Source organism: Oryctolagus cuniculus, chromosome 1, assembly GCF_964237555.1.
Source record: "Oryctolagus cuniculus chromosome 1, mOryCun1.1, whole genome shotgun sequence".
Lineage (NCBI taxonomy): Eukaryota > Metazoa > Chordata > Mammalia > Lagomorpha > Leporidae > Oryctolagus > Oryctolagus cuniculus.
Window position 1 is genome coordinate 86822893 of NC_091432.1, and position 1153433 is coordinate 87976325.

A 1153433-nucleotide genomic window follows, 5' to 3' on the forward strand; every position below is an offset into this window, starting at 1 on the left:
AGAGTGCTATTTAGGACATGTGCCATTCTATGAGTCTGCTGTGTATCCTGCTTCTCATGATGGATTGCTCTCTCCCTTTTTGTTTCTATCAGTTAGTATTAGCAGACACTAGTCTGGACAGCACAACTTTAGATAATAAGTTTCATAAAGACTTTTGTATCTCATTCGCTCCTATGTCCTGCATGTGGAAGTTGTTAAATCACTACTTGCTGAACAAAGAAATGAATGAGTAAGTGAAGAAGTGAATATAGTTGGTTGGAGGACAGTAGATTACCAGAGAGGTGTCCACCTCCAATGTTTTAGTGTTCATCTGAGGAAGCATGATTTGAGCATAGAGAAGGTGCATTTTTCATCTACTGCCCATATCAACTTCTCAATACAGGAAGATGTAATGAGTAGGGGAAGAATTATATATCTGAATCAGGGTGCATTTACTTATCCTCACCTTGACAAGTTGACAAATGGGATCTGGCAGAAGAGGTTTTCTCTGGCCTGTCCTTGTGGAAAATCGATGAGGAAAAAAAAAGAACCCTGGGATAAGGGAGCTTTTCTTAGCAAGAGTCTGTAGGGATCTTGTGATGGGGGCTCAGAGGCTGCCTGATGACTCCTCTATAAGCACAAAAGAATCCCCGTTTGGGAGCTATTCTCATTGTCCCTAAAGGGTCAGGAAGGTTAGCAAGGAGACTTTGCTTTACTCATGCCTCTGGGAGTGTTCAGCCAATTCAAGGCTCACTGATAGCAACAAATTCCCCCTCTCAGCTGTCTGCATAGCCAGCCTGTCACCAACACTAGCAAATATCACATCCATCCTACCCCTTACATCCAGGTTTATCAGTGACAGAGCCAGTGATGCCTGTTTAGTGCTTGTTTTACTCCCAAAAATGACCTGGTAAATCATAGAAGGGAAATTCTATGATCACCCAACATAGAGAGAGCTCTCTCTGTTACGTTATTATTGTTTATTAATATTATAGTATTATTATTATTATTATTATTATTTACACTGACACCTTATAACACATGGAGCAAGTTTATTCACCCTGGAACCTAACAGGCTGAAGGATTAGCCTGCTATTCTGGGAACCAACAAGTTTAGGTTGTGGAAGTGGGTGAAAATCAGCAACACTGGTCTCGTTTAACCAGGCTTTCAGGAATGTAACAAAGACTGAGTACCTTCTCCCACTCTAACATATTTCCATTGGATAGGAGGTCCTGCCAGGAAAGGAAGAACATCTCCTACGGTAGATAATAGCTTCTCTCCGGAGCAATCGGCAGCGTAACAACTCCCAGGCTGAGTACCAAGTCTGTTCTTGTGGGGCCATTTACTGCATGCAGCAGAACCTGCTTACCCTCTGGCCTCATTTCGCGTGAGCTGACGTTTCCCCCATGAGAGGATCTGACACTCTTAAGTGGAGGTGGCACCTTCCAGGGTGAGGTCCACAGAAAGCTACAGAGGCCCGGTGCAAAGCATGGATGGGGGGTCCAGTCCTTTCCAAACCCCGCAGCTTTCAGATGGACTCTGGGTGCGTTGAACAAGGACTGAGGAGGAGATGGGCAAGCCAGAATGTGCAAACCTGCAGTTGTGTGATTCAAAGCAGAATCAAATTAACTTATGGAGTTGGATTGTTTCCAGTTTGCTGATAAATGTCATAGAAAGGCAGTGGCAACACCATGACTGTATTCCCCCCCTTTTTTTCTCCATTTTTCTTTCGAATCTTTTTTAAAAAAGAAGCTGTTAGCTCAATGCATCATTGAAAATACTAACAATAGCGGCAATATAGAAAATGTCTTTTGTATCTCTTTTTGCAGTGGTTCTGACACCACCTTTATGAAGCAGACAGTCTGTTATTAATGACTTTTATTGGTGAGGGCACCAAGGTTCAATGAGGTTAAGTGATTTGCTCAAATTTACCTGTATTATGATTATAATATCATTTACAGAATCCTTAAGTGTTCTGAGTGTTCTGTATACATTATCTATTTTTAATACTCATAGCCCTCCTGTTGGGTAGAGGCATTATTCCTCAAAGGAACATAAGGGTCAGAAGGGAGATGCCAGCCCATAGTCAAGTCATCCAGCTGGGACGATGTGGAGCTAGAATGGGAACTCAGAATCCAGACTGATGGGGAAACATGTGGGGGACATTTTAGATTTCTAAAGCAATGTAAAAAAAATGGAATTGTCTTACTGACAAAGGGGACACTTTCGTGGGGCAAAGAAAGTTGAGCTACAGGAAAGCGGAGCTGGGATAGGAAAAGGGAGTCTAAGTGTCTGAGACATGCAGTAAGGGGACAGATGCTGCGGCTTGAAATGATCAGCATGGGGGTGCTGGCGCTGTGGCATAGTGGGTAAAGCCGCCGTCTGCAGTGCCGGCATTTCATATGGGCACCAGTTCGAGTCCCGGCTGCTCCACTTCCAATCCAGCTCTCTGCTATGGCCTGGGAAAGCAATAGAAGATGGCCCAAGTGCTTGGGTCCCTGCACCCACGTTGGAGACCTGGAAGAAGCTCCTAGCTCCTGGATTCGGATCAGCGCAGCTCCAGCCATTGCAGCCAGTTGAGGAGTGAACCAGTGGATGGGGTCTCTCTCCCTCTCTCCCCCTTTCTCTCTCTCTCCCTCTCCCCCCTCCCTCCCTCCCTCTCTCTCTGTCTCTCTCTCTCTCTCTCTCTGCCTCTCCTTCTCTCTCTGTGTAACGCTGACTTTCAAATAAATAAATAAATCTTTTAAAAAAATGATCAGCATTGTGGTATAGTAGGTTAAGCTGCTGCCTGCAACACCAGCATTTTATATGCACACTAATTTGAGTCCCAAATGCTCCATTACCAATCCAGCTCCATGATAATGTGCCTGGGAAAACCATGAAAGATGACCAAAGTGCTTGGGCCCCTGCCACCCATGTGAGGGACCCAGATGGAGTTCCAGGCTGCTCGTTTCAGTCTGGTCCAGCCCCAGCTGTAGCAGCCATTTGGGGAGTGAACCAGTGGATGGAAAATCTCTCTCTCTCTCTTTCTGTCTCTCTGTGTGTGTGTGTGCCCCCTCTCTAATTCTGCCTTTAAAGTAAATACATAAATTTTTTTTTTTTTTGGACAGAGTGGACAGTGAGAGAGAGAGAGACAGAGAGAAAGGGCTTCCTTTTCTGTTGGTTCACCCCCCAATGGCCGCTGAGGCCAGCGCGCTGTGGCCAGCACACCACGCTGATCTGAAGGCAGGAGCCAGGTGCTTCTCCTGGTCTCCCATGCGGGTGCAGGGCCCCAAGCACTTGGGCCATCCTCTACTGCACTCCTGGGCCATAGCAGAGAGCTGGACAGGAAGAGGAGCGACCGGGACAGAATCCGGCACCCCGACCGGGACTAGACCTGGTGTGCCGGCGCCGCAGGCAGAGGATTAGCCTATTGAGCCGCGGCGCCGGCCTAAATACATAAATCATAAAAAAAAAAAATGATCGGCGTGGATCCTCATGGGGCCGGGACACAGCAAGCTCCATCCTTGTACTACCCCCAGAATGTACTGGATACTCAATAAATAGTTGGTAAATAAATGGAAGAGTAAACAAGTTTCAAATTCATGAACAGATGAGAAAATAGGAAAGCATTTTAGAAACTGTTCAATAAAAAGTCATCTTAAGTAGCTCTTCTATACCTGGGTAAATAATGATTATCACTGACATGCCAGGTGTTTGACTTTCTAAGTATCTCTTTTCCTTGGATAACCATTTCAGCTCAACTCAGTAAGCTATAAACATGGAATGAATTTATTACTGCTCTTTACATCACAGTCTCGGCAGCTGTATGACCATCTCCTCCTTTTCCTTAATGCTACTTTCGACACAAGCTATATTTTTAGATCACTCTAGGTTACGAGAATCTCTAACTCAGTTGGCAGTTCATTTTCTCCTCTTTGTCCAGCACAGGCTGCTTGACGTAAGGATGGGGGCACGTGTGACCCAGTTCTGAGAGGCTTGCTCACCCCTGCCCTCTTAATGGCTAGCCCCTCTGGTGGGCTAGCAGAGGCAGCAACTGAAGGGAATGCAGGGGTAATCCTTAACTGGCCATAGGGTGGTGATCAAGTATCCCAGGTCATGTGGTGGTTTGGTTGGGGTCTGGTCTGCCTGTGGTGGCTCTGTTTTGATGTTGCAAAATATGTAGTTTTCCTGAGGGCAGCAGGGCTGTGCAAACACTTCACCTTAACCTTCCTCAGCACTGAAGACTCAGGGCCTGTGCTTGCTGCCTGCCCCACCTGTATGTACATATTCCTATCCCTTTTTCCATGAGGCTTTGCCTCATTTGGCCACAACATAACTCCTGCTTTTTCCTCTAAACCAGGGACTCTTTCCAGTGGACCCTGAGCACCATTGTGGTCATCTTTTTCGCATCCTCCAATGGCCACAGTCCTGGATATGATGGTCTCCTGCATCTTCTCAGGTACAGCAAACAAGGATTCCTGCTTCCCCTATAGAGGCAGATTCTCCAGCAAACCTTCCTCCTTCAGGAATCTGCAGAACAAGTGGCACTTTGTCTGTGCTTGTTTACATCTCAAAACATCTCAAAACGTTCACACGGGAGCCCCTCCTAAGAACTTTCTGATCATGCCCTGCTTAGCACCTGTGCAATGCCAAGTGGACCTGCAGATTCTGCATTTCAGCAAGAACCCAGCAGAACCCATTTCTAGGATTTCCCTGGACTGTCAGTGCTTCTCTTGGCTCTGCAGGGAGGACACCCCTCCACTCTTCCCTGTTCCTTACCACTGATTTCACATAAGGCTACAGACTTAACTCAGACATGACCATCCCTCCCCGTCCTCTCTCCCCCACTCTCTCAGTGTTTAGACTGAGCAGGACGATGAAGCGAAGTGCTTGTGGTTGAAGCCTGTTCTGCTTCCTGAAAGTCAGGGGTCAGGGGTGGCAGTGGTGAATATCATCAAGTACTAGAGGTACATTCTGTTTTTCTCATCTTTAGTCAAGTATTGTTTAATGATGCTAAATGAACCCATTTCAAGTGTACATTTAACTGTATATTTGAAAATATGTATGCCTGTGTAGCTGCCAGCACAATGAAGACACAGAACATTTCCATCATGCGCTGGGGTCCTCTGACACTCCAGCCCAGTCCCTGTTGGTAGCTGTCCTCTCCCTGCCCATGATACTAATTGCCCCTGCTGGGACACTCAGCATCCTATTCCATCTTTAACAAACTAGTGATGATAGTAGATACCAATTTTGTTTTCCAGAAGATGAAAATGAGGCTCACACTAAATTACTTCTCCGAGAAAGGAGAGGAAACAATTTGTTAGCCTGGAACAGAAACTAGAATAAGGGATTATAAAACTATGTTGCAAAGGGCTGGTGACATCAAGCAAATTTGGCCTTCTCAGGGCAGAAGTAGGCAGGGGTCTGATTATGCAAGTCCTCATGGGCCATGCTAAGCAAATCCTGTAGTCCCGAAAACTAAAACAGTCACTGATGGCTAGTTAAAGCTCTTACTTTTTTTAATTTAAATTATGTGTGGATAGAGAGATGCCTCCACTGTGTATGTGTGAAAGAGAAAGAGAAAACAGAGAGGGAGGAAGGGAGAAAACGTGGAGCAAGGGGTGGAGAAAGAATGATTATATGTGGTAGGTTTGGCATATGTCCCTCACCAAAAATCTCTCTTGTTGGCTTCTCAACTACCTAAATTTTTTTAACCATTTGTGATTTTATCCATCATTTAAAAATTATTGTGGTTAAAAAAAAGAATGCTGGAATCCGAAAATGGAATATGCACTTTGATTCTCTTATGAAAAGGTGTTAGTTCTGTCCATGTTCTTTCTCTGCCCTGTTTCTCATAAACCTCACAGGTAAAATGTGCATAATAACAGCTGTTACAATGATATAAGAGCTCTTTAAAAAGTAAAAGACATGTGATAGCTGGTCTTGTGTTTTCATGACTGAGACTTGATTCCTCCCTTCACAATCTGTGTTTTAGTTTAGAGACAGGCCCAATAGATGGCTTATTAGTCAGTTCAATAAGAACAAATATTTCTAGAAATACAGAGATGGTAGACTGATCTCTCATATTCCCTAAATAGTTTATCCTTTATCAAAGTATGGAAAAAAAAGAAAATAAATTATCACAGAGATATGCTGAAAGGAATATTTTTATAGTAAAACTATGGGACAGAGGCTCTTAAATCTTGAGTGTTTCATATGCATAGAAAATCAGAGAATTTAAAAATCTTTAAATATTTATATACTATATAGAAAGAGCATGTGAATAAAGTGTTTTAAGGAAATGAACACCTATACACTCACTATAGCAGTGTAAGAAAGAGATGATTACCAACAGATCATTTGAAAATTACATTAAGCCCTCCCTGATGTAATCCCTTTCCTCCCCAGAGTTAACCACTGTGGTGAATATCACATTCATCTCTCCCAGGGCTTCTTAAAAACCCACATACGATAATATCCCTTAACTTGTTATATAAGTGGATTCATGCTGACTGTGTTGTTCTCCAACCTGCTTGTTAGGTTCTGTTTTACACTTATGAGATTTATCTCTATGTGTGCATTTAGTCTAGCCCAGACATTTTCAATCTTGCATAGTGTTGCACTGTATAAATATGTCATAATTCGGTTGCCTTTCTTCTATTAGTGAAAATTGGGTTGCTTTCAGTTTTTGCCATTACAAACGATGCTGTTTTGAACCTTCTTATCTGTGCCTTCTGAGCATATGAGCAGGGGGTTTCTACGTTTTAGAACTAGTAATGAAAATGCCAGGTTTCACTGTATGACATATTCAACTTCTCTAAATTATATCAGGTAGTGTCCAGCATGACTGTAACAATTTAAATTCTAATATTGAATAAGGGCTGTCATTGTTTTTCAGTCTTACTGATTGTGTATTGTCTGGCTTTTTAATATATTCCAGACTGGTGAGTATAATATGTACCTCACTGTGCTTTTACTAATAAAGATGAGCAAACTGTCATAAGTTTATTTGCCATTTGTTTCCTCTTCTGTCCTATACTTACCCAATTTTACTGGGTTATCTGTTTCTTTCTGATATGAGGAATTAAGGAGTTCCTTGTGTATTTTATGAATAGTTATCCTTTACTGGATGGGTCACAGATATTTATCACAGTTTCTGGATTTTCATTTCCTTGATGTTGGTTTTTCACAAACAGGAAATATATTCTGTTTTTATATATTTTTCTTTAGAAGTACTCCAACTCTTTAAAAAAAGATTTATTTATTTGACATGTGGAATTACAGAGAGGGAGAAACAGAGAGGTCTGTTTCTGAGACCTCCCTGTTCCATCCACTGGTTCGCTCCCCAAATGGCCACAATGGCCAGGGCTGTACCAGGCCACAGATAGGAGCCAGGAGCTTCTTCTAGGTCTCTCACATGGGTGCCAGGGGCCCAAGCACTTGGGTCACCTTCTGCTGCTTTTCCCAGGCACATTAGCAAGGAGCTGGATCAGAAGTGGTACCCATATGAGATACCAGTTTCGCAGGTAGCAGCTTAACCCGTTACACCACAACACCAGTCCCAGCGTATTCTGTTTAAAGGAACAGTATTAACAGAGTTGGATGTATCAATATTCTTTGGTAGTTGTTATGTATATAGGAAATCCTTCCATAGCTTGAAGTCATATATATTATGACTGTATATTACTCTAAAATTTTATAATTTGCTTTTTACCTTTATGCCCTAATTCACTATTTATTACATGGGTTAGGGATTCAACTTCATTCTTTTCCATAAGGATATTTAATTGTATCTGCACCTTTTACTAACTAGTCTCTCCTTCCCTCACTGATTCACAATGACCTTTTCGTTATATGAAAGGAGGACCTATACAACCTCATCTGCTTTTTGGGTTCTCTCCTTTCACCTGTTTGTCTTTGGCTTCGCCAATACCCACTCTATCTTAAATTTTATACTTTTGTAATAACTCTTGATACATGGTAGTATAATCCTTCCGCATCTGTATTCTTCTTCCATAGGACTATTTGGAACTTCTTGGCTTTTTATTTTTTAATTTAAATTTCACAATCATCTTGTTAAGGCCCCTGAAAATCCTATTGGTATTTTAATGAGAGTGCATTCAGTCTATAATCCATCAAGAACTAGCATCTTTGCAACAGGAAATCTTCCTTACCTATTTACTTATCTCTTCTTTCCACAAAGTTTGTCATTATTCCATGAAGTTCTCTTTTATTCCTGGGCATTTTATGTTTTTGAAGATGCTACACTTCAGATGGTACTTTAAGTTATATATTTTGAACTTTTTGTCTGATATATAAAAGGCAATTGATTTTTAATAAGCTTTGTACCCACAAAGTCTGCTAAATCGTCATATAAGTTCAATTTTTCTGTAGTCTTCCATGGGCATTTTATGTAGCCATTCATAGCCTATGTGAACAATGGCAATTTGATTACCCACTTTCTAATCTTTTACATGTTATTTATTTTGTGTTATTTTTTTTAAAGATTTATTTATTTATTTGAAAGTCAGAGTTAACAGAGAGGAGAGAGGCAGAGAGAGAGAGAGAGGTCTTCCATCTTCTGATTCACTCCCCAATTGGCCGCAACAGCTGGAGCTGCGTCGATCCAAAGCCAGGAGCCAAGAGCTTCTTCCGGGTCTCCCACACAGGTGCAGGGGCCCAAGGACTTGGGCCGTATTCTACTGCTTTCCCAGGCCATAGCAGAGAGCTGAATTGGAAGTGGAGCAGCGGGGGCTCAAACTGGCACCCATATGGGATGCTGGCGCTTCAGACCAAGGCATCAACCTGCTGCACCACAGTGCTGGCCCCACGTTTTTACCCTAATACAACATGGAACATAAATTGTGTTTTAGTCAGCTTTATTATTTTAACTAAAAAACAAGAGGGAGGAGCTACTTGGGCAGGGAGAAGGTTTATTTTGGCTTACCATTTGGAAGTCCACTGCCCAAGATCAGGCATCCCCACTGGTTCAGACATTGGTGCAGGAGGAGGGTGCCAAAGGGACAATCACAGGGTGGGCCAGGAAGCAGAGAGGGACAGCAAGCAGGTTCAGCATATAAAACTAATCCTTTCACAAGAACTGCCTTCCAAGGGCAAGCTCCCAGTGATCTTAAGGCCTCCCAGGAGGCCCATCTTCTTCAAGATGCCATATTTAGATCAAGTCTCTACCATATATCTTCTAAACTTCATCCATTAACAATTAACATTAGACTCTAGGGTTTAAATATCTGCAAAAGGCTTGGGAGACCAATCCTGTTCAAACCATAACAAATTGTGCAATAAGAGTCCTTATCTTGATCTTTACCTTCCCGACCCTGCAGGGACACTTTTATTATGATGCTGGCAGTTAGTTTTATTGCAGTTACTCAATATGAAGAAAATTTTCTTGCTAGTTTGGTTACTTTTTAGAGAATTTGTGATAAACCTTACATGTTTGTTTTCAGAATGCATTCTCTTCTTTAATAAATTAATGAGAAATTGTGTCATGTCTTTTGGATGTCACAGATACTGGCTAGCTGTTCTCCCAAACCATTCATCCTCTCCCTGGCACTCAGCTCAGCTGTACTCCTGGTTGTTCTTATGGTCAGGTGGAATGGGCCAATGGGCTGTGAGAACTATGGGGTACTTCTAGGGCTGGTGTAGAACTGCCATATGTGTGCTGTCATTCCTCTTCCTAATGCTCCATGTGCATGACGGTGGGGCCTTGCAAGCCACGTACTAAAAATAACAGAGCCAGGGATTGCACCTCTTAATCTCTCTATGGAGGCAAATCCCCCAGTTGGGACTTTTCATGAGCACAAAGGAAACTTCTATCATGTAGTTCAGTTTCAATTTTGGAATATATGAGTACTTAGCCATCTTTAACCAACAGGCAGGAAAAAACAAATGTAGACTTGATGTATTAGCTCTTCAAACATTGTTAAACACAGTCAAGTTTAGTTTGCCAGTATTTTGCCTAGGATTTCTTGGAGTTAATCACATGAATGAAACTGTCCCATCATTTTCCACTTTCCACATTGTCATCAGTTAATTCCTGAGATTATGCTAGCCTTAAAAACTGAATTAGAAGCATTTTTCTCTTTTTGCATGTGTTTCTAATTACTTTTTAATGTTTGGTAGAATTTTTCTAGCCTGCTTTATCTTTGTGGGAGGATTTTTAAAAATATATAATTAGTGATCATAGCTTTTTTTGTTTGTTTGTTGTGCTTAAGAAAATTTTAGTAAATTACATTTTCCTAGAGATTTGTATTTTTCATCTAAGTTCTAAAAAATCTGACACAAGGTGGTTCACACCTTCTATTTTTAATTTCTTTTTTTTTTAATTTCACAGGTAGAGATGTAGACAGTGAGAGAGAGAGACAGAGAGAAAGGTCTCCTTCTGCTGGTTCACTCCCCAAATGGCCGCTATGGCTGACACTGCGCCAATCTGAAGTCAGGAGTCAGGTGCTTCCTCCTGGTCTCCCAGGCGGGTGCAAGGGCCCAAGCACTTGGGCCATCCTCCACTTCCCTCCTGGGCCACAGCAGAGAGCTGAACTGGAAGAGGAGCAACCGGGACTAGAACCCGGAGCCCATATGAGATGCCGGCACCGCAGGTGGAGGATTAACCAGGTGAGCCATGGTGCTGGCCCCCTATTTTTAATTTCTATAGAAACTATTGGTTGACTCTTTTGTCCTTTCTTCCTTTTTATTTTTTACTGATCATTGTTCCTAGTGATTTGTTAATTTTATTAGTCTTATTAAAACTAATTTTTGCTTTATATACATTTTCTTCATTTCTGTTGTTATCATTACTACTTTCTTCATATTTATTAGAATTTTCTTTCTCTGATTCTTAATTTTTACTTTTAGTTTATTAATTTTAAATTTTAAATTTGCTTTAAAATAAATGAATTTTATGTTAAAATTATTCCCCCAAATCATTTAATCTACATTTCACAATACCTAAAAATAATCTTTTCTTTTTTAAAAAATAATCTTTTCATTATTGCTTCATTCTAAATATTTAAAAAGTTTCCTTACTTTGTTCTCCTTTAACCCACACATTTCTTTTTTTTTATTATTTTAAAGATTTATTTGTTTATTTGAAAGCCAGAGTTACACAGAAGCAGAGGCAAAGGAAGAGACAGACAGAGAGAGGTCTTCATCCTCTGATTCACTCCCCAAGTGGCCACAATGGCTGGAGCTAAGCCAATCTGAAGCCAGGAGCCAGGAGCCAGGAGCCTCCTCTGGGTCTCAGGGTGATGGGGCCCCAGGACTAGGGCCATCTTCCATCAGAAGTGGAGCAGGGTCCAGCACTGTGATGTAGCTGGTAAAGCTGCAACCTGCAGTGCTGGCATCCCACATGGGCACTGGTTCGAGTCCCGGCTGCTCCACTTCCAATCCAGCTCTCTGCTATGGCCTGAGAAAGCAGTAGAAGACAGCTTAAGTCCTTGGGCCCCTGAACCCGTGTGGGAGACCTGGAAGAAGCTCCTGGCTCCTGGCTTTGGATTGGCACAGCTCCGGCCATTGTGGTCATCTGGGGAGTGAACCAAAGGATGGAAGATACCCTCCACCCCTTCTCTGCCTCTCCTTCTCTCTGTGTGAAACTCTTTCAAATAAATAAATAAATCTTAAAAAAAAAAAAAAGAAGTGGAGCAGCTGGGAATCAAACGAGTGCCCATATGGGATGTCAGCACTGCAGGTGCAGGCTTTACCCCCTATATGACAGCACAGGCCTCAACACATTTTTTAATTTCCAAATGTATGTCTTTTTTTTTTGATACTCCTTTCTAATTTCTTACTATTTTTATTGTGGCCAAAGAACTTGATGTAAATTATATCAATCCTTTTGTATTTATTATTACCAGTAATAAGACTGTGCAGGTTTTCTAACATACAATAGAGTGGAAGTTCTAACATGGAAATATTGCAGGTGGGAGATAAATTATTGTAACCTTTGATGCAGCTGAGGTCTAGAAAAATTGGGTGTCTTGTCTAAGCTATCATTACTAGTTAGGGCCAAGGCACTGAAAAATGTTTCTGAACTTCCTTCTAGTGTTTTTCTACTAGAATTGCTACCTCCAGAACAACTTAAAATATTTTTATTTCTGCTCCATTAGTAATTAATTACTGCAAAGCTGAAGGACCTAAACAGATCCATTGGGGCTGGCACTGTAAAGCCACTGCCAGCATCCATATGGGCACCAGTTTGAATCCCGGCTGCTCCACTTCTGATCCAGCTCTCTGCAATGGCCTGGGAAGCAGTAGAAGATGGCCCAAGTCCTTGAGCCCCTGCACCCAAGTGGGAGACCTGGAAGAAGCTCCAGGCTCCAGGTTTTAGATTGGCCCAGCTCTGGCCATTGCGGCCATTTGGGGAATGAACTAGCAGATCTAAGACCTCTCTCTCTATCTGCCTCTGCCTCTGTAACTCTGCATTTCAAATAAATAAATCTTAAAAAAAGACCCATTTTGTATTTTCAAGCAAATAGATGGGTTATTTTATTGATAAAAAAGATCTTTCAGAGTTCAAAGAGGCAGTGTAGTAAGGGTGCTTACTGCTCTAGTCTAGGAGAAGATATTTAAAAAGTGGAAAGAGTGCAGTCTCAGGGAAGAGTTAGGGAGAAAATGCCAGAGGAAAGTCTATGAAAATTAGAGGGACACAGTGGGCCTATGTGGAGGGTGTGGACATGCACAACTCAGGATCCCAGCAGCTGAGAGCCAGAACAGCAGCGTTGGAGAGTGAGGTGAGACAAGACTGCAGTATCCTAAGCCAATGGTGATAAAGCTGCAGCAAGAGCCTAGAGGGAATCCGGCTTGGAGCTCTGTGGGAGATAGTGTTCCTGCCAAACTAGAGGAGGAAAAAGAGGAGTGGCACATTTCTCTCTCCATGATCACCCTGCAACAGCATCCTGTAACATGCCAATAGAGAGCAGGCACAATTTTGGACATACCTAATAGCTGCGCCAGCTCATGTCCCCGTGCCCAGAACCAGCTGAGTGGAGACTCCTGAGTTGGTGGGGATAATTGACAGGAGGAATATCTCCCAGAAAAGTACAAAGGAAAGCCAAAGTAAAAAATAGGAATATTTATGGGAAAATAGAAGGGCAAAGTCATTTCTTATAAATACCTTGAATGTGAATGGCCTCAACTGTCCAGTTAAAAGACACAGACTGGCTGAACGGGTTGAAAAACAAAACCCATGTATTTGTGGCCTACAAGAAACACATCTCACCAACAAAGATGCATGCATACTGAAAGTGAAAGAATGAAAAAAGACATTCCATGCTAACAGAAACCAAAAAAGAGCTGATGTAGCCATCCTAATATCAGACAAAATAGAATTTAACTAAAAATTGTTAAAAGAGACAAATAAGGGTACTATGTAATGGTTAAGGGATCAACTCAATAGAAAAATGTAGCTATCATAAATGCATATGTATCTAATTATAGGACACCCATGTGGGAAACCTGGAAGAAGCTTCTGGCTCCTGGCTTCAGACTGGCAACTGCTGTTGCTGCCATTTGGGGAGTAAACCAGTGGATGGAAGTTTTCTCTCATTCTCTCTATCTCTGCTTCTCTATAACTTTGCCTTTCAATAAATAAATCTGTTTTTTAAAAAAAGAAAAGAAGAATATAGAAAAAATGGAAAAATCTTCTATGTTCATGGATTGGAAGAATCAATATCATCAAAATGTCCATTCTCACTGAAAGCAATTTACAAATTCAATGCAATATTAATCAAAATACCAAAGATATTCTTCTCCAATATAGAAAAAATGATGCTGAATTTCATATGAAAACACAGGAGACTTCAAATAGCTGAAGCAATCTTATACAACAAAAACAAAGCCAGAGATATCACAATACCAGATTTCAAGACATACTACAATGCAGTAATAATCAAAACAGCCTGGTACTGGTACAAAAACAGATGAATAGACCAATGGAGCAGAATAGAATCACAGAAATCAATCCAAGCATCTACAACCAACTTATATTTGACCAAGGAGCTAAAACCAATCCCTGGAGTAAGGACAGTCTCTTCAACAAATTCTGCTGGGAAAACTGGATTTCCACATGCAGAAGTATGTTTTTGGTTTTTGTTTTTTTTTTTTTTTACAGGCAGAGTGGACAGTGAGAGAGAGAGACAGAGAGAAAGGTCTTCCTTTGCCGTTGGTTCACCCTCCAATGGCCACCATGGGCTGGCGCACCATGTTGATCTGAAGGCAGGAGCCAGGTGCTTATCCTGGTCTCCCATGGGGTGCAGGGCCCAAGTACTTGGGCCATCCTCCACTGCACTCCCTGGCCACAGCAGACAGCTGGGCTGGAAGAGGGGCAACCAGGACAGAATCCGGTGCCCTGACCAGGACTAGAACCCGGTGTGCCGGCGCCACAAGGTGGAGGATTAGCCTAGTGAGCCACGGTGCCGGCCCACATGCAGAAGTATGAAGCAGGACCCCCACCTTATACAAAAACCCACTCAAAATATATTAAAGACCTAAATCTATGACCTGATATCATCAAATTATTAGAGAACATTGAGGAAACCCTGCAAGACATTTACACAAGAAAAGAGTTCTTGGAAAAGGCCTCAGACGCACAGGCAATGAAAGCCTAAATTAACAAATGAGATTAATTCAAATTGAGAAGCTTCTGTACTGCAAAAGAAACACTCAGTAAAATGAAGAAGCAACTGGTAGAATGGGATAAATTATTTGCAAACTATGCAACTGATATAGGACTAACAACCAGAATAAATAAAGAGATAATGAAACTCCACAACAAAACAAACAACCCATTTAAGAAATTGGCCAAGGACTTAAATAGTTTTCAAAAGAGGAAATCCAAATGGCCAACAGACACATGAAAAAATGTTCAGGATCACTAGACATTAGGAAAATGTAAATCAAAACCACAGTGAGGTTTCACCTCTTCCCAGCTAGAGAGGCTTTCATACAGAAATCAACAACAAATGCTGGTGAGAATGGGGGAAAAAGATACCTTAATCCACTGTTGGTGGGAATGTAAACTGGTAAAGCCACTATGGAAGACAGTATGGGGATACCTCAGAAATCTGAATATAGACCTACCATATGACCCAGCTATCCCACTCTTTGGAATTTACCCAAGGTAAATGAAAACAGCATATGAAAGAGTTATCTGTATCCCCATGTTTATTGCAGCTCAGTTCACAATAGCTAAGACATGGAATCAACTTAAATGCCCGCCAACTAAAGACTGGATAAGAAAATTATGGGATTTGTACACTATGGAATACTACACAGCAGTAAAAAAAAATGAAATCCGGTAATCTGAAACAAAGTGGTTGAATCTGGAAAATATCATTAGTGAAATAAGTTAGTCCCAAAGGGACAAACACCACTTGTTCTCTGTGATCTGTGATAACTAATAGAGCACCTAAAAGGAAATCAGTAGAAGTGATATTGACACTTTGAGAAGCAATGACTTGAACAACCCTTGACTGTCAAGGAACATAATTTTTTTCTTCATACTATTTGTTGAACTCTTAACAGACTTAATCAGATCTGTATAAAGTTAATTGAAAATAGATCTCAGTAAAAATAAGAGTATGAATAAGAGAGGGAGGAGGAAGTTTGCAGCTATAAAGCTGTATAGTTCTGCATACATTCATATGGACTTCTTTTTTTATTTATTTATTTGACAGGTAGAGTTACAGAAAGTGAGAGAGAGAGACAGAGAGAAAGGTCTTCCTTCCATTGGTTCACTCCCCAAATGGCCGCAATGGCAGGAGCTGCGCTGATCCGAAGCCAGGAGCCAAGAGTTTCTTCCTGGTCTCCCAAGCGGGTGCAGAGGCCCAAGCACTTGGGCCATCCTCACTGTTACCCCAGGCCACAGCAGACAGCTGGACTGGAAGAGAAGCAACTGGGACTAGAACATGGCGCCCAGATGGGATGCTGGTGCCGCAGGTGGAGGATTAACCTAGTGCACCACGGCGACGGCCCCTGGACTAACTTCTTTTATTTATTTATTTATTTATTTATTTTATTTTATTTATTTATTTATTGACAGGCAGAGTGGACAGTGAGAGAGACAGAGAGAAAGGTCTTCCTTTGCCGTTGGTTCACACTCCAATGGCCGCCACGGCCGGCGCACTGCGGCCGGCACACTGCACTGATCTGATGGCAGGAGCCAGGTACTTATCCTGGTTTCCCATGGGGTGCAGGGCCCAAGCACTTGGGCCATCCTCCACTGCACTCCCTGGCCACAGCAAAAAGCTGGGCTGGAAGAGGGGCAACTGGGACAGAAACCGGCGCCCCGACCAGGACTAGAACCTGGTGTGCCGGCACCGCAAGGCGGAGGATTAGCCTAGTGAGCTGCGGCACCGGCCTGGACTTACTTCTAAGGGGACAGTTTAAAAATTTGCCAGGGGACCCAAATCCCATTAAGCTGGTTGGTAAAAATGCCATCTTAACTGTTAAAGTCATCATATTAAGTCTTAAAGTGAACATATAGTTAGGATTAAGTGTTAAAGTGATCATATAAATAGGATCAAGTGTCTGGTAATAATAATAGAATTAAAAAGGAGAGAATGTTCCATCATGGGAAGCAATCTGCACAGCAGACTTACAGAATGATAATCACTTTAAGTATCACTCTGACCTCAGAATTATCCCTTAAGTCATCTGGTCTAGTCTAGGGAGGGGAGGAGGAAGGAGGGAAGGAGTCTTTTTTTGGGGGGGGGGTAGGTGTTTGGCACAACAGTTAAGAAGCCAGTTGGTATACCCACAATTTCATATGAAAGTTCCTGGGTCTGAGTCCTGGCTCTCAGATACCAGCTTTCTGCTAATATGCACCCTTGTAGACAACAGGTAATGGCTTTGTAATTGGATCCCTGCCACCCATGTGAAAGACCTGGATTGAGCTCCTAGAGCTAGAGTACTTGGGAAGTGAAGCAGCAGACAAGAGGTCTCTCTCTCTTTCTCTCTCCCTTACTCTTATATAAAATTAAGAGATAAAACTTACAATGAAGACTGTGTGATTCAGAAAGTTTAACTTGCTTTTCTAGAATTAAATAGCTAATAGTAAGAGCTGAGAGCACGTGTAGGGTGGAGGGGTAATACTTATTCTACCCTCTGTTCTCTGTAGATTGGTTGGGTAAAAAACTAAGACTCAAACAAAGTAGCTAAATACAATGCCATTTGTAGAACAGTGGAAAAAAACCTGCACAGGGTATATTTATGAAGATTTGAATGTAAATTGAAAATTTAATTTTACTGTATATGAAAATAGTTACAGAAAGAACTTATTATGTGGCTACACTGCTAATTTCTCTTAAAACAATTTCATGTGTATGCTTCCATATACCCCGCCTAGTTGGTATTGTTACTTCCATTTCACAGATGAAGAAATAACACTTATAAAGCTTAAGGGATCTGCATAAGACTACACAGCTAGTTAGTGACAAATTTAAGATCTGAACTCAGATCTGGCTGATTTCAACAAACATGCTTTTAGCATGAGATATAATTTTTGGGCACTGAAATGCATATATCCTAAGTGTAACATTCTCTGAATTCTGGCGAAGGTTTCCACCTATATAAGTACCTTTCCAGAGAAAACATAGAACACAATTCCACCACCCCATCCCCACTTGTAGTCAACCTTCACCTCCCCATAATGCTTTCTACCTGAAAGTTTTGTCAGTTGTAGAATGTCATAGAAATGAAACCACAACAGTAAATACTCTCACATGGCTGCCTTTTTCACTCACTGCAATGTTCTTTGTGTATCTCAATAGTCTGTCCATTTTATTGCTAATATTTCATTTTAAGAATATACTGTGGCATATGTATCCCTTCTCTCTGCTGAGGAACATTGAAGTTGTTTCTACTTTGAGACCATCAATCATAACTCCAATGTAAACATTCTCCTACAAGTCTTTTTTATGAACATGTACTTTTTTTTTTTTTTTTGACAGGCAGAGTGGACAGTGAGAGAGAGAGACAGAGAGAAAGGTCTTCCTTTTGACGTTGGTTCACCCTCCAATAGCTGCCACAGCCGGCGCACTGTGGCCGTCACATCGTGCTGATCCGAAGCCAGGAGCCAGGTACTTATCCTGGTCTCCCATGGGGTGCAGGGCCCAAGCACTTGGGCCATCCTCCACTGCACTCCCTGGCCACAGCAGACAGCTGGGCTGGAAGAGGGGCAACCGGGACAGAATCCAGTGTCCTGACCAGGACTAGAACCGGGTATGCCAGCGCCACAAGGCGGAGGATTAGCCTATTGAGCTGCAGTGCCGGCCATGAACATGTACTTTTATTTCTCTTTTGTCAGTAACTCTAGATTGGGATTGGTTAAAGATGAGCTATCTATTTATAATGCCATTGTTCCAAAGTGATTGTATTCTTACCCTCCCAACAGCAATATGAGTGTTCTTATGCTTCACATCCTTGCTGATATTACATGTCATCAAGATTTTCAAAGCTGATGAGTATGAAGTGGCATATTGTCATGCTTTTAATTTTTATTTTCTTCATGATTAACAATAGCGAGTATCTTTTCATATACTTTTTGGTCATTCACATTGATTTTGTTGTGTGGTTCTTATCGTGTATTCATTTACATTGGATTATTTGTCTTTTTAGAATTCAATTGAAGGAATTATCTATATATTCTGGTTTCAAATTATTTAACAGATATGAGTAATGAAAATAGTTTTAACAAGTTTGTGGCTTGCCTCTAAATTTCTTAATGGTCTCTAAGTAAACAGATGATTTAATTTTCATAAAATCCCACTTTTTTTTTAATGGCAAAGTTTTTCAGATCCTGTCTAATGTTAACTCCAATTCTAGAGAATTTTTTCCAAGGTTGGCTTTGAAAATTTTATAGTTTTCAAATCTGTGTTTTAGATCTGTGATAGTTTTCACTTTAGATCTGTGATTCACCTCAGATTCACCTCAAATTAACTTTTGTGCATGGTATGTGGTGAAAATTGGGGTAGACAGTTATTTTTTGTCATCCTCTTGCCCAGTTTTATCCTCCAGCTGTCCAGCAGTATTTGCTTTAAAAAAAAAAAAAAAAAACCCTTTCCTTTCTCCATTAAATTAATTGCAGATTTTGTTGAAAGTCAATTGACCATATATTTTTTGGGCCTGTTTATGTACTCTTGATCCCATCCTATTGATATTTGTCTAGCTTTATACCACTTCCAAACTGGCTTGATTTCTATAGCACTGTGGTTTGTCTAAGATTCAGGTAGGGCAAGTCCCAAAATTTGCCATTCATTTTCAAAATTATTTTGGCTGCTCAGGTCCACCACATTTTCACATAAACTTGATAATCAGTTCTAAATCTGTCCTGGAACTGTAGTCAAATTTGGAAAGAACTGACAATATCAAATTTCCAGTTCATGAATGTGATCTATCACTCCACATATTTTGATTCTCTTTAATTTCTCTCAGAAGTATTTTAAAATTGTCAGGTCTTGAATGTCTTTAAAAATTTTTACTCTCAAGTATTAAATTCTTTTATTTTACTATAAATGGTATTTTTAAATTCTATTTTTTGATTGTTCACTGTAGTACTTTCATATATTGATCTATTATTCTCTGGCCAAGGAACATTTTTGACTACTGCAATTAAGCAATCAAAGAGATATTTCAGAAAAAATGATTAGAAGAATTGCCCAGCCAGCCGGCGCCACGGCTCAATAGGCTAATCCTCTGCCTTGCGGTGCCAGCACACCGGGTTCTAGTCCCGGTCAGGGTGCCGGATTCTGTCCCGGTTGCCCCTCTTCCAGGCCAGCTCTCTGCTGTGGCCAGAAGTGCAGTGGAGGATGGCCCAAGTGCTTGGGCCCTGCACCCCATGGGAGACCAGGATAAGTACCTGGCTCCTGCCTTTGGATCAGCGCAGTGCGCCGGCCGCAGCACACTGGCCGCGGTGGCCACTGGAGGGTGAACCAACGGCAAAGGAAGACCTTTCTGTCTCTCTCTCTCACTGTCCACTCTGCCTGTCAAAAATTAAAAAAAAAAAAAAAAAAAAAAAAAGAATTGCCCAATACCGTACTGGTTACAGGCATCTCCAACAGGATATATGAGCCTGACCATATTTCTGACCTTGGGCAGCTGCCTGCACATTTGCATTCATAGTCAAATGTATTTCCTCTTGGGCCAGAAAAAGTGGCTAGTTGGTGCAAACCCATTCATCATCCAGGTTGACATAGCAACTGGAAGCCTATGCTCTAGGAATGGAAGCCAACAGTGTCTTCCTTCCCTTGTGAAGACTGGAAGAACATTACTATTGAATTGCACCCAACACCAACGATCCTTTGGGCAGAGTAGATGATCATGGAAATGTATATGTGTGTTGGTGTGTGTGTGTAGGCAGGACTAAAATTTGTTTTTAAGCTCAAGTCTATTCCAAGGGTATTCATTTATATGGGTATTCATTTATATGAAGACCTCCCATTGGTTGTTCCTTTTTTTTTTTTTTTTTTTAATTTTTTGACAGGCAGAGTGGACAGTGAGAGAGAGAGACAGAGAGACAGAGAGAAAGGTCTTCCTTTGCCGTTGGTTCACCCTCCAATGGCCACCGCGGCTGGCGCGCTGCGGCCGGCGCACTGCAAGATCCGATGGCAGGAGCCAGGTACTTCTCCTGGTCTCCCATGGGGTGCAGGGCCCCAGTACCTGGGCCATCCTCCACTGCACTCCCGGGCCACAGCAGAGAGCTGGCCTGGAAGAGGGGCAACCGGGACAGAATCCGGTGCCCCGACCGGGACTAGAACCCGGTGTGCCGGCGCCGCAGGCGGAGGATTAGCCTATTGAGCCACGGCGCCGGCCTGGTTGCTCCTTTTTTTAAAATCCTTTCTGTCAATGACTCAGGAATCCAGCTAAGATTTTCAATCCTAGTCATTTTCCATTTTCCCTCTATATATCTATCTTCATTAATCATTAGGCTGAGACTGGAAGAATTTTCAAACTATCCTTTACTTCTCTTTCCTATGAACTCTCCAAAACTAAAGCAGGGAAGTTTACTGAAAACTTCTCATTTCCTTAAAAAGTAGTAAAAGAAAAATAAAAACATTCCTTCCTTAATCATTTAATTCCTTTCTTTCTTTTTGGTAATTTAGCACCTAATTCTAACAAACATAGTTTAACGGTGGCCTTCTTAATAATTCAAAATTGCAAAGTAAATTATATGTCATCAATAAAAACATGATTTTCAAATGCAAATCAATAAACATGATATGCCACAGTAACAGAATGACTAAAATCATATGCTCATCTCAGTTTGCATATAAGGAATTTGATAAAATCCTACATCCCTTTTTAATAAAATCTCTGAACAAATGAGGTATAGAAGGAATATAATTCAACATAATAAAGATAATATGCAAAAAGTCAATAGCTAATATTATACTCAATGGGGGAAAAGCTAAAGGCTTTCTAAGATCTGAAACAGGCCAAGGATGTCTACTTCTACCACTTTTATGTAACACAGTACTAGAAGTCTCATCAGAACAATTAAGGAAAAGAAAGAAAGAAAGTCACTCAAATTGGAAAGGAGGAAGTCAAACTGTCATTGTTTCCAGATGACATGATGATGATATATATATATGTATGTATATACATATACATGTATACATATATATAAAATCTGAATGATTCCACCAAAACATTATATATAACAATATATATATATTTCAAAACTCTGAATCTTTATAAAGGTGCTTCTTCCTACAAGTTGAAACATATGTGTTAAAACATCATTGTTTTTCATTTTTACAAGGACACCCTTTCAATTTGCTTTATACTCATAAGCTTAACTCTCCATTATATTAACAAATTCAATGAGCAGAAAGTAGAAAGACTACTGTTCCTCAAGAGTATAGACAAGGGCTATAAACAATAATCAAATCTCAAAATATCAATTTTGCTCATATATATTACATTTTTTGTAGTCTGTATATTACCAAAAATCGGGGGGGGGGTGAGGGAGGGTATGGTAGGAAGAATCATTATTCTTTCAAAACTACATGTATGAAATATATGAAATTTATTCCCTTTATATAAATAAAGACAAAAATAAAATAAATAAAAATAGAATTTTCAAATTATCTTTACTGATTTAAACTGTAAAAGAATGCAGGATATGGATAAGATTTACTGGACCTTGGGACAACAGATAGTGTATGTGGTTTTATAAAACACAGATTTTTTTTCATTTTGACTCAATTGTGGGTCACCTTGTAGAGCTCTGACAGTGTTTGCATTTACAGAACTTTTCAAACTCTCCCTTTATACTATGAACTTATCAACATAGAGACAGATTTAAGCAAAGTTGGTGTTTGGTACTCCTAGAAGGGCCTTCAGGGATGGTCTAATCCTGCTCCATCACTTTATATTAAGTACACCAACTCCCAAACACACTGAGTGATTTGTGAAAGTCATAGAGCTAATTAGGGCCTAAACTCATCTAGATGAGTGTTATGTCTCTCGATTTTTAAAGCAAGGCTCTCTCTGTTATCCCATGTGGCTATCATCTTTATCTTCCACTTTGATATTCTGGTTTCCCAAAAGGACACTGGTATACTTATCTTGTCATTATTGCAATGCCCCCATCTGATCCTGCCAGTCCCTATCAACCTCTTGTGTCTTTCAGATTAGAAAGCTCCACTCCATGTCTCTCATATCCTATTCCTAGAGGTCCTACCTGGGCTCAATATTGAATGTAAAGAGTCAGTATTGAACTGAGTATTAATGACTGTTTATGGCTCAATATGCTCCTCTTATTTAAAGTAGCTTCAAAGCTTCATATCATGCTATTCCTAGCAAAAAGATTTATTGACTTCTCACTGTGTGCCAGACACCATGCTAAGAATTTTATATAAATTATGTCATGAGTAGTGTGAACATTATGTCATTATCTCATTTGAGTAATGAGTTATAAAGGGACAAGTTCAGTGAGTGATATATTTGGAGACAGGTGAGGTTATTCTGCCCCATTTTCAGTGATATCATGCAGACAGTAGCCTGATTCCCTGGGCAGGGGGCCAGCAGACCAAAGGAGCCTGTCTTGTCTTCAACTGTCTTTAAATCTCAGACCAGTGAGTCTTCTGTATGTGCTGCTGAGTGCTCCAGCAGTGGAAATGGTTTTTTGTGTGGGATTAGCCAGAGTTCCTTCACTGGACAAGATTCTCAGTCCTGGGGCTAAAAACATGCCTGAGTTTCAGTACTCTGAAACTCATTGTTTGTTAGTGACAAGGGTTGAAATACACAAGCTGCAAGGTGCCATGTGTGACTTAAAAGAAGTCCCTAGAAAAGAGCATCTGGATATTGAATTTCTCATGGTTGTCTATCCGTTAGCAAATTGCCCTTGTGGTAGATCCCTTGCTTTATTATAGCAAAAGCAAAGCAACGATAACAAACAAACAACAGAACAACTTTCAAGTAACAGCTACCCCAAACATACATATATCATGAATGTTCTAGAATGTCATTATTGGTAGCTATAGTTTGAAATGATTATTTTAGGTCTTATTTGCATCTACAGTGAAACATCCAATATGGGAATTCCATCATCTTCATCGGACTTTAGGGGTTAAAAAGGAGAGCACTATAGCAATTTTGAGAAGGCATATATGAGAGGAATCAGAATATAACTAATTAATCAAATTACTGAAAGAAGATGTCTGAGTTGAATACAGGCTTCTTGCTCTCAAATCCAATGTTCTCTTCTTAATTATCTAGGTCATACCACATTACTTTGGGAAAATCAAGCTATGACTATTCAGAGGTTTCTTATGGCCCTCTAGAGATGGGTGATTTTATATTGAAATAGCTTATTCAGTGTCCTTTAAGCATTCAGAATTTCCAGATGTTCTGCAGTGTCTTTTATGGGACAGTAACTAATAAGACTAATAAGAAAATGCCCCATCTCCTATTACATATGTTCTAATTTCTGTTGTCTGTTTTTAAATGATCTGATTCATCTAATATCGTATTGGAAAAGTAAACTTTGTAGACTTTTGGGAAACCACTGCCCTGTAATTGTGTGTATAGTTGAGCAGAGTATGTCTCTATAGGTTTCATTAATTAAGTCATTCAGCAGATATTCAGTGGACCTGATCATCTGAGTCAGCCAAGCTTATATCATCCACTGCGGTGCAAAGGTGTCAATCATCACTTCGCTTTGTGTCAACAATGATCTAAGCTCATAGCTCAGACAAGAAAGCAGAATGGAGTGGGAGGCTCCAGGTGGGGAAGGGATGTTTTAAACAGGAATATTTAAGCATTGGTGTTTTTACTAACAGAACAAGATCTAGTTAGATCAATTCTTAGATATGGGATAGATGATATCAGGACAGATACAGGAAGCTGGAAGGAAAAGATTGCTGGAAAAATGCCTGTACGTTGACGTCAATTGGTCTAGATGGGACCATAGTTAGTTACCTCAGCATCTCCATCTTTATCTTAATATCACAATATCTTGCTTCATTTTCTGCAGTATTCAGACTTCAAATAATTATATTTTAAGAAAATGGTGACTTTCATAGTGTTTGTATATCTTAATGTATTTCATTTGCTATCTTTAAAAAGTTATCTAGCATTGAGGAGAAATGAGAAAAGATCGTTTCTCTTCAAGTTTGTTCAATATTTTATTGAGGTCCAGATATAATGAAATATTTTCTTAGGCACTGTTCTCTGCCCAAAATTGGAAGACTTTTATTTAAATAAAGGGATTATTTCCTAAAAATCCTTCCCCCAAATTATGGCTAGAGCTGGTGGATAACTTCTAGTCAAGGTTAAGCAACCCCAGGGTCCAGAACCTCCACACCTTCCTCCCTTGCTCATGGCCATTATTACCAAGTGGTCATACTTTCCCAATTAGCCTGGGTGTGTGAGCATAGGGAGTAATAAAATTCCTGCTTTTCATATGGAGAAACAGACACTCTAAAGTTAATAGGGACAGGCTTGTGGTGCCAGCATCACATCCAGAGAGCTTGGTTTGAGTCCTATCCACCCCATTTCTGATCCAGCTTCTTGGTAATGCACACTCTGAGAGGCAGCAGGTGATGGCTCAGGCCACTCATGTGAGACAGCCAGAATGAATTCCAGGATCCTGGCTTCTATCAGTCCCAGGCTTGGTTGGTAGAGCATTTGCGGAGAGAACCAATAAATGGAAGATCACTGTCTGGCTGCCTTTCAAATAAAAATGAAATTAAATGCATTTTTAAAATGTTTTGTAAGTTAATTAACTTTCCCAAATCTCTATGACTCTGAAGCTGTTATTCTTTAGAGAATCACTACTGATTATTGGAGCTGGCAACTACTATGATATTTATTTGCTATCCATAATCCAGTTCAATTCTATTATTTTTCATGAAAAGGAATAAGAATCCAGAAAGTTTGAATACTGTAGGTGAAAGTGCTTAACAAGTATATAATGAGTGATGAGGGTGTGTTTCTTTAATTAATATACAAACCTAACTAGTTTACTACGATTCTCAAATTATAGTTTGCATCAGAATCAGCTGGAGGGTTTCTTAAAAACCAGAGTGCTGAGCTTTACCCCGGAGTTTCTGATTCAGTACATCCAAGGGCTGGCTCAAGAACTGACACTCTGACAAACCCCTTGCAGTGCTGATGCTGCTGGCCCCGGACCTCCACCTTGAGAACCACTGGTGTGTAACGTATTTGAACGCAAATGTGGTTACCATGAAATTTCTCTTTTCTCTCTTCTGTACTATTTCTAAGGCTCAAAAATAATTTGTCAAATACCCTGTTTCTTAATAACTTTATGAAATAAGCTTTAGGGCAGAAAAAGAGAATCAAACTGCTTTTTCAAATATTTTCTTCTGCTGTTTGGTTTCTCTTCACGTGTATTCAATGAAGTGTCCACGTAGATAAATGCAAAGGTATAAATAGACAACAGCCAGTGTGGAGTTTAATGGGCGGAGACTTGGGTTTAGGAGTAAAGAATAAATCAGAGGCCAGGCTGAGGATGGAGCAGACCCCAGGAAGCTAAAAATGGGAACCACTTACAAAGAGCTATGTGAAACAAAGCTCATGAAATTAAGGAATGAAGTAGAGATCTGGACACCAAGGAAGGTGGTAATACTCCAAGTATTGAGTTGGCCCATGGTGGACCATTCATCATGCATAGAAAATAGTCGAGTGCATATGACCTCCAATATGAGTAGGGCAGTATGTGAAACAAAAATCAGACTTCTCTATGATGGCTTCAGAGGGCAGAATTAGTACCAGTGAGCCACCCTGTGGGGAGGCAAACCCTGGCCCACCATCGGCAATATTTTATGATGACCACGGCGTCTGAAGGCAGTCTGACTGTTTCAAGTGCAGAGAATTCTCCAAGGCTGACGTTGTGCAGAAGTGGATGAGCACACAGAAAACAACTGAAGTCACAGATGTTGAGGTTAACTTTGGAGAGATGAGTCTCCATTTTTCTGGCACCAGGGGATCTCAAGGGTGCTCTAGTTTAAAATACAAGTAAAAACTAGGTGGCAGAAAAGATGAGAATGACTTCGTCAATCTTTAGAAGGAAGCCAGGCTCTGGACTCACACAGACCCAGCCCTAATTGCAACTCTGAACTTGAATCTCTTACCCAGTTCCTCTGAGACTCTGCCTATCTCTAGAACAGTAAAGTAACCATAAAGTAGCAGTGTTCTTTGTGAGCGTTAAGTGAGATGTCATGCAGAAATTTTCCGACATATAACAGGAGTTTAACAAATGTTAATTCTCTGCCTTTTTCACCTTTTCAGTCAGGTAGAAAAAATGTGACCCTGGAAAGACTGAATTTAGGAAATTCAAACTCTGAAATCTCTAAGAACAGTCTCTGAAAAGTAATGTCATAAAGGAAACAATGCTTAACTTTGTATCTTTGTCTACCATCACAACATCCTGAATTTAAATGGACAAGCATCAGTACTGGTGAATCTTACAGAACACAAGAGGTAGGCCGTTCTTCCCAAAGGCTGTTCTCTCCTTTGACTTAGGCAGTGGCAGTGCTCCGTGATGGCGGCACTGACATTCCAGTACTGGAAGAAACCAAAGCAAAAGTTGAGACAGTTGGGATGTTCGAAGTGCAAGCTTATTTATATCAGATGGATTTCGGTTTGGGAAGGACCATGTTTTAACTCTTTTACCCAAGGATCTAGTTATAACTTAGCTTATCTAGGAGACCTTGTAAACTGTAATATTTTCTGAAAATGTGTGTATAGATGGGTTATGAAGCCCATCCCATGTTATCAGCCTAGGAAAGATGAATCTATGAAAAATCTGTTTTCAGAATAGACACTGAATCTGATAAGGCAGAGAATCACTAAGCTGCATAGTCAGTGCCTGAGGTTTCAACGACCACTGTTAGTCATAGCGGGGATGAGGGGTGTGGTCTATGAGAACCTAAGGAAACGGAAGGTTGGGCATCTGCTCCTTAATTCCTCCTGCTCTGAACAGATGGAGCATGCAGCCATTGTGGCACTGTGAGAGGATGAAGCACTACACAGGGGGGCTCCCGGGTATGGAGGGACAATCCTAAGACCCATCAGGAGGCTGCTCTGCACATGGACTTCAGTTTGTAAGATAAATGAATATAAACAATTAAGAAATATGTTAAAAGTGATATGGGAAGCTACTGGTTCTCACTGTAATCTCTAATTTTTTTTTCATCACCTCACATTGTGTGTGTTGTATGTGATGAAAGCTAAAATCTACTCATTTAGAAAAACCTCAAATACAATAAATTGTTATTATAGTCTTCATGTTGTACATTAGTTCTCTAGACTTGTTCATTCTACATCTCCTACCTAAGTGCTACAATGTATCCTTTCATCCATACATCTTCCTTTCCTTTCTCTGTCCCCAATGATTTTTAAAATTTTTATAAAATGATTTATTTATTTTAAAGGCAGAATGATAGCAACAGGTGGGAGGTATGAAATCTCTTCCAATCTCTGGTTCACTTCCCAGATGGCTGCAGCAGCCAGGTCTGGGTCAGGCTGAAAGCAGGAGCCGTGAACTACTTTGGTATCCCATATCAAGGGCAGAGGCCTAAGAAGTTGAGCCATCACCTACTACCTTCCCAGATACATTTGTAGAGAGCTGGATTGGAAGCAGAGCAGCTGGGACTCAAACCAGCTCTCTGATATGGGATGCCAATGTCACAAGCAGTGGCTTCAATCACTGCACCACATTGTCATCTCAAATTATTTTTAAGAAAAACATCATGTATGTATATTGCTTTGATATTTTTTGAATAAGGGTCTGATTTTTTTTTCATAAGAGTTGAGGACTGATTTTTCTTTTAAATGTCATACAAATCGAGAAGAACTTGGGTTCTTGGAATTTCAGAGGGTCAACCAACCAGTTGGTTTAACCTTTTTAGTTTTTTAAAAAATCATTTCTGTAAAAAAAATTAGTCATAGTAAATCTTTTAAGTATCTCATAAGGGCAAATAATAGTTTAAATGGCTTCATTATTTCCCTTTCTAACCAGCTGTGTGGCATCATGCAGATAGGCTATTGTAGCATTAGAATTTAGTGACTAGCAATATTGTACCAAAATGATTAATATATTATGCAGCCAGAACTCATTGAAGCAATTTTCAAAGGCTCTATAAATAGTAAGGCTCCTTGCAAAAAGAGGGTCATATTCCCAGCAAACATGTCACAGCTAATGTCCATCAACTGCCTAATGTTCATTAGCATTCCACACATTAGTAGACTGTCCTTCTGTGGACACTTCTGTTCTTAATTTATAGTTGTTTTCAATGTGGTAGAAATAGCTTGTTCTCTGAGGCCACACTTGAGCTGAAAGCTCAACTTGCACACTTACTGAGTATCTTTGGTCAAGTTACTTGCCTCTAACTTCAATTTCTTCATCTTGAAAATATAGAAAATGAAACAAGTTCATTAGATTATATGTATATAAAATTTATATGTAGAGAACAACCAATGTGAGTTCACATATATTTAATGCATATTACTTTCCTCTTAGTCTTTTCCTTTAATTGTCTTCACTAGAAGTTTGGGAAATGTCAACATTTTTAACTGAAAAATGCTCCAAATAAATGAGTGAAGATAGGAGCTGGTGCTGGGCAAAGCAGGTTAAGCATCTGCCTATGGCACCAGCATCCCATACGGACACTGGTTCGATTCCCGTCTGCTCCACTTCTGATCCAGCTCCCTGCTGATAGCCTGGGAAAGCAGCAGAAGATGGCCCAAATGCTTGGGCCCCCACACCTACATGGGAGACCTGGAAGAAGTCCCTGGCTCCTAGCTTCAGATCAGTTCAGCTCTAGCTGTTGTGGCCATCTAGGGAGCCAACCAGTGGATAGAAGACCTCTCTCTGTCTCTCCCTCTCTATCCGTAACCCTGCCTCTCAAGTAAACAAATAAGTATTTAAAAAATTAAATTACTTAAAAATAAAAATAAATTTATTTTAAAAAAAGAAGAGTGGAGATAAATGGTCTGAGTGAAAGGATATTCAGACAGATCTGTGAATGTGCTGAGTGCGGTAAGGCTAGCCATCAGAAACCCTTTCACTTGGTCTGGAGGACCTCCCAGAAAGAAGTTCAGCTTTGTGGCCATGGGCTCAGATGCCACTGAGCAAGTCTGGGGTACATGTGCGACTAGACAACAGCAATCAGGAGCTGACACATCGCTGGGCGCTGAGCTCACTATCAGAGAGGAAGGTGAGCAGAGTACAAGTGGATCACAGTTTTGTTTTGCTTTCACAATCAATGTCTGGATCCTGGAACAAAGGGTCTGTAAAAAAATCAGAAACTGGTTCTTACTAATTCTGTAACACATCTGGAGATGGGCATGCTACTCTGCATCACCTTAAACAGTGTGGCTCAAGGAGGCTGAAGTCACTCTCCTGAGTCCCTCCCACCACTGCCCCATTGACAGCCCTGGCACCTTAAGATCTCCTTGGTGAGGAACCCAGAGGAGCTATAAGAGTCCAGCAGACATGAAAGATCAGCAGGGCATTGTCAGCCTGGAAAAGGGGCAAAAGAAATGACAGTGCACAGAACAGAGGAACAGCCATTCCTGAGTGCAAGAATGAGGACCCATGTATTCAGCTTTGTATCTGAGATACAGGCCTCCAAATACGCTATACTGGGTGAAGGTTTTAAATTGTATTATTACTTTTGGGGGCACAAAAATATTCACAGAATTAGATTTAGAAATTGCTGTAGCTCATAATTTATAAAAAATGATTTAAAGGTACATATGTTACATAGCAATATAATATGCCTCTGAAGTTAACTTCTTTTAGTACCACATTTACTTTTCAGCATCTGAAAATATTTAAAAACAAAGTGTTAAACATTCACATCTCCAAACTGGAAAGAAAAAACATGGACAAATTTTTAGTCTGTGGTTAAAATGTCAACTTGGGCTAGACAATGTAGACAAGGACTCTGAAGTACATCTTGGCCATAGCTACTGTGCCACAGGGGAAATATCTCCATCTCCATTTATTGAGTCCTTGCTCTATTCCAAGCTCAGAGCTATGCATTTGGAATATAATGTAACATTTCATTCAGACAATGTTAGCCCTATGGGATGGGTATAAGAAACTCCATGTTACAGATAGGGCTCTGAGGGCTTAGCTGACTTCAGTCACTTGATCATAGAGTTGCTGAGTTGAGACTTAAACTCAGGTCTTCCCAACTGCAAACCAGTGCTCCTAACCACTTCCCAGTATTTCTTAGATGTCTAAAGATCATGTGGGATTCTGGTTGAAATGAAAAATTGGCCCACGTCTCTCAGACCTTGGATGGGCAGCACCTGAAAACTTGTTAGAAAGGAAGCAGTCCAGGCTCCACCCTAAACCTCTGAGTCAAAATTTGCATTTTAGCAAGATCCCCAATGATATGTATGCAAGTTAAGATCTGAGAAGCATTGCCCTGTACCAAACTTGTCTTCTCTGCCCAGGGACCCTTCAGGTATATCTGTTCACTGCAAAAGTGGTAGTTAGTCCATCATCTGAGACAATCTCACAACTTTGAGGAAGCATTAGCTAATACAAAATGTATTCCTTTCTCTCTGACTGGGTTTGCATGATATTAAATTCAATGGCAGGCCAACTCCCTGACACCATGGCGGCAACAAAGACTCTGTTAAGAAAAAAGTCCACATTTCAAAAGTAATCGCCTCATTCCCAGTAGTGGAGTGAATAACTAAAGCCAGCATCTTTCTATAAGACAAGGCCTAATGGACCTTACCTATCTATCTTGTCTTTTATCACTATGAAGTCAACCGAGCACAAAGTCACACTTGCACTCCCTGTTTACAACCATTTGTCTCAGGGAACAACTCCAGGACAGATCATATTCATGAGACACTGTGTCTCCAAGGATTCTAGAAATGTTCAGCTTTGAATTACTTCTTTACAAAATCCAGAACAAAAAACTGGGCTGCTAAGTGTCTGAAGAGATTTGGTTAAAGAGGTAATTTTTTTCATTGCTGCTACTGGCATTTGGGACTTTTATTAACGAAGCACACTGTGAGAGAAAACTTGAGTTAATATGCTCCCAAGATGACAACCCAAGTGAAATCCAAGGTACGTGCTTTGCAAAAGAGTTCAAAGGTTTGGTTTAAAACCCATTCCTGGTAACAGGAAAGGAAACCAATTACTAGAGAACAGTAGGGATAATTAAGACAATGTTATGATTCGCTCAGAAAAGCTTGGGTTATGAACAATGAACACTGTGGCATATAAATTACCTGAGAGCGGAGTTTAATGATGTGTTCTTTCTTATTAATTGCTCATTTGGTGACATGGCCTATACAAATTATTTTTTTAAAGAAACAAAAGAAGTCCACTGTTTCATCTTAGCCTTGGCAAATTTTACACATTACTGAATCTCATGACCTTGGAGTGTCTTTACCTAACCCAGCATTTATTAGAGTGAACTATAACTTTATTTTGGGTTTCTTTTTTGTATGATAATCATGAGACAGGATCCCATATGGAATTTCCACAACTTTAAGCAGTATTCTATTAAACAGCATAAGTTGAACTTTATAATTTAGCACACTGATTATGTTCACTCACTCAAGGAATATGTTCCCATCTTTGATATTATCTCTTCTAAACCAAACACAAAATAACATTTATTTTGTCTAGATTAATATATTTTGGGGCATGGGCTGGGTTTGCATGCAGCTGCTGAAGCAGACTGTGGCAAGCAGGATATGATCATTTTGGCCATCTTCCCAAACAGCCCCAATCACGTAGTCTAAACGCCAGATGGAATGGTAGAGTGGCCACGATGATGGGATCACAGCTCCGTCAATCAGTGCGGGAAACTGACATCTATCCAGCTTCACCAGCTGGCGGGTGAGAAAAAGTATTAACATTTACAACGGTGTTTTCTAAATTTCAATAGCTCCAGGCCCCCACCTGTTCACACGGGTAGTTCAGTTCATTTCAGATATGTCCATCCTCAGATATTTCTGAGTCTTTTTAAATGAACAAATATGTGTAGCTGGAAAGTCCCTTGGTTCTCATATGTTTGTAGGCCTGGGAAAATCTGCTCTTCCTCCAAGAGGCTCTGGGAGTAGGAGTGTGGTGTAGACTCCTCACAAAGCCACTGCTTTCAGAGGCCTTTTGCTGTAGGAAACTGCCATACATGCTTCTATCTTCTTTATTGTTTGCTTGTGCTGTGCCCATTGCTTGCTGATTTCCCCCAGAGCACTGAGTTCTCTGTCCTGATGCACCACAGTCCATGCACCTGCCAACTTCCTCTGAGCCATCTACCCCTGGGATACCTCCATCTGAGTTTCTGGTGATCTTTTCTTTCTCTACCCAGTGAAGGAATTGACTTCCCTTTTTTTTTGTGCCAACCTGGCTCCAAGAAAAATGCCAGGGCAGACAACTGTAGGGTCAGCAAGTGTAGTGAACAGTCTGTTTTATAAGTCTTCTTCGCAGAACACAACCTTATTCAATATTTGAATCACTGACCTCAACACTTACAAACACTTGAATGGCAAGGGGATCCAAAGATGGGCTTTCCTGAGGCTCATTCAGTAATTTTCAGCATGCATAGCTCTCTAGTCAAGGTGAAGTAGAGGACTGAACTGGAATCTGAGGCACACATGTGGCTTCTCACTCTGTCCTTCGTGAACTGAAGATGGCTAAGCCTGCAAGTTAGGGGTAGCCTGATTTATATACTCAGTCTAAAGCCACAGCTGGAGAGCACAGGTGCCATATGGGAGAAGTCCAGTTGGATAAGGAAGCAAAACAGTGTCATGTAATTCATGGTGTGGCAGCTGAGTGTTAACTCTGACTAAAAGGAGGCACCAAGTTACACCAATATTTATCATCCATTTGCTTTGTCAACTTAGTCAGGATCACAATGAAATTTGCTTCCCAAAGATCAAGATGAGAAATATGCTCATCTAGTATGCCATTCTTCTAATCACTCATTTATTCAACAAATATTTACTAAATGTGGAAATTATGTCAGGGATATATATATATATATATATATACACACACACACACACATACATGCACATATATATAGTGTGGATGTATGAATGGACAGATAGATGCCATAAACTGAATGATTTTGTTCCTACAAAACTAATGTGTTTAGTCCAAGTGATCAATTTCAGTGCACAATTGATCATAATGATAGGACTAAGAGTCAAAGGGATCACATAAACAAGACTAGTGTCTGCAAATAGTAACTGATAGAATAAAAAAGGGAGAGAACAATCCAACATTGGAAGCAGGATACACAGCAGACTCATAGAATGGCAGATGTCCTAAACAGCACTCTGGCCTCAGAATCAGCCCTTAAGGCATTCAGATCTGGCTGAAAAGCCCATGAGAGTATTTTAGGCTGGAAAGCCAAGACACTGTGGCAAAACAACAACAACAACAAAAAAGAAAACAAAACAAAACAAAACAAACAAACAAAAAAACCTAACTGAAAGATCTCTGTGAGTGAGATCCCAGTAGAATGGTACCTTTCTCTGAAGGGGGGAGAGAACTTCTACTTTGACTATGACCTTGTATAAATAAGATCAGAATTGGTGAACTCAAAAGGCTTCCATGCCTTGGCAACTCATGATAAGAGGCTAGGGGGATTACTGATGCCATAAACAAGAGTGTCAATTTGTTAAGTCAACAACAGGAGTCACTGTGCACTTACTCCTCATGTAGGATCTCTGTCCTTAACATGTTGTACATTGTGAATTAATGCTATAACTAGTACTCAAACAGTATTTTTCACTTTGTGTTTCTGTGTGGGTGCAAACTGTTGAAATCTTTACTTAATATATGCTAAATTGATCTTCTGTATATAAAGAGAATCGAAAATGAATCTTGATGTGAATGGAATGGGAGAGGGTGCGGGAGAGAGGAGGGTTGCGGGTGGGAGGGAAGTTATGGGGGGGGAAGCCATCATAATCCATAAGCTGTACTTTGGAAATTTATATTTATTAAATAAAAGTTTAAAAAAAGAAGTGGCCATCAAATAGGATGTACTTTTCTCTGAAGGGAGGAGAGAACTTCTACTTTGGATATGGCCCTGTCTAACTACTGATGGAGTTCGTGGACTCAAAAGGATTACATAGGCTTGACAACTCATGTCAAGAGCCTCGGGTGGTCACTGACATCAAAAATAAGAGTGTTAGTTGTTAAATCAACAACAAGAGTCACTGTGCACTTACTCCCCATGTTGAATCTCTGTCCTTAATGAGATGTACCACGAGAATTAATGGTAAAACTTGTCTTAAAACTGTACTTTATACTTTGTGTGTCTGTGTGGGTGCAAACAGTTGAAATCTCTACTTAATATAAAGTTGGTCTTCTGTATATAAAGTCAATTAAAAATGAGTCTTAATGAAAAATGGAATGGGAGAGGGAATAGGAGGGGGGATGGGAGTGGAGGTGGGAGAGTGGGAACAGGGGGAAGAAACACTATATTCCTAAAAGCTGTACATATGAAATTTGTATTCATTAAATAAAAGCCTTCAAAAAAAGAAAAAAAAAAACTAACATGTTGAAGACTAACCCCTGATGTGATGGTACTTGGAGGTAGGACTTTGGGGAAATGATTAGTTTAGGGGAACAGAATCATTGTAAGAGACCTCAAAGAGCTCACTTGGCCTTCTTTTGCCACATAAAGGCAAAAATCTGCCCTCTAAGTGTGACCCAAGTAGCAGGACCTTACCAAACAGTGAGTCTGCTGGCACCTAGACCTGGGGCTCCCCAGACCCCTACACTGTGAAAATACCTTTATTTTCATAACCCACAGTCTAAGATATTTTTATTATAATAGCCTGGGTATACATTGATATAGTATACAGGGAAAATATTCTACTGTCCATGGAGCTGGGTATTAAACAAGCACAAGTAAATATACTAATGCAGATTTTATTATTTTTGTGAAGGAAAGTAATAGGAGACAGTGTAATAAGGAAGTTAGGGATGATCTTTCTGAGGAGTTACTGTATTGTCTTATACTTATGTAAAGATCCAATTAGCCAGGCATTCATATTTACTAACATAATCCCCAAGGAACACATAAAATAAATACTACTATTATTTCTACTTCACAAATAAGAAAATATACAGATATATTAATGTAATCAAGGTCATACAGCCAGGACATGGCTGATCCTGGGTTTGAATCCAAAATATAGATTGAGACTGAAAGACGGGTGGGATGGAACTTGATGAAGAGTTTCAGAGAACACTGTGTGAAGTCCATGTGGCAGTGATAGCATGGTGCCTTTGAAGAAGTGAAAGAGACCAGCGAGTGTTGTGAACAGGAGGATAATAATAGGATAAGACTGGGCAGGTAAACAGGCCAGATCATGCACAAATGTTCTCCTGGTTCTATAAATAACATATTTGACATACAGAAAAATTTCCCTTTTTTAGTGTATAGTTCTGAAAGTTTTAGTATATAAATATAGTCAAGATGTACAAGAGTTCTGAAAAACTCACAAAATCCAGAACTCACTACTATAATTGTAAATTTTTCTATTTATTCTTCCCATTTGATTCAATAGAAAGCACCATACTAGTCATACACACAGTAAAACAGATGAATCTTAAATGCTTTACAGTAAGTGAAATAATATAGACTCAAAAGGCTACATATTATATATTCCATTTCTGTAACATTCTTATAAAGGCCAAACTGTAAGATCAGAACACATATCAGTGGGTACCACAGCAGGGAGGGTTGATAACGAAAATGAGTTCTCTAGAAGTAGAATTGCTGGGGCATTTGGTAAATGAAATATAAAACTCATGAAAGTTCTAGTTGTTTCTTATCCATACCCACATGAATTATTGCTGGTTTGGCATTGTTTTTAATTTTTTGAAAACCATAGCCATTCTAATATGTGAGTAATAACTCTTCATACTTTTAATTTCTACTTTCTAAATGACTAATGATGTTGAGCATAGTTACTCAGATTTCCTACATTATTATTAATTTTCTGTCTACTTACACTACCAAATATTGTGAAAAGGATCTTGAATTCTCCATCTATAATTGTGAATTTATTTCCCATTTGATTAGTTCTAATTCATGTTACTGAAAGTTGTTTGTTAGGCACAAATGTAAGTTTGTTATCTTTTTGATGAATTGGTCCTTTCTATCATTATGTAATACCCTTCATCCTTGTTAATTTTTTAAAAAGATTTATTTATTTATTAGCAAGTCAGAATTACACACAGAGAGAGGAAAGGCAGAGAGAGAGAGAGAGAGAGAGGTCTTCCATCCGATGGTTCACTCCCCAATTGGCCGCAACAGCCGAAGCTGCGCCGATCCGAAGCCAAGAGCTTCTTCCCAGTCTCCCACGTGAGTGCAGGGGCCCAAGGACTTGCTTTCCCAGGCCATGGCAGAGAGCTGGATCAGAAGTGGAGCAGCAGGGACTAGAACCGGCACCCATATGGGATACTGGCGCTTCAGGCCAGGGTGTTAACCCACTGCACCATAGCACCAGCCCTAATCCTTGTTAATTTTTTAAAAAATATTTATTTATTTGAAAGGCAGAGTTAGAAAGACAGATGGAGAGAGAGAGAGGTCTTCCATCTACTGGTTCACTCCCCAAAGGGCTGCTACTGCCAGGGCTGGGCCAGGCTGAAGCCAGGAGCCAGGAACTTCTTTTGGGTCTCCCACATGGGTGGCAGGATCCCAAACTTTTGGGCCATCTTCTGCTGTTTTCCCAGGCACATTAGCAGGCAGCGTGATCAGCAGTGGAGCAGCCGGGACTTGAACCAGTGCCCACTAGGGATGTTGGCATCATAGGTAGCAGCTTTACCTATTATGCCACAACACCAGTCCCCTTGCTAATAGTTTTTGATTTTACGTCTACTTCTAGATTAAAATAGCCATTTCAACTACCCTATGAATAGAATTTCTCTCTCTCTTTCTTTCTCTCTCTGATATTTATTGTGCTTAGTGTTCTCGGAACTTCTTGAATCGTGGTTTGTTATCTTTCATTAATTTTGGAAAATTCTCAGCCACTAAAACTTCAAATACTGCTTTCTTTTACTCTTTTCCTTCTAAGATTCAGGTACATGGACTATTAGATATTGTACTATGGCTTTTGCATACTGTTTTTTTAAAAATATTTTTCCCATTTGTGTTTCACTTAGGTAAAATTTCATGATCAAGTTTACCGACTTCTTGTTTTTGTTCAATGTATTGATGAGCCCACAAAACTCATTTTTCATATCTGTTACCATGTTTCTTATTTTTAGCACTACTAATGGACTTACTTTCAAAGTTTCCATCTCTCAGCTAATATTAACTATATTTGTTCATTCATGTTTCTATATTTTATTCTATATCTTTTATTATATTAGTCACATTGTTTTAGTTATCTGTTTGGTAGGTTGTATAGCTAGATCACATCTGAGTCTAGTCTTATTGATAGTTTTGCCTCATCTCTTGAGTGCTTCTTCATGTAATTATAGTTTATGGTTGACAGGCATCTTTTGTGGCACAGTAGAACAAGTGATAAATAGTGTTTATCCTTGAAAATAGGAACACTTCTTCTTCAAGGATTGAGCTGGTTTTGAGCTCTGTTGTTGCAATGTTTAGGGCATCACAGACTTTAAATTGCTCTAGTATTATTTCATGTTTAGGGTCAGAGAATGGTTTTTGGAGGACTTCTCTCAATGTTCTTGCTCTGTCTGCAGACTGACACTATTCCTATGACCCCATGCCTTGGAGAGAGTCTTTCTCCATGCCCTTGCCTTACATGGTGTTGTAGGCTGCTTTATTTGTTACTCAGTGCTTTCTAGTTTGGTTTTGGGGCTGGAGTGTAGCTGTTTTCTATATCCTGGTTTAGCCCCAGTCTTGGGCCAGTACTGTATTACTGTGTTTTGGTGAAGGAGGCTTCACTATGATTGTGACCCTCCTTGGTGTTAAAAGTCCCAAATGTCAGGGATCAGAACACTTTTCTGCGCCAGAGGTAGACATTGATTTTTTTCTGTATCCTTATCATAGTTTCAAGGGTTTTGTTGCCATTGAACAACCGTGAACCTATGTCCTGAGAATGAGGGGGGCCAGTGGCTATCGTTTCTCTTCCCAAAATCTTCACCACAAGGGAGATTTCTTTAATGTTTTGCCATGATCTCATCTCTCACAGGAGCACTGAGAATTCTGGGAGAAATCCTGCAAATGGGTATAGATTTACCTTGTATCTACAGGTGCTAAAGGATCTACCATTGCATGCTGGCCAATAACTGGCCTTATGCAATTTGTTACAAATTTAAACTCACCAGATTCTTCTGACTGAGTGGTGTGACATCCACCATCTGCAGCAGGTAAGCAAGGTCCTATGTCCCATCTTTCCATGGAGGCACCTAACTTAGCTTGGATTTCAGGGGAGTTGTTTACTCTGTGACTTCAGACCGGGTGAGTTTAAAAGAATTCATGATTGTGTGTATTACACAGTTTCTCTTAAGTATGGACGTGACTTTCTAATTGCTTCATGCTAAGTAGAAGACAAAGGCCTTTTCATGAGGAACTTTAAAATCATGTTAAGGGGTTTATGTTTTATCTTAAATCAATAGAAATTCCAAGAAGCATTTAAGTGGAGGACTAGTTGGCCTGGATTTCTATTTTTAAAAGCCCATGTGTTTAATATTTATTGAGTATCTTCTATATGCCAGGAACTGGGGTTTCCAAGATAAATTTAAAAAATAACAAGAACTTCATCTTCACATAGTTCATAATCAAAGAGATTAGTCTTACTGACTATTACAAACAGTTAAAAAATTTCAACCTCAATACTGTAAATGCCATGTTCAAGCAGGGAGGTCTGGTAGAATTGAGGAGGGGGAGTTTAGTTTTGGTGCACAGAAGTATGGATAGTGTAAGGCAGTGTTTGAGTGATGTCTTAAAATTCAAGTTGGCTATGACTTCAAAGGAATCTGAGTCAGATGGATGTCTAAGACTGTCTTATAACTTTTTTCCTAAGTAACAGTATTTTAATTTCTTATCTTTCATTTCTAGGCAATAATGAACTGCTAGGAGAGAAAGGAAAAGTTTTAGATTTACAACCACATACAACTACTAACACTATTAACATTTTTCGCTATTCTTTTATATCAAGAATGCATTCTCAGACATTGCTATCTACCAAAGATGGCTACATTGTTGACAGCAAACCATATAGGTAATAATAAGAGTAACATGGGTAGGTTGTGATGCTAATTGTATTGCTTTTACAAAAGGAGCTCTCTGGGCTTCACATCCAAAAGCTCTGATTTATGCAAAGAAGGCCAGGATTCAGTACTTTTGTGAAGATTTCAAGGAGAATCTGAAGGCAGTCAGTGTACAAAAAGTTGACTGTCCTCACACTTATCGTCCTATTATTTTAGTTTGGATTCTTCCAAAACCAGACCCTGAGATTATTTATTTTGGAAGTAATTCCAGGAAATGTTAGTGAAGAAATGGGGAAAGTTAAAACAGGGAAAAGAAAGAAATCAATAAGGGTAAGTTATCACTTCAGACATATAGAACTCAATCCCACTGTGAGACTTTCTAAGCCTATACATGGTCCCTCCTGAAAAGGAAGAATTTGAATAGTCATGTTCTAATTATGTAGCTGAGTGTGCGTGACAAGTTTTGACCACCATATCTCTATTTCCATGGATGAAGACTGGCCCAAAGGCAATCAACCCATAAAGTAGCCAGTGTCCTATGGAATAAAAGATAATCTCAGTTGATCAGATTCCTTAGAAAAGTCGGTGGTTGGTAAGGATGCTGAAACTAGGGCCACACTATGAATTGCAGGTCTCCATGATAAGCAAGCGGAAGCATAACAGATCCAAGATGTCATGGAGAGAGATGGAAAAAACAGCCTGTCTCCAAAGTTTCCTACTATACCAATGGATTCTCTATGCTTGTTCCCATAAGGCTTAACTGAATAATACATGCTTATTCTTCTTGAGACTAAGTTGTCACCTTTTGGGGGGCGGGGGACAATGAAGATGTATCCTTAAAGAAAAACTCTCATGTCTTGAGGCAAATTGAGTGACTCTAATATGTACTCTATAGAATACTATACAGCAGTAAAAAGAAAAAAATGAAATCTGGTCATTTGCAACAAAATGGAGGAATCTGGAAAACATCATGCTGAGTGAAATAAGCCAGTCCCAAAAGGACAAATATCATATGTTCTCCCTGATTGGTGACAACTGAGCACCTAAAAGGAAACCTATCAAGGTGAACTGGACACTATGAGAAACAATGACTAGATTAGCTCTTGTCCTGACTGTCAAGGAACAACTTACTATTTTATTCCTTTTAGTGTTTTTTTATTCTACTTAATATGATTGGTTGAACTCTTTAATTAAAACACAATTATTTTTAGGTGTTTAAAATTAACTGAAAAAATGATCCCTGTTAAATGTAAGAGCAGGAATAAGAGAGGGAGAAGATGTACAGTTTGGCACATGCTCACTTGGACTTACCCCTAATGGTAGAGCTAGAAACATGCCAGGGGATTCCAATTCAATCCCATCAAGGTGGCATGTACCAATGCCAGCTTACTTATTAAAGTGACCAGTTTAAGTTCATAATTGATCAAAAAGATAGGATTAAGGGTCAAAGGAATTACATAAATAAGACCAGTGTCTGCAAATAATAATTGATATAATTAAAAAGGAGAGAATGATCCTACATGGGAAGTAGGATACACAGCAGACTCATTGAATGGCAGATGTTTTAAACAGCACTCTGGCCTCAGAATCAGCCCTTAAGGCATTCGGATTTGGCTAGAAAGCACAGGAGAGTTTCGCAGGCATGGAAAGCCAAGGCACTATGGCAAAAAAAAAAAAAAAAAAAAAAAAAAAAAAAAAAAAAAACCTAAATGAAAGATCTCTGTGAATGAGATCCCAGCAGAAGGAACAGGCCATCCAAGAAGGAGGTACCTTTCTCTGAAGGGAGGAGAGAACTTCTACTTGACTATGACCTTGTCTAAATAAGATTGGAGATGGTGAACTCCAGAGGCTTCTATAGCCTTGGCAGCTCATGACAAGAGACTTGGGTGATTACTGACATCATAAATAAGAGTGTCAATTGTTAAATCAACAAAGGGAGTCACTGTGCACCTACTCCCCATGTAGGATCTCTGTCCTTGTACTATGCGAATTAACAGTAAAACTACTACTCAAACAGTACTCTATACTTTGTGTGTCTGTATGGGTGCAGTCTGTTGAAATCTTTACTTGGTATATAAGCTGATTTTCTGTATATAAAGATAATTGAAAATGAATCTTGGCCGGCGCCACAGCTCACTTGGCTAATCCTCCGCCTGCGGCAACGGCACCCCGGGTTCTAGACCCGGTTGGGGCATTGGATTCTGTCCCAGTTGCTCCTCTTCCAGTCCAGCTCTCTGCTGTGGCCCGGAGGGCAGGGGAGGATGGCCCAAGTGCTTGGGCCCTGCACCCACATGGGAGACCAGGAGGAAGCACCTGGCTCCTATCTTCAGATTGGCGCAGTGCGCCAGCCGCAGTGCACCAGCCGTGGCAGCCATTTGGGGAGTGAACCAACGGAAGGAAGACCTTTCTCTCTGTCTCCCTCTCTCTCTCACTGTCTAACTCTGCCTGTCAAAAAAAAAAAAAAAAGGAAAAAAAAAGAAAATGAATCTTGATGAAGAATGCATGGGAGAGGGAGTGGGAGATGGGATGGTTGCAGGTGGGAGGGAGGTTATGGGGAGAAAAGCTGCTATAATTCAAAAGTTGTATGCCACAATTCAAAAGTTGGAAATTTATATTTATTAAATAAAAGTTGAAAAAAAGAGAAAAACAACAACAAAAAGTCCAACTTAAACAATGAAGAAAAGCATTTCCCAGAGGGGAAATGGGATTGCACTGGCCGCCAAACAACTTTGTTGCCGATAACTTCAAATGTCTTGGAGAAAATATTCAGAACTTGATTGAATTATAATAATGATTAGTTCTGAGTGACAGGATTTTTTTCCTCCCACAGAACTATTAACCTTGAAATCAAAATAAACTGATTTTAGTGATTTTGATGCCCACATGCAGAAATTATGGAAAGCATAGCTTATTTTAAAGGAAGTCCTCTGCTGTATTTCCAGAAATCTGAGCCAGCATGTAGACTGTTCTTTATATCTATGTTCTGATTACTCAAATAACCAAGTCAAGGTGAAACAACATTATGACGTTAGGTGGTTGTTCTTTTCAAGGCACAATGTGAGTGCTAAGTGCAGTGCCCTGCATTTCTTAGGCTGGTTCTGGTAATCAGCTTCTCACCATTAGTCATTAATCCCCAGGAGATCTAGTCACAGCTGATCTTCAGAGCAGGGAACTGCAATTGTTCCTGGCCACATTCAACCTGGGTGACCTTGTTGCTCTCACTGAAGCCAGGAGATAAGGCACCCATTCATACACATGGGCAACCAGGAGATTTCCCATATAAATGTCTTTTTTCTCCCAGCAAAGAATAGCTCTCAAGAGGCAAGAGTTGTACAACTGGGATTAACAGAAATGAGGAGACTTAATGGTCTGATAGTCTGGGTTTGATTATATTTATTTTAGCAAATATTTTCAGGGACCTACTGTATGTTTTAATACCAAGTTCAGCTACCTATTCAAGGATGCAGAGAAATATTGATTCCATGACTTTTCTCAGACAGCCTACAATAAACAAGAATGATTCTGAAATAAAGTTTCTATAGCACAACATAATTTACAAATTGCTTCTATGTGTTTACATGTACACATGTGTTTGTATGCATTACTTATTTAATTCTAACAACCATCTATGGTGAGTGATATTATCAATAGTCTATTTCGTAAGCATAAAACTTGTACCTGACCATTGTAGGCAGTTCCATCACTATACTTAAAACACTGCATAAACAAATCTGCATGTATGTTCATCTCCCTCAGCGGACTTGGTGCTGGTGAACCTGGCCAGAGTCTTCTTCACTTTTATATTCCCAACTCCAAGCTTATGTTGATTGCTATGAGGCTAAGCTCCTGCTCTCCAAATGTCCCCAAATGTGTTCTCCCTACTTTCTGAGGCTGTTTGCCAATGTGCACTTCTGATGTCAGGAGATCCAAAAGTTTATAGACATGCTGTATTCCTCAGATCCCAGACCAGTTGCTTGCCCCATGTTTCCTAACTCTCCTCAATCACAATTCTCTCAGGACTTTCCTACAAACTACCTGCTAGCTGTAGATGGATTCATATCTCTAAAAAGCAGGTTCCAATCATGTCCACCTCATTACAGCTGAGAAGCACAAGACAAGAGTGAAAGTTCTGGAATGTATATGTCGGTCAGTCATTTGCAACTCATAAAGAACCTACATATTATGCATGTGGATTGGAAGCTAGGTCTGACTCTCATGCCTAAGTCCTTAGCCACTAGGAAGAAGACAGATACCCCATGTTCTCCCTCATATGTGGAAGCTAAAAAAACAGAGAAAAACTCAGTCTTAATACAGAATAGTGATTACTAGTGTCTGGAAGGCTTTGGGGAAGTACTGATGGAGTTTGAATAACAGGTATCAGTTAGATTGAAGGAATAAGTTGCTGGTCTTCTACAGCATACTGGGGTGACTGTGTTTATAATAATCTATTATGCATTCTGTGAGCAAATAAACAAAAGGAGCTCCAAACATAAAGTAATATAAAAGAAGGAAAAATGCTGGTTACCCTGATTTTTATCAGTACACATTAGATACATGTTTGAAACATTACATTAGTTCATAAATATGTACAGTCATTGTAATATAATTTTGAAATATCTGGGCTTTTTCTTCTTGGATGCTCTTATTAAAGAGTTATACTTTGGAATGCTGAGTAGGATGTTACAGCGTATGAATAAATCTGTTCAGGAACAAAGTGTTGGAAAATGGGGTTTACTATAATTGCAATTACTCAATTTATCATTTTATTTTTCCCCTCCAGACTGGGACTTTCTTAAAAGCTAGAGCTAGGCTTTGTTTTCCTAGGCCTTACATTGAGCACAATGCTTGAAACAGAGTAGGTTCTCTAAAAATGTTTGCTGAATAAATAAATGATTTTTTCTTAAATTTTTCCCACATGTACCTTGATGTTGAACAAACGGCCTGCAATTGCTGGTATCTCATTTAGCCTTGTAGGTAACGTATCAATCACCATGATACACCCTTTGACACAGCCTAATTTCTTCAGCCATTGGGTAAGCTGCCACTCAGAATGCCTGTGGCATTTGGGGAAGGTGAATCAGTGGATGGGAGATCTCTCTGTTTCTTTCTGCCTTTCAAATTAAATAAATAAGCCATTTTTTTTTAAAAAAAAGAAAAGAAAGGTATATTTATTTGAAAGGCAGGGTTACAGAAAGGTAGAAGCAGAGAGAGAGAGAGAGGGAGAGAGAAAGAGAAAGATAGAGAGAGGTCTTCCATTCACTGGTATACTCCCCAGATGGTTGCAATGGCCAGAGCTGTGCCGATCTGAGGCCAGGAGCCAGGAGATTCTTTCAGGTCTCCCATGTGAGTGCAGGGGCCCAGGCATTTGGGCCAACCTCTACTGCTTTCCCAGGTGCATTAGAAGGGAGCTGGATCGGAAGTGGAGAAGCTGGGACTCAAACCAGTGTTCATATGGGAGGCCCGATATAGGCGGCAGCTTTACCCACTATGCTGCAGTGCCGGCCTCACCATACATTTTTAAAAGAAAACAATTTCAAGAATAGCTAATCACACCCCTGAGAATAATAAAGGAGGGACAACAGTTTTAAAGGCAGCACCAGATAGGACTTTGGGTCTTCCACATGGCCTCTACAAGGATCTAAAAATAGCCAAGGAGGGAAGGTTGATCTTTGGGCCACTTCCACGTCTTCCCCACAACCTGAGACATCTTCTCCTTTGTCATCTAAGAAACTGATGGTGCACTTTAGAGTTCAGACTCCTACCTCTCTCCTCTGTAGATTCATGCTCAAAAGTTTCTCCTTTCCTTAACACCTCAATATATCAATGTAGCCACTGGTTGGCTTATGGTAAGGGTCTGATTATTTTAGTATGTAATTTATGTTGATACACAATGGACTGAAAAACTTCCATCCCATTTTTTTTAATAGAAAAAAATATTTAACTGGATTGATTTTTGCCTAGTAAAATAAAAGGAAGTTATCACTATTCTGTTTGGTAAGAGGAAAGACAGAAATTCAAAGTAAGACTTTTCCCCTGATATATGAAAAACTTTTTAGACAAGTTAGACTTAGCAATTTATATGCACAAAAAACAATTAATGAACTGGATAGCTTTTTGAACCAGAAGAGGTTCAGAGAGCTCCCCCCAGCTGTGTGAGGAGTGAGCTTCAAGCAGAGAAATTACCTGACTGGCTACAGCGAGGCACCCACCCTATTTACTAATGGTGTAATGAGACTTTTGCCTCATTGGGCGAGTGGGATTTGCTGACTTCTTGTGATTGACTAAACTCTGCCTGCTAGTAACTGGCTCAGCTTGGGCTTTTTTCATACTCTTAAATTAGATTTTGGTTTGTCTATGTACTGTTAGGTTATAGTCATTACGGAGAATTCAAAATACAACAAAAAATTCAGGCTGATGGCCTCCTGCTTATTTAACTGAATACCTTCATGGAATTGACATTTATGCTGCACAGAGAGGCAATGAAATACAGGAGTAGAATAATTAGCAAGCCCTTCCAGCTCTGATCTTACATGTATCAAGACTTTCAGCATGGAGTCTATTGACAAGGTATGGATGACAAAGAACAAAGTCCTTATAGGAAGGCACTGCCAACTGCTGTTAATATCTTTGCTGACCCAGTGGCCTCCTTGATTTCTCTGGAGGTTTTGGGAGATCATCTTTTTTGTTTGCTTACAAGAACTTGGGCGACAATGCGGTAGTTCAGAAAGAAGTGTTCTTCAAAGATGCTGCTGACCTTGGAGCTTTGCCCAAGACAGTAAGGAATTAGGGTTCACATTTATTCTTTGGCTTACAGAAATTCTGGGAAATGAGACCCTTTTGAAATATATCTCAGATTTTGAGTGCCCTCTTCTCTGTTCTCCAGGAATACTGACTGCCACTTTTAAAGCAGGTTGGCTTTAGGGATCAGGTAAGGAAAGAGATAGGAAGCACTAAACCTTCTGTCCGGTACCTAATGGGAACTCGAGGGGTGTCTGATACCTGTTTGTTTTCTCCCCTGATATTAAGGATAAACACATGCACAATTACTGTACAATTATAGGTGTTATACTGAAAGCAGTGTTACATTGATAGCTTAATACAAAGAACATAGTGGTGGAAGTAACCAATTTATGGCTGAGGGGAAGATGATTGTAAGTATGCCCTTTGTAATTTCAAGTTGAACTTTACTCAATTGAAGAAAAGAGGCAGGCTCTCTAAGTAGAAGCAATCAGACATGCGAAGGCACAGAAGCATGACAGAACATCAGCAGAAATTAGAGTGTGTTTATTGATTATTTATGTGGTCAGCTAGCCAATACTGACTCAGCATCTACTAAGCATTAGGCACTTGCCAGGGGTTTTACTTATTTTTATTTTGTACCTACAAGTTAAAGTACCTACAAGTTAATGTTACAGAACTTGCTTTAGCAGCTCTTAACCAGCTAAAGGTGATATATAAAAGAACTAAATGAAGTTTAGGAATCCTGGTGTTAGTATATTTCAACCTAAGGATTGTCTGAATCTTTTTATGACTTACAGAACCATTTGGTCACTTCCTCTCCCATCTCCAGAAGCAGCCTCCTTCCTGGCTGAGATATATTCTATGTTCTATAACCATCTTTACCTGATGCGTACCATAAGGCTGTCACCAGCGGTGATGGCAGGAGGAGGAGTCAGGACTTTACCTTTAGGTGAGACCTGTGGACTTTGACACATCCTGCTCAATATATCTCATCTAGAATGAGGACATTTCTTACTCGTACAAGGTCAGCATCATTCTAAACAGTTACCAGGGTCTCATTAAGCCTTGCTGCTAGTGTTTCCAGTTTTCTTCCAGAAACACAGAGAAGTTGGGTTGGAAAATCCCTTTAGGATCAATCTGTCTTGGACACAGACTCCAAGGAAGAGATAATCTGTAGGCGTAAAAGGCTGTTTGTATCAAGAGCAGATTTGGTTGCTTATAATAGAAACTCAAATTAACGGCTTAAAGAAAATAGATTATTTTCAAGGCAGCCATCCAGGGAAAAAAGGGGCACCACACCCAGGCAGGGTCACGATGCTCCTCTCTTTCTGTTCCACCATTCTCGGCATGCACCACTGCATGTCTACGATGATCACGGAAGTTTCAGTACAAAAGCAGAAGAAAGGGAGAAACAGCAAAGTTCAAGTTCCTGCCCACTGCCTGTCCTAGGCAGCCTTCCAAATAATTTTCACTTACATCTTGTTGGCCACCCCAATATGCAAAAAAGGATAAATATATGCTTTTCACTTGAAGTAAAACAAAACTTCTTTCACAAAAGGACAAGGAAGAGAGGACAGACAGGCAAGTCTCTGAGCTGTTGCTAGTAACCAAGCTTCATCAGGCTTCTGAGGTTTTCAGAATACATCGGGGGTCTGAAGCCAGGGAACACAGCGTAGAATAAAGCATACCTCCCTACTGAATTTCTAATCTCTATATTCCTTTTCTAGGTAACTGAATACAACTGTCCTAGAAAATTAAGAAACCAAATATAATAAGCATCAATGAGAATCTAAAAGTCAGCTTTAAATAGGGAATTGCAGAAGATGTAAATCCTGTCTAACCACAGGAGGCATCTAGAAAAATTTCTGAACAGAGAATTAAATGAATGGAGAGAAATGGGCACATGTTCCTCCCTGTCAGGATATTTAATCCACCTGCCTTTGGTTTAACACCTGCTACAGATAGCCAGTACCTTCTGTTCCCAGCTTCAATTGCAGTGCTCTGTTCAATAAACATCCAAATCTCCCCTTTCATTTCCTTCACCTGGTCATTTAGTGGTTTCTATCAAAGAGGTCAATTGTGTACAGAGGCGAGTGCAAAGATGAATGTGCCATAACTGTTTCATATTATTATGAGTCAAATTAAGGATCAATTTTAAAGGACATTTTGCACTGAAATAAAAAAAGAAAATGATCCACATTTTCCCAGCCCCGCGTTGAGTTATATCAGACACAGTAGGAGAACATCTCAAACAACCCTTTCTTTCAGTCACACTAAGAAGATACAACATGTAAAACACAGACTGCTTGAAATAGGTCTCAACAAATCAAATAGGTCAGTGATGCAGTTAAAAGTGGCTGCAAGGAAAGGGGGAGGCTCAGAGAAAGTGTGTGGGGGGGTTAACCATTGCAGGTAGCCCAGTGTGACAAGCAGAGAAGTGTTTCATAAGAACACTCTTTATGCAACCTGGCAGCCAAGCCATCATTAGGCCAAATTGTGCCAGCAGGGAAACCTGAGAGTGAACGTGAATGACTGGGAATTGGTGCCTTGCTAACCAGCCCATGAAAGAGGCTATAAGTAGAACTTTGGTTAACTCAAATACTGGAGTAAAAAAAGTCAAATTAGTCATGAATAATAGAATATGTTTCATATATATATATAAAACATTATTAAACTGATGACAGTTTAATCAATTTTTAAATCATACCTAGGAATCCTATGATTCTGAGGGAGAATTTCAAGACAGTTGGGAGAAAAGATCTTGTTGAAGGACAAGGCACCATGCATCTCCGGGTAGTGTTATGTGGGGTGGAGCCACTCATGGTTAGGGCATCCAGCCAGGCAGCAGAATCGCTGTGGTCTCCACAAATGCCCAACGTGGGTCTCAGGAACTACATCAGCTGCCCCCCAAAAAAGGTTTTCAGGAACTACATGAGAATTCTAGTTGCTCTGGGGAACAGACTGTAAATGTTCTAACTTGATATTGAGGTGACATGGCCAGCCTTGCAAAAGATAGAAATTCCTCCCATTTCAAAGAAAACTGGGTATGCACAGAGTGTTAACATCAGTGATGTGGGAAGTATGCACCCAGCACAGTGTTGGGTGCATTCAGTATAAGGAACTTAAACGTGTCTGAGCACCCCCCTGTGCCCAGCACCATAGTCAATGCCATGACAACAATATGTGTGCTTAGGAGGGCATGCTTGAGCCAGTGCTTTGCATATCTTACCACAATTTCCATATAATACACTACCATTTTACGTTTTACAGATTGAAAAACCTGGGACTTGGCGTGGTTAAATAACATGCCTAAATAACTTATCAATTACGCTTTCATGTGCTTTCTTTCCATGACTCCCGACTGTAAATTTCTAGACAGCTTAAGACAATGGGTTTCATCTCTTTGCACCAAGTATTAGAAAAAAGAGCCCTTTGTATTGCTGCCACAAAAGGTGAACACGCTGAAGAAGTGAAGAAGTGATATAGAATCTTTTCGTTAACAATGAGACTTCACTTTCAAGCTTCCTCAGTTCCAGTTGTTGTGGGCAATGAACAGCCCACTTTTTAAAATACAGGTTCTTGCCTCCTGCAGCTATAGAAACACATACTAAGCAGAGGATGGTATCACGTGAACATAGAAACAAAGGGAGTAAGCGTGCATTCACCCGCGAGTTGGGCTGCCCCACAATGAGAACTAGCCCACGACAGTGCATCAGGAACTGCCCATACGTGAGAGAAAAACCAGAAACGGTTCCTCTAAACTGGAGGTCCGCCCGAGGTCGGAGGGGCTGTGCAAGCTCCGCGGTGGAGGACTGCACACAGAGCAGTACCTCTAAGCGGAGTCCACGGTGGAAAGAGAACTCTCTCCCGCCCTTCACCTCTTTTTATAAGGAAGAGGATGGTATCCGATATGCAGACAGGTCGGGGTCTTCGCAGAGGCCCTGGTCCCGGATGTGACAAGCGCATCCTGGGAAGGTGGGTGGAACAAACCGACAGTTAAAGAGATGGCACCGGGGCTGCCACTGTGGTTTCCAAGGCTAAGCCGCTGCCTGCAGAGTCAGCATCCCACCTGAGCGCTGATTCCAGTCCCGGCTGCTCAACTTCCGATCCGGCTCCCTGCTAATATGCTTGGGAAAGCAGCAGAAGATGGCCCAGGTGCTTGGGCTCCTGAACCCACTTGGGAGACCTGGAGGAAGTTCCTGGCTCCTGGCTTTGGCCTGGCCCAGCCTGGGGCCATGGTGGCTATTTGGGGAATGAACCAGCAGGTGGAAGATCTGTCTCTCTCTCCCTTCCCACTCTTTCTGTATCTCTGCCTTTCAAATAAATAAATACATCTTAAAAAATAAATTTAAAAAAGGAGATACCATCATTACTCAGGGATTGAAGAGTTCCAGCTCGCCTAAACTTGTGGTATAAAGTTTTATACCATATCACAGTCACCTTTTGATTAGAGCATTAGGTTCTAGTTGGGCCCAGAATAACTGATTCCATTTACCTGGCTTTCTCTTATAATAGCCACCTTCATGGATCTGAAAGCACACTGTAACTTAGAGAGCTTGTGGCCTTGAACTTTGAAACTCCATAAGCAAAGAGAGAGGGGCATAGTGGCACAGTGGGTTAATCCTCCGACTGTAGTGCTGGCATCCCATATGGGTGCCAGTTCTAGTCCTGGCTGCTCCTCTTCCGATCCAGCTCTCTGCTGTGGCCTGGGAAAGCAGTAGAAGATGGCCCAAATACTTGGGCCCCTGCACCCACATGGGAGACCTGGAAGAAGCTCCTGGCTCCTGGCTTCAGATCAGTGCAGCTCTGGCCATTGTGGCCATTTGGGGAGCGAACCAGCGAATGGAAGACCTTTCTCTCTGTTTCCCTCTCACTGTCTGTAACTCTACCTCTTAAATAAATAAAATATTTTAAAAAAGTGTGGGGCCAGGAATTGAATCCATCCTGCTCAACCGTTATCACTGTGCAGACTGAAATACATTTTAAGAGTGGCTGGCTGCCCTCTGCGTACAGAATAACCCTACTACCTAGGCTCATGTCAAGAAGCCTGGTGTGCTGACCTGGCCATTAGTTCACTCCACTCCCCATCCCCAACCCTCCCTCCCCTCCAGATTCATAGGCCCTAAAAGAAGCACCAAGCGGGTAGAAGGGCCTTAGTTCAGCCCACCTGCCTCACGGTCAGGCTGTCAGGAGACTGTCTGGAGTTCTGACGGTACAGCCACAAATCAGCAGACTTAGCTGATATGCTGGGGGACCTAAGTCCCAGTCCAGTGCCCCTATAGTCATCTTTATGAGCTGGCCACAGTGGGCAGGCACATCTCTCCTGGGACAATCACACATATTTATTGATGTGAACTGATCTCATTGCTCTTTAACTAACACACTGTTTCAATAACTCACTCAGTCCCAGTCATTTGCAGCTGCTCCCCAGAAATCAGGAGAAGGAAGCTACCCTCTTCTCAAGGCCGCTAGGAAGACATTGACATTGCAGAACAACTTCCTGAAAGGACCTCAAAGCTTTAATGTAATTAAAGCCACCTGCAGTTTACAGGTGGGAAAAAGCAGGCATCAATTAAGCAACTTGCCTGAAGCATGGAGTATGTCTGGGGGAAAGTGGAGAGCCTGCACCGAAGCAGTCTGAAATCCTACTTATGCAGACCCTTTCTTATTTGAGTGACAGAAGGTGTCTGGTCCTTGGATATTCACAGCATGCCAGCAGTAACTATTCCCCTATTCCTACAAAAAAATTCATCTTCAAAATAACCTATTGTATTTTTTTTTAACTAGAAAGGCCCAAGGTAACTTTCTTCACAGACTGTTTGATACTGTGTTGGGGTTGCAGAGTTCAGATGTGGAGTGTCTACTTTCAACAGCATTTGCATCATACACTGGGCCAACATTTTATCCATTGCATTACATTGTTCTACTCAGTGTAAACAATGATCTTCAATTTATATCCAATTTATCAGTCCAGTGTTCAGATTAAAATATGTGGACTCATCCTGACCTCCTGTCTTTCTCTCTCAGCCTTCATCCTACCAGTCATGAAATCCTTTCGGCTCAACTATCAAATTAAGTCCACAATCCTACCTCTCCCTACCACTGCTGTTACAACTGTTGTCTGAGCCAAGACTGACTCTCTCCTGGATTTCTGCACTGGCAACCTCAATGTCGCTCTCCAAGGCTATGCTTAACAAAGCTGTCAGAGTTGTTCTCTTCAAATATTAAACTAGATCGTCCTGCTCCTCTGCTCAAAAACTGCCTGTGCCTTCTTGTCTTCCTCAGAACAAAAGCCGAAGCCCACAAAACAGCCTCAAGGCTCCACAAGATGTGGCCCTCCTCATATCCCACAGCTTGCTTCCCTCTCTGAGTTTCACTTCTACTAACTCTTCTCTTGGTAATTGTTCCAGCCAACCAACAGCCTCTCTGGGAACCTGCCTTTTCCTGCCAAACATGCTTCAACCTCAGGGCCCTTGTATCATCTAGTTCATCTGTCTCCAGTGTTCTTCCTTCATATACAGCTGCATAATTACTGCTCTAATTTCATGCTTTTCTCTGCTCTCAGAGAAACTCTCCTCCCAATATAAAATCCACAAAAATCATGGACGAGTTTTTTTCCAAATAATAAAATTATATGAAGGGACTTCAAATGAAATGAAAAACTAAGTCTATTTTGCAAAAAATTTCAAATCCATACAAATGAGAGGTCTTCAAAACATTCATGGAAAATGTCCATTATGAAAAAACTGCATGGATTTCAAAAGATTTTATGCACCAGAACAAACATCACTTAAATCCATTTTCCATTAGCATTTTGAAGTACCCTCACATATATCTGCTCTCAAAACAGAAGGTGAACTCTCAACACAACAAAAAGTTGGAAAGCAGTGAGTTTAATTAGAGCCAGAAACTGTAGCCTAGGATGCAAGAAGTCCCATAAAGTACATTGCTGTAGAAAGTGGGGTGGCAAGATGAGAGGATTAACAAGGCAGTTACCTAAAGAAAGAACATTCCAAACACAAGAGAAGTTGGTTCAAAGGCCCTGAGTGTGCTCGGAGGGAATAGAAAGTGGCTTCACCCTTACAGGCAGTGGGAGTATCGAAGATTGTTAACATACCTAAACCTGTATCCTGCTTTGGTCTTGCCAGACAGCATGAGGGACCCATATCAGTGGTACCCAGACTCTGACATGACCAATGTCAAGGGGAAGAAGGAATGGGAGAAGTCTAGTCAATACATTTGCTAAGAACAAGTTTATAGGACTGGTTGAAAAGCATGGTTAGAGCAAAAGGACAAAAGTTAAATTTCAGGATTCTCCAGAAGAAACTGGAAGATCAAGATTGGGCGTAGTAGGTTTATTGTTTGACTCCTTACTACTGGCGTGGGGCACTTGGAAGTCCAGGAAAAGTGAGCTGGTGGTCAGGAAGAACGAGACAGTTTCGATGTGAAGGCTGCTGGGGGCTGCCCTCTGGTTCATGTCTGCCCCTGTGAACAAGAAGAGTATCTGCCAAGTGGGAGGACTTCTCAGGAGAAGAAACACAGAGTATGTGCTGTACAGAGGGGACAGGCCCTGGTTCCTAGCAGGGGCGTGAGGAGGTGAGAAGGGAGGTGAGGAGGTGAGAAGACTATGGAGATACAATTTCAGAAGGGTCCCAAAGGGCCCTCCTGGTCCTGCTCCACTGAGACTGGGTCCCATTAGTGTGGTGGAGGCAAAGCAAGCAAGAGAGGGGAGGGAAATTTCCCTTCCTTAAATAAGTGAAAATTCATTAATTACTTGTATTTGTGTTGAAAATTTGTGGCATAAGACACAGTTAAAGCAAATCAAATAATGCCTTTTTTATAGTCTTGTATTTACCACATATTTTTAACATACAATAATTGTACATGTGAGAGAACTTCAAAAAGTTCATGGAGAATAGAATTAAAAGATGTTTATTTTGATGGAAAACAAATAAAACCCATGCACTCTTTTTTCCTAACATGCATTTTTGCATGAACTTTTCTGGAATATTCATTGTGTTTATGAGGTACAGTGTCATAAATCAATACTTGTATTGGAAAGCTTTGAACTCCTCTTTTCTAGTTCTTTATAAAATATATAATTCATTAGGAACTATAGTCACTGTACTGTATTGTAGAACATTCAAATTATAACATTTAACATTTTTACTTATTTTGAGAGGCAGAGAAGCCAAACTGACTTTCTGTCATCTGGTTCACTCCTGTCCACTGAAGCCAGGAGTCCATAACTCATTCCAGGTCTCCCACATGTGTCACAGGAATGCAAGTATTTGAGATATTACCTGCTGCTTCCCAGTGTTCACACTGGCAAGAAGCTGAACCTAGGAATGGAGCTGGACTCAAACCCAGGCACTGAAATATGGCATCCCAGTCAGCAGCTTAACTGCTAGGCCAGATGCCTGAGTCTTTTTTAAAAATATTATGTATTTATTTATTTTATTTGAGAGAAAGAGACACAGAGAGGGAGAGCGAATATAACACCATTTTTAAATAGTTACAAATGATAACATATTACTGGAAGTCAACTAGAGGGGAAATTAAATCTTACCAACATCAACTTACAAACATGTAGTAGATAAATGTTTATAAAATATTTTAACTATAAAAACAAATCCGAAACTGCTATGAAAGTGAAACCTGCTTATATTACTATTTAATAACACTTTTTCACCCACACTGTTTCTGTTAATAAATCCCTGGCCTCTGGCCCTCAGCTGAGTGGTTTTCGTAGACACTCTTCTGGAAAATGTCATAAAGTGACTTTGCCGCCCAATAATTACATGCGGCAGATTATTTGTAGGTCAATGTTAGCATAGAACACCTAATAAAATCACCCCTTTTTCAACTCTTGACCTATGGAATCACCATCTCCTTTTTAAAAAATCGCTGTTAGTTTGACAGCCTGGGGATATCAGGTCCTTGCTTGCCATGTGGCCCTTCGTTCATTCGCTCACTTATTCAATGCCGGTCACTGCGCCTGACTCTGTAGATAAAATAGTAAGACACAGCCCACATCGTCAGGAAACTTGCTGTCTGGTGGAGGAGGGAAGCAATTTGGGCAATTCCTGGACAGAGTGGTAAATATCATGATCGAAACTTGTACTGGTGTTCATTTGAGGCATCCTGACGACCTTGGAAGCATGAAGGCAGGGGGCCCTGTGTACAATGAACCAAACTCAACCTGGATTCAAATAGAGATGGGTAGGGCATTTAAAGAAGAGGGAGTGGGTTGCACAGGGGCTTAGTGACCAACACAACAAGGTCTACATGGAGAACTTCTCTAAATCTTGAGGACGCAGCCTTTCTGAGTCGTCCCCTTAGAAGGAGTCAGGGAGCTTTCCTTGGTGTGAAGACTCCACTTCCTCGTGGATGCACAAAAAACCCATGGTTGACTTCCACAGACCGGCTTCTCTCCCCTTTCTCTCATAAGGAAGACAAATTTCTCTACAGCCCAGGAGTCATATGCAGTATTGATGAATGCTGAGCAAACTCCGAAGATGTGACTAATCTATCTGTGATGAGCATGAGGCAAGACGTCTCTCATCTCCACAGCAGAGAAAGTCAGACACCCATCAGGCACTAGAAAGATGCTGCTGTTAGTGGTTCTAGAATAAGCACAATAGCTATTTAGAATGGTCTCCAAACAAGAAGAGGCACCCATTTGAGACTGCTCAGGTCTTTTTACATAAAATTGTGTTGTATTTGCATACAATCTTTGCACATTTTCCCATATACTTTAAATCATCTCTAAATTACTTTAAATGTTTAACAGAATGTAAATTGCATGTAAATAGTTACACTATATTGTTTAGAGAACAGTGACAACAAAAAGTTTGCACATATTCAGTACAGACACAATTTTTAAGAAATATTTTCGATACGTAATTGGTTAATCTGCAGTTTCAGAACCCAGGGATATGGAGAGCTGACTGTACATGCTCATCAGTTTATTAAGTTCCCTACTGGTTAAAGTTTTGATGACATCTGTTGAAGAGTACAAATATCATTGGGGTGAGATGGTTCATTAAGCAAGATGAGGTTATCTTAGCATGCATTCATTGGTACCAGGCAGGATTTGTTGAAACAGACAAAATTTTATGAAAAGAAGATAATTCAAAAACCTGTGAAGCTTGGGGTAGAGCAGATAAGAGATAGCAACAAGAGGTGATTTATGCCCTTTTAGGGAAGAGTTCTGCATGAGAACAGAAGACTATTAAAAGTAACAGGGAACAACTTTTCCAACTTCACAAATTTGCATAGGGCAACTTTCTATACTGAAAAAACAAAAAGAACACATTTTGTCATCTTTTGGCTAGTACCATACATAAATATTCCTTTTCAAGAAAAATGGGACCGACTCAGAAGTGATAAAGGCTTGGTATTAGATGGGCTATGGGGCAGTGAGCAACAGTAAAGCCTATTTGTAACTTAGCAGTGATGAGATAGATACCAGGCACCAGTATGCTTTGCTACTTCCTGTGTAGGAGAATCTGTTATCTGGCATCATACTTCATTCCCTTTCACCTACTCCTCCTCCAGTATATCAGTTTACTATTACTGCATAACAGCTTACTACAAAGTTAGTGACTTAAAACAACACCCATGTATTATCTCACGGTGTCCATGGGGTCAGTAGTTGGAGCCTGGCCTGACTGTGCTCTCTGTTCAAGATCTGGCAGGGCTGCACAGTTGAGATGTCAATCGGGCCAGCTGTCTTCTGGAGTTCAACTTGAGAAGAGCTCACTTCCAACAACATTCAGGTTGTTGGTAGAACTGATTTCCTTGTGGCTCTGTGACTCAGTGCACCGGCTGTTTGCTGGCTGTATGCTAGCCTGACCTCAGGTCCCAGGGTTTCCCTGCAACTCCTGGAGAGCACTTGTAGTTTCTGCCTGTGCACTTCTTCAGTATGACTACTTATTTCATCAGGTCAGCAAAGAGCACCTCCTGCTCGAGTCTGCTAAGATGGAGTCTCATTTAACATAAGGTAACTCTGAGAGTGACACTTATCACCTTTCCCATAGACTATCACCTAGAAGTGAGTCACAGGAGAAAGTGTCTTCCCTCCACACTCAAGGGGAGAACATTACGCATGCTGTGGATACCTGGGGCCTGGAATTATGGGGCCACTCTAAGGTCTGTCCAGCATACCAATCTCTGGGATTAATCCCAACATGCTGCCCTAAATTGCATTTTTATTCTCTGTCACTAGGGAAAATTGTTCAGATCTGAAAGACATTGTCATCCCTGAGTCTATACATAACATCAAGCATAAATTTTAATTGCTTATCTTCAAATCCGAAGGCATTTAGATCTGAAGTTCTCCCCACTTCAGCAGCTCTCTCCTCAATACCTGGGAGTAATAATTTGAGCAGGAATCTGCATCTCATTCTGAATCTTGGTTTGCTTGTTATTCCTCCTCTTCTTTCTATCCCACAGCATCTATATTTATAGCAGCTCCTTTCTCGGGTAAACAATTTCACCACAATTTTTGGCTTCTTGTTTTCCTTTCTCAACAGAGTGCATGACGCACTGCACTGCACCTTCTTAGGGGTCTGTTTTTACTTGTGGCCTTTGAAGTATTATATTACTGCCAAGTTTCACCTACTCAGGCCCCTTGCATTCTTCATTTGTCCAATAATACTATTTTTTTTCTTAGAGTATTTGCTTTTGTCTTCCTGCAGCTCATCTACCTCTGGGGAAATTATCAGCTGTGAGTTAGACAGCACAGTCTATGACATGGTCTCACTGAGGAATGTTTTTCACATTGTCCATTGAAAAGGTACCAGGCTTAGAAAAGCACCTCCGATGGCAGCTTAAGCCCCAAACAGCTGCTGGTGCATTCTAATGAATACTGTGTGCTACTGGGATTGCATAGCACTTCTGCATTTCTCACATACTGAGCAGGGATCTAACCTTCCTACTCCTGCATTCCCCCTTCTTCCCCTTCAAGCACTCACTTGAACTCTTTTTTTTTTTTTTTTTCATTTTGTCCATAGTGTTTGTTTTTGCCAAATGTCTTGGGTCCCACGGATCAGACTTATTCAAGTCCCTACCAGGAAACAAGTACTCTAATCCATTACCTGGTGGCATCTTTCAAATAAGATCAATCCTGTATGCTGCAAAGGGACCAATTAGAAAACTATTTCCCTTTCCCTAAAGGAATTTGTCATGGCTCAGAGCAAAACCAGCTTCCAGTAGTTTCTGTCCCCCAGCATTTCTGCAGCAGGAAGAGTCAATTGTCCCTCAGAATCTATGGCTCACTCTCCACATACACAGATTTGACAAAATCCAGTTTTTCAGGGAAAAAATGATTTTAGTTAAGCTCAGAAAATCTCAAATGTTTTCAACCTGAAGTTTCTAGTTTTCAACCACTGTTTTTATATCCTGCAGCTCAGCCTAAGCCACAGAGTCTTTGCAAGTTGTGTTGCTTCTGAAAGGCTGATTTCTTTTTTAGGCCACTAGATCTTTTGTGGATGTGACTTTATGGTGTTCTGCCAGAATTCATCAGTAATTATGAGTGTACTAGAAAATACAAAGGCAAGAATATACCTTGTTCAGGTGTCCTGCCGTAAAAGACAGGGCTTGATGGGTTTGTTGTCAATGAGTAGTGTTCACGCATTCGTCATGTGTTACTTTTATAGACACACAGCTAATAAACATACAATGATATATGGTATCTTATATAATATATAGGTTTTATTTTTACTATACAGAATACTTATGCTTTACTCTATTCACTGGATATTTAATTATATATACAAAGTATTATCTATACCAACAAGAAAAACAATTCCATTTTAATTATCTTTCTACCTATTAATATATAGAGAACAGATTTTGCGAATTTCATAGATACAATTCTAAGGATATAACAATACTTTCTTCCCTCCATCTCTCCCTTCTCCTTTTATTTTTAAAAATTTCTTTTAATTTTTATGATAACATACTTTTGATTCACTTTATAATCACAGGTTTAATGCTCCTATAAATAAAGAGTTCGACAGTAAGAAATAGACCATTATACTAAAAAAATAGACCACTGCTACTCTGGAGCACAGACAAGTTTTATGAACAAAAAGCAAATCTCAATATGCTAATTTCACTCATATACATCAACTTTTTTTTGTACTCTGTATATTAGCTTAAAAAGATCAGAGAAAACATATATTTGTCTTTGTGGGTCTGGCTTATTTCATCAATGGCCTCTAGTTGCACCCATTTTGTCACAAAATATAGGATTTCATTATTTTTTATGGCTGAGTAGTAATCTATCATGTATGCATACCACATTTTCTCTATCCAGTCATCAGCTGATGGACATCTGGATTGACTCCATATCTTAGCTATTGCGAATTGAGCTGCTAAAAACATAGAGTACAGATAACTCTTTCATATGCCAACTTCATTTCCTTTGGGTATATTCCCAGGAGTGGGATGGCTGGATCATATGATAGATCTGTTTTCAGATTTCTGAGGCATCTTAATAAATATGATTCCAACCTATCGACCTTCCTTTGTCTCTACCAGTCCTACTCCTCAGAGGTAACTAATTTTTGACTATTTTTATTTTTTAAGTCCTTCAATAGTTATCCAAAATAATACACTCACATTGATTTTTCTGTTGCTGTAGACTGTAGAAATTTAGTTCTTAGTTTTACACTATGAGGATTTAGCTATTGGTTTTCCTTAGTCCTCTCTCTAGAAAGTTTGAAGATATTCTCTTAGTCTTTGGTGTCAAAAAAATTCAGTATAATGTGTTGAGGGGTATCTGTCTGTGTTTATTATACTGGATACTGTGTAGACTCTTCATATTTAAAGATATCCTCCTACCACCCCTGGGAAATTCCTCTTTGGTATTTTGTTTTTGATAATATCTGTTCTCTGTTTGTAGAATTCCTGTTAATGAAATATCAGATCTCCTAGGATTGACTTTGAATGTCATTTACTTGCTTGCTCTAATCTTCTTCCTAATTTCCTTTTGTCCTATTTTTAGGAGTTTTCCTCAACTTGGCCTTACACCTCATATACCGTGAATATTCATTTGTAACATCATATTTTCAATTTTCATAATCTATTTTTGTTCTCCATTCATACGTTTTCTAAAAATACAACACCCTCTTCTTGTTTCATACATGCCACATATTCTTGGGTATTTCCAAGCATACTAAATTAGTTTTGTTCTGTAAGTTCTCTTCTATTCCCCAAGTTCTCTCTTCCTTCTGGGGACAGCTGCTGTGTTCATCTGTCTTGAGGTTTCTCTTTTTTGTTGTCAGCTTTCCTCCAATATCTGGTGAGTTTTAGCTGTCTCTCCAGATATCAGAAACAGCAATAAGCAGGCTTCCAGAGGCTCTATGCCTACCTGGAGGGTGTGTCCATTGACAGCCTTTTTGCAAGCTGAAAGCCTGAAGATTGAAAGACCCCAGTAATTAATGAGGAGGACTTTGCCCTGGGTTGCCAATGCTCCTAGCAACTACCCTTGTCCTCTCCCAGTTTCTTCTATTCCACTGGAGAAGAATGTTCCAGTTATTTTGCTTATGGGTAAGGCCCTGGATTTATATTTCATTTAGAGTTGAGGCAGATGGGTATCTGTGGCCAACTGTCTTTCTCCCCTCTACTGTATCAACTAATATCCTTTCTTCTGAATTCTACAAGTTTGTTGAAATCTCCCTGATCTCTGTTAGTTTTGTTGTATGAGGTTTCTAAAAAATAAGCTTTGTGTGTGTGTGTGTGTGTGTGTTTGGGGGGTATAAACACATATGGCCATTTCATGATCCAGAATGAAAATCATATGCATCTCCATTCGTCTCTTTTGGAGACCCAGGTAAACCTAATGACTACAAGGTTCTTTCACTCAGATGAGATCAACACAGCTTCAAAAGATTGAACTCACACTGGAATAAGTTATTTCTAAGATTATTGTGAACATCTATGTCCCTACAAATGAGGGTCATAGTTTTCCCCTTTACATGGATATTATTAGAATTTAAGGATAACATAAATGTATGAATTTCCCCGGTACAATGCCCAGATCATAGAAGGGTCTAAGTTAATATCTTTTTTTTTTAATTTTCCCTTGTGACATGGTGAATATGAGTGTTAGGTGAAAACAACAAATTGCATTATTTGATATTATTTTGCCCCTGCTCCTAGTTGCAGCTGAGGACCTCATCTGCACCTAGGATAGATTCGGACAAAGCACACTGCTAGTAATCTGAATGTTGGGGTTGCTGATTCCTTTTAGATTACTAAAAGTTGTAGACTACAGAAAATAGTTCACTGGTGGGGGGGGTATTGTCATTTGCTTGCTATTATTTTTTGCCTCTACTACTTGAATTCTGGCTAGTTAATGGAAAGAAAGTCTTTTTCTAAATTTTGTGCAGCTAATGGGTTTTGCAATCACTGGTTTCAGAAATTTCTTTTAATAGACCTGAACTAATTGCTTCATTTGGAAGAAGTCAGTTTCCAGAGAGCCCAAGTGATGAAAGAAGGAGCAATGATCCCGTGGTGCCAGAGGTAACTCCAGCCCGGAGGACACCATACTCAGAAACAGCTCATGAATCAAGAATGAACTTCATACTGTAAATAAGCCCAGAAACATTCTGCCGAGCCAGGTCTTAGTTGACACATGCTCTGGGCATCGTCAGCTAGTTAGGTCTTGCAGAAATATGAGGAGCATGGCCCAGCAGAGGCCTTTCAAATGATTCATTTGTTCCGAAAGCTGTCTTTGACTGAAGTTCTGCAGAGTGAGGAAGCAGAGCATTGGGTCAGGATGAGCTTAGAGGTACACAACCGTACTCAACCCTGAACTTCTCCTTAGCTTGTACTTCCTCAGGCTAATTACATCATCCCCTCTAAGCCTTCGTTTCCTCATCTGTAAGAAGGAGGTAGTAATTCTTACTTCATGGGGTTGTGGCAGGGATCGAGTTGTGAAGGGCATAGCAGTGTGCTTGGCAGACAGTGGCTTCTCAGCATGTATTAGTTGTTCTCCTTTGCTCCATACCTTCCCAGCTTCTCCTGCTAGGAAACAGGACGGTGATTACCACAATAAGCAGGGCAGTCTGTGTAAACACCAAGGAACCCAGGCACTGTTTGGCTGGATCCTGGCCTTTAGAAACTTGTACTCCCCACGACTGGGTGACTCATGAAAATAATGGACCTTGGAAGACAAGGAGCACAAATTTAGAACAACTGGGAGAACTGGAAAGTGGATTAAAGCTATTTACCAAACAGTGGCATTGTGCAATCCATGATATTTTTGTTTTAAATTCTGAACAAATATATCGGACCTAAAATTTTGTTTACAGCGTTAGGAATTCTTAATTACTTTACTTGGACTTCACAGAAATAGCAGCTCTCTCTTTTTCTTTTACTTGAGGTTGAAGATTTTTCTTGAAGCTGAGGAAATGAAGAGAGAGAGAACAGACATTCTCTGCATATTTGATCCATAGGGCATTTACCCTTTCTGTAGCTCATAGCCTAAAACCAAAAAAAATCATTATAAAAACTAGAAGAAAACAAAAGGATAGCAAATTTGTGAGCAAGAATCTTTAAGCCTACTTAGTGAAGGCTAGGGGAGTAGAACAGATGGGAAATAGTATTTCAAAATGGTCCCTTTCATTTGGCTTCTGCATTGGAAAGGAACCTAAACAAATACAAACACTAGAATTCTCAGGGCACAAGAACTGTGAGGGGCTTAACTTAGGCATTTTCCCAACCCTTTCTAGGATGTTGGGGAAGAAATCATCAGAGCAAAGGCCTACCACCCAAGAGGGCATTTTTCCACACTTTCTAATAGGTCCCCAAAGCTGTTTAAGTCAGATAGTGGAGCAGGATGGTACCCAAGTATTTTTGAACCATTCTCTGCCTTCTTGGCAAAGAAAGTGGGCAATTTTAAAAAAGCAGTCCACTGGAAGCTCTGAATGGGTGTACTGATATATTTTAGAGGTTTCCAACTCACAATGCACTCAAGGCTCATAAAAGACTTACCTACTCATTGATCAGAGGAGGTGGTAGTCTCTCCCACTCTCAGTATTCCAAGTGGAAACCATTTCTCTTCTCCTGAAAATTAGAAAATCTGCTGCTATAGATTAATTAATTGGTCTCATGATATTGCTCCATGTGGCAAATCTAAATCTTAACAAGAGTCAGATAACCATTTTCTAATCATAGTTAGCATAGTTTGAATGACTACATTAAGTTTTTACTTGAGATGCAGCTCTGATGTGTGGTAGAACAGAAGAGGGATTTTGCTGAATAGAGAAATGCTGGCTGTTTCCTTATATATTGTAGTACCTCTTTCTATCCTTAGCCTTATTTTCCAGTTGAATTATGAAGCATGATTCAGACAGAGGCAGTTTAGCAATACGGTCAAGTCAGACATTCCTGGATTCAAATTCTAAGCTCATTTATTTGCTATGCCTTGAATAAGTTAATTAAATCTGTTGAGCCTTGGTTTCTTCATCTTTACAATGGAATAATAAGAGCTATGTCATAGGATTATTATGATAATTTAATGAAAACATGTATGTCAAGTCTTTGAGGTACAGTCTTAAATATAGTAAATACTCAAAAAATACTGGTATCATCATCATCATCACTATCATCTTTTGGTTCTAGTAGGAATGGTCTCTGAGCAGAAACTGTTTGTTACTGGTTAGTTGCTGCCTACCCAGATTTAGCTCTCTTGGATCCTGGAGTTTTGTTTGTCCTTCCTTTAGTTACAAGAAATAAACCACATAACCTCTACCACCCTATTTGGCCTTGGGGATAGGAGCAGGCTGGAAGGGAGATGTGCGCATTTCTAGGATTTCTACTGGGTCTTAAACACATCTCTGAAATTCTATCTGTGCCTTATTTCAGATCCTAAAGCCGGTTTAAAACGTTATAAATAGCCACAGGAAATTGTAGATGAATTTGGATGTGCCTAGACATCTGGGGTGCTTTTCAAGAGGTAATAACTATCCTCCTCTGTCTGTTTTAAAACGTTTGATGTGCAGGTTTCAAGGGAGACAAATGACAAGGAACAAAATTTTTGTCCTGCTTTCACATTCTACGGAATCCCTTGGGACTTTTTCTTACTCAGCATGTGAAACTGACCCCAGGATACAATATTTGTGAACAGCTCTGTGCAAACAACAAGCCTTGGTTTCTTTCCCTCCTTCCAATTCCCCATGGAATTTTCAGAGATGAACAGAGTCTTTTCATGCTGAGAGCAAGCAGGAATAAATCAGTACCTACTTGCCTTTTCACTCCCTGCCCTCCCTGCCACTTTCACAATCTTCATTTAAGGATTTGTGGAATGAACAAGACACATCTTGATTTGTTTGTGGTGTGCAGAAGTTGAAAAGAGCCAGAAGGAAAAGAGAACCATTTGCACACCTCAGGAGGTTTGGGAAATAAATTTTAATCAGAGAAATTCATTCAAAGGCACATCTTTCCAGTATACAAGTATGTAAAATAAACGATTTTTTTTTTAAATCACATTGCCCTTCCAGGAGGCTCCTGGAGACTTCTGTGAGACCATTGAGAGTCAGTCTGGCAATGAGAAAGCAAGAGCCAAGGAACTCCGAATGCCTATGTGAGTCACCCTTTGCATGAATGATGTGTAACTCAGCTGATAATTTAAGACCTGACTCAGGTAACTTACATATGACTGACTTGATTCCCCCTTTCTGTGTTCTGTGGAAAGCCCAATGCCTTCCCAAGAGTGCTACAAATTCCCAGGGGACATACAAGTTCAGGACCACTTTGGAGCCAAGCAGCTGACACTGAATTGCAGTTCAGTTCTTAAATGCTATGCTAACCTCATGCAGAACTAGGTGTGGAGGATAACTTCTCTCCCTGATTTTCACACAAATCTACTCATCTGGATCTTTTTGAAAGTTTGCAGCAGAGAGATACATACGAAGCACCACAAACAACTTAAGTGTGCTAAATAGCCTTATCTGCCCTTAAAGATGCCTTTAGAGACCCTTCAACTTAAGCACCAGGTTATCACCATGCTGCTGGACTTGCTCCTGCTCCATCTCCTACCTTGGTCATTTCCAGTGGGCAATTTATTGTGCCCCGCCCCCCGCCTTTCTGCCTCTCCTTTTGATTGTCTCTTGCTTTTGTGTGTCCACAGGGAACCACACTTTCAACTTTTCAACCCCAGTGACTTAGTAAGGTGTTTTCCTATGGTACAGTGGTTCCTCCCCAGGGGAGAATTCTAGGACAGCTGCTAGAATAATAGTTGTTTGGAAGCTTAACAAACATGTTTCAGAGGTGTATAAAAGTTCACTGAAAAGTGACTACAATCTAAAATCAATTTGAGGATAGCTCACCATTTAGAGCACTGATATGGGTAGAAAATACCTGTCAGTTTAAAAGCATGTGTTGTGATTCTGCCATTAGATCTTTTTTAAAAAGATTTTATCTATTTGGAAGTCAGAGTTACAGAGAGAGAGAGAGGGAGAGACAGAGAGAGAAAGAGAGAGAGATGTCTTCCATCCTATGGTTTACTCCCCAATTGGCCAAAACAGCCGGAGCTGTGCTGATCCAAAGCCAGGATCCAGGAGCTTCTTCTGGGTCTTCCATGTGGGTGCAGAGACCCAAGGACTTGGGTTATTTTCTACTGCTTTCCCAGGCCATAGCAGAAAGCTGGGTTGGAAGTGGAGCAGCCGGGACTCGAACTGGTGCCCATATGGGATGTGAGCACTGCAGGCAGTGGCTTTACCCGCTGTGCCACAGCACCGGCCCCTGCCATTAGATCTTGTAATGACTTTTCCATAAATATCCTTCTAGGAAAGGAACCTCACAGAATATTTTTCTTTGATTGTTTTTTTAAAAAATAATTACTTATTTATTTATCTATTTATTTGAATGGCAGAGTGACATAGAGAGAGGGAACAACAGAAAGAGAAAAGGGGAGAGAGAGTTAAAGAGAGACAGGGAGAGTGTGTGTGTTTGACCTCACAGTTTACTCCTCCAATGCTCACAATAGCCCAAGCTGGGGCAGAGTGAAGCCTGAATGCACAGGCACTGTGAACATCTCTTGTTTTGACTTTCCAAACTATTTTAATAAAATAACCCCGATTTGTTCTTCCTTCTGCTTGGCACCAGGCTGGACAGAAAGAGCTCTGTGAGATTTCTTTTCATAGTGAGAAGGGTTATGACCAAGCTATTTATTAGCTTCCAAAGGAAGATATACACCACATGCTTTTAAGTCACATTCTGTTGTCCACTGATGTCTTGTTCCCACATGGAATGCATATGTACACACTCACACCCATCACATTCAGAAGAACCCAGGCTTTCAGAGGGAGAAGGGAGAGGATGGATAGCAGACACAAGAAAATGGAGGAAGAGCTCTTCTATTCCCAAATCGACCTCTTCAATTTCAGTCTGCCTCCTGCCATGCCTTTAACACAAGATAAAAGTCCTCTATTTTGCAATTTAATACAAGACTTAAAGTGTGATCCCAGAGGAGCAGCACAGTTAGTGTATTTTCATAATGATGCAAATTAACATTGGATCTCTTTTTCCTGAGAGCTATTTTTTTATGAGTAAAAGAAACTCCAAGGGCATTGAAGTAAGAGGAGTTGAAAAAGTGAAAAAGAGAGAACGTTGATTGAACCCCTGCCATTTACCCAGCAGTTTCTGGTATTTCTTTCTGGTATACACTACTTACCTCGTATATATTGTATAACCAGCAAACACTCTGAAGGATAAGATTGCCTTTTGCACTGTAGCACATCTGCCCAACCTTAGTCATCCCAACATGTTCTCTAACTAATGCATAATTCAGTAAACCTCTATGGACACACACACACACACACACACACAATGTGCTTAGCATCTGGTGTGGATCAGTGGGAACTGAAAAGCCGCAGCACCCCTCAACACACTCTCACACACATATGCACTGTCTCTATTCTGATGTATGCAGAAAAAGCCAATCTTTTACACCTGAAAAAGCAAAAGGCACTTTGATTGCATGGCTAGGTGGGAGAACAGCAGGGCTGAGTATGAAGGGGATACAGTTGTGCTCACTTTCTTCCTCCATACAAGACAGAATCGTGTGTGTGTGTGTGTGTGTGTGTTCACATGTGTATTTTCAATGTATGAAGAGGCCTTGACATGGGTGGACAATACTGGTCAGTTTAAAAGCCTGTGCTGTGATTCTGCCATTACATCTTGTAATGAGCTTTCCATAAACATCCTTCTAGGAAAGGAATCTCACAGAATATTTTTCTTTGATTGCTTTTTAAAAAATAATTATTTATTTATTTATTTATTTATCTATTTGAAAGGCAGAGTGACACACAGAGAGAGAACAACAGACAGAGAGAGAGAGAGAGAGAGGGAGAGAGAGAGAGAGAGAGAGGAAGAGAGGGAGAGAGGGAGAGTGTTTGATCTCACAGTTTACTCCTCCAATGCTCACAACAGCCCAAGCTGGGCCAGAGTGAAGCCTGGAGCCAGGAACTCCATCCAGATCTCCCATGTGGGTGGCAGGGACCCAGGTACTGTTTTTTCATTTTTTTTTGTTTAAGATTTGTTTTGTTTCTTATGCCATGTATGAAGAACATTATTAAAACAGTGTACAAAAACTAAACCAAGGAGTCGTTATTCACTTTGCCAACTGATTCAATATAAGCGGCCCCACTCCAAAGGCAGCTTTCTTGGGTTCACTGAGGATAGTTTGGGGCCTCCCATGGAGAAGAGTCAGAAGAAGAAACTGGACTTAACTGTTCAAGAGGAATTTCTTCATGCAGCTGAACTCACACACAGAGGTGTCAGGCTCTGAGTGACAAAACTGACACAGAATTTGGAAGTACATTTTTTCATCTCAGCCCATCACTACACTGGTCCCCAGGTACAGTCAACTACAAAAACGCTCCGACCCTCTGAGGACTGGGAGCCTTGAGCAATGACATTCTTGAGGTGAGCCTGGGATGTAGGAAACTTTTCCTGCTGCTTTTGAAGCAGTCTACAGGGAACAGAGAACACCGGAGCTGGAGAGGGAGGGTTGAGTTGACAAGTGGCAATGACAGACGCCTTGAAGGATGTGGCAAAAGCTCCTCCAGGGACTCTCAGACATTTCTCGGGGCTAGGGAAAGAACTCTGTACAGGTTGGCTGGGATTCTGCTGAAGCTCAGACAAGAGCTCTTAGGCTTGCAGAAATTTGGGCTGTGCAGGCTTCCTTACCATGGCAAGGTAAGGTGGTTCCTCCAGGGGAAGAAATATCCACCAGCAGTCCAACTGCAGGGTATAACTGATTTTCCCTAGGTCATAATGGTCATGGAAAAACAGGTTCCTACTGGGCCCACAGTAATTATTACAGGTTTAGCTCCAATCCCAAGGGTTTTGTTACTTCAATTGCAAAACTCTCTTAACCTCAGTGTGTCTGGTGTTAGTTTTTTTCTTGATGATAAGGGCGATTAGGAGAGAGGAGTGACCCTAGACCCACAGGGCTCAGTGTCTCCTGGTGCTGCCACATGGAAAACTCCCATCCTCCACGCCTTGTGACGTGTTTGTGAAACAGCTCTTCCCAATTATACTAACATCTGACATCCCCCTTGGTCCCCACCCCATTGATCTCAGAAAGGAGCCATAGGGGCTGGGCCAGGAGACAAATACTTAGGAGAAAATACTGCCTTGTTCTTAGAATTATCCCTCTTCTCACCCCTAGGGCTTCAGAGTCAGTTTGTCAACTTGCCTTTTCCCTTGGGCTAAATTCTCTCCAAGTTTCTAATGGAAATATTGTTGGCAGTGCCATCCTTCTAACCTGCCAAATATATTTTGACATGTCTTAATCTCATCAGACATAATTAGGTCAAGATTAAGGAGATGAGTTAAGTTAGATACAACCTAACTAATATCAAAGGGTTTGTCTGTCAGTTCCAAAGGCTCACACCATGCTTTCTCTCTAGGGTCCTCAGGACCCTCATTCCGTGTCTGTCTTGTCTGAAAAGTTCTTAAGGTGGGTATGCAGATCGTGTTTGCCTGCATCTGTTCTTTCATACAGGACATTATAATACAAGATAGTGACGTCACCAGTATAAACAAAGGCCAGGGGTAGCAGCAAAGTAGGAGCAAATCATTCCAGCTTGGAGAACCAGAGAAGATTTCATGGAAGCCGTCAATATATCAATTCAGGCCTTTTAAGAATGGGCAGACTTTTAACAGATAAAATAGTAAAGGTGTTCATTCATTGCCCCTTCCATTCACAGATATCTTTATGTGCCTGGCTCTGTTCTAGGCAGCCAAAACACACAGGGATAGGGATCATTCCTGCCTTCAAAGAGCATGCAGATGTAAGCAAGGCACAGAGCCCCAGAAGGTACATGGCAAGCTCAACGGTAAGATCTAGGGCCCACTTTATACTGAGGCAAGACGGAGAGCACAGGAGAGGAGACGGTAGCGGGAGCACAGAGGATGTTAATGCCACACTAAGAGGTGGAAGGTGTATTCTGGAGACTCATAAATCGTTAGGACTCTGGAGTTTTAAAAGGTCATGATTAAGTTATATTTTAGCTTACAGTTTTCCGATAGCTTCCTATCTCCTGAAGCATTTAAACGGCTCCTTGTTACTCATGACCAAGGTCTGGTTCCTACGTAGATTTTCAGCCTTATTCTAAACTACTCTCCTTTTCCCTGCTGCCTGTGGACCTTACTGGTCTCTTATTATCACACCACCACAGGGCCTTTGTACAGGTGGTTTCACCTTCTAGGAAAACCCTTCCTGTTTTGCTTAACGAACTCCTCCTCCTTCAGACCCTGACTGAGTCATTACTTTCTGACCTTCCCTCCCCATCTAACTTGCTTTGAGCTAACCCTCTGGTACACGCACATGCATATCTGTGACCCTTGCTTCCTCCCTGTCTCCCTCACAGCCTATCATCCAGGGCAGGGGTTCTGTTTTATTCATCATTTTCTGTCTGGTGCTTGGTGCAGCACCTGGCACATTGTAGTCATGCAATCAGTATTTACCAAAAGTAAAGAGAAATTGAATGTCTTTTTTTTTTTTTTTTCCTGTAACATTGTCAGGGATGGTTGTGGCTGAAGGCACAACCTGGTGACTTCACAGTTAGCCATTTAGTTGTAAATTAGTAATAATCTCTAATCTCTCCTTGTGGCAGCATTGGGGTCATCAGAGTGATGGGTCTTCCTCTAACAGCTGATTAGGCTGAACTCAGGTGCTGATTAATTCCTCTCTCCAGGAGTCATCACACTCTAGCTTCTGGGTGTGAAAAGGTCCTCTTGTTTTCCATTGGTTAATTAAGTGCAATGGCTAGTCACAGATCAGAAAGATGACAGTATCAAAATGAGTGAGAATGTGCCGAGTGGGAATGCAGTGAATTTTAGCTGTGTGTGAAGAAAGGGCTTAACATTTAAATTACAGAAAATCGACAGCCCCAGGAAAATTGCATTTATCAACTCTGAAATTCTGAATGGTTAGAATAAGTGCGCTGATGAATCTGTGCTTCTCTCTTCTTGCTGATTACATGAGAGGAAATGGGCTTGATCTGTAGAGAGAGAAATTTGAGCAAATTATTTCTCAACAAATTTCCAGAGATGGCTTATAAGGTCTTTTTTCATGGGATGAAGGGTAAAGTTGAAGCAGGGATTTTCACTGCTCTGTTGTTGAGCATCCTCCTGCGTCTGGATAGTGTGGGTGGAGGAAGGGGGCACAGAGTTCCCCTACCCATTAGGATTATGCTGCCACGCAGGGATCCAAAGCTCTAGAATGACCACCCTGCAAGAGGTTTCTTGTTTTAATCTGGTAATGTTTTGCAAACCCCATGAATCATCACGTATGCCATGCTTGAAAGATTTTGACAAGTTTTATGAGTCTACCTAGTGCTATTTATTTTTGTTCTCTTTCATTCCTTCTCTGCAGGGAGGAGCACTTTCAAGGGCATCCTTCACAGAATTGGACAGGAGCCACAGTGGCAAATCTAACTCCATCATCCTGGGGCAAGGAGTAGCATGCGTTGCTCTTGCCAACTCCCTGGTATGGCATTACATGACTGATAGAAGCAGCTATTTGCACAACTAGAAACCAGAGCAGATTCCAGGAACTGGAGGTGAGTAGGCAACATGCTATTTTTGAATCTAAGTAACCCCTGAGGGATGTCCCAGATCCACGTTTGCTGGGGACCTACCTGTTACAGTCTAAGATGCATCCACAGGCTCTGCCCAACATGACTGCAGTACGGCACCGTGCCTGAATTATCCTCCATGAGAACTTCTGCTTTGGGACATTGCACTGTCCATGGAAGTGGTAGCAAAATAGTGCTACAGAGATCATTTTAGTAATTCATTTAATTGACTTCAGTTTCTAAATCCAGCTATCCAGTACAATAGCCACCAGTCACACGTGGCCAAATTAAACTGTGACTCGTGACTACAAATCACCACAGCACACTTAATTTCAATCCTATGAAATTCTGGTTGGTATTAAGTCACTCCCCCTCAAAAAAATTAAGGAAACCATGGTCAGTAAGTTTAAGAAACTGGGCTTAAGCCAATTCATATAGTTTTCTATTGTGCAATTTGTAAGCACTTTTAACGTATCACTGATCACTATGTCCTTCTTAGTATAATGTGGGGGCAATTCCACAATGATACATAGCCACAGCACACATTCTGTTTGTTCCAACAGGGTGACTCAAGGAACACACCACCTGAGAAATGACTCTCTATGTGAAAAGGACCCAGAAAGAATGTGTCAGGCAGAGAGAACTGGGATCTATGTCATTTGTGAGATATGCTTCCCAAAAGCATGGACTGTGACCATCAGGGAGTTAAGCTTAGCTGCCTTGCCATGAATTGTCTCATGCTGTTGGCATCCCTCTGACTTTCTATCACATTTTCCCTACACCAACCTTCATGTCACTTTCTGTTCTGTAAAAAAATGAAGGGGTCCTGGCCGGCGCCGCGGCTCACTAGGCTAATCCTCCACCTTGCAGTGACAGCACACCGGGTTCTAGTCCCGGTAGGGGCGCAGGATTCTGTCCCGGTTGGCCCTCTTCCAGGCCACCTCTCTGCTGTGGCCAGGGAGTGCAGTGGAGGATGGCCCAAATGCTTGGGCCCTGCACCCCATGGGAGACCAGGATAAGTACCTGGCTCCTGCCATCGGATCAGTGTGGTGCGCTGGCCACAGCACGCCGACTGCGGCGGCCATTGGAGGGTGAACCAATGGCAAAGGAAGACCTTTCTCTCTCTGTTTCTCTCTCTCATTGTCCACTCTGCCTGTCCAAAAAAAAAAAAAAAAAAAAAAAAAAAAAAAGAAGGGGTTCTATTGGAGGAGCTACATGATGCATTCCAGGTTTAAAAGTCTATGGGTCATCCATACTAACTTAAATCCTTGAAATTTCCTACTTTTTTAAGTACTTCCAAATCACAGGTGAATGGTGCCTGAAGTTGAAAACTAAGCTGAGTCAATATCCATTGTATCACAGCCTTCAGCTATCTGAGGCCCCTAACTACAGGGAAGGAAAGCACACCCTCCAGAGTATATGAAACTGGGGAATGCACATGGTACCTAACCAAGAAGGGGCGTGAAGAACCCTGAAGAAAAGGCAGTGTCATTGCTTATAAGTAAGTACAATGGACTGCAAGAGCTTTGGATGATGGGAGTTTTTCCTGATGATAACTGCAGGCCTCTGAAGACAGGGAGATGACATAGTCACTGATAAGCCGGGAATAGACCGGCTCACCATGACTGGTAAAAGGTATCTATGTGTAATGGAAAGTAACATGACTAGAATTAGTCAGACCAATGGGGGAGATCATACCAATTATCTGAGCGAGAGATGGTGGCCCAAGACTAGACCCACGTTTTTGGCTTGGACAACAAGGTAGATGGTGGTATTCATTTTAGGGAATAGAAGAATTAAAGGATGACCAGGTTTAGGGCCAAGATAATAACGATGCCTTTCAGTTGGGACACATGAACTGTGAGATAGTTGTGACAATGTCTGAGAGGTGATGTGTAGTAGGAGATTAGAAATACAGACCTGGATCTCAACCAGAAGAACATGACTAGAGATTGTCAGTAGTAAAGGAGGAATGGCTAACATAAGAGGCCGTATGTGGTGACAGCTGAGAGAGGGATCTGGAGCTCCACAACTTCCTTGTGGTGTAACTTTCAGCAAACTACTTTACTTGTCCACATCTCAGCTTCATCACTGGCAAAATGGGGGGAACTAGATTTTACCAATAGAGTCACCATGAGGATTAAATAAGATAATATATAAAAACATATAGATAAAAGAATATGTGGAATTCTTTTTAAAAAATTTATAAAATTTATATAAGGGGAACAAATTTCATAGATACAGATTTAAGACCATAATGATACTTACCACCTTAACTTCTTCCCCTCTCTCACTCCCATCCTTCCTCTTCTCTCCTTCTTACTCTTTTATTTTAATTCTTATAATGGCACACTTTCAGTTTACTTTATAATCATAAGCTTAATCCTCCACTAAATAAAGAATTCAACAAGTAGTAAGTAGAAAAACCACTGTTCCTCAAGTGTACAAAGGCTATAAATAAACAATAATAATAATATCTAAAAAATCTCCAAATGTCAATTTTGCTCAATTTACATTACATTTTGTACTCTATACATTGGTTACCACAAATTAGCAATATTGATGTGACTATTTTCTCCTTTACAAGGTGAGAAAACTAAAATGAATGACCAATGTATAACTGCTGGAATCCAAAGTGGCAGTGTCAAGACTTAAACCTAATTCTTCCAATATCCTTCCCATTTTTCACTGCAGCTGAAAACTTTAACCACTCAATGCATCAAACCCTTATTTGTGAAATGAGAACAGTCCACAGTGATACCATCTGAAACATACCGATCTCATGTGAAATGAGAATAACAATAATATACACTGTTTAAGGTTTTTATACTATTTATAGAACATTTAGAAAAGTGCCTGAGATACTACAAGTGCTACAGAATGCTTGTTATTAGCAATAGAATAATGAATAATGATAATAGCAATCACAAAATTTTGCCTGTAATCTGCTACTTGGTAGAATAAAAATGTCTCCTTTTAGAATCAACCAGCTGGAATGGAGGTAGGTTTTAAGGGTGTGTCAAGCATTCCCTTTGCAATAGGAGGAAGAAGAATCCTAGGAACTTTGTGTACCAGCTGAGTAAAACTGGCAAGGCGAAATTACTAATTATTCTTCGGCCTGGGTACGTGCACTTGGGAAGGGTGGATAGAGGAGAAAGATTTTAAATCTCCTGATCTCTGGAGACAGTTGCCACATCTGGTATCAACTGAAACATGCCCTCATAAGGAATAAATACCTCTACAAAACAAAGCATGGAAGATAGGCAAATGGGAGAAAAATGAGCCCAGGGATACAGAAAAAGCAGAGGTCAAAATAAATCTGATTCCTGGCTCCCTGCTCTCTGATCTATTCATGTAGCTTCAGGATTTGTTTGTGATTGTTTGTGTAGTTGAGAATCTCTGGGGCTTTTCAATTGTTTTGTATTTCAAAGTCCAACCCAGCAGGATGCAAGTTTTATGCCTCTATTCCCATTTTATCAGGAAAGAACAGAGTGAAAACTTTTTAATCTCCCCCCTGCCCCACTCTCAACATGGCTGAGATGATTTAATGCCTCATAAGAGAAGTAATTTTGTGATAATGACACAAAGGCAGCAATTAAAAAATATTGCTTGTTTCAGGGTCTATAAATTGGCTGTTGGTAATTGACAACAGAATGTGTTTTCTAATCCACTGAAATGATATCTTATTGCAAGCTGGCATGGTAATTACTGTATTTGTACAGTACCAGAGGAGTTCCAGCCTGAGTTTGACAGGGAGTTGATTAAATCACCCAGGTGTAATTGAAGGTTTTGATTGCATTGCCTCTAAGCTGATCAGCATCAGTAATAGCCTGGCTGTCTGCTGTCATGTGCTTTCAGAGCGGTTGGTGTATCAGTCCTTTCCATCTCCCTCCTTGTCCCCTGTCTCTGTTGTGCTGGTGTCAACAAAGAGCCAAGAGAGCTTCTCCGTGCAGAAAAAAAAAAAAAAAAATAGGAGTAGACAGCAGATCCCTCATGCTGGACCTGAGTGACATCATTGGAAACAAAAAGCAACCTGTTTCTCACTGCCTGCTCTATCTCTGTAGGTGACAGGGGCATGCACTACAGCACTCACAAGATGCAACACATGGACATATGTCTGTGTTACGTAAGAAAAGGGCTTTAGCTCATTATTTGTTCATTTGGTGATTTCAAGTGTTTTAAAATATTTACTCTTGTCTTTTGCAACAAAATGGATGCAACTGGAAACTACCGTAGTTAGCGAAATAAGGCAGTTCCAAAAGACAAATATTCTATGTTTTACCAGATCTGTGGTAACTAATAGAGTATAAAAATACAATGTATGTAAGCCAAATTGACATTTTGAGATTTGATTATTGTTTAGAGCCCCTATCTGTTCTGTTGAGGAACAGTGTTTTTTTTTTTTCTTCTTACTATTTGTTAAATTCTCTACTTAATGGAGAATTAAGCTTATGATTATAAAATAAACTAAAAGTATGTCATGGTAAAAATTAAAAGAAAGAATAAGAAAGGAAGGAGGAGGGAGGGTAAGGTGGGAATATTGCTATGCTCCTAAATCTGTATATATGAAATACATGAAATATGTTCACCTTATATAAATAAAAATTTGAAACAATTAAAAATGAATTACTTGGCCGGCGCCGCGGCTCACTAGGCTAATCCTCCGCCTAGCGGCGCTGGCACACCCGGTTCTAGTCCCGGTCGGGGCGCCGGATTCTGTCCCGGTTGGCCCTCTTCCAGGCCAGCCCTCTGCTGTGGCCAGGGAGTGCAGTGGAGGATGGCCCAGGTGCTTGGGCCCTGCACCCCATGGGAGACCAGGATAAGCACCTGGCTCCTGGCTCCTGCCATCGGATCAGCGCAGTGCGCCGGCCGCAGCGCGCTGGCCGCGGCGGCCATTGGAGGGTGAACCAACGGCAAAGGAAGACCTTTCTCTCTGTCTCTCTCTCTCACTGTCCACTCTGCCTGTCAAAAAAAAAAAAATGAATTACTTACCAAGGGGAGAAGTTTTACTGGTAGTTGTGCAGCATTTTGGTCAATTATCAAAAGAGATGTGCTATGATGAACCTTTAAATATGTTAGTATTAGTCCACTTCTTTATGTGGTATTTTCTGAGTGACCTTTTTGCCTAAAGCACATTTCAGAAAAGAAATTAAGATACATAAATTAATTCCAACACAAAGATGAAATTGTATATTATTTATGTATTTTGAAAACTAAATGGTATAGAAGAAAAAGAAATAGGAGAGTACTTGAAGAATTCATGGAAAGTGGAATTAAAGGTAAATTTATTTTGGTGTAGAACATTGGAAACTCAAGCATAGATTTTTCATCATATACATTTCCATGAACTCTCTGAATTACCCTTATCTTCAACATACTACAAACATATACTGGCCTTCATTTACTATCATCTGTGGGTGATAATGAGATGAACAAGGTTTCTTCTAGAAATTCACAGTCTAGTCAAGAAAGCAGTAACAATAATAACAGGATGATTGCTAATCCTTCTATTGTTTACTTTGCCTGCATTATTCTGAACTTCTGAGGTAGACACAATATTTTTTTGTCATTTCACAAATAAAATGGTTTAGGACGTTAAATAACATCTCCTATGAAGAACTGGAAACTGGTTGATTCAGTCTGACTACAGGCCTTTCACAATAACCTGGCAAAGTAATTGTTGCCTCCATTTATAAATAAGAAAGCTGAAGTATAGAGATTAAGCAAGTTGTCCAAGTTCAGCCTTTAAAAAGTAGTCGAGTGTAACTGTCATCCTAAGCGGAAGGAAATAAATGTTTTAGCATGTCTGAGAAGCATTTTGTGAGCACCAAGGTGGAAGTCATTCAGACTGGTTTGTTGAGGGCAGCCTTCATAAAGGATACAACTTTTGAGTTGAGATTTGAGAGCAAGAGGCTGAGGTTGGACTGGCTTCTCACTGGGTGGTGGTGTGTGTGTGGGGGGGTGTTAAAAACCAACTAATGTGCTACCTATCATCTAGCCCACAAAAAACAAAACACACACCCACACAAACTGAACACAAAGGAGATAATTTTAATAAAAGGAAAGAAAATTTATTGACACAATCGGAAATTTTGGAGTATCTGTGGAATTTGTTAATGTATTCTCCAGCCCAATACCCTCCTGTTGGTGTGGAAGAGCGAGAACTGGCTATAAAATCCGGATCTCTTCCTCAAATTAGCTAAGTCTTGTGAAAGGCCTCAGAGCCAGCCCCAGCTTTGTTTCTGGGATGGATGGAATCTTGCAAGAAGAACCTCCCTTCAAAATTCTGTCCATATTTTGGCTTCAAAGAAAAATTGAGCGCAGAGGTGTCCATGCTCAGATGAACATTCAGCTGTGAAGACCAGGAAAGGTTGGAAGAACTTAATGGGGTTGAGCTGGGATTTGGAGGTTTTGAGTAAACATTCCAATATGTCTGAATGGTGCTCTAGAGGAACACTACAGAAAGGAGAAGATGTAGGTGGCATCTTCTTTTCTAGGATGGCATCATAGGATAGATCTGCCTGTAACTGGTCTCTAGAAGCCAACAATGTCCATTTAGTTACCTGAACTTATTTCCTGAAAATCTAAACCAGTGAAGATTTTTAACATTATCTTCTGTAGTCAGTACTTGGCTCCATTTTTAGGGATGAAAGAATGTTCTGGAATTCAACAGGAGAGAAATATAGCTCTCTGAGAGTTAAACACAGATGGCCTTTGATTCCTACGCAAACTCTGTGGCAAGGGCCAGTTCAAGAACATACATTTGGAATCTTGCCATTTTCTGTGCTAATGTAAACCAAGTCATTTTAAAATTCCTTTGCAGATGTGCAGGGTAGGTACTAGAGTGAGGCAAATGACCCAGCTTTGGGCACGAAGTATAAGGGAACAACTTAAATTCAAATCTAGATGAATTATCCCCAGAAATTCCTGATCCAAAGAAATAAATACAGGATCAATAATAGAGATGTTTCTTTTTGGCTCAGGTCCAATACAGCTTGTTAGGGCACTGCAGAGATGTGAAGCAGAGAAGGTGCCTGATGTACAGCTAATGAAGAGAGGAAGCAGAGGCCTCAACAGTGGTTCAGATCCCAACATAGAGCCTAGTTTTCAGGGTGGGTCTTTGGCTAAGCAATTTAGCCACTGCTTGGCATGCCTGCATCCCATATTGGAATGCCTGCATTTAACTACTGGCTCTGCTCCTGATTCAAGATTTCTGCTCTTGCATACAGTGGAAGGCAGCAGGTGCTAGCTCAAGTAGTTGAGTCTCTGTCACTCCTGTGAGAGATGTGGATGGAGTTCTTCACTCTAGATTTGGTTGACCCAGTCCATTGTGGGCATCTGGGGAGTAAACCAGTGAATGGGAACTACCTCTCTCTCTCTCTTTCCCTTTCAAATAAAAGACTATTTAAAAACAATAATCCTAGATTTCTAGAGACCTGATGGACTAAGTCTTCATTAATAACAAGAATATTGTTCTGTTGTCCAAGTAATTGGAAATATTCTAGGATATGTCATGCCCAGGACTCACCCCAACTGTTAGGTGCTCCTATTGTTGTCTGTAATTGTGTGTCAGCAGCCAGTCAGAACAGAAATATGTAGTCATAGAACAGGTGGACAAACAGAAGTATGGACCAATTCAGTGACTAGTTACTTCTTATTGCTGAATAAATAAATGGATGAACGGGGATAAATGGAATAGGACAGAGATGAAGAGCATTCCAGAAAACTCCCACAGCATGACTATTGCTCTATACTAGTGTGCATGCCTGCAATGAGATCACACTCTGTATTTACTGATCTTAAAATAGTGAAGAAGCTATTATAGGATAGCAATTATCACATTTATTCAGTATCTACCATACTTAGCTCTATAGTGGACATTTGAATTTGTTTTGCCATTTTTTTCAAAGATTTTGTTTGTTTATTTGAAAGTCAAAATTAGAGAGAAAGAGAGAGAGAGAGACAGAGAGACAGAGAGAGACACACAGAGAGAGATACCTTCCATCTGCTGGTTCACTCCCCAGATGGCTGAAAAACTAGGAGCCAGGAGTTTCTTCCAGGTCTCCCACGTGGGTGACAGGGGCCCAAACACTTGGGCCATATTCGCTGCTTTTTCTGGGACATTAGCAGTGAGTTGGATCAGAAATGAAGCATCTGGGACATGAACCAGCACCCATAGATAGGCAGTGGCATTACCTGCTACGCCACATTGTCAGTCCTTTGTTTTGCCATTTTTCAAGCTCATTTGCTCATCTGGAAAAGTCGAGACCATTAAATCTACCCTCTGGTTCTGGTGAAAATTTGAAAGTAAATATTGTAATTTTTATTATTTCAAATTATATTGAAACGGGGTATAGAAGAAATGAAAAATACAGTCTTTTCTTAGCACCTTAACCTGAAATTAAATGCGAGATAATCCTATATTTCTGTACATTTTATTTATATAAAACAAATAATTCAATAACATTCACATAGATATTTAATGTGTAAGAAAGTGAAAGAGAAAAAAATGTTATATTCATTTAATTTTTAAAGGAAACACAAATGCTTTTTGGATCTATTTAAGAATAAATATATGGTATTTTTCATGTGCATCTATTAATTATGTGCATTAACTTACTTAAGTTTAACTGTCAGTCAGGGGCCAGTTGAAAACAAGGTAATGTTTATGTCTGTGAGCTCTCCATGGATAATCATGATAGAGTTAAAAAAAAAACTCTATATATTCTTCTATTCTCTAGATACTCTCCACATTGCATTGCAACATTTATCCATGATTCAATCAAAGGTTAAACATAACCACATTAGTTATTTCTGGAAACGCAAGCAAAAGAATTAAAACATCTCAATTCCATGACATTGTTCCTCCTGTGGCACACAATGAGAACTATATCCCAGGAAAATGAGCAGAACTTACTGTTGCCCCGCTTCTCAGAAACAGACTCAGATGGGGAAAGTCATTGACAAAGGCTCGTAGCAAGTCAGCAGTACCAGGTTTTGAAACTGGTTCTTCAAATGTCAAATTCCATGAATTTTCCAGTATCATTTCATGAATGGTCTCTTTCCTCACTTCCAAATAGTTTCTCCATTGCCCATCTCATCCCACTGTTCTGCTCACTTCTATCTCTATCAATGGTATTTTTTTCTTTTTTTTTAACTTTTATTTAATGAATATAAATTTCCAAAGTACAGCTTATGGATTACAATGGCTCCCCCCCCCATAACTTCCCTCCCACCCGCAACCCTCCCGTTTCCCTCTCCCTCACCCATTCCATTCACATAAAGATTCATTTTCAATTCTCTTTATATACAGATGATCAGTTTAGCATATATTAAGGAAAGATTTCAACAGTTTGCACCCACATAGAAACACCAAGTGTATACAAAGGCTGTTGATTTTTGTGCATTCATTTTATACCCTGCTACTTTGCCAAAATCTTCTATGAGTTCCAATAATCTCTTAGTAGAGTTCTTTGGGTCCCCTAAATAAAGAATCATATCATCTGCAAAGAGGGATAGTTTGAGTTCTTCCTTCCCAATTTGTATCCCTTTAATTTCTTTTTCTTGCCTAATAGCTCTGGCTAGAACTTCCAGAACTATATTGAATAGCAGTGGTGAGAGTGGGCATCCCTGTCTGGTACCAGATCTCAGTGGAAATGCTTCCAACTTTTCCCCATTCAATAGGATGTTGGCTGTGGGTTTTTCATAGATTGCTTTGATTGTATTGAGGAATGTTCCTTCCAAACCCAGTTTGCTTAGAGTTTTTATCATGAAAGGGTGTTGTATTTTATCAAATGTTTTATCGGCATCTATTGAGATAATCATATGGTTTTTCTTCTGCAGTCTGTTAATGTGGTGTATCACATTGATTGTTTTGCGCACATTGAACCATCCCTGCATACCAGGGATAAATCCCACTTGGTCTGGGTGGATGATCTTTCTGTTGTGTTGTTGCATTCTATTGGCCAGAATTTTATTGAGGATTTTTGCATCTATGTTCATCAGGGATATTGGTCTGTAATTCTCTTTCAATGCTGCATCTTTTTCCGCTTAGGAATTAAGGTGATGCTGGCTTCATAGAAAGAATTTGGGAGGACTCCCTCTTTTTCGATTGCTCTGAATAGTTTGAAAAGAATTGGAGTCAGTTCTTCTTTAAATGTCTGATAGAATTCAGCAGTGAATCATTCTGGTCCTGGGCTTTTCTTTGTTAGGAGGGCCTTTATTACTGTTTCAATTTCTGTCTCCGTTATGGGTCTGTTTAGGTTTTCTATGTCTTTCTGGTTCAATTTAGGTAGATTGCATGTGTCTAGGAATCTATCCATTTCTAATAGGTTTCCCTGTTTGCTGGCATACAAGTCCTTGTAGTAATTTCTGATGATTCTTTTTATTTCTGTGGTGTCTGTTGTTATGTTTCCTTTTTCATCTCTGATTTTATTGATTTGGGTCTTTTCTCTCTGCTCATCCTTTAATTCTTCTATTCCCTAAAATGAATACCACCATCTACCTTGTTGTCCAAGCCAAAAACGTGGGTCTAATCTTGGGCCACCATCTCTCGCTCAGATAATTGGTATTATCTCCCCCATTGGTCTGACTAATTCTAGTCATGTTACTTTCCATTACACATAGATACCTTTTACCAGTCATGGTGAGCCGGTCTATTCCCGGCTTATCAGTGACTATGTCATCTCCCTGTCTTCAAAGGCCTGCAGTTATCATCAGGAAAAACTCCCATCATCCAAAGCTCTTGCAGTCTATTGTACTTACTTATAAGCAATGACACTGCCTTTTCTTCAGGGTTCTTCACGCCCCTTCTTGGTTAGGTACCATGTGCTTTCCCAGGTTTCATATACTCTGGAGGGTGTGCTTTCCTTCCCTGTAGTTAGGGGCCTCAGAGAGCTGAAGGCTGTGATACAATGGATATTGACTCAGCTTAGTTTTCAACTTCAGGCACCATTCACCTGTGATTTGGAAGTACTTAAAAAAGTAGGAAATTTCAAGGATTTAAGTTAGTATGGATGACCCATAGACTTTTAAACCTGGAATGCATCATGTAGCTCCTCCAATAGAACCCCTTCATTTTTTTACAGAACAGAAAGTGACATGAAGGTTGGTGTAGGGAAAATGTGATAGAAAGTCAGTGGGATGCCAACAGCATGAGACAATTCATGGCAAGGCAGCTAAGCTTAACTCCCTGATGGTCACAGTCCATGCTTTTGGGAAGCATATCTCACAAATGACATAGATCCCAGTTCTCTCTGCCTGACACATTCTTTCTGGGTCCTTTTCACATAGAGAGTCATTTCTCAGGTGGTGTGTTCCTTGAGTCACCCTGTTGGAACAAACAGAATGTGTGCTGTGGCTATGTATCATTGTGGAATTGCCCCCACATTATACTAAGAAGGACATAGTGATCAGTGATACGTTAAAAGTGCTTACGAATTGCACAATAGAAAACAATTTGAATTGGCTTAAGCCCAGTTTCTTAAACTTACTGACCATGGTTTCCTAAAAAATACTGTTTGACTACTAGTTATAGCATTAAATCACAATGTACAGCACATTAAGGACAGAGATCCTACATGAGGAGTAAGTGCACAGTGACTCCTGTTGTTGACTTAACACATTGACACTCTTATTTATGGCATCAGTAATCACCCTAGGCTCTTGTCATGAGTCGCCAAGGCTATGGAAGCCTTTTGGGTTCACCAACTCTGATCATATTTAGACAAGGTCATATTCAAAGTGGAGGTTCTCTCCTCCCTTCAGAGAAAGGTACCTCCTTCTTTGATGACCTGTTCTTTTCACTGGGATCTCACTCGCGGAGATTTTTCATGCAGGGTTTTTTTTTTTTTTTCCCAGAGTGTTTTGGCTTTCCATGCCTGTAATACTCTCATCAAAAACAATAAAATACCTTGGAATAAACTTAACCAAGGACGTTAAAGATCTCTACGATGAAAATTACAAAACCTTAAAGAAAGAAATAGAAGAGGATACCAAAAAATGGAAAAATCTTCCATGCTCATGGATTGGAAGAATCAATATCATCAAAATGTCCATTCTCCCAAAAGCAATTTACAGATTCAATGTGATACCAATCAAGATACCGAAGACCTTCTTCTCAGATCTGGAAAAAATGATGCTGAAATTTGTATGGAGACACAGGAGATCTCGAATAGCTAAAGCAATCTTGTACAACAAAAACAAAGCCGGAGGCATCACAATACCAGTTTTCAGGACATACTAAAGGGCAGTTGTTATCAAAACAGCATGGTACTGGTACAGAAACAAATGGATAGACCAATGGAACAGAATAGAAACACCAGAAATCAATCCAAACATCTACAGCCAACTAATATTTGATCAAGGATCCAAAACCAATCCCTGGAGTAAGGACAGTCTATTCAATAAATGGTGCTGGGAAAACTGGATTTCCACATGCAGAATCATGAAGCAAGACCCCTACCTTTCACCTTACACAAAAATTCACTCAACATGGATTAAAGACTTAAATCTACGACCCGACACCATCAAATTACTAGACAGCACTGGAAAAACCCTGCAAGATATAGGTACAGGCAAAGACTTCTTGGAAAATACCCCAGAAGCACAGGCAGTCAAAACCAAAATTAACATTTGGGATTGCATCAAATTGAGAAGTTTCTGTACTGCAAAAGAAACAGTCAGGAAAGTGAAGAGGCAACTGACAGAATGGGAAAAAATATTTGCAAACTATGCAACAGATAAAGGGTTGATAACCAGAAAGAAATCAAGAAACTCCACAACATCAAAACAAACAACCCACTTAAGAGATGGGCCAAGGACCTCAATAGACATTTTTCAAAAGAGGAAATCCAAATAGCCAACAGACACATGAAAAAATGTTCAAGATCACTAGCAATCAAGGAAATGCAAATCAAAACCACAATGAGGTTTCCCCTCACCCCAGTTAGAATGGCTCACATTCAGAAATCTACCAACAATAGATGCTGGAGAGGATGTGGGGAAAAAAGGACACTAACCCACTGTTGGTGGGAATGCAAACTGGTGAAGCCACTATGGAAGTCAGTCTGGAGATTCCTCAGAAATCTGAATATAACCCTACCATTCAACCCAGCCATTCCACTCCTTGGAATTTACCCAAAGGAAATTAAATTGGCAAACAAAAAAGCTGTCTGCACCTTAATGTTTATTGCAGCTCAATTCACAATGGCTAAGACCTGGAACCAACCCAAATGCCCATCAACAGTAGACTGGATAAAGAAATTATGGGACATGTACTCTATAGAATACTATACAGCAGTCAAAAACAACGAAATCCGGTCATTTGCAACAAGATGGAGTAATTTGGAAAACATCATGCTGAGTGAATTAAGCAAGTCCCAAAGGGACAAATATCGTATGTTCTCCCTGATCAGCGACAACTAACTGAGCACCAAAGGGGAAACTTGTTGAAGTGAAATGGACACTATGAGAAACAGTGACCTGATCAGCTCTTGTCCTGACTGTTGATGTACAATGTAATACTTTATCCATTATAGTATTTTTTTTGTCCTAGTTCTATTGGTTGAACTCTGTAATTAACACACAATTATTCTTAGGTGTTTAAATTTTAACTGAAAAGTGATCCCTGTTAGGAATCTGGAAAACATTATGCTGAGTGAAATAAGCCAGTCCCAAAGGGACAAATACCATATGTTCTCCCTGATCGGTGACAACTAACTGAGCACCAAAAAGGAAACCTGTTAAAATGAAATGAACACTATGAGAAATGGTGACTTGATCAGCCCTTGCCCTGACTATTGATGAACAACTTAACATGTTATCCCTCTTATTATTTTTTTTTGTTTATTTGTTCTACTTAATACTTTTGGTTGAATACTGTAATCAATACACAATTCTTCTTAAGTGCTGAAACTTAACTGAAAAGTGATCCCTGTTAAATATAAGAGTGGGAGTAAGAGAGGGAAGAGATGTGCAATTCAGGACATGCTCAAGCTGACTTACCTCAAATGGTAGAGTTAGAAACATACCAGGGGATTCGAATTCAATCCCATCAAGGTGGCATGTACCAATGCCATCTCACTAGTCCCAATGATCAATGTCTGTTCACAATTGATCATAATGATAGGACTAAGAGCCAAAGGGAGCACATAAACAAGAATAGTGTCTGCAAATACTAGCTGATAGAATCAAAAAGGGAGAGAATGATCCAACATGGGAAGCGAGATACACAGCAGACCCATAGAATGGCGGATGTCCTAAACAGCACTCTGGCCTCAGAATCAGCCCTTAAGGCATGCGAATCTGGCTGAAAAGCCCATGAGAGTATCACAGGTATTTTTTCAAAGGCATTAATTATCTCCTAATTTTCTTTTCTTTTTTTTTTTTTTTTTTTTTTTTTTTTTTTTTTTTTTTTTTTTTTTTTACAGGCAGAGTGGACAGTGAGAGAGAGAGACAGAGAGAAAGGTCTTCCTTTTGCCATTGGTTCACCCTCCAATGGCCGCCAAGGCCGGAGCACTGCGGCAGGCGCACTGCACTGATCCAATGGCAGGAGCCAGGTGCTTCTCCTGGTCTCCCATGGGGTGCAGGGCCCAAGTACTTGGGCCATCCTCCACTGCACTCCCTGGCCACAGCAGAGAGCTGGCCTGGAAGAGGGGCAACTGGGACAGAATCCGGTGCCCCAACCGGGACTAGAATCCAGTGTGCCGGCACTGCAAGGTGGAGGATTAGCCTATTGAGCCACAGCGCCGGCCCCTAATTTTCAAATGCAATTACCTCCATATATCTTTATTTAACTTGCCAACTATTTAGCATCCTACTGTGCACTGTTATGTTCCTTAAAACTATTTTTCATTGGCCTCAATTGTGAACAAAACTACTCATCCAGTTTTCCAAATCATGAACCTAGGCAGTTTCACTGTCCTTTATGACTCCTTTTTTCTGTCTTTGTCCTTCAAATACTCATACCTACACACCAGTTTCTTGGCTACCAATACTATAAAAAATAACTAAATATCCTTCAAATCACTATTCTTGATCTCAACTGCTTCAGCCTTTGTGCTTCTCATGTTGACTGGAATCTATGCAATAGCTATCAACATGTCCAATTTGTCTTTCTCCATGCTCCCAACCATTCTGTTCTCTAGAACTCAAAACATGACCCCATGTGGGAGTCAAGCAATAGGAGAAGGTTGTATTATTGTATAGCAGCATTTCCAACAAATCTTAAATAGATCAACAACATTTAGATCTACATAACCACAGAAGCTCTTTTAAATTTTCTTTATTTTTTATTTACTTGAAAGGCAGGGAGAGAGAGAGAGAGAGGGCGGGAGGAGGAGGGAGAGAGAGAAAGAGAGAGAGAGAGATTTCATCTGCTGGTTCACTCCTCAGCCAAATCAGGACAGTCAAATCCAGGAGCCAGGAACTTAATGCAGGTCTCCCACATGGGTGGCAGGTACCCAAATACTTGGTTCATCACCTGCTGCTCCCGGGGTGTGTATTAGTAGGAAACTGAATCAGTGGCCAGAGTCAGGACTCCACCCCAGACACTCTGAAATGGGATGTGGATATCGCAAGTAGTGTCTCCCCACTGCACCAAATACCTGACCCATATTACACTCTATCTGCTGAACCCTCTCCCTCCATTTTTCCTCCCTCAATCCCTTTACACTCTACTAAGAGTTCCAAAGGGAGGTAAACTATGAACACAGAGAGTTTAGGTCGGATGTGAAAGACAGTTGAGGGCTACAGACACAGCACAGAGTGGTAGAAACAGCAATGGACTTGGGTCCCATCTGGACCACTTCCTAACCATGTGACTTTGGGCCTGTCCCTGAATCTCTCTGAACTTCAGTTTTGAAGTAGGGTGATAATTAATGATACCTGTCTATGATGTCATGAGGTTTTAAATAAAGATTAAGTATGATAAATATAAAAGGACTTTGTCAACTACATATTACATATACCAGGTATTTTATTATAAGGTTATGAATGGAAAGAAATTTGGAAAATTTACTTCCAGGGAAAGTGAAGAGAAAAAATAACAGCAATGAAATAAAGAAGATGGAAAAAGACACAGAGTAAGATGCAGAATTTCTTAATACAAATGATTTCACTAAAAATAAGAGAAATACAGCCTAGAGTTTACAAGCATGTTTCAATTTTCTTGAGTTATAATTTAGTTCTGCAGTTATGAGTTGGGTCCTTCAGACATGTTAATAATGCCAAAAATAATTCATAATAGCAATATTCCCCATTCTTTATCATGTGCTAGACACTGCTCTAAGTGTTTACATAAATTACTTCTGAGTTTCAATTTCTTCATGCTTAAAATGGAGCCAGCAATTACTGTGTCTTCCTTATAAGATTACTGTGAAAATTAAGTGAATTAGCATGACATTTGTCATGTAGATAGAACTAAAAACATTGTTATTGTTAGCTATGGAAGTACTAAAGGTGAAATCATGTATGTGTGTATATGTACTTTCCCTTATTCCTCCTAGTAAGTATAGTTTAAAACTCTGGAAAACATATACAAAACAAACATAAGAAGACCCAAACGTGGATCAAAGAGGGATGGCTAGCTAGGGACTTTGGATTGGTTTTATGTGATGATGGGTTCTTGGATTTTCTTTTTGCTTTATATATCTCTGGCATAAAACTCAGAGGCCAGTAACATGGAAATACCAATGGGAGGCAGCAACAAAACTGCAAGTAGAAAACTCTGTTGTCTCCAGCCAAAAGACCAGGAAAAGGGCAGTAATAGGAGAACTTCTAGACAAAAAATCATCTGCCCTCAGCCAAACATCATGGAAAAAACCCATGGCCTTATGTCATCAGCAAAAACTGAGTAGGAGACCAAGATTTCCACTCTTGCTTATCTGTAACTAGGTCCTCCTACTACACCTTCCACTGTGTGGTGTCAGAAGTCAGAGTGGGGAGCTCAGACTCTGACACTGATTCAGCAATAATGAACGCACTGCACTTACAGTATTATATTAGTGGAGGTCACAAGGGGACCCACCAGTCACAACAGTCACAAGTCATTACTACCTCTCCCTGCTGGGATAGTTTAAGAGCAAGCCTAGTGAGGAACTTAGATTTTCACTCTCACAGGTTAGTAATGAATGAGGCGTACTCCCAACATTGTCCCCAGGAGCTCTGTCTGTGTTAGTGTTTTTGCTAAAGAAAAAATATTTTTTAACTTTTATTTAATAAATATAAATTTCCAAAGTACAGTTTATGGATTACAATGGCTTTTCCCCCCCATAACTTCCCTCCCACCTGCAACCCTCCCATCTCCCACTCCCTCTCCCATTCCATTCGCATCAAGATTCATTTTCAATTATCTTTATATACAGAAGATCAATTTAGTATATCAAAGATTTCAACAGTTTAAAGCAAAAGATTTTAGAAAAAGAATTTCATGACAAAATACTCAAGCTAGGTTCAATGAAAAGTCACATAGTATACCAAAACCCAGGAAAATCTTAAATTGAATGAAAAAAAAAAACCTCCCAAAATCACTAACAAAAATCACTGAGGTGACACAGCTGTTGGAATTCTCTGAAAGGAATTTTAAATTAGCCATCATAAAAATTCTTAAGTGAGCAATTACAAATATATTTGAAACAAATAAAAAATAGAAACTCTCAGCAAAGAAATAAAAGATAAAAAGTAGAATGAAGTGGAAATTTTGAACCTGAAAAATACAATAACAAAAATAAAAATTGAATGGATGGCTTTAACAGAATAGAGGAGATAGAGGACAGAACCAAAAAACATGAATTCAGGAAAATAAAATTTGAGCAGAAGGAAAACAAGGGGAAAGGATGGAAACGAACAGGATCACAGGGACTTATGGGACTAAAAAAAATCTGGCATTTGTGTCTGCTGACATGAGAAAGGGAAGAAGAAGATAGGGATGAAAAAGTACTTGAAGAATTAATGACCAGAAATTTTCCAAATTTTGGAAAAGATAAAAACTTACAGATTCAACAAGCTGAGCAAATTCCAAATAGCATAAATTCAAATAAATTCTTATCAAAACATATTATATTCAAACATCTGAAAACTAAAGACAAGAAATGAGTATAAAAAGCACTCAGAGGAAATGAGAACCAATTTCAATGACAATAAATTTCTCATCAGAAATCCGGGGCTCACTTGGCTAATCCTCTGCCTGAGGCACTGGCACACCGGGTTCTAGTCCCGGTCGGGGCGCCGGATTCTGTCCCGTTTGCTCCTCTTCCAGCCCAGCTCTCTGCTGTGGCCCAGGAAGGCAGTGGAAGATGGCTCAAGTGTTTGGGCCCTGCACCCGCATGGGAGACCAGGAGAAGCACCTGGCTCCTGGCTTTGGAACAGCGTGGTGCACCGGCCGCAGCAGCCATTGGAGGATGAACCAACGGAAAAGGATGACCTTTCTGTCTGTCTCTCTCACTGTCTAACTCTGCCTGTCAAAAAATAAATAAATAAATAAATAAATAAATAAATAAAAAGAAATCATGGGTGATAAAGGGAATTAGCACAAAATAAATTTCAAATGCTGAGATAACAGAATTATCAGCCCCAATATTTATATCTGGTAAAAATATACTTCAGCAATAAAGGGGAAACATAGCTCTATCAGAAAGGGAAAACAAAGAGAATTTGTTCTCACAGACCTACCCTGATGAATGGTTCAAGGAAGTTCTTGAAACAGAGAATGTTCAAAAAGAATCTTAGAACATCTGGAAGAAAGAAGAAAAAATATCTAAAATATGAGTAAATTCAACAGCCTTTCTTCTCTTTGGTTCTCTAAACTGTGTTTGATGATTGAAGCAAAAATTATAACATTGTTTGATGTGGTTCTCACTGTATGTGGAGGAAATATTTAAGACAATTTACATTGTAAATAGGAGAGGGTAAAGACACCTACTGGGAAATAAAATGTCTGCACTTTATTCAACCTGATATAATGTTGACATAAGTAGACTTTGATAAGTTAAATGTGTACAATGCTTATAACAGCCACTAAAATCTATACAATGAGATTTATCACAAAATGCTAAAGATAAATCAAAATAGAATCCTCAAATTTGTTCAAATAAACCATAGGAAGTCAGGAAAAAGAGAAATGAAAAACAGAACAAACAAAACAAAAAATGAAATGGCAGACTCTAAGCTCTAATATATCAATAATTACATTAAATTTAAATGGACCATGACTCCACTTATGCAGTATTCTTAAGATGACAATATTAAAGAGCTAGAAAATAGATTAGTGGTTGTCACAGTTTAGGGAAGGTTGGAGGAAATTAGGGGATGTAACTTTAAAAGGATAGTCCTGGCCCCTGGCCGGCGCCGTGGCTCAACTGGCTAATCCTCCACCTTGCGGTGCCGGCACACCAGGTTCTAGTCCTGGTTGGGGCGCCGGATTCTGTCCTGGTTGCCCCTCTTCCAGGCCAGCTCTCTGCTGTGGCCTGTGAGTGCAGTGGAGGATGGCCCAAGTGCTTGGGCCCTGCACCCCATGGGAGACCAGGATAAGTACCTGGCTCCTGCCTTCGGATCAGCACGGTGCGCCAGCTGCGGCGGCCATTGGAGGATGAACCAACGGCAAAAGGAAGACCTTTCTCTCTGTCTCTCCCTCTCTCACTGTCCACTCTGCCTGTCAAAAATAAAATAAAAATAAAATAAAAGGATAGTCCCAAGAGGCTTTTGGGGTGTTATCCATAACTTCATCTCAGATATGTTTTCATGAACCTACACCTGTGATTAAATGACACAGAACCACCATATTGTACCAGTGCCAACTTCTGACTGTGATGTCATAATATAATTAAGTAACATGTAACCAGTTGTGGGAAGGAATGAATGAAGGATAGTCTACAGTTATTTTTGCAACTAATCGTGAATCTATAATTATTTCAAAATTGACAAGTGCTTATTTCTAAAGTAAGCACAGAAAACAGCAGCAGGTGAGGGGGGGTTTGTTTTAGTACCCTGGCTCAAAATTCAAAGAAACATAGAGCTAGGAAGTGAAACTTTTAACACTTTTTATTCCCCCTAGACTTAATTTGTTTGTTTTTAAGAACTTGAATTGAGAAAGGAGAATGCCTTCACTGCTGAGCATTTGAGGCCGCTTATACTAAAAAATAAAACTTTCAGAAGTCAGCGGGTGCCTGCAGATTCAGCTGGGTTAAATCTGAGGACATCATCATGCACAAGGATGGAACCACCCACCCATAACCACTCACCCATGCAACATCGTGACTGTCCAACGCTGGGGTGAAGGGGAGAGTGAAAAGGGGGACTGAGCAGGTGATCAATTTTTCATGCAAAAAATGCTCCATTTTCTTGTGACTGAGCACATCCTTCTGCTTTGCCAACAGCAATACGCAGTTCTGAGATTCACTTCGGGATGTTAAAACCGTCGGCATTTTACAAAGCTGCTTTTTCCTTCACAAGAACATGGAAATTTCATTACCTTCAGAGAAGGAAACAAGAACAAGCTCAACTCCGTGGCTAAAATGATGAGAACATCCATGTGTAATCATCTAATCTTGTATGGTAATGAGGCATGCCTGGAGTGCAATCGTATCTAATCAATTATACTGTCTTTTGCCTGAAGAAAGAGTGCTAATGAAAGGCTCAAATAAAAAAAAATCCAAGCAGCACAAATTGGCCAATGTTTTCCCAGAATTTTGCAAGAGATAGAGACACTGGGTCTTGTGGGACCCAACCCTACCTCAATCCTGTGCCTTTGGATCTGTAATCTATTACTTGTCTTGTTTTTTCAGCTGTAACAGATGGCTCCCTCTTCTGTCCCCATGTCTCTCTCTCCTAATAAACTATCAGTACCTCCAGGACAGACCTCAAGCTGCTTCCTTTCATTCTCACCCAAGTACAGGTGAAGTGGGCTCTTGTTTCTGTTTTAGAGTAGAAACTAGATTTTCTATACAAAATAGGGTCAAAGATTACAACCGCTTAAATAAAGAGAAAATAGCCATCCAGGAGGGAGTGGTATAGGAGATGCTCTACTCCAAAGACCTAGGTTCCTTCATCTTGTTGCTCTGCTAGGAAACAGAAGGTGCTGTTCTCTTCAAAGAGCTGGCATTACAGCCTGTGTGAAACAGAAATGATGATGAAGGCCCCATGCCCAATGGTACAAATCCCTATCAAAGCCCCTGAATGATACAATTTCTGCCCACATTCTAAACATGGGGATTTACCTAGCTGTAAGGGAATCTACGCAATGCAATCTCTAGCTCTCTGGCTAGGCTATCATGTGGGCAGCTTACACTGAGGGCAGAAATGTGTGTTTTGTGTGTGGGTATGGGTGTCTCTCCCTAGAAAAAAAAAAAGAAAATAAGTACTTGCGAGAAACAAGCATCACCATGGTTTCTGTATCACCACCATTCTTCTAAATATCAAAAGTCCCAGCTTCCAAGTCAGTAATTTATCTGTATCCTCGGATGCGGAAAAAAGTAGTCAGATGCGAAAGTCAATAAGAGTAGGGCTGAGCCTTGGAACGCAGGTGGTATCAGTCAGTCAGACAGCAAGGCGCTGGATATTACTGTAATCGTCATAAGACATTATTGGAAGAACAGCCAATTAGGCAGGTGAAGAAGGATGGATGAAGCTCTCACCAGTCAATGCTGATCTGTTATTTATCCCAAGTTCTCCCATTTCCCCGAGGCCTCATTTTCTAAAATTCAAAGGCTGTTTCCTGTCCATTTTTCAGCTGTGGCATTCCTTCCATGAGTAATGAAGGCAGACTCAGAAATTGAATATAGGATGGGAAATCCAGAGGAGAAGAATAAAATTAGAAGAACAAAATTCATAGTAAACTTAGGAGCATACTCTTCAGTCATCATTAGACTCTCAGAACCTAGAACAGTGCCTGACATGAGTAGTAAATCTTAACTAATATTTCTTGAACTAAATTACATTTCTTGAGAGTAAGGATGATCAATTCTGCATCAACCCCCTTGGTAAGAAACAGATCTTACTCCACCTTTTGATCACTGGCTACTATAATGGGATTCTGCTAGATATTTAGTAACAAAGCATTTGTTCCAGCAACCTCAAGTACAAATCAACCAGACACTGAAATAACACAGATCAGGACTCGGCTTGCTTCTCTGCTCCAAACAAAAGATAAGCTGTTCCTTCGTAGACAAATAAACCTCATTAAATTTACTCCATTATTGTAACAGCAACAAATACCATGCTGCTGTCAACGAGAAACGTGTTAACTCTTAAAATCTATCCACTTTGCATAGATTTCTGATAAAGTTAAATGAGCTCCTTTATCTCCAATACTTATTTCTTATAGAATTCTGAACCTGTATGCTCTATACTTTAAGAGCATTTGGTGATTTTTTTTTTCATTTTAACATCTTTTAAAAGCCTTCTTTCTGTTAGTTAATTGCAGACACCCTCCCAGGGTATACCTGGCATTAATTAGTTTGGGATTTGTCGCTCCCCCTCTTCGTGGAGGAGCGACACAGGACCCTGCGCTGTTCTTTCGTCTGCTCGGCCCTCCCCGGGTTTGCTGCTGGTTCTTCCCGGGTTGGCTACTATCCCTTCCACCTCCGTGGAAGGGCAGTTCCCCCTGGCCACATTCCCCACTTCCGCAGGGGAGCGGCACACCGCTGGCCGGCTCTTCTCGGGGGCTGCACAGGTGTTCCCTCAGATGTTCCCCTTAGATGTTCCTGGTGCATGCCGTCTCTCTCCTCCTTTATAGTCCTCCTCCGCCAATCCCAACTCGGCTGCCCACACGCCGAGTACGCTGCTCTCCTCCAATCAGGAGCAAGTCCTACTGTTTATTGGTTGAACTGGAGGCAGCTGGGTAGAAGCTGTTTTCTCCTCTCCCAGCGCCATATTGTGGGAGAGCAGGTGCATAGAATAAGTCTTAATTCGAGTAACTTAGTCTAGTCCGGGTTGCTCCCCACAGATCCCCCTTTCTTTTTATTTTTTGGCGTTGATACGCGCCTGTCTTCGGTGCCCCGTGGCACACACTCTGCTCTGCTTGCTAGAGTTGCCACAGGCTCTTACAAGTCCTATCAGGCAAACCGAATCCGGGTCCTCTCTTCGCCATGTTGTGAGGAGGTTTTTAGGCGCTGATGCGTGCCTGTGTTCGGTGCCCTGCAGCGCATGCTCTGCTCTGCCTGCAGGGGACTTACAAGACCTATCAGGCAAACCGAATCCAAGCCTTCTCATTGCCTTATTGTGGGGGAGACTTATTAGTGTTGGTTCGTGCCTATCTTCGGTGACCTGCAGCTCATACTCTGGTCGAGCTGCTTGCTGGCGCTTACCGCCTTAATCAGGCAGACCGAATCCAAGCCTTCTAATTGCGGTATTGTGGGGAAGCCTTACTGATGTTAATTCGTGCCTGTCTTCGGTGACCTGCGGCGCATAAGCTGCTAGCCGCCGCAGGTGCTCATCGTGCTCATCGCCTCACTTAATCAGGCAGACCGAATCCAAACTTTCTCGTTGCCATGTTGAGGGGAGGCCTTTCTATTTCTCTATTTCTCTATCTCCGGGCATTCCTATTTCTCCCATTTTACTTCTATCTCCCAGCATTCTTATTTCTCTCATTTTATTTCTAAGCTTCTATTTCTCTTAGCCCTGCAGCTTCCCGGCTGCGCCCGCCCCGAGGCTGCTTCTCGGCAGCTTTCCGGCTCTGAGCCGCTTCAGCCCGCATCTCTCTCATCTGCGCGGCTCGGCTTTGCGCGGCTTGGCTTCGCGCGCTCCGCGGTCTCCACGCCCTTCGCGTCTGCACCACGGCCTCACGCCAGCCCCGTTCCCTATCTACTTGTGCCCCGCACGCTCTCTCTGCGCACGGCGGCTTCCGCGAGTAACACAGCGTAGCTTACGTGTCCGCCACTAGCATTCAATCTAAGTTCCCCGGGCTAGCCTGGTGAATTCAACCCAGCATACGTCTCCGCCCCACGGTTTGGCTTCCCGTCCTTTGCTCCCCGGGCTAATCAGACGGATCCCAATCTGGCTTACGTTTCAGCTTCTGGTTTCAACTTTTCGCCCCCTATTCCCGGGCTAACTTGAGAACCCCAAAGTGGCTTTCGTGTCCGCCTTGGCCTGCCCCCCACGGCTTCAATTTCCCTAACATTTTTCTCTACCCGGTATGTTTCCCCAAGCTTTCCTCCAACAATACTCCTCCCTCATTTCTCCTGGCCTCTCCCCACAGTCCACATCCGAGTCTGTTTGTTCTAGCTTTCACTTTCACTTTTGACCTTAGAGATTTCTCCCAGCTTCCCCCTGTAGTCCGTATCTGAGTCTATGCCTAGGCTTTCAATAGCTTCTTCCGGCACCCTTTTCGTCCGGCTTTTCCCTAGGCTGTTTGCTAGTCTCTCTCTCCGGTAATTTCCCAGTTCTTCCCGTTTCTTCCCTCTTAAGTTTGCTATCCGACCTAGGTTTCCTAATCCGAGTCATTTCTTCCCTCCTAAGTTTCCTATCCGTCCTGGGTTTCCTATCCGAGTCACGGCACCATTATGTCGCTCCCCCTCTTCGTGGAGGAACGACACTAAGCCTTGCCTAGGCTTCATATCCGAGTCACGGCACCATTATGTCGCTCCCCCTCTTCGTGGAGGAACGACACTGAACCCTGCGCTGTTCTTTCGTCTGCTCGGCCCTCCCCGGGTTTGCTGCTGGTTCTTCCCGGGTTGGCTACTATCCCTTCCACCTCCGTGGAAGGGCAGTTCCCCCTGGCCACATTCCCCACTTCCGCAGGGGAGCGGCACACCGCTGGCCGGCTCTTCTCGGGGGCTGCACAGGTGTTCCCTCAGATGTTCCCCTTAGATGTTCCTGGTGCATGCCGTCTCTCTCCTCCTTTATAGTCCTCCTCCGCCAATCCCAACTCGGCTGCCCACACGCCGAGTACGCTGCTCTCCTCCAATCAGGAGCAAGTCCTACTGTTTATTGGTTGAACTGGAGGCAGCTGGGTAGAAGCTGTTTTCTCCTCTCCCAGCGCCATATTGTGGGAGAGCAGGTGCATAGAATAAGTCTTAATTCGAGTAACTTAGTCTAGTCCGGGTTGCTCCCCACAGGGATTCATCAGATTTCTTTCATTTCACAAAATGATTAAATTTTACAAATAACAGAAACCTTAAAAGAAATCATTACATTGCTTTTCTGGACAAATAACATACAGCACAAAATATTACCATCATAAATCAGATTTAACTTTTTTATGTTACATTTTACAAATCACTTTTGACCTTCATTATTGACAGTTTTTTGCAATCTTATGAGATGTATTTATTATCAAAATTTTATAGAGGAAATTAGAACCCAGAAACTTGCCTAAGGTGAAACAGCCAAGATCCAGATTAAGATCATCTGACTCCAACTAGTTTTGCTCTTCCCTAAGAGCTCTCACTTCTGTGTATGGTTTACAAAACTTAAATATTGGCCGGCGCCGCGCCTCAATAGGCTAATCCTCCGCCTGCGGTGCCGGCACACTGGGTTCTAGTTCTGGTCGGGGCACTGGATTCTATCCCGGGTTGCCCCTCTTCCAGGCCAGCTCTCTGCTGTGGCCCAGGAGTGCAGTGGAGGATGGCCCACATGGGAGACCAGAAGAAGCACCTGGCTCCCGGCTTTGGATCAGCGTGGTGCGCCGGCCGCAGCGTGCCGGCTGTGGCAGCCATTGGAGGGTGAACCAATGGTAAAGGAAGACTTTTCTCTCTGTCTCTCTCTCTCTCACTGTCCACTCTGCCTGTCAAAAACAAAACAAAACAAAACAAAAACTTGCAAAGGATGGGAGGCAGGTATTATGTACAGGAGTTAAAGTGCCATTCTAGGTCTAGGATGAATGTATCCCATACTGGAGTGCCTGGTTCAAGTCCTGGCTCCCACTTGCTATCCAGCTTTCTGCTAATGCACACCCCAGGAAGCAGCAGGTGATGGCTCAAGTACTTAGGTCCCTGCCAACCACCCTGAAGACTCATACTGAGTTTGGGGCTTCTGGCTTCAGACAAGCCCAGTCCCAGATTTTTCAGGTTTTGGAGGAGTGAACCAGAGGGTGGACAATTTTGGTCTATTTCTCTTTCTCTCTCAGTCCCTCCCTCCCTCTGTATGTCTTTCTGCCTTTCAAATAGAATAAGTCAAGATTGGGGAGGGCATTTGGCCTAGTGGTTAAGACACCAGTTAAGATGTTTGTATCCTATACTGGAGTGCATGAATTAAAAAATCCTGGCTTTGTTTCCAATTACACTTTCCTGCTAATGTAGACCCTAGGAGGTAGGAAGTGATAGCTCAAGTAGTTGGGTTCCTGCCTCCCACATGAACTGTGTTGAGTTGCTGGTTCCTGGCTTCAGCCTGGTCCAGCTCTGACCATTACAGCATTTAGTGAGTAGATCCCTGGATGGGAACATTCTCTCCACTCAAATACATTTTTAAAAAATAATTTTAAAAAATTGAATGGAGTATTCTAGAAAATTAGGGCAATGTTCCCAAAGGACTGTCTCCTCCAAGGGTCTGTGCTGGCCTAGTGCATCCTCCACTGGCCACAGAAATGTCTACACCCAGGCACTATATTCCACCTCTACCCACATAGCCTGAAGTGTAGCCATTAGCTTTGCAATGTACCTGCTTTGGCAGATCCAAACTCCAGCAAGCCACTTTTATCTCTGCACTTATTGTTTTTCTCTTTTAGCATTATTACTTTTAATTCAGATGCGATACTTTGGTTCAAAGTAGGAAAAAAATAGATAATCAGGATATAACCCATGCTTTTTATTCCCAACACTAGAATTTGTTTCTCCCTAAAATCAATAGAGGCAGACAGGAAGAGGTTACCTCATTAAATTTTGTAGATTTAAAAGACTTTTCAGCTAGGAGTCTTGCTTTATGTACTGGTAACTGGAAAGGAATACTTTAACCATGGTCAGAGATAGTTACAAGAGGAGGTAAGGAAGGGGAAATAGAGGAGTATCTGTATTCTAGGCAGATGTTTTTTGTTGGGTGTTTTTCTGCAGTAGTGAGTTCTTCCCGAAAAATCACTGGAATATAGGACTTTTCTCCCTGCCACTGTCCCGCTTGTTTATTATTAATTTATTAGATTTTTTTAGCATCTCCTGTTTGCTAGACTGTGTGCTAAATGATGTGGATAATATAATGAATAAAATATGGACCCTGCCCTCAAGGTCTTTTGGTCCCTGTGGGAGTTCAGAGGGAGTGAAGTTTAAGTGTGATAATGGTCCCTCGGTGAGTGGGAGAGGCAGGTCAAGACATAAACTTGGGAGATGGGAGGGGTGCGAGTGAGAGGGAAGTTATGGGGGGGAAAGCCATTGTAATCCATAAACTTTGGAAATTTATATTTACTAAAAAAAAGTTAAAAAAAGACATAAACTTGTAAAACTAAGGCAATTTTTGTACCTTGAGACAACAGACAGGATCCTGCTCAAAGTCCATGTGACAGCTAATCCATCCAGACTTTGAGGAATAACTCTCAACACGGATCCTGACTCAGGAATCAGGAAGCCCAGTTCACACACTGGATATAGCAACTACCTTTCCAGGGAGCTTTGGGTGTACAGGAAGATGAGGAAACTCAAAGCCAGGGTCCTTCCCTTGCCCAGGTTCCTTCCAAGGTCCTGGGAGGGGTCCTAGAAAAGTGTTTCCATGATCACGTTTTTCAATAATTTGAAAAAGTAGGAAACATGGCTCCAACAAGTTAAGATATGACCCTGCTGGGCTGGCACAGTGTCATAGCAGGCTAAGCCTCTACCTGTGGTGCCAGCATCCCATATGGGTGCCAATTTGCATCCCGGCTGCCCCTCTTCTGATCCAGCCCTCTGCTATTGCCTGGGAAAGCAGTGGAGAATGGCCCAAGTCCTTAGGCCCCTGGGCCCACGTGGGAGACTGGTTGAAGCTCCTGGCTCCTGGTTTCAGATCGGCCTAGCTCTAGCTGTTGGGGGAGTGAACCAGCCAATGGAAGACCTTTCTCTGTGGGTCTCTTTCTCTGTTTGTAACTCTACCTCTCAAATAAATAAATAAAATCTTAAAAAAAAAAAAGAAATAGAAAAATCTGTACAAATGTATTCCCCTCATCACCTATCCCTCCAGTCAAATGGTGGTAGACTATGAGTATTTCAGAGGTCCAGTTTAGAAGTTGAGTTAGGAATACCACTAGTTTGCTTTGGGCAGAGTAAATGTGTATGCCTTACAAATCAGACAGAACCTTATATCTGTTCTACTCCCCTACAAACTTCTCGCTAAGGGGCATGTTTCCTCCTGATAGGATCTTGGGCCCAAGCATGTGTATATTCCCCTCCCATAACCCCTTCTAAATAAGCTGTGCTACAGAAACAGGTGAAAAACCTTTATATTGTTCCTATAGAAAATAATATTATGCAACTGTTGCCTTCTGAAGGGGCAACTGAATATGATATGGTCAAAAATGTAGAAAAAATTATGGTGGTGGATATGTGAGGTATGTAATTAATACAAATTGTATGCTTCTGAAATTGTGTGCTGCTTATATTTGTTAGTACTTTATACACTTGTACTTTGTTGTGATATTTTTCTCATTCTAAACAAATATTCACAACTGTGCCTAATTTTGTTTTGTTTTTCTTTTTAAACTTTTTAATTTTATTTAGTTTTTAACAGATTCAATGTGCTCTATAGATACAATTCTAAGAACATAGAGATATTCCCTTCCCTCTCCCCCCTCCCTTTCTTTAGTTTTTGAGATAACATATTTAAAATTTACATTACAGTAAAAAGGCTTAATAATTCACTGAATAAGAAGTTTAACAAGTAAAAAGCAAGAAAATCTTAGTTTAGTATGTGTAGAGACAATGGCTATCAACAATAATTGAATGGAAAAATGACTATTTTACCCATATGCAGTAAATTTTAAAGTAATCACAAATCATTAAAACTATAACAATATAAATAATAATTGATAGAATTAAAAAGGAGGGAATGATCCAATATAGGAAGCAGGATATACAGCAGACTCATAGAATGGCAGATGTCCTAAACAGCACTCTGGCCTCAAAATCAGCCCTTAAGGCATTTGAATCTGGCTAAAAAGCCCATGAGAGTATTTTAGGCATGGAAAGCCAAGACACTGTGGAAAAAAAATGACCTAAATGAAAGAACTCTGTGAGTGAGATCCTGGTGGAAAGAACAGGCCATCAAAGAAGGAGGTACCTTTCTCTGAAGGGAGGAGAGAACTTCCACTTTGATTATAGTCTTGTCTAAATAAGGTCAGAGTTTGTGAACTCAAGAGGCTTCCATAGCCCTGGCAGTTCATGGTAACAGCCTCGGGTAATTATTGACGTCATAAATAAGAGTGTCAATTGTTAAATCAACAACGGGAGTCACTGTGCACTTGCTCCCTGTGTAGGACCTCTTTCCTTAATGTGTTGTACTATGAGAATTAAAAGGAAAACCAATCTTCAAACAGTACTTTATACTTTGTGTGTCTGGGTGGGTACAAACTGTTGAAACCTTTACTCAGTATAGAGTTGATCTTCTGTATATAAAGATAATTAAAAATGAATCTTAATGAAAAATGAGATGGGAGAGGGAATTTGAGATGGTATGGTTTGAGGGTGGTTATGGGGGGAAGAACCTCTATAATCCTAAAGTTGTACTTTCAAAATTTATATTTATTAAATAAAAGTTAAAAAAAACTATAGCAGGATAACATTATTGACCATTGGTTCCAGAAAGCCGTGAAACAAAATTTTACAAAACTGTATTTGCAGCAATACTAACATACACATAGACATTTTTTGTTTGTTTTTTGAATTTTAGCTCCCACATATAAGGGAAAATAGGTAGTACTTGTCTTTCTGTGTCCAGCTGATTTCACTCAACATGATGTCCTCCAGTTGTGTCCATTTTGCTGCAAAGGGTAGAATTTCATTCTTTTTTATAGCTGAATAATAGTCCATTGTATATATATGTATACACACATATACATATAGACACACATCATGTTTTCTTTATACATTCACCCGATGATGGACACCTTGGTAGATTCCAAATTTTGGCTTTTGTGAACAGCGCTGCTATGAGCTCAAGTCTTTTGGTTATATACCCAGTACTGGGATTGCTGGATCATATGGCAAGTCTATTTCTAGTTTTTTGTTTGTTTGTTTTTGTTTTTTTGTTTTTTTGTTTTTTTTTTTACTGTTTGAGATAAAATAATTTTTTTTCTTTCAAACTTTTATTTAATGAATATAAATTTCCAAAGTACAGCTTATGGATTACAATGGCTTCCCCCCCATAATGTCCCTCCCACCCACAACCCTCCCCTTTCCTACTCCCTCTCCCCTTCCATTCACATCAAGATTCATTTTCAATTCTCTTTATATACAGAAGATCAGTTTAGCATACATTAAGTAAAGATTTCAACAGTTTGCTCCCACACAGAAACATAAAGTGAAAAATACTGTTTGAGTACTAGTTATAGCATTAAATCTCAATGTACAGCACACTAAGGACAAAGATCCTACATGAGGAGTAAGTGCACAGTGACTCCTGTTGTTGACTTAACAAATTGACACTCTTGTTTATGGCATCAGTAATCACCCTAGGCTCTTGTCATGAGCTGCCAAGGCTATGGAAGCCCCCTGAGTTCACTGACTCTGATCATATTTAGACAAGGCCATGGTCAAAGTGGAAGTTCTCTCCTCCCTTCAGAGAAAGGTGCCTCCTTCTTTGATGACCCGTTCTTTCCACTGGGATCTCACTTGCAGAGATCTTTCATTTAGGTTTTTTTTTTTTCCCCAGAGTGTCTTGGCTTTCCATGCCTGAAATACTCTCATGGGCTTTTCACCCGGATCCGCATGCCTTTAGGGCTGATTCTGAGGCCAGAGTGCTGTTTAGGACATCTGCCATTCTATGGGTCTGCTGTGTATCTCACTTCCCATGTTGGATCATTCTCTCCCTTTTTTATTCTATCAGCTGGTATTTACAGACACTATTCTTGTTTATGTGATCCCTTTGGTTCTTAGTCCTATCATTATGATCAATTGTGAACAGAAATTGATCACTGGGACTAGTGAGATGGCATTGGTACATGCCACCTTGATGGGATTGAATTCGAATCCCCTGGTATGTTTCTAACTCTACCATTTGAGGTAAGTCAGCTTGAGCATGTCCTGAATTGCACATCTCTTCCCTCTCTTATTCCCACTCTTATATTTAACAGGGATCACTTTTCAGTTAAGTTTCAGCACTTAAGAAGAATTGTGTATTGATTACAGTATTCAACCAAAAGTATTAAGTAGAACAAACAAAAAAAAATACTAAGAGGGATAACATATTAAGTTGCTCATCAACAGTCAGGGTGAGGGCTGATCAAGTCACCGTTTCTCATAGTGTTCATTTCACAGCTGCTGCACTAATTTACATTCCCACCAACAGTATATAAGTGTTCTCCTTTGCCCCCATCCTCTCCAGCATTTGTTACTCTCTGTTTTGGATTTTCGCCATTCTGACAGTGGTGAGGTGACACTTCAGGGTAGTTTTGATTTGCATTTCCTTGATGAATAGTGATGTTGAGCATTTCTTTTTTTTTTTTTTAATAGGCAGAGTAGACAGAGAGAGAGACAGAGAGAAAGGTCTTCCTTTGCCGTTGGTTCACCCTCCAATGGCTGCCATGGCCGGCGCGCTGCGGCCGGCACACCGCACCGATCCGAAGGCAGGAGCCAGGAGCCAGGTGCTTCTCCTGGTCTCCCATGGGGTGCAGGGCCCAAGCACTTGGGCCATCCTCCACTGCATTCCCGGGCCACAGCAGAGAGCTGGCCTGGAAGAGGGGCAACCCGGACAGAATCCGTTGCCTCGACCGGGACTAGAACCCCGGTGTGCCGGCGCCGCAAGGCAGATGATTAGCCTAGTGAGCCGCGGCGCCGGCCCGATGTTGAGCATTTTTAAAAATAGGTGTTTGTCATTTGTATTTCTTCTTTTGAGAACTGTCTGCTGGATTTTTTGTTGTTGTTGTTATTGAGTTTTTTAAGTTGCTGATATATTTGGGCTATTAAACTTTTGTCCGATAGGTGGTTTGAAAATATCTTTTCCATTCTGTTGGATGTCTCTTCACTCTATTGTTTTGTTTGCTGTGCAAAAACTTCTGAGTTTGATATAGTCCCATTTATTTCATTGTACTTTGCTGCCTGTATTTTGGTGGGTCTTATCCAAGAAGTCATCCACCCCCTACACCAATGTCTTGGGGTGTTTCCCCTACATTTTCTTCCAGCAACTTCATAGTCTCAGGTGTTAAATTGAGGTCTTTATTCCATCTTGAGTTGATTTTTGTATATAGTGAGAGGTATGGATCTAATTTCATTCTTTTACATATATAAATGCCGGTAACATTTGTTGAAGAGACTGTCCTTACTCCACTGTATGATCTGAACACTTCTGTCAAAATCAGCGGGTTGTATGTGTGTGGATTAATTTCTGAGCTCTCTATTCTGTTCCACTGATCTCTGTATCAGCTTTTATGCCAGGATCATGCTGTTTTAATTACTATAGATTTGTAGTATGCTTTGAAATCAGGTATTATGATGCCTCTACCCTGATTTTTTTCTTGTTCAGGATGCTTTGGCTATTTTGGGTCTTTTGTGATTCCATATGAATTTTAGGATTGCCTTTTCTAGTTCTGTAAAGAATGTTGTTGGTAATCTTGATAGGAATTGCATTGAATCTGTAGGTTGTTTTAGGCAGTATGGAATTTTAATGATATTGATTCTTCTGATCTATGTGCAAGAAATATCTTTTCATTTTTGGTGTCCTTGATGATTTCTTTCATCAATGTTGATAATATTCATTGTAGAGATCTTTTACTTCTTTAATTAAATTTCTTCCTAAATATTTGACTTTGTTGGTGGCTGTTGTGAGTGGGATTTCTTTCTTAATCTCTCTTTCTGTGAGTTGATCATAAGCATACAAAAGACCTACTGGTTTTTACAAGTCTGTACTTTAATACATGTACTTACATGTCATATAGAGGCCTCTGCAAATTGTATAAACTTCAGGAATGATAAAAGCTGCATCTGTCCCTGCTAGGGACAATTTGTCTGCATATTATCTATCATGCTTGCTAGAACAGGGCAACATGTGACCAGGAATTACCACGGCAGTCAGCATGAGAGGAGTCATTGATCCTATTGCAAGGTGGCCTTGGTTTGTGCCCTTGGTATATCATTTTCTCTTTCTCTCTGATTCAAAGGGGAAACCAGCTAAGTATCTTCAGAGATTCTAAGACTCTAGCTCAAAGCAGCTAGTACCTAGTTTTGAATTCCTTTGTAGTCAATATCTTTTATGAAAGGACTTTTGGGAAGACTTTGAGACTCTCCAACATTCTGGAGTAATGATCTCTCTCTCTCTCTCTCTCTCTCTCTCTCTCTCATAAGAAAAACTGAGTTTAACAGACTGCAACTATGATTCAGGAGTAGTTACAATGTTATGTTAAAAATTTCATTCTTGTGTTTGCTTTCATCCAACAACTCCAGTCTACATGGGGGGAAGGTTAGGGTTGGCTGCAGTAGGAATTCAAAAGATAAACATTGAATTAAATGTAGTTTCTCACATAAAACATAGGATTACGCAGAAAGACTGGAAACACAAGTAGGCTGTTGAGAAAAACTTCCACAGTTCCCTTAGTGTGCCTAGGAGCCTATCAACCCAAGCCTGGAGGCATCAGTGCCTGTAGTTTGCCCAGCCTGATTTCTACCTACAGTTTGTCAGGCAGTTTGAAGGAAGAAGAAGGAAAATACAACTTTGAGAAAAACTCACTCTTTTCCTAGAGGGATGACAGAGAGAGAGAGAGAGGGTATAAGTCCAATAGCACCTATATACCTCCTGTGGGTGGAAGATAAAGAAGCAGCAGTGGGGCCCACACTGTGGCACAGGGGGTTAACCCCCTGGCCTGAAGTGCCAGCATCCCATATGGGCACCGGTTGCAGACCTGGCTGCTCCATTTCCGATCTAGCTCTCTGCTATGGTCTGGGAAAGCAGTAGAAGATGGCCCAAGTCCGTGGGCCCCTGCACCCACGTGGGAGACCCATAAGAAGCTCTTGGCTCCCGGCTTCGGATCGGTGCAGCTCCGGCTGTTGTGGCAAACTGGGGAGTGAGCCATTGGATGGAAGACCTCTCTCTCTCTCTCTCTCTCTCTCTCTCTCTGTAACTCTGACTTTCAAATAAATAAATAAATCTTAAAAAAAAAAAGCAACAGCAGTGCCATGATCAATGAGATCCACACCTAGTACGCAGCTTCCTGTCATCCTACTAGGTTGCTCCCCCTTCATGTATACTGAGTGGTACAAGCTTAGTGAGGCAGAGAAAGGCCTTGAGACTCATTTTTTTCTGAGCCATAAGTGGCTTTCTTTGGGGGAGCTTTGGTAAGCACTCAGAACTTTTCTTGAAGGGTTTTCTGTGGGGAGACAGAATAACAGTCACAGGGAATCCTTGTATATATCTCTGCACCTGTGGGGGCCTTTGAGAGGCAAAGGTAGCATTGGAGGATGACCTAGGTTCTGGTCAGAATGGCATCATATCAGAAGTTACTCCAGCCTCAGGGTGCTCTTATTAAGCCATTTTTAGTTGCTACAACAAAATATCTGAGGCAGGATAATTTGTAAAGAAAAAAGGTAATTTTTAGCTCAAAGTTCAAGGGCATAGTACCAGCATAAGCTCAGCTCTCCCGAGGAATATGGAAGATGGCATCATAGTGGCAGAAGTACAAACAAGAGGAGAGATCATGTGTTGAGAGAGGAAGCCAGACTGCTATAGGGATCAGACTCACTTTCTAGAACAATCCTCACCTGAGAACTACATTCATTGTTCCCCAGGGTGCTGCCCTCAATGACCTAATTAACTTGAACTAATTAACTTTAGGTTCCACTTCCTCAAGGTCCTCTCATATCACTGGAGACCAGTCCTCCAACACATGACCCCTTGAAGGACAAACCACACCCAAAGCACAACAGGCTCCAGCCTCAAATGTCAGCAGGACAAGAAGTGAGCAGGTAGACAAAGGGCATCACTTTAGGTGCCAGAGGGGAGGCATCCAGTGTTTCCCACTATTGCAAGGATGCTGGAGTTGGTGAGAGAGAAGCTACTTTTGGCACGGAAAGACTGCATATTGCCAAAAGGAACTGTTTAAAATTAGTGAATAAGACTTTAAATCAGATTATATATATGACTAATATTTCCCATTCACCAATGAGTAGTTGAAAGACATGGTTTTTTTCTGCATAGCTAACTTGGCATATGGTTGAATTTACCACTTTGGAACTCCAACAATTCCAAGATGTTGTGACCATGTGGAAAATACTGTTGCTGTCCTGTTCATCTCTCTCAACCTCACCTCAAGGCCATAGGCAGACAGTTTTCAGGCAAATGCATATCTTTCTGGCTCTCTTTGAATGATGTCATGCAAACAGCCGTGGGCACCCAAAAGCAGGGTAGGCCAGGGATGTTGCCCCAGGAACAACCCTGAGCCAATAAGGAAATTTCTCTTTCCTCAGTGGGAAAAATGAGTTTCATTCTTGTGGCCGTCATGAAATCAAAACTTCAGGTCTCCAAGCTGATCTCTCCTTTGCTGTGATAGCACCCTGGATGGCTGCTCTGCTGTGTGGGAATCCACGCTTGTGAACCAGGCATTTCACAAGTCCTGGTTAGTGGTGCTACCTGCAGTCCTGATGGCTAGAAAGGTAAACCTCTATCCAGAATACATGTATATCCCTGTCAGGTCAAATCCCTGGCCATTTTAGAATTAAAGGGTCCAGTGTAGTTGTCCCGACAGTAAGATGGTCTCCTGGAGCCATAAGCCTTTCTCAGGAGCGCAGCATTGCTCACTGTTACGGCAGGTCAGCAATTCAGAAGCAGCAGGACCTAGTAGTTTTGGTAAGCAGATCTTTACATGGGGGACCCACAAGTAGCTTTGTTTGTGAGATACGTGCACAAAGTATTGATTCTAGGGTGACTGATAAGGAAAGTTGGCTAACAATGGGCTGAGTCATCTGTCTCCTTTGTAGTTTTATGACTTTTCTATTGTGAATGCTTCCTGATGGAAGTTAACACGTAAAACAAAAGTCACACTCCATGCCTACAGCTTACATACATCCACTTGCCTCTAGCATAGACCTCCCTGTCTCCAATCTTCAGGCCTTTACATTCCAGACTCCTGATCAATCAGCCTGTATGTTGACCACGAAGAATATGTACTTGTTCTCACCTCAGGTAATTTCTTCCCTGAAAAGGTGAATGGTAGGAAAATGGCTCATGGCTCCACCCGATGAGAAGACTGCCTCCCTCTCCACCATCTTTGAAAGTGACTATAACGCATTCACTTTCACCTTGTATTCATGTACGAAGCTTATCCTGCCATGAACTAAGCTTCAGTTTTTTACTCCTCTATTATCTGGTTTATAGGAAACCTCCACCTCAATATGGCCTTGAATGTCAGTCAGTACAATTGAGTGGATGACACAGGAATCTGGGCTACCTGCTAATTCAGCTACTCCAGCCCACTAATCTTGTTTAGTCTATCTTGAATATACTACTTCCATCTTCTAATGGACCCTGCTGTGCCCATCTGACTTTTTGACTTGGAAGGTCCAACAGAATTTAATTCATAATGCATAGTTCCCGTAGCATGGTCACTTGGTACCCCACAGTCAAGTGCTTTTTCTATACAAGGTCAATATTTCCGATACTATTGCTCAAAAGCCATGTCATTCTCTGCTGCAAATGGCATGGCCTTGTTTCAGTATCCCAGGGGCCTGGGTTGTGATTATTGTCCTGAAGCTGCCATTAGCTCCACACTAGGATTTTCCTACCACAGGCACTTCCAAGCACAGGATCTGCTCAGTCATGTGACTGAAATAGCAGGGCTTCCTGCACTGCACTTTGGGCCTCCTGCAAGGCCACTTCCTGCCTCAGATCCCACTCAAAGCTGGTGGCCTCAGTAAGAGGACCAGAGCAGTATTCCTAGGTGTGGAATGTGATACCTCCAGATCCTACACCATAGTAGGTGATGTGTTACTTTCTTTGTGGTAGAGAACAGAAGTTGCACTGACTGGCCTTTTACTTTGGATGTCATACTCCTTTCCCACGAACATCTAAAAGCATGCACAGAAGTGGCAGTTTTCCTGAATCTTCACAAGGCTTCTCTCCATTCTCTCTAGCTCGTGTGTCTTACAAGTTCTCAAGCAAATTAACCACTTTTTTTTCTTTATATGAAGAAAATAAGGTCACCAAAATATCAGAGGTAATCAATAGAATGTTCTGGATGTACAGATATCATGAATATGATTAAAACATGACAGAAAAATATATATCATTATATAACCCTGAGGCAATACTCCACAACCTCAGCCATATGCTCCAACAAACCTTAGGAATCTTGTTACTGTCTCTGCTATACAAATGCAAAGTCTACCTAATCCTCTTTTCTGATTGAATGGGAAAGAACACATCTGTCAAATCAATGGCTATATACCATGAATTTAAAGGAGTATTACTCTACTTTAGCTAGAACATTTGCAATTGCAGTTGGGGCTATTATGTTGGTTATATCTTCAGTGAATTGGTTATATAAATGAAGTCATTTATTCTCCAGCATCTGTCTGGCTTCTGTGGTATCCAGACTACCATATTAATAGGAGATATAATGATCACCACTATCTTTGATTCTGTACATCGTTACCAAGGGCTCTAACCTCTAGAGGCACTAACCTCTACTATACTCCAAAGGTATCACAGGATGGGATACTACTTTTGACTTACTGACTTGAGAAGAGTTCAGAATGGTTTCAAAGGTGTCTACTAGTACTTTTCATTTTCTTCTATTCTTCTTTTTTGTCTAGCAGTACTTTTCCATTGTAACAACTCTTACTCTATGATCCAAGGACCAATGTAGAAGATTTTCCACTGCCAAGGATATGAATTTCAATTGAACACTCTAAGGAGTGGGGACACATCCACTGGATGGAAACCTGAACCCAGTGAGTCCACTGGGTTTATGCCAAAACTCCATATTGCCTTGTTCCTGGAAGCCCCCTGTATAATAAGGGCTATGATATGGTTTGGGTCTTCAGTTACTAATATCAATTCTGACTCTGTCTCCAGTAGTTCTCAAAATGTCTGGGCATGTTCATTTTCCCAATGTGAAAACCTAAATAACAGCTGTAAGTCCCTTTGAGGAACACTTAAAGAACCATCATAACTTGTATTTTGTCTCCCCTGGGGATCTGACCTCCTCTTCAGTGAGTCATTGATCTAAAAATCAGCTCAGGTCTGGGTCATGACAATTTATTGGTTGAGCACTCTAAGTCAGTCTCCTGATTCTCTATTTAATTCCTCTTTCTATTTTTTCTTTTTGGATATAGACATTTAACCACATCTTTGTTGGCTAGCCATTTAATGATCTCCAAAACTCCTTTTATATCAAATCTCCTTGCCCATCATTATGGTAATTGTGGCCTCCTTACTTCCGGTGGTTAAGTGTTTTAACCTGACCCTTATTATTTGAGGACTCTGTCTTCCCCATAGCTGGGAAGGCTCTGTGACTACCTCCCTTGCCGTCATCCCTGCCCTGCAGAAAATGACCACATCATACTTCTCATGGGCCCTATCATTTGAGCATACCTGATGTCCTGATGGTGAAAGGTATACTTCCAGATTCTCCTATGAAGCTTTATGATTGTACTCCTCTGGCGAGTCTTCTGCCCTCACAAAATAGATCCATGCCAAAACTCTCACTTCTTTGACCACCTTGTTCCTTCTTCCACTCTCTACAAGACCGGTTTGGACACTTCTACATCACTGAATACTGGTTGCTGCTTTTTCTAAGCTTCTAAGAGCTACCCTGGAAGCAAGTTTGTTCCATTCTCTGGCATCCTTAATAAGGTGTTAAATTCCATGTCCAAGAAAGTGTCCCTGGACACTTGAATTCTTGTTTATCCTGTCTTACATTCCACTCCTCTTGAATACTCTCAAAATTCAACCCAGAAGTACTACATTGGTGTTGTTGGCGAATGCTAATTGACTTATGAAAATACTTGAATATGGAGTTTCTGTCTTTATTAGGTGCAGCCTGTTCCCAATTGAGTTATGCTAAGATTTAACCTAGTTATTAACCTGACAGCCAGGACAGGATTTAAGGGCAGCTCCTGAGAAAGATACTTGTTGACTTGCAAGGAAGAGGCCTCTCTGCAGCATGTTCTGCTACAGTGGGACTTCTTGCCAGGGAAGAATGAACAGCCTCCATGAGCTCTTAGTGTGTACAAGGGTCTGGAGAACCAATGTCCTCAGGAACATTGAGTGTTCCAAGGTCCCAAAGTTCTCCCAATCAGGGTTCTAACTTTAACATTATAGGCCTGCTTTGACTTAGCATTCAGATGTCCTTTGAGTCCTATAACTTTATCAGACCTTCATTCTGCTACTCAGCTAAGTGTGCTTTTCTAATCCAGGAGATGATTACATTTTAGTAAGGTACCAGAGAGGCCCTTTGATTGTTGCATTTGGCATTTAACTATCTGTCAATAGCCTGCAGTTTCTCATTATCCCTCTTCAGAGCATCACTTCAGTTTGGTAGTAACTAGCCAACTCAGCTGTCTTGGTTGGCATTTTCCCCTGGACCTTTCAAATACTTGAACCATTGTACCTACAATGCTGATCACTTCTACAAGAACATATGCCTATGGCACAACTGGTGAAATCAATAGCAAACAGCTGCCACTTTGTGCCAAGAACTATACATGCCCCACCTATCACTGAGGATGGTGTCTTCTTTACCTGTTAAGTAATGAGTATGTCCATGTCCAATCCCCATTTTAATGAATGTTTTCTTGGACAATTTTCAGTGTTTCTTTTGTTCACTTAGGTCCTTCATGAGGTGGATGTCAAGATGGGCTTATATTTGTAAGAGTTTTCTTTGGGGGAAATGCCTGTGCTGTAAAGGCTGCACTCTTGTTGAAGTTTTAATTCACACACATGCCAATGTATGGAGAGCATTACCAAGACCTATTTCTAAGAGATGCTGATCTCCTCTGGTATATGGCTTTGGCTTCAGACTCCTAATAGCTGAGCTAAAGTTTTCTTAGAACTGTACTATAGTCTGAAAGTCATCCTATCTATCCCTCCTTCCTTCCCACCATCCTTTATAGGGGTGAGACTCCAATTGTGGTCCATCTGCTCAACCCACCTCCATCAGCTCCCTTCTTGTTTTCCCTCATATGTATATTGTCCCCTAAATCTCTTGAATATCTAATAATTTTTTGGACTACACTTCTTGCAGAATCAAACTAACACCTAGTCTCAATGAAAATGCCAACAGATTTGGGTCCCAGTTGTCCTAATGGTAACTCAATAACATACCCTTTATTGGCTTTTCCTTCTTCACTGCCTAATTCACCAACAATTTTGCATGTTTTCTAGAAACTCCTTTTAGATAAACTACTAGCATTCAAATGCTTTTCTCAGAGACAACTTCTGGAGGAACCCAAACTCAGACAATCCCTATCTTTAAAAAGATAGTTACATAAAGAGAACAAGTAATTCCTTTTAAGATCTTTCTTATTTTAGAGATAATCTTTGTTTTCTACTTTGTGTTTCTTTTAGTTACATTGCTATTATTGTATGTTATTTAAAGTGGCCTCTTCGCCTTCTAGAAAGTTCAACCATGAATCAGAATCCCTCTGATCTTTAAAATTTGAAAAACGCTAGAGTAGATCTTAAATGTTCTCACTACAAAAGAAAAAGATTACTATGTGATGTTATGCATATTTACTTATCATGATTAATCATTTCATAATGTATACATATACAAAAACTCACATGGCATGCTATAAATATATACAATTTTTGCTTGTCAATAATACCTCAATAAAGCTTGGAAGACTTCTTTTTTAATTCTTAAGAAAATATTGCGGCTGGCACCGCGGCTCACTAGGCTAATCCTCTGCCTTGCGGCGCCGGCACACCGGGTTCTAGTCCCGGTCGGCGCACTGGATTCTGTCCCGGTTGCCCCTCTTCCAGGCCAGCTCTCTGCTGTGGCCAGGGAGTGCAGTGGAGGATGGCCCAAGTACTTGGGCCCTGCACCCCATGGGAGACCAGGAGAAGCACCTGGCTCCTGCCATCGGATCAGCGCGGTGCACTGGCCGCAGCGCGCTGGCCGCGGCGGCCATTGGAGGGTGAACCAACGGCAAAGGAAGACCTTTCTCTCTGTCTCTCTCTCTCACTATCCACTCTGCCTGTCAAAAAAACAAAAAAAAAAAACAAACAAACAAAAAAGAAAATATTGCCTATCTCTATCTCTTGAGATAACATAACTTCTTCTTTATCATGAATACAAGAATTTAAGTAAGAGGAAGTTTGGAGGTGTGGGGATGAATGGCCTTTGTTTCTCACAAACCATAGTAAGCGTCATAGTTAGTCCTTTAAATTCTGGAAAATTTTTCACTTTAATGTATTATTTCTTTTCTATTGTAAAATAGTATCTCAAAATCACCAATTAAATTGACAAGGCAGAAAATGCCTTATTCTTCTAAGACTTCAGGTATGTCTCCTTGAACACTGTTGCATATCCTAACTTGAGAATTGTAGTTTCATATTGGAAAGGTTCCTCTGCCCTGAGACCTTTTCTTTTGTATTCAAAGAAATAGTGAACTCTTGACAGCATTAACATGAATGAACATGTGAGTACAAATATATGAGAATACAAACTACCTATTGATTAAGATAGCTTCAAAATATGTATGTATGGCAGAAAATAATGAGAAAAATTGCAAAACAAAAAAGTAGCAAAGTACAATAAAACCAGGAAAAAGTGAGTCCATGAAATGGATGTCTTCAAGTCTTTGTACTGGTTTGACAGCAATGGAAAGGAGAAAAGTTAAGCCGAGGGCAACACAAACCATGAAAGGATGATAGGAAATAGAGCAGACTCCCAATAACTACAGCAGAGATAAAAAGCACTTCCATGAACAAAAAGCATCACAGAAACTTCTAAAAACTTTCCAGTTAAGTAGCAAACCCCACTTGATAAAATGCCTTGACATGAAATGAAAAATAAAGGACTCTGAAAGTCCCCATTAGTCAATCATCAGTCATTAGTCTCTCTAAGGAAGTCCCATTTAAAGTACTACTCTGCTACTGTTCTTAGAAGAAACACTTGAACCTGGACAAAGCAATTAAGCCTCTGCTTCTTTATTGGCACCTGATGAAAGATGGGTCCTTGAATGTAATGTCTTACTAAATGTGGGATCTTGAACACATCATAGTTGGTTGATCTGCCCACCTGCTCCTATCCCATTGGGGTGAGTGGTGGAAGATAGTCTGTCTTGGCAGTAGAATACCAATGCCACCACAGTGATTTAAAGTATTATGTAGAACTGGCACCTGTACTGGGATGCTGAGCTCAAAGTGGTGCCAACTTTGCATGCCGCCCTACCCTTGTCCCTAATTACACTTTGCCTTTAGCTCCTCATTTATAATAAAGTGTTCTGAAACACTGAAGCCTAACAAATTTCAGGAGAGATTCTGGCAAGGATGCATATTGGCTCTCTGTGGTATATACAATATCCCAGGGGTGGCAGGTGAGGATGTTAGAAAGATGAAAAACCAGCTGTGTCTCTGTCAGTCCTGTCAGGAAAAGCTTGAGGCTGCTCAAGGCCAAACGCATTAATCATTTATAGGAGTACCCAAACATAGCCTTAACATCTCAGAAAGAGGCACCACAATGCACCAATGGATTAGGCTAGAAACTTAGGAGTCATGATTCTTGTTACTACATACAAACACATCCAAGCCACCAGCACACCCTGTCTTCAATACCACTGACCTCATCTCGAAACTGCTTCTGTCTCTACCAATCTTACATAGTCTTGGTATCACTGTTTCTTAGCAGGCTATTGAAACTACCTCCTGTTTGGTAACTCTGTTTCTTTCTTGCTCCCTTACAATAAATCTTCCTAAATGGAGCTGGTTATCTTTCTGAAATGTTAATTGAAATCAAATCACTCCTTTCTTTTAGATTCTGACAGTTTCCTAGCCGGCGCCGTGGCTCAATAGGCTAATCCTCCACCTTGCGGCGCCGGCACACCGGGTTCTAGTCCCGGTCAGGGCGCCGGATTCTGTCCCGGTTGCCCCTCTTCCAGGCCAGCTCTCTGCTATGGCCAGGGAGTGCAGTGGAGGATGGCCCAGGTGCTTGGGCCCTGCACCCCATGGGAGACCAGGAAAAAGCACCTGGATCCTGGCTCCTGCCATCGGATCAGCGCGGTGCGCCGGCTGCAGCGGCGGCCATTGGAGGGTGAACCAACGGCAAAAGGAAGACCTTTCTCTCTGTCTCTCTCTCTCACTGTCCACTCTGCCTGTCAAAAAAAAAAAAAAAAAAAAAAAGATTCTGACAGTTTCCTAATGCTCTTCAACAATACTCACAGGTCCCTCCATAATCTCACCTCTGTCTCTCTGCTGATCTCATTCTTGCTATAATCTAGGAACATGTTTTTTCCCCCTCTAAATTTGTTACCATTTCAGGGTCTTTGCTATTGACTATTGCCTCTGCCCAGATCTTTCCATTTAGGATTTTTCTCAAATATTGCCCCCTCATTCCAGGATTTATTGATGCTCTCAATAAAAATAAAGTACTCCTCCACACTTCCTACCATTGCCCAAAGTAGTTTTCTATCCTTTCACTGTCCTGTGTTATCTTCATATTACTTACCACTAACTGAAATTATCTTATATTTGCATTTATTTTTTCTTGCCACGTCTAGAATGTAGACTCAAAAAATCAAGTTTTTGGTCTCCAGATCCTGGATCAGTGCTTTTTGCAAAGTAGGCACCCAAAACTAATTTGTTGAATGGATGTATGAATGAATAAGTCAACCAAAACTGTGATTTGTATCCTCTGATTAAGAGAAAGCCTGCCATCTTTAATTTGGTACACCTAAAGATATCTGTGGCCATATTTCTGGGAAATATGCATTGTGATTGCAGTCACAGGCTTGGGTTTCTGGGACAACACTTCTTGGGGAAAACTTTCCAGTGATAGATGGAATCATTCACATAATGTGAAGAAAAGGGTGACATTTTTGTCAGATGCCTGTAATAAGATCGAGCCTTTCATGGAGTAAAAGGAACATGCTGACATATGATTAGGTTCAAGGCCTGCGATGCAACAAAGAATATAAATAAGGTTCCAGCTCCCTCTTATCCTTGCCCTAACTTGTCCCCGACTACATAGAAGAAGAGACATGAGCAAATTCCCCAGGAAACGGATTCTAAGATGTAGTGATTCCTGTGGAAGAATAAGAGTGATTCATCTCCATGTCCACCACAGAACCAGAGCCCAAGAAGGACTGAACTTAACCCTGCCTCAGCAAACACAGGGGCTAATGAAGAATGCCTACTCTTTTCTCAGAATCAAGATCACAGAGACACATGGAAGTCCAGGGTCATCCTTAAGTATGCCTGTTAGCAGCTACTTTTATTATTATGATTTTAATCATTATTTTTAAAGAATGTGGATGGATTTTTATTACCCATTTTTAGTAATGTTTCTCCCCAGCTTTACTGAAATATAATTGATAAAAATTGCATATATTTAAGATACACAAGATGATGTTTTCACAACCATCTATATATACTGTGAAATGTTTACCATAAATTAACATATCCATCACCTCACAGTTGTCATTTGTATGTGTTGGGGGTAGGGTGGGGAGAGCGCCTAAGATCTACTCTCAGAAAAGTTCCAGTCTATACTGCATTACTAACATTCCCCATGCTGCACATCAAGTCTCTAGAACATTTTCATCTTGCAACTGAAAGGCTAGGGCATGGGGAAATTGGGGGATTCCAGTCAAAGGGGACGTACCTTCAGCAGCTGCTTTTAAGAGATGCTTTGTTCTTGTTCTTGTGTCTTGGTTTTTGTTTTGATTTGTTTTCCATTAGGAGATGGAAAGCCTTCTCTCTTTTCTCTGTGTCAGACTGGGGCTAAACTCTTTCCAACCTTAAATTCCTGCCTTTAATTGGAGCCTCCTCATTTAGTGACTCCCTTCAATCCATACTAGAATAGACTCCATCAGGTTCTAGGGTACAGATGGACATATCTAAAAGGAATACGTTCTTTAAAACAGATTATAAACACACTCTAGTTAAAGGATTGACCTGAGAACATCTATGATGAATAAACTTCTAAAGTCTAGAAGCAAGGAAACAATTATGCCAAGCTGTCTTACTCCTGTACTTTCTTCTGCTGAGTTTTTTTTCCAATTCACTCTAATATCTGACAATTTCTATTGTTTTGGATCTCAAACTTTAATGTGTCTTTTAAAAAGCTAGTTAGTATGCTTATGAAAAATAGATTGCCAGACCCCAACTCCACTGTCAGAGTTCTGAGTGGAACCCAGAAATCTGCATTTTACAAAACATTCCAACTCTGGGTCTCCCACGTGGGTGTAGGGGCCCAATCACATGGGCCATCTTGCACTGTTTTCCCAGGCAACAAGCAGAGAGCTGGATCAGAAGAGAAGAAGCCGGGACCCAAACCAGTGCTCATGCCGGATGCCAGCGCTACAGGCAGAAGCTTAACCTACTATGCTACAGAGCCGGCCACAAGAAAATTTCTTATCCACACCCTAATCACAGCAGGTTACCCAGAACACAAATTCCTAATTTCTCTCCAAAGCCACCTTGAAACCCTGTTTCTACCTCTTAAGCCTGCCCCTTAATGGAGGTGTGTAGTAGTAGTCCCTGATGTCTTCTTTCTGTTGAATCACTCACTCAAAATTTGTCTCAGTTGGTAACTTGCAGTTGGTAACCTAACTTCTTTGATGGGTCAGGCCCTCTTCTTCTGAATATTTTTAAACCACCAAAGAAAACAAAACATGTTATGAGTCAGTTTATACAGATATACCACAATTACAACGTGCCCAACTTAACAAAGTTGTTTCCTGCCCAGAGTTAGGCCAAAAAGGAAACATATTCACATTTGCTATCAAATGCACATTTTAGAAATTAATCCCTCTTTAGGTCAAACAGATGTTTACATTTGCATAAACAGATTTTGGAAGATATGATTATTTACATGAAGTCTACCAGTTACTGTACTAAATGTTTTACTTATAATAACTCATTTAACCCTCATTAAACACTCACGCAGGAAGGTTTAGTCCACCCATTTTATAGATGAGGCAGTTAAGGAGAAGTTAGCTGAAATCATAACCTATCTTATTTTGTTCTGTTTCCTAAGTTTTACTATATTTTTAGCTTATTTATTCCACATATCTCTGTCTAGACATTAAATTCCATGAGAGGTAAGCTTGTCAATCTTGCTTTCTCCTGTATTACTAGCATGTAAGTTGCTCCTTGAAATTTAGTAGATGCTCAATAGATATTTGTTAGATTTCTATTGAAGGGGTCAGCATATCACATTATTAGGTGTTCACTGTCTCCCAGGTCTGTTCCATGCAATGTACATCCATGAACTCCTTCATACTTATTCTATTCTATGAGGTAGAGGCAATTATTATCTTCATTCTACCAACAGGGAAAGTGAGGTATAAAGAGGTTAGGAAACCTGAATGTCACCTGTCTAGGAAGGGATAGAGCCACAGCGGAATCCAGGCTGCCTGACTCCAGGGTTCTCTTAAACACCACGCACTAATATTAGAAGAGATACCAGCAGTAAAAAAGCTGGCAAGCAAAATTTTATTTTATTTGAAAAATAAAGTTCATGGTGAAAAACAAAAACTGGTGTAACCAACGCATTTTCTAACAGGGCTGCAAGGAAGGAAGGTTCCCAGAGGACTAAAACGGTTAAGGAGGGGCTCACAATGAACCTGAGATTCCGACTGGCTCTTGACAGATGGTTTGACTAGTGCTGGAGCCCTCTTATCACTGAAGCCTCGGTGCCTACAGTTTACAAAGCCACGTTTCAGTGGAGATATAAAGGGCCAGTGATCATGTGACATACATCTTTTTGAAGCTTGTTTGCCTTGGCTTCAAGATGTTTTCTGATGTTTACAAGGAAGCAGAGAAAGGAGGGAGTAAAGGGTCAGGCACTGGTGATGTCAGTGTTCTGAGATGATTGTGGAGGAGGCAGCTCGGCTTCGGGGACACTGGTAGTCCAGGATTCAGGAATTTCTCCTGGAGAAAGTAAGAGATACTCAAGAACTGTTCCCCCTCGCCCCAGCACTCTGTTTTCTGCAATGCCAGCTGAGCTATTAATATCAGAGAGTGCGTAGAAAATCAGAGCTTTGTTAGCACTCAATTTCACTGGTTGGGAAATTCCCAAGTGAAGTCAAAATTTCAGTGCATGATTCAAAACCGATTGCAGCGATGATTATTGGGAAGTTAAAAAAAAAAAGGCATCACTGTCAGTGAGAACTGGGGGTTGTTGTACACTCTGTTCTCCATTAAGGACTGAGAAGGTGTCTTCAGAACTACAATGTGTAAGAAGCGGGGGAATTTGTTAAAAAAAAAAACTTCAAGTACATGACATGGCCCCTGCTTTTGACTAGCTCACCCAGCCCAGACCACAGGCCTGCAGTGCTAGAGCTTTCAGTTCCTTCTGTCCATCAGGGCAGCAGGGTTCATGATTCAGGGAGTTAGGAATTAGAATCCTTTCTCAAGAAAATTGGTTTTTGAAAGTGCCTGGTGGGTATGACTAAGAGGTTTTGTGCACTGGTGTTTCAGTTGATGTTTATATACTTTTTTTATTATGACTTGAAGGAAAAAAACCAAAGTCTAAAATTAGCCCTTGTTTTTTCAACTTGGAACTTTGTAAACACACCGGCAGTGGTATATATGTGTGTGTGTGTGTGTGTGTGTTTTGCAATAAGCAATATTATAATTTCTTGACATTTTCATTGCTGTTTCTTGATATATTTAGTGAGGTTTTAAAGGTTTCTTTAGAGAGAAAAAAAGGAAAAAAGGAAAAAAATGGCTTCCTTCCAAAACACCATATGTTTCCAATTGCAAATTCAAAAGCAGAAGACAGGCTTTAATTCAAGCTGTACAGCCTTTTGTGGGGGGTTATGGAGCTGAGGAGTTAGGTTCTCTCTTTAAATTTGCTTAATAGAATTTCAGTCTTACCAAATAACGAATGATTGAGGGAAAATAAAGCACTTAGCAAGTATTTATTGAGCTTCATGTGTAAGACAATGATGGGGGACGGGACAAAGTTTAGACAAAATTCAGTTGGCGATATGAAAGGTCTTCCAAAAGTTCATATAAAATGTGTATTATGAAAAAACCTATGTGTGGATTTCAAAAGTTTATCTTTTGAACAAGTTTATCTTTCAATTCCATTTTCTCACAAACTTTTGAAGTACCCTCACACAAGATACAAAAGAAAGCAAGTGCCCAATACAGGATAGTAAACTGATATCTTTCCACCATAAATGTTCTAGGAGATCAAAGAGTAGGAATTAATCTAGTAAAAGAAGGATTCATAGAAGAAATAAAATTTGACTGGGTCTTGAAGATGAGTGAAGGACATTCCAGTTAAGAGAACAATACCTCCAGTCACAATGATGGGGCTCAGGTGTGGAGACAGTCCATGTGGTTGGAACTGAGTTTTCATGGGCCTGGAGAGAGGATGATGAAGAGATTGCAAAAGTAAGTAGAAATCAGATTATGACAAACTGGCATAATGAACCTGGTGACTTGTCATTGCCATTTAAATTGTGTTTAATCCAAATGACAAACCTCCTGGGTTGTAGTGATTATGGGCTCCATGTCACAGGGGTGGAAACTGAAGCTCATCAAGGCTGTTATTGTCCCAAGTCAGATGGTGAATATTTGAGAAACTTGACTTGAACTGAAATCTATTGGATTCTGAATACTCTTCACATTTATAGCTCCTGAGGTTAAGCAGTCTTGAGTGATAACCACTTTCTGCCAGTGGGTGAGGTACTCCCAGCAAGAACAGTCTTTCTTGGAAGCAGGGCAAGGAAATTAGAAAGGGTAAATTAAGGACCAGAGAAAACCAATGGGGCACAGTAGAAGCACCAAGATACCTACAGTTGCCATGATGTTGATGCAATGCATCAGGAAACCTTGTCATTTTAAGCTTCAGTCCTTAGCCTCTGAGTTGGACAATTGTCCTGCTTTATGAATGTCTCTGGAAAACATTTATTAAAAAGCAGATGCAGAATGGGAAGTCAAAGCAGTTAAGGTTACTTGGAGCCATGATGAGCCAATATTTCCTATTTGAGTAATTGTCCTCCTTGGAGCACTTAATGATTTCTGAGACTCAGGTTCTTGAGGCAAATCAATTTAACAAATGCGACAAGACACCGTGAGTCATTGGAGTGATAGGGAGTTAGGGAATCAGAAGCCACTTTATGTGCTAGTAATCCACATCTAATTGCAAAAGAGATTTATTGTTTTATGTTACTGAAAAACAGAGGGCTGAAGTAGCTTCAAACATTGCTAGGTCTAGGTATTCCAAAAGTATACCTAATTGTCTTTCTCTGTCAGCTTTGTTGCCCTTAACATTGGTAGCTTCTCAGGCCAGTACTTCAAGTCGTGGAAACATGATTCAGAGAGGCTCCAGGCTTACGATTTCAGTTCACCTACCCAGTGAAAGGGGGGTGGTATGATTTATGGCAAACTCTTTGATCCACGAACATAGCAAGACTCCTAGCATTGGGACTTAAACGATCCAGTTTGAGAAATAGTCAGATTTGTAAACCCAGGATAACGGTCAGAAAATGTCACACTCTGATTGGCTGGTTCTGGGTCACAAGCATACTTCCTGAATCAGGAGATGGGTTCAGCTGTGCTCAGACCACATGGGATGAGAGTGAACCGGATTATCCTCCAGGGGAAATTAGGTTGCTGTCACTAAAAGACAAGACAATGATTACTAGGCAGCTGTCGTCATAATGTTGAAAGCACTGCTGATATGAGGAATGGAGCGAGGCAAGCAGAACAGAACAGAGTTGTCTACCACTATGACAAAACAGGCATGTCTTCTAGATTTCTGATTATCTATGATCAGCCTGTGCCTTGGAACATGCCTCTCTCACAGTGCCCCTGCTGTAGCTCCAGGCTTTCCAGGCAAGTGGGGCCCCATCAAACATCCACATTCTCACATGAGCTGCTCCTCTGTCTGGAATGTAAACCTACCCCAATATCCACCCCCTAAACTTGTGCTTTCTCATTCTCAAACATACCTCCTGGTGCCACATCAGACATTTTTTTCTGTCAATTCCCATAGCATGGCAATTTCACTTTTGCTTTTTCCTCTTCTTTTACTATTTTTGGGGGAATGACCATTCCCGCTTATGGGTTTGCTTTAGGAACAGTGCTGTGTAATAGGCCACAATTAGATGCTTTATAGTATGTTGAATAAGTTGTTTCCCAATTGCCATCTAAGAGGAGACAAAGTACCCTCTGCAGCTGATGTGTCATAGACCCTACAATAGGACACACATACACAAGTCAATTAATTCCTTAGCGAAGTCATACAACAAGGTCTGTGACCTCATTTTCTGCTAGGCTTTCTCACCATAAATGTCTTTTAGAGATATCGAAATAGAAAATCTTCTAGAACTGTTAAAAAAAAAAGGCTTGTTTAGATTCTTCCCTTACTGCAATGGCTCAGGGCTAGGTGACCCTACAGTCCCTCCCAGTGCTCCTCACAAAGGCTTCCTGAGACCATGGCAAAGGCCAGGAAAGACGGGAGAAGGCAGAATACTCCCTGTTCTAGGCCTGTCTCCCATAATCCAGTTTATTCCACCAAGGGACCACTGAGAAACCTTCTTCAGAGTAATATCTTTGCCACTGTGGTTCACAATGCGATGAGTTTGGAACAAGGGTAGTCAGATACTTTACAATGGTGCTTCCCAAGAGGCCAGGACACACTCATGGGACCTAGCTCTTCACCAGTCAGAACTCACAGCTTTCCTGAGTTCTAAGAACTGTGGTGATGAGCTTGCCCAGCTTCCAGAGTGCAGCAAGGCCTGTCAGACAGGGAGGAGATTTAAAAGTCACTCAGGGCAAATCAAAAGTGAAAAAAAGAAGGAAGAACCTCTGATGGGGACAGCTAAGAACAGTTTTCTTTTTCCACCATTCGGTGAGGCTCTGGGGCACACTTAGCAAATAGACTGCCTCACTCTTGTGAAAACCCATTCCAGAATCAATCAAGCATTCCTTTTTTATAATTTTGTATTCATATAAAGAGAACAGGTTTCATATATTTCATGTATACAGTTTTTTTTTTTTTTTTTGGATTTTTTTTTTAAACTTTTATTTAAGGAATATAAATTTCCAAAGTACAGCTTATGGATTACAATGGCTTGCCCCCCATAGCGTCCCTCCCACCCGCAACCCTCCCCTTTCCCACTCCCTTTCCCCTTCCATTCACATCAAGATTCATTTTCGATTTTCTTTATATACAGAAGATCAGTTTAGCATCATTAAGTAAAGATTTCAACAGTTTGCTCCCACACAGAAACATAAAGTGAAAAATACTATTTGAGTACTAGTTATAGCATTAAATCTCAATGTACAGCCCACTAAGGACAAAGATCCTACATGAGGAGTAAGTACACAGTGACTCCTGTTGTTGACTTAACAAATTGACACTCTTGTTTATGGCATCAGTAATCACCCTAGGCTCTTGTCATGAGTTTCCAAGGCTATGGAAGCCCCCTGAGTTCACTGACTCTGATAATATTTAGACAAGGCCATGGTCAAAGTGGAAGTTCTCTCCTCCCTTCAAAGAAAGGTACCTCCTTCTTTGATGACCCGTTCTTTCCACTGGGATCTCACTCGTGGAGATCTTTCATTTTTTTTTTCCCCAGAGTGTCTTGGCTTTCCATGCCTGAAATACTCTCATGGGCTTTTCAGCTGGATCCGCATGCCTTAAGGGCTGATTCTGAGGCCAGAGTGCTGTTTAGGACATCTGCCATTCTATGGGTCTGCTGTGTATCTCACTTCCCATGTTGGATCATTCTCTCCCTTTTTGATTCTATCAGCTAGTATTTGCAGACACTATTCTTGTTTATGTGATCCCTTTGGTTCTTAGTCCTATCATTATGATCAATTGTGCACAGAAATTGATCACTGGGACTAGTGAGATGGCATTGGTACATGCCACCTTGATGGGATTGAATTGGAATCCCCTGGTATGTTTCTAACTCTACCGTTTGAGGTAAGTCAGCTTGAGCATGTCCCGAATTGCACATCTCTTCTAATGAAGAACTGGATTAAGGATTCCTCTGGGTTGCCTTTAGAAATCTCTCTTTTTTTTAAATAATAGGTAAAATCCAACAATTTTATGTAGTACAAGCAAGTGGTATTTATCCCACGTAAGCAAGGCTGTCAGCATTTTAAAAAGTCAATAAATTGGACATACTACACAAACTGCAAAAATGTTAAATGGTTACATCAACTTTTGTAAAAGATATTTGGCATAAAAAAACTGAGCAAACAAGAAACAGAAGAGAAATTCCTCATCTAGATAAAGAATATCTACCAAAACCAACTTTAATAGTGAAATTGGACAGTTTTCCCTTAAGTTGGGGAAAGGGGGAAGTGTCTTTTTCTCACCACTACTTTTCAATATTATGGTGGAATTACTAGATAGTGCAGTAACACAAAGAAAGGATACAAAATGCATACATATTGGGAAGGAAGACATAAAACTGCTAGCAAATGTCATTATTGCATGTATAGAAATTTTAAATGATGCTTAATTTTGTTTTTAAATTTCAAATCCTAGCTCTTACCCATACATGGAACAACAATTAAATTGTACATGTAATTCGCCACTTTGCTACACTAACATTGTTCCAGGGGTACTTATGATGTACTTTTGAATTTTCATGTATACAGTTTTAACAGCATAATGATACTTCCTACCCTATGTCCCCCCCCACCTTTCCTCTTCCTTCCTTTCTTATTTTTCTTTTAATTTTTACAGTGACATACTTTCAATTTACTCATTTTTTTTTTTTTGACAGGCAGAGTGGACAGTGAGAGAGAGAGACAGAGAGAAAGGTCTTCCTTTGCCGTTGGTTTACCCTCCAATGGCCGCCGCAGCCGGCGCGCTGATCCAATGGCAGGAGCCAGGTGCTTCTCCTGATCTCCCATGGGGTGCAGGGCCCAAGCACTTGGGCCATCCCCCACTGCACTCCCTGGCCACAGCAGAGAGCTGGCCTGGAAGAGGAGCAACCGGGACAGAATCTGGTGCCCCGACCAGGACTAGAACCCGGTGTGCCGGCGCCGCAAGGCGGAGGATTAGCCTAGTGAGCCACTCAATTTACTCTTGATCTCAGGACCTGATCTGAGTCTCATCATCCTTCCCATCATAGCTGAATATTTCAGGAGGAACATAAAATGAAAGCCATTCTTTTCCTGGAGTGCTATCACATAGCTTTCCATTGAATTCTAGTACCATGTTTTCCTAATGCAGAGAAATCTCACTGGTTCTTATTTCTCTTCTAAATTCTGTTTGGGACTCTTTGTAATTCCACCCAGATCAGCATTTATTTGCCCTCTAAACTGTCTTGGTAGTAAGACTGTAAGGACCTTAATGTGCTCATCTGTATCCACTGTTTTTGCAGTGCCAGCCAAAGTAAATACATGCAAATAACTTACTGATTGGTTTAATATGTTTTGGAAAAGTAATTTAACTGCTGAGCATGCAGGAAGGAACTAAACATTTATTTAACAATACTTGTGTGCCAGGTAGTAAGACTGATGCTTTACACACTATTTAATACTCACTGTTAACTTTGAAGTTAGCATTGCCATCCCCATTTTTATACTTAAGGAACTGAAGTCTAAAGTATTTAAAAAACTGATTAATATCAAGCATGGGCCAGAAAAAGTAACATTTAAACAATGGGAAGATTTGTGAAGTCCCTCAGAAGAAGTTGGGATATATGAGACAGAACCATGTTTTCAGAAATGAAAATCAATATACTATATAAGTTCCATATTCTGATGATGGAAGAGATGAGAATGGCTTGAATTAGAATTGCCATAGAAAATACCAGAAATTTGGCAACTACAAGACCAGATATATTAAAAGCTTTGCTCTTGTAAGATACATATTTTTAAATTCCCATTCATTAAAGTTCTTACTTTCTAAAAGGTTTATACTGTTGATGGTTAAAACTGTGCAATTTCATATGGTCATCTTTTCTAACAAAGCTGAATAATGCATGTCTCAGCTTAAAGCACTCAAGGTCTATTGAATAGGACTCAAACATGAACAGATAATGATATTACATAAGGTAGATGAGGGATAAATATACTCAGATAATATAAAGGGATATCAGAGAAAGAAAACCTATTCCAGTGTGGGGAGCCCGGAATTTTTCTTGGAAGAATTTAATTGTGTTTGTCTTGCTCACAACTGTTTCACCAGCACCTCACATGATGCCTGATGCCTACTATGAGCTTGGCAAGCATGTGTGCACTAAAATGAATGCATGAATGACTGAGCTCTCAGTATGGGAGTTGGTGAGGAATCAGGAATGGGGGTTGATTTCAGAAGGTAGGCTCACAGAGTGCCACACAAATATTATCCAGGTAGAGGACACTGCAGAAGCAAAGGTATGCCAGAAAGAAACCAGAGAGCATGAGAGAAGATTTTAAGTAGTCATACATTGCAGGAGCAATGAGAGTGAGGCAAAGTAGAGTTAGAGAAATAAATTTCAGCCATATTCATGGATAATATTGGAAATAGTTGACAGAAGGCAAAGTACAGTCAGAATAGATGTTGGTTCAGGAAACAGCTTATGCTGGCACGTTTTATCCTTATGGGTGTTTGATTGTCAGAGAAATTGTGGGAAGCTTGGAGATGGATCTGGATGACATGGGATAGGATCTTGAGAGGAAGCTAAGAGGCTGCACGGGAGCCCGAGCTATGCATCTGGAATAACCAGGATGAAGGCCGAGGACATACACCCATAAGGAGGTGTGGTCTGCGGTTCGTGTAGATTCCTCTCAAGTTGTTTTCTTTCTTCAGTGAAACATGAAGTCAGCTCATCACCTGGTATGAGGGTGGAGGAGAAGGGACTGCAGGGTTTTTGAGGGACAAGAAGATATTGAATAGCCATTGAAGAGAAAGGGAGAGTAATCAAGTTAGGAATGTAAGTGGGCTGAATTATGATTCCACTTGAGACTAAAATGAAAGCCATCACTATAATTCTGTGTTTTTCTCTAACAATGCTAAGCTGCAAGGGTGTTGATGTGTAGTGTGCAGAATGCTGGATTTAAACAAGGTTGTATTTTTTCTAAGAGCTGAGCCTGTTGCCATATAATTATCCACAGTGTTTGTTACTTTCCTTTATAAAAGGCAACTGGATAGAGAAGTTCCCATCCTCTCTCTTCAATCAGTTCCACTTACATAGCCCTGCCATGTTGCTCATTCCTTTCACAATTAATTTCTTGGAAATGTCTCTACTGACCTGCTTCATTTTCTCATTTCCCCTTGAGGTTCCATCCTACTTCTCTAGATGTTCCTTTATGAATTCCTTTTCACTTGCCCAACTCTACATTGCCACTTGCCCTTCTCATTAGCCCCAGACTGTCTCATCTGCTCCCTATCTCACCTACACCACAAGATGGTGGTATTCATCACCACATGCCGGCAGAGGGCCTCCAGGTCATAGCTGTCCTAAGCCCCAACCAGCATATTCCTCTCTGTACTCTAACCATTCAAATGTTCCTCCCATACTACAAGAACAAATGTCCTCAATAATGTAGTATCTTTCACTCCAGTATATTCATCTTAGAATTTTCTAATTCCACCACCTACCAGAACATTCTAATTAGAAACCTGAGAATTCAATCTCCTCCCTTTCCTTGTTACATGCATCCTATTAGTTAATCATCAATACCATCAATTATACATTCCCAATATTTTTCTTCATCTTTCCAAATAACTAAATTAGTAAAGAATAAGAAAACATACACTAATTGATAAAAATATATTTTAATGCCAATTTGGATCTGGTGCTCATATCACCTCTACATATTTGGAAAGTTTCCCACAGATATTTGGTAAAATTACATGTGTCTCTATGGACAACCTGACAAATTTTGGCTTCTGCAAAAATGACTGGGGGCAGAGCTGTGAATATTGAATCTGTTTCTCATTGAATTAGCCAAAAAAAGCAGGAATGGAAACTCCACCCACTGACCAGCTCTAGTTGCACAACTCAACATTTTATGGTTGGGGTTACAAGGGAAAATTCCAAGTAAAACTAACTCTGGGTCCTTTATCTGACGGGCTCAGAGGCTTCCATGGGATCATGGGGTTGAGAACTTACCTTTCCATTTAGACCTGCTGTGCTTCATGACGTCCAGAAGCAAAGCAAGCTGAGCTGAGTTCTTGGAAAACATTGGAGAGCTGGGCCATATCAAAGGGAATTTGGAGTGGTTTATGTGGTTTGAAAATTCTTGGGGCAAAACTGCCTTCCTGTTGCTTTTGGAAACTACAGTCCAGAATTGGAAAGGAGGCAAACAACAGGAACTCCCTAACTATTTGGTTTGCTTCCCATTTGTGCTCAGCTAATTATTTTATGCAAACAAGAAAGCATGTTTTTCCACAGTTCCTTCTTTCTCTCTTTCTTTCTCTCTCTTTCTTTCTCTCTTTCTCTCTTTCTTTCTCTCTTTCTCTTTCTTTCTTTCTTTCTTTCTTTCTTTCTTTCTTTCTTTCTTTCTTTCTTTCTTTCTTTCTTTCTTTCTTTCTTTCTTTCTTTCTTTCTTTCTTTCTTTCTTTCTTTTCTTTTTTCAGCCTTGCTGTAACCAAGCCTAACACAGGGGACAATGGAAGATGAAAACCAAATCAGATGACTTCAGTTTAGACACAAATAGAACCAGGTACCTTCTGCCATGCAAACCAATCACAGAACCTTCTCATATGCTTCCCTACATTCTCCACTGTGACTAGAATAAGTGGAATTCATTTGGTGTACAGTTAGCCACCATCCAAGGCCAACAGCACTGAAAATTTCCAAGTAGTGGCTGGTGGTCATGAATTTAAAGTAGGGTCAGTAACTATGACCAGTGTTCCTATCATTCAGTCCCCAGTATGCATTAGTAACAATGTGTGGGCAAATCTCTCCCATCCTTTCAACTCAGCAGGATCTCGAGTTGTAATTACTCCTTTTCCTCTAAAGCCACCTCACTATCTGCTTTTATTCCAATTCTTTGCTCACTTACTGTTGTCTCTTCTCCTACACTTTTTGCCCCTGTGGCTTAACATCTCTAATTCTTTATTATCATTTTAAAAGGATTTGAGGAATGAGTCAATAACATTTATCTAGAACCCTTAATTATTTTTGTGTTTGTGATTTTGCCACTAATTTTTTAATTATTTCAGAGAGGAACAGGGTTGATCAGTTTTTCTCTTGACCACCTTGTAGAACACCTGGCATTTTCAGCAATTATTACTGAAGAAAAAGATGGAATGAATTTCTCCATGAATCCTTTTGCTAAGCTAATGCCTATAACAGAATATAAAGTGCATATAAAATTCAGACAGATAATGATTACAGAATATATAATGATGTTAGGAATTGGGTCAGATATGCTTTGAATCTGTAGAAAAGCCAAAATGTGTTTTTCCAAATTGTATTCTCAGAGATTTGATGTTTGTCTCTGATTCATATGTATTCAGGTCTCCAAGGAAAGTTCTCTATTGCCCCAAGTGGGGAGGCATGTTTATATGGAACAAGCCTTGGCACCTTGCTTCCCTGCCTCTACTACCACTTCCAAACCTCTGCCTTAGCTGGACCTTCTCTGAGTTGTTCTCCGAGAGCAAGGGCACCTGCCAGGCTGAACTCCTGGCGCAGGAAGCTGAGTAGAGATTGTGGGTGGTTCAGTAATTTATTGTTGCATGCCTTGCCTGATTTAAACCATCCCCTTGTCACCAAATGGGAACTTTCAGCTATTAGAGAAGACATGCAGCCCTTTTTGTCTCTATACCTTTCAAGTTGCCTTTTACCAGATCAAAAGATTAAAGCTTCTTCCAGAATTCCAAACCAGCTAGTTCTGAAAATTTTAAATGTGCCTGAAAAAAAGCATCTGTTCTCTCTATGTTACTCCTATCCTTTCTTTATATTAAACACCTCTTCATTTGTGTTTGCTAAGGCTGATAAGTAGAAAATCTATCTTTTATAAGTTCAAAGAACTCTATTCCATGCGTTTAGAATTTTCCTAATTTCACTGGGTTCATAAGGACTGTAATATAAGGGCCCTCAATCCCTACTCTTGACAGGTTTCCAGGCTGACATACTCAGTAGTGGTGGCAGCTCTCTTGCTTGCTCAGGGTAGAGCATGGCATTTGCACAAGAACTTGGCTTATACATTTGTGAAACTTAAAGCCTTGACAAGCTTCCCTGCCCTGGTGTTTTGAAACTTCCTAATTCCCCAATTAAAGAGGTTTGCAGTTTTCTGCGTTTCACAGCTCAGCCTGGGGTAATCTGGATTGGGACAGTTCCAGGAGAGGAGGTCACAAAAAGTGCAGATTCATACATAATGTATGTAGGATTTTAATCAGCATCCTTTCATACTACAGCCTCTCTTCACAGCTTCCCATAAAACTTCACAAGCCACAGGCACTATGACCACTGTTTTTCAAGAGAAACAGAAGGAAATATTCAACCTCTTCTGATCTGAGTTGTTCCAGGAATTAAAATGTCTATATAGAAGCCTTACAACAAAAATTCGTACTCTGTGGCAGGAATCACAGCAAAATTAGATAAACTCAAGATTGAGAAAGTCCAACAATCACTTCTCAGATATGAAGTGAATAAAGAGTTAGGCCCAATGGAAATGAGGATTAGAGTAACTATCTTTGAACCCTAGAGATGGGACAGGGACGAGGATGTAGTTTAAGGAAAATAGGTTATGAAAAGCAATTTTAAAGTTGACTTGTTCTATCTTTATTTCTTAAGATGAAAGTGCATCAAGTACAGAGTCATAAAGAATATATAAAATATATTATTATATAAATATATTATTATATATTATATATTATTATATAAAATATATAAAATACTGTCTTCAAAAACCTCTACTTAGTGGTATAGTGCTTATCCAACAACCATCCCCATCCGTTACTTCTCATTCAGGAGAAAGTATGGACTTGCATATCCCTCAGCACCAGGTAGAGTCCCACTGGGACTGGCAGGAAGAACTATACTCTAACCTAGAACTTAAGGATTTGGAGATCAGCAGAGTACTGTGACCTTTAGGTGGTGGACAAATGCATTTGGTGCAGATATGATTCTCCTGCTACTGGATAACCTCTAGGGAAAAAGACACCCCATTTTTGCTCAGCTCTGAATGTTAGGAAATATTTCCTTTGTAAGAAGCTGAGTATTGGTGGTGAATCTTTCAGTGACAAATCACAGCACCTCAACTCAAATTCTCTTGATTTTTACGACTGGATTAATTTAAAATTCACCCAGAGACTTTAGGCACAGCTGAATCCAGCGAGTTAAAGGTCCTGGGAAGGCTGCTGCAGCTGCTGCATATCTCACAGACATCTGTGTGCTAATCACAATAGCTATGAGCGTGGAGGATCCTGGTCCAACAGATTAGGTCAAACACCCATTTCCAGGGATCCAGTGGGTGGGGGAAAATAATTAGTTCCCTTGAACCACAGGGGCTGGGCAGAATTACTATGAAGTAGCAAAAGGAAATTTCTGGAAAGAAAAGGCATAAGAAGACAAGGACTAGTCAAAACTATTTTACTCACCTACATACACCCTCCCCACAAATGTCATTTACTCTATATACAATGGGAAGGAAAGACAGAATTCTTCAACCTTGGGAGACATTAAAGAACTGCGAGTATAGGATCCTATTTTTATAAGAATTTTAAATCTCATAATTCTAGTCAGTGGTGATCTTCATTCTACAAACCAATGTGTGTGCTCTTCTACTGAGCCTCCTGTGTTTGCAAATGTTAGCCTTCCCTTTTCTGAACATGATACTTCTTGTTTTACCTTGTGAAGATCTTTCTGATCTATATATTGTTTCTTTACATTTTAGCTTCCCTTCCAGTTTTGGATCACTGACACAAGTTTGTAGTTTTAATAATTGTGGGAATTAATGAGAATTCAAAAATTTTTAAGTATACACTCTCTGAGCTGAGAAAGATCTCAGGAGGGGTCGCCCAGTGAGATTGCTATTAATTCTTGGCAAAAATCTAAAATAAATTATTAAATAGATGTCTTGATAGCATGAGCAAAGATAGTGACAATTGCTTGAAAACAGTGTAAGTCTACCAAGGAAAAATCTCCAAATGAATCTAATTTCTTCCCTTCCTGGTACTGCTAGACAGAGAGGAACGTACTGGTGTAGACATATGCTATGCGATTCCAGCAAGGAATTTAACAGTCAGGCCTTGCAGATGAGATGGGAAGAATGGACTGAATTATAGCAGAGTAAGTGTACAATCCAAGGGTACATGATGTAGTTGTAAGAGTGTGAACCAGGGCTTCTTGTCAAAATGGAGTTGTGAGTTCCCTTCCTTATTCAAATCCAGCAAAGATAAATATGGAACAAGTTAAAAAGACATAGCCTTACTCACAAACAAGATAATTTCTCTGTCTACCAAAGGAAGAGCAGAAACATACAAATGCCAAAATGAAATCCAAAGGCCATAATTCCAAATATAGGCAGAGACAGCTGGAAGTGTGAGACCTGCAGGGTGAAAGAGCCCCTAGACAGTACACACATGGATATGGCTGGGGATGAAGGGGCGGGAATATTCAAGCAGTGTTTGAAAGGGCTCAATTTCTTAAAAGAAAAAAGAGAGAGGCCTGGATATTAACAACCTACTGCAGAGGAGTAGAAACCCTCTGCTTTCAATAAGGTTTTCATACATCATGCTTTTTTTGGTATGCTTTGTGTAATTTGCTTCACATCTATAATCTTTTCAGTGATTATCTTGACCGAGGTTAACAGTTAAATAAATGCATAACAAACTGGTCCAGAATTTAGAGTGGAAGTCCGCAGCTGGGCCCTGTACCGTGCCACACCTGTTCCTGGCACAGACCTATAGATGAGGTTCTTATATGTGTGCATGTCCACCACTACCTCTCATGTCACCTACACAGTGCTGACCAGTGCAGAGATTTCTCTCGCACTGGTCTATTTCAATGCCTATTGCCTTTTGTATTGCAACTTTTCTGGGTAATTCCTGACTACCAGAGCATGCTACACTTTCAAAGTTGATTGCTATTCAATTAGGTGGCGTCCAACCATTGTCATATGTGAGAAAAAAAATGAATTCATCTTAGGATAGTCACTCTTTCTCCATCTGATGAAGTGACTCTGAAGGACCAGAATCTCATCTATCCTCCCATCTGAAATTCAGAAGAAGCCTGCCTGCATTCTGGAGTGCACAGAATTGTGTGGTAAGCGTGGAATTCTGTAACAACGTGACATGCATAGGAAACTCTAAACATGCACACATCGTCCACAGACAAATCCAGTAAATTATTTAAATGAATACCAACCAGTGCTGTGGCCATTTAATAAAAAACCTGGTTTGAAGGCTTACGTATATGTTTTTCATTAGTGTGCAATTTGCAATTTGCTACAGTGGAAGGTAGCTGTCTGCTGAATGCCAGGGTGTGGGAAAGAGTAAATTGTTCTGCTGCTTTGCAGGAGGAGCCCATCAGGGAAAGCTGACACCCTGCAAAAAAACATCCAGTGCTTGCTTTCCTGAGCTGGAAAAGATGACCTCTTGGCCTCTGGTTGTGAACTTCAGTTTCTGAGTGGGGGAAGGGTGGGGAAGAGATTCATGACCACCTGGAAAAGCAAGTGACTCACATATGTGTATGTAAAATCTTTTATTCCTCTTTTCCCTCATAATTCAACCCCTCTCCCTCTCCCTTGTTCAGTCAATCGTCTAAAATGTACTAAGATTCTATGGTAACCCAATGGAGTAAATATTCTGTGAGATGCTTCCCTTCTCAATTTCTCCAACATTTTTTCTTATGACTGTCTACAATTTACTAGTCCTTGTCTGAACATGTGATCTCAACTAGCCAATGAGTCTTTTCTCTGTAGTTCAGGACGTGGGAAGGTAGGAAAGTCTGCCAATCTTCCCCAGAGGTAGAAAGCACTGTGAGAGATAAAATATGGAAATATCACCCGTACTGCACAGTATGTTTTCAGCAATGTGGACACACCAACTTTTCAGTTATACAGAAATGGAGTGCCTGTGAAGAGAGAAGCCCAGGCACGAGTTTGGGAGGGAGGGAAGGAAGGTGGGTGGGGGGGGGGGGGGCAGGGAGAGAATATGAATGAGAGTTTGACATCTTATGTGTCTCAGTTCTAGTTGTTTTCTCATATTGTAGCATTCCTGTCTTTCCAATAATTTGATTGTTAAACAATTCCTTTGACTTAATTAAAAAGTCCCCTAAAAACTTAGTTAAATTTTCAGTGCTGTTACTTCAGCCAAAGGGCCAATCAATACAGCACTAAAACACCTTCTAGTAGGTAAATGTCTCTCATCCATGAGTAGATTATTCTAAGATACTACATTCAAATCCATCAGGATGGGCTGATTTGCCAGTGCTGTATCTGGATGCTAGTTACCTTCTTAACTGGAAAAAGGCCTCATCTAACCACTGCTTCAGTAGGACAACTTTATATCAAGCTACATCTGCACATTTCAATGCCTTTACATTTCCTTTCTCTTAAATGGTCACACATCTTGGCCTTCCTCACTCAAAGCTGAGGAACTATGCAGCTGAATTAGCTATAAATTTGACCCACAAATATTAGTCTGACACAAAAAGACAAATACTGCATATTCTCCCTTATATGTGGGAGCTAAGATTTAAAGAAAAAAGGAAGAAATGCCTCTGTGTATTGCTACAAAAATAGTTTTATGAAACTAGGTTTTATACCTTTGTGAAAGCAATGGTTTAGAATATATTATCATAGTTTTAATGATCTGTGATCACTTTAAAATTCATTGTACATGGGTGAAATGGTCATTTGTCCATTCAATCATCATCTATAGCTGTTGTTTACATTTCCAGTAAACAAGGGTCTTTTTGCTTTTTACTCATTAAGCTTCTTATTTGGTGAAGTATTAAAGTCTTTTTACTGTAATGTGAATTTAAAATCTTATCTCAAAAAGGAAAGAAAGGAAGGAAGGAAGGAAGGAAGGAAGGAAGGAAGGAAGGAAGGAAGGAAGGAAGGAAGGAAGGAAGAAAGGGAAAGAAAGAGAGAGAGAGAGGGAGGGAAAGAGAGAGGGAGGGAAAGAGAGAGGGAGGGAGGGAGGGAGAAAGAAAGAGGAAGGGGGAGGGAGGGAAGAAGAGAATATCATTATGTTCTTAGAATTATATCCATAAACCATATTGGATCTGTTAAAAACTAATTATAATTCAAAATAATAAAAAAGATTTTTAAAGTGTTGGTCTGAGAGAATAAAAAGGCTGAGTAGTGGCCTCTAAAACAGTGATGGAGAGACAGGAGGCATAGGGCAGGGCCTCCCCCTACCAGAAAACTGTCAGGGAATCTTCAGACAAGGGTAGGGTGAGGAGTATGCGCTTAAGAAAGTATCCATTTATACTTATTCAGCCCTTCCCAAGGTTTAAGTTACTCCATTCTCAGAACAAAGACCAGTTTCTGGGGGCTGGCATTGTGGCATAGCAACTTAAACCACTGCCTGCCACACTGGCAACCCATATGAACGCCAGTTCAAGCCCCAGCTGCTCTGTTTCCTATCCAGTTACCTGGCAATGCCCCTGAAAAGCAGCAGAAGGTAGCCCAAGTACTTGGACCTCCCTCACCGATATGAGAGATCTGCACAGTGTTGCTGGCTCCTGGCTGAAGCCTGGCCCACCGCAGCTGTTGCAGCCATTTGAGGAGTGAAACAGCAGATGAATGATTCTCTCTCTCTCTCTCTCTCCCCCTCCCTCCCTTTTTGTCTCTCTGTCACTCTGCCTTACAAATAAGTAAATGTTTTTTAAAAGATCTATTTCTGTGTATAGTTTATAATTTAATGAGTCTATTCATTTCTAAAGACAAAAATTACAACTAGATATGGTCTTCAATGAGAAATGTGTGCCAAAACCTCTCAGAGAGTACAATGTGCTTACCATGGATAGCTAAACAATGGTCTTCCAATTAGGTGACCCAATCAACTATTAGAAATATTTGCAACAACTTATTACTAATAATAAAGAACCAAAATCTATTGTTTACTTTGTAAAATAAAATGGGCTGATGGAAATTCCATGCATCATTTTTACTAAGCTTTGCTTTCATGAAGGGAAGAAAAATGGAAAAATATCATTTTTCATTAAAATTCAATTCAATATCATATTTCATTAAAACACAAGAAATTAGAAATAACCCTAAGGCATGTATGTCTACAACATAATTTTAGCAAAAGTGTCATATATGAATATGATTAATCATTTCTGTTCAAGAAAAAAAAGCTGAGAAAGTCCAAGCAAAGAATATTCTAAAAGAGGCAAGGGGTGTGGAATGAGTATGTACCAAGATAACACCATGTTGGTAATGGTAAAAAGTTGAAGTCTGTCTAAATGTCTAATAACAGAAGATTGCTTTCATGCACTAGGTGTGAGTTTAGAAGGCGATGTAAAATCCACTAATAACACAGGGAAAGGTCTATGATATATTTTGGTAAAAAGGCATATTTTGATAATCTTCAGTTATAGAATAAGAGATAGAAGCAAATTAGAAATATGTCCAAATGTCAACAATGTCAGATTGTGGAATTGTGGCTGATTTTTATTTTGATATCTTAATTTTTATGTGTGCTCCATATTTATCTTAACGAATGTGCATTGTTTGTATAACTGGAAGCTGGTGGGAATTCATTTACAAAATGAAAATGAAGAACTATGAGGTCAAAATGAACAAGGGGAGTGTTACTACTTCACCACACCAAACTGAAAGTGTTCAAGAGACCAAAATATTGGAGGTCAGTTGAAAGGGTGGAAATATTCCATATCTCAGCTGGAAATTAAGATTTTAACTTTTTGTGTTTTTTTTTCTTTTTCACATTTATAGGAGAATCACTTTAAAACAGGTTCTCTGATTTTCAGACTGAAATCCAAATGATTTTACTTTCTAATTGTATCATCTGATACCAATTTCTTTTTTTCTGCCTTTTGGTTCTGTTCTGTGTTTCTCCTTTTTCCAAAAATCAAAACAGTCATCTGAAACCTTTTCTAGTAAACACTTCTGATTAAAATGAAGGCCACTTAAAATGTCAAGATGCTGGCATCCCACATCAGAGTGCAACTGAGAGCCTTGGATACTCCGCATCAAAATCTAGCACTCCTGCTAATGTACCTGAGAAGGCACTGGCTGAAGACCCAAGTTCCTGGGTCCCTGCTACCCACATGGGAGACTCGGATGGAATTCCTGACTCTTGGTTTCATCTTGGCCCAGCCACCACTGTTGCCACCCTTTAGGGACTGAACCAGTGGATGAAAGATGGATTGCCATGTCCCACTCTGTAGCTCTGCCTTTCTAATAAGTAGATCTTTAAAAATGTCCAAGGCAAGCCCTACACAGTGTTAAGACTTAAACTGACGCTGTGGTGAGGATTGGTGTCACTTTATCCAGTTTCCTGCACCTTTCTTCTAGCTTCTTCATTCACCAGCCCTGTTCCCTTGACTTAGAGCAACACACTCATTCTTAGTAAGGGCTAGGGCTCCCTGCGGGGTTGTGGCTCCACCTCTTTTACTCAATCAATATCTTATTGAAATGAAGCTCTTACATATACACCCACTTTGCACTTCTGCTATCAGGTGCCCTCTCAGAATTTAGAAACAGTTTTGAACCTTCAACGAAGAAGTGTAGATTTGATTCCTGGTTCCACATCTTACAAATTCAATGGCCCTAGGAAATTTTCTTAATCTCTTGGTTTTCTATTTCACTTTGAGAAATGTAGTAGCATTACCTATATTATGGAATAAGAATCAAAGAATAATTTGCCAAATCTTTTAACATAGCACTTGGTATACAAAAATTTAATCTAAATCTGATTTTTTTACAGGACAATCTATAGATGGCAATATCAGAGATTGAAGAGAATGAGTGAAGCAGATATTTCAAGCTCAAATCCCTACTATATTATTAATTCCATTAACATATATAAGTTACTTAGCCTCTCTAAATATTCCATTTTTACCCTATAAACTGGGGACAATGACATCTAACTTGTAAGCCTGTTCTGAGAATTAAGTGTATTTAGAAGCAAATGCATGATAAATACCATTACGTAGAAAGTACTTAATAATAATAATAATAATGCTGTTATTATTAATTAGTGAAGGACCAGAAGGAAGAGCCATAGCTGAAGACTCTTTAAATAGAATTTTAAAAGAAGGAAAAGAAGCCACAAAATAAAAAAAGATTTTCTAATTTCCTTTACTCCAAAAATCTACCCAAAAAAGAATTCTTTGTTAACATGAGTGAACATGAGGTGTTTTCTTTCCTTCATCCCCAGAGATGGTAGCAGAAATGGAACTGGTGAACAGACCCAATTCAAACAAAGATATCTACAGGAATAACATTGGGAGAGACATAAGATTTGTTTTGGCAAATAGAGCAGATTTCTGATTGTTTTGGTTTTCTTCTCTTGGAGCCAGTCAGCATCTGGCTTTGAGAACTGAGTATGGTCACCATATGTCCTACATTTTTCTAGAGCAGACCCAATTTAAAACATTGAGTCATGTTGCCCCCTTGGACACTTGTATTTTTGAGACCAGGGATCCTTATTTGCAGTTCTGAATTATGGTAATTGCAACTGCAGAAGTCTGTGTCTGACAAGGTAAAAGTGCAAATCACAGGAATATGGGGTAGGGTCATGGACCAAAGAAAAATAAAACCTGGGGCAGTTCTCTCTTTTTCCCTCTATAATATTGCTGCCTTCACACTTCATACTAAGTACTGGTTTGGCACTCTCCTCCAAGGACAAGAAACAAGGGAATGGGCTTCCAAGATGCTCGGGACCAATCAATGTGTTCGAACAGAGTCAGGCAATCTTCAGGAGAGTTCAGCCCCATTCTGTTTAATAATTTTCTGTTCAGAGAGCAGAGCAGATGGGGATGGGACAACAGTAACAACTGGCCTTCATGATTTCATTGAAAGATTACGTGTGCCACAGCTGAGTGTTCTACATGCATTTAGCTCACCTAATACAGCAACCCTTTAAAAAGACACTATTTTGCTCTATTTTACTTATGTGGAAACAGGCTCAGAGAGATTAAGTAATTTGCTGACAGTCACGTGGCTAATGAGTGGCAGAGCTGGGATTCAAGGCTGATTGACCCCAGGGTTTCTCAGTAGGTAGACTGATCATACATTTAAATAAAGTGACTGTTACTGAAACAGGAAAGTTGAGGGTCAGGCCTCAAATTTCTGGGGTAACTGAGCAGCTGTGGGAGTACCAGACAGGCTCACAGAAGAGCATTTCTCTCCAGGAGTTGTTTTCCAAACTGGAACAGTCTTGGAATCAGAAATCCATTATGTGAAAGTAAATGTATCTGGATGGGATTATTAGAGATCTTCAAACCCAGGGGTGTTTGGGGTTTGGCTACATATTATGTTCTGTTTTTCAAAGGTTCTGGGAGAAGTGAAACTCAAAACATGTTTCTGCACAGTGATTATCCACTTTGGTTTCAACTCCATGTATATTTCTAGAGGAACTAACTACCCTGGACCTGTTTCTTATTTTAGAGGGTACCCCTAATATAAATACCCACAGACATGGTAGACCCACAGAATACAGAGCACCCAAACCTAGCCCAGTGAGACCAGGAAAACAAAACAAAACTCTATTAAAGACCCTTCATCTACTATAGCCTTGACTATGCATCATGTTAGAGCAAATACTTTAGTAGGAAAACAGGAGAGGGAAAAAATAACCTATTGGGTGCCTACTGTGCAAGCCACTACTTTTGATGCTAGGAACACCATCCTCATCTTCAGGGAACCTTCATAAGGAATATAATCATATTTCGGTGTAGCAAAAGGACAGAGATCTATAGAAGCCCAGACACAGTAATCACAGCCAGCCTGGAGAGATGTTTCAGTTGTGTATTCTTCCTTCACAAACCATCCCAAAATTGTTTAAAACAACAGCCATTTGTTTATATTTGTTAGTTTGTGTATATGTGTTGGGAATTTTGTCAGGGTTCAGCTAGATGGCTCTTTCCTTTTTTTTTTTTTTTTTTTTTTGACAGGCAGAGTTAGAGAGTTTCTAGTGAGCCATGGCACCGGCCGACTCTTTCCTTTTTCATAGCTGGAGGATTGATTAGTCTGTAAGATCCAAGATGGCTTCACTAACTTGTCTGTATTCTTGCTGGAGATAACTGGATTCTATTGGTCACAGTAGTCACAAGTCTTCTTGGGTTCAAGAGTAGGGGTCTTAGAACCACCTCTCAATAGAAAATGTGTTACGGAATTTACAACTCTACTTTAAAACTGTCATAGCCATCTCTATTGTCATAAATTTAAAATTTTTCTCATATATGTAAAATACCTTCACCTCCCCCTCCTGTGAAAGTCTTGCTCTACTGTGGAATCAGGTGCATGTCTGAAGTCTAAAATCTCAGCATCCAAATTAGATTCAGAAGCAAATAAGTCTGCTCAGGTGCAATTCTCAGTACATTGTGCCTCCCAACCCGGACACTTATAAGCTAAAGGGATACTTTTTTCTACCTCCTCTGCATAGACAACATAAATAGCCAGCATACAGCGGTGGAGAAGAATACCTTGCAGTAGACAGTACTATTCAAAGATGAGTGGCGATGGAAGGCACCCATCACTCATCTCACAGCAATTCTCAAATCAGGAACATGGTTTTCTTCAAGACTGAACCATATTCCATGACTCACCAGTTCATTTTCGAGGCTCCCATTTCTGCCTTTCAGTCATCCTAGTCTGTCTGCAGCTGAATCATTTTCCCGGGGTACTGCTTCCTAGAGAAGTTCAGATGGAAGCAAATTATTCTCTTTTTTTGTATAATTTCTGCATCGTTCCATTTTCATTCATATAATTCCTTTAAAAAATGTCCGAGTTTTTGTCCTACTCTGTTTTGTGCTGCTAAGAGCCCTCTTGGACCCTCATGTGGCCCTCCCACATCATAAGGAGTCACATACCACAGCAGATGGACTTGCCCTTCTGGAAATCAGAAGCCCTTCTAGACCAGGCTTTAGATGGGCCCTGAGACCCCAGTGACTATGCAAGTCTGAGAGGTGTCCAAGACGCAGGTGTTTTGGGAGACAGTGAACAGACTTTGAATAGGAGGGCTGGGGTGCCTACATGCCAGCATACAAGGTCCTCTGCTGTGTGGGATCAGAAAGGAGACAAGGTGAGAACTTCAGATTTCCTGGTACCACAGTGTTCTGGACTCTAATGAGTCCAGATGAGAAAAACTCTGAGAAGTTCAAGAATTTCAAATTTGAACCAGGCCTACCAAACCCTTATGAAGCTATATTTATAAAGATATGTATGCAAAATTTGATAGCTTGATTTATAAACTTACAATGGTATTTGGGTTTTATTTGTGCTATTATTGTGGGGCTTTCAAGAGGTCTAAAGATTGTACAGATGTATCAAAATTTATAATGGTTCAACTTAGTGATGGTGCATCTTGTGATTTTTTTTTGTCTTTGCAATGCTGGGAAAGCTATAAGTATTTAGTAGAAAACATAGTTGCAACTTTGTATTTTCATCTTTTCTCAGGCTAGAAAAATGAAGTTATATATTATTCAACCAGTCTCTCTCTTAGCTATAACTTCTGATGACTCCTCTATTCCTATCTCTTGATCAGCTAACTCATTCATCTGCGAGGATTCAACATTAATACCAATTTTAAAAGTACATGTTTCTTGGCTGGCGCTGCGGCTCACTTGGCTAATCCTCCGCTTGCGGCGCCGGCACCCCAGGTTCTAGTCCTGGTTGGGGCGCCAGATTCTGTCCCAGTTGCTCCTCTTCCAGGCCAGCTCTCTGCTGTGTCCTGGGAAGGCAGTGGAGGGTGGCCCAGGTCCTTGGGCTCTGCACCTGCATGGGAGACCAGGAGGAAGCACCTGGCTCCTGACTTCAGACTGGCGCAGCGTGCTGGCTGCAGCACACCAGCCGTAGCAGACATTTGGGGGCTGAACCAACAGAAAAGGAAGACCTTTCTCTCTGTCTCTCTCTCTCTCACTGTCTAAATCTGCCTGTCAAAAAAAAAAAAAAAAAAAAGTACATGTTTCCTGAACAGCTTCCTGCCCACACCTAGATTACTGACTCTTTTAAGTGCAATTTTACTTGTACTTCTTCCTCCATGGTTCCTTTAATATTGCATTGTAATCACCCATTGGTTGTCTGGGATTCCCCCTAATTTTCAGTTCTTTGAAGTCAGAAATTGTGTATTGTGTCCTTTTGTGTGGCTTTTGCATGATACAACTTGGTGATACAGATACAGTCAATCATACAAATGAATCCAACTGCACTAAAAGATCCACGAACTGGTAATAGTCAATGGGATGGGACTACTCCTCCAGACACAGACATGGTGGGGAGGGACAGAGGCAGAGCCCCTCCAAGGTCAACCAGAGGGCTGCCCTCAGCACGTGGCTAAGGCGGCTTGGAGCTGCATCACATGCCTCTCCCTGAACTTTCACAGGAGATTAGCTCTTGCTTCTTGGAACACTGAATAAGTGAAAAGAAAAGATGTTTGTAATGAACACCAAAGAAAAGTCTATTTGTTCTCAAGACACTGAGCATGTTGTTCAACCCAATGAGTTCATCCACGCATTTTCTTGGACCCTGCAAGGGTCATAACGGCAGCAGGGTGACAATCCACTTGGTTCAAGTCATGCTCATTCAGGCTGCCCCAGGGCAGCATTAACTAGGCAGTTGCTCTCTTTTCTTCCCTGGGTTTAAAAAAGATTCAAAGCTGGGTATACACATATGTGCATCTCACTTATTTGCTTGCTAGTGGTTTCTCACTTTCTCTCTTTCGTCTCTCTCCTAGCACTGCTTTTGGAGGAGAACCTACCTCTGCTTGTTCTCACTCTCAGTACTAACTCTCTTCCCTGATTTGCAGCGGGAAAGAAACGCAGGCTTCTGGTAGACATTAAAGGTCCAACTTCAAAACACAAGGACCCAAGTACCACTGTAGGGTTCAGTACTCATAGTACCACAAGGAAACTGGAGAGAGGAATAAAGGAGTCCAAGAGGCCAAATCCAATCTAGGTACTGAGGAGTCAGGACTTCTAATCCTTGATTCAATCTGATTGCTGTTGAGGGTCAAAATCCTGTAAGCGCTTTAAGGTGAGGGCCCAGTTATGGGGAATTGTTAATCTCAGAAGGCCTGGCAGAACATATGACCAATTAGATGAGAAAAAAAATATTCTCCTTAATAAGTCATGTGTGCAAAGATTAGTGTCGAAGGATAAGTATCACCCTGCTATTTACAGAATCTAAAGTGGAAATAACCCCAAATGTCCACAATAAAGAATTGATTATACACCTAGAGTGAGTCTGTAGAACCAATGAAAATAATGTAATAGAAAATACTTAATGATACAAGAAATGTCTCAATATATTATGTAAAAACTAAAACATGCAGTAATAGATACCAAATTAGAGACAATGCATATGTTTCTGCAAAAGAAAAAAGAAAGATATTGCTAGAGGAAAATCTTTTGTTCATGATTTTAATATCATTTTTTCATATTTTCAACAAGAAGCATTAATTTTTATAAGCAGAGACATAATACCACTTAAATCATTTCTGATTGTTTATGGCTCATATGAAAAAACACAGCAGAGGGTCTGCTCTTGTCTAACTGTTCGCAAAACAAGTAAATCAAATGATCAGCAAACACTTGTTATGGGAAACTGAGAAAAAAGGTTTTGTACGAACTTGGATGACAAAAACACTAGAGTCACTCTACCTCATATCAGAAGCTATTTCTAAAAGATTATCTGGCATCAGTATTTGATGCTCCAGGCCTACCAGAGTCAGTCTACTGTGCCTTCTCTCTTTCTGGTGTTGGCATTTTAAGTCTTCTCTCCAGTAAGAACATGAAGGCATTGCCCTTTGTTAGAGAATTAAAGACACTGTAAGTATATGGAAACCACATGTAGCAAGTTTTATGGTACAAGTATGAGATGCAGAATCAGAATCTTGGACCCTGAGCCACGACTTTGGCAGCCACTCTGCGCCTTAACGTGCTTACTAAATTCTCTCAGCTTCAACTGCCTCATCTGTAAAATGATGGTAATAACAACTACCTCAACATGTGGTCAGGGAGATTGATCACTCAGTCAGAAAGTATTTTCTGAGCATCTACTTTGCACTGTGCTAGATACTCACATACAACATGTTAACCCCATACATGTTAACTCACATACAACAATGTTAACCCCATCCTAACACAGTTTAAAATCTAGTAATGAATAAAAGGCAGATGTGTGGAGAGTTGAAAAAGATGTAGCAATTGTTGTGTGCAACACTGCAGGAACACAATAAAAGTGTACCTAATCTGGAGTAAATGGTGTATCTAAAATAAAACATAAGTAAATAAAATAAAAAGGATGATAAAAAATATCCAAGCAAAGAGAGGAAGAAGAAAGTCCTGAAAGAACAAAAACTATGTAGTGAGGTCTGGAAATAACAGTGGAAAATATATTCCAGTTTAATAGAGCTTGGATAGTGTAAAAGTGATTGAACACATTTACCCTTACACTTTATAGCCCTAATGTTGTAAGTACTCAGAATGTTAACTGATGATTGACACAAATAAATAAGTTACTTCTCAAAATTTATTAATGCTAGGTAGTTAGTTGGCAGAGGCCATTAATACCCAAGGTATGTATCCAAAAATATATTGGCACTTCAGATTCTAAAAGAATAAAAAGCAACAATATTTTTAAGATTCTCTTGTCATCCTCTGGGTTACTGTCCTTCACTTTGGCACCAAGCTCATTTTATCATATAGATGTAACTGAACACATAAAAACCTATGGGCAGTGTGGTACAGTACTATGCTTAGGAGGCCAAGGAGCTCAGAATCAGTGAGTTGTGATAATGATATAGTAGAATTATAATATCCATCCCAGGGTTTCTGGTCTCATTCTCTTCTGGGGTAGTGGAACTGCATGTGGATGTTGTATGCATCTCTGGGTGTCACCTTCAGGAAGGACATTGAGAATTTGGAGTCCATTCACAGGAAAGAAGGTTGAGGAGACTTGAAACCATCAGAAGTAATGATAAAAGTAAAACAGCAGTTTATTCGGGAAATGACACAATAAGACATGCCAGCTATCTTCAAATACAAAATCAACATTTTGTGAAAAGAATCAGATTTAATCTATGTGGCTTCAAAGAATAGAATCACAAAAGATACACTAATGGGACAATTTTCAACTCTATTAAGGGGATCATTTTCTAAAACAATGAAAGCTGTCTAGAGATAGAATAAGTTACTTCAGAAGAGATGAGTTCCCAATTACTGTGTAAGCAGATATTAGGTGATCTCTAATCTAATGGTATCTTAGTATTTTAGATAATACGTTAGTATGTTAGGTGATATTTTAGAAAAGATTTAAGCATTAAATTGATAATTAGACTATACAAACTTTAAGTTCCCCTCCCATTCAAAGATGGTATATTTCAAGGAAATAACAATTACAATACCATCATCATCATTATCAACAACAACAAAATCAAAATCTATTCATGTTCTCTAGAGATACCATGTACAATATAATAGTTGCTATGCAGATGTGTTCTGTTTATTTATTAGTAATTGTAATGTAGCTAAGATAATTTGAAATATGCTGCATGTGTGACATACAGAACAAGTTTAATGATTCTTTATATAGATTACATGCTGAAAGAACAATATTTTGGGTAGTTATGTTGAATGAAATCTATTCTTAATATTAATTTCATTTGTTTCTTTTAATCTTTTTTTAACTGTGGGTGCTAGAAATTTAAAATTACATATGTGGTTGATGAAAGGAGGCCATCATTCCCACCTGACCCAGGTTCAGACCACTTCTAATACTTCCTGTTGCGAGACCGAGTGTTTCTTTGGCTTCTCCACATTCCCTGGGGCAGGTTATGTGCCTACAGGAAACCCAAACCATGAAATCCAGCAGCCAGAGCCTTGCACCAAACTGACTATAAACCATGACAGGGAACAAACTGTGCTGAACTCAGAAACAAGCCCAAATAGATCAAAAGTTTTTAATTTCCTAAAACACTCATCTGAAATATGACCAAGGAATGTCTTCAAATTAGAATTGAACCTACCTACATATTTCCTAAAACCAGTGAACAACCATATCACATTGAGCCAACATTAATTGGATGTGAGTCCTTGCTTGTAACCAAGTAAAAAATATTTACCAACCCCGTGTATTTTGGCTTCTGGCACAGAGACTGCTTTAATAGCAAAATGAGCAAGGTCAGCACTGTTTTGTACTAAGCAAGCATACATGGGTGTTCCCCGCTCACAAGCAGGCGGAACTGTCATATCCACATTAAGACAACCTGAACAGAGGAGATGAACTGTTAACACACCATCATGTGGCTGGGGCAAAGATCTCAAGGGTGAACCACACAGATTTGCAGTCAGAAGGACCTGGGTTAGAGTCTCAGCTCCTCCTGCTGACCACTGCATAACCCTGTGCAAGGTAGGTAGTGCTTCTAAAGCCTTAGTCTCCTTATCCATCAAGTAGAAATGAAACCATCTACTTCATGACATCAAATAGTTATTAGGAAGATTTAATGATTATATGGGTCTAGATGTAGGCATCTGGCACTTAGTATTGATGATCATCATTACACTATGAGCTCCTTTGGGGCAGGGTTGTGCCTTCATTCATTTGTCAGTCAACAACTGATTATTGATGGCTGACTGTGTGGCAGCCCTATCTGGGTGCTGGAGTAATGGGGCTAGACTAAAAATGTCCCTAAGTTCTTGGAATTTATATTCTACTAGGAAATCAGATGTAATCTAGTTTGTAAATAAATATATAATTTTACCAATAGATAAGAAGGAGGACAGAGCAGTATAAGAGAGTGGAAGATGGAGAAGGGGCTGGTGAGGATGTTATTTTCAGCAACGATGTCACTGAGCAGAGATTTGAATGACGTGAATAAGGGACAGAGCCTGGAGAAGGTCTAAAGGAAGTGTGTTCCAGGAAAAGCAAGCAGCAAGTGCATATGGAGAAGAGCTTGATGCTTTGATGAACAGAAAGAATGAAAAATGTTTCTGACAAGGTGGCAGATATGACCCAACTGTTGGTTTTGGCAAGATGGAAATCATTGGTGACCTTGACCAAAGCATTCTTAACAAAGTTTAAAGATATATAGTTTCTGGATCCCGTTCATTTAGAAATTGCAATAAAGGTATAGACACTTGGGGTGCTGCCGAGTCTATGAAATGAAAATGATTCTTCAGAGAAGGGGAAGCTGTCAACACAGGAGAGAGGGAGTTATGATTTCAATAAAATTGCAGAAGCAAAGTCCTTGAGCAGATTAAGGACAAGAGGAGCCAGTGTTTCAGGGAAAGACCTGGTCCCTGGTAGCTGCAGGACCTGGTTTTCCATCTAACAGGAAGATGGGCAGAACATGGTTGCTTGGATGCAGGCAGGGTGGTCAGTTTGGTGATGGAAAGATGGGAGAGGTCTGATGCCTTCCATTCTCAGGATTTAAGGAGTACCGAGAGAAAGAAGGAAGTTAAGGAGGTACAGTTGTCACCCTAGTTCCTACTCCAAAAACAGAGCCTATGAAGAGGTTTTTGGAAACCTTTTTCAGCTACTCGAGAATTTTAGCAACATGGGTCACAGGAAAAGAAATTAGTACCACATCTTTTACAACTTTATTCTTACCTCCCCCCGTCTTACTTTCTTGTCTACCTACTGAGCTTTGCTCATGCCGTCAACATTTTAGTCTGGTCAACAAGTATTTATTACATGTCTACTCTGTGAAATACCCATGCCAGGTGTGACCATATAGAGTTGGAATCACTGACACTAGCTGCATCCTTGAGGAGGTCACCTTCCTGACAAGACGTCTGAAAGTGAAAGAATAGATTAAAATCCTGAGGATAAGTGATTTGATCCATAATCTGATGATACTGCCATAAGCACTAGGAGTTACACAGAGGACTGTTCATGACCTATATCACCATTCTTCCAAGTTTCTCTTTCCCTGTCTCCTCCAGTCACCTAATTACCCTCTGCTTTGAATGGCCTTTTTAATACCATCTCCCCAATCCAAACTGATCTTTCACCACCTTATTCTTTAAATGATCTATAACGATGTTTCCTCCAGCATCCCAATAACAAATACTTCCCTCAGAAGTATCACTGGTATTAGCAACTGGAATGCAAGCCAGAACTGAGGATCAAGAAGTGTTCATAGTTCCCACTGGGGCCTTTTTCTCGCAGCTGCCATCCTCAGGAGAGTGTCAGGGTTGTGGGTGGATGGAGGAGTTAGACTGGGAGATGAGGGAGATTCCAGGATTAGGATCCTATCCAGATTCCTCCTGTGGGGGTTCTGCTGAGTGTTCAGGTTCCATTGATGAGGATTTATTCCGGCAGAGAATTGGAGCTGCTGTGCTGTGGGGAGGCCACGGGCAAAGCAAACACACTGGCTGGCACTTGCACTAAGAGAGAACAAGGGCAGGGGTTGTGGGGCTGTTTTGCAAGACAAACAGCCAACTAGAGCTAGTGAAATAAGTCAGAGACTTTGCAGAGGGTTCTGAAGTACAGGGAGCACCATTAAAAGAGCTCTGGCTTATTTTGCTCAAAGCCATAGCAAATATTTGCTGTGTTCCCTTATGTCTATAATTTTTCAAATATGCTTGGAAAGGTCCACACTCATCCATACCACGCTATCCACAATGGCCAGCCATGTGCTCTGCCTGCCTCCCACTCCACGCAAAAAAGGCAATTTTGCCTGAGTGTGTTACAGAAGATTTTCAATTCCTCCCCTCCTTCGTTTCTTCCTTCTCTCCTTTGCCCTCCTCTTCCTGACAGAAGAAATGCCTCAGAGGAAACCCAAGGCTTAAAAGGTTAAGAACAAAAATCATATGGAAAAAAAATGCTTCTGGACACAGTTAATTTAGAGATTAGAATAAAGGTATAGGCATTTGGCGTGCTGACTCTACTATCATAGATTTACTGGCATGATAGCCCAGGGCTGGGGGCCAAGGGTGAGCTCATGCAGTAATTTCTTTACCGACACAAGAGTGGAGCTAAAAGCAAAATGCAATCCAAATGACTTCACTAAATAGGATGAGTGCATGAGGTTGAGCAGGTCCTTCTTCAAAGCTATTACTGCTTTTAGTCACCAGCCCCCAGTCCTTCTCCTCACTCAAAGGGAGAGGATAGGAATTTCCATCCCATTCTCAAAGTATTTTCGACCAAAAAAATATTTGAAATGTTGCAAACATGATGAAACTGTCTGATGGACAAGAAAATAGGTATGTGTAAGATCATACTTCTATTTGCTCTAAAACAAAATAAACATGATGAGTTTTTCATCTAGATGGAACTAAAAACCACTGTTGCTACAACATCCAAGCAATTTGGTTCCCCAACATTTCAGTCCCACTCAAATACACAAAGTCCCATCATATATATTAATTTCCAACAAAGAATTCAATGGTACTACTTGCTTCATGCTGCAGTCTCCATCTGAAAGTTGACAGGCTGTCAGTACCCAGAGAAAACAGGAGCACAAGGAGAAAGTCATGTCTTTTTCTTTCATATTCTGTTCTTGAGGCATCTTTTGTTCTCCTAAAACTTGTGACTTTGTCCCTCATGCTTCTCACATTCACCTCTCTGTAGCTTGAGTAAAGACTTCTGTTTTTCTGTGACATCTCCTGCCTGCTACTTCCCAAGGAACCTAGAAATGTCAGTACTTGAGAATATAAGTATTCGGGTACCTGGCATACCAGTGGTTTCCAAAAAGTTCATGGAAAAATATACATTATGAACAACAATCATATGTTTTTAGCTCTTGTTTATACTCCTGTGGAACTGTGGTCTTCCTACTTTTTACTTGTGGAATATTATGGTTAGTGGTGAGTTAAGTCTATGATTATAGAGTGGATTAAAGTATGTCTTTGCAAAAAATAAAGAAAAAGAAAGGAAGGAAGAAAGGGGATTGAGGGAAGGAGAGGAAGAGGGAGGGAAGAATGGCTATCTTCTTAGAGCTACCCATGAAATACATGAAATCTGTTCTCTTTATATTAATAAAAATTTAACAATGTACATTATGAAAAAACTATGCATTAATTTCAAATTTTTTATACCAGAATAAATTTATTTTGAATTTTATTTTTCTAGGAACATTTTGAAGTGCGCTCATATAAAAGGTATTCCTGGGGCCATCATTGCAGTGTAATGGGTTAAGCCCCCACCTGTAACACTGGCATCCCATATAGGCACTGGTTCGAATCTCAGCTATTCCACTTCTGATCCAGCTCCCTACTCATGTGGCTGGGAAAGCAGCAGAAGATAGTCCAAGTCCTTGGGCCCCATATATGGGAGACCTGGATGGAGCTCTTGGCTTCTGGCTTTGGCTTGGCTGCAGCCATTTGGGAAGTAAACCAACAGATGGAAGACCTCTTTCTCTCTTTCCTTCCATCCCTCCATCCTTCCATCTCCTTTTCCCTCTCTTTCTCTGTAACTCTGCCCTTCAAATAACTAAAATAAAAGTTTTTAAAAAAGATATTCCCTAAATAACTGTTAAATAAATGAATATATGAATGCATTGAATTTGCCCTCTTGGATATCTCAAGATAATGACTACCTACAATCATCAAATTTACTCTAAGATAGAAATTCACAAAAATAATATAAAGATAGTCTTAGAAGTATGCACTCTTAGAAGACAAATCAATTTTAGGCCATGAAGAACAACCTGTAAAGATATCTGTGGCATGACAGGTGACATCAGTGATGCCTTGGCCAACCCCTCATACTCTTCAGTATCCTCTTGGGAGTGCCAACATAAAGCTCTGAGCATTGCCCTGATGGTAGGTTTGGTTTTCTGTTCTTAGGGGAGAGATTTGAGATCTAGTAGGTATCAGGCTTTTTCAGAAAAATTAAATTTCCAACACAATTTTCAGAAAGTCCAGAACTAGGAGTCTTCCAAAGTATGTGTCATGGTTTCCACCCTGTCCACAGAGGCAGAGCAATCATGGACTCTGCTTCCACCCCAAAGCTGCACAGGAAGAGGCACAAGGCCTCAGCAACCCCCTCCACCCCCCAACCCCATTTCTATGAGATTATGATGCTCAATCCTGAGACATTCAGTTTTTCTATTAAAGGGCATATAGACAATTTCCTCCAACTGTTGGACAAAGGGCTCTCATCTCAGCTCCTGCACTGCTCATGGATGACTGAGAAAGGTGTCAGGAAGCCAATTTCTCAAGTTTAGAGTCCATTCCTTAGAGATACTTTTAGTTAGAGCCTGGCTTGTGATCATTTACTCAAACTTAATCTAATTTTTGTACAACCACTGTGATTTGATTGTAGTTTGTTAAAAATCAGGGTTGGGGGAGCAGTTTGGAAGGGTGAGCATTTGGTGCAGTAATTAAATAGCCTGTTTCTCATATCCGAATGCCTGGTTTGAGTTCTGGCTATTCTAATTCCTATTCAGCTTCCTGCTAATGTACACATACTGGGAGGCAGGAGTTGATGATTCAAATACTTGGGCCCCTGTCACACATGTGTGAGGCTTGGATGAGGTTCCAGGCTCCTGGCTTCAGCTTGGCCCACCCTTGGATATGTTGAGCATTTGGGGGAGTGAACGAATTTATGGGAGACCTTTCTCTGTGTGTGTCTCTTTCTTTGACTTTCAAATAATTTAAATAAATGTTAAAAATCAGAAACAGATAATGGAATTCTTTTGATCAAGTCCTTCAATATTTTCGAATTACCTAGACACCACACTTGCCCTCATCCAATCCCTTTATCAAAGCCATTTCCATATCAGAGCCTTGAAACTCACCGTTCTCACTGCCATTAGTTTCATCTAACTGCCCCATTGTTATCTAGGAATCAGCTCAACACTTTATCTTCAGAATTGAATAAATTGTTTTAAAAACTTTAAAGAACGGGCCGGCGCCATGGCTCACTTGGTTAATCCTCCGCCTGTGTTGCCGGCATCTCATATGGGTGCCGGGTTCTAGTCCCGGTTGCTCCTCTTCCAGTCCAGCTCTCTGCTGTGGCCCGGGAGTGCAGTGGAGGATGGCCCAGGTCCTTGGGCCCTGCACCCCATGGGAGACCAGGAGGAAGCACCTGGCTCCTGGCTTTGGATTGGCGAGGTCTGCCGGCCGCAACGCGCTGGCAGTAGCGTCCACTTCGGGGGTGAACCAACAGAAAAGAATGACCTTTCTCTCTGTCTCTCTCTCTCTCACTGTCTAACTCTGCCTGTCAGAAAACAAAACAAAAACAAAAACAAAACAAAAAACAACAACAACAACAAATATAGAGACACGTGTTTAGTCTGGCAGTTGAGGCACCTGTGTCCCACACCAGAGTGCTGGATTCAATGGCTGACTCTGAATTCTTACTCTAGCTTCCTGCTAATGCACACTTTGGGAGGCAGCAGATGATGACTCAAGTACTTGGTTCTCTGTGGCCCACATGGGAAAACTGGATGAAATTCTGCGTTCCTGGCTTCAGCTCTGGTTTCTACAGGTATCCAGGGAGTGAAGCAGTAGAAGGAAGATTTATCTCCATATCTGTCTCTCTGTCTCTCTCTCTTCCAAAATAAAATTGAAGCAAGTAAATATAGTTTTTAAAACAAATTGGGCAGGAGTTATAGTATAAATTCTAAAGAAAGAACACCTGTCAGCTTCCAACCATAAGCTGAAAGGGCTCTCTTACAGAAGCAAGTTTTGGGATTGAACACAGAGTTCTTCTGAGGACAAGTGAGGTAAAACAAGGAGCAGCTGATGATGGGAAGAGCCGGCGATGATGAAACACAAGAGTCGATAGATGACTCATGTATCTGGTCTACCGAATGTCTCATGAAATGGTTTTATACTTCTCTGCCACTGCCTGGACTTTATGTTCTCTCCCTTTCTCTTTCCATAATGATGGCTTGAGCAGACTCCAAAAACTCTGCAGCTTTCATAATTACTCCTTTTTCTTTTTTTTTTTAAACACAAATTCTTATCTAGTCCAGTTTAAATTTCCAACCTCATAGCCAATTTCCCCACTATCTCATCCCCACATCTCCTGCAGCGGCCAGACTTGCAGGATTGGAATAGGAAGTGGGCCTGCCCTTTCATGTCCTTCCTGCCCTAGCTCCCCAGAGAATGGAGGACTCTGGGATACCTTTCTCTACTTTTCTTTGCAAGGCTAACTACTGTGGTGTGTAAGGCTAGTTGTGAAAGGAGGGGAGGGAGGCCCCTGTAGGATGATCTTTGCCAGGTGGGTGGGCTCTGTAGCGGGCAGTGATGTTAGGCACTTTGCCTAACACTTTCGGTGTGGCACAGGCATCCATGCTTTTCCTATGAGGACACACATATGAGCTCCTTAGAGGGTCTGGCAAGACCTACCCACAGTCCAGTTTTCTTATACAGTTCAGGAATTCAGGTCCATATACAGTGGTTGTTTTTTTTTTTTAATTTGACAAATAGAGTTACAGACAATGAGAGAGAGAGAGAGAGAGAGAGAGAAAGGTCTTCCTTCCCTTGGTTCACTCCCAAAACGGCCACCACAGCCGGTACTGAGCAGATCCGAAGCCAGGAGCCAGGTGCTTCTTCCTGGTCTCCCAAGTGGGTGCAGGGGCTCAAGCACTTGGGCCATTCTCCACTGCCCTCCCAGGCCACAGCAGAGAGCTAGACTGGAAGAGAAGCAATCGGGACGAGAACCCGGTGCCTATATAGGATGCTGGCGCCGCAGGTGGAGGATTAACCAAGTGAGCCACAGCGCCAGCCCATATATTGTTCTAATCAGGGAATACTGTCATAGCAGCAGAACTAGTTCTGGACAAGTTACTAGTATTGGGAGTTTCAGAGTATTATTGCTACGCGACCAGCACCAAACAAGTCAAAGATGGAGATTTATTCCAGTTCCACTACTTACTTAACTCTGAGCCTCATTATTTGCATTTACAAATCAGGGATAAAGATGCTTATGTCATAGAGTTATAGTGAAAAGGACCATGGGCTCTGGGAGGTTTTGCTACCAGTGTTCAAATCGTAGGTCGAGCAGTTAGTTCCTACATGTGTGACATCAGGTAAATCAAGTTTTGGAGACTCAGTTGCCTCACCTTGAATGTGAAACGAGCATTTGTTTTTTATATCCTTATAGGGTAAATTAAAGAATGCAAACAATTTAATAATGTAATGATATGAGATATATATAGGACAGTACATAAGACAAAACAAGCACTTAGGATATGTGAGTTATTGCTGTTAAAGTGCAAGGAAAGTGTTTAGCTCAGAGCCTGGCACCTGATACTTGTAATTACTGAGCTGAGGAGGTACTATCAAGCACTATACTTCACTTATTGGTGTTAACATGGTGCTTTCCTCTCCTTACTCCCTTGCTTGGTTTCAACATTTCCTTGGCCTTAGCCAGTGCCCATCCCACCATGTTCATGCTTTGGATTTGTCAGCTTCCTGTGGTCTGCCTGTGAACCCAGGAGCCTGCACAAGCCCAGGCAGTTCTATTTCTGCTTCGAGAGCCAACACCATCCACCCCCAGCTGAAATACCTCCCCTTGGAAACAGCCCACTATTTGCCCAGAGGGTACAGCTCTGAGCAAAGCTGTTTATCCCATAGTCAGCCTCCAAAGGCTTCCACTCAGCAGATTTCCCGGCTGTCTGAGAGCTTAGGCCCAGTCAGTCATCGGCATTTCTGCATCACCCCCCATGTGGGATCAGACACATATCTTAGACAAGTGATTTGTCAGCAGGCAGCCTTGTACTTTGAGTTGTTTTTTTGGTGTGGATATAAATTAATACCTCCTCACCCACACTCTCACATTCAGACTCCCTTGTGACAAGAGGTGTAATAGCCTTTTCAGGATCTGAATCCTGTCTACCAGTTCTGCCTTATCTCCTTTGAGCCCCAGTCAAAACAAATTACAGATACCAGAGGTACTGCACTCACTACACCTCCAGGCCTTCACAAATGCTCCCCGCCTCCCGCCCCGCCCCTTGCTGGCAACATCCCTCCCTGCTATTACTTCTAGTTCCAGAGAACTTGCCTTCATCTTTCATCAAGTATCACCCCTCCCCACTCCGCCCTGCCCAGACCCTTCAAAGTGTTGCCTCCATCCCTTTCAAAGTGGTGGAAGGCACTTCTCTTTGACTCTTTCACATAATGTGGCTTATACATACTCCCACGTCATGTTTAACTTTTCCTTCTCGACTCGTCTGCGAATTCCTCAGAGGTAGATATTTCATGTTGTTCAATTCTATATCCTTACTACAGAGTCTATAGTAATACAGAGTCTACAGTAATATACATATGTTATATAGCCTATATATTATATAGTCTATAGTAATACAGTCTATAGTAATATACATACATTATATAGCCTATATATTAGATAGTCTATAGTAATATAGAGCTTATAGTAATATTTGAATGCTGAATGAATTTTCATGATAGCTACCTAGGGTAGATGTTGAATTGTAATCAAAGAATAAAAAATAAATAAAAATGTAAAAGGAAACTTACCTCTCCTAGAGCTCATTAATGTGCTCCTGGTGCAATAGGGAAACAAATTGAGTTCTCTAGCCATAGAAAAGGTTCTGTGATGGGGAACAGATCTAGGAAAATGTCCCTATTTCAAAGAATGAAAACTCCCTTCAAAAGATGGCATACTGACCACTATCACTAAGAAGTTGCCAAAGTGACCAATATAGAACAATTTTCTCTCTTTCACACTGCAATCATGTCAAAATGGTAGATTCAAATTAAGAAAATGACATAAGCCACCCAGGTAGCACCACACATATTTATGAAGGAGTAGGGTACATGTGCTTTTTCTTTTCTACCCAAGGATCTCTACTACAAAGAATGTCTTTATGTCTTTATGCCTCCTGTTCACAAGGGCCTTCATATAAGGGATCTTTCCCCCACCTTATTCTTATCCAAATACATATAGTTAATTCTATGATTGCCAGGATGTTAGCTGAAAAATATTTTTTCTTTCCCTCAATTATAGCAAATGTCACTTCAAATGAGAAATACTTGTCATATACAATGCTATAAAAATTTTTCATGTTCTCGATTTCTTTTAAGATTTATGTATTCATTCATTTATTTGAAAAGCAGGGACCATGCTAGGCCAAAGCCAAAAACCCAGAATTCTATTTCCGTCTCCCACATCAGTGACAGGAATGTGAATACTGTGGCCATCACCCACTGCTTTCCCAGGCACATTAGCAGGATGCTGGTTTAGAAGCAAAAAGGCACTCCAAATGTGGGTGTCCCAAGCGACAGCTTAATCTGCTACAACCCCATTCCCTATCATGTCTATTTCTATAGATGTGGAAACGGAGGTTCACAGAAAAAAGAATTTCCTGTCAAACTGAAATAACAATGTTGAATAGAATAGTAATTATTAGGAAGAACTCTGGAATCACATGATCCTGGGCTCTATTTTCTATTTTTCTACTATTAGATATATGGTCTTCAACACATTAATTTGCTTTTATGAACCTCATTTTCTTTGATTTTTAAATTAATAATAATCCTAACTGATGTAAAAATTAATTAGTTGTCTATGTAAGGCATCTAGCAGATTTATTTAAGAAGTATATGAAAAAAGCTATTACAAACCAAGAGTTTAAAGGAAAAATAAACACAATGAGTAGAGAGTTGGGAAGATGAAAATGGAACTTCCAGAGATTAAAAATACACTATATGAAATTAAGTATATCCTGGATGTTGAGACTAACAATGAATTAGAAACCAAAGAACAGAAACTTGAGAACAAAGCCATAAAACTGTACAATATTACACAGAGAGGAAAAATAAACCAAAATAACTTAACAGGTCCTTAGTAAGCTGGAGGATGATATCAGGCTATCACAGAATATAATACATACAACTGTGGTGCCAGAAAAGGAGAGAAAATTGAAGAAAAAAATAATAATAAATTTCCAAATGTGAAGAAAATTATGAATTCAAACATCCAAGACTATAATCAAATCCCAAATCAAGTTATCATGAAGATAAAATCCCACTGAGATACATCATAAGCAGCTAGCTGAAAGTCAGATATGTCAGAGCCTATGCCTTGTTGATATCAGCAGAGGTCAAGTAGGGAAAGTACATTTCCAGCATCACCTGGTGGTAACAAAACAGCACCCTCTTCCACCTATCAGCATTGCATCAATAAAAAGTTGTTAGAACAGTAGATTAAGAAAAGATCCAGAGCTGGATGACATAAAAATCAAGATGTCCATACTTCAATTGAAAAATCACTTATCCTACCAAGAACCAAGGACATTTCACCTTGAATGAAAAGGACAATTAGCATATACCAACATGTTGAAGACAGAGATGTTGGAATTATCTGAAAAGAATTTAATGCAATCATAATAATAATCTTGAGATATTACAAACGTGCTTTAAAATATAAAAATAGTGACTCTTAGCAAAGAATTATTACAATGATATCAGAGACAACAGTTTCAGTAACTTAAGGGGAAAATAAAGTCAGTGAAGGGGCTCAACAATATTATGGAAAGGAAGAGTTTTACAAAACTTTTAAAATAAGAGAAAATCTTTAGGATTTATGGCTGGGTGAAGAATTCCTACACATGACAGCAAAACAGAAATATATAAAAGAAAAATCAAATATTGGACTTCACCAAAATTTAAAGCTTTTTGTTTTGAAAACATCCCTGGGAGAAAATATTTACAAAGCACATTTGTAACAAAGTACAAAGCTGGAGTACATAAAAGAATTTCAAGATTAAAATGCAAACAATCCAATTAGTAAACGGGAAAAAAATGAAAGGTATTTAACCAGAGAACCTATGCAAGTGTCAAACAAATACATGAAGAGCAGGTGTTTAGCATAGTGGTTAAGCCACCCACACTCCATATGGTGCTGCCTGGAATGAAGTCCCAGCTCCATCTCTTGATTCCAGCTTCCTGCTAAAGCACACTCACAAAGGCAGTGGTGGATAGTTCAAGTTGTTGGGTCTCTATCACCCATGTGGGAGACCCAGATGGAGATCCTAGTTCATGGATTTGGCCTAACCTCCCCTGGCCATTGTGGGCATTTAGGGAGGGAACCAGCAGATGGAAACTTTGTGTCTCTTGGACACTGAAATTAAAAAACAACAACAACAACAACAACAAAAAAAAAAAAAACAAGAAAAATTTTAAAAGTCATGTGAAAGATGTTGACTATCATTAACCATTAGGAAAATGTAAATGGAAAAAAAAAAAAGAAAACAAGACTATCATCCAATACAAAAAAATGTAAATGAAGATCTCAAAGAGAGATCCACACCCCTCCTAGAACAGCTAAAATTATAGAAAGGGTGTGAAAAAATTGGATCTCTTATACAGTACTGGGGGAACTATAAAATAGTACATTAACTCAAGAAAATAACTCAGCAGCTTCTTTAAAACCTATATAGATACTCACCATGGGATCCAGAAATTACATTCCTGACCATTCATCCCTTAGAAGTGAATACTTGAAGATGATTATTCATAGCAGCTTTAATTGTGATGGCCAAAAACTGTAAATAACAGAATGTTTCATAATAGTTATATTTTTAAACAAATTATGCTACAAACATATGAAATACTACTCAGCAATTAAATGGAATGAATTCTTGAAACATAATAGCTTGAATGGATCTAAAGGTTATTATGCTGAATGAAAACATCAAGGATCATAAACTGTATGATTCATTTCTATAACATTCTTAAAGAAATAAAATTATAAAGATGGAAGGCTAATTAATGGCTGCTACTGGTTAGGTAAGGTAGTGGGGGTGGGGGCTAATACAGCTATTCAGGAATAGCAGGAAGGACATCTTGGTGGTGACTGTACCTTGATTATGGCAGTGCTTACCCAAATGCATGCATTTGATGTATATAAACATTTTGCTGATATGAGCTTCTTGATTTTGAAACTGTACTTTAATTAGACAAAATGAAAACCATGGACTACAAGTCTACAATTATTCCAAAATTTAAAAACAATGAAAAGTAGTCAAAAGCAGAAAGATTATGGAGAATAGTATAACCCTAAATAATATAACATGAGAAATTATCTCTGTATTTGTGCCTCCCCCTATTCGAATAAATAAATAAAATTTTAAAGTAAGGCAAGTGTTTGGAGTAATGGTTAGGATGCCACTTGGGACACCCACATCCCATACCAAAAGTACCTGGATTCAAATCCCATTTCTATTCCCAATTCCAACTTCCAGCTAATGTGTACCCTAGGAGAAAGTGGGTGATGGCTCAAGTTACTGGGTCCCTGCCCCTCACATTGCAGATTGAGCACCTAGATCATGGTTTCAGCCTGGCCCGACTCCAGGTGTTTCAGGCATTTGGGGAGTGAACCGGCATGTGAGAGCTTTCTGTTTGTTTCTCTACCTGTCCCCCATATATTTTAAATAAATAAATATAAAAACTACACTAAATTTCAGGAAGATAGACTATCACAGTAAACTACACTAAATTTCAGGAAGACAGACTATCACAGTAAACCATCATTAATATCTCATCTCTGAATTTTTATATTAATTAGATAACAATCTTTAATGATCATGAAGATCTGAACATCACTGTAAACTACCTTCACCAAATTAAGCTCTACAGAATACGATATCCAACAACAGTTCAATGTATGCACTTTTTAAAAGTACATATAACAGGGGTCCGCACTGTGGCGTAGCAGGTAAAGCTGCCACCTGCAGTGCCAGCATCCCATATGGGCACCTGTTCACACCCCGGTTGCACCACTTTTTTTTTTTTTAAGATTTATTTATTTATTTTGAAAGAGTTACACACAGAGAGAAGGAAAGGCGGGGTGGGGGGCGGGTAGAAAGAGAGAGAGAGAGAGAGAGAGAGGTCTTCCATGTGCTGGTTCACTCCCCAGTTGGCTGCAACAACCGGAGCTGTGCCAATCCGAAGTCATGAGCCAGGAGCTTCTTCTGAGTCTCCCTTGCGGGCACAGGGGCCCAAAGATTTGGGCCATCTTCTACTGCTTTCCCAGGCCACAGAAGAGAGCTGGGTCAGAAATGGAGCAGTTGGGACTAGAACCAGCACCCATATGGGATGCCGGCATTGTAGGCGGTAGCTTTACCCGCTACGCCGCCACAGTACGGGCCCCTGCTCCACTTCTGATCCAGCTCTCTGCTATGACCTAGGAAAGCCGTAGAAGTAGAAGATGGCCCAAGTGCTTGGGCCCCTGCGCCCATGTGACCCATGTGAGAGACCTGGAAGAAGTTCCTAGCTCCTGGCTTCAGATAGGTGCAGCCCTGACCATTGCAGCCATTTGGGGAGTGAAGCAGCAGATGGAAGACATTCTCTCTCTCTCTCTCTCTCTCTCTGTAGCTCTGCCTTTCAAATAAATAAATAAATAAATCTTTGAAAAAAAGAAAGTGAAACAGTTTACATAAACAATTTTTTAAAAAGGTGCATATAACATTCACCAAGACAGGTGAAAATTTGGGTCATAAAACAAATCAGAACAGATGTAATAGTATCAAAATCAAAAAGTATGTTTTCTACCTACACACTATTCATAGTTCACCAGACAAAGAGAACTAACAGGTTGGGGTGTGTGTCTGTGTGTGTGCGTGTGTGTGTGTTGAGAAAGAGAAAAAGAGAGAGAGATTTATTTTAAGGTACTGGCTCAACCAACTATGGGAACTGGTAAGGCTAAAATCTGCAGAATAAGCTGGCAGACTAGAGACTCGTGGAAGAGCTGATGCAGCAGCTCAAGTCTGCAGACAGTCTGGAGGTATAACCCTATTACTCAGGAGAACATCAGTCTTTTATCTTACGGCTTTCAACCGATTGGATGAGGCCTACCCACATAATGCAGAGTAATATGCTTTATTCAAAGTCTATTGATGTAAATGTTAATTGCATCTAAAAATACTTTTACAGCAATGTCTAGACTGAAGTTTCTCCCAAAACTGGGTAGCACGGCCTAACCAGGTTGATACTTATAATCAGTCATCATACTCTATAACAGAATTAAATAGGGGCCGGTGCTGTGGCTCAGTAGGCTAATCCTCCGCCTTGCGGCGCTGGCACACCAAGTTCTAGTCCTGGTCGGGGCGCTGGATTCTGTCTTGGTTGCCCCTCTTCCAGGCCAGCTCTCTGCTATGGCCTGGGAGTGCAGTGGAGGATGGCCCAAGTCCTTGGGCCCTGCACCCACTTGGGAGACCAGGAGAAGCACCTGGCTCCTGCCTTCAGATCAGTGCAATTCTCCTGCCTTGGCGGCCATTGGAGGGTGAACCTACGGCAAAAGGAAGACCTTTCTCTCTCTCTCTCTCTCTCTCTCTCTCTCTCACCGTCCACTCTGCCTGTAAAAAAAAAAAAAAAAAAAAAAAAAAAAAAAGAATTAAATAGGAAGACAATGACAATCAGACATCTAGGAAATCTCAAACATCTGGAAATTTTAAGAAACATATTCTAAGTAATTGATAAAGCAAAAGAAAAAAATCATAAGAGAAATGAGAAAATATTTTAATTCACATGGCCAAAAAATAAAGCACATCAAAATTTGTAGGATGCAGTTAAAACATTGTGCAGAAGCAAATGTATAGCTTTAAAAATTTACACAAAAACATTGCTTTAGGAAGCTAGAAAAAAAACAAAATAAATGGAAGGAGAGAAATATTAAAGAGTAGAAATTAAACAGAAAACATATTACAGAAAATTAAGAGTGTCAAAAGTTGTGCTTTTAAAACATCAAAAAAATTGTTGAGAACCTAGGCAGACACACACAGAAACACACTCAAAGAGAAAGAGAGACAAAGAGAAACAGAAAGAGAACGAATTACCAATGTCGGGAATAATTATGCAGTTATCACCACAGACCTGATAGACATTAAAATATTAAAAGAATATTATGAACAATAGTAGGTAGAAAAGTTAACAACTTAGATAAAAAAGAAAATTTTCTTTAAAACACAATTTATGAAAACTAACAACAGGAAGAAATGAAAAAAATCTGAATAGTCATATGTCCAACAGAAAAACTGAATTTCTCAGAAATATTCCAAAATAAAAAAGTCTGGTTCCATATAGATTCAGTGGTAAACTTCATTAAATACATAAATAATAAATGATAGTAAAAATACTAAAGCCTTTTGGAAATAAAGGGTATGGAAATATTCAAATAATTTTATGAGGTCAACAGAATTCTAACCTTAAAATCTGACAAATGCATTACCAAAAACAAAAAGGAAATTTGATGTCAAAATATCTTACTAATATGGTCAAAAAATCCTTAACAAACTATTAGCTAAACAAATCTAATAATTTACAGGAACAATTCATCATGCGCAAGTTTACCCCTCAATAAAACAAGGCCAGGTTAACATTCCAAAATAATTTAAACAACGTATTCACCATAGTAACAGAATATAAGATAAAAATCAATTTTTTCAATAGCTGCTGAAAAAGCAATTGATAAAAATTCAACATTAATTCATTTTTTAAAAATCCTTGGCAAGCTGGGAATAGGAGGGAATTTTCTCAAATGGAAAGCATCTACAAAATGCAGTCAAGGTAACTATGATAACACCTGAGTTATAACCTTGTCTCAGTTACTTGCTTCCCATTTGACCCCTAGGCAGACTTGCCTATTTGTCTTTCTTTGTTCCAATATCCTTTTAGATAAAATATCAGTAATAACAGAACCTACTTCATAGGATTGGGATGAGGACTGAATGATATAAAGTACTCAGAAAATGCCTATCATATGATAGGTTGGCTATAGTTATTCTGATCTGCCTGCCTGGAAATTCCTCAGGGAGAACTTCTAATAATAGCGCTTTTTTGATAGCCACATTGTACTTTCCAATTTCTTATTCCAGGAAATATGCGGGTGATTGGTTGGCATGCAGGTTGGAAGGGGTCTTGACCAACTTAACTTTTGCTGTGCTATTTTGAGCATTAAATGAAATAATCCTTATAAAGTGCATATCTATGTGTTTGGCACACAGGTCACACCCAGTAAAGGTTAACTGATTAATTGGTGCATCTTTATTCCAAATGCCTAGCAAAGAACTGGGTCTACAGATTGCACTATAAAATCATTGGTAAGCAAGTCGAAGGATATTTAAATTTAAACTTAAATGAACAAGGGTTTGTGTCTCTGGCCCTCCTGATACAGAATCTAATAGGACCCGACCCCACCTCCACCGTTTCAATTCACTAGACATTTAATAAATATTCTTATTTACCCCTATAGAGGAAGAATAGGGTATTTCCTGACTGCAGCCTCCTCCCTAAGAATTTTCCACCAGAGCTGAGGTTAGAAATCTAGGGGGAATAACACTAAATGTTTTAAGCATTCTTAGAAAACCACAATTACATTGATTATGCACTGTCAGTGGAACATTCACTGGAAGTTGTACCCTGTGAGGCACTGAGTGGCAATGAGTTTTCTCTAATTTGTCCAAAACGTCTCACCAGATTTCTCCTGCCAGCAACTGGCATTTGAGAAGGCACAGCCTAGGGTTAGGGGTGCTGTTTGTGGCTACAGAACAGAGAGAAGCTAAGAGGCCCATAAGGGGATTAAACCTCTGACCTGCTCCTCATTAGCACAATGTTCTAGCCGACTGAGAAATAACGCAGGCTCCTTGAGTGTTAGCAAATACTGACCTACTTAGATATGAGGGATAAAAGCACGCATTTTCCCTCCGACATCAGCACAATCTGTCTCTGGGAATTGAAAGGACAGAGAAAGCCCTTTTACAGGGAATTTCTGGGTCAATAACTCTCATCTCATGCTCCTACAGTAATTACTGGATTATGTTCCCCAATTATTCTTCCATCCAATAACTGCCTCTCTGCATACTCACACAATGTTCCAACAAGTATCAGACAATATGTCAGGCCATCTGAGGCTCATGTGACATCAACCATCTCCATATTAGAGCCCTTTGTCTAGAGCGTTACCATCACCCACCACCCCCACACCTTCCCTACCTTTACCCCTGCTCCTCACCCCCTCTCAGCTGGCTCACATGCACTCCTTCCTCCATGCCTTGGAAAACATCGTGGGTTCTGGTGCTTGTGTACAGACCCATCTGAGTGTACCTCTGCATGCCATACTTCTGCCATAGCATTGCACTGCCAAGGTTTGTGTTCTCTCTTTCCAGATACGGTAAGCAACTCAAGGACCAGGGACTGTGGTGCAGAGTTGAAACATGTCCACTCTGTGCCTGACATCAAGGAGGAATTCAATTAACATTTATTGAAAGAACAAATGTTGGAATGAAATTCCAATTTTCTTCTTGTATATTAAACTAAGTTATGCTACATAATATCTGGAAATATTAAATAACCTAACCATCCTTAAGGATACCATCAAGCCTTGGCATTTGCCAAAGTAGGATAAGGAAGAATTTTGGAATCATATAGATCGGAATTCAGATTCCCAGGTGACTACTACCAATGTTTTAGAGTTTCCAAATGAGGATAACAATACTTGCCTCACAGAGTTACTGACTAGGTAGGATAAAACACACATAAAGTTCCTGATGTTCAAAATACATCGATGTATTCCTCTTTCTATTCTCTAGTTGGTGAGCTTTTTCCTGAAATTTTGTCTGTTCTATTCAGTAAACACTGTTTTTTAACACACACATACACACACACTTTCAAGTTAATTGGAAAATAATTAAAACATAAAATATATTTATATTTTTTCTATATTTTCCAATTAGAATATATACATGAGAGTACATTTGTATATTTGTGTTGCACATACATTCAGATTTATGGATAAATAAATATGGGTATTTGATTTTTTATACTTTTTCAGCTAACTTGGAAGAGTGTTTGTGTGATTTATGTGTGTGTTCCTCTATCATATATGATCTTAATTAAACTTATATTAAACTTAACCCATTTTCCAGGTTTATTGTGAGAGGTTAAAAAAGATAACAGGAAAGCGTGTGAGTCTACTACATATAGTAGACAACCAATTCATCCATTTTCCCTCTCTCTTTCTTTTCTTCCCCCTTCTTTCCTTTCTTCCTTCTTTTTCCTTTTAGTAGAATCATGCAATAAATATTGATTGATTGAGGGCTCATGGGATTAAGTTTATCTGTATTAAACGTCCAGTTTAACTGGCACACAGAGGAAAACTGTCTTTGTGTATTTGGGCTTCTAAACCAAAATGTCATAAATGAGATGAATTCACAAACAACAGAAATTTATTTCTCGCAGTTCTGGATGTTGAAAATCTGAAGTCATGGTGCCTGCTAGCATGGTTAGCTTCCTCAGATTGCTAACATCTCACTGTGCCCTCACATGGTGGAGGGCGTGATGGGTCTCATTTTGTCCTATTTTATAAAGTGTGAATCCTGTTCATGAGGGCCCCTACCCCCATAACCTGATAACATTCCAAAGGCTCCACCTCTTAATACCTCACACCAGGAGTTAGGATTTCAACATACAAATGTTGGTGGCACACAAACATTCAGATCCTATCAACACCCAAAATCATTTATCAAAAATTTGTTTTTTTTTTTTAGTCACTGTGCACTTACTCCTCATGTAGGATCTCTATCCTTAATGTGCTGTACATTGAGATTTAATGCTATAACGAGTACTCAAACAATATATTTCACTTTGTGTTTCTATGGGGGTGCAAACTGTTGAAATCCTTACTTAATGCATACTAAACTGATCCTCTGTAAAAAAAAAAAAAAAAAAAAAAAAAAATTATCAATTCCCAACTTGACTCTCACTGGGATTAAACATGACAATAGGTCTGCTCTGATTTCATCATCATTTAAAAAATCATCTATTATTTTTCACTTTATGTTTCTGTGTGGGAGCAAACTGTTGAAATCCCTACTTAATGTATACTAAGCTGATCTTCTGTATATTAAGATAATCGAAAATGAATCTTGATGTGAATGGAAGGGGAGAGGGAGTGGGAAAGGGGAGGGTTGTGGGTGGGAGGGACGGTATGTGGGGGAAGCCATTGTAATCCATAAGTCGTACTTTGGAAATTTATATGCATTAAATAAAAGTTTAAAAAAAAAATTTGTAATGTTTAGGCAAATAATGAAGTATTTTAAATGGTCTCATTATTCTGCATACTCACCGCATTTTTAAACATCAAAACAACTCCTGAACAATGCAAATTCTCCTACAGTCCTTTGTCAACAATAACCACAAATGATACTCTTCTTTAAGGAGATTTAGAAGGCAAATTCCTGGGATGATTGCTTTTTCAATAAATGTTAAGTGGAGCAAGGGAGGTCTTCTTATTACAAGAAAAACCTCATTTTTGAAATAATATTCTTGTAAGGGCCAGCTTTTTTATATCCGGGGAAACAGCTTTGGTAATAAGATATATCTTCAGATAATCAGATAATCTCTGTGATCTTTTAGGGACAAAGATGGATTTTCCTAAAAATAACACTACATTGATGACCATGAAGCTTTTAAAAGGTGAGTTTAAGCTCGAGGATATTTCATATTTGACAAATACCGATTGAAGCCTTCAGATTCTGCAACAAATAACTCATTTTTTGTATTGAACAAGAGGGACTGACAAAATCCAAACCCAAGAGTGCAATTGTCTGTGTGTATGGTGGGGTGGAGGTAAGGGAGTGAATCATATACATACACACACATGAGAGGCAAGCGTGATTATATAGGGGAAGGAAAGAAGGAATGAAGAGAGGCAATCCAATCTTTTGAATTCATGAATTCTTTCAAATTAATTGCTGTTTTTATCAAACTCATATCTGCATATAATTACAAAATTGAAAATGCTTAATTTTCAAAGACATAATTAAAGAAACAGTAAATCCTAGTTCTATCCCTCCTCACTCCCAAAAGGCAATCATTTTCAACTTTGTCAGCATTTTTTTAACCTGTTATTGGCCCTCACATTTCTAAGTAATGTACTTAAGTGGCTGAGTTTTTATTTTCACTAAGTTCTCCTTTAAAAAAAAAAACACTATAAAACAGTGGTTTTTCTACATTTTACTTGTTGAATATTATGGTTAGTGGTGTATTAAGTCTGTGATTATAAAGTAAATTGAAAGTATGCTATTGTAAAAATTAAAGGATAAAAAAAGAAAGGAAAGAGAGGGGATGGTGGGAGAGAGGGAGATGTGGTCATCTTCTTACAACTGTATTTATGAAATACATGCAATCTATTTCCTTTATATTAATAATTTAAAAAGTCAAAAAAGATGTTTCTAAAAGAAAATACATGCAGTTATACAAAACCTAGAGTTCTTTTCCTAACAGTGTACAGAGATCCAATAGGTTATATATGATATATTGACTAGACTATAAATTCTTGCTGGGCATTTAGATTCTTTTCAATCTTTGCTCTTAAAAACATTGCCATATACATCATTTGTACATATGTTCAAATACTTCAGTATGGTACACTACTCAAAGTAGAACTTGTTTCAAGTATAATAGACATTTTCTATGTGATAAATATTGTCAAGTTGCTAACTGCTGAGGTTGTATCAGTTAAAGTCCCACTAGAAATATCAGAATGCTCCCTTCAATTTCATCTACAGATTGTAATCACATTTTTTGACAATAGTCAATTGTTGAAATTTTATCATGATTTTAATTTGCATTTCTCTTTTCTGTGAAGTTTAGCATCTTTCCATAAGCTTAAGAGGCATTATGCCTCCTTTTCTATAAACTATTTCTTTATATGTTTTTTTCCTATTGGGGGATTTTTGGCTATGCTTAATTGTGAAGAGCTACTTACATACAAGAAAAGTAGTTGATTGTGATAAAAAATTTACAATATTTTTATCTTTTGACTTTGTATGGATTTTTCATGGAAAAATGTTTTTAATGTAGGTAAATTAGTACTTCTAAGGATTCTAAATTTTGATTCTGTTTATGATATCAATTTTCATATTTATTGGCTTCTTGACTCATTAGTTAAAGCTATAGCTCTTTTAATACTTGGCAGTTGTGGCCATCTGGGGAATGAATTAGCAAATGGAAGATTTCTTTCTCTCCCCCCTCTCTCTGTCATTTAGACTATGAAATAAATAAGTCTTTAAAAAATAAAAAAAAATTTTAAATAGGAACTTCTATGTATACTACCACATTTTCTTTCAATGGGAACAATTTTAATTCTTGCTTTCTTCAAACTTTTTAAATTTTAAATTAGTTTTTAACAGATTCAATGTGATTTGCAGATACAATTCTAAGAACATAATGATATTCCCTTCCTCCCTCCCAACCTCTTTCCTTCTTGCTTTGGAATCTCTGTCTCCATGTCTCACTCCCTTACTCTCTCCTTTTTCCCTCCCTTTACTTATTGTCTTTTTTCCCCTTTTCCTTCTTTCCTTTTCCCTGCCTTCTTACTCCTTATTTCACAACTTATATATTCTAATATTGTGTTGAATAGAAGTCAACAGAGGTATCCTTGTCTGATTTTCTTTTTGTTCTCAATTTTATGGGAAAATTATTTAGTCTTTCACCGACAGATATGAAGACAAGTGTACATTTTTATTGATGCATCTTTCTTATTGATGCCCTTAGTTATAGCTTTCTAGTTTCATCTCATTAAGTATTGGATTTATAAAAAGATTTTTAACTTTCTCAGATGGGTTCTGTACCTCTATTGAAATGATCTCTAAGTCTTCTGATTTATTCCAGGTAAGGCGAATCACACTAATTTAAAAATATTAAAATCTCCTTGTGGGGCTGGTACTGTGGCATAGTGGGCTAAGCTTCCGCCTGTCGGGCCAGCATTCCATATGGGCACTGGTTTGTATCCTGGCTGCTTTACTTCTGATCCAGCTCTCTGTTATGGCCTGGGAAAACAGTAGAAGACAGCCCAAGTCCTTGGGACCCTGTACCCAATACGGGAGGCTGGGAAGAATCTCCTGGCTCCTGGCTTCAGATCGGCACAGCTCTAGCTATTGCGGCCATCTGAGGAGTGAACCAGCGGATGGAAGACCTCTCTTTATCTTTCTGCCTATGTCTCTCTGTAACTCTGCCTTTCAAATAAATAAATAAATCTTTAAAAAAAAGAAGAAGGAGAAGAAGATGGCCCAAGTGCTTGAGCCTCTGCACCTGTGTGGGAGACCTGGAAGAAGTTCCTGGCTCCTGGCTTTGGATTAGCTCAGTTCCGGCCATTGCAGTCACTTGGGGAGTGAACCAGAGGATGGAAGACGTTTCTCTCTGTCTCTCCCTCTGTCTGTCTGTAGCTCTACCTCTCTACCTCTCAAATAAATAAATTAAAAACCTTTAAAAAATCTTTTTGCATTTATAAAACAAATAGCATTTAATCATGATGTATTATTATTATTATTATTATTGACAGGCAGAGTGGACAGTGAGAGAGAGAGACAGAGAGAAAGGTCTTCCTTTACCGTTGGTTCACCCTCCAATGGCCACTGCGGCAGGCGCACCGCGCTGATCCGAAGCCAGTAGCCAGGTGCTTCTCCTGGTTTCCCATGTGGGTGCAGGGCCCAAGCACCTGGGCCATCCTCCACTGCACTCCCGGGCCACAGCAGATAGCTGGACTGGAAGAGGGGCAACTGGGACAGAATCTGGCGCCCTGACCGGGACTAGAACCCGGTGTGCCAGCGCCTCATGCAGAGGATTAGCCTATTAAGCTGTGGCGCCGGCCCATGATGTATTATTATATTCTTTATTTCTGGATTCAATTTGCCATTAATTTTTAAAGACTTCGCAGCCATATACACAAGGAATAAGAGTTTATGAATTTGCTTTTCTTGTATATTTTTGTCAGTTTTTATTTCAGTGTTACATTTGCCTAGCAAAATGAGTACAGCAGTACATAAACGGTGCTCTCCCATCATTTTCTGTGATTACTTCATTACAACTGATATTATTTCTTTGTTAAATGGTTAAATTTAGTGGTGAAACTATCCAGGCCTGGAGTTCCCTTTGTGGATGTTTTTTTTTTTTTTTTTTTAACTTTTATTTAAGGAATATAAATTTCCAAAGTACAGCTTATGGATTACAACGGCTTCCCCCCCATAACGTCCCTCCCACCCGCAACCCTCCCCTTTCCCATTCCCTCTCCCCTTCCATTCACATCAAGATTCATTTTCAATTCTCTTTATATACAGAAGATCAGTTTAGCATACATCAGTGAAGATTTCAACAGTTTGCTCCCACACAGAAACATAAAGTGAAAAATACTGTTTGAGTACTAGTTATAGCATTAAATCTCAATGTACAGCACACTAAGGACAAAGATCCTACATGAGGAGTAAGTGCACAGTGACTCCTGTTGTTGACTTAACAAATTGACACTCTTATTTATGGCATCAGTAATCACCCTAGACACCCAAGGCTATGGAAGCACCCTGAGTTCACCGACTCTGATCATATTTAGACAAGGCCATGGTCAAAGTGGAAGTTCTCTCCTCCCTTCAGAGAAAGGCACCTCCTTCTTTGATGACCCGTTCTTTCCACTGGGATCTCACTCGCGGAGATCTTTCATTTAGGTTTGTTTTTGGTTTCTTTTCTTTTTTTTTGTCTTTTTTTTTTTTTACTAGAGTGTCTTGGCTTTCCATGCCTGAAATACTCTCATGGGCTTTTCAGCTGGATCTGCATGCCTTAAGGGCTGATTCTGAGGCCAGAGTGCTGTTTAGGACATTCGCTATTCTGTGGGTCTGCTGTGTATCTCACTTCCCATGTTGGATTGTTCTCTCCCTTTTTTATTCTATCAGCTAGTATTTGCAGACACTATTCTTGTTTATGTGACCCCTTTGACTCTTAGTCCTATCATTATGATCAATTGTGAACAGAAATTGATCACTGGGACTAGTGAGATGGCATTGGTACATGCCACCTTGATGGGATTGAATTGGAATCCCCTGGTATGTTTCTAACTCTACCATTTGAGGTAAGTCAGCTTGAGCATGTCCCGAATTGACATCTCTTCCCTCTCTTATTCCCACTCTTATATTTAACAGCGATCACTTTTCAGTTAAGTTTTCAGCACTTAAGAAGAATTGTGTATTGATTACAGTATTCAACCAAAAGTATTAAGTAGAACAAACAAAAAAAATACTAAGAGGGATAACATATTAAGTTGCTCATCAACAGTCAGGGTGAGGCTGATCAAGTCACCGTTTCTCATAGTGTTCATTTCACTTTAACAGGTTTCCTTTTTGGTGCTTAGTTAGTTGTCACCTATCAGGGAGAACAAGTGGTATTTGTCCCTTTGGGGTTGGCTTATTTCACTCAGCATAATGTTTTCCAAATTCCTAACAGGGATCACTTTTCAGTTAAAAGTTAAACACCTAAGAATAATTGTGTATTAATTACAGAGTTCAACCAATGGTACTAGAACAAAAATAAAGTATTACATTGTACATCAACCGTCAGGACAAGAGCTGATCAATTACTCCTTCTTTAAATCAATTTTGTATAATGTCAATAATACAGGACTTGAATTTTCTATTTGCCCAATATAAGATCTATCTTTATTTTTCTCCCTTCCTTTCTCCCTTCCTTCCTTTCTTCCTCCCTTCCTTCCTTCCTTCTGTCCTTTCTTCCTTCTTTTTCTTTCTTTCCTTCTTTCTTTTTTTTATCTTTCTACCTATCTGAGTTTTTACATTTAGATTCTGTTTCCAACTCTGTCTTTTTTTAGGGAGTATACATTTGTCTTGCTTTTTTGTATAATCTGATGATCTCTGTCTTTTATATTAAATACATTACATTAAATATTAAATCAATTTACATTTCATGTAATTATTTTGTTTATTTCAGAAACATGGAGACACACTTCTCTTTGTTTCTGAAATAATATAAACAGAGAAAGAGAGACCCCACATTTCTGGCTTACTCCATAAATGCTCATAATGACTGGAAATAGGCCAATCCAAGGCTCAGAAAAGAGAACTCAATCCAAGCCTCCCTTATGTGTGACATGAACCCAATTATTTGTGCCAACACTGCTGCCTCCCAAGTGGTTTCATTATGTTGTTTGTATTTTTTATATTCTTTAGTGTTTTATTCTATTTTTCTTGCTTGGGACTTATTGAGACTCCTGGATTTCTTACTTATTTTTCATCACATTTCATGAATTTTCTTCTCATGAGTTTTCTGCTCCATTCTTCCTATTGTGTCCTTTTGTGACTCTAATTACATCTGTGTTAGAGTGCTTGATATTGTCCCACATCAGCGAGGCTCTTTTTATTTTTCTTCAAGCTATTTTTCTCTAGATTATATAATTTCTATTCATCTACTCAGTTTACTAATACCTCCAATGTTCTGTGAAGTGAATCTAGCTTTTAAAAATTGAATTATTGTACTTTTCAATTTCAGAATTTCCAATTGTTTCCTTTTTATAGTTTTTTTTATCTGTGCTGAGGTTCCTCATTTGTTTATTAACTTTTTGAAGATATTTATAATAATTGCATTAGACTTATTTTCTACTAAATCCAACATCTGTGTCTTAATGGTCAGTATTTATTGGTATCACTTACTTTTTCTTTTTATTATCTTGATTAGGATTCTTATTTCCTTTGATCTTTTTTTCCATGTCTAATTTATCACTGTAAAATCAAGAACTGAGATGGGTCAAAAAGTTTCAAGTCTGTTCTCACAGGTAATAGTCAAAATCTTCACTCAGTTCCTTTTTTTTTTTTTTTTGGCTACTGCTTTTTTACCCAGACGCCCCCCCAACAAGAACTCCTTTGTGCAAATATGGGTAAGGCTTAATAATTTGTGTAAAGATTATATGATGGGAGAATCCTTGGAGAACAGTGGTTTCAACATGGTGGAATAGTAACAGGATGGTTTGACTCACGTGGGACAAAATTAATATTTACAAAGAAGAGAAAGCACATTCATAGGATAAAGCTGTGGGAGAACCCCAGTGGGAGACCCAGAGAAAGCAATAGAAACAGTCCAGACTCATGCCAAAAGAGCAAATATGCAAAAAAACCTTGGACCCTGGGGTGGAAGATGCTTGCCCCAGCTAACCAGGCAGGTAGCTGCTACCCCTACCTCCCATGTGTGCGCCCAGCAGTAACAGGTTGTGCCCACCACAACAATTCAGAAGAATTCCTTCCCTCTCCATGCAAGCTATACTGTGCCAGTTGCCCGACAACGGGAGGTGAGGGGGAGCTGTCCCTATAGAGGGGAAGTCTCACCTACAGGACCCTCTTATCCTCCCAGCACCAGTGAGAAGTGAGCAGGGCTGCAGTTGGGAAGGTGCTCTGCACACCCTCGATCCATAAACCTACCCAGAGAGACCTTTCCCCATCACTGACACCAAAGCTGGTTGAGAGGACCACACAGAGACAGTTGCTCTGGGAACACCCTAGTTTTGTTATGGACAGGACTGGCTATTGGAGCGGAGTGGCCCTACTGACAATCTGTGACCCAGAGAGCCCTGTGAACTGAGTCTGAGAAAACAGTGACTGCATAAGAGGAGACAGTGTGGTGGGGCCCTGGACAACATCAGAGTGCTTCTCTGCACTCTGAGCTCCTCAGTTACCTATTACAGCACATAACAAAGGGAACCGTGCTCACAGGAAAGACTCACAGATCAAATGTGCAATTCATTAAGCAGTGCAGGTGAGTGCTGAGCACATCAGGGACTAACACTGGGGTGTCCTGTAGCTGTGAGGAGAAGGGCACGTCATGTGAACAGAGGTGACCATTCCTCTCCATCTGGTTAACTAGAACAGAGCTACCAAGCCCAATGGGGGTCTTACCTTGGAGACTTTCCCCACCCTGGAATACTAAACAGAACATCCTGGCTATACTCAGCATACACCTCTTGGTAGTCACTGAAAGTATAGACATCTCACTAAGCCACAGAGACAGAGACCAAAGGTAAAATCCACCAGACAATAAAAAAGTACACAAATGCCAAAAAACAAAATAAATAAGAATAAGGAAGACACTATGAGCCCCCAAAAGGAAAATACAACATTTCAATATTAGAACGTGAAAATGAAGAGATTGAGGAAATGCCAGAAACGGAATACAGAAAACTACTCATCAGAGTACTTAGAAGCAATCAGATGCAAATTCACAAACCAAACAAAACTATATATGATATGAATGAAAATTTTCCCATGAAATTGAGGTATTAAAGAGAAATCAAATGAAATACTAGAAATGAAGAATTCAATAGATCAAATAAAAAATGCAATGGAAAGTCCTAACAATGGAGTAAGTGTGGGCAGAAGAAAGAATATCTAAGCAAGACAATTTTACGGTCAGACCAAAAACAACAAGAAGAAATTAAGAAACTAAAAAACGCTGTTGAAAATCAACAAGATATTATCAAATGAACCAATATACAGGTCTTAGGAGTCCCTGAAGGCATAGAAATAGAGAAAAGATTAGAAATGTTTTTCAGTGAAATAACAGAAAATTTTCCTAATTTGGAAAAAGGGACATCCAAGTACAGGAAGCACATGGAACTCCTAATACACACCACCAGAAAAGATTACCAAGACACATTGTAGTAAAACTCTCCACAGTAAAACATAAAGAAAAAATTCTAAAATGTGCAGGAAAGAAATAGCAGATTACATTCAGAGGAACCCCAATTAGACTCACAGCAGACTTCTCATCAGAAACCCTATACGCTAGGAAAGAATGGCATGATATATTCCAAGTCTTGAGAAAGAAGCTTTAACCCTGAATACTGTACCCTGCAAAGCTCTCATTTGTGAATGAAGGTGAAATAAAGGCATTCTGTAACAAACAGAAATTGAAAGAATTTGTTATTACCTTCCCAGCCCTATAAAAGATGCTCAAGGATGTGCTACACAAAGAAATACAAACACAGGGATGCCACTATGAAAGAAGGTGAAGGCAGAAAATCGTGCAGTAAAAGGAAAAGGAAAAAGGAAATCCAAAGTGAAAAACAGGAATATTAATGGAAAATGGCAGGGCAAAGTCATTACTTAACAATAGTCATCCTGAATGTAAATGGCCTCAGCTCTCCAGAGAAAAAGACATAGAATGGCTGAATGAAAAAAGAAAACCCATCTATTTGCTGCTTACACATCTCACCAACAATGATACTCACAGACTGAAAGTGAAAGGATGGAAAAAGAAAATCCATGCTCACAAAAACTAAAAAAGAGCTGGTGTAGTCATCCTAATATCAGACAAAATTAACTTTTTTTAAAAGATTTATTTATTTATTTGAAAGTCAGAGTTATACAGAGAAGGAGAGGCAGAGAGAGAAAGAGAAGAGAGAGAAAGAGAGAGGTGTTCCATCCACTGGTTCACTCCCAAAATGGCTGCAAAGACTGGAGCTATGCCGATCCAAAGCCAGGAGCCAGGAGCCTCCTCTGGGTCTCCCATGTGGGTGCGTGGGCCCAAGGACTTGGGCCATCTTCTACTGCTTTCCCAGGCTAGAGCAGAGAGCTAGATCGGAAATGGAGCAGCTGGTCTTGAATTGATGCGCATACGGGATGCTGGCACTGCAGGCCACGGCTTTACCTGCTACACCACACTGCTGGCCCAGGACAAAATTAACTTTAACACAAAAACTGTTAATAGAAACAAAAAAGGGCACTATATAATGATTAAGCTATCAATTCAACAGGAATATATGACTATTAAAAATGTATGTGCACCTAATTACTGGGCATCTAGCTATTTAAAAGAAATGTCAATGAATTTAAAGGGAGACATAGACTCAAATACAGTATTAATGGGGGACTTCAATATTCCAGTTTCAGCAATGGACAGACCACCACACAGAAAATCAGCAAGGAAACAACAGAGATAATTGATACTATAGACCAAATGGACCTAACTGATATCTACAGAGCTTTCCATACTACAGCCACAGAACACACATTCTTCTCACTAGTGCATGGAGCTTTTTCTAGGATTGACCACATGCTAGGCCATAAAGCAAGTCTCAGCAAATTCAAAAAAATCAAAATCATACCATGTATCTTCTCGGTCCACAATGGAATGAAGCTGGAAATCAGCAACTTGGGAATCCTTAGAACATATGCAAACACATTGAGACTGAACAACATGCTTCTTAATGAACAGTGGGTCATTGAAGAAATCAAAAGAGAAATCAAAAAATTTCTGGAAACAAATGAAGATGACGACACAACATATTAAAAATGTATGGGATATCAAAACTTATGGGATATTGTCAAGTGGAGTTAAGAGGAAAATTTATAGCAATTGACACCTACATCAAGAAATTAGAAAGGTATCAAATAAATGAGCTATGAATGCATCTCAAGGACCAAGAAAAATAACAGCCAACCAAACCCAAAACTATTACAAGAAATAATTAAAATTAGAGAAGAAATAAAATATAAAAAATATAATAATAAAATATTAAAAAAAATATAAAAATCAGCAAAAGGAAGAGCTGTTTTTTGAAAAAATAAACAAAATTGACACATCATTGGCCCAAATATCCAAAAAAAAAGGAAGGAGAAGACACAAATTAATAACATTTGAGATGGAAAAGGAAATGTAACAACAGACACCACAGAAATAAAATAAATCATCAGAAATTATTACAAAGAGCTGTACAACAAAACAGGAAATCTAGATGAAATGGATACATTCCTGGACACATACAACATACCTAAAATGAGCCATGAAGACATAGATAACCTATATAGACCAATAACCAAGACAAATTGAATTAGTAATATAGACCCTCCCAACAATAAAAAGCCCACGAACAAATGAATTCACTGCTGAATTCTACAAAACATTTAAAGAACTAACTCCAATTCTTCTCAAGCTTTTCAAAACAATTGCAATGGAGGAAATCCTCCCAAATTCTTTCTATGAAGTCTGTAACACCCTAATTCCCAAACCTGAAAAAAATACAATAAAGAGAATTATAGACCAATTTCCCTGATGAACATAGACACAAAAATTATCAACTAAATACTAGCCAATCAAATCCAACAATATATCAGAAAGATCATTCACCCAGATCAAGTGGGATTTATCCCTGTTATGCAGGGGTGGTTCAACATTTGCAAATCAATCAACGTGATACACCACAGTAACGAATCAAAGAACAAAAACCATATGATTATCTCAATTGATATAGAGAAAGCATTGGAAAAAATACAACACCCTTTCATGATGAAAATTTTAATCAAATTGGGAACAGAAGGAAATTTCTCAACACAATCAAGGCAATTTATGACAAACCCATGGCCAGCTTCCTATTGAATGGGGAAAAGTTGGAAGCATTCACACTGAGATTTGGAACTGGACAAGGATGCCCACTCTCACCACTGCTTTTCAATATAGTCCTGCAAGTTTTAGCCAGAGCCATTAAACAAGAAAAAGGAACCAAAGGGATACAAATTGGACAGGAGGAAGTCAAACTATGACATGATCCTAATACAGGGGATCCAAAAAACTCCACTAAGAGACAACTGGAACTCATAGACGAGTTTGGTAAAGTAGCAGGATATAACATCAATACACAAAAATCAACAGGCTTTGTATACACAGACAATGTCATGGCTGAGAAAGAACTCCTAAGATCAATCCCATTCACAATAGCTAAAAAAAATCAAATACCTTGGAATAAATTTAACCAAGGATGTCAAAGATCTCTATGATGAGAATTATAAAACATTAAAGAACAAAATAGAAGATACAAAAAAAATGGAAAAAAATCTTCCATGCTCAAGGATTGGAAGACTCAAGGTCATCAAAATGTCCATAGAACCGAAGGCAATCCACAGATTCAATGTGATACCAATCAATACACCAAAGACTTCTCAGATATAGAAAAAAATGATGCTGAAATTCATAGGGAAACATAAATGACCCCAAATAGCTAAAGCAAACTTATATAACAAAGACAAAGTTGGAGGTATCACAATACCAGATTTCAAGACACACTACAGGGCAGTTATAATCAAAACAGCCTGGTACTGGAATAAAAACAGATGGAAAGACCAATGGAACAGAATAGAAATGCCGAAATCAATCCCAGCATCTATAACCAACTTCTATTTGATCAAGGGAGCTAAAATCAATCCCGGAAGCAAGGATTGTCTCTTTAACAAATGGTACTGGGAAAACTGGATTGCCACATGCAGAAGTATGAGGCAAACCCATTCCTTACACCTTACATGAAAACCAACTCAAAATGGATCAAAGACATAAATCTATGACACTATATCATCAAATTATTTGAGAATATTGGGAAAACACTACAAGACATCAGCATAAACAAAGTGTTCTTGAAAAATACCCCAGAGGCATAGGCAATCAAAGCCAAAATTGACAAATATGATTCCTTCTAATTGAGAAGCTTCTACACTGTAAAAGAAACAATCAGCAAATTGAAGTGGCAACTGATAGAATCAGAGAAATTATTCGCAAACTATACAACTGATGAAGGATTAATAAACAGAATATATAAAGAGATCAAGAAACTCAACAACAACAAAACAAACATTCCAGTTAAAAAATGGGAAAAGGACTTAAACAGACATTTCTCAAAAGAAGAAATCAAAATGGCCAACAAACACATGTGAAAATGCTCAGGATCACTAGCTGTCAGAGAAAAGCAAATCAAAACTATAATGAGGTTTCACTTTACCCCCATTAGAATGGCTTCCACACAGAAATCAACAAGAAATGCTGGCAAAGATGTAGAGAAAGAGGTACTCTACTCCACTGTTGGTGGGAATGTAAACTGGTAAAGCCTCTATGGAAGACAGTATGAAGATACCTCCGAAATCTGAATATAGACTTACTAAATGGCACAGCTATCCCACTCCTGGGAATCTACTCTAGGTAAATGATATCAGTATATGAAAGAGCTATCTGTACCTCCATGTTTGTCACAGCTCAATTCACAATAACAAAGACATGGAATCAAGCCAAATGCCCATCAACTAAAGATTGGATAAAGAAACTTTTTTTTACTGCTGTGTAGTATTCCATGGTGTACTACACAGCAATAAAAAAAATGAAATCCGGTTATTTGAAACAAAAATGGATGAAACTGGAAAACATCATGCTTAATGAATGAGCCAGTCCCAAAGCAACAAATTCTATATGTTCTTCCTGACCTGTGATAACTATTGGGTACATAAAAGGCAACTTGTAGAAGTGAAAGTGATACTTTGAGAAGCAATGACTTTGAACAGCCCTGGACTGTTGAGGAACAGTTTTGTGTTTTTTTTTTAATTTTTGTTTCTCTTCTCTGTTCCTTTATTATTTATCTTTTTTTCTTTCAAACTAATCGCTTAACTCTTGCTTAATATAGAGTTAACCATATGTGCATAAAGTTAACTGAAAATAGATATTAGTATAAAATAAAAGAATAAGAAAGGAAGAGGAAGCGGGGGTGGGAGTGTGGGGATGAGGGTGGGTATGGTGGGAAGAATTACCATGATCCTAAAGATGTAATTGTGAAAAGTATGAAGTTTGTAACTGCAAAGCAGTAGAGTTCTGCATACATTCCTATGGACTTACTTCTAAGGGCACAGTTTAAAAACTTGCCATGGTACCCCAAATCCCATTAAGCTGGGTGGTAAAAATAGCATTTAAGTGTTATAGAGATAATATGGATAGGATTAAGTGGTAAATTGATCATATTGATAGGATCAAGCATTAAAGTGACCATATAAGTAGGACCAAGTGGTTGGTAATAATAATAGACAGAATTAAAAAGGAGTGAATGCTCCAACATGGGAAGCAGTCCATACAGCAGACTCATATAATGGCAATCCCCTTAAGTAAGCACTCTGACTGGAATAAGCCCTTAAGTCATTCTGGTCTGGCAGAAAATCCCAGGGGAGCATTTCAGGGATGGAAAGCCAAGATACTGTGGCAAAAAAATGTTGTGCATGAGATACCACTGTGCATGAGATCCCAGTGGAATGAAGTGGTCAACAAAGACGGATGTACTTTTCTCTGACAGGAGGAAAGTTCTACTTTGTTTATGGCCTTGTTGAGTTAGTGGATCCAAAAGGTTTCCATTGCCCAAGTTGCTCACGTCAAGAGCTTCTGTTGATCACTGACATCATACATAAGAGTGTTAAAATTGTTAAATAAACAACAAGAGTCATTGTGCACTAACTTTCCATGCAGGATCTCTGTCCTCAAAGAGTTGTATTATGAGATTTAATGCTAAAACTTGTTCTCAAAGATTTACTTCCCTTTAGTGTATTAAGTGGAGGCTATTCTTAGGTCTCATAATTTATAGTTATGTCTAAGTGCTTGCAAAAGTTGTATCATTCTTTGGTTCTTCTTTAAAGATAATAAGTTTCTAAAAGGATGGAAGGGGGAAAAGAGGGAGAAGAAAAAAGAAGAAAAAGAAAAAAAAAGAGAAATTACCTTCCAGATACGTACCCTTGAACAGTCCTTGTTTGGACTGTTGAGGAAAAGGGTTTTTTTGCATTTTTGTTTTCATTTTTATTTCTCATACAAAGCATTGAACTCTTTACCTAAAATAGAGTTAATCCTTTGCATATAAAGTTAGATGAAAATAGATCTTAGTAAAAAACAAGACAGGGAACAGGAGAAGGAAGAGAAAGAAGGGTGAGAGAGTGGGTGGGTAGGCAAATATGGTGGGAAGAATGACTATGTTCTTAATGTTGTATTTATACAATAAATACAAACAAAAATATATCCAACAAAATCTTGTAAAAAAGAAAAGAACCCTGGGTTCTAATCCTACCTCCACTTTTGATCCAATTTTCTGCTAATGTGCATCCTGGGAGGCAGCAGTTGATGGTTCAAGGACAGGGGCCCCTGACACATTCATGGGAGGCCAGGCTCCTAGCTTTGTCCTGGCCCAGCCCTGGCTACTGGGGGCAGTTCAAAAATCTCTCTTTCAAATGTGGAAATCATGTTAAAAAAATTCCTCTCATAGAGAAAGGTGGGTCCATTTTATATGAGTTATCTGAAATTTCTTGTGAGAGCCTCTGATTTTAATTGTTGCAATTAGTCTAAATTTAAATAAGTTACTATTTGAATAAAGAACCAAAAAGAAACACACACACACACACAAACACACACACACACACACAAGTGGGCTGACCTTTTGCTACCTCTGGCTGAGGAAGTTTCCAATTCAAGTATGCCCACTCCATCAGGTTAAAAATATTAGGAAAGGACACTTTTTTAAAAAAAAGTTTATTTATTTATTTGAAAGGCAGAGTTACAGAGAGGGAGAGGCAGAGGCAGAGAGAGAACTTCAAGCCGCTGGTTCACTCCCCAAATGGCTGCAATGGTCGGGGCTGGGCCAGGCTGAAATCAGGAGCTAGGAGCTTCATGTGGGTCTCCCACATGGCTACAGGGACTCAGTGACTTGTGCCATCTTCTGCTGCTTTCCTAGGAACATTGGCTAGGAGCTGGATCAGAAGCAGAGGTCGAGACTCCAGTCAGTGCCCATGAGGGATGATGGCACTGTAGACTGCAGCTTTACCCTGATGAGCCATAGCACCGCCCCAGGAATGGACTTTTTGTACCTCTCTCATATGGAACCTGAATGACTGGGGCTGTGAGGGCAAAGTATCATACTTTTGGAAATTAATTTAATACTACTCGAATGAATTGTGCCTGGCCCAGTCCTGCTATTCTTTCAACTGTTCTGTGGTTTGTGTATCTACCAGTCACATATCCCTTGCTGGGGGGCAGGGGCAGGGGGCAGAGCCTATAAATTACACTTTGATGTACCATCAACTAGGAAATGGTCATCCTTTTACCTCTGAAAATTACCATTAGCCCCTGCCAGAAAGACAGTCTCACCAATGTAAACATGGATGTCACAGCACCTTGGAATGCCCAGCCTCTCTATACACAGTCCTGAACTGGCTGTGAAGATGGTCAGGCTGCTGCCTGTTCCTTTGCGTTCTTGTGAGCAGCATTTATCTTGTCATAGCCTAACCTGTCTGGCCCCCAAAGCTCTCAGGCTCATGTGGGTTCAGGGGCAACTGGCTATCTGCAGAGGAAACACTTCTTGGCAGCAGAGGTGGCTGACTTACAAGGGGCTAGAGCATCTCTTTATTTTGAGACTGGAAAGCCCTGATCTTCTCCACCTGATTGTTGCTTGGTTATTGTCCTATATTTCCCAGCACATATACCCCTTCCAACTCCCAATCCCACTTGCAATCTACAGGTGAGAGCATAAACTGTACCAAGACAGGGAAACCTAATTGTCTCGTTCACTGCACTGTATCTCTCTTGCCTATAATAGTATCTGACACACGCAGGTGCTCACAAAATATTGGCTGAACACTGTGGAAAAAAGAGATTATATGAGGGAGCTTTAAAATGTTCATGGAAAAATTGAATTCAAAGATAATCCCAAATTTCCATAAACTTTTTGAAGTTTCCAATTATACAAAACTTGGAGCTACTCCCTTTCTGGTCCTTCTCCTCCAAAATGTTGCCATTCTGTCTCCAAATTCTCTGAAACCTCAAGCCACCGTGCTGCTTTCTGCTGGTCCAAGTTGTGTAAATGGGGACTGACTGCAGGGAAAAAAGCTACAGACATACAACCCTTACCTAGTGAAGTTCACATCTTACATGATTGAATTTCTCCTCAGTTCCTGCCTAATTGTGTTACCCACAGTTCATTCTAATAGTGCATGTATGTGTGTGCATTCATATACATATATGCATGTAGGTGTGTATGTTTGTATAGTTTCACTTTCTAATAATCCTCTGGAGAGCCTAGATATTTCAAAAATGTATGGAACAATGGGAACGGAAGCTAAAAGCTCAAAGATCTGGGATGCGATGTGAGCTCAGTTTTTGGTTGTGCTTATCAGACTACAAAATGGATAATAAAGAATCATTGAAACCAGAAAAGTAATGTCATATATGAAGAGCCTTCAAAAAGCTCATGATAATGCCTATTATGAAGAAATTATGCATGGTTTTCAAAAATTTTTGCACCAAAATAAATTTATCTTCTAGTTCAATGTTAAATGAACTGTCTGAAGTATCTCATATATCAAGACCTGCAATATGAATTTTATAGCACAAGTGATTTGTACACATGGTGAACCCTCATAACTTGCTGCTAGTCTCTTTTTAGCCTCTGTTTCCTTGTTAGTAAGAAAATGATTCTCACTTTCCATTATCAGCAGGGTTAGAATTGATGTATAAAAAGGAATCATTGAAAAATAATACCTAACTCCTTTTGATTTTTATCCTGCTCTCTAAAAATTGCTTAGCTTAAGACACACAGTAAAGCAAGTTGCGAACATTACTAAATCACAACAATTAATGTAATGTCTAACATGTTGTCTATATATTTCACATAGCCACATTTTTTCCACACTACTCCAAGGTTTTGTAACCTTCTTGTTTTGATTTAATTTCAGTCAGCTTTTCCTATGTGTCTCTATTTACAGTCTGTTTTTTCATGTGTTGAGCTTCTGTTGTTCCAAGTGGTAACCAATTTGCCTCTATTTTCACATGTCTTCTAGAAATAACTCACTGATAAGATGCATTTGTGGTGTAATAATAATTTGTAATATGGAAGCTGTGTTCCTGAGGCAGGACTATTGGGAAAATGTGGTTCACAGCATTCATTTGAGGAGCATGTTCTACTTAGTTTTGATTGTGCAAAAAATTCTGGAGGGCACGTAAGTCCCTTTAAGCCTAAATGGAATGGCTGGTTCTTAACTTCTGAATAAACTGTAAAGGGATCAATTTAATGTGGAGAAAGCATCACACATTCCTCTGGGTATGCTTTTCAGAGCCATTGGCAACCCTGGAGATTGTTCAAGAGCAGACTCTCATACATGTCTTAGCAATATTTCTATATATGACTGCGGCAAAGAGAATTTTTCTCTCAGAATACAATAAAATACAAATGGTGTCCTTTATTTACTAAAGCTATTCACAAGTGAATAGAAGACTATTTCTAAACTTCAAAAATGTATAGCACTTTATGGTAAAATTCCCATAGACTATGACTTGTTTACTAACCTAGGTCCCTCTGTTCCACTTTGCAAAGTCAGTCATATTTTAAGATCATGTTTATAATATTCTTTGCCAATTTTTCCCAAGAAGACTTACACATGCACTCCTATGTTATTAGAGAATTTTTTTCTCTGCTGTGGTGTCTATGTTCATGAGGTTTGCATAGTAACTCAGAGAAGGTGTGTGGTCTCTGTTCAGTCCGTTTAAGATGTACCAGGATCATGGATCATCTATCTAGCAGTCCAGGGCATTTCCAGAGATAAATTTACCATGAAGCTTACAAATATCAGACTTCATATTTCTCACATTTATACTGGTCCAATTCCAGACCCTGAGAACAGCTCCAGCAATGTACTCACCTACTCGTTGTTTTTATAAAATGTATAAAGCTAAGATAGTTTAATCAAAATTGGCAGAAGCCACTGCCTCTTACCAATTCCCTATCCCTTTTATTCGCACTTCTTCTATTATCAAGAAGCTTTAGAGAAGCTATGGACACTTTCAATAACCAGAAAAAAGGAGGTTGAATTAGTGATATATTTAGATCAGTATTTATATAATTCATGGTCACTTCCATGTAGTTATTTCTGGATTTCACAAATGACCTTCCGGCAGTACTCCCATGATCCACTGTACCATCTCATCCATCATGACATGAAAGTGTGAGGTGCACTGCAGTATAAATGTACCCTACAGTGTCTGGCACTAAGAATATGTATAGAGTGGTGAAGAAACAAGAATGGAAATGCATGAAACAAAAGCTAGACTGGAAAATTCTTGCAGTCAACAGACATGAAAATTCTTAAGTGTTAGATGTGATTCTCATCTCTCCTACCCAGAATATACTCAATAACACAGCCCATAAAGTTATAAATATACCTTACTGTCTTTTTTTATTTTGATGAGATTTGAAAAAACAAAACATCAGAATTCTTGTGATTGTCAGAATGGCTTGGAGAGCACAAAACGCTGGTTTACTATTATCGCTCCTACCTATTCCATTATCTGACTCCATCCTTCCTTTGTATGCTTTCTCTCTCAGCCTGAGGAAGATATTGCAAGTCAAAGGCAGGTAAGTCAGCTCTTAAATCATGCAACATTCTCCTAAAACTATTGTTTATGGTATACACATAACCCCTTTCTTTAACCAACTTGACAAAATAACATTTTGAATTCAAAAGCTGACAATTGACTCATTTGTTCTCTGTAATCCTGCTATAATTCTCTTTCCACAATTTCTGAAATGGTTACTTCCCAAACAGGACTGGTAGCGAAGGAAACAGGAACCATCAGATAAAAACCTCATCATTTAATATCAATAAATATCAAGTACCAGAATGTCTGGGATTGTGTGAATGAAACTTTCACGAGATTAACTGAACATTTAAATCAAGATGTTTAACTGAGGCCAGCGCTGTGGTTTACTTAGTAGGCTAAACCTCTGCCTGTGGAGCTGGCATCCCATATGGACATGGATCCCATGTCCCAGCTGTTCCTCCTCTGATCCAGCTCTCTGATATGGTCTGGCAAAGCAGCAAAAGTTGTACCAATTGCTTGGGCCCCGGTCCCCATGTGGGAGACCCAGAAAAAGCTCCTGGCTCCTGGCTTTGGATTGGCTCAGTTTTGGCTGTGTGGCCAGTTGGGGAGTGAACCAGCAGATAGAAGACCTTTCTCTGTCTCTCCCTCTCTGTCTGTTACTCTACCTCTCAAATAAATATACAGAATCTTTACCAAAAAAAGATGCTTAACCATCTACATAGATGCATTCACAGAGGTATAAAGAAATTTAATAAATTATCCAAGAAAATCCAAGAATCAAATAATACTGATGTCAACAGAAATAAACAGGCTCTATCAAATGGTTAATAAAACATTTATTCAGGGAAGAATATAAGTGACCTAGGTCTAGGAAACACCAGATCAACTACTTTTAATGAGTCATGGGAAATGCTCTACAGTGGTCAAATTATAGTCAGAATTTACTCATTCCATGACACTACGTTTTCATTTATCCTTACACCATAAATATATAGTAACTTGGCCCCAAAAGGTGTGTTTTAGGTAATCAGGGGCAAATTTCTCACAGATTGGAAATTACATTTTTCAAAATATGAATGGTCACAAAACCTTTTGAGATACATATGCTGTAAAGACGGCTACTAATTAATTTTAAGGACCTTTCTGGAAATATACAAGAATTTTACAGATAAGCAACAAAAGATTGTTCAAGGTTGCCCCAGATGGATAAAACAAAACACACCCTTTGTGCGCATCACCCAAGTCAAATTGACCTGGAGGATAAGATTAGGAGCTCTGTCGGCTACTCCTTGGACAAGTCTCACTAGGTTTTCCCTTGAATGCTTTGCAGTCTTTTAAGGGCAATTTGTTCTCACTGGTGAGAAGGGAAATACACTATCTGAATTAACTATGTGATCCCAACTGATGACAAAATTAAACAGAACATTGTGGAATTCACTCCTTGCTTTTTTCCACATATGTCCTATCATTGTAAGTTCAAAAATTTTACCTCTGATTTCAGATTTTGGATTTATTTTATTTATGTTATTTTTGGTGTGTGTGCTTCTGATTATAAAAAGAATTTACATTCATGATTGTAGTTTTAGACAATACAAGAGAACAAATGAGTACACGGGACATATAGTCATATGAGCTATTGATAACCATTCTTATTGTTCGTGTATGTGTATGTCAATATAGAATAGAAATTATGCATAAGTTACTACATATGATCTTGAAGATTTATTTATTTATTTGAAAGGCAGAGTTAGAAAGGCAAAGGCAGAGAGAGAGAAAGAGAGAGAGAGAGAGAGAGAGAGAGAGAGAGAGAGAGAGAGAGAAAGAAAGTCTTCCATCTGCTGGTTCACTAGCCAAACAGCCACAATGGCCGGAGCTGGGCCAATCTGAAGCCAGGAGCTTCTTCCAGATCTCCCACATGGGTGCAGGGGCCCAAGGACTTGAGCCATCTTCTACTGGTTTCCCAGGCCATAGCAGAGAGCTAGATTGGAGGTGGAACAGCCAGACTTGAACAGCCGTCCATATGGGATGCTGGAACTGCAGGTGGTGGCTTTACCCACTACACCACAGCGCCAGCTCCACTATATTGTTGAATAATGTATTTTCCCACTATATTGTACTTACCAAGTAAAAGTACTATATAGCATTAAATTAACCAATTCTCTAGTTTTCATACTTTTAAATTTATAATTACTCTGTTTTAAGTAATACTACCATGAACTTTCTACTTTATGATTTTTATGTGTACTTTTGATTGTTTAGGATATATTCCTAAGAGATAAATTATAATGTCAAAGGAAATAGAATTTTAAGCCTTTACCTGTAAATTTCCAAGTTAGCCTTCAACAATTATCAATTTTTATCACATCATATATTCATAAAAAGTATCTCCTGCGGCCGGTATAGTAGGTTAAGCCTCTGACTGCAGGTGTTGGCATCCCCTACAGGCACCAGTTTGAACCCTGGCTGCTCCACTTCCGATCCAGCTCCCTGCTGATGGCCTAGAAAGCAGTAGAAGATGGCCTAGGTGCTTGGGTCCCTGCACTGGTATGGGAGACCCAGAAGCTCCTGACTCCTAGCTTTAGATTGGCCCAGCCATTTGGGGAGTGAACCAGAGGATGAAAGATCTGTATCTACTTCTCTCTCTCTGTAACTCTGCCTCTCAAATAATAAATATTAAAAAAGTATCTCTCCCTGTATCTTTGCAAAATTAGTTATAAATATTGTTTTCATATTTATCAGTTTGATAAAAATATCACTTATCCCATTTGAAATCCTTTGTTTATTCACATATCATATATTCAGCTCTTCTCTCATGAATATTTCTAAAAGGAAATCCACTCCATAAAGCATAAATAAGGAATAGGATTATGATTCAATATATTATATCTCTCCATTTGAGTTTGGTGTTTATATGGCCAATTACATAAATATATTTGTTTGATTATATTGTTTTAAAGGAATTTTACCAGATATCTGTGAAGGAAGATATAACTAGTTATTGAACTCAGAGAGCAAAATAGTTAATATAGAAGCTAAGGGCACAATTCTGGGAACCCATCTGCTCAACTTGAGTCCTGACTCTAAGACAAATTATAGGCATAGCTTATGGCAATCTACTTAACCTCACCTATAAAACAGACCTGGTAATCGTGCCACCATCTCATAGATTTGTCATAACGATTAAGTGGAATTATCATACAAAGGGTATCACTTCCTTGGCCTTTTGGCTAAGATCAAGTGTAGCACAGGGTAAGCAAACAAAACTTCTCTGGTCTTATTCACTACAGCTCTCAAATTTGCTGTAGTATTTTGTCTCCCAACTGTTGTCTTCTCCCATATTTAAGTATGAAGTGAAGATGAAACCTTATATTCTTATTATATGAGTTTTAAGTGTTCAAGATAGTTAGGATCATTAAGAATTTCATAATCCATAGGCCACAAAATTGTTTTGCTGTTTCTTGTGAGACACAAATTATTGAGTGTGCATCAGTTAAATCACTTCCTTTGTCAAATTTTCCTTATCCACTCTTCCCTGCCTCTAGCCCATTCCAGTTATGATTAATTCCTTCCTCTCCTGGTTTCCCATGACATATCACTCATCCTCTCATGATAGCAGACACGGTGCACATTGTAGCCTTGTATCCCTATTATCATTTTAAAAGTTTGTTTCCCACATGCTGAAATAGCTCTCCAGGATAATAACTATGCCTCACTTACCCCGCTTCCCTAGCGCTTCCCACAGTTTCCAGCACACAGAACATCAATGATGTCTAAACAATGAATGAATGAAGAACAAAGGTGCAACTGGAATTTGCAGGATAAAACAACAATGCTTGATGTGGGAAGTGAAAAACAGACATTCATAAAACAGGCAGTGTACCAGATGGCAAAATATTTGAAACAATGGCTTTTAGACTTTGGACAACAGGTGGAGATGACTGTGTTCCCTGATAAAAGTAAAACAAGTGAAGTAACCCTACAAATTTCCAGACTATCGATAGAGGCTGTAATTGTAGGCAATAGTTCAAGGAAGAAGTTAGAGCTGATTAGACTCAGTTGAGCAGAGAGAAATCAAAGATTTCCAGAGGAATATTCTTGAGTTTTTAGAGAGCACATATTTTCAGAGACATCAAAAGAAACCCACAAAGGCATCCAGGAGGTTGAAAATTACTCATACAAAGCTGGGGACAGTTTGTATTCCCATCAGCCAGAATGCAAAGGAATAAAAATACTTTGGTCATTGCATAGAACACTCAGAATGGCATCACATAGTAAGGTCTGCATTATTCCTAGATTAAAGCCTGCTCTGAAGTGATGATTTTAAAACATTAAGTCAGATCTCAAAAGAATCAAATCAATTTCTAAGAACTTAACTGGTTGCCAAAGTAAAGTCCAAAACTACTTGAAAAACACACAAAAAGAAAAAAGTATCATACCAAACAATGTAAAATGCTTAATATCTAGCATTCAATAAAACTATCAGAAATGTAAAAAGGAAGGGATATATAATTAGAAGAATTACCAAGTAGAAGCAGACACACACAAGAGGCGAAGATGATGGAATTGGAAGACAAGAATATAAAATGTTATAAATAAACTTTATATTCAAGAAGATGGAGGAAAACATGAACATAACTAAGAGATTAGTTGGAGGATATAAAAAAGATTTAAGTGAAATTTCTGGAAATAGTCACAATGAAAAAAATATTGGGAGCAATTAACAAAAGATTAAATAACAATAATAAAAAATGATCAGTGAACTCAGAAATATAGTAGAAGGCCAGCCAAAATGAAGCACAGAATGGAAATTATTTAGAGAATCAACAACCTGCGGAACAATGTCAGAAAGTTAATATGCACAGAATTAGATAATATATTTGAAGACATAGTTCTCAAAACTAATTTAACTTTTATGAAAATTATAAATTCATAGATGTAAGATGCTCAATGAACACCAAGAATAAAAATAAACAAAACCATCCAAAAGCACATCATCAAACTACTGAAAACCAGTGACCAAAAATAAAAAAAAATAAAACTTAAACATCCAGATCCCCCTTCCTATCTCCCAAAGACAAATTATCTATGAAGGAACAAAAAGAAGACTGAGAGCAAAAACTTAATCATACTATAGAAAGCAATTTACAGATTCAGTGCAATCCCAATTAAAATAACAACAACATTCCTCGCAGATCTAAAAAAAGTGATGCAAAAATTCATATGGAAACACAGGAGACCTTGAGTAGCTAAAGCAATCTTATACAACAAAAACAAAGCTGAAGGCATCACAGTACCCAATTTCAGACATACTACAGGGCATTTATCATCAAAACAGACTGGTACTGGCACAAAAAAAGATGTGTAGACCAATGGAACAGAATAAACTCCAGAAATGAATACACACATCTACAACCAACTTATCTTTGACAAAGGAGCTAAAATCAATCCCTGGAGCAAGGACAGTCTCTTCAACAAATGGTGCGGGAAAAACTGGATCTCCATGCACAGAAGTATAGAGCAAGATCCCTACCTTATATCTTTTACTAAAATCCACTCAAAATGGATCAATGACTTAAATCTATGACCTGGTATCATCAAATTACGAGAGAACATTGGGGGAAACTGGCATAGCCAAAGACTTCTTGGAAAAGACCTCACAAGAACAGGCAATCAAAGCCAAAATTGACAAATGGGATTACACCAAATTGAGGAGCTTCCTCACTGCAAAAGAAACACTCAGCAAAGTGAAGAGGCAACTGACAGAATGGGAGAAAATATTTGCAAACTATTCAATTGAAAAAGGACAAATATCCAGAATCTATAAAGAATTCAAGAAACTCAACAACCACAAAACAAACAATCCAGTTAACAAATGCACACAGGACTAAAACAGGCATTTTTCAAAAGAGGAAATTCAAATGGCCAACAGACACATGAAAAAATGCTCAGGAGGACCAGCCATCAGGGAAATGCAAATCAAAACCACAATGAGATTTCACCTCACCCCAGTTAGAATGGCTTTCATAGAGAAGTCAACAAACAACAAATGCTGGTGGGGATGTAGGAAAAAAGGTACTATAGTCCACTGTTGGGAGTGTAAATTGGTCCAGCAACTGTGGAAGACAGGATGGAGAAATCTGAATATATACCTACCATATGACCTAGCCATCCCATTTCTAGGAATCTACCCAAAGGAAATGAAACCAGCATATGAAAGAATTATCTGTACCCCCATGTTTATCGTAGCACAATTCACAATAGCTAAGACATGCAATCAACCCAGATGTCCATCAACTGAAGGCTAGGTAAAGAAATTATGATATATGTACACCATGGAATACTACAGAGCAGTAAAAAAAAAATGAAATCCTATCATTTGCAACACTAGGGATGCAACTGAAAATCATTATACTTAGTGAAATAAGACAGTCCCCAAAAGACAAATACCATGCGTCCTCCCTGATCTGTGGTAACCAATAGAGTACCCTAAGGAGCCACAGTTGGAGAACATGTCAGGGTCAGACATCAGCAGGAAGTGGGACCTATGCATGGCGGATACCATCATGTAGATGGGTACTGGTTTTGGATTAGGAGTTGTTTTCTCACTTATCTTCTTTAAAAAGAAAATCGTGCCCTTTAGCCTTTGGCTCTAGCATGGGCCTGGGCACCGCCTATTCCAACTGTCAGCATGACTTCCAGGCGCCTTACCTTCTGCACGGGATATGTGTCAAACAGCGGGAGCAGTGACACACGCTGAGAATATTGTGGAGGGAGGAAATGAGAAACCCCTCTCACTCCTCAGGCATACAACAGTGCTCCAGAGTCACACTGGTGGTACCTCAGTGCCTTCAACTCCAGGGCTCTGTTGATGTATCTGAAACCAGCATGTTTCTTGTTTTGTATTTTCTCTCTGGAAATTGTAAGGAGATAGTCTGAAGAGAAATAAATTAAACAAAAATATAATAAAAAATAGAGTACCTAAAAAGTAACCTATAGAAGTGAAATTGACATTTTAAAATGCCATGATTTTGAACATGTCTCTAGTGTTGAAGAACAGTTTTTTTTTTTCATACTATTTGTTGAACTCTTTACATAGTGGAGGGTTAAACTTATGGATATAAAGTTAATTGAAAATAGATCTTTGTAAAAAATAAGAATGGAAATAGGAGAGGGAAGAGTAAGGAGGTTGTGAATGTGGACGGGAGGGAGGGGTCATTGAGTTCCTAAATTTGTATATATGAAATACATGAAGTTTGTATACCTTACATAAAAGGTTTCTAGGTTAGAAAACAAAGCAAAACTTCTAATTGTCCACTTAGGCAATCTAGCAGACAAAAATAACACTCTGTCAAAAAAATGACCTAAATGAAAGACCTAAATGAAAGATCTCTGCGAGTGAGATCCCAGTGGAAAGAACAGGTCATCAAAGAAGGAGGTACCTTTCTCTGAAGGGAGGAGAGAACTTCCATTCTGACTACGACCTTGCCTAAATATGATCAGAGTCGGTGAACTCAAAAGGCTTCCATAGCCTTGCAACTCATGACAAGAGCCTAGGATGATTACTGATGCTATAAACAAGAGTGTCAATTTGTTAAGTCAACAACAGGAGTCACTGTGCACTTACTCCTCATGTAGGATCTCTGTCCTTAATGTGCTGTACAGTGTGATTTAATGCTATAGCTAGTACTCAAACAGTATTTTTCACTTTGTGTTTCTATGTGGATACAAACTGTTGAAATCTTTACTTAATATATACTAAACTGATGTATATAAAGAGAATTGAAAATGAATCTTGATATGAATGGAAGGGGGGAGGGAGAGGGAAAGGGGAGGGTTGCGGGTGGGAGGGAAGGTATGGGGGGGAAGCCATTGTACTCCATAAGCTGTACTTTGGAAATTTATATTCATTAAATAAAAGTTTTAAAAAAGGAATACATGAAAGATTTTAAAATTTGATGAAATGTATGCATATGTATATATATTCAGAATTACTGGAGAATGTGATATATATTTCAAGTCATATAAGGAATCATGATGTGGGGAGCAACTCGGACTAGACTAAGTTACTGGAATTAAGACTTATTCTATGCATCTGCTCTCCCACAATATGGCGCTGAGAAGGGAGAAACAGCTTCTACACAGCTGCCTCCAGTTCAACCAATAAACTGTAGGACCTGCTCCTGATTGGAGGAGAGCAGCGTACTCGGCGTGTGGGTAGCAGAGTTGGGATTGGTGGAAGAGGACTATAAAGGAGGAGAGAGACAACAAGCACCAGGAACATCTAAGGGGAACATCTATCTGAAGGAACACCTGTGCAGCCCCCGAGAGAGCCGGCCGGCGGTGTGCCACTCCCCCGCGGAAGTGGGGAAGGTGGCAGGGGGAACTGCCCTTCCACGGAGGTGGAAGGGACGGTAGCCAACCCGGGAAGAACCAGCAGCAAACCCGGAAGGGCCGAGCAGACAAAAGAACAGCGCAGGGTCCTGTGTCATTCCTCCATGAAGAAGGGGAGCGACATAATGGTGCCGTGACTCGGATACGAAGCCTAGGCAGTGTTTAGTGTCATTCCTCCATGAAGAGGGGGAGCGACATCATGACAAATATTTTATAAATGCACTTTCATTAAATTTGAATAAAAATGTGATGTGCATATATTATGGAATACTATACACCCTTTAAAAAGGAAGGAAATTCTGTCATTTTCCACAACATGGATATTTCATATTTTTGCATTGGTGTTCATAAGTGAGGTTCAAGATGAAATTATTTCACCCATTGGGCAGAACAATGGGTGCTGTGATATGCTCTATATGAATCTGTTAAAGATCTCCCACTGACTAAGCAGCTCACTTTACATCCACTATCCTGGATGTAAAATCGTGTGCAGGAAAAACCCATTCAATACAATACGCTGTGTACAGGGCATGGCTCACACTGCAGAACAACCAAAATGTCTCTGCAAAATAAATTCATTTTCCATCTGCAGAGGAAATCCTTGAAGCCCACAAAGTCTAAATAATTAGCATCAAGTCACAAATCAAGTAAGAAATGAGAGGAAGGAGGAGGTGCTTGCTTTTGAAAGAAATGCTATCATTCCACTAATGGTTTTGTGTTCTGACCACAAATTCTCTGTCCCTCTTTAACTTTGAACCATGGAAATATTCCTTTGCTTGTTATTTGGCAATGTATCCCAGTTTTACACATCCGTTTTAAATCTGACAGTCTACTAAGATTTCCTTGTAGGATTTCATGTTTTTTTTCTGATAACAAGCTGAATTGTTAGTGGCAAGCTGGAATTTTCTCAAGCTCACATAGGAAATAGTGGGAAAGACCCCCACTGAGGCCACAGTGCAGGCCATGCAGAAACTGGTCTTTATCTCTACCCAACCTCTTCTTGGAAGTTGGGACGAATACGTAGAGCGCTTCTTGGAGAGATTGCATGAGGGGTGGCTGCAGTGACAGCAGAGCTGTATGTCAGCATGTTGTTTCAATAGATGCACACAAGCTTTGCCAAGGCAAAGCAGACAGCATGGAGGCTGCTGGTTCCAGCGTGAAGCTGGATCAGGTGCTGGCAAATTTTTCCAGACCTCAAGAAGCCAGAAACCCTCCCTTGCGTTATTCTTTGAGTAACTGCTTAACAATTTCTTTAGTGGTTAAAATGAGTAGGTCTCTCTATGACTTACTTTTTGCTGAACAAATAATCAACCTACTTATTCTTTTGCCTGATGGTGAAAGTCAAACTCCGGGAAGGCATTTGGGCAGCCATTTAAACAAGTAAAGACGGCTGGCTTTGGTAATTAATTTGCAGGCATTTTATTCTAATGTGCAACAAGCATCCTACACTAAATTTCATAGAGGACAAAAAAAGTCATTATTATTACTAAATGTAATGTTTTTTATTCTGTATGAGGCACCGTGTTAATGACTTCCTATGTATTATCTTTTAAAATTGTAATGTAATCTTATGAGAAAGATGTTATTATTTGCATAAAATAGGGTTTGAAAGGTCAGTAGCAGGGCCCACACTGTGGTGTAGAAAGTTCAGCCGCTGTCTGCATTTCCAGTATCCGATACTGGTGCCAGTTTGAGTCCCAGCTGCTCCACTTCTGATCCAGCTCCCTGATAATGTGCTTGAAAAGGCAGTGGAAAATGGTTCAACTCCTTGGGCCCTTGCACCCATGTGGGAGACCAGGAAGAAGCTCCTTGCCTTCGGATCAGCCCAGCCACGGCCATTGCAGCCATTTTGGGAATGAACCAGTGGATGGAAGCTATCTCTCTCTCTCTTTTTTCTCTTCTCTCTCTCTCTTTCTGTAACCCTGCCTTAAAAAAAAAAAAAGTCAGGAGCTCCCTTACAGATAGAAAGACAGTATCTTAAAAAGCCAAGATTTGAAACCAGTTCTGCTTAATTTTAATATCTGCTCTAAACATTGTTCTAAAATCCTTTCTAAAAATACAAAACAGCTCCTGATCTCAAAGCAATGTGTGTTTTAGCCTAGATAGCTACATGTAGACTATCAGCTAGTCAGAATTAGCAGCACACCCCAGGACCTGATCTGACAGAATTTTGAGGCTCTTAACTGTTTCCATGTCATTCTTTCTACTGAGTTTTGAGGATCTCCTTTGTCGTAAGGATAATGCTATGGGGAACAGCTTTCCTCTCCTCAGTTCTGTAGTCTGTGATTGTATATTCAACATCATCAACAGTCTTTCAGCTTGCAGAAGCAGAGCCAAAGGGAAGTGCCATGGATAAGTTTCATGCCTGTAAGTGAATCACCATCTAAAGTTAAAGGACAGGTTTAGAATTCAGAATCTCAAATGGGCTAGCTCTAATCAAAGTTGCTGAAATAGTCTCGTGCTTGTTAACAGGGGCTGCCCAACAGCTTATAAGAAATGTAATGGACTTAGGAATAACTATGACTATATTATGAAGTTAGAACTACCCAGTAAATGCAATATACATACCTGGATATTTATTTATTTATTTTCTCATCCTTAAAGTAGTTCAAATCTTTATTTCATTTCTAATTTTATCCAGAAATAAAAATCTAATTCATTACATAATGCATCTTATCAATTTCAGTTTTCAAGTGTTCAAGTAATGCAAACACAAGTATTTTCTTTTGTGGCAACAATACACTTATGGACTGAGCTTCAAAGACAGAGAAAAATTAATTTAAAATAACTGATACACTCTTGTGCCCAAAGACATAAGAACTAAGACTTAACACTGTAATCACACAAATATATCTGGATATTTAGAAACCAGTCAAGCATATGTCCAAATATATTTAATAATGAGATATTTATGAAATCATTTAAGATTGTAAATATAGTATAAAGTTTACATTATATCAGTCATTCGTTATTTATGGAGCGTTATATCACTTGATATTTTGCTTAATTATATATTTCAGGGAAAATCACTACTTTTTCTCCTTTTTAAGATAATTTACAACACATTTTCAGTGTAACTGTAGGCTTGCATTTAGTACAATATCTCAGACTAACCAGATATCCTTAACAGTTTTTCTGATAAAAATGGCTTAAGTATTTTTATGTATGTGCTTATATATATGTTTAAATATTTTAAGTGTATCACAACTTAGCAGAAAAGTATGTAATACACCAAAGTCAAAACAAAGTGAGATAGGAAGATGAGAGACAGATAAGTGCAGAAGCCAATTTTGACCCTGACAGAAATTGCTGAACCCTGATGAACCTGAAGACTTTATAAGAAATTGTGGGATATGTACTCTATAGAATACTATACAGCAGTAAAAAACAATGAAATCTGGTCATTTGCAACAAAATGGAGGAATCTGGAAAACATTATGCTGAGTGAAATAAGCTAGTCCCAAAGGGACAAATATCATATGTTCTCCCTGATTGGTGACAACTAACTGAGCACCAAAAAGGAAACCTGTTAAAGTGAAATGAACACTATGAGAAATGGTGACTTGATCAGACCTTGCCCTGACTGTTGATGAACAACTTAATACTTTATCCCTCTTAGTATTTTTTTTGTTTGTTCTACTTAATACTATTGGTTGAATTCTATAATTAATATACAGTTATTCTTAAGTGTTGAAATTTAACTGAAAAGTTATCCCTGTTAAATATAAGAACGGGAATAAGAGAGGAAAGAGATGTACATTTTGGGACATGCTCAAGCTGACTTGCCACAAACGGTAGAGTTAGAAACATACCAGGGGATTCCAATTCAATCCCATCAAGGTGGCATGTACCAATGCCATGTCACTAGTCCCAGTGATCAATTTCTGTTCACAATTGATCATAATGATAGGACTAAGAGCCAAAGGGAGCACATAAACAAGACTAGTGTCTGCAAATACTAGCTGATAGAATAAAAAAGGGAGAGAACAATCCAACATGGGAAGCGAGATACACAGAAGATTCATAGAATGGTGGATGTCCTAAACAGAACTCTGGCCTCAGAATCAGCCCTTAAAGCATGCGGATCTGCTGAAAAGCCCATGAGAGTATTTCAGGCATGGAAAGCTAAAACACTCTGGCAAAACAACAACAACAACAACAACAACTAAATAAAGATCTCTGTGAGTGAGATCCCAGTGGAAAGAACAGGTCATCAAAGAAGGAGGTACCTTTCTCTGAAGGGAGGAGAGAACTTCCACTTTGACCATGGCCTTGTCTAAACAAGATAAGAGTCGGTGAACTCAAAAGGCTTCCATAGCCTTGCAACTCATGACAAGAGCCTAGGATGATTACTGATGCTATAAACAAGAGTGTCAATTGGTTAAGTCAACAACAGGAGTCACTGTGCAGTTACTCCTCATGTAGGATCTCTGTCCTTAATGTGCTGTATGGTGTGATTTAATGCTATAACTAGTACTCAAACAGTATTTTTCATTTTGTGTTTCTATGTGGGTACAAACTTTTGAAATCTTTACTTAATACATGCTAAACTGATCTTCTGTATATAAAGAGAATTGAAAATGAATCTTGATGTGAATGGATGGGAAGAGGGAGCGGGAAAGGGGAAGGTTGCGGGTGGGAGGGAAGTTGGGGGGGGAAGCCATTGTAATTCATAAGCTGTACTTTGGAAATTTATATTCACTAAATAAAAGTTTAAAAAAAATAAGGCATATGAGAAAACATGCATAACCTAGGGTCCATATAAAGTAGAAAATGTAACTATATTTCCCCATAGAAATCTGAGACCCCAGTGGCTTAAAACTCTTAGAAGTAGACAGCAAAGCATGCATTGTGATATAGCAGGTAAAGCCTTTGCCACGTGGGTGCAGTTTCAAATCCTGGCTGCTCCACTTCCAACCCTGCTCTGTACTAATGGCCTGGGAAAAGCAGTGGAACAGGGCCCAAGAGTTTAGGATCCTGCCACCCACGTGGGAGACCCTGAAGAAGCTCCTGGCTTCAGCATGGTTCAGCGCTGTCCATTGCCAGTGAACCAGAGGATAGAAGATCTTTCTCTTTCTCTCTCTCTTTCTACCTGTCCCTCTCTCTGTACTCTGACCTTCAAATAAATAAATAAATCTTAAACTCTTAAAAAAAAGTAGACAGCAAAGAAATATCTGTTTTTACCTTGGCACTGAGTACAGAGAAAAGGAAAAAAAAAAAAAACCTCTCTAGAGATTTTGAAACTATAAGCCAGCACTCACAGAGATTTTTGGCCCAAGTTCAAACTAACTGGGAGATCCAAAAATTCAAATAGAAATTGTAATATAAAATAGTTCTGGACTACCCTCAGGTAGTAAGGTAAAAGTAAAATCTTCTCTGAAAGAATTCAGCTTTAACATGACTTAATATAATTTGTTCAGATAATGATCCAAAGGATATGAGCTAAAAGTAAAAAATGCAAACACAGAGGTAAACAAAGAACCATGAGTAAGAATCAGAAATAACATGGCACAATCTGACAGAAACTCCAGATATTAGAATTATAAGATGCTGAATATAAGTAAAAATCATGTGCTCAAAGGAGTGAAATCTGAATATGTGAGAAACATGAAATTATTTAAAAAACAGATCTGTAGAAAGATAATCTGAAAATTAAAGTGACAATAAAGTAAGTATAATTAAACAGTAAAATTAAATAGATTAGAGAAAGATGAAGTCAGACTTAGTGAAAGGACAATGGGTTTAAAGAAACTACCCAGAATGATAAAGATAGATCTTAAAGTATGAAAGCAAGATTAAATTTGGTAACAGAATGAGAAGTTCTAATATACTTGGGATTTCAGAGGGAAATAATAGTGAGAATGAGGAAAAAACAATGTTTAAAGAGATAACGTAATAATGGAGCATTTTCCAGAAAGACAGCTCAGACAAAAGCAGGATAAATAAACACAAATCTACAGTTGGAAATGTAATAAAACTGCAAGGCACCAAAAACAAAGGGAAGTTTTAAAAAGTAGCCAGTAAGCAAAGTTTAACTTGGTTCTGATTTGTCATCACAAAACAAAATGATAGTAAGTCAAAATTATTGTTCTTTCAGTGGATATTACCAATATTCTTGAATAAATGAATGAATTATAAGCAACAGATCCAAGATGAAAAACTCTAATTCTGAAATCTGTGTGTTTACATATCAGATATGCAAACAAAAGGAATTCAGTCTTAAGGAAACTCCTGATGGCAACACCTGACATGTTATCCACTTTGAAAGTTGGATGGGAAACAAAACTATGTTCCTGAAATTTGGAACATGCCTGTATTGCCATCATAGACACATAATTTTCTTCTCAGACCTTAAGCTCTGCACGCTGCTACTAGAATAATTTAATATTATCACTTATTTGTTACATCACTGATGAGAAATTCTTCAAGATTATTGATTTCCAAACATATCATATCAAGGCCCCTTTCCGATTTTGATCCATAGACCTCTCCCTAAGACTGCCAGCTTCATTAGCACCTCTCAGAGCTGCAGAACAGAATCACTGCTTAGTGGTTGCACTGTGGGCCTGATCTGATATTGGTTTCAATCTGCACGCACATGAATTGGACAAGTTCCTAAAGCATAAAGGGTCTGCAAAAAATCCATGGAAAATGCATATTATGGAAAAACTGTATGGATTGCAAAACTTATTCTCACCACAACAAATTTATATTGTAATTCCATTTATTTTCACAATTTTCTCAGCTGCAAATGGAAATATTTACAATAACATCCAAATTTTGTCAAATGCTTTGCACAGTATTGGCTTAGAATAAATTATCACTGAAATTTGCTGGTGCTATCAGACAATGATTGTATTTCTTCATTTTTTTTTACTGCCCTTAGCCCACATCTGTCTCCTTTAACTCATGCCTTGCTTGCTCCTGTTACAAGGCCAGAGGTTCTCCAAGAAAAGTACCCGAAGCATCAACATCCCTTACAATTTGTTAGAAATAGAAAATTTGTTAGAAATGGAAAATCCCAGGCCTCATCGTGGATGTACTGAATCAGAAACCCTGGAGGAAGAGCTCAATAGCCTGTTTTAACAAGAGCCCCTGGTGATTCTCATGGGCATGGGGACCACTGTTCTTACCAATACACAAGTAGCTCAGCTGTTCTGCATGGGGAGGCTTCTGCGAACACACCGAGAGACTCAGGGGTGTCACAAGTTTGATGATCCCTCCTGGCAGTCAGTGGAGGCAGGGATGTTAAATGTCCGGAAACAATTTCTTTTTTTTTTTTTAATTTTTTTTATTTTTTTTATTTTTTTGACAGGCAGAGTGGACAGTGAGAGAGAGAGACAGAGAGAAAGGTCTTCCTTTGCTGTTGGTTCACCCTCCAATGGCCGCCGCGGCCAGCAAGCTGCGGCCGGCGCACCGCGCTGATCCGGTGGCAGGAGCCAGGAGCCAGGTGCTTTTCCTGGTCTCCCATGGGGTGCAGGGCCCAAGCACCTGGGCCATCCTCCACTGCACTCCCTGGCCACAGCAGAGAGCTGGCCTGGAAGAGGGGCAACTGGGACAGAATCCGGCGCCCCAACCGGGACTAGAAACAATTTCTAAGTCTTCAGCTTTCCCTGCACCTGTTGAATTTCTGAGGCTTGGCTCCTTAAACTTCAGCTTCATTATACGTTTTCTCTTTCTCAACCATTATCACCCCTAGAACACAACTATATATGGAGTTACTTCAGAAAGATCATGGGAAAATGGAATTAAAAGTTAAGTTTATTTCAGTACAAAAAACTTGACATCCACAAATAATAGGATTTCAAACAGTTCATGGAAAATATATACAATGCATGAATTTCAATTGAACTTTTAAATTCACTTTCCCACAAACTTTTTGAAGTATCATTCAACATCATGTATATTTAGTATTCTGTCATTTGAAGTATCCCTGAAGAAGAAATCTTTCTTATAAAGATTTATTTTTTATTTTTTTGAAAGACAGAGTTACAGCGACAGGTAGAGACAGAGAGAGAGATCTTCCATCTGCTGGTTCACTCCCTAGATGGCCTCAATGGCCAGAGCTGTGCCGATCTGAACATAGGAGCCAGGAGCTTCTTCCGGGTCTCCCACATGGGTGCAGGAGCCCAAGGACTTGGGTCATCTTCTACTGCTTTTCCAGGCTATAGCAAAGAGCTGGATCAGAAGAGGAGCAGCCGGGACTAGAACCGGCACCCATGTGGGATGCTGGCGCTGCAGGCCAGGCCTTTAACCCACTGTGCCACAGTGCCAGCCCCAAGAAATCTTATTCATTACTTCTTCTGTAGGAAGGTAGCATTCATAGAAGCATTTGTTTAGTTATCAAGAACACAGGGAGCCAGAATGTCTGTGTATGAATCTGAGCTCTGTTTCTTACTTAGGATGTAACCATGGGCCTTTTTACTTATTCTTTCTAAACCTTGGTTTTCTTATCTGTTTAATGGGGAGAGCAATGGTACATACATCAAAGGGTTGTTGTGGAGACTAAGATTTTAGTTGGTTATTATTACACCATTTTCCCCTCAGCATATATTGCTGGGAATTAACAGTCATCATACATTTTACTGATTTATTGATTGATCAAAGAATCTCAGAACTTAATTCCAATTCAACCTTCAAACAGTCATTAGAACACTCAAGGGAGTCATGATCACTGATTTCAAAATTCATAACTTACTGCTATGTAGAAGGAAAATTTCCTTATCCTTTACTGCTTCAAAACACAGGGGCTGGGACCAAAGTTTAGGGGTGCACTTGCCATGTGAGTCCTTGATGCATCTCTTCCTCCCGTTCTATGACAGCAGAGGTCAAGGACTTGGAAATTTGGAGTCCCAGCCATCTCTTTCTATTTCTTTGTAGTTGGGAAATATAAAGGAGGACAGAATCAGATTTCCAGAGCCCCTGAGATTCTTTCTATTTGATTCATGTTCTTCTAAATGGTTTTGCTTAAAAAGAGCCTTGTTTCCTGCCAACTTCTGATGGCTGCCCTCCATCACCTGCCCTTTTGTTTCCCAGAAGCTCATAGGCCATTAGCCTAAGTATGTACGACTGGCAGGGGCCTTGCCTCTGGCAGCATTAAGCCAGGCATGGGCTGATGAAATGCTTTTTGGAGTCTGCCCATGCAAACACAGAGTGCATCCAAAGCTGGAGGTGATGACATCTCAGTCTGAGGCAGAAGGAGTACACAGGGCTCTGGGTGGTTAGGTAACAGAGTAAGAAGAGAAGATGGTGCATGATTATGGAAAAAAAGCATCCCACAGGTAAGCTCTCATGTTCTGAGGAAGCCTGAGAGTACGGAAGGTGGTTTAGGATCTATTATGCATGCAATGCTGTACCAGCAAAGTACTAGTTATGTGACTCTTATCATTGCTATGAAAGTAAAGAACAAAAAGATCTGTGCCTTTCACCATATGTCTGTGAAACTCCCTCAAATTAAACTCTTACTTCACTAGGTAGTCATCTCAAGCAACAAAGTGCTTCATTAAGTCATCTAATAAGTAAACATCCTGAAAAACATTTATGGCAACGGCTAATGTGTATTAAAATACTGTGTCAAAGGAGACAAGTCTAGCTACATTTATCCATCTGTTGATTCTGTCATTAAAAGGAAGAGGAACTATAGAATCCACAGATGGAAGGAATAGGAGGGAGAAGAAAAGGCAAGTCATTTGGCACAGTGGTTAAAGTGTTACTTGGGGAGGTCAGTCCTATGGCATAGTAGACTAAGCCTCTGCCTGCAGTGCAGACATTCCACATGGGCACCGGTTCATGTCCCAGTTGCTCCTCTTCTGATCCAGCTCTCTGTTTATGGCCCAGGAAAGCAGCATAAGATGGCCCAAGTGCTTGGGCCCCTGTACCTGTGTGGGGGACCCAGAGGAACATCCTCGCTCCTGGCTTGGATCGGCCCAGCTCTGGCCATTGCAGCCATTTGGGGAGTGGACCAGTGGATGGAGAAACTTTCTCTGTCTGTGACTCTATCTCTACAAAATATAGAGTGACTGAGTATATTTGAAGCAAAAAAATAAAATAAAAAAGGACCCAACTATATGCTGCCTAAAAGGATATTAGCTTTAACGACACTTTTCCTGATTCCAGCTTCCTGCTAGTGTACATCCTACAAGGCAGCCAATGATGTCTCAAGTGGTTGCATCCTTACCACCCATGTAGAGAACCTAGATTGATATCCAAGCTCCTGTCATTGGCAGGCCCAGACCTGCCTGTTGTCTTTCCCTGCCTAAGTTAAATTGAAAAAAAAAAAAAAGGAGGAAGACTAAGGAGGAAGAGGAAAGAACGATTACAAGTTTGTCTCAAGCAAGACCTACTTCAGCAGGAGTGTTATGCCTACAAATCCCTCCTTAACTTGGCCAGCTTGTAGGTTCCAGTTGATCAGTTTTACTGAGTCAGCCCCAGTGGGTGAATGAACTCATACTAATGAAGCTCACAGGAAAGATATGAATAGGGGCTGGTGCTGCGGCACAGCTGGTTAAACCACTGCCTGCTGCACCAGCATTCCATATGGCTCAAATCCTGGCTGTTCCACTACAATCCAGCTCCCTGCTAACGCACCTGGGAAAGCAGTGGAAGATGATCCAAGTCCTTGGGCCCCTGCACCCATGTGAGAGACCTGGGTGAAGCTCCTGGCTCCTGGCTTTGGCCTGGCCCATCCTCAGCCAATGCGGCCATTTGCAGAGTAAACCAGCAGATGGAGATGGAGGATCTCTATCTCTCTCTCATGCTCTCGCTCTCTCTTTCTGTAACTCTGCTTTTAAAGAAAACAAATTTAAAGAAAAAAAAAAAAAAGATGTGAACAAACTCAAACTGTTTCTTAGTTTAAGCTTAGATATAAAAATGCCAAAGGAAGGGAGGAATTCCAAGGTGGTGGATTAGGGAGCAACATGATTCACGGGGCTAAGGATAAACAGCGAAAAGTGTAGGAAGTGCACTCTCGGGAAAATCGGAGAGAAAACTGCACTGGAAGTCCTGCAGTGGGAGCAGGCATGCAATGGATCTGTGTGGAGGATACGGACAAGCAGCACGAGATGAGCACAGATTTAGTGGCCGAGAGGTAGTTGGAGACGGAGGTGAGATGGGAACACAGCAACCTGTGGTTGTATACCCAGAAGGAAAGCATGGTGTGGGTCTGGACTGGTGCCCTGGGGGCTGCTGGTTGCTGGTGGTTGCGTGGACTCAGGGGAAGTGCAGTGCGCATGTTTATCTTCCACCAACTTCCCCACAACAGCGCCTGCTGCCTGGCTGAGAGAGGGTGTGTGCCATTTTGGGTTAGGGCGGCAGCTATGGAAGACTTTGTGTGTGAGCACAGCAGCTGACTGAGATGGAACTTCTAACTGGCAGTGCTGGTGGCAGTGCAGGCAGGCAGCAACGTTTGGCCAGCAGCTCTTATGTGCATGTGAGATTCAGAGATTCTGCCAGGGGGAATGGTCTGCAGTCCCCACTGACTTTGATCATGGCTGGGATGTGGCTGGGCAGCCAAGTGGGATGGTGGGATGCCTGCAGCCTCCAAGGATCAGATGCCCAAGCACAGTTGCCTTGGGGAACATCTGCCTCTCTGTTGACTGGACAGGCTGGCAAGATAGTCCATGTCCTTGGGCCCCTGCACCCACATGGGAGACCTGGAAGAAGCTCCTGGACTTGGTGACCAAGGGAGCCTTTTGTGCTGAGACCATGGGGAATTAGTGGTTACATAAGGTGCAGGATGTAGCTGGCTGTTGAGATCAACCATGCCTAACTTGGATGTTACCCTGGATACTCGCCCCACCCTGGAGCACTGACCAGAGCTCCCTGGTCTCGACCACCACACACTTCTTGTTATTCACTGAAAGTGCAGACAAGCCACGAAGCCACAGAGGAATAGCTCTAAGATAAAAGCCATCAGAGGAAAATAAAAACAAAAACAGATATCAACTCCACAAATGTCTAAAAACAAATGTAGAAATTCAAGAAACAAGAATAAAGAAGACACCATGATTCCTACACAGGAACACAACATTTCAATATTACAATGTGAAGATGAGGAAATGCCAGAAACAATTCAAAAAACTAATCACAGGATTACTCAAAAGCGATCTGAAGAAAATCCACAAACTAAAGAAAACCGTACATGACATGAATGAAAATTTTTCCCATGAAACTGAGATTTTAAAGAGAAATTCAAATGAAATATCAGAAATGAAGAATTTATAGATCAAATAAAAAATGCAGTAGAAAACCTTAACAGAATTGGCAGAAGAGAGAATATCCAAATAAGAAGACAAACCTTTGGAAATCTTAGAGTCAGACCAGAAAAAAAACAAGAAGAAAATAGAAAACTTAAAAACAGTGTTGGTGAGGCCAGTATGGTGGCATAGTGGGTAAAGCCACCTCCCATGGTGCCAGCATCCCACATGTGTGCAGTTTGAGTCCCAGCTGCTCCACTTCCTATTCAGCTGTCAGCTATGGCCTGGGAAAGCAATACAAGATAGTCCATGTCCTTGGGCCCCTGCACCCACATGGGAGACCAGGAAGAAGCTCCTGACTCCTGGCTTTGGATCAGCATAACTCTGGCTATTGCGGCCAAATGGGGAGTGAACAAGTGGATGAAAGATCCCTCTCTCTCTCTCTCGTTCTCTCTCTCTCTCTCTCTCTCTCTCAGCCTCTCCTTCTCTCTCTGTGTAACTCTTTCAAGTAAATAAATAAATCTTTAAAAAAAACAGAGTTGGAGATTTATGGGATACTAGTCAATGATCCAATATACAGGTCTTAGGAGTTTCTGAAGGTGTAGAAGGAGAGAATTGACTAGAAAGCCTATTTAGTGAAATAATTACAGAAAAGTTCCCCAATTTGGAGAAATAAAGGGATGTTCAAGTAGAGAAAGTGTATAAACTCCTAACAGACATGACCAGAAAAGATCTTCACCATGACAAACTGCAATTAAACTCTCCACTGTAAAATGCAAAAAAAGATTCTAAAATGTGCATGGGAGAAAAGCCAGATTATTTTCAGAGGAACTCCAGTTAGACTCACAGCTGACTTCTCATCAGAAACCCTACAGGCTAGAAAGGAATGCTGAGATACAGTCCAAGTCTTAAAAGAAAAAAAAAAAAACCTGTCAACCCAGAATATCGTACCCTGAAAAGCTCTCATTTTATGCATGAGGTGAAATAAAGGCCATCCATAACAAAAAGAAATTGAAAAAATTGATTGCCACTTGGCCAGCCTTACAAAAGATGCTTAAGGAAGTGCTACACATAGAAACACAGAAAGATAGCCATCATTATGAAATAATGAGAAGGCAGAAAATCCCCCAGTAGAAGTACAAAAGAAATCCAAAGTAAACAATAGGAATATTTATGGCAAAATGGCAGAGCCAAGTCCATACTTATTCAGTATTCACCTTGAATGTAAATGGCCTCAATTCTTTAGTTAAAACATACAGACTGTCTGAATAGATTAAAAAACAAGGCTCATCTACTTGCTGTCTACACGAAACACATCTTGCCAACAAAGATACAGGCAGACTGAAAGTGAAAGGATCGAAAAAGATATTCCATGCTAACAGAAACAAAAACAGAACTGGTGTTGCCATCCTAATATCACACTAAATAGACTTTCACATAAAAACTGTTAAAAGAGATATAGAAGGGCATTATGTAATGATTAAGGGAACAATTCAACAGAAAGATGTGACTATAATAAATGTATATGCACCTAATTACAGGGTGTCTGGCTATTTAAAAGGAACATTAATGGATCTAAAGGTGGACATAGACTCCAAATCAATAGCAGGGGGGAGAGGGGCGGCATTGTGGCATAGTAGGTAAAGCCGCTGCCTGTAGTGCTGGCATTCCTTATGGGTGCCAGTTCAAGTCCTGGCTGCTCCACTTCCAATCCAGCTCTCTGCTATGGCCTAGGAAAGCAGTAGAATACGGCTCAGATCCTTGGGCCCCTGCACCACATGGGAGACCCAGAGGAAGCTCCTGTCTCCTAGCTTTGGATAGGCACAGCTCCAACTATTGTGGCCAACTGGGGAATGAATCAGTGGATGGAAGACCTCTCTCTCTCTCTTTCTCTCTCTCTCTCTGCCTCTGCTTCTCTCTCTGTGTAACTCTGACTTTCAAAATAAATAAAATAAATCTTCAAAAAAATAGTAATGGTGGAATTCAATGCCCCACTATCAGCAGTGGATAGATGAACCAAACAGAAAATCAGCAAAGAAATGACAGTTAATCAACGCTATAGACATAATGGACCTAACAGATATCTACAGAACTTTTCACCCCACAGTGGTAGAATACACATTTTTTGTATCAGTGAATGGAACTTTCTCTAGCACAGACTATATACCAGGCCATAAAGCAAGTCTCAGCAAATTCAAAGAAATCGAAATCATACGTGCATCTTCTCTGACCACAATGAAATAAAGCTGGGAATCAACCAATCAAGAATCTCTAAAACATATGCAAACACATGTAGACTGAACAACATGGTCCTGAAACAACAGTAGGTCAAGAGGAGAAATCAAAAAAATTCTGGAAATAAATGAAGATGACAAAATTTCATATCAAAACTTATGTGATACCAAAAACAGTATTAAAAGAGTTTATAGCACTTGGTGCCTACATGAAGAAATTGGAAAGGTACCGAGTAAATGAACTATCCCTGCATCTCAAGGACCTAGAAAAACAACAACAAACCAAACCCAATATTAGTTGGAGGAAAGTAATAATTAAAATTAGGGAAGAAATAAACAAAATTGAAACAAAAAATAGATATCAGTGAAATGAAGAGCTGGATTTTGAAAAAAAAAATAAACAAAATTGATACACCATTGGTGCAACTAACAAAAGAGGGAGCAGATCCAAGTCAATAAAATCAGAGATAAAAAAGGAAATCTAAAAACAGACACCACAAAAATAAAAAGAATCATCAGGAATTACTACAAGAGCTGTATGCCAACAAACTGGGAATCCTAGAAGAAATGGATAGATTCCCAGACACATATAATCTACTTAAATTGAATCATGAAGACATAGAAAACTTAACAGACCAATACCAAGACAAATTGAATCAGTAATAAAAGACCCTCCCAACAAAGAAAACCCCAGGACCGGATAGCTTCATTGCTGAATTCCACCAGACATTTAAAGAAAAACTAACTACAATTCTTCTCAAAGTACTCAAAACAACTGAGAGGGAGAGAATCCTCTCAAACTCCTTCTATGAAGCCAGCATCACCTTAATTCCTAAGCCAGAAAAAAAGATGCAACAGAGAAGGACAACTATAGACCAGTATCCCTCATGAACATAGATGCAAAAACTCTCAACAAAATATTAGCTAATGGAATACAACAACACATCAGAAAGATCATTCACTTAGACCATGTGAGATTTATCCCTAGTATGCAGGGATGGTTCAGCATTCGCAAATCAATCAATGTGATACATCACATTAACAACTGAAAAACAAAAGCACATGGTTATCTCAGTAGACGAAGAAAAAACATTTGATAAAGTACAACATGTTTTCTTGATAAAAGCCTTAAGAAAATTGGGTATAGAAGAAACATTTCTCAACACAATCAAGGCATTTTATGACAAAGCCATGGTCAACATCTTATTGAATGTGGAAAATCTGGAAGCATTCTCCCTATGATGTAGAACCAGACAAGGATGCCCACTCTCACCATTGCTATGTAATATAGTCCTGGAAGTTTTAGACAGAGCCATTGGAAAAAAAAAAAAGGAAATCAAAAGGATGCAATTTGGAAGGGAGGAAATCAAAATATCCCTTCTTGCAGATGACATGATCCTATATATAGGGAATCCAAAAAAACTCCACTGAGAAACTAGTATAACTCATAAGAGATTGGTAAAGTGGCAGATTATAAAATCAACAAGGAAAAAAATCAATAGCCTTTGTATACACAGACAAGGTCACGGCTGAGAAAGAACTTTTAAAATCTTCCCATCCACAATAGCTCCAAAAAGAATTAAATACCTTGTAATAAATTTAACCAAGGATGTCAAAGATCTCTATAATTCAAATGATAAAACACTAAAGAAAGACATAGAAGAAGACATTTAAAAAATCAAAAAATCTTCCATGTTCTTGGATTGGAAGAAACAACATTATCAAAATGTCCATACTACCAAAAACAATTTACAGATATATTGCAATCCCATTCAAAACACCAATGACACTCTTTGCAGATCCAGAAAAAAATGAAGCTAAAATCCCTATGGAAACACAGGAGACCCTGAACAGCTAAAGCAATCTTATACAACAAAAACAAAGCTGGAGCCATCATAATACCTAATTTCTTTTTTTTTAACTTTTATTTAAGGAATATAAATTTCCAAAGTACAGCTTATGGATTACAATGGCTCCCACCCACACACAACTTCCCTCCTACCCGCAACCCTCCCCTTTCCCGCTCTCTCTCCCCTTCCATTCACATCAAGATTCATTTTCAATTCTCTTTATATACAGAAGATCAGTTTAGTATATATTAAGTAAAAATTTCATTAGTTTGCACCCACATAGAAACACAAAGTGAAAAATACTGTTTGAGTACTAGTTATAGCATTAAATCACAATGTACAGCACATTAAGGACAGAGATCCTACATGAAGAGCACTTCCACTTTGACTATGACTTTGTCTAAATATGATCAGAGTCGGTGAACTCAAAAGGCTTCCATAGCCGTGGCAGCTCATGACAAGAGCCTAGGGTGATTACTGATGCCATAAACAAGAGTGTCAATTTGTTAAGTCAACAACAGGAGTCGCTGTATACTTACTCCTCATAATACCTAATTTCAAGACATACTATAGGGCAATTATAATCAAAACACCCTGGTACTGGCACAAAACCAGATGGATAGACCAATGGAACAGAACATAAACTCAAGAAATCAATCCATACATCTACAGCCAACTTATTTTTGACAAAGGATCTAAAAACGTGCCAGGGGATTCCAATTCAATCCCATCAAAGTGGCATGTAACAATGCCATCTCACTAGTCAAAGTTATCAGTTTCAGTTCACAATTGATCATAATGAAAGGATTTAGACTCAAAGGGATCACATAAACAAGACTAATGTCTGCTAATACTAACTGAAAGAATTAAAAAGGAGAGAATGATCCAACATGGGAAGCAGGATACACAGCAGACTCATAGAATGGCAGATGTCCTAAACAGCACTCTGGTCTCAGAATAAGCCCTTAAGGCATTCGGATCTGGCTGAAGAGCCTATGAGAGTATTTCAGGCATGGAAAGCCAAGACACCCTGGCAAAACAAACAAACAAACAAAAACAAAACAAGAAACAACAACAACAACAACAACAAAAACCTAAATGAAAGATTTCTGTGAGTGAGATCCCAGTGAAAAGAATGGGTCATCAAAGAAGGAGGTACCTCTCTCTGAAGGGAGGAGAGAACTTCCACTTTGACTATGACCTTGTCTAAATAAGATTGGAGTTGGCGAACTCAAAAGGCTTCCATAGTCTTGGTAACCCATGACAAGAGCCTAGGATGATTACTGATGCCATAAACAAGAGCGTCAATTGTTAAATCAACAGGAGTCACTGTGCACTTATTCCCCATGTAGGATCTCTCTCCTTAATGTGTTGTACAATGTAAATTAATGCTATAACTAGTACTCAAACAGAACTTTTATACTTTGTGCTTTTGTGTGGGTGCAAACTGTTGAAATCTTTACTTAATATATGCTAAATTGATCTTCTGTATATAAAGATAATTGAAAATGAATCTTTATGTGAATGAAATGGGAGAGTTGCAGGTGGGAGGGAAGTTTTTTTTGGGGGGAAGCGACTGTAATCCAAAAGCTGTACTTTGGAAATTTATATTTATTAAATAGAAGTTGAAAAGGGAGCTAAAATCAATCCCTGGAGCAAGAACAGTCTCTTTAATAAATGATGCTGGGGAAAATGGATCTCCATGGACAGAAGTATGAAACCAGCCCCCTACCTTATACCTTACACAAAAACACACCCAAAATGTATCAAAGACTAAATCTATGACCCAATATATTCAAATCATTAGAGAACACTGGGAAAACTCTGTAAGACATTGGCATCGGCAAAGACTTTTTGGAAAAGTCCCCAGAGGCACAGGCAATCAAAGCCAAAATTGAAAAATGGGACTACATCAAGTTGAGAAGCTTCTGCACTACAAAAAAAATACTAAGCAAAGTGAAAAGTCAACTGACAGAATGGGAGAAAATATTTGCAAACTATATACCTGATAAACATCCAGAATCTATAAAGAGCTCAAGAAATTCAACAACAAAACAATCAGTTAATAAATGGGCAAAGGACTTGAAAAGACATTTTTCAAGAGAGGAAATTCAAATGGCCAACAGACACTTTGGAAAATGCTCAGATTCACTAACCATTAGGGAAATGCAAATCAAAACTACAATGAGGTTTCACCTCACTCCAGTTAGAATGGCTCTCATACAGAAGTCAACAAACAACAAATGCTGGTAAGAATGTGGGGAAAAAGATACTCTGATCCACTGTTGGTGAAAATGTAACCTGGTGCAGCCACTATGGAAGATAGTATGGAGATATCTCAGAAATCTGAATATAGACCTACCATATGGTCCAGCCATCCATCCCACTCCTGGAAATTTCAGTATATGAAAGAGTTATCTGTATCCCCATGTTCATTGCAGCACAATTCACAACAGCTAAGATATGGAATCAACTCAGATGTCCAATCAACTGTTGACTGGATAAAGAAATTATGGTATATATACACTATGGAGTAATGCTCAGATTTAAAAAAAGAAATGAAATCCTGTCTTTTGCAACAAGATGGTTGCAACTGGAAACCGTTATGCTTACTGAAATAAGCCAGTCCCCAAAATACGGATATCATATGTTTTCCCTGATCCGAGGTAACTAATAGAGTACCTGAAATGTAATGTATTGGAGTGACATAGATATTTTGAGAATTGATGATTTATAAACAATAAATAGCCTTTGCCTCTCCCATTGAGGAACAGTGTTTTGTTTTGTTTTTTTCTCTTCAAGCTATTTGTTAAATTCTTAGTGTAGGGTTAACTATATGATCACTAAGTACACTAAAAATAGATCACTGTAAAAAATTAAGAGGGGGAATCCGAGGGGGAGGAATATGAAGGGTTGGAACATGGCTGGGAGGGGAAGTGAGGGGGGGGAACTGCCACTATGCTCCTAAATCTGTATATATAAAATACTTGAAACTTGTATAACTTAAATAAAATTTTTAAAAATGCCCAAGACAAAGAAGATTGATAATCACAATCTGATGATACCATTTTCTACGCAATCACAGAAATAAACAGAAGATTCAAGTATGTCCTTTTCCACTAAGAAGATATGAAAATGGCCAACAACTGTATTATTTGAGAACATTAAATAAAAATCACAATGCAATAAGACTTGTATGTACAACTGAATGCTAAAAAAATTTTAAGGAAATATCAAGTAATCGGCAATGACAGATCAGGTAGAATCTCAAGTGCTACTGTTGGGGATAAATTTGGTAGCACCATTTTGAAAAACTTTGAGTGTCCACCAAAGGTGAAACTCTATGTCACAAATCCCAGTAACCTCACTTTGATATATATATGCATCAGAAATGCCCCAAAAGGCATGTACATGAATTTCCTAGCAGCATTATTCATAATAACAAAAATGGAAGCCATTCAAATGTTTCTCAAAAGTACAATAATTACATAGTGGTATGACTACAACAGAATAACACAAAGCAATGAAAATAAAGAAACTATTACACTGTGCAGTGCAAAGTATGACGCTCACAGATCAAATATTGTAGAAGCTAACCTAAGGTAATAGAAGTCTGAATAGTGATTATCTTTTGGTGAGGGAATAACTCACAGGGATTAATAGTAGAGACTCGGGTTCTAATATTACCTTTTGTGTTGATATGAATGGAGTATATTGGCTTCATTAATAATTGGACTGTACACTTGTGACTTATGAATATGTCTATTTTTATGTTAAACATGAGTGTTTCTTTTTTCTTTTTTCTTTTTTTTTTTTTTTTTTTGACAGGCAGAGTTAGACAGTGAGAGAGAGAGACAGAGAGAAAGATCTTCCTTTTCCATTGATTCACCCTCCAAATGGCCGCTACGGCCGGTGCTGCGCTGATCCGAAGCCAGGAGCCAGGTGCTTCCTCCTGGTCTCCCATGTGAGTGCAGGGCCCAAGCACTTGGGCCATCCTCCCCTGCCCTCCCGGGCCACAGCAGAGAGCTGGACTGGAAGAGGAGCAACCGGGACAGAATCCAACGCCCCAACTGGGTCTAGAACCCGGGGTGATGTTGCCGCAGGCGGATTAGCCGAGTGAGCCGTGGCGCCAGCCCTAACATCAGTGTTTCTCAACTGGAGTGATTTTGCCTCCTAGGGACATCTGACCATTTCTAGAGACATTTTTATCACAACTTAGGAGGTGTACTAGCATCTAATGAGCAGAGACCAGGGATGTTGCTAAATGTCCTATAATACACAGCACTATGTCCACATTGTCTGCATATCAATAAAATAAAATGTTCCAAATAAAATACTAGCAAAATAATTATAATAATTTGTGTGGCTTACACAACAGTGGCTTAGCATGTTTCTGATATAAGCTAATGTGCCCCTATACTGTTTCCACTTGAACCAGGCAAGCCACTATGTGGCAAGTCTAAAACCAAGATTCAAGGTTCTGTGTAACTGTGGAAAAGCCTTGTTCCGAGTGAAGGAGCTAGGGCTTAAAACACAGTAAAAATAAATATATTGACCTTCATGGCAACCAGGTAAGTATCCCTTCAGAAGCAACTGGGTACTTTGCTGCTTTAGAAACCCCAGAGTGTTACCTAGTTACTACACAGAATAAGCACTATTTCTTGAATTTATGAATAAACAGGTCTTCCTGCAGCCCTCCCAAACCAATGTCCAAGATTTGAAATTTTTCTGCCCTGCAATTTATCAAGTAACCATCTAATTTCTCTGATATATTAATAGATGCCGAGGCTTTAATTATATCAGATTATGGGCAACAAAGATTCATATTTAATTTTGAAAGAGTCAATGAAGACAGTTTCCTGACCCAGAGAAGTAACTAATGGTAGAAATTCCATGTATTTATGATAGGTCTATAAGGGATGAAAAATAAGGAATGACAAGGAGATTTTTTTCAGTGATGCCCAGATCAAACACAGAAAAGAGCTGACTTTCACGGGAAGGCATGTTACTATGGAGCTTACCATGGCAGAAACTTCAGTGGGAGAATTCAAGCAAGCTTATCACACATTGATGAGATCTTCATTGACACAATCCTTATTTAGGTTAAAGAATGTGGAAGTAAGAATACCCATACTGATAATTTACAGATTGCTTTGACTTCCCCTGTAGTACAGGCACAATAATGCCCATATCTCCAAAAGATGTCTGTGTTGAAATTTCCAGAATATGCAAAATATGTAAGGTTACATGGAACACAGGGAATGAAGGGTTGTCGATAGAATTAAGACTGCTAGTCAGTTGACTTTGAAATAGCCAGATTATTCTAGATTACCTAGGGAAACTCAATGTAATCATGAGAGCCTTTCAAAGGAGGAGGAGACAAAGATGACAGCATTAGAAAGATTTCTGTGCAATGCTGCTGATGTTGGAGGAGGAGGGACATCAGCCAAAGAATGTAGGCAGCTTCCAGAAGACAAAGAAACTGATTCACCATTAACAATCTCCAGGGGGAGCATGGCCCTGCCAAAAACTGATGTTATCCCACTGAGACTCACTTTGGATTTCTGACCTTCAGAATTATTAGATAATAAATTTGTATTATTTTAAGCCACTAGATTTGTGGCAATGTGTTGCAACAGCGATAGGAATTCATATAGCAAATTAACGGGTTGGAGAAAAGCCATGGGCCATCCACACAGTGGATGGTATAATTTATATTGGCTTTTGAGTATAATTAAAGAGAGTATACATAAATTCAGATGCACATGTGCTCACAGACTTGTAATTTACTTCTTTGTTCACGTCATTCCCCTTATTATTTGATCTTGTTATCAGAATTCAAAAAGGACCTGGGGTAACCAGTAACTGGTTGCAGTTCTGTGAGTTAATTGATATGGTTATTAGCTGCATAGCACGGGTTTAAAATGAAATTGTGCAAAGAGAAAAGCTTGTTTACCTTCTGCAAAGAGGATATTGTCAGAAATGAGTTTTCCTTCTGCTGACAAAGTTAGTGATTTACAGACTTACAGAAGTAAGGCATAAAATACACACAGGTGCAAATTGATGTCTATAAATGAAAAAGTGAAATGAGTAATTTGAAGTTGCTGGGAAAGTGCCAGTTAATTAACTCCATCTCCAGGAACATTGCAAATACAGCTAAACCACACACTGAGTGGCAACCAAGGAGTGGCAAAGAAAGGCAGAAATATCCAGTCTTCATCAGTCCCATTACCCAAATCACTGTAAATAAACTTCTAACCCAAGTGAAAACATGATTACTATGTAAATCCAGCTTCAAGTCACCACTAGGTGAATGTACTTCTTGGGTAAAAGCAGTGTACTTGTTCTCCAAAAGCAGATTCAGTAGAGTCCTCCAACTCGCACTCCCACCAGACCACAGCCCCTAGTTCTTCCTGGTGGAAACTCGGGATATCATTGATCTTTAGAACGTTAATGGTAGCTTTACCTCTTTTCATTCATCACAAGGTAAAAGAAAGAAGTAGCATTTTGAAGCAACAGTGAGAAGTCGGAACATGAGAATCAAAATGGACAAGATCACTACAATGGTTGGAATGTGTTGGAAACAATGTCCAGTGCAACAGTGCTGGAAGACGGAACCGAATGAGAGGTGATTAGGCCTTGCGGGCAGAGGGAATGGTTGATGTCTTTATTGCAGGAATGGGTTGATTATAAAAGGAGGCGTTTGGCTCTCCCCTCCACTCTCACTCAGAGGATACCAGTGTCTTGACCGTGGACTTCTCAGCCTTCAGAACTATAAGTATTATAAATTTTCCAGTCTCAAAATTTCCGTTGTAGCAGCAAAGGTTGGACTAAGATGACCACCTTCTGAGAGAAAGACAAAATCAATACACTGTGGCTCAGGTGATGTATAAAGTTGCAATAAAAACTAAGACACAGCCTGGCAAGCCCTGATTCTAAGGAGATTTAGGGTTACTAGCATATCCAAAGAAACATACACCAATCAGAAAAGGGCTATTTGAAAGAAAATCTTGTTTTTAAAAATGACAGAAAAGCAAATGCTGGCTGTATCCAAAAGAGATTCCTTGGCTCAGGAAGAGTAAGTCTATGTGACAGGTCTGCATACAGGTAGCAGTATCTGTCCGTCGGGTTCTGATCTGCCTAGACTGATAACCATGCTAGCACCCATGATTTGGATTATCCGTTCACCAAGTGATCTCTTGAGCACAATTTCATTCTAGGGAGACAATGCACTAATCAGCAACCAGGAACACTCTGCTCAAGGTGGTTCTGTTCCATCATAAGTTCATTGTCTTTCTAGGTTCATTTGATCTGTGTGCCAGCTTTCCACCAGCTTAACAGTTATCCCATAAGAGCCCCCAGGAGTCTTGGGCTCTTTGAGTTGAAAGGTGAGGATTTTGCCAACTGTAACTTGGGTAGGGATGGCCATAATTTCCACAGGATTACTTGTTTTGCCCAGAGAATGGCTGAGATTATTTCAGAGGTTTCCAGAACTCTCTGGGATAGTGTCTAAGTTCCACTTGTGCTCCCTTACTTTAAACTACCTATAAACTAGATGCCACTAAAGGCCTTTCTCAGAAGAAACATCAAGCCCTATTCTTGGAAAATATCTTGTTCTCCTTTCTCCTGAGGTTATGCAAAACTAAGTAAATACCAAGGAAAGAAAAACTTATTTTTGAATAGAAAGTTGAAGCATGAAAAAGAGCAGTTTAAAAGAGGAGGGGGCTGGCATTATGGTACACCAGGTACCTCCACCTGAAATGTTGGCATCCTGTATTGGAGTTATGGTTTGAGCCCCAGCTATGCTACTTCCAATCTAGCTCTCTGCTGATGCCCTCTCACTGTGTAACTCTGCCTTTCAAGTATATAAATAAATCTTTAAAAGAGTTCCAGAAAGAGAGGAAGAGAGAAAGGGGGAAGAAGACAGAAAGATCTTCCATCTTCTGGTCACGCTCCCAAATGACTGCACTGATTGGGGCTGGGCCAGGCTGAAGCCTGGAGCCTGTAATTCCATCCTGCTCTCACACACAGGAGGCAAGGGTTCAAGCACTCAGGCCATCTTCTTCTGCTTTCCAGGCTCATAAGCAGGTAGCTGGATCAGAAATGGAACATCCAGGACCCCAATCAGCACTTTGGCATGGGACGCCAGCATCACAGGCAGCAGCTAAAGGGCTGTGTCAGAATACTGGCCCCATAATCTTCATGATAAGTAAACAAAAGAGAGAACCAGGAGGGTCTTGTGCCATGAAGAAACAGGAAGGCCAACTAACATGAGCCCTTGTTCCCACTTCAGTTCAGCCACATGCAGTAGGCCTCGTGACCTGAAGGAACCACTACTATCAGTGAGAGTGGAGTTATTTTATTTGAAAGACAGACAGACAGCTAGAGATCTCCAATCCATTGACTTACTCTCCAAATGACACAATAGGGACATGCTGAAACCAGGATCCCAGAACTCAATTGGAACTTCCCATGTGGCTGGCAGGAACCCAACAACCTGGGCTATCATTCGCTGCCTCCCTGGGACTGTATTAGCAGGAAGCTGGGATCAGAAGTAGAACAAGGATTCAAATCTAGGCACTCTGATATGGCATGCAGATGTCCAAAGCAATTATTCGGCTGCTGAGCCAAACACCCACCCCAAGACGAAATTTAATGTGTATGCCCTGGCTAACAAAAAACAAGAGTCTATGACTCTTAATTATTTTCATTACAATGCTGTTTAAATATGTTCAAATATAAACTGTGGCATGAATTCCTTATACTCACACAACAATAACTTAAAGAACCAATGTTATTCAAATTATCTCTGGTAATTTCATGTGACAGGTGAAGTTACTTTGTTGAAATAAACATCATTCTTGACTCCTGACTATGGCACAGATTGCCAGAGCAGGCATCTTTTCAGTTTGGCAGTCTGTGCTACTCCCCACTAGGAGAACTTAATGTTCCCACACAGTTGTTTATTTAAGTTACTATGAATCCTTTGTTCACAGCATGCATTATGATGCTCTTGGCCTTCACTAATACATTTTTTCCTCTGTTCTTTTCCTTTCCACTTGGGGCCAATAAAATTGTAAACACAAACTCCAACTCCAACATAGAAATTGCAAGGTTTTACTCAGGTAGCCATTTGAGGATCCAGAATGCATTTATATCAAAGTTTGAAAAATCAAACACACTTTAAAAAATTACCACGAAGAAACTACATGTGCTAGTTTGAGTAACCAGCAGGATCTAGTTCCTTGACTGAGCACCCTGACATCCTCCCACTCTCTTCTCCCAAAGTGCATGAAATACGTAAGACACAAAACCAATGTTTCTTTTCTGTTCTTAGCCCTCAAAGTGGTTGAGGCCACTTATGTCCTTTTCTTTGATTTCGCACTCCATAACTCTGCACTTCTCTTTAAGCAAGCTTATGTAAGTTGTCTGAGGGTTATTCACATAGCCAGAGCCATCTCAAGGAAATATAAAAACTGGAAACTAATGAGATTTAAGTCATAGTTCTTATTCTGCAGTTTTGTAACACAGCAACTACCTATCATTAGTGGAGCAGGACAGCAGAGACGACTGGAAAAACTCCCCCAAACTCTTTATTTTTTCCCTGCTCAGCCCTGCTAGACAAGAATTTATACCTCCCTTTGCAGTTTGCTTCATTTTTCCTTTCCATTGGAATGTGAAGTACACTTTTAGGATGGGAGGCAATAAACATGAGAATCTGCAAATTTGAAATTTTGTTAGAGTAGCTTCTAATTCGTCCACATCAATTCTACTTCCATCAAATATTTGGAAGTAGAGAGGGGTTCTGACAACCCTCCCAGAGGCTACTGAATCCTGTGCCCCTGGATGCCCACTGATTTAAATACCATCTTTAAGTAACAAATTTTCATGTAATTGCAAGTCAGTTGCTGAACTCCATGCTGCCACTCTAACTACCAATCTATTCTCAGGAACATCTATCAGTAGGTATCAACTTCTGGATCTGAGCTCCTTGTTTCCAATTGTTCTTCCATAGTTTCAGTTTGTTTTTCTTTTGGCCTCTGTTTACATTTTGGAGATTACATTATCTTCATCTTTTGAGATTATATAAGTTTGGTCTTCAAGCTTGCATTGGAGGAAGGGAACCTAGCAATCTTCTTTCTTCTTCATTGTATACCTGTTCTTTTTTTCAACTTTTATTTAATACATATAAATTTCAAAAGTACAACTTTTGAATTATAGCAACTTTTCCCCCCATAACCTCCCTCCCACCCGCAACCATCCCATCTCCCACTCCCTCTTCCATCCCATTCACATCAAGATTCATTTTCAATTATCTTTATAGACAGAAGATCAACTTAGTATATACTAAGGAAAGATTTCAACAGTTTGCACCCATACAAACACATAAAGTATAAGGTACTGTCTGAGTGGTAGTTTTACTGTTAATTCCCATAGTGCAACATATTAAGGACATAGATCCTTCATGAGGAGTAGGTGCACGGTGACTCCTGTTGTTGATTTAACAATTGACACTCTTATTTATGATGTCAGTAATCACCCACAGCTCTTGTCATGAGCTGCCAAGGCTGTGGAAGCCTTTTGAGTTCATAAACTCCAATCTTATTTAGTCAAGGTCATAGTCAAAATGGAAGTTCTCGCCTCCCTTCAGAGAAAGGTACCTCCTTCTTTGATGGCCCATTCTTTCCACTGGGATCTCACTCACCGAGATCTTTTATTTAGGTCATTTTTTTGCCAGAGTGTCTTGGCTTTCCATGCCTGTGAAACTCTCATGGGCTTTTTAGCCAGATCCGAATGTCTTAAGGGCTGATTCTGATGCATAGCTGGTGTTTTTTTTTTTTTTTTTTTTGAGGTGTCAATATTCTCTTAAGTGTCTCTAAGAATGATAGCTTGGAATGTTCTTAAATCTCTCTTTTGTTTCCTGTGTCATTGACTCTGATTTTTGCCTTCAATTCTAGTATCCCTTTCGTTTTGCTGCTGCTCTTCCTCAAATATCTGAATATTCTAGGTTTTCTTAATCAGATCCCATTTCTTTCTACCCTCCACAAATTGTTTTAAATTTCTATTTCTTATAGCTTTCTTTCAATTTTTAAGCATCATCATGGATACATCACAGTATTGTTTTTTATGACTATATCGAGGATTTGAGAAGAACATTCAGTTTGCTGTTTTATATAATTTACTTTTTTTTTTTTTTTTTTTTTTTTTTTTTTTTTTGACAGGCAGAGTGGACAGTGAGAGAGAGAGACAGAGAGAAAGGTCTTCCTTTTGCCGTTGGTTCACCCTCCAATGGCCGCCGCTGCAGCCGGCGCACCGCGCTGATCCTGGCAGGAGCCAGGAGCCAGGTGCTTTTCCTGGTCTCCCATGGGGTGCAGGGCCCAAGCACCTGGGCCATCCTCCACTGCACTCCCTGGCCATAGCAGAGAGCTGGCCTGGAAGAGGGGCAACCGGGACAGAATCCGGCGCCCCAACTGGGACTAGAACCCGGTGTGCCGGCGCCGCTAGGTGGAGGATTAGCCTATTGAGCCACGGCGCCGGCCTATAATTTACTTTTAAAACAAAATTCAGGGCCCTTCTTTAAATCATGCTGGCAGAAAATGTGAAAGTAGTATACATCATACATGGGTATACTTTCATCCAAATGTCCACTGTTCTGAAATGCTTGTGTTTATCACACAATATGCAATATGCTTCTCTTTAATTATAGGCTATTTATGAACTTCATGCTGCCCTACTGATACATCCATCTATTCTTTTATCAGCAACACATTTTTTTAAAAATTACTTACTGGTTTAATTACTCCCATTTGCCCAGCAGATATCCATTTGTGAGTTAGAGGGGATTATGATCAAAAAAGACCCATTGGCCGGCGCCATGGCTCAATAGGCTAATCCTCCGCCTGCGGCGCCGACACCCTGGGTTCCAGTCCCAGTCAGGGTGGAAGATTTTGTCCCGGTTGCTCCTCTTCCAGGCCAGCTCTCTGCTGTGGCCAGGGAGTGCAGTGGAGGATGGCCCAAGTCCTTGGGCCCTGTACCCACATGGGAAACCAGGAGAAGCACCTGGCTCCTGCCTTCAGATCAGCGCGGTGCGCTGGCCGCAGCGTGCCAGCCACAACGGCTGTTTGGGGGAAAGACCTTTCTCTCTGTCTCTCTCACTGTCTAACTCTGCCTGTCAAAAAAAAAAAAAAAAAAAAAAAAAAAAAAAAAAAAAAACCATAGCAGACCTTGACATTTCTTTTCCTCCATGCGTTCTTGATGAACACAAAAAGAAATGATGGTATAAGATTTTTAACATTTTCTTAATTTATGTGATAACCTCTATCCTATTTCAGAGAATATGTAATATATAATATCTTAATTGGCCCTTGAAAATAGTGATTAATATCTTCAATAACATCTTCATTATGTAGAAGAAACTAAAGCCTAGGGAACTTAAATGATTTGCTTGAGGTTACTAAACAAGCAAGTGGCAGAACTTGAATCTGATTGTACTATGGGTATGCAACATGTACTGCTTTTCACTCACACTGACTGGTGGGGGGTTCTTTGTTCATTTGTTAGAATGCCCTCTGTTAACTATCTGTCTTTCTGCTCCAAATGAATTAGAAAACAAGTCCATTACTTATGTCCACTTGTGGAAGGCAGAACTGTGTCCAGTTGACAATGTGTGCAGAGCAAGGCAGTCGAAATACTATGGCACCAAAAAAAAAAACAAAAAAAAACAAAAAAAAAAACAAAAAAAAAAACAGAAATACTATGGCAACTTCTATAGGAAGGGAGTCAGCTATCTGAGGGCTGGCCTTTGTCACATCAAAAGGTCACCATAGTCCCAGGACTTAGATTGTCAACTTTTGTCTATTCCTTACTATATCTATACCATGGGCTTCAAATTTATATAAAGAGATAGTTAAATGTAAGTACATGGTGAATGCAATTCTGAAAGAAATGTGTATCATGAGACAAAGACAGGAGGAAAATACTGAAGTAAAAATACTTATATGAGCGAGGCATTCCTATGGAAAAGCTTTTGTTTTAAAGTCTATGTAAGTACCACTGTCACAAAGTAATTTAAATTATTTATTTAATTTAATAAATGTGACCACAATGGCCCCCCGAATTACAGAATGACCAAAGTTGCTTCTAAAATAGACACTGATTTATTTTAAGAGTTTGATATCTCCTTTGTTCCTCTTGTAAGCATGTGTGAAATGGCTCAAGGGAAGGAACTGAGGAATAAAGGGCCCGCGCATTGACAACCAAAGAAAACAGCTGGTGACAGGTCCATAAAAGCAAAGTATGGAAAGGACTCAGAGAAGAGTGGAAATAAAACAGATTTCTCTTGCTTTCAATGACTTTAAGAGAGAAGGGTCATAAAACAGGAGGAAAAACTGCTTGATGTAAACATAAAGATCTGGAAAGACAGAGGGGAAGATTAGCAAGGGAGATAACGAAGAAAGGGAAATGAAAGGATCCAAAAAGCAGACAGGAAGTGAGGCACGGGTGCCAGCTGAGGATGAAGGAATACCTTGGTCAGGTAGGAACATTATTTATGTTTACACGCTACTGCACAGGCGAAAGTTAAACCTGTTCAAGGCTCCTATTACCCTTTTCCCTTCGTCATTTCCCAACGTCCTCACAAGTTGCGAACCCAGTGATGTTTGTGGTGATTTCATTTGGTGACACTGGCTCTGAGAGTGAGAAATTTTAGCTTGACTATCAAAGTCCAGGTCCCTGAAGACCAAGGTCTCAGGCTGACCAATATTTTTTATGGAACTGAAAACAAAAATAATTATTCAAACCTTGGTAACAAGGCAAAACCCTGGCCAGCTGTTACATAATCAGATCAGAGCACTTTCTGACGACCTGGTTGCGAGTCATCTGATTCTCTAGGGCTGTGGTGTAGCTTAAGTTAATATTTATTATCAATTAGGGTTCCATCTCTAATGTTAAGTGTTAACTTGTGGAAGGTTTATAAGTTCTCAGGCATCTTTGTCCTGTGATGATAAAAATAAAAAAAAAATGGTCAGTTAAGATCATTTCAGAGGCTCCCATTTTATTGAACTCCTAGGACACTAACAGATTTGTGCATACCTTAACCTGATTTCAGCATTCTTCCCCTCATAAACAGTACAAACCTCTGTGAGAATCCTTTTCCATCCAACTGTTTTCCTCATTGACGCATTAAACAAATTTTTGGGGTATACTCAATATACTTGTTTATTTGTACATGTTGTTAAATGTTTAAAATGTACTACTGGTAATGTTAACAGCAACAATGATAAGATTTGGTAAAAAAAAAAAAAAAAAAAAAAAAAAAAAAAAAAAAAAAAACTATTATGTACCTGACCTCATAGTAAAATCTTTGAATCTTCGAAACTACCTTATGAATTCAGGTAAACAGAGGCCAAGAGAAGATAAATAATTTTTCCAGATCATCCACGGGCAGAGGAAGGATCAGTAAGAATCTTGCAAATGTATTGGCCTACGTTTTTCTGCTAAGGGATAACAGCAATGCTTGGGGTCTAGCAAAGGTAGGGAATCTGGAAAAGTCACTGAAGCTGAAAGTTGGCCACTAATAATGAGAGGCAGTCGGTAGACTGAATAAAGCTGTTTGAGAACTAATACGTGCTGATCCTCGAAAGCAAGGGTATCATCACCTCCATTTAACAGATGAGAAGACGGAAATTCAGAAAGAACAGGTTACCTTTCCAAGGTCACCCTGCTAATAAGGAACTGAACAAAGATATCAAAGAACCATCACCAGATCATAAGATTAGTGCATTTTCTGAGGCTCTCTTTGCTTTTGAACAGATGGTCAGCAAGTTCAGCCTCATTTGTTCCACTTCTTAGTTCCAAACTATGGTTACAGCTGCCATTATTTCCCCTTTGTCATGGGTCTATTTGGCTTTGAGATTTTTATCTTTCTGCTTTTGTCTTTGACATAATGATCAGGCAACATTTAATTTGGTCTCTGGTTCTCATTTATTTTTCTGGCACTTGTCCCAGAGATTAACTCGAAGGAACAACACATCATCATAAGATATCAACAGTCTGATTTCTGTCAAGGCTGTCTGATACTACAGTTCACCATTCCCCTCTCAGCCACCACCTGCCCACCCCAACAGTACAACACCTTTGTAGATATGCTATCGACATGTCTGCAATATACATTTTACACCATAGAATTAAGTACAGTTAATGGTGATGATTAAATAAGTGTCCAATATAAATAGTAAACACACAGCAAGAACTCTTCCTGAAAGCAACAACTTCCTGAACATGTTTGCATAGGAGTCTAGGAATCTTTTTTTTTTTTTTAAGAAATGGGGAACAGGAGAAAATTGTTTCTGACACCTGTACGTTTGCCAGTTCCCGGTCTAAATGTACCACCTAGTGGGATTCAATATAAAAATGTATTTAAGAATATCAGTTAATAGAATTCGTCTCAGAACCAGCAACCTCTAAATTTCGTCATGTTGAAATATTTAAACCATGTTCCTCCCTGAAAGCACCTAACTGGTTTTCTCTGGGACCCTGGTCACATCATTTTCCTTTCTGAGGTTCAGTTCCTTCACCTAAATAAGGATATTAACCACCAGCATACAATTCTGATTCTCTGTAATTTTGTGTTATAGCCAGGTTTACCTAAATTCCTACCAGTGACCTAGAGAAGGAAATGCTTTCTGCTATGTCATTGCTATAATATAGTTAAAAATAATTTACTCAGAATTCTCCTTATGAAAGAATGCTGAAATGCAGCAGAAGACAATGAGGAGGAGGAGAGTGAGAAAAATGTTTTAGAACCAAATAATATTCCAGACCAAAGATGGTTCCAAATGTCCCTACCCCCTTACTATATGGGGACCTATTTTTATAACCAGAAAGACTTGAAATGGCATAAGAGATTATCTGATGGATGGAATTTTGTGTTTGCCTTATATGGGTACAATGTAGCAGCTTTCAGCCCGAGATTGACTAAGGGTTCAGTAGCTGTGACTGGCTGAAGCTCGGTTGCTTAGATACAAGAGTATACTATTAGCCTAAGAGTGTACTTGCACATGAAGCTAGACGGTAGTTCACCACATTTTCAGGTTCCTTTGAGTCAAACTCACCATTCAAGTACATAGACTGTTTCAAGCCAATTTATTCTGGTTCAACAATATCAAGCACATCAAGTTGATTGCTAGTGTTGTTAAAGTATACATATCCTTGCAGGTTTAGAATACTTAAATCTTTTATAAGAATTATGGATTTTTCTCAATATCCTTTTAGTTCCATCATTTTCTGTTTCATTTACCTTAAGATCTTAAGCAACCGACTAAGTACATGATGAAGGAGAATTGCACTTAGCCTGAACAAACCCTGACTGCTCCTTTTCTTTATCTACCTTTAACTAATTATTCTTGTTTCACTAATCTTTTTGTTCAATCACCATTTCCCTTTGGGGGAAAAATATCAAAGGAATGTAGACAGATGCCTTATAAGTTGAGACTTCAGCACAGCCAGGTCTGCCTGCTATAAACCCTTTTACCCCATAATCTAAGGCATAGCTCAGAGTCATTGTCAGCAAGTTCCCAATTCCTAAAGAAATTCCCCTCAAATTTACAGAGGCTTTTAGAATGGTCAGAAGAATTTATTACCTTTATTAGTTTATACATATGATATTTGGACCCCCTGAGGTTCACAAATGATTAGCAAAAACAGATGGAAAAATTCTGAGGAGAGTATTAGAAATCCTTCACAAGAAAGACTTAGGAGGGCTTAGAAGAATTTCTGAGAATTCTCAAATTTTTATCCCTGAGGACTTTCACAGAGGACCAATTGGTGCATTATATAATCTTGTAGGCAAAAGAAAGATGAATCTAATTTAGGTTACAAGATTCCTTTAGAGATGCTGTTTGTCAAGTTCTCCAGGCTTGGAATACAGTAAGGAATGTTTTTTACAGGGACCTAAACAGCATTAGCCGCTCTGTTTATAAATGAACTTTGTCCTGGATTTAGCAGCTTCATTAGAAAGCATAAATCAGGCCAGGAGTTAGTGAGCAGTGGAATTGGTGGCCCTAGCTGAGCTGAGAGGACTCAAAAATAGGAGAAAACCCAAAAGATTAACAAGCTTATGACCCTCCACTTAAAACAACTGCAGAGACCCAGATCAAGGGGACTGCTTCATCATCACTCTAGATCACAATCAAAAGAATTTAGGGTGAAGAACACTGTACCTCATGGTACCTGCCTTTACTACCAAGAACCTGAGAAGAAATTGTCCGTTTTTATGCAATTTTGCCAAGAAGACTTTTTCACTTTTGGACCAGAGTTCTTCCCTCATAGAGGGAGCCCACAACACTGCAACCAACACTTACAGGGCTTTGAGGGTTTCCCTAACAGAATGCTCCCTATAATACCCTTGGTGAAAAAAAAAAAAGGAGAAACCAAAGATAAATGGGGAGTCTTGCATCATTCTGATAGAAATAGGAGCCACCCTACCAACCCTATGTTGGTAAGTGAGCAAATTATTTCTGTACTGAGGGTTTTAAATAAGGTAAAAGAAGTACAAATGATACTGGGACCATTTATAGAAAAACATACCTTTTTAGTGTGAGGTAATTGCTAGGGTGATATTTATTCTGCATACCAAAGGGGCACATATGATCCACTGCACAAGCAATTTGGTACAAGGAGGCAGAAACTGATAAAGCTGAAACTTAAGGTTGTAGTAACCCAACCTCTCCAAGATATCTGAATGTTTATGAGCCTCTTCTACTTATATATGAAGGATGAGAAGTGTGGAGCCTACCAGGTTACAAATAGCTCATTCTAAATCTTTGCCTAAATTACCCAAAAAGCCTTTAAAGCCTGAAGCAATTTAAGGACTCTCACTAGCCATAGAGGACTTAATTAAGTACAGGCTTATAGTCCTATGGGCTAGCATTGTAACAATCTAGTATGGCTAGTTAAGAAGTCAAATGAACAATATTGGAGATTTCTTCAAGATGTATGAGCCATTCCTAAAACTGTGATACCTAGCTTTCCTATAGTTCTGTATCCTAATACTTTCTGAATAGTGTGACCCTGATTCAGAATAGCTCATGATAGTAAACCTTGGCTCAACATTCATTAGCATTCAAGTTGAAAAGGAAAGTCAGATTTATTTGCATTTACTTGAAAAAACCAATAGTGTACCTAGACTGTAATGACACAAGCATTTACTGAATCTCATTCTTTCCCAGGCATTGCATCAGCATTTGGAAACCCATAATTCCCTTGGAATTCTACTCTCACTCAGTATGTTGATGATCCATTTCTATGTTCTCCCATTAAAAAGTACTCCAAAACTGAATTATCTTTATAGGAAATTGCACATAAATGTCACAAGGTTTTGATGGAAAAATTCAGTTTTCCAAGAAAATGTTCCAGTATTGGGGACATGACTTCTAGTCTGCTGAAGGCACTTATCTCTCTCTTGGGAGAATAAAAATGATTCAAAAATTTCCCCAAACAGCAACTAAAAGAAATCTGAGAAGCTTCCTTGGATTTGTACGATACTCTGACCATTGTTTGAGTTAAGAATGTAGTATTAGAGCCTTTACCTTGAGAAAATATTCATGAACAAGCCTTTAACCAAATGAAACCAGCCCTTACAACTGCTCTTGGCTCTGGGATTTTTTTAAATTGATATTTTATTTATTTGAGAGGTAGAGTTATGATCAGAGAGAGGGAGAGACACAAAGAAAAGTCTTACATTGGCTGGTTCACTCCCAAAATGGCTGCAATGGCCAGAGCTGGGCCCATCTGAAGCCAGGAGCCAGGAGCTTTTTCCAGGTCTCCCATGTCGGTGCAGGGACCCAAGCACTTGAGCCATCTTCCACTGCTTTCCCAGGCCATAAGCAGAGAGCTGGATTGTAAGAGGAGCAGTTGGGACATGAACTGGTGCCCATATGGGTTGATAGTGCTGTGGGCAGAGGCTTAGCCTCCACAGTGTCAGCCCCACTCTGGGACTTCCAATGTAACTAAAACTTTCACAATTTTCATGCAGAACTGTGAAAATCAGGCACTAAGACTCTTACCCAAGAGCACAGAGGGAAACCTAGACCCATTGCCTTTTATAGCCTGCAGTTACTACCTGTTACCAAGCATATTCTTGCTGTTCAAAAGCAATAGCAGTATCAATCTAGCTGTTAAAGCTCTCATCTGAGGTAGTGTTAGGGCATGAACTTTTCTTGCAGGTTCTACATGCTATGGAAAGTTTACTGAAGAACAGTCATCCCCAGCAAATTTCAGTGTATACACTAACATGAAATTCTTTCATCTCCTTCCAATCTCTTATGTAAAATCTGCAACATATTTATCCCTGCTACTTCTAATACTTCTATCACAGATAACAATGAAGATCATAGCTCTGGAATGTAGTATGAGAATCAGTGACTCCTCATTTATAGTATACTCCAATGGATAATCCTGAATTGATATTATTGTTGATGAGTCATATGCCAAAACCTCATAAGGAGTATACAAGGCAGGTTATGCCTTTATTACCAACCAAACTGAGCTAATAAAGAAAGAGGTCTCTCCTCAATTTAAGTCATCCAAACTTACAAAAGCCTTTTGTTTTCACTCAAGCATTCCACATAACTGAAGGCAAATTGGCAAATATTTACACAGACAGCAGACATGCTTTGGGAGTCAATCATGATTTTGGCATGCTATGGAAACAGAAATAATCAACTCCCTTTAAAATAGACATTGAGCCAGCTTTGTGGTGCAGTGAGTTAAGCTGTTGCCAGCAATCCTAGAACTCCTATGGGAGCACAAATTTCAGTTCTAGCTGCTCCTCTTTAAATCCAGTTCCCTGGATTGGACTGTGCCTGGGAAAACAGTGACGGATGACCCAAGTTATTGGACCTCTGTCTTCCAGATTGATTTCTGAGCTTTTGACTCTAACCTGGCCCAGGTCCAGACAGTGCAGCCATTTGGGAAGTGAACCAATGGATGGAAGATTCTCATCTCTCTCCTCTCCCTTTTCCTCTCCATCTACCTCTCCCTCTCCTTCTCTCTCTCTGGGTGTGTGTATGTGTGTGTATGCATCTCTCTCTCTTTCAAATAAATAAATGCATCTTTTTAAAAGATTGACATCAGAGAGTAGGTATTTAGCATAGCAGTTAAAATGCTTACATCCCATATCAGAGTGGAGGAATTCAACTCCCAGCTCCAGTCTGACTCCAGCCTCCTGCTAATGCAAGATTGAGGCAACGGTGATGGCTCAAGTAACTGGGCTCCTGTCAAACATGTAGGAAACTTGTATTACAGTCTCAGGTCCTAGCTGCAGCCCCAGCACAACCCAGGCATTGAAGTCATATTTGGAGTGAATTAGCAGATGAGAGCTCTTACTGTCTCAATCTCTCTCTAAAACACTTATTTTTAAGTAGACACATCAAGTAGATGAGCTTCTTTCTGCTATCATGTTGCTATTACAAATTGCCATTAAGATTTATGTTCATATTTATAAAACTGAACCCGGGTCTAAATTGGCAGTTTTTCACACCAAATTAGCTTTAAGCAGTAAGAATGTGCAGTCTGAATGAAGTTCAAAAAATAGACCCAAGGTAGCTTCTTTATGAGGATTTATTTAATAGATATTTAATAGATAGTGAAACTCAGTATCTAGTTTCCAAACTGGTTTGAAAAAAGCAAAATTGATATTTAAAAGGACGTATACACAATGCAAAGAATAGACTCCTGGAGAGCTTGGACAGTCACCTGATTCTCTCTGAGACTTTGAAGCTTCTGATGTTAAAAAGCCTTTCATTCTACTATGCATTATAGAACAGGCAAGATGACTCAAATTATGGGAAAATATTGTAGGGGATTCTTAACTGCTCAAAAGTTGCAAAACCACCCCGCAGTTAGGATACTATATTTGGATGCCCATATTCCATATGGGAGAGTACAGGCTCAAGTCACAGTCCTCCCAATTCTAGCTTCCTGTTATACACTCTGGGAGGCAGCAGGTAATAGCTCAAGAACTTGGGTCCCTGCCACTCATATGAGATAATTGTATTAAATTCTTGGGTTCCAATTTTGTCCCAGCCCAGGCCAGTCATTGCAGACTTTTGAGGTGTGAACCAGTAGATGGGAGATCTCTCTCTCTCTCAAATTAAATACATAGATAGATAGATAGATATTTTTTAAGTTTTCTAAACTATTTATCATGAATATTAAGCCTGACAAACTCAATCCTGGGAAGACAGACTTCTGAATAAATTCTCTCCACTTGATGGAACATTCACACATTCACAAATGGACTTCATCTATTTGCCATAGTCAGTAGAGTACAAATATATACTTGTAATCAATTAGCTTTCCCAGGTAGAAAGGGAGATGCTGTGACAGTAGCTGCAAAATTGTTAGAAAATGTGCTTCCCTTATGGTGCATTCGCTTATGGAGCACCCCTGTTCCAGTGACAGAATTTTTTCTTTTACCGGAAAAATAATATCAACAATTAAGCAGACTTGTATACACAACAGCATCATCATTTTCCTTATCCATGAAAAAAAAGGTGAAAAGATTAATGGCACTTTATAATTTAAATTGCAAAGTTGACAGAACTAATTGAATTGCCATGGTGAAAGATATTAACACTAGCATTAATGGAATAAGATCCATTCCTACTGGAAAACATAGGTTGAGCTTTTATGAAATAGTTACTGGATGGCCTATACCCTTAACAATAGTCCCATCCATTCCATACTTTTTAAATTCTGATATAACTAAGCATTGTAAGGCTTTAATGTATTATGTCAGAATCAATTTCCATGAAGTAAAATAAGCTTTTCACTAACTACACACTTAAACTTTACATGATTTAGAACCTGGGTTCTTGGGCAATTTCTCAGAAAGATTTTTCTTGAAACTTGTTAGAAAGGACCCTATGCAGTTCTCCTCAGCACACACATAGCAGCAATGCTTTATGGATTTGACAGGTCTGAACTCAAAAGGGACCCTGGAACTGGACAACTTCTAGGATAATTTAAAGTAAGACTAACCACTAACCAGGGAAATTCTCCTTCAGAAGCAATCAGCAGTATTAGACATATGCAGCTATCCCAATATCATGGATCAAGTCTTTTATGCCAACATGAATGCCTTCGCTCTTAGATCCTCTCATGTTAACCTTGTCCCTTTCTTCATAGGTGAATCTATGGGGCCATATTTTGTGGATGTCCAAAGCAAAATATTCTCTGTTAGCAAGAAATGATTGTTGGGTTTCTAAGCCAATACCAAAAAATCAGGAGATATTCCATTAGTGCCAATTCTTCTCCATGTTCCCAGAGACACCCTGAAGTCTGAAAGGAATAGTGTGAAGCAACCTTTGATAATTTAGATGTTACTACATTTCGTTTCCCTACATTTGCCTGAAGAAATGCTCTGATCTCTCCCAACTGGTACCATAACTACTACTAGATACAGAAAACTTACCCAGGTGGTGCCTGCATGAGATACATTGTGCCTCCAGGCAGCATACATATTCAAGACCAGAGAACCACTTATGTGAGTACAAGTGATCACATCTATATTGAGACTGAATTAAATCCAGTAGGAACTCTTGCCAATAGATGTGGTTATGTACACTGACAAAATGTCTACCTAGAAGCAAATTTTCCTTTGGACCTTGAAGCCATGAAGCTTTATGTGCAAGTAGAAAAAAAATAACCACTGTTCAAACTCCACAAGGTAGCCCTTCCTTTCCCATGATCCTATATTGGATCTGTGGAAAATGTGCCGATTCTCTTCTGCCTCTTCACTGATTTGGGATTGCTTTTTGGTCTGGCTCACTCCTGCTTTCTAAATAGTTTTCTCTGAAAGCAAGAATAATTTCCTTAAACAGAGTTTGGACTAATGCATTACTGAATTAGTATTCATATTGAAGTAGATGCGCATGAAAAAAGGTTCCAGTGGGTTTTGGGGCACTCACTCTTGGTAGCAGTGAGATGCCAATTGCAGAGAATCTAAAGTTAATCTAAACTGGGAAAGAGTCATGATTTGTAGCTAACCAGATCTCCCAAGAATTCAGGCTGGTGGAGGCCTCCCTTGGACAAATAAAAAGGAAGAGCTTTTTCTTTAGAAAATCTCCAATGAATTGGAAACTAAATAAATATCTGAGTAACTCAAGGATAAACGAGAAATCTAAGTGGAAAATAGAAAGTGTTTTGAACAGAATAAAAATTAAAATATTTCAGGATTTGTGACATGCCACAAGAAAGATTTTAATAGTGATCTTCACTTCCATCATAAGAAAGTAGCAAAGGAAGAGAAAGATATACCTAAAGTAAGTAGAAGAAAGAAAACAATAAAAATCAGAACAGAAAATGATTAGATAATTATTAAAGTTCTCCACAGGGGCCAGCGCTGTGGCTCACTAGGTTAATCCTCTGCCTGAGGTGCCGGCATCCCATATGGACACCGGGTTCTAGTCCCGGTTGCTCCTCTTCCAGTCCAGCTCTCTGCTGTGGCCCAGGAGGGCAGTGGAGGATGGCCCAACTGCTTGGGCCCTGCACCCGCATGGGAGACCAGGAGGAAGCAGCGCTGGCCAGAGCAGCCATTTGGGGAGTGAACCAATGGAAGGAAGACCTTTCTCTTTGTCTTTCCCTCTCACTGTCTATAACTTTACCTGTCATTAAAAAATATATAAAAAAAAAGTTCTACCCTGAAAAAGGACCAGTGGTTTTTTATATATTATAAATGTGTGTATACAGATATATGTATGTATATATAGTATTAATACTAATATATATTAGCATATATGTATATATGTGTGCTTGTGTGTATAAAAATATTTTTATAGGAAATTGGCTCATGGAGCTTAGAGGATGGGTCATCGAAAAGCTATATTGTGGGCTAGCATGCATGAAACACAGGAGATGATGCAGTTTTAGTCCAAAGGTCATCAGTAAAAAATCTAAGACAATAATGTACATGAAGCCCAAAGGTGGTTCATGGTAAAATTTTCTTTCTTGGGGACACAGATCTTTTTGTTGTATTTAGATCTTTAAGAGATTGAGTAAGACCACCCATGAAATGAAGGGTAATATGCTTTACCCAAAGGTCACCAATTTAAATTTTAATCTTATCCCAAAACACCTTCCAAATTGATACATAAATGAATCATCACAGAAAACAAGCAAAATAATAAAATTAAACCAACGAGGGCAAAATGAGGTTTTTGTAGAAATCATTTACGTTGGGATGGCATCGTGGCATAGAGGGTTAAACCACCGACTGCAACGCTGGCAGCCCTTATAGGAGAGATTCAAGTCCCAGCTGCTCCACTTTCAATCTACTCCCTGCTAATGTGCCTAGGAAAGCAGTATAAGATAGCCCAAGTGCTTGGGCCCCTGCACTCATGTGGGAGACCTGGATGAAGCTCCTGGCTGCTAGGTCCAGCCTGGCCCAGTCCTGGCTATTGCAGGCCATTTGGAGAGTGAACCAGCAGATGAAAGATCTCTCTTTCACTTCTCCCTCTGTGTAACTTTGTTTCAAATAAATAAAATAAATCTTTAACAAAATCAATCAAGTTGACAAATCTCTAGCTAAACCTGATCATGAAAAAAGGAGAATATAATATATCCTTATCAGGAATAAGAAAAGTGGTATCACAACAGGATTTACAGCTATTAAAAGAGGGATAAAGGAGCACTATGAAGGACTATGTCAACAGATTTAACAAGTTAGATGAAATGGGCTGATTCTTTGAAAGACAGAAACTACCAAATCTTACCCTGAAGAACATCACCATATATTAAGGAAATGAATTCATGGTCAAACAAACAACAACAACAAAAACTTTTTCACAGAGAGAATTCTCACTCCAGATTACCCTATCACGAATTCTACCAAATATTTAAGGAAGAAATAATATCAATTCTACACAAACAGTTGTATTTTTACTTGTAATACTCCAAAACTAGAAACAGTTGCAATATCTGTTTACCGGTGAATGGGTAAACAAATTGTGGTATTTTCATACAGCAAAGCCATGCAAGAAGGATGCATACTACATGATTATATTCACTGAAAAGCCTAAAGAATAAACATTTATCTTTAACAACACAAAGCAGGTCTCTAATTATCTGGTGAAGAAAGTTAGGAAGGGGGGAGAAGAAGGGATTACCAAGGAGCAAAGGAAACTATGGCAGTTACGGAAAAGCTTACTATCTTGATAGTGATGACGGTTTCATGGGTCTAACATATTAAAACATACCAAATTTTATGCTTAAACATGTTTTTTACTGTATATTAATTATAATTTCAATAAAGGTGTTAAAAAGAGAATAGTAAATGCAGACACTATGAGGAAGGATAGCTTAGAAGAACAGATTGAGTGTAGCTTCCTTATCAATATAGTCCTTGAAGTAGAGTCAGGATCTTTTTCCTGGGGCTTCTTTCACATTTCTGCTTTACTTTTACATACTATTTTTTGACTACAGTGGATTAATTAGTAACCTTATTTAAAATAGCAAATAACTCAACATAGTAAAAACATTGGTCATTCTTATCTGTATAAACCACAATAATACGCACACTTTTTCCTGATTCTAGGGAAATACTAAATGTACACCAAGGAAAATTTTACTATTTATGAACTCCTATTATCACAAAAGCATTAATAATAGGTAATGTTTATTGGGCATTTAGCCCAAGGAAAACACTGTATTAAAAGCCTCATATTAAGGATCACATTTTATTCTCACAACTTCTGAATTAGGTGCAATTATTAACCTCATCTGAAAGGGAAAGCAATAAACTTTGGAGGAGTTAAGTAACATACTCAAAGTCAAATGGCTGGAAAGGAACAGAGCTAGCACTTCAACTCCTATCTTTATTCCTTCCTTCCCCTGCTCTTCTCCAAATCATGCAACAGTTGTAATCTCATTCAATTAAAAGTCAAAGTTTTTATCATGTACAAGGCCCTCAGGACATACCTATTTCCCTTTCTTCTTATCTCTCATTGCCTCTTTTTTTTTTTTTTTTTTTTTTTTACCAAAATGAACCAACTGAGACTTTATTTTAAAGAAGAATTCAAGAATTCCAAACATTAGGTCATAAAAGTACTTTTTCTTATTTTTATGACATAACAAAAGTAAATTTGAATTTGCATTTTAATATGTATCTGATCACCAAACCATCGTATTTTTTGTTTGTTTGTTTGTTTTTAACTTTTATTTAATGAATATAAATTTCCAAAGTACAGTTTATGGTTTACAATGGCTTCCCCCCCATAACGTCCCTCCCACCCGCAACCCTCCCCTTTCCCACTCCCTCTCCCCTTCCATTCACATCAAGATTCATTTTCGATTCTCTTTATATACAGACGATCAGTTTAGCAAACATTAAGTAAAGATTTCAACAGTTTGCTCCCACACAAAAACATAAAGTGAAAAATACTGTTTGAGTACTTGAGCCCTGCACCCCATGGGAGACCAGGATAAGTACCTGGCTCCTGCCATCGATCAGCGTGGTGCGCGGGTCGCAGCGCGCCAGCCACGGCGGCCATTGGAGGGTGAACTGTCCACTCTGCCTGTCAAAATTAAAAAAACAAACAAACAAACAAAAAAACTAACTCAGCTGCTTTTATTTCACTTTGTGATACATGCACATTCTGCCAGCACTCTTATCTTTAGTTTACTGATGAGTAGGAAAGAACTGAAAAGAAAAACATTTTTCTTGTTTCTTCCATGTCATCATTTTCAGTGTTAAGTGGTTGGGTAACACATAGAAGTAACACAAGAAAAGATGTTATACAGTTCATTGGTGGTTCATGCTTCTGAGAACACCATTACCTTCTGTGTTAGAAGCAAGTTCTGTTCCAAACAGAAAGCTTGGTTTCTTGGGATTGTTGGTGCCTCTGCTTGCTCAGTCTTAGATGTAGCACAGTTACCCAGTACTTGCTCCAAGTCTTACTGACCTTCCGTTTATTGTGTTTTGTGCTCAATGGGCATTGAAAATTCTATACGTACCTTTTCCCCCACATCCTCACCAGCATTTATGGTTGATTTCTGTATGAAACCCATTCCAACTGGGGTGAGATGAAACCTCATTGTGGTTTGGATTTGCATTTCCCTGATGGCTAGTCCTCCTGAGCATTTTTTCATGTGTCTCTGCCCATTTGATTTCCTCTTTTGAAAAATGCTTGTTCAAGTCCTTTGCCAATTTCTTAACTAGATTGTTTGTTTTGTGGCACTTGAATTTCTTGAGCTCTTTTTGGATTCTGGATATTAATCCTTTATCAGTTGAATAGTTTGCATATTTTCTCACATTCTGTCAGTTGCCTTTTCATATGCTGGTAAGAATGTGGGGAAAAATACCCTAATCTACTGTTTGTGGAAATGTAAACTAGGACAGCCATTGTGGAAGACACTATGGAGATAACTCAGAAAGCTGAAAAAAGATATACCTTATGACCCAGCAATCACACCCCTGGGAATTTACCCAAGGGAGATGAAATCAGCATATGAAAGAGATATCTGTACCTCCATGTCTTACTGCCGCTCAATTCACAACAGCTAAGATATGGAGTCAACCTAGATGTCCATCAACTGATGACTGGATAAAGAAATAATAGTTTATATACACTATGCAATACTACTCAGCCATAAAAAGAATGAAATCCTGTCTTTTGCAACAAAATGGATGCATCTGGAAACCATTATATTTAATGAAATAAGCCAGTCTCAAAGAGACAAATATTATACATTTTCCCTAATCTATGGTGGCAGTTGCAAAAAATATAATGTAGAAGAGTGAATTTTACATTTGAGCTTTGATGATTGTTTACAGCCTGGAACAGTGTTTTTTCTTCTTCTTTTCTTATTACTATTTGTTGAACTCTTTACTTAGTATAGGGTTAATCTTATGAGTACAAAGTAAACTAAAAACAGTAGATCATTGTAAAAATTGAGAGGGTTTAGGAGAATAAGGAGAACGAAGGGTAGGAGTTGGGCAGTAGGGAGGATAAGGGTGGGAAGCATCACTATGTTCCTAAATCTGTACACATGTAATAAATGAAATTTGTATATCGCAAATAAAATTTTTTAAAAAAGAAAATTTTATATGTAAATGGGATGGCAAGGAATGATAAACACACAGATTGCATGTTATCTACTGTGGTCACGAACATGAATTATTGCCAAACTTTTGCTTAAAAACTCAAGTTCAAAAATAAATTAAGAATTTCAAGATGGTGACAGCAGAGCTTCTAACCTGGTCCAAGTTATAACTGCTCTTTTTGTTTGAAAACTCATGAGCTCCCTAACTTGTTTCTCTGCTTTCACTCTTCCCAGGCCCCACCTTCATTCTTGTCTTCATATAGCTGCTGGATTGCTTGAAAAATAAATAAACAAACAGAATGCACGTGTTTGGCACAGTAAGTCAGTGCTTTGGATGCCTGCATCTCATATCAAATGCCTAGGTTTAAGTCTCAGCTCCACTCTCCATTACAGCTCTCTGCTAATACACACCCTGGGAGGCAGTAGGTGATGACTGAGTTATTTGAGTTCCTGCCATCCATGTGGGAGACCTAGATTAAATTCCAGGCTTCGGCCAGATCCAACCCTAGCTAATGAGGCACTTGTGGATGGGAGATCTCTCTGTGTCTCTGCGCCTTCTCTCTCTCTGCTTTTCAAATAAACCAAATGAATAAATAAAATAATTTTTAAAAATAAATAGATCAGGGCTGGTGCTGTGGCACAGTGGGTTAATGCTCTGGCCTGAAGCACCAGCATCCCATATGTGCGCCAGTTCGAGACCCGGCTGCTCCACTTCCTGTCCTGCTCTCTGCTGTGGCCTGGAAAAGAAGTAGAAGATGGCCTAAGTCCTTGGGCCCTGCACCCACGTGGGAGACCAGAAAGAAGCTCCTGGCTCCTGGCTTCAGATTGGCACAGCTCCAGCCGTTGTGGCCATCTGGGGAGTGAATCATCAGATGGAAGACCTTTCTCTCTCTCTCTCTCTCTCTCTCTCTCTCTGCCTCTCCTCTCTCTGCCTTTCAAATAAATAAATAAATCTTTAAAAAAATAAATAGATCATGGCATTCTTTTGCTCAAGTTTTCCAATACCTTCTTTATTTTTTTAAGATATATTTAGGGACCAGCGTTGTGGCATAAGAGATTAGACCTCCACTTGTAATGCTGGCATCCCATGTGGGTGCTGGTTGGAGACCTGGCTGTTCCACTTCTAATGCAACTCCCTGCTAATGCGCCTAGGAAATCAGCAGAAGATGGCCCAAGTGCTTGAGGCCCTGAAACCATGTGGAAGACCTGAAAGAAGCTACAGGCTCATGGCTTCAGCATGAGCTGGCCTGGCCTGGCCATTGTGACTATTTTGGGAGTGTAACAGCAGGCAGAAATTTACTTATTTGTTTGACCAGTAGAGCTACAGAGAAGGAGAGAGAGAGAAACATATCTTCCATCTGCTAGATCACTTCCCAAATGGCGGCAATGACTGGGGCTGAGCCAGGCAGAAGCCAGGAGCCAGGAGCTAGGAGCTTCATCCAGGTGTCCCATATGGGTAAAGGGGCCCAAGTGATTGAGTCATCTGCTGCTGCTTTCCCAGGCAGCACGTTAGCAAGTTAAGCAGCTGGGATATAAACTGGCACTCCAATGTCTTCTTACCTAGGCATCACACTCACCCTCTTCCATTCCTTTTAAATTTTTTAAAGATATATTTGCTTATAAATAAAGTTACAGAGAGAAGGAGAGAGAGACAGAGAGAAAGAGAGAGACAGGAAGATGGAGAGAGAGAGAGAGAGAGAGAGAGAGAGAGTCTTCCATCTGCTGGTTCATTCTCCAGATGACTGCAACAACACTCAGGGCTGGGCCAGGCCAAAGCCTGGAGCCAGGAGCTTCTTCTGGGTCTTCCACATGGATGGCAGGGTCCCAAGCCCTTAGGCCATCTTCTGCTGTTTTTTCCAGGCCACTAGCAGGAAGCCAGATTGGAAGCAGAGCATCCCAGACAGGAACCTGTGGCCATATGGTATGCTGATGTCATAGACATTGGCTTTCTTTGCTATACCACAATACTGGCCTCTTCCGTTCTCTTTAAAAAAATCCATCCCCTTGTTAGAACTATGAAACTCATTCTTTCTGCCATTAATTTCATTTGACCACATCCTTTTCATTATTTAGAAATAAGCTCAAATTGTACCTTCAAAATTAGTTAAATAAAATATGACACATCCATAAAAGTGATACCGGAAATTTAAAATGAAAGGATAGACAAAGAAATTAACATGGGGGGTGGGGGTTGGCACTGTGATGTATTGGGCTAAGCCTCTGTTTGAAGCTCCAGCATCCCATATGGGCACCGGTTCTAGTCTCTGCTGCTCCTCTTCTGATCCAGCTCTCTGGTATGGCCTGGGAAAACAGAAGAAGATGGTCCAAGTGCTTGGGCCCCTTCACCCGTGTGGGAAACCCAGAAGAAGCTCTTGGCTCCTGGCTTCAGATCAGCCCAGCTCTGCCACTGCAGCCATGTGGGGAGTGAACCACCAGATGGAAGACCTTTTTCTCTGTCTCCCTCTCTCTGTCTGTAACTCTACTTCTCAAATAATAAATAAATAAAATCTTTAAAAAAAGGAATCAGCATGGAAGAATATTCACAGCATAGTAAGTATAGTTTACAAAACATTACTACAAAAATCAGATAAAATGTACACATACACAAAAGCCAGAAGAATATAGAAAACATTAATGATTGTTAGAGACTGTGGTTTTATTGAATGGTAAGTTTTTGACATAGTTTTTTCCTTTTTCCTTCTTTCACAATAATTTCAATATAAACACCAACACAATGAATAAGCCATTCTCTGGGATTGTTAAGAGAACTACAATCAATACAAATACTCCTGTCTGCCTGATACCTTCTCTTGAGCAAGCCCTTTCAAAATATTAATATTACTTATTGTTCAATGATTATCTCTAATTAGATAAAGTCTTTCTCAGCTGACACTTAAAATTCTTTGTTCTGATGGATCAACTATTTTTATGAGCCACAACCCTACTTATTCTAAGTGGCGTTAACGCCATTATTTTTCTGCCTTTTCTTTCACCTGCCATTTTCTAATCTAGTAAATCTCCTGACCCACCTCACACTTCAGTATTTTTGTCATTTGTTAAAGTCTTTATCCTTTTATTTTTAGGACTCTAGCAACTTAACATAGCTTACTCACTTTTTTCCCAACACTCTTCCTGATCATTTATTCAGAACATGTTACCCCAAATTTGCATTTTTGTCATCAACAGCTACTCTCTTCTCCTCTCACCTTGCATGAAGGCCACTGCTTCTGTTCTCTAGCTATAATTCAGAAATTGAACCTTTTAGAAGAAATACCAAGAAGGATCACTTTCCTATTTTGGAGAAGATGACCATAATGGGGTGTCCTTAACTACTAATTCTACAAGGAAAAGACGCTTGGGTATTGCCTTTCCAGGGTGAGCGAACATCAGCACCATGAGCAGCACCTATCAAACTGCCTTTACATGGGGCCTGCATGGTGGCACAGTGGGTTAAGACTGCGTACAAGGTCTGCATTCCACATCTGCATGCTGTTTCGAGTACTGGCTGCTCCATTTCGCATCCAACTTTCTGCTAATGTGCTTGGGAAAGCACCAGAAGATAGCCCCTGGGACCCTGACACTCACACAGGAGATTCAAATGGAGTTCCAGGGTCGTGGTCTTGACCAGGCTCAGCCCAGGCTGTTGCAGCCATTTGGGGAGTGAACCAGTGAATGGAAACTGGTTCTCTCTTTTCATTTCTTCGGCCTTCCACCCCTCTCTGCCCCATCATTCTGCCTGTCAAATGAACAAATATATCTTAGAAAACGCTATTACCACAGACGTGAGCCAGGATTTAGAAGACAACTTTAATCCAAAAGGACACAACTTCATGGAGGTAGATGGTGGTTGACCATGAATATAAATATAAGCCAATTACACAGGACTGAATAAAATCAACAAGCAAAGCCTATGTATGTTAGTTTGTTCTTAATTACTTTAAATATTTTGTATATTTTCTGATAAACATAAAAGTTTTATTTTTTCTTTTTTCTGGATCTGTTTCTAATGCTCAGGTTAGCACGATATACTTGCACAAACTAAATGAAACACTCTTTGAATGTTTTCTTATTCCTACTGTAAAAATACCCTTTGAGCAATCTTGATATGAACTATAAACTAGATAATCATCAGGGGAATTTCTGGTTACTGGACACCAGAGAATGCTTCTATGTGGTTTTTTTTTTTAGCATTTTTTAAAAAGATTTATTTATTTATTTGAAAGGCAGAGTTACACAGAGAGAGGAGGAGCAGAGAGAGAGAGAGAGAGAGGGAGAGGTCTTCCATCTGCTGGTTTACTCCCTAATTGGCTACAATGGCCGGAACTGCACCGATCCAAAGCCAGGAGCTTCTTCTGGGTCTCCCACACGGGTGCAGGGGCACAAGGATTTGGGCCATCTTCCACTGCTTTCCCAGGCCACAGCAAAGAGCTGGATAGGAAGTGGAGCAGCCGCGGCACAAACCTGGCCAAATGGGATGCCGGCACTGCAGGCGGTGGCTTTACCCGCTATGCACAGTACCAGTCCACTATGTGGGTTTAATCTTAGAAAAATCACAACTGATATTTGACAAAAAGAAAGAGGGAAGACCCAAATAAATTTTGATTTATAATTTCTACTTATAATGCATATATAAATAAGCAAATTACATTTATAGATTTTTTTAATTTGTATAAAAGTAACAAATTTAATGTATTTTATATACACAGGTTTTTTAAAGATTTACAGAGAGGCAGAGGCAGAGAGAGAGAGAGAGAGAGAGAGAGAGGTCTTCCATCTGCTGGTTCACTCCCCAGACGGCCACAATGGCCAGAGCTGTGCCAATCCGAAGCTAGGAGCTAGGAGCTAGGAGCTAGGAGCTAGGAGCTAGGAGCTTCCTCTAGGTCTCCCATGCAGGTGCAGGGGCCCAAGGACTTGGGCCATCTTCTACTGTTTTCCCAGGCCATAGCAGAGAGCTGGATTGGAAGAGGAGCAGCTGGACTCTAACTGGCATCCATTTGGGATGCTGGAACTGCAGGCAACAGCTTTATCCACTATGCCACAGCACCAGCCCCATATATACAGTTTTATTTATTTATTTTTATTTTTTTTAACTTTTATTTAATGAATATAAATTTCCAAAGTACAGCTTATGGATTACAATGGCTTCCCCCCCATAACGTCCCTCCCACCCACAACCCTCCCCTTTCCCATTCCCTCTCCCCTTCCATTCACATGAGGATTCATTTTCAATTCTCTTTATATACAGAAGATCAGTTTAGCATACATTAAGTAAAGATTTCAACAGTTTGCTCCCACACAGAAACATAAAGTGAAAAATAATAAATGATTTTTTAAATGATGATGAAATCAGATCAGACCTATTGTCATGTTTAATCCCAGTGAGAGTCAAGTTGGGAATTGCTAATTTCTTTTTTTTTTTTTTTAACAGAAGATCAGTTTAGTATACATTAAGTAAAGATTTCAACAGTTTGCACCCCCATAGAAACACAAAGTGAAATATACTGTTTGAGTACTCGTTATAGCATTAAGCCTCAATGCACAGCACATTAAGGACAGAGATCCTACATGAGGAGTAAGTGTACAGTGACTCCTGTTGTTGACTTTACAAATTGACACTCCCGTTTATGGCATCAGTAATCTCCCTATGCACCAGTCATGAGTTTCCAAGGCTATGGAAGCCCCTTGAGTTCTCCGACTCTTATCTTGTTTAGACAAGGTCATAGTCAAAGTGGAGGTTCTCTCCTCCCTTCAGAGAAAGGTACCTCCTTCTTTGAAGACCTGTTCTTCTTTCCACTGGGATCTCACTCACAGAGATCTTTCATTTAGGTTTTTTTTTTTTTTTTTTTTTTGCCAGAGTGTCTTGGCTTTCCATGCCTGAAATACTCTCATGGGCTTTTCAGCCAGATCGGAATGCCTTTAGGGCTGATTCTGAGGTCAGAGTGCTGTTTAGGACATCCACCATTCTATGAGTCTGCTGAGTATCTCACTTCCCATGTTGGATCACTCTCCACTTTATTTATTCTATCGGTTAGTATTAGCAGGTACTAGACTTGTTTATGTGCTCCCTTTGACTCTTAGTCCTTTCATTATGATCAATTGTGAACTGAAATTGATCACTTGGACTAGTGAGATGGCATTGGTACATGCCACCTTGATGGGATTAAATTGGAGTCCCCTGGTATGTTTCTAACTCTACCATTTCCATATATACAGTTTTAATAACATAATGATACTTCCCATCCTACCTTCCCTTCCTCATTCACCTCTACACTCCCTCCTCCTTTTCTTATTTTTCTTTTAATTTTTGCTATGATATACTTTCAATTTCCTTCATAATCACAAGCTAAACACTCAGCTAAATAAATTGAACAAGTAGTACATAGAAAAACCATTGTTTTTCTATAGACAAGAATAGACAAGTGCTATAAACAATTATCATATCACAAAATGTCAGTTTCACTCATACACATTACATATTTTTGTACTTTGTATGTTTGTTACCATAATATTTGTCTTTTTAAAAATATTTATTTATTTATTTATTTGAAAAGAGATATATAGAGTTTTCTATCTGCTGGATCACTCCCCAAATTGGCCATGCTGAAGCCAAGAGACAGGAGGTTATTCTGGGTCTCCCATATAGGCGACAGGAGCCCAAGGACTTGGGACATCCCCCATTGCTTTCCCAGGCTCATTAGCAAAGAGCTGGATCAAAAGTAAATCAGTTGGCACTCAAATCAGTATCCATATGGAATGCCAGTTCTGCAAGCAATGACCTAACCCTCTATGCCATAGCACTGGCCCTAATATTTGTCTTTTGGGGGCTGGCTCATTTCACCAGGTGTAAGAATCTCCAGTTGCATCCATTTTGTTGCAAAAGACAAGATTTCATTCTTTTTTAATGGCTGAGTAGTATTGCATTGTGTATATATACCACATTTCTTTTATCCAGTCATCAGTTGATGGGCATCTGGGTTCATTCCATATCTTATACATTTTTAAACATTTTTATTAATATAAAGAGAACAGATTTTATACATTCCATAGGTACAGTTACAAGAAGACAACCACACTTCCTTCACCTCCTGCTCACCCCCCAATTTCCCTCTCTTCCTCTCCCACTTCACCAGTTTTTGCAAAGCCATAATTTTAATCCACTCTATATTCAGAGGCTTCATTTGTCACTAATCATAATACTCAACAAACAAGGTGTAGGAAGACCACAGTTCCATAAGAGTATAGACAAGGGCTAAAAATGATAATCATATCCCAAAATGCTCATTTCGTTAATACACATTTTTTGTATTCTATACTAACTGTCACAGATCAGGCAAACATATGATATTTGTCTTTCTGAGAATGGTTTATTTCACTAAGCATAATGGTCTCCAGTTGCATCTATTTTGTTACAAGACAAGACTTTATTCTTTTTTATGTCTGAGTAACATTCCATAGAATTGAGCAGCTATAAACATGGGGATACCAATAACTCTTTCTTATGCTAATTTCATTTTCTTTGGGTAAATTCCCAGCAGTGGGATAGTTAGGTCACACAGTAGATCTATTTGCAGATTTGTGAAGACTCCATACTGCCTTCCATTTCCTTCCATTTGTTGCTGATATCCCATCTGCCCATCCAGATCCTGAGTTTCTTAAGAGCAAAGCCATATCTAATATATTTCTTGAAACCTGATCTGCATGTGACCTGTTGTAAATCTTGTAGCCGTTTGCTTTAGTTAGACCTCAGAGGTCAGGTGGAACAAAGATCTGCTCAGAGCATCTTAGGAGAATACAACTGAAGCAGACTATTGGCGCACTGATTAAGTTGTCACTTGGGATTTCTGCATCCTATCTCAGATACATGGTTCAAGTCCTGACTACTTTACTTCCAATCCAGCATCTCGTTAATACACACTCTTGTAGGTGGTAAATGATGGCTCACGTGCAGGAGTTCCTGCCACCCACGCAGGAGACATGAATTGAATACTGGGCTCCTGGCTTCATCCTGGCCCAGATCTGGCTGTTGTGAGCATTTGGACAGTTAACCAGCAGATGGAAGATCTCTCTTCATCTGTTTCTGTCTCTCTGCCTTTCAAATAAACTTAAAGTACATATTATATAATTAATAATGGAATTATTATAGACATACACATATCTAGTTGCTGGCAAGCTGCAACACTCTTTTCACTATCTCTTTCCGCACAAGAATAACTCCTACACTTCTATTAGTCTGAGCTTAAATGGCCAGTTTCTCCAAGAAGTGTTCCATGAACTGTTCAGACCAACTTAACTATACCTGCTGTGCATTCTTTCACCGGCCTAAATACTCTCTATCTGAACACTTAGTGAAACATAAAAAGAGTAATAGATTCAATTGCTGAATCCATGAAGTTAGGAGTTATGCCTATCTTGCTATTGAATCGTAAATATCTAGTGTTGTATAACAGGCACTGAATAAATATTTGCTGAATAACTAGTGTCTCTTTGTGTTTCTACTTCTTTCTGAAACATACTGTTTTTCTCTGGAAAGCAACTGAATTAACCTTCTATTTCTCTCTTTTTAATTTTACTTAACTCACAGAACCTCTTGCTGTTTAATATCTATTTGGACACTATTCTAATTCTCTTCTTTATTTTGCTTACAACCTCCCACCATTCCACATGGCCCTGATCTTTCCTCATGGCTACAGTTCACTTGTACTATCAGATTTGTATCCCGATTCTAACAGTTTTCCAATGTGAATTCCACATACAGAGAAGATGACTTGTTTATCTCCTATATTTATACCAGGGCATATTATAGCTATTTTAGGTGTTCACCTCTATCCAATAGCTACAGCAGGAGACAGGGTTACATGGCAGTAAATATGGTTGTCTAGATCACTTCAGCAAGAGGCATATTTTCTCAGAAAGGTTTTTAGGTGCGCATCCACCACAACTAAAATATGCTATAGAGTTGATTATGAAAGATAACTGTAATTTTGCCAGAGGTTTTTAAAAAGTCTACAGGCTGGAATATACACAAAAAATGAGTACTCTTCTGTACAATATGGTCTCTTAAGGTGAAAGGACAAATACTACCTGGCATGGAGAATCTGACTGACTAGCTGAAGATCACCCAGAAACTTGTTCACCATGACAGGGGTCTTAATCCTTGGGACTTGCCAGCTGAGCCCTCTTCCACAGTGCCAGCCAAGTTCTTTGTCACTTTACAAGACCCAGAACACAGATTCAAGTAAGCCGGGTTCAATTTTTGGGAAAGGGTGAGGCAGACAATGGAAAACTAGAGATTACTGATCAAGACTCTTAAATATTTGGCATAAAACATCTGCGGTTAGTCCCAAGTAATGCAGTTCAATTCTTCCCACTCCTTCCTCTCACAATAATAAATAACCAAGGCTAAGATTAAAGGGAAATTTCTTTGCATTTGTTTTTCTTTTGACCACGAGATGTCTCACTGGGGAGTTGCCATGGAGACCGTGATGTCACGAACAACACGGTGTACTGCCCTGAAACCCCAGAGAATAAAAGTTAGAGTCTGATGGAAGTATTTTCCGGGCAAGTTTATTGTAGTTAACACAAAAATGGAAACTTATCGTGAAAGGGGAAAAACATTTCTAAATGTTGCATGCTGCTGGGGGTCAATTTGTTTGGTCAATGAAGCTTCACAGATGAAAATGCCTTGACAGTTTAGACACACCAAAAGGCCAGAGTGAGAGAATGAAGAGAGTACGTGACCAAGCTAGTTGCACTTTGGACAAGCACAAGGTCTGTTCCCAAGCTGATAATATTTCAAGTCTGGTGGCATGACTGAATAGACCTACCGAATTTTTGTCTGCTGAAAATTATATGTGATTAGGTAGAAATAAGCACTTAGACTAAACAAATCAGAATGGATAGGAGTTAGCAGAGCTTTGCACATACTCAGGACCACGTGAGGTGTGGTCTTCCAGGATATCAATACTGGACCCTGTTCCCTGGGCTTTCCAATTCCAGTTCCTTACCTTTACACTCAGCCTTCTCCATCTCAGTTATTTTGCTGGATTGCTGTTAGAGGTCTTTTGATTTCCACTTCAATCGTATGGATCATAGCTTCCCACAGAAGAAGAAAGAACCCAAAACCTTAAAAAAAATGATGGAGAAACAAAAGGGAGCTGAAGTTAGAAAGCTGGGGGTGATGAAATTGAAAAGCTTCAGGCTTCATGACTGAAATAGGAGCTGTGAATAATAGACATATAGGGCAAGCAGATCTGTGCAGGTGAGGAACCAGCATGCTCCCGACCTAACCAGAGAATCTCTCAGATGGAGAGGATTAGCTTTCAATTTAAGACTTTCCAACCATAAAATTCTGAACTTGGTTTTAGACAAAATTCTCATATATAAAATTTATCACTTTGAAGTAAAATTCAGTAGCATTTAGTACAGTCACAGTATCATGAAAACAATACTTTCATCTCATTCAAAAATATTTTATCACCCCAAAATACAGCCCTGTACCCATTAAGCAGTTACTAACAAATCTCTCCACCCCAAACCCAGCAAACCCCAGTTTAATATCTGTTTCTGTGTATTTACAAAATAAATGGCATCCTACAATATGTAGCCTTTCCTGTGAGGCTTCTTTCACTTAGCATAATGTTTGGAGGTTCACCACCACTGTAAGACGTATCAGCACTTTACTCTTGCTGTTGAAGAACAGCCCATCACTTGTATATGCCACAATTTCTTCATACTTTCACCAACTGATAGACATTTGGGTTGTTTCTGCCGTTTGTTTATTGTGAATATGAACATTTCCGTATTTGAGTTGTCTCTTTTCAAGTCTATCAAATATATGTGTGTGTGTGTATGCGTAGAATTTCTGAGTCTTACAATAATTCTGTTTAACTTTTCTGAGGAAGAGCAAAGATCCAGATCATCTTAAATCCTCATTAGCAATGTATGAGAGTTACAATTTCTCATCCTCATCAATATTTGTTATTTATAATCATAAACCCATCTATATGAGTCTAAGTATTTAGTCATTGTTTTGATTTCAGTTCCCTAATGACTAGTGGTGTTGAGCATCTTTTCATATTTTTTGCTAGCCATTTGTATATTTTCTTCTTCTTTTTTTCTTTTTTTTTTTTTTTTGACGGCAGAGTGGACAGTGAGAGAGAGAGACAGAGAGAAAGGTCTTCCTTCTGCCATTGGTTCACCCTCTAATGGCTGCCGCGGCTGGTGCACTGCGGCCGGCGCACTGCGCTGATCTGATGGCAGGAGCCAGGTACTTATCCTGGTCTCCCATGGGGTGCAGGGCCCAAGTACCTGGGCCATCCTCCACTGCACTCCCTGGCCACAGCAGAGAGCTGGCCTGGAAGAGGGGCAACCGGGACAGAATCCGGCGCCCCGACCGGGACTAGAACCCGGTGTGCCGGCGCCGCAAGGCAGAGGATTAGCCTAGTGAGCCGCGGCGCCGGCCTGTGTATTTTCTTAAGAGTAATATCTTGTCATGTCCTTTGCCCATTTAAAAATTTTATTGTCCTTTTGTTGTTGAGTTTTAAGATTTTTTTTAAATAAAAGGGTGTCCAAAAGTTCATGGAAAATTAAATTAAAAGATAATATGCACTTTCCATGAACTTTTTGTGAACTCCTTGTATGTACTGCATATTAAAGTCCTTATAGCCTTTCTGCGCTACCCGGTAAGGGGTCTATACACCATTGTTCTTGATTCCAGCATAACTTAAAGGGAAGCTGTCATAACGTGCAGAGCCCTTGATGCCCTGCAAATGAAGGCGGAGGATGTCCTCAAACTCCTTGGGGGCAGGAACCCACCTAGCTGGCACCAACCGTGACTTCCAAATGGAACAATACATCTACAAAAGGAAAAGTGATGGCATCTACATTATAAATCTGAAGAGGTCCAGGGAGAAACTTCTGTTGGTGGCTTATGCCATTGTAGCCACTGAAAACCCTGCTCATGGCAGTGTCTCATCCTCCAGAAACACGGGCCAGAGGGCTGTGCTGAAGCTTGAGCTGCCACTGGAGCCACTTCAATTACTGGCTCCTTCACACCTGGAACCTTCACAAACTAGATCCAGGCAGCCTTCTGGGATATGGAAGAATGCAACGATTATTATTTGACTATTTCTCCTTTCAATTCTATCAGTGTTTACTCCGTATATTCTGGGGCTCTGTTGTTTGGTGCCCATATTATAACTGCTACAACATCTTGATCATTTGATCCTTTAACAGAGTACAATGATCTTTTTTGTGTCTTTTTTTTTTTTTTTTTTTTTGACAGGCAGAGTGGACAGTGAGAGAGAGAGAGACAGAGAGAGAAAGGTCTTCCTTTGCCGTTGGTTCACCCTCCAATGGCCGCCGCTGCAGCCGGCGCACCGCGCTGATCCTGGCAGGAGCCAGGAGCCAGGTGCTTTTCCTGGTCTCCCATGGGGTGCAGGGCCCAAGCACCTGGGCCATCCTCCACTGCACTCCCTGGCCATAGCAGAGAGCTGGCCTGGAAGAGGGGCAACCGGGACAGAATCCGGCGCCCCAACCGGGACTAGAACCCGGTGTGCCGGCGCCGCAAGGTGGAGGATTAGCCTATTGAGCCACGGCGCCGGCCCCTTTTTTGTGTCTTGTAACAATTTTATTTAAATTCTATTGTGTCTGCCATGATTATATCCACTCCAGGTCTCCTTTGGTTACTGTTGTATGAGGTTTTCTTTTTTCATCTTTTAACTTTTTTTTAAAATGATCTATTTATAAGTGAGAGTTACAGACAGAATAACTCTGTTACAGAGTTACAGAGGGGGAAACAGATAAAGAGAGAGATCTTCCATTAGCTGGTTCACTCCCCAAATGGCTGCAACAGCCAGAGCTGGGCCAGTGCAAAGCCAGGAGCCAGGAGCTTCTTCTGGGTCTTCCATTTGGATGCAGGGGCCCATGGACCTGGGCCATCCTCTGCTTCATTCCCAGGCATATTAACAGGGAGCTTATAGGAAGTGGAGCAGCCGAGACTTGAACTGGCACCCATATGGGTGATACTTCCCACCTTGTTTTCCCTCCCACCAATGCTCCCATTCTTTCTCCTCCTTCCTCTCTTATTTCCTCCTCTCAATTTTTACAATGGTCTACTTTCAGTTTACTTCATACTCATAAGATTAACCCTATACCAAGTAAGGAGTTCAACAAATAGGGGGCCGGTGCCGTGCCTCACTTGGCTAATCCTCCGCCTGCGGTGCCGGCATCCCATATGGGTGCCAGATTCTAGTCCCAGTTGCTCCTCTTCCAGTCCAGCTCTCTGCTGTAGCCCGGGAGGGCAGTGGAAGATGGCCCAAGTGCTTGGGCCCTGCACCCGCATGGGAGACCAGGAGGAAGCACCTGGCTCCTGGCTTTGGATCGGCACAGCGCCAGGCATGGTAGCCATTTGGGGAGTGAACCAATGGAAGGAAGACCTTTCTTTCTGTCTCTCTCTGACTGTCTGTAACTCTACCTGTCAAATAAAAATAAATAAACAAGTAAATAAATAAATAAAGAGTTCAACAAATAGTAAGAAGAAAAAAAGACTATTCCTCAACAGTAGAGACCAGGGCTGCAAACAATCACTGAATCTCAAAATGTCAATTTCACTCCTATATATTATATTTTTTGGTACACTATTAGTTACCAAAGATCGGGGTAAAACTATGGCATTTGTCTTTTGGGGACTGACTGATTTTACAAGTATAATGATTTCCAGTTGCATCCATTTTGTTGCAAGCAACAGGATTTCATTTTTTTTAATAGCTGAGTAGTATTCCATAGTGTATATATGCCATAATTTCTTTATCCAATCATCGGTTGATTGATACCTGCATTGATTCCATATCTTAGCTACTGTGAATTGAACGGCAATTATCATGGGGGAACAGATAACTCCTTCATATACTGATTTCATTTCCCTTAGATAAATTCCCAGAAGCGAGATGTCTGGGTCATATGGTAGATCTATTTTCAGTTTTCTAAGGTATCTCCATACTGTTTTCCACATGGCTGTACCAATTTACATTCTTACTAACAGTGGATTAGGGTTGCTTTTCCCCAAATTCTCACCAGCATTTATTGTATTGATTTCTGTATGAGAGCCATTCTAACCGGGGTGAGGTGAAACCTCATTTTGGTTTGGATTTGGATTTCCCTGATGGCTAGTAACCTGAATATTTTTTCATGTGCCTGTTGGACATTTGAATAGAGCACCTGAAATGTAACATATTGGAGTGAAATAGACATTGTGAGACTCAATGATTGTTTACAGCCCTTGTCTCTTCTGTTGAGGATCAGTGTTTTTTTTTTTTTTCTTCATACTATTTGTTGAACTCTTTTACTTAGTGTAGGGTTAACTCTATGATTATCAAGTAAATTGAAAATAGATCTTTGTAAAAATTAAGAGTGGGAATGTAAGAGGGAAGAGGAAGAAGGTTTGGAGTACGGGTAGGAGGGAGGGATGAGGGGAGAAGTATCGCTATGTTCCGAAATCTGTCCATACGAAATACATGAAACTTGTATAACTTAAACGAAATTTAAAAAAAAAGAAAAATGCCTGTTTAAGTTCTTTGCCCATTTCTTAACTGGATTTTTTGTTTTATTGTTGTTGAGTTTCTTGAGCTTTTTGTAGATTCTGGATATTAATACATTTTCAATTTGCAATCATTCATCCAGTGGCTTATTATCAACAAACACTTATGATCTTATTAAATTTTAATTCCCTTATGAGTTGTAATGGAGTATACAAAAACCAAACAGAATTTAGATCTTATGTTGGAAGCATTCATAATATCAAAAGTTAGAAAGATATATAAGTAAATAAGTATAATACAATGAAATCTGTATTATAATAATAGGTATGTGTATAAAATTCTTTTGAAGGAACTAGAAACAGAGCAATCTAGTAAAATTACAGAAAAATCTACACATAGGAATATAACTAAGAGTTATATACACTAAGCAGCAGGGAATTACTTTCCAAGCTGAAGGAAGAGCATAAGCAAAGTCACAGTGGTATGAAAGTACATAGTTTCGGCATAAGGAAGTAGTCTGATATAACTTGAAAGGGTATGTAACTAGGAATAGAAGCTAGAAAACTAGACTGGAGTCACAGAGTGACCGGGCTTATCCAACTTGGAAACGAGAATATTTAGAATTATATTTAGTACGACTGCTGGTGACAGTTTGGTGATGGATCAAAAAAGAAAATAAGAAATTGAGACAAAAGTTGAAATTCCAGTAGAGCAAGAAAATTTCCATATAACATCCCTTTAACTTATCGATTTTAGGCAACAGAACCCAAGCTGGATTAATCAGAATTCTTTGCTTTGATTTTCAAAGCATTGCTGAGAGAAACCTTTTTCCACTTCTAGAAATACAAGCTTGTACAATGATTACTCTGGTTTAGAAAGTCAATGAATATAACTCTGAAACTGGGCAGTCAAACACCTAAAAGAATATAGTCAAAAAAGAGAAATAAAGACAAGAGAGAGAGAGACAGCAAGGAAGTTCTGAAAGCATTTAAGGTCTAATTCTCAAGACATCTCCAAAGTCAGCTTGATCTTTGCTCCAGAAGACAGTTTGGTGTTTGGACTGTTACATTTCTGTTTCTGCTGAAGACCACTCAAGCTGTGTAACTGTCACTTGAATTAAGAGTATTTATTGAGGCCAGTGCCGTGGCTCACTAGGCTAATCCTCCGCCTGTGGCGCCAGCACTCCAGGTTCTAGTCCCGGTTGGGGCGCCAGTTCTGTCCCAGTTGCTCCTCTTCCAGTCCAGCTCTCTGCTGTGGCCCGGGAGGGCAGTGGAGGATGGCCCAAGTGCTTGGGCCCTGCACCCATGTGGGAGACCAGGAGGAAGCACCTGGGTTCTGGCTTCAGATTGGTGCAGCGCACCGGCCATAGCAGCCATTTGTGGGGTAGACCAACAGATAGGAAGACCTTTCTCTCTGTCTCTCTCTCACTGTCTAACTCTGCCTGTCAAAAAAAAAAAAAAAAAAAGAGTATTTATTGAAACAAAGTTTCTTGTACTAAAAAGATGCAAAGAAATAAGAAAGGGTTTTGAAACTCTTATACTGATAAGCAACCACAGCATATTCTGAAGTCAGCATTTTTACACTTATTCCCATAATAAAGACAAACTACAAAACAGTAGTGCTTTCATCACTATAAGGTTATGTAACTGAAAGATGGACTACTTTTCTTCAGTTTGAAATCAAGCTCTTAAAGTGCACTGGATGCAGTTGGTAGATACCATCAGGTCCGAGTCCCACTGTCTCACAGCCTCCCTCCCTTAATTTAAAGTTTCATTGCCCTGCTTTTATGAACCAACCTCTTACTAAAATTAGTTCATTAAATTGAGGGAGTAGTAATGCAGCTGGCCCTACAGGATCTCTGAAAACCCGTCTCATGAGGTCATTTATCTCCCATATAGATGAAACTCAGCCCTGAAACAGTGCCTTGGGTGCAGATGCTAGATACCATCAGGTCCGAGTCACCCACAGTCTCCCAGTCTCCTTCCTTTAGCTGAAAGTTTTCTTGTCTTGCTTTTATGATTGCAAATCAACCTCTTACTAAAATTAGCTCACTCAATTGAAGAAGCAGTGCAACCAGCCTTACAAGTTCCCTAACCACTGAACTCATGAGGTCATTTATTTCCCCTACAGTTAATATTTTGTTGTTTGGTCTTGTCTTGAGGAGTTTCTTTTTCCAGGAACCCCAGGTTCCAGGGAAAAAGAAAGTATCACCTGTATACAGCCCCCAGACTGACTGCTGCCCACTTTGCCATCATCAAAATGCCTAAAGGACATGATATTGCTGACAATTTGAGGAGGGCCATAATTACTGTACACCAATCAAGATAGAGTGTTACTGGCTTGCTGTGCATTGGCATTGGATTCAATTTGAGGGGTTCTATAACAATTTGTCCAACAAGTTTTGGGGGTGCTCTAAGGCAAGTTCAGTACTAACGTTTTCTATGCTTCTTAATTTCTCTATCATGATCAATACAGATTTTTTCCAAAGAAATATTATAACAATAAAGGAATAATGTATGGAAGTTCTGGTCCTATCACACTAGTTTCTTTAAGAATCAGTATTATGCTTTCAAAGTGAGGATTTCCTTGACATCTCTTGGGAAGTGACTGCTTTGCTCCTCCCATATCCTTTAAGCCCCATCTCTTAATAAGTAAGTAATGGCATCACACAGGCAATGACCAGCAAAATCATTCTTGGGCATTCCCATGAGATGGAAAGAATAGAAGAAACAACCCCATTAAACTGCCCTGCTTTGGGTTTCTATACAAGCCATTCAGAATGACTCAACTCCTTGCGCCTTGGACATCTTTCCTATTGGATGAAGTCATCTAAACATGTAATTTCTACATCATTAAATATTGATGTTGGTTCTAATAGAATAATTCCCTCATTCATGAGCTAATGGAAGCCAAAGAATCAAAAGATATTTAAACCGAGTTATGTAATGATCACTAGCAAGCTAGGACTAGAATCCAGATCTCCTAACTCCTCTGTCAGTGCTTTATTTTACTACACAGTTCTGCTTTCACCCTACATTGGGCGGAAGCAGAAGTACAAGAAAACTCTTAATTGGGGAGTTTTGGCAACAACTGAGGAAAACTCTAAACTGGATATATCTTTCATGCCATTATTTTTCAAAAGTTACTGCCAGGGGACAAGAGGTGACAGTGAGGATTAAACAGAATTTTATGCAGTTTCATGAATTTTCCACTGAATGCCTTGATGGGGACCAGCTGCTTCATCTTCTTGAGAATTGCTTTTTCCTGTATAATGTTGTGCTGCATGCCTGCAGTGTACAAGAGGATGTTGTATACTGCTGTCTCACTGGCTACCCTGGAGTTAAAAAATATACTCTAATTATAAATATAGCATGTGTAGGTGATGTTCTTGTTGGCAGAAACCTACAGCCAAAAGATGCAAGCAAGATCATAGGGAAGCACACTGAAACATGTTTTCCATTGCCCTCTTTTCTGTAGTGCAGAAGGCAAGACTGTGGCCTTAGCTAGGGGCTATGGCCTATGACAGGTTGCTACCACAGTGGAACGGATTGCCACAGACTCCCCTCTGAGGAAGGCACAGGAAAAGTAAGGGCATAAGGGGCAGAAATACAAGTTTGAATCCTAGCTATGTTAATGACTAGGCATTTGACCTGGGACAGGTCACAAGAACTCCATAACCTTTGCTTTTCTCACCTGTCAAAGGAGATTGACAGTATGCTATCATATCAAAGTTTTGTGAAAATAAGATGCCATAAATATCTATCACATACTACGCATGGAACATACAATAGTCTCAGTGTGGGAATTTTGCCTTCACTGTATTTGTTTCAGCCCCTGTCCTCCTCAAAGACCTGAATAGAGAGCGTATCTGAGTTCTACGGATTTGATGTACAAGATCCGCAGGGAATGACCTGTTAAAGGCATTAAAGGTCTGTTAAAGGTCTCCCATTCCAGAGACCGGAGTTGTTTGAACCACAGGAAAACAGGCCCTCTCCATATGGCCTGAGTCCTGAGCCAGCTACCTCCTATTCCTCAGCTGCACTGACCTATCAGGGCAACTTTTCCTAACCAGAGCACCCTTTCTCAGCTCAAACTTGCCTTGCCCAGAGTCCTTGGACTTGAAACCTGTTTTTCACTCATTGCAAAAGAGAAAAATTGGCTTTTGACAGCCAAGTGAAAAGTTTACCACTAACAAGGTTGGTAGAGTTTCTCTAACTGCAGTACTTAATCCTAGATTTTCTATTATTCTCTGTCTGAACTTTAGGGTTTTCATCTCATCTCCTCAATCATCAAACTGCTTAGAAGGAAAAGATGTCTTACATAGCTCAGTATTCTCATGTTGTGCCTAGTGCAGTGTATTCAAGAAGCATTTTTTTCCTTCTTCAAAAATTGATCTGCATAGAAATTAAATTTAATCCAAAATAAAAGAATTCTCTCTATAGTAGCAAAAGACTGGACATGAAACTAAAAAGATGGATTTGCCCCGAATAATGAAGGTTGAAAGGATTTTCAACTTGCAGATAATGAGAAGCATGTTAAGGGAGTTAAATGAAGAGAAGCAGAAGCCTGTTTTTGCCAAACTCTTGTCAGCCCACACAATTTTCCTCCACAGAAGTCTTTAGCATTTGCAGTCCACAGTCCTGATGTGGCATAAGCTGACTCATTGCATTGTATGCCAGCCTTAAGCTACTGGAGACCAGAAGCCATGTTCTTTGGATTTTTGTACCCTGCAAGTCTAGCACAATGCTTACCACGTTATAAATTTTCAATAAATGCTGTGGTTGATCATGAGTGACATATTCTAATGTTAAAGTTGAGATGACATTGAGATGCCCACCACAGCTCTTGAAAATGAAGCCTGGAGGTTATACTAGTAAATCAGTCCAAAGGGTCTGATTTGTTATATCCAAAAAAAAAAAAAATTATAAAAACATTATGTTCTACATTCAAAATATTAGGGACAAGAAAACAGAAGACTGCAGTTATGATTTTAAAAATTCAAAGAGCTTAATCAATGCTATTACTTTAAATTATTTTTAAAAAGAGAATGTGAGGACACAAAGAATGTGGTGGTATAATGCCTAAAAAGAGGGTCAGAAAGCCAAAACATGGCAATGTTGGTCCAGCATTGTCCCAGTAGAAGAATTGCACATGGCCACAAGATTACTCCCTGATGTTGTGTCACTGTTCATTGATCCGCCTTAGGACTTGGACCAGGGTGCCTCAAGTTTTGCCTCTGAGCTGTCAACTCTGCAGAGGATAAGACTGCCTAGCTTACTGTGATGTTCCCAGCATCTAGCATGGTGCCTAGCATCTACCAGGCATTCAAATGAATATTTATTGAAATAATGAATAGTTCTTATTTTTAAAACATCAAAATTTCCCCTCCTTTAGGTTAATTTGAAAATAAAATTACATTATACATGTTACTAAAATAAAATCCAAATAATTCCAAATTAATTTTTTTTTTAATCATACAGCCCAGTTGTCCTCCCTGGAGCCTCCGTTGCTCTCCAGGGAGGCAAGCCTGCCATTTCTTTCCCTAAGTGCCTCCTCAGGCCCTTTGATTTCTAAGCCAACAGTCTGGATGTTCTACTTGCTTTCATGGGTCTCTGCCTCTGGATCATTACAGTACCATGTCATGTTTAAGACATGACTTACGGTCTATATTTTCATATTCTACATTTCCAACATTTGAAAGCACCCTCTAATGAATGCTTTTCACGTGGCTCTAGTCTTGTTTTCCAGAGTGGTTATTAATCCCTGGTGTAATTAATTATTTGTATAATTTTAAAATCATGGAATTATAGTAAGTCAGTTTCCTATGTACTTTTAACACTAAAAACAGAGCACAAGGATGACAATTATATAAGATACAACGAAACAATGGAATGAAATAACTACTATATACATGAATAATTTAAATTCAAATTTATATGTTCTTCTGTGAGTTCTGTTATCTTCATTAAGCCTCTAAGACCTGGTCAAATCTGACTCAATGAGCAAACTAAATTTCTAGTGAAATCTCCCAATCAAGAGAGGCCTCTCTGGGCACGTAGGACTTCTTCCTCTCTTGCTGACATATGTCAGCCTTCTCTAACCAAAGCATGCTAATTTTGAGTTTGGCCTAAAAGTTTTCTATCATAAGTAGGCAAAATGATAGGTATTTCCCAAGGCTATTCATATGGGGTACAATGGGATCAGAAATTTATAATAGTATAATAATATATAGACTCAGAATATGCTCAATGAACATCCAAACTGTGTGCTACTTCTCCAAATAACTATCTCCAGATACCTTACCATCTATCACCTTCTATCTTTCCATCTGGCTTCTGATGCCAAATGACCAAGATTAGACCTCCAACTGCTCCTATGGTATCTGGGCACCATCCTGTAAACACCATCAGCCTCACCCAAAAAGTACACTGCTAGGTGCCTGCCTATAAGATCCCTTTGGAATATCTCTGCTCTACTTAGGATATAGGCTGAGCAGCTGTTCCAAACAGATGAAATGATGGCACCAATAAGATAAAAGTTTATTTCTGTCATGAGATAGTTCAGGGGTAAGCAGTTCTTCTACCCTGCACACCTGAGGTCACACCTGGGTCCCAGGTGGCTACTCCAGTTTTCATCATCTTCTTGTCATTAGGACAGATGAGAGAGACTGGAAAGAAGGGGGTGGAAGTAGTGATTGCTAATACCTGTCCTCCTTCCCTTGCAAAGTTAACGCATCCTACTCTGTATCCAATTGGGTGCATTCATTCCCAAGTACAACACCACAGTACTTATAAGCTAGCTGCTAATCTATAAAGGGTGAAACTATTTTTAGCCTTGGAAGACTGATTCTAACTTAGGAGCTTCTGGCTGCCTCCCTAATGTATGGGCCTGCCCTCTATCCCATCAAGTTCTCCTTAAGCAAAAAAATGCCTGGAGGCCCATCTATTTAAAAGTACTCAATTACTCTAAATCAGGCAAATATCCGCAGTGCCACGCCCCCTCCCCAAAGGTAATGAGAATTGAAGAAGGAATGTGTAATAAGACACATGCCAGGAAATTAATTTTTAAATTTATTATCCACTTATTTACATATATTAATAAGTACAAATGAATAATAACAGTGTTCTGTGTTCAGCACTGAGAGTAAAAGTGAAAGGCAGGCATGATTCTCTGCTAGACATCTTCTACGTGCTGTGTTTTTCTCACATCTCTCTGTCAGATGACATCAAACGGCATCCTTGGTCTTAGGCTTCCAGCAGAAACTGTGACGGATAGGGCAAGGGTTCAGCACACTGCTTCAGTCACGGCTTGCTGCTGCTCTCAGCTCAGGTCCTGCACTGTTCATGATGGATGAGGAAGGGTCAGGAAGCCAGCTTCTCAGGGCTGTAGGCTCCATCCCTGCTTCATTGTCATCATCTACCAGAGTTGAGGAAACTTTTCTCTACCAAGGGCCACTTGGATATTTATAACATTCACAAGCCACACAAAATTACCAATTTAAATATTAGCCAGCTACAGATTTATTGCATTTTAAGTCCTGCCTATGGATGCCTTGGCAGGGCCAGACCAAATGATTTCACAGGCCTTATGTGGGCTGTGGGCCCGATGATCCCCACCCCCTGAAAACATGTGCCTTCAGTTTAAGTTATTTTAAAAAAGTCTGGATAGCAGGGGAAGGTTTTTGACACAGTGATTTAGTCACTGCTTCGGATGCCTGAATCCCCCCACAGTACCAGCTTCTCCACTTTTGATCCAGCTTCCTGCTCATGTGCATCCTGGGAGGCAGGAGGTGATGCTTCAAATGCTTGGATCCCTGCTACTCATGTGGGACACCCAGATGGAGCTCTGGAAACCTGGCTACTGTCTCACCCGGCCCTGGCTGTGGAGGACATCTGGGGAGTGAACTAGTGAAAGGAAGCCCTCTCTCTACCACTTTCTCTCCTAGTCTGCCTTTCAAATAAAAGGAAGGCCTGGGTGGGCAATGGATCCACCCTTACTAACTTTGGGAGTACTGAGCTATCCCTTGGGGTGTTTCTACATTCTGCCCCTACCAGTGCAACTGTCTGCAATATCAAGTTTGCTAAGTGTCATCTAGAAGTGTATCATCTTATCTCTGCCTAACAGAGTCACTGTTCTCAGGGAGCTTACTGTCTGGAAGTCAGGGGCAGACAAGAAACAAACATTTAATTACACTTTGTGATAAAAATCCATAAAGGAAACAAAATGGAGGCTGTGAAAAAAATTGGGGATCTAATTTAGCTAGGATGAAGATGATATTTAACCTAAGTCCTGGAGAATGAAAAGGAGCTAGAAATAGACTCTGGGCAATGGAGGAAGTCTGAGCATAGAGGCCCTGAGATGGGAAAAGGTATAGTGTGGTCAAAAATTTATGATTTTCAACAAAGATGCCAAGAACACTAAATGAGGAAAGGACAGTCTCTCTCTCTCTCTCTCTCTCTCTTTTTTTTTTTTTTTTTTTTTTTGACAGGCAGAGTTAGACAGTGAGAGAGAGAGAGAGACGGAGAGAAAGGTCTTCCTCTGCCGTTGGTTCACCCCGCAAATGGCCGCCACGGCCGGCGTGCTGCGCTGATCCGAAGCCAGGAGCCAGGTGCTTCTCCTGGTCTCCCATGCAGGTGCAGGGCCCAAGCACTTGGGCCATCCTCCACTGCACTCCTGGGCCACAGCAGAGAGCTGGACTGGAAGAGGAGCAACCAGGACAGAATCCAGCACCCTGACCGGACTACAACCCAGGGTGCAGGCGGAAGATTGGCCTAGTCTTTAATAAAACATGGTGTAGAGAGAACTGGAGACTCATATACAGAATTAAATTAGACTTCATTACACCATCTAAAATCAATTCAAAATTAAAGACAAATATAAGACCTGAAACTATAAAACCACTAGAAGAAAACACAAGCGAATAGCTCCATGATATTGCTCTGGGTAGTGATTTTTTTGGGGGGATACGACCTCAAAAACACAAGCAACAAAAGTAAAAACAGATAAATGGGATTGCATCAAACTAAAAACTTCTGCACAGGAATAGAAATAAATCAACAGAGTAAACAGACCTATGGAGTGGGAGAATACACTTGAAATTCATACATCTGGTAAGCAGTTAAATCCAAAGTAAGGAGTATAAATCAACAACTCAGTAGCAAGAAAATGACCCAATTTGAAAATGTGCAAAGAACTTGAATAGAGGCTTCTCAAAAGAACAATACAAATTACTAACAGGCATGTAAAATTGCTTAACATCACTAATCATCAGGGAAATGTAGATTAAAACCACACTATTGCTTCATACCAACTATAATGGCCATTATTAAATGATGAAAGATAACAAGTGTTGGCAAGGATGTGGAGAAAGGAAACTCTTACATACTTTTGGTGGAAATGTTAGTATAGCCACTATGGAAAACAGTATGGAGATTCCTCAAAAAACTTACAAAAGAACTACCATATGATGCAGCATATATACTTCTGGGTATATAATCCCTCCCCCAGAAAATGAAATCAATATATCAAAGAGACATCTTTGCTTCTCTGTTTATTGCAGTAGAAATAACAAAAAAAAAAAAAAAACAAAAAAAAAAAAAAACAAGATATGGAAGCAATCTAAATGCGCATCAAATAGATGAGTGGATAAAGAAATGGGGTACATAGACTCTCGGTCCAGAAACCATCTTGGAAGTGAAATCACTTTTTATCAAGTCTATTTCTCTTCTGAGTATGAAGAATTCACAAGGCAACGAGTAGAAACTGATAGGGGAGTCAAGGGAAGAACGGTGGGCACCCACTAAACCAAGCACATTTTTACCAATTGTGAATTTACCAAATGTGAATTTGTTTACCTGCACCAGAATCCCTATTACAGAATATTCCTATCACAGCAAGAGCCAATGATGAAAACAGCAACACATTTGCAGGCATGGAAAGCCAAGACACTGTGGCAAAAAATGACCTAAATGAAAGATCTTTGTGAGTGAGATCCCAGCGGAAAGAACGGGCCATCAAAGAAGGAGGTACCTTTCTCTGAAGGGAGGAGAGAACTTCCACTTTGACTATGGCCTTATCTAAATAAGATCGGAGTTGGTGAACTCAAGAGGCTTCCATAGCCTTGGCAGCTCATGACAAGAGCCTAGGGTGATTACTGCCGCCATAAATGAGTGTCAATTGTTAAATCAACAGGAGTCACTGTGCACTTACTCCCCATGTAGGATCTGTGTCCTTATTGTGTTGTACTATGAGAATCCTCGGTAGAAATAGTCTGCAAACAGTACTTTATACTTGGTGTGTTTGTGTGGGTGCAAACTGTTGAAATCTTTACTTAGTGTATACTAAGTTGATCTTCTATATATAAAGATAATTAAAAATCTTAATGAAGAACGGGATGGGAGAGGGATTCGGAGATGGGATGGTTTGTGGGTGGGAGGGTGGTTACGAGGGGAAAAACTGCTAGAATCCAAAAGTTGTACTTTTGAATTTATATTTATTGAATAAAAGTTTACTGAAAAAAAAAAAAAAAACAAAACAGCAACACAGATAAAATCAAAGATGTGAAGAGATGAAATGTCTCTGGAAAGTGCTGTGAAAACAACATGTTTTGCAGAGACTGATCCCCCTGAAGTGGCTTCTCCACTCCAGGGGGTCGCCTGCCCTTGAAGAGGCTGCTTCAACCATTGAGGATGTGAATACAGTTGTGGTGACAACTTCTGCCCCAGAAGCTGTGTTAGCCTCCTGGGCCAGAATCCTAGCTGGTGCTGGGAAGAGGCTTCCAGGGACAGGTGGTATATGGCTCATGGGAGAAGTTTTTCTGCATACACATGCACAGATTGTTGTCCTGCAGTTCCATGCAGGACAAGCCTGGGTTCCCGAGAAGTAAAAATGGACAGTGAATGCACTCTTCTTGTTCCTATGTGCAGTTTTCTACCAGCAGACCTGTAGGACAATATGCTGGGCCTCAATTGTGTCCACAGGAATAAGATCTTAATGAAAAAAAAAAAAAAAAAAAAACCTTCAGTGGGACTAGAACACCAGAATTTAAAGGACATTTATGAAGTTCTGGCTCCTTCTCTGACATTGTCTGCATTCTTGAGTAGCAGTGAGCCTGTGGAATCACCGAGAAGACTGAGGTTGAGGGAATTACAAAAGCCTGTTCCTCTGCAGATGCGCACCCAGCAAGGAACTAGTGCACCTTGGTCAGCAGTAGTGTCGCTATAAGCAGTTTTGGAAAGGGGCCACTAGGGACACCAAAACAGGGCCATCTCTGAGTACAATGTCATTGCTGTGAATGTCAACTATTTGGAGATCATTCTGTACCTTCTCCTTTTATATGAAGGCAAGAAAGTGTCTTCACATGTTTGTGCACTCAAAGCAGCCCCTAGGTTGGGCTACTGGGGTGTCCAGTCCAGTTGTCTTTTCTGCTACCAGCAAAGGAAGTCTACAGCTGAAGCAGTGGATCCAGTCCGTTCAGCTTGCAGGCCCTGGGAAGGCTGTTAGGCTAACCCTGCAGCCTCTTCCATATCCTTCCCTCTGAGGCTGTGTATCAACCTGTCTGTCTTACTGTGCATTATAGTAATAAATATGCTTTTCAGATTTTGTAATGCTTGTTTTGTTTTACAGGGTTGCCCTCCCCCATTTTCACTTATATCTTCTCTCTTCTCTCTCCCTCTACTCTTTGATCTTACCTTTTTGAAAATGAAATAATTCCTGTAATAAACATTAGCAAACTGGTGATACTATTCATTCAAAGGCAGGAAGAGCCAGGAGCAAGCTGACAGAGCCAGGATAAGGATTAGTGACATGTTTCTAGCTTTCTGTTGCCACATATGATGAGAATAAACACTTTTCACATTGTGTCTTTTGTGTCCAATATTTAGAATCACTCCATACATGTTAAAAATGACCAAACAGTTTTCTTTGCTCTCTGTGCCATTTAGAGAGGAAGCTTGTGTTCCATTATGTTGTTCAGCTTATATCCAAGGTCAATTAACAATGTTAGCTTGCTGCTTGATTTTGATGATGTTCTCCCTCCAACACCCCCCCCCCCCACACTCCCTATCTCCCTCCCATGCTCCCAGAATACCATCAGGAAGAAAAGAGATAAAGTTTTGGCTCTTAAATATTCTGTGTGCCCTGGCTGAATTTCAAGACAGAGGGAGTACATGGTGTGGTGATCTTGCTCTTTAGGGGGATCCAAGAGAAGATTTGCACTCTAATTTCCCATCTGGATATTAAAAGTCCCAATCATGCCGATGGATCTGGGCCCACAAGAATATGTGTCAACCAGGTGTGGAGTGCAATAGGAATGACGAGATGAGAACTCTGTAGACAGCCCTCCAAATTTTCCTTGGCTCTAAAGTAGCATGGAAGACTCCAAGAGTAGGTGTTAAAGTAACTGAGCTGAAGCCACATGATCTGCCAAGACATCACTGGTAGAAGCAAATGAATCTGACTAAAGAAAACCTGTGAACTCCCTGGCAGAAATCAAAACTAGGAACGGCTACATTTCCAATAAAAGGAGAAAGGGACATTTTTTAAACGCTAATGTATTAAACTGGAGTTAATTTACCTAAAAATGCTCTAACTAAATTTCTATACTTTGACAGAATAGGGCTTATAGACAAACACTTAAATTTGGTCCACCTTAATCAAGTATTCAAACTTAGCACGACCAGGAATGGTAAAATAGAAATGCATTTTCTGATGTAAACAATAGAATTATATAATACTTTGATAATATAGTTGTCAAAATGATTTAATACAAATCTAATTATAAGGAGCCAAAACATCACCACAAGAAATGGTAAAAATGGAATTGTGTTTTCTGATATGATCCAGGAGGAAATATATAATATCTTGATAGAATAGTGGCCAAAAAGTTTAATATGAACCTAATTACAAGAAAGCAATTTGTCCTGACTATACTAATTGTCTCTAAATAATCATTAAGTGACCCTAATACTCTTAGACTTCCTTTTTCCACTTCTAATGAACTTATATTTATCTCTATACAAAACAAATTAATTATATTTCACTCTAACACAGTTTATGCATCCCACTATACTTCTATTATTAAATTTTTAGGATTTATTTATTTGTTTGAAATGCAGAGCTACAGAGAGACAGAGGCAGAGAGAGAGAGAGAGAGAGAGAGAGAGAGAGAACCTTCAATCTGCTGGTTCACTCCCCAGTTGGCCTCAATGGCCAGAGTGGAATGGATCTGAAGCCAGGAGCCAGGAGCTTCTTCCAGGTCTCCCATGCAGGTACAGGAGCCCAAGTACGTGGGCCATCTTCTACTGCTTTCCCAGCCCATAGCATAGAGCTAGATTGGAAGTGGAACAGCCGGGGACTTGAACTGGCACCCATATGAGATACTAGCTCTGCAGGCAGCATCTTTACACACTATGCTACAGCACTGGCCCAGCATTTATTATTAATGGAGGCTTGTTTTGGGTGGCTATTTCTTGGACATATCCATTTGTGAAAACCACAGCTATATGACTCACACTTAAGATGTGTGTGTTTTCCTATATATAAATTACACATCATTTTAAATTGATAAATTATAGGTCTACTAGTTAAAAGGATATTTTGTGATAACTGGAGAAATCTGAAAGTTGAATATTACATGATACCACAATAATGTTCAGTTTCTGATAACTATTGTGTTTATATTGGACTATGTATATAACATGTGAAGAATATCATGGGGGGCCAGCGCTGTGGTGTAGCAGGTAAAGCCACCTCCTGCAGTGCCGGCATCCCATATGGGCACTGGTTTAAGTCTCAGCCACTCCACTTCCCATCCAGCTCTCTGCTACTGTGAAATCAGCCTGTGAAATCAGTAGAAGATGGCCCAAGTCCTTTGGCCCCTGCACCCACGTGGGAGATCCAGGAGAAGCTCCTGGCTCCTGGCTTTGGATCGGCGCAGCTCTGGCTGTTGTGGTCAATTGGGGAGTGAACCAGCAGATGGAAGACCTTTCTCTCTGTGCCTCTCCTCTCTATGTGTAACTCTGACTGTCAAATTAATAAATAAATCTTTAAAAAAAAATAATATTGTGGGGCCAGTGTTGTGGCATAGCTGATAGAGCTACCACCTGCGATGATGGTATTCCATATGGGTACCAGTTCATGCCCTGGCTGCTCCACTTCCAATCCAGCTCCCTGCTGATGGGTCTGGGAAAGAAACAGAAGATGGCCCAAGTGTTAGGGCCCCTGCACCCATGTGGGAAACCTGGACAAAGCTCCTGGCTTCAGCCTGGTTCAACCATGGCCATTACAGCCATCCAGGAAGTCAACTACCAGATGGAAGATCTCTCTCTCTCTCTTGCTCTCACTCTCGCTCTTTCAAATAAATATAATCTTTTAAAAAACAAAATTCCAAAATTTTAATAATTGGTTAATGAGATACAGAATAAAAACATGTTTACCAATTTTAATAATTGGTTAATGAGATACAGAATAAAAACATGTTTACCAACTTTCAGGTTTGAAAATTATAAAATAAAAACTTGGAAAGATAAAATAAAGAAATGGGATACATAGAGTCAATGAATACTATTCAGATTTTAAAAAGAAGGAACTCCTCATCTGTTACAACATTGATGAAACTGGAGGACATTATGTTAAAAGAAACAAGTCAGGCACAGAAAGACAAAAATATATTCCTTGATCTTACTCATAGTGGAATCTAAAAACACTCTCACAGAAAAAGAGAAAATGATGTTTAAAAGAGGCCAGAGGATGAATAATAGATGTTGGCCAAAGGGCCAAAAATTTCAGCTACATAGAGGGAATAAGTTCAAAATATCTATTATGCTTCATGTTGATATTAATTATTATATAATTAACTATAGAATATAAAATTAAAAATTGATAAGTAGATTTTAAGAATTCTAGCACAAAAGAAAGAGTTAGAGAGAATAGGAAAGGAAAAGAGGGAGGGAGGGAGAGAGAGAGATAAAGGAAAGAGGGGGAGAAGGAATGAAGGGATGGAAATATTATTATATTAGAATTTTATCTATGAACTATTTTGAAGCTATTCTCTTTGTATTAATAATATCTCATTAACATAAGAATTGACAAAAATAATATAATAAATGTGACAAATAGTTTGAATCATCCCTTGATGTAAACATGTTTTAAAACATCAGGTTGTGTGCTATAAATATATGTAATTTTATTTGTGTTGTTTTAAAAACCATGAATAGAAAATTCATAAAAATAAGACAAATGATCAATAAACATATAAAAAGATAGGTGTTGCTTAGTGATATGAGACAAAGTGGAAGAACTTGGAGGTCTTAGTCTCAAAAATACTTGTTTATTGTGTTTTTAAAAGGATTTTTCTCAGCCCCCAAAATCATATATGGATTTTTATCATTTCTTTTTGAATCCCTCAACTAGTAACATCTCTGTTGAGTTAACATTTAGACACATTTTAAACTTCATGTGATCTGTGATTCTGGTAAAGTAAATAGACATTCACAGGAAATCTTATTTTAGCCTATGTCCAAACTACAGCTAACCCAAACACTGTTATGAATATTGTCCCTCACTATTTTTCCAATTCAAATATGCAATTAGCTAAAACTAAGGCTCTCTTTCCTTTGAGATCAATCTGTGATATATCACTGTTGAGTGCCCAGATCCTGTCACTTAAGAGCCTTATGGGATTTAGCATTTTTAAAACAGTTTTTTTTTTTTTTTTTGACAGGCAGAGTGGACAGTGAGAGAGAGAGACAGAGAGAAAGGTCTTCCTTTGCCATTGGTTCACTCTCCAATGGCTTTGGGTGAAGACTTGGGATACTTGACTTTTCTCAGCCCCCTTTTTTGGAGAAGGCCTTAGACTTGGGCCTTGGGGCTTTATCGATCAGTTATCTATGGAATGGGCAGAACTAGAAGACCATAGAGTCCACCCAGCTATGATGGTGTTTGATACTGGGTAGTAACCATTCATCTTAAGATTTGACCTTAAAATAAAATAACTCATTCTAGACCACTCTGAGCCAAGTTTTTATAATGGAAAGCTTCTCTTTATCTGATTTACTGTCTGCACTATTTCTTCACCTCTTTGGATTCCTTACTGGGAAACAGCACCAGAGACTTCACTCCTCAAAAGATACATCACTCACTCGCTCTTGTGAGAGAATTGTGTCAAGTATGAGCATCAGTTATGAGCCATCAAGGTTAACTTTATGAGTCAAACTTGGCTGGAAAACAGCACCCAGATACCTGGTAAAATATCAGTCTATGTATTTCTGTTGAGGTGTTTCTAGGTAAAACTTAAGTAAACATTCGTGTGTGGGCCTTCATGCAACCAGTTGCTGGTTTATAAATAAGAAGTTAGTCGTCCCCTGAGGAACAGGGAATTCTGTCTCCAGATCATCTTCAGACTCAAGCTGTAACATTAGCTCTTACCTGGGACTCTAGACAATTGGCCTGCCCTGCAGATTCCAGATTTCCAAGCCTCCACAATAATGTGTGCCAATTCTTTTGGAAACTGAATTGGAAAACTCTTTAACGAACCATTTTCTAGGCATACAATCCATACCTTTAAATCCATAGTGAGGAACTCCTCTTCCCCCAGAGCTGCCACACTTTGACCACTAGTTCTAGTTACTAATCTGCCTGAGAAACATCTCCCATTCGTAAAACAAGGATAAAGTGGCACTGATTTTGGGATACTGGCATAAGAAACATGAAAAAAATTGAGAACATACTATATAAATAGTATGGCTAAGCTGTGGCAATAAAGAAAGCCTTATTGCATATATTATAACTTGTTTACATACAATTAGGAAATGTTCCACCCACAAAAACATACCGTGTTTCTTAGGTTGAATTAAAACACCACAGTTTCTGACCAGAGTAAATATTTCTCCAGGTAACTGATCGATGTGGAGGATCCTGCAGTGTACACAGAGGGAGATAAGGGAAAATACCACACACTGCATTTTTTTTTATAATAAAATGAGATTAGTAGACATTGCAAATAAATGTTTGTCCCTCTTACTTAGGTTCTTTGAATAACAAATTATGCAAAATGCCCCAAGTCCTGCTGGAAATTCTGTGGACAGATAATTAAAAAGGAAGTGAGAAAATGAAAGAAATAAAGAAAGAGGGTGGGGAAGGAGTTCTTTGAAGAGTGATGTGCGCAACTATGGATAGATCTTGTGTGAAAACAAAACTAGGGATTTCTATGGCCAAACTTTGACTTAAAAAAAAGTTAAACAAGCCTCAGCTGTATAGGATTGCTTATAAATTTTAAGATGATAGATGCATGATTTAGTAAAGAATGCAACATTTTGCATTCTCTCAGATTTTCTCATTCACTTTTTTTCCATTTTCTCAAAACTCTTTGGCAGTGGAATCTCTCTCCACCCCACCATCACCTCACAGGATAAGCAAGACAACTTGTGAAGTGCTGGTGTACTAAAAAAAAAAAAGTTCTAGAGTAGATGTCAAGAGTTCTAAGCTCTATTACAGACACCATTGCTTTAAAGCCTTCTAGCTTTCAAGTTCCAATGTGTAAATAATGTGATTGCCTTATCTAAGATCCCAAGACGTCCTTCCAGCTCAAATATTCTACAATTCTACACAAGAAAATGAACAGAAATATATATTTTCTGAGAAGTAACAAAACACATTATGTTGTCATATTTGTGCAGTCCTGCATAGTCTTTGAAGGAATTTCTTCAAATGTTCAACCCTGAGAAACAGCACTATTTATCATGCTCCTTTTATAAGTAAAGATTGCTTCTAACAGGCTTCCCTGATTCAGATAATGTTCCCTTCAAATCCATCCTCACATGCTGTCAGGGTGATATTTCTAAAACTCAAATCTTCTCATGTTTATCTCTTACTCAGAACCCTTCAACAGAAGAAATACAAAAGGCCAACCAGTATATGAAAATGAAGAAATATAAACTGTCAATAAATGTTGATTAGCACTAGCCATCGGAGAAATGCAAATCAAATCCACAATGAGATGTCACGTTATCTTAATTATAACTGCCACTTTTTAAACTTTTATTTAATAAATATAAATTTCCAAAGTACAACTTTTGGATTATAACAACTTTTCCCCCCATAACCTCCCTCCCACCCACAACCATCCCATCTCCCACTCCCTCTCCCATCTCATTCACATCAAAGTTCATTTTGAATTATCTTTAAATACAGAAGATCAATTTAGATAATACTAAGTAAAGATTTCAATAATTTGTACTCCCCCCACAGAAACACAAAGTATAAAGTACTGTTTAAGTACTAGTTATATAGTTAATTCACAAAGTACAACACATTAAGGACAGAGATCCTACATGGGGAGTAAGTGCACAGTGACTCCCGTTGTTGATTTAACAATTGACACTCTTATTTATGACATAAGTAATCACCCGAGGCTCTTGTCATGAGCTGCCAAGGCTATGAAAAGAGGTAAAAAGTAACAAATTTGATGAGGATATAGAGAAAGGGGAACTCTTTTACACTGTTAGTGAAAATGTAACTTAGTACAGCCATTATAGAAAACAGTATGAAGATTCCCTTACAAACTAGAAATAGAACTGCCATATAAGCCAGCAATGTATGTATATCCTTAATAATCTGAATACTTATATCAGAGTTCCCTGCAATGTTTCTTGCAGCACTATTCACAACAGCAAGATTTGGAATCAACAAAAGTGTCCATCAGCAAATGAATGCATAAAGAAAATTGGTAAATACTCACGATGGAATATTATCTGACCATAAAATAATGAAATCCTGTCATTTGCAGCAAAATGGATAGGGTTGTAGAACACATGTTAAGTGAAATAAGTCAGACACAGAAAGACATTACAGGTCCCCCTAATATATATAGAAACTTAAAAGAGTTGATCTGAACATAGAACAGTGAATAATAGAGGTTGAGAGAATAGATTAGCTGAGACAGTGGAAGAAGAGGAGAGTTAGAGGAAGGTTGGGTAATAGGTACCAAATTAGAGTTATAAGGAAGGAATAAATTCCTACTTTTAGACAGCAAAGTGGGATGACTACAGCTCATAATAAATGTTATATATTTTCTAAGCAAATAAAGAGAGGACCTCAAGGGCTCTAACAATAAGCTAATGATAGGGGCCGGTGCCGTGGCTCACTAGGTTAATCCTCTGCCTGCAGCACCAGCATCCCATATGGGTGCCGGGTTCTAGTCCCGGTTGCTCCTCTTGCAGTCCCACTCTCTGCTGTGGCCCGGGAAGGCAGTGGAGGATGGCCCAGGTGCTTGGGCCCCTGCACCCACATGGGAGACCAGGAAGAGGCACCCGGCTCCTGGCTTTAGATCGGCATAGCTCTGGCCATTGTGGCCATCTGGAGGGTGAACCATAGGATGGAAGACCTTTCTCTCCCTGTCTGTAACTCTGCCTGTCAAATAAATAAATAAAAAATCATTTAAAAAAATAAGCTAATGACAAATAGGGTGAAACATTAATTACCCAGATTTGATCAGTATACATTGGATACTACTATTGAAATGCTATGCTGTAGCTCATAACTATGTGCAATTATTTCTAATTTAAAATTTTAATGTATAAAGAAATGAAAAATCTAAATAACTTGATTTGATCTTTGTACACAAAATGCAAGTGTTGAATTATCCTAATGTACCCTCCTAAATATGTACAATTAAAATAACAATAATAACAATTGGTCAAGAAAAAATTATCTTACCATTCTGTAGAGCAAAAGACCAAAATTAGTCTAATGGCTAAAAAAGAAAGTGTTGGTGCTGGCACTGTGGTACAGTGGGTTAAAGCCACTGCCTACAGTGCCAGCATCCCATGTGAGTGCCGGTTGGAGTCCTGGCTGCTCCTCTTCTGATCCAGCTCTCTGCTATGGCCTGGGAATGCAGTAGAAGATGGCCCAAGTGCTTGGGCCCCTGCACCCATGTGGGAGACCTGGAAGAAATTCCTGGCTCTGGGATTCGGATCAGCTCAGCTCTGGGCGTTGCGGTCATTTAGGGAGTGAACCAGTGGAATGGAAGAGCTCTCTCTCTCTCTCTCTCTCTCTCTCTGGATCTACCTCTCTCTCTCTCTCTCTCTCTCTGGCTTTCCCTCTCTCTGTAACTTTGTCTTTCAAATAAATTAAAAATTTTTAAAAAGTGTTGGCAAGATTGTGCTCCTTCTGGAGGATCTAGTACAGAATTCATTTCCTTGCCTTTTCTAGCTTCTAGAAGTTGCATGATTCCTTGGCCCACGGCCCCTTTGTCACTTTACTCTGACCCCTGCTTTCACTGTCACAACTCGTTCTGACACTCTCCTGCCCCCCTTTTCCTTTATCAGAATTTTTGTGATTACGTTGGTCTCACACTGATAATCTAGATGGTGTTCCCATACCAAGACCCTAATATAACCACAACTGTAGTTTCTTTTGCCTTGGAAGGTGACATATTCACAGGTTGGATATTTTTAAGTGAATGTTAATCTGTTTAGTACACCTCTCAGGGGTGGGATGAAGTCTCAGTTGTCCTTGTATACCAAAGGTTTGAAACAGACATTCAATAAATGTCTATCTCTTCTCTGTCTATATAAAGTGCTTTCCTGTATTCTTCAGTCAGTTTGCACAACTACCCTGGAAAGGAGAAAATATTGTTATTTTTGGGAATGTGCACAAGATGAAAAATAAAAGATCTAGGTTCTTAGTCCTAGGTTTCCCTATTTTCCAAGTGAGAAAACTGAGGCTCAGACAGTTAAATTATGTCATATCCAAGTGGTAAATCCAGAATTTGAAGCCTACACTTTCTCTATTTTAATATACACATTCATCTGGACAGCTTGTTTGACCACACTTTGAAGGTACCTGAAGATTCTGATAAGCCTCTTCATCAGGTGAGAGTGTGGGAAGGAGTGAATATTTTCAATTGTCTTAGCTTCTTCGGAGATAATGCGTACGTATTATGTATCCGCTTAATGAGGGACCCTATTCTTTGCTCTCACAGAGTAACTTTCCTTTCACCTCATTTGATTCCCAACTGTTTATTTCCTAAGGAAAGAAGTAATCTATGAACTTTTGGACCTTACAGTGCCAAACATAGGCCACACTTCCCTGTATTGTGCTGTTTGTGTAATTTCTGACATTGGCACAAACCTCAGTCCAGATGAGGCTATTTTGTGTCCTCCCTGGAAATTTCCTCTGGCGCTCAAGTTGTCTGTGGTTGGCTATGTTAGATCACAGAGAGCAGTTCTGACTGAGGTCATTATTGCACTTTCCAGCTCTCTAATGCTTTGAAGGCCTATCTTCCCTGATCAAACCCCAGCTCTGTTCCTTCTGTCCCTTCCACTGAATACTCTTCTACTCACTGCAAATTTACTTTGAAGATTGAGTCTTCCAGGAAATCCACCCCATGCCATTCTAAGCCAATAAATACAAAGGTACTTCAAAAGGCTTGTGGGAAATGGAACTAAAAGATAAAAGATATTTTCCATGAACTTTTTAAAAAGTCCTTTATAGATGAAATTTGAATCAGGTACTTGAGGCAATTGATTTTTCTAACAATACAAATTAGTCTGCATAAATCCCTTTTTCCTTTTCCAGCCAACTGTTTCTACTATCCCCTGAAACAATATGATTCTGGGTTAACTGACAATTACAATGCCACTCTAAACACACACACACACACACACACACACACATTCCATTTGCTATAGGGCTGGAAAAATGACAAAATTTCTGAGAGACTTAACTGAACCAATCAGAATCTCACTGTGCTATCCTTGCATTGAAGCAGGGGGAAAAAGGTGCATCCAGCCACTGTCACTGAGCTATGATGATCTCATCAAGCCAAGGCTCTGGCAGAATGAATAAGTAATATGAGCTACTTGGTCATATTACACAGAGAAAATACATCCATCACAATAGAGAAGAGCACCACCAGGCAAGGGGATCAGAGAAAGGAGAAATGCAGAGAGAATCATGGTCTCTAGCTGACCCCAGGGCCAGTCCCACCCTATTCCTCTAGTTACATGAACCAATGAATTCCATTTCCTTTACAATTTTAGCCATATTTTTGTTACTGACCATCAAAGAATCCCCAATATATGTCATCCTTTTTCCCTGTCCTTCTTATTTTCTCCCCTAATACCTAGTTTCATACAAACCTGACTCCTCTCCTGCTAGTTTAAAGCCTTAAATGACTCCTGGCTGGTGCCGTGGCTCACTAGGCTAATCCTCTGCCTTGCGGTGCCGGCACACCGGGTTCTAGTCCCGGTTGGGGCGCTGGATTCTGTCCCGGTTGCCCCTCTTCCAGGCCAGCTCTCTGCTGTAGCCCGGGAGTGCAGTGGAGGATGGCCTAAGTGCTTGGGCCCTGCACCCCATGGGAGACCAGGGTAAGTACCTGGCTCCTGCCATCAGATCAGCGCAGTGCACCGGCTGCAGTGGCCATTGGAGGGTGAACCAACACTGTCTCTCTCTCTCACTGTCCATTCTGCCTGTCAAAAAAAAAATCAAGTTGGGTTTTCCAGGAAAAGATAGCCTCTAATTCAATTCTGGACATCCTGGTATGCACCACATGTTGAATACCCATCACCATTATAATAACTGATATAAAGAAAATCCTGAATATTATAAATGGAGCCCTTTTGCAGACATTAGATATCTGGAACATGCGCAGGTCCAAACAAACAAACAAACAAACAAACCATGAAACTCAAACAAAACAAAATAGAGCCCTCTCAGTAGTAGAGAAACAATTTACAAAAAGACCCAACATCATATATGGGAGCCACAAATGCTGAGGTTCTAAACTCCCTCTATGGCTTACAAAATGGAAGAATGAATTTCACTGGATGGGCAACACCTATTGGATCATGACTAAGAAACATGAGTAAAAATGACAGGACGTGTAAGAGGTTATGAAGGTAAAAAATGAGGGGGAAAGGAAGAATGATGGAGGTAAGAGTGAGGAGGCAGTGATAAAGATGGAGTTTAAGGGGTGGTGCCAGCATGGTGAAGAGTAGACACTGTGAAACTTATAAGAGGCTTACTTACCATGGGTAGATAGCTAAGAAGTGTGGACAAGGTAAGGGGAGTCCAAGGATGGTGCTAGAAAAACACTAGATCTTAACATACTTGTGGTAGGAAGACAGAAGAGGTCAAAAGTTACCCACTCTATACAACATACTACTCACAACATTTATGAGCCTCATCAAAGGCAGAAACTGGTACCCCATGTAGCCATCTGTGTGCTGTTCCTTATTCACTGCATCAAGTAAAAACCTAAGGGCAAAAGTAAGCCTGCACAGGAACTCTGCCAGCATCATATTGTGAGCAAGTTTGCCATCACAGTCAAGCCACTCTGATTTTAAATAGCATTATTTTTTAATGAAAGGCAAAGTATCTAAACCTAAAAGGCATTTGATAATCTTCTTTTTTTTTTTTTTTTTTTTTTGGACAAGTAGAGTGGACAGTGAGAGAGAGAGACAGAGAAAGGTCTTCTTTTTCCTTTGGTTCACCCCACAATGGCTGCTGCGGCTAGCGTGCTGCGGCCAGCGCACCATGCTGATCCGAAGGCAGGAGCCAGGTGCTTCTCCTGGTCTCCCATGCGGGTGCAGGGCCCAAGCACTTGGGCCATCCTCCACTGCCTTCCCGGGCCACAGCAGAGAGCTGGACTGGAAGAGGAGCAACCGGGACAGAATCCGGCGCCCCGACCGGGACTAGAACCCGGTGTGCGGGCGCCGCAGGCGGAGGATTAGCCTATTGAGCCGCGGTGCTGGCCGGCATTTGATAATCTTAAACTAGAAAATCTTAAAATAGAAAAATATTCAACTGCTCTACCTGGAACTGGACTACTGTGTGTATGTCTTGTTTGGCTGTCTATACAGCTCCTGAAGAAGGCAGTGGGAGGGGAGCATGAGCAAGGCACTGTTACAGGCAAGATGCAGCTCCTCTAGACTTGCAGAGAAAGTTAGCCAAAAGGGAATTTCCTCTCTGGCAGGTAATGACAAGGGGCTCCAGAAGTAGCAATATACACAGGAAAATGTAAGCTTTTCCTCTCTCCCTTCCCTTTGTATTTCCCAAGCCATTGGTCACATTTGTTAACCATTGCACAGTAGTCTTGCTGATGCTTTTTAGTTATTAAGGGCGGTGTCTGCATTTATGCTGGTACAGCTCCATTTAAAAAGAGGCAGTAGCTTTGAGAAATTAATCATTAGACAGCAAGAGGTGGCTAAGCCTAGAGAAGCCATCTAGAACACAATGACGGATGAAGGGAGAAGCCACAACCAGTGTAGAATTGTGAGACCTGTAAGCATTCCTTGGGGATTCTCAGGAATATGTAAGGGATGGGTTCTGAGAAGATACTGCATTTTCTGTGCCTATGGAAAGATGCTTATATTATTATTATTATTATCATCATTATCATTATTATTATTATCTTAAAGGCTGGAGAACTTGAATATACATATTTGCATTAAAAATCAAGAGGTACACTGAAAACTGCAAACACACCAGAATAATATTCTTTTTATCTGCCTTCTGCAACGCTGATGCTCAGAAGAGACAACTGCAGCACTTGAAGCATACAGGCAAATATTAATGATGCATCCTCCATGAATTGAAGAATTAACCTTTTTTCCCACATATTCAGCCTCATAATATCACCATTATCCAATTTCTTGGTTCAGTGCTCAAATTGTTTTATGAACAACTGAAGCTGACTGAAACACATACATCTCTATGAGGGCTAACTTGGATGTTTCAAGTCAATGTATGGCATCAGAAGGCTAAATATAGTTAGAGAAAAGGATTATTAAATCATAACTCACCCAAGAGACCACAAGTAGAAGGAGAGTATTTCACAGATGTTTCTTCTGAGGAAGAAATTAGAAAAAAAAAATTGCCTGCACTCCCATATTCATTGCAGTACTATTCACAATGGCCAAGATATTGAATCAACCTGGGCACTCATTGAAAAATGAAGAAATGAATGAAGATGTGGTACATGCACACCAGGAAGTATCTTTATGCCAAAGAATAAAAAATGAAATCTTGACATTTGAAGAAAAATGGATATAACTGGAGATCACTATGTTAATTGAAATAAGCCAGACCCAGAAAGACAAATATCACATGTTCTTATATGTGGAAGTTAAGAACAGTAATAATAATATATATTCAATTTAAATTTTAAAAATGATTACTAGAGACTGGGAAGGTGGCAGGAGATGGCGGGAGGAGGTTGGATTAATGGGCTCTGGAGTTTAGCAGCACAGTGGGGTGACTATGAGCCACAATAGTGTATAAAACTGTATATAAACAACTGGAAGAGAAAAGCTGGTAGGCTCCAGACACAGAAAAGACTAGGAAATGAAAAGGCTGGTTACCTGATATGGTCAGTTTAGGCAATATATATGTGTAGAAATGTTGCATGTAACCCTTAAAAACGTGTACATATTTGATGTTCATCCAAAATTTTTAAATAAATTTTAAAAAAGGAACAACAAATGAACTGTACTCACAAGAAAACACCTCATGCTCCATTAAAGTAAGTAAAAATGTCCTGTTATACCAATGCTATTGCTGTATTAAATTAAATTATTGCATGACTGTTAGGTCTGAAACAGAGACTATCACACATGAAATACATGAAGTCATTCCTAAATTCAATTGTGCAAGTAATATTCAAGTCTGGAAATGTGTAATCCGGAACAAATCTGGAGGCTCTTTTGGAATATGGGGGTCGCAGAAACTTTCTTTTCCCACTTACTTCAGCAGGGTTTCTGTGTTCCTGGGAGGAAAATGACACTTCCTAGACAACTTTGCTGTCAAGTGCAACCTGACAAGTTCTGGTCAAAGGCACATAAATGGAAGCCATATGCACCACTCTAGGAAGTGTCCTAAAGGAAGAAGGCATGATTTTCACCTTCGTTTTCTTCTTTTTGGCTGATGTGGACAATACCTGAAATTTCAGCAAAAACGTTGGACTACACACAAGGTCCCTGGTGGGTAAAAGAGAAGAAAACTTCAGGAGGCTTGGGTTCCTGACAAATTCATAGCACCCTGGATGTTGACTTCTATTTTTTAACATCAGATAAGGAAATATTCTACTTTAAGCCACCACATTTTGGTTTTTTCCCACAAGACACTGAAGCTAGCTCTAACAAATATAAAGGAAAATATAAGTCACTGTTTCTTTCCTGGCCTGGGCTTTGGGGGATATAGATTTCTATGACAATGATTTTGAGTAACACATTTAAAAACTGACTATCAATTTGTGGAGATAAGCCATATACTAGAAAGTTAAAGATTCAGATCAGTCATTTCTTTATTGTTGGGGTACATTTGGATGGGGGAGATTCTGTAAGACTCTACAGAGAGTTATAACTTGTGGGCCAGACTATTTCCTATTAAAAGGTGTAATGCCAAAGAAAAATTATGATCTAATTATTTAAGAAATATTAAGCAAATCTGAATGCATTTTTTCTTTTCTTACTGTAGGATACTGCAGCATCTGGAAGATGTCACTGTGCACAGTGAATCTAACTCCCAAGTGTATTCCATCACAGAATCCTTTCTCACTGGAACATCTCTTGGTCCAGTTTGTCATGAAAGAAACTTAGAAAGCAGTGCCTTACAACCTGCCAGAAAGTACAATGACATAGAGAAGAAGGAATCGGGAATCTGCTGTGGGAGAGTAGCCTTTAATGGACTAATTTATTCTGTAGGAAAGTGGGCATGTTAGGCTGCCCTACAGTGATGGATTTTGCCATGTTGATCTTGACTTTCATGAGGGAAACAAAGAAATAAAAATAGGCTGACATCAGACACAAATCCAGAGCAGCACACCTGTAATGTTGCTGGTGGTACTGATGCATTTTTGAGCTCATATTTCACACTAGGTGCATCTATAGCGATTTAACAAGACAGCACATAAATTATCTATTCATAATATTGACAATGAGGCATTAGAAAAGGATATATGTTGCTCAATATCTTTAAAGAATATGCCGTTATGAGTAGCATTCATAATATTTGTCATTACTGAAGTTCCTATTTTGTGTGATGACATTTTACAATCTCTGTTTCATTTCATCCACATAACACATCTATGAGCTATCATTAGTCCTATCCTACAGATAAAGAATCTGCAGCTCCATGTTGTCAGGTGCCAATGTCACAGAATTTTTTAGCAGCAGAACTTGGAAATCGTCCAAGTCTATCCTGATCTAAAGCCCATGTTTTTTCCACTGCCTCCCATAATTGAGGGGAAAAATTTTTAGAACATTTTCCATTTGAAATAATCACTTATAGCAATTTCAAGCTAACCATCAGCTATGCACAAGGACTGAGAGTCACTTATTCTTCAAGCATGCCACAGTTCTCAGCTCAGTGCACATATTTTAACTGGAAAACAGACTCAACTGCTGAAGTTTATCATGTCTAAAATATTGTCTTGTTTTTCTTCCTCCCTCATTGTCACCTGGTTTAAACTTCAAGGTACGTTCTTTGAAAACCACTTGTTTCCAGTGACTCATATTGAAATCACTGATTTCATCTTCCTGGTTTTTTGCAAAGCCAGGAAAAGAGATCAACACCACATTGTTTTCACCTTCAAACACACTTGCTCAGTAACCGGAAGAATCCAGAACTGTTATTGTTAATTCGTTGAATAATATGTTCTTGTTTCATCTTTTCACAGGAGCAGAAATCCATTCTGAGAACAGGACTCTCTGCTTATCACTTGCTTCTTCCAACAGCAATTTTCTACCAATGTGTTCAGAGAGGATTCACTTATTCTCTCAACAGATAATAATTGAGCATGCACTTTGCACTGTTCTATATCCTCATCCACTTTGCACTGTTCTATATCCTCAGGATTCAGCAGTGAGACAAATGAGATCCTTTCCTCCTCGAGTTTGTACTGCATGGGAGGAGTAAAATGGTAATCATATACATAAACATGGCCCTTCCAGATAGTGAAAAGGTCATGCAAGGAAAATAAAAGATGGTGACATGGCACAGATTGATTAGGGTGAGTGATTCTTCAGCATCAGGGTCAGTCTTCTTAAGGAAGAAGCACTTGAGCTGCGATCAGAATGACAATAAGGAGACAGAAATGACATAATTTGCAGAAAGAAAGGAGATCTCAGATGAGAACAAAAGTGGAGTGGTTGAGGAGTATAAAGGAAACAGATACTGGTGGAAAGTGAAATGAAAAGTTGTAGAAGAGGTCAGAGAGGTTATCAGGACCCAAAGCCTGAAAGCCTGTGTGAGAGAATTTGGATTTTATTTCAAGTGCAGTGAAAAGACCTGGAAGGATTTTAAGAGTGCTGTTTGGAGAGTTGGCAATAGAGTGGCAAAAAAAAAAAAAAAAAAAAAAGGCGCTGAAAAGACCAGTCCAGGTAGCAACAATTGCAGTAAGTAAATTGCAGGTGAGAAGTAATAATACATAGACTGGTAGGTAGTGAGGGTGGCAAGAAGTGACTGTCTATCAGAATATAACTGCCAGAGTTTGTTGACAGATTACATGATAAAAATCATGATAAAAATGGAAAGGACATATAGAATGTTCCCTAAACAACTGGATTCATATTTAAAGTGGGAAAGCCTAGGAGAGCAAAATATTTGGGCAAGGGTTAGGACATTAAGCATAGTATTAGACAAGTTAATTTTGAGATTCTTCTTAGTCCCCTACACAGAGATGTCAAGTAGGCTGCTGAGCACACAGGAGATCAGAGGAAGGGTCCTGAGTGGAGATACAGAGAGTATCCTATAGGTCTCCTGACGTCTGCAGCACTTTCAAAGTGCTGCCCCAACCTTACAGCATAATCATTTCCAATTCCCCATGCACAACGGATCTGCTCTTAGAATCAATTCTCTATAAGTGTCCGGCTTCCCTTTAACTAGGGTCTTTCTGGCTTTTCTTCCTTTGTAACACATTTTATATCCACCTAAGGTAAACTGAGTAGAATTGCCAAATGTTCAGTAAGGTCATAACTTGCGTTCTAAAATGATCCAGATGACTTCTGTAGGATTCTGAAGAAGAATGGCTCTGGTCACCGGTCTAACCTACGGCCCCTTTCAGCAACTCTCACCCCTCTGACTGATACTTTTTACTTTCCTTTTCCTGCCACCTATCTGCTTTGCCATTCCCTGAAGAGCCTTCATTTCCATCAATAGCCAACTAATCAACCTTCTGATGTTAAAGATTTATCCATTCCAAGTATATTTGCTTTTTACTTGGAAGATTAAAAAAAACAAAAAATTTTGAGAATCAAAGAAATGGTTCTCAGGTGGTATGACTGTAAACAGAAATAGAACCTTATCAATACCAATGCAAGGACTGGTTCTTTTCCTGTGGCCAGTTCTGTTCATTTTTAAAATTTTTTTTCTATATTAAGATGTTCCTTCTCAAGATACTATGACACATGCTGCGGCATGGATGAACCTGGAAGACATTATGCTAAGTAAAAATAAGCCATCCACAGAAGTAGAAATACTGTATGATTACACTTACTTGAGATATCTAAAGTTGTCAAACTCTTAGAAACAGAAAGTAGAATAGTGGTTTCCAAGGAGTAGGAGGAGAGAGAAATGAGAAGTTGTTGTTTAATAAGTACAGACTTTCAGTTTTGCAAGATGAAAAAGTTCTGGAATTAGCTGCACAACAATGCGAATATACCTACTAATACTAAGCTTTATATTTTAAATTGATCAAGATGAAAGCTTATTATTTTAAACTAAATTAAAACTTAAAAATTTGAAACTTAAGAAAGATTTGAAGCATGAAAATGATTATTTTAAATAGAGTTTGAAAATAATTTACTTTATGTGAGAGTATTTTCTATGTCTGAGTATTCATGGATTTTCCCTGGAAATTTTCCTTCTGAGGAATTTTCTTTTGAATTCTCCTTGCACAACTACAACTTGAAACAAGTCCTTCTTCTTTTTGGTTAACAGATTCTCCCTGAGATTTGTTGAGAACTCCAACCTCAAATATAAAATAGATCTTATTCAGTTTGATTACTCAACAATTTGAATTTTGGCAACAGTTTTATGCTTGAATTATCTGAGTAGGATTCTGATGGGTTAGGGTCACAGAATAGCAGTTCTAAAGTTATATTCACTCTGTTTAATCCTTCTAGTTGTATAATCTTGGATAAATCACTTAACCTGTCAATCCATTTCCTTATTTGTAAAATAAAGCTATTGATAGTTCTGTGGTAAAAATTAAAAGAGTTTATGTAAAAGAGTTTATGTCATTGGAGAGCACCAGGCATATAGTATAAGGCCAATCACAGTAGTTGTCCTATTACTATTATTACTTGTACATGGGGATCCCTGTCTTTGGATACATGTGCATTATCCATAAAACCAGCACTACTCCTAGCCAAAGGCATATAAATAAGAGGTCTGTTGTTTTCTCTCTGAAGCAGTCTGAAGCACAGAGCATACAACTAGTTCTTGCCTCCATGGAGACTTACTGGCAAGACTGAAAATTCTTGTCTGACCAATCATTCTAAGACCCAGTACCTTAGGAATACAGGAGCTTCTAGAATGATGCTCATCCATCCTTTCTACCTGTACCCTGCTTAAGAATATGAAGTTATAATATTTTTTTCCTGTGAGATCCTCCCTCATCTTCTCCACTAGACCACAGGAGAACTGGAGGTAGTCATAAACCCTGCTTTTGTTTTACTCATATTACGACAAAAGTTGAGAAAAATAGTCCCCATGGGAGAATTTCAGTTTAGAAGAAAAGACAGCCCAGTGAACCTGTCATTACAATTCAGTATAAGTGTTGGTGTTGGTTTAACAGTACATAATATTTTTGTAATATATTAATCATTTTCTTTTTCACTGCTTCTTAGATGACATCATCCTCTATAGAACCAGATGTACTATTATCTCAGGAAGATGTTATTACAACTAGAACATGAAGAAAGAGCACTGGTTGGCTTTTGATTTCAAAGATATGATCATGAAGTCCAGGACAAAACTAGAGTCATGAAACTCTGGGATTTCTTAGATATAAAGGTGTTTCTAAAACTTAATAACCTTTTCATATTAGGGGCAAAACATGGAATTACAAAAATACAATCTTATATTTTATTTTTTACTATAAGCTCTATATAGAAATTTAGGAATTACAATTTAATGGAAATTTCCATCCACCCAAGAAATAAGAAAAGGGGAAAGACCTCTGACCTGGGGGACACCAGATAAGACATGGAGATCTAAAGGAGAACAGATAAAGGAGAGGATGATCCTGAGTATATCCCTAACATAGAGGCCAGTTGGATGCAGAGACAGAAGTGTTTTTGAACAACAGAGATTGCCACCAAAATCCCAGACACATAGAGGCAGAATCCATGGGCGTCTTCTTTTCCCAGGTTGTCCAGTTGGCCTTGATGCAGCAGAGCAAAAAATTACTGGTAGAGATGTGTATGCATCGACAAGCTTGAGATGGGGCACATGACTCTTCCTAGATGTTTATATGTGGTGGTAGGAATCTGAAAGATCCTGGAGCTTAGCGGAGGCAAAGACAGGCCAACCCAGGATGAAATGCAGTCATAGGGAATCTGAAACATCACAAGAGCTATTGTGGGACCTAATTAGCAAGGGTCAATGGCTAAGCTTTTTGGGAGCCAACACTATGCATCACCCATCCTGGAGGAAAGAGCCCGAGTTACATCAGCCAGATGCTGTCTACCAGCTTTACTGGGAAAAGAGGTTGATGCCCAAAGGCCAAGTAACATTAACTTGAACAGAGCACCAAACAAATGACTACATGGAAATCACCCACCTCTTCACCACAGACTCATCCAAACCTTCCCCTGCTCTCAGACTCTATCGACTCCCTAGAAAGGAAAATTTGAACATTTGAAGTATCAGCTTATTTTTTTAAAAGAGACAAAGCTAATACCTTGAATTTGAAAGTTTATTGTTTTACAACATTATCAGAAATGCCAGAGCAAGATAAAACCAGTAACCAAAAAAACTAGAGTGTATACTTTGTGGCTTATCTGAATTGTGTGTTATCATATTTGACCTCTCTATACTGTAACATGATGGACATAGTGCTACAAGAACTATGAAGGTCAGATTTTTTAGACTAATTAGACAAGGTTTCCCAGAAGAGTAATATTTGAGATGAATTTTAAAGGACAAACAGGAATTGCCCAGCTATGAGGATGCAGAAGTATATTTTAGGAAATGCAAAAAAGTGAGTTAAAGGACACTGGTAAAATTAAGCATGGCATGTTCAGAGAAAACAAAGTTGTCTGAGAAAAGGACTGATTTATGTGCAAAGAGAAATCAGGGGCCAGCGCTGTGGCACAGCAGGTAAAGCTGCAGCCTGCAGTGCCAACATCCCATATGGGTGCCAGTTTGAGTCCCAGCTGTTCCATTTCTGAACCGGATCTCTGCTATGGCCTGAGAAAGCAGTAGAAGATGGCCCAAGTCCTTGGGCCCCTGCACCTATGTAGGAAGACCCAGAAGAAGCTCCTGGCTCCTAGCTTCAGATCCCTGCAGCTCCGGCTTTTGCAGCCAATTGGGGAGTAAAAACTGGGGAGTGAATCAGCGGATGGAAGATCTCTCTCTCTCTCTCTCTCTCTCTCTGCCTCTCTCTGTGTAACTGACTTTCAAATAAATAAATAATTTAAAAAAATCAGGTTGAATGGACAGACTGCAGGGCACCAGCTGTGGCGGTTAACGTAAGTCTTGAATGGGACTTTGTGTGTTTAGAAACTTGAAAACAGCCTATGCCCTGCTCTCCCAGGGTCTTGTGTACCCTGAAGCAGAGAGTATACCCTGAGGATGCAACTAGCCTTTAAAGTACACACAGAAGCTTGGTTAGCTTGCTAAGCCTAAGTCACCAGATTTCCTATGCCTGCAAGTGATGCCTCTGCACAAAGATGTTATATAAATTAGCAGGGATTCTTTAAATATGGTCAGATTATGGAAGGCCATGCAAATTCCTTTAAAGAACTAGATTTTAAATAAAACAGTGAGGAGCTGCTGAAGGTTTTTGGGCAGGGGTGTGATATGACAAAAGAAATTATTCCAGCAGCAGCTGGATGCAGTGTAGATTGGAGCCGAGAGACTCAGCAAGTTACTGCAGTTGTCCAGGCATGAAGCAAAAAGCAAGATTTGATGGTATCCATGGTAACTGAGAGGGAAAGATATGAAAATTATTTTGAAGGCAGAAACAACAGGACTTGATTACTGATTTGATATGAGTGTATGGAAGAGGCGGCAGTAATAAATGACTCAGGGGTTTTGAGCTTAGGAAGCTATGAGAATAAATCTGAAACAGGCACACTAATCAGAAGGGCTCCTCTGAGAGAAGAAATAGAATTTGGTTTAAGGCATGTTGAACTTCACATCATGATGGAATATATAAATGGAAATGTTCTCTATACATATGAAAGGGCATGACTAGGGCATTTTTCCTTTTTTTCAGGTTTTTTTTCTCTTTCATAAATTTGAAGGCATCCAAGGTCTTTTACTTAGAGATTGTGGGGAATAAATTTATCACTTCCCTTACATTTAGTTAACCGAGAAGGTCATCATTACCATCACCAAACTTGTTTTCAAATTAACATAAAGTACATACTATTCAACACCTATTCGTATCTGTCTTTTTTTTTTTTTTTTTTTTTTTTGACAGGCAGAGTTAGACAGTGAGAGAGAGACAGAGAGACAGGACTTCCTTTTCTGTTGGTTCACCCCCCAAAATGGCTGCTACGGCTGGCGCACTAAACTGATCCAAAGCCAGGAGCCAGGTGCTTCCTCCTGGTCTCCCATGCGGGTGTAGGGCCCAAGCACTTGGGCCATCCTCCACTGCACTCCCGGGCCACAGCAGAGAGCTGGACTGGAAGAGGAGCAACCGGGACAGAATCTGGCGCCCCAACTGGGACTAGAACCTGGGTGCCAGCGCTGCAGGCGGAGTATTAGGCAAGTGAGCGGCGGCACCACCCGTATCTAGCATTTTTGTAGACATGGTTCACAGTAACAGATCTCATGCACATAAGAGATTTCCACTCTGAGACCATCAACATTTATAAGATCAATATGCGGAGAAGACAAAAGTAGAATAATGGTTATTGAGCAATAACAACAGAAGATCATATGCAGCAGTCATTTAGAAAGGAGGTAGGACAGTGCTAGGTAAGACTAGCTATGACATACTGGTGGTTGGAGAATTTAAAAAAATTAGCTAGAATTCCTTTTTTGGATAGGGCTAATTTAATTCATTATCTCTTTTTGAAAAGAAAGTAGATTTGGGTTGCCACTTACAGACTGATATTTATTATTTTCATTCAGCTAGGATGTAACATTTTATACCCGTCATCCCATCCTGTCCATGGATTCTATGACTTGTGCAAGACCTGCTGTGTAGGAAAGCTATTCTGCAGGAAATCTGGGTTTCAAAATAAAACTTCCAGTATACCAGATTTAATCACTTGAATGAAAATGAGAAAGATTACATTGTTTCATGTGAAAATTCAGCTACTTTTTTAAGAGATCAAAGTATAAGACCCAAGAATATTGTTGTTGAGAGCAGATTATTTAGCAATCTCTCCTTCCTGCCTTTCATACACAGAAGCCCTTCTATACAGATGGTCAACTTTTGAGGAGAGAGAGCATGAATTGGCATGCTTTCTCCCTTGTGTTTCCACATTATTAATTTCATTACAGTTTAATACTGTATGTCAAAAATCTAGACTTGGAGTCAGGTGGTCTAGTTCATGTTTCTGACCTACTAATGGGCAAGTTGTTTCACTTTTATACCAGTGTTTGCTGTGCAACTGAGATGATTAAAAAGCACTATCGAGATGATGCCTCATGGACATAGGCACCATAACAAGTCCAGTAGTACTGATGGAGACCCCATTCTCACCTATAGAAAAGTCTACATTAATTTAAGTTTCTCTGAGAATTGTGGATATCAAGCATTCACTTTTTAGTTACATAACATGTTTTCAACAAATTGCCTTTAAATTGTTCACTATTCTAAATAGATGAGAGAGAGGGTGTGAGAGAGGATCTTTATCTTTTGCAGCTAGTTCAATGTATGAAAGCTTAATTTCTTTGCTACCCACACAGTTTCCTCTGGGGCCTTAGCCTTACCAGTATTCTATGACTCACTGCTTTACTTTTCATAAATAGATGCTAAATACTGTCCCTGATTCTGTTGGAAATGGCAGATAAAAATATCCAAGGAAAATTTTATTGCAGTTAGATTTGAACTGTGCAATAGTTCCCCCACCTCTCCTTTTTTCTTTCCTTCTTTTCTCTTTTGTTTTCTGCTCAGCAACCTGGTTGCCAAAATAGTAGCTGCCAACTCTTGTCAAATAGTTTTATTCTCTTTGTTGCTCATCCTCACAATATACAGCCTTCTTACTGGGAAGGAAGGAGATAGTTGTTGCGCCTCCTCCCCTTTTCTCCCTTATCCTTCCTTTGCCCATTCTGTCTCCACTCTGCCTCACTACATTTTTTCCTTCCTATTTATTCTCTTCTTCCCATGTCAAGGTCAATCAAGTATCACTAGTGGCCTCAGAAGAAGTTAGCTTCTTTTGTCACAAACCTAATTAAATTGTCATCTGTCTTGACTTCAAAAATTCCTGGGAACTCTCAAGGAACACACTCAAGGAAACAAAAATATCCTAGGTAATTACAAGCCAGGTTTGAAAGCAGGAAAATGAAGAAAGGGAGAACCACTATGTTTCAGTTAAGATGGTGGCCTAAAGAAAGCATGGAAATGAGATAGCATCCAGAAGGCACAGATACCATGTATTTTCTTTTTTTTAATTTTATTTTATTTTATTTTTTTGACAGGTAGAGTGGACAGTGAGAAAGAGAGACAGAGAGAAAGGTCTTCCTTTGCCGTTGGTTCACCCTCCAATGGCCGCCGCGGCCAGCAAGCTGCGGCCGGCGCACCGCGCTGATCCAAACGCAGGAGCCAGGTGCTTTTCCTGGTCTCCCATGGGGTGCAGGGCCCAAGCACTTGGGCCATCCTCCACTGCACTCTCTGGCCATAGCAGAGAGCTGGCCTGGAAGAGGGGCAACCAGGACAGAATCCGGCGCCCCGACAGGGACTAGAACCCGGTGTGCCGGCGCTGCAGGCGGAGGATTAGCCTAGTGAGCCGCGGCGCTGGCCGATACCATGTATTTTCAAGAGCTCTCTGTTGGAAGATGATTTCTCCATGGGAAACCCATTTTCTGAACATCTTCTAATGAGAGGCACTGACATCCTTTGTCCTGGACTATCTTTTCAAGGACCTTTATATAGAAACCACCTTGGAAGATACAGTGTCTATTAGGCATGCTTCTGGCAATTGTAATGAATCTGGATACCCTAATTTCAGAGTTCCTTTTTGTCATGCAATCTACTACATGTGCAGATGTCACCTGGCCTTCTTCATGTCACCCTATGGAAACTGGAGATGAGAGAACTACAAGATAATTCTTATACTCTGCCTGCCTATTTTTATTTCTCTGAGTAATAAAGTCCTGTGCTTATGTCCCAGGAGTATTTTTTTCACCAGCATCTATGAAGTTGCAATGGTCTAACTATTGGCTTATAAGCAAAATCTCAACTCTTCACAGTTTTTGACAATTTCCAGATATTATGACATTTAGGCTGCCGGTAGGAATATCAGGCAGATGAAAACACAAGGGCTAAGTTCTTTTCTCCATCAACATTTTGAAACAGTTAACTATCCCTGCCCCTATCCCTGAGCTCCCACCTCCATCCAGACAACTGTACCTTTCAACCTTGGTAATAATGGGCTCTAATGGCCCATTTATTCAGTAGAGTGGATTTCTAAAACCCATTTCCAGATTACACATTTGTGTGCCAGGATTACATTTGTTTTTATTAATAGAGAAAGGAGTTAAGCAGCGTATTAGAGGTGACTTTTCAATCTCTTAATCAACAAATGCATCCTGAGTACCTTCTTAGGACCATGTTAAGTGCTGCATAAAGCAGCCCAGTTCTTGAAGCATTTTAACTTCCTTCACTTCAATAAAGAAAAACGTCCCTGTAAAAAGAACCTAAATGTTCAAATCATTCATTCAAGAGTAACCAGGACAAACATTTTGATAAGAGGCCTTTCAAAAATTTTCCCTGAAGTCTGTCCTTCACCCAAACAGAAAGGCAACCTCAAGACTCAGACTCAATACCCTTCTGATTTTTAAAAATCTCTGACTTCCAGGAAACTCGAAGACTAATGAGTCTGACCTACCAAGCCAACATCCTTTTTGTACTACTGATTTACAGTAATAATAAAATAAAACATTGCTATTTGTCATTTCCAGTTATTTCAATATGTTGTGATGATTATGGGGGATGGGGAAGAGAAAGAAATGAGTCATGGTGGAGCTTTAAGAGCTGGGAAAAGAGCCATGAATGCATGTGCCCACATAAATGCACACACACACACGCACACACACACACGCACACACAATATTTACAGCAACTTGAATCAGCATTTTCTTTTTTTTTTTTTTTTTTTTTTTTTTTTTTTTAACTTTTATTTAATGAATATAAATTTCCAAAGTATGATTTATGGATTACAATGGCTTCCCCCCCATACCGTCCCTCCCACCCACAACCCTCCCCTTTCCCACTCCCTCTCCCCTTCCATTCACATCAAGATTCATTTTTGATTATCTTAATATACAGAAGATCAGCTTAGTATACATTAAGTAAGGATTTCAACAGTTTGCTCCCACACAGAAACATAAAGTGAAAAATAATAGATTTTTTTTTTAAAATGATGATGAAATCAGATCAGACCTATTGTCATGTTTAATCCCAGTGAGAGTCAAGTTGGGAGTTGATAATTTCTTTTTTTTTTTTAACAGAGGATCAGTTTAGTATGCATTAAGTAGATTTCAACAGTTTGCACCCCCATAGAAACACAAAGTGAAATATATTGTTTGAGTACTCGTTATAGCATTAAATCTCAATGCACAGCATATTAAGGACAGAGATCCTACATGAGGAGTAAGTGCACAGTTTGGCAAAGTTGAATCAGCATTTTCTAAACAATGATGCTATGTCATAAGTGAATTTTACAGTTCATGAAAAATCTGTAACCTGCCTTTAATCTTTCTTAGTTTCTGTATCTTCAGTTCAGCCCAGAATTTAACTTCTGACACAACACAGTACTGACTACTCCAATTTCAAGAACAGTCTTATGAGAGTAGGAAAGCTGGTGGAACCTCCTTGCTCGGTGGGGAAGGGATAAGCGTGAAAACTTACTGAGTCCTACTAATCACGGTACCCAGTGACCAGCTGATTAGATACAAATAGTTTGTAAGGGTAGCAGAGTCCCACTGGCATTTTTTCTGTGGGGGCAGAAGAGTCCCCAAAGCTATTCTTCCTATATCCTACCCTATCATTCTTTATTTTTAGCAATACTACCTGTGTTCTTTCTATTGGTTTCCCTCATAAAGAAGGGCTACAGTGTTATGCATATAAAGTATGCCACAGGTTGCAGGTTTTCTGGCTTAGCCTCATTTCTACCCTAGAATGTAAAAGGGCCCTCTCATCAAAAAATGTGGACAAAAATGTGCAAGGACTGTCACACACATCAAAAAATTGGAAGTAGAACGTGAAAGTTAAGGACACTTTCACAATGGAAAGACATTTAGGTGGTTATATATATATATATATATATATATATAGACAGGCAGAGTTAGACAGTGAGAGAGAGAGAGACAGAGAGAAAGGTCTTCCTTCCGTTGGTTTACCCCTCAAATGGTCACTATGGCCGGCGCGCTGCACAGATCCGAAGCCAGGAGCCAGGTGCTTCCTCCTGGTCTCCCATGAGGGTGCAGGGCCCCAAGCACTTGGGCCATCCTCCACTGCCTTCCCGGGCCACAGCAGAGAGCTGGACTGGAAGAGAAGCAACCAGGACAGAATCCGGCACCCCAACCGGGACTAGAACCCGGGGTGCCGGCGCTGCAGGCGGAGGATTAGCCTAGTGAACCGCAGTGCCGGCTGACATTTAGGTGGTTATAATTGACTTGGAAGTTCTCTTTTCAAGTAAAAGCCAAAACTGTTTCTATAACTACTTCTCCACCTGCACTGAACATGAGAGCTGAAAACCATGAAGTGAGGTACAGGAGGAGGTATGTCATTTCCAGATGACAAGCACTTTGGGCTGATGGGGAAAAAAACGGAAGTAAGGAGATCTCCATAAGTGCTAGCATCATACAGATCCAGGCATTAGTAGTTAGGAAGAAGATTAATTAAAGCTAAAGAAATACAGAGATAGAAAATCATCTTGAAACGTGAGATCTAGGCTACTGCAGAGAGAGCCTGAGAGTTCTCAAGGAGTTTAAGTGCTCTGATTCAAGAGGTGACCTCTCCAACATAAAACTAGTGGGTACATGGAGTATTGTGTCACATAGAAGATAATAAAACCAAATCCTAGAACTAGATGAAAGGGGGAAGGGAAGGTGAACACCTACACAATGACTGAGCAGGGCCACTTCCCTTTAGTAGTCCTGGCTAAATCCTCTACCAGTTCTCTAATATTTTCTAGATAGAAAACAATGTAATTTCTTTATTATGTATTAGTTATTTTTGCAGTCCTGTTTGTGTTTTGTGTGTTAATTATTTGGTAACTTGTATCTAGCATACTGTTTGTTCTAGGTTTAATTATTCTCAATCCATTCTGTGTCCCTAATAATATCTAGTATGGAATCCCCCAGCAAATATCATGAATGATTATCTGAACTGTATCTTCTCAGTGGGCACCCTCAGTCTCTGATTATCAGAATAAGCAAGCCTTAGCAACAGCACTTTGGAATGTTGCTTCAGTAAGTTATTCCTATCTACATGTGCCACACTACAGACTGGCAGGTACAGGGCTGCCGAGGAAGGGTCCAGCAGATTTTGTTAGGGTCAACAATTCTGTGGCGACCTAACCACATCCAAATCACCTCAGTCATCAGCCTGCCATGTGACTCAAATTCTTCACTCCCTTTGTTCAAGCAAGCACTGTGTTAAAATGTAATTAGAGGAAAAGGAGTAAGTAACACTTTCAACCTTAGCTTTTACTCAAACACTGATGAGGCCTTTTATTTTTTCCAGATTAGCTGGCAACAGTCTTGACTACAATGATGGCAGTTACAAACTGAAATTAGGTCAAGTGGCTGGACAAATAAAAATGTCATGGATTTTAAAAATTTTGAAACCACAATCATACCAAAGAACTCATATATTAAGTTCCTAAGGGAAACAGGCCCATTTTATTGGAAGAGGAGGAAGACAGGCAATAGAACCAGGTAGAATGGAAAAGTGTGTGACCAGCTTTGCCAGACAGCATCACGGAATTCACAAGAGGATGGAAAGATAAAAAAGAAAGATTCAGCTAGTTTTGAAAAACAAGATGTCATAGCACTGCCCTAGACAACCCTTGTGTTTCCATTTTGCTCTCAAAATGTCTGCTATAGTTTTGAGGGGGAAAAAAAAGAAAACCGGACAAAGATGAAATATCCTACTTTCTTGAATGTGGAGAGAGTGAGTGTTCAACATTTCCCTAGTCCCTACTCTGTGCCAAGCACAGAGCACCCTCCCTCCACCAGGCCAAGGACCAGGCTGTGGAGCTCAAGTTACCATGGTGACACACCAGCTAGAACACCTCATGCCCCACTTACACCAAGCTTTCTATTCTAAACATCTCCAAAGTTCCTCTCAAACAGAAATAGACTTTTCTTCACACTTCTGAAGAAGTGTTGTAGTTGTTGATTATTTTTTAATTAATTGTCATAAAGTTTAGCAATATCAGGCAAAAATTAAGCCCTATAAACCTTCAGTGGGCATGCAATGTGTTTGTATCTGAAATATTACCATTTGCTTGACATCTGGGCAGATTATCAAGAACTTTAAATCCAACTCTTAATTCTAGCTGCCCAAATGAGCTTTAATAATGTCTTTAAAAAATAAATCCCCAAGCCCCAACCCCTCAAAAAGTCATGAAATAACTAAATCTTAAAATGGTAAAGGTTCTACTAATCAAGGTATGGTAATTCATTTCATGGGTTGGGAAGTTTCTCACTTCATATTTAAGGAGGGTACAGACCGTCTGACCTTGCATGGTCAGCTCTGCTGTTCCTGCCCTGGTTGGAGAGTGCCACCTACTGTATCTCCCCTGCTACTCTTCATTGACAGTCCCTTCTCTTCGCTGACAGCCCCAAGCATCCCAACTTCCCAGGGTCAACTGCAATATTTATAAGCATCAATTGGAAAAGCAGGTCTTGGATTGTGGAATAAAGGGAGAGGTAGAAGGTCCAGTCTGGGGGCTGGGAAGAGGAGTACAATGGTGGTTTGAAAGGAGGATACTGGATCCCCTAGTCACTACCCACATATCTTGTCTTAAGGATGCCTTAGGGGAAGATAAGACATGGCTTGATTTAAGGGAAGAAGCAGCTGGCACTATATTTTCTTTACCCATACGTAGAAATAAGAACAAACGATAATCAGAAAGTAGGAAAGAACAGAGAGACAGCAAAGGAGACACCAAGTGAAAAAGCAAAAGAAGAAAAGAAGCAGAGAGGAACAGAGGAGTCAGACAGAAAACAATAGGCTATTCTTCATTTCCTTTGCATTCCTTCCTCCTTTTAATACATTGGTTCCTAATTAATACTGAATTTTATTACATCACCCATGCAATAATTCAGTTTGGAAATGTCTCACCTGACCCATGCACCTCTACTACCATTTTCAGTTTAGCACTTTTGTGTATTAGGTGTCCTGGGAGATGTAGTTTACTGTCAGTGTTCATTTCTACTAGCGATTTTGCACTGCAGTTTGTTATGTCATCATCATGTAGTTGTTTCTGTTTGTTCCATCACCTAGCATTCTGTTGCAGGCCAGCTCTGCTGTTGTCTGGGCTGGGGTTCACTGCTCACACTGCCTCACTGCTGTCTGAGTCTACAGATCAGGACCCAGCCCTGAATATGCTTCTTTGCTCCTCAAGAAGTGCCATGAGCAGTGGAGTCTTCCCCCTCCAAGTGATTCTTGAAAGGGCAAGTAACTACAGATAAGTAACGGTAATTAAAATTTACTGGGGATGTTAAGAACACAACCATCGTAGGTTATTTTGTCTAATTTTCCCAATAAAATAGGGAGTTGAGAGAGGTTACTGAATTGCCCAAAGTTAAACAGCAAAAAAACCAGGATTTTTACCTATGGATCCTGAAGTTCATTCTGTTTCCCTGCTTTCCTATGCAGCAGAGCTCTGCAAATCCAGGATCACTCCAGGAAAAATTTTCTCCACTTGTAGGAGATGACAGAATTGCCCACCCCACTGAAATTCTTATGTCTGTAGATTTTCTTTTTAATAGGCATGTGTATTGAATTTGCACATGGTAAATGTAGTCATGGTGTAAGGACTATTCAAATGTTATGAGAAACCCTTCAGAAACCACCCTATCAAATTCCTGACGCCATCTGAAAAGACATTTTTTTCTTCTCTTAAAAGCAGATGACAACATTTTCCTCTTGTGCAAAATACATTTAAGGCAATGGGGTGCTGGTGAGCACTTAACAACCAGCTCTCTGGTGGGGGTGGGCGACCCTGACTTACAGTGTTTGCCGATTTCTGTGTTGTAAACATTCCCATTAAAGGGACAGGCATTTGTCCTAGTAGTTAAGACTGTGGTTGGGATATCAGCATTTCATATCAGAGTGCCTGGGTTCAAGTTCAGGTGCCATCCCCAATTCTACCTTCTTGCTAATGCATACCCTGGGTGGCAGCAGGAAAGGACTAAAGTAGTTTAGTTCCTGTGGGACTCATGTAGAAAACCCAGATTAAGTTCTTGGCTCTTGGCTTTGGTTACAAGCATTTTCTGTCTACCTGTCTGTGGTGCCTCTTGAATTACTAAGTACAGTTTTTAAACATTCTCACTGCAGCCAACTTTAAGCTACTACTAAATACAGAATTGAGAAAAGGTGTGCAAAAGTGACTCTTGTAAGCCTACACAAGTTTGTCCTAGTGCATCACTACATTAAGACCAGAATGCACATAACAGGCAGAATAGGTGTTTAGAATATCAGTTCTGAGGCTGGCACTGTGGCACAGTGGGTAAAGACATCATCTGCAGGGCCAGCATCTCACAAGGAAGTCAGTTCAAGTCCCAGTTGCTCCACTTCCAATCAAGCTCCCTACTAATGTGCCTGGGAAAGCAGCAGAGAAAGCTCCAAGCGTTTGGGTCCCTGCATCCATGTGGGAGATCCAGATGAAGCTCCTTGCCTAGCCATGGCCTTTGTGGCCATTTGGGGAGTGGACCAGCAGACAGAAGATCAATCTCTCTCTCTTTCTCTCTCTCTCTCTCTCTCTCTCTCCCTCTCCCTCTCCCTCTCCCTCTCCCTCTCTGGCTTTCAAAGAAATAATAAATCTTTTTTTTAAATATCAAGAATATTGGTTCTGGAGCTAGACTGTGTGTAGCTTTAAAAGACCAAATTTAACATGAATAACTTTGGGCAAATTTAAATATTCTGTGTCTTGATGCATCATCTGTTAAATGGAGATATTATTAGCACTCACCTCGGAAGGTTATTGAGAGAATTAAATGAACTAACATATGAACAGTACAGATAACCACGTCTGCCACAGAATATTAAACATTATCTATTATTATGCATTCTGTGTTTAGTAATTTTGTACTCTACTAAAGGCCACCTTTGCAATCTCTCAGAGTTCAGAAAGGGTAAGAATGACTATCACTATGGGTTCACAGTGTCAGTGCTGGACAGGTAATGAGACAAAGTAAAGGACAGTAATGAGAATATTCTCACCCCTGCGAATAGTCACTTGTTCAGGCTCAGACTCAGCAACTCCGTGGGCAACTTCTCTGTCGCCTCCCACTGATGCAGAGAATGCCATACCAGCTTTGCAACCAGGATTGTTTAGACAGGAAAAAAAGGTTCATCTTCAAGTAAAAAGTAAGGAACTTTGTAATAGCTGGATATTCTTGGCACTAAATTTATTTGGTATAAAAGGAAGTGAAAATTTTATGAATGTATGTCCTTCAATATCATGTAATTTCTGTCTTGTTATCAAAAGAATTTATATATGTCTTACTCAGAAAAGTTAGGTCTTCTTAATTTTTGCAGGTACTGAGACCTAAAGTCCTAGTCAAAGAGAAAAAAAAGCAATGAATTAACTAGACATATGACAGGGGTAATCAATCTTTCACTTTCCAGCTCTGCTTTTTGAAAATGCATGATTATCTTCTCAAAACTGGCTACATTTCCAATAAATTACTTTTAAGACTTTACTACTACCTGCTTCAAATATTATAATACCCATCAAAATAATGTCCTGATTCCCATTTTGTTCGTCGATTATTTTAATTTTTTTTCTTGTCTAATATCGGATGAGCACTGCTTAAAGTATGGGGGAGTGGGAAGTCAGTGGTGTATGACCCCTGCCCTCAAAGAGCTCACATTACATTATGAGAACGAAGCAACAAACAACTAAATATGTGTGATAAGTTTGGACTGCAGTCATTTCTATGAAAGAAATAAAGAGGGTTATATGGGAGAAAGGAGAAATCAAGGACAGATTCTAGGGTGACGTGTCATTGGAGCTGTGAGAAGGGACTACCCATCTAGAAAGAAGCATGAGCCAGATAAAAATGCAAGACCAATGGCCACAGATGGGAAAGAGCTCCCCATGTGGCTAAAATATATGGCCTCACTTCCAAGCCTTCCTTCAAAACCCATTCTCCATCCTAAGTCATCGTCCTAAAATGTCCTTTAACAGAATCTTTCCTTCTGTTTAAAAGCTGCAATGGCTCCACATTTCCTAGATGTCGCTCCCCCTCTTCGTGGAGGAGCAACACAGGACCCTGCGCTGTTCTTTTCTGTCTGCTCGGCCCTCCCCGGGTTTGCTGCTGGTTCTTCCCGGGTTGGCTACTATCCCTTCCACCTCCGTGGAAGGGCAGTTCCCCCTGGCCACATTCCCCACTTCCGCAGGGGAGCGGCACACCGCCGGCCGGCTTTCTCGGGGGCTGCACAGGTGTTCCTTCAGCTAGATGTTCCCCTTAGATGTTCCTGGTGCATGCCGTCTCTCTCCTCCTTTATAGTCCTCCTCCGCCAATCCCAACTCGGCTGCCCACACGCCGAGTACGCTGCTCTCCAATCAGGAGCAAGTCCTACAGTTTATTGGTTGAACTGGAGGCAGCTGTGCGGAAGCTGTTTACTTCTCTCCCAGCGCCATACTGTGGGAGAGCAGATGCATAGAATAAGTCTTAATTCCAGTAACTCAGTCTAGTCCGGATTGCTCCCCACACTAGAAATTCAAATTCCTTGAGTGATTTTTTAAACTTAATACTTTATTTATTTTGTTGAGATAACATTTTAAATTTTCATTATAGTCAGAGATTTATTTCTCTACTAAATAGAGTCCCTCAGCAAAAAGTAAAAAACCATAGTTGAGCAAGAAAATGGGAAAGGGCTATAAACAATAATCAAAAAAAAGATATTCAACTTTACTCATACACAGTAATTTTAGAACAGTCACACGTTTGAAGCCCTGCACACTCAACCCCAGCCCACTTTGTTGACTGCCAGTTCTCCACACCAGGTCTGCACCACGTTAGATCTCTCACCGTCTCCTATATTGTTTCTCAAAGTGTTGTTTACCCTATTGCCATTGGCTTGGCCTCACCACTTAGCCAAAATCTGTATTTTCTTCCAGGTAGTTAAGAAGGTTTTTCAGGGCCGGAGCAGTGGCGCAGTGGGTTGAAGCCCTGGCCTGAAGCGCCAGCATCCCATATGGGTGCCGGTTCGAGTCCTGGCTGTTCCATTTCTAATCCAGATCTCTGCTATGGCCTGAGATACCAGTAGAAGATGGCCCAAGTCCTTGGGCCCCGTACCCATGTGGGAGACCCAGAAGAAGTTCCAGGTTTTGGATCGGCACAGCTCCAACTACTTTGTCTATCTGGGGAGTGAACCAGCAGATGGAAGACCTCTCTCTCTCTCTGTCTCTACCTCTCTCTGTAACTCTGTCTTTCAAATAAAATAAATCTTTAAAAAAAAAAGAATGTTTTTCTCTCTCTGTGCTTTCCTTCCAGTCTTTACAGTTCCTTTTTTTAAAAAGATTTATTTATTTGAAAGGGTTACAGAGAGAGGAGAATCAGAGAGAGAGAGAGAGAGAGAGAAAGGAGGTCTTCCATCTGCTGGCTCACTCCCCAATTGGCCAAAATGGCCGGAACTGCACCATTCCGAAGCCAGGAGCCAGGAGCTTCTTCCTGGTCTCCCACACAGGTGCAGAGGCCCAAGGATTTGGGCCATCCTCTACTACTTTCCCAGGCCATAGCAGAGAGCTGGATTGGAAATGGAGCAGCCAGGTCTCGAACCGGTGTCCATATGGGATACCTGTGCTTCAGGCCAGGGCATTAACCCACTGCACCACAGCGCTGGCCCCTACAATTCTTGCTAGCACATGGCCAATACCAATTACTCATCAGTCATACTGTCCAGTGACCTCTCTTATAAATATTTGCCAACTTGTGTCTTGCTCTCTACACAATCATGTGATTTGGAGTACAATCTCCAGCAGATATGTGAGCACCTGGAAGACATCAGTCACAGCTGGTATTTATTCTCATAAGACAGCATCAAGGTTTGGGACCTAACAAGACTTTCTTTCGTTTTGATAGCTTCTTCTCCAGAACTTCTGCATGGCATTTTTCATGATTCCTCTGAGGACCTTACATTTGTGAGAGAGCTCTGACTGCAGCTGTCAACTACATACCTTGTATTCTCTTAGCCTCACAACACAGTGAGCAGGAGGATGGGATATGTCTATTGAAAAGTGAAAAGCCACTTGGCCAAGCTGAAACATGAATGATTTTGTTTTCTTTGCTACTACAGTTTCCTCACCGCCCAAAAAGCCTAAGTTTAATTTCAGTTACCCAGCCACAGAAAAGAAACATTTTAATTCCTTTTGTTAATATTCAGCAACAGGCCGGCGCCACGGCTCAATAGGCTAATCCTCCGCCTGCAGCACCGGCACACCGGGTTCTAGTCCTGGTCGGGGCGCCGGATTCTGTCCCAGTTGCCCCTCTTCCAGGCCAGCTCTCTGCTGTGGCCCGGGAAGGCAGTGGAGGATGGCTCAAGTGCCTGGGCCCTGCACCCGTATGGGAGACCAGGAGAAGCACCTGGCTCCTGCCTTTGGATCAGCATGGTGTGCCGGCCGCGGCGGCCATTGGAGGGTGAACCAACGGCAAAGGAAGACCTTTCTCTCTGTCTCTCTCTCTCACTGTCCACTCTGCCTGTCAAAATAAAATAAAATAAATTTAAAAAATCCAGCAACAGGTTAATGGCTATAGACAGTTTTAAAGCATATAAAATTTTAAGATCATACATTTTAGAGAAAGAGAATTGAGTTCACTTTGTAAATCTACTATTTATATCCCATATAAATCTTGGGCATATTGCCTGATATTTTTGAACTTGTTCACCATACGAAAAATAAAGACAGCATTCATGAAATGAGATTCTTGTGATATTAAGTTCATAATGAGTGTGAAACACTTATCATCAGGTTTGGTAGAAAGGATTATTGGTGATAGTTGTTCTAGTCACAAATCCTGACATGGAGTTATCCCACAGACAGTATTCCATATATGCACACACATTAATGCCAAATAGAACAAACAAAAACAGCTCCATCCATCCCAAACCCTACAAATACATCAATCCTGACCAAACAGCGGGTATTTATGAACATGTCAAAGTCCTTCTTTAGGTCCCAGTCCTCAAAGCCCAACATTTGTCAAGTTTGGTAATGACAACCTGCTCTTCCTACCCTCACCTCTTCTGGCTTCTCCCCCTTTCCACTTCTGTCTCCTGCTGTTCTGATGACCCAATAGCACATCCCCCTCTGACGTCACCAAGGGAGGGAGATGGGCCACAATCATCCAAATGAATGATGAGCTAATGTGAAAGTTGTCAGATAATCATGGCAGAGCCATATGTATCACCGCTAACAACAAACAAGTAAATAAATAAATAAGTAAAGCCAGGAGGTTATAATGGAAGGATTATCATGGATGACTGCCTGATACTAAATATTACAAACATGCCAGAAACACAACATTAAAGAGACAGTTCCCCGGGGACATCTGCCCAGCAACTATCTGTTCAGCCTCAGAATGGTGATACCCTTGTTATTCATCTTGTGGCCAATGATTACTGTTTCAAAACATGTTATGCAATCTCTTCATTTTTGCCTTCAACAACTTTACCTTGTCTCAACATCTTTGAATATACTCATAGTTTACTATGAACATATAGCCCCACCACAATGCTTTGCTACTACCCAATAAATACCATTCTTCTTGGCAGGATCCTTTTTATTTAATTTGAAACTAACAAAAGTAAAAAAAAAAAATCAGTCATCTACTTGAGAAATTAATACGTATTCAACACTGTGATCATGTTTTTACTGATTTTTGGAAAATAAATTATTCAACATGTTACCATTGTCTGTTAGGCTGTCTACTGTTAAGAGACTATGTTCACCATTGTTAATTCTTGAATACAGCCATCTTTGGCTTCTTTTAGCACCTTTTCTTGGCAAACTGCCTCTGAAATGTTTTGCTTTCCCTATTATTGCCCTTTCTGCTGCTTGTCAATGAATACACCTCAGGTGTGGACCAACATTGCCCTAAGGTGTTTTTAAGTGCAACAAGTATAAGGCTTAAAATATGATACCTCCCACTGATATTTACACTTTTACATAGGACTCTTGAAGAAAGCCCCAAAGGAGTGAATCTCTCAGGGTAAGGTTTCAGATTTCTTCACAAGGGTTCAAAATTACATTTATTCCTGAAATTATAACATTGGTGGCTCACATACTCCCTCCTCCAGGAAGGCCGTGATCCAGACAGAACAGACAGGTAAACAACAGAATGATGGAGGTGAGTGCGCAAAATATGCGACTCTCTTTCACCTGACCTCGGAGGTTAGAAGCAGCGTCACTGGCTCCCAGCTGCTCTGAGAGGAGTTTGAGAACAATCAAGGCCAGCTGTGAAAACGTCTCTCTCGTAATAAGGCGTCTATCAGACAGCAGCTATTGTGTGAAAAGTCACAGCTCCTTTCCCTCAGATAAAACCTGAAAAGGCTGTGCTGTCTTCTGAAATTCAAGTTGGCCAATGATTTTTAAACAAATATTATTTTGATACTGAAACCATCAACACAAAGAAAGAAGAAATGTCCCTTTGAGCAGCAGTCAGATACGTAGTACCTGGACATAAAGCTAGATAATTGAGCCTACTTTATTTCCAGAGGAGGTTAAAGGCACTTCCATTCAGTGAGCTCCAAGGCCCTACAGGTCTGATATTGTATTTTCCCATTCAGAATCAAACAAACTCATTTTGTTAATGAGAAAAACAAGATATGGCTTAGAGAAGACTGTGAAGAAACCCCAAAGCAAGCAGTAAAAAGCATGATAGAAGTGCTCGCTTTGGCAGCACATATACTAAAAAGCATGACAGAATATTCCGTTTGGAGGTGACGTGGCTGGAGTCCCAGAAATCTCAGAGAAGGGGAGGGACAGTGCCGAATGCTGAGGGTGCTTGGGATGGAGACTAGAGATGACTGTGGACAGAAAAGAAAGGCACTTGTGGGTAGAGGGGGTAGTGAAAGGAATAAAACCCTCCCTCTGAAGTATGGTAGGGTGCAATGAAGCCACAGGTATCAGAAAGAACGCAAGTGGTATGATTCCTGTTACATTAAGCCATTACAGGCAGGGTCAAAGACTCTCACCAATGAGAGACACAGAGATGCAACAAATTTTCAACTCTACAGAGTAATTCCTTAATTTATGTTTGATCCTAATTGAATCTTAATATAACTCTGTGGTAAGAGTTCCTTTCCCCATATATTTCAAGATTTATTTCTTAGAAAGAAATGCACCAATCTAAGAATATTTTAATTGAACTGATTGCCTGGTAAATTTTTGCAAGAACATAACACAGCGATATTATACAGAAAAGCTGGAAAAAGTTATTTGTAAAAGTCAATGGGCGAACATCAAACCAAAATGATATAAAGTGCAGGGTAATGCAGAGAATGTCGGTCTGAGGGGGAGCTGAGGAGATGGAATTATCTCTAGCATCTCTTGTAAACTATACATACCACCTACTCATAGAAGCTGATGGACCAACAAGAGAAAACTCCCTTCTTGCTGCCCACAGAGGCAAACTGCTCTGCATACAAATTGTGAGTGTGGGAAAGCCTCAAGAATCATCACATGCACTGAGTGAGAAAAAGCTTAAAAGTCATCAGCACACTGGGAAAACAAACAGTGGCCTGTAGTCAGATGGAACTAGAACTGAATTTGGGTTCCACCCATACTAGCTATTTGTTCTGAAGCAGTTAGTTAACTTCTCTCTGCCTCCATTTCCTTGTTAAAAAAAAATGTGGGGGAGCAGGGAAAGCTATTATAAGTTTAATAATGTATCAGATAGTATTAAATAAATGCTAGTGGAACATGAATTTTATCACGCCATTCATAACTATGTTATTTTAGCAAGTAAATATTTCAGACTGTACCCATTGTTTTCATTTCACTTCTTTTCATTTACATCATCTTCCACTGGTTTGTGTGAAAAAGATTTGCTGGATTGTATATTTTAAATCTGTGGAAAAGAAATTTCTCCAAGGAAAGGCTCTTTGCTCTATATTTAATGGAATCATTGGCATAGGATTTAGGAAGTTAAGAATAAATGACAATTGTTTTATTAAACATGGAAACTCCCTTTAGGATTGAACTTATTCTGATGATGTCATCGACTAAATGTAAAACTGCTGATATAAAGATATGATTGCAGTTTTAATAGAGCAAAAGTGTGAAACTGTACCAACTACCCTGTGTTTTAGTCACATTGGTGTTATTATTTTACTTGAAATTTGACAAATAATTTTCCCACCTCATAATTTAGTCTACCCAAAAGTCTAAGGAATGGTACCTGCCCATCAAAAAATAAATAAAATAAATATTACATAATTACATTGTAGAATACCACCATATATCCAGGTTTCTATATGTGTACCTACACAGTTAAGAACACACTTTTTTTTTTTAACCTCCTTTAGTTTTTGTATTCTGGTATGTTGAATACATAAGTTTGGTATTTGGTGGGTCAGATGAGATTATGCTAATACCGACACACTTTCCATATAATGGATTATTCCCCTCGCTGAAGTTTAATGTACTTTTTGGGAACCCAAAGGGCCTTTGGTGAGACTGACAAAATAATTCATTTCTTAGAATTTTGTAATGTAATTAATATTCATGTTGGACCTTTCAGAACACCAGTGAAGAGTTAGTTGTGGAAATAAGCTTCAAAGAACATTTATGGCCCCCAAGGCATTCTCTCCTTTATTCTCATGACACCTCTCTTTGTCTTCACTCACTCAAATTCTAAGAAAGGAAATCAGTAAAGTTAAATGAATATAAATATGAGTTAATGATTATCTCTTTAAGTAAAACTGTGCCCAGGCTTTGCAAGCCAAATTTCTCCAGTTTCTAGATGGTCATAAAGTGCAGTTTCATCTAGCCGAGGTTGAGGATACTGGGCAGTCAATGTGAACCTCTAGTGAAGAGCCCTGGAAACACTCCAGGATGAAAGCTGAAGATGTTAGTCACTGAAACAACAAGTGAGGCAGAATTGTTCTAGAGTTTGGATCCTTCACCTCCTTCTCCATTTTGGTAACCAGTATTCTATACTGGTCTATGCTATCTGCAAAATAATTTTAAAAAGTGAACAGGAGCTCAACATTTACTCCTTTGTATCTTGAATTCAATCAAGAAAATATGACAAAGTTTCTATATCTCTCCTCAAAAATGTATTATAAGATCTCTCTCCATCTCTCTTCCTTTCAAATAAAGTGAAAATCAACCAATAAAAATATTTTAAAGTAGCTAATATCAGTTTTTAAAAAATCAGATTATAAGAAATAATTCTTAGATGCTTTCATTTTAACCAAAGAACATCCTTCTCTAGAGTCCTGATCAAGTAGAATATCATCATAAATATTTAAATGCAAAGACTCTCTCAAAAACAACCATTTCTCAGATAAAAACACTAAGATTCAAGAAGTGTAAATTCTTTGCTCTCACATGAAGCTAGCTGACGGGTAAGCCAGTTGTTCCCAACTCTCACTTCTTTACTCATAGTCACTTATATACAATTCTTGTGTGCCTGTTAGATCTACAATACTACCTAGTGCCTATGAAGGATTTTGTCTCCTTGAGACAAGTCATGGTTCCTGCTCCCATAGATATTATCATTATTTACTTTATACTGAGCTATAGTTGTAATCACTATTTATTAAATAGTCATGTGGGAGAAACTATGTCAATGTCAGGGACACAGACATTATCCTCTTAACACCAGGATTATTTTCCTTGGTTTACAGATGAGGAAACTAGGATTCACAAAGGTCATGTAACTATCTCAAACTATATAATTCATCAAAGGAACTTTTAGCATTTGCTACATCATGGGCTATATTACAACTGGAAGTTCATGCTTATCCCGAGAGGCAGTGGGAGATAATTTAGCTAAATACAAAAGGAATTTCTGAAAACAAGGTTTAGTCACTCTGAAGGTGTAGAATTTCATCCCCATAGGTGATTTTAAAATGCGAAGACATTTAATTAGGGATGTCATTTGAGCATAGGTTTACCTGATTGCCTAGTACAGGAGGTGAAACCAAATGGCATCTCAAGCTTTCTTCCATCCTATGACTCTAAGGAACAACAGTAACAACCCAAAACCACACCTACAATCCTGTGTTCTCCTCTACATTCGCATGAGCTGAAAAGTGATAAATAGACTGCAAATAAAACAGCTCATCAGTGCCCTGGAAAAATATACATGTACTAAAGAAGCTTCATGGTGGTTGCAAGGAGATGTTGCAGAGCCTTTTGTTTACTGAAAAGACAGGTACTTGTGGGGAGCAACTGGGAGCAACTCGGACTAGACTAAGTTACTGGAATTAAGACTTATTCTATGCATCTGCTCTCCCACAATATGGCGCTGGGAGAGGAGGAAACAGCTTCTACCCAGCTGCCTCTCACCAACTTGACAAGCTGTAGGACCTGCTCCTGATTGGAGGAGAGCAGCGTACTCGGCGTGTGGGTAGCAGAGTTGGGATTGGTGGAAGAGGACTATAAAGGAGGAGAGAGACAACATGCACCAGGAACATCCATCTGAAGGAACACCTGTGCAGCCCCCGAGAGAGCCGGCCGGCGGTGTGCCACTCCCCCGCGGAAGTGGGGAAAGTGGCAGGGGGAACCGCCCTTCCACGGAGGTGGAAGAGTCGGTAGCCAACCTGGGAAGAACCAGCAGCAAACCCGGGAGGGCCAAGCAGACAAAAGAACAGCGCAGAGTCCTGTGCCGTTCCTCCATGAAGAGGGGGAGCGACAGTACTGAAGTTTGGGAAAAGTGCATGTGTGCGTGCAATGATGAAGCTTGTGTGGGCAGAAGCAACCACTGCAGATGGTGTGAAAACATGCGAATGTTGGGAGACACATGTCATTGTTGGCATTCAGAAAGAATGATAGGTGTTTCCTCAAAAGCATTCTAGAACAAATTGCTTTCTGACCTACTCAGCTTGGTTCCTTGGGTCATATACACATTGGAACCATTCAGACAAACTGCAGTCTCAGGGTCATACACAGAACAGAACACCTATAGAGACAACTATGTTCTTCACTCAGGATCCCAACAAAGAGATAAACCACCAAAGAGATAAACCACCAGGAAAGAGGCTTACTTTTTTTTTTTTTTTTTAATTCTCAAGATATTTTCCTGTTCTATAACACTTGCATTAGGAATGCTGCCTTTGTTCACACACTGGGGCCCTTGTTGTGCTGTTATCACTCTGTAGGTTCTTTTTTCATAGAAACCAGCCCTGTTTTGTTTACTTCTTAATCTCTCTCTTTCCTGCTAAAGTATATGCTTGTTTCAGGGCAGGGATTATGACTATCTTGTTAATCACAAAATCTCAAGGGTCCAACACAATGCCAAAAAACTTCGCAACCCCTCAAACACATTTTATTTTTCTGTACTTCTGAAAACATCTAATACATATGTTTGAGTCCATGCTATGTATCAGGCACTACACTAAGTGATTGCAATGTTACAGAAAGAAGAGCAAACAAAATTTCACCCTTGTTTGGAGATTTGTTTGCAGATCATGTAACACTGAAGAATTTTTAACTTAGAAATACAACTTAAAGTTGTGGAGCTCTATTATAATGGATATTAAAACTGGCTGTGTAATTCTTCATGTCCAGCTTTTCAACTGTAGGAAGTTACAAGTTCTCCAACATCCTTAAAACAAATACATGTGCTGTTTCTTGCCACCTATCAGCACTCTTAGTAATGGGCAGGTTCTGATAGGAACAGAAACATCTGGAGTGTGGGAGTGTTCACCCAGAGAAGGAAAATGAAAAGAACAGGAGCTAAATCCATCTGCATGTACTAAACAATGATTGGCATCTTTACAAATATTATCTCCCTTAATCTTTACAATAAACAAAAAACTAAATTCCCTCTTTTTATTTTTTTACCAAATGGAGAAATGGAGTAAGAGGTAGAGATGTACCTTTGTGGCAATGAAAATATTATAGCTTTTGCAACAGAGCTCCTAAACCACAAATTAACTTTCTCACCAATAACTGTACGGGCTGACTTAATGACAATAAATGGTCTCGCTAGATACTAAAAATTTTGCTGTTCATAACCCTGTGCCTATAAAAGCAATGGAGAATCATCAGACCAGAGAAAATGGACATTACCTTCTATTCAGCCAGCAAAGATTTTGTAGAAAAGATGGGAACTGGCTGCAATTGATGCTATTTAAAGAAATCCTGCCTTAAAATTCTCCACTGCCTTTCTTAATGACCTCTTTTTTCCCCCTTGTCCTTAAGGTCACAAGTTTTTCTCCAGCTGAAAATACAGCTGTCCTATAGAAACACTCATAAGAAAAGTAATAACAACAAACCCCAGAGGAATCAGGGAAGTGGTGATAAGGTTGCTTTGTATTTTCTCTTTATCCCACTGGGAACTTGCTTTGGGTCTTACTTGCAGAGTGCTAGGAGACCAAGGAAGGAGGCTGAAGAAAATTGGAGAGAGACAGGACAGTGGAAGGAGCAAACAGAAGAGGAAGCAAAGGGAATTTTTAAAAGGAGAAAGGTCACCAGCTGGGGCAGGTCCAAGATAAAAACTGAAGGTCAGTACAGAGACTTTATTACAATATTCTCTCTCTCTCTCTCTCTTTCTCTCTCTCTCTCCCCGCTCCCTGCCTCCCTCCCTGCCTCCTTCCCTCTTGCTCTCCAGCATTTTTTTCACTTTCCTACCCATCTGCCCTGCTTCTCACCTTCCCAATCATGTAAAACAAAAATGCTTCCAAATCAGGAATTGGTTTTGCACGTACAGTGAAGCACAATTTTGTACAAGTGTAACATTCTGATTTTAGAACCTAGCCTTGTCATAAATGTCTCTTTTAATCTTCAACTAGAAACAAATCCATTAATGCATATTAAGGATAAACTGACTTAATATTTAAAAAAAAAAAACTGGAATACATCCTGCAGGCAAGCTTCAGAATTTATACCTAGCCCCATTCTCATCCAGAGATTGAACAGTTACTTCAAAGGCAGAACGCTGCCAGGGACAACTATGAGCATATGTGCACTCCTTGCATTTCACAATTGGTTTAGGTCAATGACATTCAACTTCCAATATCCTTAATAATAATTGAACTGCCAAGTTCCTCAAAACTATTTCTAGTATACTTCACAGGTGATTTAAGGCCTTCTAAGCAACAGTTTGTCTCTATAAAATTTCCATCTAGCTTTTTATTTTAAAGATTTTATTTATTTATTTATTTGAAAGTCAGAAATACAGAGAGGGGAGAGAGAGAGAGAGAGAGAGAGAGAGAGAGAGAGACCTTCCATCTGTGGGTTCATTCCCCAAATGGCTACAACAGCCAGAGCTGGGCCAGGCTGAAGCCAGGAGCAAGAGTTCTTCTGGGTTTCCCATGTGGGTGCAGGGTCTCAAGGACTTGGGCCATCTTCTACTGCTTTCCCAGGCCATAGCAGAGAGCTGGATCAGAAGTGGACCAGCCAGGACTCAAATCGGTGCCCATATGGGATGCAAGCACTGCAGGCAGAGGCTTAACATTCTATGCCACAGTGCCACCTCCTCCCACCTCCCATCTAGTTTTGACTTTTAAAAATATCCAGCTGCAAACAGTCATTCCCATTATACAAGAGAACTTGAAAAGGTTTGTGGAAAAATGGAATTAAAAGTTTATTTTGGTGCAAAAAAAGTTGAAATCTGTGTATTGATTTTTTTTACCTACATTTTCCATGAATGTTCTAAAGACCCCTTGAAGGTACATTTCTACTGGGAGAAGGCATATAGCTTTTTTTTTTTTTTTTTTTTTTTTTTTTTTTTTTTACAGGCAGAGTGGACAGTGAGAGAGAGAGAGACAGAGAGAAAGGTCTTCCTTTTGCCGTTGGTTCACCCTCCAATGGCCACCGCGGCTGGTGCGTCGCACTGATCTGAAGCCAGGAGCCAGGTGCTTTTCCTGGTCTCCCATGGGGTGCAGGGCCCGAGCACTTAGGCCATCCTCCACTGCACTCCCTGGCCACAGCAGAGAGCTGGCCTGGAAGAGGGGCAACCGGGACAGAATCCGGCACCCCGACTGGGACTAGAACCCGGTGTGCCGGCGCCGCCAGGTGGAGGATTAGCCTAGTCAGCCGCGGCACCGGCCCGGTATATGGCTTTTGAAATACTCTCTAAGGAGTCCATAACCACCTACTACTCTCCTTACATCAAATATTGTCTTTCTAATATCTTATTCCCTCAAAAATGTTATATTTCCCTGCCAAATTACTGCAGCTCAATTGATCAATTAATCTAAGTTAGATTTTTCATGGTGCCTGGACCAAATAACACCCACACTTTATATAGGACTTCAGTATCTAAAATCAAGGGATCAATTAACTTTGGGAAATTCCAAGTACTTTGGCAGAATCAGGCAGGTAAATGCTTGGAGTAAAAGGTCAAAAGTGTTTTTGGGGCCTCTTAAACCATGGCTTATAAGTAAGTGCTTCCTCTGGGAGTTTTCTTCTTCGCATTCTATGTCAATCCCTACTTCCAGTCCCAGGCCACTGCTGGTGAACAGCAATATCAGTGTGATGTGTTCCTGGCTCTGAGGGGCTCATAGTGGGGCTAAAATAGATGTGGGAGCTCAAGAGAAGAGACCTGAGATTCTCAAGGTAGGAAAAGGTTTTTGGAGGACACCTCTTGAGGATTCTACCATTCCAGGCCACTGTTTGCCAAAAGAGAGAAGAATAAAATCCTAAATTCTTGTAGCAAAGTTTCTGAGATCTTTCTCATGTACATGGACAAGTACAGAGATTAAATACCCCAAAGTGATTCAGCAAGGTTGGCATCCTTTGTACGTGTAGCCCTTAAGAGGAGGCTGAGATCTAGGACCACTCTCAGCCAATTACTGGCAAGAAGAAATGACACTGGGAATACCTATCGCCATCTAGGAAATCACAAATGTCTACTCAGTCAATCTAAAGAATGTTCAAGTTCTGTGTCTTTGGAGAATGTTTTCAGGTTATACCTAGTTGGGCAATAGCTCTCTTCCCTCCACAAAGGAAAAACCCAATCCTGTTCATCACTGCAACATAGATCAGAGCATGCTTAGCACACAAAGGCACAGAAAGCTGGATTCAGTATTTTGCAGAGCTTTGATTGCAGTTTAATAATTGTGAAAAAGATAACTAGAGATAACTAACATCTTTGCAATCAAAACATTGCATTTGAGGCCAGTATTGTGATGCAGTGGGTTAAGTTGCCACTTACAATGCCAGTATCCCATATCAGAGTGATGGGGTCAAGTCTCAGCTGCTCTGCTTTCTATCCAGCTTCCTGCTAATGTGTCCGGAAAGGCTCTGCAAGATGGCCAAGTACTTGGGTCTATTTCACCCAATCTTGGCCATTGTGGTCATTTGGGGAGTGAATCAGGGAATGGAAGACTCTCTCTCTCTCTCTCTCCCTCTCCCTCTATCTCTCCCTCTCCTTTTCCCTCTCCCTCTCTCTCCGCATGTCACTCTGCCTTTTGAATTAATCAATCTTTAAAAAAAATAAGTCTATACAGTTAGCTGTAAAACTCATGAAGAAAGTAATGTAGCTACACAGAGTCTGAGACATGGAATGTGAGGTACAGCAGAGTAGACACATCAGGCCCTGGATAGAAAACCAAACAGAGGAAGGGAATATCATTATGTTCTTAGAACATATGTTCAAAGCACATTTGAATCTGTTAAAAGCACATCTGTAAAAAGCACATTGAATCTGTTAAAAACTAATTAAAAATTTAAAAGTTTAAATATGAAAAAAGAAAAGTTTTCCTTTGTCACATCTTGCAGAGTTTTGTCACTTTCTTGGAAATAAGGAATGAGAATTACCACTATAGCAGCTTTAATATTTATAATATTATCATTATTATTGTTATTAGTATTTTGCTTATGCTAACTATATATCAACGTCCATACTATTTTCATTTCATAAAATATATTTGCTAATCATTTATTAATTATTTTGCTTTTTAATAAAATCCAAGTTAAAGAATTCCTCTAAGTGTTAGTATAAAGAGATTTCTGAACTGGGAAGGAATTTCATTGAATTTTTCAGTCATGATTCTGGTTTACAGACAGAAAGTCTAGATAATAAATCAATGCTCTTACCCTATCTCTGTGTTTTGCAAACAGCAGATGTAAAAGGCAAGAGGGAATAGTTCCCCCTCCAATGTTCCACAGATTTGTTCTAATCCTTGTAGGTATTTAAAAGATGTAATCTCATGATCAAGATGCAGACTTGTCCTTAGTACAAAGTTACCAGGGCTAGACATGGCATAGTTTTGACTTCAGCTGCATAAATATGACCCCACCTCACTTGAACCATGGGTCCCACAGGCCTGCCCTGACAAAGTTCTGTTCATGCCCAGAATCCTGTTTGGTTCTGAAGTCTCACAACTTTTTTAAACATTTCTTGCCAGTGTGAGCTCTTCAGAGTCTACCCAACAAAGCCAGCTCTGTTATTGCAAAAACATATGAAATGAAAGAGGAAAGAAAGAACACCTGTCAACACTGATAGCACAGAGTGGTTTCTTGATCCATCAAATTGTATTAAGGCTTTTCCAAGCTACTGCATTCTCTAGTGCTCAGTTTACTGACTTATAAAACAAGAGTTTGGTCCAGAAGATGATCCATAAGTTGTGCACTTCCAAGGAACAAGTAAATGACACCTTTTACTACAAAAAAATTCAACCACTTAACAGCACAGAGATACTATTACATACCTATTTGAATGGTTAAAATTAACAACAATGACAATACTATTGACAAAAACATAGAGCAGCAGGAACTCTCATAATGCAAATGCAAAATGGTACACCAATTTCTAACTGAAGTTGGCAGTTTCTAACTGAACTAATATAGCTTTGCAAGCAATTATGCTCTTAGGTATCTACCCACCTGACTTGAAAACATATGTCTTCACAAAAGCCTATACAGAAATGTTTATAGTGTCTCTATTCATAATCACCCAAAACTGGAAGTAATTAAGATGTCCTTCAACAAGTGAATGGATAAACAAACCTTGCTGTGTCTACAAAAGAAATGTGCTATGCAGCCACACAAAGATATGGATGACTCCTAAATCAATACTGCTAAGTGAAAACAGACATCTAAAAACCTACCTAATATTTAATCTCAATTATATGACATTCTGGAAAAGGCAAAACTATAAAAATTATAAACAAGTCAAAGGTTGCCATATGTTCAGGTGCAGGTTGGGGTGACTAAGGTTGAACAGGTGAAGTCTGTAAGATTTTTAGCATGGTAAGAATATTTTGTGTCATGTTATAATACAGTATATATGAAACTATGCATTTATGAAAGCCTATAGAACAGTACAATAAGAAGTGTGACTACAATGATGCAAATGTTTAAAAATCATGTAGGAGGTCAGAAGATAGGGTTAAATGCACATGTAACAAAGGAATCCTAATATATCATAGATGTATGGAGCAACCTGAACAAACTGCATGGGAAATTCCAGTGCTAACCAAAATAACTTTTGGAACAGGAAAGTCTGTAAAGTCTAACACCAGAGGGCTCTATATATTCTTTACTGCATGACGTTGTTTGGCATAAGGCTATGGGCTAACAATTCTGAAACCACTATACATGGACACTAGAACTGAACAATTAAGCAAGTAGGTGGTAGATGATTGGCTGCAGGTTTCACACTTTGGGAATGAGAAGTTACGGAAAAGCAATGAAAAAAAGCATAAAACAATCCACATGTAATAGGTCAGCATTGGAAAAGTCAATGTGAATTTATATCTAGCTTAATATAGAAATGGATGGTTATATAAAGAGATATTCATAGATATGTACATATACACCAATAGGTATATGTCCATGTTATCTCCTCAGTCAGTCATCTGAAATGACCTGCAGCAATGACATCCTAGTAACAATGAACAAATCTAGTGAGAAATAGTTGATTCTAGGACGTGGATCACAAGGTGATCATAGAGCATCTTGTCATACCAGGAAATAGGAACAATTGCTCAAAATAAAATAAAACAAAACCCCACACTGATACAGTTGTGTCAAAAAGCTATAGGAGCCCAGTGGAAGAGCTCCCAAGAGCCTGAGTTTTAATAATGTGAGCAAGAAAATAACTTTGGATTCTTATTCAAAGTATAAAATGTGTGGCTATGAATGCACACTGATAATAAATTATGGAATAAATAAGTGGATGAGAAGAAACAAATCTCCTATGCACAAGAATTCCAAATAATTTATGTAGATACTCTACTCTAAAGGAAGGGGAGTGACATGTACCATTACTTAAATGTCTACTGCACATAGTGAATTACAGTCAAGTTCACAATAGGGAAAGGGAGAAAAAGAGAGTACCTCTTCTACATTGAAAAAAACCTGACAAACACTACCTCCAGCCGGGTGTTCAAGATTAACATCAGTGGGTCACACTTGTAGCATATATCCTTGATATGATTTAATGGGAATGGCATTTTACCTCTGCAGTCATGCCACCTAACACACATCACCCAGTCTAACCATGGGGGCATGAGGGAAGAAAATGTCATAAATCCTAATTCTACAAAATATATGCCTTATTCTGTTCATGCTGCTGTACAAAAATCTTGAGACTAAGTAATTTATAATGAACAGAACTGTATGCGCTCGCATTTTTGTAGGCTGGTAACTTCCAGATTGAGAAGTCTGGCAACGAGTTAGAGCCTTTTTCTGTATCACGTCATGGAAGAAGGTGGAAGGGTAAGAAAAGGCAGGAGAAGGCCAAATTTACCCTTTTACAACAGCACCAATTCCACCCATGAGGGAAGGGCCCTCTTGGCCTGATCACCATTTAAAGGTCTCACCTCTTGATATTTTTGCAATGGCAATTAAATTTCAATATGAATTGTGGAGAGGACATACACTCAAATCGTATCAAAACTCCTATGACCCTTAAAGCACAGAAAAATCTAAGAAATTGTTACATTTGAGGGGAGACAGGACAGTAAAATATAGTAATATCATATCCTGGAATCAAAAAATGACACTGGGTAAAATAAGTAAATAATTAAGGGAATCTGAGTAAAATATGGAGTATGACTTAAAATAATGTATCAATATAGGCTCATTAATTATGAAAAATGTATCATACTAATGTAAGCTATTAACAGTAGGAGACATTGAGTATACTTCTGACATTAATTCTGGAAGTCTATAGCTTCCCTGGTGTTGTGGAATAACGGCTAAGCTGATGCCTGAGACATCAGCATCTCATATGAACACCAGTTCCAGTCCCTGGGGCTCCTTTTCTGACCCAGTTCCCTGCTACTGTGCCTGGGAAAGCAGCAGAAGATGGCCCAACTGCTTGGTCCCTGACACCCATTTGGGAGACCATGATGGAGTTTGGGGCTCCTGGCTTTGGCCTGGCCCAGCCCCAGCTTTTGTGGCCATTTGTGAACCACTACATGGAAAATTTCTCTGTGTCTATCTCTCTCTCTCTCTCTGTAACTCTGCCTTTCAAAGAAATAAACAGATCTTAAAAAAAACAAAACACCAAAACAACAACAAAACTTCTCCATATATCAGCTGGTAAACTTCTGGATGAGTGATGGTAACAATGTACATCTTTCCTGGTTGGCACTGTGGCATAGTGTGTGAAGCCACTGTGGGTGCCGGTTCTAGTCCCAGCTGCTCCACTTCCAATCCAGCTCTCCGCTGTGGCCTGGGAAAGCAGTGGAGGATGGCCCAAGAGCTTGAGCCCTTGTACCCATATGGGAGACCTAGAAGAGGCTCCTGGCTCCTGGCTCCTGGCTTTGGATCAGCACAGCTCCAGCTGTTGCAGTCATCTGGGGAGTTAACCAGTAGATGGAAGACTTTCTCTCTCTCTGCCTCTGCCTCTCTCTAACTCTGCCCTCTGCTTTTCAAATAAATAAATCTTTAAAAAAAAACTAAAAACAATGTACATATTTCAGAGTTTTCCAGAGAAACTGATTCAACAGATTACACACACACACACACACACACACTCTGGTTACTTCAAAAAGTTCATGGAAAATGGAGTTAAAAGATAAGTTTATTTTGGTGCAAAACTTTTTAAATAAAAATTAAATATTTATGTAAATATTATCCAATTTATAAACAATAGTTGGCCTAGTGGCTAGGGAGCCAATTAGGGTACTAGCAACACACATTATTGACCCTGAATTCAATTCCTGGCTCCAGCTTCTGACCAGCTGACCACCTGGGAAACAGCAGCAATGTCTCAGGTAGCAGGGTTCCTGCCTCTCTTGTAGGAGAGAATGGAATTTGAGTATCTATCTCCCATCAGTGGCCCAAATCTCTGTAGGCATCTTCTCTCTCTCTCTCTCTCTCTCTCTCTCTCTCTCTCTCTCACTCTCCTTGCCCTCCCCATTCTCCTCTCAAATAAACAAACATCCATTCTACACAGAACAAATGTTACTATGCTTCTGCATTGTGTTGGATTACACTTTGTATAAAGCAGCAAATAAAACAAACCCGATCCTTAGGGAGCTCATGGTCTAATCTGAAGCAGTGACATTCAGCAAATAAATACACAAATACACAGAGAGAACACATGGTAAGAATTTCATACATGCTAATGGCTGCAGAGGCTGATGCAGTATTCTGAGACTAATCCCAAAAGGAGATGCATCATATCCTTCACCCTGAGCCTCAGTCACAGGCTGTCTTTAACCCAGCTCTAAGCACTGTTTATTGATGACAAAAAGGGACGCTATGCAAGAGTGTCGAGTTTAGCGCATGAATCAATCCATCTGAATCAGAACATCCACAATCAAATGTCATGTTCTGTCAGTATTAGCTATATCAATTCTCTGAGCTACAATTCTTTTACTAGTAATATTCAGATAATATCAACTCTACAGTTAGTATTAAGATTAAATGTGATTGCAGAAACTACCAACTTTCAGTGGTTTGGCTGGAACTACATGCAAGTCTGTTCTCTTATTCCAGGCCAAGTTCTACCCTAATCTGCTGCATTCCCTTTTCTCAAGAAGATAATGTACAACCTTGCCAAGTATGCTCCCCTCCCGCCCCCAAATACATCTTCTCTCCCTTCAGGAGCTCTTGCTTCACCACACCTGATTTCTTTATCTGTAAAAGCCCGGTGTGCAATGATGCTGTAACTCAGCAGAGCTGCCCAAGACAGAAAAAAAATTATGTTTCCAGTTGCTCTGCTTTCACACAAGGAAACTCAATTTATCTTGCAGAGGGTGAAAAGGAAGCTTCAACCAATTTATTTCTGGAAGCAGGGAATATGCTGTGGAGAAAGAGGAAAAAAACTAGAGAGTACATTTGAACTTAAAAATCTAATCTAGGTGGCACTATCTCATTAATTTGTACAACTTTACTGCAGAATTTTTGACAAATGAAACAGTTCATTTGATTCTATCAAATAAAACTGGCATTTTCAGAGTAATTATTTAATTATGTAGTCTTTTTACAGTAAATTACTTCATAGAAAAATGTCAATGTTAAATTATAATAAATGTACAGAAGCACATTTTCTTAAAATTTTTATGTATTGGCTAATTTAGTCACAATTATTCTGGATATATGATGTTGTATTGATATGATGGTACTACAAAATATTCGTGGAAAAAGGAATTAAAAATAAGTTTAGTTTGGTGCAAAACATTTTGAAATTTAGGTATAGTTTTTTCACAATATCTAATTTCCATGAACTTTCTTGAAGTACCCTCACATTACCCAGACTGCTATAACTGAACCAAGCACACAAAGAAATAACTATGTGTAAAAATAATGCTCAAAATGATGTCATTAGGATAGAAATGAAAAGAGAAAGCAATACTTAGAACTTCAAATAAGAGGATATTCTTGAATGAACAGACATCAGCAAGTCATAAAAATATATTTAAGCTGCAAATCCAAACATTGTCTAGTAGTCAGGAAGCTAACATTGCCTGTAAGTCTATTTTTTGTTTTTTTCTAAAGGCAGAGTGACAGAAAGAGAAAAAGATCTCCCATCCACTGCTGATTCATTCCCCCAAAGACCACAACAGCCAGATCTGGACCAGGTTGAAGCCAGAAGCCAGGAACTCTATTCTGGTCTACTAATGGGTGGCAGGGGCCCAAGTATTTGGGCCATCGTTCACTGTCTTCACAGGCAAATTAGCAGGAAACTGGATTGGAAGCTAGTCAGGACTTGAACTGGCACTATAATATGTGATGCCAGCAGTGCAGCTTAATCCACTGCATCACAATGCTGGGCCTTGCTTGGATAATCTTAATTTTAATGTAACTAGGTGATGATGTCACTACCACTCACTGAAGAAGTAGCTATATTAGCATCTTCACCAGTCCTTTAACCAGGACAAGAATAAACACTACCCGTGTTTCCACTATCCAGCCTAAAATATGGCTAACAAACATTCAACTAGATTCAACATGGAAAATTTTGAATTTTTATCTATAAGATAAGCCTAGGCATAAGCTTCCTCTAATGGTAGTATATCCAGAAAAGAAGATAGCAAAAACTGCAAAGAAGATCCTGACAGGAATACACATTTTTATCTCATTTATAAATTCAATAATATATATTTTATTCTACCAAAAACTCTTTATTCATTCAAACACATTATTTCTCTACCATTTTTATCTTGAATGCTAGTTGAAATTTTTTTCTTATGCTGCTTTAAGAATTGTTATAAAGAGTTCAAATAAGAAAATGTTCACAATCTATCTTCTTTAAAGAAACTGAGAAAATTGTCAATATCCTCTTAATATTTTTATTATTAATACACATTTCATAAATTTCGTATTTTCAATTCCAGTTAGTAACACTATTATTAGTTGTTTTTATAGGTAATGAAATAATTTCATAAATATTATGGATCTGAATTAAAGCCAAGGGCTGGGCATTGTGGCATAGCAGGTAAAGTCACTGCCTGCAATGCTGCATTCTATATGGCTGCTGGTTCAGTCCCCACTGCTTCACTTCTGATCCAGCCCCCTGTTAATGGCCTAGGAAAAGCAGCGGAAGATGGTCCAAGTATTTGGGCCCCTGCCATCCACATTGGATACCTGGAAGAAGCTCCTGGCTCCTGGCTTTGGCCTGGCCCAGCCCTGGTTGATACAGTTATCTGGGGAGTAAATCATCAAATAGAAGATATCTCTCTCCCTCTCTCTCTGTCTTTCCCTCTCTCTATATAACTCTTTTTAAAATAAATAAATAAGTCTTTTAAAAAATGAATTAAATACTACTCAGTCATAAAAAAATGAAGTTCTGTCTTTTGCAACAAAATGGATGCAACTGGAAACCACTATGCTTAGTGAAATAAACCATTCCCCAAAAGTAAAATATCATTATGTTTTCTCTGATATGTGGCAGTTAATATAGAATACCAAAACAAGCATAGGAATGAAATGGTCATTTTGTGACATGATTGTTATTTTTAGTTTTTTTTATACTCCTGTGGAAAGGTGATCTTCCTACTTTTTACTTGTTGAATATTATGATTAGTGGCAAATTAAGCCTGTGAATATACAGTGGATTAAAATTATGTCTTTGCAAAAACGGATGAAGAGAGGGGAGGCACAAAGGGGGGTTAGGGAGAAGTAGAAGAGTGAGGGAAGTATGGTTGTCTTCTTGAAACAGTACCTATGAATGCATAAAATCTGTTGTTTTTACATTAATAATTTTTTAAAAAAATTAACATACAAAATTGAATAACACTGTAGGATTACATACATAAACAAATTAAATCCATGCAGTTAAATGTTATGCACCTAGAACCAAACTGCAGGTCTCTGAGCTGTAAAGAGCATGGTATGTGCAACCTAACAATATGGCTACAATGACAGTGGCATATCCAACGATCATCTTTCAAATTAAATGTTTAAGCACTCTGGCCTCAGAATCAGCCATTAAGGCATTTGGATCTGGCTAAAAAAAAAAAAAAAAAGCCCATGAGAGTTTCACAGGCATGGAAAGCCAAGACACAGTGGCAAAAAAAAAAAAAAAAAAAATTACCTAAATGAAAGATCTCTGTGAGATCCCAGGAGAAAGAATGGACCATCAAAGAAGGAGGTACCTTTCTCTGAAGGGAGGAGAGAACTTCCACTTTGATTATGGCCTTGTCTAAATAAGGCAAGAGTTTGTGAACTTAAGAGGCTTCTATAGTCTTGGTAGCTCATGACAAGAGCCTCGGGTGATTACTGACATCATAAATAAGAGTGTCGATTGTTAAATCAACAACAGGAGTCACTGTGCACTTACTCCACAAGTAGGATCTCTGTCCTTCATGTGTTACACTATGAGAATGAATGGTAAAACCAGTATTCAAACAGTACTTTATACTTTGTGTGTCTGTTTAAGTGCAAACTGTTGAAATCTTTACTTAGTATATACTAAGATGATATTCTGTCTATAAAGATAATTGAAAATGAATCTTAATAAAGAATGGGATGGTAGAGGAGTAGGAGATGGGATGGTTTGCGGGTGGGAGAGTGGTTATGGGGGGGGGGATCGCTATAATCCAAAAGTTGTACTTTCAAATTCTATATTTATTAAAGTTTTCTAAAAAAACAAATTAAATTTTTATAAAATATAAACAAATTCATGAGATTGAGGATATTAACTTTGCAATATCATAGGACAGGGAGTTTATCAAATTGTTCAAATTAATCAAGATGACACCAAATCACATCAAAGAGAGAAGTGAGCTGAGCCCTGAAGATTAATTAACCTGAGAGAGCTTCACTGTATAGGATACAACTAGTGAGATGGAGTGTTTCTGGATAATCTTGGAATTCAGAACTGAAATGATTCAGAACACTAAAAGTAACTATATTGAGAGGCAAAGAGATCACTCTTTTCTGCCACATATCTAACGGTTGGGATTCTTTTGGTTGGAAGTGATAGACACCGAATTAAGCCTGCTTAAGGGAGACATAGAAATATATCACAAGGACAGAATTCAGAATCGTGTGACTGGGGCTCATGATCCTAAAGACTTTTGTGGGGCATTCTGTGCATGGAAGATTCCCAGGAGAAAGAGAAGAGACTGGAATAAAGAAGAGGCAGCACAAAGGAGGACTCAGTGGGTAGAAATACATGAACAGATCTGTTTCGGACACACAGAGATGCTCTCTAAAGATTCCCACACTGAAGTGGGGAGGCTCAGTAAGGATGTGGACTGGTAAACCACTGCAGCTTCATAATTGCAGGCAAAGGAGCCAGCAAATTCTGGCATTATGCTTATGTGACTGCACTTCTACAAACAGACTGTAGAAGCCCGAGGACATGAGTTATACAGATACTTGGAGTGTGATACAAATGAGAGAGAGAAGGATTCTCCACACACCAGTGGAGAACACAACATGAGATTTCTGTACCTCGCTGCCTGCATCAGTTGCTTTGGCACAATGAAATAGCTTCAACACTGGGGAAAGCAGGGGGCAGGAGGAAAGAGAGCGCCAAGGCAAGAGCCCTGGGCAGCAGCATCTGCTTCTCTGGCAGCGGGAGATCTGGCAACACATCTTCCCCTAGACAGCAAAGCAGGGGATGGGAAGAGGTGAAATCATGATGTTTGAGTGTGTGTGTTCCAGTGAAAAACACATTCAGAAGATAACTCAAAAGACATTAATAAAAATTTTAAAGGAGGCTGGAGTGAATGAGGCAAAGCCAGAGAAGAACGGAATAGAGCAAACTGCTATTCTGATGCTGTTATTTTTACCTTCTACCCAGTGTGGCTTGGAAAACATGTTGTATATATTACTAGAAACACCTGACTATTTCTCTGTATCTTCACATCTCTGGATTTTTCTCAGCCTGCTTGCTTTACCATTTCATGCTTAATGGTAGGGAAGCTGTTTTGTACATTTGGCTCCCCTTGCCTGAACATCTTCTTACACAGTAAATTCAAAAACAGTTTGCTGTTTATGACAGTCCTGACACCTCACACATGTGTGAGGCTTTCCATATTATTTCTATTTTCCGTGAAGGATTCTATCCATGATATCAGTCAAGCTTTCCAGAAGTAATACATATACAATAAAGCAACAAGGGTCTTATGAAGCCCAGAACAAGTTGATGGCATTAATTTTAAAAGACATGTCTTACTATATTATAGCTACACTCCTGAAGCATGGGCACACTGCAATGAGTTGCATAAAAAAGCAGATGGTTTAAACATTGATCATTTAAAAAAATTTAGAATGAAGTCATTTTTAAAGGAAATAATCACCTCTAAATTTCCTTGTGCATTTTTGTTGCCTTCCTTAGTAGGCTTACAGAAAGGGAAAAGCACTGCCAAGTGAGAACAGCAGAGGTTCAAAGTCAAATAGATTAAGTCTCCATTGCTATCTGCAGTTAACTAGCTGTGTGGTCTTAAATAATATCTTAGATTCATTGAGCCTCAGTTTCATCACCTGTAGAGTAAAACTATTATTGATCTCACAGTTTACTCTGTGGGTCTATGTAAAGAATGTATATATATTATATAAATGAGTGTGTATATGCACATATATGGCATGTTTTATATTTTTCTCAATAGGTAGATGATTGATAGATATATAGACAGATATACACTTCTGTTTATCGGTCTCTGTATCTATCTATATCCACATAGAAGGCCCTTATATGTCTTTATTAACAAAAAAATCATTCCTAGAATTTTTAAAGGATACCTACAGAAATAAAATTTTTAAAAAACTCAACAGTGAGGGTTAAGCAAGCCAATCACAAACTTCAATAATCAAGATAAGAACTTTTTTTGAAAAAGATTTACTTATTTATTTGAAAATCAGAGTTACAGAGAGACAGAGAAACAGAGATCTTCCATCTGGTGGTTTATTCCCCACAAAGTCTGGGACTGGGTCAGGCTGAAGTCAGGAGCCAGGAGATTCTTCCAGATCTCCCACAGGGGTGGCAGGGGTGCAAGCACTTAGACCATCTTCTTCTGCTTTTCCCAGGTCATAGTAGAGAGTTGGATCAGAAATGGAATAGCTAGGAATGGAACCAGCATCTATATGGGATGCCGGCGTCACAATTGTCAGTTTAACCTGCTATGCCACAATGCTGGCCCCTGGATAAGAACTTTTATTCTTTTTAATAATTTTTAAAATTTTACTGCCTTTAGCATCTTAAGCTACTATTTTCTTACTTCTTATACAAAGTTTACAGCTTCAACTCAGGTATAAATGAGAAAAATAAATGGATGAGCATCCCCTTTTCTTTATACACTTCTTCCATCTCCATGGAAACCTAGTTAGCCAACCTGTCAGTACCTACCAGGGGCATACAACTGGACTGAGCATATCAGGTAAGATCTTATTGAGTACTTCCTACCCCCCTCATTGGAATCATACACTCAACTTCCCCCCAAATCTTATTTTTATAATTACATTAACCCTTTAAATTTTAGGAAACAAGGTTTGTTCAAAATAGCACTAATTTCCAGGGCTGCCATTGTGGTACAGTGGGTTGAGTCACCACCTGCAAAGCGGGCACCTCATTTGGGCATCAATTTGAATCCGAGCTATTCCACTTCGTACCCAGTCACCTGCTAATGGGTCTGCAAGGGCAGCAGAAGATGGCCCAAGTTCTTGGGCCCCTGCCACCGACATGGGAGACTCGGTGGAGTTCCAGGATCCTGACTTTGGCTTATCCCAACCCTATGTGGACATTTGTGGAGTGAATCAGAGGCTGGAATATTCCATCTCTCCCTCTCTCTCTCTCTCTCTCTCTCTCTCTCCTCTTTCTCTCTTTGTTTCTGTGTAACTCTGCCTTTCAAATAAATAAACCTTCAAAAAAAAAAGTAGTGACTTCCTAGAATAAATTTCAAATGGCTTTTCTTTTTTTGTAACATACATGGTTGCACAGATGCTGTGACAATTAGTTGCTTTTTAATGTTCAATATTTGTATATTTGCAATTGCAAAAATGAGCCTCAAATCTGCTCAAAACCAATGTGTTTCAATTGCAAGGTTTTTCCCAAGAGGAAAATTAGAGTAAATTTTTTATGGTAAAATCACTGATTCGCATTCTACAACCTTAGCTGATTTTTACACTAATGTAGAAGAATTACAAGAAATCATTTCTAGAACATATCCATCATTAAGTTTGCTAAAAGAGAGCTGCTTAAGAGCTTAAAGAGGCCAAAACATAAATTGAAAGGATATGTTCCTCAATGCTGGAAACTATTTGTGTCAAACAAATCTGTCAGAGTGTTTATCTCTACATAGGACATTAGTTCTTATTTTTAGATTCTCATTAAACTCAGAAAAGCAGGTGTTTGCATAAACTGAATTTTCATTGATATACATGCTCTGCATACAGATGGAAATTTCAGTTTTTCCTCATTATTGGTAATGTTTGCCTTAAAATGGAATCTTAAAAGTGCTTTAGTAACTGGTTTTAAAAAGCTCTTTAGTTTTGCTTCAGTTCAGAGGGTCAGATCTTGTTCTCCTAAGTGTAGCTTCAGAGAAAAAAAAATTACCCTTTAGCAAAACATTGGCTTTGCCCTATCTGAAGTATTACCACTGATCACAAATGCTTCAAATCAATGAAAGAATTTGAGATTTAGAAAGGCTCTCATAGACTAATCTGTTGTCCAACTTACTTTTTCTAGGTGAAAAAATTAAGGCCCACAATTGTCTCTCTTTTGATCTCATAGCATCAGTTATCATCATGGCTAGACTACTGAGTAGTCTCAACTCACGGGGAAATGAATACGAAAAGTTTGGTGTTTTTACCAATAACCAATACCACTTTTGCCCTGTTGAGCACCTGCATACTATTTTCCAGGCTAGGCAACAAGCTCCTTTAAGGTATAATTCTAGTTCCATAACCTTATAGCTAACTTTCATTTGTTAAAACTAAGACATTTTGGGGCTGGCACCATGGAATAACAGGTAAAGACACACCTGCGGTGATGACATCCCATATGGGTACCCGTTCAAGTACAGGCTGCTCCACTTTTGAATTAGCTCTCTGCTATGGCCTGGGAAAGTAGTGGAAGATGGCCCAAGTCCTTGAGCCCAAGTTCCCAACTTGGGAGACCCAGAAGAAGCTCCAGGCTCAGATCAGCACAGCTCCAGCCATTGAAGTCATTTGGGAAGTTAACCAGCAGATGAAAGACCCCACTCCCTATGCCTCTGCCTCTCTGTAACTCTACCCTTCAAATACATAAATAAATCTTAAAAAAAAAAAATTGGCACATTTTGAATCTCTAAAATTGAGTGCTGTCCATTTAGCTTCAGCTTCCTATTATATATATTTTCCACCCCCCAACACACATAGGCTACAATGCATCACTCTGGGAGTCTAAGAGGAGGGTGAGGAGAAAGAACAGGGCTGTTGTTTTCTCTCCCCTTCAGCCCTTCCCAGAAACCTGAATATAACCCTACCATTCAACCCAGCCATCCCGCTCCTTGGAATTTACCCAAAGGAAATTAAATTGGCAAACAAAAAAGCAGTCTGCACATTAATGTTTATTGCAGCTCAATTCACAATAGCTAAGACCTGGAACCAACCCAAATGCCCATCAACAGTAGACTGGATAAAGAAATTATGGGACATGTACTCTATAGAATACTATACAGCAGTCAAAAACAACGAAACCCAGTCATTTGTAACAAGATGGAGGAATTTGGAAAACATCATGCTGAGTGAATTAAGCCAGTCCCAAAGGGACAAATATCACATGTTCTCCGTGATTGGTGACAACTAACTGAACACCAAAGGGGAAACTTGTTGAAGTGAAATGGACACTGTGAGAAACAGTGACTTGATCAGCTCTTGTCCTGACGGTTGATGTACAATGTAATACTTTATCTATTTTAGTATTTTGTTTTTGTTCTAGTTCTATTGGTTGAACTCTGTAATTAACACACAATTATTCTTAGGTGTTTAAATTTTAACTGAAAAGTGATCCCTGTTAGGAATTTGGAAAACATTATGTTGAGTGAAATAAGCCAATCCCAAAGGGACAAATACCACTTGTTCTCCTTGATAGGTGACAACTAACTGAGCACCAAAAAGGAAACCTGTTAAAGTGAAATGAACACTATGAGAAACGGTGACTTGATCAGCCTCACCCTGACTGTTGATGAGCAGCTTAATATGTTATCCCTCTTAGTATTTTTTTTTGTTTGTTCTACTTAATACTTTTGGTTGAATACTGTAATCAATACACAATTCTTCTTAAGTGCTGAAACTTAACTGAAAAGTGATCGCTGTTAAATATAAGAGTGGGAATAAGAGAGGGAAGAGATGTGCAATTCGGGACATGCTCAAGCTGACTTGCCTCAAACGGTGGAGTTAGAAACATACCAGGGGATTCGAATTCAATCCCATCGAGGTGGCATGTACCAATGCCATCTCACTAGTCCCAGTGATCAATTTCTGTTCACAATTGATCGTAATGATAGGACTAAGAACCAAAGGGATCACATAAACAAGAATAGTGTCTGCAAATACTAGCTGATAGAATAAAAAAGGGAGAGAATGATCCAACATGGGAAGTGAGATACACAGCAGACCCATAGAATGGCAAATGTCCTAACAGCACTCTGGCCTCATAATCAGCCCTTAAGGCGTGCAGATCCAGCTGAAATGCCCATGAGAGTATTTCAGGCATGGAAAGCCAAGACACTCTGGGGGAAAAAAAAAAAAAAAACACCTAAATGAAAGATCTCCACGAGTGAGATCCCAGTGGAAAGAATGGGTCATCAAAGAAGGAGGTACCTTTCTCTGAAGGGAGGAGAGAACTTCCACTTTGACCATGGCCTTGTCTAAATATGATCAGAGTCAGTGAACTCAGGGGGCTTCCATAGCCTTGGCAGCTCATGACAAGAGCCTAGGTTGATTACTGATGCCATAAACAAGAGTGTCAATTTGTTAAGTCAACAACAGGAGTCACTGTGCACTTACTCCTCATGTAGGATCTTTGTCCTTAGTGTGCTGTACATTGGGATCTAATGCTATAACTAGTACTCAAACAGTATTTTTCACTTTATGTTTCTGTGTGGGAGCAAACTGTTGAAATCTTTACTTAATGTATGCTAAACTGATCTTCTGTATATAAAGAGAATAGAAAATGAATCTTGATGTGAATGGAAGCGGAGAGGGAGTGGATAAGGGGAGGGTTGCGGGTGGGAGGGACGTTATGGGGGGGAAGCCATTGTAATCCATATTCTGTACTTTGGAAATTTATATTCATTAAATAAAAGTTAAAAAAAAGAAAGCTGAGTTATTATATTTGCTAAAACTCCCAATATCCAATTGCTTGATCATCATCTCTACTTGGATTTCTAGCAGATATCCCAAGCTTAACAAGTCCACAAACCCTTGTCCATATGCAGTCTTCCAATCTCAGCAAATGGAAACTCCATCTTTCTAGCTGCTCACACCAACATTTGGAGTCATGTTTTATTCCTCTCTTCTTGTCCTGTGTCCAATCTTTCCTCAAATCCCATCATCTCTATCTTCAAATGTATATTCAGAATCCAAATTCTTCCTGCCATCTCCAGTTCTGCAGCCCCCATACCAGCCATCATAAACTCTAAGAATATTGCAATGCCCTTCTCATGGATCTCCCTAAAGTAACCCTTGTTTCCCACAGTTTTCTCAACATGGCAACTAGAGTGGTACTGTGAAAACATGCAGCCGGTCAGTCCATGCCTCTTATCCAGTAAGGACTTTCTATTTCACTGAAAGTGAAAACTAGAAACCTCAAAATAGCATGACTTAACATGATTGACTTCACATCCAGTTAAGTTTTTGGCCCCATCACATATTACATTTCTCCTTTTTATTCCACACCAAATATCATGATTTTCAACAAATACTCATATTTTTAATTGAGTTATAATTAACATACAATAAAATGTGCCAATATTAATTGTCCAGTCCATAGGATTTTGACAATCATATACACCTATGGATCCACCACCCAAATCAAGATATAGAACAGCTCTGCCTCCTCACATACTTTTTCACTCAGTTCCCACTCATCCTATAGAAAGCCATTGCTTTAATTTCCATTACTTTGCCTGTTCTTATACTTCATATAAATGGACTCAAACAGTATATATTCTTTTGTGTCTGGCTTCTTGGACTTAACATGATGTTTTTGAGATCCATTCATGTTGTAGCATGTATACACTGCTCTTTCTTTTAATTGATGAATACTATTACATTGCATGAATATATTACAGTCCGGTTATCCTTTCTCCTATTGATGGATATTAGGTATGTTTTCTTCATTTTAGACTAATGTGAATAAAGCTACTCTGAACATTAGTGTGCAAGTCTTTATGTGAAGACTTCCCTTGAGTAAATACCTAGGGGTGGGATTACTAGGTCCTTGGTTAAATATGTGTTTGACTTTATCACACAAATCCTGCTTTCTGGACAATGTTCTTGCTGTCCTTCTACTCAAAATGCTCTTCCTTTGGGTATCTCATGGCTCTCATCCTTGCTTCCTCAAGTCTTTGCTAAACGTCACTTTTTCAATGAGCTCTACCCTAACCAATCCCAATCCAGTCTTCATCCCAATCCTAGCACTCACCCTATCATTAGATTTTTTTTTCCATGGCGCTCTTCACCCTTCAACATACCATATAATAGTGACATTTGTTGACTATTTCCTATCAGCAAAATAAAAGCAAAGGTTTTTTTTGTTTTCATCTCTGTTGTTTTTTAATATCACCATTGCCCAGAATAGTACCTGACACTTAAATAGACACTCATAAATAATTGTTAAATGGAAGGAAGGGGGGTAGGCATTTTGTCTAGGGGTTAAGATGCTGACTGGAAAATCCAAATCCTTTATCAGAGTACCTGGTTTTGAGTCCTAGCTCCATTCCCAAGTCTGGTTTCCTATTAATGAATACACTAGAAGGCACTAGGTGATGGCTCAAGTACTTGGGTCCCAGCCACCTACATGAGAAACATAGATTGCATTCCTAGCTCCTAGTTTCAGCCTGGCCTAGCCCTGGCTGTTTTAAGAATTTGGGGAGTAAACCAGCAGATAGGTTAATTCTTTCTCTCTCTCCCTCCCTCTCTCTTCCTCTCTCCTTCTTCCTCCCTCCCTCTCTCCCTCTCTCTTTCCCTTTCTCTCCCTCTCAAATAAATATAAAATTTTAACTTAAAAAATAAAACAAAAGAAAGGAAAAAAGGAAGGGAAGAGGTGAGGAAAGAAAGAGGTCATAAGCAAGGGGACAATGTCTGAAATCTCTCAGAAAATGCAGTGCTCAATTTTCCCTAGTGAATTTCAGGGTTACTCTGTCCCATCTATGCTACATGGACACTTTTTAGCCCGTTTCTCTTCAGCACATGTAAGGTATTCTCTTATGCAAAGAAGCTGTATGTTTTGAGATGGAGTTATTAAAACATCTCACCCATCAGGTGTTAATCTGCCTGGTTTCTGCTTTGATGTGGCCAGATTTTTATGTCCTCCCCTTCAGCACTACCCCCCAACCCACACCACCTAATTGTGGGGGGGCGGGTCCTCAGGCCTCCTCTTCTCCCATAGGAAGCACCCAAACACTAGCACCCATCCCACCAACATTCCTGCATTTTCTCAGATGCTACAGCTGCTCATGTGTTCCAGTTCCAGAACTCCTCCAGCTGAATAGACTCATAGCTTGTGTTGTTGTTGTTGTTGTTTTTTAAGTATTTACTACACAGAAGTAGGTATTACTTACTACATTAACTGGAAGAAAATTTTATAAAGCTGCATTTCTTTTGCTTTCTCAATGTAAGCCCTCACCAACAGAACAAGAGAACTAAGATTGCTTTTTATTTATTAATAATATTGTTAAAATAAATAATTTATGGGCATATGTGAGGATGGGGTATATGGGAACTCTCTGCTCAATTTACTATAAACCTAGAATTACTCTAAAAATAAAGTTTTTTAACTTAAAAAAGAAGTGACATGGGGGCAGCATTGTAGTGCAGTGAGTTAAGCCATCACTTGCAATTCTAACATCCCATATGAAGGCTGGTTCAAGTCCTGGCTTCTCCACTTTCCAATCCAGCTCCCTGCTAATGTACTTGGGAAAGCAGAGGAAGGCAGTCCAAGTACTTAGGCCCCTGCCACCCATGTGGGAAACCCAGATGAAGCTCCTGGTTTCCGGCTTTGGCCTGGACCAGCCCTTGCCATTGTGCCATTTGCCTCTTTTTCTCTCTTTCTTCAACTCTGCCTTTCAAATAAATAAATAAATCTTGAAGAAGTGATGTCTCACTTTACAAATAAAAGTGACTTCATATAAAAAAAATAACTGCCCATTCATTTTTTTACTGGCACACTAAAAGTGAACATGAAGTCATTCAGAATTTATGCCAACTTCTTCAAGTGAGTGAATGTTTATTATTATTACAGTTTCACAAAGCTGCTTGTCTCAGAAATCTTAAATTATCAGTGTCTGTTTATGCAGGGTAATACCAAAAAGTGGAACTCACTTACAGCATTTACAGCACAGGGTACATTATGCAGAAAGCTCCACAGGCAATGAAGGAGTGGAGAAGACAAATAGACAAATAGAATGGTGAGAGGAAATCCTTGGCAACATCAGGGAGCCGCTATCACTACTAGGCTAGATAAAGACCAGAGTGCAGGTACCAGGGTCACCCAGCAGAAGCTACTTCCATAGCAGGTCTGTCAGACAAGAGATAGTGCCATGGGAAAAAATATATATAGCATAGCCAGAAATGAAAGGTCTGCAAAAAGTTTGGGGAAAATGTCTATTATAAAAATACTATGTGTGGATTTTATTTGTTTTTTTTTTTTTTGCACCAAAATAAATGTATCTTTTCATTCCATTTTCCCACAAACCTTTTGAGGTTTCCTACAAAGATACCCTGGAATCTCCATTACTCCCACCTCCCAATATCCTGCAGGGCTGCACATTAGCCACACTCAGCCAGAAGCCTTCATGCTGACACCTGAAGCTGGAAACAGCCCACAGGGATCAGCTCATCATGCAGCTGAAGGGTAAGGAGTGGATCTGAGGGCAGTAACAGCTCTGTGCCACAGCTAGGATACATTCAGCAGAATCTGGACAACATTACAAAATTTATACCACAGCAGATGGTTCTTTATATGGTGGTATTTTAGAACACTTCAAAATATGCACGTTAGCATCAGGAAGGATAAATGACTAATGCTTTCTTAGTTTCAGGAAGACAGAAGAGAGAAAGAGAGAGAGAGAGAGAGAGAGAGAGAGAGAGAGAGAAGGAGAGAGAGAGAGAGAAGGAGAGAGAGAGAGAGAAGGAGAGAGAGAGAAAGAAGAAACACCACTAAGAAAAGCTATTTAATGATAAAAAAAATTATTAGAATATATCAGTACTCAAATAGAGTTTGAAAATAGGAGTCTTGTTGGATTCCATCCTACAACAATTCTGTTTCTTAGCCTCTTAATGCCTCTTATGGCATACAGTCTGGTGGTAGTGAGGTGAAGAAAGAAGGTTAGAAGTTTCCATGTTATTTCTGGACACTCCAGTTGCAGCCAAGGAGAAAAAAAAAAAAAGACTAACAGTAATGGCCTAGATCTTATCTCGATGCTAATCTGGATGTTTTGTGTATTTTTAGAGATATGAAACTACTGAATAAAATTGGGAGGAAAAGTTTCTTTGCTCTTTACATCACAAAGTTACTGTAACAGAAAAAGATTTTATATGAAATAAAGGTTGCACTCTTAAAGTTCAAGAGTTCATATACTTCTCAAGTCTACAATTCACTAGGCAGAATTTTATGATTACTCTAATGATGCAGCGATTGTTGTATAAGGACTATGACAACCTACGGACAGTAAAGATTGCCCAGGATTTTGGTTCCCAGCATTTGGTCTAAGTGCTACCTGCAGTATCTGCCTAGCTACGTAACTCTGAACACACAACTTGACAACTCCAAGCCTCAAGTAATTTGAAATAGAATGCTTATACCCTAGATACCACTCAACATGGTCATTATGATGACTTAATGAAGTAAAGTTCAGTGATCATTGCTGCACAAATACTGGCTACTATTACTGTCCTTTTCATTCCTAACACCCAAGAATAAGCTTTCCATTTAGCCAAGGAAAATCACCAAACACAAACATTATGTAGGCAGAAGCAAACCTAAAATAGCTACCATATAATTAACCCAGTCTTCTGAAGTGAAAACAATTATGGGATTAAAGAAGGAAAAACAGAGACAATTTTCAATGCCTCCTCAATTGCAGCAGCTGAGTGGAGATCCAGAAAACTCATTTATGGCACCCAGCTGCACCACCAGTTTCACAGCCCCAAAGATTCCAGAGGTGTCGGGTTCTGCTGGGTCTGGTAAGCCATTAAATAAGCTAACCAGTAATTTCCTACAAAACAGTTGATGAAATCATCAGGAGAAGAAGTGAACACCACCTGGACATTTGTATCTTAAAATAATCAGCAGAAGAGGTGGGGAAAGATTAGTTTTGTAATTTTAAGTTTCTTATTTAAATACCTCCACGGGAGCTGTTTTTTCTCAGCACATCACTACATTCTGCTAACAGCTCAGTTGGCTTTGTCTTCTTCCCTAATTCATATCCTGGCAATGATCTGTTGCAAAGTCACTGAATGTTTTTCACAAAGATTCCTTTTTCCCCCTTAAAACTTCTTTTTTTCCATGAGACTACCTCTAAGTTAGTTCTCCAGAGGAATTTCGCAAATGATTCATCATGCAACACACACTGGTTGAAAGCCTACAGCATGCCAGGTATACACTCTCCTAGGTACCTGGGTTATATTGAGGAACAAATAAAGATTCATCCTCATGGATCTTATATCTCAGTGGGAGAGACAAAAGATAAATAGGAAACAAAAAAAAAAGTAAATGATACATGTGCTAGAAGGTGGTGTGATGGATTAAAATAATAAACCATAGAGTTTGACCAGGAGTGCTGGAGTTGGGGAAAGAAAAAGAAAGTTCTTGCTGTCTTTCCAACTGCCAGCATTCCAGAGTGAGGTTTCTAAAGAGACATACATACGTTCCCCTGAAACAGCATTTCACTCTGGCAAGTAATGGCTTTGTTCCCTTCCCAATCAAGCAAGTAATGTAACGTTACATAGAAGCTTTTATTATTTTAATTCCTGCATCTTATTTTGTGGAGACAAATATTAGAGTACTCTGGTTACTATATCCACTATATTTCATTATAGCTAGCTTAGCTTCTCAATTTCTAAATCCTCAATCAGTCCATCTTCTCTTCACAAATAGAATAACTACCAGCTCATGTTCTTGGAGAACAGAATAGTTAGAACCACTCTCAGTGTTTTATCAGTTCAATTCTAAGTGTTTGCTTTGTTCCCTGGCCTCACTTGACTTTGCATGGGTACAATCCTATCCTAATAAACGACCTACTGATTCTGGACAAATCTGGGATGACTGGGAGAGAGCCCTTCCACAACTCATTCCTGAGGTTCACTGCCCATTTTTTACCATTCTTTCTCTCTTCCTCCTTTCCAATTTATAGTGCTGGGGTGGTGTCCCTGACCTGCTCTACACATCTCCCTCCCCTAAACTTTATACTCTGTGTGGCATTATCTTGAAGACTTTCCACATAACCAATGAACCACTATTTCACAATAATTAACCCATGAGAATATTTCTTTTTAAAGCTGGGAGGGGCAGTTTTCTGGCTTCATCTTTGTATTTCCAGGGCGTGTACTTGTCCATATTCTATATATGTTTGATGTTTGAATGAATACATGAAAATATTAATATGTACAAATGTCATCCTGATAGATGGAAGAAAACAATGTACATTTTGTGTTTAAGTGGCTGAAAATAGTCCTGGGGCCAAATAACCTTCTGCTTTACCTCCTCACTTGTACTGGTACTTCACAACGTTTTAGTTGTCAATTTATCTGCCTGTCTTTTCTGCTAGACTCTGAGTGCCTTGGGAGACTATATAGGCTGAGCAGTGTTATTTATTTCCCATCACTAACATTCAGGGAAGTGGATTATTTCCCCTGTATTTGTTTCTAGCTCCATAGAATAGGATTATTTCTTCTCCTCCTCAGAAGAGAAAAACATGGGAGGAACATCTAATGAATCTCTAAGCCTTCCCTTACTTCTCTCCAGGTAGTTTATTTCATTGGAAAATGTGTGAGAAGAAATCAAGTATACTGAAATCAGTCCCATCTACCCCTCCTTTGGGCCCTGCCTGCCTTCTGGACACCCATATTCTTTGTCATTACTACAGAATAAGTGTATGGAGAGTGAAGAGATTGAACTGTTCTTCCAAGACTTAGATGGATACATCTTCCTAATTCAAGAGTGCAGTCTTAGGTGGACCATTGGGGATGTCATCCCTTAATTGCATACCCCAACCAGCCTTACAAACAATCAGTTCCACACTTCTGTCAGATTCTTGCATTGACTTCAAAACTTTCTCTGAATGTAATAGCTAGTGCAGGACCCAGCTCATCATATGCACTCAAAAATGTATGAATTTACTGAAATAGTATCATTAGGAACTTGGTGATGTTTGCATAGAGAAGTGAAGAATGAGCTAGATAAGTACAATATGACTCAAATGCTTAGGAAGATTTGAACATGGTTTTCATTCTCAAGTCCAGGAACCATTCATTCATTTGTACTTATGGAACAGAAATAGGTGGGATGAGTTGAAAAATGTTAATTTTTAACACTGTTTGTATTTCCTTATCTATACTGGCATTAATGTGTGTCTCTGATCTAGGGGATTTCCCAGAACATCTGCTACTTTTATCCTAAAAATTCCTTACTCGATGTGATCTGTGGACCTCACCTTGAACAAGAGCCTTTTTGGAAAAAATTTAAAAGGAAGAAATAGAGTGCTTCATGAAGAGTATGAGTTCTCTGGCCAAACTGCTTTTTTCAAATCCTGAAAAGTCACTTCCTCATTATGACCTTGGCTGTCCTGTCAAGCACCACTCACACCAGACCTTAGCGCTATCATTACAAAAAAAAAATATATCATATAGCAGTTACATACACTATATAAAGTAATCTAGGAAAACTATTTAACCTAATAAATAGTACAGAGTATTCAGTAAGCACTATCTTCCTTATGTAAGTTTGATGAACTCATTACCTCTCTTTCATACAGCTTTGCAATTCACATAAGTGTACTCAGGACTCTGAAAAACCCTACACTAAAAAACACACTTAACTTTATTCAATAAATCCTTCTTAGATGTATTTTACCAATAACTCTTTTTGGTTTTTTCAGTTTTTCTTAGCATCCTTGCAAAACCATTGGGCAATGCCACCAGAGGATTGCGAACCTAGCAGAGGGCCACACACATTCCTAGTGGCCATCAAACCCTGAAAGAAGGAGAGGCAATTCGGAAACATACCTCCATTTGGCTAGTGGACCACTTCTGAGTGTAACAGTACAGTTTCCCTTCACCATCTGCCTTTCCACAGCCAGTATCAAGCATAGGCCCTTGTTAATTGAACATGCAAAGCGGCACCCGCAGGCAATGATTTCAGTATATATTTTGACTCATCATCCAAAGAAATCAGAGATGAAAGCAATATCTAATGGCTATGAATGCATAAATAGCCATTTCCATTCACTTTCAATTACCCTGCAGAGGAATCTGGTCACAGATGAGCTCAGTAAATTCACAATATGTTATCCTCAATAGCCAAGCTGAGCAAAATCACCCAATTTGTTAGAACATTAATTCTCTAAAAGCATGCCGACCCTAATCATTTTATGGTTTCACATTGCTTAATGGTAAAAATAATAGGACCCCCAGGGATGCCCAGGTATCATCTTCAACGACTCAAGTGCAGATACTCTTCTGATAACATGGGAACAGACTGCCCTGCCTCGTTTATACTGGTGTGGACAGTGTTCCAGACTTCCATCTGCACTATATGACTTTCACCAAATCATCTTGGCAGAACTTCCAGTTCTTTGAAAGTGGGGATTAGATCTTAATTATTTCCGAATCCCCAGTAATTGGCATAATATCAGACACATAGAAGTCACTCAACAAATGTTTGTTAAATAAAAAACATGTGACAGTGGGCAGTTACACTCAGGAAACACACACACACCTACAATATTTTTTCACATTTTACAATCTGATGGAGGAGGTGAAGGTACTCTGTGATTCTACCTGTAGAAGTAGTCCCTAAAGTGCTGACACCTTCAGCATGCAGTTGGCAAAATAATGTAATAATGGAAAAGCACAAACTCTGCACCACACTATATGGGTTTAAGTCTTAGATCTGTCTTTTAGTACCTGTGTGACTTTGGGCAGGTAAGTTTGTTATGAAATAGTCAGATAGGGATGATAATCAGAGCTGTTATCGTGGTAGATAAATTAATACGTATGTATACATATCAGTATACATTTATCAGTATCTAGCTGTAGGCATAAGCATAAAAACTCATATAGTATAGATACAGATGCAGATGTCCTTTTAAGAATGTGATTACACAGGAAACACTATATAAACCTGAGCTATTACTGCCAAAGAACTACATGTAGGGCAGTCAAGAGTTTGTGAGCCTTTGTCCCCATGTGAATCGCCCACTTCTTACATTTTGTTCCCTTTCTGTATCTTTTAGTACTCATTCTCACAAGGGGTCAAAACCCTAGAAGTGAATAGTATTTATCTTTCTGGCCTTTCACTCTACTCAGAGATCTCTGAGACCTAGCACCTTGTCAAGTCCACTGTGTGCATTTGGCTTTCCTTTTCTCTCCTTGGGATCTCTCAATCACACTTTTCACCACATTGCGCCTCTCACAACACAGAACCCATGATAAATCCTAGTTTGGCAAAGCCTTCAATGCTTTCCCAAAGGAGCTATATCTGTATGTTAATTTGGCTATTGATTCCGTATAATGTGCATCCATGTAACTAGTAAGATGACTGCTCATGGCTGAGCAGTCATCAATCAGGGAGGCATTTCATATTTGCCTTTTTGTCAATGAAAGTGCCTTTTCAAAAATCAACTTAATTCAGGCATAAATTATATGCAATAAAATGCATTTTTAAGTACAGTTTAATGAGATGTGATAAAATCATATATATCTGTCCTAAGTATATACCTGTTAATGATGGTGGCACCATCAATACATTTCTATAATTTTAAGATGTTTAATAACCAGAATCTACAATGATATCAAGAAACTCCACAACAACAAAACAAACAACCCACTTAAGAGATGGGCCAAGGACCTAAAAAGACATTTTTCAAAAGAGGAAATTCAAATGGCCAAAAGACACTTGAAAAAATGTTCAGGATCACTAGCCATTAGGGTAATGCAAATCAAAAGCACAATGAGGTTTCACCTCACCCCAGCTGGAATGGCTCACATACAGAAATCTACCAACAACAGATGCTGGCGACGATCCGAAGCCAGGAGCTAGGCGCTTCCTCCTGGTCTCCCATGCGGCTGCAGGGCCCAAGGACTTGGGCCATCCTCCACTGCCTTCCTGGGCCACAGCAGAGAACTGGACTGGAAGAGGGGCAACCAGGAGAGAATCCGGTGTCCCGACCGGGACTGGAACCTGGTTTGCCGGCGCCGCAGGCAGAGGATTAGCCTATTGAGCCACGGTGCTGGCCTTATTATTGTATTTTTTAACTTCAGTAATTCTAGTGAATGTGTGAATGCATCTCATTGTGTTTTAATTTTCATTGACTAATGAATAGTGATGTTTACTATTTTTCATGCATTTTTGGCCATTTGTAATCTTTTATGGAGTGTCTATTCAGATTGTTAATCCATTTTCTACTTGGGGTTTTCATCTACTATTGAATTATAACGGTTATTATTGATTTTCATCTTACTATTGAATTCCGAGACTTGTTCCTGAATGTATATGTTTCAAAATATTTTAACTAAGTTAATTCTTGCCTTTTCATTTTTAATGTGTCTTATGAAGAGCAGAAGATTTTAATTATGAAATTTGCAGTTTTTTCTTTCATGGTTGTTGTGTTCCTAATATATGTCAACAAGTGATGAATATTTTCTAAGTTTTCTTCAAACAGTTTCAGAGTATTGGCATTTATATTTAAATCTATGAACCATTTCAAGTTGCTACCTGAAAAAGAGGATATAGTATGGTATTGTGTTCACTTTATTTCCTAAATGGATAGCCAGTTGTATCAGCGTCATTTGTGGAAAAGGAGAGATGTAAAGGCCATTTGACATACACACAGACACACACACACACACACATGGGTACTTTAAAAATCTGTGGAGAGCAGCCGGTGCTGCAGCTCAATAAGCTAATCCTCCGCCTGTAGCACCAGCACACCAGGTTCTAGTCCCTGTCGTGGCGCCGGATTCTATCCCAGTTGCTCCTCTTCCAGTCTAGTTCTCTGCTATGGCCCGGGAGTGCAGTGGAGGATGGCCCAAGTCCTTGGGCCCTGCACCCGCATGGGAGACCAGGAGAAGCACCGGGCCTCTGGCTTCAGATCAGCGCTGTGCCCACAGTGTGCCGGCCGCAGCGGCCATTGGGGGGTGAACCAATGGAAAAGGAAGACCTTTCTCTCTCTCTCTCTCTCTCTCACTGTCCACTCTGCCTGTCAAAAAAAAAAAAAAAAATCTGTGAAGGGCAGGCAGCATGGTACAGCATGTCAAGCCACTACTTAGGATGACCACATCCCATATCCCAGTGTCTTTTGAGTACCAGCTATTCTGTGCTTCTGATCCAGCTTCCTGTTAATGCACCTGTGAGGCAGCAGATGATAGACCAGGTTCTTGGGAGATTCAGATGGAGTTCCTGGCTGCTGGTTTCAGCCTGGCCTACACCTGGCTATTGGGGGCATTTAGGGAATCAACAGGTAGATGGAAGATCTATCCCTCTCTGTGAAAAAAAAAATAGAATTAGGGCTGTTGGCTGACGCCACCCTTAGGAGCCACCGGCCCCGGACGGCATTGCGGGCTGCTGCTCAGGTTCTTGGAAGTTCTGGATTATTTAATAATCATGGACTCCAAGTACAGCAGCAGCAGCAAAGGAATCTTTCACTATACGAATACATGAGTATGGAATTGTTGCAAGAAGCTGGTGTCTCCGTTCCCAAAGGATTTGTGGCAAAGTCACCAGATGAAGCTTATGCAATTGCCAAAAAATTAGGCTCAAAAGATGTTGTGATAAAGGCACAGGTTTTAGCTGGTGGTAGAGGAAAAGGAACATCTGAACGTGGCCTCAAAGGAGGAGTAAAGATTGTTTTCTCTCCAGAAGAAGCAAAAGCTATTTCTTCACAAATGATTGGGAAAAGGTTGTTTACCAAGCAAACTGGAGAAAAGGGCAGAATACGCAATCAAGTTTTGATCTGTGAGTGAAAATATCCCAGAAGAGAATACTACTTTGCAATAGCAATGGAAAGGCCATTTCAAGGTCCTGCATTAATAGGAAGTTCACAAGGTGGTATTAACATTGAAGATGTTGCTGCTGAGACTCCTGATGCGATAGTTAAAGAACCTATTGATATTGTAGAAGGAATCAAAAAGGAACAAGCTGTCCGGCTTGCAGAGAAGATGGGATTTCCACCTAACATTGTGGATTCTGCAGCAGAAAACATGGTCAAGCTTTACAACCTTTTTCTGAAATATGATGCAACCATGGTAGAAATAAATCCAATGGTGGAAGATTCAGATGGAGCTGTGCTGTGTATGGATGCAAAGTTTAATTTGACTCTAATTCAGCATATCACCAAAAGAAAATCTTTGATCTCCAGGACTGGACCCAGGAAGATGAAAGGGACAAAGATGCAGCAAAGGCAGATCTCAACTACATTGGTCTTGATGGAAATATAGGCTGCCTAGTAAATGGTGCTGGTTTGGCTATGGCCACAATGGAGATAATAAAGCTTCATGGAGGGACTCCCGCCAACTTTCTTGATGGTGGTGGTGGTGCCACAGCCCATCAAGTAACAGAAGCATTTAAGCTTGTCACTTCAGATAAAAAGGTACTAGCCATTCTGGTTAACATTTTTGGATGAATCATGTGATGTGATGTTATTGCACAAGGTATAGTCATGGCAGTAAAAGATTTGGAAATTAAAATATCTGTTGTGGTACGATTACAAGGTACACGGGTTGGTGATGCTAAGGCACTGATAGCAGACAGTGGACTTAAAATTCTTGCTTGTAATGATTTGGATGAAGCTGCTAGAATGGTTGTAAAGCTGTCTGAAATAGTGACTTTAGCCAAGCAAGCCCATGTGGATGTCAAATTTCAATTACCAATTTGATCTGAGAACCCAGTGAAATGGCTGAAGGTCTTAAATGTGTTACAATTGTTAAGAATACTGTGTTCTGTGTTATTGTTCTTTTTCTTTTTAACGTGTGGAGATTGTAATTACCATCTAGCCACACGAACTTTTAAAAATATTTGGTATGCATTCTGTTCCCAATGGACTGTTTGTACAAAGAATGTTTAATGCAGGTATCTGGTTTCTTTTCTTGCAGCTGTCCTTTTTTGCTTTACAGAATGTCACTCGCAATATGCCTGTTTATTATTGTTGTATACAAAATTCTTCATGGATAAAATTCCTATAAATATATTATGATAAAGCTTTATTCTTTAGGGTTAAAATATATCTCATTAGTGAAGCAGTGTATTAAAAGTGTTTTTTATAAGATGTGTTTATCTTCAGCATAACATAAGTAATAAATGTATCAATCACTATTTATAAACAGAGCTTTCAAACACTCCTCAGAATGTTCTTTTAAGTATTTCAGTGAAGTAACATGTTAATTTTTGAGCATTGTTTTAATCATTATAAAACATGGATAACTGCAAATCTTCATGATTCTGTGGTATTAAGAAACACTTGTAGGTTTGTATTACTTAAGGCACATTTACTAAGGAGATAATAGACAAAATTAAGAATGTCAAGTTAGCCAGCGCTGCGGCTCACTAGGCTAATCCTCCGCCTTGCAGTGCCGGCACACCGGGTTCTAGTCCCAGTCGGGGCACCGGATTCTGTCCTGGTTGCCCCTCTTCCAGGCCAGTTCTCTGCTGTGGCCAGGGAGTGCAGTGGAGGATGGCCCAAGTCCTTGGGCCCTGCACCCCATGGGAGACCAGGATAAGTACCTGGCCCCTGCCATCGGATCAGCGCGGTGCGCCAACCGTAGCACGCCAGCCGCGGTGGCCATTGGAGGGTGAACCAATGGCAAAGGAAGACCTTTCTCTCTGTCTCTCTCTCTCACTGTCCACTCTGCCTGTCAAAAAAAAAAAAAAAAAAAAAAAGAATGTCAAGTTAATAAAAATCTCCCAATGTGAAAAAAAAGAAAAAAATAGAAGATAAATTTATCTTGATATAAAAAATTCTGTAATCCATACATAATTTTTTCATAATGCACACTTTTTATGAACATTCTGAATATCCTTCTCACGTGGGTAGTGGTGTTAATAGTGTTGTATGTGTGGTCTTCAGTTCTATTGACCTGTGTATCTATCCTTACATCAATACCATACTGTCCTGATTAGTTTTTGCAAGTTTTGAAGCCAAGTAGAGTCGTGTGTCTCTTTAGGACAGGAACATATTCTGAGAACTGCATAACTGGACATTTTTATCATTGTACAAAAATGTCAAGTGTACTTACACAAACTTACTTAGAATGGCCTGCCTCAAAACAAGGTTATATGGTATATAAATGACATAGTCTATTTCTGCTAGCACCGTGAGGAATAAGACATGAGTTAAATCAAGCACAAGAGATAATGATGTAAAGATGTGGTAAAGATGAGATGTATAAGCCCTGCTCCTGGCATGATATGGCATGGCATACTGTTTTAACAAGTAGAGTACATTTTTTAACAAGTAGAGTACATTCTAAAATAATGATAAAAAAATATAGTACAATAAGTGTATAAAACAGTAACATTTATTATCATTCAAGTATTATATGCTATAAAAATTACATGTACTATTTTTATATGGCAGTGTCAACCTCCAATATTGTTCTTTTCCAAAACTGCTTTTCTAGGCTCTTTGTATTTTCATAGAAATTGGAGAATCAACTTGACAACTCTTCCAAAGAAATATGCTATGTTTGAGGTAAAATCTTACATCAAGTCAGGAAGAATTGATATCTTAAAAATATGCAGTATTCCAATCCATGAACCTGGTATATCTTATCATTTATGTAGTTTTTCATTTCTTTCTAAATAGTTTTACAGTTTTAAGGTCTTATGGTATATAATCTTAACACCATTTTAAAACTTGTCCCTAATTATTTTATGCAATTATAAATGCTATAACTTTTATTATATCCTGCAACCTTACGAAATTCACTTGTATGTTCCAATAAGTTTCTTGTATTTTTTTTAGGGTTTTGTACATATGTGATCATGTCTTACGTTTATAAGGACAGATTTCTTTCTCCCTTTTTAACGTGCATTCCTTTTTTCTTCATCTTTCTTTGTGTGGACTAGGAACATGGACTAGAGCCAGTGCAGAATCAAATAGAAATGTTAAAAACAAATATTCTTGCTATTTTGCAAATCCTTTTTTTAAAAAAGATTTATTTATTTGAATGATAGAATTACACAGAGAGAAAGAGACAGACAGATCTTTTATCCACTCGTCTCTCCTGAAATAGCCACATTGGCCTAGGCCAGGGTTGGGACAAGCTGAAGCCAGGGGCCTGGAACTCCACCTGGGTCTCCTACTTGGACGTAGGGACCCAAGCACTTTCACTGCTTTTCCAGTTGCATTAGCAAGGAGGTGGAAAAATAAGTGGAGCATTTGGGACTCAAATGAGCACCCATATGGAATGCCAGTGTCACAGGTTACAGTAGTTTAACTCATGGTGCCACAAGGCTGGATCCTACGTTCCCAGTCTTACATTGAGCCTTTCACTATTAATGTGCTGGTAGCTATGAGGGTTTTGTTTTGTTTTGTTTGTTTGGTAGATGCATTTATCAAGATAAAATTTTACCTTTCACTCCTAATTTGCTGAAGTATTTTGCCATAAATATGTGTTCAATTTTGCTCACTGCTTTTCTGCATCTAATAGTACTCATGTCATTTTTATTATTTACTCAATTGTGAATGATGATGCTATTAATGATTTTGAACGTAAACCAACTTTGTGTTCCTGGGATAAATATTTGTTCATTTTGTATTTTCTCTAATTTATTCCATTTGTTTCTAATTGGCAGAGTAATTATGTGTTCATGTTCATGAGGGACATGGCTCTACAGTTTTCCTATTATGTGTTGGTATGTTATTGTTATTTGAGCAAGACAGCCTCATAAAACAAATTAAGAGCAATTTCCTCCTATGCTATTTTCCAAAAAAAGCTTATGTATGATTTTTATCTTCATTTAAATGTTTGAAGGAGGGGCTGGCATTGCGGCATAGTGGATAAAATCACCACCAGCATCCCAAATGGGCACCAGTTCCAGTCTCGGCTGCTCCACTTCTAATCCAGTTCCCTGCTAAAGGCCTTGGAAAAGTAGTGGAAGATGGCACAAGTGTATGGACCCCTACCACCCACGTGGCAGACCTGGATGAAGCTCCTGGCTCCTGGCTTCAGCCTGGCCCAGCCCTGGTCATTGAGGCCATCTGGGGAGTGAACAAGTGGATGAAAGATCTCTCTCCCTCTTGCTCTGTAACTGATTTTCAAATAAATAAATAAATAAATAAATAAATAAATCTTTTAAAAAAAAAAAGTGTTCGATGGAATTCACCAATGAAGCAGCCTAGCAAATCTGTAATATTCTTTGCCCAAAATCTTTTCATGGTAAATATAATCTCTTCATTACATAGAGGGCTATTGAAAAGATTCCATTTTTACTTATGTGAGTTTTCATAATTTGTGCTGAGAAATGTCTATTGTTTATATGTCTAAATTTCACCAATTTTTTTACAGAAATCCATTCATAATAATTTCAAAGTCCAGATAAAGAAACAGGAATCTTTTACTATGTACTATGCATAATTTAATGTAATGCTCATTTCTGGTGGAGAATTCTCTGTAATTTTTGATACTGGCTTTTGTATCCCTCTCTTTTTTCTTCTGAACACTCTGGCTAGAGGCTTATCAATTTTATTGATCTTTCCAAAGAATCCACATGTAGTTTTGTTGATATTTTCTGTTTGCCCACTATTTATTTCAAAGAGATTTATTTTATTTATTTGAAAGGCAGAGTAACAGATAGGGCAATCGAGACAGAGAGAGAGATCTTCCATCCACTGGTTCACTCCCCAAATGGCCATAATGCCTGGGCTGTACCAGGCCAAAACCAGAAGCTTGGAATTGCATCCAGGTCTCCCACGTGGGTGGCAGGACCCCAAGCACCTGGGCCATTTTCTACTGCTTTCCCAGGTGCAGTAGCAGGGAGCTGGAACAGAAGTGGAACAGCTGGAACTCAAACCTGCACTCAAACACAATGCCAGCATCACAGGCAGTAGCTTATCCTGCTGCACCATAATGCCATCCCCTGTTTGTCCACTTTCTGTTTAACTGCTTTCTGTTCTTATCTTTATTATTCCTTTTCTTCTGTTTACTTTGGGTGCTGTTCTTTAGCGTACCTTATGCATAATTATAACTGGAAGTTTAAATCATAATGTCATTCTTTATTATGATTATATACCTTGTTCTGAGCCTACTTTAATATTAATATAGCCACTCTATTTTTCTTTTATTTTTTAAATTTTTTTCAGTCTTTTGCCTTTAAATTAGACTTTGATATTCAAAGTAGATTTCTTACAGGTTGCATAGAGTTGAGTCTTATCTTTTATTTTCTACTCAGTTTTATAATCTTTGACTTTTATTTAGGGCCTTTAGAGACCACTTACATGTCATGAATTATTGATATGGTTAGGTTTAAACCTATGCTATTGCTTGTATCTTTTATGTTTTTCTGAATAAGTATTTCACTCACTTTTATTCCTAAAGGATATTTTTATTTAATCTAGAGGTAAGGTAAAAGGGTTCTTTTATTCTTCTTTTGTCATTTTAAATCTATTCTGTTATGTACTGGCTTGTATTGCTTCTTATATCATTTTTATCTTTGTTCTTCATATATTTTATCATGATATCACTTCTTATATTTTTACAATATTTTCTTTATCACTGATTTTCAGATATCTGATCAAGATATGCCATGCATGCTTTATTTATTTACTTGTTGGTGTGATTGTTAATTTTAGTTGAGCTTTGTTGAATTACTTGTATTTGTAATTTTGTAGTCTTGAGTCCAATTTGGAAATCTTTCTCCTTTATTCATAATATACTTTTCCTACCCCCTTTTTCCTTCTTGGATTCCAAGTACGCACAAGTAGAGTTGTCCCAAAGATCACCCTATTCATTTATTTTGGTCATTTATTTCTTTCTATGCTTTTGTTTGGATAGCTGTTATTTCTAAATTTTCAGTTTCAATGACCTTTTTTTAAATTCTATACCATTAAGTCTATTAAATCTACCCTGTAACATTTTCATTTTACATACTGACCTTTCATCCTTGGCACTCCTATGTACTTATTTTTGAAATTAGTTTTTATTTCTCTACTAATTTCATGCTTTTCTTTAACTTCTTGAGCACATTTGTTAGAGCAATGTTAAAATCATTATATGTTAATTCTATCTTTCTTGTCACTTCTAGCTTTGTTACTACTGATTTTTTTCCACCCTGGTTATGGGTTACATTTTCCTGCTTCTTTACCTGTCTAGAAATTTCTATTGGATGCTGAAAATTATAATTATTGTACTGGTCAGGGTCTATATTTTGTTGTCTCTTATTAAGTATACTTAAGTTTCTTTTGCCAGAAAATTAAAATATATATGGATCAGCTTGAGAATTTTGAGGTCTGTTTTTAAGTTTGCATGAATTTCTACTTTATTCTATTACTGGTTTAATCCTGCTACTAAGCTGTGCATCTTCTGGGGTCTTATTTAATATTCAGTGAGGTTTCACCTGTTCGAATAGTTGGAACTCAAATAACTTTCAGTCAAGTATTTCTACTGTACAATATATGTTGAAATGTAATCCCTCTATGCAATAGTACAAAGAGATGGGACCTTTAGGAAGTGATTAGCTCATGAGGGCTCCACTTTCATAAATGAGGCTAGCAACCTTACAGAAATACTGGCAGGAACTAGCTAGACCCTTTTTTGTTCTTCTATCCTATTTGCCATGTGAGGACATAGCAATATCATGCCATCTTGGGAACAGAAAGCAACTCTTAGCAGACAGCAAATATGCTGATGCCTTGATTTTGTTCTTTTCAACATCCAGATCTGTGAAGAATAAAATTCTGTTATTTATAAAAGACCTAGTTACTGTTATTTTGTTACAGCAACAAGAATTGAGGTAAGACGATACTATAAAAAACACCTGAAATGTGTGAGTAGGGTTGGAACTGATGGAGGGTAGAGGTTAGAAGAGTTTGACGACTGATGCTAGGAAATGCTTACATGGCTAAAGGAGATTCTAGTGAGGGCTCAGAATAATAGGGCTATAGGCAGCCTAAATCTTTTTGGAAATTACTTAGGCAATTGTTCTAAAATGTTGATAGAAATATGAATGATAAAGACCATTCTGATAAAGTCTCAAATGAAAATGAGGAACAAGGTCTTACAAACTAGAGGAATGGCCCTCCTTGTTGTAAAATCACAAAGAAGTTGGCTGAATTGTGTCACTGTTCAGCTGCTTTATGAAAAAAAATTAAGAGATATGAGATAGGATATTTGGTAGAAGAAATCTTTAAGCAAAGTGTTCAGGGTGCTGTCTGGCTTCTCCTGACTGCTTATGGTAAAACACAAGAAGAGAGAAATGAATTAAAGATGGGATTTATAACCAAAAGGGAAATAGAACTAAAAGAATGTGGAAAATTCTCAATCTGGTAATGTAGCAAATAAAAATGGCATCTCTGGAAGAGAATTCTAAAGATGTGAGCTAGTGAATGTTTGCTAAGGAGATCAGTTTGAATTGAAGAAAGTCATATACTATTCATCAGGACAACAAAAGAATGTCACCAAAGGCATTTTCTGCGCCCCATCCATCAAAGGCCCAGAATTGCAGGCCTTGAAGGCAGACAATTTCAAAAGAGGAGTCCAGGGCTCCTGTGGGATGGCTCATGGTTCTGTCTCCTACATTCTAGCACAGTTCTCTAACATCCTAGCTACCATTCAAGTAGACTGAAGTGTGGCTCAGACCACCATCCCAAAAGGCATAGTGATAACTATTGGCAGTATACAAGTGGCACCAATTCTATAGGTGCCCAGGGTGCATGAGCTATGAAAGGATGACTACCTTAACTTAGATTTCAAAAGATGTCTCAGAAAGTATCAGAGATTAGGCAAAAGTCCACAATAGCAAAGCCACTGCAGAGAATTCTCACTAGGGCAATGCATGATGGATCCTGTGGGCAGAGCCTTCCTTGGGACCCAGGCATGCAATACCAGCCTAGAAGAACTTCAGGCACCCAACTCCAACTTCTGAGGGATACTGTTTGGTCTGCACCCAGTGAAATCATGGGAGCAGAGCCATTCAGAGCCTAATGGACCCAATCCTTCCCCAGTATGTCTAAAAGGCAGAGCATGGAGTCAAAGACAATTATCCTCAAGCCCTAGGATGAATGTTTGCCCTGTTAGGTTGTGGGTTTTGTCAGAACCTGTTATTTCTTCTTTCCTCTTATCAATTTTGGAATAAAATTTTCTATCTTGTGCCTGTTGCACAATTATATTTTGAAAGCATATACCTTGTTTGATTTTATAAGTTCACAGCTGGAGAGAAATTTATCTCAGAATGAATCATGTCTTGAGTCTTACCCATATTTGATTTAATTGATATTTAGATGAGATTCTGGACTTGACCTAAAAGTTGATGTTGAAGTGAGTTAAAACTTCTGGGGAGTGAATTTTTTTAAATGAGAGAAGGAAATAATATATGGGGGGGGGGGGCGGCTAGGGGCATAATGCTATAGTTTAGATGTTTTGGTTCCTCCAAAAAGCATGTTGAAACAATCTCCATTGCTAGTTTTAGTAATAAACTTTAGGAGGTTATAGACTTCCTAAATAGTAATAATCTTTAGGAGGGTACTAGACTACAAGGGCCCTGCCCTCCTGTATCCGATTAGTGATCTAATAAGAGATTAGTGATCTAACTAGCTAGGCTCCTTAGCTGCCTATTCTTCCCACCACGTGAGAATATGGCATTTGTCTCCTCTGGAAGGTGCAGCTACAGGGCACCATCTTGTAAGCATAGACCAAGTCCCCACTGGGTACCGAGCCTACTGGCACCTTGATCTTGGACTCTGCATAACTGTGACAAGTAAATTTCCATTGTTTATATTACCCAGTCACAGACATTTTGTTACAGCAGCACAAATAGACTAAGACAACTAGGATCTCCAGAAATTGCTTATTTTACAGCTCCCTACTATTTCTGTGCCTGATCTGGAGGAGCTTCCATCCTCTGTGCGTGGAGTTCAGTTTTCAGCAAGAAACTTGACTGGACCTCTATGTAGGTTTCTGGTGCTCTTCCTCTGCTTGTTTTTCTACTCTCCCATTCCCTGCCCTCCTAACTCCAGTTCCCTCAACCTCCTTAATGTCTGATTTCTGTGTCCTCCACACAAGTCCACTGAGTTCTCCTTAGGTACTACTTTTGTGTACTACCATCCATGAAGTACAAAAATCTGGGGTCTGTGCACAGCCCATATTTACCTTCTCACATGCATGACAGATCTGCTCTGACTGTTGCCCAAAGTTTAAAGACAGTTATTTAATACATACTGTTTTTCCAATTTTCTAGTACTTTTGGTGGGAGGGCAAGTCAGCTCCAGCTACCTCATCACATCTGGAAAGAAAACTCAAACACTGTTTTGCTTGCTATTATACTTTAGGCAAAACGTTTTTCTGATTTAAGTAAAATTCACAAGCTACAAAAGACTTAACTCCCCTCTTAAAAGCCCTTAGTAATCCTTTTTCATAAGTGAAGAGACTTTGAGAAAGAACAAAATGAAAAATGTCAAAGAAGCCCCAAGGTGTTTATATTGGTAGGATTTCCATTTAAAGATTTTGTACTCTTGCATTTTGCAACGTTGCCCTGCTTCCTCACCCATTGCCTTGTTCTGAATTCACCACGAGGTACACCATGTCCTCCTTTTTCCCACAAAATATCTCTCAGCAGAATTTCCTGCCTAATTATCCTTCTATTCAGAATCCCACTCACTACTGAGGGACTGCACAGAAAGGCCACCCTCCAGCAGTGAGAGGAGAGTAGCTCATGCTTTATTGCTTTTACCAAAGTAACACCTGTCCTTAGCAAATGCCATCTGGAGACAACAGCTCTGCCTTTGTTCTTTAATCCAGAAGAAAACACCTGATTAATCCAGGTAGACACAAAGGTCTCTTGGACAGTCACTGGGAATGAACATTTTAATTAGATCAAGGCTTCGTCTCCAGAAAGGTAGTTAACAAAACTGGAGAACTTTTAATTTTTATTTATTTATTTATTTGACAGGCAGAGTTAGTGAGAGAGAGAGAGACAGAGAGAAAGGTCTTCCTTTTCTGTTGGTTCACCCCCCAAATGGCCACTACAGCCAGCGCGCCGTGCCAATCCGAAGCCAGGAGACAGGTGCTTCCTCCTGGTCTCCCATGCGGGTATAGGGCCCAAGCACCTGGCCCATCCTCCACTGTCTTCCCAGGCCACAGCAGAGAGATGGACTGGAAGAGGAGCAACAGGGACTAGAACCTGGGGTGCCAGTGCCACAGGCGGAGGATTAGCCTAGTGAGCCATGGCGCTGGCCCAAAACTGGAGAACTTTTAATAACATTTAACCAAAATAAATCTCTCCTCCTCCTCCTCAGGAAAGCAATGGAAGAAACCACTCAAAACAATTTCTACTTAATTGACCTCCAAAGGATGATAGAGTTAGACCTGGCAAGTATTTGCAGGTGGCTTTGTTTTGTATTGCTTACTGTTTTAAATAATTACTAATATTATGTTTGGAGTTACATATTAATTCATGAAGTATTTATTTCACTGTTGCTAAGTGTGATGGCTTGTGCTAGCCATTCCCTAATGATGAGGGGATAGGATTCCTGTTCCCATGGGCACACAGTCTCCTGAAAGATCAAGGTAGATATTTCATAACAAAGTTAAGATTGTATATATGACTATTTGTAACATAATGTGAACTCATTTGATAGTGACTTGCTCATAAAGCTATAGGAGCACAGAAGAAAGATTAATTATCTATGCCATGGGAAAAGTTTTCCATTTCAGTAATAGATAGATTGTGAACAATAATATCCCAATTTCTCAGAAATGTGATGGTTTTGAACTGAAAACACTGTAAAAGATCTGGGGATTGATAGATTTTTTTTGAAAGATTTATTTATTTTATTTGAAAGGCAGAGTTACAGAGAAAGAAGGAGACACAAGAGTGAGATCTTCTACCCACTAGTTCACTCCCCAAATGGCCTACAATGTACAGGACTGGGCCAGGCAGAAGTCACGGGCCAGGAGCTTCATCTGGATCTCCCATATGGGTAGCAGGGACTCAACTACTGAAGCCATTTTCTGCTGCTTTCCTAGGCTCATTAGCAGGGAGTTGGATCAGAGGTGGAGCAGCTGGGACTTGCTTGAACCAGCACCCATATGGGATGGCAGTATCATGGTGGGTAAACCCAATATGCTGCAATGCTGCCCCCGCTGATGAATAAATTAACTGTTGCAACATAAAATGGCTCTGTGTGGGGCTTGTGGGAAGCTGCTGATATAAGGCTAAGTCAGGATGCCCTTTTATGCTTCGTGTGGAGATCATTTTTCTCTCCTCTCTAAGGAGAGAAAATTAGAGAGCAGATCTAATGTGGTTAATTGGATGAAGTTTGAGAAATGACAACAATTAAAGGAGATAAATCTATTTTTGACAGACCAAATATGCTTACCCATAAATGAGCTACACGTTTTGGGGAAAATGAACCTCGCCAACCCTGAAGTTGTCCTGCTATCTTTGAATGTGGGCACATAAACATTTCTCTAATAAGAGGTTCGTAACTTTGATTAGTCATCAAAATGTCATATAATCCCTATCAGTTAAAAGCCACTCTTTCACAGTAACTTCCTATATAACAGCAACAAGTTATAAAGTCAAAAGGCTGAAATTTGACATTTGGGTTTTCCATTTACTATGTGACCTTGAACATGTCCCTTTTTTTCCCTTTGCCTAAATTCCTCTGCCTGCCTTGTAGAATTGTGAAGTGTTTCATAAAATATGAAGTGCTAGGGCAGCTCACTCAGCTAATCTTCCGCCTGCGGCGCCAGAATAACCTGGTTCTAGTCCCAGTCGGGGCGCCAGATTCTGTCCCAGTTGCTCCTCTTCCAGTCCAGCTCTCTGCTGTGGCCCGGGAAGGCAGTGGAGGATGGTCCAAGTGCTTGGGCCCTGCACTCACATGGGAGACCAGGAGAAAGCACCTGGTTCCTGGCTTCAGATTGGCACAGCATGCTGGCCATAGCAGCCATTTGGGGGGTGAACCAACAGAAAAGGAAGACCTTTCTCTCTGTCTCTCTCTCTCACTGTCTAACTCTGCCTGTCAAAAAAAATATATATATATATATATGAAGTGCTACATTATTGTTGTCCATAGAAATAATAATTAATGGGAGCCAGCACTGTGGTGTAGTGGATAAACGTGCCACCTGTGACACCAGCATCCAATATGGGTGATGACTCAAGTCTTGGCTGCTCCACTTCCAGTCCAGCTCCCTGTTATTGACCTGGGAAAAGCAGCACAAGATAGCTCAGAGGCACTTGGGTCCCTACTGCCCATGTGGGAGACCCCGTTGAAGTTCATGGCTCCTCTCTCTATATTTCTCTCTCTCTTCCTTTATCTGTAACTCTTTCAGGTAAATAAATATATATTCTTTAAAAATAATAACTAAGCAAATTCAAAGATTCTTCATTAGAAATTTCTCATTGCTGTTTTAAATATAGCAAATGTACTCTAGTGGTTATTTTCTATCTGTATGTACACCGGTATGCACATGCACTTATATGCAAGATTTTTAAATTTTTAAAGTGAAAGTTTTCAAGCATACAATGAAAGAAAATAGTATAAAGAACTCCCATGTACCCACTACCATAATTATCAACATACAGCTGGTGGTGCTTCATCCATACCCCATTACCTCTTCCTCCCCTCATCAGAGTACTTTAAAGCAAATCCAAGGTATAACATCATTTTATTATCACACCCAAATATTAGAGTAAATTCTCAGCATCCTTGGTGTCCAAATTTTTTGGTTGTCTTATTGAGGCAGGGTCCAGATATGTCCGCACTAACTCTTTGGTGATTAGGGTCCCAGAGGTTCACCTGAGCTAATTTTCCAGATCCTCCCATTGAGGGCCCTAAATATCCTTCCCTTGTAGCTCCAAAGCCAAGGCATACCAGTTCAGGGGTCATAACAGCAGCTTTACCCACCATCAGGTGGATCCAGAAATTATTTGTTGCCATAGCTCTTATTAATTGGAACTCAATATGATTTTCCTGCTGGCTTCTGCCTTAATTTCCCTGGTGTGTTCCTGAGGGTTGCTCTCATGACTACGTGGCAACAAATTACTTAACACACTTCCCATTGAAAAGTGCTATCTATGCCTTATTTGTATCTAGATGGGGTTTGCTTCTTTGACCAGTTGAGCACAGCAGAAATGACACAATGTGACTTACAAGGCTTGGTCACAGGTGGCCAAGAGCACCTGCCTTTTCTGCTGGGCCAGTCTACCATGTTGTGAGGAAGCCCAAACCACAGAGAAGCCACATGTAGGCACCCCAGTTTACAGTCCCAGCTGAACTAAGTGTTCATGATATCCCAGCAAACCTGTGGTTAAAGAAGTTTCCGGATTATTCCAGACACTAGCCATTTGATTTCTCCAGATGTTTGAGTCTTCCTATTTATTATAAAGACAAGCCATCCACACTTGGGTTTTCTTTCACTAGACAATGCTATTTTTAAACTTCTTACACATAGTCTATTAGCATAATAAAATGTCTCATGGTTTATGTCACTAAATTTTGTGGCAGTCTGTTATCTAACATTAAGAATCACCCTAGTTCTTACATGGCCGGTTTCCTTGGAGAACCAAATCCCCCTCAAATTCCTGCCTCAGTGCAATATATTGACTGCCCATAATTTGGGAATCCAGATAAAGAAATGGACAGAGAGCTTTACTATTTACTATGCAGAATTTAATGCCCATTTCTGGTAAATTGACTCACTCTGCGCTGTGTTTGTCATCACTAAGTCCAGAGTGTCTTGATTTAATTTTCCCGGAGGTTCAAATAGTCTGTTTCAGTCATCTTCATTCATCCATCCTCACTCCTGTCTCCAATTCCTTCCTCTTTCCTAGGTCCTGTAAACAGGTTGCCCCATAGTTGGTTCTCCCTCCATTAGTCACTTATATTTCAGGGTTATAAATAAAGAAAATCAAAAGGCCTTTTCCACTCTTCTAAGTCATTTATCATTTCTCCAAGCACCTTGTGCCTTCCAAAAATGTGTAAAACTCTTTTGCCCATTTATATTCCTATTTTCTTTCACTTTAGGGAGATCTTCAAAAAAGCAGGCTAGACACTAATGCAGTAAATACACCTAGTTCCATAAAAAGTGACATTAATAAAATCAATAATGAACAATGGAGATTTCACTTAGGCAAAAATCAAGGGTGATAGAAATCACTGGTTGCAATTGCTGTATTATATACTCCTCAGTCTCTATTTATTTCTGTTGTGTTGTTTTGTTTTTATTTATTTTCATTTAATCTGAAAGGCAGAGAGACAGAGATTGACAGCCACAGAGATAAAGATCTTTCATTCCCTGACTCACTACTTAAATGTCCACAATAGCCTGGGCTGGGCCAGGTCAAAGTCAGAAGCCCAGAATTCAATCCAGGTCTCTTACATGGGTGCCAGAGACCCAAGTACTAGAACTATCACATGCTGCCACTTAGAGTGCACACTAGCAGGAAGCTAGAATCAGAGGTTGATCAGGGATTTGTTCAAAGTACTCCAATATGGGATGTAATCATCCAAGTGGCATTTTATCCACTGCACCACACATTCTCCCTCAGCAAATGGGAATGTTTTAACAAACTGCCTAGTACTTTTATAAAACTCTTCAACTCATGTAGTTGATTCAAAAGATTAAAAAAGGAATTTTTCATTCAGTTCACTCATTAACAATATCTAACGGTATTCTCACTTTGTCATTGGTAAGTTTTCAAATTTGGAGTAGATGGTGCAATTCCTTAAGCATTATGAGATAGCCAACAATGTCTTTTAAAATCTCAGAAAGACCTCTATGCAAGATATAACTGGAGAACCCACACTTCCCCTTCTTCCTAGTAGATGTAATAAAATGACAGTAAGCAGAAAGGGGCAGAAATTCATGTAAGAGCTGAGAATGGAAGGCAGACATCAATGTACAAAAGTAATTGGTAAATTTCCCTTAGAGGCAGATGATGTTACACTAGTGGATGAGCAAAAAAAAAAAAAAAAAAAAAAAAAAACAAAAAAAAAACCAAAACCAAAAACAAACAAACAAACAAAACAACAACAACAACAAAAAACAGGGGGAGTTCCAGCTCTGTGCATGTCCCAAATTGCCTGAGCCAAAGGTGGCTAACTTTAATGGTAATACCCACTGAAGTCAGTGTTGATAACGATCATAAATGAGTTGTAGTGAACATTTATTGTTACGCCAAACAATGTTGTCAACATTGTAAGTGTTGTCCCATTTAATCTTCACAATAATCTTACAAAAGTCATACTACTCCCAGTTCGTATTTTGGGAAACTGAGTTACAGAAAAGTTGGGTAATATGCCCAAGAGTGGACAACTAGTAAGGGGGGAGCTGCTGTAGAACTCAGAAGAATGCAAAACCTGAGTCTCGCCATTACTTTGCTGTACTGAGGCAGTTTTCAAATGGTTATGTTTACTTTGCTTTGCATATAGATTTCAGACTTAGTGATTTATCTGCATTTATAAGCTGGAAAATGATGGAAAACCGCATTATAAAATTAGGCTTGTTCAGCTTATTAAGATCAGACAGCACCACAAACTCACAAATGCTTATAATATAATTTGACCACAGGATCTTGCCATATTTCTCAAAACTGGCCATTTCTCCAGGAAAATGTCATGTATCCAGTGGAAGCATCTGAATATTGACTAACAGTTAATTGAGCACAGAATCTGTGGGTTGCTACATATTTTTGCTAATACAACTTTATGAGAGGACACATGTATCAATCCAAATTTAAGTAACACTGAGTAAAGCTATAATCCTTCCATATGAAACATTTTTTAAAGCACCAATATAAAAATTTTATTCCCAGGTTTGTTCAAAAGCAAGTTAAACCAGATATCACAAGTCAACACATAACTTGAGGTCCCTATCACAGATGTCCCAGCATTGCCCTACAGCATCATACAGATCCTGGGCCTACAATCCTGGTAGCCATGTCTACACTGTATGATTCTGTTGCTCTGGTTACAGAGGATTACATCTCTAGTTCACTTGGCTCAAGTTATTCAACTGGTTTCCCTCTCCTAAGCATCTGACATTGGGACTGAAAGTTGAATCAGTTTCTAGAGGCACAGAGTCCTCCTTTATCCTGCTTTTTATTTCCTGCAGTTTCAATTATTCATGGCCAACCATGGTTCAAAAAGATTAAATGGAATATTCCAGAAGTAAATTATTAAGCTTTAAGTTCTGTGCCATTCGGAATAGCATGATGCAACCTTGCAACCTTTTCATTCTGTTCCTCCTGGGACATGATTCAAATCATCCCTTTGTCCAGTGTACCCACAGTGCGCGCTACCTTCTTAGTTATCAGGTTGACTGTCACATTATCCCAACATTTGTATTCAAGTAACAGTTATTTTATTCAATAATGGTCCAAAGCAAAAGCATAGTGATGTTGGTGATTTGGATAGCCAAAGAAAAGCTGTAAAGTACCTCCTTTAAGTGAAAAGGTGAAAGCTCTTGACCTAAGGAGGAAAAATGTATACTGAGGTTGCTAAGATCTGATAAATTGTTGTGTATGACTGTGTCTAATTTATAAACTTTATCATAGGTGTATACAAAAGTACTTTACCATTAATGTATACAAAAAAATTTAAAAAAGGAACAATATATAGGGCTTGGTACTATCCTCAGTTTCAGACATCTACTAAAGTCCTGGAATATACCCCACAGATATGAAGTTAGGGGAGAACTACCTATACAGACCCAGGCATTGTGTTGTGGTCATATTTTTAGCCGAAACACTTGAGGAGCATAGAAGGCAAATCTTCAAAGAAAAGAGAGAAGAAACACACAAAAAAAGGTGAGAAACAGTCCTATTGACCATTGGTGAAAGGTTTTGGTTCTTTCCTGGGACCTGGTTGTATTCATGCCCTCGATCTTTGAGTCCTGAGCCCTTCAAATAAGTCTCCATTTTTGCTTCAGATATTTAGGCTTGGTTTCTATTACTTGAAGTCATAATCCTAATTCATAGAATCTACCATATGTTAAAATTTGATACAGGGGCCAGCACCATAGCACAGCAGGTTAAGCTGCTGCTTCCAATATGATATCCATATCAGAGTGCTGGTTCAAGTCTTGCTTCCAATCCACCTTCCTGCTAATGCACCTTTGAAGACAACAGAAGATGACCCAAGTGCTTGGCACCCTTTGACCCACAGGAGAGACTGAGATGGGGTTCCTTCCTGGTTCCTGGCTTCAACCTAACCCAGCTCAGGCTGTTGCAGCCAACTTGGGAGTAATCCAGTGGATGGAAAATCTGCCTCTCTATATTTGTCACTCTGCCTTTCAAATAATAAACCTTTAAAAATAAATAATATTTGTTATGAGTTTACATCTTACTTCTTCTCTAAGTATTAAAAATATTTAAGTGAGGGGCTGATGTTGTGTCCCAGCTACTCCACTTCTGCTCCAGGTCTTTGTTAATGATGTGGGAAAAGTAGCAGAAGATGGCCAAAGTGTTGGGGTCCCTACACCCATGTGGGAGACTTGGGATCAAGTTCTTGGCTCCTGGCTTTGGCCTGCCCCAGCCCTGGCCATTACAACCATTTAAAGAGTGAGCCATTGGGTGGAAGATATCTCTTTCTCTTCCTCTCTCTCTGTAATTCTTTCAAATAAGTCCTTTAAAAAAATTAATTGAATGTTTTATTTACATGGAGCAAAGCATGAAAACCTACATGTGAGAGCTAATGAGGCATCTGCAACAGGAATGAGGAGGCTGACCAGTGTGAGTGACGACCATCTCCCCACTGGCTTCTGTTGGATCACTTTAGCAAGAAATCTTGTCTCTCGGGAGGTATTTTCTTGTATCTGTTGGATTCTGTCTTATTTCTTTGGATTGAGTGGAACTGAAACAGCAGCTCCTGGGACTTCATGGCTCCCCCTGCCATTACTGCCACTCCTGTCTCTGCTAAGAGAAAGCAGTGATTTGTTTTCAGTGCTCCAGGCCTCCTCTGTTCTCTGAGATTAGCCTCAACTTACCCAGGACACTTCCCTCTCCTAGACTTTAGGACACCATCTCCCGGTAATGGATGGTTAGAATTTCCATTTCCTGCAAGAGAAATCCTTTCCCCTCTACAGGGGGCCACAAGATTCCATGACCTCAACAAAATTATCATAAAATAATTTGGCTCATGGCAGATTTTTCCAAGTCTGGATGTTTCAGTCATATCCATGATAATTTTCCCATGTTTACTGAATTATATCTATTGGATGGTTGGTTTGGATATTAAAAATACAAAAAGAAAAAGCACTTGTACTGATGGCCAGAAAACTCATGCTACTTATTAGCACAGCAAAATTGTTTTCAAAATGCAAATATAGGAAAGCAACTTTTATAAACATGATCTTATTTGATCCTCACAGTCCTGGGGATTGACAGTTACAGCAGTATTACTATGACACTTTAAAAAGAAGAAGCTAAAGTGAAAAAAGCAATTCTTTCCAAGGTTTGTTTGGCTCCACATCTCCCATTTGTTTACCTATAACACAAGAGTTTGATTCAAGTGTAGTGAAAGCTCAGCTCAAAGATAACCCTCTTCTTTATTTGAAAGAGACAAATAATTAAAAAGTAATGATATCAAGAACTTTTAGCTACAGCAGTGTCCTTTCCTATTCGGCCATACATTTGTCTTTACAGGAAATAACAACAGCCAATATACTGAGCACTTACCTTGTACAAGCTATGGGATTATCATGCCTTGTTTATTTATTTTTGACAGGCAAAGTGGACAGTGTGAGACAGAGAGACAGAGACAGAGAGAAAGGTCTTCCTTTTTCCGTTGGTTCATCCCCCAATGGCGCGTTGCGGCCGGCGCACCACGCTGATCCGAAGCCAGGAGCCAGGTGCTTCTCCTGGTCTCCCATGCAGGTGCAGGGCCCAAGGACTTGGGCCGTCCTCCACTGCACTCCCTGGCCACAGCAGAGAGCTGGCCTGGAAGAGGAGCAACCAGGACAGAATCTGGCGCCCCGACCGGGACTAGAACCCGGTGTGCCGGCACCGCAGGCAGAGGAGTAGCCTAGTGAGCTGCGGCACAAGCCATGTTTATTCATTTTTAAGGATTTATTTATTTGGAAAGTCAGAGTTACACACAGAGAGGGAGAGATCGTTCATCCACTGATTTACTCCCCAGATGGCCACAATGGCCAGCACTGGGCCAGGCTGAAGACAGCAGTCAGAAGCTTCATCCGAGGCTCTCATGACTCAACACTTGGACCATCTTCCACTGATTTTTCCAGACCATTAACAGGGAGCTGGATGAGAAGAAGAGCAGCTGCCTCAAATAAGCACCAATGAGGGATGCTGGCATTGCACTATGCCACAACGCCAGCTCCCTACACAACCATGTCATTTACCTCCATATTAACAATGAGAAAACTGAGGCTCACAGAGGTTAGGTAACTTGCCCAGTGTAATTCAGCCAGAAAATGGCAGAGTCTGAGTTTGAACTAGGATCTAAGTAGAAGTTTCTACATATACCAATCACCTTTTGTGATTTCTGTATACAACCTTCTCTGAAGTCTGATGTCTGGTGTTTGTCCTTGAGTTAAGGAAAAAATAAATTCTTTCCAGCAGTTACCAGATAAGAATGCCAGAAAATGTTATGGTTTTTTGGAAACTTTTCCTCAAAAAATCATTTAAGTTTTTAAGCTTTAGTGATCAGGAGAAATTACTCTCCTGAATTACTCTTTTCCTGGCAATTCAGAATGCATGAGCTGAGACTGGCGCTGTGGCTCACTTGGTTAATCCTCCACCTGCGGTGCCAGCATCCCATATGGGCGCTGGGTTCTAGTCCCGGTTGCTCCTCTTCCAGTCCAGCTCTCTGCTGTGGCCTGGGAGGGCAGTGGAGGATGGCCCAAGTGCTTGGGCCCCTGCACCTGCATGGGAGACGAGGAGGAAGCACCTGGCTCCTGGCTGTGGATCAGCATAGCTCCAGCCGTAGTGGCTATTTGCGGGGTGAACCAACGGAAGGAAGACCTTTCTCTCTGTCTCACTGATTAACTCTATCTGTCAAAAAAAAAAAAAAAAAAAAAAAAGGAATGCATGAGCTATTATTCTACTTTCACATTATATATACTTGCTGAAATTTATGATTATTACTATTGTTATTTTAATTGTACAATTATCTTTACTTACATAAAGCAGAGGTATTTTGTCTAAAAATACAAAGCCCCAGGGACCAGCACTGTGGCATAGCAGCTAAAGCCACCACCTGCAGTGCCCGCATCCCATATGGGCACCCATTTGAATCCTAGCTGCTCCACTTCCTATCCAGCTCTCTGCCTTGGCCTGGGAAAGCAGCAGAAGATGGCCCAAGTTCATGGGCCCCTGCACCCATGTGGGAGACCCGGAAGAAACTCCTGGCTCCTGACTTCGGATCGGCACAGCTCCAGCCCTTGCAGCCATTTGGGGAGTGAACCAGCAGATGGATGACCTCTCTCTCTCTCTGTGTAACTGTGACTTTCAAGTAAAATAAATAAATCTTAAAAAAAGCTCTGAACATTAGTCCATTTTCAAAAATATAGATCCACCTAATTTTGTATATATGTATAAATGCAACAATATTCATGCTAGACTGTTATACCACAATCCTTGTTTTTGCCTTCCCTTTTTCTCCAGCTACTCCATATTAGTTGACATGTTTTTCTTCCCATAGTTACTCTCAAAATATAGCTTTTTTCCATCTTCTTATTACTTGTTTGATCGAGCTGTTTTTAGCACAGCTTTTCCATGATATTTTCAAAGTTCCACACTTTTTCATTTCACAAAAGGCTATCTTCCCTTTCCTGTGCTTACAGAACACCTATATTTTCCTACTTTATCATGAAGATATGATACCATCGATTTTTCTCACTCCAGGGGTTCTAGGTTTTCCATTATCTACCTCATTCAAGTAAGCTCAAATGCGTATTTTTAAATATCAGCACACTTCATAAAGTGCACAAAAGATAGAATTAAAAGAAAGTACTACTACAAAATGGCTTTCCCCTATGGATGTGGTAAATGTTGCAGTTGATTCCTTCTCTTCTAAGAGGACTGGCTGTGGCAAATTTGGATGCTTTTGCAAGTTCTTTCGACATCTCCAAGCCATTGGGAATTTTGTACTTCCACAACAAGGGCAAGACATTTTTGTGACTCACTGGTCCCTGAAAAGCTGGTGTTTTTTTTTTGTTTGTTTTGTTTTGTTTTTTACAGTTCAATAAAGGTTTTCTTCTGGAATTAACTCACTGCTCATCTCTCACCCACCCAAAGTAATCCTTCTGGGCAAAACTTCAACAACTCTAAGCTGACACTATCACATCTCCTATCACTGGAAACACCACTCACACACCCTGTGCCCATTCATCTCTGAGGATGGAAGACAATCTTGATGCAACAGCATTTCCTTTGTTTGTGCCATGGGAGAAGTTGGTCAGCCCTTCCCATCAGGGTTTAGATTTTCCAAGGCAGTTGGACATGTTATCCTAATACAAGGAAGATCTTCTCTTCTGTTGGAAGAAAAACCCTCAATCTATATTATTGGGTGAAGTGGAAGAATTTACAATGTGGCGCTCTCCAAATAATCTTCTAGGCACCACTGTCCACCATTTTAGGTCCTGGATGTTGGTGAGGAGTTTAAGAATTGTGTCTTTACCCAAAGGAAAGACTAAATATCGACAAAAGTCCTTTTTTCCCTCTATTCTATACACCTACTCAGATATTTATAGGCTAGGAAGACGATCACCTCACTGACAGCAGATGATCAGGAATTGTGGGCCATGCTGGTAACCACAGAAGCAGGAAATTGATGACATCAGAAACCTGCCTTGTGGCTTGTTTGTTCCCTGATGCTATGTTGCAGAAACTTACAAGGTGATTTGCATTCCTCGAGAGGTACTTAGAAACGATATCTAGAAGTGCCTGAATTATTGAGGGCATTTAAAAACCATCAGCTTATGTTGATAAAATATATACTATAGAACAATGATGCAAATAATAATGCAGATTTAATTATCTATGACATGTACTACTACTGCATACTATATATTTATATATTTACCATTAGTTTTGACTATAAAAAGTACCCAGCTGAACGATGGTTATGTCACAATCTCAGACTTGCAGAAAGTCATTTCAACACAAATAAAAGTGGGATGTAGTAATTATGTTGACTTCTGAGGTTTATTCATTTGTATTTGAGCTCCACTTTTCCAAATATCCCACCTTTCCTTCAGCTGCTTCCTAGGTTTCTTGGGTTACTGCCTCACACCATTCCTCCCATAACTATTTCAAGTTTCATTCATTACTATTCAGGAAATTTTTGACATGTACACTGAATAAGGTGCAACATTCCAGGTTTACTATTTAGAATGTTAATGCATGTAAACTATTTGACCCAGTGCCTCAATAGTATCAGCCATTCACTCAAAAAAAAAAAAAAAAAAGTTTCTCTATGAATCCAACAAAGAAAATTCACAGACTTTTTCCTGGCTAGAAGCAGTTTGGTTGCCCGGCACATGGGCAAGAGAAAAACAATTTTTCTAGCTGTACTAAAAATATACAAAGAGGTTCCCAACAAAAGCTGAGTTGCTCAGCCTATATGAGTTCCTGATATTCCAGTAGATACTGCCCCAAGAATAGTAAGTAGGGGAGACCTAATAATCCCCTTAAAGGAAAATCCATGTCATAAGAATTGTGCAAAAGTGAGGAAAATATAGAAAGAAATGATCATTTAGGCAGCACCCAATACATGCAATGCCTTGATTCCAACCACACCACTTCCAGCCCCTGTGGTTCCTCCTAACCTAGGTCATTATGTATGGCAGAACATGTGGTGTGCTGTACAACTCCAAGCCTCCAAGGTGCATCGACATAGAAAAGGTCCATAATGTAGTGTCCATGTCAAGTCTCTCTAGTAGACAATGACTTAGTTGGAGACAGTGGGCTTCTGACTTAAGATTATAAATCTCCTAACCCATAGTAGATGGAGTGCAGGAGCTCCCTTCCTGGTAAATGAAGGAGGGGCAAATAAATGTACCAGTGCATCAGTAGGAGTAGCTTTAGAAGGAAAGAAGTGTGTACACAAATTGAATACAATTTTAAGGCAATTCTTTGTAAAATAGACTTCAGAATTAAAAAACAATCCATCCAAACACAAAATTACATTTTAAAATTCACTTTTTTGAGCTAATCCCTCAACTGAATTAGAAAAAAAAGGTATACACTGGAACTGTAAAAATCAACTGCTTCTGAAAAGGGGTTACCATATGTAACAAAACCATCTAACACTGCACAAAAAATGAAAATGCTTCCTGAGATTATTTAGTAGTGAAACTCTCCCCCTAGTGGAATGAAGTAGGAATTTTAAGAAAAAGGATGAAATCTTAGAATTTAGGATTTACAGAATTAGAGAAGAAAGATTAGCTGCTTCACTAATGGGTCAGATAAGCTACAATTCAGTATGAAATCCTGCCTTAAATTCAAGGTCTTTTAGGTCTCTGTAAGAGCTGAAATGTAAAACCATTTTAGTGTTTTGATTAGAATAGGTGATAAGGTCTGAATGTACCCATGTGGGAGACACAGAAGAAGCTACTGGCTCCTGGATTTGGATCAGCTCAACTCCAACCATTGCAGTCATTTAGGGAGTAAACCAGCAGATAGAAGACCTCTCTCTGTCTCTACCTCTCTGTAACTCTGTCGTTCAAATAAATAAAATCAATCTTAAAAAAAAAGAAAGTGTGGTCTTGGAGTGGTTGGGGTATTTGGCACAGCAGTTAAGACATCCAACTAGAATGTTCAAATCCCATGGCAGAATCCCTCAGCTGGAGTCTCTGCTCTATTCCAATCCAGCTTCCTATTAATGCTCACCCCGGGACCAGCAGGTAATAATGACTCAGGTATGTAAATCCCTGACATCCATCTTGTGGACCCAAAGTGAGTTTCAGGCTACTGGCTACAGGCTGGCAAGCTACTGTGAGCATTTGGGGAGTGAACCAGTGGGTAAAAGACAATTCTCTCCTTCTCTTTCTCTCTGCCTTTCAAATCAACCAACCAACCAACCAACCAACAAGTGCAGACTTAAGAGTGGCAATGGTGACTATGGGGGCCTAAAACATCTGGGACCCTACCTGGACTGTGAAGACACACTGCAGTCAGTTTCACACATTCTGCCTTTTCAACAAATGCTGAGATCCAGAAATATCTGCTGTACCTTAAGAGGGAGCAAGTTTTACATCTTAGGGCCACTATAGCAAAAATGACTAAGGAATCCGTTGTCTAAATGATTAAGAACTCTGGTTTAGCTCTCTCTATATACCAATAACACAGTGTAGATATGGGGGGAAAGGGTGTTAAGGTGGGAATCCCCTTAAATAACCAAGTCTGTATCACCAGGTCTCCTTTGATTTTTCATGATTGACAACCACACATAAATCTGTCTTATTTAAACCTGATTGAATGCATTACTCACCCCATGAGAAAAAGCTTAAAACCTGAAACCAAGCAAGGCTTACAAAACAGTCAACTCATAATGCTTCTGGGTTTAAATCTTCATTTAAGACTTGCTGAATAAATTCCAACTTTGATTCTCCAGCCAGATGCTATTTAAATTGACACAGGAGATAACTCATACTTGCCTTAACTTCAACATATGTCAGGTTTTTATTTGTTTCATGTATTGGGATTCCAACAAAACCTGAATTGCTCAGCCTATATGAGTTCCTGATATTCCAGTAGATACTGACCCCAAGAATAATAAGTAGTAATAATAATAAAAACAAAATTGGTCCCATGGTTGAAAACTACAATAACCAATCCTAATATTCTATGGACATCAAATGCATCAAGAGCCATACTTGCAAGGGGGGAAAGACACAGCCCACACATAACCTTTACATTTTTTATTATTAAATAAAACATTACCTTACTATAAATCTGCGCATTAGATTATGTAAAGTGCTTTGTATTTAATAGTTTACCTGAAGTAATGCTTATAAGCAACTCTATAAATTACACCAATGAAGAAACCAAAACTAAAACATTAAAAAAGTATACCCCAAAGGCTGGCACCACGGCTCACTAGGCTAATCCTCCGCCTTGCGGCGCCCCCACACCGGGTTCTAGTCCCGGTCGGGGCGCCGGACTCTGTCCCGGTTGCCCCTCTTCCAGGCCAGCTCTCTGCTGTGGCCAGGGAGTGCAGTGGAGGGTGGCCCAAGTACTTGAGCCCTGCACCCCATGGGAGACCAGGATAAGTACCTGGCTCCTGCCATCGGATCAGCGCAGTGCGCCGGCCGCAGCGGCCATTGGAGGGTGAACCAAGGGCAAAGGAAGACCTTTCTCTGTCTCTCTCTCACTGTCCACTCTGCCTGTCAAAAAAAAAAAAAAATATATATATATATATATATACACACACACACACCCCAAGACTTCTAGCTAGCAAACAGTAGAACTGGATTTGCAACTGAGACTCCAAAAATAATAGATGCAAATATTAGGCTAATAGTAGGCTAAATAAATAATGGCTGTAAATATTAGGCTAAGATTACAAATAGTTTTGTTTTTTAATGTAGTGATTGCTTTTGTTGGGAAGGACAGTAAGAGAGAGAAAACACGGAAACAGGAAACAAAATTACATTGTGGCAGGATAATAAATGTTTCTCAAAGATAATGTTGAAAGAAAAATTAAAAAAAAAAAAAAACAGAAACATGAATATCCCTAGGTAGAAGCAATCTAAGTGGCCTTTTTTTCTTACTTCTTTTTTCCCCCATACTTTCCATATTTTTGTCAGTGAATATGTACTGTTTAGAGTGAGGGTAGTTTCTCAATGGTGATGGTGGGATTACTTTTCATCACAAAAAACCTGAAACTCACACAAACACAGTATAGTATGGCATAGGACAGTGAATCACACCACTCACTTTCAAAATTAACAGCTCACATTCCTGTTTCATTTATATTCACATTTATCTCCTCCTGTAATATTAAACCATACAATCTCATTATATCTTGGTGTCTATAAAAGGACCCTTAAAATATTAAATATAGCCACAAAACTATTATCATATCTGACAATATTGCAGTAATTCCTTAATATCACTGCAGAACCTGTGTTCCAATTTCCAGCTAAAAAATGTTTACAGTTTAAGTTCCAAACCAATTCTACACATTGTGATCAGTTAGTCCTTAAATATCTCTTATTCTAGATTCTCTCCACATTCCTTTTATTCCCCCCTTACAACTTCCTGAAGCAGCTGAGCTGTTACCTTGACAGATTTTTGAGTTTGATTTAAGCAACTGTATCCTTTTGCTGTTGATCTCCATGATCTTCAGTCGTCTCTACTTCCTGTTAATGATTGGATGTTTGACCAGATAAAAGTTTGACTCTTCTTGGCAAAACTACTTCATAGGTAGCAGTGTATTCCCCCACCAGAAAGCACTTGATTAAGAATGCCTCCTCATACAGGCCAACATTGTGGCCTAGCAGATAAAGCCACTACCTGCGACACCAGCATCCCTTATAGGTCTGAGCTGCTCCACTTCTGAACCAACTCTCTTCTAATAGCCTGGGAAAAGCAGGGGCCCCCACAACCACATGGGAGACCTGGAAGAAACTCCCGATTCCTGGCTTCGGCCTGGTTGGATCATCTGGGGAGTGAGGCGCAGATAGATGGAAGATCTTGCTCTGTCTCTCCCTCTCTCTTTTGCAGCTCTTTCAAATAATCTTTAAAAAGTCTCTTCATGTACTTTTAGTAGCTGTTTATTGGCCAATACTTATCTCCATTAGAAATTGCAAAATAATGCATTGTAATTTTGTCATTCTTTTTTTCTAAGTGAAATGCTGTTTTAAAAAGAAACACCTCATTTACTACTTAATTACCCAGTGGTATAGTTCTAAAGTTTTCACAAGAAATACTTTTTATTCATGTTTTTAAAATAATGAGGTAGTTCACTAGCATCCTCCAGTGGTGACCAATTAGCACTTTGATTTTGTATGATCTGTTCATCTCTTTACACAGTAACATCTTAAATTTACTACTAAATCACTTTCATTACTTCAATTCATTGCAATTCTTTTCTATGATGATGTTCAATTAGCTCACCAGTCCTTTTGAGAGGACTTGGTAGCTTTGGTGCTTTTCATATGTTGCAGGTTTATCTTATACATTTTCTGAATATGTCTAACTTTTTCTTTTTTTTTTTTTTTTTTTTTTTTTTTGACAGGCAGAGTGGACAGTGAGAGAGAGAGACAGAGAGAGAAAGGTCTTCCTTTTGCCGTTGGTTCACCCTCCAATGGCCGCCGCTGCAGCCGGCGCACCGCGCTGATCCTGGCAGGAGCCAGGAGCCAGGTGCTTTTCCTGGTCTCCCATGGGGTGCAGGGCCCAAGCACCTGGGCCATCCTCCACTGCACTCCCTGGCCATAGCAGAGAGCTGGCCTGGAAGAGGGGCAACCGGGACAGAATCCGGCGCCCCAACCGGGACTAGAACCCGGTGTGCCGGCGCCGCAAGGTGGAGGATTAGCCTATTGAGCCACGGCGCCGGCCCTATGTCTAACTTTTTCTTAAATAAATTACCCTGGGTTTATAATTCTAAATAAGACCAGACTTGAACTTTTATCCCTTTTGTCTCAAGAATCTCAATATTAAGCAACAAATGGAATTAAAATATCACATACTTAATTGACTTCTCCCATATTTTATCTCACAATCTTAGACTAACAATATCAACACTGCCACCAACAAGATTAGTTAACAGTTTACAATTTTTTTTGCAATTTGCTTTTTCCCTACAGCACAGCCCATAGGGAGGTACAAATTAATGCACTTTACCTTAGTTCTTCTCTAATGGTTATGGCACCAACTGGTTACACATTTAAGTAAATTTATTTTTTCAGAGGTGGTTTTACAGTTTTGTAAAAGAAACTTATTAAGACCCCCAAAGTCAATCAACAAGCATGATTTATTCAAAGTCTAGTTTCTAACACTGTTTCCTTTAATCTATTTCCTCTCATTCTTCCTCAGTAGCAACCACATTTAAAATTGTTAGAGGCCAGCACTGTGGTGTAGGTAGGCTAAACCTCCACCTGAGGCATCAGTTCGTGTCCTGGCTGCTCCTCTTCTGATCCAGTTCTCTGCTTACGGCCTGGGAAAGCAGCAGAGGATGGCCCAAGTGCTTGGGCCCCTTGCACCCAATGTGGGAAATCTGGAAGAAGCTCCTGGCTTCTGATCAGCCCAGCTCATTGTGGCCATTTGGGGAGTGAACCAGGAAATTGAAGATCGTTCTGTCTCTTCTATCTGTAATTCTGCCTCTCAAATAATCTTTTAAAAAAATTATGGTTAAACCTTCAATTTTTAAAAAAATAGGCAGAAAGCCAGCGCCACGGCTCACTAGACTAATCCTCCGCCTGCGGCACCGGCACCCTGGGTTCTAGTCCCGGGTCGGGTGCCGGTTCTGTCCTGGTTGCTCCTCTTCCAGTCCAGCTCTCTGCTGTGGCCCAAGTGCTTGGGCCCTGCACCCGCTTGGGAGACCAGGAGGAAGCACCTGGCTCCTGATTTTGCATCGGCGCAGTGTGCCAGCTGTAGCAGCCATTTGAGGGATGAACCAACAGACCAAGACCTTTCTCTCTGTCTCTCTCTCACTGTCTTAACTCTTTCAAAATAAAAAGAAAAAAAAAAAAAAAAAAGGCAGAACATGTATATGTAGTCCTACCCTGGTGAATATACCATCATTATTTACCAAAGTCTTGATTTTGACTGTTAGCTGATTTTTACTATTAGAAATAATTTTGCCAAAGCTTTATGCAAACATCTTAAAATTTTTTGTAAGTGTTATATTTAGGGCAGATTCCTAGAACTGGATTGCTAGGGTCAAAGCATAAATGCATTCATAATTCTGCTAGCTATTAACAAAACTTACCTTTAGTGGGACAATTTTGCAATGACCATCAGGAATACCTGAGATTATGTTTTCCCACCTTGTCAACAAAGTGTGTGGTATTTTTCTGGTTTGTAAACAAGAAATGGTTAACTCCAATACTTTTTTCATTTTCCTTATTATGAGGTTGTCACTTCATGAGGTTAAGAATTATTTGCATTCTTCCTATGAACTATCTTCATTCACCTAGATGGGCCAATTTTCTATAGGGTTGTTGGCCCTTTTCTTTTCTATTTTGGAAACCAGTCTTACTTTTTTAGTCAAAATTCAGTCTCCAATCCTTTCTAATCACAGAACTTCTTGAATATTTTTCTTGAGAAAGGGTGACTAGTGCTAAATATTCCAAGTGCAGATACACCAGCATTTTGTATGAGGAAAACATTGGGCAGCTCCCTGTCAATTAAAGAACAAATTCTGCACCTTGTTTCTCAAGTTATGGTTGAGAATTTTCCCTACCCTTAAGTCTGTCATTTCCAAATAACGATTCTAATTATCCTCAACCTCTTAAGTATGCCTGATGTGACTATATGCATACCTCCTCAAAACTGATTACCACTGGTGATGCAAACTGACTGCAAGACTCTTAAACAAACCATTTGGCTTCTGCTGTTTCCTTGGCTACAAGAATTGGAGAAAATGCTTCCTACAGTGCCAAACTATAGTCACTTGGTCTACATCACTTCCTTTTCAAAAATCTAGAGGTGCCTGCCCAAACTGCCATTAAAATGGGACTCCAAATTACCTTTTAAGTTCACACCTGTACTTTTTCCAAAATGTCAGCCAGCCATTATTCCTCAAGCTATTCTTTTTCCCTCTTGTTTTTTCTTAAAGCACTGATTCGCAAGGTATGCTAGAAGCATGAGCATTATCTAAGAACTTAGAAATGAAATTCTTGGGCTCTACTCCAAATGTATTGAATCAAAAATGGGGCAACACAAGGCAAACAATCCTGCTAGAAAATTGATACATGGTAAAATCTGACAAACTAATGACTTATGACTGTTGCCACAATTCTTAACATTGTCCTTGCTTAAAGCTATTAGCTTTTTATTACACTTTATAATATGAAAGTGTTGAGATTTCTCACCATGTACATTGTCTTCCCACCTAGTCTATAAAGTCCTTAAAGAACCATACTATATACGTTCTCCAAACTTAACTTTTATAATGCTTGATTTGCCCAACTTTTGCTTTGAGATAATAGCTGAAGTAGATAGACTTACATCTTTGCACTAAAATGGTCTGAATGAACAGAGTTTCTACTGTTTGGCCTGAGTTACTTCTCTCCATCCATGTTTTAGGATTTCATACTGGGGAAAGAGAAGAAAAGGTAGATGAAGTTTGTGGTGGACTCAATAAATATTTTCCCCAAGATGTCCATGCCCTATCCTTGTAACCCATGAAAATGTTACCTTATATGACAAAAGGGACTTCGCCAATTTGACTACTTTAAGAATTTGGAGAAATTATCTTATTCACCCAAGTGGCCCTCATCATGGCCTCATAAGAGTCTTATGAATAGGAAATATGACCACCAAGGAGAAGCCAGAAGAAAACAGAAGCAGACAGAGATATGAAGATGCTACTTTCCTCTCCTAGCTTTGAAGACAGTGCAAGCCTCAGTGAGTTCATAGGTACAAGCAGTAACCCTCTAGAAGCTGGAGAAGGTAAGGAAACAGATTCTCCCATACAGCCTCCAAAAGGAACCAGCCCTGTCAACACCCTGACCCAGTGGAACAGTTTCTATTTCTGACCTCCAGAACTGAAAAAGAATTAACTTTTGTTGTTTTTAAGTCACTAAGCTCGTGGCAATGGGTTATGGCAATAGGAATCTAATACAAAGCTTTTGACAAAAATTTTATTGTGAAATATTGTATTTAGAAAAAAGTACAAAATGTCAACAGTCAGATGTGTACAAGTACAGTATTTCATAGTCTATACATGTGAACAGTTTAACAGGTTCACTGTAGAATGCATATTTAGACCAATACAATCTAAAAAGGACTGCAATATTCACAGGCTATTAATAGATAAATAACTTGAGCCTAAATGACCCTCACCGTTAAATGCTAATTAATTGTGGAAAACAGGCTAAAAGCACGATACAGCACACCATAGTTATCTCCTTACAGGTCCACATTTAAAGGTTATCAGCTCATATGTCAATACACAACAGATCCAGGACTGGGACTCAATTACTAGTTAATACAATTGGAAAAAAAAAATTTAAGTTATCAAATAAGATCATAGATTAAGGAGAGGGTACTTAATTAGGACTAAATACTGTGAAGCCCCTAAAGGTTTTAGCTTTGGAATTTACAAAATTCAATTCTATAGATTGTTTTTCAATTTTAATGACAGCTTAAAGTGTGTGTCATGGGGGTGGGGATGCGGAAGCACACCTTTCTCTTCTAGCATCCCCAACAATGTATAACAACTATTACACAGTTTATTTTAAAACCATAATAACTACTCTGTGAATTGACAAATGGTTATGAAACCAGAATATAAAACATCAGAAATTTTAAAGAAAGGTAATGATTATCTTATGAATTTAGCAAATCCTGCATTAAAATCCATGTTAAGGCATTATCTACCATGGTTGAAAGTAATCAATTTAAGAAGATTGTTTCATGAAGATTTTATAAAAACAAAGTGGCTTGATTTTTCAAAATCTGACCAATTCAATCTTTTACTATCACTTAAAAATTGCTCTAGATATGTTTCCAATTTGGACAAAGAATTATTTGGTAGCACTTTATAATGAACAACTATAGGAACATCTATGGAAACACCGGTCATATTAAAAAAAAAAAAACTGTTACAATCATCATGTGTTTGTAAGAAAACCAATCTTTAATAACAGTCATAATCAATGCTTATCTAAAAATAAAAGTGATCAACTTAATAACAGCTTAGTTGAAACAAATTATCTTTGCCCATAAGTTCCAAAGAGAAGGAACCCTTTCACTCTTTACACTATTTTTAAAAATGTCTGAACTAAAACTAAGCAGAACATTTCCATTATAGGTAGAAAACCACTGGATCAGATCAGAGTCAGTCAGTAACTTCATATAATCTATCCCATACTATCTTTAGAGAAAATTTTAAAGACTTTGAGACAATTTAAATAGTGCCAGAATCTTAATTTATCTTAATTTATCGAAAGATAATCAGAAATTATAGTTTTTCCCAGATTTGCATTAAATTTACAAATTAAGTATGGTGTACATAAATATTAACTTAGACAATCACACACATAGGAAAAGCAGATATATGGATCATTGTAGAAACACATCAATTTTATAAAAAAATAAAGTAAAAACATGTAGCTCATAAAAATATGAACATGAAGCTGTAACATAAAAAATAAAATTACTCTATCAGAACAGAGTATTCTCTATGGAGGAAGTATTGACATCATTAAATGAATTTAATGGCCAAGAGCTTCCTTTCTCACACAGAAACAAACCACAAAATCACCTAAAACCTATACGCATTATCAGTTAGTTCTTAATGCAACCTCAAACACATTACTAGCAACTTTGATTCATTTTTGAAATAGGCTTCTGTATATATGCATTTATATACAAACATTTATTAAACATGATTTTAAAACAAACTATGTACAAAAGATCAGCATTCCTATAAATAAAAACATTAGGTGGCAAAAAGGCACTTGTAAGTAAAAATCTACAGTAGTTTTTACAAAACAAAAACACATTTGTACCTGGATACTGTACATTAAACATTGATTCCTATATCAATAATGAAAATGCTAGGTTACTAATGTTAATAACTTTTAAAAACATATTTACATATACTCTGAAGTTATTTAATAAAAGCACCATGATTTTCTCCTAAATTTTCATACTGATGCAAAGTAAAAACACAATTATTGAAAACCAGTGTTTACCATTTCCATTGTTTAAAAGTTTATTTATATATTGAAAACTGTTTTTCTGAAGTCAGCATAGTGTTAAACAGAAAGAAAAAAATAAAAAACAAACCCTGCTGCTTTGACATCTTAAAATCATACTTACTCTATTATTGCATGTTGTTTTTATAAAGAGCACTACTCATGCACCCCTTTATAACTATTTAATACTATTGCTGGCAAAAAAATTTCCTGGATATCAAAAAATTAAAAAGTTACTTCAAACCAGTTGAAGTTTTATTTGAATGTTTTACAACTTAAAAAATGCTGTAGTTCCCTTACAAAAGTGAACAGGAAACACACCAATTCATTTGGTGTGCAAAAATATTTTTCTACTACACACAATTTAAGGGCTTCACAGAATTTTTTTTTCAAATTTACATTATAAGCAGAAACAACACTAAACAAACTACTTTCTCAAGGAGATGTTAGTATGCTTCCACTTTTGTCAAATTTTTTACCCTTTGACAGTGCTGCAACCTGTTTGAGTAGTTCTCTGTTTTTGGCCTGTGAGAGACAAAAACATTCAAGATTTTAAAAGTTTGAAATATTGAGTCATGCTGAATTACCACTTAATTAGCATCCTTTTTTGTCTATAAAACCAAAGATTTCACTGAACCACTAACAGCTTTAATGAAAGAATCAGTATATTAGGTTCATCTAAACTGGATATACAGGAAGAAAATTCAAGATTATTAGCCAACTTTTTAAATATTAGCATTAAAAACTGTTAATCAAAGGTACAATAGTTACAAAAGAAGTCAATAAAGTGAATCCACTTAAATGGTGATATGGGAGGAATATTTCCCAGCATGTGCTCTTTTAAAAGGTTACCTCTGCAAAAAAATTTCATTACCTTGTCAACAGCACTCTTAATTTTTTTTAAGCACCCATTAGAACCACCTGTTCTGAGCTTATTTTTGATCTTTCAAATGATTATATTATAAAGTCTTCTGGCACTGGCTTTGGTGTGATCTGAGCAGTTTCATATAGTTATTTTAATTTTATGAAAACTTGATTTTTTTTGCAGATTTAAAATTTTACTTTGACAATATCTGAACTGAATCTGTACTTCATTATTAAATATCCCACCCATTACTAATCTTGTCCTTTAGTCATATGTGCCATGAGGACCTGACGTTTACTGAGGAAATATGTATGCAGGAACCTTCAGTTAAAGTTTTCATTTTTTTTAAGATTCATTTTTTATTTATCTGAAAGGCAGAGTTATGGAGAGGAGGATGGAGCAGATGGAGCAGAAGGGGAGAGAAGGGGAGAGAGGGGGAGAGGGATAGAGAGAGGGAGAGAGGGAGAGAGGGAGAGAGGGAAAGAGGGAGAGAGAGGGAGAGAGGGGGAGAGGGGGAGAGAAGGGGAGAGAGAGGGAAAGAGAAAGAAAATGAATCAATGAATATGAATCTGCCACCCGCCAATTAGCTTTCTCATGGCTACAACAGTTGAGGTTGGGTCAGGCCAAAGCCAGGAGCTTCTTCCAGGTCTCCCACGTTGAGTGCAGAGGGCCCAAGGATTTGGGCTATTTTCCATTGCCCTGCCAGTCGCATGAGCAGGGAGCTGGTTCGGAAGTAGAGCAGCCGGGTCTGGAGCCAGCACCCATGTGGGATGCTGGCATCATAGATAGAGAGGCCTAATTTGCTACGAGGCAATGCCAGTCCTATGTTCAAATTTGACTACCTTTGCCACCCACCCCATATAGTTTATTAACCATAGAAATTCAGATAATAAAGATTCTCTGTATATACAAGTGTATCATTGATCAATCACTGCTGAAGTCTGAGTCAAAATGGGGAGTGATGAAAATTGTTTGGAACTCAGTACTGTCTTAAAATAAAAATCCAAAGCTATTTTAGGGCTTAGGTTTGAAAACCATTTTCATACACATATTAAGATTTTCTGTTATCTATACAGACTTTTTTTTAAACTCAGTGCTTTATTTTATACTCTAATTTTAGTTTCGGTATGGCCTGATAGTATCTTGCCTTCTCTGTATGCTACCCTGAAGTGGTTTATGAAATATTAACATTTCCAAGGCTTTGTATTTCCACTTCTCCACCCTCCTCCTATGAAATTCTTCTCAATTAACACACATAAACTCCAAAATGAAAATTTTTTCAGTGCTATCTTACATGGATAAATCAAACTTTTTTTGTCCAGCTGCATGGTAATAGGGTTTCTCTCTTTAATGGTTATTAAATATCTAAGGTGGTAACACAAAGTTTCAAATACAAATTCAGTATCAATTTCAAATGTATATAAATCATAAGGAGCAAAAGATTTAAAATTTTCCCTTTAAGGTCAAACATTCTAAAAAATCTGTGAGCAGAAATCAAATGAAAATGCTTGGCAGTAAAAGGAACTCAAGTAGGACACTCACAATCAATTGCTTTATCACCAAGTTGCCACTCCTAATCAATGTTGTCTCAAACTTTTTGTTAGCTAAATACCATTTAATTTATAATGTGACAGATCCATTGGATATAAACAGGAAATTTAAGAAAGTTTTAAAACAAAGAGGCATAAAAGAGACTTTGTCTGCAAATTTGACTCAAAGAAAGTTCCATCAGATCTGTATGTATATTTACATGAAAATGTTTATCCTGATATACCTAATGATTAAAACGGTCTCCAAAATTTCCTTAGTTAACAGTGTCCATATTTTAAGTATGAAACACAAGAACTCAAACATTTCACCTTTAAAAAAGTTTCTAATACTTTAGCAGCTAATTTTCAATCTGTATTTCGTATTTATGCAACTGATTACATCATTAATGAATTTATGATAAATTATACAAGTCTTTAAGATAAACAATGCGTTAGTTGTTAATGGGACACAAGCCCAAGTTTGTTTTATTCTAACTGACGCACCTTAAAATGAATTTTTATATAATGTGATATTTAAATACATTAATTTTTTTTATCCTAAATTACTTCTTTATTATCTATCCTATAAAAGTCAATGAATTTATTTAAATACTTAAGTTAAAAATGTTTAGAAATACTGGCCTAAAGGGAAGAATATCTGGATTAGGAATTACACAGATCCTGTTTCAAATCCTGGATCTGCCACTTACCTGCTTATAACTCATAGCATACCTTCTCATTTCTAAAACAAACTCCACCACCCACCTCAAAATGAGTTGAAAGAACTAATCAAACATAGAAAACAATTCGCCTAACAGTTACTGAAACACAGTAAGCACGCAAATAGTTCCTTTCCCCCTTTTACTTACCTATGAAATGAATGGCAGATTTTTTTTTTTTTTAATTTGGTATTAGTGTTTGGGGTGTTTAGGAGAGTATTACAGATAATTTTTCTTGTGATATTCAGTGTTTATTCCCAGGTCTGAGAGTTAAAAAGTATTTCATAGCTTTTACAGCAAGATAAATTTTGTGATAAATGGTTCAATTCCTTATTACAGAAAGAAAAAGAATTAACTGTTTGTTCATCTCAGTAGAGACCACTACTAGCATGCTAGTGCTAAAGGGAGACTGACAGACTGTGTCTAGCAGCAACACAAAAGTGGTATGGCAACAAAGATGAAACAGAGAACCTGGATAACCTGGGCTGGTGGAAGCCAGCACAGGTGAAGGTATGGCAAAACCTGAATCAAATGATGTAAGTTTCTATGTAACTACTTATTAATTGTGTCACCAGCTTTATCTATAAAATGAGCCTAATATATAAGCCAGGGTTAATTTAAGTAGCAAGAAAGCACAAAGTTATGTTGAAAATGTCCAATTTCAATAAACAAGGTGCTCTTTTGAACAGTGGAAATTCTATGTTAAATCAAGCTTTGGTTACATCATTAAGTTACAGACTATCAGGGGAAGATTTTGTTCCAAGTATTCACTCAGCATTAAAAACTGAGTAAGGGGACGGGTGTTTAGCCTAGAGGTAAAGGTGTTGGCATCTGGGGCCAGGGTTGTGTTGTAGTGGGTAAAGTTTTTGCCGGCAACACCGGCATTTCATATATGTACCATTTCTTGTTCCAGCTGTTCTACTTCCGATCTAGCTCCCTGCTAATGGCATGGGAAGAACAACCAAAGATGGCCCAACTGCTGGGCCTCTGTCACCTGCATGGGAGACCTGGATGAAGCTCCTGGCTTTGGCCTGGCCCAACTCTGACCATTGCAGCCATTTGGGGAGTGAATCAGCAGATGAAGATCTGCCCCCCACCCCATCCCTGAGTTTCAAATAAATAAATAAATCTTTATAAAGAAGGAAAAAAAGATGCTGGCATCCAATATTGCTGTTCCTGGATCCAATGCTCAAGTCAACCTCCTTCCTCTAGCTTCCTGCTGATACAGACTCTGAGAGGCAGTAGTGAAGGTTCAATTAACTGGGTTTCTGCTACCTGACATGGGAAAGGACTGGATTGAGCTCCTGGCTTCCACAGTGCCATCAATCACTGTGGGCATTTGTGGGGTGAACCAGCAAATGAAACCTCTCTCTGTACCGCTCAAATAATTTTTTATAAATAGTACTAGCATACAAGCCTGATATATGATATGCATAATCTCCTAGCTCAGAAGGCAATGGGTATTTCCATAAATCACTGCTCACTCAATAAATTATTTGAATGCCTGCTGTGTCCCAGGTTCTATCTATGTGAGGTTCCTCTTAAAATTCTTTGTAATAGTAAAATTCTAAGTTAAGATCAGGCAATTTGTATGAGTATCTCAAATTCAAGCAGGTTCCTAAATCCTCCTCAATCTAAGCTAATTGCAAAGAAGCATGACAAACACAAATGCAGTAAGAACAAAATACCCCTTGAGGTTATGATGTTAGAAAATAAAACAAGACAGTATTAATTCCTTGCTTCTGTCTGAAGCTGTACTCTCGTATCAGTCCAAAGTCTATGTGCCACATCTTCACACTTTTAAAATTTAAAACTTGTTAACCTTAAAAACTGTTACTCAAGAATTCTACAAATATCACAATTTGTAAATCAGAGCAAAGAACATTAACTTAAATCTGTGAAACTTAGGTGAGAATAAACTTTAATAATTTGTATCCATGTTAATGTCTCTGCAGACATAAGGTGTTTCTGTGGTGACACTCAACTTTCCCATTCCATATTATATATATGTAAATGCTGCTTAATATATTTTGCATAATCCTGAGATTGAGGTAGATGATGAGCTATTGCTGTACAGCAGAGCCCTATTCAGCACTTTATAAACCCACAGTTCACAGGTTAGATCACATAATTATACGCATAATAAAATGTCCCCTGCTCAGGATCGCTAACAATTGGTTTTATTTGCTCACCTACTTTCCCATTATCTGGACAGAAACAGAAGAGCAATTGCTATGAAAGATGTTGCTTTCACCTTAGTTTCATGAATCCGATTTTTATATTTTCTTTTTAGTTCAACAATCAATTGAACACACGCCAATGATCTCCTCCTCTGAAAAGTTCATTTAAAATTTAGGAAACACTTTTCAGGATTAATGTACTGAATCACCTTTCAAGTGTTTTTAAACAAAAACTTTTAATGGGACATGATTATAATATATTACAAAGTCAAAATCAAAACTGAAAATGAACCAAATATGGACAATATATGGATACCAATAGCAATCCAAGTCATTGAATGCTATCACCTTAGTCCTGCTTGCCTAACATTTACATTTTAAATAGCATCATTTACCTGAAGTTGCTCCACAGTTTCTTTGTGAGCTTTTTCCATGCTGTTCATCTTTGTTCTCAAGTTTGATTCTTGGTATTGAAAATCAGCCTTTAGTTCAGTTAACTGAGAGATTAAAAAGAGAAGATATAGATTTATATACATGCATATATACTCAGAAGCATGTATAAATGCACACATACACACATTTATTCTTCACAATAAACCTATTCATCTTTTTTTTTTTTTTTTTTTTGGACAGGCAGAGTTGACAGAGAGAGACAGAGAGAAAGGTCTTCCTTTTGCCGTTGGTTTACCCTCCAATGGCCGCCACGGCCGGCAGCTGAGGCCAGAGCACCGCGCTGTTCCGATGGCAGGAGCCAGGTACTTCTCCTGGTCTCCCAAGCACTTGGGCCATCCTCCACTGTACTCCCTGGCCACAGCAGAGAGCTGGTCTGGAAAAGGGGCAACCGGGACAGAATTCCGGCGCCCCGACTGGGACTAGAACCCGGTGTGCCGGCGCCGCAAGGCCGAGGATTAGCCTAGTGAGCCGTGGCGCCGGCCAAACCTATTCATCTTAATAAAAGAATATATTCATAGTAGTTTTCTAACTTACTTAGAATTTGTCTTGTGATTTCTATGGCATAATAATATTGCTACTATAGTACAATCTTAATATTAAGGTACATAGAATCATCAGTAAAACTTTGCAGAAGTTGTTTTTGTTCTTAAAAGTGACTTCACTGGAAACAAAGTTTGGCAACTGGTATGCCAATAGAAAATGGGTAATACTTTAGCAAAGGCTTCAATTAAAATGCACTCCACAAAACCAAGTGTTTTCAGGCTGAAATAATCTTCCAAAGACAACAGGAAAAGTTTTACACTGGGGAAGCACACAGAGGAATGATCTACAGACCAAGCGCTGCACTGCTTTTATTTTTAAACTTATTTCTAGGATTATGTACCCAATACTACCTAACATGTAACAACACAGAAATACACAAATATGTAAAATACAGAAATACAACTGATACAGAATGAAAGGGGAGGAGGGATAGTATAAAATTTGGACTAAATCAAATATAAAAAAAAGTGCTTTGAGGAAGATAATTAGTACATGATTTTTCCCCATAATTATAAATGACAAACACAAAAGTATATTTCATGACTTCAAACTAAAAATAAGTTACTATAGAATTTCATTATCAAAACCATGCAGAAGCAGGTGGTTTTTTTTTTAACTTTTTTATTATGTAAGCTTTATAGGTCTATATTTTCTTTTATAATTGCTCAGCAGCTGGGAAACAAATACACAATAGTAAATAGAAAGAAAGTAGTGGTGTCTTATAGAGTCTTATCTTAAAGAGAAAATAAAGCCCCTACTTCACCAAATTCAAAGTGTAATTAAATCCTCTCTTATTTTCTTTACTATGGAAAAATCCCTGTTCTGAAATGCCAGTTCATAACAGATTAACTGAAATAATTATTCTATTCACTACACTATGAGCTCCCTTCAAATTATAAACTTCTGAAAGACAGAGAGTATCTCTTATCTATTCATCCTTTTATTCTCATGAGCAAGTACAGCATACAGTTCTAAATATCACTGAATTAACTGTGAAATGAATTCAGGAAAATAATCCGGTTGTCTTAGATTTAAGTTGCAAATGTGTAGCTATTTTAGGTTTACAAATGCCACTTTCCTTACAGTCTGGCTAATTTGAATCCCTATTAGTGTTTGTATAAAAGAGGAACACTAACAAAACCAGGGAACTTTAACCGCACTAATACAGTATAGTCATTCTAGGGCTAGAAAACAATCTAAAAAACAAATCAGTATTCCAGTTTATTACTATATGGTTTTGGAATCACTGTTATTTTGCAGTAAACTTGGCTTTTCATTCAACTTTTTTTGAAGCTAGTACAGATACATTTGATGTAGTATAATAGAAGTGTATGTAAAATTTTGTGCATAGAACATATTTCTATAAAGGTTCACTAATTTACAAAAAGCTATCACAAAGAGTAAAAATTCAAGCATACTCATAATAATCTCATTTTTATCTTATATGTCAATCCTAATTTTCAAAAACTGAATTTATTTAGAGTAAGGCAGAAGTATACTAATGTTAAATCCACTAAGCGTCAAGGTGTAGGAAAATCTAACACTTAAGGTGTTGAATGCTAGAAGTAAAAGTCAGCTCAGACTCAGCACTACAACGAATTCTCAACAAATACATATTTGTAATCATGCCTAGTCCATAATTTTAAAAGAATGCTTTAAGTGTTCTCCCACATAAGAAGTAGCTTCTATCCTCAAACGTAACCAAGCATTAGTAAAAGTAACTATGAACACACATATGCTAGGAGTTGTAGTAAATACTTTGCATTTTCATTTAATCACCACATCTCATGAAACAGTACTAATGCTTCCATTTTTAAAATGAGAAAACTTGAGGCCCAGAGAAGTAAAAGCATTATGTTCAAGGTCACACAGAAAGTTTTAGAACTGGAATAATTTGGTATGGCTAAAATGACTTCCAAACCCCTGTTTCATATTCCATGTCTGTCTGCTCTTATGCTATGATTTCACAGAATATAATTACCTTAAGCACCTGAAGCACCTCTATTCTGTTAACATTCCTCTTTTCATCAAATGGACAACATATTTGATTTTCTTTCTGATTTAAAGAAACAAAGTTCCAACAGGAACACTTACTTCCTACAAAATGATCTCAGGTACCACCACCCAGGAAATTCCTACATTATAACTTTTCACCAGTTATTTGATCTGGACCAATATAAATACATGATTAGCAAACCAGAGACTATGTTCCTTTATGTTTTTCTATTATTAGAGTTTACACAAAATTCCAGTTACATTTCATTTTTAAATATTAAGATACTAGACCTCTTTTAAAAGTGCATGCAAGGGGCTGGCACTGTGGCACAGCAGGTTAAAGTCCTGGCCTGCAGAGCCAGCATCCCATATGGATGCCAGTTCAAGTCCTGGCTGCTCCACTTCCAATCCAGCTCTCTGCTAATGTGCCTGGGAAAGCAGCAGAGGATGACCCAAGTTCTTGGACTGTTGCACCTGTGTGGGAGACCTAGAAGAAGATCCTGGCTCCTGGCTTTGGATCAGCGCAGCTCTGGCCATTACAGCCATTTGGGGAGTGAACCAGCGGATGGAAAATCTCTCTTTCTCTCTACCTAACTCCGTCTTTCAAATAAATAAATCTTTTAAAAAAATTGTATGCATACTGAAAAAAATCAGTATTATTACTAATCATAAAGAGTTCTCATTTAATTCTTGTGACTAAAATTCTCAAAGATCATTTTTATCTATCTTCATCAGATGACTCAGATACCAAGCTGGGCTTCTGAAATTTGTCTTATAACAATCACGAACAACAAATATTGCTAAACTGTTACAAGTCTAATAAAATTTCCAGTTATCAAGCAACAATCAAGACACCTATCTTACCAGGTTTCAGTGAACTATGTTCTTACCTTTTTGTCTTTTTCTAAAATGGTCTGGTCTCTTTGCTGTAAGAGACGCTTAAGTGACATCACTTCTTCTTTCAGTTGACTTATGAGGACAAAATTGTCTGTTCCCCCACTATCTGCTGACTGATTTATAGAGCTACTAAAAAGAAAAAAGTAAAGCACAGTTAATGAAGTAGAAGAAAAATTAGCAGGTGTTCAAATTGCATAAATTAGACAATTCCACAAACATCCTTAAGGCTAATGCAAAAAAATATGTACCTGACAGAAATGGATGCAACTGGCAAATTACCTTACTAATGGCACACATTACATACACCTGCAGAAATATAATTCAGTATTAGCTTTTAGGGGGTCAATACTTCTAGTGTAAAGCAATAGGCAGCCAATTTGTACAGTAACATCAGCAAACTTTGGCTAATGAACTAAAACAAAGTCACGTTCATAATATTTTAAGTCTAAAAACATTTTCTAAGCAGGTCAATTTTAAAATATCACAATTAGATTTGTGTTTCTTTGAAGAATTAAGATAAAGAGAATACTCTCTAGAGTTTTCTTTTCTCTAAACCCAAATTTATTCCCCAAATAGAACATAGTTCAGTGCCACTTTTTTATTGCCAAAATTAATTTTTTAAATAATGCTTATTCTCAGAAACTCAAAGAATCCAAAATAGAAGATATATGTTTCTATTCTTAATTGGCAATCAACTGTAACTGTTCAATTCAGTTGAATTTTGATAACACTAAAAGATTTCATTTTTACCTATCTCCATTAGATGGCTTAGATTCCAATTTGGGCTTCTTCTTTGGAGTTTCATTCTGAATTGCTGCAGAGGATTTATGGCTGAAATAAAAAATTAAAAAGAATAATTAGAGTAAAAATGGCAGATGTACTAAAGTTATTCTTCCTCCTCAAAAATTACTAAACATCAATGATTTTTTTAAAGTCATAAAACAAAGTTTTAAATGATATCACATTTAAAAGAATACATCTCAAATAATTCAGAAAACTTATTAGTGCATTTACCTCTGTTTCCACAGTCCCTGCTCTTGCTCTGGACTTAAACTGCTGATTCTGAAAAATACATAAATGACATCTGATAACATTTATTTAATACATCCACATTTAACAGCATTCTTTCTCACTGGAATCAGATTAAAAGCTATGTACTCTATAACAATGTTTTTGTCAAAGACAAGGCACATACATGATGGTGGTCCCTTAAGAATACATCATCTAACAATGTAATGGTCATCTTAGTTCGTCTAAGTTCACTCAATGATGCTTACACAATGATAAATGGCGTTAACGATGAATTTCACAGAACATATCTAGTCATTAGGTTCATCATTTACCTCACTGGACTATACTCGCATGTTTAAAACCTTTTGTGCAAAGAAAAGTTTTAAGCTTCCTAAGCAAATATATGTTGACTAAATTATTCTGATGCGATAAATTTTAATCAGACAACTACCAGCCATCCTAAGTTCTTCAGGAAAGGTACAACCCAACCACAAAAAACGAATATTCTTTTTAATCAGGATCTCCAAAATTCAATTTAATAATCATACCAAGGACTGTGATACATGACTGAGAACTACAACAGTGTTCTACAATGATAAAGTCTGCGATCACTGTCCTTCTGTCCTCAGTAACCCCAAGTGGAAATTCTTCCCTTTGAGTAATTCAAGTTGCTTAAAATAGTGTCAAGTTGAATGAGGACCTATCTTAATTTAATTTCTTTGATTCTCTACCAGTTTTTCTAACAATCTTCTCCCAAGTCTAGATGTTTTAGTCAGAACTCTGGAGGAGAGACATCATGTAAATATTGATAAATTCATAGTAATAAATAATTTTATTTTTACTTATATATAATACATCTTTTCTTTTCCATTTTGTCATAATACTAATTGCCACCTGAGAATTCACTATAAATCCTACTTCTTATCTCCTGGACCTGCACATCAGTTACCCTTCACTAACCCCCAGTTTATTCATTCCATGTACAGGAGAGAATGCCCTGTGAACCAGAAATCACATATTTGTACCACTTAAGAGCTGTTAGAAGATCTGGGTTATGTGGCTTTGTTGTGCCAGTTACTTTAAAACCCTCATCCTTGGAGCCAAAGCTGTGGCTTAGCGGGTAAAACTGCTGCCTGCAGTGCCGCCATCCTATACGGTGCGGGTTTGAGTCCCAGCTGCTCCACTTCCAATCCAACCTCTGCTATGGCCTAGGAAAGCAATGGAGGATGGACTGAGTCCCGTGAGCCACTGTGCCCACGTGGGAGACCTGGAAGAACCTCCAAACTCCTGACTTAGAATCAGCCCAGCTGTGGCTTTTGAGGCTATTTGGGGAGTGAACCAGTGAATGGAAGACCTCTCTTTCTCTGCCTGACTCTGCCTTTCAAATAAATAAATAAAGCAAAGAAAACAAAACAAAAAGACCCTTCACTTTCTTCATCTGTAAAATGGATATAAAAATAGCTTGTGGGAATATGAGCATTAAATGAGTTATATATGTAAAAGCACTTAGTGGTAACATACAAAATAATTTTATGAAGGTTTATGAGTATGTATAGAATTTACTACTGTTGGGGTATAGTGGGTACAGCCAATGCCTACTATGCTGGTATCCCATAAGGGTGCTGATTCACGTCCCAGCTGCTCCCCTTGTGATCCAGTTCCCTGCTAATAACCTCGGGAAAGCAATGGAAGATGGCCCAAGTGCGTAGGCCCGTGCCACCCATGTGGAAGATCCAGATGAAACTCCTGGCTCTTGCTTTTGGCTTGGCCCAGTGCTGGCCAACTGGGAAGTGAACCAATACATGGAAGATCTCTCTCTGTATCTGTCTCTCTCTCTCTCTCTGTAACTCTTTCAAAATAAATACATCTGTAAAAAAATTTACTAATGTTTAAGTTTTAGAGGGTTTTTTAAATTGAAAGTATAAAAAACAGACCATGTTCTTAAGAATTAGCTAAAAATAACAAGTTGGGGAAAGAGTAGCTGTGATTCCATCAACTGGAATTATTCTTTACTAACCTGTGAAAGAGTGCCATCTCTACTAAGGGACTCAATTGCCCTTTTCTCCTACAATTTTTATCATAATCATTAGCAAGCTACTTAATCAATTACATGGATTAATAGCATTAACCAGATCTCAAAATGAGAAAACACTGGGAACACTAAGCTTTCTGAGCTTTGCCTTCCTGGATCTAGACCATAGTGCCACACTCTGCCACCTCTATCCCTGTTAATCACCATCATTCACAATATGTATGTTTCTCATATTTGTTCTAATACACTGAACTTTTAAATAGGACCGTACAAACTGGTTGTCTGTCCATCAGATGGTCTGTAGTCACCGAATACAACAGTGCTTGTATTTCTTGAGTGACTGAAAGGAAAATAATCTTGAAATCAACATTGTCCTCTTTTACTTTACTTTTGAAACCTCTCATACTCCCAAAAGAAGGGGTTACCATCACATCATTTGATCTTTACAAACATACCCAATTGTGTGCTTTCACAGCATGCTATGACAAACTAATCCAAAAATGTCACAGAAAAAAGACATTTCCAGAGTGTCTAAGAAGTTCTCATACATGCCATTATATTTTATAGATATTCTGTGATATTTTTCAGATGTAAAAACAAGGAAACACTTATGTTTCCTGGGACACTGATAAGAAGAGCCAAGTTTGTTTTTTTTAAATAGTTTTTTAAGAAGTCACTGTATTCTACCAATGTCACACACAGAAAGCACTAGAACATGGTGTAAATAAATATTAGTGCCTTAATAAGTTTCATAAACTTATAGGTGCTTGTGTATTTAGAATTAAATCTTATTAATTAGACAGAACTACAAATTATGTCCTAAAGATATCACCATCATGTTCCAAAATATAGTAAGTATTGGTTTTCTGTAAATTAATTACACTTTAAATAGCTATCTGAATCTTTAAAGATTTACAGATATTTAGGAACACTGAATTATTCTGCAAATGGGTGTTTAATGTCCCTATGTTTTCATCTTCATCTGTGTTTGCAAGTGTTTATGTTTTGATGTTCCAAGCGTTTCCATGAAAACTAACACTACATTTTTATAAACTCTTCACACAACGCATACAAAGAGTTAAGATATTATCATTATATAACTTCCCTAGCAAAGTCACTTTAAAAATCAAGCAGTTATATTTGAACAAGATTCCTACCTATGTGTGTTTAAAAAAGAAAAGGTAAAGTGTAACTAGTAAAAAATGTTATTTCTACCACTTTGGGCAACTTTCAGATTAAAACTCTTTTTATAAAGACCACAGATGGTCATGCTCTAAGTTCTCTAAAAAAGACCAACTGTGTATTTCCCAGTATCTGGTTAAAAACTGGTTCTACTAAATATGTAACTGAGGTGAACATAATTTTTACAAGTAAAATCTAACAATTATTTAAATACAAAAAACATCACACTTTTGAATTTAAATCACTAAACACTAAGCCTGATGTACTTGGCATTTCATTTCATAATCAAAACTTTATCAATTAACTTCCTAAATATCTTTTCTTACGGTAAGCAATGAAACACATTCCATCTGTGTGATTTTACAGACTGCATAAATGTGAGGACATAGCCTTAGACACTCAAGAAGCTTACCACCAGGGACAATGAAAACTAGATTAATGCAGTCAACATTTGCAAGAAGTAAACACTAATAAGGCATCAAAATGTCAGAAAAGATTTTAGAAAACATGATTTCAGAGTACTCACTTGTGATGGCTACTGCTGTGACGATGGTGATGGTGATGATGGTGGTGGTGATGTTTTGAATGATGCTGGTCTTTCTCAGTAAGAGATGAAGAAGATGAATTTGAATGTGAGGATCCCAGAGTCTTCCTTTGTTCTTTTGTCTTCTGTAAAACTCTTTTGTATGATAAAGTACACAGCCAGCATAACAACTTTCCATCAACCTTTTAAGAAAATATATCTATTAGAGTAAATGTAGGCATAAACTGAAAAGTGAAGCCAGTTAAGATAAACTGCTCAACTTCTAGCTATACTTCATACAAATGTACCTCACATGTGCACAGGCAGGATTCACAGATTTTTGCAAAATGGAAGTAATTCAGACTTTTCTTAACCTCAGGCAAATGCTTGTTTGATGGATTATAAAACTGGTGAGGACACTATACCCATTCATTTTGAGGCACTTTCTTATTTATTTTTTTAATTTTATTTTTTTTGACAGGCAGAGTGGACAGTGAGAGAGAGAGACAGAGAGAAAGGTCTTCCTTTTGCCGCTGGTTCACCCTCCAATGGCCGCCGTGGCCGGCGCGCTGCGGCCGACGCACCGCGCTGATCCGATGGCAGGAGCCAGGTACTTATCCTGGTCTCACATGGGGTGCAGGGCCCAAGCACTTGGGCCATCCTCCACTGCACTCCCTGGGCACAGCAAAGAGCTGGCCTGGAAGAGGGGCAACCGGGACAGAATCTGGTGCCCCGACCGGGACTAGAACCCAGTGTGCCGGCGCCGCAAGGTGGAGGATTAGCCTAGTGAGCCACGGCGCCAGCCCCTTTTGAGGCACTTTTAATTTGAAGACAGACGTTACTTTTATTATTTCTGGAAAGTAAGCATAAGTTGACAATAAACTTCCAGGAAATCTAGTCTGAACTCTTAAATGACTGTGAAATTACTAAAACAATAGGTATTTCCTTCTACTGTAAGTACTGTGAATTTATAAAGATAGGAGAGCCTAAGTGATATAGTTGATTGTTATTATCCTTGGATTTTGGATTTGCAAGTAAGACTACTTGATAAATAACTTTTACATGTAACCCCCAATTTAATATTTGTAGCACTTTTATGGTCATTTGGGCACAGCCATAGGGTCAAAAATTGTCTGTCAATGGACAGCACATGTTCCCAGATGAAATAGAATAAGGTGACAAGGAAGGTGTTTTACTTCTTACTGTAAACAGGTGTTCTTTTCATAATCTATTTAATTTCATGATGCTAAGATTTCTGCTGTCAATGATTTTGATGTTTACAAACATGAGCTTAAGTGCTGTATTACAGTCTAAGCTTCAGAAGGCTGAAATATGCCTTCTGGACAAAGTATGTATGTTGTTCAGGCATTGTTATGGTTGTTGGCCATGAGTTCAAATAAATCAATCACATATAGAGATTCAAATAAACATACACACACATATATACATGATGTGTGTGTGTGTATATATATATATACACACATATATCCGCTGACCAATACATTCTAACCATAAACAAAAACCTAATACTGTATTTCCCTTAGCAGCAATGACTGAGTGGTGTGAGGCGACTATATAACTACCACAAATAATGAGCAACAGCTTTATCTATTTTAAAAGGTAAAAAAACAGGTTATTAAGATAAAAGATTGTGTCTTGTTTGTTCACTCAAGAAGTGCTGGAGAGACATATTTTACAACTAGGGTTCATACACTGGGGTGCAGGGATCAAGAGAAGCCCCTCAGAGACAGTAATCCTCCAAATGAACTGAAACCAGAGAATACGAATGGTAAAATACTACCCACTTAAATATACTTATTATGTCATGATAACGTGGAAGAAAACAAGTTTCAAAGTAAAAGCTCCCACCATGAGGCACAAGACTTCCATTGAATTTTATGTGCTAATGGGCCACACCAGGGAATTTTCTTCATATCAGTAACTTTAAATGATCAGGAAAAGACTAAGAAAGAAGTGAAATGATTTATTTGATAGCATGTAGTAAGTCTCCCAAAAACAGTGATAACTAAATGGTGCAGAACAGACACCCCAGAATATTTTTACAAGTATTATAATCCTAATTAACACAGATCTACATGATACAACAAGAAAACTCGCTATTGGAACTATCCACTTTTACAGACCCAAAGAAAACGTCATGTCTTAGCAATGTGTCAATTAAAATAATTTCTAACTCGTGTAGTATTTTATTTAATTGGCAGAAGATGTCAAAACATACCTTTCTTCTTCCTTCCTCCTTCCGATCAAAAGCACATTGTTGTTTACACTGTTCACAGGTCTGAGGTGGTCCATATTTTTTTTCTGAATTTGTACAACGCTGACACTTGGTACCAATAAACGCTGCAATTATGTTACAGTATTGACAAGGTTTGGGCTGAAAAAGCAGATACATATTTCTATCAGACATTTAAAAATATTAAAAATCTGCTGCATAAAACATGCTCAGTTCTTGTTTCTGAGAGTAAGAAAACAAGTAAAAAACTTGTTTCTTGTCCAGACTGTCATTGTTATATTCAATAACATTTATAACCTCTATTATTCAATATTTACTTCTCAAATAATGAACTCACTGTCACTTTGTTGGAATATTTACATAAGACTCACACAGTATGTTATGTAATACAAAAGTTATGAAAACAAAGGTACACATGTATAGAAAAGTTTCATGTATCCATAAATTTTGGGGAAAGAACTTCTGCTAATTTCGTATCCCGACAAGTTTAATTACCACATCATTTATTCAAAAACATTATCTTTTCATCATATCCAGGTACAGATGATATAAAGAACACAACATTACAGGTAGTTTTCAACTTAAAAAAACAGGCACAAGATATTAAACTTCAACCTTAAGAACTACACTCTGATTTTTTTCAATATTGACAGACAACTCAGCACCTTAACTAATATCAGGATAACATACCAATAATGACTAAAATATTCAGAAAGTTGACAGAAAATGTGCATTTTTTAATTTTCATTTTTCCCTAAACTTTCTGCAGTGCCCTTATATAGGACAATCTTTACCAGGTGAATGTCATGAGCATTGTCAAAAAATACCTGAATTGTGCTGCCAGGGAAGTCTGATTATACCAACTTTATAAACAAGTAGGCTCTCCCTATCCAGGAGTTTGCTATATTTGAATCTCTAAAACAATAGCTTTTAAACAGTAACTGTGACTTGCACATGAAATTTAAAATACAGTACATAAAACATTTGCATATTTCCACTGTTTTTAAATGTTGTGAACGTTCCATCAGACTGTCTACAGAAAGTATTTTCATAAAGTATTCTGACATGTTAAAATACACACAGATATAGCAATGCATATTTTTTAAGCAGTACACCTTTGGGATAAACCTTAACTGATCAGTAACAATAGGAAATTAAAATAGAAGACATACTTACTGTCCCAAATTGCTTCACATTTTGAGCACACTTCTTACAAATTGTGTTAGTTTTGCTGAAAAAGAAATTACGTATGAAAGATCATATTTATGTAAGCTTCTGAGATGATCCGCACAATGATGAACTAAGTAAACTGATGAGTCAAATATCTATGATACTTAAAATTGTAATACACCTTCACTTTTTAACAATACCTACACAAAGTTCTTATTTGGGCTATTTTACCCCAATTTATTCCTTTTCCATTAACTTAACACAGATGTTTTTACACATTTTTATTGTGTGCTTTTTAAAGGATACAAAACAAAATCCTAGAGTTTCCTCTCTAGTTGGACAACCTTCCCACACTTGCCATTATTAATGCACAGCATTACGTATCAGTGCCTGCCTACCTCATCTTCCACATGGCCTTTGTCTATTATTACAATGACCATCTCTACTTATTTAGAAATTATCTGCACTTCTCCTAGGTTACCTTCTTGAGTGCTCCCAACCCGGAATTACTTGTTAAAAAGTATGCAATTCTACTGGTACCAAGTTACCAGATTTCACTATCAAAATAAGGCAGTTGATAACACTGTAGACCTGTCCTCAGATCCATTCACACGCTATCTTCTGTAGCTTAACAGTAATCTTCACCCTTCCATTCTTCTTAGCATGGCTGCACATTTTCCACACTAGTATCTTAGCCTTTATTTTTCCACGTCCAGTTCAGGTAGTAAAATGACCACCACTGTTTCATTTTCTATATTCTCTCCTACCACATATAAAACATTTACAACTCAAAGTCTCAGAGACTAAACCATTTTTTAAGATGATATAAATACCAGATTACAACCCCCAAGTACTCCTTCCAGATGGTATTCTGTCTTTAACGATCAAAAACTGATGTACAAACCTCTCTTGTTGGAATTCTGATCTGCAGTAAGTACATTTTACAATAGGATGTGCAATCCGACATTCCTGCAATAAGACAATACGTTAGTCAGTATGTAGATATCTCCAAGTCCCAAACCTTACTTTTCTGGTAGAAAATTATTACCAAATCTGGTCAGATGTCTAGAACAACAATAAAACCTGGCCCCTAACGTAAACAATTGGTGATTTGTCATGTAAGTGGCCAATCACGATATAATTCCTTAGGGAAGGCAGAGGTGTCTTTGTCTTTATTACACGTGGGACTATACTCCGGATAAAGTAAGAAAGCTGTCAGGGCCGATTTCAAGGATTGGTTAAATGTGGAACTACTTATTTTCACCGTTGCTCACAGACAGCATTCCGGCTTTAATGGGATGGGAGGAGCTCCAAATCATAGAGCATTCTGTTCCCAAACCAGTCGCTTCGCTTTCCTGGACAGGGAAGAAGGATGCCATCAGCTTGGCGGCTTCGGGTTCCTAGCAAGAAAGTGCAAAAACCGTCCCCTGCCTCCTGGTGGAAGGCGAGGACAGACCAGGCAGAACACCGAGATGAAAACATCTCCACCCCAGAGTCTCTGCGGCAGAGACAGGTGGCTGCCTCACTCAGCCCCACCCGAGACCCCCGGACGCTGGTGAGGACCGGCCCCCTCCCGGCCCGTCTGGAAGACGGTCTCCCTCTCGTGGGCCTTTTCCCGGCCGGTGCCAACGCCATCGGAACGCGGGGTCCCGGGTCCCGGTGGGGAGGCTAGGACTCCGGGCTCCCAAGCCCCCTGGTGCTCGTGAAGAGCAGGGGGCTGCAGCGCAGCGACCACCCAGCACCCTCGGGTTACGGCACAGGAAACCCCGCCAGCCCGCTGCCCACGGACCTTGCAGAGCTGTTGGCCCTGGGAGAGCTCCTCGAAGGGATAGCGCTGGGTACACTTGGTGCAGGCGTACAGGGCCGAGGCCGCCATCCTGCCCCTCAGTCTCCTCCTCCGCCGTCGCCGCCGCCCGCTCCGAGGCGGGGCCCCACGGGGAACTCGGCCGCCGCGGCCCGCGCTGCGGACTCCTCCTCCGCCCCCTCCCCCTGCCTCGCGCCCACCAGGGCCTCGCCGCGAGAGCCCGAGGCCCCGCGGACGACGCCGCCGTCGTCTCCCTCCGCCTCCACTTCCGCCCCAGCCCACCCAGCGGGGCCGTCCCCGCCTCTCCCGCTTAGGCCCCGACAGCGGCGGAGGGAGACGACGCCGAGAGTTCGGGGCGGTTCAGCTGCACGGCCGCGGATCCGCTTCCTTCTCGGCCTCCCTTCCGCACGCCTGATTGGCTGCAGCGGATACTACGTCACCCGGTCGCTCCTCCCAACGCCGAGCCCCAACTACGCAGAGCGCGCCCACAAAGGGAGGAAGTCGCCGGCCAATGACAGCCCGGCGCTCTCAGCGCGCGAAACCCGCTTGAAACCAGCCCCGCCCAAAGGTCCCCGTCGCCGCGCTCCCTAGCAGCCAGTCCGAGGCCTGGGTGAGGGAGCCCCGATCCAATTGGGCAAGGATTCGCGAAAGATTTGCCCTGCCTCGACATTTTCCCCTTGACTTCTCTTGGGCCAAATCACTAAGCCCCGCCCAATCCTATGTTATTGGCCAAAAGGTAAGTACTTCACCTGGAGAGGCGTCCCCAACTCAAACTGAGGTTTTCTCAGGCGTTTGATCCAAGGGACGTGATGGAGTGGTTTGGACTTCGCATTCGCCTTTACTCTAGTTCAACAATTCAGTTCCGTTGCCACTGGCGACCACACAATCCCCTCGCCCCAGTTCCCTCCGTGGGAAGACCCGCCCCTGGGTAGAACGCCCTGAGGCCCCGGCGGCGCGCAGTTACGGGTCCCGGGCGCGCTCAGTGACTCTCTACCTTGTGACGTCAGCAGGGGGGCGGGTTCTCTCGCATACGCGAAGACGTCCGCTTTATTTGATTGGCTACTGCAGACGTCCGTTAATGCGTGTTGCCCTCTCCGCGTGCGCCCTGAGCGTGGGCGTCGCCGTGGGGGTGTGTGGCTGGGGTTTCTAAGCTGGGCATCCAGCACCCCCCGCCCCTTCCATCCGGGGTTCGGTTTAGGGTCGCCCCTGGTGGGCGGCTCTCGAATCTTGAAGAGCACGAGAACTCAGAGCGCCGGGCACTCCGGAAGATGGCGGCGGCATCTGTCTCTACGGCTTCTGGTTCTCAGTTCTCGGTGAGAAGCGTTTGGCGTTCGAACGGGCTTTAGGTCGCTCTTGGCAGCTGTTCGAGTTTCGTCCCATTTCAGGGCGCCCTAGATTTGCTCTGACGCTGGAGGCCGGCGTGGGGCACTAGACCGCCCCGCGCCACCCGGGCTTCCGCTGCTCCCTGTTGAGGCCGCACCCTCTGGGATCCCTTGAAGCAGGCTTGGTTCGACCCCCCTGCCGCCTCATTCGCTTTTCGGCCTGCCTCGCAGCCCAGGAGGCTGGGCTGGGCTGACGGCGCCCGCTCCCTGGCCTGCGAAAACATTGCTGCTGAGGTCACGTGAGTGTAACGGCTGCTCTTAGCGAGGCGCCGAGACCAGGTGTGCGCGCCCGTGTGTCTAGGAGAGCGCTCGCGAGTCGGCCGCAGCCCCCTTGTGACCCTCCAGCGCGGTCTACGCGCTGCCTGGGCTGCCTCCTTGGCCTGCAGTACCCCGTCTCCTCTTCAGTGCGCGACTCTCCAAAGCCAGAGCGCTGCCGGATCGCCACGGATTTGCTAGGACTGCAGTGCCCTTTCGAAGAGGCGACCAGGGAACTTGATTTGGGCTGTAGTTCTGGGTTTTTTTTTTGCCTGCACCAGGGAGTCACCTGTCGGTTCAGGTCATGGGTATTTGTCAGACTGACTGCTGTGGGAAGTGCCACACTGGGAAGGGATGGGAAGCAAATGAGACAACTGGTAATCTGTACATAGGCCTGGCGTGGTTAGGCTCTAGAATTACAGGTGAATAGAATAGATACCCTGCTCTTAAAGGCCTAGAGGACACTGAGAAACTACGTCTGATAAGTGATTACTGTCCAGTGTGGGGTAAACTGCCCTACTAGCATAATTTAGAGTGGTTAGCAGTGTGGCCAGGTGAGAGAAGGGTTCCCAGAAGGGAAGGAGGAGTCAACTGCGTGTTGAAGGAATTCTAAATGATTGTCACAAAACAAGAGAAGAAAAACACGGCAGGCATTTAGGGGGGTGGGGGGAATGTCCTTAAGATGATGGGTGCTTTCAGAAAACTTCAATAACCCAGAGTGAACAAAGGTATAATTTGTTGGGAACATGAAAACAGGCCTAGGAAGAAGCCTGGAGAATGTCAAGGTGAAGTAATTTCATGGGCGCTAAAGGGGAAAAAAGTATGTAGGGAACAGTTAGATGAAAGTCACCTATGAACAACCACTTTTCCTTACTTTCAGCTTTCCATTTGTGTTAGAATTTGTGACAGTGAGGCCAGAAGGAGTCCAGAGCTTCAGCAGAATGGGTTAACACATTTGCAGAGAAGTCTGGGGAGATTAGGAAGTAAGGAGTTAGATTAGTGAGAGGTAAGGTAAAAGAGAAGGAACTGTTAAAAGATGTCATTAAACTTAGAAGAGGACCATTCACAACTCTCAAAATTTAGTACTGGGAGACCAAACAATTAAATTGAGCTTCATTGTGCCAAGGCCACCTAGCTGAGCAGTGGCAATGGGCTGTGTTCAGTCCTTCAGTCCATATGGTAGCCTGGACAGAAATGCTAATGTTCAGGTGGAAATTACACATGTTTTTGTGTGTTAAGTCCAGCTTTAAGTAGATTGTAAATATCAAGAGTACACTAGGAATATTTAAGGTCCTTTACAAACCAAACTATCTTAACTAGAGCAACTTCAAAATGTCTTAATTCTGAAGTTGCTGTTTTTCAAACAAGTGGCTACCTGATAAGTTTTTTTGCTTCGAAATTGTACTTAAAGCCAACTGCCACCAGTCCCCTTTGGATTTTCCTCTCTTGGAAGCCCCCCTCCATGCCGCTCTGGCTGGAAGTCCTTGATTCTTATAAATACTTTTAAATCTCAAATAAAAAAAAAAGTGGCTACATATAGTTGGTTCCTTAGTGCATAAGAAAGTCTTATTTGCATGTCCCATTAGAAACAAGTTAGGTGGCAGTTTATGTTAATAAACAGCTGGTGATACATAAGATGCCATGAGGATACTTCAAAACTCCAAACTGAACTCAGAAGACTTGTTTAGATTTCAGGGTTGTGATTGCTAATAACCCATGTGTTCAGCATTGATAAACCTAACAGGCAGGTGTTATAAATGAGAGATGCTTTTACCAGACAAGGATTTTTAATGCTTAGATTCACAAATAACAGTCTTTAGAAAGCAGCTATCTTCTAAAAATCAGATATGAACATAGAAGAAGTTTTCAGGTGGTCCTTATTCTTTCACTTCAACAGCTGCAAGAGTAGTAGCAACAGCAGGTAACAATTACTGATTGTTGCTAGTAGCTTGCTAGTGGAGAGTACAGGAAACAACTGATTGGATATAATAGAATAATGCTCAGTTGAGCTATGGGAGCCAAGTTTTGAGACTCAGAAGAATGCCTTTCATATCAGTCTTTTGATATTTTCCCTTAAATAACTATAGTGAACACCATCATGTAACCTTGGACTAAATTAATAAACTTATTTGTCTAGGGCTTTTTTTTTCAGTCAGGCCTTACGGTAGCTCCATATTAATTTCCTATGAAATATATTTGTATTTAACATATTGAATATATGCTTTATTTTTAAAATTATTTTCATTTTATTTGAAAGGCATAGAGACAAAGATCTTCCACCCATCAGTTCTCTCCCCCTAAATGCCCACAGTAGCCTGGGCTGGGCCTGGCAGAAGCAGACCCAGTTACTTGAGCCATCGTCTGCTGCCTCCCAGGTTGCAGTTTAGCAGGAAGCTAGAGCAAGTGGAGGAGTGGAGAATCTGGGGTACAGATCAGGTGCTCCAACTTAGGACATAGGGATTGGCATTAGTATTTGAATTTTCAGGTGAGCAAAATGAGGCGCAGAAAGGTTAAGTCAAGCAGCAGTTTAAGCCACTGCACCAAATGCCTGCTGTTAGATTTTTGAGAATAGTAAAATGATAACCTTCATGCTTTTTACGTCTTCGTGGTCCTTTGGCCTTTCCCCTCATTTTCTCTCACTACCATGCATTTTAAGATTATGATGCATAGTATTATTTAGTGGGCATTGTCTTATGTATTAACTCATTTAATATTCACAGTAACCTTAAGAGATTGGCATTAGTATTTTCATTTTCAGGTGAGCAAAATGAGGTACAGAAATGTTAAGTCAAGGTTGTACAGTTGGTAAATGATGGACTAAAGCATTTCCAGGTCTTTTTGTTTATTTGGAGTTTTGCCCCATATTATAAACAGGCCTGTTGCGGTCATCCTCATATACTCCACATGGCTGAAGTTTGTCTAGTGCAGCAGTTATGTACTCCACATGGCAGAAGCATCCCTAAAAGTGTTGAAAGGATCCTTAGAGGGTCTCTGAGTCCTTTTCATGAAGGGAGTCTAGGGGCGGGCCCTGTGGCGCAGCAGGTTAATGCCCTGGCCTGAAGTGCCGGCATCCCATATGAGCACAGGTTCTAGTCCCGGCTGCTCCTCTTCTGATCCAGCTCTCTGGGAAAGCAGTAGAAGATGGCCCAAGTCCTTGGGCCCTTGCACCCACGTGGAAGACCTGGAAGAAGCTCCTGGCTCTTGGCTTTGGATCGGCACAGCTTCAGCTGTTGGCGGCCAGTTGGAGAGTGAACCATCAGATGGAAGACCTCTCTCTCTGCCTCTCTCTCTGTGTAACTCTGACTTTCAAATAAAAAAAAATGAATGGAATCTACAAAATCCCTCCATGCCCCACTCCATGCCGCTCTGGCTGGAGGTCTTTATCTCTAATAAATGTTTGTAAATCTCAAAAAAAAAAAAAAATCCCTCCCTGTTCAATTACATGTTTGTGGGAGAACAGATTTTCTTCGTATACATCAACCATCATATTTATCTAACAGAGGGAATGTAGAAGCAGATATGAGAATCCACCATCTTTTTTTTAGAGTAGGGAAGGGGTCCTAAGGGCTAACTCTAGAGCAGTGATTTTTCAAGCTGCAGGCTGAACTGTGGGTTTTAACAGTAATGTATAGTGGATTTGACTCAGCCATAATTTTCTAAAAAGAAGAGAAAACAGTTCAAGTATATCTACGAGTCACATTCATATTGATATGGGCCTATGCATATTAATTTAATTTTAAAAGATTTATTTATTTGGAAGGCAGAGAGAAGCAGAGGCAGAGAGAGAGATCCTCCATCCACTGGCTCACTCTCCAAATTATTAAAATGGCCATAGCTGGGCTGACCTGAAGCCAGGAGCCTCCTCCAGGTCTCCCATGTGGACACAGGGCCCCAAGGACTTGGGCCATCTTCCACTGCCTACCCAGGCCATAGCAGAGAGCTGGATGGGAAGTGGAACAGCTGGGTTTCGAACTGGTGCCCATAAGGGATGCCAGCAATACAGGTGGCAGCTTTACTGGCTGTGCCAGAACACCAGCCCTGTATCTTAATTTTGATTCCAGGTCTTTACCCCCACACATAGAAAATTTCAAAGCAGAGGCATCCATATATATGAACAGGGTTTATTTAAAAGTATGAGTGTAGGCAAGCATATTGCAGGGCCACAAATATTTCAGCTCACCTAAGCCTAACTAACTGCCTAGTTAGACCATATCAACATGCTGCATCTTAGAATATGTGCATTTTTGGCTTTACTTGATAATGTAAAATTGCTTTCTAAAGCAATAATACATTCCTTCTAACAATTTTTTTTAAGATATATTTATTTGGAAAGTCAGAGTTACAGAGAGGGAAGAGGCAGATATCTTCCATCTGTTGGTTCATTCTCAAGATGGCTGCAACAGCCACTGCTGTGCAAGGCCGCAGCCAGGAATTTCTTCCAGGTCTCCACGTGAGTGACAAGGGCACTTCGGCCATCTTCCATTGCTTTTCACAGGCCATTAACAGAGCTGGATCAGAAATAGAACAACTGGGACATGAACTGACACTCATATGGGATGCTGGCATAGCAAGTGGTGGCTTTACCACCTACACCACAACGCTGGCCCCAACAATTCTCTCTATACGCTATTTAATGAATGATGTTGTCCCATTAGTACATTTTTGGTAAAAGTGCAGTGTAAAATGGTATCCTATTTTCTGATTTGTTTCTGCAATCCTTGCTGGGGATGCACCTTTTTTGGTCTTTATTATTCTTTAATTTTTTTTAAAGATTTATTTTTTTTTAAATTTTTTTCTCCTCTGAAATGTCAGTTAGTGTCTTTTTCAAAGGAGTTTTTTCTTGCTGACATAGTCATTTATTTATTCTGGATTTTAATCCCCAATCTTATAACTTCCAAATACACTTTGGCTTGTTTTTGATATCTTTCGACTAATAAAAGTTCTTAATGTACTATAGCAAAATTTGTTACTTTTTTTTATTAATATTTATTTATTTGAAAGATGGAGAAGCAAAGGGAGAAAATTCTTTGATCCATTGGTTCACTCCCCAAATGTCCACAAAAGCCAGGGCTGAGCCAGACCAAAGCCAGGAGCTTCATCTGAATCTCCCACATACGGGCAGGGGCCCAAGCACTTGGTGCATCTGCTGCTGCTTTCCCAGGCTCATTAGCAGGATGGGAAATGGAGCAGCCGGGGCTTGAACTGGCACCCACATGGGATTCCTTTACTGCAGGCAGTGGCTTAACCCTGCTGCCCCACTGTGCCACCCAAAATTTGTTAATCTTTTAATATTTAGTGATTATGTTTATGATTCCCCCTCTTAACGCTTTCTGCTATCCGCTAATGTTCCTGGGAAAGCAGTAGAAGAAGGCCCAAGTACTTAGGCAGAATTACACAGGGAGAGGAGAGGCAGAGAGAGAGAGAGAGAGGGAGGTCTTCATCTGGTGGTTCACTCCCCAGTTGGCCAAAATGGCCAGAACTGCACCCATCCAGAGCCAGGAACTTATTCCACGTCTGCCATGTGGGTGCAGGAGCCCAAGGACTTGGGCCATCTTCTGCTTTCCCAGGCCATAGCAGAGAGCTGGATCATTGGAAGTGGGGTAGCCAGGACTCAAACCGGCACCCATATGGGATGCTTTACCCGCTATGCCAAAGCTCTGGTCCAGGCTTCCTAAACTCTTTAGCCACCTTTTTCATTTTCATAACTACAGTGTATTTTTTATGCTTTTGTAATTCAGCTGGAAATATGCATGGCCTTGTCGACTGAAAGAATCAGTCTTGTTGGAAAATCAAAGTTCAAGTTCATTCAACTAGTCAAACTGAGAATTTCAACCCAGAAAACCAGTCAGTTATCCAACTTGGTTGTTCTGCAAGCTGTTTGTGTCTCACAGGGTATATTTTAAGATACAGTATGTTTATTTCTGTGCAGCATTTACATTCAAGTTGTATAACCATTATTTTTTATACTGTCTGGCATATGGCTATATTTAAACAAATGTAAAACACTTTAAAATTAGATTTTGTTAAAATAATGGTTAAATTCTATTGTATTTAGTGAGTGCTATTTTTTCTGTTAGCTCTATCAAGTGGAACATGGATAATACAATTCTTTGTCATTAATGTTTGCAGTTTCAGTGTGTTATTTGTGGTTCAAATTTTTGAAAAGTAATTTCTTTGTTTTTATTTTCCAGAACATCTTAACTGAACCATCAAGGTCTAATGGAAGTATGGTTCGCCATTCTTCATCTCCATATGTAGTATACCCAACAGACAAGCCTTTCCTTAATAGTGATCTACGGCGCTCTCCAAACAAGCCTACACTTGCCTATCCAGAAAGCAACAGTCGAGGTAAGAGCCCAACAAAGTAAGTGTTTTGTTTTGTTTTGTTTTGTTTACTCACCAGTTTAACATTTGTAATTTTGTACTCCATTATTACTAAACTAAAAGAAAATATATTCCTACCTCAGTGTTTTTAGCTTCCTCAAAATACAGTGCTCCTCCAGTGTTTCTTTGTTTGTGAAATATCATTATCCACCAAGTCACCAGAACTAAAATAGTTTGAGTTATCTGTAGCTGCCTTGTAATCTCTAACATCAGTCAGACACTGACAGAGTGTTTCTGCTGAGGATATTCCAAAAACCTATTGGCTCTGTCTCCTTTCATTCTTACCTCTTTGGTTTGGAACCACATCATCTGTTGCTTATATGTTCATAAGTTTTAGGACGTCTCCATGGCTGGCATAGTAGTAATAATCATGTTCACTCTGTATGCCTTACTGACTTCATCCATGGCCTCTCTTGTGTTCTTTCTTACCAACACATCCTTGACTTAAGCCATTTAAATGTATTTGATTCTGGTACATGTGATCTGTGTTAGTTTTCTTGCTACCTTTACGAATCACCACAAATTTAGCAGTTTTAAATGACAAATTTATTACCTCAGTTTTTTTTTGTTTTTTTTTTTTGTTTTTTTTTGTTTTGTTTTGTTTTTTTTTTTAGGTCAGAAAATTGAATAGGTTCATCTAAGTCCTTGAGTCTTAGAAGGTTGAAATCAAGGTGTTGGCTGGAGCTATGCTGTGTATGGAGGCTCTGGCGGAAGATTTGTGAAGCTCATTCAGAGTCTTATTAAATTCAATTCCTTGTACTGGTTTCAGGACTGAAGTTCTGTTGCCTAGCTGTCAGTCATGGCCAGTCTTTGCTCCTAGAGACTGCCTTTGTTCCGTTTTTTTTCCCTTGTGGTCCCTGATAGCATCAGTTGGTCATATCTCTTTTATTCTACAAATATCTCCTGGCATCTGCTGGTGCATTTCTCTAACCACAGCCAGAGAATATGTTTCTGCTCATGTCATTAGACTGAGTCCACCCAGGTATTCAGAAATAATCTTATAACCTTAATATCTCCTAAAGTCATTTTTGTTATATAACATAAGGGGTTCAGAGGTTCTAGGGATTAGTGCATTCTACCTATCACACCAACCGTGTCAATTTTACAAGCTTTGCACATGTTACACTCTTAATAGAATTTTCTTCTAGAAAATATTCTTTAAAACCCTGATTGTATATTATTTCCTGTAAGAAGTGTTTCTATCTACTACCATCCCCAAATGTCTTTTCTGAATTCTCTTCATCCTTTATTCATGTTTTTCTGTATTTTGTGGGTGAGAAGGGGATGGTGCTTTCTATGTCTGTCCTGCCCATTTGAAAGTGAGTATTGTTGGATTACTTTAAAAAACATTGAAGGGGCTGGCAGTGTAGCACAGTGGGTTAAGCTATTGCCTGTGATGCTGGCATCCTGTATGGGAGTGCTCATTCAAGTCTGCTGTTGCACTTCCCATCCAGCTCCCTGATAATGCAGCAGAGAGAGCAGCAGAAGGTGGTTCAAGTACTTGGGCCTTTACCCCACCCTCCACAGGAAACCCTGATGGAGTCTGGGTCCTGCCTCCTGACTTCAGCCTGGCCATTGTGGCCATTTATGGGAGATGGGTATCTCTCTTTCTCTCACTTTGCCTTTCAAAAAATAATCTTAAAAAAAAAAAGAAACTGTAAAGGGGCATTTGGCCCACCATAGCCATGGGTTCTTCATCCTTGAAGTTAGCTAATTGCAGATTAAAAATATTTGAGGGAAACAAAATGTCATTGTTCTCTAATACAGTGAAACAACTATTTACATAACATTTACATTGTATTTGGTATTATAAGTAATGTAGAGGTGATTGAAAGAATATAAGAGGATGTGCCTAGATTATATGCAAATACTACAACATTTTATATAAGGAATTTTCTGGGAGGGAAGTCATGGAACCAATCCCCTTCAGATATTGGGTACCAACTGTAATGGCTGTCAATGATTATTTTTAAATTATTTAATAACTTGCCTTTCTTGATTTTTAAAAAAATTCTTTTCATTGATGTAAAGATCAGAACTAGGTACACTATTATATTTTTTAGACTTTTTTTTTTTTTTTTAAGATTTATTTATTTAAAAGAGAGGTAGAGAGACAAAGAGGTAGGTCTTCCATCTGCAGGTTCACTCCCCAATGACTACAGCTGCCAGAGCTGAGCCTATTCAGAGGCAAGAGCCAGGAGCTTCTTGCCAATCTCCCTTATGGGTAGCAGGGGCCCAAACATTTGGGCCATCCTCCACTACTTTCCCAGGCGCATTAGCAGAGAGCTAGATCAGAAGTGGAACAGCCAGGACTCCAACTGGTGCCCATATAGGATGGTGTGCTACAGGCCAGGGCTTTAACCCGCTGTTCTTAACAGAGTAAGAACTTTCTGTTTTATTTTGGGCTTATTTTTCCAAAAGTTGTAAGTAAAACTACAGAACTTTGCTGCTTTTTAGGCTTCATTTATTGTTTTTTAACTTGCATTCTTTGTGTCATAAACTTATTTTTAATAGCCAGTCTTTGCTATATTCTGATGTATAGTGCTTTATCAATTGTTTAACCATTAAATCAGTTTTTTTCTTTATTCTGGAGGCAAAAGCATCTTATAAATAGAGAGATTTTATAAATAGTTTCTAGTGAGTGTCAAGTTTTGAAAGTCTTAAAAGACCACAAGGCTACAGGTTAAATTTATTTCTGCGGACACCTATGACCCCCCCATTGTGGGACTAACAATACTTGGATATTGTGATCTGCTTGATATTTTGCTAGTCAGTCATTCCACAATTTACCAGATAGTTTTATTCTGAGATAAATGTTTAAGTTACTTACAATGCATTGCCCAGTTGAAATTAATAAGTTCCTAAATTAACTTAAAAATGATTGCTTAGCCTATGTTGTAGCTATTAATATAATATATTCTTTTATCTAGAGAATCATTGACACATAAAAACACAGCTTAAAAAAATTAAAAGCAGCATTCCTAATAAAACAAATATATTTCATTTTTTTATTCATCAAAAAAGTACAAGGCAGACGTATTTAAAATTCAGTTAAAGGACATCTCAGAGATGAATAATATATTCAGTATCAAAACTGTCTTCTCTTCCTGCTTAATCCCCAGTTCAGTGAACCCTCAAATATGTATTAAATTATGAAGTCTTATTTTGAGCAGATGATTTCTATGATAGCACTTTTTTTTTTTTTTTTGACAGGCAGAGTGGACAGTGAGAGAGAGAGACAGAGAGAAAGGTCTTCCTTTGCCGTTGGTTCACCCTCCAATGGCCGCCGCGGCCAGCGCGCTGCGGCTGGCGCACCGCGCAGATCCGAAGCCAGGAGCCAGGTGCTTCTCCTGGTCTCCCATGGGGTGCAGGGCCCAAGCACTTGGGCCATCCTCCACTGCACTCCTGGGCCACAGCAGAGAACTGGCCTGGAAGAGGGGCAACCGGGACAGAATCCGGCGCCCCGACCGGGACTAGAACCCGGTGTGCCGGTGCCACAAGGCGGAGGATTAGTCTAGTGAGCCGTGGCGCCAGCCAGCACTTTTCTTAAACATAAATTCCTTTAGCTATGATTGTAGATTTTCATTACTTATTATCTCATTCAAGCCATCTGATTGTTAACTTGAAAATCTTATTTAAGGCTATAGAATGGATAACTTAAATTGTTAGTTTGCATTCTTATTCATTTTGAGCTTTAGTTCAAAGAAGAATAAGCAACAAATTTAAAATTACTACCTTCACAAACAGTATTTACATTTTTAGAGTTCTTTAAAAAATGGTGAACAACTTCATTCCAAAAAGTTGTAGTGTAACTCATTGGTTTCGTTACTTGTTGAATATATTCAAATATCAGTAATGTGAATGTTGGTTTGGATATTTCAAGCAACGTAACTACCTGTATAGCAATTGTGCTTCACAACCTTTGCCTATCAGAGTATATATAGAAAATGACAGCCGGCACCGCGGCTCACTAGGCTAATCTTCCGCCTTGCAGCGCCGGCACACCGGGTTCTAGTCCCAGTCGGGGCGCCGGATTCTGTCCCGGTTGCCCCTTTTCCAGGCCAGCTCTCTGCTGTGGCCAGGGAGTGCAGTGGAGGATGGCCCAAGTGCTTGGGCCCTGCACCCCATGGGAGACCAGGAGAAGCACCTGGCTCCTGGCTTCGGATCTGCGCGGTGCGTCGGCTGCAGCGCGGCGGCCATTGGAGGGTGAACCAACTGCAAAGGAAGACCTTTCTCTCTGTCTCTCTCACTGTCCACTCTGCCTGTCAAAAAAATAAATAATTAATTAAAAAAAGAAAATGAAAGGTAATTTATGTACAGCACACTGTGATAAATTGGTGGGATTGGTGGATTTAATAGGTCTGCCACCTATCTTTACATTGCTTCTGATGCCTAGCTTTCTTTTCCTCCTGGTTTTTGTTAAAGTAGACCAGAGGATACAAGTCAAGGGGTGCTCAAGTCCCTTCTCTAATCTTTGTGGCCTAAACTAGAAGTCTATAGTCACAGGCATGTTCTGATAGTGGTTTGAGGTAGACAATGCCCATGAGGAAAGCTGTGTCCTCACTTGAAAACTTTCTCTCCCTTTGTTTGGTCTGAAAGGGACATTTTGCCTGTTTATTATGCCCATGGCGAAGTAAATCTAGCTGTGAAATTATAATTTAAGCTTTCATTTCGGCTGTGCTACTAGAGAAAATGTAAGCCATCTTTTATAAGATATAAAGATCAAATTTTGCATCTTGGAGAGTCCTTCAGAATAGAATTAGTTTCCTACCTTGAAGAGAATAGAGAAATGAGCGGGGAAAGTGAGGCTTAGAATAGAGAAATGAGGGAGCAGATCCCAGATTGCTTTCTGACAATAGCAATATCAAATGAAAACTTAGCAAACAATTTCAACCATTAAATAACAACTTGGGGAAACATTTACCAGAAGGTCCAGTGCCTTCCATAAATTTTAAGAATACATGTATCTGGAAACATCTCTTAAATATCTAACATGGCATAGCTTGTTTAACCAGCAAATTCAAGCACAAGCATATAAAATGTTTTCTAGTTTCTACCAACAGATTTAAAACATCTGATACAGAGATTCAGGTCACATGAATCAAAATGTGTCTGATTAATTTTAGCAGTTTAAATTGATGAGTAATCTTTTATCTGTAAGCCAATTAAAACAGTTCTTAATAAAGTTTTCCAATGTAGACATACAGTATGTATACACATAAAACATAACGTACAAGAGAACAATAAAGCAGTTTCATTAATGGCTTCTTAAGCTCTTTAACTGTTTTTTGTAAATTACCAAATTGATTCGAATTACTTTCTACTCTTAATAACCATACTTTCTCTCAGTTGGTACCTGTAATACATTATTGGCTTCATCTGTTTACAGAGCCATTTCAAAGTACTGAATACAATAGAAGTGGCTGGAAAAAGTCCTTCGGAACCTATACTAAACTATGGATGACAGAAGACTAAATAGCCATGTTTAAAATTATAAATTCATTAACCAACAGGAGGCACTTGCTTACTTCACACAGTATTTTTGAAAGCACCTGTAGGATTTTACAAAGCATTTAACCCTTTTAGGCCTCTAGGGCTTTCTCTTAAAATAACCGTCATGTCTAGTAGCACAGATCATTAGACTTCTGTACTTTCAGACATTTGTATCAGTAGCATTTTATATTATAAAAACTTAAAATTTAGCACCACTTCACATCTTGGCAGTACTTCTCATATAATCCAGATAGCTTGATTAGTTTGAGTCTACAAGGTGAGAGACATATATCCTTTGATTTTTTCCAGTTGGGCCCAAACTGGAAAAACCAAAGTCCAAATTTACTGGGAATTTCAGAGTCCAAATTGTTTGGAACTTTGATTTTTGATTTTTTTGAATGTCTCTTCAGGATGCCAAGAAGGCTTAAAATACCTGGTTGAAGTATGATCCCTTAACATCATGACATAATATGAACCAAATTTGATCATTGTTACAAGGTGATTATTAAAATGTTTTAGAATAAGCAAATCTTTAAATGACCCATAGCTCTTAATTAAAAACTCAGCTGTTTTTAAACAATTAGTATTTAACAGAGACATCAAGAGAACATAAGATTACTTTAACTCATTGCTTTAATAGAGGATCAGAATCTAATTCTATGTCAAAGAGAAATAGATTAATAGCTTTATATCCAAAATTTCTTTCTTTCATAACCCTCTGTGACTTCCACACACCTCTTCAAGTTACTTGAAACATTCCGTCATTATCATTCCACTCTAGAGTAACTAGCCATTAGGATGAAGTCATTCTTACAAACCATGTCCTTTCTTTATTTAAAAGAACTCTTGTCTTCTTAACCTTGCTTACCAGGAACACTCTTTCCTTCTTAACCTTTCTTACCAAGCGCACATTTCTTTTTTTTGACAGGCAGAGTGGACAGTGAGAGAGAGAGATAGAGAGAAAGGTCTTCCTTTGCCCTTGGTCACCCTCCAATGGTCGGCGCGCTGCGGCCGGCGCACTGCGCTGATCCGATGGCAGGAGCCAGGTGCTTCTCCTGGTCTCCCATGGGGTGCAGGGCCCAAGCACTTGGGCCATCCTCCACTGCACTCCCTGGCCACAGCAGAGGGCTGGCCTGGAAGAGGGGCAACCGGGACAGAATCCGGCGCCCCGACCGGGACTAGAACCTGGTGTGCCGGCGCTGCAAGGCGGAGGATTAGCCTAGTGAGCCGCGGTGCCGGCCCCACCAAGTGCACATTTCTAAACTTTGATGTTTTCCATCTGCCAATGTCCTTGATTTACATTTCTAGCGGGGGGGGGAGGTTGGGGGTGGTGGGGGGGAGGCTAGAGCCTAGGATGGTATCAGGGTGTAGATTGTGCCATAGATAAGACTGCACCATTTGCTAACAAAAGTTGTTATATTTTGATACATGCATACCTGGTGTAATGTGTAATATCCAATTAGGATAAACATATCTACTCGAACATTAATGATTTTCTTACGGTGAAAACAACTCTAATCCTTTCTTCTAGTTTTTTCTTCATTTTTTTTAAGAAAAAGTACACATTATCATTGTTGACACCTTACATATATTAGAATACCAGAACTACTTTCAAACTATAACTTAGGACCTATTAGTTAACTACCCCATCATTCTCTCATGTACTCCTCAGCCTCAGGTAACCACTATTCTGCTCTCAACTTTTGTGGGATTAACTTTCTGAGATTCTGCACATTAATGAAATTGTGTTGTACTTGTCTTTCTGTGTTTGGCTACTTCACTTATCTCCAGTTCCATCCCATATTGTTGCACGTGACAAAGTTTTATCCTTTTTATGGCTGAATGATAATCCATTTATGTATGTACCACATTTTTTAACCATTTATTAATTGATAGATGCTTAAATTGTTCACATTTTTGTGGCTGTTGTGGATAGTATAGCAGTAAATATGGGAATGCTGATTCCTTTTCTTGGACAGATTGATTTAATTTTCCTTGTATATATAGAAACATGTAATGCTTCATGAATTTGGGCTATACTAATCATCACTGTAGTGTTACAGTGTTAGTATAGGTGATGCTAAAGCAAGCACTTTGGTCTTATTTTAATAAATATACCTGACTTCAAGAATAAGGGACATTTGTTAATTTGTTAATTTTCTCTTTTCTGATTATATTTGTTATTTGAATATAGTATTACATAGAGAATTGTTACTTCAGATACTTCTTATATCCAAACTCCTTTCTTGTTCTTCCTATTGGGAGCCTGTTGATGCTAGGGCACTGAAAATTTTAGGAACTAAATACATTGCATTAGTAAATGGAAAAATGGGGCTTGTGTTCAGTGAATGGAATTGATTCTTAAAAGATGGCAACTCTTCCTACCTATTGCATAATGTACATGAAGTTTCATTTGTCAACACTGCTACTAGAATTGAAGGCAGATAATAAAAATAGAGGCATTTTTTTCCATAGGAAACTAGGCAAAGGAAATTCATGAAAGAGAAAATTGACTAATAATACATACAAAAATACTTTCAAACTTTAATAGAAATGCAAAATAATCAGAGGTGATGTGTTTTCTCAGAATAGCAGAGGCTTTGCAATAAGTTTTAAATTATTAATCCAACGAAGTATTTTAAACAACATGATTATAAAAGAGAATACATTGTTTAACAATGTTAAAGTGAAAACAAAACAAATACATTTTGACTTTCATTTCTTTTACACCTTTAGGAAACGATTGAAAGAATCAAAAATGATAGTCATTATTTCTGGGTAGTAGAATTACTAGTTACTGTATTTTCCTGTGTCTTCTACATTTTCTATAGTAAATATATATCATATTTATTATTAATAACTTTGGAGTAGGCTAGTTTAAAGTATAAGTAGTTTTTTCCTGAAATATCAAAAACACTAAGAAACCAGTCCCTTTTAAGCGCTTGCCTGTGTTAAACTCTATAATTGAATTCTACATGTAATGCTATAAATGAAACAAAAGTTAATATTTATTTTGGGACAGATACATGAATTTTATGTGGTTGGCTAATTTTTTCATTTATAGTTTTTATCATAGTAATGGGTTTTTTACTTGAATGAGTACTACATTTCAGAGATTCAAAAGATGTTTTGAAGTATATTCTTTAAAAAATTATGAGTTAATATTTTATTCTTCCCGAAGAGTGATCCTTCTCTGGACACCTACTCATATTTTATTTTTATGTTTTGATTGGTTTCTTTTTCAGTGAACTTTCTTCATATGTATTGTTGTCTTATAGTAATTACGTTTATATCTGGCAGCCATATTTTCTGCTCTGAAGAATCTTCAAGATAAGATTCGACGTTTGGAACTGGAAAGGATTCAGGCAGAAGAAAGTGTGAAAACCTTGTCTAAAGAAACAATTGAGTACAAGAAAGTATTGGATGAACAGATACAGGAAAGGGAGAATTCAAAGAATGAGGAATCAAAGCACAATCAAGGTTTGTTTAATTACAAAGGAAATTGAATTCTATCAAATAAGTACTATCAAAATTCTAAAATCCCATGTGAGTGTTTTATAATGACCAGTATCTGGGCGCTGCAAAATTGAATTATTTTTGTATGCCTTTTGAAGATCAAGTTCTGATGCCATGCATGTTTACTGACTGGAAACAAGGTAGAATTGACTAGCATGTAGAAAGAATGATTAGGTAATCTGAAAAGACTTCTAGAAGGTATTTGTATTGATACACAGTACATTTATCTCAACAGCTTTTTTAAACTACTGTACACATGAGTTGATTGCTACTTTTCTATTTTTAGAACTGACATCTCAGTTGTTAGCTGCAGAAAATAAATGTAATCTTTTGGAAAAACAATTGGAATACATGCGAAATATGATAAAGCATGCAGAAATGGAGAGGACATCTGTCTTAGAGAAACAGGTATGTTATCTCACAGATTGTGGCTAAATATGGAGAATTAGACTTTTCTCGGGGCTAACAAGGTTTTTTTTTTTTTTTTTTTTTTTTTTTGGACAGGTAGAGTTAAAGACAGAGAGAGAAAGGTCTTCCTTCCATTGGTTCACTCCTCAAATGGCCACAATGGCTGGAGCTGCGCCTATCCAAAGCCAGGAGCCAGGTGCTTCTTCCTGGTCTCCCATGTGGTGCAAGGGCCCAAGCACCTGGGCCATCCTCCACTGCCCTCCCAGGCCACAGCAGAGAGCTAGACTGGAAGAGGAGCAGCCGGGACTAGAACCTGGTGCCCATATGGGATGCCGGCGCCGCAGGTGGAGGATTAGCCAAGTGAGCCACGGCGCTGGCCCCTAACGATGCTATTTTAATAGGTGAGGACTGAAACTTCTGAGATCATTATATTTGATAGACTTAATTAAATTGGGAAAATACACACTTAGTTGTGGGCTATTTTGAAGTCAAATTCACTTCTTTGAGTCTGCCTTATAAAAAGTATAAACAGTGGCTGGAGCTGTGGTGCACTAGGTTAATCCTCCGCCTGTGGCGCCGGCATCCCATATGGGCGCCGGATCTGGTCCTGGTTGCTCCTCTTCCCATCCAGCTCTCTGCTGTGGCCTGGGAGGGCAGTGGAGGATGGCCCAAGTCCTTGGGCCCCTGCACCCATAAGGGAGACCAGGAAGAAGCTCCTGTCTCCTGGCTTCAGATTGGTGCAGCTCCAGCCATTGCGGCCATTTGGGGAGTGAACCAATGGAAGGAAGACCTTTCTCTCTATCTCTCTGTCTGTAACTCTGCCTGTCAAATAAATAAATAAAATCTTTTAAAGAAAAAATATAAACAATCATACACCTATTTACCTCTTAAATTTTTTTAAGAGTAGCAGATTTGATAGCTCTTTTTACTTTGTAAAACTTGATAACTTGCTTTATCAAAGTATTTTTCTGCTTGGTTACACCAGATTTCTTTGCAGTTAAGTAAGCTGCACATTTGCGAGAGGTCATTCACAATAGCAGTTTTGAATGTACTTTTTAAAGTACCCCTCCTTTTCCTGCTAAGAATTTGAATTCATCATAAGTACAGTTTCTGGACATATTAACTTTTTATGTAAAATGTGAATGTTTGTTTCCTTGATATTATTATGCTAAGTGTCCTACAGTGTTAAAGAGAAATATGTCATGCTTCCTACCTTCGGTCAGTTTTCAGTACTGGTTAGATTAGATTTAAAAAATAATTAGCCAATCATGCAAGAATATCTGAGAGAATGTCTCAGTGATTGCCTCACATATTACAGATTCTCTGCACTGTGCCATTGAATTTATTTCAGTTACTATATATTTTTGTTTTCAGTTGGTTCTTTTTCTGCCTACTTGTTTTTATTTTTAGTGTATCATTACTCATAAGTTTTTTATACCTTTTATCTCTTTCATGACTATAAAGAATTCTCAATTTTTTTAAAGGATAATTAAGGTAAAAGTGTTGATCTACTAATTCTCCCTTATAGCAGTTTGTTTCTTTATGGGAACTTATTTATAATTGTGAACTTATTCTTTAGAGTTGTTTTGTCTTGGAAATTCCGTATGTTCTAAAATGTGTGTTCAGTCTTAAAAGGTGGTTGTGGATTTGCTTTTGCTGAAGTTTGATGGGTTTCACTGGTTCTGGTTCAGTTCTAGGTTTTATATATTTGGTTGGTATTATGTCATTGTGGATTGTACATTGCTTTGGTGGTTTTTTTTTTTTTATCTTTATTTAATTGTAATTAAATTGTAACATTCATTATGTTTTATAGATAAAAGTCTAGGAACATAATGATACTCCCTCCCACCTTCATTCCTTCTATCTTTTTCTTAGTTTTTGAGATAATATTTTAAATTTAAAAGTGGCCCGGGAGTGCAGTAGAGGAAGGCCCAAGTGCTTGAGCCCTGCATCCACATAGGAGACCAGGAGAAGCACCTGGCTCCTGGCTTCGGATCAGCGCGGTGCGCCAGCCGCAGCACAACCGGCCACAGCGGCCAGTGGGGGTTGAACTAACAGAAAAGGAAGACCTTTCTGTCTCTCTCACTGTCTGCTCTGCCTGTCCAAACAAAAAAAGAAAGGTTAATACTTCACCAAATAGGAAGTTTAACAAATAAAATGCAAAATGACCCTAGTTTCGTGAAAATACAGACAATGACTATAAACAATAATTGTATGGAAAAATCATTTCACCCATATACAGTTTTAATTAGTCATTCATTATTTCTTTAAATGAGAGTTTGGTAAAGTTGGAAAATCAATAGCCTTTGTATACACAGACAATGCCTTGACTGAGACAGAACTTCTAAGATCAGTCCCATTCACAGTAGCTCCATTGTCAAACTTAGTTTGTTGAAGGTGTATTGAATTCTGGGGAGTCTGTTCTGTTCCGTTAGTCTACATGTCTATATTGTGCCAATGCCAGGCCGTTTTGATCTATAACTGCCTTGTAGTATGTTTTGAAATCTGGTATTGTGATGTCTCTTTCTTTTTGTTGTATAAGATTGCTTTAGCTATTCAGGTTCTTTTGTGGTTCCATATGAATTTTAGCATTGTTTTTTGTAGATTTGTGAAGAATATCGCTGGTATTTTGACTGGGATCACATGGAATCTATAAGTACTTTTGGTAGTAGGGACATTTTGATGATATCAATTCTTCTAGTCCATGAATATGGAAGATTTTTCATTTTTCATATCTTTGGTTTTTTTTTTTTTTTTTCCAAAGCTTTGTAACTTTCATTGTATAGCACTTTGACCTCGGTTAAATTTATTTATTTATTTTTTTATTCTTTTTTTTTAACTTTTATTTAATGAATATAAATTTCCAAAGTACAGAATGTTGATTACAATGGCTTCCCCCCCATAACGTCCCTCCAACCCGCAACCCTCCCCTTATCCACTCCCTCTCCCCTTCCATTCACATCAAGATTCATTTTCAATTCTCTTTATATACAGAAGATCAGTTTAGCATACATTAAGTAAAGATTTCAACAGTTTGCTCCCACACAGAAACATAAAGTGAAAAATACTGTTTGAGTACTAGTTATAGCATTAGATCCCAATGTACAGCACACTAAGGACAAAGATCCTACATGAGGAGTAAGTGCACAGTGACTCCTGTTGTTGACTTAACAAATTGACACTCTTGTTTATGGCCTCAGTAATCACCCTAGGCTCTTGTCATGAGTTGCCAAGGCTATGGAAGCCCCCTGAGTTCACTGACTCTGATAATTTTTAGACAAGGTCATGGTCAAAGTGGAAGTTCTCTCCTCCCTTCAGAGAAAGGTACCTCCTTCTTTGATGACTCATTCTTTCCACTGGGATCTCACTCGTGGAGATCTTTCATTTAGGTTTTTTTTTTTTCCCCCAGAGTGTCTTGGCTTTCCATGCCTGAAATACTCTCATGGGCATTTCAGCCGGATCCGCATGTCTTAAGGGCTGATTATGAGGCCAGAGTGCTATTAGGACATTTGCCATTCTATGGGTCTGCTGTGTATCTCACTTCCCATGTTGGATCATTCTCTCCCTTTTTGATTCTATCAGCTAATATATGTTCTCCCTGATTGGTGCTCAGTTAGTTGTCGCCAAAGGGGAAACTTGTTGAAGTGAAATGGACACTATGAGAAACAGTGACTTGATCAGCCCTTGTCCTGACTGTTGATGTACAATGTAATACTTTATCCATTTTAGTTTTTTTTTGTTCTAGTACCATTGGTTGAACTCTGTAATTAACACACAATTATTCTTAGGTGTTTAAATTTTAACTGAAAAGTGATCCCTGTTAGGAATTTGGAAAACATTATGTTGAGTGAAATAAGCCAATCCCAAAGGGACAAATACCACTTGTTCTCCTTGATAGGTGACAACTAACTGAGCACCAAAAAGGAAACCTGTTAAAGTGAAATGAATATTATGCGAAACGGTGACTTGATCAGCCCTCACCCTGACTGTTGATGAGCAGCTTAATATGTTATCCCTCTTAGTATTTTTTTTGTTTGTTCTACTTAATACTTTTGGTTGAATACTGTAATCAATACACAATTCTTCTTAAGTGCTGAAACTTAACTGAAAAGTGATCGCTGTTAAATATAAGAGTGGGAATAAGAGAGGGAAGAGATGTGCAATTCGGGACATGCTCAAGCTGACTTACCTCAAACAGTAGAGTTAGAAACATACCAGGGGATTCCAATTCAATCCCATCGAGGTGGCATGTACCAATGCCATCTCACTAGTCCCAGTGATCAATTTCTGTTCACAATTGATTGTAATGATAGGACTAAGAACCAAAGGGATCACATAAACAAGAATAGTGTCTGCAAATACTAGCTGATAGAATCAAAAAGGTTAAATTTATTTAAATTCATTTTTTTAGTCTCTTAGTGTACTCCTTTAGTTCCCTACGTGTAGAATCATGTCATCTGCAAACAGGGATAACTTGGCTTCCTGCTTTCCAATTTGTATCCCTTTGGTTTCTTTTTCTTACCTACTGGCTCTGGCTATAACTTCCAGGACTATATTGAATAGTAATAGTGGGGACCTGTGCTGTGGTAGAGGGTTAAATCTGCCTGCCTGCAGTGCCAGTATCCCATATGGACACTGGCTCAAGTCCCAGCTGCTCCACTTCCAATCTAGCTCTCTGCTGTGGCCTTGGAAAGCACTGTAAGATGGCCCAAGTCCTTGGGCCCCTACACCCACATGGGAGACCCAGAGGAAGCTCCCACCTCCTGGTTTTGGATTGGCACAGCTCCAGCCATTTTAGCCATCTGTGGAGAGCACCAGCAGATGGAAGACCCCTCTCTCTCTGCCTCTGTCTCTGTAGCTCTGCATTTCAAATAAATAAATAAAAATAATAATAGTGAAAGTAGGAATCCTTGTTTGTTTATGGATCTTAGTAGAAATGCTTCCAACTTTTCCCCATTCAATTGATGGTGGCAGTGGGTTTGTCATATATTGCCTTGATTGTGTCGAGGAATGTTCCTTGTATACCCATTCTGCTTAAGGTTTTTATTATGAAAGGATATTGAATTTTATCAAATACTTTCTCTGCATCTGTAGAAATAATCATTTTCATTGGTTTACTAATGACCCACTGTTAATTAAGGAGCGTGTTGTTCAGTTTGCCGGTTTTTGCATATTTTCTAGAGTTTCTTAGATTGTTCATTTCCAGCTTCATTCCATGGTGGCCAGAAAAGATGGTATGATTTCAATTTTTTTGAATTTGCTGACTTGCTTTATGGCCTAGCATATGTTCTATCCTAGAGAAAGTTACACTGATGAAAAGAATGTGTATTTTTCAACTGTGGAATGAATTGTTCTGTAGATATCAGTTAGGTCCATTTGGTCCATAGTGTAGATTAGGTCTGTTTGTTGATTTTCTGTATAATTGTTCTGTCCATCGATGAAAGTGGGATGCTGAGTGGCTGGTGCTGTAGTATAGCAGGTAAAGCAACTGCCTGCAATGCCAACATCCCATGTAGGTGCTGGTTTGTGTCCCACTGCTCTACTTCCGATCTAGCTCTCTGCTGTGGCCTGGGAAAGCAGTAGAGGATGGCCCAATTCCTTGGGAACCTGCGCCCGTATAGGAGACCTGGGAGAAGCTCCTGGTTCCTGGCTGCTGATCAGCCCATCTCTGGACAGTTTGACCATTTGGGGAATAAACTAGTGGATGGAAGATCTCTCTCTGCCTCTGCCTCTCTCTAACTCTGTCTTTCAAATAAATAAATTAAATCTTTAAAAAAGAAAGAAAGTAGGGTATTGAAGTCCCCCATTACTATTGGTATTGCAGCTTATGCCTCTCTTTAGGTCCATTAACAGTTGTTTCAAAGGTTTTATTTATTTATTTCAGAGGTAGTTACAGAGAGGGAGAAACAGAAAGATCTTCCTTCTGTGCTGGTTGACTCCCCAAATGGCTGCAACAGCCAGAGTTCAGTTGATGCAAAGCCAGGAACCAGGAGCTTCTTCCAGGTCTCTTTATGTGGGTGCAGGGGCCCAAGCACTTGGGCTATATTCCACTGCTTTTGAAGGCCATAAGCAGAGAGCTGGGTCAGAAGAGGAGCATCCAGGACATAAACCAGAGCCTAAATGGGATGCTGGCACAGCAGGCAGAGGACTAGCCCAGTACACTACAGTGCCGACTTGCAACATTTGTTTTAAGCAGTCAGTTGCCTTGGCATTTGGTATGTTGGGTACATTTTTGATAGTTACATCTTCCCATTGAATTGATCTTTCATCATTATATAATGCCCTTCTTTGTCTCTTAACAGCTTTGTCTTAAAGTTTATTTTGTCTAATCTCAGGGTAGCTACTCATTCTTTTGGCTTTAATTAACATGGAGTATTTTTTTCCATCCTTTGACTTTTGCTATGTGTATATCTTTTGGTGAGGTATGTTTCTTGCAAGCTGTAAATAGATGGTTCCTTTTTAATTCATTCAGCTAGTCTGTTCCTTTTAATTGGAGAATTTAGGCCATTTACATTCAGGGTTATTATTGATAAGAAAGTACATTATCCTGCCATTGTTCTGTAAATATTCCTGTTGTTTGCTTTGGATTTCCTTTCTGCTTTTACTAGATTTTCTGCCTTCCCATTCTTTCATGAAGATGGCTGTCTTTATGTTTTCTGTGAGTAGCACATCCTTCAGCGTTGTTTGTAATGCTGGAAGAGTGGTGACAAATTCTTTCAGTTGCTGTTTTTTATGGGGCATCTTTATTTCACCTTCATTCATAAATGAGAGCTTTGTGGAGTATAAAATTCTGGGTTGACAAGTCTTTTTTCTTTTAAGACTTGGACTGTATTCTCTCCTAGCCTGTAGGGTTTCTGATGAGAAATCAGCTGGGGATTTATAATTGGGGATTCTGTGAAGGTAATCTGGTGTTTCTCTAGTTCACATTTTAGAATCTTCTCTTTATGTTTTACTGTTGAAAGTTTGACTAAAGTGTGTCATGGTGAAGATCTTTTCTGTCATGCCTATTAGGAGTTCTGTATGCTTCCTGTTTGGATCTCCCCATCTTTCTGCAAATTAGGGAAGCTTTCTGTTATTTCACTGACAGGCCTTCTAATCTATTCTCTTTCCACACCTTTAGGAACTCCTAAGACCTGTATGTTGGGTTGTTTGGTAGTATCCTATAAATCTCCAACACTTTTGTTTACATTTTTCTAATTTCTTCCCCTTTTTTTGGACTGACTGAGATATTTCCAAAGATTTGTCTTGTGGCTCAGATACTCTTTCCTCTGCATCACTAAATCTGTAATTAAGGCTTTCTACTATATTTTTTACTTGGCAAATTCAGTTTTTCATTTCTAGTATTTGAGTTTGATTTCTCTTCAAATCTGTCTCTCACAGGAGAATTTTTCATTCATGTTATGTATGGATTTAACTCATTGATTCGCTTCTTACTGCTTCTGAGTAATCCCAGGATCATTCTTTTGGAATTTCTTTTCAGGCATTTTATCATTGTCTTCATCTTCAGATTCTAATAGTCAAGTGTTTGATTGCTTTTGGGGAGTTGTGTTGTCTTCCGTTTTCTTGTGCTTCTCGATTTATTTTTATGCATTTGTGGAAATATTTGTTGGTTTCCTTCTCTGGTGGGTTATATTTTTGAACGGCGCCTCTGTGGCTTAGTGGAGTTCTATTCCTTCAGTGAATTCCCCTGAAGTATGTGCTGGGTGTGGGTGAGAATCCAGGGTGACACCCACATTGGCCATGGTAGATGTCTGTTGTCAGCAAGGGAAAGAGTATGATTACTCTTTTTTTTTTTTTTTTTTTTTTAAACAGGCAGAGTGGACCCTTTTGCCCTTGGTTCACCCTCCAATGGCCGCTGCGGCCGGCGCGTTGCGGCCAGCACACCGCACTGATCCGATGGCAGGAGCCAGGTGCTTCTCCTGGTCTCCCATGGGGTGCAGGGCCCAAGCACTTGGGCCATCCTCCACTGCACTCCCTGGCCACAGCAGAGAGCTGGCCTGGAAGAGGTGCAACCGGGACAGAATCCGGCGCCCTGACCGGGACTAGAACCCGGTGTGCCGGCGCCGCAAGGCGGAGGATTAGCCTAGTGAGCCGCGGCGCCGGCCTGATTACTCTTACTGGTGTAATCACAACCTCACCTCCTCTCTTCAAAGGTAATCAATGACTGGGGTTAGCCCACAGTATGTACAACCCACATCCATGCACAAAAAGAAACTGTGTGGTCCTCAGAGCAAGAAACCCTCTGCTGTGACCCACCCCATGCAGTCAGGGAGTCCTGAGCCTCTGATTGTCCAGATTGCCCAGAGACCTATTTACACCCTGCACCCTGTCATTCAGTCAGAGTTGCCACCGTCTCAGCACTCAAGGTTCCCATAGTCATGGGGTGCAGAGGATCCACTCAGCCCTGTGAGCCTGCCCCATCCACGGAGAGACTAGAGACATTCTTAGAGCCAGCTGCTTGTGGGTGCTCTACCTTGGCACTGTGAGCTATGATATGTTGAGAAGGTAGGGGCACCTCAAAGTCCTACATGGGTGCACAGCCCTCGGCCAACCCTCCCAGTAGACTCAAAGTCAGTGGGGAATGTGGCTTTATCCCTCTGGTAAAATCACTTGCTCACACAAGCCCATAAAGCTGCCATAGCCTGTACTGGCATCAAAAGGGTGCTTTCTCCTGCCAGTTGCTGGGCACTTTAGTGGGAGGATGAGGGGAAAGAAATATGCATTTCTTTCACTGGATTAGGTGTGTACCCTAACCCCTGGAGGCCTGAATCAAAGTCAGTGTCGTCTACGAGGTATTCCCTCAGGTAGTATCACCAGTAGCATTGGCCATTGTAGTCTGCTGTCCCGTCAGTCTGAGATGCTGGTGTGTCCCTGCTTGCTGCTGCGCGTCTGCACCTTCCATGCTGTTCTACAGGTTCCTCTTCAAAAAGTTTCTACTGCATACTGCTCTCCAACTCTCTCCCTGGGAATGCACTTCTCCAGTTTTCTTCTGCTATTTTCCTCTGGTCAAAAGCAGCATGTCTTTTCCTCTTGATCTGTCTTGGAATCCATCTGCCTGGGTTTTTATATCATGTTCCTGTCTATATCATGAGGATACTTTGAAAAATTTATGGAAAATTGGAGCAGCATTGTGGTACAGTGGCTAGTCAGGACACTTGTGGTGAGATGTCACCATTACAGACAATGGCTTAACCCACTGTGCTACAGCACAAGAAACTCATCGGTAAATTAGAACCTTTACTAATCATAGTTTGATAAAAATGGCTTCTATACTCAAATCATGGTATATGCCATTTATTAAGCTAATGTAGTCTTTAAAAGACCAAACTCTATAAAATCAGATAGGAAAAAGGAAACGTAACAAAAGACATGACAGAAAAAAAAATTACAAAACCTTAAAGAAAGAAGTAGAAGAGGATACCAAGAAGTGGAAAAATCTTCCATGCTCATGGATTGGAAGAATCAATATCATCAAAATGTCCATTCTCCCAAAAGCAATTTATAGATTCAATGCAATCCCAATCAAGATACCGAAGACCTTCTTCTCAGATCTGGAAAAATTGGTGCTGAAATTTATATGGAGGCACAAGAGACCTCGAATAGCTAAAGCAATCTTGTACAACAAAAACAAAGCCGGAGGCATCACAATACCAGATTTCAGGACATACTACAGGGCAGTTGTAATCAAAACAGCATGGTACTGGTACAGAAACAGATGGATAGACCAATGGAACAGAACTGAAACACCAGAAATCAACCCAAACATCTACAGCCAACTTATATTTGATCAAGGATCTAAAACTAATTCCTGGAGCAAGGACAGTCTATTCAATAAATGGTGCTGGGAAAATTGGATTTCCACGTGCAGAAGCATGAAGCAAGACCCCTACCTTATGCCTTACACAAAAATCCACTCAACATGATTAAAGACCTAAATCTACGACCTGACACCATCAAGTTACTAGAGAACATTGGAGAAACCCTTCAAGATATTGGCACAGGCAAAGAGTTTCTGGAAAAGACCCGGGAGGCACAGGCAGTCAAAGCCAAAATTAACTATTGGGATTGCATCAAATTGAGAAGTTTCTGTACTGCAAAAGAAACAGTCAGGAGAGTGAAGAGACAACCGACAGAATGGGAAAAAATATTTGCAAACTATGCAACAGATAAAGGGTTAATAACCAGAATCTACAAAGAGATCAAGAAACTCCACAAAAACAAAACCAACATCCCAATTAAGAGATGGGCCAAGGACCTCAATAGACATTTTTCAAAAGAGGAAATCCAAATGGCCAACAGGCACATGAAAAAATGTTCAAGGTCATTAGCAATCAGGGAAATGCAAATCAAAACCACAATGAGGTTTCACCTCACCCCGGTTAGAATGGCTCACATTCAGAAATCTACCAACAACAGATGCTGGCGAGGATGTGGGGAAAAAGGGACACTAACCCACTGTTGGTGGGAATGCAAACTGGTCAAGCCACTATGGAAGTCAGTTTGGAGATTCCTCAGAAACCTGAATATAACCCTACCGTTCGACCCAGCCATCCCACTCCTTGGAGTTTACCCAAAGGAATTTAAATTGGCAAACAAAAAAGCAGTCTGCACCCTAATGTTTATTGCAGCTCAATTCACAATAGCTAAGACCTGGAACCGACCTAAATGCCCTTCAACGGTAGACTGGATAAAGAAATTATGGGATATGTACTCTTTAGAATACTATACCGCAGTAAGAAACAACGAAATCCAGTCATTTGCAACAAAATGGAGGAATCTGGAACACATCATGCTGAGTGAAATAAGCCAGTCCCAAAGGGACAAATACCATATGTTCTCCCTGATCGGTGACAACTGACTGAACACCAAAAAGGAAACCTCCTGAAGTGAAATGGACACTATAGGAAATGGTGACTTGATCAGCATAGCCCTGACTGTTAATGAACAACTTAATACATTATCCCTCTTAGTAGTTTTTTTGTCTGTTCTACTTAATATGACTGGTTTAATTCTGTAATTAATACACAGTTATTCTTAAGTGTTAAAAATTAACTGAAATGTGATCCCTGTTAAACATAAGAGTGGGAATAAGAGAGGGAAGAGATGTATAATTTGGGACATGCTCAAGCTGACTTGCCCCAAATGGTAGAGTTAAAAACATACCAGGGGATTCCAATTCAATCCCATCAAGGTGGCATGTACCAATGCCATCTCACTATTCCAAGTGATCAATTTCAGTTCACAATTGATTATAATGAAAGGACTAAGAGTCAAAGGGAGCACATAAACAAGTCTAGTACCTGCTAACACTAACCGATGGAATAAATAAAGGGGAGAGTGATCCAACATGGGAAGTGAAATACTCAGCAGACTCATAGAATGGCAGATGTCCTAAATAGCACTCTGGCCTCAGAATCAGCCCTAAAGGCATTCGGATCTGGCTGAAAAGCCCATGAGAGTATTTCAGGCATGGAAAGCCAAGACACTCTGGCAACAAAAACAAAAACAAAACCCTAAGTGAAAGATCTCTGTGAGTGAGATCCCAGTGGAAAGAACATGTCTTCAAAGAAGGAGGAGGTACCTTTCTCTGAAGGGAGGAGAGAACCTCCACTTTGACCATGACCTTGTCTAAACAAGATAAGAGTCAGAGAACTCAAGGGGCTTCCATAGCCTTGGAAACTCATGACTGGTGCATGGGGAGATTACTGATGCCATAAACAGGAGTGTCAATTGGTAAAGTCAACAACAGGAGTCACTGTGCACTTACTCCTCATGTAGGATCTCTGTCCTTAATGTGCTGTACATTAAGACTTAATGCTATACAAGTACTCAAACAGTATATTTCACTTTGTGTTTCTATGGGGGTGCAAACTGTTGAAATCTTTACTTAATGTATACTAAACTGATCTTCTGTAAAAAAAAAAAAAAAAAAGAAAGAAATTATCAATTCCCAACTTGACTCACTGGGATTAAACATAACAATAGGTCTGATCTGATTTCATCATCATTTAAAAAAAATCCATCTATTATTTTTCACTTTATGTTTCTGTGTGGGAGCAAACTGTTGAAATCTTTACTTAATGTATGCTAAACTGATCTTCTGTATATAAAGAGAATCGCAAATGAATCCTCATGTGAATGGAAGGGGAGAGGGAGTGGGAAAGGGGAGGGTTGCGGGTGGGAGGGACATTATGTGGGGGAAGCCATTGTAATCCATAAGTCGTACTTGATTGTTTTTGTAGCACAAAAACAATATGTGAATGTAGCACAATATGTGAATGGGATTGATCTTAGAAGTTCTTCCTCAGCCATGGCATTGTCTGTGTATACAAAGGCTATTGATTTTTGTGCATTGATTTTATACCCTGCTACTTTGCCAAACTCTTCTATGAGTTCCAATAGTCTCTTAGTAGAGTTCTTTGGGTCCCCTAAATAAAGAATCATGTCATCTGCAAAGAGGGATAGTTTGAGTTCTTCCTTCCCAATTTGTATCCCTTTAATTTCTTTTTCTTGCCCAATAGCTCTGGCTAGAACCTCCAGAACTATATTGAATAGCAGTGGTGAGAGTGGACATCCCTGTCTGGTACCAGATCTCAGTGGAAATGCTTCCAACTTTTCCCCATTCAATAGGATGTTGGCTGCGGGTTTTTCATAGATTGCTTTGATTGTATTGAGGAATGTTCCTTCCAAACCCAGTTTGCTTAGAGTTTTCATCATGAACGGGTGTTGTATTTTATCAAATGCTTTCTTGGCATCTATTGAGATAATCATATGGTTTTTCTTCTGCAGTCTGTTAATGTGGTGTATCACATTGATTGTCTTGCGCACATTAAACCATCCCTGCATACCAGGGATAAATCCCACTTGGTCTGGGTGGATGATCTTTCTGATGTGTTGTTGCATTCTATTGGCGAGAATTTTATTGAGGATTTTTGCATCTATATTCATCAGGGATATTGGTCTGTAATTCTCTTTCAGTGCTGCATCTTTTTCCGGCTTAGGAATTAAGGTGATGCTGGTTTCATAGAAAGAATTTGGGAGGATTCCCTCTTCTTCAATTGTTCTGAATAGTTTGAGAAGAATTGGAGTTAGTTCTTCTTTAAATGTCTGGTAGAATTCAGCAGTGAATCCATGTGGTCCTGGGCTTTTCTTTGTTGGGAGGGCCTTTATTACTGTTTCAATTTCTGTCTCAGTTATGGGTCTGTTTAGGTTTTCGATGTCTTCCTGGTTCAATTTAGGTAGGTTGCATGTGTCCAGGAATCTATCCATTTCTGATAGGTTTCCCTGTTTGCTGGCATACAAGTCCTTGTAGTAATTTCTGATGATTCTTTTTATTTCTGTGGTGTCTGTTGTTACATTTCCTTTTTCATCTCTGATTTTATTGATTTGGGTCTTTTCTTTTTTTAGTTAGTTGGGCCAATGGGGTGTCAATTTTGTTTATTTTTTCAAAAAACCAGCTCCTCGTTTGGCTGATTTTTTGTAATGTTTTTCTTGATTCAATCCTGTTGATTTCTTCTCTGATTTTAATTATTTCTCTTCTCCTACTAGATTTGGGTCTGGTTTGCTGTAGGTTTTCTAGATCCTTGAGGTGAATTGAAAGCTCATCTATTTGGTGCCTTTCCAATTTCTTGATGTAGGCACCTATTGATATAAACTTTCCTCTTAACACTGCTTTTGCTGCGTCCCATAAGTTTTGGTATGTTGTGCTGTTATCCTCATTTACTTCCAGAAAGTTTTTGATTTCTCTTTTGATTTCTTCTATGACCCATTGTTCATTCAGGAGCATGTTGTTCAATCTCCATGTGTTTGCATATGCTCTAGGGATTCCTGAGTTGCTAATTTCCAACTTCATTCCTTTATGGTCTGAGAAGCTGCATGGTATGATTCTAATTCTTTTGAATTTGCTGAGACTTGCTTTATGGCCTAGTATGTGGTCAATCCTAGAGAAGGTTCCATGTACTGCTGAGAAGAATGTAAAATCTAGCTGTAGGATTGAAAGTTCTGTATATATCTGTTAGATCCATTTGGGCTATAGTGTCGTTTAAATCTACTGTATCCTTGTTGATCTTCTGTCCTATTGATCTGTCTATTTCTGAGAGTGGAGTATTGAAGTCCCCCAGTACTATTGTATTGGGGTCTAAGTCTCCCTTTAAGTCCGTTAACAGATCTTTTAGATAAACCGGTGCCCTGTAGTTAGGTGCATATACATTGATAATTGTTATATCTTCCTGTTGAATTGATCCCTTAATCATTATGTAGTGTCCCTCTTTGTCTCTCTTAACGGTTTTTGTAGTAAAGTTTATGTTGTCTGATATTAAGATGGCTACGCCCGCTCTTTTTTCATTTCTGTTGGCATGGTATATCTTTTTCCAGCCTTTCACTTTCAGTCTGTATGGATCTTTGTTGGAAAGATGTGTTTCTTGTAAGCAGCAAATAGATGGGTTTTGTTCCTTAACCCAATCAGCCAATCGGTGTCTTTTAACTGGACAGTTCAGGCCATTCACGTTCAATGTGACTAATGATAAGTGGTAACTTTGCCCTGCCATTTGCCAAAGATAAGTTCTAATATATGCTTTGAATTCCCTGTGATCTTTTGCTGTGAGCTTTCCTTCCTTGGTTTCCTTCCTTTACCTTCTTTCATATTGATGACCGTGTTTCTTTGTTTCTGTGTGTAACACATCTTTAAGCATGTTTTGCAGGGCTGGACGAGTGGCAACAAATTCTTTCAATTTCTGTTTGCTATGAAAAGTCTTTATTTCACCTTCATTCACAAATGATAGCTTTGCAGGATATCATATTCTGGGCTGGCAGTTGTTCTCTCTTAGTACCTGGGCTATATCTCGCCATTCCCTCCTAGCTTGTAGAGTTTCTGATGAGAAGTCAGCTGTGAGTCTGATTGGAGATCCTCTGAGAGTAATCTGACGTTTCTCTCTTGCACATTTTAGGATCTTTTCTTTATGTTTCACTGTGGAGAGTTTAATTACAACGTGTCGTGGTGAGGATCTCTTTTGGTCATGTTTATTAGGGGTTCTGTGAGGTTCCTGTACTAGGATTTCTCTGTCCTTCTCCAAACCTGGGAAATTTTCTGCTAATATCTCACTAAAAAGGCCTTCTACTCCTTTCTCCCTCTCCATGCCTTCCGGAACTCCTAGAACCCGAATGTTGGGTTTTTTAATAGTATCCTGAAGATTCCCGACAATATGTTTTAGATACCTAATTTCCTCTTCTTTTCTTTGGTCTGACTGTATCCTTTCCTGTTCTCTGTCTTCTAAGTCCGATATTCTCTCTTCTGCTTCCCCCATTCTGTTTGTAAGGCTCTCTATTGTGTTTTTCATTTGATCTATTGAATTCTTCACTTCAGTCACTATCCCAGTTTCCTGTTGTACTAGTTGTTTCGTTTCATTTTGATTCCTCCTTAATATTTCATTTTCACGAGAGAGATTTTCTATCTTGTCCATTAAGGATTTCTGTAGTTCAAGAATTTGTTTTTGAGAACTTCTTAATGTTCTTATCAATTTTTTGAGATCTGCTTCTTGCATTTCTTCTATGTCATCATCCTCATAATCTTGAATTGGGGTGTCTTTTTCATTTGAGGGCTTCATGGTGACTTCCTTGTTTTTATTACCTTGGTTTTTGCGTTTGTTATTTGGCATATTGGAGATATTTTGTTTCTTCACTGTGGTGCTTTTTCTTGTTATACTATGACTCTAGATTAAGTGGACTATCTGTTTTTGATGGAGCCTTAGGGCTTGAGATGGGTGTGGCCTGAGAGCTCTGTTTGGTGTGCCAAAGGTGACACTCCCAGGTTAGGCGTGGTAAACCTCTCTCTCTCTCTCTCTTTCTTTTTTTTTTTTGATTCAAAAGGGAAGTTATTCTGCACAGCTGAACGAAGTTGGAGGTAGTTAGCAGGCAAATGATATACCCACAGGAGCCAGAGATCGGAAGCTCTTTCCCAAGGACCACACAGGAAATCTGTTCGGCCCTCAGAGTGGGCTCAAATTCTCCTTCAGTCTCCCACTGGGTTGCCAAAGTTACGGAATTGTAGCGTCTCTGGAGAGTGCTCACGTGAATTCCGTGAGTTCTCTCCCCCACCGTCTTTTTTCACAGTCTCAGTTCAGTAGCACCACAAATTTACTAGGTCCTAATCTCCTGTTAATTCGCCCCGCCCAGAGTCAGGTTTTTCTGCTAGGCTCAGGGCCGGTGCAGACCTGAGGTCGCTCTGCTTATGACGTATGTCCAAGATGGCGCCTGCTCTTTGTCTTGCTCGCCCTTGAGAGGTGAGCGGAGAGAGAGAAACCCGTGTCCGTACCAGTTAACTTTTTTTTTTTTTTCCTCTCTCTCTCTTCCAGTTAGCCTGGTGAAGTCCCCCCCCCCCCCCGGGGGGTCGTTCCCTCTAGTCTCCTCTCTCCACTTGCCTGCCGGTGTCTCGGGCTATTGAGGTTCGGCTCACCTCGCGTTCCAGCGCTGGTGTGTTGAGTCTGCCGCTGGTGTCCCGAACTGTGGGCTCCCACGCTCTCCACGCAGGTCCGCTCCCCTTCCAGCGCTGATGTGTGGACTTGGAGCCCTGGACGTCCCAGGTCTCCCCGCTGTTGTCTGTGTGGCACGCACTCCCCTTTGAGCACTGGTGCGCAGAGCCTGCGGCTTGCGCAGCTCGGTCCCGCGGCTCGGCTTCCGCGCGGTGGGCGACCTTGTTCTCCCAGTAGGTCCTCCGATTCACGGCCACTCAATCCAGAAGAGTTTCCTCTGCAATATTTTCCTGGTTCTTTTTTCTGAGGCTACCATAACTCCCCTTTTATTAAACCAAATTTTCCCGGACTATCGGTGCGTGCCCTCACTATTCCGCCATCTTCAATTTCTCTCTGTATTTAAGTTCTATATAAGGGCGGACAGATAGCATACAGTATATTCTAAAATATATTCAGTGTTACTTGTTTTTCACTATTTTGATTGTCATATTTTTATGCTTGTATTTAATATTATTTCCAGGTTTCCCTAGAAAGAGAACGACAACATGATCAAACACATGTTCAGAGCCAACTGGAGAAATTGGATCTTCTTGAACAGGAGTATAACAAACTTACTACAATGCAGGCCCTTGCAGAAGTGAGTGAATATATAGTTTACTCATTTATGCTTAGTAATGATTTTAATATTATTTTATGTCACTGAAAATAGCAGTAAACATGACCTTACTGCAAAGATATGAGTAGGAGTTTTTGAAAAGAACAAATTTGGTGAGAAGGTTCACATTTAGAATATCATTAAGGCTTGTCACTTGGTTTACATTGTTCTCAGAACTAATTTTAGTTTAGTTCCAGATTAAACCTCCATGTAACCTATCTACCTTCATAAGAAAACATATTCTTTGATGATGTAGACTTTACCCATAATCCTGTTCATGTGCCTTTGCAAATGAGTAATACTAATCACCCGGGAAAGTGTTATGGATGTTGTTAAGCATGGTGCCATTACTAGAGTGAACTAAAAAAACTTAAATTTTACCCAAATTTATAATATGTTGCTGTTACTGTATTAAAATTTTACAAAAACATGCCTAAGACTTTGACTGTTATCCCTTTTTTTGAACACTAGAAAAAAATGCAAGAGTTGGAAGCGAAACTCCATGAAGAAGAACAGGAAAGAAAACGTATGCAAGCCAAAGCAGCTGAGGTAAGTTTAAATGTGAGTGGGTATGTTTACCACTTCTCCATTGTAAGCAAGCACTTAGAGTTGGGCATCTTGGACTACTTGTATTTTAGAATACTCCAATATATACATTCTCAAATATAACGTAATTTGGGAAATGACATGTTTACAGACAAGAATAAAATTTGAACAGTTTGAATCAGCATTTTAGAAACTAAAAGCCTGGGGCTGGAGGAAGCAGTTCTGTGTCTTAGAAGGTTAAGCCTCTGCGTGCAGTGCCCACATACGATATGGGCTCCAGTTCAAGTCCCAGCTTCCCCACTTCCATTTCAACTCTCTGCTGTGACCTGGGGAAGGAGTGGGGGATGGCCCAAGTTCTTGGGCCCCTGCTGCCTACATGGGAGACCTGAAAGTGGCTCCTGGCTTCTGCCCTGGCCGTGGCAGCCATTTTGGGGATGAACCAGCAATGGAAGATCTCTTTTTCTTTCTCTGTATTTCTGCCTTTCAAATAAATTAATTTTTTTTTAAAGAAATAAACTAATAGACTGAAAAAAGAGATTCTACACATAGTAATCATGTAAAACTTCTTACCATAGGTCACTAACTGATATTCGAAAGCCTTCATAAAATAACCTGCATATATGGGCTTCTTTTCTTTGATGGCCTCCAAAAACCAGAACAGAGGTTGAGTAATGAGCTACAAACTCAATAGAATACAATTTTTGTGGGGTTTTTTGTTTGTTTTTAACTCATTTTAACAAGTCTTTGCCCTGTGGCCGGGGGGCCATGTAAGGACTGCAGGCAGAATAATTTGGTCTGGCCTTGTGAAGGTAATCATAAGGAGGCCATGAAATTCACCAAATCTATATAGCAGGCAACTAATTTTTAAATTGATAATTTTATATGACGTGCAAGTGACGTAAATGTCCTAATGGTCCTTGGCAGAAAATCGTTCCCCAACCAGGACTTATGCATTTATTTGTTCAAATAATTCCCAAATACTCCTTTGCCTTTCTAGGGTCTTTAAATTTTATAACATTTACATATATATTTTCTCATATCCATGCAAGAAGGGGTTCCCGATTACAAAATAATTATCAGTGGAGCATTGCAGTTCAGTCTTTGGCTAGATACCTTCAGTGTCCTGGGCTCACTTCATATGTGTAATTGCAAGAATATAAACATTTTATCATCTCATATTATCTCATATTATCTGTTTCTTCAAGTACTTCTGTGAATTCATTGACATAATATGTTCTGTTAAACCTGACACACTGTTCTAAATATTTACCTTATGAATTTATAAATGTCTATGTTTTTTCCTATCAGTTTGCTTTTTGAGTTATGTAGTCTTTTTTGTTTCTGACCACCATTAGGTTTTTTTGGCTCATTTACATTATGGTAGGCCAGTGTATCTTGCCATTTCCTCACTTGGAATATGCAAGCTTACAGGTTGTGCTTTATATACATACAAGAGCACTACAAATGTTTATAAAGTTCATGGAAAATGGAATTAAAAGAAAGTTTGTTGTGGCACCAAAATTTTTTTTAATCCATACATAGTTTTTTCTATGCAGTTTTCTGAAGACCCATTCTATATATGCTTGGGTTACAAAAAATGTTTTCAGCATATCAAATTTAACTTTTAATTCCATTTTGAATGAACTTTCTGAAATTCCTTTATATATAAAATACAAAATTTAACAGGGTATTATATTGTGAATTTTTCAAATTCAATTATTATTCATCTTTCATTTAGCTGACAAGAAATAGAAGCAAAACCCATATTGCTGGTGATACATTATCAGTAAAGGTGTTAAGTTCTGATGGTGGATGTTATTGATGGATCAACAGTGGCTAGAGATATGTAATGCCAAGTCTAGCTAATTGTAGTTACAGTCTTGGGCAAGTTAACCATTCGCAGCCTGGATTTTACTGCTTACTAATAATGTGATCTTCATTTCACATCATCTTAGCATGAGGAAATCAAAAGAGATAAAAGACCGTGAAAGCACTGTAAAATGTTAGCACTCTGAAACACAAATATAAGACAACTGTTGTGAAGAAATAAGCTGGAAGAGCAGTTGTTTTCTTGTGTGCTCTTGATACTCACTGGCATCATAAGTCTTCCAGACCTATTATTTGAATCTAGTTAGTTTACTCTGAATAAATTAGCATTGTTGGATGTGTGAGAGTATATAGACGCTCTGAAAGCTAGAGAGATATATCCCTTTGTCAGTGCAGTCATTATGGGAAGAATTGGTAACAGTCTTTAAACTTAAGCCATTGGCCCTGAGCGTTTGTTTGAACTCATTACAGTTTCTTTTGGAATACTTCTTTAAAAAAAATTTTCCCAGGGCCGGCACTGTGGCACAGCTGGTTAACGCCCTGGCCTGAAGTGCTGGCATCCCATATGGGCGCCAGTTCAAGTCCCGGCTGTTCCACTTCCAATCCAGTTCTCTGCTATGGCCTAGGAAAGCAGCAGAAGATGGCCCAAGTCCTTGGGCCCCTGCACCCATGTGGGAGACCCGAAAGAAGCTCCTGGCTCCTGGCTCCTGGCTTTGGACAGGCGCAGCTCCAGCCGTTGCAGCCATCTGGGGAGTGAACCATCAGATGGAAGACCTCTCTTCCTCTCTACCTCTCCTCTCTCTGTGTAACTCTGACTTTCAAATAAATAAATCTTTAAAAAATTATTTCCCAACCTGGAAAAACCAAAAAGTTTAGAGAGTAGTCCAACAACCTGAATTCTTCACGGTAAACTGCAGATAATTTTGATGATTTTTTTATGGGAGATTGAAAGTTGACTTATGAAAAACAGTCCTTTTTTTTTTTTTCAAATCCTTTGAAAATATGGAATTTGTACCATTAAAAATTATATATTAATTTTAATGTAGTTACTAAACTTCCAGAAAAAAAGAGGTTGAGAACATGCTGAAATAATTCAGTACTTTTGGGCATAAATTTCTGATTTTTGTGTCGTAATTATATGCATTCTCAAGAGGAAGAAATTTTACACTCTTGACAGATTTGAGCCTGGCACCGTAGGGGATGCCAGTTTTTAAAAAGTAAGAATATTAAAGAATATTAAAGCATCCATTTGGCATTATATACTGTTTTCAGAAGGTTACTCTTACTGGTTTTTATAGGATTTTAATGACAAATCTCAAATTTGAATCATAGTTTTTATTTCAGCAGCATTAACTTGAGGCATTCATGTTTTTCCTAGTTGCAAACTGGTCTAGAAACAAATAGACTTATCTTGGAAGATAAGACAACTCCATATGTTTCTAGTGCTAGAAGAATTAAAAAAAAGAAGTCAAAACCTCCGGAAAAGGTATGAAATCAAAACCAATCGGGCAAAGTGGCTGATTCTTTGCTTTAGTTTTGTGGAAACAGTCATAAACCATCTAGTACTATATCCCTAGCAGAGTAAATCTTTCTCTTAATTTTTTTTTCATTTGAAAGATGGGAATAGTAGTATCTACTCCTAAGTTTGTCCCCTAAAATTGAAATGATACATATGAAAACATTTGTAACTACAGAAGAGTGGTACAAATACTAGCATTAGTGTCCAATGTTACATTAATTAATCTTGTGCTTTTAAAAATGTTTTAGTTGTATACTGTTGATTTAGAATGGAATTGCTGCTTTATCAGGTAATATTTCCCTACCCACCCCCTTACCTTTCCTAAGCTTGGATATATACTGACAAGTATTAATTAACTACTAGGAACTCCCTCTAGACAATGCCAGGATCAGTAATGGATGTAATAGCCTAGTAGTAAGCTGTGAGTTGAGCTTATTTGTGTATCAGTTTTTATCATCCTGTAATTATTTTATTTAACATTCCTGTTTTCTTTCCATTCAGAAAGGCCCTAGGAACTGCTTTGGTACACAGCCGCACTATAGATTATGCTTGGGTGATATGCCATTTGTAGCTGGAAAGGTGAGTTCATTTAACTTGATATTTTTTGTACAACTTAATACATCTTCTAATTAAATACAGATTTTTGCCTGTATGACTACAAGTGGTGGAAACGTTTGTTTTCTCCCCTACCAGTGTGGATCATGCAAATATAACAATGAGAATGAGATGGGGGAAAGTTGTATGGAATTGGGGGAACAGGGAGGAAATGGGGGGCAGAGCACGTGTTGAGAGTAAGTAGAAAATCACAAAAACCCTGGTTTGATGAGGATACCATAGGGCTTAATGGAAATCTGTAGCATTGGGTTTTTAATTTCAGCTCTGTTGATTTATATTTACAAATGGATAGTTGTATGGATAGATGTCCTCCCCTCCTGATCACACCTAGGACTGATACTCTTAAAGTGTCACACATAGACATCAGTCCTTTCTTCCTTAGAGTGTAGAGATAGTATTTTTGTCAGATAACAGCCTGTGCTGAATGATTGCTAAGAAAAGAAACACATACTTCTTAGAAGTTTCTACTGTTTATAGTATTTTTGTGAACTGTGTGTGCTGTTGGTTGTTTCATGTTTAGATGTCTTGGTACCTAACTAAATTGTCAGTGGTGTGAGAAATGAATGTTCTTTGAATTTTACCTTTGTTAAAGGTTTTTATTTTTTATTTTTTTAATTTTAATCCTCGGGGAAAGCTTGAGGAATGAACAATTTCCACACTTTTCTGTTTGTACTATGTAGATGTGTTCAGTGCAAATCACTTACCAATAATTGGTGCCATTGATGTCATTTCCCCCAAAAATTTAATCTCTTGTTAAATTATAAGCCATCTTTTGACCTGTTTTTTTTTTAAGTTTGTACTCCTAATGAGCTCTTTCTTCTTTTTTCTTTTTTCACCATAGAGTCTTTGTATTTTTAAAGGGTTAATTAACTACAATCAGAATCACTGAGCATGCTTTCTGAAAAATCAGATTATGAAGCCCCACAACAATTCTACTGAGTCAGACTTACCTGGGTGTGGGGTCTAAAAATTGCTTTGGTTTTCCAGTCCCAGTCTGATGTTCACTTAAATTTGGGACTCACTTAGCACCGTTCCCTATTCATTGTTTTCATTCATAAAATTCACTGATGGTCGTTTACTTTGCCTTTGAATATTTCTGCTGATGAGATCTCTTGATACCTTAGATCATCACATTTCTAGACATCTTTATTTGAAAGTTCTTCTTTCAAGTAAGTTGAAGCCTTTCACTTAATAAATTCTACTCATGATCTTTGCTCTTAGGAACCCACAGAACAAATCAGCCCTACAGGAAAATTATTTTGGAACAGAACCTTATTTTTCTTAATTTCTTACTCTAGATTATAAATAAATTTTTCCTTTTTCTTTAGCTGTTCATATTAAATGTGGTCCTTTGTTGAATTTCTTCATCAGCTCATCACTCCCTTCCTAAACTGATATAGAATTGTAAATGCGGCATACCTAGCACATAATGGAATCTCTGGCTTATACTAAACTGTCAGCTAATTCAGCCTGACATTGCATTTTCATGGGGAAGAGTACATCATCATCCCTTTCACTCAGTGATTCTAGAATCATTTGAATAGGCCTTTCCCTGAGTCTCTCCTTTGAGTTCTCTGTAGGTACTCTACTCGGGGAGTTGATTTTTATAAACAGATTTTTTTAATCAAATAAAGTTCTCCCGGACTTGATTCATAAAGCCTAGCTCAGGTTTCCATTTTGTGTTGTTTTCTCCAAATGTGATTGCCTAACTGGTAATTCCCAATGAAGTCATTTATACGAGATTGAATAAAACAAAATCAAACCTAGGAATTTTCAACCTGAGCTCTCCTTTTGAAGTTGTTGCTGTTGATTTCTTCTGAGAGGAGGAGCGTGGTGGGGGCAAGAGGCACGGAGTCACCACACAGACCCCGGGAGTCTGGTGAAAGCAGGCCAGAGGCAAGCAGCCCACAGACTTTATTTCAGTTGCTACAGCTGCTTATATAGCCAAGGCAGCCAATCCGGTCAAGGGGGGGGGTCTATGCCCTAACCAACTTGACTGTTGTCAGTCAGGCTCTGTTGTCATATGGTTTCTGAAGCCATCCAATCACGGCCTGTTGCCAGGCAGTTTCTGTTGTCAGTGGCCATCTTGGCATGACCTTCTCACCTTCTCATTCCACCACAATTTGTATTTTTATGAAAATGTATTTTTATTCTAATAACTTAATGGGCACTTAGATGAATGTTTCTCAAACTGTCATGAAGGATCAATTTTCATTTTTCATTACATACTGTTATAAACCAGTGTATCTGTAAAGTGTAATTAAAATGAATTACTAGGAAATATAGTAGACATACAAATTTAAATTTTAAAATGTTTGTTTTTTAATTTGAGAGACAGGGAGAGAGAGAATTCGTTCCACTGATTCACTCCAGAAATAATTGCAACAGCCAGGGAAAGCTGGGCTCGATTGAAGCCAGGAACCAGGAACTCAATCCAGGTTGCCTACAGGGATGGCAGGGACCCAAGTGCCTGAGCAATCATCTGCTGCCTGCCAGACTGTACATTAGCAGGAAGCTGGAATCATGCCAATATGAGATATGGACATGTCAAGTTGCACCAAATGCCTGCCTCTGAATGTTATTTAATAGAGAAAAACTCCCATTGCTACTTCACTCCCCAGATGTCTGCAATGGTCTCTGGTTGGGTTCAGAGCCAGGAGCTTATTTCCAGTCTCTGCTTTGAATCCAGGTAGCAAGAACCCAGTCACTTCAGGTATCAGCACTACCCCCAGAGTTTGCTTTAGCAGGAACCCTGGGGTTGAGTGCAGCTGGGCATTGAACCTACGCACTCCAACATGGGACACAAGTATTTTAACTGCCAAGCCAAACTCCTGTCCCCCAGTTGCTCTTTGTTAAATTCAACAGATATAAAATTACAATAATAGAAAAATGATAGGAAAAGGAAAGTGTGCATATAGGCACTTCATATGATGAGTACTCATTTGTGAGCAAAACTTTGATTAATTCATTTTGAGATGTTGGGTCAGCATTGAACTCCTCAAATAACTTCTACTTTGATGTGTGTTAGCCCGTCACAAAACACACCAAACACCAGAGTAAGGGAAAGGGTTTATTGGGGAAAACCCAGCAGACCGGAGGGAAGGGGCAAAGAGGGAAAAGGAGAGTAAGAGAGAAAGAGGAGAGAGGGAAGTGAGAGAGGAGAAGAGGAGGCTAGAGAGAGTGGGCAAGATAGAGCGAGGAGAGAAGAGAGTGGAGAGGAGAGCAGACGAGAGGAGCCAAGAGAGCCACTTGTTCAGGAACAGGCCCTTTTAAAGCTTTGCCGGAGGGCTGGCAGGGAAGCAGAAGCAGCAAATCCCATGAGGATGGGGGTGGAGCTTGGCACAGGTAGTTGGGCCATGTGGCTACCTGGCTTTCAGCAATGGCAGCAGTGGGAACCGGGGCATAGGATGTAAATCAGGGTGTAGATCGTGCCATAGATAAGACTGCACCATTTTCCTAACAATGTGTATAATTCTTTTAATTTTTTGCTGTATTTAATTTGCGAATAGAAACTAAAATAAGAACATCTATTCCTCTTAGTGTGATGGTTTCTGAATCTAGCTGGTCAGAATCAACTAGCAGACTTAAAATAAAAATTTCCAAACCATGACCCCACGTGGAATCATTTGGAGTGTTGCCTATGAATCTGCATTTTAAACAGGTTGTCTAATGTGCTTGTGGAGCCAAGTAAGGCAGCTTCTGTTTTAAACTGGAGTAGCATGTAGAGGTTGTCCTCAAGCCAAAACAAAATTTTTGAGACTACCAGATTACTCTTTTCATTGATGTGACATATACTTAGTACTTCATACTACTCATGAGTACAATAGTAGTCTCTCCTACTTGGAAGTACACTGTAACAGGAAAGATGGATAATATCACAGTATATTTCAATAAATGCTATAAAAGATTTCAAGTGTTATACAGGTGATGTGAGAATGAACCAGTTGTTTATCCAGCAGTTTTTAAAAAGACTTAAATGATGCGTTTGAACTAGATTTTAAAGAATGGTATAAAGGCCGGCGCTGCGGCTCAATAGGCTAATCCTCTGCCTAGTGGCGTCAGCACACCTGGTTCTAGTCCCGATCGGGGCGCCAGATTCTGTCCTGGTTGCCCCTCTTCCAGGCCAGCTCTCTGCTGTAGCCCGGGAGTGCAGTGGAGGATGGCTCAAGTGCTTGGGCCCTGCACCCGCATGAGAGACCAGGAGAAGCACCTGGCTCCTGGCTTCGGATCAGCGTGGTGCGCCGGCCGTAGCGCACCGGCCACAGCGGCCATTGGAGGGTGAACCAGTGGTAAAAGGAAGACCTTTCTCTCTGTCTCTCTCACTGTCCACTCTGCCTGTCAAAAAAAAAAAAAAAAAAAAAAAAGAAGAAGAAGAAGAATGGTATAAAACTTCCACACAAACTACACTATGTAAATGTCTGCAAATATTTGTTCAGAATGGAGAGAAATTTGGAGTTTGAAACATGAGATCAAGGAGTGTAAGTTGCAGCTCAGTGATGTAGGGCCTTATGTCCAGGGTGAGAATTTGGGACATTATAGTCTGGATTTTACATCAGTGGACTTCAAATAATATCAAAACAATATTTTAGGGCAATAACTGACAGCACTGTGCACTTAGACTGGGAGCAGGAACACAGCAGATTCTTTAATTCATTCTGTAGCTATGTAGGTGAATGCATAAATCAAGTGAATAACAGTAGGTAGAGATATTTCAGAGGTTGACTCTACAGGACTGTTAAGTGATTTACTGTAGACTTGGAGATGTATTTCACAGGTTTGGGGGCACTTATTTTTAGCTCAGGTTAGGGAGTAAAAAGAAAGCAGGTATAGAGGACACAGCTTCATTACAATATCTTTCTTTCTTCAGTCAACTAGTCCTAGCCATGCTGTGGTCGCCAATGTTCAGCATGTCCTGCATCTAATGAAGCAACACAGTAAAGTTCTGTGCAATGATCGAGTAGTCAACAGTGTTCCTTTGGCAAAACAAGTATCATCACGAAGCAGTAAAAGTAAGAAGTCAGTAACCCCTCCCTCCTCCAGCATTAATGAAGAGTTGTCAGAAGTCTTACAGACTTTACAGGATGAATTTGGGCAAATGAGCTTGTGAGTTTTTTATTCTTAAATTACTTTTAGTTCTGAAACTTCTTTGTTCTTTTAGCTTCTTCTATTATCCCTACTCTGTTTATTCAACAAATGTCCATGAGCACAATCCTTTTTCCAGCCTCCCTCCTGGACTTTAACAGATGTAATTGTTAGGGATAAAATCTGTCCCTTTCATCGCCCCTTGCCAATAGATGCCAGCAGAAAGTAACTCATCGCCCCCCATGTCAGCAGGAAATAGCTCAGATAATCGTCCCTCCACCCGTCCTGACTTTTGGGTCTAATGTAATCCCGTACAACTCTTGTTTTTGTTTTATAAAAAACAAACTGGGAGATGTTAGTAAAATGGTGCAGTCTTATCTATGGCACAGTCTACACCATCCTAGGCTCTAACTCCCCCTCCCCTCACTGCCATTGCTGGAAGCCAGGTAACCATATGGCTAAACCACTGATGTCAGCTCTACTCCCACCCTAAAGGAGTTCACTGCTCCTACTTCCCTGCCCGCCCACCCTCCCAGCCCCCAGGGCAAAGGTTTAACAAGACCTGTTCCTGAACATGTGGCTTGCTCTTTATCTTGATCTCTCTCTTTAATGCTCTCTTTGCTTTTCCTTCTTCACTCCTTTCCTCCCGGTCTGTCCAGTTTCCCCCACCAATAAACCGTCTCCCTTAAAAAAAAAAAAAAAAAAAAAAAGTCCCTTGTCTCCCTTTTCTGATACTGGTAAATGTTTTGAAGACTAAGATTTGTACTTAAGGTTTTTTCCTTTTGATAGACAAAAAAGTTCATGGAAAATTGAATTAAAAGGTAAGTTTATTTTGTGCAGGAAAATTTTATGGGCCATGTATAGTTTTCATAACATGCATTTATTTTACAATAACTTTTGGAGACCATGCATAAAATAATTAATTTCAGCTAAACTTGTAATTTATGATGCAGCTTAAGAACAAGGGCCGGCACCATGGCTCACTAGGCTAATCCTCTGCCTGAGGTGCTGGCACCCCTGGTTCTAGTCCTAGTCGGGGCTCCGGATTCTGTCTGGTTGCTCCTCTTCCAGTCCAGCTCTGCTGTGGCCCAGGAAGGCAGTGGAGGATGGCCCAAGTCCTTGGGCCCTGCACCCGCATGGGAAACCAGGAGAAGCACCTGGCCTCTGGCTTCAGATTAGCGCAGTACACCAGCCCAGCAGCCATTGGCCATTGGAGGGTGAACCAACAGCAAAGGAAGAACTTTCTCTCTGTCTCTCTCTCACTGTCCACTCTGCCTGTCAAAAAAAAAAAAAAAAAACAGGATACTAGTCTACTATTCTAGACTTTCCTTTCTACAGAAATACTTTTTTAGGGGAAATAAAGAGTACATATGTAGTTAACTCTTTGAAATTAAGAACTCTTGCCTCACACTTTTAATTCAGAGCAGTGACCTGTGGTGAGATACGATGGACGTAGCAGTGAGACAAAGGAAATTTAACCAAATCCTACTTTTGCTTTGTATACAGTGATCACCAGCAACTTGCAAAACTCATCCAGGAGTCGCCAACCGTTGAGCTCAAAGAAAACTTAGAGTGTGAACTAGAGGCATTAGTGGGAAGGATGGAGGCGAAAGCAAACCAAATAACCAAAGTTCGAAAATACCAGGCCCAGGTAACTCAGTGTTCCTTTGCTCAAGTTTCTAATGATTGAAGGAGGGGAAAGCACATTTTTTCAAATATTTAATGCTGAGAGTTAAAGTGATGAGGTATTTGATTGTGGAAGGTAGTTACTGAGTTCATGGTTAAGAACTGGTGTTAAAAGGGGCCAGTGCTGTGGCATAGCCACCACCTGCAATGGTAGCGTCACATATGGGCGCCAACTGTGATTCGAGTCCTGGCTGCTCCACTTAAGATACAGCTCCCTGCTAATGGGCTGGGAGAGCAGTAGCAGAGGCCCAAGTGCTTGATCCCCTCCCTGTGCACACGTGGGAGACCCAGAAGCAGCTCCTGGCTTTGGATCTGCTCAACTCTGGCCTTCGCAGCCATTTGGGGAGTGAATCAGCAGATGGAAGATAGCTCCCACTCCTGTTCTGCCTCCCTGTATACATAAATATTAAAAACATATATATAAAAGAATTGGTGTTAACTGGTGTTAGTCACTGATTTTATCTAAGATATATTTTTTAAATACAAGACCACTTGATTTCTTGGAAAAACACAATTAAAAGAAATTTTTTTTGGTGCAGAAAACAATATAAATCTGTGCATCCATAGGATGTTCAAAAGCTTCATGGAAAATGAATATTTTGAAATGACTATGCATGAATTTCAAAATTATTCTGCACCAAAAAGAATTATCTTTTAATTCAATTTTCCAAAAACTTTTTAAAGACCTTTGTACTGAATATATGTAATCTTCATGAATAAATGAGATGAATTTAAATGGTTCTGAGTTTATCCACATTAAATCTTTGGAATTCATAGAAGCTCTGAATTTCCATAGGACAGCAATGTACGTAAGTGAAAAACTTAATTGTATTAGTTACCCATTAAACTGCCATTTATTTGGTGACTACCAAGTGCAGTAGTGAAGTCACTCCAGGCTTTCCAGCCAAGGTGACAGTACTGTTATTGCTGGGGGTAATGGATTGGGTCAAGGTTGCGAGGCTGAGAGACCAGCTAGACTATTAGGCTTACCAGGGGTGGTTGTCATTGGACCAAGACATTGTAAGATAGACACATTTGACGTATATAGAGAGATTTGAGGTGTGTTTTGGAAGGAGGAGTATCAAGGCTATTTGCTGTTAGATATATTGTAGAAGGAGAAGAATTACTGTAAATAATGGTATCACTAACTGAACAAACACAACTGCCATTTATTCATGAATAGCCATATGATAGGTATAAGGCTGAGTGCTTTGAGTATCTCGTGTTTCATTTTAAATGAAAAGTTTGTGATTTGGGTGTGTTATCTCATTTGTAGATGAGGAAGACAGGGTCAGATTTTCTGGGAAGAGGGCATATATTATCAGTGAAGTAACTTGATCAAGGACATACTAAGCTCACTTGTAGAGCTTTGGTAGAGCTAGATACCCCCCAAATTGCTGCAATGACCATGGCTGGGTCAGGCCAGAGCCAGGAGCTTCTTCTAGGTTTCCCATATGGGTTCAGGGGCCCAACAAGTTGGGCTATTTTCCACTGCTTTCCCAGGGGCATTAGCAGGGAGCTGGATAGAAATACCAACTGGGTTTTTGGATTCAGAAGGCTTCCATAGTGTAGTCAGCTCATGTCAAGAGCCTCAGGTGGTCACTGATGTCATATATTGAGTGTTAGTGCACAGTGATTCCTGTTGTAAATTAACTCCCCATGCAGGACATCTGTCCTCCATGAGTTGTATTATGAGAGTTAACTGTAAAACTAGTTCAGTTTTTGTGTGTGTGCATGTGTTTGTGCAAATTGTTGAAATCTTTGCATAGGGTTTTTCTGTGTACAAAGTTAATTGAAAATGAATCTTAATGGAGAATGGGACTGGGAAGGGGAGAGGGAGGAGGAGTGGGAGTAGTAGAATCACTATATTCCTAAAGTTGTACTTAGAAAATTTGTATTCCTTAAAAAATTAATTTTTAAAAAGCAGAGCAGTGGGGATTCAAACCAGTGCCCACGTGGGATGCTGCTGTCACGGCGGCAACCTTAACCCCTATACCACGCCAAACCCTGAAACTTGGATTTTTCTGTGTGTGTGTTGTGTGTGTGTCAATGATTTTTTTTTTATTTTTTATTTAGTAAATATAAATTTTCAAAGTACAGTTAATGGATTACAGTGGCTTCCCCCCCCCATAATTTCCCTCCCACTCACACCCCTCCCATCTCCCACTTCCTCTCCCATTCCATTCACATCAAGATTCATTTTCAATTATTTTTATATACAGAAGATCAATTCAGTATATATTAAGTAAAGATTTCATCAGTTTGCACCCACACAGAAACACAAAGTGTAAAATACTGTTTCAGTACTAGTTATAGCATTACTTCACATTGGACAACACACTAAGGACAGATCCCACATGAGAAGTAAGTACAGTGACGCCTGTTGTTGACTTAACAATTTGACACTCTTGTTTATGGCGTCAGTAATCTCCCTAGGCTCTTGTCATGAGTTGCCAAGGCTATGGAAGCCTTTTGAGTTTGACGACTTCGATCTTATTCCAACAGGGTCATAGTCAAAGTGGAAGTTCCCTCCTCCCTTCAGAGAAAAGTACCTCCTTCTTTGATGGCCCCGTTTTTTCCACTGGGATCTCACTCGCAGAGATCTTCCATTTAGGTCTTCTTTTTTTTTTTTTTTTTTTTTTTTCCAGGGTGTATTGGCTTTCCATGCCTAAAATACTCTCATGGGGTCTTCAGCCATATCCGAATGCTTTAAGGGCTAATTCTGAGGCCAGAGTGTTGTTTAGGACATTTGCCATTCTATGAGTCTTCTGTGTATCCCGCTTCCCATGATGGATCGTTCTCTCCCTTTTTGATTCTATCAGCTAGTATTATCAGACACTAGACTTGTTTGTGTGATCCCTTTGACTCTTAGACCTATCAGTGTGATCAATTGTGAACTGAAATTGATCACTTGGACTAGTGAGATGGTACTGGTACATGCCACCTTGATGGATTGTATTGGGATCCCCTGGCATGATTCTAACTCCACCATTTGGGGCAAGTCCTATTGAGCATGTCCCAAATTGTACATCTCCTCCCTCTCTTATTCCCACTCTTAATTTAACAGGGATCACTTTTCAGTTAAAATTTAAACACCTAAGAATAATTGTGTGTTAATCAGGACATACTACAGGGCAGTTGTTATCAAAACAGCATGGTACTGGTACAGAAACAGATGGATAGATCAATGGAACAGAATTGAAACACCAGAAATCAACCCAAACATCTACAGCCAACTCATATTTGATCAAGGATCCAAAACCAATCCCTGGAGTAAGGACAGTCTATTCAATAAATGGTGCTGGGAAAATTGGATTTCCACGTGCAGAATCATGAAGCAAGACCCCCACCTTTCACCTTACACAAAAATTCACTCAACATGGATTAAAGACTTAAATCTATGACCTGACACATCAAATTAGTAGCATTGGAGAAACTCTGCAAGATACAGGTACTGGCAAAGACTTCTTGGAAAATACCCCAGAAGCACAGGCAGTCAAAGCCAAAATTAACATTTGGGATTGCATCAAATTGAGAAGTTTCTGTACTTCAAAAGAAACAGTCAGGAAAGTGAAGAGGCCACCAACAGAATGGGAAAAAATATTCACAAACTATGCAACAGATAAAGGGTTGATAACCAGAATCTACAAATAAATCAAGAAACTCCACAACATCAAAACAAACAACCCACTTAAGAGATGGGCCAAGGACATTTTTCAGCAGAGGAAATCCAAATGGCCAACAGACACATGAAAAAATGTTCAAGATCACTAGCAATCAGGGAAATGCAAATTAAAACCACAATGAGGTTTCACCTCACCCCAGTTAGAATGGCTCACATTCAGAAATCTACCAACAGTAGATGCTGGCGAGGATGTGGGGAAAAAGGGACACTAACCCACTGTTGGTGGGAATGCAAATTGGTTAAGCCACTATGGAAGTCAGTTTGGAGATTCCTCAGAAACCTGAATATAACCCTACCATTCAACCCAGCCATACCACTCCTTGGAATTTACCCAAAGGAATTTAAATTGGCAAACAAACAAGCTGTCTGCACCCTAATGTTTATTGCAGCTCAATTCACAATAGCTAAGACCTGGAACCAACCCAAATGCCCATCAACAGTAGACTGGATAAAGAAATTATGGGACATGTACTCTATAGAATACTATACAGCAGTCAAAAACAATGAAATCCGGTCATTTGCAACAAGATGGAGGAATCTGTAAAACATCATGCTGAGTGAATTAAGCCAGTCTCAAAGGGACAAATATCATATGTTCTCCCTGATCGGCGACAACTGAGCACCAAAGGGGAAACCTGTTGAAGTGAAATTGACACTATGAGAAACAGTGACCTGATCAGCTCTTCTCCTGACTGTTGATGTACAATGTAATACTTTATCCATTTTAGTATTTTCTCTGTTTTGTTCTAGTGCTATTGGTTGAACTCTGTGATTAACACACAGTTATTCTTAGGTGAAACTTAGATTTTTAAGTACTTTTTCCATAGTTCATGTTCAAGAAAGAAATACAGGCTTGTTTCTGTAGGGAGTAACAGTCTGACCTGTTCTTGTACATTGGACTTGGTTTTATTTTCTCAAAGGGAGCACCAACTGCTAGCAGCAGTTGAGCTAAAGTAAAAATGTTTTCCTACTTAGTTATTCTTTAGTAAATGGATTGAGTAAAATTTTTAGTAGTAATTACCACTGCATTTCCTCATCTGGAATTTGCTCAGACTCAAGACTTAGTTTCTACCATGCCTTTCTCCTCATCTTCCTGTCAGAATTCTTCCTGTATGTTTTTCCATGTCTGATTTTTTTGCTACTTCCATGAATCATCTCCCAAGTCATACCTTGTCTTGCTTTTCAATCAGTTCTGCATTTGACAACAACACTATTTTAATTTTGATGCTGGCTGTATCATAAAACTCTTTACTGGTGTGCATATTGTTGTGTATTTGAGGGTAGAATGTTAAATGGTGTTTACAGATTTTTGAATCTTTAAAATAGTAAACCTAGAATATATTAGTTTTGTTTCAGGTCATTATGGGAGTTATTTTCTAAAAAGGTACTGACTGTAAGAAAATGTTTTCCTAATTGTTAGAAGAAAATGTTTTCCTTTTTTTTTCCCTGCATTTTTATTTGGTGTAGCTGGAGAAACAGAAGACAGAGAAGCAAAAGAAGGAATTAAGAGCCACAAAGAAGACCCCTGAAGAAGAAGGAAGCAGTAGCAACCGTTCTGGAATCACAGGGAACACAAATAAGAAGGATTATACCAAATTGAGACCTGGAGAAAAAAGCAGAAAAAATCTTCAGTTATTGAAGGACATGCAAACCATACAGAGTTCATTACAAAGTGGTGATTTGTGTTGGGATTACTGACTATCAGGTCATAAATTTTATTCGGATAATACGTACCTCCTCAATCAGATGTTGACAATTAATTTTCCAGGTCACATACTATCTGATGTTGAAATTAGTTAATAGCAAGTGTTAAGAGGCTCACGCTTCATACATAGACTGTGTGTGTTTTTTGCAGCCTCACTAAATGTTAACCATTTCCGTGGAAGCCAAGGGAATTTTAAAGTTTGAGAAGCCACACAGACTGTTTCTTTGAGATGAATTTGCTGTACTCTGATACATTGTACTTTGTAAACACATTACCAGTTTTTTACTTGTGGGTGTGATTTTTAAAATTAGTTTTTATATATAAATAAAATTGGGTTTAACTTTTTAAAAACAAGTGGCTGTCTCAAAGGCAGTGTTTGCTTAAAAATTCTCATTTTTTAATCTTTCTCTGACAGAAATTGCCCACTTCCTCTTTCGTCTAGAACCATTAGTATGCTTTAACTATTTGATGACATAGTTCTTATATTTAAATATTTATATATTTAAAAGAATTGTTTTGGTTTGCTTTTGGCACTTCATTTGATCCATTGTGATCAAACATTGATCAATATTAAATTCATTTGTATTGCTTTTTAATTGTTTAAAATTTTTAAAGTGTAGTCAGTTACCTGTAAAAATTAGTAAAAGTCTTATTAATAATATAAACTGTGAATGAAATTTTAGAATAAAGTGACAAATGGGAGAGAGAAAGGAGATGTGAAGCATACTCATATGCTGTGTTTAGTAACTTTGTAATCATGTTATTTAGTCAAGGTATTGTGGTTTTTAACCTTGGAACTTAGAGAATCCCTTGAATATCTGTTTTTTTTTTCATATATAGAGTGCAATATAAACTGTACACACAATTATGTTAATGTAAGTCATAATTTTAAGTAATTTTTAGATTTAACATTTTATAAGATTGCCACTGAAGTCAGTGAAACAGCTTCTTTAAGGAAACAAACTTTCCTTAACAATCTGTTAATCTGTTAATAAAGGCTTCATTTATTGTAAACTTTGAAAAGTGCATGTCTAAATAGGACAGCATCATGTTGACTGAGAAACAGTAAGAATATATAGTATTTATTTGCCATTCTCATGTTTACATGTAAGTTTATCACCAACAAAATTATCTCATCCTTGTATGGTAGGGTATGCTAATGAAAACATTAGCCACCTGTAAAGAAATTCTTAAATGCTTTTGCTGAAGTTTGTTAAGATGAAGTTTTAGGATGACAAGCATGAGCTGTGTGACTTCTTGGGCACTGTAATACTCTTGTTCTATTTTCTAGGGTTAGAGCTGTTAACTTAGCATCCTGATTTGGCAGGATTTGTGAATTTCCTGAAATTACACATAAATTTTGCCTGTGTGTATGATTTTCTGATGAGCAGGTTTGCAGCTTCATCATATCTATAACAGGAGTCCGAAGGTGAGAATCATTACTCTGGTGACCTGGTAAATGTTTCTCCTGTTTTCAGCTGTTAAACTTTTGTCATCTCCTTGTTTGAATTTCAGGTCATTAAATTGTCTAAAAGTCATTTGAATTGTAATGGCTCAAAGTTCTAATTAGAAAAGTAAGTAATTGGTACAAAACACCTCATCTCTCAACTAGAATTAAAACTGAAATAACCATTCTAGCTTTTGATATTTTTTTAAGACTTTATTTGAAAAGTAGTTACAGAGAGAGGGAGAGACATAAAGGTCTTCCATCCACTGGTTCACTCCTCAAATGGCCACAACAACTGGAGCTGAGCCAGTCTGAAGCCAGGCGCCAGGAGCTTCTTCCAGGTCTCCCACGCAGGTTTAGGGGCCTTAAACACTTGGACCATCTGCCACTGCCTTCCCAGGCCATAAGCAGAGAGCTGGATCTGAAGAGGAGCAGCTGGGACACAACTGGTGCCCAAATGGGATGCTATTGCCTCAGGTGCAAGCTTATAGCCCACTATGCCACAGCACCAGCCCCACTTTTGATGCTCTTGAGGTGAGAACTGAAAACAAGAAACCTGCTACCATTTTATTTGAGATTTTAAATGAGTATGTTGTAGTCTGACCACTTACGTTGTATCAGAGCTTTATTGCAGTGCATTTCAAATTTATCTTCTGTGTGAAAAATGCCACGAATACAGTATGTTTACAGGCTGGTGGAAGACATCTGTATTGTTTGTCAGTATAGTACATTTCATTGCAGTGCTGACAGTCCTGTACACTGTGCTGTTGAGGTGCAGACAGTAGAATTTGCAGAGGAATGAGGAGTCAGACAGGTATAACCTCATCCTCTGGGAACCTAACATCTAGAATGGGTAGGAACCTTTTTTCTGCTGGGGGCCATTCGGTTGATAGAGACCATACAAAATTACCAACTTAAAAATTAGCCTGCTAGATCTATTGAATTATGAGTCCACCTGCAGTTACCTTGGTGGAGTCCAAGCAAATGATAAGGTTGGACATTCCCTATCCCTGATCTAGAGATTAGGAATCAGTCATAAGGGAGTCAGGAAGCTGGAGTTTACATGGGGTATTGGTGAATAGCAGAGTACTATTGGTGAGTAAAAGGTGAGGGGGTAGGGGTAGGCAGAGATTAGGTCTCAGGGGGATTAAGGAGCTTCAATTTGATACTCATCTCAATGAGTATCACTACCAGTTCAGAGCTACACATGAAGTTGTGAAATATTTTATCTATACAAAAGTTCTAGAGTTCCTTTTCTCCTCCTATGCATAAAGCCATGAGTCATCTTAAATGCTCCAGTGCATGAAGATTCCCTGCATAAGGTGAGAGAAACCATGGTAAGGTTTTGAACAGTGAAATGATAGGTTTGCACTTAGTTTTCTCTAGTTTTTGAGTGGAATTTAAAGTGGATGTAAGCGTACTATGACAAAAAGCTTGAAATCTACATTCTTTTATGTTGTAAGTGATGGATATGATAGCTTTAACACAGTAATCAAGTGACCAAATTTTTCCTTACAATATATTTCACACAGCAACCAAATCATTTTGGTACTAATTATAATAATTATGTACTAACAAACTGTTCCCTCATTAAACAAGAGCAGGGCAAGGTTCACTCCACAAATGTCCACAACAGGAGTAGGCCAGGCTGAAGCCAGGGTCTCCCACATGGGTGGCAAGGTTACATGCACTTGAGTTATCATCTGCTTCCTCCCAGGATATATTAGCCAGAGCTGGATGAGTGCCAGGACTTGACCCACACTGCAACATGGGAGAGTTGTGGCCTAACCAGGTATGCCATCATGCCCTCTCGAAAATACGTTTTTGTTATGTGAGTGTGAGAGGCAAAATGGGTTCAAATTGAACATTTCTGCCTAAGACTATATATGTGATATCTTAAGGCAAAGAACTATCCAAAAAGATCAAGGGACAAGAAGCTTCTTTGTTACAGTATATAACAGCTTTTATCTAGAATAAAACAGACAAAAAGGAGTCAGAAACTCTTGTAGCAGGCAAACAGTGAAGATTTCCTTTACTGTTGTTGAGATTGTAATACATCTTTATTCTGGCAATATGTTCTTTGGTAAATTTAATCATTTATTGGATTTACATTATTTGCAAATAAAAAAGTACTAAAATATTTCATGTAAAATTTGAGCACAGTACTTACCTTAGTCAATCCTTTTACATTTTTTAATTAGTGTTCAGAAACCTACCACTTCGCTTCTGTTGTGTTTACACACAAAAAATTAAAATATATTCTGTGTTATTTCTGGTAATTGAAGAGTGTGAACCTTTTTTCCTTTATCCCTCTGCCCACCCCAGCCCCAAACACATCTATAAGGCATCATTTTGCAATAGCTTTCTAGTACATTTTAAGTAAATATACAAATAATATCAGCAGTAATTTTAAACTGTAACTATACATAATGTCCTGAAGGTTTTTGCTTTGCACTATACAAAGAATGTGAATGGCAGTTGAAAGGCCATCATCAAAACGTTCCAGTTACTACCAAAAAGAATAAACCTATGATAGAGAAAGGGCTATCAGGATTTTGAGGCCCAATCTATATGAACAATGAGCTCTCAACCATCAAGAGGTATTTTCTAAAGTGACTTTTATTAAGACAGAATCTTTTAAAATTTGCAGGATTGAAATCTTAATTTTTAACATTAGTGTCCTGTGTAATTGCACATAAGCCACCTGTGCTGCTACAGGTCTAAACTCACCCTAAAGAGATTTAAAATAAATAAAAGCAACAAAACTTTATCTCATAGATAGGTCTTAAATATGGAAGACAATCTCATAAAGCTGCCACTGTCATAACTTCGAAGCAGTGACGCCCCCCCCCCCCAACTTAACAGTCCTTTCACACAACAGTTTGAACAGGAGTGACACACTGTGCAGGAGAGCTGGCTCTCTCTGATGATGAGGTTGATCGGTTGGAAATTTCTCTCTGTAGTTCCTCTACTTTTTTCTGAAGCTCTGCACGTTTAGCAAGAAGTTCTTTATATCTGTTGTGAATAGGTTCCTAAAAGAACAAGATGATTTCAGTGAGGCAATCCTGAGCAAATCCCATAGTCAGATCATTCTGGACCACCCTCCCTCATGTTTCCAATCCATCAGCGGACATTAAATTCCAGGACTATTGCTGGTAGCTTTCCCAGTGTGCCCAAGTATTCCCAGACAATACCCAACTGTCTAAGTGCTCTTGAACCTAGTACTATACCAAATACAGTAATTGCGAGACAATGTTCAGAATTCCCTGTAGTTGCCTACTTTTAGTCTCAGCAGTTCTAAATTGTAAACATTTCACAAGGACTAAAATGTTATTAGGTATTCAATTTTCTTAACCCTGTCTGCTTCATCTTGTTGAAATAAGACCCCCTAAAAGTTATCTAATACAATTCCAAGATTTAATGGGTAGAAAGGAAAGCTGTAAATATCTACAGATAATTTTTCCAGTTGGTTTAAAAAGGCTCAAATTTAGAGAAGTTGCACTGCATGGATGGGTGTTTGCATACCTGTGGTTTCATCCGTGGATTCCACCTTATGTAGTATCCCACCCAGAGCTCTAGGTGGCGCATGCTGGCTACTGGGTAAAGTACGTGATTGGAATAGCTCCCATAGAGAGGATTAGTGAAGTCTTCCAGCTGGCTATTTATGTAAGACCACAGTGACACAGTCCTTCTAGGAAGATTCTGTAAAAAGCAAAAACGGGTAAGGATTTTCTACCATACAAGCTACTTACATTATAGGTGAAATTTTAACATTTTGTGGTCCTTCATCTCTTTGGAGGGAACAGACTTGGACATTTCACTGATAAACCCACTTATATTAAAACAACAGTAGTAGAATACTGTCTGCCCACTCTTGAGAGTTAACAGTTACCATATGACCCAGCAAACCTAAGATGTATGCTGGTACGAGAGCTTTTATCACAGATGTTGAAAGCAGCATCATTCATAAAAGCCCAGAAGTGGAAGCAACACTAGTCTATCAACTAATCTGTGTAATGAAATAATTATTTTTAAAAGGATATGGACTGTAATATGGGTGAGCCTTGAAACACTGTAAGTGGAAGGAGCCAGACACTAAAGTCACATGGTGAATGATCATATTTTTAGGAAATTTTCAAAAAAGGGTTAATGTTTTGTCAATAGCTGGGAGATTAGGAATAACTAACAGGTATAGGCTTCTTTGCACAGCTTTACAGATACCATTTTTAAACCACTGTACTGTTATTAGAGTAGACTTTACAATATGAAAATTATATTTGAGTAAAAACTTTTAATTAAAACAAGACTGTTAAAAGATGAAAGTATCTTATTTTTCAGAGTTCATACTATATTGGAAACAGTTACTGCATGTCAGACACTGAAAAAGTTTAAAATTTTGAGACCTGCCATCAAAGGAACTGAAAATTTAGAAAGCACTTAATAAGTTTTCCTTTATTTAGTCTTTGCAATAGTAAGTACTATTAGCCTTATTTTATAGAATTAAAAATTTACTCACCCAGGGTTATTTAGTGACAGAGTTAAGACTGCAGCTCAATATCTGGACTTAAGCATAGTGGCAAGCAGTTCTTACACTTTTCTATAAAGTGAGAGTACACTGATTCCTTAATAGTGATATCTCTGGGGAAATGGGGTACTGAAAAAATTTTCTACATGTCATTTCAGTGCTAAGCTTGAGTCATTTGTAAGAAATGTCTCATTTAATGCAGATTATATCTTCAGATTTGAGCTGCCCATTCAAGTGTATAGCTTCTGCTAAATATACTTTCTGCACCTGCTTTCAAGGATTTCCATCCTGCATAAAGTAACAGATACACTGATCACCACTTACTCCACTTCTCTTTAGCAGACAACACTCCATGCATCAAGTCAGACAGTAGTGAATACTTCCAGCCCTGTGACAGAGGCACTTCAACACAGTTCAGGTCAGATATTTGAAAGGAAGTAATCACGTTATAGCATGTAAGATAAAATATGACCCAACATGTCACTCAAAAGAATGTCAAGTTGAAATGTAAAGATGGAATTGTGGGGATGGAGTAGGGTTACAGCTCACATTTTACCTCTTTTACTCTCTGCTGTTCACTGTTGCAGAGGAATGTTCCAAATAAACAGCTGTAGAGGTGGTCCAAAATAGTGGTAAGAAAATATTCATTGAATTCAAATGCGGTAGGAAACTGCAAATTGAACATCAGAAACGCACAAAATGAAAGTTTTTTCACAGATGTCCATATTTGTCATGAGTAGAAGGTATTTCTAATAGTATTTATAAAAGTTAACATTCAAAACTGTTTCTTCTTAGCCATTTATAGCATCTGCATGCCTTTCTGTTCAGTCACTTTTACTTTTCTTAGGTGATTTCTGCCAGAATATCTAATGGTCTGACCAGTTTTGCTGTATCATTAACCTCGTGTAAGATTGTTCTTTAAAGTTTCAGCAAAATTTTTAGTAATTAAGAACACAAGACATTAACAGTGGCTTACAAAAACATTACAGATAATTAGGCAAAGCAGATGATCAGATTTGTAAGTCAGCCTATTTAACTTTTCCAAGCAGCATGTCCTTGAAGAAAGTCCCTTGGAAACCACTACTATGGCATCTTTCTAACCAAAACCTCACCATCTAACCCAGGTCAAGGATATGACTAGATGTCCTCAGTATGGGAGAAGAATTACATACCGCTAAAGGGTAAAGAGTTTAGTTTAATCCTTCCTACTTCAGAATTATTCAGAAGTTGTGTGTAAATTTTTACCAAGTACAGGATTGTAAAAAGACTACATGCAAGTTTTTATTCCTTAGAATGATACCTACTGAAATAGTATGAACTGTATTCAAAAGGACAGGGATGAGAATAATCTTGCCCTGAAGTCTGCTGAATTTCAGGAAGCTATAGGTAGGATAATGGCCAAGTTCTCAAATACTAAAAGGCAGATTACTAGGCCTTGAGTAAGTTTTGTAGCTGTGAAACTGAAACAGGTGATCAAGTCCCATTTATAAAATATGCAGCAAAATGCTTCTAAACAATGGGTCACTGAAGAAATCAAAAGGGAAACGTTAATGAAGTGAAACTGTAAATATCAGTTCTAAGGCATTTTTTAGCAATTTTATGTATATTGAAATTCAGATAACAAATAATGTTAACAGTGTATTCCAAGACCTGAGCAAGGAAAGAACCACTCAAAAGAAAATATGCTGGCAAGGATGTGACAGAAAAAGAACTCTTATACACTGTTAATGGGAATGCAAATTAATATAGCAATTATGGAGAAAAGGAAGTTCTTCAAAAATCTAGAAATTGTACGTATATCTGGGAATATATCCAATGAAATGAAATAAGCCTATCAGACAGACCTGCACTCCCATGTTCAATGCAACATTATTCACAACATCAAGATAGGAGTCAACCTAGGTTTCCATCATTGGATGAAAGGATAAACTATTAAGTATACACAATGAAATGTTACTCAGCCATAAAAAAGACTGGAATCTTGATTATTTGCAGCAAAATGGATGAAATTGTAAGTCCTTATCACTAAGTCAAATAAGCCAGGCACAGAAAAACAATGGAGGCTACCAAAAAGTCAACCTGAACTGAGAGGCTTCCGGGAGGGGAAGATACAGGGAGGTGAGAGAATGAATACCAGAAGTGGTAAGTTCTAGTGTTCCACAGTCAGATGACTACAATCAAGATAATGTGCTAGAAACTGTATAATAAAGAACTGGAGGAGAACAGTTGGTAGATTCCAAAGATTTTTTTAAGGAAATGAAAAAGTTACCTGGTTTGATTGGTTTATGTTGTGTATGTATTGGAGCACAAAAATACAAAATTGACATTTTCTTTGGAAAAAAAAAAAAAAGATACCAGAAATAATATTCACCAAGTGCCCCATTCAAGGTATTCAATCTTGTAAAGCAGTACACTTATCCATCAACAACGGCATAATTGCAAAGAGCTTTCCCATTCTCTTGTTGGCATATCTGGTTTTTCGCAGTAGTCAAAAGTTACTTATAAGACTACGGTAATGGTCAATAATGTGTTTTCTCATTGTGGGTCATGTTCCCAGAAAAGGTTTAGGTGAGATCGTAGCTGCCTCAAAAACAATTCTGTTATTCACAGATGTTTAAATCCAACTGAAAATAGATCCCAGTAAAGAATAAGAGGGAGGAGATGTACAGTTTGGCAGACATTCTCACAGACCCCTATGGGACTCCAAATCCCATTAAGCTGAGTGGTTCTAGTGCCATCTTGCATGCTACAGTAATCATTTTAAGTGTGTGACTGATTATATAGGTAGGAATGTGTTGAAGGGATCATATAAGACCAAGTGTCTGGTAAATGGTAAAAAGGAGAGAATGATCCAACATTGGAAAGCAGGCCACATGGCAGACTTTTTTTTAATTTTTATTTTTTTGACAGAGTGGACAGTGAGAGAGAGAAAGGTCTTCCTTTTGCTGTTGGTTCACCCTCCAATGGCCGCCGTGGCCAGCGCGCTGCGGCCAGCGCACTGTGCTGATCTGATGGCAAGAGCCAGGTGCTTCTCCTGGTCTCCCATGGGGTGCAGGGCCCAAGCACTTGGGCCATCCTCTACTGCACTCCCTGGCCACAGCAGAGAGCTGGCCTGGAAGAGGGGCAACCGGGACAGAATCTGGCGCCCTGACCAGGACTAGAGAACCCGGTGTGCCGGCGCCGCAAGGCGGAGGATTAGCCTAGTGAGCCACGGCGCCAGCCTACATGGCAGACTCTTAGAAAGCCATTCTGATCTGGCTGAAAAGCCCGTGAAAGCATTCCAGGCATGGAAAGCCAGGACACTTGTGCAAAAAAGTGTCCCTTTATGGAGAACCTGTACTTTGCTTTAGAGAAAAGTGGAAGTTCTCTCTTACCTTATGGCCCTAAGTACTGACAGAGTTTGTTGACTCAAAAGGCTTCCACAGCCTAGGCAGCTCATGACAAGAGCCTCGAGTGATCACTGACATTGGAAGTAAGAGTGTCAATTGTTAGATCAACAACAGGAGTCACTGTGCACTTGTTCCCCATGTAGCACCTCTGTCTTTAATGTGTTGTACTATGAGAATTAATGGTAAAATGACTACTCAAACAGTACTCTCTACTTTGTGTGTCTGTGTGGTTGCAAACTGTTAATCTATACTTAGTATAGAGTTGATCTATATATAAAGATAATTAAAAATGAATCTTAATGAAGAATGGGATAGGAGAGGGAGTAGGAGGTGGGACAGTAGTGGGGGTGAGAGGGCAGGTATGGGGGCAAGAACTGCTATATTCCTAAAGCTGTGTATGAAATTTGTATTTATTAAAAGCTTTCTAAAAAGGAAACTGCTATGTGATACAGAAGACTAAGCCACTTCTGGTGACACGCATCGCCATATCCTGGTGCTTAAATTTGAACCCTGGCTCTCCTTGTCCAGCTCCCTGCTGATGCAAACTCTGGGAGGCAGTACAGGCCAGTCCAAATATTTGGGCCCCTGACACCCGTGTGGGAAGTAAGGATGGAGTTCCAGGCTCCTGGTTTTAGCCTGGCCCCGTCTTGACTACTGCAGGCATTTGGAGAGTGAACCAGTGATTAGAAGTATTCTTACTCCCCCTTTGTCACTCTTTCTTGTCTTTCAATGAAATATTTTAAAGGAAAGAAAATTCTAAAGGAAAAGTTGAAGCCGTAATACCAAGAAACAGTAAATACTAAGTATGTAGCATTGCTTCTTCCTCCCAAAATTAAAAAACTACACATTTTCAGTACATATATTTAAATACCATCCTCATCAGACTGGAGCTGTATCTACAACAATGCTTCATTTAACCTTGCAAGTTTCAAAAAAATCCACCCAAACTGAAATGTTTATGGGAGGAAATAAACTTATGTAATTGGTTAGTATCACCTGAGGATTACTATTCACCTTTTAGTGAAATAAATAGTATTTTATGTTATTGAAGCTAAAGTACAATTATAAACCCAAGCAGAACCAGCAATTGCCCTACTTTACAGTGACCCCTTGCCTCTTTAGTGAAATGATTACCCAGTTACTCAGTTGTCTTTCAGTCTTCTGATATCCTTCCAAAAGAAGTTGTTAGGTTTAAAAAGCATAATTCTCTCAATGCCTAAAAACAAAAAGAACTCCGTCTAGTCCATACTTCCCTTCCTATAATTTCCATCTAAACACATTTTTTCCTTAAGTAAAATAGGATTTTATTTAGTTTGAGTTTCCTAGCTTAATTCTTCACTTTGTTCACCTTGTTCAAAATAAGGAGGAAATCACTGGGGTTATTAGTGCCACATGCTGAAATGCTAATAAGTCCTAACCTTTAACTTAATTCACAATCTTATTACAAAGTACAGCTTTACCACTTGGAACCTTTATAAGAAATTCCATTTTACATGAGCTATAGAATCAGTGACCAAAGCACCCAACTCTTGACTGAGCTGAAAGAATATATGTAAAAATAGATATCCCAGATTAGTTACCTGTCTTGTCATTTGCCAGACACAGTCGATAAACTGAAGAAAAACAGGAGATCTGTCTGCATCTGCATGGTTCTTATCTCCATGGCCAACTCGCTGAAGCAAACAGAGTGAAAACTGTGAGCTTTATGAGATCTTCCATTTTTAATGGAAATGTATTTTTTAATAAAAATAATCGCTGTTTTTATTATTTCCTTTGCTATGTTCTTTAAAAAGATCTGAAAAATTTAAAAAGTACTCAATCCTACCAAGCAAAAATTGAACATTTTGATACACAAAGTGCCACATGTGGGCATTCCAATTAGTAGCTTACCCCACTATATCACCATGCCTATCCCTCCCCAGAAAGTCTTTAAAACAAGTTTTCAGTACCTTGGAGGCCTCCCATAATCCACTTCTCTGCATGATTCTCCAACACCTCCTAGCCACACACATCACACATTCCCCTCCAGACTCTGGCACTCTCTACTTTTGCCTCTCTTATTCTTTCTAAATTCTACAATCGCAAATAACTTATCTGGAACACTATCAGAAGCCTAAGGCCCACAAGGGTAGTGTTCCCATGTTTTTTTGATTCCAAATCTTATAAGAAGCACTACTGAAAACCATTTAGGCATTTAAAATCTCATAAAGTTTGATATAACAAAGCAAAGACAAAAGTGTAGTATGTGGCATCATAACCCAACTTCTCCATTTAAGGAATTGCCATTAGTTCTGACTATGACCTTGTAGCTGTAGAAAATTATGAGCAAAGCAATTGGACTTACCCCTAATGGTAGAGTTAGAAACGTGCCAGGGGATTCCAATTCAATCCCATCAAGGTGGCATGTACCACTAGTCAAAGTGATCAGTTTCAGTTCATAATTGATCATAATGATAGGATTAAGTGTCAAAGAGATCACATAAACAAGACTAGTGTCTGCTAATACTAACTGATAGAGTTAAAAAGGAGAGAACGATCCAACATGGGAAGCGGGATACACAGCAGTCTCATAGAATGGCAGATGTTCTAAACAGCATTCTGGCCTCAGAATCAGCCCTTAAGGCATTCGGATCTGGCTAAAAAGCCCATGAGAATATTTCAGGCATGGAATGCCAAGACACTGTGGCAAAAAAAAAAAAAAAAACAAACAAAAACAAAAAACACCAAAATGAAAGATCTCTGTGAGATCCCAGTGGAAAGAACGGGCCATCAAAGGAGGGACTTTTCTCTGAAGGGAGGAGAGAGCTTCTGCTTTAACTATGACCTTGTCTAAATAAGATCGGAGTCAGTGAACTCAAAAGGCTTCCATAGCCTTGGCAGCTCATGACAAGAGCCTCGGGTGATTACTGATGCCATAAGTAAGAGTGTCAACTGTTAAATGAACAAAAGGAGTCACTGTGCACTTATTCCCCATGTAGGATCTCTGACCTTAATGTGCTGTATTATGAGAATTAATGGTATAACTAGTATTTCAAACAGTACTTTATACTTTGTGTTTCTGTGTGGATGCAAACTGTTGAAATCTTTACTTAGTATATACTAAATGGATCTGTATATAAAGATAATTAAAATGAATCTTGATGTGGATGGGAGAGGGAATGGGAGATGGGATGGTTGCGGGTGGGAGGGAGGTTATGGGGGGAAAAAGCCACTTGTAATCCAAAAGTTGTACTTTGGAGATTTATATTTATTAAATGAAAGTTTAATAAAATAAAAAGAAAATTATGAGCAATGTCCAGTGAAGAGTTGGGATCCTGAAGAAATTAGGAAGGATGCTAAGCCCAAAGAAATGCAGATTACGGTTGACATGGGAAGACAGCTACTTTCAAACATTTGAAGGCCTATCTGAGTTGGATAAGGAGTCATATTTGTCATATATGTGAAGGGGAATGTAGGACAATAGGAAGCAAATTTTAGTTCACTTAACAAAGAAGTCTCCAGCAGATAAGTCTTTCTAGAATGAGACTGTAAGCCTCAAGAAGGCATGTACTGCTTATTTCTTTAGGTGTTTAAGTCATTTGATAGGAATACCAGCAGAGATATTCAAGTAACAATAAATGCCTTCACTATGCTGATTATGGAATCTCAGTCACACTCTGAACCACACAGAAGTCTCACAAATTTGTCATTTCCATAAAACTATCTGCAACACACTCCTTTCAAATAGTCATTATAGTTTTAGCACCTTAAAAAAAAAGCTGCACCTTATTCTCAATTCAGTTAAATTTCTATTTTTACTTCATTATTTCCATCCTAAACCTATGTTTGCAATGCTACTTTGTACAGCCACATTAAACAATATTAAGCCATCCTCTTTCTAAGTCTGTAAGAGAAGCTCAAGTGTCATCTTGTAACTCCATAACCAGTAATACTGATGTGGAACAGTCACTTGGAGGTGAACACACCCATTCATGGACTTAGCTGAATAATGTGTAATGTTTTCTGACAGAGATCACAGAACAGACTGGGCCACTAACTGGAAACTAGCCCTGGCTCCAGTCACTTTATGATCTCCAAATGGCGTCCAGAACAAAAAAATAATTTCCAGAGAAGTTTACCCTTCAGGACAAGTAATTAATTTTAGATGAACCTCTTATGGATAAAAGACATCATTTACACATGCCCGACATTGAGATGCATATGACATACATCAGGACTCAAGATTCTTTACTTACTAGTTGAAATCGATGTCCAAAACTTAGCCATTCTTTCTCCACAAGGACTTCAAATCCTCGTATGGTTCGATAGTAACCATCCAACATGAGCATGGCTAGGGAAGTTAGCTGAGCTGTGCGGTCCCAACCATCACTGCAATGTACTACAACAGAAGTCTTCCCTGACTCCACCTTGTCAGCAATCCTTAGGGCCCCTGCAAGAATAAGCTGGAAAAGGCATTTTATTAAAATGAGTTTTTAAAATAGACACTTGGTTTCTTCAAAATCTACTAGTATCTTTTTCTTACGGAAGACTGCCTCAGTAAGATGGGGAGAACATCATCTTTCTCTTTCCAGAAAGAATTTTTGTAAGGTATGGTCTTGTGTCCTCTATTTCTTTCCTTAATGTTTTGTAATTTTCATTATAGAGAACTTTCATATACTTGGTTACATTTATTCCAAGGTATTTACATTTTCTGTAGCTACTGGGAATTTACCCAAAAGAAATGAAATCAGAATATGAAAGATTATCTGTACCCCTATGTTTATAGCAACTCAACACATAATAGCTAAGAGACACATTCAACTCAGATATCCATCAACTGATGACTGGATACATATACATGATGGACTAGTACTCAACCATAACAAATAAGCCAATCCCAAAAAGATAAAGGTCATGTTTTCTTTGAAATGTAGCTACTATATGGAGTACTAAAAAGATGTAATGTATATGACTGAAACTGTCATCTTGAGATTTATTATTTAGGGCCCTTGTCTACACTCTGGTGGAACAATGGTCTTTCTACTCTCTACTTGTTGAATTCTTTATTTAATGAAGGATTAACCTGCCACTCTAAAGTAAGTTGAACCTATATTGTAAAAATTGAAAAAGAAAAAGGAAGGAGGGAGGATTAAGGAGCAGGTAGGAGGTACCATTATGGGCTTAACATTAAATATATGAAATACATGAAATCAATTCTCTTTAATCTTAAAAATTTACAAAACTAGAAAATCTCATAAATGTATACTATTTGCATAATGAAATACCTAAATGAAAGGTACTGTGTGTGCTAACAAAGCTTTGTAAGATTTTTCTTAGAAAAATCTAAGAATCATCAAATATTCCACATCTAAATAAAAATAATCTTTATTCAAAACTGCTTATTTCACCAACTTAAAAAAAGATTATAAAAATAATTTATAGTTATAATTCTCATTAGTTCAGTTTGACCATCTCTTCAATTTTGTCTGAATTTTAGAGATTTTTACCATGAGTACTCATGTAAATCTACTCATTCTTAACATGAAAAAATACTACTTTCCATTATTTTACAATATTAACATATATATGGTTATATATAATATGCCACAAATTGAATTTTGCTAAGGTTTTAGAACACATGTGAATATATCATTATATCTTGTGTGTGTGTGTATAAGATTTCCCTGACCAGAGTAGTTTAAAGTTCATAAATCATGCTACATGTATTTATTAGGTACCTAACAGAGATACTGGTGCCCTAACTCCTGAGGGGACAAAAAAAAATTTATCCAGTCCTGGTCTTCATGAGTTCATAATACATGTTGAATGACATACAAAAAATAAATAAATGAGGAACAGGATAGTACCTGATTAAATGGAAAGAAAAGGTAAAGAGAGAAGTTCAGAAAAAAAGGAAATGGTTGAAAGCTGAGAAGACTCAATTGAAGAAATGCGAACTGGGGAATGTGAAGGATGGGCACAGGATGGGAAAGAGAGGGAAAAGAAAGAAGTACAGCAGATCCAAATCACAATATAAGGAAACTAATTCAAATATCAAAATTTAGGTGTGGTTTGGATTATCAAAATATTTATCAACTTTTCACTATTTAGAAAGATATATTCATATTGACTTCAATTCTAAGAAAAGAGTCACTATAGACAGGGATTAGAGAACCATATACCCACCTTAATATGTTCTAGCCAGTGAGTGGATTCTAAGTTAGACAACCAGTGAGTTTCCTCAATGTTTGGGTACACAATCTCCTTAAGTTTTCGTAATGACTCTCTCATCACGTGAATATTGTGGATATCCAGAAAAACTAGTTCTGCACTTTGATAGGCGTCTTCACTTTCATAACCTCCACCCTTGGCCTGAAAAGAGACCAATGTCACTGAAAATCATAAATGAACACTGTATGTGGACATTCATGAAAAAGTGCCATAAAAAACGTAGTAGCATGAAAAATGACATATATTACTGGTGAATAGGGAAACTTGGAACATGTGGATGGCAGGGCAATTTACTACAACACTCTATGATATGCTCTTTATAAACAGGAATATACTCAACTACAACCTTTTACAGCCATTATAAAAGCTAAATGAAGGCATTTAAGTACTTTAAAATACTAATTTTCCTTGCCCATGTTTTGAATCCTAGCCAATAATTTCTAAGACTTCCCCTCCAACTCACTAAAAGCACCAAACTCTGCCATGTGTAGGGACCACGATGTCTGGTTCACCCATGTTTCTTCAACTCGCAGCCTATTCACCTCATTTTAATCTTAACATTTACTAAAGAAATTCTTCAAAGTCACAATGACTTGCTTCTATTTTAACCATATACAATTGTTTTTAAGTAACATATAAAAGTAAAGAGTGCTGTCATCATCACTACCCTCAAAGATTTAAATCTTCAGCTGTAGAACAGAATGAGAAAATATTTAAAATAAGCAATGACTTATGGCTGGAGAAGAGAAGCTAATTTTTCTGAAAATTTTCATATTTCATGAATGAAATATTCCATCTTCTACCTAATTCATGTTTAAAATCACATTTCTTAAAGGTCTAACAAAAACAAATTGGGAAAATCCTGGAGCAGTCACAGGGGTTATATAAAATTAAGTGGTCGTATGATTCACACTTTTGAGAACAATAATACCAACTAACTCATAACTAGTGACAAATGCCTGCAGCGCCGGCATCCCATATGGACGCCGGGTTCTAGTCCCAGGTGCTCCTCTTCCAATCCAGCTCTCTGCTGTGGCCCCAGAGGGCAGTGGAGGATGGCCCAAGTGCTTGGGCCCTGCACCCGCATGGGTGACCAGGAAGAAGCTCCTGGCTCCTGGCTTCATATCAACGCAGCACTGGCCATTGCAGCCATTTGGGGAGTGAACCAACAGAAGGAAGACCTTTCTCTCTGTCTCTCCCTCTCACTGTCTATGACTCTACCTGTCAAATTAAAAAAAAAAAAAGTTTTGTAATTTTCACATTTTGTTCTGCTTTATATTGTGTTGGCTTCATTATGAATCATCAGAAAGCACAACAGATCAATCTAAGGTGTGCTGCTGAAACTGGGAGCTTCTCTGTCCATTCAAAGAGTAGATAAGTATAAAGGGCCAGCAGAACTTAGAAAGGAGCTAACATAGCCTAAACGTTTACAGAGTCTCCTTGCTGATCAGCTAGGAGTCTGGGTCCCATCTGCTATGAGCATACCCAATATTGAGCAGAACAGGACAGAGGCACCGAGATCATGGAAAAGAAGGTGCAGATACACAAATGTGGTAGGACATGGAGGATTACAGTTAAGGTACATACAGCTGTGGGTATGGGTGCAGCGTGGGAGAGTCAGGAAATAGCACAAATAAGCTCTCACATTTTAAAATGCTACATGAAAACAAAAGGAAGCTCAGGGAAGTTTGGTCTTCTAACTTTTGGGTATGCCTAACACCTTTATTTCATGCCTTATAACTAAATCATGAATCCTAAAACTAATTTCACCTAAAATGAGTAAGAGAAGAGGAGCAATGTCGAATCCCATACAAGTCATCCTAAAAAGGGAATAAGTGTGGCCGGCGCCGTGGCTCACTAGGCTAATCCTCCGCCTTGCGGCGCCGGCACACCGGGTTCTAGTCCCAGTCGGGGCGCCGGATTCTGTCCCGGTTGCCCCTCTTCCAGGCCAGCTCTCTGCTGTGGCCAGGGAGTGCAGTGGAGGATGGCCCAAGTGCTTGGGCCCTGCACCCCATGAGAGACCAGGAGAAGTACCTGGCTCCTGCCATCAGATCAGCGCGGTGCGCTGGCCTTGACGGCCATTGGAGGGTGAACCAACGGCAAAGGAAGACCTTTCTCTCTCTCTCTCACTGTCCACTCTGCCTGTCAAAAAAAAAAGGGGGGGCGGGGAATAAGTGGCAAAACTGAAAGCTTCTAACTTCAAGCAAGCTGAAGACAAACAAATGCAGAAATCAGAAAAACTTATTAATGAAGTGATAGAATCTGTGAATAAATTATAAATAAAATGAAAATGACCACTTCAGAAATGTAGACCACATTAGTAGAACTACAAGAGCAAAATTAATATAAAAATTTTTTAAAATAGTGAGAAAAAGTATTAAAGACACTACAAGGGCATAAAAAAGAACAAGAGAGAGTAACAGGTAAAGAAGAGCCAGCATGAATAACATGAATCCCTAAAGATGAAGCCAAAGCATGGAAGTATAACAAATACTAAGAACTGTAACTAAAGATGCTCATGAAAGTTATTTAAAAACTTGAAAATTACAAACTGAAATAGCACACCTGTAAAAAAAAAAAACGATCTGGTACACCTACATGAAGATAAATTCTAGCAAAATAACTAGACTGAAAAATAAAATCCTTTGCACAGCCAGGAGAAAAAAATGGACAGGAAAAAAAAGGATATGTCATTTACCACACTTTTGGAACAATGCCAAAATGAATAATGCATTTAAGATTCTCAAAAGCAAGTATGAGGTGAGGACTTTGTATCTAGCAAAACTGACTTTCAAAGATACAGCATATATTCTGCTGTCAGCATGCAAATATTCAGAAACTGTTATCATGAGCCATTGCTGTAATATTTACTAGGGGACAACTTCCGTTGGGAAAAAAAAGGAATGGAGGGGTGATCTTTTCACATAGCAGTTAAGATGCCATTCGGAATGCCTACGCCCCGTATCAGAGTGCTTGGATTCAAGTCCCAGCTCCACTCCCAATCCCACCTTCCTGATACTGAGCACGCTTTGAGGCAGCAGATGATGGCTCACGTACCTGAGTCCCTGCCACCCAAGTGGGGAACACAGATTGATGTCCTATCTTCTAGTTCCAGGGTCTAGCCTAGCCCAACCTCAACTGTTGTGAGCATCTGGGGAGTGAGCTTGTAGACAGGAGATTTTTCTCTCTAAATTTAAAAAAGTGACTAAAGAACATTTATGTAAGAAATGGCTGCACTGGTCATGAGTACAAAATATAGAGCTACTTATAGAAGGAAGAGGAGAAAGGAGAATATATGCGTAAATGGGAGAATACCTAATTGCTATATGATCTGGCAATGTAGGTATAATACAAAGTATCTTCAAAAATGGAGACAAATCAGGAGAGTGAATGCACAAAGAAATTAACCTTTCAGTAATCACACTGTGATGGCAGTATTAATGTTCTTCTGAGGCTGGAGTGGGATAAAGGAAATGGGTAACTATGGGACATGAAAATTTCATCATCTCTTATGTCCTTAAAAACTATGATTCTTGGTGTTGACATAAATGATACAGATATAATACTGAAGAAGTTATATAAAAATTATTTATACTGACTTTATATTGACAGTATCATGAACAACTCACGGAGTACTTAAAATATATATATATTATCCTAACTCCACTAGAAGCAAAAGCAAGCCAGTAGGAAATGAGTATCCTGAGCACCTAGATTATGGTCTGAAATATCATTTATTACCATTAAAAACTTAAAAGTAATGGTTATCTAGTCTGAGGCAGAAAATACAGATTTCCTGATGACTCTGATACATCCTGTCATACCAGACAGCAAAGATTACTATGGTTATCGCAAAACAATTCAGGATATAACCTGAAAAGACTCCTTCTGACTAAAGATAAGAAGAATATATGCCAGTCCTTACATAGCATCACATTTTATCTTTACGCCCTGTAACTAAAGATTAATGGATAACAGTTTGGGATGCCAGGCCTCTCCTTGGTCCTTTAAGATGGAATATTTACAGTTTAATGGAGAATGCCTGGAACTCCTGATGCCCTCAAACAGCTAAATGAGATGAAATTAATTAAGTACATCCTCCACAGTTTAATTAAAATGATAATCAGGCAAACATTATTTATGATAGGAAAATAACAGAAGTAACCTAAATATCCAACCATAGGTGGTATCATTAGTTACGCCATTAAAATGATGTTAACACATAAATGTTGAGTGACACTGAAATACAAAGTGTATGAGCAGGTAAGCTGCCTAGTTTCCCACTGGAATCCCTGGCTCTGGCTCCTGACTTCATCATCCCACCAATGGAGACCCTGGGAGCTAGTGGTGATGGCTCTGGTAATTGTGTTTCTGCCACACAAGTGGGAGATGTGGACTGTTTCCACCTCCTGGCTCTCGTCCCAGCTGCTGCAGGGCCTCTGAGGAGTGAACCAGTAGATGGGAGTTGTCTGTCTCTCAGTTTTTTTTTTTAAAGGAAGAAAAAAATATACAGTGTCAATTTAAAACAAGCGATTTATATTTACCTCGTTTTGCTTCAAATTTATGTATATGTAGCTTATGTAGGGGCTTCAAGAAGTTGATGAAAAATTTAAATTAAAAGATAATGCACATTTTCCATGTGCATTTTTAAAAGTTTCAAAGCCCCTTTGGACACTTAGGTCTGGAGGTGTAACTAAGGTTTGGTGTTTATCTCTTTAGTCACAGGGTTTGGGTTTTTTAAAATATCCTCTTATTTTGCTTATCTGCATTAACTAATTTTTCTATATACTCATCACTTCTTGTGAGTGAAAAAAATAATTTCTTAAAGCTAAGCGGTACCTCTCCTCTCTCTCCTTCCTTCTCTATGGTAGACTGTCAACTGAGCCAGGATTTCTATTTGCACAATGTTTATTCTACAGCTAACTGCAAGTTCTTCAGGGTCAGAACAGTATGTCTGGGTAGAGGGCAGGCAGAGGACGGCTCCAGTGGTCACTCAGAACACGGCTTCATTATTCTTACATTACTGTACAGAACTTCAGCCAGAGCTCAGCTGTCAGACTTGGAGGAGAGAAAAAAATGAAGAATTACTGAACCTCTGTTTATTATGGAAGTAAGCACAGAATTATGCACTAGATTTGATTAGATGCTTTTTGCTTCTAAAAAACTTTTTGCTATTACTATTATTCTCACTTTAAGATCTCAATGTGCTCATTGGTAAAAAGATTAAACAACTGAAAATCACACCATGGAGAAGGGCCATGATTAGACCCTACATCTTCTGAGATCAGACAAGGTCGGGCGCGTTCAGGGTGGTGTGGCCGTGGACAGACCCTGCATCTTTACCACTGTACAACCTGAGCTCTTCTGCTACATTGTGGCCCCTGCCAAATTCAGCTGACTCATGAAACTACAATTACAATCTGAATTACTGGAAGACAACCTCACCTTATTGGCAACAGCATTAACACTTGGCCGGGCATCAAATATAAACATTTTGTGAGACTGAGCATTGGAATCCATGATGGCTTGAAGGTATTTTTCATCTTCTTTGCTTCTCTTCCCACTCACTCCTACCATGGGCTGACTACATCGAGTGATCGTGGCTTGACTTTCCGGATGAATCCATGATAAAACCTTCATGAAGGAAAAATGATAAAATACCCAAAACAGGACTATAGAAAGCTCTTCTTCCTAACTAGATTCAAAGCCTGACCAGGAAAGGAAATCTGAGGTTGCTAGAAAAAAAAAAATCACCTTTCTTTCAAGCCAACTTTGGCATACAGAAAACATGGCATAATTCTTTAGTCAGACAATAAATTATGAAAGCCACTGATTATTGGGAAGTGTGGTCTCTAGAAAAACTACAAGCATAAGTATCCCCTACTTTTAAAGTTCTATTACTGTATCACTACAACCACCCAACTCCAAATGCATCAGAATCTGAGAATTTTGTACTTCAAATATTTGAGTTGATCTTTTAGGATCTAGTTATTGATCAATAATTTGTATTTACCATCATGCCTAAAACTATGTATAACTATATAAGATATAGTGAATAAAGCAGAAGGAAAATTTATTTTCCAGTTAAGAACCATGCAATTCTGTTTTTATTTTTAAATGTATAAAGATTTTCAACCAGTTTTAATTTTACTAAATAACTCAATTGTCAATATCTCTCTAAAAGACCTGCTGCTGAAGCTATTTTTTCCTGCATCCATTCTCCCATTCACTAACCTCAGCACTGAATGGAGTGAAAAAAACACTTCGCCAACATCTCATCAATGCTTTATACTTACTGGGATCCGGCCCCTTGACCTGAAAGATGCCACTCTCTTTAATTCTTCATCAGGAATATTTGCTGGCACAACCAAGAGAGCAGGGTACGTATCACAAAGTTCATATCGTTCATTAACTTTTGTTACTCTCCAGCTTTCATTTGGAATTCCCTGCATGTGAAATAAAACACAATACTCATTATTAGCTACCTAAAATATTAAAAGGCCAACTTATTCAGTCTCTTATGTCCACTATCCATCTCTTAAAGTGTTGGAATAGATACTGTCTATCAACACTGACTAGGCTTTTGGGTTAAATATTCTAATGCAGGATCTGTGTTCACTTTGGTACCAAATATTATGTTAATTTGTTAAATATTAGTAGAGTGAAAGTCTGGGCTAAGCATATCCAGAGAGAAAGAAGCAGAGTAAGACTACAAATGTCTCCTAATTTAAAAGAAAACACAGTTTTACTCAGTTTGATTGGAAAACTGACAATCCTGCCATTCACCTAAACAAAGACATTTCAGAAGACAAGCACCAAGTGTCCACAAGAATGCTATACATGTAGTGATCATTTACATCAATACAATGAAGTTTTCAATCCTGTATTATAGTGCTAGTAGAATGTTACTTATCTAAAACATATTAGAAAAGCACCCATGTGGGTGGCAGGAGCCCAAGCATTTGGATCATCCTCCACTACTTTTCCCAGGCTATTAGCAGGGAGCTGGATCAGAAGTGGAGCAGCCAGGACAGGAACCAGTGCCCATACTGGAGCAGCTTTACCTGCTGTACCACACCAACCACAACAACCTTACTTCTAATATGGAAAGTTTTAGTGGCAAGACAGAAGATCAAGCTAGCCAAAACACTGCTTTTAATGCATTATGGCCCATTGTCCTAAAAATAGGATATCTATAAGAATTTAGACTGAGCAATAAATATACCACTTATGATAATTTTGAAATAAATAGTATGTTATTGAAATATTTGCAGTATTGAAAACTTGGGACTTAAAGGTTAAGCCAAAGTCTAACTCTCTTTAGTTCTAGACTGAGAGAGGTGAGGAAGCTGTAGAAAAAAAGTCTGAAGCTAGCAGAGGCTGGTTCATGATATTTAAGGAACGAAGGAATCTCCATAACACAAAAGTGCAAGGTGAAGCAGCAAGTGCTAATGTAGAGGTTGCAGTAAGTTATCTGGAAGACCTAGCTAAGATAATTTATGAAGATGGCGACACTAAAACACAGATTTTCCAGGGAAACAAAATAACTTCATATTGCAAGATGATTGCCACCAAGTGATTGGCTAGTGAGGGGAGAAAGGACAGGCTGGCTTCAAAGGACAGGCTGACTCCCTTGGCAGGGGCTAATACACTTGTTGACTTCAAGGTGATAATGCTCAATTACCATTCCAAAAATCCTAGGCCCTTAGGAATCACACTAATTCAACTCCTGTGCTCTAACAAAACAACAAAAAGCTTGGAAGAGAGCACATGTGTTTACAACATGGTTTACTACAAATTTTGAGCTCACTGTTGACAGCCACTGCTCTGAAGAAGAACAACAACAACAACAACAAAAATATTCCTTTCAAAATATTACTGCTCACTGACAATGCAGTGTACCTGGTCACCTAAGAGCTCTGATGGAGATGTACAATGAGATTAATGTTGTTCTCATGCCTGCTAAAAACATCCACTGTGCTGCGGCCTGTGCATCGAGGTTTGTTTTGTTTTGTTTTGTTTTGTTTTTAAGATTTATTTGTTTATTTGAAAGAGTTCGGGAGAGGTAGAGGGAGAGAAACAGTAAGAGAAAGAATTACAGATCTTCCATCTGCTGGTTCACTCCCCAGATGGCCACAAAAGCCAGGGCTGGGCCAGGCCAAAGCCAGAACCCTGAAACTCCATCAGGATCTCCCACCTGGGTGCAGGAGCCCAAGCACTTGGGCCATCTTCCACAGCTTTACCACACACATTAATTGGCAAGAGAGCTGGAAAGGAAATGGAGCAGCCAGGACTTGAACCAGCACTCTTGGGATCCCAGCACAAATGCCAGCCCATAAAGGAGTTTTTTTGACCTTCAAGTCTTTTTATATATGAAATTAACTTCCTACGGCTCAAGCTGCCACAAATAATGATTACTCTGATGGATCTAGGCAAAGAAAATTAAAAACCTCAAGGAAAGGATGTGTCATTTAGAGATGCCATTAAGAAATTCACAATTCATAGAAGATGATATTAACAGGAGTTTGGGAGCAGTGGACTCCAGCCCTCATGGATGACTTGAAGGGCTCAAGATCAGGTGAGGAAGCAACTGAAGAAGTGGTAGAAACAGCAGGGGAGTCTCATGATGTGAAGGAATTGCTGCAATTTCACAATAAAACTAGAACAGATGAGGAGCTGTTTTTTACTAATGAGCAAAGAAATGGTTTCTTGGGATGGACTCTATTCCTGATGAAGATGCTGTAAACAATGTTGAAATGAAGGCTTTAAAATATTACATAAAGTTAGTTGATACAGCAGCAGCAGGGTTTAGGAGGACTGACTTTAATTTTGGAAAGTTTTATGTGGGTAAAATGATGCTGCAGAGAAATCTTTCACAAAAGGAATAGTCACTTGATACGGCCAACATAATTGTTATCTTATTTTAAGAATTTGCTGGGGCCAGCATTGTAGTATAGCAGGTAAATCTACGCCATGATGCCGGCATCCAATATGGGTGCCAGTTCAAGTCCTGGACGCTCCACTTCTGTTCCAGCTCCCTGTTAATGTACCTTAGAAAGTAGTGGAGGATAGCCCAAGTACTTGGGCCCTTGCATCCATGTGGGAGACCAGGAAGCAGCTGCTGGATCCTGGCTTCAGAATAGCCCAGCTCTGACCATTGAGGCCATTTGGGTAGCGAACTAACAGATGGAAAACATCTCTCTCTCTCCCTCTATCACGACCCCCCCCCCCACAAATGCTGCTCTTTCAAATAAATAAATAAATCTATAAAAGAAAAGAAATTGCTAGAGCCACCCAAACCTTCAACAACTGCTACCCTAATCAGTCAGCAGGCATCAACATTGATGCAAAGCTCACCAGCAAAAGGTTATGACTTGATGAAGTCTCTGGTGACTTAGCAATAAACTATTTTTCAATTATGGTGTTTATATGTTTTTAAACTTAATACACCTTATAGACTACAGTATATAGAATTTTTATATACACTGAGAGACAAAAAATGTGACTCAGGGTTCTGGAGCAGAACCTGTAATATCTAAGGTATGCCTGTAAATTCCTGCACATGTACACTCTCCTTGAGTTTACCAGAGAATCCAAGAAACGAAAATCTAGACTTCATTATTCTTACCCTAAAAATCCCAACATTTTGGGATCTAACCTTAATTATCAGATACCCTAACCCAGAAGAACCTAGCCTTTTGTTTCTATCTTCCTTGCTTCCTTAGACCCCCAAAAATCAATGGATTATCAACATTACTATCAATAAGACACATTCCAAACTATCCCCACAGGATAGAAACACATGAAATGTAAGCATGATTTCTGGAGGTTACCCTTCATCTTACAGTGGCCTTCTTAGTTACAACTACAGAGAATTTTTAAATTGTATTCTCTCAGTTATCTGATTAATATGAATATACCTATTTTTCAGTAACACCTGAAATCTTTATTATAAGCTACTATAGACAATTTTGTCTGTAAGAAATTATAGACTATCAGCAGCAGAAACAATTACTGTTTAAAACAAGTTTGATATTGGAAAAAAAATCTACAGTGGAATGATGTAAAGCATGGGTCTAGGGCCAGATTTCCTAGATCCCACATTTAGTAGTTACATACAATTCAGTGCTCCTGGGACTCAGGTCACTGCATATGTTATGCAGACATTACTAGAACCTGCCTCACATACTTTTTTTTTTTTTTCTTGACAGGCAGTTAAAGACAGTGAGAGAGGGAGACAGAGGGAAAGGTCTTCCTTCCATTAGTTCACTTCCCAAATGGCTGCTATGGCCGGCACTGCGCTGATCCGAAGCCAGGAGCCAGGTGCTTCCTCCTGGTCTCCCATGCGGGCACAGGGGCCCAAGCACTTGGGCCATCCTCCACTGCACTCCCAGGCCACATCTGAGAGTTGGACTGGAAGAGGAGCAACCAGGACTAGAACCCAGCGCCCATAAGGGATGCCAGCACTGCAGGCGGAGAATTAAGCAAGTGAGCCACGGTGCCGGCCCCCGGCCCCCTCACAGTATTATTATCAAGACCAAATACTTGGGCCAGCACTGAGGCACACTGGGCAAAGCTGCTGCCTGCAGTGCCTGCATCCTTTATGGGAGCCAGTTCAAGTACCGGCTGCTCCACTTTCCAATCTTGCTCTCTGCTATGGCCTGGGAAAGCAGTGGAAGATGGCCCAAGTCCTTTGGCCCCTGCACCCGCGTGCGAGACCCAGAAGCTGCTCCTGGCTCCTGGCTCCTGGCTTCAGATCAGCCCAGCTCCAGCCATTGTGGCCATTTGAAGAGTTAACCAGCGATGGAAGACCTCTCTCTCTCTCTCTCTCCCTCCCCCCCCCTTCCTCCTTCTCTCTCTCTCTCACTCTCCCTCCCTCCCTCCCTTCTTCCCTCTCTCTTCCTCTGCTTCTCTGTAACTCTTTCATATAAATAAATCTTTTAAAAAAAGACCAAACACTTTTAAAATGAGCAAGAAAGAGCTTGACATATATTTGTGTTTTATGTGGTTTAGTAAATAAAGCCAATACATTGACGAGACTTGTTAGTTGATGAGTATTTACAGGCATGTACTATGAGAACACTTTCCTAAGCATCATTCATGCATTCACTAATTACCAGATATTTATTGTCTTCTATGTGCCAGGCACTGGGCTATAGCCCAAAGATAAAGCAACAAGAAAACAGATAATAGTTCCTACCCTCATGGAACATGAAAAATGTCAAAGAAATAGGAGAGAGATCTCTCCCAAAGTAAGTAATACTGAGGAAGAATTAGAAAGCAAATGTCTCAGTAGAAAAAATAAAAGGGTAACAAGCATTAGTAAGTATTTGTTACATAAACTGAATCAAGGTAGGCTAGAAAACACTTGATGAAGGTACCAATAGGAGTTTTGTTTTATATATAAAGTGAATAATTCATACAAAACGTAGATGGATGATTCCTAATACAGTTACGGATCAAAGTAGACCCATGCTATCCTTACAATGCTATAACATGATGTGTGTCCTCTGTGAAAATGACAGTCTTTCATAATTCTATGTGGCATTAAGTTATGGGCAATAGAAGTACTACGAATTTTTTTTCAAAATTAAATTATAAAGAAAAGTGAGTGAATAATGCTGAATGGCATATACGAATATGAAAATGTAAGCATCTTATTTTTAGCTATAAAATTTGTAAACATTTTAAAATAAAGTAATATAAACTTTTAATTAAGATTCACAAAAGATCATCTGCATATTCTGGAAAGAAAACAAAAGGAAAGGTAGCCAAACACTCAGGATTACATTTCAGTTAAAACACAAAAACAAATCCTAAAAAGTTCATATGTACCCGTAAGTTTTGTTTGTAGTGAAAAGAATATAGAAAACTTAAACTGGAAGAAAAAAAAAAAAAGAACATACCTGCCTTCTATATTCTAAAAGTGGGTCATACAGTTTCCATCCATTTTCAGGGAACATTTCTTTGTATTCAAAAGCAAAAAGAGGCTACAACAAAGTAAGCAGAGTTAATAGGTAAGAAAGACATTTAAGAAGTTAGTAAGTCAGAAATATATCCTTATCATACCCAAAGCACTTTTCTTTTTCTTAAGAGTGATTGACTGACTGACTGACTGACTGATTGATTTGAAAGACAGAATGAGGAGGGAGGAAGGAAGGGAGGGAGATTGACCTTCCATTCGCTGGTTCACTCTCCAAAGGCCACAATAACCAGATCTGGGTCAAGTAGAATCCAGGATCTCCATCCTGCTCTCTCACATGGGTGGCAGGGATCTCAATACCTGGACGCTTCTGCTTCCTTCTCAGTCACATTACTAGAAAGCTGGATTGAAAGCATAGTAGCTGGGACTTAAACTGGAACTCCAACACCAGTCCCCCCGAAGATTTTATTTACTTATCTGCAAGAATATTTTGTATTGGCATCCTTTTTTTGTACTGTTTCATTTTTGTTTTATAATTTTGAAATATTATTAAATACATTATTAAAAAATATAGAAATGCACCAGGACCCACCAAACAAATTGATCAAATGTTAACTTACCAGCAACTCTGGTAGCTTATTTAAGCTTAATTCTACATATTAAACAAATTATATTTTAAAAATTGCCTCTTAATTAACAAGTCTGACATCACAGGCAGCAGCAGTTAAGCAGCTATGAAGTTTTTGCTACCTTTTCTAAAAAATTTGAATAAGATTTTTATTTTTGGCATGTAATTTGTGCACCAAAAATAATTTATTGTGGCATAATGGGTAATGCCACCGCCTGCAATGCCAGCATCCCATATGGATGCCTGTTTGAGTCCCTGCTGCTCTACTTCCAATCCAGCTCCCTACTAATGTGCCTGAGAAAGAAGTGGAAGATAGCTCAAGTCCTTGGGCGCCTGTACCCACAAGGGAGACCTAGAAGAAGCTCCTGGTTTGTAGCTTCAGACAGGTCCAGCTCTGGCTGTTGTAGCCATTTGGAGAGTGAACCAGCAGATGGGCGATTTCTCTCTGTCTCTCTCCCTCTCTCTCTAACTCTGTCTTTCAAATAAATAAATAAATCTTTTCTTTTTACCACTTTATAAACATTGAGGCAGAAACAGTAATAAGGAAAAAATGGGACATGGGCATTTGCCTAGAGGGTTAAGACAGCTGCATCCCACATCAGAGTGCCTGGGTCAGATTCCTGGCTCTGGCTCCTGAATCCACCTTACTGCTAGTGCAGACCCTGGCAGACAGCAGTAATGGTTCCAGTACAACTGGGTCTCTGTCTCACATGTGGAAGACCAGGACTGCATTCCCAGCTCCAGGCTCTGTCCAAACCAATCCCACAGGCGTGTGTACCTGTAGGTGTGTGTATCTCTGCTTCCAAAATAGGCAGAGATAAAAAAATGAAACTACAGTCAAAAGACCCACGTTAATTCTAAATTCTACCCCTAGTTGGGTCCTTGACTAATTGCTTACCTGGTCCTAGTTTCATCTCTAAAATAAGGATAATTAATATTAACCACAACAGGGATACTGTGGAAGTGAAATAACAAATGAGGGATCCTAACTGGAGCAGGCACCTAGTAGGAATCTCCCTCCACAACTGCAGCCTTAACTGTCAGCTCTCAATTTAAAAAGGGATTTCAAATCCTGTTGAAGACTTCATCTAGCTTTTTCATCATGGAAACAACCTGGATAGAAAGATCAGGCAGTTATAGAATGATAGCCCTGGAATGGACCTTAGAGATCAGCTAGTCCAGCATCCTCACTTCATACCTAAAGAAACTGGTCCAAGAAATTAGATTAAATGTAAGCTATACAAGGATAAACATAAATGTACAGACTCTGCATAGACAAGTTTCTTTACACCAATAATTACACTACAGATTTTTTTTTCACAGAGAAGAAATAGTTTACCAGGTTATTAGAGACAGGAAATGCATATTTCATTAGATTCTCAAATATTGATCTTCTTGTTCGCCCCTCAGGTTTATGAGCAAATCGTAAATTCCTAATATCCTAGAAAAGATTTAAGATCCAAGTTAATCATAGTTTACTGACTTTTTTATCAAATGAATAAAAAAGGATACTTGAAACTATCTTGTAAAATGTTAGAATTTGTAAATGTGGGATGACAAAAAAAAAGTAAAATCAAAAACAGCTCCTGGAGGCAGGGAAATTATAATGATTTATTGGGAGAAAAAAGGAACACAAAGCATCCTGATGCAAGGCAGAATTCAGATAGTAGAAAATGTACAAATGCTTATAATCTCATCAGGCGAATGCAGGAGGCAGCAACTGCAGTAGGCCTCAGAGATTAGAGATAAACATGCTGTGTAAGCCCACTTTTGTCATGAACTTCCCTATAAAAATCCGATCCGTTGTTGTTATACTTCAATCATGTCTGGTGTTATTGTCCTACTTACTATTCTTTCCACTGGACAGCCTCTTCCTAATCCCCCACTGCTAGACGAGTAAACCAATTTGCCTAAAGGTCTTCCTCCATTCCATTCCATATCCCACTTCTTCTACCATCTGGTAAAAAAAAACTCTGAATAGTCTTCAGCGACATCATCTAGGCCCCACAGTCAGGTCTAACGAGCTCCCTTTCATTATTGGTCCTCAAGCAGTGTTCTATTAATGTAAATATTCATGTTCTGGTTCAATGGTATCTTAGCAGCACTTGGAAAACAATGGGGAATAAGAATAATTGCCACAGTGAGGTTTCACCTCACCCCCATTAAAATGGCTTTCATAGAGAAATCAACAAGCAACAAATACTGGTGAGGAGGTGGGAGAAAAGATAACCTAATCCACTGTTGGTGGGAATGTAAACTGGTGTACTCACTGTGGAAGACAGTATGGTGATACCTCAGAAATCTGAATACTGACCTACCACATATGATCCAGCCATTCCACTCCTGGGGATTTACCCAAGGGAAATGAAATCAGCATATGAAAGTTATCTGTACCCCTATGTTTATTGCAGCTTAATTCACAATAGCTAAGATATGGAATTAACCCAAATGCCCACCAACTGAAGACTGGATAAAGAAACTGTGGGGTATGTACACCATGGACTACTACACAGAAGAAAAATAAGGAAGGAAGGAAGGAAGGAAGGGAGGGAGGGAGGGAGGGAGGGGAGGGAGGAGGAGGGGAGGGAGGGAGAGACTCTATTAGACAGCTTTCCAAGTCAAATAAAATCACATACATAATAATAACATTTACCTTGCACACAGTTTCTAGTCCATAAGAATTTTCACCTCGACTAGAAGCACCACCAATTTTTTCTACTCTATTTATCACACCAAGAGAAGCATCTAAAACAAATGGGGGATCCTAAAAGAAGAAAACACAAGACAAAACTGGGCAATCAGCACTGTATAATTGTGGCTGATGAAGATCTTAATCAGAAATCTTTTAATTAGAAACAATCAAAAGTGAACAAAGTTGGCTGCAAACAACATACATACACATATACATACAACAATCTAACGCGCAAATCTTACCCGTTCCATGCTTTTGAAATATAATCTGTAATTCGTGACAGTCAGAGTTCCTCGTACAGCACCAGTGAATGGACATATATAGGTTACATCTTTGGCTGAAAAGGCAAAAATGTCCACAGTTTACTATATACTCTGTGCTATTATAATCTTCACATAAACTTTTTCTGCTAGTCTAATTCACACTCAAAAATCAGAGAATCAATGATTCCAAGTGATCTCAGAAATCGAGTCCAAGCTTCCAATCTTGTACTAATTTGGGGAAGGAATGTAGAATAACTAGAAAGGACTAAACTGTGGAATGGTATCTCTCTCCGTGAGCAGAAACAGAAAGAACAAAGACGGCTACCATGCCTGTTGGACAAAGAGGTGCACTGGTAATGGTGGTAACAACAGTAAACACTTTAAGGCAGTCCCTGTTCATTTTTATCACAATTTCTAAACTTCCTGACCTATCTCCTGCTCTTCCTCTGGCCATAGTCCAGCTGGTCAATACTACTTTGTAAACACAGAACACAATCATTGTATTCATGGATTTCAAAATTTCTTTCATACCAAAATAAACTTTTAATGCCACTGCCCATGAATTCTTTGAAGTCCCTTCATGAAATACCAGAAATTCCTGATTTGATTTTATATATGGTGAATATATTGTAGGTGAAATGTATATGAATATCATTTTTTTAGAAAAATTATGAGGATCGTATGTTCCTGACCAAGCCAGTAATGTCCAACTTTGTAGAGAAATAATCAAAGCAATGTTTTACTAGATAATAAATTATGCATTTTTAAAACATGTATGAGGTAGGCATAACTCGGCAAAACTAGATAAAAAATATTACCTTAAAAGGAGAATCCACAATGCTCAATACAAGGTTTTTAATCCTAAAATATTTACAAAATTATACACAATTTTGTGGAATAAAAACTTTCTGAGAACCTTTCAAGTGGCTCTGGGAAAACTCAGGGCCATGAAATACATTTAATAAGGTACAGCAACTTGACGTGGCTTCTTATTCATCATTTTGAAGGACTGATTGCTTTGTATGGAATTTGAAATGAGACTGATCTTTTATCAATCACTTTTAATCTTCAAAATAGTTCCCTCAGGGTTGCTCCAGTATGAGCTACATTTTTTAAATCACTATTTCCAATGCATGTTTCATTGAGAGGGGACCTTTTAATATAAAAAAAAAAGGCATTTTACAATGATACACAAACTTGCCTTGTACACTTTTTTTTGTTTGCCTTTATGAATTTTTTTCCTCAAGTAGGAAAGCTTTACTCAATGTTACTAAAACTTTTCTGGATTCCTTCCAGAGACAGTTATCTTACTCAAGTCAGAAATATCAGTCTTATTATTCTGTCACCCACATAGGACACGCCCCTTTTAGTTCAGTGTTTTTGGTTACACTTTCCCCTCTATTCTACAATCATGAGAATGTTTCTAAGACTGAGAGTACTACTGGAACATATGGGTTAGTCTATGCTACCGCTACCATGGTTAGTCTTTGCTTTGTTCCGTCCATCTATTGTTCCCTCAAGCTCAGTCAGTCTGAGAGCAAAGGACAATCACAACCAGCACTGGTGACCTCCCTCTTTGTAGAGTTTATAGAGCACTTTTCACCTGAGCACCCACTTAACATTCTTGACCTTAAAAATAGTTTTACATGAGACTACCAGGGCTCAGAAATGTGGAATAAATTGCCTGATGTTTCAGAATCACTAACTGCTATGATCGAGCTTTGTACTCAGTTGCTCTAAAACTTAAAGCTCTCCCCAGCACATCATGCTTCTTCTCTTTTCACAAAGCTCAGCCACTAACTAAGCACAGTGTTTCACATTTGCCTCCTTTGTTCAAGACTGAATTCCTGCAGTGTGGGGATACCTCCACTCCTGATGTGACCAAGCCACAATACTGAGACTATTACTGCCCTAAGGCATGCTGTTGCTATTGCTAACATTGCTTTAACTTTTGAAAAAACCTATAAACTAGAAATTTGTATTAATCCAACTAGAAATTTAAGGCCTTTTTTTACATGAAAACTTAGACTTTTTCCATTAATTTTTGTACAGTAATCAAGTCGATATAGATGATTTTAAATTAAGATGTTTAAAATTACATTTAGTGTTCTAAGTTTCACAATTGTGACAGTAAAATAATTTCGATTTACTAATCTCAAATTTTCACTGAGATCCCAGAGGAAGAATCCATTGTTTCTATGAGGTATACCAAAAGTATCCTGAGAATATATATCCATGAGGAGGATAATACATATATCCAAATAAATGTAGTACATGAGAGCATGCAGTCTAATAAAAAAAAAAAAAAAAACCACCCTACACAACATGAAGAAGGTATAGCCCATTCAGCTATGGGAGTCATTCCTCCATGGCAGGTATCCTCCAGGTGGACAGAGATGGTGAGAAAGTACTCAATGTAAAAGATAGCACTAACCAAAGGTACAGGGTGAGAAAGTACAGTACATATCCAAAACCAAGCAGGAGCCTGGTCTGGCTCTCTCCAATTTATCTTGTACCACCCTCTCTCCATTCAATTTCCCTCCCTCATTGTTTTTATTCCACACATTGTAAAATATCAGTGTTTATGATGGCTATGTTCTTCACCCTCTGCTCACTCTATTTATTCTCTTATTTTCCTCCTCCCATTCCCAACTAAGATCTCTGTGCTAATGATTACCAAATATAGACATCAAGCCTATAGCTCTCTTCTAAGTTCCTGTTTCTGCTTATTAGATATTTGCACTAGAAGTTTCTCATAGGTACCTGAAATTCAATATTCATAGATATTATACCAAGGGCTCATGAAAATGGAAAGAAGAAAATAAATTCAAGAAAATTTTAGTGATTGGCTCTCCAAATCTGTTAAGTGGCTGGAAGTTAAGATTAGCTCAGGAAAAAAAAGTGGGGGGTGGGTAATCTGGTTAACAGCAAGATTTCTGACCTGAGTGAATGGACAAATGGCATTGATGTTAGCTGAAAAAGAAAATGCAATAAAAAGTGAGTTGAGGGCTAATGGTAATGATTTTAGTTTTGGAAATGTTGGTAATAAGGTCCTATGGGGTACCCAAAATCATGTGCCTAAGACAGAAGCATTTGTTTACATGCATTAAAACAGAGGTTCAAATTGGAAATACAAATTTTGGAGTAATTAACCATACACAGTAGATAAACTAACTAATTTACATATGATCAAAAAGACTATATGGGGAGGCCGGCGCTGCGGCACACTAGGCTAATCCTCCGCCTTGCGGCGCCGGCACACCGGGTTCTAGTCCCAGTCGGGGCGCCGGATTCTGTCCCGGTTGCCCCTCTTCCAGGCCAGCTCTCTGCTGTGGCCAGGGAGTGCAGTGGAGGATGGCCCAAGTGCTTGGGCCCTGCACCCCATGGGAGATCAGGAGAAGTACCTGGCTCCTGCCATCAGATCAGCGCAGTGCGCCGGCCACGGCAGCCATTGGAGGGTGAACCAACGGCAAAGGAAGACCTTTCTCTCTGTCTCTCTCTCTCACTGTCCACTCTGTCAAAAAAAAAAAAAAAAAAAAAAAAAAAAAAAAAAAAAAGACTATATGGGGAAAAGAGAAATGAGTCAAGGATGAAATCTTAGGGAGTACTGATATTAAAGAAAGAAGAACCAACAATAGACATGAAGGGTAATTTTCAAACATTTTGTAAGGCCAAATACCACAGGGGAAGCAGCATGGGTACTAGAATCAGAATAGGAAAGAAGAAACTGTCACAATGCTAGCTGTAACTTGAATAGCTAGGGAATCTCCCATGCCTTAGTGTCTTCCACAAAAATGGAGTTATTCTTTCTCAGAATATGACTGAGGAGGAATATATGAGACAGTAAGCACTCAATAATGGTAACTTATTATTCTATTATTATAGATACATAACATCTATATTATATCTTTATTATATTATCCAATGCTGATAATATCTAACTCAATGAGCAGTTTATCAGATCAAGAGCTTAGTTTTGTGTAAGGCTTACATAAGGGGGAGAAAGATTGAGGGGGTTTTTTAATCACATGTCAAGAAAAAGAAAACTTAGGAGGTAATAACAATCCACTTAGGAAACAGGTTCTTTCCTTTAGCTTGCTTATTTTTATGGTATTTAGGGAAAATTAACCATTTATGAGTATTAAATCCTTTTTCAAAATGATTGAAAATAAGAGGAAGTAAACAAGACAGTATTTACTTTGGCTAAGAAACCATTTACAGGCTGAGTACTTTAGGAAATGCTTAGGGCCAGATGTATTTCAGATATTAGACATTGAAATATTTGGACAGCTTATCAGCTGCATATCTCTAATTGAAAACCCAAAATCTGAATATTTGGTACATTATCACACAGATGAAACAAAGCAAAAGCATGAGAACAAAACCACAGTTTATATGTTCATTTTCAATTTCTAGTCCACATTCAGGCTGCATGGAGAAAGGCACCTACATGTAAAGGCTTGTTTTGTAACAAAGATGAATTATTATCATCAAAAATTTGACCTAAGTTTATGCAAAGAAGATCATAAAAGAAGCAAACAAGAATTTCTTTAAGGAAAAGTTACTTGCATAATGTGATAATTTAATGTTTTGTATTTTCTTTCACACAAAAAGTTTAAAAAAAATAAGGTCACTTACAAAGAAATTAAAACAAAGTAAGGAAGAAGCGGAGTATAATGTAATGTGCCTGTCTCCCAGTACTCTGAACATGAACAGTACCAAGAGGGCCAGGCCTACACTTACAGAACACCAACATGCAGGCAAGGCTATAAGGAATGGGTGCTGTCTCTAGTGTTTGTTTATTTTCTGCACACTGAAAGTACCAAATAGCTGCACAGTCAGAAAGAAAAAGGGAAAAAAATACCACTACAGACCCATGTCTTTAATATTTTCTCCTGGAAGCAAGGGTGGTTCTTCCATTTCTGCTAACTTGTTAGACTCCCTCAGGACCTAGATGGGGGGAGGGAGGGTGGCAAGAAAAAAAAAACATTTTTTTATTCAAAGCCTAATTTTTCACTCAAATTTCAACTGAGTATGCTTGCTCTTATTTAAAGCTTTATTACACCACACACACTACTTTAAGTCTAATTATAAAACTGTTGTTATGCATAACGTGAACTTTCTGCTTTCCTAGTACTTAATTTATGCCAACACACTTGACATTTATACACGAAAAAAATTTTGTTTTCATATCAAATCCTACAACAACCTAACAGTAAAGGAGGTGTTATATTCTCATTTCATGGAAGAGGGAAAAGAGGGCAACATGGTAATTAATTTAATTAATTAATTAATCAAGATCACATAGCTAAAATGCCAGTCTGGATCTGAATTATAGTTGTGATGGACTACAAGGTGTATTCCCTTTCCATTAAGCCACATTGCATTTAAGCTTAAATAAAATGAGGCTCTTATGTAGAATTAATATTTAGGGAATTTGGAAATGATATCAACAAAGAATCTTGTTGACCAACAAGTGTTAATTAAAATCAGGATGAACAATTGTTACTGAGTAGTTATTTTGTTTAGAGTGCTACACTAAATTCAAAGAAAGTTGATAGTTTTCCAAGGGAGCTAGAACCCAAAAAAGGCACACACATACCCCACCCAGCACATGTCAAAAGCTAAATATGATATCCTCCTTTGGCTACCAAAATCATTCCCTTCTCTATCCACCACTTTCACTGCCAAACAGTAAGTCTGTCTCTAATTCTTCACCTCCCTTTAATTCCCAACAGTCTGCAATCTGCCTTAGCTACGAACCCCACACTCTTTGCAAGGAACCTGCTCTCTCTCCAGTAATTTTCTTAATTTTAAAGACAGTGAACATTTCTTCACCTATTTTTACCCGGTAGCTACATTTGACACTGACTACACTTAGTACTTCTTGAAAGCACACCATCTTGGCTAACTCCTACACCTACCATTCTTGTTTTTTTAAGATTTACTTATTTACTTTGAAAGAGTTACACAAAGAGAGAAGGAGAGGAGCCAGCACCGTGGCACAATAAGTTAATCCTCCGCCTGTGGCGCCGGCATCCCATATGGGCGCCGGTTCTAGTCCTAGCTGCTCCTCTTCCAGTCCAGCTCTGCTGTGGCCTGGGAGGGCAGTGGAGGATAGCCCAAGTCCTTGGGCCCCTGCACCCACATGGGAGACCAGGAAGAAGCACCTGGCACCTGGCTCTGGATTGGCAAAGCTCTGGCCGTTGTGGCCATTGGGGAGTGAACGAAGGAAGACCTTTCTCTCTGTCTCTCCCTCTCACTGTCTGTAACTCTATCTCACAAATAAATAAATAAATCTTTAAAAAAGAGAGAGAGAGAGAGAGACTTCCATCTGCTGGTTCACTCCCCAATTGGCCGCAATGGCTGGAGCCGCACCTATCTGGAGCCAGGAGCTTCCTCCAGGTCTCCCATTTGGGTGCAGGGGCCCAAGGACTTGGGCCATCTTCCACTGCTTTCCCAGGCCAGAACAGAGAGCTGGATTGGAAGTGGCACAGCCAGGTCTCAAACCGGCACCCATATGAGATGCCAGCACTGCAGGCAGTGGCTTTACCCACACACCACAGTGCCGCCCCTCCCCGACCATTCTTTACCAGTGGCCTTCATGTTCCTTTTCTTCCTTCCCTCCTCCTTGCAAGTTCGTCCTAGACTCATTTCTTACTTTACTCAACTCCTAAGGATCTCATGCCTACCAAGTACTTAAACTAACTTCAATCTATATTGCCTGCAAAGATGTGTCTTAGGTTCTATTTCCATACATTTAACTGCCCGATGTTAATTCCCACCTGGATGTACCATAGATGCCTTGAACCCATGAACCCTACAACTTGTCTGTGTTCCATACATAGCAAATGGCATTATCGATCATTCAGTTGTCTAAGCCAGTACTTAAGGAAAGAGCAAAGAGCAGCAACATCTATGAGCAGATTCAAGCCACTTCCTTCAATCTTGGTTTGCTTCATTACACTGAAAACCAATACCTCTACCCCACCCCCAAGTTCTTAAAAATTTTAATTAGCTTTTGACTCTATTTCCTTCCATTTACATAGAAGACTTAAGGTCCTCAAAAGAAGGTAAGAAGGAAGGGGGAAAGGCAAGGTATTATGACCTTAAAAGTCACCTTTTGCAAGCCTTCAGAAGTGGCTTAGATATCTCCTTCGCATGAGATCCTGCCTTGTACTTACCATACCACTCTAACTGCCGGTTGGGCCTCTTCTCTACATACTAGACCAAGTATAGGGATGCCATATCACGCACACTTCTGAATACTCACGACCAATACAACATGAACCACATATTTATTTAAATCATCGAGTAGCTACATTTTAAAAAGTAAAAAGAGGGAATGGGCGTTTAGGGCACCTGTATCCCACATCAGAGTGCCTGGGTCAGAGTCTCAGCTTTGGCTCCTGAATTCCAGTTTCCTGCCAATGCAGATCTTGGGAGATACTAGTGATGGCTCAGTAAATGGATTCCTGCCACCCGTGGGGGGAGAATTGGGTTCCCAGTTTCTACCTCAGCTTCTGTGGGCATTTGAGGAATAAACAAATGGATAGCAGTTCATTTGCTCTCTCTGCCTCTGCCTATTTTCCTCCCCCTGCTTCTTAATCACAAATAAAATAAAAAGAAATGAAAAAAAGATCTAATATATATTCTTTAATCCAATGTATTGAAGCTATTCCCATTTTAACAAGTAAAAGATGTTTCTAAAGATATATTTATTTTATTTGAGAGGAAGATTTACAGAGTCAGGGGGAAGCAGAAAGAGATCTTCCATCCACTAGTTCACACCCCACTGGCCTCAACAGCTGCACTGGGACAGGCTAAAGTCAGGAACCAGAAGCCTCTTCCAGGTCTCCCATGTGGGTGAGGGGCCCTAGAACTTGGGCCATCTTCTGCTGCTTTCCCAAGAACATTAGCTGGACTGGAAACGGAGTATCTAGGACATGAACCAGTACATGGGATACTGGCATTGCGGGTGGCAGCTTAACTCGCTTCACCATGACACAGGCCCCTATTTTTAAACTATTGAAGACATATTTTATATTCTTTTTAATTCAAACTATGCCTTCGAATACCCAGAGTATATTTTATACTTATGACATCTCAAAGACATCTCAAGTGCTCAGTCGTGATATGTCTAGTGGCTCCTATATTACGCAGTACAAATAAAATGAATTTAATCTTTCTGGATTAAACAAAAGTGTTAAACAGTATTGTCTCAGTCCAAAGCTCACCTAAGGCCAATAACTGAGACCTATGTAAGAACAAATTCTGTTCCATAAATCTTCAATCAAAACAAATTCATTCTTTTGAAGGCTTAAAAATTTGTTTATAAAGTACTTCAATGCAATATATACAGCAGAGTATGTGCATATGTATTTTGTGTGTACTGTGTGTGTTTTTATGTGTGCAAATATTCTAAAAGTCAAAAAATGTCATCTTTAATGAATGCTATCTAGTTGAAGTTTCTGACAGGGTGTTTCACGTAGTCATAATCCAGCTCTCTAGTATGGCCTGGGAAAGCAGTGGAAGATGGCCCAAGTCCTTGGGCCCCTGACCCCACTAGGAGACCTGGAAGAAGCTCCTGGCTTTGGATCGGCACAGCTCCAGCCGTTGTGGCCATCTGGGGCGCAAACCAGTGGATGGAAGACCTCTCTCTCTGTCTCTACCTCTCTCTGTAACTCTGCCTTTCAAATAAATAAAATAAATCTTAAAAAAAAAAAAAAAAAGGAAAGAAGAAAAGGAGGAAGGGAGCTGTACAACAGGACTACATTAGAGGTTACACATAAACAACTCGCTCTATAGCTGAAGATATGAAAAGGAACTCAAACTAGCCCTCAAGTGAACAGAGCAGGCAGAGACAAGGACAATCCAGACCATTTGTTCACTAATAAACACCAGTTCTAGACAGCTTTATCCTTAATCAAACAAAAGAGGAAAAAAAAAAAAAACAGGGGCCAAATAAAAGATTATCTGACTAAGAAAAGCAAAGATCAGCCTGATGCTCATTAAAAAAAATAAATAAAAGGAAGCTTCTAAAAATAATTCACTATAGGTATAAGCAGAAATAGTTAAAAGATAGTAAGCATACCTAAAAGAACATTAGCCATATTTCCTAAGAAAAAGGAACAGAAAGGCATAGGAGACACACATGGAGAGAAGACAAAAGGGTAAGTTGATGAATCACTATAAGGAAACAGTCAGTGTGTCCACACCAGAGTATCTCCAAGGTTGGAAGTCACATTTGTGAGCGCTACAGTAACATGATTCGGTAACTCAGATTCCAAGGCTCACTTAGCTATTTCTCCCAGAGAAAGCTGTCATAGAGTCATATTTTCTAAGAGATTTTGAATATGAGGTATGGAAGTATAATTGAAAATAGAGAACCAGAAATGGAGCTTGTAAACAATCAGTGCATCAGTCATTGGTGGTTGCAATGGCAAGTCAAATGTGAGATTAACTCCCTAGAAGCCTTGATCCAGTGTATTCAAATAAGACCCCTATGGGGTGGGGGAATTATTGTCTGAGATAATAAAGTCTTGCTTATAGGCAAGAGAAATAGTAATGCATTCAATTCTAATTCCTTGCTGTTGGACTTGACTATGTCTAGCCAGTGTGATTTATAGGGGCTTTTGTTTTTTCTACTCTTGGCTTTTGTATGTACAATTGTTTTGAAATACTGAGCATATTTGCTTTGAATTTTATCTCTTAATTTTGTATTTATCCTTTGAATAAAAATGAAAACTGAATACTGCTTTTAATTTATTCTCCTTGCTGCTATGTAGAAACCTAGAACTGTGAGAAATCTGTGGAATTCCTGTCTTTTGTTCTTGGTTGTTAACTTGGACCCATGTGTTGTGACTAAAGTTTAAAGCATTTCTTTGTTTGAAAAAAAAGGTAATTTTGAAAAAAAAATGTAATATGAAAATAAAATACGTATGAAGTTAGTAAAGAATTGACTCAATTATTCAGAAAACCAGCATTAATGTTGAGGGAAAACATAAAAAGTACTCTAAGAATTTGAAGGAAATAAACAAAGATAAAATCATGAGGGAACGGCTGAAAAGCCCATGAGAGTATTTCAGGCATGGAAAGCCAAGACACTCTGGGGGAAAAAAAAAAAAAAAAAAACCTAAATGAAAGATCTCCACGTGTTAAAAAAAAAATCAGGAGGGAAAATGATAATCAAGGTATGATTTCTATTTTCTAAGGGAAAATATCAAGACACTGAGTAAATAAAGATGTGCCCTTGGACTCAGTAACTATTCTTAAGTATATTGATCAAAACTGTTTATCATATTCCAAACAAAATCAACAAACCCCAGAGACATATCTAGGTACCTCTTGGCAAATCTTTTTGAACTACAAGAATTAAAAGACAAATTAAAAGAAAATGGGTAGAAAAAAATAAAGAGAAATTACCTTCAAAGGAAGCAAAATCAGGTTAGCTTCAGATTTATCTATAATATACTCTAGAAGACACTGACAAAATGTTACTAACAGAGTTGTGAAGGAAAATGCTTCTGCAGTGTGTTTAATGGCAATAGGAAGTCACTCTCAGATATGCCAGGTCTTGGAAAATATAACCCAGAAGACTCTTTTTTGAGATAAAGGGAAAATATTACCTGAAGCTATATCTCACTGAAAAGGGGGGGGGGGAATTAAATTTATATAAGAAATTTGTTGGGCATGGTGAAGATTTTATTTCCCTCCTCTACAAAAGAAAAAAAAATCCTAATTCATTATCCTCATAGTAATAACCTGTCTTAGCTTCTTCATTATTCAATTATTTTATTTAAGATATTATTTCTCATCTTACAGGTTTGCAACCATTAAATAAAATAGCTGTGACATAAAGGGATCTTCAAAGTACTATAAAGTGTAAGATACTATTATTCAGCGACAGCAGCATCAACAGAGCTTTCACTATCTTTTCTCACAATGGCCTGTTGACATGTTGCCTCACTCTTCCACTCTAAATCACATAAGGGATTAATATTTGAGACAGCATTTCATATATAGAACCATTAATCAATCAATCTTTCCCTCCCCCTCAAGGCAAATTACTAAATTCTAGATATAACAAGTATCTGACTATCCTAAAGAAATGAGCAAATATTTTCCTTTTAATATTTCTGTGGGCTGAGAAGATAACAGAAATATTCTAAGAGTATGGGACAACTTGGAAAAATTAAGAGAAAGGAGAAAGCTATTTGAGAGAAGAAAGGAGAAAGCTTAAAAACTAAAATGGAGTTAAAGTCTATCTTCATACAGGTCTTCAAAAAAAGAGGTGGGGGGGTGTCAGTGGTAGAAAGAGAGGGACAGAAGTATCTTCAATCCCCTGGTTCATGCCACAACAGTCACAGTTGGGCCTGGCAGAAATCAGGAGTCAGGAACTTAATCCTGGTCTCCGACATGGGTGGCAGAGGCACAAGTACTTGGGCTGTCTTCTACTACCATCCAAGGAGTATTAGCAGGAAGTTGGCTGGGGAACAGAGTAGCCAAATTCAAGTCAGCACCCTGATATGAAAGGCTGGCATCGCAAGCTTCAGCTTAACCCACTGCAACTGGTAGTCATAGGGAGTTCCTTGCAAACTTTGTGGAGATTTTTATAATAAAATACTGGGGGGGTGGTAAGAATTATAATATGACCAGTCATGTAAAGTAAATTATTACAGCTTTCTGAAGGAGGCAGATGGCACAGTCAAGGAAATTCATAGATTTGAGCAAAGATAAAATGATAATCTTGGAGAGAAATGCAAAATCCTGCAATAGTCTGTGGTAGTAGAAATGAAGAATATAATAAACTGGCAAAAGTGACCAAATTTTACCTTAGGATTATAAAAAAGACAGAGGCAATTATATAAATAATACTTAAGGATATTTACTTGGAAGGAATTGCATCTCAGATATGTCACTTATTGAAGAAAAAAGATTCAATGAAGAAACAAAGTGAATTCAAAACAAAACATGCAACTCAAAAACTCTAGGAGCCAACCTTCCTAAGATGGAGGTGGGAGAACTAAGAAAACAAAGCCAAACTGACTCATGGATTTTTCAGCATGGCTTTAGTACATAGCTTTAGTACATAACATAGCTTTAGAACAGAATAAGTTACATAACCCTGAGTGGAGAGAAATTTGCTCCTGGAAAAACCCCCTTGCTTTTACTAGGGCAAAATAATGGTGCCAACTGGCTATGATAGCTGTTTCCTATCAGATGCATCAGATTCTTGTCATAATAGGTAATATTAGCCATGCTCTTTCACAGCACTGAATACAGTATCTAATCTTTTTATTATGATCAAGAAGTCTATTAACTTTATTAAAATCTTACACGTAAGAAACTATAGGTTCAAATTTAATTCTTTTTTTAATTTCTAATACATAGCCAGTATGGTTTTGATCTCTGCAATGCTAATTTTCTTCCAAGCCCTCTTCATCAAATTATTTTCAAACTGCTCAGTAATTTTCCAGGTGACTTTAACCTCCCTCTTCCCTCTCTTTCTCCTTCATCCACCTACACCGCCAGACACACACACACACAATTAAGAAATCACTGTAAGGGAAATTTAGAAACCTTGATCTGGAAATTGATAAATTTATGAGTCAGTTTCACATGGAATGGTCAGATGGGAGAAAACAGGAAAGAATTTTTCTGAAATCTGCAAAACATTAAGTAACAATCACTTGAAAGGGGGAAAAAAAGCCTAAAAAAGTTACAAACTATCCTCCACATTTTCTAAACACTCTAAAACCCAGAAGAATAAAAATGATCAACTTTATTTTATTGGATAATTCTAAAGAAAAAGTTTTATTTCATTTTATTCTATTTTTTATACAACTTGACTGATAAACCATAATGCAGGCAGATGAACCAAATGAAAATCTTAACAGGGCAGAGCCACAGACTGGTATGTGTGATGAATTTATTGGTCATACATTTGAAAAGTACATCTAAATTCTAGCACAGGGAAGCCCTTTCTTTTTATAACATAGTCAAAGACAATTTGGTTTTCAGCTAAAACCACAATTGCTAACAGCTAAAGAACATTACATCACTGTCGATGACTCAACAACCAAAAAAGCATGAATAGCTAAAGAACAGTCTGGAAGCACCATTTCAAGCCATGGGTTGCAGTATGTAATAAAGATATGATGCAGTCCTAACCAGTAGTAAATCACAATGTGACCTGTTCGGGAAAGAAGGTTGTTACAAATAGATCTAGTTAAGATGAGGTTATGCTGGAGCAGGGTGCACCCCTAATTCAGCACTATGTGTGTCCTAACATGAAGAGCGCCACATTGAGGGCAGGGTTCATGCCGTGTGAAGTTAGAAGTAGAGATGGACTAACAAATCAAGAATCCAAGGAACACAGAGGGCTGTTGTTCTTCACCAGCAACCAGGAGACATGGGACAGATTCTCACAGCCCTCTGGGGTAGCAGGAACCAACCCTGCCAACACCTTCATTTCAGATTTCTAGCCTCCAGAGCTGTGAGAAGGTACATTTACATTGTTTTAAGTCACTCATTTTGTGGTATTCTATTAACAGCAGCCATAGGAAATTAATATGCCAAACACCAAGAAAAAAATTCCAATTTTAAGGAAAATGTCCTTTAGTATGTTAAATGGATAAACCAACAATGACATATCAATACCAAAAATATTATTCAGTGATAAAAAAGAAATGAGCTATTAAGCCACAAAATCATACTGAGGAACCTTAAAAGATATCACTGCTGGGGCCGGTGCCGTGGCTCACTTGGTTTATCCTCCACCTGCGGCACCGGCATCCCATATGGGTGCCGGGTTCTAGTCCCGGTTGCTCCTCTTCCAGTCCAGCTCTCTGCTTTGGCCCGGGAGGGCAGTGGAAGATGGCTCAATTGCTTGGGCCCTGCACCCGCATGGGAGACCACGAGAAGCACCTGGCTCCTGGCTCCTGACCGGCACAGCACCGACCGTAGTGGCCATTTGGGGGGTGAACCAACGGAAGAAAGACCTTTCTTTCTGTCTCTCTCTCTCTCACTAACTCATCAGTGGGGTAAACCAGCAAATGGAAGATTCTCTCTCTTTCTCCACCTTACCTGTCTCTGTAACTCTGTCTTTCAAATAAATAATTAAATCTTTAAAAAAAATGCATTATCTGAACTAAGAGGCCAGCTTACCAGACATAAGAACTAGAAGACTACAAAGAATGAAAAGTAAAGGTGAAAACGAGCACTTTCAAAGGGTGTTAGGTTTTGACAAAGGGGAAAATAACTTGGTAGTTCTTACTCTTCCCCTGATTCCGTACTTTCCTGAGGACTTTCTACATTCCAGATACTGAGCACTAAAGATACAACAAGGAACAAGATAGATTTATCTTGGGCCTCGTTTTTCCTTAAATCTTTGTTTTTGTAAATATCTTGTACATATTTTTCAATACAGTAGCAGAGTATCTCATTAACATGATGTAGACCACTCCACAGTGTTCTGCCCTGTCTGTTCCTTAGTAATGCGTTCATCATATAGCTACCATGAAGTATTCACTAATCTGCTTACCTCTTTTTCCATGATGTAAGTCCTAAGTTTCACACCGGTGAGACCATGTTCTACGGGATGCTTCTTCCCCAGGACACCCAGGAAATTTCAACAGGGTAGTGAGTTACTGAATAAATGCACAGATTTTATTTGGAACTATGAGTAAAATACAAAATTTCTTCCTTGAGAATGCCACATGTGGCAGACAGTTTCAAATTTCACTCATTAGGAGTGCTCCTTAAACTTTTCCACCAACTAATAAAGCCAATGGGAAGACATAATGCTCCCCATACCCAATGGAGCTTGAGGATCAACTGGACACAAGTATGAAATAGCTTTTAGGTCATACTCATTCAAGCACAATAATGTGTCCTAGGGACACAGCCAGAATTTCTGCCCCTACAGAGCTTAATCTGAGAGATGATAGATGAACGATAATCAAATACACAAGAAAAGGTCCCTGCCATTTTTGAACAGGGAAGAGAATAAGAGGTACAAGTGGTATATCAGGAGGTATATGCTATAAATAACAGAATAATGACAAATTGTGAGAGAAAATAAATCACAGTACCATATCAGAGTGATTGGGGAAGCTATTTTAAACATCAAGAAAGGCCTCCTCAATCAGAAGATTTTTTTCAAGATTTGTATTTATTTATTCAAAAGGCAAAATGAGAGAGAGGGAGAGACAAAGAAATATTCCATCTGCTGGTTCACCCCCCAAATGGCAGCAATGGCTGTAGTTAGGCCAGGCCAAAGGCAGGAGCCAGGAACTCCATCCTGGTCTCCTATGTGGGTGGCAGGGGCCCACATACTTGGGCCAATCTCCACTGCTTTCCCAGGTGCATTAGCAGGAAGCTGAATCGAAAGCAGAACAACCAGCACTTGGAGTGGCATTCCAATACGAGAGGCTAGCATCACAGGCGGTAGCTTAACCTACTGTACCAGCACGATGCCCCAGAAGATACTTTCTGAGCTGAATAATATAATAATATTTATATATAATATATAAATAAACATATACAATATATACAATAAATATATATAATAAAGACACTTTTTGAGCTGAATAATAATAATAAAGCCAGTTTCATGAAGAGCAAATAAGTAGAGGGTAAGCAAATACAAAGGCCTTTAGACAAGAATGATTCTGACATGGGGCTGGTGTTGTGGCATAGCAGGTTAAGCCAGCCACTGTCAAAGAAGCCAGCATCAAATATGGGCAAAGCAGTTCATGTCCTGGCTGCTCCACTTCAAACCCAGCTTCATGCTAATGAACCTGGGAAAGCAGCACAGAATGGCCCATGTTCTAGTGCCCCTGCATCCACGTTGGAGATCTGGATGAAGCACCTGGCTCCGTTTCAACCTGGCCCAACCCAGCTGTTGTGACCATTTGGGGAGTGAACCAACGGATTAAAGTTCTGTCTCTCCCTCCCTATGTGACTCTGCCTTTCAAATAAATGAATAAATCTAAAAAAGAAAATATAAAGGATTCTCATCCACGTTACATATCCAATAACCAGCACAGGGCAGTAGAGAACTCACTGATAGGAGTCGTCACTCAGAGTCTCAGGATAACAGAGGCTCATTTTAATGTGTTTCTATGGTCAACACGTCAGGGGGAGAATCCGTGGTGAATTAATGCACTTGCTCTTTTTTTTTAAAGAATTTTTTTAAATATTTGAAAGGCAGAGTTAGAGAGGGAGAGGCAGAGGCACAGAGCAAGGAGTCTTCCATCCACTGGTTCATGCCCCAAATGGCCACAACAGCCAGGGCTAGGCCAAGCTGAAGCCAGGAGCTTCATCCCAGTCTCCCATTTGGGTGCAGGGGCCAAAGCACTTGGGCCATCTTCCACTGCTTTCCTAGGCACATTAGCAGGGAGCTGGATCAGAAGTGGAGTCACCAGGACTCAAACCTATGCCCATAAAGGATGCTGGCATTATAGACAGCAGCTTAACTCACTATGCTACAGCACCAGCCACAAAGTACTTGTTTTTAAGAACCAGCATCCCAATTTAACCAAAGTAAGTTATGTGGCTAAGCCTGAATTTAAAGGAAAGAGAACAATTCTACACAAATCTTGAAGGAGAACTAGAAGCACTGAGAATTGTTCTAATAGTTACTAAAAAGATCATATGCTAGCACCTTGGGGAGCAAAGTGGGTATAAGAGATAAGGTTGGAAATTTATCTTTCCTTTCACATTAAAATTCAAAAGAATTCTGCCCTCCACTTCAAAACACATTAAAGTTTGTTTCAATATCAAATAAAATGTTCTCTCAACTTTTTCAGCTGTCATTGATATTACAGTACTATGTATTTCATGACAAACAGATGTCATAAGGGTCTTGAAGGTCTTCAAAAAGTTTGTGGAAAATGTATGTACTGAATACTCTATGCATGAATTTAAAAATTTTAGTAATAGGGCTGGCGCTGTGGTATAGCTGGTTAAGCTGCTGTCTGCAGCACCAGCATTCCCTATGAACGCTGGTTTGAGTCCCAGCTGCTCCACTTCTGATCCAGCTCACTACTAATGCACCTGAGAAAGCAGCAGAAGATAACCCAAGTGCTTGGGCCCCTGCACTCAAGTGAGACACCCAGAAGAAGCTCCTGGATCTTGGCTTTGGCCTGGCACAGCCTCAGCAGTTGCGGCCATTTGCAGAGTGAACCAGTGATGGAAGGTATTTCTCTCCCTTTCCCTCGCTCCCTTTCTCCCTCTCTCCCCCCTCACTGTAGTTTCAACTTATAAATTACAATAAATCTTTAAAACAATTTTAGTACCAAATTAAACTCATCTTCAAGGTACTAAAAGGATACGACAACAGTTTAGAAATAAGGCCTGTCACAGCAACATGAATTCAACCAAAACAAGAACAAGTATCAAATTTATGGTGAACAGTGAGTGAAGAATGATGACACTATTAAGTATTACAAAAAGTTCATGGGGTCAATGCTCCCAAAGAAATCAGCAACTTTCAAAGATAACTTGCTTTAAGAAGGAATCAGACAATGTTAAAGACAGACGCTTACATTGGCAGACTATATCCATTAATTTGCAACGAAAAAAGGACTGATGACTAGCAGCAGAAACAACAACCAACACTACAGACATCTCAATAGGTTCTGCTTACACAATTCAAATTGAAAAATTAAAGTGGAACAAACTTCCCATGTAAAAGGTACTAAAACTGTTGTTCACAGATGAGCTGCACAGGGCTCCTCAGTTCAAGTTCAGCTACTCTATAAGCTTAGCATTTATGACTGACATGTTTCAAGAACGTTATTTTGAGACAAACTACCAAGAAATCAACACACACTGAAAATTACTTAAAAGCTACTATGTAATTACACTGGAAGCATTTTTTTTTTTTTTTTTTTTTGACAGACAGTGAGAGAGAGAGAGAGAGACAGAGAGAAATCTCTTCTTTTTCCGTTGGTTCACCCCACAAATGGCCACCATGGCCGGCACTGTGCTGATCCGAAGCCAGGAGCCAGGTGCTTCCTCCAGGTCTCCCATGTGAGTGCAGGGCCCAAGCACTTGGGCCATCCTCCACTGCCTTCCAGGGCCACAGCAGAGAGCTGGACTGGAAGAGAAGCAACCGGGACAGAATCCAGCGCCCCGACCGGGACTAGAACCCAGGGTGCCGGCGCCGCAGGCAGAGGATTAGCCTAGTGAGCCGCGGCGCCGGCCTACACTGGAAGCATTTGAGAAGGTCTTACTTTATCTTTTTCCTGGGGGAGGGGAGGTGGGGAAGAATGATAGAAAATAGTAGTATATTGAGACAAGAAACACACACACACACACATTCAAAAAATTTGTGGAAAATGTGTATTATCTGTTAATATCATTTCTCCACAAACTTTATGAAGAAACTTCTATGTCCATAGTCAGTATATATTGTTACGTATTATACTTTACATAGATAACATTTCATTCATTTATTAATTTCTCAGCTGATGGATGCTAATCATGTACACAAATGACATTTTGAAGATCTTCATCTAAATCTACTTGAATAAAAGTGAGAGTTTCTAAACAAGTAAAACCAGAACTGCAAAGAGTAATTTTTGGTAAATATTGTCATATTTCTCTCTAATATGACTATATTGATTCATACTACCATCACCTCTATATGGGAGTTCCCTTTTCTCCCCTTAAACAATATTTGCTATTACCATACTTTTAAATATTTTTACTGATCTCGGATGTCAAATAATGTCTCTCTGTTGCTTTAAAAAGTAATATATCCCCAATTATAGTGGTTTAACATTTTAACATATTAACAATTTCTGTATATTCATCTTTAAATCTCTAGTTTATAGCTTTTCTCGACTTTCTACTAGTTATTTTATTAACTTGCAGGGTTTTGTGTTTTTTTGTTTTTTTGTGTGTGTGTGTTTTTTTGACAGGCAGAGTGGACAGTGAGAGAGACAGAAAGAAAGGTCTTCCTTTTCCATTGGTTCACCCTCCAATGGCCGCTGCGGCCGGTGCACTGCACTGATCAGAAGCAGGAGCCAGGTGCTTCTCCTGGTCTCCCATGCGGGTGCAGGGCCCAAGCACTTGGACCATCCTCCACTGCACTCCCGGGCCACAGCAGAGAGAGAGAAGCAATCGGGACTAGAACCCGGTGTGCTGGTGCCACAGGCGGAGGATTAGCCTATTGAGCCACGGTGCGGGCTGCAGGGTTCTTTTTAAATATATTTTGGATACTAATGCTTTACCAATTTACATGTATTCTTTGCATGTCTATTTTTCCAAAATGTAGTTTTCTTTTTTCAGGTTCTTCACATAGGAGGTTTGTAATACATAAAGTCAATAAGTCTCAGAACAATAAAAATACTATTCTTTTATGGTTACTGCTGTAGGGTCTTGTTTAAAATATTGTTGCTAATTTAATATTATAAAGATGTGACACTTTCTTCTAAAATTTTGATTTTCAATTCTAGATTTTTAATCTAATGAATTAAATTTTTGTGTGAGGTTGAAAACCAATTTTAAAAAAAATTTTAGGACATCTGCCATTCTGAGTATGTTCTGTATCCTGCTTCCCATGTTGGATCGTTCTCTCCTTTTTTAATTCTATCAGTTAGTATTAGCAGATATTAGTCTTGTTTATGTGATCCCTAAGACTCTTAATCCTATCATTATGATCAATTGTGAACTGAAACTGAACACTTTGGCTAGTGAGATGGCACTGGTACATGCCATCTTGATGGGATTGAATTGGAATCCCCTGGTGTCGCTCCCCGTCTTTGTGGAGGAACGACACAGGACCCTGCGCTGTTCTTTTGTCTGCTCGGCCCTTCCCGGGTTTGCTGCTGGTTCTTCCCGGGTTGGCTACCATCCCTTCCACCTCCATGGAAGGGCGGTTCCCCCTGCCACTTTCCCCACTTCCACGGGGGAGCGGCACACCGCCGGCCAGCTCTCTCGGGGGCTGCACAGGTGTTCCTTCAAATAGATGTTCCCCATGCATGTTGTCTCTCTCCTCCTTTATAGTCCTCTTCCACCAATCCCAACTCTGCTACCCACACGCCGAGTACGCTGCTCTCCTCCAATCAGGAGCAGGTCCTACAGTTTATTGGTTGAACTGGAGGCAGCTGTGTAGAAGTTGTTTCCTCCTCTCCCAGCGCCATATTGTGGGAGAGCAGATGCATAGAATAAGTCTTAATTCCAGTAACTTAGTCTAGTCCGAGTTACTCCCAGTTGCTCCCCACACCCTGGCACCTTTCTAACTCTACCATTTGGGGCAAATTCGATTGAGCATGTCCCAAATTGTACATCTCCTCCCTCTCTTATTCCCACTCTTATATTTAACAGGGATCACTTTTCAGTTAACTTTAAACACCTAAGAATAATTGTGTGTTAATTAAAGAGTTCAACCAATAGTATTAAGTAGAACAAAAAAAATACTGAAAGGGATAAAGTATTAAGTTGTTCATCAACAGTCAGGACAAGGGCTGATCAAGTCACTGTTTCTCATAGTGTCCATTTCACTTCAACAGGTTTCCTTTTTGATGCTCAGTTAGTTGTCACCGATCAGGGAGAACATGATATTTGTCCCTTTGGGACTGGCTTATTTCACTCAGCATCTCATAAATACAACATCAGGAACATATTGATTTTTCCCACCGTACCCACCCACCTTCTTCCTCCTCTCTCTCTCCTATTCCCGTTCTTATTTTTTACTAAGATCTATTTTCAATTAACTTTACACACATACAGTTCACTCTAGACTAAATAAAAATTCAACAAATAGTATGAAAAATATAACTGTTCCTCAACAGTAGGTACAAGGGCTGTTTAAAGTCACTGCATCTCAAAGTGTCAATGTCCCTTCCATAGATTACCTTTTAGGTGCTCTATTAGTTACCACAGATCAGGGAGAACATACGGCATTTGTCCTTTTGGAACTGGCTTATTTCAAAAAGTATGATGTTTTCCAGTTTATTTACTTTGTTGCAAATGACAGGATTTCACTTTTTTAATACTGCTCAGTATCCCATGGTGAACATATTCCATGATTCCTTTATGCAGTCTTCAATTGATGGACATTTTGGTTGATTCCATACCTTAGCTACTATGAATTAAGCTGCAATAAACACAGGGGTACAGATAATTCTTCCATATGCTGATTTCATTTCCCTTGTATAATTTCCTCTTAACACTGCTTTACTGTATCCTATAGGTTTTGATATGTTGTATTGTCATCTTCATTCATTTCAAGAAATTTTTTGACTTCTCTTTTGATTTCTTCTATGACCCACTGCTCATTCAGGAAAATACTGTTCAATCTCCATGTATTTTCATATGTTCTAGAGATTCCTGAGTTGTTAACTTCCAGCTGGATTCCGTTGTGGTCAGAGAAAATGCACGGTATGACTTTGATTTTTTTGAATTTACTGAGATTTTCTTTAAGGCCTGGCATGTGGTCTATGCTAGAGAAAGTTCCACACACAGGTGAGAAGAGTGTATATTCTGTAAATGCAGGATGAAAAGTTCTTAGATATCCATTAGCTCCATTTGGTCTATAGTGTCAATTAACTCTGTAATTTCCTTGCTGATTTTCTGACTCGTTGATCTGTCCATTGCTGAAAGTGGGGTACTGAAGTCCCCCATAACTAACAATAGCAAATTTAATATTACATATACTCTACTGAATTATTAAAAATTCGAATGCTTGGGGGAAATATCATGTTAGCGGATGTACTCTAGATAATAATCCAATGATAAGAATTAATACAATTATCTCTGGCTTTGGTTCATAAAGAAAACATCTATAACAAAACACAAATTTTTATAGGATAACCACATTTGCTTTATTTAAGCATGTTAAATATTATAAGACAAGGCAGATTGTTAAAAACAAATTACATGATATTATACCACACACACCTGAAACAAGGATGGGAGTAGGGATGTGGGTAAGGGTTGTTGCAGCAATTAAGGCACCACTTGGGATGCCCACATCCCATTACTGGAGAGGCTGATTCAACTCTTGGTTCTTGTGCGACCAATACAACTTCTTGCTAATGCATATTCTGGGATGCAGCTAAGGCATTTGGGTCCCTGCCACTCACATGAGAGGGTGGAGACCAGATGGAGCTCATGCTCTTGACTTTGGCCTGGCCCAGCCCTGACTGTTGCAGGCATTTGATGGAATGAAGCAGCTGGTAGAAGGTCACTCTCTATCTTTCAAATAAAATAAAGGGGCAAAAACTAAAAGACATAGACTACAATTCCATTTTAACATTTAATTCTGAATTGTAGACAAAACATTGGTTTGAGTGCCATATAACAAGCTTTTCACAAAGAAAAGTAAATGCTACACAGTTTGACTTTTGATTTATTTATTTGAAAGTCAGAGTTACAGGAGGAGAAGGGAGAGGGAAGAAAGGAGATGGAGAGGGAGAAGGAGGAAGAGGGGAAGGGATGGAGGGATGGAGGGAGGAAAGAAAGAAAGGAGGAAAGGAGGGAGGGAGGGAGGTAGAGAGAGAGGGAGAGAGGAAGAGAGGGAAAGATCTTTCATCCACTGGTTCACTCCCCAGATGGCCGCAACAGCCAGGACTAGGCCTAGCTGAAGCCAGAATGGAGGAGCTTCATCCACATCTTGCAGGTGGATGGCAGGTGCCCAAACACTTGAGCAGCTTCTGCTTTTCTCAGGCCATTAGCAGAGATCTGGATCGGAAGCAGAGCAGCTGTGACAAGAACAGGTGCTTGTTTGGAATGCCAGTGTTGCAGACAGACTTTAACCACTATGCTTCAACTCCACCCCCATAGTCTGACTTTTATTTTTCAATCACCACTATTTAAGGAATATACTTTAATTAAAGCCAACAAATCAAAAATTCTAACATATAGTGATATGAGATTTATTTTTTTAGTGAGTCTATCAAGTCAGTTCTTTATTTCTTTTTTTTTTTTTTTGACAGGTAGAGTTACAGACAGTGAGAGAGAGAGAGAGAGAGAAAGTCTTCCTTCTATTGGTTCACTCCCCAAATGGCCACTACCAACGGCACCACACCGCACTGATCTGAAGCCAGGAGCCAGGTGCTTCCTCCTGGTCTCCCATGTGGGTGCAGGGGCCCAAGTACTTGGTCCATCCTCCACTGCCCTCCCGGGCCACAGCAGAGAGCTGGATTGAAGAGGAGCAGCCGGGACTAGAACCTGGCACCACAGGCAGAGGATTAACCAAGTGAGCCATGACACCAGGCCCCTGGGGGCAGGCTATTTTATAAAGAGAAAAGGGTTCTGTTGGTTGGACGTGCAAGAGACTTAACCAGTGATAACTCTTCCTTGCAAAATCCCAAGGCATCACAGAGCAACACCTGGCCGACACAGGGAGCTCATGTGCCTATGTGCCTGGTCTCTCTCCCATCTTTTTTAAAGCTACCAGGATTCAGTCATGACTGCTCTATCCTATGGGCCTTATCTAATCTTAATCATTTCCAAAAGGCCCCAACTCTAAACACCATAATCAAATGACGTTTCCATCCTCTTAACAGTATTAACATATGACTCTGAGGAGTAAAACTCTCAGATATGTTTAGGAGCACAAACCACATTCAAACCATAGCAATGAGCAAATAAATCACAAATAAGTTTCTCAGATTCTTTATTTCACTCAGTGGCAAGCTTCAAAAATACATTCTTGTGAAAGGCCAATTTTAAAAATTATAAATTAATTTAACTTACATTATTAAAAATTCTATATAAAAGTTTTTAAAATAAAATAAGCTTTACTACAAGTGCAGAACAAATGAAAAAAAGATAAAAAAAAAACTCCACAATTAGTCACTGAGAAAAGTATAATTCAATTTACAAAAAAGCCTAAATTTGTGTTCAACTTTTCAGAAACACATCTACCAGATTATATTTTCTTTTTATTTTTCTTTGGATTATATTTAAATAATACTTTTATTTCATAATGAACAAGGCTAACAAACATAACACAAATAGAATTCCTCCTGAATAAATAAAAGTTCAGGATACCTAGACTAGTTCCAACCCCAGCCAATTTTCCAATCTGCCTTACTGATGCAGAGGCAACAAATCTTGTTTGAATACAAAAGCCTTAGTAGAAAAGACTTTCACATTAACTGTTAATCTGCTAAAATGCCCTCATTTCAGGAAAGTGCCATTGTATAGTACCTGTAGCAAGAAACCTGTGCAATTTCATTTAATATTTTTAATGAAATTGGACTAGCTTTTTACTGTTTTGCATTCTCTACACTTCTATCTGAAACTGTTCCTAAAGGATCTATAAAATGTTAAGGCTCAAGACAGGAATAAACAACGAGACTACATGGAGGACACAAAGCCTAGAGATTAACCAAATTCCAATCATCTGTGAATGATCATTTTCAAAACTACCCTCATCCCACAAGCAGGGCCAAACTACAGACAGTGGAAAAGCAACACAAAGCTGTCTGCAGTTAGTTTCACTTATAATTAACTAAAACACTATCACTTTATGGTTGATGGTATATACAATAAAAGTAAAACAACATCAATTAGCAAACCTGAAAGAGGGAATCAAATTTTATTATAAAAATCTATGCCTACCAAAAAAAATAATCATTCAACAAGAAAGTATTATTCAAATTCACTATTTCCACCTCAAAAAAATACTTAAAATATATTCCTTATTGATGAAGAATATCTCGCTTAGCATTGAAAAAGCTTAGCAGCAAAATCAGGGAGGACAAACTCTCTTCTGCTAAAGAGAAATATGATTGACCTGAAAAAAATTAAGGGCAATATGTAGCTGTATGCTTTTAAGTACATAATGTATTTCAGTTCTGAGTATTAGCCTTCTCATTTATCAAATGTCAATAATAAATCTGTCTCATAATTGTAACAAAAGTTATCAAAGAGTTATCAAAGAGATAAGGCATGTAAAAATGTGTATCATAGTAGTAGGCCAAATATTTTTTAGTCATTTCAAGCAAATCCTTCCACAAGCCCCATCCCCTCAAAAAAAAAAAAAGGAAAAAAATCACATACATTTGAAATTGGGATTCATTTCTGAAATGATACTAACATTTAGAGTAGTAATGTTACTCACTGAGCTCCTTCTCAAAGGTAAAAAAAAAAAAAAGACTAATTCAAATGAAGCTATATCTAACAATTAAGATTTCTTTAAAAATGAGAAAACAGGGTAAAAGGCAGCCTAAATATTTGAGTTTCCTTTTTATTTTGCTGCTCCTTTTTGTACTATACAATGGAAAGATAGTCAACCTTTGTTACCTAAAATCATCTTCTTAATTTAGCATTTCCCATTTGTCCATTCAGTTTAACAAAAACTCTCCAAAAGCCTTGGTCAGTTGTGAAAGATGCGGTATTAGTAAGGCACTAATGGCCGGCACCGTGGCTCACTAGGCTAATCCTCCACCTGTAGCGCCTGCACACCGGGTTCTATCCCAGTCAGGGCACCGGATTCTGTCCTGGTTGCCCTTCTTCCAGGCCAGCTCTCTGCTGTGGCCTGGGAGTGCAGTGGAGGATGGCCCAGGTCCTTGGGTCCTGCACCCTCATGGGAGACCAGGAGGAAGCACCTGGCTCCTGGCTTTGGATCAGCGCAGCACTGGCCGTAGTGGCCATGTGGGCGGTAAACCAATGGAAAAAGGAAGACCTTTCTCTCTCTCTCTCTCTCTCTCTGTTTCTCGCTAACTCTGCCTATCAATCAATAAATAAATAAATAAATAAGGCACCAATGCCAATACACAGTAACAATTCCTGCAGGAAAGAGTTCCTGTATAAATCCAATGGATTCCCTGTGTAATCTAGAGCTAACATAGTCATATAACCCAGGACACACTTGTGTGTAATGTTAAACTTGAAGGGACAACAGGCATAAAGAAAAACATGAAAGAAGATTTGACAGCCAGTGCCGGGGCTCACTAGGCTAATCCTCTGCCTGCGGCGCCGGCACCCTGGGTTCTAGTCCCGGTTGGGTCGCCGGATTCTGTCCCAGTTGCTCCTCTTCCAGTCCAGCTCTCTGCTGTGGCCCGGGAAGGCAGTGGAGGATGGCCCAGGTGCTTGGGCCCTGCACCCTCATGGGAGACCAGGAGGAAGCACCTTGCTCCTGGCTTCGGATCAGCGCGGCGCTGGCCGTAGTGGCCATGTGGGTAGTAAACCAACGGAAAAAGGAAGACCTTTCTCTGTGTGTGTGTGTGTGTGTGTGTGTCTCTAACTGTCTGTCCAAAAAAAAAAAAAAAAAATTGATTTGACAATTCAGAAGGAAAATGAAAGTACTCTGTAATGAGTTTTTATCATTTTTTTCACCAAAAAAATAAAAACAAAAGGATACCACCTAGTGCCCAGATCTCAGTTTCTAGTACCATTCTACATAAAAGGGACAAGGGCTCCTGGAAAAAAATGGAGGATGATTCTAGATTTGGAACAGGAAATACAGAGGATGAGCTTGGTGCATCTTGTAGTACCAGAAAGCAAGGTATTCAGAAAACACAATGCTGGCAATATGTCAAAGGGACACAAGATCTTAATGAAAGAAATCCCAATTTGGATTTAGCACAGTTTGAATAAAGTAGTTCTGAAGTGTAACAAAAAGTGTGAAGTAAATATGCACAAGTACTTAATAAAATAAGTGATGGAACAGATCAATAAACGAGGATAAACAAATCTCCAATGCAGAGGAATTCTGAAAAATGTATACAGATATTTCACCTTAGAGGAAGAAAAGCACAATTCTCTACTGCTTAAGTGTAGACTGTGAATAGCAATTTCTTTCCAGATAGCATAGAAAAAGAAGAGGAGAAAAACTATTTCACAGTGAGAAAACCTAACACTATCTCAACCAAGTGGTCTATGTTAAAATCTACAATGATAAATGATGTTGACAGTACGTACCTTTGGTATGTAATGAAAATGGCACTTTTTCTCTTCAACCTTCCTCCCCAAAACACATAACCCCAGTTTAACAATGGATAAAGCCCTGAGGAGTCTAAAAGATGCCTCACCACAAATCCTCAAACCTGACAGGGTCATCAAAAACAACACATGTCTAAGAAATTGACACAGACAAGAGGAGCCTATGGAGACATAACAACCAAACGTAAGGTAGTAAGGATTAAATCTGGGAACAAGAAGGATATTAGGTAAAAACTTAAGGATATCTGCAAAAATTGTGGAGTTTAGTTACTAATAATGTTTCAATATTGGTCCATTATATGTAATAAACATACCATTCTAATCAAATGTTAACGTTAGGGAAAACCAGACACAAAGTCAAGCATATAGAAACTCTTTGTAACTTTTCTATAAATCCAAAAGTGCTCCAAAATAAAAAGCTTCTCTAATGAAAAATAAGAAATAAATTACAAAATTTTACAATCAGATTACTATTACAGTGCTCATTTTGTGTGGGAAACCTAAGCCAGCTGCTCATTATTTGAGAGAAATACAGTGTCCTGAGGAAATGAAGGAGTCTGTCTACACTGCAGCTCTCTTTCATCCATCCACTTTCGGCATCCTGCAGTATACTGCAGTTGACAAGTGTCCAAGTAAGCAGTGTAAACTTCTCTTTGTAAGATTACACAAATAGCTTAAGAAACTTCAGATAACAAACAGCAGGCAGAATACAGTATTAACAATGAAAGCACAGACAATCAGCAAAGTGATATTTCTTCAGTGTGAATCCTTTATCAATCATTATGAGGACAGAAACAATATGTCTTTAATAAGATTTGACCAAAAGCAAGCCCACAAAAATTTCATTTTCAGCTTTTCATTACTATAATGAAGTACTTAACATAGGGTTCCTAAGAAGGAAGGGGCTTATTTCAGCTTATGGTTTTGCGGGTTTAAATGCAAGATCAGGACTCCATCATTCCAGCATTCTGGTGAAGCCATGCGATGGCAATGGCTGAGCATATGCAGAGCAATGACCAAACAGCAAGTCAGGAACAAGACAGAGTAGCTACCAGACCCAACTCAGCTTTTACAACCAACCTCTTGTGAGAACTACTTTCTAAATGCACACCCTTAATGAGCTGAGGACCTCCCCTTAGGCCACTTCCCAAACACTGTAACCGGATTAAGTCTCTAGCCTCCTAGCACCACCAACCCACAACTTTGGATTTAAACGCCTGCATTAATTTGGTAGGCAAATCCTATTTAAACCATAGCAAAGCCTATAGATCATTAATGGATTTTTAATCAATGTAATTAATAACCAAAAATTTATATACATGAAATGTATGTTTTTAAGTAGTAACAAATTAAGGAGCGGCAACAATGATTTTATATCCACTATTAACAATGAACCTTGCACTAAATCTATGTCATGTTTCAGGATAATAACTAACAATATTATAGTCTTCATAATTAGCACATCATGTATTCACATTATGAACAAAAGGCTTTGTAACTTTTAGTGATATTTAATATCATGCTATACTCAATCTAGTATTTTATAAAATACCATAAAAGATAATGACAAATATGCAGAAGCCCTTACAGCTTAGATTTTTTTGAATTGTTTTGAAATAGATGAAAAAATATACTTTCTTGATATATGCTCAGTAAAAATTATCTCATCAACGATAACAGTGTTTTAGTTAAAACTGGCTAAGTATAACTACTGAGAAAGTAGTCACGTCATGAGCGAAAAAAAGATTCTTAGGTGCTCTCTTCTGTATGAGTATACAAGAAGACAGCTCTCTCTGAATCAGAAAGTGACTCTTCACCAGACACCAGATCTGCCAGCACTTGATCCTGAACTTCCCAGTTTCCAGAACCATGAAAATGAATGTTCATTGCTTAAAAAAATTATGAAGTAAATCAAAGGTTAATAGCACACATGAAATTCATTTACTCTACTACTTCATAATGGTTGTAGAAAAGCAAGTGAATCCAGAAACATACAAAGTACTACAGAAAACACTGCTGATGTGGTTAATCTTATAGAAATAGGCCTTTATAAACAGAGGAAGATTTACAAATTATAATGAGACATATAAGAACTAGCACACAGTGTGTAAGTTATTTTGCTCCAGAGCTAAACTGCATGGACAGGAACACTGATAAAAAAAATGTATTACCTATGAGATCCTGGATACATTACTAATTCTCTAATTGAATTACTCCTACTTTGTAGGGAGGATTCCAAGGGATAACTCACATGCAGTACTTAGAACAAGGCTTGGCACACAGTAAGTACCCAATAAATGCCAGCATTAATCACCACTATTATTGGAGTAATCAAGAAAATTATTTATTCTACAAAGAAATTCATTAATTACCTTTTGGCAAAGCACTTAAAAATGACCAATCTTAAAAAAGAAGTACAGGTTTCTCTTTTACAATTAAGTATGTATTCCAAATTTGCTGGCCTGTTCCGGGATGTATCATAAAAACTAAGGTTTTTGAGAATATTCCATTAATATTTCATGTGGGCTACAAATACCTAACAGAAAGTACTTCTTCAGAACTTATAAACAAGATACATACCTTCAAATCAGGAGAGAAGTTTTCTGCAGAAGTTGAAATGGAATCTGATGATACAACAGAAGCTGATTTTGTATGCACTGAATTCTCTGACTGAGAAGTAGAGGCACTGCAAAATACAAAAAGCACAGTATGTTTGAAAAAACAGAGCTATAAAAACCAATTTCGGATACTTCATTTCTTTTTTCTTTTCTTTTTCTATTTGACAGGTAGAGTTACAGACAGTGAGAGAGAGAGAGAGACAGAGAAAGGTCTTCCTTCCGTTGATTCACTCCCCAAAGGGACACCACAGCCGGTGCTGTGCCGATTGGATACTTTATTTCTAACTCCATTGTTAACTGAAACTTCCATTTATTCTCCAAATACTAATGAATGTCAAAATCCCTATCGCTGAAGGGTTAAGTATTTTTACTACCCAAATTCCCTCTGAACAGACTCTCCCAGACTCATGAACAGTCTCAGGCTAATTTCTTTTTGTTACTCATCCATCTATTCATCCATCCAAAAAATATTCATAAAGTAGCCTAATATGTAAAACCAATATGCCAGGCACCATGATTTAGGGATAAATATAAGACGACTCCTCATGTTCAATGAAGCTTATTAGATTCTTCTTGCAGAGACATGCAAGTAAATAAATGGCGCAATGTGGTAATGAACACACATACACTCACCTCATGTATAGCTATGGGAGTTTAATAGAAAAGGAAGTTCAGGGAACATCACACAGGACTAATATCTGAGCTGAGTCTTAAAAGACAGGAAATTATCAGGCTGCAAACAAATAAAAGAATTCCAAAAACAACCAAAAAGCTCTGCAAAAACATACAAGTATTAAGGTGTGTAGAATATTTGAGAAGCTATAAATATTTCAACAAGGCTGGATATGCAAAAGAGCAGAAGATGAGAATGGAAAGACAAACCTATCTTTGTAACTCATAACTTTCCACATCAAATTCTCTACTTATTTTTTACCTTTTTAAGTAGCATGCAGAAATTGCACATTCTCTGGGATATAATGTGACATTCCAATACATATACCAGTATACAATATGTACTGATCAATCAGGAAATTCACATTTCCATCTCGCCATTACCACCCAATGTTTAAAGTATTTGAAATACTCCTTCCCAGCTATTCATAAACATATATTATAAGTCATCACAAACTATAGTCCCTTCAATATGCTACAGAGCACTAGAAAAAATTCCTTCCCCCATTTAATTGTATTTTGGTATCTGTTGTCCAATACAGCTCAACTCACTCCACCTTCCCAAGTTCTAGCAATCACATCCATATTCATGGATTTTTTTTTTTTTTTGAGATTTCACATATGAGACAGAACATGTGGTATTTGTCATCATCTGTTTGAAAAACAATGGGGATATGCATTTGGCCTACTGATTAAGCTGCCAATATCCTATGCCAGAGTGGCTGAGTTCAAGTCCCTGCTCTGCTCCCAATTCCATCTTCCTACAAAGGTGATAGACGGGTCCATGCTACCCACGTGGGAGACCCGGATTAGGCTCCCTGCTCTTTTGGGCTGGCCCAGCTCTAGCTGTTGCAGGCATTTGGGGAGTGAGCCAAAAGTTGGGTTTCCTGTCTGTGTCCCCCTGTCCCTCAAATAAATAAATGCTGTCTTATAAAAAAATTATTATATCCCATCATTTGCAGCAAGATGAGACTGCAGTACATCACGTTAATTGAAGTAAGTTATACACAGAAACACAAATTCTATACTTTTAACAAGCCGGCCTTGGGTATGTACTTCTGTCATTATACTAAGTAGCCACATTCTTTTTTTTTTTTTTTTTTTTTGGCAGGCAGAGTGGACAGTGAGAGAGAGAGACAGAGAGAAAGGTCCTCCTTCAGCCGTTGGTTCGCCCTCCAATGGTCGCCGCGGCCGGCGCACCGCGCTGATCCGAAGCCAGGAGCCAGGTGCTTCTCCTGGTCTCCCATGGGGTGCAGGGCCCAAGCACTTGGGCCGTCCTCCACTGCACTCCCGGGCCACAGCAGAGAGCTGGCCTGGAAGGGGGACAACCGGGACAGAATCCGGCACCCCGACCGGGACTAGAACCCGGTGTGCCGGCGCCGCAAGGTGGAGGATTAGCCTAGTGAGCCGCGGCGCCGGCCAGTAGTCACATTCTATAGCTTCATTTTCTTAAATTCCTACAGAACTAGTAATACCTGATCACATACTGCTTTTTATTACTTATTGATTTCAAATATATATATTTTTGTGTCATCAATTAAATTTTACATGCCCCCAGGGCAAGGATTATAATCTTTATTTTTTTGTTTTCTGTAACATCTATTTTAGTGAGTATATATGCTGTTAACAAGTGCTGTTTGTTAAACTGCTACAAACTTAATAACTGATATCATTTCCTTTTCTCAGTAAAAGGAAATCAAAATTATTTAAGGTAAGAAAAACCAATGATGGAAAAACCTGACACTGAATTGAGGTTTAACATTCAGATTAAAATAGGTATTTTTCTAAATCTCCTTTCCCAACACATTAGAAGTTTTCCTTATACCAAAAGTCAAAATTTTTTCATTAGATTTGATGTAATTATTCATCTTTGATTCATGATATTTAAGAACAATGTTTTAGTTTTTAGTTTAAAAATATCTATAATAAACTTGTTCCTAACAAAAAGCAAATTTACACAATGGGAAAATCATCTTCTCCAAAAATAAATTGTCACTTAAGCTAAATGGATGAAAAACGCCATTCCAGTGGGAAATTCAATAATATTTTTTCAAATGCAAACATCTATTTATTTCATTTACTAATTCAAAGAATGATGTGGGTTTTTTTTATAACTAAGAACTTACATTATACAAGAAGCAGCCACAAGAAACTGGATTATCTACTTTACAATGTATAGAAAGAAAAACGGATAGGCTGAGAGTATTTTCTTTTTTTATTTATACTGAACTTCTGACTGATTAAATGACAACTGCCTCAAAGTAGCAGTAAATAATTACACTTCAGTCACAGTACTCCGATATTGCTGGCTTCCTACTCTCTACAGATTCTTTTCACTTCCCTGACCTTTGATCAGGGTAGGCTGTGCCCAGTCCAAGATGACAGGCTTGCTTTCGGCATCCTTGCAGCTGGGAGAACCATACGACAAAATTCTGGTCAATGAAATTTAATGAGAAGTCTGATAATGGTTATGGAAACCATTTATCTTCTTAATAAAGGAGAGTAGAAACATGAGGACAGTTTTCACCTTTTCCCACTTTCTCTTCCCCAGAATATGTAAGCCTGAGAAATAGAGTAGCCATCATGTAAACATGGGCAACATGCCAGCCTGCTAGGGACAGGAGGAGCACAGGTCCTTACAACATCACTGAGCAAGTGCATCCACACCAACTTTCTCCTTCTGAGGCTTGTCATGTAAAGCAAATGAACTTCAATTTTCAAAATCATTGTAACAGAGTGTTGTATATAATCAAACATAATTCTAATATGGCAATCAACATGTCATAAAGTCCATCTTGGGAAAGTTCAAGTGTATAATACTACTTTATATGCATATGAGCTTGAAAAAAAAAAAAACAAGGAAAGCTCTTACAGGCAATAAAACACAATTAACATCATAGGTAGTACACTATCTTAAAAAGTAATTTTCATAGAGAATATCATACCAGGTAGCACCAAGAAACCAAATAGCTCTTTAGAGCCAAGGTATGAGGTAAGCAAATCTAACATAAATATAATAAAACCAAATGCTGCAACCTACACTTTGCTGTCTAAGATTCAATGAATCAGTCTTTCAGGCAAAGTGTGGTAAACCACCTTTAATTATTAGCATCTCTTTTCAGACACACTTAAAATGATACACACAAATATGGGTAGATACTGATCCATATATGTGTGTATATATATGTATGTGTGTGCGTGTCTACACATATATATATATATGTGTAGACACGCACACACATATATATTTCAACATAATGAGTTGACAAAAGGTTCCAGACCCCAGGAAAACACCGAGGAGCTGATGAGGAAATGAGCTGCAATCTATCACAGTACTGTCCTTGATATTAGGGCAGAAATACACACACACAAACACACAGCAGAGCTGTGAAAACTTCTGATATCAAGATGAAGTACTGCCCTTAGTGGCTACTCAGACTGAAAGCAGCCACAGGCACACAAGAATGCAGAGCTCTATTCTCAGTAGCTATTTGTTTTCTTCTGTCATACGGCTCTGTGCATGTTTCTGATTGCCATAGCTACCAGTAAAATACACTCTAGTTTCGACTGCTTTTTTCCATTTCTCTGTTTACCTTTTATGAACCATTCCACAAACAAGTTCTGTATTTCCCAAAATTCATGCCCTTGCCCATGTCATTCTAAAACAGAAGGCTCCTTCACCCCAATCTATTTATTAACATCCTACCTACCCTTTAAGACACAGGCTGGCTTTTCCAAGAAGTTTTCCCAAGGTTTTCCAGCTGGAACTAAACTCTTAGTCTCTACATTTTTAAGAACTTTTGTCTAGGACTGCACTTAATACTTTCCATATTAGACTACAAGAAATGTTAATTACATGCCTTCTTTTTTAAATTATAAACGGCTAGAGAGTAAGAATCCTGTAATTAGCAAAGGGTTTGAACTTGAAGTAAAGACTGAAATCTGCTAACCTCATAAGTCACCAAAACCACTTTGGCCCTTAGATTTCCTAGGCCCACAGACTTCACTGCTGTCAATCCAAACATTCCTGTTATCCTTATCATCTTCAGCCTCTCTTCAAAATGTCAAACTTTCTCATCAACTCTCTATCACATATGTTCATGACCATACTACTATAAGTTCCCTCCATCCACTTTCTCTGTCCAAGTATTACTTCAACAACTAACTCTCTTCCTAAATAACACTAGAATCTTTACTCCATAATAGTTAAACTGCCTGAGATGCTAACACAATGTTCCCTTTTGGACTCAACCAACATCTCCTCCTAGGAATCCACTTACCTGCAGCCTTTATACAGGAACTATTCTCTTTTCACACATCTAACAAAGCTCAAAGGTGACAATGACATTTCCCCCAGCTCAACTCCCATGCTTCTACACTAGTACTTTTTCATCTTCTTGTACAAAAGGCTTCTTGTGAGGTTCATGGTTTTAAGGTATACAACCTCCTTGTTACTCTCATCTTCCCACCTTCTGATCACTCCTCACCAAGAACTTTCTCATCTGACTCATTTTTTTCTCCACTATTTATTTGTAGTTCAAAGTTGGCATAATTTTGAGAATTTTACTGTCCTCAGGGTCAGTATAATTGGCTACACTCAAAATTCCTCAATTCCTACATTCCCTCATTCATGTTCCCAATTTAACACTGAATTTGTAGTCACACCCTGCACTTTATCATTTTTGGGAACTACTCTGCATCCATAATCTTAAACTCGAGAAGGTCACTTCCTAACCACAGATGCTTATCTTTCCAAATATCTCACTTTCTTAACTTTCTTTTCCCTAATCTTTAACCTAAAGGAGACAATCAGATCCTCAACTCCTCCATTTTTAATTGTTCTTCAGGATTCATTGCTCTGTCTCATCACTTCATTTCCCTTCCCATTTAACCTGGAATAAAGTATGTAAGATACTATACTCTCTTGGCAAACCCTCCATGCCCTTAAATCCTATCTACTGGCCACAACTACCTGGCTAATCCCTAAATTTGGACCCAATTAACCATTTACCCTCTCCCAAACTAAAGCTTTGCTACTACATCCAAACTGGGGCCACAGAAGACTCAGGATTACAGACATCAGATGCAAGGCAATGCAAAGCGACACTCCCACTTACCAAGTAACATATTTTTTTAACCATTACCATTTTCTCCCCAAACCCATCACATCTAATCAATCCAAATGCCTGTAAGTTTATTTCTCTATATTCTCTTGAATAGATCTCCTCTCCACGCTAAGTTTTACCGTCTTAACTCAAAACCCCTTCAATGGACTCCTGCAAATCACTTGTCTTCTGTCACCTACTCATTCTGTATTACATCCCAAGCCAATCATAAAGTGATCTTTCAAAAGCGCAGTTGTGATTGTATCTCTCCCCTGTTTAAATCTTCAGATTCCTCATTGCCTACAGAATCTGGCTCAAATTCCCAAGCATAACACATGAAGTTTTCCAGGAATTAGCCCTTATTCTACACACTCATCTGGAATATTTACTCCTCTTGTGCCACTGCGAATAGTTGGCAGACTTCCTATGTTCTCTGGCCATTACATGCCCCTGTACCTTTGATAATCCTGCTCTCTCTGCCTGTGATGGCCTTCTTAGTCTTCCATGCTCTCTTTGCTCCATCCATCTGATAAACACAACTTCTTTACTGCGCACTATACATTTTTCTATCATAATTACTGCAATACTTTACTGCATTTAGTTATCTACAAATTCCTATTCTCACATATTTTTCTTATTATTTACTATTCCAAGATTGTTTACTCCAGAAGACTATTCTCTCACCTTCCCACAATAAAACATGTAAAACGCTCAAAAACGAATACTTGGCACATATTACTATTTGTGGTAGCTAAGTTATTCCACTCACATTACACCACAAATCAGATTTGTTTCATAAATAAAATTAATGACAAAAACTAGGAGGCAAGAACTACAATTAAAGACCTAATGTTTATAAAGTAAAAAATTATATCTGTTAAACAGTATTGCTATTAGTACTAGAACAATGAACATTTCTCCTACTACTGGAGCATGAATACAATTTAAAAATGAAACATTTCATAGAAAATAGAAGCTATCAAAAGAATTTTTCCTGAAATTTTCAGGTGAACAATTTCCAACCTGAAATTTATGGCTTAATATTATATTATTTTCTTATTTTAAGATTTTATTTATTTATTTGAAAAGCAGAGTTACAGAGAGGCAGAGGCAGAGACAGAAACAGAGAGAGAGAGATCTTCCATCTGCTGGTTCACTCCCCAAATGGCTACAATCGCTGGAGCTGGGCCAATCCAAAGCCAGGAGCCAGGAGCTTCTTCCAGGCCTCCCATGTGGGTACAGGGGCCCAAGGACTTAGGCCATTTTCTATTGCTTTCCCAGGCCACAGGAAAAAGCTGGATCAGAAGTGGAGCAGCCAGAACTCAAACCAACGCCCATATGGGATGCCAACACTGCAGGTGGCAGCTTTACCTGCTACACCACAGCATTGGCCCAAACATGATTTTCTTTCTATACAAATAAACCTCTAAAGTCTAAAACAGTACTAAAAAGGACAAGACAGTCTCAGTGGAAGAAGGGTTATACTTATGTCATCAATAATAAATAACCTCTGTCTCTAAGAAAACATGAATATAAATGGAAATGCACATTATTCCTATTATCCATAGAACTACATTTTCCAAAACTGTTTACCCTAATTTGACATACTCTCCTACTACACAAGCTAATTTCCCTGAAGCAACGCATCTTCTTTTTTTCCTCTTTTCTTGCACATTGAATATGAGTTTTCTTTCCCATTTTCATCCCTAACTCTTCTCTCTCTGGATCACTAAGCCTTGGGTGAGTACAGTCAAAATCAGCTCATATGTACATTCACCCAAGGCTATCAATGTCAGTTCCTGGTAACATTCAAATTACAAGAACGTTTTTCAAACATCACTCCAAAAATTCCTTAACATCTATATTCATTATGATGAAAATTCTTACACTGGCACCCAAATGCCTCAGAATCAATTCACACCTCATAATCACAGCTTTCAGAGTGTCAGTCTCCACTAATGATACATCATATCTAACTCTAGCTCAAGCCTACATTTCATTGCAGCTATGCAAACCAGTCCCTTGCCATAACCAGCTGTTACGGGTATTTGGGGAGTGAAATAGTTGATGGATTTTCTGTCTCCCTCCCTTTCTCCTTCTGTCTGCCTTTCAAATAAAATTTTTTTAAAGATTTCTTTATTTATTTGAAAGTCAGAGTTACACAGAAAGAGAAGGAGAGGCAGAGAGAGAGAGAGAGATCTTCCATCCGCTGGTTTACTCCCCACACGGCTGCAATGACCAGAGCTGTGCCAATCTGAAGCCAGGAGCCAGGAGTTTCTTCCGGGTCACCCACACAGGTGTAGGGGCCCAAGGTATTGGGCCATCTTCTACTGCTTTCCCAGGCCATAGCAGAGAGCTGGATTGGAAGTGGAGCAGCTGGGACTCGAACCGGCACCCATATGGGATGCTGGCAGTGCAGGTGGCAGCTTTACCCACTACGCCACAGCGCTGGAACCCTCAAATAAATTTTTAAAATATTTTAATTATATAATCACATTCTTACTTTAAAGTATCAAGTTAAGCCACATACTAAATATATTTCAACACCATGTTTCTTTCTTTTTTTTTTTTTTTTTTGACAGGCAGAGTGGACAGTGAGAGAGACAGAGAGAAAGGTCTTCCTTTGCCGTTGGTTCACCCTCCAATGGCCGCCGCGGCTGGCGCACTGTGGCTGGCGCACCGCGCTGATCCGATGGCAGGAGCCAGGTACTTATCCTGGTCTCCCATGGGGTGCAGGGCCCAAGCACTTGGGCCATCCTCCACTGCACTCCCAGGCCACAGCAGAGAGCTGGCCTGGAAGAGGGGCAACCGGGACAGAATCCGGCGCCCCGACCGGGACTAGAACCCGGTGTGCCGGCGCCACAAGGCGGAGGATTAGCCTAGTGAGCCGCGGCGCCGGCCTCAACACCATGTTTCTTTCATTAAAGTGTTTAAGAGAACATTTATGTATCATGGAGTAAAAGGAAATAATCTAATAGCTACATTTATTTCAGGAGTTCTGTGCTATCCCTGTGTAAATGTAAATGTAATAATTTTTCTTAAATATAATGAGAACTGACATCCTATAAAAAAGGCACAATTTCCTTAAATATTTTCAATGCTTATACTGACTATACCAGAAATTATACTCATCTTTCAAAATATATTTGAAAAACACTGTAATTTAGTAAAGTGATTATATCTCAAATGTGCTTGCAATTTCAAAATACATATCATTTCAAATATAATTATTATAAATCAATAAATTTCTGAAAAATACATACATGGTTAGCTCATAATTCTTCTCTAAATAATTTAATTGGGGGCCGGTGCTATGGTGCAGCGGGTTAAAGCCCTGCCCTGAAGCACCAGCATCCCACATGGATACTGCTTCAAGACCCAGCTGCTCCACTTCCAATCCAGCTCTCTGCCATGGCCAGTGAAAGCAGTACAAAATGGCCCAAGTCCTTGCACCCCTGCACCCACGTGGAAGACCCGGAAGAGGCTCCTGGCTCCTGGCTTTGAATCGGCACAGCTCCAGCCGTTGCGGCCATCTGGGGAGTGAACCAGCAGATGGAAGACCTCTATCTCTCTCTCTGCCTCTCCTCTCTCTGTGTAACTCTGACTTTCAAAGAAACGGATAAATCTTCTAAAAAAATAAATTAATTAATTAATTAATCGGACAGATCTGGAACACAGCAATATAAACTCAACTAACTCTAGGATATCACCCTTGCCAGTGCCCAGCAGTGTTGTTTACAAGGCTTTTTATTCTGTGATATGCACACTTACTCCAACCCTGTAACCTCAGCACACTGGAGCCGGTTATTAGCTTCAGTGGCCTGACTCATTTGGAACACTTTTCTGCCAAGATAAAAAATGGAAATGCATGACTTGGAGCAATCTCAGTATTTGCATTTCTGACAGTGCATTCATTCTTCTTTCTAACTCCACATGAGATTTTCCTTCATAAGTCTCTTTCCACATCTGCACTCCATATTCTATGCCTTAGGGCTCAGCCACCTTCTGCATTTCAGCAAAATTTCTATCCTTACTATCTCCACTGTCTGCATACACAATGACTCCTTAATTCTTTGCTTCTGCTCCTAACAACCAACTCGCTAAAATGGCCCTTCCTAAAATCCCCAATGACCTGATTGTTTTTAAAAAAAAAAAAAAAAGTCTTTTCTCAGTTCTGATTCTATAACTTCTCATCTCCTTTAACTAATATATTGTTTCGGCTATCCTATGTCTGTTTAATACTTTTGAGCATCTACTATATTTGGCATACTATTCTTTTACAGAATCCTAGAGATACAGAGATAAGTATGACAGGTTTGCTTTTAGTGAGCTTTCACTCCAGTATATTCAGCACTACCCTACAGGCACTGCTTTCTAGATATCATTAACGATCTCAGGAATCAATCCAAAATGCTTGTTTCTTTCAGTTCTCACTTTCCTTGACCTCTCTGCTACATTTGATACTACTGTCACTGCTTCCCTCTTAGAATTCTTAGCTTCCACGGTCATTAAAATTTACTGGCTTTCTTTCACTCTCTTTATCTATGCTGTTTTCCTCCAGTTGTCCCCTACATACAGATTCTCTGGGAAACTCTGACCTTGCCTCTGTTCTCCGTACTCAGTGTCCCATCATGGATTCTTACAACTTCAGTTACCATCTCTGTGCAAATCATTTATAAACGTATTTCCCTAGTCCTCTCAGTTCCACATCCACAGAAACCTACTACTAATCAAAGTCTGATGCCACTCTCTCGGTCAAGCTTTACTTCTCACTCTGATCCAGCTTTGCTATTGCCTCATCTTGAGACATTAAGCTGTACAGGAGCTAGAATTATATTAATTGCTCCTTTTACATTCAAGTATAGGCATCACTTAGCCATGTATGCTGACAACACACAAGTTAGTTATACAATATTAGAACTGTAAAGGATCTCTGAGATCATTCTAGTGAAACGCATTTACAAATAAAGTGCAGCCCAAAGAAATAAATGGAGGCCGCCATTGTGGCATAGCAGGTTAAGCCATCGCCTGTGACACCAGCATTCCACATGGGCACTGGTTCATGTCACAGTTGCTCCACTTCCAATCCAGCTCCTTGGTGCCTGGGAAACCAGCAGAACATGGCCCAAGTCCTTGAGCCCCTACATCCACATAGGAGACCCTGATGGAGTTCCAGGCTCTTGACTTCAGCCTGACCTAGCCCTGGCTATTGCAGCCGTATGGAGGGTGAACCAGAGGATGGAAGTTCCCTCACTTGTCCACTTTCTTTCTCTCTCTCCCTCTTTCTGTAGCTTTGCCTCCTTGAAACGCGAGGCTTCCAGAACACCAAACTCTTGAGGTTCTTCCCCTACTTCTCTAGCCAGTCTCTCAGCTCTCCAGTAATGGTTCCTTCTCACTTCCTTAATCTCATAGCATTGGAATACCCCAGAATTCTCAGCCATTAATCCTGTTGTGTTCACTTATGTAAACCTCCCCTCCTTAGTAATCTCATCTAGTCTCACAGGTTTCACATGTCTGAATTGAAGAGCCCAAATTTATAGCTCTATTCCAGACTTAATCTTGAAACCCATATTCCAATAACTGATCTATTTAATCATCTTCAAGTAGACACTTAATGCACCCAATACCAAACTCCTGCTTTTCCCCCTCCATACTAGCTACAACAATCTTCCATTTCTTAGTAGATGTTAACTCAATCCCTCTGCTTTCTTGGGCCAAGAACTCTGGAATTATTTTTCACTCTTCTCTCAGATATACTCTACATTAAATCAATCGGGAAATTCTGTTGGCTGCACCTTCAAAACACATCCAGCACCCAGTCATTTCTACTCAGCTTTTCTGCTAGCAGGTTGTCTCCATCTTGCATGATCCCAATTTCCTATAAACCACTCTCCTTACTTCTGCACTCCAGTTTATTAACAGAGCCATCAGAATTTTTGAAAACAAAATCTGAAACACTGTCACTCCTCTAAAATCTTCCAGCACCTTCCCATTTCACACTGAATAAAAGTTCTTAAAATGGCCCATGAGGCCTTTCCCAATCTGGCTGTACTCACATCTCCCTGTCCTCATTTTCTACTATTCTTTTTGCTCCCTTGTATTACAAATGAACCAGGCAAGCTCTCACCTCATATTTTTGTTATCTCAACTGACAATTCTCTTCTCCCAAATATTCCCATTTTTCCTTTTACCTCCAATAATACTTTTGCTCAAATACTGCCTTCTTGGTGAGACACTTCCTGCCTTGTTATTCAAAATGCAAACTACTACAAATTTACCCACTAGGTCTCTATCCCCTTCCCTGCTTTATTTTTTCCAAACTGCCCATTACTATCTGACTTTCTTTTTTAACACTTATTTCCTGTCTCTCATAGTCCCTCCAAACTCAAACTCTTTAATAAAATGTAAGCTCTTTGAGGGTTTGAAGTGTTGTCTGTTTTGTTCACTACAGCATCCCCAGTGTCTAGATCATGCATTACCAGCAGGAGGATTATTGTACCCAAAGGGGCAAGAAAGTGATTCATTAAAAGGTAGAGTTGATAATAAATCTCATTCTATGTGAAAGGATGGCTACACACTTAGTACATAAAATGATGCATAGTGAAACTGTGATTTTCATGGATTCAAACGACAATGGGGCAAATCTTTAACAATGTTACTTGGGACAGCAAAAATTTCAAAAAAAAAAAAAGCTTGAGAAGCATTGGTCCACATTGTGACTAATGCTTGACATTAGCAGAAACTAATTTGATTGAGATTTACTGAATGAGTTAGTATTTACTGAGTGCTTACAAATGCTAGAAACTGTTCACATAATTATAAGGATGGAATAAAATAATGCACAGAGTTTAGCACATTATTTGATGATAAAAAGCAACAAAACAATGCAAGCAAGTATTCTTTTATCTAATAAAGCCTAGAATTGATACCAACTACTCCCATCAGGGAGCTCAAGTTGAACACAGGATTTGAGGACTAGAATGAAGGAGACCCTAACAATTTCATCCTTAAAGAAGCAAAGTTATCTATAACCAGAAGGTCTCCTCCAGAGAAAAGTTTAAAAAAAAAATTTATAGGGGCTGGTGTTGTGGCATAGTGGGCTAAGCCTCTGCTTGCAGCACTGGCATCCCAAATGGGTGCTGGTATGAATCCCAGCTGCTCCTCTTCTGATCCAGCTCTCTGCTTATGGCCTAGGAAAGCAGCAGAAGAAGGCCCAAGTGCTTGGGGCCCTCCATCTACGTGGGAGACCTGGAAGAAGCTCCTGACTCCTGGCTTTGGATCAATCTAGCTCCAGCCATTGTGGCCATTTGGGGGATGAACCAGCAGATGGAAGACCTTTTTCTCTGTCTCTCTCTCTGTAACTCTACCTCTCAAATAAATAAAATCTTTAAAAATATTTATATATAAAAATGAAATTTATATTAAAATAATCTGTAGCAAAAGAAATTTCATCTTCACCATTTAGCAACCAGTTTCAATTATTAATTATTAGAAACACAGATCCTTTCTGCTTTATGCCAAATGCTGCAAAATATTTTATTTCATGATAATGAAAGGATGTATATAATTACATGTTTAATAGTAGGCTATTAAATGTAACCATAATAAAAAGCATCTTACAGTATGCAGCATATGATACTTTGGCAAATGCCAACACATAAACAACTTTCTGTCTCAACCAGGATGTCTAAGGTTAAGCTACATGAAAAGAAAGAAAAATGAGGCTTCATAAATCATGGATAGTCATTTAGCTTCTCAGAATTTCAATTTCATATTGCAAAGTAGGGATAAAAATACCAGCACTTGGAAGAGGGACAAAAGGTAAAGGAAAGAGGGGAGAAAGGGAATATCATTATATTCACAGAATTGTATCTATGAACTATGTTGAATCTGTTAAGAACTAAAAGTAAACAATTTTTTTAAAAACCTACCCTATTTATTTCACTGGACAGTTAAAAAGATCAAGCAAAAACGACATAAAAGTGCTGTCTAAACTGTAACATACATTTTTGTGTGTATCACTGCTAACCAAACAAAAAAGTATTACTTGGCAGGCCATGGAGTAAGAATCCTGCAACTAACCATGGTGCTAAAATATAGAAAATGAAGTTACTGTTAAAATGCTGAAAACTGGGGCAGGCATTGTGGCATAGCAGGTAAAGCCACCGCCTGCAACACCAGCATCCCATATGGGCGCCAATTCCTATCCCAGTTGTTCTACTTCCAATCCAGCTCCTTGCTAATGTACCTAGGAAAGCAGTGGAAGATGGTTAAAGTGCTTGGGCCCCTGCATCCACATGGGAGACCTGGAAGAAGCTCTGGGCTCCTGGTTTCAGCCCAGCCCAGCACCGGCCATTGGGCTACTTAGGAGTGAGCCATGGGATAGAAGTTCTGCCCCTGCCCCTGCCCCTGCCCCTCTCCCTCTCCCCCGTGTATGTATGTGTATGTATATGTTTATGTGTATGTGTGTCTGCCTCTGTCTCTCCCTCTGTGTACCTTTGACTTTCAAATAAATAAATAAATCTTTTTAAAAATTTATTTTAAAAAACGCTTACAACTTAGGGCTGGTATCATGATGCAGCAGGTTAAACCACTGCCTACAACGCCATGTTGGAATCTTGAATGCTCCTCTTCTGATCCGGCTCCAGGCTAATAATCTTGGGAAAGCAGTGGAAGATGTACCAAATACTTGGGTACCTGCAACCTATGTGGGACGCAAATGGAGTTCCAGGCTCCTGGCTGTGGCCTGGCCCAGTCCTAGCCTTTTGGTCATTTGGGGAATAAAACAGCAGATATAAGATTTCTCTTTTGTCTCTCCCTCTCTCTGTTGGTCTGTCTTTCAAATAAATAAATAAATTTTTAAGATGACAGCAATTAAAAAATAGTATGCTAGAATGACTTACACTAAAATAAAGGGATAATTGATTTATAGTGAAAAATTTTAATGGATAACTGATTTACAGTGGAAAACTTTAAAGGAACATTTGAGAGGATCAAATCTACCATTAGAAAAAATAAGAACGGTGGAAAACTTACAAAAAGTAAAAAGAAAGCATCACATTATGTCATTATTTTAAAAAGCCTAGTTAAAATTTGAGCAAACAAAAAAATACACCAACTAAGACACATGATTCATGATCCAAATACTTAAATGCTAACTTCTGGCTCTGTAATATAACTAAGTTTCTATACATGTACATCTGTGAGAACAAAACTTAGGTTTATAATGAGAGAGGCATAATATAGTACAGAACTAGTCATTCTTTGTTTTCTAATAGCTCTGCCACTATCTCAACCAGAGTGACACAGTTTCTTTCCACCACAAGATCCAAACAGAAATCCCATCATCTGACTCTTAGTCATTCCCACACATTCACTGGTCTGCTGTTAATATAACAGAATGTCCCTTTCCCTTGGTAAACTATTCCTCAGAGCAAAGCTCCATCCTTCGGCTTCAAAAGCTCTACTATTTGAAAGTGTAGCACTTACATGAACCAAGTTATATAAACTAATTATTGGTATGGGGAGAGGAACTACTTTGTGTGCTTTTCAAAAATTTAAAGTTAAAACATTTTCCATTTTTCTTTTTTTTTAAGATTTTTTTCATTACACATATTGCTGGTTATTCATCAGGGTAAAAAATAACCTTGCAGATTAAGAAAAACACTTCTAAACAAATGAATATTAGTATCTATTACGGCAATACTCTGACTCAGTACTACTGGATTTACAAGCATCCCTGTTAATACTGCAAAAACAGACAAATCTATCTCTAGATAGCAGAAGTTCACTTACCACCTCCAAACAGTCCCACACCTCAATCCACCCTTTCAACTTCCTTGGAGGAACAGACTAAAGACTTCCACCAGCAGCTAAAGGCCTCAGCCATCTTCCGTCTGCTCTCCCCTACTCATCCCTTCCATTTAGGAAGCAGGAAATTCCTAAATTTCCTTTCTATTTCTTATCCTTCCCACCCATCCATAAACATTTACATAATCAATGTACTATATACACTGGGGTGAGGAGCTGAAAACAGATTCATTATCTTAAGACTTACAGTCCACCAAGGTGCTGGATATGTAAGTATCTTCTAACAGTACAGTTGGAGCCAGCACTGTGGCATAGAGGGTAAAGCTGCCATCTGCAGTGCCAGCATCTCATATGGGCACTAACTTGAGTCCTGGCTACTCCATTTCCAATCCAGGTCTCTGTTGTGGCTTGGGAAAGCAGTACAAGATGGCCCAAGTCCTTGGGCCCCTGCACCTGCAGGGGAGACCCAGAAGAAGCTCCTGGCTCCTGGCTTTGGATCAGCGCAGCTCCAACCATTGCGGCCAATAGGGGAGTAAACAAGCAGACAGAAGACCCCTTTCTTTCTCTCTCTCTCTCTCTCCCCCCCTCTCTCTCTAGAAGACCCCTTTCTCTCTCTCTCTCTCTCTCTCTCTCTGCCTCTGCCTCTGCCTCTCTCTCTGTGTAACTCTTTCAAATAAATAAATCTTTAAAAAACAGTACACTGTAGAAATGAAGAGATTTAAATAATACAATGAGAACACAGACATACAAGTATTTATGGTAAAAACATAGCTTTAAATCAGTTAATTAATTTAAGTTCTTCAACTATAAAATAAGATGATATATTATAAAATTATAATAAGAATTTTAAAAAAACATGATCTAGAGAAAGTACTAAGTGCTAAATACTGAACTGGCACAAAGGATTCAACAAGTACCATTGTAGAATTACAAGAGCAGTTTCACTGGAAGGGAAAAATAGGATAAAATTAGAAGGAAAGATCTTATTTTAGGAAGGAATTTACTAATTAAAATGAAGCAAAGTATTTTTCAGTTAATCTGTACTAAAAAGTCATCACACACTAGGAAATTTGAAAACACAAGCTTTTAAACTTCAAAGCTTCACTTAACTGATTAATCACCAAGGCAAAGCACAAATATTCGGAGGAAATTTTTTAAATACACAACAGACACACACACCCTACATAACTTTCGATATATTCAAGCAGAAGACTGACCCAAAGCTGTAATCACAAAGCCAAGTCCATCACCAGTAATTTTCAATATAGCCATTAGCAAAGTATTGAGTAAAACCTCTGTGGCTCTATTGGTTTGCTAGGATGGTAATGGAATTATCACACTTCACTGCCAGTCACAGCAACATTTGAAAGCATTCCACAATACTGAATAGAAAATAAAACCCAAGCACTAATATATGCCATAAAAATATATTCCTTTTCTCCTAAACTAGTATTTCAAAATTCAACAAAAACATTCCTTGGAAAAGTTAAAAAAAAGTATTTCTAAAAACTAGAGATGCAGATAAACACATCAGCATTATACATTCTTAATTCAGAATAACCTAGAAACGTGGAAAGAAGTCCCCGGTCACCTGTCTTTTCATATATCCTAGCAGACAAATGCCTCAGAGAATGCAGAGGAGGGAGCCTTTCTTTTGTTTCCAGTCACTGCTGACCATAGCCATTACAAAAAGATCTAAACCACTTGCCTTAAACCACGTGGCTCTTACTGGCAATTCAAGCTTCCAGAATTCCATGAAAATATTATTTTTAAAAAGCATTTTTTCGTAAGTAATGTCCTGAGCATGCACACAGCACGTCTGCCTGACAATGGTAAAGAATGTCTTCTATATGCTGATTGTGAACAAGCTTTTCTAGGAATGCAAATTTTGTTCTCAATATTTACACAATGGGCTATAGTGTCAACAGGCACTGTTCATGTACTATTAGTCATCCTGCTGAAATTTTTATTTAAAAAGAAAATAAAAGGCCTGCAGTGTGTATAAAACATTGGAGACATAAAAGACTTATTGTGAGAATATTTGCAGGATCCTCGAAATAGAAAAACCACCCTCCTCCTCCAAAAAAATAAAAAAACAAATCAACATACAGTTTTCACTTACTTTTTAAAATGCTACTCCTGAACTCAGGATTTTTTAATTTAACCCATCTATATATAGAATAAAAGAGAGGGCAGGAATGGCCTTATCTAATGACATCTGACTGAAAAATGAGAGAACACATTTTGTATTCTTCAAAGAAACAAAGGGGATTTCAGTGCTTGGACATACTTCAAATGTGTGCAGGTTGGTATTTAGTTCAGAAAACCCCAACCTTCCAGGGTACATGTGGCCCAGGATACAGTTAAGTATGTACCATTTTATTTCCAGGTCTATCAATTGTATTTCCCACACTAAAAATCAAAGCACATTATTTGATAATGCCAGCAGCAAGTCTGCACAACCAGTTTGTATAGAAAACATTTTATTCATCTTTTTTATTTTCCAAAATGATATTTATTCAAATATTTTATATGGAAATTTAAATAAATAAAATGGGTATAAGCAAAGGCATTCTAGTCAAAATGAGTAAGTTCATGGAAGTTGGCCATGAAGACTCGGGAGCAGTAGAAACCTTGAGTCCTAACACCAATTCAACAGCCAAAGCAGCCCAAGACTCTTTAAAAATCTTGAATTCAAGACAAAGCGTTTAGCCTAGCAGTTAAGATGTCACTGAAGGCACCTGCATCCCATTGTGGAGCAGCTGTGTATCATTCCCACCCCCAGTTCCTGACTAGCTTCCGACTACTGCAAACCCCAGGGGGACAGTGATGAAAGCTCAAGGCACTGGGCTCCTGCCAACCACGTGGGAGACCTGAGAACAGGAGCTCTTGCTCTCAGTGTCTCTCTCTCCTCTTCAAATGAATATATATATTTTAAATTTCTGATTCAAATACAGATGAAAGCTTGAATTAAAACTTACATGGAATCACAAAAAGCTTAGAAGGAGAGGGAGAGTTCTGTACCTATCATTAGCCAAGAGAAACATCTATTATACTGAAAATTGGTCAGAGTATCAGAGTGCAAACCAAAATACTCTGTAACAAACACTTCTATACCAAATAGAAATGTAAGGGTAGAAATACAAAAAAACAGGAGTTGATTGGATAAACACTTGCTCAACACTTTTCCCCAGATGAGTATAGAAAACACACGGGCATTTACCCCTTCATAAATGATCTCTCCTGTAATTTTTGCACCCAACCACACAAATCTGTATTCATTGCTAAAATTAGTCATACATCCATTCTTCAGGCTATTCAAATAGATATTTTTTGTTTTTCCAAGACAAGCAAAGCTGTTAATTACTATCAACCTTTCAAGGTAATAAGATAAAACTTCTCTAAACAACTTTAAAATATTATAAATGTAGTTAACACATTTTTACTTTCAGTTATTAACTTAAAAAATATTAAGCAGAAAAAGAAGAACATTCAGTGTCTCTTCCTCCTCTACCCCAAAAGAGTCAAACTAAAAATTTAAGTTTGGCATTAGTCAGTGATTCTGACCAAGGACTTCCCTCTATAATTCTGAATATTGTTTCCTATTAGTTGGTTGTTAGAAACCATAGGTCAAAAAAAAAAAAAGACTTCTTATTATTTACTTACTTTTATAAATTTTCTATATCTGTATGAAAAGAATAAGAAAAATGTTCATCTTTTAAAATGTTTTAAAGCAATATTTCACATTATCACAGCTTTTATTATTTTATTATTATTGATCTTATTCACAGATATTTTACAAGTATCAAAGTTCTCACAGACAATATCTTCCACACATACTACCAACTCTGGGACTAGATTTCCAGTACTGAATTCTGGTTCTGCTACTTTGTGTGACCTGGAAGAAGTTACTTAGCCTCTCTGAGCCTCAATTTTCTCATCTATAAAGTAGGGTTAATGATAATTCTTATACCTCACAGAATACTATGAAGATTAAATACATGTAAAATACTTATCAGAACATGCCACATCCCATATAGGTGTTGATTATTAATTTTATTTCATTATCATTACCACTAATCATCTTACTGGGGTCTCACAATGATCTTCTAAAGGTAGACAGCAGATCATCATTTTGCTCTTTGTCCACTTGAGAATCAAAGCTCAGTGAAATCAAGTAATTCAACCAGCATCACAGTTAAAAAGCAGATTTGGAGCAGGTTTTTGGCATAGTGGTTAAGACACCTTTTGGGATGCCCACATCCCATACCAGAGAGCTTATATTCAAGTACCAGCTCTCCTTCCAGCTCCAGCCTCCTTCCAATGTGCACTGACAGGCACTAGGTGATGGTTCAAATAGCTGGATGTCTGTCACCCAAGTGGGAGACCCACACAGAGTTCCCAGCCCCAGCTGTTGCAGGCATTTAAGGAGTGAACCAGTGGGTGAGAGATTTCTTTCTCTCCCTTTCCAATAAACAAAAAATTATGAAAAGTAGAATCAGAACCAAAAAATCCAGAACTAAGAAAGGTCCAAGACTTTTCACATATCTTGTACTGTATCACATTAGACAGTACATTTTTCAAGCTGACATGGTTGAATTTTACTTCTAAAGACCCTAATCACTACTCTTTTAAATGTTTAAACAATCAATTAGTTTTAGCCAGAACATGCTCACAGCCAAGCTGAGAATGACTCTTTTATACAAGATACTTGATTTTTTTTTAGGTGAAGAGTAGGAGAACTGACTCAAGACTTCTAAAGAGAAGCTTGCGATAAATAAAATCGGGTTGGCTGGACAAGGTGAACTCATGATCAAAAGTCTCCAGCATTTATAATTTCTTTTAAACAGCAAAATGTATACCCTATGAAACTTCACCACTTCCATGTTATACACGATTTATGTTGAAAATAGAAACAATGTAGCATTCAGAGTCAAAATTTAAATTCCAGTTCTATCTCTTATAAACAGAGACAACAGATAATCAAGTCACTTCTTATACCTCAATTGCTTGTCAAATTAGAACCTAGTTCACTACACTGTTGGGAGAAATAACTGAGATTATGTAGTCTTTTTTTTTTTTTTTTGAAGATTATGTAGTCAATACAGCTTTGTAACTGTAAGAACTACACCAAAATATGCTGTTGATTATTACTTTGATTATACTGAGAAACAACATTGAATATTAATTCAGTCACCATATTCTTCCACAGAAAATTACCAACATAAGTCCTAGAATGTAGAGGTATTATCCTGAGATTTTGCAAAATTATTTAAAGTGACAATCTGGATTAATCACAATGAAAGAGAAATTTATGTAATCTGCACAGTACCTATTCTAATAGCATGTGCATAAAGAACACACAGTGAAATCTGACAACAAAAAACAAGACAGCAAAGCAGCAAGCAAATGCATTTTTCTTTCTGAGTTTAAACAATAGTAAACATTTTCAATTAAATTCCAAGGAAACTGAACAGACTAGCATTGTAGGAGTAATCATACTACCTTTGTATGACACTCTACAGTTTTCAAATATTTCATACATATCATCATAGAAATACAATGAATGTCATCTGTTTGTTCACAAGAATACTTTAACATGCATAAAACTTCCATTCCTGGGCAAGTCCCTTAACTTTAGTGTCTAAGATTAAAAAAAAAAAAAAAGAAGGAGTTAGGGGCAAGCATTTGGCATAGCTTTTTTTTTAAAACTTTTATTTAATGAATATAAATTTCCAAAGTACAGAATATGGATTACAATGGCTTCCCCCCCATAACGTCCCTCCCACCCGCAACCCTCCCCTTATCCACTCCCTCTCCCCTTCCATTCACATCAAGAGTCATTTTCGATTCTCTTTATATACAGAAGATCAGTTTAGCATACATTAAGTAAAGATTTCAACAGTTTGCTCCCACACAGAAACATCAAGTGAAAAATAGTGTTTGAGTACTAGTTATAGCATTAAATCTCAATGTACAGCACACTAAGGACAAAGATCCTACATGAGGAGTAAGTGCACAGTGACTCCTGTTGTTGACTTAACAAATTGACACTCTTGTTTATGGCCTCAGTAATCGCCCTAGGCTCTTGTCATGAGCTGCCAAGGCTATGGAAGCCCCCTGAGTTCACTGACTCTGATCATATTTAGACAAGGCCATGGTCAAAGTGGAAGTTCTCTTCTCCCTTCAGAGAAAGGTACCTCCTTCTTTGATGACCCATTCTTTCTACTGGGATCTCACTTGTGGAGATCTTTCATTTAGGTTTTTTTTTTTTTCCCCCCAGAGTGTCTTGGCTTTCCATGCCTGAAATACTCTCATGGGCATTTCAGCCGGATTGGCATAGCTTCTAAGATGCTGGTTGGGAAGCCCACATCCCATATCAGAGTCCCTGGGTTCAGTATCTTATTCCAGCTTCTTGCTAAGGCAGACCCTGGAAGGAAGCATGTGTTTGCTCAAGTGGTTGGGTCCCTACCACTCACATGAGAACCAGGACTGAATTCCCAGCTTGCTGCTGCACCCTACCCCAAAACAGTTGTTAAGACCATCTAAGGAGCGCACAGATAGGAGTGTGTTCTCTCTCTCTCTTCCTCTCTCCCACTTAAGTACTATTTTTCAAGAGAGTTAGACTACATAATGTACAAAGTTCATTTTTAGATTTCATGGTTAGAAAAGGAAAAAATATAATAGAAAATTTATAATTGCCAAGTATAATACTCTTAGTAGAAATGAATACACTGCTTTAAAATGCCATTTAAAATCATATAATTAAAACATCTCCCAAAATACTGGGAATATTTGGGTAATGGTATCTTATAGTAGTTCAAGCACTACAGAATATTTCTCCCCAAATAGGATACGTTTACTAAGGTTATAATTCAATAACTATTGAAATACTATTCATAATATAATATAAAACATAAAGAACACTAAAATTAATCCAAACCCTTATTGCTCAAAAACTAAAAAAAGTTAGTTGCCTCAGATATATTGAGAATTTCAACTATAACAATACAATATTAAAAAACAAAATAATTATAATTATTTAAGCTCTATGAAGCATCAGATTCTGTACAAACAAAACCATTCTTAATAGTGTTTCACATAACCCAAAGGAAAAAAAATTTTTAAACAATAAACTATTCACAGTACAGTTCACCAAGCTCCTACTACTTAAAAAAGCAAGCATGAAACTTGTGCCTACTATTTCATACAAAAATGAAATCCTATCCTACTTTCATAAGCAGAAAACTTAAAATCCTGGTAGAAATAATGGCATAAAAATACAAAAAGGAAATCTTCTTCCTTCCCCAACTCTTCCTTTAAAGTAAATAATAAATCTTTAAAAAAAAAAAAAAAAAGAAAAGAAAGTGGAGAGGAGTAGGGGGGCCAACATAGTAAGCAGCCACCTGCAACAATGCATCCCATATTGAGCACCAACTATTGTTCTGGCTGCTCAGCTTCCAAACCAAATCCCTGCTAATGTCCTGGGAAGGCAGCAGGAGATGGCTCAAGCACTTAGGTCCCTGCCATCCACATGGGAGTCCAGGATGGAGTTCCGGACTCCTAGCTTCAGCCTGGCCCAATTCTGGTTGTTGCAGACATTAGGGAGTGAGCGAATGGATAGAGGATTTTCTCTCTCTCTCTCTCTCCCTCTCCCTTTGTCTTCCCCTATTTCTGCCTTTCAAATAAATGGTAAATCCTGAGGGAAAAAATACAACATGTTTGTCCTCCACCAAGACTACCACCCAATGAGAATTGGTCACAAATTTGACTAAAGATAAAGAAACAGTACATATTTTTTCATGTGTACAACCTATACATGCTTTTAGTTTCTTTTTTCAATTACAGTGGTAGATTGCTTTATGATCTTAGAGATGGTATAAAAGGAGGGTCCCATAAACAGCAAACACAGTGAAACTGGCCTAACAAAAATCCCAATACCTGGCCTGTTAAAAATCTAGCATTCAGGAAACTATCTGTGAGCCTCATCAGCTGTTAATTCTGGAGCAAAAAAACATCAACCTTTCTCATCTTTCCAACATTTATTGTGCCTTTGAGTAAATTATTAAATTTCCTTAGATTTAGTTCTCAATCTGCAAACTTATGGAGAGGAACTGGAATCCAATAAACAACTGGATCAGTAGTTTTCAAAAATTTTTTTTAAGATTTTATTTATTTGAAAGGTAAAGTTACAAGAGGAGAAAGAGAGAAGAGAGAGGTATAGAGAGATCTTCCATCTACTTGTTCCTGGCACGATGGCCAGGGTTAGGCCAGTCTGAAGCCAGGAGCTTCTCCTGAGTCTCATGAAAGTGCAGGGGCCCAAGGACTTGGACATATTATGCTATTTTCCCAGGAACATTAGCAAGGAATTAGATTGAAGTGGAACAGCCAGGGCTTGAACTGGCGCCCATATGAGATGCTGGGGCTGCATGCAGTGGCTCTACCCACTATGCCACAATGCTGGGTCCCAATTCTCAAACTTTTAAGTGCCGATTCCTGAGCCCACTCCCAGTGATTCAGAATGACTGGGCTGGAATCCAGGAAGTTAAATATTCGCAAAGGACTGAAATATGCAAATAGTCCTCAGCCACACTTGATGAACACTAATTAAATGATTTCCAATGCTCCTAACAGTATGAAAAGATGATACAGCTTGTCACAGCATCAAGCTCTTAGGAATTCAGCATCTAACATATTGTGCAGGACATCATACATACTAAACAAATATTTAAAGGGAACGGAAGAGGGGAGAAAGGGGGGGAGGGAAGGAGCAGGTAAAGAAGGGGAGAAGGCTTGCTAGCTAACTGGTTATATTTTTTGCTAAGAAACATACAAGACAATAATACAATTAAACTTGGATAAAAGACACAATTTACGTCAGCAGCCATAAAACAAACTCTGGAGCCTCTGCACAAACACAATTTTAAATGTATCAACTCTCGTCATCCTCTTCTCAAGTCAAACTGCAAAGTACTAAGGAGGAAAAGAAAGAAAACAGTACACAGAGCCAAAAATATTCTACTGGAAAATTACTGGATGACTAAACTGAACGACTGTTTTACTCAGGTAGAAGACAAGACAGAATTTTAAGGACTGAGGGACTGAGGTTTGAAGTTACTGGTTACTCATATGCGGAAACTTCATTTGGGATAATAATGGAGTCCAGAAACATTACTGACAGCATTAACTTTTGTCCATTTTTATTCGCATTTCCCATTCACTTACATTATAATTTTTGAGGTGTTTTATCTTCACTTCTGATGATCTTCAAATGTCAATGGCTCTTAACACATTAACTGTAAACAAACACAAAGGAACTTAGGGGAATTCAGATACTTAAGGAACCCTAGAGTAAAGTATTCTAACTTACTGTGTAAAGTTTAGGAGGGAAACAGAGACAGGGATAAGGCTTTGGCATTGTGTTTACTTGCTTCATCTTTTATTTGGTCTTCAAAATGTAAAACTATTCTTTTGATAAAATGCTATCCTCTTACTCATCAAGCAAAAACAAACCAACAAACAAAAAACAGCTTTCCTTTCCTTTGGAAGAAGAAACATTCAAAGCTAGAGAAATACTGTCTCCACACATGGACTCCCTTAGTTGGCTAATGTGTTGTGCACCTTTATCCTTTTCCTGCAAGGCAAAGGATCAAGGAAACTCATGTCCTTGTCACGACTTCCCAATCAGCCTGCAGCGGGACTGCGCTCTAACCACAAAGCTCTGGCCTAGACCCGGGGACCAAGATGTTCAGGAATTCTTTAAGGTACTGAGATCTTAAAGCCAAACAGACCTGAATTCAAATGTCAAGCTGCTCTCTCTAATCTTCAGTTCTCTTATCTGCAACATTATACTATCTACTTTACATGGTTCTAAAGATCCAATGAGAAAATACATCAAACGCATTTACCACAGTAAGCACATGATAAGTGTTAAAAGCTATTATTTATAGTTGTGCTTTATTAATACTAATACTATTAGCTTATTACCACAACTGCCTACCACTTGGAAAACAAAGTGTATCTTAAGTGATGCTATTTCTACGAACTGCCTTTGATAATAAAGAAAGTTCCCTAATATTGGTAACAAAGGGTGTCTATCTCATACAAAATTTCGTTTTTGACCTTTGCTAGGCGTATGAGCTCAATAAAATTAAGTTGTATAATCACTGGCCCATCATTAACCAATTATTTTCCCTTTGCAACAGCACAACCTCCTGACAAAGCCCCACTTGAACAACTGTTCATATACTTCTATCAAGAAAAACAACGATGCTGAGAAGCGAGACAAAAAGTCTTGTGACTTAGGCCTATTAAACTTTCTAAGCCTGATGAATAAATGTTTTATCAATCCAGAGGAAAATAATCTACCTTTTTCTACTCATTCCTTATGTTTGGAATTTCATGCATAAAATATTAACATTTAATTTAGGTGACACAAGAATACATAAGACATCAATTTCTCTGGATTTTCAATAAAAACTTCAGTTCAAGAACATAAAAAAAAACCACAATATTGGTAAAAGCATACATAAACACCAGTTGAAGGGGCCAATTATGTGTCCTTTATGGAGACCACAATCTTATAATTCAAATGAAACAAAGTATCTAAATAGAATTTGATATTCTAGGGAGAGACATGGATGCATGGTTTAGAATTGGGAACCAAACTCAAGAAGTTAAACAGAACAGGACATCAACCTTATCACTACCATTTTACCTTGCAAGTCCTTCAACTATTCAAATGTAATTTTAAAGAAAGCACAATTAGTCATTCTTTGATTTCTATTTCCCTGTCATTTAATGACCTGGCAATTATTAAAAGTATCACTTTTGTAGTTCTAGATTTTGGATTATAAAAATCTGGCTCTATATAATGAGCACGGGTGGGCACTGTGGGGGCAATGGGTTAAACTGTTGCTTGGTAGCCTGCATCCCATATCAGAATGCCTGGTTCCAGTCCCAGTTACTCCACACTTTCAATCAAGCCTCCTGCATTTAATGCACCTGGAAAGACAGCGGATGATGGCCCAAGTACTTGGGTTCCTACCAGCCACACAGGATACTTGGATGGAGCTCCCAGCTCTGGCTCTCACAAGCATTTTGGGAGTGTACCAGCAGATGGAAAATCTCTGTCACTCTGCCTTTCATATTAATAAAGCTTAAAGTTAAAAAAAGAGATAATCACAGAAAATAAGAAAGCTGAACTCAGGAGTTCAGAGTTCCACGATGTTCTGGCAACTGGACATAACCTAAAACTACATGTGACTGCCAAAAAGTATCCTTTAGAAGGAGTGTGCATTCTCCCCTTTCTCCTAAAAATGCAATGACTAATACTTCAGATCCACTATACCAAATACATACTATCTCTAGGTTTTTATGTGGGGAAAAAGCATAAAAATATCTCTTGTTTTAAGTCATTATTAGTTTGGATTTTCTGTTACTGAAAAACAAAGGAAGAATTTTCCAAATAATTTTTAAATATATATATAAATAGTTTAAAAGTTAACTTTTATTGTATTTAAAACATAGTGATTACTGCCATGGGTCCTATGTACTTGGATGAAGAAGAATTATCAAGCTTGTTCTTTAATGGTCTGGAGCAATGAAAACGTAAGTACATATAAAGAAACACATCAGGAGAAAGAAGCACAGTTCTGTGAAATATAACTTTAAGGAATTGACATTATTTTCATTATGAAAGTATCTTCAACATTTCAACAACCTTACACCAATCTTAGCTTTTAGTTGAGTTCCATTTTTAACCTTATTTCCTGTGGAAAGCAGGATTAGAAAATCACTCCCTGACTGTTGTCCTCTTTAAGAATTCTCAATACCATCAACTGCGATTTAATTAAATCATATCACAGACACAAGGATTTTAAGTCCTTGCATATTTAAAATCATTTTCATTTAAAAAGGAAAATATTCCACACTTAAATCTAGAAAATTTCCACTACTCAAATCCTGAATCACATGTGATCTTTGGCCTTGGTGGTTTTGAATACAATAGCATTAACTTGGCAGCTTTCCAAAATAAACTCAATGCTTTCTGGACATCTGCATCCAGGTTATGTCCTTCCCTCGGGTATAATCCAGGTTCTCTGGTTCACTGATGGCCTCCTAAAATTTCTTCTTTATAAACTTTTTTCAAATATTTGTCACCACTAACATAGCTGATAAAGGCTTTATTTTGAGAAGCCTAACACATATATTTTTGATTTGTGTTACTCAGGGCTGAGAAAGAAAATATCACAGGAAATTTCCTAAAAAATCAGATATAATAAAGCAATGAGATGACTTGTATTTTCCACTACTTCAGCCTACATTTTCACAAAAACGACCTCAAGTAATAGGTTTATAGTACCTCTAACATAGGGCTTAACTGTTTCATCTAATGTTAACGGAGACAGGAGGTGGCAATTAGGCAAAGATCCAAGGAAGAAGTCTTCAAACTTCTTAATATGCATCAAGACCCTCTGGAAAGGTTTGTTAAAACTGAAACTGCTGGACCTTGCCCACCCCCCCAAGTTTTTGATCCAATTAGGTTTAAGACTGGGCCCAAAAATTTGCATTTTTAATAAATACTCATAGGATGTGGATGCTGCTGGTCTGGAATCACAATTTGGGAACTACTTACTGATCTAAAGAAAATTATGGATGACAACATACAAGGAAAGAAGAAAAAGTATACAGGAGCCAAATTCAGCTTCACTACTAACCTGCCCCTTTTTGACTAATTAAATGGCCTTTTTTAAAAATATGGAGAATAGTTACTGATCAGTTCACAGTATTGGATCCTTTAGATCTCTGAAATAATGAAGTCCAAAATAAGGAATTATTAATCTACCAGTATTCTTAATGTCTGATGCAAGGCACTACTAACTATGCCAAGGTTATAGTTTCAACCTGGTGGCTGCACTTTGTTCTGCAGCTGTAGTTCCTGCCACTGATTCAGTCCAGCTGCCTCAGGAGGTGTGCCGAGAATCACAAGGGAGTGGGTAAGAATATGTGATTATACAAAAATATCACCATACTGGGAAAACAACCCAGAAGCACATTTCCTACCAGCATATCACTTTTCAATGACTTTAAGGATGAAATTGAAGGTGAAGCCTTACAACAAAATGTTAGAAATGTTGGAAACTCTTCCACTTCCTCAGGTTTTAAGTACAAGGCAAAGAAACAAAAACTCAGGATTTGCTGTTTTCAAGAAATAATTTCAAGGAAGACAATTTCAAAATATAATTAAGTGCACCTATTTAGCACAGAATTTAAGACACAGAGAAAGGGGCTGCATTGTGGCGCAGCTGGTTAAGCCACCACCCACAATGCCAACATCCCATATAAGCAACCAGTTCAAGTCCTGGCTGCTCCACTTCCAATACAGATCCATGCTAATACACCTGGGAAACTAACAGAGGATGGCCCAAGTGCTTGGACCCTGCACTCATGTGGGTGACCTGCAAGAGTTCCTGGCTCCTGGTTTGGGGCTGGCTCAGCTTCAGCCATTGCAGCCATTTTGGGAGTGAAATCAGTGGATGGAAGATCTCTCTCTCTCTCTCCCCCTTCCTGTCTCTGTAATTCTGCCTTTCAGATAAATAAATCTTAAAAAAAAAAAAAAAAAAAAAGACACAGCTAAGGATGCCTACATCCCACATCAGAGTGCCTGAGGGTCTCGTGCTCCTGTTTCAGATTCAGTTTCCTCTAATTCATACCATGGAAAGCAGCAGATGAAGGCCCAAATAACAGGGTCCCTGACATCCATACATTGATGGAGTTCCACACTCCTGGCTTCAGCCTAGCCTAGACCTCCCAGTTGTGGGCACTGGGGGAATGAACCAACAGATGGAAATGTATTCTCTACCCCCTCCCCCACTTCCTGCCTTACAAATAAAATTTCTAATTTAAATAATTAGTCAGAGACTACTTTGACTACGTGTGCCTGTGTGCTTCCTCTTTTTTTTAATGTTAAATGTAAATATCACAAGCTCATAAATGTTAATGAAACTACCTAGAAACCAAATAAAAAAACTCAAACAAATAACTACAGCATGAAGATTTACAAAAGATGAAATACATACACATTAAATGAATGACAAGTTAAAGAAGCCAAAGTAATCAAGAGTAGCAGTTAGAAAAAGAGATGGAAGAAGGGAGCATAGTAAATCTCAATTTATATGAGAGTAGACACAGAAAAGATAATGCAGTCAGTAAAATCAGCTCTGAATGTCAAGAGGAGGCATAGGAAAACAACTTGAACTTGAACCTGAAGTTTACCTGGTCAGGCCAAATTCAACAAAAGAAAATTCTTTTTAATACCTTGAATAGGAACAAGAAATAAGACCAGAACCGAATAGTCAGTATTCCTGTATTCAGAGCACCTATCTGGCACTAGATATTGTATCATTTACTTAAGTGTAGAAAAAGTAATCAAAGAAAACTACTCAGGCAGCACTTTCATAATACTGTATAAACTGACAAACACAATACCAGACTAGAATGGCAGAAGATTACCAATGTGAGGGCACTTCAAAACCTTTCTGGAAGATGAAAAGATGAGATACATTTTCTGTGAGCTTTTTGGACCTAATGTTAAATTCTACTGTATATATTATTGCAATTCTAAGTCTCAGGCCCCACCCTAGCTATCAAATATAGCCCATGATACTATTTTATTCATGTCATATAGTGGCTATATTTCTATCAAGAATCAGAGCAAGACTAGTGAGAATAAAATTATGGACTACAGATAAATAGATATCAGTATACTCTGGCGAACTTTTTCTCAACTTTCTGTGGGGCTGGACACATGTGAAGAATGGTCAATAACAGAATATGCAGGAGTTTCAAAGGCACGATATGTAAGAATTGAATGTTTGTTTCAGTATGGCAGTATCAAGCAGGACTCAAACTACTTTTTGGCATTTTATAAGGATTCAGGCTGATAGAACAATAGCTTATTAGGAAAGTACTATCTAAATAGCATCTAAAGAATGCAACTGTTCTTTTATGACCAAAGGCATCAAGTTCATGACGATTTAGAAGCAACAGCAACTCTAAAATAACTACAGACACATATCAAGAATCAACATATGCTTAATGTGACTGTGCCCAAGTCTTTCACCCAACTTCAACAGACTCTAATTTTCAAAATTCGGTGGGCAACCAGATGGGCTAATGTATTATTTTTCAAATTTATATTCTTCCTACTTCCCAGATATTTATATATTTAAACACAACACATAATATTTAAGTTGAGTTCATCTAATAAAATACTTGAAGGTGCCAGTGCTATGGCACAGCAGGTAAAGCCGCTGCCTCCAGTGCCGGCATCCCTTATGGGCGCCAGTTCGAGTCCTGGCTGCTCCACTCCCGATCGACCTCTCTGCTATGGCCTGGGAAAGCAGAAGATGGTCCAAATCCTTGAGACTCTGCTCCCACGTGGGAGACCTGGAAGAAGCTCCTGGCTCCTGGCTTCGGATCAGCACAGCTTGGGCCGTTGAGGCCAATTAGGGGAGTGAACCATCAGATGAAGACCTCTCATTCTCTCTCTCTCTGCCTCTCCTTCTGTCACTGTGTAACTCTGACTTTCAAATAAATAAATAAAATCTAAAAGTACTTGAAGAGGCCAGAGATGAACATATATCTGGATTACTAACTTCAGCCATAAATTTGAAATTTTGGTAACCTGAAGATAAAGATGCAATTATAAAGTTTCCATTTTCTATCTCACAAAAAGCATACATAATTTTTTGCATAAGCAATTCTCCATGAATCCAAACTAAGTAGAAATTTATGTCAACCTACTGTGTAAAAGACATGCTCCAACACACTGAACACTATTATTAACTACTACTTTACATGCAATATCAAAACAAATTCATAAGGCAATTTTCTAATTGAGTCTTTGTACAAAAACGTAAGCAGAAAGCATAAAAATAAACCACAGTTTTAAGGCTGACATTTCTGTAAAAGACTGAGATAATATATCCCAAATATGGTATTTTGCTTTGTCATGAGCTAGCAAGGCAAAAACAAAAACAATCTACAAATAAACTTACCAAAGCTTTTAGAATTATGATAGCCCAGCATGGCTGTGTATTAGAATCACCAGTGACTACCTGGGTGGCCTAAAATGTTTTAAATTAAGCTTTCTAACAAGTGCTTATAATGTAGCTAATTTTATACTAAAAGGGAGTGCCACAAACAAGTATGATAACAACTGAAATAAAAAAATATGAAAGAACTTAACAGGGTAACCTTTATGTAGCAGACATTCAATAATTGTTTTTGTACCTCCCAAAGGTGAAGAATGAAAGCTGACACTCTCTTGTTGAAAATTCAAAGTCATATTTGTCCAGATAGGACAGCTAATCTATTTATAGTCAAATTCTTTTGGGGAGTTAATTTTCTCAAATTCATAAATCATTAATGTAACTTCTTTTATTAATTATAATACATATATAAACATTAACTTTCTAAAAAAAGAGAAATCTCAGCAAATTTAATGTGTCAAACTGACAGTAAGGTAAATTAGTTTATATTAATCAACAATTTATTTAATATAATTTGAAAATCCAGAACAAAGATTATTTGTAAGGAGAATATAAGTAATTGATAAAGAAAAACATTCATTTTAGTATTATTAAGATAAAAAATTATAGAAGTTTAGAATTCTATGGGCTCTTACAGATGTTTTAGACCAACTTCCTTATGTTAAAAGAGACAACTAAGGACTAGAAAGTTAACTGACACAAGCTGAATAGCTAGCTAGCCAGGGACTTTCACACAGGAGCCTCCTAACTTCCAGTAACTTATTTCTTTCTAATCTACTGTGATGCCTCCAGTGGTTCTGATTCCTCTCCTTTGGATTAGAGTTCTGGTCGCCTCATTTGTTTTCTTTATATTCTATTTTAAACCACAGTTTTCATGTATAACTTTCCCATGTGATTGTAATTTTCCAACCTGTTTTCTAAATGATTTTACAGCTGAGCATGTAAATCCTCAGCTTTCTGAATTTCACAGTAACACAGAATTCAAAAAATGGTGGAAATAAACATAATCAACTGCACAGAAAAAGTCTTTGTCCTGGATACTCCAATATACAAATTTAAAACACCACTTAGTGAGTACCTGTTACATGCACAGTCCACGGTCAGTACTGAGTGTTAGGAGATGATTAAGGTAGGCTACTAGCTTTCAAATAGCCTACAACCTAGTAGTAAAGACAAACCAACAACTACAGTGTGCTTGTTAAGGACTCTGAAAAAGGAGTAGGCAGGGAGCTATGAATGCATATGGGGAAAAAAATCTAATTTTGAATGACAGGATAAGTCAGTGGCTGGCCAATGAGGTACTGAATACCAACAGGACAAAATGGCAGTTCTATTCATGTTTAGCAGTGTCCAAAATAAACTTAACAGAATAACTTCAATTTATTCAAGGACAAAATGAAAACTGTTTTCACACAGCAGTTTAGTATCTAATAATTCTCTAGTAACAATAACACTACTTTTCAGGGTAAAAGAAACTGACTCCATTATGGCTATCTCACAATACAGGTCTTCTGTTATTTCCTAATAAATCTGAAATTACTATTTTAAAACTAAAGAAAAAGACTGTATGAAAACATTTCTAATTAGTATATACAACGGCTCTCCGCAAAGCTCATAAACTAACGTCCTCAAAAATTCCAGGACAAAATTCCCATCTGTTACAAGAGAAATGACAAGAAAGAAAACCACCACTCATTTTGCTTCCTTAAACCAATCACTGAGGATGAAGACTACTACTCAGATTCCTCCAGCTGGAACGCTGAGAAAAGCAGAAGGGATGTTTTTATTTACATATTTAAGCAAAACTGGAGGTGGGCAGAAAAATCGAAGTGTAGGGGAAAGCATAACAGAGTTAAGACTATGAAGTGATGAAAAGGAAAAAGTTAAACAAGAACTCAAAAACCACAGACTTCAATGGAAGAAAGAAAGGTTTTGGACAGAGGTAAAGAGAAAGGCAGGAAATGGGGGGTGGGGGGTAGCGGGAGAAGGCCTATCCAAAAAAAAGGGGGGGGGGATTTGAGAGAGACAAAAAAAGTAATGAGCTGGGGCTTCCCCGACCGCGGAGAAAACGAGATCGGGGTTCAAGAGGTAGCGGGACCGATGAAGCAGCAGCGAGTGTTAACCTCTTCTTCCTCAGCCTCTACGCCCCAGAGAGGAAGGAAGAAGTGCTTCCCAAGTCCCAGGGAAGGAATTCCGGCAGAGGCTTCGGGAGCCAGAAGGGGCGAGTCGGGCTCCATCCAGCGGGTCCCGGCCCCTGTCCATCCCTCTAGGACGCTGGGCGGGGCCCTGCGCGTCCTGGTTACCTGGATAGGGAGTCCACGCTGGGCGGCCGGGCTACCGCCCGCTGGGAGCCCAGACTCTCGCAGCTCGAGCTCTTCTCCATGGCGCGGCGGCGGTAGCAGGAGGGAAGGACTAAAACGACCTCCGCGGCGGCCGGGCGGGAGGAGCGGAGGGCGGAGTGCGCCGGGCTAGGGCCGCGGTTAGGCCAGCGCCGGTCCGGGAGGGAGACCGGAAGCGGCCATGTTCCCCCAGACTGCACCGCGCCCGGGGGCTGCAGGGGAGAGGGAGGACCCCGTGGCGCCCCTTAGACGCCGGCCCCGACGCGCTCGGCGGGTGCGTCCGGGCCGCCCCTGGGCTCAGGCTAGGAGGGCGACTGAGTGTTCTTGGGGTGAGAGGAACCAGTGGAGCGAAGAGAGGCGAGGATGCTGCAGAGGGAGGGAAAATTCGAGAATGAATACTGGGAAGGGACCAAGGGTCTTAGAGGGAAGGCAAGGCTCTGAAAGCGCGGAGATGATTGAGACAGGAATGTGTGGGGTCAAGGAAAACGAGAGGACAGGGTCGTGAGAAGTGGGCGGGCCCTAGGATGGAGGGGCAGAAGGAACACGGGGGTCGGTAGGCGGGGAGTACGCGAAAATGGGTGTACTTAAGGGATGAGGAGACCAGAGATAAAGATGAATGAGGGGCTGCAATGGTTATGGGGTAGAGCGGCGCAGACATGGTTCAAATTCAGGCTTTGCCAGCCTCGTGCATGTAATGCAGAGCCTTGAAACTCGGCTTACCTTTAAAAATGGAAGAACAATCTCCGCTTGGATGAGTGTTTAAGTGTAAAATGCTTAAAACGATGTAGGGCAGAGAATAAGCAGACAGCTAGTAGAGTTACCTTCTACCTAAGCTGTAGCGAATAGATTGGACTAATGCATAGAACGTTTCTAGCATAAATTCAATAAATGGTAGCTGCCATGAGAAGATGAAGGAAGGATAGCACAGAAGCAAGAAGTGGTTGCTGGAGGTAATGGGGAGAGCATACCATTGGTAGCGAAAAAACAGTGCTGATCTCTCAGTTCCTCTTCCTCACCTGGCCCAGCGTCAAGGAGAGGGCACTGGGAAAGGAGCTGAAATTGGAGGCCGACCGTGACTTGGATTGAGTGGATTTGTAGAGTGTCCAAAAGTGTGTCCAGGAAAAGCACTTTGACATCAATCTGCTGTCCCCTTTAGAAAGAATTGCGGAAGAGAGAATGGGGGAGAACTAATAAATATACACAAAAAACTTGGTGTTTAATAAAGGACAAACTTTTCCTGCTGTTTCACATTCCACTGCAGAGCAGGAAGGGAGTGTGGAGGGATAGAGCTATGATAAGAGAACAGGAACTGGGTAAAAGGGAAATGCTTGTGCTAGTAATTTTCCTTTACACAGAACACAGGAAAGACAGGACAACAGAAAAGAATTCTGATTGAAAAGGAATTCCAGTCACATCATATGGGGTGTAAAGTTATGCAAAGATTATGTCTGTAAAATACTACACTAAATCTTTTTTTTAATTCCTTGCTAAGATAAATAGGATTATACTGATTTAAATTAAATTTGAATTCTACTCTGCAATTGATGTTTTTAGGAAATTCTTAAAGTATAGGAGCAGTAAGATCTTAACTTGCTAGTACATTCTCCAGAAGAACAACCTACTTTTGTTACTTTTAGGGTAAGAGTAGTTATTAATGAATCGATGTGTGCTTAAGTACAAAATCTGTTCTCCAGCTTGACAAGGACAAATAGCAACCAATTGTTTATATTTCTGTAAGTTTTAAAAAGCTCAGTATCTACATTGATTCATAGGAATTTACTGCTTCCCTAGCCAAATGTTGACTCACTGTCACCTGATGCCATTTGACTTAGATTTCCCAAACTTAGTGAAGATTGATGAGCCCTTGAGTGAGTGCCACATACGTCCTCTTACTCTGTTCATTTCTGGCATTGTGTTAATTAGAGTACTTAAAACCGTTTGCCTAGTAGTGCAATACTTTGTGTATGGTACACCTTGTTAGTAATAAAAAACAGTGTAGTTAAGTTTATAGAGTTTGGAACCAGGTAAATCTGCTCTGGAATCCTGTTTTTATCACCAAACTTGGTCTATATTGTAATTAAGCTGTTTCTCATCTACATACATAGTATGTATCTTATACTACCTACAGAGTAGGTTGATTTTTTTTTCCCACAGAGTCAGTTGCACAGTAGGCTACTGGTAAATCGATCTATTATTTGTTTTCCCGCTGAATTTGGTGCTTTACTTCCAACCTGAATGGTGAAACTATTCAGAGTGGGAGGAAAAAATAAAAAAGCAAACAATACGTTAATCTCTGTTGAAAGTTAAGTTAGTACTGAATTCTTTTTCTGATATGTTGGCTCCTATGTCATGTACTCATGAGAAACCAATCTGATTAGGACTTTGTACACCTCAGTTTTCATATCTTTTAAAAACATTTCAATTGCGGTGGGTGCTGTGGCATAGTAGGTTAAGCCTCTGCCTGCAGCACCAGCATCCCATATGGGCCTTTGTCAAATCCTGACTTCTCCATTTCCCATCCAGTTCCCAGATAATGGCCTGGGAAAGCAGTGGCAGATGGCCCAAATGCTTGGGCCCCTGCAGCTACACAGGAGACCTGGAAGAAGCTCCTGGCTCCTGGCTTTGGATGGCTGTTAACAGCCATTTAGGGAGTGAACCAGTGGTTGGAAGACCTCTCTTTGTGTCTTTGCCTCTCTTTGTAACTCTATCTCTCAAATAAATAAATAAATCTTTAAAAAGGGTGGGTGGGCAGCGATGTGGTGCAGCAAGTTAACGCCCTGGCCTGAAGCACTGGCACCCCATAGGGGCACCGGTTCTAGTACCAGCTGCTCCTCTTCCGATCCTGCTCTCTGCTATGGCCTGGGATTGCAGTAGAAGATGGCCAAAGTCCTTGGGCCCCTGCACCCATGGAGGGGGGGACCTGGAAGAAGCTCCTGGCTCCTGGCTTCGGATCAGTGCAGCTCCATCCGTTGTGGCCATCTGGGGAGTGAACCAGTGGAGGGAAGACCTTTCTGTCTACCTCTCTCTGTGTAACTCTGTCTTTCAAATAAATAAATAAATCTTAAAAAAAGATTTCAATTTATACCAGATCACATAGGAACTATTGCTATAATGTGCAATGTGTGCGTTTTTCCAAGTATGCATTCCTTAAATTCATGTTTATAGAATTATGTAAGAAATATAAGCATTCTTATTCATTACATATTAATGAGTATAAAGAACAGTGAGGGTTGTGTATTAACCCCCTCCATGGACTTAATGATTAGATACTGTCAAATCCAATCATTTTCACCACAAAATAAAAGGTCAGGATTTCCAATTCCTAACGATATTATGAACTAATATGGGCTGTGTCTTCCTCCCCCATCTCAGCCTTGGAATGATGTAGAAGCTGGGAGGAGATTGTTGGAGCTGAGAAGTTAAAACCGGAAGTCCTTTGAGAGAGAAGGTGTCTAAATCCCAGAGAAAAGTGGAGAATAGCAGACCATACAAATATGGAAGGAAACTATCTTAGGTTGTTTTCTTCTCCGTACATACCATGACCGGATCATTGTCTTCCAGCCACTTCTACAAGGCCGAAAATAAATGTCAGCCCAGTACGAAGGAACAGCAGAGCAAGCTCAAGATATATCCAGATATAGAGAGTGAGATAGGTGAGATAGTTGAGATAGAGATATCGCCATCTGAGATGAGAGAACTAATAAGGACAGTTATAGGAAGACTTGCCAGATCTTAGGACCAGGTTGCCTGATTGCTAGAGGGGATTGTAATTGAGGAATGGTCTTTCCAGGTTGAAGTGCCAAGGAAGCATAGCCTCCTAATTTTTCCTAACTTCTCAAGGACACACATAAACTTGAATTTTGTGTGCTTCCCCAGAATACATCTTACCAGTTAAGGAACAAAGTATTGCAAAGGGACATGTGCTCTCCAGGAAAAATAAGAAATTTCAGTACCATAATGCCTGTAAGCACAATACATACATAGCAATAACAAAAAAAAATGTATTTAAGAAATGAGATTATTTTTACAAGAAATAGGAAAAAATAGTTATACAGAAGGGTCAGTTATAAAGCCTGAATATGAAGTTTATAGTTGTTGAATACTTCAGCAGGTGGGTTAAATGGAAGAATGAATTGGTCAAAGAACTTGTGAGGTTGACATTCAAGTGAAGCAACACCTTAGATACAAAAAACAAAAATACAGAAGAAAAGCTAAGATAAGGGCAGGTAAGTATCAACATCAATATAATTTAGAGGCAGGGGAAATATTTAAGGATATAATTATCAAAAATTCAGAAGATGAAAGACTAAAAAATAGAAGTGCTTACAGAAGCTTATCAGTTTATTGCCATTATAACATACATGTTTAGCACAGTGATTTAGACACCACTTGGGATATCCACACCCCATACTGAAGTGCCTGGGTTTGAGTCGCAGCTCTGCTTCCTATTCCAGCTTTCTCATAATGTGCATCCTGGGAGGCAGCAGGTAATGCCTCAAGTAGTTGGGTTCCTACCACCTACCTCAACTGAATTCCTCACTTCTCACTTCAACTCGGCCCAACCACAACTGTTGCAGACATTTGGGGAGTGAACCAGCAGACAGAAGATAGATTCATTCATTCTCTCTGTCTTTCTCTGTCTCTCTTTCTCTCTCTCTCCCCCTCCCCCTGCATGTCAAGTAGGTAAAAGTATCAATAAAATACTCACACAGTGGCCGGCGCCGCGGCTCACTAGGCTAATCCTCCGTCTAGCGGCGCCGGCACACCAGGTTATAGTCCCGGTTGGGGCGCCAGATTCTGTCCCGGTTGCCCCTCTTCCAGGCCAGCTCTCTGCTGTGGCCCGGGAGTGCAGTGGAGGATGGCCCAGGTGCTTGGGCCCTGCACCCCATGGGAGACCAGGAAAAGCACCTGGCTCCTGGCTCCTGCCATCGGATCAGCGCGGTGCGCCGGCCGCAGCGCGCCGGCCGCGGCGGCCATTGGAGGGTGAACCAACGGCAAAGGAAGACCTTTCTCTCTGTCTCTCTCTCTCACTGTCCACTCTGCCTGTCAAAAAATAAAAATAAATAAATAAATAAATAAAAATACTCACACAGTGTCAAATAGAGTGTGTATATATGTGTATTAATTCCACGCCTTGACATAGCAAAAAGAAATGTAGGTGTATTTAATATATGCACAAAAGCCTTTAAAAGATATATTCAAAATATGCACAAAAACCTTCAAAATAAAAAGCAGCCTATCATAAAATAACACAAGGATCAAACTGATATCACACTTTTCCAAATCAGCTGCAAGAATATGAAGGTGTTCAGGACACACTACCTCCAAATATGCCATGTTGGCATAATGAATATTTTAATCTGAAGGAATTTGAGAGAACTATAGAAGGAGGAAGGTTACTTTTCCACACCCTTCTTCAATAAAATACATCATAAAGCCAAGGAAGAATTTTCTGATGTTGCCCTGAAGCAGATCACAAGAAGCTCAGGTGAGAGGTGCCTTCTTTATAACCGTAAGGAAAATAACCTGCATTTCAGAAAATGAAGAGCCAGAGAGAAGAATCTGACAAATGTATCTCATTAAGTTTTTCTCAGTTTATTGCTATTATATCACACATGTTTGGCTTCTTATATTTCTCCATTACTATCCGTTTTTTTGTTGTTGGTAAGACATTTTATTTGAAAGAGTTAGGGAGAGAGGGAAAGATGGAGAGAGGTCTTCCATCCATTAGTTTATTCCCCAGATGACCACAAGGGCTGGGCTGGGCCAGGCTGAAGCCAGGAGCTTCTTCTAGATGTCCTGAATGGGTGCAGGGCGCCAATCACTTGGACCACCTGCTGCTGCTTTCTCTGGTGCCTAAGCAGGGAGATGGATTGGAAGTGGAGCAGCCAGGACTTAACTGGTACCCATATGGGATTCCAGTACTGCAGGTGGTGGCTTAATTAACCCACTATGCCACAATATTGGCCCCAATTCTCCATTCTTTATCGAACCTAATATAATATTTTAATATGTTAAACCATTCCATAGAGTCTTCATTTTCTTCTGAAGGCACTCATATCACATAAAATTTATAAAATAAATGTGTTTGATTTTCTCCTGTCAATCTGTCTTTTGTTAGTGGGACCCTAGCCATGAACCTATAGTAAATATTTTTTCTCTATAAATATTTTTAAAGTACAAGAAGCAAGTGTTTAACCTAGCGGTTGAGACATCCACATTCCATATCAGAATGCCTGGGTTTTCAGTCTTGATATCAACTTCCTGCCAATGCAGCCCCTGGGAGGCAGTAGTGATAGCTTCAGTATATGGGTCCCTACCATCACATGGAAGACCTGGATTGTATTCCAGGACCCTGGTTGCAGCCTCGGCTGTTAGAAGCATTTAAAGAATTAACCAGTGAATGGGAGGTCTCTTTCTGCCTTTCAAGTAAATACATTTTTTAAATTAAAATGTAAGATGAAAGTCTATAAAATTTTACATTCACTTAAGTTATCACTAAAGTATAAGGGAAAAATAGATATATTTCTCAAGCATCCAAGACTTCAAGAGGTTTATTACTCAAATCCCTCCTTGAATGTATTCTGAAATACTCTAGCAAAAGTATTTAAGAGTTCCTTAACAGATATATGGGACTGGAATGAGGAGACCGGAGGGAGGTTAGAGTGCGCCAAAGAACTTTTCTTGCTCAGGGGTAGAGATGTCAATGGCCAGGGAGTGCAGTGGAGGATGGCCCAGGTGCTTGGGCCCTGCACCCCATGGGAGACCAGGAAAAGCACCTGGCACCTGGCTCCTGCCATCGGATCGGCGCGGTGCGCCGGCCGCAGCGCGCTGGCCGCGCCGGCCATTGGAGGGTGAACCAACGGCAAAGGAAGACCTTTCTCTCTGTCTCTCTCTCTCACTGTCCACTCTGCCTGTCAAAAAAAAAAAAAAGAAAGAAAGAAAGAAACTAATGGAAGAATTAATATATCAGCCATCTTTTACTAGATTATGGTACAATAACAATCCCCAAGTTTTAGTGACTTGTCAATTTCAGATAGGCTGTGATGCTCTTCTATGTATCTTGTTTCTGGGACTCAAAATGAGGGACTAGCCTTGTCTGGGAAATGCAGATTTCCGTTTTTGGCAAAGTGAAAAGTTCAGTAATTCTTAACACTTTTCTTTCGATGGGGCATATGTCACATTTACACATATTCTGCTAGATAAAGAAAGTGGAGTGAGAGGTTTGCTTCCCTTACAGAAAGGGACCTTGTAGGCAACCAAGATGTAGGAAATAATATAATCTAACATAATATTCAAGTTTAGCTAAAAATTAATAGAAATAAAAAGTAAATTTTCAAAGCAGCTAAAGAAAATACAACCCAGCTAAATGAAGAAAACCAAGAAGAAAAATATGCAAACTTGATGGAGCAGCAATAACAAAAATGTAAGATAACCAATAAAATATAGTTCCTCTGACTTAAAAATAAGATCAAGCAAGATGTTTATTATAAGAGATAAGTTTTTTAAAAATCAAGAAAGGGGGCTGGCACTGTGGTGCAGTGGGTTAATGCCCTGGCCTGAAGCACCAGGATCCCATATGGGCGCCAGTTAAAGACTCGACTGCTCCACTTCCCATGCAGCTCTCTGCTATGGCCTGGGAAAGCAGTAGAGGATGGCCCAAAGTCATTGGGCCCCTGCACCCACGTGGGAGACCTGGAGGAAGCTCCTGGCTCCTGGCTTCAGATCGGCATAGCTCCGGCCATTGCGGCCATCTGGGGAGTGAACTAGTGGATGGAAGACCTCTCTCTCTCTCTGGCTCTCCTCTCTCTGTGTAACTCTGACTTTCAAATAAATAAAATATTTTTAAAAAGCCAAGAAAGTTTGACCATAGATTGAAAAATATGAAAAATATGTAACAGGCCTTACAAAGATTTAATGAACTACTGGGCCGGCGCCGTGGCTCAATAGGCTAATCCTCCACCTTGCGGTGCTGGCACACCGGGTTCTAGTCCCGGTTAGGGCGCCGGATTCTGTCCCGGTTGCCCCTCTTCCAGGCCAGCTCTCTGCTATGGCCAGGGAGTGCAGTGGAGGATGGCCCAGGTGCTTGGGCCCTGCACCCCATGGGAGACCAGGAAAAGCACCTGGCACCTGGCTCCTGCCATCGGATCGGCGCGGTGCGCCGGCCGCAGCGCGCTGGCCGCGCCGGCCATTGGAGGGTGAACCAACGGCAAAGGAAGACCTTTCTCTCTGTCTCTCTCTCTCACTGTCCACTCTGCCTGTCAAAAAAAAAAAAAGAAAGAAAGAAAGAAACTAATGGAAGAATTAATATATCAGCCATCTTTTACTAGATTATGGTACAATAACAATCCCCAAGTTTTAGTGACTTGTCAATTTCAGATAGGCTGTGATGCTCTTCTATGTATCTTGTTTCTGGGACTCAAAATGAGGGACTAGCCTTGTCTGGGAAATGCAGATTTCCGTTTTTGGCAAAGTGAAAAGTTCAGTAATTCTTAACACTTTTCTTTCGATGGGGCATATGTCACATTTACACATATTCTGCTAGATAAAGAAAGTGGAGTGAGAGGTTTGCTTCCCTTACAGAAAGGGACCTTGTAGGCAACCAAGATGTAGGAAATAATATAATCTAACATAATATTCAAGTTTAGCTAAAAATTAATAGAAATAAAAAGTAAATTTTCAAAGCAGCTAAAGAAAATACAACCCAGCTAAATGAAGAAAACCAAGAAGAAAAATATGCAAACTTGATGGAGCAGCAATAACAAAAATGTAAGATAACCAATAAAATATAGTTCCTCTGACTTAAAAATAAGATCAAGCAAGATGTTTATTATAAGAGATAAGTTTTTTAAAAATCAAGAAAGGGGGCTGGCACTGTGGTGCAGTGGGTTAATGCCCTGGCCTGAAGCACCAGGATCCCATATGGGCGCCAGTTAAAGACTCGACTGCTCCACTTCCCATGCAGCTCTCTGCTATGGCCTGGGAAAGCAGTAGAGGATGGCCCAAAGTCATTGGGCCCCTGCACCCACGTGGGAGACCTGGAGGAAGCTCCTGGCTCCTGGCTTCAGATCGGCATAGCTCCGGCCATTGCGGCCATCTGGGGAGTGAACTAGTGGATGGAAGACCTCTCTCTCTCTCTGGCTCTCCTCTCTCTGTGTAACTCTGACTTTCAAATAAATAAAATATTTTTAAAAAGCCAAGAAAGTTTGACCATAGATTGAAAAATATGAAAAATATGTAACAGGCCTTACAAAGATTTAATGAACTACTGGGCCGGCGCCGTGGCTCAATAGGCTAATCCTCCACCTTGCGGTGCTGGCACACCGGGTTCTAGTCCCGGTTAGGGCGCCGGATTCTGTCCCGGTTGCCCCTCTTCCAGGCCAGCTCTCTGCTATGGCCAGGGAGTGCAGTGGAGGATGGCCCAGGTGCTTGGGCCCTGCACCCCATGGGAGACCAGGAAAAGCACCTGGATCCTGGCTCCTGCCATCGGATCAGCGCGGTGCGCCGGCTGCAGCGGCAGCCATTGGAGGGTGAACCAACAGCAAAAGGAAGACCTTTCTCTCTCTGTCTCTCTCTCTCACTGTCCACTCTGCCTGTCAAAAAAAAAAAAAAAAAAAGATTTAATGAACTACTAATGAATTGCAACAAGTACTTTGAAAAGCCCCTTAGTAGGTCATAATGGAAGCTTGAGTATATTAAAAAAATTATCATGTAGATAATATCCTCTGATCACAGTACAATAACATTAAATATATATACATATAATTATTTTTAATCTCAAATGTCTGTAAACTCAAAAACAAAAATTACTTATGTGGGAAATAAAATCATAGGCAATTATAAAATACTTTAAAATGAATGACAATAAAATGCTACAGGTGTAAAACAACACTTGGAAAAACTTTGTAAAATATATTAGGAAAAATGAGGAGTGATAAATGGCAATGCTTGATTTATGTGTCAACTTGACTGAGTTAAGGGAATACCTAGATAGCTGCTAAAACATGATTACTGGGTCTGTTTAAGAGGATATTTCTGAAAGATTAAAATTTGTATCAGTAGATTGAATAAAGAACATTTGCCCTCACCAGTTTGTGTGGATGTTATCCAATCCGTTGAGGGTCTGATTAGAACAAAAAGGCAGAGGAGGGTAAAGTCTCACTTCTTGAACAGGAACATCAATCTTCTCCTACTCTCTGACATCACAGCTCCTACTCCTACTTGTTAGGCCTTCAGACTCCAGATATACACCACACTACCCCTTCTCCTGCAGTTCTCGTTCTTTTGGTCTCAAACTGGGCCAAAATAGTTACCCCAGCTTCTCCTCTGATGGTCAGGCCCTCAGATTCAGACTGAGTTACACCACCATGTTTCCTGACTCCCCAGTTTGCAAATATGGTACTGTAGCACTTTTCATCCTCTATAATGAGATAAGCCAATTGGCATAATATATCTCCTCTTATTTGTACAAATCTGCTTGTTCTGTTTTTCTGGAGAACCTTGACATCATACAGGTGTACTAAGTAGTTTGCTCAAAAAAAGAATGGGAAAGAGAAATAAAATACAGGCATAGAAACAAGGAGCAAAGAAATAATAAAAATATATATAGACATCAATAATACAAGGATAACCACAGCAATAGAACTGAACAAGAATCCAAACTTGGGGCCAGCGCTGTGGTGCAGTGGGTTAATGCCCTGGCCTGAAGCACCAGCATCCCATATGGGTGCCAGTTCAAGACCCAGATGCTCCACTTCCCATCCCGCTCTCTGCTATGGCCTAGGAAAGCAGTGGAGGATGGCCCAGGTCCTTGGGCCCCTGCACCCGCATGGGAGACCCAGAGGAGGCTCCTGGCTCCTGGCTTTGGATCAGCGCAGCTCCAGCTGTTGCGGCCAGTTGGAGAGTGAACCAGCGGGTGGAAGACCTCTCACTCTCTCTCTCTCTCTCTTCTCTCTCTCCCTCTCCTCTCTTTGTATAACTCTGACTTTCAAATAAATAATCTTTTTTTTTTTTGACAGGCAGAGTGGACAGTGAGAGAGAGAGAGAGAGAGAGAGAGGTCTTCCTTTTTTTTTTTTTTTTTTTTTTTTTTTTTTTTTTAAGTTTTTTTTTTTTTTTTTTTTTTTTTTTTATCTTTCTTTTTTTTTTTTTTAAACTTTTATTTAATGCATATAATTTTCCAAAGTACGACTTCTGGATTACAATGGCTTCCCCCCCATACCGTCCCTCCCACCCACAACCCTCCCCTTTCCCACTCCCTCTCCCCTTCCATTCACATCATGATTCATTTTCGATTATCTTAATATACAGATCAGCTTAGTATACATTAAGTATGGATTTCAACAGTTTGCTCCCACACAGAAACATAAAGTGAAAAATAATAGATGATTTTTTTAAATGATGATGAAATCAGAGCAGACCTATTGTCATGTTTAATCCCAGTGAGAGTCAAGTTGGGAATTGATAATTTCTTTCTTTTTTTTTTTTTTCTTTTCTTTTTTTTTTTTTACAGAGGATCAGTTTAGTATGCATTAAGTAAGGATTTCAACAGTTTGCACCCCCATAGAAACACAAAGTGAAATATATTGTTTGAGTACTCGTTATAGCATTAAATCTCAATGTACAGCACATTAAGGATAGAGATCCTACATGAGGAGTAAGTGCACAGTGACTCCTGTTGTTGACTTTACCAATTGACACTCCTGTCTATGGCATCAGTAATCTCCCTATGCTCCAGTCATGAGTTTCCAAGGCTATGGAAGCCCTCTGAGTTCTCCGACTCTTATCTTGTTTAGACAAGGTCATAGTCAAAGTGGAGGTTCTCTCCTCCCTTCAGAGAAAGGTACCTCCTTCTTTGAAGACCTGTTCTTTCCACTGGGATCTCACTCGCAGAGATCTTTTGCCAGAGTGTCTTGGCTTTCCATGCCTGAAATACTCTCATGAGCTTTTCAGCCAGCTCCGAATGCCTTTAGGGCTGATTCTGAGGCCAGAGTGCTATTTAGGACATCTGCCATTCTATGAGTCTGCTGAGTATCTCACTTCCCATGTTGGATCACTCTCCCCTTTATTTACTCCATCGGTTAGCGTTAGCAGGTACTAGACTTGTCTATGTGTTCCCTTTGACTCCCAGTCCCTTCACCATGACCAACTGTGAACTGAAACTGATCACCTGGAACAGTGAGATGGCATTGGTACATGCCACCTCGATGGGATTGAATTGGAATCCCCTGGTATGCTTCCAACTCCACCACTTGGGGCAAGTCAGCCTGAGCATGTCCCAAATTATACATCTCTTCCCTCTCCCATTCCCACCACCATGTTCAACAGGGATCACATTTCAGTTAATTTTCAACACTTAAGAATAACTGTGCATCAATTACAGATCTAAACCAGTCATATTAAGTAGAACAGATAAAAAAAACTACTAAGAGGGATAATGTATTAAGTTGTTCATTAACAGTCAGGGCTATGCTGATCAAGCCACCATTTCCCATAGTGTCCACCTCACTCCAACAGGTTTCCCTCTTGGTGTTCAGTCAGTCGTCACCGATCAGGGAGAACATATGGTATTTGTCCCTTTGGGACTGGCTTATTTCACTCAGCATGATGTGTTCCAGATTCCTCCATTTTGTTGCAAATGAGGTCTTCCTTTTGCCATTGGTTCACCCTCCAATGGCCGCCAAGGCCAGCGCTCTGTGGCCGGCGTGCTGCGGCCGGCGTACCGTGCTGATCCAGCAGGAGGCAGGTGCTTATCTGGTCTCCCATAGGGTGCAGGGCCCAAGGACTTGGGCCATCCTCCACTGCCTTCCAGGGCCACAGCAGAGAGCTGGCCTGGAAGAGGGGCAACCGGGACAGAATCCGGCACCCCGACCAGGACTAGAACCTGGTGTGCCAGGGCCGCAGGTGGAGGATTAGCCTAGTGAGCCGTGGCACCGTCAAATAAATAAATCTTTAAAAAAAAAATCCAAACTTAAAATATGTTACTAACTATTAATGAAATAACCTTGCAGCAATACTGTTTAATTGTGGGGCCGATGCTGTGGCATAATGGGTTAAGCTGCCACCTGCAACACCAGAATCTCATAAGGGTGCCAGATCAAGTCCCAGATGCTCCACTTCTGATCCTACTCCCTGCTAATGTGCCTAAGAAAGCAGCAGATGATGGACTAAGTGTTTGGGCCCCTGCCACCAATGAGGGAGACCCATATGAATCTCCTGGCTCCTGGCTTTGGCCTGGCCCAGCCCTGGATATTTTGGCCATTTGGAAAGTGAACCAGCAGATGAAATCTCTCTCTTCCTCTCTCTTTCTCTTTCTGTGTGTGTATATGTTTGTGTTTGTGTGTATGTGTGTGATCCTCTGGAACTCAGCCTTTCAAATAAATAAATAAAATATTTAAAATAATAACATTGACTATAAATGAAATAAATTCCTAAATTAAAAGCTACAGTCTGAAGGAATGAATGAAAAAAATGAGATACAAAATATGCTGTCTACATGGAATTTAAAACATCAGTAAATGGGGCTGGCGCTGTGACACAGCAGGTAAAGCCACCACCTGCAGTGTTGGCATCCCATATAGGCACTAGTTTGAGTCCCAGCTGCTCCACTTCTGATACACCTCTCTGCTATGGCCTGGAAAAGCCATAGAGGATGGTCCAAGTGCTTGGGCCCCTGCGCTCACATGGGAGACCTGGAAGAAGCTCCTGGCTCCTCTTGGCTTGGGCCTGGCCCAGCTCCATCCATTGTGGCCATTTGGGATGTGAATCAGCAGATGGAAGACTTCTTTCTCTCTGCCTCTCCCTCTCTCTGTAACTATGACTTTCAAATAACTAAGTAAATCTTTTAAAAAAATTAAAAATAAATAAAACATCCATAAACAACACAGACTGTAAGTGAAAGGATGGAAAAATAAAGATCATGCAAACAGAATCCAAAATCAAGAAGGAGCAGATATACTTACGTTTGTATATTTAAGGTAGATTTAGGAGTGAGTATTTGGTCTAGCAGTTAAAACACCAGTTGGGATACCTATATTCCATTTTGGAGTACCTGGGTTTGAGTTTTAACTCCACTTCTGATTCAAGCTTCCTGCCAATGTGTACCTTAAGAGGTGGCAGATGATAGCCCAAATACTTGTGTCCCTGCCACTCATGTGGGAGACCAGGATTGAGTTCTAGACTCCTGGCTTTGGCCTGGCCCTGCCTCAGCTACTGCAGGCATTTGGGGACTGAGCCAGAAGAAGGAAGAGCTCTGTCTGCTGGTTTTTCTGTCTCTGCTTTCTCACTGTTTCTCTGCCTTGCAAATAAAGATTTTTTTAAAAAGTAAAATGAACTGTAAGTTAGAAACTGTAAAAAGAAACAAAGAAGATAACTATATAATGATAAATAGTTCAATTGAACAAGAGAAGATAGCAATTGTAGATGGATAGATACATAAATAGATATGCAACCAACACTGGAACACTCAATTGTGTAAAGTAAGTATTATTAGATCTAAAGGAGAAATTGGATCTAATACAATATTACCCTTAGCTAAGCCATAATTAATTGTAAAAGCTGAAATAATTTTTCTTAAGATTAGGAATAAGACAAGGATGTCTACTTTTAAAACTCATATTCAATATATTATTGAAATTGTTAGCCAGACCAATAAAATAAGAGAAAAAAATAAAGAGGATTCAAACAGGAAGCGGTCAAATTATTCCTATTTGTGGTTGGTGTGATTTATAGATAGATGTATAGAAAAATCTGAAGACTCTACCAAAAAAAAAAACCAGAAATGAAATACAAATTTAATAAGGTTGCAGGATACAAAATAAACACAAAAAAATCAATAACTTTTTTATAGAACAATAAAATTTCTGATGAAGAAATTATGAAAGCAATCCCCTAGCTTTCATAGTGGCTACAAAAAATACCTAGAAATAAATTTAACTGAGGGAGTGAATGATCAATAATGAAAATTAGAAAACATTGGTGAAAGAAATTGAAGAGGACCAGGGATTAATTTCCAGAGCATATAAGGAACTCGAACTCACCAGCAAAATAACAAGTAATACAGGTGAGAAAAATAAGAAAATTACCTGAATGAACCTTTCTCAAAATATACAAATATATACAAATGGCCAGCAACAATATGAAAAATGTTCACTATCACCTAGGGAATATGCTATCATCTCACTCCAGTTAAGTGGCTATTAAAAAATGTAGTGAAATTTCATAGAAAGGGGGACTCCCATATACTCTCACACACTGTTGGTAGGAATGTAAATTAGAACAGCTAATATGGAAAATACTTTGGAGGTTCTTCAAAAACGTAGAAGTAAGACTACCATATGATCTAGCAGTCCCACTGCTAGCCATACATCCAAAGAATTGAAATCAGTATTCTGAAGAGATGTGTGCACTCACATGTTTATTGCAGTACTACTCACAACAGTCAAGATATGAAACAAATCTATGTATCCATCAGTGGATGAATGAATAAAATGTGGTATATGCATACAATGGAATATTATTCAGTTACAAAAAAGAATGAAATTCAGCAACATGGATAGAATGTTAGACACAGAAAGGAAAATACTTTATGGTCTCACCTCTCTATAGAAACTTAAAAAATCATCTCAAATAAGTAGAGAATAGAATAGCAGTTACCAGGGCCTGAGATTGCCTGTGCACCCTTTAAAATTAACACTAAGAACATGCTTATTCATTTTTTAAAAAGATTTATTTATTTTATTTGAAAGGCAGAGCTACAGAGAGGCATAGAGGGAGAGGCAGAGAGAGGTCAGAGAGGGAAAAGAAGAGGCAGAGAGGGAGAGGGAGAGACAGAGGGAAAGGGGGAGAGGCAGAAGCAGAGGAGGAGAAGGAGAGGGAGAGGCAGAGGCAGAGAGAGAGGGAGAGGGGGAGAGGCAGAGGCAGAGGGAGAGGGAGAGGCGGAGAGGGAGAGAGAGGAGAGTGGGGGTGGTAGAGAGGAAGAGGGAGAGGGAAAGGAAGTCTTCCATCTGCTGGTTCACTCCCACTCACTCCAGCTTTGGGGCCGGAGCTGAGCTGCTTCTGGGTCTCCCACATGGGCACAGGAGCCCAAGCACTGGGCCATCTTGCACTGCTTTCCCAGGCCACAGCAGAGAGCTGGATCAGAGGTAGAGTGGGCAGGACTTGAACTGGTGCCCATATGAGATGTTGGCACTGCAGGCAGCAAGCTTTATCCAGTACGCCACAGCACCAGCCCCACTTATTCTTAAGGGTAAAACCTATAAATGTCATTACTAACTCCCTACAGTGTGAGGTCCAGTATTTCCGGGTGATATGCAGTCCTTTTCACCATGTACAGGTTTTTCTTCCTGTGCTATGGTAAACTATTAAAAATTTTTAAAAATGTATGCACCTTCACATTTATACATACATATTATTTGATGGTTGATCAGAGACAGGGCAACCACAATAAAAGTTCATATTCAAAAGAGGGAAAAAATGAGAAGTAGCTCCTGATATAGAGAAATCATGCAATCTTGATGGGCAGGAATGGTAAAGACTCCTTGCTCAACAATAGAGTGAACTGCTTGGTTAGCTCATTTGGTATCACACATTTCAATTTTCTGGCTGGAATGCCTTTGTTCCTGATCCTTTGAGGCCTCTTGCTGGAAAGTTTTTCCTTGCCCATTTTGCTCTATCACACACCATATTTAACTCATTGTTAAATGCTTCACATCTTTTGCAGCCATCTTCCTGATGCAGGCTTACTGGCCTTGAGATTTCTTTAGTAGTCAAAAAAATTACAGGGTGTTGTAGAACAGGCTTGTGCTTCATTGCCAATAGTGTTCCCTGAAAACTTATCTAGTCCATGTGTGTGATCAGTTGTGTCCATACAAACCACCCACACAGGTTTCTATCAGAATAACTCATCTTTACTGGCCTCAGTGCTCCACTGGCTACTTTAAACAGAAAAGAACTTAAAATAGAACTAGATGTCTATAAAATTGGGAAAGGAGTAAAGGAGTAGACTCTAGGTATGGCCTTCATGAATGATTCTCAGAATGACAGCTCAACAGGCTTTCCAAGGAAACAGACTTCAGTAACATGTGCTGAAGTCAGTAAAATGGGAACTTGGGATATTGCCATTGGCACTGATGCAATTACTATATAACAGCTACAATGCAGAGATCAAGAAACAGAGATCTTCAAAGCTCATATTCAGCCCAAAAGCAAATAGAAGTTCTCTGTCCCATTTCCATATTCAAAGTCTTTTATGAATTCATCTAACTGACAAAACTGAAGTGATAACCAAAAACCCTATATTTAAGGAAGTCTGAAAAAAATGTATTTTGTAGCTTTTTAGACTCTGCAGTTTTGGAAAGCACACTAAAAAAGAGTGTGTAAAATGCTGATGCTTTCCATTGTACCTACTAAAATTCAGCCATTTGGCTCTTCTAATTTCATATTCATCGTTCTATTGATACTTAAAGTTCCAAATAACAATTACAGCAAAACATGCTTCCAGTCATAATCAAACTAGCCTCTTTATACAGATAAAAATGTACAAAACCATGTCAGTCTGATTCAGTTTCTTAGTGATATTTACTCCCTCATCTACTTAAATCACGACTGCAACATAATATACAATAGTGGAAGTATGTTGTGAGATTGAATAACAATACACGGAAAACTGCAGTAGATGTTGTGGAATATCCAGTTAAGATAGGACATTGCACCCTATATTGGATTGCCTGGGATAGAATCCCGCCTCTGTTTCCAATCCAATTTCCTGCTAATGAGCCTGGGAAGTAACAGATGATGGCCCACATAAATTCCTATAATTTATGGGGGAGAACTAGATGGAGTTTGGCCTACCTTGCCAACCCTTGGCTGTTGTGTGCATTTGGTGGGGGGAGGGGGGGAGTGAACCAACAAATGGAAGATCTCTCTCTCTCTCTCTCTCTCTCTCTCTCTCCCCCTCTGTATTTTACTCACTATTTGTCTGTCCCTTCCACTGCTTTAAATAAGTAATGCTTAAAAAAAAAGACTAATGGAAAATATGTATGAAAAATATTGGGGCCAGCACTGTGGCCTAGTGGGTCAATCCATGTGGTTAAGCTGCTGACTGCAATGCCAGCATCCCTTATCTGTGCAGGCTTGAGTTCCAGCTGCTCCACTTCCTCTCCAACTCCCTGCTAATGCGTCCAGGAAAGCAGCAGAAGATGGCCCAAGTTCTTGGGCCCCTGCACCTGTGTGGGAGAACCAGAGGAGGTTCCTGGCTCCTGGCTTCAGACTGGCCCAGCTGCATCCATTGTGGCCATTTGGGCAGTGAACCAGCAGATGGAAGATTTCTCTCCATCTCTCCTCCTTTCTCTCTCTCTCTTTCTCTCTCTCTTTCATGTAAGTCTTTAAAAAAAAAAGAAAAATATATGCATGAATTTAAAATTTTTTGCTCCCAAATAGATACATTTTAGCTCTATTATCATGAAACTTTTGATATACCTTTGTTTTGTTGAATAATATAATTAGCCACTCATACTATATAAGACAATAGAGGAACTAAGATGAATGAAACATGAAAATACGGATATAGCAGAACAAGGAAGAACATATGATTGCATTTACAGTCCTTATTTCTGGTTGATAATTATAATCCTTTCTTCCAGATTTTCTTCCATGGTCACTTTCTCCCCTTCAGTATCCCAGATAGCCGGGGCTGTTTACCTTGTTTTTGTTTAACTGATCCAAATCTCGGTAACTGAGAGAAGTGAACACATGACGCTCCTGCCTGGACTGTGCTGCTGTAGTGTTTCAGTATTTTTTATCATTGGATACAGCAGGTAAAGGAGGCACTTCCAGATCCCCATGGTTTTTCTATTATTTTTTTTTAACTTTTATTTAATGAATATAAATTTCCAAAGTACAATTTATGGATTACAATGACTTCCCCCCCATACCGTCCCTCCCACCCGCAACCCTCCCCTTTCCCACTCCCTCTCCCCTTCCATTCACATCAAGATTCATTTTCGATTATCTTAATATACAGAAGATCAGCTTAGTATACATTAAGTAAGGATTTCAGCAGTTTGCTCCCACACAGAAACATAAAGTGAAAAATAATAGATGATATTTTTTTAATGATGATGAAATCAGATCAGACCTATTGTCATGTTTAATCCCAGTGAGAGTCAAGTTTGGGAGTGGATAATTTCTTTCTTTTTTTTTTTTTTTTTTTTTTTTTTTTTTTTTTTTTACAGAGGATCAGTTTAGTATGCATTAAGTAAAGATTTCAACAGTTTGCACCCCCATAGAAACACAAAGTGAAATATATTGCTTGAGTACTCATTATAGCATTAAATCTCAATGCACAGCACATTAAGGACAGTGATCCTACATGAGGAGTAAGTGCACAGTGACTCCTGTTGTTGACTTTACCAATTGACACTCCTGTCTATGGCATCAGTAATCTCCCTATGCTCCAGTCATGAGTTTCCAAGGCTATGGAAGCCCTCTGAGTTCTCCGATTCTTATCTTGTTTAGACAAGGTCATAGTCAAAGTGGAGGTTCTCTCCTCCCTTCAGAGAAAGGTACCTCCTTCTTTGAAGACCTGTTCTTTCCACTGGGATCTCACTCACAGAGATATTTTTGCCAGAGTGTCTTGGCTTTCCATGCCTGAAATACTCTCATGAGCTTTTCAGCCAGCTCCGAATGCCTTTAGGGCTGATTCTGAGGCCAGAGTGCTATTTAGGACATCTGCCATTCTATGAGTCTGCTGAGTATCTCCATTCCCATATTGGATCACTCTCCCCCTTATTTATTCTATCGGTTAGTGTTAGCAGGTACTAGACTTGTTTATGTGCTCCCTTTGACTCTTAGTCCTTTCATTATGATCAATTGTGAACTGAAATTGATCGCTTGGAATAGTGAGATGGCATTGGTACATGCCACCTTGATGGGATTGAATTGGAATCCCCTGGTATGTTTCTAACTCTACCATTTGGGGCAAGTCAGCTTGAGCATGTCCCAAATTATAAATCTCTTCCCTCTCTTATTCCCACTCTTAGGTTTAACAGGGATCACATTTCAGTTAATTTTCAACACTTAAGAATAACTGTGTATTAATTATAGAATTAAACCAGTCATATTAAGAAGAACAGATAAAAAAACTACTAAGAGGGATAATGTATTAAGTTGTTCATTAACAGTCAGGGCTATGCTGATCAAGTCACCATTTCCCATAGTGTCCATTTCACTTCAGGAGGTTTCCTTTTTGGTGTTCAGTCAGTTGTCACCGATCAGGGAGAACATATGGTATTTGTCCCTTTGGGACTGGCTTATTTCACTCAGCATGATGTGTTCCAGATTCCTCCATTTTGTTGCAAATGACTGGATTCTGTTGTTTCTTACTGCGGTATAGTATTCTAAAGAGTACATATCCCATAATTTCTTTATCCAGTCTACCGTTGATGGGCATTTAGGTTGGTTCCAGGTCTTAGCTATTGTGAATTGAGCTGCAATAAACATTAGGCTGCAGACCACTTTTTTGTTTGCCAATTTAAATTCCTTTGGGTAAATTCCAAGGAGTGGGATGGTTGGGTCGAACGGTAGGGTTATCTTCAGGTTTCTGAGGAATCTCCAGACTGACTTCCATAGTGGCTTGACCAGTTTGCCTTCCCACCAACAGTGGGTTAGTGTCCCTTTTTCCCCACATCCTTGCCAGCATCTGTTGTTGGTAGATTTCTGCATGTGAGCCATTCTAACCAGGGTGAGGTGAAACCTCATTGTGGTTTTGATTTGCATTTCCCTGATTGCTAATGACCTTGAACATTTTTTCATGTGCCTGTTGGCCATTTGGATTTCCTCTTTTGAAAAACGTCTATTGAGGTCCTTGGCCCATCTCTTAATTGGGTTGTTGGTTTTGTTTTTGTGGAGTTTCTTGATCTCTTTGTAGATTCTGGTTATTAACCCTTTATCTGTTGCATAGCTTGCAAATATTTTTTCCCATTCTGTCGGTTGTCTCTTCACTCTCCTGACTGTTTCTTTTGCAGTACAGAAACTTCTCAATTTGATGCAATCCCAATAGTTGATTTTGGCTTTGACTGCCTGTGCCTCCCGGGTCTTTTCCAAAAATTCTTTGCCTGTGCCAATATCTTGAAGGGTTTCTCCAATGTTCTCTAGTAACTTGATGGTGTCAGGTCGTAGATTTAGGTCTTTAATCCATGTTGAGTGGATTTTTGTGTAAGGTGTAAGGTAGGGGTCTTGCTTCATGATTCTGCACGTGGAAATCCAATTTCCCAGCACCATTTATTGAATAGACTGTCCTTGCTCCAGGAATTAGTTTTAGATCCTTGATCAAATATAAGTTGGCTGTAGATGTTTGGGTTGATTTCTGGTATTTCAGTTCTGTTCCATTGGTCTATCCATCTGTTTCTGTACCAGTACCATGCTGTTTTGATTACAACTGCCCTGTAGTATGTCCTGAAATCTGGTATTGTGATGCCTCCGGCTTTGTTTTTGTTGTACAAGATTGCTTTAGCTATTTGAGGTCTCTTGTGCCTCCATATAAATTTCAGCACCATTTTTTCCAGATCTGAGAAGAAGGTCTTCGGTATCTTGATTGGTATTGCATTGAATTTATAAATTGCTTTTGGGAGGATGGACATTTTGATGATATTGATTCTTCCGATCCATGAGCATGGAAGATTTTTCCATTTCTTGGTATCCTCTTCTATTTCTTTCTTTAAGGTTTTGTAATTTTCATCGTAGAGATCTTTAACGTCCTTGGTTAAGTTTATTCCAAGGTATTTGATTGTTTTTGTAGCTGTTGTGAATGGGATTGATCTTAGAAGTTCTTCCTCAGCCATGGCATTGTCTGTGTATACAAAGGCTGTTGATTTTTGTGCATTGATTTTATACCCTGCTACTTTGCCAAACTCTTCTATGAGTTCCAATAGTCTCTTAGTAGAGTTCTTTGGGTCCCCTAAATAAAGAATCATGTCATCTGCAAAGAGGGATAGTTTGAGTTCTTCCTTCCCAATTTGTATCCCTTTAATTTCTTTTTCTTGCCTAATAGCCCTGGCTAGAACCTCCAGAACTTGTTTGAATAGCAGTGGTGAGAGTGGACATCCCTGTCTGGTACCAGATCTCAGTGGAAATGCTTCCAACTTTTCCCCATTCAATAGGATGTTGGCTGCGGGTTTTTCATCTATTGCTTTGATTGTATTGAGGAATGTTCCTTCCAAACCCAGTTTGCTTAGAGTTTTCATCATGAACGGGTGTTGTATTTTATCAAATGCTTTCTCGGCATCTATTGAGAGAATCATATGGTTTTTCTTCTGCAGTCTGTTAATGTGGTGTATCACATTGATTGTCTTGCGCACATTAAACCATCCCTGCATACCAGGGATAAATCCCACTTGGTCTGGGTGGATGATCTTTCTGATGTGTTGTTGCATTCTATTGGCGAGAATTTTATTGAGGATTTTTGCATCTATGTTCATCAGGGATATTGGTCTGTAATTCTCTTTCAGTGCTGCATCTTTTTCCGGCTTAGGAATTAAGGTGATGCTGGCTTCATAGAAAGAATTTGGGAGGATTCCCTCTTCTTCTTTGGCAACCCAGTGGGAGACTGAAGGAGAATTTGAGCCCACTCTGAGGGCCGAACAGATTTCCTGTGTGGCCCTTGGGAAAGAGCTTCTGATCTCTGGCTCCTGTGGGTATATCATTTGCCTGCTAACTACCTCCAACTTCCTTCAGCTGTGCAGAATAACTTCCCTTTTGAATCAAAAAAAGAAAGAGAGAGAGAGAGAGAGAGGTTTACCACGCCTAACCTGGGAGTGTCACCTTTGGCACACCAAACAGAGCTCTCAGGCCACACCCATCTCAAGCCCTAAGGCTCCATCAAAAACAGATAGTCCACTTAATCTAGAGTCATAGTATAACAAGAAAAAGCACCACAGTGAAGAAACCAAATATCTCCAATATGCCAAATAACAAACGCAAAAACCAAGGTAATAAAAACAAGGAAGTCACCATGATGCCCTCAAATGAAAAAGACACCCCAATTCAAGATTATGAAGATGATGACATAGAAGAAATGCAAGAAGCAGATCTCAAAAAATTGATAAGAACATTAAGAAGTTCTCAAAAACAAATTCTTGAACTACAGAAATCCTTAATGGACAAGATAGAAAATCTCTCACGTGAAAATGAAATATTAAGGAGGAATCAAAATGAAATGAAACAACTAGTACAACAGGAAACTGTGATAGTGACTGAAGTGAAGAATTCAATAGATCAAATGAAAAACACAATAGAGAGCCTTACAAACAGAATGGGTGAAGCAGAAGAGAGAATATCGGACTTAGAAGACAGAGAACAGGAAAGGATACAGTCAGACCAAAGAAAAGAAGAGGAAATCAGAAATCTAAAACATATTGTAGGGAATCTTCAGCATACTATTAAAAAACCCAACATTCGGGTTCTAGGAGTTCCTGAAGGCATGGAGAGGGAGAAAGGATTAGAAGGCCTTTTTAGTGAGATATTAGCAGAAAATTTCCCAGGTTTGGAGAAGGACAGAGAAATCCTAGTACAGGAAGCTCACAGAACCCCTAATAAACACGACCAAAAGAGATCCTCACCACGACACGTTGTAATTAAACTCTCCACAGTGAAACATAAAGAAAAGATCCTAAAATGTGCAAGAGAGAAACGTCAGATTACTCTCAGAGGATCGCCAATCAGACTCACAGCTGACTTCTCATCAGAAACTCTACAAGCTAGGAGGGAATGGCAAGATATAGCCCAGGTACTAAGAGAGAACAACTGCCAGCCCAGAATATTATATCCTGCAAAGCTATCATTTGTGAATGAAGGTGAAATAAAGACTTTTCATAGCAAACAGAAATTGAAAGAATTTGTTGCCACTCGTCCAGCCCTGCAAAAGATGCTTAAAGATGTGTTACACACAGAAACACAGAAACACGGTCATCAATATGAAAGAAGGTAAAGGAAGGAAACCAAGGAAGGAAACCTCACAGCAAAAGATCACAGGTAATTCAAAGCATATATTAGAACTTATCTTTGACAAATGGCAGGGCAAAGTTACCACTTATCATTAGTCACATTGAACGTGAATGGCCTGAACTGTCCAGTTAAAAGACACCGATTGGTTGATTGGGTTAAGGAACAAAACCCATCTATTTGCTGCTTACAAGAAACACATCTTTCCAACAAAGATCCATACAGACTGAAAGTGAAAGGCTGGAAAAAGATATACCATGCCAACAGAAATGAAAAAAGAGCGGGCGTAGCCATCTTAATATCAGACACCATAAACTTTACCACAAAAACTGTTAAGAGAGACAAAGAGGGACACTACATAATGATTAAGGGATCAATTCAACAGGAAGATATAACAATTATCAATGTATATGCACCTAACTACAGGGCACCGGTTTATCTAAAAGATTTGTTAACAGACTTAAAGGGAGACTTAGACCCCAATACAATAGTACTGGGGGACTTCAATACTCTACTCTCAGAAATAGACAGATCAATAGGACAGAAGATCAACAAGGATACAGTAGATTTAAATGACACTATAGCCCAAATGGATCTAACAGATATATACAGAACTTTCAATCCTACAGCTAAAGATTTTACATTCTTCTCAGCAGTACATGGAACCTTCTCTAGGATTGACCACATACTAGGCCATAAAGCAAGTCTCAGCAAATTCAAAAGAATTAGAATCATACCATGCAGCTTCTCAGACCATAAAGGAATGAAGTTGGAAATTAGCAACTCAGGAATCCCTAGAGCATACGCAAACACATGGAGATTGAACAACATGCTCCTGAATGAACAATGGGTCATAGAAGAAATTAAAAGAGAAATCAAAAGTTTTCTGGAAGTAAATGAGGATAACAGCACAACATACCAAAACTTATGGGATACAGCAAAAGCAGTGTTAAGAGGAAAGTTTATATCAATAGGTGCCTACATCAAGAAATTGGAAAGGCACCAAATAGATGAGCTTTCAATTCACCTCAAGGATCTAGAAAACCTACAGCAAACCAGACCCAAATCTAGTAGGAGAAGAGAAATAATTAAAATCAGAGAAGAAATCAACAGGATTGAATCAAGAAAAACATTCCAAAAAATCAGCCAAACGAGGAGCTGGTTTTTTGAAAAAATAAACAAAATTGACACCCCATTGGCCCAACTAACTAAAAAAAGAAGAGAAAAGACCCAAATCAATAAAATCAGAGATGAAAAAGGAAATGTAACAACAGACACCACAGAAATAAAAAGAATCATCAGAAATTACTACAAGGACTTGTATGCCAGCAAACAGGGAAACCTATCAGAAATGGATAGATTCCTGGACACATGCAACCTACCTAAATTGAACCAGGAAGACATAGAAAACCTAAACAGACCCATAACTGAGACAGAAATTGAAACAGTAGTAAAGGCCCTCCCAACAAAGAAAAGCCCAGGACCAGATGGATTCACTGCTGAATTCTACCAGACGTTTAAAGAAGAACTAACTCCAATTCTTCTCAAACTTTTCTATTATTTTTCATTAATTAATTTTATTAATTTAGAAAGATTGAGAGGCAAAAAGAATGAGAAACAAGGACAGACCGAGCTCCCATCTATTGACCTGCTCCCCAAATGCTTGCAATGGCAGGGACTGAGACAGGCTGAAGCTGGAGGCCAGGAATTCAATCCAGGTCTCCCACATGGATAGCAGGGACCCAATCATTTGAGCCATTACCACTGCTTTCCAGGGTGCACATTAGCAAGAAGCTGTAATGGGCATGCAAGTGTTCCAACTGTCAGTTCAACCATAAAAGTACCTGAGCCTTCCACTAGGTTTTAAATACATTCCTTCTTGCCCCATGTACAGCGACAACTCTGTTTTCCTTTGATAACCATGGTCAGTCACTTCTGATTTGGTAACTTCTTTTTTACATATTACTTCAGTAACAGTAGGATCTCAAAACGGTCTGTTTGAAGTCATAACTTCCACTTTAATAAGATCACTGTTTTTCCCTCATGAAATTGACCATTACTTGAATTTTTTTTTATTTTTTGACAGGCAGAATGGACAGTGAGAGAGAGAGACAGAGAGAAAGGTCTTCCTTTGCCATTGGTTCACCCTCCAATGGCTGCCGTGGCCAGCGTGCTGCGGCCGGCACACCGCGCTGATCCGATGGCAGGAGCCAGGAGCCAGGTACTTATCCTGGTCTCCCATGGGGTGCAGGGCCCAAGCACTTGGGCCATCCTCCACTGCACTCCTGGGCCACAGCAGAGAGCTGGCCTGGAAGAGGGGCAACCGGGACAGAATCTGGCGCCCTGACCGGGACTAGAACCCGGTGTGCCGGCACCGCAAGGTGGAGGATTAGCCTAGTAAGCCACGGCACCGGCCTTTTACTTGAATATTGGTACCTTCAATCCAGCACAGAGCAAATGGGAGATGGAAACAAACATTTTTAAAGTAGTTCTTTAGGTACAATAGGGAGTAAACTCACTCCCATTTCCACATTTGAGGTACAGATTCGCATTTGTCTCTGGAGGAGACGGCACCATTTATTGTGTCTCAGATTATGTGTTATATTTTATAGGGAAGAACATCAATCTTATGCTCCTGGTCCTCTAGTCATTGTCAGCAGGTGAATCTTCATTAAGCCATTTGCTAGTCTACAATATCAATTTCTTTTTGGATGGTAGGGCACATGGTAAAACCAATGAATCCAGCAGACAGTTTCCATTGTCTCACTTTACCTTTTTCAAATGCAGTTGTGTGTGAGATGTCATGGCAATAAATAAAGCATTTGGTCAGTCTGGGGAATTTGGTGGAGAGTCAAAGCATGTCAGACACAGAAGATAAGATTGCATCTAAGGGCCTGCAGTGTGGTACAGAGGGTTAAAGCCTTGGCATCCCATATGGGTGCCAGTTCAAGTCCTGGCCACTCCACTTCCAGTCTAGCTCTCTGCTGTAGCCTGGGAAAGCAGTAGAAGATGGCCCAAGTCCTTTGGTCCCTGCACTCAGGTGGGAAACCTGGAAGAAGCTCCTGGCTCCTGGTTTTGGATCAGCTCAACTCCAGCCATTTCAGCCATTTGGGGAGTGAACCAATGGATGGGAGATCTCTCTCTCTCTCTCTCTCTGTCTACCTCTCTCTGGAACTGTCTGTCAAATAAATAAAATAAATCTTTAAAAAAAAAAACTAAAAAGATCGCATCTAGCATAAGTGTCCATTTCTCTGAGGACAAATTACTGCCACTTCATAATGACAGAGATTAATGTAATCACTCTACTGCACTAGGATAGATAGGGTGCTATACTGAAAACTCAGCATTAGTTTGTTATTGGCAGGCCAGGTATTTAGTAATGGAGGTAGTAGGATAAGCTTTGTTGAAAGTCCATATTCTCCAGTCTATCTTTAGCCTCTATCTTGGCATCAGAGCCACTTTGTCTATCAGCTCATTGAGCAAATTCAAGGGTGGCTGGAAAAATAAGTTCACTGAAATCCACAAAATAGTCACCTTGTCATCTTACTACTAAGAGCCTCTTCTCTTGTGGGTACCCATTCAGTGTGCTTCCATATGGAACACACATTGCTCACAATAGGTCTGTGTTAATGTGTTCATTACCTCTTTCTCACATTTCCCCTTCACAAGTCCTCCAGGTTGATTCCTTTCATTTACTTTTGGACAGATTGTCTGGGACTGGCCATAAGTTGGTATAGAATTGAAATTCTGACAACATTTCCACACAAATAAAGTAAACAACAAGAGATCTCACTAGTGCAGAAACTAAAATACCATCTGAATGTTGTTTAGTATTATTTTGCATATAGAGGAAAAAATAATAGGATAGCTCAGAATAATATCACAAATAATAAATAAAGCTGAGGTACAAATGTACAACATGAATTTATATACTTTCAGAACAAGTGAATCTATTAACATGAATAATTCTGCAAAATCAGCCAAAACAGCAAAAATTTGATTTGAAACACAAATTTGGTTGTATTTGAAACACAAATTGAAAAACACACTGGTAAATATGGCAGATTATATTTTTAGACATAACCACACAAAACACCTTATTCTGCTTCCTTTTATGATATGTGTTGTTGACAACTTCTCAAGAGTTAAGATCTACATTCTCTATTCTTAAATCTAGCTGAGTCTATAACTATCAAAGCAGTGACATTTTATGAAGTAGTCACCTTTGTCTTTGAGCTATCCAAGTAGGCCCCAGATATAGTGGAGCAGAGAAATATGCCCTATGTGCTTTTTTCAAAATATATGAGCACATTAGGTAGTTATTTCTTAAAAAAAAAGATTTATTTTTTTATTTGAAAGAGAGTTACAGAGAGAGGTAGAGACAGAGGGAGAGAGGTCTTCCATCTGCTGGTTCATTCTCCAGATGGCCACAATGGCTGGTCCGAAGCCAGGAGCCAGGAGCGTCTTCTGGGTCTCCCACGTGGGTGCAGGGGCCCAACGACTTTGGGCCATCTTCTACTGCTTTCCCAGGCCATAGCAGAGAGCTGGATCAGGAGAGGAGCAGCCAGGACTAGAACCGGTGCTCATATGAAATGCTGGTGCCCCAGGACAGGGCTTTAACCCACTGCACCTCAGCATGGGCCCCGAGTAGTTATTTCACATCACTAAATTTGGGAAGGCATTGCATAGCCATACATAAACAGGAAAATAACTATAAAAATTGGAATCTTTGCATTCTGGCACTATGGCATAGCAAGTTAAGTTGTTGCCTGACACTGTGGCAAAAAACGTTCTACATGTAGGATCTCTGTAAGTGAGACCCCAGCAGAAAGAAGCAGCTATCAAAGAAGGATGCACTTTTCTCTGAAAGGAGGAGTCAAATTCCATTTTGCTTGTGGTCTTGTCCAAATACTGCTGGAGTTTGTGGACTCAAAAGGCTTCCATAGCCTAGGCAGCTTATGTCAAGAGCCTCGGTTGGTCACTGACGTCATACAGAAGAGTGTTAATTGTTAAATTAACAGAGGAGTCACTGTGTACTAACTCCCCATGCAAAACCTCAGTCCTCAATGAGTTGTATTATGAGAATTAACTGTAAAACTAGTTCTCAAACAGTTTGTGTGTGTGTGTGTATGCGCACATGCATATGCAAATTGTTGAAATCTTTACTTAGTATAGAGTTAGTCTTCAGTGCACAAGTTAATTGAAAATGAATCTTAATGGAGAATGGGACTGGGAAGGGGAGAGGGAGGAGGATGAGGGGTGGGAATGAGGAGGATGCGGTATGGTGGGAAGAATATTTCTAAAGTTGCATTTTTGAAATTTGTATTCCTTAAAAAATATATAAAAAAATTAATTAAAAAAATGTTGCCTGAGATGCCTGTATCCCATATGGGTACCAGTTTGTGTCCCAGCTGCTCCACTTCTGACCCTGCTCCCTGCTAATGGTCTGGAAAAGCAGTAAAATATAGCCTTAGTATCTGGGCCCCAGGCATCCATATGGGGAGACCTTGAAGAAGCTCCTTACTCCTGGCTTCAGTTTGGCCCAACCCTAGCCACTTGGGCATGAACTAGTAGATGGAAGTACATTCTCTCTCTCTCTTTCTTTCTCTCTCTCTCTCTCTTCTCTCTGAAGCTTGACCTTTCAAATAAATAAATTTAAGAAAAAAACAAGTTTGAAATACTGATCCAGTTGCTTTTGGATTCTAGTCCATCTCCCTCTCTCTCTCTAACTCTGCCTTTCAAATAAATAAATAAATCTCTTTTGAAATAGATAAATTGGGAGGAATAAATGGCAGATTCTGGACTGGCATACTTTGCAGGGCTAGGGAGAAACTGTGAGGAGAAGCATAGAATGTATATACTCGAGGGAGATTAGGAGAGAAAACTGCCTGGGGAAGCCCCATGGGAGGAGGAGAACCAGCTTGAACTGGTGTGCTGAGTGTTGGTGGGAACCTAGAGAGCTTGGAAAACTGGAACCACAGACAGCCAGAGCCAGTGGCTTTTTTGAGAAGGGGGGTGTGTGTGTGTGGGGGGGCAGAATGGATGGCAGTAATCCATAGCTATGGAATTGGCAAGAATGTAGTGTTGGTCCAGTTGAGAACATGGGGAGCCAGTGGTTGCTGGCGGTCACCTGAGGTCCAAGTGGAAGTGGAGAGAGGCAGCCAATTCAAACCAATCTCTCCCAAACAAAACCTGTAACCCAGCTGAAAGAGGGTGGATGCCATTTTAAATCAGGACTACAACCAGGGAATCCTGCAGGTGTGCACAAAAGAGCCTATTGAGACAGGGAGCCTTAATGCAGCACTGGCAGCAATGGTAGGCAGGCCTTAAGCTAGTGACTGTAGCATGTGATCCAGAGCTAGGAATGGAGGGAACAGCCTGCAGCCCCCACTGTTTCAGCAATCAACTGGGAAGTAGCTGGGCAACTACCAGAAACAGAGGGGTGCCTGTGCCAATAGCATCTGGGGGAACATTAGGTGCTGAGACCTTGGGGCTTAGGTGGCTACAGGAAAACCTGCAGGGCACAGCTGGGAATCATTACCCTGGAAACTCACCCCACTCTAGAGCGTTGATCAGAGTCCCCAGGCCACACTCACTACACACTTCCTGGTAGTCACTGATAGGGCAGACGTTCCAGGAAGCCATAGAAGCATAGCCACAAAAATGAAAGTCAGCAGAAGAAGAAAATTAAAAATAAACTCCAAAAATGCTGAAAAATAAGAATTGAAATACAGATAACAAGAATAAAGAAGTCACCATGAACCCCACAGAGGAACACAACATTTCAATATTAGAATGCATAGATGAAGAAATCAAGGAAATGGCAGAAATGGAACTTAGAAAATCAATCATAGGATTATTAAAGAAAAAAGCAGAAGAAAATCCATGAACTAAAGAAAACTATACAGGACATGAATGAAAATTTTCCCCAGAAAATTGAGCTTATGAAAAGAAATGAAAATGAAATTTTAGAAATGAAGAATTCAATGGGTCAAATAAAAAATGCAGTGAAAAGTCTGACAGCACCACTTGATGGGCAGAAGAAAGAATATCTAAACTAGAAGACAAATCTTTGGAAATCTTACAGTCAGACAAAATAAATACATAAATAAATAAACCTACAAGACAAAAACAAACAAACAAACAAAAAAAAACAAGAAGAAAATAGAAAATTTAAAAACAGTGTTGGAGACCTATGGGATACTATCAAATGACCAAACATATGGGTATTAGGAGTGCCTGAAGGAGTGGAAAGAGAGAAGTGAAATTATTTAGCGAAATAATTATCAAAAATTTCCCCACTTTGTAGAAAGACAGAGATATTTAAATAGAGGAAACACATAGAACTCCTAACTGATGTGGCCAGAAAAAATCTTCACCATAACATATTACAATAGAACTCTCTACAATAAAACATAAAGAAAAGATTTTAAATGGGCATGAGAAAAATACCACATTACTTTCACAGCATTGTCAGTTAGACACATAGCTAACTTCTCATCAGAAACCCTACCAGCTAGAAGGGAATGGTGAGATACAGTCCAAGTCTTAAAATAAAAAGAAACTGTCAACCCAGAATACTGTACCCTGCAAAGGTTGTATTTATTAATTAAGATGAAATAAAGAACTTTCATAACAAATAGAAATGGAAAGAATTTGTTGACACTTGTCTAGCCCTACAGAAGATGCTTAAGGATGTGCTATACACAGAAACACAAAAAGATAGCCATCATAGAAGGCAGAAAAACCACCAATAGAAATACAAAAGAAATTTAAAGTAAACAATAGGAATAATTATAGAAAAATGACAGGGCCAAGTCATTACTTATCAATAGTCACCTTGAATGTAAATGACCTCAATTCTCCAGTTAAAATATATAGATTGGCTGAATGGATTGAAAAATAATACCCATCTTTTTGCTGCTTACAAAAAGCACATCTCACCAACAAAAAAAAACCACACAGACTAAAAGTGAAAGGTTGGAAAAAGATAGTCCATGTTCACAGAAACCAAAAAAGAGCTGGTGTTGCCATCCTAATATCAAACAAAATAGACTTTAACAGAGCAGCTGTTAAAAGAGACAAAGAAGGGCACTATGTAATGAATAAGGGATCAATCCAACAGGAAAATAGGATTATAATAAACATATATGCAACCAATTTAAGGGTGCCTGGCCACTTACAAAATGTTAATAGATGTAAAGGGAGACATAGACTCAAATTCAATAGTAACAGGGGACTTCAATATCCCACTCTCAGCAATGGACAGATCAACCAGACAGAAAATCAGCAAGGAAACAAAGTTAATCATACTACAGACACATTGGAACTAAAGGATAGCTACAGAATTTTTACCCCACAGTGGCAGAATACACATTCTTCTCATCAGTACATGGAACTTGTTCCAGAATGGATCATATGCTAGCAACAAAGAAAGTCTCAGCAAATTCAAAAAAATTGAAATAATTCCATGTACCTTCTCTGACCACAACAAAATAAAGCTGGAAATCAACAATTAAAAAATCTAGAAAATACATAAGCACATGGAGACTGAACAACACACTCCTGAATGAACACTGGGTCATAGAAGAAATCAAAAGAGAAATAAAAAAATTTCTGGAAACAAATGAAGAGGACAATACATCAAACCAAAATCTATGGGATACACAAAAGCAGAGTTGAGAGGAAAGTTCATAACAATTAGTGCCTACATCAAGAAACTGGAAAGGTACCAAACAAATGAACTATCAATGCATCTCAAGGACCTAGAATATCAACAAAAAACCAAACTCAAAATTAGTAGGAGGAAAGAAATAATTAAAATTAGAGAAGAAATAAAAAATTGCAACAAAATTACCAAAAAATCAGTGAAATAAAAAGCTGCTGTTTTTAAAAACTAACAAAATCGACAAACCATTGGAACAAGTAACCAATAAAAAAGAGAGGGCGAAGTCCCAAATCATTAAAATTAGAGATGAAAAAGAAAATGTAACAGACACCTGAGAAATAAAAAGAGTCATCAGAAATTACTACAAAGAGCTGTATCCCAATAAACCAGGAAACCTAAAATAAATGGACAGATTCCTGGACCTACCAAAATTGAACCATGAAAACAGAAAACCTACACAGACCCATAAACACAATGGAAACTGAATTAGTAATAAAGACCCTCCCAATAAAGAAAAACCCAGGACCGGATGGATTCATGCTGAATTCTAGCAGACACTTAAAGAAGAATGAATTCCAATTCTTCTCAAGCTATTCAAAACTATTGAAAGGGAAGGAATCCTCCAAATTCTTTCTATGAAGTCAGCATCACCTTAAATCCTAAAACTGAAAAAGATGCAACAAAGAGAACATTTTTCCTGATAAACATAGGCACAAGATCCTCAACATAATACTAGACAATTGAATCCAACAACACATCAGAAAGATCATTCACCTGGACCAAGTGGGATTTATCCCTGATGCATGGATGCTTCAACATTGCCAAATAAATGTGAAACATCATAAAACTGAAGATCAAAAATCATATAATTATCTCAATAGATTCAGAGAAAGCATTTGATAAAATACATCATCCTTTCATGATGAAAACTTTAAGCAAATTAGGTATAGAAGGAACATTCCTAACATAATCAAGGCAATTTATGACAAATTCATGGCCAGCATCCTATTGAATGGGGAAAAGTTGGAAGCACTCCCATTCAGATCCAGAACCAGACAAGGATGCCCAATCTCACCATTGCTATTCAATATAGTCTGGAAGTTTTAGCCAAAGCCATTAGGGAAGAAAAAGAAATCAAAGGGATACAAATTGAGAAGGAAGAAGTCAAACTATCCATATTTGCAGATGACATGATCCTATATATAGGAAATCCAAAAGACTCCACTAAGAGACTATTGAAACTCATAAAAGAGTTTGGTAAAGTGGCAAGATATAAAATCAACACACAAAGATCAGTAGCCTTTGTATACACAGAAAATTTCACAGCTGAGAAAGAACTCCTAAGATCAAGCCTATTCACAATAGCTACAAAAAATATCAGATACCTTGGAATAAATTTAACCAAGGACATCAAAGATCTTTGTGATGAAAATTATAAAACATTAATGAACAAAATAGGAGAAGACACAAAAAATGGAAAAATCTTCCATGCTCCTGGTTTGGAAGAATCAATATCATCAAAATTTTCACATTACTGAAAGCAATTTACAGGTTCAATGCAACAGCAAATTTCAAGGACATTTGTGGGGAGCAACCCAGACTGGACTAAGTTACTGGAATTAAGACTTATTCTATGCATCTGCTCTCCCACAATATGGCGTTGGGAGAGGAGAAAACAGCTTCTACGCAGCTGCCTCTTGCCAACTTGAGTGATGACCTCCAGGAGCTGATCCTGCTCCTGATTGGAGGAGAACAGCGTACTCGGCGTGTGGGCAGCCGAGTTGGCATTGGTGGAAGAGGACTATAAAGGAGGAGAGAGACAACATGCACCAGGAACATCTAAGAGGAACACCTGTGCAGCCCCCGAGAGAGCCGGCCGGCGGTGTGCTGCTCCCCCGCGGAAGTGGGGAAGGTGGCAGGGGGAACCGCCCTTCCACGGAGGTGGAAGGGTCGGTAGCCAACCCGGGAAGAACCAGCAGCAAACCCGGGGAGGGCCGAGCAGACGAAAGAACAGCGCAGGGTCCTGTGTCGTTCCTCCACGAAGAGGGGGAGCGACAGACATTTTTCTCAGATAGAGAAAAAATGATGCTGAAATTTATATGGAAACACAAGAGATCATGAATAGCTAAAGCAATATTATACTACAAAGCAAAGCCAGAGGCATCACAAAACAAAATTTCAGGACATACTACAGGGCAGTTATAATCAAAACAGACTGGTAATGACGTAACAACAGATGGACAGACCAACGGAACAGAATAGAAACTCCAGAAATCAACCCACACATCTATGACCAACTTATCCTTGAAAAGGAGCTAAAATCAATTCCTGGAGCAAAGAAAATCTCTTCATCAAATAGTGCTGGAAAAACTTGAGCTCCACATGCAGAAGTATGAAGCAAGACCCCCTACCTTCCACCTTATACAAAAATCTTCTCAAAATGGCTTAAAGACCTAAATGTATAGCTAGATACCATCAAATTATTAGAGAACATTGGGGAAGACCTGCAAGATATTGGCACCCCAGTTAGAATGTCTTTCAAACAGAAATCAACAAACAACAAATGCTGGCAAGGATGTGAAGAAAAGGTACCCTAAATACACTATTGGTGGGAATGTAACTGGCAAAGTCACTGTGGAAGACAGTATGGATTTATCAGAAATCTGAATATATACCTATAATATGATCTAGCCTTCTCGTTGCTGGGAATTTACCCAAGGAAAATGAAATCAGCATATTAAAGAGTTATATGCACCCTCATGTTTACGCAGCTGAATTCACAATAGCTAAGACATGAAATCAGCCCAAATTTCAGTCAACTGAAGACTGGATAAAGAAATTATGGGCTATGGACACCATGGAATACTACACAGTGGTTAATAAAATGAAATCCAGGGGCCGGAGCTGTGGCACAGCTGGTTAATGCCCTGGCCTGAAGTGCCAACATCCCATATGGGTGCCAGTTCAAGACTTGGTTGCTTCATTTCCCATCCAGCTCTCTGCTATGGCCTGGGAAAACAGTAGAAAATGGCCCAAGTCTTTGGGCCCCTGCACCCATATGGGAGACCCAGAAGAAGCTCCTGGCTCCTGGCTTTGGATTGGTGCAGCTCCAGCTGTTGCGGCCAATTAGGGAGTGAACCATTGGATGGAAGACCTCTCTCTCTCTCTCTCTCTCTCTCTCTCTCTCCCTGCCTCTCCTCTCTCTGTGTGGCTCTGACTTTCAAATAAATAAATAAATAAATCTTTTTAAAAAATGAAATCCAGTCATTTGCAAGGAAATGGATGAAACTGGAAAGCATCAGACTTTTTGAAATAAGCCAGTCCCCAAAGGGTAAATATCACATGTTCTTCCTGACTTTTGATAGCTAATAGAGCACTTAAAAGGCAGTCTGTGGAAGGAAAATTGACACTTTTTGAAGCAATGACTTTGAACAGCCTTTGTCCCAACTGTTGAGGAGCATTTTTTTTCATACTATTTGTTGAACTCTTGACATAGTTAATCATATGTGTATGAAGTTAATTGAAAATAGATCTTAGTAAAAAATAAGAATGGGAATAAAGAGGGAGGAGGAAGGGGGGGTGGGTATGTGTGTTGGAAGGTGGAAATGGTGGGAATAATCATATGTTCCTAAAGTTGTAATTATGAAATGTATGAAGCTTATAACTATAAAGCTGTATAGTTCTGCATACAACCCTATGGACTTGCTTCTAAGAATGCAGTTTAAAATTGCCATAAGACACCAAATACCCATAAACAGGGTGGTAAAAAAAAAACATTTTAAGTGTTACAGTGATCATATGGATTAGATTAAGTGTTAAAGTGATCATATAGACAGGAAAGAGTGTTAAAGCAATCATACAAATAGGATTAAGTTTTTGGTAACAATAATAGATAGAATTATATGGGAGTGAATGCTCCAACATGGGAAGCATTCCATACAGCTGACTCATAGAAAGACAATTTCTTAAATTAGCACTCTGACCTCAGGATCAGCCCTTAAGTCATTCTGGTCTGGCTGAAAAGCCCACAAGAGCATTTAAGATATGGAAAGCCAAGACATTGTGGCAAAAAGTGTCCTCTATGAAGGACCTCTGTGGGTGAGACCCATTGGAAAGAAGTGGTCATCAAAGAAGGACGTACTTTTCTCTGAAGAGAGGAGAGAATGTCCAATTTGCTTATGTCTAAATACTGAAGGAGTTTGTGGATTCATAGGACTTTCACAGCCTAGGCATCCCATGACAAGTGCCTAGGTTGATCACTAAAGTCATACATGAGTGTTGATTGTTAAATTAACAACAGGAGTCACTGTGCACTAAATTCTCATGCAGGACCTCTGTCACCAAAGAGTTGTATAATGAGAGTTAATAGTAAAAGTTGTTCTCAAAGATTTACTTTATTTTAGTGTATTAAGTGGAGGATATTCTTACATCTCATAAGTTTTAGATAATCATAAGTGCCCAACTCCATTTCTCGTTTCCTTTAGTGCTCCTTCAATTAATGATGAAACTTGTTCTCAAAGAAAAAAAAGAGTATACTATCACAAAATTAAAAGAAAAGAAAGGAAGTAGGGAAAATGATGGGAATGAGAAAGGGAGGGAGGATGGGGTGGGAAGTGTCATTATGTACTTAAAATCGTATGTATGAGATACATGAAATTTGTTCCATTTACATAAATAAAAAATTTAAATATAAAATAAAAATATATAAGTTGGAATTTCCTGGACAAGCACTCAATTTTCCCATAATCTACAATGTGCTATTATGATTATTTGACAGAAGCATGAAGCCAGCAAAACTTGTACCTTTTTTTTTTTGTTTGTTTCTGTGAAGGACTGGTTTCAGAACATATTGTGGATACCAAAATCTATAGATGCTCATTCAATAACATAATTGGCATATTAATATAACAAGTGCTTGCAAAAGTCTAATAAAAGATGCTCATGTACTGTTTGAGGATATATAAATTTGGTACAGCCTTATTTGGAGGGCTTTTGTTGGTGTCAATCAAAATAAATAGGGACAAGTGTTTTGCCTAATGATCAAGACACTAGTTAAGGGGCCCATTTAGTGGTAATTAAAGACCCCAGTACCTGCTTTTTTTTTTAGAGATCTCAGGGACACATTAAAAAATAGCAACAGACAGAATTATTTGAAATACATTTCTTTTTGACAAAAAACTGTATATATGTTTAAACCTTTTAATTTCATCTTTCTGGATCATGTGATCCCTATGGTTGTGATTCAATTCAGAAACAGTCACCTATGCGTTGTGAATAAGTTACTTTGTCTCAGTTTGATCATAGTTAGCTGTGGACAAGTTTCCTTTCTTCTTTGATTCATTACAATTACTTTCACATTCATGGCATTTTCATGACTGCTTGATAAATGACTTTGAGCATTGAGAAGTAGATAAAAGATTTCTAGCATCTTGGGAAGGATGAGTTTGTCCTGGAAGAGATTACATCTTGATATATTGTTATTGAATCCCCTGGAAAGTGTTGAATGAACTGTCAGGTTTTTGTACCTGTTTTCAGTGTCTAATGTTGGGTATCTAATGTATATCACATTCATGTGGTATGAGTTGCCTATAGTTTGAAGGTCAACTACTGCATTTGTGCACCAATTCATGACAACTAAAGTGAATATTTGAGCAAACCACCTTTCCTTGACCTTAGATGAAGTTTATGTTTTGGGATGATAACTAATAAAAAACATACATGTCTTCAGTTAGGGTTGCAATCACTTTGAAACCTTCAGACTTGGTAAAAAAATTAAGTAAAAAATGACTTAAAGCTTCCTTTTGCTTCTTTCTCTCATGTAATAGCTGGGTGATTTTTGACTTGTCTTTGATAACAACTCCCCCCCCCCCTTTTTTTTTGACAGAGTGGACAGTGAGAGAGAGAGAGAGACAGAGAGAAAGGTCTTCCTTTTTGCCATTGGTTCACCCTCCAATGGCCGCTGCGGCCGGCACGCTGCGGCCGGCACATCGCGCTGATCTGAAGCCAGGAGCCAGGTGCTTCTCCTGGTTTCCCATGCGGGTGCAGGGCCCAAGCACTTGGGCCGTCCTCCACTGCACTCCTGGGCCATAGCAGAGAGCTGGCCTGGAAGAGGGGCAACCGGGACAGAATCCGGTACCCCGACCAGGAGGAGAACCCGGTGTGCAGGCGCCGCAGGTGGAGGATTAGCTTATTGAGCCGCGGAGCCGGCCAACAACTTCCCCTTGCAAATGTTAATGCACTCACACTTCCATCAAATCTTTGCTGAAATGTTTCCTTCTACAGGGTTACTTGAATATCCTATTTAAAATTTTAGGGGAAAGCATTTGGTATTGTGGTTAAGATACGGCTTGTGATGCCAACATCTGTATTGGAGTACCTGGGTCTAAGTTGTAAGTCCCAGCTTCGCTCGTAATTCCAGTTTCCAGCTAATGCACACCCTGGGAGGCAGCAGGTGATAGTCAAGTGTCATGGGTTCCTACCACCCACATAGGAGACCTGAATTGGATTCCATGTAACCAGCCTGGCTCTTGTGGGCACCTGGGTAGTCTTCAGTGAATGGGCGCATTTTTCTCTTCTCTCTCTCTTTCCCTCTCCACTTTTCAAATAAATGAATAAATAATTTAAAAAACATTTAAAATTTTTTTAAAGGTTTATTTATTTATTTTAAAGTCAGAGCTACACAGAGAAAGGAGAGGTAGAGAGAGAGAGAGGTCTTCCATCTGATGGTTCACTCCCCACTTGGCCGCAATGGCTGGAGCTGTGCCAATCTGAAGCCAGGAGCCAGAAGCTCCCCACGCCCACCTCAGGGCTGCAGTTTCCAAATATACAGAATTCATGAATGTGTTACAAGGTTCGCAAGGTTTACATAAAGGAAATTTGCATAGGGAAACTGAGGTATAAAAAGATATAGAAGGAGGTTGATTGTGAAGTTTTGTTTTTAGTGGTTCTACAAGGCCAAGTTTGTTTCATTAACCCCTTGGAATAAATCTTGAAATGTAATAAATTTATCCCTAATGAGTGTGGCTTCATTAGTGATATTCAAACAATTCTGAACTAACGCTACTGACTTCAGAAACAAAGAACCTGAAGTAAAACTGAGAAACAAGGCCGGCGCCACAGCTCACTAGGCTAATCCTCCGCCTAGCGGCGCCGGCACACCAGGTTCTAGTCCCAGTCAGGGCTCCGGATTCTGTCCCGGTTGCCCCTCTTCCAGGCCAGCTCTCTGCTGTGGCCAGGGAGTGCAGTGGAGGATGGCCCAAGTGCTTGGGCCCTGCACCCGCATGGGAGACCAGGGGCAGCACCTGGCTCCTGGCTTCGGGTCAGCATGATGTGCCAGCTGTGGTGGCCATTGGAGGGTGAACCAACGGCAAAGGAAGACCTTTCTCTCTGTCTCTCTCTCTCTCACTATCCACTCTGCCTGTCAAACAAACCAACCAAAGACTTTGACTTAACCCAGGTTGGCTCTAGAATGAAGACTTCACTGGATAGTTGCCCTCTGCATCTGCATGTTATTTTGTAAAGATTTTTGAAACTGTCTTTTCCATAAAAGTTTTGAGGTAACTTATAACAAAAAAACCATGAAATTATAACAAAACCCACAAAAATGGATTAAGAAAAAAATTATACAAGTATGCCATTGTTAAAAGATTTGGCACTGAGCTTCCTGGCAGTCGTATATAGAATTAAACACATAATCAGTTATGCCATTTTCAATAGGAAGGCAGAGTCAGGGGTGAGCAGCTAGCTAAGAGGTTAAAATGCTCGATGGGGTTGTCTGCATCACATAGGGAAGAGTGCTTGGATTCCAGTCCTGGTTCTACTCCAGCTTTCTGATGATGTGCACCCTTGGGAGTTAGAATGTGTCCCCCTACAGGGAAGGCCTGGATTGGGTTCTCAGCTCCCATTTTCTCAGCTCAGTCCCAGGCTGCTGTGGACATTTGGGGAGTAAGCTAGTAGATAGGAGTGCGTGTGTGCTGTCTTTCTACCTCTACCTCTATCTAATGAATAAATATTTTTAAAAAGAGAGGAATCAAATGAATTTTCTAGAAAAAATAAAGGATTGTTTATAGCAGAGTAATTCAAGAAACTTCTCACTGAAATTTTATATATAATAAAATAATGCATAAAATAACTCTCAACAGCAATTTTGTAACAAATGCAGCAGCTTATCTTACACGACTATTTCTTATAATTGTTTAAAAAGTAAAAACTAAAGAATAAGACAAACCAGGAGTAAGTCTATTGAATAGTAATTAACAGGGAAAATTAGTTCAAATTGGGTAGGGTAGGTTTCCTGGAGATGATGGTACATGAACTTAAGATATATAAATTAGCCGGACAAAGAAAGCAGGAAGGGCATTTCAAGCATAGTGAATAGCGTATCAACGATTAGCTCTTACAGTATTATGATGTTCAAATAGTTACAACCGTATGAGATTTTGATTTCTAACAAATATGAGTGATTGAGTAAACGATGTATTCACTAGTATTCTAAAAAGTTCAATTGAATAATCCTGTCTCAACCTAAATTTAGCTTGGTTCCTATGAGACAATATGGAAATCAAAGAAAACCACCTGTAGGTCACACAGTTTAACCCATGTAATACGCTCACAGTTGCCCCCTCAAATCCTGGCAACATTCCTAAAACATAAACAAAACAAAATGAAAACAATGATGGGTGAAGTCCTTAAAAGAAGGCAAACTGGGTCATTTATGAGGGATTAGAGCATCAGCTGTAGGAAAATGGAGACTTCTTAATATGACTGGACTGAAACCCTCATCCTCTTTTTCTCTTCCGTTCCATGACTCTAGAGGAATAATTATTTAGGGAAATCTTCTAGGTCAATTGTCCTTATCTTTGATATCTGACTCTAATGAAGATGATTTCCAGAATAAAGAAAGCATGAGTGGGTAGTTTAGTTCCACTTCTAGCCCATGATGATCAGCAAAAGAGATAGATAGAACTGTCACATTATGTTTGATTCATTAGCATAGATGATGACATGAAGATTTCAGGTATAAATAAAGGCTACCTGCCTTCCTAAATTGCCATCAGTGATCCAGATGCTTTGACACAGTGGTATAACGGCTGTGGGAAGCAAAATAGAATTTAGAGGTTGTGGATTACAAACATATCAGGATTAATAATTACATACTTTTTGTTCTACATTGAACCAAAGTCAATCAGATAGCTATTTGGAAGTAAGTTGATAAAAGTACCATTATGGCTTTCAAAAACTGGCTTTTTGTGGGTACAGTGTCTCTCCCTCTAAGGTTCAGATTTCCTCCTAAAGGGTCATGTTCCTGGGACTCATACTCATGGAACAGAGTCCATCAGGGAGCTGCATCAACAAAACAGCAACTGCACTCCCTCTTAGGCATGCAGATTTTTGTCAAACTTGGATACCCCAATCTTGACTTACAGTCAAACCCTTCCAAGAGGCTTTACAGGGACCTGAAGAAGATCCCTTAAAATGGAGTCTGGAAATGGAAAAGGCTCTTAAAGTCCTCAAACAGGCTCTCACAGCTCCTGCTTTAGTCTTGCCCGACATAAGAAAACCTTTTTATTTGTATGTCATGTAAGAAAGGGCATCACCCTTGGAGTCTTGACTCAGGCTCTAGCACTCTCCCAGCCCTCAGCTACATACTCATCCAAAAATCCCAACTCAGTGGCACAAGGATGACCTCCCTCCTTTGAGTACTGACATCTGTGGCTGCCCCTGGGTCAAGCAATGGCTGTTTACTTGCCCCACCAAGTAATGGACATCTTAAACTTCAAGGCTTTCCACTGGGTCTGAAATAGTAGAATTAATAAATACCAGATCCTTCTTTTACAAATCCTAAGCTGAACACCAAGCTATGCCAAATTCTCAACCCTGCAATCTTATCACCAGATTTAAACCCAGAAACTTACTCAATACTCTTCCCTAGAAACCCTAGACCTAACTGCCATGGGAGGCCAGCTTTCCAAGATATACCCCTTGCCGACACTGAGGGTTTGGTTCACAGATGGCAAGCAGCTACCTGAAAGGGGAAGTTTGGATGCCAGGATATGCCATTGTTAGCCTTTCTGAAATAATAGAATCAGGTCCCATACAGGGGGCACGATTTCAACACAAAAGGCTGAACTCAATTGTCCTTGCCTGAACCCTATAATTGGAGACAGGTTTTCTTAATATATTTGTGGGGCCAGGGCCGGCGCTATGGCGCAGCGGGTTAATGCCTTGGCCTGAAGTTCTGGCATCCCATATGGGCGCCGGTTCAAGACCTAGCTTCTCTTCTTCTGATCCAGCTCTCTGCTGTGGCCTGGGAAATCAGTAGAAGATGGCCCAAGTCCTTGGACCCCTGCACCACATGGGAGACCCGGAAGAAGCTCCTGGCTACTGGCTTCAGATCAGCTCAGCTCCAGTCATTGCAGCCATTTGGGGAGTGAAACAGTATATTGAAGACTTTCTCTCTCTCTCTCTGCCTCTGCCTTTCTGTTACTCTGCCTTTCAAATAAATATATTTTTTTAAAAAAGTATGTTGCTCCAAGTTCTTCCTTCTTTTTTAAGATTTTATTTATTTACTTGAGAGGTAACGTTACAGTGAAAGGGAGAAACAGAAAGATCTTCCATCCGCTGGTTCACTCCCCGAAAGGCCACAACGGCCAGAGCTAGGCCAATATGAAGCCAGGAGCCAGGAGCTTCTTCCAGGTCTCCCATGTGGGTTCAGGGGCCCAGGTGCTTGGGCCATCCTCCATTGCTTTCCCAGGCCATAGCAACCATAGATCAGAAGAGGAGCACCTGGGACTAGAACCAGTGTACATACAGGATGCCAGTCCTTCAGGCAGAGGATGATGCTACTGCACCACAGCGCTGGCCCCCAAAGTTCTTTCTCCTAAAACACCAAAATGTCAAGCGGTTTCCTCACTCTGGCTCTTGTGTTTTAAAACTTTAGGTATTCAGATCTGGCTGAAAAGCCCATGAGAGTATTTCAGGCATGGAAAGCCAAGACACTCTGGCGGAAAAAAAAAAAAAAAATGACCTAAATGAAAGATCTCTGTGAGTGAGATCCCAGTGGAAAGAACAGGTCATCAAAGAAGGAGGTACCTTTCTCTGAAGGGAGGAGAGAACTTCCACTTTGACTACGGCCTTGTCTAAATATGATCAGAGTCGGTGAACTCAAAAGGCTTCCATAGCCTTGGCAACTCATGACAAGAGCCTAGGGTGATTACTGATGCCATAAACAAGAGTGTCAATTTGTAAAGTCAACAATAGGAGTCACTGTGCACTTACTCCTCATGTAGGATCTCTGTCCTTAATGTGCTGTACATTGTGATTTAATGCTGTAACTAGTACTCAAACAGTATTTTTCACTTTGTGTTTCTATGAGGGTGCAAACTGTTGAAATCCTTACTTAATATATGCTAAACTGATCTTCTGTATATAAAGAGAATTGAAAATGAATCTTGATGTGAATGGAAGGGGAGAGGAAGCAGGAAAGGGGAGGGTTGCGGGTGGGAGGGAAGTTATGGGGGTGGGGGAAGCCATTGTAATCCATAAGCTGTGCTTTGGGAATTTATATTCATTAAATAAAAGTTAAAAACAAAAAACAAACAAAAAAATTATTGATTGATTTGAAAGGAAGAGTGACAGAGAAAGAGGGACCAAGGGAAGCAGGGAAAGTGAAAGAGAGAGAGAGAGAAAGTGAAAAAGAAAGAGGGAGAGAGAGAGAGATTGATTTTTCATCTGCTGGTTTAATCTTCAAATGGCTGATAGCTAGCACTGGTCCAGGTTGAAACCACAAGCCAGGAATTCATCTGGGTCTCCTGTGTGGCTGGCAGGGACTCAAAAACTTGAGCCATCATCTGCTGCTTTCTAGGCACAGTAGCTGGAAACTGGACCATGAGTAGAGAATCCAGGACTCGAGCTGGCACTCAAATATAGGACATGGACTTTCCAAGTAGTGACTTAATCTACTGAGCCACAGCTCCTCCAGAAGTCGACTTTCTTGGTACCATAATTACCTGAAAAGTATCCCATGTTGTATGAGGCAATGCCACTCAAATTTCTTTGTTCTCTGTACTTCTTAAGTCAAGGAAAGAAACAAAAATAACATAAAAAACTGGTTGTGACTTTGAAGACAAAAATCGGTAAAAACAATTTCTTAACTATTATGTACAAAGCACTTCTTTGTAAATACAAATATGTCATGTTTACATTTTTTAGAAGTTGATATTCCTTAGGAGTTCAGACAGAATATACTCTTAGGTTGAATTACACAGGACAGTCTTTGTCTAAATACATCATAGGGGACCAACTAACGTTATGTGATAAAGGTTAAACATACTTGGGAAATTTTATTTCCCAAGTTTTATTTGCTAGGAAAAATTTCTCTTATGCATCTCTAAGGACAGGCTCTAATACTTTCCATATCAGCTTGAAAATAGAATCTCTGTGTATATGTTTTATATCCTGGAACTGGTGCTCATATTTCATGGGACACACTTCGGGAAGCACAGTTTTAGAGAAAGACTTACACAGACAGATGCAATGTCTAATTCTGTAATGAATTCTCCACAATGTCCGAATCAAACCGTGTTGCTAAATGACCAATAGGGGAAACTCATAAAGCAGTCTCTGATTTTACATTGCATTGATCAGAGAAGTGATCCTTGAGAAACGGAAGGAGTTAGATGTACTTTCCTTTCAAACTTCAATTTTCTGAATGGAGGACCATATGTTTTAACTCAAAACTTGAAATACTTTGAACTCTTTCTCTGAGGTGAAATGTACCTTAACATGTGTTAAACCTTTGAAGTTAAAGGAAACAAATACACACATACAATGTGTTATTTGTTTAATAACTCTTTGCCAGAGCCAGTTAAATCTGGAGATCTGAATATTTATTCATTTTTTGGAGAGTATCAGTTCATACTGCATAAAGAGCTCATGTCAGTGCACAAGTGTAAAAGAGCTTCTTTAGGAAAGAAAAACTGACAGTTATTTCATGCCCCCAAACTGAGACATCTGTGCACACAATTGGCATTCAGAGCACCCTGGTATACTTTATTTTATAAGCCTTTGCATATTTAGCTTTAAAACCCTATGATTATCCTATTTTAAAAAAGTAAAACCTTTTATTTTTCAAATATTATCCATTACCTTTGAAATGCTAAAGTGAGAACCTTTGAAATGAGTTTTTTGGGAAAAAAAAAAGTCTTGAATAATCCACATCATCACAGATATGGAACACTCAAATGCATTCACTTAGTCACTGCCCTTTATCAACTGTGTTTCTTCTTACAACTTCTAATTTTGATATTTGCAACTGTATTATCATGCAACCATAGTTCTTTCTCTATTAATATACTTTTTGGATTAGATAAAGGATGAATAATATTTTTCCATAATAAAGTCATTATCTGAATTGAATTGTCAAAAATCTAATCCTCGCAACACCACTGTCATTTGGTTTTGTGAAGTGAACAAAGGCATCTACATTGACACACTCAGAACAGGATTAAGTCATCCTCCAAGCCTTTCGATCACTCCAAAGATGAAAAAAATGCCCTGCTAAGATTAACCAAAAGACCAGATGTAGAATAATCTTCTCTTTTTCCAGTTAGTGTTGAAAGGCAGAATTATACAAATAGAGACATAGATGATCTCACTCTCTGTGTCTCTCTCACTATTCACATATATTTAACTTTCTCTTCAGTGCTTTGAAAATTGACACGTTGTTGTCAGGTTAGTATATGAATGAGTAATGAATAAAAACTACTTTGAAGATTATTTAATGTTATATTCATTCATATTGGAGATTTTTTTTAATATTTAAGTTTCAGATTTTCAGGAATAAGTGTGAAGGATCAAGCTTATTTTTTAAAATACATAACCTTGGTACCATTCTATCCTCACCTTCCATTAATCCTCAAACAAAGTCTCTTGCTATCTTTAGTTCATTACTTGATGTTTAATAGAATGGATAAACTATTACATGATGTGAATAGAACTGGTAGTCGGTTAAAGAAAGAAAAAATAAAATTGGATTAAACACAAAATTATTTATCAATTACATACATACAAATATACATAAATTAAAAATTTTAACTTAAAGCATGTATTTAAAAATGTCTTTAATTTAAAGCTTACACAATGTTGTCAGCCACAAATCTTTTTTTTTAAACTGGAACAAACAATATCTTATTAGAATTATATATACATAACACAAAATGATAAATACAGAGAAAAGTTTTTAGTATCAGGTCTTAAAAATACTTCTATTCAATTTTCAAAATGTTGAACATAATAATTTTGCTGGTAGGAACACTAGATATAATCTAATTAGATATAATCTATAAAGAATATGAGGTTTTTTTGTTACAACCTATAATAGATTCTAATACCTCATCTATGATAATAATTTGTTTTCACAAAATCAGAAGAATAAATTGAATAGTATATTTGCCTAAATCATTAATATTTTGGTCTTTCTTTAATTTCCAAGAAAACCTAAATCATCAAAATGCATCAGAATCCATTATCAGCCAAAGCAAAGCCTCTACTAATGATGGAATAGGTGTATTCTAAATATACATATACTAATAAACAAAAAACTAAATAGCTCTCTTTCCTGCTTGTCATTTGCTTCAGTCTGTGTGTCTCAAGGTCCTCTCAGGCGTTACTGTCCAAATCCTGAGGTGACTTCTGGGAGGCAAGCATGCCCTTTGCGGATGCTGCTGCATGTGCCTTCGAGACAGGGAGGACCCAGAGGTAGTACCTCCACAGTGGGGCTGGCAGAGGTGAGAACTCGAATACTGTCAGTGTTTCTCTCTGGAGTCTAGATGAGTCCGCTTGTCTAAGTAAGTCTCAGGGGGGCTGAACAGCTCAGGTCAAAGGGTATACATGTCAGGATTGTTTAAAACAGGTTTCTCCCTATATCAACAGTTGATACAGCACAAGGTCTTACTGGACCTTTTAATCTTAAAATCTTGCCCTTTCCAAGGTAGCCTGATACCATTATGAGAGTTTTCTTTTTCTGAATTCCTTAAAAAAAAAAAGATGGTCACCTGCATATATCTTCTTTGTTGATGCATCAAGTTGTGCATGGTATCAGTTTTTATTATTAATTACAATTGGGGCTAGTGCTGAAGCGCCAGCATCTCATATGAGCACCGGTTTGAGTCCTGGCTGCTCCACTTCCAATCCAGCTCTCTGCTATGGCCTGGGAAAGCAGTAGAAGATGGTCCAAGTCCTTAGGCCCCTGCACCCATATAGGAGACTTGGAGGAAGCTCCTGGCTCCTGGCTTTGGACCGGCATTGTTCTGGCCATTGCAGCCATCTGGGGAGTGAACCAGCGGATGGAAGACTTCTCTCTCTGTCTCTACCTCTCTGTAACTCTATCAAATAAATAAAAATAAATCTTTTTTTAAAAAAAGCCACAAATCTTTTGATGTGAAGGCTGAGATCTTTTTTTTTCATAAGGTTTTAGCCTCTGAAGTCTTTCTTGCATGAATCACATACATAACGCGTTTTCTATTATTTCAATTTCTGGTTTCATTTAAATAGGATGAAAACTTAAAGACACTTTGCAAAGCAGTTTGAGTGCGAAGTCTTTGTACTTAATGATTGATTAGTTGATTGATTGCAATCGCCCATCTAGTTCTAACATACCTAATTTGACAGCATCTGAAATGTTTTATTATGAAATATGACAACTACACAACACATAAATAAAATATTTGAAAAACTATATGTATAATTTAAGAAATAATAATTTAAGAATCGTTGGTGTACACACAACCAGGTTAAGAAACAGAAAGAACTTTATCGTTACTTTAAAAGTCCCATTTTGTACCACATCCGAGAGGCAACTATTAGGCTGATTTTTGTAATTATCATTACTTGCTTTTCTTGGCAATTTTGCTGTCCTGAAGGTATCCCTAAGCCATGTCTTGTTTAGCTTCGCCTTTTAAATATTTTATGGAATCAAGCTGTGGTTGTTTTGATGTGACTGGTTTTCTACTCATTATGCTGGTATTGCAGCATAGCACTCCATTTTATGATATCCCAATTTACCCATTCCACTTTATATGTGGACATTGTTCAAGTTTGCTCCCCACAAAGTAGATCTTAAGACAAAGATTTGTCTACAAGGAGCTTATTTGGGTGGTACCACAGGAAGCTCTGTGAGGGAGCCAGGAAATGAAATCTGCAAAGTGAAAAAAGCCCATCCAACCCCTGCTTTTGAGCAGCTTACCACTGGAAGCAACTGAGGCTCATTCCTGCCGGGAAGTCTGAAAGTGTGAAATGCACATCACTAAGGGAAGAGAAGGAGAGCAAGTGAGCTTCCCGTCACTGCATCACTCCCCAAGTGCCTGCAACAACCAAGGCTGGGCCAGACTGAAGCCAGGAGCCTGGAACTCAATCCACATGGGTGGCGGGGATGCAAGTACTGGAGCCATCACCTGTTGCCTCCCAGGGTGTGCATTAGCAGGAAGCTGACTTGGAAGCAGAGTAACAGAACTTGAAACAGGCACCCTGATATAGAATGCTGGCATTCCAAACTGCAACTTAATCATTGCACCAAATGCTCACTCTTTTTTAAAAAAAAATTATTAAACATGGCTTTAAAATAGACATTATTTTTACTTTCTGAGGCTTTTGTGGGTGTTCTTCAGCTGTCTGCGGCTTATGCTGGTGCTACCATTGACAGTTGCTTGTATCTGGGGATTCTTGATTTTTTTTTTCCATGTCTGGGATTTGCATATTGGTTACTCTGGTAGTGATCCTCTGACACATTTTTAAAATTTATTCTTTATTTCTTTTTGAAATAGCTTTATGAAGATATAATTAACACACTATAAAATTTACCTTTTTAAAAATACAGTTTATCCTGAAATCTGGTATTGTGATGCCTCCGGCTTTGTTTTTGTTGTACAAGATTGCTTTAGCTATTCGAGGTCTCTTGTGCCTCCATATGAATTTCAGCATCATTTTTTCTAGATCTGCGAAGAATGTCTTTGGTATCTTGATTGGGATTGCATTGAATCTATAAATTGCTTTTGGGAGAATGGACATTTTGATGATGTTGATTCTTCCAATCCATGAGCATGGAAGATTTTTCCATTTTTTGGTATCCTCTTCTATTTCTTTCTTTAAGGTTTTGTAATTCTCATCGTAGAGATCTTTAACGTCCTTGGTTAAGTTTATTCCAAGGTATTTGATTGTTTTTGTAGCTATTGTGAATGGGATTGATCTTAGCAGTTCTTTCTCAGTCATGGCATTGCTTGTGTATACAAAGGCTGTTGATTTTTGTGCATTGATTTTATACCCTGCCACTTTGCCAAACTCCTCTATGAGTTCCAATGGTCTCTTAGTAGAGTTCTTTGGATCCTCTAAGTACAGAATCATATCATCTGCAAAGAGGGATTGTTTGACTTCTTCCTTCTCAATTTGTATTCCTTTGATTTCTTTTTCTTGTCTGATGGCTCTGGCTAAAACTTCCAGAACTATGTTAAATAGCAGTGGTGAGAGTGGGCATCCCTGCCTGGTGCCAGATCTCAGTGGAAATGCTTCCAACTTTTCCCCATTCAATAGGATGCTGGCTGTGGGTTTTTTATAAATTGCTTTGATTATATTGAGGAATGTTCCTTCTATACCCAATTTGCTTAGAGTTTTCATCATGAAAGGGTGTTGAATTTTATCGAATGCTTTCTCTGCATCAATTGAGATAATCATATGGTTTTTCTTCTGCAGTCTGTTAATGTGGTGAATCACATTGGTCTTCAAAGAAGGAGGTACCTTTCTCTGAAGGGAGGAGAGAACCTCCACTTTGACTATGACCTTGTCTAAACAAGATAAGAGTCGGAGAACTCAAGGGGCGTCCATAGCCTTGGAAACTCATGACTGGAGCATGGGGAGATTACTGATGCCATAGACAGGAGTGTCAATTGGTAAAGTCAACAACAGGAGTCACTGTGCACTTACTCCTCATGTAGGATCTCTGTCCTTAATGTGCTGTACATTGACATTTAATGCTATAACGAGTACTCAAACAATGTATTTCACTTTGTGTTTCTATGGGGGTGCAAACTGTTGAAAGCTTTACTTAATGCATACTAAACTGATCTTCTGTAAAAAAAAAAAAAAAAAAGAAATTATCAATTCCCAACTTGACTCTCACTGGGATTAAACATGACAATAGGTCTGATCTGATTTCATCATCATTTAAAAAATCATCTATTATTTTTCACTTTATGTTTCTGTGTGGGAGCAAACTGTTGAAATCCTTACTTAAGGTATACTAAGCTGATCTTCTGTATATTAAGATAATCGAAAATGAATCTTGATGTGAATGGAAGGGGAGAGGGAGTGGGAAAGGGGAGGGTTGTGGGTGGGAGGGACGGTATGGGGGGGGGAAGCCATTGTAATCCATAAGCTGTACTTTGGAAATTCAAATTCATTAAATAAAAGTTAAAAAAAATACAGTTTAGTGTTTTCTAGTATTTTCTATATTACTATATTATATATATAATATATAGTAATATATATATTACTATATTACTAATATCCATTTTTTTGGACATTTTTCTTTACCCAAAGAGAAACTGGTACCCTGCAGTAGCCATTTTCTATTCCATTCTCCAGCCCTAGGTAATCACTAATTTACTTTCTATCTCCTTGGATTTACCTATTCTGGACATTTGCTATAAATGCGATCATATATTTGATGTTTTCTAATCATGTGTTTTCATTGAGAATAATGTTTTCCAGGTTCATCCATGTTAAAGCATGTATCAGTATTTTACTCATTTTTATTGCCAAATGGTATTCCCCTGTAAGAATAATCTATATTTTGTTTACTCATTCATTGATTGGTTGGCATTGGATAGCTTCCACTTTTGGCTATTCTGAATAATGTTGTAATGAACATTTATGTACAAGTTTTCGAGTGGACATATATTTTTATTTGCTTGGGCATATACTTCAGAACAGAGTTACTGAGTTACATGATAATTATATATGAGGAACTTCTACACCTTTTTCCAATGTGTTTTACATTCCCACCAGTAGTGAATGAATTTTTCGAAACACTTGTTATTGTCTTTTTTTTTTTTTTTTTGACATGCAGAGTTAGACAGTGAGAGAGAGAGAGAGAGAGAGAGAGAGAGAGAGAGGTCTTTGTTTTCCATTGATTCACCCCCAAATGGCTGCTATGGCCAGCGCGCTTAGGATAGTGCGCTGTGCCAATCCGAAGCCAGGAACCAGGTGCTTCCTCCTGGTCTCCCATGTGGATGCAGGGCCCAAGCACCTGGGCCATCCTCCACTGCCTTCCTGGGCCACAGCAGAGAACTGGCCTGGAAGAGGGGCAACCGGGACAGAATCTGGCGCCCCAACCGGGACTAGAACCCAGGGTGCTGGGGCCGCAGGCAGAGGATTAGCCTAGTGAGCCACGCCGGCCTGTTTTTGTCTTTTGAATATAGCTGACTTAATGGATATGAAGTACTATCTCATTATGGTTTTAATTTGCGTTTCTTAAGAATAATGATATTGAGCATTTTTTCATGTGCTTATTGATCATTTGTGTGTCTTCTTTGGTGGTAAGTGTATTCCAATACTTGGCCCATTTTAAAATTGGATTTTGCGGCCGGCGCCGCGGCTCACTAGGCTAATCCTCCGCCTTGTGGCGCCAGCACACCGGGTTCTAGTCCCGGTCGGGGCGCCGGATTCTGTCCCGGTTGCCCCTCTTCCAGGCCAGCTCTCTGCTGTGGCCAGGGAGTGCAGTGGAGAATGGCCCAAGTGCTTGGGCCCTGCACCCCACGGGAGACCAGGATAAGTACCTGGCTCCTGCCTTCAGATCAGCGTGGTGCGCCGGCCGCAGCGCGCTGTCCGCGGCGACCATTGGAGGGTGAACCAACGGCAAAGGAAGACCTTTCTCTCTCTCTCTCTCTCTCACTGTCCACTCTGCCTGTCAAAAAAAAAATTTTGATTTTGCTATTGTAAAATTGTAAGAACTCAGGGCTGGCATTGTGGTGTAGCAGGTAAAGCCACTGCTTGCAGCGCTGGCATTCCATATGAGCACCAGTTTGTGTCTCTGCTGCTCTACTTCTGATCCAGCTCCCTGTTAATGTCTCTGGGAAAGCAGCAGTAGGTGGCCCATGTGCTTGGGCACCTGCCACCCATGTGGGAGATACAGATGAAATTCCTGGCTTTGGTGTGGCTCAGCCTCAGCTATTGTAGCCACTTGGACAGAGAACCAGAGGATGGAAGACCACTCCCTCATTGCCTCTACCTCTCTCTATAACTTTTTTTTTTTTTTTTTTACAGGCAGACTGGACAGTGAGAGAGAGTGAGAAAGGTCTTCCTTTTGCCGTTGGTTCACCCTCCAATGGCCACCGTGGCCGGCGCACTGCGGCCGGCGCATCGCGCCTATCCGAAGGCAGGAGCCAGGAGCCAGGTGTTTCTCCTGGTCTCCCATGGGATGCAGGACCAAGCACTTGGGCCATCTTCCACTGCACTCCCGGGCCACAGCAGAGAGCTGGCCTAGAAGAGGGGCAACCGGACAGAATCCGGCGCCCCGACCAGGTCTAGAACCTGGTGTGCCGGCGCCGCTAGGCGGAGGATTAGCCTATTGAGCTGCTGCGCTGGCCCTGACTTTCAAATAAATAAATCTTTTTAGAAACAAGTTGGAAGTGCTCTTTATATATTTCAGATACAAGTCCCTTATCAGATATATGACTTATAAATATTTTATCCCATTTTTTTTCTTTTTTAAAGATTTTATTTGTTTATTTGAAAGTCAGAGTTACACAGAGAGAAGAAAGGCAGAGAGAAAAAGAGGTCTTCCCTCTGTTGGCTCACTCCCCAACTGGCCACAATGGCCAGTGCTGCGCCGATCCAAAGCCAGGAGCCAGGTGCTTCCTCCTGGTCTCCCACGTGGGTGCAGGGATCCAAGCACTTGGACCATCCTCCACTGCCCTCCCAGGCCACAGCAGAAAGCTGGACTGGAAGAGGAGCAACCGCGACTAGAACCCGGTGTCCATATGGGATGCCGGCGCCACAGGCAGAGGATTAACCAAGTGAGCCATTGCGCCAGCCCCTTTTTATTTTCTTGATAACTGACTTTGGAACACAACATTTTCAGTTTTGATGAAGTTCAATTTATCTACTTTTGTATTGACACACATTTGTACATATGTATGGGGTACAGTTGGATAATTTGATATACAATGTGTAATGCTAAAATCAGGGAAATTAGCTTTGCCACATATTAACAATTTATAAGTCTGTGGATTTGGATACTTTTCTAGATATTTTGGGATATATCATACTTGTTGTCAATCCTTGCTTTAGAGCACGAGAATGAATCCCTCCTTATTTTGATGCCATTTATCTAACCTTTTTCTGTCCCCTTCTTCCCATCCTTCCAGCCTGTAGTGCCCACCGTTCTACTGCCTTCTTCTATGAGATTAATTTCTTATCTATTTTTATTTTTTGCTACTTGTGTTTTTATTGTCATGTCTAAGAAACCATTGCCTAATTCAGGGTCATGAAGATGTACAACTGTTTCCTTCTAAAAGCATTGTAGTTTTAGTTCTTACTTAAAGTCTATGAATCATTTTGAGTTTACATGTACATAGTGTGAGGTAGAGGTCCAGCTTCTTCCTTTACATTTGAATATTCAATTGTCCCAGCACTGTATTTGAAAAGATTGCTCCCCTTTTGAGTTGGTCTTGGCACCTTGTTGAAAATCAACTGACCATAAACATGAGAGTTTATTTTTGGACTCCCAATTTTATCCATGGATCTTCATGTTTATAGTAGTGCCAGTCCTACATAATGTGTATTTCTTGAGGTTCTAGTAAGTTTTGAAATTCATTTTTTAATTTTTAAATCCAGCATTTTAAATATGAAGTCCTTCCAGTGTATCTCATCTACATACTTCCATAACTCCAAATCAATCGCTTTTTTATTCATTCATTAGTGAAATTTAAAATAATTTCTTTTTTTACTTCTAATCTATTTCAGATATAAAAATATAAAAAACAATATAACAACCATTTAGTCTCTACCCAGCTTCAAAATAATAATGCAATTGTAATTAAGCCCCCTGTGTATACTTTGCCAATCACATTTCTCTATAGTTTCTCAGAGATAATCAACATGTTGAGAATTTTTTTATTTCCATGCACAATTTCACATTTTACGGTCACTTCTAACCACCTGTTCCCTTGTCAACCTCTACTGCAGAGTCTGTAACTGAAAATACTTGATCCCCAGCCTCTCTTGAAGATCTGACAGGCCATAAAACAGAGTCAAGGCTAAAGAAGTACAATGACAAGTCTCTGCACGGAGCGACCTTTCCCAAATGAAAAGGTGAAGACTAGCTATAGACATGTTTTTGCCCTTTATAATTTTTGCCTTTCTATTTTTCTAGCTTGGAGCATCAGCATGAGGCTGAGGTAACCATCTTGTCACCATAAGGCAACAGAATGAGGAAGAAAACCTCCATGAAATCTTCGTGGCAAAGACAAAAGGTGAAAATCGCCTGCGTACCTGATGGGTGCCAGAGCAGGACGACACACCTCGTCTCCTTGATGCAGGAGATAAATGCTTCATTTTATCAAATCTGCCACTGATTGTAAGGCACATTATTATTCTAAATACAACTAAGAATGAAAAAAAAATCTGGACCTTCATACAATAATATAATGGTTTCTCTCCATTAATTGTGAATGGTGACCTAATTTTATAGGCAATGACATATCAAAGATAAATGTTTCTCAGAGTCAATGAAATAGTTAAAATCCTTTCTCTGTTTAAACCACCATTATTTGGAATTTCACCTGCTTTGCAGTGGAGCAGTCTCCTAGTTGCTATCTTTTTGCAACAAATTTAGATTAAGTTAATGTATATGAAAGCAGAGGAGGAGGAAATTCAGGCTTTGCCAAGAAAGCTGAGTTTTGCTTCAGATCTGCAATCCAGGTAGCTGAGAGTTTGGTAATCTATAGGCTTGTTACGTCAGACTTTGGCCCGCTTATTGGCAGCTTTATTCCTCGCCTTTTTCTTACTCTGCTCTGTAATACACTCCTTCAGACTACCTTCCATCTGATTACAGCAGATGAAATGCTTTTCCGGGACAGTGGATGAAGAAGGGGGTAGGGGACTGTGTTCCTTCTGCTCCTTTTTGTCATCTCTGACGTCTCCATTAGGAGCTGCAACACCACACTGGATCCAGCTCCTGTCAAAAGGGCTAACCAATATTGCAGCCATTGCATGGTGTTCTTTACCCTGGCCTCTTATTTATTTATTGTTTTTTGGTTCTGTCATCTAGGAGTGGAAGTAGCTTCCTGTTTTTGTTCATCTCTGGATGCCCCTCCTCATCCCCCATTTGGCTTCTCAGCTTGTTCATCACCCATGAAACCAATTCCTTGTATAAAACCTTCTTGATCCTTGGAATATTTGAGGTAGTTTTTCTTTCCCTGATTAGAAATCAGTCTAAGAATTTTTGAAAATTTTATTTTCATTCTACATATTTATGGGATACAGTGTAATGATTTGATACATACACTCAAGATGTGATGGCAGTTGACACTTTTTGAAAAATAGAATTTTCAGTCTTAAACTAAAATTATTGCACATTAAGCCAGAGAGATGGGAATATAGCAGGAGAAATGACTAGATTTGTTTGGATTATTAGTGATATTTTGGAGTTGAAGATATATGAAAAACTGTGTTTGGAGACAGGGCAGCCAGAAAATGTAACAGACATTTGTGGTTTATTTATTTATTTTTGACAATAACAATCTGATTTTCCTAAGGGAAATCATTCCTTTCTCATTCTCAGATGTTATGGCTTGTGTGGTATTACCACAACCTGTGCCTACAGGAATGGGTGCTTGACTCAGGCTTGGTCACCGAGAACTCTGCACCTGCCTGGCCAGTGGGAATGTTCCGGGAAGGACACATGCCCTGGTTAAAATCTCAGAGAGGCAAAGTCAGATCTTTTGAAAGGGAAGAATTCACTGCTGTCAGTGCTGGACTTGGAGGTGTGGGGATGAACATGTGAAATCTCTAGCAGCCACTTTGTCACCACAAGAGAAGGATATGTCTGATGGTGAGCCAAGACACAGGGAAGCAGAGGTGAGAGGCATCAAAGCTGTCAATGGCACCTTTGGGCTGCTGATTTCAGCTATGCATAATCCCAGATTTATCCCCTAGAAGTTTTCGTTACATTAACTGGTAAAGTTTTCTCTCTGAGCCTGTTCAAGGTATACTTTCTTTCCTTTCTTCCATCTCCTTAGCCCCTTCCTTTCTTTTTCTGAAAGAACCCTATAAACATCTACAGTTTATGCAGTTTTTTATACTTTTTCTTTCTCCCTCTCCCTGCATCCCACCTTCCATTTTGCTGAAAGAATTGTTATAAAATGCCTACATATATCCATGCACATTCTGGAGCTAAAGATGACTTAAATTTGATAAAAGGAAATTTAAATACTATTTTTCTACCCATACACAAGCCCTCTGTTAATATTACTGCATACAGTTCAAAGATAACAGCACTTGGTTTCAAAAATTGATGATCAATGTATTTTCCTCGTTCCTGGGGCACAATGCCAGTGAAATCCATCCTATGGATTATAAGAAATGAAGAAGGATATTTAAAAGATGTTGCACTGCCATTCACAACTCAACAAAAGTTCATTAACATATACTCAGTGGCATTTACTACTCAAAGTAATGGTTTTCTCCTCCCTACTAGGCAAATATTTTCTTCGTGAGATTCCATGATTTCACAAGAAAATAAGCATTTTATATCACATCACACCCATTGATCTCTAGGGCTTGATTTGTAGTCAGTGGGCATCTATATTACACAGTCTTCCTAACTGTCTACAGTCCATTATGGCCCACTTAGGACAAAAAATATCTTCCTTTCATGTCATCTACTGTTAAAGGAGAGGGTTGCTTTGTTAAATGGGGTTAATGACAATCTGGAAATTTTCAAGCTATTGAGTGACTATTGATTTCTTTATTTTAAAAAAGATATGATTGAGATTTTTTGGTTAATTTTTAACAGTTTTGAAAAATAATCAAGCAGAGTTGGAAAAGAATGTAGATATATTTCAGGCTCAAAGCTTCTTTCTGTGGGTGGTGAAAGAGTTACAGAAATATAGAAATTATGGATAAAGAAATTAAGAATTTGAACTACCTTTAGCAACTGCAGCGTGGGAAGAAGCTTGGCTGTTGTCGCTTTTCCACTCTTGTTTACTTTCCTATTTTCTCTCTGAAATAAATTTCCATTGCTACACCCTGGGATTCATAGATAATTTTGGAATTGCATATTTTTTCTCTTAATTTGTGTATCATTTATTTTAACCGATATTGGTCTTATCTGTTTACCATCCAACTTTCCAACTTCATTTGTAAAAAAACTATATAAAATATCAATAATGTTAATAAAAAAGAGAATGTTCTATACATTTTTGTTGACAGAGGGGAAAGAGCCAGTAGATTGTGGGGCAGAAGGATTTTCAATGGTCCCTTGCCTACTACAAAGTCTTACCCCTTGACTCTCAAGAAACGCTGTATAACTATTCTCAGCCAGACTGTGTTTACCAGGCTCTGTATTCACATAGCCTGAGTGACCAAATGTCACACAGCAGGGCGCACAAACACCTACAGTGTCTGAGTAGTAGGCAGTGTTGCCCACGCATTGAGTGAGTGCTATGCACACAGAATTTCAGTACAAACTTTCTAAATGCACCACAAAACGCTGAAATGAGACAAGGTGGCATTTTGCTGTATTAGAAGCTTCCTGTTGAATATTCATTACTATTACCAGCTCTCAGATCTTTCTGTGATACAGCAGCAATATCATCATTGGTGACTGAAAATATGATTCCATGCAAGAAAACCACTTCTGAATTTTTTAAAACTATTTTTTTACACATAGAATTACACATAATACAAAATACTTGTCTTACAAATTGAAATCTTTACAGTTAAGGGTACAGGTACAGTAACGCAGGTAATATTAGTGCATTCAGTTAGAGCAGAGTCATTTATCTTCATTGGGCTTAACATCAAGCCAAGAATGAGTTATTTGCTTAAATTGCTTTCTAGACTTTGCATTTTAAAAAAAAAGAAAAATTACTTCTACCTTCTGTATAACAAGTCAGGGTAATAAACAATGCCAACAGTTAAGTAGTCTAGTATTTCTATAAATGGGAGATTGTATTCCAATAGTTCTTAAATTGTAACTCCTAGGGTTTTGGCTAAACACATCTATGAAATTGTTATTATCTCAGCTTTCAGGAAAATTACATCATCTTTGGTAATAGGCTACCAAGAAACAGAAACTATGGACTACACCATTTTTCCAAAGAATCCTGCATTTTAATGAATAGCTGAATAAATAGACATTAATTATGAAATTCACATTAAGATAGAAGAGAATCCAAACATTCTGATTGCTTTATCTCTTAAATTTGATAACTATGACAAAACATACTATTTATGTTAAGATAAAAATAAGCTGAATCACAGGAGTATAACTGGGAAGTGCTGGCAGATATATACATTAACATGGAGGAGCCATAAAATAAAACTGTTTATATGTACATCATTTTTTCCTTTCTTTTTTGTATGGAGAAACACTGTTTTATAAAATGGGAAAACACACAGAAGACCACATGCAACAAGGACCAATACAATATGCACAGCAGAATAATCAAATAAGACACAAGAACCATGAGTTTAAAAAAGAATTTGGAAGCAGGAAAAAAAAAAGAAAGGATTGAAACCTGGAATGCCTTCTTATTGAGGTTTCAGAATATAAATCTGTCTAACAAGCTTCTTGATAGTTTTCCAAAGTTCCCACTCAACCACCTATGGTTTAAGTGTAGAGCTAAAAATAAACCATCATATTATACAAAACTTTGTATATTAGCATACAAAAGGTAACAATTTACTTTTTGTATAAAATATAACCTTTTGATAGTATATTTATTTCACATATGTATAAATATAACCCAAAGAATATGTTTTAAGTATTTCTACCAAAATATTCTTTACAAAAGTTTACAAAACAAGTCATTTATTTATATTTACAAACCAGCACAGAAAAGATTCTGGGCCAGTGATATTGGTATTGTGTAAAAGGAGAGTGCCTCTAGGCATTTTAAAGAGTAAGAGAGAGCTTTGCCAAACTTTCAAAATATGTGTTCTGTTTTGACTAGATATTTAAAGACTTTGTTTTTAAACCACTTGAGTTAAATGACATTTGATATTTGAATATGTGAGTGTATCACTAAAAGGGCTGAAGATAACCTTTCCTCTTCTGTCATTAAGGAAATGATAGTGCTGTCTTGCATCCATCCAAAATCTGCACCCCTTATTCATTTAATGGCTGATCTCTATGTGGGAACTGAGGTTAAATGAGTCAACAAAAACTCTTTGATACCGTGGCTCAGCCCTGAGGGAGAAAACCTGAATATGGAGGGTCCCTCTCGCATGCAGTTATGATCCATCACACAGGGACAAGAGAAATAATAGATCTCTATGAACCGACCACATTTTAAGTAACCCTTAACAAGACCCAAATATGTCCAAAGAGCAGATTTTTCTCTCTTAGGCATTCTTTTAACCCTATCACATTTTTACCACTGGTAACTGCCAAACCTAGTTCTTATTTTCAACCAAAACATGCTATCTTCTAATCTTACTTTTGGTTTCCAAACTGCCTTCTCTTAGAAACTAGTCATTGGTCATCAATATGAATAAGGAGGACAAGGATCAATTTCACTGAGACTTGGAACAAACCAGTGGTCATCAACCACAATAAGTAACACCCCAGGTTATTTGTGGTCAGATACATCTCCTTTATAGCAATGTCCAATATTCTTGAGTGAAATCTGATGTACAGAGGTGTGCATCAATATTTCAGTACAATTAGGACAGCCTTGGTTACTTAAACTTGGTTAAGACTAGATTTGGAATTGATTGTGAATGCCAAAGTCAAGGTTCCCAGCTCTACATTCTTGTTTCGTCAGTAGACACAACATTCCACTGAAGAAGAGCATATGTAGGAAAACTGCAAAAGTGATGAGAAAATTTGTAATTCACTGGATGTTTTCTAGATTCTATTGCTGTCCTTTACTTAGGACACCATTTGGCTATTTCAAACAAACTTATAATACATCAATCTATCCTGCAAGTTTTAGGGAAATTAAGTCAAAGTATAGAGTGGAAAAATTAAGCCACATACAGCTGCTAGAAAAAAATTGGTTGCTTGTTGCTTGGAACAAGTACCTCCTCATGATTTGGAATTTAAACAAGCTACAGATTCTATTACTTTTCTTTCAGGGATAAAAGGAGGTTGGGGAGACTATTTTACATAATTAATTACACATCAACATCACAGTTCTTTTTGGATAGATTGGATACTGTGTCCTGGAGTTCAGATGGGAAAAGTTATCCTAATATTTCTCTTTCAGGTTTGAGATTTAAAACAAGAAGTTGGACCAAATCATTCGCCAACACAGTTACTTTCTCCTTTTCATTTATAAGCCATGCTGTCTCCATGTAGTTCACCTGGAAGTCAACATTTAGCCTTTACAGAGTCTTTCTAGAATACTGTCTTCTAGTGCTTGGAGTTTGCAAGTTTTCTCTTTTCTCCTTCAGGAACTGTTGTTCCCCAGGATTTCATCAAGATTGATGTCTTTCATCCAGTCATCATTACCAGGTTCTGTCTTCAGTAAGGAATCAATGAAATCAGCATCACTGTTTAGGGCAGGGCCCATGTTGTCAGTCTGTTGACTGAGGAAGTCAAAAGTTAAGTCATTGCTCTGATCAGTTCCTTGAAAAGCCCTGGAACTTTGGTTGGGTGAAGGGAAATTGCTCGGTGTCAGGGATGATGGTTGGCTTATGCCTGTCCTCGTCTGGTTCAACCCTGTTCCTGACTGGTTCATACTAGGCAAAATCTGTGTACTTAGCGGAGTGGGTCTGAGACTCAAACCCCTGAGTGGACCCATAGTTTGTCCATTTAATGTTTGGCTCATTTGGTTCATGGGTCTCATTTGCACTGCTGGTGTTAACTGGTTAGGAGGAGCCACTGCCCTCTGGGAAAATTGCTGGCTACCTACTGCCTGTTGCAACGACTGGTTTGGGGTATAGGATGCAGGTGTACCTGTGGAGAAGCGGATTCCTGTGGACTTCAGGGCTTCCTGCTGTTTGGCTGTTGCTTCTTGAGAGGCCCAGTTTGGTGCTGTTGTGTTGGACGTGATCATGACATTTGATGTTCTCTGTGCTGGCATGCTTGCCATGCTATGGGTTAAATTTGGTCTCAATTGTTGTGAATTGCCAACAGATCCAGCTCCAAAAGAGGCCACATTGTTATTATTACTTGGGCCTAAGGTGGGTGGCCGGGGCATCAGAGGGTTGTTTTGATTTGCTATCAATTGATTTGGATTTCTCTGTTGGGTCAGTTGATTCATTCCTGAAGTGACGCTGTATGTGCCAGGTTGATTACAAGGAAGATTTGCATACATCCCGAGGTTCTGAACTGTTGTGGGTAATGATGGCATTCTTGTCCCATGGGAAGTAGACATGAGGCTGGAATTTGGAGTTAAAATGGTATGTGTGGAAACTGGGTTTGCCAAAGGCTGGTTAGAGTTTAAATTCACTGTTGATGAGCCACCTAAGAAAAGGAAGAGAATTATATCAGTTCACAATAATACAGTATCTACTCTTTCACAGCAATTTACAATAGAATCAATTTTGAAACTGGCTTCAGGTATAAGAATAATTTAAGACAAACAATCATTAAATATATTATGTAAAAGAAATTATGAAGCCCTGGGTAGGGGAAGTATCACCCTATATCTCTCCTTGGTCAAGAGTTTACATGATACAGAAAAAAAGACTAAAACAGATGACTCTGTTTCACAGATTTCACATTATTATTCCTCTTCTGAGTCACTGGCAGCATGTGATAGTCAATCATTCATTTTGAATTATCTTTACTATGTTCCAAGTCAAAAGACAGTTTTAATTAGCCAATTGTCATAAAATGATTACCCCTGCTTACCACTGGGTCCAAATAAAAAAAGGGTGGGTGAATTCTAATACACAACTGCTAGATCAATATTCCTACCTGGGGGCCTTAAAAGTTATGTCCCATTCTTCACCTGAATTATACCCATTCAAGAAACTGCCACAAGTGTTAAAGCATCAATTTCTATCTCTTTTAACCACCTGGAACTCAATGCAATTCATGCTCTAGTGATAATTTCCAAATGGAAAGTCTTCTGCTCTAGGAAGCATTGTTCCTAATGCATTATTATCCAATACACTTTGAGCCACGTTTGCTCATGCATACAATGCCTTTCATTGAGCCCTATTTTTTATTCAGTGTTCAAGTCAAGTCTCAAGCTCCTTCATTAAGCTTTCTCCTATATTCTAGACTGCTCTGTTGGGTAGCATTTGCCCTTGGAATCTTTCATTAAGCACTTGGATTTTATATTGGGCAATCCATAGAGCCTCAAAATTCCTGCCAACTAAATTAATGTCTGTTAATAACTGATTGAATGTGGAACCAGTACCCGAGTCACAGGCTGCTGAATAGGAAGACTCCACAAAACAAATAGAGATTAATCAACCCACTGAAATCTTCCTGACTCGAGGAAGTGAAATCATGATGGGAAACCAGCTTGAGTTACAATAATGGAGCACCAGAAGGAGAAAAAAAGAGGGTCTATTATATAAGTTCCATGAGCAGAGGAATTTTTGTCTGTTTTGTTCATGGTCATATTCAACAAGTCTATTAGATGGCACAAAGTAGGTATTCAATTGACAGTATTTGAATGAATGGTTAAGAGATTGAAGCAAATACAAAATTTGGAGTAAAATGCTATTATGAAATTTCCCTGAAGAGAGGCCAGGAATCCTGGAGAATCAGGGATGCTGAGCAACAGAGCTACACACACATATGAGCATCAGAATGTCAGCTCAGGAGAATGTGTCTGCATTTGTAATCCAAGGATAGCCCCTGCTGCCTGAGAATTCCTAGTACGGTAGATAACCGGAAGAGTGAAGGTCGAATGAACACACAACTCTTGTTATTCATTTGAAAATATGCCTGCAAATAGACTACAGACCCCATGAAGGCATGGGCAGCCTCTTGGATCTTCTCTCCTTGCACACAGAAAATACTTGAATAACAACTGAGAGTATACAAAATACTAATTAGCTATGCTTCATCATCTTGGAATATGGAAAGTATATGGCAAAGGAATTTACAATATGAAAATGTTGTGGAAAAAGTTTATTTTTTCCTCTATTTTAATAATATGCCCTGAGCATGGAAAGCCAAAACACTCTGGAAAAAAAAAAAAAAAGAAAGAAGACCTAAATGGAAGATCTCTGCGAGTGAGATCCCAGTGGAAAGAACGGGGCCATCAAAGAAGGAGGTACCTTTCTCTGAAGGGAGGAGAAAACTTCCACTTTGACTATGACCCTGTCTGAATAAGATCGAAGTCAGCGAACTCAAAAGGCTTCCATAGCCTTGGCAACTCATGACTAGAGCCTAGGGAGATTACTGACGCCATAAACAAGAGTGTCAAATTGTTAAGTCAACAACAGGAGTCACTGTGTACTTACTTCTCATGTGGGATCTGTCCTTAATGTGTTGTCCAATGTGAAATAATGCTATAACTAGTACTGAAACAGTATTTTTCACTTTGTGTTTCTGTGTGGGTGCAAACTGATGAAATCTTTACTTAATATATACTAAATTGATCTTCTATATATAAAGATAATTGAAAATGGATCTTGATGTGAATGGAATGGGAGAGGGAGCGGGAGATGGGAGGGGTGCAAGTGGGAGGGAAATTATTGAGGGGGGGAAGCCATTGTAATCCATAAACTGTACTTTGGAAATTTATATTTACTAAATAAAAAAAGTCATTCAACAACAAAAAAATACTTTCAATATGTGCTAATAAAAAAATAATATGCCCTGAGATGGTTTATAATGAGAGTGGCCTGTTCAAATAACCAGAATAGAGAGAATTTCCAAAGGCTTCATATAGTAAAACAGTAAACATTAGGAAACTCCTAATTTGTGATACAGATGGTTCAACGTGCTGTTCATACTTCATTTCTAACATTAACATCTGAGAAAGATGACATTATAATAAAAATGGTAAAAGAGTATGTGCTTTGTTTTGTTGCTTATTTAATTCTCAGAAAAATGAGAAGTACAAAACACTAGAGCAGTGATTTTTATCCATTTGGGGATTAGTAGTTGAATGCTAAGGATTTCTCCCTTAGAAAAAATGCCCTAGTGCATGATAGAGGAGACTGCTACATGCCTACTTAATATCCAACTTCCCTGACTTTCTTAGAAATAGAACTTTTATTTTTGTAACCATTAGCTCAGTTGAAATACCTCATTTCCCAAACTTCCTGACTGATTGGGGGCCCAGATGAGTAAATTCTGGCTAAAGGTAGAAGATAGTAGGGGAAAACCCATTAATAAAAACTACTTTAGGGGCCAGCTTTGTGGTACAGAGGATTAAGCTGCCACCTGTGATGTCGGCATCCCATATGGGCACTGGTTCAAGTCCTGGTTGCTCCGCTTAAGATCCAGCTTCCTGCAAAGGCAGCTGGGAAAGCAGAGGAAGATGGCACAGTCCTTGGCCACCCGTGTGAAAGACCCAGAAGGAATTCCAGTCTCCTGGCTTTGACCTGGCCCAGCCCTTTCCATTGGGGCCATTTGGGGAGTGAACCAGTGAAGAGAAGTTCTCTCCCCACCCTCCCCCCTTCTCTCTCTGGCTCTCCTTCTCTCTTTCTGAAACTCTGCCTTTCAAATAAATGAATAAATATGAGTAAGTCAAAACAAACAAAAATGCAAAACTACTTTAAAAAGGGAATCTGGGGTGTATATTTGCCCTAGTGGTTAGGATGCTTTTGTTTGTATTGGAATGCCTGGGTTTGAGTCTTGGTTCAGGTTCCCCATTGTAGCTTCCTGCTAATGCAGACTCTTGTTGGTTGGCAGCAGGGGATGGCTCAAGTACTTGGGTCTCTGTCACCCACATGGGAGTTCTAGATTGGGTTTCTGACTACCGTTTCAGCCTGCCATGGCTGTTGTGGGTATTTGGGAGGTGAAGGGGGAGCAGTCCCCATCTTCCAAATTTAAAAGGAGGGTGGCAATCTGATATATTTTGGAGACCATTTTACCCTTCTCAGTCATCTTCCTACCTATATGAATATGAAGATTGGTGATGGGTGACCACAAGGCAGCTCTTAGAATAGAAACCATATGCCCAAGCAGATGGGAGCAGAAAGACAAAGGAATCCTGGATTCCTGACAATACTGCAGAGCCACCAAACCACCATAGACTATACCTGGAATTATTTTGTACAATGGACAAAGAAAGTCCTAAACTTTTAATTTTGTATGAGTATTTCAAAGGGTTCCCAGCTTCCCCAAAGTCCATTCATGGGTCACAGTGTAAGATACCTTATTCCAAATAAACCCTTTGTTGTATTTCCCTCTCCTTGAGGACAAACAGAGAATTCTGTTTATTCCATGAGGAAAAGCAGTATGAGCGTGGAATGCATGTATTCTATTCCTAAGTTTAGTGGCAAGAGACAACTTGGTGTATTTGAAGGAGCTTAAACAAATTAGGGCACATGTACTTAAAACTACACTTAACAGAACTAGAAAATAATAATAAATAGAAATGTTCACAACCTCCTTATTATTTTTTTTTGTTTCATTTTATTTGAAAGGCAGAGAGTCCAAAACAGACAGAAAGAAACCTTGAACCTACTAGTTCACTCCTCAAATGCCTTTAACAGCCAGGACTGGGCCAGGCCAAATCCAGGAGCCAGGAACTCAATCTGGAGCTCCCATGTGGTTGGTAGGGGCCCAGTTACTTGAGCCATGCCTCACTGCCTCCCAGGATTCATATTAACAGGAAGCTGGACCAGAAGCAGAACCTGGACTTGAACCCAGGCACTCTGATGCAGGTGTCCAGGGGCCACTTAACCACTGTACCAAATGCTCACCCCTATATTCTTTCCTTCCTTAGAGAGTTTTCTCTGTAGTCACCTGGACCAATGAAGGTAACAAGTAGGCAAAGTTCTCTTGAAGGCAAAGAGAACTTGGGAAACCCATAGGATAAACTTAATACATGGAAACGTGGAGTGTTTTGGGTAGAAGAGATCTGAATAGATGCTGAATAGAAGGTAGAAACAGTACAGGCTGAATTTGAGAGAGGTCTTTCATAGTTCTGAGATGCGAGAGGAGAGATTTTGCTGGTAGTGCTTATCACCTAATTAATTAATTTAGAGAGGTGTGGTGAGGGAGAGAATATGCTCCCAGCCACTGGTTCACTTTTCAAATTCCTGCAACAGCCGAGCCACAAGCCAGGACCTCAATCTGAAGTAGGCAGGCATGCAGGCTAAAACTGATTAGATTTGTGAACTGGAAGACCATGCCTTAACCATGCCCCTGTGTGAACTCATCCCCCTGCCTGGCCACACATGGGGGCCCACCAGCCAATCAGGTTAATTAACCACTCCCCTTTGGAAGTAGGTTAAAAGCCGGGACATGGTGTGGCCGCTCGTCTCTTCTTCACTGGACTCTTGCCAGGAGGGGGTTTGCTGAACCCTTCGGGCCATGCGCCCTAGGCTTCCTGGCCCAGATACAGGCCTACATGCTCTTCCATGTGGCCGATTCCTGGTGCTCCATATGAACCCCTATTCACCTCTCTCTCTCTTAAATAAAGCTCTCACCCTCCTATGCATCTTTCTCACTAAATAAAAGGCTAGAATGTACCATGCTGCCTCGTTTATCTGTGCCGGTATTTAGAATCCTTCTCTAAATATTGGGCAAGAACCCTCTCAGGCTTATTAATATTGGGGATTTATTAATAAGCTCATGGTGAAATCGTATGGCACCCCAAATTCCTGTAGCACATGCGGCACCCCAGATAGCACTTCTGGGAAACTTAAGGGGCCACATCTGTGTGTAAATTTTAGGGGGTCTTCTCCGATTTCAAATCCAGGTCTCTCACCTAGGTTTCAGGAACTCAATTATTTGAGCCATCACTACTGCCTCCCAAGAAAATTGGAGTCAGGAGTCAGCTTGGAATTGAAGCCAGGCACTCTGAATCAGGATAGGGGCAGTTTGAACAGCATCTTAACCATGAGGTCAAACGATCCCCTCCTCCCCCCACTGCATAATGAGAGATAAAGATGGGGGGGGTGGAGAGTGAGCCAGCACACTACAAAGAAGTTTCATCTTATAATTTTTTTAACTTTTTTTATTTTTAACAGGCAGAGTTAGACAGTGAGAGAGACAGAGAGAAAGGTCTTCCTTTCGTTGGTTCACCCTCCAAATGGCCACTTTGGCCGGCGCGCTGAGCCGATCTGAAGCCAGGAGCCAGGTGCTTCCTCCTGGTCTCCCATGCGGGTGCAGGGCCCAAGCATTTGAGCCATCCTCCACTGTGCTCCCGGGCCACAGCAGAGAGCTGGACTGGAAGAGGAGCCACCGGGACAGAACCGGCGCCCCAACCGGGACTAGAACCCGGAGTACCGGCGCCACAGGTGGAGGATTAGCCTAGTGAGCAGTGGTGCTGGCTTTGTTTTATAATTTAAATGAAATTTACCTTTGGTGTTTTTGAGAGACTCATATATACTCAATTTTCTTTTTTTGTTTTTTTTTGTTTTTCTTTCTCAAATTCCTTAATGGCAGAACTATTCGTCTATAAAGGAGAAAACTGGGAGATGAGCTCAAATGTGGAGACAAAAAGATTCAGCTTTATGCAAGTTACATGTGTGACAGTCCAAGGAAGAGAGATGTCTGAAATCTTATACTACCTGGGTAAAGATACCGTTGTTGGAGAGAGAATGGTTGACTCTCACAGCTAGAAAATATTTAGATTTTCTGAGTTTTCAAAGGTATTGCAGTTAGCAGTAAAATGTGTGACTACAGGGCAAGATTAAGCAAGAAGACTTAATGAAAGAAGTGAAAAATATTTAAGTGTGGTCTTGAAATGAAAGCTAAATTGGAGTTAGAAAGATTCTAAGATGTTACAATCAGATATAGTATAGGGAAAGGAGGCAATATTGAGAATTACATACCTTTTTCTTTTCACATTTATGACTTTTATGGTTTTTAAGAAAACTTACCAGAATACTGAGCATTTGGTTGCATATTGCCCACATTTCTTCTTTGGTCTTTATAGTCTGGGGGTGGCCTTGTCAAATGTCGGTTTATCTGATCTTGTGGAGCAATTTTCTCCTGGAAAACACAAAGGAATATGTAGTAGATTTCATCATTAAATTTTCACTTATAATAACTTATGCACTATTATTCCAAAGTGAATATAAGGACAATTTTGCAGTCACAGTTCAGTCATTTCTCTTTTAGTAGTCTTAATTCAGAGATAAATCTCTTCAATTTCAAACATAGAAACCAACTTCTTCTCCATAACATTCAACATGTGTGTTGGGTCTAGTGGCTCTCCTTATTTCCCTTACTTTTTGATTACACTTCAATGAGAACTAAATTTCTGGGATTTTTGAGAAGGCATTTCTAGCTTTACATTATAGCATACCTAATCTACTTTGGTACCCATACAAGTTTATGATTCTAGATTCACAGGAAATGGATAACATATGAATAATGTTGCCAGAGGAAGTACAGACTACCTGAGTACTATGAATTTTAATTTGTTAAATGTGGCAACCCTCGATAGAAGGAGATATCAAGAGATAACCAATCAGGTATAGGCACTATGTGCATATTTACCCCTTTTTTACCCCTCATAACAAACCCTGAAAGGTAGGTATGATTATTCCTCCTTGAAAGATGATGAAATGAGGGGCAGCTCTTGTGGCACAGTGGGTAAAGCCACTATCTGTGACACCCATAATCTGATATGAACGCTGGTTCATGTCCTGGCTGCTCCACTTCCAATCCAGCTTCCTGCTAATGTGCCTGAGAAAGCAGCAGAAGATGGCCCAAGTGTTTGGGCCCCTGTGATCCATGTGGGAGACCCAGAAGAAGATCCTGGTTCCTGGCTTCAGCCTGTCCCATCTGTGACTGTTGCACCTATCTGAGGAGTGAAACAGAAGATGGAAGATCTCTCTCCCCAACCCTCCACAATGCTTTCAAATCAATCAATCAATCTTAAAAAAAAAAAAAAAAGAAAAATGGAAGCATGTCTAGGCTAAGAAACTTGGTCAAGGTCATACTGTGGTGGAACAGAGCCCACATCCTGAGTCAAAAACTCGGGCTTTTCCCTGCCACACAGTTCAGTGGTTCTTTGCCTCTCTGTTTTCCCATGTCCCATTCTGAAAGCACAGCAGTTTCCCAGGTTTCCTTCTTCCTATCCTTCCAGAATCAGCTGCATTTTCATCTTCAGAATATATGAGTTGGGAGCTTAGAGGGAAATAGGAATATTCTTTTTTTACCCAGCATTCTTTTATTTAAGGTATGCAAACATCATGCATTTGATAAATATTTTAGGAACATAATGATTCTTCCCACCGTAGCTGCGCTCCTACCCTTCTTCCTCCTTCTTCTCCTATTCCCATTCTTATTTTTTACTAAGTTAACTTTATACACATAAGATTAACTCTATATTAAGTAAAGAGTTCAAAATAGTAAAAAAAAAAAACAAAAAACAAAAAACCCTGTTCCTCAACAGTCAAGACAAGGGCTATTCAAAGTCATCGCATCTCAAAGTGTCAATTTTCTTTATAGAATCCCTTTTAAGTGCTCTATTAGTTATCACAGGTCAGGGAGAACATATGACATTTGTCCTTTTGGGACTAGCTTATTGCACTAATTATCATGTTCTCCAGTTTCACCCATTTTGTCACAAATGACAGGATTTTATTTTTTCCACTGTGTAGTATTCCATGGTGTACATATCCCATAATTTCTTTATTCAGTCTTCAGTTGATGGACATTTGGGTTGATTCCATATCTTAGTTACTGTGAATTGAGCTGCAATAAACATAAGGGTACAGATAACTCTTTTTTTTTTCTTTTGACAGGCAGAGTGGACAGTGAGAGAGAGAGACAAAGAGAAAGGTCTTCCTTTTGCCATTGGTTCACCCTCCAATGGCCGCCGCGGCCAGCACACCACGCTGATCCAATGGCAGGTGCCAGGTACTTATCCTGGTCTCCCATGGGTGCAGGGCCCAAGCACTTGGGCCATCCTCCACTGCACTCCCTGGCCACAGCAGAGAGCTGGCCTGGAAGAGGGGCAACCGGGACAGAATCTGGCGCCCCGACCGAGACTAGAACCCGGTGTGCTGGCTCCGCAAGGCGGAGGATTAGCCTAGCGAGCTGTGGCACCGGCCCAGATAACTCTTTAATATGCTGATTTGCTTTCCCTTGGGTAAATTCCCAGTAGTGGGATGGCTGGATCAAATGGTAGGTCTATACTAAGATTTCTGAGGTATTTCCATACTATCTTCCACAGTGGCTGTTTACATTCCCATCAACAGTGGATTAGGTTACCTTTTTTTCCCCACATCCTCTCTAGCATTTGTTGTTTGTTGATTTCTGTATGAAAGCCATTCTAATGGGGGTGATTTGCATTTCCTTGATGGCTACTGATCCTGAGCATTTTTTCAGGTGTCTTTTAGCCATTTGGATTTTCTCTTTTTAAAAATGTCTGTTTATGTCCTTCGCCCATTACTTAACTGGATTATTTTGTTTTTGTTGAATTTCTTAAGCTCTATAGATTCTGGTTATTAATCCTTTATCAGTTGCATAGCTTGCAAATAATTTTACCCATTCTGTCAGTTGTCTCTTTGCTGAGTGTTTCTTTTGCAGTATAGAAGCTACTCACTTTGATGTAATACTGTTTGTCAATTTTGGCATTGATTGCCTGAGCTTCTGTCATCTTTTATAAGAAGTCTTTGCCTATGCTAATGTCTTGTAGGGTTTCCCCAATATTCTCTAATAATTTAATGGTATCAGGCCATAGATTTAGGTCTTTAATTCATTTTGACTGGATTTTTGTGTAAGCTGGAAGGTAGGAGTCTTGCTTCAAACTTCTGCATGTGGAGATCCAGTTTTTCCAGCACCACTTGTTGAAGAGACCAGTCTAGAGATTGATTTTATCTCCTTTGTCAAAGATAAAGTAGTTGTAGATACATAGGTTGATTTCTGGAGTTTCTGTTCTATTCTATTGGTCTATCCATCTGTTTCTGTACCAGTACCAGGCTGTTTTGATTATAACTGCCCTGTAGTATGTCTTGAAGTCTGTTATTTTGATGTCTCTGGCTTTTTGTTGTCTAAGATTGCTTTAGCTATTCAGGATCTCTTGTGTTTCCACATGGATTTAAGCATCATTTTTTCTAGATCTGCAAAGCATGTCATTGGTATTTTGATTGGGATTGCACTGAATCTGCACATTGTTATCAGTAGTATGGATGTTTTGATGATATTGATTATTTTAATCCATGAACATGGAAGATTTTTCCATTTTTTTGTGTGTCTTCTATTTCTTTCTTTAGTGTTTTGCAATTCTTATCATAGAGATCTTTGATGTCCTTGGTTAAATTTATTCCAAGGCATCTGATCTTTTTCATAGCTATTGTAAATCGAATTGATCTTAGGAGTTCTTTCTCAGCTGTAGAATTTTCTGTGTATGCAAAGGCTACTGATTTTTGTGTGTTGATTTTATATCTTGCCACTTTACCAAACTCTTTTATGAGTTCCAATAGTCTCTTAGTGGAGTCTCTTGGATTCCCTATACATACAGAATCATGTCATCTGCAAATAGGGATAGTTTGATTTTTTCTTCCCAATTTGCATCCCTTTGATTTCTTTTTCTTACCTAATGGCTTGGGATAAAACTTCCAGGACTATATTGATTAGAAATGGAGAACACAGATCACGTGGGTCATGGGATGTCTCAGTAGGCAAAGGTAGAAAGAGCCACTCTTAGGATTTGGACTTCGGGTGTTTTAGGTAGGACCTAATGAAGTATGGATTTGCTCTATGTTTGAAGCCATAAGAAAGTGAGGTTGATTCTATCTATGTTTGAGTAAGGAAGTAGTTATTACTCATTTAACAAGAAAGGGAGATGTGTAGTATTTTAGGGGCTGCATAATGACCTTGTTTATGTATGGTTCCAGACAAAATTATGATGGGGACTTATTTTGTCTTCCTTCATCATGGGCTCAGAGTAATCCTGTCTGAGGTTGATATATTGTAAGATTGTTATATCCAACAGAGAACAAAATAGCTTCACTGTATCATATCAATTCTGGATATCGAGGACTGCTTTTTTTTTTCTTTCTCAGTACAGATTAAGAAGTTTTTAGTATTGCTTTACTGCAATTTTGTACGCATCTTGAAGCAGTTCCAATTTCAAAGATATTAATTGACATAGGTAGAAAGGACATTATAATTGTAGAAAACTCAATTAATAGAATATACATCTTTGTAATACATAGGTAAGTAAATTACCTATAAGCCAAATGTTCATTGCCTAATGTAGAACTCACTTAAGTTACGTTTTTCACTTTCCCATCAAATTCCAAAGTTTCTAAGCAGAGTAAATCCTCTATAAAGAGCAAAAAGGGCCTTAAAGCAATAACAAAACAAACTCAAATTCTTGTTTCTAAGATACAAAAACTTGAGAGACTCAGAACTTTTTGGACATCAAAAAGTTCATACAAAGCACAATTTTGATGAGCTAAGTGTAAATGAATCAAAAACATATGGATTGCATTTCTTTTAAACATGGGTTTACAAATTAAGGGAAAAAGTGGTTGTTGAAACTCTTTTTAGGTTCTGCCCAAACCTTAAAATGTTTAAGAAACAGCTTGAGATGTTCCATGAACCCAAATGAGGCGATGTGCAGCCCTCCCTGTTGTAAACTACTGTGTAAACTGACAATTTTGGATTCTATGCCAAACATGAGACTTTTTGGAATCTTCCAAAAACATCTGTTATTTTTTCTTATATAATTACGTGTTTTGATTCTTTCTATTGAAGATGACAAGATGTGTGTGTGTGTGTGTGTGTGTGTGTGACAGAAAGAGGGAGAGAGAGAATGAGGTACAGAGAGAGACTTACTAGGCCTTGATTCCCCTTCTTAGACTGGTTTTAAGTGTGGATTTGCATGTATATAGCTTCAATCTAATTCTTTACTTTCTCTTGTATTTGCTTTGAGGGTTACGTTGTTGTGCCAAGAGTTAATGAATACATCTCTGGAAACTTGAGTTTCTTAAACTTCTTGTTCCCAAATAGATCTACTGTCCTCACATGTGGACATAACCTACAACTGCCAGATTACCACTTCGTGCAGAAAAATGGCAAAACAAGGCTCAAATGTTAAATAGAGGCAGGTACATTTTGCAAGAGAATGACATTACCATTCTACACAATTGTAAACTCACAGGTTGCCTCTGAAATTACTTGGATGCAACATGAAATATCATTTTTCTACTAAAGCCATTATAAAAATCCAACCTCTTGGATCTGACAAAATCATCTAATATGGTACACACCTATCCTGCTTCAATTGTCCTATTTGCAAACATGTGGGATGTGGATAATTATAAGACTGCCATCCTATTGTAAGCTTAATCCTTTAATTCTGTAAAAAGTTAGCATGGTGCCTGGCACAGAGTAGTTGCACAATACATGTTGGTAAATAATTACTACTCTTCTCTCTGCTTTGTGTTTCATTGGTGGGAAGATAATAGAAAGTAAACATAAGAAACTTTCAGGAGAAATCATCTCAATTTAGACGCCTATGTGGCCTTGCCAACTGACTGCAAACAACTACAAAGCTTATGCTAATGCAAAGTGGTATCCAAGACTGTTTCTTCCTGGATATGCTAAGAAGCCCAGGAACCCTCAATGGTTTCCAAACAAAGAGAAATGTGAATCGTTTTATAAAAATCACAAAAACCAGCAGCCTCATTCTCATTCATTTCTCACAGCCTACGCCACTGCCCTTTGCACCTGTCCCAGTGGTGACTCAACTGGAGCTCAGTGGGAGTTGGACCAATGCAGAATAGGACCCTCCAGCAATGTGTATATCAGCACTTGCTTGCCTTTTAAGCAGAGCTAAAAATCCAAAAATTCAACCTCTGCATGTTTTCATTTATCAAATTAGTATCATTATTGAGAGTAATAAAAATATAGTAAGTTAATCTTTGATTATTTTTGTTTCTGAGTTATTTAGATTGAAAGAATAATAATAATAAAAAAGGAAATGAAGCAACAGGTGAGAGGGCTGGCTGGAGTTCTCAAAATGATGCCCTGTGGAAGACACCAGTGTGTCACTTTGTGATTCAGGTCGTGGCTCCCCTATGCCTTACACATTAGGGCAGTGCTCAAGGACATCTGTAAACTAATTTCTCATTCTTGCTATTTAAGGTTAAGTAAATTTATTTCTTACTGTTTCTTCTCATATACTTTGGATTCCTAAATTATTCCATTTGTCATTCCTTTAAAAATACATATGATTGTTATATTACTATCTATACTTGTCATTATGCACTCAATATTTCATAATAAAAGTATAATCACTAACCAAAAAATACATAGCCAGGATGCACATTTGGTTCTCTGTTCCACCCTCAGCCTAGAACATGGGACTCCACCAACACTTTTGCTCAGAATTCTATAGTCCTTTCAAATACAAATCAAATTTTACCACTTCTGGGAGGCTCTCTTCAATCTTTCCAGGACGAATTTAATCTTTCTTTCCAATATATTTTATCTTATTATTCTTATACCTTTACTATAATGCAGATCTGAATCTACTACTTCCTTGTTTTAAATCCTTAAAATCCTCTCTCTTGTTTTTCAGACTGCAAATCCTGGTCTTTGAAATTCTATCTTCCAACTCTTATCTCTGGCCTCTTCACCCATCTTTGTGCACATTCTGTCTTGAGAAATGCAATAGGCAGTATGCTCTCTTATCTTTCTGCTTTTGAATGCGATGCTTCACTAGAACCAGCTCCTGTTCTCCCTCCCACCTTCTCCTTCACCTGCAGATCTTTGGTAGCTACAACTTACTTTCTGAAACCATTTCTAGTAGTTCCCACAGCTCAGCAGTTAATCTCATGCATTACAATTGCCTGTTCTTTTTTTTTTTTTTTTTTTTACATCCTCAGTAACCTTTAGAGCAGAAGAGGGTCTGTCTTACTGATAGTTGTATCCCCACTGTAAATCAATATTTGCTGAATATTTTTAGTAATGATAACACCATGAATTTCTAACTCTTACTCCATAAATATCAAATTATTTTCTGGGGGCTGGCGCTGTGGTATAGTAGGTTAAGCTTCCGCCTGCTGCGCTGGCACCCCATGTGGGTGCCAGTTTGTGTTCTGGCTGCTTTACTTCCAATCCAGCTCTCTGCTAAGGTGCCTGGGAAATCAGTTTCAGAAGATGGCTCATTCTTGGGCCCCTGCACCCATGTGGGAGACCTGGAAAAAGCACCTGGCTCATAGCTTTGGATCAGCCCACCTCCAGCCATTGCTGCTATTTGGGGAGTGAACCAGCGGATGGAAGACCTCTCTCTGTCTCTTTCTCCTCTCTTCTCTCTCACTACCCCCTCTGTCTATAATTCTGCTTTTCAAATACATAAATAATATCTTTAAAAAGTTATTTTCCTTTGTTTTTCTCTAGTCTGTATATCTCAGCTCTATTAACCTGCAGATGATTAAATTTGCCCCTTTTTTATTTCATTTGGCCAAATAATTCGAAAGCAGAGATTGAAACTACTGGTGATGGGATCAGGGTCTCAGAAGGCAAAAAGCATGTGGATCAGCTGTTGAGTACATGAGTACATTGAAAATACAGAAGGTAAGAACAGATAAACATTGAAGCAGAGTTAGTACATTGGTATTATGTGAGAAACACTACTCCATCTTTCTTAAAAGGTCCCATAAATATGGTGAAAGTGGGAATATATTTTCAATTTTCTCTAAAAAAAAATCCCCCATTCTGCAATGCTTCATTTTGGAAGCTAAATCTTAGATCTGAAACTCCCTGTTGGCTTTCAAAACACGTTTATCTCTACAATCAGTGTGGATTTGAGTTGATTAAAGCACTGTTCTCCATTTCTGCCCGTGGGGTCTGGGGAGCAACACTGGTTTCTTGTGCTTGATTCAAATGCCCACGGTGGTCATTCTAGACATTCCTGGGCTGGGCAGTGCTAGTGAGCTGAGGTGCCGGTGCATACCAAGCATCCAGCAGCTGGTAAATCAAGTTTGTTTTTTTTCTGCAACATTTTAAAGGTACGGAAATAGCCTCTCTGACAGCCTTGATACCCTTGCTGCTGTCATGTAAGTAGGCACAAAAAGAAGGGCAGTAAGTAGAAGTGGAAAAGAATGAACTCCCTCTGTTGGGCCAACAAGTATGTGCAGGAGAAATCGGGAGAAAGATTTACCGCATCCACCAGCATCTGCTGCTGCAGAAGAAGCTGCTGTTTCTGCTCCATGATCTGCCTCTGAAGAGTCTGTTTCTTCCCCATCAATTGCTGATTCAACAGTGATTGCTGGGAGTTCATGAAACCACTTCCAGTGTTTGGATTTGAGCAGGGGTTGGGACTTGGACTGGGGCCTGTGCTCTGGCCTACCACAGAGTGTTGATCCTAAAGAAGAGAAAGGGGAGAAAAGCTACTGTGAATTAAAAGAAGAAAAACGTAGCACAAAGATCATAAGCTTAAATTCCAAATGTGTTTTTTTTTTTATCTTGTTGGAGATCAAACATGGTTCATGGGCTGGAGATCAGAGAATCACTTTTTAAATGTAGAAGAAATAATTGCATATCACAGCAACCAATGCAGCTGGGTCAATGACCTTAGTGCGCTAGAAAAGCTCCCATATGACTCTGATGGTGGAACCTCACATTCCAGAAGGTGTTTATAGAACCTCAAAGAAAATTACCGTAAAAACATACAGCAAACCTCTCAAGTTCTCAGCCACACCAACACATCAGAGTAACAAGTCCTTCCTTTTTCCTTATTGCAGACCTTGCAAAAAATACGATGCAGTTCATGTACTTAACGATTGCATAACTATTTTGCACAGAGGGCATTTTGCCTCACTTGGCTTTCAGTGATATGAAGGCAGGAGAGCCTGTTAGTTTCTGTTTCACAAACACTCTGACACTTGGAAGGGACTGTATTTCTCAGGCTCTTGTTAATTGTGATCCCCAGTCAATGATTTGGGAATCTCAGAGCACTAATCAATAGAAAACACAACACACAAATAATGAAAGTGTTTACTAAAAACTCACATTTTTTAAAAAAAGATTTATTTATTTATTTGAAAGGCAGAATTACAGAGAAGCAGAGGCGGAGGCAGAGAGAGAGAGAGGTCTTCCATCTGCTGCTTTACTACCCAGATGGCCGCAACGGCTGGAGCTTTGCCGATATGAAGCGAGGAGCCAGGGGCCAGGAGCATCTTCCTTGTCTCCCACATGGGAGTCAGTGAATGCCAGTTCGAGTCCCAGCTACTCCACTTTCCATGCAGCTTCCTGCTAATAAAGCTGGGAATATCCTGGATCATGGCCCATGTGGGAGACCAGAATGCCCCTGGCTTTGCTGTTGCAGGCATTTGGGGAGTGCACTTGCAAATGGAAATCTATCTCTGTGGCTCTGCCTTTTGATTTTTTTTTTTAAAAAAAGAGATAAGGCAACTGTGATGGTGCCTGATGAGTAGTATTAGGAACACCATTTCTGAAAATTCTCTTCCCTTTACCCCTTTATCTTCCTTTAGCTATCTGCTGAACAGTCAAAAAAAAAAAAAAAAGCCACCAGTCCAGATCTTGGGGATATAAGAAAGTTGACCTTGCTTCAGTAATCCCTAGGCTGCAGAGCTACTAGTTGTCTCAGAAGTAAAGGGATAAAAGATAATCCTAAGGATGACCATCCACTAAGGTTTGTCACAGGCTAGTCATTGTACTCCCTGTCTTACATGATTTATGTCAAACTTTCCAACAAAAAATGAGTCACACTTTGTATTATTATCTCAATCTGCAGATGAGAAGCCTGAGTCTCTCAGAGAGATCACAGCTGTAAGTAGTCAAGGAGGATTTGAAATCAAGTCTACCTGACTCCAAAACTCCAGTTCTCAATCATTATAACCTGTTGCCTTTCAGTTGGGACAGGAAGCTTTGAGATGAACAATCCTTGTATATGAAACCTGTGCCAGCAATCTGTTCATGTAACAATTCCCTCAGGGCTGAGCACCCTCAGGTCCAACAGGTGGAAGGAAATGACTTGGGGAAAAGCAGGGAAGTGGGGACAAGGTGGGGAGATCCTCTCCCCAAGTAGTCAGAAGTAATTAGAGCTATCTCTGAGGTATCTCCTCTGAGTAAGGTAAAGGAACCATCTTCTAAAACATTTCTACACAAATGACCAGTCAGTTCTTTTCACATCCATCACAGACCTTGGAAAAGATTTCACTCCATGTGTCCTACAGGCCACCAGGAATATGGAGCTGGGGACAAGCACCTGAGAGTCATTTACTTTCAAGATCGATACTAGATAGAGATCTGCAGAATTGCGTGTCTTAAAGGAGTGGAGGAGCAAGTACTGAGGGTTGAGGCTTTGAGTCCGCCTAGACGAAGCAGAGGGTAGAGCCTAGAGGAAGGGGCAGAGTCAGAGCAATATAAAGACCCCTGGAAAGGGTGGTGTCAGAAAATACACTGGAGGCAGTGGTTGGCCTCCCCTCCCTGCAGCAAACAGAATCAGTCTACCTTTTTCTGTGTAATAATTTTTAATTTCACAGATTTTTTATGAAATGGTTGACAAACAGGAAGAAGAATTCAATGTGCTTTTCTTTTTAATTTTCCTGACATGGCATACAGTGGACATGGGTGTGAGCTCTGCAGACTGGCCCACATGGATCCAGATTCCAATGTAGGCACTTAGTAGTCGTATGACCTGCAAGAGGCTAGTTCACCTTATAAGCCTTCACTTTATATCTGTAAGATGGGAACAATGGAAGTGTTGAAGTCATAGGATTCCTATAAGAATCAGAAGCACACAAAAATAGACATGTAGACCAATGGAACAGAATAGAAACCCCAGAAATTATTCCATGTGTCTACAACCAACTAATCTTTGACAGGGGAGCTAAAATCAATCCCTGGAGAAAGGCCAGTCTCTTCAGCAAATGGTGCTGGAAAAGTGGGATCTACATGTGCAGAAGTATGAAATAAGACCCCTACCTTACACCATATACAAAAATCAACTCAAAATTGATCAAGGATCTAAATCTATGATCTGATACCATCAAATTACTAGAGGAAAACATCAGAGAAACTCTGGCAAGACATTGGCTAAGTGAAGACTTGGAAAAGACCCCAAAAGCACACAAGCAATAAAGATAAAAATAGACAAATGGGATTGCATCAACTTAAGAGGCCTCTGCACTGCAAAGAAAACATTCAACAAAGAGGTAACTGACAGAATGTGAGAAAATATTTGCAAACTATGCAACTGATAAAGGATTAATATTCAAGATCTATAAAGAGCTCAAGATCAATAACAACAAAGCAGACAATCCAGACAATCCAGTTAAGAAATTCACAAAGGATTAGAACAAACATTTTTCAAGAGAATTTCAAATGACCAAAAGACACTTGAAGAATACTCAGGATCACTAGTTGTCAGGGAAATGCAAATCAAAACCACAACGAGATTTCACCTCACCCCAGTTAGAATGGTTCTTATACAGAAATCAACAAACAACAAAAGCTGGAGAGGATGTAGTGGAAAAAGTTACCCTAATCTACCATTGGTGGGAATGTAAATTGGTACGGCCACTGTAGAAGACAGAGTGGAGATACCTCAGAAATCTAAATATAGACCTACCACATGATCCAGCCATCCCACTCATTGGAATTTACCTAACTAAAACAGATCAGCATATAGAAGAGTTATCTGTGCCTCCATGTTCATTGCAGCATAATTAACAATTATTACAATATGGAATCAACTCAGATGTTCATCAACTGTTGAATGGATAAAGAAGTTATGGTATATAAACACTATGGAGTACTACTCAGCTGTAAAAAAAAATGAAATCCTGTCTTTTGCAACAAAATGGATACAACTGGAAACTATTATGCTTAGTGATATAATCCAGTCCTCAAAAGACAAATATCATGTTTTCTCTGATATGTGGCAGCTAAAACAGAATATCAAAAAATATATAGGAATGAAATGGACATTTTAAAATGTGATTGTCATTTTTAGCCTTTGTTTATACTCCTTCAGAATTGTGGTCTTCCTGCTTTTTACTTGTTGAATATTATTAGTGATGAATGAAGTCCGTGAATAGAGTAGAATAAAATCATGTCTTTGAAAAGATGATGAAGAGAGGGGAGGGAGAGGAGGAAGAGAGGAGTATGGGAAGTGTGGTTGTCTTCTTGGAACTGCACCTATGGAATGTATTAAATCTGTCCTCTTTATATTAATAAAAAAAATTAGGGGGCCAGTGCAGTGGCACAGGTTAATCCTCCTCCTGTGGCGTTGGCATCTCATATGGGCGCCTGTTCTAGTCCCAGCTGCTCCTCTTCCAATCCAGCTCTCTGCTGTGGCCTGGGAAAGCAGTAGAAGATGGCCCAAGTGCTTGGGCCCCTGTATCCTTGTGGGAATCTGGGAAGAAACACCTGGCTCCTGGCTTTGGATTAGTGTAGCTCCAGCTGTTGCGGCCATTTGGGGAGTGAACCAATGGGAAGGAAGACCTTTCTGTCTCTCCCTCTCACTGTCTATAATTTTCTCTCTCAAATAAATAAATAATCTTTAAAAAGAAAAATTTAAAAAGAATTAGAAGTCATAATCTAATTCCTACCATATCATAATAATAAAAACTTAATGAATGGCATCTACTCATGATTGCTCAAGTGATTTAAACACATAGGAGCAATGTCTGTTTTTTTTGAGACCTGTCTTGCAGATTGCACAAAGCTGTTGTACATCAACTTTATCAGACATGTAGGTAGGAGTCTCAGTTACAGTGCAGGTTATGAGTCACCTATGGTCTCAGGAAACTGCCTTCCTTCTTTCTTTCTCCTTGGATATGCCAGAAGGTGGGCCAGGTGTCATTTTCTGATGAGCTGTTTTTTGGGAGTGTGTTTCTTTCCTTTTGGTTAGGAGCTCAGATACTTTTTTTTTTTTTTTTTGGTATGCTGTCTTTCTTCAAACATCCAAATATGCTTTCATAGAGCAACCAGCATACATTTGCTAAGTACTATGCCTTTGTTCCCATCTTTGTAAAATGAAGAAAATTACATTAATGACATAAAATCAGATCATGTGAAATTTAGAACAGTGCCTTGGTCTTGGTAAGTGTTTGACAAATTTTAACTCTTAATATTGTCTTTTTGCTTATTTTTTATATTTTAGGGATGTTTTGGGTGCAGTCTTTCTTGTGAGGAGCCCACATGGTAAATGTACTTGTACTGCAGTTGGGGATTTTGTCCCATATCAGGTTTCTTTATTTTTTTAAACTTTCATTTGATAAATACAAATTTAGAAAGCACAACTTTTGGATTATAACGGTTTTCCCCCCATAACCACCCTCCCACCCAAAACCATCCCATCTCCTACTCCCTCTCCCATCCCATTCTTCATTAAGATTCATTTTTAATTATCTTTATATACAGAAGATCAACTTAGTATGTACTAAGTAAAGATTTCAACAGATTGCACCCACACCAGACAAACAAAGTATAAAGTACTGTTTGGGCCGGCGCCGCGGCTCACTAGGCTAATCCTCCGCCTTGCGGCGCTGGCACACCAGGTTCTAGTCCTGGTCGGGGCACCGGATTCTGTCCCGGTTGCCCCTCTTCCAGGACAGCTCTCTGCTGTGGCCAGGGAGTGCAGTGGAGGATGGCCCAAGTGCGTGGGTCCTGCACCCCATGGGAGACCAGGATAAGTACCTGGCTCCTGCCATCGGATCAGCGCGGTGCACCGGCCGCGGCGGCCATTGGAGGGTGAACCAACTGCAAAGGAAGACCTTTCTCTCTGTCTCTCTCTCTCACTGTCCACTCTGCCTGTCAATAAAAAAAATAGTACTGTTTGAAGACTAGTTTTACCATTAATTCACATAGGTTGACCCCTGCACTCTCCAGTTGCCCACCATCTCCACTACTTCTTATTCTCTTATACCCACCCATTTGCTTCAATTAGCCTGGACCAGGCAGACATGTTAGTTAAAAATTGCTGTGTTATGGTTTATCTGTGAAGAGAAGATATACATGCCATGTGCCCAACATACACACTCAAAGTTAGGACAGTAATATTCAATGCATTCTAATTGCCAGTAGGTACCTTAGGATTGAAACTAAGATCACCAAATACCCAGTCTAGTTTTCCATGTATCCATCAACCCATTGATGCACTTAATAAATTTTCCTGACTACTACATGCTATGCAGTTTTCTATTTTCTGGAGACTAAAGATGAATTTAGAAACTGGAACAAATGAAGAGAAAGAGAAGAGGTGGAGAGTGCTCCATGTTGCCAGATCTGGTGAACTTTAAAATGATTTCCAGAAAAAATATGAAAAACAACTCTTCTGTAAGATTTTAAAAAGATCTAAGTTCTAAGAAAACGTAACTGTCTCTTTCTCTTTCTAATCAAGCAGATGGACTGTGCTAAATTTAGTTTCGTTCCTTCACAGCACCAGAAGATATTCTAGGACCATTTTCCCTGGAGTCCAAAGGACTGTCCAAATCTGAATCTCATGCTGGGGTGGAGAGAGGGTCACTGGTTTGGAGCAAAGAATGGGAGATAAGCTCTCTTTTGGAATTTCGTAAAAGATTTTGAAACTTTGCAACTTCTAGTCCAAGGGCCTTACCCTGTACTCTACTACACACATTCTTCCAACTCATGATTGAAGTAATATTTGGCTGCTGCCGCATATTTTTGCCCTTATGTTCGCTGTGAAACATAAAACACCTCCTTCCACAGGCTTGCTGTCATTGCCAAGATGTTGTGCAAACTTCAGTACATAAAATATTTTGAAAGAAAAATATGCTCCAGTGCATTGGCTTTGAGTTCCATATTCAGCGTCACTCTTTGCCTTCAAGTGACTTAATAGAAATCATCTGCTTCTCCCTTGACACTCATTTTTTTTTCTCTTAAGAGCACTTAAACACCACATTAAAAATGGCATATCCTCAGCCTGTGAGATGATAATGCGTATGTATTGTGTGACAGCACATGTCTGAATATGAATGAATTAGATTCTTTCCATTGATGTAGTCTGTAAAATTTTTTTGGTGAAAATTAAAAAATTTTTTGTTGATCAGTTTGAGAGGCGGGGGGCGGGGAGGGAGGGAGGGAGGGAGGGGGAGAGAGAGAGAGAGAGAGAGAGAACTCACTCCCATCTGTTGATTTACTTCCCAAATGCCCACAACAGCTGGGGCAAGGCTGGAGCTAGGCTGGGGCTGAAGACATCAGCCTTGACCTCAATCCAGGCCCCCCAGGTAGTTGACAGGGACCCAATTACTTGAGCTATCACCTCTACCTCCCAAAGTCTGCATTAACTGGAAGCTGGGGTCAGGAGTCAGAGACAGGAATGAAACCCAGGCACCCAGGTGTAGGATGTAGGGGTTTACCTGCTAAGCCAAATATCCACTCCAACATAGTATTTTATGTGATAAGAAACCTGGCTAAAAAGTGATTTGGCAGCAATAGCCACATGACTTGTTCAAATAGTGCACTTGAATGATCTCTCATTTGTGTGTGTGTGTGTGTGTGTAATCTTACCTACAAATAGGTTTCTGATGTTGATTTACATTTAATATTTTCTCATTGTTTTCCACATGTTGGTGAGTGTGTGTATGTATTTGAGATTTTAAAGTCCTCTTAAGCTATTAATTAAGTCACTGAGATAGGGTAGTATGCCAGAGCATTTTAAAATATGGTTAAATAATATATATATATATATTTACTTATTTGACAGGTAGAGCTATAGACAGTGAGAGAGAGAGACAGAGAGAAAGGTCTTCCTTCCGTTGGTTCACTCCCCAAATGGCCACTACAGCCAGAGCTGCGCCGATCCGAAGCCAGGAGCCAGGTGCCTCTTCCTGGTCTCCCATGCGGATGCACAGGCCCAAGCACTTGTTCCATCCTCCACTGCCCTCCCAGGCCACAGAAGAGAGCGGGACTGGAAGAGGAGCAACCGGGACTAGAACCCAGAGCCCATATGGGATGCTGGTACCACAGGCAGCGGATTAGCCAAATGAGCCACGGCGCCAGCCCCAGGTTAAATAATCTTGAGCCTTGCTTTAATCAGCACAAGAGGGCTAACCTGATGAAAGCAATCTATATTTTTTAATAAAATTCTACCAAAAATCAACTTACATCTAGAATTATTATCTTTATTCTTATTCATTCAACAAATATTTTTGAGCATCTACTAAGCATCATGTATTCTTCCACACCTTAGGGAGCAAGCAATAAAAAGATCTCATGAAACTTAAAACACAATTTGTATGAGTCTTCAAATCATAAACTCTTAATGGGATAAATTTTTTTTTCCAATAATGCCATCTCAATCAAAAAGGGCTTGAGATCTTGGTTTCAACACTTGTCAGGCTGTATAAAGTGGTCCCAAGCTTACACCATCACCCACTTTTGAGCATCTTCTTCCTCTAAAGCTTTGGCTCTCTCACCGGAATTTCACTGTTGGGTCTGTAACCACTACTAGTATTCAGTCATCCCCTTTCTATGTTAAGAATATTCTTTATCTCAAGTCAGTAGTGAATATCTCATAATAAATTCATTTGTATAGTCTAAAGAGGTTTCCTTCCCAGTCTGTCACTTGACTGGGGGGCTGGTGTTGAGATGTAGCAGGTAAAGCCACTGCCTATGATGCCAGTACCCTTTATGAGCAATGGTTTGTGTTCCAGCTGCTCTGCTTCTGATACAGGTCTTGGCTAATGGCCTGGGAAAGGCAGCAGAGGACAGTCCAAGTGCTTGGGCCCCTGACACCCACGTGGAGACCTGCATGAAGTTCCTGTTTCCTGACTTTGGCCTGGCCTAACCCTGGTTGTTGTGGCCACCTGGGAAGTGAACCAGTAGATAGAAAATCTTTTTCTGTATCCCGATCTTTCTCTGTAGCTCTTTCAAATAAGTAAACAAACAAACAAACAAATCTTTTTTTTTTTTTTTTTGACAGGCAGAGTGGACAGTGAGAGAGAGAGACAGAGAGAAAAGTCTTCCTTTGCCGTTGGTTCACCCTCCAATGGCCGCCGCGGCCAGCGCGCTGCGGCCGGCGCACGGCGCCGATCCGATGGCAGGAGCCAGGAGCCAGGTGCTTTTCCTGGTCTCCCATGGGGTGCAGGGCCCAAGCACCTGGGCCATCCTCCACTGCACTCCCTGGCCACAGCAGAGAGCTGGCCTGGAAGAGGGGCAACCGGGACAGAATCCGGCGCCCCGACTGGGACTAGAACCCGGTGTGCCGGCGCCGCTAGGCGGAGGATTAGCCTAGTGAGCCGCGGCGCCGGCCACAAACAAATCTTTTTTTAAAAAAGAACAGTTTGGATACTCTGGACGGAACTTCTATACTCTAAAGAATTAGACTCAAACTCTATACAGACAAGATTCATTATATAGCAAAACTGCTTGGGGCGGGGTAAGGGAGGAGAGATCTTCAATCTGCTGGTTCACTCCCCAAATGCCTGCGACAATCGAGGCTTGGCCAGGCTGAAGCCAGGAGCCCCAAACTCCGTTCTGACCTCCCAAATGCATGATAGGGACCCAAGTACTGGAGGCATCATTCACTTCCCAGGATGCACTAGTAGGAAGCTGGATTGGAAGCAGAGGTGTCAGGAATCAAACCAGCACTCTGACAGGGATGTGGACAATCCAAGTGTGGGCTTAACCTGCTTCATCACAACATCTGCCCTATTGATTTTTTAAAGTTTTGACTTTAAAATTGGTTTAATAATTGGGACACAGTTTCTGCTCCAAGGCCCGCACTTCAAAAGAGAAATTATCACACCTTAGATATGGCCAATGCCAAACTTAGAAAACAAAGTCTATGAAGCCTGCTGGAAAATCCTGCTGCTTGCCTAGACTTTCAGTTCGCTTCTGTAATACTAATGGGCAGTATATTTTCCAGAGCCATGTCGAGGATGTTAGGAGACCATTTGGTAAATCAAGTATATGGTGAGCAAGCCTTTTAGCTGGAGAAAATCAAAACATGTCATGGTTGGTTTACATTTCTAGGAAGCTGGATGCACGTTTTAATGTATGGAAAATCTAGTAAAAGAATGTTTCCCCAAATTTCTTGCTCCATTGGTCTAATATCTTGTCCATGGTTCACCTTGGGAAGCACTAACCCAGTGCTACAAACCTGATAGAAAATGAAGGGAACATTTCAACTTTTTAAAATAGCATCCCCTTTCCTTAGAGGAAAAACTACCTGTACTCCCTGTTACTAACTGTGTTTCATTTGAAGGCAGTGTGAACATTTAAAAAATTAAGAACAAACTCCACATTCCTGGCCCCACCAATGAATTCACCGATGCGCTTTTTAAAATTTCTGGAGTAAATATTTAAAGGAACAGTATGCAGGAAGAAAGTCTCGTAAATCCCAGTGACAAACAGTAGAGGATAGGCTTGGTCATTGGGTCTTACTTTTTAAAAATAGCTCTGTAAATCATGGTCATATGTGGGAGATCTTTAAAAATGATGTTAACTAATAAAAATGCCAGCATTACCTTTCTTTGATTTTAAGGCAATGTAAGGGTTCTGTCAGGAAGGACAGATTTCAGTGAAAGGCAGAATGGGGTCCAATTGGACAGATCCTAAAACAGCAAACAAAAATATCCCTGGTTTCATTAAAGTGTATTACAATATTGATCCATTGAATACAATTATTTCTACTGTTAAATCACTTTTGTGGGTGGAGCAGCAACATGGTATCTCTCACAGAGCAGGAAAACTTATTGGGCAGGCATTGTTCTCTTAATACTAAAAAACAAACAAACAAACAAACAAAAAAAAAACCCTAAAAATATTAGTCTTGTTCCAGGCATCTGAGTAAAATGGCTCTCTGTCCCTCTAATTTTGGAATGGAGATATATAATGGTTTCCCTGACCAAATGAGATCCATGAGAGGATTTTGGCGTGGAATGATTGCTCTTTCTTTTTCTTGGCTTCCAGCACTAGGCATCTGCAATTTGCAAAACGAATTCAAGATAAAGTCCGCAGCTGGGCAACTCTGTACAGTAGATCTCACAAACTGGATTGCTATTCAATCAATCTTTCTTTTCGCACTCCTTCTCTCTCTTTTCTCCCCTTCTTTCACTGTCTCAGTGAACTCACTGCTCAACTGTTCCTCCAGGCTATTCATCTTCTGAACTATCTACTGATGAAACTATTTCTTTATCTCCATGCCTGAGAAACAAGCTATGCCTTAACTGTTTCAGGTTCCCTACAAGCCCACTAGCCCTCTTTCTTCACTTTGTTTATTTGGGACATGGATAGTGAGGGTGCTGTAGGTACCTACAATAATTGAATAGCTCTTGTTTGATGCACAATAATGGCAACCGTGATGACAATAAAACAATGATTGAAAAGTCATCCAGGAAACAGAGTATAAACAGAAAAACTGAAGGGATAAATTACCCCTTTGTCCTAGGTTGCTTCTTCTAGTCTTCTGTTTCAAGGGTCAGCCAACCATGACATGGTAGGTCCAATCCAGGCTGGCACTTTTTTCTAATTAATAGATTTATTTGCTGATTTGAAAGGTGAGCTACAGGAGGGGAGAGGGAGGGGGAGGGGAGAAAGGGAGAGGGAGAGGGGGAGAAAAGGAGAGGGGGAGAGGGAGAGAGGGAGAGAGGGAGAGAGGGAGAGAGGGAAGAGAGAATCTTCTCTATGCTGGTTCATTTTCCCAAATGGCTATACTGGCCACGGCTGGGCCAGGCTTAAGCCAGGAGCCTAGAATTTCATCCAGGTCTCTCACATGGGTGGCAGGGGCCCAAGTACTTGGGCCTTCATCCGCTGCTTTCTCAAGTGTATTAGCAGAGAACTGGACTGTAAGTAGAGCAACTGGGACTCAAACTTACTTCATGGTTCTGCATGTGGAAATCCAATTTTCCCAGCACCATTTATTGAATAGACTGTCCTTACTCCAGGGATTGGTTTTGGATCCTTGATCAAATATAAGTTGGCTGTAGATGTTTGGATTGATTTCTGGTGTTTCTATTCTGTTCCATTGGTCTATCCATCTGTTTCTGTACCAGTACCATGCTGTTTTGATAACAACTGCCCTGTAGTATGTCCTGATTAACACACAATTATTCTTAGGTGTTTAAATTTTAGCTGAAAAGTGATCCCTGTTAAATATAAGAGTGGGAATAAGAGAGGGAGGAGATGTACAATTTGGGACATGCTCAATAGGACTTGCCCCAAATGGTGGAGTTAGAATCATGCCAGGGGATCCCAATACAACCCCATCAAGGTGGCATGTACCAGTGCCATCTCACTAGTCCAATGATCAATTTCAGTTCACAATTGATCACACTGATAGGTCTAAGAGTCAAAGGGATCACACAAACAAGTCTAGTGTCTGCTAATACTAGCTGATAGAATCAAAAAGGGAGAGAACGATCCAACATGGGAAGCAGGATACATAGTAGACTCACAGAATGGCAGATGTCCTAAATAACACTCTGGCCTCAGAATCAGCCCTTAAGGCATTCGGATATGGCTGAAGAGCCCATGAGAGTATTTTAGGCATGGAAAGCCAAGACACCCTGGAAAAAAAAAAAAGAACACCTAAATGGAAGATCTCTGCGAGTGAGATCCCAGTGGGCCGGCACTGTGGCTCACTAGGCTAATCCTCCGCCTGTGGCACCGGCACACCAGGTTCTAGTCCCTGTCGGGGCGCCGGATTCTGTCCCGGTTGCCCCTCTTCCAGGCCAGCTCTCTGCTGTGGCCCAGGAGTGCAGTGGAGGATGGCCCAAGTACTTGGGTCCTGCACCCCATGGGAGACCAGAAGAAGCACCTGGCTCCTGCCATCGGATCAGCGCGGTGCACTGGCTGCAGCGCACCGGCCGCGGCGGCCATTGGAGGGTGAACCAATGGCAAAAGGAAGACCTTTCTCTCTGTCTCCCTCACGGTCCACTCTGTCAAAAAAAAAAAAAAAAAAAGAGAGAGAGAGAGATCCCAGTGGAAAGAACGGGACCATCAAAGAAGGAGGTACCTTTCTCTGAAGGGAGGAGAGAACTTCCACTTTGACTATGACCCTGTCAGAATAAGATCGAAGTCGGCGAACTCAAAAGGCTTCCATAGCCTTGGCAACTCATGACTAGAGCCTAGGGAGATTACTGACGCCATAAACAAGAGTGTCAAATTGTTAAGTCAACAACAGGAGTCACTGTGTACTTACTTCTCATGTGGGATCTGTCCTTAATGTGTTGTCCAATGTGAAGTAATGCTATAACTAGTACTGAAACAGTATTTTTCACTTTGTGTTTCTGTGTGGGTGCAAACTGATGAAATCTTTACTTAATATATACTAAATCGATCTTCTGTATATAAAGATAATTGAAAATGGATCTTGATGTGAATGGAATGGGAGAGGGATTAGGAGATGGGAGGGGTGCAAGTAGGAGGGAAATTATTGGGGGAGAAGCCATTGTAATTCATTAACTGTACTTCGGTAATTTGTATTTACTAAATAAAAAAAAGAAAGAAAAAAGAAAGAAAGGTGAGCTACAGGAGGGGAGAGGGAGGGGGAGGGGAGAAAGGGAGAGGGGGAGAAAAGGAGAGGGGGAGAGGGAGAGAGGGGGAGAGGGAGAGAGGGAGAGAGGGAGAGAGGGAGAGAGGGAGAGAGGGAGAGAGGGAGAGAGGGAAGAGAGAATCTTCTCTATGCTGGTTCATTTTCTCAAATGGCTGTACTGGCCACGGCTGGGCCAGGCTTAAGCCAGGAGCCTAGAATTTCATCCAGGTCTCTCACGTGGGTGGCAGGGGCCCAAGTACTTGGGCCTTCATCCGCTGCTTTCTCAAGTGTATTAGCAGAGAACTGGACTGTAAGTAGAGCAACTGGGACTCAAACTTGTGCTCATTTGGGATGCTGGCATTGCATGTGTTAGATTAATCTACTGTGCCATAATGCCAGCCCCAATGCTGCCACCTTTTTTTTGATAAAGAAAACTTTATTGGAATAAAGCTATACATGTACATATGTGTCGCTCCCCCTCTTCGTGGAGGAGCAACACAGGACCCTGCGCTGTTCTTTCGTCTGCTCGGCCCTCCCCGGGTTTGCTGCTGGTTCTTCCCGGGTTGGCTACTATCCCTTCCACCTCCGTGGAAGGGCAGTTCCCCCTGGCCGCATTCCCCACTTCCGCAGGGGAGCGGCACACCGCCGGCCGGCTTTCTGGGGGCTGCACGGGTTCCCTTAGATGTTCCCCATAGATGTTCCTGGTGCATGCCGTCTCTCTCCTCCTTTATAGTCCTCCTCCGCCAATCCCAACTCGGCTGAGTACGCTGCTCTCCAATCAGGAGCAAGTCCTACAGTTAATTGGTTGAACTGGAGGCAGCTGTGCGGAAGCTGTTTACTTCTCTCCCAGCGCCATATTGTGGGAGAGCAGATGCATAGAATAAGTCCTAATTCGAGCAACTTAGTCTAGTCCGGATTGCTCCCCACAGATCCCCCTTTCTTTTTATTTTTGGCGTTGATACGCGCCTGTCTTCGGTGTCCCGCAGCACACACTCTGCTGTACTTGCTAGAGTTGCCACAGGCTCTTACAAGTCCTATCAATCAGGAAAACCGAATCCGGGTCCTCTCTTCGCCATTGTGAGGAGGTTTTTAGGCGCTGATGCGTGCCTGTGTTCGGTGCCCTGCAGCGCATACTCTGCTCTGCTAGAATTGCCTGCAGGTGTTTACAAAACCTATCAGGCAAACCGAATCCAAGCCTTCTCATTGCCGTATTGTGGGGGAGACTTATTAGTGTTGGTTCGTGCCTATCTTCGGTGACCTGCAGCTCATACTCTGGTCGAGCTTTGCTGGCGCTTACCGCCTTAAATCAGGCAGACCGAATCCAAGCCTCCTAATTGGCATGTTGAGGGGAGGCCTTATTTTTCTCTATTTCTCTATCTCCGGGCATTTCTATTTCTCCCATTTTACTTCTGTCTGCCAGCATTCCTATTTCTCTCACTTTGCTTCTAAAACTTCTGTTTCTCTTATCCCCGCAGCTTCCCGGCACCTCGCCACTTCAGCCCGCGCGCCTCTCTCATCTGCGCAGCTTCCCGGCTTTGCGCGGCTCGGCTTCGCGCGCTCCCGCTCCGCGGTCTCCACGCTTAACCCTTTCGCGTCTGAACCACGGCCTACGCCAGGGTTCCCTATCTATTCACGCCCCGTGCTCTCTCTGCACGCGGCGGCTTCCGCGAGTAACACAGCGTAGCTTGCGTCTCCGCCACTAGGATTCAATCTAAGTTCCCCGGGCTAGCCTGGCGAATTCAACCCAGCGTACGTCTCCGCCCCACGGTTTGGCTTCCCGTCCTTTGCTCCCCGGGCTAATCAGACGGATCCCAATCTGGCTTGCGTCTCAGCTTCTGGTTTTAACTTTTCGCCCCCTATTCCCGGGCTAACTTGAGAATCCCAAAGTGGCTTTCGTTTCCGCCTTGGCCTGCCCCCCGCGGCTTCAATTTTTCTCTACCCGGTATGTTTCCCCAAGCTTTCCTCCAACGATACTCCTCCCTCATTTCTCCTGGCCTCTCCCCACAGTCCACGTCCGAGTCTGTTTGTTCTAGCTTTCACTTTCGCTTTCGACCTTAGAGATTTCTCCCAGCTTCCCCCCGTAGTCCGTATCCAAGTCTATGCCTAGGCTTTCAATAGCTTCTTCCGGCACCCTTTTTCGTCCGGCTTTTCCCTAGGCTGTTTGCTAGTCTCTCTCTCCGGTATTCTCCCAATTCTTCCCGTTTCTTCCCATTTCTTCCCTCCTAGGTTTCATATCCGTCCTAAGTTTCCTATCCGAGCTAGGTTTCCTATCCGAGTCAGGTTTCCTATCCGAGCTAGGTTTCCTATCCGAGTCACGGCACCATTATGTCGCTCCCCCTCTTCATGGAGGAACGACACTAAACCCTACCTAGGCTTCATATCCGAGTCACGGCACCATTATGTCGCTCCCCCTCTTCGTGGAGGAGCAACACAGGACCCTGCGCTGTTCTTTCGTCTGCTCGGCCCTCCCCGGGTTTGCTGCTGGTTCTTCCCGGGTTGGCTACTATCCCTTCCACCTCCGTGGAAGGGCAGTTCCCCCTGGCCGCATTCCCCACTTCCGCAGGGGAGCGGCACACCGCCGGCCGGCTTTCTGGGGGCTGCACGGGTTCCCTTAGATGTTCCCCATAGATGTTCCTGGTGCATGCCGTCTCTCTCCTCCTTTATAGTCCTCCTCCGCCAATCCCAACTCGGCTGAGTACGCTGCTCTCCAATCAGGAGCAAGTCCTACAGTTAATTGGTTGAACTGGAGGCAGCTGTGCGGAAGCTGTTTACTTCTCTCCCAGCGCCATATTGTGGGAGAGCAGATGCATAGAATAAGTCCTAATTCGAGCAACTTAGTCTAGTCCGGATTGCTCCCCACACATATGCATATTTTCCATGGCCACTTCCACACTACAGTAACAGAGTTGAATTGTTGAGACAGGGAACGTATGGCCCACGAAGCCTGAAAGATTTACTATCTGGTCCTTTATGAAAAAAGTTTGCTTACCTTTGCCTTATTTGGATGTCTTGGCCAAGTAACGTTAGGTAGTTTGGTCTTTGACATTAAATTGAAAATACCTTAGAAAAAGTACCAAGAAATTCTTGGAAGTCACTGGAAAATTGAGAATAAGAAATACATACCATGACATCATGACACCTGTTTATGATAGTCCTCCTCTCTAGCTACCGTTACAAATAGTGGGAACTGAAAAGCAACTTACAGATCCTTCATCTAACTTCACCTGATGGAATAAGGCACTGCCTAAAAGGTTAGGAACTGACTTGCACAAAGTCACACAAACAATTGAAAGATGAATACATTTCCAAATCCAAGACAATATATTAAGGAAAAGTAAGTGGAGCAAAATCTATTAAATTGGAAGGACTGCAGCTTGTCTGATAGAACTGGCTTTTGGGAGCGCGGGTGGGGTGGTGATGTTGAAAGGCCGAGTTTGAAAACAGAGAGGAATGAATCTGGTTTAGCATTTTTCTTTGTCCTTAACAATTACAACAGTGAGCTGCTTTTTCCTTCCATTTAATAGAGCATTTTTCTTCACTTGTTCATCAGAGAACCCCTGATCTGTGCTTATCATCTGTTTGGTTCAAATTGTTAGAATGAGTTTTGTGGTCACTATAGAACTCATCCTTCAGATATTACCTCATTTTCAAGTCACCAGGACACTGCGGCTATTCTTAGCTTCTGGGGTGGACACTTATTATGGGTTGGCACAGGGACCAGTTCCATGAGTGAGGAAGCAGCATTTGGGTGGGAGAGCAGCCAGGAACAAAACGTCAGTGGGTCAGGGTGGAGTGGGAAGAGTTTGGTAACTCCGAGGAAGGAATGAGAAATTTTTCTTAAAAGAGAAATTCTTTAACTTTAGAAGGGTTCTTTGTGGCAGATCTGAAATTTCTGTTCTATAAGTTGGTTTTTAGGTTTCTGCTCCTTGAGCAGTGGTCTCAAACTTTTCTTTGTATCACAGTAAAAATTTTTCAAGGATTTCACAAAGCTACTGATTTCTGTGTCTCTTCCCATGCTCCCAAACACACACATGACTAACATTTTTATCTACAAATTCAAAGAGTTTATGAATTCTCTAAACATCAGTGGGTCATCCATAGACCTCAGGTTGAAAACTTGACTCCTCACTCCCTAAAGTAAATGTTTATGGAAGTACTGAAATTATTTTTGCCTTAGACACATCCTCCACTCTGTCCTCCCAGCTTAAAACATACACCATGGCTCTTCATTGTCTTTGAAATTGAGTGCTCACTTCTGAGAACAGTACAAGGTCCTTTATGACCTGACATCTGCTTCTTTCTCCAGTATCATCTCTTAATACATCAGTTCCTTACTTTATCCATGAGTGATATTAAGTTCCTGCAATGCTCCACGCTCACAGTATACTATTCTTCTTAAAATATATATATGTTCCTATCTTCTCGGCCCATAGTACTCTTCCTCTGCCTCTCTCTACCAGGTGGGCACCCATTCTTTCTGTGCTCAGCTCAAATCTCATCTGTCCAGGAAGTCTTCTTCTACCTCCCAAAGGTGAGAGTGAATCACTCTGCTGTGCTTGCATAGCACCTGGTCCTTGTCCATTAGCCTGCATTTGTCACTCTGTTCCAAGAGTGCTTGTTTGCTTATATCACTCTCACAAATGCTCAAAGGGCTTGAACATGTTCACAGTGATATTCCCAGGTGAAATCAGATTCTCCACACATTTTTTTGAGTAAAAAAAAATGGGAAGGAATGAAAGAGCAGTGTGAAGTAGAAAATGGGACAGAACTTCCTCTTTTGAGACACATAGGGTGAAAATGCCAGTTTATTCAAAGGCCACTGGAAAGCCAAACTAGTAGAGAAAGGCAAAGGTGTTAAATCCAGTGTTATTTTTATGGGTGAGCTTCCTTAGAAGGGCCCTTGGTAGAAGTGATGCTTTATGTAGGAAGAGTTTGTGGTAAGTGATAATGGAGATCATGTCGACGATGACAATGATGATGGCAATGATGAAGATATGTATTGTGGAAGGTAGGAAGAAAGAACAGTAGTAGAGTACATTTTCTGCTAATAGTCATCACTTTTTGAAAGCTATGCGGAAAGTCGTGGGTTGAGGGCTTGTCATTGGCAAGTATTATCTCATTTAAACCACATGACAACTTTGTTTTGATTTGTCCACATTTTAAAATGAGAAGAGGGACACCAGCATCATGGCTCAGTGGGTGAACCCACAGCCTGTACACCAATATCCCATGATGGCTGGTTTGAGTCCTGGATGTTCCACCTTGATGCGGTTCCCTGGGAAAGCAGCAGCAGATGGTCCAGCCAGAGTAGTTGGATCCCTGCAACCCATGATGCAGCCCTACCTGTGTGATAGAGTTCTGGGCTCCTGGATTCAGCTTGCTCTCACGCGCTCTCGCTCTCTCGCTCTCTCGCTCTCTCTCTCCCTTGCTCTCTGTATCCGCTGGCTCACTCCAAATGGCTGCAATGGGTGAAGCTGAGCCTATCTGAAGCCAGGAGTCAGAAGTTTCTGCCAAGTCTACCATGTGGAGGCCCAAGCACTTGGACCATCCTCTGCTGCTTTTCCAGGCACATTACCAGGAGCTGCATCAGAAGTGGAGCAGCTGGGACTCAAATTGGTGCCCATAAGGGATGCTGGCACTGCAGGCCGGGGCTTCAACCCACTGTGCCACTGTGCCACAGTGTCAGCCCCAAAATAAATCTTTAAAAACAGAAGAGGAGAGGGGCAGGTGTTTGGCACAGTGTTTAAGTCACCCCTTGGGATGATCACATTCCATATCAGGGTGTTTGGTCTGAGTCCTGGCTCCTCTGCTTCTGATCCAGCTTCCTGTCCATGTGCACCCTAGAAGACAGCAGATGATGGCTCAAGTACTTGGGTCTCTTTCATCTGTATGGGAGACCTAGATGAAGTTCTGGGCTCCTGGCTTTGGCCTGGCCCAGCCCTGGTTGTATTTGAGAAGTGAAACAGCAGATGGAAGATCGATCTCTCTGTCTCTCTTTCTTTCTCTGAAATAATTAAAAACTTAAAGATGAGTGAGACCAGTGTTGTGGTGCAGTGGGTTAAGCCACTACCTGTGTGATGCCAGCATCCCATATGAACAGTTTGAGGCCCGACTGCTCTATTTCCAATCCAGCTCTCTGAGAAGGCACCTGGGAAAGGAGCAGAAGATGGCCCAAGTGTTTGGGCCCTTGCACCCATGTGAGAGACCCTGATGAAGCACCTGGCTCCTGATTTCAGCCTGGCCCAGCCTTGGCTGTTGTGGCCTTTTGGGGAGTGAAACAGCGGACCGAAGATTCTCTCTTTCTCTCTTTCTCCCCCTCTCTCTCCTTCTCTCTCCCTCTCTCCCTCTCTTTCTGTCACTCTGATATTTCAAATAAATAAATAAATCCTAGAAAAATTGAAGATGAAGAGATAAAAGTTAAGACATTCATTTGTTTTTAAACAATTAAATGTATGACTTTACAAAGCAAAGTACTTCAAAGAATGCTGGGATGTTACTTACAATAATATCAGTCATAAAGCAAGAAGAAATAATTATTCAGAGATGTCTTCAGTGACTGGAACTTAGTAATAGCAAAGTATTACCACCACTACCTCCATCAACCAAAACAGGATTAGGAAATTGTTTTTAAGAGTAATTTTATCTTTTGTTGAATTTATTCTATAAATTGTATTTACATTAATCCCTTATTCTTTTTTCTTTGGTATATAACTCCTCTTTGCAAACTCATTCATTTCAAATGGATATACATTAAGAACAAGTTTTATAGCCAAAAGTTGTCTGTTCCTTGGGAAACGTTTGGAAGGTATTAAGGTTTTGGGTGGGATCAGTTATCAATGTTTTCTGAGCTCATTAAAAGTGAAGGCAGCTCAGTAAACAAGTCGTGACTGAGAATGAAGAAGGGACAGATGATATCACAGTTCAAAAAGAAGGAAAAAACTTTTAAAGGGCCGTTTCTTAAATCAAAATGATGGCCAAATTATATATGAAACAAATATGGAATTAAAAAAAGTTGATTTCCTAAGGTAAAGAACTTAAGATTTTTCCTTTGGGAAGAAAACAAAACCGAAACAAAGAAACAATGAGTACATAATTTTGACTCTGGAATTTCACCTTGGTGACAATTGTATAGGCCACTGAAACATTTTTATTATGTCTTTAAGAGAAAAAAGGGAGAAATCTAAGGAAATTTTCACAAATCTCATTGCAATATATTGTAATGATGATAAAAAACATATCCTCTCTAGTCAGAATGCCTGGGTTCAAATATTTCTTCCATAACCTACTAAGTATTTGTTTTGGGCCCAGTGTGTATTTCTTATCTATTAATTGTTATATAATAGTTCCTTTCTCACATAATTGTTGTATGGCTTAAATAAGATGATATAGGTACAAACATGTGGCACAGTCACTGGATCATAGGAGGGATTTGCTGTGCCCCTCCAAACTTCATGTGGAAACTTTGTCCCTATTGTGGCAGTCTTAAGAGGTGAGACTTTTGGAGAGGTGGTTAATCTGTGAAAGTCACAACTTCATGAATGAGATTAGGTGCCCCAGTAAAAGGGCTTAAAAAGAGGGAGTTCTGAGTTCAGCCCCCTTTTGCCTTCTACCTTCTGCCAGGTCAGCATGCCACCCGGAGAAGCAGCTGTCGGTGGAACAGGGCCTAACCAGATACCAACGCTACCATCTTGATGTTGGGCTTTCCAGCCTGTAGAACTATGAGAAACACATTTTCATTCTTCGTGAATTACTCAGTTTGTGGTATTTTTGTTACAGTAGCACAAATGGACTAAGACAGTTACTCACGAGAAGTTGGCATTTATTTTTAACTGTGAAAGGCCCTGACAGTTTTTACTTATCCTCTGTGACATTTAACTGATTATTCTAGGAATCTGTTTCATGTGACTTGTGAACCTTGCTAATTTTGAAGTTTTCACTTATAACCTCTTTAGGCCTTACTTTCTGTAGCATTAGAATACAAAGGTTAGATTATAATCTCTAAATTCTATTCTTGTGCTACAATAGTTGAAATTCCACTTTTATCTACTCTAGCAATCAGTAAACAACACTTGATGAAATAAATTTACTCTTTTTTTCCCACTGTGTCTGAAATACAACCCAACATCATGACATACAAAGATTTAGCCTTTGAAATGAAGAAATAATAGATGGAGCCAGTTGAGGATAGGGAATGGGAAATTAAACCAGTTGTCTCCTTCAGAAGTAATTGAAGTAAATTAACTGGGACTTGGAAATGGAAATGTATAGTAAATGTATTAGACAAAATTCTGAACATATTCATACATAGAAATGGAGATGGCTCAATGTACAACTATATAGCTTAACTTTTATCTTTTCTCAACTTGTTCTATAAAAAGGTCTGTATTTTTCCCTGACCTTGTAAAAAAAAATCTATAAAATATTTTGTTAGAGATAATTTTTGTGTTTTTCATCTTCATTTCACATTAAAATATACAAAATGTACTAACCAGCAAAGTAGCCTACAGATTCACATCTATCTCCTCTTAGGAGAAATGTCTTGGTTATTGCAGCTTATCTAACAGACATGGAGATTTACATGCGCTAATAAAGTATAGTGACAGTGGTCAATATCCTCAGATATATCCATCTACTCTAATGTGACATGATTAGCTATTTTTGAATGTATTATTATAATGACCACAAAGGACATTAGAGAAAGAGCCATCTGTTCTCTGTTAAATGTAGCCCCAAAGTCTCCCTTGGATTAGCTAAGCAAGCCACTAAATACTTCAGTGGGACTTCAAAAAAAGCTGAGTTCTCCCTAAGAATCACTAAGGGATGAACTTCAAAAGACTAGAGGTTTCACTTGGATCAATTCCCAGAAAATCAGGTTATTTACCAAATCTTATTTATGCAAACTATACAAACACATTTTGATCTGCAGAATACCAAAATAGTGTTTCAGAAAAATGATAACCTTATATGAAAAGTCTACTGTGGAGAAGGTCAACTTTTTTTGGTCTGATTATTTTGCCTGTCTACATTAATCAAATTAGCTGTACAGCTACTGCAGATCTGCTGTAACTCTATGGCTATGAATCTAGAAAAGCACCAAGAATTTTTACTAATTCTGGTGAGTAATCAAATTAGGGAAGTCTTACACAGACACACAGACACACACAGACACACACAGACACACACACACACACACGAGGAATTTTAGCTTCTTTGTTTCTCTTGGGATTACCAGGTAGACTAGAGAACCTAAATCATTTTTAGATATTAACCATTTTTAAGGAATTTTTCACTGATTAAATTTCTGGTATATCTTTTGGTTCACCAATTTTACTATATATATAATTCATCTAAATAGAAAATTCAAAATAAGGTAGGTGTATCTAGGTACATTTCCAACATAGGTGACTAGTATTGCTTTAATCCCTATCACTTCTCGTATTTATTGGAATGTATCAATTATTTTATTTTCCTGTTGTTTTCTCTTACTAACCTATGGCTAATTTCAGAACATGGACTGTTTTATTCATCTATACATTCTTACAAGCACATACAAACTGACATAAAGTAGATATTCAGTAATATTTTGTTAATTAAATTAAATAACTATTTGAAAGTCAAATAAATTTGTTTATAACATGATTATAATTATTTAGGTATTACTAAGGGAGTAACATGTATATCAAAAATCTTCAGTGAAATGACAAATATCATGTAAAATGCCATACCAAGGAATAATTATCATTATTTGTCAGTTAAAGACACTGCATAAATCTTTTCAGTCATGATTAAAACCTTGAACTTACATTCAGCACGTACAGATTCACGTGAACTCTCAACCTTTTTTTCCTCAGCAATTTGGGTAGTTGGTTGTATTGGATTCTGTTACTTGTAACTGGAAACAGATCCTTGATTTGAACATAACTGTCCAGCGATTTTTCAATTTGGTAAACATTTGTGGCTTACGTTCCTAACTGCTGATCAGGAGAGAATGCACAAAGAGAGACTGATATATGGTGCAGTTACCAGTGTTTACATTGTTTTGTGCTTTCCAGATCCATGTGGTACTTTTTAAAAGGATATACATCTGGGACTGCAACAACTCTTCAGCTGCTGGCTGGATCCACATAACAGGTCATTTAGTATATATCTAAGCATTTCTGAATATTTTAATCAAAACTGACTAAATTTGAGCCAATTGGATCCACTTTGGAATTCAAAAATATTGTTATCCAACCATGCTCAGAAGAAAACAAGAACAAATTTTATTTTAAAAACCGCTAGTGTGTCTATAAATTTTGCAGAGCTTGAGCCAAACACAAGAAATGCCACATCACTGAATATCACAGAAACTTAACAAAAGTCAATCAACTATTTGCTGTGCATACATATTATCAAATAATTGGCTTGAAAAAATTATTTAACTTAATTAACCTGATCAACTACTGCAATGGTTTAGGTGTGAGCAAGGTACAGTCTGATTACTTTATTCTAGGAACTCATCTACCTCATAAGCATTTTAGTTGAAGTTCATCATATTTATCTAAACCTTCTCTGGTATTTACTTGAATTTTCTTCTTGTAGACACATTTTTTAAAAAAAATTTGTTTATTTATGTGAAGTCAGAGAGTTACAGAGAGAGGGAGGGGGAGAAAGAGAGAGGAAAAGAAGAGAGAGAGAAAGAGAGATTTTTCTATCTGCTAGTCACTCTCCAGATGGCCACAAAAGCCAGGTCTGGGCCATGCCAGCGTCAGGAGCCAGAAGCTTCATCCGGGGGTCTCCCATGTGGCTGGCAGAGGCCCAAGTTCTTGGGCTATCTTCTGCTGCTTTCCCAGGGTATTAGCAGGGAGCTGGATTGGAAGTGAAGCAGCTGGGAATCAAACGAGCACCCATATGGGATGCTGTGGTTGTAGGCAGTGGCTTTACATGTCACGCCACAACACCAGCCCAGGAACAGTTTTGATCCTGAGATTCTAGCACAACATTTCAAAGTTACTTTCTTCAAGGTATTGGAAAAGAATCAGTACTCCATTTTATGAATGTGTTATGTTTAATAAATATGTTGAAGACTCAAAGTATTTTAAGCCGTCTGGCGACAAAATAACATTGTTCAGTGTCGTGTTAATGTACAGCTTACTGGACAAATGGATCATAAGGAAGAAAGAACAATCCAGTTCCTTTAAAACAAATACATAACACTTACTGCTCAGGAAGGCCACCTCCATGGGCAGCAGTCCTTTTGTACCTTAGTACTGTAACTTTCTCTTTACTTCTCAATTAAATCTGAATGTTTTCTCACACATTTTATTTGCTCAACCTTAATCATTTTTTCTGACAACTGGGTTAATGATTTCCCTCCTTCCTTCCTTCCTTCCTTCCTTCCTCCCTCCCTCCCTCCCTCCCTCCTTTTCTTCCTTCCTTCCTTCCTTCCTTCCTTCCTTCCTTCCTCCCTCCCTCCCTCCCTCCCTCCCTCCCTCCTCCCTCCCTTCCTTTTTCTTTCTTTTTAGTATTTATTAAGCTATTTATTTGAGAAGTAGAGTTGCAGACACAGAGAGGGAGAGACAAAGAGAAAGGTCTTCCATCCGCTGGTTCACTCCCCAAATGGCCACAATGGCCGGAGCTGAGCCGCTCAGACGCCAGAAGCCAGGAGCCAAGAGCTTCTTCTGGTTCTCCCGTGTGGGTGCAGGGGCCCAAGTACTTCGGCCATCTTCTGCTGCTTTCCAGGCCAAAGCAGAGAGGTTGATTGGAAGTGAGGCAGCTGGAACATCAATCAGTGCCCATATGGGCTGCTGGGCTGCAGGAGGTGGCTTTATCTGCCACGTCACAGTGCAGGCCCCTGGGTTGATGATTTTCTCGCAGGCAGTATGCTATTCATCCATATACCCAGCTATAGCTATTCATAGCGAAGATGTTAACCTTTGCATTTAACCCAGTCCTGGTCATAAGGGTATGTGCCACGTCACTATTTTTAATAAGAAAATTAGGGCAGGTGTTGTGGCACAGCAGTTTAAGCTGCTGCTTGGGATGCTCACTTTCATATCAAAATGCCTGTTTCAAATCTCTGCTATTGCACTTCTGATTCAACTATCCAGCTTCCTGCTGGTGTGTCTGGTGGGGCAGCAGATGATGACTCAAGTACTTGGGCCCCTGCCACCCACATAGGAGACCTGAATGGAGTTGCTGGCTTTTGGCTTTCACTTGCCCATTCTTGGCCATGGTGGGCATCTGGGGAGAAAATCAGTACGTGCAAGATGTCTCTCTCTCTCTCTCTCTCTCTCTCTCTCGGTCACTCTTTCAAATAAAATAAATCAATAAATCAATAAAAGAAAATCGCAAAGAGCCAGATAAAAGAGCTGATTTCGCAGATTTAACTCAGTTGTTATTCATAAAAATTCAGAGTGGTGACTAACTTTCAATCAAATTTTACATCAGCAGAACCACCATACTGGTCTTCAGAGAGTAGAGGAAAACAATATGGGGATTGATGTATACCCTCACTTCCAAGGGAAGCCGGGAGAAGTATGGTAATTTATCTGTAAACATTTATTATAGTAAAGGAAGGCTGCAGTGTTTCCATATAAATGCAAATAATAATTCACAATGTTGTGCACAGTGATTTATTTTATGTGGCTTTCCCTAAGGATTTTAGGCTAGCTACTAGAAATATTGTCCAAGGACATCTGTTCAAGGACCAATCTTACAAAATGGTTGAGTACTCCTTTACATAAATATCCATGGTCAAGGATAAAAATACAATCAGGTCTACCAAGATTTATAAAGCATGAGTTATTGAAAGATGTTCCTTAGAGGGCTGTAGTTCTACGAGCTGGATCAGAAACAATTTGTAGCTTCGGGGATGATCTACTTACTATAAACTGTAATATGTCTTAAATGACCAAATCAATTTTAACTGTCATTAGCATTGTAAACCTCCTGGTTTGTGTTGTAATTATACCCCACTGTCTATCAAGATAGATAACTGAGGTCAGAGAAAACTTACACTCTTTATCTTTGATTACATGTAGATTCTAACACACAGCAGTGAGATTAAGACAATTGACGCATTCATAGGTTATACATTGTGAATATTTTCCCAAGACAACTGGATTTGTATTTAGAGATTTAAATGAAAAGCTGATTTTCCTGTTGGGGGGCATTTAGAGCATCTGTCCTGGGAGAAGTAGGGGAAAATCGACTGGCCTTTCCCAGCTCTCTTCTGACCTTTATGTGTAGGAGAAGTTCTGAGAGAAGCATGTGTCTGGGTTAGGCAGCATCACCTGTGATATCAAAGGGACCACTCATAAGGTAGGTATGGAGGATGCTGACAATTGCCACCTTTTAGGCTGCTCCAGGTTAAAACAGTCCCTCTTCAATTTCCCTGACTACAATGTGGATGAGTTAAGTGGAATAAAAAAGAGGGAATAATAGGAACAAAACATATTTTGAGCCAAATAATTATATATGAATATAAAACACAAGAAAAGTTGCTTCACGCAGACATTTCCAAAATCTACAGAAGCTTATATTGGTGGAGGGAGGCAGGTATTTTGGCTGGTAGTAGGCATAATTTGAGAATATCATCAAAAGTTTTAGTTAGTCTATGATAGTACGTTCATATAAGTATATATTTTAAATGTAATTTCATGATAATGATGCAATGATATTTACAGGACTTTCAGAATCTTATAAAGAGGTCATTTCAATCCAGAAAAATACTTTATTTAAATTGCAAATTCTGTTTTTCTCTTCATTAAAATGTTCCATTGATCTTCTATTGCAATTAAAAAAAAAAAAAAGGATGATTCAAATACACAAAAGCCCAGACATTAAGTCAACTAATCAATGACAGAAAAAGTGGGATTATTTTTTTTCTTTGCCTTTAAGAAAATGCCAGGATACATTCCAGCCTCTCACATGATTTGGTGGTTAAGAATTTGATTTGAAAAACACAATCCAATATTGTATTCTTAGAAAGCAAGAGATATGGTAACATACCTTTGAGTTTTCATTTCTGAACATCTGTGCTTGCCAAAAGAAAAGTATATGGGTGTTGGTGTGAGTGTGTGTCGGGGGAGGGTCTTTATCTCATCACTCCCATAAAATCTACTTCTACCTATTTTTTCTGTTTCTAACTTAAAAATCTTTTTTTTCCTAAAATCTTCTATGCCAAAACTCAGCCAAGCCACACTCTCGGTTATCTGTTCTCTATTTTGGGCTGGAGTAACATTTGCTGAAGAGAAAGCCCAGAATCTCTTCTTAAAGCACCACTAGCAGGCACTGTTAGAGCATTTTCATTCAAGTTCATTGTACTTGGGCAAAAAGAGAACAGCGGCTTACATCCACTGAGGATCAGTGAACACAATCTCATAGCAACAGACACCAAAACAGTCCCTCATTACAAGCCTTGTCCAACAATCAAGTCTTTAACGAGAACAAAGGTTGACAGTGATTAATCATTAAGCGGTTCCTTGTTCCTGGCTGCACGTGCTCTCAGCAGCCTCCTACAGAGGCAGTCTGGCGTATTTCCTGTCTCTGTGCTCCACTGTGCCATGTCTGAAGGGACGCCCAGGCAGCCTTCTCACTATTTTAATTTCAAATGCTGCAAACATCTACAGAGTTTCTATGCGCACATGTCTTGACTTTTATTCTGAGTCTGGCAGACTCTGAATGGATACAGGGAGTGTGAACATAATAAGCCGTTAACTCCACATCTGCTTACTAGATTATGTGCATGGATGATATTAGAAATTGATTAAACACTGTTTTCCAAATAAACTTTTGAAATCCTTAAACAACACAATAAGTTGATGTGATTTAGTAGTGTATTGGACATAAGATACCTTCACTACTGTTTCCAGATCAAAATAGCTTCTGTGTTGACAAAGCACAATGCTTTGAAAAGCAATAAAAACTTTTGCAGAAATCCTCTTTCAAATAATTTGGTTTCTTTAGGCAACAGAGTTGGAATGTTAAGTACATCATTTTATTCGATGCTCTCTTTTCCTGTGTGTTTTTCATTCTAGACCTTATTTATCTACCTTCTGTGGTCATGCAATGGAATATGGGTTCATCTTCATATACTTGGGGGTTCCTTTTCCCCTGTCTTTCAGTAGGCAAATATCATTGATGAAGCCCTCTTTGCCTGGGACTTGAAGGTCAATGAAGAATAATTAGGAGGCATAAATTTCTGGGAGGCAAGGGGCAAGGGTTAATGGAAATAAAAGTAACCAAAAGTTACCAAGGAAAGCTGGTTATGTAACAGCATATTGTTTTTCCAATAACAAATATCACATTCAACAACAACAAAATGAGGTAACTCAAAGGATTCCTTGTACCTATTATCATCTCTTCCCAAACTAATCAGAATTAAGCAATGTTAGATCTGCAGTAGAGCAAACGGTAGATTTTAACCACTGTGTCGACAAGATAAAAGCTGAAGCATGAAATCTGCATCACCAAATATAAAATATGTACTCAGCATTTTAGTGTGGAGCTGTAATTCCTTCAGACTGAGTTATATTCACTGAGGACAGGGAGACGACGATGACATTGCATAAACAGAAAGACCACCTTCTTGTGGCAACTAAGCTCTTCACACAAATGTATGTGACAGGATGACAGAATGGTGGCTGACTCTCCTGAAGATCAAAGCAGCCTGGTAGGAGACCCCATGCAGAAAACGATCATCTTTTAACCAGAGCCTCCTGGGATCCACGTTAAAACTAACACCAGTGAACTGTGAACTGTGCAGGGAGCCTGAGGAACAGTAGGAGGAAAGTTGCCGGGGTGTGAGAGGGTCTCAGACTATACTCTTCCAAACCAACAAATCTGGTTATGTGGACTCAATTCTACCCATAGTGATATACTCAAATTGGTTCTATGTATCTCTGTAGGGAGAGTACCTCGACTTCACCTCACACACAAATATTTGGCTTGAAGTGATCTGCTTATCCTCACTCTTTTTCCAATTAGCTAAGCTGTAACAACTGGGGGGCTTACGTTAAAGTATTGGAACAAAGACCTACATCAGTTATAAGTAAGTTTAGGAACTCTAAAACTATGTGAGGATGACATGGAACATTAGTTTCAAAATCATGGGATATGCAAATCTCAAAGAAATTCAAATAAATGTTTGAGTCACTAACCCATAAATAATAATACCTACCATGTGTTGCTAATTCGCTACATATCAGGCACTACATGACACGTTCATGAACTAGCACATGTCAAAGTGTAATAACTGTCTGTGATTAGCCCTATTAGAGTCCCCATTTTATATACGAGAAAACAGACATTTAGAAAGTTAGATCATTTATCTAGCTAGTAAACAACCAAGGCAGAATTCTAACTCAGGGAATCTACTTCAGAGCCCGGGTACAATACTGGAAAAGAAGTAACACAAAACTAACTCAGCCAGAGTCCTATAGTATTGGCGTATGATATGGAAATACCCGGCAATGCAACCTACTGCACAAAATACAATCTGGTGATATAGGGCCTGCATTTGAGAGAGTAATTGACTTCGGTAAACTGCTTCATTCTTCTGAATCCCAGTTTCTTCAGCTGCAAAAGTGGTAAGATGCTGAATTCCCAGGGTAGTAGTGAGTTTTAATTGAGATATCTGTAAAAAGTATTTTGTAAACACGGTACTCTAGTGAGCTGTTCATTATGGTTTAATGTGAAAAATAAAAGCATGAAGTTGCTGACATGTTTTCTATTAGGCCAATCCAATAAATGTGGACGAGCAAAGAACAATAAAATGAAAGTGCTAAGAAGGCAAAAGAAAAGGCAGTTCCTGGAGACGTATCAGTGATGACGGCTGTATGCAAAAGCGTGCAGGAGACTCTTTACAGCATATGGGAACATACAAACCAAAGTGACCTGAAAAATAAGTGTGCATCTGCAGGCATTATGGCAGCTTGTTAAGAATGTAGACCTTACACTTAGACCTGGATGTAAAAATCCTGATTTTTCTCATTAGTGAAATGGAGACTGCGAGTGTAGGGATTAAAGGAGATAATGCATACGGAGTGTTTCACGTCAACAAGGCTCAGTAAATATGGTATCTATTATAATAATAACAATAATTATTTAGTTTCTTAGGTCATTACAATTTTAGGAATATAATTTCAGGGGAGGTATGTATCAGAGACCACACATGTATGTCTTCTAGGATCTCAGTGCTTTGTTAGCCCCTAGGGAATACACATAAAACCGTATTTGGGGCTGTCTCTAAGTAAACCATCAAGTTAATTCCAGTCCCTTTGTTCAAAACTTAATCTTCATTTAATTGATTGGCCTTCATGATTAGATCATATGAGTAGTTCAGATTGAGTCCCTGTCTGTGTGGATAGATTGTTTGAGTCAATGAAGTGTGGCTCAATTTATTACATGAATTTGGAACTGCTTTGGGACTGATTATGTATGTTGGGAGGGAACAGAGAACAAAAAAATGAAACGGCGGGGAGAGAAAGACTAGAAGATGAAAGGCAGAGATCAAAGATCACTCTGCTTCTGGCAGTGGCAGGCAGGTCTCTGGGGTCTGATGACCACATTACCAGACTCGAGATGCTCAGCACACACACCATCGCTCCATCATGCCTTTTTCTCCTACTACTCCTGCTGTTTCGAAGTCCCACACCCCTTCCAGGTTTGAAGGTAACATGCACCATTCTGTCTAGCAGAGCTATTCAGCGCTGGGAGGAACATTTACTGTGGGGATGGAAGCTAGTTAACCGTGATAATAATTTACAAGAGCTTTTTGAAATAAACAGAGGGCTTCTAACATTCATTTCGAGACAAATAGCCAGAATGCCCTCTTGGTTTGCATGTGCATGGAATTGTGGGCTGTAAGAAGGTAAAGCAAAGCATCATATACCATACTCTGTTGGTATCCTAAAGACTACGCTTTTCACTTAGAGTGCCTTCAGAGTAGATACTAAGACTTTTTTGAATTTAGGAAGAAGCGAAACAAAACCTTTCTAAAAATTATTTGCTTAAATGGCTAATAAAAAGGAGAAGAAGAACACATCAGATATTTCCAATAATTTTTTTGTGTGTGATATACGGGAACTACATAAATTCTAACTTCTGAGGATAACACTAAGCTGTAGTAATGTTAAAAGGAATTCAGGAAGATTAAATACATGAGGAGTACCCAGCAATAATATTAATAGTCAACATATATCAAGCCCTTGCTATGTATGAGGCTTGTTACTCAACAATCTAAAGGTCCTATTCTGTTTAGCCTTCACAATGCTCCTTTTTGAGGTAGATCTAACTATTCTCCCATTTCATAAGTGAGGAAAACGATGCTTAGAGAAATTAAATACATTGTACAATGTTCCTTAGTAAATGGTACATTTAAATCTGGTTATATAAACCTTGATTTCTGAAAAAAAAATTACATCTAAATGAAATCTTAAAAACCAAAGTACACTCTAAGGTCATGAAATTAGATCAGCCTGCCTTCTCTCACCTCCCTCCCTCCCTCCCTCCCTCCTTCTTTCCCTACAAAAACACAGGGTAAGTTCCCAGTGTGCCTACAACAGTAACTGGGTAACAGTGAATAAACAGAACCCAGGCCCCCAGGAAGCCAATATTTTAGTGAAAAGGGCAGATAATAGACATGGGAGTATTAACAACTAATAGAGCTCACGATGATAAGTACTGTAAGGAAAACACACGGATAGCCTCTGCTGGTGATCCGGGTTGAAAGGAAAGGGTGATCTGAGAAGACCTCGGAAAAGCACAGGGAGAACAGGTGCTTATCTAGAGGCCCTGCAATTCCTGGAACTCCCAAGGTCCTGAGATGGGGGATGTTTGATCCGCCTGACATGTGCCACGCAAGATGACCTAGCAGGTGCAGAAGAGGGAAGACTGATGGTCAGCATGGAATTGTGAGCGAGCAAGAAAGGCACGATCCTGTAAGGCACTGGAGACAACTGTCAGAACTCCAGCCTCCACTTTGAATCACAAGGACAGACGTTGTTAGCGGGTTTTGAGCAGTGCTATTTGATTATGCTTTAAGTAATCATGTCAGCCATGTGGTGAATAGTATGTATGGGAAAGGAGGGTCAGTTAGGAAGGCTACAAAGTAATTCAGGGGAGAGATGGGTTGTGGTTTGGACAAGAGCAGTAGCAATGGGAAATGGCTGGTTCTATATAAACTCAGAAGCCACATCCAGTGAAATTAGCTAATAGATTGGATGTGGGGTAAAAAAGAAAAAGACATCAAAGGCAACAATGATATTTTTCACCTGAGCATAGGGACATACAGAGTTTTTCTGAGATAAGGATTATTGTGAGACACCTTTTCTTTGTTTATATGTTTGAGGGGGAGGCTGGTGGTAGGGCTGGAAATAAGGAATTTCACAGGGGCTAGGTCAAGGTTGATGTGCTTATTGCACATACAAGTTGGGCAGAGAACCTGATATATGAGTCTCGTCCCAGGAGAGATATCTAGGCTAAAAATATAAATTTTGGAGTTGTCAACACGGAGACGATATTTAAAGCTATGACTTGGGATGACATCATCCAGGTAGTGAGTGTACATGATGAAAAAGAGAAGTCCAGGACTGAACTCCTGTTTAAAAATCTGGCAGATGGAGAAGAAACCAGCGAGGGAGACCACAAACCATGACACGGTAGTGGCCTAAGAGCCAAACGCAGAAAGTGGAACAAGGAGAAGAGATGGATTTACAACCTCAGGGCTGCTAATAGGTCAAGGAAGATGAGAGGTGAGAATCAACTTTAGGAATCACAAAGTGGTTGTAACTAATGGCTTTGACAAGAGCTGTTTCATTGGAAATCTAGAGAAAAACAGCATGATTTGAATAGGTCTGAGACACAGTGGGAAGAGTGGAAGTGGGAGGGGTAGGAATTTTGGAGAATCCTTTATCCAAAAGGTATTGCTAAAAAGAAAAGCAGAAAAATGTTATGGTAGCTAACGAGAATGCAGAGGATTTCTTTTGCTTGTTTGCTTTTATAAGACAGTAGTTTTTATTCTCATAAGAATAATTTAAATGAGAAATGGCAAATGCCTTTGTAATGTAAAATTTTACCCTTATTTGACCTGCTTTATAATGTATACAATATGGTATACTTGTTTCATTTATATATATATATATATATATATATATATATATGGGGGGGTTCACCAAGTTTATGGAAGAATGGAATTAAAATAGAATGTATTTTCATAAACTTTTTGAGGACCGCAGCATGTGCATATGCCCCATGTCCACAGTGGAGACAGGAGTTGTACCAAGCAAGGTACTCATGGACTGAGAGGGATGGAACAGCCACCACCCTAGCATAGCCAGCTCCTATACCAGAGACAGAAAAAGAGTCCCCAGGGGTCCCATATTAACAAATAAATTCTTGGACAGAGAGTGACACACATCGCTTTGGCTTAAAACTCTTTGTCTAGAGATAATCACAAGTCCCCAGCCACCCACAAGGAAGCCAGGAAGTACAGTCCTGCCATGGGCCCAATAGGCACAGAACTGCAAACATTCGGGAGGTTGCCCACAAGAAGGCTTTGTGTATTGGGCTCAGGATGGATTATTAGCTTCAGTTTTGGTGGGGGAACTAAAGGCATCAAATCAGAAATCTGAATTTTCCACTCATTTAACTAATATTTATTGGGCACTGCTATGTGTGAAGCCATGCTGATGGTCATGGATACAATGGTGAACACGTACAGTCCTTCCTTCAAAGAGCTCACAGTCTAAAGGAGAGGAGACTCACACTGCGTGGTTTGATAAAAGCTTCAATCAGGAGAAGGCTGGGTTCTACAGAAGCACATATGAGAGGCAGCTGAGCGAGGCGGAGAGGTGGGGAGAGGAGTTTAAGGAAGGCTTCCACAATTACATAAAATCCACACATAAACATCCCCCCATACACACACACACAATATGGAAATACATCAGTAATCCCCAGCACCGGGTCTATCACCCAGACCTCTTCGTCTGCAGAGCATGGTTATCCCTATTATTTTGAGATCAGACTTCCAGAGGAGAGGTTCTGTTTCAACCATTAAAATTGACCTCTAGACTTCTGGTGTCTTGTAGGTAATTCAAGTGGAAAAGGAGTAACTGCCTCTCTCTCATATTCCGACAAACATTTTCTCCCTCAAACTCTGCTGTGAGACCTCAAAGTCCTGTTTCATCCACTTTTCTGGTTAACATGAGAACTACACCTGTGAAAGGACAAACGTTATCTGAAGGCAGGTGTACAGCAAATCCCTCCCACCACAGTTTGCCATAGTCCATCCATTGTCAGTCACCAACATCTCATTGCTCCACGTGTGGTCCCTGGACCAGAAGCAGCAGAATCACTCGGGAGTTTGTGAGGCATTCAGAAACTCAGTGCCCCAGCCACCCCTTCCCCCAGCACCTACAGAATAAGACTCGGCTTTTAATAAGATCCCAACGTGATTCATATGCACATTAAAGTTTGAAAAGTACTGACCTATCTGAGGACAAGAGAAATTGGCTATAAGATAGATTTTTTTTTTGGTCAATGAGTCACGCAGTCCTAAGTGGGGGATGGGGTGGGCCAAGAATGGGTTAGACTTCAGAAGCAAACAGTAGCAGCTACAGATCCCTGTGCAGAAGAGTTAAGAAAAAGGAGAATCCGCTAGAAGCGGAGGAACAAGAGATAGCAGAAAAGAGTTTTGAAGATACCTTTTCGTCTTTGACACGCGTTTGCTTGGGGACGGGTCTCGGGAATCTGTGTTGGCCTTTGTTGGAACTTAGGAGTCGTACAGATTTAGGAGAGCGCTCCCAGTGCCTGTGCCTTTTCTATTCTAAATCTGCCAGGGCAAAGCTGTTCTGCTTGCACCCCGCCTTTGCTGACTTGTATCTCCAACACTGGCTACTCAGAGAGCATGGATCGATTGCCTGTAAAGCTCTCACAGCCTCCTTAAACCGCACCTACCAGCTGAAGAGCACCGACTCCTGAGCTAGGACACTCAGAGGGACAACTGAAGTGTGCACTTGGGAGTCTTGAGTATGGAGAGAAATTCATAATCTAATAGCTGAAATTTTAAATGCACAAAAGTTTTACTGCTTAACATGAGCTGTCATATACGAGCATATCCTTCCAATAGTAGAGTCTTCTAAATGTGATGTGTCTTCCCAGCTAGACTGCTTCCAGGAGCTTGTCAATCCGCTATTCACGGCCAGGTGTCTGGTTCTGTATGTTTATTATTGCTATTATGAGCCTCTGGGCTGCTGAGGGAGCTGTAACTGGCACTTTCAGTTTATATTTATAGGACTCAGAAAGTTGGGTTAACTTAGCCCAAATAAAATCTGATATGCCAGTAGTTATATCTTAAGTGAGTGAATGGCTTATTCTTTCTATAACATTTTTCCATAATATGGCTCTAACTGTACTTGATTCAAAAACTTGTCTGTGAGTTTTGGAGTGCATTCAGCAGGCATTTTTACCCAGAAGACCCCAAATTGGAGCTAATACGTTGCAAGGTATTAGAGACTGAACCTTAGAGATGTTACATTCAAAATTATTGCTACGATCAGGACTGATAGCCAAAGAGTATCACTGGCACTATGTTAACTTCACTAGTTATACTTACTAACGTTGTTTGTTGCAGGTATGGCCCTGGACCCAGTCTATAGTTGTGAAAGCAAGGCTATGCCTTTGTTCCTGAAACTAAGTTCACAACTGAAATGTGGTTCTGGTTGGAGGGTCCCTGTCACGTGTCTGTGACAAAGTTCCTGTCTCTGTGGGTTAGGCCCTTAGGATGGGAGGAACTGCCTTGCTCTCACCAGTCCAGGGATCCTGCCTGTGCCCCTGAGCCCTATCATTTGCAGTACAACTCGCTGAGGGCTATTCCTTCCGTTTGCATGGGTCTCTACCACTGGCCCAGTTTCTCCATCCATGTGATGTATCCAGGGCTCAGGGCATCCTGAAGAAAATGTTAAATTGGGTTTTGTAACCACATTACTGTATTCCCACTGATTATGTTGCTAGTTGTCTGCCTCAGAGCCTTCAGTGCTAGCCCCTGAACTGGATCTGGCTGAAACTCCAGTGCCTGCCCTATTATAATCAGGGAATTTTGTTCCAGTTTCCTGCCTTTCTCATTCTGCCCTGAATCACCGCAGATAAATGGGCCATGTGTATCTGTGTCCAGAGACATAACAGATGGGAACTTGGGGATTAAGGTAGCAAACAGAGAGCAGAGGGCTTTTAGAAGGATTAGTCTTTCGTCTAGTGGGGAGGGTAGAGAAGGACACTGGGGAACTGATTTTAAAAGGGTCACTTGGCTCCATAAGCATATGTGGCAGTTGTTGGGTTTACTTTGCCCTTGCTGGTCCCGTCTGTTTGCCTGAATATTTGGGTGGGAAAGAGCACCAGAGTAAGAGTCCAGAAAACACAGGTTCAAGTGCCAGCTCTGCTACTTAGTAGCTGTGTGATCCTGAACAGATTAATTAACCTCTCTGAGTCTATTTGCTCAGGTGTCAAATGAGACTAATAATATGTATGTAATGTTGTCTACAATGGGGCTGTCTGGGTTGCAAAGGATCTGATGATTAAAGAACCTTTAAGGACGTGCTCAGCCTATTATACAGGGTTTTATTAACATAATGTCATTTACGGCAATAAGGATGTTTGGAATTGATGGGCAGATGCACTAGGGCAGGAGGCATCAGGCTTCACCTTAAACATGAGTGATGATGGCACCTTTGTGTTTAAGCAGAGCCAAGTAATTGTGACATTATTGCAAAGGCACTAAAGGCACTGGGTCTGAAGAAGGCAAAGGCTGCAGGGATTCCCTGAGACTGGGGGTGAGCTGAGCTGAGCAAGGCGAGGTGAGGGAGGCAGTGAGAATGGGGTGGGGCACCTCCACAGAAGGCGGGGCACAGTGCAGCAGCCCCAGACATGCAGCTAACGGTGCTACTGCTCATTCATCAGCTGAGTGCAACCCCACTGCCTCTCCTCCGGATTTGCAGTTAAGATGGGCAGATGTACAAAGGGATAAGCTACAGATGGCATTGCTGCCATATGATAGCGTCACTGTTTGCATATTTTGTGGCTGGGTAATTCTGAGGTTTTCTTGAACCTCCTTGTTCTTATATTAATTCCCAAGGCATCCATTCATTGAGTGCAGCCCTACCTCCTCATCTTTTCTGCAGAGTTCCCACACAGGTCGAAGCTTTTCCAGTGCCCAGCAGCCAGGCACAAGCAGTTGGCAAGACTCCCCAGAATGGAGTCAGGACCACCCAGCTAGTTGGATGACCGATGGTGAAGGTAGGCAAAAGACCACACTCCCTGGGATGCCCCATCTGTGGGAACGGGATCGATGTGGGTATCGGAGAAAAGCAGGCAGACTCCCTGAGTCCTCACAAGTGGCCCTGGAATCCCAGCGGGTGGCCATTTAGGACAAGGCCTTCGCACCTGGTGTTTTCTCCCTACACAACTTGGTCAGACCTCCAACATTTGCAGGTTTAGAGGACACAGAATATGACCAAGGAACTCTGAGTAAAGCAGAAGAGATTCAAACACAGGGAGAAGTGGGGGAGATGGGGAAATGTTGAGTTATTAAGATGAGGTGCTTCTATCAAGAAGTAGTGAACAAGAAGGCAGGTTTGCTGAGTAAGGCCAGAATCACCATTAAAATGGATAAGTCCCCTGCAGTAAAGTGACAGATTAATTAAACTGCAAACTCAGTTGTCTAGAGCTGGAGAAAGTTAAGATATAGGATGATCATAAAAATGGAAACTCTGGATATCAAAGGCACAAAATAGCTGAGGCAAAGAAGAGGGAAACGCTGGTTAAGGGAGATTTTAGCAGTATTTTAGAGATGTAAAACAATGATGGGAAAATATATTTTTTAATGGATGATTAAGAATTTTTCACTGGGAAAAAAAAAGTTAGGTTGAGAGAGTTGCAAGAGAGATTATTTCTCTAAAATGCCAGAACCTTAGAGTAAGAAGATGTATTTTCAGTTCCAACTATACTACCTCCTAATTGTATGACCTTCAACAGTTGCTTTATATGAACTTCCTTTATCTGAACTGGAGAGCTTGAAGCCAAATCACAGGCATAGTATAAGGTTTAACACAGCTCTTGTATATGAAACTCTGTAATTTTTTTCCCGTGTCTTCTGTTTTTGTTGGGCATCAAATAATTAGTAGGTCTTGAAGAACACCACAATCCGATCTTGAGAGTTTGACATAGGCATGCCTGATTTATCATATTTGCCACACACACAAATGTACAAATGCTATTCACAACAATTTAGATGTTATAACCAGATAGCTACAAGAATGGTTAGCATTACCATAGAATTTCTGTACTTTTCTATAGTCTTTTTTTTTTTTTAACACCTTCTAGGTGTGCACAGAAGTATCCATGTTGCTGACAGCCACATCTGTCTGTTGAGTAGGTTGGTGTTAGGGAGAGCTACAAGGGAAGTTGGAAGCCCTTCTTCACCTGTCTCCTCTGGCTTCCTCTTGACCACCAAGTACATCTCCAATCATTTTCTCCGGGTATGTCTCCTCAGCTCTGTGTCTAAGGATAATGTTTTGGCTCTCACCCATTCACCACATTAAGCCTCCATAAATAGTTAATTCTCTGAATTGTTCCAGTATTTTCATGACCCTGTGACTTTGCACCTGCTGCTCTGGAAGCAAAGATGATTTTCCTCTGCTTCCCTTCCTTCTCATCTCCAATCAGCCCTCAGCACTCAGCACTGTGGCATCTCCTTGGGAAGCCTTTGCCTTGGTCAGTTGGGCACAACCTCAGATTCAGAAAGGTTGAGTAACTAGCTCCAGGTAGACTGTAAGTGAGCAACTAACTGGTTTTATTTAATCATCACCTTAAGTGTACTGCTAGGATTTGTTTACCAATCTGTCTCCTCCTCTATCATTTGGCTAAGACTGTCCAAAGAAGAGGAATCATACTTTAGTCAGCAGAGTCCATGCAGTCCCTCAACAAATGTTTTGCTCAAAGAACAGATAAGTGAGTTTTCATTTTGATTAAAAGCATAAGCTATGCTCCTAAAACAACCCTAAAATATAAATACCCTGTGGAAATTGAAGTCATAGGAACCACCAAGAATGACAAAAGCTAGGTTTGACTTGGATCCTTAGTCATTATTTTGTCTGTCTCTCATCTTGTTAGCAGTACCATGCAGGGCATCAGCTTCTCACGTGGAGAGATGATGTATCTGTTATTGACAGCTCTAACCCTCCCTTCCTTCAAGGGTGATGCACAAAGTCAATAGCATACAAGTGAAGTAGCAAACTCCACACCTTTCTCTAGTCTTTATGTGACTTTGTCCATGGAATTTTGCTTTTATGAGGTTGTCAAAAGTTTTCCTTTTGGCATGCACAGGTTCAGCACCCAGGACTAAACTTGAACAGGATGTTCTGTAATACTTTTATAATTATATCAAGTAGATGGAGAAAGACAGGAGGGATGCTGTAGGAGCACATAGCTACAACATGAGGTAGGAGTGAGCTGGTACCAAGTGGTCATGGGTAAAAAAGATATCCCATATATAGATTAGTTCAACATCATGGTAAGCAAATAAATCATCTCACCAAAATTTGTATCACTAACACTTATCATAATCCCTGGCACAGAGTTAATAAATATTTTGGGCCCAGCACAGTGCCAGCATCACATATGGGCACTGGTTTGAGTCCCAGCTGCTCCACTTCAGATCCAGCTCTCTGCTGTGGCCTGGGAAAGCATAGAAGATGGCCCAAGTCCTTGGGCCCCTGCACCCATGTGAGAGACCTGGAAGAAGCTCCTGGCTTCGGATTGGTACAGCTCCAACTGTTGCGGTCACTTGGGGAGTGAACCAGCTGATGGAAGACCTCTCTCTCTCCCTGTCTTTCTCTCTCTCTGCCTCTCCTCTCTGTATAACTCTGACTTTCAAATAAATAAATAAATCTTTTCTAAAAATAATAAAATAAAAAAGTTTCAGGAATGGATGAATAAATGTATAAATGAATGGATGGCATTGTAGGAAGTTTAATCTTCTACTTACAGGAGCACAGGAAGCTGAAAGTCTGGATTCGGACCTTAAGTGGAGTAGAGTAAGGGACAGGTGCTTCCGGTAGCAGCTGAGGCTCTTTCCACCAGTGCCCATTTAAGGGAATACTTGTGTCTCTGGAGTTTCTGGCTAGGCTGACAATGTCCAGGATTGAGCCAATGGAACTTTATTAACAATAATCTAAAGACAGCTCTGAATAAACCAACCTATGAATGAACCTCCCATTTTCTTGCTCAGTTATTCATTCATTTTCTCACTCTTTAGCAAAATTGTATAGGGTTCTATTTAATCTAGGCACTGGGCTAAGTAGTTCAAATGCAATATTCTCTAATTCTCAAAATTCTACAATGTATCCCCTCCTTTTTTTTTTTTCTTTGCTATTAGTAATAGCAATTTTAGAGACAAGGAGGCTAAGTCTTACAATAACTAAGTAAATTCTCAAGCCCACCATACGTGTCTGAGCTGATTCCATCTTCGGACTCTGACTCCAGAGCCCTTTCTGACCCTCACCCTCTGTCCTTAAGGAACCCCGCGTGAGCACAGGGATAATCTGGAAAACCAACACAGCAGGAAAGTGCCTGGCAGAGGTGAGGAGCAGGTGGGTGGGCGCTCCAGAGACGGGCGTCTGACTCAGCTCTGGGAGAAAGGACTAAGGAAGGAATACTTTCTGAGCAAATGCGGTTCTGAGAGCCCTGAAGGAGGACTGAGACACAGCAGTGAGGGGGGCAGAGTGCATTCTCAGTCGCGGATCTTCATTCTGTACGAGTGGACTCCTCCGTGTAAACAGGGTCCCCACCCTGCCTCGCTGTCTTCAAATCTTCCTTTTTATTATTTGAACCAATGTAGGGGAAACCATTCCACAGACGGAGTACAGATGTTGAGGTAGGTATTTAATATTTGTCTTGGGACCTTGGAAGTTTTAAAAATAAGATTTTTACTCATATATCTGTTCCCTCAAACCATGTAGGCTCCCACCTGCCACAGCACCTCTGCTCTTGCTATTTCGCTTCAGAAAGTCCCTTCCTTCTTTCCTATAAACATTTTACCTTATTGTCCTCTTTTCTGCACTTGACTAACTCCTGCTTATTCTTCAGGATTTAGTTTAAACGTCGCTTCCTGTAGGACGTCCTCTTTGGGTTAGGCTAGGTGAGGTCTACTGGTAATGCGTCCAGACTTCCTCCGATCATGATAGCCATCACACTTTCCCTACTTGTTTATCACCCCTGTAAGTGTTAGGTTCTCTGAAAGCCTAGGTGAATCTATTTATATATTTTTTAAAGATTTATTTATTTATTTGAGAGGTAGAGATATAGACAGAGCAAGGGAGAGACAGAGAGGTCTTCCATCTGTTGAGTCACTCCCCAAATGGCCACAGCAGCCGGAAATGGGCCGATTGGAAACCAGGAGCCAAGAGCTTCTTCCGGGTCTCCCATGCGGGTACAGGGGTCCAAGCACTTGGGCCAACTTCAGCTGCTTTCCCAGGCAACAAGCAGAGAGTTGTTTTACTCCTACAACATCAGTGGCCACCAAAGTGTCTGGCACACAATGGGCATTCAATAAATATCTGTAGAATGAATAAATGAGTGTGTATTTGGTAAGCTTTTTTCTTCTAGGAAAGACAAATTAAATTCTTAGCAAAATCTGTTATCACAGTGAAAAAAGGAGGAATAAGGAAAGAATTGCAAGTTTGGAAAAAAGGCAAACTATGACATATGTATGAGGATACTTCAAAAAGTTCATGCAGAAATGGAATTAAAAGATAAATTTATTTTGGTGCAAAAAATGTTTGAAACCCACCCTTAGTTTTCCATAATATATGTAATCTCCATGAATTTTTAAAAGACAACCATATGCACCAATTTCCAACTTTTGAACAACAAAATATACTTATCTTTTAATCCCATTTCCATGAACTTTTTGAAGCATCCTCATATAGAATTGCTGCATCCTTTATTGTACCCCAGGACTTCCTTAAACACACAGTCATTTACCAGATCTTATCAGTACTAGCATCTTGTTGTCATATATTCCTAACACATGAGCCATTCTGTTAAAAAGAGAAAAAAGTTATAAAAATGTTACTCAACACGCTCAGGCAGTGTCATTCTTTGCCGGATTCATGGCATATGAATAACATACAAAGGAAATCCTCAAAGTCAAAGGTACACTCTTTCCAGGCACCACTTATTATCTTCTAAACAGTTTGAACTGAATTTTACATTTTTAGGAGGATCAATTTTTCGTTGCAACGCAAAGGTCCCTATCTGTTTCTGAAATTTGTAACATCTGCTAGGGAAGTGAAGAGTGAAACAATTTTTTTAAAGATCATGAAAAAAAAATTCGTTGTTGAAGGACTGTGGATTTTCAATTTGTTCCACTTGAGGCTATTTCAGGAAATCACCTTTTAACTGGTGCTCATCTTGTTTGTGCAGTAATATTCCCCTGATAGGAATGGACAGTGATCTAGGAGATTTTTTGCAATGTAAAAATTCACTAGTCTGTCTTCCAAGGGCAATATCCAAGTTTTTAATTGTTTTGCCATTTCAGAGGGATTCTTTACCTATATGGGAGAACAAATTTTTCTAGTTTCTAAAATGAGCCATAATTAAACTATTCTTTCTTGTGAGCAAACTTAACAGAGGATACTTGGGGGACATAGTTTTCCAATTGTTAGCACATGTCAGGGATGGTACCAGAAGGAAACTCTCAAAAACGGGCCGAGCTAACATGTATTGCCCGTATTTGGCCTCCCGTCTTCGTCTCTGGTCTTGTTCTCTCTGTGGGCTGGAAACGCCCACTATTAGTCACTTATTGGCTGAAAGGTTAGATTTTCTACATTCAGTGAAACCTTAGAAGTTTAGTGGTGGGGCTTTGGGAAATGAAAAATTTCAGGGGCTTAAAGGTCACATCCAGAGACCTCATCTCAGGTCAAGGACAGTATGAATTTTAATTTTGTGTGTTGGCAGGCCCCAAAATATTTTTGAAAAAAAAATTCTGCTGCTATTTGCTTCTTTCACTCATTCTAAAATTCATAGGAAAGGATATGAATTAAAAATAGCTAATATATTTCTGAAAAAATATAAGATGGGGGAAATAATGTACTTGGTATATGATGACTTAACCATTTTGATTTAAACAATGTGATTTGCCTTTGGAAGAGATGAACAGGCCAACAAAACAGAATAGAGCATCTAGAAATAGCCTCACAAATATAAGGAAAATTGTTATGCGAGAATAAGGATATTACAAATCTATGAGAAAAAATGGAATCTTTAATAAATGCTTCTGTGACAACTGTCCTTCCAAATGGGAAAAACAATTTCATCTCTACATTATGCCATACCCATACATAGAATTACAATTGAATTTCCATCAACACCTTGGAAAAACAACTCAAACACAAGCTGTATTGATGGTGGAGATCATCCAAGTTTTGTGGAGTGCTCCACAACGGCCCAGTTCCAGAGGAAGGTGAGGGCCATTGACCTGATGGAGAACTGCCAGGTCTCCACTTAAAGTCAGCCAAGCAATCAGAAAAACTTCAGGGCAATTTCACTACTTCTAGAGTGCTCAGAGCAAGCAGAAAACCCAGGATACATCAACACTCTAAAGTCAAGGGTGCCAATGACACTACTGAACTCAGTAGATACACACAACCCCACGGATGAATTGCAAAGGCACTATGCTAAGTGAAAGGAGTCAACCGCAAAAGGCCACATACTGTCTGAGTCCTTTAATGCAAAAGTCTACAGAGCAATGACACAGGGATCGAAAACAGGTTGCCCGAAGTAAAAGTGGAGGAAGAGACTGATCACAAAGGGACACAGGGGAATTTCTTAGGGTGGTGAAAAATATTCACGCAAAAGGTGACTTTTCTAGTATGTTAATTATAATTTTTAAAATAGTGGAACCTGCTCCTCAAAATTACCTGTAAGCTCATATTTTATTTCTAAAGACAAAATATTAATACCTGTTATTTTCTTAAATAGTAAGGAATATGTAAACTCTTAAAATTGGCTGAAGTTCATATTTCATTCAAATTCCTTTTCCTCACACTGCAGGGCTTTATCTTACATCCAAGCTGTTTCCAAATCTCCACCTGCCCTGGGGACAACTGAATCTACTACCTCTTCCACAATACCTACCAAATACTGCCATAAAATTGCAGTTCTTTCTCCATGTCTTATCCTCTCTAGATTGTTAATTTCTAGACAATAAAGAACCTTGCCCAATGGTATCCACCACATTGTCTATTAAAATGCCTGGCAGCAGTGCACAAACAAATTAATCTATTCTTAGGCAATAGCTTTTAGTCTAGGAGTCCTTCAAAGCGTGTGCGTTCCTTGAAGACAAGGATTGGGTATATGCAATGTTGCAGTGGACTTGCTATACTATAATTGCTAGAGAAAATCTTTGAACAAGTACTAAATAAATGGACTCCACAGGACTCTGGTTTTGGCTATTTTTGTTTAGGATGGTGCATGGATGGGGTATCATGTGGTCTGGTGAGACAGCTCACTAACAGCGAGAATACACCCTACTTCTTGGAAAACCTGGTGACAGAGGGTAAACGCACAGGCCTCAGGTTGTGCTGGCCAGGTTTCATCTCGGATCATGAGTGTTTTTTCAGAGAGCTCTTGGAAGGCAGATACTTGATTTGGATCCACTTGAAATTACTAGTAGGGAATGGGCTGCAACATGGCAGCTTTCCAGTTGTGTTGCTTAGGCTTGAAATCATTCCCAGAAGCAAACATGATGAAGGCTTCATTTGTTAAGTATGAAAATTAAAAATAAAAACACTTTACAAAGAGATTTAAGGAAAATTATTTCTTCCCTATTATTCTTAGTCCCCTACTCCCTACTGTTGCCAATCTATGAGTTTTAATTTCTTTTGGGAAAGAGCAATGTTCCTTAAAACTATTTTTCTTAAACCAGACTAAGTGGAAACATTGACTTCATTTTATTTGAGGCATTTTATAAGGTTTTAATTATAATAATTACAGTTAAATAGTTAACAACCCAAGCATCCTAGTCTTTGAGGTGACCTAAAGGAAAGACCCACTAGGATATATAATAATATAATGATCATTTATAAAGCAAAGGTTTTCTACTCCTTGCTTCTGCTTACTGGCACGCTGGATCCAGGAAGCACAGAATCTGCTCCTAATCTCCCTGTATGTCCTTTCATTGCTTCTTTATTTTTCTTTTTTCTTAAAGATTTATTTATCTGTTTGAGAGGCAGAGTTACAGAGAGGCAGAGGCAGAGGCAGAGGCAGAGGCAGAGGCGGAGAGAGAGAGAGAGAGAGAGAGAGAGAGAGAGAGAGAGAGAGAGAGAGGTCTTCCATCTGCTGATTCACTCCCCAAATGGCCACAAAGGCTGGAACTGGGCCGATCAGAAACCAAGAGCCTAGAGCTTCTTCTGGACCTCCCATGTGGGTGCAGGGACCCAAGGACTTGAGCCATCTTCCACTGCTTTCCCAGGCACACTGGCAGGGAGCTGGATGGGAAGAGGAGCAGCCAGGACTTGAACTGGTACCCATCTGGGATGCCAGCACTGCAGGCAGCAGCTTTACCCACTATGCCACAGCGCTGGCCCCACTTCATTGCTTCTAAAACAACACTATCAGTCAGATGATTTGATGTGTGTGTGTGTGAGAGAGAGAGATTTTGTCTGCTTTGATGTGTATGTGATTTCGCCTGTTTTAAAACTTTGATAAAAACATTTGTTATTTATTAAGTCATTTAATTAAAAGTGATTTCATCAGCTTTCTATAAACTTCCTTCTCATTTATGCAAAAAATTTTAAGTTCTGTCTGGAATTCCTTATACCAAAATTATTTTTTTTTAATTTTTTTTATTTTTTGACAGGCAGAGTGGACAGTGAGAGAGAGACAGAGAGAAAGGTCTTCCTTTGCCATTGGTTCACCCTCCAATGGCCGCCGCGGCCGGGGCACCGCGCTGATCCGATGGCAGGAGCCAGGAGCCAGGTGCTTTTCCTGGTCTCCCATGGGGTGCAGGGCCCAAGCACTTGGGCCATCCTCCACTGCACTCCCTGGCCATAGCAGAGAGCTGGCCTGGAAGAGGGGCAACCGGGACAGAATCCGGCGCCCCGACCGGGACTAGAACCCGGTGTGCCGGCACTGCTAGGCGGAGGATTAGCCTAGTGAGCCGCGGCGCCGGCCCCAAAATTATTTTTGATCCTTGGTTGAGTATTCAAACACTTCAACTATAATGAGAAAATTTAAACATACATTTCAAGGTGAAAATAGGTGGTATTTCTCAGCACTGGTTTTAGACTCCCCACTGTGAAATTGAGGTCAATTTTTTTTAAGATTTATTTTTATTTGTTTGAAAGTCTGAGTTACAGAGAGAGAGAGAGAGAGAGAGAGAGAGAGAGAGAGAGATATCTTCCATCTGCTGGTTTACTCCCCAAATGTCCCAATAGCCAGGGCTGGGCTAAACTGAAGCCAGGAGCCAGGAGATTCTTCCGGGTCTCTTGCAAAGGTGCAGGGGCTTAAGAAATTGGGTCATCTTCTGCTGCTTTTCCAGGGACATTAGCAGGAAGCCGGATAGGAAGTGGAGCAGCCAGAACTTGAACCAGTGTCCATATGGGGTGCTGGCACCACAGGCGGCAGCTTTACCTGCTATGGCACAATGCCAGCCATCAGAGTTCAAATTCTGTCCAATTAACATATCAAGGAATCACAGTTACTGGTTTGATTATAGGGCCACTCTGTTGTGTCCTTGACCCTAATCTTTCTAAGCACATGGATTTCAATAAAAGCCTTGGTTTAGAAAATTAAAATGATCTTCTCCTTTTGTGAAGTATTTGAACTGTCCTAATAGACAAAGTAGTTAGAATGAAGGACAGATTTGAGTCATTACTGGGTAATATGGAAAGCTGCCTTGAGGAAGTGGGATTGGAATTTAACTCCTGAAGAATAAACAGAATTTGCATAATGACCACAAAGAGAAAATATTAGCATTTCAGTATTGTGTGTTAGCCTGTAAGAAGACAATCAAGGCAAGCATGAGATAGGTCCAGAAAGGGTAGGCTCACCGTATCAGTGGGAGGAATGTGGAAAAGTCAGACCTAGATTGGAAGAAAGCTATTTGAAGCCCAGCATAAATAATTCAGATTTTAAAAATTTGAAATGGAATGTCTTTTAAAAAATTTGGTGAGTGCTTTGGGTATAGTCATTATTTTCTCACAAAACTCTCCTTTGGAAGAATCTGATCTGCCTAGGTCAGTCATATCCTCCCCGCCCCCTCCCCCCCCCCCTTTTTTTTTTTTGCGTGCAGATCCTCTGGAAGACGGGGAGGCCAAATCTGTCAGGTAGCAACCCAAAGCTTTGTGCATGCTAATGTTACCAGACGAAAGAAACTGCTGGAACCTTGAAAAGAAAATGCCTGGGAGTAGAGAGCAAATGATCATGATCTCAGAGAGAGACACAGAGACAGAGCTGTAACTTTTCCACCTTGAATCTCAGCATTCTCCCAACAGTGAGTTCCCCAAGACACTACCCTTCCATCAGAAAATCTCCCTTTATTCAATGAGGCTGAGGATCTCTCTGTGCCTTGAAAGCTGTCACTGCCTCACCTACCCAGAGATGACAGGGAGACAAACTGGAAATCAGAAGACCTGGTGCTAAAGGTCCCAAGGTCTTAAGTAATGGCACTAAGTGAACTGAATACCCAATTATAGTGTTTATATTTATGCGCTTTCATTTCATTTATTTATCAAGAGGGAGAAAGAGAGGCAGAGAGAGACAGTGCTCTCATCCACTAATTTACTTCCCAACTGCCAGCAACATCCAGGGCTGGACTGGGCCCAGGGTCGGTAACTAGAAATGCAATCTCAGTTTCCCTGTGGGTGTCAGCAACTCAGTTGCTTGAACCATTGACTGCCCCCCAGAGTCTGTGTTAGCTGCAAGCTGGAATCAGGAGCTGAGGTCAGGAATCAGACGAGGGCATTCTGATGTAGGACACAGATGTCTTAACCAGAGTCTTAATTTCTAGGCTAACCACCTCATTTTGTTATTTAAAGGTAAGATGGTTAGCTGGGGCTGGCATTGTGACATAGTGGGTTAAGCTGCCACTGCTATGCCATATGAATGCTGGTGGGTGCTTGGCTGCTGTGCTTCTGATCCAGCTCCTTGCTGATGTGCCTGGGAAAACAGCAGAAGATAGGCCAAGTACTTAGGCCCCTGCCACTCATGTGGGAGATGCAGATGGAGTCCCTGGCTCCTGGCTTTGGCTTGGACCAGTCCCAACCACTGTATCCACTTGGGGAGTGAACTAGGAAATGGAAGATTGGTCTCTCTCTCTGCCTGTAAAATAATAAAACAAAAAACCATTTTTTTAAAAGATAGGGCTTTGGGAAGTGATCAGATTGGATTAGGCTCTTCAGGTGCAGCCTCCCATGGTCAAATTATGGTGGCTTTATAAGGAGAGACATTGATAATGTGTGTCCCCTCTTGTCATGCGATGCTCTGTGCTGCCTTAGGGACTCTGCCAGTGAGAATACCATCACCAAGAGCCAAACCAATGGGGCTGCCTAAACCCGGACTGTATAAAACAATGTATTAAAATAAACTTACTCCCCTCACAAATAGCTTATTTTGGGTATTTCATTGCAATAACAAAATCTAACACACCTGGGTTCCAGCCCTGGCTCTAACCATGTGACTATGGGCAAGTTACATAAGCCCCATAAGCCCTTTTTTTTCTTTTAAATATTTTATTTATGTATTTGAGAAGTAGAGTTACAGACAGTGAGAGGGAGAGACAGAGAGAGAGGTCTTCCATCTGCTGGTTCACTCCCTAAATGGCCACAATGGCAGGAGCTGCGCCGATCGATTCCAAGCCAGGAGCCAGGTGTTTCTTCCCAGTCTCCCATGTGGGTGCAGGGGCCCAAGAACTTGGGCCATCTTCTACTGCTTTTCCAGGCCACAGCAGAGAGCTGGATTGGAAGAGGAACAGCCAGCACTAGAAGTGGTGCCCATATAGGATGCTGGCACCACAGGTGGAGGATTAACCTACTGTGCCATGGTGCCAGCTCCACCCCATAAGCCCTTTATATGTAGGTTTGGCGTTTGTGAACTAAGAAGAAGAATATGCACTTCTCGGAGCAGCTATTTGGATTGGATATGAACAAGGTCTGAAAGTATGCCTAGAACACAGCAAAACCCTCAAAAAATGGGATAACTGAATAAAATAATGATTGAGGATAGTAACTTTCTTCTTTACTATCAGAATATTTAATTAAAGAATTTTGTGGAAAAGGTAGCTGCTTCCTTGAGGTGTTGCACTTGTAGTTCTATAATAAAGCAGGCATATGACACACAGAAAATCTCTCATCCGAAGAGAAGCTTAAGGCCATCAATGACATACACACTTAGACAAACACAAAAATCTGGAGTAAAGGTATAGTATATGGGACCTCGAGTATGCCTGGGGTTTTAAATGAGAGTAGAGCTGCATTTCAAGTTGACTCTGGAGGGCTCTATTTCCTCTCACAACTAGGAGTGATTGGCTGTTTATTCATCTTAAACACTCGTAGTACTATTCTGTACGGATACAAAGGTAAACAACCCACAACAGCCATCAGGGACTCATGGGTTCTGGGACTGTTATAGTCACCAGCACAGTTCCAGTTGTAGCTGGTGGTGATAAAACATCAGGTGTGGAAGGTAAGATTGAGATGCTGTCAATCGGATGGTAAATAGGGATACATCATGATTCCTACATGAACTTGATCTCTTATTTGCCTAATGTGTAGGGAAATTAAATCTCAAGATTGAAGAATATGTTGAATCATGTAACTATTTAATACTAGAGACCTATCCAAAAATTCCGCAGTAAAAATAACTCTAGGGCCAAAATGCCATTATACAAATCCCTGAGAACTGTTAACCCCAACTCTTTTACTCTCCTGAGTTCTCCAGGACTGACAGTAACAGGCAGGTGCGTCACTGCCGATTTAAACAAGGAACACACCTTTTGTGGTGTTTACAGACATCAGAGGTTTTCTCCCTGTGGCCCCCACTCTGAGTTCAGGGGACTGTAATCCTAGACTTGGAGCACCATCTTAGATCCGTGAAAGCTGAGCAGATAGTTTTGAACCTGATCCATCTTGGAAATTCAATCAGAGTCTTTGAACATGGCCTAGGTTGTTCCTGTGCTGGAGCTGGAAGCCAATGCACCTGGGCTCTTGCCAGTACCAGCTGTTGCCCAATCACCGGGTGCATTCTGGGATGTTTCTGCCCACAAGCAAAAATTTAGCTTATTTTTCTTCACGGCAACTAATGTCTCAGAAAAAATTCTGGCTTTGCAGTGTGCCTGCTGCCTTTAAACCTGTAAAATGACACACTCACAATAAAACAAGGATAAGTGCTCTTCTCTTTTTAAAACTCACCAGTGGCTACAAGATCTTTGGCTGAAAGTCTGAAAGTCCAGGTGTTCTCTTGCTGTCTCATACCCACCCAGGCATATCAAGATAAACATGCTTAAGCACAGTTGGGAGACACCTACCACTTTATTTGATAATTGCTTGCAAATTTAGCCTTGTTCCTGAAGCATATATCTGCATCTGGCAGGTGACCATGGACCAACCAATAAATACTTAAAGCGGCCTCCAAGCAGGGAGGAAAGAAACATAGATTGATACTACAACTTTTGGGTTTTAAAGCAATATCGTGCAGGACCATCCACAGAGGATATGCCATGAGGAAGCCACCAAAACTACAAAGAGTCAGAAGTGGTAATCCACCGGATCTTTTCTCCGAGGAGCAGCTTTCCAGGGCAGTTCGTGCACAGAGCCTGCGTGGAGAGCGGTTACCACCCAGGAGTTCTCACTTCGCATTCTGAGCTTGTTTTGGTTTCCTTGCCTGCTGTTTAGTCCAAGGCTTACAAATTTATCCCTTGATATTTTAACTCTCAATCTTAATAGTGACAAAATATTCCAAGAGACAGCATGATAAACAGTACAAAGAAGATCACCAGATATAGATTAAAATTAGACAGGGTAGGGCTGTGAAAGTATGTATTAAATTAAGCTACTGATGAGAATGTTGAAAATTCATGTTCTTGTATCATAATTAGAAAAACACTATAACATATGGTACCTATATTTCATTTATATAATTATGAAAAAGAGACAGGTAAATATTAGAAATTTAATATATAGGGGCCAGTGCTGTGGCGCAGCGGGTTAATGCCCTGGCCTGAAGCGCTGGCACTCCATATGGGCGCCGGTTCGAGTCCCGGCTGCTCCTCTTCTGATCCAGCTCTCTACTATGGCCTGGGAAAGCAGTGGAAGATGGCCCAAGTCTTTGGCCCCGTGTACCTGCGGGGTGGGGGGACCTGGAGGAAGCTCCTAGCACCTGGCTTCAGATCGGCTCTGGCCGTTGCGGCCAATTGGGGAGTGAACCATCAGATGGAAGACCTCTCTCTCTCTCTCTCTCTCTCTCTCTCTGCATCTCCTCTCTCTGTGTAACTCTGACTTTCAAATAAATAAATAAATCTTTAAAAAAAGAAATTTAATATATACACTTAATATTAAAATGAATGAATCCAAGGAACATATTCCAAATTGAATTCTACAGAATTCTGTTGTCTTGAGCATTAGTGATGTGGGTCCCTTGGAAAAAGGAGATTGTGGCTAAAAAACAACGAGTCAGACATTTTTTTTTTTGCTTCTTTGTGTTAATGTGTGACTTAGCAATAGCTTTTTTAATATAATTTTATAGATTTATATATTTATTTGAAGGGCAGAGTTACAGAGAGGCAGAGGCAGAGAGAGAGAAAGAGAGAGAGAGAGAGAGAGAGGTCTTCCATCTGCTGATTCACTCCCCAGATGGCCACAACTGCTGGAGCTGGGCCCACCCAAAACCAGGAGCCAAGAGTTTCTTCCTGGTCTCCCAAGTGGGTGCAGGGGCCTAAGGACTTGGGCCATCTTCCACTGCTTTTCCAGGCCATAGCAGAGAGCTGGATTGGAAGTGGAGCAGCTGAGACTCAAACCAGCGCCCATATGGGATGCCAGCACTGCAGGTGGTGGCTACCTGCTGCACCATAGCGCCGGCCCAGTTTTACTATATTGATATACATCTCTTCATTGTTTCTTATGCTCATTTGACCACAGAACCATTTGTGTGCATGTGTATGTGTGGTATAACTAGATTTTGCATAATTTAGTTTGAGGTGTATTAAGAAATACAGATCTAAGGAAACATGCAAAATGGATGAAAAAATATGATTAAATCTTGAATCAATTAATAGTGATTAATACTAACCAATAATCTGGCTATTAAGTAAGTTCAGTTATTCTGTCATTCATAACTTTCTTCATCTAAAACAACGATCTTGGCACTTCAGCCCTAACCCAGGGAGTTCCCACACAAGACTCATTACCAGGTTTCTCACTGCAAGGCATTTTCATTTGCTCTCCCTTCTGCCTGGAAGCTGTTCCTCATAGTTCTCACTTCATTAGGATCTATCCTCAACATGCTGCCGACATAGAGAAGATTCCCTTTCATAACTTATTCAGAACAGCACCGTCATCACTCTAACTCTGTGCCTTGGTTAAGCTTTTTTGAAGCTCCCAGATAATTTCATGAAAGTATTTATTTCTTAGTTTATTATCAAACTAACTTACCTGAACCCTGGCACTCTGATGTGGGCACCTTAAGCAATATCTTCACTACTGCACCAAACACCTGCCCCACTATTCATAGTTTTGTGGTTCAGTGATTCATTTATTCACTCCATTATCTATTATGTGCCAGGTACACTTCAAGATGATATAGATACAACAGTGGGCAAAACATGAAAATCTCTGCATTCATGGAACTTACATTTCAGTAGGCAATTGTATATTATATATATTTTATCAGGCTGTTTTTTCTCCAACATTATGTTTACAAGAATCCTTCACGTTATTGCATGTAGTTGTAGGTCCATCATTCATGCAAATTGTTTAATATATTCTAGTGTGTGACTATTTCAAGGTTTATTACCCTTGTTTCAAGTTTTGATGGGCACTTGAGTGTTTTCTAGTTGTTGGCTACTATAAACGTTGTTGCTGGGGACATTTTGTGAAGCTGCGGATTTTTAAGTAGATTGGTCAGGGAAGGGCCTGTTAGGAGGGTGATATTCAAGCAAAGACTTGCAGATAAAAGGAGATGAGCCATGGTAATTGGGAGGAAGAGCATTCCAATTAGTGGGAACATTCCTGAAGTGAGAGCGTGCCTGGTACGTGAGAAAGACGGAGTAAGCCACAGTAGCTGGAGTGAGTGAATTTTTGTCTGAAATGTCTATCAAATCCATCTTTTCTCCTCTGGTTTCCATCACCTACCTTTTTTTTTTTTTTTTTTTTTTTTTTTTTTTTTTTTTTTGACAGGCAGAGTGGACAGTGAGAGAGAGAGAGACAGAGAGAGAAAGGTCTTCCTTTGCCGTTGGTTCACCCTCCAATGGCCGCCGCTGCAGCCGGCGCACCGCGCTGATCCTGGCAGGAGCCAGGAGCCAGGTGCTTTTCCTGGTCTCCCATGGGGTGCAGGGCCCAAGCACCTGGGCCATCCTCCACTGCACTCCCTGGCCATAGCAGAGAGCTGGCCTGGAAGAGGGGCAACCGGGACAGAATCCGGCGCCCCAACCGGGACTAGAACCCGGTGTGCCGGCGCCGCAAGGTGGAGGATTAGCCTATTGAGCCACGGCGCCGGCTCTCCATCACCTACCTTAATCTGGGCCCCTTCTCGTTTCTCCCAAGGACTCTTTTGCAAGGGTATTAGCCTACCAAATTGATTCTGGAGCCCCACTGGTCTTCTGCACTGAGGTCAGAACTGTTAGTAAAATGGCACGGTCTATGTGGCGCCATCTATGCCTAACTCACCATCTTAGGCACTGACCTGCAGGCTTTGGTCCTAAGCCCCACAGCCCAACCACTGGTGTCAGCTCCACCCCCACCCCAGTGGAATTCACTGCTCCTATCTCCTTGCCCGCCTGTCCCCCACCCCCCCAGCAAAGTTTTAAGAGGACCTGTTCCTGAACACAGGGCTCGCTCTCCCTTGCTCTCTCACTCTCTCCCTCACTCTCTCGCTATCTCTCTCTCTCTCTCTCTCTCTCTTACGCTCTCCTCTCTATCTCTTTTCCCTCTTTGCCCCTTCCCTCCAGTCTGTTGAGTTTCCCCACCAATAAACCTTTTCCCTTACTCTGGTGTTTGGTGTGCTTTGTGGTGGCCTTACAAGAACCACTTTCTCAAACCTATAGTAATCCTGCCACTCCACTGTGGCACAGGCAACAGTGCCAGTGTGCTACAGTGTAAAGTCCAAAACTTTTGGCCTAAAATTCAAAGTTCTTCACCACTGGCTCCAATTTCAGTCAGGCTTACTACTCTGTGAAGCCTTTTTTTCCATATCCCTTCCTTACCCAATGTCACAATGCTCAGTTAAGCTCTTGCTCCTACAACGCCCTATACCAGGCAATTCTTAACATTCAGTAGTCCAGGTACAGCCCGTAACATAGAAGTGGGTCTTCCGGAAAACACACAAAGAACACCACCTCTTTCTTAGGTCATAACTTACTACTTCACTTTCATATCTACTAGGGAAAGAAGCAGCAACAAATGATACTGATAGAATTTTACAAGGAGGAACACAAAGATAGACACAGTAGCAAGTGGATTTGGGTTCTAATTAGCAAACCTTGCATTCTCTTGCAGAATCAGCACAATAATTAGAGAGTACAGACAGGGAGGTCCACGCTGAAGGTCCCAACCTCTCTGTCAAGGAACAGAAAAGTGCTTCAAAAGAAGGAACAACATAAAGAAGCCTTATAAAAATCCTCAAACGGAAAGGAGAAGAAAGCATTGCCATCTGGGCTGTGGAAAAAGAGCTGCAAGGGCTGCCAAGTGTACTTTAATGGTCATTGGTGGGAAACCTGGTCTCATACGAAGAGAAAGGATTCCGGGACAGGCTACACACAGATGGCAAAGTAATTTGCATTTAATTTAAAAATTTTCCCATCAAAGAGCAAAGTCAGTATGACATCCATGTTAATTTCCTCTGGTTAAAACAACAACAAAAAGTAAATGGACAATATAATGTCTACCTGAATAATTCAGCTATGAAATATATTTCAAGGGGGCAATTATTTTATATTATTTATATATTATATTATCTTATGATTTGTATATAATTATTGTATACAAAGCACTGTGAGAAGCAATAGTGATGCTGCAGAGGTGACTAAGGCAAGGTGTTTTCTTTCTAGGGACTCCAAGTTGAAAAGAAAAGAAAACACACAGCAAAGGACCTGGTAGGAAGGAAATCGAGAAGACTTTCGACAGACACTCCAGGAAAGGGTTTTTAAGCACTTTTAGTTAACTACTGAATCTCCCTGTTATAGACCTAAATTAAGTTGACATAGGAAGTCATCTCTGTCAGTCAGGTGAGTGATGGACCAGACATGGGGGCTTGGAGGGAAAGGCAGGTGTGCATGGAGCCAGATGGAAATCCCAGAAATCACACCTCGAAGGAGTAGGAGACCAGAGCTGAGGTAGAAACCCAAGGCGGTGTTGCTCACCAAGGGGTAGATATAGAACAGAAATCGAGCTGTAGGGCCAGAACAGTCTCCATAAAATGTTAGGCTTCAGAGTGCCAGTCTCTGGCTGGGCAAGAAGGCAGTGCGCCTGGAGGGATTTCAGAGGTGGGAGATAGGCGCCCGTGGCACCTTTGCACAAGGCTGCACTGATGCCCTTTGTATGTTGGAGAAGAAGGAACTGGGCATTTACAGCATATTTGCCATGACATAGAGGCTAATTATAAGGGTTCCTTGCCTTCAGTTTTCCCCTCCCCTGTCTACTTCTTGAATATCACCATTGTTTAGGTAAGAAGTATCTCTCTCTCATCCTCTCCTTTTCTCCACTTTTCGTATGTGAGGGGATTTCAAAGAGTTCATGGAAGAAATGGAATTAAAAGATGTTTATTTTGGTGCAAAAAGATGGTAAATCCATCCATAGTGGTTTTTTTTTTTTTTTTTTTTTTTTGACAGGTAGAGTTAGACAATGAGAGAGAGAGACAGAGAGAAAGGTCTTCCTTTTTCCATTGGTTCACCCCCAAGTGGCCACTACGGCCGGCGTTGTGGCCCACGCTACGCAGATCTGAAGCCAGGAGCCAGGTGCTTCCTCCTGGTCTCCCATGCGGGTGCAGGGCCCAAGCACTTGGGCCATCCTCCACTGCCCTCCCAGGCCACAGCAGAGAGCTGCACTGGAAGAGGAGCAACTGGGACAGAATCCGGCACCCCAACCAGGACTAGAACCCCGGGTGCCGGCGCCGCAGGTGGAGGATTAGCCTATTGAGCCGCGGTGCCGGCCCACAGTGTTTTTATAATGCACATTTTCCATGAATATTTTGAAGACTCCTTGCAGTTATTCAGTGAAATTCTGTCCTAGGCATTGTGCTAAGCTTAGGAAGTCCTACTAAAACATAAATACACTAGGAAAAGCCTTAATCTTGCTTCATAATGAGTTCTCAATATACATTTTGAATGAACACATGAGGCCAATATTAGCTAACATCACAGAAAGGATTGTGACTGCAAGCTAGGAGAGGGTGTCAGCACAGATAACTGGGAGGACGTCTGGGCATCCGACTGCCGAAAAGTGGAGAATCAGGAGAAAAAGAGGCCCCCTGGCAGTCTGTCTGACTGGACAATTTTGTTCAGTGCTGATTTAGCTCCATTCTTCGGAAATGAGAGTTGGGGCAGGGGGAGGGAGAAGCCATTCAAAGTCCTTGAAGGTGAGTTTCTCTTGCTTTTTTGCCGTTTATTTGTCTTTATCCACTATACCGAGAGGGCTCTTGCACGAGACAAGCGCATCAGCCTGACGCTCTGTGAATCAGGCAGGAGCATATCCGTACTTGGTGTGACTCCACCAACCCAGGAGCACCCTCTGGGCAGGACAGCTGCACGTAGCGTCGTGGAAGTTTAGTGCACACAGGAGCACCTGGTTCAAGGAGTAAGAGAAGGCTGAAATATATTCAACCTGCACTTCACCAAGTCTTGCACCCACCCTGAGCAGATGGGTGGGGATAGAGGGGTATGGCTCTATTGAGGAAGCAGAATCTTTTTTTAATTTGCTCAGAGATTTTCCTGTGTGTGTAGATGTCCTAGCTCATATGGATGTCACGGGTCACCAGTACTGAGCAAAGCCATTTTTGTGCATCAGACTAACTGGAATCTTGAACAAAATGCCATGACAGAGCTGCGGATTACAGAACTCTGTCTCTAATGTTGGCACAAAGGACGGTGGGAGCATCCAGTGTTTGCATGGAGAGGAGAGAGAACAACACTGGGGTTAAGGATCCCTGCGTGGATCCTGCTCCTGTCCCTTCCTCCCTGTGTGACAGTGGGGCGGTCACCCCTCAGCCTCAGCTTCCTCATTCGTGAGGTGAAGAATGTGCTTTAGGGGATCTCTGAGGTCCCCACCAACCTCAGATTTCTATGACTCTCTTGGAATCCTGTTAAAGATTAAAACGTTTACTCCTTTAACCTTCCTTTCTTGCCATTAATAACCAGTTTCAAAAGAGAGGGCCACTAACCTGCACCCTTGAATCCTGTGGTATGAATAAAACAGGTCACAGTTGTCCAATTACATTGTAAAGATACACTGATAAAACCCAACTTTTCAATTACCTTGCAGAGTTATCTAAGGATTGCAAATACTCATCATATGCCACTGCATGAAAGAGAAAAACTGGTGTGTATGCAAACTATATTTTTGGCTGAATCAAAATACTTTGATTTAGCCTAATTCTTAATTTATGCACCAGGTCACAGAGCAGACAGAATTCGCCACATGGAAGGAATATTTTGTCACTCAGATAACTAAGTAGCAAATGTGCTTCAAATGGGTAAAATTTCCTCAGAGACTAGAAAGATAAATCAAGACAGAAACTGGTGCCCTAAAGAAACTTTTGGCTGCCAAAGTAACGTAATGATGGGAATTTCCCCTCTTAACCTCTCGCTGCCCCTCTCTGTTTCTCCCAGTCAGCAAACTGCTGTTTCTTGTCCCGTTTCTATGATTGTTTTTGACTTTGCCCTAGGATTTCTGGTTTTCCTAAGTCTCATTTCTGAACGAAAAGCTGTTCAACCCAACCGACTTTCGAAAGAACTGAAGTGTTCCCTCCCCCTCCTTGGCCTGCTTCATGCCATGCCAGCAGGCAGAGCTGCTTGGGAGGAGAAACTGGCAGGAGTAGGGCTCTGGAGTTGGGGGGGAGGGGAGGAGAAAGCGGGCAGGCAGGGGGCGAGAGAGTCTGATCAGCCCAGGTGAGGGAGAGGCAGAGCTAATGAGAAGCATATGCCGCCAACCATTTTAAGGGCAGGCTTGATCCAAGCGAAGTGATGAATTGCAAGAATGCGTTGTATTCATAGTTGAGGTGCTGGCAGAAACAGCCTCGCTAGAGGACTGGGGGGGGGAGCTTTCTTCCCTTCTTTTAAAGAACACAGGACTATAAACACATTTCTCTTTGTCAGCAAAATACTGTAGTTTCAAAACTTATGAATGGTGCCCTACCTCTGCCAGACAAATGCTTTCCTTGTCACCTCAAATTCTGTAACATGCAACGTATCTTCAAATCAGAGGACTAAGGCCTCTGCAGAGACTCAGATAATGGCAGATCTCAGGGACCTGGAACATTTTCTTTTTTTTTTTCTTTTTTCTTTTTTTTTTTTTTTTTTGACAGGCAGAGTGGACAGTGAGAGAGAGAGACAGAGAGAAAGGTCTTCCTTTTTCCATTGGTTCACCCTCCAATGGCCGCCACGGCCGGTGTGCTGCGGCTGGCGCACCGCGCTGATCTGATGGCAGGAGCCAGGTGCTTCTCCTGGTCTCCCATGGGGTGCAGGGCCCAAGCACTTGGGCCATCCTCCACTGCACTCCCTGGCCACAGCAGAGAGCTGGCCTGGAAGAGGGGCAACCAGGACAGAATCCGGTGCCCCGACCGGGACTAGAAACTGCTGTGCTGGCGCCGCAAGGTGGAGGATTACCCTAGTGAGCCGCGGCGCCGGCTCTGGAACATTTTCTTAATATCCAGGAAAGTCGCAGCCTCTGGACTTGCAGAGACAGCGCTATGTACTCCCCAGGCCCCTGTGATGGACAAGAAGAGTCTGAGAGCCCAGGTCCAGGCAGACTTGCTCCTTGCTTTTCTTTTCCTCCCTCTCAAAATGATCTGTAAAGATTCTTCTATGTGCCGGTGCCAGTTTGTGAGAAGATAAATGAAGAAATGGAAACCAGACATTACCCCCAACACCTGTGCCCTGCAGATCAACCAGAGACATTATGGAAGCTGTGGGTCAGAGGCCTACGTTGGAGCTTTCTTTAAGTGTGTAGTCCATGGAATCACAGGCCCTGCTCTCCAACTATCAATTTGCTAAGTTTTACTCTTAGGAAAATGTTTAATCAAAGACCAGGTCACGACCTTCCAATGGGATGACAGAATGTTCAAGCTGAGACTCTCAATAAACGAAGACCAAAGTTTGCCTTTGGTACTTTCTCTCTCTCTCTCTTTATCTATTTTTTTTAAAGATTTTATTTATTTATTTGAAAGTTACAGACAGAGAGAAAGGTCTTCATCCACTAGCTCACTGCCCAAATGGCTGCAACAGCCGGAGCTGGGCCAGTCTGAAGCCAGGAGCCAGTTGCTTCTTCCAGGTCTCCCACAAGGGTGCAGGGACCCAAGCACTTGGGCCATTTTCCACTGCTTTCCCAGGCCATAAGCAGAGATCTGTATCAGAAGAGGAGCATCCAGGACACGAACCTGCACCCATATAGGCAGAGGCTTAGCCTACTACACCACTGCGCTGTCCCCCTCTCTCTAATCTCTAATCTCTCCTTTGTTTGTGTGTTGCTCCAGGATACTCGGTTCTCAACTAAGTGACAGGAGGACAGCATCCAAGTTGATACTGTTTAGTCCTGTTTTTCTTGGTGCCTAGCATAAGGCTGGCACTTAGTGGCTAATCAAATATCATTTGAATAAATAAATCAATGCTTTTGCTCCAAACGTCCCTGTTCTCAGTTTCCATTCACTGTCTTGCTCAACTCATCTCTCAAGCAAAGCTCCCAGCAGTTTTATCACTGGTTCTGGTGGTGCATTGGACAAATCAACTCATTCTCCGAGACTCGGTTTCCTTACCTTTCAGCAGGATTAATAAAACTGACTTTACAGATTTTCTTTGAGAATTTAATCGCTGACTTACACACAGAATACTGCAATAAAATGCCTACCCACCTCTTTTTTTTTTTTTTTAACAGGCAGAGTGGACAGTGAGAGAGAGAGACAGAGAGAAAGGTCTTCCTTTGCTGTTGGTTCACCCTCCAATGGCCGCGGCGGCTGGCGCTCTGCGGCCGGCGCACCGCGCTGATCCGATGGCAGGAGCCAGGTGCTTCTCCTGGTCTCCCATGGGGTGCAGGGCCCAAGCACCTGGGCCATCCTCCACTGCACTCCCTGGCCACAGCAGAGAGCTGGCCTGGAAGAGGGGCAACCGGGACAGAATCCGGCGCCCCAACCGGGACTAGAACCCGGTGTGCCGGCGCCGCTAGGCGGAGGATTAGCCTAGTGAGCCGCGGCGCCGGCCACCACCTCTTGACATATAATAAGCATCCAATAGATACTAATTATCTCCTCTTCCATTAATCCTTTCTGCTGATTTCCAGTTAGTCTTTTTTTTTTTTTTTTTTTTTTGACAGGCAGAGTGGACAGTGAGAGAGAGAGACAGAGAGAAAGGTCTTCCTTTGCCGTTGGTTCACCCTCCAATGGCCGCCGCGGCCGGCGCGCTGCGGCCGGCGCACCGCGCTGATCCGATGGCAGGAGCCAGGAGCCAGGTGCTTTTCCTGGTCTCCCATGGGGTGCAGGGCCCAAGCACTTGGGCCATCCTCCACTGCACTCCCGGGCCACAGCAGAGAGCTGGCCTGGAAGAGGGGCAACCGGGACAGAATCCGGCACCCCGACCGGGACTAGAACCCGGTGTGCCGGCGCCGCTAGGCGGAGGATTAGCCTAGTGAGCCGCGGCGCCGGCTCCAGTTAGTCTTAAACACTCGTAAACCCTTGTGATGATTTCCAGTAAATCTCAAAACAACCCATGCTAAGGTATGAATGAGGACTGGATTCTCTTGTTTGGATAATCAGTACCACTCTCGTTACTCCAGCGTTCTAGAGCAGCTGCCCCCAAAAGGTGCAATATTTCTGACTCTATGTACACTGCAATTAATATACTTTTACTTTACTTAATGAGTGAAGATGTTAACAAGAAACAATGAAATCTGGGTTGAGCATTAAGAGTATATAAGAATAAAAATGCACAATGCAATTACATGATCAAAGAAAAAAGTAAACAGATAAATATTCATTCCCTATTTTCCTTTGATGTTCCAAATAAACTAAAGTTAGGAGGCTAAAACTATTCTGATGAAATATGTTTATTATTTCCTAGAAAATGAATGTTTTGTACTCTAATTTAGGCAGGAATAAAATGATTTTAAATAACCCATTTTTTTTTTTTTGACAGAGTTAGGCAGTGAGAGAGAGAGAGAGGTCTTCCTTCTGTTACACCAATCTGAAACCAGGAGCCAGGTGCTTCCTCCTGGTCTCCCATGTGGGTATAGGAGCCCAAGCACTTGGGCCATCCTCCACTGCCCTCCCAGGCCACAGCAGAGAGCTGGACTGGAAGAGGAGCAACCGGGACTAGAACCCGGCACCCATATGGGATGCCGGCGCCGCAGGTGGAGGATTAACCAAGTGAGCCATGGTGCTGGCCCCTAAATAACACATTTTTAACACAATAGGTCATTTTATTTAAAGGGTTATTTTCTCAGAGACTGTGTTAATGGTTGAGGGTAACAAAGTGAATTACAAAATTGTATTACATTCATTCATTGAAGAATTTTATGATTGAATGCTTTTCTTCAAGTTTCCTAGAGAAACAGTTGTTTTATCTGACAGCACTAAAGTCTTTCTGTTCCCTCCTCTTAGATTGGCATGACCTACAAGTAAATACCCGTTTATAGGTTCCCAGTGCTGACATGTCTACATTTCCAAATTTCTCCCCACTCCTCACTCAAGTTTTAAAATTTGTTTGATGATTAAACTGCCTAATTTGGAATTCTGCTTGCCAATTTCAAATTCTTTCATGGCACAGATCTATGAATTAATTAGAACAAAGTAGGGAAGTGCTAGCCATAGTGGAAGAATTTAGTGTAATTTTTCCTCTTGGCAGGAATACATGTTCAAGTACATTATAAGTAGACAAAACATGTAGCTGAATTTTTTGGAAGAGATGTTAAACTTTCCATGATAATGAACCAGTGATGCTTCTAATATTCAGAAAGGATTCTGTTGATTTGGAACCTATTCTTATGTTATTGAGCATGTCTTCATGGCAGATAATGAGTTCTAATTACTATTTCCTTTAAAAGAACTGTGACAGTATCAGCCACAGAGTGGTGACTTCAGGACCTGCAGGCTACGCTCTTTCTTTACTGTTCTTTGTACTTTATGCCCTTTTTGATCATTTGTATTATAAACTCAATTTTAGAATAGATAATAATACAGAAGAGAAAAAAGAAATTCAAACAAAATGAAATATTCCCTTTGTCTCACATATATTTTCATCTAAACTTAACTCTCCCTTTAATAATGTGCTTTTTCTTGACAAAAGGAGGTAAAAGCACTTGCTAAAAATATTGGGAAATCTGTTTATAGTGCAATAATACATAATTCTTAAGCCATCTCCAGTGTGTTATCACAGAACACAGAATACAGGGTTAGAACTAACATTATGCCTGAACTAACCCCTTCAAAAAGTTTCTGTAACTGCTTGAAGATAGTTATTATCACCAATAATTTACATCAGGAAAGTAACAACTTATCTGTGTTTCTCACATAAGTAGATTGGACCCTATACTACTGCTTGGAATGTGCTTACAGTCTTTGTAAACAATAAAGCTACTGGGGCCGGAGCTGTGGCATAGCCAGTGAAGCCACTGCCTGCAGTGCTGGCAACCCATATGGGTATATGGGTGCTGGTTCAAGTCCCGGCTGCTCTACTTCCGATCCAGCTCTCTGCTGTGACCTGTGAACCTACATGGGAGACCCGGAAGAGGCTCATCTCTGGCTGTTGCAACCATCTGGGGAGTGAACCAGTGGGTGGAAGACCTCTCTCTTTCTTTCTCTTTCTCTCGGCCTCTGCCTCTCTGTAACTCTGCCTTTCAAATAAATATCTTCAAAAAAAAAATAAATAAATAAAGCTACCTTAGATATTTACTATGGTTCTTTCTTTGACCTCATTGTAGCCTCACAACAACACTGTAAGGAAGACCCCCAAAGACCCTCAGTGGCTGCTGTGCTGGACTGAATGTAAGATCTCACTGAAATACCTTGTGCATGAGGGTAATTTCAGAAGTCCATGGAGAATGGAAATGAATCATAATAGCCATGCATGTTAGTACTGCTTAAAATGTTCACCGAAAATGTGCATTATGAAAAATCTAAACATGGATTTCAAGATATTTTAGCCCCCAAATAAAAAATATTTCTAATTTCATTTTCCATGGACTTCTAGAAGTACCCTATTCTTTTTTATAAGTTATTTATTTATTTATTTATTTGGAAGAGTGACAGAGAGACAAGGAAGGACAGAGAAGGAGGGGGGAGAGAGGTAGAGAGAGAGAGGGAGAGAGTCAGAGAGAGGGAGAGAGAGACTGAGAGAGAGAAAGCGGGAGATCTTTCATTCTTCCATTCATGAGTTCATCCCTCAAATGCCTGTGATGACTGAGGGTGGGCCAGCTGAATTTAGGAACCTGGAATTCCATCCAGGTCTCCTAGGTGGGTGGCAGGGACCCATGTTTTTAGGCTGCCTTCCCAGGTGCATTAGCAGGAATCTGGATTGGAAGCCAAGTAGCTGGGACTTAAATTGGTACTCCAATACAGGATGCGGGCACCCCAAGTGGCGGCTCAACCCACTGTGTCACAATGCCCTCCCCAAGTACTCTCCTATTTCTAGGATAAGTATGTGTGTTAGAGAACCACGTACTCTTCAGTTTTGGAAAGATGGGAATGCTGAGGGAGTGTTGATGTGAAAGGCAGGTATTGTCTCAGGGTCAGCGCGCTTGACTGTTGGTTGTTGTAGGGAGGGCATAGAGCAGCAGATACAGTCATACCTATACTATTCTATTTTGGTATGCATTTGTAGTAGGTGTAATGTGTAAGAAAGAGTTCTTCATAGGGACACCCAATGGATTTCTCAGACTGTGTTATAAATAATTATTTAGATGGTTTGAGCAAAGAGTTAAGAAAAACTCTTTCCTTTTTGCATGAGAATCTGGTTAGCTTCTAAGCTTGATTTCCCCGGAAGCGAATAAAGATGATATGTGTCAACTATGTTACTAGGCAAAATTGCACATGGCAAGAAGGACCCCTTACCGGTAGAGTGCATGTAGACTGGGAAGAACTATTAATGAACTATAAATACCTGATGGGGATGTCATGATACAGACTTTCCTGAATGGAGCAATTTTTATAACTATAGTCCTTGAACAGACATGGTAAGCCATGGCTTTGAAGTTGCTACATGAGTTACTGACCCTTGGGGACATAAGACTCTCAAGCAAAGACACTTCCTTCAGCAGTCCAGTGTGGACCTCATCATCTGGCACCTGAGGTTTCAGAACTCTAAGGGTGCTGGAGGTTTCCCTGTTGGCAAGTGCTAGTTGCTATCCCACATCCTTCTGAGCCCAATGGTGCTGTGTTACTGTCCTGCGAGTCTAAATGTCTAGTGGAACCCGACAAACCCCTTGCTAGATGTTGCAGGTTGGTTTAGTGTCATCATAATTCCCTTTGGGTACAATGTGAGGCATGACTTTCTGGGAAGAGATCTGAAAATAATGAGCTCTTTTGTAGTATCTTTATATAAATTCTGTCTGTCTATCTATCTATCATCTATCCACCTACCCATCTATCCATCCATTCACCCATCCAACATTAATTATAATCTGTAGCCTGCCAGTAATTGTCCTAGATAACAAAATATATAAGATCCTTTCTCTTAATTAGATCATATATCTGTGGGAGGAAAAGAAATATATATGGATTATTTGGAATAATGATGAATAAAGTTGTCAATATTTATTAAATATTAGGTACTATGTTAAGCATGGTACATGTCCTTAACAAGAGTTATATGAGTTAAGCATTAATCTACACATCTTACAGACAATAACATTGAGACACAGGACTGCATCAAAGCTATACTGAACTCAGGCAGTCTGGTTCCAGATCACATGCCCTTTAGCATGACGTGCACCTTCACAGAGCTTCATTCCAAGAACTTCTTTCAGCAATTTATACAGAGACACTTCTGCCTCCACTTTCCCATCTCCCTCAATGTTGGAAAGCCCACCTGTTAAAATATGAGTTAACAAGCAACTACTCCAGAGGTATCAGTAGAACCCAGGAGCTAGGCAAAGGGCAGAAAAAGAACAAAGTTTACCTGCATCTAACTGCATATCAGTCCTGTACTTTTCCTTTCACAGAGAAGACTTGAGCTACTCTCCAACTCAATGAGTTTCCTTTTCCAGTGATGACGGGCCTGACTCACAAGTAGGCAGAAGTGAGACTGTGGCATTTTACGTCTCCAGTGATTCCTTTTAGAAACCAGATTCTGAGATGAAATAAAACAATGTGTGTAAAGTGACCAGAACTGTGCTTGTCATGCAATGAGCTCTCAATAAACCACAGCTCTTATTATTCTTTCTTCCCACATAGCTTGCAAAATACTGAAAACTATTGGAAAAGCTGAGATCTTAGTGGCTCTAGCCCCTGGTATTTTTTCAATCATATACATTCTTTGTGTATTGGTCAAGAACATTTGTTAAGTGTTCACCGGGTGGGCTATGGAGGTATTAGAGGAAATATAGGGAATGGATCCATCATGATATGTTTGACACATTTAGGAACACAAACTCGGAAATTTGAAAATGCCTTAAGAATCCTTAGCAAGTGGCACTTACCACATGGAAACTGTCAGATCTCCAATTTTTACTCCTCTAGGAAGGAGTTTGTGTCAGCCACGGAGGAAATTAGCCCTTATTACAGGTTTCCAAGATAGGTTAGTACAGAAATCCATAAGGGAGTTAGGAGTTAATCTCCTGTTTACCACACTTAACTACTCCATTCTGCTCCTGCCCAGTCTTTACTAAAGATGGCCTTGCCCAGCAGCCAACCTATCTTGGTTGCAAACACTTGTCAGAGTGAGATACGTGAATGTTGGACTGTGACTCCTTACTGTCAATCAGAGACTGTCTTGTCTCATGTCACATTGATGACCTGGAGTCAAAACCGTTTAGATCATCTCTGGGTCTAGAGCCTTAGACCAATTTTACACTTTGCAAGTTTCCCTCAAGCCCTAGAAGAACAGAGAATTACTCTCCATACCTACTTTCAGCTGCTTGGGTCTCTCTCTTTGAAGCTCCAGCTCCTATTCACTATTTTGCTGGAGGTCAGATTGTGGAACAATGAGTTCCTTGCTCCTTTGCCTCGGAAAAAATTCTAGAGTCAAAAATAATCTAACCAAAGCCAAAGATCTCAGAAGAAGGACTCACCGCAGACAATGAGGCTTGACTGGCCTCGGATTGGGGGTAAGAAATGCATATTTGATAGCTAACAGAAAAAAGAAAACAAAACTGAACTCCTTTCTGCACTCCACTTAGTTCATTCACCAAACACTGACTGAGCAAGTATTGTGCTAAGTCTTAAGAACCAAAAAAGTTGCTGGAAGACAAGGTGTCTTCCCTGAGAAATTCAAAGTCATTTATTGTTCATGTAACATAGAACACATTCATCAGTTCATTAAAAAAAAAAAAAAAAAAGAGCAGTGATTCTCACAATCTCACAGAAGAAATGTTCACCACTTCCTCTAGCCTGGAGTCCTACAATATCTGACTCAATGAAGAAAAATGCTGTCAAATGCCACTAGAGCCTCCCCAAATGAAAATTCTATACTAGAGTGATCTTGATTATCTGCAATCCCCACAGAAATGGCAGCAATATAAATAAACATAAAGGAAAACAGAGGTGCTGTAACACAACTATAAATCGCTCCTCCTCAACTTTCTTCCAATGATTCAGGGCAAAAGAAGGAAGTTGGTCTTTGTGGCAGAGAATAGACCAGCAGCTGTTCCATATCCTGCCAAGAGGAGAGAGACTGATTATAAATAATAGCCAACAATATGTCCTTTGGGACTGGAGACTTAGCCAATTTTAGCGGAGTTTGAAGGGAGAGAGGGAGGGCTAATGGGATGGGGGGGGGGGCGGTGACCAACACAGCAGAGGATGAATTAGGAGAAAACCCTATCAAATTTTCCTGTGTACTTATGTTTCTATTACCTCATTAGGGTGATTACATAATGCTACTCCATTTATATACTACAAGGGAAATAAGGGGCAACATTCTCATTAGCAGTGGCTGATGCGAGACATTAACATACCAGCAAGGCATGTGGGAGAACAGTTAATATGTTTGGGAACATCTTTTGTTTCTCTCTTCATCTGTTTGGTATTTTGTCTGCTCCATGTCTCCTTTTAGCCATACATGTGTATCTGTGAGTCAGACATGGAGATGAGGCCTTTAACCTGGGTGTCCTTGTTCGGAGAGCTCTTCACAGAAGAAATGTCTGGAGTTTGTTTTAGTGTTTTATACTCTATTGGGAGGAAGAAAAGGAACACCCTTATAGCAACGCATGGGTCTGTCACTGCTTCCTCTCTGGAATATCCCTGTAGGACAGCCTAGTCAGATACAGACTGGAATTTGGGAACTCCTCATTTCTTAGGATATTTTTCCACCTATCCTATATGGACATCCATTCTCCTCACAGACTCTTGTTTATCCGTGTTCTAATTCTAAGTTGTAACTCTAGATGGGGATATTTTGGGGGGCTGCTATTTGTGGGTATACTACTAATTTGCACATCACATTTTTAGTAGCTCACCAGGAGAGTAACATTCACTAAGGAATCTTTAACAAATGAGGAAACTGGGTTCAGAGAAATGTGAAACAACCTGGTCAGACAGCGAAAGGAAAAGCCAAAGCTGAGATCTAGCACCCACAGAGTTATCTAGGATATGACTGTAATTTACACTCCCTAAAGAGGTGAAAGGAGGGGCTCCTCCAATCAGGAAGCAGTTTGGGGAGTTAGGGAGGTGTTACAGAGACATCAATTGCTAAAAGTGTCCCTTAGAGAAATAGACATTTACCATGCATTGATGTCTTACATATGGTTTAAATTTGATATTTTTCTCCTTTATTATGACATAAGCCTATTTTATCACACTTTCTCTCTTTTTCATTTTCTCTTCTATTACCTCTGTTTTTGATTTTTAGAGCTCCCAAATGCATCTTAGCAAAAATTATCCTTTCTCAGATGAGCCAACTTATTTGGCGCTTGTTCTCATGATTGTCAGCTAAATGAAGAGTTAGGGGACCTAGCATTGCTTGCGAGTAGGGAAAGATGACTTAATTCTGGTTAGGCATAAATTATAAATATTTTTTTACTATGGACAATAAGTTAGGGGGATCGTACTCTATCTGGGGCCTGGAAGTAGTATTTACTCAAATTAGCAGTCTGTTCATTAAGTATACTGTTGCATACATTTTCGGTTCACATTAGTTTTGGTTACAGTATCTAAAGTATCCAGCAGATGGCATCTGTTTCAAAACTCTCATAGATTCCATTTACATTTCAGGACAAACAGGATGCTATACAACGAAACCTCCCTTCCTTCACTGCTAGATTTTACACCTAGAAGAGGCTGCTGGAAACCTATTAAGGCAGACGATTCTGCCTTTTGTCGAGTCCTCCTTTTTCCCATCATGCTTATTTATGGACCCTCAGTAAATTCTCAGTAAGGGGAAAGGCAACATAATCAGAATCAGATCTAGAATGTCTTTTTAAAAATCTGTTACTTTAGTTACTTTCAGCACTACAGAAGAGCTGAGTACTAGTGACAGATTCAAAAAAATGAAGCTGTTCTCCATCGTCCCCCATGAGGGAGAGAGAGGCAAGAAAAGGGAGCCAGCCCCTCCAGGAAGCGAGGGGCAAATGAACGCACAAAGCTTCGTGGACAGTTTCCACACAGAGCCTTTTTCCTCTTCACTTTGTCTGAAGAGATGGGTGTGATTGAATGACTTCTAATGTTTAATGACACCTTTGCTCCAGTGTGTTGTAAAGCTCACACATGAATACACTGATCCATTTCCAAATGACCCTGGGGTCCCCATCCTTTTGTGTCAAGCACAAAGGAAAAGGAGAGAGAGGGAGAGACAGAGACAAAGAAACAGCCCGTGTAACCAAGCGCTGAACATGATTTAAACAACCAAGTTAGTAAACATCAATCTTAAGATGTGTTATGTGAAATGGAGTCATACTCCAGAAGAAATGTTGGCTCCATTTAAAAGATCACTTTGTCTAAGGAAAATGCCAAGTTGAATTTCCATGCAGTTAAGTTCATCTTTGTAGAAGACAAAAGCAAGAAAGTAAAAAGGTGAAAAATGGCTCATTTGGAAAAAAAGTAAGAGCCTGACAATTTTTTTTCTTTGTTTTATATAATTTGGCAGGGGTGGCTATGAAAAGAGTGATGGGTTAGAAATCTAGAGACTTGTGTGACTTGCTGTGCGTCTCCTCACCTCCCTGGACCTGAGCTCCCATCTATGTAATACAAGGAGATCGAACCCCATGACGCTGAGTTCAGTTCCAGCATGTGTTTGCTCTGCTGGCGCGTCCCTGCGGCCACAGGGCAGCCTCTTTCCAGCCCGGTGTGAGTGAGCCATCAGGAAGGACAGTGGGAGCTTGGGGAGCCGTAGGGTCAGGAGCTATCCTGGCCAAACAGAGCTGCTGGAATGGTACGCAGTGCCGAAGCATTTTAGAATCCTTCGAGCTGCATCTCTCCCTCTCAGCTCCATGGCTATTTTCTGAGGAAAAAAAATAGAAACCCAGGTTTGGAAGCCAAAGTCTTAGAAAAGAATATGTTTTAACGTTCACTCAAAAATAAAGTGCACTTTCACTCCTTCATGTAGAGCTTTAAGTTTGGAATTTTAAAATGTCTGATATCTCCTGTCTCCTTCCCTGTTACTATACACAATGCATCTTTCAGAAATGCAAGTGAGAACACTGGAAGCAGCTGAACGCTGACTTACATGAAAGCTGAGAGTGTACAGTACCAATAAAATGTATCTTTGACATCTTGGCTTCTAGAGAAATACACTTCCTTTGTTCATTCACAAGTCTACTCCATTTCCACCTCAGATTTAATTATCTTCCCCATTCTCATTTGCGTATGTGTAGGCTACCATTCACAATACGCCAAGCCCTACATGTGGGAGGCACAAATCTTTTCATTCATTCAAAAAAAAAAAAAAATGTGGACAAGCCATTTTAACTGCATAGTATGTGCTGTAGACAAAGCCAAAAGGATGCTAACTATATTCCAAGAATACCAATGTCCTTGAAATGAAATTTTCTGGTTGGTGTATGATCTACATCTTTAACTTAGACTTTAAATTGTATGCCAGATGCGTAAAACACACTGACTTTTTCTCTATTAAATCTTAGGCTACTGAAATTGAGAGGGACTTTATAGTTCTAGTTCTAGTTATATTTCTGGTTCTACGCCGTCAGTTTTCGCATGAGGGAAATGAAGCCCACGAATGTAAAAGGGTGTGCCCCAAATCATCCAGATGGTCAGCAGCCGAAGAAGGCCTAGAACTTGGATGCCTCTGTTTCCCTTGACTTACGCACCAGAATCCGTTATGCAACCATCATGACCATGGACCCCAGGGTCTGCCTACTGTTGTGCATAATTTCTGGTTTTCTGTCTTTTATGCTTAATTTTTCTCTTTGAAGCTACCTCTCCAGGAACTATTTCATTTTTAATTTAAAAATTGTTATCCCTTGCATACTTTTCACCCACCTTTTAAATTTTTCCTAAATGCAAGTAAAGTCAAAATGACCTCATCTGTGCATCTATCCATCTCTAACATCTATCCACCCATTTATCCATCCACTCATTCATCCATCCAAGCTGTACCCATTTCACCATCCAAAAAGAAAGAACCAATGAGTGTCAAGTTCTGATCTAAACCAAATAAAATGCTCCTGTTCCTAAGGAAATTCACAGTATAGTTGAGTTTTCTCCTGAATAATTTTTTGCATTAAAAAGCATACCAGTTTTATAGCTGTTCTTAACAAGTATTGAAAAAAATCCACATTATTACAACAAATGTTCCACTTTCCTTATTTTCTAAATACAGCAATACTTCATTTATTTGTCTTTGGCAGAGAACGAGGTGTTCCACATAAGTAAACTCTGCAGACCACTGAAACCAAAACTTCTGAGCAGAAATCTTCCTTTGAGTGTATTTCATCCGTCCCTGCCTTTAGAAGCACAGGTCGAACACAATTTTACCTTTAACAAAATGTGACCCAGAGTAAGCTCTTAGGAACATCTGTTATCATACTGGACAGCGATACTGCGCTGTGTCTAATTTTCCAGGTCTCCTTTTCATATCACTCAACACTTTTCACTGCCAGTTGTGTTTCCCTCCAGCAGTCCTTTCATAATCACTCTTCTAATTTTTAGGGCCAAGCATCATATCAGGAAAGTCATTAAAATTATATTGTAAATCTGAGTCAGAGTTAGGAAGGCTTCAAGTGAGAGGCTGAGGTGTCATGTTCATGGCTTCAGTGGGTAGATTTGTCGAACAAAATTCCATATCATTTTGTTCTGATGACTTGCAAACTTAGGGTGAAGTAGGGAGGGCGGGAGACACTAGGCCTTTTGGACAAGCAGGCTGAGGCTACGGTGACCCTTGGACCAGGGCCTCAGACCTGAGCTGTTCATCCTATCCCCAGAACAGAGCGCTGTGGTGCCAGTGAAGTCCGAGCAGTTTTCCACAAGAGCGAGATTTGCCTTTGAAGGACCTTGTTTAGGTGCAGCCCAGCTCTCTGTCTTCACATTGCTGGAGCCGTCAGATCTGTGCTCATCTGCCTGCCGGAATGTCTGCTTCCTGTGCACTTAGAGTCCAATGATGTCAACTTCCAGTAAAAAGTATTGCTAAGTCATGTGCCAAGCCCTTCACATAACAGGAATTCATGAATTTCCTACAGCTCCAAGGAGCTGTAGGTACTACTGACCCATTTAAAACTACTTTTTATTTGTTTGTTTCTTTATTGCTGTCTCATTTGAAAGGCAGAAAGGCAGGGAGAGAGAGAGAGAGGAAAAAATATTTTTCCATCTGCTTGTTTGCTCCTCAAATGCCCACAACACGCAGGATTGAGCCAGACCAAAACAAGGAGCCTGGAACTCAATCCAGATCTCCTATGTGGGTGACAAGGACCAAGTATTAAGCCATCACCTACTGCCTCCCAGGGTGCACATTAGCAGGAAGTTGGATCAGAAGCAGGGCAGTTGCCACTCAAAGCCATGCACTCTGATATGGGCTGTGGAGGGCTGAAGCAGCAACTTAACTGCCTGCCATCACTATTCCATTTGAAAGGAGCTGAAGACACAGTCTAGGCAGTTCATCCAGGGGAAGTCATTAAACAGGGAGATGAGACTCTTAACTTGACTCTTTTTTTTGTCATAGACATCCACTAGCCCAAGATGTTAAGTCTGTAGAACTCTGACCAACACAGATGATGGGATGTCTTAATCGCTTCAAGTATAAGGTTGGTAATAGCACCTTGCTCTAGCATGAAAGCTGCCTGGCTGTCAATGAGTGGACCCAAAAGCAACATGAAGAAAATAAAACATCATTCTGGACTCCGGCTCCTTCCTTGTCCATTTGCAGACCTTGATTCTGATTTTTTGATCCCCCACTTCCATATTCCCTGTGTACGCTTTCTGATGAACTGTAACAAGGTCCAGAAAAGCAAAAGGAAGCTCAACACGGAAACAGACAAGCCTGTCCAGTGTCACGTATGCTAAGGCTGTTTACTGGGAGGTGGCCATGGAATGGATATCCTCCTGGTCACCGAGGACTTAAACAAGGCCACAAAGTGGTCCTTATCCTTGAGCATCTGGCAGTCCCATGGGAGAGACAGCAACCAATTAGACAAAGTGTTAAGAGCTAGAGCAATATACTCACAGGTGCTAGGGGAGCCTAACATTTTACTTTGCAGAAGGAGAAAATTAGCAATGACCTCGGTTGGGGGGTTGGGGGGGTCCACTGAAACCAGGAGGGAAAGGGGATAGAACTTCAGGCTGAACGGCAGCACAAACAAAAGCAGGCAGGCTTCAAAGAGCTCTGCGTGTTGTATGGTCAACTGAAGCAGAAACTTTATGTGCTCAAACTGAAAATAGCTTTGTGCAATTATCCCATCATATAACGAACATTTTTATAAATGCAATAGCTAAATAAATGTATGGATAATTTTCTGGCACAATTATAAGTAGATGAAACATACAGTTGAAATTTCTGGAAAAAGACAGTAAACTTTACACTATAGAAAAGCAGTGATGTTTCTGATCTAACGAATAGTATTCACTCCATTTGGAACCTATTCTTGTGTTATTTATCACTACTTCTTTCCTTTGCAAGTTTTCATCCTGTGTCTCTGTCAGCAGGTCTGGAATTTTCAAGCCATATGTCTGGATTTTTTTAATAAAGAAAATATCACTATTTACATTATTGCCCAGCACAACATCACTCATATAATCATCTTTCAACTGGAAACACTAATGCATGCATACAGGCTTCAGATTTAAATGAAAATGTCTAATGAGAAGAAAATGGGAATTTAAGTGAAAATTACATGGTATTGAATTTTTTTTTTTATTTTTTGACAGACAGAGTGGACAGTGAGAGAGACAGAGAGAAAGGTCTTCCTTTTCCGTTGGTTCACCCCCGCCAATGGCCGCTGCGGCCAGCGTGCTGTGCCAATCTGAAGCCTGAAGCCAGGAGCCAGGAGCCAGGAGCCAGGTGCTTCTCCTGGTCTCCCATGGGGTGCAGGGCCCAAGCACTTGGGCCATCCTCCACTGCATTCCCGGGCCACAGCAGAGAGCTGGACTGGAAGAGGGGCAACCGGGACAGAATCCAGTGCCCCAACTGGGACTAGAACCCGGGGTGCTGGCGCCGCAGGCAGAGGATTAGCCTATTGAGCCGCGGCGCCGGCCTGAATTTCTTCTCTGAGGATAACTCTGCTCCATTTTGTTGAAGCTGAGGACCTCTTTTTGAAGACCTAAGTGCTATATTCAATGCTATTCTCCCCTAGGAGAAAATTGGGGTTCTTGGGCAATAAGACCACATCTTTAAAATCATTGCTAAGGTTTAGTTTACTGGCTGGATCTAGAAGAGTCATCCTTTTCAAAACTGTGACCAAGTGTATAATACAATTCTTCTCACTGAAGAACGTAAATTGTTTTTCATGAGATTCATTCGTAGTAGCATTCTGTGGTGTCATAGAAGGAGAAGCTGAAAACTCAAGAGGTTGGGTAATTTCTGGGTCCCATGAGAAGTTGGCTCTAGAATCAGCTCTCTTGGTCTGCAAGTTATTCTCACCCTGAAATAGTCTGCAACAAAATGGATGCAACTTGAAAACATCAAACTTAGTGAAATAAGCCAGTCCCCAAAAGACAAATATCATATGTTCTCCCTGATCTGTGGTAGCTAATAGAGCACCTAAGAGGTAATCAATAGGAGTGAAATTGACATTTTGCCATGAGATGACTTTGAACAGCCCTTGTCTCTACTATTAAGGAACAGGTTTTTTTTTCTTCATACTATTTATTGAACTCTTTATGTAGTGAAGGGTTAACTTTATGTGTATAAGGTTAATTGAAAATAGATCTTAGTAAAAAATAAAAATGGGAGTAGGAGAGGGAGGAGGAAGAAGGGTGGGAGAGTGGGTTGAAGGGAAGGCAGGATGGGAAGAATCACTATGTTCCTAAATTTGTATACATGGAATGCAAAAAGTTTATATACCTTAAATAAAAGGTTTCTAGATTAAAAAATATATATACAGATGTGCAGATGAAAGGAACTGAAATGAACAGGCAGTGGTGCCCTGTATACCTGGTTTCAAATAGTAAGTATTTACTCTGTGATTTCTCCTGAAGGAACTTACCTACAGGTTGTTGAAGTCCCAAGAAAGCATTCACATAAGGAATTAATTTAGAAATCCTCTGAATTTGTTTTAAGCAGAGCAACAGCTATTCTTTCAATGAAAAGCAATTGGTCGGCACCGCGGCTCACTAAGCTAATCCTCCGCCTAGTGGCGCTGGCACACAGGGTTCTAGTCCCGGTCAGGGTGCCGGATTCTGTCCCAGTTGCCCCTCTTCTAGGCCAGCTCTCTGCTGTGGCCCGGGAGTGCAGTGGAGGATGGCCCAAGTCCTTGGGCCTTGCACCCGCATGGGAGACCAGAATAAGTACCTGGCTCCTGCCATCGGATCAGCGCGGTGCGCCGGCTGCAGCGCTCCGGCAGCGGCAGCCATTGGAGGGTGAACCAACAGCAAAAGGAAGACCTTTCTCTCTGTCTCTCTCTCTCACTGTCCACTCTGCCTATTAAAAAAAAAAAAAAAAAAAGCAATTGTCTGATTGTCTGCCTGGAGTTTGTTCCCCTCTTTTTTTTTTTTTTTTTTTCTGGATGAATAGATGCTGTGATTTCAACAGGTGGGTGAAAAACAAAAGTTCTCCCGACAGACAAACAGAGATGACCAAATGCTGCTCTAAATGAGCTGGTGGCAGGACAGCCAGGCAAGGCTGGTTCCTTTTTTTTTTTTTTTTTTAAACAATGTCTCAGGACAAGAAAAGGTAAAGGCAAAAATCAAGTTTGTAAAGACAAACACAGCTGCGAAGTTTATCAGTTGCTAAAATTGATAGAAAAATCTGAAGCCAGATTTGTTTCCTTGGAATATAAATGCCTACCACCAGCCCAATTTTGACATCAGGATATGCCATGAACCAAGAGTGGATAAGCTAAGTTACCATCTCCCCAGGTGAAAGGCATAAAAACCTATAATTCAGAATTTCAAAAGAAAAATTTTCAGAGAAAAAACTTCCGATTCAAGCAAAATTTCTTTCTTTTCTCTATTTTTCCTTCTTACCCCCTTCTCTTCCTTTTTTTCTCTCCTTCCCTCCCTCCCTCTCTTTCTCTCTCCCTTCCTTCTTTTCCTCTGTGTCAGGGGGAAGTATCTCTAATGAATCCTAGTTCATATAAATATACCTCATTGTTATAAATATAATAAAATGAAGAAGAATGCAGTCCCCCCTTTCTTTCTCTAGTAATTATCAAAAAGCCAAGTTTATCCAGTGTTCCTGTTGCTTAGAGCAATATGAATCTCATAATTGCAGGAAGGAACACTTACTGATTGACTAACCGATTGTACATAGTAACAATCATGCTAACCAAAAGCAACAAATGCAAAGTGGGATCTGACTGGTTACTTAACCTTGGGGAACACAGCATCTTCAAAAACAGTGTGAGGCTCATTTACCAAAAGCCAGCTGAGTTTCAAGTAAGGTGAATCAGATGTTTAACATGAAAGCACAGGAACTTCACTGAACAGAAACCTCAAAACAAAATAGGAAACCCATCGCACCGATAAAAACGTTCCACTGGTAGCACGATTTAAAGGGAAAACTTTAATTGCTAAAAAGTGAGCATTTTAACAATCGTTTTTAAAAATAATTCCACTGCTTTGGTTTTTCCTTCTTTGGTAAACTTATCACTTAAGATAAAGTAAAAAGTTAGGGACGCCCTAGAGTAGGGCACTTTCTTGCCTTGCTCGGTGGTTATATGGAGTGACTCAAAGGAAACAAAGTTGCTACGACTGTGATGTGGCATTTATAATAAATGGCTCAACCTCATATTGCCCAGACACTAGGCGATTTAACTGGTAATGCCAGTGGGATGATGTAGTATTTCCTGTACTGTTTTAACTTCTCAATAAGCATGTAGACGCTGAAGCAAAGCACAGGTAAAAAGTTCACAGCTGGAGGGGCGCACAGGAAGTGCTCTCTGCACAGCTATAAGCTTACACAGGCATCCAGCTGGAAACAACCTCGGGAGGAGGGAGGCGGGAGGCGGGAGGAGGGTACAACACATGGTAATAATTTGGAATTTACAGAACGCGGAGTTTAGGGGCTACAATAAGGGTGGCAGAGTGTTCTCTCAAAGGGATTCTGAAATATGGAGTGGTAGAAGGAAAGGAAATGTAGAATCCAGTTAACATAAGCTGGAGCACTTTAAGAGTCTGCTGGCTAATTTTGCCTCTTAGCATATGCAGGAAGGCCCTTGTCCCTCACCACTGCCAGCTCTCCTCATGCAAAAGGTGCTCATTTTTAAGATCTGTCATAAACGCTCCATCAGGTACATGCGGGTCATTCCTTTTTTTAAAAAAATAATCTCACCTAGAATTTTGCACCTAAGAGTATTTTCCTTCCTATGCCTTCTTGAACTATGCACTGACCTTGGCATTCCTTTCCTTCCTATTAAAGAACTGTGTTTTAACAGGACCATGTCTTGGGCCCAGGCGCTGTGGCGTGGCAGGCTAAGCCTCCGCCGGCAGTGCCAGCATCCCATATGGGCGCCAGTTCATTTCCCAGCTGCCCCTCTTCCAATGCAGCTCTCTGCTTGTGGCTTGGGAGGGCAGTGGAAGCTGGCCCAAGTGCTTGGGCCCCTGCTCCTGTGTGGGAGGCTGGGAGGAGGCTCCTGGCTCCTGGCTTTGGATCTGCTTGGCTCTGGCTGTTGGGCCATTTGGGGAGTGAACCAGCAGATGGAGAACCTTTCTCTCTGTCTCTCCCTCTCTCTATCTGTGGCTCTGCCTCTCAAATGAATAAATGCAATCTTAAAAACAACAACAACAACAAAAAAAAAAAAAAAAAAAAAAAAAACAGGACCCTGCCTTGCTCATTTGTATTACACTGAAACCAACTATGATTATGTTGCCAACCCTCAAATTTTTTTTTTTTTTTTTTTTTTTTTTTTTTTTTTGGCAGGCAGAGTGGACAGTGAGAGAGAGAGAGACAGAGAGAAAGGTCTTCCTTTGCCATTGGTTCACCCTCCAATGGCTGCCGCGGCCGGCGCGCTGTGGCCAGCGCACTGCACTGATCCGAAGGCAGGAGCCAGGTGCTTCTCCTGGTCTCCCATGGGGTGCAGGGCCCAAGCACTTGGGCCATCCTCCACTGCACTCCTGGGCCACAGCAGAGAGCTGGCCTGGAAGAGGGGCAACCAGGACTAGAACCTGGTGTGCCGGCGCCGCAAGGCGGAGGATTAGCCTATTGAGCCGCGGAGCCGGCCTAACCCTCAAATTTAATGAATGGCTTTCAATGGCTCCCCATTGACTCTAGGATAAAACCTGAATAAACATTTCTGGCTTCTACAAAGTCCTTAACAACTTCTTCCTGGTCTGAGTCCTTGCCCCTGTCAATCTCCCTGGCACTTCACTCATCTTTCCTTGCCCAAATCATTCCTGCTCTCTCACTTCTTGGCCATGTGCTTACTGTTCCCTGGAATATGCTGGTCACTCATCCCTCTCTCTCATCTGTTGATGAACCGTCCCTCAACGTTAATAATCTTCAGTGACCTCTTTCCTAACCCCCAAATTTTGCACCCCTATACTTTCTTATGCTTCCCCTCTCATAACTCATTCTTCATTTTTATTACTTGCTTGGGATCAGTTTTCTCAGTTAGATTGCATGTTCTGAGAATTTAGGGGCTGTGACTGTCTTTTTAACATTATACCTGTAAGCCTAGGGCATGAAGCTTAGACATATGGTTCTACTATATGAGAATTCAATAAATTTTATTTTTTTGAATAAGTGAATAATAACCACCATGAACTGAATAATAACTATGTGCCAGTGAGACTGTCAGATCTCTGATGCACATTATTCCACTAAATCCTCACAGTGATCCCATTATCACCTATAATACACATTATTATTCCTAGTTATAGATGAGAAAACAAAATCTTTGTTAGTTGTCTAGCTCAGGTTATTTTGTTCAAAACGCTAGGATTTGAGCCAAAGAATGATTGTTCCAAAGCCTATGGGTTTTTTGTGGAGCTATAGTTTCTCATGTAGCTACCTAAAAATGCTCTTTATAAAATAAAGCGGGGCCGGCGCCGTGGCTCACTAGGCTAATCCTCCGCCTTGCGGCGCTGGCACACCGGGTTCCAGTCCTGGTCGGGGCGCCGGATTCTGTCCTGGTTGCCCCTCTTCCAGGCCAGCTCTCTGCTGTGGCCAGGGAGTGCAGTGGAGGATGGCCCAAGTGCTTGGGCCCTGCACCCCATGGGAGACCAGGAGAAGTACCTGGCTCCTGCCATCGGATCAGTGCGGTGCGCTGGCCGCAGCACGCCAGCCGCGGCGGCCATTGGAGGGTAAACTAACGGCAAAAGGAAGACCTTTCTCTCTGTCTCTCTCTCTCACTGTCCACTCTGCCTGTCAAAAAAATAATAATAATAATAATAAAGTGGAACAAACAAAAAAGTAACAACTTGTGAATATCTTTGAGAATCTCTGAAATTGCATTTGCTTTGAGTTCACGGGAGTAGAAACTATTCCTAATTCCAGTAAAAGTCTCTAAATCCTGCACCCAAATCCAGTCCCAATTTTCTTTTCTTTCGTCTGTTGATACAATGTCAGCAGGACTAGAGTTCAACCAAGGGCCTCTGCTCTGCTCGGATGCTGCCTGTGTGCTTAGAAATGTGATGAGCTCATGTCTGCACGATCAGCCAAGGTGGCCAGGACACCTTTTACCTTTGGGTTCCAAGCATGTGACTGGCTAACTGCAGATGGTGGTGTATAGCAGCATCAAACTCATTTTTTTCCTGAAGATACATGATTCAGTGTGATGCCAGGCTAGCACCAAGGCTTCTAAGAATGATAAGATCTTAATGGGTAAATATTTTGCTCCATTACAAAAAATGTAAAACTAGGTCACAGCACAGCAGCTCAATATAAGAAAGCTCCAAGCCTGCAAGGGTGACTCAGTAACAGACCATCTGTGTTCCTGGACAGAAGGGTGGAAGCAGAGACTGGGTTACCTTTGGTCAAGTCTACTCAAGAAAATGATGTACACACTGGTCAGATCTGCTCCAGAAAGTGGTGCTTAGACATAAAGAGCTTCTAGTGTCCCTTCAAATCCTATGAGAAAGGACATTTGACAGAATGCTCATTTAAATTATTCTGCTAGCCTGTCAGAATTAATTCAGATGTTTCCAAGGTCAAGTCATTCCTCTGTCCATAGAACTCTGTACCTTGGGCAAATTTCTGGCTTCTGTGAGCCTTACGTTTGTTTTAAAAAAAATAGTAAATAAAATAATTCACAACTGTATATGTGGAAGGCAATATATTCCGACTGTGGAACATACTTTACCAACTGCATGATTTGGTGCAATTTAATTAACCCCATGGACCTCAGTGTGCCATAAAATGTGGCACATAATAGTATCTTACTCAAAAAATTGTTGTTGGGATTAAATGAGTTAGCAATGTAAAGTGCTGGCAAACAGTGTCCAGCACAGATTAAATCTTCAATTGGTTTGAGTTATTATTGTTATTATCATCATGAAAACAATTGATTTTTCACTTTTAATTTAGGCATTTCATAGTTTTAACTTTGATCACTGTTTTTCCTTTAGCTTGAAATCTAAGTGTAGAATACAGGTTGTAAATTTGTAAATGATTAGAATTCACACCTTAACCCAAGAAGTCAACATCTCAACAAGAGACTATATTCTTAAGAAATCAGAAGGAATGCTTTTATGTCAAAGTGGACAGGAAATAGCTTATTTCCCAAACTGAAAGTATTTGATCTAAAAAAAATGATTTAGAGAATGTTCTGAATACATGTCTAATAGATTTTTAAAATGTTTAATCACATTTTTTAAAAAAAAAAACAAAGTTCTCAGAAAAGTTACTGATAGAATTGCTCCAGTTTTATCAGCTATTTATTCTGAAGTAGATATAAATAAATAGAGGTCCTTATAATGCATCCAGGATGGTAATAGATACTAATTCTCATGTACAGTAGGGCAAAGCAGGTTTTTATTTGAATCACCTGTGTCAGGCCTAGGATGCGGCATTTTCTCTGTCTCTCTCATCTGTTTTACAAGTGTGCACACACACCCATGTACACACTCACACATATACACAAGGAAGAAGCTAGAGCAAAGGACCTTGGCCTACCTGGTAGCTTCCCAAAATTCTCTGGATGACAACATAGAAACTCTAGGAAGAAGAATCACCAGTCATTCCACAAAAGATGATCCAGGTATTATCCGATTCTGAGGAAGTACCATTAGTTGTGACCTTTTTAAATGTGTCAGAAACTGTAGTAACGACTTAATATATCACTTAATCCTTGTAATAATCACATATGGTGGGCATGATGATAAAACACAGAGGATTTAGGTACTTAGATGACAGTAACACAGCCAGGGGATGACGATGCTCAGATCTGAATCCAAGTCTGTGCCTGCAAAGCTGATGCAGTTAGTAACTACCCTTTTCTGCCTTGTACTGGGACACACTGCAGGCAGAAGTGGCATTGTTGTGATACAGCTTCCTCCCAGCACCCTACCTGCTTTTGTTCTTGGCCCAGGCACAAGGAAATTGGCTAGTTTGGCTTTAATTCACCTAGTCTCCTATGTCTGCTTCCTGTTCCCTCCCCAACTTCTTCCAAAAGCAGACTGAAAGCTCAAAGTGTCAGTGACAAGCAATCCCTGTTAGAGAGCTGGAGCTTAGCTAGCACCAACACCAGTGCTGTTTCTAGAGCAGTCTTACCTACAGGGAGCAGGGAGGTATCTTACTCTGCTTTTGACCGAGAGAGGCGCTTTCCAGCACTGCCTAGATTTTGCTGTTAGGACATCAGGGGTACAAGATCCTCACTGGAACAGTGACAGTGAGCACATACATAGTGTTACTGTGTGCTGAAGGAGTCACTGGAGCTGGTACCCATCGCCACGCTGCACGCACAAGGCAGAACCTGTCTTTATCAAGGGAAGAACAGTAGCTGCTGAAGGGGAAAGGATCAGCATCTTCAGACTCAAAGGGTTCTCTGCCCACCACACGACAATCACTGAGTTATCTCAGCTACTCAGTGGCTCACGGTGTGCAGCGGAAGGGAAACAGGAAGACACTCTACTTTTAGAGATGGACAGGACAAGACTTGCTATACTTAACTTTGAGCCATCTATCTTTAGATGTTCAGCACATGCTCTTTTTTGATGATGGATCTAACGAAGTTTCTTTGGGTAAAGGTTGACCTAATGTGAGAGCAGATTCTATTTGCGTCACTCGGACTAGAAATCAGAGAATGGACTATGGTAGATAAGAAATAGGCTGAAAAGTCATTTATTTGTTCAGAGAGTACTAATGAAGCATATACTATGCACCAGACACTGCTTGAGGTTCTGAGAATGCAAGGGTGAACAAAATAAAAAAGGCCCCTGCTTTCATGGTGCTTAAATTCTAGTGGACGCCAATAGACATAAGCACAAACACAAGCGAACTGAACAGTGAATCCAAAGGAGATTAAGAGCTATAGGGACAACTAAACCCAGGTAAAGGGGATAGAGAGGTTCAGTAGGGATGGCAATTGCAAAGACTATCGGCTGGATGTGCACTTGTGGCATTCTGGGAAGGCAGGTGTGGCTGGACAGAGAAACAGAAAGTGCAGGAAGCTGTGATAGGGAGGATGGGTAATGTGTGTTGGGTGGGGGGAGTGTGGTCTTGTAGGACCACGTGAGGACTTTGCCATTCCTAACCAGTGGAATGGCCCTCAGCATGGGAGAGACAGGACAGAACTCCTGGCCAGACTTCCCAGAATTCCTTGTGGCATGCCACAAACATATAACAGTCACATTGGCCTCGTCCTGAAGTCTCTTTCTTCGGTTGGTAAGCTTCCATCTGCATACATTTTTTTCTCAAGCCATAGTATCTCCAGAATCAATGCTCGTTTGTCCAGTATTGCCTGACACTATTTTAAAAACAACCCTTTAAGACACGGACTGCCTTTCAAAGTGCCTTCTTCCACACAACAGAGCATGCATTTAGAGAAGTAACAAGGGACCATTTCTACCGAAGCAAATGTGTTTCTTGCAGCCAACAGCACAGCCTCATAACAGTAATGTTTCTATTTCAGAAAGTAAGTCTATTATGTCAGCAACAACCCTTTAAAACACAAAGTTATCACATGATGCTCTCACTCTATTTAGGATAAGCCAGTATCCAACACAGGAAACATTTCTCCTGGAAAATATATTCCATTTAGTGTTTTTTCATTTAGAAAAAACACCTTTTAAATCTGTCATTGGTAAACATGATTTAGAATATCAACAATGCTTCAAAGGTATGTTACAAGAAATCTAGCAAGGAGAAGAAATGATCATTTATTGGGGTCTACTGAGTTCTCTGAATATGGTAGTTCATGTTAATATGGATTTGGAATAGAGACATGGAAATGCATATTCACACTGCCTCTCTTGTTTTAGTTTTCATTGCAAACCCATATTACTTATACATTCCCAAAGAACAAATCCAAATACCATATTTTGCAAGCTTGTGGTTTCAAGCTGCTGATTTAAAGGTCTTCTTGACCTCTGTACAGAAGTTTTACATTTTTTCCCTGCTTTGTTGGCCTGAGGGTGATGATGGAATCAAACATTCTTACAAATAGGGCCAAATAAATTGAAAATTCTCTCCTAGGAAAAAGGCAGATTTTCTGCAGAAAACGTCTGCCAGAGTTAGTTTTTAAGAAACCTCTCACCCGCTGACATCTCCGGTTCAACAAGTTTTCTTCTTACTATAGTTAAATGTCAACAAAAGTATTACTACTTAATTATCTCAGTCCTGAGTCATAATAATAATGCATACGCCACTTCATTTCAGAAATGCTTTGCTCTCAATTACATTAGCTATTTTACAAGAATCCTTACTCAGCCGATTGGAAAGAAGACAATATTCTCCTGATGACTTTCTCTACCTCCGTGATTGACCCGAGTTGATTCTCTTGGACATTCCATAAGGAAGTCTGACTTTTCAAAGATGGAGGCAAAGCAAGTCTGTGCCCTTCCCCTCTTGGTTTCCCCTCTAGAACAGGTTCTCGATTCGCTATAGTAGGATTTCCTGGGGGAACTTATCTATTGTTCTGTCAATCAACCTACAGCTCCCTCTACATATGGCTGTTTGAAGCTAGGCCAGACCTATAGATATTCTGACCTCATTGGTCCTGGGCATTCAAAATGATTTGTATTTCAGCGTCAGTTCTTGACCAAAGAGGTAAGATAATTCTTCCTATTTCCTTCCTTTCTTTGTACTCTCTGTTTCTCTCCCTCCTTCTTTTCTTTTCCTTCTTTATAACCTAAAGTGATGATCTATTTGAAATATTTAATTAAGACAAGCATAGAAAATTCCAGGTAAATCATGCTTTAGTTAATAATTAGAGAAAAATTACTTCTTGTATCAGCAGATTTCTGAACTCAGATTTTCAAATTCATTTTGCAATCATAAAAGACACACAACTATATGTTCAGTGCAGCCAACAGATAAATTTCATTTTAACCTCAGGGTTCCTGATTTAACAGTCTTTGGCTTTGTTTACCTCTGTGTCACTGATTAATTTGTTGCTACTTCAGCATTTCTCTTGTAGCTAGGTTCTGAATAGACCTGCTGGGTGGAAACAGGTGATCCTTTTCTTCAGGTATTCACAGGAAGGCTAAGGCATCTCCTAGGATCAGGTAGGTGGAGGCTTGCATTATATCCTTAACTGATGTTCAGCTATGCGTGTATATATGTAGAATGAGAGAAGAGTCTGATGGAAACCAAATTGTCAGGCACTAGAGCTTTCTAATGACAAAATTCTTTATGTTTTTAAAAATTTTAAATTTATTTACTTGAAAGGCAGAGTTACAGAAAGAGAAGGGGAAATGGAGACAGAAAAACATCTTCTATCTGCTGGTTCACTCCAAAAAAGGTCTCAATGGCTGGGGCTGTGCCAGGCTGAAATAAGGAGCCAGGAGCTTCCTCAGAGTCTCCCACATGGTGGCAGGGGCCCAGGGACTTGGGTTATCCTCTGCTCCTTTCCCAAGCCACCAGAAGGGAGCTGGATAGGAAGTGGAGCAGCTGGGACTCAAACCAGTGTCCAAACGGGATGCTGGCACTGAAGGTTGTGGCTTAATCCACCACACCACAGCATTGGCCTTCTTTTTTTTTTAATTATGTATTTATTTGAAAAGCAGATTTACAGAGGGAGAAGAAGAGACAGACATAGAGGGAGGGAGGGAGAAAATATGAATTCTTTATGAAGAATGTAGAGTCTGATATAAACAGGGTGATTCAACCCTGAGACCAGAGTCAGAGGAGAGTACTTTTGCCAGCATGGCAAGTGTGGCTATGTGTGACCCAGGGAAGGAAAGGTCTGTGTGGAAAGGGAGAGATGTCACTGTAAATGCCGAATGACCCAGGGATCCACAGCCCAAGTGGTGATGTGATATGTAGCTCAAGGCAGTGCTGATCAGTGGGGTCCACAGCATATCCTGGAGTGGTAACACTGAACACTTGCTTCTACTGATTCAGGAGAGTGTGTTCAAGTCTTACTTTGGACTCTCAAGTACATGGGGTGTAGACAAAGGCTAGGAGTAACTATGCACAGGATTGGAATTCTCAAGTGAGAAAGTGGAGTGGGTAGGCTATAGCTTTGTGAGATTCCAGTTTTGATGTAACTTCATTTGTAACAATGGGTTGAAAAGACAGATACTTAAGTGGACTGGATTTTAGACCATTCTTTTAATTCTCTAGCTACCAAATCTCATCTTCCCCATCTGCATTACTCCAATGGCTGTGTTTCCTTTTCTCTACCCATGACTGTCTTGTATATGCCTAATGTACAGAGATGTACTAAAAGAGGTCACCATGACATGTTGCCACCAGCCACTTTGAAGATTGGCTGTCTTCATATGCAGTCGATCAGACTAATCAGAGCAATAGAAAAATTATCCCTCCAGGCAGTCTTCACTAATTGTACCAGCACATTGCTAGGGAGAAGTCTTGCCTTCATTTATCTTGTCTGTTGAAGCAAATATACCAGAAATCCACAGAAATGTATCTTGCATTTAAAAAGATAAAGAAAACCAGGTTAAGTGGGATTTTGCAGCACACAGAGATGTATTTGAATAGTTCAGCCTGGAAATAATTAAAAAATAAAAAGCCCTGAGAATTTCAAGTAGCTGCAGAACCGCTCTGATTCTCCAGCAGGTTCACCATTTCTGATTTGTAGTGCTCCTGCCTAGTCCATTTACTGAGGACAGCTCTTGTTTGAAGATTAGAGCCACATTTCTGCATGCTGAAAACTTTGCTGCAGGGTATGCCTTGACTGCATATGGATCAGTGGTGCATACTTTTTGCATGGTATTTTGTGTTTACTTTCTAATACTCAAATGCTAGAGAGGCCCCGGGGGATGAAAATGGGTCTAGTATTGATCTGGAAATCAGGAGATCACAGTTCTAACCGGGGTTCTCACTAGTGAATGAACTTAAATAAGCCAGTGACTTTCTCTTACATATGTAAAAAGGAAGTAATGATTTTATTACAAACACCTCTAAGACTCATACCGCCTCTGAAATTCAGAACCTATGTTGGCACATTTACACAGTTTAAATAAATCAAGCTACTTTTACGCCATAGCCAGGGTGCTGTATGCAACAAGGAGCAAAAGGAAGGAGACCGAGTCTCAACTGGGCAGAGATCACCTCAAAGAGAGGACCATTTTCTAAAGGAAAAGCTTTACTTTAAAAACAGATTTACTGCAAAATGAATCCAGAATGGGACCAGAGATCTCATATCCCACCAATGCGTCTGTGTGTTTAAAGCAATGAAGCCAATGCCGGCCTCTTATTCTGCACTGCCACAGGAAACAAGAATACAAATCCACAAAAAAGTCTCCCAATGTGATAAACCCATTGGTCACCCTCTCCATGTGTCTCCAAGGCTAAAGCTTTCTTTTGGTGACTCCATTTCAGTAAAGTATTTTGAGACCTTAGTCCAAACCCTTCTCTAAAGATTTGGCACAAAATATTGATAACCATAAATTTCCATATTTATATTTCCAATCTGTGAGGACTTAAAACTATTATGGAAACCAAGTACAATCTTAGGGAACAGACTGTGTATTTAATTTCACAATGAAACTGGGGCTGCCACATTAATACTGTAAGAATGTTGAATAATTTAACTGAAGTGTATTACATTCTTTGTGCTGTAAATCTTTTCTTTTACTTTTGTGTTTTGGGCAAAATCATCAATTTAGCCTCATGAAAAGGCTTTTGTTTTGCTTTTATATTCTCCAGTCACTTTGACATCTCTTCCATTTCTTATTATTTGATTTCTTGTTGCTAGATTCACTTTTAATTAGAAGAGTCACAGCTACTGAAAACAACGACAATTTAATGGAGTGAAACAGATCTACTCTCTTGGATGGGAGTAACACAATGTGGTTGGCATTGCCTTTCACCTGCTAGTTTGCTGGACACTGTAAATTGTGGTAACACCTCGGTGTAGCAAACTAGAAGGTGTTAGATCTCTGGTTGTACTTAGAACAGTACAGGTAGAAGCAGCCATGTAGATCGGACAGTCTAATTGTGTCCTGTGGACTTGTATCCCTTTTCAAGAAAGTTTTCATTTGCTTCTATGACTAGGAAAAATAAGTTTTACCAAAGTGTTAAATCTGCTCACTTTCAAGGACCATCACTTCGTGGCAATGTGCTCAAATTTTTAATATGAAAATGTATTTTTTCACAAAATAATCATGATACAGGCAGTAGTTGTTTGATATTTAATATCTTTATGCAGAAAGATAAAATACTGAAAGTCTATCAGCTTCGCTGCTACAAAATATACACATAAATGTCTGGAGCCCACTCATCTGATGACATAGGTCTAGTTCATCATATAACTGGAGAAACTGAAGCAGAGTGGTACCTGTTTGTGTGTGGCCACCTGGCTAGTCAACGGCACCAAAGACCCACGGCGTGAGTAAGCTCAGATTCTCAAACTACAACCGTGTGTGAAGGACAGTACACGCTGTGCCTACCAGATTCACAGAGTTACCTAGAAACTGCTGTTGCACTGCTTTCTGTTTATAAAATGCTAATTTGCTGCCTTTTTGTTGACATGGGAGTTCCATCTGACATCTGCAAAGTGTGATTTCTCTCAAAAAAAAAAAAAAAAAAATCCCAAACCCGAGGAAAACGGTAACAAAAGGTTCAGCTCTTCACTAGACTATTGGAGGAAATGTGGAGTATAGTCTGTGGGTTGTGTCTCCTTGTGTAGATCAACACTGGAGGCTTCAAGTCCACCTGGAGTCATGTGCCTTTACATCTGCTTCTGTGGGCTTTTTTGTTTGTTTGTCTCTGGTATCAAGCATGGACAGCCCCACTGGATGCTGTGAGAAGAATGGAAGGTGGACTGACCAACATCCCAATATGAAAACAAATTCCAATCCTTTTGGACACTGGCATACAATTTAGATTCCTGGGTCTGTGATTTCAAGTTATCTTTCTAAATGGCTCTCTCTCATCAAAACAGCAAAACCCGGGGAAGAGCCTTCACTTCCTTTCTGTTGTTTGTTAGGCCAAGCACACCAGGAGTGTTCAGTACACACTGCTGTAAGGAGTGGGGAGGCCAAGGAATGCCATGGCATACTTTCCATTTGAGTATCCTCTGAAAAAATGAACTAGATGGCAGAGCGGCAAAAGGACTATGTAAAAATAAAATCTATATCTGAAAACTTAAGCACAACTCTCGATTTTACTCTTTAAGGCTTCACTTCAGAGTCAATTATGTATCCTCTTTCAGTTCTGAAGTTCAGAAATTCAAGGTCAGACACCAAAGTTAATACCAAAATCTCCCTGAGCTGATATTGATAAAATTTCATGTTTCCTTCCTGATTTTATATTCCCCCAAGTGAATTGAGATTGTGCTCTCCTAGTAGTAAACATGAAATGTAAGGAAATAGGATTGTATTGAGTATTTATTATCAGTAAAATTCATGAATCAGAGAAGAAGCTAATATAGTTGTCCATTTTGTCCTGGAATGCTCAAAGCTTCAACTTTCTCTTTGTTCTCCTTTTCAGTAGCTGTGCTTACATGTATTGCAAAATGTGGCAAATTCTAGGATGTCTCATTACAATCTGCCTCCCTCTCAGACAGGAAAGAGGTTCTGTCTTCTTCATTTTCCTGCCCTCACATACAAGCCCTTATACTCCATCAATCCTCAATCACATACTTAAACGACTGCGAAGTGTGACGGAGTGTGCTGGGTGCTGCTGACTGAAGGGTGAAGACTGTCGAGGAAGATAGATAATTCTGGAAGGCATAGTGTAAAGAGCAAGAGTTGAGCTAGGGGAAGTTGGGTGGGGGTGGATTTGTCTGAATGGCTTCCTATAGGAAGTGATGTTTAAGGGGAAACCTTACTGATGAATAGGAGTTTCCCCAAGTTCTCTTTTTCTTTGTCTTTTCAGGTTACGGGAAAAACTGCTGGGGTTTGTGGCTGAGAACATGCTGATTAATGTGTCATCTGCTACGATGGTCAAGGCCAAAACTATTTCTACTCCAACTAATTGGTGTTCAGACAGCACCTTTCAAGTTGGTCATATGCTAATCTGTCTCAGCTCAGCGGCCTTGCTCTGCAGTCTTCTGTTTCCCTAAACTTGAATCCTGAAGTGAACCTTGGTAGGCCCTGCTCTGTAGGTCCCCATCTTTATTTACAGAACCAACTTGTTCATGGATTCTTTTTCCTCCTCCCTCAGCGCAGTGCCTCACTGGGAGGAACCCTTAACATGAAAAGAATTACAACTGAGATTTACTCTGGCTCTGTGGCTGAGAGGTGTCCCCCTCACACCTCACATTTGAAATACCACCAGGCTGAGCCTCAGAGATGTTCAGGGCTGTGAGAAATCCATGCAAACCCTGGAGGTGTGAATGGTGTGCGCCTTGTAACGCATGCACAAGCAGATACGCCAGCCAAGGAAACGTACAGCAGCTCCCCGCTTCCTCTGTTTACTGTTTTCTCTCCATGGAAGTTTAAATTGACTTCATGTGTACTATCATGTGAGCAACAGTGCAGGGCTGCTCTCTTGTCACTCACTCTCTCTCCCTCTCTCTCACACACACACACACACACACACAAGTGCGCACTCTAAGACATGAGCCCAGTCTTAGAGCTGCTTGCTTCACTTCTCACAGCAACTTCCTCCGCTCAGGATGGGCTCTGGTCCCTGAGGGAAGCCTCGGCATCTGAACTTGGCTGGGACTCCCATTCCCATGGAAATCCAGGCTGCCCTCACATGCCTAGGAACAGCTTCCCGAGGTTCTCACACTTTGCCTCTGTCTTCCTTGGAGAATATGAGCACTCGAGGTGGACTGGGGAGGGGTGTCCGGCAGTGCCCAGCTCACAAAGACCCACGGGTAGCTCTAAGCATGCGGAAAAGGGCCCTATGTGACTCTTCATCAGACCTCAGCTCAACCCTCTGTGTAAACGACTCTTGGAAGTGCTTTCTTTCCATTTCAAAACGGTCCTTGTGGAGTCTGACCTTTATGCCTTGGGATCCTTGCTGAGTTCACATCCACTTACTTATATGCACTCCATTTCAAGTATTCTGAAAAATGTGAAAGAATTTTACAATAGTCAGATAAGATCCTCCCCTCCGCCCCCCTGCAAATCGAATGAAACAGGAGGAGGAAAAACGAATGGAGAGATTTATGAGAATAGTTGACTTCGTTTGGTTTTGCAAACAGAAACGGGCAACTTATCAGAGTTAAAATTGCCTTATAAAGTATCTTTACACACCAGAAGAGATGACACAAATGAACTTCTTGGCTTAAATTTCCTTTCATTTCTCCCTTGGAATCCCTTTCCTAGTTTCTACCCCATTGTTCTGACCCTGTAGGCAATTTCAATTTCATCATACACGTGGGTCAAATCCTTATTTTAGGAATCACTTGGCTGCAAGACTACTGCTGCCTTTTCAGAAGCAAATAGTTTTGTGGACACAGTCTCATTGACCAAGTCCTTCCTCCCAGTGCTGGTGTGGGGTCCAGAGTACAGCCTGGTGAGGCCACTGGATCCAGCACCCCTGGAAGTGAACTCTTTACTGCCTGGTGCTCTCTTTACAGACTAAGATAGACCTGCTGGCTTACTACAGACAATTACATGAAATACACAAAATCCAGTCTTCAACACTAGTGTGCATAGGCAGTCATAGGCCCTGTGATGATAGCCAATCTGTAGATGTCCATGCTACAGAGGATTGCTAGAAATGGAGAGCCCTGTCCTCTGTCACTGGTGTTATGCTGGCTAGCCTTTTCCTCCTTCCCTTGATTTTGTGGCCTGCTTCCTCTTCCATGAAGATGTAGCTGAAGTTGCTGCTAGTCTCCACTCAGAACCTGGAGCCAGGCTGAGTTGGATGCCCATTTTCTGTGGTTTCCATAGCAAAGTGCTCTGTGCACATCTGGGACTCACATTTCTCTCTTATTCTGTAACTCTCCCTTTCACTCAATAGATTGTTTTCCTGATTCCACCATTGTGCCAGGCTCAATCAACGGGCACTGGACAAATCTTTTTTCAAAGAAACAGTGTAATGTTCTGGAAGTCATGTTACTATCCTAACAGCTCGATGTCCATGTGAGTCAAATACTTTGTGTAGGCTAGCCTGAGGACTTAATAAATGTTGTTTAAATTGTTCCTGTGTTAAAAAATGCACAAGAGTGCCAAATAATGGAAATAAAAATGAACTTCTGGAACCTAACAATTTCAAAAGCAGAGGCTGTTTAGAAAGCTAGTACCTGCTTCTAATTTCTAAATGGATTAAAGGATTTCTGTCTCTGAAAACAATGACACTGGACCAGTGCAATGGTTTAAACAGGATTTGGCTCCCAAACTCATACAGACATTCGGGTTGGTGGGGCTAGAATGGTAGAGGTTTGAGCCAATTGTGGTGTATAGGAGATCTGCCTACTGGGGACTCCTTAGGTCACTGAGGTATGCCCTTGGAAGGTAGTTCTTGGGAGAAAGCTGGTTTTAAAAGCTGAGCTGGACCTAGCCATTGTCTTCCTGGCATACCATGTGACGCTCCACAGGTGCTCTGCTACTGTCATTCTCCAGCTTCACCGGATGGATGACCCATTGGGTCTTGACTGACCTTGGACTGTGAACCTCCAAAACTGTGTGCCAAAATAAACCCCCTTCCTTCGTAAGCTGCTCATCTTAGGTACTTTATTGCTGTAACAAAAGGCTAACTCATACAAACAGCAACCAGGCTACTGCTGGAGGAGAGAGCTGGGAGTGTGCAGAGAGCTCTGTCCTTTGCTATAGCTCAAGCACTTCCCTCTTTTAATGAGGTGGCATCTCAAGCATCAAGGCTGCCAGGTGAAAAAGGCAGTTGGAGAACTTCAGTCATGCCAGCAAGAATACCACGAAGGAAACACATCAGTGGTATTGGTTTGCTTGCACATTGGCCTATGGGTTACTTATCCATTAAATACAACAGCACACACAGTGATTCTACCTCTTTTCACTCATTTCAAAACTCTTCTGTATGTTTCTACCCCTTGTATTTACTCCTGGGTTTTGCTTCCGAGAAAGAGTATCAACTCAGAATTCAAGGAGCAAGAGTCTGGAGTTACCTGCTGGTTCAGTTCACAGCCAGAAGCGGGTATCATTCCTTAAACTCAGTTACGTCCCTACCAGTAACCCTGGAAGTCCCTCAGGCAGGAGCTAAATATGATAAGTGACAGTAAATGAACTGACTGGCACAGAAACCAAAATCCACCAGGGAGCAGGCAAAACCAGTAACATATTTTCAGCTGTAACCAGATCAGACTGCAACTGCCTAACACCTAATAAATAGGGGGATAAAGAACTGAAATCTCCTCTGGAAATAACTCTGTTTAAGGATTTCATGGAAAAATATAATAATAAAAATTTGATGTACATAGGACTATGAAAATAGACGTATTAACAAGAGTTAAATCATACAAGCATATTTTCTCTCTCTCTCTCTCTCTCTCTCTCACACACACACACACACACAAAGGGAACAAACTGGGCCAGAAAATAGCAATTATCTTGCACTGGATTAAAAACATGATTGAGAAAACTCCTCAAGGGCAAGGATTATGCATTTATGCTTTTTGGCTAGGAGAGGCAGTCTGGAGTATGGCTAGACTCAGACATACATGGATCTCAATTCCAGTTCTGCCACCTACCAAGTGTGACTTCAGGCAAATTACCAAGCCACTCTGAACTCAATAATTATTCCTATTTCCTAAGAATGTCATGGAAAAAATGCTTGGCATACAGTAGGTGCTCCTTAAATACCATGTAGCACCAAACATATTATCAGTACATGTAATATGTTTAATAATATTTCTTATTGATTTTTGAATGCTTCTCTTTTATTATAACCTCAAATGGGTTATCATTACCTGAAAGTTTAAGATTTTCCATTTCACATCCCCATGGTCAGAAAGCTACCGGCAGATACAGTCCAGCAAAATGAGAGTGCAAATAAACAGAAACGCAGGGATGCAGTAAAGGGACTCCAATAAGGAAGAGAAAAGAAAGGGAGTGGTAGGATGGTGGCAGGAAGTCGTAGGGTGACAGCTGTATCGGCCGGCCTACAGAACACTCATCAGGATTGTTGCTGGGGATAGTAGGTTCCTGGGAAGATGTATCCAAGAGGGCTGTTAAATCATGGATAGGAATTATAACTACAGTTTCCTGCTTATCTTGGCAATGAATATTATTTATTTCTTCATAAATTCTGAAAACATTGACATGGATTTAACCAAATCTTCAATCAAACTGTATTGTGATGAAACAGGTGACAGAGAAAAGATTGAATTAGAACTAAAATCATTTGCTATAATAAGAAATACTAAATATTGTCTATATTTAATAAATCAAGAGATATCAGATAAGGATGAATTAAGAAATCTGTTGGCATATAGCAGAAGAAGCAAATAAACATGTTGAAAATGGTTTCCTCTAGAGACTAAGAAGAATGGGGGGGAGAGGGGGCTGAGGAAGTAGTTTTGTATTTTAGCATTATCTTTTCAAATTATGTTCATGTGTTACATTAAGGAAAGTGAAAATACATTGAAAAATAAGGCTGGTAATTACATTTCAGAATGATAAAATTCAGAATTATGGAATACAACTCTAACAAAGGAAGTAAGCAAGGCCTGATTACTAAAGCTAAAATACTTAGCAACAAGTCTGGGGCTGGATGTGCTGTGTCTCATTCCCATGCTGCTCCGGCACATGGCATGACTCACTTATTAGCAGCTAGGATGGTTTGCTGCAGTCAGTCCATGCTTCAATAATTGTCCAGTGATAAATAACTATACCAACTGCAGGATTTTTCATGAATGTGAGTGAACTTCATCTACAGAACAGAGGTGTCACACCTGAAGTTTATAGTTTTGTTCTTTATGGAGGCGGAAGACTGTAGCATATTACAAGGTTTCTGAGAGCTCTCCCTGACATCTGATTCCGACGTAGACATTCCTCAGAGCTAATCCACTTTGCGCAATGCAAGGGTTCCTCAGAAACACATGTGAGATAATTTAATGGGCATTGTAATTATGCATTCCTATAAGTTCAATACACCCTATTCATGGGTTAAGTTAGAAACTTGGTTTGCAAACTCAGTCTGGAAGAAACTTAAAGATTTCTGAGAGGTGCCACAGGCAAATCAGAAAAGGTCAGGCTGGAGGAGAAAGAATGGAAGAAATGTTCCTGCTAACACAAAGCATACAAACTACTGAAACAGATTTTCAGAAAACATACATGTAACCACATTATCTCAGCTTCCTGGGGAAAAGTTTTTACTGAATTAGTCTAATATTTTGGCCTTGGATTTTATAATGCTGCTTAATAACAGAAACATCGGAGTAAACAGTCCCATGGTGTCTTCAGAAATGTTCCATTGGAGGATGTCCACCATCTTACCTAATTTCTCCCTTAATAAATATACCTTTGAATCCATTTCCAGGAAAAAAAAATTGCCTTCATTCATGAATTTGTGTGCTTTCTTTTATATTTTAAAAAACAAACAAAAGATCTATATCCTCACATAGTTTATTTTTGCTTTAGTTGCCTGGAAACTCTGAGTGAAATGAGGATTTAGCTTTGAAATCACCCACTGCAGGTATCTACTAGCATTTACTTTGTATTGTGTTACTGGAGAGCTTTTGTTTTGCAAAGAGACATGAATTAACATTTGTGAATTGCTGACAAGGTAAAGGTCCTTATTGGTACCTCATGGATTATTTCATGAAAAATTTTCAACAGTCCTGCAAAAAAAGGAGTTGTCATTCTCATTATAGATCACAGAGCTCAGTCTCGGGGAATTTAAGAAACTTGGCCAAAGTCACATGAACACTTTGATGCTTACAACATTTTAGGAAATAGGTAATGCATAAATTCTTTATAATATGCATTTTACGCTTAGATTGTGATCAGAATTTATTCAAACTAATTTAATTTGATTTCAAAATGATACAGCCTATAACACACACACACACACACACACACACACACATCATTACTTCTTTCACCACTTTCCTTTACCCTTCCATTTTCTCCTTTTTCTTTTCCCATGGGATGATACTTTCTCTTAAGATACTCTGTTAGCTGTTGGAGGGACAAAGATGAATGACATACAGATCTTAGTCTCAAGAACTTTAAAGTAGTTCAGTGGTTAAGGTATGGGATTAAAGACAATTCAAGGTAGAAAGCAATGGAAGCCAAATATTTTCTGAGTTTGGGGTGGGTAGAGGAGAAATTCCTTATTCCAACTCAAGGAGTTCACATTTCAATAGACCAGAGATGGAAACAAATCATAATGCATTGTGCTAACAATTGTTCTCTTGTGTTTGCACTGTGCTATGGACACTAGAAGAGGAAAAAACTAACTTGCTTGTTCCACAGCTCAAGAAGGGGTGATTACAGCGACATGGACACTCAAAGGAGGGCAACAGACTTGGGTTCCAAGACAACTGAAGAACTATCTCAGATGGTAAACAGGATGCCCCAGCTGGGGTGGGATCACTCAGTGATTGCAGAAAAGGCATTTATAGGGAGGAGAGCTGATGCTGTGAAGTGGAACTCCAAGGAGCAGCTGGATCTTGTGTAAAACTGTAATTCCAGGGAGAAGGCCAGGTAGAAGCTACAGAGATAGCTGGAAACTCAGATAGCTGGAAACTTGGCCTCAGTCCCAAGCAATATGGAGCAGGGCAGAAAGACACACTGTCCAACCATGAACTGAAAGGACAGGTAGCCAGAAACAAAGAGGATGAAGAGAGTTATGAGCCATAGCAGTGGAGATGGAGAAGAGGGAGGGGTGTGTATGGTCATGTAATGGAGCCAGCCATAGCACCAGGGAAGGGAGAGAGGGATCATGCTGACTGCAGAGGTTCTCAGTCTGGTTCAAAGGAATATGAGATTGATGGAAGATAATTTTTGAAGGATGCTGGAGGTTGACATGTTTTAAGATACAGAGAAAGGAAAGAGTAAACATGTAAGGCAATAATTAATGGAACAATTCCTCTGGAGTAATAGCTGAAGTTCAATGTTGGCCTTAGAGAAGTGGAATGTGGAGGGCAAGGAGACAAGGCAAGGTTGGGTGACTCCTCAGAGATATTCTGAGGTTAGCAAGAACTTCCTAGGACCACAGCAACTGAACATCAAAATCTCTGGTTTTGGTATACAGATATAACGAAGGTCTTCCTGTCCTAGGCTGGGCCTCTCCAGTGTGTTCTCTATAATTTTCATTGCCTTTAGAATAGAAGAGAATACCTTGTATATAGGTCAGTTCAGCCTGTATCCAAATTCCCTCTTCAGAATCTCCTCCCACAAGCTTTATCTATGGGTCACCTAATAGGGAATTCTCTAGCTTACCACTCTGATAAGGAGAACTGGAAGACTAAGACTGCAAGTCCATGGGAAAGGTAGAACTGGGGTCCAGCACTGTGACTTGTGAGTTAAGCCACCACTTGTGATCCTATATGAGTGCTGGTTTGAGTCCTGGCTGCTCCACTTCCAATTCTGTTGCCTACTAATGTGCCTGAGAAAGCAGCAGAAAATGACCCAAGTGGTTGAGCCCTTACACCCACATGAGAGACCTGGATGGAGATCCAGGCTCCTGGCTTCAGCCTGGCCCTGCCCCAGGCATTGCAGCCACTTGGAGAGTGAACCAGCAGATAGAAGATCTTTCTTTCTCATTCTCTCTCTCTCTCTCTCTCTCTGACTGTCTCCCTCTTTACCTTTCAAATAAACATGTATTTTTTAAAGGCAGGACTGGTATGGGGGAAAGTAGAAGTGCTAGCTCATGTTCTTAGCTTCTGAGGAAGAGAGGCTAATGTATTTATATCCATAAATCCCCAGAACAGAAGAAAGGATAGTGAGTCAATGGTGCAATTCATTTGCTCATTTCAACAAACATGATCTAAATCCCTGGAGAAGATGTGTTAGGGTTGAGAATTCAGTATTGAACAAGAGAATCACAATCCCTCTCTTCAATTAGCTTGCAGTCGAGTTGGGGAAGACATAGAAGAACAAGGTAAGAAGGGTGACAAATACTAGAAGACAGGAAGAGGAAGGAGCTATCAGAACACATAGAAGGAGAGCTAATCCATATTGGAAGGCCAGGGAAACCTTTTTGAGGAGACAGTGTGTTAGCTGAAACTGAAGAAAGCTTAGAGGTGAGTTAGCCAGCAGAATAGAGCAGAAAGAACAGCAGGTTTGAAGACCAGTGGATGAGAGAAAACACCATACTTTTCAGGAATTGGAGGGCATTTGTTACAGAGAAAGCTGAATGCAGAATGTGTATGAGTTTGGGGCAAAGATGTGTTTATGGGTGAGATTTGACAGAAGAGTAAGTTTAGGAATGGAAGCCAAGAAATCGGGAGAGTTTGGCAGAAACCAAATCATGAAGCACTTTATAAGCTACATAAGGAGCTAGACTTTATCCTAAGACAAATGAAGACCCTTTAAAAGTTTTGAGCAGATGACTGACATGATCAAATTCTTATTTTAGAATGCTCACTCTTGTTGCACATTGGCAAGACTGGAAGACAGCAAATCAGTTAGCAAGCACATGAAGTAAGAAGAGATGATGGTCAAAGCTAGTCTGGATATGTTCCACCCAGAGATATGTCCATTCAAGAGTGCATTCATCTGTGCCAGGGGATTGTAGGCCATGTTGATGGGCCTGCCAGCTCATTAGCTTCATGAATCATCCCCAATATGGTTCCTTTTCCAGAAAGTTCTCTTCAACTGTTGTAACCAGTAAGAACTCCAGTGGCTGTGTGTCCTGGCCCCTGCCTTATTCCAATACCTTCCATGGAACAGATCTTAAGAAGGTTGGGGAAAGAGGTTGGTTCATAACTGGCCTAGAGGAAGAGTGAATGGAGACAGGGTACAGGCAAAGTAAGACAAAATTAGACAAAGTTCTAGAGACACAGTAGAAATGTGAACCAAAGACTCAAAGGTGAGGCACACATTTTTCTGTGTTCACTCACAGACCTGCAAACTACAAGCAGTAGGGACTAAAACGCTCATTGTTTGTGAAGTTCTTGTATCCTAAAGGTGGAAGAACTGCAGCTTCTGTGTAAAAGTGGAACATGCTAGTGATTCTGGGTGGAGTGAATTAGCAGTAGAAAGAAGGAGGAACAGATCAACCAATTTTTTCATTCTTAGGGACCTTGAAAACTTGATTTTGCAAGAAGCACAGAAAGGCAGTCAATGGCTTCCCTCTACTATGCTTGACTCAATTTATTGCTTAGACAATAAGGCACTGCTTTATTGTTCAAATTCATTGCATCAAATGCATATATCCAGCCAGAGCTTTTTTTTTTTTTTAATTAGTATCCCGACAGCTGCCTAAGCAGGGTGTGTGTGTGTGTGTGTGTAAGTTGGGTCTCCTCTGCTTGAAACACTATGTAAAAGAGTAAGATGATTCACTCACATTACATCTCTCTGATCTTAGTAGTCTAAACATTTGTACAGTCTTTTGTTTCAAACCTTGAATTCCTTATAGTAAACACCTTCTGAATCTCAAGTCTTTGTTCCTGATTTTAATTAACCATTAATGTGCAAATTTGCTGATTAGTGCACAGGCTAAATAAGGGAGTTTTTTGCTTCACTTCTATTTCACAAAAAGAAACCACCATTCTTTTCTACCAAACTGATAGCAACTGACATCTGATTAGAAAAGACAAAACTAATTAGAATGGGTGCAAAGGGGATTGTTTGAGTCACCTACATTAATGCACATTACAGTTACATATCTGTCAGATTTTCCATTAACCCTCTTGCATTTCCATCTTCAGGATCAAATCTATTTCTTAACCCTATACCCTTTCTTTCTCTGGTTGGAAACTTGGTATTCAACAGGCTAAATTACCCACTAATGCTTTAAATGCACAGCTCTTACTGATGGATGTGACACACAGACAAAGACCTTGGAATGAGAATAATAGAAGCCATTCCCTAACCGTGGAGTTGAACCCTATGTATTATGATCCCCAGGCTAACATGTTCTTCTTCTTGTGTTTATTTCTTTATTGAGGGATACAGGAGTTGATTGTTGATTTACACTGATTCACTCCATTGTGCTTTGATCCACTGCATACTAGGATAACAAAATAAAATAAAAAAGAAAGTAGAATATCTAGCAAACAGAGTTCTATTCTGCAAAAGGTTGAAAGAGCATATTTAAAATTGAACTTTAACTGGTTGACTTAGGAGAAATGCCCATTTGATTTTTACTCAGTTATCACAGAGAGCTTGTTGCAAAGGATTAGGATAAAGTAGCATACACATCCAATGGGAAACCTGGAAGTTGTATGAACAGATACTTCCTTCAAATCAAAAGCTCACTGAGGGGATAGACCAGGTCTTCCTAATCTTTCAGACCAACTAGGTGCAAAGGGAGTTGTTTAATCTTCAATCCCCAGTTCCTAGCACATTTAGGTCAATACATTTTCATCATATGAATCAGTGAAAGCAAGAATTATAGCTTCACCTTATTGAGACACTTTCAGGATTCTGAAATTCTAGTGGATGCTGTTAAAGAAAAAGACAATGAATGAATTTTCTTTATCATTTAAATAATCTAACAAAACTTCAGAATCTTTTGCTTTAAAAATTAAATTGAAAACCCAGTTACTTGGTCTTTTTTCCATCTTTAGCTGGGATCAGAGGTTCTAAAAATCCCAGTTGCAAATCAGCCTAGCAACAGATGCAAAAAGAAGCCTGTGATATGTTGAAAATAGCTCAGTTTGAAAAAAAAAATCTGGTTATTTAATTTTTAAGTACTTTAAAAATTTTATATTTCTCTTCTTGCACTACAACTTCATCTTTGTTCTCAGTTGTAGCACAAATATACAGACTTGTGCCTGGCACATAAGAGGCTCTTGACAAATAGTTCTTGAATGAATGAATAGAAGCTGTTGCCAGAATTAAGAATGATACAGTACTCAATTTAGCCTGGAATCTTCATTCATGGTTCCTGGTATGGCAAATCAGGAAACTTAGGGATTTCTGGATACAGACATGTCAAGTTCAGTGAATTTGACTGAATATCCCTCCCTGCATTCTGAATTAACTTAAATTCTAGCTCAGATAGTGATTTTGCCTGAGAATGAACAGAAAAGTTAAATTTCAAATACAAACCACAAGAAAGGCCCTGGTAGCATAACCCAAACCTTACATATTTACTTTATGCAGCATAGTTTGGGGCAGCCCTACATTCACAGGTCAATACTAACTGCAACTCTCAGTAAGTGATTTGACCTTCCTGAGTCTCCATGTCCTCATCTGTAAAAAGTGGCTAGAACCTGCCATTTGTATTGTTTGTGTATGGCACTGAGCAGGTACCAACATTAAAACAAACCATCCCACAAGCAAAACAACAGCAGATGAGCAAAAATCTCCACAAAATCCCTCTTTCTAAATTTTCCAATTAAGATTGCTTAGTACCAATTATATGTCTCTGGAAATTCATTTCACTTCTTGGTCTAAGCACTAGCTTCATAGAGTATTAAAAACAATGTTTCTGTTCTTTGTAAATTTAAATGATGGATAAAATGACAACATAAAAATAGTGCTCCTATTTCTCCACTGACAACACATAATATGTCTGTATCAGGCTTTTTCTCTTTTGCCAAGATGAAGCCAAGGTAAGTCAGAGAAGTTACCAAACGCTCCATGGTCATTTGTATGATCACCTAGCAACTTTTGTATCTCTATCCCATCTTCACTCTAAGCTTCATGTCATTTCTGTTCAGTCCCCGTCACAAGTTTGTCCCAATCTTTTGGTCTCATTCTTGGATGCTGGATATACCATCTACCGAATGCTCTTGTTTTCCGTCTTCTTTAAGACTTTGGCTCGGTGCCCTTCATTTTCCTGACCTCTTCTAACTGGGTTCTAACCTCTAAACCCAGGCTTTGGCGTTAGCTTAGTTGGATGACTCTTCAGCTAAGTGCCAGTCTCCAGGAAAGCGGTGGAAAGGATGTTATACCACCGTAAAACACTGAATTCATGATGATCTTCCCATGAGAAAAGGTATTCCCAGCTGATACAAGGTTCCTATCTTTTCTCTGGCACTTCCCCTGGACAACTATAAGGATTTAGAGATATAACTATTGTAATTATATAAGAACTACTGTAATTCCTCCACTACCACCCAGACCAATTTGGAAACAAAATTCTTAGCATTTATCTTTAAGATGATCTATATTACCTTAAAGAAATGTGGAGGAGGCCATTGCAAGACTTGCCTGATTTGCATGAAGAATTGACACAGATTAGTGAATGATCAGCTTGGCTAGGTGGAGAGAGTACAGTGAGGTTTTCAACATATGATTGAAGAACTTGGCTTTAAACTGAAGAGGAAATGTACAAATTTATGTTTCAGTCATAACAAACCATCCATTCACTGGCTGCCTTCCCTCCTAGAAGTTTCAGAGATGGGAGCATTCTTAACCAAATATAGAATCCAAATATACAGATCCAGTGTTAGAAAAGAAAATCATACTTTTTAAGTGACAGATTATTTAACTCTAAAAAAGAATGTTCAAGAGGAAAGCACTTTTGGATTGAACCCACATAAGTCCTGGTTGACCAGTAACTCCTTCATACCTTAACAACTATTTGGTGACTTGTGGATAAATCAGAAATGCATGTATTGCATCCCTCTCCTGCCCTCTCCCATAACCCTCACAGGAAGAGAAGAAAATTATAGCCAAGAGGGATCTCCATTTGCCAAGCCTCAAATATTAGCAAGATGAGTCCACTGAAGACATTTTGAGAAACACCAAATACTATTTGTTCTCCCAGTCTCTGAAGAAAATATTAAAACTACCCCAGGCATGGAACAATAAGAACATATCCAACAATTCAATTCTGCTGCAGCCATCCCTTGGGCATCACTCACATCTAGGAGAACACGGGTGAGTATACAGTAAAGGGAGAGAGGCATAAGAATTCCCCAAATTCAGTCTCTGCCCGAGCTTGTGGAGCTGTCGGGGTTCAGGGTTCTGAAAGGTAAAGAGAAGGCCGTCTTTGCACATCTCTTGGGTAAATGGCAGACAACTGACGAACACATTCAGTCTCCCGTTTTGCAGCAGAGAGTTAAGATTTCTACCATTTCCAAGGCTAAAGGGCTCCAATTAGCAAATCCCATAGTAAATCTTCCTAGGTTTGACACAAAGTGAGTATGACAAGCAGAAAAAAATACACGGCCAGTGTTTTCATTTTGGATGCTTTGGTTGATAAATTTAAACATTGCTTACTTCCTAATCCCTGCCTCTACCCGCTACTTCAGTCATGAGCAACGGAGACTGAGCAGTTCTGGCATGAGAATATACATTTGAACCTGTCCGCTATGGAGGGCAGAGTTGAAACTACTCTGTCTGAGTTGAGCATACTTGACTAAATACTGGGTGAGGAAATAAGAATCAGAAAAAACTTTAGAAAAATACACAAAATATGTAAAATCGTCTCTAGAAATTACCATTTGAGAAGCAATTCATTTATTTTCTCTGTTGCCTTCAAAGAAACTTCACACACCACACTTGAAAGGCATCTTTGTCATATAATAATTATTCCTTATTTTTGACCCAAAATAACACTACCCAGCTTGGCTCTTTTCAAAAATCACCCTGACAGGGTGAACATTAGTGTGTTGGTAATAATCTACTAAATGTTCTCTAAGCTCTGAAGACAATCCCCAAAGAAAATTCCATAGTTGCCTTGGACAATAGCACCATTATCAGAATGTGTACAACCCCCTAAGGTAAATGCTTTCAAGGGGGTAATACTCAGGGGCTAGCACTGTGGTACAGTGGGTTAAGCCACCACCTGCAGTGCCAGCACCCCACATAGACACTGATTCCAGTCCCAGCTGTTCCACTTCTGATCCAATTTCCTGTTAATGTGCCTGACAAAGCAGCAGAGGATGGACCAAGTGCTTGGGCCCCCACACCTCCATGGGAGACCAGGAAGAAGCTCCTGGCTCCTGGCTTCAGCCGGGCCCCGCTCCAGCAGTTGCAGCCATTTGAGGAGTGAACCAGCAGATGAAGATCGACATTCTCTCTCTCTCTCTCATTATGAATTATAAATAAACAAATACATCTTTTAAAAATATTTACTTGACTGTGGAGCTCTAGCATATTTGCTTAAGGCTCAGACGCATGGGTATCTGAATACCTTGGGGCTGACACTGTGGTATAGCAGCTTAAGCCTCCGCCTGGGTACCAGTTTGAGAGTCGGCTGTTCCACTTCCCATCCAGCCCTCTGCTGACACATCTGGGAAAGCAGTGGAGGATGGCCCAAGTGCTTGGGCTCCTGCACTCATCTGGGAGACCTAGAAGAAGCTCCCGATTCCTGGCTTCAGCCTGGCCCAGCCCTGGCCATTGTGGCCCATTTGGGGAGTGAACCAGTGAATAGAAGATCTTTCTCTCTTTCTCTTCCTCCCTGTAACTCTGCCTTTCAATTAAATAAGCAATCATCTTTAAAAATAAAATAAAATCATACCTATTGAATTGTTGGGCTGGAAGGGACAATATGGTTCAATCTAAAACCTTAGACAAAGCTTTACAGGGATAGTCATTCTCTGCTTCTATAGAAGAGGTATTTTGATATGCTGCCACCACTTTCATGACTCTTTAAGAGCCTTCTTGAAGAGATGAACATGATCTTGGTCATCATAAGTGTCATATTTATTGGGAAATATAAAAAATTTACCTAAGGCACTGGAAGATGGTTGATTTGGCTGTCAGCACCCATTTGTGTGCTTGGGTCCTGGAAACTCAAATATGGACTAAGAGATCAGGAGTTGGCCATGGTTGCTGATATTAGTGGGATATCCAGAGACGCGACATAGCATGCTGGAGGTGTCGAGGAACCCCTCCCCTCCAAGAGCCTATGAGGCATCAAAGATTATATATTACCTATATTCCCTGTTATTATTTCCTTTGGTTAGCTCCATGATGTTTATCCTCATGTCAACTATCACACAGATGTTTTAAAAAATGTTTCTTTCTTTGATAGCTCTGAAGGTTAGAGATTCAAGATTTTCTTTATCCTCAAAGAATTTAATGTCCTATGTAACTTATGTACATAGGGCTCAATGATAGAAGAAATCCCGCTTGTAAGGATCCCACAATGATTCACCAGTGGTTATTCATGTTTCAATACATCCTATGTGCGAGCTGTGTATCCTAGTGGCTGAAAGCATAGGCTTCGGAGTAGATCATCAGAATCCTGAATGCTATTTATTATCTGTGTGACCTTGGGAAAATTATTGAACTTCTCTGTGCCTCATTTCTTATACCTGTAATAGTGGAATAATGGTATTTCCCTCACATAGGTGAAAAGAGATATCAAAAATAAGGGAGATGACAATCATGCCAGTAATACAGTAGGCACCCAATAAAGGCTAATTCCTTACTATCTCATTATTTTTTTTTTATTTTTATTTTTGACAGGCAGAGTGGACAGTGAGAGAGAGAGACAGAGAGAAAGGTCTTCCTTTTGCCATTGGTTCACCCTCCAATGGCCGGCGCGGCCGGCGCGCTGTGGCCGGCGCACCGCGCTGATCCAAAGGCAGGAGCCAAGTGCTTATCGTGGTCTCCCATGGGATGAGGGCCCAAGGACTTGGGCCATCCTCCACTGCACTCCCTGGCCACAGCAGAGAGCTGGCCTGGAAGAGGGGCAACCAGGACAGAATCCAGAGCCCTGACTGGGACTAGAACCTGGTGTGCCGGCGCCGCAAGTCGGAGGATTAGCCTATTGAGCCACGGCGCTGGCCACTATCTCATTACTTTTAATTTTCATTTTTTGTTATTAGAAGACCTGGCCCAGGGAGCGTAAATTGCTATGCACTTACCATACTATTGAACACTGGAAAAATTAGAAATAGTTCTGTTTTACTTCCCTAATACTGTTTATGTTAGAATTTTGGAATTGTTCCAGTGCTTCTCCTATAGAACAGAAGTGTTTGTTTAAAAATAATATTTTGGGGGCAGGCATTTGGCATGCAAGTTAGGTTGCTGCTTGGGACACCTTCATCCCATATCATAGTTTCTGGTTCAAGTCCTGGCTGCTCTGATCTGATCCAGATTCCTGCTAATGGTCACCCTAGGAGGCAGGAGGTGATAACTTAGATACATGGGTTCCTGCTAACCATGTAAGAGATGGAAATGAGTTCCTGGCTCCTGTCTGTAGCCTGGCCATTTGTGAGCATTTGAGGAGTGAACCAATGCATAGCAGGTCTCTATTACCCTCTCCGTCCTTCTGCCTTCCAAATAAAATGAAAATAAATATAATTTTAAAAATAAAAATAATACTTTTATTACTTATTGCTCTTTCTATGACAATCATAATAGCCAATTTATTCTAAACTCTGGGCTGAGAATTATATCATACTCAGTGAACCCTAGGAGAAATTCAGTGAATTGTTTGAGGTTGCACAGCTTGGAATGTCTGAATAAGAATTTGAACCTACAATCATCCAAATCAAAATGCCTACCTTTCGCATTAGAATGTGGTTCCAAAATGTTTTTAAATGATTCTTAAATTGTTCATGTTAAAATATATGATTCTATTCCAAATCCATTCTCTATAATCTACAATTTAAAAAATACTTAAAATTGGGTAACAGCTGAAAGCTTTACTTGGTGCACAGCCTTAGAATCCTTGTTGAGTCTAGTTTTCTCTTGGCCCACATCTAGGGCAAAGGTTAGCTTGGACACAGTCTGTGGTGCTCGTGGCATTCATTTCTGGGCAGTAGCCATGAAAACTACTCTAGGAATGCTATTGGAATTAGGCTTTGCACCGTCTAATGAGTACTGTCCTGACATAAGGTTTTGACACATAATGGGCTGATGTGCTGTCTTTGTGTTTGGACTGATAATGTAGACTTGTCAAATTACATGCACAGAGCAAAATTCAACCTTCCTTCCTTTCTTCCAGGAAGAGTTTCCTTTTTCAAGTTCCCTGGGGTTTCCGGCTTACTCACCAGTATGTGCTCTGGGGAAACAGGGTGACCTCTTTGCACTGTTCATATTTGGGGCTGAACTAAACCTTTGATTTATCTTAACCAAAGGACATCAGGCAACCACAGGTTTATCATGATGATTTCATCCTTTAACACACAGACATTGTAACTCATGCAGTGCTTTCTCCAGAATCCTTCCCTAACTTCCCCTGGCTGGGTAAGATACCCACTCTTGTGCTCTCAAACCATTACTCTTTCTATCTGCTATTAAAACGCTAGTTGTTAAAGTATGTCTCACCTCTCCAGACTTGGAGACAGGGATCACATCCTAAATAGGAATGATAGTCCACAGGTACCCCATGGAGTCAGAGCAGATATGTCATCATGGGTTGGTCATTTAGAAACTGCAGTTGGTTGGTGTAGGTGTAGATCAGTCACTGAATTCTCCATCATCTCTGGCCTTCCCTTATTCCAATACTGAGCATAATCATGGCATCTTGCATATATAGTAGGTGCTTAGGAACTATAGATGTGGACTGACTTAATGACTGAGGGACCGGTTGGGTGAATGAACTTCAGGCATGTCAAAACTTGATTCACAGCTGGATGTATCACTAAAGACATGAATTATGATGTAATATTCTTTTGTTCTGTTTTGTTTAATAATGCAACCCTCTTAGTAAGTGAGAACCTTTGATCATCATAGATCCCAACGATAGTAATGCTATAAAGAAAACATTAGCCTCTATCTCTGGACTCCCTAAGTCCAAAGTCCTAGACTTTATAAGGTCTGCACATGAATCCCTCAATGCAACTACTGTCTTTGGTCTTGACCCTGTGCCAACACACATGTAATGGTACTCAAAGCATGATGATCAAGCTAACTGGTGTTTAAGTGTCTAAGAGGAGGGCTCTTACCTGTCTGTGCTGTTGGCTGACTTGATACCCCAGTCCTGTGACGGGCTGATTCTGAATTTTCTGAAGCAGGATCTTTTGCTGAAGCGGCAAGGGTGACCTTAGCAAAGGCTGGCTTGATACAGGCTGAGTGGGCTGGGATGCTGGCTGTTGCTGTTGTTGTTGTTGCTGCTGCTGCTGCTGTTGCTGCTGCTGCTGAGCTGAAATTGCGCTCTGTTGCTGTTGCTGAGCTGAAAGCGAGCTCTGTTGTTGCTGCTGCTGCTGCTGCTGCTGCTGCTGTTGCTGTTGCTGTTGTTGTTGTTGCTGCTGCTGCTGCTGCTGTTGGGTATAGTGTAGGAGAGAAGGTTTGTTCTGGGAAGGCAAAACAGAAGGCATCTGCTGGTTCGCTTGATCTGAGTTAAAATGGAATAAAGGCTTGGTGGTGCCATGACGGGGCTCCATGGCTGGATGCGGGTTGTTAATAAAACTTCGACTGAGATCCTGAGGCTTTTGCTGCATGAGCACATCCAGATGCCCACCCTGAGCCGAGGGGTTGGCCTTGTACATGTAGTTAGCCATTACTTTTGACTGGTTGCTGCTGCCAGCCACCCCAGGCATAGGTGAGCTCTGTGGGCTGAATGGCTGCTGCACAAAAGAAGGGCTGGGAATTTTCTCCTGCCCAAACGGACCTGGGGATGGTCCAGCGGAGGAGGGCAGGGTGGACCAGTTGGTAGGCTGGTGCTGCTGCTGGTGCTGCTGCATCCGGGCATGCTGTTGACGGTTGGCAGCTATCTGTTTGAGCTGTTGGGCATGGGATACCTCCTGCCAGCTTGGCAGGGCCCGGCTGGCCCCTGAGGCTGTCTGAGGCTGAACCTGATTCTGAGAGACTGAAGGGACTGGAGATGATGTGGAAAGAGCAGAATTGGCCATGGAGAATGTAGGCCCAGCTGATGGGGGTCTCAACTGTGGAGAGCCTGCGGGGCCCTGAGTCAGGCCAGGTGAGTATTCACTTTTGATCACTATCTTCTCCATGGGCAAGGAGGGCCTGGGGGTGCTCCTCTGGCTTTGCTGACCCAAGTCAATGTTAAACGGGTCATCCTGCTTTATGGTGGCATTGATCATGTTCTCCAGCTCAAGGTCGCTCATGGGAGGCACAGAGATGTTGGTGAGTTCATTGAACAGTTCCTGCAGCTCAGGATCCATCAGCTGCTCTCCAGAGTCATCTCCAAATCTATTTGAAAAAATATTCTCCTGGGCCATTTGACCATCCATGTGCTTACTGCAAGACAGAGTCTCTCCTGGCTCTTTCTTCACCTCCTTTAAGCCCATGTTAAACATACCATTGCCAGGAGAATGTGTGTGGGGTGGCAGGGTGTTAGCCTTCCTCAGGGGTGGCTGGCTCATAGGCAAGGTCCCCGACATAATCTGATTTTGTCCATTATTTACTTGGAGGCCACCTTGTCCTGCAGAGAGGTTCTCCTCAACACGAATTCTTTTGATATCGAGGAACGAGTTGTCAACAAAGCCATTGGGCCTCTTGCTGTTGGCAGGAGACAGGTTAATTACCTGCTTTCTTTTCAAGGAACCCTGGAGCTAAAAGACAGAGGGGAATAGAAAGTGAAACATGAGCTATCAATCTAGTTATGACTCTAATCAAACATAATGCAATAGTAAATATTTCTTCTATTTACAAACAAGGTGTAGTAAAAAAGAAAAGCACAATGAAGCCCAGTCTGGATTATAATGAAACTCATAGCAGCACAGGCAGAACACGGTCAAATGTTTCTGGGAGAGCAGATTAAGTAGGTGAAAGATCACAGTGGTTCCTATGATCAGTACATAAGTCAATGGATGAAGACATCTTTAAATATCATGAGGAGTTATTCCTAAACCCTAGGATTAATCACTAGAGCATTGTTGTCTTCTGGAACAGGCTAAAATACTCCACATGCACATACATGCAACCCTATGCAGCAATAGATGATCAGAACACACACTAATTTGATCAAGATTTGAAACACCAACAAGTCTAAAGCTGGGAAAGAATTTCCACTTCCCTTTTCCACCCCTTCATCTCTTGTCTCTAAGTAAGTAATAGAACTAGTGTTGATGTTCAAGGAGATGGTCTATCTGTTGTCCATCTATTTTTCTTCCTATAATTTCACCGCTTTGCCTTCATGTCCCTGTAGCAAAGTTGTGTGGACACACAGAACGAATCATGAGATTATCATCTACCAGATGAGACAGCCCGAACACACACTCTCCTGCCGACTCCCTTCTTTGTTGCCTGTCTCCTAACTGAAGTTATGAGACCAAGAGATGGTTCCGCGTCCATGTTACCAGCACAGGCTTCAGAAACATACTGAGTCAATCTCAAATTTTAATTCTGTCACTGAGTGCTATGTGACCTTGGCACTGTACTTACCTGAGCCTCTATTTCCTAATCAGGAAAATGGGGACAATAGCACATAACTCACAATAGAAATGAGGTAATGCATGTAAAAGCTGAGTGCAGGGCTTGCTGTAATAACAATTCAATAAGCTATAGTTTATAAAACATGCGTGGCTTATTTCTTCTAAAAGGGGAGCACATCTCTAACACAGCAACATATTTATAGTCCATGAATAATAAAGTACTCCATTCACTAACACAGCAATCAGATTGTACTTTATGAAGCTTAAAAATTGTAGAGGTTTAAGGCTGCACAGTCAGGCTAATAAGTTAATAAGAAACATGAAACATTCATTGGTAGTCTCTGATTCTTGTCAATTTGTCCCTGAAATGGGAGACTGCATCTATCAAAATGTGGCTTTCCCAGTGCTGCTTTCCACTTAAATTATTGAATGTTTTCTCTGGATAACTGTAAATATCTAAGGCAGAGGATATTTTCCAGGTCGAAAATTCTATCATTTCTTCTTTCCTCTCCCCATCATTCCCTCACCCTTCAGAAAGAATTCTAGGTAGCCTAATTAAGAAAAGGAAATGAATATAACTAAGTGTATAATGTATGCCAATGATTTTAAATAGGGTTACTTTATTTCCCTTAATCTTAAGACCAATCCCATTAGACAGGTATTATTACACTTATTTTCTAGATAAGGAAACCAAGACTCAGAGAAGCTAAGTAACTTGCTCAGAGTTACAGAGTTAGTAAGTGATGGACATGAGCTTCGACTTGAGGTTCTAACGTCTGTGTCATTTCCAATCTATTCTGCTGGAATTAGCTCCTTAAGGCCATAGGTCACCTAATGTGAAGGGTTCAGGGACAGGAAGCACAGAGACATCTTAGGTCTCAGGTAAGACACTGAGGGATCTGTGGACGGCCCAGATGCAACACCCAGCCCAACGTGAGCAACATTTTTCCTTGCCTTTCAGATCATCACTGCACGCATAGTCATTCTTTATCTGGGCTTTTGCCATTTTATAGGTGGTTTACAGTAATGGTGGATATGCCATGTTGATAAAATGGCTTTTAATGCTTTACCATTGCTGTGGCTAATCAGAAAATGAGAATTCTGGACTTGGAGAAGTGAGACCAGGCTCTCTTTGAGGCAGCTGTATAGTGGTTCACAAAATTCACAAGTTGTTGTTCTAGTCCATTTACCGGAGCCATCGAGCAGGTTGGTCTGTGTACAGAGAAAAGGATGAAGCAGAGAGGAGGACACTTGTTTTGATAGCATCTGGAGACCTGATTCCAGTCCCAGGTCAGCTCTGCATCTCTGCTTCCTTTCGGTGCCCTGTAACATCATTTATAATGAAGTCCCCCTTTTAGCTTGAGCCAGCATGAACTGTGCTCCTGTGACTTTTAACCAAGAGGTCTAAGCAAGTTTCCTGAGACTTACATTCAGTGATGAACAATTTGCAGCCAGAGACAGGGCATCCTTTGTCCCTGTATGTGAAGCCTTCACCACCTCAATCTCTGCTAGAGTCCCTGACTCCTCATCTTGCCTACTGATTGATTGCAGGACACTGCCAACCATCACTACATCCAGCAGGAACTCAACACTGCCACCCTCTGTACTTTACACACACTAGAGGGTCCACCATGTTGCATCTGATTTACTTCAGCATTAACTGCATTTTTTAAGGTTCTTTTACAACTAGGAAGAACAAACAAAGGACTACATTCTTTTTCCAGGTTTGGGTTATTGCCTTTGATTTATTTTCCACCACTTTGAAAAGAACCTGTTCTGCCAGATTCTCCCCACTGCTCTGGTCACTGCCTGGGCGGCACACACTTTTGGGGAGCAGCACTAAGGCTTTCTTTAGGCCACCAAGATTGCACAGGCAGGAACAAAATTAGGAAAGCTATAGGAACAATAATAGTAAGGATGGCAAAGTCATTTATTGAGGGCTTTTTGCTAGGCATTGTGCCATAGCTTGTTTAATTCTCATTTATTTCTCACAACTCTGAGAACCTTCACAACTCTAAGAATCTCTCCTCTCATTTCCAGATGAGAAAACTGAGGTTTAGAGATTGAATAACTTTTCAAGGCCACACACATTGTAAACAAAGAAGCCAGGAATGAAAGCAGTTTTTCCCACTGCAGAGCCTGGGCTGTGTAGTAAATGGTACCACAGGCCCTGAGTGTTACGTGTACATCATCTGTGTACTGACAAGGCCTAGGATCTAGTCCTGATTCTCTCATTAACTTGCCTTGCCACTTTAGGCAAGATATTCTTCTCTGGACCATAATTCCCTCTTTTAGAAATATGATTGTCTCTGAACTCAGAAAATGACTGGCACTGGGAGTCAGGTTTGTCTTTGGACACTGTATTTAGTGATGCAAGGTCACCACTAAACAAAGATGGAAGAGTGGCTTGAGATGGGGAACAGAAGTGATGTGTGATTCCATCAGTATCAAAGAGATGCCTTGCAGCCAGCACTGTGGTGCAGTGGGTTAATCCTCCACCTGTGGTGCCAGCATTCCGCATGGGCACGGGTACTATTCCTGGATGCTCCTCTTCTAGTCTAGCTCTCTGCTATGGCCTGGGAAAGCAGTAGAAGATGGTCCAAGCCCTTGGGTCCCTGCACTGCATGGGAGACCTGGAAGAATCTCCTGGCTCCAGGTTTCAGATTGGCTGAGTCCAGCTGTTGAGGCCATTTGGGGAGTGAACCAGCAGATGGAAGACCTGTCTCTCCCTCTCAGTGTCTATAACTCTACTTCTTAATTAAATACATAAAATCTTTAAAAAGAGAGAGAGAGAGAGATATGCCTTAAGGGCTGGGCTTTGCGGGTCAGCATAGTGTTGGTTATAGCTCTAGCTGCTCCACTTCTTATCCAGCTTGCTGCTAATGTGTCCTGGAAGGCAGCAGAAGACGGCTCAAGTGCTAGGGCCTCTGCCAACCATGTGGAAGACCTAGATGGAGTTCTTGACTCCTGACTTTGACCTGGGCCAGGCCTGGTTATTGCGGGCATTTGGGAAGTGAACCATCAGATGAAATCTCTCTCTTTCTCTGTCACTCATTCAACTGGATTAAAATAAATAAACATTGGCCGGCGCCGCGGCTCACTAGGCTAATCCTCCGCCTTGCAGCGCCCCTACACCGGGTTCTAGTCCCAGTAGGGGCGCCAGATTCTGTCCCGGTTGTCCCTCTTCCAGGCCAGCTCTCTGCTGTGGCCAGGGAGTGCAGTGGAGGATGGCCCAAGTCCTTGGGCCCTGCACCCCATGGGAGACCAGGATAAGTACCTGGCTCCTGCCATTGGATCAGCGTGGTGCGCTGGCCACAGCGCGCCAGCCGCGGCGGCCATTGGAGGGTGAACCAATGGCAAAGGAAGACCTTTCTCTCTGTCTCTCTCTTTCACTGTCCACTCTGCCTGTCAAAACAGAAAAAAATAAATAAATAAATAAATATGAAAAATAACCCATTAGGGGATGGTTTGCTGGTGGGAGGGAGGTTATGGGGGTGGGGGGAACTGCTATAGTCTGAAAGTTGTACTTTCAAAATTTATATTTATTAAATAAAAGTTTAAAAAAATTACAAAAAGAAAAAAATAATCCATTAGAACCCTATTGAACATAATACTTTACAAAAAGAAATTTGAGGGTATGCTGTTTCATACCTTCTAGAAGCTTCTAATCACAGTTACATCAACAAGGTCCATTGAATGAACAGATGCAGTGGGTAGCAAGCTACTGGCACAATACAATCTAAATGATTCTCAAATCTCTGCTTGGAAGTATTTGCTTGCCTGGTTTTGAGCTATGGTACGGGGTTTCTTAAAGTTCCCAATCAAAGTAAAATACTGTAAAAGCCTTAGATGAGGAAGCAAGTCGTTGATACCTCAAAGAGAAATGGTTTATCAGAAAATTCAATGGTAGTTTACCAAAACAAGAATAGAGCCCTAAGGGAACAAGACTTCGTGGGAAGAAGGGAAATGAAGGCATGGGTGTAGCCTAGGAGGCATGGGTGCAGTATTAGCTGAGTTGGGATCTCCACAGTGTGGAGCGTGTGGGTGGCTGGGGAAGAAGGGAGGAGGTGGGGAGACGTATAGGGGCCATGTGTGTTCTGAGAAGGAAGGAGACAACAACTTCCAGAGAGCAGTGAGGGATCTGCCAATCACATTTTGCACCCAGGGCTGGCTTCCCCATTAGGCACTACAGCATAGACACAGTGCCAGGGGCCACACTCACCCCAGGGCTCCACATAATGTACTCATTTACTGGAAAAGAGAGGAAGAAAGTGGGTTTTTAGATGAAAGAAATGTCTTAATGCATAATTTCAATTTATCTTTATGCCAACACAATCCAAAATACAATTTAAATTATGTTTTTGAGGAGGGAGAGGCCCTCAATACAGAAGTGCTTAATTCCCAGCAGCGACTTGCACTTCATAGCTATGCATTTAATACTTATTTTACACAGGTGTAGCGTTGTGAGAAATTTCTCACAGCTCTCTGAAGTATGCATTCTTATCCCCATTTTATAAGTGAAGAAATCGAGGCTCCTGACATTAAGATTACACAGGAATAATACAGAAGCAGAATACCAGCTGAGGCCTGTCTGATTCCAAAGTCTTGATTTTTTTTAAAGATTTATTTTTATTTATTTAAAAGTCAGAGTTGCAGAGAGATGACAGAGACCTTACATCTGCTGGTTTACTCCCCAGATGGCAGCAACAGCCAAGGCTGGCCAGGTTGAAGCCAAGAGCTTCTTCCAGGTCTCCCACATGGGTGCAGCGGTCCAAGCACTTTGGCCATCCTCTGCTGTTTTCCAAGGCACGTTAGCAGGGAGTTGGATTGGAAGTGGAGCAGCCAGAACTTGAACCAGTGCCCAGATGGGATGCTGGCATTGCAGGTAGTGGCTTTACCTCTACGCCACAGTGCCGGCTCCAAGTCTTAATTTTTAATCACTAACCATTCTGCTTTCTTCCTTTTCCCCTTCCTCCTGCCATATGCTGACACTGCTCTGGACACAGAGGGCATGGACACCCAAGATGAAAGGACAATAGAATGAAGATACACTGCACATACAGGGAAAGGGCACATGGGACTCTCAGGGATGGACAGCGGGGTGGGGGAGGTGACATCATTGGTTGGAGGCTGATGCTGAAAGCTCAGGACATCACCCCTGAGGCTCCAGCGTAAGAAAGGGAAGAGAGAAGGTCATTCTGCCGGTCAAAAAGATTTACTAAGCACCCAGAGAGAGTTCTGAACCATACTCTGCAAATCATCCCTGGCACAAAGGGAAAATTGCAGATGATTAAGCTAGAGATACGATGCAAAGACTTCAAATCTGCACTCCATCCCAATATTTGCATTTTCTTATTACCTGGGTGGACTGAGAAGCTGTTTTGTTTTGTATGATAAATCTGCACCCCCCAATTCTGGGGTTTCATTTGTGAGATTCTGCATTTATTATCATTCTTTCTCTAACCATAAAGGGCTGCAATGAGTCCAGCCTGGTTTGTCTGTGACACAGGAATCACTACTTTGATTCGCTGAAACCCAGAAAACTGTTTCTTCTCCCTCTTGTCCTTGTTCTCATCCTTCTATTTGAACTCCTCTATGCTATCGGAGGCCTGTGGTCTCTGCCAAGGGGGAAGGTACAGATAGGCTCAGGGCCTGCCTGCCCCAAGGGCTAGGCATGGAGGAAACGAGAATGCCTACAAAGAAAACTCAGAACACAGCAGAACTAGGGCTGGAATCCCTTAGCAAATTGTTCATTTTTTCACATTTACACTGCATTCTTCCAAAGGATTCAAAACATAAACTTCCTGGAGAGATTTGAAAATGCCATTATTGCACAATCCTCTGGTTTCTGTTTCTTCCCCTGCCCCCTATCCTGTTACACAAAATAAATGCATTCTTTGTCTCCTGCACTGCCCCAGAAACAGGGCATGTGCCACACAAAGGTAAAAATTCAGTCCATAGGTCACATTTTTTCCACAAGTTGATTTTTTTCTCTCTCTCAACCAGGCACAAGCACAAGAACTGAATTTGTCACTGCCCAGATACTCAAATGAATATCTTGGTCTCATCATCTGTAAACTTTTCTCAGGTCATTTTACTAATGGCTGCTTAAAGACAGGCTGCTTAGGGATACACAGCATTAGAAAGAGACCAAGCCAAGAGACAGGACTATTGACTTGATTCAAAAATGTTGGTGAGCCTGGAATAGCAAATTCTGGCTCATCACAGTAGTTGGAGGTGAGAGCAATTCCTCCCTGGTTCTCTGGTCCCCAAACAAATTCAATGGTATTTTCAGTCTTTTTCAGAAAATGTCAACCAGCCCCCACTTACTATTTGGCTATAGTCTGAACTTCCCTCTATTGCTAGATATTGTTTTATATCCATGTAAAAATCAGGTTTACACAACCAGATTGAAGCTCTCTGAGGATGGCACTGTGACTGCCTTTCAGACCTACCATGGTGCTTGACATATTCTAAGTTTTCCAGCAAAAACTTGCTGATCTCAGGACATGGGAAGCTGGATCCTTGTAACCATTAAGCATAAAATGCCAGTGAGAAGAAGGCTGTGGCTTAGGGGAAACATTTCATACCCAATGTACAAGTCTACAAGAGTTTTGCTTTGAATGATCATTTCCTCCTAAACCCCAATGTCAAGGGAATGTGAAGCCCTGAGCACTGGAACCATGGGGAAAACTTGTCATCATCTATGTGAACCACAGTGAAGCTGTGTGTGAAGCTTTGTGATGGACTCAAGGAGGTGTTAGCCTACCTAATGGGATTCTGAAGCTGGGGTGCCTGCCATTCTAAGCCCCATCTTGAATCCATGCCTTATCTAAGGTAGAAGGATTAGAGTTGTAGAGGAGTCACAGCTATTTCTCATGCTAATTTTAGGAACTTGTGATTTTTACTCCATTACCAAAAAAACACGTGAAGGTATGTGTGTGTGTGTGTGTGTGTGTGTGTTTAGAGAGAGAGAGAGAGAGAGACAACAAGAGCTAGAGCAAAACACAGAGATAGATAGAGCTCTCATATGCTAGTTCACATCCCAAATAACCACAAAGGCTGGGTGGGATTAGGGTGGGCTAAAGCCAGGAACTCAACCCAGGTCTCCCATATAAGTGCAGGAACCCAACCACATGAGCCAACACTTACTGCCTCCTAGTGTCTGTATTAGCAGGAAGATAGAATGAGAAGAGAGATAGAACTTAAAGCCAGCCAGCCACTCTGACTTGGGATGCTGGTATCCTAATTGATGGTTTAACTGCTAGGTCAAACACTTGCCCCTGTGTACTGTTCTTTTCAGGCTTTCTTGTTGCTGTTTTTGGTAGAAGGGTGTCAGGAATGGTATGCTGGATTGATTTGAGAATTGCGTTGCATAACTGTGTTCCGTAAGGCTTGCACTCTAACAAGTGTGGCTACATAGTCAATAAAATAGCCATTCTTTATGAAACACACGACAGAGTTTGGTTATAGAAGCCAACAGCATTGCAAATTTGGGATCTATATTAAGGAAATCCATCAATGTATTGTTCTTTTAAAGATACTGAATTCCAATCTCTCTCTCACATTAAAAAATGTTTTGGTATCTTCCCTTCTCCCCTTTTCCTTAGCCTTAATGACTGGCTCCTGGAAGAATAACTAATAGACTTGAATTTGCCTCAGAAGCACATCAGTCATTACAGGGCAAAGAAAGGGCATTCCATGACAGCATTTTTTCAGTTTGGACTTTTCCATCACTTCTCTTTAGAGAATGGTCCATGTTTATCATCAACCAACAAAACCTTCATCAAGGGCAAGGGGAAGAGAACCAGGGCAATGCTACCTTAAAGAGAGAGACATCCCATTCTCTCAAGGAAACTGGGAGACTTCTGCGTCTACAAAATGCATGAGATTCAGCAGCTAACAAACCTGGTTTCCTAATGCTGCTCTCCTCCAATTTGTTGTATAAGCCTAAACCAAACACTTCCCTCATGCACACGATGGAGACAATAGCACCTTTGTCTTGGAGTTCTAATGGGGATCAGTAAGATGCATGTAAACCACAGCACTATGCTAAACTCAAAGCAGAGCTCCATCACTGGGATCTCCTCAATAAAAGGGGCAGAGCTTGAACCTTAGTTTGTCATTCTGACCATCCATGTGCCAGACATGCACCAGAAAAAAACAAAAGGGAGATAAGAAAAGGAGATTTTTCCCCCTCTCATCCGTACAATTAGACTTTGTTCACTCATTCATTCATCAGATACTTATTTGGCACCATGTAGAGAGTCTATGAGGGCGCAAGGTCACACAGTTGTTACCAGAACCAAGTGGTTAAAGTTTAGAAAGAGCCTAGAATATTGTTCCTAAAATATCATTCTCAATACATGTTAGAACTAACAAAAAGACATTCACCAGGTTGTTTGGAAACAAAGCAAAAAGTGACAATACAAAGTGGTCATCACTCTGCGGGGATGAGGGGTGCATGGATCACACTTGTAGCGGGGAAGGAGCTCTGCCTTGGAAAGCCCGGAAAAGACTTTCACCCACTTACAGTGAAGGAGACCTCAAGCACTCATGTGAATATAATGTTTCATCATATTCTGAAATTCTGCTGGTGACAAAGTAAGCAATTATCCAACAACAGGGGAATGTTCAAATTCAATTTAAAAGTTAAAAATAGAATTATTTTCCCATATAGTCTAAAAATTAAGCACCTTTGCAGATCCATTCAAGGATAACCAGTGGGATGACCCGGCTAACTTGGTCCTCCTGACTAGCTGCTGCTGTGGTTAGTAGGCAGCAATCTGCAGGAGCCATTCAGAGATGGACCTCCATGTTTAACAGAGAATTGAACAGAATATCCTATGAAAGCTTGAAAAACCTAGCTGCTTTGTGCATGAAATAGTTTAACCATGACTCATATATTTTTGCCCAAAATATATCAAAGTGGATCCAAAGTAAATGCTATGTTTAAAATGTTGGCAAATTTCTTGAAATCTCTCAGAGTGCTCCTCAGCAGAATGTACAATGCATTAAGTACCATTAATCAAGTAGCTTCTCTTCCCCTTAGCTTGGAGGGCCTAGTTTGGAAAGCTTTCCCTAAAGGGCCTAGTTCAAGGTCTGGTGTATTTTCCCTCATATTCTTTCTGCCTGCTTTAATTATTTTAGCACATTCTGTCTTACATTATTCCCAGTGATTGATTTAGGTCTGTGAGTTTTTCACTTCACTATGATTCTAACAGTCCCCAGAAGAGACACTAGCCCAGCCCAACTGTAGCCCAGGGAAGCACCTACTAATGACTTGACTTTTTGGGCAGTCAGTGGTTTCAGAACACTAGATGAGTCAGTTTACGGGGTGTCCATGTTCCTCAGCCAGTGGCCATGAGCCACACCCCACTTATAAACCACATGACCGATTCTTAACAACTCTAACTGTAGAATTGGCATAGGTGCAGAGCCAAAAGGTGTTGGAGAGGTACAGAGAGCATTAATGTTCCAAGAGGTTGTACGCTTTTCTTGTAGTGGTAGGAATTGGACCCGTTCCAAAATGTTGGTCAGTTTGCATATCAGCAATGTCCAAAAGGCAGGGAGAGCATCATCCCAGGGTTGTCTATGAATTGTGTTGTGGTTTGAACATGGCTACTAAAGAGCTCCCTTTTTGAAAACAGCCACCCTGACTTCCAGATGACATATTTCCATCCATCTTCACTGACTCCCCCAACTTACACAAGTATGAAAGGACCCCATCCTTCTTAGTCTCTTTTTCTCACAGCACATTCTTCATTCTTCTTCAGGCCCCCTCTGCTTTAAGAACCCTGAGCTACTGACGATCCTCTGCATTCTGAGAATCTGACTCTACATCTTTCCTGTCTTTGTTCCACTGTGTTCCCCAGATAGCAACACAAGGGATCTCTTTCTAATACCCAAACTTCAGCTATTACTTTATTTTTTAATGCTAAGGACACAAAAACTAGTTTCAGTTTCAGGTCTTTTGCATACATGCTTTGCTTCTTCTAATTCTTCCTACTTGTATCATAGTGAGCTCCTTGTGTCCCCTAATTCTCACCTTCCTGTGACCCTAGCAGAGATTTTTTGTGACCACTCAATTTAAATGTTTTTGACTTCAATTTCTTGATTATTTCCTTTATAATACTTATTACAATTTCCAAATATTTTTAATAAATTGATTACAATTTTAAAAGACTATCTCTCATGTTATACAATAAACTCTAGAGAGGGAGTCTTGAGTCTTTTGACCACTGGATTTCACCCTTCGTATAATCTAAACAAATATGAGATCAATTGAATCATGTAAAACAAATAAAAATGTTTGGAAGAAAACATGTTGAGATGCTAAAGTACTTTCTGGTGGTGGGATGATGAAAGGTTTTTCCTTTTAATTTTGCTCATATGCCTGTGTTTCCTGATTTTTCTATTTTTAATATATGAGTATATTCCCTATATAATTAGTATTGAAGTAAATACACTGTTTAATATGTATTCCCAAGCTAACCCCCCTATTCTGAGAATCTGACTCCATATTTCATTGTAGAGGGTGCCTAAGCTGGAACAACCCATTTCCTCCATTCTCAATAGACTGGATCAAAGTAGACATTTGATTCAAGCTGCTAGTACTCCAGAATTCAAGCAAGATCTTTCAGCATTATCTGTGGGCACTGAAATGAGAGACATGAGAGTCACCTGTATGGAGTCATTTTCAGCCACACACACTCAGACAAAGAACACAAGTCTACAGGGATACAATGAAAATGATGCTTAGGAAGAAGCCAGGATGAGGAACTGTCATGAAACTGGGTTAAGAGAGGTGAGAGAGGGGAAGGGAGACAGAGAGAGGGTCCTGAAGCTTTCCAATTTCTGGTTCCAGTACTTTGGGAGATTCAATTATATTTCTATCATGAAACCCCAGTAACCCTTGATTGGTCTCCTTCTAGTTTTTCTTTAATTGCTCAAGATATTTCAGGGGGGTTTCTGTTAACTCGCAACAAACAATTCCCAACTAAAACAAAGATGTAATAAAGTCAATGGTTACATTCAAATGAAAGTTTTCGTGAGCTAGATGCGTATTGCTCTGGGTTGATTAAAATTGGAGAGCTGAAGAAAGGCCAAATGCATACACTTGTTTTGGTTTCTCTTTCCACATGTGGCCATCAACTCAGCCCTTCCATAGCGTTTATGAAAGAAGAGCATTATGAATCAAGAATGAAACCTGCTGTTCCATGACAGCAGAATTCCAACAGGGATTCTATTGTCTTCACAAATCTCTACCTGGCATACCCAGGGGAGGTCCAGAGATTATATCTTCACCAATTCTCCCCTCAGTGCACAACACTCTGAGAATAAAACTTGCATGGGAATCATGTTTAGACAACCCAGGACTGCCACATGCTAGCCAGTTGGACGCAATCACCTGGAGACGGGCAGTGTGAACAGACTTTCTAAGAGGTCCCTGCAATTTCAGGCTCATCTTCAACTCCATTACAAAGGAATGTTAAGCAGCATTTAGTCGGCACTTTGGCAAAGTCCCTGAGAGCACCAAACTGCTCCTTTGATGTTCTTGGCATTGATGTCATCACTCTTTTGAAACTTTTGAAGAAATATTTTTCTTATAGCAACTGTATCTAGGTTCCGCATAGAACACTGATGTGTGTTTTCTCTGGTCTAGTATTTGCTGGAGCAACTGTGAACCATCCAGACAGACAGTCTAATAGGGAACACCTCTGCTTTCACCCTGGTATATGTTTATTCTCACATCAAAGACACAGCTAAGGGGAAATTGCCTAACTAGCTCTATGAAACATGAAGAGGTTTACAAAGATATTTGATTATAATTGAAAAACAAAACAAAACTTACACTCTAGGCAATTTAAGGCTTTCATGAGCGGAAATGAGAATGTAGCAGATAGACAAGTTTCTTTGCTTTCCATGAAGGTTTGAATGCTGATTCTTTGCAACCGGTCATTAAAAATCCTACCACTTGTCATACATTTATGGGAAACGTCTCTTTAGTATTTAAATGACATCATATAGGGCAAAATAATGCCCTTGTATTGTTTGTAGTTCAACTAGTTTTTGAAAAAAAAAAAAAAAGTCCTCTAGCGGAACACAATGCCCTCACTTTGATCCAGCTTACTCAGCCCAGTAATTATCTGACAGATGAATTCTCTACCTGAAAGAGTCTCATTCTTCATGTGTGGTCATATTCTTTGAAGAGGAAAAGAAAACCCATCTATACTGGAAAATATAACTTTTAACAAGTCACAGTTATGAATCCATGGTTATTCTCTGTGTCCAGGCAGTAAGTGGGGGAGACAGCTTTTTCACAATAAAGACGACAACTCCTGTTTCCCAGAATATGCTTATGTTCTTATTGAAACCTATATTTAAACAAGGATATGTGACAGCTTTCTGTAAATTTGATGATAAATCCATATTCAGAGAGAGAGAGAGAGGGAGGGAGAGAGGGAGAGAGGGAGAGAGGGAGAGAGGGAGAGAGGGAGAGAGGGAGAGAGGGAGGGAGGGAGGGAGGGAGAGAGGGAGAGAGAGAGGGAGGGAGGGAGGGAGGGAGGGAGGGAGACATAGAGTACAGAGAACTTGCTGGGTATCTGTTGGCCACCCCTGAGGAGAGGCTACCCACCCCATTCTGAGGGGGCTGAGGTAAACCAATGCACAAAGGAGGTTAGTCTGCACCATTCCTTCAGGAAAACTGTGTGTGTTGTTGCTGGAGTCTGCCTGAAATATTGAAAGCACAGTTTTAACCGGGGAAGCTCTTAATCCTCAAGAATATTGCTACTGTTTGTCTCATTTGCCTTTCCGGAACAATGCTGGACAGATTTAGCCTGAGAAAGTTCCCCAACTGCCACCTCGTAAACTGCTTATAATCCAACAGAGCAGCAGGACTGATGCTCCTAGGATTGTAGTCCCCACCCCACATACACGTTTGTTCCCTGGACCTGCTCCACCATTAAAGAGTTAGACTTCACCCACAGTTAGACTTCTAGAGGATGGAAGCTTGCTTTCCTATGGCCACTTCTCTGCATTGGTCACGTCTCTATAAAGCCCATTGCAGCCGCCAAGATGGTCTGCTTTCTCTTTGCCCACTGTGTTTTCACCACTATCCTCAACCGCCTACTTTAGCATTTTGTGTCCCTGTCAGCCATGATATTGGCAGTTTGCTTTCCTTGTATTTAATATTTTCACCTTTTAACTGCCTTTAAGCCTTTTGCAGTCTCCTCTCCCCCTCCCCCCACCTCCTTGCTGCCAGCAAGATTCTTTAGTCCCCCCAAAGCAAACACCATGTTGTGTCTTGCGATGTGTTTTGAGGCTATACTCATGAATTGTAGTGGTTAAGATGCCATGCTTTGGAACCAGGGATCTAGATTTAAACCCCTTGCCCTGCTTTCTATAAGACAGGAACCTTTGGGTAATTTACTTAATCTCTCTGAACCTCAGTTATCCTGCTCTGTACAATGGGGATAACAGTTCTAGCTCAGTTGCTGCAGTGAAGCCCACATAATAAATAGAATGTCTGTAGCTCAAAATGTAGCAAGAAATGAAAGCATAATAAATGTCAGTGTGATGTTGTGATATAACAAACATATGTTTGGTCTCGGTTCCTGGTTCCTGGAATACAGTTCCTAAAACTCTTGGAATTCTTAAACTTTTAGTGTCCTTTGGTAGGGTCAGGAAATGACTGACAGCTGGGGACTCCTCAGGAGGGTTGTTGCTTGCCGAGGGAATCAACCATATGAGTAGAGGGTTGGAACTTTGTGTCATCCCCCAATTTCTGAGATTTCCTAGGGTAGGAGAGGGGCTAAAGGTTGAGTTGACAACCAATGGTCCATGATTTAACCAATGATGTATAATGAAGCCTCCTCAGAACCCCAACAGAACAGATCAGAGGGCCTCCGGCTTGCTGAGCACATGGAGGTTCCTGGAGGGGGATGCCCAGAGAGCACATGGAAACTTCACAGCACTTCCCACAGGCCCTGCCCATGCGTCTCGTCCATCTGGCTGCTCAGCTGCATCCTGTGAACATCCATTACGACAAGCAGGCACACACAAGCGCTTCCCTGCGTTCTGAGAGGTGCTCTAGGAAAGTGATCAATCCCAAGGAGGGGGACAGGGGGACTCCGATTTATAGTCACTAGGTCAGAGGCACAGGTCCTGACCTGGGGCAGGCGATTGTTATCTGAAGTTGGGGGCAGTCTTGAAGAGTGAGTCCTTAGCCTGTGGAGTCTGATGCTGTCTTGAGATAGACTGTATCAGAATTGTGTTAAATTATGGGAAATGCTTAAATTATGGAGTCTGCTGAAGAAATGCCTGCTGAGTGTGTGGAAAACCCGACACGTCTGGTATCAGAGGTATTCCATGGTGAGAGTAAGAAAAAAACCACTGTGTTTTCCTGCCTCTATTAGGCAGTGATTACTTTCATTTAGGCTCCTGAGTGTCCTACATTATGTGGATGAGTGTTCACTACCTAGCAAGAAGAGGAGGAGCAAACAGCATTTATTGAGTGACAACCCAACAGAAGGCACTTTCCGGATATTATCTTACTGTGTCTCAGCTCCCTCACTTCTTAGCAGTGTGACCTTGGGCAAGTCATCTATCTTCTGCACCTTGATTTTCTCATCTATAAAATACAGTCATAAAGCTGAATGCAAAGATTAAATGTATACATCAACAGTGCTTAAAACAGTTCCTGACACATAGTACCAGGTATAACTATTCGTATGTCCATACAGCAACCTTGTGTGGTCGATATAAGGAATTTTGTTTTATAGATGAGAAAAACAAGACTACCAAAGTTTAAGCAGCTTGACCAAGGGTCTCCATCAGTAATTGAACCAGACATGCCTGACTGGAAATGCATGCTCTTTATGAAATGTTTTCACAGAGGGGCCAGTGGTGTGGTACAGCCAGTTACGACACTGCCTGTGACATTGGCATCCATACCGCAGTGCCAGTTAGAGTCTCAGCAGCTCTGCTGCCAGTCCACCTTTCTGACAATGCACCTGGGTAGGCAGAGGCAGACGGCTCTAGTACTTGGGTCCTTGTCACCATCGGGGGAGACCCAGATGGAATTCCTGGCTCCTGGCTTCAGCCTGTCTCTGTCCTGGCTGTTGCAGTCATTTGGGGAGCAAACCAGTGCATGGAAGATCTCTGTCTCTCCCTCTAACGTCCTCTCTGTTGCTCTTTCAAATAAAAATAAACAAATAAATCCTTAAAAAACTGTATTCCCTGGAGGAAACTTCCATTTCATGCTCAGGAGTTATTCCACGCGACCAGGATAGTGACAAGCAGGCTCTTGGGGAGCTGAACCTCAGGGGAAAGGCTGAACCCGAGGCTCGCCCATGAGGCACGAGTGAGAAGCAGGGCTCAGCGGGGTTCGGGAGAAGTCTTTTCTGGCCTAGACACGGTGTGGAGAAGCACAGTTTATTAGGAAATCCATGGGTAGGCACCAAAAGACTTCAAGCAGGGAATGACATGATCTGGAAAGTACTTTAGAAAAATAATCCCAACAATCAAATATCTGTTGGTGGGTTGGAGATAGGATAGCTTACACCCGAAAATCCAGAAATTTCAGCACTTCATGAGAAAGTGAGAAGTAGTCATGAGCTAAGGTGGTGGCAGGGGAAAAGGAGACAATGGGAAACAGTTTGGAAACCAGAAGCCAAACAAAGTTTATTATTAATTCCATGTGGGAAGTGTGAGAGAGAGAGGAATCAGGACCATATCCAGATTTCTAGATTAGTGAGTGGGTAGATGATGGAGTCATTTACTGAGCAAAGGAATATAGGGGGAGGAGCGTGTTTTATGATGGGGGTGGCAGGGCAGCAAATAACAGGTTCAAGTTTGGACATGCTGACTATGAAGTGGTTGTGGGGCGTGTTAAGTGGAGATGTCCCCTTGCTAGATAGCTACTCAGGTTGAGGTTGGCAGAAAGCTTTAAGCTATTTATATAGACTGGGGGTTGAAAGGTTCAGAGGCATCTGTTAAAGAAATGAATGTGCTCGTGAGTGTCCAAATAGAGAACGAGAAGTGAGAAGAGTGAAGAAGGGACGGCCGTGGTGCTGGGGGAAGATCTAGCTTGAAGGAGAGAGCAGCAGGGGGGAAGAGGAAGGACGTGGACAGCTGAAAGGTTAGGACGGAAAGAGAGTTTCCAGGAGGCAGTGGGCACCCGCAGCACATGCTGCCGAGGTCCAGGGTAACCAGGCAGAGCTCTGTCGATTGCATCTGGCATTTGCTGGGGGGTGAGGGGGATGCCAAATTGCAATGTGTTGGGCAGAGAACATGAACTCACAGAAGGGAAACAGGGGCGGGAGGCTGATTCTTTCTAAGAGCTTGACTGAAGAAAGGAGAGGGCAGCAGCGAGAGGGGGTAGAAGACTGTCACCTCTTTAATATCCTTCGCAGCAGCTAGTACAGTACTCTTCATTTTATAGGTACATAAATATTTTTGAATGGAGGATTCTGTCATCCTGCTTAATTCACTTTATCTCCATTTTCCTCCACATTTAACTCTTCTTGTGATGCCCACAAAGGATATCAGAGAGGCTGAAATTTCTTGTTCAACTATGGGGGCAAAGCATAAAGTTTGTTTGTTTATTCTGCAGTGAGATAAACGGGTGGTGTAATAGGGACTTCAGTATGCATTTGAAGCAGAGAAGTGACATAGGGAAGCCAGGGCACAAGAAACACAGGTATCACTGAGAATGCAACAGTGTAGTATCCAGGTGAACTTTTGGGTGGACTTTATTTCCAAGTGAGTATGGACAGATGGGAAAACATTCCATTTAGGGAACAAAAAAATCTACCAACAAGGGAGACTTTATTTTTTTATTTATTTTTTATTTTTTGACAGGCAGAGTGGACAGTGAGAGAGAGACAGACAGAGAGAAAGGTTTTCCTTTTCCGTTGGTTCACCCTGCAATGGCTGCTGCGGCCAGCGCACAGCACTGATCCGATGGCAGGAGCCAGGTACTTATCCTGGTCTCCCATGGGGTGCAGGGCCCAAGCACTTGGGCCATCCTCCACTGCACTCCCTGGCCACAGCAGAGAGCTGGCCTGGAAGAGGGGCAACCGGGACAGAATCCGGCGCCCCGACCGGGACTAGAACCCGGGGTGCCAGCGCCACAGGCAGAGGATTAGCCTAGTGAGCCGCGGCGCCGGCCAAGGGAGACTTTAAAAAGAGATGGAGGGCATTGAGTAACTTCAATGAAAATTCCAGTAGCATAGCTTTTCAGGAAATCTAAGAACACGAAAAGTCTGTTTAAAATAGTATCTGCTACTTGATCTTGATAACCAAAGATGTTTCAAAGCATCAGGATTGGGGCTAATCACTTGTACAATTAAGGTAATATATGGGAGTTGCTTTAGAACACACAGCTTTGAATACGCTACTGAATAAGAAGGATGTAATGAAGTTTGATCTTTGGATGCCTGTCATCATGCATTATCAAGCCTATCATTTTCCCCATCAAAGAAAATAGAGTCAGAAGTCAAAAAACATGGGGGGTGGTGGCCAAGGGAAACAGGAGGGAGAGAACAATGTGACCACCCTTGATCCGGCTGCGCATCAATTCAGATCATTCCCCGCTTTCTGTGTTCACGAACAAGCAGCATCGTTTCCTTTCTTGCTCTGCCTTCCCATCATATTTTTCAACTTTCAATATCATTTAGTAACATTCTTTTTTGCTCCATGATATCTAGTGTCACAGGTGTCTTTTTCTTCCCCTTTATTACTTTTGGCAGTGGAAAGAGAGAGTTTTTTTTCTCTCTCTCTTTCTCTCCTACTGACCTTTACCTGTTCCTAGCAAATTCATTGCTTTATGACAAGCGCCAACACGGTCATACGCAGATGCAATTTATCTTTGCACACAGCTGGTCTGTGTGCGTGTGTGTCTGTGTGAGTGTTCGTCTCTTCCATTGTTTGACTTCTTTTAACTCCACTCAGATCTTTCTAATCACAGTTTGGAATTCACCTGAATTTCCCTGCTGTGAGAGCTGAAAAAGCTGACATCAGGTTGCTACAGCACAGCTCTGCAAAGGAAATAGCACATCTCTATTGGTGGAACACATGAAAGGAAGTGAATGGTAGGTTTTTAAGTAAGACGTTGCATACACATAACCTGTAGGTGCTTGACAGCGACACTGTCCCACATGTTGGCCATCTCCTCCCTAATTAAAGAAAAGCTTTGAAAAAAAAAAGAAGAGGCGAAGTGTTCCATTTTCACATTAAAACATTATTCTGGGAATTCAGAGCCCACAGCTTGCTTTGCCCAATGCAGAGCATGGAAATTGTTCACACAAATCTCTTCACAAGGCAGAGGGAGACTTTAGCCTTCCAGCCTCACCCTGCACTGAGAGAGAAAGTGTGATTTCTTATGATCTCTTATGTGTCCATTCACAAGGTTATTTTCCTTAAAAAAAAAAAAAAAGTTGCTATGGCAACAACCACCTATCAATAGAGCTCTTACTGCACTACTTATAAATGTTGATTGTTCAACAAGCAGGTCCCTATGCCACAGAAGACACATCAGTATATCAGTGGGAAAAAAAATAGCTAAATGGTCCGAAGAAACAATTTTTAAAAGTACTCGTGTTGCCTTCGGATGGGACACCTCACATGGTGTTCAGCCTTGCAAGGTCCTTTTAGGAGACAATGGGAGGAAGTGGGGCTCAGGACAGCAGGGATGGGAGCGTGAGCATTCTGGTTCCCGAGAGCTCAGCAGCCCAGCTGCACAGCGGGACCTGAAGCAGCCTCCGTCTCAAGGCAGCGGCTGTGGGCCTGCCACTTGTAGGCACTGGAAGGGAAGCAGGGTGTAGCTCAAGACCATGTGCACAACATCTCTGTTCCCCTGGGGACAACAGGACTTAAGAGCCTGAGCCACTGGGAGTGCTCCTTGACTTTCCTCAATGTCACGGGAAGCATTTGTTCTGAGACCTTACAGTCTAAGAAGTGCTAATGGTATACAGGAAGCCAACACAGAACCAAAAGGAGACTGCTCTTACACACGGCCCTCTCCTTTGACTCCATGTCCCAGGCAGGGGGGTCACCTCTGACCTTCCACTCTGCCCACAATCACCATGGAAATTAACTTGAGAGAAAAGTTGTGAAAACACTCTCAAGACTTGATTGACTGAATGCTTGTGATATGAGGGGATTTCAAAGAGTTGGTGGAAAAATGGAATTTAAAGATAAACTTATTTTGGTGCAAAAAATTGAAATCCACATGGAATTTTTATATAAGACATTTTCCATGGACTTTTTGATTCCTTGCATGCATGGATTTCAAAATCTTTTTGGCACCAAAGTAATCTTACCTTTTAATTCTATTTTTTCACAACTTTCAAAAATGTTTATATTTTCATCTACTCAAAAGGAAGAGAGTGGGGGTGGGGGGGGAGAGAGAGAGAGAGATACTGATACCGATACCATTTACCATCTGGTTCATTTGCAGCAGCCAGGGCTGGGCCAGGCTGAAGCCAGGAGTCTGGAACCTGATCTCAGTCTCCCACGTGGGTGGCAGAGGCCCAAGTACCTGAGCCGTCATCTCTGCCTCCCAGGATACATTATCAGCAAGCTGGATCAGAGTGGATCAGCTGGCTCTTGAAGTGACATTCTGATATGGGATGCAGGCGTCCCAAGTGGCAGGCCAACCTGCTGTGACAGAGCATCCCTCCAACCTGCCCCCAGTGAACTCTTCGAAACACATTTGTACTTGGCCCCCTCGAAAATGTTCTTTGAGAGAAATAGAAAAGGGAAACCAAGAGAGAAAGTATACAAGTCACAGGGTCAGTTGCTGAGAAGAAATGCTGTGATTTCCTTCTGTGGGTTCGTCAGCTAAGCAAAAGTTGTACCCTCTGTACCGTGGCCACTCTGTATTTGAGTCATGGAAAACCAGACAGCATTAGGCAAGAATGCAGAAATATGTTTGGCTTCATCTTATGAACAATCTGAATTCAGTTTGTATTGTGCAGTGCAAAAACAAGCATAGTTTTTTTTTTTTCTAGGAGAAAAATGAGAAGGAGGAAGAAAATAGAATACAATAGAAAAGTCTTTAAAAGAAAAAACCACTTTCTAGTTTTTTGTTGTTGTTTTCTTCTTAATGACAAGCAAAGGATATTCACATTCAATCATGCTGCTCAAAAGGAAACACATTGTGCCAACATTTATATGAGGAGCATTTCACTGCCTTGCATTGTTTTATTTCAGACTAGATACTTTGAGTCTGTATTTTCCAAACTCTTTGAATATCTATGCCCTTGGGCAGACATATTAACTCATTTTACATTGAGAATTTCATTACATCGAGTAAAAATGCTAAGCCTGATAAAATGATTTACCCCCTCAATTTAACTTTTATTTTAGTCTCCCACCAGCTTCCCTGAAGTGGGTTTGCTGCCAAGCTATAATACTATTTTAGACTGAGTCATCTAGGCACGCTGAACAGCTTTTACTCTGCTCTCAACGTCTCCCCATCCCTATTGCTTGAATAAAAGAGTACGTGTTCTTCCACGGCTTTGCATTTGAAATGGTTACGAGTGACAGAGAATAGAAAAAAGCAGAGGCTGAAATTCAGGGTGCAGGGTCCCCAGGGAGCACAGCCTCTTTTTCTCCCCATCTCTACGCTCCCCAAAGGGGGATGCCGTGCCGTGCATTTTTAAGCTCTTCGGAGGCCCTGGAAGCACTGAGCGAAAGAAAACAGTTGTGCAAGTAAGCGCACAATGCTTCATTTATTCATGGGGAGAAAGTGTTTGGAGCCACTCGTAGAGGGTGTGGTTAGAGACACCTCCTGGAGAAATTACAAATAAAAGGAGAGCATTTGATGAAGTCCTGCTCTAGGAACCCGGCATGCCATCTCCACAGTTGTAGGATTTGAAAGAGTACTAAGGCAAGCCAGGCCATTCCAAATGGCTGACTTTGCCACAGGACAAAAGATACTCTTGACTGAGACATGTACCGAGTTTTTGGGTGAGGAGCCCGTGGGGAGGTACCAGACTCTGACACCTGGAGTCATCATCTGATCTTAACCCGCTCAACTGCTGTTCCTTCTCCCTCTTCCCTCCCACTCAGAACCTCAGTTCAAGTGAATTCATGCAGATCAACCCCAAGAACCTCTGCTTTTGCAAGTCTAACTCTCAGTGTTCTGGCTCCTGTAGCTTGTGATCTCATACGCTTACACACTCACTACACTCTTAACTGATGTCTATTGTGGGCTGTATTGACAGGAAAGCCCAAAATAGTTTTGGAAATATAGAAGTAGCATCTAAAGTTTCACCAAACACAGAGGTAAGTGCTGAGAAGTCCTGACTCTCTCTCTCTTTACTGGACTTTGCTAAGAGCTGGTTTGAGGGCCTTGACAGGGGTCCTGGTTAGCAGTAGAGCTGATAGAGTGGACTAAGCTTACCTGGAAGGAGGAATAGAGCCAGCGCCTCTGATCCCAACAGGAAAAGGAAACAAGCATGGGATGGAGGAGAGGGGGGAGGTGGATCGTTTGGGGTCACAGACAGAGCAATCAGGATCACTAGTGAGCAGACAGAGAATGCCAAGCACCGCTGGAAACTCACATGGTCAGAGGGATGCTTCTGCCAGGGCTCTGAGTCAGAGAATACAGTCAGGAGAGAACGTGGTAGTTGGCGGGTCCATGGGTTGCTGTGGTTCACAAACAGAAATTTTGTGCACAGAGAGAAGAGGTGACAAGGCACAGGGATTGTGTATTAAATATCCTGTGGTGTGAGGTAGACTTTTTTTTTTTTAACCCCCTCATCAAACCTCCAACTACTGTTGGCTAAGAAATGAATTAAATTGGCCAGTAAGTGCCTCCTGCAGGGTCAAGTCTGGGCAACTACTCGTGTTAGGCCATGTCCTACACATGCAAGATTTCATTGAGAAAAATCAGGCAGCATAGTCTTCCAGGAGTCCCTGGAGTGTCGTGGGAGGGACTGACAATGGGTGAGGAAATGTGAAATACCAGGAAGTGCAGAAGTGAAAACATACACAGCAGAGTGAAGGAAGAGAGGGAGTCTGTTTAATAGGCTAATCAGGAAAGGCTGATCCGAGGCTTGGATGTTGGAGTAGAAGCCTGCACGAAAAGAGGGGATCTTCACACATCCCCGTCCCAGCTTCTCAGCTAAGGGCACTGAGGGGTAGATGAACCAAGCATTCAGATCCTGAGTCTTAGTGCCTGTTCAGGCAACATTTTCATAAGACCCCATAGAACCTAGCTTTGATGAACCCAAAGAGCCCCTCTCAGCACAACCATGCAAATCAGACCTGGGGCTCAGAGGATTTCTTAAAGGAGAGTGACTTTGCTTTCCCACCCTGACAAGGCTGAGACTAGGAAGCTAGGTATCTGCAGGGATTCTAATGTAGCAACACAGACAGCAGAGAGGCACCAAGCTCCTGTAAATAACATCTGCTTTCTTAGTTGGAGGCAGGCAGTGATTTTTTTTAACCTCCCTTTACACTGTTGTAAGAGTCATAACACACTGCCTCAAGTTCTGCATGTTTTTATTCCACAGCATTCTCCAACTGCACACCATCATTGGCACAAATCCCTTTCCACTGAGGGGTGGGATGGGATTCTTAGGAGGCTCAGGTAGGGTAAGTAGCACTGGGGGTGACAGGCTACAGATGACAAAGACACCACTCAGGCTTTCTAAACCCAAGTGCAGAAGGACCACATTGTGACACCAAGGATTCTGATTCATTTGGCCTCCCCTCTATGCAGTGGGACCCAAACAGACTCAGCTTGTAGCACAATGTACCTCTTCTGTGCTCTGCTTTGGGCTGACAACATGGCAAGTAGGAGGTCCTGGCTTGTGTGTATAATTTAGAGACAGGTTTTATGCTCAACTGCTAAGCTTTCTGGTGTTCAGCCACTGGGACATATGGAGCTGAACTCTCAGAAACTTTGTGGGATTGGGAAGAAGAAGGTGGAAAAATAAAACAGGTTTCCAGAAGGCTTTTACTGAACAAAGGAGTCTTCTAGCTTGAATGTGCTCCCCTAAGCAGGATATGGTGTTGATTCACACATGTATGCCAGAGAGAATAGGGATTTCAATTTTCGGTTTATCAAGGGAATCACTCAAGGATGGATATACTGAGTACCTGCCAAGGGCAAGGTACAATATAGCCAGTCAGATAAATACAGAGAAATAAATACACAGCACATTAAAATAGCAATAAAGCAAGCGCTATATGTAGCATCCTTTTTAGAGAACAAAGGCAAAGATGTCAGCCAACAATTAGTGAATACTAAAACTACTGTTGAATTCAAATGACAGTCTTTAATTGAGAAATCTGAATGAAATGGATTGGCCTCAGAATCTTAAAGCCCAGCTTCTTTTTATGGGACTAAATAGGGACAATTTAAGTTAGCGGACAATTTTGATAAGTAGAGATGTGAGAGAGGGGAATTCCAAGGGAAATGAATCTGGAGCAAATGTAGGCTGAAGGGGGAAAGAAAAATACAACATTGACAAGGCATAGGAGAAGACCAGCCTTGCAAATTTCTATCATTGGATTATCCTACCAAGATGACAGGGCTTTGGAATTCTTGATATACTTGGTACCTATCATGGGGCAGAAGCATTCTCAACAAGGTCTTGTGCTGAGAAGGAGTAGTGGAATATGGCACCAAGCATGGCACATGACAATAAGCAGATGGAAACATCTACTGCAACACTACCATGACAATACACGACCCTCTACTTAGCCTTGACTAGAAGAGGCTTAGAACAAACATGGTCTATAGCCTCCTGAAAACCCACCAAGCCCCAGTATTTAACAAATGTATTTAATCAAAAATAAATAAACTCTGCAACCAAGAAGCAGTCCAGGGAGAGGGGGCGGGCATGGAGCAGTAGGTTAAGTCACTGCTGGGAACACCTGCATCCCATATCAGAGTGCTGGTTGGAGTCCTGGCTACTCCTCCCCCAATGCAGCATTCTGCTATGTGTTCTAGGAGGCAGTGGGTGATGTTCCAAATACTCGGGCCTCTGACACCTGCACGAGAGACTGGATAGAGTCTTGGCTCTGGCTTTAGCTTGGTCCAGCCCTGGCTGTTACTAGCATTTGGGGAGTGATTCAGTAGATGGAAGATATCATTCTCTGTCTCTTACTCAGCCTTCCAAGTAGATGAAAATCAGTAAATAAACATTTTTTAAATAGAACAATGGGAGCGATAAGAGGAAGTCTAGAAAGGACCTACAAAGTAATGTGATTCAGGCCTCTGCCTTTTACCAGGTGACTCCAAACCATTTCTATTTTCTTCTTAGCTATGTCCAGGTCAAATACTTCCATAACCTCCTTCATTCCGGCATGAAATAATTTGGATGGCCAAGAACCTGTCATTCTGATTTTTTAAAAAAGATTTATTTATTTATTTGAAAGAGCTACAGAGAGGCAGAGGCAGGCGGGGGGGGGGGGGTGTGAGAGAGAGAGAGAATCTTCCATCCACTGTTTCACTCCCCAAACGGCCACAAAGGACAGAGCTGAGCCAATCTGAAGCCAGGAGCCAGGAGCTTCTTCCAGGTCTCCCGTGTGGGTCCAGGGGCTCGAGAACTTGGGCCATCCTCCACCATTTTTCCAGGCCATAGCAGAGAGCTGGATTGGAAGCAGAGCAACCAGGTCTCAAACTGGCGCCCATATGGGATGCCAGCACTGCAGGCAGTGGCTTTACCTGCTATGCAACAGCACCAGCCCCTGTCATTCTGTTTAATTTAACTAGTATCTGTTAAACCTACAATTTTAAGATACTAGGCCTCTGTCACAGCAGAGGCACAAGTGAGCCATATATGGTTCCTGTATTCTAGAAGTTTGTCTTCTTGTACAGGAGGCAAGCATGCACAGAAATGAGTGTAAATCAAGTCAATGATTGATAAGGGCTCCAGGAGAATATATATCAGCCTCTTGAGGAGAAAGACTTTAAACTCGGAGAGTCTTGCACAATGCCTGGCATCTAGAAATTTCACAATGTTTGTTGAACTGAGAGAGACAAGCAAAAAGCTAAAAGAAAACACTACAGAGAGATAGATTCAAAATAGTGAGGTTAGCAACAATCTTCTGGGTCTGATTCAGGTCTTGCAAGGTGAGAAGGAACAGAATTAAGCGATGCACGAAAATCTCCTGCCTTGGGCTTGCTCTTTGTGGACCTGAGTGTGTCTGATGAGCATCCTTGCCATACCAAGTCTACAGAATCAAAGGCAACAAAGATGTTTATTTGATTAACTTCCTCCATGTCAAACTTCCCCCCTTACTATTTCCGTTTAGTACTTTCTTCCCATTGTTCCACCCCATGTTTTCACTTTTTCCCTGAACAATCCCTTCATGTCTCCATACTAAAGGAATCATAGACTCCTACAACTTTCCAAAATTTCTTTGTGTTCATTGCCATATCTGATTCTCCCAATAACCCCGTGGGTCAAGAAAGTAAGAGTATTTCCACTGTAAAGAGAAAGAAAGGCAACTGCAGCATCATGGTGGACAGAATGGTGCTCTCCCAACACCCTAAGTTGCTCATATCCCACTCACTAGGATCTTCGAATTTCTTTTACCCCACACAGCAAAAAAGAGATTGTATAGGTGTGATTCTCAGTTAGGCACCTTGAGATCAAATGATTACCCTGGATTACCCAGGAGGACACAATGTAATCACAAGGTGCCTGGTAAGTGGAAGTGGGAGGCAGGAGAATTAGAGTGAGAAGCCTTTGAAGACGGAAGGCAGCCACGAGCCAAGAAATACAGGTGGCTCCCTGGAGCTAGGGAAGTCCAGGGAACAGATTCCCCCCTAGAGCTCCTGGGAAGAGGGCATCCCTGCCATTGCACTCATTTTAGCCCAGGGTGACCCATTTTGGACTTCTGACCTCTGGAACCGTAATGGTACACGTTTGGGAGTTTGTGATGATTTGTCAACACAACTGCTGAAATTCTCACATGGTCCACAGTGAATCAGAGTTAGGTCTAGAAGCCAGGGAATCTAGGCTTTATCTGTCCCTTGGCTATGTCTCTCTTGGAGATAACACATTTCCTCTAATTACTCTTTTCTTTCACACACACCCTCTTCTCTACCACAGTGCCTTGTTTGTTGCCTTCAAATCACTTGTTATAATTTGTAATGATTTCATTTAGTTGAATGATAGTTGTATCCCTCCTCCCACCAGAATGCAAACTCCACGAAAAGACACAGGCCCTAAATTTGCTCATCACTGAATCCCAATGACTACAATAGCGCCTGGCAAACAGTAAGTGCTCAGGAGGTATTTGTTAGAAGAGTCATACCCGAAGCTATGAGGATCCTCCAGGGTAAGTAGAGCCACAGAGGCTGAGATAACAACCCGATGTCCAGCACAGAGCTGAAGGGTCAGCAATAATCTGTATGTACCTGCTTGATGGGGAAGTTGAGGGGACAACCGTGCGGGCAGCTGCTGTCCCCGAGGGTCCCAGCAGGGGGCCTTTCTACAATCACAGGTGTGAAGCCAGAAGCTTGGATCCTGATAGACACCTCTATGGAACCACTTTATTCCCCCCTTATCCTGTTCAGTAAGCTTGTCTCCCAGTCCCTTAAGCACTTTGTTTCCACCCTGCATATAATTGCTTTTGGGTAATTATGTCATTAACTCTTTGTAATGAATAAAAAATAAATCATGTTTGCAGAGGGCTGTGGAGCAAGACGCCCGGGTGAGCAATTTTCAGCTCCTTTCTCTTCCTTGTCTTTGTCCTCCTTCCCCTCCTCTCTCTACTGTTCTCAGTTAGAATTTCAGCCAAGTGGAGATCCCGGTGCACATCTTTAAAAGGGTCCCTGGGTGACAAGGATGATCAGTGAGGTTTGGAAACCACTAACCTAAAGGATCAGGATCTGCAGAGACCAAAGAGGAAGCTGAAGAAGGTAGTCAAACAAATCACAAAGATCCCCATGTTTCCTTAGTTTTGTCTTTCAATTGCTCAAGGGATACCACTTTGCTCTCCTCAGTAATTCCAGGGCAAGTGCTGAGGTTTTGATTCTACAAGATGAGAAAATCATGCCAAGAGAAGACCATCTGGGACGTAGCCAGATTCATAATTAATGAGCGAGTACTACTCTGGAGGTGGCCAGAGTCAGAAGGAAGGGAAGGCTGCTCATCCAGGTCTCTGGCCTTTCAAGAAAGGTTCCCACTGTTTCAAGCTGGACCCTGTAGACCCCACTCCTTTGTACTGGCCTTGAAGAGAATCCAGATCCTACCTTTGGCTCTTGGGACAGCCTGGCTTCCCAAGAGGCTCCAAGCTCATGAGATAATTACCTCCACTGAAAACGGAAGGCAGCCCCAGAGTCTCAGAGTTTGCTCATAGGTAAGCAGACTTCCAAGGACATAGGAGATTAGTTACACTGTGTCTACACTGATACATGAGAGAGACTCAATACTTGTTCAATAATGAACCAAACCCTGTGCTATGGGGGAGGCCATTTACACATGTAGCCATGATTACCTGTTAATAGGAAGGACTTGGATTTGTCTGGTGTGGATTAGTTGATGCCAAAAAGAATTCAATAGACATGCTCTTTGGGGTAGCATGCAAAAACTCTCAATGTGCTCCAAAGGTGAATTATATTGGTGTTATTATCTTGTCTTACATCAAGCCCAAATCTCAGCTTCTCAAACTGTTCCTTGTTAATTAGAATCAACTCATCCAGCATTAACATACAGTCGTTGTGATTAATGGGTTAATGCCATGGTAGCCTTCAAACCACCACAGTGAACCATGGTTTTTTGGTAACATAAAAGAACAAAGGAAAGAAACCTACATAGGAGAGAAGGGAAACTAAGCCCCCCCCCAACTCAGTGCCCATTCCACAGTTCTGTCTGCAATGATTTTAATTGTCCTACAAACTGCTTGTGTGTGTGTAAGTGACTGCCCTGGGGCACCCACACATCAGCCGGACATTTCTACAAACACAGCTAGGCAATAGCCTCCTAACTTGCAGATTTTTTCTGAATTTCTAAGCTGGGATTTCCTAATGAAATAGAAGAAAATCCATGTTTCCTCTCCCCCTCCTAGGGTGCTGCTCAAAACTCTCCTGCTCTCTCCTTGAAACGCAGAATGTCTTCAAGTCTACTGAAGTGCCCTTCTGTATATAGGCTCTGTGTGTCAAGTCATAAAGCGAGGGAAAGGAAACCAGACAAAGGAGGCAATTGCATAAGAAATGGCAGTAGGACCAATGCAAACCTTCGGCTGGCATGCATGTGTGCATGAGGCTTTTTTTGTTTTTCCAGAGAAAATATAAGCCATTCAGTCATAAGAAATTCTGTCTCCAAGGCTGCAGTAAACCATCACACCTGTAGGCTTTTATTTCTCACAGAGGACCCTGTAAAATCCAAGGCAGCAAATCGGAATTCTGTGTGGTTTAGAGGGAATGCAACCACAGATTCCAGCCAAGAGGGAAAAGATCAATTATCCCATTCTTTACATGCCCGGTCTCGCACTCAGAAAGCCTCGTGTAAGTGAAACGTGAGCCACAGCCGTGGCCAGGGCAGAGGAAACCTAAGCTGCAGACCTGCATTATGAGCGTCCGTTATGGTGTTGGTGCTGGAACAGTAGGTCTCATATCCACTTGCCTGATGGGTGTGATGAGCAAGAATTTCTGAATGAGGTCATTCCATTTTGGGGACCTGAGTTGACCCACGGGCTGGCTAAATCCATCCATTCAAAATCATTCATTATTGAGGGTCCAGCATTCTTCTCTTAGCTACATTTGTGCACAGGACAATAGAGAAGATTTGAGGGCCAGTATGGTGAGATGCCCATCTGTGTCTCACAACCTTTTACTGCCCCCACAACTGGAAGCATTTCTTCTCTCAATTCCCACTCCTCTGAGCCATTAACCGCAACTGTACCCAGTTCCTAAGTAGCCCCCATGAAAGACAGGAACTATTAGATCCCCAAAGAATTTCATCAGAATTCACCTGGGCAAGGGATACTTAAGAGCCATTTGAAGCCTTTTTTTTTCCTGTTAGTCACACATTCGCCTGTCTCTGCACTTGATTGAGCTCCTCCAGGTTTCTGAGCTGTCTGTTCAAAGAGTCCCCAGCATCTCACAGAGAGTCTGGCAGCTATTTAGAGCTCAATGATGCTTGTTGGATAAAGAGTCTGGCAATTTACCATTTGCCCCTAACATACTTAACAGTCCACAAGCATCTGGTTTTCTGGCCACATGCAGTGCTCCCAGATACACTAGGGTCCTTCTGTCCTGCAGAGGAAACACTGAATTCAGAAGTGGTGATGGTTGTAGAGTCTGCTCTATACCGAGGTTTGCCACCATTACCCAAGGTTCTCTCTAGAATCACTAGGTGGTGGAGTAGCAAGTAAGGGAAGCAGTAGCCACGGCAGGGCTTGTGCACAAGAGGCTCATGGGTGCAGAGAAACACAGTGCAGAGTCGGGAAAGGGGAAGGATGAGGTAGACTTCCCAAAGGATTGGGGGCAACCTAGGAGGTGTCAGGATTGAGAAATGGTTGTCACAATTCTGTGGGCCACCAAGGTCTTCCTTGTCCCCTTGAGATTATGTTTCTGCCAATGTTCCAGAAGGCATTCATCCTCTCTCCCTCCGTTCCATATTTGGGATTCCTCTATATGGAGCATTATGCTAGGAGCTGGAGGCAGCATGAATGCAACCTGTTTCTGCCCTTGAGTGCTTGCAGCCAGGGTTGGGCTCTGTGGGGCGTGGTCAGAGAACCACCTACGAAGGAGCATGGAGAGAGAGTTGAATCCTGGCTTATTATTTTCAGCCAGCAAAGCTCAGGTTCCTCACATATGAAATGTTGATCATAATCTATATTACCTAACAAATATGGCTTAGTTGTTTTAAATAGGAAAAATATTTATAGATATGAGGTCTTCTTACCACCATTATGTATGTATGTATGTACGTGTGTGTGTGTGAGAGAGAGAGAGAGAAGATAGACTGCATAGGCATGTAATGTGTATATACACTTAGCAAAAGGGCATGAGGCAGAAAGGGAAGGAGGGTCTCAGATCACAGAACTATGTAGCAGGGTCAGCTTGGAAACAGGAGTCAAACGCTTCCCTTCCATGGTTTGCTAGAAGAAGCTATGTATTAAGGTCTGATGCCACTTTCTCAGGCTGTTTCAGTTGTAGGCTTCTTTTGCTCTTCTATTTCCTCCTTTGTCATCCACTGGTAAGAAAGGGTGTCGGCCACATTAATGATTCCTACCTCCTAAATTGGGACATTTATTATATATCACACAGGCCCTGTTTTATTATTACTTCTTGATAAAGCATTTTTAGCTTGTGGCCATTAAGCAATCACTTAGGAAGAAATGACATGGCCAGCTTTTCCCAAGGGGGTTAATGGGTTGCCTGTGAATGACCTGAGAAGTCTGCTTGCTGTACAGGTTCCTAGCAATGGAGGCAGGGAAGCAAATAAAGAGGGAAGAAACAGGCACTGGACAGAGACTATTTATGGTTATTCAAGAAGAAGCACTTTGCCTTGCACGGAGTGACCTTTAGGCAGGGAGGTCCCTGGGCTGCAGAGCAGAGATGGTTCAAAAATACTGCTAGCCATCTCCAAGTCTCAGCCTCCTGGGAGTGGTTGGGGAGGTGCGGGAGAGGCATGAAGAGAATCTCTAGCATGAGGGGTGGCTCTGCTGGAGGAAGGCTTTGACCCCAAATGGGCCAACGTCCATTGTACAAAAGTGGGCCCTGGCATGGATGTGTCCAGTCTCTCCAGGGTCTGTGGAGGGGAGAGGCAGGTTCTCCATCGAGTGTGCTGGGTTAGCATTGTGAAATCCCACGTGCATCGTACTGTCTGCCTGTTCTCTAAGTCATGAAGTGTTATTTACGACCCTCCGCAGCCCTGGACGTGTTACTGATGGCGAAGTGAAAGGCAATGAAGAAAGGTCCTCCAGCGAAGGAAGCAAAAACGAAGCCCTTGATCATCTCCTCTTCTCTTCCCTTGTCATAATCCAGAAGGGCTTGCTTTCTGAGCTGTGTTAGACCTGGGAATAATGTGAATACAGCCTTGAGGCTGAAGAAGAGAATAAAGGATCAAAGTATTCCTTAAGGGATGCTTACCTGCTGGGAGCTAAGGGCACAAGTTCTGTTTGTATCTGCACTGGGGCAGAATCAGAGTGGAAAAGAGGTGCACAGTGGTCCCCGCAGGCACGGCTGCTTCCCATGCAGAGCGGGAGCCCAGACAGCCGTGACAGCAGCAGCACTTTCGCTTGGCGTGCTGACTCATGAGCCGAAGCCAGGTACTAAACATCTGGGATGTGCAAGGGGTTTGCTGGTGGCTGTGAAGGCTACAGAACAGCATCTCTGGTCTCCTGGGACTTGGGAGCTAGTTGAAAAGGTAAACTACACAGAAACAGAAAGGCACGATTTGGGGAGAGAAAAGGACAGCAGCTGAAAGGACAGAGACAGCAAGTCGACTCGTCCCTCTGTGGGTTCTGTATGCGTGAAGTCAACCACACTCGGATGCAAAATACTAGAAAACAAATTGTGTCTACACTGAACACGTACAGACTTTTCTTGTCATTATTCCCTAAACAATATAGCCTAAAATCCACTTACATAGCATGTGCATTGTATTAGGTGCTATAAGTAATCTAAAGATGACTGCATGCAAACACTGTGCCATTTTACATAAGGGATGTGCTTATCCGTGGGTTTTAGTATCCGTAGGAGCGGGGGTCCTCGAACCACCCCCCATGGATACCAAGGAACCACTGCACTGCATTGGGCCTGATTCCGGGGGATTGGGGGAGGGGGAGTTGCTATTTTTAGACTGAAAATTAAAGAAGGCTTTAGGCAGTACACTGTGCTGAGTTGGACCCTGGAGACCGGGAAGTACTTTGAAAGTGCGGAGGAAGACAACCATTTTATTCTAGACTGGCTGGAATACAGTGTAAAGCCAACAATATACTCCTTCCATCAGTAAATACTGTTGAGTACTCCTCACAGCTGAGCACTCTGTTACACCCTGAGGATGTAGCAGTGAACAACACAGCACAGACACGATTCCTACAATTTCACTGCACTATGAATGAGCTCCTACTCAGTGCTAGGAGACAGGCATCTGTCATACCTTCTGAGTCCCCGGCAAGCATTCTGATTAGGGTGATTAGGAAGAACTTCCCAGCAGAGCTATCATTTGAGCTAAGCCTGAAAGACTCCAATATGGGAGACTAGACTAAGAGCAGTTTAGGATAAAGGATGGGCCTAAGACAATCACACAGGAATAAAGGCGCCAGGCATAGGTAAGGCTCAGTGAGACTGGATTATAGGGAGTGTGGTTCTTACACCACGGGATGAGGTAGGCAGAGAGCAGACCGGATCTGAAAGCCAAGTGGACACTGTACTAAAGGCAGTGGGGAGGTCCTGAGTGTTTCTGAGCAGGCAACAAAGGCTGATGACCGTGCATGCGGGTAAGGGCACAGGAGAGCAGATGGTGGCTACAAGAAAAAAGCCTTGAGCAGCATGGCCAGCACAGTAGTTTCAGGCATGGTTCCTGCAGGCTGCCATAGAACACATGGTCTCCTAATCTCTTGCTGACTCAGTGTTTCCATCTGCAAATTAGGGAAACCACACTCACTGTTTCTTGAAACCTTCTGTAAAGTTTGACCTGAAAGGTGCAGAGTGTTGATGGGCCAAATTACCTGAGCAGTTACATGTGGTTTCTCTTTATCTGGTTAAAGTGGATGGGTAATTTGCTGCACAGCCAACAAGGCAGTCATGCTAACAGGTTGGCCAATATGTTAAGACCATGGTTCTCCCTGCGTGGTGCCATTTCAATTATAGCACAGTTAAAGCAAAGTCTTTTCTCTGAACTGAATGGTCCAGTATTGTTGGATTACTTATTAAAGAGGACTGATAGGCTGAGGCTGTTTTCACTTAGGATTTGTATGACATGTTCATAACTGAAATGAAGAGTTGCCATAGTTACCTGTGTGCACTGTTAAACAGAGCACAATCTCTGCTCAAATCTCTCTATCAAGGTCAACCAGACATTTTCAATCAGCACCAAATAATTTGCTGCCTAATGGAAGTTAATGAAATTATTAAAAGAGTAGAAGAGATTGAAAATAAGGTTAGTATGGATCTATTTTATATTTAAATATATTTAAGTGACCAGTCATTGCTGTGGGGTTCTTACCAGCTGGAAATTCTGCAGTATAACTCGACATCTGGAGGGAAGTTTAGAGTAAAAACACATTTGGATTTTGGCACAGGTTACCGCCTTCGAATCCAGCCCATCATTAACAGCTTCTGTATAGTATTGTTCTTCCTCTAGGGGCTATAAAAATGAACCAAACCTTTGTTCAACCTAAACTTCCTTTCTTGGTCAGCTGTTCCTGCTGACTTCTCATTCTGCTGGCTCTATTGTTTCCATTGGAAATGTCAGAATGGAGAGGACTGTAGGCTGCTTGCTTTATAAGTAGTCGGTTCCACTCCAGTAGCTCCAAGAAGAAGAAAATAGACTTTGTTATACGAAGGAACCTTTAGTTTAGGGCTTCTCACACCTTAATGTGCATACAAGTCACCTGAAAATCTTGTTAACCTGCAGAAACTGATTCCGCAGGTGCAGGGTGGGGCCTGAGAGTCTGTTTCTAAAAAGCTCTCAGATGTTATCAATAATGCTGCTGGTTCATAGACCAGACCTTGAATAGCAAGGCTCTAATCTGCTTCATTGTCATCATAAACATCAGCTTTAGAATGCCACTAAAGCATGTTGTTGCTCGATATACATAGAATCTGTCCTGCTCACACAGGAGTTAGAATCTGCTGACACTCAGGAATCACACAGCGTGGTATGGTGCTTTAAGGGCTCCCTAGGACCCTTTGAAGGACTGTGGGCTCAATTTACAAGGATCACACTACAAATGTATATAGCTCCATATATGACTAAATAACTCAGATGTGGAGTTAGTGAACAGAACAGCATTTGATGGGTTTTTACTCTGTAACAATGATGAAGCATAAATCAAAAGTAAATCAGTGGGGACTGGCACTGTGGTGTAGCAGATAAAGCCACCACCTGTGGCACTGGCATCCCCTATAGCACCAGGTAGAGTCTGGGCTGTTCCACTTCTGATCTAGATCCCTGCTAATGTGTTGAGGAAATAGCTGAAGATGGCCCGAGTGCTTGTGCCCCTGCACCCACATGGGAGCCTAGGAAACTCCTGGCTCCTGGCTTCAGATCAGCCCAGCTCTGGCCTTTGTGGCCATTTGGGGAGTGAACATCTCATTCTGTTTGTAACTCTATCAAATAAATAAATCTTTAAAAAAATTAGTAAATGCAAGGCAAGCTAGTGTTTCACTGACATGTAGCATTGACAAAAAGTATAGAGTATTGTGAAATCCAAAATTATTGTTTACTTAAAGCATGGGTGTGCTGTACATTAACTATACTAGCCTTCTATATGGGACAGATCTATAGAATCATATCCAACTCATGATTTTTCGATCATTGTACTTGGGAAAAAAATGCATAGGGCAGCAACTATATTAAAATTACAGATTTATATTACTCTCTACTAGTCTGTAAAATGGACTCTCTCCACCCAACATATACACACACACACACACACACACATATATATATAAAATTGGTCAAATTCCCTCTTCTTTCTCAAAAGAACATTCTTAAAGTGAATAAAAAAAGGTATTTCACTTTAGATCAGTTTTCAAACATTAGAGTGCATGTATGTCCTCTGGAAAGCTTTCTAAACACAGATTACTGCCCATGTCCATTCCCACCCACAACTCAGATCTGGGGTAAGCATGAGAATTTGCATTGCTAGCAAGCTTTCAGGTGATGGTGAAGTGCAGGTTCAGGGATCACACTTTGAAAACCATTGTTCTAAGTTATTCCTTCACATTCTTAGTTGCATATTAGAATCATCTGGGAGAGCTTTTGTGAAATGTGGCACCTGTGTTGCAGTCAGACACACTTCAAGTCTCTGGGAATGGGACCCAGCTATCACTAATTTTGAAAACTTGCCAGGTGACTCTAATGTTCAGTCAAGGCTAAGAATTACTGGAGATCATGGGAAAGTTTTCTTCTTCCAGCTAAGGATTACCATTACTGTAGGCTCATATTGGCCTAGATATATTCTAATGATTCTGAAAGCATAACTGGGCCAAATAAAGTCCAGACAAAATGTCCCATGGCTATGGAGATATAAGCCTGTGGAACATTTTAGTTTTATATAATTTGAAGATAATCCTCTTGTCTTTCTCTCTCTCTCTCTCTCTGTGTGTGTGTGTGTGTGTGTGTGTGTGCGCGTGCGCACACATGTTTGGAACTTGGACTCCAAATAGGAGGAGGTAGGTTGCCAATTCTCCCATGCAGGGCTTCGTGTATGGAAGGCTAAACCAGAGGAAGGATCCACCTACATCACTAAGCCACAGAACCTTCTTTCAAATGGACTTCCAAAAAAATGTCATTTTTCTAGTGAAATTATAAGATGGTTCAGAAACTCAAGAGGGACATGTGATACTTCTTTCTCCTTCTCACTGAACAGCTTTCTCTTCCTTTTGCCTCATCACAGTCTTCCAGTTGGCAAGGAGTTAGAGATGGGTAAATAAGAATATTCCAAAATGCTCTCAGCTTGCCAAGCCATGATATGTACCATGGCTTGCTGATTTAATCTTGGAGAAAGGATCCAATCCAGGGACACGAAAGATGAAGACCTGTAACATGAATTTAAGAATGATTTGCTATCATTTGAACATATGCCATCCCTATACTCAAGTTTTGAGATTTATGTACATGGGAAAAAAATTAAGAGTCCTTAATTCTAAGTAGAAAGAATGTCTATTTTCTATAAATCATCATTTAGTCTTTGTATTAACTACATGGAGGGAAGAATTATACCTGTGCAAGCTATTTCTTCTGATTTGATGGGTGTTTTTAATAATTAAATTTGTCTTTATTTTTTAACATGAAACAAGAAATACACTTTCTTTCAATTTCTACCCATTTTCCTACATCATTTATATATAATCACCCAAAATAAGACTAAACTTGTTTGGATGTTAGAAATATTTATTAAATACCATCATAGGCATGTAATGGAGTACAAAGATGTAATGATTCCTTTTATTATGGGTATATAGACAAACAATAAAATTAATAACAAAAAATAGATATACAAAATAGGAGTGATTAGATCTACTAGAAAGACTGAGAACTACTAGACAGCTTTTAATGTGTCTTGAAGAGTGGATAAAATTTCAGCAGAGACAAAAATATATTTCAGACACTCCTTTTAAGGAGAACAGCATTTGTAAAGGCAAAGAATGATAAAAGGCTTACTCTATCTAGAAGATATATAATAATTATAAACATACATGTGCCTGAAAACAGAGCCCAAAAATACATGAAGAAAAACCTCACATAATTGAAGGGAGAATGACTCATTGACAAGAATAATAGTCTGAGACTTCAATACCTCACTTTCAACAATGGACAGAATAAGTAGACGTAAGATCAAGGGAACAGAAGAGTTGAGTTATGTGATAAGCCAAGTAAACCTAACTGACACACATAGGGCATGCCCCCAACAACAAAATGACGTTCTTCTCACATGCAAGTGGAAAGTTCTCCAGGATAAACTACGTATGTATGATGCCACTTATAAGTGGTTCCAAGAACAAGCAAATCCACAGATACAGAAAGCAGATTAATTGTTATAAGAATCCAGGGGATGAGAGCTAAGTGGTGTCTCTGCTAATGGACATGGAATTTCTTCATAGTGTAATACAAAATCTTTTGGAATTACTGCTGATGGTTGAACAATTTTTAAAATATGTGAAAACGCTAATGAATTGTATGCTTTAAGGTTCAATATTCCTGATGGGTAAGAATCCTATCTTTCTTACAAAGAAATAGGATACATCCTTCATGACACATGCATACACATATGTTGTTCTCACCCATATCATGTACAGAAAAAGATGCCTAAAAAGTTAGCCTCTGAGCAGGAAATTAGGGAAAAATATGAATATACAGAATGAGACCAGGCATTTGCCATAGTAACTTGCCATTTCGTTTATTATTTCAACAAATATTTATTGAGGGCTTATTGTGTTTCAGGCCTTCAAGACAATGAGGACTGAGCAGTGAATAAGACAGACAGCAGTGTGCCAGAGTGTACACCTTACCAAGTCTAATTACCTCGGTGACAAACATTTCAACCTTGGATGTTGAGTATAAGGTGACAAGTATAGTTATTTTTTGCACTTACAGCACAATCATTTGATTTTATCTACTCTAAAAGAACAATATGAGTATGTGACTGACAACATGATGGTCAGCATGACAACAACCAAAAATGAGGGCTCCAAAATAGCATCTGTCAACATGTCTTAGTATTATCCATAGAGAGATATCAGCTATTTTGCAAACATAAAAGTATCATGGTGGAGATGCACAAGGAAAATGTTCCTACTAAATGCGGTAGCTCTGATTCCAAAACTAATAAGCAACTAATCTTGTAACCTATCTTCTGTACATACAGAAAAGGATGCATTCATCAGTGAATTTAGATGTTCTGATGTGTTACATGTCACAGCTTTTATTCTAAAGATCTAAATTGATATTTATACATTAGTCTTATTTTGTAGTGTGAGTTAGTTCTGAAAGCCTGATAAAATTTACATTAAAACCTGGATCATGAAGATCACGCTCAAGACACTGCTACTCCCTGATACTTATGGAAGAAATATTAAAGTGAAAATTGAAATGTGACTACTTATCATTCAATAATATACAGTGAGTCTCTTCTATGCAAAGTACACATGACACTCTGCTAGCAGGTGTGTGGATACAGGATATCTAAGAGAAAACATCCTCAAGTAAGCTCTCCTAGATAAAGATAGTTCTTTAGAACTCTCATCCAAGGGACTTAAACGTCTCACAGACATTATTCATTAATACAACATTCAGAATTTTAAATTAAAAAGGGTAAGGATATAAATTTATTTTATATTTAAAGGAATATTTCATATCAAATGCAAATACTTTTGATTTTAACTTTGATCTCATGGACAAATTATAAGAGAATTGTCATAAGAAATGGTTCTGTTAATATGAAATACATATGTTCCAGTCTCATTTTTTAGAGGGCTATTTAAAAGGTAAAATACTTACACATCTTATTTATTTATTATTTTCTTATTAATTGTAAACTTTCACAAGTGCCAAGATGGGTTGTCTCAGTAATTTGTATGTCTCCATAGCTGTGAGCAGAAGTTCGTACACAGCCATTACACACCTTGATTCTTTTCCATATAAAGACCTGTATGAACATTCAGCCATCTCTAATATGGTCCACTTGCAGGATGTAGGATCGTTCATAAAATTATTTTTATGCTCTTGAAGAATATATTTATATATCATATATCACATGAGGAATATGAATGCATAATAGAAACCTTTATACTCCCAGATAATAAAGGTTTATGATTAGATATTGGTGATACTTATTACTTTTATTTGCTTAGTGTTTTATAGTTCATAGGGCCTTTGTCAGGGATCCCCAACACTCCTTCAAATTCTCTTATTCTTACTGAGGATCATATAGCTACTAAGTGGCAAAACATGAGGCTCTATTGTTTCCCTTAATACAAAGAAAACATAAACTCAATGCTTTGTTTACTTGTTATTATCTTTCTTAGCTACTAGGTTAAAGGTTCCAAGTGAACAAGAACTATATCTGCCTTATTCGTCACTTGCACTGCTAATGTCTGCTATACTCCTTGGCATATAATAAATTCTTGACACATATTTGCTGAATGAATTAAGGCATGGCACCAAATGTCTCTGATTCTAGTGTTCTCTTTATACTACAGCAGCAAAAATTTTAAGATTCTGAAATTATTTATTTGCTTAGAAGATCACACTTCTTATATATTTGAAATCAGCCAAACTCTTGTCCAAATATCCTACTGAAATAAAAAATGAGTCAAAGAAGTTTTGCTTTATGTAATCTATACATCTTTCCCTCAAATTATATGTGACATGTCCAAATACTTGACACATAGAAATGTTATGATACTCCCTTTTCTTACCACATTGTGGTAAAAAGTGAATGGCATGTTCCTACTAATCCAGCCAGTTTTGTCTTTATTTCCTCCCGTTAAGAAGGGTAAATAGAAATGGTTACCATGGAAAGTCACAAATACCACTGAGTGCTATTTGCTCATTTGCCACTCTATCATGTATGAGGAGAAGAAATAGCATGAGTTTCTTCTAAAAGTTGAATTTCAGGCATGTTCAGGCATTATTAGCTTGAGAGCTGTTGCAGTACATCAGGTTTCCTGGCTATTCCAGAAGGGGGGATGACAGCAAACGTGGGCACTTACCCAACGGCAGATATTGCGATTTATAGACATTATCTCATTGCATTTTCACGCCCAGCCCCATGAGTTGGGTCTTACTAGTAGTACACTTTTACAGACGTAGAAAGAGACAGCTCCAGATGCTAATTTTCTTAAGTTCACTCAGCTGGTAGGTGGCAAAAGTAACATTCTAACACAGGTCTTTTTAACTTTTTTGAAAAAAAAAATGTGGTAATGATTTTATGGTATTTTTTGCTGGGGATAGAAAGATTGAAAGATAGCTGGATACTTCAAGGGTAGCTTTTCTTGTAAATCATGCAGCTTTTTTCCTAGAAATTGGCATGTTCTTTTGTACTCTGGTGGAGTGATTCTTCTGGCTCCTTTCTCAAGGCTGTGCTCATAATTCCTGATACTGACAAGAATCTCTGAATCAGAGCACCCATCCTTTGAGCAATATCACTCTCTGCTTCCAGTGTCTACATGCTAGGGTTGGGGGAGGAATGAATAAGAATGCACGCCTTGTAACTCAGGTCTCTCTGACCCCAGCACTTGAATGGGAGTGGCATTTTCCTGGCTTCCTCTGCCACAGGGCTTTGGACAATCACCTGCCTCTGGTCTCGACCAAATTAATTCTGCATGCTCACCTGATGTCAGGAGACCCCAGTGGGTCTCAGGCAGTGGGAATGTAAGCCAGAGATCTTGTATTGCTTTGTTACCTTTCTATTACTTCTCTGGGCATTCCATCAGGAGATCATTTTAAAAACAACAAGATGCCTTAAAGATTATATTGAACTGTGGACTCGCTGCCCCTAGAGAAGAGCCTTGGACATTTAGGTCCTTGACAGAGTTTTGTTGAATTGAATTACTGTTGAACCACACTTTGGTACCAATCCCATGGAGATCCAACATGGCCTCGCATGCAGGTTCTGATGAACTCACTTATCTGTGACATCTATATATTCCTAAGAATCAATTTTCTGACCTGGAGAAGGAGGGAATCCGAGACTTACAGATGGACGCATCATTTGAGGAAGCCCAAGTACACCTGAATGCAAACCTTGGCGGGAAAGTCACACTTTCCTTGGTGATCTTTTCCCCTCCTCCTCCTCTGTATTCCTTGCAGAATGTGTCACATAATTGCCTCAATTTGCCACTTTCCTCTGACAGATGTAGTTACATGTCTATATGTAATCCCCACACACTTACATAAACATGAGTTGAAGTCAATTTAGATAACAACTGACAAGAAATTAAATATTTAAAGATGTTGTTGATTATGTAGTTATCACAAATGTCTAGTTAGCATCTCATATTGGAAAGGAAAACCCACCAGGATGATCTCCTCTTGGCAGTCTTCCTCCCTCCCCCAAAACCACGAATGCTACATATTTACTTAGAGCTTTAATTCACAGTTGTTTATTTCCTGCTTTCACTTCCCAAGTTGGGGAAAACAGATCTGGGTGAAATTCAACTTTCAGAGTTAATAGCGTACTTCTGGTATGGTAGGTATTTATTTAACTTTAATATAAGAAGGTAGGCATCTGTTTTTCTTTTAACTGAGGACACACAGTTCGCTTTCTCTGGAATAATAGAGACATTTCAAAATGCACGAAAGCCCACTTTCTGCTTCATTTCCTGTAAATAACTTTACACTTACTTCAAAGCTGACCTTTCACTTAGATCAAAATTCATGTTACTAACGCTTGCAGAGAAGAGAATTGAATCAATCCGATGAACATTAAAATAATTGTATTTTGCTTTATTTACCGTGCCCTGAACACCTTTGAGGGTTTATAATTTCTGGGGATGCCCTGAGCAGCTTGAGTGAAGTGTCTGCCAAACATTGCATCTGACTGCTACCCTGTTAATTTGTTTTCCACCGCTGTTTTCAAAAAGTGCCATCAGGGAAGCTTAACTCCAACAATTCTCTTTCAGTGTCGTCAATTTTCCATGAGTTCAGGCAGGCCACAGTACAGATCTCAAATACACAGAAAACTAAGTGGAAACCAGGTTAAAATGAAAGGAAATGTTGTGTCTACTTAATGTCATAGAAATCAGGTATAAAAGACAGACTATTAAATCGTGGAGTGAAATCAAGTTAGCCCTATTCACTGGAAACAGAATTCAAATTACCTTGCACTTGGTTACTGGAGAAGAACGAGGAAGCTTTAAAAATAGATAGCACTCTTTGGGGCCTTTGTTTAAAATAGTAATTCCCAAGACTAAATTTCACTTACTGTCCTTAACACGTCTGGATCAAAAGAAGCCAATGTGACCAGTTTTGGAAAATCTTTAGGGAAAACCTAATTCCTTTGTCTTCTCCGCAAAGCCTCTGAATTAAGAGTCTGAGTTTACTTTAGCCTGTGTGCTTTGAGAAGTGGATGGCACATTTGTTAGGAGCCAGAAAGATTTCCCTCACATACTCTAAGCTTTGGAATTCCTTTGTTTCTTGCGCCTTGGATGGAAAAAGAATAACAACAAGTATTGCATTGTCTACATACTCACTGATCACTCACTCAGTCTCCATGTTAATGTACTACATATATGCTCTGTGAATGTGTCTCACACGCAGGGACAGGTGTGTTTATGGCTAACATTCATTACCTGGATAATGAACAAATTAGATAAGTAGATTTGGGTTAAATCTGAAAATTACTAAATATATTATTCTTTAATATTTGGTTCCTAAATTATATTTTAACAGCCTATTTAATAAACTGATTCTATCAAAAGGCAGTCCCTTTCCATGAAATAATCACCTCTTCCTACTCTTTCCCCCATAGCAGCCCCATATTCATCAAAGAATCGTGTCTTTGTAACTTGTAGGCTTTTTATGCTCTGTCATTTCTAGTTTGAACAGAATGATTTGGAAATGGCTGTGGGAAATGTTATCCAACTTGGAGTTATTACAGCCAAGGGAAGTTTTTACTATATCTAGGGAAAGAAAAACACATGGTTCTTCTTTTTGTATGCGTAAGATCCTCCTTTTGTAATCAAAGATGGAACACCCAAAAATGGTGAAGTAAAGCAAAATGGAACATCAAAAAAAAAAAAAAAAAAAAAAAAAGAAAGAAAGAAAGAAAAGAAAAATACACTTTCCTGTATTCCATGTTGAACTCACTGAATCCCTAAAACCTATTCTTCAGTCACCTTCTCTAAGTGCTAATTTCCAGGCAGCCCCCTGAGCTGATATTTCTGTCCCTGGACCAGGAGATCTTTGTTCTGTCCCTAACTCTAAAGTCTTGTGGTCAAGGAGAGTTGTTTACACCATCTGTAAAAGAGGGAGCAAAATGACTGCTCTTTATCTTATGTTCCACGAGGCTGCTCAGGAAATTTATGAAAAATCTATTGCAGTGGCTGCTGAGCTATGAGTGTGGAGCTCCTAATGGCTGCTAATGGGAGATCTTATTGCTGCTTCCTGTTTTCCTTACCCCCAAGTGGTCAGCTAGCATTCAGGAGAGGGTGAGAAAGATGGGGGGAGTTGGTGAATAATGACCACTGGGTGAACCACTAGGGGTTGGGGTTGATAATGCATCCTTGTCTGGAAATGCCTGAACTGGAAGACTTCTGAACCATTGTCCAAGAAGTTTTCCAGTTAGAGATCAGCGAATTGTGATGGCCCTTAGAACTTGGGAATTTTCCTGAAATCTTCCGGTTGATTGTCCTGGGTACTGGCTGAATACCCCTTCCTTTACATAGACCTATTCTCAAAAACTCAACGGCAGACGTTTGTCTTCTACCATAAAATACAGCTAAGACATTTCACAACCTACTGTAGAATTTAATTTTTCTGCAGTCTTCAAAAATGTGAAAAGTAGTTGCCTATACTTTTTCATAAAGTAACTTTCTTGAAAATAGTTATTTAATTATTCTGCAACTTTTGTTACCTAGCTTAAACCACTTGATGCTTACAATGCCTCCAAGGAAAATAGGTCAAAACTGTGTGCTAATGACCTATGGACCAAATCAGCCCTCCTAAGACAACAGTGTACAGTGTACAGTGTACAGACATATTAGGCCTAGCACCAACTGCCCATGTTAAAAGGCAGCTTATGTCACAATGGTCATCCCAAATATTGGCTATATAACTGTTCCTTTTTCTTGATACATAAGAGGGAATAAGACATCTCCAAGTAGGTTAATTTTTTTTTATCAAGAATTCCAAGGGGGGCAGCACTGTGGCATGGTGGGTAAAGGTGCAATGCCAGCATCCCATATGGGTGCTGGTTCAAGTCCCAGCTGCTCCACTTCCGATCCAGCTCTCTGCTATGACCTGGGAAAGCAGTAGAATATGGCCCAAGTCCTTGGGCCCCTGCACTCACATGAGAGACCTGGAGGAAGCTCCTGGCTCCTGGTTTCGGATCAGCACAGCTCTGGCCTTTGCAGCCATCTGGGGAGCGAACCAGCAGATGGAAGACCTCTCTCTCTTTGCCTCTGCCTCTCTGTAGTTCTGCCTTTCAAATAAATAAATACATCCGAGAATCTTTTGATCTCTAGGGAAAGGTGATTTACTGGCAAGAAATCTGACCTTTGAGGCACTCTATCTCTACCTGCCCTAATCAATTTGGCCAGCAGCAACCACTGTTTTCCAGAAAGTACAGAAGCTCAGTTTCTCAGGGCAATACCCAATGATGGCAAAGACCAAAATAATTCAAAACGCTCAAGCAAAGGCAAACATTAAGGACCTCTGAAATTTCCATCTCTGTTGCCTATTCCCACTCTTTCCACCCACATCTACCCTCTGTGATGCAATAAAAACCTGGATATGTGGGCAGTAATGACTGCATAATTCTGCCTTTAAAAAATATCCATTAAATGAAGGAAGTTGCAGAAAATGAGAAAAAACTCATTGAAATGCTTCAGCACAAAAAGTTCTCAAACCTGAGCAAATTACTGCTGAGACTTATCATTGATGATGTCTCACTTTCTTTATGTGGTTAATTGCTTCCTGCTTCCACGGATGATTTCATCCTGCTTTATCTCCTCTTGTTTTGTTACAAGTGCCCAGGCACTGGCAAGGTTCATCTGGGACTCCATTAGACTCGTGGTAAGCACAAAAGCCAGGATTGAGGGAAGAAAAAGAAGAGCCTACCTGTTAATGTCAATTCTTTTTTGCATTCTTCCCTTGGCCTGATTTCATTATTCTGCTGGCAGATCTTTATTTTTCTCTTGTTAGTTATTCAAACCTGAAGGGCTTAAAATCAGGTAGAGGAGGAATAAAGTATGGCATGAAAACACTGTTATTGTCTCTGGTGAGGTACTTAGTTTGTGTTAGAAGACAGCATTTCTGCCCACATGAACAGGCTGAGATGAATCCAAGCCAATCCCAATGGCAGAAAGGCTAGCAGGAGACCAGACAAGACACTGAATTTTCCTTGAGCAAAGCCTTAAAAGCTACCCTCTGGATTTTTCTTACCTTAAACCAGAACTCCTTTGTGCACAAGTACTCTCCTCTCCAACTGATGCCAACTGGATTAATTCTGCCACAGATAGTCCCTCCCCTGCTCGCTCGCTCGCTCTCCCTCTCTTTCTCTCTCTCTGTCTCTCTGTGGTACAGTACTTCCCAAAAGACTTTCTCCTTTCCAGATACACATGATAGACATATCCAGAGTCCAGAATGTGCCGATCAAGTCACTCGTCCTGTCGCTGAGCCAACAAGGCCAGTCTGGACTGGAAAAGCCTATGGGTTAAGGAGGTCAAACACACTCCAATGGTGCCATCTCTTCCATCACGGGCCACCTTAGGGACTGTTATATCATGGACACACTGGGAACATCACTGTTCCTGTTCTTCAAATGACTCTGTCTGGCACTTTTGATTCATGACTAGGGTTCCCAGCTTTAGCAAATAGAAATACCAAATTAGTACAGTTAACTTTGAATTTCAGACAATGAATCACTTTTTAGCAGAAGTATGTCTCACACAACATTGACCTGACTTCCCATACTGCTGACCATAGGTTACTAGTTATTCCAATTTAAAGGTTTAAAATAAAGGAGAATATGGAATCACCTCTAACATGTCTTAGTTTTGGGCTGAAGTCTAATACTTCTTCAGTACATGTATATTTCATGCTTTTACCAAAAACTAAAAAGTGTTAATTGTTGCTTGTTAAGTATTCAAATCTATTGGGGCAGGAGGTTTAATGTCTCTCCTGAAATGGAAGGGAGCCAGAGTTTACCTATGGACAGACAGGTCTTTACCTTCGTACTATAGGAGGTGCTCCAGCAACAGTGTCAACCATGCTTACCCTCAGAAAAGGGCACATTTGGAGACATCATACCAGGTAAGGAAATCCCACCAAGGTTCCTTTACATGAAGAGCCCAAAGAATAAATGCAAGCTTAGGGATGACTGCGAAGGTATGTGAGGTTGAGCTGTTCTCACAGAGGGCAGGGTGATTCTGAGCACAGAAGAGCTCTAGCCTTCAGTTTGTCTTCTCACCTCTTAAGTGTCATGCTCAAGTCCTAGAAATAAGGGTGGCAACACAAAGATTCAGGGAATAAAATAAACAAGCAAAAAGCATGCACTTTTGGAACCCCGGGGTTTTCTGGATAAGTGGGGGAGCACCATCAACATGAAACATGGGTGGTCTCAATACTGATGTGAGTTGCCAACATCACCAACCTGACTGACCCTGTGGGTGCTAGAGGAGCCATTACCACAGCAACCTGGGGTGGGACAAGAGGAAACTAATGCGGGTGACAGGGAAATCAAGATGTCTATTGTGAGGAAATACTCACTCCACATTTATTAAACACCTGGTATGTGCTGTTTTGGGTATGGCAAATGCTACAGTGAAAAGACCTGGCCCCTAACAGCACATTGTTCACAGTTCACTATGGGAAACTGACAATTCAGAGACAATCATAATATGGTGTGATCAGGGATAGAATGATTTGCAAGCACTTGGGAGGGGTGCCTAACTCCTCTTAGGAACGCTGGAGTAGATTTCCTAGAGACAAGATTTCTAAGTCGAGGTCCAAAGGACCAGAGAAGAGATCGTTACCAGGTGTCCCTAGAGTATTTCTGATCTATTTGGGAGAAATCTGAAGAGTTTCCACTCACAAGGTGGGACAATCAGGGAAGTTTTCTGATTTGTGACTCTTATCTCCACTCTCTTCTTCCTATAAGGCTAGTGTGTCTGGAAAATACACTTACCACTTGCTAGTAGCTCAGGCAGAGACCTATGCTGAGTGAATACCAGCCTAAGCATAAATAACAGGAGACCTTATAACCCTCAGGTCCAAGGGCGATGTCATTGTAGCGCCAGTGGAGCACTGCACCGGGTTGCTGGCGTTACATAGGCAAACAGGATGTTGTGCTCTTTGAAAAGTTCTTTGATAATAAAGAAAATATTTGATACTTTTTATGTTAAAGAAGGAAAATGTCAAAAAATTAAATTCTCCTCTCCTTCTTTCCCACTGTCAGTTCTAGGAAAGGACCGCATATACAAAAGCAACCTAGAAGTAGCCTTGATGAGGTTATGTTGCTCCCCTTGAAGTATCTCTGTCAGGTTTTGCAAAGCTGATTTCCTCTGGTCAGAGGAGCCTCGAAATAATACTAGGTTTCAGAATAAGAAAACAACTATTTTTTTTTTGTTTAATCTTAATAATAGGGTATTTCAGGTTTGTCTAATGAAAACCAGAAGCTGATGATCTAACACAATCAAATACCAGCTTTTGTACAAAAAGAAATAGTAAAATAACGTGGGACCTTGCCTAAATAAGACTTAGAAATGATGCCAGCTAAATGGGAAAAAATAGCAATAACCTTTTAAAACATTAATTTAGACTTTTATTGGAATACAAAGGATCTCCAGTGTCTGAAAGCAAGCATTGTCTCTCTTTTTTTTATTTCAATAGAACTGTGGCTTGAATACAACACAGCAGGGTGTGTGTTTTCTAAAGTTGGGTCATTATCAGAGTGTTCACTGCCTTTTGCCAATAAGCCTTTATTTGGCAAAGTTTAAAACTGCTGACAAATGGGATTCTTCCTGTAGCAGTGTAACATGGTACAGCTAAATATGCCTAATTACAAGAACCCTGCAAGGGCTGTCGAGAAATCCACAGTTCTGAGAAGATTCAGATGGACAGTCCTCAAAGAGAAAACAGGAAATCTGTGAACTCTTGGTCATCTCGCCCCTACTTCTTCTATTATGGATTTTAAGTTTGCAGGAACCTGTGAGATTATTCAAAATGATGTCTAGTTTTGTCCTAAGCTGCAGGAATTTCCCATTTCCATAAATTTCACTGGAGACATTGAAGAGACAGCCTTTACCTCTGCACATGTTGCTCTGTGGGTTTTTTTTTTTTTTTCTTTTGTGGGTATCTGTAACTTTCCTGCTCTAATTTGTCCCTGTTCAGAAACAAATAATTTGGAAGGTTATGATCCCAAGCACTACACATTAATTCTCTGTACATACTTTGTGCTTTTGAACTCCAAGAATGATCATGGACAGTCTCTTTAGAATCGGGAAAGGAGGGCTAATGTCAAATTATTTAATCCCAATCTCCACCTCCAGGAGCCCCTTGAAAGAACAGAAGCCTCACTTGTACTGGATTTCATGGGAAAATCTGTGCTGCGAACCTTGCTCTCTAATTATAGCCGGGGGAACATGAGGTTTGTTTGGAATCAGATGTAGCTTTCCACCACCATAATTACACATTTTATTTCGAACACCTAACTGCAGTGTTTGAAGATGTTAGCACAATTGTACTAAATGTCATCCTGGAGCTGCTGCTGGAGAGGGCTGGCAGGGAACAGCAACGGAAATGACAGACTTATGAGGGTCTAATAATTTCATGAGCCACAGCCTTTCCAAACTCAGAGCAGGGGGTTTCCTCTCCATGCTGCACCCAGCTGATGCCTTAGACTAACCAGGTGAAGTGGTCAGTGACTGGAACACACTGAGCTGAAAACGCTAACTGGGGGCCTGAAAAGTCTACAAAAAAAAATCTATGCATTTTGAGAAGACTTTTCATACAATGACTAAGAAAAATGCCTATAGAAGAGAAGAGAATCAGTAGTGTGTATAATCTAGCGCTAGCTTGCATGTTGAATTACAGGCAAGTCTTCCAGGAGGCCCAGAAAGAGGGGGTGAGAAGCAGAGAGGTTAGGCCCAGGACAGTAAGCAGTGACAGTGGATTCTGTGCAATAGTACGTGGAGAATTGATCAGCTTGAGCCTACAGACTGACTATGTAACTGACTATGTAACTCTCCTGCTGTTTGTGCTCCAAGCCCCATGTAGCAGACCTTAGGAGGGAAGCAGCACTGGGTTTATTAGCTGATGAACAGTTCCATTTTTGTTGTGGAGTGATAGGAGGTGGAGTAAATGCAGAATAACAAAATAGTAACAAGCAGTGAGAATCCTGGCCGACCTGTGTGGGATCATCTGACAGGCTGGCAGATTAGAGGCAGCCTTCGTCATCCCTGGAGGTTGGGGAAAAGGGCCCAGACATACATCAAGTACTACTCTGCCTCTGTTGCAGGTATTTCATTTTACTCTGCTACAAGCCCTGTGGAATAAGACTTATTTGTCCATTTTTGATCCAGGGGAATGACTGGGGGAAAAGTCGAATGTAATTTAGAGTGAAGGCTGCCCTGACCAACTTCCAGGGCACCGCATTCTTTTAATTCCATTGCTTTCTCAGTGCTATGGAATCTCTGTGATCCATTAACACTACAAATAATGATCCCCTACATTTGTGTGCCTTTTAGTATGTACGGTTTTCAGGGGAAATTCGCACATATTGCCTCACTGGGTTCTCAAAAACAAGTCTGTGAGGTGGGCAAAAACAGGAATTATTTCCCTGATTTTAAATAAGCTGAAACTAAGACTCATAGGGGTGGCATGCTTCATTCAGCTTCTGTCAGAACGAAGTCCTGCTTCCTGTTTTCCCCCTGGGGACCTTGAAGGAGAGACAGAGAGTAGGCAAACAGCTACCTTCTCATTGCTAAACCCTGCACGGACTTGTGGACAATAGTCTCATTAAATGCTCAAGATCTCTGGATAGAGACCAAGAACTCCCTTATCTCTACAGAAATCTCTACAGAAACATTTTTCTCTCTTTACTCCTCCTCCTCATTGAAATGCTAAAATTTTACAGTGATAGACAGATAACATCATGCTGCCTTGTGATTTTCTAGGGAAAAAAAGGAGAAGGACACAATATGGCTGGGAATTTTCAACCGCCTGGCATGGTGGAAGGGAACACTTGTCTTGGGGGTTGAGATATGGGGGTTCTGGTCCTGTCTCCATTTATTAGATGTATAATCTGTCATTTGCTGCTTTAAACCCTCCAACACTCAGTCTCCTAGTCTATAAAAGGGACTATTCTCATACGAATGAGGTGTAAGGGCTTTTAAAAACGGTACACTTATATATAAATGGGAAGGCTTGCAATGGCAACAGTTTGCCTCACACAGGCATGGTGATCTGCAATATGACTGCAAAAAATGCGCCGTTTATGTTGAACCCACTCTCATGAGTCTAGAATGAGAGAAGATGTTTGCATATTCAAACCACTATGCTACGGTGTAGCCTCGCATAGTAGTACTATCAGGTTATAATTTTGAAATTATTGGTAGCAGGAGTTTAGCTACAAATATTTGAAAGCAGCCAGGCAGGTTTCCCCCAGGGCATTCCATTTCTTGAGATCCTCAGGCAGGCGATGGGGTTTGGAAGATTTTGAGGAAAGAATAAGGGAAACCAGTCTCAAGTTCAATCTTGCTTGCAGTTAAAATGATTTTCAAAGACTCATATACAATATTCTTAGGAGTGAATCTGGGAGGCAGCCTAGAAGACACATCATGGAGTCAGGAGTTAGATAGGGTGAGTTCAGATCTACGTTATTTCACCTGCCGGTTATGTGATTCTTTCTAACCCTCAGTGTCTTTTTTTTTTTTTTTTTTTTTTTTAAAGATTTATGTATTGGGGCCCGCACTGCGGCACAGTGGGTTAAAGCCCTGGCCTGAAGCACCAGTGTCCCATGTGGGTTCAAATCCTGGCTGCTTCTCTTCTGATCCAGCCCTCTGCTGTGGCTTGGGAAAGCAGTAGAAGATAGCTCAGGTCCTTGGGCTCCTGCGCATGCGTGGGAGACCCAGAAGAAGTTCCTGGCTCCTGGCTTCAGGTTGGCTTAGTTCTGGCCTTTGCAGCCATTTGGGGAGTGAACCAGTGGATAGAGGACCTCTCTCTGTGTCTCTACCTCTCTCTGTAACTCTTTCAAATAAATAAAAATAAATATTTTAAAACAATTTATGTATCTATTTGAAAGTCAGAGTTAGAGAAAGGGAGGGAGAGGGAGAGGGAGAGAATCTTCTATTTGTTGGTTTACTCCCCAGATGGCCCCAGTGGCCAGGGCTGGGGCAGGCTGAAGCCAGGAGCTTCACCGAGGTCTCCCACATGGGTGGCAGAGGTTCAAACACATAGGACATCTTTTGCTGCGTTTCCCAGGCCATTAGCAGGGAGCTGGATCAGAAGTGGTACCCCATGTGGGATGCCAGCATCGTAGATGGTAGCTTTACCTGCTATGCCACAGCGCCGCTGCCTGTGTCAGTGGTTAGCCCCAAACTGTGGTGTTATTTTGAGGATTTGATGAGAAACAAGTGCAGAGTACCTGGAACAAGTACTCGCCATGAGGTAGGTACCCCGTGCATGGTAGCATCAGGATTTTACACAGAGCCTCTGCCGATGCTGCAGCAATGCAGGACTGTCATCCAGACATGAGGGGTCCTTATCCACCAACTATTGTGGGTGTGGCTTTGAAGAGAGAATGTTCCATGTTTGAAAGGATATTGGGTATTTATTCTTCCTGAGATTCTTGAAAGGTTAAAAGACGCCATTGATAGCTCTTTTTACTGCAGAAGCCTGAAGACCAATGGTGCATAACTAACCTGTTTTGACACTTCTTTGCTTAAAAGGAAAGATTGTGTGACTTCCTGGGACTGAGAGCCTTGAAGTAACCCTTGAGTTACTTCAGGGCAGGATTATTGTTTATTTATTCTGTTACAGAATACTCAGCTCACTGTAATGCAGTCTCAGACTCAGTGTAAGGATCATTGTAGATGTAAAATTTTAAAAATTATAGTAAGTACATGCACTACTGAAGAAATGATACCATGGTACATTATACAGGGGAACTACTGCTGCTGTATCAGGTTTACTGCACATGCAGTGTTTCACCAAACTTTGTTTTTAATCTCTGTCAAACAAATTGATAGAAATTATTTACTACTGTAGCTTTAATGATTTTGTGACTACGTAAGATTCACTTTTCTTGAGTGAAGTTGAACCTCTTTTCATTTGATTATTGTTCACAGCCCTTTGCTACTTTCCTCCTGGACTTTGGTCTTTTTACTTTTTATTTGTTAAACTCTTTACTTAGTAGAGCCATTAAGCCTTTGACTAGAATGTGAATTCAAAACATGTTATCTCAAATAAATAAGTAAAGATTAAGTTAAAGAACCCAAACGTTGCACCTCTTTAAAATTTCGGCAGTGGGGAACACTATTTTTTTCTGCAAAGGACCATTTGGATATTTTTCACATCCTTCATGGGCCATACAAAATCATCAAATTAAACGCTGGCCTGCATGGATTTATTGAATCTTAGGTTCCGCCTGTGGTTGCCCTGGAAGACCAGACCAAATGATTTTGTGGGCCTTATATGGCCCAAAGGCCAGACGTTCGTTCCCCATCCTCATGTTAAATATATTGTTATTGTCAATTAAAAATAAAATTTAAAATAAAAATACTTCCTTTCCTATAAAATGAATGATTTGGACTATAATCTTCCAGTATCCTTAAACCCCAAAGTTTAAATTTTAAGTGTTTACATGGCTTTCACTGCAAGCTAGGCCTTCACCTGCTGCAACATGGAGGCATAAAAGTTTATGACATAACTCTTATTTTTATACTTCCTGCACTTACCATTTTTTCAGTCTTTGCCCTTGAGTTCTTAATAGTTGTAGGAAATGATTCATGAATGCATTAAGCCTCCCTTTAATCAGATATGTGAAAAATTGCATTGTTAGTTGCTTTTTTTTTTTTTAAATCACAGGTTGCATTTATCACTTCCAAAACTCAAGTCAGACTATTCTGGATTCAATTCCTCATGAGCAAAGGCTGTGTGTTTTAGGTAGAATAAGCTTGGTTAACCTTCCCATATAAGTGAAGAAACAAATTTAGCTAAAACTTTCTTTTTTCCTTTTCCTCCCTTGATTTCTGGCTAGAACTATCCTTAAGCAAATTTTGCACCAAAGAAAACTGGATGCAAGGAAGGGAAAATGAACTTAGAGACAATGTAGCTTTTGTACTCCAATATGATTTCCAAATCTATCACGCACACATTTTGGGGTATTGTCAGGAGGAAAATATGTGTGTGGGGTACCCCTATTTTGTGCCTTGAAAGAGGAATTGTTTTTGCTACAGAACATAGAAAAGAAGAGTCTGATGCATGCTAGTCACATCACCTGCTACTCTGAAAGAACAGTGAGGGGCTTTGCACATAATGAAAATGAGGAGTAAAACACTGGGTGTTTATGTCCAGTGTTCCAGATACAAGCACATCTCTGTCGAATGTGAAACATCTCCTTTCACAAGACACAGGGCATTCACTCCTCCCGCTTCCACACGATGAACACACCTCATCTGCCAGGCCCAGGCATGTCAAAAGGAACCTTCTTCCCCGGGTCCTTTCTACTCTGAATAAGTAATTATCAACAACAAATTATTGCCATGTCTCTCTATCCAGTTTTACTGGGATTTTGTCTGCCTGGCTCCCATGGACATAAGGAATTCTTCTGCTAATTCAGATCCAGTGAATTTCTTTAGAGGGGTTGCTCTAGGTCAAACAGAAGGTCTGATTTTGCCAGAAACGGGACTCTGGAAATCTCTATGAGCAACTATGCATATGAAGTTGAGGGCCAGATATCACCCTTGTAGTGAACTGAATGAAGAAAACACAATAGAGGTCCATCTAAGTGCTGCTTTGGACAACAAGGGACAAAAATGGAAAGTCTGCATTTGACCATTCTTTCTGAAAGCTCTGTAGGTGCCACGTCATCCTATGCTCCAGGGGTACCTACCAGCCTGCACTTGCGTATTTCTTTCTGTCTTATGTGCTACTCTCCATTAAATGTAAGCATCAGATCTGAGGCAGGAGAATGCTCTTCTGGCCTAAAAAGCCTTACAATCTTGAAAGGCCCATAGGTTACTGGTAGGAAAAGGTAGCATGAAGCAGCAGCAATAGGGGCATTGTTGGTGGTGGTAGTAGTAGCAATAGTCATCTAAGTATTGAATAGATTCTCTCATCACATGTTTAAGGGGTTGAGACCAAGTCTTAAGTCCACCTACATTTTTATGATTAGAATTCTGCCCTGGGAGGAAGTTAGAAAGGCCTAAAACAGGCCTGTGGTGTATGGCTGTGAAGCCAGTGTTGGGATCTTAACCTCACAGACGGCCCTCACACGCAGGGCTGGGCATCTCAAACCTCTTGGCTTTAGGCTGTCCCTGGTGAGCGCTGTAGCCGCCCTCTGAGTAGCACCGCTCCACACTGTGACGCAGAACTCCACGACGAGCCTGACTGAAGAGCACGGGAGGCCTTCACAATGAAAGGCCCGAGTTGCCTTCCATCTGTGGCTGTTTGCGTCTGCCAGTCTCTCCGTCCCGCTCTCTGTCTTTATTTGTTCCTCTGCCGTGATCGTCACTGTCACATAGCATATGACTCCCGAGTCACTGCGATCACGCCTGAATTGTCTTCCTAGTTGTACTCCAAACTTTCTAACTGCTGGTGGATATCTTCACCTACATATTTGACACATTAAAATTACCATGTCCCGACTAAATTCAATTCCATGTCTAAACAACTTCCGTCTGCTTTGCCGGCTTGTCAACAATGGCAGAAACACAAGGCGCTGCCATCATGGCGAGGAGTGCTTTGTCTGCTCTCCCTCCTGACTCATCAGTTCATTCAGCCAGCATTTATGGAGTTTTCCTTTGTGAGGACAGTGGAGTCACAAAGCTGAGAAAGATAATCCCTGCTTCCTGCAAGCTCAGAGTCACTGGGAGGTATGCAGTCATACAACACAGTGCTTTGATATGAGACAATATAAGATGCCACGCGAGCAGGGCCGGTGCCGTGGCTCAGAGCATTAAGTGGCTGCCTGCGATGCCACATGGGAGTGCTGGTTCCAGTCCAGGCTACTTTGCTTCTGATCCAACATTCCTGCTTATGTGCCTGAGAAGTAGCAGAGGATGGATCAGGTACTTGAGTGATCACCACCCATGTGGGAGACCTGGATGAAGTTCTTGACTCCTGGCTGCTGTGGCCATTTGGGAGAGTGAACCAGTGAATGGAAAATCAATCAATCAATCAATCACTCTCTCTCTGACTTTTAAATAAATAAATCTTAAAAAAAAAAAAAAAAAAAGATGCCCTAGGAGCACTAGGAAGGGTATTTAACTCAGTCTTGGGGAAGGGGATGTGTGAGGGTACCAGGAAAGGCTTCTGGCAACAGGTAACACTGGACTTGAACCCTAAGGATTGTGTATGAGTTAATCTGGTAAGAAGACATTAGCATTTCTTGCAGAATCAGCAACACGACACAAATCCAGACAGACAACCTAGCGACTCTGCGAATCTGTAAATAGTTCACAGTGACTAAATGCTAGGGAAAGGGCATGCCCATGACACCCACACCTCATCCACAGCCTGGGGGAGTCTTACACCCTATTCTCCCTCACCTGCCATAGAAAGCCATCAAACCCTGAAGATGTGACTGCCACCAGATGTTCCTGTTCTCTGTTCTTCTGGCACAACCTAGTTTATCCATTACACTTGTCAAGCCTCGGTAGTCACCCCTGCCTCAGTTCCTAGGCATCTTCCACCCCAGTTTATTCGGTTTTCAGTCACAACATTTTTTTTTTTTTTTTTTTTGACAGGCAGAGTGGACAGTGAGAGAGAGAGAGACAGAGAGAAAGGTCTTCCTTTGCCATTGGTTCACCCTCCAATGGCTGCCACGGCGGCGCATCGCGCTGATCCGAAGGCAGGAGCCAGGTGCTTCTCCTGGTCTCCCATGGGGTGCAGGGCCCAAGCACTTGGGCCATCTTCCACTGCACTCCCGGGCCACAGCAGACAGCTGGCCTGGAAGAGGGGCAACCGGGACAGAATCCAGCGCCCCGACTGGGACTAGAACCCGCTGTGCCGGCACCGCAGGCAGAGGATTAGCCTAGTGAGCCGCGGCGCCGGCCCCAGTCACAACCTATTTCTAAAGCCTCTCGCATAAAGGTTGTTCTGCAGCGCTGCGGCATCAGCAGCACCTGGGAGAAGCTCAGACCGGCGGAATCTCAGGCCCCTCCCGAGACCTGCTAAGTCTGAACCCAAAGGTTCACATGCTCCTGCCATGGCCTGAATGCATATTGAAGTCTGGAAAGCACTGCTGTAAAGTGTAGCTCTACTTTTGTCCCAACACTGCTGAGACAAAACCTTCCCTGGCTCTCTGGTGTCTCCTGATGATAGTCCAAACTCCCTCTTCTAATTTCCACTTCTTTCCAGTCTCAGAACAGGACGCTTTTTTTGCTTCTGCAGATCATGCTCCATCTGTCCTCTCTCAGGTCCCTGGCCTCTGCCCTCATCTGTTTTCCTCCTCCTGCCCCGTGTGGCTCAGCTGAAATGCAGCTTCCTCCTCCTTGATTCTTCCATGGTCTAACTCTCCCATTTGTGAGCATCCAGAGTATCTCCATTATGTCTTCTCAGTAGTAACCTGTTAGTGGTCTAAACACTGCTGAAGGCCAGAGACTAATTGTCCCTCATGAACTCAGTTAATAGTTTCTCTCTCTCTGTGGAAGTCTCTTGTCTCTGTCCCTCTGTCCCCATCTATCTATCTATAGATATAGATATACCATCAATCATTGAAAATGCCCCAAAGGCAAAATAGAGTAAGGCTATCTAGTTATCAACAGCAAAAGGAATGTAAACTCATTCAGCACTCACTTAGTAACACCCGAGAAATGACCACTGGGCTTCAATGACACAGCTGAGTGACAACTCACTCTCAAATGCCACAGCTACCAAACACTACAGGGGACAGAGAAGACCAACCAGCCAGTTGAAGTTCTGTCCAACTGTTCAAGTGTTAAGGTTTTCCATTCTCATCTGCCTTAAATATCATATAGTGCATGGCCCATAAGCACTCAAGGTACAAAAAAACCATTCTCTTCTCTCTCCCAACTAAAGAGAGGGAACATGGTAGAGGTTAGGGGCAGAAAGATACATTTTTTTTTAGTGTATCATGTGCAAATTGCTTCAATCTCCTGACACATGAACACATTTACTGGAAACATTACTTAGAGTCAATTTGTGTAAAGCTAGGGGGAATCACGGTGGGTACAGTAGAAATTTGTCATGTTTTCGGGCAAGGAAATACCATGTTCGCAGAATGCTGATTTGGGAAGAGAAGGAGAGGAGTTTTGCTTGTAGAATACCAATGTCGTTTTACAATGCAGCTCAAAGATGTAGGGGCATTCTAGGTGACCAGCTCTCAGTGACAAGCCCTGAAGGCAAGCAGCTTGCCTGCCACCAGAATCTCACAGACTGGGCGTCAGCAGGGGAAATGCTCCACCTCTCTTGCCAAAGGTGGAGGGACTCACGAGGGCACTGCTGTGATATGAAATGATTTGAATGATCAAACTCCTATAGGCAGAACACAAGCTAGTTTGACTCACTGATTCTCCCAGCAGGAGGCAGCCAGAAGGAACACTGGGAGAAGCTTGGGCAATTTTCCTTTTTCATCCTTACATTCATAGACAGCCAAGCTGTGAAACTTGGGCCCCATCTGGATTTTCTGCTTATGTTCTAGGATTTTTTCCCCCTTTTGGAAGTGATCCCAATGAGTTCAGAACAAGGCATGCGTTAGTCCCAAATGATGCCGTTCCTAGGATTGTACCTTTTCTTGTCCTGTCAAAACTTGTCATGGTGTTAGCTGGCAGGATGCTCACAACAAGACAGCGCACATGTGGTCTCTCAGGTCAACTTATGTGGGTTCAAGTCCATACTCTGACTCTTACCGCATCATCCTGGTAAGTTACTATAATCATTCTTCCTCTTGGATCTTCTCTTTTTTTCACATTTTAGTCATCATGAATTTATTACTCTTCATTTTAATTTTTAAAAAGTATTACATTAAACTATTACTAATCTACTATCTAAATAATCTATTATCTAAATAAACTATTAATTATTATTATTATTCTTGGATTTCTCACCCAAGGCAAGTGAGGCATTGGCCGTGTGTCTAAGAAAAGTTGTAATGATGTCATGAGATTGTTGCAAAGAATAAAGGAGAAAATAAACTTACAGTGTTTAGAACAAGACATTGAAAAACGTATGAGTTCTTACTATTATTTTCTTTGACTGCAAATCCATTCTTCCTTTACTAGAGAAGACATTTCCTAACAATGTTTCTCAAACTTTAAGAATTTTAACCAAGAACCACCTCCAGGACTTGTTAAACACAGGTTACTGGAGCTCTTCCCACAAATCCTGATTCAGCAGACCTGGAGTAAGTCTGAGCTTTTGCCTTTCTATCTCCCAGGTGCAGCTGGTGCTCTGGGGACCAAACTTGGAGGAGTCCTGACCTGCAGGGATGTCACGCAGGGCTTCCTGTCAAATCTTGGAGCTGATCAATCACCAGCACCTACACTTACTCCAAACATAGCCATTCATACAAACATCCTCAGACTGCACTGCACACGTTCATTTTGAGAACTAGGCTCTGCTGCCAACCGCCCTTGCAGCTTTTATCTGCATTTTTAGGGTGGTTTTTTTCTCTTGTAGAACTTGTAGCACTGTCTTATCAGTGCTTATCCTGGCTTTGTAAATGGATGGTTAGAATAACCTTGCAGAGGTCTGAGACCACCCAACAACAAAGTACTCTCTGTATTTGTTGGTAAGGAGATATGGTATCTCAGTGCAGTCCAGCATTACAGGACTCTCCCCAACACCCTCCAGGTATGAGGCACTGTGGGGAATAAGACAGCAGGACCCAGGACTTCAACCCAAAGTCCTTGGGTGAAGAGCGACACATGAACATCATGTTGTAATTCACATGCGACAAGCCAGTGACACACAGAGTGCTGCGGAGGAGCGCAGAAGCCTCTTTGACCTGTTCTGGAGGGAAGAGGTCCTGGAATAAGCATCAGGAGAAGCAACTGTTCTTTACTCCTGAGAGTTACCGCCAAGGGTCAGTGGAGCCCCAAGAGCTGTAACACTTGGGTCTTTTGGCCCCTTGGTTTACTGTGCCACAGTGTGCTGGCTCCCGGTCCCCCCTTCCTCACTGGGAACAGCTAGTTACAGACAGCAGGTCTCTGCTTCTCTACCAGGTAAGTCTCACTGAGCAAAGTCTCCCATATGCGTATACGTCTGCCTAATTTCGGAGTTCAGACACCTGGCTACCTCTTCCACCCTAGTCCTTCTTTATGAAAAACAGTGATGTTTCTTAATGTATTTGGCAGTTGGGAGAGCAAGAGAAATGTTCTTGATCAGGCTGTTTTAGAAACCCAATGGGTGTAGTTGATGGTGACATGAGACTCCTGCAAAGGGAGTGGTCCTGGGAGTGCTGCCAGGGCCCGGCGTAATCTTTCATCCACTTGTCCTTCTCGCTGGTTCTACACCTTGATCTATTAGAGCAGAGAATCACTTTCTATTATGAGACTGCATGCATTTGTCTGAGTCCCACTGTCCTCTAAACAATTCCACCCACCTTACAGGGCTGTGATTCAATAAGAAGAAAATACAAGGGAAATCTCTGGCTAACCACAACACCCTGGTCTAATGTTTAGTTGTTACTCTCTGTGTTGCAAAGGACAATGTTTTGTGCCTATTAAGTTGCTTGGCAAAGAATATTTACCAGGGACATAGTCACTTCTTTAAAGCAAGGGAGAAAAAGAACTGCCCCTTTCTGGCCCTCCTGCTCTCCTTCAAGAAGCAGAGCCCCAGCGAACTAACCGGTGGTCTCAACATTTGTAGCCACACTGTTAGGCAAAATGATTGCAGCTAAACAATGGCTTGGGGTTGATGTATGTCAGGAACATAACTGCAATGTGGCCTCTGTGGATTGAGTGCCATCAAGTATTACAAGAGGAAACATAAAAGGAAACACAGCACATAAACAAGCTCCCAGGATCTGACATAACGAGCTCCTTTGCTTCACTATGTAAAAGCCACAGAGGAAAAGAAGTATGCTGACTGACCCCCCACCCCCACCCCCCCACCGGTTCCTATTTCCAGCTCATCGAAGAATTGGCCCTCTGCCTGTCTGCACACAGGAAAAGCTCTGGGTCTGCTGACATGCTTTGCCTCTGTAACCCAGGGCTTCCATCTGTCCATGGTCAGACTCTCTTCCCTAACCGCACAGAGGAGCCTGTTTTCTTCTGACCCCTTCTGCTCTCACTCACCCTCAACCCCCTGCGTGGACTGGAGATGGCTCATGCTGGCCTCTGGCCCAGGCTGCCTCCTCCTCCTCCTCCTCCTCCTCCACCCCTCACACACCAAAGGTTCATTAAATTAGTCACTTGGACTTTCCACGGTTTAGCTGAAGGTCACTGGCTTCCACTGTCAGCCAGGGAAGAGACATCCCTGTGGGTAGCTGCAGAGCTGTGGCCTGCTCAAGAGGGGGGCCGGTTCGGCCCGCCTGTATGACTGCCCCAGGACAGCACACACTGTGCCCTCCAAGACGCCCAGGAGGAAGTCAGTTCCCCAGTGACAGCTCATGCTTCAGTCCCTGACAGGATAGGGCCATTGCCCAAGATTTTCATGCTTCAGTTTTTCCAAGTGGAAAAACAAGGACACTTAACTTCCTCACAGGGGTGATCTGAGGACATATTAACGGATCTCTGAAAACCACCTTAAGAGTTTGACCATAGGAGGTAAAGAATGGTCACTGTTCATCCCCGACAAGTACTAAGATGAAGTAACAGAGACAACAACTCTACCTATTTTGCTGGGACTGAAAAGCAAATTACCACTGAAAGCAAACCCAGGTCTCTTTATATAATGTTTCATCTCGGAGCTGGAACTTTAGTATCATGAGGCAATAAAAACAAAACACAACAGAATTTTAAACTTGATGTTCTTTTGGCCCTGTGTCTGGCTTGCAGTGGTGGGTGGACTTGGTAATTACAGTGGTTGTAAAAGTCCCCAGCCATGTCTCAACCGGGCAGTCGAGGCAGAGGCGGCGCTGTATTCCACAGCCGTCAGTTGCGGTGGGACTCAACAAATTGTTTTCCTGGCAGTGCTGTCAGGATTCAGCAGAGGAAGAAGTGCCAGAAAGCCAGACACTACCGAAGAGATTGACAAACATTCTAGTTTTTGTAGGTCTCTTAAAGCTGGCATTTGGAGAAGGCAGTAAGGTTTCCAAACTGCACAAGAGGCACGTAGGAATGGGCGGGATCCATGTTACGCAAGCTTCGCGTCTACCAGGCAGTAACACCTGCAGTGGTAAGGGGCCATCGTGCTTGAAGTTCTAAGGTCCAGAGTGAAGGACTTCTCCAGATATCCTCAGACAGACATCACGGAGCTTTGCTTGTGAAATCACATAAAATATATGGAGCACTGTATATCAGCCTGTCCAAACCACTTGTGGTTGGTGAAAGAACAGCAAGTGCTATGGTAGGAGAATCATTTTCATCGTGAAACTGCATGGGACTTTGGCAAAACACACCATGAGTCTTCTCATGATCTAAATGTCATCTCTCCACATGGCTGTGCTGGTTAACGGGCAAGGAGAGCATGTTCATGTGGTATGCGTGAACTCCTTAGAAATAACTAATTTTTTCAGTTATACATAATGACTCCTATATATCTACGACCTACCTATCTACCTCTACATCAATATACATAGATCTAATTCCATACAAATTAGTAGACAGAGCTTGTGTGTGTTGGGGGGGGGGGTCACAAAATATTTCAGTAGGCAGAATCTAAATAAAGTAAAAGCTTAGAACTTGTGGTTTATATTACACCTGTGGTGACATCGTCTTTAAATTCACTAGCTAATCATTTAAGCTTATACAAAATTTTTTCATTTCTTTCCTTTCAGTTTTCATTCTAAAACTTCCTATTTTGGGCTTCAAGAAGTATCCCATCCTGTTTAACTCAGTTTGAGGAGAGCTATCCACTGTGTTTCCAGAGCTGTGGTTTTAGCATTTGAAAGAAATACAAATCACAGCTTCTGTGCTTGAGGTATTGTGAATCCTCTGGGGAAGAAAAAACTAAACAATAAAAGTGTTTGAAGGGATATGAGTATTGTTGAAATGAATTACATGGATAATAGATACTACAGAGTCTCATCTGCTTCAAGATTTGATGGAAAATCAGGTTATTTACAGAGGAAAGGGTCCTAATTCTGATAGTCCGTTGACAGGTGTTGGCTTCCCTAACGCAGTGGGCCACCCAGTTGTCCCTCCCTAGCTTCATTTTGTTGGTTCTGAAGTGACCAGGGCCACACACAGAGACAGGCTCTGCAAACCAGATACTGCCCAGGTTGACCATCTGTTCAGCTTTTCCTGTACAGCATAGGGAAGTCCAGAGTTACCATGGATCCTTTCACAGTCTGGCCCATGAGGAGCTGTTAGGGGGAGTCCAGTCATGGCCTCACTCTTCACTCCCAAGGCCTTTGAGAACTCTAACAAAAGAGAGGCAAGACAATTCCAGTGGGTGGTGGTGGGGACTGGAGAGTCCTAATTTATACATGAGCTCTACTTGTTAATTTCATAGAGAGGCTATCACCAGGCTCTAGATAGAACAGTCAGGAGTGAGAGAATGAGTCAGAGGCTCTGCTGGACAACCATCATCCAAATGCCCAGCTAGAGATGGCGTGAGGTAAGAAATGTGAGTAAGGCTTCATTTTCCTAGCCTTATCTTTTGGGAAAGGATATAGGATCGTCTGTGTTTGGAGACTGAAGTCTTTACTGAGAGAATGACATAGTAAACAGTAGAAAAGAATGTGTCAAAATCCCAAGAGATGCGCTCTTGAGTCTTCCTAATTACAGGGGAGCAAAGCTCATCTTCCAGGTGCTATTAATCAGTGGGTAGAGGGCTGCTGCCATTTCTTGAGATGCACAGATTTGAAAATGACTTATTGGTAAGGAAGTGCTGAAGTCTGAATGAAATTGATATGATTTTCACAAGTACAAATTGTATCAGAATTATTGTGACAGAAACATAAGAACAGCAGAAGTTTGATAAAGAGAAATCTGTGGTCAGTTTGTTAAAAAGACTTATTATTATTTTTTTTCCTTTGAAAATACAGAAAAGAAGGGGAGATTGCCTTCCCTCTTCTGCTTCACTCCCCCAAATGCCCACAGCAGCTAGTGCTGGGCCAAACCAAAGACAGAAGCCAGGAACTCCATCCGGGTCTCCCATGTGGGTGGTAGGAACTCAAGTACTTGAGCCGTCATCTGTTGCCTCCAGGGTGCACACTGACAGGAAGCTGGATTGGAAGCAGAACTAGGACTTGAACCAGGCACTCTGATAGGAGATGCAGACAATCCAAGTGGCGACTTACCCACTGCCCCACAGTGCCCACTCCTGTGGTCAGCTCTGAGTCAGACTGCATGATCCCTTGAATCTTGTTACCCTGCAGTGGCCTTTCTCAAACGTAAACCCTATCAAATGACTTTCCATCCACAGTTGGATGAAGTTTCCATAGCAAGAAAGAAGTTCAATGTTTTATCAGCCCTGAATTACCCATCTCCTATGAAGTCATGTTCAATTACTATCCAGGTCCCTAAAACAGTGTTTCTCCAACTTCAGGGGGCATCTGAGTCACTAGGGCAGCTTGTCAAAGCACAAGACAGTGGGCCAGCCCATCTCCAGAGTGGGGCCTGAAAATCTGCTTTTGTGAAAGTTTTCCCAGTGGTGTGTTGCTGGTGCTGCTGGTCTGGAGACCACAACTGAAAAACTCCTGCCTCTCTGCCTCTACTTTGTATACCAGATCCACTTTATTAAAGTAGCATCACATTCTGAATCTATTGTATTAAGTTACATGCTCTGCAAAGTTGATTACCTTGAACAAGCTTTGTACCTGTCTTGCCAGCCTCAGTGCTTTGTGCCTGTAGAAGGAGATCAATAAGCACTTGTATGTGAAATCAGCAGGAAATCAGGCAGAGACAAGAGTGTCTCCTGATGACACAAAGCCTGGGATGCTCGTGTTTACAGAATCCCACAGAGCTGCTTGCAACCAGGCCTAGGGAAAGGGCCCCTGATTCTTTCTTCTTCAATGCACCCTTCAGGTTGTCTTCTATCTCTTCTCTTCCCTGTGAAGATTCTCTTGTCATTTGAACCTAGTTGGCAATAAGTCAACTTTTTCAGTCGAAAAGTCCTGAATTTGAACCCAACTGTGGTACCTACTAATTTGTGATTTTTAGCAAATGGGTTGACTTAAATCTCAGTTCTCTCATTTCTAAGGAAGTGATGAACACTCCCTAATTTACAGATAAGTTCAATAAAATAATGAATACACTTTGCATAACCCTGTGCTCTCCACATAGTAGGCTCTCATATACTGTCTCTGATTTACAATAAATGCAAATTTGGGTGAGCCAACACAGTGTGGCCCCCTAGGAGTGCCCATGGTGCACACCTGTCCATTAATCACTCTTCAAGGTTTGACAAAACAGCTGCAGGATAACCTGAGAGGCCCTATATCTTTCCCTGAATATCAGTGACCCTGGTTTCTGCTAGAGGGTGACTCTTCCATTTGAATGCCACCTCTCCAGAGTCAGTGGAGAGTTGCGATGCCACTGAACGAAACCTCTGGAAACTGCCTTGCTGAGGAACATGGCAGCATCCCTAAGGGCCAGGCCCTGCGAAGATGCCTGTGTAGCGAAGCTGGGAACATTCAGACCCTGAAACAGTAGGAACGTGGTGAGGAAGGCCAGGGAATTAAATTTCCACAGCTTTCCCCCACACAAATCAATCACAGAGGAAACAGACGTTTGAGGAAAAAGTTCCTTTAGAGTACATTTCTCTGTTTGTATTTCCATCACTTCCTTCGTCTCCTAAGTCTCATTCCCTCCTAGTAAGAATCCTTCAGCAGAACGGTCTGGATATTTTCAGTCTCTTAATAGATTCATTTTTGACACCAAAGGATGACTACGGGAATCCTAGAAACCAGCAGATTAGGAAGGTAGCACACTAGGCTGCTGCCAGCAGGGTGCCTTCAGACCCAGAACCGGTGGGGGATGCTGACTCTCCAGATACTGTCGAGTTACTGCAATGTCTACTTTCAGGCTGAAGGAGGAGTTGGGGAAATAAGAATATCACTACAGGTCTATTTTATATCTTATAGGAGGTAGTGGTGTTGTATGTTTAGCATCCGTATGTCTTGAATTTTACTCAATAAGCATGGTGCCCATGTTCAATTCTGCTATTCATACAGCATCAATGTATTCAGCATTTTCCCACATTTAATTCAAATTATATCACCCAAGTTGCCACTTATCCCCTAAATCACAAGAAACTGGAAAATCAGTTTTGATTTGGGAGATGTAGTAATTGCAATGTATTCCCTTCATTTTGCAGACAGGAAAGCTGGCTCTTAGAACAGGTTGGTGCCAACAAGAGGACTGAAACCTCGCTCTTCTGAGCCTCAGGCAGGCCACCGTCTCTACACCATTCTGATCCATCATATTTCGTTTTCGGCTCTGCATCCCAGATCCTAGCTCTCCGTCTTAGCAAGGGAGAAGAAGGAGAAATTAAAGTGTATGTCCACAAGTTCACGCATGGAGGCTTTCTTCTAACAGCTTTTTATCAATCTGTGTTTTTTTTTTTAATTTTGCTTTCAACATCTCCAGTTCCTTTAAAGCAGAATAAGGTCTGACATTTTTGCATCCACAGAGGTCCACAAAATCAAATCTTGGCACCTCTACTTGGTACAGAATAAAGCACTTCACGGGGCTAACGAGATACTAAGAAATCTTCTAATCCCTGACTAGCACATGCTGTGGTCCAGGAAATGTACTAGGTATTAGAGGTAAATAAAAAAATAAAAATAAAAACCTGTCCTCACGGAACTCACAATGGAACGTAACTGCCTTGAGCAACAGTGCTTGGGAAGGGTCCTCTCCTAGGATGAACTAGACACAGAAAGCCCAAGGGCTGGCATAGTTTAATTAAATGACCACCCTTCCCAATTAGCCATGAAAACACCGCTTGTATGGCTATGTCATTATCACTTCCTGCCTGGATTAGTGTAATCCATGATATGCAGGCTCTCTGTGTTCCAGCATTTCCTCTGGGGATTTGCAACTTTTGCAAAATCGTAGCTTTAGAATGTTGGCTGCAGCCAAGACTTCATGACTCATATCACTTTGTATGCCAAGCAAACTTCGCGGGCTTCCTTTACAGTGGAGTGCACACTGTAAACGTTCTGTAGCTTAAAAGAATGAACAGAAATCTCTTTCCCCACACCTGGGACTGTCTCAGCAGTGTAAGTACACACTTCCCTCACTCCATGCAAAAGTTGGCAAGCTCCAGACAATGTGCGTGCTTGTCTCCCATTTCCTGTCAAGAAAAAGCCGGGCATTGAACTGAAGAGCATGGGGGTGGCTCCTTGCAACGCTACAAACTCTGCCGACTCTTCCGTTCACTTAGAATGCTACTTCCTGGGGGGCTCTCTGAGGCATGGTGACTACCTTTATGCCCACAATGTCATTCTTTCAATCACAAACTTTGATTTTTCAGAAACGAACTAATTTTGGAGGTCACCTAGAAATATCTCAAATGAGAGTACCTGAACCTGAGAGAGATAAGGTACTCCAGGCGAGTTGCAGCTAGGATTAGAATTCACTCCCCCTAACTGATCTAAGGAGCTACTGTGTCCTCTCTGACCCACACCATACGTCTGCTTCTTCAGAAACAACCACTTTTTATCCGCAGAATGTCCAAATCTTTGGTGCCGTGGAGGAAAGAGTCTGGAATGTTAAATGCCACTTCTCAACATCAAAATTACCCAGGTAATATCTCAGGCAAGTAGATTTTCTGTGCCAGGGCAAGAGAGAAGCCCGTCAAAGGATGGCCTAGCTTCTGAAAAAGCGCTGGGTTTTCATGAAGCCATGCTGCATGAGACAGCTGACAGCACATTAAATTGCCTCCTGGTTATGGGTCACTCTCTCTCTGTGAATCTAGTCACAGAGGCACAGCACCCCAGAGCTGGAAGAAACCTCAGAGATCATCTTGTCAACTCCTTCAGGACACAGGTGAAGAAAACAGGACCCAGAGAATAGCGCAGATTTGCCCATGGCTACAGCACTAGTGGCAAGGGACCCGGGCCTGCCTGCTGTCTCTATGTCATTTGGTCCCGTGACATCCCTGTATTTTACAAACAGCACACTCACTAAGTAGCTCTTCATAAGAAATTCCCCAGAAAGTAGAAGATGCTATTGATTTCTTTTTATAGTGATGCAGATTGTGACAAAGCTCCAAGCTGACCTCTCCTGCAGCAGGAGGCCACAAACGAACGTACAACTCCCTGGACATAACACAGGAAAAGAAAAAAAAAAAAAAACCCTGTTATGGTTTCAAAAGAAGTAGAGTCAGAGATCTGAGGGTCATTGTTCATCACACACCCTTTGATGTGTGATACTTAGGAATGATACTGTGGCGCTTCCATAAAGTGCAGAAACTCAGCTTTAGGCAAGAAGCTGCTCCCTTTGCGCTGGTTGGGAAGGAACCTACTCGTGCTTTCTATTTTCCTCTTCCCTGAACTCATGCAATATATTTCCCTAAATGTCTAAGGGCTCAGACCTTCAGCGAAAATTTATTACTGAAAATAACTTGCTTTTCTTATAAAAGGAATACATATTCATTATATAAAATTTGGAAAATATAGAAATTATAAAGGCAAAAAGAAAACAAAAACAAAACACCTCTACTATCCATAAATAAATGTGTGTGTGTGTGTAGCCAGTGGTTTTTCTAGGCATGCATACATGCACATTTTTCAAAAAAGTTGGTGTGGCATCATTATACATTGTGGATATTTTTGGACAATTTTTTAATTTATATAAGGTAAACAAATTTCATGTATTTCAAATACACAGATTTAGGAGAGGAACAAAATGATACTTCTCACCCTACCTTCTCGCCTACCCATGCTGCCCATCTCCCTCCTCCTTCCTTTCTTATTGTTTTGTACTACTTTTTATCCACATTGCATTTTATCAGGAACATTTTTTTTTTTTTCCTGTAAACTTTAGCCTGTGTGAGAACCCCCTGGAAAGCTTCTGGAAGCCGAGTGCAGAGTCTCAGTTCCACTTTCTGATGTAACAGCTGTAGGATTGAGAGCCGCATTTTGCATTTCTAATAAGTTTCCTGGAGGTGTCCATGCTGTAGGTCTGGGAAACACACGTTGAGAACCACTGTTGTATCATAACATAAATTTTAGAAAATGGGTATATTCTTGAGTGGGTGTGGCACATGACAGACTTTAGACTTTTCCCAATTTTTCACTGTCATGCATAGTATATAATATTTCTATTATTGTTTCTATGCTTTTTTTTTAAAGATTTATTTTATTTGAGAGGCAGAGTTACAGACACAGAGAGAGGAGAGACAAAAAGAGAGATCTTGCATCCACTGGTTCATTCCTCAAATGGCTGCAATGTCAAGGGCAGGGTCAGGCCAAAGCCAGGAGCCAGGAGCTTCTTTGGGTTTTCCCATGTGGGTGCAGGGGCCCAAGCACTTGGGCCATCTTCCCCTGCTTGCCCAGGCACCATGAGCAAGGAGCTGGATCAAAAGTGGAGCAGTGGGTACATGAACCGGCATCCATATGGGATGCCAGGGCTTCAGACAGCAGCTTAACCTACTGCACCGCAGTGCTGGCACCCTCCCACCTTGTTAAAAAGATTTTATGTTTTAAAAAAAAAAAACACAAAGATTTACATATTTACTTGAAAGGCAGAGTTACAGGGAGAGGGAGAGGGGGAGGGAGAGGGGGAGGGAGAGGGGGAGGGAGAGGGGGGAGAGGGGGGAGAGGGAGGAGAGGGAGGAGAGGGAGGAGAGGGAGAGGCCTTCCATCCGCTGGTTCACTCCCCAGATGGTCGTAATAGTCAGGGATGGGCCAGGCCAAAACCAGGAGCCAGGAGCCTCACCTAGGTCTCCCATGTGGGTGCAGGGGCCCAAGCACTTGGAACATCTTCCACTGCTTTCCCAGGCCATAGCAATGAGCTGGATCAGAAGTGAGCAGCCAGGACTCAAACTGGCGCCCATGTGAGATACTGGTGTCAGCAAGCAGTGGCTTTACTTGCTACACAACGCTGGCTCTGTTTCTTTTTTTTTTTTTTTAAACTTTTATTTAATGAATTGTTTCTTTTTTAAAGAGAGGTTTATTGAAGTGCTATTCACACACCATAAAAATTCACCTATTTCAGTATATAATTCTTTGATTATTTCTTTGGGATACATTCTAAAATGAAGAATTGCTGGGGCCGGGGTTGTGGTGCAGCAATGCCTGTATCCCACATTGTAGTGCTGGTTCCAGTCTTGGCTGCTCTGTATCCAAACCAGCTTCTTTCTAATGTGCCTGCAAAGGCAGAGAAGATGGGCCAAGTACTTGGGCCCCTGCTACCAATGTGAGAGACCCTGATGGGGTTTGTGGATCCTGGTTTCATCCTGTCCCAGACCTGGCTGTTGAGGCCATTTGAAGAGTGAACCAGAACCAGCAGTTGGAAGACCTCTCCCTATCTCTCCCTCTCTTCCCCCACCCTCATTTCTCTTTTTCCCTTTCTTTGTCATTTTGCCTTTCAAATAAATAAATAAATAAATCTTTTTTGTTGTTTTAAAAAAGACTTACTGGGTCAAAGATGATGAACATTTTTAAGATTCTGGGTACATATTGACAAATTGTCCTCTAAGCTTGAATGTAATTCCCAGAGCAGAATATGAGGGTCTCATTTTCTGATAACCTAGAGGGTTACACTTTTTAAAGACAGCTTTACCAATTGGAAAGGAGAAAAGCAGAATCATACTGTTGCTTCAATTTATATTTCTTTGACATCGATTGAGGTTGAACATCTCCCCCTGTATCTGGCACTAGTGTTCAAGACAGTGTGAACTGTTCTGCCTAAAGCAGCATATTTGTGCAGGTATCATGCAAAGCACAAGACCATCATCATTACAATAAGCGAATGGACCTGAAGCATGCAACTTCAAACAATGCCAGCATTTCTCTCCCTCCCTATCTCTTTGTCCCTCTCTCCCTCTTCACCCCAGAGCCTTCAGGCTATGGGGAGCCCCAGGGAAACCCCCACTAAGGCTGTGAAAACACACTGCTAGCTTAAAAACTCCCAACTGAATTGAGTCAGTTTTTACTGCAAACAGCCAATTGAATTTATTTAAAGGGTAAGTGTGATCTTGTTTGTTTATTAATTTTAAAAGAAAGTGGTTATTTTCCTGTAGCTGAAAAGGGTTTCTTCTTGTTTGCTGGTCTGCTCTGGAGGGGTGCACCCCCGCTTCATAGATGTTCTCCCTTGCAGGGTGTAAGCCTGAAAAGGGCATCAAAAAGCAAGGGAGTAGCTGCTGGTCTTTGAAATTTCCTAGCTTGCAACCCGGGAAGCCTTCAGGTTAAACATCGATAACCACAGATATGGTGGAGGATTTTGCGTTCTTGGGTTTTTTGGCGCTCACAGGGGGGAGAGGAGGTGTCGTATGTATTTTCACGGGTGACGGGTGAAGGAGAGTTAGTGCCCAAAGCATCCAGCACAAAGGCACGGTCGTGCTCGGTTTCGGCCCGAGATGCAGTGAACCAGTATTTTTGAAAAGAGCTTCATTTTCCTAAAATTCTTCTGAATAACACACGCTGATTCTGCTGTTAGACGAGCCTGATTGGAAATTACAGTATCTTGGTCTGCCCCATCGACTGCTCACCCTCCAACAACTACGTTTTGCAAAGAGGTTCTCGGTCCTCTTCTCTGTTCCCGGAGCTTCCACCCCCCTGATGCTGATGGTCCATTCACCACATGCTGGCTCCCCGGTCAGCTCCATCAAAGTCTTTGGGGGAATTTATCTTCACTGCAGGGCCGGCCGCCGGGTGATTCAAGTCTCCCCTGTTTAAAGCCGAGCTCTTTAATGCTCTTCATCTCACGCTTCTTCCCCTTCTCACTTTCCGATTTCAGTGAACGGCATCGCCACGTTTGTTAGAAAAGCTGTATTCACTGGACTCCCGGATGCTGCCTCACCTGCCTCATACCTGTGTCCCCCCGGGTCCTCCCTTTCTCCACCCATGGCCCCAGTGCACCTGCTCAGACTACAGCCCTCCCGCGAGCTGGCCTCCGGCTAAGGGACCTCCTTCGCTTCACTCCACTCTGTGCCTCACAATGGCTTTCAAAGGGGTCTCCTCATGAAGTACATGTGATAAGGTCACTCCCCTGCCTAAAGACAGCTGCCCAGACTTCACTCCCACCCCATCCCCTCCTGGCACACGCTGCCTCAGTCACACTGAATCTCTGTTCCCAGAATTATTTTTAGCCATTCACCCCCTCTAGGTTCTGGGCATGCTCCACCCTCTGAGAGATCACAAAAATCTCTTTGGAATACCAGCTATACCAGCTGAAATCAAACACCCCATTCACTAATTCATTCACTCATTCAACACATTTATTTTTAGCATGTAATATTTGTAAAACATTGTGCTCAGGAAAGCCAAATGGAATCCTTGTTCTCTTGCAGCTATGAATTCTCCTTGAAGTCTTTCTTGACACCTTTGGCAGTCAAGAATTTCCTTCTTACTCTTCACAGCATCCTGTTCATACTATTATTCTAGCAGGTAAGAAACCTCATTGTAATTACACATGTATACCTCTGAAGCCTGGAATCGTGACTCGGCTGGGGATGGGGCTGGAAGGGGTGCAGCAAGAACTGTGTTGTCTTCCTCTCTATGAAGGGGTTATTTAACACAGTGGTTAAGACTGTGGGTCTGGGGCTGGTGCTGTGGCACAGAGGGTTAAAGCCCCAGTTTGTAGTGCCAGCATCCCACATGGGTGTTGGATTGGATCCCAGCTGCTCCACTTCTGATCCAGCTCTCTGCTGTGACCTGAGTGAACAGGAGAGGATGACCCAAGTGCTTGAGCCCCCGCACCTGTGTGGGAGACCCAGAAGACACTCCTGGTTCATGGCTTCAGAACGGCCCTGCTCCAGTCATTGCAGCCATTTGGGAGTGAACCAGGGAATAGAAGACCTCTCTCTCTCTCCTACCCCCCCACCCCGCCTTTGCCTCTCTGTAACTCTGCCTTTCTAATAAATAAATAAATCTTTAAACAACAAACAAGAGAGACTGTGGGGCCTGCAGTTTATGTACTATCTGGGTTCAAACACTGCATGTGCCCTTTACAATCTCTGTGACCTTGAAAATTTTTTCTTAACCTCTCTGGGCCTTGACTTGTTTCTGTTGAATGAATATAATAGCAGTAACTATCAAACAGATACAGATTAAAGGAGTTAAAGCATAAAAGCAATTAGTGGAGAACAGGGTGGGTGCTCCACTTTTATGAATTCCATTATGGTTCCCTCAATAAAAGCTGCCTCAATGAGTAGGTGGGCTTTATTTAAGCGTAATAAGTTCTATCTATCCATCCATCCATCCATCCATCCATCCATCTTTCTATTCAAAGCCCCTATCCTCTCATTGCCAGGAATGAGAATGGTGAAGAAGAATGAAATGCAGACAGCACAGGGCAGTGGTTTTCAAGTTTAAAGCCTGTTTCAGGGGCCAGCGCTGTGGCATAGCAGATAAAGCTGCTGCCTGCAGTGCCAGCATCCCATATGTTCGAGCCCAGCTGCTCCACTTCTGATCCAGCTCTCTGCGATGGCCTGGGAAAGCAGTGGAAGATGGCTCAAGTCCTTGGGCCCCTGCAGCAGTGTGGGAGACCTGAAAGAAGCTCCTGGCTCTGGATTGGTACAGCTCCGGTGGTTGCAGCCAACTGGGGAGTGAACCAGCAAGTGAAAGACCTCTCTCTCTCTTTCTCTCTCTGTCTCTGTCTCTGTCTCTCCTTCGCTCCCTATGTAACTCTGACTTTCAAATAAAATAAATAATTCTTTAAAAAAAAAGTCTGCTTCAAAATCTTGGGATTCTGTTAACCATCAATATTCCTGTCCTCCTTTCTTAGTAACTCTTGGATAGATTTCAGATCACACATTTCTAATGAGCACTATGTGGATGGATAGTGGTTGGATGATACTTTGAGAAATACCAGGCCTGGGAGATATGTTAGACCGCTTTCCCTGCTGAGATCCCAGAACTGTACAGTGCCCCGTATGAAGCAACAGAGAGGCCCTGATGATCAAGGCAGCCCAGTGCCATGTGGTTCTCTGTGGAAGGCAATCAGGCAGGGGCACAAAGTACACAAAATTCCCTTGTGGAAAGCAGGTGCAAGGGCATCTGCACCCGTACTGTGCTGGTTGGTGTTGGGGTTTGGCAAAAGTTCTGAGCAAATCCCCCTTGGGTTATTTCCTAATGACCAGCCACGCAGCAGTGGTGTTCAGGGTGCCTTGGTGGTGTTATTCATGTTTGAGCTCCACTGGAAGTTTCATGGAAGATTAATTTATTTTGGGGCTGGCACCAGTGCTGGCATCCCATATGGGTGTCTGTTCAATAGGTGGCTGCTTGGCTTTCAATCCAGCTCCCTGCTAATGTGCCTGGGAAAGCAATGGAAGATGGCCCAAGTGCTTGTGCCCTTGCATTCATGTGGGAGACCTGGAAGAAGCTCCTGGCTCCTGGCTTCAGCCTGGCCTAACCCTGGTTGTTGCAGCCATTTGGGGAGTAAACCAAAGGATGGAAAATTTCTCTTTCTGTCTCTCCTTCTGTCTCTCTGTAACTCTGCCTTTCAAGTAAATAAAGAAAAAGGGACACTAACCCACTGTTGGTGGGAATGCAAACTGGTTAAGCCTCTATGGAAGTCAGTCTGGAGATTCCTCAGAAACCTGAATGTAACCCTACCCTACAACCCAGCCATTCCACTCCTTGGAATTTACCCAAAAGAAATTAAATTGGCAAACAAAAAAACCTGTCTGCACCTCAATGTTCATTGCAGCTCAATTCACAATAGTTAAGACCTGGAATCAACCTAAATGCCCCTCAACAGTAGACTGGATAAAGAAATTATGGGACATGTACTCTATAGAATACTATACAGCAGTCAAAAACAATGAAACCCGGTCATTTGCAACAAGATGGAGGAATCTGGAAAACATCATGCTGAGTGAATTAAGCCAGTCCCAAAGGGACAAATATCATATGTTCTCCCTGATCGGTGACATCTAACCAACCACAAAAAAGGAAACCTGTTGAAGTGAGAGGGACACTATGAGAAATAGTGACTTGATCAGCCCTTGTCCTGACTGTTGATGTACAATTTAATTCTATATCTCTTTTAGTATTTTTTTTGTCCTAGTTAATACTATTGGTTGAACTCTGTAATCAACACACATTTATTCTTAGGTGTTGAAATTTAACTGAAAAGTGATCCCTGTTAAATATAAGAGTGGGAATAAGAGAGGGAGGAGATGCACAATTTGGGACATGCTCAATCGGACTTGCCCCAAATGGTGGAGTTAGAAATGTGCCAGGGGATTCCAATACAATCCCATCAAGGTGGCATGTACCAATGCCATCTCACTAGTCCAAGTGATCAATTTCAATTCACAATTGATCACACTGATAGGTCTAAGAGTCAAAGGGATCACATAAACAAGACTAGTGTCTGTGAATACTAACTTGTAGAATAAAAAAGGGAGAGAACGATCCAACATGGGAAGCAGGATACACAGCCGACTCGTAGAATGGCAGATGTCCTAAATAGCACTCTGACCTCATAATCAGCCCTTAAAGCATTCGGATCTGGCTGAAGAACCCATGAGAGTATTTTAGGCATGGAAAGCCAAGACACTCTGGCAAAAAAAAAAAAAACAAAAAAAACAAAACCCACAAACACCTAAATGAAAGGTCTCTGCAAGTGAGATCCCAGTAGAAAGAACAGGCCATCAAAGAAGGAGGTACCTTTCTCTGAAGGGAGGAGAGAACTTCCACTTTGACTATGACCTTGTCTAAATAAGATTGAAGTCAGCGAACTCAAGAGGCTTCCATAGCCTTGGAAACTCATGACAAGAGCCTACGGAGATTACTGACGCCATAAACAAGAGTGTCAATTTGTTAAGTCAACAACAGGAGTCACTTTGTACTTACTCCTCATGTGGGATCTCTGTCCTAAATGTGTTGTCCAATGTGAATTAATGCTATAACTAGTACTGAAACAGTATTTTACACTTTGTGTTTCTGTGTGGGTGCAAACTGATGAAATCTTTACTTAATATATACTAAATCGATCTTCTGTATATAAGGATAATTGAAAATGAATCTTGATGTGAATGGAATGGGAGAGGGAGCGGGAGATGGGAGGGGTGCGAGTGGGAGGGAAATTATGGGGGGGGGGGAAGCCATTGTAATCCATAAACTGTACTTTGGAAAATTATATGTACTAAATAAAAGTTTAAAAAAATGAAAAAAGAAATCATTTTTAAATAAATAGATTAATTTATTATTAGTAATCCACCATAAATTACGTATGTGATACTCAGCAGGTCACTTCGCCTTTCTGGGCTTCTTCACATCATGAATGCAGAGGCTAAAGTTTTTCTAAGATTCTTTCCAACTCTGCAGTTCTAACACCCACGCAAGTGATCATACACCACTGACTGAAGACCTGAAAGAGTTAATGCCCCTGCTGAAAGAGAACAGTGTACTCTGTATTAACCCGAGGGCCAGTTTCCTAATGTCAATCACCAGCAACACACCTGGATTTTTAAAGGTGAAGAAAGAGCGCCAGCTCTACTGTGCATCCCGAGCCAGTGCTCAGCTGTAATAGGAACAGAAAGCACCTCTGAAACAAAGAGCTATTCTCTCCCCTCCTGCCTGCCTGCAGAAACCTGCTCCATCCAACACTTTCTCCACAGGCCCTGGGCATGGGTGACCCAAAAAGACAGGTGCTTCAGCCACTCTTTCCTGAAAGGGTCTTGCAGGGGCCACCTGCAGGAAGTCATCTGGCCGCACCCTTGGGAGTAACTATAAAGAGTGTTAGCGATTATAAGTTCACGGCTGGTCAAGACAGTTCCCATTCGTACCTTCATTTCTATTATGCCAGCAGTGGGAGATAAATAAAGCTTTATTTTTTCAGTGTCATCTAACACGTGGCAGCATGTCCAGTCTCGAATTATTTTGCTGTGCATTATGCAAAGCGAGCGGTCCAGAGGGAACGTGCCCTCTGCCTGGCTGTCCCAGGAGGACCCAGTTTCAGAGGATGTATCTGTACCTCGGCATCACACAGTCCTCTTCTCTGGGCTCTGGCCGTATCACATGCCTGGAGTATCAGTGTCCACTCCTGTGCCCAAGTTCTGCACCCCAGTGCTTCCTTGGCTAGTGTTTTCCAACCTTTTTACAAACAAGGGAACCCCACTTTTCATTATTATTATTATTATTTTTATTATTCATTATTATTATTTCCCTCTCCTCTGCTCATATCATATAGTCAAAGATTTTTCTATTAGGTTTTGTTAAGTAATAATGAATGTTTCCCCATTGAAAATTTAATTGGACAGAGAACAAACGGCTAATCAATGCATCTCATCTTCACCAGGATACCAGTGTAATCATTTTCATCATTCCAGGGAAAAGCAGAGGAAAGCAGCCCCTCAGAGAGTTTATTCTGTCTTATCCCAGGCACAGTTTGCTTTCTGATAAAGCTTTCCGGAAAACTAAAGCTAGCTCAGGAACCACCATTTGCCTGGAACTCTACATTTTGACAGGAAACTGAGCAAGATGAGCCAGCCTATGCAGGTTCCCTTTCTTCTCTGTGAAGGATCAGATGGCTAACACCAACTTCCAGGTGACAAATCACAGAGGATTTCTTGGCTAATGCATGGGACAAAAGGCAGTGGGGAGAAGTGGTGAGGGAGGAGTGTGACTTCTTTATATAATCATAATTCTTTTACTATTGGTGAGGTGTGCAAACTAGTTAAGCCCTCTCTTCCCACTTCTCCACTCCCTACCTCTTCTCTTCCTCCTTTCTAATTGGCCCACGGCATTTATTGGTAGGGCCAGAAATGGAAAAGAACCTTTGGGGAAAAGAGTACATTAGGCTGACAAAGTGCAGGTGAGCTGAGCGGGAAGACACAATATCCCCTGACGTTATCATTATCTGTCCAATGGTGACACTGCTTATATCTTTGCCCTGACCCACCTTGTGCTTCTCTGCCTGATGTCCTCTTGCATCCAAGAAGCTGCCCAGTAGCAGCAGGTGCTCCTCTTCTTTGTTCCAAATATGACATTTAGTTACTGGCTCTGCAATCCATCAAAGTAATTCTAACCCCAGTGCCTCCATAAAGTGCCTACACATCACAAGTGTTCACACATTATTATCTTTTAAAATGGTACACGAAAATATGTGTAAATAAATACCATCTAAAGGAGAGTATGGGGCCAATAAAACAGAAAATAGGTATGATCTATAAAGAAATTCCAGTGAGATGCTAACAAACACTCCAAAGTTCAGACAAAGAGAGTCAAATCAGAGCTGAAGATGAAGCAAAATAATGAATGGAAGACGCCAGGGCGAGGAGTTCAGTTAAAGGCTACAGCTAGGAAACCAAGGAGGGTAAAGAATTTGTACAGTCTTTGGGGGTGAAGGCGCCTCTGTGGAAAGTCTTTCCATGCTTCCTTCTCCATCCTCAACAGTGTCCCTTAGAAAGAACTTTGCTGGGATAAAGAGGGCAGGGATGCTGATCACTACATCTGACATCTCCAGCTAGGTGGCTTCTTCTTTTATGACAGGGACCAGGCCTTTTGTGTCTTTGATATCCCAACAATAACTTCCCGCAGTGCTTTGGACAGAGATATACTTTTGCGGTAACCCTGATTTGAATTAAACACAAAGCACAATACCTTCTGAAAAACAGGGCTTGCATCATTGTCTTCTTGGTACCCTGATCATATTCCAGAATGCCCAGACCTCTGCTTGGCACACAATTGGTGCTCAATAAATGTTTGTAAAATGAATAAATAAATGTTTAAAACCTCTCTGCTCATGGCCAGAGATGAGGAGCGATTTTGATCAGCCCTCACCAAGATACCTCACGTGCCATCAAAAAGGCAAAGGTGGGCAATAAACCTTAATTCAGCCATATTCCTCACCTAAGGAAGCACACCAGACATTTCTCAACCCAGACGGGCCAGCTTCTATTCCAAGATGTACAAAAGTCATCGGAGCAAAGGGCAGCTTTTCCACCTCAAACTGCTCTCTCTTCACGTCCTCTCGCATGAGAAAGGGAGCTCCATGTGTTTCACTTGAACATTTAGAGTAAAATTCCCCATCTCCAGCCATGCGTTTTTATCCTCAAATGTTATCCTTGAAAACAATGACATGAAAACACAATCCTGGTCGTGGAGTGGATTTCACACGAAGCGCTGCGTGTATTAAAGGCATTTACAATCCCAGAGAATGTGGGTTTACATTTCCCTTGTCCTGCTACAACGCTCTATGAATTTACTCAGCTGGCTTTAATAATAATAATTCTTTTTTTTAAAAAAAAGTGGTGGGAATATTTTTTTGTGTGTACATTATGGAATGAGAGACTCTTACCATAAGAATTTAACACCAGCAGAGCACATGTGTAGAGATGGAAAAACATGAGTAATTCCCTCTCATATGCTTCCCAGCTTCTCAATCCGTAGAACACCACACACTGAGCCAGAGCCAAAGTGCCTTCCTAATGGGCAACCTTCTTGCCAATGGCCACGGACGATAAGATTCTGCTTCCTTCCTCACATCCTTTCCCTGCTCTCACCCCAGCTACACTTTTTGGCATTTACAAGCCTTCTCTTGCCAGGTTCTTGCCTATGAAAACATGCCATACCTCCTCTATGGAAGAGGGACTCTGGGACCCATAGGGCTGTTGGAGAGACAAGTGCTAAGCACTTGGGCACTTGGCAGCCCTTGGACACAAACGTCCTGGAGAAAATGTTTCACCACCAAGGTGATTATCTTTTTATATTTGTACTGTGACACTCAGTAAACAAGACAGGACAGATCGTTCTAATGAAAATGGTCTTGTAAGCAAAGAAAGCCGAGGGAGGGGCCAATCTTTAGTGGGATCATTTCTTTACAGGGTAAGGATGAGACTGGGAAGCCGGGAGCTAAAGGGCTGGAGCTCAGGGCTGAAATGAGAACTGGCCTAGAGAGGCTTCCATCTTGTGAGCTATCTATGCAGAAATGGTGGTTCTGGGGGCAGAGAAGGTGGGAAACCAAGAGCTGAGACTGAACTTTATGGATGTCCTCAACAAGGAGGGGAAGGGAAGAAGGGTGTGCAGTGAAGGAAGCAGAGATTTCCTAAGAGAATCTCTTCGAATGCCATACAACCCACTGGAGCAAGAATTGTGGGAAGCAGGGAAATAGAGCCTCAGCAATGGCAGAGACCATGGAGATGCTAAGGGGGTAAGGGTGGCATCTCCCTGCCTTCTTTCCTCCTCTCCTCTCCCCCAGCATTATAAACGACTCCTCACTTTCTCTAAACTCCCCCATGCTAATTAGCAAAGTGGAATAAAATGATAACAAGAACATTTAAGCAGCAATGACTTAAGGAAAGGTGGCAACAGAGTTATTAAAGCAGAAGCATTGACCTTGGGAGCACATGGCGCAGCCTCCCATTCCAGTCCTTCCACACGGCACCATGGGTCAGTCACATGCACTTCTCCTTTCCTTCATTTCCCAGAATGAAAACCTTGCTTAGCTCCCTCGGTGGTCATGAGGTCATGGATGTCCTCAAAGTCTACATGAATGGGAAGCATCTTTAGGGACACGTGAACCTTTTATGTTCCGGAAAGCATGTACTACTTGCAAATCTTCCACAAAAACTTCCTGGGACACTCCAATTGACACTAATTTCCTCTTCTAAGATCCTACAGTCAACATTTAGACATTAACCATTTTACTTTAGCATTTAAGCACCCTACAAATCTCATCTCTTCAGTGAAAAAATAATTTTCGTGAGAAAGGGGACTGTGTCGTACGTATGTGGGATACTCACAAAGCTCAAAACACAATTACAGATCTGAATTAAGAGCCTCTCATGGCACCCATGATTATTAAATCTCTTGTGACTATTTCCCTCTGACAGTAGATTTGCTTTAAGAAGCACCTTCTTGATTTGGCTTTTGGCTACAGTAATATTCTTGGAGTCCCCAAAACTCTAAGGCATTGTTTTATAATTGCCATTCAGCATTTCCAAGCACTTTGGAAAATGTGGGGCAAAGCAGCTTTTCCCAGCATGTTACACAAGCGACACTGAACACGGCAACACGGGAAAACCTAGAGGGGAGGACGATGGCCCCAACTCCTGTGGCTGACAACTTCTTCCTCCAAGCCGTGTAATAATTACCACAGAGGAATATTTATTTTAGGAGTCTTGCATGCACCTTCATTTCTTCCTCTTCTGCTTGTTTTGTGACCCAGAAAATTTTACCATCCTTGCAAGAATAAAGGAGTGTCAGGTTTTCTTGCAGTGGAGATGCTATTCCTCATCAGGGGAAATGGAAACCAAATTAAATTTTGTTCTGCAATCTAAAAACATATCTCAAATGCAAGTCAACAAAAATTTCCTAGGCTACAGTTGGATTGGTTTTATATGGCTTGCAAAGCCAACCAAAATAGTAGTCCCTGGCTGCAAATCCAAGAGGGGTGCCACAGACCTTTTGATGTGCTGTAAAGAATCAGAAGACGTGGGCTTTGCAACGTCTTTGACACTTTAGCAGGATCTGTCCTTAGCACACCAAGGAAATAGAAAGTCAGTTCCTTATGCCTGTGCCAAATACCTCTGAAATCTCAGTTCTATAACTCACCTATTATGAATGCAAAATAAGCCGGTGCTGTGGCTCAATAGGCTAATCCTCCGCCTGCAGCACCAGCACCCCAGGTTCTAGTCCTGGTCGGGGCACCGGATTCTGTCCCAGTTGCTCCTCTTCCAGTCCAGCTCTCTGCTGTGGCTCGGGAGTGCAGTGGAGGATGTCCCAGGTCCTTGGGCCCTGCACCTGCATGGGAGACCAGGAGGAAGCACCTGGCTCCTGGCTTCGGATCAGCACAGCGCACGGGTTGCAGCGTGCCGGCCGTAGCGGCCACTTGAGGGGTGAACCAACGGGAAAAGGAAGACCTTTATCTCTGTATCTCTCTCCCTGTCTAACTCTGCCTGTCAAAAAAAAAATGAATGCAAAATAAAGGCTGGTCACATTCATGTAATATGTATAGAAGAATAGAAGTAACAGAGAAGAAACTTGCCTCAATTTACGTAGTGCTTTATTGTTTAGAACATGCAATCTAATGCATTATCTCCATTAATCCTTACACCTATTGTGTGAGGTAAGTATGGTGACCTACATTTTACAGATGAAGATGAGGTTCAGAGATGTTGAGTCATTATCCCAAAGCCATGGAAAAAGCCAGTGGCAAAGCCAGGACTTGAAGCAAGATTAAGTCCCTTGGCAAATCCACACTTACTTATAAACCCATAACATTGCGCCATAGCATTTGTTTCAATTCATGTTAATGAAAATACATATTTCAAATTTGAACTCAGAAAAGTGAATAAGCTATCAATTGTTGAATGACTATGGGAATATTCTAGACACTATACTATGTGATACACTGATACTTCGTCTTAAAAATGCTAGGAAAAAAATGGAACATCTTAGCCAATAAGGCAAGGGCCGTATCCTAAGGAAGGAGAAAGATGAGGTGCTGGGATCTACTCTGAGTGCTGTTGATGGTCAGTAGGGAGGAATCCATTTGGGTGGGGCACAGTCTTGCCATCCAGAAAGCCTCAGAGTCAGCTCTGGTCCCAAGAGGGGCCTATGAGGAAACAGGAAGAGTGAGGTCACCTTCTGGAAGCCTGGTCACATTGTAACTGAGCCATGTAAAACGAGGGGGATGGATGCTGCCAGTTATGGAAGTGGCATAAAGGGCTCCTAATGAAAGTTACCAGGTAGCAGGAAGGAAGCAGCTTGGGTAGTTAAGGGCTGGATGGATAAGGGTAGTCATTTTATTCTTTAATTTAAAGGGACCTGGCTGTGGGGGTTGATGGGGTAGAGGAGCAGGGGGGAGAGGGGAGGGGAGAAAGGAGAGCAGAAGTGTGCCATCCCATATAGGAATGCTGAGTTGAGTCCTGGCTACTACTCTGCCCATCCAGCTTCCTACTACTGTGCCTGGGGAGGTAGTAGATGACAGCTCAGATGCTTGGACCCCTGCCACCCATGTGGGAAACCAGGATACAGCTCCTGGCTTCTGGCCCCAGCCTTGCCCAGACCTAGCTGTTGTAGCCATTTGGGGAGTGAGCCAGTTGATGGAAGATAGCTCCCTCTCACACACACATGCATGCTTCCTCACTCTCACTCTCACTCTAACTCTCTGGCTCCATCTTTCAAAAAATAAATCTCAAAAAAAACAAAAAAAAAGACAATAGAGCAGTCTTGGGGAGCTTTCCTGTAGTGATATTGATAGGTGGGTGCTGCTCAAAATCAGACTGTTTTCCTGTTGTGCCACCAAGCAGGGAAAATAATGATTGTACACACTATGCCAAGCACCATTCTAGGCACTGAAAGCACAAAGGTGAAAAGGAGCAAATGGAGGCTGGCACTGTGGCACAGCAGGTCGAAGCCATCACCAGCAGTGCTAGCCCCCATAGGAGCACAAGTTTGAGTCCTGGCTGTTCCAGTTCTGATCCAGCTCCCTGCTAATGTGCCTGGGAAAGCAGTGGAAGATGGCCCAAGTGCAATGGCCCCTGCCACCCATGTGGGCGACCTGGATGGAGTTCCAGGTTCCCGTCTTCAGCCTGGCTGAGCCCCAACTATTGTGGGCATTTGGGAAGTGAACCAGTGCATGGAAGATTTTTTTGTCTCTCCCTCTCTGTGTGTGTAACTTTGCCTTTCAAATAAATAAATATTTAAAAAAAGAAAAGGAGAAAAATGGTCCTGGCTTTGTTGAACTTAGAGTCTAATTTGGAATAGACACACCATTCATGGTCCTATTTCTGGCCATAGAGGCCTGAAGGAGCCAGAGTTACATATGTAAAACAGGCGTGGAAATGTATCAGAAGCATGTCATTTTTACTGAAAGTCTCTCCAGATATACTGTTGCTTTAACTCTTGATTGAACCATAAAAGTGTAGTCACCGCCAAATTGCATGGTGTTCTCAATTACTTGAGTTCAGTTGTCACTGGCAGGAGGCCCTTTGAGGATTATGAATCATTACCTATACCATGTTATTAAATGGGAAAATACGTTATAATAGAATGTGTCTGTCAATTTTCAGGGACATTACAGTCCCCTGGGAACTGAACTGAATCACAAGAGGAGAAGGATGACACAGTAGAGAGGCAGCAAAGCAGGTGATATGTGAGTTCATTTCTCTTCACAACTTACATGGTAATGAGGCCGTTTTTATCCAAAATAGCATTAGTAGCATTTGCAGACAACTATCCAAATGACAGGCCACTGCCAAAATTACAAGGCTTGTCGATGTTTCATACTCAGAAGCTGACAACGTGGGGGGACAGGTTTTTATTTGGAACTGAATCTTTCTAGGCCATAAAATACACCCAGAAATACACCCTCCTTCCTGGGGAAGCTGCAAGGACACGGAGTCTGTTTCTATGATTTTCAACTATCTTTGTCTCTGATCTAAACATTTATCCTGAAATGATTAGCAACTCCAAGCTGACATTTCATTAAAATGACAAACATAAACAATAGAACAGGGTGAAAAAAGAAGAGAGAAAAGAAGATAGAACTTGGGAGTAATTAATTTCTTCATGTTGGAAAACACAGACAGTGATATGTGTGAGGGGATTTTTGAGGGAAGCAGGAAAAACTGAGTTTCTTGAGACCTAGCTCGCTCGCTCGCTCTGTGTGTGTGTGTGTGTGTGTGTGTGTGTGTGTGTGTAAAAACAAGACTCTACATCTGGGATATAACTTAAACCCTGATGAGAGCTATCATTTTTAATTCTCTAAATTTAAGAAAATAATAAATTGCACTATTAAAATAGTGTTTTCTTAGGGGCATTGTATTTTTTTTGGCTGACATACCCAGGCTGAGACATCAACACCTACATAAACTGTGGGAAAACACATTAAAGGTGATTATGGAAACAATAAAAGACATCAGTGGATCTATGCAACTCTCTTGGACGGACGGTGTTCCAGGGAGGATGAAAGATGCGGGCCTCGATTCTGTGATAAACTGGTGTCGGCAGCAATGATGAGACAGGTGCCTTATTTTTAATGCCCGTGGAGAGAGAGCAGGCACACAGCACTGCCGGAGTGAAGGGCCACCTCTCTGAAATCACCCCTGACTTTGATGAGGAGGCAGAGCCAGGAGTGGCACTATTACATTTGATCTGAAGAGTTAAATTCTCCCTCAGCTAGCCTTTGGGGGTGACCTTAGCATGCTATAAGTCACCAGCCCCAGAGAAACAGCGGCTAATCCCTGGCGTCTATCAGGATGTGGCTGCAGGAGTGATTCCCTGTAATGCGAAAAATGGAGCAAGGGCAACCAGTCGCGGAAAGCTACCAACACCGCGAGGCCTCAGAGGATGTCTCAAGCCAGCTTTCATCAAGCTTCATGGTGGGAAACATAAAAACATACGCAGCTGCAGCACAATAGCATATGTATCGTCACCAGTGTTCCAAGAGGTAGGTGTAAACTGTCTCCTATGCTTCTCTGGGTGTGTCTGGTACCCGGTTTTGTTGTTAACTTGAACACGGGGTAGGTGTGAGGATGAACAAAAGGATCAGGGGATTTCTTGGCAGCCCAGTCTCTCCTAAAATGACACAGCTATCGGGGAAGAAGATAATGCTCTGCGGAATTCTAATTTGGACCCTCTCCTGAAAGAAGAATCCAATTTTAATCATCATTGCCCGATGAAATGGTCAGCCTTGCAGCGCTGCAGGCTGTACACATGCCTGAATTTGATTAGACAGCATCCGAGAAAGGGTTCATCTGCCTTTGTCTCTGAGTGCTTAAGTCTGTGTCTGTCAAGCCCGTAGTCTTCTGCCTGACATTATATTTCTGCCCAGCAACATAGAGCTGCATGTTGTGACAATGACCTTACCTTGCAAACACCTTTCAAACGAAATGTCTGGTTCACCAGGGCTCATTATAACTAGATATGCCAACTGTTAGCCTTCAATCTAAAGACAGAGAAAGAGTCTGGATGTCCAAAAGGAAGTGGATGAATAGACGTTACAGAAGCCAGAGAATGGAGAAAATACCCAGGGTCAAGTCACAATATCAAAAGGGAAAATATGAGTTCAGGGACCCCAGCTTTCTTCTTTTTCTCTTTACCTTGTATTCCAGTCTCTTATTTATTTAACCCCTACCTCAAAACTAATAATAACCTCTCACAATTTCTCCATTTACCCAACTAAGCCTATATAACATTGATAGTGGGATCAGATAGCTAGGACTCAAATCCTTCACTAACCAGCCTGTGACTCTGGACAAGTTATTTCTGCCCCAGGTCTCTGGAGCTTGACTGATATTTCAGGCTTTGGGGGCTACAAAACAAATATGAAAAAACAAAAGGAGAGCAATCCATCACCCCTATCCTAGGTTGTCTTAGTACATGTAGCTTAGGATACACCTAGCAAGCTACCAAGATCCAACATGCTCTTGTCCCTCCTATCCCCCCACCCCCAACTCCCCACACCCTGCCCCATGCCTCCTGGTCTCTCTCAGAACACCTTTTCACTTACTGATATGTCTGACCCATTCTCTCACGAGTTTTTCCTCTCACTATCGGGCAGGTGCCCACCCACGCTTCAATCAGTGGCCACCCTGGCCAACCAAGAGCTTGGCGTTGCTTTCAGAGACTCCAGAAAGGACTATCATTTGGAATAAGAGTGTAGGGAAAGGTAGGTACCATAACCACAGTGACTACAAAATCTCCAAGTTCCAGTCTAAAACTAGGCATCTATGGCTTTGAGGAATAAGGTTTCAGATCTGCTTTTAGAATAATATATAACAAGAGAAGGGTTTAGAATACAAGGCCTCATGTGGGCCATAATGATACCTAAGAAGGAAAAGGAAGGCTGTGGCAGGTATGTGACATATTGTATATGCTGAAAGAACTGAAACAATGACTCCATTTCTGAACTCCTCTGCCTGTGTGAGTTTGACTCTCCTATCCCAAGAAGTAGGGTGTGTTCCTTGCCCTCAGACCAGAGTCAGGACATGTGACCGCTCTGCCATCAGATTAAAGAGGAAGTGATGCTACATGACTTCCAAAAGGACACAGCTGCTCCGGCTCTCTTAGGGGATACTCATGCTCAGGACCCACCTATGACATTGTGAAGAAGCCCAGGTCACAGAGACAGGCCAGATGAAGGTATTTTGGCCAACAGCTTCAGTTAAAGTCTTAGACAGCAGCCAGCATCTATCACCAAATGTGAGCCAGCCTTCGGATGACTCTACCTCCCCAGGCTGCAAGCTGAAGAGCAGGAGCCAAGAGACGCCCACTTCAGCCTGAATCTTGCCCAAATTATGGGCTCAAGGGCAAAAATAAATGTGGTCATTATTTTCTTAAGTCACAAAGCTTTGTGGTAATTTCTTATACTTACTGAGTATTCCACTGTCAATGCTAGAATTTTGTCTAAAAAGAAGGTAGGCTGGGGCAGGCATTGTGGTGTACCTCGTTAAGCGGGCATGCCATATTGAAATGCCTGTTGGAGACCAGGTTACTCCACTCCTGATCCAGCTTTCTGTTAGTGCATTGCCATGCAGATGATGCTTCAAGTGCTTGGGATTGGATGGAGCTCCTGAGTCCTGCTTTGGCTTGGTCTGACCCTGGCTGTTGTAGGCATCTGGAGAATGAACCATTGGAGGGAATATCTGTCTCTCTGTCTCTCCCTCTCCTTTGCTCTGTCAAATAGACAAAAATATTTCTAAACAGAATACAGATGAACTAGAAAAAAAAATCCCAAGTCTAGTGGTTGAGTATTAGGGTCCTAATAAGGACCTATATTAATAAGGATTATCTGTGTGGCTGCTCCTTCCATTAGGGGATAATCAGGAGTTGGCTATCCTCTACAGCACAACTATTTCCTCCTTTACAATGAGATAAAATTTATTTTTGAGTTAGACCTACACAAACATCAAAGCTGGCACATCTGGTGCAGCTATTGTAACAATCAAGAAAATCTTCCATTGCTAGGAAGACCTTCCTTTATTTTCTTCTTTCTTTGTCCTGCTACCCCCCATCAAATCTTTACAGCATGAATTGATTTTCCACCTATTTGACATGATTACCCTTTTCAGAGTTAAACCACAAACGAGGGCATTGCTACTAGAAGTTGGTTAACTTCAACTAACATTTGCTAAGCACAGAATGTGGTTAGTGGTTTCATTTACAATACTTCACTTAATCCTCATAATAGCTCCACCATGCTCATGTCATTATTACTAGTGTATAGATGAGAAAGGTAAAAGTCAAAGTAGTTAAGCATATTGTCCATAGTAGCCTACCTAGTAAGAAGGCAGACTTGGGATTGAAACCCAGGGTCTGCTGCAAGCAAGCTGTGCTTTTCCTTTCAACACGCTCCCAGCCCAGAATGTTTTATCTTGTTGGAGAAAAAATGGTGTGGGCATTTTCTTACCTTTTCCCAGAAGAACAGATTTTTAAATCATACCAGTTAATCATGATGCAGCAACAGGAAATTCTTTGGAAGGTCTTTATTCTCAAACATCTTCTCCCAAGATATTTTATATTCAACATATCAGTTTATATTTTCCAAGGTCATGAATTTTGCCTATGTTTTATGAATCAACTTTAGTTTTTAGAAAAGCTTTAGGTTTATAGAAAAAGTGCACAGAAATTACATGTAGTGCCATAGATCCCTCCCTACAAACTTTGCATGTTAATATTTTCTCTGTTTTTACAACCTAATAGAAATGCTTTTTAAACATTGCTGTTGTGGGGCCGGCATTGTGCCTGCAATGCTAGCACCCCATATGGGCAACAGTTCAAATCCCAGCTGCTCCACTTCCCACACAACTCCCTGTTAACGCACATGGGAAAGCAGTGGAAAATAGCCTAAGTGTTTGAGCCCCTGTACCCACATGGGAAACTCAGATGAAGCTCCTGACTCTTGGCTTTGCCCTTGCCCAGCCCTGGCCATTGTGGCCATATTTCTTGCCCCTCTGTAACTCTGCCTTTCAAATAAATTTAAAAATAAAAATATTTTCAAAAAAATTCCTGTTGTACCTTTTACTCTTCTATTCTATAACTGAAGTGACCATACATTTATGACAGTTGTACGTAGGACTCAGAAATAAATCTTTAGGCTTGCTTTTTTGGACCAATTATGGAGAAACGTGGTAGGGGCTGCAAGTTTGCATTTGCCCCTGTGGAGTAGGGAGAGATTATGCAGTAGGTTCTGTCCTTGGAGAATGGGTACTCCAAGGCGGGCACTGTACTTCTCATCATTGACCAGGCCCAGAGAGGTGCCGAGGGACAACATCAGAAAATAATACATGAACCATGCATAAAGGAGATTTCAACACTTTATAATTCATAGTCTATGTTAAACCTTGTATTCCTCATGGAATGCAAAGGACTCTGTTTATGGCTGTGATGCCTATATCGGTCCAATATTTTAAAGATTTGTTTGAAGATTAAAAAAATTTCCATAGACTTTTTTTTTTCCCTTTGGCACTAAATCGGTTTGGGAAGGTTTGTGATTCTTTCCCCAGTGGAGCTGTCGTAGGAAGATACACAGAGACTGAGTCCCTCCCTCGGGCTCTTTATGTTTTACTGGTCCAACTGACATCCAAACGCACTACAGGAAGACTTTGCGTGCCCTGATTTCAAGAAGTTGATGAGGTGTGCGAGTGAGAAATGGTCCGCAGAGGCTGAGCTGCTCTCAGTGGAGCTGCTCCTCACGGCAGCGACTAAGCTCCTGGAGGGACCGCCATCCTCCACCCTGCAGCCTGACAACCTCGGGCCCTCTGGTTACACACAGCTGTCAGAAAGAATGCAACTTGGCAGGAATCGGCCTTCGAGAAAAGGAACAGCAAAGTGTTAAAAGCAGGGTGCTTTCTCTCAGCTCAACAGCTGCGAGCTGCCCAGGTGCCACACGGCAGGTCTCTGTCGTTCTAGCCTGTTTCCAATCTGTTTTCACAGGTGCGCGCCTACGAGGGTGGTGTCTCTCAGGGAGCCTTGACCACGTTCACGGGGGCTGAGCACTGGGTCTTCCACAGGAAAACATTGCTGTCAAGGAAATTACTCATGACGGGAAGGATGTTTGTGCCAGTTCCCCAGCCCTGTCCATACAGTCACTGCTACTAGTTTGGGGTCTAAATCCTATGTGGGCTGCAGGCCGGCAGCAGTGGCATCACGTGGAAGTCTGCAGACTCTCGAGCTCCGCCCCCAGACTTGCTGAATTAGAAGCTGGCTTCAACAGGATTCTCAAGTGATTTGCATGCGAGGGCTGGGGGTTCCTCAAATCTGAACGTGCATATGAAGACTGGACTTGGGCGTTGGAACCTGTGTGTATTTCACCACTTTCTGATCTCCCAGCCCGCTGTTCTGGTCTTTGTTTTTTCCATATTTTTCTTAGCCTTGATAGCTGGCATCTGTTTTATCCTGTGCTACAATCCAGATGGGGCACAGTGCAAGTGTGTATGCATAGCATCAAGTCCTGGTGCAGGGCGGCTCAGTTGAAAGAGGCTTAGGAATACAAAAATCTCAGCCCCCATCTCCCAGCCCTACTGCATCAGAATCCGCATTTTTAACAAGACCGATGATTCACATACACATTACGGTCTGATAAGCCCAGATGTATAGAACCCACAAGTTCCTCCTTTCTGATAGATTGCACAGTTTACTTTCTTGCTTTAATAAGCTGCATCAGATACCTGCACACTAGAGGAAATTATACAGCAATACAGCATAATTAGGTTTTGCTCCTAAATGGATTATATATTAGCTTTTACAAATTGCCTATCAAATCACAGGAGAACCAGGGCAGTTCTTGGAGTCCCTGGGAAGAGCAGAAGCACACAACTGTGTTATAAAAGTGACATGGGGCTAGAAAGAGAAGCTGATAGAGTAATTATTTTGTGACTGTTAGCTACCATGGTAAGTAACTCACATGCCTCATCTCATTTTCACACAGTACGGAGGAAGGGTCATTATCCGTATTTCTAGAGGAGAAGCGGATCTGGAGGGCTTGAGATCACTTGCCCAAGGTCACACGGTCTGTGAACATCAGCAAGGCACTTTGAAGCCAAGAGTACCTGACTTCAGATCCTGACCCCTTAATAACTATAGTTTACTGCCCCTCCTGAAAAGGGGGCATTCTACTCGGAAGCCGCTACAAGTGAGGGTATCACAAGCACACTGCCATTTTATCAGTGCTGGCAGATGCAAAGGAACAGGTTTGACTCATTTTAACATTGTGGCTTAACGGAGTTGGAGTCCCGGCTCCCTCTCCGAGCTAGCTCTCTGCTGAGGTACAACCTGGGAAGCTTCAGGGGCTGGCTCCACTGCTTGCATCTCTGCACCTCTGTGGGAGACCCGAAATGACTCAGCCCTGTCTGTTGCAGGCATTTGGAGAGTGTAGCAGCAGATGGAAGATTCACCCTTTTTGTCTTTCAACTAACTAACCAACTAACCAAGTATTTTTTTTAAACTATGGCTTAAACTAAGAAATGAGAACAGAGACCAGAGCCCTTGCTGCGACTTCCTCAGACTTCCCTGGTGCCTGGAGGTAGGTTCCCTTAGCCTCATTTCACACTGCTGGTGTGTTCAGGGGCCCTCTGAGGGGCCTTTCCTACCTCTATAAATCACACTGCTTCTGCACACTCATTTGGTTGCCCCTCTGTAACTTCCTTAGAAGTTCAGTGTGATCACTAAATGAGATGATCCATAAAGTGCAGTGCAGGGAGGTGGTTAATAAAAGCCCCTTTCATCTAGTCATTATTGATCAAATATAGATTCCGGGTTGCTATTTTTTCTCAAACTTCCAATTTAACCCATAACCCATACCCAAACAAATGTATCTGGTATCTCCTTGTCACTTATCAGGCACTCTAGAAATATCCGTATTTTAAAATGAAGTGAACAAACAAATGAAGGAGGCCATAAACTTAGCTTCTTTTTAGGAATCATTGCTGACACTCTCCAGATTGTTCTGGAAGGAAACGAACGAACTGCCTGTAGCATTTACCCAGTGACTAAGGACTTTTAAATGGCATTGTTGTGTGCAGGAATATCCTACGTGTGACTGTCCTCCTCCTCTGCCCGGACACTCTTCACACCAGGCTGTGGACAAAGCACCCAGCAGCATCTGTTCCTGAATCCAGCACAGTGCATACTGCTGAATTCGGCCGGCATTTGGTCGGGCAGTCACGTGGGAGAGGTATCCTTCGCCGCTCGGTAAATGGAGTTGTCCCTCTGATGTTTCTGACTTGGCAGTGAAATCTTAGTAACCGGAGTCATCGCTATAGCACCCTGCTATTTAATCTTTGCGGGAAAGTGATGAAAACAGACCTCACTTGTACGAGCACTCTTAGGTTGAGTAAAAGCAATGTGGGAAAAAAGTCGCCAAGTTTGTGCTTAGAAACAAGCACATGTTTGAAATCTTAGCTTTCTTTCTCTCAAGCTTTCCCAAGTTGGAAGCTGATGACACAAATACAAAAGTCTGATTTAACCGTCTCCTACACCCTTCAGAGGCAGCAACCTTTACAATAGTCTTAGCTTGAACAGCAAATGGGAAGCCAACAAATCTCTCCCTGCCCCCATGCTTTCCCCAGCCATCTAGATACTTGGGCAATCCTTCCCTTCCCGGGGAGGGGGGGGGGGGGCGACTGTGGAGAATTAGTTTATTGACTCATAATTAAGAACTTCTGATGGGAAAACCAGTCAACAGGGAAAGATGGCTGGGGGTGGGGAGGTGTCCCACAAGCACAGAGAGAGAGACCAGATAGTCTTATTAGGGAAAGGACAACAAACAGGAACAAGGAGACCTTGGCGAAGAAAAGGTCGACGAAAACACAAAGTTCGTGACATGAACTTCACGGCCTTTTTTGAGGAAGTCAATCTTATTTTTCTCCATAATCTGTAACGAGCAGGCAAGAGGTGTCTGCACGGCTCGAAGGTTCGGGGAGTGTGTGAGCGAGTGAGAGCGTGCGTGGGAGGGGACTGACAATGGAAATTTGGTGGTGAACGCAGAGAGTGTGGGTAGAAGGAGAAAAGCACATGCGAAACGCTTTTGAAAGGAAATGTCACAGGAAGAACGTATGAGGCGGCATTCTGGGTGCTTAGCAGAACGGCATCAAAACTGCCTTGCATTTCTGCAACAATAAAAACAAATCCTGCTCAACAAGTAAGCAAGAGATTTTCAATGCCTCAAGAGCTGCCGGTGAGAACAAGCACTCCTGGAATTCATCTTATTAGCAAAGAGAAGATACTAGTTCAGTGCTAGGGGCTGGGTTTTTTTCTACATCTGGTTCCACTCCTAGACGTGACCACCTCTGCATCCCTTATTCTCCTGCCATATCTAGTTTAATACAGGAGATGATTTCCCTCTTGCTGCCCTGAGGTATGATTTGATGAGCGTGTGGTAATGCATATGAAATAGATTTCCATTATCCGATTAAGGCCAATAGGACCTAATCTAGACTTCTTAGTGAACTAGCTTTTTTTTTTTTTTCTTGAACAACAACAACAAAAGAGTAGCCATATTGTATGGCAAAGGTTTTGTGCTTATTTACTACCTATCTTTACAAATTATCGTAGTGTTTTTAATTATCAAGAGTTACTCTCAGGAAAAGAGTCCTTTATAGCTCATTAAAAATGTTTTAAATTCTCCATCGGAAACCTCCGAAACAAGCTTAAACACTGTTGTAGAGTAGACTGAATAGAAAAGTAGTCCCCTACCACTGTGACTAATTTCAGGTAATTGAGAATCTACAGCTTAAAAACTGCAGCACAACTGGTTAATTTGTGACAGTGAATCTGGTTTTCTACCGACAGATCTACTAATTCACATTATGTTTCATCAGATCCAGTCTGTAGATATATGATGTAAGCTATCAGAAGTCCCACTTGTTATCTTATTTCTTGGCCACTTTGATCTGGTTATTTAGATCTGATCGTAGGTGTCTTTGTGATGAATTATCCAGGAACTTGTGTGGGAAATGAATTCCTAATTCAGAAAAGAATCTCTCACAAGAGGAAATAGCTTAAAACACTGGAGGTAAATATATATATATATATATATTTTTCATTCAGTTGGCTTAGTTTGTTGTTATTATTATAAAATATTAATGATTAAAATAAATTTTCTTCCAAAGCTCAAAGCCAAAACATACTATGACTGCATATGACTTAGGTTAATGGAAGTTAATGGTGCATGTTACTAGATGACATCAAGAAAAGAAAAGAAAAAAATGTAATTCCCATTTTTCTTACTTTCTATTACAAGGAAATGATTTTGTGTTGAAAATGTGTTACAAGGAAATTTTTAAAAGCCACCATGGATGAAACTATGCTAAAAGAATGCTGTTTTTTTTTTTTTCAAAAAAATTATTTTACTTATTTTGAAAGGCAGAGTTACAGCGAGAGAGAGAAAGAGAGGGAGACACAAAGAGGGAGGTCTTCCATCTGCTGGTTCACTCCCCTAATGGCTGCAACTACTTGTGCTAGGCCAGGTCCAAGCTAGAAGCCAGGAGATTCCTCCAGGTTTCCTACATGAATGCAGGGGCTCAAGGACCTGAGCCATCCTCCGCTGCTTTTCCAGGCACATCAGCAGGGAGCTGGACTGGAAGCGGACCTGGCGCTGCAGGTGGTGGCTTAACCTTCTATGCCACAGTATCGACCTTGATATTTTAGTTTTAGTGATGAACCTGAACTAGGTATATCCTTGCATACAAGATAACAGATTGTTTGCATGAAGAAGGAACCTGGGGAGGGGTTGGCAGAAGACAAACATGTGCCAGGCAGTGGTCCAGGCTTCATAAGCATTACCTCATTTAACCCACCCAATAACAACTCTAGAAAGCAGGTATTGTTGCATTGAGGGGGTGTGCCTGTGAGAAGCTTTAATGGATATGTCCAGGACCACACCATTCATTAGTGAGGGGGGAAAGTTGCATTGTGAACTCCAGGTCTGCTTTACCACAGAATCTGTGATCATACTGGCCACCTCTTTTATATAAACTTGCAATGGGTCACACATCCACATCTAGAGCTGATTCACAAAAGAACAACCCATACAGGTCTTATTAAGTAGGCTGTGTAGCTGACCTCTTCCCAGGCTTGTTCACTATTTTGTGTCTATGACTTAGTGAAATTTGTGAAAGCATGTGTGATACATTTATTCATGACATGGAGCTGGGACCACTGAGAAATATCTGGGGTAACAGAATCAGAATCAAAATCTCAATAAACTGAAACCATAAGTCAACCCTAAAAAGATGACATTTAATAGGGATAAATGAAAGTCCCTGTACTTGGACATAAAATATCAATTATACAAGATGAATGGGATTGAAAAGATGCAATCTAGCAGGTGCTCATGTGTAAAAGGATTTAATTCAAGTCATCAAAATTTTACTGAGGTGCTATTCTAAAGCAGACAGTGGAGTATAGGAGGTTTTAATTGGGTGATCTCATTAGTAATTTTATAATGTAGCTGCTAAAACAAGCAATATTATCTGAGGTTGACACTTGTAGGGTTACTCTTCCTTTGCTCTGCTCTGATGAAACTGTACTGGAACATAGTGGTCGGTTCTGCATACAACCTTCTACCAGAGGGATTGGCAACCTGAAGCTAGTTCATAGGCTATGCAGGTTTCCTGCATGGAGAGAAAGGCTGAACCACTGTTATGTAAGAAACACGGAAAGGCCTGGGCTTCACATTCATGTGGGATTGAGTCTTCTGCCAAGTCCAGGGCCATGGCTGACAGCAGAGCAGGGCACCAAAACGGGAGTAGCAGTGGGGCAGGTAGAGAACCAGGTGGTTTCTGGGGAAGATGGGATCTGCTGTCACTTTTGAGAAAAGGTGCATGTCACACTTGCCGCCCCTCCATGGCCAGGTCCTTAGAACACACACACACCGCTGTGGCCCTTCATAAGAAGTGTCCTTGTGCTGGATCTGGTTTGCAAACAGGTTTCGGGAAGAAGGATCCCACCAGATAAAAAGTCCTAGATCAGGAGCGAATGTCACAGGATACAGATTTCTAAAATGTACAAAGACTTCTACAGATGTACCCGATCATAAGAATCCATGAACCTAAGGAAAATGGAGATTATCTTTGATGAGGCATTTTGTGATTTTTATAATCATACCCATGTCTTCCATGCTAAGTCTTGCTAGGACAGCTAAACCAGGTTTAAAGATAATTGCTCTCAAAAGATCAGGAAGAATTTTATCTCTAAGCTAGCAGCCACTGGAATGACCCCTTCTAGCGATTCCCAGACTTCAAATTATCAGGAGGCAGAAGACGATGGCCTCTAGTCTTATTAAGGGCAGCAGGTTATCCATACTTGGGATGACCTATACTTGGGACATATGCCAGCATGAATGATCAACTACAAGACATTGCCCAGTGACCGTGAATCATGGAGATTTACCTGGCTTGCTTCACACAGGCTGTCTGACCCTGCCTTTGAGTGCATCAGAATTGAATTATTTAAAAATCGGAATTCTGGTAGACCATAAGCCTCAGAATATTTTACAAGATTGTAAACTCCAGGAATCACATCTTCAGTGCACCATTAAAACCCAGGTAAGTGGTTCAGAAACCATTTTATTTATTGTTTGAGTGGGGCCTTCTTCCCTCGATTAAAATATGATGTCAAGGGAATGGGAATTGTGTGGCACTGTGCTTCCCCAGCTAGAAAGACACTGTCAGTTTAATCAGAGTGCAATACTCACTTGGCGGAACACCATACTGAAGGCATGCTGAACGTTTGTGAGCTATTCCTTAGTATAACATCTTTAACTCCATAAATGAGAAGAAATGGTAATAAAACAGCTAATCCTATGAGGCTCAAAAAGACAAATTGTATTTTCTGGAACATATACAAAGCCGCGATGTATTTACCAAGTTCAAATGAAGCACTCTTGCTTGTAACACAATGGAAATTTCTCTTTGAAGAGCAACATGCATTACTTTTGTTTTTGTTATGCATTCAAGGAACATATATTTGACTTGGCCATTGACTTTACCCAGACAGGCTCCCCGTTTTAGTTTGTGTATACTGCTTTGACTTGTATTTCAAGAAACCTAACAGAAGCAGCTGACAAGTTCCACTATGCGATCTATCCTTACTTTCTTTTTTCCTTTCCTATTCTCACTGTGGCTGTGACTGCAGAGGGGAAGAGGGCCCAGAGAAAGAGGATGCACGCCTCCTGCTATTTGGACCCAAGCGCCTTTCTAACATTCTTCTTCCTGTTTGCCTAAATGGAACCCAAAGAGACAATGCAAAGGCCTATTCAGAAAACAGTAAAAAACTGGCTGCAAAATAAGACACAAAAGATGGTAGCCAAGGAAATAAAGGCTGCGGCTCTGGAATAAAAGGCTGGCTATCAGTTCAATAAATTCTTACAGGGGTCGGTGCTGTGGCATAGTAGACTGAGTCTTCACCTGTGGCGCCAGCATCCCATTAGGTGCCAGTTCGTGTCCCGGCTGCTTCTCTTCCAATCCAGCTCTCGGCTATGGCCTGGGAAAACTGTGGAAGATGGCCCAAGTGCTTGGGCCCCTGCACTCACATGGGAGACCCAGAAGAAAAGCTCCTGGATCCTGGCTTTGGATCAGCCCAGTTTAGCCGATGCGGTCATTTGGGGAGTGAACCAGTGGATGGAAGACCTCTCTGTCTCACCCTCTGTCTGTCTGTAACTCTGCCTCTCAAATAAATAAATATTTAAGATAAATAAATAAATAAATAAGTAAATAAATAAATTGTTATAAACACATGGTCAATTGAGTTAGAAGCCATAGTGGCAGGGTGGGGAGTGGAAGGTGTAGATTAACTATACTTGTTGAGCTATTTTACTAATGGGTCAATTTGGTCTCAGTGTTTGAACTTGTAATACTGTGGATATATAGAAAAGACCATATCTGAATAGTCAAAGTCAGGGTATGAATTTAAGGCATAACCCAGATGATTTGGGAAATGGAGTCGGTGTGGTCTCATATTCTGTAGTTTGACTCACTCCCATGTTTTAATTTGCTCCCTAATTTCCTGTTTCATTTTGTTTGAACAGAAAGCAAGCCACCTCAATGCAAAGACGTTCACTGCAAGGAGAGAATCAATTTGCTAGATTCAATCATTTGCTCTCTTTAGTTTACATTAGGTTGGATGGGATAAAATCTAGAAAATCTACAAGTAAAAGAACCATATTTTGAAATGCTTTCTTTTGTTCACATGAGCTAAATGCATCTCCTCTTTATTAGCCAAAGGCACAAGAACTAAATACGAAATTCCTTGGGGAAACATGTTGCTATAGGGCTGAGCCCATTGGCTCCTTTCCCTTCCTATTCTCAGGAAGAAAAGACACAGAAGGGAAAGCATTAAAATCCTTCTGAGGTTCAATTCATGATCCCTCCCTGCCCCTCAACCTCTCCAGCTTCTGTGACATTTAAAGGAACACTGTCAAATAGGTGAGGTTTTATATTTAGAAGGAAGAGGTTTAAAAGTGCCAGCTGACAACACATATAATTTTATAATATATATGCTTGGAAAACAGATTAAAAATAGACCTTGAAGTGTTTTTTTTTTTTTTTTCTGATTGTCCCTATGTGGACAAAATGAAATTGGAAGATCTACATATTCTGCACAGAATACACGTCCAGGCTATATAAACCAATTTTTTTTACTTCACATTTCCCCTTAATTCTAGGTTTTTTTTTCCCCCTTTCTATTGACTTGACCTCTGCTACTGATCATTCACACACTCAAATTAAAGAAAAACCAAAAGAGTGCTTCTCTCTGCAGAGCCCTATAAGCCACAGATGATTGCCACAGTGCCTGTTAGTTTCCCCCATGTTTACAGAAACAAGCCAACGTGCTGCTTGACAGTGCTGAGGATCTCATGTGCAGGAGGAAAAGTATTTTCCCCAGAGCCCTCACAGGGAGTGAGTGGCCAGACGAAGAAGGCTTTCGGGAAGGACCCATGAACGGTGGAGTTCTCCATTTCCTGCAGTAGGAAAATGCGGAGGAAGAGAAGTGTGATTCTTTCATCAGTTCAGGAACTTAGAAAACTAAATTACGCATTCTCCATGCCTTCTGGGTGTATGCTTCACCAAGGAAATGTTGACTAATCTCTGCTACCAAACACACAGACAGAAAGCAGAAAAACAGTGAGGCACTACTTACTAGGATCCAACAGAAGTAAGGTGAAATCTGCACCAAGAATCAGCCAGGACATGGCCATCACAGTTTGGTGGAGCTGCACGTGGGATTTATATACTCGGAAATGGGATATTAGAAGTGTATCTGAAAATTATACTCTGATTTCCAAACTATTCTTAAGGCAGCAACAACTGTCTGTTCTACCATCTTTCCTCTCTTGTTGATTTATAAGTCGCCAAAGAGTTAATATTCTCTCTCTCTCCCTTAATCCCTACAGCAAGTAGGTTAATGATTAATTGTACCAGTGGGTTTTGTTTATAGAACTGAAACACTGTCATTATAACTCTCTGATCATCTGTACATTTTAGATTGTATAATTTCATAGCACAGGTCTACAGGAAAGATGCACAAACGGAGAATTTAAAAGAAAACAATCATCTTGTTAAAGAGTAAATGTAGGTTAAAAAAGTGACTATTGTTAATTCATGCTTTGGGCACAAATTATTAGAGACTGCATGCTTTTAAAGCAAAAGGGAGGAGACAAGAAGATTATTGTTCATGTATTTTCTTGCAAGCAATCAGGAAAATAATCATTCACCCCAGTTTCTTCGTTAATTTTCATTCATGGAAAGATTTGTTACTTCCAATCAGCTGTAAAAAAGGACTCTGTTTAAAAACTGTTTTCAAGGTGACGACTGTTTGGGGCTGCACAAACATAAGACGTCTCCTGTTGGAGAAATGGTGTCTTATCTCAGTGGATGCCAACTTTCTGACAGTCCGTGGATACCAAGTAGAGACCTGTGCAACAAAATATAGGGATGGACCACTGAAGTCAACCAGTGGTCATGCAAATGTAGTGCTGTGTGTCTTGCCTATTTAAGGGGATTACTAGAATCCCATAGTAGCTCTAGTGGATAACAGGATGCTCTATCCCCAGGCTGGCAGCAGGAGGTCCACTCCTAAATCTGAATTACTCTTTAGCTGCCTCCTAAGCTCCAAATAAGAAATTGCTCCTGACTGTAATGTCTGTGGTACATAAGACAAAGAGAAATCACATATTAAATTCAGTTTATCCTTTTTCTGCTTGGCCTTCTTGGAATCCTAGTCTTTCCTATACGCTCCTGCTGTTTTCCCACCCAATTCGTACCTTCTTCAGCCCAGTGGTCCCTTCTTTTTCAGTAGGAACCAGTATATCCTCATGTGAATTTATATCAATGATTATTCCTGTGGTCATTATATTTGAGACCTTTGCTATAAATATTGAATATTAAGCAACAGGAAGCAAATAGTAGTAGGTATTTGAAGGCAGGAATTTACTTAGCACCTGTCAATGTCACCCCAAGAAAAAGCAGAGATGGGTGGCCAGCCCGAGTCGCAAATGTCTAGAGGCCAAGGCCGCATGCAAATGCTGCTGTTGGTATGGTAAAGACCTGAAGCACTGCCTCACTTACTGAGATTTGCTGTTATCCAGAATAAGGCAAAAACCCAAACAAGATTTATGCCTGGGGACACATTAGCAATAGTCTATATACCAAGAAGCCCTTTGCTCCTCCATCAACATAACTAATTTTGAATAATAGAAAATAAATCCAGGTCAATTTTTGTGGCTGTAAATTCAGTCTCAGCAATCCTGACCTCCATTAACATAGCTAGTATTTCAAATTCCACTGTGCAGTTGCTCTGACTCTTTGGGGGCTGGGAGGCAATCCAAACTGTACAAGAGAAGCAGTTCTTTCACATGCTTCAGTCCCACCACTCTAGAAGGAACGTAAGTGGGAACAGGGCAAACAGTAATCATTGACTTGTTCTGTATTCGTCATTACTCTTATTTCTATTGCTTCTCCCTCATCCTTAGATCTCCCCTCCAAGTTTTGCTTGAATACTTTTCTATACCATTTGCCTATAGGGAGCTTACAGTCTAGTTGGACAGGCAGATCATTAAACAGGTGGGCTAAGTGTTCTTCTAAGACAGCTGCTAGAAGCCATGACATTCTCCCCCTGAGGGACTGGGGATAGAGACTCCAGAGAAGAGGTAAGGATATTGCCCACGTTCCAGCAGGGAGAGCCGTATCCAGGACTCCCTTCTTCAGAACTCATACAATTGTGGATTTGGGGCTGGTCAAGGTAACTACCCCAAATCAGTTATGTGTTCTAGTCACTCCTGCAGCACGGGGTGACCACATGACTAAGTTTACATGGCAGTATTATGGGTGACTTCTAGAAGTATCCCTGAAAGAGGGGCAGTTTGTACCCTGCTGCTGCTTCCTCCTGCTCCTTTACCTGCCCTCTAGGAGCCATCTTGTTCCACTGGATGGAAGCCATGTGCTAAGGCTGGTGGAAGAGAACAAGAATGTAGATTCCTGACAAATGTGAGGTGTCTTCCTCCTCTGGGTCATCCATCTTGGCATTTCTTTTACCAGAGAGGAATAAACAGTTTTATTGGTTAACCTACTGTTATTTTACATTGCTGTCACTTGCAGCCAAACTTAAGTCTAACGAATACAACTTCCTTATTTCAGATAATTTAGCTCTACTAATGCAGCTTCAGAATGTGTTTCTGCCACCCCCTTGCAACACACACACATGTACACACAACACGTTCAGAACAGTTTTAAAGCCTTTTCCTTATAGGCCATTAAGTCACAGGCTCCTTTTCTGCAATGTTATATTAAAAGCCTTCATAGGAACAGTGGCTTCAAGGAAGAAAGAAGTGAGATGTGAAGCACTGGGCTTCGGCGCCAGGAATCTGCACCCTCTCCAAAATCCAGGTACCCAATTCCTCTAGTGCTGTGCCTTATGAGCCAGTGATACCAACACTGAGTGTGGCTTTGTTCAGACTCTGTTCTGGGATATGTGAAGTGGTGTCATAGTGTGGTGATCTCATTGTTTGGGGGACCTATTTGCCAGTTTTTTTTTTTTTTTTTTGGTCTGAGGTCCCAATGCCCCTTCGTATTCTAGTTACCCTACATCCAATATCCCGATGCACACATTCTTGCTAAACCTAAATACTTAGTTGAAAAGGTTTCTGTTGACTCATGGGAATTTGTATCAGGGGAAAGTGCAAGCAACATTAATTGGCAGAGAGTGAAAAGCATCCAGAAGTCTCCACATTTTCTACAAAAGATGACTTAAATAATAAATTCCAAAGTCCCTCCATGTTTTCATCCACTTGGATGAATGCCAAAATGCAGACCAAACATTTCATTAAGGAGAGTTCACCTTCTATTCCCACCTGGAAGGAATCACTTATTAGCATAAATAAAAATATCTCCTGAGGTATAAAGAGGGGAGGGTGGTAAGGAATCACCTTGGATAAATTAAGAAACATAGGTGTGAGTACTTCTCATGTGACTGAGAAATTCTGTAACATTATTATCTTCTGGAAGACAACAAGAACTTTAGTTCAAACAGATGAAAGATTAGTCAAAATAAAAATGTAAACACGGTCCTAATTAATGACTTCATACACATTATCCTCTCTCTATATACTCATTAGCCATGTTCTAGGTAACTATACCATTCCCCTGGTCGGGAGAATCCAGGGCAGAGCCCTATCTGGCCCAGTGGCAAAGTGGACACAATCTATAGCTTGGATGAGCTGAGATTGCATGTCCATTTCTTGAATTAGATCTCAGAGTAAACACAATTCTCCTTCTAATAAGCTACTACTGAAACTTCATTCTGTTTCTTCTGTGTCTCCCTGAGGAATGAATGGAATCTCTCTTGGGACTTATCCTGTGCCTAAGAGCAAAACAAGGACAAAAGTTCCCACATTTGGAAAACTAAGAGCCTGACAGATTTCATCAGAAAAAGATGTCCTCAGTTAGTATGTTCCTCACAGCAACACTCCTGCAATTTGATTACTTCCTTCAGGTCACGGTTGTGCCTCAATCTACCAGTGCTTCCTGATGACATCTTGGGAACTTCTGGATTCTGACAAGTTAACATCTGCAGGAGTGCAGGGTGTGTGTCGAGGGGGTGGGGAGAGCTGTGGAAGGAGCAATGTTGAAAGAGCTTTAAGGGTCTGACTGAATACAGCCATTTCAGGAGAGGAAATGCTTGTGTCCAAAGCAATCAGAACAAGGGCAATGGTGCCTTTCCTTTATTCATATGAGCAAGCAGGTGACAATGGTTGGGGGTGGGGCATGGAGGGAAGATTGCTACAGGTAACACAACAACCAACATACAAGCTTTACTTCAGAGCTTCTTTGGTTTCAGAGCTTCTTTTTCGTTTTTTGGAGGACATGTTGCATAAGATCACAATGACTTTAATCTCTTTTGAAACAAAAGACTTCTTTTGCTTTTCTTTTCCATTTTTAAGTAAAAAAGAAACTAAAGGCCCCATTCATTTATTTTTTGACATTTTTAAACTTTTATTTTAATAAATATAAATTTCCAAAGTACAACTTTTGGATTACAGTGGCTTTTTCCCCCATAACCTCCCTCCCATCCGCAACCGTCCCATCTCCCACTTCCTCTCCTGTCCCATTCACATCAAGATTCATTTTCAGTTATCTTTATATACAGAAGATCAATTTAGTATACACTAAGTCTGAAGTATATTGAAAAGGATTTTCATGGACAAATTCTTCAGAGCAATAGCTATTTAGATCATTGCATATAAGGACTTGCCATAATTACTTGTACTACTTAGTGGATCTATAAAGCATTTCTCCCCATCACGTAAACTAGGATCTTTACAGTGGGAAGGAGATCTCTGGGTACTCAAGAATTAAGGAGAAAGAGAAAGAGAAAGAGGAGAAGGAGAGGAGAAGGATACTTAGTTCCCTAAAGAGAACTGCCCTCTCTAGTTACAACAGCATTACACCATGTACAATTCCCTCATAAACTCTTGAGTCCTCCAGAAGTCTATTTAGATTAAAGAACAATTACTTCGAAGCTGGAGCTGTGGCGTAGTGGGCCTGCAGTGCCTGGCTGCGCCTCTTCTGATCCAGCTCTCTGATGTAGCCTGGGAAAGCAACTGAAGTTAGCCCAGGTACTTGAGGCCCTGCACCTACGTAGGAGACCTGGAAGAAGCTCCTGGCTCCTGGCTTTGGATGGGCACAGCTCTGGCCATTACAGCCATTTAGGGAGTGAACCAGAGGATGGAAGAATTTTCTCTCTGTCTCTCCCTCTCTCTGTCTATAACTCTCTCAAATAAATAAAATCTTTTTTTTTAAAAGAACACACGCTTGGAATTTTGATGATACAGTTCAAGTTCTCAGACCACTAGGATGAATCCATAAGAAGAACTCATAACAAAAGCCTATTTGTCATTGAACTAAACATATTTGTGAATAAATTGAAATACCTATGAATATGAAAGCTTTTACAGACCAAATGGAGTCACATGAAGACATACTGAAAACACTTGGAAAAGTCTCCGATGGAAACACAATGCCAGGAAAGCCTTACATTACTCACACACAGGAGGGAATATTGGGAAGATCATGCTTTTTTACCATTGTGACTGAGTTAGATGAAATCATGCAAAAAGGGGTAGATTTTCTGCAGTTTCAATGGAGTAATCTAGTCCATATGAAAAGACACAACATGGACACCAGACACAGAATCCCAGAACAGCACCAGACACTCTTCAGAGAAGTGCTACTTGCTTCACTATTTCTTTTTCTGCAACATATGCAAAGATGAGAGATGAGGAGGGCAAAGATATGGCTTGCTTTGAACAAAAGTGTTATGATAAGAAAGAAAAGCACTGGAATGAGATCCACCAACTATGCTATGTTCCAGAAACTATTTTTCACTGGGAGAATGTGAACCCCCAAAGGAAATATCCAACACAGTATTTTGAATAGGGTAAGAATTCAACAAATATTTCAATATCATATCACAATAAGAACCTAAATGGTCTTTTTCATCATTGATGAATGATGGTATTAGCAATTGCAAATCTAAATACACCAGACCACAATAACACCACCAAATCCCAGCACATTAATTTAATCAACAGATATTTATTGAACACTTAATAGATGCCAGTGTACATTTTAGGCACTGGGGATTCAACAGTATGCAAAACAGAAAAAGTCTCTGACTTGAGGGCACTCACATCTCAGTGACAGAGGTGTGGCAAAAATGGACAGCTATCTGAAATAATATACTTAACGGTTTTTAAGGGATGGGCATTTTGATGATTCTTCAAATGATTTCATCAAGAATATACTAATAGACTGGTTATTTCACTTCCTGCTGGCTCTAGAAAGGAATTTCACAAGTCCCATCAGAATGAGCCTAGGAAATGGGTAAAATGCTTACTGTCAGATCTGGATCTCCATTTATTAAACTGTGTTCACAATTAATAAATATCTAGATTTCCAAAAAAGATACCAGGCAGCCAGTAAACTGCTAGGAGCAAAGCATTACCAAAAAGGAGGAAGGACAGACAGAAGAGGATGGCACCGCTTTTGCTTGAGACACTATACAGATTTCAACACAGGAGGTCACAAGTCACAGAGAAATACACTGAAACACAGTTGACCAAAGAGAAATATAGTTACTAATTCAAACACAAAACGCCTATGTGAAGTGCACACTGAAATACATCTGTAATTCATACAATGAAGATCAGTTGTATATCAAAATATTTAGCTGACACAGGATCTGTCTGTTAAAATGTTTGCCACAAAATTCAGTACAGTTATATTCAACAATATGAGTGCAAAATACATTTTAAAATGAAATCTTTTTTTTCTTTATCTGCTTTACTGAGATTTCTGACAGAAAATAGGCCAATAGGCATGCCCTTGAAACATGATAAAGTGTGAAGGGGCTAAGGACTGATTATCCAGGTGTAGGCAGGGTGTCAGGGAATTCCAGCGGACAAGGCAGGAACCCGGGGCTAACAGCAGAGATGCCGTCCTCACCAGTGGGCTGGAAGGAGTGCAGAAAGGAGAAGTTCCTAGAACTGAGGGGGAGAGAGAGTCCTGTAGAGCAGGCTGCCCCAGAGGAGTAAGGAGCAGGGTGCAAAAGTGAAAAATGTGGGAACTGGAAGCTATCTAACACATCTGCCAAATATGCCATTGCCAAATCAAGTTAAGTACTCCAGTCATTCAGTGCTTATTGAGAACTTACTATGTCCATCCCTGTAACGTGCAGGGGCTCACAAAGGTGAGTAGGTCCTGGTGCCTACCCTCAAGAATCGTAAGAATCCGGTGAGGACCACAGACATACATACAAAGGAAAATACATTTCCCCAGGCAAGCTCCATCAAGGAAATGGGAGAAAGTGTAGGGAAGACAAGGAGGACTGGGGAGAAGCTGTCCAATGGCTGGGGACATTAAGGAATTGCTGATACAGCCTTTCCAATTCTATCAAGTTAATTATATTCGAGATAACAAGGAGGTCACTGAATTATGGCCTATAATTCTACTGATATGTTTAAAAGATAAAAAGCATGTGCATTAAGCGTCTCAGCAGAGATCCTAAATGTGTTTTGTTTGGTTTTTTTTTGAAGACACAATTCATAACAGAAATAGTCCAGTATCTTTGTGTTACAGTGAGGAAATCTGCTTAAGTTCATACAGCCACTTAGTAACAGACAGACCAAGGACCCAGGTCCCCTGGCTCCCTGCCAAAGAGGGTCTTAAAGGTTTTATGTGCCTTAGAGGTAATTTTAGCTACACCCAAATTCAATCAGCTACCGTTCCTCTTTCATCACTATTCTATGGTATTTCATTTCTTTTTATTTTTCATTCTTACATTGATCAGAGGGCCTCTCAAAATTGGCATTGATGAAATTCTTGAATAGGAAGTATAGATTCCTGTATCTGTTGCTTAGCAGTGAACTTCAGTAATGTGTTTTTCACTCTGCCATTTGGGATAGTCTGTACTTTCCTGGTGTGATTTTTTTAAATAATACATGATTTTTTTTTTTTTTTTTTTTTTGGACAGGCAGAGTTAGACAGTGAGAGAGAGGAAGACAGAGAGAAAAGTCTTCCTTCCGTTGGTTCACTCCCCAAATGACTGCTATGGCCAGCGCTGCGACAATCTGAAGCCAGGAGCTAGGCGCTTCCTCCTGGTCTCCCATGCGGGTGCAGGGCCCAAGCACTTGGGCCATCCTCCACTGCCTTCCAGGGCCACAGCAGAGAGCTTGACTGGAAGAGGAGCAACCGGGACAGAATCCAGCACCCTGACCAGGACTAGAACCCGGGGTGCTGGCGCTGCAGGCGGAGGATTAGCCAAGTGAGCCGCGGTGCCGGCTAATATATGAATTTTACAGTATGATGTCAACATGGTGAAAATGTATATCCATCTGGTTGCTGTAGACTTGAATGTTCCAATTTGTAAACTGTTCTTTGGGCAATTTACTTTAGTGACCTAATTGTTGACACTTATTGTTTTGTTAGTAACAATTATTCAGAGTACTTTATTGCAGATTCACCAATCTACTTTATCTAATCATTCCTGGAGAACTAGGAGTGAATGGTGCCTGGTACATGACAGATCCTGTACCGTATCCAGTTAGTGTGTAAGGTCTAGGGTATTTCAGGCACTGCATCCGGGATACACAGAAGACACAGCAGTCTCAGGCTCAGCTGAATTCAACGCAACCATCTTTTTCACTGACTAATACCATGTAGGAAAGCACTGGCTGGTCGAGACTTTCAAACATGGTGATGAATGCATTTTCATGATTCATGCTTAGACTAGGGCCTGTGGCATGCACTGTGGCTCACAGGCCAGATTTGCTTGGCAAGAACACGATTACTCTTGCAACAGTCCACGCTTCTGAGGAGCTGCCTTCTGCGCTTCTCCTAACTTGCAGGCCAGTGGCTCAAGGAGGACTGGCCACCAAAGCCCTTTCTCTCCCCCAAACATAAAAAATGTGCCTCTCTCGCATTCTTACCTTCTTTGTTACTCCTTTGGAAAGATTCCCCAGTTGATAGATTAGAGTAAAAACAGTTGAGCACTGAGGCATTTATCCTTAAAATTAAACAAAACTGCTTTTTTTTTTTTTCAAACTTTCAGGTATTTTGCTTATGTTGTCCATGAGCACGGTAGCCTCAGGAGAATATTTTTACACATTAGGGAGAAATAAGGTTTACTTGTGTGCCTAAAGAAAGACTGAAATCTTTGGCAGTGACAATAACAAATGTGCTTTTTGGTGCTAAATGACTTCTTAATTTGTGTTTCTGATGGAATTAATTTTCTTTATGAAACCAGTTAATAAAGTTCTGTTAACTAGAAATAATCAACTAGAAATAATTAATCTTTTCAAAATGGTCTGTGAATGTAAGAAACAGGTTGAGCTTGTATGTCATTGATAATAAGCTTTTTTCCAGCAAAATGGATAATTGTGGTGACTGATCACTAGAGATAGAAGAGAAAAGTAAACAGTTGTGCTGAAGTTTTCATTCTTGCAGGGGTACTGAAATTACCAGCATGCCTTTCAGAAGGCCTGGAGTCATCAGGTGACCCAGTTCATTTCGTACTCTTTAGACCTAAATCAAAGAGTGTAGATGCTGTCTTCTCTTTATTCTTGCCTGCAAGCTTCACACACAAATAAAGTCAACTATGTGAGCAAATAAAAGCTGTCTTGGGTGGGGATTTTGGGGCAATTCTGCAACTCTGTAATACTGTTTACCAAATACTTAGGGAATTTCTGGGAAAAAAATGAGGGTATGAAAAGGAACACTGGGAAAACAAATGGTTTAAGAAGAACCTTTTAAAATATTAAGTTTGGTAAATAAAACAAAGACAAGAATTATATAAAGCATGAAGTGCTACATGCTAAAAAGGGAGAGAAGATATCATCTACTCCCACCAAAATTCAATAAATTTAAGCTATAACATTCTGTTAAGATAACCTAAGTAAAAAAATGAAGTTAAGTCCATTTCCATTTGTGTTTTCATAAAAGAGATTTACTCTGCCCACTATACTGGGACCCATTTTCTTGTACTTGTACCAGTTGGAATCCTCTCTAGGAATCTGGAAATCTGTGGCTTTGGGGTGCTCAGTTACAGCCTTTTGTGTTGTTGTGTGCTCTTTATGCCCTGTAACACTTTGCTGCAAAGGATGTCATTTCAATCATTTCCTGACCCATCTCTAAAGTGTCTTAAAGATTATCAGGCAAATTATGTCCAAATTATGTCAAATCAATGTTAAAGGTGCTATTTAAAAGCCATCTTAGATTCAGGGAGTCTTGTTTCTAGTGGTTCTCGGTTTATGCTCACAATTCCACATATTGGTTAGCAAACTGTGGTCACTTTAAAAAGTTACAAACAAGTTGCAGCCAGCAGTCAAACTAATCACATATTTTCAAGCTAATCACAGATTATGCCCATTTGCATCACTGCCTGGGGCTGCCTTTTCTTACTACGTGAGGATGTGTCTTGGCATGATGGGCAATGGCCAGGCCCTGTGCTCCTCTGCCTGCTAAAGTTGTGTGGGTGCCCCGGGGCATTTCAATGTATTCAAAAGAAGGGCAGATCTGAAATCCATTTTGCAGTGTGCTGCTTAAGCACTGTCCTTTAAAAACTGTCCAGGCAAGTATATGCATGGCTGAGATTAAATCAACGACGATCACAAAACATAACAAATAACCACAGCAACTCATCCAAGGGCTCTGAATCGCACCACTTTCAAATAAAGAAGGTGCTTTCAGGATTTTATTTATTTTAAAGGTTGCTTTCCTGGCTTGGAGACGCATATATGGTCATCACTAAGGGGGTGCGTCTCTGTTACAGAGCCAACAAAGAACATTTTTTTTTTCAAAAGCCCCCATTTCCTCCCCAGGAAATGGTTATGTTCAGAGAGGAAGTTGTCTTCCTGTTTTCTCCATACCAACACGCGTGCAAGTTTTTTTTTTTTTTTTTCTAAGCTCCCGATCTCAGAGTCTCCATCATATGGAACAAATACTTTTTAGCAACTAGCCACATTTTTTTTTACTGCAGTGATTATAAAAGATTTATTTTCCGTAAGCCATAAAAAGTATTAGTCTAAGTTTTCATCTGCTGTTTTCAGTTCCACATGCCCTCCCAAACTCTAGGTTATTCACTGAGCAGTAAGGGCATGGGACTCATCCACTGGGGTTAACCTGTCAAAATTCTTTGCAAAATACATCAACTGTTAGCTTCCCAATTACGAAAGAAACTTGACAGGGCACCTGCTTTTTATTATTCCAGTGTTTTGTGATACAAACCCAATATGCCTGGCACCCAAGAATGAAATATAATTCAAGAACGTTTTGTACATTCTGCTCTAAAATTTTTGCATTTCAGCACTGATTTCTGGGACTATTACAAAGGACCATTTGGAAACAAACAAGTCTTTTTCTCCTCTTGACTTTTTATGGTCAGTTACGGAGCTGTTGTTGCATTTACGTCCTGGAAATACTTGAAGTACTGGAGTTCAGTACCTGAATATCATAATGCCACCAGCTTTAGGTGCTGTTTCAAATGGAATAAATTTTGAGTTTGGTAACATCAGTTTTTTTTTTTTCTTTTGTATCTGTATCACCAGTCTGTTAACCAGTCATGCCAATTATCCATTAAGTCAAGGTTTTACCAAATGTGATCCGGGAGATAGCCTGGTCAGAGTCATCCAAGCACTTGTTAAAATCAAGATTCCAGGGGCCCCTTGCAGACCCAGCAAATCAGAACCTGTGAGAGTAGGCCTGAGAATCTGCATTTTGGGCAGCTGCCTACCCCAGTAACTTCAGGGTGTGATAAATACTTAAGGAATGACAACTCCTAGGGACACTCATTAACAGAGAACAACCAAAGCTCTCAAAAATGTTAAAATGTATTATTCTTGGTGACAAGGAGACTTTTCCCATCTCTCAAATCTAACAAGGATGGCAGCTCCATCTTCATCTACTACTGATAAATTGATCTCTGGGAATCTAATATCAAGAAAAAATACTGCCGTCTGTTTTGGTAGGTTTGACACACTCTGACAGGCAGCTATCTGAAGGTAATTAACCTGGAAAAAGGTATTCTAAAACCTGTATGGTCTTTCAATTGCAATTATTTTGAGCACATTTATGCTCGAATGGGTCACAGAACTGCCTATCAATTATTTTATAAATTACCTGCTCCCAGGAAACAGAACACATCACACAATAGACATCAGAATCTCCCACTGTGCATAGAATGGGGAAGAACAGCTTAATAATATATTAGTGGTCACCCTTAGTAGCTGCTCAGGCTTAAAGAAATAGTTTTTCTTACATTTCTGCCCAAGAAAGAGTTCTGGATTCAGGAAACACAAACAGGTATACTTTAGAGTAAATGTTCAAGATTTTGATAGAAAAATCATATTTTCTAAACTAAAGGGGTGGATTTAGACAACCAGTAGTTAGCAATATCCGCTTTGATGATTCTCTCAACAAATTTTTCTTCCTTCTCAAGAATGATTTCAGTGTGTGTCTTACCATTTTAGGTGTGCCAAAATACCATTTATACAAATTTATCAAAGTATTTATCTAATACTTATTAGTGAAACATCCAGTTGATTGAAAACCATTCCTTCATTTAACACAGGACAGTCAGACCTATGGTCAAGCAGCTCTAAAATTTGTTAGTTTTCTTATCTCTAGGCACAGTATTAACAATTAAATGCATACCATGATACTTTTTAAAGCCAATGTATGAATATATTATTTAACTTCTAACACTACTTTACATCACAGCATATATAAGTGGTTTAATTATAAATTCCAAAGTTTCTAAATTCTTTGGTTTCTTCCTTTGCTACAGCTTTATATATGCACTACATCCTTAAGCTACATTTTTATTCACCTATTGGAATACATTTAGATTTATATCCTTACCTGTCTTTTAATCTTAACATTAATCAGATATTTGAGAACTCAGTAGCTTAAGTATAATTACTCTTTTAAAATAATTGAATTGAATTAAGTAAACTTTAGAGAAACCTTAAAGTCACTGAAAACCGTTAGGTTAGACAACTATTTTTGAAATCCTAACTCTAAATGTGATATCAAGTCCATTTATGAAGGCATTTTTGGTTAATTAATTTGTGGGGTGTTGGGCAAATGTAGTGAATGATTTTCAAAAGTAAAATATTTAACTATGAAAACAGAACAATAAGTAATACTCAATAAATGGTAATAATAGTTGTAAGTGCCTTCATTCAATAAATCTTTATCAAATTCCTTCTTTGTGTAATGCATTGTCCAGTGTGATAGAATCTTAGAAGAAAGTCACCTATTATTCAGATTGATGAGCTCAAAGTCTCATTGGAAAAAGATAGATGTAAAATGTCATAATAAAAATTATGAATGAGGTGTTGTGAACACACACAGAGAGGAACAATTATGTGTGACAAGGATCTGAAAGGGCTTTGTCTTTCTAACAAGCCTATAAGTTCTAATAGAAAGGAGAGAGGCATGGACAAGGCCACCAAGTAGGAAGTCACTCGTCCCCATCAGGCAAGTTTAGGGGGAAAGTGGCTATTTCATAGTGTGTGGAACACAAGAGCCCACAGGGTACCTAGTGGAGAGGGTAGAAAGAGCTTGGAGTTCTAATGCTGGAAACTTTGCTAGTATTTTGGTTTAGACTCCTCTGTACGCAATGAGGATCTAACACTTTTCCAACAGATCAACACAGATAAAATTTGGTTTTGAAAATTACCTCTGGCAGTGTTCAGAGAGCAGATTAGATAGAACGAAGAGAACTAGGCCACAGAGAAAAATCAGGAAGCTCTTAACAGTAATACAGGAAGAAAAAAGATGAGAGCTGAAACGAGGCAACTGAATCACTAATGGACCTGGGATGCCAGATTCATGAAATATTTCAAGATAAAATGAAAATGATCTCAGCAGCCAGTGTTGCAGCAAAGTGAGCTAAGCCACAGCCTGCCATGTGAGCATCCCATTTCAGGAGCACCAGTTCAAGTCCTGGATGCTCCACTTCCAATCCATCTCCCTGCTTTCCCAGCCAGGAAAGCACTGGAAGATGGGCCAAGTGCTTGGATCCCTGCCACCCAGGCAGGAGACCTGTATGGAGTTCTGGTTTTTATGGGAGAGGGAGGAAGAGAGGAAGAGAGGAAGAGAGGAAGAGAGGAAGAGAGGAAGAGAGGAAGAGAGAGAGAGAGAGAGAGAGAGAGAGAGAGAGAGAGAGAGAGATGGAGGGAGAAAAAAGGGAGGGGAAGAGAAAGATGGAGAGAGAGATGTTATTCTGCCTTTCAAATAAATGAATAAATCTGTTTAAAAAAAGAAAATGATTTGAAAACTGGATGGATATAGACCGTGGTCAAAGGCATACACATGCATTAGCAGGAAACTGGAGTCAGGAGAGGTGCCAAGACTCAAACCCAGGCACTCTCACAGGAGGTGTGGGCATCTCAAGCAATGTGTTAACTGCTGCACCAAATGTCAGTGCATGAGTCCCCACCCCCATTTATTTGTTATTATTAAATGTGAGGCTGTGAGGGAAGCTGTATAGGTATTTTTACCTCCATAACAGGTAAAGAAATCGAGGATTTGCCCACAAGTACAAGCCCAGGAATGGGAATCTTAGAATTCAGGTCTCCTAAGTCTGCTTTATTTTATGGCCTTTTAAAGGTCAGTAAGTAAATTACATTAGCAAATATTAACTTTGAAACCAAAATTAATGTCTTGGAAAGAAACTCCTGGTACTGTTGAAACTGTAGAAAATACCTTTCTTTCTAGAAATTCTAGCACCATGGCAATCCATCATGTGAGAGTCTGCTGCTTTCAGAAGTGTAGATGGCAGTTTCAATATAGCACTCTAAAAAGTAGCAGCTTTTCCTCCATCATCTTACTGGTTAATCTTCCTGGGAACAGGCTGATATTTACTCATCCCAAGAGAGTGTTGAATTGTCTGGACTCCAAAAGATACCAAGGATAAGGTTTTAAGTTCCCCACCATTAGTCATCACATGGAGAAAAGTGACAGAGCTCTTTAAAGATGCATTGCTTTTCCTTTGCCCTTAAAATGGCAGTTGAAACGACATTCAATGAGTTTAAATTAGGAAAGCACAGCAAAAGAATGCTCTCCCTTCCTTAAAACTAATCAGTTCCCTGGGTAAGATGTGAAATACTTGGCGGTCTCCAGACGACAGGATCAGATAGGCTAACAATGCATTCGAGAGCTTTGCAAAGAAACGTTAGACAAAGTAGCTCAGGTTAAAGTGGACACAGACGTCCAGTTGCAAATTCTAATTATTTTCATTCTCAGTCTTAGAACAAAGAGACAATTGTAAGGCATGTACATGTACATCGTTTCTGTGTATATATGCACATTTAATCAAGGTGTTGCCCCCTTGTTCTGTTTATTATTAATGCGTCAGGCTTCTATGGAATTTAATACACATGCAGTCTGAATAATTTCATGAAAAGAGGGAATTCTTCTTTAGAACTAGAAAAAAGCCCATTCCCAACATACCCGTTTGGAGGCCAAACCCAGGTTATTCTGGTGAACTGATGATGTAGATGAAACAGCGGTTTTCCAGGCATGAATCCTGGATTCAAGTCCCAGCACTTCCATTTCTACCTCTAGAAAAGTTAACTTTGCTGAGCTTTAGTTTCCAAAAAGCTTGTAAAATGGAAGCAGCAGCACTCACTTTTAGGAGTTCTTATACAAGAATTAAATTGACTATGGGACATAAACGTCCCAGAATCATTAGTTCTCATTTTCCTCTATGGCTTCCTACTTCTTCTGTGAAAATGTGCAACAAAATAGGAAACATTTGCTGATGTTGGTAAGCCATAAAATCAGTTCCAAAGCAGAAGGTTTAAATAACCAAGCAAACTCCAGAAGTTGTTGTTGCATTTATCTTCCAGATGAGGAATGCTCATTGTCATGTGGAACACACTGTACACTTGCTTTGAGGTCCTTGGCCAAGATTGCCATCTAGGATAGCAGTGGTTGACTGCCCACACTCTCCTCTAAAGGTAGCTATGTGTCAGGGAAGCTGTCGAACAGCTGAGGTGTGCTGAAAACCGCAGAAAGTCACCTTTCTCTCCGTAAGCTCTCAAGCTCATGCATTCATCTGAAGTGCCCCAAAGGCACCTGCTTTGGCTTTTCAAGGTAATGGAGATTTTGAACTCAGGTCCAGTGAGGAAGCAGAGGCTGAGGGTCAAGAAAGAACCGTGCTCCTTTTGATGTGAGTTATGGATCTCATTGTCCAGTTGCTCTCAGATAGTCGGGTTGGAGTCTAGTTGTCTCCTTACCTTCCTGGCTTCTCAAATGGAACAGAACCAGCCCAGACGAGGCCTTTGTGTACATCTGTGTGCTAGCAGCAAGGGAAAGCTACTAAAGGCACTGCTACTTGCAGCTCATCAAAGTGTGAGTCATTTGTGTAGTAAAATGAGTTGGGCCCTTACACCGTTTGTACAAAGTTGAAAAGGGATGGGCTGGGGCACAACTTTTTTTTTTTTTTTTTAAAGATTTATTTATGTTATTTGAAATGCAGAGTTACACACAGAGAACAAGAGACAGAGAGAGAGATCTCCCATGAGCTGGTTCACTCCCCAAGTCCGAAACTGCTGGAGCTGGGCCAGGCCACAGCCAGGATCCAGGAGTTTCTTTAGAGTCTCCTTTGTGGGTACAGGAGTCCAAGCTTCCACTGCTTTCCCAGGCATATTAGCAGGGACTGGATCGGAAGTGGAGCAGCTGGGACTTGAACCGGCACCCTAATAGAATGCTGGTACTGCAGATGGTGGCCTGACCCACTGGGCCACAGCCCCGGTCCCAAGTCACCACTCTTTATCCAGACCCTGTAACCTCTGTGACACCCCCATATGACACAGAACATTTCAGGGCACAGCGTGCTCCCTCTTCCACTTCCTGTTATTTTCACTTCTCTGCTTTGTTTCATGTGTTCAGAGATCTTCACTACCACTTCAGTGAGACACTGGTCGGTAATTCCTCTGAGGAGCACACATTGTTGTTCCTTCTTTGGGGCTGAGGAAATCCAAGGCAGGAAACCGACGGTGGCCAGTATCAGGTAGAAAGGTGGAGGCAGACGGACGCCACGAGCAGTTTTGCTGGCGGAGCCCACTGAACCCTGCCGCTGCCTGGAAGCAAACTCCAGCTCCTTTCTGCACCTCCTCCTCCACACCTGCAGCTAAGTAGGGCCCAGCTGCACTGTCCCTCCCTCAGCTGTCCCTCCTTCTGCTGCCTGTGCCCTCCCATTCATTTAACTCTTCTCACCGCTTGGACTTAAGCCCTTCCTTAGGCAGATGGCAGACATACCCACCACCAGAAACCCAAGAGTCGCTGTTGGGAGCAGCAAAGGCAAATGGGGATGTCTTTCTGGCTTCTAGTGTTAGGCACACCAGGACTCCTAAATGGATTTCTTAAAATGTTAAAAAAGCAAAGGAACAGCAGCAAAGTCACATACAGTATTCACTTTGCTCAGAAACATTTAGCATCGGGGAGCAGGCTTTCAGCCCAGCATTGAGACACTCACATCCCACACTGCAGTGCCTGGTTCGATTCCCAGCTCCAGCTCCTGACTCCAGCTTCCTGCTCATGCAGACTCTGGGAAGCAGCCGTGATGGCTCAAGAACTTGGGTCCCTGCCACCTATGTGGGAGACTTGGATTGACTTTCTTGTTCCCAGCTTCCGTTCTCAGCCCTGGCCATTGTGGGCATCTGGGGAGTGTACCAGCAGATGGAAACTTTGTTCGCCTCTCTGTCTGCCTCACAGATAAATAAGTGAAATTAAAAATATATATATTTAGCATCATCTTTGCGGATTCATGTCCCTAGTCCATGGAAAGTATGCAGTATCTTTAACAGTTGTGTGAGTTTAATTCCTTTTAGGCATGTCTAGAAGAGAGAAAGCAGACGTAAAAATGCACACTGGCAGGGGATTCTCCCTGCTGCCCAGAATGAAGACTTGGGAAGAATTAACCTACTCTTCAACCTAAACCCTACATTCCAGTCTGTGTTCTGACTTCCCTTGAGGTGGCCCCTACCTTCTCCCGTGTTAATGCTGCTGTCGAAGCCCACCTCCGGTTCTACCTCCGCTTCTACCTCTGATTCCACCTCCGATTCTCCCATTCTACCTCTGATTCCACCTCCGATTCTACCTCCGCCTGGAAGCCTTCTCTGTTCCCTCCCACACTCCCCCTTCCTCTGGCTGCTACGATTTCCATTGTTGGTTCCATGAGATCCAGGGCCGAATATTCATTCATTCGTTGAGTACATGCTTATCGATCCACACCACATAGCCTACGCTGTCCTGAAAATACAAAGCAGGAAAAGGCACAGTCTCTCTTCTCAAGGAGTGCAGCCCACTGAGGGAGGAAAGACGAGACCTCTCGGAGCGGAACGCAGCGTGATGCACCGTCTCATGGAGTGCAGGAAAATGGGGCCGGAGCACCTCAGCTGGGGGACCCCACCCTGGAGAGGAGATGGGGGACGGGAAGCCCGAGAGGGAGATTTGAAAGAGTCTTCAAGGAAAGCAGGGAGGGCAAAGGGCAGAAGGGAATTCCCTGCGGGCCCAGGTGGATGTACAAAAGCAAACAGGTAGGTGTGAGAGGCCATGAGAGCTGAGAGAAGTCTTGGTAGGACTGGAGACCAGGAGACAAGAGAACAGGGCAGTGGGGGTGTGGGCTGGAGAAGCAGACCAGGACGTTCTAATGAAGTGGATATCTGAACGCTTACGACACAATAGCTTCACTCAGAGCCTAGTACACGTTACACTGCTGTTTCTATTAAACAGCAAGTGTTTGCTTAGCTATTTTATAGTCTGTCAATTTGTACTTCCAGGTCATGGAAATACTTCCCTTGAAATACTGCCCCTGAAAGGACGGCAAAGGAAGCAGAATGCTCGTGCCTATATATTTACTTAAAGTGATAGACAAGTGCCAAAGCACCGTCCTTCTGAAGAAGCAAAACCAGTGGAGGACATGGTGACCGTTACTCCACAGCACAGTTAACCATGTCACACAGCACACAGGGCTGCCTGGTATTGTTCCAATCAAAAACATGGCATGGAGATAGAGTCTGAGGGACATCATAGCAAATCTCATGCTTCCAGCCTAAGGACGCCGTTCACTGGCAGTGTTCTATCATCTTCCCATACTGCAATGGCTGTGCTTTTTCTCCCCCCCGCCCCAAACATAATTAAATATTTTGTATTACATAATAGGAGAAAGACATACTCTACTAAAATATCCCTTTTCATAATGACATATAGAAATATTTTAGAATACGTTGACAGTTTGGTATCCTTCAGGTTAAAATTGCACTGGAAACTACCGCTTTGCACATTTATTCTAACAATGCTAATGATGTTCTCAATCTGCTGTGCTAGGGTTAGACTAGCACTCATTCAGAGCTCAGAGAACAGATAAAACTAAAGTAAAATACTCCATGTTCTTTTCCCTCGATATATATATATATACATATATATATTCACTTTGTTTCATAATACTTACCCAAAAATGATATTTTAATCATTATCAGTTAAAATTACTGCCTCTTTCTACTCTTGGTTAGAACTGTTGCAGCCGGCGCCGCGGCTCACTAGGCTAATCCTCCACCTTGCGGTGCCAGCACACTGGGTTCTAGTCCCGGTCGGGACTCCGGATTCTGTCCCGGTTGCCCCTCTTCCAGGCCAGCTCTCTGCTGTGGCCAGGGAGTGCAGTGGAGGATGGCCCAAGTGCTTGGGCCCTGCACCCCATGGGAGACCAGGAGAAGCACCTGGCTCCTGCCATCGGATCAGCGCGGTGCGCCGGCCGCAGCACACCGGCCGCAGGGGCCATTGGAGGGTGAACCAAAGGCAAAGGAAGACCTTTCTCTCTGTCTCTCTCTCTCACTGTCCACTCTGCCTGTCAAAAAATAAATAAATAAAAATAAATAAATAAAATTAAAAAAAATAGAATTGTTGCAGGCATTTTGGGGATTTGTCTAAAGGGACCTGTGTTGGGGTACATTTAGTTTGGGTTTGATGGTATAGATTTAGGTTTATAGGTATTTCCCTTGATAGTTGGTATTGCTGGCTGTTCCAGTATGAGATTGGCTTCCAGGAATCTTCCTGTATTCGGCTGTGCAGACCTACCAAATATCTCTGCTCAGACATCAGTGACATGAGTGCTATCAGATCAGATCTTGAATGTCATGAAATCCTATAACACACGTATGAGAGAAACTTGATCAAGGTTCCCCAGTTTAGCAACCATGTGAAAATTGTACATGTACCTTATCAATACGGAGTTGTAAAACCAAAACTTTTCTAAACCTTCAATGAGAATAAATAAATTCAAACCAACTGGAAGCCAGAAGAAAGGCTGACACACCTTTCTACTTTCTGGATAAAAAATTATATTCTGAAATTATTGTCATAGAAAGGAAAAGTTTAAGGAAAACAGTATTATCGAGATGGATCAGGATGTCCATCAATTAAAAGTATTTTCTTGAATTCTTTGAGACTTGTTTTATGGCCTAGCATACGGTCTATCCTAGATAATAGTCTATGCACTGATGAAAAGATTGTGTGTGGGGCTGTCACTGTGGCATAATGGATAAAGTGGCCGCCTACAGTGCCAGCATCCCATATGGGCACCAGTTTGAATCCTGGCTGCAGCTGCTCCACTTCTGATCCAGTTCTCTGCTATGGCCTGGGAAAGCAGTAGAAGATGACCCAAGTCTTTGCACCCAAATGGGAGACTCAGAAGAAGCTCCAAGCTCCTGGCTTCGGATCAGCCCAGCTCCAGCCATTCCGGCCAGTTGGGGAGTGAACCAGCAGATGAAAGACCTTTCTCTCTGTCTCTGCCTCTGTAACTCTGCCTTACAAATAAATAAATAAATCTGCTTAGCCAGGGCAGGCATCTTCCTCCCTGAATCCCAGCTTTTGTTGTTTTTTTTTTGTTGTGTATTTGCTCTTTTGGCATGGGTCTGGACCATTTCTATTGCTTTCGCTGGGTCTCCTGCTGGGGTTTTTCTGCAGCTTTATCCTATGATAATTTCCCCCTTCCACTCTTTTTTTAAAATTTTATTTATTTATTTTTTATTTGACAGAGTTAGAGAGAGAGAGAGAGAGAGAGAGAGAGAGGTCTTCCTTCCGTTGGTTCACCCCCCAAATGGCTGCAATGGCTGGAGCTGCACCAATCTGAAGCCAGGAGCCAGGTGCTTCCTCCTGGTCTCCCATGTGGGTGCAGGGCCCAAGCACTTGGACCATCCTCCACTGCACTCCCGGGCCACAGCAGAGAGCTGGAATGGAAGAGGAGCAGCCGGGACTAGAACCTGGCACCCATATGGGATGCTGGCGCGACAGGCAGAGGATTAGCCAAGTGAGCCACGGCGCCGCCCCCCCCTTTTAAATATTAATTTTTCCCCATGTAAGTCGAACCGTCCTGTGGCTATTCGCCATCTTGGAATCCCCTGGCTATGCATTTGCTATGTGGTCTCTGCTCTATTTTATGAACCCAACTGTCAAGGGCTCCTCTCTTACTGAAAGTGGAGAGAGAACAGGACAGGACAGAGAAGACTGCAAGAATGGGTGAAGGCAAATGATAGCTGGCAATGCTCTGGATGGTAACATAGCAGAGACTATGTCACCCAGAGGGAGCGCTACACCTTTTGGTGACCACAGTCTGGTTCAGGTATGCTGTAAACATAAGACTTCAGTATATGGCCAGTACATTAATTCATGCACCATTTCCTTGACTATTCATTCTCAGAAGGATTAACCCTGTGTAATTCAGTACTTCTTCAGTAAACCTTCCATAGGAGGATTAAAACAATCTTAGTGATTATAAATGATTATATTATATCTAGGCTTAGCAGATGCTGGTAATCTATGGGAACTGCGACCGGCAAGGACTTCGGTCCAAATGTGATTTGAAATTGTCCCCTACCCCCTTATTCCAGGACTCCATTGTACCTTTCTTGCTTGGCATTTTCTTGAAGTACCTTCTTTATTAAACGATTACAAGTCAGTGAGAAATCAAATAAGTAAATACAGTTGCTGCCTTGGGAATACTTGCATTAATTTTGACTTGTTTTGAAAAATGCAATAGAAAAAATGTCGAGTGCACCATTTGAATTTTTCCACGGCAGTGTCAGTGACAGAAGGCAGCTGCAGCGCTGGCTTTGACTTTGTTTAAAGGCTGATATTTGACCCCAACTCAAAAAACAATCATCATTCTTACAATTCAATCCTCAGGCACGATGCCTCCTCAGTGAACCCCACTTAATTGGCATCTTTAATGGGGGCATTACTTGGAAATCCAGTTTGCTGCATGTCTTTCTTTTATCCTCAGGGTACATGGCAGAAACTGCATCTTTATGTTGGTGCAGGCAGAGCAAGGGACTTACTTGGTCAATCCTGACTATTGCTTTTAGGTCCTGGTTTCTTGAAGGGATATTTAAGTTATAAAAACACAGAGATTTTATATGGGTTCCCAAAAACTATTTTGTGACATAACTTTTCTTACTCTGTTAGTCTCATTTTAAAATAGAACACATTTTGTGAGGGTGTACAAAACTAGAGATACATTTTCTTTTTTCTTTCCTTTTTTTTTGGGGGGGGGGGAGGTAGGTGTTGGTGATTTAATGTCCTTAAACCAGAGAGTCTTTATATATGCTAAAGAAATTCAAATTTCAGACGTTTCCCTGTAATTACTGTCCAGGTAGTTTGCCACATAAAAAAAGAAGAGCCATTTAAATTTGAATTTCAGATACACAATGAATCATTTTTTTTTTGTTTATAAGTATGTCCCATGCAATATCTGTAACATACTTCTACAAAAAGATTATTAGTTGTGTGTCAAATTCAAGTTTAACTGAGCCTCCTGTATTTTATTTACTAAATCTTTATTTAGGCAACCCTAAAACCAGGGGCATTTGGATTATGACCAGAATTGCATTATCTCCAGATTGTAGGGCTGCAAAATTCCCAAAGGGCCATTCTTTAGACGGGTATGTGTAAAAGTGGAGACAGTCCCGCGGGCCATTCCCAAAGGACCCATGGAGCCATCTGGCTCAGGGTCTAACAGATTAAGACAGTGGAGATTAACCAATCTTTCCTTGAAACTATGTTAAAAAGCTTAAAGCAACAAAAAAATAACACCATTCACACAGTAGATACTCATTGTATCTTTCTCAAATCTTTGATGTTCAGTAGTCCAGCAGAATAGGAAAACATAACATCTTACAGACCATTCCTTCACACTTGTCAATTCTAAGTCTCTCCAATGCTACGGAAAACCAGCTGTAACTCCGCCTTACTCAAGAGCCCCTCCCAGACCATCTTAGCCCATCTTAGCTGTGAGTTCTTTCCTGCCTCACCTCTCTCGCATTGGCTGTTTATTCCATTCACTCAGCATTTAATATACCCAGTTTCATTCATGAGCTATTCTTTCCTTTACAAATGCCCTTCGCACACAATGTAGGCAGTAGCAGCTTAGCATTGTAATTGAGAATCAAATTCCAGAGTTGGACAAATTTTGGTTTCAAACACTGCTCTGCCCATTCCCCTGGACCCCGGCATTCTCTGAGTCTCAGTTTCTTATTTTTGACCTTCAGCAGAATGGAGCTTATAAAAACAGTGATATAAGAATCAAAAGAGGTGATACATGTGTAGCGTAAACTCTTAGAAAACCCAGACTAAATAGTGGTAGGTCATTATGATCATCAGCATAGTTACATTACTGCATAATCATTTAATCTGCAGCAGTATCTATTGCTGACTGGAATCTATGTGAACTGACTGCAGAGTCTGCGCCTGAGAGCTGACAGAGCCTGCAAATTCCCAGCTGCCCATGTCGTTTGGAAAAGTGCCACCCAGAGACAAACAAGGGACCCTCATTCCGTCTATAGGGTATAGATGCCATTCTTTGGTTTCTCTACTCCTGTGTACTCCTCGGAACCTACAGATTCAAGCCAGGGAATTCTGCTCGCTTCAGGGCTGTGTGAGACGCGGGAAAACATGAACTGCCTTAGCATTTGTTTCCTTAGTGCACCGGACATGGCGAGCCCTCCTGGGACTCCGAGTCACCACGCACTTCCTGTCTTACACTGTATTGACTATTTGCTGCCTCTTTATTTTTCTCCTAGTCATCAGAGAGGAAGTTGCATAACTTCAAACTCAGCTAAGTGGGAGTCTCTTTATGGCACTCTGAAGTCATAGATCTTCTTTATTCTTCTAACTTTCAAAAAAGTACTAAGGAAAGAGATCTTGTAAGTGCAAAATGATGTTTTTGATATTCTCAAGTAGGCATGAAATTGGATTTTTAATATTTGATGTCTGGGTGTATTGTAATCAATACAGTAGGCTGGAGAACAGGCTGATTTTCTTAATATTGGGACATGTTAAAACAAAATAAAAGTTTCAAATATATTATCTGAGTTCTCTACTGGCTTTTTTCAAAAAGCAAAAGCCTTTATATAAAAAATGAAAACAGCAGAGAAGCATCAAATTGAAGAAGTGTGCCATTCTTGGTCATTCATTCATTATTAGTCTAACAACCATAAAACTGCAATCTCTTGGAAGGCACTGGCTGTACAAATGCATTTTTATATCTGCCTGGTACCTTTTTCATAACAAGTATTCACAAGCATTTGTTGAGCCAATTATTGATGCTTCCATTCGACATATATCCAGTGAACCCTAAGGAGATCTTTTACCCTCAAATAAGGTTGTGGTATAGAGTTATCACTGCTATGCTCATCACCCCACACCATTGTTTGTAAGGCAGCCTCCAGCAAGCCAGTGACAGAGACCATGGGCATTTCAGTGGGAGAGTTCACCACGTCTGGCTGTTTAGACTTAAAGCAATTGATGCTGCTTTTCCCATTATTACTCACAAAGAATGACACGTTCCCGAGTTCCCACCTACCCACTTCTTATTGATTAATAACTTTAAAATTATTCCACACCCATCAAGACTTGGACAGCCCTGGGCTTTTCCTTCAGTAAAGGAGTTGGCTTCAGGAGCAAAATCTCAATCTTGCAGCCTTTAGAGTGACCCGTCTGCTCTGTGTCCCCTGTCATTTTGGGAAGAGGGTGACGCTGTGGGGGCCAGGCTGTACCTGAGGTTAGAGACCCCACTTTTAAAATTACTGCTCTGCTGAAAGAGGAAAATATTGTTTTAATTGTAAGAAGAAAACATGGACAACGACGAACTGCTTAGGAAGCCGCCTAGTAGTTGTCTTTAACCACAAAACCCAAGTCACTCTTGAGCTCTTTTGTAGGGAAGATGTGAGTGGCAGGTCAATGAGGCAGGGTTTGATTTGTTTGCTTGCTTGTTTGTTTACTGCTCTCTAGTACTGTTTTTCCTACTGAACCTTTTCAAAGTCTCAGAAAACTTCAGCATTAACAGCAGACACCTAAAAGTTTGCCACATTGGCAGGCATGAGCAGAATGGTAAGGTCAGCACACAGAGAACCAGGATTCACGTACAGCAAGAAGGAGTGGAGTTTCCAGAACTGCTTTTCAGGTGTTTCCACTGCTGTTTTCATCCCCTATTTCCATCATTCCGTGTCTCACTTCATTTCCTTCCAGTTTCTGTCTTCACTTTGTTGTATATACACTCGGACCCTTGTAATTCGGGGTTTTCTTCTGGTGGACTCTGGAGACGTTATTAAAACCAGACTCTTTCACAGTGAGGAAAGGTTTACAGGGGAAGTCTTCATGCTGGCAATTTCTCCCCACTGTTCCCATCTCACCCACCAACTCAACCTGGCCTGCAACCCATTGTGCAATCTGAAGCGTGGAGCTCAGGAACTCTACTGTTGTTGGAGTACAGGCCTTGCGTGGTGCCAGGAGTTTTCTAAGCACGCATAAGATAAACTGATTAAGAGATATATGGTCACTCTGAGTGCACTGCCCAGCTCCACTAGTCAACTCCTGGGAGGAGCCCGGTTGGGGCCCTGGTGTGGATCCTTCTCCACATTTGTTGTGTGTCTTGGAAGCCCACGGTGGCTTCCTTTGAGTCTATGAAAGTTTCTTCCAGATGCAGATGCTGCTGATGTCAGAGAGGGATACTTCTTTCTAGGGCAGGCAGGAGTGGAGGAACAGAAGCACTTAGGTAAGAAAAAGACAACTTAATTAACCTGCCAAGTTTTCCCTCTCAGGGTGAGCCCGAAGGATAGTGAGGTGTCATTTCCTGGTAGTGCCAAGCTTCCATTTTGCTGCTGCGTTTCTGGTTCTGATTCAGGGTTTCAGAAGCACTAGCAGCACGCTGTTCCCAACAGCTGCACGTTGGGAAGAACATCTTGTGACAGTAAACAATTCCTATGACTCTTCAAGTTAAATACACGTAGATTGGGTAGTGACCTGTGTGATAGACTCTGGTAATTAGATCAGTGCTGAATGTTAACATCGCTACTAGTTAATCTTTGTAAGATATTTAACAAGATCAACATTTTCAAAAAATAAATGTTCAGCATCATTTAACTAATTTTAATTTAAATTTCATACCCATTAGTTATACTTTAGATTTTACATTTTCCAGGAAATTATAGATGTAAGAAGAAAAATAAGTTTTGAGAACACAAAAAATAATTTCTATTTTTTCAGGCTTGTTTAGGTTATTCTTTTGATGAAATGACATTTGACTTGTATATACTTTGGGTAAAATTAATTTTAATACTTTAGAATTTAAAGTTTATATCATTCTTGCTGATAGGAAACAAATTATGTGAAAAATCTTCATTATCACAACATAAGGAGGAAGTTTGAAGAAGTGAAGACAAAAATAAGCTTTGTGGGTTAATTAATAATGTATTAATCATGTGTGACTTAATTTTATTGCTTATGGAAACATCATCAGCACAACAGAATATCTGGATATGCATGATAATTAGTTCCAGTCATCATGGATATTTGGTTGACTTCAAGAAGCATAGTTTTCCATACACTTTTCAATTTTGTCATTATGAACACATATTTCCAAGGTAGGAAGACAATATATTTCACACCACCATTTGTTTGCCTGATTTACAACTTTTTAACATTTAGACATATGATACATAGGCCTCCATTTATCTTGCCATGAGCCCTGAGAATGTTAGGGGGCAGGCCTGCCCAGATATTTCCCTCCTTTTGAACTCTACAATAGTACTATTCTTCTAAAGTATTTTCTTATGAAGATTGATTTAGGTGCAAAGTGACTGAATTTTCCCTCAGCAACCTAACATACTCTCTCAATAGGTAGCTTAGTTTATAGATAGGGATAAAAGAGAGATGAATGTGCAATTCTTTGGTCTCAATCAGTTTCTCAAAGTATTTTTTGATATTATTTTGCTTATAACATAGGAGTTCAAAACTTGGAGTCAGACAACCCCTAGATTTGAATTGTCATCCTGCCTCTCACTAGCAATGTGATTTATCCCAACTGTGAAAGGCTCAGATTCTCTATCAGTAAAATGGGAATGAAAACACCTACACTCATAAGATTGCAGTGGAGGGGAAATAATACAAGTAGTGGAATTAGCAGATAGTAGGTATAAAATAAGTAGTTATGATTATTATTCTATTCCTAAATTACTAATCTGTTCATTCACTCAATAACTCCCCTGTTGAAAACAATTTTTTAAAAGATTTTATTTATTTATTTGAGAAGTAGAGTTATAGACAGTGAGAGAGAGAGGCAGAGAGAAAGGTCTTCCGTCCGTTGGTTCACTCCCCAATTGGCTGCAATGGCCAGAGCTGCACCGATTTGAAGCCAGGAGCCAGGTGCTTCTTCCTGATCTCCCACATGGGTGCAGGGGCCCAAGCACTTGGGCCATCTTCCACTGCTTTCCCAGGCCACAGCAGAGAGCTGGGTTGGAAGAGGAGCAGCTGGGACTTGAACCGGTGCCCATATGGGATGCTGGCGCCGCAGGTGGAGATTTAACCTACTGTGCCTCGTCGCCAGCCCCATATCATTTTGATAACTCCACTGTTCAGGGTATACTGCATTATGGCATTCAAGCGCCCCAGGGATCTCTCCTTCCAATCTTGGATTCCAGCATTCTCCCAGTCTGGTGACTATTTTCCTAGGAGACCTTGTACTTTCTTCCTTTCATGTCCTTACTGCCCCAATCCCAGCTATTAGAATGGCCTCTCTTCTTCCCAGTTCAAGTGTCTCTTCCTACCAAGGTGTCTTCTTATCTTCCATTTTTAATTAACTCTCTTCTCCTTGACTCTCCATAACACTTCCTCTGCAGTTCTGACAATATAATGAGCCTCGCATTTTATCACTGTGTACATGTGTCCATTGTCAGTCTATGTGAAATAAGCCACATCTTTTTCACCTTTCCAGTTGCCTGTCCCCTTCTCACAGCACACGATATACAAAGCAAGTGCACTAAATTTTTCTTCAAATTTGAATTTGTTGAATCAACTTCAGGGGATTAGAAAGACAATAAAAGCAAAATGTGGCCATTATTTGGATTCTTCAAGTACTGATGTTTCTTGTTCTCATGATAATTTTTTTGTGGAGGTTAAATAATATTATCTGTGTTTTAAGACAATTTGCTAATTTCCAGGAAAAGCACTTTATCTAAAAGCATTTCTTATTGACAAACTGAACCCTGTGATAGACTGTACCGCTTTTAAAAACAGGCAATTTATGTAAATGTATTGGAGGGTTCTCAATACTTAGATATTTTAGTGGTTTCTAATGTCTGAAACTTCCTTTGCTACTTCTTCCTTCCAAAGGTGGGAACTAATTACCATGATTGACTTAATGGTACTTAGAATAAAGCAAAAGAGATGGCACAGAACTTGAGAAACTAAGTCTTGAAACACACTGTGGCTTTCTCTTTGCTTTCTCTCTTGCACCACTTGCTGTGGGAGAAGCCAGCTGCCGTACCGTGAGGATAATCAAGTAGCTCCACAGGAAACCCATGTGGCGGGCTATCCTGCCGCAGCCGCACGAGTGAGCATAGGAGTGGATCCCTCGGCCCCTCTCGAGCCTTCAGTTGACAGCAGCCCCAGTGGACAGCTTGACCACCTCCTCAGGAGAGACCCTGAGCCAGAACCACCCAGCTGAGCTGATCCCAGGTTCCTGACTTTCAGATACTAGAGAAAGCTGGTAGTAAACACCAGTTCTTTTAAGCTGTGAAGATTTGAGGTAATTTGTTATTCACAATAAGTAACAAATAAAGATGGCATAGAAAAATTATGAACATTCTCACTGTAGTTACTCATACTTTTAAATCTGTGATCAAGGGTGAGCATTTGGCCTAGTGGTTAAGACATCAGTTACGTCCCACAACAGAGTACCTGGGTGCAATAATTGGCTCTGGCTCCTGCCTCCAGCTTCCTGCCAGTGAAGATCCTGAGAGGCAGAAGTGATGGCTCAAGCAGCTGTGTCCCTGCCACCCACCCACATATGGGAGATGTGCGTTGAGTTTCTGGCTCTAGGCCCTGGCCTGGCACAGCCCAGGACACTGTGGGCATCTTGGAGGAAAGCAGCAGATGGGATTTCTCTGTCTTCCATTTCTGTCTCCTTCTCCTTGTGCTGTTTTGCCTCTCAAGTAAATAAATGGATGAATTTAATAATAAAGATATGATCATTAATCACTGAAAAATTCTGAGCTGGCTACCAATAATTGAGATCTAGAACCCACTTCTATCTGACTATAGTGAATATGACTGTCATTCATTCATTCAGTCTATCACATATTTAGCAAATGCTTATTAAGTTATCTTCAATCAGCCAAGCACTGTATGAGGTCTTGGAAATATCAAGACAAATAAGACATGGTGCACGTTTCCAATGGCGTCTCATCCCAGTGCTACCCACCACGTATTCACTGTAGATAGCACGGCACTAGAAGTCAATCAGAGAAGCCTTCATTGTGTGGAAAATTATTTAGAATTTTTTTTTTTTTGTAATGGAGAAACAATTTGGGTGAAATTCAAGAGAAGGCTCTAGGCCAATTACCATTTTAACAGGTAGGGTCCCAAAACAACACCAGGCCTGACAGACAAGCTTCAGGGTTTGAAAACACAGACAGTGGTCTCAAGGTGGGTGATAAGTGGAATTTTGTGAAATGGTCTGTCTCTTCTCTCTCCCACAGGAGAGCAGTCCCCAGCAATCATGCCATCCTCAGGGATGAAGGACAGTGACATTAGTGGGAGGAAAAATATTCCATTAGTAAAACATCCCCTAATTAACACTAATCTGTTCCCCGGTAAAGCTGCTTGAGAGGAAAGATTTTTCCCCCCTACATGCCGAATTGCCAGCATTAATTTGGAAAATTTTCCATTTAGCTTCAAGGAATATTAAAAAGCCTCACTTAGCAAAAATTAAAAATAAATCTATTTCCTAGATTGTAAAATATATATAATTCAGAGAGATGAGGCATTCTACAGACAATGTTGGTTTCTAATTGAGCAATTACCTGTTAAAGACAACTAAAATGTGTTACTCTGTGAATTGACATTTATGATCCCTCTTCTTTGTGAACAAAATGCATTCATTTAATACCTAGTTGCACTGTAACCTTAGGAACTATAATACAACAACAATAGCACAAGTGGCCTTTGCTCTCCTAAAATCTTTAAATCCAAGTTAGATAAAACAGCAGAAAAAAAATCAAAACTGCATAAAGAATAGTGAAGTTATCTTCACATTAATTTAAGAAACTTTAGGAAATTGTAAGTTCAATTAGGAATATAAGACACATAAAAATGGCAAACCAGTCATTCCATTATGCATCCGTGAGGATTCACAGAATCAGTTACGTGGCCTTTGGCGTGCTGTTTCCCTAGGATTCAGTTTCCTTGTGGATAAGGAGGAGATAAAAAGAGTAATATCCACATATGGTTGTTGGGAGCTTAAATGAGGAGCCACATGCAATGTATATAGCTTGCCCCTCAGCTTAGAATAATAGCTTATTATTATTGTCATTACAGTCTCAGCTTCCATCAGTGACCTCGTCACAAACTCAATTCATTTTTTTAAAAAAAAACCTCTTTTTAAGGAAAGTAGGGGGAAAGGGCTCATGGAGTATCTCTCTTATAATCTAATGGACAGTCAGATCTTGTTCACTTTTGGTTTCCCATCACCTTTGGGTCTTGGCTTCTGCTGGCGTCAGATAATTTCAACCACTCCCTGTAGCCATCACTAGAATACATTCTCTCTCTCTTTTTAAAATGTATTTATTTATTTGAAATGCTGAAAGAGAAATATATACAGAGATCTCCTACCTACTGGCTTACTCTCCAAATATTCACAGTGGCTGTGGCTGAGCTAGGCTGAAGGTGGGTGCCAGAAACTCCATCTGGGTCTCCTATGTGAAAGACATGGAAGCAGGTACTTGAGCCAGGGTGCAAATTAGCAGGAAACTGGAATCCGGAGCAGAGCTGGAACTGAACCCAGGCCCTCTGATATGGAATATGGGTGTCGCAAGCATCATCTTAGCCACTATGCCAAATGCCCACACCAGCAGGCTGCATTCTTGTTTCCAGTAACTTCCTAGAGGTATAGCTCTTTATTTAGCAGTCTTTTCTCCTTCAAGACAGCATCTAATTCTGAGCCTTCAACATGGCTTCTCTGAAAGACCAGGCCAGGAGAGAGTGACACTGAGAATGGGTTCCACTGTTACCGACTTCCAAACATTGTCCCATGTCCACCACCTAGTTCCCGATTTTCCTCTCAGGATAACTTCCTAATACAAATAGTACCACATCTTGTAAGAAAAAAAGATGGCCACTGTCCCTCCATCCCTTGGGACATTTTAGCTCTGGGGACAAATATTTGGCCATCGACACTGAGGAAGTCCTCATGCCGAGAGAGCGAGCTTGCTTGCTCTGTCAGCTGGACCAGACCAGACCAGACAAGCCTGATTTGTCAGAAGATCCTGGCTCCTAGACCCTCAGTGTATTTATGAAGTCTTAACAGTGTAACTGTGAATTCCATTGTGGTGATGCTGCCTCTGGCTGGCAGATGGCCACGGTTTCTGGTCGTTCATAAGCAGTGTGGAGACCTGATAATATGGGCATGGAAAGCACTGGGCTCTCTTTTATGTAACCATGTTTGTGCGTTCTCTTATAAAGTTGCCCTTGATATCTTTTTAATTTACTAATTGCTGTCTGAAAATTCAGCTACTTTCATTTGAATAAAAATTCTCTTCTGTCTCACCTCCAAAGGTGTGGCTTTGAGGAACAATCTACAGAAATGAAGAGTTTTTACTGAGTTCAAGGTTTAAGCAAAGAGAAAAGAAAAAAGTTTCTCAGCAGAAAAAATGCAACAAAGACTTTACTTCTTACTAAATAACTTAAGAATGTCTGAACAAAAACATCCCAAACCTGGCTAGTGCCAGAATTTCTCAGATAAGTCAAGAGATGAGAAAAATACAAATTCAACCCCAAACCACCGAATATATGACTGGCAAAACCAAAACAATAAATAAATGAATATGATGTTAACATTTGAAGACATAACATTTTAAGCATTTAATGAAATCCCCACACACCAAGTGTTTTCTAATGAACTTTCTTTGGGAAACAATTGGCGAGATGTAGCAGAGGTTCCACCTCTGCCTCCGGGAGGTCTCTCACACCCTGGAGCCCCAGGGAGCCCTCTGAATCATCGCTCTACCTAGCTGGCTGCTCCTTTCATTGGATACTGCCGTAGGTGTCATATTGGAAGCATTTCACACCACGTGGCTGGTCTAACTAGCCTGGAAGCATCCTAGATCCAGAACTATGGACCAGTATTTGTATTTTCCCCACAGTACCAATCACAGTGTTTTGAACACTAGCAGTTGGTTTTACTGATATTTTCTTCAAACCGATAAAGAATAGCAACCTGAAGTGTTACTCTATTTCCCCCACATCAGAAAAAGCAAACCTGGGGCCGGCACTGTGGCGCAGTAGGTAAACCCTCTGCCTATGACGCCTGCATCCCATGTGGGTGCCGGTTCTAGTTCTGGCTGCTCCTCTTCTGATCCAGCTCTCTGCTATAGCCTGGGAAAGCAGTAAAAGATGGCCCAAGTCCTTGGGCCCTTGCACCCACGTGGGAGACGGGGAAGAGGCTCCCTGCTCCTGGCTTCGGACTGGTGCAGCACCAGCTGTTTCAGCCATCTGGGGAGTGAACCAGCGGATGGAAGACCTCTCTCTCTGTCTTGACCTCTCTGTGTAACTCTGTCTTTCAATAAATAAAATAAATCTTAAAAACAAACAAACAAACAAAAAAAACTGTGGGCTCTTCAAGCTGCAGAGAAATTGTTACTTGGCGTCTACTTTCATATAATAATCTGTCTTTCAAAATCATAGACAGATATCAAACACAGGAAGGTGGATGAACATATGGAAAATATTTGTGGTAGTTTTTTTTTTTTATCTTAGACACAGCAAAGTATTTTCTTAAATAGGAAAGTATTATGTTTAGGATGCAAACACTATTTTTATTAGCAGTTACCAAGTTTTCACAATTGTTATTCTTAATAGAATAACCTGAAAATTGAATTAGATTTAAAAGCATTTAATGAAATAGGGCAATTCAATGAGAAAGTTTCCACCATATGATTTTCCCTGGTCCATTTTCAGAAAGAAAATCCTGAGCTACTGAGAATATAGAACAATGAATGTAGTACACCTAGTTAGCTGGAACAGTCTATCTAGGACTCTGATGAGGATGATGATGACAGCAACATTTGTGAGAAAATTCAGTTTAATTCATTAAGAACTTCCAAAGATTATACATTTTGCCCCTTCAAATATTTATGTAATTAAACATATTTGTATATCCCGAATCTCCATTTAGATGTAAATTTTCATTTAATGCTCTTTTTAAGGATTTATACATATTATTTATTTACATTTTTCTTCTAAGTTTGGGAAATGAAGTAGTAAAATGTTGGAAGATTAGGGCTGTATCATAATTACTTTATAGCATCTTATATGCAGACATGAAGCCTAGATATGCTATTCCATTTCTTCAAGTGGTTAAGTGAATATACAGAGATGTTAACTGATTTACTGAGATGCATACAGTATGACTGTCTCTTGGATTTCCTGATTTCCAGGACAGTCCACATCAGGTTATTCTGATTCTGCTCTGGCCAACCTAAGACCAAAGAGTCTTTAGGTTGTCCGATTTTATCCTTAATATGTCTTTGTAGATGGTTATCCAGAGATGAAAGACTAATACTAAGCTTATTTAATATGCTGTGATAGGTATGTAATATATTTGACATTTGCCTCACTAATTAAATCCCTACCCCTCTGCCCACACAGGGGATTTGTAAGAGATCATCATATTCATTTCTGCATTTCCTTCCTTATTTAATGCTCTCATGGTCACATGAAGTCATTAAATGCTCAGGTCCTGAACTATATTTCCATGTTTAGTAAATCAGGAAATAGTGAAAGATGTGTCCTGTGACACTTTAATTCCAAATTTAGCCTAGGCATGAGTATTTAATAACAAGTGAAAAGACATGAATGAGAAAAAGGCCAAGATTTTAATAACCTGAATTGATATCTAAGTTTATATGAGGGAAAAATCACATGTAAGGAATTTTAACCAATATATTTCATTTTCTATGAAAAACTCTCCATTCCTATAAGTAAAATAGATTATTTCTTTTTTAGTGTCCTACCATCTGTTCCCATCACAGCACTCAAAACATTTTATTGTATTTGTTCTGTACACCTGTCTCTTAAATGTGAAATCCCTAAGTAAAGGGACAATGTTTTATTCATCTCTAAATCCTTATAATGCTGGAGCACAGTAGATGCTAAATATGCTTGTTTCTTAAATGTGAAGTAAACAAATATTTATATAGTATATGCCATTAAGGACTTTATACTGGAGTTTTTCTATCATTCAATATTTGGCACCTACTTTAGGAGGCAAAGGGAGGACACGATGAAATGCACTCTGAGGACTTGGGGAAGACAGAAATGAGATTACCCTACACTCAAAAGCAGAGACTAAAAAAATCCACGAGGGTAAGACTTGAGTGGAAACTCACCAGTTACATTTAAGATCTTATGAAGAATGTGCCAGTTGGAAAGAAAGTTGGTCACTCCTGAGATCACTGAGAGGTGCAGAGTAACCATCCAAGCAAGACTTCCCATGACTGAAGAAACATTAAAGGAAGCACTGTCCACTGCCCAAGCCTGTCCTATAGAAGGTCATGGCGCACATAGTTCCACGGGCAGATACATCCTTGTGATAAGAATGCATCACCAGTCTTGCCCTAGTACCTTGAGCATTCAAATCACTCAACTAACCTCTTCTACCTTGATTCCGGGCTCACTGAGAGTTCTCTGATGTCTGTAAGCAGACATGTATAACTCACCTGCAAGTGGATGAAGCAATGCTTAGGGACTTGGGTGTCTGGCTGTACTAGACAGTTCCACTACACGTTGAGAATAATGAACTGGGGTTCTACTCAACCTCTGTGAATCAGGGCAAAGATGAGTTCACCTCTGGTTATGTAGCAACATGTGGTGTCCTGACTTCCCCGTCATTGCACTTGCAAGTCTGATGGCCAGAGGTAGATGGCAATGTATCCCCTGAGATGATTCCCCCATTGGGTGACCGTGATCTTCCCTAATATCCATATCTGGCTGTCCACGAGCTATTTGCCTCTTCTTCAACGGCTGCACTGATCATGTGCTTAACGCTACGCTTTAAACCAAGAGAGAGTGATCCAAGATAACATATAATTAAGTGAAGACTTGTTTGGCACAAACTAAAAGCACTTCAGAAGTTCCAGGAGAGGTTCATTGTGGTGGGCAATTATCCAAGGAGAGCTTCCGGAAGCCCATGGTCCTAGGAGGAGAACTGACACCTGGGTAGGCTGTAGGTGGGTAGAAAGGAGACAGGCATTTCCAACAGGAGGATGGGGGCTGGGTCACATGGTTAGGGAGTTAGAACTACAGACTATGTCAACCCACCACCTCTTGCTTCCTTCAGCATAAAAACTGGAGATTGATGACAAAACTAATAAAACAGCTTTCTTTTTTCAGATCCAAACTTTGAGCATGAATACAAGGAAATGAAATGAAACCCAACACCCTACTTTGTGCTTATCTGCAGAGCAGGATATTAACTGTCTAATTATTTGCTTTTCCAGAACGTTTTAATGCAATGAGAACATAATATGCAAACTATAAGGCAAACTGAAGAAAAAAGCAATGCCTGTCAGCAATAGAGAAGCAAGTTTGAGTGCTAGAGTAAAATTAGTTATTACATGGAATGTGTTCTAGAGATTTTACTGTGACTAATCATTAATAAACTATTAAGTAACTTTCATTTATTCCCCCAAAAGCTTTACAGGTAGGTAACAGTACTCTTTGAAAATGCAACATTTATATTGGAGAAAAATGAAGAAATTCATGTGTTTTCTTCATTTTTTATAAAATGTCAGTGTAAGAAAGACAAAGAAGGAAACAGGAAAAAAAATTATTTTCTCCCAAACCAACTCTAACACATGCTTAGTATTTGGTGGTATAAAAAGATTGGAATGAAGAACAGCAAAGGGCAATGAAAAAGAACAAGAGAGGAAAGAGGAAATGGAATACAGGAAGAAGGGGCAGAAGAAAGAGCAGTCTGCATCTGCTCAGAAGTGGTGGCAGGTGGCCCTCCCAAATTAGAATTGAGCCCCTCTCTCCACTCCCTGCCTCAGTCCACACTGACTCTTTCCTACCCTCTCACTTTCCTCCATTTCAGTCTTACTTCTGGACTGAGAACAGCAAAAACAACAGACTCCCTCGAAGATAACTTTTCAAATAATTACTTATATGATATAGACAGAACCCTGGAAGTAGGCCTGAGTAAGGGTACACAGATCTGACTCCAGTGTGCCTTAGAACACTGAATTCCCCAGGCAGTTTTTCTAAGAAAACAGGCTTTAATCCCTAGAGAATTATTGTCATGGATGCAGGTATCCTTGAACTTCCCAAGACTATCTCTTTGCCTCCCCCAGCCCCTCTCTGTCGTCTCTCTGTCATGTCTCTCTCTCTCTCTCTCATACACACACACACACACACACACACGTGCACATACCAGCAAACTCGAACAAAAACCAATTTCAATACAATGCCCTTTCACTATGTTATGATCACTGCCTGAACCCCTCACTTCGTGATATTATTATCTCTGTTCTCAAGAAAAAATGGTATATATCTACATGTAAAAACGCTACGTGGCATACAAGCTATACGTCAAGAGCCTGATCATGTATCTGACAAGGAAATATGTTGTAATACAATAATGGAACATGCTAATAAATTTAATTCATTCAGCTAAAACAAAAAACAAACAATTTCAAGTTTTCTCTATGATAGGAGCCTTTTAGAAAAATGTTAACACCTTTTCCATCTCTTAACTATTGTTAACTACAAAATTCTAGAACCCTGATTCTGAAGGAAAAGACATAGCTTTTTGAGAGATTGCTCAAGTTAACAATATCTAACAATGACTTTAGAAGGTCTCTGTTGTGGGTAGTTTTAACTTTTGAAAGGCATATAGAAACATAAATCTTCCCCATTTAACTGGAACAATAGTGACATAAAAACAATTCTAAGGATGATGCTTCAGTACTTAGAAATTTTCATAAACGACCTTTCCTTGGGAAAACTATAAAGAGAGTCAGTTTTGTCTGAGTCAGAGTAATTTTATCTAATGAATAGCACCCTGTGGACCTATGAAAAACTGCCATTCTGCATGGCTGGTCACATTTGGGATATGCCTCATAAAGAAATTCCCGATGAGTATTCCATGCTTATTTGCTCTTTTAGACCCAGAGCAGAGGTCAACAAACTATGACCTGTGGGCCAAATCTAGCCCACACACTTTCTTTTTGTAAATAAAGTTTTATTGAAACACAGACACATTCTCTTGTTTATATACTATCCCATCACTGTTCTCTGCTCCAAGGGCAGAGCTGAATAGTTCTGACTATAATAACCGTAGGCCCCCCAAGTCTAAAATATTTGCTGTCTGGCCCTTTACAGGACAAGTTTGCTGGTCCCTGGTCTAGAGGACCAATTTCCCTCTTCAGTCATCCTTGTGACTAAGAGGCAGGGTACTCGACTTTAGACTCATCCAATTCTGATGAGAAACTTCCTTGTGACCTTGGGTAATTGATTAATTTCTTCAAGCTTGGCTTCTTATCCATAATATTTAAGGGGTGCTAGCCCAGGTGATTATCTATTCCTTATTAATTCTCTCTAAATTTCTGTGTTCTATAGAGATGGATACCTTTCCCAATCTCTATCTATCTATATCTATATCATCTGTATCTATATATGTCCATATGTAACTGTTTATTAAATACATATATATTTAAATACTCCAAATTGATTTTTATAAAGTTGTTCTTCAAGACCCCGGTTTACACAGAAATACTTCACATCATTTTGAGCATTCAACAGCTGAGTGATAGTCCTTCGCTACTGTATCACGGTCAGGCCAGAAAGCTGCAGATGAGAGCTGGAGCGAGAATGTAAACAGCAGTAAAATCTGTTTCAGACAAGACAGCACATCTGGCCCAGGCTTCCCCAGAACAGACACGCTGCGCTGCTGTGCCAGAGATGGCTGCTCTTTGCTGTCAATGCTTTGGGAAGTGAGCACTCCACCTCAGCTGCAACTCTGGGATCCTGGGACAATGGCAGGAGTCTTCACACCAAGGGAGCACTGTGAATTCATGACAAAGACAAAACTGCCTTGTTTCAGTAGGAGTGGGGCTGCTCACTGTCACAAATTGGGTGCCACTGGCATAGCCTGCATTATACAATCTAGTCCCAGGCGTATGACATAGAGCTGCCAAATTAAAGAAATGATAGTACAGCTAGAATTGTCTCCTCTCTCCTAAAATCTACAAGACAGATAAGGATCTTTTGCAACTGCTGTCTTGACAGACTAAAAGATTTGAGATGGAATGTTATCTTAAAAACACAATTACTTCAAAGGCTTCATTTCAAGGGCAGAAAATGCTAATAACTATTATTTCAGAACCTGAAATCCTGCTACCTTAAGAATAACCATTTTTTCTATATACTTTCTGCCTAGAAAATAAAAGTGTTTGTGGATATTTTCAAGTCTGTGAACCAGAAATGAATGGTTCTTAGTCTCCATAGCAGAAGAGACTGAATAGGAACATGCATACACAGAACTCAGCAAACACACTGAATGCATGCTCACTTTAAGACATTATATTTCAAAACAGAAAAGAGTGCTTTATCAAACAGAGCCACTTGAGAGCTTCTACAAAACCCAAGAAGATTCAATCATATGCATGACACTGAGCGCTTGGTCACTATCTTCACAGTAAACATCATCTATGGCACACCGTGTTCTTCGCCTATATTCTACATAACATAATTTGGCTGGCACCTTTGTTTCCAATAAGTGCTTTTCTTTGCGAGAAAAAGATGCTAGCGAATTCTGTCTGTCATTTCTGCCAGATCATCTTCCCAAATCCCAAAGAATAGCACTGTTTGCATTTCTCTCTCTCTTTTACAGAGAAACCTCTGAACTAGATGCTAATATTTTGCAGACCAAGCATGAACCAAAATGGATTAAAAAATCTAAGCTGGCATATCTGCATCAGTCTAGGGCATTTCAAAGGAAGAGCTGCAGCGTTAAGCTGATTACTGTAGCTGTGGTGCTCCCTGGCCCCCCCTCCCCGGAGTTCTGTATTTTATAGCGCTTTACCTTGGGTTCTTGGCCAGTCAGTCTTCTTCTCATCCTCTCAGATCCCCCTTAAGTCCCATCTCTGTGATCACACTTCTCTCCAGCTCTCACAATACTTTGAACATTGAAGGGGCTTAGAAAAAATTGTTGCTTTGTTTTGAAAGTCTTCCTGGATGACCTCAGCCATGTTGAGCTCTACCTTCCTTAACTCCTTTGAGACTTACTGCCTATCCCACACAATTAACACCTTGTTACCTTGGGCTCTAACAGCCAGCACCACATAATACCCTGCATTCCTTTTATAATGGTTTCATGGGAGTTGATTTTCTTTCTCTGGTTAGATTGTCAGCTTCCCATGGGAGATGCCATTTTCCATGATTTTAGAAAACTATTAGACACGCAGAAAAATATATATATATATGTGTGTGTGTGTGTGTGTGTGTGTATTCAGTTAACAGAAGTTTCCACATTGCAAGATTACGGAGCTTCCTAGATGTGTCATTGGCAACTTCAGATTAAACTTTTATAACAGAAATGGTAATAGGGTAGTACAGCTGAAACTACCAATGGGAAACTTTTAATGAATATACATGGACAATCAGGGCCAAATGAAAAGTTTTGTTTTAGTCATTATTTGAAGGGCAGGATATCTAAATCCATAAAAGAAGAGTCAAATAGACAAGGAAGCATACACACATACATCTGTATAGAATTCATTTTTAGCAGAATATGAAATTTAACAAATGGACCAAGGACAGGCAAAAATAATTACAAAATTAAATAATTCCTTCCTTCATTAATATAATAATCATGTATTGGAGTTAGTATTGTGGCACAGTGGGTTAAGCTGCCACTTGTGACACAGTAATCATATATAATAGTCTTATATAATAGTGCTGGTGGGAGTCCTGGCTGCTCCACTTCCAATCTAGCTTCCTACTAATGCATTTGGGAAGGCAGGAGGTGATGGCACAAGTACTTGGACACCTGGCACCCACAAGGGAGAGCCAAATAGAGTTCCTGGCTGCTGGCTTTGGCTTGGCTCAGACCTGGCTATTGTGGCCATTTGGGGAGTGAATCAGCAGATAGAAGGTCTCTTTCTTTCTTTTTCCCTAAGTTTATTTTATTATTTGAAAGTCAGAGTTGGAGAGAGGGAGAGAGGGAGATAGATAGAGAATGAGAATGCAATATTTGATATGCTGGTTCACTCACTTAATGGCTGCAAAGTCCAGGACTGGGCCAAGCCAAAGCCAGGAGCCAAGAGCATCATCCAGGTCTCCCACATAGGTGCCAGATGTCTAAGTATTTGTGCCATCACCTACTGCCTTCCCAAGGGCATTAGCAGGAAGCTAGATTGGAAGTGGAGCAACTGAACTTGTACCATCATCCATATGGGATGCTGGCATTGCAGTCAGTGGCTTAACCTGTTAATATCACATCGCTGACCCCAGGAGATCTCTATCTCTTCCTCCCTGCCACTCTGCCTTTCAAATATATAAATAAATAAATATTTTTTAAAGTTCATGTTTTAAAATCATGTATTCAGTCTGGAGTGCATATATACATATTTGCAAAGCTATAAAATCTATTATGGCAAGTCTATTTTCTTCAAGGCTCACAGATTTCCACAGTTTACACCTTGCTGATTGTTTAGAATGCTTCTGCAATGAAAGGAATTTGCTACACTAATGTTTATTTCAACAAACAGCTTGTTTGGATGCATCCTGACTCCCAAACATCTGTTTCAACTAGAAACATCAACGGAGTTGACTTACTACATTGATAAAATTTGGAAAATTGCTCAATAGTCTGCCTTGTTTTGCCTGCATGGACACAGCCTAATGCTTTCCATGCCACTAAATTAGTACTTAAGTGGTTAAAGTAACCAAAGGAGCTTTTGCATACTCCATGCCAGCTGGTGTTTTAAAGAGAATTAGACCTGAAATACCCAGCTCTGAGGACATGCAATTAGTACAGGGCTTTAGCTGTTTAGCTGTGGGTTTCATTAATATGGAAGAGACAATAAAACTGTTATTTACACGATTAAAGAGTTTGATATAAGCATTTCATGCTAGGACACCTCACATAGGAAATCAGTGAAGGACTTGTATAAAGGAGAAGAGCAATATTAAGCTCATCAGACACAAGACAAAACTGAGCTGAGGAATATTTGTGTAATGCTTCAAGTCATATAACACATTCTTTACTTCCAAGTGTGAGAAGATTTATTTTTTCTGTAAGTGGCTCACCTCTGGAAATAATTTGTGAGACCAGAGAAAAAGAATCCAAATTTGAATGAAATCTCCATTGTGAGTCCAAGCCTTGCTGACCCCACAGTAGCATTTCCATGACTGCTGTGGCTGTCACTGTTCCAAACGCCTTCACAAAGAAGTTGGGGTTCAGTTCCTGGATCAATATTTTTTTCCCAAGGTTAGGTGTCATTGTAGCTATTACTGCTTTAGACAAAACTTCTGTTATAAACATGATAGGCAGAGGTAGGTTTGCTTATGTTTAAATGAGCCAGAAATTACTAGATGAGCCAAGGCAAGAAAGGTGAGCTTATTGCAGCATCTGGCATGAACAGAGGTGGTCAGATAAAGAAGCTGTATATACAACGGGGTAGGGCACCACAGAGTCACTGACGGAAAACAGTTGATGGAAGTTTTTTGGAGAAATAGAACTAAGCAAGCAGGAATTTTAAAAGGGAGTTGTGGAAGGATCATTGTGCAAAGCAGCCATTTTGGACTCCAGAAACCCATGGAGAAAACAGAAAATGAAGAAGTGCTTTGGCCAAAGCCTAAGTCAGAAACAACATATGACACTAGGACAGGCACAAAATGGCAGCAGGGCTCAGGTTGAGACAACTACAAAGGCACCAACGATGTTAACTGTGCCAACGCCTTAACATTACAGTTTATCCCTTAGGTACCCATCTACACTTGAACACAGTGATGTGCTATATCCCAGCTTTCTGGTTGCCATAAAGTAAAGGCCATGCTCTTCTCTAAATGGCCCATAGATAGTTTTACGTTGGAGTGGTCTATTATTGAGAAGGGGGCGCAGCAGCTCTGGGATGCAGCCCACGTAGGTGAATTTTCTTCTTTCCCCTGGGTAATGGAAGTGAGGAGCTGTTCTCCTCACAAGTCTACAAGAGAGTGATGTGAAGCAAATGATATTTTTGAGCAGATTCCAGGGACAGAATCAAGAATAGTTACAGTTTGGATTTCCCAAAAAAAGTGATGCTGGAACATGAGTATGCTTTTTCATGGTTCAGAGTTTATACATTATTAACTGTGACTTGATAAATCTTGAGTTTCTCTTATGTGTTTGAGCTCAAGGTACTGGAGAAAAAAAAAAAAAAAGAATGAAGCCAGAAACCCTATTCAAGTTTGAAGTTACCATTTACTGTCTACTTGGAGTTTCTCATGAGAAAAGATAAAATGGGGCACACATTTGATTCAGCAATGAAGAGCCCACTTGGGATGTGTGCATCCTATATCTAAGTGCCTGGTTTAGATCCAGCCACCTGCTGATGCATACTGTGGAAGGCAGTAAATGGTGGCTCAAGTACTTGGGCCCTTGCCACTCTAGTGAGATTCAGATGGAGTTCTGGGCTGCTGCCCGCAGCCTGGCCCAGTCCTGACTGTTGTGAGAATTTGGGGAGTGAAGCAATGGATGAAAGACCTCTGTCTTTCTCTTTCTCTCTATGCTTTTCAAATAAAATGAAAAAAAGCATTAACAACAAAAACAAAAATAGAATAATGGCACCCACATCATAGAACAGAATGGTGGCTATGTCATGGAGGATAACTGTGTTCAATAATGTAGCTCTACCAGTAAGTTCTCAAATAGCAGAATTCCTCACTTCCTGATCCCTCCCTTTACCCAATACCACAGTGGCCACAACCCATCCATATCTTCCTAACATTTCTGAACTGCACTTTTCTCATTGGTAAAACAGGGAAGCTACTGATTCTAAATAGGGTGGTTATGTAGATCTACTGAGGTTAAGGGAATGATTCTTTGTTTAGACATCATAGGCTTCATCGTTGGCTACAGAGGAAGAGGAAATATTAACTGCTAACTGTTTTCTTTTTTGCTATGCAGCATTTTATCTACAGAGGTGAAACAAAAGCTAAGGATATGTGCCTTGGAATGCTAAATCTCCATTAAAAGAAACCATTTGGAAAACTCAGTTAACTACTCACCTTTATACTGCGATTGTTCTTTCCCCAGGTTTTCCTCATATACAAAAATTAGAAAATTTGGTTTGTTTGCACAGTATGAAGAAAAGTTGATGAACAGTCTGTGTCAGAGTTATATATTTAGTGGACTTATTATTTTTGCAATGCTTTGGCACTGCTCAATTTTAATGCAATTACCACATTATAATCTTGGCAAGACCCACTGTTCCAAATAATTCTCTGATGCACCAATGAGTCTTCTTACCAAATGAACACTGCCAGCAGAAAGGCTCTACTATATGAAGAGGAAAAGTTTCACTGAGGTGCAAAATAACTATAAATTTCACTATAGACATATATACTACATACACATAAATTTTTTTAAAAAAAGTTACAATTAAGATGTCCAATTCTCCTGAAATAGCACTCTAATAAATAATAATCCACTGTAGGGGATGCAGTCAGCCTAGTTCAAACATCATCTTCCCACACCACGAACTACAAACACTGTTACACTCAACATGTTGAAATATTTCTGCAAACCTCTTCAGAATATGAAGATAAACCCTGATCGCAGTGTGATGAGAAGATCGTGGAATCGTTTAACCACTGATGTCATAAGTTGCTGTTAGGTAGAAGATTTTATAACGATACCAAAATTTATAAATTTCTTCAGTAATTTACAGCTTTTTCACTAGTTCTGCCTTTGCCTTTTCAATATAAAAGATTTCTTGCTTTAGCAGAGGAACCAAGTCTGAAATGAGGATCTACAGAGACTGGCTTTTATTTTCTGCTAAGTGGTCCTTCTGGGCAAGTAAGTGTATAGCTGGCCTCTCTTTTCAACACCTACTGAGAAAACCCTTTAAAACAATTTAGGAGGCTGACGACTGTCTCCAATGGCAGTGGCTCACAACAGGCCCCCAGGAGACACTTGTCAACATGTGAAGACATTTTTGACTGGTGCAGGGGGAGGGTTACGCACACTTAGTGGGTAAAGGCCAGAGGTGCTGGATGACTCCTCCACACACAAAGGACTTGCCCAGGCCAAGAGGTCCACAGTGCCATGATTTTTCTGCCTGACAGTGTAACAGATGCTGCACCTTAACATTTGCTGCCTGGGATAGTGTCCCTGGAACAGTCATTATTGTGAAGGTCAAAAGAATATCAGAGTTCAAACCCTTCCTTTCCTGATGGGCCCTTGGTTCATCTTACATTTAGTTTTTGGAATTTTTGGAAATTCTAGTTTTGGTTCATTGAATCATTTTAGAACATAGATAAGTGTTCTGGTTTGAATTAGCTCAACTGGTCTAATTTTGGATATGCATTGATGAAGACACAATATTAATATATGATTTTGTTCAGTTCAGGGTACAACAAAGCAGTGTAACTCTGGCTTTTGGTTGTGGATACTCACTCAGTTTACACCTTCGCAGTAGTGCAAAGTGACGAGAGCAGAACACCAAGACGCATCACTACCTTGCTCGCTACAGCTTTCTGTACTCCTGGGGACTTAATCCACTCTCTACTTAGCTTTTCAGGAGGACTCTGATAATTCAAGTACCAAACCAAGAGTTTTAGGATGCAGTGACTCCCCACATTCTGTAGTTGGGTTTAAAATTCTAAGGCTTGACAAAGAGAAGTGATTCATTCCACGGTATATTTACGAAAAGGTAAAGTCTTGATGTTTTGAGTCTTCCTGAAACTGAGTATATTTTGAAAGAAACAAAAAAGAAAAAAAGTTCTTAAAAACCTCTAGGGATTTTTTTTTTCTTTTAATGCCCATTTACTCTTATTTTGCAATGGCTGTGGTTGTGAAATCATCAGACTGAAAACTACTGGGGAGGAGTGGTAAGGATGGATTTTAGTGACAAGATTTCCTTAAGGCTGTAAACAAACCAAATTCATTAACAGACAGAAACAGAGGTGGCAGATTTCATCATAAAAACGAGGCAAACATTTTCCAGCTAAACGATAGGTACAAGCACAAACCACAGTTGTTTCATTGTTTTAAACCATAGTCCGCGGGCTGAGAGTATTTCAATGGCCTCAGTTCATGAACGACATCTGCACCTGCTCACAAAACAGCTTAAAGGAAAAAAAAAAAATCTGCATCGAGGATTTTAACTTATATAGACAATAAGGAACCGTCTTCTGGCACTCACGCACCAAAAAAGCAGGAGGAACACGAAAAAAGAGATCAGAATTTTTTTAACTACCAGTAAGTAATAATCTAAAATCAACTCTCAGCATTACTTGCATTTTTACCCTTGGCACTTGTCTGCTTTGGTTGTTTGTTTAAAAGTTAGGTGATTAAACTTCAATTATATGGGTTTTTCTTTTATGTAGCCCAGGGTTGAATGAATTACTGGCAGGAAACTTTAGCTCATGAATTCAATCAAAAATCCTTTCATTTGTCAGAGCTGCTTCCTGCCCGTCTCCTTTAAACATCTGCTTTTCCAGTTCAGGGACACACACACACACACACACACGAGTCACACACATATACTCAGTCACACACACACACACACACACACACTCTCTCTCTTTGTTAAAATAATAAGCAATCGCCAAACTTCCCCTGCAAAAGTTACAGATTCTCTTTAAACACACACTTGCTCCCAGTGGAGTTTATTTAATATATCTTTAATAGCTTCCTCGTTCTCCTCTCTTCCTTTCCGCTTTTAAATTCTGGAAAATCTCAAGCTGACAAAAGAAGACATTTTTAAAATGCGAACCTTCGCAGGGCTAAGCCCCGGCCGGCCTGCAGGCCAATGGGAAGGCAGCAGCGCAGGGAGGCGGGGGACCGGGGTTTGGCTGTCGGGAATCGCTTGCACTCCTTACATGGCAGGCACTTCCTGCTGCAAGAGGTCAGCTCGGCACAGGCAGAAATTGGCGGAAAGCAAGCGGGAGGCGTTGCTCAAGTTCAAAACAATCCTCCTCGTGCGTCCACGCGCGCGCGGGCCGAGCGGGAGCCCAGGCGGCCGCTCAGACCCGGCTGGGGCCTTCACCTGAGGAATCCACAGCTCTTTCTCATCAGCCCGAGACGCTGTTTACGCGACGCTGCCAAGAAGAAAGGCTGGGATGTTGAAACTTGGAGAAAAGCCCACAGGGCCTGTAGAGCAGTCTTGTAGCCGCCCTTCCCCCTGCAGACGGGTGCCGAGGCAGACCTCAGGGGTCTTCTCCCTCTGTCACGCTACTGCTTCCTCCAGCCAAGTCTGGAGTGAAAACTGGTGAAATCTGGGGCCGGCTGCCTCATGCCTTCAGCCTGGTTCTAGGGGTTTCAAACTAGTCTCACCCTCTTTGAGAGCCCGGGAGTCACCTTGGCGGGAGAGGCACATGCTTTAACAACACTGAATGCAGCCAGCTGTTGGGTCATGGTGGTGTGCAAGGCGCTTTCATATCTAAGCTATGCTTGTGAGCCTGTGAAGTCGACAGAGAAGCACCCTGGCTCCCCTCACACTCTCCAGGTTCTTATGGGTAGAAGAGCTTGAGCTATAATGATTAGAAAACTACTGGTATTCCCAAATGTGCTACGAATCAGTGCATTCATAATACCTACTTGTTGTAATGATTCATCTTTAAATCAAACCATGGGTATATGGTGATAGCCATTTATTGTTATGTTAATGACAACAACACCAATGGACATTCCAGGGCACTTACTAGGTGCCAATTATAATGCAAAGTTCTTCATATGCTGTATTTCATTTACCCAGGGCCCTAGGTAGGATTGTGATTACGTTGAAGAAAGAGGTTTATAACATTAATTTGCTGAAGGCCTGAGGTAGTAGGTAGCAAAGCTGTGACTGGAACCCAACACCCAGACCCTCAAAACAAACACACAGCCATCCAACAATCGACTCTAGCCTGCCCTCCCGCCCTTCCCTCCCTCCATCCATCTATCCACACATCTAAAATGAAATGTATATTATTGGGAGAGTCACAATCAAGCAAACTAGATGCATACATACAAAAACCTGTTTTATCCAACTGAAAAGTAAGGACTGTATTACATTTTCAAATGTCAGATATTAGATATCACATTTAATAACACATTCATCCTGAACTGTAGAAACAACATAAGAACAAAAACATCAGTGAAATTGCTATCAACAAGGAATTCAATACTCTTTTGACATACCAAATATAACACTGATGGTATCTCTCAGAAGACCAATTTTTCTTTGAATTTTCCAAAGAATTTGCACAAATAAATTCAGGGTGCACTCAGGAACAGCAAGTTTCCAAAACAAAATACGTGTGGCTGAATTATTTGGTCAGTCTTACCATTTTCTCTTTCAGTGTGAAGTTCAAAGATAAATTAAAATTTCACCCTACGCAGGATATAAGCATGTTTTTAATAAATCATAATCTACTGTATATTAACTCTATGTGAAAATTTTCTTTCTCAAACAAGAGCCCACATGAAACTTGGTTACTCGTATCAAATAAACCTTTTTACATACCTATAAGCCTTAAATTAAAATTATTTATAAGTGGATTTTTAAGATTTCTTTTTAGTTTAATTCCTGGGTATGTAGGGCAAAAATTTACATCCTTTATATAGACTTTCTGCCTTAGACTAAAACTGATATATTTATACTTTGAGGTTTTATCTGAAATGTACCGAGTTGGCTGATTTACTTCAATACAAGTTTGTGTGAGGTACAAAATTGTGACCTAACTCAAGCTATGTTTATGTTTGCCTCAATCACACTACTATGCTTAATCCTTGGCATTTCACGTTCAACAAAAATGTAAGGCCTTATCAAGTGCCAGGTACTATGAGAAGCACTAGGGCCACAAAGCCATAACACAACCCCTCTGCTGGATAAAGTTGCAGACTCATGAAAGAGACCAAAGGATGAATACATCCTAAAGGTTGGATAAGTGGCTAAAATGAAGCATAAACTAAGTAGGTAGGGGTTCATGAGAAAGAGTGACCAAGTCAGGAAAGGCTGCCTTCCACTATAAAACATCCCATTTGTCCCTTCACAAGTTATTTATGAATTCTAAAGTACAGTCATGCACCATGGAATAATGTTTTGGGCTACAATGGACTGCATAAGTGATGGTGTTCCCAAAAGATTATATTCTGGTGACACCACAGCCATATTAGTTTGTGTAGACACAACCTACGGTGTTCATGCAATACCAAAATGACCCACTGATGCATTTCTCACAACTTATCTCTGTTAAGTAGCATGGGACTGTGTAAGGAGATTTTAACAGGCAGGGAAGGCCGAACATCATATACAAAAGCAAAAAGTTCTAAAAGGGATTTTGTGTCGAGGGACATGGATAAGACACGCTTTGGAAGCACAAGACATGAGGTGACTGATTCTGGGTGGGGGCTGGGGGTGGGCCGTGAGAGGGTATCAAGAGAGGCATCAGAGAAGGCACACGATGCACATCCTGGATGTATCTGCAAACTCTCCTTGTAAACTGCTAGTTCTGCGAGCCATCTAAGGTGCAGTACTGATTATGTTGTCCATGTGCTAAACCCCATGAGCAAACTTCTGCATTGTTTCAGTAAAAGTCTGAATGGAGACACGTGTATCTGAATTATTTGCAGAGAAGCAAGGAACTGTCCCCGCCATGCACAGAAGGGAAGTTTAGATTGCATGTATTAGAATCATTTACCCAGGACGGCAGTGACCCACGTTGACTGCTCAATGGAATGTATAAGGGTGCAGCTCTGCTCTGAGGACCCTACTGCCATGCGCACAGAATTTGTCAATTAAGAACCTCCCTCAGACCAGCAGTTCTCACAGACGCTGTGTGCACCATGCCTCAGTTGTTAATTCCAAGTGAAACAAGGACATGATTCATACTCCAGTTGCTTTTCTTTTCATGTGTAACATGATCAAAAGAATAATTATACAGAGAGGAATTCTGCAAAGACAAAAATTGCGTGTGATCCTCCTTACATAAGGACCTCAGTGTGTTGCTGGAAACAGCCTGATTTGTTCTGTGACTGGCAGCTCCATGTTACACACAGGGACCAGTCCTCACTAACACCTTCCGAACCCCCACCAAGTGTGCAGCTTCATCTTGACAAGTATGTATCAGATTCAGACCGTGCACATTAGATGGGACCAAGCCAGCTTGATGAATTCTAAGGAAAGAGAGTGTGCGTTTAGCTCAGTTATGTGACCTTAGAGAAAGTTTGGAGAACTTCCTAAGAATTCTGAGACAGTAGTTCAGTGGTCAAAAAAAAAATGTCACTGTGCTTTTGAACTCTTCCCACACACTCTCATTTGACATCTCATACTTCCACCTCAACCCACATGTGTAAAGCCTAGATCAGAAAGGAAGAAGGTCAAATTTCCTATAGGGAAGGTTTAACATTTATTACTCGACTGACAGATTGGTGACTGCTTTCCCAATTCATTTCACCTTTTTCAAATTCAACTTTGTCCACTTTGCAGATGCCCCCTGCCCCTGTCTGTGCAGAGCAGAGAGTAGCTAAAAACACACACTCAGGATGGCCAATCTCTCTGTCAACTTGGGTTCCCAACCTCAAGTGGCCCAGTGCTGCTGCACCAATTGTAATATATTCTCTGGTTCCACTAACTGCCATCCTCCTACAAGACTATTTCACACTCTTCCATCTTTCCTCAATCCTCCAGCACCTTCCCATTTCTTGCTCCCAGTCACTGGATAAAATTGATTCCTGTTTCATTGAGGACATAAAAGCAATCAGCCCACCATCACCTCCCATACCTGTGTTTTTCCACCTGACTGCTTAGTCCTGCCACCTCTAACATGATAGTTGCTACCATTGGTCACTTGCAACCTGGTAGGTCCAAACTGAAACATGCTGTTTCTGTAAAATGTAATGGATTTAGAAGATTTACTACAAAAAAGTGAAGGCAAAATATCTCATGAATAATTGCTTTATATTCACAACATGTTCTCATGATAAAATGATGTGTATATATTGGATTAAATATAATCATTAAAGTTAATTTCACGTGCTTTTTTCTTACATTCAATGTGGCTCACATTGTATTTATATCACACAGTACCGCTGGATTCTCTGCTAGGTGCTCTTATCTGGCATCAAGCCACCTCCTCTGCCGGTGTCACTGACCCATTCCTCTTTCCTATTCAATCTTTTACCCCAGGAATTCTCCCTTTCTCTGTCACCAATTTCCCCCTCTAACTGAATCATTATAACCTGCATGACTAAAACATGCTGCTATAGCTCTTTTTAAAAATTTGCAAACCATCTCTCGACCACACTTCTTTGTTCAGTAATCATTTCTTCACAGTGTAACTCCTACAAAATATCTATACTCACTGTCTCCAATTCTTCCTTATGAATCCACTTGAATGCCCACCAATCCACCAACATGGCTCCTTTCAGGGCAATGTGTCCTGGGCCTAGCAGAAATCCACTGCTAAATATTCCAAATGCTTCCAAGTCAGCTGTTAAACTGTTGGGAAACTGATGCTGGCTAAGATAGGAGAATTTACAACATGGAACTCAATAAACACTACACATCAGGATTTTGCTGTTAATGTTTTTCACACAGCCAGTTTACCAACACCCCACTGATTAAAAATCACCAATGACCTTCACCAGACTCAATGATCAGCCCTCAGCTTCCTTAATTTATTGGCAGCATTTGACACAAATAAACTCTCCCTCTTTCTCGATTTTTTCTTCACTTGCCTTTTAGGGTACCAACTTCTTACACATCTGCCCCCTCACTGGACAATCCTACTCTGACTCCTTCCCTGGTTCTACTTCATCTTTCCTACCCCTAAATATTGCAGAGTGTGAGTACTCACATCAAAAACCTCCCCTTTCCCTGAAGTACAAGTCTTCTCTTGGCATTTTCATTCAGACTCACAGCCTTAAATATCCAAATGTATTTTAGGTATTATCCCCTGAGTTCTTGACATTGCCACCTAACATCTGAACATGTTCAGAATGAAGCTTCCTCCCCCTTCTCAAGTCACCATGTGTGATATACCAATGATATTCTCCAGCTTAATAAATGGCAATGCCAGTTGCACAGGCCACACATTTTGAGTTACCCTTGGGTCTGCTGTTTCTCTGATGCGCCTTATCCAATGCTCTGGCCCTCCCATGGGCTTTGTCTTCAAAACATATCCCAAATCCAAATGTTTCCCTACTTCAAATGCTACTACCTCGTTCCAAGAAATCATCATTTTTCAATTATGGTAGTACAAAAAACGTTCAACTTATCTCAATCCAAGACCCAAAGCAGTCCGTTAAAAATGTAAGTCAGGTCTTATTACAGCTCTTCCCAAACCACTTTGCTTCCTGTATTACTCAGAACAAGCAAGCCTTTCGAATGGTCTACACAGTCCTACTGCTACCTCTGTGACCTCAGCTCCCATCATTCTTTCTTAGTTTGTTGTGGTGCAGTGAGAGCCTCCTTGCTCTCGTGGCTCAGAGTCCTTGCATTTACTGCTCCTTTCCCTTTGAGAACTCTGCCTGGATGGACACACAGCTTACTCCTTTATATCCTACGGACCATTCTGCATGGAACAAGTCCTCTCCTTGGCATTTATCACCATATAATACCTGTTTGTATGTTTGCTATCTTCCTAGGGTTGGCAAATTATTTGTTTTTCATTTCTATATATTTAGCACCTAGAAGAGTGCTTGGTACATAGTAAAAGTTTGTGGAATGAATGAACTGATATAATATTACTAGCTTTGGATCATAAAAAAAAGTTACTGTCAGTTTCTTGAGTACCTGTTGTAGAACAATGACTGAGACAACTGCAGTTACTAGGACCTTACCTTGACTGATTTGTGAGTGGTAGAGAGAGGAAGGAGTGGAGGGGACAGTAAAGCAAATGCCAAAGCTTTTATACTGTTTTCTATCCTTGCCAATAATGTAGTGTTTACAAACTGCATACACATAACAGTGGTTGTTCCCATCCTACCACTACTCCTTCTCTTTTGCCCTTGATCTTGCCCAAAAAACTAGGAATGAAGTCACCCAATGAAAACCATCCCCCAGATTGCTAGTTCTCCTTAATTTAAAATGATCCTTTCATCTGCAGGATTTTCATGGTGAAAGAGATGTGTTTCCAGCTAGGATTCAGAGCACACACTGAAGATCATGCAGGTGATTCATACTCTACAGTACCATTTTTTTTTCTTCTAAGGTAATGAAATAGATAAGCCTGAGGTTGAATTTTTTTACAATATTATTTGTATGGGAACATGGATTATGAGGTCCGAATTTTTGCTTTGTAATTGAATTTGGGGATACTTAGATTTCTAGTCAAATCAAGGCTTTTAGATTTCTACAGTGATAGAGACAAAAATCAGTGATTAACTCTTGATTTCCCAAACATGTTATGAGGTGTAAGACATTCCATCCCTGGCTGAAACTACTGGAGAAACACCAAGGGAAAAGAGAGTCCGCAAATATGGACAAAACAAACCTTTTAAACACAAAACAGTATAGCAAGGATACTCCTCATGTATAACCTGAATATTTTCCATTTTTCCTTATACACTTTCATAAAATTATATGAGGGTATGTCAAAAAGTTCATGGAAAATGGAATTGCAAAAACTTTGGAAATCCAAGCATATCATAGATCTTAACAAAATTCATGATGAAAAATACACATTATAGAAAAAGTACACATGAATTTCAAGTGGGTTTTTTTGCACCAAAATAAATTTTTCTTTTAAAAAGTTTTATTTAATTTATTGAAAGGCAGAGAGAGAAAAAGATGGGCAGAGAGAGGGAGGGAAGGAGCAAGGGAGTAGGGTGGGAAAGGGGGGGGGGAGGGAAGAAGAGGGAGAGGGAGAGGGAGAGGGGGAGAGAGAGAGAGAGAGAGTTATTTTGCACACTGGTTTACTCCCCAAATGCCCACAACAGCTAGAGTTGGGCCAGGCCAAAGCCAGAAGCAGGGAACTCAAGAGTCTCCCACAAGGGTAGCAGAGACCCAACTACTTGAGTCTTTACCTGTTGCCTCCCAAGGTGTGCATTAGCAGGAAACTAGAATCTGCAGTAAAGCAGGGATTCGAATCAGGCATTCCAATATGGAGCCTAGGCATCCCAAGCAGAATCTTACTACTACGCCAAATGCCTGCCTCATAAACTTACCTTTTAATCCCACTTTTTGGAGAAGTTTTTGTAAGTACACCCTTATATTCTTCACACTATAGGGGAATATGTCTCTCTTGTTTTATACACAAGCATGCACACACACAGACATACGCAATAAATAATGAAGTCAACTAATAATTTTGTGTACTATAAATGTACTACACACTGTGTTGAGTTCTCTGTTTAATAAGTAGATACCTCCTACATAGATGTCAAGTACTCCCCATGCATAATACCTAATCCCAATAGTGAAAGCAAATCCTAAAAGTTTTGTGCAAGGCATTGTTCCCGGCAGTTTACCTTTACCAATGCTTTCAATACGCATCACAGCCCTACGAGGTGAGTCGCAACACTCCTGCAATCTTTAGATGAGGCAGCTCTGGCACAGGAAGGTTACATGCGACTTGTCCAAGGTCACGAGCTATAAACAGTACAACTGGGATTTAAACACACACAATCTGGCTTCAGTCTTGTTCATACTCAACTGTACCTCGCTGCTGTTTTGAACCTATGAAGCAAGCATCTTCATTATCTGCATTTTCCAGATGAAGAGCCACATGAAGACCCTCGCATATGATTGCCCAGTTAAGAGGAAAAGGCAGGATCCCATCTCAGACTGCTGACATGAAAGCCTGGGTTCTCACAACACCATAGCCTCCCACTGCCATATCTTGTCTCTTTAAATAAATACTCAGTTCCTCAAAGTCAAGTGAAATGCTTTAAAATTCTTTTGCATAATCCCCCAAGGAAAGAATGACCAAAGACTGTCTACAGGAGACACTCAACATAGGAAAGAGACCCCTAAAAAGTGATTTTGCATCATACGTATCAGTGAGGGCCCCCCTTGTCCCCTAAATACCTCAACACACAGCTTCCTTTTGTTTCTCAGAAAACGCCAAGGAAAACTGCCTTTGATTTTTAGAATCTTTCGATTTATTTTGGGAGAGGAAAATCAATGTTAAAATAGCTATGGAAAGCTACCTGGGATATGTTGATATAATGTGACAAATACAAAAAATAGTCAACATTAGCTTGGTCGTGAAATCCAAGCTCCCTGTCCTTAACTCCACCTGAAGAGGAAATCTCAGAGAGGGGAAACCTTTGTACCTAGACCCCAGAGCTTGTCATTTACTTAAAGCAGCCAAGTAGTGTCTGCAATGCAGGCTTGTTTTCTACAGCAGCTGTGGCTGTTACCTCTTCGTAATATATTGATTGCAGGGATTTTTGCTGGTAGCACATTGACAGAGATGAGCCACCAAAATGCATCTGAAATCTTCAGAGACTCATTTAATCTTTCTGTTTGTTGAGACAGAAAACCTAGGAAGTAAACCCCAATTCTCCTCAAGGAAAGGCGAAGCCATCTCAGCATGTTTTACATGATTTATATTACCTGACAATGGAGAGGTAAATTCTCTCGTAGGATTTATGATACAATTCTCAGCCATCTGAGAATTCAGTTTATTCAGTCTGGTCTCATTGCTCAGGAATTACAATCAGATGGAAACACCTAATGTCAAGGCATGTCAGAGCCCCAGGATGGGACACTCTGCTGCCCAGAGCTTTCCTCTGTGAAAGTCACCGAAGCTTAGGGACAGTCACTATGTCCCTTTTCATTCTGACATCGCCAAACACAGTGAAGAAAGAGATGAGAACTCTTAAACATGGCATCTAGAAATAAACACAATATCCTGAAACCATCACTGGAACATTCTCTTTAAGAGATAAGAACTTGTATGGGACTTGGGAAGGAATTTTAAAAGATTTGATTAGGATTATTTAAAAACATAGGGGAAAGTGATCTGAAATGGTGTCAAATCCATGCAAAAACAAACAATCCTCTGAGAGGTTCACTTAAGATAAAATTCTACTCGTTCTATGCAAATAGTAATCGCACTTTCTAGAAAGAATTCTAAAGTCAGTCACACACACAAACCTCAGTATCGGCACAAAACATCCTTTGTTGCCGGACGTGAGAAAAACACACTTGCTTCTAAAAAAAGCCAGAGGAAGGAAGTGGAAGAACCTCAGGGGCGAGTGGGAGTGTGAAAGGAATGTTGCAGCGCTTTTTTTAAAAAACATGTAAGCTTGCCCTTGCTCCTAATAGTAGGGCAGTAGTTCAAGGAAGCCCAAGAAAATCTTTGGGATTTTTTTTTCCTATGCTGTAAGTGCACTATCAGCCAAATGAGTTTGAAAATCTTGATAAAAGTATGTTGATATTCTGGTATTAAACTGCCCCAAGTTAAAAAGCTCTTAAAAAAAATCAAAGGAATGAAAACACCTGCATTTGATTCGAATTTCACACATCTCAAAACAACTGAGATTGCCAAAGTAAGACTCAAAGGCAAAGCTGCCAAAGAGCAAAGACAGGAAAGTGAAGCATTGGGCTGAAATTTCACAATGTAACAACCAGAGGAGAAATGGAGGGCTCTTTTGAAAACAAAACTATGATCATGCCACCTTCCTGTCTACAGTCCTTTAGAACCTTCTCCTGACGCCAAACACAAAATTACCTGTTGCACTTACAAAGCTCTTCCTAAGCTAGTCGGTGCTGCACACCTGTCAAGGACGCAGTGGTATGCACAGGGACCAAGTGCTTACTAAGCGCTGGGCAACGAAATGATTTCAGTTAACCGCCTAACAGCCTATTGAGGTGGGGACACTTGCTGTGAGTCCCAGTTTGCACGTGAGGAGCTGGAGAAGTTCCGTGACCTGCCCGAGATCATAACGCTAGAAAGCGGTGGTGTTCGGTGCTGCTGAGGACATCAGCACACATTCCCAGTCACCTCCACCTGCTGCCTTCCTTACTGGGATTAGAAGACCTACATTCTTCTCACTTCCTCTCCCCTTATTTTTCTGGCTTGTGTTCTGGCCAAGGACACACAGGCAGAAGTCTACTCGAGGGCCTCCGGGAAACTTCGGATTTTTCTGATAAAAGTAGCGGGCATCACACATTTCCCTCCTTCCTCCTGCAGGGATGAGGCCAGGACGCCTGTGGCTGCAGCCACTGTGTCCAGAGGAGGGAAGGATAAAGCTACAGGCCAAGAACGGAGCTGAAGGTGCACGGGGTTCCACCTGGGATGATCTCACTGAGCACCTGTACCAACCCTCTGTGGCGACTCTCCAGACCTTTACCTTGGTCGGGATAATTTTTTTATTATTATTATCCTCAGTAAAGCAGGCTATTTTTTAATTCCCACAAAACGTTTCTTAAAGAGGATAGCTGGGAACCTAGTGTCTCGACTTGGAAAGTCTGATTCCAGAGCCCATGTAATTAGTTCCATTTCTCTTTTTTTTTTTTTTTCTGATTTATTTATTTGAAAGCCAGAGAGAGAAAAGGAGGGGGGGGGGCATTGAATTTCCATATGCTGGTTCATTCCCCAAATGGCTGCATTGGCCAGGCCAAAGCCAAGAGTCAGGAATTCCATCCAGGTCTCCTACATAAATGGCATGGGCCCAAGCACTTGGACCATCTTCTGCTGCTTTCCCAGGCACACGAGCAGGAAGCTGGATTGGAAGTGGAACAACCAGGACTTGAATCGGCACTCACATGTGATGCCAACACCGCAAGGGGTGGCTTAACCTACTACACCACAATGCCAGCCCCTCATATCCCTTTCACAGTCTGATCTGGAAGTGCCTGAAAACCACAATGCTTTTTTCTGCCCCAGCGCCTTTACTCTTTCCTCTGTCTGGAGCAAGTTCTACTTCTCCTTCAAATATCAGCTTAAATATCACCTTCTCAGGGAAACCCTTTCTGATCTTTTCAAATCTTCCAAAGTCAGCTCCCTTTCTATCCATACTCATAGAAACCTACATTTGTTCTTTGTAGTGTTATCACAATTAGAAACCAATAAATAATGAATGCTGTCTTCCCACACTCTGCGGCAGGCTCCTGAAGTCAGGAACTGTGTTTCTGGCAGTACGTGGTAGGCAGTCAATAAATATTCACTGAATGAATGAATAAAGGGACATTCTTCATCTTAGTTCATTCTTGAGCTGGACAAAGATAGGAAGTTACTCATCTTATACATGTGAAGCCACAGAAGCATATTAGGCTGGAATGCATCTTGCTTTGCTCTATTAGATGCCATCAATATTTCAACAGACAGGAAGGAAGGGGAACTAAAGTCCAGAGCAGGCTAAGACACAAGACACTCAGTAAGAAAGGAAGGGATACTTCTGCTCCCAAGGTAGGGCAATCCCACAGTGAGACAAGTACGTCAAGAAGAAAGCAGTGAGTGGCAAGATGGGAACTGCAAATGAAAGCAGGGATTACCTTGGGAAAATAAAATCTTCAGCAGGCCACACAGAGGCACAGGGCAGTGTTGGCTGCGATTCCAAGTTTTGTATTCAGCATTTTAGGAGCCTTCTCTATGAGAAAACCTTTCTAATTTTATAATGGAGTTGTAGGAAAATATTGCAATTTATATAAAGTTTGCTTTATTGCCAAATTTCCAGTAGTCATCTATCTCATTTAGCAAAAGATAACTGGTTTGCATCATTTGTTTAAAATCACAGCTCTTTGTGCTATTTAGAACCCTTTCTTGTCACCCTGTAATTGATGGTTTTTACACTCTTCTCCCCTCCATTAGACAGTAAGTTCTTGAGAATAGGAATCATGGAGCTTCTTAGATGTTCAACATCAAGTATAGGCTGGCACAGACTACAGACTCACTATATCTTGTTATTATAAATGAATAAAAGATGCATGGGCACATTAGGCATTTAGTAAATACACATCAAATTGAATCTTTGTTACATGACTTGGAATGAATTCCCTTCCAAGGTATTTGTTCATCAAGTATAATTATAGTCTTCAATCCAAGAAAGTCTTCCTTGTGGACAAATACTAGAAAAGAGTCTTCAGTGTTTTCAAGACAATGTGAACTGAAATAGCAACCCCTTTTTATCATGTGCATATTTTCAAGTACAAGGACAACTCCAAACTTGAAATGAAAAAAAAAAAAAATCTAGTACTTATTTCTCTGTTCAACAACCCTGACACTGCCTTGTACACATCTTTTCTCTCCTATGGGAGAGAAGGCTATAGTGAAAGGAAGGGAAGAGGAGAAAGGGAGACAGGCAGGGGTAGGAAAGACAGCCAGGAACAGAGGGTAAAAGAATGGATCAGAAAAAGGAGCTAAGAGGACAGTGAAGGGAGGGTGAAGTCTGGAATAACAATGAAAACACATCAGTTTGCTTCCTTTGCATTTCCTCCAGTCTCTGCTGGGATAAAAGTGCATGTAGATTTGTCTACTTGATCCTAATTTGATCTTAATTTGATGGCCTGCTCAAATGTCACAACTTCTTTAAAAACAATTTAGAACTAAATGTATTTAATTTTTATCATGTTGTGTTTATGGTTCTTCTTATCTTTCAGTTCTATTCATTCAAACCATCAGCTAAGTCCAAAGCACAGCAGTGAAGTGGCTTTAACATCCTTAATGGATGATGAGCACGATCCATTTTCATATTTACATAAAGTGAAACTTCTCTAGGGTGCATTGTGTTCTGCCTACTTCATGACTATCCCATGTTTCCATTTGTATGTTGTATCAATTCAACATATATTGGTACTAACTGAGGTACCTGAATGGATCAGTCCTCATATAAGATGAAACTGTGACCAAAAAAAAAAAAAAAAACAAAAACAAAACAAAAAAACCAAAACAAAACAAAAACCAAAAAACACCAATAGCAAGAGAAAATGTTTGCCTCAAAGATGTGGATCCTATTTTCTAAGTGCCTTAAAAAAGAATGAAACTGAAAGAGGCAGCTTGAAGCAGCTTACATGTGTTTCAAAGCCACATCCTGTTGTTATCCACTGCCCTGGCGCACAGGAGCTGGGAGGCCAACATTCTCTTCAGTCCCATTACCTGGGACTTGCATCTGTCTTCCCCAGAGAGAAATCACGCTCACTTGCTGGACAAGGGTGCAGGTCCCACCACCACTGACTGGGTAGACACCTGAGCCCAGGAATCCTGGGCTCTCACCCGGTGAACAAAGACGTTAAATATCCCTTCATGCTCCTTTCCAGCCACTATCAGCAGATTCTAAATCACTCATTAATAGAGGCCCATCTGCCCAGGGCCTAAAAGAAATTTTAAAAATAACAAGAGGCCTAATAGGAGTCAGCCGGTAAGAGTAAGAGCAACATGGTGTACTCAGACTTTCATTCCTTTTTATTTATTTATTTGGTTGAAATACATGTGTTTTTGCTTCAGGCAAATGTTGGTATCCTTGCCTTATGTACAGGAAGCAGTAGAAGGAGGAGGATCTGCTGGGTAAGAGCTAGGAATATTTCATGGCATTTTTTTTGCGGGTCCAAGAATTTTTCCTTTTTTTTATATCCTGAACTCTGTTCAGAACTCATGCAAAGTGTGACAATAAACCTAACAAGTTCATGGTACAAATAACGGCAGAGTGTTGTTTTGAACCTACAGCTTGAAGTTCCTCCTTTATGCTACTCTGCTTGACAACCACAGAGTCTTCCTTAAGGCCGCCTGCATGTCTTTTTAATTTGCTCAGAGAAGACCAGCCCCCTTCAAGATGTTCCACCAACTCCGTCCTGGTTTCCTCAGATGGATTTTCTTTCTCTTCTTCTGAGAAGCATGTGTTGATAGATGACAGGGAATACATTAAGATTTATTTTTCAGACAGTGCTTTCCCCCTGCAACTGGAAGTCGGCTTCACTCAGAAGGGAAACCAGGGCCAATGATTCTAATGCACTTTGCTCCAGTGCTTCTGTCTTAATAAGTCTCTAGAAGGAAAATTGTGAAGAGTGAAGTGGAAACCTCGTCTCCATCTGGAAGCATTTATACACAGAGGTGCCTCTAGCTTCAGTTGTTTGTCTAGAATTTCCATGCATACGCTGACTAGCCTTTCTCCTTATGGGTATGCTGAAGACAACCATTGGCAAAATCCGTTTTATGCAACAGTTCAGAGGCTCCTTCAAACTCTACCAAGCTGGACAGGGTAGCATGACTCATAAGATTTCTCCAACACACACAAAAACAGTCAAAATCAAGGAGAGAGCCAATCTCCCAGCCAAGGGTAGCCACCAACATACCTGGCAAGTCAAGGTATTATCATCCACCAGTTGCCTGCTTGGAAGACCTTTACTCTGCTCAGTAAAAGTGTCAGCACCTCCATTGCTGCATAATCTCAATATGACTGACAGAGCCTGAGCCCAGCAGAAGAATATATCTTTAATCTTTTTATGTTTCAATGTAAAAGCTACCTGAAGAAAAGCCTTAGGATATACTCTCAAGATACTGACTTAGAATACTTTTTTTTTTTACAGTATCAGTATGTCATGTTGACTCAGTACTTACTCTTTATTTGATGACCTTTTTAATTAAAAAAGTTTTATTTATTTGAAAGGCAGAGTGACAGAGATGGGGAAATCGAGAGAGATCGTCCATCTGCTGGTTCACTCCTCATAGCTGCAACAGCTGAGGCTGTGTCACAGAGAAACCAGGAGCTACAAACTCCATCAAGGTCTCGTCCATGGGTGGCAGGAAACCAAGTGCTTGGGTCATCATCAGTTGCCTCCCAGGAGCATTAGCAGGAAACTGGATTAGAAACAGAGGTGGGATAATGTCTCCAGCACTCTACTATGGAATACAGGCACCCCAAGCAGCCATTTAACCTGTTGTACCACAATGCCAGCTCCTTAGTATTCTTTCAGGAAAGTGAACCAGCAGATGGAAGATCAATCTCTTCATCCTCCTGCCCGCTTGACTGTTTTTTTTTTTTCTTTTTTGACAGGCAGAGTGGACAGTGAGAGAGAGAGAGACAGAGAGAAAGGTCTTCCTTTGCCGTTGGTTCACCCTCCAATGGCCGCCGCTGCCGGCGCGCTGTGGCCGGCGCACCGCGCTGATCCGATGGCAGGAGCCAGGAGCCAGGAGCTTTTCCTGGTCTCCCATGGGGTGCAGGGCCCAAGCACCTGGGCCATCCTCCACTGCACTCCCTGGCCACAGCAGAGAGCTGGCCTGGAAGAGGGGCAACCGGGACAGAATCCGGCGCCCCGCCGCTTGACTTTCAAACAAAAAAGCTTTTTTCAAAAAATCATTATTCTTCTAAAGAGGTAGGGAGGACATGTTGTTGGACATCTGCCAGTCATTCTGTGTGGTTTGTGCAAAGGGAAGAGGAGTTAGGGCACTCTGAGTTAGAGAGTCCAGAAGGAAGGGAGTAGAAGAGAAGAGAAGGGGGAATGTCTGGAGCTGGAGTTATCCCTCGAGACCCAGTCTGTATTCAGGTGACACTGGACTAACAGGAGTTGCTTTGAGAACCAAGAGAATGTCAGATGCTCTGTCACACCACACCCATTCTCAACCCTCTTCTCCAAGGCCCATTGCCTTTTTAGCAGCTAAAGCAAAGCATTTCTTATCCTAGCGTTTCTAGTTGTTGGAATGGAGATGTGGTACAGTTCTGGCCAATAAGAGGGATGCTTGGTGGTCGAGGGAGATCTTCTGCGAAACCTTCAGTCTTTCTGATCAAAGAATCAACTGTGCTGATCCCACTCCTTTTCCCTCCATCCTGCTTTGAGTGCTGATGTGACCCCTGTTGTTTGAGACTGGCAGAGAAAGGGCAAGAGAACCATGAAATAGTGATGCTCAGCCTTGATATTACTCAGTTACTAAATCAACACTAGTAATGACCTTGTTCCAGAAACACTGTAAGATGAGGGGAGGAATAAAAAATCCCCGTTTGTAATCTCTTTTGTTTCAAACAATGTTTTTGTTGTTGTTGTTTGTAGGAAAACAAACCACATTTTTCAAAACCCTAATTGATTTAGTAGGGAGGCAGATCAAATAAGATGCCAATTAACTTTTTTTTTTTTTTTTTTTGACAGGCAGAGTGGACAGTGAGAGAGACAGACAGACAGAGAGAAAGGTCTTCCTTTTTCCATTGGTTCACCCTCCATTGGCCGCCGCGGCCGGCGTGCTGTGGCCAGCGCACCGCGCTGATCCGAAGGCAGGAGCCAGGTGCTTCTCCTGGTCTCCCATGTGGGTGCAGGGCCCAAGCACCTGGGCCATCCTCCACTGCACTCCCTGGCCACAGCAGAGAGCTGGCCTGGAAGAGGTTTGGGGGAAGAGGGCAACTCTGACAAGCCTAAGAGATACCAAGTATCTTTCTGACAGGAAAACCAATCTAGCATATCATGGAGTCTCATAATTTATTTCAAATTTTATGCCTATAGCAACTCAACATCATCAATCCATTCAATGGTTCAAAAGATCTTTTAAGACAAAGGGCAAGACATATTCTATAGTCCATAGATTTGCTTATGCTTATGCAAAGCCTCCAATTTCATTTTTCTGTATTAGGCAAAATCATTAGCTAACGGGCACTTGGAGTACCCAGGCCTTTTTGATACTAGTAGGCCATTTTCAGAGAAATTTGGAAAAAGGCAAACTAATAAATGGAAAGAATAAAATATCTTTTTTGGTCATCAGCCAGCAATATAACATGACTGCAACTCTCCGAGCCTTATACTGCTCCTCTCTAAACATCGAAGAGCTGAATTAGGTCATTCTTATCACTGCACATTCAAAAAAGTGAATTATAAGTGACCAACTAGTTTGTAATTTTTCTCCACCAACATGCATAATATAACAGATTTCTAATGTATCATCATGAACAAAAATTTAACCTTAAAAATGTGTATTTGCTAGGGTCAGGATTCATAGAGTCATTGCATTCCCTGGTTCCAAGTACCATTTCCCTACTGGCTAATCTTTTATGGTGGTGTTTTCAATCAGTGGGCTGAAATCCCTGTATCTTCAGGGGTTTTACCCAACAATGACTGAACCTACAAGTCTCCATTTTGCCCAGCATCATAGGGCATGCTGATAGTCACTGAAATTTGATGCCCACTGACCTGCGTCAGTAAAAGGATGACATTGAGATGGCAGATTAGAAATCGCTAGGGGAAACTATGATAAAACAGAGTTTAGTCACTAATTCAATTATTTACTTATCTAATTGTGCTGATTTAATGTCCTCAGAGATCAACTTAACTTACAACTGGAATTATTATTTACTGCATAAATAACATTCACAAAAATAAAAGCAAACAAATTCTCCAAGATTTTGACTAATTTTGTTTTCTCATTTTTCACCATTTCTATTTATTCTTAATTGAAAATTTTAATGTTTCTTTATCATTGTTTTAGTGATCTGTTTTATTACCCAAGCAATGGCAAGTTTTGAGTGTTTAGCTGTGGGTGCCATATTTTCATGATTTACCAAAATCTCACATTCCTGCACTTCTTTGTGTCCACTAATAAGCTAAAGAATTCCTGTTTCCTTTGCACCTATGTTTTATTGATCTCTGTCTGGACAGGTTTGATAATAATCATTATCCTATTCTCTAGCAGTAAACTGCTTCTCCAGCAGTTAAAAAATAAAAAAGAGGTTCAGAATTTTCTATTTTAGTTATGTTTAGTTGATTGGGTCGAGTGCAGTACGGTATTGTAATATCTACATAATTTATTTCTCAAGAGCAATTTTATTCACCATCAAATAGGGTATAATATCAGCTCATTAATCAATTCTGATTTATTCAGTTTCCTTTTATTAGAAATCAGTAAAAATGCTTTCCACAATGCCATCTCTAATTCAGATATATTTTGAAAACACTGCTGATGGCTGATAAATGCAAGAAGGAAATCCATGAGAGAGACCAACATTGTTTGTTAATGTTTCAGAGCCAATAAGGCCATTTAAAAGGCAAGATAAAACAGACTGGAATAAACACATTGAATAAAAAAAAAAGGTTAAAGCCATTATAATTCCAACAATTTAACAGCAATATTAGTCACTGTTATTTCATCACAATGATATGTTTGGCATTTCTAAAATGTTTCTCAATCAAAAAATATTTGTGTATCTTACAGAAAAATCAGACTATTACTGTATTATACACAGCACCTTAAAAGGAAGTCAGGTGCTGAAAGGTGGGGATTAGGGCCGGCGCTGTGGCGCAGCAGGTTAAAGGCCTGGCCTGAAGCACCAGCATCCATATGGGCACTGGTTCTAGTCCCGGATGCTCCTCTTCCTATCCAGCTCTCTGCTGTGGTCTGGGAGAGCAGTGGAAGATGGCCCAAGTCCTTGGGCCCTGCACCCATGTGGGAGACTGGGAAGAAGCTCCTGGCTCCTGGCTTCGGATCGGCGCAGCTCCGTCCGTTTTGGCCATCTAGGGAGTGAACCAGTGGATGGAAAACCTCTCTGTCTCTACCTCTCTCTACCCTCTCTGTAAATCTTAAAAAAAAAAAAAAAAAAAGGTGGGGATCTAAGAGGTAGATGACCACACATCAGTGATGAATGTTCATCCCAGGGGAAAGTAACATAGTTTTGAAAGAAGGGAAAGGTGGGATGTGATTCTGACATTTTACCTCTCCCCTAAGCACAAGAGAAACTCCTTCAGAGTCTGCACTTGTGCTCTGCAGGTGTGGAAGAAGGCATTTGTGGCTACAAGGACCCCTTTGAGTAGTCAAAGTGGCTGGTATCATGAAAAGGACAGCCACATTGGAATCAAAGTTCCACACTGGAATATACCCAATTCTTATTTATTAGTCATGCAGCCTTGTGCGTGGCACCATCTTCCTGAGTTTGTTTCTGCCCTCATACAGGATCTGTACTATTAGTGGATTAAGATACTTTCTTCTTGGAGGCTTTCTGGGGGGAAAACTGAGATCATGTATAAAAATCCCTCTGAAATAAATGTTAGTTAGAATTACAATTCAAAGAAAAGCCAGATCCCTGCTCTGGATTCTGTACCTTGAGAGGCGGCAGCATTTTTGAGTATCCCTGTATTTGCCTAGGCAACTGTTCATCCCCACACAGACTGGGCTGGGGGAGCCTAGCCCCATGCACAGGCTTCAGGTCCATAACCTTTGGAAAGCCCTCTCACAAACCAAGATGTCAGCTGCTAGAGAATTAATGACAAAGCGTGGAACCCATTAGCCTGTTTGCTTTGATTTTCTCTTTTTACGACAGTGGGACCCCTACTCAGTTCTGTATCTGGAAACTCTGACTATTGCATGCTTCTGGAGGAAAAGTCTCCAAACCAATACCTACCTCTGGCAGGAATGTGTATTGGAACAGATGGAGGCAAAAATAACTCATTTGAACACAATACGCACCAGTGTGTACAAATATGCTTTATGGCTGAGCTTGAGTTCTTTCTGATTGTTAACATGTCCTGTTCTTTCGTGCCACCCACGCAAAAATGTGTTTTATTAGGAATCAGGTTCTATTCCTGACCCTCTTAGTCATACTGGACAAACCGATTCCATTTCCCTTCAATTTACTTTACTCATCTTGGAATCTCTCCTTAGCTGCTCTCCCATGCTATAGTTTCAAGTTATATCTTACAAGCTTTTAAAGGTGGGCCTGCAAATTCAACATTAAAATTTTGCTAGCCATTTTAACAAAGTAGGAATCATGACAAAATTACTTCTTAAGATTTTCCAGAAATAAAAAGGATAGAAGTAACGCAAACTATTGCTTCTGATACTCAAACAACTAAGCTATCAGACAACACATCTTGCTTCTGCACAGGGTAATTAATTGACCTTGCAAGGTCATATTTAATATGCCAAGTGTGGTATCACAGATGTATTACACTCTATGAGGAGAAGACATCTAAGGGCAGGATCCTCTGGCTTTCAAAAAGTTAACAGCCGACCAGGACTTAACAATTGCAAGGATATGTAATAACCTAACAAAATCAATGCATTTCAAGTTGTGACATAAACTGTATGGTGTGCTTGCTGGTGCACAAAACACCCAGTGTTAACTGACGTTTAGACCCAGCTACAGAAAAAGCCTAGCTACAAAAGAGGTTAAGCAATTGCCAGACCATGAATGCTCCAAGGAAAGCACTTTAGTCAATCAAACTTGGCAGAAAAGTGGGGGCCCTTTTCTTGCCTCAGTGCTTGGAATAGGAGGGGAGAGTTGGCAGTGGCAGAAAAATAACAAATATTTTCCCCATGCATTACTCATGGGCATGGTGTAAACCTTCAAGTGAATAACTACAGTGTGGCACAGGATGCAGCAGCATCATACTGAAGTCTGCAGAGAGAAACCCTGTTCAAAAGAAAAGGAGCATGGAGCATAACCTGGTGATGCCACTCACCAGGCAAGACTACGTCCCACCTCTGTAGGTGCTAAGCTGGACTTCACCCATGGCAGTCGTAAAAAGAATACATTGGTGTGAGTATGGCCTTCACTGATAAGTGCAAGTGATCACATCTCTCCCTAATTAATTAATTGTAACTCAGAATAGCTTACAAGTTTCAAATAGTGTCCTAACCACAAGAATAGAATCTAATAATGGTTTGACATATTCACAGCTAGGTACTGAATGGCAAGATGTACTTATAGTAGGTTTCTTGTACTGTGCTGGGCATTTGCATTTATGTGGCTGGGTATTTTGCCAGGGATATGCCTCAGTGAATATCAAATATGTAAAAATGTGTAAAATGAGCCCTTTCTATGGCAGAATTAATACTCAAGGTACATAAATTTAGAAATATTTGAGGCTTACTAAACCATAAGCTTATGGAAAAGTCAGTCTTCCATTGAGCATATCATATATTTTTCCATGTAACAGGTCTACAGATAACTATGAAGAGAAGGGACGGCCTTGCAGCCTGCTGAGGAAGGCTGCAGTCCTCCTGTACAGCCTTCTGAGAAACTGTGCCTCCCCAGTGTAAAACTGCATGTATGTGCAACACCAGGAGAGGAAAGCAGACTGCCTTACACATGTAACAAATGTATCAGCTCCCTGCATTTCCACGGAATACACGTGGTATTTGAAGAAAATGGTGGGAAACAACAGTGGAGTCAGAGCTGAGCTGATGCCTAAAGCTTCAGAAAAGCATTCTAATGGAGGGGAGCTGGCTTAAATAAGCCCTAAGACAATAGAAAATTTATGTCTCCATTAAATGAAATTCCTGTCCCACATATTAAGGCTGCGGCACAAAGAGACAAAAGAGAGGAAATATATGATTACAGATGCTTAATTCAGCCAATACAAACACAGCATATCCATTTCAACACAATGTGGAATTGCTGTTTCTAGCCTGGGAGGGGGAGAACAGAGTAAAAAAGAGGGGGGGGCTCCAAGAACCCCTTCCCTACAGTTCCCTCAAGGCAACCAGAAAGTGAAACTTAATTAAACAAGTGAAATGTAATTACCTCCTGCCTACCGCACATGGCACTGATTTTTGCTTTCCATTCTAGCTGCGTTATTAACTGGCCGCTGCTGCCCAGAGGTAGAGTCGCAACCCAGTGCAGGGGTAACCATTGGCAGGGAGCAGGGGAAGGAAAGCTCTGACTACCTGTGTGTCCTCAGCCCCTCCAGTGGCTGGTTTCAGCTGGTCACACTTCACAGGGACAGAGCTGCGTCCAATTATAGCAGGCCTGCCCCTCAAGCCCTGCAGGAGGCAACCTCACTTTCTCGGGGAGGCTGAAACTGGGGCTTTTACACCTCCTGGGACCCGATTCTGATTGCTCATTCAGTCTGTTTGCTATTTTTCTGTGCGGTTTGGCACAACTCAGCAGTCCCTGCTATACGAAGGGGCATTTGACATATGGCACCTGTTGAAACAATATGAAGTGTGAGGTCCTTGTGACTCTGGGAATATGGAGATGGCTCTTAATGACAGACGCAGACAATCAGAACATGTAGGAGACCATCTCCTTCCTCCAGCATTTCAGCGTATTATAAAGCTTGATGCTATGATGCGGTCTGGAGGTCTTACCTTTCTATTTCTCCTCTACCATGGCAGTACTAAGCATACATCTTTAAAAGTAGGTAAATATATTTGCTACCTAAGTGGCTTTGAAAAACAAAACATCTGAAAAATCAAAAACCCACCTTAGCAGGAAAATTAAAATGTAAATCAAGCAAATGCTGACTTGCTTGAATGAATGCCATTTGGGATCCATCTCTGAAAACTGAGAAACACTCAAAAAGTTATAAACTAGTCACTTCACTCATGGGCCATGGCAATGGCTTGTTCATTTATATGGGAACTGCTAGAAGGAGTCAAAGATGCTGGAACTTTTTAGAAATTTGAAGTCTCCTGATACTGAAAATAATTAAGAAAAATAATTGGATGACTTTCTGGTGGGAATTTTATAGAAGGTTAGGGATTTTTTTTTAAAAAAATAAAGATTTATTTATTTGAAAGGCAGAGGGAAAGAGAGAGATCTTCTATCTACTAGTCAACTACACAAATGCCCACAACAGCCAGGGCTGGGCCAGGTCAAAGCCAGGAGTCAGGAACTCCATTTGGGTCTCCCATGTGGGCAGCAGTGGCCCAAATACATGGGCGACCATCTGCTGCCTACCAGATGCATTAGCAGAGAGTTAGATGGGCAGCGGAGTAGCCAGGACTTGAACTGACTCTCCAAAATGGGATGTGGACATGGCAAGTGGTGGCTTAATCCACTTTGCCGTGACACTGTCCCAGTATGAAGGATTAAACTAGGTTTTCTTTCAGGTATTTCTCAAGTGTCTACAGTCCTGTGAGCACAGTGAGGGTTCTATGGCTGCAAATGACATGACTCAGCACTTTATGGCTATGCTTCAGCTCCTTATTCAGCCTAACCAACTGTTGTAGACAGCCCCTGGGAAGGCATTAACACAGCTGCCGCCATCAGGATAAATATCTTATTCTCTTCCCTTCTACTCACTTTGCATGTCCCAGTAAATAAAGATAAACCATCAAAAGCCTCTTCTCACTTGTTGTTTCCTTCCAATGTATTCTTCATTTCACTTCCAGGCTGTCCTCCTCCTTCACTTGCCCCTACTTCTAGTCCTCTGGGGGTTCCTCCTTATCTCCTTGACCTCTAAATGTTGGGAACCCCAAAGCTCAGAGACCTCGCATTGAGCTATACGACTTTAAGCAATGTCTACGATTCTAGTCTTTGATGACTGACCAGCCTCAGACATGTCCCCCTGAATGCTTAGGCTCCTATGTCCAAGTGACATCTCTTCCTCCATGTCTAAGACTTAAGATGTCCAACATTGAGTTGCTGATCCTCCAAAGCTTGATCCTCCATATTTTTCTCCTTCTTGCTAAGAACTGCTTTCTTCTAGTAACTCCAGTAAAAAGACTTGGCATGTTCACTGATTTCTCTCCTTTCAAGCCTCAAATCCTATTCATTAGAATTGCTGTTGTCTCTACCAGATATTCAGAATCCAACAAATCACATTACTCCTACCACTAGCAGTCAGTTTCAAGACATATAATTTCTTATTTGTGTTAATACCATAGCCTCCTACACAATCTCTTTTAAAGGTCTGCCCTCTCTCCCTTCAGTCTTTTGAAAACACCATGGCCAGGAAGATCCATTTAAAGCCTAAGTTGGATTATGCTTAAAACTCCCCAATACTTCACTCAGAACAAAAAATAAAATCCTTTGTATGGTCTATAACCTGCACAACCGGCCTCCAGAGCCCATGACGTTGTTGATATCCAGTCCCATTCTTCTCTGCCTTGCTTATGGCTCCAGATGTACCGGCCACCTTGTTAGTGCTAGAAGGTGCCAGGGATGCTCCCGTCTCAGAATTTCCACATTCTTCTCAGCCTGCCTGGAACGTGCTTCCTCCTGACATCTGCTTGGCACTCTCCTAAACCTCCTGGAGGTCCTTGCGCAAATGCCACCTTCTGGGTGAGGCTCCTAGTACCTTCCTATTTCAGAACTGACCCTTGTCTCGGACTTCTTCTATTCCATAGCACTTGCCACCATCTAGCATCCTATGCATTTTATTTTTGTTTACTTTGTCTGCTCTGGTAGAATATAAGCTCCATGAGAAGAGGATTTTTGTTTGTTCAACATATGCTGCTGCAAGTGTCGGTCACACAGTAGGAATTCAGAGAGTATCTGCTGAGGAGATAATCAAATCCTGATTGCTATATTTGTTAAAGCCTCTTGGCTTATACATCTAGATACTACATGTCTCTCCCATGTTAAAGGCTCCCATGATTTCACAAGAGCCACCCATCTTACTAGGGTCAGAATTTCCAGACAGCTTTCAAAATGTAAACTGTCAAGGGTTAGAATCTAAAAATTTTCTTTAAAAGGCCAGATTATGAGCAGGAACCAACCAAACAAACAAAAAGCCTCAAACAACAGCATGTATTTAAATATCTTCCAAGCAAAATGTCAGAAGAAGCCCACCAGATTTAGACACCGTGTACTTGGCTATGTTGTTTCGCAAAGGCTGGAAACATAAGGAGGCTCTGGAAGTCAGCAAACACCAGTATTTGGCCTTAAAATGATTTAACACACACACAAATGGCACTGTGCCTTTCGAGAGCAGGAATGCAGCATTACAGGTTTTCTCCAAAACAGCTTCATTTACTTAACATTACTCTGACCCTTTAACTTCTAACTTGCTGCACAATTAAGCTATTTAAGCCTTGACTTAGACAGCTCTCTTTGTGCTACAATCTGGGTCTAAAGGGAAGCAAAAACAACTCTATATCTTTCTGTTTTGCCAAAGTTTGTTCAAAGATGTTTACATATGCAAATTTTAGCAACACATCTGTTTAGTATGCAATTGTCTGTGTGATACTATTTCTATCTTATTTCTCCAAACAATAAACATTTATTCAGGACCCCTGCTATGTGTGTATTAGGCACACAGCACACAGAGTTGTTTTTTTTTTTTTTTCCTTTGCCTTTCTCAGTGCAAAAAGTTTCTGTGTAATGCTGATCACATTAAAGTTTGTTTCCATAGAAACAAGAGGAAAGTCACAATCAGAACTGGCATCAAGTTGCACGGAAAGTATGGTGCTGCTTTAGATAGCAGTGAACAAGATGAATTCCTTACTGTTTATAAATCAAAGCAATAATCTTGTCTTTTTCATGGTCTTTATTTCCTCATAAAATTGTAAACTCTTTTGGGAGAATCCTTTATTTACCTCTTGAAAAACATTTTTTTAATTTCAACTTGGATGAAAAGGTTCTCAATTTACCAGGTTTCACCAAAATATGACTTAGGAAAAGTTGCACTAGCCCAAAATAGTAACTTTATGCAAATGAAAGCAATTCACTTTCATATTTCTAAACAATAATTGTTAATGTTGGAAAGTTTTTAAAGTTTACTTTGGTACAAAAAATTTTTGAAAACCATGCATAGATTTTTCATAACATGCATTGTCCATAAGCTTTTGGAAGACCCCTTGTAGGTATGATTTCAAAATTTTTTGCAACAACTTTATCTTTTAATTCAATTTAAAATTTTTTATTTATTTGGAAAGCAGGGATTGGGGAGGAGAGCGAAAACGAGAAACTGACAGAAAGAAATAGCCCATCTACTGGTTCACTCCCCAAATGCCAGCGACAGCCAAGGCGGGGCCAGGCAGAGGCTACCCACCTGGAATTCAATCTGGGTCACCCACATGGATGGCAGGGACCCAAGTACTTGAGCTATCATCTGATGTTTTCCTGGATGCACATTAGCAGGAAGATGAAATCAGCAACAGAGTGGGGACTGCAACTCAGATATGCTGATGTATGATATATGTGTTAAAAGCAGTGTCCTAATCGTTACAGTAAACACCTGCCACTCTTTTCATTCTATTTTATGCAAACTTTTTGAAGTACTCTTGTATATAATTTCACAAAATGGGTTTATATTATACACGGCATTTTGAAACCCATTCTTAATATTATGTTGAACTAATTCCATGTTATAGACACACTACAGTTTCTGTGTGTCAATTTTAATGGTTCCATAATATTTTACTGTATCACTCCATCACAATATGTTTAGTCAGTTCCCTGTGTGTGGACATTTAGGCTGTTTCTCTCTTTCTAGCATTATAAAAATGCTGCAGAGAATCACATTTATGCCAAGTTCCCTTTAGAATAATGGCTAAAAATCTAATAGATGAACTAGTTCTTAAACACATCCTAACTTTTTCAGTTTCCTCTTTATTCAGGCAATAACAATTCTGTTGTTGTTGAATGCAGACCATGTGACTACTGAAATTGAAGTTCAACAGCATTGATGTTGTAGATATCAATATTCTTGTTCACAAAAATACTTATGCTACAAATAAATAGACTTTCTCTTTACTTTTCACTCACTTCTATGTGTATTTTCATTTTCTAATGGGAAGATAATAAGCCATATTATCAATATCATTAGCTTCTCACTATAGGGTAGTACAAAACATTTTAACCATATACCTTCCCAATTCCAACATCTAGAAATTTATGACTTTTCAGAAAAACTTGGGGTTTTACAATGACTGGGAAAAATATTTGGCATGGTGCATACTCCTATGTTAAGAATTCATACTGTTCAATCTAGAAAAAAGAAGTAGGGGAATCAGTTTTCACTCACATACTTGTGTCTGAGGGGACTTTGATATTTCATGTCCATGGAAACAGGTGCAGAATCTACTAATCTTAAGAAAAACAAAATTGTGGGGCCAGCGCCGTGGTGCAGTAGGTTAATCCTCCGCCTGCGGCACTGGCATCCCATATGAGCGCTGGTTCAAGTCCCGGCTGCTCCTCTTCCAATCCAGCTCTCTGCTGTGGCCTGGGAAGGCAGTGGAGGATGGCCCAAGTCCTTGGGCCTTGCACCCATATGGGAGACCGGGAAGAAGCACCTGGCTCCTGGCTTCGGATTGGCGCATTTCCAGGCATTGCGGCCATTTGGGGAGTGAACCAACTGACCGAAGACCTTTCTCTCTGTCTCTCCCTCTCACTGTCTGTAACTTTACCTCTCAAATAAATAAATAAAATTTTTTTTTAAAAAAGAAGAATAAATTGTAATAGGTGCAGGCATTTGACCTAGCTCTTAAGATGCTGCTTGGGTGCCTGCATCCTGCGTGCGAGTGCCCGAGTCCCAGTTTCCCTTGGATTCCAGCTTCCTGCTGCTGTGCACTCTGGGAGGCAGCAGGTGATGGCTCCAGTACATGGGCCCCTGCCACTCACACAGGAGACCCAGCCAGAGTTCCCAGCTCCCGATATCAGCCTGATCCAGCCCCAGGTATGTGGGCATTTGGGGAGCAAACAGTAGCGGGGCGAGGGGTCTTTCTCTTTTTTTTTCTGCCTTTAAAATGGAAGGATGGAGGAAGGGAGGGAAGGAAGGAAGGAAAACAGGAAAGGTGAAATAACAAGACAGCAAGCACCAGTTTCCTGTTCCATCCCCTAGTTGTAGAGACAGCAGTAACTAGCAGGCGAACTGGAGTAAATGTGAGAGACTTCCGCTCTACCTTTCTCTTTCACACTGGCCTACTCTTAGTGGAAGGCAAGACACATTTCTTCTTGACAGCTGGTAACTCCCAATGGTGCTCTTACACGCTTGCCATTTCTCACCCTGGAAAGATGCTCTTTGCCTATAGTGTGAGGACAGCAAGAAAGTTTTGTATGTGCTTCTGGGCCCAACTCCTTTTTAAACTTAATTCCCAAATCAGAAATGGCGAAGGCACAGAGGACCACTTTCAATGAAAGAGATGTCCTTGTCTGTCCTTGAACAGAGCAGGCTCCAAGGATGAGTTTGACATTTTAGCGTCACGACTACCTGAACTGATGCTTGTAGTTCCAAGGCTATGTTGCAACCAAACACAATTTTATATACTCAAGACAGAGTATTAAAACTAGCATCTAGAGAGCAGGTGTTCAGCCTAGTGGTTAAGACATCCAAATCCTATCTTGGAGTGCTTTTGAGTTTTATTCTCAGCTACAGCCTCTGACTTCAGTTTTCCGGTAATGCGTTCTCTGGGATGCAGCAAGTGATGACTCCAGTTGTTGGTTCCCTGCCATCCACACAGGGGACCTGGATTGGTTCCTGGCTCCTGGCCTTGGCCCCAGCCCAGCCCTGGCTATTGTGGGGCTGGGAAGTGAACTATCTCACCCTCTCCCTTTCTTTGTTTCTCAAAAACAAAGCAAAACTAGCTTCTGAAATCCATACAGCTAAAGGGACGCAGACATTTAAACGTTTATGCTTTTAAAACTCCACTCAGCTGGGGCTGACACTGTGACGCAGCAGGTTAATCCTCCACCTATGGCACTAGCATCCCATACGGGCACCTGTTCTAGTCCTGGTGGCTCTTCTTCCGATCCAGCTCTCTGCTATGGCCTGAGAAAGCAGTAGAAGATGGCCCAAGTGCTTGGCCTGCTGCACCCACATGGGAGACCTGGAGGAACCTTCTGGCTCCTGGCTTCGGATCGGTCCAGTTCCGGCTGTTGCAGCCATTTGGGGAGTGAACCAGCAGATAAAAGACCTCTCTCTCTCTCTCTCTCTCTGCCTCTCTTTGTGTACCTCTGACTTTCAAATAAATAAATAATTTTTTTTTAAAAAAAGACATCAACCAGTGAATGGCAATTTTCCCATGCATGTGAAAGAAATAGCAAATAACATATATATCTGTCCAGAAAATAGCCCTATTAAAAAAAACACTTCCTCTCAGTTGATATGATTTGAGAAATGCCTACTAAAAAAAAATAGAAGAGGGAAAAAACATGGCTAATACCCTATTTCCATGATTATTTCTCTCCTTTCTTGCCATGTAAGCATGTGTTATGTTTTCTCAGACCTCCCTCCCTGCTCTGTGTAATTTTAGTGCAAACATAAATACAGATAGTACTATGATGCTGTTGAAGATTTATTCATTTATAGAACTGACATTTATCAAAGGTTGAGCTCCACTTGTGGCAGGTACTTTCTAAAGGCGAGTGGGTATAGGCCTCAGCACAAAAGCAGGGCCCGTGCCCTGTAAAAACTATGAGAGATAAGCCAGCTGCTCGGATTTCTGTGGTTCAAGGCCATCTATTTAAGGTGTCACTTCAGTGCCATGACTCAGTGCACATGAGAGAGGACTCACTTTTGAAGAAGGTTAAGAAAAGCCATGTGGAATATATATCTTGTTTTTCTCTTAAGATTTATTTATTTACTTGAAAGTCAGAGTTATGATACACAGGGGAGGGGAGGGGAAGGGAGGGGAGGGGAAAGGAGGGGAAAGGAGAGGAGAGGAGGAGAGAAAGAGAGATAGAGAGAGAATCTTCCAACTGTTGGTTTATTTGCCAGATGGCTACAATGGCCAGCTCAGGGCCAGGCTGAAGCCAGGAGCCAGAAGTTTCATCTGAGTCTCCCACACGGGTGGCAGGGGCCCAAACACTTGGCTCATCTGCTGCTTCTTTTCCCAAGCCATTAGTAGGGAGCTGGATCAGAAGTGGAGCAGCCGGGACATGAACCAGTGCCCACATGGGATGCTGGCACTGATTCCTACTACACCACAATGTCAGCACCCGATGCACCTTTTTAATGAGGCCAGGAATTACGGCAAACTCAAGACTGCTGCATCTAAAATAATCACCAATAGAATAAAAGGTATCTTTGCAGAACTGAATCTTGAAGCATTAATTTGGTGTCCTGAAAAAAAAATTAGCAAGTAAAACAAATGCCTTGCTGTACAACAGATGCCCCATAACGCTAATACCCTTCTATGGGTGCCCAGGGCCTTGACTCTCAAACTAGAGTGAGCATCAGGATCGCCTGGTAGATCTGTTAGATAGAGTGCGAGGCCCCTTTCCTAGAGTGTACAATTCAGTAGGTCTGGAATGGAGTTCAATAATTTGTACCAGGTTTCCACGTGCTGTCACCGCTGTTGTCAGGGACTGCGCTTGAAGAACGCTCTAAGAACAGCTTCGGTGTGGTAAGGATTGGATTCTGTGGTCATTTTCCATATCAGATATAGGTCCGAGCTTTTCAACTATGCTTTTGTTTTTTTTCAAATGTCTTGCTAAAGGAAAGGGGGAAAAATAACACCACTTTATATAGACCTGACCTTTTGGTAAGCCTGGGCAGCAACTTCCCATGTGGAGTAAATTAATCTCTTTCACGCATGCCTTGTGCTCTGGAAAAAGTAAAACAGATTCTGTTCAACATCCACCAAGTAGTTTTTCTGTTGCTGGTCACTGCTCTAAACCCGTCAGAACTGGTGTCTGCCCTTAAGGGGCTTAGGATGGAGTGAGAACCACCACCAGGCAAATCAATCAGCAGAGTACCTTGTGTTAAGTGCTTGATGGTTGATTGATGAAGCATTACGATCAACTTAGAATTATGAAGGGGTGAAAGACAAGCAGAGCCAAGCTAACAAAATGGGAAGAGGTGGATTCACAAAGGCTTTCCTAATAAGAGAGCCCAGGAATGTTCAAGAAGGGAAGGATGAATAGGAGTTTACGAAACAGGAACTGGAAGGGCTTTTTAGGCTGAGGGAACAGCACGGAGGCATCATATACACTTTGCCTTTCTAGGGCTGCTAAGAGTTTTGGTCGGCAATACCACATCACAAAGGTTTTTCTGTGTTTCGCTAGTGAGCTTGAACTTTATCATAAATGCATTTTAGAAGGATCACTCTGGCAGCTGCATGTTGGGAGGGATTAGCCTAGAAGCAGGCAAATTGCTTGGGATATTTTTGTAGCAACAAAAGTGAGAAAATGTGGTATTTGGGAGAACGCTGCAGCAGGGGGTATGGAGCGTAAGAGAGGACTAGAACAGATATTAAAGAAGCAGAAAACAGTGAAAAGTGAGTGGCAGAAAGAAATCCATGAGGACTCACTCAAAGGTTTCTGGTGGGGTTGAAAGACCATCATTGATGGGAGATGGAGAACACAAGCGAAGTAACAGATTTGGAGGTGGGACTTCAGTTTAGGACACTGGAACAAACATGACTATGCATCATACAAGCAGACTTGGCCTTCAGACAGTTGAGTATCTGGGCTTAGAGCACAGGAGAACGGTCTGAAAACCCAGGCTTACAGGACCGTATATGGAGTGAGAATACTCCCATTATAGGGAGAGAGACTGTATCCAGAGAGTCTTCCAAATGTAGGGGCGTTCTTTTGCATACGCTGTATATAATCACAATCAGTTCTTACAACAACCTTCCATTCATTCCTTCATTCGCTACCCAGAAAATAAACAAGACACTGTATTTCAAAGTTTTTCCAAACTATGAAGCACCATACAAAATATAAAGTCAGGGGTGGATGTTTAGCTTAGAGGTTAAGACATCAGTTAAGGTGCTTGTGCCCCACATAGGAGCACCTGAGGTTTGAATGCTGGCTGCAGCTTCCTGCCAAAACCGACCCTTCGAGGCAGCAGGGATGTCTCAAGTAGTTGAGTTCCTGCCACCCATATGGGAGACCTGGATAGTGATGCCAGCTCCTGGCTTTGGCCTGGGTCCAGTCCCAGCCGTTGTGGGCATTTGGGCAGTGAATCAGTGGATGGAATCTCGCTTTCCTTCTCCCTCAGTGTCTCTAAGGGAAAGGAAGGAAGATATTAAACAAGCTGCTCCAGGCTAGCCCAGGACTATGGTACTGAACCTAGATCTCTCTAATTGTATTAGTCAGCATGTTTATTATCATAAAGAAATACCTGAGACAAGCTACATATGAAAGAGATATATTTAGCTCACAATTCTGGAGTTCTGAAGTCCACACTGGCTATTCCACTTCCAATCCAGTTTCCTGCTAATGCATCTGGTAGGTGGCAGATTACGGCTCAAAGTACTTAGGCCCCTCCCACCTACGTGGGAGGCCTGGATGGAATTCTGGGCTCCTGGCATCAGCCTGGCCAGCCCTGGATGTTGACGGCATATGGGGAATGAACCAGTGGATGGAAGTTCTCTCTCTCTCTCTGTTTTTTATCTATTTGAAAGGCAAACAAGTCCAAATAGCATGCTGCAGGGTTTGGTCAACATCACATGGAGAGTGGATGGAGGAGAATGAGTGGAGGAAGAATCTCATAGCAAGCCATGAAGCAGAGAGAGGCTGCGCCCAAACCCAGGTCCTTATAACAGCCCTCTCATGAGAGCTACCTTTCAAGAATACACACACTCCGGATGATCTAAGAACCTCCCACCAGGCCCTACCTCCTAAAGGTTTACCACCTCCTAATAGCACTACCTTGGGAGCCAGGCCTTTAACACATGGATCTTTAGGGACTAGTACCCAAATCCTAACTGTCTTCCCCGGTCAATTTGACACGGTTCGGTTCCCTGATGTGTTTTGCATGCAAACGTGTTTCTGCTCATATGGACCTGGCATACCTATGGCTCACCTCTGTTTTTGTTCGCCTTACAGGTGTGAGTCATCTGGAATTGGCCTCATGAATGAGTGCGGCACTCGCAAGCCATGCTGCAGGGAGAAGTCGCTGACTCATGCACCTCACCGTGCAAACGGGCATGTGCTCTAATCCACGGTGTGTCTGTGTCCCTGGGTGAACCAAGTGTTTCATGATGGAGTTTTTCTGGGTCTCAAAAAACTGTTAAATGGTCACTGCAAGAATTTGTTTCTCTTATTTAAGTACTTTATTAAAAAAAAGTGTTAAGTGAATCTGGTGTGTGTAAAACATATTTATAAATAGCTCCATGTACAAGCAGAGATACAGCAATACACAGTCATTTCAGGCTCACATGCAATCTTTCTTTTATTCCAGGTGTGAACTGGTACACTCTTTCACCCAGGTCAGATACAGGTCATGAGCTTTAAAACTAATTTTGGAAAGCAGACGCTGTGTCGTTGGTAGGTGGAATTAAATGAAAACAGAAAAATTAGTATGCATGGCACCAGAACTGCTCTCGCATCTCTCATGGAAAGGGAGCAATAGTCTAAAATTATTTTTTAAAAAACAAGGCTTCAAGTGAAGGCAATGAATCCCCAGTAATTTCCCCACCTCAACTCGCAGCAATTTGTTTCCTGCTGAGTGAAAACCCACAGATCCTGAAACTGTTCTGAGCTCTCTTCCTCTTGACTTGTATAATACCAACATTCCCTTCTTTTTTTCTTCCTTCCATTTGTACTATCCTGGGTAGTTCGTTCCATTTTTGGTCCTCTACTTTTCATTTCCTCCCTAAGATGTCAGCAATGATTTCATGGGATCATGGAAATTTGTAACTGAAAGAGATTTTAGAGTATCAATAATATTTACGCTGGCCTGGACTTGAACCCTCCTTATGACAGAAGACTCACTGCTCCACACCGCGCTTATTCCAAAAGTTAAAGACCACCAGGCAATGCCCAGGATACTGCTCTATTTGCAGCAGGAAGTGGAACTTCCTGCTGGGTCCTAATGATGAATGGGAGCTAGAGTCCTTTCCTGACGGTGTTCATTTGTTATTTGGTTTAATTGATCTATATAATGTTATTTGGTTGGTATAGACTTTCTTTATACACATACCATTCTCAACTATAGGCTCTCAGAGGGGTTGGTACTTTGGCCTCATTTCTATACCCTAAATACCTAGCATATCTTTGATACATTACAAGAACTCAGTGTACTCTAGTTTAACTCACAGATGATGAAACTGAAGCTTGCAACGGTGATTCCAAATGCATGCTTGCATTAAGAAATAGTGATGTTCAAACGAAAATTGCTGCACTTAACTCTGCAGCTTTTTGAACTGTGTGCATTGATTAATTTTCTTTAAAATGTATCACAAAAGTGATCATTTAACATGGGTCTCAGGCAGAGTTTGTGGGGTGAAATATTTAAAATATTTTTTAAAGAGTTATTTATTTATTTATTTGAGGGGCAGAGTTAGAGACAGAGGGAGGGACAGAGAGAGAGAGAGAGAGAGAGAGGTCTTCCATCGACTGGTTCACTCCCCCAAATGGCCACATTGGCTGGAGCTGGGCCAATCCAAAGCCAGGAGCTTCTTCTGGGTCTCTCACGCAGGTGCAGGGGCCCAAGCACTTGGACCATCTTCCACTGCTTTCCCAGGCGTATTAGCAGGGAGCTGGATCAGTAGTGGAACAGCCAGGATTTGAACCGGTGCCCATTTGGGATGCTGGTGCTGCAGGTGAAGGCTTAACCTATTATGCCACAGTGCCAGCCCCGAAATATTCAAAATCTTTACCAACCTAAAAGAGCATGGTGGGAGCTGTAGTTCCCACAAGTGGCCATGTCAGGGTGTTTCCAGGGAGGGCCATGGCTGAAGTAATGGGGTGGCAGGTGATGGATAGAACAGTAAGCATCTGCCCAAGAAGGTGCTAGTGTTGCTGCCAGAGATGCCTGTAGGGATATCCTACAGTTCTACTCAAGCTGGGGGAGGCATCGCAAGCTGGGATGAGGCTAAGAACATGGGCTGGGTAGACCCAGTAGGACCCATCCAAGGATCCCTGGGGTCTGGGTTGGGTAGTAAAGGTCACTGGTTAGGGAAAAGAAGGAATCACTGTCCCCCTGTTAATCAGCTGAACTAGCAGCCCTAATTATTGGAAATATTGAAAGACGCCTTTTTTGGGGAGGGGGGGATCACTAAGCTTTGCAGTGAAGTCATGTGGATCCCTGGCTTTTTAAGACCTCCTGATGTACTGAAACCACTACCACAACAAATATATCAGAACTTTCAAGAAAATGACTGCGTATTTGGAGCAGGCAGTGATCACTATAAAGGTATTCTCCACTGTGTAAGGAGATTCATAACAGAGTTCTTAAGAAATGTAAATGGATTTAGATTATTTTACTATCTGAAAAATTCATTCCAAACATGACTTTTCCAGCAAATATCTATTGGGTACAGCAAAGTATACTGATGTCCACTCTCACAGATCAGGTCAGAGCAGGTCTTCTAAATCAAAGCAGGCTTGAAATCTGCAGCAATTTTTCTGATTTTTAGTATTTTTTAGAAGCTGCTTCTGTTTAAATTACTCTCCTCATCTTAATGTTAAATTAGAAGAGAAGTGTTTTGCCTGAAATACTTAGTACAACTGCACAGGAAAAAGTGAGGTTTCTTGGTTCAAATTAGGCAGAAAATTCTGCTTTGCCAGGATACCCAAGGCCAGCTATCACTTTCCTCCCATCTGTAATCATGTTGAATTTTGTAATTCAAATATAAATGACCTCAGAAATGTATACGACATTTCAACTGTAACTATAATTTTCTTCATGAACATTAGAACATAACCTTCAAAAACTGGAATGTGAACTTAGACATCCCTTCCATTCCCTCTCCTCTCTTCACTTCAACCTTTGAATGTATGCTTGCACAATTTCTTCCTCTTAAATTCTCCTTTAAAGGCCACTTTCTAGCAGACAATTCAACTAACTGCTGTATTTTTCCATATATGATGCCAGGGAATAGAAACAAGCGAGATAGTTTCTTATATGATATAATTGTTTCCATTAAAAACTCAGGAAAGCAGGAACCAATCCATCAACAAGGGCAGACAAAAGATTGTGTAACCTACAAACTCTAACTTTTGATCACTTATAAAATTGAACACTAAATAAACCATAAACTGAAGAGACGGTAACTGTCAAGGTATAGATTTTTTCTTTCTTTCTTTTTTGTTCACAGCAGACTTGTAAAACTGTACTCTCTCTAGGTCTTGCTGTCCAATTCTAAACATGTAATCACAACCATTCATATCTGCTTTATTCTGAGTGATTTGTTAGCCAGAAATTAAGTAGAGGCATCACCCTTCAGCACATTTGTGCATGTGTGTGTAGAAGCTGAATACTATTTTCTACAATGTCTACCACAGTACTTGACATGGGTAATAGCGACTATCAAGAAGCCATGTAATGCCCCTAAATCAATAAAGATAAAATGCAGGAACTCTGTGCTATAATCTTTTCTTTTTTCTAATAATGAAAATTAACACATTGGCCAATGCCGCGGCTCACTTGGCTAATCCTCCACATTGCGGCACCGGCACACCGGGTTCTAGTCCCGGTGGGGGCGGCGGATTCTGTCCCGGTTGCCCCTCTTCCAGTCCAGCTCTCTGCTATGGCCCGGGAGTGCAGTGGAGGATGGCCCAAGTGCTTGCGCCCTGCACCTGCATGGGAGACCAGGAGAAGCACCTGGCTCCTGGCTGTGATCGGGTGCAGTGTGCTGGCCATAGAGGCCATTTGGGGGGTGAACCAACAGAAGGAAGACCTTTCTCTCTGTCTCCCTCTCTCTCACTGTCTAACTCTGCCTGTCAAAAAATAAATAAATAAATAAATAACACCAATGAGTGATTCCTTCTGGCCTTGAAGAGCCAGCATTTGCTGAGTTCAAGTCTCCACCTGGAGTAGTGTTAAAAATGTGAAAACCTGGTTGAGGCCCACCACTCAAGGAGCTACAAGAGGGACACAATGACTCATAAATCCTTGTCCTTTATGTTCCAAAGTTCAGCTAGACTCACAAGGGTCCCTATTGTTCTTCCCAGAGATCTTACCCACTAGTGATGCACTGCTGCTCTCCTTGACATTTTTTATCTTTCTCTCTTCACTTTCTCATCTACTTCTGCCCTATAAATGCATTTATTATTCTAACCCAGAAAATAATTGAGATTCTGGCCTCTAAATCCCTTTCAGTGGACTACTATTTTATTCTTTATATCATCATTTTTGAAAGAGTTCTTCCTCTGTACATGCTATCTCTACTTTCTCCTCTCCCACTCAATCCATAAATGTCTCTATTCAAAACTTAACTGAAAATACTTGTCATTTTCTCCCTAAACAGTCATGTATATCCCTTTAGTTGTCAAACTTTTCTTTCAGTCCTCAGACCTTTAAAACTCACTCTAGCTTTTGATACTGGATATATTTCTTCCATCCCTCAAACTCCATTCTCTCTTGCCTACTGGCTAAATAAGAATCATTTCTCCACCTACTTGCTCATCCTTGAGCCATTTCCTAATGTACACCACTCTCAATTAATCTACATGGTAAAATCTTGCACCTCTACACATTTCAACCTCAAAGATATATGCATAGCTTTTAAATCACCACTCCTGGGTATGAATCTTCTCCAGAGGCCTGGACCATGGTTTTCTACCACCCAATATAAACATATACACCTGAATATTCTGCCACCTAACACATCCAATGCCACAACTTCCTTATTAAATTTATGCACATATTTAGCTAGTTTTCTTCTATCACTTCTATTTCTTTTAATGGTGTCAGCTTTCCAGATGAATAATAGTTCCTCATCTCTTAATTAATATGCCATTTTCCAAATGGAAGATTTGGAAATCCAACAGTGAATCTGCAATGCTCCTTTTATGATGGTAATATGAGGGGTCTTCAAAAAGTTCATGGAAATGTATATTATAAAAAATATATGCAGAGATTTCATGTAAAAAATTTTAATTTCATTCTACACAAATTGTTTGAAGTACACTGGTAGTTTTCCTGGTCTTTGAGAGTCAACACCAATCTGATGGTGCTAAAGTACTTACAGTCCCAGCTCATTCAGCTTGCAAAGTTTTTAAGCTCCTCCTATGTAAGGCCAGAACTCTGCTAGCATCACAGCCTTAGTTTTTCAGGAATATTAGCATCCAAGGTTGTAGAATCAATAAAATAGCAACATGGGTTTGGACCAATGTCTTATCTTTATCAAAAAATATCCATGGAATATTCTTCTCCCATAAATAATCACTCTTTTTAGTTACTGAGTCTAAGCTTCATTTTATAATAATAACAATCATTTACTCAAAACCTGTAAATATTAAATATTCTCTGTTAATCCTCATCACTATCCTACGAGGTAACCGTCATTGAGTACTAGATTGTGCCATATATGGTTGTATAGAGCTGTGCAGTGCAGTATATGCAACCGTACCTCTTAGTCCTGATAATATCCACTTCACAAATGAAGATATTCAACACAGAGAGGTAAAAGAATTTGTGCAAAGTAACAAAGCTACTAAGCCAAGAATGAGTGAGGATTCAAACCATCTAAATGAACATTCTGACAATGATTCTCTGCTCATAACCAATGTAACAACCAATTTCTGTTCATATCCCTTTGTTCACACCTCACAAATACTTCCTTTTGAACTTTTCTCTTAGGATCTGAATCGCATTAGGAGGGAAAAAATGACTTAATATCTTAAACTGTTACTTTGTATCATATATACCCTGTATATGTATATGTATATATATGAATCTGGTATGTAATAGTTATGTGTTTTATTATTTTTATTACAAATTTGTCACAGAATAAGCTACTAATTATTGTGCATTTAATAAATTATTCTGTTAATTCCCCAATGTATACAACATGAGTATGCTAATGACCTTATCTCAAGAAAAAATAAATATGTAGGGAAGGCAGCAAGTACTTTTGGTTCCATACAAGCTTCCTAATATAATCTGTGGGACAGATATTCATACAATCACTCTAATGTGGAACTAAGCAATTTCAACGACTTTCTACATGGTCAAACTATCAGCCAGTCACGTAAGCAGAGCCCCTGAATTCTGCAGTCATGAGTTGTGTGCTCCAGAGCCAAAAATAAAAGTAATGGCATATCAACAAGAGAGTTGTTCCAGGGATGAAAATGGAATGACCATGCAAAGTAATGAGCAGCTAGCAACTATCAGATGGGAAGAAAACATGGTAACTGAGTTTAGGAGAATGAAGACTATTGCCATCAGTTATTAGTGGGAATATAGACAATGGGTATTAACAATAGTTGAATGAAAAATGATCACTTCACCCATATACAGTAAATTTAAAAGTAACCACAGATCACTAAAACTACAGTAGTATAACATTCTTAATTGTTGGTTTGACAAATGTATAAAACAAAGTTTTATCTAATTTTTTTTTAAGGAGGCAAAGTCAAAAGTCCTATGCTTGACTAGAGTCCAGTGCCTTAGTACTAGTCTTTTGAATAGAACTGGCAATCTAAAGCAAAAATGAACTAAGAAAATGTAGCTTCACATTAATGCATTATAGAAACATCTACTTTGATTTGATCTTAACTTCTTTAAAAATTTTTGTTAAGAAAGGGTGGAATTTTAAAATATTTTAGAAACAAAATACATAGCACAAAATAGTCTAAATAGTGTAGCCTAAGTAAGTGATTTCCCGGTAACTGAACTACAGAATAGTCACTAGAAACTCCAAGTCGATTTAGTAAGTGGAAGACTTAATCACCAATGTGTTCAATGTTCTTGCCACCATCGTATTCTTAATTTTGGTACATTTTATTAATTTTGTGTTAGGAGATTCATTGGCTAAAAATTAGGGGAAAACCAATATATTTTAATAGTAACTCACAGACAGTACAGGAAAGGAAGACTCTACCAGCCAAATCATTAAAAACACTTTGCTTGCAATTGTGTGGAATAAATCCACTGAACCCCAAAATTGCCCTTAGTGAACCCTGAGATTAAGCAGAGTGGTATCCTGACACACTTTTCACCATGTCACTGAAATATTTACATTGGATATTATATATCAGAAATGATAAATCTTGGAAATCACCTGAAAAACCACAGGAAATATTCTTTGTTCAATATATGGAAATATTTGATGGAAAAAAAATTTAGAGCTCAGAGAAAATATACGGTATCTTTTAGTAGATCAGATACTGTTACTTGAAGCTAGATAACTATTGGTTTGCTGACTATGTTAATTTCCAATTATGTTCATCTATAACAAGGTATAAAACAGATAAGTACATTTCCCAGCTGTACAATGAAAACCAAGCTCCTAAGCAGCAAATTGTAGCCCCATCACCATTCATATGGTAGTAAGTCTGATGTTTCATTAGTGTTCATGTGAATTATAATTAAGCTGTGAGGTTGGTAAGTTTGTGATACAAAAACACTTGGGTAATATGGATCTAAATTACTTAAAACTTAAATTATTTTCAGACAGTTTGGCAAAACTCAAAACATTTTTACACTACACATGCTAATGAAGGTAATTCTAGGATGATTATATCTAAACAGAATCACATTTTTATTTTAAAAATATATTTTCCAACTAATGATGAAGCCAGCATATGTTGTTTTCTTGACATGTGTGTTCTGATAATTAAATCTGCATTTTCCCTACTACATCACTTTGACAGTATACTTGGAACAAAAGCTGTCATGGGCAGAGGTGACAACGATATAGGTATAAATTTTTCTCTATTTTCTAACAATCTCTGAAGCCTGTGTTCAATTTTAGTGATTTAATCCTGAAATGGCAGAATGATGGAAAAAGACTTGGAGCAATACCAAATATTAAGATCTGAATAGTCGGCACCGCGGCTCACTAGGCTAATCCTCTACCTTGCGGCGCCAGCACACCAGGTTCTAGTCCCGGCTGGGGCGCCGGATTCTGTCCCAGTTGCCCCTCTTCCAGGCCAGCTCTCTGCTGTGGCCAGGGAGTGCAGTGGAGGAGGCCCAAGTGCTTGGGCCCTACACCCCATGGGAGACCAGGAAAAGCACCTGGTTCCTGCCATCGGATCAGCGTGGTGCGCCGGCTGCAGTGCGCCGGCCGCGGCGGCCATTGGAGGGTGAACCAACAGCGAAAGAAGACCTTTCTCTCTGTCTCTCTCACTGTCCACTCTGTCAAAAAAAAAAAAAAAAAAAAATCTACCTGAAATGTGGTTTTTAAAACCATGACTTTGAATATGACTGTTGTATTTATATCACAAGTGTTCTGTTAATCCTGTTGACTGTATGCATAGTTTAGATCACACAATTTTTATTTACACATTCTCATATAATTAACCAGATTAAGACATTAACAAGGTGCTCTTGCTACTTACATTGTGTAGAATCTTCAAAAGAACTTCAAAAATGTTTGTAAAAACCTTTATAATTCACGAAAAAGAGAGAGATGGGGAGAGGGAGAAAGGGAGAAGAAGAGAGGGAGGGAGAGAGAGAGGTAGTTGATGGTGCATTTGAAATAGAGTCCAGACTTTTACTTCATTTATATGCAACTCTCTTAAGTTGATTCCTTTAGCAGTTTAAAAGCATCAAATGGAAGGGTAGGGTATGATATTTGTATTCACTAGACTTATTTTATTTAAATGAAAAAAACTCCATAAACCTAGCTATCTGGGTTAATTTTAAGACAATTTGTGGAATAGAAAGCTTAGTTAGAAGAGGGTAATATGGCTAGATTTGTTTTTGACAGCATTTTATTTGGCACCATTCATTTGGTATGCCTAAGATTCTCAGTAAACTCGGTATGCATATCATACATTCGAAGGGCAGAACTTCCCTTTCTTTGAAGTATTTTTATTACCAAGTGTTCATTTTTATATAAAACTACTTAAAATATTTGGAGGAGCCAGGTCATAAATCCTAACAAAATTTATAGTCAGAACCAGGGAAAAATCAATGTTAGAAAGGATCTTATAAGTATCCCAACATCCTCCACTTTTTAGAAGTTTACAAACAGTGCATTTTCATTCCTTTGTTACCCTTTCATAGAGAATGACCACCAAGTATCCTTGGACTACCTCTTCCTGATGGCTGATGTTCATTTTGCTCTATAGAATAATGCAGAAATGTTGGCAATTTTGGTACTATCATACCCCTTGGGGGAACTTAATGGCCTTTATTCTCCCCAAAGTTTCTCTCACTCTCAGGTAATAAGAGGAACTCTAAGGGAGATACAATTACACTTTCAACCCAGAAGAGTTCCATTTGATTTACCACTCTACTGCACAGAATGGCACCCTGGTGACTGGAAAAAGACGGTGGGGAGAATGTGGCTCATTAGGTAGTAATTGATGCTGCTGCTACGACTAATGTCAGTGCTGCTGCCAAAACAACTGTGTGGCTTCTACTCCGCTTGTCTCTGAGGCTGAGAAGCAGCACAGTTCATCGCAAGGACAGAAGCAGTGTCCAGCTGACTGGTGAGATGGTCAAGATTTCAAAACCTGATTCACTCCACATATCCTGAGCCACAGTGTACCTCCTTAATTCACAAATGTGCTATCAATCTTCACAAATTTTGATGATATTGTTTCATATAAGTATATTTTTAGATAATTTACATGCACCTGTATGTGCCAACTTTTCTTACTTTCACAAATTCAGATGGAAAATTTCACAAAATGGTATTAATCACTGCCTAGTTTCTTAAAGGATATCTTTACCATAATCAAACTATGTTAAAATAACTTAGAATCACAATTCTTGTATTTATTTTACTTAAAAAGCAGAATTACAGAGAGGCAGAGGCAGAGGCAGAGGCAGGAGAGAAGAGATCTTCCATCAGCTGGTTTATTCCCCAAATGGCCGCGATGGCTGGAGTTGGGCCAGTCCAAAGCCAAGAGCCAGGAGTTCTCTCGGGGTCTCCCACATGGATGCAGGGGCCAAGGACTTGGGCCATCTTTCACTGCTTTCCCTGGCACATTAGTAGGGTGCCAGATTGGAAGTGGAGCAGCCAGGACTCAAACTGGTGCCCATGTAGGATGCCAGTGCTGCAGGTGGCAGCTTACCCCACTATGCCACAGTGCAAGCCCCAGAATCACCATTCTTAATCAAAAATTACTCCACTGTGTTATAAGATGCCAGTCCCCAAGATGTCACTCCATATTTTGTGCTATGTGTCATAGTCTCTGGCCATTGGACTTTTCTGTTTTTTATTTTGCCTTTATCATTGTTATGACTTCTTTGTCTTCCCAGGTTTGCCACTTTTCATAGGTCACAATATCCTTTTTGTAGACGAATGTCTAATTTCTAGTGGCAGGAAAACTTAGGGGAAAAACTTCATAGTAAACAGAGGCTCGGAAAATAAAATTAGGGTTTTTCTCAGAACCCTGTGGCATTTGTATTAGTTCTTAGAAGCCTGCTGTTGCTTACTCTCTGGTTCTCTTCTGTATTCCCTATTGCGGTTTCAGAAAAAGTAACAGCCTTTGAGCGAAATCTCAGTCCATGGCACTGAATTCCCTGCTGTTAGGATATTCTTCACAGTCATCATAGAGTTTCTAGCTTCTTTTTTATTGGTATTATTTTGCTAAAGTTTTATTCAGATCCTTTTGGGAAAAAGATGCTTAGAGTTTGTACCTGCCTTACTCCTGTTGGTGTACATGTGTGACATTTGTAGTGGCAAAAAAAAAAAAAAAAAAAAAAAAAAAGGCGTGTGCCTGTGTGTGTGCATGCACACATCATGTTTTGATTCAGAACATGCTTGGCCAGTCATGGTCTCTTTTGAGTAGGTCTGTCATTGTAAAGATCACTCCCTTGCTACTATGTTCCTAGCACGCACAGGAGTCTCTGCAATACCTAGGTGTGCATCCTGGGAGGGCTGGCTACCTCATGCATTCATCTGTGTTCTGCAGCATGTCTAAGGCAGCATGTGAGTTTCCACATTAACATTCACATATTAGAAAACATAGTATTTTCAAGTATTCTTTAGGATTATCTAAATATAAAAGTTGTCTCACCACTTTATCTATGCAAATAACAAATGATTTCATGCAGGTTATTGGCATTTGTCATTTTACTTGGTAGCACAAAACTATTGCTATCATCCTTGGATGGAACTCAGCTTGGTTCCTTACTCTTCCAGTCCATCATATTTACCATTGAATACAGCAGTATATAATGGAACTGGTCCACTGTAAAAAAAATTGGCTTTATCACAGAATCATAAAATTTTACTGCTATTTATGGCCTTAAAAATAATACTTTTAGGGGTGGGATTTTGGCCTGGTAGTAAAACACCAGTTAAGGTTCTTGAATCCCATAGTGGAGTGCCTGAGTTTGATTCCTGGCTCCGATTCCTGATTCTAGTTTCATGCTCAGGCAGATCTTGGGAGGAAGCGGTGATGGCCCAACTGCTTTTCTACCACCCATGTGGGAGACCTGGGATTCGGTTTCTGGATCCCAGCGTTGGCTTGGCCTAGTCCTGGCCATTTGGGGAGTGAACCAGCAGATGATCTTGTTCGCTCTCTCTCTCTCACACCCCTTCCTCTGGTCTTCCCTCTCAAATAGGTTAATAATTACAAAAAAAGAGAAAAAAGCACTTTGGATAACAGGAATATCGAAGTCCATAAAGAGAAGAGGTCCTCTGAATGCAAGAAAATGAAATTTTATTTATTTATTTATTTAAAGACTTATTTATTCATTTGAAAGAGTTACAGATAGGGGGAGAGAGAGAAAGAGGGTGAGGGAGAGGGAGAGGGACAGACAGACAGATCTTCTACCTGCCGGTTCACTCCCCAAATGGCTGCAATGGTCTGGGCTGTGCCAGGTTGAAGTCAGGAGCCAGGACCTTCTTCCAGGTGTCCCAAATGGGTGCAGGGGCCCAAGATCATAGGCCATCTTCCACTGATTTCCCAGGTGCAGTAGCAGGGAGCTGGATTGGAAGTGGAGCAGCTGGGACTCAAGTTAGTGCCCAGATGGGATTTTGGCACTGCAGACAGCAGCTTAACCCACTGTGCCACAGCCCCAGCCCTGAAATTCTACTTACTGACTGCTCATCATATATGAGTATCGGCCACTAGAATAAACACTATGGGTCCTTTTTTTCTCCATTAATCCTAACAACAATCCTATAGAGTGGATGGTATCCATTTTGTAGATGAGAAAGCTGAGGCCAGAAATAGTTCATCTTCTCCAAACTTATGATTACTAAACGCGAGCAGTTATTACATAAACCTAGGACTAGGTGACCCTAAAAGCCATGGTTTTTCCCATGGTTTTACTCCACCACACCTCCCCTATGTCGAACTTTTGTTTTGCATCTATTGTCAAACATTCATTTGACTGGGTTAGTAATTCACAGCAATGCTGTAAAGCTAGATTGTTCCGCTGCAGGAACAATGCAATCTGCTTCTGTTCCTTTCAGTGCGCTGGTATATGGCTATCATTATAGTAGGCAAACTCATGAATAAATCTGCTCTTTTAACAGCGCAGTGCGAGTTGATGGGACTGGGACACAACAAGCAGAGAAATCAGGAGTAAAATGTAGCTGTCTCCCAAAAGGCATCCCAAGACTACAGAAGAGGCAACTGGGAGGCAATTCAAGACAGGGACAGTAGGCCAGTGCCGTGGCCCAGCTGGTTAAAGCCCTAGCCTGTAGCACCGGTATCCCATATGGGAACCGGTTCAAGTCCTGGCTGCTCCTCTTTCAATCTAGCTCACTGCTATGCCCTGGGAAAGTAGTAGAAGATGGCCCAAGTCCTGGGGTCCCTGCACCCTCGTGGGAGACCTGGAGGAAGCTCCTGGCTCCTAGGTCTGGATCAGCTCAGTTCTGGACATTATGGTCATTTGGGGAGTGAACCAGCGGAATGGAAGACCTCTCTCTCTCTCTGGCTCTACCTTTCTCTGTAACTCTTTCAAATAAATATAGGGACAGAAGATCTAAGAGATGGATGGGGTATTATTTATGGATTTTCTATTTGACACTTGATTTATTTAAATACTGTCTTTCAAATGGAAAGAAAAAAATATCATGTCAACTATGCTTGAAAAGTTTATGCCACATTAGACATATAGGCTTTTTTTCATGTGGACATTTTTAAAACAATAGCTATAAAGTCGTTTGCAATGATATGTCCCTTCAAAAGAAGCTCTAAGGGAAACAGGTTATTTTTGTGAGGTACCAACTATCTACACTTTTACTATTAAAGCATCCATAACAAAACTTTTGCCCAGTTCACTGAGAATGTTAGACACACTAAAGATTTGGAATGTTTTAATCCACTTATTCAATATAAGTACAAGTCTGTGGCAGACTAAGATATGAAAAAAAATGCTCACTGTGATCAGATCTTGTAAAGCTATGCTATATCTTTGAAATCATTCAGCAGAGTGACTAATTTTTCTGTCTTTCATACGCTAAAAGGGAGTAAGGGCAGAGGGTTACATTTTTGGTTATCTCAAGCATGTTAAATCATACAACTTTTCTGATGCACATTAAGATAATAACTATAAAAATGTCAAATGCTTTACTAAAAAGAGAAAGTTTGAAGCATAGCAAACGAAAAGGAAATAGCAACAGTAACAACAGCAAAATATCAACCTTGAAGACTCAAGTAGTAGAGACCCTCAAAAATGTCAGGCTGAAAACATTAGACACAGCCTAGCATCCCATGGAAACAGCACACAGAATAATAATTCAACAGCACGCCGTTTCCATGTGGTGGCCCAACCTGAGGATGTGAAAGGAAAACAGAGTCACATCTCAACAGACTGAAGACTGAAACACAGAAGATTTTACATATGTAACAGAGAAGCAGAGAGAAAAACTACAGAAAGATCCAGTGGGTTCTAAATGGCCCAAACATCCAGAGTCTAGAGGCCTAGTAAGGGGCGAAAACTTCCTTAGTGCTTTATTTAACCTTGGCTGTTCAGACTATTCAGCTGCACCTAGAAAATAAATGCTGAAGGTCCAAAGTGCAGGGATTGCCCTGAAGGGAGACCAGTAAGTTTTAAATATGATTTTCACCATTAGCTTAGGCTTCATTTTTTTAAACAATTCTCCAAAATGTTGATCTATTTGTTCTTAATTATCTTTGCCCCCAAACACTTGTGTCCCCTAGAAATAAATACATTATAAGAGGAACTTAGACAAATGCCAAGCTTAAATACATTCCTTCTGCAAACAATGCTGGCTCCTGAAATGCATTACAAACAGCTGGGATTGTGAATTTTCTCTTCTTTGGAACAAGAATGTTCTCATATCAAAGGTAACCCATCATAAGAAAACATTTACTGATATTTAAAAAATGCACTCATCAGTTCGTTCTCAAGATGTGGTTGCCCATAACACCAAAACCGCTAGAAAAACTTGGGGTGGAAGGAAAAGAAACATAATCATTTTATGAAAACTTGCATATTTTCATCAAGCGTAACTGAATGATCAGCATCTTGCTATATAAGCACCTTCTGTGTGCATCATGATGGGAAGAATATAGCAAGTTGCAAAGGAAAGAGATGGCAGAGGTCACTATTCTCAGGAAGCTCACTGTTTATTTGGAGGTAGATAAATAAATGTCCCATGTGAGAAGAATCTTAACCTCATATAAGTTCTCATATGTTTTGGATAAGAACAGAATTTCCCCTAGAACAAACAAAGAGCTAACATTCCTGAACACTTCCAGTGTGTTAGGGGCCTATGCTTAATTTTCTATATACATCGTCTCAATTCATCAACACTGCCATGTCAGCATGCACTATTACTGTCCCCATCTTAGAGATGAGGAGGACGAGGCTTAGGGAGGCTAGGAGTATTGCTTTCTCTCTTAATGCAATCAAGTGATGGCATGGGATTTGAGAATCCGGCTTGTTTGATTTCCAAGGCTCTATGCATTTAACCACTAATAAAATCTACTAGGTAGGAAATGAAGTATTTGAATACAAATTAATTCTGTTCCCTTTGGCCAAAAGATCAATGGCAGCATCAAATATAAGGGCATATTTAAGAATTTCTCCTAGACACTGGGGCACATTTTCAAACAATTTTGTCCCAGGAAGCTTTAGTCAGATGATGCTACCAAAATTGAGGTAACACCAGGTAAATGAAAGTCTTTATTTGGTTTGGAATTAACTCTAAAATATGCAAGTTTAATTTTTTATTACTATTTCACTTTTGCAATAGTCAGAGGTTTTCTGAAAATATTGATATTATAAGAGAATCTTAAAGAGTACTAGAGAAACCACAGGTGAATAAACTTTCAGTGAGAACAGAGATGCTCAGGATTAAAATGCTTCACTATATATAGATACATGGAAATGAACTGACATATTTCAAATTAATTTGTAAGTCCAGATTCACGCTAAGCACATCCAATACAGCTTTCTGCAATGTCCAAGTGAGATGAACCATAAACAGAAGTGGACGTGCCCTAAGATACACCGTGGAAAGCTTAAGAGCTCCCTTGAAATACAAGCTTGGAGAACTAAATGTGCCCATCATCTGGATTGCTTCTTCCCAAGACCCTCAGAAGTCTATGTTATTACTTAACCTGGCAGCACAATAGTAATTTAAATATGCAGTCATGCTATCTGATAAAATCCCAATTGAGTATTAAATGCATTTTAATTCAATGAAATTACCACTGTTCTGCTGCTGAATCAAATTGATCTCTCTCTTTCGCTGACCAAAAAGCACACCTGTACTGCAGAAGTGCCTAATAGTGATGTTAAAAATAAACAAGAAAGCAGTAGCTCTAACACTAATACTCAAGTGAATTGCTAATCCTTCATCTATAATACATTCATTTTGATAGACTTCATACTCCCTAAAACTGGCTTTCATACTTTTCTTACTGTACTCTAAGACATACATTTTAAGTCAAACCCAGTACACACATATTCACACAATGAAAACAAAGCTTCAGAAAATAGTACTCCTACTGTATGCAACACACTAGTTTCTTTTGTATTCTCCATTTTTTAAAGGGCCAGTTGCAACTCACTAATTAGATTTCATTACCAACTAATGGGCATGGCTGGAAGTTGAAAAATACCATCCTAAAGTGCCTACATTCCAGAGAAAAGTTCATGGTGATGCAAAAGGGAGAATAAAAAGTAGTAGTAGCTATTGTTAAATTCCATGTATAAAGAATGTATAATGATGAGCCTTGCTAATTGTAGTTGTAGGTAAGGGAAAAGAGATCTTTGGGTTGGAACTCAAAAAAGTATTCATGATATTTGAGCTGGTTCTCGAACAAAAAAGAGAAAACAGTATTTTATTCATTTTGCATATGAGAAAAATGGAGTAAAAGAGGATAAATGCTTTGCCTGCTCACTTAGTCTTACTAGAATCCTCATATGAACCGAGTCCAGCCAACTTTGTCAAACTTTTGTATAAATAAAAGTAATTAGTGGGGCTGGTGTTGTGACATAGCAGGTAAAGCCACTGTTTGCAGGGCCTGCATCCTATATGGGCACCAGCTCGAGTCCCAGCTGCTCCTCTTCTGATCCAGCTCCCTGCTAATGCACCTGGGAAAGTGGTGGAAGTTGGTCCAAGTGCTTGGGCCCTGCAGCAGCGCGGGAGACCGGGAAGAAGCTCCTGGCTCCTGGCTACCAGGTCCAGCCTCCACTATTGCAGCCCTTTGGGGAGTGAACGGGCAGATAGAAGGTCTCTCTCTCTCAATTTTCTCTCTCTCCACCTATCAAATAAACAAAATAAATCCCTTTTTAAAAATACAATTATTGTTGGCCACTTGCTGCACAGATCACAGGCACTATGAGCTTTGTCTTGGGAGCATGATGGATCTCGATAATCCTTTAGTACAGGAAAGGCTGAGGCTGGGACATGAACCCAGCTGACTATGGGGACTGAAGAAGCATAAACTTGTTCCAGAATAACTTTCAAAGGATTTTTTTTTTTTTTGATAGGCAGAGTGGACAGAGAGAGAGACAGAGAGAGAAAGGTCTTCCTTTGCCGTTGGTTCACCCTCCAATGGCCGCCGCTGCAGCCGGTGCACCGCGCTGATCCGATGGCAGGAGCCAGGATCCAGGTGCTTTTCCTGGTCTCCCATGGGGTGCAGGGCCCAAGCACCTGGGCCATCCTCCACTGCACTCCCTGGCCATAGCAGAGGGCTGGCCTGGAAGAGGGGCAACCGGGACAGAATCCGGCGCCCCGACCGGGACTAGAACCCGGTGTGCCGGCGCCACAAGGTGGAGGATTAGCCTATTGAGCCACGGCGCCGGCTTCAAAGGATTTTTAATTTAAAATCAAAATTTAAATTTAAGGTTAATTAAAATGTTTTCTATCTAAATTTTTAAATATTTGAGATGTTATTCAAATACAGAAGGTAGAGTTATATTTCTTATCATGTCCCTTTTTTAAAAAAAAAATATTTCTTTGAAAGGCAGAGTTACAAAGGAGGGAAGAAAGAGTCAGAGAGAGATCTTCCATTCACTGGTTCACTCCCCAAATTGCCACAATGGCTGGGTCTAGGTCAGGCCAAACCAGGAGCCAGGAGCCTCACGTTGATCTCCCAAGTGGGTGGCAGGGGCCCAACCACTTGGACCACCCTCCAGTGCTTCCCGAGGCCCATAAGCAGGGAGCAAGACTGGAAGTGAAGCAGGCAGGACTCAAACAGGTACTCTTACGGGGTGCTGGCATCATAGGCAGAGGCTCAATCTACTGTACCATAATGCTGATCCCAATCACTGCCTGTCTTAAAAGATTAGTTTGAAAATTTTCAAACATACACAAGGAGGATGGTAAAATTAAACCTCATATACCTACTAACCAAATTAAAAAATGAGCAAGGCTTTGTGATGCTTGATTTATCTTTTGTTTTTTAATTTGACAGATAGAGTTAGACAGTAAGAGAGAGAGAGACAGAGAGAAAGGTCTTCCTTCCGTTGGTTCACCCCCAAAATGGCTGGTACGGCCGGAGCTATGCCTATCCAAAGCCAGGAGCCAGGTGCTTCCTCCTGGTCTCCCATGTGGGTGCAGGGGCCCAAGCACTTAGGCCATCCTCCACTACCCTCCTGGACCACAGTAGAGAGCTGGATTGGAAGAGGAACAACCGGGACTAGAACCCGGTGCCCACATGGGATGCCAGTGCCGCAGGCAGAGGATTAACCAAGTGAGCCATGGCTTCAGCCCCAATTTATCTTTCAAGTTGTTGAAGGTACTGAAGTGTTTCAAAGGAAATCTGAGGTATAATTCCATTCCTACTTGCTTCACATATATTTCACAAATATATTTCTTTATAGAATCACAGTGTCATTACTGCATTTTTTAAAAATTAACAATGTCTGGTATTCTCTAAAACTGAGTGCTATTGAAATTTACTATACTGTCTCAAAAAATTTTTTTTATACTTGACTGGTTAGACAGGATGTGAATAAGGTCTACAGATAACATCTGTTCAGCGGGTGTCTTAAGTTTTTAGTCTTGAGTAGCCCTCTCCCTTCAGCACCAGCCTTATTATTTATTTATTTACTTATTTATCGAGAGGCAGAGACAGACAGACAGATAGAGCGAGCTCCCAGGCGCTTGTTCACTCCCAAATGCCCAACAAAGCTGGGCGCTGAGAACTGAATCCAGGTGTCTCATGTGAATGGCAGGAACTCAACTGTTTGAACCATCACTCCTGCCCCTCAAGGATCTGCTTTAGCAGAAGAGCTAGGAATCAAACCCAGGCGCCCTGAAACAGGATACAGCCATCTATCCACTGGGCTAACTGCTGGCTCTCCCAACCTTTTTACTGTATAGCTTTGACTTAGTGAAGAAATCAGAACAATTTTCTTGTGAAATGTCCCACATTCCAGATTGATCTGTTAACTTCCTCAAGGATCACTTAACAGATTCCTTATCTCTATATTGCCTATGGACTAGAACTTCAATACTTGCTTAGAGCCCAGCTCATGTGTTTTGGTTGCAAGAATGATTCCTCAGCGGTGCAGCATACTGTGTCATGGCAGGAGGCACACAGGATCAGGCTGCCCTCCTCTCTGTGAAGCGCTGATGGGTCAGTAAACTCAGGTGCTGCAGCCTAATGCAGCCACCATGAACCTCTTCAGCAATGCATTTAGTGACTTCATTCAAGCGTGACTTTGAACATGTTACTTCATTAGAGCTCACAAACTGGTGATTTTTCTAGTTCTTCCCTATGTATCAAGAACTTCTTCCTCAACTAGACTGGGTGCTTGGAAACTTGGCTACTAAAGGAGAAATAGATAAATGCTTAGGTCTTTCTCTTTAATGGCCAGTTTTCTGATTAAAATTTTGGCGAACAATGAGTTGTTTCATTGGCGCTTTTTTTTTTTTTAAGAATTATTTATTTGAAAGGCAGAGGTATAAAGAGAGGAAGAGAGAGAGAGAGAGAGAGCTTTCATCCACTGGTTCACTGCCCGAATAGCTGCAATGGCTGCTTTAGCAGGAAGCTGGATCTGAAATGGAGCAGCTGGGTCTTGAACCGGCATCCATATGGGATTCTGGCATTACAGGCAATGGCTTGACCTGTTGTGCCACAGGGCTGGCCCTGGCTTTTCTGTTTTAAATGTACAATGCTGTATGTCTCTGGTGTGTTCAAATAATCCCAGTCATACTTGTTCTTGAAATCTATTTGCTGTCTTTAGCTACACCCGCTGCATATGGGTTTCTGTGTCTATTTAACAAGATTTCATTCATCTGCGATGCCTTTCTTGCTTGGTAACACAAGATGACCGGTGCACATTTTGAACATTCCTGGTATCAGTTTTGGAATCACCGGTTCTTTAAGAAACCCTGGTAGCTTTGAGTCAAAACTACCACCTAGTCCTTAGGAGTGTTCACTGTTCCCAGTTGTCATTATTTCAAAGTTTCTTCAGTGAACCAACATACTCTTTTGGAAAAAAAAATCATGAGTTCTCATTCAATTTTAACAGTACAGTATTTTCTGATTTGAGTTTGGGCTGAATGCCTGGTTCCTAACGTTAACATAAGTATTTACTTTATATTAACAGTATATACAAATAGCTTCAAAATAATTATAACAATGGTACTACTACAATATAACTAATGAATAAAATTCAAATGCCCTTGTAGCTGTATGTAACTGATTTTGGATTACATCCCTCTATGAATATCACTTGAAATATTTCTCCTCTGTGTTAATCATTTTCTTCTAAAGACAATAAAGAAAATATTTCTCTTCTTAAAATTGCAAAGCTGATCATCAATGAAATTATAGCAGTTATGGGTCTGGCCAAAGTTGGAACCCAAATGATCAGGATACACTTCATTAATTCCCACTGAAAGAGAACCAGTGATACACCTTTGTCTCTAGCATCTGGGATATCAAAGGATCAGGTTCAAACTGACCAGTTGCTCTCTGCACAGTGGCAGTCTAAGATTAGCTTCCTCTTTTTGTTCCCTCCTTTGCAAACTCTAAGTATAGCCCAGCAGAGCATTAACGAGAAAATCTGCAGAGCAGACACTGGGGAATTGCGGCAGAAGGAGGGAGCAACACTTGCGGTGAACGGGCACCCATGACAGGACGGATATTTTTCAGTATGTTGATCTGTCACACACAGCAACTCCCACATCAAGTCTGATGCACAGTCTGTCAATCCCACGTTTGTCTTGTTGATCCTAAATACTTTATAAAAAGTATTTTTGGTATGCCAATGATGTCAGGCTTTCTTATGGGGTGAAAATCCAGAAGTACCCCACGTGTTAGAATTTCTTTTCAAGTATAGTTATGGATTTTCCTTCTCTTGATTTCTGAAGAGTATAATCCTACCCCGTTTCCTAACTCCTACTTTTTACCTATCACCTAGGCTTTATCTTTCTCCTCCTCCTCACGCCACCTCTGACCAATTTCCCAGAAACCCACTATATTCAAGAAACATAAATATTTTAGGGTTTTCCCCCCCAGGTGTGCATGATCATGTTGAAAGTGACATGACTTTCTGTAACCCTGAAATCCATCTTGGCAGCCACGTGCTGTAAGGATGCCTGGGATGGCTTCAGTCAGTAAAGAGCTTGCTGTATAGGCTGATTGCACTAAAGATGAAATATACGGGCCAGCGCTGTGGAGCAGTGGGTTAAAGCGCTGGCCTGACGTGCTGGCAGCCCATATGGGCTCTGGTTCTAGTCCCGGCTGCTCCTTCTCCAATCCAGCTCTCTGCTGTTGCCTGGGAAAGCAGCAGAGGATGGCCCAAGTCGTTGGGCCCCTGCACCCATGTGGGAGACCCAGAGGAAGCTCCTGGCATTGGATCGGCACAGCTCCAGCCATTGTGGCCATCTGGGGAGTGAACCAGCAGATGGAAGATCTCTGTCTCTACCACTCTCTGTAATTCTGCCTTTGAAATAAATAAAATAAATCTTTTTTTTTTTAAAAAAAAGAAATACACAAGTGCTAAGTGATTATAACCATGTAAAGGAAGTTCTTTTAGAGAAGTAGTAAAGATGAAGAGGCTGAGGTTTGGCGATGCCAAGTCCCGGGGGGGAACAGCAATGGGCTGAGATGGAGAGGAGAAGAGCATTCTTTTCTCTGAGACTTGGAGGATGCAAACATGGAAACAGGTATTCATTGTCAGTAGAGAGCTGAGGGGTTGTGGAAATAAGAGCTGATGATCTGTTTTGCCTGTGTGCAAGGCTGAGAATTCTGGGGTTAGGTAAGAGAAGATACCTCGGAGAATAAAGAGCCAATGGGTTCCTGGTACATGTTAATCATTGTGCTAGGTTAGATATTTAGAGCTACATTAGAAAAGTATGTCCTGTAGTATATGTTTTATTTATATAGGCTCATATACATATATGATTTTATCAAATAACATAACAAAAAGTCATCAGTGTTAATACACTGATTTTACAAAAGAAAAAAGCATGGTTTCAAGAGGGGTTCTGCACCTGCCCAACTCCGCAAAGTGGAAGAGACAGCGTGTGCATGCCCTCTGTCTGTCTGACACTAATCCTAAGTCCCGAGGGAATGACAGAGAAGCATCATGTTCAAAGATCATAGCATGTCACGTATGGGTCCTGCCAAAATCAGAAGGCATGTATTCACAAAAGCACAGAAGTACAGGCAGTAACGGGAGGGCAGAGTTTGGGATCAAACGGGCATTGGGAATCTTGCATGGCAGATGAATGGAGTTGATACTGCCATTCCCCCGCTCTCACCTTTCCTGTGCATACTGACAGCTTCTTAAAACAAGAGCTGAGACTTTGCCTCAGGGCATCCTCCAGCTGTGCTGGCAGGATTGACACTCAGACAAAAGGGGCACAAGCTGTCTTACAGAGGAGGGTTCCCTGGGAGCATCCCTCAGTCAATGACCCACGGATGTTGGTGGAAAAACCCCCTGCCTGTCCTGCCTCTGGACAGTCGTTCAGTGGCCTGAAGGAGCAGGCTGCATCTTCACACACCATGCAGCAGCTTCCTCCCCTTCATCTCACTTCCCCATGCCTTTACAACTCTACAAGTACTTCCCAGAACCACCTCCCAAGGAGGCTGCTCGCACTCAAATCCCCAAAGTCCACTTCTAGGGAATCAAAACTGAAACAGTGGAGAAAAGGAATAAAGTCAAGGAATTGAAAGTCCTGGGGAGAGTAATTCCACCTGCAGCCATGAAGTTCAGCTTGGATGAAACAGGAACCAAAGTCAAGAAGAGGTGGGGAGAGTTAGAAACAGTGGAGAGGTCAGCACTGCTGAGGTCTAGTACGAAGAACAGGAAGTTCAGAGAGAGTGAGGACATGGCCAAGATGGAAGGAGATAAAAGACAGCGTGATAACTGAGGGTGAGATTTCCTGGGGGGATGAAATTGAGAGGTCAGGGACTAAACAGCTGGAGTCCTGCAAGTGCTTCCTGCAGGAATGCTGGGATCTACTAGGATGGCGGCAGCAGCTGGCAAGGAGCGAGGCTGGGGCAAGTTGTCAAAGCATGGAAATGACCTCACTTATGGGCAAATAGCTAAATATGTTTAAAGGCAATAAAATTGATACAGATTTCAAAGGAAGAGGGAGAGGCTGGGAGTGGCAGTGGAACTAGCATAATGCTAGTGCCGCTTCCGGGCTGTGTTTTAGGTGGATCAGGCTTCTCCATCGTTGCCCGAGAGGACTAAAAGGAAGAAAACGCTCTTAAGGGAGAACTAGATTGCTCTGAAGGCCTAGAGGTAAAGGCAGCCCATTATGTGGAGACACAGGGTGTGGGGAAGTTTACTGACAATGGAAAAGAGTTTTCAGTTTGCCCAGTGGAAAGAGCTGGAAGGGAAGTCAACAGCAGAAGATAAGCTGTTGGAAGACAGGGAGGATTCCTGTATTGGGTGAGGTCATAAGAGAGGATTCGGGACCCCAGAGGCTTTGCTCAAAAATTCTGAATCCGTGTATATGCTCGGTTTTCCTGGTTACTGGGGCTGAGACTATGGTGAGGCTCATGGGACACAGAGTTAAATGGCATTCACATGCGGTGTGCGCATGGCTGGAGAATGAGTGCCTCCTTATATCTAGCGCCCCATGCGCCCACCCTGCTTCACCCTAGTGCTTAAAAGCATCCTCTCCTCCTTCCCCTTAGACCAGGCCAACAGATTCCATAGCGGAGCCATCCCACACACATACCCTCGGGACACCATCAGCTACACTCCATGACTTTGTCACCCTGTGGATGGTCCATGACTAAGAAATAGGGAAAAATTATCATATTTCTCAGGCCTAGTCGCTGGAGTTTATATATACATACACTAATTGATTGCTATCATCTATATAAATCTTATGGGTGTACAAAATTATGATTAAGTATATATGCCATGGTTGAAGTATACTAGTAAATCCAAGGCTGGGAAAATTAATAAGCTACTTTATGAATTGTGCTTCTTGGACTCACAGTCAAATAACACATTCAAGTGCTGACCCTTTCACTTTTGAAAATAGCACTGGCAGTGAAAATGTAAATTGATCCATAATTTATACATTTTACAATTACTATCATCTGTCAATGTATGTAACTTAGCAATTGCCTTTTTGCAACAACGTAAGTCTTGAAGACCTATTGATACTTCATTCCTTGTACTTTAAGCTTTTATTTGGGTTTTAATAAGCACTGTTTTGTGTGTGCTAAGTTATTTCTCACGTTTTTTCTTTCAATCTTCATAAAACTTTTTCGGGCATTTTTATCCATTATGGTCTTGTGATGTTTCTACTTAGTTTAGTGTTAAATGCATGGATTTGTTTTCATGCTGTGTTACATCACACAGTGTTGTCTGGGGCAATACTGTAACAGGAAATGTTTCTATCTCTATCCATGTTGACTTTCTAAGAAATACATTTTGCTGATTATAAAAGTATAAGAGAAGTTTGGATTATTAAGAGAAGTGGAAAAACTTCCACGATGTCTTGCACACCCGTGTTTTGCCTTCCATTCTTCCCTTCTATTTGTGTACAGCACCCAGTACCACCACCCCACCCTCAGTTCCCTGATGGGAGCCATCTCTGCTTCTGTGTATGGTCTGCATGCCCTCCTGTCTGGTCACAAAGAGGGCACATGATCCAAGACGGACCAGAGAGACTCTCACTCCCTGGAGATCGGAGAGAATGACACCCGGACAGAAACCAGCTGGGACTGATTCTCCCCTGAGGAGGTGTCTGGAGACAGGATTTTCTAGTTCTTGCTTCCTGGAGCCTCAGAGCTGCCCTGATGCCTTACCTTCTCTAGGTTTGGTTATGTACACTTTTCATGGATTCTATAAAAATCACATGGGCTTGTAAGAAATGATTTTCTGATTAAGTTTGCCAAAATCCACGTCTGGGTTGCAACCAAAGGTCACACACTGATCTACACAGTCTTGGTCCTTCTATTATAATTTATATACATTACTCTCCAGAATATTCCACATTCATATTTTTACAAAGGTGAAGTTCACTTAACTCTGTTCCTGTTGCACATATCATTGTTACGAATGACCCACAATGATAATTATTTTCATGCATATCACTTTTTCCATATTTTGGATTCTTTCCTCCGAGAGATTCCCAGTAGTGAAATTACTGAGTCAAAGGGCACAGATATTATTATAGCTCTTGAAAGATATTGCCAAAATGTTTTCTGAAAGGGCTCTGCCCATTTATAATGAATTCAAGCGCCCATTTTTATCAAACCTTTGGTCAACATGGGCCATTTGTGTGGTTTTAAAATTCTGCTGCCAATGTTTTCTATGTTTTCCTTGAAAATGTGGACATACAATTCACACATTCAACAAGAGAGATAAAGCTTCTTACTTAAGCATCCTGAATTATTTCCCCAAATAGCAGAATTTCTGTTACTCTATGGATATATCACATAGTTTACTAATACAGAAAATAATGTCAAAATATTATGTAATCCGAAAGTACAACTAATGCTGTTTCATTTGCTAATCTTGCTAGAATTATAGTTTTCTATATAATAAAATAGCAATTTCTCCTTAAGGAATGAGCCATAGAGTAAGCATACGAACCAGTTTTCCACAAGTTGCAATGTGAATATATATTAATACAAAGAAAAAAAAACCTGCTGGGGAAAACCCTTAGCACAATTCTAGTACAGCCAATCTAAAATATTTTAAATAAAAGAAAGAGGTCTATTTGCTTTCTCCCTTTGAGCTATTTCAATCTCAAGAGTCCATCTTAGTGATAATGCTGAGGCAACAGGCCTTCAAACAAGATAGGTGCAGTGCAAGAGATAACGTGAATGTCCTTCAAGAACAGATGAAGTTAGTCCTAGCAGGATTAGACCTGTAGCAAGTTAGTCGTGCGGCCTGAGCTATGACTGGTACTTAGAGAAAGCTGGGGTACTCCCAGAGTCCTCCTGGGTTCACCTGCGGCTGCTCCAGCTGACACATTCCTATGCTGCTTGGCTCCTCTGCAGAGGATAAGAGAAAATGAAAAGAAAGAATAAACCATAAACTGCTTCTGTGTTCAACCAAAACTATCTGTAAATACTTAGTGCACAAACCACGTGCAAGGAAGAGGTGGGGGCAGACCCTGCGTGGTCTCAGTCCCCCCGCTGCTGTGTGTACCTCCCTCTCCAATCCAGCGCCATTTCACCTGCAATCTTTCCAGAACCCACTTGTCCTGGCCCTCCACTGAATCGGCGAAGCTGCCTCAGCCTTACAGCTTGCAAATCAGCCTCAGGCCTCTCCTGATCGTGGCGTCCAGATTCTGAGGCACGGATGCCAGCTGTGTTGTTGAGCGCAAGTTCACTCTCGCATCTCTCAGAATGAGAAGTCAGGATGACTCCTACCACAGTCATGTTTTCAGGAACAAGCCTAGAATCCTCCTGGTGCTGGGATCTACAAGATTCCCAATCACAAGGAAGTCTGGGATTATGGGTACAGGCAGAGGGTGCCATTTAGAGAGTTTATGGCAGGACTTGATTCAAAAAGAGTTGCATTTTAGAGATTTAACTAGCAAGAGGATAGATGATAGGTTAAGGGGTTAGAGGCCAGCATGGGAGTACCGCAAGAGTTAAAACACAAGCTGGCACTCACAGCTGAGGTGGACATGGGAAAGGAGAGAGGGGAGGCGTTTGGCTCAGTTGGTTAAGATGCTGCTTCAGACGCTTGCATCCCTGGCTTCAAGTCTCTGCTCTGCTTCTGATCCAGTTTCCCGCTAATGCATGCCCTGGGATGTAGCAGATGATAGCTCGGGTACTTGGGTCCGTGCCACCCACATGGGAGACCTGGATTGAGGCTTTGGCCTGGCCCATCCGTGGCTGATGCAGGCGTTGGGAGAGGGAACAGATATTGAAATATCTGTTTCTGTCTCTCTGTCACTCCATCTTTCAAATATGTTTTTCAAAAGCAAAAAGGGAAGAAGAGACAGATGGTCCCGTTCCAGCCAGTACTATATCCCGAGAGAGGCGCCAAGATTATTTAGCTTTTGTTTTGTTTTGTTTTAATTTAGAAGATCATCCTATTACAGTTCATGACATCTACTTTAAAAAGTTGTAAATGCTTCCTATTATCCTAATTTCCTTAATAATCTTTTATAGATCTGTTTGTAATTAATGTATTCATATAAAAATTTCCTCTTGGAGTAGGCAGAGGCACAGCAGGACCTGAACAGTTCACTGCATAAAGTTCTTTAGAAACCCAGCCTGGATTACACAGATCTGTACCACGGCTATCCAGGATGAACAGTCCTTCCAGAAAAAAAGGAGCAGTCAAGTGTGTTTGTGCTGTGTTGTGTTGTTTTATGCTGGTTATGCCTCGGTTCAAGAAGCTACTGACACGACTATTTTTGAAAATTACAAAGTCTTATAAAGTTACAATCCCTTTGGCTGTGACTAACGTTTTGAAATACGATTATTAGGCCAAGAAATTCTTACTTCCACAGAAAGAATTAAAGTTGCAATGTAGGTAACAATTCTTCAATGCTAAAACACAATTGTGAAGGAAAAAAAAATTAAATCTACTCATTTCAAGGAGCTTTCAAACTTTAGCACAACAAAAAAAAATTAAAGCACTGTATTTTAAAATAATACAGAGATATTAAAAAAGATAAGCGTGGAAGAGAGTCAGTGGGCAGAGCCCAGGGGATGTTTAGAGCCGCGAAAGTATTTTGGGGGCAGGTGTTTGGCACAGCAATTAGGAAGCTGCTCCAGACACCTGCACCACACCCCTATCTACAAGCCTGGGTAAAAGTCTCAGCTCCACTTACAATTTCAGCTCCCTGCTAAGGTTCACCCTGGAAGGCAGCAGGTGATGGCTCAAGTGGTTTGGTCCCTGACACGTGGGAGACCTGGATTGAGTTCCAGGCTTCTGGCTTTGGTCCAGTCCAGCCTTAGACACTGCAGGTATCTGGGGAGAGAACCAGCAGAGAGAAAATCTCCTCCCTCTCTGTCTCTCTCATAAGTAAATAAAAATCAGATAGTATAAATTACCATAAAACAATATTCTGTAGGATATTCTAAGGGTAGATAAATGTTTTATTTGTTAAAACCTATAGAGTGGATAACAACAAGAGTGAACCCTAATATAGACCACAGACTTGGGTGGTAATAATGTGTTAATGTAGGTTCAATGATGATAAGAAATGTACCACTTTGGTGGAGGATGGTGATAGTGGGGAAAGCCATGCACATATGGGGCCAAAGAGTATATAGGATATCTGTGTGCTTTCCACTCAAGTTTATCATGAACCTATGTTGCTCTAAACAATAGTCTATTTAAAGGATAATAACAATAACAACATAGAGTTTATCCTACATTAACATAAATATGAAATTGTACTGCACTAGAAAAACATTAGTGTCAAAAGTCTCATTAATTCTCTAATTCCCAAAAACCTGGATAGCTGTAAGCTACTAAATTCATGCATTTAGTACACAAAGCAAACTTCTTTTCTATACCAGAAAATGTTTCCACAACTTGTATGACTAATTATTCTGAATGTTACCAGAACTTAAAATTAAGGCAGATAAAAACATCTGTCTCCAACACAAAATATGGTCCTCTAAGGTCAAACTGGGTGAAAATAAATAGCTAACCTGGCAACCAAATAAAACTACAAAGCCACAAACACAAGTATAAACACTCCATAAAGTGTTTCTGAAAGTTAAAGTGAAGCACTCCCAGAAAGTGAGATTTTAAAATGTGAAACATACCTTTCTTCACGTAATGCTGCAAACCATAGTTGCTTCAGTTATTTGCAATCTCTATTTCCTACTAGCGTGTCCATGAAAAATATGTATATTCTGAAAAATTGAGGCACTACAGTTGTGCCTGTGTGACACTGCACAAGCCCAGGCCCACAACATCAAATGAAGAAGAGTTAACATGTTGACATCTGTTTTAGGCTAAAAATGGAAATTCTGAAGTTCTCTCCTCTTCCAAGAGTTCCCTGGAATGGATCAAAAAGCTTCAAAAGACTTGGCTCCAAGGGGACTTCTAGGCAATGTCTACACAGCATAAAATGAAATGGAGACTTGGCACCTACCTCAAGAATCAGGGCTGTGTTGACTACTGCAAAAAAAAAAAAAAAAAAAAAAAAAAAAAAAAAAAAAAGAAAGAAAAAAAAGTGGCTATAGCTAGCTAGCTTCATTTGTGACCTCAAAGGTCAAAATAGTTCACAAGACTCCAGATTTTTCCTTTGTGCAAACCTATACATTAATTTTCCATTGAAACCCCATAAAATCTTCCTGCTCTCAGTTTGGCTGGACAATGACTGGGCCAAGTACTGTGCTGCTACTGGGGGTACAAAATGGCTGTATCTCCTAGATAAGTTAAGGGAAGGAATGTCTACAGTCTGAAATTTAAAATATAAACCTTCCCAGACTTTTTTTTTTTTTCACACCATATCAATTTAGCCTGTGAAGTTTTGCTTTTTTTGAGGCTGAGTCAGGATGAACTCGCATTTGCGGGTGAAGTGGTTGCTTGAGAACACACCATTCCTTACAAGGAATTCTTTATATGTAAAGTAGATACATTTTTGTTGTGCCTTTCAGTTGGAGTGAGCACGAGGAATTAACTTGTTTTCCCTCCAAAGCTAAAAGACCTAACCCAGTGACTACCAAAATGTTGGGTTTGTTTATGGCTTCCAAGTTGAAATAAAGCACAATGTGAATACTCAGGGCTCTATCTTACCCTGATTAAAGCCATCCTGCCCTTTGAATTGCTACATAGGATACTGTTCTGTGTGCTCACTCACAGGGCTGTAATAAGTCACAACAGCTTGGCATCTCGCCCAACAAAACACAAACTCTCCTGAAGTCTTGAGCTTTCCCATGGCAACATCACAGTCACCAACACAGCAAACAATCGCTCCAATCCCTACTCCCGCTGCCCTTTCTAACGGCAAAGGATATCATTGCAGCCAGCCTCCAAGGACTGTGCTAATTATCATCTATGAAAGGAGATAGTGAGGGAGATCGAGTTGCCTTCAATGTTGAACTTAAAAGTGGGAGAGAAGGCAGAATAACTCCAGGAGCATAGGGAAGTTTTCAGTATACTTTCACTTTAAAATGAGAGCAAGAGAGCAAGCGAGAGGAGAAAGGAAAGAGAGAGGGAGGAGGGGGAGAGAGAGAGAGAGAGGGAGGGAGAGAGAGAGGGAGGGAGGAAGAGAGGGAGGGAGGAAGGGAGGAGAGAGACTGTATGTAAAGTATATTTCTTGAGGATTAATGTGCCTTGCTGCCCTGATTACCAAGTGGCTCTGGCTCAACCACAATCTTAGTACAAACCTCCCATTCACATCTAGCCCAGGGGCTCTCAACAGCAGCTCGAGGGGGGGAAATGCCATCTTAAAGCTGCAGCTCCGACACATTCCTGAAGCTGCAAAATTGAAACTGCTCTCCAAGCTCAGCTGCTTTCTCCACTGGAATGATCACTGCTCCTAGGGCAGGCCGCCCTGCAGCAGAGCAGGGTGGCGGCTCCGGACAGCAGATTAAAGCAGCACCACTTCCTTTATGATCACCGCTTTTCAGATTCAAATAACATCCTTGGGGGTGACGGTCTCTTCTCATAAGAAGTGTCTGGGCTCCCACAAATCCTCTACAATGATAATCTCTCTTTGTGTATTAATTTGATTTTCTGTCCAGCCGATGGCCCATGAAAGTTCACGAGCAGAACTAATACCAAACTCAAGGGAATGAATGGCCTATGAGTCATGGGTAGATATCATTTTATGTTGAGGGAGAGAGGGAGAGAGGAAGAGAGGAAGAGAGTCCTAGCTTCATGTCGTGTTGAATGCTGATTGTTCCACTCCGGGATACGGCAGAGCCCTGCACATGCTCCTGGAAGCTTCTGGCTGCTTTATGATTCTAGACCTTCTACAGTGCCACGGACTATTACTGCATTTGGGATCCTCCAACCTCAGCATTAGAAGCAAAATGTCAGAGGCAGTTTCATTTCAACATAGCTAAAATTTAGGGGATTAGTTCATGTAATAAAAAATATAAAACACTAATGACAAAGTATGGAAGTCATTACACCAAGATATTTCAGTGATATTCTAAACCATGAAGGAGAAAAACCCAGTGACTGGCGAAACAATAGCAGAGTTCTGAATGTAACTGAAGCCTTTTTAATATACATATGGGTAACTGCTGTGTCATTCAAGACTCTAAATGTGTTTAAATACTAACTCCCAGAATGCATTCTAGCAACAATTTAAGTAATTATGGTATTACTCTAAATTCTGGCATCAACTTTTCACTTACTGCAGACCCGATTATGTTTTATTCTTTATTATCCAAACATTTCCAAAAACCCACAATCTAATCATGTTGCGATTTTTATCAGAAAGAAATATGCTTTAAACATAAAATATTAAGCTAAAGCAAAAGAACAGAGGTATGGCTCGTAGTTGCTCTCATGTCTCGGCATGCACTTCCCAGAATTATTTCCATGGTTAATTCCTACTCCTCTGTGTCTCAGCTTAAATCTAAAGGAACTTGTATTGACAGTGATTAGCTATTATAATGTTTTGGGGATATTTGTTTATTTTTAAACTGTCTTCCTTTAGAACCTACAGTCCTTGAAGTCAGGGACCATGAACTTAACCAGATACCTTGCACACAATGGATACTGAGGAAATATGAATTGAATGAATAAGTCCTTCTTTTATCTATAGAGTGAATCAGACATTTGCTAGGAAGGTACTTCAAAAAGTTTATGGGAAGATTGAATTAAAAGGTAAGCTTATTTTGCTACAAATAATTTTGGAACACATGCATGGTTTTTTCATAAGATGCATTTTCCACGAACTTTTTTTCTGAAGTCCCCTCATATATACTTTTGTTCTGAGTCTGCCTATGCAAATGTTAAAATGGTGCAGCATAAACAAATAATTGAATAACATATAAAGAAATAAAAATAACTCATTGGTTAAGTTCAGCAAAACAGAGAACTAAAGAAAGAGAACCAAGTGTTCTTGGTGGTATTAGCTGGCAATGTCTTCATCAGCTTCTCTTGAAATTTCTGGATGAATTTTTTGGGTTTTTGGAGATAATGAACTCCCACTGAAATGAGTAATGCATTGTGTCTGACATCATATTCAGATCTGGAATGCTATTGTATTTTAGTTTGAAGTGCCTGACAATGCAGTCACATGCAGAGGCCCTTCAGTTTAACCCTATAGCTATGATTTAGTAGAAAGACTAGAATCTGCATGATTTAAATTCACTGTACATCTTTCTACACACAATTATGATTCATTCTTACCCACAACCACAGCATCTGTACGAACAGCTGCCTAGTATTGAGATCACTGAGATTATTATGGAAGATGATGGTGGTGGTGGTATCTAACATTACTGAGCAGTGTAACTAGTCCCTCCCATCTACCCTACCACAAACTCTGCGAGACAAGGTATGCTACATCACCATTTGATAGAGAAGGAAATTTTTGCTTTAAAATTAAATAATTTCCCTCAATTTGCTCAGCAAATAAACAACAGAGCTTGAATTCTAGTGCCCAGTGTCTTAGGTATTATGATATTCTTTCTTCCAAGTAGACAATTTGCAAGGCTATTAAGTTCCCAAGATTTATATGATGACAAATATAGAGATCACTTGCTTCTGGGGCTTTTAAAAACTAATGTCATATCTGGAACTAAGAAGTCATAACAGAGGTTCAGTTTACATTGTGGTTATGTCAAAAACTGAAATTCTATAATAGATAAATTCAAAACTGATATGTACAAGGGCCTTCTCTAGAAAACAGCCAAAGCTATTACTGCTGTGTCAGAAGTTAAAGGCTTTTTAAAAAAATGATTTATTTATTTGAAAGGCAGAGAAGAGACACAGACAGAGTGAGAGAGATCAAAAGAGACAGAGATCTTGTTTCTGCTGGTTCATTCCCTCAAATGGCCACAAATAGCCAGGGTTGGGCCAGGTTGAAGCCAGGAGCCAATAACTCCATCTAGGTCTCCTATGTGGGTGGCAGGAGTCCAAGCACTTGGGCCACCATCTGCTGCCCTCTCTGGCACATTAGCAGGGAGCTGGATTGGAAGCAGAGCAGCTGGGACTCCAATCAGCACTCCTACGGGATGCTGGCATAGCAAGTGGTGGCTTAACCTACTGCATCACAACACTAGACCCAAAGGCTTTTTTTTAACAAACTAAGCAATCTAAAAACCAGTGTGTAGAAAATTGGAGTCATTTAAAAGCAATACTGAAAAACTGAACCAGTGTTTTCAATCCATTTTGGCTCAGAACATATCAGGGTTTCCATCATTTCATCAACGTACTTACTGTCAAATTTCACCCCAATACCAACTGAAACTGCCAGAAGCAGAAAATCCCTGGAATCATTTTTCAAGTTACTACATTGTAACAGGTGGGTTGAAAACTTCAGTACATTAAAGAAAAATAAACATTCTCAATCTATTCATAGAGTATGTCTTCTTGAATAGCTTTTCTAATAAGTAAGTTATTAAAGCAAGAAACATGTAAGCCTTCTCTCCCTAGTCCTTGGCAATAGCATAGAACCCACTTTCTCATATAGTAATAGAAAGGACCAGAATGATGAGTCCATTGGTTTGACTCTTTGCTTTGCCCAAGTCAAATCAAACTGAGTCACTGGACCTCTCTGAGCCTTTGTTCCTTCATGTGCAAAAAGAAGAGGCATTTTAGCTCCTCCAATTGTCAGTGCTGTCGTATGGATCAATGAGGCATTGTTTTATAACATGTTTATTTACTGTGCAAATACAGGAGAATCATAACTTTTTACAATATCAGTTATGTAAATGTACACGAGTTTATTAACTATGTACCAGAAAAGTAGAAATGAAGGCCCAAAGGAACACTTACCAATAGGAATGACTAACATTTAAGGAGTCCTAACTATGGGCACTAAGCTAAGCACCTCACGTGTTATCATCTAACTCTCACAACAGCCCTTTAAAGCTGATCATCCTGTGATATATGGAAGGGCACTATGGCTCAGAGAGGTTGGGTAATTTCTCCAAGAGTTCACAGTATCAGGCAGGGCTTAGACTCCCGTCCAGTTCCAGATGCTTTTCACCACTCCACTATTTCCCACTATGTTCACATTGACTAGGAATTTGAGAAGTCTAGTAAATCCATTCCTGGCATGCAGCAGAATGATGGGGGAACCAAGAAGAAGTTGAAGAGTAATAAGAAACAGAAGAATCCAGAGAGTCACAGCTCACCTTAGTGGGCTTCATGTTGTTGTTGTTTTTATATGAAGCATTAGGGATCCTTAGATCCTAAGCTATTTCTGCAAACTATGTTGTCAAATAAAATTGTGATTTCTGAGATGGCAGCAACCTTGAGCGTTGTTCATCTTTCCTGAAGTATCAATACACAACTTGCAACGTCCATCCCATGGGGAAGGTAGTAGTGGTAAACAGGAGGCTGGTGCTACAGGTTGCTAACCTTGATGGGATTCACAGAGCTGTAGACAGCAGATATCACCTTGAATTTCCGCGTTGCAGGTGAAGTTCAAAATACAGTCTTACAAGTAGAAGTGGTGTTGTAAGAAACTATAGGCCAAATTATACACAGTTTGCTTACAATCTTTTGAAGCCAATTTGCTTATACCTGGGGGACTACAATGATGCTGAGTTTCACTTGGTCAAAAGTTGCCTGCCTTTGCTTTTCTAAATGATTTTTCTCAGATCCTTTTTGCTCTATGGATCAGGCAGCCTTTTTTCCATTGCTGTACTTTTTAAGAACAAAGGTATCCTCTTTTGCCAATGTAGCATCTAACCATAATAAAGAAGGTTATAGACACCAGATAAAAGCCTATGTAGCTGGAATGAATGCATGCCGCATATTTCTCCATCAAGTTCATCATCTCACAAAGGAAGCGTCCAAAGCAAAACATAGACTGTCTCAGGCAGAGTCCTTAGGGCATTTTCCTTTATAACTACTCAATGAGAACCTAGAAAGGTGGGCTTTTGTGGATGGGAAGTGACTGCAGTTCAACATTAGGGAACTTAAAATACCTGAATTCATCTTTACAGTGAATCCATGTGAGACTACACTCTCAATGCAAGCCCAGAGAACTCAGTACACAAGATGTACAATATATGTTTCAAAATTTAGTCACCCTTCAAACTAAGTAGGCCAATTTTAACAATAGTTGCTAACCTGTATGCTAAAATGAATTTCCCTATAGGAGATAATGAGGAAGGTAGCAGAAAGTAACATTTCCTATTTTTTAAAAATTATAGTAAAATATACACAATAAAAAAGGCACCATTTTAACCATTTTAAGTATACAAGTGTGGGACATTAAGTAAATTCACATTGTTGCGCAATCACCACCACCATCCACCTCCTGCAGGCCATCTACTCTTATCTGTTGCAAAAATTAGTCTTAGAATATTTCCTTATCAGGAACTAATTTAAGCAAGGTAGGTACTATATTGTGACTCAGAAATAAATCATTTAGTTGTATTGGAATTTAGACTAACTCACCCTCTAAGCATTATGCCAGTTATATACAGTTACATCTCCTCCTTCATCAGGACAACAATTCTATTTACTATTTCTCCACAATGGTACAAGGGTAGCACCAGACAAAATGATAATCTTTAAGATAGGGAGTGCTTGGATATGGCAGCACCAAGATAAATATATTTCACGTATCACAGCAGTAAGTCTCATAACCATCATTACCCATGTTTCACATGGGAAGGAAACTGAGGTATAGAGGTTAAATTGCCAAGATCTAAGCAGCCAAATTCACGACCCAGTTTGTCTGCCTCCTGAGACAGAAGGTGTAACTCCAAAGGACGTTCACAAAGCTCGCAGCAGCACCCACCTGGCATATTGTAAAAATGCAAATCCAGAGTGGGCATTCAGCACTACCCAGCTCCACTCCCGATTTCAGTTTCTTGCTGATGTGCACTTTGGGAGGCAGCAGATGATGGGCTAAAATACATGGGTCCCTCCCACCCAGGTGGGAGATCTGGATGGAGTTTTTGGTTCCTGGCTTCAGCCTGTCCCAGCCCCAGATGTGGGCATTTGGGGAGTGAACCAGTGGATGGAAGATCTCTCTGTAGGCATGCGTGCGTGCGTGTGTGTGTGTGTGTGTTGCTCTGCCTTTCAAATCAATAAAATCTATAAAGAGATACTCAAAATGTAAATCCTTGAACCCCACTCAGAGCCAGGGCCAGGGGGACGGGGACAGCCATCAGTGCTCCGACAAGCTCTCCAGTCGATTCTAAGACTGCAAATGGAAGCACCATTGCTCTGTCCGCATCCTCATTGCATTTCCACTCTTCTTTTGTGCTCTTGTCATCTGCCAAATGCCACCACATGTTCTTGTCACAGTCTCCATTTGCATACTCCATCTAGCCTAGCCTCCCAGAAATTGCCCCATTCTTCAAACTGACTCCTTTCCTTCCTCTTGTCTGCTCTTGTCCATTTCCCCTCTCCTGCCACTACCTCCCCTGTTGTTTAATAGAAACACAGTCCTGCTAGGCTTTGGTTCATCCAGCCAGCCGATAAATATTTATAGAGTCCCATACTTTTTTACTGTGTGTTTAGTAAGTGATCTGGTTATTTGATATATATTCGTGACTAAAATGACAAAGACGACCTGGCTTGATGTAGGTCCTCACGTTTTATTTAAAATGCACACACTGGGGACTTACATCAAAAATGTGGATTTTCCTAGGTTTGAGGTGGGAGAGACAGGACCCCAGCACCTGCAGTTTTATCAAGCATCCAAGTAGTTCGTTCTGGCACCGGGTGGATTTATATACCCTGGAACCTGCCCCAAAGTAGTTTGATTGGGAACACAGTAATTCACTTGCTGCTTCTGTTTGTTTGTTTTGCCTTTAATTTGGTTTCTCTCCACAGTAGGGTCCTTGGGAAGGGGCAAGGAGATGAGAAAGGAACAAAGACAACACCTTTAACTCTCAGTGGCAATTTGGAATCTTTTTAAGTCCTCATGATATGCCCCTCTTTCCTAATAAGAACAAGACCAGCTTGTTTACCATTTCCTCATACCACAGATCTTTTTCATGAGGCCTCACCCACTCCCAGACAATAACAACATCCTTCCTGTGGGTTGGTGACCAGGGCCGTATCTAAGAGGTATAATAAGTATCTTGCACAGTGGCATCGCCTCGCCACCTCCTTCTCTTTGTTTCAATTCTTTCTGCCGAGATAACCTAAAACACAGAACTGGGCGGGCCATGGGCACAGTACGTCAGACCTCCCTCCCTTTTTCCAAGATGCCTCCCAAATTCCTGCCCTGAGTCAACTACTATTCCATTATTCTGTGCAGAAGATAAATGTAGACTCGTTTTTTTTTTTGTATGCAGAATATTTGGCAAAGTAACAGCCTTGTCTCAAATGGGTCCACGGGGGAAGCTGTCATGGCTGTGGCAGGGCAGGCACAGCAAAGGGACAAACGAAGTCAGCCATCTGAACTAGAAGCCAGTGTCACAGCAGCCAGGTTCTTGTTCTGCAGTTCCAAAGATGACACGGTGTTCTTACTGGACACAGCACAGTGCCAACTCCAGAGGTTCCAATGAGGCCCAGCAGCCACCACAAAGGTTTTGAGACACAGTCTGCTCTGAGGTCCTCAATGTAATTTCAACAGCCGGGGTTGTTTGCCTTAGTTCTAGAGAGTAAACTAAAGCAGAAGTTCTCGGCTGACAGATTTTGACCCTCGGGGGATAACTGGTAATGTCTGATCCTTCTTGAAGTGCAGTACTATGTATACAGAAGGCACTGAATAAATATTGAAAGGATGTGGGACTAAAGGGAACCTTAGGGCATTTGTAGGGAAACACAATTGTCGTCCTTGTGTTAGCATCAAAGGTTGGAAATGATACTTTAAGCACTGCCTAAATAACCCACTATGGTTGCCTGTAAAATACATGATATTTGACCTAACTTATTTCATCCTTATATCTTCACTTAGTCTCCTAGCACTCATATGCTTTCTACAGAACTTACTGCACAAATTCCAATGGCCCTTTATTCATTTAATGCTCTTTCTTTCCCACTTTAAGTCCTGATGCCCTGGGATCTTGCAAATGACTTCCACACTCCATCTTCTTTCTCACATCCTTTTAAGTTTTTATCTCTTTGGGCTCAAATGAGTTCTGATGCTCTCCGTTTGTCCTCACATAGCATTAGCCTCACCCACTCTGACAGGTCAGGGTGACTCAGTTTCTTCATTCTTGGTACCCAGAAGGTGTAAGAGGAGAGAGAAATCTGGTCTCTCCCCAAGGACACCTGGCTCAAAGCCTCCCTACCGTTCTGCGCTGGGCTGTGCATCCGATCCCAGGTGTCAGCTTGCACAGAGGGAGACTCTGGTTCTGCCTATGCAAGTTTCACTTCTATACAACCCAACTTCACAACTCACTTCTTCCCCGTGATCACACCAAACTGGCCATGAAAGCAGCCAAAGCTCCAGTCAACTGTGAAGTGCAGCTTTCCTGGCAGACGGACACAGGCTTGCTGTTATTTGGGCAGTATGGAAGTTTGTGATTCTGTGAGAAGTGAACCAAGGCAGGCGTTCAGTGCAGCTGTTAAGATGCTGCTGGAGATGCCCTGTTTCCTATCAGCGTGCCTCTGTTCCATTCCTGGCTCTCTCCTGAGTCCAGCTTCTGGCTGATGCACAGCCTGGGAGGCAGCAGATGATGGCTCAAGTAGTTGGGTTCTGGTTACCTATGTGAATGACTAGGATGGGGCTTCCAGCTTTGTGCTGCAGGCATTTGTGGAATGAAGCAGCTCACTCGCTCACTCTCTCTGTCTCCTTCCCTCCCTCCCTCCCTCCCTCCCTCCCTCCCTCCCTCCCTCCCTCCCTCTTCCCCTTCCTCTCCCAAATAAATAATATTTTTTAAAAACCTACAGGAAGGGAACTCTGGTTCCTTGGATTTCAGTTTGGGCAAATGAGCCACTTGTTGCACACTCTCGAACTGAATATTCTAGAAGGATGGATTTGGGAAACCAGAAGCAGATATTTCTGCTGATCCTTCATACTCTTTTAGAGCCCAACAAGTGACATGCAGTTGCTTTTCCAACAAGCCACTAGTGTGCCCTGTACGCTGGTGGGTACCACAGATATAACAGCGAGGACAACAGCAAAAAGGAGTTTAAATTATAAAAAGAATGGGGGACACACGGGAAAAAATAAGTAAATGAAGACACATTGTAATAAGTGATGTAAAGAAAAAAGGGGGGGGGAGTGCTAAGAGACAGAATAACGGGAAATGTCGTTTTAGAGGGGTGTTCAGTAAGGCAGCCATTTACATTAAGGTCTAAAAAGTAAGCGGGAGCCAGGTGACAAGTTAGAGAAATAGCATGACCAAGGCCCCTGTGGAAAGGCCTTGACTCATTTGGTGAGTGTCTGGGGTATCGTAAGCAAGGGCAAAGCCTGCCTGAGAAGTGATGTAGGGAGCCCCACGTACAGGGTGTCCAGGCTTGGGTAAGGAATCTAGACCTCAAGCATGACAGAAGGCCATCTGAGTTGTGAGCCAAGCAATTTCAAGTGGTTAAAGGTAACTTTGGGGGCCAGTGTTGTGGTACAGCCACCTGCTATGCCGGCATCTCACATGGGCGCTGGTTTATGTCCTGGTTGCTCCACTTCCATCCAGCAATCTGCCGGTGGTCTGGGAAAGGCAGCAGAGGGTGGCCCCTGTGGTTGGGCTATTGTCACTCATGTGGAGGACCTAGATGAAACTCCTGGCTCCTAGTTTCAGCCTAGCCCAGCCCTGGCCATTGCAGCCACATGAAGAGTGAACCAGTAGATGGAGGATGTCTCGCCCTTTAACTCTGATCTTCACTAGCAATAAACAAACTTTTAAAAAAAGGTAACTTTTGCTGCCATTCTCAGCATGTACTAGAGGGGTGACAGGTTAGTTGGTCGTTGTAGCCTCTGAGGGGAGAGGAGGTCCTGGCTGGCCAAGGTGGAGATCACTCAGGGATTGAAGCTATATCCTGGAGACGGACCTGAGAAAGAGGTTCCACAGCACACTGATGTCAGACAGTTAGGTTCCTGCCCTGCTGCTGGGGCGCCAGCCCCCCTCCACATCTGGTGGACAGTGATCACCGGGTAAGAGTTACACGCTCAGTGTCTTGGTATTCGTTATGCTCCCAAGCCCTCCGGTTTTACTTGTCCTTCAGCTTCAGGCCTGCATTGCACAGATATTCCTGGGTGTCCTGTTCCTGCTTGCAATCTGGAACAGCGTCTGTGGAAAGTAGCAAATCGTCGCATCCAGGTCACACTTGAAGCCTCCAGGGTTTCCATAACAAAGAAGATGGACCTGTTGTGAATCCCTGGTGACTTCCAAAGTACCCAGAAGCAACCTGGAGGCATCGACAGCTCCAATCCATCTGCTACTCTGTGCAGTCAAAGCTAAGAGAAAATGTTTCCTATCTAACCTCCATAAATGCCTAAAATATTTAAGCCGAGATGATTTCACAAGCCTCCAAGACTAAGAATTAGCCTGAGGCATGTGTCTCCAAATGTGGTCTGGAAACCTCCTATAGAGATCCTACTTGACCTCCTGAGCCAGAATTTCTGCAGGTTGAGCCCAGTAAGTTAGCACATTTCCCATACATGCCATAAACAGCAGTGTTTGAGAACCAAAGCCTGGGAAGCCGCACATATCTTCTCTGAACTAAAAAAAATGTGATGTTCTAACTAGGTTAATTTAAAATACAGCACAGAAAGAAAAAGTTACGTTTTCTGGGATTGCTTTAAACATAAAAAGGGTCACATACTTGACATAGTCAACAACACAGGTGGGTATTGTTTTCATTTTTCAGATGAATAGGCTTGGATAGGTTAAGGAATGCTAACCCTTGAGGTCACACAGCCAACCCTTGTCAGGGTCACCATTCAAACTCTAGATACTCCCACTGTACTGCATTGGTTCCTCCTTCTCCAGCCCTCTCCTTCTTCTTTATCATTACAATGACTTTCCTCTTCAAGCAATCCAGGCCCGTGACTGCCTGAAAATCAGTTGCATTTGTTCATGTCTTCAAATGCTTGGAGGGATTATCTATTACTCATGCATACATTTCCTGTTCTAGGGAGGCCAGGGAATTTTGCGGTATACAAGGTCACAGTTTCAAATTAGTAGATGTCTTCAACAGTTACACTAAACCCCCTCTACCATAAAGCACACGAATCTACTGAATGTTTAGATTCCTTCCGAGGATGGCAGATATGAGGAGCCCTCCCCTCTCACTCCCAGTTTCTCTAATGGCAGTCCTCCCAGAAAGACAACAGCTGAAATGAGAATGGGGCTGCAGACTTCCCGGCATAAGGCAGGCAGGTACCTCTGGGGCAGGAGTTGGCTGCTTGGTCACTGTGGGGTTAAGGAAATCAGGGGCTCCTAGCTCAGCTGCCCGAGACTGACAGAGTGAGAGAGAATGTGTGCCTTGCTTTCCCAGCCTCATTGCCGAGGATGACCTATGAGCAGAGTCCACCGAACAGAAACAGCCTCAGTAGAAAACAAGCAGGTGGATCTTGAAGACACTTCTACTAAGTGGTCAGTTCCTGAGGATAAATCAGAATGGAGTTTTCTTCCCATTTGCTACAAACGTTGAGTGGCAGTCAGCTCTGGGCCAGTGAGAGTGAGAGAGGTTGCTGTGGGAGTAAAGTTGCTATGCCTCTTATGGTCTTGGACATGTTAGGTTAAAGTAGAAGGGTATTTCTGATGGCAACTTTGGTAATGAGTCTTTTAGTAATGAGGCAGAACAAAGATGCATTCAGAATGAAGAAAAGGCAGATAAAACTAAGTAGTATCTTGGCACCAGATCCTGTGATAAGTGCTTTAGGTCACATTTAGCTAACAACTCCAAAAAACCAAAGTACTGTTGCTATCATCATTTTAGAGCCAAAAAAATACTCAGGCTCAGATGAGTCAATCAACTTGCCTAAGGTAACACAGAGATAAGTCAGCAGGAGCGTTGAGTCTAATTCAGGATTCTGACACCCAAAGTTTAATTCTGAAGGAACACATGAGTAAGTTTCCTCCTCACTTTAGCTATCAGGGAATTGATCATTTATGAGTGTTAACTAACAGAAGAATGTAATCATTAGGGAAATTGTAGTGTTGCTACTTTCCAAACAGCCTTCCCATTCTGATAGATACAGAAAGCAGCTACTCCTGTTTCCTGTTGAGGCTGATCAAGAGAAAGTCAATCTGAAACCAGAGCTTGAGGCCCATGGTCTTCCTGTCATCACGTGGACCCAGTGACCAATGGAATTCACTATATCAAAAGCAGAGTATAAAACAGAACGTAAGACTCTTGAGGGTCATGGTATTTCTTTTGCTTCCTAATAGATCCTAAATTCTTGGCATGGTGTTCAGTATATAGCCGACACTCAACAAGCATTTTTGAAATGAACAGATGATGAAATTTTAGGAGAGTCAGTGATACAACCCTCCTTAACTAATACCACTGTGGAGGACATAGTAACCTGGGCTATCAGCCAATGTTTATTCATCAGTGTGTTAAGTAGCCTCCAACAAGGCCCCTGATGATCCATTGCCTTCTGGTATTCATATCCTTGTATTGTCCATCCCCACGCTGGCTCAGTTTTGGCCTTTAGTATCAACAGACCACAGCAGAAGAGAAGGGATGCCACTTCTTACATTTGGCTTTACAGACTGGTTTCCACACTGGGCTCTCTCTTGGACCACTGGCTCTGGGAAAAGCTAGAGACTGTGACTTTGGGGCACTCAGGCAGCCTACAGAGAGGCCAACACAGCAAAGAGCTGAGGCCTCTGGCCAACATCTAGTAAGGAACGGAGATATTTTGCCAACAACCGCATGAGTGAGCCAGGAAGAGGATCCTCCATCTTCAACAGAACTTTGAGGTGACTGAAGTCCCAGCAATAGCTAGATTGCAACCTCATGAGAGAGCCTATGTTAGTACCACCCAGCTAAGCAGCTCCAAAATTCCTGATCCTTAGAAACTGTGTAGGAAAATAAATGTTCTCTGTTTTCAGATGCTAAGTTTTAGAGTCATTTGTTATGCTGCAACAATAGATAGTTCACACAGTTAACTAATTTTGTTACCTTATTAACATGTCAACTGGAATCTAACATTTGAACAACAAAGAAAAAAAATGGCATTAGAAAATTTTAAGAGCTCAAGTTTGCAAGTTCTTTTTCCTCCTAAAAGATTTTTTTAAAAGATTTATTTATTTATTTGAAAGTCAGAATTGCACAGAGAGAGGAGAGGCAGAGAGAGAGAGATGTCTTCCATCCGCTGGTTCACTCCCCAATTGGCCACAACAGTTGGAGCTGTGCTGATCTGAAGCCAGGAGCTAGGAGCTTCTTCCAGGTCTCCCATGTGGGTGCAGGGGCCCCAAGGATTTGGATCATCTTCTACTGCTTTCCCAGGTCATAGCAGAGAGCTGGATCGCAAGTGGAGCAGCTGGTTCTCGAACCAGCGCCCATATGGGATGCTGGCGCTTCAGGGCAGGGCATTAACCCACTGTGCCACAATGCTGGCCCCCCTAAAAGATTTTAAAACATAAGCTATGTTCTCATGATCTGTGGCCCCTCTTTGCTTTGCTGTTTATTGGAGAGTTATGTACACATGAAACTAAAGTAGGCCACAGTGTGACATTATGGCTGTGCAGAATAGTACCTACCTCCCCAGAGGAGAGGACAGATACCCTTACAAACTTTTAAAAAAATTTTGCTGACATTAAATTAATTTTTATTGCTTTTAAAAGACTTTTATTTATTTATTTGAAAGAGTTACATAGAGAGAGGGAGAAACAAGAAAGAGAAAGGCAGAGATATTAATATTCCATCTGCTGGTTTACTCCTCAGATGGCCGCAACAGTTAGGGTCTAAGCTAGGCCAAAGCCAGGAGTGTCATCTGGGTCCTCAATGTGGGTGACAGGGCCCAAGCATTTGCATCACCTTCCACTGCATTTCCCAGGTCATTATGGAGCTGGATTGGAAGTGGAGCCACTGAGACATGAATGGACACCTATATGGGATGCTGGCATTACAGGCAGTGGCTTTACCTGCTACAGCACAACACTGGCCTCAATTCTATTTAAAGTTTTCAGAAACTTAAATTCCATGATAGAGGAAATATAACTCATGCAAAAAGTTGAGTAATTTTGGAATTGTATTAGGTGCCATGAAGTCAGGTGACCATATCAGCCCATACATTGCAGGCTAACCCTCAGAAAGACTTGGTTGAGATCTTTCTGAATTTGGCAAAATACCAGAGTACTACTTCATTCATCACTTAGTGCAAGGAACATTCACCAGTGAGAATTACTAGTTCATCCTGCAGAAGCTGCAGGAAACTTTACATGATGGTGAGGGAGGTAAGAGATCTGCAAATTAGATAAGAATGCAATGCTACTTTTTCCACCCAAGGAGTTTTATGAGTTAGGATGTATCTATGTAAATACTTGCAACTCAACAAGAGGGGGAATGTAATGAAGTGGAATTCATTCCTTAATATATTGATTGGCTTAAGTCACCAGTTAATTAGTAATTAGTACCCCATAGGAAACAGAACAAAGAAGTGTAGTCACTGGTCTGCTGGCATACACTGGGGGCTGGGAGACAGGAGTCATTAGAAGAAGTACTACTTATAGGTACCACTACAGCCCCAAAGCAAATCTGTCCAGTGACTGAGAAGTGTCATTTTGAGATCTGTCACTAGCCCTGTGGGGTACCCAAGCTCACAGCAACTCAAAGATGACTCTGGTAAAATGCCATTCTCATCCCTGAGCTGGTCTGCCAGGAGCAGTGGGACAACTGCCATTTGGGAGTGGGTCTTATTTCTCCCTTTTCCCTACTGACCTGTTGGCTTGCAGATACTAAAGTGCCCATCTGCGCATTTATGGAGTGATATTTTACAATTCATTATTGTGCTAAGAAGACGGGGACAGGAGGAGTTTAAGAGGTAGGGTGTATGTGTGTTTATGTGTATGCACACATACACACACACATATACATGTCTGGATTTCTTATGACTAGAAGATCAACCAGCCCTTTGTAGCAAACAAATGCTCGCTAAAACAATAATGCTTTTAGTCTTGAAAACAAAGCAGGGAGTGACCAAGGCCAGAGCAGGAAGCATGGCCATAAGACAGCATATTACATGACAATGACCAAGAAAGAGGACGCCTTTGGAGCACAGCCATTGGGAACCATGTGCTAGCTGCTGTTAGTGCTCATCCTCTTCTGGTTGGGGAAGAAAACATTTCACCCAGAGGGTAACAGCAAAACAGAGGCTAGGTGCCTCTGTGCAGACATCCTTACTAGCCACAGAGTCTCCAGGCCAAGGTACTCTCACAGCACATGCTTTCCCACTAGGCTCAGGACCCCTGAAAACACACACACCCAGATCTTTCTATGCTACCCACCTCCTAAGTCTGGTCAATCTCTAAGGGCAGATGCTCTCTTGTACTACTAAATGTTTCCAGAAATCCTAACCCCTCGTGGAAAGCTGGTGTTTCTCCTGTGACAGAGTAGAAGAAGTTGCCTAACATTACTGTTAGAATCTTAAATCACAAAGGGAACATGTCAAAGTTCATTTCAACTTCTCCTTTTGTAACACTTGAATTCCTGAAGCTCCCACTGTAAGGCCGTACTTCACAGTCTTCTCACAAGATGAGTATGTGTTTTGTTAAACTTGCTTAAATTCTTCTCAGAGATAAAGAAAAAAGGATCCTAGCTGTTTTCTATTTCATTTAACAAATTTCTGTGTATTATTATTTAAGGTCTTCAGACACCAGTAATCCACCAATGCATATGTAAGCTTATGCTGAGAGTCTGGGGTATTATTTATGTTCTCCTAATGGGACTAGTAAGTCCCCAGAATTTCAAGTGCGCGAGAAATAAGTGTATAGAATGTTTTTATTCTAAATATAGAGGATCTTAAGGGCATAAACAGTTTACCCAGAATACTGGTCTGCCTTCTTTGAATGGCTCTGGTCAATCACATAAATATGTGTAGCAAACATTATTTACTCTACAAACATTTACCAGGCATTTGTCATAGTAAAGTGACCTAACAGTTCCATGTCTCCCTCCCCCTCAAATTAGCAATATGACTGGACCATCAAATTAAGCAACTAAATGCCAAATTTTCTTCTATTTTTTTTTTAAGATTGTGCACAGTTCTGAGTTAGATGAGTGGAAAAATAATCCTGAAGGCAGAGTCCTGTTTTTTTTTCTCTTTAATATACAACTTTTCAACAGCTAGACCACTCTCGGTAAATATGAGTAAAGAAAGTGCGCTCCCAGTCAGAGCACATGTTTACAACTAAGTTAAAGGCTCTTAAAAATAGGGTGTTTGATGGTCCACTGCCAAAATATGAACTCGAGCAGGCTGGAGTGCACAGCTAATAATAAAGAGTCAGGGTTGCTATGAAAATCGCTGAGGCTGATCTCCAGTGCTTATCCTTTTCACCAACGAGTCCCCCACAACCACATACAGACACGAGTTTGGAGTTAGAGTTCAAGGTAGGAAGGAAGGACACCTGAACATGCTAGGAAATCATTTAAAACCAAAGCAAAAAAAAAATTGATTGGATGAGGCTCAAAATTAAATTGCAGAAAAGAATGGAAAGAGTTCAGCTGCTCTCTGGGCACTGCTTGCTTTATAGAAAAGAAGAAAATGCCCAGATAGATAACAAAGTGCAAAGGAAAGGAAATATGTTAGGCATGAAGAAAGCTACCCTGTTTTCTGTTCAGATTCCTGAAATAGAATGAGCAGATATACAAAGAAGAGAAACATTTGCTGTCCTGGAGCTGACGGCTGCAAGTCAGGTGAAGAACCACAAGAACCACAGCTTCAGCAGGGTCTTCTCCCCTTCACCGCAAGTCTTGGCTTCAAGGTCTTTGGCACGGGGAACCCCTGGAGAATCTGACAAACCTATGGATGGATCGACACTGAAAACTGCATAAATGTAATCACACAAAATTGAGCCTTCAATGCAGAGAATGCACAAACTCTAGAAGCTGAAGAGATCACTTATCTTCAGCATAAAAAGCAGCTATTGATAACAAAGACAGCACTCCCCAAGAGATCAGAGTTCTCTCAATCACCACTCCACTTCCAGCACCCAAGTTTAACTGATCATCTCCAAGTTTACGCATCGGCATCATTTCTACGTTGCTTCTGTTACTGCTTCCTACCAGAGAGAATTTCCTTCAGAATACTCCCTAGAAGTAACGGTGTCTGTAGCATTTCCATGTGAGAGGAATGTTGGGAGACCAACCTGGTTACAAGTCTGGGAGAGAACCAAGCTGAGTTTGCACATTTCACAAAAAAAAAAAAGGAAATATCCCATCTATGCTCATGGAAAGAATAAAGATAGTGGGGTCCTCAACCAACTTGCTTGTCTACAAAGGCACTTAAGATCAAGTTAACTAATTTAAACCTAAGCTTATTCTCTCAGTGAATTTGAGGCCTACTCACAGCATCATCAGGCCTTGATGCATTCCTTCATGGAAATTAACATGTCATCAGGAATCTACACTGAAGATGCCCAGATTTGGGTTTCTGGAGAACCCTGAAGAATCCATGCCAGCAGTATGCCTGCAGGGCAGGTATCGATAATGATACACCTTGGACCTCTTTTCCACTGAGCTTGAGTATTACCTTAGAATCCACCACACAGCTCTCCAGGTGGCTACTAAAACCTACCTTGGAATGCAAGTTGAGACATATTTGTCACTCCCGGATGCTACATGTTCAAGCATTTTCTACCTCTAAAACACAGGAGACTGGCAACTGTCTCACAGAGTTATCTGTGACCCCCAGGCATTCATTCTGAATTTCATAGTCAGCTTTGATGACTAGTTATTTCTAGTTGGCATTGACTTTCAAATGTCTTCTTGCATTTGGCTTCCAAGCTCAGGTTTTGCTGATGTGTGAGTTGCAGTCTGATAGAACCTGTGTAATTTATCTTCTCTGTGCAGTACGGAAGAGCAACCAGCATTATCCTGCTCTGTTCAAATTCTGGCTCAGTGACCTGGGCTTATTCCTTCGCCTCATGCCTCAATGCCCTTATCTGTCAGATGGGAATAAGACAGCACCTACTTTGTAGTGTAGTTGTAAGAATTTGAGCTTGTATTTTAAAAGGAAAACTTAGAAGAGTATCTTATACATTAAGTATTTAATAAATGTGATTTCCCCCCCCCAAAAGATGTATTTTACTTAGTTGAAAGGAATAGAGGAGGGAGGGAGACAGAGAGAGACAGAGAAAGACAAAGATTTATCTGCTGGTTCACTCCCCAAATGGCTGCAACAGCCAGGCCAAAGATAGGAGCCTGGAACTCCACCCAGGTCTCCCATGTGGGTGGCAGGGGTCCAAGTACTTACACCATCTTCTGCTACCTTCCCAGGTGTATTAGCAGAGACCAGAAGCATAAGGGATGCCAGCATTGTGTAGCAGTTTAACCTGATGTACAACAACATCAGATTCTACAAATGTGATTTTTAAAAGTAAGTGTTGAGGGGCAGGCATTGGGACACAGCGGGTTAAGCCACAGCTTGAGACATCTGCATCCCCTGTTAGGGCACAGGTTTGAGTTGTGGCTGCTCTGCTTGCAACTCAGCTCCCCACTAATGCATTCTAGGGTACAACATATGGTGGCTCAAGTGGATGGGTCCCTGCCACGCACATGGGACACCCAGATGGAGTTCCTGGCTCCTGGCTTTAGCTTAGACCAACCTAAAACAAGCATTTGCAGATCCTTCTCTCTCTCTCTCTCTCTCTCTCTCTCTCTCTCTCTCTCATTCTCACTGGCTTGCTCTCACTCTTTCAAGCAGATATAATAAACAAATAAGCATTTAGAAAAAATATCTGTTGAACCAAAGGGCTATCTTGAAGATCAGTGTTTTATATTAAATGTTTGGTACATTTAGTCAGAGAAATAAAAAGGTGTGGTCCTTTAAAAATTCATGCTCACCACAGTTTACTTCAACAAATATTCTCAGTGCTTGCTTACTAGATGTTTGACACTATTATAGGTTCTGGAAATACAGAGATAAATAAGGCACATCTTCACCTTGGAGCAAAAGCCCATCAGTTATGAGTTCTTGCATTTTCTCTAGGTAATGGGAAAACAGCTTTAAAAAACTCATTTCTCACTTGGACCTAAATGGATTCAAAATGGCTTTGCAGCCAAGAGCTGCAGGTCTCTTCTTTAAGTTCCATCTAAGATGTTCGTTCCAAAATAAGCAGCAGTAAGGAGGCAAACCTTAGACAGCTCTTGGTTGCAGAGAAGAATCTGCTTCTTCAATTGGAGACCCAGTTTCTCTCCCAGACTACCTCGTAGCCCTCTTTCCAGACCTGCCGGGTGACTTACTACACTTATAAGAAATGCAAGAAGCAGAGCTTGGGCTTTCATAAACAAAAAGTTTTCTCACTTTGTCCTTTGAAATTAATGCATTTTAAAAAGAAAAAAAAAAAAACACAAGACTCCCTTTTTTCCAGCTCCCCTTGTGGATTTGGCCTGCTGGGGCGTCCGACATCCTCATTCCATTCATGACTGCCATTCTTACGAGGAGAGTCACTGCTTCAACTTCTGTGTGTGTGGGTGTTCTTCTGGGAGCTGCAGACATTCGAGGTCCCCATTGCCTTGCAAACTCAGTTCTGCATTTGGGACTCAGTTTTTTTTTTTTTTTTTTTTATTTTACAGGTAGAGTTATAGACAGAGAGAGACACAGAGAGAAAGGTCTTCCTTCAGCTGGTTCACACCCCAAATAGCCGCTACAGTCGGCGCTATGTCGATCCAAAGCCAAGAACCAGGTGCTTCCTCCTGGTCTCCCATGCGGGTGCAGGGCCCAAGCACTTGGGCCATCCTCCACTGCCTTCCTGGGCCACAGCTGAGAGCGGGACTGGAAGAGGAGCAACTGGGACTAGAACCCAGCGCCACAGGTGGAGGATTAACCAAGTGAACCACGGTGCCGGGACTCAGCTCTTCAGCTTTGCTTGCTGTGTGCCCTCCACAAGCCCAGGGCGCTTGAGAATGGATGGACGCTCTGTAGAGGAGTCAGCATAACAAGCTTGAGTCTCTCCTACACATCTTTAAAATGGGCATAATAATACCTCAGAGAACAAGCTGAGATAATGTATGTGTTCATGCTCCAAAAACTGAACATTTGCTTTCCAAAGGTATGATATTATTTTCATTTCTCACATCTCCCAAGTCTACTTCCTATTTGCAGACTACAAGTAGCCATACCTGCCTTGTTGATCCCAGAATGCTTGGTGAGGACTACATGGGTCATGGACACCTATATTATGACCACTACAAATGCTATTATCTACTGCAGCACACTTCCTGAGAGCTTGCTATGCCCAAATCTCCTCAAGGCCTTTGTGTTAATGTCCTGACAGTTTTTTTTTTTTTTTTTTTTTTTTTTTTTTTTGACAGGCAGAGTGGACAGTGAGAGAGAGACAGAGAGAAAGGTCTTCCTTTGCCGTTGGTTCACCCTCCAATGGCCGCTGCGGCCGGCGCACCGCGCTAATCCAAAGCCAGGAGCCAGGTGCTTCTCCTGGTCTCCCATGGGGTGCAGGGCCCAAGCACTTGGGCCATCCTCCACTGCACTCCCGGGCCACAGCAGAGAGCTGGCCTGGAAGAGGGGCAACCAGGACAGAATCCGGCGTGCTGGCACCGCTAGGTGGAGGATTAGCTTATTGAGCTGCGGCGCTGGCCCTTTTCTTTTCTATCCCTGTTTCTAACAAGGACTGATATTCTTCTCCAGAAATGGTACCTTTCAGCAGTTTCTCTTTCATTCTGGAACCTCGATGACTTCTAACAAAATGACAGTAGCTCTAAGGCACAGAAGATGCTTATGTGACCATTTTCTTCTCTAAAAGCATCCAAACCAGCATTTTGAAAAAGACTGGCAGAAGTAGCCCAGAGCTGGGGCCAGGAAGACCACTGTGCAGGCAGATGTCCAGGTTTGGGCAGCCACAGGCAAAGGACTCCCACTTTCAGCTCTGCAGGTAGATATTTGTTTATGGTTATCACTTTCCAGAGCATTTGCAAGATTTTCTTTCTTTTAATTAACCCCAATCAACCTCCAGTCAGCCACACCAAGTAAGGAACATGAAGCTGTGCATTGTATCATTGATTGAATTATTTTATTCCTTTATTTGTTAGCAGTTTATTATCCCTGTCTCTCCTCTCCGTTAAAATGTTAAAATCCATCCAACAAGAACTTGGTCTTTGCTGTGTGGCCCAAGGGCCTTGAACAAGACCCAGCATGTAGTAGGTGTTCAGTATCTGTAACTTCTATTGCATCATCATTTCCCTTGAACTAACATTTTCCACTCAGGAGAGATTGGGCTTTTAGAATTTGAACATGGGCAGAATTTTTAGAGATTATCTAACCCCTGATTTTCCAAATGGTTGTAGCACTGGATCCCTGCTTTAAATCTATGTTAAATGCATAATTATATAGGAGATGGACACCTGGAATCAAACCACAGGCCCCTCCCTCTCTCCTTCCTACCCCTATTCCTGAAAGATAAATAAGCAATCACTATGATCTGGTCATTGACTCAGTATGTATTTATTGTGGACCTACAATCTGCCAGGAACTGTTAAAGGCTTAGGATTGTGCAGTGAACAAGACGAACAAGGTCCCTGGTCTCAGGGAGTTTACATTCCAGGGGCGACAGACAGGAAATGCACAAATAAATCAGGACTTATTAAATTTAGAGAGTGATAAAAGCTAGGAACAAAACAAGAATTCTGCAATTGATATGGGGGGACTAGGCAGGGAGCTATAAAAAGAATAAATGAACTGGAAAATTTTCCACAGTTTCTGTCTCTAGCATTGCACTCTAACTCCACCCCTTTGCATGCCAATCCAGCACACACACTTTCCCATGATACACCTGAGTCTCCTCCAGGACCAGGAAAGAGAAGTCTCCATGAAGAAGATGTGTACACAGAGTTCCACGTGGAAATGCCATGAAAATCTACCAGAAGACCTCATGTGCACTAAACTCTGCCCAAACTCCACCCTGATGATATTTTCAATTAGGGTACTCCCCCACCCCATCCATGGGATTGGACAAGGGAGTGTCCCTGTTTTGGCCTTCTCTTGCTATCTCTTGTCAGGGCAGCCCTCTTTGTCTGGTCACCTCAAGGGGAGTTTCTCTCCTCTCGGGATTGCCAGCACTCACGCCTGACTATATACTCACTCTCTCATCTTCAGTAAATCCCGCTTCCATTATTGCACTTTATTGATGCCTCTGCTTTGAATTCTTATCTCAGTGGGGGCAAGATGCTGGAATAAAAACTGAGGAAAACACTCCGACAACATAATGGGATAAAATGATGGGGGAATAAGGGAGAGAAAAACCAGTCATGTGTATCTGCTCCAGTTACTGTAGCCTGGGAAGTCTCTCTTGGAGGTGATATCTAAGTTGAATCCTATATGACAAGAACAATCCATCCAAGCAAAGTACATTCGGAATCCAATCCTTTTGGACTACAGATATGGAAACAAAGAAGCAAAGGAGAAGTGCATGCCCCAGAGTCACCCTGTTAGGCAAAGCCTTGACCAGTCTGGAGGTCTCCTGTCATTCCACATTTACTATTACGATATAACGCTCTTTTTCTTCGGTTCTATAAACTTTCATGTTCTTGTCCTTTGGAGCTATTTCCTGTAAAACTGATCTCCTTTCTCATAATCTTTAACACATTTACTTATTTCTTGTCTTCTCTGAAAGATGAACTTCGTAACCAACTTGTGTTCATTTTATTAAAAATAATCATGGTTAAAAATGTGTGTGTGCTGGGCACTTGGAGTAGATTTTCTAAGCAGAACTAAGACCTACCTAATATATTGGAAAAGGAAGGCAACCTATCTTCCTTTATCTTAGTACTTTTAAGAAGAAAAGCCATGTTGCACAGCATATCACCAAGATATTAGGAAAATCTTAATAAACTATAAGATGCATGGAAAGAACTGGGATAAAAAAGTCACCATCCAGCCGGCGCCACGGCTCACTAGGCTAATCCTCCACCTTGTGGCGCCGGCACACCGGGTTCTAGTCCTGGTCAGGGTGCCGGATTCTGTCCCGGTTGCCCCTCTTCCAGGCCAGCTCTCTGCTGTGGCCCGGGAGTGCAGTGGAGGATGGCCCAAGTGCTTGGGCCCTGCACCCCACGGGAGACCAGGAGAAGCACCTGGCTCCTGCCTTTGGATCAGTGCGGTGCGCTGGCCGCAGTGCGGCAGCTGTGGCAGCCATTGGAGGGTGAACCAACGGCAAAGGAAGACCTTTCTCTCTGTCTCTCTCTCACTGTCCACTCTGCCTGTCAAAAAAAAAAAAAAAAAAAAAAGTCACCATCCAATAGCTCTAACCTAACAGACAAGTAAGCTAACCATGTCTACCCTTCAAAACAGAATAAAATGACAACTACAACCAGGTGACTCTTTTGGCTTCATGCTAGTTACATCTTGCTTTGTTAAAGAAAAAGCACCAGGCTGTCCTAGAGCCTATGTTGTGATCCATGGACCCCCAAGATTCCAGGAATCAAGTCCTAAAGAAGCAATTTGAAGAGCTGAGCTCTAACTGGATCTAGAGGTAGGGAGTTGTGCTACCAAGTAAGTTCTCTAGAGTTGATATTTATTTGGAAAAATGATCCTTCGTTGGTTTGTTGGAGGCAGACCCCATGCATTTCTGTTTCCATTCTATTAAATCCTTAAACAGAGCTGAGTTTTAAGGGCTTAGGACAGCCCTTGGGAAATAGGTGATTACACTCTGTGCTTAGTGGTTTAGCGATAAGGGGGGGAAGAAAGGCAGTGGATTGAATTCCCCTCCCCCAGGCCAATTTTCAGTGACTCTTTTATAGTTCCCCTTTAAAGCGGAAGCATATTCAAAAAATGAAGCAGCAACACATAAAAATCTCACCCATCAATCTGCACTTTTCAACTGTTATATGCATATGAGAGAGGGATAGACAGACAGGGAGACTGGTATATACATATGAAGCTCTAGTCAACTCCTGAGCAAGAAGGTTCTACAAGAATAATTTATTTTCCATTTTCTGTTTTAAGTTTCAGGTAATTATTTCACAGGGGAACTCACTTGGAAATCTTTATTCTGAAGTATAGTTGGGAAGACGTAAGGGGAAAAAAAAGACAGTGCTTCCTCTAAAAATAAATTTACTGGATTCAATGCTACTCTTCCAACTGTGTTTCGCAAACTGGAACCCTAAACTGCCCAAGTAGTACCCATATGGAGTGATGTGCTCAATACCTCTAAGGAAGGTGTTAAGTAATTAACACAGCTAGGGCCCTTCTGCCATGGCTGGACTCACGTTCAAGATTACTTCAGCCCCTTCTCACCAGCCCAGCATTTCCTCTAAAAAGCCAAAACATTCACACCCTTGTCTCCTGTCCTTTGTTTGAGCCTTCCTCATTAGATAACTTAAGGAGATATTGAAATTGGAGAAACAAAAGCAAAATTATCAGGGAATTCTTCAAAGTACAATCGTACCACAAGAGACCTCAGAGGTGATTCCAAGCCATTCACCAAGTGCCCCTTAGTGTTTTTCCTAGAAGGAAAGTAAACACCAGGAAAGCACAAAAGAGGTGAGTATGTTGATCAACTAGTAATTTATCAGAACCAACACTGGGCCCGCACATCCAATTCCAAGGCCAGTACATCCATGTCGTATCACAAATAGGTATAGCACGTAGGTATAACACAGTACCAGGGGTCACTTCCTCTTCATTTATTTATTTTTTTATAAAGGGTAAGATGGAATAATAATGTACTTAGAATAATTTCCTATCAAAGAAAGATTCTATCTCTTAAAGATGGCTTGTGCTGACTTTCCTCCGCATGCTATACTATAGCTAACAAAGCCTTTGTGACCTAGAAGATCGAATGCGATTACATTGCCCCTATATATTTGCTATGCTGTTTGACTCTCCCAAGGGCAGCATAACAGTACTAGGGGAGTGACATCTTTATGAGGTTAACCCTTTTCTATTTTAAGGGTAGACTACCAAAGGCAGATGTGTTCCCTGGAGCATAACAAGAATGCTGGAAATTTGGTAGTTAGAAGGAATGACAGCACCAGGCCATCATCCAGGAGAGAAAAAATTACATTGCTGTTCAGAGGGACAGTGAGCTGGGGAACCCTTGGAGGACATCGATGCATACAATGTGAAAGGGATATGCCACAGGAAGGGGGGGCCTGAATTATATTATTTTATTATGAAATTATGTTATTTCTTTATTATGAAATTATATTATTTTTTATGAAAAGAAACAAAGGAAAATAATGTTTGTAAGCTCTGCCACGTGCCTGACAACATGCTAGGTCCTTTCATGTGCTATCTCATTTAATTTTCAAAACCTTTAGAGATAGTTAATACTATCCCAAAGAGCAGAAAATAAGGCTCAAAGATGCCAAATCACCAGAATGGGATAACTCAGCTTTAGAGTAAGTGGAGCTATCTTCCACACTGAGGTTTGCCAGCTCTGATTCTATTAACCTTTGCTACGTTAAGAAATGCCCCCGAAATTACTGGCTTAAAGCAGTGATGTGACATTTCTCAGGATTCTGTAAACTGCTTGTACAGCCTGCCTGTAGGTTTCACCTGGGCACACACGTTTAAGGACTGGCTGGACCCAAGAGGGTCTCACTCCTGGGTGGGCAGTGGTGCTATTTGGAGGCAAGGGTCTCTAAGTGGGAGCTCATAATCCGGCTGGATAGACTGCTTCTCCTATACGGTGGTCTCAGAATGGGGTTTCAACAGGGCTTCATAAAGGCCACCCTCAGATGTAGCACAGCGCCTTTTCTAACATATACTATTGGCAAATGACATCGTCGGTCCTCTCAAGATACATGGGAAAGAAACAGCACCTACTTTTTCTATGAGATGGATAGCCATGTCACATTACAGAGGGCTATGTGGATTGGAAGGAATCACTATAATCACTTAAAAATCAATTATCACAGGCTCTACAACACGAAGGTCCTCCTACTATCAGGATTTTTCTAAAAATTCAAAACTTCCCCTAATGTTCTCTTTTTTATAGGTTTATAAAAGGCCTTAATGAAACGGCTACTTTTTATAACCTGGACGAAATGTTAGAAAACTTGGAGTTCCAGTCCTAGCTCTGATGTTATGGGATTTTGCAAGGTTTTCTTTTTTAATTTTTAAATGGGCTTTAATTTCTTCATCTATAAAAAGAGGGTTTGGTGTGATTTCTCTCTAAGGGCTCATACAGCACTATAAATTGTAGAATAGCATCCTATTTTTAGTGCCTTATGAACTGGCTCTCTGGGGGATGGGCAGGATGGAGATGAGAGAAGGCTAGAAATGAAATGGTTTCTATTTTGCAACACACTCCCTTTCACAACTGTGGGCGCAGAATTTGGGAGGCCTTAAGGAACAGAAACCCTTTGCCATGTGTAGCTGTAAACTCACATCAGCTGAGTGCTTTTCTGACCATTCTCATTTACTACATGCCAAACCTGCCTGGGTCCTCCAGCATGATACCAAGGATTCAAGTGCAAGACCTTGCTCTCAGAGCCTATTTGGACAAAACAATTGCCATGCAGCACACACTCACACCAGCTGAGCAGACAACAGAGGGAAAAGGGTTCCTGAGCTGGTGACTTCCGGAGGGAAATGCTTAGCCCAGAGCTCTCTCAGAAAGATATTGTTGCCTAGTCTATGGAAGATCAAGTTCCCAAGGAGAAAACTAATGTTTAATTTAGCACAAAGACAGCTCAGAATCTCTCTCTGGGGGACTGAGCCTGCAAACAGATCCACGCGCAAAGAATCCTAGTGAGAAAAGGAAGCTCGCTCTGGCGCTTCAGCTGGAGGACTAGACCCAAACTTTCTAAAGCCCTGTCTGTCAGACTGTTAAGAGGACCAGAGCTCTTTCCTATTTCCTTGATACGTCTGCAGTTTGCACTTTTTGAGCACTTCCGTGAAACAACCCAATGGGATAATGCCACTAGCACATACTCATTGTTGTCTGAAATTACATGGTACAGTGTGGCAATCCAGCGTGCAAGCCTTGGCCGGTTTAGCAAGGATCAGTCCTCTTAGGTGAACACAGTGACAACAAAAACCTTGTTTTCTCACTTCTTAGCCTGAAAAGGCTTTCATTTTTTCATCATTGAGACCCCAGAGGCCTCCAGAACTGAGCAATTTATACCTGAGTATGGCAGTGATCATTCCATCGTCAGAGTTCAATACATATTGTATTCAGTGAAGCCACTTCTTTGCACCCTAGTTACCATAACTCGAAACGCTTTTACTGTGTATCCAACAGGTTTCTGGTAAGGTATTAGCAACAAGAGCAGGCCTTTTCTCTTAAATACGTTTTCTTAAAAAAAAAAAAAAGACATGTAATTAACTTTTTATTCAAATCTGTCAGGACTACCTGTAGAGAACTCTGTGGTGCAAAGAATTTAAGGTGTTGGGCTTCGTGAAGGTGAAAGTCTGCCAGATAAGAATCACAAATACAAGGGGACTTCAAAAAGTTCAAGGAAATTGGAATTAAAAAGAAGTGTTTTGATATAAAATTTTTTGAAATTCATGTATTGTTTTTTTTTGTAATTGCGTTTCCTATGAACTTACGGAAGATCTTTCCTGAATGTAACTCAGCCACATTTCTGACAAAAGTGACATTGTTGTTAAGTCTACATCAACATATGAACATGCCAGAATGACTCAGGAAGCAAGTACATTGTTAAAAAATGAAATAAATCAAACTGAACCAAATTTGATACTACAGTTCCTAAGCATTATTATCCTTGAGAGAGGAAGGGGGTATCTAAATTTATATAATGGGGATAAACAAAAGCATAAATAAAGAAGTTAACCATAGTCTTTGCTTTGCGTAGAAACAATATTACTTAGTCTAAGTATCATCCAGCAAAGAACAAGAACTGCTCTCATCCTAATCCTGTCACTTCTTCATAGAAACATCATGCTTTTGATGAAGAATTATCAACATTAAAACTCACCTTGAGGCCTTGGCAAATTTTTGCCATGTTTCTTATGGAAAGTCACACTTTAGGAAGTACTGCTCAAAGGAGAGATTCCAAGCTAAGAAGCACATCAAGGCATGGAATTTTCAACTTGCTCCTGGTAAGGGTTGGGATGAAGCCAAATTTGTGTTGCTTGTTCATATGCAATTTTAGCTAGGAATCTGGCTTCCAAAAGCATAAATTTAAATCTCCAAGAAAGGGAGCTTCTAACCTTTTGTTATTATGGAGTCTGGTTTTTGTGGGTAAATGTGAAATTTAAGCTATCTTTTGGGAGTTTTGAATTATTACAATAGTCCAAATGTATCAATTTAATTAAATCAATTCAAATTAAATTCAAATTAATTCACTTTAAAAGTATTCATTAATTTGGGGCAGGCCTTTAGCCCAGAGGTAAGCCCCACCTCTGGAGTGAGTGATTGGTTCCATTCCCAGCTCCCACTCCTGATTACAGCTTCCTGCTAATCCAGACCCTGGGAGGCAACAGTGATGGCTCAAGTAACTGGATTCCTGTTACCTGTGTGAGAGGCCTGGATTGAATTCCTTCCACTCAACCCAGTCCTGGTCATTGCAAGCATTTGGGGAGTAAACCAGCCATGGCAGCTTGCTCGCTCGCTCTCCTCTCTCTTTCTCTTTCATCTCTACACCTCTCAGATAATCAGTTTTAAAAGGAATTATTCAATAATTTGAATTAACAATTGATATATATGGACTATTCAGTTCTAATGATTCGAAATTTTTAACGGCTAGTTTAAATTTCTCATGTACCCACTAATTCCATACTCCAGACTTGCTGGGTCACTGAATGGAAACCCAGACTATATTCTAAAAGTAAGGAGTCAAGTAGGTTCCACTCCAGTCAAGTCCTAGATTGAGACTCCTGGTATCCGAGGAATACAAAAGAGATTAATCGCTTCTAGTCTCAAAAAAAGACACCATTTAACTCTTTGCAGGGAGATGTAAATCAATCCCAGGTGACTTCTTAATATGAAACTATTGATGAAAACTTAATAACACAGTATACCACTCTAACCATTTCAAGTAAATATTAAAGAGAAAAGCATGCCCTTCTATAATATGTCTGATGTACTTCTAAGGCTAGAATCCCAGGCTGGGACAATTGCATCATTTAATCAGCAGTCCTAAGACATTAGTTCGATTACTATCATTTTGATAGTTGAGGAAACCAAAGGGAGCAAATCTGATTTAACTAAGACAACAGGCCTGTTAATTGGTGGAATTGAGATTTGAAATATCTTACCATACACTCTAGGTTCTTAACTCCTATGCTGCCTTGCTTCTTAGAACAAGCCAAGTTGAACACTTGTGTTTCCAACCCCATCCACATCTCTTAACAGTAAATTCTAGGAAGGCAAAGGCTCTAACAAATTGCTCATTGATATAATTCTAGAACAGTGCATGACATGAAATAGCTACACAATTATTATTCACTAAATTAATGTATAATTTCCCCAACTCTAAGAAGACTCATGTCTAAAATTTGGATGTGAGATTTCAAAACCTTTGCTAAAATCATGAAGACCCAGGGTGGCATCAATACTGTTACTTCCCCATGTTCCTAGCCATTCCTTCAATTATTTGCCTATAGTAGGGCCCAACTCTCTAGCCTCAGGTTTGTGGTAGAATGCCTTCTCCAGGAAGTAGAACAGCTTGCATTCTTCTACATTTGTCCCTTAGATATGTACAGGAAAAGGTCAAAACTGGCAGATAGTCCACTGGCTACGTACAGTATCCCCACATCATGCTGTGATTCAGGGCAGGAAGGGGTGCTAGCCTTTTCTCCTTTGCCATCCATTCTCTAGTGTCCTTTCCTGTGCCTTGTAACCAGGGACCAAATCGGTAGCTTACTAAACCCTAGTGAAAGATCTGGAACACATCCACACTAAAAGCAAATAAATCAGTACACTTCAAAGACAATCTGAGATTACAGCTTCTCATACATTTTTGGCCATGATTTTTTAAACCTAAAAGACATTTTGTAAGTGTACAAGCAAATTCGTTTATTGGGCAGATCACTTTACACATTAAGAGTGTACATTTTTTACCAACAGGGCAATTCTTGTTAGTACTAGAAGGCCTAGGGAGCCTAAGAAAAGTCATGCAGTTGGTTCTGTTTCTTTTAGTTTCTCTTGTGCGTCTAGCGAGCGTGCTTTTAAAATCGTCTCCTTCCAATGCCAAAGGCCATGTCATGCCGTATATAACTCACTGTGAACAGGAGAAGTGTGTAAATAGCGAGGCATTAAGCAGCTCCAGGGACTTGAAGATAGGTAGTACAGAACACTTAGGCAATGCACTCTGAGAAGAGGCTGCTGGAGGGGAAATGTAATACTTGTCTTCAAGTATATGAAGGATTAGTATTGCTTCACAGCTGCCGAGTCCTTTGAGCCTTCCTCGCTCGACCATTTTCCAGAGCTTCTGATTTGCTCTCCCCAGACTTCCAGACCCTTCGGGGGGTGGAATGACCTCACCTGTCACCCAGCCACACGGTCAGCCAGATTCTGCTGTCTGTCCACTGTGCACTTTCACACCCACTCACATGCTCAAAATCAGCGACCCCACCTCCCAGCTCTGCATTCCCTCCCTCTCCCAGGTCCTGCTGGTGACCCACATTTTCCATAAAACTGCCCCAGGTTGAATTTGGATCTCTCTCCTACCAGCAACCAACAGGACTCCTATTTTAAGCACCTACTATGTGTCATGCACTATTCTGTTTTCCTAAATAACACTAACTTTACACATGAAGATACCAATACCAAATAATAAAATCATTTCCCCAAACTCATACAGTAAATATGTGCCAAGAAAAGTTCTCAACACTGGTCTAACTATAAAATTGGTACATCGAATTCTCCCATTTACTCTAAGCCTTGGGGTCTCTATTGGCAAAATGGGGCCAATGTTGCTTATTCATCTGGTATTTACAGGCATTATAGAAAACACACAGCACGTGTGCCCTATATATACTAGGGCTTAATAAATATTTGCCCCTCTCTTTGATTGCCTGTTTCAGTTGTGGTCCTTTCTCCCTAGCCAGTATCTAGTTCACTGCTGCTTTGCTGAAGCATTCTTGTTGTCAGACTTGTCAGACTGCAAGCAAGCAGGGACTAGATGTCTTGTATTTCTCCTGATTCTCCCATAGAGCTTGCTGCAGTGTGAAGGAACTTAGCATGAAATGCAAGAGGAAGAATTTAGAATTGCTTTCATTTAACATGCCCCTGCCCATGAACATGAACATATATAAGGTACTGGCTTGAAAAATAAGGCAGTAGAATTCACTCAGAAATGGTTAGCTGCCATCCATGGCTGAAATGGAGGAATTTTTTTTTTTTAATTTCCTTCCAGGCTTTTTGAGATTAAACACTATTGCTAAAAACACAATCAAACTCACAATAAGAAAAACTAGCTAAACATGATCATTCTTTTAGTCACATTTAATTGTTGTATCTAAGAACATTTGAAAGCCCATGTTTAAACATCTTGGTACTTTAATTACAGGCATAGGGAAGCTATAAGGTATTCAAGTTTAAGATTCAGAAAAAGTTGACAAACATTGCCTCACAATGACAGTATTTCAAAGGAAGCAGAAGCTTTCTATAAACACTGACCTCAACAAGCAAGGCACGTGGGTCTACACGATACCATCACCTTGCAGTCAAAGCAAGCTTTATGGCAAGTTTTAGCAAAGTATTGCACCAACTTGTCTTAGCACTTGAGCCTGTTTTCATTTGTCAGATCTTTTCTATTTACTTGAAGAAGTAGTAGGGAGGTCTTGGGTAGATAAGAACTCTCCCTTTATTATTTTGCTCTGAAAAGCACAACAAAAATAGGTCAGCTTTCTAAGGAAATCATGGCTGCAAATATAAATAATGTATGTATTCCTTCCACCAGCCCGGGAGGGGGATGCTTATCATGCAGTCAGTTGCAGCCACTCACATCTGGCTCCACACTTAACAGCTCTCCAATTGCCAACTGTCAATCGGAAACTTGATTATTATCCATTAAGAATAACCAGGGAACTCTGGCAATGATTTAGCTTGTTTGACTTCCTTAAGCTAACAATTAACATTTTAGACTATTGTTGACAAAATATTTAACTTTCCCATGCCATTTGTGTAAACAACTTTTCTAATATTCCTTAGACACTCGGTGGGTGGGAGGGACACACCTTTCTAAAGCATCGCAGGTCTGTGCAGAGATCTGTAGCATGCACTGAGATCAGAGACTTTCACAGCATCACACATGTTAAATAGGATTTCCTGGGACTTTCAGGATCACTTAAGCACACTGATATTTCAGTCTTATCTTGACAGCGCTAAATTTGAAATACCAATCCCTCTATTTATAATGAAAGCTACTCCACCATTCAAAACAGACAACTGAAAGATGGGTATACTTCTAATCCCTGGAAAAATTGGTGTTATTCTTCATCGTTTAGTAGTTCATTATTAGTAATACTAACTACAGTGCTTTGCATTTCTACAGTACTTTATTTTTTTCTGAAGCCTGTTCAGAAACATATTCACTAACTTCTCTCAACTAGCCAGGGCAGCATTATGGTTCTCTTTCACAGATGACTGGTCCTAGTTACCCAGCTGGTTCATGACGGAGCAGCCAGGAAACCAAGGGGTGCAGGCTCCTGGCTGGTCTGTTTTCTTTCCTCTACACCATATTAAAGAAAAGATCATCTCTGAAGCCAAAAATGACTTAGAACTACTTAATCCACTCATCCTAGCAACCCAATCTATGCAACAGTAAAAGAGTTTGTCTGGGAAACGAGAAAGATTAATAATGTACCATGGAGGCTCTAAACCTTACGGTTCCATAGACCAGCAATTATTCCGTTTCACAGTTCATTCAAAGATTCAAACACACTTCACCAGAAAAAGATTTAGTGCCTGAAGCCTGTACCAAGGGTTTAGAACTGCAGATCTGCCCAAAGCCCCAGAATCCAGGTCCTCTGAAAGGCCCTATTCCTACAGCCTCTGAAGCAGCGGGGCTTCCCCTGAACTTGTACTTGAGCTAAATGGAGAAACTGGCTGAGTAAGGGCTGCAGAATTAGGCTCTCAATACAGACAGAATTAGAACTGGCTTGGAGGTTATTATTGCATTGTTCTTGAAACTCAGGCTATTGAAAGGATTCAGACATGATATATTCCTTGCAGGGTGACACCAAAGGCAACACTATCCCATCAAACAGAAGTTGTCCTTTCACCCTCACTCAGCAAATATTACCCATTCTCTACAAGGCACCACATTAGCAGGCATGTAGGACAGGGAGCTTCCAGCAGAGGACACAGCACATATTTAATTTTAGATGATCAATATTCTCTCCCTTTCTCCAAAGGACATTTATGGCCACTTATAGCATACGAATTAACTATTAGAGCGATACATCCAACACACCCAGACCACATAAATCTGGTGATGGACATGGTAGCAATAAAATGAAGGAAGAATTCTGACACTCATTCTGAGCCAAGGCCCTTTTCAATTAATAGTATCTAGGAAAATAAGAGAAGCCCAAGTGAAGGGGACCTGCAGGAGGACCTGCGGGTGTAAGGGCTTGGTGAATCACTGGCTAATGCCCATCCCTCCCTTTGCACACAATGTTATCAGGTTAATTCAGCCCTTGCAGTACGGTCTTTGAGTACCATGCTGAGTAACAAGGCTCCAAATTTAGAAGCCAGCATGGAGAGGGAATTTCCATCAGCCAAAAGTGGGGTAGTGGATCAACCCTTGCAAACACCACACGATTTCAGTGGAAAGCAACCATCAGGCATAACCTGTCCTTATCCATCCTCCTTGCATCATCACCCCACTCGGAGAGGCAGCGCCTCCACAGGAGTATTTCAGGAGCTGGCTGGTTAGTGGCTGGGAGAGAGCAAGCAGATTCCCTCTGAGAACAGGGGCGGCCCAGCAGCCACCTCAGCTTCGGCAGCGGGCAGGCTTCAGCAGGGAAAGGTCAGGCGCTGCTCCCTCGTTTCCCTCCCAGCATGGATATTGCTATTGTGGAGTCACAGGAACCACTGAAGTTGGTTTCATTTTGCATTCCCAAAACGCCCAAGAAAAAGCCGCAGCCTCATCTTACTCCCAAGTTCGACAAAGGCAAAAAGCGTAGGCAACCCCGCCACCTTCCTTGCAGAGGCTGGGATGCCATGGCGATGGGGAAAGCCCGCAAGGAGGCCCTTTCGTGGCCCCTGCAGTCCTGGCACCCAGGGCAGAGATCAGCCTTCTCTAATCAGGGTTGGGCTGGGTGCCTGGCTTTCAGTATCATCCCCAGAAACACTTACCAGGAGACTGTGAAGCGCACAAAGCCGTATTATTGGGAGACTTGCAGACAGATTATAAATCTACTGGGGACAATCGAGGCATTTAGATCCTTTTGGCTGCTGATGCCGGTGACACACACATACATACAAACCTCATTCTTCTCTCCATCAGAGCAATTCTCTCCTCCCCTCCATCACCCTAGCATCTCTCTTTCACAAACCAAACTCCCACTGCTCTGCTAGGGAATTCCAGGGAGAAGTGGGGATGGAGCAGGTGGCAGAGAAAGGAAATTAGGCCTTCAAGCTCTAATGGAACCCCACAGGCTAATTGTATTCAAGGGGTAAAGCAGGGAGCATTGGGCAGTTTAAGTGTGAGTGGTTAGTCGTCATCTGGAACTGGTGTCAGGGAGTGGCAGTTTTAGGCAGCCCAAGCAAAATGTGTGTGAGAGGATGTGGGGGGTGTGTGGAGAAGAGAACTCCTGGCCCCCGGAACTTCCCAGAACGTGGACCTAGGCCAAAGAGAAGGGGGAGCCAGGAAGGAGCTTCCCATGGGTCTGGCTGCAGGATGCTAACTCCCCAGAGCTCATTTTCAAGTTCCCCCGGAAGGAGGAGTTTCACATGGCACCATCCTCTCCTTTGGACTTTTTCTGAGTACTTCTGAGCTTGCATGGCCACTTCCTGTTGCTGACTATCAGAGGGCCTGGCTCAAGTAGACTGGAGCTGTGCTGTGAGCGGACACAACCTCAGGAGACCAAGCGAACTCAGGAAGGGAGGAAGCCTACAGGGCTTCCACCTCCTCCCAGATACCACTGGCCCGGCAGCTCTGAGGGAAGTCAGCACACAGCAGGTAGGCACCTGCCCAGGACTGGCACCAAGAATCGCTTGTTCCAGGCATATTCCCTCTGGGAGGATGAAGTTCTCCTCTGACGAAGAACCTGCAGGGAGCAACCACATCACAGCTGTCCCAGGAGGGGCTGAAGACAACGTACTGCTTGGGATGCGATCTGTGTATACCACCCTGGGTGCCTGCCCCTCTAGGCAGGACTTGATTGGGGTGCCTGTGAAGGAAGCTAGGTGGGGGTGAGGGCGAGGAGAAATTGACAGGCAATCAGGGAGTCGGCCTCCAAAGAAACATCCCCTCCTTCCTCTATCTTTGGGACATTTTCTCCAACTTCTATTTTTAAATAGGGGATACTTGCGGAGTTTGTTCCAGAGTTGTTCAGGGTCTCTTAACCCAAGAAGGGACCACTTCAAAGGGAGCAGGAAAACTGGGCAAGAAGGAAAGGGCCTTAGCAAAGTTCAGCTGGGCTGATAGACGCTTCTGGGGCCTCATCAGAGCTAACTGGCTGAGGCTGGAGGATCCTCCGGACAGCGGGGTCTCCCGCATTCAATTGGATCTGGCCTGCTGTAGCCTCTTGTTTTGCTTTTTGTTTGTTTTAACAAGTTGTGGACGCCATTTTGCCTTTGGAAAACTCAGAATTTTTTTTTAATCAGTTAAGGAACACCCTACAAGTAGAGGAAAACCCATGAATGAGCACCAACGGAACTTGATGAGTAAGAGTTTAAACCACACAAACAACACACCCAATGGCTCCTGAAGCAGTCAGGTGACGCCTTGGCCTTTGTCAACGCTGTCCATTTTACATCGGGCCAAGGCGACCTCTACCTTCGCCAAAGGCCACGCGACCACAGACCAGAATCATGAGAAAACCAGGTGCCTTACCGCAATCAGGGCCGAGTTCCTCTGGTCCCCCGAGGCCGAGGCTGGCGGCTGCTGCTCTCCGTTTATCCCACCACCGCCACCACTGGTGCTACTGTTCAGCAGGTGCTGTTGGTGGTGATGGTGGTAGTCTGGTGGGGGTGGCGGGGCTGCTGTGGCTGCTGCTTGGGAGGCTGTAGGTGGGGCGGCGGAGGGCGGCGCAGCGGCCGCAGTGGTGGCAGCGGTGGTCGTGGCCTTGGAGTGCTTGCCAGCCTTCCTTGCCCCTTGGCCGTGCTGGACGAGGCTCAGGAGCTGCAAGGTGCTCTCCCTCTCGCGATCCGAACTCTCAGCCCTACCACGCTCATAGCGTCCTTCGCAGCTCAAGTGGTGCTGGCGGCAGACGGCGATCCGAGCCCGGAGGCGCTCCACGATAGCACTGTGCACTCTCGGGGTGACTGAGCCCCCTCCAAGGAGCCCCGCCCCAGAGGCCCCCCCTAGCCCTCCTGCGGGGGCCTGCGGGGGCGCTGTGTCCCCCATCTTACTGTACACAAGGCTTGGGATGGTGAGGAGGAAAGGGGCTACCGCTGACTATGGCAGGCAAATCTGATTTTGTCAGTGTGAGCTCAGTGTTCAGGGCCACATGAATAGAGGTCTTCAGGGGTTGGGGTGGGGGGGAGCAGTGGCGAAGATGTGGGGGAAGGGAGTTAGTCAAAAGAGGGGAGGGAGAAAGAACAGAAACCAGCTGGGGAGGGTAAGTTGGAAACCAGCCCCGATCAACTTACTCTAATTGCGGCTGACAGTTCTGGAGAAGTTGGAAAGAGTTGGATTTTTTTTTTTTTTGCCCCCCTCCCCCGACGGAGCTGACAAGCGCCACCAGGTACTTTGTAAACACACGATTTGGGGGTTCGAGCAAGAACTCAGGGATGGTCAAGGCAGAGACAGAAGCCGACAGCGAAAGGAACAGAGCGAGGTATTAATAGAGGGTGAGCTGGTTCCCCCCTCCCCTAATTGTTTCTGAGAATGCTTTATGGGGATGTTTCCATAGAGAAACACGTTTCTACCCTACTCTGTGTAACTGGCAGCCTCTTCTTTTTCTTAGGGTGAAGAAAAAAATAAAAACCAGAACAAAACAGTGCTGTTTCAGAAGGCTTCTGAGGGTTCAAAATGTGCAAACAAATCAAGCGAGCCTTGTCTTTTGGGCTTTAGTTTTTCTCCCTTTCCCTCTGCTCCGGTGCACGCTCCTCTTTGGGGGTCCTGGAGGATGGTGTCTTCTCCCCAAAGCGGGAGACAGCTTTTCAATTGTTAACAATGTCAGTAATTGGACTTTTGGACCATGGTTTTTCTCCAGCTAATCCAATCACCGGTAAAATCCTCATTCCCTCTAAGGTTTCCCAGCCTTAAAGCAAAGCAATCTGAAGTGGCAAGCCACTGAGTGAGATCCTCCAACACATTTTTTTTTCCTTTCCCACTTAGGTTTCTATTCCTCACCCCCAGCTCTATTCTAACACAGTATCAAGAGAGACAAACTCTTCCGAGAGTAATTTACAAACGATGGTCCAACTTACAAACTTCCAGCAAATTGCACCGAGTCATGTCCAGCCACTTTTCTGTCCACTTTTGTACATTCCATCCCCGGCCAGTGGATCTGAGGGTCTGGACTCGCAATAAGCAATGTGGTTCTATCTCTTGTATTGCTTCGCTTTAGAGGTGGAAAAAAAAAAAAAAAACAACACAAAAAAAGTAGCTTGTATATTCCTTTCTCTTTCTCGTCTGTTGTTAGCCGCTTTGCTGACACTGGCTCCCGCCCGGAGTCACGGCGATACACAGGCTTTCATTGTGCTCCGATAGGAGAGGGAGAGAAAGAGAGAGAGTGAGACAGAGAGGGAGAGAGAGCGAGCCAGCAAGCTGCAGATGGGGGGGCGGGGGGCGGGGGGAGGGCGGGAGCGCTCGCTCGAGGCTCCCTGGTGGAAGGCGGGTGCCACTGCGCCAGGGAGCGATCGCCGCCCGGCACCGGGGAAAGGGGAGCGCAGAGGGCCTCCCAGTGGCTGAAGAGGTAAATCCCGGAGCCTGCGACTCGCGCAGCCGGCGCTCTGCTCCGCCTCACGCTCGGGGAAGGAGGAGTGGGGGCACGGGGGAAATTCCCCAGCCTCCACGCAACTACTTCGCCAGCCCTCAATGTCTAAGGAATTCCCGTTCAGGGAATGTGTTTTCCCTTTCAGACCTACGTGACGCCCCCCTGAGGATATCATTTTCATTTTTCAATATGCTGAGAATGACACCACCGAGCACCCTAGCGAGAGCTGGCAGAGCACTGAGGAAGCGCTCATTTCATATAATAAGGAAGACCTGGCTGTGCGCTTCCTTGGGGGAGGGGGACACGCGGAGAGGAGGGGCAACCACACTGTTGTTTCCTAAAGGGCGGGCAGGTGTGGGGTGGACCGGCCTGCCCTTGGTCGTGTCTCTGCAGAAGCCCATCTGGGTGATCACAAGCAAATCAGTAGGGATGAATAACTTTTGAGGATGATGAAATCGGCAATACCAGTTCTAGGGAGGGAAAAACAAAAAATAGATTTTTCTGGGGCCAGCGCTGTGGCATAGCAGGTAAAGCCGCTGCTGCTGTGCCGACATCCCCTGTGGGCAGTGCCAGTTCAAGTCCTGCCTGCTCCACTTCTGATCCAGCTCTCTGCTATGGCCTGGGAAAAGCAGAAGATGGCCCAAGTCCTTGGGCCCCTGCACCTGTGTGGGAAGCCCATAAGCTGCTTCTGGTTCCTGGCTTCATATTCGCCATGCTCTGGGCATTGTGGCCATCTGGGGAGTGAACCAGCAGATGGAAGACCTCTCTCTCTGTCTCTACCTCTCTGTAACTCTGCCTTTCAAATAAAAAAATCTTTTTAAAAAAAGGTTTTTATTTGAAAAGGCAAGTTGACTGTGACAAGCCAAAATAAAGGTATGAGGAATATTATCATTCAGCTGCTTGGTTCAAGCAGTTTCATAACACAAAGCGCACAGATCTCTTGCATAGATCATTATCTGGCCCTCTCCCATCTTTAAAACACCAAGACTTACAGTGGATTCTACTTGTCCTTGTTAGTTAGGGAGAGTACATTCAGGTGAGCATGGTATTAGACTAGCTAGAACCAAAAATATTCTGAGTATCCTAACTTTGAAGTCATTTGGATTTGAGGTCCCATGCCACAGAGCCCCATTAATTTAAACCAACTCTAGCATTGCAGTAAGATGGTCCCACTTCAAACTGGGGTGCAGATGGAAATGAATGGGCAAAATCAAGGCACACAGTTTCAGTTCTCTATCGGTTGGCCTACTTTGGTCCATTTTATTTTCACCACCTCTGGAATGTTAGATGGGAAATAGGGACAAGTGGACTCTGTTGGAATGTATCTTTGTAACTTTTCATTGCAATATGCTCTGAAGTTGTAACTACTCACATGAAGAGAGACAGACATCTCCTTGCTATACGTGCAAAATTTGAACTATCGCAATGTGCTAACAGTTGTGTTCATTAAATATCTTCTTTCCACAACTGCTTGTGTTTACATTCCACAATAAAGTCTGATAAAAGAAGAAATTAAAACTTAATGTTCACTCTGTAAGTACCATGGGTTTTGATTAATGAGTCCTTGGTGAAATCAGTATTCCTAAATGAAATAAACTTTTTGATTTTTATGCCAACACGGACATATCCTAAAAATGTGGCAAGTAGTTCATTTTCACATAATATTCCAGAGCTATAGGACAGTTCTTGGGAGTGTTCATTGGACTTTATGCAGCTGTTTAAAGTTGACATCAGCATCTGCAACATCCTTTTCAATTCACAGCAATTACTATTTATCTAAAAGTCACTGCTTCAGGTATGGCACTCTGCGTGACCTTCTTAATCCTAAAAAATCAGGTATTATTAAACCCATTTAAAAATGAGGAAACCACTTGCTCCAGTTTATGGAACTCGGAATTAACAGATCAAAATTCAAACTCAAATGACTTCAAACCTACCCTCTCTTAACCACTGGGCTGCTGCCTCAATTATCAACTGTGAAAGTAGTTTAGGGAGGCCAGACTGCCCCCAAAGCAGAGCAGCTCCAAGGCTGCAACTCTCTCAATCAATACTCCGGAGTCTAAAAAAGCCCTATAATACTTGTCACCCCCAAGGAATGTTGAGAGGTGGATAAAACAACTCATCTGAATATAAGTAGGAGAGGGGGCATGGACATGGGACATCCAATTGCCTTTAAACACTTCTTTCCCCTTTTCTTATGGTCTTGTTCTCTTTCATAAACCTAAAATTTCTGTATATTCCTATGAATTTTAAGATTTATTCATTTATTTGAAAGGCAGAGTTAGAGACAGATCTTCCATTTGCTGGTTCACTCCATGTCAGCAGGGGGTAGGGCAGGCTGAAGCCAAGAGCCTGGAACTTCATCCAGGTTTCCCACATGGGTAGCAGGGACCCAAGCACTTGAGCCATCTTCCACTTCTTTCCCATTCACATTAGCAGGGAGCTGGATCTGAAGTGGAGCAGCCAGGGCTCCAACAGATGCTGATATGCAATGCAGACATTACAGGTGATAACAGCTTAACCCACTTGCACCATAGCACTCATCCAATTCTTTTAAGCATCATTTCCCTTTTACTTGTCAATTTCTGTCTTATCTACCTCTACTATCCACAGCTACCTAACAGACTAAAGCACCTAACATTATAGTGATAAAATATCCAGATCTAAAAGTTATGTGAACAGGTGAGATTTATAAGCTTACCAACTTTTCAGTGTTACAAATGAATTGATGATACTAATAGTTCGTCATTTTACTTATAAAGGTTAATCCTATTTTTTCAAAATTTTCCTTTTCTTGTATGAACTTGCTCTTTGGTCTCCTAAGCTATGCTAATTCTGACTTCTTAACAATCACTTTGCCATGCTTTTGGTATCACCAGATACTTTAAGGCCTCTTGTGCTCTCCAAATACCTACTGAAGCAGCAAGCATGGTAGCAATGACTAGACATAAGAAAAACTACCTATAAGCCTCTTGTGATCAAGTTCTTACAAAGTGATTCCAATCAACGAGATGTCATATCAACCTAGGTCATGGGTCAGCTAACATCATTAAGTCTTTGTAACTATTAGTGCCTTAATTTTACTAATTGTGTTACTAAAATTAAATTTTTAATGCTCTCCAGTTTCAACACTTTCACTCTTGAGTTATCTTACCCTTGTCTGTAGTGTCAAGTTTGATGCTTCCAGGGTCATCAGACACACTTCAGAGATCACAGTCTGCAGCCTACCTTTTTACAAATTAACCAGGATTTTTCACTTTCCACCTCTATCACTTTTTTTTCTATCAGACACTATTCTTTCATCTATACTTTTCAATTGTGGCTTTATTTTTATTTCATGGAATTAAGGATTTGTGCTAGAGAAATATGAAAAAGAATATGAAATTCCTATTTCATGCTTTTAAAAAATTTATTTATTTGAAAGGTAGACTGACAGAAAGAAATGGATAGACAGAAATCTTTTATCTGCTGGTTCACTCCTCAATGCCCATACCAGCCAGACCAAGAGCTAAAAACTCCATCCAGGTCTCCCACATAGGTAGTAGGAGCCCAAATAACTGGGCCATCTGCTGCCTCCCAGGCACATTAGCAGGAATCTGGATCAGAAATGAGGAGTAGCTGGGACTAGAACCAGGCATTCCGATATAGGATGTGGGTTTTCCAAAGCAGCAGCTTAATGCACTGTGCCACTACACCCCCTGTTTCACTTTTGAAAAAGGCAAGCTCTCCTCATCAGCATCCTTACCACTTTGTCTTTTCTAACTACTTTGTTTACAATAATCATAATTTTAGGAAATGAATGGGAGAAAATATTAACTACATTTGACTTAGCCAAAAAGCTGAGAAGTAGATGAAAATGTTAACTAATGTCTGTGTAAACACTCAATAAAATGTGGCTGCTAATGTATACATATTTACTGAGGTCCATGCCATGAATCACACACTAAATGAAACCAAGTTCATCTAACAATTCCATTAAGAAAAAAAGTATCTAAAGTGTCATTATAGAGCAGAATCTACTGAAATACCACTTTTTAGAAATAAAGATACTGAACAGAAACATTGCAACTATTTTACTTTATTAAATAAGAAAATTCAAATGTGTAAAGTAATGCAGATAACAAAATATATGCTTTTAAAGTGCTTTTCACTGAAATTCTCTGAGATCGCTTACCCTAATTTATAGATATACCAGAGAAGTTATGGATAAAAAATATATAAAATATTTTAATCTTTTTTCTCCAGTTGGACAGGAAAAAATTTTATAAAGCATAAAAACACATATCATGAAATTATTCTGTGGCCGGCACCGCGGCTCACTAGGCTAATCCTCCACCTGCGGTGTGGGCACACCAGGTTCTAGTCCCGGTTGGGGCGACAGATTCTGTCCAGGTTGCTCCTCTTCCAGTCCAGCTCTCTGCTGTCGCCCAGGAGGGCAGTGGAGGATGGCCCAAGTGCTTGGCCCTGCACCCGCATGGGACACCAGGAAGAAGCTCCTGGCTCCTGGCTTTGGATCGGTGCAATGCGCCGGTCACAGCAGCCACTTTGGGGGTGAACCAACAGAAAAAGGAAGACCTTTCTCTCTGTCTGTCTCTCTCTCTCACTCTGCCTGTCCAAAAAAAAAAAAAAAAAAAAAAAAAAATTATTCTGGAATGTAAGGCCAAAAGATTCTTAAAGACCTAAAATATGTTTGTCAGTAAAACTTAAGAAAAGGAAGAAAAAAACCTCTTTTCTTGAAACAGATAAGCTATAATGTGATTTTGAGGCAAGGGGACTGAATGAATGCCATGCTGAAGCTTCCTTCATGGCCCATTCATTAGATGATAGTAGTGTAACGGTAAAGATACCCAACTGTGCAAAAAGACAACAAACAGACCTGAGCAGGGCTTCAGCAATACATACAGATAGATGTCTGTCTAAATTTAAAAAATTTTAAGACTATTTTAAAATACAATACAGTTATAACTAAACTGACGGAACACGAATAGGTCATTCACTTGATAGTGATATATTATAAAGGCATTGTTTTACAACTTTAAAATACATTTATGTACTTGAAAATTATTAAACTTATTTTTCTATTTATAAATCAGATAAAAGCATTATTAGAATGAGAATTTCAATGATACAGGATGTTTTGTCATGAAGATACACAGAAAATATACAAATATGTCACATGATTCAGAGAAACAAGATTCATGATCTTCACATTTACAGTAAATTATTGTCTTCTCGGAAGGATATGTATTACAACTCAAACTTCTCATCTTGAAAGTTATCTGCAGAATTCAGATATTCTTCAAGTTCACTATATTTCTGCATATACAATAAAAAAGCTAGTTATTTTACACAAAGCAACGAAATAAGGTAGGTCTTTTCAAAATACAAACAATAACTAGTTCATTTCACAGTAATTTTGAAAAAATCTATTATAAATGGGAACTCAACTTTTAAGCATTTCTAATTCACAGAAATCCTAGGAAAAGAGATCAAACTTGATAGTATTATTAATTTCATAGCTTTTCTATCAATTATAATTTTTCCATGATCACTCGTAGTAAAAAAGGTAGTAATTTCAGTAACTTATTCAAGAAAAATTTGTTGAACATTCTCTGCTAAAAATGAATTTATAAATCAAATACTCTGCTAACACAGGATTAAAAATATGCTCTTCCTATCCAAACAGAGAGAAGAGCTCAGTAATGATATACCAATGGTAATCAGATATAAGTGCCACAAAGGAGTACAGGCACTGTTATGAAGATTCAGATGAGGGGTCATAGTTAGTTGAGGGGAACAGGAAAGAGTGGTAGTTAAGCTGTCCTGGGGAAACAGATTTGGTAGATAAAGAGTGGTGAGGGGCTAGCACTGTGGCATAGGGAGTAAAGACGCCGCCTATAACCTGGCATTCCATATGGGTGCAAGTTTGTGTCCCAGCTTCTCCAATTCTGATCCAGCTACCTGCTAACGGCTTGGGAAAAGCAGCAGAAGTTAGCCAAATTGCTTGGGTCCCTGCAACCTGTATGGGCGATCTGGAAGAAGCTCCTGGCTTTGGCCTGGCCCCCCAAAGATCTGTTTCTCCCCCATTCAAAAAAGAAATAAAATTTTGAAAAAAGTTAGTGGTGAGTTTTCAGGAAAAGACAATAGTCCATTGAACAGTGATGTGACAAGAAAGTATGGGATTTGACTACAACCTGAAATTTTTATAGGAGGACAGAAAGAAGACTGAACCAAAGAGATTGAGATCAGATAATTAAAAGTATGAAATGCTAGGTTAAACTAAAGCTAGCATAGCAATAATTTAACAGTCAACATAAACATTCTAAAATTTTTAGCAGGTTAAAAATTTTAGAATATGAGACTGACTTGTTTTGAAGTGGTAATATAATACCCACTGTAGAATAGTTTGGCAACTAGGACCAAATTTGAGTGGTAACAATGAAGGTGCAGAGTAAATAAATAACATGGCAGAACAAATTAAGAGCAGAGTCAAGAATGGTGTAGAGATTTCAAGGTTGGCAAAGTGGAGAATAATGGCAGTCCTACTTCACAGGCACGCTGAGGGAGGGAAGAGACACAGGGGCTTAGTCTGGGATACACAGTTCTAAGTACTTCAGTTAATGAAAGTAAATGACCTAATGGTTTTTTGACTCTGTGTATGCATTTCTGTTCTACCCTCACTGAGATGAGGATCATGATGGCCCTGACTAGAAGGGAATGTGAGGAGTGCATTTTCCTTTTTAGGCAAGGCCATGGAACTCTTTCTGATATTCTCAAGATCTGACTAAATCACCTTCTCAGGAAAGAGGAATTCAATATAAGTAAAGTATTCTAGGATTCGAAATTCAAGTTGGCTGTTTTTATCCCTCTCATATAATTATCTCTAACTAATCTACTTTATTATTAATTAATTTCTTTTGGAAAATTAAAATTGCAATTAGACTAACAGAGGAAGGAAATTTCCTCCTAGCTTTTGTTACAAATAATGGCCAACATTAGTTGTTCACTTTCTAATCACCAGGTCTTATACTAAATATTTAAAATGTGTTATTTAATCTCCACAATCAAAATGCTAGTTATCATTATTGTTTCAGTTCCTATCTCACAAATACAAAAACAGGCTTAGAGAATTGATATAACTTGCTCCCAAATTCTACTGATAATAAGTGACAGTACAAATATTTAAATCCATCCTTTTGATGATTATAGTATGTACGTTGAGCATCGTAAGAGTCAGGTAGGGTATAGCTTTGGCAAGAAAAAAGAATAACCTAGACAGGGAAAGTGAAATTGAAAGAGAAGCCTACTAATGTTAGTCTGTCATCCTCTTTACTTCAAGATTCCGCTTCTATAGTTCTTTACTAAACCTATGGAGAGGTTGGGTCTTATTTTAATAATGAAGACTGTTTTCTGACAGTATCAGATGCATGTACTAATGAAAATAGCTAGAACTGATGGAATGAAGTGTGGGAAAAAGATCAGAACATGAAAGGAGTTTGGAATCTCGTACCCAGAAGCAGCAGCTAGACCTATGGAAAGGGACGGATTAGCTAAGGGAACTGCACAAAGCTGAAGACAGAATCTATTACAACTGGTGCTTTTAAGCATTAATCCTCATTTTTTTTTAAGATTTATTTATTTATTTGAAGGCAGAGTTAGAGACAGAGACAGGGAGGGAGTGAGATTTTCCATCTGCTTGTTCACTCACCAGATGGCCGCAATGGCCAGGACTGGCCCAGGCCAAAACCAGGAGCCAGGCAGGAGCCTTTCTCTGGATCTCCCATGTGGGTGGCAGGGACCCAAGCATGTGGACCATCTTCTGCTTTCCCAGGCACATTAGCAAGGAGATGGATTGGAAGTAGAGCAGCTGGGACACAAACTGGTGCCTATATGGGATTCCAGCCTCATAGGCGGTGGCTTAACCCGCTAGGCCACAATTCAGAAATCGCTGAATTCAAGATGGCTGAATACAGGTACAGCCACACTAACTTAAGCTCCTCAGCATATGAAAAAAAAAAAAAAAAACAAAAAAAAACAAAAAAAAAAAACAAAGAAAGGACTATATTTCCAGGGCTCTGACAGAAATTTTGGTGAAATGATAAAAAACAAAAAAACAATGAGGACTGCATGGGACAAGGAGAGAGAAGACCAGACACCACAGCAACCAGCCATGTGGTACAGCCAAGTGGCACGCTGTGAGCAGCCACCTTACCACCTCCAGGTAGGAAAGAATGCCCCAAGCCCCCCTGCTTGCAGCTTTAGTTGAGAGGGAATTCCACAGTCATCCACTGACTTTTACTTCAGCCCGGAGAGCTGACTGGGGCCTGAACAACTGCCAAGCTGAAGCAGGGAAGACACGAAGACACATTGCTTTCCTTTCCTCCCCTCCCCACCTGCCCAGAGTGCCATACTTGGCAGCAAAAAGCCAAGCCTCAAAGAATCAGGGCAACATGTGGGGCAAAGGGTAGATCCTCTGCATCCTGCAACTGTGGGAGTTGTGGGGCATTAGTCCCAGAGCTATGTTCACACACTCTATATGAGCCAGGGGGATTCTTGGGCTAATATCAGAGGCAGCCAACAAAAAAACTCTGCTCCCACCCTGGGAGACCTGGGTAATGACCCCATTACACCCTGCAACATCAGGGCTACAACAATTCATTCTAAACTTCTTAGTGCCACTGGAATCCACCTGGTGGACATTCCACCTCTCTGGACTCATGCCCTCCACAGTGTAATTTGTATACCTTGTAGTCACTCTGTAGGACTGGAACAGGGTTCAGTTCACCTCCCCTAGCCCTGGGACTAGGGCTGTTGGTGTTATAAGCCACAGCACCAGTTAGATTCTCCTAGCAGGACCTGAGGAAGAGTCCATCCATATCACGCAGTCCTAGAGCCACAGAAATTGGTGCCACAAGCTGCAGCATCACTCAGGCTTGCCAGTAGGACAAGGGGCAGCCACCTCTGTCTCCCTCAGCACCAAGAACAAGGCCCTGGTTACCACATTCACCAGGGAGACGGACACTGACTTCTGTGGACCAAAGATACACACCCAAAGAAACCCTTATTCATCTCAAAGTCACACTTCTATCCCTATGAACTGCAGAAGACGAGACCACTGCGTCACTTATAGACACAGCTGACATTGACTTAGACAAAAGAAATTACCCAGAGACTACACTCCTGGGCTCACCTAGAACTGAAGCCAAAGCAACATACCAAGTGATACCCTGCATCCCAGATTAAAACAAAAAAAATTTTTTTTCCAATAAAACCTACTCCATAAAGAATACACCAGATGGGCTGACGTCAACATAGGGACACAGAAGACATGAAGAAGCAAGAACCTCAGAGCTTTTACAAGGTTGGCAAGGGTGGAGCTGCTGGACTCTGAGCAAGAGTACAATGGCCTGCAGGTGCTTGTGATGCCTTCCAAGCTGGAGGTAGGTGGCAGGAACTTGGAGCCATCCCTGAGTCCCTCCCGCAATGGGGCCCTGCCACAGCTCCAGGAGCAAGGGCTGATGGAGGCAGCGGTGCCAGCGGGCAATGTGACCTTGCTAAGTGTTGGGACCCCTGGGAGCAGCCCTGGCAGCTTGCTATCCAGGCGTCAAGAGTGAGAACACGGGCAAGGAATTGCAGGACTGGGAGGATGCCTATGGCTACAGATTACCCGTGGCTCCTGCAGGACACAATGAGACGTGTCTGAGAACATCCAGCCCCAGAGAAGCAGCCCTGGATGGCAGCTTTCAGATACATGATCAGAAGAACCCAACTGACCAACTGACCAAAGAGCTGTTTTCTCTTACGGTTGTCAACCATCTGGCTGAATGCTGATGAAAGAGGAAGAAACTACTGGAGGACAGACCCAACATTCCACTTTCTTTAGGGTTCATGCCAAATAGTTCCGTGCCCATGAAAACCTTGATCTTCAAAAAAAAAAGGGGGGGATTGTTTCAGATTAGAAGACAATAGGACAGTGACTACAAAATGAGGAAAAAGGAAAATGATCTTAAAAGAAAGAGATCTAGGATTGTTGCTATCTGCTTTTAAAGATGCCCTGAAAAACTTTGGCTTTGCCTTTGTTATGGGTCCAGAGGATTTTCCTTGCATTGGGGAAGGTGTCTTTCACATTTGTTTCAATGTAAAGATGGTTTTGCAAGAGTAATTTGTCATGCAGAGAAACTGCCTATGTAACAGCCCACTGATAATAATGACAGAAGGAAAACAAAGTGTCCACAAGATATCTTTAATTGGACTGCAAGCCTGATAAGAAAACTGAAAATTCCCCACTGCAATATTCAAGCCAGGGTTATCAAAGGCTAAATTTTCAGTGTAAGATAAATTGAGTATTCTTCATTGTCCAAAAGAGTAAACAAATGAGAAATATTTATCACATATGCTATAACTTCAGATGTGTGTCCAAGAGCATCTGAAATTATGTTTATACATTCATCTTACAGTTTGTAAAGCTACTGTGATCTATAATTCAAGAAAATCTATTGTAATGATCATTTTTAAAAGTCAAAGACAGCCTTTAAAACAATTAAAATGTTTGTGAAAGCCCAAAGAAGCAAACTTTCTCACTTCCTTATACACCAGAGAAATTGTGTTTTACTCATTCTGTTTTGACTTGACAGATCAAAGACTTTAGTTGAACTCCATTTTGTAATAACTGATAGGGAAACCTGCCAAGTGAGGGGCCAGAATTGTGCACAGTGCGTTAATATGCTGCTTGCAACACCGGCATCCTGTATCAGAGCACCAGTTCTAAGTCCTGGCTGCTCCAATTGTGATCCAATCTCTGCTGATTTGCCTGGAAAAACAGCAAATGAGGATCCAAGTATTTGGGTCCCTGCCCCCTACATGGGAGACTGGGATGGGGTGCCTGGTGTCTAGCTTTTATATTTTTAAATCTTATTTACTTATTTATTTGAGAGGCAGAGTCACAAAGAGAGGCAGAGACAGAGAGATATCTTCCATCTGCTGGTTCACTGCCCAAATGGCCCAACGGCAAGAGCTGAGCAGATCTGAAGCCAGGAGCCAGGAACTTCCTCTGGGTCTCCCATGTGGGCGCACAGGCCAAAGCACCTGGGTCATCTTCCACTGCTTTGGCAGGAAGCTATATCAGAAGCAGAGTAGCCAGACCCAAACCAGTGTCTATATTGGATGCCAGCACTGTAGGTAGAGGCTTAACCCACTACGCCACAGCGCCAGTCCTGGCTCGTAGTTTTGGCCTGGTCCAGCCCTAGCTGTTGAGGCCATTTGGGGAGTGAACCAGTGGATGCAGGATGTGTCTCTCACTCTTTTTGTGTCACCTGGGCTTTCAAATAAATAAATAAACCTTTTAAAAATTTTTTCAGGTGAAAAGACAGCCAGCCACATATCTAGCAAAGGCTTTATGAACAATTGGACTGTTGACCTTTAAAGATTTTAACCGGCCAGAAATCCACCTCAGTGTCTCAAGTTTCCCTCTGTGTCCTCCCCTAATTCAACTTGTGATCTGTCAAACATCAACAGTGGTGACAACAAAATTTCTTATTTTGTGGGGGGAGAGAGAGAGAGAGAGAGAGAAAGAGAGGAAAGGGGAGAGGGGAAAGGGGAGAGGGGAGAGAGGGGAGGGGTGAGGGGAGAGGGGAGAGAGAGAGAATATGACTATCAGTTTTCCTGAGACAACAGAAGAAAAATATTTGGAGGATAAGGCCAAGAAAAGGGGAAAGCAAGATGTGAGACCTGAGTTGGGGGCAGAAAAACAGGAACCAATAGTTTGTGTGAGGTGAAGGGAAGGTCTGACATCACTGGGAGGTAACAGCAGTCATAGCACTGAGCCCCCAGGCACTCTAAAGGTTATAGCGACTGCAACCAGGAGACTGCAGTCAAGAAAGGCAAATGTGACAAGACACATGCAAGGCTGCCACTCAAAGGCATAGGGAGAGGGACAGTAAGAAATGTCAGAGCATCTGAAAAATTCTGAAATTTCATCATAGCACAAAAAGCTGCAGATGGGATTTACACTGGCTATAGACTTCATGGTTTCTGCGAAATTGTTCAAGAAAGTTTATGCACAAATATTTTTAAGGTGGGAATATTTCATAAAAAATAAAGCTCTTTGATAATTTTTTTGTTAGAAAATAGAGGTATGGTCCTAAACATTCATACATTGACCCAATGCCTAAAGTTACTTTTTTTCTATGGTTTATTTATTTGAAAGGGAGAGAGATAAAGGGAGAGAGAGAACACCTCCAGTTGTTGGTCCACTCCCCAAATGACCACAACTGCTGGATCTGGGTCAGCAGATCTGCAGGAGCCCAGAACTCCTGTACTTGGGCCATCTTTTGCTGCTGTCTCAAGGCTCAGTAACAGGGAGCTGGTTGAGAAGTGGAACAGCCAAGATTTGAACCAGCACTCTGATAAGGGATACCAGTTATCACAAGGGGTGGCTTCACTCACTGCACCATGACCCCAGCTCCAAGAGCTATTCTTTACTCATATAAAACTTGGCTTAAAAACATTTTTCTTACACCAGTTTCCTTCTGCTGTCCCAAACTTGTTTTCTCTAAGGTACATGATTTGGAAGTGCTTTTTGTTGTTTTCTGCAAGAAGATTCATGTTCTTCCCCAACAGAATATTATTACATAACATACAGTACATGTGCAGTTATGGTTCTACATTTGGTATGCAATTCTTTATAAATTTATCCCAACAGGTTTTCCAATTCTATTAGAGAGCTAGCAACACGTAAAGGCATCAATAAAAGCACTTAGGAATTGAATGTCTAGAAAAAATGAGCACAGGTTACTATAAGCAATGGCTCAGATACATTCCATTTGTTGTGTGTGTGTGTGTGTGTGTACTCCTAAGACAAATGGAAAGCAAAGACAAGGATGGGAGGGAGAAGTATAAGCAAAGTAAAATATAATGAGCTAAAAAAAATAAAATGAGAGAAAGAAGATTGTAGGCTCAAGATCACTGAGTGATGGTTTGTGGTGGGAGAATAATCATCCCAGGGGAAAGCAACTGGGATGTCGTTCTCCAGCCTGGGAGACCTCCACTGAACATGGTACGTGCTGAGTTCTTGTTGTTGCTCTTTTTCTTTCTTTCTAATAAGTTCATGTCTTAAGCTTTCTTGCCCCATTTTTAGTTTCCACTTTTACAAGTCTGCCTATGATATAACCCAGGCAATGAATCTTGTACTTTTCCTGTTTTTTTTTTTTTTTAATGATTAAATATGCATTGATCTGAGCCTCCTGAAAAGCCACTATTTGTTGTCTCATCCATTTATAGAACTAGACTTGTTTTAGAAGACTGCATCATATTAGCATTCTTTCCACGTACCACAAAGCTCTGGGAGCAGACCAGAGCTAATGAGCTGCCAGCAAATCTTTGGAAACCCCCACTTTATCCCTGGTATCAAATTTAATGATCAAGAGGATACAGAGAAATCACCATCAGTGCGGTGGCCTGAAACCTCTGTATTGCCTTCCACCTTCCGTCCCAGTGCTCACTGCTCAGTCCCATGTCCTCAAGAAGAGGATGTGGGTAGTAGCAGAACTGGCAGCCAAGATCTTGCCTCAGATTGGCACCGGGTGTTTCTTAACGTTCAGGTAACAAGAACTGTTCTAAAGTATAGGAAGCAGATAAGCAGAAGTGAGTCCTATGCTCTGTCAAAGAAAACAGGGGAACTTCAAATGTATGTAAAGAATACATATGTAAAAGTGAAAGGACAGAGGTCCTTTGTTACTGGACAGCGCTACCACTTATTAAACTATCAGATTAGCTGAGTGAATCCTGGGAACATCAGCCATAGGACAATGGAAGAGCATGAAAGAAATGGATGGAAGAAGAGAAAATACACGCACAGGAGAACAGAAGAGAATAAAAGAAGAAATTCTCTTCTAAACGTCACTGTCTTCTAATCATTTGTATCCTTTTGCTAATAATAATCAAGCTCCCAGATGTACAGAATGAGATGGTTCTCACATATTCAACTTACCTCCTTAATCCAGCCACTTTCTTTTAACTGACTGAAAATTCTTTCCACTGATTCTTTAACCTGTTCATCCTCAACTTCTTCAGTGTTTGCAGTGTAGCAACACTGCTGGTACAGTTTGAATTTAAAATGTTTCAGATTATGATAAACTGTGGTACGATTAGCACAGATTCTGCCAACAGTAAACACCTGTAGTAATAAACAAACATTATTTGACTTATTAAATGAATATAGTAATGAATAAACAGCATCTTTCTGCCATTCAGATTTCAACAGTAAAAAAAGCACAATATTAATTTTACTTCATTTATTTATTTATTTTTGATGGGCAGAGTTAGACAGTGAGAGAGAGAGAGAGAAAGGTCTTCCTTTTTCTGTTGGTTCACCCCCCAAATGGCCTCCATGGACAGTGCACTGTGGCCGGCGTGCTGCGCCGATCCGAAGCCAGGAGCCAGGTGCCTCCTCCTGGTCTCCCATGAAGGTGCAGGGCCCAAGCACTTGGGCCATCCTCCACTGCCTTCCCGGGCCACAGCAGAGAACTGGACTGGAAGAGGAGCAACTGGGACAGAATCCGGTGCTCCAACCAGGACTAGAACCTGGGGTACCGGCGCCACAGGCGGAAGATTAGCCAAGTGAGCCATGGCACCAGCCTCTTCTAATGTTTATACACTGATTTCTTTACCTTATCTTATTATACAACCACTCAACAAAACTCAAGTGCCTGTTATGTTTTAAGTATTGGGCTATGCACTAAAGATAGATAACTAAAAGATGTACTACCTATATTAGGGAGCTTACAATCTTGAAAGACAAATGATTGCCAACAATCTGACAAATGCTATGCACAAGATGCAATCAAGACATTAGTGAACAGGGTCGGGGCAGTTAACCCAATGCCAGAGAGAAGAAATGTCCACAAGTAAGAAGGACTAAACTAAGTTTAAAAACACAAGGGCTAGCCAAATTTGAGAAGGAGGAAAGAAATGGCTCACAAGGCAGAAGGATGGGTAACATGAAACTAGGATGAAGGATGCAAAATACTATATGTGCATATTTATAAAGTTAAAAATGCCTGGATTAAAATAATTTTCCAACCATATGCAATGTGAAAAACTGAAATGCTCTTTTATCAATATTAAGTATTGACAATTTGTTGCTACTGTTTTTCTTAAAGATTTATATATTTATTTGAAAGGCAAAGTTATAGAGAGGCAGAGGCAGAGGCAGAGGGAGAGAGGGAGAGGTCTTTCATCCTCTGGTTCACTCCCCAGTAGCTGTAATGGCCAGAGCTGAGCTTCTCTGAAGCCAGGAGATAGGAGATTCCTCCAGGTCCCCCACTTGGGTGCAGGAGCCCAAGGACTTGGGACATCTTCTACTGCTTTCCCAGGGCACAGCAGAGAGCCAGACTGGAAGGGGAACAGCCAAGACTTGAACCGGCGCCCATAAGGGATGCTGGCGCCACAGGCAGCAGCTTTATCTGCTATGCCACAATGCTGGCCCCTACTACTGCTTTTCAAAAATTTTAAGTAAATATATGTAGGCATACTGTTGATTTGATTAAAGTATCGTAAGTGAATAAGACACACTGATATTATACTATAAGCCAGCCATAAGAATTTTAATTTTTACATTTATATAGACTTCTAGGATTCTATGATTAATACTCTTTTTGGGGACTGGCATTGTGGTATAGTGGGTAAAGCTGCCACCTGCAAAGCTGGCATCCATATGAGCTCCAGTTCGAGTCCTGGTTGCTCCAGTTGTGATCGAGCTCCCTGCTAATATGCCTGGGAAAGCAGCGAAAGATGGCCCAAGTGTTTGCGCCCCTGCACCCAATGGGAGACACAGAAGCTCCTGGATCTTGGCTTCAGACTGGCTCAGCTCCAGCCATTGCAGACATTTGGGGAGTGAACGAGCAGACAGAAAATCTCTTTCTCTCTGTATTTCCCTCGCTCTCTCTGTAAATTCTGCATTTCAAATGAATATGTAAATCTTTAAAAAAAAACCACTCTTTTTCAGGCCAGTGTTGTTGTACAGTGCTTTAAGTTGCTGATGGTGATGCCAGCATCTCATAACAGAGCACCAGTTCAAGCCTTGGCTGCTCTGCTTCCAGTTAAGCTCCCTGCTAATGTGCCCAGGAAAGCAGAAGATGGCACAAATGCTTAGGCCTCAGCCACTCATTTGTGAAACCTGGAAGGAGTTCTAGGCTCTTGGCTTTGTCCTGGCCAAGTCCTGGCTATTGCAGCCATTTGTGGAGTGAACCAGTGGATGTAAGAGCTCACTTGCTTGCTTGCTCTTTGTCTCTGTCTCCCATTCTCTCTGTCACTTTGCCTTTCAAATAAATGCATCCTTTTTGAAAAATAATTTAAAAAGAACTCTTTTTGTGAAATCTATCAACTAGAATATTTCTTTTTCAGAATGTCTGAATGATTATATTTCATTATACAAATTTAGGAAGCTAAATTAGGAAATCAGCTGCACTGACCAAAGTAAATATTTTTACCTACATTATTTAACTTGCTGTAGGAAAGGCAATCAGAACGGGTTCCAAACATTATAATCTGCTCAGTCTCACTGTGGTGGAGCAACCTAAAGAAACAAGTAAACTTCCTGCTAACTGCTATATTTCCTTCTATGTCTAAGTTCACTAATGGATTATGCTTTCATGAGTTCAATATAAGTGGCATAGTTTTAATATTTATCCATGTAACTTGTGTTCTATCTGACAAACAATTATATTTTTTTTCTGAAGACACACTGCAAGGGAATACACAGGTAATGATACTTGATAAATAGGAGTATGTCATAAAAATAAATTTAAGTTCTATCATGAGGATTAGCAACAGACTGGATGCATTTTTTTGGTAAAGATGTGATTTTGAACATCTTTCTTAAAATCTCCAGAAGGTGAAAAAAGCATGCTAAGATAGTTCTATGAAAACATTTCTGCTTTGGAAGTAATCAGGTATTACTTTACAGTGCTAGGTTATTAGAACTTGCTTTTACAGTTGAACATTGCCATCAAACTAGTCCTGGTAGTAAACGACAGTTTAACAATAATACCTCCAACTCTGAGTAAAAAGGTAGCACGCAGCTGCAGTGGTTCCTGGCAGGGGGCCCTGTGAGTGTGTGTCGCCCTTTCTACCATGAAAGTAGATTGTGAGTGGGGGAGATGTCTCCTATAACACAAGAATGTCTCCAAAAAGTTCACAGAGAATACGTGTATGAAAAAACTACTCATGGATTTCAAACATATTTTGTACCAACATAAACATCTTTTAATTCAGTTTTTTCATGAACTTTTTGGTGTACCATATAGATAAGGAATACTGTGCTTTGTATTTATATCACATTGTATTCTGTAGTTCCACAAAACAAGAGGAATCTAACTGTATTCAATTTTTAAGTTGGAATCAAAAGGAAGGAGAGTTTTTTTTCCTGGTGAAATCAAAAGATCCTTTGAAAATATTAATCATTATAGTTTACTTCTTTCCATGTCCAGTTCCCTCCCTCTTGGCAACCTCAAACCTTCAAAGACATCAATAAACTCATATTTTTCCACATAAATGTGATGATACTTTATATGAAAAAAAAACACCTCTATTGTGAGGTCCCAGAGAGAACAGCAGATGAATATGATAGGTTTAATACTTCAGACCTCACCCCAACCTTGTTTTTAGTATATTTCACCTCTGTACTATCTGAACTGATTTATATAGTACCAAACAACTTACACTACTAGATCCCATTTGTATAAAGAACTAAAACAGGCAAAGTGCACCTATGCTGTTAGAATAGTTCCCTTAAATGTCCAGAAGTATATCCAAAGACTATTTATAATGACCTAACTGTATTTCCATACATATATTAAGGAAACTGTTCTGACAAAACAGTACCAAAATTGCCACAGACAAAAAAAAGTGCTGCAATGAATGTAAAGCAGGTAAGCAAGATGTCACAGAAATAATCACTGATGTACTATGCAGGGATAGCGTATGAACTGATACATAAGTTGATATATGAACTGATAAATCTGATGATAACTGAGAGCCATCTCAGCTATGAATGTGAATCAAGTGATACTACATATCCAAAGATTGGAAACAGCTAAAACTGTCACCAGCTAAAGATACTGAATAGCAAAGCAGTAGGAAGATATGACTTATAATTTATTAGATAAAACATCTGAAAATATAGATCAACTTTAACAAACTAAGCAAGGAAATAGAAACATGCATTGTGCAGGTTTGATAGTATCCAGCTAATTGCAAACAGCTTGCTAAGACATTTCTCTCAGCTCTCAATTGCATAGAGAGGAGCCATTTCTGTATGGAAGTTAAGATATGGAGAACAGAGAAAAAAGATTGTCCACAAAAAAGGACAGGGAGAAACAGAAAAACAGAGATACAGCTTCCATCAGCTAGCTTACTTCTAAAATGCCCACAAAACAGCAAGGACTAGGTCAGGCCAAAGCCAGGAGTTAAGAACTCCATCCTGGTTTTCCAGGTAGGTGGCAAGAATGCAAGTACCTTGCCCATCATCTGCTGCCTCACAGGTGCATTAGCAGGAAGCTGAAACAGAAGTAAAGGTGGCACCTGGACCCAAGGTGTGGCTTAACCTGCTAGGCTACTATGCCTACCCATATCATTTGCTTTTATTGAATTGCTTTCCTTAGGATCAATTTATAGGCAAAGAATACTCCTGTGCATCATTTTCTGACTCTGCCTAAACATAGCTATTTGGTATTTTCTTATTTTCTAAAAGAAGATTTATTTATTTATTTATTTACTTGAGAGTTAGAGTTACAGACAGTGAGAGGTAGAAACAAAGAGAAAGGTCTTCCTTCCGTTGGTTCACTCCCCAAATGGCCGCAACGGTCAGAACTGTGCTAATCTGAAGCCAGGAGCCAGGTGCTTCTTCCTGGTCTCCCATGTGGGTGCGGGGGCCCAAGCACTTCAGCCATCTTCTACTGCTTTCCCAAGCTATAGCAGAGAGCTAGATCAGAAGTGGAACAGCCGGGTTTAGAACCGGCACCTATGTGGGATGCCAGTGCCGCAGGCAGAGGATTAACCTACTGTACCACGGGGCCAGCCCTTCTATCTGGTATTTTCTAAAAAAGATGTATCATACCCCTTCTTTCTCCAGGAATCTTAGTTTCGTTTCATTTCTTTTTTTTTTTTTTTTTAAGATTTTTTTTTTTTTTTTGAGAGGCAGAGTTACAGAGAGAAAGAGAGACAGAGAGGGGTCTTCCATCTGCTGGTTCACTTTCCAAATGGTTGCAATGGATGCAGCTGGGCTGATCCAAAGCCAGGAGCCAGGAGCTTCTTCCAGGTCTCCCATGTGGGTGCGGGAACCCAAGCATTGGGCCATCTTCCACTGCTTTCCCAGGCCATAGCAGAGAACAGGATCAGAAGAGGAGCTGCCAGGACATGAATGGGTGTTCATATGGGATGCTGGCGCTGCAGACAGAGGCTTAGCCTACTACACCACAACACCATTCCTTAATCTTAGTTTCTATGAACCTACGAGTTTCAATTTATTTTAGAACAGCATTTTTTTTTAAGAGTTATTTGTTTGAAAGACAGAGTTACAGAGAGAGGTAGACAGAGAGAAAGGACATCCATCCGCTGGTTCACTCCCTAGATGGCCACAACAGCCAAAGTAGCACCAATTCGAAGCCAGGAGCCAGGAGCCCAAGGACTTGGGCCATCTTCTACTGCTTTCCCAGGCCATAGCAGAGAGCTGGGTCAGAAGTGGAGCAGGCTGGTGCTGCAGCTCAATAGGCTAATCCTCCACCTGTGGTGCTGGCACACCGGGTTCTAGTCCCGGTCGGGGCACTGGATTCTGTCCCGGTTGCCCCTCTTCTGCTGTGGCCAGGGAGTGCAGTGGAGGAAGGCCCAAGTGCTTGGGCCCTGCACCCCATGGGAGCCCAGGAGAAGCACCTGGCTCCTAGCTTCGGATCAGTGTGGTGCGCTGGCCACAGTGGCCATTGGAGGGTGAACCAACAGCAAAAGGAAGACCTTTCTCTCTGTCTCTCTCTCTCTCTCACTGTCCACACTGTCCACTCTGCCTGTCAAAAAAAAAAAAAAAAAAAAAAGTGGAGCAGCCGGGATTAGAACTGGTGCCTAATGGGATGTCAGCGCTTCAGGCCAGGGTGTTAACCCACTGTGCCACAACGCTGGCTCCTATCAACTGGCAACTTAACGTTTTTTAATTACATGATTGGAGAATAAGCATTTTTGTCATATATTGGCTTAACTTTAATTTTTCCCATTGTGGCTACTGTATTTAACGCTCTTTGCTTACTTATGGGATCTTTTCTATTTGTTGGATATTTGAATGAACTGTTTCAAACAGAACCTTTAATCCTTCACAGAAGCTCTAGAGGTGGGCTCCTAACTCCACTCTGCTCTCCAGGACCAGCTACACATAGCAAAGACCATGAGGGTACAGCAATCTGCTCTATATAACAGAACTTGGTCCTCAAAGTATCAAATCAATTTTTCTGGGATTACATGTATTTTATATTATTAATACATTACAGATCAATTTTTAAACAAGGGGGAAATCAGTTTATGATTATTCTGAGAAAAATATATTTATATTTTTATAGTAACTTGCACAAAATACTACAGAGCAATTCTTAAATTATTATTCCCATACAAATATTTTTAGTTATTCTTGTAACTCAAATTGTTCACTAGGATCTTGTCTAATAGTACTGAGTCTAATAGTACATATCACCCCATTTAGAAGAATTCAGATAAACAGTATATTTCCTTTTTTTTTTTTTTTTTTTTGACAGGCAGAGTTAGACAGTGAGAGAGAGAGACAGAGAGAAAGGTCTTCTTTCCGTTGGTTCACCCCACAAGTATATTTCCATCTTAACAATGGACTGGGGCTGGTGCTGTGACACAGCTGGCTCCGAGCTTCGGATCAGCTCAGCTCTGGCCACTGTGGTCATCTGGGACAGTGAACCAGTGGAAGGAAGACCTCTCTCTCTTTTTTTTTTATGGCTCTACCTCTCTTTGTAACTCTGTCAAATAAATAAAATAAATCTTTAAAAAAACCCAACAAAACAAAACAAAACAACCCACAATGGACTAGGAGAAAATAAAGACAAGTAAAAACCGGGAATCCATTACCACCAGACCAGTCCTATAAGAAATGGTTAAGGAAGTCCAACACTATAAGTGAAGGGATGAGCAATACCTTCATGAAAACCAGAAGAAGCACAAAAATCATAGCAAAACAAATAAAAAGAAGAGGAAGAGAAGAGAATCAAATCTTAGCAAAGATAAAGAGAACCAAAACTTATCAATATAGAAACCACCAAATCCCAAAGAGGAACAACAAAAGAGGAAGTCAAGAACAAAGGATATACAATATGTTCTGAAAAAATTAAAATGGCAGGAATATATCTTTCTCTAGCAATGATAATCTTGAAAGCAAATGGATTAAATTTCCCAAGCAAAAGATAAAGATTAGATGAATGCATTAAAAATAAATAAATCAAGCCCAATGATGCTCATGTATTGCATACAAGAAACTCATGTCACCATAGAGACGTACATAGTCTGAAAGCAAAGAGATGGAGAAAGGATGAGCCATGCAAAGGGAAACCAAAAGCGAGCAGGGGTGGCTACACTAATATCAGATAAAATCAACTTTAGGTCAAAACTGTAAAAAGAAACAAGAAGGTGCCTATATTATAATAACAAATAGATCAGTTCAACAACAAGAACTAACAATCATAAATATATGTATACCCAATGCTGGATCACCCAATTAAACAAAGCAAATCTTAACAGATCTAAAGGGAGAGATAGATTCTAGTAAAAAAAAATTATTGGGGACTTCAACCTTCTCTTTTCTCAATGGAAGGATAAACCAGACAAAAAAAAAAATCAACAAAGAAACTCCAAAGTATAACACAGATAGATGGATCTAACAGATATTTAAGAATATTTTATCCTATGGTTGTAGAACACACATTCTTAACAGCACCAAGAACGTTCTCCAGGATAAATCATATGATAAGCCACAAAGGAAATCTCAGAAAATTTAAAAATATATGGAAATCATAGTGAATATATCCTCTGATCACAATGAAATAAAACTAGAAATCCATAAAAGAGGAATGTAAAAAATTGTTCCACCTACTTGTAAGTTAAATAATATACTTTTTTTTTTGACAGCCAGAGTTAGACAGTGAGAGAGAGAGAGAGAGAGAGAAGGAGAGAGAGAAAGGTCTTCCTTTACCATTGGTTCACCCCCAAAGTGGCCACTACGGCTGGCGCACTGTGCCGATCCAAAGCCAGGAGCCAGGTGCTTCTCCTGGTCTCCCATGTGGGTGCAGGGCCCAAGGACCTGGGCTATCCTCCACTGCACTCTAGGACAACAGCAGAGAGCTGGACTGGAAGAGGGGCAACCAGGACAGAATCCGGAGTCCTGACTGGGACTAGAACCTGGGGTGCCAGCGCCGCAGGTGGAGGATTAGCCTAGTGAGCCCCGGCGCAGGCCAATAATATACTCTTGAGGGGCTGGCACTGTGGCATAGCGAGAAAAGCCCCCACCTGCAGTGCCGGCATCCTATATGGGCACTGGTTTGAGTCCTGGCTGCTCCACTTCTGACCCAGCTCTCTGCTTTGGCCTGGGAAAGCAGTAGATGATGGCCCAAGTCCTTGGGCCTCTGCACCTGCATGGGAGACCTGGAAGATACTCCTGGATCCTGGCTTCGGATCAGCCAAGCTTCTGGCTGTTGTGGCCAATTGGAGAGTGAACCAGGAAATGGAAGACCTCTCTCCCTCTCTGCTTCTCCTTTTTTCTCTGTGTAACTCTGACTTTCAAATAAATAAGTAAATCTTCAAAAAAATAATATTCTCTTGAATAATCAGGGAGTCAATGAAGAAAACAAAATTTAAAATTTGTTCAAGCAAATAAAAACGGAAGCATAACACCACAAAACCTTTAGGATACAGTAAAATCTGTATTAAGGGGAAAATTTATAGCAGTAAATAACTATAAAAATATAAAGATTTCAAATAAACCACCTAATGATGAAACTCAATGAACGAGAATAGCAAGGACAAGTGGTAAAGAAAAACAAATATCAGAACAGAAATAAATGAAATAGACTTAAAATATATGAAAACTCAATGTAATGAAGGGATGGGTTTTTGAAAAGGTAAACAAAATCAAAAAACCTTAGCAAGTGTAGCCAGGAAACATCCCTCATGATTAAAAAAAATCATCAAAAGATTATGTGAGGAAGAAATGATCCTGAAGACAATAAAAGCAAAAGACTATCTAACAAATCCACAGTGCAAATCTTACTGAAAAGAGAAAAGCTCTGATCATTTCTTCTAAGATCAGTCAGGAACAAGATAGAGTGTTCATTTTCAGCATTCTTACTCAAATTCAAAGCCTTAGCCAAAGCATTGAGACACTATTCATTTTTCAGATGAAATGATTCTATTCATAAAAAACCTAAACACTCCACCAAAACCTGTTAGTACCAATTAAAAAAAATCTGCAAGGCTGCAGTATATAAAATTAACACACACAAAATCAGGAATTTTAAAATATATCAATGACAAAATTGCTGAGGAAGAAATCTTAAAAACAACCTCATGCAAGGTGAGCGGTGCGTAACAAATCTTCCCAGGCAGATGAATCAATTAATTCACAAGTTTTATTAGGATTCTGCTTCCAGGAAAGGTTCCCTGGTCCCAACAGAGAGGGGCCGGGGAAGGCGTGCCTCAGAGGTTGGGAGGGCTCCCTTAATAGACGCAGGGCGTGGGGGTTAAAGGTTGAGGCAGGTCTGATCCTCATTGGTTGACCTTTAGGCACCAGCGGGGACCCTGACAAGGACTTTTCTTCCCTGGAAGTGCAGGTAGGGACTCTCCTTTCCTGGAAGTATAGGCTTTCTTTCCTTGTGGATCCCAAAGCTACCACCTCATTCACAATTTCAAAAAAGACTTAGATATAAATTTAACCAAGGAAGTGAAAGACCTCTACAATGAAACTTACAAAAAAAAAAAAACTATTAAAGAATTTGAAGATGACAAAAACAGACACAAAAAATGGAATGATATCTAGTTCATTGATTAGAAGAATTAGTATCACTATGATGTCTATATTACCCAAAACAATTTACGGATTCAATGCAATTCCTATCACAGTACCAATGACATGTGTCACAGAAACAGAAAAAAGCATTTCTGAAATTTGTATGGAAGCACAGCAAGACCCCGAACAGCTACAGCAATCCTGAGCAAAAAGAACAAAGCTGGAGTCATTATGTTACCTAACTTTAAAACACACTAACAAACTACAGTAATCAAAATAGCATTAGTGCAAAAGAGTAATGGAGTAGAATATAGAACCTAGAAGTATATCCTAGTATTTATAGCCACATGATTTTCGACAAAGGTAGCAAGAAAATACATTAGAAAAAGTAAAATCTCTTCAGTAAGTTTTACTAGGAAAACTGCATATGAATATACAGAACAATCTTGATCACATCTTACCATCTATAAAAATCAACTCAAAATGGATCAAAGACTCACATTCAACAACTGAAACTATAAAACTACCAGAAGATGATACAGGGATATGCTTCAGGATATTGGTCTGGGCAAATATATATATTGTTTTTGGATTTGAGCTTAAAATCTTAGGCAACAAAAACAGAAATTAAGATATGGGACTTTATCCAACTAAAAAGCTTTAGCACAACAAAGGAAACAATCAGCAGAATCATGAGACAAACTACAGAATGGGAGGAAATATTTGTGCACTATTCATCCAAGGGATTAATATCTAGAACATATAAAAATGAAATGACTCAACTGTCACAAAAAAAAAAAAGAGTTTGATCTAAAAATGGGCAAATAACCTGAATACATATTTCTCAAAAGAAGACATTTGGAGAGGGTCAGCAAGTACAGGAAAAAATGTTCAACACCACTAATCATTAGAGACATGCAAATCAAACTACAATGAGGTATGTCACCCAAGTTAAAGTGGCTATTATAAAAAATACAAAACATAATAAATGCTGGCAAGGATGTACAGAACAGGAGCCTCACACCCTGTAGGTGGGAATGTAAATTAATGTACTGATCGTTTAAAATATATGAAGTTTCTTAAAAAAAAAAAAAAAAACAAGAAATAGAACTGCTATATGATCTGCAATACCACTACTGGGAATTTATCCAAAGGAAATGAAAAACTTATTTCAAAGAAACATCAGCATTTTCATTTCTTGAAGCACTCTGAACAAGAGCCAAGACAGGGAATCGAGGTATCCAGTGATGAATGAATCAATGTATAAAGAAAATGTAGTATATTGGCACTACTGAGTATCAGTCATACAAAGAATGACACTGTCACCTGCAGTAACACAGGTGGAACTGTTAGGAGAAATACGTCAGAAACAGAAATAGAGATACTACATGTTCTCACTTATACATGGAGGCTAAAAAGTAGATGTTGTATAAGTAGAGAATATAATTGTGGTCATCAGTTTGGGAAGGGTAGGAAGGAGGGGACATGGCCATGGGATGCTTAACAAGTACAGAAATGCAGTTGGGGGCCGGCACTGTGGCGTAGCAGGCGAAGCTGCCGCCTCCAGTGCCGGCATCCCATATGGGCACTGGTTCAAGTCCCGGCTGCTCCACTTCCAATCCAGCTCTCTGCTAATGTGCCTGGGAAAGCAGTAGAAGATGGCCCAAGTCCTTGGGCCCCTGCACTCACGTAGGAGACCTGGAAGAAGCTCCTGGCTCTTGGCTTTGGATCGGCACAGCTCCGGCCGTAGCGGCCAACTGGGGAGTGAACCAGCGGATGGAAGACCTCTCTCTCTGCCTCTGCCTCTCCTTTTTTTTCTATGTAACTCTGATTTTCAAAAAAATAAATAAATCTTAAAAAAAAAGAATTGCAGTTGGAGAAATAATTTCCAATGTCCTATAGCATAGTGGTAACACTTAAGTGAATATGTCAAAATAGCTAACAGATAGGATTTTGACTGTTCCCCACACAAAGATTAATCTCTGATGTGAAACATTTACCAATTTCCCTTTCTGATCATTGTACACTGTATGTTTTGAGACATCAAAATAAATAAATTTGTCCAAACAAATAGAAGTCGTCCACATCCGAGGATCTGTACTGTTTATTCTTTTTTTTTTTTGACAGGCAGAGTTAGACAGTGAGAGAGAGACAGATAGAGTTATAGACAGTGAGAGAAAGACAGAGAGAAAGGTCTTCCTTCAGTTGGTTCACTCCCCTAATGGCCGCCACAGCTAGAACTGCGCCGATCTGAAGCCAGGAGCTCGGTGCTTCCTCCCGGTCTCCCACACAGGTGCAGGGACCTAAGCACCTGGGCCATCCTCCACTGCTCTCCTGGGCCACAGCAGAGAGTTGGACTGGAAGAGGAGCAACCGGGACTAGTAGCTGGCACCCCAACTGGGACTAGAACCTGGGGTGCCAGCGCTGCAGGCAGAGGATTAGCCTAGAGAGCCACAGTGCCGGCCCTGTACTGTTTATTCTTTCACAGTCTGCTTTTCTCGTATTGAACAATTACTAATTCTTCAGTTTTATCTATTCATTCAAAATCAACATCACTTTTAGCATCTGGTGGTTGCTCTAGACTTCAATAGATTTCTGATTGTAGTCCATCAAAGCACAATGTTCTTTGAATTCTCTCATATTAGAATCAAGAATTGTCTTAAATTATTGGCTCATGGATTACCTGCCATGAAACTTTCCACTTGGATCAAGGTTTCCTTTGGACTCAAAGCTGACTCTTGCTTCCCTTGCCCCAGTGATCTTCCACATCATCTTCAGCCTATAACCTTTGTCTTCCACAAATTTGGGTCATATGTACTTACAGAATATGTAGCAATTTAAAATTATTTCACTGAATTAGAAATTAATATAAGACATATTTGTCACATTCAAAAACTACCCTCTTTTCTTGTACTCTTTCCCCTTCATCTAGTGTTTTCTCCATTTGTGAAAATTTGGGATATTTGTGTAAGTTTAGATATTGAAGGTTTCTACATAGTGAAAATTAAAAGCAGAGGAAAAAATACCTGTTTATCATCTGACATGAAATCATCTGTTTCCATAGTCCTGGTGTTATACAATTTTCCTGATAAATGCACTGAAAATGTACAGTAGCGATGCATTCCACAAGCCTGACAGAAGCGATCTTCAGGATTCTCTGCAAGGATATCTACAAAGGAGTAATTTTCTACCCGCTCCTGAAAACAATTTGAAAACATAATGAGATTTAAAATATAAAATAAGAATCTAACCAAATTAAATTTTATTTTAGGAATCACAACACAAACATCTAGGTGCAAAACACAGTTATTTCTTATTTTAATGCTCAGTACATAGTATGTGTTTGACAAGATATTTTCTAATGAGTGTTCTTAGAAAGATTGCAATTTACTTTTCTATCTTCTCATCTAATAACTAATGCCTTACTAGTTAAAAATAGGAAATCATGAGCAGCTAAAATTTAGAATGTAAGAAAGAAGGAATTAATTTAGGATGGTTAAAAAGGAGCAACTTCATATCTTACACCTCCATTTATGAACTGTATCATATTGTTTTTTAAAAAATATTTTGGAAAAATGTATTTGTCTGTTGGTTACCTAATATAGCACTATAAAAATAAATGAGTTAGAACTAGGATTGCTATCTGTTTAGTGTTAATATGGATAGTATAACAGCTGGGTTATCAAGGAGTAAAACTGAGAAAATACTTGGCATTCACAAATAAGCTATATTAAGTGTGAAATTACTTGCACCTGAATATTTCTACTTATGCTCTAAGACAGACACTACTATCTAAATACTAGTATTCTAAATAGTAGTGTAGGTTAGGTTCTACCACAATTATTTGAAATGTACACAATGAGCATATTAGCATAGTAACTAATTCATACTAACGTCATCTACCAGTCTGATAGTAATTAAGTGTACAGTACACTAATTGTTTTCTTTTGACCTTGCGTAATTAAAAACGACTTTTTTTGCGGGGGGGGGTCTACCGTCCATATTTCTTATACTTCATGACATGTGTCACTTACAGGTTGAAATTTAGACTGAATGGGTGACTTATCACCTGGGTGAGACGAAACACCTGAAATGAAAGCTTTCTCATACTGATTCCCTAAGTGCCTATGAATGAGTGGGGCACTCCTGAAAACTCGAACTGGATATACTTGTGTAAGTGAAAAATAAACTTTAAACTACTGATATTTTCCTCTGGATTTTGTTTGTCATATTATCTCTTTTTCTTTTGCACCTTTATATAGCTCATCCTAAAAATCTTACTGAAGAATTTATGTCTCTAACTTTTTCAGATATGTTTTTTTGTAGCTGATATTTATTATTTCCATATTAATTTATCCAAATTCAGTAAATTTACTATATTAAGTTAAGGCACAGAATAGCATACAGGTACAGGTTTTAGACAAACCAATAGATTGCATGGTTAAATATTAGCCTAATTGCTAGCTGTTGTACTTTATGTAACTTCATTTTGTTGAATCACAATTTCCTCATCTTCAAAATGGAAAAAGTAGTGACTTCTTTATGTTTCCTTTGATTACATTACTTAGTAAGAGTGAAATAATATGCTATCTTTTCGTAAAAGAAAAAAATATTCATGCGGCTGGCACTGCGGTGAAGCGAGTTAACACCCTGGCCTGAGGTTCTAGTCCCAGCTGCTCTTCTTGCGATCCAGCTCTCTGCTACGGCCTGGGAAAGCAGTGGAAAGTGGCCCAAGTCCTTGGGTCCCTGCACCCACTTGGGAGACCCAGAAGAAGCTCCTGGCTTCGGCACAGTTCTGGCTGTTGCAGTCAATTGGGGAGTGAACCACTAGATGGAAGACCTCTCTCTGCCTCTCCTCTCTCTGTGTAACTCTTACTTTCAAGTAAAATAAATAAATCTTAAAAAAAAAAAAAGAAAAAATATTCATGCCATTTCCTAAGAGCTATGCCATGTACTTAAAGTTCCAGGTAAATGAATATTTCATTTTAAAGTAGCTATTTTCTGTATATGAAAAGGAAATTGGGGTTCAGTTTAGAAACTTACTGAAAGTAAAAAAAAAAAAAAAAACACACGCACACACAGGATGATCCTTAAATTTAAGCCATCCTCTAATTTGAAGACTTCTCTTTTTAGAATTCTACAACTATCTCTCTCTCTACCTTAAAGGAGTTATTTATTTTGAAAGAGTTACACAGAGACAATGAGAGACAGAGATCTTCCATCTGCTGGTTCTCTCCCCAGATGGCCTCAATGGCCAGCGCTGGGCCAGGCTAGTCCGAAGCCAGGAACTTCAACTAGGTCTTCCACATACATTGCAGGGCACCAAGCATTTGGGTCATCTTCCACTGCCTTTACAGGCACATCAGAGGGAAGCCTGATTGAAAGTGGAGCAGCCAGGACACAAACCAACTATATGAAATGCAGGTATCCCAGGCAGTGGCTTAACCTTCTATATCACAACCCTGGCCCCTACAACTGTTTCTTAACCTAATGATCTCTGCTAATTTATCATCAGGTACTTCAAGATCGAACAGATTTTGGATGAAAGCAAATCAGCTGACATGAATAAGGTAAAGTAGCTAATTATTTAAGTCCCAGAAGGATTATAAGGATCTTGAATTTCTGTTAGGTTTCTAATTTTCCTCTTGCTAATCATTAGAACAAAGAATGGTAGAAGCTGGGAGGTAGACCATTAAATACAATACAGTCTATCCTGTTCTAATAGGTAACACAAAACAATCTAGAGGTAACATGGAATCAAATTAATCCTACAGATTGAAAAAGTGTTTCTACAAATTGGTAAAATCACAAAATCTGAAGGTGGAGAAAGGTGTCAAACATTACCCAGGGGGTCTTTCCCAAACTATGTTTTATAGAAATCAAGTGTCCCAGGACATAACAACAGGTGTTTCATGAAAAGCCTCATAGTAAAACTCAAATTTGGAAAGTACTGCATTCTGTATCTCCTCTTGAAGATTTACAATATAGATTCACATATTAACGTTGCTGAAAAATCATCTAGTAAAGAAACTTTTTTGGCTATCGAACTCTCTTTACTGAAACAATTAACAAATATCCTGTGAGACAATCTCCTCATTTTAAAAGACAGGTTAACCTCTAGAGATATTCTAAAGGTATCATTTAAATTACTTAAGTACTGGAGAGATGTAGGTGGTATGGATAATTAAAACAGTAACAGCCTTTAGGAGAGAAATAATAAGCTGATTATTTAGCAGAGCAGCATGGCAAAACTTCTGAAGACTGTTGAGCTTGAAATAATGTTGAATCCTGGCAGGTCTGCTGTCCCCAAACCCTCCCAGTGATTAAAAAACAAACTCTGTACCTTATATTGTTGTTTCCAACGACTTCTAGAATATAAATTCTCCAGACGAGGCTGAACAAAGTGGTTATCCAAATAATGAAGAGAGGTCAACATATCTCTTGCATATGATTTTTGCCTGGTGCCATCTGTTTAGGGATCAATAAAAAAAATACTCCGTGCACATGAAATATTTAAACAGTTGAAAACTTCCCTAGTTTTGGGAATATACGTGATTGGTTGGTTGGAAACACTTTAAATTAGAAAAAAAAAAATCAAGTGAAAAAAAAAATCCCATTCAGAGCATCAGGGGAAGGAAATGGGGTAAAAGATTCAAGTGTTCCTTGTAAACACTGAACTTTAACATTATTTTCTGATAATGAAAAAAGCTAGATAAAAAAAGCTTGTAAAATTATGTTTTATTTTCCTACACAAAACTGACACAAATAATCACTTCATTCTAGATAAAACTCAATGCTTTCTGTAGGTTTTCCAGGCCCCTGTGCTACTGGCCCCACTGGCCCCATTCCAACAAATCAGAACTCTCTTCTCTAGTCAGACCTTCTCACTCCCCTTCAGCATGCAACTCTCATTTCTGCCTTCTCAATTTGTTTCATGTTATATTCTCTATTTCATATGTATCTGTCATAGTCCTAAAGTCAAGCTTTGTTTTCCTGCCTTTGAAGTTTTTTTGAAGAATGTAGCTAATAAATTTATGTTTCTTTAGGTCACTACAAATTCAAACCTCATTTACTATGACTTACAAAGTCCTCTTTTCTCCTACATAGTGTTCTGAATTTGTATCTTCTCCAAATTCCCTGAAGTCCCCTAGTTGATTTTTAACATACCTAACTTATTCTTTCCTAAGAGTTGTAGTACTGGCTGTGACCTCTATAGAATTCATGTTTAATCTCCTCCCTCACTTCAGTCAGGTTCAGAAGTTACACCTTCAGACACTCCTTTGAGCAATCTAACAAAGAATATGTAGACTCTACTTTCCCTTATCATTCTGTCTTTACCCTACTATAGTATTTTTTCCAAGAATTAATCACTAGTTGAAATTCATTATATTGTTACATATTAGTTTACTCCTTTGTCACCTTATCTCTCCCATTAAGACTTAAAGCAATAGGAAGGACAGAATCTAGTACCTTAGTCATTTTCATAAACCCAGGGATGGCTCATAGTGTGTATTCAATAAATATTTATTCAATAATAGAGAATGAAATCTTATTCAGGCATTTATGTAGGTATTTAATCCAGCACATTTTTTAGCCTAGTAGATGTCAGATTCTGAGCTAGATGTAAAAGATACGTGTGTGTGTATATATATATATATGTATGTATATATGTGTGTGTATATATATATATATAATTCTTCTCACAATCTAGTAAGGGCAAAAAGTGAAAACACACTGTTGATACATTAAAGCTACATATATATGAATGCCACCATACTCCAGATCATGGTGGCATGAATCTGAGAGAGTGATATTACATAGCTTTTATAGCAGAGATGTTTTTAAATGCACCTAGAAAATCCAGGTTAAAAAGAGACTGTATTCTAAAGGAACAGCAAGAGCAAAAGTACAAAAGCATAAAACAGCATGCAACTTTTACTGACATTCAAAGGGCTTAGAGGGATTGGGACAGCCCATGTGTATAGGAGCACCCTACTATTTTATGAGTGTTTGTCTTGTTCCTCAAAGGCATTGTGAAGTCTTTCAGGGTAAGGACTTGTCACACACACACTTACCTTCCACATATCTCAAAAAATAAACAATAACAAGTTTTATTAAATGAGTGAAGTTTTTATATAGTTGATTCAAGAGGGAGGCCTTAAGAATAGCTCTCTTTGGCTCTGTTTCATTTACATAGTTTTAAAAGTGAGATTGTTTAATAATGGGGAAAAGGAAAAAAGTCATTCCATTCACACTATTAACTTACCATACAATGTTTTCAGAAAAGATTCATCTAAAGCATTGATCAGAAGAGCCTTCACAACTCTTTCAAAGTGACTATAGGGGTCACTAAAAGAATCTGAAATTAATTTTAAAAAATTATTAGGATTTAGTAGACAAAACAGTTCCCTGTGTACAACAGGATCCTTTTCCCAATTCTAACATTAATATTATAAGCAGAAGAAATACCTTATCATCTCAATTTTATAGTTGCCTTTGTGATTCATCTAGTTACTGAGCAAAATCTCTATTTTCCAGATTCAATGACCTCTAACCCAGACTCCAGTTGTTATTTAAAATCATCACTTCCCAAACTCATTAAGGGTGAACTGCTCAGAGAATAGTAAGAGATGTTGTCAGTGAAAACCAAAAGAATAAAAAAAAAGAGATGTCATGAAAAACTCAGTAACATTACTTGTGCACCTAAGTTCAATTATCAACTTGGTAACAAGAGAAAGTAAGAAAGAAAACCTCCAAAGGTAGACTGTTTAAAGTGCCTATTCTCTAAAACACATTACATATTAAACTGTCCAGGAAATTGCTACCCTAGCCACAACCACAATGATTATAACAAAAACTTCATTTCCCCTTCTGCTGTTCCTGATTGTGAATTTTCCACAACCTTTTAGAAATGCTATCTTCCCTTTTTCATATCACATAATAAAACCTGCTTTTCCATTACTATGAAATTGTACATAAAATCACGTGTTCTGACAGGCAAGGTAGTGGTAAGAGAGAAGAGCCTTACTTTAGGTCCGGCCGGGGTTTACTATGGCTGTGGAAACATTATCAAACAGGACTCTTTCCTTAATCCATCCCAACCCTGCTGTATGCACTTCTGAAGACAGTTTTAAGGGTATCCTAGTATCTCAAGAAATGAGGAAGATGTTTACAAAAGACTGAAGAAGATATCATTAGCAACCATGAGTGGATATGAAGGTTCCTTCCAGCTGAAGCGAAAAAGTAAAATGGAATTGAACACAAACCCTTTCCTTATATTTTGGTTGCTAAATTATTGATAAAACTTTTCTACGCTTTAGAGAAACATTTTTTTTATGTTTTACTTTCTTTGGCTGAGTTACTTTTTATTTATTTATTTTTTTTATTTGTATTTTTTATTTTTTGACAGGCAGAGTGGACAGTGAGAGAGACAGACAGAGAGAAAGGTCTTCCTTTGCTGTTGGTTCACCCTCCAATGGCCACCACGGCTGGCGTGCTGCTGCCGGTGCACCGCGCTGATCCGAAAGCAGGAGCCAGGTGCTTCTCCTGGTCTCCCATGGGGTACAGGGCCCAAGGACTTGGGCCATCCTCCACTGCACTCCCTGGCCACAGCAGAGAGCTGGCCTAGAAAAGGGGCAACCGGGACAGAATCCGTCACCCCGACCGGGACTAGAACCCGGTGTGCCGGTGCCGCAAGGCAGAGGATTAGCCTAGTGAGCCGCAGCGCCGGCCGAGAAACTTGTATTTTTGAGAGCCAGAGAGACAAAGCACCCACTCACTGGCTCGCTCCCCAAATGCCTGCAAAAGCTAAGGTGTGGCCCTGATTAAAGTCAGGAGCCAGGAACTGAATCCAGGTCTCCTACAAGGAAGCCAATTATTTGAGCCATCATGGCTGTCTCTGAGGGTCTGCACTGATAGGAAGCTGCAGCCAGGAACTGAACCCAGGCAACTTAACCATTGTAATAAACACCTGTTACAGAAAGGAACTTGTAATATGCATTCTCTTTAAAGGACACACAGATGGATGTACTAAAGTGACTAACATAAACTGGTAAAGAAAGTAAATGATGGGGGCCGGCGCCATGGCACAGTAGGTTAATTCTCTGCCTGCAGTGCTGGCATCCCATATGGGTGCTGGTTCTAGTCCTGGCTGCCCCTCTTTCAATCCAGCACTCTGCTATGGTCTGGGAAAGCTGTGGAAGATGGCTCAAATGCTTGGGCCCCTACACCCACGTGGTAGACCAGAAGAAGGCTCCTGAGTCCTGGCTCCAGATCTGCACAGCTCTGACCATTGTGGCCATCTGGGGAGTGAACCAATGGAGGGAAGACCTCTCTCTGTTTCTCCCTCTCACTGTCTGTAACTCTACCTCTCAAATAAAATAAATACAATATTTAAAAAAAAAAAGTAAATGATGATAACGACAATAGTAGATAATTTGCAATGAGTTCCTTAGAAATGAAAGGGCCTATCTATGTTCTTAAAAATAATTGCCGTAAGGGGCCAGCATTGTGGTACAGTGGTTTAAAGCCCCGGCCTGCAGTGCCAACATCCTATATGGGTGCTAGTTCTAGTCCTGGCTGCTCTACTTCTGATCCAGCTCTCCGCTATGGCCTGGGAAAGCAGCAAAAGATGGCTCAAGTTCTTGGGCCCCTGCAGCCACACAGGAGACCTGGAGTAAGTTTCTGGCTTCAGCCGTTGTGGCCATTTGGGGAATGAACCAGTGGATGGAAGACCTCTCCCTCTATGTAACTCTGCCTTTCAAATAAATAAATAAATCTTAAAGTACAGCATAACTGAAAAATTAAACATTAATACATATTGATTTCACCCCATCTTAAAGTAAAAAAAATTTGGTTGATTGCATTGTTCAAAACACCTAGCACAAGGCAGAAACTATTCTTATCTTCCTCATTTTAAAAAGAATACAATATACCTAGTGCTTTATTTTCAGTGTTATATTGGCTACTGGCTTAAAGTACTGTCATGTGAAGGACATGTGACCCTATTCCTAATTTAAAGACTTGCTTGTTTTTCAACACCAGGTATGGGCATTGAATGTTACAACTGTCTTTTTAGTATCTTAGTTTTTTGACATTTTAATGTAGTTACTAATATACACCATTTTTACATTTCTAAAAAGAATGGCTCAGGGTATTTTTCCTTATTCTAATAAGTTACTGCATACAACGATTTGCAAAGCAAATCACATTTGCAAAGCAAAGCACATTTATTGGGAATGTGAGCCTTTTTAATTTGCATATATAGGTTACATATTATGAAAATGATTCAAAAATATTTTCTTCTATTGTATCTTTTTTAAAATTTATTTATTTGACAGATAGAGTTAGACAGTGAGAGAGAGAGAGAGAAAGATCTTCCTTCCGTTGGTTCACCCCCCAAATGGCTGTCATGGCCAGAGCTACGCCAATCCGAAGCCAGGAGCCAGGTGCTTCCTCTTTGTCTCCCATGCGGATGCAGGGCCCAAGTACTTGGGCCATCCTCCACTGCCCTCCCAGGTCCCAGCACAGAGCTGGAGTGGAAGAGAAGCAACTGGGACAGAACCTAGCAGCCATATGGGATTAACCAAGTGAGTCATGGTGCCAGCCCTCTATTTTACCTTCTAATTCATATCCTATTATGTTTTCCCATCCAAAAAAATGGTCGAACATCTAGTTCATTCAACTCTTCTTTTATGTCATTAAACACAGAAAACTGTCTTCCTTTAGATTTCCATTTGTTCTGTATTTTCCCCTCCAAGGATGTGTGAAATATGATCTTAGTTCTAGTTCCTTAGATACTATCTTCTTCCTCATCAATTTTCCTTTTCTAATCAGCAGAATTTCTTCGGTATAGCTTCTATCTCACTGATGAGACTTTATGTAGTATTACTTTTGCTCTCTCTTTCAATATAGATTTTATTTCTGACTTCACATTTTTAATTTTCTGGCATTTCTTATCTTTTTAACTCCCTTGCACTTAAATTGTTCTCAAGACTTCCAACTTATTTTTCACAGATTTTAAAGCAAACATTTTAAACAATTTTCTTGTTTCCTTTAATCAAACATTTTTTTTGACAGGCAGAGCTAGACAGTGAGAGAGAGAGAGAGACAGAAAGGTCTTCCTTTCCATTGGTTCACCCCCCAAAATGGCTGCTACAGCCAGTGCCTCCTCCTGGTGTCCCATACGGATGCAGGGCCCAAGCACTTGGGCCATTCTCCACTGCCTTCCTGGGCCACAGCAGAGAGCTGGACTGGAAGAGGAACAATTGAGACAGAATCCAGGACCCCAACTGGGACTAGAACCCGGGGTGCCAGCGCCGCAGGTGGAGGATTAGCCAAGTGAGCCGCGGCACCGCCCTTAAACAAACATTTTTTGACAGGCACTTACTTCCTCTATCTTTACCTTATGTTGCAATATTATTTTGCTGGTATTTTCAACTATCACAGAACAAGGCAGAAAGTTCTAAGACTTAATATTCACTATAAATGGTTGAGGCTGTTCTTAGGCCCTCTCTTCATTTTGTTGATAGAATGTCCTCTTTTAACTTCTTTATGGTGATGAAGTTGATATTAACTTAGGCTAACTTCCAGTATTCTAAGAAGGCATTAATAGGCTGAAACATACTCTTATCTCCAATACTTGTTTTTGTCACTGTGAGCCTATCACTGGATGGTAGAAAAATAATGTAATCTTTATTATTTACAAGTGTGAACGCTTTCCTTATTTATGTACTGGTGCACATTGTTAGCCTGTGAACTATACAGATCTAATACACAGGGAACAACTGCTGGTCTGATTTCTACCAAATTTCTGGTCTGATTTCGACCTGGACCCTGTGATGGAGTGGAAGGATAGGATCTATCTATCTACAGTAATATGGATTGTTGAAAAGGGGAGAAGGCTGTAACTTTCTTCAACTGCATCAACCATGGAGCAAGGCTAAAACTGGGGTGGTACAGAAGCATCTCTTAGAGCCAGAACCTTGGATAATGTGGAGATGACAAAATATTTTCTTACAAGTAGAAGTACTCACTTGAGAAAAGCAAAAAATGCAGACCACGGACTATGATTCTTCACTTTACACTGATTTTTAGTTAGCAGTGTCCCTCAAATTCTGATAATATGCAAGCATAAGTGGTTGTCAGGTGTCAGTGTTGTTATATACATTGGCTGGAGAATAAATCTGGGAATCCTAAATTAATTACCACTTAACACAGGTCACGGACTGTGGTTTCTATTTCATTATACGGGTTATGTCTTTAATGAGAAAATATACTTTGATATGAGAATTAACTTACAGCAACTCTTAGAACATAATTCCTTAGCAAATAAAAATTACCTATAGTAAATTTATCGTACTCATATGAAACATAAACTTGACAATTATAAAGCTTAACTAAATCATCAATTACTATTGCAAAATACATAATTTTTTTCCTTCTGATGTTTGAAAAAATCCAGTCACATCCATCCAACATTTCTGAGTCTTGAATTACAAAACTCAAAGGTCTTCATGCAAAATGCTTATCTTAATTATCCATCTAACTAACAAATTCCTACAACATGTCAGAAACACTAAAGGCTTCTAGGGACACAAAAGAGGAAGTTGGTTAACCACTTTTTTTTCTTTTTGAAGTGGGGGTGCCCAGTTGACTTATTTTTGTTGGGATTTACTTTCCTAAGAACCATAAAGTTCACTTTTCTAAATGTTCAGTTCCAAGATGAATGTGTTTTATTATGTAATTACCACAACAGTTGTATCCCCACGAAAAATTCCTTAGTGCTCTTAGCCATTCAGTTTATACAGACTAAGTTTGAGATGTCTGAAAGACATGTTCAATAAGATGATGCAAAATAGGATCTTACATTCAGGAGAAATCTTGGAGATTAAAAAAAAGTCTGAAGAATTTTGCTTATGCACTGGGCTGAAGTAACGGGAAACAGATTGTCGATGGCAGAGGTAAAATGAAGATAGTTGAATATGGAATTCTTGGATCCAGCAACATTTACATGGCAAGTGGAAAAACAAGACAAGTAATAATACAGGAAAGTCCAGAGACAGGTACCACAGAGGCTAAAAATGGGTGTTCTGCAGCTGGCGCTGTGGAGTAGCAGGTAAAGTGAATGCCTGCAGTGCCAGCATCCCATATTGGTGCCAGTTCAATTCCTGGCTGCTCCACTTCCGATCCAGCTTTCTGCTATGGTCTGGGAAAGCAGTGGAAGATGGCCCAAGTCCTTGGGCCCCTGCACGCATGTGGGAGACCCAGAGGAAGCTCTTGCCTCCTGGCTTTGGATCGGTGCAGCTCTGGTCATTGTGTCTATCTGGGGAGTGAACCAGCCGATGGAAGACCTTTCTCTCACTCTCTGCCTCTGCCTTTCTGTAACTCTGCCTTTCAGATAAATAAATAAATCTTTAAAAAAAAAGGTTTTTCTAAACATAAGATTAGATAATGGTAGCAAAGGACATAGCAATATCCAGTTAGCAGAAAAACTGAGTAGTATTTGGGCAACTAGAAATCAATCAGTAACTTTAGCAAGAGAAATTTCACTAGACTGATAGATACAAGAGCCTTATACAAGGGGCTTAACCACTGTGGCTAATCCTGGGCATTGATCATCTTAGAAGAGAGGTAGGTGGTGAGGCTGTGATTACACCAGCAGAAGTGACCTTACAAGTATGATGCTTTATAATGTCAGTAAGAAACAGGGATGAGGATTCCAAGATGGCTGAACAGGGAAAAGATGTGCTGATTTTGACTAGGGGAAGATAACAGAAGAAAAAGCACAGGAAGTGCATTCCCAGGGGAGAGTCACAAAGAAATAGCAGTGGAAATTCTACAGAAAGAAGAGAGACATCATGGAGCAGCACGGACAGTACACACATGCAGCAGTGAGCAGGGACACCACGTGGGACTGATGGGAATGCCATCTTCCGAGAGCGAGGGGAGAGGAGACTGCTGCGGCCTGTGTCACTGGTGATAACACCCGAGGAGAACCCTTCACAATGACTGTGAAGGCATATGGAACTCTAGCAGGGGACTGTCCCACATAACCCTGCAAAGCACATTTCTTACTCCCCGTCTCCTTACAAGGGCATCCAGCATGGAGAGAGAGCCAAGTTCATGCAAGGAGAGGCTTTCAGGGCTCACGGGCTAATGCTGTAGGGGATTTGATCAGAAGAATAAATCCAAGTTCCACACTGATTGGAGTTTGACCTGGAGGGCTGGCAGGGGGCTAGGCACCCACTTAGGACTGTGAGGAGATCCTATTCTTCCACTCCATCACAGGGTCCAGGTCTCAAACTGCCAAGGTGAAGCACAGGCTGGCTCTGGGAATAACTGCTCTCTTTCTCTGGACAAGGCAGGCTCACAAGGCTGGGAGTGGATCCCCTGCACCCTGGACTGTGAGAGCCTTGTGTGCTGACTGAGAATTCTGTGACTGCACGATATGATGCGGAATGGATCTGGGTCTCTGCACCATCACTGTGGCTGGCTTCAGAGTCTTCAGTTTTCCTGACTGCCAGTGTTGGGTCACTGCAGAGGACTCTGCTCACACTGAGGACCACACAGATCCTCGTGTGGTTCATGCACCTGCGTGGGAGGGGCTTAACTACTGTGGCTAATCCTGGGCATTGATCTTGGAAGAGAGGTAGGTGGTGAGGCTGTGATTACACCAGCAGAAGTGACCATACTCTTCCTGCTGCTGACAATAGAGGATATTTACCACACCCAACATGGGTGTCACCCTGGACACTTACCCCATCGTCGAGAACTGACCAGAGCTCTCCGGTCCTACTCAGAACATGCTTCTGGATATCAACTGAGGGAGCGTACACTCCACTAAGCCAAAGAGTCAACTTCAAAGATAAAAGCCATCAGAGGAAAAAATACACAAGTGTTTCCAGAAATGCCTAAAAATATAGAAATACAAGAAACAAGAACAAGGAATACAAGATAATATCCCAAAAGGAACATAATATCACTTCAATACTAGAATATGAATATGAAGAGATTCATGAAGTTCTTGAAAATGAAGTCAAAAGAATTATCATAAGATTACTTAAAAACAGAGAAAAAAAACCATGAGATAAACAAATCCATTCCCCATATGGGTGAAAAATTCTGCCAGGAGATATAGATATTAAAGAGAAACCAAACTGAAACACCAGAAATGAAGAATTCAATATTTCAAATAGAAAATTCATGGGGCCAGCACTGTGGTATAGTGGGTAAAGCTGCCACCTGCAGTGCCACATCCCATATGGGCACTGGTTTGAGACCCGGCTGCTCTACTTCCAAATCCAGCTCTCTGCTATGGCCTAGGAAGGCAGTGCAAGATGCCCAAGTCCTTGTGCCCCTCCCCCAACGTGGGAGACCTGGAAGAAACTCCTGGCTCTTAGCTTTGGATTGGCCTAGCTCCAGCCATTGCAGCCATGGAGAGTGAACCAGCAGACAGAAGACCTCACTCTCTCTGCCTCTGCCTCTCTGTAACTCTGCTTTCTGCTTTCCAAATAAATACATAAATCTTAAAAAAAAAAAGATAAAATAAAAAACAGAAAACACACACAATGTTAAGCCTGATTAACAGGAGTCATGAAGCAGAAGAAAGAACATCTAGGCCGGCGCCGGGGCTCAATAGGCTGATCCTCCGCCTTGCGGCGCCAGCACACCAGGTTCTAGTCCCGGTTGGGGCACCAGATTCTGTCCTGGTTGCCCCTCTTCCAGACCAGCTCTCTGCTGTGGCCAGGGAATACAGTGGAGGATGGCCCAAGTCCTTGGGCCCTGCACCCCATGGGAGACCAGGAGAAGCACCTGGCTCCCGGGTTTGGATCGGCGCAGTGCGCCAGCCGCAGCGCACCAGCTACAGCGGCCATTGGAGAGTGAACCAATGATAAAGGAAGACCTTTCTCTCTGTCTCTCTCTCACTGTCCACTCTGCCTGTCAAAAAATAAATAAATAAAATAAAAAAAAAAAAAAAGAAAGAACATCTGAGATAGAGGGCAGCACCATGACATAGAAGGATAAGCTGCCACCTGCTGTGTCAGCATTCCATATGGGTTTGAGTCCCAGCTAAACAATTTCCAATCCAGTTTCCTGTTAATATGCCTTGGAAAGCAGCAGAAGATAACCCAAGTCCATAGGCCCCTGATACCCATGTAGGAGGTAGGGGAAAAACTCCTGGCTATGGCCTGGAATACCCTCGGCCATTGTGGCCATTTGGGAAGTGACCAGTGGATGGAAGATCTCTCTTTCTCTCTCTCTCTCTCCTTCTCTCTGTATCTCTTTCAAAAAAACTTTGCAAAAAAGAAAGAAAATCTGAGCTAGCAGACAAATCTTTGGAAATATCTCAGCCAAAAGAAAGATGAAAAAATTAGAGAACCTGAAAATAGCATTTGAGATTTATAGGATACCATCTAACGACCCAACATGTCTTAGGATTTCCTGAAGATGTGTCCAAAGAAAATGGATTAGAAGGCCTATTCAGTGAAATAATAGTAGAAAACTTCCCTAATTAGGGGGAAGGAAAGGAACACTCAAATATAGGAAGCACATAGAATTCCTAATAGACATGATCAGAAAAGACCTTCACTATGACACATTATGGTCAAACTTTCAACAGTAAAATATAAAGAAAAGATTCTAAAATGTATGATAGAAATACCAGATTACCTTCAGAGGATCTTCAATTACAATAACAGCTAATTTCACACTTAGAGGGTAGGTGTCAATAAAGAGACATAATCCAAGTCCTCAAAGAAAAAAAACTGTCAATGCAGAATAGTATACCCCACAAAGCTCTCATTTATGAATTCATAAATTAAAAAATACAGACTGACTAAATCCATCTATTTGCTGCCTAAAAGAAGCACACCTCACCAACAAAGATACATACAGACTGAAAGTGAAAGGATTCAAAAAGATATTTCATGCTAATGGCAACCAAAAACAAGCAGATATATATACCCTGATATCAGACAAAATAGACTTTAACACAAAAACTGTTAAAAGAGACAAAGAAGGGCATTATATAATGATTAATGGATCAATTTAACAAGAAGATGTGACTATAGTAAATGTTCATACATCCAACGCCAGAATGCCTACCTATTTAAAACAAATGTTAATGTATCCACAGGGATACACAGACTCCAATGCTATAATAATGGGGGGCTTCAACACCCTACTTTAATCAATAGACAGATCAACTAAACATAAAATCAAAAAAGAAACAACAGAGTTAATTTATACTATGGATCAAACGGACCTCATTGATATACTCATAGATATCTACTGTTGAAGAATATGCATTCTTTTCATCAGTGCATGAAACTTTTTCTAGGACAGACCATATGCTAAGGCATTAAACAAGTCCCAGCAAATTAAAAAAAAAATGAAAACATACCAGGTATTTTTTCTGACCACATACAAGGAAGCTAGAAATTAACAAGTTAAGAAACTCTAGTTTCTCAAGTGAGCTGCGGTGCCGGCCAGAGTGTCAATTGTTAACAACAGGAGTCACCATGCACTTACTCCCCATGAAGGACCTCTGTCCTTAATGAGCTGTACTATGAGAATTAACAGTAAAACTTGTCATCAAACAGTACTTCATATTTTATGTGTGTGTGTGCGTGTGTGTGTTACAAACTGTTAAAACTGTTACTTAGTACAGAGTTGGACTTCTGTATATAAAAATAATTAAAAATGAATCTTAATGAAGAATGGGATGGGAGAGGGAGTAGGAGGTGGGACGCGAGTGTGGGTGGGAGGGTGGGCATGGGGGTAAGAACCACTTATTCCTACAGCTGTACCTATGAAAATTGTATTTATTAAAGAAAAGCATTAAAAAAAAACAAAATGCAAGACAGACCATTAGATTGTAATATGAGTGAGCACTAAAAAATTCATCTGTATGGCTTCAGATTCCATATTTCTACTAACCTTTTAGAGACTACCATTTGTTCATGTGGTATCAAAAGAGAATACTCACAATTATTTTGAAAACACTATTAAAACATTCCTCTCTTTTTCCAGCTACCTCTTAAGGGTGTGAAGTAAAATTGTCTTCATAAATTTCTTCCAAATAAACATATCACATAGCACACTAAATGCAAAAGTAGATATAACAGTGCAGCATAGGGTAGGTATTAAGCAGTTTCTTGGGATGCACAAATAACATCAGAGTGCTAGGTTTAGGTCCTGGCTCCACTGCTGATTCCAGCTTCTTGCTAATGCAGATCCTGGGAGGCAGCAGGGATGGCCATCTACATACGAGACTTGGACTGAGTTTCAGGATCCTAGCTTTGGCCTGGCTCAGGCCCTGCTACTGAAGGCATTACAAGAATGAACAAGTGGATGGAAGACCTGTTTGTTCCTGACTCTCTGTACTTCAAATTAAATAAATAATTAATTCAAAAAGAATGCAGCAACCTTCTATTAAGCTAGATGTCAAAGATTTTTTTTTATTTGATAGGCAGAGTTAGACAGTGAGAGAGAGAGACAGAGAGAAAGATCTTCCTTCTGTTGGTTCATCCCCCAGATGGCCACTACGGCTGGCGCGCTGCTCCGATCCGAAGCCAGGAGCCAGGTGCCTCCTCCTGGTCTCCCATGTGGGTGCAGGGGCCCAAGCACTTGGGCCATCCTCCACTGCCCTCCTGGGCCACAGCAGAGAGCAGGACTGGAAGAGTAGCAACTAGGACTAGAACCCGGTGCTCATATGGGATGCCAGCGCTGCAGGCGGAGGATTAACCAATTGAGCCACGGCGCCAGCCCCATAGACATCAAAGATTTTTAAAAGAATGTAAAATAATGATATCCTAGTCTTTTTTGGGGGAAATAAATTTTTCATAAAAAATGTTAGTATGTATTCACTAATGTTATTTTAAATGACTTCCTAAGTATATTTTTAAATTTCTCAATTTGTTTTTCTATAATGGAAATATATTGACAGACATAATCCACAGGAATAAAGGCTTGTTGAGGTCAGTAATTTTTAGGAGTATACAGGGTTTTTATGACTACTGGAATAAACTACTGAAATAAACTACTAAACTAATAAGGTTATTTGAAAATGGAACTACAGTCCCTAGCCAATGATTTGGAACATGGCATTAAAAGCTGATTTGATATTTGATACGATACCATTATTAACAATCATAACACTGTCTTGATATTTAACTTACAAAGAGAATTCCGTTCGACTAATTTCAGTGGTGATGTAGTCAATTTTTTTCTTGGCTGGTTTTCATTCTCATCCCCACTCTCCTCATCTTGCACTATGAAGTCATCAAGAATGTAATCATCTCCATCTTCATTATATTCATAATTGTCTTCCTCATCATTATCATTATCACTGCTTGAGCAGGATTCCTTTTCTGAGTCCTAATTAAATTAAAATAAATTCATTAAATTAAAATAAATTCATTAGTAGATTTATGCCTTTAAAGTGGTCAGTATGCAACATATATACATAAAAACAAAGAAATCAGCTTTATATTTTAGGGCTAAAAATGAAGAATTTATCACATTAAATGTTAAACTTTTGAAGATAGGAAGACTATACCTTCATAAGTGATATAAAATATTTAAAATTAACATTAAAATATAAGAAGTTAAAACAGCAAAGGCTATACAAAACATATACTCTATAAATTTTAGAAAAAAGATACATGGAGGCTCAGGACAAAACAATATACTAGATACAAAAGCACTGTGAAGCATGTTTCAGCATATTGGATTGAAAAACTTTAGTATTACTGAGAACTAAGACTCAGTGCTATGATTTTTATAAAATTAAATACTATAAGTAAATTGTAGAACCAACAAAACACAACACACACCTCAAAATCTCTACCACTACTGCTTCTCTGTCGAGCTCTTCGTTTTGAGAGTTCTTTCAACTTCTGAAATTGTTCTCGTTTTTGAGCAGCTGATCTTTTTTCAGGGTTTTCTTGCTCCATTTCTCCTGAAGAACATTCATCTTCAACTATTCTAGGTGGGCGTTTAACATCTACTTTTCTAACTAGGATATCACTATCTTCACTGTCATCACTGTCATACATCACAGAAAATATCCTTTTTCTTTTCCCTCGTTTGATTTGTTCTTCTTCCAAATCATCCTCTATTATTTGTCCAGCGTGTTTGTTGAGATCATCTCCTTCTTGATTTGGATGCTTTTCACAATCTATTAAGTCAATACTCCTATGTTCGGTTCTGTTCACTTCTTCACATGTTGAACAGTTGCCAGGGTTAGTGAGATGTTCACTGTCATCTCTTTCATTTTTAACTAATTGAGGCTTACTTTCAAATGCTTTGTTACTATCAAGCCCCTTGTTACTACCAAGCTCTTCATCACTATCAACACTTTCATCACTATCAACCTCTTCATCACTACCAAGCTCTTCATCGCCATCAAGATCTTCATCACTATCAAGTAACAGTGATATATTACTTCTTTTAGTCCGTCGCCAATCAAGTCGAGATTTTTGCTCAGGCACTTGAGTTTTAGAATTTTTTCTTGTTTCATATCTTCTTACATGTGTCATTTTCACCTAAGCTTCTACAAAATAAAGTTATTAGGAATACAATGATGATAACCAGGTTACAGCAATTAATGGTTCAAAATGTTTATTTTGCTTTATTAAATGATCCATAAAGGCAAAGTCACATGAAATATATGAGTATAGATGTTAGAACATTCAACATTTAACAACATTAAACATCTATGAAATAATTATATGAACATTTATTCTGATGCCATAAATTGTGTGGAAATGGATACAAAGAAAAATCACAGTCATGTACTTCCAAAGATTATCATATGTCTATACCTGAAATACATACATATATTAAGAAAAATTCAAGGTAGTATTCATTTAGTACCAAATGAATGATAAAAATAACTGGCAGAAGTGTAAAGATGGAGGAAGATCAGAAGGGCAAGTGCTACACTGAAATTATCTTAAGAGATGTGATATGATAAAATTCTGAAGAACTGGTTAAATCGGTACAGAAAGAATGAAGGAAAACGGACTTGAAGCAAATAAACCTGGTAAGGACCAACTCTGGCACTGAGACAGCACACTTTTTTATGTGCGACTAAAAATGGTATAAAAAAGATTTATACTGGGGCCGGCGCTGTGGCGTAGCGGGTTAAGCCCCGGCCTGAAGCGCTGGCATCCCATGTGAGCGCGGGTTCTAGTCCCGGCTGCTCCTCTTCCCATCCAGCTCTCTGCTATGGCCTGGGAAAGCAGAAGAAGATGGCCCAAGTCCTTGGGCCCCTGCACCACGTGGGAGACAAGGAAGAAGCTTCTGGCTTCTGGCTTCGGATCAGCACAGCTCCGGCCCTTGTGGCCATCTGGGGAGTGAACCATTGGATGGAAATCCTCTCTCTTATTTCTCTACCTCTCTCTGTAACTCCAACTTCCAAATAAACAAACGAAAAAAAAGATTTATACCTGGAAAAAAGGATCAAGGATGGAAAAGCAGGAGGGGATCACCAGATGAGGCAAAGAAGGATTCTGAACACAGAAATGACAGGACCAATCAAGAAAAATCTCAAAGTTGTAACTGATGTTAGAAACAGAGTAGTGCAATATTGAGAGATAACCTATCCACGAAAATTGTAGCCTCTACCTTCTTTAGTAAAACGGCAAAGCCTTAAACCACGGAACATTAAAGATATAGTATAATCCAACAGAAAACTTACTAACAACCCCATAATGTAGTAAGATGAAAAAATAAGTTTCTTGGCAAAGTAGAGCATGTTATTGGAAAGGAAAACAAAATCTATCAGTTTCTAATTTAGGAAAAGGGTGAATTTCATTAAAATTATCACAAACCTATGAAACAATTAGTGACAGGTAAGAAAACAGTAACATACATAAATACACACACACCCACATCTGTAGTTGCTAAGGAATAGAAGTAAAATCACAATATAACAACACTGACTTCACAATACATATGCAAAAGCTTATATATCCAACTAACTACTATTCCTTTCAAAGAAATAACCTCATAAGACTGATTATCCCAGTACTTCTACAATGGCACAGAATATTCCTGGAGTTTTTCTAAAAAGCACAGTATCAAGAACATAAAAATAAAAAAAATTTTTAAAATGAAAAGTTTCATGCTTTTATTCCAAAGAGTGGCTTCAACATCCACTTCATGTGTTTGTCTAAATTATAAATGACTCAGCAATTTCCATAATGAAATCTTCGTAAGATAAAAATTAACTATCATTAAAAATATTTCACATAAAAAGTACCGCAAAATCTGAAAGTAATTCCAAAAATGAGATGCCAAAAATTGTTGGAGCAATGGCAACTAGACCAATTTTATAGCTTTCCAAGATGATCACTTTCTAAGGCAGAAAGCAGAGGATGTGGGGTGGAGGGGAGAGGATATCATTCATTGTACTGTACATTCATATATGATCATAAAGCAATATGACTGACTCTGTAAGAATAATACCTCATAAAATCAGAACAATATCCTTGATATGATTATACATCAGAAATTATTTTACAGTATAGGATGAAGCATAAACTTATGACAGTATCTACTATAAGACATAATCAGCATCATAATTATAATCTAACAAATCCTACTCAACAGACCACTTTGCTATTCGAAATTATTCTTGGGCTGTATCTCTCAGAAGGCTTCTATTAAGATCAGCAAAAAATGAAAACTGCATGTGATCACAATTAACATTTTAAAAAAATCTCTGCATGCATATTACCCTTCAAAGTCTGATTTTGTATGTACCGTACTACTTGATAATACAACTAACCAGTTTTATCTCTAGTTTTAAAGAGATTTTTAAACTGTTTCTTAGATTAAGCACCAGGTAAACCAAATAGCTTATGTTCTGAAGCCACATAGTACAAAGAAGTATTTTAAGCACATATAGTTAAACCTGCATAAGATAAGAGTGCTTGTTTAATTCACTGTACTAAGAATATAAGGTTTTTAAATGTAAACCTGTTTGACAGCACTCTGGTCTCAGAATCAGCCCTTAAGGCATTCAGACCCAGCTGAAAAGCCCATGAGAGTATTTCAGGCATGGAAAGCCAAGACACTCTGGGGGAAAAAAAAAAAAAAGGAAATGACCTAAATGAAAGATCTCCACAAGTGAGATCCCAGTGGAAAGAATGGGTCATCAAAGAAGGAGTTACCTTTCTCTGAAGGGAGGAGAGAACTTCCACTTTGACTATGACCTTTTCTAAATACGATCAGAGTTGGTGAACTCAAAAGGCCTCCATAGCCTTGGAAACTCAGGACAAGATCCTGTGGTGATTACTGACACCATAAACAAAAGTGTCAATTTGTTAAGTCAACAACAGGAGTCACTGTGCACTTACTCCTCATGTAGGATCTCTGTCCTTAATGTGCTGTACATTGTGATTTAATGCTATAATTAGTACTCAAACAGTATTTTTCACTTTGTGTTTCTGTGTGGGTGCAAACTGTTGAAAGCTTTACTTAATATATGCTAAACTGATCTTCTGTATATAAAGAGAATTGAAAATGAATCTTGATGTGAATGGAAGGGGAGAGGGAGTAGGAGAGGGGAGGGTTGCAGGTGGGAGGGAAGTTATGGGGGAAAAGCCATTGTAATCCATAAGCTGTACTTTGGAAATTTATATTCATTAAATAAAAGTTAAAAAAATGTAAACCTGTTTGAATTGGGAGAAATAATGAAAAAACATTATGAAAACAAATGACAAAGATGGTTTCAATAGCTCTACTAAAGCAAATATGTACAAGTGAGAGGTGATTTTATTAGTATCCAAAAGTAGATTCATGCACAGTAGATGACTGTCTTATGCTCAAGAGACAGTTAATTGTCATATAAATAGGTGACTATATGACAATGATAGAAAAGACTGTCACACTATTAAGAAGACTATAACTGAAAAGTTATGCTATAAAGTTATGCTATAAAAGAAATCCCCTTATATTTATAAGTCTTAGTACATTTTCATATTATTTTTAAATCCTAATAATGATCCTAGAAGGATGATATTCTCTTTCTTCATTTATAAATATCAAGGCCAAGGACAGAGTTTAAATGACTTACCACACAGCTCGTTAGTGATAGAGTAGGGATTAGAAACCAAGTCTCCAGTTTCCTCTGCCAGTGCTACATACCAACCACTGCAAACATCATATCTGTACAATATAAAAACAATTAAGCTTTAAAAAACTTATTATTTATCTCTCAATCATGCTAAATTTTACTTTGGGAAAATAACCATTAATATGGTTTATAATCTGCTAGTCAAAGTGATCAGTTTAAGTTCATAATTAATCACAGAGATAGAATTAAGTGTCAAAGGGATCACATAAACAAGACTAGCGTCTGCTAATAATTCCTGATAGAATTAAAAAGGAGAGAACAATCCAACATGGGAAGCAGGATACATAGCAGACTTATAGAATGGCAGATGCCCTAAACAGCACACTGGCCTCAGAATCAGACCTTAAGGCATTCGGATCTGGCTACAAAGCCCATGAGAGTATTTCAGGCATGGAAAGCCAAGACATTGTGGCAAAAAAAAAAAAAAAAAAAAAAAAAAAAAAAAAAACTAAATGAAAGATCTCTGTGAGCAAGATCCCAGCGGAAAGAACCGGCCATCAAAGAAGGAGGTACCTTTCTCTGAAGGGAGGAGAGAACCTCCACTTTTTTTTTTTTTTTTTTTTGACAGGCAGTGTGGACAGTAAGAGAGAGAGACAGAGAGAGAAAGGTCTTCCTTTGCCGTTGGAGAACCTCCACTTTGACTATAGCCTTGTCTATATAAGATTGGAGTTTGTGAACTCACTCGGCTTCCATTGCCTTGGCAGCTCATGACAAGAGCCTTGGGTGATTACTGACGTCATAAATAAGAGTATCAATTGTTAAATCAACAACAGGAATCACTGTGCTCTTACTCCCCATGTAGGATCTCTGTCCTTACTGTGTTGTACAATGTGAATAAATGCTATAACTAGTACTCAAACAGTACTTTACACTTTGTGTTTCTGTGTGGGTGCAAACTGTTGAAAGCTTTACTTAATATATGCTAAACTGATCTTCTGTATATAAAGATAATTTAAAATGAATCTTGATGTGAATGGAATGGGAGAGGGAGATGGGATGGTTGCGGGTGGGAGGGAGGTAATGGGGGAAAAAGCTGCAACAATGCAAAAGTTGTACTTTGTAAATTTATATTTATTAAATAAAAAAAGCAAAAAAACATAATTGAAAATGAATCTTGATGAAGAATGGGATGGGAGAAGGAGTGGGAGATGGGATAGTTTTGAGTGGGAGGGAGGTTATGGGGGGGGAAAGCCATTATAATCCAAAAGTTGTACTTTGGAAATTTATATTTATTAAATGAAAGTTTTTTTTTTAAAAAAAGAATCTGCAAACATGATTTTCTATTATGATGTAAATGATTTTAGGGCACATGAGTGAGGTCAGAAACTTCTTGGAATTACTCACCCACTAGAAAAGAATGTGCAAAAGAGATGAAAATTTGTAGATTTCCCTCTTGACAGGATCTCTCTCCTATCTCTAAACTGTCACATCAATAAGGTAAAACAATGTTATTGAAAAATAAAGATAGGCCAGCGCCGTGGCTCAATAGGCTAATCCTCCACCTGCGGCGCCAGCACCCCTGGTTCTAGTCCCAGTCGGGGCGCCGGATTCTGTCCTGCTTGCTTCTCTTCCAGTCCAGCTCTCTGCTGTGGCCCGGGAAGGCAGTGGAGAATGGCCCAAGTCCTTGGGCCCTGCACCCACATGGGAAACCAGGGGAAGCACCTGGCTCCTGGCTTCGGATCAGCACAATGTGCGGGCCGCAGCAGCCATTCGGGGGGTGAACCAACGGAAAAGGAAGATCTTTCTCTCTGTCTCTCTTTCTCTCACTGTTCACTCTGCCTGTCAAAATAAACAAATAAATAAATAAATAAATAAAAATAAAGATAATTTGTATATGGTTGGCTCCTCTTTTCAAATTGTGGATAGCTTTACAATATTGGCTGGGGCGAGAAGAATGGCCACAAAGGGGAAATTGTTAAGTGAACCTGGGGAGAGAAATGAGAAAGTAAAGCTAGGTTAATGGGTAAGGCATCTTGGGTCTTCAGAATTCACTCAAATAAAGGCTCCATGCAAATGGATGCAATTTCTTCATATGCTGAATACACACTCAACTTCTTGAAATGAGAATCTTAACAAGCTTCTGTAATGATACGTGCCCTTTAGGCAAAGAGAAAAACAGAGACTCCAAACAGAAAGCATTAAATAAGTGGATGAAATCAATACTATCACATCTTTGTGCATCATGGTTAATATCACATAAAACACACATACACAGCTATGTTGTTTACAAACTAGGTGAAAAGTCAAAATCCATTTTCTTTGTGTTCTTTATGCAACTAAAAGGTAATTTGACAGTGGCACTCAATTTTTCATCAGGAATTCCCTTTTAGAGTTTGAGGCTAATTCATACTTATTGGCAAGACTGATGTCATCTTATCCTAGGTGCCTTCTTGCAAGACAAGTCTGGGTTTCTTGGAGATAGGTTTCTGTTTCCTGGAATTGGGCCTGGTTTACCAGAAGTCAGGTGATGTTTAGACGACCCATTCACGAGTATTAGTTCTACCCCCTACCCTAACATAATCTGTTGCTCCCACTTGCTTCTCTCTACAGGGCTACAGTATGTAACCATGGGCTGCTGCTCTCTAGCTCATGGAGAGAGAGCATGTCAGCTACCGACAACAAAGCTTTTCTTTTATTCCAGTGTTTTGGTGTATTCTCTGTTGGCCTTTCAACACTCATAAAATCCATTCTAGAAATATCCTACTTTGCCCAAGGTAAGTGGTAGTTTATAGTTCCAAGATTTGAATGGCAGAGGAACCCCAGACCATGTTTTTGAAATCCCACTAGAAGAGATGTCCTCTTATTTGTAAAACATCACCCCCCCTTGATGTTTTCTTCCAGACAGCAGTTTGGAGAGGCATTAATAAACCAAAGAAATAATTCACTGAATGTCTACCACAAAGCCAGCACATGCTTGGAGCTATGGCGTTACTAGAAAAAATAAACATGGTCTCCGCTCCCAAGGAGCTTACATCTGATGAAATTTTACGAGGGACACCCAAAACAAGACGGCATGGTTGACAATCAGAGGGCTCCTCTGTATGTGTATACTCAAATTCCTATTATACCGCTGTGAATAAATTGATTATAGTCCTTCCACTGGCTGGAAAAAAACGACAGCGCAACACGGAACAGAAACTAGGAAAATAAGAAACCTATAAAGAAAGGAAAGCCAACTGCCCCCACTGAAAATCCAGGTCCGCAGTTTCTGAGGGGAGATCCAGCCACGACATTCTTCACCGCAGGTAAAACCGACAACGGCTCATTCCCTCAATCCTGCAGGAAGGAGCGGCAGGCGGAGGAGAGTGCACGGGCGCCACTCGCACGTTTACAAACCTGGCTGTTAGGCGGGGGAGCAGGCGCCCAGGGCTTTCTGCCCGCCCACTCGCCAGTCACTGTGCCTACAGCAGGGCGAGGCGCCGTCGCCAGGAAACGCACCCGCGAATACAACCTCCCAAAGACGTGCACCGGAGCCCAGAGGCCCCCAGGCCCAGAAGCGGCTGTGTACCCGCAAAACAAACAAGTGTGTGCGAAGGCCAGACACCCACGAGGTCACCCCCTCCCTCGGCAGCTCCGCAGTTCTGCAGGAAGAGAAATGCTGTTGCAATGGGCTGAGGGTCCCTGTCCAGCCCACCACGACACCGCTCGCGGGTATCTTTCGCCGGACCTGCCTGGGGGCTCAGCTTCCCCGCCCCTTTTAATAAGCAATTAGCAGCAGGAGCCAGAGCGAGTCGCCACCTGTACCTGGCCTCGCCCCGCCCTCGCGTCCTCACCTTACAAAACTCCATCGCCTAGGTCCCCGCCTCCATCTCCGCTTCCGCGCACTGCATCCATTTATAACACACGACGCTCCTCCTCCTTCCGGGGACTAAGGGAAGTCCCGCCTCTGGGTGGGGAGAGGGGAGGAGCCGGGCGGCGGGAGGGGGCGTCTTCCGGGAGCGTGCGCTGGGGGAGGAGCTGCTGCCGCGCGGTAGTCAGGGAGCAGTTGCGGGGTCCTGGTTGCAACTGAGGTGGGAGCGGGGCCCGGCGGGCTGTGCGGGACCGGGAGGGCTGTGCTGGCTCAGCCGGACCCGGGAAAGCGGGCCTGCGCGGCGGGAGGGCCTGTCTGCAAGGGCAGGAATCAAACGTAATCGCTCCCCGGGGAAGGGGGCCCGTCCTCGACTCCGGCTCTTCCGCTCTTTGCTTAACTTTGGGGTGTGGCGAGGGTTACCGACGGGACTTTCCTCCGGGTCTGGATGTGAAGGAGATTCGTAGCCACGATGGGGTTCTTCTAGTCTTCCTCGTGGCTTTCGGGGTAACCCGACACATGTCTGTAATCCGGATTATCCGCGGTGACCCAGGGCCTCCTTTGCTGTCCGTCTAAGTTAAAGGCCTATCCAAACTTCCTCTTCCTTTGCTGCCCCCTGCCAGCCAGAAGAGACCCCCACGGGGGAGGGGGTCGGGGCCGTCACGTTGCCGGTGAGGTGTAAAAGACTGTGTAAGACTTGTTAAAGTGACTCTGTCGAAGAAAAGGAAGGATTTTGTGGATTGTTACAGGGTGAGTGTGGGTGAATCAGCCTCAGAATGTCAGGGAAACGCAAGCGTGTGGTGCTGACCATTAAGGATAAACTTGATATAATAAAGAAACTTGAAGACGGGGGTTCTTCCAAACAACTGGCAGTGATTTATGGCATTGGTGAAACAACAGTTCGAGATATAAGAAAAAATAAGGAAAAGATTATAACTTATGCAAGCAGTTCTGATTCCACGAGTCTTCTGGCCAAGAGGAAATCGATGAAGCCATCCATGTATGAGGAACTAGACAAAGCAATGCTGGAGTGGTTCAACCAGCAAAGAGCAAAAGGGAATCCCATATCTGGACCAATTTGTGCAAAAAGGGCAGAGTTTTTCTTTTATGCTTTGGGAATGGATGGTGATTTTAACCCCTCTGCTGGTTGGTTAACTCGTTTTAAGCAGCGGCACAGCATCAGAGAGATTAACATTAGAAATGAAAGATTAAATGGAGATGAGACTGCGGTGGAAGATTTTTGTAACAACTTTCGAGATTTTATTGAACGAGAGAATTTGCAGCCTGAACAAATCTACAATGCAGATGAAACTGGACTCTTTTGGAAGTGCCTACCTTCCAGGACTTCTGTAATCAAAGGTAAAGGTGCCATCTCAGGACAGAAATCAATTGAAGAAAGAGTCACCATCATGTGTTGTGCCAATGCGACGGGTTTACACAAACTTAAACTTTGTGTTGTGGGGAAAGCAAAGAAGCCTCGCTCCTTCAAGTCGACTGATACCTTAAATCTGCCAGTCTCTTACTTCAGCCAAAAAGGTGCATGGATGGATCTTTCCATTTTCCGACAGTGGTTTGACAAGATTTTTGTTCCACAAGTTCGAGAGTACTTAAGATCCAAAGGATTGCAGGAAAAGGCTGTGCTTTTGTTGGATAATTCACCAACACATCCAAATGAAAATGTTTTGAGATCAGACGATGGCCAAATATTTGCTAAATATTTACCACCTAATGTGGCGTCATTGATTCAGCCCTTAGATCAGGGGGTCATCTCAACAATGAAGAGAAACTATCGTGCAGGCCTTCTCCAGAACAACTTGGAAGAAGGCAACGACCTGAAGTCGTTCTGGAAGAAGCTAACTCTGCTGGATGCACTTTATGAAATAGCAATGGCATGGAACTTAGTAAAACCAGTTAGCATCAGCAGAGCGTGGAAGCAGATTCTCCCTGTCATAGAGGAGAAGGAAGGCTTGGACTTTGATGAACAAGATATTTCTGTGGCTACTGTGGCCACCATTTTACAACACACCAAAGGCTTGGAAAATATGACAACTGAGAACCTTGAAAAATGGTTTGAAATAGACAGTACTGAACCAGGCTATGAAGTGTTAACTGACAGTGAAATCATCAGAAGAGCACAAGGCCAAACAGAAGAATCTAGTGAAAATGAGGAGGAGGAAATAGAACTGATCCCAGAGAAGCATGTTAATCATACAGCTGCCCTCCAATGGACTGAAAATTTGTTGGATTACCTAGAACAACAAGGTGATATGATTCTACCTGATAAACTGGTAATACGTAAACTTCGAGCCACCATCAGAAATAAACAGAAGATGACAAACTCAAGTCAGTAATGGCATTTCCAGGTTTAATCATTGTTTAGATAATTGTGTTTATGACTTTAAAATATGGCATAATTTTCTTTGTACTCTGAATTCTCACTGTCCTGTGAAATACAGATACAGAAATGTACCAAGTGGTTTAAGGATTATGTGTTTTCATCATCTGTGTCTCATCCCCTTGTGTAAATAGTCATAAAATGATTCTGTACAGATATAAGTTACATGCACATGTGTATTCACTTTTGTAAGTCACCAGTTACCCTTCTGTAATAATGGCATTCCCTAAATTTTCTAACAGAAGTTAGAGGTAAGAGTGAACAGATTGTGCACTTTCCCAAAATCTTTTGCTTGATTTGTGAAGGCTGCCACAGCTAATTTTGTGCTAACCATCTTAAATGGTTGTCTATTTTGTGTATATCGTATAAGCTGACAGAATGAGAAAGAACTATGTTGTTAGATTTCAGGATGATATTTAATAATTTAAAAAATGAAGTCTAGTAATGATGGGGAAACTTACCTATGAATTATAAAAATTGTTTAGGTTTCATACATCTGTTCTTTACTCTTGTATGGGTAGCAAGAGGGGGACATTATTCTGGAAATTAAGTAAATGTAGGAAGTAATTACTAAATGAAAAATTCACATAACTCGTATATAAAAATACTCTGATCATTTGTAGGAAACAGGAATTTAGAATGTGGGGAAAATGGTTATTTATACAAAGGGAATAAATAGGCTTTAAACAATTTGGTCTTTGTTTATGAATTGGGTACCAATGTAGGCTTATTATTTATTCATTTAATTATAGTACATATTTTATAATGTTATGTATTATATGAGCTTCCACATTGCTTAGGGGAACAACATCACTGGAATATGAAAGTTAATAAGCCATTTTGTTTTTTGAACTGAGTGCTTGGAAATGTAATATGTAATTTGAAAACTTTTGTCAAACCTGGTTCATTGATAATGAAGAAAGGGGTAAAGTTTTTATTTTATATAAATCATATTTGTATCCTGTCTTCCAAAGAAAGCATAAATAACTGTGGAAAGTGTCAGACACTAAAGGGTGTTATTGTTTATTATTTTGATATTTGTGAAAAGGGATTATTCTAAAAGTCAAGTCACAATGTTAATTTTTTTTTCAGTAACTCAAGAGGTTTATTTAAGACATTAAAAGACTGAATATATTAATATCAATTTGTAATTGAAAAGCAAAATGTTTCCATTTCATGTATTGACCCAAAGTTTCAAAAAAATTTGGAATTACTTTTAGTCATTTTCAAAAAGTTTATTTCATGGAGATACTTAACACTTTATAGTGCCTTTCTTAGGATTCTAAAACTTTAAAAAGGTTTTAGCATTCCATAATTTCTGTTACGTTCATGAAATATGTGTCTAGAATTTTCAAAAGACTTGTGATGAAAACATTTAACAGTTGTATTCATTGCATGAATTGTCTCAGTGCACAGTGAGAAAACACATCAGGAGTTAATCAGGTAGTTACACATTCTGCTATAAGTTGTATACAAAATAATTTTTCTGAAGTAAAAATATGTACTAAAGAAGCTTTTCAAAATTTGTGTCTGGATCTGCCCACTGTTTTCGAAATTCTTTTCAGTGAAATTCAACTGTATCATTGCCACCTAGTGGTTAAATTTACATTACTGTGTGATCTGAACTTTAGTAAAGGGTTCACTCTTTTGTGGTCTTGAGTGTGAATTTTGTTATGCTCTAGCCTCTGAGAAACTGCTCTTCTCTGAAGTCTACAGACTCTGGGAGACTAGTAGTCTTGTTGTGGACCCTGCTGTCCGTAATTATAAAAGCAGCCAATTTTTGAATGCCATTTTATATTCTAAGCAGTGTATGTATTTACATCATTTAAACCTCTGTGAGTTAGATAGAAGTACTGCTGCTCAGCTCATATTCTTAATTGCTGTAGGTAAGAATTTAAACCCAAGTGTTTGACTCCAAGCCTGTGCTTATATTATCTAAACTAGGCTAATCGCTAAATCTGTTTCAATCTTCAGCAATACATTTTTTGCCCTTCTCAGGGTCTGACTTGACTTCTCTGTTTCCAAGTGTACTTTAGACAACCATTACTCTTTTCCTTTACCTTTTAATGAGATTGTTCTTTCTTTCTTCACTGTTCTATAGTTACTCTGTTAATCAGCAACCTAATAGCATCTGAATCTTGTATCATTGCTTTCTGATTTCCAGTTAGCTGTACTCAGTGAGGATCCTTTCTTACTTCAGCAATCTTAAATCCAGCATTGGGAAAAATAAAGTTTATGCAAATATTTCTCAAGGTCATGAGGCAATCTGGCTTTTGTTGGTAGAGTACCAACGTGGACTTCTTGTTTGGCCAATGATGATGGAAATTACTTTTACAAAAAGCACGTGAGTGTGTATGTACTCAGTTTCATACAGAGACCAAATGGAAAAAGTAAGCTGCCCAAAATGAGACAGTATGGGGGAGAGTGGAGGTTATAGTCAAATAGTAGAGGCAGTGGTTAGCAGAGAAGAAAGCAAAAATAAAAGGAAATGTGGCTTGCAATAAGGTGTGCATTTCAGCATTTTAGTACCAGGTTTACTACTTTATGCTGCCTAATCTTAGATGGGATTTGCAATCTGTAGGTTTTTTTTTTTTTTTTTTAAGATTTCATTTATTTATTTTAAAGAGTTACAGGGAGAGTGATAGAGGTTTTCCATCTGCTGGCTCAGTCCTCAAGTGGTCACAACCACTGGGGCTTGAGCCAGGCCAAAGGAAGCAGCCAGGAGCTTCATCCAGATCTCTCATGTGAGTGGCAGTGGCCTAAGCAGCTGAGCCATCTGCTGCTTTCCTCAGACCCGTAGCAGGGATCTGTATTGGAAGTGGAACAGTCAGGACACGGGCCTGTTCCCATATGGGATGCTGGCACGTTGCAGCTTTACCTGCTATTACAGGATGCCAGCTCCTAATTTACTTTTATTCTTTTCCCACCTATGGAATTAAGTCAGTGCCAGATTAAATACATTTGGTCGATTGTTGGAGCACCTGTCTGATGATGCCAAAAAATTGCTTAGGTTCTATATTTTCCCCTAAAGTCATAAACCCTTAGTTCCTTATTCATATTCCTTCAATACGTCACTAGAGACTATGTTTGCCATTCTATTTCTCCATTAAAAGATTAGCTATAGGCTTGTGTTCTGTCACCAGGTCTGTGATTTTTTTTTTTTTTCATTTATGTGACTTGACAGCACTTTCATAAAGCGAACTGTACAACATAATGTTTCTTAGAGTTGCCAAGATTTCTGGAGAGATTTACCTTTAATGTTTGATGTGGGAAACTGTAAAGTTGCTCTTTGGCAGGAAATATTAGGGCTTTCTGAGGAGGGGAAGTGGTGAGGGAAACATTCTTTGTTAATGCTTGAATCCAATGACTCAAAAACTTGTTTTAATGTATGCCAAAGACTGCTGGGTGTGGTGGGGTTTAGGCAAATATAAAAGAAGAGCAAGAGGTTTGTGTCCTTGAGCATCTTAAAATCAAGAGAGGAAAAACAACATTTTGAAGCAGTGGATGATGGCTCAAGTACTTGGGTTACTGCCGCCCATGTGGGAGATTTGGATGAAGTTTCTGGATCCTGGCTTCAGACTGGTCCAGCCCTGGTTTTTGCAAGCCATTTGAGGAAGGAACCAGCCACAGATCTCTCCTGTCTCTCTCCCTCTCCTTTGTCTCTTTTTCTATGCACCATTCTGCATTTCAAAATTAATAAAATCTGAAAAAAAATTGAAACAACACAAAACCATGTGATTCAATTGTAAGCTCATATAGAACAGCCAACATAATGTGATATAAATTCTATAAGGAAGTCATGAAGATCTATTTTGTTTATTCCTCCGGTGGCTCCTGTTCTGTATACTCTATATTTAAGTTTAACATTCTTAGTTATTCCTGCCTTTGATTGATTGCATCCATTTTTGTTACCTCCATATTGACCACATAGACCCTGTTTCCAGAAGTCCAGATTGTTACCTTCACTGGGTAAGTGAAATTTAAGTCTGGAAGAAAAAGCTGTTATTTGGCTTCCCACTTAATGAATTTTCCGTTAGCATTCTAATGTCAGAGCCATCTAGGTAAGCTAACAAATTCAAATAATTATATAACTGCCAAAATAAAGGTAAACTTCCTTGATCTGAAATAGCAAAATAGATGATTATTTTCTTCACATACATCCTTTCCTGGTGTACACAGTGCTCTTCCCTCTGACCATTCCCTCCCATGAGTAGTCATTTTTTTATATATATATATTCTTGTTGCTACTTAAGCAACAGGAATTTTTGTTAAGCAACAAACAAATTTTTGTTTGTTACATTTCAGCTCCTTGCCTTCTTAATTATTCAGACTCTTAAGATCATCTATGTCCTTAGGAATGAACTCCTCACAATTTGCTATGTTTAAGGTAGTGACGTCTTTACACAGTAACTAGTCTCATGAAGTACCATGCAACTGGAAATTGGAGGTCGCAAATTTCTACAGGGTAACAACTGCTTTCCCAGTATTACCTAGTGTACATATTAGTGTCTTAAGGGCCTCAGGTTCTATCAGAATTGTCATCCTGTAAAGCGATGTTTGTGATTGTACCTCAGAATACTGGTCTATGAACATTAGAGATCAGGGACTGTAGGATCAATTCAGCGTAGTATTGGAGCCAAGCCCCTGTAACAGTACCTTTCAGGCAGACAATAGAAACTAACAGTACCAATTTCCCATGGACTTCCAGCCTCCTTCCCTTTCCTTAAAGGTTTTATGCCCTGACTTTATGATTGTAAATCAACGTCTTGACTAAAATTGCCTATGTACGGCTGGCCTTACAGGATTTACTGATCACAACACTCAGGAGGATGTTAATCTCCTGGATAGACAACATTTTCATGTTTGGCCTTACAATGAATGCCAGGTCCTGAAAAATATCTACCGCCCGATTGAAATCCATTTTGCCATCATCAAAATTCCCAAAAGAGCATGATATTGCTGACCAATCAAAGGAGGACCAAAACCACTGTCAGCCAAACAGGGACCTGGACACAAACTAAACACACACCCTTCAACCCCAATTTCAGTCTGTAAGCATCTACTCCAATTAATGCCACAAGGAGCCCAGGAAATAAGCAATAGCTACCCAGCCCTTGGTGCTGGACTTTGCAATAAACACTTTATTGATCACCCTAGTCAAAATTGGCTTGTTATATGTTGGACAAGCAGACTTAAATTTTGGGGGTTCTACAACAGTATATATTTAATAAATATATACCTAAACACTAATTGTACACTGCATACGTGGCATGCTCTAGGCCATGTGCGGGATATGTGACCAACACAGTCTGCATAATAACTATACTATATTTGATTACATTACTTTTCTTATCTGAAAGTTTTCTTTTTAAATTCTGTATTATCCCTGTCCTTTCCCTATCTATTATTGAGTTTTGGTGTTTTATGGAATTGGTATGCCAACATTTTGTAATTTTAGACTGAATTTCTGACCGCTGTGGAGATTGCCTGAAAGACTGGTCTCTGCATATACAAAATATACTACATTAAGTGTAGAAACATGTCATGAGGTTTTCTTGGAGCCATTTGCAATGAGAATAAAAATGGATATTATCTCTTGCCAGATGGGATATTTGAGAATTTGTCATTTGCGTTTGAGTGCTCCTCATGCCTCTTAACTTTTTACTGCAAGTGGAATTCTCCTAACAAGTCCTCAAAGTTCTGCTTCTTTCTGAAGATAAATGTAATTTTTTTCTTTGACTTAACCTGGAAGGTGAAAATATGTGCTTGGAGCTCTCCACTAGGGCATTTGTTGATCCTTCTCCCCAATTTAACCTCTTTCACATAAGAAACACAATTTTTTTTAAACTTTAATAAATATAAATTTTGAAAGTATAACTTATGGATTATAACGGTTCCCCCCCCCATAACCACCCTTCTACTCACAAAACATCCCATCTCCTACTCCTTTTCCCATTCCATTATTCATTAAGATTAATTTTTAATTAACTTTATATACAGATCAACTTAGTATATACTAAGTAAAGATTTCAACAGTTCGCACCCACACAGAAACACAAAGTGTAAAGTACTGTTTGATTACTAGTTTTACCGTTAATTCATATAGTACAACACAGTAAGGACAGAGATCCTACATGGGGAGTAAGTGTACAGTGATTCCCATTGTTGATTTAACAATTGACACTCATTTATGACGTCAGTAATCACCCAAGGCTCTTGTCGTGAGCTGCCAAGACTATGGAAGCCAACTGAGTTCACAAACTCCAACCTTGTTTAGACACGGCCATAATCAAAGTGGAAGTTTTCTCCTCCCTTCAGAGAAAGGTACCTCCTTCTCTGATGGCCCATTCTTTCCACTGGGATCTCGCAGAGATCTTTCATTTAGGTCATTTTTTTTTAACAGGCTGAGTTAGTGGGAGAAAGAGACAGAGAGAAAGGTCTTCCTTCCATTGATTCACCCCCCAAATGGCTGCTATGGCCGGCGCATTGCACCAATCCAAAGCCAGGAGCAAGGTGCTTTTTCCTGGTCTCCCATGCAGGTGCAGGGGTCCAAGCACTTGGGCCATCCTCCACTGTCTTCCTGGGCCACAGCAGAGAGCTGGACTGGAAGAGGAGCAACCGGGACAGAACCGGCACCCCATTCGGGACTAGAACCCGGAGTGCCGGCTCTGTAGGCAGAGGTTTAGCCTAGTGAGCCGCGGTGCCAACCTCAGGTTTGTTTTTTTTTTTTTTTTTCCCCACAGTGTCTTTGCTTTCCATGCCTGAGAAACTCAAGGGTTTTTTAGCTGGATCCGAATGCCTTAAGGGATGATTCTGAGGCCAGAGTGCTGTTTAGGGCATCTGCCATTCTATGAATCTGCTGTGCATCCTGCTTCCCATGTTGGATTGTTCTCTCCTTTTTAATTCTATCAGTTATTACTAGCAGACACTGGTCTTGAAACACAATTTTCTTAAACATAATTTATGGTCTTTCAAAAGCTTACCTAGCTAAATTTAGGAACTGAAACTATGAAGTTGCTGGAAGAAGTAGGGGAAACACTCCTGGACATTGGTGTAGGAGATGACTTGGACAAGATCTCCAAACAAACAGAAACACAGAAAACAAAAAGCACAGAAAACAGAAAACAAAAGCAAAACTAAACAAATGGGACTACATCAAACCAAACTCAGAAGCTTATGCACAGCAAACAAAGCAATTAATATAATGAAGTACCACTCAACAGAATGGGCAAAACATACTTAGAAGCTACCTACCCGACAAAGGATTAATATCCAGAATATATCAACAACTTAAAAAATTCAACAACAAAAACTCCAATCTAGTTAATAAATGGGGAAAGGACCTCTGAAAGGTCAGTTCTGAAAAGAAAAATACAAATGACCACAGATATATGAAAAAAATGCATAACATAGCTAGCCATCAGGAAGATGCAAAACAAAACCACAATGAATGTCACATCACATCTGTCAGAATGGCTAAAATCCAAAAGACAGTAACACATGCTGATGAGGATGTGGAGAAAGGGGAACACTTTACACTGCTGGTGGGAATGCAAATTAGTGCAGCCATTGTGGAAAACAGTATGGAAATTTCTTTAAAACTAGCAATGTACTTTCCATGTGATCCAGCAATCCCACTACTGGGTTTACACCCAAAAGACATGAACACGTTGGATCACAGAGATATCTGCACCACCATGTTTGCAACAGTACTATTCACAATAATCAAAATTTGGAAACAGCCAAGATGTCCATCATTAGATGAATGGATAACAAAATGTGGTATGTAAACACAATGGAATATTGTTCAGCTATAAAAAAAGAATGAAATCCTACCATTTGCATCAAAATGGATGGAACTGGAGGACATATTGTTGAGTGAAATAAGCCAGATGAAAGATACTGTGTGTTCTCCCTTACATGTTGTAGCTAAAATAAAAAAAAATCAAAAAACCAAAACCAAAACAATAAACCAAAATGCCTGTTGTATCAGTATTGCTACAAATATGGCTTTGTAAAACATTGTTTTATACATTGGTCAAACCAAATTTTAAGAATATTATAGTGCTATAGTTTTAATGATCTGTGACTACATTAAAATTTACTATATATGGATGAAATGGTCATTTTTCCAAATAATTATTGTTTATAGACATTGTCTATATTCCCACTAAACTCTGGTCTTTTTGCCCATCTTCCATTGTGGTGAAGCATTAAGCCTTTTCACTGAAATGCAAATTTAAAATATGTTATCTCAAAAACTAAAAAAAGAAAAAGGAAGGGAGGAGGGGAGAGAGGAAGGCAATATCAACATATTCTTAGAATTGTATCCATGAACTATATTGTATCTGTTAAATTAAAAATTTAAAAAATACATTTAAGATTGTGATGATAGTATTGAAAGAGGAATGTTAAATACCTCTGCAGTAATTTTGTTATATTGATAAACATTAAAATTCCTATTTTAGATATATTGGATAAAATAAAGTATTAAAATTAAAAATACCTTACTTGTTTTGAAAATAACTATACTCATGTTTATGTCTTTTTTTTTTATTTTTTTTGACGGGCAGAGTGAACAGTGAGAGAGAGAGACAGACAGAAAGGTCTTCCTTTGCCGTTGGTTCACCCTCCAATGGCTGCCACGGCTGCTGCACTGTGGCCAGTGCACCGCGATGATCCAATGGCAGGAGCCAGGTACTTATCCTGGTCTCCCATGGGGTGCAGGGCCCAAGCACTTGGGCCATCCTCCACTGCACTCCCTGGCCACAGCAGAGAGCTGGCCTGGAAGAGGGGCAACCGGGACAGAATCCGGCGCCCCGACCGGGACTAGAACCCGGGGTGCCGGCGCCGCAAGGCGGAGGATTATTTATGATTAAGATGAGAATAAAGCATCTGCTCTCTTTACTATGTTTCTTGATATTTAAATTTCTAGCCACACGACCTGGGGTGAGTCTCTAAATCTTTGCCAGTCTCATTATTACTAAAATAGGGTAAAAATACAGGATTATTTAGAGGATTAAATAATGTGTAACATTGAATTAATCAATATGAGTGTGTTAGCTTTTATATTAATAGTTCACTTTGTGAACTGGTACAAATATATTAACTTTTAGATTATAAAAGTATTAGAATGAATTTTAAAGATGAACAAAAGCATCAAAGAGCAACGTAATTGAAAGAATAGGAGTTTGTAGTTAAAGGGGGGAATACAGAGATCAAGATTTACAATTTCAGATATTCACAATGAATCAATATGTACAATCAGTATTTTTTTTTTTTTTTTGGACAGGCACAGTGGACAGTGAGAGAGAGAGAGAGAGAGAAAAGTCTTCCTTTGCCGTTGGTTCACCCTCCAATGGCCGCTGCGGCCGGCGCACCACGCTGATCTGATGGCCGGAGCCAGGTTCTTCTCCTGGTCTCCCATGGGGTGCAGGGCCCAAGCACTTGGGCCATCCTCCACTGCACTCCCTGGCCACAGCAGAGAGCTGGCCTGGAAGAGGAGCAACCAGGACAGAATCCGGCGCCCCGACTGGGACTAGAACCCGGTGTGCCGGCGCCGCAAGGTGGAGGATTAGCCTAGTGCGCCACGGCGCTGGCCTACAATCAGTATTTTGAACTCCCTTTCAATTCTCTGAGTTCCTTTCTCATTGTTATACAGTGTTGGCACTAACCCATAGACAAGTTTTGTTTTTTTTTTTTTTTTTGCTAATGTTGCATGATATTTGTAGGCTCTAAATTGGAAAACATTTCTAAAAGGGATCAGAAACATTTCTAAAACTCCTAAAGCTATTAATATAAGAAAATGTCTATTGTGACTGAAAATCTCTTCTAGGTATATAAATCTAAGATTTTATGGAAATGTTATATTTAAAGAAATAAGAAATGAGAGGAAAAGGAGAAAATGACAGATAAGTAAAGGAATGTTGAATAAATTAATGACAAGCATTTGGATAATTTTTAATCCCTCTGAATGTGGAAAATTAAAATTATGGCTCTCAACCATGAATAATAGTGATGGTAGGTTTTATGTAAAGAAACTAAGTGGTGTTAAGCCTATAATGTGTGTTCCCTCTTTTTATACATCTCTTATTTCTCAGTACATCAGAATATAGGCCTTCTTAGCAAACTTATCTGTATGCTGGGACTGAGCTGTCTTCTGCTATTTAATCTCTATCCCCTCATATGCTATGAGGATGGCAAGGAAGATCCTGAGAAGAGCTGTGTCATATTATAAGGCCAAAAAAGGTATGAATTTTATCTTTTGTAAAATATTCTTTCAATAATGCTCTTCTTGTTGTATAAGGGATATATAGAAACAAAAATTCTTGTGAAATAATATAGGAGGGCTCCATGAAAACTGACAATAAGATGCTGCACTTAATCATACAATACATGCTGAGTAAGCACCACAATTATTTCCTATTTTTAATTAAGTATTTCAAGTATTTAGGACCACTCTTTTATGAATGTCTACTACAGATATTTTAACAAATAAAATTTGATACAATGCAGAAAAGTCAATTATCCATGAATTAATTTTCTAAGCTTTACTTATACCATAGCTTGTAGAATCTCTGTTTTATTTGTTTCTTAATGGGTAAAATTGAACTTCATGAATCAAACAATAAAATGTCTCAAATATGTATCCTTTTTTTTGGAAGATTTATTTATTTTTATTTGAAAGGCAGAGTTACACAGAGAGAGGAGAGGCAGAGAGAGAGAGAGAAGTCCTCCAACCGATGGTTCATTCCCTAATTGGGTGCAACAGCTGGACTTGTACCTATCTGAAGCCAGGAGCTAGGAGCTTCTTCAGGGTCTCCCACGTGGGTGCAGGGGCCCAAGGACTTGGGCTATCTTCCACTGCTTTCTCAGGCCATAGCAGAGAGCTGGATTGGAAGTGGAGCAGCCAGGTCTCGAATCGGCGCCCATTTGGAATGCCCACATTTCAGGCCAGAGCGTTAACCCGCTGCGCCGCAGCTGGCCCCTCAAATATATATCCCTTTTAATTCTGTTGGTTCATTTGATGTGATTGTAATTTTTTTTACTCATTCATGTAATCCTTATCTCAAGTATATATCTACTTACAAATATTTACCTATTCCATAACCAGAAGTTTTTAAAGAAACCATCCCCTGATTTTTTTTGAATATTTATGGGGATGGTCATGGATTTAAAATTAAATGCTTAGATATTTTGTATATTAGAAAAAATATTGTACTGTAGGTTACAAAAAATATTTCTCTCTTTATTTTCCATTTCAATAACCGTATTGAAAGGTATATTACTTAGTACCAAAGATAATGGTATTTGATTAGGGTACCTCTGTCAACTCAAAATTAACACTGATGTATCAAAATAACTGAAACATATCAGCCTTTTGGGAAAACTGAAGTTACCCATAAAACATGACTTATAAAATTTAAGGATAACATATGCTTTGATTCTTTAGTTTTTATTTTTGTATTGCATATGTTTCCAAAATATCGTGTCAGAATTGATTACAGCCACTCTGAATGAATGCAGGCTGTGCACTGCTCTGTTAATCAGCCATGGTGCTGTCACACTGTAGACTCCTGCCATTCACTGACTGACTGACTGAAGACTGTTTCTGGAACTCTGCCTCAATGATCTATTTATGAAGGTGTCTACTGACTTTCTTCAGATGCAGTAAGGGCATTAGTGAAAGCATATTCTTTTCCTTTTAAATAAAATTCTAATCTAAATTAGAAGCAATGGCAATTTTATAAGGATGGTACTTAGTAAAGACTTTTGGAGTGTTAAATCTAGTCTGAACTTACTTTAGTGGATTAAAGTAAGTTCTCAGAGTGGTGATTTGAGCAACTAACAAACTAGAAAACAATTTTGTTGACTGGACTAGATTGGGGCAGTAGATTCTCTATAAAAGATTTTATGTGTACAACCATCACCTGTTTTCTTGAAAAAAATAAAGATTATGAATTGTCAAACTCACTAGATCCTCTTTTTTTTTTTCTTTCTGTAAAATGCCTTCAAATTTAAATGTAATTCCCATATACTAATAATATCCCCTTCTCAGGATTATATTATTTGTATTTTGGGCATCAGGGAAACCATTTAAACCATTTAAACTGCCTAAAACACTAAATTTTGTGGGGGCCAGTGCTGTCGCGCAGTGAGCTAAGCCTCCACTTGTGGTGCTGGCATCTCATATGGGCACCTGTTTGAGGTCCTGGATGTTCTTCCAATCTAGCTCTCTGCTATGGCCTGGGAAAGCAGTAGAAGATGGTCCAAGTGCTTGGGCCCCTACACCTACACGGGAGACCTGGAAGAAGCTCCTGGCTGCTGGTTTAGGATTAGCGCAGGCACAGCTCCAGCCGTTTTGGCCATTTAGGGAGTGAGCCAGTGGATGAAAGACCTCTCTCTGCCTGTAACTCTTCCTCTCAAATAAATAAATAAAATCTTTAAAAAAGTGCATTTGTGAAAAGTTACTTTGATGAAAACCTCATAATTTAAATTATGTAGGTTAGCATTTTCATTACCACCTAAATATGTCAATCAAATATAGGAAGTTAAATCAATGTTAAGAAATGAAGATTCACAGTTTACTTTCCCAAACTTGTCATTAGTGCTTCACATTTATGCTTTTAACTTTGATTTGACTGCTTCACAGATGAATTCAAATCCAAACATAATTCCACTATAGCATAATACTATTTAGGCAATTTTGCCAAACCTGAGAACATCATGCTCATCTAGTTGTAAAGTTTTGAGGCTTCAAATTTAAACTCAGGAAAACATAATGGAATCCATAGCTCAGGGTTGTGGAGCAAGGGTTCAGAGATTTTGTTGTTGATGCTGTAATAATTCTTAAATACACAACAACAAAGAAACCCAAATTATCAGACACTTGTGAAATATTTATTATTAAAAGTAAACTGTTCATATTTAAGTTTCATAATCATAGATTTGTTAAGTGTTAATTTAGTTTTGAGAGGAAAAAGATAAATTATTAGTACTAGTTAAGAAATTTAAATGGCAAAGATTTATTTGCAGTGACCCCAAGTTTACTTTTTTATGCATGTAACTACTTTCCCAGAATTCCAAATATTATAAATAACTAAAGTGTTGAGACACCCTTGCAGTTTCCAGATACCCAATGTCAAGACTGAGCTGCTGTATCTTTTTCTTTAAATACACTATCCAAGTTCATATTGACTTTGCTTATAAGCTAACATTCTCAAATTAGTCCACATATGATCCAAAAGTTTGGTCCTATTGTCCTGTTCAGCTAGTATATCTTTAAATGAGCTAGAGCTTGGGTCTACATAAAGCAAGATGACATACAATAAGAAAATGTCATTTTATGGCTATTTTTAAATCTTGGGTTGTTGAGGAAGATACTTTTTTATGCTGATTAATGAAATGACTAACATATATATCAGAGATTGGATAATTCCTTATGCTTAGGGTACTTTATACAGTAAATGTCTTCAAATATTAGTTGACCAGATCAGTGAAGTCACTTCCCCTTTGCTATTGCAACTTCATTTTGTTTACTTTGAAGAGAATTGATATTTTAATCCTTTAATTGTAAAAGACAATTATAGCGTTGGATAATATCCTCCATATGGGGAGTAGCAATGATCCAAATTTATAAATTAAGGAACCATTTCAGGAATTGTTGGGAGGTGAGTTACTCTGTAGTAACTATGCTTCAACTGCCGTGCAGTACACGCAGACACAAACCAGTTCAACTTCTGAACATTCGGTTTTGAACACTTGTTTGATGAATACTCAGTTAAGCACTTTGATACAAGCTCTTGCCAGAAGGTCAAATCTCTGCCATTTATCTTGGAATGTTTCTGAAGACATTCTATCCCTTCTGTTAACTCTACATGCTTTTGTGCTTGGATCTCCAAGGCAATGATAGAGAAAGCCGACACAGAAGGTTTCGCTTTGGAAAATGTGATCCTGCAGTGACTTGCCTTAAGTTGAGCTTCCCGTCTTTCAAAATGAAGGCTATTTCTCCTTTCAAGTGGCACGTTTTCTTGAATGAGTGGGTAATAGAGCTGCAGGAACTGAAAGGCAGCAGTAGCTTTGGCTTTCCAACACAGCTTCTCCAATACAGTGTTTTCCATTCTCATCAAGTGTGAAACCGTGCACTTATACTGACTTATCTGGATCAAGTCAGTTGCCTGTGGGACATTCCTTTCCTCTTCTATTGATTTTACAGCCAAATAAAAATAGTTCAGCCCAACACATCCCAGGTGCTTGGGTTGTACCTTCATTTTAGACAGAAATCCATTCAATAAATTCACAGCTAGAGAAAATGTCTACATGTCAAAGCCAAAAAACTTGAGTTAGACTAAAATCTTTCACTTGGAAGTCCCTCAGTAATGCAGTCATTCTGAGGCCATATCGTGTGCAGACTCGATTAGTCTCAAGCCCTAGACCTTTGGCTGACGTCTAGACTCCTGTTGCAACAGTGTTCAGCTGGTGTAGCAGTTTCTGAGTCAGTTGTTGTCAGTACTTCTGTCATGTTGATAGCGGCTGCAGCGCCTCAGTGGTAACCTCCCTCCCCGGCCTGCTCTCACCTCACCCCATGATATCAGATTCCAGAGGTCTATGAGACCGGGAGACCCAGGACAAGAGGCGAGAGGCCCCGGGAAAGGGGAGCCGTCCTGGGTGGAGGTCTTTGCAGCGCTGCTAAGAGGACACTGCCCTCCCAAGGGGCAGCTCAGAGCCAAAGGGCACGACAGTATTTCAGTAATCAATGAGATGGCAGAGATTTTTAGAAAGAATGATGATTTTTGATGCATTTTGGCATACAAGTTTGTTCTTAAAACTAGAATTATTTTGAGGTTGTCATTTAGAAATGTTTAAAATCTATCTACTGTTTTCTGTAAACACGTTATAAAATCATCTGTTTTGTTGATACACATTCCAGCTATTTGTGCATAATATCTGCTTTGCATTACCTGGAGATAATTTGTTAGCTTCAAAAATGAAGTGACTCAAAGGCAAATAGAAGAATTAGAGAAGAATGTTCAATAACGATTACACTCAGAAAGGATTAAGATAGCCAACACAGAGTTAGAAACATACCAGGGGATTCTAATTCAATCCCATCAAGGTGGCATGTACCAATGCCATCTCACTAGTCCAAGTGATCAATTTCAGTTCACAATTGATCATAATGATAGGACTAAGAATCAAAGGGATCACATAAACAAGACTAGTGTCTGAAAATACTAACTGATAGAACAAAAAAGGGAGAGAACGATCCAACATGGGAAGCAGGATACACAGCAGACTCATAGAATGGCAGATGTCCTAAACAGCACTCTGGCCTCAGAATCAGCCTTTAAGGCATGTGGATCTGGCTGAAAAGCCCATGAGAGTATTTTAGGCATGGAAAGCCAAGACATTCTGGCAAAAAAAAAAAAAAAATGACCTAAATGAAAGATCTCCGCAAGTGAGATCCCAGTGGGAAGAACAGGTCATCAAAGAAGGAGTTACCTTTCTCTGAAGGGAGGAGAGAACTTCCACTTTGACTATGACCTTTTCTAAATATGATCAGAGTTGGCGAACTCAAAAGGCCTCCATAGCCTTGGAAACTCAGGACAAGAGCCTAGGGTGATTACTGATGCCATAAACAAGAGTGTCAAATTGTTAAGTCAACAACAGGAGTCACTGTGCACTTACTCCTCATGTAGGATCTCTGTCCTCAATGTGCTGTACATTGTGATTTAATGCTATAACTAGTACTCAAACAGTATTTTACACTTTGTGTTTCTGTGTGGGTGCAAACTGATGAAATCTCTACTTAATATATACTAAACTGATCTTCTGTATATAAGAGAAATGAAAATGAATCTTGATGTGAATGGAAGGGGAGAGTGAGCGGGAAAGGGGAGGATTGCAGGTGGGAGGGAAGTTATGGGGGGGAAGCCATTGTAATCCATAAGCTGTACTTTGGAATTTTTTTTTTTTAATTTTTGACAGGCAGAGTGGACAGTGAGAGAGAGAAAGGTCTTCCTTTGCTGTTGGTTCACCCTCCAATGGCTACCGTGGCCGGCACGCTGATCCGAAGCCAGGAGCCAGGTGCTTCTCCTGGTCTCTCATGCGGGTGCAGGGCCCAAGCACTTGGGCCATCCTCCACTGCACTCCTGGGCCATAGCAAAGAGCTGGCCTGGAAGAGGGGAAACCGGGACAGAATCTGGTGTGCTGGTGCCGCAAGGCAGAGGAGTAGCCTATTGAGCCACGGCACTGGCCGGAAATTTATATTCTTTAAATAAAAGTTAAAAAAAAAGATAGCCAACATAGGAGTGTTGTTGTAAATTGTATTTTCATAAAATCTCTTCCTAGGTAAAGAATGTTTCATTGAATTTCAAAGATGTCTGCTCTTTAATAAGTGAATTTTATTTTCATGTCATCGCAACTGATGTTTTAAATTAATCATATACTCCACAGGCTTCAAATCAGCTGTTGTCATCATTTTTGCTAAGGCATTTGGAATACATGAAGTTATCCTAGTCAGGATATTTAGGTTAAGCCTGATTTGGGTTGATAAAGAGCCCTGCAAGGTGGAAATTAATTTGCAAGGATTCAGTATATTTCTTGATAGTTTTTATCAATGTACAAAGTTACCTAACACAAAAAGCTTCAAAATAAAATAGATATACTGGATATTAATTTTTCTTTTTACTACATTGAGATATCTTTTTTAATCTCTAGCACTTCATAGTACACAGAAAAATATCAATATAATGAAAGTATGAATTACTGTGATAAATTCCATCTTATAATGAAATGGTAGTATTACTATATTCTTAGAATTGTATCTATATAATACATGAAATGTGTTCTCTTTATACTAATAAAATTAAACAATAACATAAATTAATTAATTTAAAAAATGCTGGGGGTCAGCATTGTGGTGTAGTGGGTTAAGCCGCCACCTGGGATGCCAATATTCCTTAAGAGCAACAGTTCAAGTCCTGGCTGCTCGATTTTCTATCCAGCTCCCTACTAATGTACACGAGAAAGCAGTGGAAAATGGCCCAACTTCTTGGAGTTGGATGGAGTTCCTGGCTCCTGTCTTCCGAAAAGCCCATTCCCGCTGGTTGTGGCCATTTGGGGATACTGGTCTATATTTCTCCTTTTGTTGTATCCTTGTCTGATTTTGAAATTAAGGTAATACTGGCCTCATAGAATGAGAATGGAAAGATTTCCTTCCTTTTAATTGTTTTTGAATAGTTCAGGAAGAATTGGCCTTAGTTTTCCTTAAAAGTTTGGTAGAATACAGCAACGAAGTCATCTGTGCTGGGCTTTTCTTTGTTTGCAGGCTGTTTATTACTGATTCAATTTCAGCCTTGACTATTCAAGTTTTCTATGTCTTTGTGTCTCAATTTTGGTAAATCATACATGTACATACATTTCTTCTAGGTTTTCCCATTTGTTGACATATAGTTGCTTGTAATAATTCCTAATGATTCTTTGTATTTCTGTAGTATTGGTTGTAATATCTCCATTTTCATCTCTGATTTTATTAATTTGGGTCTCTATTTTTTCTTGGTTATTGAGCCAATGATGTATCAATTTCATTTATTTTTTCACAAAATGATCTGTTTATTACATTGATCTTTTGCATAGTTTTTAAAAATTTTTATTTTGTTTATTTCCTCTTTAATTACTATTGTATCTTTCTTTCTACTAATTTTGGGTTTCATTTGTCCTTGTTTTTCTAGGTCCATAAGATTCATTGTTACATCATTTGATATGTAATTTCTCAGTGTAGGCATTTATTACTTTAAACTTTCCTCTTGACACTACTTTTGCTGTATCCAGTAAGTTTTAATATGGTGTTGTGGGGAGCAACTCGGACTAGACTAAGTTACTGGAATTAAGACTTATTCTATGCATCTGCTCTCCCACAATATGGCGCTGGGAGAGGAGTAAACAACTTCTACGCAGCTGTCTCCAGTTTGACCAATAAGCTGCAGGAGCTGATCCTGCTCCTGATTGGAGGAGAGCAGCGTGCTTGGCATGTGGGTAGCAGAGTTGGGATTGGTGGAAGAGGACTATAAAGGAGGAGAGAGACAACATGCACCAGGAACATCTAAGGGGAACATCCAGATAACATCTGAGCAGCCCCCGAGAGAGCCGGCCGGCGGTGTGCTGCTCCCCCGCGGAAGTGGGGAAAGTGGCAGGGGGAGCCGCCCTTCCACGGAGGTGGAAGGATCAGCAGCCAACCCGGGAAGAACCAGCAACAAACCCGGGAAGGGCCGAGCAGAGAAAAGAACAACACAGGGTCCTGTGTCGTTCCACGAATGGGGGAGCGACATGTTGTGTTTACATTTCTATTCATTTCAAAGAATTTTTTATTTCCCTTTTGGTTTCTCCTATGACCCACTGCTCATTCATCAGCACGTTGTTCAGTCTCCGTGTGTTTGTATATTTTCTAGTTTCCTTTGTTGCTAATTTCCCACTTCATTCCATTGTAGTCAGAAAATTTATGTGATGTGATTTTTTTAAAATTTGTTGAGACTTGTTTTATGGGCTAATATATGGTCTATCCTGGAGAATGTTCCATACACTGATGAAGAGAATATGTACTATGCAGCTATGGGATGGGATATTCTCTAGATATTTACTAGGTCCATTTGGTAGCAGTGTAGATTATCTCTGTTATTTCTTTGTTGATTTTTTGTCTGTTTTATCTGTCTATTGATAAAAGTGGGTTGTTGAAATCCTCTAATATTATTGTATTGGAGCTTGTGTCTCCCTTTAGATCCATTAACATTTGTTTTATCAAACTGGGTACCTTAGAATTGGGTGTGTGTGTATATATATATATATATATATATATAACTATAGTCACATTATCTTGTTGAATTGATCCCTTAATCACTACATAGTGTCCTTTTTTTGTCTCTTTTAACAATATTTGTCTTGAAGTCTATTTTGTCCAATATGGGTATAGCTTCTCCTGCTTGCTTTTGATATTCATTTACATAGAATATCTTTTCATCCTTTCACTTTTACTCTGTGTGTCTTTATTGGTGTAGTGTGTTTTGCAGGCAGCATATCAATGGGTCTTGTTTGTTATTTTTTAATCCATCAGCCAATCTGTCCCTTTTAATTGCAGAATTTAGTCTATTTACATTCAAGGTCATTATTAATAAGTACTGACGTGGTCCTGCCATTTCTCCATAAATATTCCTATTTGTTTTGAATCTCCTTTGTTCTTTTATTAGGAGGTTTTCTACCTTCACGTTCTTTCATGATGCTAAACGTCTTTCTCTGTGTGTGTAGTGCATTGTTAAATATTGTTTGTAAGGCTGGCTAGGTGGTGACAAATTCTTTCAGTTTTTGCTTGTCTTACAATGTCTCTATTTCACCTTAATTTTTGAATGAGAGCTTCATTGGGTAAAGTATTCTGGGATGGCAAGTTTCTTCTTTTAGAATTTGAACTATATCTCTCCAGGAGAGTCTGTCCTGTAGGGTTTCTGTTGAGAAATCTGCTGTCGATCCATTGGTAGTTCCTTTAAAAGTTACCTGGCATTTCTCTCTTGCAAATTTTAAGATATTTTTATGTTTTACTTTTGAAAGTATTATTATAATGTATTGTGATGAGGATATTATCTCATCATGTCTGTTTGGGGTTCTGTGTGCTTCCTGTATTTGGATGTTGGTATCTTTGTCCAAATGTAGGAAATTTTCTACTGTATTTTGCTGAAAACCTTTTCTTTTCTTTTTTTTTTTTTTTTTTTGACAGGCAGAGTGGACAGTGAGAGAGATAGAGAGAGAGAAAGGTCTTCCTTTTGCCGTTGGTTCACTCTCCAATGGCCGCCGTGGCTGGTGCGCTGAGGCCAGCGCACCGCGCTGATCCGATGGCAGGAGCCAGGTGCTTCTGCTGGTCTCCCATGGGGTGCAGGGCCCAAGCACTTGGGCCACCCTCCACTGCACTTCCCTGGACACAACAGAGAGCTGGCCTGGAAGAGGGGCAACTGGGACAGAATCCGGCACCCTGACCGGGACTAGAACCTGGTGTGCCAGCGCCACAAGGCAGAGGATTAGCCTAGTGAGCTGCGGCGCCGGCTCAACATTCTTTTTTTAAAAAAGATTTTTACTTATTTGCAAGGCGGAGTTTACAAACAGAGAGAGGGAGAGGCAGAAAGTTCTTCCATCCACTGGTTCACTCCTCAAATGGCTGCAACGGCCGGAGCTGAGCCAATCTGAAGCCAGGAGCTTCCTCCAGGTCTCCCACGTGGGTGCAGGGGCCCAAGGACTTGTGCCATCTTCCACTGCTTTCCTAGGCCATAGCAGAGATCTGGATTGGAAGAGCTGGGATATGAATCAGTGCCTATATGGGATGCTGGTGGCACAGACAGGAGCTTAGCCTACTAGGCCACAGTGTCAGCCCCACTCAATAGGTTTTCTAAGTTGTTCTTTTTTTCCATACCGTAGGAACTTCTAGCACATGTATATTTGGTTATTTGGTGGTATTCCATAGATCTGAGCACTTCTCTCATTCTAATATCTCCTCCTCCTCCTCCTCCTCCTTTCTTTCTTTATTTGCCTGACTGACATATTTCAAAAGTCCTGTCTTCTTTCTCTTACACTTCTGGAGGATTTGTTGTTGTTATTGTTTTATCTTGTTTTGTTTTGTAAAGTGAAGGCTTTGTTCCCAGAGGTGTGACTCTGGGGCATGGTGAGGTCTCTAAAGGCTTACACTTGATTTCCACTGGTGTGCGTTGACTGGGCCCAGGGAGCTCTGGCCACCATTTGTGGATGGGATCGACTCCCATGATGGGCATGATGGGGTGATGGAGCTCCTCTGGCTATAGTCGGTGCGTGGAGGACATGCTGAAGCTGATTGGTGTGTTCACTGTCTCAGCTTTTCTCTGTGGCAGGATGAACTAGCTAATACACAGCTTAGAGTGAGCTCATGGTGCCAGTGACCTTCACCCACCGAGGAATGCATACGTTCCACAGTAGCAACTCACGCCATAGTGTGTGCTGCCACCCCACTGTGAGACCTGTCCCCAGTGTGCAGGGGAGCTGTGTGTCTGTGCAGCCTGACTGGGCAGCTGCAGTGTCACCTAGCAGCAACCTGTGATTTTTCACCTGTTCATAGGAGCAGAGGCAGTGGAAAACATGATGGCTTTCAATTCCAACAGGCAAGCTTCCTTATTTACAGAGTACTAGAGGCTACCCCAGCAGCCCTGCCTCCTCTGTCTCTCAAAGCACAGGATGCTGTAAGACCCTGGGCTCTGGTTCTCCTGTTGCCCCCATTTCAAGAATCTCAAGTTGCTGCCTCCTCACCCCAATCTCAGCTCTGAAGAGTGGGGAGGGAACCACATAGGTTCTTCCTCTGAAGTCTGAGAGCTCTAAGTTTTGGATGGAACGCTCCCATGTGGGCACCAGTTCATGTCCCAGTTCCTCCTCTTCCAATCCAGCTCCCTGCGAATGCTTCTTTTAAGGCTTTTTTTTTAATTGTTACCTTTTAAAATTATTTATTTATTTTTAAAGATTTATTTGTTCATTTGAAAGTTGGAGTTACAAAGGCAGAGGCAGAGAAAGAGAGAGAGAAAGAGAGAGAGAGAGAGAGAGGTCTTCCATCCGCTGGTTCACTCCCCAAATGGCCACAATGGCTGGAGCTGGGTTGATCTGAAGCCAGGAACCAGGAGCTTCTTCTGGGTCTCCCATGCGGGTGCAGGGGCACAAAGCCTTGGGCCATCTTCCACTGCCTTCCCAGGCCATAGCAGAGAGCCATATCAGAAGTGGAGCAGCTGGGACTTTAACCAATGCTATATGGGATGCTGGCCCTGTAGGTGGCAGGTTTTACCCGCTATGCTGTAGCGTCAGCCCCCAATTTTTTATTTTTAAAGATTTTATTTATTTGAAAGAGGGAGGGGGAGAGAATCTTCCATCTGCTGGTTTACTCCACAAATGGCCGCAATGGCTGAGCTGAGCCAATCTGAAGTCAGGAGTCTTCTCGGTCTCCCACGTGGGTGCAGGGGCCCTAGGGCTTGGGCCATCCTCTTCTCTTTCCCAGGTGCGTTAGCAGGGAGCTGCATCAGAAGTGGGCCATCAAAGAAGGTGGTACCTTTCTCTGAAGGGAGGAGAGAACTTCCACTTTGAATATGGTCTAGTCTAAATAAGATCAGAGTTGGTGAACTCAAAGGCGTCCATAGCCTTGGCAGCTCATGACAAGAGCCTCGAGTGATTACTGACATCATAAATAAGAGTGTCAATTGTTAAATCAACAATGGGAGTCACTGTGCACCTGCTTCACATGTACGACCTCTGTCCTTAATGTGTTGTACTATACAAATTAACGGTAAAACTACTACCCAAACAGTACTCTATATTTTGTGTGTCTTTGTGGGTGCAGTCTGTTGAAATCTTTACTTAGTATATACTAAGTTGATCTTCTGTATATAAATAATTGAAAATGAATCATGATGAAGAATGGGATGGGAGACGGGATGGTTGTGGGTGGGAGGGAGGTTATAGTGGGAAAGCCACTATAATACAAAAGTTGTACTTTGGAAATTTATATTTATTAAATAATAGTTGAAAAAAAAAAAAAGAAGTGGAGCAGCCAGGACTTGAACTGGCACCCACATGGGAAGCCAGTGCTGCAGGCTTGGGCTTTAACCTGCTGTGCCAGAGCACTGGACCCCTTTTAAAGTTTTTCTGCAAAATGAATTGAATAATTTACAGATGAGCTTTGTAGTTCTCCTTTTACTCAGTGTAGTCCATGAGAATACCACACATTTCATTTATAAGCTGTGGATGAAAACTAGACAACAGAGAAAAGGAATGAAGTTATATGAGTTGATATAGAACTGAAATAAAATTCACCTATTCAGTTTTTTCATTCGAAATGATAAACATCTAGCCTGTCATTTATTTGATAAGTACTTTGCAAGTAAATGCATAGGAGCCCGTGGGATGGGAGATAGTTTACGTGAGTTATCACTTTGTTCTACTCAAATCAGTGTTCAGGAAGCACAAAACAGTTCAGTAGGGAATTCTGCATACATCACCTACAGGAATTTAAAATTTAAGTGCCACACACACACATAAACACACATGCCCACATACACACACACATACACACACAGACACATACCCACATAGGCACACACACACACCACACAGGAAATATGTAGAACACACACAATGTTTGCTTACTTTTGAGTTCAGTTTGATAAGAACAACTAATTTTAAAAACCAAATATTTCATAGACATTATGGAAATAAGTGGAAAGAGATAGGAATGGAATATATTTTGTGTCATTATGGAGCAGATTTTTTTTTTGTATTTTTTTAAATAGAAAACTAGAAAAGATAATGAAGAACATGAACAGAAAGAATGGCACACCAAAATGCTCACAAGACAAAGAAATGGGTACATTTCTTTACATTTATTTGGTTTTTACATTTATACCTTTATTTGGTGAATTGTGAACCAGACACAATTTAATAGAGACAGCTATAGCCACAGACAGCATCATTATATAGGAGGCAAACATATAGAGTGACAGAAAGAAAGGATAATAAACACCTGTGAGATCACACACACACACACACACACACACACACACACCACAAAGCTACATTGAAAATAAGATGCCTATAGCCTTTAGAGAAACAAAGGCTTCACATACCACCAGCACATGGTAAAGTGGAGATTACTCTTATAATTTTGCTTTACGGATAGTGTTGATTCTAATTCAATTTAGAACCACAGGTGATCTTGAAATCTTAATTTTTGGTAAAGAAAGCCCAAATTAAGGCCTTTGGAAACGTCTTTTTGTTAAAAAAAAAAAAGGAGAGTATGATAAATGGAATAATAGCGCCATCTTGTGGTGTTTTAAAATATTGACTGCTGCTTAACAGTTTCGATTCTTTATAGTTGTGCATAAAAATGTATCTAACTTGAGTATTTGTAGAAAAAAGGGCATATAGTCACACAGCAAACTGAATCTGTAATTTCTCAATGCATTAAATTTTTCATCAAACAAATCTACTTAAGTGGAAGAGGTACAATGGTAAGCAGCAGTTAGCCATTCAGCTTTGACCTTGGTTTGACTGAGAGCGTGAAGTAAGGGGTAATCCACATATTTGCATCTGTCTTTTGAAAAAAATTTATTACCCAGAATTTTCATTTTTTTAAAATGGCACTTTTATTATTTGTATTTATCTTGCAATTTATAAAACGTGAGTACCATGGCCACCACCAAAAACAATGCTTGCTTTCCTATAAACCTTTACAAACTGGGACCCTGTTGTCTAGAATATGGGATAAAGGCTCTTAAAATGTTTGCTAATGAATGCAAATGTACTCTCAGTCCTGTATTATTTTGCATTTTAATTACTGAGTTGATTATTCAGCATATACCTTTTTCATTTCTAATTCATCCAGGATTTATCACTAAGTGGTTCCAATGTGCCAAAACTGTATCACTAGGAACATGAAAATAAAGAATATGGGAGATAACCCTGTGCCACCCAATTCTAGTCGAAGACATAGCCATACACACAAAACTCACACACAAAAGCAGACAGTGCATAAGTCATTTTGAAGTGCCACATCTCTTTGTGTGGCTTTTTCCCTCTCTCTTCTTCCTCAGTCATTCAATTCATCTGCTAATTCATTGAGTAAGGATTTATGGGGCACTTACTAGTTTCATGCTATTGTACCAAGTGCAAAATATACCAGTACAGTGTCCAGGAAGAAAACGCAAAGCTCTTAAAATTTAGTTGGAGTGATCAACAACAACAAAAACCTGGAGAATGTAAGTACCTACAATTACACACGATAGACTGAAGTTACGACTGGAAAGTCTAGGAGTTTTTTGTCTTTATCAGAGGTTCCTCATCTGTATTTGAAATATATCTTAAATATAAACTTAAGGAAAATTAAAAAATGGTGAAAGAACAGAAATCTGTAATGCTAGTTCATTAATCCAAAAAATTAATATTTTGGTGTGCTATAGTCTTTTTTCTCACCTCAGAATTTAAAATGCTTAAAAAGCCATTGTGCAGGATAAATCTATAGCTGAAGACAATAAGATCTTTTTGGAAATTAATACAGGATGACTAAGGTCTTGATTCTTTCAAAAACACAGAAAGTCTTTAGAAATAAATCTGACAAAAATGTTCAAATTTGTCTTGATGGAAGCTACAAAATAAGCAGAGGAACATTAAAGATTCTTGATTAAGTGGGTGTCATTGGATGTGGAATTTTAATTTATTGTGAAGAAGTAAATTCTCCTCAAACTATTATATAAATAGAATATGATTCCCCTGGAAATCCCACCTTCCCAAAATGGTTCTAAAGCTAATTTTTTGGGTAAAGATTTATTTTATTTATTTGAAAGAGTTACAGAAAGAGAAAGAGAGAGAGAGAGAAGGCTTCCATCTGCTCGTTCACTCCTCAAATTGTTGAAGTTGTCCATCCTCTGGTTCACTCCCCAAACGGCTGCAATGTCTGGAGATGAGCTGATCCAAAGCCAGGAGCCTGGAGCTTGTTCCGGGTTTCCCACATGGATGCAGAGGCCCGCCCAAGCACCTGGACCATCCTCTGTGGTGCTTTCCCAAGCGCATTAGCAGGGAGCTAGATCAGAAGTGGAGCAGCTGGGACTTGAACCAATGCCCATATGGGATGCCGGTCCTGCAGGCTGGGGCTTTAACACACTGTGCCACAGTGCTGGCACCTCTAAAGCTGATTTTAACACTAAATATAAGAAGAGAGCTTTTTTGTTTTTCCTAGGGGGTAGGAGAAGAAAGGAAATAGGTAAAGACAAGTATACAGTTAACATTATATGATGAGGAAGAAAAAGAAACATCAATGAAGATCCAGGAAGAGAACAAGTTATTATACACTAGAGTTTCCTTTGTGATGAAAAGAACAATATACAAAATAAGTGAGGAAAGAATAGATTAGACCAACACTGGTTTTATAACAACTGCTGCACAGTTTAAAAAGTATTAAATTCTTACCCAATTCCATATACTACTCAATTTCCAGATTAGTGAAACTTAAGCTATTAAAAACTAAAATAACAGGGGCTGGTGTTGTAGTGAAGTGAGATAAGCCACTGGTTATGACACCTATGTCCTATATTGGAACGCTAGTTGCAGTCCTGGTGGCTCTACCTGTGATCCAGCTTCCTGTTAATGCACTTGCATCATGCACATGATGTTTCAGAATCTGTATATGGAGGGGCTGGTGCTGTGGCACAGCAGGTTAATCCTCCACCTGTGGCACCAACATCCCATATGGGAGCTGATTTTAGTCCTGGCTGCTCCTCTTCCATTCCAGCTCTATGCTGTGGCCTGGGAAAGCAGTAGAAGATGGCCCAAATGCTTGGGTCCCTGGACCTACGTAGGAGACCAGGCAGAGGCACCTGGCTCCTGGCTTCGGATTGGCGTGGCTCTGGTCGTTGCGGCCATTTGTGCAGTGAACCAATGGATGGAAGACCTTTCTCTCTGTCTCTCCCTTTCACTGTCTGTAACTTTAACTCTCAAATAAATAAATAAAAAATATTAAAAAAAGAATCTGTGTACAGAATGGCTAAATCAAGATAACGCACACACTATCTTACATATCATTTTTTGTTGTTGTGGTGAGAATACTTGAAGTCTATTCTTCCAGCAACTTTCAAGTTCACAGTGCAATATTGTTAACTCCAGTGACAGTGTTGTACAATAGGTCTCCTGAACTTATTGCTCCTGCCTAACTGAAGCTTTTTATCCTTCAACTAAACATGTCCCCAATCCCACCTGATTCACTCCCTCCCAATCTCTAGTGACAACCAGTTTTTTTTGAATATTTATTTGAAAGGCAAAGCAACAGGGAAAGAGTGACAGAAAAACAAAGAGAAAGACAGAGATATATAGAGAGATATAAAAAGAGATATAAAAAGAGATATATATAGAGAGATAGAGAGAATCTCTTCCATTTACTGGTTCACTCCCCAAATCCCTGCAATAGTCAGGAGCGCCATCTGGGTCTTCCACATGGGCAGCAAGGACTCACACACGGAAGTCACCTTTTGCTGCCTCCCAGGTGCATCAGTAGCAAGCAGGATCGGATGGCAGATGTGGAATTGGATCCTGGCACTCTGATAAAATGCCGGTTTCTGAAGTGATGATTAAGCTGCTGTGCCACGGTGCCTACCCCCAGTAACACCATTCTACTCTCTGCTTCTGTGAGCTTGGCTTTTTTGGATTCCACATATAAGAGTGATCATGCAGTATTTTTCTTTCTGTGCCTGGCTAATTTCACTTAACATGATGTTTCACAAGCTCATCCATACTATCAGAAAAGGCAGGCTTGTCATCAATTTCATACACGAGTGGTATATTATTGTACACTTTCTCTATTCCTTCCGTGGAAACTTAGGTGGATTCTCTATCTTGGCAATGCAAAAGCTAGTGAAGTTATCTCTTTGAAATACTGACTTCATTTCCTCTGGATTCAAGAATATACCCATAGGTGGAATTGGGGATCAAATGGTAGCTTTACTTTCAGTTTTCTGAGGAACCTCTGTGTTGTTTTTCCTAATGGCTGCACAATTTACAATTCATTTACACCAATAGTGTGCTGGGCTTCCCTTTTCCCCTCATCCTCACTAACATTTATCTTTCATAGTCTAGATAATAGCAAATCTAGCAGGTGTGGGATAGTATCTCATTGTGGTTTTAGTCTGCATTTCCTTGATAATTAGTGATGTTTAGCATTTATTCATTTATGCTTGGGTCATTTGTATGTATGCTTTTGAGAAATGTCCATTCTTGTTATTTGCTCATTTTAAATTGGGTTATTAATTTTTTTAATATTGAGTTGTTTGAGTTCCTTATATATCTTAGAGATTCACCCCTTGTCAGCTGTATGGTTTGCAAATACTTTCTACCATTCTGTAAGTTGGGTTTTCACTCTATTACTTGTTTCTTTCACTGTGCAGAAGAGTTATAGTTTGATGTGATCCTATTTGCTTATTTTCTCTTTTGTTGTCTATACTTTTGGGATCATGCTAAAAAAATCATTCTCCAGGGACCAGCACTGTGGATTAGCAGGTAAAGTCACCATTTGCAGTACTGGCATCCCATATTTGTGCGAGTTTGAGTCCTGGCTGCTCCACTTCCGATCCAGCTCTCTGCTATGCCCTGGGAAAGCAGTAGAAGATGGCCCAAGTACTTGGGCCCCTGCACCCATGTGGTGCTCCTGGCTTCTGGCTTCTAATCGGCCCAGCTCCTGCTATTGTGGCCATTTGGGGAGTGAACCAGCAGATGGAAGATTCTCTCTCTCTCTCCCTCCCTCTCTCTCTCTCTCTTTCTGCCTCGGTAACTCTACTTTTCAGATAAACAAATAAAATCATTTAAAAAAAAAAACATCCTCCAGATCAATGTCATGGAGCATTTCCCCAATGTTTTCTTCCAGAAGTTTTATGGTTTCAGTTTTTATGTTTATGTTTTAAATCCAGTTTGAATTACTTTTTGTACAGGATATTAGATAATGACCTAATTTTTCTTCTGCAAGTGGATATACTGTGTTCTCAATATACTTGGTTGGAGAGATGGTCCTTTCGCCATTGTGTGTTTTTGGTATCTTTGTTGACAACCAATTGGCCATAAATACATACATTTATCTCTGGGCTTTCTATTCTGTTCCATTGCTTATGTGTCATGCCAACTTTAAGCCAATCCCCTGATGTTTTGGTGACTCTTGCTTTGTATTATATTTTGAAACCAGACTGGATAATTCCTCCAAATTTTGCTTTTAAATTATACATTTATTGTGTGTGTTTACTTATTTATTTGTTTATATTAGAATGCTTCTTTAGAGAAGTCAAGAGCTTAGACCAAAACATAACAAAAAAGCAAGACAAAACCAAGAAACAAACCTAAAAAACAAAAAAACTCCAATACTGATGAAATACAATGCAAGCAAAGGACCAGAAAAGAGAACTGAACTTATAGATGGTGAACCTCCACTGGAACATTAAAATAATACACACGATGAAGGAATATTTAAAATGGACAGTACTATTCTCTCTATGAACGTGTGATGTAAAGGAAAAAGTCATTTCCTCTTGTGTGTACTGCTTGAAGTGCGTCTGGAGATTGCTGCAGCATGATTGTCTGTAACTGCTGGGGTTGTAGGACTCACTTCTATGGCTACCATCTGCCTGTCTCCTACAGAGTCTATTTTCCCATTACCAGTTCTCTCCGGAACAGGAAATGAGGACAAGGAGGCGGGCCTCAGAGCTTTTAAAACAGGAACTGCTTCCTTTGGGGGTGAGTTTCTCTTGGGTCCACTCTAGATGTTCTGTAGATATTCTTGCAATGCTGCGGGGCAGTTGGTCTCTGCCAATAGTTAAAAGGCTGGTGGGGAACAATGGGAGGCACCCTGCGAAGGCCGCCTGAGAATGATCAGGAGGCCAGGATTCAGATAGCTGTGGCAGTAAGAAGGTAAGGTTGTGGGTGTTTGGTTTTGATTCTGTAACTGCATATCTTATTAATGTTCACACCCAGGACTTAATTTGGATTTGATGAAGTGTAAATGAAAATCTATATAAGTACTTGCAAAGGAGAAGAGAGGGCAAGAGCTCTACATTCGCCTCCAAAGAAATCTGGTTAGAAATCTGGAGTTAGAAACATACCAGGGGATTCTAATTCAATCCCATCGAGGTGGCATGTACCAATGCCATCTCACTAGTCCCAGTGATCAATTTCTGTTCACAATTGATTGTAATGATAGGACTAAGAACCAAAGGGATCACATAAACAAGAATAGTGTCTGCAAATACTAGCTGATAGAATCAAAAAGGGAGAAAATGATCCAACATGGGAAGTGAGATACACAGCAGACCCATAGAATGGCAAATGTCCTAACAGCACTCTGGCCTCATAATCAGCCCTTAAGGCATGCGGATCCAGCTGAAATGCCCATGAGAGTATTTCAGGCATGGAAAGCCAAGACATTCTGGGGGGGAAAAAAAACCTAAATGAAAGATCTCCACGAGTGAGATCCCAGTGGAAAGAATGGGTCATCAAAGAAGGAGGTACCTTTCTCTGAAGGGAGGAGAGAACTTCCACTTTGACCATGACCTTGTCTAAAAATGATCAGAGTCAGTGAACTCAGGGGGCTTCCATAGCCTTGGCAACTCATGACAAGAGCCTAGGGTGATTACTGATGCCATAAACAAGAGTGTCAATTTGTTAAGTCAACAACAGGAGTCACTGTGCACTTACTCCTCATGTAGGATCTTTGTCCTTAGTGTGCTGTACATTGAGATTTAATGCTATAACTAGCACTCAAACAGTATTTTTCACTTTATGTTTCTGTGTGGGAGCAAACTTGAAATCTTTACTTAATGTATGCTAAACTGATCTTCTGTATGTAAAGAGAATCGAAAATGAATCTTGATGTGAATGGAAGGGGAGAGGGAGTGGATAAGGGGAGGGTTGCGGGTAGGAGGGACGTTATGGGGGGGAAGCCATTGTAATCCATATTCTGTACTTTGGAAATTTATATTCATTAAATAAAAGTTAAAAAAATCTGGTTTAAATGCACTATGTTGTTTTAGCATTTGAAGATGCATCTCAGGTGGTTCTATGGTACAGCCAAATTGAAAACTGCTGCTTTAGAGGTTAGATTGGGAGAGGAGGCAGCTGCAGCAGCAGCAGCAGCAGCAGCTTTGTGGTGATTCGGTAGTTACATAATTGTCAATAGCTGAGCCGTGAGCAGGCCTCTAAGGACAGAAGCATTGCTTTCTTGTCTTAAAGGCCAATAGGCACTGACAAGGGAGTGTGAATACTGTGTTTCCTGGCAAAGGGACTTTGAAGTAAAGGGTACCTGCAGTCAGGTAAGCTTGGGCTATTATGATCTTGGACTTTGAGGTTATGTGACAATGCCTATAAAGAAAAATTTTCAGTAAGAAATACTCAAGTTATGACAGTCTGGAATGATATGATACCAGAAATATTGACTATGCTTAGTAGCAATTTAAGTAACTCTCATATTTGTGATTTGTAAAAGAATAAGAAAATATAAGTTTAAATAGCATTTAAGATTCTTAATACAACTCTGTTAAGCCATCAGTCGATAAGGTATAGAGATATCTGAGAATAGTTGAATCTATAAGAGGTATCAACTTTAAGAATTTTTCTCTTTTCTGTAGATATTTTAACCTTTCCCCTAGCTAGTTGACATTGCTTCATCAATAATATAATTTAAGACAACTATTGCCTTTTGAAGCCAAAAGTTAAAAGGAGCTGAAACATTTATAATTTGAGGCAGGTTACAGGAACTGTGTGATGGAATCTGCTAAAAGTGCAGATTTACAGATAAAATTCAATTGTTCTGGAGATTAACTTTAGGAAGCAAGTGCTCTACTTTTTTTTTTTTTTGTGGACATATTTTATGTATTTGAAAGGCAGAGCTATGGGGTGGTGGGACGGGGGGGGGAGAGGGGAGAGGGGAGAGGGGAGAGGGGAGAGGGGAGAGGGAGATTTCCAGTAGCTGGTTCATTCCCCAAAAGTAAATGCTCTACTTCTAAAATCTCATTCTATCCTGCCAACCCTCCCACCCTCCCATCTTCTAGGAATCAACATTCTTTTTTCTTTGAGTTTTTAAAAATTATTTATTTGAAAGGGAGAGAGAGAGACGCTGTGGCTCACTTGGTTAATCCTCTGCCTCTGGTTCTAGTCCCAGTTGCTCCTGCTGCTGTGGCCTGGGAAGGCAGTGGAGGATGGCCCAATGGGCCCCTGCACCCTCATGGGAGACCAGGAGGCACCTGGCTCCTGGCTTCAGCCATTTGTGGGGGTGAACCAATGGAAGGAAGACCTTTCTCTCTGTCTCTCTCTCTCACTGTCTAACTCTATCTGTCAAATAAATAAAAAAAAAAAAAGAGAGAGAGAGAGAGGGGTGGGGGAGATATCTTTCATCCGCTGGTTCACTCGCCAGATGGCCGCAATGCCTAAGGTTTGGCTAGGCTAAAGCCAGGAGCCAGGAGCTTCTTCCAAGTTTGCTGTGTGGGTAGGAGGGGCCCAAGGACTTGGGCTATCTTTTGCTGCTTTTCCCAGGCCATCACCAGAGAGCTGGATGGGAAGTGGAGTAGCCAGGACACGAATCAGTGCCCACATGAGATACCAGTATTGTAGGTGGCAGCTTTTATGTGCTACACAATAACACCAGTCATAATCAACATTCTTTATTCAGTGTGAAGTTTTTTGTTTTGTTTGTTTTTTGTTTTTAATAGCTCCCACATACTGGAGAGAATATATGGGATTTGTCTTTCTGTGGCTGGCTCATTTCACTTAATAAGTTTCATCCATTTTGCTACAAATGACAGGATTCACCCTTTTTCATGACGGAATAGCATTCCATTGTGTATTTATGAACTTGTCTATAGATCTTAGTTTCATTGAATATATACTGAGTTGTTTATAATAGGAATGGTTGGTGTGGTTAATGGATTATGACAATTGTGTCTTCCTAATATAAGATAATAACAGTGTGGGAAGATGGGTATGGTGAATATGGTAACTCTTTGTACTACTTCACAATTTTTGTTTTGCTGATTAGAAAGTATTCTGAAACAAATACTTTAACACATCCACTAGAAAAGAAATGACTAATCTGGTATAATAATTTGACAAGCTTACTGAAATATATTTGTGTAAGAAAGAAAAGGAATATATAATTCATTTAAAAATACACATCCAGTATCTCATCTCCCCTATTCTTTCCAAGTCCACATTGGGGAGCTCCTTACTCCAACATTGCTGGCACGAGAATTATATACTAATTCATTGGCTAACTAACATAGCAAATGTATTCTAAGTCATCACTGTTCCTAGTTTGCCTTGATTCTAGTAATGTTGCAAACATGTAACATGGCATTTATGACTTAGTAGTGCCCCTTTTCCAAGTTTTAACAGCCTCATCTCTGTTTATACCTAAGCAACTGTTTGTTTTACAATATGTAACATGCAGTAATTACACAGATGGACTTTAGAGCCAGAGAATCCCTAGATTTGGTGAGCTCACTTCACTCTCTGAGCCAACCTTTGCTTTTTCCAGATAGTTCAAGCATATATTCTCTTCCACCACTGGAATTTAGGAACCTGTCTATTCTCCTGGCCATAGCTTAGAAGTCCGGATCAGGTCAATTCCAGACTTTTGAAGTCAAACATTTTATTTTTGTAGACTTTGCTCTGCTTCAGACTGAATGAGTGAAAAAAATCAGTCTTTCAGTTCTTCTAGCTTCATTCCAGTGTGGTCAGAAAAGACATATGATTTGATTTCAATTTATTTTGAATTTGTTGGGACTTGTTTTATAGCTTAATATGTGGTCTATCCTAGGGAATATTCCATGCACTGATGAACATGTATTGTGCAGCTGTGGGATCTAATGTTCTATACATGTCTATTATGTCCATTTGGACTATAGTGTAGATTAGCTTTGTTCCTTGTTGAATATTTTCAAAGACTTATTTATTTATATAAAACACAGAATTAGAGCGGGAAAGAGATCTTCCATCCACTGGTTCACGCCTCAAATGGCTGCAGTGGCTGGGGCTGGGCCAGGCTGAAATAAGGAGCCTGGAATTCCTTAAAGGTCTCCTACGTAGGTGACAGGGACCCAAGCTTGGGTCATGATCCACTTCCTTATCAGACACATTATGGGAGCTGGGTCAGAAGTGGAGCATCCAGGATTTGAATGAGCATCATATGAGATTCTAGCATTATAGGCTACAGCCCAACCAGGCGCATCACAGCTCCAACACCGGGTTAAGCTTCTTGTCTGATTTATCTGTCCTTGGATGAAATTGGGGTGTTAATGTCCTGCAGTGCTATTGTGATGGATTTTAGGTCTCCAATTAGATCCACTAATATTTGTTTTATAAAACTGGAAGCCTTATCATTAGCTGCAATATATTTATAGTCATCATACAGTCTTGTTGAATTTATGCCTTGATCATTATCTGGTGATCTTCTTGATCTATTTTAACAGTTTTTTTTTGTCTTAATGTCTGTTTTGTCTGATATCAGTACAAGTTACTTTTGCTCACTTTTGATTTCCATTTGCATGGAATAAGTTTTTCCATCTTTTCACTTCATGTGTCTCTACTGGTGAAGTGTGCATCTTGTAGATGGCATCTGATTGGGTCTTGGCTTTTGATCCATTCGGTCAATCTGTATCTTTTTTTTTTTTTTAAAGATTTATTTTTTTTTTTGAAAGGCCGAGTTACAGAGAGGCAGATGCAGAGAGAGAAAGAGAGAGAGAGAGGTCTTCCATGTGCTGGTTTCACTCCCCAAGTGACCACAATGGCTGGAGCTGTGCCTATCTGAAGCCAGGAGCTTCTCCCAGGTCTCCCACATAGGTGCAGGGACACAAGACTTGGGCCATCTTCCACTGCTTTCCCAGGCACATTAACCCAGAGCTGTACAGGAAGTGGTGTCTTTAGTGCCTATGCCATAATGCAAGCCCCTTTGTTTTTGTTCTTTTGATTTTTTAAAATTTTAGCTCCCACATGTAAGGGAGAACATGTGATAATTGTCTGTATCTGACTTATTTCTCTCAACATGATGTCCTCCAATTTGCATCCATTTTGATGCAAATGGTAGAATTTCTTTTATATAAATAATATTCCATTGTGTGTGCCTTTATCCATTCATCTGATAACATTGTCTTTATCCATTCATCTTATGATGGACACTGTGGTTCATTCCATATTTTGGCTATTGAGAACAGTGCTGCTATAAACATAGTAGTTCAGATATCTTTTGACACAATGTATTCATACCTTTTGGGCATATAGCCAGTAGTGGGACTGATGGATCATATAATGTCTATTTCTAGTTATTAAAGAAATCTTCACACTGTTTTCCACAGTGGCTAAGCTAATTTACATTTGACTAACAGTGTCTAAGTGTTCCTTTTTCTCTGTATCTTGGCCAGCATTTGTTACTCTATTTTGGATATTACCATTCTGATGGGGATGAGGTGATATCTCATTTTTTTAAATATTTATTTATTTATTTGAGAGGTAGAGTTACAGACAGAGAGGGGGAGAGACAGAGAGAAAGGTCTTCCATCCACTGGTTCATTACCCACATGGCCACAACAGCTGGAGCTGGGCTGGTCCGAATCCAGGAGCCAGGAGTTCTTCCAGGTCTCCCATGTGGGTGCAGGGCTGCAGGGGCCCCAGCACTTGGGTCATCTTCTTCTCTCTCAGGCCAAAGCAGAGAGCTGAATCAGAAGAGGAGGAGCCAGGACACAAACCAGTGCCCATATCGTATGCTGGCACCGCAGGCAGAGGCTTAGCCTACTGCGCCATAGCATTGGCCCCTCATTGTGATTTTCAAATGCTTTTCCCTGATGGCTAGTGATGTTTAGCATTTTTTCATATACTTGTTGGCTGTTTGTATTTCTCCTTTTGAGAACTGTCTATTGAGCTCCTTTGCCCATTTTTTAACTGGACTGGTTATTGTTTTGATGTTGAATTTTTTGAGTTGCTGAAATATTCTGGATATCAATCCTTTGTTAGATAAGTAGCTCACAAATATATTTTTCCCATTCCATTGAATATCTCTTCACCCTATTGATTATTTCCTTTGTTGGACAAAAGTTTATGTGTTTGATATAATGCCATTTGTTAAGTTTTGCTTTTGTTGCCTGTGCTTTGGGGGGTCTAACCCAAGAAGTTATCACCTACACTGATGTATTAGAGCATTCCCCCTACATTTTCCTCCAGCACCTTCATAGTCTCAGGTTTTAAATTAAGTTCTTTAATCTATCTTGAGTTGATTTTTGTATATGTTTTGAGAAGCAGAGATTTTTCATTCAGTTATATATGTAATCCAGTTTTGCCAGCACCTCACTCAGTGTATGGTCAGGACATTCCCGGTGGGGCAATGGCAGGAATTCTATTGAAGGAAGATAGCATCACCTCAAACCTCAGACTGTTTTTACACTGTATTCTGGGTACAACCAAAGATACTCAAATGCCTGTGGAAGAAAGACAATAACAACAAAAATAGCTACAAAAAGTCATGAGAAACATTCTCAATTGTGCAAGATACCTGAATTATTAGACATCCTTTGTAAAATGAGTATTTTACAATAGTTTAAGAATACAAAACCAAAATTCTAACAAGATTGTGAAAGAATAAAACATATCAGTGCAGATTTGAAATAGAACCACTTAAAGGTTCTAAAGCTAAAAGAAAAAAAGCAATTAAAATGACTGAGGCTTTTAACTCAGTTGTGCATAGCTAAAGAGAAAGTTGATGACCTAGAAGATGTCAGAAGAAAATCTTCGCAATAAATATCAAATGGTAAAATATATCCAGACAAAGACAAGAGGACTGAAAAGATAGTAGAGTAAGACACATAGATTATAGTGAGGAGGGCTAACAGATGTTTAGTTTCTGTGTTGGTTGGAAAAAGAATACAGCAGAATTTGAAGAAATAATTCTGAGAATTTTCTGAAATGATTAAGTACGTCAGTCTGCATATTCAAGATTAATGTATCCCAGCAAGGGTGAAAAAAAGCCCACACTTACATATGCTAAAGCAGAATGAAGAAAAACAGTGTTTAAGAAAATAATACCTTTAAAGAGACAATAAACAGACACACAGGTAACCTCTCAATAAAACAAAGTAAAATAGGTAAGAATAGGATAATATCTCATGGTGCTGGGAAACAACAAACCCTAGGGGCTCGTGTTGAGGCACAGCAAGTTAAACTGTTCTTGTGTTGCTGGCATCTCATTTTGGGGTGCTAGCTTAAGTCCCAGCTGTTCCACTTCCAATCCAACTTCCTGTTAATGTTCCTGGGAAGGCAGCTGAGAATTAACCAGTGAGTGGCCCCTGCCACCCATGTGGGAAACCAGAATGGAATCTTGGCTCCTGGCTTCGCCCTGACTCAGCCCTGGCTGCCGTGGCCATTTGGGGAGTGAACTAGTGGATGCAAGTGCTCTCTCTCTCTTTATCTGTTGCTCTAATTTTCAAATAAATAAATAAATAATATTTTTTAAAAAATTCTTAATATTAGAAAACCAGTCGATGTAGAATTCTACACTTAGTAAAAATATTCATCAAGAATGAAGGTGAAATAAAGATCTCTCTAGACAAAGAAAGACTGAGAAAAATTTACACCAGCGTAGATCTCCTAATGAAAATATCAATAGTATTCTTGATTTGGAAGGAAAGTGGTCTGAATGTTAAAGAAAAAAAAGGAAATAAAAGTAATGACAGTGGCAAATACTTGAGTAAATTCAAATGACACTGGCTGTATCAAACAGCAAAAATAGCAATGTCCTCTGAGGACAAAACATATATGCAATTAAAATGGAAACAACTCTATTATAAAAGTCAAAGAGGATTTCTGTTCAGTTAGAGTTCTAAGGCATTTGCTTTGTCTGGGAAGCAGATAAAAGTATCAGTTGAATTTATACTTGGTGAAGTAGGAAATTCATGCTATGGTCTGTAGAGCATCCATACACTCAAAAAAGAATGAATAACTTCTAAATAAAAAAAGAAACAATAAAATACATAATCAAGTAGAAGAAGGGATAGGGGAAGCATTAAAAAAAGTAAAACTAATAGAAAGCAAATTCCAACTGGCAGAATAAGTCCAACTAGATAAATTTTTAAAAAATACAAATATATTAAATTTTTAAGTATAAATACATTAAGTGTACTTATATACAACTAGGTAAGTAAATATTTTGTTTTAAATATAAATACATTAAGTGTCATAATAAAGATAGTGATAAAGTATATACAGGGACATAGGTAAAACATAAAGCCATTGTGGGAAAAGAGAAATTATCCAAAGATGAACCAAAAGAGACTGGCTTTAGTTGTGTTGATATAAATAAATTTAGACTTTGGGACATAAAGAATTACAATAATGTTCATATAAATTTCATATTAATAAAAATTGTAATTTATGTAGAAGAAATAACTCCTGAATTTGTATTTCATTTAACAATGGCCCTAAAATAAAAATAAGAAATGGACTTGGAAAAATAGAAAAAGTACATTTGGCCTGAGTGATTTAAGAAGGATAAAAAAAGTGATGATATTGGACATTTGAGAAGCAGCAAATTACAAATTGATATACCAAGTATAAGTGCAGACTACGTATTTCTTTCAAGCACAAAGGGGATACTTAGTAAAATGACTATATGCTGAAGAATAAGCAAATATTACAGCATTGCAGAGTGCTATGACAGAGTGAACGGCTGAAACGCGCATAGAAAACATACTTTTCTGAATAGCGTGTTAGGAATAATGGGCGTTATCATTGTGTGAAGAATCCAGAGGAAGAGATCGTGAGGCAAATAAAAGAGCTTTCAAGTGGGGAAGAGCTTGGTGTTACAGGAATTAAGAGACAGTACGGCTGGGCTCTTTGACAAGGGTCTAGGTGGCAAGTGATGAGGAAGTAGAAGCGGCTGCTGTGCGGTACAGGTTCTCACGGGCCAGAGAATGAGTTTGAACTGAATTCTCCTGGGAGGTCAGGGGACAGGGTTGTGACAGGGTATTCTTTACAGCCGATTCCAGGGACTGAGTAGGACTGTGGCTGCTGAGGCTGCCCATCAACCTCTGAATCGTTCTATCACTATGCACAGAAAGATGGCCACGGAACAGCCAGGCCTCCTTGAGCTTCTTACCAGGAAGAAGATGGGGAAAGTCTCCATGGACACCTTTGGGACAGCCAAAAACAACAGCTGCCATGACCTATGTCTAGCCTGGACCTTCACAGTAAACCTTAATATCACCCTTACAATTTTCAGATACATTCCAAGTCATGTTATAAATCATCCCACATTCGACACTAAGGCCAACAGCGAATGACTACACTTAAAAAACCTCTGCAAAGGGAGACAACAGATCATAGGGCCATCAGGCTGTGTCTATTCTGTTCCAAGTCCAGCATCTCTGGCCGCTGTTTACTTCACCTGGTCAGGTTTGAATGCAGATGAGGTAACAAATTCAGTGTTAGAGAGGACACAGGCAGCTCCTCCTCCCACAGAGGCAAGGCTGTGCCTGAACTCAGCCTGAACAGCAGTCACTCGTTCCAGCAGCAGCTGCCCAAGAACATAGTCGTGTCATCAGATGACGACCACTGCCATTCGAAGACAACGCCTAGCTCCTGGACTTTATATTGAGACTATTTGCTGTGTAAATCCTTTATAATTATACTCCATATCAAAGCTTACCAGGGTTGCATTTTGCAGTAGTGGTGAGGCAAGGGACTGGAGTGTGTCCAGGAGTACTTTGAGTTGATTTTTTGCAGATTCCTCTTAGTGATAAGAGAATGCAGGCCGTCTGTCTCTTCTAATCCTTGATTTGTTTATTTTCCCCAACACACCTAGTCCTTTATATTCTTATCATGCCATTATAGAATCTTCTGTACCCACCTTTAACTGTAGCAAACCTTGCCTGTTTATGGAAGGGAATAAATACAGTGAAGCTGTTCTTACATAGGTTGACTCACATCTGCTAGGCAAGTACATCAAAGATCAGTCTGCTGTGGTAGTGAGCCGATTTCTTCCACTCAAATAGAGGGATTTTTTTCAGGTTCAATTAACCACAAGTGTCTCCCTGTCCGTGGTCACCAATGGCTCTCCTCAGAGTGGCAGAGATAAGGATTGTCCCTATGGGAGATAAAGATAGCCATTTATTTTGTCTTTCCACATGCAATCCTCTGCTGACCGTAGAACCTGGCCTCTCTAAAGTAAGAACATTCCATGTGTTTTGGGTATAACTTACGCCTTATGCCTTCTCTACCTAACAGCCCACTGTTTCTTGTCCTGCCTGGAGGGCTGGGTGCAGTGAGCCTGCACTAAGGTGTCAGACTCCTCCGAACATCTTTTCAGAGGTCTTAGAGAAGATGTCGTCTGGCAGCTGGAGCACTCAGGCTAGTAGACTGCGAGACGTGGTGTGCTGGGGACCCCGCCTTCCACTTGGAGAATGGCAGAGCCCTGCTCACAGCGCTTGAGCGCTTCACCTGGCTCAGCCCGCAGCCAGTGTTACCTCTGTCATTTTCAGCGGAGTGTGAGCTGAACAAGCTCTTATTTCTTAAACACCGTCTTTGGCAGTGAAGAGTCCTGCCTAGTCACAAGAGGACTGTGCCTGCCTTAGCTGAACAGCTACCACCTAGCAGGTTTATAGGGGTCTGGGAATTACTTAGGAGTTGAGTGGTCACAGGACTTCTTGGCCAGGTTTGAATTTTCTCTGGCAATTACTCTTGACATCCTACACTGCTGCTTGTGGATTAGATTTTGAGGAACCTCATCAGCTTGTAACAAGTGGGAGATGTATTATTGAGTGGTGATCCCACACTCTGGACTCTGTCTGAAATGTCTGCCCCTTAGCTACAGGGATCAGGCCTGTCTTCCTAGCTCTAAGCCAGAGTTTAGTACTTTCGTTTTTGTCTCCATCTTTAAATAAGGGATAGGAGCGGGAAGACATAGATTTCATTGAGCAAATGTATTTCTGTTTTTATTAAACGTGAAAGGACAGGATTTCCACCTCTGCTCACTATGTCCAAGTCTCTACTAGTAAAAATTTTAATTGAAAAGTTATATTTACTATTAGAAAGTATTTTCACTACATTCACATTGTTTTGGCTGTTTGTGCTGTGAAAGGCAACATTTCAGAATTGAAATACTTGTTTACAATTTCAAAAATTTTGAATGAAATTCTCTAATCGGACATTATGATTTCTTTTTATGAGTCATGATGTTAAGTTTTATTTAGCCCTTTTCCTTTGAGTTCTGAGGAGCTTTTCTAAAATACTACATTTCTGCTAATTGTGTGAGTAGGCTATATGCAGAAATACAAACATTGTTGATAATATCGTTTTTAAAATATTTTTAAAAGTTTAGATGGCATAAATTGCCTTCATTAGGGAAGAGAAACAACTGGGACAATAGTTTAAATAAGGCGTCGATTAGTGAGAACCTATTAAGTATTAAATAATTAAATGATTTCATATTAACTGAATTATGACATATTTACTAAAACCAATTTTGGAATTTTTTCTTTGTTAGTTGATTTTGAATGAATTTCATAGTAAAAATTTGTTCTATAATTACCACACAGTAGCAATGAAAGCAAGAAAAACAAATTGCTTTATGATGCTCTAAAACATAAAAAATAAACTTCTGATATATGATAAAAATGAATGGAAGTATGCGGGTAAAGGAAGGATTCTTCCAGGAAATTAAGCTTCTAGTTAAATATATAGTTTTTTATTCAAAATTTATTTATTTGGAAGGCAGAGTTGCAGAGAAGCAGAGAGAAAGGGAAAAGAGAGAGAGAGATCTTCTGACTGCTGGTTTACTCCCCAAATATAGGCCAGAGCTGGGCTGATCTGAAGCCAGGAGCCAGGAGTTTCTTCTGTGTCGCCCAAGGACTTGGGCCATCTTCCACTGCTTTCCCAGGCCAAAGCAGAGAGCTGGATCAGAAGTGGAGCAGCCGGCTCTCAAACCAGCGCCCACATGATATGCCAGCACTGCAGGTGGAGACTTTACCTGCTATGCCACAGTGCTAGGCCCCTTAAATATATAGTTTTACTAACAATTTATTTCCCAAAAAGTGTTTTTAGCAATTGTGTTGGTGTTCTATTACAGCTTACTAAGTTATCATTAATAAAAAAAAAACTCATTAACTTGAAACAATACTATTTGTTAGTTCAGACTTCTGCAGATCCGAAGTGCAGGCATGGCATCGTTTTGTATTTTGCTTTGGACTTTACAGGTTGAAATAAGGGTCTTGACCGTGCTCTGTGACTTCCAGAGGTTTTGGAGGTCTTCTGCTTCCAAACTCATTCAGGTTGTTGGTAGCATTGAGTTCCTTCAGGTTGTTGGACTAAGATCCCTGTTTATTTGCTGGCTGTCAGCAGGAGACTGCTCTCAGCTCCTAGTTCCCATCTCCATTTTATAACACTTGGCCCCCTCACTTTCAGAGTAAACAAGGAAATGTTCTCTCCAAATGAACCCTCCTCACACTTTGACTCTCTTTCAGGAAGAGTGCACCTTATTAAGTCTGGCCCACCAAGGATAAATTCCTTGTCTTAATTTCAACTGATGTAGGACACTAATCACATTTATACAATCCTTTGATGAAGTGCCTAGATTAATGTTTATCTGAGAAACTAGGAGAAGGTTTTTATGCTCCTGGGGGCAGGACTGTTAGGTGCTGACTCAGAATTCTGTCTACTCCAGTAGTGAAAGGTACCATGATTGAACCAAAAATCCACTTACAATTATGATTCCTAATCATGTTCATCAGAAGGCTTGCAGCTATTCCGAGACAGTTAAATATCTCTGGCTCAAATTCTGATGTTCCCTGGTATCTCAAACCCCAAACATCAAGTACTGACACTGCATCCTCCACTCCAGCTCCTTTCCTACAAAGACATGAGCCTTGTGTCAAGCCAGTCACTGCAGTGTCATCTGCGTTGTGCTGTTTCTCTTTCATGTCAGCTACTTTGGGTGATTATAAAAGGAAAGCTTCAGAACCTATAGGTACAACCTATAGGCACATCCTATAAGTAGGGGAGGATCCTTGCTGTGTTTTTCCTAGCATCACATCTGGCTCTGACATTCCCCAGGAAAATGCCAGTCATAAGCTAGTATTGCCTTTGTCATTGCTCTCTCACTCATCAGCGCTCTCCTTCAAAGGTAGAGATGCAGGGCCAGTGGCCCAGCTGTGCTCTGAATCAATCTTTCATCTCTCCCAGGGCTCAGCTGCAAACAGTCCTTATATTCTGCTAGCCACTTCCTCTGCTTTTCTCATTTTAAACTTCAATGTAGTCTCTTAAAAAGAATTGTGTCCAAACCTTCCCCCAACAGCTAACAGCACAAGTAGCTCTGCTTCTTGGATCTCAGGGCCTGAGTGGATGTTCATAATGTTGTTGGCAATCATTAAAAAAGTGTTAAATCACGTGCCATACACTGTTTAAGGACTTGGGGAAGTGTGCAAAACTTGCTGTATTTCTAGCTGGGGTCATCTAGAACAGAATATCTTGCACCCAGAGAGTCATTCGTTTTAGCATGATTAGTGGTCACTGCTTATTAGGGAGAGAGGTGAGAGAGAGGGAGAGAGAGGTCTTCATTTGCTGGTTCACTCCCCAGATGGCTGAGCCCATCTGAAGCCAGGTGTTTCTTCCAGGTCTTCCACATGGGTGCAGTAGCCCAAGGACTTGGGCCATCTTCCTCTGCTATCCTAGGCCATAGCTGAGAGAGGGATCAGAAGTGGAGCAGCTGGGACTCAAACCAGCATCCCGTATGGGATGCCTGCACTACAGGCAGCAGCTTAACCTGCTATGCCACAGCGCCAGCCCCTACTCATTTCTTTTGTCTGATAGTTATTTTCAGTTTCCTCATGTTAGGATATAAGCTCAATAATGGAAGAGATATGTGTCTGTTTTCTTCTCTGATGTATTCCATATGCTTGGAATAGCACCTGATTTACAGTCAAGGCTTGGAAAATATTTGTTGAATTAAAGAAGGATTAGATGTTGTGATGGAAAAGACACAGATAAAGACAACTGTGTGGTCCGTTTAAAAGTTGGTGTACCACAAAGACCACCAAGGACTTTTTATTTCATCAAAGACTTTTAAACCAAAACAGGATGAATCAAATGTGCAGAATACTGCAAAAATGCAATTGGATTATACCAAGAACCATCTATCTCTGTTAGTTTTACATTCGTTCTTTTCAAGTTTAAGTAAATATATAGGTAGTAATCTGATGCCCCACCCAATGTGTGATCATAGGTGCTAAATGTATTTTGATTGACTTATTGTCAGCTCTGTAGTTGTCAACACTTAAGTGTACCTGTGAGGCACACTCTAATCAGTGCAGGCAGGTGGGGAAGGGACAGAAGCTAGGATTGGGGGCTGATCAGTAACCGACATTATAGTTTTAATGTAAGAAGGCATATTGGAAAGATTTTGTTTGGGCTTTGGATTCCTCCAGACAGGAATTCAAGTTCTAACTCTTACTATGTAGCTGCATAGCCTTGGGGAGGGTGTTTTTCACTTTAAGCCTTTAATTTTCTGTGCTGAAAGGTAGGGAAAAGTAACGTGGCTCTAGAAAACAGACATATTTTGGTGAAAGTGTTTAGTAAGTGGAAGACACTATTACTATTGATTTAATTTTCCTTGAATGTACATGAACAATTTAGGCTTGACTCAGATCACGATTTGCTTCAAGACTCTTGTCTCACTGTGTCTACTATTTTAAAGGATTAAAATAAAACAATCTCTGTCCAATCTCAGGTTTCAACTTGCAAGAGCCTCCTTAAAGATACTCAGCTAAGATCCTACAACCTTATAAATACATTGCTGTATGGTTATTTATTGATATTTATTTATTTATTCTCTCCTTCAAGACATTAAGACTCTCTGAAGGTGATACTTTCCCTTACTGTAATAAGTCTAATAGACATAGCTTTGCTTGGGCTCTAGATTTTGATGGGTGGAAGTCACAGTCAATACTATTCTGCCATAAACTAGCTTTGCTCATAATATAATTCCCTCCATGGTATTCTGATGAAGTTACTGGGGCCACATAACTCCTAATATAGCATTTGAGAACTTGAGAGATGCTGGGTAGGTGAGAGCATACATTAACTAAGTTGTTTGCTCTTTGTAAATTTTATCAAATAATGTGAGGTAAGAGCTGTTGGCAGAGAGAAGCAAGATTCTGCATGATAGAAGAAAGTTTTATCTATCTGTTGTTGTGGCACTCCATGCTGTGAACTACTTAAGCACTATTGTATTACAAGAAAGAAGTACAAGGAATTCTTTACTTAAGGTTGCTCAGTACTTCACAATTCATTTTATTCTTTCAAAGTTTATTTAATTGAAGGGGGTGGGGGAGAGAAAGAGAGAAAGAAAGTCTTTACCCATTGGTTCATTCCCAAATTGCTGCAATGACCAGAGCTGAGCCGATTCGGAGCCAGGAGATTCTTCTGGGTCTCCCATGCAGGTACAGGGACCCAAGCACTTGGGCCATATTCCACTGATTTCCCAGGTCATAAGCAGGGAGCTGAATCGGAAGAGTAGCAGCCAGGACATGAACCAGCACCCATATGAGATGGTAGTGCCACAGGTGGAGGCTTAACCTACTATGCCACAGTGCCAGCACCATACCTTTCACTTTTACATGCTAGATATCTCTTTCTCTTGCATATTCAAGCTTGCCATCTTAGGTGCAACATCATCTTAGCAATTTCACCTTTAGACTTGTACCTACCTCTGCTCACTGCCTCCTCACCCTTTTGTCCTTCCAAGGTTTTATTTTGCATCATAATCACTGTAGTTGTCTGACTCTCTCCATCAGTGACATTTAGGCAAGTTCATCTATGATATTTTTATATTTATATTTTATTTTATTTAATGAACATAAATTTCCAAAGTACAGCTTATGGATTATAATAGCTTCCCCCCCCCATAACTTCCCTCCCACCCACAATACTCCCCTCTCCTACTCCCTCTCCCCTTCCATTCACATCAAGATTAATTTTCAATTATTTTTATATACAGAAGATCAATTTAGCATATATTAAGTAAAGATTTCAACAGTTTGCACCCACACAGAAACACAAAGTGTAAAATACTATTTGAGTACTAGTTATAGCATTAAACACCTAAGAGTAATTGTGTATTAATTACAGAGTTCAACCAATAGTTTTAAATAGAACATAAAAAATACTAAAAGGGTAAAGTATTAAGTTCTTTTTTTTCTTTTTCTTTTTTTGTTATATAGTTATTTTTTTAATTTAATAAATGTGAATTTACAAAGTGCAACTTTTATATTGTTGTGGCTCCCCCCACAACCTCCCTCCCTCCCGTGGCCCTCCCCTCTCCCACTCCCTCTCCCATCCTGCCCTTCATCGAGTTTCATTTTCAATTACCTTCATACACAGAAGATCAACTTAGTATACACTAAGCAAGGATTTCAACAGGCTGCATTCACACAACCGCACAAGGTATAAGGTATTGTTCGACTGGTAGTGTTGTTTTTAAGTTTCATAATAAAACACATTAAGGACAGAGATCCTACATGGGGAGCATGTACCCAGTGACTCCCATTGTTGATTTAACAATTGGCACTCTTATTTATGACGTCAGCAATCACCCGAGACTCTTGCTATGAGCTGTCTAGGCTTTGGAAGCCCCTTGAGTTCACCGACTCTGAACTTGTTTAGTCAAGGCCATATCACAGTGGAGGTTCCTTCCTCCCTTCAGAGAAAGGTGCCTCCCTCCTTGATGGCCTGTTCCTTCTGCTGGGGTCTTGTTCACCAGGATCTTTCATTTAGATTGTTTTTTTGCCACCGTGTCATAGCTTTCCATGCCTGTGACACTCTCATGGACCTTTTAGCCAGATCTGAATGTCCCAAGGGTTGATTCTGAGGCAGGAGTGCTGCCATTCTATGAGTCTGCTGTGTGTCCTGTTTCCCCCGCGGGATCGTTCTCTCCCTTTTAATTCTATCCTTCATTAGTTGCTTACACTGGTCTTATTTGTGAAATCTCATCGACACATACCCTATCTTTTTGATCGGTTGTGTATTTATACTTATCACTTTATCAAGTGCGCTGGCATTGGTACCTGCCTCCTTGGTAAGATTGAGTTGAAATCCCCTGGCACATTTCTAGTTCCACCACTGGAGGTAAGTCCGAGTGAGCATGTGCCAACCTGTACATCTCCTCCCTCTCTTATTCCCACTCCTATGTTTAATAGAGATCACTTTTCTGTTAATTTTAAACGCCTAAGAATGATTGTGCATTGATTACAGAGTTCAACCAGTGGTCTTATGTAGAACAAACAGAGCAACAACAACAACAACAACAACAACAAAAATACTAAAAGGAATAAAATAGTAGGTTGTTCCTCAACAGTTTAGACAAGGGCTGATCATGTCATTGTCTCTCATAGTGTCCATTTCATTTCAATGGGTATCATTTTAGATGGTCATTTAGTTGCCATTGATCAGGGAGAACATATGATATTTGTCCCTTTTGGACTGGCTTGTTTCACTCAGCATGATGTTTTCCAGCTTCCTCCATTTTGTTGTAAATGTCCGGATTTCACTGTTTTTTACTGCTGTATAGTGTTCCATAGAGTACATATCCCATAGTTTCTTTATCCAGTCATCTGTTGATGGACATTTAGGTTGATTCCAAGTCTTAGCTATTGTGAATTGAGCTGCAACAAATATTGAGGTGCAAATGGCTCTTTTTTTCTCCCCTTTAATTCCATTTGGGTAAATTCCAAGGAGTGGGATGGCTGGGTCCTGTGGTAGTGCTATATTCAGGTTTCTGAGGACTCTCTAAACTGTCTTCCATAGTGGCTTTACCAGTTTGCATTCCCACCAACAGTGGATTAGTGTCCCTTTTCCCCACATCCTCGCCAGCATCTGTTGTTGGTTGATTTCTGTATGTAAGCCAATCTAACCGGAGTGAGGTGAAACCTCATTGTGGTTTTGATCTGCATTTCCCTGATTTCTAGGGATCCTGAGCATTTTTTCATGTGCCTGTTGGCCATTTGGATTTCCTCTTTTGAAAAATGTCTGTTAAGGTCCTTGGCCCATTTTTTTATTGGGTTGTTTGTTTTGATTTTGTGGTGTTTTTTGATCATTTTATAGATTCTAGTTGTTAATCCTTTATCTGTTGTGTAGTTTGCAAATAACGTCTCCCATTCTGTTGGTTGCCTCTTCACTTTCCTGACTGTTTCCTTTGCTGTAAAGAAACTCTTCAGTTTGAGGTAATCCCATTTGTTTATTTTATCTTTGATTACCTGTGCCTCTGGGATCTTCTCCAGGAATTCTTCGCCTGTTCCAATATCTTGAAGGGTTTCCCCTATGCTCTCAATTAGTTTCATGATGTCATGGTGCATCTCTAGTTCTTTGATCCATGTTGAGTGGATTTTTGTATAAGGTGTAAGGTAGGGGTGTTGCTTCATACTGTGACATGTGGACATCCAGTTTTCCCAGCACCATTTGTTGAAGAGGCTGTCCTTGTTCCAGGGGTTGGTTCTAGGTCCTTTGTTGAATATGAGTTGGTTATAGATGTTTGGATTGATCTCCGGTGTTTCTATTCTGTTCCATTGGTCTATCCATCTGTTTTTGTACCAGTACCAGGCTGTTTTGATTATGACTGCCCTGTAGTGTGTCTTGAAGTCTGGAATTGTGATGCCTCCGGCCTTGATTTTGTTGTAAAGGATTGCTTTAGCTATTCTGGGTCTCCTGTTTCTCCATATGAATTTCAGCATCGTTTTTTCTAGGTCTTTGAAGAATGACTTTAGTATTTTGATTGGTATTGCATTGAATTTGTAAATTGCTTTTGGGAGAATGGACATTTTGGTAATATTGATTCTTCCAGTCCATGAGCATGGCAGGTTTTTCCATTTTTTTGTGTCATCTTCTATTTCTTTCTTTAGTGTTTTGTAATTTTCATCATAGAGTTCTTTGACATCCTTGGTTAAATTTATTCCAAGAAACTTTATTGTTTTCATGGCTATTGTGAATGGAATTGATCTTAGAAGTTCTTCCTCGGCCATGACATTATCTGTGTATACAAAGGCTGTTGATTTCTGAGCGTTGACTTTGTATCCTGCTACTTTACCAAACTCTTCTATGAGTTCCAATAGTCTCTTATAGGAGTTTATTGGGTCCCCTATATATAGTATCATGTCGTCTGCAAATAGGGATAGTTTAACTTCCTCCTTTCCCATTTGTATCCCTTTAATTTCTGTTTCTTGCCTGATGGCCCTAGTTAACACTTCTAGGACTATATTGAATAGCAATGGTGAGAGTGGGCATCCCTGTCTGGTGCCAGTTTTCAATGGAAATACCTCCAACTTTTCCCCATTCAATATGATGCTGGCCATTGGTTTATCATAGTCTGCCTTAACTGTGTTGAGGAATGTTCCTTCTAATCCCAATTTGCTTAGGGTTTTCATCATGAAAGGGTGTTGTATTTTGTCAAATGCTTTCTCTGCATCTATTGAGATAATCATATGATTTTTGTTTCTCAATTTATTAATGTGATGTATTACATTGATTGACTTTCGAATATTGAACCATCCCTGCATACCAGGGATAAATCCCACTTGGTCTGGGTGTGTGATCTTTCTGATGTGCAGTTGGATTCGGTTTGCCAGAATTTTGTTGAGTATTTTTGCATCTATGTTCATCAGGGAGATAGGTCTGTAGTTTTCTTTCTCTGTTGTGTCTTTTCCGGACTTAGGAATTAAGGTGATATTGGCTTCATAGAAAGAATTTGGGAGGATTCCCTCTCTTCCAATTGTTTTGAATAACTTGAGAAGAACGGGGGTTAGTTGTTCTCTAAATGCCTGGTAAAATTCGGCAGTGAAGCCATCCGGTCCTGTGTTCTTCTTTTTTGGTAGTGCGTTTATTACTGATTCAATTTCTTCCGTGGTTATGGGTCTGTTTAGATTTTCTATATCTTCACGGCTCAGTTTAGGAAGTTTGTATTTTTCCAGGAATCTATCCATTTCTTCCAGGTTCCCCAATTTGTTAGCATACATCTCTTTGTAGTAGTTTCTGATGATTCTTTTTATTTCTATTGTGTCTGTTGTTACATTTCCATTACTATCTTTGATTTTACAGATTTGGGTCTTCTCTCTCCTTTTTTTGGTTAGTTGGGCCAATGGTGTGTCGATTTTGTTTATTTTTTCAAAGAACCAGCTTCTGGTTTTGTTGATCTTTTGTATTTTTTTTTTTTTTTTTTTTTTTTGGTTTCAATTCTGTTTATTTCTTCTCTGATCTTTAGTATTTCTTTCCTCCTTTTGGATTTGGGCTTGATTTGCTGCTGTTTTTCTAAATCCTTGAGGTGCATGGAGAGTTCATTTGTTTGGTTCCTTTCCAGCTTCTTGATGTAGGCACTAATTGCTATAAACTTTCCTCTTAGCACTGCTTTTGCTGTGTCCCACAGGTTTTGATAGGTTGTGTTATCATTTTCATTTGTTTCTAGAAATCTTTTGATTTCTCTTTTAATTTCTTCGATGACCCACTGTTCGTTTAGGATCATGTTGTCCATTCTCCATATATTTGCATATGGTGTTAGAGATTCTTGGGTTGTTGATTTAGAGTTTCACTGCGCTATGATCTGAGAAGCTGCATGGTATAATTTCATTTTTTTTGAATTTGTTGAGGCTCCCTTTATGGCCTAGCATATGGTCAATCCTAGAGAATGTTCCATGTACTGGGGAGAAATACGTGAACTCTTTGGCTGTGGGGTGGAAGGTTAGGTCTACTTGGTCTATAGCGTCAATTAGCTCTGTTGTTTCCTTGTTGAATTTCTGACTGGTTGATCTGTCCATTGGTGAGAGTGGGGTGTTGAAGTCCCCTGTTACTATTGTATTTGAATCTATATCTCCCTTTATATCCTTTAGTAATTCTTTCAGGTAGCCAGGCGCCCTGTAATTAGGTGCATATACATTTATAATAGTAATGTCTTCCTGTTGGATAGATCCTTTAATCCTTATATAGTGCCCTTCTCTGTCTCTTTTAATAGTTTTTATGTTAAAGTCTATTTTGTCTGATATCAGGATGGCCACACCAGCTCTTTTTTGATTTCTGTTAGCTTGGAGTATCTTTTTCCATCCTTTCACTTTCAGTCTTTGTGCATCTTTGCTGATAAGGTGTGTCTCCTAAAGGCAACATATAGATGGATTCTCTTTCTTGATCCAATCAGCTACTCTATGTCTTTTGGTAGTAGAATTAAGACCATTCACATTCAATGTGATTACTGTTAAGTACTGTCTTTTCCCATTCATGTTTCCTAAACGAGCTGTTTATGTATTTTGAACTTTGTTTGTAGGTTACTCTACATTCACTTTTTTTTTGGAGTGAAGTTCTTGTTTTTGTATTTCTGTGTGCAGCACGTCTTTGAGCAAGTGTTGTAGGGTTGGGCGCGTGAATACAAATTCTTTCAGTTTCTGTTTGTCTTGGAAGATCTTTATTTCCCCTTCATTCATATATGATAGCTTTGCAGGGTATAGTATTCTAGGTTGGCATTGTTTGTCTTTTAAAACTTGAAATATATCATACCATTGTCTCCTTGCCTGTAGTGTTTGCGATGAGAAGTCTGGGGTGAGTCTGATTAACTTACCCCTGAATGTGATTTGTCATTTTTCTCTTGCACATTTTAGGATTTGTTCTTTGTGTGTCACTGAGTTGAGTGTTGCTACAATGTGTTGCAGTGAATTTCTCTTCTGGTCTACCCTGTTCGGAGTCCTGGCTATCTGTTGTATTTGTGTGGTGTTATCCAGCTGCCTTTGTTTGAAGTTTTCTGATATTATTTCATTGAAAACACCTTCCAATCCATTCTCTCTTTCCACCCTGTCAGGGACTCCTATTATCCGAACATTACACCATTTGATTGAATCTTGTAGGTCTCTGACCATATTTTTTAATTTCTTCTTCCTGCGTTTGAACTGACTATTATTTCTGGAAGTTTGTCTTTGAATACTGATATTCAGTCTTCTATTTCATCTGTTCGATTTCTGAGGGATTCCACAGTGTTTTTTATATGGTCAATTGCATTTTTCATTTCAAGTATTTCATTCTGGCTTCTCTCTAGGATCTTTAATCCTTGGGCTTGTTTTTCGTTCAGCTCTCGACACTGTTTCTCATTATTTCTAAGTATTCTGATTATTAATTTTCTGAATTTTTTTTCTGGCATAGTTTCAAATTCTTCTTCTTCTTCAGCCTCTGTTATGGTTGGTTTAGCTTGCTCCATTGGTGAATTTATATGTTCTTCTATATTCTTATTGTGGGTTTTTGTTTTGTTTTTTTGGCATTCCATCTGGGTAGTTTTTCAGGTTGATTTCCCTCTGCTATAGGCTGCTGTGAGTCTGTACCAATATCCAGTGTAAGCAGGCTGCTCTGCCTTCTAGAGTTTGTTTGTTTTTTACTTATTTATGTATTTATTTATTTATTTTTTGTAACTTGAGTGGGCTGGTGTCAGGGCTTTGAGGTGCCAATCTCTGCCCCTTGGGGGGCCAGTTTCCTTGTTCCTATGTTCGCCCTTAAATGTCTGTGACTGGGGTTCGTTGGTCAGCCACTCTCTCTCACTGTACCTCCTGCATGAGGAGTGTCAAGTAGCTCCAGACCACCTTTGCACTCCGCCCCTGCTGCTTCCTCCTTTGGAGCAGAGGCCAGCCTCCTTTAAGCCCGAATGTAAACAAACAAGATGGCTGCACTCTGCCCGCTGCAGCTCTGATTGTGGGTTGGGCTGTCCTAAGGATCCTGGCGTTATTGATCCCTCAGTTCATCCCCCTGGATCCTGCCCTCTTCCTGCGGGCGCTATTCATTTTTTTTTTTTCTGGTAACTTGAGTAGACTGGTGTCAGGGCTTTGAGCTGCCCTCCCTCGCTGCCCGCCCCTGTGCAAGGAGTGTTGTGTCACTCCACTCCACCTTTGGGTTCTGCCTCCGAAGGTTAGTGTGGAGGCAGAGGCAGTTCTCCTTTAAGCCCGAATGTAAACAAACAAGATGGCTGCTTCCCACCCGCTGCAGCTCTGACTTGGGGGAGGGATCCTGGATTGTTCAGTCCCTCAGTCAGACCCCCCCTGAATTGCTCACTCTTTCCACAGGTGCTACTCACTCTGTTCCATTTTCTATTTCCTCCCCCACTCAGTTGTGCGTGTCTCAGTGTCTGTCCCAGGGTGGGTTGGGGTAGGGGTGGCGGTGACTGCTACAGCGGTGCTGGGCAAGCACCCTGTCTCACCTCGGCTTCCAGCGCTGGTGCGTACACACTCCTGTTGGTGTCCTGCTCCTCAGGTGTCCACGTCCTCCTTGCAGGTCCACCCTGTCTCCCCCGTTTCGGAAGAGCTTCCCTTTCGCTGAAACTACAAATTCTCACCCCTCTTTGAACCTTCCCTTCCCGGTCATTGGTGTGCTCCCTCCCTATTCCGCCATCTTGGAATTCCCATGTTCATCTATGATTTTATAGCATCAGTAAGTCTTATGTTACAGCAGCCTTTGTTGTGTGTGATAGGATTAGTATCTAAGCTGCCAACTGTGTAAGAATGACTAGAGAGTTCAGCACAATGATGAAGAAAATTGCAAATGGAGAAGTTTAAAGTTCCGCTTTTGATCTAGCTTCCTACTAATGTATCCCAAAATACCTTGTTTACATGCTTGTCAATGATTCCTAACAGTCACTATTCAAATGCCATTCTTTAGTTTAAAACGTCTACCAAAAATATGAATAGTAGGAAGCAGTTACTGATACCTTCATGTTTATAGTGCCCATTATCACTATTGAAATAAACTTTATTAAAGTAAAATGCAGACTGAGCCACACAGCAGGCTTCAGAGAGGAGACAAGAGTGCAGAAACAAATCTGAAGCACTTTGATGTAGGTATATTCCAACTTTTAGTGGCTCCTAGTCCCCATTCCTTGGATTATCAAGACCTAGAGTCTTCCTAGTGTCTGTAAGAAATTCTCTAGAGGCCTCTCTCTATGTCCCATCATTCCTTTGTCTTAGATGCTTGGATTTGAAAGCTTGAGCTGATCTCTGTCAGAAGCTATAAGTCATGTTTCCTGCAGTCTTGGGGTCTGTGAATCATGTCCTATCTATGCTCTTAGCACTGAGATAGCCCATGCTGCGGGGAGGGAAGCTGGGAGAGAGACAATGAATTGGTTTGGGGGACCCTGGGTCTATTTTGCTAGGCTTCTCCTTACATATTTTTTTCCCCAAAGGAGCTAAGAGAAGTTTTTATTTCCATAGTTTCGTTCTGGTATAACTACTCTCAACAGCACATCCCGGAGTACATACACAATTTGATCTGTAAATGAAATTACAAAATTCCTGGATACATGTACGTTACAAGCATTTATTTGTAGAGATTCAGAATAGTGGTTAGGAAAGAGGTATTTAGGTATTTGAGTACTCTCTAATAAGTGCAAGAAAAAATTTTTTTTTTTGCAGTATTCAGCCTATCTTTTCATACTGAGGTCTAAGAACTGTCTTTTTTCTTTCTTTATTATCAATGTATGATTTCTGGCTAATTTTATTTTTTTCCACCGGGGGGAAAAAGGCAATAATGTTGTTATTACTCACAGTGCCTTGGAAGCTGCTTGTACCCAAACAATATAGATCTTTTTGTCTCTGCTGCTTTGCAATGCCATGTGTTTGATGCTGGCTGCATCATTACTTCTGACACTGTGTTATGGTCCTGCCACCCCTGAGTACTGACTTCTAATGATTCTCTCAAAAGTTGTTATTTTGCTTCTGTGGATGATGGCCACAAATGGAGTCTTACCCAGTGTGTAAAGGAAAATGTGAATGATAACTCACTTTTGGTCATGTTAAATGTACTGTTTAGAATTTTGTATTGCAAATGGATTACAACACATCATTCAGCCATGTTTCTCTTAAAATCTTTAGGCTATAATCAGTGCATTACTAGAATGTGATTTCTTTCAATGTGGACTACATCTCTGAATTCTGCAAACTGACACTAGCAGGAAGGATAGGTGAGAGTCACTGAGCAGACTGAAAAGAATCCTGGGGCCAGTGCTGTGGCTTAGTGGGTAAAGCTGCCACCTGCAGTGCTTGCATCCCACATGGGCATCTATTCAAGTCCCAGCTGCTATGCTTCTTATCCAGCTCTCTGCTGGTGTGCCTTGGAAAGCAGTAGAAGACAGCAGAAGTCCCTGGACCCCTGCACCTATATGGGAGATCTGGGAGAAGCTCCTGGCTCCTGGCTTCAGACTGGCTCAGCTCTGGCCGTTGTGGCCATTTGGGGAGTGAACCAGCGGGTGAAGGGCCTCATTCTCTCTCTCTCTCTCTCTTTCTCTCTCTGCCTCTCTCTCTCTGCCTCTCTGTTTCTCTGTCTCTCTGTAATTCTTTCAAATAAATAAATCTTAAAAAAAGAATAATCCTAAGTATAAGAACATTTGATCACATGTCTGACATTGCTTAATTCATACCTAGAATAATATGTTATTGCCATAACAATTGGAGGCAAGAGAATACATCCATTGGAAGAACACATTTTTTATATTAACAGTTATCTAAAAAATCTGGGGACTGTGTTGTGGAGCAGTGGGTTAAGCTACAGCTTGCAGTACTCCATACTGGAGTGCTGGTTAGAGTCTTGGCTGTTCTGCTTCTGATTCAGCTCCCTGCTCATGTGCCTGAGAATCAGCGGTTGATAACCCAAGTACTTGAGTCCCTACCACCCATGTGGTAGACCTGGGTGGGGTTCTTGGCACCTAGCTTTTGCCTTGCCTAGCCTGTGCTGTTGTAGGAATTTGAGAATGAGCCAGCAGATGAAAGAACGATCTCTGCCTGCCTCTGTCTCTTGCTCTGTTGCTGTCGCCCTGTCTTGCAAACAAATGACTATGTGAATCTTAAAAGTCCCTTTGTAGAGGCAAGCAATCTTCCTCTCCCCCTAAGGATTTGCCTGTCATATAAACAATGGCTTCAGAGGTGAGGACCCTACTGTACTATGGGTCAGTGGTGGGAGGCATAGAGAGTAAAGGATGCCTTCTGCCACCTGTGGGTGCTGTAGATGACAGGTGTTGTGAATTGAACAGAAAACTGAGAGCTGACATAGGGGCCTATAGAATTTCAGGCTGAAGACAATGTGGAGGAGGGCAACAGGTGATGGTTCAGAACTCAGAATTTATCTCTCATCAATATCAGTGAGAATCACCCCAAATCAGCATGTTGTCTTCACTATTCTGGCAGACTGTCTCATGCGAGTCCATAAAAGAGACAGCATCACAGCCGTTAGAAGCAATGCGCCATACAGGTTGCCTTTCAGGGACCAGAGCCAGACACGTGGGACCAAAATGAGCAGCAGGTGCCAGTCTCAGGGTGCTTTGGGGGCATCTGGTTGACGATGCATGAGAAAGGGGGTCAGACAGTGTCTTAAAGGAGAAACGTGTGTGGTTGAGGCCCATGCAAGTCCTGGTCTGGGCTTGGGGTGTCCATTCTGATCTCACTGTCAACCCCAGCCAAATCTAGGCACTGGCAGCACACTGCAAATTACAGAGCCCTGTGAGGTATCTGGCAGTAGTTGCAGTTAGTGGGTGTTGACTGAGTGTGGGCAGAAGAGATTGCAAAGAAAGGTCACAAAATGGAGACAAAGAGGTAGAAGCAGCCAGGCTTTGTGAAAAACTAAATGGAAACAAGAGGATGAAAAGCTTCAGTAGCAGCATGAAGATTCTAAAGCAAGACAGAATTGTATTACATTCTTGGCTCTATTTTCTATCTCAGTGATCTGTGCCAAGCTGTTTGACCTACTTATGATTAATTATCTTAAAATAGTTTTAAAAATATTCATTAATATTTTTAAAGCAGCATAATCCTTCTTGTGACATTAAGTTGTATGGTGATTCACAGAGATAATGAATCATACCTCCTGCAAAGCCAGCACTTAATAAAGAGGAGCTCTTTGCTCTTTAGTACGTTGATGATCACCAGTATTACTGAGTGAACACTGACTTCTTGGTGCTTGGGCTGAGAGAAGAGTGTGAAGCGTTTTACATAATCATGCCAGGAAGGTAAGCCGAAAGAAGCAGCATAGGTATGTTCTTATCCAGGGGTTCCAAGAAACAAGAATTTAGTAGACTAGATTTTTTTTTTTTTTTTTTTTTGACAGGCAGAGTGGACAGTGAGACAGAGAGAAAGGTCTTCCTTTTCAGGAGCCAGGTGCTTCTCCTGGTCTCCCATGGGGTGCAGGGCGCAAGCACTTGGGCCATCCTCCACTGCACTCCCTGGCCACAGCAGAGAGCTGGACTGGAAGAGGAGCAACTGGGACAGAATCTGGCGCCCCGACCGGGACTAGAACCAGGGGTGCCGGCGCCGCAGGCGGAGGATTAGCCTAGTGAGCTGCAGCGTTGGCCTAGACTAGATCTTGAAAGAATACAGGGCTAGAGCTTTGGAAGCCACCTTGTTTCCTTGAGGAGAAAGCCTGGAATTTGTAGGAATAATCATAAAGAGCAGGAATGTAAAGGCAATACAATGAAAGAAAGATTAAGAGAGGGAGAATCTCAATCCAGATAGTGTAATCTGATCTGTGGGTCCAGCCGTTACTAAAGTTGGCACTACCTCTCGATTTTCTAATTCTTTTTTTTTTTTTTTTTTTTTTTGACAGGTAGAGTGGACAGTGAGAGAGAGAGACAGAGAGAAAGGTCTTCCTTTGCCGCTGGTTCACCCTCCAATGGCCGCCGCTGCAGCCGGCGCACCGCGCTGATCCTGGCAGGAGCCAGGAGCCAGGTGCTTTTCCTGGTCTCCCATGGGGTGCAGGGCCCAAGCACCTGGGCCATCCTCCACTGCACTCCCTGGCCATAGCAGAGAGCTGGCCTGGAAGAGGGGCAACCGGGACAGAATCCGGCGCCCCAACCGGGACTAGAACCCGGTGTGCCGGCGCCGCAAGGTGGAGGATTAGCCTATTGAGCCACGGCGCCGGCTTGATTTTCTAATTCTTGATTGGATCAATTTTGAGTTTGAATTTTTAAGTGCTTGCCATAGAAAGGGTCCATATTATAAAAATAATAAAGTCACATCTTTTCATTTTCAAAATAGAAAGGTGTTTTTATGCCCCTTTTTCCTTTTTTGAATGTAGACATGACATCTGAACTGTATGATGAGACTGTCAACCATGGGGCAGAAAGCTTGGGCAGGGATAAGAGAAGCACTAGCATGACTGTCCTGGCATCATGGGGCCATGGCCACAAGGGCAACTTCTCTTTTTCCTTTAGTTTGCTAGGGCTGCCATACAAAGGACCACAGCCTAGGGAGTTTAAGCAACAGACATTTATTTTCTCACAATTCTGGAAGAAGTCTGAATTGAAGGTTTTGGCAGAAATGGACCTCTCTCCTGGGCTTGTGAATGTCCGTCTTCTACTTGTGTCTTGTGATCTTCCCTCTGTGTGTGTCTGTATCCTAATCTCATACCAGATCAGAGCCAACCCTATTGACCTAATGCAATTTAAAAGCTGCTTCAAGGCACAAGCACACTCTGAGTCACTGGAGGTTAGGATTTCAGTGTATGAATGTGGTGGGGGGCAGCAGGGGGGAGCACATTTCAATCCATAATTTCGTGCTAGAAAAGCATAACCTGCAATTCTAGTCCTATTTTTGGTTTATTTTGTCAACAATGTTTTGGAGGCTCAACAAAGCAGTTAAACCCCAAAGAAAGAAGTTAATTTTAATTGCTGTTTCTGCAGATATGTATGTTTTGGCTAGGATGTGATCTCTTGTTTTGCTAAAATTCAAAATTCTCAAGAGAAAGATGTTTGCAGACAAAAGATGCTTTGCTTGAATTAAGGTAATAGAGACTACATTTCTTTTTCTTATCTTTTTTTTTTTAAAGGACTTCTTCTTTTTTTTTTTTTTTTTTTTTTCAGAACTTCAGGAAATGAATTCAGGGGTTTAATGGCATAGAGCAACAACAGGAGAAGGAGAGAAATAAAATTAAAAAAGCAAAGTAGACTAGGCTTTGTAAAGCAGAATCCCAGGCATACACGCAGATGGGAGGCTGACCAAGAGGATTAATAATAGCTCCTGCCAATGCCAGAGCACGTCCCGGACACCGAAAAGAAGTCCCCTGACCCCTTACTGTTCAAGACTGTTGCTATATCAATCCTGAGACTCGAGTTGGCAATTGCAAATGTTAACATTTTCAGCTGCACAGTCGAAGCACTGCCTTTTGGTGAGCTTAGAGTACACTTTAGTAGACCTACTACACCTCCCCAAGGGATAAAACCTGGTGGGTTGGATTCTAGGCCTGTTAAGTGAAAAAAAAAAACAAAAAACAAAAAAACCACACACCACATTTATAAGTGCTGAAAAGTAAAGTCAGGGTTAAAAAATATTGTCCTTGATTTGTATTCTAATAGCTTCTAATTTCTCACAGAAATAATCATATTTGAAATGAGATTTGATAAATTAAAAAAACATGGTATTTGAAAACTATTCATATGTATACAATAAAGGTTTAATGAATGGTTGCTTCTAAGATTTTAATATAAGACTTGATCCTCTAGTCTCTGCATTGGTGAGCTCCCGTATGTTTTTGATGGAATTTTATCTTGAATAGGAATGACAAGGAAGAAATCTGTTTCAGAATTGAAGATTGCTTACCAATTGTATTTTGTCCAGTAGAGGGCACTTGGAACTCACCCATGAATAACAGCAGCACCAGCATTTAAGACATCCATTTTCATTGCCATGGTGACTCTTAATTAACACATAGCATCAGGTTTTCATTGACACCAGTAAAATGAGGTGACTGTGACCTTGATTAATAAAATGTGTAATCATTTTGGAAATATCGGGAGTTGGAAACTACGTAGATATTTCTTCTTGATGATTGCACTGACCTGTAATCAATAAAAACAAAATCTAAATTGCAAATTATTCAAGGTCCCTCTCCAGGGAGAACATTTTATTCATTCTTAAAAATAAAATGGAATCTGTGGCAGTTCTTGAATAAGAGAGTAACAGACTAAATAACATCTATTATTGTTATGTGAAAAGAATTGAATTACTAGATACATTTCAAAGTAAAATTAATTTCTGACACGGGGAAAAGGAGGCTTAGGATGCTATGGAACATATTTCTAAGATTCAAGTAACCCTGTCTGCCTTCCAAGCCTCCCCTCCATGAGTCCCGTTTAACAAGCAAAATAAGGAAAATGAAATTTTCTTGTTCTATTCTGTTTATAAAATAAAAGCTGTGATTTGCCACTAGAGGGCACTCTTCACTCCGTTATCTTTCCGAAGTCTGTATCCCAGCAGGGCTCCCATCCAAATGGTAATACAGCATTTAGTAACCTTGGTGAATTGTTTAGGAATAATCAGAGACACCCTACAATTCTGGAACATTTTCCTCCTAATTCTCCTGCTGATTCTGATGCAAAGTCCTTGACTACATCAAATGTTAGCTGAAGAGTCACAGCAAATCCGGACTCCTTGCACAACTACACATAAAATGCACTTTACTACTAGAAATTGTTCTCAAAGCAAAGTACAAAAAGTAACTTTTGTATCACCTCTTGTGATTTTACTTGTATAAAAGCAATTTGTTGTATTATCACGTTGGTGCTATGTGTGATGTTTCACAGCACAAAGCTAACTAGTACATTGTTTTTTTAAAAATAGCTCTTTTGTTGAATGATGAATAAATAATTAATCTCATAAAAATCCTGGTTATTGCATCCATTTTCTGGAGTTGGGCTAGCAATATCTTCAACTCTGAGGTTTTACTCCTTTGGTTTTCTTCTGTCGTAGACTGTATTATTATTTGTAAATTATTTGTAAAATCTTCCTTTTTTTGACAGGCAGAGTTAGACAGTGAGAGAGAAAGAGACAGAGAGAAAGGTTCACCCCCAAAATGGCTGCTACGGCCAGCGTGCTGCGCCAATCTGAAGCCAGGAGCCAGGTGCTTCCTCCTGGTCTCCCATGAGGGTGCAGGGCCCAAGCACTTGGGCCATCCTCCACTGCCTTCCGGGCCACTCCAGTTTCTTCCTAATGGGAGAAAAATACCCACTCACTCAGCCGTGCTGAACTTGGTAACTAGAATGCAAGAGATAACTATTCTACTTTCAAGCAAAGACCCCAAACAGGATTGAATGCCTCTTGTTCCTCCCTTCTGCCCTGGAAATATATATGTTAAATGCATAGTGGCTGCCCATTAGCCTGGGTCCCTGAATATGAAGATAACGTAGAACAGAGCTGAAGTTTTCTTATCCAGGTAGCATTTGCCGGCACATGGAACTTAGACTAGAAATATGCTCATTTTTGTAAACCATTGAAGTTCTAGGGCTGTTTTCCATGAAGCAAGATAATATAGAAATTAATATAAGGTGTACAGCATCATTATATGAAAAAAATGTGTCAATTGCTTCAGGATAAAGCAGTGGCTAGAGAGAAAACTCTCAAAGGAAACTGAAGGAGTGATGATTAACGTAGTAAATGTTTTCTGCAATGGCCATAACTTAGGAGGCAGCCAGTGCACCTAACGAACTTGTGGCTTTGGCTGCAAAGGTATCAAAATGAATGGGATATTACTAGTGTGGGTTGTCTTATGAACTGAATTTGATAAGATATTTTTAAAAGAAATGAATATAGAAAATAAATGGCCTGTTTACAGAAAGGGATAAAATAGAAAACAGAAAGCCTCAAGTGTTGGGTTTTAAGGTTGAAAAATGCAATAGTTTTTAATCTTCAACTGGTGAAAGATATTGAAGAATGCTTTGAGCCAAAACCACAGATTAAGACACAGGTTTAGGTGAAATTATGGGTGTGATGACCACAAATCCTAAAGGCATAACGCTGGCTTCACTGGATCCGAGCACAGTACCTTTAATTAAGTCTAGAGAAACAGAGATGCCTATAAGAATTGTAGTGGTAGTAACTTCTAGTACACTGAAATGGAACCAGATAGACAAATATCTAACAAAATTTCTGTAAGAGCTATAATGCTAAAAGCACTGCCATCCTCAATTCAGAGAAACTGTAGCTACCTGAGACCACCTTCCTGGGCTAGAAGCTGCTGAGAAAGCTGCTCCTTCCCCGAGGGTGGGCTCCTTTCCTCTGCCCTCGCATGCATCCAGCAAGGATAATGGAAAAGAAAAGATATCCTGGAGAGTGGAGTCAAGATGCAGAGAATGCTGGACTGGGGTGCTTTCCCAGAGAGAACAGAGGTCTGCTCAGAAACGTGCCCTATCCTGGGATAGCAGGCCTCATTATGCATTACTCAGCTGCATTTCAAAATCATTATGTACCAGCGATGGCTAAATAGCCCTCCTTCGTTTCTGTGAATGGAAGTTTTACTGTAGCTCTGTTCCTGTTCCACCATTTTGTATGGGTGTGTATGGGATATTTTACATCTCATTATCTTGTGATCTTTAATACTGCGCCTGATGCCATAAGTAGATGAGACTTTCAGGGTGTATTCTTGGAAGTGGGTGAATAAATTTGAGAGAGAGAGAAGGAAAGTGAATATGCAGAGAAATGTGGGATGTATTCTTTTTGAAAATATTTATCTTCCTCTGTCCTACCAGAGGCAGAATATATTTTCCTGTTCCACAGATGTTAGGCTAATCTGTGTGACTTATTATTATTTTTTGGCTCATGGAATGTGACCAAAGAACTAATTTCTGTATTTGCACAAGAGCTTCAAATGTAATTGGTTCTTGCCTAGCCTCTGCCATGGAGCCAACATCTACCTCATACGGGTTGTGCCTTTATCTGAGTAGTCCTCAGATAATTAGAAATGTGGAGCAGAGCTGCGGGGGCCTTATTCCCACTGCAGGTGGAAGATGTGGGTGGGAAATAAAGGTTTGCTGCGGCAGAACCCTGGGATTTTGGAGTCTCTCTCTTTCCTAGAAGGCTGACTAATGCAGAACATGAGACCCTGTCTGAGACTGCCTGCACAGTCTCGTGCGATGGAGAGATGACCCACACTAGTATCGATTTGTCTTTTAAAAGAATCATTTGAACTATAGCATTCCAAAACTTTAGCTTATAAGCCAAGTAATATGAAGTGTATTTTTCCTTATTCAAATGAAGCAAATGCCTACTAATGTTAAAATCTCCAGCACAGGAAACTTGAAATTGAAAGATAATTCCTTAAGAGAATAAAAGGTTGTTGGCATAGTTTAGTGGGAGTCTTATAAACCTGAAGTGAAATGAGTCAGATCGAACCATTTGTAATGTACAGTAGTCCCCACTTATCCATGGTGGTAAGTTTTGTGCAGTTTCAGTTACTTGCAGTCAACTGCCTTCCAAAAACATAAAATGGAAAATTCTAGAAATATTTTAAAGCTTTTAAGTTTCATTTCACATTGAGTGGTGGAATCGAGTCTCATGCTGTCTAGCTCCAGCCTACTCAGGACTTGAATCGTGCTTTGGTTCAGCTTATCGCAGCTTTATTTGCTACCCATCTGTTAGTGACTTAATAGCTGATTTGGTTATCAGATGGGCTGTTAGAGCACTGCAGTGTTTGCATTTAAGTGACCCTTATTTTATATAACAATGGTTCTCAAATACAAGAGTACTGATGCTGGCCATTCAGATATGCCAAAGAAGCTCTACTGTGCCTCTAAGTGAAAAGGTAAAAGTTCTCAACGTAGGGAAAACCCATATGCTGAGTTTGCTAAGAAGTACGGTCAGAACAAAACTGCCCTCTGTGACATTGTGAAGAAGGAAAAAGAAATCTGGCTGGTTTAGCTGTCATACCTCCAGCTGCAAATGTTACAGCTACAGTGTGTGATAAATGCTTAGGTAAGATGGAAAAGGCATTCAATTATAGAGTTTGGTCCTATTTTGTGGGGCTGGACATCTATTAGGGGGTGTTGGGACATAACTCCCATGGATAAGGGTGGGGCTCCTGTATGCCCTAAGTGTAAATCAAACCCTTTTGGAAACTGCATGCATTACTGACATACAGGGTACTACTGAGACATGTCCATTTATATTTCTTAATTGAACTCATTGCTGGTGATTCTCCAACCTGGTAGTGCATTTCATTAGAGTTCCTTGATCACTTTGGAGTTAAGTCCATTGTGAAATACCAGCAGTGAAGTAACAACTTGTGTTAAGAATTTCCTCCTTTTTCAAATTAGAGTGGCTTCAAGATACCTGAATAACCCCAGGCTTGCTTGCTTTCCAATATGCTTTCTCATGTGGGAGGTTAAAGGATGCATGGCCATGGGATGCCCTGGCAACCTTGTGAGATCTCAGACTTATTTCTGTTGTGTTTCAGGGCATATTGCAGGCTGGAAATGTGTTTGTATGTGGAAATGTGTTCTACATTTGAACCTCATCTGATTCATAAGCACCTGTAAGAATTGATGGGATTTCTAAAAATGATAAAGATTGGAGCAGAGTGCTGATAAAGAGGTGCACCTCTGCTCTTCTAGTTCGGAAATAACAATAAGTGGAGGGACTGAAGAGTGACACCCAAGTGTCTAAGAATGGCAGGATGATTCTCCTCAGGAAAAATCTTCAATGCCAATTTTCTCTTTTGGGTTAATACAAGTCTTCTTCTAAAATGCAAAGCTCACTAGGAAGAGTCCCTGGGGACTCAGAGTCTGTGGAGGGGACTTTGCTGGAGCGAGAAGTGTTAGGTGTGGTGAAGTCTGGGTGAGGGTACTCTAGAGAGCTAGGCACAGCCCTAGCCCCAGGGGCTTGGCCTGTGGGGCATCTGTTGGGCACTCAGCAGTTGTGAATGAATGAAAGGACAGATAATTCAATAGGTGCCTGTGGCTATTTAGGAAGCTTCTCCCTAACAACTGCTCTTGCCTCACATCATGCTTCTCTGCTACACCAAATCCCATGCAGAATATGATCAATTCCTCAAGTATATTTCCCACTATAGGATTTCTGCCTGGATTGTTTTTCACCCTTCTCTCGGCCATAAATACCTATTGATCCTTTCATGCCTATCTCTACCTGTTTGACGTTGATTGATTCCCATGGCAGAACTACGCTTTCTCCTTCCCGCTTTAGTTCTATTCTCCTAGATACTTCTCACTTTGTGCTGTCGCTCTCTGTTTGGATAGTATGGATATATCGAGGCCAGTGCTGAAGGCTTATTCATCTTTGTATCTCTGCAACAGCATCTTGCATGTAATGGGTGCTCGATAAAAGCTCACTCTCGGAGAGGAGAGAAGAGGAGGGAGAGGATCGGAAGAGTTATATAGAAGCGAAAATGGCAGCGGATACCTCTTAAAGCGAGCCTCATCCTTTGTGAAGTTTTCCCGAAGGTGCAGCTGGCCCAAGTGCCCTTGGGAGTCATTTTGCATGCAGATTTTTGGAACAGGACAATAGTGCTAATAGGTTTCAGTGGCTTCCATTAGAAGATGCTTATTTGTGAGTGGCGGTGGATTCGTGCTCAGCAGTTTTCTTCAGGCTGACCATCTCATCCTCTAACCTGTGCACACAGGAGTTAAGTAGAGAGCTTGAGGCTGCTTGGAGTCCTGCCTTTTTTACCCACAGCAAATACTCATTGCCTTAGAGTCGAAACACTCTGTTTTTCTGACTTTTGCATGCTAGAATGGCTGAACACATGTTAAAGAAAATCCTCAGCCTTTTTCCTGCCCCAAGCTGTGCTTTCAGGTGTATGACACATTTCCTTTGCATTGACTTGCTCTGGTCACTCCCACTCTGGCTTGTAAAGCCAAGATGCTTGGGGATCCTGCTGTCACACATCCTGTTTGGCAGTGCTCTTTTGCCAGCCACACTAGTTTTGCTGTTGTACTATAAAGGTGTTATTATTTATTCCTTTTTAGGGGAGTGTATATATGCATGCAGAGAGAGGGAACAAAGAGAGAAAATCAGAGGTAGGCATTCTCTACCAGTCAACATTAAGAATATTGTTTAGGTTAGGCGAAACTGAAGTCAGTTAAGAAAATGCCTCTGCCTTATTTGGAGTTTTCTGCCTTTACCTGGAACTTCTTCACTCCTAACCTACATACTTGTTCCTTGATTTTCCACCATGTCAGATCTCACTGTATAGTGCCAGTATTGTTAGTATTTGTTGCCACTTGTTGAATTCCTATGTGGGCCCAATACTTTAGTGAGTGCAACCAATGCCTTATGTCTAATTCTTCCAAAAGCATCACAATATAAATAAAATACTATTTTCAATATTCTCTAGATGAGAAAGATGAGATTGATATTGTTTATGTGATTTGCTTGGATTCACCCTTCTATGAACAAAGCTGAACATATATTTGGGACTCTAACTCTAGGGTCCCTGAATCTGAGATCCATGTCCTTCCTCTGTTGTGGGCCATTTTTTCTAAGTCTCTTGAAGTCACCAAGACCCTGTCTCCCTTACCCCTAGGACCATACCTTCCTGCTGACTTCCTTCTGCAGATCCTTGTCATCTGCTGAACTGTAATGAGCATGTCCAAAGTTCTAATCACAGAGACTGTGATACTCAGTATATGTGGGCAACTTTTTCAGATGACATACTATCTTCACTCATTTCTATTATCATGTTTACCCCAAAGGTACTGAAGGAGAGACTTCCTTGAGATCTCAGCCAGCACATGTACCACAAGGGATGATACCATGGCCAGAGAGTCTTCAGTGTAAGTCTCCACCACACTCTTGCTTTCTACTGACGTCACAGAAGTCAGTGAGCAGGCTTCTGTGGAGGTGAGGCGCTTGGTTCCTCTCAGACTGGAAACCCCCATTAAAATCCCATCGAGTCTACTTAGATAGAAGTAGGGAATCCTAGATACAAAGAATTAGGGAATCTTAGATTTGAAGGCATTAAATTGAATCATTGATTCCTGGGGACCCCTAATCTGGGACATGGATTAGAATAATTTTTTTTTTTTTAGCTACAAAATTACAGATTCCTGGGCTTAACATCCCAGGATCTTTATTCTGTAGGTCTTATGTAGAGGGCTGGGTTCAACAAGTGAATCTCAAGTGCAGCTGGCTGGAGAATCTGAGATTAATTTACTTCTCTTGATACACGAGGACTTTCTTGCTTGGTTTTATTTTCTATTTCTTCATCATTGTATCCCTGGGAAATACTTAGGATGCAGAACAGGGAGAATATTTTCTGCTCAGTTCCACAAAGAAAATCACTGGCCGAGGTATTGAATTAGGAATGACTGCAATCTTCAGGCTTATTACTAGAGTACAGCACTGTGTTAAATTTTTTGGTATGTTTTCTCTCAGCTATTTCATCTCCTCTGTGCCTCAGCCTCAGTACTAATTACAAGAATGTAGATGCTCCTTGATAGTTGGATCAAGAATTCCATAAGTGATAGTAGCCTTTTAATTTGGAGAAACTATCAGAAAAATGGAAAGCAGAGGGTAAGAGTTCTGGGTCCTAGCATTGCCGCTAATACCTATAAGTGTTGGAAGAGCATCCTTGCCTGTAGCTTTACCCAAAGGGCTCTGACAGCTCAAGGACTCTAAGGTTCACCCGGCCCTAAGAAACTCCTTGTTGCTCACTTGAGAATTGTTTCTGAGAAGTCATGAAAATTGGTTCAGCTTTTGCTATCTCCCTACTCTAAATTCCTTTTATACTCAGTAACTTTCATAATAAAATACGTTATACCTGTCATTATTCTGTATGACTCTGAATTTGTTTTAAGATTTATTTATTTGAAAATCAGATTTGCAGGGAGAAAAGGAGAGATAGAGAGATCTTCAATCTACTGGTTCATTAGTCAGATGAGTGCAATGGTCAGGGCTGGGCCAAGCTGAAGGCAGGAACTTCTTCCAGGTCTCCCATGTGGGTAGCAGGGGTCCAAGCACTTGGGCCATCTTCCACTGCTTTTCCCCAGCCATTAGCAAGGAGCTGGATCATAAGGGGAGCAGCAGGAACTCAAACCAGTGCCATATGGGATGCTGGCATTGCAAGTGGTGGCTTTACCTGCTATCCCACAGTGCCAGGCCCTGAATTTGTTTTAAGAGGATATTGGAGATGAAGTATCATTCATTCAACTCCTCTCTCATAACTCACCTAAAAGTGTAAGACAAGAAGAAGACAAAAATACAAAAGATTGTGGACTTTTAGAGTTGGGAACCACTTTAGAGACAATTGAGCATGTCCCATTTAATTATATAAATGAGGAAGTAAAGGCTAAGAGCTGGCAACTGCTCACTCAGGCAGCTGGTGGCAGAATGAAGACTATGAGCAGTTGTGCTGCTTCCAGGTTGGGTGCATTTTCTGTGCTACACATCTTTGGCTGGTTGATTGGAAGCCATTGGATTAACACCATTAACTCTAGCAAAACTGGCCATGTCTTAATGGTTTATTATAAATTTCTCCAAACGGTGTACATATTGGAACACTTTGATCCTTTTGTATTAAAGTTCATTTTTGACATTTATCACTGAATACCTCAAAATACATTAAAGGAGATAGTATTAAGATGGTCTTAAGTCTAGTATATATGATCATTGTAATGGAGAAAGGTTTATGCTTGTGCTGTTAGCTCAATGTTTTGAAGATGAGGGGAAAAATTTTTTTCTTTTCTTTTCTTTTTTTTTTTTAAGGAAAAGGGTTTACTGGGGGAAACCTGACAGACTAGAGGGAAGGGACCAAGAAGGAAAAGAGAGAGGAGTCTAAGAGAGAGAATGAGAGAGAAAGATCAAGAGACAGAGAGAGAGAGAGCGCGCGCACGCAGGAGATGGAGAGAAAGAGAGCCACGTGTTCAGGGACAGGTCCTTTTAAAACTTTGCTGGGGGGTGGGCAGGGAAGTAGGAGCAGCGAATCCCATTAGGATGGGGGTGGGGCTGACACCTGTGGTTGGGCCATGTGGCCACCTGGCTTCCAGCAATGGCGGCGGGGGCTAGATCCTAGGATGGAGACCAGGGTGTAGATTGCACCATAGATAAGACTGCACCATTTTACTAACATTCCCCCCTTTTGTTTTTTGTAAAGCAGGAGTTGTATGAGATTACATCAGCCCCAAATTCCAGAAGAGGTAGAGAGACAATGATGTCTTTGAGCTACTCTACTGGTATTGGGTGATGTCACAAGCTACTGTCTCCTGGGTGGGGAGCCAAGTATATCCTATAGCAGCATTTGGTAGACCGGTGATTGCTGAAGGCCTTGGTTTGTTCCATTATCAACTCCTGTAAACACTTAAGCAGACACAGTAGTATAAAAGACAGGGTGAGAATAGCAACCCATGATCCTAAGAGTGGCATTAACCAGGCAATGAGAGGATTTCGTAGAGGAGAGGAAATGAGAAGGGTCTCTGGACCCTTGTGAAGACTGATGGACCTGGTTGAAAGCTGATCCCAATCAAGACTGAGAGAAAAGCCACTCATCTTTTGTGGGTAGAGGGGTTTGTCTGTAGAGGAATTCTGAACAATCATACAACATTGAGTGGGGGAGAGGACCATCAGAACACACAGGACAGGAGTAGAGCCATTGATGTTAGAGTAGAGGCTGTGATTACAAAGGAATGAGGCCCAACTGGGCTAGACAAGGTCTGGAATGAAGGACAGAGGGGAAGAATTTCGATGAGGAAAAGTAATCCCAGGTCATAAAAGTCTTTTAAATCAGGGTAGAAAAAACAGCTTTATTGTGAAGATTCAGCTGCACACACTTTTCCAGCTCTAAGGGAATAGATTGTTTTTAGAAATGAAAAAATGATGTGATTAACATTTTTCTTGTTTGAAGATAAAAATAGAAAATGTTGACTTCAGTCATCAATTAGTTGTTGGGTACCAAGGTAAGGGGACACGGATCCAGCAGGGCTAACTCAGCTTGTTTTCAGTGAAATAGCACTAGGTAAGCACCATTCCCTGCCCCCTATGTTCTGGGCTGTCCCTTAACTGCTGGAGTAGCACACTCTCAGATTATTTTAACCTTCTTTTTTAAGTTAGCCTTGGGCTATAAATAGATTCTTGAGAATCTAAAGTTAAATGACAACTGATATTCCCTTCTGAGAAATTAAACTACTTTAAGGTCAAAATTCATGTCCCTTAATGTTAATTATAGTTTGTGAAACTTGTTCTCACATGCTATTTGGTGGTGGTGTAGCCCTTTCAACTCATAGGTGCTACTAGTGTTACTGTATTTCACTGGTTCTTAACCAGATAGTGATTTGCTGCACAAGGGTCTTTAGTGTCTGGAGATATTTTTGGTTGTCACAATTGGTGGGGCAAAGACAGGTGTACTAAGGCATCTGGAGGGTAGAGGTCAAGAATACTGTTAAAAGTCCTACAGTGTATGGGGAAGACCTTACACATAAAAAAATTGGCTCAAAATTGTCTGTACTACTAAGTGTGAGTAATCTTGTTTTATAATATACATTTCCATGAAGATACTACTTTATACTTATAGATAGGAATAATTACTGATAATTTAAATATACATGAATTTACATATACCAAGTGATAAGTGTATGATACTGTGTTAATCTTGTTTGTCATAATTCTTGAATTTGTCGAAGTAATGCCCTGATATTATTGTTTTCAAAAGAGTAATACAGCTCCTGAACAGGTCTGTTTTTCTTGAAAATAATAAAATGAATAAGAAGGAATTTTGGTAGCATTTCCAATTCTATTGATCATTTTTGGTTGAGATTTTCAGCATTTAGGTTCTACTTAAAACTGATACTACAAACTGGTCATCATTGCACTTAGTAAATGGTCTCTTAGCCCCTGATCACTGTAACAGGCTCGTGATAACATGCCTGTACACCCATTTAGTCATTGCTGCTGAAAGCCTTCAATGCTAATTCCATTTTTAGTTACTGTTTGTAGTAACTATTAATGGAGAAATGAGATAGAACATTCTTTTTAAAGCTAAAATCCAGTCAGTGCTCCTTGGCTGCAATTCCCAGTGCACTGTGATTCTGTCTTTAAATGTAATTTCAAAACAGCTGTAATGGCAAATTAGTTTCTTTCTATTAGTTAAGTGATTATACACCAATCAGAACCAAATACACACACTATTAAGTTTATAATTATATTTGCAAATTTCACAGTCCACTTCGTCTTCATTTAGGACTCCTTGAGTGCTCCGTGAGTCATTTCTTCTTCTTGAAGGGAATGCACTACTAAATGCTTCAACATGGTCGTCTTGGTGGGGAGCATTTAAAGTTGGGCCCAGAGGTGAATCAAAGGGTTGATAAGTTTTCAAGGTCTGCATTACTTAGGTCTTGTTCAGAAACCAGTTTAACAGTGAGGGAAATTTACTATTAGTGACAGAGCTCTGAGTCTCTGCCATCTCCTTGTCATACTAAATACCAAGTGTTAAATACGTTGGCTTTGATGCAGTGACCAGGTTTAGAGAAAACTCTTCAAGGTTATTCAGATAGCCAGAGAAGACATGCACTCTTACTTTTTCTGGGAAACAAATTGTGGTAAAAGAGAGTATTTACTTCTTTACATAGATTTATTTCTCTTCATGATACTTAATTTCTATGGTGTGCACATTGTAATCCTTTTATAATGAAACTTGCTACAGCATAAATTTAATTATACTTGTTCAACAAATATGTATTAGGGGCCTGCCATGTTCTTCAACTTACAGCAATTCCATACAGTAAAAGCCTGAAGGAGAGAGCATGGCAAATACACACGCTTGTTCCTGAATGCCAAGAAGAAAGCACTGTGGTATGGTGTTGAATGTGTTAAGGCTTTGGTATCAAACAGATGTGTGTGCAGAGCCCAGCTCTTGGGTTTCCCAGCATGGGACCTGGGAATGATGCTTAACTTCTCTGAGCCTGGGTTTCCATATCTCTTGGATGGGAAGCCACACAATTCAGTGGTCAATAGCAGCAACTCTAAAGTGAAATTGCATGCATTTCATTTATCTGTCAAAATGTGTGCAAATATTAAGTGCCTTAACCATGCTAAGCTCCAGTTTCCCCACTGAAAATATGATTGCATGTTGTGCTTTTAAAATTTGTAGTGTAATCTGTAGCCCACAGCACGTAGTCAGTAGTGAGGAAGAATTCCTCTCTTTAATGTGAGATACCATATTCCATCACCAGAGGTATTTAATCAGAAGCTAAGAGGCTACTTTTAGGCTACTGTCTGGTATAATCATTTGGCCGGTATCAGATTTGTCTAGATTACTTCTGTGATTCTATGAATAACAACCTATGGTGAAATTCCAGAGTGGAGGCTACTAGGCAGAAAAACTCTTTTAGGCAATACCATATTCACACCTGGTGGGTGAGTACCTCTTTTAGAACTAAATGAAGCTGACACTTGAGCATACCAATTAACTTTCTGTTATCAAGGATGGACTGTTCTTTTTTTGTTTTTAGCAGTTTCAAAATTGTAGTTGCTCTCCTTGAAATTTCTCCAAATTCTACATATCTCCCTCAAATTAATTTAGTTCCATAGTCTAGAAACACTACATGGAATCTTCTTGTTTGATTTATGTATCCCAAGAACGCACATTATTTATTTTTTTCCTTTTCATTAATGACGGGACCGTTCTTGACACTTGTTTCGCTTGAGGCCAACTACGGGTGTCCCTCTTTTAGTGGCTGAAGAGTAGTAACTGTTTTTCGTCTTGAATTTCTGAGCTCGGCGTCTCAATTCAAAATGCACTTTTGTGCTGGTTGAAAGTCATTATTTTTATTTCTGTCTCCCTTTGCTGCCAGGGTCATTTGGAAATCTAATTTTATCTTCCCAGGGTGAATGACTCATGCATCTCTTTCACCCCTGATGGCCGTGTCATCTGGGGATGTGATGAAGAATCCTTTCTTCCTAAGATGTGTGATGGGAGAAAATGTCAAAAAGCTGCAGGTCTGGGATGATGTTCTGCATGAATTTTAGTTAAAAGATGTCTGGGATATAAGACATTCAAAATTAATTAAAACAAACAAAAATGCCCTTATAAGCAGAGATTTCATAAGTTTCTAGGTTCAGGAAATTTATTCATGCCAATTGAGAATTGAATATTACAGGTAGGCATATTTGAACGAGGTTTTGAGAAGGAATAAGGATATTTTGAAAGTGGCAGTACGTAAGTTAAAGGGTCTTATTTAGCCAGCGACTTCTATCATCAGAAATGCAGCACATAACTAGAAAATAACACCCCACATGTCCTGAACAAAGTGTTCCATGGGCTGGATTTCAAACACTTTGTTCTTGGGAGTTGGGAGATCCCCACCAACCAAAATTTACTCTCTATTTCTTATTTACTTTTCAAGTACTGTATTAGCTATGCCTTTTATCTTCTGCTTCTTTGTACTTTAACACCTGAGGCCTTGTCACCCTGAAGAGACTGTCCCTTCCAGAGTTAGCCAATTCCTAGAGATGGAAAACCACTTGCACTCTCTAACATGCTTTTCAAATACAATTCCACCAACCCAGATTCCGCACCAACAACCACCTCCTTTGTTGACATCCTAGGCCCCGCAAGCCCCAATGACCGGGGCTGCATACCAGTCAGAGCCAGCCCCTATCTAGCCTATTGTAGTTACTCAAATTAGCCAAGCCCATGCCTGCTTATCTGCCTAGCCTGCTCCTTCTCATGAAAACCCATACTGAAGGATCTTGTGCAGTGTTTTCTCTTCTCCCCATGCCTCTTGACCAACTCTGTTCTTTCCCATTATGGTCTCATGGTGTGGTATGTGTCATCCTCTTCAGAACTGTGAATAATAAACCATATTTTCAAAGGCAATTGTCTCCTAACATGTTGACTTCACAGTACCTAAAAAGAAAGACTTAGAACTCATCTAGAATGTTAGTCTCCTAGTTTTCTAGAATATAGTAACTATAAGAACTGTCCAGCACTGATATTAGTAGTACTGTCATATGGAGTATCAAATGATGAGTCAAAACATGGACATCTTCATCTGAAGAGTGCTGCCGGATAGCTCCAGCCACACTTTTTGTTGTTTAGTCTAGGGTTCAACTAGTAACATCACAATTAGGAATGTACAGCCGGACTTATCATTGTAAAAGAATAACAAGAAGCCACAAAAAAGGGAGGTAAGCATCGTGTGACATATTTATGGTGGGAAGCAAAAGTACAAGTTGCTACTGATGGTCATGTTGCTCCTGGCTCATTTTTGTCCTTGGAGTATGATAAGGAGTTTTCCTAAAAACTGCATCTAATAATAACCAAAACCTTCTGCTTACTGCAGCCTCATTCTATTTAGGAAGATATGCTTTCACAAGGCCTGCTTAGGCAGAAGCAGGACTGCGGCCATGTCCAGTATTCAGGAGGCTATGGCCTCACTGTGAACACTTAGGCAACACCCACTACACCATAGGGTGGCACTTATTGACTAAATGCCTTCTTGACAGTGATGTAAATAATGCATAAATAGGACCAAACTTAGACTGAAATGAGAACTAGGTACAATGTTTTCTTCCAGGCTTTCATTATTATATATGTATAGATATATTATTATATACGTATAGATATGTGCACTTCTATTCCTCATCTGTTACTGCCAACCCCACATGTTTCTTCTTGTGTGATATCCTTGGCTATACAGAATCTCATTCTCATATTAATATTTCTAATGACAATAATGATAATAGCACAAAATAATTTTAAAAATCCACCCTAAGACAAATTGTGAACTGAAGGTTTTAAATGTTTATTATTTTGAAATGTGCAGCAAATCTTAAAATGTAGGTTTTGTTAGTTCCTTGTTATAGATGAACAAATAGACATTTTTGGAGGTTCTGTGACTTATATCACATCCCCAAGAACTTGGATCCTGGTGTGTGCTAAGTTTAGGCATCTCTTCAACGTCTCTTCCATTGATCACTACAGTTTGAACGTGTATATACTCTTTCAGTGGTAGCTTCAATAGCACAAGGACTCAGCTAATGTCTAGATGGCATGTCATTTTGTGTTGTGAGCTCAATTATTTTATTCTGTGGAGAATGAATTCATTCCTTCTTATGTTGAAAGCAGATTGCTTAAATTTTAAATTATATCTACCCGAGTCATAAGTACATTAGAGATAGGCAGATGCATAATATCAACTCAGCCAATTTGTGTGCTCCATGGAATCAGGGACAGTACTTAGCCCAAGGCTTATTAAATGGATAGGTAAAAAATATTTGTTGAATTCATTTGAATGATGAATTAAATGCATTAATGCATGCAAAATCCTTTTATAAGGCACCAGCCACATGAGACAATAAGATTATTTGAGTCATGGCATGTAGGGAAATAAGAAGATAGAGAAGAGAAGGCAGGGGAACCAAATACAGGAACTGTCGGGTCTTCTTGAGATGAAGTGGAGTCAGCATCAGAAAGATCAATAGTGAAATTTTAATTTAAGATGGAATTTTGCTAGTTTCCCCTAATGGAGATTTTACTAAATTTTCATTGAAAACTTTAAAACGGTAAAAGGAAAAGATGAAACCCCTTTTCAATGTTGAAAGCAAAGATTTTCAGGAAGAGTGACCAAAATCTGGGGGAGAGTTGTTCTAACCAAGAAGATAATTGTGTTTCTATCAGTTGGAGTGAATTACAAATAAGAGAGTACTCTAATAGTGCATAAAACATAAGCACATTTACTGATTATTTAACAAATAGCCTGGAATTAGATGTTCTATGTATCAATCACTAACATCAATATTAAGAATTTTCTTCTTTTCATATATTTTCCTTGCATTCTCATTGTGTTGGCATTTTATCTTCAGGTCTTCTGGTTGTTCCAGAAAAGCTGCCTCAGCTCCAGATACTTTGAATACAGAAACATTTCAAGCAGAAAACAAGGGAAAAGGGGCAAAACAATTTATTTTCTTACATTCTTATTTCTTATCAGGAAGGAAAAAATTTGCTCCTCAAGGCTCAGTAGACTTCCTTTAACATCATTGCCTAGAACTTGATCACATGATATTCCTTAACTCAATCACTTTCAAAAGTGGACAAAATTTTTTGTGACCTCCACTTGTCAGCACACCCACAAAATCATGGTTATTTCAGTAATGAAGAATGTGAAAATTACTTATGTTCAACCAATCATCCATGTCATAAGACTGGATTGAAAAAATAATTTTGCCCAGCACAAACTTTGCCTCATGACACAGACCACCCCTACTAGAAGAATCTTTGAGGGTACTACTACCCACTATGATGTCTGCCATTGAACAGAAAAATCTTATCAGTGCCTACAAGAAAATGAAGTCATTGTAATTCTATTATGAAGATATGCCATTTAAGATAGTTTCTCAAGTCAGTCAGATTTCTGTTATGTCCAAGTACTAAATTTCCATATTTTCAAAAGACTGGAACTTTAGGAATACAATTAGTAGGAGGTAGGAGAAACTATAAATGACTCCAAATATACTGGTAATTATAGCATCTATAAATAAAAGATGGCATTTAGGAATAGGAATTGCTTGGAAATGTGGCATCTTGCAAATTATACCTTTTCATGGGCTGTGTTGCTTCAGATTATTAGAGCATCAACTGTAGGATTACTTGAAATTCCATTTTGTGTTTATTAAAACAATGGTCCAGAGAATAAAGATATAGTATATTCTTTTTTTTTTTTTTTTTTTACAGGCAGAGTGGACAGTGAGAGAGAGAGACAGAGAGAAAGGTCTTCCTTTTGCCGTTGGTTCAACCTCCAATGGCCACCACGGCTGGCACGCTGCGGCCGGCGCACCACGCTGATCTGAAGCCAGGAGCCAGGTGCTTCTCCTGGTCTCCCATGGGGTGCAGGGCCCAAGCACTTGAGCCATCCTCCACTGCCTTCCCGGGCCATAGCAGAGAGCTGGCCTGGAAGAGGGGCAACTGGGAAAGAATCTGGCGCCCCGACTGGGACTAGAACCCGGTGTGCTGGTGCCGCTAGGTGGAGGATCAGCCTATTGAGCCGCGGCGCCAGCCAAGATATACTATATTCTATAAATTAAATAATTCTGGGGTCATATTAATATGCCCAGTGTTAATATTTGAGAAGAAGATTCGATCAATGAACATACACAGATGAATAGTGAAACAATCCAATGACTCTTACACATCTTTTCTATATTTAATCATCAATCTTTCTATACTAGGATAAGAAAAAGAAATGACATGTGGGATTTATATGTAAAGAATACAAAACAAATGAAAGAAAATAACTGCCGAAATTTAGAAAGAGTGAACCTTTGAAAATATATTACAGCAAGTAATAAAGTAGTAGCTTAAAAATGGTTACTCTCTAAGGTCAATACTTGAAAAAATAGATATAAGAACACTTGAAACAATAAAACGTGTTAAAGAATAGAGATAGTTGATATAAGGAAATGTTGCTTGGAAAATCTTAATAGTAGTTTGGTGAAGGTTGGACTTTGATTTCATTTAGGAGATCCTCTTTGGTTTTCTCAGATTTCTAACATTAGAAAACATGTATTGTGCTATATCCGTTGCAAAATGATTTAGATGGAAATCTTTCACTTTTAAAATGAAACCTAATAAAGAATTTGCTAAAATAGCTAAGGTTTTATAAATTTTAGACACTATGGAAGAATAAGTACAAATATAACAACAAAGATATATTAACTTGTTCTTGTAGTAAAAATAATTCCTAACTTCCAGTGGCTCAAAATTACCAAGTTCTACTTATTACTGATGCTACAATTCTATCATGGGTAGGCAAAGGGTGCTCTTCTCTGTAAAAACCTCATTGCAGGACCTAGGCTGTCAGAACAGTCACTGTCTGAGACATTGCCAGTCAAGGAAAATGACCTTTGGATTGTCATCCTTTGGCAATTAAATATTCTGGCCTAGAGGAGATTTGTGTTACTTTTATTCACAACTGATTTTTGCTGGATAGCATTTGATAGCCTCAGTCAATCAGAAGGATGGAAGGAGTATAATTTTACTTTTGAGTGGAAGGTGGGTGACTAGGTGGAAGACTAGGAATCTGCAGTGAAAATCACTCAAGGCAATCAAATTCCGCCTATTTGGTCACAATATTTGGCTCATTCTTTCCTGTAAGCAATATAGACTTTCTCTCTTTGCCTGGGACAAAATGCAAACGTTCTACTTAGTCATAACATCAAGTGAAGTTTAGAATCTTGAAAGTTTTAGTTGTAGTTTCTAAATTGCAGGAGTGAGACCCAGAGAGGCACAGTGATTTCTTCGTGAAGTGCAGATGTGTTTCCTCTTAATCTTAAATCTTTGAACTAGGAAGAGCAATTCATCTATTTCTTTCAGCCTGCTATATAATGATTGAGTAGGATAACCGGAGTAAACTTCATTTGGAAATAGAAAGCAAGGGAGAGTCACAGTGATCATTGACTTAGAACAATTCTGAAATTCTACTAGGCAGAATTTTCTGGGCGCTACTGCAGTGAGGATCAGGAATATTCTTTGTCTCAGTCCTAATTCTGCTAGGAGGAGATCTCCCTGTCCATGGCTTTTCATAGCCCTTAACCCTACCCTTCGCCATTATCCAATATGTCCCATGTAAAGAGGATTAGAGAACATCTTGTTTCCCTACAGTCGAGTTGCATATTAGTCTACTTCCTTTGTATGGAAAATCAGGAGTCCAAGGGTCATGTTACCTTGAGGGTTCACTGTCTACTCCTCCTCCTCCACTCTCTGATTTCTTAGGCCTTACAAATGTTTAACAAAGTAAGCAGGGTTCTTCTTTTTTTGATTCTAGTTATCTGCATTTGTTAGTAGACATATTCATAGTACGTGTCTGTGGCATCTTGGAGGGAGAGACATAGAGTTTTCCCCATGAACAATTATGACCAAATTAGAAGATTTACTGGATTTCAACTTAATCTGGAGGGCTTGAATAATAAGTATAATGACATATCCTTCATTTGGTTTGTTTATTCACTATATGCACACAGTTCTACATATAATGCAGCATCACACCATGTAGAGCATTTACTCTTATGTTATATATCCAGATATGTTTGAAACACTTCTTAAGGCTATAAAACAGAACATAGAAAAATAATCAAGAATATCTTAAACACTTTTGAAAAGTGAGATGATAAAGGATATAAATACAATGTTCCTTTCAACATTTCAAAAGAATATCCTGATTTTACCTTAGCTATTAAGCTGAGTTTCATTAGCCTTTATATCTCAAAATGTGTCTTGGTTTTATCTTTTTCAATTGGGAATTAAGGAACCTTTGCCTCTTCTGAGTTTTTTAATGTTTGGTTTCTCCCTATTTGCTGTGATCCCTGACCACTACTAGACCAGCTTTATCCTGAGCCTACTCTTCTTATAATATATGTAAAGTGCAATAAACAGCAACTGTGACACATTACCCATGTTCCAATCTGTCTTCCAGAAATACAAGTTCATTAGGTGCAGGATCTGCCTTATAAATTATTGTAGTCAATGCTTGGTGGTAAATATTTAATAGCTTGCTTGCCAGGAAAAAACCGAAACAAAAATGACTTGATTTATAGTGCTTGCCAATATCAGTGGTGTAAATTCTTTTACTACCAACATGACATCATAAAACTTAGAGTTTGGAGGAGATACCCACAATTAGTTCTATCGGGCATAAGCCATTTCCAGCACACCACCAGTCCTGGGTGATCATTTAACCAAATGTTTGGCCGTTGTTTAGCACAGAGTGTCATTCTTCTGGTCTTTCTCACAACATACTGCTTGGCTGAAAGCCAAAGCCATTTATTTTAGATTTATTTGCAGATCAGTTCGCCACTTCTAGGTAGAAATTTCTGTGCAGGTATTGGGATAGGCTATGTTATTCCACAGTAGCAAACAAAACCAAAATCTCAGTGACTTTAAACAAGCAAGATTTATTTCTTACTTATATAACCATGATCATCACAGGATGCCTGGGGCTTCTGTACCACATATCCATACCATAGGACCCAGGCTGTTCAGGAAGCCACCACCTGGAACATTTTGCCTCAGGAAAAGAGACCTTGGGATGGTTTCTCACTGGCAGCTAAACGAGTTGTCCTCAGAAGTTACATGTACCTCTTCTGTTCAAAATTCATTGGCTAAAGTTTGTGACAAGACCACAAAGAAAGAAGGAAGAAAAGTAGGAAAGAGTGACCTACTATGTTCCTTGAAGGCAAAGAGCAGAAAATATTTGGTGATTAAAAATAATGACTATTAAACTTCATAGCAGTAGAGAGACATAAAGCAACACAATTTATGCAATTTGACAAAATATGTGAATAACCCTTCCTTTATTCCTTGCTGTTTTTCTTTCTCTATCTTGTATCATATAGAAGATTTTAATCACTAAAGACTAGAAGATATACAATGGCATTATTTCATTATAATTTTCTTATTGAAAATTTTCTTTTTTCTTCACTGTCTTACTATTAGGTCTATATGTCTATCATTTCTGATACACATACACCCATGCTCACACGCACATCTATATACAGTTGAACTTTGAACAACACAGGGATTAGGGATGCAAACCATCCTATTCAATTGAAAAGTTGGTAAAATATTTGACTTGCCTCAGATTTAGCTACTAATTTCCTGGGGTTGACCAAAAGATTTCCCAATAACATTAATGTCTATAAATGCATATTTTGTATGTTATATGTATCATACACAGTGAAAAATACATAGGAACCATGAGAGGTAGAGTTTTACTATGATACTGCAATTTGCTTGAGGGAGGTACTGTGCCAATGTGATGATTAGCATAGCACAGTGGGTGTGGGTGGGAGGCAGTGCAGGTGGGAAGTATCACTATGTTCCTGAATCTGTATATAGAAAATACATGAAATGTTTATGCCTTAAGTAAAATTAAAACAAAAAAAGCAGATACTTGCAATACTTGCGCCCACTGTTGTAGCAACAGTAGTCAACATGAAATTATCACAGTAGTATAGTATGCACTAAAATTTATGCAGTTATGTTTTTTTTTTTTTTTTTTGACAGGCAGAGTGGACAGTGAGAGAGAGAGACAGAGGGAAAGGTCTTCCTTTTGCCGTTGGTTCACCCTCCAATGGCCGCCGCGGCCGGCGCGTTGCGGCCGGCGCACCGCGCTGATCCGATGGCAGGAGCCAGGAGCCAGGTGCTTTTCCTGGTCTCCCATGGGGTGCAGGGCCCAAGCACCTGGGCCATCCTCCACTGCACTCCCTGGCCACAGCAGAGGGCTGGCCTGGAAGAGGGGCAACCGGGACAGAATCCGGCGCCCCGACCGGGACTAGAACCCGGTGTGCCGGCGCCGCTAGGCGGAGGATTAGCCTAGTGAGCCGCGGCGCCGGCCTGCAGTTATGGTTTAATCATACATCTTTTTTACATTTCTCTGGATTGCAAATAGTGCCTTGTACTGTCTATAAGTGTTTGTATTAATTTGTGTTGAAAATGTTTCATTTTATATAATGGATTTGTACATGTTTTATGGTCACAAGGATAAACAACACTGTTATCTACATATATTTTTAAGTTTTTATGAAATATTTTTAATCCTAGGCTAAATGGTTATCCTGTAATATATTTTTAAGGATTTATTTGTTTGAAAGGCTGAGTTACACACACACACAGAATTAATTACACAGAGAGATCTTCCATTTGCAGACTCACTCCCCAAATGGCCCCGATGGCTGGGGCTGGGCCAAGCCGTAGCTCGGAACCAGAAGTTTCATCCAGATCTCCCACGCGGGTGAGAGTCCCAAGTGCTTGGACCACCTTGTGCTGCTTTCACAGGAGCTTTATCAGAGGTGGAGTAGCTGGGAGTCCATCTGGAGCTCATATGGGATGCCAGTGTCTCAAATGCAACTTATCAAGCTATGCCATGGTCCTGCCTCTATCTGCGAAGTTTTTTAAATTGTTGCAAATATGAAAAAAATCCATTTATAAGTGCCTCCACACAGTTCAAACCTATGTAATTCAAGGGTCAACAATATATTTTTCTATAAACTTCAAAAAGTTCATGGAAAATAGAACTAAAAGATGTATATGTTGGTGCAGAAACTTTTGAAATTCATGTGTATATATTATGGGAATGTTCTGCATGGATTTAAAACTTATTGCATTAAAAACTCATATTTTGGGGCCGGTGCGGTGGTGCACTAGGTTAATCCTCCACTTGTGGTGCTGGCATCCCATATGGGTGCCAGGTTCTAGTCCCAGTTGCTCCTCTTCCAGTCCAGCTCTCTGCTGCGGCCTGGGAGGGCAGTGGAGGATGGCCCAAGTGCTTGGGCGCCTGCACCCACATGCAGGAAGAAACACCTGGCTCCTGACTTTGAACTGGTGAAGCTCCAGTCTTTGCGGCCATTTGGGGAGTGAACCAATGGAAGGAAGACCTTTCTCTGTCTCTCTCACTGTAATTCTACCTGTCAAATAAATAAATAAATAAAAATCTTTAAAAAAAAACCTCATATTTTGTGGCCAGTGCTGTGGTGTAGTGGATGAGACCACTGCCTGTGATGCTAGCATCCCATGTGGCACTGGTTCATGTCCTGGCTGCTCCAATTCCTATTCATCTCCCTGCTGATGCACTGGGGAAAGCAGTGGAAGAAGGCCCAAGTGCTCTGGCCCCTTCCACCCACATGGGAGAGCCAGAGGAAGCACCTGGCTTCAGAACAGCCCAGCTGTGGCCATTTTGGGAGTGAACCAGCGGATGGAAGATCTCTTTCTCTCTGTTTCTTCTGCCTTCCCCACAGTAGCTCTTCCTTTCAAATAAATAAAAAAAATTTAAAATCCTTACCTTTTAATTTTATTTTCCATGATGAAATATATATAAAATATATACAAGTTTTATATATACATTCCTCTATTTGTACTCCTTCTGAAAAACCTAGACCAAGCCAGGAGGGTGGACTGGCCACTGAGCATTGAGAGTCAGTTTAAATGTCTTCATTCAAAAGATTCCCTTGACTATCCACTCAATCTAGTTAAATAACTGTCATTTCCTTTTAGGTTTACTTAGATTAATGGAATTCTCCATGACTTAAAATCACATAGCATGCCTATGTCATTTGCTTATTAAATTCCTCTCCCCGTTAGAATGTCAGTCATGAGAGCAGGCTCCTTGTCTGCCGCCTTCTCACTTAGCACTTGAATCAGTGCCTGGTAGTTGGTAAGCACTCACATCTTACTTGTAGAATGAATGAATGCTGGACCGTGGGTAGTAGGTCATTTTTGGGATGAAAAATAGTAATTCAAAGGATTAGAATGAGCAGTTGCATGATGATTAGAACAGATTCTTATTAGAACATAGGTCAGCGGAGCCACACCAAACCTCAGATCTGAAATACTAGTAAAGGCCTTAAAAGAGAAGGTAAAATCAAATGCCAGGAGCTTCTCAACTGCAGGAATAATTCAGGAAACGATCTATAAAGTTGAGTAATGAGATACTGCTATGTATTCATTAATTCATTATTTTTATCAGGTTAGAGTTCAAGGGGCAATCAGGACAAACAGCCTCACTAATAGGATTGGTAATAATAAGTTCTCAGGTATGCTAATGACATTAGCACAAGTATAAGTACAGGGCTTTGGGCCACAATCCTGAAAGTTTACACTTTTTGTGAACATTTAAATCCTAAAGGATCAAAATCCTGAAAGTATAATTCTGGAAGAATGATTTAAACTATGACATTTAATTACATTTGAAGAAATATGTAAAAACGAGGAAGAACACTTCATAGGCCACCTTGCTTTTAAAAATTTTTTTATTACTATAAAGAGAACAGATTTTATGAATTCCATGGATGTGGTTCCAAGAAGACAACAACACCTCTCTCACTCCAATGCTCCTCCTAATACCCCTCCCATCCTCCCCTCTCTTCATCAATTTTTCAAAGCCAGAATTTTAATCCATTGTATATTCACAGGCTTAATTTGTCACTAATCATAATATTCAACAAGTAAAAGGATGATCAAAGTTCCACAGGAGTATTAAATAAAGGCTAAAAATGATAATAGTATCCCAAAATGTTCATTTCATTCCTATACTTTTTTTGTATTCTATATTAATTGTCACATATCAGGAAGATATGTGTGTTTTTCACACTGACTTATTTTACCAAGCATAATGGCTTCCAGTTGCATCCATTTTTGTTGCAAAAGATTTTTTTTTTACAGATGAATTGTATATATCACATTTTTTTTAACTTTTTAACTTTTATTTAATGAATATAAATTTCCAAAGTACAGCTTATGGATTACAATGGCTTCCCCCCCCATAACGTCCCTCCCACCCGCAACCCTCCCCTTTCCCACTCCCTCTCCCCTTCCATTCACATCAAGATTCATTTTCATTTCTCTTTATATACAGAAGATCAGTTTAGCATACATTAAGTAAAGATTGCAACAGTTTGCTCCCACACAGAAACATAAAGTGAAAAATACTGTTTGAGTACTAGTTATAGCATTAAATCTCAATGTACAGCACACTAAGGACAGAGATCTTACATGAGGAGTAAGTGCACAGTGACTCCTGTTGTTGACTTAACAAATTGACACTCTTGTTTATGGCATCAGTAATCATCCTAGGCACATTTTCTTTATCTAGTCATCAGTTGATGGACATCTGAGTTGATTCCATATCTTAGGTACTGTGAACTGAGCTGCAATAAACATGGGGATACAAATAACTCTTTCATATGCTGATTTCATTTGGTAAATTCCCTGGAGTGGGATGGCTGGGTCAGATGGTAGATCTATTTTCAAATTTCTGAAGAATCTCTATACTGTCTTCCATAATGATTGTCCTGGTTTACATTCCTACTAACAGTGGATTAGGGTTCCTTTTTCCCTATATCCTCACCAACATTTATTATTTATTGATTTTTGCATCATAGCCATTCTAACTGGAGATCATTGTGGTTTTGATTTGCATTCCCCTGATGGCTAGTGATTCTGAACAGTTTTCCGTGTGTCTGTCAGCCATTTGTATTTTATCCTTTGAAAAATGTTTGTCATGTCCTTTCCATTTCTTAACTGGATTCTTTGTTGTTGTTGAGTTTCTTGAGCTCCTTATAGATCCTGAATATTAATTTTTATCATTGCAAAGTTTGCAAATATTTTCTCGCATTCTGTTGGTTGCCTCTTAGCTTTGTTGAGTATTTGCTTTGCAGTGTAGAAACTCCTTAACTTGATGTAAACCTACTTATCTATTTTTTTCTTTACTTCATGTGTTTCTGGGTCTCTTTTCCAAGAATTCTTTCCCTATGTCTATGTCTTGCAGGGTTTTCCCAATGTTTTCTTGTATTATTTTGATGGTATCAGGTTGTAGATTTAGATGTTTGATTCATTTGGAGTTGATTTTTGTATGAAGTGTAAAGTTGGGGTCTTGCTTCAGACTTCTGCATGCATAGTTTCAATTTTCCCGGCACCATTTGTTGACGAGACTGTCCTTTATCCAGGGATTAATTTTAGCTCTTTTGTCAGAGATTAGTTGTTTAATCCACATTAGATGTGGATTAATTCCTGGGGTTTCTATTCTGTTCTATTGGTCTACACGTCTATTTTTTGTGTCAGTATCAAGATGCTTGTATTATAACTGCTCTGTAGTACGTATGTCTTCAACTCTGGTATTGTGATGCCTCCAGCTTTGTTTTTGTGTGTGTGTGTGTGTGTGTGTGTGTGTGTTTAAAGATTTTATTTATTTATTTGAGAGGTAGAGTTACAGACAGTGAGAGGGAGAGATGGAGAGAAAGGTCTTCCTTCCGTTGGTTCACTCCCCAAATGGTCGTAAAGACTGGAGCTGCACTAATTCGAAGCCAGGAGCCAGGTGCTTCTTCCTGGTCTCCCATGTGGGTGCAGGCGCCCAAGCACTTGGGTCATCTTCTACTGCTTTCCCAGGCCACAGCAGAGAGCTGGACTGGAAGAGAAGCAACCAGGACTCGAACCGGCACCCATATTGGATGCCGGCGTCACAGGCAGAGGATTAACCCACTGTGCCACGGCACCGGACCCCCAGCTTTGTTTTTTTATTTTTATTATTTTTTAAAATTTGTTTGACAGTTATAGACAGAGAGAAAGGTCTTCCTTCTGTTCATTCACTCCCCAAATGGCTGCTACGGCTGGCGCTGCGCCAATCCGAAGCCAGGAGCCAGGCCTCTTCCTGGTCTCCCAGGTGGGTGCAGGGGCCCAAGCACTTGAACCATCCTCTAGTGCCCTCTCGGGCCACAGCAGAGAGCTGGATTGGAAGAGGAGCAACCAGGACTAGAACCTGGCGCCCATATGGGATGCCAGCGCTGCAGGCGGAGGATTAACCAAGTGACCCACGGCGTGTTTTTATTGTGTAAGATTGCTTGAGCTGTTTGGGGATCTCTTATGTTTCCATATGAATTTTAGATCTTTTTCTAGATCTGTAAAGAATGTCATTGGTGTTTTGATTCGAATCCCATTGAACCTGTAAATTGCTTTCAGTTGTATGGATATTTTGATTATATTAATTCTTCCAATCCATGAACATGGAAAATTTTTCATTTTCTTTGATGTTTTATTGTATTTCTTTAATTTTTGTAATCTTCATTGTAGAGATTTTTCATATCCTTGCTTAAATTTATTCCAAGATATTTAATTTTTTTTTAACTACTGTGTGTGAGACTGATCTTACAAGTTCTTTCTTAGCCATGGTATTGTTTATGTATACAAAGTCTATCAAGTTTTTGGTGTTGATTTTATATCCTGCAACTTTAGCAAACTCTTTTATGAGTTCCAATAGTCTCTTAGTGGAGTCTTGGTTTTGCTATATATAGAATCACGTCATCTGCAGACAGATAATTTGACTTCTTCTTTTCCAATTTATATCCCTTTGGTTTCTTTCTCTAGCCCAATGGCTTTGCATAGGCCACCTTATACAATAAAATAGATAACAATAACATACATATTTTGTGGGGCGTCAGTGCTCAGGTATACTAATGAAAGTAACACAGGCACAACAGCTATGAGCAGATGAACCATGTTAATAAAATATACATCAAAAAGTAAAATCTGTAAATGTGTATCACTGTGGTTGTGCACCCAAATTTATTATTGTAGTCTATCTAAGTATTTTGACAAGATTGATCAAAAACTGCAACAGGTCACTCCTGTTTGTGCAATTGCTCCAAAAGCTATCTTGAGAAATTTTTATCTATTGCCATGCAGATGTAGATAAATCACATGCACAGTGCTTGCATCCAAAGGCAATGTTGTAATAATGCAGTTTCACTGTGTCAATTTTGCAAAAATACATAAAATGAATTACAACTTTCTGAAAGTCTTTACACAATTTACACTTTCAGTTTGGAAATGATGCAGTCATGGAGAAATGTAAAAAGAAGCTGGTAATTGAAAATGGTGGGGGAAAATAAGAAAGAAAGAAAAACAACAACAACAACAAAATGCTAAAAATCCCTTGACATATGAGTAGTGTGTCACAAAGGTAGATTATGAGCAGGTGCGTGGAGGTGGTCTGTAAGAGCTGGCTGGCAGTTTTGAACACTAACCATGTTTTGAACTTTTGCATTGTCATGAGTAAGTGATTTTTTCTTTTAGGGCCTCACTCTCCTCGGATAACACATTCATAGTCATTTCTATGTGCCCCAGTTCTTTTTTGAAATTATTCTATGACTCAATATACCCTGATATGAACATTTCCGATTAAAATTACCCTCTTTGTCATGCTTCTATGCTGTTTCTGGTGTGTGCATATCCAATTCTTAAGCCATTCTATAGACACTCATGTACAGACCACAAATTTGGCAGAAACAGTAGTGGTGAATGAATAGCAACATTATTGCATGAGTGTCTAATTTTACCATGTGCAAAATTGGTTTTGAACCAGTTAGTAACTTTGCTGTCATCTTCGGGAAAATGTGGCTTCAATTCACTAAGAAGTCCTGGAAATTCACCAGCTTGACAGAAATGCAATGCAGGCAATGACACATTTTTAAACTGAAGTTTTCATTGTTTCTGTAGGATATTCTGTAGGATATTTCTGCAGCCATTTCACTCATCTGAATTTTCTTCCAGATGCTTTGAGATGAATGGAAACAAAACTTTATTGGTAATGTATTTTTTTTTTTTTTTTGACAGCCAGAGTGGACAGTGAGAGAGAGAGACAGAGAGAAAGGTCTTCCTTTGCCGTTGGTTCACCCTCCAAAGGCCGCCGTGGCCGGCGCGCTGCAGCCGGTGCACCGCACTGAGCCGATAGCAGGAGCCAGGTACTTATCCTGGTCTCCCATGGGGTGCAGGGCCCAAGCACTTGGGCCATCCTCCACTGCACTCCCTGGCCACAGCAGAGAGCTGGCCTGGAAGAGGGGCAACCAGGACAGAATCCGGTGCCCCAACTGGGACTAGAACCCGGTGTGCCAGTGCCGCAAGGCGGAGGATTAGCCTAGTGAGCCGCGGCGCCTGTCCGGTAATGTCTTAAAATTCACTTTTAGCAGCCTTGATTACACAAGTGTACAAATATATCCAAATCTGTCATTATGGTTTTGGAATTCAATTGAAACTCATTTAGTTCTAAAAAGTCCTCCAAATCTTCAAATAACCACTTGTAAAGTACTTCTAGCACAAGTATTTTTTTCTAGTCATTAATATATAAATGAACAAATTCTAAAATTTTTGGATCCAGCAGGGCATTAAATGTGTACATTTAGTAAATAATAGTAGAGTTTTAGAAGTGCTATTCATTAGCTGAAGTGAAGCCTGTGCTAATTTTTCTGTTAGATTTAGTGATGCATATTAGAAGTCTGTATTGTTGACAGTCAAATATCTAACCAAGAAGAGTTCACCATTTAGTGTGTTATGTAACACAGGAGGAACGTCCATATCAGCAAGTGTCTCTTGTTCAGAAGGTTACTGAATTTGATGAATTCTTTTTATTCTCTGATGTAAAGTGTTTTTGGAAGGCAAGCATGGTACTGTGTATGAGGGGTAGAGATAGAACACAGTTGAATAACCTAGCAAATATTCCATATACAACCAAATCACACTAATACCTTTCCCACAATTTAGCTTTCTGTATTTGTGTATACCTTTTTTTTTTTTTTTTCCCAATGGGAGTTGAGGTTTTTGAGATTTGGGCTTTTAGGATATAGATATTTGGGATTCAAAACTAAGAGGATTGCAATGTTTGGCATTTTGATCTTTCTGGGTTTTAGATTTCAGGGTTTTTTAAATTAATTAATTTGAGAGGCAAATAAACTGATAGGAAGAGGGAGAGCGAATGGGAGAGGAAGAGTGAAGTGCTCCCATCTGTGACTTTACTTGCCAAATGTCCACTACCGTCAGGGCTGGGCCAGGCTGAAGCTGGGAACTGGGCATGCCATCCAGGTCTGCTCCGTGGGTAGCAGGACCAACTACTTGAATCATCGCTGCTGCCTCCCAGGTCTGTGTTAGCAGAAAGCAGGAGTCAGAAACATAGCTGGGTCTTGAACTCACGCGATCCAATATGGGATGCCAGCATGTCAATCAGTGTCTTAACCTCCAGGCCAAATGTCTGTCCCAATCTTTTGGATTTTAGAGATTTGTCCACTTGAGAAACAAAAATGCCAGTGGGCCTAGGTAAACAATGTACAGTACTCTGGGTAATGGATCGGTTTATTCCTTCAAGAAAGGCAACCTTACATCAGTAAGGATACTAACCATATGTCAACCAAAGAAAAGTTATCAGGATGATAGTTGTTTGCTGAGTTCTGTTTCAGGATTAGTTTGGATAGCATAATCCTAAACCTTTTCTACAAATTTCACTTAGTGAGGTTTTAGAATTTTTGTCCTAAGCTAAAATATGTCAAGGCCCATGTTTTTCACATCACTGTGACTATTTAGAGATGGTTTTCTATAGGCAACTTCCTGTTTCAGAGATGGGGAATAGATCAGGTTTGCTTCCGGGGCCCCTGGTCCACATCTCACACATTGCTCTGAGAGTAGAGCATTCTCTTTGGGGAAGAAAGGGGAACTAAAATGGTTTCCCCTAGAATATATTTATATTTCTACACTCTAATTCCTGACTTTAAAAGGCTAAAATGCAAATAGCATGATGGATCTCTTTCCAAATTTAGATAACCATGTTCGTAGAAACCTGTTGAAAGGGCCAGTGTTGTGGTGTAGTAGGGTAAACTGCTGCCTGTGTGCAACCAGTACCCTATCTTGGAGCGCAGCTTTATGTCTCAGCTGCTCTGTTTCTGAACCAGCTCCCTGTTAATGCACCTGGGAAAGTAGCTGGGCGATGACTCAAGTACTTGGGCCCCTGCAACCCATATGGGAGACACAGATGGGATTTTCCAGGCTCCTGGCTTTGGCCTGGCTCAGCTCCAGCCATTGCAGCCATTTGGGGAATGAACAAGCAGATGGAAGACCTATCTCTATCTCTCTCTGTCACTCTGCCTTTCAAGTAAATAAAATAGATATTTCTTTTTTTCTTAAAAAAGAAATCTGTTGAATTGGTTCTTTATCTGTGCCTTTTTCTCTCATGTTATCAGGGCCTTAACTTATAAAGACAAACAATGATGTGATTGATATTTGCTCTCATGCCATGCTTGGAGTGAGGCTTCCCCAGTTATTCAAATTAAAATTGCTCCCTACTGACACAGCCTACGCCCTTGTTCATCTTTTCTTGTTTGTACTTAACATTGCTATACAAATTGCTTAGTGTTTGCTTTTTCTCCAGAGTATAAGTTCCATAAGGGTAGATTAAATATTCACACCTGCTTCATTCACATTTTGGTGCTCCAAAGTCTAGAATGGTATTTGACACGTGGTAGACATTCATTTAGAATTTTCTGAATGAACAAATTCATTTATATATTGAATTGGCATAGTTCTCCAAAGCAGTCTCATTAGAGCATATAAGCTTGTTACAATGACACTGCTGCTATTGCACATTTGTCTACTAGTGATTGCTTTCTTCCCTTACAATTCAAACTATGAGGCTCATGATGACAAGCCACTTTGAACAATTTTAGAAGCTACAACAAGGGCAGGCCCTTCTTGACATGAATGGAGGAATCAGATTGAGTATGTGACATCATTTTTAGAACCCCTACAGAGCTGCATTCAGAACCAGTCTACAGCCTGAATAAGCAAATCAGTCTAATGACTTCTTATCCACATGTTGCTTTTGACCAAAAATTGCCAGGCTTAGTAAGTTGTTTTGAGAACAAAATAGTGCCCACATCATGACTCTGTTTATAGTCAATCTTTCACATACCCCATTATAGACAATAAAAGATGATAAAAGTAAACAAATATCCCTAAATCCTGTCAGATGACAGTCTCATAAAATTTAACTTGAATTTAATACCTTGGAGCATATCTGCATGCTGAGTGTTTGGCAATGCACCTTGAATTTTCTATGGTATGTAGCACAGACTAGCTGAGAGTCTGGTCTTTGAAAGCCCTCGGGGGAGGAGTACAAACATGAAATGTTAGAAATTCTTAATGATGTCTCCTGAGTTGCATTCTGCTTGAAGTCTGATTGCCAAAACCCAGACTGCCTCTAGTATTAATGGTCTTTTATTCTGATGAAAATATCAGGATTATTAAGGAAGTGTAAACCACTTCAAATGTCTAACCATAATTCATTTGATTTCTGCTCACTGCTGATAGTAGCGTATTTATGTTTCATAGTTTCTGAATTCAAAGTACTGTAATATCCAGATGTGGTTGACTGCTTTCAAGACCAGATGATAAACAGTATTGTTCCTTGAAGTTAGATAGCAGTGCTAAAGAACAGCCCATTCAGCAGCAAATCAAAAGATTTATACTAAGTTGGAAAGTCATATTAATCTTCCCTAGGTATATCTGGTGTTAAAACTTATATATAGGGAAAGTAGAAAGCAGCGTATAAAGGAATTGGCTTATTCTACACATTGGGAAGAGAGTGGTAGCAAAATAAGGAGAGAGGATATATAATTTAGAACTAATTTCTGGAAGCAATATATAGAAGGAATATTATTATAGATCACAACACCACTTCAGTTTTACCAATTAAAAAGTAGACATGTGGTTTTGCAATACTTTGTGATCTTGAAAGAAGTCTTTGTTAAACACATTACAGAATTAAATTACCATAGGCACTTCCTATATGTTTTCTTGAACATGCCACTGAAAAATATGATGGTGATGTGAATATTCACAGTACCACGTGGTCCTCTGTTGCTGAGGATGAATTTCCAATGTTGCTGCTTGTGGTTGCTTAGATCTGACCATGTTGCCACATAATGATCTAATACAAATGTGCATGTTTTGAACAGGCAAGAAGTTCTATATAAATTCAAGGCATGGCATTTTTCTCATTTTTATTTTAGTGCACATTTATACATAGGGAAATTGTGCTCTTTATCATTTCCTTGCAATGCAAGTTTTAAGCCTGAAAAGAATATTTGGTCTTCAATCTTGGCAAGCATACCTATAAAGTAGACGGTAGAGACCCCGATGAGATAAGAATCTTCCTTCTTGGCTAATGAAGGGTATCTAATGGTCTTCTTCATCATCGTCTTGATGTATTTACACTCGCTTCTCTAAAAAAAAAAAGCAGATTAACTGTTCTTGGTTAAGCTAAAATTCAAGCTGCAACCAACCATAAATATAGGTTTAAATTCTGAAGCAAAGTTTACAAAGTGAAACTAACTTTTCTCATATCATATCTCAAATTCAATTTTAAAATCACGCTTCTTAGGTCAATTCTTCTTGGCCATTAAATACTTCTAAAATATCTTTGTAGTTCAAGATAAAATGTTTGATCTTCCTTTTAAAAGTTAAATCTCTGTAGCTTGTCCTACACAATTAATCAACTGTTTCCAACTTTATTTTGTTTGCTGTTACATGTGTGTGATGTCTTAGTTTCCAAACTCAACTGCATGATCATTGAAAGCAGAATAGAAAACAATTTCACATATATTAAGGAAAGCTAATGAGTGTTACACAGAAAAAAATAAGGGATTGATAAGTATAAGCAATACTGGGTGTTACTTTAGTTAAGCAAGCTGCTTTATTGCAAAACTTCTTGAGCTTCTGGTACAGTTGTTAGAAGCTGTGTGTGTGGAACCCAGCTACCTCAGTGCATACTTTGACTCTATTTTGAACAGTGTGACCTTGGACCTCAGATACATAGCTTAACTCTAGGTTACCTCACACAGTATTTATGAGACATTAATAAATTAATTATCTTTATGTGGTTGTAAAATAGAAATTTTTGAACATTTATTTATTTGAAAGTGAGAAAGAGAGAAGAGCATAGTGGGGGGAGAGAGAAAGAGAGACAGACAGACAGACAGATATTCTTCCACTGGTTCATTGCCCAAATCCCTACAACAGCCAGGACCAGGATATGTGGAAACCAAGAACCAGAAAACCATCTGGATATCCCATGGGATCCCAGGAAGACAAGCACTTAGGCTATCATGTGCTGCCTCCCATATGCATTGGAGACAGAGGCAGAGCTGGCACTCTGGTATGGGGTGCAAGGATCTTAAGTGATGGCTTAGCCTGCTTGCCACATTGCCCATCCTGAAAGAGGAATTAATTTGTACAGCCCCCAAACCTGACCACAGAATTCTTTCTTTTCCTGACATGTGACTAGTGTTTTAGAAAATACATTCAGGGAAATGTACTTAACCACATATCATATATCAAGTTCTTAAAATTATAGTTTTTTCCATTCTGGTGCATCTCCTATCTCTTTTTCTCTTTCTGTTTTTATGTTCTAGAACTATTAGAAGTAAATACCAGCCTTTGTAATATTTCATCCTGGAAGACTTCACCATGTGTCTCCTAAGAATAATGACTGTGTGCTCCAGAATCATGCACTAATACTTAAGAAAATAGCAATAATTACGTAACATCATCCAGTAAACTTTAAAATTTATCCAAATATCCACAGATATGTTTATAGCACCTTTAACAAATCCAGAATCCAATTAAGAGGCATGCATTTCATTTTGTTATATCACTTTTTACTCTTTTTAAATCTAGACTAGTTCTCCCATGTCCCTTTCCTGACATGGACTTTTAGAAGAGCTTTGATCAACTGTCTTGTAGAATGTCCCTTTCATCTGTCTCCTTACAATGTTGATTAACTTTTTTCTCTATTTTCTGTCTCTCCTGGAAATTGGAAGTTACAGCTAGAGTTTTGGTGAGATACAGATTAAATATCAAGAGTGCTTGATAAGTGATTATCTCGATTTCATAACACACCCTATTTCTGAGGGACAAAACATCTTATTGTTCCTATATTAGTGATGATAAACTCAATTATTCAGTTAAGTTGGGTTCTCTAAGAAGCCCCAGTTGTATAGGTACATTTTTCCCTTTGTAAATTTGAAATAATCGAGCCGGCGCCGTGGCTCAATAGGCTAATCCTCCACCTTGCGGCGCCGGCACACCGGGTTCTAGTCCCGGTTGGGGCGCCGGATTCTGTCCCGGTTGCCCCTCTTCCAGGCCAGCTCTCTGCTATGGCCAGGGAGTGCAGTGGAGGATGGCCCAGGTGCTTGGGCCCTGCACCCCATGGGAGACCAGGAAAAGCACCTGGCTCCTGGCTCCTGCCAGGATCAGCGCGGTGCGCCGGCTGCAGCGGCGGCCATTGGAGGGTGAACCAACGGCAAAGGAAGACCTTTCTCTCTCTGTCTCTCTCTCACTGTCCACTCTGCCTGTCCAAAAAAAAAAAAAAAAAAAAAAAAAAAAAAAAAAAAAAATTTGAAATAATCCTTTTGTAATACATTGAAATTTGTTAATCTATTTTTCTTTAACACCATTTTGCCAGTGCTTTTGTATCCACAGATAAGCCTTACTGAAGTCAAATATTGCAGTGGATGTAGTAAATGCTGATTTTTTGATTCTGTTATTCTATGTACCTCTATAAGTAGGCATTCTTCTTTAGAGATATTCCCAGTATTTTGACTGAAGTGACCTAAAGTGCAGTGGTATAATAGCCAGGAAGTGCAGACATATTTTTGACAAGGTTAGTCAGCTTAAGACAGTTTCAAAAGAAAACCGAGTTTTCAGAGGAGATAGGACTAAACATAAAGGTAAGGAAAGAAACACACACACAGGGCAGGGGGAACGGGAGGGAGGGAGAGGGAGAGAGAGATTGTATGAGAATCTCTTAGGGAAGTAAACCAGTGCAGGCTGTTTCACGTTGGCGCCACAACACCTTGCTTATTTTTCAATCTATCATTTGATTAACCATTTCCTTTTTTTGCCTTACCTTCATGTTTTTTACCTCTTTTTCTCAAGAAGCCACACTTGACATTAGCCTACACCTCTCTTCCTCGTATAAATTCTTAGAAGTGCTGGCAGTCAGTAGAGTAGGGAGGATTTGAAAAAAAAAATAGACAAGAAACAAAAGCTAAAGGACTGCCATAGATGGGGATCAGGCTCTGGGTTCAAAGCAGAAATACATGAGGGATTTAATAAAAGTGTGGGCAGGATTAAAGTAACTCACAAAGGATACTGCACTGTTCTCAGCTATGACAAACTAACATCTGTAAGCTCCAGCATCAGGAAAGAGTAGTTGGGTGGAGAGAGCTACCTATAGGAGCAATAGATGGAGGGACCCAACAACACATAGAATTCTTGTGGGTAGAGAGCTGGTCAGTAAATATCCCACACTCTGCTTTCCTAAAATACTAGTTATGTGAAGATAGACATTTTGCTTTTCTCATTTAGTCGTTTGTCTAACAGAGATAGGGACAGGCATTCAAGAGGTGCCCAACAAATCTCATTTAATGACTGATTGAATGGGAGAAGAATGGACAGATGAGTGAGATAGACTCAAAGGACTCATTTTGAGTTTCTTAGTTGGTCTCTTGAAAATCCAAAGGCACATTCTACTTTCTTTGTCTTGCTAATACACATCAATGTCATGAGATCTCATTATTTTGTTTTTAGAAAAGATGATCAATGAGAACATTGTACCAGAGGAGCCTCATTGGAAGCTGTTAGTTGAACACATTACTTAGCAAACGCTAACACAGGAACTTGAGGATATTTAGTGAACCTGCTGAAGTCAACACATTAATGCAACTAAAACCAATAGAGAAGCAACTATCTATTAACCTCGGCATTGTGAGGTCTAAAAAAAGCTTTTATCCACTATTGGGCTTTGTAACCTGTAAAATAAATCAAAACATAACACCAGTTAACCTTGAAAACCTTTTGATTACCTCCCAGGAGTAAATATTCTTGAAGACAGCGTAGTGTGGTAGGAAAGCCTGTATCTGGAGTTAAGCAAAAACTCAGTGAAACCTTAGCTCTTTGATTCACTAGTCCTACCAAGGAATGTTATTTAAAAACTTTAAATATCTTAAATTTTTTCATTTGTTAAGCCAGGATCTCACCTGATTTTTAGTATAATGCCAAAGATTAAATGAACGAAATGGTATTTTATTTATATATAAATGTATTTTATTTATATATTCTGGTTCACTGATTGTCTTGGGGATATGTAAGTTAATGTAACAACATGAATTAAAACATAAAAAGGAATAAAATTAATATTTGTACATGTTATATTGTCTCCTGTTGTTTCTCTTTTTAATTGCGTATTTTGAAGTAGTCTTAGTTATTTATGTTTCTCTTTTTTTTATTTAAGATGGCCACATCCCTTATCTAAATACTATTTTTTTTCAAGTTTTGTTTATTAATTTCTTTGAAAGGCATGGCAACAGAGAGAGAGAGAGAGAGAGGAGAGAGAGATCTTCCATCTTCTGTTTCACTCCCCAAATTGCCACAATACCCAAAGCTGGACCAGGTTGATTCTGGGATCCAGGAAATCTGTTTGGATCTCCCACATGGATGGCAGGGTCCCAAGTACCTGGGCCATCATCTGCTGCCTCTCAGGGTGCTGGATGAGAAGCAGAAGCTGGACTCAAACTGCCTATTCGGATTTGGGATGTAGGTGTCCCAAGTGATAGCTTAACCTGCTATACCAAAAACCTGCCTGTTTATCATTTTTTTTTAACCTTTTAAAAATCCTTGATGTTATTATATATTTGCTCAACTAAGAATCAATTTCAACGAAAGAAAGGAAATAGAATTATACTTTATAATTATATTTGCCTTTGCCTTTTTTTTTTGAACTTGAATAGTCTTCATTGTAAGATGGCAGTAACCACAAAACCCAATTTAAAGATAGAAATAGGGGCCAGTGTTGTGGCATAGCAGGTTAATTCGCTGCATGCAACACTGGCATCCTGTGTGAGTGCCTGTGGATAGATCTCTCTCTCTCCTCTCTGTAATTCTCTCCCAAATAAGCATCAGTTCAATTTTGCCTGCTCCACATCTGGTCCAGCTTCCTGTTACCTGCGAGAGCAATGGAAGATAATACAAGTACTTGGGTCCTTGCAACTCATGCAGGAGACCCAGAAGAAGTTCCTGGCTCCTGGCTTCAGCCTGGTCCAGCCCTGCCCATTGTAGCCATTTGGAGAGTGACCCAGCGGATGGAAGATCTCTTTCCTTCTGTCTCTCCCTCTTTTTCTGTATCTTGGCCTTTCAAATCAATAAAGAAAACTTAAAAAATAGAAATAAGGTAGATTACACGATTTAATGGAAATGTTCATTACTGCGTGCAAATGGCAATACTGGGTAGAAATTTTATAATTACCTTATAGAATGTTTTAATATTTCTGTCATTCTATATTTCTTGCTGAACAGGGAGATACAACCAATTTTGGAATTCCTTTAGACTTTGTAGTAGGGCTATCATTCAACAATATTTTCTTGTAACAAAGAAAGAAATAAAAGTAGTTTTAGTGGATACTATTCTTTTTGTAAAGGATCAGTTTCAGCATTAAGATGAGTTAAATACTCATTGGAAAATAAGTTATTTCTTTGTAGACTCTGGGGTACCATTCAGTCTTCTGGAAGAGGGAATAGAAAAATTGGACTCCAAAAGAATATGTTCATTATATTAACTGATACTTTAATTCTAAAAAAATATATTTAGTTTCTGCCAGTGTTTAGAGCACAAGGCCTTTAAAATTTTTGCATGTAACTCCATTGATTTTAAATGTACATATATACAGTGCATCTTTTTCATTAATCTTGTTTATAACAGTTATTAGTTTAGAAGCCTTTTGCTATTTTTTTTGCTTTTATGTAATAAATTTTATTTATTTGATAGACATAGGGAAATAGAGATAGAGGGAAGGAGGAAAGGAGAGAGAGAGAGAGGGAGAGAGAGAGATATTTGATCTTTCATCAGTGGCTTATGTCCCAAATGCCTACAACAGCTGGACTCAGGACAAGGTAATTAGCCTGAATACAACCTTGACCTCCTAAAGAGGTGTCAGGGACCCAAGTACTTGAGCTATCATCTGCTGTTCCCACCCCCAGGGTAAACATTAGTAGGAAACTGAAACTAAAAGCAGAGTTTGGACTTAAACCCGAGCACTCAGATGTGAGATGCAGGCATCCCACGTGGCATCTTAACTGCTGCACCAAGTGCCTGCCCCTATCTCAACTTTTAAATTCTAATGCTGTGTGTGTCCTCTCTTGAAGCTCAGTTATGTTACCCTTGGGATTCAGATGTGTCCAGGCATATCTATGAGGCTGGTGGGGTGTTTTTTTGGAAACAGGCACTGAGGGATCCTACCAGGGAAAACTTATTTATCAGTCAAGAAAAGCTTCCAATGCAGATGCTTCACTTAAGAACAAAACTAGGTTCTCTCTACTAGAGAGACCAAAGGCCTAACAGAAGAAAGGAGTAGGTATGGCGGATGAGATAGAAGTAGTTGATTTGGGGGTCCAGCTGTGTCAAGAATGAGTAATTTGTAGAGGATGGTGGATGCAGTGGTTGTTATTAAGGGATTCTGTGATGCTATTTGGTTTAGACATTGTGCTGATCTAACCTAGGACTGCAAATTATTGTCTACTCTCCTTTGTTTGTGGAATTGTGAGTTGAAAACAGGAAAAAACTTTCTCCTCACCTGTTAGGTGGGTTTGACCTTGGGAAGGGCTTGGGCAGGGTTGGGCCTGTAGCTAGCACACTTGGATGGTGCTAGTGTAGACAGAATTCACAAGTAGGGGCCTTTTGTGATCAGCTGTAGGGTGAGAGAGGAGACGGAGAAGCACAAAAGAGGGTATATCTTTTGGAGCCAGACTTGCCATCTTACCTATATTATATTATCCTCAACAGTCTATAAAATTAGACTTCTAACATATCTTGATATTATTTGTTGTAAACACTTTATGGTTCTGAAGGCTGACTTACTTATTTTTGAGGTAGAATATTTAATAAGATTTTCTTACTAAGTTTTCAAGGAAGTTAAAATGCTAATTTAAACAAACATTTGAAATGAAATAACTGCCGAAGCCATAAAAATGTGAGTAGAATGGAGATCTCCATATAATCCTAAGGTGTTTGGAAAAGCTCATGAATTGTGAATTGCTCCAATTCACACATTCTAGTCTCCTCAGACTGATCAGTTGTTTATCAACTTCCTATTACCCACTTTATAATCTTGGGGGAAAGATCATTTCTCTGGAGACAATGACAGGATGTGTGTATATCTTATGCATCTGTATATTACATATATAGATTGCTGTCTAATCTCTTGAGAAGTGCTTGCTAGAAAAATATTTTCAGAAAGCAGGTCATTTTCTACTTGAAGTTCTTTGAAAACACTGTCCCTAGATTTCAAATCTCACAAAAATATATTTCCCTTGCTACACAGCAAATACTTTATTTTTCAATGTTTCTATGAAGCTGTTATAAGGTTGACATAAGATGCATGTGAAATGTTGAGATATTTGGCAGATATAATGTAACTATTATGACTGAAACCAGTCAAGAAACTTATTTTTCAGGCCTCTTCAGTTCCCCATATGAAACATTTTGACCTGCATCATCAATTTGGAATTATCCAGCTTCACACTGAAATTCACTAAGGGTTATCAGGTTCATGAGTAGGTCTTGAAAGAATTATTTACAATTGTTTTTGTTAGAGATAGTTTACATATATCTTTTTGAAGCATGTTTTTTCAAACCATCCAAATTAGAGGGAAGACTTTGTTGGGACATAGTTTCCATAACATATTTTTAAAGAGTTATTTGGGATACACACACACACACACACACACACACAGAGACATCTTCCATCTGTTAGTTTATTTCCCAAATGCCCACAACAGCCAGATCTGGGCCAGGCTGAAGCCAGGAGTCTCGACTGGGTCTCCTACATGGGTGGCAGGGTCTGAAGCTCTTTGACCATCTTCCACTACCTTACCAGGCACATTAGCAGGAAGCTGGATCAGAAGCAGAGCAGCTGTGACTTGAGCCAGTTCTCAGATATGGGATGCTGGCATTGCAAATGGCAGCTCAACTTGCTGTACCACAATTCCAGTCCTCAAACAAACATTCATTGAATGAATGAATAAGAAATATTACCAGAAACATAGTGTAGAATTAGTATAGCTAATGAATGAGCTTTTGCAATATACTCACATGGTCATATGTTGAAGAAGTAATCACAAGTGTTGCAGATTCTATGAGCAACTAACTTAACTAATTAGTCTAAAACCTAATCTCCATCTCCTTCCTTTCTGTGTGTTCTTTCATCACTCTCACATCATTGGCAGTGGAATGGCTGTGGGCATTTGGGAATCTAAGAGGAAATGGAATTATAGGCACACTTAGTTTTATGGGATATTTTTATAGTTTTCAGTCCCCTGTGGGTACAGATAAGTTATAGTTCTCAGGACAAGAACGGTGCCTAGTCTGCTACCATCCTCTGTGACAACTCATCCTGTATTATGTCAGAAAAATGCACTTTAGGAGATTTCATGGTGATAGAAAGTACCTTATGGTACTTGTAAGAAGAATGTGTGGGTCACAGAGAAGACACAAACTTAGAAAAGTCGCAGGATCTAGCTAAGGTAAGGTTTTTCAAAGCACTAAATTGTGTAAAATTTTATGTAGAGTTTAGTTCTCACTGATGTCTGGTCAAGAATACAGACTCTCTCTTTTTACTAATAATCTTGGTAATATAATATATAACTATGAATGTAGTGTACTTTCAGATTTTTAAATGGGAATTTTATAAAATAGAATTTAACAAAATTCATAAAAAACCACAAACATTCAGCATTACTAAAAGCAATAGTAATATCTGTAAAAGCTCTTCTATATGGGACTGGCACTGTGGCAAAGTGGGTAAAGCTGCCACCTGCAGTGCTGGCAACCCTTATTGGCACGGGTTCAAGTCCTGGCTGCTTCACTTCTGATCCAGCTCTCTTCTAAGGCCTGGAAAAGCAATAGAAGATGGCCCAAATCCTTGGGTCCATGTGCCTGTGTTGGAGACCTAGAAGAAGCTCCAGGTTTCTGACTTCAGAACAGCGCCAGTGCAGCTCTGACTGTTGCGGCCAACTGGGGAGCGAACCAGAAGATGGAAGACCTCGCTCTCGCTCTTTCTGCCTCTGCCTCTTGTAACTCTGCCTTTCAGATAAATAATAATAACAAATCTTAAAAAGATTTTCTATGAGAGAAATATGAGAGATATAATCTCCAAATTTGACAATCTAAAAGGTCACATGGCATTACCAGTAATGCATTATAATACTGAAAGAAACATTTTTTTAAAAAAGATTTATTTACTTGAAAGGCAGAGGAGAGAGAGAAAAGAGAAAGAGAGAAAAAGAGAAAGAGAAATCTTCATCTGCTGGTCCACTCCTGAAATGGCTGCAATGGCCAGAACTGGCCCAGTTCAAAGCCAGGAGCCAGGAGCTTCTTCTGGGTCTCCCAAGTGGGCAGCAGGAGCCAATGGACTTGAGTCATTTTCCACTGCTTTTCCGGGCCATAAGCAGGGAGCTGAACCAGAATTGGAACAGCTGGGACTCAAGCCGGCCACCTATATGGGATGCCAGCACTGCAGGCAGTGGATTAACCCACAGTGCCACGGCATTGGGCCCTGAAAGAAACTCTTAGAAACTACCAATAATAAAACCAAATTTTAGTATTCCAGGTTAAAGGAAAGACAGAAATATCTTTTCATTCTTTCTTCAGAAACTATTACAAAATCATATTCTATGAAGAGTTAATTCAATGGAGAGAATGTAGTAAAGAATGTAGGGAAAAGATATTTTAGAGGCCCGTATTGCAGTTAATGAAAATGCCATGGGCTGGTGCTGTGATGTAGCTGATAAAGACACTGCCTTCAATGCTGACATCCCACAGGGGTGCTGTCACTTCTGGGCTGTTCCATTTCCATCTCCCTCCCTACCTCCATCCCTTCCTCCCTCCCTCCCTCCCTCCCTCCCTTCCTTTACGATTTATTTTTATTTGAAAGAGTTAGAGAGGTCTTCCATCTGCTGATTCACTCCCCAAATGGCCGCAACAGCTGGAGCTGAGCTGATCCGAAGCTATGGGCTTTTTCCAGGTCTCCTATGGGGGTGCAGGGGTCCATGCACTTGAACCATCTTCCACTGCTTTCCCAGGCCATTGCAGAGAGCTGTATCAGAAGTAGAGCAGCCAGGACTCGAACCAGAGCCCATATGAGAGCCAGCACTGCAGGCTGGGGCTTTAATCTGCTGCGCCACAGCGATGGCCCCTGTTCCACTTTTTTTTTTTTATCTTTTATTTAATGAATATAAATTTCCAAAGTACGACTCATGGGTTACAATGGCTTCCCCCCCCATACCGTCCCTCCCACCCACAACCCTCCCCTTTCCCACTCCCTCTCCCCTTCCATTCACATCAAGATTCATTTTCGATTATCTTAATATACAGAAGATCAGCTTAGTATACCTTAAGTAAGGATTTCAACAGTTTGCTCCCACACAGAAACATAAAGTGAAAAATAATAGATGATTTTTTTAAATGATGATGAAATCAGATCAGACCTATTGTCATGTTTAATCCCAGTGAGAGTCAAGTTGGGAATTGATAATTTCTTTTTTTTTTTTTTACAGATCAGTTTAGTGTACATTAAGTAAAGATTTCAATCGTTTGCACCCCCATAGAAACACAAAGTGAAATATACTGTTTGAGTACTCGTTATAGCATTAAGCCTCAGTGTACAGCACATTAAGGACAGAGATCCTACATGAGGAGTAAGTGCACAGTGACTCCTGTTGTTGACTTTACAAATTGACACTCCTGTCTATGGCATCAGTAATCTCCCTATGCACCAGTCATGAGTTTCCAAGTTCACCGACTTTTGAGTTCTCCGACTCTTATCTTGTTTAGACACGGTCATAGTCAAAGTGGAGGTTCTCTCCTCCCTTCAGAGAAAGGCACCTCCCTCTTTGAAGACCTGTTCTTTCCACTGGGATCTCACTCACAGAGATCTTTTTGCCAGAGTGTCTTGGCTTTCCATGCCTGAAATACTCTCATGGGCTTTTCAGCCAGATCCGAGTGCCTTTAGGGCTGATTCTGAGGCCAGAGTGCTATTTAGGACATCCGCCATTCTATGAGTCTGCTGAGTATCTCACTTCCCATGTTGGATCACTCTCCCCTTTATTTATTCTATCGGTTAGTGTTAGCAGATACTAGACTTGTTTATGTGCTCCCTTTGACTCTTAGTCCTTTCATTATGATCAATTGTGAACTGAAATTGATCACTTGGAATAGTGAGATGGCATTGGCACATGCCACCTTGATGGGATTGAATTGGAATCCCCTGGTATGTTTCCAACTCTACCAATTGGGGCAAGTCAGCCCGAGCATGCCCCGAATTATACATCTCTTCCCTCTCTTATTCCCACTCTTATGTTTAACAGGGATCACATTTCAGTTAATTTTCAACACTTAAGAATAACTGTGTGATAATTACAGAATTAAACCAGTCATATTAAGTAGAATAGACAAAAAAAAAATACTATGAGGGATAATGTATTAAGTTTGATCAAGCTCCCTGTTAATGTGCCCGAGAAAGCAGTGGAAGATAGCCCAAGTCCTTGGGCTCCTGCACCCATGCAGGAGACTCAAAAAAAGCTCCTAGCTTCAGCCTGCCCAATCTAGGCTGTTGTGGCCATTTGGGGAGTGAACCAGTGGATGGAAGACCTCTCTCTGTGTCTCCTCTCTCTCTCTCTCTCTGTGTCTCTCCTTGTCTATCTCTCTGTAACTCTGCCTTTCAAATAAATATAATGGATCTTTAAAAATATCATTTAATTTTCTATATTTTTAAACATAGTTTGTGTCAAATTTTTAACATCTTTAATTTATGATGGTTTTATTTCTCATTCTAAATAAACACTACCCATTCACCCAATTTTGCATATTTTGTTAAGGCATCTACCCAAATTCTATATGCTTAAGCACCCCAAAATGATATGCCCCTATAGATGCAAATTGTTGTAATATTTTTACAAATTGAGATATAATCTATGTACAATGGACTGCATGCTTTTTATGTGTAAAATTTGATGATGATTGACAAATGTTATACACCATGTAACCACCTCCAAAAATCAAGATACAGAACTTATTGACATATCCTCATTATGTTTTTATTTCTCCTCGATAGATGCCTAAGAATGGAATTTTTGCATTATATGGTTAGTATATACTTAATGAAAGTTAATTACATCAAAATGTTCCCTGTATTCACTCCCATTCCTCATCCCCAGGTCTAGGCCAACATTGGTCAGCCATTCATCACAGTAGATTAGATTTGCCTTCTCTAAAATTTCATATAAATTGAATCATATAGTACATACTCTTGTGTGTCTGGCTCTTTTGCCCAGCTTAATGTTTTTGGGATTTTTCTATGATGTTATAAAAATCAATAGTGAATGCCTTCTTATTGCTAAATAGTTATCTTTGACAGACATTTGAGACATTGTCCTTTTTTTTTCCATTACGAATAAAGTGCTAATTCATATATCCATCTTTATGAGAGCATTTGAAGGCACTTCAAATAGTTCATGGTATATATATATATATATATACTATGGAAAAATTATGCATGTCTTTCAAACATGTTTTGAATGAAAATAAACTTCTAATTCCAGTTTTTATGAACTTATCGACATATCCTCATTATGTTTTTATTTCTCCTGGATAGATGCCTAAGAATGGAATTTTTGCATTATGTAGTTAGTATATACTTAATGAAAGTTTAACTTTTGATTATTTTGTGGCACTCTTTAAAATCTAATTCAAATGTTCATGTATTCATTCAAACATAAAATACACTGTACAGAATTTCAGGAACCACGTGAATATTAAACACACACCAGGATAAACACACAGGAAAAAAAAGACAGCTGTCTCAAAGGTGGGACTTTCTAGGATTGGTGTTCTGAACAGGATTAAGATAGCAGATCTTAGAGGACACGTGGGAGTCTATCAGCAGGTAATGAATGTGGTGCTACAGTCAGAGGAATTTTATGTGTAAAGCCATGAAGGTATGAAAAGCATGGTATAACTGGTGAATTACCAGTGGACTTTGAAATAGGGAAGGTGAGAATATTGGATTAAGACAGAAAGGAAAGCTGGGCAGATCAAGGAGTACTCTCAATGCTATGGAAATACATTATTTTCTTGGTGAGGTCCCAACTTGCCCATGGTCCCGCTAATCACTTCCACCTGTGCTTGCATCATATTTGGAGTATATTTCTCTTCAACACACTGTGTGATCTTTATGTATACATTTCCCTTACTATACCATGAGCACCTGTAGGGTATTTTTGCTCACTTCAGTGCTCACCATGCTAGGCACTGATTAGAGCATTAGAAAATTAGAATTTATGCAAGAATGAATGCACAAATGAGAATGAATGGAATGACTTACAACCTCTGCCAGTGAACGGGCTCAGGGAAAATTCTTTACCAAAGACCTATGAGACAACCTTTGTGAAGGTGCATTAGAAATACATATTTATTTCTCTACTGAAGCAAGGCCATGCGTATAATCTTCTTATGAGCTTGATTTATTAATTTCAGTTGTTTTTATGGTCAATACTGATTTCATGGCCTCATTGACTTTGGAGTGATCTGCATGGATGGCTGAGATAGTTGAAATAAATGGATCAACTGTGCTTCAGCTTCCCTAATTTTATGGTAAAATTGGCCTTAAACTTGTATTGTGGGAAAAAATGTTTTAGAGAAGCTAGAACTGTCTCTCTTGTGAATTATCCATTTGCTGAGTGTTTTCATTTGTGCCACATCTCATAAAATTATTTTCATAATCTGCATTGATACATATTTAAATCAAATGGGAAATCACTTGTATTTATGAAAGCATGTATGTTTTGGTACTTTGCTATAGTAATGAACAGTATGCATTTCATTGTTCATTTTAGTAAAGGCAAAATAAATATACAATGGGAGAAAAAAGTCTGAAAAATGAGCAAAACACTTCAGAAAAATAGAGAACATACTCATTTATGAAAGAGGCTTGGGATGTTTTGAATTCTTTATGAATTAAAATGAGAGTGATCACATATTTGATGACCTAAAACTAGGCATCTGTCTGTTAAGTGGTTAACAGAGAGGGGATGATCACCCTACAGGACTCTTCCCGGGTCTTTTGTTCCAGACTATTATCACTTCCATCTAAAATGCTGAGCAGTAGGTACAGCAATGTCTAACCTGTTTTACATTCTCCAGACACTTTTCTTTTTAAATGTTTTGTTTCAGAGTAGTTTTGAATTTATAATATTAGACGTGGTAAAGTAATATAGAGTTCCCATTTACCCTACATCCAGCTTCCCCTGTTGTTAACACTTTATAGTATGATAGATTTATCATACAATAACTGTAAACCATACTCAGATTCTCCCACTATTATCATCTCATTAGTAAAACATATGTGTCACAGTTAATGATCCATACTCATCTTCCTCTATTTTTTTAAATCAAACCTTTCTCTCCTACCCTTCCAGTCTCTAGTAATCAACATTCTGTGTTCATTTTTAACATTTTTTTTAACCTAGAAACCTTTTATTTGAGGTATACAAACTTAATGCATCTCACTTATACAAATTTAGGAACATAGTGATTCTTCCCACCCTACCCACCCCCCTTTTTTATTGCTCCCACATATGAGAGACATCATGTGATACTTGTCTTTTTGTGTCTGTTTTCACTTAATATGAAGTCCTCTACTTTCAACCATTTTGCTGCAAATGGCAGGAATTTTTTATTTTATTTTTTTTTTGTGTGGCCAAGACTTTTCTTAATGGAAGGGCCATGGTAGTCCAACAAAGGAAAAATTACTTTTCAAATTGCTATGGAAGTGTTAAGGACTACATTATTGTTGGGGTTCTTCCAGGTTTGCCTCTATGAATGAAAGAATAGAGACGTAGATTAGTACTTCTCTATGTATATGTATATTAAGATAAGATAATCAAATTAAAAATTATTTTGTATACCTTAAATGTAAGTAATAACTATTTTAAATATAGAAACAAACTTTTGAAAAATCATCCTGACCTCAGCTGACATGAGAGTGAGGCTAATAGTGCGTGGTTGGGACTTTTCTCATCAAATCACAGCTTTTTTTGGACTCAGATAAAGACTATCACAATCCTGTTTCAGATGTGGGTTTGTTCATTCCTTATTTTTTATTCTCTACTCCCTAGCTGTGATCCATAGTTGTTTTGGCAGCTTTTAGGAATGTGGTGGTGAACCAGATACAGCTACCGATCCTAAGGGACACAGAGTCAATCAGGTGGACAGCAACATGAACATTTGTGGGAAAGCTTCTTTATGTTATTCCCAAAGTGCTGAATTTTTTAAAAAAAATTAATTAGATTTATTATTTTTAGGATTTTAAATTTATTTGGGAGGTAGAGTTACAGACAGAGAGAGGGAGAGAGAGAGAAAGGTCTTCCATCTGCTGGTTCACTCCTCAGATGGCTGCAAAGGCCAGAGCTGAACCTATCCAAAGCCAGGAGCCGGGAGTTTGTTCTGGGTCTCCCAAGCTGGTGCAGGGGCCCAAGGACTCGGGCCATCTTCCACTGCTTTCCCAGGCTACAGCAGAGAGCTGGATCAGAAAAGGTGCAGCTGGGACACGAACAGGTGCCCATATAGGACGCTGGCACTGCAGGTGGAGGCTTAGCCTACTACACCACAATGTTGGCCCAGTTCTGAAGTTTGAAAACAATTTCAGGGCCATCTTTCTGGTGCAGTAGGTTAAGCTACTTCTTGGGACACTGGTATCCAAATCGAAGTGTTGGTTAGAGTCCTGGCTGCTCTGCTTCTGATCCAGTTTCCTGTTAAAGAGCCTTAGGAGTCAGTGGACCATGGCCCAAGTGCTTGGGCTCTGCCATTCATGTCGAAGACTGGGATCAGGTTCCTGGTTCCTGGCTTCAGTCTAGCCTAGACATCGTTGTTGTGGTCACTTGTGGAGTAAATCAGTAAGTAGAAAATCTCTGTCTCTTTGCCTTTAAAATCAATAAATTAATAGATGAATACATCTTAAAAGCAGTTTCAACAGCTTCAGAATGGCTGAACAAAGCATATATAATTCTCTAAAAGATTATTTGAAGAGACAATGCCTATTTATATGTATATATTCTTTCATGCCTTTTGTTTTACTTAATTAACAAGGTTCTTTCTTTGTAATTTCTTAATTTCCAATCATCGTTAGTTTATATTGGGAAAGCTATTTGATATTCCTTAGGGTTTTTCTGTGTCTGGACTGTTTGTAGTCTTGATCTTTCTTTTGAAGTATTTAAAAATGTTTTAGAATCTCTTTTTAAAAAGCAATTCGAGTTCTATTGATCTGCAGAGTTTGAGTTAAGAATGCACAGATAGGCATTTAAATGCATTTTGGTAATAAATGTTACAAAATTACATATCTTGAGAGTTATTAAAAAGAAAATTAAGTTTTAGAATAAATCTATTGTGATATTAAGAGGGAAATTTAATATTTTGAGTTAGCTTACTGGATGAGGATAGATTTTTTTTGTGTTCTTTTACCTTATTTACTTTTGTACAAAAATGAAAGCATATTGATAATTTTTACCCATTCAATGTACATTTATAGAAAACTACTATGTTGGTAGATGAGGGAGATAGATATATAAAAGATGGTATCCTCCCTTCACATAGCTTGTATTCTGTTAAAGAAGACAGATATGCAAACAAATAAATATAGAGCATTTCACTAGCTGGTATAATGGATAAAAAGAAGGCATTAGTGTTTTTAAATTCCAAGTCAGAGTGTTTGTCATGTCACATAACAATGAATAGCTCATTTAACCTTCTCTTATTTCATTTGTCTATAGACCGTATTTTTACATAAATTCTATTTGATAAATTATTTATTATTTGAAATCCATACATGTGAGAAGGAAAGAGGGGAGAGGGAGAGGGAGGGAGTTTTTTTAATAGAATATTTATTTATTTTATTTGAGAGGCAGAGTTACAAAGAGGAAGAGGCAGAGAGAGAGACTGATCTTCATCTGCTGGTTCACTTCCCAAATGGCTGCCTGCACTGATCTAAAGCCAGAAGCCTGGAGCTTCTTCTGGGTCTCCCACGTGGGTGCAGGGGCTCAACGGCCTGGGCCATCTTCTATCGCTTTCCAAGGCCATAGCAGAGAGCTGGATTGGAAGTGGAGCAGCCAGGACTCGAACCAACGCCAATATGGGATGCCAGCACTACAGATGGTAGTTTTACCCACAGCGCCAAAGCGCTGCCCCCAAGAGAAATGTCTTCCATGTGCTGGTTCACTCTGCAAATGCATGCAACAGCTTCAGAGGCTGGGCCAAGTTTAAGCCAGGAGTCCTGCACTCAGTGAAGGTCTCCCATGTGGGTGCCAGGGACGCAAGTACTTGAGCCATAATGGCTGCCTCCCGGGGAGGGCATTAGCAGGACGCTGAGATTGGGAGTGGAGTTGACATGTAAACCCAGGCAAACCAGTATGGGATGTGGGTATCCTAAGTGGTATTTTTGCGGCTATCCTAAATTCCCACTCCTAGAACGTTTATTTACTCGTATCTATATCATGGAGGAGATTGTGAGCATTAACTAATTCCCAAAACATGCTCAGCTGAATAAGTAGTACTCTCAATGCTCACTGAATGCTAAGGTCTATGACAGCATCAATGTCTGCAGTTAGGTTTCAGAGAAGGGAGCAGTCAACTGTACCAGAAGGGTAACCTTACGAAATAGTTTTCCAAAATCGGATATCATTATTAATGGCCCAGATCTGGCCATTGCTCTTCAGAGCAAATTTGCATGAAACAGCATGATGATACTATTAAGCATTTTTTTTTGACATTCTGAAATATGAAACTGTCAACTAAACTACCCTGATCTGCTCCTCTGTAAGTGATGACACACTTTTCCTGTGCTAATCTCTCTTTGCGTGGACTATTTTCCTCTGATATACAATAATTCCTCACAAATGAATAGTAAAGAAAATAATTTTTGATCTTTCAAGGAGAATGCAGGACAAGGAAATTGAGACATCTTATTGATGTAGGCATCAAATTTTTGACTGTACAAGTCAACTGCCTGTTGGATCTTATGTCCATTCCCTGTCATTTCTGTGTGTTGCTCTGACGACTGAAAACTGCGCTTCTCAACCTTATTTGTAGTGCCATCTACTCAGGCTTCCCATTGGGGAGAACTGTAGAAGGATAAATACAGAGGCAACTGTATTATAGAATGGTGAGGCCAAGGCAACTGCAGCTGGCTGACAAGGTCACAGCAGAAGGTCTGTCTCAGCAAGGTGTGAGAACCACAGCTTCTGTCTTGGCGCTTTTAGATTTGTTGGGAACTGCACTCTGCATAACAAAGCCGGAGCTTCCTGGTGGTCCCGCTAATGGTTGCTGTATTCCTAATTTTAGGGAAGAACGCTTAGTCTTGTGATCCCCAAAATGTCCATTGCTTTGTAGAATTTTAATCAAGCGGAATGTTAGTGTAGGAGAAGGGGTTAATGCTTTACACAAGGTTGAGCTATTTGTAGGAAAGAATTAAAAGGCAACAGGCTCCCTGGTATATACTTACCACTAGAATAAAGGTAAATGTTATTAAAGCTTTAATTCAATTGGTGCAACAAATACAACAATGGTTAGGACGTCAAAACTGTGGAATAGATCTAAGTGAACCTTTAAATAAGTAAAGAAATTAAAGAGTTACAGAAAGAACTGCAAAAGAGAGGATACATTTAAAAAGGGCCTGCTTAGAACATTAGGGCTTCTAGTAAAGATTAGGTTAGTAAGGTAATATGCTAGCTGTGTAACCAATTTCTGCAAAGCTCGACAGCACTCCAGGCCTTGGCTTGTGTAGGCAGCCCATTGTCTTGCACCTGTATGTGATAGTAACCCAAGCTTTGAACATGCCTTTGAAAATCAAAGAAATTGGAGCTAGATGAAAATGGACAACATTCTTACATATTGTAAGAAAAAAAAATCATTATATGACATGATAGAAAAATAGTCTGGTGCTTGGGAGCCAGGGCCATGCCATCAGCCTTGCTGTGAGTGCGTCTCTCATTTCTTCCTCCGCCAACACCTCTCACATCTTGGGACCCCTGGACTGGCTGGAGCTGGACTCTGGCAGTAGCCACTATCATAGGTGTAAGCACATGATAGAAGGAAGAGGGAGATCTCCTTCTGTATCTCCTTCTCTTTTTCTATGTCTCCCTTTCCTTCCCTCCGTCTCTCCCCTTGTCCCTGGACCCCTTTTTCATTCCCTGTGTGTCTCTCTCTCTGGCCTTTTTCTCCCCTCCCTCTGCCATCCCTGACAGTGACTGCAACCCATGTGGTTCTAATTTCCGTGAGACAGCAGCCTCTTCTTTTCAATTCTCAGCTCCTGATGGAACACAGCTTCCCCCAGTGCCTAGCTTTAGAGCTTCAGTAACTCTAGCACAGAATCCTCCTGTAGTCCCAGGAGTCACAGATCCCAGAGTTACATCACCTTCTCCTAGCTGTTCTTCTAGCAGCTCAATCATCTTTGTAATGAATTTCTTATATTAATTTCTTATTTTTTTCAAATATTTCTTTTTTTTTAACTTTTATTTAATGAATATAAATTTCCAAAGTACGACTTATATTTTTTATATTAAGTCCTCTTTATTTAATTACCTGGTATTGCAGTTTTGTTTTTTTTTAAGATTTATTTATTTTACTTGAAAGTCAGAGTTACACAGAGAGGAGAAGAGAGAGAGAGAGAGAAGGAGGGAAGGAGGGAAGGAGTGAGTGAGGGAGGGCGGTTTTCCATTCGCTGGTTCACTCCCCAATTGGCTGCAACAGGCGGAGCTGCGCTGATCTGAAGCCAGGAGCCAGAAGCCTCTTCCGGGTCTCCCACGTGAGTGCAGGGACCCAAGGACTTGGGCCATCTTCTGCTTTCCCAGGCCATAGCAGGGAGCTGGATTGGAAGTGGAGCAGCCAGGTCTTGAACCGGCCCGTATTGGATGCCGTCACTGCAAGTGGTGGCTTTACATGCTACAGCACTGGCCCCACAATTTTGTTTCCTTGACTAGGTACTGACCAATACAGAGAGCAAATGACAGATGTCTTGCGTATCTGAAAGAAAAAAAAACCAACAACATGTTATGGTAATTTAGAAAATCATGGAGAACTTGCAAAATTTTGATGAGTCTTCATTAATTACTATCATAGATGTAACTGATGGAATAATAAGTTTCCCTGACAGGAATTGTTTATAATAAATAGATACTTTCAAGGTAATTAGGGAAGCAAGATATTGTTATGTGCTTTCAATACTATTTGTAGTATCATAGTAATTGGAATATTACTAATGTAAGTGAGTGGATTTCATGGCACTCTTTGCATTTCAATTTTTTTTTTTTCCAAATAGGGAAATAATAAGCTAACTTGGGGCTGGAACTGTGGCGTAATGGGTAAATCCGCCTCCAACAGAACTGGCATCACATATGGGAGCTGGTTCGAATCCTGGCTGCTCCACTTCTGATCCAGCTCCCTGCTATGGCCTGAGAAAACACTGGAAGATGGCCCAAATCCTTGGGCCCCTGCACCCGCATGGGAGACCTGAAGGAAGCTTCTGGTTCCTGGCTTCAGATCAGTGCAGCTCTGGCCATTGCGGCTGTTTAGGGAGTGAACCAATGGATGGAAGACCTCTCTCTCTGCCTCTGCCTTTTTGTAACTCTGCCTTTCAAATAAACAAATCTTTAAAATGTTAATGTTATTTTATATCTTTGTATGAGCTTAGTGTCTTTCACAAAGCTTCAGAAATAGTAAAGTCTGAATTAATATTTTTGTTAACATAAAGATTTTTTATTTGGACATGCAGCCTTTTTTTTTTTTTTTTTCCCACAGGCAGAGTGGACAGTGAGAGAGACAGAGAGAAAGGTCTTCCTTTGCTGTTGGCTCATCCCCCAGTGGCTGCTGCGGCCAGCGCACTGTGCTGATCCAAAGCCAGGAGCCAGGTGCTTCTCCTAGTCTCCCATGCAGTGCAGGGCCCAAGGACCTGGGCCATCCTCCACTGCACTCCCGGGCCACAGCAGAGAGCTGGCCTGGAAGAGGAGCAACTGGGACGGAATCTGGCACCCTGACTGGGACTAGAACCTGGTGTGCTAGTGCCGCAGGTGGAGGATTAGCCTAGTGAACCGCGGTGCCGGCCATGTAGCCATTTTTTACTTGCTTTCTTTTACCTATTCCTTTCATCACCAGGTAGAAAAGAAGTCAGTAGGAGTGGAGATGAAGTGATTGTGTAGTAAGGAAAGGAGAAGCTCAATTCATCTCCTGGTTTTCTGATTTTGATTTCATTTACATACATATACATCATGGTTACTTTTATTTTTTAATAACTGTTAAAGTAATCTAGTAATTCATCCTTGGAGTGAATTTGTGTGTTTCATTTATTCCTTCTCAATCAGAGCCCAAATTCTTCTTCATCTCATGCATGTGACAATAAATGTTTCAAAACTAGGAAAGCTACAGTGGGAGTTATTAAACTCATGCCAGTTTCTATTTGTATTCTCTTCACACTCCATCTGATTTCAGTTTTTGTTGATTTCACCTAGGCAAGTCCTTTATGTTCCTAAGGTACTGCCTCTTCCATGACACTTTCTCAAATATTTTGTGGCGGAATTAATTGCTTTTTTCTGATACTTTTTAAAGTACTTATCACACTAAGTTGCAATGATTTGTGATCTGAATTCCTACTAAATTTGCAATATTTTAGGAGTAAGAGACATTTTTATTCACTTTTTAAAGTCTTCAATAAAGTCTTGTATTTTGCCTGTCACATTTTAAATATTCAGTGAATGGGTATTGACACACAATGTAATTCTCTCATAATTTACACTTACATTCAGTAATTTATACTTCTGCCTTGTCTACAAGATTGTGAACTCTTTAGGGGACAAGCAGTAGGAAAAATTGGTTATTTTATTCTCTTTTGGACTCTTGTCACCACATCTTATTTCAAATATATTACCTGGTTATATTGAGTTCAGCAAATTTTGGTTGAATTTGGACAAATTTGAGGTATTCTGTAAGGTGGTTTCAGAAAAATTCATTCAGCACATTATTCAATTCCTAGAAATGAAAGCTATTTTTAAGCAGGTGCTTCAGTAAAAAATATATCATTGAACTGCATTGGTCAATGATGGTTTCAACTTTATAAATGGAATAATCTGTCTGCATAACATGATTCTCATTTATGGAGTTTATCAAAAAACTTGCCTAAGCATCCACATTTGTTAACTATATCTCTCTATGATTTTATATTTATAAGATACTGCGTCAACTCAGGATCTTAGAAGAAAATAAGTTCTGTATTCAAACTGGGTAATTTGTGCAGAGCTTAACAAAGAGACTAATTGCTAAGTTGTGACCAGGGTTAAAGAAACCAACAGGTAAGAGTCTAGTCCAAGTAAATGTAGGGGGTCGTTACCAAGGAGATAGAAGAGTGACCAATATCTGGAGACAGAGCTATATGGAAAGTGTCTCCTAGGAGGAACAATGGGCTTTGGTGGAGTTTTATCTCATCTGGGTCTTTGTGGCAGGAAGCAAGCCAAGGGGGAAATACACTAATTTCATTCTATTCTTACCTTCTGATTTCCAATAGTGTAAACCCACTTGAAAAACTTAAGGATGAAGACCAGTTGATTGGCTTCTCGTTTCAAAGAACACAGTGGCAAATGGCAGAAGTCAACTATGAGACTAGAATGTGTACATGTGAGCTAGAATAAGTTACATGTTTCTGGGGACTGGATCCAAGGCAGTGTCCCTTTCCTGTGTATCCTCCCTTGGTCCCAGAATAAGGACAGGTGTTGCGTGAGAAGATGGGATAGATTTTTTTTTTCCTGGAAAACTCAGGTGCTAATTGTCACAGATCCTAGCCTCTTGATGCGTCATACATGGATGTGACATTAATTGTGTATGAAGCTTTAAAGAAAATTTACTCATTTTAGGAATAAAGGCGCATAATCCTTAAAATATTACCTTTTTACCACTTCATCAGAATTATCTCCTTCAGTGCAACTGAATTTCTGTTTATTTAATTTCTATTTCTATTTCTATGGGAAGTAAGGAAAAGGCTTGAATAACTGGGAGCTGGAAGTAAAGCTTTGAAGACTTCCTGTATTATTTGGGCCTCCAAAGTGTGTGTGCTTGCTTTTCCACTGCAGCTTCCCAATGTCACTAGCGTTGATTTGTAAGAGGGTCACATAATACCTTTGCTTTCTCTTTTTTAACTCCAACCTTTTCTGAGATGATTTATTTTCTATCCCTTTAATCATTTTTGCCTGTTCTTTGGACTATTTCCAGTTTCCCCACATTCTTTTAAATAAAGCTTAACTATTACAAAGGGCTATTCTGGGAAATCATTACTTAAAGAAAAATTGTTAAAGCATTTAAAAGTCTAAAAATGGCTACATAGACATTAAAACATGAAATACTCCTGTCTAATAATGCTGATAGTGGAATTGTAGTAAATTAAATTATATCAGGTCAGAGCATAAAACCTTGAATGAGAGTCAAGCATACCAGGACTTCAGAAAGAAATCTTTTGTTAAAAGAAAGTGATTGTAAAGAGCCAAAAATAAAACCCCTAAGGGGTGCGAACTTTTCCTTGTACCCGTCACCAAAAATTCTAAGACAACGATCTGACCCCTTGGTTCAGGAGGTTGAGATATAAATCTAAAAGAAGCCCAGGAGCTTCATTTAGCTGTTGGGGGATAAAAGGGAGAATTCTCAAGATGCTACCTGGAAAATTTCATGTTACTGTTTGTTGAAAGAAGGAAAGCTAACAATTTATCCAAGTAGTTTATATGGCGGACACTGTCCTAATTGATTTTTATACTTTATTCTATTCTAAAAGTGAATCATGAAAGTAGAATATTAGTGACATTTTATTGATTAAAACTTGGAATTAGATTTGAATCTACCTTGGCTTGATCCTAAAGCCAGTTGCTTCCCCCTAGGTGATGTCAAGGACAATTTTCCAGTACAAAGTTAGCAATGTGGCAGAAAATTCCTACATTTTACTATATAAAATATTTTACTTTGTGTTTGGGTGCAAATTTTGGATTATCTACTTATAAATCTGTGAATGTGTGAAACTCCACAGCAAAGGAAGACAACCTTCAAAACTCGCTTCTTGATCTGTTGTTCCAGTGACATAAAATACCTCTCTTTGAAGGGAAACAGGTGTAGGAGTACGTTTTTAATGAAAAAGCCTTGGTGAATTTCTGACTCATTAGAGTAGGAAGACATAGAAAGAGAATAGAAAAATTCTAATTCTGATTAAACACGTTGAGGTATTTGTTTGATGTTCAACATAACATTTATATATAAGTTATATATAATACAAAATTCCAATTGTTTCCCTAAATGAAATATGTGTACTTGTAATATTTCCACTACAGATAGCTTGACATGAAGAACAAGATATTTTTAGGTTTGGAAAACTTGATTTCAATTAGTATAGGATTTATAACATGCCTTGTTTTGATGCTAACATTTTCTTGAGTTTTGAATATTGTATATAAGTTTCTTATTTTGTTAAATGTAGGTGATATATCTGCATAATTTTTTTCTTTGCTTTACAAGTCACTCTGTCAACACTAGAAATTCTATTAGCACTTGTTGACTATTTAGTGAATATTTCATATTGTGTTAAAGCACATTTTTTACATGATCTCAGTGTTCAAATTAGTTGTATAGGCAGGAAAGGCAATGAAATGCTATAAGATTTTGAAATTAAATTATTCATTAGTAAATTTATAATACAAAGGTCTTTAGTCACCAATCATGTAACAGCAACTGTGATGGGTACTTTGTTTACAAATATTATTCAGAGATAATGTTTGCCAACAAAAAAATTCATTGACTAATGTGAGAAAAATGTATACATAAACATGCTCAAAGGGTATATGATAACTTGCTTTTTAACTTTTATTTAATAAATATAAATTTCCAAAGTACAGCTTTTGGATTACAGTGGCTTTTCCCCCCCATAACTTCCCTCCCACCCGCAACCCTCCCATCTCCCGCTCTCTCTCCCTCTCCCATTCCATTCATATCAAGATTCATTTTCAATTCTCTTTATATGCAGAAGATCAATTTAGTATATATTAAGTAAAGAATTCAACAGTTTGCACCCACACAGAAATACAAAGTGTAAAGTACTGTTTGAGTACTAGTTATACCATTAATTCACATTGTACACCACATTAAGGACAGAGATCCCACATGGGGAGTAAGTGCACAGTGACTCCTGTTGTTGACTTTAACAAATTGGTATATGATCACTTAAAAGGGAGAACTCTAAAAGGATCTTGGGGAAAATAGTACAGAAGTTACTAGGTAGAAATTTTGGCACAGATAGTTGAATGTGTGAGTTTTCTAAGGTTCAGAATTTTGGCTACATACACGTAGGATTTTTGAATAACCTGAATAGTATTAGTATTGTATCATCTTGCTCATTTAGTTTTGAGTCCTATACAGTGTGCATGCTGTTTAATTATCCACCCTAGGGGATCTGGAGTAGTAAACTCAAGGGTCCTGTTATAAATACGTGATCCCTGAAATCTTTTTGTCTTGCATACATTTTCCCTACCCTATTTCTCCTAACTCAGATATTTTCATATAAAAACTCTGGTAATTTTATCACAGCAACCAGACATACTAAATAAAAAAATTAAAAGAGTCTTCTGCTGTAATTATTTTGCCATGGAAAAAAATCTAAAATTTCTAGAAAAATAGCAAAGTTACTTTTGCAATTATTCAAGCAAATGTTAATTGGCTACTTAGTAATGATGCATGTTTTATTTTTCATTATTATGGAACTATTTTAATATTTCTATTTTCTCTTCCTTGATTAGTACATTTTTTGTTATATTTGAAATTTCCAATAGTGTTTAATTGTATAGTTGCACTTTTGTAATTGATTTATAAATTATATGCATTATGATATTCATGGCATTCTTTGGAATATGCTGAGCCATATTTATGACCTAGCATGTATAATTTATTGACATATGTTCCAGATGCCTTAACCAAATGTATACTTTCCAAATGTGTTCCTTATTGCTGTGTGCAGTATTTGATGTATGTGCATTGAGTCAAATATATATTTTTTTGACAAGTAGAGTTATAGACAGTGAGAGGGAGAGACAGACAAGTCTTCCTTCCGTTGGTTCACTCCCAAAATGGCCACTACGGCCGGCGCTGTGCTGACCTGAAGCCAGGAGCCAGGTGCTTTTTCCTGGTCTCCCATGCGGGTGCAGGGGCCCAAGCACTTGGGCCCTCCTCCACTGCCTTCCCGGGCCACAGCAGAGACCTGGACTGGAAGAGGAGCAACTGGGACTAGAACCTGGTGCCCCATATGGGATGCTGGTGCCGCAGGCACAGGATTAACCAAGTGACCCACGACGCCAGCCCCCAAATATTTTGAGTTTTAAGTGGACTAAGAGTCAAAGGGATCACACAAACAAGACTAGTGTCTGCAAATACTAACTGATAGAATAAAAAAGGGAGAGAATGATCCAACATGGGAAGTGGGATACACAGCAGGCCCATAGAATGGCAGATGTCCTAAACAGCACTCTGGCCTCAGAATCAGCCCTTAAGGCATGCAGATCCGGCTGAAAAGCCCATGAGAGTATTTTAGGCATTGAAAGCCAAGACACTCTGGGGGAAAAAAAAAGACCTAAATGAAAGATCTCCGCGAGTGAGATCCCAGTGGAAAGAACGGGTCATCAAAGAAGGAGGTACCTTTCTCTGAAGGGAGGAGAGAACTTCCACTTTGACCATGGCCTTGTCTAAATATGTTCAGAGTCGGCGAACTCAAAAGGCTTCCATAGCCTTGGCAGCTCATGACAAGAGCCTAGGGTGATTACTGATGCCATAAACAAGAGTGTCAAATTGTTATGTCAACAAGAGTCACTGTGCACTTACTCCTCATGTAGGATCTCTGTCCTTAATGTGGTGTACATTGTGATTTAATGCTATAACTAGTACTCAAACATTATTTTTCACTTTGTGTTTCTGTGTGGGTGCGAACTGTTGAAATCTTTACTTAATATATACTAAACTGATCTTCTGTATATAAAGAGAATTGAAAATGAATCTTGATATAAATGGAATGGGAGAGGGAGAGAGAGGGGGGAGTGGGAGGGAAGTTATGGGGGGGAGCCATTGTAATCCATAAGCAATACTTTGGAAATTATATTCATTAAATAAAAGTTAAAAAAAAGTTTTCCATATTTTAACTGCTCTTTGTTTACACTATCTATCACTGTAAAAACCTAGGATATCTCATATTTCTATTAATTATTTCCTTCATATATTTTGAAGCTAAATTTTTATGTACATATAGATTTAGGATTGCTATATTTTTGTTTTGAATAAAAGCCTTCAGTTAGATAATAAAACTTTTTAGTTCTAGAAGCATTTTACTTCAAAATCTATTATAACTGATAATATACAGTTTGTTTTAGTTAGAATTTAACATCAAACAGTTCCTATATACCCCACAGTCATCTTCCCCAATTATCATTTTATATTAGTATATTTTCACAATTCACTAACATACCCAACTGCTCTATTTTTTGCATAGCTCTACCATTTTTGTTTTGTAAATTTAAAACTTCAGAAATAAATGTTTGAAAAATAATTTAACCTACATATATTTTCCATACTTTCACTTAAAATTTTATTTCTTAACATTTATAGTCTCTTTAAATAGAACATGGCTAAAGATTCTTTAAATGAAATAGATATTGTTTATCTCTTAATTGAAATGAGTTAAAAGTACTAATCATAGTCACATTTTTGGATTTTTTCTCAAGTGTTTTTTGTGCTGTTTGTCCTTCTCTCTTTGATTATTTTTCTGTCTTGTTTTGAGTAGCTAGGTTTTCTTTCATATTTTCTTTTTTCCTCATAATTACAGCTCCCTGCCTTGTGTATCTGGATGTTCCTTAATTTTTGTTTGTTTCTTGAAAAGTCTCTTGGTGAGGTCTTTTGGTTCCTGTGTGTATAGGAGCATGTCATCTGCAAACAGGGATAGTTTGATGTCCTTTCCAATTTGTATGACTTTGATTTCTTTTCTTGCCTAATAGCTCCGACTACAACTTCAAAGACTATATTGAACAGCACTATAGAAAGTGAACATGCTTGTCTGGTTCCAGATCTTAGTGGAAATGCTTCCAGCTTTTCCCTGTTCAATGTGATGATGGCTATGGATTTATCATATATTCCCTTGATTATGTTTAGGAATATTCCTTTTATAGCCAATTTGCTTTAGGTTTTTATCACAAAAGGCTGTTAGGATGTTGTATTTTATCAAATGCTTTCTCTGCATCTATTGAGATAATCCTGTAGTTTTTATTCATAAATTTATTAATTTGATGTATCACATTTATTGATTTTTATATGTTGAACCATCTCTGCGAACCAGGAATAAATCCCTCTTGTTCTAGGTGAATGATGTTTCTGATGTCTTGTTGGATTCAATTAGCTAGTATTTTTCTGAGGATTTCTGCATCTATGTTCAACAGGGATATTGGTCTGTGGTTCTCTTTCTCTGTTTCTTTTTCCTACTATTGGAATTAAGGTGGTTTTGGCTTCATAGAAGGAGTTTGAGAGAATCTCCTGCCTTTCACTTGTTTTGGATAGTTTGAGAAGAATTGGAGTTAGTTCTTCTTTACAAGTCTGGGAGAATTCATCAGTGAAGCCATCTAGTCCTGAGCTTTTTTTGTTGGGAAGATCTTTATTACTGATTCAATCTCTGTCTTGGTTAATTGTCTATTTAGCTTTTCTGTGTCTCCTTGGCTTAATTTTGGTAGGTTATATGTGTCCAGAAATCTATACACTTCTTCTATATTCTCCAGTTTGTTTACATATAGCTGTTATAATTCTTGGTGATTCTTTTCATTGCTGTGGTATCCATTGTAACATCTTATTCATCTCTGATTTTATTAATTTGTATCATCTTGTTCATTAGTTGGGCTAATGGTGTATCGCTGATCTTTTGTAGCTTTTTGGCTTCAGTTTTATTTATTTCTTTCCTCCTACTCATTTTGGATTTGGTTTGTTATTCTTTTCCTAGGTCCTTGAGATGCATTGTTAGATCATTTACTTGATGCCTTTCTAAATTCTTTTTTTAAAGATTTTATTTATTGATGTGAGAGGTAGAGTTGCAGACAGAGGTAGAGACAGAGATAAAGATCTTCCATCTTCTGGTTCACTCCTCAAATGGTCACAACAGCTGGAGCTGGGCTGATCTGAAGCCAGATGCCAAGAGCTTTTTCCAGGTCTCCACATGGGTGGGACCCACACAGTTGGGCCATCTTCTGCTTTCCCAGGCCATAGCGGAGAGCTGAATCAGAATAAGTGCAGCTGGAACAGGAACCGGGATCCATATGGGATGCCAGAGCCACAGGCAGAAGCTTAGCCTACGACACCACAGTGCTGCCCCCTCTAGTTTCTTGAGGTAGGCACTAACCGCTATGAACTTTCCTCTTAAAACTGCTTTTGCTGTATCCCATAAATTTTGATATGTTTTGTTGTCATCTTCATTTGTTTCTAGGAGTTTTTTAATTTCCCTTTTTATTTTTTTATTTCTTCTATGACCTACTGTTCATGAAGGAACATATTCAGCCTCCATGTGTTTGCCTCTTTTATAGAATTTCTTACGTTATTAATTTCCAGCTTCATTCCATTATGGTCAGAAAAGTTATGTGGTATGATTTCAAGTGTTTTGAATGTGTTTAGACTTGTTTTACAGCCTAGCATATGGTCTACCCACATGCTCCATGTACTGATGAAAAGAATGTGTAATCTGCAGCCGTCTGATGAAATGTTCTGTTGATATGAATTAGGTCCATTTGGTCCACAGTGTAGATTAACTCTGTTATTTCTTTGTTGATTTTTTTTGTTCTGGGTCATGTGCATTTATTGTCTTATCAAGGAAATTTGGATTCACTTTAACATGCTGTGCCACAGCACCGGCCCCGGAAATTTGGATAAACTTTAAACACCATCTCAGATCACTACTCTCCTAATTGTCTGTCTATCTATCTATACATACATACATACATACATAAGTATGTCCTGTGTACAGTTATGTACTACATGGTCATGTTTTGATACACAAATATACTCCCTGCCCACCTCACCTATTAACCCCAGAAACTCTTCAGTTAAGGAGAGGTTAAAGGATCAGAGAGATGGCTTCCAGTTGAGGCTGTCAACATTTTAGAATCCTAGACTTGAGTGCTATGTAGAGGGAAGGGAAGAAGACTTCAAGAATGCTTTGCCGATTGCGGAATTGTAGGTCTGCAGATAGCTGTTAATTCAAGCAAAATAACAAGGTCCTGCAGAGCACTATTGCCAGTGAGCTGTGGCATATTTTTCCTGATTTCCAACAGGAATGCATACTTCTTTTTGTTGCTATTGTGTATGTGTGTGTGTGTCTTTATTCTATAGAAATTGTTTCTGAAGTTTTATTTTACTGACATATAAATCCTTTCAAGACGTGTGTAAGGTAATATAAAAGTTATGTTAATATTTTTAACATATTTGCAGAGGGGAACCACGGAAAATGACTTTGTGGTCATTCAGAACCCACTCCTTATGTCTAGATCTGTCTTTATTAGTTGTGTGATATTAGGCAGGTTTCATTAGCACACGACCTCATTTGTAAAATTGAAATAATGATAAATTACCTCTCGAGTCTTTCTGAGGATTAAAAGAGCATAGCCTTATGCATTATTCACTTCCAGGAAGTTGTTAGAGACTTCTTTGAGAGCATTGATATTTATACAGATGTAGCATCCAGCATAAGTCTGACACTGGTTTATTCCTAATGAATAAATGCATGAGTGAGAAAATGTTGCACAGGACAGTTAAGTAACAGTGCAAAGCAGTAAGTAAGTTAGGATTGAAAGAATGGTATAGATATTACTACAATTAGTGCTCAAGGAAATGGAAGATCAGAGGTGGCTGCAACAAATTGCAAGTCTTGGGGAGAGGTGAAATTCTCAAGCGACAGACTTAAGTGTTATTAAAATTTGAATTAAAGTTGAGCATGTGCCAATAAACAGCAGAAGAATTTGTGTTTTGATCCAGAGCCTTCTAGGCACTGGGGGTGAAGATATGAATTAGGTAGACAAGATTGTTGTCATGGTATTAAATGATTCTTAAGGAATTCAGATATAAGCACAGAATCATAAATGAAAAGCATAAACATCCATAAAGGAATTCTAGGTCTGTGAACACAGAAAGGGGTAATAAACAGCAAGTCAAGAAGTGGTAGGATTTGATGAAGGGCCCATGGAAGGCCTCCTCGAGAAAGTGGCGCAGTTGAGATCTAAGATGATTAGAGCGGTTGCTATTCAGAGAAAGAGAATTCTAGGCAGAAGGGGAAGCAAAGGTCACAATTTGGGTATGGAAATAATCTTGGTATGTTTGAAGAGCTCAGAAGAGATTGGTTTGGCTGGAGAATTATAAACAAAGGAGAGAGTGATGGAAAATGAAGCAACAGAATCAAGCAATATTATTGAATAGTTTTATAACTCATGGTGAAAAGTACAAACTGTAATTTGAGCGAAATGGGGAAAAGTCAAAGGTTTAAGTTTGTGAAGCCAGTAATATTTTTCTTGTGAAAATGTCATTCTGGCTAGCATTGGGAAAGTACGTTAAGAGAGGGCGAGACTGAAGACAGGAGGACTAACTGTCCTGCACTTGTTCAAGTGAGAACAGGTGGGATTTGGGCAGGATAAGGGTAGTAGAGGTGAAAAAAAAAAAAAAAAGAATTTGGGATATGCTTTGAAGGCAGAGCTTCCAGCAGTTCTCTGCTGTCTTGTGGAATGAGTTAACAGATTTAATAATTTCTTTCATCAGTGCCCAAAGCAAGCTTGAAGAAAAAGACTTAAATTCTAAGATATTTAGAGATTATAGAACTAAAACATTTGTTCAGTGTCCATATATTCTGTAAAATTTAGAAATTAAAAACAACTATATTATTCTATTTATTTTTCTCATGTTTAATAAATATACAAAATATAATAATAAATGTTCCAAAACTAAAATGACTTGAGAAGAAAATTATCCTTCTACTCATACATATTTTTTTAAATGAATCTTTATATCTGAATTTTGCCAATGTATCTGGAATAGTTTTTTTTGTGCCTTGATAGTAAAACAAAAATAATCCTCATACTTTACTCTAATTCTTCTAAATCTGTTTGTTAGTATTATTTAAAATTTGAAAAATTACAACACACATTCAAAAGCAGGTATCTGAAGAAGTTCTACAAGAAATTAATATTTATTTTTCTCTGTGCTTTTGTGTGAACAAGCCTAGGCTTCTGGAGAGTGAAGTCCAGCAGCTCAGCAAAGTGAAGTTTATCCTATTTATCTGCTGACTGGGCCCAGTGTAGAGTTCTTTCCACTGCTTACATTTGCTTAACCAGGACCTGAGGCGACCTACCTCTTAAATAGCAAGGAGAAAAGGGAGCCTGATGACTACTTTCCCGACATCAGCACTTCAGGGGTTCCATCTTCAACCACTTATTTAGTCACTTAACTGTTCTCATCCTGATCTTTGTGTATTATAAAAAATAGTTTGCCATGTCTTGTAAATGTTCTGGGGCTTAATTATTGCTTGAAAATTTCTTTGAGCTTTTAGAAGAAGGGTAGACATAATTATTCAATCTTACAGATATATTTTGCTTAGGGGTTTTCTGAATGCTGAATGGAAAATTATCAAAATCCATCCAGTATTGCAGGAGAGGTACTGTAATGCTGATTGCATATCATTGGGGAACAAATTAAGCCCATCAAATGCCTACCATATCAATCTCAAATCACACTACACTTTATTTACTAGATGAGCACTTTCCTCTCCAAAAGAATGAGCTTTTCTTGGGTGGGGCATTTGGTGTGGTGGTGAAGATGCCACTTGAGATGCCCACAATCTGTATCTGAGTGTGTGGGTGTGAGTCCTGGCATTGTTCCTGATTCTGTCATGTTGCTAATGCATGTCTGGGAGACAGCAGGTGATGATCCAAGTAGCTGGGTCGCTACTACTCCTTTGGGAGACCTCAGTTGACCCCTGGCTTTATCTGGCTTGGCCTAGCCCCAGTTTTTGCAGGCATCTGGGAGTGAATCAGCACATGAGATATTTTTGTCTGTATCTCTGTTTGTCTATCTACCTTTCAAATAAATAAACATATTAATAAAAATAAAAAGGTACTTCTACAATGTATTGGTTAGCACAGTAGGGACTTGGAAGGCAAGGGATTGTTTATTTACCAACAAAAGGAAACTTGTTGATGCCAAACTTTTGTGGAATGACTTTTTACAAAAATATTTATTTATTTATTTGAAAGGCAGAGTTACAGAGAAAGAGATCTTCCATCCACTGGTTCACTCCCCAAATGGCCTTGATGGCCAGGGCTGGGCTAGGCTGAAGCTAGGAGCCAGGAGTTTCTTCCAGCTCTTCCGCATGGGTACAGGGGCCCAAGGACTTCTGACATCCTCCATTTCCTTCCCAGACACATTAGCAGGGAAATGGGTTTGAAGTGGAGCAGCAGGAACTGCGATGGATGACCATATGGGATGCTGGCACTGTAGGACCTGCTACCCCACAGCACAGGACCCTGGTGGGCAGTTTTTAAAACTGTTTAATGACATATAAGCACGCAATACCCATTGTTCTATTTTGAAAGGACAGGTTAAGGCCATCATTCATGTTAAGATTTAGAATGGAAGTGTGAGGTAGTCTTCTGCATTTGAAAACCACGTTTTAGAATATGTTAGGGCTGATGATTTTTATGAAATAGGGACAGGGTTAGGAAGAGATAAGCCCAACAACACTTACTTCCAGGGCTACCAAATATCTTTGCATTTTTGAAAATACAAATTCAATGAAATGAAACTGGCAATTGAAAGACCACCTAATGGGAAAATAGGCAAAGGATATAAATAGCTAATTCAGAGTAATCCAAATTACTAGGAAACATATAGTGGAGTCTAAAGGCTTCCAGTGGTCAGGGAAATGTAAATTAAAGTTAAGAATGAGCTATTATTTTTCACTCACTAGACTGTCAAAAGAGAGAGTGGTTATATCTACTACTCCTGGAGGTATGGTGGAAGAGAGGGTTCTCCCACCTTCATCACTGGTGCAAATGAAAGAATTATAGCCTATTTGGGAAAGCAGGGTGACTGCATTTATTAAATCTTACTTCTATTTCTTGGATTAGACACAATTCAAAACACTAGTAAATAAAAATAGATATGAGACAATGACTCATAATTATGGAAAAGGTTGAACAAATTTTAGTAAATCCAAATTGAGATGAAAAGTGCCAGCTGTCCTATAAAAATTTACTCTCTCCTTTTTTGTAGTAACCTAGTTATAGTTGGAAACCTAGTTATAGTTGCCAGAGGCCAACTCGAGCAGGCCCAGGGGTTCCCGAAAGTGTGGGAGGTGTCGTCGAGAAATGAGAGATATGCTTACAGCAAGGGTGATGGCATGGCTCTGATGAGAGAGCACCAGACTTTATTTTTATACCCTAAGTTATATCTGCTGTTCATTTTACACATTCTTTACTGATCTCATAAATTCTGCAAATGTCCACTCATTAGTGATCCTTATAGAGTTAATGATTCTTCCTTACGATAACAGTCTGTTTCCCATCCACTTTAAATCATTGACCTCGTATTACATATAGCCCCTCCCTAATCCCGATTTTCATAACCATGTAACAATTTCTTTGATTTTAAAGATTTACTTGATATTTGAGATACAATATAACAGAGACTCAAAGTGATGCTAAATTATATAATAATGGATTACAAAAAAACATAGTGATCATTTTGGAATTGAAACATCTACTTACAACAATTGATTATGAAGATTGGAACATCTGCCTTTTAGTTTAACTCTGCAAGTAACCATTAACACCCTGCTCAAACAAACCCATTCATTACACATGTCCTTTCCATAACCCTTCACTACTATTTAGTTTTAGTAGCTCATTTAAGACTGGCTCACTGATTTCGGTAATTACTTTGTGTTCTTTCCACCAGGCCACACAGACTAAGGTATTTACCACTGTTTGTATTTCTCTCAGCCACTTAAATTGTTAACTCATTTACAAGTCATTAGTCTATAATAAGACATACTCTCAAGTGGATTACAGCAGGAGACTGAAGACCTTCCCCAAGGTCCTTCTTATCCCTAAATCAGGTCTAACTGCATACCATATACCCCATAGTTTGGAGTTCCCTCTAGGCTTTTATTGCAGATAACTGAAGCATCAGAAGGGGTTGAATTACTCTAGGAGGATCTAGTCGATCAAACAGCTTAACCGTCAGTGAAGTCATCTTGAGCAGAGGTCAATATAGCGATCACCAGCGAAATCACCGGGAAACCCTGGCTTCCTTATCAATAAATCTAAAACTACCAAGAGGGCCACAGCTTGTCCTTCTCATGCCCTGCGGAGACAGACCTCATGCTGTGACCTTGTCAGACAGCAGAAGTTGCCTTGGCCTCTTCAGAAAGTGACTGCCAAGGCCCCTTGCAACTATGTGCGGCCTTGTAAATGAAGCTGTGTGAATGGAAGGTGAATGAAGATGATGATGTATGCCAATTCTTGGACTGACACATATGCCTCCCATTTGTGCCCTTTCGTTGTATTTTTCTCTAGTCCAGAGTTGGAATGGCAATGACTAGAGCAATGATGAAAGTTGTATGTGGAGGATCGGTGAACACAATAGAACCATCATCAACTGGGGAGTCTGAGCTATCTATGGACAGAGAACAATGGGCTGTAACAATTAGAAGAAAAAGCAATTTTATTATGCTTTTGGTTTCTGGGGTTTGAAAAATTTTAGATTTATTTTCATTTTATTTGAACGGGGGAGAGAGAGAGAGAGAGAGAGGCTGATTGACTTTTCATCTGCTGGTTCACTTGTCAAATGCTTGTAGTATGCCGGGCTGGGTCAAGCAAAGCCAGGAACCCAGAACTTCATTTGATTTGCTCCTGTGGGTGACAGGGACTCAAGTAATTGAGCTGTCACCTGCTTCCTGTCAGGGTACACATTGGCGAGAAGCTGGATTTGAATTGAAGTAGCTGAGTCTCAGACCAGGTACTCCAATATGGGATGCAGGCAACCCAGGCCACTACTAAACAACTGTGCCAAACACCCTCCGTTATCATCACAGATTTAAAGTATACGTTAGAAGCTCATTTACCCTAATTAATCACATGCTGTGCAGTATTATATAATAATTAATAGGAATGCATTAGATCTATTATAGCTGAGTAGAAGCAATTTTGTTACACAGGAAAAGTGAAATGCACAAGTTTCTATAATATCTAATTTTTATAAAAAAAAGGAAGCAGATTACCCAGTAGGATGTACACAGGAGGTTAGAAATTGAACAATTGAATAACCAACCGAGAAATCAAATTGGAGTCATCAAGGCAGAAATTGCATAGATGTTGTGTATTATAGATTCTGAAAGTAACAAGAAGGAACATACCAGTGTCATCATGTTAAAATCGGCTGCTTTGGGTTTTACACAGCTTTGAACACATTATGACCATTCATGCTTTCCTTTTAAATATCTACTGAGTATCATTACCTGGATGTTCTATAGTTATTTCGTATGTAAAATGGAGTTTATTCTCTTCCTGAAAATAATAAACATGTGTTAAATACTATTTCTGAGGTTCTAACAATTTTTTGGCTGCATGATACAAGAGTTATAAAAAGACCCTGGTTTTTCATAGTACATAATCATATGAACAAGCAGCCATAAAAATATAATTCCAGTAAAATATAGGGACTACACTGAAATAGCTATGTGGAGAGAGAAATTTAGGAGGTTTGATGAAGGGTCCCTTACCTCAATTTTGGATGCTAGGCTGGGTGTCAGAAGTAAGTAGCACTGAGCCTGGCAAATATCCATGCTTGATGAAAATTTATTATGTGCTCTTCCTATTAAGAGGTTATGTTTACTCCTCCATTCCTGGGTGAGGCATCAGGCACTTTGTGCCAGGAAATAGAGTACAGTGATGGTTCTTGGCCTCAAAGAACTCAAAGACTGGTAAGAAGGACAGATAAGAAAACATGTCTTAAAGTGTTAAAATAAGCTGAGGTTCAGAGTATCTGCTTTTATGTGGTAAATCAGCGCTAAAATATAGTTCTGCTGGCTTCCTGTTGAGGGCTGGTCTGTAACGTGCCATGCAGTAGAAGCAGGTCCCTGTGCTCTGACTCCCTGGGTTCAGGTGTATCTTGAGTGCTTATTGAGGCTTCATGATCCATTGAAGCTACCAACAGAAATGTGGGAGAAATTGAGTTCATAGTGTGTTGGTGGATTTCTTTATGATGCTCATGGCTTAAATACATGCCACACAATCAACCACAATAATTATGATGAGATAGTCATATTTCCTTTAGTTTTTAATTAAAAAGTGAAATAATTACTTAGTTATGAGGTACCATATGAAATTTGAGTACATGCATATATTGTATAATATCCACTCAGGATAAATTTATCTCCTCAAACATTTGATGTTTGTTTCTGGTGTAAACATCCAATCCTACTTTCTGTTTTTATTTATTTATTTATTTTTATTTAATAAATGCGAATTTACAAAGTGCAACTTTTGTATTGTTGTGGCTCCCCCCACCCAACCTCACTCCCTCCCGCGGCCTTCCCCTCTCCCATACCCTCTCCCATCCCGCCCTTCATCGAGTTTCATTTTCAATTACCTTCATACACAGAAGATCAACTTAGTATACACTAAGCAAGGGTTTCAACAGGCTGCATTCACACAACCGCACAAGGTATAGGGTATTGTTCGACTAGTAGTGTTGTCTTTCATAGTAAAACACATTAAGAACAGAGATCCTACATGGGGAACATGTACCCAGTGACTCCTGTTGTTGATTTAACAATTGGCACGCTTATTTATGACGTCAGCAATCACCCGAGGCTCTTGCCATGAGCTGTCTAGGCTATGGAAGCCCCTTGAGTTCACCGACTCTGAACTTGTTTAGTCAAGGCCGTATCACAGTGGAGGTTCCTTCCTCCCTTCAGAGAAAGGTGCCTCCCTCCTTGATGGTCTGTTCCTTCTGCTGGGGTCTTGTTCACCAGGATCTTTCATTTAGGTTGTTTTTGCCACCGTGTCATGGCTTTCCATGCCTGTGAGACTCTCATGGGCCTTTTAGCCAGAACCAAATATCCCAAGGGTTGATTCTGAGGCCAGAGTGCTGTTTGGGGCATTTGCCATTCTATGAGTCTGCTGTGTGTCC

General features: G+C 40.3%; 6 protein-coding genes and 3 pseudogenes across 67 annotated transcripts; 4 read left to right on the plus strand and 5 right to left on the minus strand.

Annotated features, from left to right (window-relative positions):
- Nucleotides 1-60363: 60363 nt before the first annotated feature.
- FAM76B (family with sequence similarity 76 member B) lies at nucleotides 60364-390461 on the minus strand. 50 transcript variants are annotated; one of them, XR_011390210.1, is made up of 27 exons: nucleotides 390082-390461; nucleotides 389197-389261; nucleotides 388299-388353; nucleotides 387108-387263; nucleotides 384872-385071; nucleotides 381135-381182; nucleotides 380871-380951; nucleotides 380114-380249; nucleotides 376628-376729; nucleotides 371419-371464; nucleotides 369081-369218; nucleotides 368244-368330; nucleotides 364008-364062; nucleotides 362219-362301; nucleotides 268750-268832; nucleotides 247386-247503; nucleotides 245297-245482; nucleotides 163646-163862; nucleotides 158084-158180; nucleotides 140590-143520; nucleotides 140326-140409; nucleotides 91705-91934; nucleotides 90137-90198; nucleotides 82232-82796; nucleotides 76460-76592; nucleotides 71531-73857; nucleotides 60364-70891 (listed from the first exon to the last, which is right to left on the minus strand). XR_011390210.1 is itself a non-coding variant. In XM_051820481.2 (11 exons), exons 1-10 carry the CDS (start codon nucleotides 390166-390168, stop codon nucleotides 368280-368282), a joined length of 981 nt encoding a protein of 326 aa, XP_051676441.1. In that variant the 5' UTR covers nucleotides 390169-390461; the 3' UTR covers nucleotides 364731-364927; nucleotides 368244-368279. The 50 variants fall into 50 exon arrangements, 6 of the variants coding, with proteins under 6 accessions (XP_051676441.1, XP_051676432.1, XP_069933269.1 ...); XR_011390202.1 differs by lacking the exons at nucleotides 163646-163862; nucleotides 245297-245482 and having other exon boundaries at nucleotides 60364-62861; nucleotides 63372-70891; XR_011390213.1 differs by lacking the exon at nucleotides 245297-245482.
- On the plus strand, nucleotides 190950-191359 carry LOC138847128 (MICOS complex subunit MIC10 pseudogene; annotated as a pseudogene).
- Nucleotides 337607-339145, plus strand: LOC100345908 (succinate--CoA ligase [ADP-forming] subunit beta, mitochondrial pseudogene; annotated as a pseudogene).
- Nucleotides 390462-390593: 132 nt separating the features above from the next.
- CEP57 (centrosomal protein 57) lies at nucleotides 390594-445093 on the plus strand. 2 transcript variants are annotated; one of them, XM_051820419.2, is made up of 11 exons: nucleotides 390594-390832; nucleotides 397925-398081; nucleotides 406911-407090; nucleotides 407413-407534; nucleotides 424521-424637; nucleotides 425127-425204; nucleotides 428407-428514; nucleotides 429049-429126; nucleotides 434030-434265; nucleotides 435751-435895; nucleotides 441083-445093. In XM_051820419.2, exons 2-11 carry the CDS (start codon nucleotides 397961-397963, stop codon nucleotides 441311-441313), a joined length of 1416 nt encoding a protein of 471 aa, XP_051676379.1. In that variant the 5' UTR covers nucleotides 390594-390832; nucleotides 397925-397960; the 3' UTR covers nucleotides 441314-445093. The 2 variants fall into 2 exon arrangements, with proteins under 2 accessions (XP_051676379.1, XP_002708663.1); XM_002708617.5 differs by lacking the exon at nucleotides 390594-390832 and adding an exon at nucleotides 391168-391409.
- On the minus strand, nucleotides 444774-537160 carry MTMR2 (myotubularin related protein 2). Of its 9 annotated transcripts, none has more exons than XM_017343785.3 (16): nucleotides 536875-537160; nucleotides 526738-526808; nucleotides 501888-501993; nucleotides 477272-477347; nucleotides 472377-472471; nucleotides 472096-472206; nucleotides 470782-470883; nucleotides 468798-468881; nucleotides 463188-463337; nucleotides 462337-462525; nucleotides 456847-457032; nucleotides 454917-455123; nucleotides 452262-452354; nucleotides 447849-447962; nucleotides 446293-446469; nucleotides 444774-445799 (listed from the first exon to the last, which is right to left on the minus strand). In XM_017343785.3, exons 4-16 carry the CDS (start codon nucleotides 477315-477317, stop codon nucleotides 445638-445640), a joined length of 1716 nt encoding a protein of 571 aa, XP_017199274.1. In that variant the 5' UTR covers nucleotides 477318-477347; nucleotides 501888-501993; nucleotides 526738-526808; nucleotides 536875-537160; the 3' UTR covers nucleotides 444774-445637. The 9 variants fall into 9 exon arrangements, with proteins under 9 accessions (XP_017199274.1, XP_008260561.1, XP_017199280.1 ...); XM_008262339.4 differs by lacking the exon at nucleotides 536875-537160 and adding an exon at nucleotides 535871-536336; XM_017343791.3 differs by lacking the exon at nucleotides 526738-526808.
- A 54898-nt stretch (nucleotides 537161-592058) lies between these two features.
- Nucleotides 592059-967870, minus strand: MAML2 (mastermind like transcriptional coactivator 2). Its single transcript, XM_002708435.5, has 5 exons — nucleotides 965982-967870; nucleotides 720866-722434; nucleotides 613008-613211; nucleotides 604759-604870; nucleotides 592059-598255 (listed from the first exon to the last, which is right to left on the minus strand). Exons 1-5 carry the CDS (start codon nucleotides 966492-966494, stop codon nucleotides 597237-597239), a joined length of 3417 nt encoding a protein of 1138 aa, XP_002708481.1. The 5' UTR covers nucleotides 966495-967870; the 3' UTR covers nucleotides 592059-597236.
- Nucleotides 967871-972093: 4223 nt separating this feature from the next.
- CCDC82 (coiled-coil domain containing 82) lies at nucleotides 972094-1021126 on the minus strand. Of its 4 annotated transcripts, none has more exons than XR_011390282.1 (10): nucleotides 1021007-1021126; nucleotides 1017174-1017265; nucleotides 1012924-1013642; nucleotides 1012267-1012465; nucleotides 1007845-1007997; nucleotides 1000353-1000445; nucleotides 998430-998554; nucleotides 995113-995283; nucleotides 982019-982204; nucleotides 972094-973347 (listed from the first exon to the last, which is right to left on the minus strand). XR_011390282.1 is itself a non-coding variant. In XM_070077235.1 (10 exons), exons 4-10 carry the CDS (start codon nucleotides 1013626-1013628, stop codon nucleotides 973279-973281), a joined length of 1548 nt encoding a protein of 515 aa, XP_069933336.1. In that variant the 5' UTR covers nucleotides 1013629-1013642; nucleotides 1017174-1017265; nucleotides 1018896-1019012; nucleotides 1021007-1021086; the 3' UTR covers nucleotides 972094-973278. The 4 variants fall into 4 exon arrangements, 3 of the variants coding, with proteins under 3 accessions (XP_069933336.1, XP_069933329.1, XP_051676347.2); XM_070077235.1 differs by lacking the exon at nucleotides 1007845-1007997 and adding an exon at nucleotides 1018896-1019012 and having other exon boundaries at nucleotides 1021007-1021086; XM_070077228.1 differs by lacking the exon at nucleotides 1007845-1007997 and adding an exon at nucleotides 1018578-1019012 and having other exon boundaries at nucleotides 1021007-1021081.
- An 11-nt stretch (nucleotides 1021127-1021137) lies between these two features.
- Nucleotides 1021138-1027145, plus strand: JRKL (JRK like). Its single transcript, XM_008262328.4, has one exon. It carries the CDS (start codon nucleotides 1021797-1021799, stop codon nucleotides 1023369-1023371), a length of 1575 nt encoding a protein of 524 aa, XP_008260550.1. The 5' UTR covers nucleotides 1021138-1021796; the 3' UTR covers nucleotides 1023372-1027145.
- Nucleotides 1027146-1037055: 9910 nt separating this feature from the next.
- On the minus strand, nucleotides 1037056-1037827 carry LOC138850476 (cyclin-G1 pseudogene; annotated as a pseudogene).
- Between the last annotated feature and the right edge of the window lie 115606 nt (nucleotides 1037828-1153433).

Bases quoted from the DNA above. Each gene is read 5' to 3' on its own strand.
- FAM76B (XM_051820436.2), bottom strand. From the start codon at position 390,168: ATGGCGGCCTCGGCCCTGTACGCCTGCACCAAGTGTACCCAGCGCTAT. The intron at 385,072-387,107 runs GTATGTTTTGAC...TTTTCTTAAAAG, and splicing joins AGGAGGAAGGAAGAAGAAAG to GTTGATGGAAAGTTGTTATG. The intron at 381,183-384,871 runs GTGAGTACTCTG...TGTATTTTTCAG, and splicing joins CACAGCAGTAGCCATCACAA to AATCAGCAGTTTAAGTCCAG.
- CEP57 (XM_002708617.5), top strand. From the start codon at position 391,365: ATGGCGGCGGCATCTGTCTCTACGGCTTCTGGTTCTCAGTTCTCG. The intron at 424,638-425,126 runs GTGAGTGAATAT...TTTGAACACTAG, and splicing joins CAATGCAGGCCCTTGCAGAA to AAAAAAATGCAAGAGTTGGA. The intron at 435,896-441,082 runs GTAACTCAGTGT...TATTTGGTGTAG, and splicing joins TTCGAAAATACCAGGCCCAG to CTGGAGAAACAGAAGACAGA.
- MTMR2 (XM_002708615.5), bottom strand. From the start codon at position 535,950: ATGGAGAAGAGCTCGAGCTGCGAGAGTCTGGGCTCCCAGCGGGCGGTA. The intron at 457,033-462,336 runs GTGAGGTTGTCT...GTCTCTTTTCAG, and splicing joins TTAATGCTGTTGCCAATAAG to GCCAAGGGTGGAGGTTATGA. The intron at 445,800-446,292 runs GTATGCAAACAC...TTGTTCTTTTAG, and splicing joins ATCCACGGATGAAACCACAG to GAACCTATTCACAACAGATA.
- MAML2 (XM_002708435.5), bottom strand. From the start codon at position 966,494: ATGGGGGACACAGCGCCCCCGCAGGCCCCCGCAGGAGGGCTAGGGGGG. The intron at 613,212-720,865 runs GTAAGAGCCCTC...TCTCTTCTTTAG, and splicing joins TCAGCCAACAGCACAGACAG to GATCAACACTCTGTGGTAGG. The intron at 604,871-613,007 runs GTAAATCTTTCT...TGTGTTTTCCAG, and splicing joins AGCAGATGCTGGTGGATGCG to GAGAAAATTGCTCCACAAGA.
- CCDC82 (XM_051820387.2), bottom strand. From the start codon at position 1,013,628: ATGACACATGTAAGAAGATATGAAACAAGAAAAAATTCTAAAACTCAA. The intron at 1,012,466-1,012,923 runs GTGTGTGTTGTG...TAATTTAATTAG, and splicing joins GTAGTGGTAGAGATTTTGAG to GACTCAGAAAAGGAATCCTG. The intron at 998,555-1,000,352 runs GTAAGTTAATAG...ATCCCTAAACAG, and splicing joins TTTTCTGAAAACATTGTATG to ATGGCACCAGGCAAAAATCA.
- JRKL (XM_008262328.4), top strand. From the start codon at position 1,021,797: ATGTCAGGGAAACGCAAGCGTGTGGTGCTGACCATTAAGGATAAACTT.